The 1,109,281-nt window shown below is 38.2% G+C and overlaps 6 protein-coding genes, 8 long non-coding RNA genes, 2 other non-coding genes and 3 pseudogenes across 35 annotated transcripts; 10 read left to right on the top strand and 9 right to left on the bottom strand.

The window, feature by feature from the left end:
• Positions 1-23,788: 23,788 nt before the first annotated feature.
• On the bottom strand, positions 23,789-29,979 carry LOC116662666. The gene is made up of 3 exons (XR_004318645.1): positions 29,961-29,979; positions 28,138-28,197; positions 23,789-26,400 (listed from the first exon to the last, which is right to left on the bottom strand). It is a non-coding gene; the product is annotated as an uncharacterized LOC116662666 (long non-coding RNA).
• A 3,319-nt stretch (positions 29,980-33,298) lies between these two features.
• Positions 33,299-95,540, bottom strand: YTHDC2 (YTH domain containing 2). 3 transcript variants are annotated; one of them, XM_032476513.1, is made up of 30 exons: positions 95,152-95,540; positions 93,606-93,696; positions 86,405-86,601; positions 84,898-85,097; positions 81,288-81,454; positions 80,456-80,558; positions 79,472-79,628; positions 76,631-76,738; positions 75,399-75,547; positions 73,857-73,992; positions 68,085-68,211; positions 67,809-67,874; positions 62,976-63,154; positions 62,629-62,725; positions 62,461-62,548; positions 62,294-62,374; positions 60,555-60,637; positions 54,865-54,970; positions 53,261-53,380; positions 52,669-52,941; positions 50,555-50,681; positions 49,292-49,497; positions 48,739-48,934; positions 47,792-47,901; positions 46,119-46,411; positions 42,836-43,013; positions 37,439-37,642; positions 36,505-36,687; positions 35,190-35,277; positions 33,299-35,063 (listed from the first exon to the last, which is right to left on the bottom strand). In XM_032476513.1, exons 1-29 carry the CDS (start codon positions 95,333-95,335, stop codon positions 35,197-35,199), a joined length of 4,290 nt encoding a protein of 1,429 aa, XP_032332404.1. In that variant the 5' UTR covers positions 95,336-95,540; the 3' UTR covers positions 33,299-35,063; positions 35,190-35,196. The 3 variants fall into 3 exon arrangements, with proteins under 3 accessions (XP_032332404.1, XP_032332403.1, XP_032332405.1); XM_032476512.1 differs by having other exon boundaries at positions 33,299-35,277; XM_032476514.1 differs by lacking the exons at positions 84,898-85,097; positions 86,405-86,601 and having other exon boundaries at positions 33,299-35,277; positions 95,152-95,169.
• Positions 69,410-82,951, top strand: LOC116662667. The gene is made up of 3 exons (XR_004318646.1): positions 69,410-69,420; positions 77,965-77,969; positions 82,845-82,951. It is a non-coding gene; the product is annotated as an uncharacterized LOC116662667 (long non-coding RNA).
• A 66,761-nt stretch (positions 95,541-162,301) lies between the features above and the next one.
• Positions 162,302-162,373, bottom strand: TRNAT-AGU. The gene has a single exon. It is a non-coding gene; the product is annotated as a tRNA-Thr (tRNA).
• Positions 162,374-201,276: 38,903 nt separating this feature from the next.
• On the bottom strand, positions 201,277-213,884 carry LOC116662664 (annotated as a pseudogene).
• Positions 213,885-218,365: 4,481 nt separating this feature from the next.
• Positions 218,366-255,181, bottom strand: NREP (neuronal regeneration related protein). Of its 8 annotated transcripts, none has more exons than XR_004318643.1 (7): positions 255,044-255,181; positions 254,634-254,675; positions 253,267-253,335; positions 234,247-234,324; positions 227,111-229,994; positions 225,825-225,884; positions 218,366-218,380 (listed from the first exon to the last, which is right to left on the bottom strand). XR_004318643.1 is itself a non-coding variant. In XM_032476507.1 (6 exons), exons 3-6 carry the CDS (start codon positions 253,279-253,281, stop codon positions 229,869-229,871), a joined length of 306 nt encoding a protein of 101 aa, XP_032332398.1. In that variant the 5' UTR covers positions 253,282-253,335; positions 254,634-254,675; positions 255,044-255,181; the 3' UTR covers positions 228,233-229,868. The 8 variants fall into 8 exon arrangements, 6 of the variants coding, with proteins under 6 accessions (XP_032332398.1, XP_032332399.1, XP_032332400.1 ...); XR_004318644.1 differs by lacking the exon at positions 218,366-218,380 and adding an exon at positions 223,737-223,750; XM_032476507.1 differs by lacking the exons at positions 218,366-218,380; positions 225,825-225,884 and adding an exon at positions 235,921-236,007 and having other exon boundaries at positions 228,233-229,994.
• A 50,543-nt stretch (positions 255,182-305,724) lies between these two features.
• Positions 305,725-548,667, bottom strand: LOC116662661. Its single transcript, XR_004318640.1, has 4 exons — positions 548,305-548,667; positions 478,008-478,274; positions 356,695-356,879; positions 305,725-306,064 (listed from the first exon to the last, which is right to left on the bottom strand). It is a non-coding gene; the product is annotated as an uncharacterized LOC116662661 (long non-coding RNA).
• On the top strand, positions 364,109-369,542 carry LOC116662663. The gene is made up of 2 exons (XR_004318642.1): positions 364,109-364,235; positions 369,336-369,542. It is a non-coding gene; the product is annotated as an uncharacterized LOC116662663 (long non-coding RNA).
• On the top strand, positions 468,422-496,873 carry LOC116662662. Its single transcript, XR_004318641.1, has 4 exons — positions 468,422-468,565; positions 484,158-484,167; positions 485,196-485,197; positions 496,863-496,873. It is a non-coding gene; the product is annotated as an uncharacterized LOC116662662 (long non-coding RNA).
• Positions 548,668-548,819: 152 nt separating the features above from the next.
• On the top strand, positions 548,820-552,653 carry LOC116662660. Its single transcript, XR_004318639.1, has 4 exons — positions 548,820-549,348; positions 549,791-549,864; positions 550,258-550,414; positions 552,525-552,653. It is a non-coding gene; the product is annotated as an uncharacterized LOC116662660 (long non-coding RNA).
• LOC116662855 lies at positions 549,581-549,715 on the top strand. Its single transcript, XR_004318945.1, has one exon. It is a non-coding gene; the product is annotated as a small nucleolar RNA SNORA13 (small nucleolar RNA).
• EPB41L4A (erythrocyte membrane protein band 4.1 like 4A) lies at positions 550,830-771,428 on the bottom strand. 2 transcript variants are annotated; one of them, XM_032476504.1, is made up of 24 exons: positions 771,291-771,428; positions 770,471-770,893; positions 678,608-678,712; positions 658,178-658,229; positions 651,709-651,787; positions 644,044-644,141; positions 642,742-642,862; positions 640,312-640,399; positions 637,974-638,062; positions 637,303-637,366; positions 620,474-620,565; positions 618,939-619,016; positions 613,304-613,425; positions 595,922-596,012; positions 593,351-593,434; positions 592,265-592,378; positions 584,589-584,636; positions 583,636-583,713; positions 573,347-573,466; positions 559,828-559,875; positions 559,117-559,185; positions 557,839-557,949; positions 556,743-556,824; positions 550,830-553,042 (listed from the first exon to the last, which is right to left on the bottom strand). In XM_032476504.1, the coding sequence occupies exons 2-24, from the start codon at positions 770,567-770,569 to the stop codon at positions 552,914-552,916; spliced, it is 2,061 nt and encodes a 686-aa protein (XP_032332395.1). In that variant the 5' UTR covers positions 770,570-770,893; positions 771,291-771,428; the 3' UTR covers positions 550,830-552,913. The 2 variants fall into 2 exon arrangements, with proteins under 2 accessions (XP_032332395.1, XP_032332396.1); XM_032476505.1 differs by lacking the exon at positions 573,347-573,466.
• Positions 770,568-771,971, top strand: LOC116660027 (annotated as a pseudogene).
• Positions 771,972-821,478: 49,507 nt separating this feature from the next.
• Positions 821,479-908,606, top strand: LOC116662659. 2 transcript variants are annotated; one of them, XR_004318638.1, is made up of 11 exons: positions 821,479-821,732; positions 823,676-823,754; positions 824,898-825,103; positions 828,079-828,169; positions 851,670-851,809; positions 870,326-870,409; positions 889,935-890,096; positions 890,207-890,330; positions 892,951-893,068; positions 902,342-902,392; positions 907,817-908,606. It is a non-coding gene; the product is annotated as an uncharacterized LOC116662659 (long non-coding RNA). The 2 variants fall into 2 exon arrangements; XR_004318637.1 differs by lacking the exon at positions 828,079-828,169 and having other exon boundaries at positions 889,935-890,330.
• A 12,540-nt stretch (positions 908,607-921,146) lies between these two features.
• APC (APC regulator of WNT signaling pathway) lies at positions 921,147-1,047,184 on the top strand. Of its 8 annotated transcripts, XM_014565910.2 has the most exons (18): positions 955,613-955,868; positions 969,288-969,320; positions 972,049-972,201; positions 981,109-981,193; positions 982,352-982,553; positions 987,238-987,346; positions 990,051-990,164; positions 998,500-998,583; positions 1,006,306-1,006,410; positions 1,017,774-1,017,872; positions 1,020,237-1,020,615; positions 1,022,356-1,022,451; positions 1,023,772-1,023,825; positions 1,027,466-1,027,605; positions 1,028,186-1,028,263; positions 1,028,552-1,028,668; positions 1,032,679-1,032,893; positions 1,034,950-1,041,529. In XM_014565910.2, the coding sequence occupies exons 3-18, from the start codon at positions 972,067-972,069 to the stop codon at positions 1,041,527-1,041,529; spliced, it is 8,592 nt and encodes a 2,863-aa protein (XP_014421396.1). In that variant the 5' UTR covers positions 955,613-955,868; positions 969,288-969,320; positions 972,049-972,066. The 8 variants fall into 8 exon arrangements, with proteins under 8 accessions (XP_014421397.1, XP_014421394.1, XP_014421399.1 ...); XM_014565911.2 differs by lacking the exons at positions 955,613-955,868; positions 969,288-969,320 and adding an exon at positions 921,147-921,440; XM_014565908.2 differs by lacking the exons at positions 955,613-955,868; positions 969,288-969,320 and adding an exon at positions 921,148-921,646 and having other exon boundaries at positions 1,034,950-1,047,184.
• LOC116662658 lies at positions 953,370-954,506 on the bottom strand (annotated as a pseudogene).
• A 4,485-nt stretch (positions 1,047,185-1,051,669) lies between the features above and the next one.
• On the top strand, positions 1,051,670-1,057,151 carry SRP19 (signal recognition particle 19). 2 transcript variants are annotated; one of them, XM_006192554.3, is made up of 5 exons: positions 1,051,670-1,051,927; positions 1,052,560-1,052,635; positions 1,054,682-1,054,753; positions 1,054,846-1,054,957; positions 1,056,616-1,057,151. In XM_006192554.3, exons 1-5 carry the CDS (start codon positions 1,051,887-1,051,889, stop codon positions 1,056,747-1,056,749), a joined length of 435 nt encoding a protein of 144 aa, XP_006192616.1. In that variant the 5' UTR covers positions 1,051,670-1,051,886; the 3' UTR covers positions 1,056,750-1,057,151. The 2 variants fall into 2 exon arrangements, with proteins under 2 accessions (XP_006192616.1, XP_032332392.1); XM_032476501.1 differs by having other exon boundaries at positions 1,051,773-1,051,927; positions 1,056,584-1,056,718.
• Positions 1,057,152-1,060,682: 3,531 nt separating this feature from the next.
• Positions 1,060,683-1,089,308, bottom strand: REEP5 (receptor accessory protein 5). The gene is made up of 5 exons (XM_032476502.1): positions 1,089,013-1,089,308; positions 1,088,177-1,088,270; positions 1,071,399-1,071,537; positions 1,066,268-1,066,436; positions 1,060,683-1,063,052 (listed from the first exon to the last, which is right to left on the bottom strand). Exons 1-5 carry the CDS (start codon positions 1,089,128-1,089,130, stop codon positions 1,063,003-1,063,005), a joined length of 570 nt encoding a protein of 189 aa, XP_032332393.1. The 5' UTR covers positions 1,089,131-1,089,308; the 3' UTR covers positions 1,060,683-1,063,002.
• A 99-nt stretch (positions 1,089,309-1,089,407) lies between these two features.
• Positions 1,089,408-1,101,158, top strand: LOC116662657. Its single transcript, XR_004318636.1, has 3 exons — positions 1,089,408-1,089,848; positions 1,097,003-1,097,093; positions 1,100,586-1,101,158. It is a non-coding gene; the product is annotated as an uncharacterized LOC116662657 (long non-coding RNA).
• Positions 1,101,159-1,109,281: the final 8,123 nt, after the last annotated feature.

Here is a 1,109,281-nt window from a genome sequence, read left to right as displayed (position 1 = left end):
TAATGGTTTCCTTTGACCATCCCGGCATACACCATAAGCTTAACCAAGCACCCACTCCAGCCTCGCTTGCTTCACAATGCAGCTCCACAGGGGAGCAAGGGCTGCCATGGGTGAGGATAGTGCTCAGTCGTGAGGGACAGGGCCAGCCCAGACTCAGAATGGCATCCGAATGGTGTGAGGGCAGCAATGACTGGCGCTTACTGAGGTAGTATATCAGAAGTAGTCTAGAGCTCTGACTGGGGCCAGGATCACTATAGCCAGCACCCACATCCGCATTGAGTGCTCACTGTAGCACCTCTTGCTCCTTCTGGGGCAAGGGTGCTAGTGCTGGGAAGGGGGAAATCACACACTTAAAGGGAATAGAGCTGGCTTGGACCTGAACTTCAGGGCTCTGCTCAAGCAACTTGGGATCTGGCTGTTCCCCCAAAAGATTGATGCCAGCCACTGAGCAAAGAAGCAGCCCTGATTCATACCTGGCTCCAGCCCTAGCACCTCCATCTCTAGCCCTGCACCTAACAAGATTATAGCTGCCAGCACACCATAGAGAAAGATGTGACTTGTGCTCACTTCAGATACAGCTCTACACCACTGGGCACATGTAGACTGCATAGGACACTTTCACACAAGGATATCCCTTCAAGGCTGGAATAGGTAACTGTTTCACTTAATTTCATAGGGATAGAGAAAGGTAAGCAAGACAAGAAGACAGGAAAATGTTTCAAGTGAAGAACAAGAAAAAAAAAGACAAAACAATTAATGCAACAGAGGTAAGTAATTTACCAGATAAAGAGTTCAAAGCACTGGTAATAAGAATGCTAACTCAATTAGGGAAAAGAACAAATAAACACAGTGAGAATTTTAGCAAGGAACTAGGAAATGTAAAAAGAACCAGTCAGAATTGAAAACACAGTAACAGGAATTTAAAACATGTCAGAAGGAATTAACAACAGACTAGGTGATAGAAAAGTACACACCAGCAATGTGGAAGGTAAAATAATGGAAATCACCCAATCAGAACAGCAAAAAGAAAAACAAGTTTTAAAAATGAGAACAGTTTAAGGGACATTTGAACAACATCAAGCAAACCAAAATTCATATTATAGGGGTCCCAGAAGGAGGAGAGAGAGAAAAAAGGGTTGAGAATGTATTTGATGAAATTATGGCTAAAAGGTCCCCAAACCTGAAGAAGAAAACAGATATCTGGGTACAGGAAGCACAGAGGGTACCAAACACAATGAACCCAAACAGGCCCACACCAAGATATAATTAAAATGGTAAAAGTTTAAGAGAGAATTCTAAAAACAATAAGAGGTTAAAAAAGGGTCATATGCAAGGGAACCCCAATAAAGCTATCAGCTGATTTCCTACAGAGAGTTTGCAGGCCAGAAGGAAGTGGCATAATATATTTACAATGCTGAAAGGAAAAAATCTGTAACCTAGAACACTGTACCAGGCAAGAATATCACTTAAAACTGAAGGAGAGATAAAGGATTTCTTAGGCAAACAAAATCTAAAAGGGTTAATCAATACTAAAGCTACCCCAAAAAGAAATGTTAAAAGGTCTTCTCTAAGTGGAAAAGAAAAGTCTGTAACAAGAAGTAAGAATCTATGGGAAAGGAAAAAATCCCACTAGTAAAGGTAAATATACAGTAAAGGTTGTGAATCAAACATATAAATAAGCAAATATGAGGATTAAAAGACAAAAAGCTATAATATCAAACTATAACTATAACAAACAGTAGAAGGATAAACATGAAGATGTAAAATATGACATTAAAAAACACAAAATGCCAGGGAGGGGAATAAAAAATGTAGATCTTTTAGAATGCATTTGAACTTACATGACTACCAGTTTAAAACAAGTAATAGTAATAAGAAAACATATGAACACCATAATAACCTCTAATCAAAAACCTACAATGTATAAACAAAAAAACTAGAGAGAAAGAATCACAAGCTTACCACTAAAGAAAATTATCAAACTATAAGGGAAGTAACTAAAAGAAGGAAAGAAAGAGAACTACAAAAACAATCAGAAAACAAGTAATAAAATGGCAATAAGTACATATCTATCAATAATTACTTTAAATGTAAATGGATTAAATGCCCCAATCAAAAAATATAGGGTGACCAATTTGATAAAAAAAAAAAAAAAGACCTATCTATATGCTGCTTACAAGAGACTCACTTCAAAGCTAAAGACACACATAGACTGAAAGTGAGGGTTTGGAAAAAGATATTTCATGCAACAGAAATGATAAGAAAGCATAAGTAGCAATATGTATATCAGGAAAAATAGATTAAAACAAAGTCTATGCCAAATGACGAAGAAGGGCATTTTATAATGATAAAGGGATCAATACAATAAGAAGATATAATATTCATTAACATATATACACCTAACACAGGAGCAACTAAATATATAAAGCAAGCAGTAACAAATAAAAAGGGAGAAATCAACAATAACACAATAATAGTAGGAGACTTAGTGTAACACCCCACTTATAACAATGAACAAATCACCCAGATAGAAAATCAATAAGGAAACAGTGGCCTTAAATGATACAATAGACCAGTTGGACTTAATTGATATCTAAAGAACATTCCATCCAAAAACAACAGACTACACATTCTTTTCAAGTGCACATGGAACATTCTGCAGGATAGACCACATGCTAGGCCACAAAACAAGTCTCAACAAATTTAAGAGGATAGAAATTATACCAAGCATTTTTTTCTGGCCATGTTGGTATGAAACTAGGAATCAATTACAGGAAGAAAAATGGGAAAAACACAAACATGAGGAGACTAAACAACATGCTCTAAAAAACCAATGGGTCAATGAAGAAATCAAAAAGGAAATCAGAAAATACTTTGAGACAGATGAAAATGAAAACACAACTTTCCAAAATCTCTGGCATGCAGCAAAAACAGGTCTAAGAGGGCACATCATAGCAATATAGGCCTACCATAAAAAACAAGAAAAAAAATCTCAAACAACCTATTATCTAAAAGAATTAGTAAAAGAAGAACAAAGCCAAAAGCCAGCAGAAGGGAGGAAAAACAGAGATCAGAGCAGATATAAATAAAACAGAGACCAAAAAAAAAAAACAATAGAGAAGATCAATGAAACCAAGAGCTGTTTTTTTTTTTAAGATAAGTAAAATAAGCCTTTAGATAGGCTCATGAAAAAAAAAAAGAGAGGACCCAATAAACAAGAAATGAAAGAGGAGAAATAACAACTGATATCACAGAGACACTAAAAATCATAAGTGAATACTATGAACAGTTACGTGTGAACAAATTGGACAACCTAGAAGAAATGGATAAATTTCTAGATACATACAACATTCCAAGACTGACAAAAAATAGATAATCTAAACAGACCAATCACTAGCAGTGAAATTGAATATGTAATCAAAAAACTTCCAGCAAACAAAGGTCCAGGAACAAATGACTTCATAGGGGAATTCTACCAAACATATAAAGAAAATGTAATACTTACCCTTCTCAAACTATTCCAAAAATTGAAGTGGAGGGAATACTCTCAAATTCATTCTAAGAAGCCACCATTACCCTGATCCTAAAAACAGGCAAAATCACTACAAAAAAATTAATTACAAGCCAATGTTGCTGAAGAATAGAGATTCAAAAATCCTTAACAAAATATTAGCAAATCAAATCCAACAATATATGGAAAGGATCATATACCATGATCAAGTAAGATTTATTCCAGGGATGCAAAGATGTTTCAGTATCCACAAATCAGTCAATGTGATACACCACATTAACAAAAGGAAGGATAAAAATCATGTGATTATCTAATAGACTCAGAAAAAGCACTTGACAAAACTCAACATCTATTCATGACTTAAAAAACTCTCATCAAACATATTTTAACATAGTAAAGGCCATTTATGATAAACCCACAGTTAACATCATACTCAACAGTGAAAAGCTAAATACTTTTCCTCTAAAACCAAGAAAAAGAAAAGGATACCCAATCTCACTGCTTTTATTTAACACAATATTAGAAGTCCCAGCCATGGCAATCAATCAAGAAAAATAAATAAAGTGCATCCAGATTGGAAGGGAAGAAGTAAAACTATCACTTTTTACAGATGACATGATACTATTTATGCAGAAAACCCTAAAGTTTCCACCAAAAAACTATTAGAACTAATAAATAAATTCAGTGAAGTTGAAAGATACATGATAATATACAGGAATCTGTTGCTTTTCCATACACTAATAGTAAACTATCAGAAAAAGAATGGAAGAAAACAATCCAGCTTAAAATTACATCAAAATAATAAAATACCCAGGAATAAACTTTACTAAAGAGGAGAGGTAAAAGACCCATATTCTGAAAACTATAAAACATTGATAAAGGAAATCGAAGATGATTCAAAGAAATAGAAAGATATCCCTTATTCATGGGTTTGAAGAATTAATATTGTTAAAATGTCCATACTATCCAAAGCAATCTACAGATTGAATGCAGTCCCTATTAAAATACTCAGAAGATTTTTCAAAGAACTAGAACAAATTATCCTAAAATTTATATAGAACCATGGAACCAACAAAGACCTTGAATTGCCAAAGCAATCTTGAGGAAAAAAAAAAAAAAAGCTGAAGGTGTCACCCTCCCAGATTTCAGACTATACTACAAAGTTATAGTAATCAAAACAGCATGGCACTGGCACAAAAACAGACACATAGATAAATAGCCCAGGAACAAAGTGTCTCTCAACAGACGAATGGATAAAGTAGTAGTAATATTCCATTGTGTATATATGTAAGTATATACACAATGCTTGGTGATGCTGGACTCTCCATTCATCTTTAAACGAGATATATACATACATATATTCACAAGGTATACATACATATATACACAATGAAATATTATTTGGCCATAAAAAATGAAGCTCCAGGCTTTACTCCAGGCAGGAAATGGGAGAATTCTGTTCTAACCAACTAAGGGAAAAGTCTAATCAGTGACTCCACCCTTCCAGGATCATCCTACAGTGAAGCCACCAATAGGCCTCAACCATGCACAGAGCCAAATCAGCTTGTTAAATGTCTTGTTTAAAGATGAATGGACAGCCCAGGATCACCAAGCATTTGTAGATAGCTTCTAAAGTGAAAGATAAGACCAAAACAAGCAAACAAGACAAGAAAAAGGCCATGAAGCTAAAGAAAACATTTAAAAAAAATTATCACTGGCATCCTAAGTAACTGACAATACTTCAAGAAACAAGGAAGGAATACTTAAAGAAACAGAAGACTTGGAAATTAAAAACAACATAGCCAAAATTAGAAAGATTCATGGAAGTTTGGAAAATAAATTGAGGAAATGTCCTAGAAAACAGCAAAAGCATAAAAAGATGGGAACTAGGAGAGAAGAGGCAATTAAGGACTGGTGAAACCGAGTTCAGTCCATTAACTAATGCTAACTTTTTGAGGGAGGTCTGGGGAGATATTTGGGTTTACTTATTTTTAGAGGAGTTACTGGGGTTTGAACCCAGGATCTCGTGTATGCTAAGCATGTGCTCTACCACTTGAGCTATACCCTCCTCCCGGTATTAACTTTTGATTTTAAAGTTTTTTTTTCTCTTTCTTCCTTTTCTTTTTACCCCTCTGACTTCTATCCCACACTTACATAGTAATAATTAACTGGTATCGGATGCCTTAAGAATGTGACGTGTGATAACATCACTGACACACAAATCTAAGTTGTTTTCCAGGGCAAGATGACCTCTGCAGATTGTGTTAACTCAGATCCTCAGGTCACGGACCACCGGACCAGAGACACATAAATCGCAGACATCCTGACTCCTGGAACTATGATTAAGAAATGTCACAAGATGATTAACCACCAGATCTCCTTTCTTTCCCCTGTGAAAGTCCCTAACTTAAAGACCAAGTTGGTGTGGATCTGACACTTGTCTTCCCTTTCCCATACTTGGTGCCCTGCGATAAAATCCTTACTCTGTCAGTTTGGCTCCCTGCACTGCAGGCACATGAGACTTTTGCTGGGTTTCACTGGTTTAGAATGTGCAGCATCTGACTTAAAGTAGTTTCATTAAAGGAAGAAAACTAAAACACAAGAGAGGAGATTATTAAAGAAATAATTCAAAAGTTTCCCAAAGCTAAATGACATGAATTTCAGATTGGATAGGCTCACCCAAGTGTAAGCCTCCAGAGAGGCAAAATGTCATATTCAAAGGACAAGGAATCAAATTGTCACCATAACTTCACCAGAACACTGGAAGCTCCATGACAACTGAATAACACTTCAAAATATTAACAAGACTATTATTTGGCCATAAAATAGAAGGAAATCCTGCCATTTTTGACAACATAGATGGACCTTGAGGGTATCATGCTAAGAGAAATAAGTCAGAGAAAGACAAATCTCATTTATATGTGGGATCTTTTTTAAAAAGGCCAAATTTATGTCCAAAAACCAGCTTAATGTTTAATGAAGACCAGCAAGACTTAAACACAAATATTCTACTTATACAAATAAGTTACAGTGAATTAGGACCCCTAATCATCAAAATTTAGCTTTCAGATGGAATCAAACATTCAGGAACATCAGCACATATCTAGATACAGGTATTCTTCACACTTGCCTAAGTCACTCAGTACATGGCATTCCTCTGACTGTGGTCATTATTTCAGGGATTAGCACCTGACTGATCACTGCAATGAAGAGCCAGTAGAGGTCTGCTGATACTTCTGGGACAGAGGCATTTGCAGCTGTGAGGACGTAAGATCTGTAGCTACTCTGATCTGCTCCCAAAAGACAGAGCTTGTCTGAGAATGGAGCCCAAGCGGAGGGTACAGAGCTGACAGATGAAAACAAAATCTATCCCATGTTCGTTGTTTAATCCCCTAGGTACATCATGGAGCATTCCACTAGGACTTCTCAGTCAATCATTTACTTACCAGTTTGGGGGAGGTCAGTTGGGCTTTTTGTCATAACTGTTAAATTCCTAAATAATACAAAGGTAAAAGATATTTAATGCAGAGGAGGTTTTGCTTTAGCAAACAGTGGCCTGCCAAGCTATAACTCCAGCCCAACTCCCTGCAATGGGGACAAGTGAGCCTGAACCGCAGAGCTGCTCTGTGGCTACCATTCACGTGTAGCAATAAGCTAGCATTTATCAACTGCATCTCTCATTTTAGCATCTGCCCTCCAACTACAGCAGCATTAGGTAATGTATTCTTTTCCTAGAGCTGTCATCACCAAAACCTGGATGTCTTTATCCAATGGAAATTTATTCTCTCATAAATCTGGAAGCCAGAAGTATAAACTGAAGGTGTGGGCAGGGCCACACTCCCTCCAGAGGCTCTAGGGGAACTTCCACTCCTTGCCTCTTCCGGCTTCTGGTGACTATTGTTATTCCTAGGCTTATGGGTACATCTCTCCAGTCTATGCCTCCTTGGTCACATGACCTTCTCTTCTCTCTGTCTAATCTTTCTCTGTCTGCTTCTTATAAGGTCACCTGTCCTTGGATTTAGGGCCCACTCAGATAATCCAAGATGATCTCCTCACTCAAGATCCTTAATTTAATTTCATCTACAAAGACCCTTTTTCCAAATAAGGTAACATATGTTTTGGGGGACCACCACTGCGCCCACTGTAGGTCACTAATGTCCTCTAAAATCTGTCACAGATCATGAAGCATCTTCTTGAGGAAATACTCTTTGACATGGTGGTTCCCAAACTCTGCTTACACACTAGAATCATGTGGGAAACTCCTAATGCCCTACTGGCACCCCATGCCAACTAAACTGCAATGTCTGAGAATGAGAACCAGGCATCAGTAATTTTTAAAGATGCCCCAGGTCACTCCAGTGTGCATCAAAACTTGAGAACCTCTGCTTTCATAGTAGTTCTTTGTTTCTATATATTTTCATTAATCTTCAAGTTCAAAACTCTCCAGTTTACTTTTTCTGTTTATTTATTAAAATTCTTAAACTTTTCTCTTGTGGTACCTATTATTAAAATTAAGTCATTTTGTAAAAATAAAACAAAGGAATATTTTATTGGCTATATGGTTATATTTTCCCACTGATTTTGCTCTGAGATCTTAAGAACTACTCTCACCCCAGAAATTCACAAATTTGCCAGTCCTTGCCTCAGGATACATACCTCTGCCAAAGGCAAAAGCAAGTTGCTTTGGATTTAATTCCTTTGAGTAGATCTTTGTACCCCCTGGAATTACATATCACTTTCAAAGAATTTTTCTAAACGGAATGATAAAACATTTAGAGCTTTAGGGCCTATAAAATATTAACCTCAGAGAAGGAAGGAAGAGCTGGTGTTCTGAAGAAATCTTGATATGAGTATGGAAAACAGATGTTCATTTTTCTTATATTTTGAGAGAGATGTTTTGAAATATTTTCAAATGATCTCAGAGAGAATCTTAGGGCATAGCACTGGTCCTGAGACATAATGTATTCAGGAAGATGCCTAGTTTATCTTTTTATAAATAGAAGCTCACCTTGAGCCACACAAGTAGTTAAACTAGCTCTTAGACATTGACCCATGAACTATCTTTCCATTTTCTAATTTTTTAAATCATTCCTGGGAAATATTTATGTTTCCTAGTATGTATCTCTCCTTAAACTAAATCTTAAAAGCTCTCAACAAGGATACAGCCAAAAGTTACTGCATGATCCAAAAGCTCAGAGCAGATGAGAACACAGCTTATACTTACCAAAATAAGGGTTTTATACCTATTTTATGTTACTGCAAGTGATTTTTTTCCCATCTAAGTTTGACCCCTGGAATAAGCTATTTATCGACATAATAAATTTTAATATATATTTATCAGATCAATAAGATTCTTTTTACTTCATACATTAATATTTGCTAAAGACTTTAATAAACCCCAGAGTATATATATATATATACTCTTTGTCCTCCAAGATCTTATAGCCAGAGGACACAGACTGAAATCATAAACAGCAAATATTTATTGAATGCTTACTTTTTTTTCTATTTATTTTTTTATTGAAGTATAGTCAGTTTACAATGTTGTGTCCATTTCTGGTGTACAGCACAATACTTCAGTCTGAATGCCTATTTTTTGCAATGCATTTTTTTCTAAGAATGAGATACCAAGAGGTTTGATGCCATTCTTGGGCTGGAGAGATCTGCTTGGCCTTGATTGACAACTAGGACTTCGACAAGGAGAACTGCGAAGCAAGAAGATCAGGAGGAGGAAAGGACCACAGATGTGAAAGTACCTGTCGAGATAGCAGATACCAGGTCATTGTTTGCCCAACATCTATTTTTTTCCTTTTCAGGTAATTGCACTTCAACTTCCTTTTGGTGATCCACTCCTTTCATTCTCAGTCTGCCACAGCTTATGGATCCTGAAAACAGACATTAAACTCCTGGGTCAGAGTCAAAACACTTGGTTACACACAGCAGAAGCAGCTGCCAGACTATTCACATTTTGTTGTGTCAGTTCCTTGAGCCCTGGCAATGCAAAGAGAGTCAAGGGACACGTGCATACACAGTGGGGTGTGTTGCAGGGACCCAAGCTTTTACAAGGATAGTAAGCATGCTTGCCCTTTGTTCCAGGGGGAGACACTGTCTCTGTTCTCCAAGGCTATTTGCTGCACAAATGTGAACAAAGAAGATGAAAGAGTGTTGCTTAATACCCAGTTCTGCTGGAGTTAAGTGACATCACCACTGCTGACTGACATTGCAGATCCGAGAGGAAATTAAGATGATAATAGGGTGAGGCCCTCCGTGCTTTGGACAAACAGGCCCCTTAGATAGTTAGATGTACATCTCAGGAATAATCTCAATGACCCCAGATGCTTGCATCTTTCCATACACAGAAAAGCACTAAAACAATTCACTTGAGATATCTGTTTTTTGTGATTAGCAGCAATTTTTTGCCAAGATGTGTGTTTGACTGCACATACTCCCCAGCCAATAATCAGATATAAACTTGTTTCTCCCCTACCTCTTCAGAGCAGTTACTTTAGAGCTGAGTGACTGTCTCTCAGGCTAGAGTCCTGAGCAAGACCCTGAACCAAACCTAAAGTCACAATTCTCAAGCTGTGTGTTTTCCTTTAGGTCAATGCAAACATCACTGAAAAGACAGCCCAAAACAAAGTCACCCAGTTCCTCTGCTCACAAGACTTGCAAAAATGCATGAGACACAGGGAGAACTATCTGCCAACATGTACAGTTTTTGTTTTTCAATTCATTCTCCCCAGGAAGTATACTGAGGATGCAACCACTCATTTAAAAGCCACTAGTCATCTGGAGCTTGTTTCCTTAATTCCCCAGTGAAAAGTAGGGACCAGACTATATGCATTAGGTACTGTACTCGACCATGCCTCAGAAAAGCATAGAAGACTTGCTGAGAGATTCTGTCCAAGATAATAGTCCCCAAACTTTAACTCTTGACAGAGGGCTTTGGATTTCACAGTGATAGGCAGGATGCAGCCATTTTAAGAAATCATCTGTTTTTTAATTGAAATGTAAAGAACAGTGTCTTCTGCATTTTGGTAAATAATCTATTTCATTTGCCAAGTCACTTTCAAACTATCTCATTTTAAAAATTAGTATGCATCATGAAAGCTAAAACATCATTTTCCTCATTTCTTTTGCCTGAAAAAATAACAAAGAAAAACATTTGTGTTTGAGAGAGGTGGTTTTATGACAAATAAAAGGAATTTCCACACAATGTGGGAAAAGACTGGGGGAATCCATTCCCTTTAAGAGATTATGCCAGTGAATTTTTTCAAAGATTTAGACACATTCATAAGAAATGCAAAAGGTTACAGGAATACTTAAAGATTTGGAGGCAATTATACGTAGCCATGAAATGAGCTCTACTGTGACGTTAAAATATATTTACTAAGTTAATTTGTAACTGGTTTATTAGGTCTTATGATCTTACTCTTATCTCTGAACTTTAATGTGAAAAGACACAATGTGATTCTTGTTAATGACCCATTCATATCATGGTCTTCTGTTCTTTTCTAACAGGTGAAAGAATGATTCACCATCAACAAAAGAACCTGAAGATTTAGAATAAAATTGCTGCCAAATATACAGATCCAGGATGCTCAAAATGCATCCACCACAGAGAAGCCCCTCTAACAAGACCCCTGTGATTTATCTACTCCTAGGCAGATCTCAAGTTTGTTTTCACACAAGGCAATAGCTAGTTCACATTTTTAATGAAAGTGAATGTTTATGAGCACTTATTGAATAGTTGACACATATTAACCCATGTGTCTGAAAGCCACCCCGTGAAGCGGTTTGATCCTTCCTGTCTTCAGATGAGGACAATGATGAGTCCAGCAAGCTGGTCAAGCTCCAGCGAGGGAATGGCGGAGTCCCGGCTGGAGCCCAGAACCTACGCTCACACCTCTGCAACCACTGGCCTTAGGAGCAGTACCTAGTATTCTCTACTTAGTGGACAGCAGTCAGAATCAACCTCCAGGGTGCAGAGCATTTCTTCAACACATTTCTGGGACTTAAAAATGTCAAAAATTCTCACACAGGTTTTCCTTCATTTGTTGTGGCTATCATTTGTCATACTATATAGCTTGCTTTAAGAGTTCTGTTGATTTATCGGAGCTGTACATTTCTCACCCTTTGCTCAAATAGGCAGAGAAAATGTACATTTTAAAAAATCTTGCCTATAACTCTTCTGATAGGGCTCACAAGCACCCATCAGCTAGTACCAGAGGGAAAACATTTACATTTTAGTCCAATCTAGTAATCTGCCTGTCTGAGCCTGTACTTTGAAGTATCTCTGGAGGTAAATCATTGATCCCTCCTGGGACTCCCAGGCTGGGACCATGCCCGGCTTTCAGAAATTCTCCCATCCACCACCCTCATCCTCAGATGGCTGTGGACAAAGTCATCTATGATCTGAGTGGTATTCTCTTGCTCCTCTGACCTCTACATCAACCACTCTAGTCAGACTGGTCGCTTCTCCCTCTGCTGGCATTTACAGCACACGGCTGATATTTGTGGTTTGGTCTCTTTGGCTTGTTCTGAGCCTAGCATTGCTTGTTGGCTTACTTGGCCCTTGGAAAGTCTGTATTATCTCCTGTATGATCCTGGCCCAAGGACTCAGCCTTGAAGCCTTTAGCTATATGCTAACTTCCCCTCACACTCACTTGCTCCAACCTAGAACAAATTCTTCAGTTAGATCCTTAGCAAACATTTGTGTCTTTCCTAAAAAATATTGGAAGCCTCTGGGTCTTGTCTAGGCCATGAACCAAAGGTGAGTGGGAAAACTAAGCTTAGCCTCTTTTAGGCCTAAAATCTCTGAGTCACTGAGTTTGATTTGATGTGGCCTCTCCACAAATTAGGGGGTAACTTGCAAATATAACCTCTACTCCCAACACCAAAATGCCAATCAGGGACACAGCTCCTGCCCTTGGCACCCACTTCAGATCATTAATATATTTTGGCTCAGAGAGGAGAGCTTGGGCTGTCTCTTACTCCCTACCTCCTCTGCCTCTCTCAATCCTCCTTATCCCACAATCCCTCAAGACAAGAGGATTTCATTTCATCCTTGGGGCAGTATGTCTCATGCAATAGCTATCATAGGTAGATGGGCATTTATTTTTGTTTAACTTTATTGAAGAAACTCTGATACTTTGATCCAAGTTCTCCCTACTTGATTCTTGATAAGCTTAAAATCTGAGAAAATTGTCTCTTCCTCAATAAAGTTTGTCTTGCAAGCCTATTTCCTTAACGCAAAATCCTGTTTTAAATGGCAGAAATTAAATGTTAATTCTTTCTCTTTATATTTTTCTCTTTAACTATCCTATAACCTCATCCTCACCCTCAGCCATATGAATCCCTCAGGCTGTAGAAGAAAAATACATGGAAAGAGACAAAAAAGAAAAGCACAATATATTTTTGAGACTATTACCCCAGTTGCACTCATATTTAACAACTATAAGTATGTACACATTTTCCATGATTCTTGTATGCAAGTATTGCTTCTACCTTTTATTTCTTAAAAATGTTCTCCTATTCAACTTTGGAGACATCCTTTTATCACATATGCCACTTATAAGCTATTAAACTTACCTGTCTCTTGATTGATAACAAGTACATATAAATCTTTACTACTGATATAAAACTACAAGGAATAATTATATTAATGCCATAAAGTACTCTTCATCTCATTTGCATCATTTAGCAACAGTTTGTTTTAGGTATCCTTTCATTTCTGAGGCTTTTTTTTTTTTTTTTTTACCATGGTTACTGTCTATTTTACAGTGTATTCAGTTGGCGTAGATTTTCATGGGTGAGAAACTATCTCCACAGTTTTTCCCAGTATTACCAACAACAATAGCAAGTCAGAAGCAAATGCTTAAGATCTTAACTCTTCTGAAGACAGAAAAATGAATACGATGCACCAAGGAGAAGCAGCATGATCAGCATCACTAACCATCAGGGAAATGCAAATCAAAACTACAGTGAGACATCCCCTCACAGCTGTCGGAACGGCTAGTAGCAAAAAGAAAACAAGCATTGGTGAGGGTGTGCAGAAAAGGGAGCCCTAGTATGCTGTTGATGGGGATGTAAAACTGGTGGAGCCATGATGGAGAACAGCACAGAGATTCCTCAAAAAATTAAAATTAGAACTACCATATGATTCAGAAATTCCACTTCTGGGTATTTATCCAAAGAAAATGAAAACACCAATTCAAAAAGATACATGCACCCCTGTATTCACTGCAGGATTATTCACAATAGCCAAAGTATGGAAGCAATCTAAGTGCCCATCAAAAGATGAGTGGATAAAGCAGGTATGCTATTATAACTACAGGTAGAAAATGTACAGAAATCCTTACATTTATAGCAGGTCTCTGTCACATGTTAGCCTTGTAGCCCAAAGAAAATCCTCTGTAGGGAGGTACTGATAGAGCAGCCTTCCCCCTTCCACTTTCATGCTGGGCTTGTACTCAGAATTAGCACACACTCCTATATTTCAGCTTCTCTCTTCCTAACCACACAAAGAAGTTGCCAGAATTGTTCCCTTCCATCATCGCTGCCTCATTCTCTCAGCAAAGTGTGGGGGAGCAAAATAAAGAGTTCTCACTTCCTAAGAAAGCCTGAAGGCAGGCCCACATCAGGAACTGTTGGGTCCTTAAATCAGAGCTGCTCCCTGAAACACTGGAAGCTAAAGTCAAGAAGATCAGTTAGGATTTGGAAAGTCAAACCAAGCAACGCTTTCTAAAGTTGACTGGCAATACACTAATCTGAGAAAGATTTAGTCATCGGAAAACATTTTTTAACTAGCATTAATTTACAGACGCTGTGCTTCAGACTACCAGGCTGTGCCCAGTTTTTCTAGTCAAACACTTGAGAAGATTCTCCTTTCTCTCATGCTGGGATTCTCTCCAAGGATAAAACCATTAACCCAAATAAAAACACATAATGCTCCAATTCCAAACTGTAGATATCATGTCGTTTTTCAAAGTAAAAACACTAAACTTCCAAACAGATATTTGTACTCTCATGTTCATAGCAGCATTATTCCCAATAGCCAAAAGATGGAAGCAAACCAAGTGTCCATTAACAGATGGATAAACAAATTGTGGTATATACATATCATGGAATATCATTCAACCGTAAAAAGGAAAGAAATTGTGGCACATGCTACAACATGGATGAACCTTAAAGACATGAAATAGACCAGTCACAAAAGGACAAATATTGCATGATTCGACTTATATGAAATATCTAGAATAGTCAAGTTTATAGAGACAGAAAGTAGAATGGTGGTTCAGAGACTGGGGAAAGGGAAGAATGGGGAGTTATTATTTGATGGGTATTAAGTCTAAATTTGGAATAAGGAAAAGTTCTGGAGATGAATAGTGGTGATGACTGCACAGTATTGTGAATGTACCTAGTGCCACAGAATAGGAAACTTAAAAACTGTTAAAATGGAAAATTTTATGTTAGATAAATTTTACCACACAAACACACACAGAGACCCAGAGTTGTGTCCTTCCTTTGAATATTAAGAATTCCTCAGCCATGCTCCTATATAGGCTTTTGTACTACTGAGGGGCTGGTTCTCATTTTAAAGTACCATTCTATGAAGCACACTTTCAGCAGTTGCAAACCCCCTTCCACTGTCTGGGGGTCATGCTTCATGGCCATATGCATTTTGGGCAGCCACATCCTCACCCTGGATTGGGGAAGGCAGAGGAGGACCCCAGGACCTCAGCCTGTTGGGCTAAAGCATCTCACTTTACTCATGCCACTTCCTTGTTTTCCCCAGATGATGGCTTCCATTCTTGGTGTCACCTGAACTTGGTCAACTCTTTGCACCCTCAGAAGACATCCTGACAATGAGATGGTATCTCTGTGGATGTGCATTAAAGATTCAAAACAACTTGAAACTTCACAGTGTGAAGCAGGGGCTTGAGGAGAGCCAGGACTTCCTGATGGTCACCCCAGCTCCTGACTGAGGAAGGGATTAAAGGGTCCTGACTGTAAAGTTAGAGAATCCTCTAGTTCTCCCTTCATCTCCTGTCCTTGTGCTAGACCACATGAGTGCCTTCAAGACTTGTCTTGGAGGTATCTTATTACCTCTGGGCTCAAATGCCTTTCTACATAAAGAGCTGGAGTAAGGGTTAAAAACTGAGATGGTAAGTCCTCTTACCTGCAGCCTTGAGAAAGGGCTTTCTATCTGGAATTGGAATGTGACTAGAAACATATGTTGAGGTCGAGTCATCAAGAAAGACTCACATGCTTGATCTTCATCCTGGCCCCTCTGTCAACAGCTCATCTGCTTGGAGGACTCACCTTAGGCTCAGGGATGCATTTCTCCACTGTCACAAAATATCATTGCAGGCATGCGCCTATCTGGTTATTCATTCCTAGGGGCTTTAAAAGCAGCTTGTAAATTTCAAAAGAAATTATGGGATGCAAACTTCTTAGCAGAATTAATGTAACACATGGATTTTTTGACAAGGGTAGTTCAGTTCCACTGTCTCTGCAGAGTCTGTACATTTCAAATATGTCTGCACTGTTCTAGCACTCACAGTGACAAGGTCTCAGACCTGAGAACTTTAACGGAAGATTCAAGAAAAGAGACAAAAACAACACATTCTGAACTGGAATAGAAAAACATCTGAGGTTGGTTCATCTCAGTCTTGAATTAAACCATTCATTGAAGCTCTGAATTTTCTTTAAGCACTTGGCAGCAAATTCACCCACACATGGATTGCAGTATCACTTAATTTCCCACTAGTACTTTGGGGAAAATAATGATGCTAACAATAAAGTGAAATAATACATGTGCAAGAAACTAACTCATCCTTGGTTGAATTTGAAAAACAATAATAGCTTCTTTCATTAAACCAATGATAAAGCATTTCTCTATACTTTTTAGCAGTGTTGAGTGGGGATGTTCATTTGTCTGTTGGTTGCTTCATTTGCTTCAAAATGTTCAGTCTGTAAGAATGGATCAGTCTCAAATAGTTATAACTCCTGGGGGTGGGAGGGAAGGCATGCACAGGGCTCCTATACCCTACCAGCAGAAAGTTCAACTCTCTCAACTCCAAAAACGGTAATGCTTCAGAAATGAGACAAGTCTAAGTTTGGGCAATAGGATGAAACAATAATATAAATAATGTGAATCCACTCTCCCTCCTCCCTAGTCCTATCCATAATAGAATTAAAAATGCTAACGAGTGCAGTAGACCCATTGGAAACAAGAACAACTTGCTATGGCCTCCTTTCACACCATTTGCATTCTGAGTGGCATCCCAAATGAAAGAGAACTGACAGAGCAAGTCACTTTTATTGATAAAGGCTTGTTTTTTCATAGAATTAAGCCTTAAATGACTGGGCTTGGTTTTATGAGTCCTAAATGCAAAAAGCTTCCCAAGCAGATGTTGAATTCCTCCCTATTCACAACTTGCTCAGCTTAATGACATGCTTCTTGTGTTCTCTGAACTGCCTGGAAGTTTTTATTTTTAATTTAGCCTTTTTGCTTTGAAACTGGCTTCATTTACTGTGTGCTTTTGGCATGATTTATTTCTCTCGATTTTATTTTCTAAAACACTGTTGTCCTAGATTCTACTCCACCCTGGAGCTTTATGCTTTAAAACTGATTAGGTGGTTTATTTCATTTGTTTGCTTCTGTTTCCTGATTTTATGTTTAGTCAAAATAAAGCCTCGTATTAGGGTATGCCTGATGAGGTAACCTGGTGTTCTTTTATTATTCATATTTTTACTGCAAAAGCCTCTAAAACTACCCTAGAGAATGTGCAAGCAGAGAAGAGAGAAATTGCAATGAAGTTATCACTTGTGTAGGATCTGCAGAGGAGACAGAGATATCTGAATATGTTCTGAACTCCTCTCCTGATCACAGAGAACACCCATTTTCTAAGTGTAAGGCACGTTTCTTTATCACACAATTGTGTTCTCTCCTTCTTACAATCATTTTAAGAAGAGATTGGAAGCTTGGATGAGGGGCTCTAGGTTTGTGCTCGAGAAGTTACAACTCTGCCTTAGCCTTCACTTCCTGCTTTCCCAGGGCCTCAAAGGCAGCCAGAGGTCCTCCCAAGTCTTTCCTGGGTATGCTCACAGCCCTATATCTGCACATGGCCTTTTAGATTCCCAGGAATAATTCAGAGTTTTTCAAAACCTCCTATATATTTTTTGTTTCTCAGATTTTCCTCTCAAGTTTCTGGCTAGGCTTGTTGGCCCCAACTGGCATTGCAGCTTCAGGCAGCTGAGATAATAAACAATTGCTGCTTATTCGTGGTAAATGCTTTGGAGACAGAGCACTTCCTAACAGATTAAGCTCCTGAATAGGTCAAGTAATAATTCTTCACTAATTGTATTTTGTTTGAAATATATATATAATTATGCTATTTATGTTAAAATGTAATTAGTAATTAGTAATTTTTTGTTTGTTTGGTTTTGGTCCTGATGCTCAATATTTATAATGATGTTTTTTCTTTTTGAAAAAATGAGGGCAGATAATTTTGGGCTGTTTAAGACCATGATGAGAAATAGAAGTACTTTATATATTCCTAAATGAATTATTTTAGGTGTCTGTCTGTATATTGTTGTGCATGTGTGTGTATCAGTCAGATCTGATTACCCCTTGATTACATGTTACCAAAACCATCTAAGAGGTAAAGAATGCTTCTTCTGAAGGTGACTTTAAGATGGTCCTGTTTAGGGATGCTGATAACTGAAAATGAGAAGACTGTCTTTGAGTATTATTGGCATTTATGGTCTCCCAGAAAGAGTACTGACCTACCAAGCACTATGACTATGCCAAAAAAGAACATCCAAAAGACTGAATAAACCCTTTGCTCTGCCAGCTAGAGTATCTGGAATATATTTCATTTTAATGTAGATAAAGTATGTCTGGATTTTATTCATAGTTGGATTAAATTAGAAAGGAAAGATATAAATATATGGTGGTAAGGTAGGAAGATTTCATATGCACACAGTTAGTTAGGCTGCTAAATAATGGTATTTGGTAAATAGCAAGTGTTAAAGATTGTGAGGATGAAGATAAGACAATAACTGAGGTGGCCAGAAAAGACATACAAGAAAGTCAGGCCTCAAAATAAAAACAAGAAGGGCTTTACAAGGAAGAAGTGTCAAGGATGAGATCTGGTTTGTTGGAATACAAATGATAAGCCAGTGGCTAGGATATGGTATTTGAGGTAAATGTGAGATCATAGTTTAGAAAGGTATGGCCAAAACATTTGAAAAAACTATCTCTGAAATGGCTTTCTCCTTTAGCATGTCCTCAAAAATAGCTTGATGGGGAGACTCTCTTTCAAAGTTCACAAAGGAAAGGGAATGATGGATGACAGTTTTGAGTTTAAATTTCAAATCTTTTACTTCTGAGTTTTGAGACATGGGGTATATTACTTAACTTCTATGAACTTCAGAACCACTAATATAAAAGGGAGGTGATACTGCTTACTGAAGAAGCTTTATATCTTGTGCTCTAGAAGAGCACACATTTCTAGAAGGAAACTTTCTAGGCTCAAATTCTGGTCCTACCACTCTTATCCATAGCCTTAGTAAAGGTGTTTTGCTTGTTTTTTGTTTTTTGTTTTTTTTTAAATCTGTGCCTTTTCTTCATCTCTAAATTAGGTTATCCTATAGAGTGTTGTGAGTATTGAATTTATAATTTCTTATAATAGTTCTTGGGAAAAAGTGGTTAAAAACTATTCATTATTAGCATTTGTGTTATTGTCATTACATCAACAGTGGTTTATAAAGTGAAGTGATATGTTTGTAATGTGTCAAGCATAGTATGTGACAAATAGTAAAGATGCAACAATGGTTAAAAAAAAGAAGACAAAGTAAAATGGTCAGTTGTGGTTGTGGAAACAAGCAGAAGGATTAACTCCCCAGCTCCTGGCATATGCATCTGAATGAACTGGGGTACCATTTGCTGAGTTAGGAAATCCAAAATGAGGAATATCTGGAGTGGGGTGGAGGTTAGGGGAAGGGGGAGTCCAAAATGTGAACTTGGTAGTTTTAGACATGATCATCTGTTTCCTTGGAGACATCCAGCGAAAACTGTAAGTAGGAGGTAGTGGCCTCTGATCACACTTAGATGTTTATCACAGAAAAAAAAAAAAAGAAAGAAAAGGCACCAAAACAATAGTCTTTTCATGTACCTTTCTTGCTCCTTTTTCCATTTTCCAAGGTAATTAATAAAGCCAGAGGTATTATTCTTATTAGAACAGCCTCATTCTCAAGCTGTGACTCTATCAGAAAGGCATTACAATTTATAATCTCTGACAAACAAAGATTCCCAGTGCCTGGACACTAAATAATACTAATCATAATAAAATATTTAATGCAAAACAACTTGAGGAAGCTCTTTAAAAACCATTGTATATATTCTGAATTCTTATTATTGACTGCCTCAATTGTATTGAACATTGTGTAATTTATTGAGAATGATTGTGAGACTAGACACAGAGATCTTCCTTACAAAAGGAGAGCAATTATGTAGAAGAATATGACTTTGTAAAGCAACAATTTTTCAAAGATAATATGAGCATCACTTTTCTTTCAAAGGCTGCAGATGCATTCTGTGGGAATTCAATACTTAAGCACTAATTATTAATAATTCAGGAGTTCCCATAATACCACTATTCTAATAAAACTTGATAACTTTCATAGCATCAGTGATCAGAGTTTAAAAGGAGGCTCATTTTATCATCACAAATGGGTGGGAGGTAATCAACATAACATGCCAGCATGTTAGCCAAGGTCAAGTCACCCTTCAAACTTTCCTTTTGAGGGGTAATAGCATGTCCATTATAGACACATGTGTTTCTGACTTGCTGCTTCTGCTTCTCTTGCATGATACATTAAATTCTCTTAGCACCAATTATTAATTTATTAATTATCACCAAGTTAAAAACCCGTTAAAAATGCCCAGAGGATGTGTACTGTAGGTTCACAGCTGCAGATCCAATGGAGTTTATGAACTCATTGTAAATGAATTAGGAGACTTCCATATGCTCAGAGGCCATTATTTGAACCAAAAATAAAATTTCTAATTATTTCCATCCATAAATGTCTAGCAGAATGCTATGCAATGCTAATTTTGAGAACTGAGTAATGTAACAGATGTCATAGGTGAGCTACCAACTAGGAGGGACAAAATCCTTCAGTGAAGGAAGCCTTCTTTTTGGAATTATCATATTTCACTGCTTACAAGCTTTTATCACTGAATAAGCAACAACAGTATACCACTGGGATACTGGTTTACACTCTGGTTTACACTCTGAACCAGGCGTTTTCCACGAAACATTGTTTAATTCTTACAATAACCTTATGAGGTACATATTATCTGCATTTCATGAAGGCAAAACCTAAACTCATTGAGAAACTTGCCCCAAGTCACACAGATAAGTAAATATCAGAGCCATAAATTGATATCTTATCTTTGCACTACAAAAACTCTATAGGAAATAATGGTAAGGAACAACAGGTAACCTATATGCATTAGAAATCCTAGAAGTAGAAAAAGAAATCACCCAATGACAAAGATTCTAATATGATTTTCACTTCCAGTCAACTCTTGATTATCTCAGGATACGGAAAACAGAAATTACCTAAACCATGGAAACCTTGGGAAAAGCTTCAAATTTGCTTCACCAGTTCCTTTTCTTATTTAGTATTAAAAAATGTTTAGGTTGCAGAGAACTAGTGTCACAAAGATCTAACATAAAGTATAGAGAAGCAATAATCAAACAGAACTGGAGTAAACTATGCAAGTTAGAAAATAACTTCAGAAATTTTTCATTCCTTTTCTTTCTCTATGTCCACACCAGGAATCAGACATGTCCTCAAGATACTATAGCTCTGACGAGTATCACAATTTCACCATTACTTTATTTCCTGATCATTTTATTGGCAAAACTACTTGCTTTAGAGTATCTCTACCACAACCTCCATTTTCCCCTCTTGGAATTTTTGGTTTTTTAATTTTTTTGGCCTTTCCATAGAAACCTAGGCTTACTATATATTCTTTTCCAACAAAACTGATTAACCCTTTGTTATATAAACATGTTGGTTCTGTGAGGTACTCTCTTAGGATCCTGGTCATTCTGAAAGTTATCCTAGTCTGGCAGCAGACCATAAACAATAAAAATTGTGTAGGCATAGGGTCCCTTTCATCTCCCCTGCCGTTTTTTTGGAATAGAAATGTACTCCAGTCAAAGTTCTCCTTATTTCTCCTTGATCCACCTGTAGGATTAACCCTTCCTGCATCAAGTTAAAGGTTACTAGTGGGGTTCTTTTTAATCCATTAATTTACATTTTGAAATCTGTCCCTTTTCCAATATTAGAGGATACAGTCATCAGCTCTGAGTATCTCTCTTCAATTTGGTTCAACTGATGTTGTATCTAGAAAATATCCTTTAATCTTTGATGCAGAATTTAGCTATTTCCTAGTTTCCTTTATATTTTTTCCTCTATATTTGATTCTCTTTGTTCATTTCTGTACGTTTCAGGGAGTGGAATAAAACAAACCTACTCTCATTCCACCATCTTTCCAGAAACGTCTCTAGTTTGAATATTTAAACACCTTGTCAAATATTCATCAAAATATTGATTAAATAATGCATATTTAAATATAGGGAGCTATATAGTATGATTTCATCATCAGGGGAAAAAAGATACCAAAAATGCAAACATCTAAAGCTCTTCTGCTATTCATTGTTGAGAGTACTTACCTAAGCTTTGTTCAAAATGTGAACTTTTGACACAGGCATGATAAATCACATCACTCACCATTGGCTTAATAGGAGTCTTGATCTTCTCTACATTACATTAGGGCCCTATAAGAACACGGAGATAACAGGGAGGGTAACTATTTAACTTGCACATGCTGTAGGTAAGTATCGATTAACCAGCATGGTGAGTAGGTGGGTAAATTGGTTTGAACCATGAGCAGGAACCACAAATGAGGGTTTGTATATCATCTTAAAGAGCAGCAGCAACATCTTCTCAGAGTATGAATTCCATGGCTAGGTGCTGCTTATTAACAGTACCTGGACCACAGTATGAACTAGCCCCAGGACCACTTGGCCTAGGTCACCAGACTATCCCAAACTCTTGTCACAAAGGACTACTCTTTCCTTCATGTATTGCACAAACATGTCTTTGCCCATAAAAGTCCCTTTACCTGAATGTTTCCATTTCTGCCTAACAATTTCACCCATCCTTCAATGCCCATTGTAAATTCTTTCTCTTCCATGAAGTCTTTATCATTGTTTTCTCCAATCAAAATTAACCTTTCCCTTACCTTGCATCTCTAATTTTCCATCTGCCCTATATCTTCATCCATTCTGCAATTATCATTCAGCATCTACTATATGCCAAGCACTATTCTAGGGATTATGGATACAACGCTTAAAAAGGCAGTTATTACTCTATGAGTTTATACTCAAGTGCATGATTCAAAGTAATAAATAAAAATAATTTAATGTCAAGTGCAGTTTGATGCTGTGAAGAAAAATTAGGCTAGGTAAAGAGTAAGATGAATAGACTATCCCTGTGGAAGGGGTTTGGGAAGAACTCTCTGAGTAAGTGACATTTGAGCAGAGGCCCAAATGTATTGAGGGTGTAATCATGGCAAGATGAGGGGAGAGCCTCTCAAGCAAAGACAACAGGTGCAAAGAACCTCAGCAGGAATCAAACACTTGGCATATTTAAGGAGCAGAAAGAAAGCTAGGGTTGCCTGGAATGTTGGGAGGCAGTAGGAGAGGGAGAGAGTAGGAACTGAAATTTAGAAATACAGGGGCCAGGTCAAGCAGAGCCTTGTAGTCCATATTAAGTACTTCAGTAACAAGGACTGCATCTCCGACTGCACCAGACACGTCATCGTTTTCTCTGGTGAACTCTCACCCTCTCCCATATGGTTCTGCTGAATCTCCCTCACAATACCTGCCTGTAACCCTGCTATAAATACAGGACCCAAGTCAGGTCCAGTATTGTACCCTCTCATCCAGTCCCCAGAGAGTAGACGGTCACATGACTCAAGCAGGATCAAAAGTTTTAACAACTGCACTGCTACCTTGTGCCAGGGGCTGTCTGCATTCCATTTACCACCAATGATGAGAGTCCTCATTGTCAACTAAATGGTGCATAATCCAAATCCAAAATCTTATGCCAGCATCTGCATTTCTGGATCACTCCTGACACCAAATGTCACAGGTTGGGCCCACCTATGAGAAGGATAATGGCCTGTGGGAGTGTTCTTGTGATAAAAATCGGGAAAGGAGAAGGGAAGAAGCAGAGTGGGACAAGGGGAAAAGATGAGTCACAATGCTATCTCAATGGAAATCTCAGCCTTCTCTACATAAAGTCTTGAAGCTAGGGTGACTCTTAAGAGTTGTCTCAAGTTGGGATAAGGGGCCTGAGCATTTATACCCCAACCAACCAGTCACTGGAGATGGGCCACCCTGTAAAGGCACATGGCTTGGGCAAGGCAGCTCTCTTCAGCTGAGGCAATATCCCCAAGGGGCTGAATCTGATGGCTTTCTGCCAGCAGCCCACCCAGCATCGGGGGAACTGTTTACTTCCTAAATGGCTATCTGGGTAATATATCATGGTGCCCTCATAGAAACTGACTAGCAGTAAATAATGGATTTTTATGATAGTTTGGTTTTTTTTTTTTTAATGTCAGTTTCAACTATAATGTAAATACTTACAAAGTTTAAAACCTTCAATTCAATCTTGAGGGTTGTAATTGAGAATAAAATACAATGAAAGGCTGAAGTACCTCACGTTGTCAAGGAGGAGAAAATTTCTCTCTACCCCTCATGGTTCTTTTGGCTGATCTAATAATTAAATTGACACAAGGCAGATTAACAGGAGGGAAAAAAAAACAAACTTAATTTTGTACGTACAAAAGTCTCATAGATACAGAACCCACAAAAGTGACCTAAGTAGGCAGCTTTCATACCTTTTAGACAGAGAAACAGTAAATTTGTGAAGAAATGACAAGACAAAGGGGGTTGGGCTTGGAGAAGTAAATTGGTAAACTAACAAGATCTGTCTATTACACAGACTTTTTGGCCCTGAATTTCCTGTTTGGTAATAAGGATGTCTGTCTACCTCCTGGTACAAGCAGGGTAACTTTCATGTGGGAGGTTTATTTCCTGTTTTCAGGGGGACATAGGAGGATCAAAGTATCCTTCTTGTACCAGCTGTGTCTAAAATAACTCTAATTCAAAACAATTAATATGCCAAACAGCCTATTTTGAGGCAGCAAGCCCTAAACCCCATCAATGCATTGCTTGGTACTCAGTAAATGTTTTCAAATTAAATCTAATAAAACTTGACCATTAATGCTCCCATATGAAAATTCACATATAAATCCAACATCACAGACAGATGTTTATAAGGAATCTCATACTTTAGAAATTCAGTGAAGTTTCATTGAACAGATCAGGGTTTTCACTGAAAACAGAAAGAATGAAGAGGTTTTTTTGTTTGTTTGTTTTGTTTTGTTTTGTTTTTTACAAAAGATCTGTTTACAAAGAGGGAGGCAGTGTTAAGGAAAAACAACAAGGGAAAATGAAGCACCCAATGACTAGCAAGAGCTGGAAGTTACCACCACCCCTAGACCTGATGGAGCAAAGGAAGGAACAAGAAGTTATTGGAAACCAGAAAGTCTCAGATGTAGGAAAGAGCTATCTGACAAGAGGTATGGCTTTTAGCAGAGGATCAAGGACATGGAAAACCTGCCCAGTGACCCAGCAGACAGACATAGAGAAATAAATTCTCAGCTCTCTATCCTCTCACCTTTCCATTTCTTGCCGGTGCCTCCCATTGGCCAAACCCAAGAAGAAGTCGGAGGACATAAAAGCCAGCATCCTGGGCACAAGGAGAGTGATCTGTAAGGACAGAGACTATCCATCATAGCAACCTTAATAGCTGCTTACTGAAATTTAAGACACAATATTGAGTTTTAGATAGTTATGTTTATCAGTGCAAATGAAAAGGTAGTTTCCTTAAAGGGCACTTTATTGATTCAATATTCTCAGCTTTAGTGGAAAGAGTTGTAAATGGTGAGCACTTTGGGTACTGTCTTGGCTTGAGTGTGGCTGAGAATACTGCCAAAGTCAGAAAGGACTAAAAAACAAAGAGAACAAGGAAGTGGAGGGGAAAAAAAGCACATTTTTTGAAGACTTAGGCACTTCAAGCCCTTTAGGGGAAGAAACATAGAAGGTTTATACGCTTAAGAGGTGAGTCCTGAGCACATGCCGTGGCTCCTCATCATGCCTTTGTTTAGTGGTCTGTACACAAGGGATGCTGCAGAGCATCTGTCCAGCTATTTTCACCGAGTGGTCTCTGTATTTGATTTGGGTTTTCTTTCTTCAGGTCTGAGGAATCCAAACACCAGTATTTATATCATGTCCCCTATACATCATCAATACTCCTTATACACACATTTATAGGGTTATCACTGGCTCTGGAAAGAACATAATGCGCATAATCGTAAAGCATGTCTAAAGTCAACCAGGGAAGTGGGTAGGAGGGTGAGTCACAATGAAGACTCTGTGCCTTCACCACAGCCCTCACCATTACCAAGATCCTTTCTGCCTCAGGGGAGGACAGGCTTTTAAGTCATGATTGTAACTGAAATATACAAACGTCTCAAAGCCAAAGAATCTAAAGTCCGCAACCAGTATCGCTCCGGTCCCTCAGAAGCTAGAGACACATCTTTAAAGTATGCTATGATTGAAGAAGAGCTCCAGCTCCAAGTGTGCCTCCCAGTCAAGGCATCCTTTTGACTTTCCAAAAGACCTGTTTTCAGTCGAAGCTCTCCCGTAACCTTCGGGCATCAGGTTCTTCATCTGTAAAACAAATAATGAACTTCATGATTCCTTAAATTCCTTCCAACCCTAAAATGATCTTGAGAACATACCATTTAAATCACTGCACTTTTTCATTCATGTCAATAAAGCTTGTGATTGGCATTTGAAAACACCATGCAACACCACCATCTAGTGGAAAAAAGGAAGTAATACTAGCAATGATATTTAATACAAATGAAATGAGATTTCATGAGAATAGTTACTTAGAACATTCCAAGTAGTATTTCTTAACTTTTTTATAGATTGTAGGCCTCTTGGAAAACCTAAATTCCCCCCAAAATGCAAAAGTCACATATATTAAAATTCTGCATACAATTTCAGGGAACATATGGTCTTCTCCAGCCCTCTCCGATCATGCATGGGCCACAGTTTAAGAACTTCTACTGTATACATTATTTCAGGCATTGGGAAATGAATAATGATCCCATAATTATTAGGAATCAATAGATTTTTATAACAGGTTTATGTCTCCCCTTTTAAAAAAAATCCAACCATAAATCCAACTTCCTTGTTTGTAGGGATACTTCATTGTATTAGGGCTGGTGAGAAGCAGGGTCCCACCTTCCATAGCAGAAGAGTCCAGGTCCTTCTGCTTCCTACTGCTTGACAGGAAGGGTACCTGGTTTGCCAGTCATTTGCTCCCACCAATTTTGATTCTTGAGAGGCTGTGGCAAAGACACAGGGGAGACTGGAAAAATCACTGAAGAAGTGGGAATCCAGCACTGTCAGTGTGCAATGACTGCAAAGCCAGGGTAAGATCCTGGACTGATCTTTCCTTGGCTATAATTCCATCTACTCACTTTCCTGCCCATTTCTATATCTGGTTCTTCAATCCCATCAGTTCTGTGAACTGTTTGACATCCTTCGAATGAATTCCTTTACTGCTTAAGTCAGAATGTGTTACTTACAATTAAGTTACACTGAAGTTTTTGATTGATACACACACCAAATTCTTGGGGATGACCAGAAAGGTAACTTTTATTCAGTGCAACGTATTTTATCATTTTCACTTACAGCAAAAGATCCAAAACTAATTAAAATTTCCAGAAGCCACCTCTCTAAAAATGATCAAATACTCGCAGTGCATTGCAGTATAGTCCAGTCTGATAGGCACTTTTTTTCTCAACTGATGAGCCTATGTTTCGCTATTTATACAGTTCTCTAAGAAATCATTTCTTATTTTGTTACTTTCCCTTCATTTCACACCAGAATTTGTTTAAAACAATCTCAAATACCTTCGGAACAAGACAGAATTCTCTATATGTTTACATACTCACGTAAGTGTTTCTGATAAGTAGCCAGGATTAATTAAGAGTAGGTGAAACATTCTTAGAAAAATTAACTGTAACTACAAAATCTTCTTTAAAAAAAAAATGCCACATGAAAAGGAAAGAAACACCAACAGGTCTCTGTGTGTGTTTTTTAAACTCAAACAGAATAGGCCCAGTTTTTAAAAAAGATTATTTCCCGATTTAAAAATAATATTTTGTGTTCACTAAACTTATTGTGATAATCACTGCATGATGTAGATAAGTTAAATCATTATGCTGTACATCTTAAACTTATATAGTGCTGTATGCCAATTATATATCAATAAAATTGAAGCAAAAAAATAAAAATAAATTTAAAAAATTTACCCAGGTATAGCTAAGACTGTTTCTATACCCAAATCATGTTGTTTAACGAACTATATGCTCCACTTATAGCTAAATATACCTTAAAATATGTGGTAAAATTGATGACCCACTCTTGTTTAGTAATACCACTCCTGGGGATCTGTTTTAAAGAAATTATTTAAAATAAGAAAATGTTTGCAATCATACTATACACAATAGGGAAACAAATGAAATTATAAATTTTATTCCAAAAAGTGAAATTCATTGAATATTATATAGCCATTACTACGAAAGAATCAGAAGTCTGCAATAACATGGGGAAAATAAACCTAAATAGCTATGGACACATGAATGGATAAAGAAAATGTGGTACATACATACAATGAAATATTACTCAGCCTTGAAAACGAAGGAAATCCTGACACACACAATACCATGAATGAACCTGGACAACATTATGCTAAGTAAAATAAGCCAGTAATAAAAGGACAAATACTGCATCATTCCACTTACATGACATATCTAAAATCATCAAAATCATAGATAAAGAATACAATAATGGTGGCCAGGGAGTGGGGGAGTGGGAAATAGAGGGTTGCTGTTTGAAGGGTATACAGTTTCAGTTAAGTAAGTTGAGTAAGTTTTAGAAATCTGCTGTACAACAATATGCCTATAGTTAACATTATTGTATTGAGCACTTAAAAATTGGTTAAGAGGGCAGATCTCATGTTAAGTGCTCTTACAACAATATAAATAAATAAATAAATGTATTGAGATTTGTGTCATGGCCCACAAAGTGGTCTATCAAGATAAATGTTCTGTGTGCACTTGAAAAGAATGTATATTCTGCAGCTGTTGGTGGTAAGTTCCATAAATATTAGGTCAAGTTGGTTGACAGTGTTCTATAAGCCTACAATATATTTGCTCATTTTTTGCCTTCTTTTTCTATCAGTTATTGACAGAAAGGTTATTGAAATCTGACAATAATTGTGAACTTATTTTCCCTTTCAGTTCTATTAATTTTCACATAAGTATTTTGACGCTCTATTACTAGGTGCCTAAACATTTAGATTATACCCATTGACCAACTGATTTAGATTATATCAATTGATCCTTATTACTGACTGTCTTTATGCCTGGTTTTTATAGTCTTCGCAGTGAATTCTACTTTGCCTAATATTAATATGGTCATTCTAGTTTTTAAAAAAATTAATAGTAGTATGGTATAACTTCTTCCATTTTTTTAACCTATTTGTGTCATCATAGTTAAAGTACATTTATTGTAGGCATCATGTTATTGACTCTTGATTTTTTCATCCAGACAAGCTCCCCCCTTTAACTGGGATTTTTAGACATTAATATGATTATTGATTTTGTTAGATTTGAGTCTATCATCTCGCTATTTGTTTTCTATTTATTTAGTTTCTATTTGGTATTTCCATTTGTTCTTTCTTCCTCCTTTCTGCTTTCTTTAGAATTTTCACAAGTCTGGCTAGTGGGAATAGGCACTGTTACTACCCCTTTATAAGCACTAGGCATCCTGATTCCCTGTAATCCTTTCAGATGTTCCTTTTCCTGACCTCAGGTAGTTTCTGCACATGCATGCACACTGATTAGCGCTCTGAGTACTCCAGGGGCCTGTCCACAGATCTCCGGGGTTCTCCCTCAGGTAGTTTCTGCACATGTAAGCACACTGATCAGCACTCTGATGAGTACTCCAGGTGACTGTCGACAGATCTCTGGGGTTCTCTTGCTATGCAGTTCTACTCTTTCTGCTATTCTGTTCTATGACGCTTTGGCTTCCTCACTCTAAATTCTGTCCCCTCAACTCATAAACTCTAAAGTTCTGCTTCAGTTCCCCAACTCTATGGCACAGTATAGAAACTCCCTGAGGCAGTAAACTTGGGCAATTGTAGGATTCACCTTGTCTTCTATGTCTCAGGAATTACAGTCCTTCGCCTGATGTCCATTGTCTTAAAAACTGCAGTTTCATGTATTTTGTCTTTTTTTTTTTAATGTTGTTTCAGGAAAGAAAGTAAATTTAGTCCATGTTACTCCATTTCATTTAGAAGTGCAAGTCCTCACTACCCAATTTTTAAAAACTACTCTAAAAAACCAATAATCAAGACTTCAATATTGGTGAAGAGAAAGATACATAAATCAAGAGGACATAACAGAGTTTAGAAAGAGAGCCAAAGAAATATGGCAAACTGATTTTTAACAAAGGTGCAAAGACAATTCAATAAAAGTGTTTTCAAAAATGGTATTGGAATCAATGGACATTCATATACATAAAAATGAACCTTAACCTAAATATCACAACTTGTACAAAAATTAACTCAAAATGGATCATAAATCTAAATGTAACAAATGCAAATTAGATAACGTTTAGAAGAAAACAGGAGAAAACCTTCATGACTAAGGATTAGGCAAAAGAGACATGACACCCGAATCATGATCCATAAAAGAAAAAAAACTGATAAATTATGGCTCATCAAAATTTAAAACTATAAAGAATACTGTTAAGAGAATTGAAAGACAAGCTACAGATAGACAAAAATATATTTGCAAATCACGTATCTGACAAAGAACTTGTATTCCAAATATAATGAAATCTCAAAACTCAACAGTAAGAAAACAAAGGATTTAATTTTAAAGTGGTCAAAACATTTGGACAGACACTTCACCAAAGAGGACATATGGGAGACTGCTATAGGCTGAGTATCTGTGTGTCCCCAAAATTCCTATCTTGAAATCTTAATGCCCAGTATGGTGATGTTAAGAGACTTTCTGGGGCCTTTGGGAGTTGATTATGTGAGGGCTGAGCCCTCATGAATGGATTAGTGCCTTAATAAAAGAGGCTCTAAGAGAGCTTGCTCATTCCCTTCAACTCTGTGAGGACACAGCAGTAAGTCAGCAGCCTGCAGCCAGGAAGAGGGCTTGCACCGGAACCCAACCATGCTGGCACCTTTATCTTGGACTTCCAGTCTCCAGAATTGTGAGAAATAAATTTTGGTTGTTTATAAGCCACACACCACACAGTTTGTGGTATTTTGTTACAGCAGCCTGAATAGACTAAGACAGCAAAGTATTAAGCACATGAAAAGATGGTCAACTTCAGCAGCCATTACAGAGATACAACCTAAAACAATGATCAGATACTATTACACATCTAATAGAAAGGTGAAAATAAAATACACTAGCAATAGTAAGTGCTGTCAAGTATGTGGAGCAACTAGGAGCTCTCAGACATTGCTGGTAGGAAAGCAAAGTGGTACAGACTCTCTGGAAAACAGTAGTCTCTTACAAAATAAAATACACACTTACCATATGATCCAGCATTCCCAGTCCTAGGTGTTTACTCAAGAAATGGAAACGTATTTCCACACAAAATACTGTACCTAAAGTTGAGCTGTTCTACTTATAATCACACACAAAGAGAAAACAAGCTAAATATTATTCGACAGATAAATGGTTAAAAACAAAATTGGCACATTCTATACAACGGAATCCCACTCAGCCATAAAAAAAATGAACTTTGATATACATAACTTAGATCACTGTTAAAGGCATTATTATGAGTGAAAGAAACTAGACCCAAAAGGTTACATACTATATGATTTATTTATATGACATTTCCAAAAGGAGAAAACTAGAATGCCAGAGAACAGACCAATGGCTGGCAGGCTTTAGGGGTAGTAAGAAGATACAGTTACAAAGGGATAGTGTCAGGGAGTTTTGGAGGTGATGAAACTGTATTCTGATTGTGGTGGAAGTTACATAAATCTGTGTATGTGTAAAAAATTCACAGAGCTGTACACCTAAGAAAAAAAGGTGATTTTACTGTTTGTTAATTCTAAAAGTTAAATCAATTTTAAGGAAAACTTCACAGTAAACCTAACACTAAATGATTGCACAACTAGTTGGCTAAACAGATGTTAGGAGAAGAAATTCCAGGCAGAACAGAGAGCTAAATCTAGCCTCTGATACTGGAAGGCACCTGGTACATTCAAGGAATAGTGAGGAGGTCAATGTGGCTAAAATGGAATGAGCAGAGGGGGAGAGTAGAGAAGGTCAGAGATATAACGGAGGGCCAGACAACAGGTGATTATGTCATTAAAAAGACTTCAGCTTTTGAGTGAAATGGGGAGCATGACAGGGTTTTGAGCAACCGAATAATATGAACTGATCTAATGTTTTTAAAGGATCACTGATTTCTGTGTTGAAAATAGATTGGTGACACAGAGAAGAGGCATCGTGGGAAGTCATTCCAATAACCCAGGTGAGAATGATGATGGTTCAGTCCAGAGTAGTTGTGACAGATGTGATGAGAAACAGTCGGAGTCTAGATATACTCTGAAGGCAAACATAAGAAATTTTTCTGATGGATTGAACTGAGAGTAATAAAGAAGTCAAGTTTCCTGGTCTAAACAACCAAAAGAACGTAACTGGCATCAATTGAAAACAGGACAGCTTTAAGTGGAACAGACTGAGGGGAAATAACAGCAGTTTAATTTTGAATATGCAGAATGTGAGATTTTATTTGACAGCCAAGTAGAAATTCACATTTGGCTAGAAAGACCATGATGCATCCAGTGGCCCTGACCACACTGACTGCACAGTGTGGTCCTCTAGGTAGAGAGGAATCATGGAGAATTTTGGAGCACACTGAGGATATGTGCTATGGGAAGCTCAATTAGACTTAGTGGTGTAGTCTCTTGTGAATTATGTGTTTAGTTGCACTACTTCTGACCTGGTGTTGATTCAGGGATGAAGCTCATTTGACTTAGTCCTCAGACTTTCTCTGTTTCAGGATATAAGATTTTAAATGAAGAATGAGTCTCTGAGGACAAATTCTTAAATGAGTATGTCTTTTCTTGAAGTACTCATGGAAGATTATTCTTTCCTCATTGTCTATCTTTGCTGTAACCGGCAGAGTGAGGCTGAGTTGTTCAGTGGATACAATGGCACATTACTACAATGCAGTGTGCCCTGACTGAGAACAGAAGGTGGACAGCTACATATTCTATTAATGTTCAAAAGATTTTCTATTAAAAACATGTCTTGGGATTTTTTCCCCTCCCCCTATTGTAATAAGGCAAAATTTTCTGAGGAGGTGGTACTGATATGAGGCCATCACCTTCTACAGCAATTCAGTATTCTTCAAAGTATTTGAAATTCATTAATATCTCAGAGGATTCTGTTGATCACTGTTAACTTAGTCCTGCTATACAGTATCAGAAATAACAAAATCTAAGTAATTTAACAGAATTTCATTTAATAAGTATATTTAAAGTTCATTTCTTCCAAAAAGCAGCATTTTAATTACATTCAAGTTATGTTTATCTTAAACATCAACAAAGGCATCATTTACATACAAGGATAGACATTAGAAAACAGATGGAAATTAAAACAAGTTTTATTTTTTAGAAGTCCTTACTTCCAAATTAGAATACTGTGAACTGTTAAATATACAACTAAACAAAATGTACACATTATTAGAAAACCACAAGTTGCTCTAAGAGGAAAAAAACTGTAATGCACATTGAGTGGAACATAATTCACATAGGGCCAATTTACAGGTATGTCTTAAAGTATAAAACAAACAAAAACCCAGTAAACTACAAATACAGGCAAAAGTCACAGCCGACATTTTAAACCAATGCACCAACATAAAATGCTTTCCCAGAGAAAGTAGAAGTGTTCTGAAGATTTTATGTTGACCCACGGTTTTTCACTTCTTTGTTCTCAAATAAAGAAGCAGACGACTTAAGAGTTTTCTTTTTGCCTTTAAATTAGATTCACGTTGGTTTTTTGTTACATGGCAATGACCCAAATGTATTATGAGAAGTGCTATCAAACCCATTCTACTGAAAACTTAGTAACCAAGACATTTCTTTCATTTCTCCCTGTACCTCCATTTCCCTTCAGAAAGCCTCTAAGAAAACTTTATAGACAATTGTGGTAAAGAGATCAAACCAAATTATTCTAAGATGGCAAAGAAATATGAGAGTTGGCACTAACATGGGTTTACATAAAATTACTCCCATTAAACCACAAATGCAAAAACAGAGAAATTCTATCTGAAAACATAAGTAGGATAAAAAGTACTGGAAAACAAATAGAAGGCATTTAGAATTGTGGTGCTTACGGGCTTATTTTGGAACATGTACAGCAACCAAGATACCACTAACTGTTAAGAATATTTTTTTTCCAACTTGTATAACTTGCTTAAATTTTTAACTTGTCTAAATCAAGTTTATTTAGCCAAAACAAAGAGGTCATAATTACTGTGGTTTTACAGAGCTGTGTGAAGACTGTAATGTTGGAGAAAGGAAAGTTTGGTACACATCAGATTAAAAGAGGCAGTACCAGGTATAAAACTAAGCATTTAATCTTATCTGATCAGTCAGGGAAGAACTCTGCTTTTCTTCAGTTTTTACTGCATTTCATAATTGCAGAAAAAGAACATCCTTTCTTCTTTTTTTCTTAATGTATCTCAGGCTAAAAATGGCAGAGTGAATAGTCCTTAATCAGCACACACTTTTTTAAAGGGACATTTTTAGAATTTGGTCATTTGCTTTGCTTTGCATGTTTTTTAACGGTAAATCTTAAGAGCTCACTCTTCTAAAAATAGTACTCAGAAGTACAGATATAGTTAGGCCTTTCTTAAAAGTAAACAATTTACTTTGAATTAAAAAAAGTCAGTAAGAGTTATAAGTCAGTGTTTTAAACATGAAATGTTTAACTTTAAATTAAGTATGTTTAACTTCTATTCTGTCAAATAATGAAACTACTACTATTTTATTCAATTATAAACCTACAATTAACAAATATATAATCATTCCCTATGATCACTATAAAAATTAAATTATCCTTTTCTCTTTTATATGAAAACGGTGGTTCTAAACAAACACCTTTCAACCAGAAAAGCCCATTCATAACACACAATCCCAGCTCAGTTTTTGGAAGTCAGGGCATTCAGTGGTTATAAACAGGCATGATATTCTTCTGAAGCTAAGAGTTCTGGAAGAGTTAAAAAAAAAAGAAGAAGAAGGAAAAAAAGAAGAAAAAAAGAAAAGAGACATTATCTGAAAAATATCCTTAATGACCACAAATACTGCCAATACTCAAAGTCAAGTATGGTATAACCTGAGTCTCAATCAGTTGTGGTTTTTTCTCCCAGTGGAAGGCGTTCCCATAACTGGAGCAACTGTTCACCAACCTGAGGTTCTAGTTCCTAGGTAAACCAAAAGTCAGAATAAACATAAAAAGAACTAGATTGAATTTTTTTATCAACAAAACTCATAATGATAAAAATGTAAGAAAATCACTTTCAACTTTATGTTTCTACTAGAACATGCTAAAATCATATGGTATGCATTGCTCTAATTCTTTTCATCAAGATACAGAGTTGACTTCCAGACTTCAGGAGTATTATTAACCTGTAAATATTGTAACTATTTGTGATAAAATGGTGAAAAATTTCTAAGGAGTTCTTTCGGAATTTTTTTCTATAGAAATAATGAATTTTGTTTTTCATGAAGATTTAGCAAAAGCATTCAGCTTGAACTTCCAAAGGTATTTATTGTGAAACCCAGCATATTAGATGTTTGGGGCTTTTTCTTAAGAAACTATCTTAAATGACTGCATATTCTCAGGAATTAGGTTTATTTCAAAATCACTATTATAGAATAAAAATGAAAATACTATGACATAATTGAAAAGAATGTCATTTATGTTCCTCTTGTGACATGATGTGCACTTAAAAAGAACTTTAACACTTTTCATATGGTGATCTGAACTGAGTCACACTGGTTCAAATAAATTATTAGGTATGACCTTAAGCAAGACTAATTTCTCTGAATCAATTTTCTCCTACAAAAAAACTGGGCTAATAACTCATACTAGGCCCAAGAATTGAATTACCTCATATAAAGCAGCTAGCGCAGTAGTCAATATATATGTTAATTTCCATCATCTTCACTAGTTTAAAATGCTTATCAGTACCATCATCAAGGCAAAGTAAAGCATAATATAAATAAAACAAGCCACAAAAATATAAAAAGGTTGTTATATATGTTATATCATTAGTTAAAGCCATCAAGAACTTAGATATTGTTGTTATCCTTAGACTTTAGTGAAATTATTTGAGAATAACACTAGGTTTTAATCCTATCTTTAGTTAGTAAGACAACAGAAACCTCCATAAAGTAACTTATGAAAGATTTTTTTATATGCAATGACAGAATTCAAATTTACAAAGTGTTGAAAAAATACAATGAGCTCTGTCACACACATCTGCAAGTAGGTTTGTAACTTGCTCTTTTACAAATCTGACCATTTATCTCCCCATGGGCGCACAGAATATACATTTGTGTTCTTGCATCTGCTCCTCAAACAAATCACTGAGTAACAGCCAAACAAAACAAAAAGTGGAAGAAAAATATTAAATGTCATTGTATACCTGCCCATCTCTGCTTATCTGGACTTTTTTGTTGTCATTCCAAGGATTGAGTAAATGGTGTGCAAACTGAAAGGGAAGATTTTCTTTTCGTATCCACTCCACCTTAAACACTCCTCCTAGTCCAGCTGAGCCCCAGTCCTGACTCTTCTCCCTTCCTATCTCAGACGACATTCTAGAAAATCCCTGTGGGTAAAATGAGGAGGAAAGGGTAAAGGATGATATTAAAATGTCTGAATTCAATTTACCTGAGAAAAGTTCTGAGCTGTTCATTTTTTTAGGGTAAAAATGTAATATAAAGATAACAGCTAACAAAAATTTAAAAACTACTCTTTTAAGTGTTTTTCATAAAAAGATGAACTAGCAAATTTTAGAGGAAAGACCAATTCCAGCCTTTTAATGTAATTTCAAATACAAATATATTTTCTAAATAATGAATCACAGTTCTAAACCCACATTTATTCCACTATAAATGGATACAATCTAACTTCTAGGTTTTTAGTTTCAAAAATTATAATAATATTGAATAATAAGTTATTTGGTAAATTCAGATATACATCAAGTCAAGAAGAGTTAAGAAACATACTCAGTTTCTTGACTGTCAATTCTAATCTCTTTGGCTTATTTAAATACATATTTTATCAAAAAGCCACACTTCTCATTACTTTAAAGCAACCTGGGAAATAGTCAATCTAAAGTTGTCTTCAGAAGGTAAAACTGTTTATCTGGAGAGGCTCTAGTAAAACAAGGCAAAAATAAAGGGATCCCTATATTTCATTCCTTTGAAGAGGTACAATATATTCCTCATCCTCAGTCAAGCAAAATGCATTCTTGCATTCCTATGCAATAAAAAGCCAGCTTCTTTTTAATCTCCATCATCTAACTGATCTAATCTGCAGCCAGAACAATGCCGTTTTACTGTTTCAGGATGGCTTACCTGGAAATGTCCAGATCCTTGAACAGAAAATACCAAGTAAACCATGCTGCTTTCCCAAAAAGCTCGATTTAGCTTCCGCTCATTACTAGGGGTTGTAGACCAGATACCCTTCTGCTGAGAAATTTCAAGGTTTCTCAAATTGCTACTCTTCATTATAAAGTATCGAATAGGCATGTTTGGTCTTGGTGAAGGAGATTTTGAGCCCTAAAAAAGAATGCATAAATTCTTGAAAGGTAATTTGACCTTTCAAGATCAATAGGCTCTATTAAATAACATCTTCATAAATATATAAACCAAAATATTTTATCTAATATTCAACAAATAGCTCTATCATGCCTGAAAACCTGAACAAGGCCCACCCAATCAAAATGAGGTTAAGGAGCCAAAACCAAGGACTCTTTTTCAGAGCATTCAAAAATCCCTTAACAAAAAAGGATCCTGGATTACAAACTTTGATTTATATGTACTTTCAGAAAATATTTTAACACATTTTCAAGGTCTGAAAACAAAACAAAAATTGCTCCAGCTTACTGCCTGGATATAGTTTCCAGGCGACAATGCAGGAAAGGGAAACAAACAGAATCTAACGTTCTCAGTGAATTACAGAGATACAGCTTAGAGTTTAGAGGCCAAAGTGACTAGAACTTGCCTGGCAGTGTACTAGACAGAAGGGAGTTGCAAGGAGAGTTTCCCAGGAATTGCAGAAGGGGTCCCCAAAAGTTCCTGGCTAAGTGCTGACCTGCATATAAGTGAGAAAAAAGGACCTGAGGCCAGCAAAGATCGAAAGGAAAAGAGCTCCTGGAGCTCACGTATGATTGGGAATATTTCATCTTATCTCCTGTCAGAATGGAAAGAACTTATAATACATAGGGCATTAGCCCAGAGAAGGATCACACCTTAGTACTGGAACTAAATTAATATCAGAATAAAAATTGTCCAGGACCCGCACTAACACTGCTTAAAAGTAAATCTCAAAAGGATTACTACACTGATTGCAACTAACTTAACTGTATATCAGAAAAACGTCTAACACTATTTAAAAGAATACAACAAAAGTCTCACAACCAAACAAAATTAAAAGGAATGCAAATAAACAGGAGAATATGGTCCACAACCAGGAAAAAAATTAATCAATAGGAATAGAGTGAGATCTGAGAGATTATGAAATTAAGGAGACAAGAATGTTAACACAGCTATTCTAAATATGTTCACCATGTTCAAAAAGGTAGAGGAAACATGAATGTGATGAGAAATGCAAGGTGTTTTTGTAAAGACCCAAAGGAAACTCTGAAGATGAAAATATTGTATTTGAAGTGAAAACATGCTAGAAAGAATGCACATCAGATTAGACACTACAAATAAAAACAGAGAACTTAAAGACATAGCAATAGAAACTATCTCAAATGAAACAAAGAGACAAAAATAACTGAAAAAAATGAAGAGCATATCAGTGACCTGTGGAACAATTTCAAGAAGCTGCACATTTGTGTATCTAGAGTTCCAGAAAGGAGGAAGGAGAGGTGACAAATAAAAAATATGTGAGAAAGGATGGTGTTAAATTTCTCAAAATTGATGAAAACCATAAATACACAGATTGAAGAAGAAATATAAAGAGACCAGACCAAGTCATATCAAAATCAAATAGCTGAAAACCAATGATAAAAAGAAAATCTTAAAAGCAGCTAGACAAATTATATGCAAAGAAACAAAGATAAGAATGATAGAGCACTTTCCATTAGAAACTATGTAAACTATGTAAACCACAATACAACAGCATTATCGTAATGAAAGAAAAGCACTGTCAACTTAGAATTATATACACAATAAAAACATCTTTCAAAAACAAAAGTGAAAAAGAATTTTCACACAAAAGATAAAAGAATTCATTTCCTGAAGATCTGTACTTGAAAAAATGTTAAAAGAAGGTTTTCAGGCAAAAGTATATGATTCAAGACAGAAATTCATGTCAACACAAAAGAATAAAAAGCACAGGAAATGGTAAATACTGAGTAAATATAAAAGACATTTTCTTGACATTTGGTAAAAAGATAGTTGACTATGTAAGTAAAAAATAATACATTGTGGTATTTATAGCATATGGAGAAATAAAATATATGAAAGCAATAACACAAAGAACTAAAAGGTAAAATAAAAGCATAACTGTTACAAGGTTCTCAATCTATAACTGAAATGGCATAATACTGATTGAAGATACGTAAGTGTAAGATAAAAGTGACTTAACTAGTGGATTCTGTCAAACATTTAAGGAATAAATAATAGCAAATCTACACATCTCTTTCAAAAAATTAAAGTGGAAGGAGTACTTCCCGACTAATCTTAAGAGGTCAGAGTTATTCCAGTACCAAAACTATTCAAAGATAACACAAGAAGAGATAACTAGAGAAAAATATCCCTCATAAACAAGGATCCTTCATTTAACAAAATTTGTGACAGAACAAAATCAAATCCAGCAATATTTTAAAAGGATAATTCATCATGACCAAATGAGGTATAAACATTAGAAAATAAATGAAAGCCACTATATTAACAGACCACACATACACAAAAAAAGAACTGTATTATCATTTCAATAGGTGTAAAGTAAAAAAAGCACTGAATATAATTCATTGCTTATTTCATAATAAACCTTCTTAGCAAACTAGATCCAAAAGAAAATATCCCACTAAATGGTGAAAGACTTAAAACTTTCCCTTTAAGGTCAAGACAAGATGTGGGTTCTCAACACCTTTATTAAATATTTTATTGAAGATTTTAGCCAGAGAGATACAGCAAGAAAAGAACTGAACAGCATCCACAGTGGAAAGAAAAAAGTAAAATTATTAAAAGTATGACTACTCATGTAGAAAATCCTGAGAAATCTACATAAAAAGTTTATAGAATTGATAAGTGAACTAAGGTCATGGAATATAGGATAAATCTACAAAAATCAAATATATTTCTAATAATGAACAACTGAAAAACAACAAGTGTTAAAAATACAAATGAATGCCAGTAATGAACAAATGAAAAAAAATAGTGTTAAAAATATAAAATACTTCGGAATAAATGTAACAAAAAATGCATAATACTTGAACTCTGAAATTTATAAAACACTATTGAGAGAAATTAAAGAATATGTAAATAAATGCAGTTTACTTATGGTTGGAAGACTAAAAATTGTTAATTGTAGATTTTCTTCAAGTTGATCTGTAGATTTAATGCAATTCCACTCAAAATACCAGAAAAATTTTCTGTAGAAATTGACAAGCTTTTTCATAAGTTTATATGAAAGCACAAAGGACTTAGAATAGCCAAAACAATTTTGCAAAAGAACAAAGTTGGAGAAAAATCATTAGCTGAATTCAAGACTTGCTATAAAGCTACTATAATCAAATCATTGTAGTACTGGCAAAATGAGAAGTATACAGATCAATGAAACAGAATAGAGTCCAAGAAACAGACCACATATTTATGGTCACTGATTTTTGACAAAGGTGCCAAAGTAATTCAATGAAAAAAGGTCTTTTCAACAAACGGTGCTAGAACAACTGCACAGACAAATGCCAAAAAATGATCCATGACCGATCCATACTATAAATAAAAGTAACTTGAAATTAACTAACTCAAGGTATATGAAATATATCATACACCTGCATGTAAGAGCTCCAACTATAAAATATCTAGAAGAAAGCAGAGGAGAAAATCTTTGTAATCTTGGGTTAGGCAAAGATTTCTTAGGACATAAAAAATATGAACTGTAATAGAAAAAACAGATAAAACCAAAATAGAAAAAAATAGATGAAATGGGCCTCCATCAAAACTAAAACCATTTGTCCTTTAAAAGGTACCATTAATAAAATGTAAACGCAAGCACAGACTATTAGAAAAAATTTGCAAAACACATACAATTAAGACTTGTATCCAGAATATACTAAAAAACGCTTACAACTAAATTAAAAAAAAAGACAAATAACCAATAAACAACCAAACATTAGTCATTGGGAAATACAAATTAAAAGTATAATGGAATATCACTATATATGCATGAGAATGGCTAAAATTAAGAGACTATTAATGTCAAATATTGTTAAGAATATGGAACACATAGAATTCTCATGATTATTGAAGGGAATGGAAAGCGATACAGCCATTTTGGAAAACAGCTGGGTAGTTTCTTGTAAAGTTATACTTATCATACAACCCAACAAACCCACTCCTGGGTATATACCCAAGGACAGAAAACATATCTACGTACAAAAACTTGTACCTGAATATTACAGTAGCTTTATTCATAATGGTCAAAAAGTGGAAACAACCCAAATGTCCATCAATGGTAAATAGATAAACATACTGTGGTATACCCACAAAATGGAATACTATTCAGTAATAAAAAGTAACAAACTAATAATACACTCAATAATACAAATGAATTCCAAAAGTGAAATAAACCAGTCACAGAAATCTATATACAAATGATTCTATTTACAGGAAGTTCTAAAAAAGGCAAAACTCCAGGGACAAAGGGCAGTTCAGTGGGCTGCCAGAAACCAGGGATGATGGGAATGTTGTGTACATGACTATAGTACAGTTAAATGATTGATACATTTCTCAAAATTCACTGAACTGTACAGTTTAAATTGGTAAATTTTATTGTGTAAATTATACCTTAATAAAGGTATTTTATTTTATTTTTTTAATAAAAGTATTTTAAAATTAAAAACAAGGAACAACGACAAAAAAAAGCCCTAAAACCTAAGAATTCAAATCTGCAAAAACATTTCTTTTCCTCTTTTTTAAAAAGAGTATTTCAGCAGATATTTTCACCAGAACCACAGCATGTAACTAATCAAATATTTACTCAGGTACTAAGAATGCAGGAAAATAAAAGTACACAAATTCTAAACATCTGAAATCATTCACATTATAAATTTCTTAAAAGATACATAGTTCTCAATTCCTTATCAACATTTCCTATCTTCCTAAACCCATCTGGTCTTGTATTTTTTAATATAATCACTGAACTGGATAAATCAACTAAAAACTGAAAGAAACTATTGTTTCAAATTCTGAAAGTATAAACCAAAATTAATTTAAGATAATCTTCCTGTCATTTGTTTTTTAAAAAAAGTTCTAAAGATACAGAAAGGAAATCATGAACTGCTTAGCTACATGTCATCTGTGAATGATCTATTAGTTTTAAAACACCCCAAGATGATAATAACTGGAAATACTTGGCAAGCAGGAAAAACTAAAAAATTTACTCAAAGTGCCTCAAGTTTGCCAGCTTCAAATTATATCTAGATCAGAGGCCATGATTAGTAACTGAAAAACAGTATTATTTTATACTTTTCTTTAAATATGTAACATTAGATGTGCTACAAATCCTTGATACTCTACCTTTCCTGAGGATGGGGGAGAAGGACTAGCACAAGGACTTGGGTAACTATTGCTGTCTGTCGATTTCACAGAAGATTGATCTGACCGGTCATCAGTGCTTCGTTTAGGATGTAAAATTCCTCTATCTTTGTACTTCTGAGGTGGGTGTAGTGCTGGAGATGGAGATTTCATCAATACTCTTGAGTGAGAAGGAAGAAGCAAAGATCAGTTATATATAAGTTCATAATACAAAGCAGATTCCATTTCAAACAAAAGTTCCAAAGACATTATGACTTATGGGAAAGTATTTTAAAAGGCAATTTCATTCTTCTATAACATTTAGAAGAAACAGTTGTACTTAGGATACTTACAGAAATAGTAGGTAAAAATACATTTAAAACAATCTACAACATTCTTTAACAATATTAACAAATATCCAAGAATTATTTTCCTTACAAAATTTCTGACTTCTTTTATGATGGTACAGAAGAAGTCTTTAATAATTACAAAGTTTTATATTGATATTTAACATCTTAATATCATAAAATTATTTAAATACATCTATGCTAATGGCCCTTATGTGAATATCACCTACTCCACTTCCCTTCCACTTTCATACAAATCTTAAAGCCAAATAAATTAGATTTTAAAAGCACACTAAAAATAACAATATTTATGGTAAAGTGGAAATAATACTGGACTAGTCAAGAGACAAGATTTAAAGTTCACAGCAACACCTATAAAATATTCTTGCCAAAACACTGGATCTAATCAAGTCCTGAGAGCTAACTACTAGTTTATATGAACTACACAGGGTATAGCAATAAAAAGAGACAAATCCAGAATGTGGTACATCTCACAGTATCACTGATCGAGTTTTTTCAAAGAAGTCAACAGAAGAACCAACTGCTCTAGATCACAAGAGACTCAAGAAACAGGTCACCCTAATGCAATGCATGTGTCCTCTCTGGATGCTGTTTCAAATAAGTCTATAGTTTGAGAATTGGGAAAATTATTTTATTGGGATTGATGATTGGATTTCGATTATGTAGAAAAAATGCTTCTGTTTTTAAGAGATGTATATTTAAATACAGAAGGATAAAATGACATGATGTATGAGATTTATTCTGAAATATGTAAACAAAAAAAGGAAGCGAGAGAAAAATGATTGGGGTAGATACAGCAAGTAGGTGAAAATCTTGGTAAACTACTGAATCTGGAATATGGAGTTCATTACGGCATATCATTACTTTGCTGTGTTTAACAATATTTATAATAAATAAACAAAACAAAAAAGGGTAAGTTATCAATAGTTCATAAACTTCTGTAGAGTCTTGAAATTATAATTACTCTACCTTTAAAACAAATTAAAATAGCTTAACCCCACAATTTGCTTCTCTTTCAATAAATATCTTAGATCCAATATTTCTTAAAAAATGAAATAATATAGCTAAAGCTTAAAAATATTAACAAAAAATAAATAATGCATATGTGAATCATTAATAACAACTTGATAAATGTAAAAAAACAATTTTTCAAGGTTTTTTCTCTCTCATGAATTGAAGTTCAATGAATTATCACATTACATCTCTAAAATCCCATCATTCATACCCTGATACCTAATTCACCTGAAAATTAGGTAAGAGAACTTAATTAAGGGTAACACTTTATTAAAATAAAAATGTTTTCAATAGAACTAAATATCTATCTAGGAAAATGGTGGATCCTGGTATCACTGGTCAAAAAATGAATTTATACATTAATTAGTTTTTAGAGCATAACTAATATTATACTGTATAATTCTGATTTTATTAAATGAGTATATATTACTTTTATAAAGAAAAGGAAAGTTTTTTCCTAAAAATGTAGGTGTGTAGTGTGTGTGTGTATAAACATGTAGTGTGTATAAATGCATACAGTCTTTATGAATCCAACAGGTTTTTCATGATGAGTCTAGGAATAACACTATCACATAACAATTTCTATGCAAATATATTCACACACTATAAACAATCACTGCTAAACTTTCAAAACAATCTTTTAGAAAAGTGAGGAGTATCTAGGAAGAAAATATGTTTTCTAAGATTTTCCTTTCACTGTAGGCAGTGTCTACATCAGAGGAAAAGGTTCAGGCATACACATTATGAAAAGGTTTTCTTAGCAACTGGCTGAATTATTCCTAAAATGTAATATCTGAAGAACTGGGAAACCACCATGTATTACTGATAGCATGCCTTTATGCTTCATTCAAATATGCAAAACTTGATCAAAAGAAGGTAGATACTAATTACTCCATCTGATCCTTGAAAAACAATAAGCACCACATATCTTTTATGCTTCCGTTGTTTCTATTTTCAGTTTGTTAACAATTCTTATCGCAGACTATTTACCATATTGCCAAAACTAGCATCCCAAGCAAGAATGCTGTCTGTTATCAATTCTAATGGGGTAAAAAAAATTTTTAACTGATATAAAGAAATCTAAATTTGATTCTAACAAATGTTTTACAACCAGTAATATTTCTGAATCATGACCAATGATTCACATAACCACTATTATATTACCAAGTACATTTTTGGATCAATAAGAGCGCTCTTATTATTAATAATAATCATATAATAAACAAAAATCATACCTAATTGCCAAATGCTAGAAAGGTTAAAAGAATTTAGCTAAACTGTAACAAATTTTGCCAAGACAGTAATTTGTTTACTTTTTAAATCTATGTCTCTCCTCGATAAAGTGTAAACTCTCTGAAGGAAGACATTTTGTCTGCTTTATACATTGCTATATCTCTCACACCAAGAACAATTGGCATTCAATGTGTCCCTGAATGAAAAGAATGAATAAAGTATTTTCTTCTAGAAATACTAGTTAGCGGTTTATTAAGTTAAGTAAGACCTGTGGGGAAGCTGTTCTTCCAAACGGCCATAGCCAACACTTCATGCTGTAAGGTATCTAGGAAAGGTATCAACTAAAATATGTTAATAAAAAATGTTGCTATCTTTTTAACAGACCCTAAACTTGTGAATTCTAGAAATTAAACATTTTGAATTTTTCCTGACAAGAAAATCTTGTTCTTCAATAACTCAAGACCCTAGTAGCTTGAAATCCTCCATATTATTTTAATACCTATAAGAATTATGTCTTAAAAGTAAGAAACTCTTTCCATTTTATTGCAACCTTTTTGTTTATCTTAGACAAGAAAGTAATCTTTAAATGTTACAAAAGCACATGACTCTATGGCAAATAACTAATTTTCCTTGAGAAACTATCTCGTTTTGATAAAATGTTACAAATTTACCTTTCTGCTGTAGTAGACTCATCAGAAAATTCAGTATCCGCTGAACTTTTCCTACTATTATTTGACCTCCAAGATGATGCCAAAGGAAGTTCTTCTGAAGACATAGGCCTTGGCCTTTGGCCAATTCCAGATGGTTGTTGTAAACCTGCAGACTGTTCTTCAGTGCTTAAAACAGCTATAATTGCTCTTATGGTAGCTTCATCAACTTGAGACCAAGGTTTGGATGGAGCTCTCATTCGACGTAAAAATAAGCTGTGCCACTTCTGTCTGAGCTGCAGCAACAAACTGGCTGCCTATAATAAAAGTTTCTTCAGTTCAAATAGATACAAGTAAACTATCTATCACATTTGCAAGACAACAATATGTTTATTAGTTAAGGTCTGGATTGTTTCCAAAGAACACATTTCACATAATTTACTACCAATTTCATTCTTTTTGATGTATAAAAGAAATAACATTTCTTATTTACTCTTTTAAAGCATTAGAAGCACAAAATCTAATGAAAGAAAGAAAACAACGTTTGGTAGAAGGTGATTAATACTGGAAAAGTAACAGCAGGGTAAATGAAGAAAAATACATTTAATTGCATTCATACTTTATTTTAGTGCCTGGAGAACATCCAAATGATGATATCCAGAAGGCAACTGGATTCATAGGTCCAGAGAAAAGCCTAAGCTAGAGATATAGATAAGATACACCTGGAAGTTATCAATGCATAAATGGTTACTAAATCTACACACAGGTCCCTAGAGACTGTGCAGAGACAGAAGAACAGACTAAAGCACAGACTACTGGATAACATCTAACATTTAGGGTACAAGCACATACAGAAGAGTCAGTAAGAGAACCTAGGAAGAAATGACCTCTCTAGAAACAAGAAAAATAAAGAAAGATTAATGTCACAGAAATTAGTGACAAACAAGTTGGGATGGAATGAGGAGGAAAAACGAGAAAGAACAGAATTACAAAAAGAAGGGTGTGGACAATAGGACAATAGTACCAACTACTAGAGAAAGGTTAAATTTGTCAAGGACAGCAGGCTGGCATTGACAACATGGAGGAGACAATGCTGACCTTAGCAAGCACAGTTCCAGTGAAGTGAAAGATTGATGGGAATGGAAATGAGACTGCAGTAGGTTAAAGTGATAAATGAATGGATGGTAAAAAATAAACCTAGCTAGTACCAACTTTCAACAGTTGATATTGTCCAAAAAAAGGATATAGAATGATTTTTAAAAGTAAAGATGGAATTAAGGGAAGGCTTTGCCAAGAAAATTTTTAACTTGAAAAGAAAATTTCATCTTTCCTACCTCAGAAATGTGGGAAAAGAGAAAACAGAATGAATTCATATTTTTCTCCTATAAACAGAATTATATAGAATAAAAGGAATTCTCATGTACCCAATACTCAGTATTTTCTCATATATACAAAAATATTCAAATATTGCCATGCTTAATACTGAACCACACCTAGGTTCTTAGGTTGTTCAAATCGTCTATTGGAATAAACCCCAATGTGGTAGAGAATGTATGAGGGCCCTGTGAAAACTGAAAAACAAGCTGTATTCTCTCATACTAAGGGCTCAACATTAAAGATATAATCTTCATCCCATTGTATACCAATTCATATAACAGAATGAAACAAATCTATCACACTACTAAAAAGCAACTTACCTCTGGCTCTAGTTTGAAAGTGAGCCACTCATCAAGTTTTAAAGCTGCCAAATTAGCAGTAGTTCTATCTTCCATTTCACTATCACTACCATCATTAGGAATACCATCTGCTGTTCAAACACATATTGAAAGAAAAAAAAGTCACTTTTACCATTTTATATCATAGCAAAAAAGGTAAGTAAATATACTCTATATTTACATAAATCCTCTTGATATACTAACAATTTGTGTGGACAGTTCTCCAAATACAACAGATCACATATTAAATCTCAATATATGGGCATTCTTTTTTTTAAACTGATGCATAGTTGATTTACAATGTTGCATTCATTTCTGGTATACAGCAAAGTGACTCAAGTATATATTTTATTACAGATTATTACAAGATATTGAATATAACAGTTTCCTTCGCTATACACTAGGACTCTGTTGTTTATCTATTTGCCATGTTTTATTTCTTTCTCAAATTCTAAAAATTAAAATTTCCCAAATTTTGTCAAGAACTCTCTTCTCTATCTATACATTCTCTTCAGAAAATTCATTCTCATGTCTTTAATATTATTTACAAGCTGATGACTTCCAAATTTGTACCGTTAGTCCAAACTTCCCTGAGCTTCAGATATGTAAATCCACTGACTTAAAAAAAAAAAATCTTACTTAGGATGCCTTAGCCATCTCAGATTTAACATGTCTAGAACAGGACTCTTGACTTCTTCCCTACACAACCTACTCTTCCTAGTTTTCTGAATCTCAAATAAATGGCATCAGTTACTCAGCAACCTACCATAGCCAAAAACCTGAGAGTTAATGATACACTTTAGTATCATTTAACTCATCTTATTACATGAAAAGGGAGCTACTACCACATAAATGTTTATAATTTCAAAATTTGTTTTGTTTAGCTTAAAAAAAAACTCTTTTTTTCATTTCCTTCATAATATATTTACCTCGAAAAGATGAAGGTTCCTGAAGAGCATTACTTGCCAACCTAGCTGGTCCACAAAATACCAATACAGTGACAGGTGTCACTGCAGAACAACATCTAATATTAGCTATTCTATGAGCTCTGGTCATTTCATCATAAATAAGCCAATCTGTGGGCAGTGCCTGAACTGCTGCAGCTTGACCATTGGCTGGAGGAATCTATTAGGAAAATAAGTCAAAAAAATTTTAACTGTATTTATCACTTTAATTTACTGGTAACACTTTTAAAATGTAAAACGTCCCTCAGTGAAATAGATAATGTTTATTGGCACCCAAACAAAAATTAAAGCAAATTATTGCTTGTGTAGTTTGTACAAAAGTCCTCATTACTTAACACATTACTTCTTCCAACTCCTAGATTCAATCAAAATTTTGTTCCAATGCTGAATTTTATATGTGTATATATACACTAATTTCTTAAAGCAGGTTGGTATTTGGAAAATTTTTCATTGATCTTCAGCTATCTAAATTAGATTAGTTTTACCTCAAGGATTAAGAGCATTCAAAATGTTTTACCTTTTTATATTGAGGCTGACTGAGAACTGAGGTGGGATGAAACCGTACTTTTTTCTCTTTTGGTCCTGTCAATACAACATTCTCTCTGTCCACATGGACTAAATTAGGATACATGCCTGCAACCAATGCAGCTTTAACAACAGCCCAGTTCTCAGAATTTGTGTTAACATCTCGAATGTCACCACCACCTCGTGCTCTAACAAAACCTAGAAAGAGAAAAAAAACCACGCCAACTTTCTCTATTGCACAAAATATACTTTTAAATTAATGTGTTTTCTATAAAAAAATTGTACAACCCATATAATGATATTCAAATTCTGTAATAATTCATAAAATCTTCTCTGAAAAATTTAAAATAGAGAATCAATGTTCTAAGAAAATTTAAGTTTGCTTAGGCCGAAGTAAGTAGAAGTTTCACTGGGGACTTAGAGACTTTAAAAAATATATATATTCTTGCAATAAAATTCTTCATAAGCTGCTATCAGAAACATACTAAAAATCACAGCTAAAAACCTAAACTATTCTGCTGAATGGTATAAATAACATTTTGGTTTCAAGGGACACTAATTCTGGAAGTGAAGTCAAGTAAATAAAGAGTATTCTTGCTTGAATTTCAAAAGTCCTTAGTATTTCCTCACATCTGAGACAACCCAAAATTCCCTGGTTCATTCCTTGTATTACTTTGGCACTTCAGCCATCCCATGAATCCAGGCTCTGTTATTTTTCTTCTATTTCCTTAATGTACTATGTCATTCAAAAAGAAATTTAAAGAAGCAACCCTAAACTGAAATAGAAGCACTGGCATTCTCTTTTAAAAAAAAAAAAATCAAGTGTCTTCAAGCTATTACTAGTTGTGTTATGTTCCAAAAATATAAAGGCTAGCATTCATATCAATCTACTTAAATTTTTATAGTTTCTATTTCATAGAGCTAAACAATTATTTACTAATAGTGATAAAAATATAAAAAATAACAAGTACGATATCCAAATTAATTTTTGCCAACAAATACAAATTGCTCATAGTCAACAATATCAAAAAGTATTCATATATTTCTCATCTACAGCTTCTGCTATTTTTTTAATCAACAAACAAAAGTTGAGGTCATGTAAAACTCTACAAAGCAGTTCATGAACATAAGATATACAATGTGATAACGTCATAAAAAATAATATAAGATGGCATTAGTTAACACTAGAAATACTATGAGGTATGGGCAGGGTATTCTCAGTAGTTTAAATAGGTTCTCTGGAGGAAAACTTTACCTGACGCTCTAAGTTGACCAAGCAACTGAGTTCTCATGCCTATGATTATTTCCATGGTAGCTTGTGAAAGAAAATTCTTTTCACAAAAGGCTCGCTCCCACCCATCACTTCGAGCTTTCTGCCATGCCTATGAAAATATAATTACATGACAAGACACATTTACCAATCATCTGTTAGTTAGGCAGCAAAGTAACTGAAAATCACTACGTTAAGCACTCCCGATCAATTCTCCTTTTTCTAATTATTTTATCAAATCTGAGACTATAAAAAATAAACAAAAAAACAAATGCATAGACACAGGGAACACACTGATGGCTGCAAGGGAAAGGGGATGAGGAGGGTGGGTGAAATGAGCGGAGTCAAAAGGTATAAACTTCCAGTTTTAAGATAAGTAATACTTAGGGAATGTAATGTACAGCACAGTGACTATAGTTAATAACACTGTATTGTATATTGGAAAGTTGCTAAGAGATTAAGTTTTTTAAATAACTTTATTGAGATACAATTGACATTTAGTATTAGTTTCAGGTGCATAACATGATTTAGTATTTGTATATATTGTGAAATGATCACAATAAGTCTAGTTAAGACTAGAGAGTAGATCTTAAAAGTTCTCAACACAAGAAAAAAAATTTTAACTATGTACAGTGATGGATGTTAACTAAACTTAATGTGATTATTTTGCAATATATGTAAATATTGTCATTATGTTATATGCCTGAAACTAATATGTTATATTAAAATCTAATTTTTTTAAATAAATAATTTTAAAGTAAAATCTATGACTTTATGATCAAATAAAATTTATCATTAGTTAATTTATACCAAATGATATGAAAGTCATTGAGTTTATAAAATCCCAATGAGAACTAAGTATCAGGAAATCTAAATAACTATGAAAAAATATCTACCTTTACAGGTATGCCTATTAATTTTCCTCCACTAAAGTACGGGAGATTTTTCAATAAGCCATCTTAATACCATTTATATCTAAGAATCCTGCCACTCCAGGCCTCTAAAAATAACCTTTATATCAACCACCTAATCTGTCTGAGAATGGAAAGTGGGATTCCTAGAAATCATCTACACGTAGTATAAGAAAGCTCCTCTTTCAAAATGAGTTCTCTTGCTTTGGAATACAAATGAAAGACAAAGGCAGTAATTTACCCTCTCTGCTTTTAAAGGAGCTAGGGAAAAAATAAAGGATAAGAATTCAACTTCAAATCTCTCCCTAATTATTATCACTCAACTGACTTACTCTATAGTATCTAATAGACCCAATTAATAGCAATGCATGAACCACTGTTTAATAATGCCCACAAGAGAGATTACAATTATTTTTAAAAATTATATTTGTTGGAAAAATCCTGTATGCTTGGAAAAGAGTACTTCCTGCATTAACAATTTTTTAAAATGCAGAGGCACAGCCTGCACAAGAGAATTTAAGGATAAATAACATGTCTACCTTTTCAAGAAATAACATATTCTTCCCCACATAAGTGAATTCCCAAATTACGTATCATTTCCCTTACTCAGGCTCACTTTCTTTATCTTTTCTTCCCCATTTACCACTTTCATCAGATTCTATTATTAGCTTAAAATTTTTAAGTGGTTTTTGGATTTTGCTTTATAAAACTAAATCCTTAACATAAAGTCTTGAGCACACACAAAAAAGATGTACTCTAAAAATCAATAAATAGATATTAAATTCAAGATAATTTTCTTCCAGGTTTTGTTCTATATACTTTGAATAGTACACAATGTTTCTTAACTAAAATTTTAGAGCACTCCTTGATCAAGACATAATTAAAGATAAGAAATTTGGGCTTATACAGTATAAACTGTATTTATAAGTATAAATAAAAATATATACATATATACACATACATATTTCTACAAGAAGAAAATTGAGAAAATAAAAAAAGGTAGTGAAAAATATGATAATTCTAACATATTAACAGTAGGAAGATATTTTTCTGGGCTATTGATAAAAATGTGACTTTATAATGAAACAAAAATTAATGGAATCATACCTATTTTTAAATTTGTTACACTTACCCCAGAAATGTGTTTAACCAAAAACAGTTCAAAAATAAAAAGACATATAATAGTACCTGGAATGCTCTGAGAAGTGCCATATGGTCACTGAAAGTTCCTGCAGTGAAACGTTTCCTGCAAAGCATAGCTGCACGTTTTTGAGAGGCCTGCGTTGGCAGGACAAAAGGATCTCGATAGGCTAGTGTGCAGGCAATTGTAAGGATGGGGTCCAGACACTTTAAAACAACAGCACACAGGACCATTTTACCAAGATGTGGTTCTACGGGCAAGTCAGCCAAATGATATCCAAGTTCAGTGAGATCTTCCCATGCATCCATTGCATCTATTGTCTAAATAAAAGTATATAAAATAGAATTTGACATGACCAAAACTGTGTAATCAAACCACATACTTGAAAACCCATAAGTAAGATAGAAGAACGTAAATTTTCTTTTGCTACCACATCTCATAAAAATATATTTTGCTTCAAATATATTATGTAAAAATGAATCAAACTTACAGTTTTACTCTAATTACCATGAGAATACTATTCAAAATACATGATTATTAAGATTATTTTTTAAGCACAAAATTAGTTAAGACAAATTCTCAATTGTTTCAAATTTCAAGTAAAACAGTCAGATAAAATGAAACTATTAAGACACCAACCTTAAGCATTTGTACAGCATTTCTTACAATTAAAGCTGGTGGAGGTTCAGGAGCTTTCATAAGGAAATCAGCAATAGGACAATTAACTGGGGCTAACAGCTTCGTATGTAAACAAAGTTCCTGTAAATAAAAACAGGAAATAAATTTGAAATATTGACATTTATAATTAATTTTTATTAAAAAAAATCATAGGACCTATAGTTACGCAACACAGACTAGTGGAGTCTTTAATTAAAATGAACAGTAGAGGGAACAATGTCATTCTATGAAAGATCTTTCTATGAAAGATGGGCTTATACATTAGTGCGAGAACCTTAAGAAACATCCTCCATCAACTCTGTTCAAGATTACCACAGCTACTGCTGGCAATGTCTCCTCAAACAGTTGTTACATATAACAATCACAATCAATGTCAAAAAATCTTTGTTTTCCTTTATATTACATTCTAGGATCTTTTATCCATTCAACAAATATTTACGTGCTTCTAGATGCTAGGCATTTTGCAGCAAGTTAGAGAAAAAGAAGATAGGTAGACACTGTCCTCATAGATTTTCATTGTGTATGAAAAACAGAATAATTATATAATTAACCAATTACAATTGTGATAAGCACTACAAAGGATACAGGTAACTAAAGACATGAAACCAAAGATTTAATCAAGTTCAAGAAAGAGTAGGAGGTGGTGGCTACGGGAAGTCAAAGACAATTTCCCTGAGGCAATGACACTTAAGATGTAAAGATTAAGTAGGAGTTAATCATGAAAGGATTAAGAGGAGGGATTCTACAGAGGGGATAGCAAATATAAAGTTCCTAAGATAGAAAGAAACAAGATATGCTTGAGAAATTGAGACTATTGGTATAAGTAGACAGAGGAGGAAAGGCAAGGATTAAAAAATTAAAACGAGACACAAGTATGAGAGATAATTTAAGCCCTTAAATTCTGTTAAGAATTTTGCATTTTATCCTAGGAAGAATAGAAAGTGGTTCATAAGCATGGGGAAGCGGGAAGTCACCCAGGTAAATGGGTGCCAAAAGTATGATCCAGTGTCTCTTTAAAGGTTTGGAAGGCAGCATCTAGCTCAACACACCAAAGAATCGAATTAATGCATTTCTGATAGTTGTCCCAAGAAACTACATAGTGTATGGCTGTTCCATGAAGTCAGAAAACCTAAGGGAAAACAATTCACAAAGTTCAGGTAATCTCACTGAACTCAGTTCCAAAACTACCCAGGTAAGCTCAGCATCTTAAACTGAGATTTTGGTATTATCTTTTGGACCTTAGATGATTTCTCTTCTACTTCTCATTCAGAATTTAAAAGGTGAGCACTCATGTGGTTGACAGATTCCTAGAATATTGCATCAAAAATATATTTATAAACTATACCATAATTTAAATGACCCAAGTGATTCTTTAACATTGTGGAGATTAATTAAATTTTCTTATACAGGAAAAATATTAGTTATATATAACCACTCTCCATAATATACATTTATAATTTTGTTTTATAAATTGATTTTTCGAAAATCCAATCGATACAAGTTGAAATACCCCCTCTTTGCCTTCATCCACAAAAATAGCCTTTTGAGGTTAAGTAAATTTCCACCTGTAATGGCATTCTCAAAAGTTCGGGAGTCTGAAATTCCAACATATTCTGGAATCGAAGTCTACTGAACAGCCGAAAACAAATTCCAGGTCTGCATCGTCCTGCCCTTAAAAAAGTAAAATACAAAATTAAGGCTCAAAAAGGCTCAAACAAGGAATAAAGAATATAATCAGGAAACTGTAAAAGCAATGTGATTTAGGAGACAGAACAATGAACCAGTATCAAAACATCTGAGTTTGAATCCCTACTCTGATACTGACCCCCTAACCTTTGAAAAGGTACTTCACATGGCTGGGACTCAATTATCTCATTTATAAAATGAGACTGAATGACATATACCTGACATACTTCTAAGACAATGGTAAAATTTTTTAAAATATATATACAAATAAAAGCTAGTAAAAAACAAAATGAATAAATATATGGTAATTTAAATTTAATCAGTTTTACTGAGCTGATACTAAGCACTATTTCAGACCCAGTGATTAGAGCTGTGCCATTTATGCATTACACAACTCTAAGGGAGTGTCAACTACCCTATCATCACAGAGACTTGTTTAATCTTCTGAGAAACAGCAGAAATACATCATGAGGAAGAGCAGTTACTTTTAATTTCACTCAAAGTCCGTACAGCAGCTAATGCAAGGATAATATGCTAAGTGATAGAGACGCAGAAATATCCCTATCCTCACAAAGCTCACAATCCAGAGAGACAAATGTAACACAAGTTTGATACAAGTCAGAAAATCTGACATTATTATACCATTCCTTCCTTCATCAAATATCTCCCTCACTATACACGTATCAGCCTTCTCACTATCCAGGCTCCTCTAAGAGATTTCTATCCTTCCCCAATCCTTAAATGTTGATGTCCCTCTGCCCTACTTATTCTACCCTCTCTTCCAAGTGATATTAATAACCCTCCTAACTTCAAATTCTATCCACGTAGGTCTCCTTATCCTAATTCTAGATCTATACTTTACAAGCCTCTTAGGTCCACTTGGCTTTTTCACAGTCAATTCAAACTCAACACAACCTCAAATTAATTCTCCCCAACATAACGACTCCTCATATTTTCCCTGACAATGGCACCACCATCCACAAAATCTTCTTAGACAGAAGCCTGTATGACATCCGTCACTCCACTCTATTCCTTAGCCCCCAGCCCCTGGACAAACAATCACCAATATTACTCTCCTTAATAGCTCTTGAATTAATTATTTACAGGCATACCTCAGACATACTTCAGGTTCAGTTCCAGATCATTATAATAAAGTGAACAATGCAATAAAGCAAGTCACAAGAATGTTTTGGTTTCCTAGTACATATAAAAGTTATGCTTATGTTATACTGTAGTCCATTTAGTGTGCAATAGTATCATGTCTAAATAAACAATGTACATACCTTGATTTAAAAATATTTTGTGCCTTTTTTTGGACTTCACATATAAGTGACATCATTTATGTCTGCACTTAGTATGATAATCTCTAGGTCCAACCATGTTGCTGAAAATGGTATTACTTCATTCTTTTTTATGACTGAGTAGTATTCCATTGTGTATATATACCACAACTTCTTTATCCAATCATCAAGTATACTTCAATAAAGAAAAATACTTATTGCTAAAAAAATGCCAGCCATCCTCTGAGCCTTCAGCACATCACATTCTCTTTGCTGGCAGAAGGTCTTGTCTCAATGTTGATAGCTGCTGACTAATCAAAGTGGTTGCTGTTGAAGGCTGTGGCAATTTCTTAAAATAATACAACCATTAAGTTTACCACATCAGTGGATTCTTGCTTTCACAAATGATTTCTCTGAAGCATGCAATGCTGTATGACAGCATGTGACCCATAGAATTTCTTTCAAAATTGGAGTCAATCCTCCTAAACCCTGCTGCTGCTTTATCGACTAAGTTTAGGTAATGTACTACTTTGTTATCATTTCAACAATCTTCACAGTACCTTCACCAGAATTAGATTTTATCTCAAGAAACTAGTTTCTTTGCCAACTGATAAGAAGCAGCTCCTCCTCCATTAAAGTTTTATCATGAGATTACAGCAAATGAGTCACATCTTCAGACTCTACTTCTAGTTCTCCTGCTATTTCCACCACATCTGCAGTTACTTCCTCCCCTCAAAGTTCTCCATGAAGGTTGGAATCAACTTCTTCCAAACTCCTGTTAATGTTGGTATTTTGACCTCTTCCCATGAATCACAAATGTTCCTAATGGCATCTAGAGTGGTGAATCCTTTCTAGAAAATTTCCGATTTACTTTGCCCAGATCCATCACAGGAATCACTATCTAGAGCACATACAGCCTTACAGAATGTACATCTTAAGGATTAAGACTTGAAAGCTGAAGTTACTCCTTGATCTGTGGGCTGAAGAATGGGTGTTGTTAGCAGGCATGAAAACAACATTAATCTCGTACATTCCCATCAGAGCTTTTGGTGACTTAGGAGCATTGTCAATGAGCAGTAATATTTTGAAAGGAAACAATTTTTCTGAGCAGCAGGTCTCAACAACAAGCTTAAAATAGTCAGTAAACTACATTGTAAAGAGATGCGCTGTCATCCTGGCTTTGTTGTTTCATTTATAACGCACAGGCAGAGTAGATTTAACGTAATTCATAAGGGTGCCAGGACTTTCAAAATGGTCACTGAGCACTGACTTCAACTGCAAGTCACCTCCTGCATTAGCCTCTAACAAGAGAGTCAGCTTGTTCTTTAAAGTGCTGAATTCAGGCATTGATTTTTCCTCTGTAGCCCTGAAAGTCTTAAATGACATCTTCTTCCAAGAGAAGGCTGTTCTCCAAGGCAAATCTGTTTAGTGTAGCCACCTTCATTAATGATCTTAGCTAGATCTTCTGGATAACATGCCTCATCTTCTACATCAGCACTTGCTTCTCCACCTCTACTTTTATGTTACGAAGACAGCTTCTTTCCTTAAACCTCTGCTAGCTTCAAAGTTTTCTTCTGCAGCTTCCTCACCTCTGTCAGCCTTCTAGAATTGTAAAGAGTTAGGACCTTGCTTTGGACTAGGCTTTGGCATAAGGGAATCTTGTGGCTGGTTTGATCTATCCAGATCACTAAAACTTTCTCCATATCAGCAGTAAGACTGCTTCAATTTTTTATCATTCATGTGTTCAATGGAGTAGAATTTTCATTTCCTTCAAGAACTTTTCCTTTGCATTTACAACTTGGCTAACTGGCACTAAGAGGCCTAGCTTTCAGCTTATCTCTTCTTTCAACATGCCCTCCTCACTAAGCTTAATCATTTCTAGCTTTTGATTTAAAGTAAGAGAAGTGCAACTCTTCCTTCCACTTGAACACTAAGAGGCAATCATAGGGTTGTTAACTGGTCTTTCAATATTGCTGCGTCTCATGGAACATGGAGGCCCAAGGAGGACAGAGATGGGGAATGGCTGATCAGTGGAGCAGTCAAAACACACACAACATTTATGGATCTTTTGTCTCCTTACATGGGCACAGTTTGTGGTACCCCAAAACAATTACAATAACAACATCAAAGGCCACTGATCAGAGATTACCATAACAAATAAAATAATAATAGTGATAATAGTAATAGTAATAATAATAATAGTAGTTTGAAATATTGTACGAATTACCAAAATGTGACATAGAGACAAAAAATGGGCAAATGCTTTGGAAAAAATTGCACTGATAGCTTTGTTCAACATGGGGTCCACAGGACTGCCACAAATCTTCAACTTGTAAAAAACTCAGTATCTACAAAGTGCAATAAGGGGAACCACTTCTCTTTATTTCTACCACTACTATTTTAAAACTGGTTACTCTCATCTCTCCCTTATTGTAAATGATAGTATCAATGAAAGAGACTCCTACTGGGGTCCTCCTACCATCATTTTTGTCTCGACCAATTCAGTGCTCAAAGATCTAAAAGAATACTATAATCATGCTACCCCCTGGTTTTTTAAGAAGAAAAAAAGAAAGATAAAACACAAAATGGTCCTTAAGGACCAGTCTTCAACTTACATCTTTATATTCATTTTTTTTTATTATTCTCATCTAAACTCCAACTAAACAACTTTCTTTGTCACTCTTGCCTTTCTTTAGGCCATTGTGAATGTTTCCCCTCTACCATTAGAAATGCTTTCCCACAATACCTATTTATTCCTATTTGTCTCAGATTCTATCTTAACTCCTCTAGAAGTATTATCCAGTTATAGTGCACATCACACAGTATTAAAATTGTTTAACTTATTGGACTCCAAGAAGGACTGCAACATTCTCCCCATGTCAAACGTCACCCATCAGACTATAGTCTATTCATCATTGCAGCCCTAACACTTGCACAGTGAAGGCTGCCAAAAAATATCTGTTAAAGAAGATGATAATGAAAATTCCTACAATTTCTGACTTTTATCTCTGATAATATACTGTTAACATGGTGTAAGTCCAGCTACACTTGTCATAGGAGGACAACTGACATAATAATAAGAACAAAACCCTTAAGGACATTCTATGATATTACAAAGTACAGAAATAAATGTATTCACTGTCTTCAGTATGAGGCATTCTTTTAAAGTCAGTATTTGATGCTTTTTTGTTAGTTTAAATGCAAGAAAAATAAGTCAAATAATTATTGAAAAATATACTTTTAAATCTTGCCTTTTTAAAACTGAAGAAGTAATGCAATCATGTACTAAATAACCAAACTACAAAAAAAAATTAAGTCTCCTTCCTCCAGAGCCCCACAAATCCTCCTCCCTCAGAGTCAACAGCCATTGTTTTTTAATGTTCCTCTCAGACTTGACAATGTATTTGCCTAAATATATATACAAACATATACATATATTTTTAGCACAAACAAAATACTAGACACATGTTTTACATGTTACTTTTTTCAATTAATATATATCCTGAAAACTCATTCCACCTAAAACACATACATATACTTCCTTTAAACAGTTACTTAGTATGACACTGTGTGGCAATAACATAATTTGCTTAACCACTTCACTGTTGATGGACACCACTGTGTTCCCAGACTTTTCACTATTACAAACAATGCTGCAAAAAACATTCTTAAATATACATCTTTGTACACATATGCAAGTAAATTCAGTATTAATTAAGAGAAGTGGAATCCTTCGCCAAAGGGGAGATCTCAATAAACAGTTTCAAACCATCCTCTGAAGAAGTCACACCAATTTACACTCTCACCATCAGCAAACTATGAAAGCCTACTGGCCCATGCCTTTGCCAGCTCTGTGTACTATTAAACATTTTCAGTGATGCCAATGTGATAAGCAAAAAATAGTACCTCATTAACTCACATTTCTTAAGATATATATGAGATAACACAGCTACATGAGATTAATGTAGTGGTCATTAATTGATTTTACAGTTTTTTTGTATAGTACAGAAACTAGTCCTACGTCTTATACTGATTTTATTTATATTTTTTAAGTTTCTTATATCTTCTGAATATAGATTATACTAGGCAAAAATTTTTACTTTTAACATAACCTGAATTCGACTTTTAAAGTAAGTATTAAAATGGTTTGTTTGGCAAAAATAATATAAAAATTAAGACTAACATGAAAATTTTAATATTTTATAGAAAGTAGAATATATACATTAAGTATGTAATACCTATGAAAATTTTACAGGCAACTGAATGAATGTCCATTAAATATACATTACCTGCCTTTCCGTTGGATGGCACTAGCTTTGGAAATCCACACCATTTTTAACATTGTAACAAAATTCAGTGCATCAAAGGATTTCTGTAATATATAAAAGGTATTTAAGAAGAAATAGCAGAAAATATTATGAATATATTTTAACATGCCAAGTTTAATTCAAAGCCCCTTTTGATTAATTAGAACAGGGTACTGATTTAAAAAAAAATCAAGATGGATACAAATATTCTAAGGAAAAAGGATAAAAACTAAACTCAGAAGAGCTATAAAACTTCCTCATTCTGTGCCTTGCTGGGATATGTGCTTCTCTCTGCTACACTTGGATAATGGCAGTCAGTTCTCATAAAGCATCAAGACTGAAGAGAACTGATTTATTCTCTTGAGGTCATTTTCTAACAGATTTACAACACTGTGAGAAATAGTAGTGACCAGGGACAGACACTTTATGAAACACTTTCCCGGGAGCTGATCTGGAAGAGTAACAAAAATCACTAAACTAATCATATTCCCAAGTGAAGAACTTTTAACCTCTTCTGTTTTACCACCTGCTGAACTACTAATGCAGTTAGCAGATCCAGAATATTACAAGAGAGAAAGTAAAAAAGAATAATTACTACCCCATACTTCCTCAAAGAAATATTTTAAAAGAATTCATTGCTAACAAGAATATATACATCAATCATTCAGTGACTTTCTATTTTCCCTTTCATGAAATAACTATACAGAGCAAATAAAAATGTGTTCTAATAATAGTTTATTCATGGGCTTTTTAGGAAAGATGCTGCTTATTTTGTTTTTAATAAAATGTTATATTTATCAATTCTGTATGTAAAATAACTTTTGACACTACCAAAGTTTACTTGATAAATAAAACCAAAAGGTAATTAATTTTTTCACACTAAAAATGATCATTTATACCCTCTAGAAGAGACATAATTTGCTTTCCCAACATGGATAGTATTTCTCTCCTTGAAAAATCAATTACCTCTATCATTTTCAATTCTTTCAGTGAAAGGGTCGACCAAAATTAAGGGTACTACTGAGAACTGCTGAGCATTCTAATACTAAAAGGAACTAAATGCTGCCTTTTATTTATATCAGCGGTTGGCAGTAAATATTTTGGCTTCTGCAGAGGGGCTCTATTGCAACTACTCAAATCTGCTATTGCAAGATGAAGGCAGACACAGACAACAGTTCAGAGTGGACATGACAGTGTTCCAGTAAGATTTATTTTTACAAACGTAGGTGATGAGCCCCATTTGGCTGCTAGCCATTATTTGTTGAATCCTGGTTTTATGTTTGTTTTCTATTAGCATGGTTCTCTTGAACTAAGTATCTTTTGAATACCTACTATATGGGGAGCACTGGAGATAAAACAATGAGCAAAAGGGACACAGTCCACAACCACAAGTGGAAGGGAAATACACAAAATACGCAATCAAATTCCCACACCGTGTGACAAAAATTTCACTGTGATTAGCCAAACCCTTTATTTTCTTCCTCCTCTTTAGTGAGCAGAAGCTAAACTTTTTGTTTCACTTGTTAAAATAACAAGACAGATGCTATATACTGAATTGTTTAAAGTAGAACATTCACTTTAGTGAAACCAACATTTACTATGTTAAATTCATCTAGAATCAGAAATTTTCCAATTAAAATGAATTCTGCTTATAAAAGCATTTACTGTTATGGAACTTGAGCTTCCTCATTTAAGTAAAAATACAACTTATCCATACATACCTCTTTTACCTTACCAGAATCAATAACAAAGACAACGTCATTGACTGTGATGCTGGTTTCAGCAATATTGGTGGAAAGGATCTGCAACAGGATATTATGGCTTAGTTAAAATGAAAGCAAAACCAATAACTAATAAAATGTAAAAAAGAAGATTTTATAAAACTTACTATTTTTCGAACACCTGCAGGTGGGTTTTTTAATACCTTCTTTTGATCAGATGTTTGCATATTTGAGTGAAGCATAAAGACTTGATATCTGTTGATAATTAAAAGAGAGAATATACTGTGGTACCTATCTGTTATTTAAAGCAGCAAATATAAAGCTTTAGCTTTTACCTATGTGTATTGTCAGCAAACCGCTTGTCATCAAACAGGATGCGATCCCTCAGACCAACAATTTCATCATATCCAGGTAGAAAAATTAATATTGCACCTTGAAGAAGAATGATTTCTTGTAAAATTAAATCTCACTGTAAAACCAGAATCAATCAAAAAAACTACCTATAATGACCTATATCATGTGTTTTCAAGTACTGATAAATTCTAATACTTACGACACTTAAGAGATTATTTGTGCATTATAATCATTAGAATTATATAAAAATCTGTACACACACAAAATATTAATTTTTAAATCAAAGACTATATTCCTGTTCCAGTTCTTTTAGACAATACTTACTTACCAGCATCACAACTATGGCAGATATTGTATAGAAGATGCATGATCAAATCCAAGTCTACTTTTTCATCATCAAAACTATGATGATAAGCTTTCAGGAGCTCTCTGTCTTCTGCACTGAGGTCACTTCCATTTGTCTGAACCAGAGAGCTTTCATCTAGATTACCAAATTCCAATGAAGCACTAGGAAAAAAAAAAATAGACCAAGTCAAATTTCAATAAAAAGAGTAACCTGTAAAGGGCAATGATTCTCATTACATCCACCTTCAAATTTTCAACATACTCTAAGGAGGGCAACTGATACTTAATGCTCTAGCTGTAATGAAATTCATATTTTGGTTTCAAATATATTATTCAAAGTAAAATTTAGCCATAAGTGCTTTTAAAAAAACTCAGTCTGAAGACATTTCTCCAAAGAAAATATCAAATAGACAATAAGCACATGAAAATATGTTAAACATCATTAGTTATCAGAGAAATGAAATTCAAAACCACAATACCACTTCACATCCTCTAGTATGACTATAATCAAAAAGACAGATAATAATAAGCGTGAGAGAGGATGTGGAGAAACTGGAACTCTAATACATCGCTGGTGGGAATGTAAAACGGTGCGACTACTTTGGAAAACAATGTGGCAGTTCCTTCAAATGTTAAACACATATGCCTTAGCAATTAGACACCTAGATATATAGAAAAGGGAAATAAAAATATACGTCCACGTAAAAATCTGTACACAAATGTTTATATTAGTATTAATTCATCACAGCCTAAAAGTCGAAACAATCCAAATGTCCATCAATCGATGAATGGATATACAAACTGTGGCCTATCCACAGAATGGAATATTAATGAGTCATAAAAGGATGCTACAACACGGATAAAACTTGAAAACATTATGCTAAATGAAAGAGAACAATTACAGAAGACCACATATTGTATGATTCCATTTATATGAAATATTCGGAACAGACAAATCTATAGAAACAGTAAGTGTACATTAGGGGTTGCCTAGGGCTGGGAGAGTTGGGGGAAATGAGAAAATGACTTCTAATGAGCAAAGATTTCTTTTTGGGGTGATGAAAATGTTCTCAAAATTGACTGTGGTGATGACTGCATAATTCTATGAACATACTAACAACCACTGGATTGTACACTTAAGTGGATGAATAATATGGTATGTGAATTTTATCTCAGCAAAACTTAACACAAATTTCTGGTCATCATTTATATTTTCTTAATATGATGTTTCTTTTTTTTAACTTTTTTTTATTGAGTTATAGTCATTTTACAATGTTGTGAGGATGTTTCTAATTGTTCACTAGTATAAAACAAAATTCTGAAGGATAGTTTACATTAAAAAAAAAACAAAACTCTACAGGTACTAGCTTAACTTGACTTTTCATTTGGTTACTCTATACTGAAAGCAGGTAGGTAATGCTATTTCCCAAAAGCCAGAATCAGTAAAAATGACTGAAATAAACCTCATGTTTCTTCATCCTGTATGTAAAAATATAAACTACTGCCATCACTAGCAATTACCAATATGACTTCTAGAAAGTTCAGTGCAGCCCAATCTCTCTTAAAGAGCTCAGCAGAAAAATAACGTAAGACTGTTTTCAACTGGGAAAATATTAAACTTATGCAACTTCATAATTGCAGTATTTAAACTTTTAAGATCCAATTTAAAACATTCCAAGTATTTTGCTTTCTCACTTTCACCAGGTAAATGAAGGGGTATTAAGTTCATTGTTTAAAGCTATAAATTTTAGATATCAACTATCAATAATCCAGTAAGTATAATAAATACAATTTAAATATCTGAAATGTATAATTGATAACATCATGATTTCTGGAATAAAAAGAAAGCCAAGTTAGCTGGGATAATTAAAATATTATCCAGATAACTGCTTTACATGGTAACCTATAGTCTTCTAGTAAGTGATACCTAACACCATAAAAATGTCTGGAACATTCAAAGTGTTAGCACTAAAAGGATTTTAAGCTCTGGGTGCTATTATTGTGATGACAACAAAACTCACTATACCAGACTAGCATTTGGATCTGTCAAGACCTTTAAGACTCTACATTATCATTTAATGAAATTAAAATGACAAAACTAACTTCATACTTCAAACATTTACTTCATTTAATATCTGAGACTACATTATAGATTTAAATACAAAAAAAGTCAAATAAAACATTTCATATGTTCTTGAATAATAATATATTTTAACATTATTTTTAATACTCCTATAGGTTGAAAATAGAAGCTAACAATGTATTATAAAATACATTTTATTTATATTTTTTAAAATATCTTCTTTTAGCTACCTAATCTAAAATCTATATAATCTATCTAAATATCTAATCTAAATTTATCTAAAATCTCTAAAAGAAGAATTACTTTTATAGGTTTTTCAAAGTATTGCCCTTCTGATTCTTTTTTTTTAAATCAAAGTAATACATACACCTAGTATTAACAAACAAATGGTTTTATAAAAGTTGTAACAACAAAAACCTCTCTCTGTTCCTAGTCATGCTGCCTAGGACCTTTTTCAATTCTTTCAGCCATTTCTTTTGGTATTTACTGCCTTATTTCTAAATAACATTCATTTTCTGCTATTTTTTGATTTAACAATTTAGTAATTACCTATGAATCTCCAATTAATGAAAAATAAGTTCACCACCTCCACCCCCATATGCTTTCTACCCACACAAATCTATACAATTTTCATTAAACCTGCATTCAGCCTTTACTTTGCTATAATACATAAACATTATTTACCTCTGACCTAAGTAATGAACTATGATTACAATTCCTTTCTTCTGTAACTTTTTGGTTTTCCTTGAGTAATTACTAATTTTTATTTGCTTAGTTTTCTGTGTACTTAGCACTAATTCTTCTCAATTTGTGAAAGATTCATAAAATCTTTTTAATATGATCAAAACTATCAGGTAATCTTTCTTTCGGATGGGCCTTGTTTGTGGAGCCCTCCATCTTTCTTCTGTTTCTATGAGACTAGGCCTACTGGGCAGCTGTCACAGCAAAGCCCTCTGTACAAACATACTAAGCATTTCTTTCACCTATCTCCTGTGCTGGAACTACTATGTTTTTCTTTTTTACTTTGCTTCCTCATTTTTATGGAGCACATTCTCTAATAGCTTCCCCATAAGAATACATAGGAATAAATTTCCTATCATTTTTCTATAATTTTCTATCTCTTGTCTTTTTTCCTGCCTTGTGAGTAGTTTTTTTCAACTTTATCTTGCAACCCTTCTGAATTCCTTTTCTGCTGTGGCATTTTAAATTTTCAATAGCTCTTTCTTATTTATTCCTTCTTTCAAAATATTCACCGAACATCTACAATATCCAGGCACTGTCCCTGAACAAAGAAGACAAGGAGCTTACTAAATTCTAGTGGAGAGAAAAGACAGACAATAAACCAATAAATATAGTAAATAAGTAAAATACACAGTTCATCAGAGAATGGTAGGTCCTATGGACAAAAGAAAAAGTAGAACAGTTTAAAGAGGATCAACAGTGCAGGAAGGTGGATTGTAAAAATAGGTAAATTTGGGTAGTCCTCATGAAGATAAAATTTGAACAAAGATTTGTGTTCCTTTTTTTAGCACACTGTTTTTGTTTCATGAATAGTTTCCATTACTGTTTTTGAAGTTTTGCTCTGGTTACTGGTGCTCAGTTTCATCCAACTTCAAAAGGGTGGGGGGGTTGTCGTGCTACTGTTTGTGTGACGTTTGGGTGCTTTTTCTCCTCAAATGCCTGATGATCAATCCTTGGTAATTCATTTATTCTCGAAGAGTGAAGCATAAAAACCTCCATGTGCACAAGTGTGAATTGCTGAGTTATCCGGTTTCAAGATGGTTATTCCATTGAAGGAATACCAAACCTCTTATAATTCTAAATCTTTTCTCTAGGCTTGGTCTATTTTTCCAGGAAGGAATTCTCAAGTTTTCTGCCAAAGAATATATGCTTCAAACAGGAAAAGGTGACAGGGACAGTAGGGGAAGGAAGAAGACGGATGGTATCTCAACTTTCAGTCTTTACTAGTAGACTTTCACTTAAACCCCTTTTCTGTTTGATATCTCACTCCTACTCTCCCACTGTACTTGGTAACCCAAAGTCCAAAGCCTAGATGGTTTAATTTTTTAATATACTTCCCACTTCCTGCCAAGGTGGGAACAACTGAGGGCAGGGGAGAAGGGAATCTGAAATTCTAAACATTCCTCATACAGAATTTCAACAAATTCAGTTATTTTTTTAGCTCTTTCTTTCATTGCTTCATTCAAAAGTTGTTGAATTAGCCTCTAAGAAGTTCCAAAGCTAAAATGAGTTTGTTTCTCATTGGCATTTCCCTCTTTAGTCACTCAGGTTTCAGCTTTCTTAGCTCTGCTAAGTCAAACATCAGTGATCCCTTAGCCATCTATCATCTAAAAATGTACTAACATCTTCCATCAGTTGCTGTATCTTCTCCCACTCTCTTGACTTTGTTAGTTTACACACGTTATACTCCTTCCTTATCATTTCAGTAAGGTTTCAGGAAAATGCATGTTTAATTGGAAATCTCCCTTCTGCTTTTTCAAGATAAAATAAAAAATAAGAAATATTATAATATAGTGGATCTTATTAGCAATCTACAAAATAACTGAACAAAAAACTCCTTAGAATTACCAAAAAAAAAAAAAAAAAAAAAGAGAGAGAGAGAGATCTGGATAAGAGACTATAAACAGCCTTCGTTTGTCACACACTATGACATATATGGCTAAGCTTTTTAAAAAAGAGTTAGGATTAACTAAAGATAGTATTAAGTTTTACCTGTAAGATTCTAGAAGATCCACAATTTCAGTCTGTCCAAAGTGTTTAGCCCAATCTAAAGCCATCCTGCCAAAATTCAAAGATATTAAATTAAGAAAGAGAAATAATATTCTCAAAGTTATAAAAATTAGTCACTCAAAATTACTCATTCATCCATTAAAGTAGAGATGTACAAGCAATTATTACAATAGCTTTTAACAGAAAGACAAAAGAAATCAAAAAAGGTATGTGGAGCTATACAAAGATATACAAAGAATGGATGTAGTTTAAAATTACCAGCCATTTGATGCTTTACTATGGACATTGGCTCCCATACTAATTAATTGTTCTACTTGACTTGAAAAACCTCGTCCTGCAGCAACCATCAGAGCTGTTGCACTGGTTTCACTATGTCTGTAATCAACTAAAAGAAGGAAAAGATATACAAATATTAAATTTCCAAATTATTTACAGTCATTTTAATCTTCTTTAATGTTAGGAGAATTAACTTGGAACCTTCTCCTTTACTTAAGTACATGATAACAGCATTATATAACACTTAACTCAGATCGTCCAAGGAGATCTGATACTGATGTGCCCTTAGTATAAAAAAGGATGAAATAGGTACTATCAGTTGGAAAGTAGAAGGAAAGTAGGAGTAGGAAAGAAAACCTCACCAAGATATTAAAACAGAAAAAGAAATCTACCAACTTGTAGAATCCTTAAATAATCTTCTTAAATCTAGATATCACCTTGACCAAATGACAAGATTTAATTAAAGAATTAAAAAGTTAATTTTCATCAGTATCTGGTCATGAATATTTAAAAGCACAAACTCAAAGTTTAAAATGATTTTTTGATGTTCTTTTGTTTTGCTTTTACTCTCCATTCCAGGTTCTTATTGTGTAAGATGTTTAATGGGACTAACAGTGGCCGAAAGCTTACTTTCCATAAAACTCCTCCATGAGAAAAAAAATTAAACTTCTACTGAATTTAAATTCCTTCTTAGAATATATTTCAAGCATTGCAATATACTATAATTACTTAGCACTAATTTTCATGAATCACAAAATTGGTTAATTTGAGAAAGAAATCACAACTGCAAAAAAAACCTCTGTAGTAAAATTTAAGATAATTAAAAAGGAAAATTATAACTTTCCACATATTATTCCACCCAATTACCCTCACTATTTAATAACTCTCCTAAACATGGTATCCATTATTAATATAAACCAATGTTTCTTAATGTGGGGAGGGGGACTCACAAGAGAATTACCTAGGGCTTTTTATTTCTGGAAGTAAAAACAGCTATGCCTTACTCTTAGATTCAGATTCAGTAGGTCTGGGATAACCAGGCATATACATTATTAAAGGGATCTGTAAACATTATGAATTGTACTCACTATATGAGAACTACTGCTTCAACAGAATATTAAACTCACAGCCTTGGAGAACAGAAACAAAATGTGCTTATTTTGAGCATAGGAGTATGAATAAGTGTGTGAGTTTGAAAACATCCAAAAATTCTTTAATTTTCTTCCCTTCAAGAGATGGAGCCTAAGTCCCTTCTCCTTGAGTATAAACTGTACTAAGTGACTCACTCTAACAAATAGAATAAAGTGGAAAAGATGATGTGCAGCTTTGGAGACTAGGTCATAAAAGGTACCTATAGCTTCCTGCTTGCTTTTTCTTCTTCTCTTTTGAATCATTCACTCTGGGATAAGCCAGTTGCCACATTCTGGGAAGAATAAGGTAATCTTATGGGAAAGGTCCAGATGGCAAGGAACTGAGCCTTCTGCCAAAAGCCAGAGATAAATTGAGGCCTCCTGCCAATAGCCAAGTGACTGAGTCTTCTTGGAAGTAGATCCTTCATCCCCAGTATACCTTCAGATGACTGGAGCCCCTGCCAAAAGCTTAACTACTACTCTGTGAGCAAGAATTACTTAGTTAAGCCACTCTCAGATTCTTGATTCTCAGAAACTGTTTGAAATAATAAATGTTTTAGGTTGCTAAGTTTGGGAATCATTTCTTATGCAGTAATAGATGACTAGTATAGTGAGCATTCCAGAGAATGCCTAATCTTACTAAACCAGCTAATTACTATCTAGTTATACAAGATCACATATGGAAACTGATAGGATTAAAAGAAATCTATGAAGCCCAAGGTTTCCTGGATCACATGAAGTATCTTCAACTGTGGTGCCAATTAAGAGTTAAGATTTTAGAAGAGAAATAAAAAGATAGGAAGCAAATTACTGTTCCTACATAACATTCTAGTTTACTTTACATGACTTAGATATTTAAATACTGGGCTCTGGAAAATGTCCAATAAAACTATAAAAGAGAAGGACCTGGGTCCATGAAATGGCCATTATCAAAGTAATAGTCTAGTATTTACTAAAGAAATATCTAGGGAGAGGGTCAAAGATAATATATAAATACTTTAAAATGTTTCATAAAAATTTTAAAGCAACACACCTCAGAGTTCAAATTTCCTAACTTTTGGGTAGAGCCCTAAATGAAGTAGGTATTGGGCCATATTAGTATCTGCTGGAACAGCATTCCAAGCAAAGGAAACAACAAAAGCAAAGGTCCAGAGATGGGAACGTGCCATCATATATAAACAGCAAGAAGATAAGAGTGGCTAAAGCACAGTACACAAGGAAGAAGAGAAGAAAATGAGATAAAAAAAGCCAGAGGCTAAATCAGGGAAAGGACTTCGATTTTTATACAAAATGTAATTGAAAGCCATGAAGAACTGAGAGCAGGGAAGTGGCATGATCCAATTTCCTTTTCAAAAGGATCAATCTGATTGTTCTCTGGAGAATAGGCTGTAGTAACTTCAGAACAGAAGCAGTCAAAGTAGTCCAGGAAGGGAATGTTGGCTTGGAATGTTGGATGGCAGCACTAGGGGAAGTGAAACATGGTGAGATTCAGTATTTATTTAAAACTAACAAGATTTGCTAATGGATTAAATGTGGGGTATGAGAGCAAAATCAAGGATGATTTTACATTTTGTTGCCCTTAGCAACTAGGTGAATAGTAGTACCCTAGCTTCAGATTCAAAAAAAATATGTCTGCGATGGCCAAGCACATGCATTTTTAAAGAGGTTTAAAACTGATTATGGTCACTAAAGGAACACAAAGGAAAGAGCAGGTTGAGAGGGCAGTAGGCAGAAAGACAATCAATCAAGTTGTTTTGGGCATATCTACTTTTATTCCTCTAACAGACAACCAACTAGAGATGTCAAGTGATCAGGTGTAGTGAAGTCAGGGGGAAGGTCAGAACTGGAGACATAAAATTAGGAGTCATTTTAAACAAATATTTAAAGCTATGACTAGATGAGATCCATCTAAGGAATAAATGTAAATGGAAGGAAGGTCTGAGGATTGAGGCCTGGGACACTCCATGTTTAGAGGTCAAGAAAAAGAAAAAAAAAAAAAAAAACTGCCAAGGAAACCAAGACATTCCAGCTAGGGAGATGAGAAAAAAATAAATCAAGTACAGAATATCAGAAGTTAGCTGAAGAAAATATTTCAAGAAGGGAGTGATCAAGCATAATAATAACAAAAATATCTAGGAATAAATCTAACCAAGGAGGTGAAAGAATTATACACAGAAAACTATAAACCATTGATGAAGGAAATTAAAGAAGACTTCAAAAAATGGAAAGATATCCTGTGCTCTTCGATTGGAAGAATCAATATTGTTAAAATGGTCACACTGCCCAAGGCAATCTACAGATTTAATGCAATCCCTATCAAATTACCCAGGACATATTTCACAGAACTAGAAAAAAATCGTAATAAAATTTATATGGAACCATCAAAGACCTAGAATTCCCAAAGCATTACTGAAGAGAAAGAAAGAGGCTGGAGGAATAACTCTCCCAGACTTCAGACAATACTATAGAGCTACAGTCATCAAGACAGCATGGTATTGGTACAAAAACAGACAAATAGACCAGTGCAACAGAACAGAGAGCCCAGAAATGAACCCACAAACTTTTGGTCAAGAATATACAATGGAAAAAAGACAGTCTCTTCAGCAAATGGTGTTGGGAAAACTGGACAGCAGCATGTAAAGCAATGAAGCTAGAACACTCTCTTACACCATAGACAAAAATAAACTCAAAATGGATCAAAGACTTAAATGTAATACAAGATACAATAAACCTCCTAGAAGAAAATATAGGCAAAACATTATCTGACAATACATCTCAAAAATGTTCTCCTAGAACAGTCTACTCAAGCAATAGAAATAAACGCAAGAATAAACAAATGGGACCTAATGAAACTTATAAGCTTCTGCACAGCAAAGGAAACCATAAGTAAAACAAAAAGACAACCTACGGAATGGGAAAAAAATTTTGCAAATGAAACCGAAAAAGGCTTGATCTCCAGAATATATAAGTAGCTCATACGCCTTAACAAGAAAAAAACAAACAACCCAATCCAAAAATGGGCAGAAGATCTAAACAAGCAATTCTCCAAGGAAGACATACAAATGATCAATAGGCACATGAAAAAATGCTCAATATCACTAATTATCAGAGAAATGCAAATCAAAACTACAATGAGATATCACCTCACACCAGTCAGAATAGCCGTCATTCAAAAATACACAAATGACAAATGCTGGAGAGGCTGTGGAGAAAGGGGAACCCTCCTACACTGCTGGTGGGAATGTAGTTTGGTACAGCCACTGTGGAAAACAGTATGGAGATTCCTCAAAAGACTAGGAATAGACTTTATCGTATGACCCAGGAATCCCGCTCCTGGGCATCTATCCAGAAAGAACCTTACTTCAAAATGACACCTGCACCCCAATGTTCATAGCAGCACTATTTACAATAGCCAAGCCATGGAAACAGCCTAAATGTCCCTCAACAGTTGACTGCATAAAGAAGATGTGGTATATTTATACAATGGAATACTACTCAGCCATAAAAACCAACAACATAATGCCATTTGCAGCAACATGGATGCTCCTGGAGAATGTCATTCTAAGTGAAGTAAGCCAGAAAGAGAAAGAAAAATACCATACGAGATCGCTCATATGTGGAATCTAAAAAAAAAACACAAACAAAGCATAAATACAAAACAGAAATAGACTCATAGACATAGAATACAAACTTGTGGTTGCCAAGGGGGCAGAGGGTGGGAAGGGATAGACTGGGATATCAAAATTGTAGAATAGATAAACAAGATTATACTGTATAGCACAGGGAAATATATACAAGATCTTATGGTAGCTCACAGAGAAAAAAATGTGACAATGAATATATATATTTTCATGTATAACTGAAAAATTGTGCTCTACACTGGAATTTGACACAACATTGTAAAATGATTATAAATCAATAAAAAATGTTTAAAAAGTCATAATAATAGTAATGCTGAGAAGTTTAAGTGAGGTGATAAACTACTTGACATCTATATCCCTTCTAGTACTGACCTTTTATTATCATCATTCTACATTTTGCCTATAAATCTTTAGGGTTCTAAAACTCACCTCTGGTTGCCAATATCCACTACAATCAACTAATGAAAACAGGATAACTCATTAGTGAAAACATGTCCCATGACATAACAGGCACAGGAGAATCAGAACGTGAGCCTCTGTAACTAAAGGTATACTAAAATTTTCCACTTACTAAATGAGTAATTTAGAGTAAAAGTTATTAACATTTTTTTCCTTTTTTGAAATCACAAATCTCTGAAAATGCAAGATATTCCAGGGGTAAAGAGGAGTGGTGGGGGATGGGGTACATTTATGTCTCAATATATACACATAGAAATACTTTTCCACATAACTGTCATATACTCACAGACTCCATAAAACGATTCTGGAAACATTAGATTAAGAATCCCTGATTTAACACAATATTTATTTATCTACTATGCTAATAAGAAGATCCTGATCTGTGTACACTTGAAACAAGTATTCCAAAAGAACAAACTATTGGTTGTGAACAAAAAAAACTCTGAAGTTTTAAATTAAACTGTACTTCCATCATAATAAATAAGAGCAAGAATAATTTAAAAATTTAAGTAAATTATACTCACCACTAACATTTTCCGTTAAAATAAGGTGAAAGACCTGAGCAAAGGCATCAACATCTTTATGCAGCCATATGTCAGAAAGACAAGCATCCATTTCCTTTATTAACCACGGTTCAAGGCAATTCACATCTTTTTCTGTCTTTAAAAAGAATCAAAGAAATGTTAAAAAAAATTAAAAGATTAAAAAAATAAAAAGAAGAAGATTTTAAATTACTTAATGCTTAACTTTTGCTTTCAAGGAACATGAGACGGCCATAACGGCCACAAAGACTACTAACCATATGGTATTCTGGCAAAGGATTTGACATAAAAGTTTCTTATATCATTACACACATTATCACTCATAACACTATACCTTGTTTCTACATTCATTTTTTTTTTATCTGAGAATGAGCTTGTCAACTAAGGTGTATGGTCCAGTCACAATATTAACTGTGCTTCTGACAGAATGTTGCTAAATGTACCTGTACATCAGTGGTCTTCTCTCCCAACTGCCCAACAGAGGAAACATCACCTGGAGCTTTTCAACACTGATGCTAGGTCCCACTCAGACCAAGTACACCAGAATCTCTGTGACAGAGGCCAGATTCCATAAGACTTTAAAAGTTCCTTAGGGAATGCTAATGTGTAGCCAGGCTTAAGAATCACTAACTGACATGGTCAAAATGCTGTTCACTGAGCGAAATGGATGTTCTCTACACTAAACAACATTTTTTAAACAGTCTTCAAAAGTATACAATCTTTAAATGTATAGTTCATTTGGATGTATCAGAACTTTAAACACTGGAAGAAAAACCACAAGCATGTCATGTTTCTTCTCATGGTCAAAATAGTTTAATTCTTTTCCTAAAAAGTGCATAGTCCCAGCCATCACATTAACCACCAATGACTTTTCAAGAGAATCAAAGAACAAAAGGGACCTAGGAAATCTGCTAGTTTCAGTTCTCAAACAGACTCCTTGGAACCCAAGGTAGTAGAAGCCCCACCTAGGAATGAGGGTGGAGAGTGATGGATGAGCAGGCAGGGCTTCTACAAAATATATCATTTGTAAAAGATTCTGTGGCAAAATAGAAGGAAGAAAATGAGAAGAGAAGAAACTGAGGTCTATAGTTTGTAATTAATTTTACAAAGTCACATGGTTGGTGGTGGAAACGTCAGTCTTGATTACTTGCTCTAAAACTAACAGCCTTTCCTCAATTTTTTCCTAACTTAGCTTATCTTGCATTGCTTAGCTCATAGTTCTTAAACTTTTGAGATGACAAAATACCAAGCAAAAATAATGTATACACATAATACCTATAACTATTTTCTTCAAAAATTTATAGAAAAGATTGAAATAATTTAAACTCAGAATGAAACATTAAAAGATGTTACATTTGTAAAAAAAAAAAGTATAGAAAGTTGTTCTGAAAAATGTGCTGTAGTCTAACATAAACTAAGAGAATTATACTTTGTAATTCAATAAAAATTATAATCTCATAAGATGTTCTTTTAAATTACACAATTTTCACTCAAAATAGCAGTGTGAAACCACTGAGGTCTTACCAACTGACTGAAGACAGCATCACCACCATCATCCAATAAATCATATTCTTCAGTCACATGTGGAACAACCCTCTGTCTCTGAGATTCAGGCTTGAGAGTATTCTCTTGAACTGAGTACCATTCTGTAAGTGTGGTTTGTTGTTTTTCTTCTAAATTAATTACCGAAGAAAAGTAGATAAATTCTCTGCTTCTTGAAATACATTTATTTGATTAAAAAAATTAAGTGACTCTGAAAACAGTTACTAAATTGGCTTTACTTTGAAGTTACTTTTTAAAAAATGTATTAATTAGGAACATCCAATAAAATGTGTTATGCTGAACCAACAGGAGACATCAAACTGCTTTAAAAAAAAAAAACACCTCACCTATTCATATACTAGTAAGGAGTTTACCTCTAATTAAGTACGTTATTTACTGAAAAGTATTTTGGCCATATAACAAGTATTATTTAAATCAATGACTAACATTCGTACAGCATTTTGTAGAAAATCATTTATTGAACTTACACCACTGTGCTAGTTGTTTGAGATACAAAGTATATATAATTTTCATCTTCAGAAGTCTCAACAACTAGGAGTTTTACAATTTACATATTAGTAATTGGGCACTGCACTGTGAAACAGGCATTCTAATTGCTTTTATCAAGTGAAGAATTCAAAGAAGTTATTTGAATCAAGTTTTACTGACTAAACAAAGGAATCAAAGTTTAAATAAGCCAAATCTTCAATTCAAAAGCTGAGATATATAGTATAAGTCATGATAAAAGATGTTTTAATAGGCAAATAATGCTAAATTCCAAGTACAGATGCAATTCATAATAACATCAAGATTTGAAAACCTCGACAATTATATCAAAGATGAGCCTGTTATTACTCACATGCTACTCCTTTCACACCCTCCCAACCACTCCGCACTGCCACCCTACAAAATGTGCTGAGGACAACCAGCATATAATCTTCTGCCTCCTTAAAATAGCGGTTAATCTTTGGATACAAACACACTCAGTCTCCTCAACTCTGGCATCCACTTTCAATTCCTCTCTATAGATTATACTTCTGGACATAAACCACAATGCAAAAGGTACACTTGGGACAGTATTCTAATATAACATTATACAATTATACACAGAAAGAAATACTTTTAAGTGTCCCTGTACCTGCATAGTATAAAGCTGGAGTCTCCAAGAAGTCATATCAACAGTAATTTTCTTTTATATTTGATAAAAAGCTTACCTCGTTGTTTTTCTTTTTTGTATTTTAACATTTCTTTGTTTGTATATCCAGTAGTTCTTAAAATATCTTCAAGAAACATTTCTTTTACTTCAAATGGTCTTCCCTGAACTAAATAATAAAAATGGTTTTAATTAGTCAATTTGCATCTTACAGACAATTCACATAAAAACATGAGATTCCCAAGTTAATAAATGGCATCACACTAGGCACTAGGAATATAAATGGTAAGCAGAAACAGAGCTACCTCCTGCCCTCTTGAAGCTTGCAATCTAGCAGGAGAGTCAGACATTAATCCAATAATCCAGAACATAAATGTAAAAACAAAGTTGTTAAAAGTCCTATGAGAGAGAAGTATAAGATACCATGAGAGTATATAAGATGGGAATTTGAATGAGTCAAGAAAAGCATTCTCACTGAGAGAAATGAGAACCAAGAGAAGTGGGTAAACAAAATAACTAAGCTACATGGAAAGAAAAAGAGTGTGCTATGAAGTAAAAAACAGTACACACAGAGCCCCTAAGGTAGGAAAGAGCATGATGTTTCCAAGGAACTGAAAGGCCAAGCTAATTGGAACATGATGTGAGAGGGGGTGTGGAGAAGGGACTGTAGTTCAAGATGAGGGAGAATTAAAAAGTCTTATCAAGGGTTTAGGTCTTTATTCTGAGGTAAAGGTCAAAGTTTTAAGCTCTCAAGAGTGAATAACATCATCAAAATTCCACTTCATTAAAGAACACTTTGGCTGCTACGTGGAGAATGAGTTTAAAAGACAGCAGAGTGGAAGGAACAGACCAGTTAAGAGCTATTACAGTAGTTTAGGTTAAAGAAAACATTAACTTGAATGAGACTGGTGATAGTAAAAATAGTAGGAGACAGGAGATAGTCAGGAAGTAAAATCCACAGGACTGTGCATTAGATTGGATATGGAGGAATGATAAGGAAGTGTCTGCAACAGTCCTTGAAAATCTGGCTTACAAAACTGGATGGATGATGATGACATTCTATGAGGTAACAAGGAATGTGAAAAGATAAACAAGTTGGCTGGGGTGGAGCTGGGGTTTGGTTTTAGACAAGACAAATGTTAAGTGAGCTTCAGTTAGAAGATTCATAAATTTTATGTGCTTTACCACCCAGAAATATTATGAGAAAAAAGACAGGTCTGTGAATTAGGTGACTAGGTCAATAGTATGATTAACCGAAACAGGCGACACAAGAGAAGCAGATTTTGTAGAAAGCATTAAGTATTCACATGGGGCACATGTGAAGTCAACTGCTTATAGCTAGCTACCTAAGTCCAAAGCTCTGGAGAACAGTTTTAATTGGCAATAAAAATTCAGAAGTCGTAAGTGTAAAAGGAAAGTAGAAGCCAAGAGCAAGAATGAGAGCTTCCAGGGAAACTAACTGTGCATCCCGAATACCTAGTAAAGAACAGCATAGAGCAGGGGAGAGAGGAAAAACAAAGAAACGAAGAAGGAAGGGAAGGGAAGGTGAAGGGAGGAGGGGAGGGGAGGGAAGAGGACAGGAAGGGAGAAGAGAAAAAAATGAATCATGGAATAACCCTCAAAAATGCCAATATTTAAGCACCATGCAAAACAAGAGAAACCCACAGAGGAGACCAAGAAAGTACAGGCTATAATACAGAATGAGACTTAGGAGGCAGGGCTGGCAAATAAATTATGGGGTATGAGCATTTCACAAAAAAAGGGGAACAATTATGAGAAATACTACAGAAAACTTAAGATTTTTATGTAAAACCTGAATAGTAGGCTGGGCAATTAAATCAGTGTCAAAGCAATACTGGTAAGAATGCACAAATAAACAGCCTCATAAACTGTAGAAATATGAATCATTTCAGCCTTCTGAAAAAGTAAAACGGCAAAACCATTTTACTCTTAAAATTAAAAATACATTCTTTTACTCAACAATTTCACTTTCAGGAATCTATCCTTAGAAATAAGAGCACCAATATATAAGAATATATGTATAAGGATGCTTACAACAAGGTTTACAATAAAAGAAAGGGAGTATCTAGAACCAATTTGAATGTCCAAAAATAAAACGGTTAAATAAATCATGGTACATTCATATTAGGAAATATAAAAGCAGCTGGTTAATATAATGAACTACACCTAGAACTACTAAACTGGAGAACTGTTCATGACATAATGTCATATGAATAAACCAAACTGCAAAACAACGTATACGGCATGTGCCCATTTCTGTAAAACCATTTTCTATAAACATGATATATATGTATATATTTACATATATTATATGAACATGAACAGGGAAGACAATATATACTAGGCTTTAACATCAAATAATCTCAGGGAAGTAGACATGAAAAGAAGACAGAAGTGATTGTGAACTTTTCCTCTACATGTTTGTACTGTGTCACTAAAATAAATACATATAACTTTTTCAATTTTTCAAGAGAAAGTTAATAATTTTTTTAAAGACTGGTGGCAAAACCAGATTTGATAAAAGGGTAATGCCAAAAATTAAGTGGTAACATATTCAGAAGTACATGGAAAATAAACATGAGAGTACAAACTACTCTTTAAAAGAGTCTAAAGGCAAAGCTACAGGACAGAATTTAAAGGGGAATACAAGGTCAGAATAAAGCAAATTTCTTTTTACACTAGCGAATTGGCTTCTTACACAATACTAAAAGTTGTTAGATGGAAAAGGAGACATAGAGATGACTGATTAAGCACTTCTCAAAGGAAACAGAAATGGATGCCCTACACATCAGAATATTCCCCAACTTCTATAACAATAAATATAATCATGCCAAAAAGTATTTTTTCATAAGAAGCCTAGAAATCTGATAATTTAACTTACTATGTATCACTGGACAGCTCCCAAAATACCTTATAAAAAGATTGACATCCAAGGCAGCACTAGAAAGAATTAGTTTCAAAGTTGGGTGCTTTTGCAACAAATCTCTTAACTTTGTAAGTAAAAAATCACTAAATCTATCCCTTTCATGTACTTCATCCTGCAGTAAACAAAAACAAAACCATGAAACAGTTAAAACGTAAGGACAACTAAGTCTTCAAAATTATGGAGCTGCTGGGTTTTACGCTAATTCAAATTACATGTGGACAAGGCCAATTAGTGAAAATGTTGTATTATGGACAACTTAGAAATAATGAGATGTAACAACCTACTGGGAATTATACAATACTGTCCTTTTCCCACAGAGTATAAAACCACAAAAACTACAACAAAATTCTCAATTAATGGAGTCTAATTTAATGTACTTTTAATATATACAAAATCTATTTAAATATGCTTCTGTTAGCATCAGGACCCAGTGCATCCTTTGGCTGAATGAACAGAACGAGTAAGTTTCCAAAACTTGCTTATCGCAAGCTTGTAAAACTTAATCTAATTCTTCTGACAAAAACTGGATAAAAGCTTAGAATTCTTTAATAAGGTGGTAATTCGTTTAATTATTTCATCAGCAGCAACTCAGCATCTTAACCATGAAGTTAAATGACTATAAAGAATACCCCTAAGACTTGGGAGGGGAATCAATTGACTAAGCACAGAAAGAAAAGAAAACTTTCACCATTCTGGAGAACTCTTAAAGTATATGTACCATTTTCATATATAAAAAGCACTTTTTAAAAAACTACCTACTTATTTTATTTTCACTCATAAAACCTGGTGGTAGGAAAATATTTAATATAAAGTATTTATTTCTAATAATTATGGATAATAAAAAGTAACTTGATTATAATAACTTGTTTAAAAAAATTAGTTTTCATTTATATCCTATCCTAGAAATGTAATTAGATGTTTAAATTTAAATATTCTTACCACAATAACATGTGTCACAGTTGATAATGTACTATCGCCTGCCATCAGAGTACGAAGCAGTACCCCATTAGTACAAAATGTCAGAAGCGTCTTTGGAGAAACTCTTTAAAAAATCAAAATAAAGTGCACAATTACAAATCTTTTATGTAATTAAAACATGATCATATTAAATGCTAGTCTCCTTTGTACTTTAATAAGTGTAATAATACAACAGTGTACTGGTATATATGCTTTATTAGCAAAGTTATGTGAAATATGTATTTTATGCCTGATAATCTCACAAATTTATTATTACTAACAGTCTTGTATCAAGTGATTATTTTGTTAAAGAACCAAGATAGGTTTTTTTATAAAGGCCTTAAAAACTTTTTGCCTGAGGAAAAAAGTACATCACAAAAAAGATCAGCTTTTTGAATCACTATATCCAAATTACTGTGAGCAAAGAAATGATACTAGTTGTCAAGAAGTTACTACCAGTACTATTACTAACATTTATTAAGGGCTTACTGTAAACTTCACATCAAACCTGTGCTCTAGATGCTTTCATTAGCCCCATTTTATAGACGAAGAAACTGAGACTCAAAGAGGTGAAATAACCTAAACTTTATCATGAAACTATGAAATAGGATTTCTATCTATGGCCCAAACTTTTTTCAAACTATTATTTATTCAAAACCTCACTACGTTTAGTCATGACCTCAAAGGCCTGCCATAAACTTATTTGGAGCAAAATGACCATCTAACTTTTCAAGTAACTCATTCTCTATACTTAGTGAAATAGAAATATTTAGTCTTTTCTAAAAATGGTAAAAGGTAACAGAATTGTCTTTACCTGCTTTCTAAACGGATCTGATATCCAATTGTTTGACCAATCCTTTCTCTTCTCTCTGCAGCAACTCTTTCGGCCACAGCAATAGCTGCTAATCGTCTTGGCTGAGTACAAAATATACGGCAGGGGATACCATTTTTAAAGCAATCATCTAAGAGGAACTGAGGAATCTGGAACAAATTTTAAATTACTATCAGATGACATGATTGTACATTCAGAAAATTCAAGTCAATCAACTGAAAAACCATTAGAACTAAAAAGTTCTGTAACATGCCCAAACATAAAATAATCATAAGACCAACAACTTCCATGTAACTACTAATAATCAGCTAAAAAGTGTAATATGAAAAGACTCTGCTCCCAATAGAAACTAAAACTAAAACAGTGAAAATAAAATTATGAAGAAATACTTGAAGTTTACATGAAGAAGGTTATAAAGTGCTACTGAAAAACATAAAAGACATGAATACACTAAAAAAATGACACACTCCTGGTTAGGAATAATCAATATTGCAAGAATGTCAATCTTCCTTAAATTATCCTATAAAGTCAATGGAACAATTACCAAAATTCCATTGGAATTTTTTAAATAGTGAAAATTATAAACAAAACAAAAATAGCTTAATACCAGGATTGCAGACGCTTAACCATAATTAAATTCAAACATGTCAGAAAGATTTAAAATAATAAGTAAAAGTCTTCCCCACCCCTACCACTACCAATAGTCCCCTCCATAAAAGTAACCTCTGTTAAGTTTCTTAGAAACTCTGTTGGGGAAAAAAAAGTTTATACGATTTAAAATATTTGTATATAAAAACAGGTTTTTATTCAAACAAAGTGATTATTGTCCTTAATGTTTGTCATCTGCAGATCTCATTTAAAAACATATCAGATCTATCTAATCCATTTTAATACCTGCATAGTACATCTTATGGATGTGCTATAATTTAACAAATATGACTATACATTAAGTAATTTCCAATTATTTTTAGGTATGTTATTATTGATGTTGTTGCTTGCTACTGTAAAGAATACTGCAGTGAACATCTATCTTCACATACTTTTGTAAAGATAAATATATGATGAGTCAAAGAGTATATAAATTTAATTTTTATGGAAAAATGATCAATCTGCCCTTCAAAACAATTTATACCCCTACCAAAAGAACAGGAGATACTGTTTTCCCAAATGCAAATACTAGATAACATGAATTTTCAAATTTCTGCCAATCTAACAGCTGAAAAATATAATTATTGTTTTGATTTCATTTTTTAAACTATGAGTGAAAATAACATCTTTTCATTGCATGTCTTAGTCCCGAGGATTTTTTTTTAAACTTGACCACTTCATTTGGAAGGATAAATGCAAACAAACTGCTAAGAAATATTTAAAATATTTAAAAAGAGAAGCTAATAAAGAGGCGTATCATGCCATATACTGTAAAACTACAAAATGCAAAAAGTGAGATCTTCATGCAGGAACAGATAATTAAAGACATATAACAAAAATTCTGGGAATAGACCTAGGTACTACAGAAATTTAGTATTTGATCAAAAGTAGTATTTCAACCTATGCACCCCAACGTTCCAAGCAGCACTATTTACAATAGCCAAGATATGGAAGCAATCTAAGTGTCCACCAACAGATCAATGGAGAAAGATGATACGGGGTATGTGTGTGTGTGTGTGTGTGTGTGTAATATAATATATACAATGGAATACTACTCAACCATAAAAAGAATAAAATATTGCCATAATCAGCAACATGAATGAACCTAGGGAATAGCATACTCTAACTAAACAAAGTAAGTCAAACAGAGAAAGACAGATATTATATGATATCACTTACATATGGAAGCTAAAACATAACACAAATATATCTATTTACAAAACAGAAACAAGCTCAGTCATAGAAAACAAACTTATGGTTACCAAAGGGGAAAGGGAGGCAAGAGAGGAATAAAGTAGGAGTATGGGATTATAGATACACCCTATTATCTATAAAATAGATAAGGACACCCTATTATCTATAAAATAGATAAGGAACAAGGATTTACTATATAACACAGGGAACAATATTCAATGTCTTATAATAACCTAAAATGAAAACTAATCTGAAAAAATATATATAGAAATGAATCACTTTGCTGTACAACTGAAACTAACACACTATTGTAAATCAACTACACTTCAATTTTTTTTGAAAAGTAGTATCTTAAATCAGGAGAAAAGGATTATTAAATAAAAATTATACTGGAATACTAGGTTTTAACATAAGGAAAAAAGTTAGATTTATACCTGATATGATACAATAAAATAAACTCCAGATGGATTTTAAAAACTACAGATATAAAAGTATTAGAATAAAATATTTATAGGAAAGTGATTTTTAATCTTGGGGTAGAATATGTTTTTCTTAGCATGGCATGAAGTCCTAAAAAAAGACGGACACTCAAATAATTTAGATAAAAATATATTTGTTATATTTCGTCAAAATTTTCATGTCTACTCTATGTAATTAAAATGGCCACAAATAACACCTACTGAAAAAAATCTCTAATACTAAAACAATTATAACAATCTAAGACATATGAACAGATTCTTTGGCATGACTCCATGGAATTCCACTTAACCATAAAAGGACTCATGCTGAAGAAAAATCTTATACATTGTTTTCAGATGAAAATTTCACCTTATTTGTGACAATTCAGTTTTATAGGCTCAAAGAGGTATAAAGGTATAAAGAGTTATACTTTTGTAAATAACTAGTAAACTTTACAGTCAACCTCTCCTATCACCTTGCCTTACTTACTAAGTTTATTAAACTAGCCAATACAACCACAGATCTTAAGCAACTGTCAAAAGCAAATTTATTTGTCCTTATAAGAAGGAAATGTAAAGTTAAAATGAGTATTCTATCTAAAACTCAATCAAAAGCAAAGTAAATTTACTATTTCAACATGCTAACACATTAAAGAGGATAAACAAGAACAGGTCATTATCATTGTGCCACACTTACTTCCAACCTGTCACTACTTGAGTGACACTTCAAATACTGAAGTACTTTAATCCTAAACATCCAAGTCAAACATGTCATATTAATTCCACCCTATGTTAACTTTGTATTAACATTTCTTGTTGTTAGTAATATTACTTGTAATTTAGTTGCTACATACAAAACACTATGCTAGGCACTTTATAGTCATTACGTCAAAACCTCACCTTGAATGGCAGCAATTTTTAGTTCCATTTTGTAAATGAGGACTCTGGCTCACAGAGTTACAAGACTAGGCTAAAACATCACATCCAATAAATGAAGGAGCTGAAATCTGAACTGAAGGCCCAAATCCATTTTCCTTCATTAAACCAAATCACAGTCTCACCTCTGTTTAAATAAAGCCCTTATGTACTAATTTAAAAGAAAATATTTTAAAATATCATCTTTCTATAAATTCTCAAAATGTACTTCTAGTAATAACTTATTTCAGAAAAAAATATTAAAATGACCAAAAGCTCCTTTTTTGTTTTCTGTTAAAATATATGTACTATAAATTTGATATAAAACTATCACATGAGAAAATATTTTTTCTTCTATAAACAACAAATAAACAAACCTGTGTAGTCTTTCCAGACCCAGTTTCTCCTACAATCAAAACTACTTTATTTTCCTTAATTATTTTAACAATTTCTTCTTGTTTCTCAAACACTGGCAGAGACTGCCTAAAGGAATCAAATTCAGATTCTCCTCTTTTCACTGGAATCTGAGGTATGCCATTGTTGAGTCGCCCACTTGTCTTGCTCATTTCCCGGTTTTCTTTGAAAATGAATAAAAGATCAAAAAAATTTATGATCAACAATAAAGAGTTTAAAACAAAAATAATTTCTAATGTAATTCCTCTCAAGTGTTCTTCTCTACTCAGTCTACATAAAGTTAGGAAGCAATGCCTCAACCGCTGTACTAACATTCTTAGAGAACATGTTATAAATTTCACTACCAATTAAAAGACAAATTTCTCAGAAGTATTTCTGGTACATAATGTTTAAAAATGAACGAAAATCAATCATTCAAAAATCATTTAAAATAAAATACAATTTTGATATCCTAAAATGATTTTCAGGCTTGTTTCTACCAATTATGACAAAGAAAATTATAAGTTTATACTAAGAAACAATGTATATTATACTGTAAAGTCTGTTATAAACAATATGAAAACCCACATGAAAAAGAAAAAACCCTCTATGTTTAAAGTTAGTTATGTAAGATTATGTGATCAAACAGAAAAATACGTGTAAATGTAAGGTCCTAATGCTTAACAAATCTCCTAACTCTCCATTTTAGCCAACATCTATATTTAACTAAGCAGATAGGAATAAAAAGAGTTACAATGTGTCTTATTTTCTCCACATAACTCAAAATAGTTTTGTGTGCATTTATTTTTAAAACTCCTTGATATCTAGGACCATGCATTTTCTGCATTCTGCAAAGCTACTCCAAGAACAGATATAATGCAAATTATGTCACTGTAGGTAATAAAATAATTTCCTCACTATAAAAGTTGGTTTTCCAAACAGTACAACTTCATTTTATAACCTAAATTTATTATTAATCTACCTTTGTGCAAGTTAATGTACTGAAGACTGTCCTGTCTCTTACCAGAAACTAAAGCCCCAATTCAAAATCTCACTCATTATTGTGTCACGGCAGCATAATATAGGAAAGTTCAGACCTTGCAGTCAAATCCCAACTCTGCAGTTTACTGGCTGGTTGAGTGGCCGTTAACAAATTACTTGACTTCTCTAAGCCCCAGTTTCTTCACCTGTGAAATAGGGGAAATTCTTTGCTTGCAAGGGTTGCTATGAAGCCCTATTTGTCTAGCACACAGTAAGTGCTCAATAAACGGTTAGCTATTACTGTAACATTTAAACAAAAAATCTACCTTCATGACATGCCTAAACAATGCATTTCATTTCAAAATTTTCACAGCTCTTAAATCATTTCTAACAAACTATTCAAAATGAGAACTCTTATTTCACATTAGTTTTTAAAAATAAACTTTAAGTAGAAAAAGAACAGTCATCAAATAATAGAATAAACAAGGAAGCTCCCCAGAAAATACATACCAGCTTCAACTGCAAACACATTTCCTCTTTCTGTTTTGGGCAGAAGTTCAGTACGCTCTTTATTGGTGACAGGAAATCTCTGAATTAGGCTCCTAACAGCATGTTTTGTATTATGAGTCAAATTACAGGTCATCATTGCATGAGCTGTTTCTGATCCATCTTTCTTCTTCACAGTTAGGTATCTATTTGCTCCCTTTCTGAATATTAATAAAAATCATTTATTTACTATACGTAGTCAATTTGTTCACATATGATGTATACCTACTTAGAAAACATGTCTCAAGCAAAACACTGAAAAAGACCAAATGCTTTGGGATAAGGTACTGAAAATCCCAAGATATAGTAAAAAGGGGGTTGGTGCCAAAGTGGCCACAAGACTAGTTTCAATTAAAACTTCAAAATGCTGCAAATCCAATTTTAAATGAGCAAAAAAGGCTTACTTACCCTTCAGTCTTAAAGTTTGTATTAGCAGGCTTCATGGTGGATGAAACATGACCAGTTAATACATGCTGGGAACCATATAGAGGGAGAAAATCAATATGAACAAAAGAATCTAAAAATTATAAAGGAAAAGTTATGGTTCACTGTCCAGACTATATTCCATTGAATGTTTCCCAGTATGCTGGTAATGCCACATTCCCATGAAAACCTGTTAAGAAAGCCAAGTTTAGAAACCTGGAAGAAAATAACATCAGTAACTGACAAGTAATTTCAAATGTATACTAGGAAAAAAAAGAAGAAATTATCCAAAGCTCTGACTCTAGCCTTCAATTATAAGGTAATGATGTTTTGTAACTGTTCTCAAGTTACTTGATGTAGGTGTATTTGTTTCTCCAATTGGTCCAGGACTGACCATGTCTTTTACGCCCTTCATAGCTTCAAGAGTACTAAGTATAATGCTATACACATAGGAAGTCCTCAAATATAATTTGAATGATTCAATAATACATGTATATAATCTAGTACAATGTAGTACTGGTAAAGACAGGCTCTGAAAACACACAGATCTGGATTTAAATCCCGTCTCTACCACTTACTAGCTGTGGGACCATAAGCAAATTATTTAATAGCTCTGACCCTAAGGTAATAATAATATCTGCCTCAAAAGACTATTCATAATGTAAGTAAAGGGCAGTATCTGTTACAGAGTATGTACAAAATAAATGAAAGCTTTTATTATAATCATAGGCAGGAAAAAATATCAATTCTTACATTAAAACAAAAGTTACCCAAAACATTTCATAAAATGCTTTACCATTTGTTAACTCCACTATCATATTCTAGAAATGAGCAACTGAGCCACAAATACAAAGAAAATTATGTGTATAATTTTCCTAATTCTCATTAGATTTAAATTTTTTCAACAATATCTTCATTATAAGAATGACATAAAACTGAAGATTAACCTATAGTTTTAGCTATCTTTTTTTTTTTGGAAGAGTTTTTTGGTTTCGGTTTTGTTTTTACTTAAAGTATAGTTGACTTAAAATGTTGTGTTAGTTTCTAGTGTACAGCATACCGATTCAGTTATGCATTTATATATATTCTTTTTCATGTCATTTTCATTAGAGGTATTTACAAAAAAGAAACAGACTCAGACATAAAAAATAAACTTATGGTAACCAAAGGGGAAAGGGGCAGGGGAGCCAAGGGATAAATTAGAAGTTTGGGATCTGCAGATACTATCTACTATATATAAAATAGATAAACAACAAAGTCCTACTGTATAGCACAGGGAACTATATTCAATATATTGCAATAACCTATCTAAGTTTTCTAAATGAAGCTTTCAATTTACTAAGATTTTTAATTTCTGAAAACTCTGTAATGAATTATAAGCTTTCTATGCTATCATCTACTCCTTAACGAGTGTTTAGTGATGCTTATATAACGGCATAAAGATGAAATAATTAAAATTTAACCTGATTGAGAAATTTTGGTCATTTCCCATGGTAAATCAGAATTACTGAATTCTTGAGATGTTCTCTGTAAGAGGTTCTTTTCCCATGGGCCTTTTTGAAACTTCAGTACACTCACGACAGACTTAATCATTCATTTCCCTTCCGTGCCATTTACTTCATAAAATTTTACCTATAGAAGGCCAGAATGTGCTGAAATGAGCACTAGAGCAAGAGTCAGCAGGCTTTTGTTCAGCTAGTAATAATCTTCCAACTAACTATATGATCAAAAATAATTTACTTCTCTGACACAGTATACTAGTTAATTTTTAAATCTCTAATATTTCTATTAGCTCCAAGATGCTTTAATTTTCTTAAAAATCATCTCAGTAAAGTTTTTCTATATTTCACCTTTAACTAATTTTATTTATTCAATCAATCATCATATATGGAGCACCTACTGTATGCCAGGCACTATGCTAGAAGCAGGGATTACAAAGTTGAGGAAAATAGAGACTTTCCTCATTAAGCTCACAACTAAAATCACAGGTCAGATGGAAACTTTCCTAACATAGATTGCCTAATAATAATACAGCATTAATGTGTAATAATAACTCATACTAAGCAAGCGTGAGTATTTAGCCATTACCATTTTAAATTTACTAAATTCAGTTTAAACACAGATGGCAGAGCAGAAAGACAACATCAATTTGGTAGCTTTTATGTTTTAGTAAAAAATTTTATTTGTGGCAATTAGTGCTCGTTCCTATCCCATTCAGCACCACAGTGACACTGATAAAAACTGGTATAATTAAAAATTAGTGAAATTTTAGTAAGATACTCACCTCATTGTTGTGAGAATGAATACACTAGAGTTGTCCTACTGTGTAAACTACCACACTGAGATCCCTTCATTATCCTTTCATTCCAAGGTAACGGACACTATACTTTGATGAAAACTTAACAATCCCCTTTACAAAGCATAATTAACTAGAAACTACCTACATGGAAAAGATGCTAGATAAATTAACTTCATAAGAATTTTTTAAAATAATGAGATGCAAGTCCCATATGGCATATTTAAGTATAAAAGTGAATGGACTAAACGTATAGATAAGATCATAACTTCAAACGTTCAAAGGGTAAAACTAATCAATACATGTTATAATGAAGTTTTGATATTTCGATAGCTTCTTTCTTTTAAAGAAAGATGATGATATAACTAATCAGATTTAATGCAATTTTAATATGAATGTTTCAATTTACATGGCATGTTATTGAAAAGTTTACCTCAAATACAACCTTGCTATTCCCCACTTTCCAAATCTGAGAACAGTTTAAAAATCTGCTAAGAGCCAAAATCTGAAATGACTCCCTAAAAAGCTCATAACCACCAAGGGCAAATGTCTCTAAAAAGATAGCACACATTTGTTTGATGTCTAGTAAATACATAATTTCATTTTTCCTTAATTTATACTTCCATTAGGCAGGTAGATGAAAAGACCTAACTCCAAACCACTTTCTCCCCAATACTGCAATACAGAATTGTAAATGTATTAAAGTTTGCATAATACAAATTTGTGCTTTTTTATGATTACCAGAAATTAATAAACCAACCAGTTAACTTTGTCACTAAACACAATTACTTTCATGTCATATCACTGTTTGTGGTAAATTCTTTTCTTTTTGTGACTTAATGGATTATAAGCAATTTAGAGATGAGACTTACCTAATATTTCTATTTTAACTCCTCATAGTTCTTAGAACATTACTATGACTTACTATGAGCATCAAATATTAATTAGCTAAACATTAACTGTTCAGTTGTTGGCTCTGCCACTTTTAGCTGTGTGATCTTGGGAAAATTATTTAATCTAAGCTCAAATCACCTCATCTGTGAGAGACCAGATATTAAAAATAGAACCTACTAGACAAGACTGTTGTGAGAATTAAATAATAATATACTTAAAGCACCCTGCACAATTTCTGTTGCACAAAAGCACTTAGTAAGTGTTAGCTGCTGTTATTACTATTACTGTACACTGTAGGGCTTTATTTTAATGGATATCCAAAAACTCATTAACAGGGTTCATCACTTTTAACCCATTTTTCCTATTTTAGCTGGGCGAAGAGAGGGGTAGTACAGTCTGGAACATTCTAGGGCAGGAGAGAAGGGAGTCAGTAACTCAAACCTGAAAGCGGGGACTTGTAGGACAGAGCCTCCTGGTCAGGGTGAGTAGAACACTTGGATACCTATTAAGCAGCAACTTAGCAATCACAGGATAAAAAATTTCTACTTGGAAAACCTGCTTTCTTTTATATTTTCTCTTCCCAAAATTTTTAACAAAGTTCACTTTATAAAATTCATTTTGTCTAACTTGGACAAAAAGAATAGGAAAGAATTTTGTTTTATTTGTAAATAAAGCAAATACAGAAAAATGTGCTTAGAACCAAACACAAGGACATCAGTTGAGAAAAAATGAAACAAATTATAAGGAGATGAAATTTTTAACTAGAATTTCAAAGAAATTTGACTAGAATTTCAAAGAAAACTTTAAGATACACTAAAGAAAACAAAATGGGGGTGCTACTTCAACAAGAGTATTTTCACCAAAAGATGAATAATTATAAAAAGTAATCAATTCCAACGTAAATTCACCTCTCTTAAGAGGAGATAAAAAACAAAACCCAACACACATGGCCTCATTTTGAAATAAAGGAGATTAAAAAAAAAAGTGATCAGAAAAAAACTGTAAATTACCACACAGTAAATCTGGAATCTAATTTTTTTTTTAATGGAGGTACTGAGATTGAACCCAGGACGTCATGCATGCTAAACACAAACTGAGCTATATCCTCCATACTATAATCTACTTTTAAAAACCTTGTAAGAAACTAAAAATAAACTACAGGATCACAGAATCTTAACTAACACAAAGAGATTAACTCCTTTACATCTTACATTTAATAAAACAGGCCTTTAAAATTACAGGACATGACCAAAGCTAAATAACGAGGCAGCCAGAGATTAAGAGTAGAATCTAGGTCTCCTGCCCTTTCCTCCACACCAGGTAGTCACTTAAACTGGTATTAAGGAACCATAATACCAGGCACAAAAGGAAAAACAAAAAAGACAAGAAAAAAGAAAGACTGACTTGTTAAATTAACAAAGTTAATCCTAGGAGGTTTAAAAAAAAAAAAACTTTACTTAAGGGTAAACAGAAAAACCCATGAAATAAAAGTCAGGTACAAATTCTCATATAAATGAAAATAAAGGATTTAATAAATATATTCAAAGTGATTTAGTTCTTTATATAGGTAAAAAGAAGGAAAGGCATTTGAAAGTGATAAGGACACTAGATAAACACTGCTTCAGATTTGCTTAGAGATAAAAAGGGGAGGGAAAGAGCTTGGATATTTACCAAGAAGAGGGTTTATGGACAATTAGACATAGACAATAGGGTTGAGAGAAGCAGGCGGTTGCCTTGCTTCCCTTAGCATCTCTTTCCTTTTTTGTCTCTCTCTCTCCCCGTCTCTTCAGTATTTCCTCATTCCTCTTTTTTGTCCTGATAACTTCTTTCTTGCTCTCTCCTTTCCCAGAACTTTTTTTCTTTCTGGACCATCCCTTAAAGGATCATGCCACTTAACAAAAGTAGAGGTAGTCAAGTCTAATGGACTGCTTTTCTAAGAGTAATTTCTAATGGTCCTTTCTAAATTAGCTGTTCAGAATTCAAAATCTATTTAACCATAGAAATGATGTAGCTACAGAACTGTGCATTTATAACAGGTGTTTTCTAATGCAGGCCCACAATTTCTTATCTATTCTTAAACCCAAATGGCTCTGAGAAGTGAAAGATTTTTGTAAGTCTGCAGCAACTTCTTTTGGCAGCAAAACCTGGTTAAATTGACATGAACTATTTATAGTCTTTATTTATCTTAGTGTGAATAGTCATACATTTTCCAGCAGAAATATTAATGTGATTAAAAATGCCTACCTCTTATTAGGGGTATTACATAACACATTACAAATATACCTTGATGACTTTCTAAAACCTGAAAAACCTGCATCTCAAAACATATTTGGCCCAAGTGTCTTTGGATAAAGGACTGTGGCTGTGCACCCTATTTTTATTTTCAAGGGCAATGTTTTACCTACTCAGAGGTCTACAATATAGGTGGAACCTAACCAGGATTCCAACACTGGCCTTAGTGATGTTCAAAATGCACATGCTCCTAAATTAAACTCCTGTCTCAGTCAGTAATTATCATTACTGTGGTGGACATCATATGCAAGAAATTCCTACCTCAGCTACTTTCTTCTTAGGACCTTCTTACTATTTATTTATTAATATATTTAAATATTAATATATTCACTTCATTATGGCTTTGTTTTCCCTTTTCTTAACCTAAAAGCTGGAACTGAAACTTAATCTTTTCCCCCCACCTATCTCAGTGGTTCTCAGTCGGGAGCAATTTTGCTCCAGGGGAACGTTTTGGAAGCGTTTTAAAGGCATTTTTGGTTGTCACAACTGGGGGAGGAAGTATTACTGGCATATAGTGAGTAAAGGCTAGGTATGGTTTACTAAACATCCTACAATGCACAAAACAGCCCTCCACAATAAAGAATTATCCAGTCCAAAATGTTAATAACACCAATATTGAGAACCCCTACTCTATTATCAATCCCACCATTCTTATTCCCAAAATGAAACAGTGCCACAGAATTTTAGAGTTCAATTTGGACGGCTCATAGGGTTCTTCCCCACTATGGATCAGTGACCTTCAAAAATCATGTATGTTTCCTCCTGTTTCATTTTATTTAATCATTTCTAATCATCAGATTCTTGACTTAGCATGAAAGAAAACAAGCACATGTTCTAAAGCTTACCATTACAGTACAGCAGCATTAAAAGAGGTAAGTTCTGTAAAGAATTGTACTTATTATCTTTAGTCCATCCATTCCTCAAAAAATAAAAGTTTATCTCTATAAAAAGAAGAAAATACCTTTCTCAATGCAATCAGCTTCAATTCTTAAACCATTTTTTTCACACCTTAACATTTCCCTTCAAATAAAAAGAAAAAACAAAAAACATTTCCCTTCTTTTTCTATCCCTCTACCAACCAGAGAAAACAAATAAACGGGATAGGAGGAAAAGCAAAGAGCTGGGTTAGACACACGCATGAATCAGATCATCTACATACAATACAAGGATGTGAATCTAAAACAGTAATAACTATTTAGTCAAAAATATTTCTTTTTGTTAGCAAATAATTTTTTTAATTAAGAAAAGTTATCAGCTTACCCTTTACTTTTAGAAACCAAACCAAGAGACTGACTCAATCGATGAATAAAGGCTCTTTCTGTACTGGTCAAAGAAGAAGGAAATTCCATCTCTGCATGGAAAAAAACCACAAAGTATCATTTGTGGACAGGCAATTTTCTTTCAAACTGCTTCAATACACAGATAGAGATATGAAATACAAAAAAAGTCATACTCATGTAACCAGATTTACATATTTTATGTGAAAAGCAGATACAGATATACCTCAGAGACATTGCAGGTTTGGTCCCAGACCACTGCAATAAAGTGAATGAATACCATAATTAAGCAAGTCACACAAATTTTCTTGGTTTCCCAGTGTATATAAAATTATGCTTACACTATATTTCAGTCTATTTTAATTGTGTAACTGCATTATGTCTTAAAAATATACATACATAAATTGAAAAAATACTTTGATTAAAAAATGCTAACCATCATCTGAAGTTATGACAAAACTTTAGTGTGTAAAAAACACAATACCCGCAAAGCGCAATAAAATAAGGTACTGAATATCTACCAAAGTTTTGATATTAATAACACTGAAACCTAAACGTGCAAAAGGACTCTGATATTCACCAAAGATTACTACTATTATTTTTGCTGGAATCATGAGCTGGTATAACGACTGATTAACCTATTTTACTATCTTACTTCTTAATTGCTTAACAAAATGTTTATTTCCTTCAATGATGAGGTATGCTCAAGTACTATGAATGCTCAGCATCAGATTACTTTGTCTTCAAAACTGCAGAGAATTCATATATCACTATCAGACTGGATATGGTATTTTCTATTTCTGGGGCTTCAACTTTGTTTAATGCAAGTTCAGAATACTCTGCCCAGGTCACTTTGTTTTGGACTCGTAAGTTTCAGAGTACGGGGTCTTCTACTTAGACCAGCAAATCGGAATCAGCACTCAATACTGATCACAGGTCAGCTACTGGTTCTGCACTGTGTGACTCAAGACAAGGAGCTTTCTACACTTAAGAGATGTGGAAGATGTTTCATCTATCAGAACAAGTTTAATTCTTTTCTTAAGTGTTTAGCAAGTGTTTAGCGTAATGCTTTTGGGATTTAAACAAAATACTAGATATTGCCACCGCATTTATTTGTCTGATTTCCTTCGGCTCCTCTACTTCCGTAACTTAAATGTGTCTCGATTAAGGGCACCACGACCTCCTACTTTAAAAAAAAAAAAGGGGGGGGGGGATGCTTAACAATATCTAAAAACTGCGGCAAAGCTGCCGAAAGGCCTCTCCCTGGGGAAAGAGACACTTCCAGCGACGGTGCATCCTGACTCTTTCACCTTTGGACACCAGGCAAGTGCCTCGCAACCCAGCTGGTCCGCCAGACGCCGGGCAGCTCTTCACATTCCCCGGGAGGGCTAACAAGTCTGGTCCGGCCCCCGCTCACATTGCGCGGCCCGGGTCTTCCCTCCCTCCCTCCTCTGAGGAAGCCCGTTCCCACGCAGGGTCGGGCTTCAGGGAGGCGGGGCAACCGGCGGGGTCCCTGTCAGGAACCTCACCTCTCTGGTCCCCATAGCGGAAGCGCTCCAGGGCGATATTGACCGCGATCTTCACCTCCTCATCTATACGAATGTCCTTCAGCCCCTTGGCCCGGCCGCCGCCCCCAGGACCACACGGCGCGGGGCCGCCCCCGCCCCCGCCGGGAGCCGGCGGCCGCGGGGAGACGCTGCTCGGCCTGGACATGGCCCTGAGGAGATGTTCTCCTCGCTGTAAAGCGGCCAGGCCTGCTGACGGTCGGCCAATGACAGGAAGAATGGGCCTCGGGGTGGTCCCTGCCGGGCCGGACGGCTCCACAGGCGGCCCGCGCTGGGCCGGGCTCTCCAGAAAGCCCCCAGTCGCCACAGCAGCCGAGGAGGCGCCGGCGCCACTACAGCCGCAGCCCGGCGGAGAGCGCGGGCGTGATGACGTCACCGGCGCGGCGGCGCCCGTGACCTCAGCGTGCAGGACGCTTCTGGGGCACTGTACCCGTATCGCAAGCTCCCCACCGAGCTGTTCTCCCCGTTGTCTCCCATCGACCCCCGCGACAAGAGGCGCTCGTTCATCCACTTACTCAGTCGCTCACACTTTGGTTAAACCCTTCCTTAACTGTGTAGGTTCCTACTATGTGCCATGTGAGCGCTATGCTATGCCCTGGGGAACCAACAGAAATTGTCCCTGCCCTCATGGAGTTACTATTCTAGTGGCAGTAGAGTTGCCAGATTTAGCGAACAAAAATACAGGATGCCCAGTTTATATGAATTTAGGTAAGGAACACAATTCTAGTATACGTATTTTCCACGCACTATTTGGGAGCACATACAGTAAAGAATTATTCGTTACCTGAAAAGCAAATTTAATTGAGCGGGTGTATTTTACCTGGTAAAATAGATAGCACTCCTAGATGGGAGTAACAGGCAAAAAACAAGAAAATGATTACATGGTAGTTGTATGCCACATGAGATGATGAAAAGAGGAAGATGGAACCCTTTAGTTTGGGAAGTTAAGAAAGATTATGAGAACATCCACTTGCTTGAATACACTTCCACGGAAGTTAAGAAAGATTATGAGAACATCCACTTGCTTGAATACACTTCCACTAACATAAACCTAAACCCAGCCACTGTAATTGCTTCCACTCTGGTCTTCCTTTCCAGAGAGCAACCAAAGTGATCTTTTAAAAAATAGACGTAGCCTTTAGTTCCCTCGGGTTCCTCAACTGGGGATTCAACTAACTACCACATGGATTTTTTTTTTTTTAATCCCAGGAAGTTCCAAAAAAGCAAAATCTGAATTTGCTGTGGGCTGCAACTACTTACATAGCATTTACGTTGTGTTGGATTTTATAAGCAATCAAGAGCTGATTTAAAGTATAACAGGGGGATGTGCGTAGGTTATATGCAAATACTACACCATTTTATATGAGGGACTTAATCATCTTCGTATTTGTGTATCCTCAGGAGTCCTATAACCAATTCCCTGCAGATATGGAGAGACAACTGTATAATTCAAGTAGGATAACATCCCTATAAAAGCACTCTCCCATTGCAACTATAAAACACCCTCAATTCCTTACCAAGACCTTCAAGACCCTGCCTGATCTGGCCTGTCTACCTCCATAAGTCTCACCCCCTGCCATTCTCACCCTCACAGTGTTCAAACGCACTAATTTCTTTGTCCCTTGAACATTACAAGCTCATTACCATCAGGGGAACTTTCCACTTTTCTCAGTTTTCTACTGCACATGACAGTTTTCCTCCCAGTACTTCATATAAATGCCTCTTTCTCACCATTTAAGCCAGAATTCCATCTCTTACCTAGATAGGCTTTCCTACCTCAACCCATTATCATTTACCACTGTTTGAAATTATTTTACTTATTTATTTATTTGCTCTTCCCTCTATAACATAAGCTCTCTAAGAGCAGTAATCTTGTTTTTCTTGTCACTGTTTCACCAGCAGCTAGAACTGCATGGACATACAATAAACATTTGTTGGTCGGCCACATTGTAGAATCTGGAATTAAGATTTGTCATCTCTACCCTCTGAAAACTTTCTTCATAATCCTTGGAATCCTAATCAATTTGATTGGCTACTAGAAAGAGTTCTGGATAAGCAGCTTGGTCTTGGCATGGTTACCAGGTGTGAACTGTGTGAACATTTTCTACTCTGTTGATCTCTGTGTATCCTAATTTCCTCTGAATAACAATGCCTGCCATTTATTAAGTTCCCAGGGGCACTCTATATATTTATTTCACACAAAACCCTGTGAAGTAGTTTTAGTCCCTCATGATACAAATGAGGAAATAGGCTGGAAGAGGTCAAAAACCAGTCCAAGGCCATGCTATTGATAATTAATGAGGTGACAGAGGCAAAGCCCAGCTAATTATAAGACCTAGCTTCATTCCAGGACAAAACATAAATAGAAGATAATATCTGAATGCACCAAAATATGTCGTGATAAAACTTAAAACATTTTACGTGGGGTCAGACACATACTACTTTCCATCTCAGTGCATAACTTCCTTTGTTTTGTTTTTATTTGTTTGTTTGTTTCTTAAATGGAGGTACTGAGGATTGAACCCAAGACCTCATGCATGCTAAGCACACACTCTACCACTGAGCTATACCTCACCCCCATTCCATAACTTCTTTGTCCCGCCATTTATTGGCTCCATCATTTATTAGCTTTGTGACTTAACTATTTACTTTGCCTTCTGAGCTTCAGGTTTCCCTTCTGCTAAATGGGTATATTTAATACTCATTTTATAGGATTGTAGTGAATATGACATATAAGCATCAAGCATTGATTTAATATGTGCTGCTTTCCTTTCCTTGCGAATAAATGCCTAAATGTTTGCATTCCTAGTATCTAGCAAGGATATGGAACATGTTCACTAATATAAAAGAGAATACTTGCCTAAAGCTATATAGCAGGAAATTATAAGATTAGTCAGATTCTTATCTGATTATTATTATATAATATATTATTGCACACCCCTAGAAATTTCTGATGCTTAGGGTGAAACCTAGCAATTTTACTTTTTACATGTGCTTCAGAGAAAAATTAAAAGTGGGACAATATGGAATATTTACAAATGATTTCAAGTTGTCCTTAGCATCAGACAGACCTAAAGTTTTAATCTTTGTTTTTACCACTTTATAGTTATGGCCTTGTGCAAGGATTTAACCTCCCCATGCTTTAATTTCCCCGTCAGTAAAATGTATGTGATAAAAACACCAATATCACAGCATTATTATAGAAATTGAGTTAGATTATATTACCTTTATGCAGATGAAGTGCTTAGTACAATTCCTGGCTCATCTTTATCATTCAGTACTAACTAGATGCTATAAACTATAAAACTTCTCGAAGAAAACATAAGAAAAAACTCTTTGTGACCCTGAATTAGACAAAGATTTTTTTAGATATAACACAAAAAACATAAACCATTAAAGAAAAGAACTGATAATTTGGATTTCATCAGAGTTAAGAACTTTTGCTCTTTGAAAGACATTCTTGTTAAAAGAATGAAAAGAGAAAACATAGACGGGGGGGGGGAATATTGTGAATCATATATCTGATAAAAGACATGTCCATAACATAGAAATAACTCTCAAACACCATAATAAGAAAACAAACAACCCAGTTTCTTAAACTGGGCAAAGTTTGAACAGCCACGTCACCAAAAAAGATATACGGATGGCAAATAAGCACATAAACATGCTAAATATCTTTCATCATCAGAAAAATGCAAATTAAGTCCACAAGGGGATGCCACTACATACTTATTAGAATGTCTAAAATTAACTAAATTTACAAAGTATTGGAGAGAAAGTAGAGGAACTGGAATTCTCATACACTATTGGTGGGAAAGAAACTACCTCAGAAACCAATTTGGGAGCTTCTTAGGAAGTAAAACACACAGTTACAATAAAATCCAACCATTCCATTCCTAGGTATTTAGCCAAGAAAAATGGAAGCATATACCTATACAAAGACTAGAACACAAATATTCATAGTAGCTTTGTTTGTAATAGCCAAACACTGGAAAGAATCCAAATACTCATCAGCAGGTGAATGGATAAACAAATAGTGATGCATGGGTACAATGCAATACTACTCAACTATAAAGAGAATGAACTATTGTTACACACAGCAACATGGATGAATTCAGAATAAGTACGTGAAATGAAAAAAGTCAGACAAAAAGAGTTCACCTATATAATTTCATTTATGCGACACTCCAGAAAGTACAAACTAATCTATAGTGACAGAAAGCAGATCAGTGGTTGCCTAGGGATAGTGTGGGGAGGAAGGAATTTCAAAGGGGCATGAGAAAACTCTTTGGGGTGGTGGATATGTTCATTACCTTGATTTAAGTGATGATTTCACATGTGTATACATATATCAAAACGTTTAAAATTATACACGGTGAATACATGCTATTGTATGTCAGTTACGGCTTAATAAATTTGTTCTTTAAAAATAACCTACAAGACTTTGAATCTAGTACTATTTTTTTCCTATATAATATCAAAAGGTATAGATACCCTTTTCTCTCTTTTATAAAAATCATTCTGGGACCTCCAGATAAACAGAATTGTTATGTGATCTTTTATGTTTTAAACTGAAACATAATTACAGTTCAAACTGAATGATCAGATATTCTGTATTAATTAAATATTCTCTCATACAAGGTACTAACTCTCAAGTCTGCTTAGCTTAGATAATTAAAGTAAATATGTCTAATTTTCCACAAGAAAATATCATAAATGCGGTTATGCTAAAAGCGGAAAAACAGCTATCTTTGAGGGTAGAATATCCTAATTCCCAGGAGATGCATTAAGACTTCATAAGAAATTAGAAAGTCAGCCACAGAGAACAGCTGTCTCCTTCATGAAAGCAGAAAAGGGCACACAACTCTTAATACATCCATAAAGAATTTGAATTGGCAACTCAGTATTGATTAAACAGTTAATTAAACAGTTAAACTGACATGTGATCCCACCACACCACTTTCTTACAGTAATGAACAGGACATCATAGAGTTACAAACAATGATGATTTGGAAACTAAAAACCAAAAACCCTACCCAACAAACAGACATATATACATAAATACTCAGATTCTTATTTGTCTTAGAGTTTGAGGTGGAAAAATATGTTCTGAATTGAAACCTCAAATCTACTTATTGCACTTAAGTTTTGGTGTTTTCCCACTGACTTCATTACATATCAAAAATATTTCCAAATAATAATAATAAAATTGTACTTAGCCCTAATTAGACACTATGATTTAACTGGAAGAAATCTAACTAGCTGTTACTTAATTTTTACAAGTCATGAATCTCCCTGGATTAGTACTTCCCAAACTTTTATACTTTGTGGCACACAGAGAATATTACAGTATTTGCATGGAACCTCGGGTATACCAAAGAATGCTAGAGCTCATAAATTTTCATGTTTCTCCTCTTCTTTCTAAGCACAACAGTAGACCACATTTCTCTCATATCCTCCCATGTTTCTGCCTTTATTTTTGTCTTGAAATTGTAAAGCCAAATGGCTACGTTCCTAGCCGATGCAATGTGAACAGAAGTGATTTACCCCACTCCTCCTGTGATTTTCCCTCTTCTCTGATCTACAGCCAAATGTTGGAGGAAGGAATTACAAATAAGGAAAGGAGAGCCAGAATGAGCTCTGTGGTGTTAGATTGGAATTAGCAGTATCTGTATGAAATTATGGCTTTTGATATATATATATATATCATATATATATATATACACAGAAGGATAGGTAGAAAAAGAAAAATAAGTGTGTAAATATGCATGTGTGAGTGTAAGCACTGGGAAGGCCTAGAATCAACAACATCCCAATATCACTGAGTACACCTAGCACCCAGATCCTCGTTTCTAAATACCATTCTTCAATAAAAGAAATCAGGGGTCCCTAGAGAAAAGGTTGACTCCAGGGCTGGAATAAGACAAAAACAAGATGAGCCTGAAACATATTTATGTGTCAGAAAGTAAAGAATTGCTCAAAACAAGATACAGTCCTATCCAAAGAACACAAGAGCCAATCTCAAGGAGCTCCTGCCTAAGGACTGATGCTGGCACAATTCGAGTAATAAAATAGTGATAGTATTGGAATATAAGCCATAAATAAGATAGGCATCCATGAGCCCACAGTGATATTAATACATAGTTGAATGTAAAAATAAATGAGGGAAAGGGCAGCTCTTCCTTACAGAAGAATTCTAATTAGAAATGGTGCTGGGAAAACCAGACATCCACAAGCAAAAGAATGAAACTGAACCCCCATCCTACACCATACACAAAAATCAACTCAGAATGGATTAAAGATTTGAACATAAGATCTGAAACCATAAAACTCCTAGAATAAAACAGAGACAGTAAGCTCTTTGACATTGGACTTGGAAATGATTTTTTTGGATTAGGTAACAAAAGCAAAAATAAACAAGCTGGATGACATCAAACTAAAAACCTATTCGGCAAAGGAAACAATCAACAAAATGAAAAGGCAATGTACGGAATGGGAGAAAATATTTTCAAATCACATATCCCATAAGGGGTTCATATTCAAAATATATAAGGAACTCAATAGCAAAACAACAAATAACCCAATTAAAGTGGGCAAAAGACCTGAGTAAATATTTCTTCATTTGTATAAAGACATACAAATAGCCAACAGGTACATGAATGGTGGGAATGTTAACTAGCATAGTCACTGTGGAAAACTGTATGGTGGTTTCTCAGGAAATTAAAAATAAAACTAGCATATGATCCAGAAATCCCACTTCTCGGTGTATATCCAAAGGCAACAAAACCATTTTCTGGAAGAAATATCTGTACCCCCCTGCTCACTGCAGCATCATTCATGATAGGAAACATCCTAAGTGTCTTTCAATGGATCAATGGATTAAGAAAATGTGATGTGATATACACACACACACACACACACACACACACACACACATATACATACATACGTACATACATCTACATATGCTATATATATACATATATATATCTCCACACAACTAAATATTATTCACCCTTTAAAGACAAAGAAGGACCTATCATTTGCAACCTCGTGGATGAAATTGGAAGACATTATGCTAAGTGAAATAAGCCAGACAGAAAAAGACAAAAACTGCATGTGGAATTATAAGCATTTATACTTAGAATTTTTTTTTAAATGTCAAACTCACTGAAACAGAGAGTAGAAAAGTGGCTTCCAGAGGCTGTTAAGGGGGAGAAATGGGGAGACTTTGGGGAGGAAGAATTCATGTACCAACATACCAGTGAGTCACTAAAAAGGATCCTGAGCCCTGCTCTCCTAGAGCAGAAAAACTCAAAAGCTCTAGATGGTCTGGGAGACCCTAGAAGGGACTGACATATGCTGCTTTCCCAGGTGGAGTCCAGGGAAACAGCTCAGGAAAGAGTGGTGTGGCATGTCTAGGCAGGTAGGGCTCAGTGTGCTGTACAGTAGCAGAGGATTCCTGGTGGCCAAGAAAGGGACTGAGCAATGAAAGACTCAGAAGTGACCTATGTTGTTTGACGACCAAGAATCAGAAACCCTTCCTACAGTTCCTGATGCCTTGATGCCCGTAAAGTTCTCCAGAGTTTAGAAGCAAGACTAGGGGTGAATTAAGACTAAGACTGAATTAACTGAGGTTAAGTTAATTACAGAGGCATTAAGTCTTGTATATCTGAATCTGTAGAATGAAATTTGTCTGCATTGCGTGAGTTTTCAGTAATTATAAAATTTCTTCTAGTTCTATCATTTATTATATATATAATTAAAAATACATAAAAATGCATATTTTGGTAATATTTTGTATACATATCTACCTACCTATCTGCATAGTTATCAGCTTAAAGAGTATATCAATTAGTTGGCCACTAGGTGGTACTAAAAGCTATCTTTTCTCTAGGCCCTCCTCGAACATCACTGATTTTAATATACAACTGTGAATTACTATAATAACAGCAGTAACCAGAGTAAAGGTTGAGATGGCAGCAGTTGGGTTCATATGAGGCAGTACTTATACTTAACACTCACAAAAACAGACTCTCACTGAAAGACGCTATCAGCTAGTTTGCATCTTCCTCTTTTTCTCACCCACCACCATGTCATCATAGAATATCCCAATCGTTACCTGAAACATCGAACACTATATATTCAACGCTCAGAGAAAACTTTAAACATACATGGTCTCTTAGGTCTCAGAGTTTAATTTTTAAATGAGCATTTTTACAGGTTGTGCCTCAAAAACATCTGAGAAACCCTTAAACCAACTCCCAAACACTAAAGCTCAGCCCCCAAATGTGAGCACAGTGGACCAGCAAATACGCTGTGTAATTTACCCAGCACCTGCTATCCCATGCTAAGGATGACTGAGGAGAGGAAGAAGGTCACCTCTTTCTGGTCGTCCTGCTATTTTATTTTTAAATAGATGTAATTTTAAAGAGATGCCCAGTAAAAGGGAAAGAAGAAGCATGAAAAAGCTCACAGGGAAGAACTTTCTAAACAAAGGGTTGGTGTCAAAGACAAAGTACCATGTCACAGTCCTCAAGACCACTCATTGGGAACTTGAAGAAGCAGGCTGAAGGAAACAAGGAACAAAGTAGGATCCACAGTGATCCATGTGAGTCCAGTCTATGGTCAGGTAGCAGAGGAAATTTACATTACTGAGCAGAAGAACCACTGTATGGTCTGGAGGACAGGAGTGAGAAAAATGTCCGCTGGCATACGAGCTTGTAGAATTGTAAGGAAATGATGCTGTTAGGAGGCCAGTCGAGAGTAGGCTGCAAAGATCAAGTTAAGGATTTAACTGTGATTATAAAAAGAATCAGATGAGAATCTATGAAAGGAAGCAGTAGAGTTGGGAGCAAGACGCCCTTAGGTTTCTCCCTCAGGATACGGTTCAGAAGAACTATATGAAGAGGGAGAGCCTGTCTGTCTGTGGAGCCCTCTCCTGGGAACCCCCTCCTGGGACCTTCTAAAGAGAAGAAAACATCAAAAACCTGCTGAAACAAAAAAGATTTGTCACTATTTAATGTTTCCAATTTATTAAAGAATCTAGCTTTTAAAGCTTAGGCTAAATTTAGTCTTGGATGTAGTTGAAGAATTAGATACCCTTTTCTCGAGATTGATAGTATACTTACACCTCACAAAATAATGAGTTTATTTTCCCCATGGCATGCTTAGTACTTTGTAAATATAATACTTTGTCTATCACTGATATTTTTCTTTAAAATTTTCACAAGCAAAATCCTGGTAATCACTGAATCTGGGTAATGAGTATATGGGTTCTCTCTGTACCATTCTCATCACTTTGAAATGTTTGAAAATGTTGATAATTTAAAGAAAATAATTAAAAGTCTTTCCCACTCCAACAAGTATCAAGTAAATAAACTTACTTCACATGTGGGACAAATTAAAACAGGAATATTTCTTCAGGAAATGCAACCACCTTGTTTGAATAGATCCTTTGAAAGTAGTCAACTTCAGTAATAGCATCAAAAGAAAGACCAGCCTGGTAACCTCTGGTTGAAAAATACTGTTTAAGAATAATCCTTGCCAGATGATTTGAGGACATTTTTTTTCATGCCAACTTCGACAAATTGGCTTATGGCTAACATTGGAAGGAAAGGGGGCTACATAATTAAAAGGAGATTGTATTAGTCATCTCAGGCTGCTGAGACAAAATACCACAGACTGTCATAGTGCTGGAGGCTGGGAAGCCCAAAATCAGCGTCCAGCAAGATCCAGTTCTGATGAGAGCTCTCTTTCCAGCTTGCAAATAGCCACCTTCTCCCTGTGTGCTCACATGGCCTTTCCTTGGTGTCTGTGTGTGTGCAAACTCTTTCATGTCTCCCCTCATGAGGGCACTAATCCCATCATGAAGGCCCCATCCCACATAGCCTCATCAAGCTCAAATTACCTCCTAAAGGCTCCATCCCCAAGTACTATCGCATTAGGGATTAGGGCTTCAACATCTGAATTTGGGATGGGGGAACATAAACTTCAGTCCATAACAGAGGTGGGAAGAATTGCAGAGTATGTGTTAAAATTCATATTGACTCCAACTGATTCAAGTTTCACCAAACTGTTGTCTAACATTAATCCCTCTGTATTCCTCTTCCTATAACAACTAGTCCATCACCTAGGGTAGCAGAGCCCACGAAGTGCACTGGATTCACATGGGTGTTTGGACTTTTCTTCAGCCCCTTCCTCTGCTCTTGCCCACAAGATCTACCTAGTGGACCATTTTCATACAATTTTAAATCAGTGCTAAATACTGACTAGTCTTCAAGGGTCATTTCCATTTTAATCAGGAATTCTTAAAAAGGAATCTCCAAAGTACAAAGAAACAAATCTCTTCTAGTATAATTTCAGGAAATGCTATAGCTAGTGAGGAGTTTGCAAACTTGGGATTCCATCTCATTATGCCCTAAATCACTACACAGAAGTAATTATTACTCTCTGCTTTGAGACAGACTCTTGCCTAAAACTAACACAATATTATAAGTCACCAGTATTTCAATTAAAAAAAGAATTAGGTAACACATGAACAGAGGACAATTCTGCCTTATTAATAATTTGCCAATGTAATGAACGAGTGACACTTTAACTATGGCAAATGAATCATGGAATTTTAGAAATAAAAGGGACCATTAAAATTCAAGCAAATCATTTTACAGATGAGGAAACAAAAGTTTAGCTTAGTTGGATGGATTTCCAGTACTGTATAATTACCTGAAGACTCAAGACTAGAATGCCTATCTACCACATCATTTCACGTCAGTGCTCCAGTTCTGTCTCAAATCATCAGACATCAAGATCAGCCTCTGGCAACACAGCCTCACTCTGGACCTGTTAATGGGGAGGTAGATGAGGGGGGCCATTTCCTCACCAGCAAGCCTTTATATTCTTAGCCTTGAGCAAGCAATTCTGCAGGTTTCATGCTGTGTTGGGCCTCAAAGATTAGTTCATGGCTTCCTGTTAGACAAACCACACATGTTGAATTGCCAGCTGCTGCCACCCCACATTCATCAGGCACTTTCCAGGTAGGTACAAGTCTTATTGCCTCCTTAATTACCAACACACCAATGAAATAACAAGCGCAAGTCTCTTTGTACCTTCACAGGCTCCTGGAAAGGTCCGACCTTAAAGACATCTGTGGAGTCACTGGAGAAATGCTGGATTTAATAAATATTTCAGACACAAATCTACCAACTCTCTTAGGTCTCTTCTATCACCCGGTGTGACTATGGCAGATATGCCTCTCCTGGAGAGCTGGGTCTGTCTGGATTTCAGGACTTGGCTACTGGGAGCAGTTAAGAATGTGGAAATAGTGTTGCCCATTCATTGCTTCCATGTTGGTTTGAGGTTATGGAGAAAAAGGTAACATCGGCTCTCGGATGGATTAATAAGGAAGAGTGTTAAAAGTGTTTGGGATATTGTGGAAATTTTCAATACAAAATAAACAGAATAGTATAATGAATCCCCATGTACTCATCACCCAGCTTCAGGAATCAGCCATTCTCAACCCATCTGTACCTCCATACACTCCCCACTCTTATTCAATTATCTGAGGGAAAAAACCCAGAAACATATTTCTTACAGTTCTGGAGGCTGGAAGTTCAAGGTCAAGGCACCAGCATAGTCTCCTTCTCTGGTGAGCTCCTCCTTCCTGGTTTTTAGCTGGTGCCTTCTCACTGCATCCTCACATGGTGGGAGGAGCCTATCATTTTTTAAAGGAGGATGTATATATACTGAAATGCCCAATTAGCTATATAATTTGGAAATGGATACACCCATGTAACACATGCCCTACCATCTCCTTTTGGTCACATTTAAAATATGTAAATTGCACAACATTGTAAAATGACTATTACTCAATAAAAAATAAATAAAATATGTAAATTGGTAGATAAGGAAATAACATAGGTTTTTAGCTTTTCTCATTTTCAGATCATGAAGCATTACTGTGGATGTCCCTCATTTGGAAATTTCTTCCCTTTAGCCTCCTCTCTTCCCTTTTCAGCACTGCAAGGTTAACCCTTCTCCCTCACCTTTGATTTGAACACTGTTTGCCTCTGCACATTGGCTCCAGGTTTCTGCCTAGCAACTTAGATTTGAGGAACCAAATGAGATTTTCTGTAATTTCTTCATCGGCTTTGTCCATCTCAGATAAGAAGCCTGCTCCAAACCCCTCCCAGAACCCAGCAGCCAAGCTCACTTTTGACTGCTTTGCCTCAGAGGAGAAACGGAGCAGTCCAGGCTTCCACGCCCACCCAGGCACCACCTGGAACTGAGAAGGGGCACAGGAAGAACAGAAATAAAATGCATTCTTCCCTGATCACGTCAAGTATGATGAATAGAAGGTGAATGAAATGGGGAAGATTATGAGAAATGCCTCAAGTCTTTCCTGATCAAAAGTAAGGAAAGAAAAGTAAGGCTTCTGGGCTGAGAGTGTCAGGGTAACTGTTTTTGCTATAACTATTCTCCTGCTAAGGTATGTATTTCAGCCAGATATACAGCCCAATACACACTCTTTTTATAATGTATTCCAGAAAAAAACACACATGCACAAATGAAAGTTTGCTGAGGGAATGGTATAGCTCAAGCGGTTGAGTGTGTGCTTAGCATGCACAAGGTCCTGGGTTCAATCCCCAGTACCTCCTCTAAAAATAAATAAACCTAATTACCTCCTCCCACACACACCAAAAACAAACAAAAAAGCCCAAAAATAAAATAAAATGCTGGCTTAAAAAAGTTAAAAAGGTTTGCTGAAATAATATGTAAGACTACTGAGTTAAATACATTTAGATATTTTTTCTTTTTCTTTTTTTTTTTTTGGTCATTAAAAAAAATCTGGTCACCATCAACTAAAGGGATTTTGCATTTTGTGGGCTGCAATCTAAAGTTTGAAAACTACTGTCCTGGGGCTTTGCCTAAGATGCTGGGTTGGAATGCTTCTCTCTGAGGCTCCGAGACTCACCATCTCTTTCACTGGGGGCCAGTTTGATCCTTTGGAAAGTATGGTTCCTCAGCTTAAATCCAGGCTACATGGACTCCTGACAAGAGATACTGTTCAGCTGGGGATTATTTAACGCCAACCAATACTGAGTATCTGCCAGATGGACAGCTCCTCTTCACAGCCCGCCAGACCCACCAGAGCTGGGGTGGAGGTGGCTGGGGAGTCCATCGTGGTCAGAGGTAACGAGAGAGTGATGATGACGCACAGCCGAACACACACTCCATACTCGGCTGCCCCAAGATTCCCTGCTGTGTTTGCCACACCCTTTAGCTGCAAGAAGAAATGCAAGCCCCTTACATATAAGAGGTGCTGTGCGTGCAAAGAAAACACCAGACCCCTTCTCCAGAGAGATCTGAATCTAAATGCTGTTTAGCTAACGTCTATATCTGAAACCAGAAAGAAAAATGTAAAACATTTTAAAAGAGAAGGTCTGATGATAGCTATCCTAAAATAAAGGCCCTGGAAATATTACGATGCATAGCCTGATCCAGGTTTCTAATAAAAATAATAATAGTTATGTTTCACTGGGCTCTTCCTAGTGATCCATATAATGTGCTTTATATGAATTTCATCCTGGGGTTTCACAATAGCCTTAGGAAATTAAGTAATACTATGACCCCCATTTTATAGACAAGGAGACTGAAACTCTGAGCAGTTCAGTAATTTGTCCAGGATCACCCAGGAAGTAATCAGCAGAGACAGGATTTGAACTCAGGCCACATGATTCTGTGTGGGAACAGAGATGTGCCACTCAATCCCCTTTCAAGAGAGGACTTGTTGTCTAGTTGCTGAGAGTGTCATCAGGGGCAGCCTTTAGCTGTCAAACTCTTCAGGGGTTGACTCAGCCTCAAAGAAACTCCTTGACCAGAGTCACGATTTTCTCAGAGCAGCCTACACCCCTGACTGATTGAGGTAGAGATATGAAGGCCCAGCCATGACAGACCAACATAGGACAACTCTAAATGATCATTTTAACTCTAGCTTCCTGCGGAGTCAACTAAGATTGCCCATCAGGTCCATACCAAGCTGCACATCTCCCACTACCGAATCTTCCTTCCTTTCTCTTCTTTCCACAGTCCTTTCCAGGATGCTCCTTAAGAGGGATCCTGCCCACCAATTCTATCTCCAGGTATCTTCCCTGAGAACCAAAACTGTAGCAAGGAAAAATGTTCTCAATGGGCAGAGCTTCAAGAGGTCATCTACTATGTATAGAGAGAAATGGCCCAAGTTAGAATATATACAGACTCACGGCCAGTGGCAAATGGCCTAGCCACCTGGTGAAGAGCATGAAAGAAGAAAGACATATGAGTGGACAAAAATGGGAAGAACTTTCTATCATATATTTAAGTCCACCAAAGAGCATCCACCACAGAAGAGGCACTAAGCAACCAAGTAGATAAAATGACTCAGCCAGGAGACATCAGCCAGGCCCTGTCATCATCCACCCCAGTACCAGCATAACAGGCATATGAATGAAGTAGCCGTGGTGACAGAAACGGAGGCTGTGCCTGGGCCAAGTGACATGGGCACCCACTGAACAAAGGCTGATGTTGCTGCTACTGCTGCCAAATGTCCAGCAGGCCATTAACAGAGATTAACGCTTGGGCTCTAACATGGCACCATTCCTTGAGGAGATGAACTGATCATCTGGTGGCAAGTTGACTATATTGAGCCACTTCCAGTCTGAAAAGGCCAGTGATTCGTGCTCTCATCAGACACATATTTCTGGTATGGGTTTTCCCTGCCTATCTGTAGGGCTTCAGCCAGTATTACTATCCATGCTTACAGAGTGTGTGCTTATGGACACAGGATCCCACATAACACTGTGTCACATCAGTTAACTCACATTATCTGAAACACAGAAGGGGGCTCATGACCATGGGATCCACTGGTCATATCACATGCTGCACCACCAAGAAGCTTCTGGTAAGAGAAGTAGAAGAGCCTCTTAGAAGCACAGCTAAAGTGCCACTTTGAAGGTGATACTTTATGAAGATGGGGGACCACCCTCCAGGACATAGGATACACCTGAACCAAACACTTCATGTAGTGCTGCATCCTCATTAAAAAGACTACAGGGGTCTAGAAGCCAAGGAGTGGAAGCAGAAGTGACCACACTTACCCTGACTCCCTGTGGCCCATTTGGGAAATGTGTGCCTCCTGTCCCCAGAGCTCTTGCCTTTGCAGGGTTAGAAATCTTGGTCTTCAGTAGAAAAACACTTCCATCAAGGGATGCAGATACCAGCAGGCAAGAAGAAAAGTCACCACCTTGGCTGAGGTCATTGAACAAGTCATCAAGAAAAGAGAGAGCTACAATTACACAATAGGGGCAAAGAGAAGTATGTTGACTGATTTCTTTGGGCACCACGTCATACTCTCTTGTTTAGTTACAACAGAAAAATGAACAAGTGGTGCAATCAGAGATGAGGATCTGGGTTGTGCCATGAAGTAAGAAGCTGAGGTCAGCTCTCCCAGGGTGCAGGGAGTCTAGATTTGCTAGGGTGGGTGGGAGACAATGAGTATCAGTTGGGACCCCAAGACCTGAAGCAGTGGTTGGAACTGAACTTTTTCCCACCACTTCTTCTAAGATTATCCCAGACAGAGAAGTCCACCAGAATTCAAGAGGAGCTGCTTCATATCCAAACAGATATGAAGAAGTGGATCCAAATGGCTCACAGAGGTGTGGAAATAGCTAAGCATACACAAGGTCCTGGGTTCAATCCCCAGAACCTCCATTAAAACAAAACAAAACAAAACAAATGGCTCAAGGAGTGAACTGGGATGAACATGGAGATGCACCGTGCAGTTCTTCCTTCAAAGAAGGGCTTGTTGCCCCAGCTTCTACGAGCACTGTCAGTAGACAATCTTCAGGCGTCAGCCCATCCAAAACCAACTCTGCTGCAGAGTCACCTTGCCAAGGTCACAACCTTTCTGGGTTTTAGATCCAATGAGATGTGGCTCTACATCCAATAACTGGTTGAGGCAGAGGTAGGAAGGCACAGCCATTTCATTTTAGTACAGGACAATCTGATGGGCCATATGGTAGGCAGAATAATGCCCCCCGCCATCATCATGATATCCACACCCTAATCCCTAGAACCTATGAATGACAAGGGAGCTCACAGAAGGTGGGAAATGAGGGGCAGAGGAAGGCGAGGACTCTAGGGTTTCTGGCTTGAAGACTGAGTGAATGATGGGCATAGTTTGGAGAGCCAGCTGTGGAGAAGGAGAACAAGTTCAGACTGAGGTTTTTGTGCAATACTCCAGTGAAGATGTGAAGCTATCTAGGGGGAGGCAAGATATGTAGATCCAGAATTCAACTGAAAGTTACGAGCTGCTGATATAGATTTAGGAACTATTAATAGAAGATACCCAGGGATAATGGGGAAAGGGATCAGAGGGAAGTGGAAAAGAGGATCCTGGAAGCACGAACATTAAAGAGAAAGGCAAAGCAAGAGGAAGAGCTGGGAACCAAGAGAGAAATGTTCTCAAGTCATGGGATGAAATGATTTTTAGAAGGAAGGAGTGGTCGTTTATGTGGGAAAGAATCGTTCTCATTTTGGTGAGAAACTTAAAACTGTAGAAAATTAGTGATGATCATAGAATATTGCGGAAGCCCATCTGTTTGATGTTTTATTCAACTCACTACACATTTACTAGACCACACCTTTGTTCTGAACCGTGTCTTGGAGAAAAATATAATCTAGGTATAGTTTGTGCTTAAGATCTAAGAGCAGACCCTGAAGTCAGATATAAAAATGACTGTATGTTAGAAAAACCAGATATATTTGATGGAATGCCTTAATTTTTATTTGGGTATTTATACTTTTTTAGATAGAGGCTTTACTTCTGCTATGTCAAAAATAGGACCAAAGAATGGAAAGATTAAGTTAAAAATTAGACTCTACAATATCATTTTTTAAAAAAAGCAGTTATTTTGGAATCCTAGAGAATCATTATATATTCCTATTTGGGATTATACCACAGCTTGATTTGTCATTTCATTATACAGTAGCAGATCTTGCCAACATTTAAATGCTTCCTAATTATTTTTATTAAAAAGCTATATGTCATTGTTATAATTTTGTAAAGGGATTCTGAAAGAATTTACAAATCAAACAGTCTGTTTCTGCAGGGCCTATTTCTATAGTACTTAGGTTTATCACATTCCTACATTTTACACTGAAGAACATTCAAATGGAAATCAAAGAATTCCATTATGAACTCAATTATCTCTTTGGAGACACTGCTGAGAACATTTATCAATATTAGTGTAGTGGGGAAGGAGTATGGAATCATGAACTGGAAAACTGGGTTCTCAGTCTCTATCACTTACTATTTGGGTAACTTTGGACAAGTCACTCAAGTGCTCTGAACCAAAGTGTTCTTATCTATAAAAGGGTAACCACAGTAGGATTGCAATGAAGCTAAAACAAGGTGTAAAATACACTACATCAAATAAATATGTGGAACTGCTTTACATACTATAAATTCCTATACAAATATTTATCATATTATCATTATTATTTCCTTGAGAGAAAGGTTAATTTGAAACAAAATGTTCAAATATGAACCCCAGCTTGAGGCTTTATTTATAAAATAGATGCATATTTACATCAGTTTCAATGGTATGTAGAATCATTGCCAAGTTGTAAACAGAATCACCAAATAACCAATCCCTTTCGATAGTAAATGGAAAATAAACAGTCATTTAGGGCATTTCGCTGATCTTAATGGCTAGATACCTCTCTTTGGCACCTGACATTCATGACAGATAAAAGAAATTAACACATAACTGAGATCTTGGAATTTAAAAAATCATTTCATAAATAGAAATACATGAATAAATGTGATATATATATGAATATTTGTCTTTGCTGGGAGATAGATGTTAGATAGCTAGATATAAGATATACTTATAAAGCATAAATATATCCATTTTTATCAGCATTTTTACCAAATCTCTTGATTTAAGAAAGACAGAGATTAAAGAAAGAAAGATCAAAGAATAAGAGAATCACATTTTGAATAATTTTGAATATGAAGCAATATGTTTACCACAGAATCTTTAAATCTTAGAATTAAAAGGAATCTTAGATTTTATATATTCATACTGTCCACCAGATTCCTTATCAGTGGTTTTTTGGCCTCTGCTTGCACACAGAATAGAAGAGTAAACATTCTACAAGCTACCCCATTCTTTTTTTAAAACAATTTTTCTCTTCCATTTTTAAACAAAATTAATTTAAGAAAATTCTTAAATTCTCTTTTATATTGTCGTGACACATCATCTTGATACTTCTTTAAGTTTTTGTAGACATAGACATTTTGTGGGGCAAGAATATCATTTATTCGTTCACTGAACATTAATTGCCAGTTACCAGCTGGCATCCGTACAAGTAGACCCCACTCACAGGCCAAGGCGCAGTCAAGTTGGAGAAAGCTGTGAGTCAGCTGTTATTGATCTCCAAAACCAAACCTCCAACTTCTTTGGAAAATCTCTTTCCCTGTAACAAATCTAATTGCCTCTTCTGAAATAGCCCCCCTCAGTTGATTTTGCAATTGAGTCATTATCACATTTTCCTGTGACTTCCCCAAACCAAATACTGAGGTAAAATGAGAATAGCCAGAGTGTAACGGGCAAATAAAACAATTCCTACCCTCTCCCTGCTAGACTTTCTCTAGCTCTATCTCTATGTACAATAAAGAGTAAAATGGATAAACCTGTGATAATTTTACTTGCATTTATGGAGACAGCACTGAAGCAGGTGGTTGTAACTCTCCCTTCTCATCCCAGGCTCACCAGTGACCTTAGGTGAGTCTCATCTCATGTTTCCACGTTTGAGCTGAGTAGTGAATAAAGCTCCTCATGCCTCTTTCATGCTATGACTGACTGTCCCATTTATTCCACTTCTAGAGACTTTCCCTAAAAAATAACTCTGTTTTAAAATTTAACTTAATTTCCCCTAATGATCACGTGGTAAATTTGACTTTTTTTTCTTTTGAAGTAGAATTCCGTGAGATTTAACACACGTATAGATTCTCGTACCCTCACAATCTGACAACCATCACCCGGAAAACTTCCCTTATAGTCACACCCTCTTCCCCTGGCCCCTCACAACCGCTAATCTGGTTTTTATCTTTGCCTTTTTGAGAATGTGAAGTAAGTAAAATCATACGATATGGAAACCTCTGAGACCGGCTTCCCTCACTATCCATCCACCATCCTACACAGGCAAGCCCCTTGTCACCCCTGCAGCTAAATGAACTGTTCTCTGCTGGACATGGGCTGTCAGTTTCCAAAATTACCTTTCACTTAATATCTCCCCAAGTAGCCACCACGATGCGTCTTTCTTGGTCTCCCACCCTGAACTGTAAAGTTGTGTTGTGCTTTGTTTCTTAAAATTAGTTGCCCCATTTCACACCAGGGCACTGATGGCTCCAGAGGAAACAGGCTCAGCATACTCATCCTGGATCAGGAGCAGAACCGACAGGCTTTATGGGCTCATTTATCCCTGTTCCCCCCTTTCCGCATCTAAACAAACTGAAAAGCTTTCAAGCACTATGCCTGACAAAGGTAGTTCTTTCTGAGTTCACCTTAAAATCCTTAGGGCTCACTTGAATATTTCACATAGCAAATGCAGGAGCCACCTGCAGTGTCTGAGAGAGGAAACAAAACCCAGAGGCACAGAATCCCTTTTCTAAGCCAATAAGCAAACAAGGCTGTCATGATCGATTACAAAGTGACAGACCTCCCACCAGAAGAGGGTGCTCTCAGATGTGATCTGTTACCACCTACACCTTGGTCCCTTTGACCTCAGGGTAGGATTGTGCTAATAAAAAAGGGAGAGGCTCATTAGCTTTCTTTTCCATTCATGCTTGTTTTGAAAACATTACATGCCTTGCAGATTACATGATAATTATACTTAAGGGCTGCCAAGGCGCTTCAGGAATAATTACCATATGATTTGCAGGTTTTAGAGCTCATGGTAACACTTTAGTGCTGGGAGGCCTTTTTTAGTCATTCCCAGAAATTACCCTACTCTCACAGTCTTAGACTGTTCCTCAAGCCTGATGAGAAGCCAAGGAGGCTAAATGAGACCTGTTCCAAGGAGGCAGGGAGATTCGGGCGATGGCTCCATGGTGGTGCTGAGTGGAAGGCTGGCCAAATCAGAGCCCTGTACTGGAGCCACATGAAGGCTAAGAATTAATGAAGATGAAAGCCTGCATAGGGACCTTGTGATAGACACAAAAGTGCCTCCTCTTTCCTTATTCTACTTAGAATCCTTGAAATGTAATTAAAAGAGGCAAGCCAGTCATTTTCACCACTGAACTGAAATTGCTTGTGAGGATGTGTCTAACAATGACTACCTATGTGGTAAAGCCATCGAGAATTCTGCCTTCTCGGCAGGTGAAGTTTCAGCTGATCGTTCCTCTCTGGTGTGACATGCATTCCTCCTTGGGCGCTATGGACACCATTCCTCCCCCGGCAATGTCCCACTTCTCTTTGATTTCTCTGTCGACTCCTTTTACACTGTCGAGTTCTGTGTTTGACACATAGTGGTGGCTGGGTAGTTGTCTGCTGAATTGGTGGTAATCAAATACCACCTAGGAATTGTGGTGAATGTGTGTGCATCATTGGTTAAGAAGAGTGTGTGCAGTGGCAGAAGATGGTGTCTCGTGTGCCGCTCACTCACTTGCTCATCACCCAACACCTATTTAACACCTATTAAGGGACAGATGGCATCACAACAAGGAACAAAATAGGATTTCTGCCTTTGGGAAACTAGTCTAGTGGGATTTGCTGATAAATAATAAGGCAATGAAAACAGAGCCCAATGAGAGCTATGTTCTGGAAGCAAAAAGCACTGGGGGAGTTGGGAGGACACGCCCCCAACTCCAGGCCTGGAGGAGAACAGGTCTCCCCAGATTTTCAGGCCGAGACCTGAAGGGTGACTACGATTTGGAGAGGGTTAAGAGGAAGCACGTTTCAGATGAAGAAAATAGCCTGTGGGAGAGCCTAGAGGTAAAAGACAGCTGAGAGACTTTGAGGAAATGAAGGGTGTAGGCAAGGGAACAGGGGAGGAAGGGACAGATTAATTCACGTGTTTGCGCATTTAGGAGGATTCCAAGCGAGCAGAGTGTCAACAGTTTGTGCTCAGGACGCTAACTTAGCCTCACAGAGAACTGGGTTACCAGTTTAGGAGGATCTAACAGAATTGAGAAATACACCAACTTAACTACAGTGAAAAGAAAGAGAAGAGATAATTTCTGGATGAGACTTGGTAACTGAGGCTTTATAGGAAACACTGGGGATCTTCACAATTGTGCGTTGTGTAAGGCAACAGGGTGGGTGTAGGGCCCCTTTCCTTGCAAGAGAATAAGATTCCCACAAGAGGGCGCCCTTGCAAGAGAGTTAATGCGATTCCCACAAGAGGGCGCCCTTGCAGAAGGAAGTCCGCACTCATCATTCACATCCTAAGTGCCTGACATGAGAAACCTCAGTAAATGAAGGCCCTCGGAGCGACCCAGCAGGGCGACAACCCCTGATGAAGACAGAAGTTCACTGGCCCACTTAAATTCCTGTGGAGCTGAATCATAGGTCTTCCTGTGATTCCAAAACAAAAGAGTCCTATTAGCACCTCAGCGCTCTATTTTCCGATGTCACATCACTCGTTAGGAGTGTCACACTATTTGTAATAGCTTCGATTAAATTTGTACTTACCCTATAAACAACGAGCTGCCGGTCTTTGGCATCTAGGAGGATTCAAGGTGAACCTTTCGGCTTCTTTCAGTTTTTATACCACACCTATCCCCATCAGGTCTGCTGCAAGGAGAGATGGTGCTTTATTTTAGGTGATACACTACAGCCATGCAGACATTGCTACACACATGCCCGTCACCTTAAAGTCACTTGATTTCTTAGTGATATGATCTTGGAATTTCAGCCCACTTCCTCAGGAAGTGCTACTAGCAGCACAGGATGCAGAATTTAGTCTAATGAGCAGATAACAATGTGGGTGTTTTAAGCCCAAGCTATGTCTTGGCTGACTGCTTAGATAAAAAAGAATAAATGGACCCTTGTTTTCCTTGCCTAAGGACCCCTTATTGGAAAGGCACTCCCCTGCCCCCACAGGTGTTGACATAGTATAAATTCATGGCAGGTAATGAATATAATCTGCTGTGTTCCCTCACTTTCCCAGCCCCTTTCCAAGGCTTCAGGAGAGCCCTAACAATTTTGTATTACAATTTTTTTTTCTTAAACGGGGCTTCCCTAATTACAGAAGCTTCAGGCTGTCCCCACAAAACCTTGGTTCCTCAGATGTTATTTACATGAATCCATATCTCGGGCTATCCTTTCAGCAGCAGAACACCTGTCAGTCCCTGCTAGAATGAACACCTCGAGGACAATAGCAATTGTTTCCAGTTGTACACATTTCCAGCAGCTTTTCTCCCCTGGTCTTTCTTTAAGGGACTATTGTATCAAAGAGAAGGAAGGAAGCTGACTAAGAAGAGGAAGTTATGCCTAAGTCATTTGAAAAGTGTATTTTTCAAGTGACACAACTTTTTCCCAAAGTACAAGTTTCAGGTTAGGCTAAGGACCATGTGGATTGAAACATGAATCTGTGGAGTTGAATTCCTTCTTTGCTCTGTTCCTCCTCTTCTTGGATTGTTCTTTGAGCTTTTACTAATTTCCCCAGTGTCCTCTCTGCATCCTCAAGTTCACTTAACTCGTGGTCCATCTGCCTCTTGTTTCCTTTTTCCTCAGCCCCCCAGAGATACGCATGCCTCATTTTCTGCATAGCTGGCGTCATTTCCATCTTTGGCATGTGAGAGTGTCTGTGATGGCTGTAGATTTATTACTTCTGTTTTCCTGGAGTCATTCTCATCCCTGCCTGTCTCAGACAGCTCCCTTCTACATTATTTCATTCTGTGTCATTCCCCTCAGCCACACCAGCCAGCAAGGCTAATGGAGACACTGAACTGAGCATGCTTTTTGTCCATCTTCATGGGAAATCATTTCCAATGGCATGTACTCTTTGCAGTGGAAAAGCAGGAAACAATCTCGTTCTTTGTGGTCTCAAGCCCACAGTGGCAGAGGCTGACTTACTACAAAACTTCCAGCTTCCAGGCAAAAGGGAGAAAGAGTGCTGGGCACATGTAAAACACAGAAATACACGCATGTGCCCACACAGTTAAACACACCTTAGGTTTTCGCAGTCAGTGACATGCACCTGGGTATAAGTTCCAGCTTCAAGCACTTTCTACATGTTGGATATGTGTTTGTAAGTAGGCCCATTTTTTTTTCTTTGACATTCAGTTAAGTTAAAAGCAAAAACAGCCATCTGTACTGCCTTTGATACAGTAGATTGCTAAAAGCTGTTCCCTGTCAGATCTCTTCTTTCAGCCTTGGCGGGGAGACACAGACACATATGACACTTCTGTCACCCACACATGAAACACACAGATTTCAACAGAGTCATAGGTCCTCTATGAAACCATCAGGCTACATACAAAATCCCTCCCAAGGGATTTGGCTTTCCTTCTACTGCCATAGCAGAAAGGAAGGCATTAATTTTGCTTTCAGGTTTTCTGTTTTGTGTGTGTGTGTGTGTTGTTTTTGCCACCCAGGGCACCAAACGCTCTCTCTGATCCTCAATTGTGTTCCACATTTTTCATTAACACCGGCATTTAAGCAGCTCATTCTAATTCTTTCCGTTGCTCCTGTTCTGCGTGAACTATCTGCTGGCAGTTGCCATGCCAACCCCAAATCCTGGGGTCCTGCTGCTAGATCACAAGCTGCCATTAGCATATTTTTAATAGCACCTGATTGCCCTCCAAAGACCTTCCAGTAGCTGAACTCCATTAGCTCAGAGTGTCACGAGATTTGACTGCAGATTTACAAACTGGATCAGGGAGAGAAGAGGCTGAGTGGCACAGCCAGCCTCCAGGCTGAGTTTCCATGAGTGCCAGGTTGGTTCCTGGGGTCCCATTCACAGGGAAGATATTCACAGGTGTGTGGTCCGTGTAGGTATTAGTTCTTAGCTTCCTGGAGCTGACTTACCATAATGTGGTGTGGAATGCCAGCATGACCCTCAAGCTGGTGGAAGACTTCTCCTGCTTGTATTGAAAAAATCAGCTGCTCTCCACTGTCTAGGGACCCGGGCAGAAATGGTGATGCTACCATCTTGCACTTTCTAACTTACACCAAACTGAATTGATCAGGCAATTCTGATCCAAAGTCAGTAAAGAGTTAGAGAGGGAAGAGTGAATGAGAAGTATGTCAATAATTAAGAGAGTTAAGATAGACTATTTCAAAGTATGTAGTTAAGAGCTTTTGAAATTAAGTTGCTTTGAAGTTCTGAAGACTCTCAGCAGCCAGTGCGCTAAGTAAAAGAATGCTGACATCTAAAGTAAAGACAAAAGGAAGTTGAAAATTGCTACTCAAATTTGAAGAAAGCCAAAAGAGTTAGGTTAAATGGTAGGTAGAAACAATTTAGTGAAAAGGGACCTTGCAGACTCAGATGCTTCTGGAGACAAGAGAGATAAGGCACAAGAATGAAGTGAGATGATTGGAAGATGATGGGAGGCCCAGGGCCATAGGCACATGAGTGATGTAAGGACTAGAGCAATATGAGTGCTGACTCTGACTAGATAGAGTGCATTCTCCCACGGCTCATCAGGATGGCCCAGTGCTGCCAGACCTTCAGAGAGCTGAAGAAAAGTTAGAAATATATATATATCTTTGATGAAAGTTCCTGATTTTAAAATATTGAGCACGTTGTAATTTGTTTTGAAAACACTGGACCACCCAACATTGTGAGGGCAGAAAAACCCCACTTCTTGTGTTGAATATGGTCCACGAGCTGCCAGTATGCAACTCGTTTTAAAAGGAATCCATGTTCCATCCTAGAACCAAGATATCATTAAAATAATGAATCCAAATAACTAACTAAGGAACTGTATTTTGAAAGAAAGCATACTAGATGAGGTCATATGTTAATCTGTATTCCCAGGTAAATCTTCACGAGCCTTATTTGGTTTATATAATCAAGCAATGCTAGAAGAATGGGAAGGATTAGGAGCAGTACAAGAGCTCAAAAGACAAGACAAAACAAAACATGGTTGGCTGGAACCATCAGAGAAGGCTTCAAAGAAGAGGTATGCTTCAAGGATGGTTGGATTTGGAAAGACAGAGATGAGAGGGGAATTGTCTTGGGTAGAAGGCACCATGGAACCACAAGTCCTAAGGAAGAAATTACAAGATGCTTCATTCTCCTTTGATGAGACTGGAACATCACAGAAGCAATGCTGGACAAAATAAATAAACGTTTACTCAAAACAAAACGAAGGAAAACATGACTGCTTATGTACAGCCCTTAACTCTCCATATTAGGTCTGAGAGGCATGAAAAACTGAATTTATCTTGGGAGTGCAGATTTGGGTATTTGAGTAAGTTGTCTGAAAAGCTGACAATCTGAAAGGCATTGCATTAGTGCTCAGAGAATTTACTTAAACTATGTTCATGTGGATACACTTTCAATTTCCTTCAGAAGACTTACCTTTATTTTTTTTTTATTACCACCATATACTACCACTGCACTCGCAGATCACAAGCCTAATTGTGAATTTCATTTGTAAGCCTGGGATCTCAAACCTGGATTTTCTTCAAGAACTTAAAAGTTTCCTTGTCCACTGAGATCAATTCCTTGACACTTGCCATCTGTAGTTCTCAAAGGGCTTGGTGGTTTCAACATTAATTTGATTAGTCAGTAGACTAAATATTATGATTGTCTATCTGTTGATAGAGAATTTGGGTCTTCTAAGTATAAAGACTCTGGCTTTCTAATATAACTTGATTACACATCTGTGTCTGCAGAGTTGTTTCCTACAGCCTTCCCAGGCAAAGGCAGATGCGAGTGGGATGGTGGAGTTAGTTCATCTCCAGTCAGGGCTTCCCTGGAGAAGAGTATGCAAGTGTGGGAGGGGGTCCTGGAAGGATGCCAGCGGGGGCTTGCATAGGACTATCTGGAGGAAGAAAGTTGATTAAAAGTCCAGTTAAGTCAACTCAAAAGAATAATAAATCAGAAAGCTCATCAGGCTGGAGTTGCTGAGTGGGCCATGAGCCAAAGGATCGAAGTAAGGGTCAGAAACAGGATGATTGGAAACAAAGCAGACTACGATTCACCCTGGGAATATGGAGACAATGCCTGGCAGTATCTTAAGCACAGATTGGTGACCACAGCTGGACAGGGTCCTGGTGGTGACAGTACCAGAGCCTGGATGGATCCTCAGAACCTGATGGGAAGAAAATACTGTTAAGAGAAAATTTTGCAAGCACTAGATTGGGAGCATTGTTTTCCTAGTCTGCCAAATGAGATTTATGCTGATGATCTCTTGTGTCTGTGTGTCTGTGTGAAGGATAATATTCTCCTGATGCCATGTGCGTAAGGCAGCTTTAGGCTCATGCATCTCCTGGGAACAGCCAGTTCTCCCTCCACCTTTGCCAATCTATCCTCTGCGAACGGGCTGGTCGTCAGCACTGATCTGCCTGCAGGTGACATCTGAGGAGCACAAACAGCGGGAACAGAGCCCCATCCTTCCTCAGAGGGGAAGGTACCTCACTTAGCACCCTCTGCAGGAAGGAAACGCCCGTGGAGAGTTCCTTTCCACATGCCCCAAGATCAGGCCAGAGGATCTGGGGAAATGCTTGCGATGGGAATGTGCCGTCCTATAAATTCAAGTTCACCGATCAGGCTGAAAGAAAGCGGGAACAGTACGTGCCAAGTTTGCCTGTGCTCACAGAAGCAAGCCTTAGCTGTTTCCTGAAGATACGAGCTGAAACTCTCAGGAGTAAAGCTGACTGAGCTCACATATTTCACCCCTGGCCTACTTTGTTTATCTCGAGACCACTGAAGCATTCAGTCTAGACCGTACAGTATTTCCAGTATCTCCTGTTACTTCTTTCCCAAGCATCTGGTTTTTCTCAGGCCTCATGTGACTCACCCTCCATGGCCCTGTGCTAGGATCCAAGAACTCCTGCATAACCTCCCACCCGAGCTTGGGTCACCAAAGACAACCACTGAAGTATGGGGCCTGTCCTGCAAGGTGACCTGTCAAACAGTACAAACTTGGATTTTCTTTATGGACCACGAGTTTAGGGCCTTTGAAGAGGACTTTATAGTGGACTTCATAACTCAGGGAAGGGAGCATGAGATCCTGTCCTGGAAACTGCCTCAGGCCTGGCATCTGGGAACTTCCTGACGTAAAAGCCCTGAAACCCCTGGGGAGAACCTCAGTTCCCATACAAACTGGTTTTCAAGTCATTCCTGTCCATTGTATCATGGTGTTCATTGTTTTGGTTTTTCCTCACTTCTGTAATGTGTAAAAACCCACTCATCCGCAAGGATTTATTGAGTACCTTTAACAACAGTGCTAAGCTAACTGCTTTGGTGAAGGCATCCGATCTCCAGAAGCACATCACTGAGATGAGATAATAAAAAATAATCCGTATAAAGGAACACTGAGTAACACAAGACGGTGTGTCATGAAAGTCTTCACATAAGTGGTAGACAAGTTCTGTGAAAATGGAACCCAAAGGGAGAGTGATAGGTGCTTCTGAGTAGAATAAATTTATAGTAGATTTCATAGGATGGGTAGAAATTGAACAGTGGATGGATAATAAAGACTTTTATGCACAAAAAATTATCTGAATTTTTTCAGATAGGTAGAAATAGTGAGCTAAGTAAAGCATAGGACCACAGACCAGATGGGGTTTATTTACTGTGTTGTCTCATCATCTTGAATTACCTTTTTATATGATGCAAGATAAGGAATTTGATTTCTATTTGATACAGATTCAGATAATCCCTAGGTGCTTACTTACATCTGCCTAAGGTCTAAGGGTGACACTCCCAGTTCTGATGAACTTTGGCCAAAACACCATATGCTCCTTTGATGTCACACCATTTTTTCAGCCAACATTGTGCTGGATGTTGTCTGTGACCAGATCCATTTCCACCCCAGGCTTTGCCTAGTCCTTGACATTCCACTTGCATGCAAAATTTGCTTCCCTTGCCTTATGAATGGTCAAGTCAGATAAGTTCCAATTCATAAATATATATGGATATTTATGAAATATTTATGACTATGTAATTCATATTCATCTTGGGTTTCAGAAAGTTTTGGTGTCCCTCTATTAATTGTTCTATTTCAAATTAAGAAATAATAAACGGCCCAATAACTGACATCCAGAGGAGATATACCAGCTGCATCAGAAAAACTGAGGCCAGAAATAGACTAGTCCCGCTGACTCCCGCAGAGACCTGCCAAGGGGTTGATGCCACCTCGCTGTTGAAGACAGGTACCAGGAAAGATAGCCATGATGGGAACTATGCAAACATTGAGGACCAGAGAATGCTTTATATGGGTTGTGATGTGCTTATTCAGAGCTGCAGGGGTTGGCCCAGTTGGTCATAGGGAAGTTGACAGTCTTCAAAGAGCACACCCAAAGCTCTGCACTTGGACAGCCTCCCCTTAAAACATGTTCTGAGCTGTACCTGATGGCTCCCAGTTATAATCAAACCTTTATCTTGCACAAGTTTGGATGTTAGAGAACTCATATCCAGGCATGGCCACAGGGAAGAGAAAGAGGAATTATGTAAATAAGGATGTGATAGCTTCAACAAGCCCCACGAGGCTGCATCCAAAAACAGGGCAGGATTTATAGGAAGGTGTTTGGAACTCTACTGTAGAAAATGGGCATAGTAGGTCAGGATTTGGAGTCTGGACGAGAGCCAGATATTCTGGTCCAAAAGTGAGCAGTTTTATCTGTCACAAGTAAGACAAATCCCATTGGGTATCATTTGTCCCTTGGCTATATTAGAAAACCCCCATAAAAGGGACAGCATTTGAACCATTGTGACATTTCTGGTACCCTTAGTTTCACAAAAGAGGAAGCACTGTCCTGTGGTCAATGAGTAAAATTTCAAAATGCCAGACCTGATTCTAGGAGTGAGATATAAACATTCTTTTAGTGTATGTATCTTGTTCTATTGCATTAAGTGTTACGTAAAGTCTAGAACACGGGCACTCCCTAAAGTGAGAGTCACTGTGAGATGCAGCTTAGAGACTGGAAGGCTCTGGGAGAACGCCAGAGGGTAGAGTTCTCCTGGATAAGCAGTACTGCCATCAGTCATCTGACTGCCAGGGACACTGCCAGGGAATGAGTAGTAACGAGTATAAGAAGCGAAGAGCATGTGATTTACCACATCAACAAATCTGTTTGCTACATGGTGAACACTGAGATAGGCACTAAAGATACAGAGATGAATGGTCCTTGCTCTCAAGAACTTACAGACTAATGCAGGTGATAGACGGTAATTCAAACAAGTACTTGTTTTGATACATGTGTGGGATGAAATGGAAACACTTAGGAGGGGACTATCCCAGGATTTTCTATGGATAGCATGTGTGGGTGGGTGGGTTACATCATAGGAATTAAACCCATGGAGAACTGTCTCTCAATACCATCTCTTTCTGTCCTCTAGGGCAGGGATTGGCAAACTATGACCTGGAGGCAAAATCTGGCCCATCTCCAGTTTTTGTAAATCAAAGTTTATTGGAACACAGCTCTACACATCCATGTATCTATTGTCTTTGGCTGTGTTAGTGCTACAATGGCAGACATAACTAGCTTCAACAGAGATTGTAGGGCCAGGTTATGGAAAAAGTTTGCCAACCTCTGCTCTAGGGTAGGGTCTTTGTCCACCTGACTGAAGCTGGCTGGCGAGCACCACATCTACAATTCAGTGTAAAGGAAAAAGGAAAAGAGAAATAAGAGCCAAACAAATTGCTTAAAGAATATGACCTTGAAGTTGACTTCTGTTCACTTCTCACTAGCTAGAATTTAGTTACATGTTTTATAAAGAATTTCCAGAATTCTCCTAGTTTCAATGATACACAAATACTCACAGGACTTAGCATATAGTTAGATTCATAGCCCAGATTTACTGCAAGAAAAGGATACAAAGAAAAATCAGCAAAAGGAAAAGGCCCATTGGGTGAAGTCCAGAGAAAATCAGCTGCAAGCTTCCAAAGGTAATTTCCCAGTCGAGTCACACAGGATGCACTTAATTCCTCCATGAACAAACTGTGGTAATGTGTACGAAATGCTCTCTGCCAGGAAAGCGATTTGAGACTCAGTACCCAGGGTTTTTACTGGGGCTGGTCATGTCACTTCCTATCTGAGGATGTACCAAAATTCCAGACTCCCAGAAGAAAAGCAAGAGTTTAGCAGAGACTTTATATTTTTATACAGTTTAGGTATAGTGATCCTAACAGGGACTGGTGGTAACTCCTGAAATTCAAGTTCCCAGATGCCAGCCAAGGGTCAGCCTTCAAAGTGGGGCTTTCTAAGGATAGAAATCACAGGCCCACCATGATAATCCTTTACTGCACACATGCCTATCCTGGGCTGCAATGGAAGCTGGGGAATGTAGCCCAGCTAAACTTGGCAGGCTTTTTGATTATTAAGAGAAAAATGAAGACTGGATACTGTGAATAATTAGTAGTCCTTGCCACACCGGGGAAGGAAAGGGACCAGGGTAGGGTTTCTCCATCCTGGAACCACTGACGTTTAGGGCTTCGGAATTCTTTGTTGTGGGAGGCTGTCCTGTACTTGTCGGTAGCACCCCTCTCAGTCCTGACAATCAAAAATGCCTCCAGACACTGCTTAATGTGCTCTGAGGTCCAAGCCAGTGTGTGAAGGCTAGAGAAACCAGGCCTTGTTTAGGAAACCATAAGTAATTGGTTACAGTTTGAGTATCAAGCGAAAGGGGAAGGATGGCAAGAAGTAAGGTGAAGAAGGCACAAGGCTGGGGCCACGTTATAAACCAGGTCGTCTGTGATAATAAGGGGTTTGGATTTTTTGAAGAACAGTCTAAAAGATATGAGGAGTTACCAAAATATATTTAAGCCCAAGGATCAGATATGTATTTTCCAAAAGCCAGTTTGACCTACAACTGGAGAATTAATTGGAAGGCAAGAGTCTGGAGTCAAAGAGACTACTCAGGAGGATATGTCACTTATTCAGGTAAGAAATTTTAAGGAACAAAATGAAGACGTGGGGGCTGCAAATAAAAAGGGAAGGATTTGAGAAAAATCATACAAGGAGAAAGCAGAGGACTTGGTGATTGGTTGAAGGTGAGAATGTCTCCCAGAGTTTTGCTTTGGGCACCTGGGTAAGTAGGTTACCATTCACTGAGATAACAAAGTCAAAAGAAGGAGAGTAATGTAAGGGGAAAGGTGATGACATCAGTTTTTGACTGGCTGAGTTTGAAGTGACTGCTGGACTTCCAACAGGAGATTGTTGATGTATCATGAATAATTTGATAGGCTGGATTTGCGTAAGTGGGAAGGGGGAGATGAAACTTGCACATATAATCAACTATTGGTAATATTTCTTTCCTTACTGAATTAAAAAAAAACCCAATAGCTTACCATCAAATGTGTATCAAACAACAATTCTATTAGGCTTTTTAGGTGCTTCTAATTCATCATTTATTCATATGGGTCTTAAAATATTGCAAATTACTAGTTACCCCAACATTTTCACTTCTTCCTGGACTAGGTGCCATTTCTCAGGCACAGCAACTATTTTAGCTTTAGTAATTGTTTCCTGCTATGAGAACTTAGGATCTACTGGCATTCAGTGGCCTCATGTAGAAACAATCTTTGCAGAAACTGAAGTACAAAAACTTAGGTACAGATACAGCAACTACTATTCTGGAGTTAAAATGACTTAACCAGACGACATTTCGTGCTGGTGACTGACTATAGCTTCCCAATCTGCAGTAGAAGGTATACTGTGTCTGGCAGAGAAGTTAAATTTGCATCCTGTCAGGCAAGACATGCATCATGTGATTGAATTAGTTGGAGATTAGTTACTTTAATTAGTAATCAAGGCACAAGATGCTAAACATAAGAGCACTGATTCTGAGCCCTGCATACCTCAGTCCATAATAATAAGGGAACGTTGTTGTATACATTCCTTGCAGAGTTTGATATGACAGTCAACAGTGGGATAAAATTCAGGTCCCTGTCTTTAATGACTCGAACACAGATGTTGCTGTTGACAGGAAGAGATATGTTGAGTGTTGTTTCTTCATTTGCTTAGCAAGATTTGACATGTGGTGAGCCAGAATAGAAATTTGAAGAGTTGAATCAAGACGTGTTGAGGGAACTTTGGGTGAAAGAAGTGATAAAAGAAGCAGGTCTGGATATACAACATTATGCCCCAGATGGAAACTTTAAAAAAAACCAACAAACTTCTGAGGATTGCCTGTTTTGATAAGCTGATTGGTAAATTCAGTTACTCTTAGGAAAGACTTTTAAAAATACACAGGATACACAGAAAGGATATCATAACTCTAAACAATGACCATTGTCCTTTTTTGTTTGTTTCCATAGTGCTAAGTGCTGACAGCCTTGGAAACTTGGGCTGGGAAAATCAAAGAAGGTGATGGAGAGTAGAGTGGGGTTAGCACCAAGTCCCAAAATGCCAAGTCTTCCAAGTCCTTTTTTTTTTCCCCAGGAGGTCACTATATTTTTATTTTATTTATTTTCTTAAAATTGAAGAATAGTCAGTTTATGCATCAATTTCTGGTATACAGCATAATGTTTCAATTCTACATATACATACATATATTCCTTTTCATATTCTTTTTCATTATAGGCGATTACAAGGTATCGAATATTGTTCCCCGTGCTATACAGTAGGACCTTGTTGTTTATCTGTCTTACTTATAGTAGATGGTATCTGCAAACCTCAAACTTCCAATTTATCCTTTCCCACACTCTCCCACTCTGGTAACCAAGTCCTTTTGATTCTTGTTGACTGTACTTTTCAGTGCTGGCAAAGGCTAGGGAATGTACTACAGATCGGTTAATAAGAAGGATGAACAGATTTTATTAAGCTAGGAGACGTTGATATTTGTAGATCTCTTCTTTGATTTAAAAAAATAGTCATTCTTCAAAATGTCTGCTGAGTAATAATACAGACATGGCACCATCCCAAGCACTAGAGCTTTGTCCCTAATATTGCCATATCTTAAGCGTGAGCCAGTTGAATATTCTTGGATCACCCATAAGAGCCAAGATTTCATTTATTGCTATAAGATCCTCCTCTTCCACCAGCCATACTTGCTAATTCCTAAAGGTTTATTCATTATTTTTGAATGTATACCAGGTCTTTCCCTTCCTTGTGACTGTGTTCACCTATTTTACTTTTGGAATTTTTGAGGACAGTAAATTTTGATGGCCCTTGGGATCTATCACCTCCCATTTAATGCATTAGGGTTGCATTTGGGCCAGTACTTCCCAAAGCCAGAGGTCTGGACCTCATGTCTGTCAAAATCCAGATCCCATATTTCTATATCCCATTTTCAGATTAGCCTACTGTCATTTTTAAAAAATGTATAAAGTCACTAAGCTACCAATGACTGTTGCTCTTGGAAAGGGTTCCACCTTTCCATATTTACAAATCTTCCTTGATTTATGATGAGGTTATATTCCATTAAACCCATTATAAGTTGAAAATACTGTAAGTTGACAATGCATTTAATACATTTAACCTACCGACCATCACAGCTTATCCTGGCTTAACTTCAAGGTGCTCCGAACACTTACATAAGCCTGCAGGTGGGCAAAAGCATCTAACACAAAGATTATTTTATAATAAGGTGTTGAATATCTCACAGAATTCATTGTATACTGTACTGAAAGTGAAAACCAGAAAGCTAGAATGGGTACAGAATGGTCCTAAGTGTACCAGTTCTTTCTCTTCATGATCTCATGGCTGACTGGGAGCTGCCACCACTCAGCATCATGAGAAGATATCGTTCCACATGTTGCTGGCCTGTGGAAAGGTCAAAACTCAAAACTCAAAGTATAGTTTCTACCGAACACGCATTGCTTTTGCACCGTTAAGTCGAAAAATTGTAAGTTGATCCACTGTAAGTCAAGAACTATCTGTATTTTCCTTCATTTGTTCCTACTATAAATATTTATTAAACACTATGCGAGGCATTAGGAATCTGTGAGCTTTGTCAATCGGAGTCCCAAAAGGAAAAAGAAGGCACACATACATTGGATAATTTAAAGAAAGTATCGTAAAATGACTCTGCAAATTATGTCAGATAGAATTAAACAGAGGGAAAGAATCAGGGACAGCGCTGCTCCCTGGGGCCATCAGCAGTGGTGGGAAATTCATCATCACCACTACAAAGGAGAGGTGAGAGGAGGGAAACTGAGGCAGAGAGAGCTGTGTCAAGAGAGCCGACTGACGAGAAGAAGCTGTGACCTTCAGTTAAAGGAAGCCGTCAGCCCTTAATGACCTTGCAGGAAGGGCATTAGGAAGAAATAAACATCTCAGATCACACTCTCCTCACATCCATCTCCTTCTGGTGCCTTCTATCAATTAATCTTCACAGGATACTGCTGATATTATCACAATACAGACCCACTTCTTAGGACCCAGCAGTGAGAGAATGCAGGGGAATGGATCTGAAGGGGGAAAGGAAGATACCTAACCCACTTTGGATGAGTAAGATGGATTTTCCTCCTAGGAGCCTGCAACAGTGCTTCCCATACTTCAGCAGATGTGAGAATCACACAGCAGTGGTGGGGTGGTGCTTGTTAAAATACAGATTCTTGGGCCCTATCCTCCAGCAATTCTGATTCAGTAGGTCCAGAATGAGGTGAGAAAATTAGCATTTCTAACACATTCCCAGTGTTGCGCCACTGCTGTTCTACAGATGACACTTTGTGTGGCACTGGTCTGACATTTTGAGATAAGGTGAATCCCAGTCCTAAGGAATGGAGGTGTAATAGCAGAAAATCAACACTATGGCAGTACCTAAAAAGGTATTTTTGCCACTTTCTTAGCACACTATTGCCAAGCCTGCTTTCAAGGCAAGCTGATCTTGACTAGAAGTCATCAAAGAAGACAGTTAAGAATTTGCAAGTAAGAATGGTCATGGGTTTAACTTTTCCCCTCCTGAGTAAAGATTCCTCTTTAAAGAAGCTATCGCCTCACTCAAAGTAAGCTGGAGACGTTTCATTTCCAGGCTAACCTGTGTAGAGACACCATTTTTACTATTGAAATATATATGTTATTAAATTTTTTTAACTAAAAAAGAGAATGAAACTCAGATGATTTGATTTTTAACATTTTTCTGTAATAATTTTTATAATAGGGGAACTTCTAACCTACAAAAGGAAAACAAACAACAAAACAGATACAGTAAGCACACAGGGAAGCATGGGAACTTCTCTCCCAAATATTCTTGGGTAAGAGTCAAATTTCTTCTTATTTGCTACTCTTTCCTTAGCATTATTCTACGAGGGTAATGTACAGTTGACCAACAATAATGAGGTAACTGGCTCATGGATCAAGTCATCGAGGAAGAGGAGCTGGACTTTGGCTTAGAGTGAAAGAGAGAATCAAAGTGTATGAACTGAAGTACCTGCTCAGATCAATTCCTTTGTTACAAACATAAACTGATGTCTCACTCCAAATGGTCTTCTTATCTCCCCTAAGCTGTTCCCATTTCTGTCCTTTATCAGTCAAGCTTTTCCTTGGAGTAGATGGAACCCACTGTCTCATTTCTTTACATGTCATTTACTCATTGCCCATGGACCTCTGACTCCCAGCTCTTCCAACTGCACTGACACAAGTTGACTTGGTTATCTGATCTCTCAGCAGCATTCAAGGCAGTGCACCTCTCTGTCACCTCATTGGTTTCTGTGGCATTACTTTCTTCTGGGTGCCTCCTCTGTCCCTGATGATTCTTTCTTATAATCCCAGTAAATCTGTTGTAGCATGTGGCTCAGTCTTTACTCAGAGACTTTCCCAAAGATGTCCAGAGCAACAACTAAAAACAATTTAGCCTTCAATCCCTACAAGAATATTAAAGGGAATCTAATTCAGCCACACATATCAAAGATTCCTATAACACAGATTTTCTTAAACCTCACTGCTGGCATGGAGCCTCTCGTCCCCTAGTCTCCAAAATCCTCTTCCTGAGCTCCAGATATGAGACTCTTTTTCTTTATTCTGCCATACTCTTCTTCCACTCATCTCTTTATTGTATAGATTGATTTGCCCTTTCTGCTTTCCTTACTAATTTGGAAGGGGGAAGAAGCAAGAAATGAGGGGCCAAATAACAGGTTTCTTCCTAAAGCATGGGTGAGAAATGGAGGAAAAGTGATGTATGGGGTGATGACTCACACACAAGTACTTTTGTTCCACGACATGCTGACTCTTTAATTGGCCCCTCTTGCTCTGCCTTCCCCTGAAATTCTGGCATCATCCCAAGTTTCCATGATTGCATTGTCTTGCTGGTTTTTATCAGCGACTCCTGTGGTTCTCTCTCTGAATGGAAATTGTGAACCAATTTTTTTTTTCTTTTGCTCACCATGTACTAGACATCTCCACTTGGATAACATACAGACTCCTCCATATTCAATGTTCTCCAAATGGCACTGATCATCTCCACACACGCTTCTCCCCTAATGTTCCTACTGTAATTGCTCTGTATTGCCCAGTCCTGGAAGCTTAGTATCATGCTTGATCCTACCCCCTTCTTTCATATGCCATCTCAAATCAATCACCAAGTCTTGAGTTATTCAGTTCCAAAAATCTTTCAAATTCATTGCTCTTTCCCCATCTCTATACTTCTGCTCTAAATTAATACATCTTAAATTATATATGTAATAAGCATTAATATAAGGATCCCCCCTAAACTATTTTAACATCACCCTGAATGTTCACCTGCCTACAGACCAGTTGTTCTCAAATCAAATTCCTTCATCACTGACAAAATGACCTATCTAAATGCTAATCTTACCTTGTTATTGTGTACTCTGCTATTTAAAATCCATCAGTGTTTCACCTATTACTTAAAAGATCTGGATCCTTTAAGATCTGAGCTCTACCTGCCTCTCTCTCTATGCTGCAACTCTGAAAGGTCTGCAGACCCTCACAAATCTACCTCTATGCCTTGTCTTGTACTTGTCTCTCTCTCTCTGAACTGCCCTCCTTTCTCCACTGGTTAGTGCCAAACTCATCACTTGACCTTACTAGACTGAGCTAAAAGACCCAACTTGGTGTTGCTGACCTAATAGCAGGGGATTTATCACATTGTATTTTCCTGTCTGCTTACTGCCTGTCCCCAAGGATGAATTTCTCGTAAGTGTTTTGAGGACTGTCAGAGGTAAAATCCAAGTTCAGTTGCACTGGGAGAAAAAGTCACTGGACTGGAAATCACAAGAACTCGGGGTGAAGTCTAAATCAGCTATTGTTCTGCTGTGAAATCTTGGACAAGTCACTCTCTTTCTCTGGTCCATCTTGCAGAGGAGAGGCATAGCCCGTATAATTCTAATCTACCATGCCCTGATTCCTCTCTACACCTTCCCACATATTTAGACAGCAGATCCTCTTATGTTCACATACTGCCCTTTCCAACCCCTCTCCCCATTCCTCTGCTTCCTTTCCCAGGGATTTATATAAAACATTTGTTCTCAAAACCCTGGCTTCTCTGTGGCACTTTACGAAATACAGATGGCTGGCGCTACTCCAAGGGATTCTGACTTTACTGGTCTAACTTAGTACTCCAGCATTGGTATTTTTAAAAAGCATTCCAGATGATTCCAACGTGCAGTCAAGATTAGCAACCACTAACATCAAACAGTGATTTTTTAAGTTTGATCCTGGGACCAGGAGGATCAGCATCACTTGGGAAATTGTTAGAAATGCAAATTCTCAGGCTCCAACCCAGACCTACAAAATTAGACACTCCAATCTCTATAGGTGACTCTGAAGCACTCTAAATTACTGCCTCTCTCTGAACTCTTCCCTTTCAAACTCATAAAACAGAAATTAGAGGTCACTACTAGAGCTTCAGAGCATCATACTCCTGGTGTTTATCTTTCAGGTGACCCACCAAACAACCAAAATCAGCTTCAAAGTTGTCTATGCTACCCTTATATCTTCCAAGGAGGGAGACTCGTTGGCTGGATCAGGCTGACATGTTAAAAAAAAAAATTCCGTTAGGGCATGGAATGGAATGGTGGAATTTATCTTGGAGAGCAGTGGGGCACTTCTCTGGCTGGGATACAGAATGGGAGTGAAAATCAGGCACAGATGTTGCCAACATGGGCAGGACTCTTGGAAGCAGGCTCACTGGAATTGTCTATAGGGTTGTCTTTCTCTTTCTTTCATATAGATCTCTGATTTCCAACCCTTTCTCACAGGTTCTGGAATGAAATATATGGTCCTGCTTGAGGTTACCGGTCAGCCAACATCTAGGAAATATTCTAGATTCATGTCCTGGGAAATAGAACACTAGCTTCCGACCCATACAACTTGACTCTTGGAACTTGCATCAGCATTGGTAATATTTCAGCTTCATAATAAGTTTGTTTAACCTTCTTCTTATCCTTTTAAGAGAGAGGCAGACACTAGCAGCATGAACCAGTTTCACCACTTTCAACCCATTCTGCCTACATGAGAGGCAGTCAGTCTCTATGGGGTTTAGAGATAAATTCCAACCCTAATTTTTCCTTTTTATTTGTCCAAGCAATCTCTCTTTCTTAAATTATGGAGCTCTAGAAATGTACTTATTCAATCATTAATTAATTCTTGAACAAAATGTTTCCAGTCAAAAGCAATATGTTTGTTTTATACTTATCATATTTTAAATTATATCATTTCTATGTGGAATCTAAAAAACACAACAAACTAGTGCATATAACAAAAAAGAAGCAGATTGACAGATACAGAGAATAAACTAGTGGTTACCAGGCAGGAGAAGGGAGGGGGAAGCACAAACTATTGGGTGTGAGACAGGCTCAAAGTTGTATTATACAACACAGGGAATAGAGCCAGTGTTTTGTAATAACAGTAAATGGAGTGTAACCTTTAAAAATGGTATAAATTTTTTAAGAAAAAAAAAACATATTTAAGTGAGCTAGTAAAATTTTGCTTGAAATGGAAAAATAAACAAATAAATAAATTATATAGTTGTTTAATTATTTGTCTAGCTCCCTCACTAACTATAAATTTCATTCAGATAAGACCAGAGTACAGCCAGTATTTAGCACCTGGTAGGCACTCATTCAATAGTGAATGAATAGGTGGTGGTATATTTTCTGACTGAAATACACCCACTTAACTTTTAAGGATACAAACAAGCATTTGAATGTGTACTAACGAGACCAGGAAGTCTGAAAGAAATTAGAAAATAGTTGAATGCATCTTTCAGCCATGGAAAAGGACATCCTGCCACTTGTGACAACATGGATGGTCCTTGCGGGCATTATGCTAAATAAAATAAATCAGACAGATTAAGACAAAAAATAGTGAATGAATAAAACACTGAATGATGCTTCAAGTGTAATAAAGGGGAAGGAAAGTGTGCTGTGGGCAGACATAGTGGCTGATAACCTGTTTTGGTGCAAGTATAAGGCAAGTACAAATTAAGAGGCTTAATTTTCCCTGTTGAAAAGAAGGGATTTCCCTCTCTCTCTCTGCCTCTCTGTTTTGTTTTTGTTTTTGTTGGTTTGTTTTTTACTCAGAGCATTTGCTATAGAAAACTTGTTAAGTACTTTCTCCTCTCTTTGAAATGGGTATGAATCCTTTTGAAAACTAGGTAGGCCTTTTGTCAGCTTTAGAGGATGTCTTTCTCAAAGGCTTGGGGGCTATCTTTCTGAAACATAAGCATCAAGAGAGGCAGCATCCCTATCTCCCAGTTTCTGTGGGAGAATATGAGCTGACCTTTGGTGGCCACCTTGCTACAAGTTGCAAAACTGCCTCCTGTCATAAAGGTACCAGAAGTTTGTTTTTCTTCTGGATAAAGCCAATTAGCTAATACAGATGGTCACCTCAAATACCAAGTAAACTAGGAATGAACTATGTGCAACAAGTGATCTTGTCAAGTCCTTTTACTTGTGGACTAGTTATCATTTATCTTGAAAATATGTACGTAATACGCTGTATCTACTTGGTGAGATTTCTTCCTGTCTTTGCAGACTCTTAGTGGATGGCCTGTGATATATATCGCATTCTGGTTTAATGCTTATTCAATAATAAAACTGTTTTCTTTCTCTACTGCCTTTGTGGGAAGGTCTTCTGGGATGGATGACTTTGTTTCTGATTTTATTTCCCCAACATAAGCAAGGGGCAACCAATGGAGAATTTATGGGAGAGCAGAAGTTATCTGTGTGAAGAAGGAGACCAGTGTTTGTCATGTGAAAAGGACCAGAGATGTCGGAAAGGACTTGATACAAGGAGATGCAGGGGCAAGTTGGGTACTGAAGAGCATCTTAAATTATGTTAAGGGATGTGGACTTTGTTCTAGAGGGAAGGGAAACTGAATAAGCAAGGTGTTATCATAATAGTATTTGCCTTTGAAACCATAACTCTTGTTGTTATGTGCACAAAGGATTAGAGAGAAGTATCAGTGGATTAAGGAGATGAAATTAGGTGAGATATTCAGCTATCAGGATGGGCAAAAATAATTACAGTAATAATTGTGGTAACCACAACCAACACGATCTTGAGCTCACTATGTGCTGGGCACTCTTCTAAGCCCTTCACATATATTGTTAGTAATTTTCACAACTCAATGAGGTTTGTTATGTTATCATCTCTGTTTATAGATGAGAAAACTGAAGCATAAGCCAATTAAATAACTTGCTTAAGGGTAGTATGAGATAGAGCTGGAATTTAAACCTGGGCTGGGGGACAGTTCTCTTAACCTCTACTCTACACGGCCTCCCCATGTCAGTTTGGACAAAGGTGGTGGCAGGATAAATACGGGAAGGTGCATTGAATCAAGAAATATTTAGAAGGTAGAATAGACAGAACCTGAGGATTGAATGGATGTGGGGATTGGCTAAGAAGAAGGTGTGAAGGATGTTGCCCAGTCTTCAATTAGATTAGGTGAGCTATTTCCTGGGACAGGAGTGCCAAGAACACAGCAATGTTGGAAGGAAAGTGAAAGGATTGAAGGACACACTTCAGTGGGGAACCAGAGAGGAGATGCCCAATGAAGCAGCTGTTACCTAGCTCTGGAGCTCAGAAGAGAACATGGCCCTGAACACAAGGATGGTAACTCAGGTTATAGGAGGAGACCACATAGGGGGAGTGAGCACAGTCAAGGGGAGAAGTCTGGATCAAGCCCCAGGGAACATCCAGGAAGGCTAGCTTCATGGGAGAATACGAAGATCTATCCCGAGAAGTATAGGGGGACAGAGTGTGGCATTTGCAATGCCCAGAGAAAGGAATGTCCCTGAAAGGAGGTAGTCAATAATCTTAAGAACTGCCATAAAATCTTCCTTGGCTCAGAAAGAAGGAAGCGAGGCTGTGGCCCTCCTGGCCCAACAATCAACCAATGTGAACATAAATCTAACTCAGTTTCTTTCTTTCTTTCTTTTTTTGCCATTGTCCTTATTGTCTTTTTCCTTTATTTTTTTATGGTAGCGTAGTTGATTTACAATGTTAATTTCAGGTATATATCAAGGCAATTCAGTTATACATATACAGTCCTCCCAAACATATATATTTTTTCAGTTTCTTTTTCATTACAGCTCATTACAAGAAACTGAATAGTTCCCTGTGCTATCCAGTAGGTCCTTTGTTGTTTATCTGTTTTATATATAGTAGTGTATTTCTGTTACTCCCAGACTCCTAATCTATCCCTCCCCGCCTTCCCCTCCACTCCACAGGCACAGTTTGTTTTCTGTCTATGCTAACTCAGTTTCTAATGGAAGTCTAACATGGCAGTACTTCAATTCATTTTTGCTTTAAATGTTCAGACTGCTGTCATTCCTCCCCTCAATAGTACACCATATTGCTTTCCTTCTGTGAAGCTAAGTATGCAAAAGAAGATTGCAAATCCTCCTACTGCCTCAGGAGGAGAACGCAGAAAATGAAGACTGGTGCAGTAAGCAAACTGAGTATTTGTCTCTGTGAAACCCCAACCAGCCATTCTCATGGTCTTCTCTCAGACCCCAGGGATGCCACTGACCCTACAGCCCTGTTATCTGTGACCCTCATTTTCCTATTAATCTCATTTCATGACTCGACATTTTCCTTTGGAAGCAGATTTGGGGTGAGCTAATGATATTTGCAGAGATTTTGTTGTTTTCTTTATAAAGAGACCTGTTAATGGGATTTGTGCCTGGTTTGGGAAGGCTAATACGGAGTCTATTATTTATGCTTAAAGATTTGGGGGAATGACTAAATAAGGTTTTCATTCTGTGCATCTGGGCAACTTAATTTCATTTTGTTCCCTGACATTTGAAGATAGCTTTAGGGTTTTCTTTTCTCTTTCCCTCTATTCATTCTCTCCCAAACTCCCCCTTCTCTTCCCCTACCCTACGCACCACTGGATTGTTCATCTTTATTGGCTTGGAAACAGGATTGCAATGTGATTTTCCACTTGGTTTCTAGTGGAATGGAATTTTTAGAAGTTTTTCTATCTTCTGGCTGCATGTGGGTGATGAGGAAAACTCTCTCCATCAAAGCTCAGAAGGTATAGCAATACTTACCTCCCAGGAATGGTTGAGGTCTGGAGTTGAGGATATGTGAACCAGTATAAGAAATAAGGCCAGACCTAAAAGAACTGAGGAAGTAAGGAACGAATGACAGGTCTTAAGGATCTGGAGGTACTCTCTTTACCCCTTCCTAGTCTTTCTGTATTGAGTCCTCACAGAAATGAACCAGCAGTGATTGGAATTCTGTGCAGGACTCTGCCAATCCTGTTTTAGCACTTGACGTGGGTAGCAATAGCTTGAGGTAAGATGTGAGATTGTGAACGGGATAGCTCTGGGGACAGTGCCAGACAGATTTTTTTCCCTAAGTTGATAATTTTGAAAACCACCCAAGTTGGCTCCATTTAATTCTAAAGGTCTACTCCTAGCTCTGTTATTGATTTGCTGAACCTTGAGCAAATTCTGTTTTTGTTTGCTCCACCTTGAAGGACAAGCAGTATTCTCCTCTCTCCAGGGCAGTGGGATGCTTCAGGTTGTGAGGGAAGTGAAAACAGCTCTGTGTGCATGTTGTTAGCACTTGCATTTTCCTTCCACTGCAGATGACAGTCCTGGCAGTGATCTCTTGCAAGGGATCCCTCTTGCAGAAGTGCAGGGGGGCATTGCTTCCTAACTAACTGAAGAACATCCCCTTTCAGCTAGCAAAGCATGAAGGATTCTGAGATGGCCAAGAACTTCCCTGCGGAGCTGGCAGATTAAAGTTGGCAACAAGTAGAGAAGAGCAAGGCTTTCTGGAGACTAAAGGGATGTGAGCCACGGCAGAGGTGTCATGGCTGCAGGACTCTCCTCCACTAAGTGGGAAGAGGGGAAGGAACCTCCATCTCCTGAGTACCTTGTCCATGCCAGGCACAGTGCCAGACAGGTTTATGCTGATAAGCTGGTTTAAGAACTGCTCAATAAGACAGACACTATTACATAACTTTGCTTGTGATGAAACTGAGGCTCAGAAAGGCTGTAAGATATGCTGATAGATACACAGTTAGTAACGCACAAGGATGGCATTAGAAACTCAATCTACCTGACTTCAAAGTCCATTCACTTCCCTGATAGCCTGCTTCTGGCTCCTACTCCCTGCTCTGGCACTGCAGGTAAAGGGCGATCACTGTGGACTCTCCCCTACTCTCTGCACACGTTGGGGATAAAAGGGCCTGACCCTGCTCCTCGTCTCCAGGGGTGGGTACATGACTCAGATCAGCTGGTGTGACAACAGTCCTTCCTTGACCACTATGATTAGATCAGGGTGAGGCAGATGACACTAGTTAAATCTGGAAAGTTTTAACTCCTAGAGCTAGGACAACGTTCCTTCTTTCTTTCAGTGTTGCTAAGCCTGCAGAAGGTAAGCCTGGACTGCCACCACATAAGAACAGCCTACCTGAGAATGAAGTGAGCAGAGAGGAAAGCATGGAGGAGAGAGGTTTCTAACATCAAAACTATTTGACCATTGCTTTTCTGCTGTGCCTCAAGCTAGACCTACTCCAGGACTTTTCATTGATGGAGCCAGATTTCTACCTTGAGAAAATTTTTGCTAAGTTTTCTGTTGCTTGCAGTCAAACCCAGGGAGCTATATTCAATTTCTGGTAATGAGCTGTAATGGAAAAGAAACTGAAAAAATATGTATGTATATATGTATGTATATGTATAACTAAGTCACTTTGCTGTACACCTGAAACAAACATTGTAAATCGACTATATGTCAATAAAAAATAAGAATAAAAAGAACCCTGATTAATATGAGCATTAAAAGAGGGAATTTTTAAAGATATTTATAATGTTTCTGATCTTGGGAAATTGACAGTGTATACTGGGGGAGATAACACACACCTGTAGAAGTGTTAAATCATCTTTGTGTGCTCTGTTAGTTTTCTTTTGCTGTCATAATAGATTACCACAAACACACAGTCTTAAAACAAGACAAATTTGTTATTGTCTTACAGTTCTGTAGTTCAGAAGTTCAACGCTGGCCTCATGAGGCTAAAATCAGGGCGCCAGCAGGGCTGTATCCCTTTCTGGAGGCTCTGGGGAAGGAACCATTCCCTCGCCTTTCCCGGCTTCTAGAAGCAGCCAGCATTCTGCGGTTTGAGACTCTCTTCCTCCATCTTCAAAGCCAACAATGTAACTTCCATCCTCACGTCTCTTTCTCTGACTCTTCCCTTCTGCTACCTCTTCCAGTTCCAAGTACCCTTGTGATTACAGTGGGCCACCTGGCTAGCCCAGGATAATGGCCCTCTTTTAAGGTCAGCTGATTAGCAAGTCTAATTTCATCTGCAACCTTAATTCCTCTTTTGCCAGGCAAACTAACAAATGTGCAGGTTCTGGGCATTAGGATGTGGACATCTTGCAGGGCAGGGGTTGGGGGAGGTATTAATCTGCCTATCACAATGCATTCTCCTCCGATAGCCAGGAACATGCTTTTTTTTTTTTTTTTTTTTTTTTCTTTTTAAATTTCATGTTAACTTGCCTGCTTTCCCAATAGACTGTGACCATTTCTTGTTTCCAGTTTTGTCCCAGTGACTGCCAGGGAGCCTGTGCCATAGTGCCAATTAAAATTTCTGGGTTTGTTTGCTATGGAAAATAAAGGAAAGGGCAATCAGGCAAGAGGTCAGGAAAGACTTTCTGGAAAGTGATTGTTTTGTTATTGCTGTATCTTTGGCACCAAACACTGTAGATTTTTCAAAGAATATTTGGGGAGTAAATGAATAAATGAAGGAGGGATTTGAATTGAACCTCTTTTTCTTTTTTTTTTTTTTTTTATTGAAGTACCATCAGTTACAATGTGTCTGTCCATTTCTGGTGTACAGCACAATGTCCCAATCACATATATACATACATATATTCATTTTCATACTTTGAAACTCTTAAGATGGGTAGCATTTAAGGCTTAGAATAAAAAATGTGTAAAGTATGCTGGGGGCTGAGGGAGAAAGTCACTACTTTAGAAAGTAGTAACTGATGTGGAGGGTTCACAAAAGGAAAGACGGGGTTTTTAACAGCCAGGTCAGGCGGGGTTACAGCCAGCCTGCGGAGCAGTCTAAGGTGCAAAGGGCTTTTGTTCTCTACAGACAATGAGGAATCCCAGAGCCCCTGCACATCCTACATGATGCTACCAATACTCACTCCCTTGGTGATCTCATCCGGTTTCATCAATGCCATCAATATGCTGGTATCTCTCAAATGTATGCATTCACATCTAACCTCTTCTCTGATCTCCACACTCACATATCCAAGTGCCTATTAGACACTGTCACGTAGGTATCTAAGAAGCATCTCAAACTTCACATGTCCAAAACCAAGCTCCTGATTTTCACCCTCGCTCCCCAAGACCACCTTTCCCTTTCCCCAGTCAATTACATCTTAATAAATGTCCTGTCTTTCAATGGCTTAGGTAGAGGATGGTGGAGTCTGCTTTCTCTCACACCCCCACATTCAACCCACCAGCAAATCCTAACCACTTTACCTGTGAGATATTTCCAGTATTCAGCTACTTCTTAACACCCCTGCCACTCAGCCTTAGTTCAAGCCACTATCATCTCTCAACCACTATTACTGTATGGGCTTCCCTCATTTCACCATTTTCCCTTGATTCTCAATAAAGTAGCCAGAGTATTCCTTTTAAAATTCTAATGAGACCACTGCTCAACTCCCCACCCCCACCCGATGCCCAGTGGCTCTGCACTTCACCTAGAATAAAAGCTGAAGTCCGTACAGCAGCCTCCAGGTCCTTATGCCCTCTGGCCTGGCCCCGGCCCTACTCTGTTCTCTTTGCCTACTACTCTCTCACACCGCATTCTGCTCCAGCCACTGGCCTCCTTAACTGTCCCTTGAACACATCAAGCCTGCCTCTGACTCAGGACTTAGGTACTTACAGCTCTCACTCCACCGACCGTTCTTTTCCCGGATGTTCAAATGACTCATGCACTCCCTCATTCATTTTTTTTTTCAGGACTCTGCTAAAATACCACCTTCTCAGAAGCACCCTCCTTTACCACCCAGTATACAACAGAACTCCCCGCTCCCCAGCATTCTCTATTCCTCTTACTAAAGGCTTTTTCCACCACAGCATTCACCACTGTCTGATTTACCATGTATTTGTTTATTCTGTGCCCCCTCTGTTAGAAATGTAAGCTCCAAAATAAAAGGGACTATGCATATGTTTTGCAATTTATATTCAGTGCCTAGAAGAGTACACACCACATGGTAGGAACTTAATGAATATTTGTTGCATGAATGAATTAACAATGGAAAATAGATGAGGCAGGGTCACTTGGTAGTGGGCTTTGGAGGAGTGAGGCGGATACAGACCACAGACTACAGAACCATCCAGGAGACTGAGCTAGAAGCCCTGGTTCTTGGATCAGGGGTGTGGGAAAGGAGAGATAGCATGAAAGATGTCTTCTTAGATATGGTAGAATGAATACTGGAAATATAGGTAAAAGAAGAGTTGGGGATGTGATAATTTTTATGGAAACGGCAATGTGGGTGCCATTAAGAGAAAAATGGGTGCTGGTATAGGAGACCCTTTGGAGGAGAATAAGGGCTCAGTTTTGGGCTGGATTCCATTTGGTGTGCCAGAAAACATCCATCTGGAGGCTTCTCTCAGGGGAAAGGGCAGAGACTAAGCCTGTAAGATGGGCAGGAGTCTCACATGCTCTCTTGGGCCACAGTCTCACATTCAGGTGGGCTGGGTATCCAGCTTGGTTTAGAAAATAATCAGATGTGGTGTCCTGCCTGAAAGGCAGCATGTCTGGAGCTTGGCATGAGGGGAGAGGTCAGATGTGGGCTGTTCTCTTGAAGTGCTGAGAGGAGTGGGAGGCAGAGACCATCAGTCGAGCCAAGGAAGAGCAAGAGTGTATGTCTTTTCATGTTGATGAGGAAGTTTGGAATTTATCAGGATTTCCGAAGATAGGAAAATGCCATTTTATAGAAATTTCAGTCTCCTGAGTGATTGAGGCAATCTGTAGCTTTCAGTCCACTGGTAACTGGACTGTGGTAGCAACCCTGACGGCCCAGGAATGTGCTACGTCATAAATCCTGCTTAAATATTTAATGCTCTCACGTTAGCCTAGCTGGGATTTCACTTAAGCAGTTTCCCAGTTAATTATTGGCCGAGTCTTGTTTGCCCACCGCTGGGTGACGGAGATTGGGTGCCTTCTCCTGAGTGCTGGTGATGTGAGCAGAAAACATTCTGGGTGAGGACAGCATGGCCCCTGACATGAAGGCTGTGGTGACTGAGGGGAAAGAGCCGGCTCCCTAGACCAGGTCCTCAGATGCCATGCGAGGACAAACTATGGAATCAGAGCCTCATCAATCGCCCAGTGAACCTCACTAAAAAGATAGCACCCCAAGGCTGAGCCCTCAACAGGTCATTTACTGAGTCAGCCAATCCCCTTCAGGTGTAGTTTTGAAAGTGGCAATGATTTATTTCTAGCTGGGCACCTCTGAGCCAACAGCCAAAACCAAATTATCCGCTTATTTAAAAATCCACACCCGTCTGTCCTCCGTCAGTGCACTCTGGAAAAAGCACTGGCTCTGATTTTCCCTGCAGGGTGCCTCACTCCTTCAAGCTGTCTTTCTCTGCTTCAGGCCTGGAGCAGGTTTCTGCTTTGCCCTGGGTCGGTTGAATAGATTCCTAATGGACATGTTAGTGTGGTCAAATATTTACACAGATGTGTGATCTTTTCTTTAGGGTAATGGATGATTTTCACTTTTGCTTGAGTTTTGCAACCTCCGGGGGGATGACATAGCATCATGCTATGGAATAAGGCTCTCTTGTCTCCCTCCGCCATTGTCACCCTGACATCACGGTCTAAACCTAGTAAGCTCTTAATATCCAACTTTCTGCCCCTGTAACCTGCCCAGGAAGGTGAAACTGTGCTGGAGCAGGAAAGCCCTGTCCTGAGTCACACGTGGGACTGTGTCCCTTTGAAGTCTTGATTTCTCCGGCTGCTGCAAAGAACTGGACATGCTTCTCCATGGCTCCAGCTCTCACCCTCAGTCTGCTGGAATTTTCCTCTGCAGACTGGTTCCCCTCAGAGGCATCCCCCTCCTACCTCACCCCGCCAGCCCACCAGCATCAGCTCTCCAACTGGAAGACATACAGGAAGAATATACAAATACAGGAAGAGCCACTGCCCTCAAACAACCCAGCAGCAATCGCTGAGACAAGGAAATGCAAAGCCTGACGACCTGCTTGGCAGAGTGGGAGACAGGCAAGACAGAGAGAATCAAGAAATTACTCTCCCAGTAAACTACGCTCATACAGAACAAAGTCCAGTTCTACTTACTATGCAGCCTCTTAGAGGCCACGTCTCTACTTTTTCATTTATAAAGTGGGGACCCTATAAGATGGTTCCAGGAGATAAATATCATAGCTTGTCTAAATGAAGACATCGGGAATTCATTCTTTCAGTGTATACTATGGAGTGTCTCATATACAATAAGCCCCAAGGATAAAGCAGGATCCTCTTATGGGATTGACATGCTAACGAGAAGCTGACACTTGAGGAAAAAGAAGGAAGCCTCCAGCCCCAGAGGTGGGAGGAAGAGCATTTCTGGGAGAGGGCAGAGCTAAAACCAAGGCTGTAAGCTGGAAACAAGTTTTGCTCCCCCAGAAAAGCAGAAAAATGGCCAATGTGGCTTGGAGCTTGTGGGTAAGAGTGAGAGTGGGGAGAGAAGCAGGGGAGATTCGCAGGGCAGGGAGTTTGGATTTCACCTTAAGTAAAATAGGAAGAGTAGCACATTCTGATTTACATTGTAGAAGATCACATTGTTTTCTGAGTAGAGGTAAGAGCTAGCAGAGGAACATTAGACCGGAGTAAGGCAATCGTTTAGGAAAGAGAGTATGTGGTTTGGACTCTACATATAGGACTTTTTGCTTCTGGACAGTAAAAGTTGAGTCTTAACTGGTTTCCAATAGTATCTAAGTACATACATTCAGAGTAAAGCATCTTCCCTTATGATCTATATGAAGAGGTCTTTGTGACCCTTTTTAAACAGCCAGTCTACCTTTGTCTTTGGATCACATCTAAGCATGGTATCTTTATAGGTCAAAGTCATAGAATAATAGTATTCTAGAGTCGGTAAGAGGTCATATGGTACATTCTTTGCCTCAGCCTGGCTATACATAGACCTCTCCAATCCAGATGAATGTCTGCTCTTTAAAAAATTTTAACATCTTTATTGAGATGAAATTTACATGCCACAAAATTTACCTACTTAAAGTGTAGAAGTCAGGTTTTTAGTACATCCACAGAGTTGTGCAACCATCACCATGACCTAATTTTAGAGTACTTTTCATCACTCCAGAAAGAAATCTGTCAATTAGCAGCTACTCTCCACTTCCCTCTGCACCACCCACCGTCCAACCCCCAGACCTAGGCAAGCACTAACCTACTTTCTGTTTTCATGAATTTACTTATTCTGTACATTTTATGTAGGTGAAGTCATAAAATGTGTGCCATTACGTGACTGGTTTCCTTCACTTTGCATAATGGTTTCAAGGTTGATTCATGTTGTAGCATAAATCAGTACTTTGTTTTCACTGATGAATAACATTCTATCGTATAGATAAATCACATTTTGTTTATCCATTTATCAGTTATAGATATTTGGGTTATTTCTATTATTTCAAATTTTTGGCCATCACGAATAATGCTGCTATAAACATATATGAATACGTTTTTGTGGGTGTATATATTTATTTCTCTTGGATACATAGCTAGGAATGGAATTGCTGGATCATATCGTGAGTCTATATTTAATTGTTTGAGGAACTGCCAGACTGTTTTCCACATGAATGTATACTTTTGAAACTACTATATGCACAGTGCAAGATATTCACACTGTTCCTTGGTTGTTATCTCCCTGACCAGGAAGTTTTTCTTTACAACGGTTGAAAAAGCTTATTTTCTATATTTCTATATTTGAAGGTTTCTGCAAAATAAAGCAATAATGAATTCGTTGGCTTATTTTCTTTCCTTTGGATAATTTCTTACTTTTCCTATTCCTTTATAGACTCTTTCTTCACTTAAAATATAGAAACCCAGAACGATCACCCTAAAAAGATCTGACCAATGCCAGCGATTACAAAGATTACTTTCATAGTGACAACACATATTGCTTCCTTAGTTCTATCCACAGTCACTCTGACCCTCAGGTTGTTTTCTGTCATACTTGGGTAATTGGCTTAATCTCTCTCCTCTGTTGTTTTCCATATTTTTATACTTATCACTCTATATGCCAGTGCTTGAATCTGGTGCTCCTCTGGCCCCTGAAATGGAGGCTTTCTTTCTTGCCCACTATGCACCTCTTATTCATTTCTCCATTTTGGTTCCAGGACGTATTTTTTCAGAGGCTGGGAGAAGGGCCTCTTTCTCTGAACTAAACCTTGACTTAAATTCTCAGATCCTATTGGGCTCTTCCGTTTGAGATGAAGGAAGCTGAAGCCTCTCTGCTCCCATGTTCAACATAATAATTCTTCTTGGATCATAGCTCTTTATGAACCAATGCCTCCAATTTATCCATTCACCAATCTCTCATTCAACAAATAGCTAATTATGGAAACATTTATGAGCAAGTAGACCTTGCTATCAATCTTCAAATGAAAGAATACAAGGAACATGGAAGAGAAGGAAAAGCAAGAAATAGCATCTGAACCTTTAAAAAAAAAAAACAAAAAACCAGACCCTCTTACTTGAATGAACATCTACGAAGTCAGACCTCTAAGTTACAGAAACGTCGTGAGCAAGCATGCATGACTTATGTATTTTTCACAGATTCCTTTTGTTTTCTTCAAGGGACTATGAAAGTTGCTTTCAGAGGGCAAGTCAGGCAGCGAATTTTCCTGTTTTAATTTCAAAGTTCAGCATGTTATGTTGTGTTCCCAATGGCTTCCTGTTTCTCCTTTTCCTCAGAGGTCACGATTAACAGCAATTTTCCTTCTTGAAAACAATGCAAACATTTCACCCCTATGGATTTCAGGGAGGCTGGGCTCTTTGATATGTGTACACATCTGGGGTTTTATGAGATAGCTTGTTTCTTCTCAAGGCCTCCCTTTAAACTGGACAAAGAGGTGGAATTTTTTCACTGGTGTTGGAAATAATTCCAAAATTGTGTTTATGAGAAGCCCGTGCTTGGAGTCATGCCCTTGAGACTTTCAGTTCTGCAGCCTGGGAGAATCGCTCTCCTTGTGGTCCACACTTGGCTTTGACGGCTGAGTAGCTCGAGGTTTCCTCCATCCCCGAGACCAGAGATGTCAATGTTCACTCCATGCTACTGGAACTCTGCCTCCATCACCACATCTTTTCCCTTCTAAAACCTCAGGGAAAGCCATGAGAATTGAATGCAGACAGTAAAGACAAGGAAGAGGAATAAATATGTACCCAGAAAATGCAAGGTTTATCCTCTAAGATAGAAATTAAAGGGGAAGCATCACGGTGGCTTAAAAGTGAAATGTTTACAAATTAGGGGCAAATTTGGAGATTTAAAAGACTGTCCAGAAAGAGAGAAGACAGAAATCTGTAGGAAATCTCTACCCTTCCACCCTCTCCTAGTATATTCCTTTCCCCAATCACCTTACCTCCTCCTTCTCCCTCTCAACACACACCTCAACTTGCCAATAAATGAAGTCCAGTAATAAGTGGCAGAAAAGAATTTAATTTCCCAAGTGAAGCAAGGAAAGATCTGGTCCTCTGTGTCTAGTATTTATGATTCACAAGGTGTCAAACAACCTTACATGCTGTAATGGGAGCAATCATGTTTCCTGACAGAAATCCCTCTGTCTGCATCTGTTTATTTAGAGATGACACTTGTTACATCCATCAATCCCAGGAATGAAAACCTTTTGGGTTGCAGCTGTCACCCACCATCTTTGGCTTTTAGCTAGTTCTTTAAGCCATCCTCATCTATCTGAGGTCAATGAAATAAAACAAGCCTCTTTTCAATTCTATCAGTAATCATTAAAGATTTATTGTGTGTTATTTTTGCTCTGGTTAAGTGGCAAGTTGAAAGAGAATGAGCATTATATTTTCTGGTGTCAAGTCACTCATAGGCTTGGTCTTTTGAAAATGAGCAGAAACAGGGTAACCCACTGAGTACTGTGACCTTATGCTCATGCTCTCTACCAAAGCCCACTAACTGGTTAGAACATGGAGTTGTGAGACGGGAGCTGTGTCTTTCACCTGGGACTGAAGGCCACCTCTGATAACTGCCAGATGCCTGAAGACCCAAGAAGGGTTGTTTCTAATAGGCACAGCCAGTAAGACTTCAGATGCCTTAGGAACTTCTCAGGAGGACACTATTTTCCTTGCTTGGACTTGGAGGAACTACGTGGATCAGAGCAACTCTGACTACTATCATATCATAGTAACTACAAGGCCATCATATGGTGATGTAATTAATCTGAAAGAACCAAGTTATATCCATTCTGATCCATCCCCTTAACTAGGCCCCTAGAAAAAAGTGAAAAGATTTATAACAGCGGAAACAAAACTAACACACACATCAGGTAGTATACTATGGAGAAGAAAGCCGAGGCTCTGGAGCCAGATTCTCTGGATTTGAATGCTGATTGTGCTTACTGACTAGCTGTAAGACCATGGACAATTCTCTTAGTCCATGCTATGCCTTGGTTATCTCATCTGTAAAACTGGGGTGGTAATAGTGGTGTCAGTCTCAGGGAGCTGTGAGGGTTAAGTGAATTAATACTTTGAAGTGTTTTGAACAGTGTCGAGGCCACAGTAGGGGCTTGATAAATGTTAGATCTTATTATGTTAACTACCTTAAGTAATAGGTTAATTCAGAACCAACTAATGTAATATTATGCATGTTGAGAACTCAGAGCACAAATATATTGATGAAGGCTGGAGAAGTCACAGTGGGCTTCATGGAGGTGGTGACACTTGAGCCCAGTTTTGCATATAGGTGGGACTTTCAAGGTGAGAGAAGAACACCTGCAATGTCTTAGACATATGAATGAGTTAAGCATTACACATTAGGAGGAAGCTGAGGAATACACTCTCCAAGAGTCAAAATTGCAAGATCCTCAGGCAAAACCTAAAGAGAATAAACACTCACTGTTTAAAATTCCACCCAAACTAACTGAGCGATAGTGAAGCAATGAGACAGAATGAGTACATTGCATAAGATAACAGGAAACAATTTTAAAGATAGAGTTAATTTATACTAGTACAAGAAAATAAGCACCTTATTGAACAGAAATTTAGTGGAGTTACTGTAACATGAGGAGGACGGTACATACATCAGACTTTAGCTTTCAAACAACAGAATTCGCTCCATCTATTTTAAGCAGAAAAGAAATTTCTGAGGGAATATTAACCACTTCCTAGGATAGGGAAGGAAAAGTAGAGTAAAGTTTAGAGTTACACAGCCCCCCAAAATGCCCAACCATGTTGGGGCTTCTCTAGTTAAAATTCCCTGCCCCCACTGCTCAGCACCTGTCACTTTTGGGACTGGATCACAGAAGGCCTATCACCGCCATCTTTAAAGTAACAGGTAAGTCAGGGGCTGGAAAACTTGTAGGCTACCCACCTATTTTTGTAAATAGTTTTATGGGAATGTAGTCATGCCACTAGTCTACACAGTGTCTGTAGTTGTTTTTGTGCTATAACTGCAGAATTGAATCATGGAGGCAGAGTTCATGTGGGCCACTAAGCTGAAATATTTACTGCTTGCCCTTTTACAGCATAAGTTTGCCAACCTCTGGCCTAGAAACTTACTTAGCCCTGAGAAGGAAAAGGATCCCAGCCCTAGAACCAAAAATTAAACGATGGCATCCCCTACCAATCAGCACATTCTCCTCTCTCAGCAGACACAGGTGCCAAAGACAGAAATAGCTTCCAGAGAAAAGAAAACAAGGGTCTCAGAAGGAAGGATGAGGACGCTTATAATAATCACAAAGCACTGGAAGAAAACTAAGTACAAAAAATAAAGATACACAGAAGATCAAATAACCCATAAAGAAAAAAAACCAAAACAAACGGAAGAATACCTTAAAGTTAGTATAATTAACATCCCTAGAAGCTTGAGAAGGTATTGCATTCAGAAAATAAGAAGGGTTTACTACTCAATAAAAGCATGAAAAAATTTAAAAATGTGATCATAAAAAACAAGAGATGAATGTACACAGATAAAAGAGAGTGAGTAAAAATATTCCCAGAAAACACTTCAAAATGGCAAAGAATTGGGAAGTATGAGAGAAAATTTAAGTGGTATGAAGGACAGATTACAAGTTCCCATTTCCAGATACATGCACCACAATATTCACAGCAGCACTATTTACAACAGCTAAGACACAGAACAACCTAAGTGTCCAACAACAGATGAATGGATAAAGAAGATGTGGTATATATGTGCAGTGGAATATTACTCAGCCATAAAAAAGAATGAAATAATGCCATTTGAGCAACATGGATGGACCTAGAGATCATTATAGTAAGTGAAGTAAGACAAAGACAAATATCATATGATATCATTTACATGTGGAATCTTAAAAAATGACACAAATGAACTTATTTATAAAACAGAAACAGATTCACATAGAAAACAAACTTATGGTTACCAAAGGGGAAAGGTGGGAAGGGATAAATTAGGAGTTTGGGATTTGCAGATACTAACTTCTAAATGTAAAATAAACAACGAGAACCTACTGTATAGCACAGGGAACTAAATTCAATAGCTTGTAATAACCTATAATGAAAAAGAATCTTAAAAAAGAATATATATATATACTGAATATATATATATAACTGAATATATATACATATATATATAAAACTGAATCATTATGCTAACTAACCCAACATTGTAAATCCATTATACTTCAATAAAAAAAGTTTCCATTTCCATCCCAAAATAGAAAATAAAGAACAAGATGAAGATGGGGGCCAGGGATAACCTAAGGGGGAAAAAAGGATCTTTACATTAAATAGTGAGCAGTTTGAGTGCTGAGCAGGATAAATAGGAAAAGTCTCTTGTTTCTATACATTTTGATGAAATGTAAGACACCAACCATGGAAAATCTTAAAACTCACAGAGGAGAATTGTACCATTTACTTAGGATTAGAGCTAGAGTTACCTCAAAGAAATAAGAATCAAGTTGGCATCAGATGTTTCACTGACACATTGGATCCCAGAATAATGAAGCAGAAATGAGAAAAAAGACATAATTATAATTATGGATAAAATTTTTAAGTTGTAAGAGAACACTATATGAAAAATCATTATGAAATGAAAATTTTATGGGAAAGTGGTACCCAAACTGGCTAAAGAATAGAAAAAAATGTACAAACCTGTGGAAAAACTGAAAAGATACCCAAATATCTAAGCCATAAAAAGCAGCAGTGTTCCACTCTTCAACAGATTAGAGCTGCTACATTTTTCAAGAGCACATAATTTTATAAACTTTCATGAAGATAGAAAAAAAGGGAGGCTTCCTAACTCAGGCTGAGGTTAGCATCACCCTTATACCCAAAACACAAAAGACTGACATGGAGAAGGGAAAGTGTCAGCAAACTTCACCTTTAAACAAAGATGCAAAAATCCTAAATAACAGATTAGTAAATCAATTCCAAGGATACGTAAAATGAATACAATAACTCATACTATTTTATTGCTCCATTTCCCCTCCTCCATTAACTGGGAAGTTATAGTTTTCTCCATTCGTTAGTTACGTGGTGCTTTTGAGACTATAACATTTTTCTCTAGCTTTTTAGTTATTCTCAGTAGAAAGGCTGGTCTAAATTACAAAGTCTACCATTCCTAGAAACAGAGCCTCTAGAACCCTCAGTCTTTGAAAAAAAATTATTCATTGTCCTGAAATATCATACATAAACAAAAATTCTAAATGGAATCTATACTAGGGGAAATATGAAGAATTTTCTGTATCATTTTCCTGGCCAAAGGTAGTGGTTAGGATAAAAGGAGGAGGATTTTTTCCTAAGCAAGACATAAAGCCCAGATGCTATAAAGAAAAAAGATTAATAAACTTGATCACATACACATTTAAACCTATTAAAATTTACATTAAACTCACTACAAATTTACAATTACAAATTTAAATTCACTTGACAAAGGACCTTATAAATAATGCTAAGAAACAGGAGACAACTTGAGAGAAGATATTTAAAGCCCATACAACAAAGAATAATGTCCATAACATGAAAGGAGGATTTACAAATCAATAAGAAAATGACAAGGAAATGGCTCCCCTCTCAAATGAGCCAAATTTATCAACAAGCAATTCACAGAATGAAAAATGAAAATGATGAATAAATCCATGAGGTGAAGCCCACCTACAAATAAACTAGTACTAGCAAATGCTGTTAACCATAGCAAAAAAGGCATATACCTTTAGCCAGCATTTTATCTCTGATTATCTACCCTCAGATTCACATATGTTTATTAAGATGCTTATTTGTGAAATCCTCAATGCCCCTCAGTGACTAAAAATAGGTTAAACATCTGAACTATGAATGACTATGTAACTGTTTTAAGTATTAGGGTAGAGTTACACATGCTTTAGGAAAATACCACTATGAAAGGATATTAGGTAAAAAAAAGTGAGTTTGAGAACATTTCCTTTTCATTTACGTAAAAAAAAGCCCATGAGTATTTGTGCATACATATTTATAAATGCTAAAACAAAACTAGAAGGATGAACATCAAATTGTTAGCAATGTTTGCGTGTGGGAGGCATTTGAGAGTTCCATGTGGGTGAGTGGGGATTTTCACATGTTTTCCTACATAACAATATATTTCTTGACTATTTTATAATGAGCTGTATTCATTCATTACTTATGTATTAAAAGAAAGACGTATGGTGCATAGGCTGTGAGATACAATTAGAGGAGCCTGAGTTTTGGAATCAAGCAAACTTGGCTTCTGTAATTCTGGCTTTTTCTCGCTGGCTCTGTGAATTTAGGCAAGTCACTCAGGCTCTCTGAACCTTCACTTGAATTTATACACCTTTAAAATGAGGGTAACTGAGTAAAAACATGTAGGTCAATGTCAACCAGTGCTTTGTGTGTGGTAGGTTCACAAACTTGCTGTGTTCCTTCTGTCCGGGAAGAGTGAAAAATAAGCAGAGACCTTGTCTTCACAACTTTGAAAGTGAGGAAGGATGACTTAGCCTTCATTTGGTAAGCAAAAGAGCCACTGTAAAATCTGGGGAGTGACTTGATCCAAAAGATGTCTTAGGAAGATTAGTTTGACGATTCTAGAGAGAAAAACAAGAGCATTGGCAGAACTTTCTCTCCTTTTCTGTATAAATGGTGACACTGTAGAACTGGAAACCTTTAGGATGCATCCTTTGTCTCTCATTTTCAGACATGACCTAGCTGAGGATCTGGGCAAAAGGAAGGTCCCCAGGGAAGCCCTTAGCTCCATAGCGTTATTTGATCCTCTCAGACTCAGCATCGTGGCTGAGCTCCAGTGGAGTCAGTTTCTCTTATTGCTTTTCACTAGGACTGTCTGTTTTTCTTTCAGCTTTCTAAGTGGCTGCTGCAGACACCAAAGCACAACCAATTGTTCCCTAGCAAGCCAAAGGAGACTTTGAAGGTAGACCCGGTTTAGACATAGCAGAAAATTTTGTCGTAACAAATACTCCAAAAAAGATTTCTCAAAGTTAGGAGAGACTGTCTGTGCTTCCAGGGAGGTGATATTCTGGCAAGATATTCTCGCATGGCAAGTCCAGATCAGCCTAGCTGAGGCCCAGGGCTCCTACCTGGTCATTCAGGGTAACCCTCATGTCCCAACATATGCCGTCTAGAGGATAACACTTGTCTGTGGTCCACTTAATGAAAATAGCAACCATAATGAATAAATCTGCTTGCTAACTTGGAGTCTGCAAATCCTACAAATATCTACCAATAAGAAAAAGGCCATGCTTCTTAACAAGTTTCTGTCTAGGGCTCTCTCACTCTATATTTTTGTCTTCATCTCCTCTCCAGAAAGAAACCATCCTGGATGAATCCCTAGATTTTGGTGGTATGAGCTGAGCTCAGCCTTGTGAAGGCAGGGGATAGATATTAAACTTTTTGATGTTCAGCATGCTATCAAGTCATGACGCTGACCATATTAGTTCCCAAAGATGTAGAAATAAAAATATCTCCAGGTGATGCTGACAATGGATTGGCTGAAGTGGATAAAATGTTACGACAGCAACTGCTGTATGCCTCTGTGTACACTCTGTAAGTCATTCAACAATCTGCTCTGAGAACCACACCTATGCAGGTGCCTTGGTATATGTTCTATGCTGCAGCATGAACACTGAATTTACACAAAGATCACACTGAGATGGCCTTAGGTGCTGTGCTGCCTAGAAGGTAAAGAAGTCGAAGTAAGCATCCAGAGGCTTTGGAAGTAGAAAGGACAGAGTAGACAATACAAATTGCATAACCCAAGGCTGAGGTCCATGATATTGCTTTAATATTGTTCTTTTCTCTTCCCTAGGATTCAGCCTAACCGTCACATCCTCATTTCCCAGCTCTCACTAGATTCTCCTGAAAGACGTGTAAATTGTGTAAAGCTGTTTCCAAGGCCACATGGTCTAGGAGAAAGTATATGAGACTACTTTTCTGGTTAAGAGTCCTGTTTTACAGTTTTCCTCTTCAGTTGGCCTGTATGGCATTATATCCATTTTCTGACTTCTCTGCACCTCAGCAGCTCCTCCCATAAAGCTGATTTTAAAAAAAAGTTTGTAAAGAAGTGTATGTTTCTGACCAAGATGGTAAAACAAGGCATGGATTTATCCTCCTGCTTTAAACAATTTAAAAAATGAACAAAATGTGTGAAAAAAAATGGTTCTTAAGACACTGAACACAAAGTATCAAAGGACAAATCCCTGAGAAACACAAACAAATGAAATGAGCTCTACAATTGCCCAAATTACTGCCTGGAGAGAGTCTCTGGGCTAAAGCTCAGGGAGGGCAAACCCAGGCAGAGATTCGAGGTCTGAGTTGAGATGGTCGAGCTGAATGTTTAAGGAAGCCAATGAAGCTGGAGTTCACAAGGTAGGGTACCAAAGAAGAGAGATCTAATCAGAGAGAGAAACTGGAAGAGCTTGAGAGGGACCTCCTTGAGTATTCAGTTAAGTACTGATCAAAACACATATGTAGGAAAACTGTCTGCGCCCAGGGGAAGAACCACTAAAAGGATTAGAGGGAACAATGTCTTGAGCTCACACAAGGCTGGAAATAGTGTTGATCCCCATTAACCAGAATGGAAAACTTCATAATTCATGGGGCACTGAATATATAATGAAAAAGGGTCTTATCTGAGTTGTAAGGCATAATTAGCCCTTGACTAAATGCTACTGTCCAACAGTAAAAGCTTAAAAGCAAGACCTAAACAATCAAACTGCTTCTAGTAATGCAATTGTGTCCCAGAACAAAGCTCATGAATATTTTTAGGAAACTAAGGCAAAATTAACAATGTCTGGCATCCAATCTAATGTTATCAGGCATCTAGAGAGGCAGGAAAATACAACCCTTATGAAGGAAAAAATAAGTCCATTGAAACTAACTCAGAAATGACAGAGGTGATAGAATTAGCAGTCAAGGACATTAATAGAGTTACTATAACACCATTCCACATGATCACCAAGCTAGAGGAAAGACTGATCATGCTAAGAAAGACATAGTGTACATAAAAATAAAAATTCTAAAGTCAAAAACTATTATGTCTGAGGTGAAGAATATACTGGATGGAACTGATTACACTTAACATTGCAGAAGAAAAGACTAACGAACTTAAAGATAGAAAAATAAGCTATCTGAAATGAAATGGAGATAAAAAGGACTTACCATAAAAGTGGGCAGAACATCAGAGAACTGAGGGACAGCCTGAACTAGCCAAAGATAAGTATAATGGGAATCTGAAGGAGAAATGGGGAAGGAGACAGGAAAAAAAACTTGAGTTAATAATGGCTGAGAGTTTCTAAATTTGAGGAAAATTATAACCCACAGATCTGAGAAGCTCAATAAACTCAAGCACAAGAAAGACTACACCATGGCAAATCACTATCAAGTTTCTTAAAACCAGGGATAAAAGAAATGCAGTCAGACAAAAAAGGTACATTGCATATATATATGAACAATGGCAAAGATGATAGCGGATTTCTTGTTTGAAATCTTATTATCTTATTTGATTTCTTGTTTTTAAGTTAGAAGACAATGAAGCCACAGCTTTAAATCACCGAGAGAAAAACAATCAATCCAGAATTCTTTATTCCACTAAAATATCTTGCCAAGGCAAAGGCAAAATAAAGGCTTTTTATATATGCAAAAGCTGAAATAATTCAACACCAACAGATCTTCCCTGTAAGAAATGTACAAATAAGTCTTTCACACAGAAATAAAATTATAAAATACTTAGATAAAAGCATAGATATACACAAAATAATAAAATGCATCAGAAATGTTTACAGGAGATGAAGGGGAACAAGGTCAACTACACCATGAAGAAGCAATTAGCAATATCCAGAACATTGGGACATTTTTCAAATACCCTCACTTTAATTTCTTTAAGAAACAAAACAAACAAATCAAACAATAATGGCTAGAATGTGAACTGATTATTAAAAGACTTGACGATAATCTCTATACACCTACTGGAATGACTAAAAATTTAAAACACTGAAAATGCAAAATGTTGGCTGGGATGTGATTCAGTCAAAACTCTCATGCACCACTGACAAGAGCGTAAAAGGTACGACCACTTAGAAAAACTCTTTAGTAGTTTTACACAATGTATGTTTACATGCATTTTACCATATTACGAACAAGCAATTTCAATCCCAGGTATTTACACTAGAAAAATGAAACTTGCATTCATAAAAGGACTTAAAAGAGAATGTTTATAGCACCTTTACTCATAGTAGCCTCAAACTAGAAACCTAATCAACAGATAAATGGATAAGCAAATCTTGGTATACTCATTCAATGGAATAATATTTAGTAATAAGAAGCAATATATAACTAATACATAACTAATGAAAGGAAAAAAAAAAAGAGTGAATCCCCAAAACATTAAGCTGAGCAAAAAAACTAGACACAAAAGGGGTATATACTTTTTAGTAACACCCATATGAAGTTCTAGAACCATCAAAACCAATCTATGAACAGTGATTATACATAAATGATACCTCAACTCAAAAGAATGTAGACAAAGAGTATAATACACCAAATATGTGGACCCTATTTAGACCCTAATACAAAAGAAAACCTGACTGTAAAACAACAATTTTTTTAGACAGAGAAATATGAAAACGGACAGACAGACAGATGATATCAAAAAATTATTGCTAATTTTGTCTAGGTGACAAAATTGACCTGGTTATGTAAGAAAACATCTATTTTTATTCCTATCTGGAAAATATTTGGGCAAGATAACATGATACCAGGGATTTGCTTCAAAATGTAAGCAATTTAATAAAGCAAAGAAGGGAAAAAGAAAGGCTAGATGAAGCAAGTATAACAAAATGCTATCTGTTGAACTAGGTAATGGATAAGTATGGATCCATTAGAGTAAACTCATATCTATATATGTATCATATGTGTGTGTAAAAATTATTCTAATAAAAAATGTAAAGTGTATACCCCACAAAGACTTCTCAAGAGATGTGAAAAATGTGTTTTAAAAAACGATTTGTATCTAATAGAAACTAAACTTTCCTTCTTTGGAGATTTTTCAGGAATTGACACAAGTTCCAGCTAGTGCCTCCTTGGACAAAGATCTTCTTTGGCCCTGGTGTTGCCGGTGGTGTGGGTTCCATGTCAGCCTCTAGGCTCCCCTTCAGGCACTCAGGAGAAGAATCCCTCCTGGCTGTGTTTTATTTAATGACACCTAAATTCCATATACCCTACATTTCAGGTAGTGATTATAACTCAGGCTGATGTGAACTGACCTCAAGGGTTATTTCACGTTAGTTGTCTCCATACCTTTTTATCACACACCCTTATGAGCTAAAAAAAAAACGGGTGAGAAATAGGTATACTTTTTTATTTACACATTTCATGCACACACACACACACACACCAATATTCTGATATATTTTTTACATGATAAAATTGAAATAAAAATATAGGATAAAGGTGAAATGAATACTATTCTAAAATTTCTTACTAATCTCAGTAGCTTCATGATATCATTCGTCTCAAAACGATATCACAAATCCATCAAAAGACAATCAGGTAGGGCAAGATTTTCATTAACGACAGTAAGGATGATTTACCTTAGAGTAAGGCAGTTACCCCAGAACTTGCATTTGAGGAAAGCAGTGGCTCTGCAGAGCCCCCACTGGTCAAAAGGGGAGGGGGCTTCCCTCTGGCACTAAATGTGATCTGAATCTTTCATCTGTACAGAGTCCTTCCATGTGCTTTACACGGCAGGACCTGCTCCTCCTGTCTCACCCCCCTGCTTCAGGCTACCCATTTACACCTTACTTTCTTTCCCAATTTCCCAGTCTACAATGGTACAGATAGGCAGTGGTTGATCCAGTTCTCCCAAGGCTTCCTCTGTTCCTCTGAACCTTTTTTCTTTGCCTAGCATCCTAACTGATCTGTCTCCTCTCTTGAATCTTGCTGCCCTGAACTGTCAGATAAAACTTGCCAAGATCCCATGTTACCCACATAAAAAGTCCCATGCGTCTCTATCTGGCAGACCATCCTCAAATCCAACTTTATTTCCCATTGCTTATTTCTACTGTCATTAATTCTCCTGATCCCTTTCCTGTCCGCAGGTATTCAAGTCACATCTCTGCATCTTAGTTTTGCTTATGCTTTTCCTCTGTCTGAAATGCCCTCTCCTCTCTCTCTACCTTCCTTAATGATCCTTAGCTTTAAGTCCCAGTTTAGGTATCATCTCTCCACAAGGCATTTTTGGACCATTCTGGCCCCTTTACAATTCTGTGTTCTCCTAAAAATAAAGACAAAAACAAAACCCAAAAGTACAGTATGGTAGTTATTGATATTCTTTCTCATGTTGTTATTAGACAACAATTTACATGCCTTTTATTTATTTATTTTTTTTGGTCTAGTCTAGACACAATGTAGATGCTGAATAAAGTAAGAGAATGAATGAATTACTCCATCATCTATTGTCCTCTCTGCAATGCTATCTTATCCTGATACCTTTTTCTAAAAGGACATATGGCAGCGAAATCGTGGGGATTAGAAAAATCTGCAAGGGTCATTGTATTGCCTGAACTATGAAAACTATAGTCCTGTTTTCCACGACAATTGATTTCTCACCTTTCCCTGACCTCACTTCTTCTGCCAAGCTGTCTTGCATTGTGTGAACTCCCTAGTAACACAGTTGATTTTGTCTCTCTTCTTGTCCCCCTGGTCTACTTTCTGGCCCAAGCTTGGGCAAGCAGGGCACCTCGGAGGCAGCACTTACCCACCCCTTCAGGATGAATCCACAACCTGCAACCCCTGAAGAAGGACACAGGTCTGGAGTAGGTTGAAAAATCAACTCCAGAGGAGCCAGATCAGGTTACTGAGGCTAGGAACAGAATTACAGAAAAGATAAGACACTGATGTGAAAGGAATAATATCAGGAAAGGTGGGCTCTGGACATTATTTGGAGAGGAAATTACAAGAGCCAGCATGTCATCTGCTGTCTCTTAACTTCCTGCTGGGCACTAAGAGATGGACAATTTCCTTATAGATATTTTTCCTATAGACTGGATAGTGGTCAGCATGGCTAGGGTGGAACCAAGTAACTGAGTAGGTTTCACCCAGGCAAGGGAGGAGTAACAAAGAGAATGGAATGTCTATCCAATAACTTAAGCATTTCTGTTAAAAATAAACCCTTTAAAATAAAAGCAACAGACAAAACACTAATTCCCAATAAGTGTATTAGGCAGATCAATTTAGTGCTCCTAGATTCCAGTTGGTATTGTCTCTATATGAACATGAACATACTTTAAATGCTTCATCTAATGCTGAATTTCCTAAATTTTTAAGGGCTTATTAAGCACATGCCTTGTGTTTAACATTGGAAATATAAAAACTACTCTTTTACCAATTTCTCTGGGAATTCTATTTTAATCTTTTTTCATGGAGACCTCAAAGGTGCTCTAGTAAACAGGTAAATACAGATTTTAAATCTGCTGCTTTAAAATGGATAGGCGTGCGAGGATCAGATAAGGCCACAAGATTTAGGGGAAAGAGTCAGTGCAAGCAGGAAAGGCCTGAGGACTGTAGCATGATAAACAGCTTGAGCAGAATGTGAGCACAAGTAGCTGATGAAATTTTAAAAAAAGGAGGAGAAGGAGAGAGTGCTAACATCTTGGTTGCATGCCCGACTGATAGGGAACCATGAGCCGTATCAAACAATGTTACCACGTATTTATAGCTTGCCTATCTGTGCTACCATATAAATAAAATAGTTGTGTTTTGCTGTATTTCAATATTTATTATATCCAATTCCCTTTTTTTTTCCCATTAAAAATAGTGTTTGTCCGCTAAATGGCCTGACCATGGTATGTGCTAAAAAGGCATTTAGGATACATAGAGAACACAGGGAATGTGAAAGGAAAGGGAGCTCCTATACAGACAAGTGTGCCTGAAGCACAGACGTGCAGCTTAGAGAATAATTACAAAGTCCATAACCACAGTGCCATCATCTTCCCAGGTCAAGGACTTGAACTTCGCCAGGACCAGAAGTTCCCTCCATGTCCTTCTTCATTACCACCACATTCACTCCCCTGAGCTCAGGAAGATACTATCTTAGATTCTTTTAAAAGCTTTATAGTTTTGCCTTTTCCATTTAGGATTATAATCACTGCTGAACAGATTTTTGTGTATGAGATGAGGTACAGATCCAACCTTTTTTTTTCCCTTCCTTCCTTGCTTGGATACTCAATTGTCCCATGTTCACCATTTATTAAAAAGACTATCTCCAGTGTGCTGCAGATATCAACTACCTGTCTCTAGGCCCTGAATTTATATCCTGTTTTAAAGAGACACTTTAAAAGTTCATTAACTTAAGCCCCTGACTGCTCTAGTTCTCCGTTATTGAGCCTGTCCTATGTCTGAGTCTCTCTCTCTCTCAACCAGCCAATCTTCAGTTAGTCTCCATAATAACCCTATTGGGATGCTCTGTTATCCTGAGGTGGTTCAGAGGTTAAGTGACTTGCCCAAGGTTGCCCATCCAGTTAGTTACAAAGCCAGCATTCCAAAGTCTGCAATGCATTCTAGTCTGAAGCCCAAAACACCTTCCACAGTCATGGCCAGCGATCTTGTCTCTGACCATTTCAACCAGTCTTTAAGGCATCCTGCCTAAAACCTTCCTTCCCTGGCCCATCCTGCCATCCTAAACACAAAGCTTGCTGTGTCTGTCTGTCTGGAGACGTGTCTGCAGATTGGGTTGGAATTCTTTGCCTATTTAAAGAATCAAATATCAGTCAGCCACTCAGGCAGCCCAAGCCTCAGGCTCTCTGCCCTGTGCTCTTGCCAAGTGATCTTGGCTAGGTCTGGGGTTTTCCCAAAAGGGCTTGATACTTGACACTCACTCTTCAGCATAATTTTCAACCTGAGATGCTTTCCTGAGCTCATACAGGTAGTTGACTGTGAAGCTTTCCCTTTGTGTGCAAAGAATGTTTCGTCATCAGCCCAGATTTACTCTTCTCAAAGGTATCAGTGAGGGATGCAGCCTGTGGGAACAGGAGAGCTGATTGGAGGACTGGAAATGGGTCCTTGCATTGACGTACATGTCTTGGGTTGCCAAGCAAGGCTGTATTTTCAAAAGGGATAATTATCCAAGGTCGGTTTCAGAGCTGAAATCTGGTTTATCAGACAGAAAGGGTTAGGGGTAATGCTATTCACAATGAATTTGCTAAATCCTTGATCATGAAATATTCTCAGAATGTTGGCAATCACTTCTGGGTAACCCCACTTACACAATAGTTCCCAAAGCTGCCAGACACACTGGTATGAAATGCTTAAGTAAGGTCAACAAACAATGTGGGAGTTCACTGCCTTTCTCTGAAATAACTTACTCTGAATATGAAAAATTTGGATACTCTCTCCTGCTACGAGAACACACGTCAGAGCATGGATGCTGATCCCTTGTCCCGTCCCTGTGGCATTGCCATAGCTTAACACAGCCCCTGTGAGGTTGCGTGAGGGATGGCTACAACATACAGCTTTGTTGTTTAAATGCTTTACACTTCTTTTTCCTAAGGCTCCTCATTTGAGATATGGTGGCTGAAGCATTTTGGAAAGAATAGTTCAGGTTTCATCAGAGCCTATTCCAGGCCTGGTGGCCCCTCGCCACACATCTTTAGGTTTCCTGACAACCTGTCAACAACAAGATGACTTAGCTCTTAGCACAGGTGGTGACTTCTGCTGGGAAATGAGGTAGACAATGCAAGGCTACTGCTTGGATGTGCAGTGACTTTTCCTTTTTTTTTTCTTCCCTTTTATGAGGGGGAGAGGGCGGTAATTAGGTTTATTTATTATTTTTTTTAAATGGAGGTACTGGGGATTGAACCCAGGACCTCCTGCATACTGAGCATGCACTCTACCACTGAGCTATACCCCCCATCCCCCCAACTCCTTTTTTAAAGTTAAGACTCAGAAAGATCCTAGTTTTCTCGAGGCATGGAATGTACCTACACTTACTGACCTTTTGTGCTACCAGATTCTTCATTAGCAGTCTGTAACATGAGGATGCTTGTGATACATCTCTTTTCACCCTCCACATTTAAGAATATTTGTTTCATCAGCAGCTGTCACTACTATCTGCTTGGGCTCAAAGAATGATCTCAGATGATTATGTAAGTACTGGATGTATCTCTAAGAAGGAATGATATAGACCACCTCATGGCAAAACCCTAAACTGCAGTGAGGCCTCCTCTTCAAAATAGCTTCAAGCTAAGTGTTTATTTCAGAATCTCCTGGCACTAGAGAAAGCTAGAGAATAAGGAAAGAATTTTCAGTCAATTTAACGTGTTCTTAACTAGTCCAACTAGTTTCAGGCAAAGATCTTTCTCAAAGTCTGAATTTTTGCTGTGAGTCCCCAAAATTGTAGACACAGATTGGTTCACAGTAAATAGGGCTCAGGAAAATCAGTGAAAACCAGTAATATTATCTTTTGGAAGTGATCTTCAATATATAGTGTCTACATTTATAGAGGCAGCAAGAAACTGGCATTGGTTAGAAAATCTCAGAGAATGCAAGTTATAGACAGACAGCTGCTAAGGTGCTCCTCTCTCTTGTTGGCTGTTTCGGGGTGTGGGAGAGGAGAGTCCTACTCTTATGCTCGTACTTCCAAATAAAAATCTTTCTGGGACCATCAGGAAATGAGAGAAAGAGAAACTCTCTAATGTATTCTAAGATAAATCAAAAGGCAATGTCTGGAAACCAGATTTAGGTGGTTAGGATAGCTGATGCTGCTTCCCTCCGCCCCCGGGCCTGTGCTAGCTGAAACATGAAGCAAGGTGGAAGCCAAAGAACAGTGCACAAAGCCAAGCTAGGCTGGTCGAGATGTAAAGCCAGATGGCGGCTTCCATCTCCACCTCAGCCCACCCACCCTTTACCATTTGCAAGCCCTTTTGAGATGTCTCTCTCTGGCTTCTCAGAGTAGACTTAGGGTTGGTACCCTCTGGATAAGTGCTGTCCTTCTGTGTGCCTGCATTCTTCTGGCCAATCATGTCACGAGGCTGTGAGGTGTATCATGAACGTTTCAGTTAAGCCAGCCTTGGAACCTGGGATTTTTGTTTGTTTGGTGGGTGGGTGGGTTGGTTGGTTTCGGTTTTGGTTTTTTAATGGAGGTACTGGTGATTGAACCCAGGACCTCATTCACGCTAAGCATGTGCTCTACCACTGAACTATTTCCCTCCCTGTGGAACTTGGGGTTTTAATCAGTAAGACTGAAGGGACAAGGAAATCCCAGGAAGTGGTATTTGTATATAATAATAATCTAGTGCTTTCCAGTTTACAACTGTTTCCACATCTCAGATGGCAGTGACTCTGGTCACAATTGGTTATACTCAACTACAGCCACATCCTGACACTGAATAGGTCCCTATATTTACCGATTTATGAACAAAGAAATTGATCATCTCACTCAACATCATAATCAGCCACTGAAGTAGCCAGGGCTGTTGTCATCCACTCTCATTCACAGATGAGGAAACTGAGTCTCAAAGAGAGTAAGTGCTTTCCCCTAGAACTTAGGCTGCTGGATTATTGCACTGGAACCATAATTCGGTTACTTTATTCTGAACCTAGTGTTCCTCCTACTAGACCAAAGAAAAAGAAATGGAGAAGAAGGAGGCCAAGGTAATCTGAGCCAGACCTCTAGGGGAATGAATACGTTTCTAATTTTCTGTTGTAACGAGGTTGGGATTTCATCTAGAGCATGAATCCAGTAAGGGTCTAGAGAGGTCAGCTGGAGGGGCTTCACAGAGAGAGGCTTCTTAGGGCTTGATCAGAAAGCCAGCAATTGGTTTGGAAGGGATGATATTAAGAAACAGAATAGCTGTAAAAATTGAAAGCAGAATTTGGGATGAAAGGTCTCACAAGGCAAGGGATAGAGGTGGTGCCTAGGGGTTACAATATGCAAGGCTAAGAGGGAGGATAGGCCTAGGGACTTGGGGGAATTCTAAGGGTCAGAAGCTAAGATGCTTTGAAAAGAACTACAGTTGAGCTAGAACAAATGCTGCAAACCAAGAAGTAGAACAACTGAGACTTGCAGAGAACATGTACCATCTTTAATCAGTGCGTCCTGTACAGCCATGATGCCTAGTAACGTGCTCTGTGTTCCCTCCCCACCCTCACTCCTTCTCCTGGGAATTCTGGAAAAGGTAAAGGGTTACAGCCTACAGCTGCTCTTGAGAGAATGACAGTAAAGGCCTATCTTAGCTCCTGAAAGGTGGGCTTGAGATTCTTCACACTTTTTTATCCTCCATCTCACCCCTAAACACCTCTTGCAGATTTCAGAAAAGGAGATTTTCTATGTCCCTAATCCAGAAGCATGAAATGGCAAGATGACTGCAAGAAACCTAGGAGACATAGGTGGAGTTCCTGGCTTTGCCAATAACTGTCTGACTTTAGACAAGTCACTCATACTTCCTGGGTTTCACTATCCGCATTTGGAAATGAAAAGATTAAATAGATTCTGTGTTGTAGAAGGTCCCTGAATCTAACAATCTATGAAACAAACTATAGAATCAGATGCAACATCTATAAAGCATTTTGCTTCTTTAGAGATGGGGTTTTCAGAGACTGTATTCCATGCAAGATACTCAAGTCAGGCTGGCATCCAAGTCCAGATTCATTATACTGGTGATTTATTAGGCTTACCTAATTACTACTCTTATGTGAAAACAAACAAGCCAATTTCTGTTAATTTAGCCTTCCTAGAAAAAAAAAGTTGAATTGTAATCCTTTACAAAGTATCAAACTAAGAATGAATGAGAGATTGAAAACATCAGAATCAAAAACTTTTATTTTTGCTTCAATAAAGATGATAGAATATTTCCTTAAGTTATTAGTGTACAGTCTATAGGGATGCATTTAAAGAGCAGATGAATGCATGTGGCATGTCCATGCAGCGACACTTGGAAAGGATGGGAGCATTTCCAAAGAATGAAAATACTTCAAAAGGCTGGACTCAGAGCGGAAGGGAGACTAGGAGAGAGATACTTATCTGAAGATGACATAATTTTAAATGCATGACTCACACTTGCTTTCACTAAGCAAAGTTTCTGAGTGGAAAATATGGCCAAAGAGGTTGTTAATATTCCCTTGAAGAATTATCACCTGAGGGCAACTGTTAATCAGATACCAACACCTCTGCAGGTTGAGAAGAGACAGGCTCCATGCAGGATGAGACTGGGCTTATTTTAAGAATGTTCTCCAACATGCTTTCCTTGTTATATTTGCTTTACTAGAAGGACAGTGTTGCAGTGGTTAGGACCATGGGTTCTGAAGTCAGACTACTTGTGATGTATCATTCAGTAGCTGAGTGACCTTGAGCAAGTTACTTAATATCTTGCCTCAATGAAGTTATCTCTAAAATAGAATTTTAATAGACTCTCAGAGAGTTGTTGTAAAGTGTAAAAGAGAGAATATATGGTTTGAAAGAAAGTCTGTTGAGTGCATCTGGAGTAGCACACTGTTACTCAGGATGGCTGTGACTGTTGTGACACTGTATTGATTTGGAATAACTGGTGCGCCCAGGTTGAGGTGAGCAGTAGGTATCTGACTAGGAGTCATGATTGTGCAGTGGCTGAGTAACGATGACTGTTGACACTGGCTGTTCTGAAAAGACCAAAGTTTGGGCATAAGGGTCCTACTTCTTCTTAACCACACTTAAGTCATTGTACATAATCAACAGTTGACTATATCTTGGTTTTCATTCTAATTGGGAATTATCTTTGACCTCCTCTCCGTAATGAGAAAGGAGAGTTGACCAAGTATAATTTTATAATGGTCAGTTAAATGACCTGAGATATGAAGGTGACATGTGTTCTGCCAATTCTCTCAGAGGTACTGGGAATTGGATTAGAAGTGAATGATCATGAAACTAGCAGCTATTGTAATTCAGATGCAGTTCACTCTAGAAAAAGGATATTCCAAGCTCCTTCCATACTTAGTTCTTTATAGATTTTTGACTCAAACAAGATAAACTTTGCCAGTAATATAGTACCACCATATGTTTGCAGTGAGGGAAACACTACTTGGGGACAAATGGACTCAAGAGAACATGTTTCAGTGCCTATCAATATTACCAAGAGGGAGTCAGACATTTCTTACATAGTATCTTCTCTTTATATTTTTTAAATTAAATAGATCCACCGATCTATAGAATGTTTCTAATTTGAACTCTATGTAAATAGAAGGACAGAACTGAGTTGGGTATATTAAAGTAGCAGAGCATACTTAATTGAACATATGCCTATTTCTTTATTCATCTTTCTGAAAAGGTGGAACAGCCTCTGTTCTTTGTCTTTTCCTTTCTTACATCCTGGTGACTTTGATAATCATAATTCAAACCACCACCACTAGAACAGTTTAAGATTTGTTGTGTCTGGTTGGAAAACAATGAAGGGTTCTGATGTCATTCTACTAATAAATAACATTTGTGGTGTTTTGTTTCATGAATTAATTTCTTACTTGAACAAATATTGCTTCTTAGAATCCAGTAATTATGCACACAAACTCTAATTCATTTCCTTAGTTCAAACCCAGGAACTAAAATTTGTTTGCAAAACTTCTTTAATCTGGACTGAGTAGCACAATTTAATTTTGTATGTACTAAGAAGAGATGTGGGAGAGGGCAAGGATGGAAATGAGGGATGCGAAGCTACAAACTCTGTGTAGCAGTGGACATTTCTCTTGGGTTATGACTTTAATAATCCTACACTTGACTGAAAGGGCGAGAAAGAAAACAAAGTTGATGGTTCTGAGGTCTGTTTTTTCCTGAATTTTAGCAATTACTTTAGCTTTTGAAATTGGAGTCATCACATTCAATTTGCCATTTTATCCTTAAAGTCACAGACTGAAAATGCTTATTGTATTCATCCACAGATCTTTGAATCAGTGGTATTAAGTGGATGGTAGATGGTTCTATGAGTTAGGATTAGGATCAGCAATATAAAACAGAAAATCTCAAAATGACAGTGGCCTAAACAAGATAGATGTATCTTATTTCTCTCACACACAAGGAGCACAAAGGTAGATACTCAAGAGCTGATGAGGTGGCTCTGCAGAGTCATTAGGACCCTAGGCTCCTTCCAGGTCTCTGTAACACCATCCCTCTGATGTGACCCTTGTTTGTGAGAGCCCCAAAAGTCTTTTAATTACATCGATGGACCAGACAGCAAAATGGAGAAGACTCTTCTAAGGGATTTCTTTTCCCAAACTCCACTTAACAATTACACTTACATCTCACTGGCTGAAAGTTAATGACATAGCAAAAGTTGGCTCCAGGAAAGGCTGAGAAATGTGCCTTTAGCTGGGCATCAATGTACCCAGCTAAAAATTTGGTTTCCTATGGCCAAGAAGGAGAAAACAGGTAATGGGAAGTGACCAGCCATTTCTGTGCAGAATACTGCAGTAAATTCATTCTCAAGGGCAATGGTAGAGAGAAGTTGAAAAGATTCTGTGAAATAATGCTACACTTTGAGGAACCTATGTTTGTGTTCCCTAAGTTTTCTACTTCTATGCCTAATGCATATCATATATGCAGGTTACCAGGTTATATTATCAAATTCGTGTATTGATAACATGGGACTTGCAAAAATGATCACAGAAAGTGAAGGACATACGAGAATTAAGTCAAGATGTTAGACTTACTACTGGTCCAAGACCACCTATCTGATGACAGAAGTTACATGCCATAATACTGTGGGCATTCTGTACATACAACCACTTTCAGAGTCTACTACAAAGAAAAGATAAGTGTAGATGCAAGGGAAAGGTAATTCTAGGTGCAGGAGAGACCCCTGCACTTTACAAATCAAATAGATAGCTCTAGAACTTCTACTCAGTTCATGGAAAAAGCCTATTTTCTACATGGAAGCTTATACTTAGAATAACACATCTGTGAAAAGCAATTTTGCAGAATCCTATGATAAAAGCCAGTCTACACTGAAGAGACACAGGGCCAAAGTGTAGATGAAGGTAGAATTCAGGAGGAAAGGCCGGTGGAGTGAGAGTGGTGAGGGTCTGGCTGAGAGAAGTTTCCAGGCAAGAATCCAAGTGGAGGACTCACACTGGCTGGAGGGCTCTGCCAGCAACTTCTCTCTGCACAAAGTTAGTTTCCAACATCTCTCAAGGTTTAGCAGAAAAGGTGTGCAATCTATTCACCTGTTGCTCCGGAAATAGTTAAAGCAAGGATCAGAGCCACACCTATCAGTACATAAAAGCCAAATAATGAAAATTTAAATAGAAACAAAGGGCAGAATCATAGACATTCACTTGCACATCACAGATAGGACACCTCTCTTGGGGTCTTTGGTTCTCTGCTCCAGCTGTAAGGGAATCCCAGGTCAGGTCCACACCACATGGTGCTGACAGTGGTCCAGGGGCCCTAAATGACCTGAGTTTTCTCAGGGGTCCCTGTGAAAAATGCAACCTTATTGACTTTACCATTTTATTTAGTCTCACTCCAGGGGATGGATTTGTCTTTCTCACTGACCTGAGACAACCCCTTTGCAGCTGTGGTCTTGAGAAAATCCGCCTTAAGCCCTTTGGCGAAGACAGAAATGGAATCATGAAAGAATCAGAAGAGTTCCCTCGCCTGAGAACCCAGAGTCCCCTCAGATGGTTGAGTGGAAGCCAAGTGAGGAGAATGAGGGATCAGTGCTTGTCCTCAGATCTGAGCCACCCTGAAGCCCAACCCAGCAGCATTAATCCTCATGTACAAAGAGAACATTATTGAAATTTAGACCAAGTGTATTATTAACACTGTCATAGGAGGCTGACCCCCTCCCCTGTACCCAACTCTACCTCTGGATCTCAGTCTCTTCCAATAGTTTCTGGTTTCCTTGGCTTTGTCCTATTCTAATAACACATCCAGGCATGATTAAAGAGGCTTGATATAACACACCTCATAAACCATCTGCATATGGCTGGCCAAAGACAGTCCCTGCCCATTCTCTTGTTTCCCCTTGCAGATTTCACCAAGTTGTATCTGGAACACTTACAAGTAGATGGAAGCCACCAGCAAGCTACAGCAGAGACTAGTGAGTGGAGATGTTCTCAGCTGTGAAGGTCTGTGAGGCTGTATTCTTCTAGCCCTCTACTCGTAAAAAGCCACAGAGATCCACAAAGGCAGACAGGCCAGGCTTTTCAAGCTTTTTATGGATAATCATAATATTCATTTGTTCAGTTACCATCTATTGATGTCCCTATTAATCAGGCAGTGAACTAGCAACTAGGGGTACAACGGTGAACAAGACAAATTGACTCTCCCATCCTGGAACTTACATTCGCATGGAGGAAACAAATTTTGAACCAAATTCACAAGTAATTAACTACAGGTATGTTAAATTGCTACAAAGACATACCCAGTTTTACAGAGTATATCATAAGGGCACTGACCCAACCTATGGTTCAGGAAAGGCTTCCCTGGGGTTGTGTGGTTATATAATGAAGTTTAAGGGGATATCCGAAGGATGAACAGGAGGTAATTAGCAAAGATGGTGCTCCTGGCAGAGGGAAAAGCAGGAGAAAGGCCCTAAGGAAGAGGAGGAAACATGGCAAAGAAAAAGAAAAATGTGGTGTGTGTGTATGTATATAAGGTGTGCGTATGTATATACAGGAATATATGGAATTGGAATAAATGAAATATTATTCAGCTATAAAGAAGAAGGAAATCCTGCCATTTGTGACAACATCAAAGGACCCTGAGAGCATTATGTTAAGTGAAATAAGTCAGACAGAAAAAGACAAATACAGTATGATCTCCCTTATATGTGGAATCTAAAAAAAAAACCCAAGACAACAAACTCATAAATACAGTGAACAGATTGGTCGTTGTCAGAGGTAAGGGGGTAGGGGTGAATGAAATGGGTGAAGGTAGTCAAAGGGTACAAACTTCTAGTTGTAAGGTAAATAACTCTGGGGATATAACTCCTAGGGATACAGCATGGTGACTATAGTTAGCAATACCGTATTATATATTGAAAGTTGCTAAGAGGGTACATCTTAAAAGTTCTCACCACAAGAAAAAAAAAATGTGTAACTATGTGTGGTAACAGATGTTAACCAAACGTACTGTGATGATCATTTTGCACTATATACATACAACAAATCATTATGCTGTACAATTGAAATTAATACAATCTTATATGTCAATTATATCTCGATTGAAAAAAAAGAAGAAAGAAAGAAAGAAAGAAAGAAAAGAAAGAAAGAAAAAAGAAAAGAAAGAAAGAAAGGAAGGAAGGAAGAGAACGAGGGAGGGAGGGCGGGCGAGAGAGACAGTGAGTGATTCTGGAGCAGTGAGCAGTGAGCCTCCCTACATGAGCCAGATGGGGCTGGCATGCTGTCTTAAGGATTTCCACATAACATGGATAAAGAGAAGCTTGTAAAAGCTTCAAGGTAGGGAAAAGAAAACTAAATGTACATTATCTTCTTGTCTCTTGTTTCTTACCTCCTGATCTGACATCTGTAGCCAATGAGCTTCAAATTTTAAGGCAAGCTAAGAAAAATCAAGTTGACCTTCAAGCTTTGTGCAAAACTAAACTCTTATTTGAGATGACTACAAAGAAAATGCTCAGAAATATAAAAACTAATGTTTTCACCTGATTGAATACATTTATAACTCAGTAGATTTGGCCCTGGCACTTGAACTTAGTTACCTCTAAAAACATGTGCAGATATTTCAACCTCCCGATTTACATGTATTCATAGCTTTCTACAGAAAGCAACAAATACATGCCAATTTTGAGTAGTAAAAGGAAAACATGTTTCCCTGAATCAAGAAGTAACTTTATTAGGCATATAAGAACTCATTAATGGAAAAATAAAGCATCCTACTTTGCTGTTAAATTGGATATCATGCTTTCACCTGTTGAAAGAGAAGTTTAAAACATGGAATCCAGCCACAGCCATGAGCATAAGGTGAAAAGAGAATGTACCACAGACAAAGGCTCTTGACTATCAATTAATTCATTTAAAAGTTCCTCAATCTGTTCTTCCTGAAAATGTAAGCAATTGAGACTTAACGAGTTTGTACCTTTTTTTTTCCCAACTTGCATTTATCCAGAATGTTTAGAAGGTAAGGTTGTTTAGCTTATATGACAGCAACTTATAATCCGCAAACACACTTCCTCCTCCTCCTGGTACACAGCTAGAATACATTCTCAGCCACTGTCAGGTGTGTTCCACAAAAGGTTAGTGGGATTAGTGTCAGCTATTTCTAGGGCTGGCCCATAAAACTTTCTAAAAGCCCATCCTCTGTGCTCTTTTATCCTTCATCAACTTGATGAAAATAAGCACAGTGCCCTTGGAAATTACATAATGAAGATGGTGAAGCCATAAGACAGAGAGAGCCCAGGTCCCTGCATCAAGACTTGGAGAAAAGCAGCCTACCAATCATAGCTCAGAGGTCTGACTTTGGGTTTACTTTTTATGTCTGGTACATGGCAATTTTCTGAGCTCCGCTGTGAGTTAGAATTTTCATACTCTGCTTTGTTCAGCATTTCTATACAACTGCAGTAGCAGAACATTAGACATTAGTTAGCTCAATCCACCATGTCCCTGGAACCAGAACTATATTAATAATGTGCATATTATTAGTACCCTGGTAAGTAGCAGGACTGATACTTTAAGGGGTAGTTTTGGATCTTGCAATGCTTCTTGTCATAATTATAACCTATCATGTTTCATTGTATTGATCATAGTTGAACTCTCTGCTTGACTGTTGGACGACTTGGGTTTCTTACCCTCACAAACACTGTGGATTGGCCTGATCATAGGAATGTGTCTACCCTGTATGTGCCCCGACCTTGGGGGAAAGGAGCACCTCTATCTGGAGCATAATATAATCAAGTGATCTGTCCAACCTTTCTGAGTGGGACACACTCTTTTAAAAAACTGTAAAATTACTTGTTAATTTGCAAAAGAGGGGGAAATTGCTCATGAAATAGTGTTGGCATATAGGAAAAATGGCAGAATGGAGGGTGGTCGAGCAAGAGAGGAATTGGCTCTACAGGAGGGTATAATCATGGTACAACTAGAAGTTAGACATTGTAGATTCACTACCTACCAGCTGTGTAACCTTGGGCAAGTTTCCTAAACTTTTCTGAACATCAGTTTTCATATCTGTGAATACAGAATGATAATATTAGCTATCTCGTAAGTTGTTATTTGGGTGAGATTAAATTACTGAATACGGAATCTGGAACAAAACAAGGACTGGATATATGCTAATTATTATTATTTAAAATTATTCTAGAAGTAAAGGGGAGGCAAAATGGCAAATGTGGTTGGCTGCCAGAAGCACTAAAAAGGCACCTTGCCAGGCCTCCTTGGAGCATAAGCCTGTCATTATCCAATCGTCCACTGACTCTGACTTAGCTGACTCTGGACGGTTGAGTCCAGCTCCTACTGTGGAATTAAGAGCCATGAAAACCCACAAGGTCATGGTGGCAAAACTGGGCCAACTCTACCCTCCGGGCCCTCCACACCACTATTGGGTAATGGTCACCATGGCTCACTATCAACCAGTCACCACCACTTTTTGAAAGACACAGAACCCCTATGATTCCATCTCTAGTGCCAGGGTCAAGACTCACACACACAGAAATCTGCTCCTGAGTTTTTTAGATAACTTCCAGAAGCCGCTTTGAGAAGACCCAGCCTTTGGCTTTGAAGAACATCTTTTTGTCTCTTAACAGATGCTGTTCTAATGAAATTTGGTCATTGGTGCCTTTAGGTGCACAGTAGGGACTCAAAAAGTGACAGCTATTATTGTGACTCATTTCTTTAGTCACTATGCTATCTATTTAAAGTCTTTATCTTCATTTTCATAGGATTTCAAACATCCTGGCAACAGTAATTTTGTGTTTTGCCCAAATTCCACGAAGTTTAAAATTTTTAATACTAATGAGATTTATGGGTCACTCCCTGGCAGAATCTGCAGCTTTTAGCATCTCTAGTCTTAGAAAAATGACCCAGAACAAGATGCAAAGTTGAAAAGGAACAAGTGATCAGTTTCAGAAGAAGCTGCTGAAGTAGAACAAATAAAGGGAGAGAGTTCTGGTTACATAAGTGATGGAGTATTTGGAGAAATGAGATGTTGGGAGTAGCATTTCTACATCTAAATAGATATCCTTCTCAATACTTATCCTGTGGCCCTGCCTGACCTCTGTTTTCCGTTAGTCCACTGAGTGGTCTTGACTTGACAGACCCATACAAGTTTCCTTGTTCTCTTCTCTCTTGGGCAGGCCCATTACATTAGAGACTGTAGCAAAGCAGAATTGGAAACTGATCTCTGGACTGACAAGAAGAGCCTGAACTGCCTCTTCTTTTTTGATTCCTGTTGTATCAATCACAAACACAAACATTTAAACACATTCTCTGGAGCTCAAAGACAAGGAGCCAGACCAGAAGGAAATGAGGCTATAGCCTTAGGAAGATATTTTCCCATCTTTTCTCACTTCTCTTCTCTGGTCTCTGAGTTCTGAGTGTGAGCTATGAAAAGAGAGATGGACTATACTTACTCTAACACCTGAAGGTAGGGCAGGGGATGGGTAGGGACAGAGGCATCCCTGGAAGTCCTGGTTAGTTCTGGAATGGCCTTTTTCAGCAAAGTAAGCTAGATAAACTCTTGTTCAGTAATCCACACAAAACTAGGATTTGTGACCAGCTTTGCCCCATTGCCTTGACTGGATGGTAAGGTAGCTGAGCCCTAGTCAGCAGGACTTTCCCAGAGGGCCATTAAAAGTGGAAGATTTGCAACAACATGGGTGGACCTGGAGATTGTCATACTAAATAAAGTAAACCAGACAGAGAAAGAAAAATACCATGTGATATCACTTATATGCAGAATCTAAAAAAAAAGACAAAAATGAACTTATTTACAAAACAGAAATAGACTCACAGATATAGAAAACAAACTTATGGTTACCAGGGGAGAAAATGGGGGGCAGGTGGAGGGATAAATTGGGAGTTTGGGATTTGCAGATACTAACTACTATATATAAAATAGATAAACAACAAGGTCCTACTGTAGAGCACAGGGAACCATATTCAATATCTTGTGATAGCCTATAATGAAAAAGAATACTAAAAGGAATATATATAGGTATAACCGAATCGGTATGGTGTACACCAGAAATTAATACGTTATAAACCATCTATACTTCAATAAAAAAGCTTCATTAGTATAAAAAAAAGTGGAAGATTTGATTCTACTACTTAGTAACTGACAATAGTGAGAAATTATTATCCGAAATATTTCACACTGACATCTTGACATAGCATTCAAGATGAATGACACCATACTATATCTTGACATAAATCAATAGTATAGTATTATCCTTACATCCATATTGTGACTTGGGAACCAATGCAAATTATAAGTATTAGAGATAAAGAAATTCCCCTGCTTAATAAATGCTGGGCTAGGACTGACCTTTACAGGTCGACTTTCATTCTAGTCATCACTACTGTGATACAGACAGAAAGGATAACTGGAATGAAACCTACCCAGACTGAATGCAAAAGGTTTCTGATTACATTTTTAGCTCTAGTACTTTGGACAAAGATACGAAGAAGACAATGGGCCCCCACTAGGTCCCATGAGCAGTCCCCTAGACAACACCACTGCCTTCAGCATTGTTTCACACAGCTCTCGAAGGGCTTTCCTCCCTTATTGAAAAGGCAATTAAGCAGAGCTTCACCAAAGACCATGAAGAACTACTGGGCTTCCTCCCATGGCATCCACCCTTGGACAACAAATGACTAATTAAGATTAATTTCTAGCTTACATAATGCCCTTTGCACAAGAATATGTTTGCACTCTAGAATATTGACACTGGCAAATGGGGCCAGATTTTTGGCAGGTCATTTGGATAAACAATACCAAGCTGGCTAACTTCCTATATTTCTCTAGTCTTTTTTGGAAAATATCTAGAACACTTTCCAAGAAATCAGTTTAGTTTAGGTCGGTCAGAGTTTATTCTGGATAATATTGTGTTTATGTTGCATAAGAATCTAAGTCAGGATCAACTTCTCTCCCAGACCCAAGTCAGTTAATACTGACTTAACACTTGGGCATTTTTGCTCAGGGCATGAAAGCTACTGAAGGTTCTAGGAAGAAATACAAATTGTCTTTCTGGGTGATTCAAATTGGCTATGATCTCACTAGTAACTCTGAGGCTTTGAGGGGACTCTGATAATAAGAGAAACAGTACTATCCAAATGATCTGGAAAGCTAAGGGTTTATTAGTGTCCATCTCTCTTTTGGCTGGTGGGATCAAGTATTCTAGGAGGGGAAAGAACAATACTGGAAACCAGTGACTGGATTTCAACCTGGTTCTTACAGATACTAGCTAGCTAGATAGTTCAGTGGACAAGTGTTCATGGCAAATTTCAACAAAGTTAAGGCTACTTTAAATTTCTCTTCATCATAGAATGGATGCTTCTAGTCTAATAATTTAATTATTGTAATTTTGTTATTAAATTTTTTTTAATTTTATTTTTAATGGCACTGGGGATTGAACCTAGGACCTCATGCATGCTCAACATGCACTCTACCACTGAGTTATTACCCTCCCACTATTAAAGTTTTTAGTTGACAAAATTGTTTTAATTTGATATTATGTTAGAGGAACAACAATTTCTTGGTACTATCAGCTACCAATTGCTTCTATGGTTATTACACTGTAAATCTGCAATACAAGTATTTATTTTCCACTTAGGTTAACTGAGGAACTATATATATATAGTTAGGACAGTTCTGCTAGTCTCAGAGACTGCTAATAGTGATGTTGCCACCCAGGTATTACATGCTTTTTTTCTCTCTAGTAGTAATTTACTAAGATAAAGACTTATCTTCTCTTATCACCTACCAGAAGAAATAACTGTATTGAACCAATGCCACAAACTGAAGCTTTGGGCACAGCTTTAAGAAAATGCTTTCTGAGTATTTTTAGAAACCAACTTCAAATTATCCTACATAGAATTAACAATTTTCACAGTCATAATGAATTATTGCAGAATAACTAATAAAATACTGCATACTTACAAATTGCTAGAATTTGAACATGTAAAACACATAAGTAGATTTCCACTTTGTATCTGGATGCTTCCTTATATTTCAAAGGGAATATTCCATTATTAATAATAAACTCAACTAGTGTGTCCTGTCTGTTTAACTGCCTTACACTGGTTAGATTTTATTGTACTATGGTGGTTCATATTATTGTTGATCAGAAATATTGTCAGAAATACTAAAAACCATAAAGGCCTTCCAAAGGCTAAGATTAAAGCCCAACTCAAAGAGAACATTTTGGTCAAATCTTTAGGTTAATATTAAACTGTATAAGACTGGGCAGTTTTCCTACCTTTTGAAGCTTTCTTTTCTTCATCTGAGAAAGGGAGACATCACTACTTCTTTCCACCTCTTGCTAGGTTGTTGTAAAGAGCTAGACAATAAATCTAAGTCCTTGATGAATGGTAAAGGTCTATGTATACACAATGTGCTATTCTTAATTATTTCAGAAGTGCTAGCATATCTCCTGTTACACAATCATAAGGACAGGAGCAGTGTGTTGGTGTAATTGGTACTTGTAGATGCTTTATTCCTCAAAATCTCCGTGCCAGGAACCCCATCATTAAGCCATCCTTTGCGGTACTCAGTATGTCCCTTTCTTCCCCCGACACAACCCTCTTCCGGCCCCGACCGCCTCCTGCCCCATCTATGTAATTAACCTCGGTAACACTCTCCCTTTCTCTGGGCCCCTGTTCGGTCCAGAACATGTCAGGACCAGATTCATTTTCCAAAAGATTTTTATCATGTCATCTTAAATTCAAATCCTGCTCCCCACCACAAACTAGATAAAGTCTTAACTGCCTTTAAAGTCCTTTGCAGTTTGGATCCAACCTACATTTAGAATCTTACTACTTTCTTACCCATTCCCTATGAGCCAATCAAATCTTTCACTTTCCTGTCATGTGACTTTCTGCTTTTCTGAGTCACCATCTCTCTTTACACTGTGACTTTGACATATAACACGCCTGCCCTCCTCTCTTGCCCACAGAATTCCTGTCCACCATTTCAAACTCATGCCACAGTCATAGCTTATACAACACATACATGTGTGTTTGTAAGTAACTATCTATAAATAAATTTCGTTTCATTCCTATTATATAAACAATACAGGCTCTTCTTAAAATTAACTCATATAAAACTAAGAGAAAGAAAATAAAAATTACTTGGACTCTCAATCTTGAGACAACTGCTATGAACATTCTGGTGACTCCTATGTTTCTATATGTATGAATACACACATGTATTTATCTCAGTATATAAATGAGATAAAATTATACCTGCTATTTTTTATCATATTCACTTTTAGATGTAAATAAAAGTTTGATTTTGTTTTGTTTATTGCATAATTTCCTCCTTATCCTCTTCTTCCACCATTTCATCTAACAAACTCAACCAGGTATTCAGTCTTAAAAGCTTGCTGAGTATTTTCCCATGTCTTTCTTTATGCTCATGTCATCATATGTGTACTCTGTTATTAACATTCAAAGTAGACTCATAAACATATGATGGAAATTCTTCCACTTAATATAGCATTAACCCATTAAAACTTATTTTATCTTTTCACACAGCCACAAATAAATGTAATTTTATATCAGTGCAGGTTTATTCTCATAGTTATACTTTTTCATGCCATCTTTATTTACATTTTGTTCCTTTCTTTCTTTTCTCTCTCTCTCTCTTTTTTTTTTTTTTTTTGGCTTGCATTCTCTTCCTTAAAGTCATCCCTTTTGATGGCTGCATAATATTACACACACACACCACACTTTATTTCCCTGCTGATAGCTATTCATTTTGTTTCCAGATTTTTTTCACTGAAACAATACTACAGTAACAATGTATGTGTATGCTTGATTTTAATTTGATGGATTAGATTTCTAAGTCAAAGGAAACACATATTCTTAATTTTAATCATATTAACAAATTGCTTTCTAAAAAGGCTGTAGAATTCGTATTTCTGGTAGCAAAGCATGTATAAGAGTGTTGTCTCCTCATCTTTATAAATTAATCTGAGTCTTATCTGAAAGTTAATGTGATTCTCATTGCTGTTTTAATTTGCATTTCTATGAATACAGCAGAGGATGAGAATCTCTTCATATGTATAATGATCATTTGGATTTCCTCTTACGTGAATTGCTTATTCTTACCCTTGCTCACGTTTATACTGGGTTATCTTTTTCTAACTAATATGTAAAAGCAATTTGCATGTTACTGTAGTAGGCAGCCTTCCAAAAAGGCTCCCAGTGACTCTGCATCCTGGTATTCATGCTCTTGTGTAATCCCCTCCTCTGAGTGTGGGCTGGACCTAGTGATTTGCCTCTAAAGATTAGTATACAGCAAAAGTGATGTGATACCACTTCTGTGATTAGGTTAATTACAGAGACCATGACTTCCACTTTGCTAGTACTCTCTCTATGGCTCTTCTCATATGCTTGCTTTGATGAAGAGGACCACCTGGCATGCAACTGAGGTGGCCTCCATCCAACAGCCCATAAGAAACTGAGGCCCTTATTCCAACATTTCTCAAGGAAATGAATCCTAAAAACATCCACATAAGCTTGGTAGCAGATTCTTCCCCATTCAAGCCTTCAGATGAAACTGCAGCCTGCCTGACATCTCAACTGCAGCTTTGTGAGGAACCCAGTTAGTTTGTGCCCAGATTTCTAACCCACAGAATCTGAGTCACAAATGTGTATTATTTTAAGCTAAGCTAAGTTTGGGGGTCATTTATTTTGTAGACTTAAATAACCAATACAATTAGTTATGCTAAATTTTTATTGGATTATATATATTGCAAATACACTTCCTGATTTTTTATTTATTTACTGACTCTGTTTATGATATCTTTTTCCATGAGGATTAAACATTTTATATAATTTAATGTGTCCATTCTTCTCATGGCTTTTAGATTTGATGGAGTGTTAGGGGTAGCGTTAGGGTTAGAGTTGGGTTATTAGTTTACTCTAACTTGCTAAGGATGTAAGTAGTGTAAACATGTTAGCTACAAGTTTTGTTCAAAATAAGTTCTTTTCCTAGATTTCAGGTTAGCAAAAAGTTTCCCAATTATTCTCTAGTTCTTGCTTTCTACTGTAATTTTAAAAAATTAGATAAACATCTTTAGGTGCATTTATTAGGTAATAAAGTAAGTCACTTTCTCCTGGAAAACAGTATTACTCTCTATGTTGTAGCTGGTCACAGCATACATAGGGGGGTAAAGTTATAAAGTCAAAGAGCAAAGTGATAATTATGTTTTCTCAAAGTAACCCTTGAGAATTCCTTAAGTTGAACATAGAGTAGAACATAGGTGGTTTGGTATGTATGTGCCCCTCAATGGTAGCATGTATATATCCATGTGTAAAATATATAGTAATCAGGAGGACACAAAGTGTACACATGCAAAATATAACTCTACAGAATTTTTAATTATGGGATAGCAAGATAAGGAAAAAGAAGCATTTAACAAGGTGGGGTGAGGAATAATGATGCTGAATACTCACCATGCATCCTGGATATTCTTGCCTGGCTCTGATGGTAATAATGTTGACTCACCGCAATGACTGATGCCGACAATAGTGATGAGTTCAGCGTCTGTGTGATGAGGAATGAGATAATGAAGATGGGTGTTGTACACACTCCAGGGATTCGTGTTCCTCCTCCCCAACAACACTGTTACAGGTCATATGAGCAGTGAAGAGACTGCCAGGCAGAATTGTTCATAATACTTAAATCGTTATTTTCTCAGTACTCACTTTTGTTCCTGTTCTCTCTTTAGAGGCTTATATACCATTGATTTCATGGAAGTCAAATACACATTTATGCTTTTCCAGTGTATTGGGTTTGAGGAGTTCAGCTGACTCCATATAATAGTTGGCTGACTGATTTCAGTGTTGGTGGTATCACTGGGGTTGCATCCTACGACGTGAAAAATCACAAAACTCACTTACGGTAGACAGTAATTGGTGGGGAATTTGCTGTTTGTTGTTTGTTTTATTTTGTTTGGTTTTAATTTCTACTCAGTAGGAGGGGAACTGATTTATACTTTATGGTTATACATGGAAACCTGAATTAATTGATACTATATTGCTACAATAACTTATCCCAGGATTTTTTTTTTTTTTACCTCTTATGAATTAGCATGCTAGGCTGCTGCTCATGTGACCTGAAGATGAGGCAACAGTCAATGCAAGGTCCCTGAGATGTGGATATGTGATGCAATGGATAAAACCTATGGAACATCTGATCTTTCATAGGAGCAGGGCCTCCTTCAAATGTTAGGGGCAAAGCTGGAAAGGGATATGAGAGCTGGTTGGTGTAGAGATTTGGAGAGTTCCAATTTGATGATGTAGGTGAGAGAGGGAGAAGTTTGGGGAGAATTTTGACGAGAAATGGGAATGTGAATTGACCAGGTAAGCACAGAAGATGGCCAGACTGTTCCACTTCTACACAGCTGAAGATGGGGACCCTACTTTTCAGGAGACAACAATCTGTCCAGAGTGGGGACTTTCTATAGTCATGCAGGAAGGAGCCAGGGGAGGCCTTTATTTCAGGAGAAAATATTTAGGAAGGACAATATCAGAAACCTGAGGGGAGAATAAACTTACAAAGACTAAGGAGTTAAAATATGAAGATAAGATTGACAAGAAGTGAAAAGAATACATTCCTAAGGCACTGGGGCCAGGCCATGGGTGTTGAGGCCCTGAGGGTCCTGACCAAGTGGAGCCCAGTGATCGTAAAGCTGCACGTATCAGTGTAACCAACAGCAGCTTAATTTTATGCTGAGAACTTATATCAGAAATTCTTACAGCCTGTTGCCCTAGGTTCTTCCTATTGGAAATGTTAGTTAGGAATTTTATGACCCCAAATTGTGGTTTCTTTTGTACTTTTGAACACAGAGAAGGCTAAGCCACAACAGGGCAACTTGAGGGGGAAGAGTCCTATTTCCTCATGAGAACAGAGGGGCCTGTAACGAGTGGTCCACTTCCACTTTACACAGCATTTTAACAGGTTAAGTCATGCCCCAAGCAAGTTCCCAGGGAAGAGAGCCATGGCTGTGTGACTCACCCTGGAAAAGCTGATGCCAGGCATGCTGGAACAGACGTCTCACCCACAGACAATGGTCAGTATATTTCAGTCAAGACTCAGGAAAGACATGTGAAGAAGACCTCTACTTCCCTTGGCCCAGAACACAGAAGTCAATAAATATCTTTACTTTTAATAGATGGAAACCAGGAAACCAGGCACCAGCTTTAATTCTGACACTTACTTTCTATGGGACTGAGAGAAAGTTCTTTCACTGAGAGGCTAAGTGATACAATGGTTTCATTCTTAGACTCTATAAAGTCTCACTCCCTGAGTCCGATCTCACCATCTCCATATATTATAATAGCTATGTGACGATGGGAGAGTTATTTATGCACTTGTGTCCTGATTTACTCATCGACAGAAACCAGAAATAATAATATGGGTTGTAGGCACGAAGTGAGATCGTACTTGCTAAAGCACAGGGCTTGGTGTATAATAAGCTTTCACTAGAAGTTGACTCTTGCACAGACCTGTTTTGTCTTCTGTAAAATGAAGTTTTGGGACTCATATCTTTTCCAGCTCTGAAGCTCTATGATTCTGTGATGGAAATGATTTTTGGTTATTGTTTCATAGCTAGGGTCAGCAAACGTTTTCTGTAAAGATCTAAGTAGCAATATTTTTGGCTTTTCCTGTCATCCAGTCTTGATCATGACTGCCCAACTCTGACACTGTAATGTGAAAAGAGCCATATACAATATTTAAAAGAACGGGCATGGCTGTCTTCCAACAAAACATTATTGACAAAACTAAGCCGTGGCCTAGATTTGGTCCAAGGGAAGCAGTGTGCTGAACTCTGTTCTAGAGAGTAAAAAACTATGGAGAAAAGAAGTGAAAAGCAATCTGGGACAGAAAAAGGACACAGGAAATCACATACTGCAAAACTGTGTTAAGTTTATGGCACATTTGTTTAGTTCAAAAACCTTTTTTGTGTTGAGCATATGAAAGAAAGCAGATGTTCCACAACAAAGGTGGATAATAGAAATACAATCAACAGCTTTCACGAGCTTAAACACTTATAAATATTTAACCAGCATAAATATGTAAAGTAAGTGAAACGCAAAACAGTGCCTCAGAAATTACTGTTTGCTATGATTTGAAAGAAGACAAAAAGGTAGCAATCATGCAGAAAGCATGAGAAGCCTAGGTTGCAGCAAAAAGCTAATGTTGCTTTTGAGTCCATAATTGAGGAGACAGTTATGCATTAAACTGGCTCAAACACTTGCAGGGTGATTACTCAACCTTCAAATCACATTTGATCTGATCTGGTCATCTGAATATTACAACGACTGGATTGTGGGCTGTTTTCCTGAATAAATTGGCTCAGTGACTAACCACTCAGCAATTAGGCCATCATGGCACCTGGATACCTTAACAAAGAATATCAAACTCTATGGTAGTCATATTGTACCTGTGAGCACAACCTGAAATTAAGGCGAGGAGAGAAAAAGAAGAAAAACACAATGAATAAAAAAAGAGACACGACAAGAAAGGAACAAATGAAGAGATTGTGGTGGAACAGCACAGATGAGTCCAAAAGCCTCAGGGAAACATTCACTTGGGGGAACTGTGGGAAATCACACGCTGTAGCAACTACCACCCCCATCCATACATCCAGTGTAGACATCCCTGTTCCCCAGGCCCTTCCACAGATGTCTTTATGTCACAACTGCCTTTCTCCTCTTTTCCAGGTCTCTCCTAGGTGGTTCTCTTAACTAGATTCTATGCATTTAAAAAAGAGCAAACAGGATAATATTTGAGCAAATAATTGACTTGCAGTATTTTTCCACCTTCTTATTTCAAGCATTCTAATAGTCTGCTTGCATTCGGGACTTTGTTCAACAGAAAACTTGAAATCAAAGGCCTTTCCTGTCTTTTGTGAAAGCTTCTGAAGAAATTGTGCCAAGTGTCCCATAGAGGAAAGAGAGAACAGATGGTGACTTTTAAGGTGGGGAGAGATTTTCTAAGATGGTGAAAGATGAAGGTCAGAGAGTCTCTCCAATGGTAGGGATCACACATTCCTCCTTGACAGACATCTGAGGAAGGGAAGAAACCCCAACAACAGCTGTAGAGGGCATCTGGAAAAGATGGCCCTGGATAGATGGGGCTCTATTCCTAGCTAAGATTCCAGAATGAATCTGAGGATGGCTGCTGGGGCTGATGGCACCAAATGGACTGAAACAACATGCCTCTCAGCAGTGACCAGCAAGGAGCATGGCTGACCAGAGGAACCAACCTGTTGCTTGAGTAATACATAAGTTCCTTCGCACAGGCCTTGAAGGTGGGGAGTCCCAGTAATGACTGAATTGAAATTTCCCTCCAGCCTTGAGGGAGGAGGGCCCAGGGCAGATTTGAACTGATCTAAAGATATGAAGAAACATAATGATTCTTGTAAAATGGCATCTGTGGGCCGATATTCATGTACTAACAAATGTCTGGGAAGGGGGTGGTGGGAAAGAGGAGGGCCTCTCGTATTCTCCTTGGAACAGTCTCCGACTCAGCCCCAGCAAGCTCCCTGGGGGACATATTAGGTGTGTGGAGGCAGCGTGACCACAGTGGCTGAGAATGAGCAGAGGGCCGCCTTATAAATCCTTCAGCGGGTAAATGAGTGACCAGAAAAACAGAGGGTGGGTGGAGTAACATAATTAAAAACAGCTGAACCGAGAAGTGGGCCTCATTTTTTTCTGAACTAAGAATGAGTAAAATGTCTTTTCAAGAACCGGATATAAAAATGGAACCAGGAGATAAAGAAAACACACTATATTTAGTTGTTCGCACAACACGCACACCCAGCTAATATAGTACCATGTGCTGCATGCAGAAAACCTCCTCCTCCTGTCCTGTTCAAAACTTTTCTGGTTGTGTGATGATCCAGCGCTGGGAGGCTGGGGAACAAAGGCTTCCTGACCTAGGGAGGGACCTTAACAGCCTGTGAGCCCATCTCACAGGGAAGTGTAACCTCTCAGGGGGCTCAGTGTGGACTTCTGGCTGCAAAGGCTGTGTCTTTTTGAGAAAAGCACATGGAGTGGAGGGAAAGAGGGGGCTGCAGCCCCAGCAGGCCAGGTGAACTGGGGCTGCACTAGCCATGTGCACGGCCCCTGCCCTAGGCTCGTCTCACACCCACTGTCTCACCCAGCTCTTCTTTCAGGGAGAATGAAGGGATCCAGGGAGTGAGTCACTAGCCTAATGGTGTCAGCTTCATCATTATTCTAAAATGCTCTAGTTGTATTCTGAGTTGAAAGTGATTCCCTCCAAGCAAGCTGTAGAGCAGTCATTCGAACAAGGTTCTCTGGACCCAGAACTCACCTACTTACGTCCTCTTTTTAACAGTGTGTTCCACGAGCACAGCAACGGTGGCTTTCCCCTGCCTTCCCCAGATGTGGCACCAGCTGTAAGCACCATGGCTCTAAGCCACCGCCATCTGTTAATGACCAAATACGGTCGATGAGAATTTATTTTTAACTGTCACATAAAGGAAGAAGGGAATCACATAAGGGAGAAAAAGAGTCCTTTGAGAAATAAACAATTAAAATGGGCAAATACTTGGCACCTAAGAAATCTAATTTTACCTTTTGTTATATCAATATAACCACTGTGAAGTCTCAGTTCTGAGGTAGGGAGTCCAATAACCCGGACAGGCTTTGAAAAGAGGGATCCAGACAAAACCACTGATTAATTTTTATACAATTACATGAATTAAATGATAATAGGAGAAAACATCCATAAAGGTGAAAAGACAACACACTGCATCTTTTCTATTTGAAAAATTATGCATCCTCCATACACCAGAATTAGCTGTACTAATTAGCAAATACTAGGTTATTAAATCCTCTTTCCTTATGCACACATTCTTTTTTTTTTCTACAAAAATTGATTGCCACAGATGTGTTCTTGAAATCCCTGTGGTTTCCAAAATCCTGTTCAAAAGAAGCAATACATTTTCCTGTTCCTGCAGTGTGAGCCAGGCAAAAACAGAGGAACTGAGTCAAATCATTCCATTTCCTTTTTAATAAAATTGGTATACTGGTGGATTAGCAAAAGGCCACTGACATGGTCTATCTTTTGTTTATTGGTTTAATCAGTCAATAAGCACTTAATGAGCATCTAATATGTCCCAGGCCCTGGGAAAGCAGAGGTCAGTCAAACATTGGTCCCTACCCATACGGAGCTGAATTTAGTAGGGTAGGTGGACACATCAACAAAGAATTGGGATAATATTTTGAAATACTATGAGAAGTCTTTTTCTTTCTTGGAAGATCTTTTCTACCTTGTGATTCTTCCACCATTTAACTAGACCAAGAGACCAAGGCTGATTGCCCCAAAGAAAAGCCACAAAAGGATCCATTCAGAACAAGAGTCCAATTTCTGGCTGAGAATATAAAAAGAAAGCCTTGAAAGCTTTCACTTCTAAGAGTCTGGAGTTTGGGGGAGGAGGGAGCTGGGTGTTAGCTTTTGTTGCATTTACTTATTTATTTTTGAATGCTAAAACCTTGGCTCTGACTCAATAGAGTCAAGCCTGAAAGACTAGCCAGTTTCTACCCTAAACCAGGGAATGGGACCAAATGCATGATGACGCAAGAACAGCTTTCCAGCTCAGAGGAGACAATGCCTTTTCTGAGGAGGAGAAGGAGCTTTGAAAGGATGAAGAAAGGAGAATTAGAGTGTTGAGATGCAAATGTAGAATCTGCTGAAACCCCTGCATGGGGGTGGAGGGTGTGGGTCAGAGTCACCAAGAAACACTAGGGATCTGAATAGAGGACTAGCCCTGCTGACCTTCTCTTTGGTTGTTGCCCATGCTCAGCCCCTTAACTATTTTTAATAGTGTCCTTACACTGGAGAACGTGGGTGGTTTTGTTCTGGGGTGTCATATATGACCTGCAGTTCTGAGAGAACTCCAGTGAGGATGAAGAGGAGGGATGGGGGGCAGGGGGGAGACCAGAGAACTGGAGCGAGCTTAGAGGCCATTGCCCAGGTTCAGGAGGGGAGCAGCCCAGTCCAGGAGTAGCAGGGCTTTCCTGCTTTACAGCGGTTTCCTTCTGAGGGAGATGGAGGAGAAGAAGGGTTGGGGATTGCCCCCAGGATTCTAGCCCATGGGCCGGATGGTGGAGCCATCAACCAGGAGAATATTGAGGATTAGGAGTGGGTCGAGGAAGGAAGAGAGTGAGTTGGATTTTCAGCTGAGACCAAGCAGGACCCTGCAGGCCCCCAGCTGCACCCCAGCCTCTCGTTTATAGAAAAGCTGAGGTCTCCCAGGCCTCCCTGAGTCATAAAAGAGCAGGCTCCAGCAGTTGGATGACTAGGATAATAGAGTCACAGACTCAGTGTCTGATGCACATTCCTGAGCTGTTTTACAGAACTATAACTGCCACCAGAGGGAAAAAACTAACTGCATGATGATCAGATCTCTTCTCTGGCCTTCCCTTCAGTAATCTCACGAAATGTTACTGAGGCTGAAATCCACCAGCACCGTGAAAGTTGACAATTGCCATGACAACAGCCGGAAAAGCCTGTACGAGGACTGGACACTCAGAACGAGGACATGATGGCAGAAGTCTCCAATAAAAGCCCACATGGCCCGATCCGGAGCTGGAGCTATCCTGACTGGCCTTCTTGGCTGATGGCTACCTGCTTGAGTACTTTCTTTCCTTTTCCTCTTTTGAGCAATAAAGCAGCCTGCCTTTCCCTTGGCACCTCTGCCTCTACTGAGAATTCTTTCTCAATGGGTGGGCAAGGACCCACACTTTGGTGGGCTTCCCAATTTAGGGATCTATCTGCTAACAATCCAGGCATGTTAAAAAAAATCCCTGAGAGCTTGGAGAAGGTTGAACTGGTTGGTAGAGTGGGAAGGAGGGATCTGAAGCTAGTGGAACAAATGGACCCACTGTGCTTATTAAAGAAACGTGATGCCTCTCAGGGGGGTCTCTGGGGTTCTACTGGAGGCTCTGCCCTTGGCCTACTTTTTTTTCAAGAACTTGGCTGTAGATACAGAAGACATACTCATCAAACTGGTGTAGGATACAAATTCTGAAGATACAGCTACTGCAATACATGAAAGAATGAAAAATTCAGAAGGCTGAAGTCAAGTGTCTGAAAATAACAGGACGACACTGAATAGAATAAATAGAAAGCCCTGCACTTAGGTTTCAAGCAAAGTGAACAGCACAGTTAGAAAATGTGAAGGCCTGGCTTGGCGGCTGTTCTTCTGAAAATCATGGGGATTTTAGTTTTCTTAAAGTTACTGTGAACAGTGGGATGCAGCCACTTAAAGGCAGCCCAGTCTCTAGGTGTGATGCAGCAGATTTGCGAAGACCTACTTCCTAGCAAGATGCCTCAGTTTTCCCAAGCTAAAACCTTTTTGGGGGAAGAAAAATAGTTCAAAGAAGTCACAGATGGAAAAACTAAGGCTTTTGGTCACCCATTCCAAACACACTAGGCAAGGAACAGCTCCTCACTGGTGACTTCATGTCCCCAGTTGAGCCATCACTGCATCCAGAGACAGCTAGTGCTCACTGACTATCCATGTGCTCTCCTGCATTTTCCAGGGGCAGCTTTCACTTGGGCTGAGAACCTGTGACTGAGTTCTGGCAGTTAAGAATGAGAGCAGACGTGATACGGTCCCTCTGGAGCCAGGTTTTGAACTCTCAGCATGCCTTCTCCGTCCATCTCCTCCCCTGAAGGATGAGTTCGGAGTCACACTTTGAACTGCTGGCAGCACAAGATGGAGAGAGCCTGGACTCTTGAGTCACTGGATGACTTCATGTGAGAAGAAATAAACTTTTGTGGCTGTTAAGCCCCTGAGATTTATGGGTATGTTCTGCTGCTGCCTGTATCACAACCTAACTGTAATAGTGTTCACCCTTGAGCATCCCTGGTCTCTGCTAAGGTGTGTCAATGGTCTGTAGCCACTGTATTCCTCCTTAGGGAACTTTTGGGAAACTCAGCCTGAGGCTGCAGCTCAGAGGCCTTTGATGGATAAATGCTACAGTCACACACAATGGGAAAGCACTGTTCTAATCAAGATAATTTATATTTCAAGGAAAGTACCAATTGATTCTAAGGCATAAAGACATTCATTTATGAAACTCACTACATCTCCCGGGTTTCCCCATAGAATATTCTTACATAGGGTGAGGGTTTTGACTAGATGCCAGCCAAAGTCCCTTTCAGTTCTATGAAGTAAAGCTGACATAACATAAGGACCAGAGGAAATCTTAGAGTCCATCTAACTGGACCAAATGCCAGACTTTATAGATGAGGAAACTGAGCCCAAGAGAGGTTAAGATATTTGTCCCAGATCCCTTTGATCTGAATTCCATGTTCAGTGCTCTTTCCAGTAGTATATTGCCTTTAAAGTATGGTATTTAAAAACAAACCAGTAACAATAACAAAGCCCCTCCTGATTCTCTTTACCTTAAAGGTAAGCTGACTCCTTTGTCCTGGATCCCTTCAATTAATATGACTCCATGAAAGGGGGAGGGAAATGTCTCCTCAGGAGCAAAAAGAGGGACTCGAGAGTGTGGCAGGTGGGAAGAAGAAAAACGCATGTGAGCATATTGCCTGCCTTGTTCCAGCAACTACATGTACCTTTCTCGGCCCAAACGATGGACCCTTTTTTTCTGCAAGCCCTCCTCCTACCATGAAGAGACACACCGCCAAGTCAGCCTGGAACAGAGTCGTTATCTTTTTCTCATTCCGGTTCAAACTTAGTCTTGTATAGCCAGACTCTCCAGTCCGATTCAGTTATAAAAATTCTACTTTATAATTTCAACCCCAGAATACCTCTCATTTCAAGGTTCTCTCCCTATTCCCTGCCACCTAGTTTTAACCTGTTGGGGCAAAGCTGGGGAAGAAGGGGAATCTGGAATAATAACTCCTGAAGTAGGGCGTCCAGCAGCTCCTGTCAACTCTTACCAGGCTCTGCGTCCGTGAGAGGCCCTGGCCGGCTCCATCATGGACAATAAGGGGTCCAGCTGGTCCTCCCAATGCTGGGGACCCCACTTAACAGGGCCAATTTCCCCACCTCATCTGGTACCTTCCTACGCAACTATGTGTTACTTCAATTCGAAATCCTACAAAATATCCCTTCTCCTGCAGTTGGTCCAGGTTTAAGAAACCTAGAAATCTCTTGATTCACCCTTGATTTGATCTCATGAGAAACCAAGGGAATGATCCTTGCCTTTTTGCCATCCTCTACCCTTCTCTGCCTCTCCCTAAAGCCCTGTCCCACACTCCAGGAACACCACCTACAACCATCCAGGAGGAAGGAGATGTGGCTTCCTTTTCTGTCATCTGCCCACGTTTCACTAGGGAAGTCTTTGAAGCCCTCAGCCCTTGGGAAAGCAGATGTGAGTTGAAGGACACCTCTTTCCATGCTGGGAGGTGAGATGGAAAGAGATACTTACTGCTTCAGCAATAATAAAATCTACTTATCGCCTACTGGGTGCCAGCCATTTTTCAAACACTCTCTGCATTACCTCGTTGAATCCTCACAAGGACTCTCATGAGGTGGGAATTCTAAAGAAGGTGACTTTTTGTTGTTTTACAGACACTGAGGCGGGAGTGTGGTGAATGCTGCTTCATAGCTTCTGCTGAAGTGCCTCCTCTTAACATCCCCAGGGGCTGGGTGTCCGATTTCTTTTGTTCTCAGTTTAGAGCTGTCTCCAAAATGACCCATTACTGCCAGTCAGTAATCTTGAAGGAGCAGGAAAGGGTTCTGTTCTGTATACCACATGTTTATGCTACAGTCATGGAAGCAATTGGAAGCAATGCATGCATGTCTCTGTTTACATCTCTTCACTGTGATTTTTAACTAATGAGAGTAATAGAGACACTAGCAACGGATTCAAGTGACACAGAAATACGACAAATCAAAACCAATTTTCTGTTAGTTAATTGCTTCATCCCCTTACATTTAACCACTTTTATTAGTTTGGAAATGTGTGTGTATGTGTATGTTTTCTATGTATATCCTTTTTTTTTACCGTACATACATAGATAAAACATTTTCTTTCATTTTCATAAAAATGGAGTATACTATATGTCTCTACAAATGCACATATACACTACACATGTTTTATATGTGTATGCAAATATGTATACATTTCTGAGTCTTTTTCTTCTTTAACATATTACTATGTCAGTACATTCAGATTCACCTCATCTTTTTGGTGGTCTGGTAATACTCCTTGGCATGAATTTTCTATGATTTATTTGTCCATTTCCCTATTGATGGTGTTTGTCTCTGTTTCTTGCTGTTACAGTGTGTATGCAGACACACACACACACACACACCCCTTGCCCTCTAGACTCATAGCTTTTCTGAAAACAGAATCTTGTTATGTGGGACTGCTTGGTCGAAATATGTGTTTATTTTAAAATTGATCAATTTTACCAAATTGTCTTTCAAAAAGTTCACATCCATTAACAAAATATAAAGGGCTTTATCTTCTTATCCTATATGTCAAGAAAATCTTAATCAATTTTGGCCAACTTAACCAAAAACAAACAAAAAAAAAACTGTGGTTTTAATTTGAATTACTGTAACTGTTCGTGAGTTTGAGCATTTTTCAAATGTTACTGACCATATGTAATTTCTTCTCTAAAATGCTTCTTCTGATCATTTGCCCATTTTTCCCTTTTCATCTTTTTATACTATTTTGTAGGAGCATTTTAGCTATGATGGATGCTAACTCTTTGTCTTTTCTATGTAGTGCAAATATTTTCCCACAGTCTTTATTTGACTTTTACGTTTATTCATGTGAGCTGATTTTGCCAAGCAGAAGTTTTGACTTCTTAATTATTCCAATCTGTCAACCTTTTCCTTTATGTTTTCTGGGCCTCCTGTGAGCCTCAGAAGGCTCTCCCCACTACAAGTTTGTGAAAACACAGAGAATGTGCTCACTCAGAGCATGAGATGGTCAAATTCAAAGAGGCAACGGCAACAGAACCGATAGGATGCCAAGGGAAATCGCCCTGGGCCCTGTGAGGAATCTGCCTAGCCCACACTTCTCCTCCACTGTACTTTTCCAGCCTGTGGTTATTTGTTCTGCCTCTAGACAGCCCTGACTTTCACCAAGTTCCCTCCTTCCTCTCTCATTCCTGTGCAGAGAGCTGTTTGTTCTGTCTTGGCTCTTGTTTGTGCAGAGATTGCTCTCCGCAGTGAGTGGGGCTCCACTGACCTGTAGGTCTCCCACCCCAGGCCTGAATGCAACATTATGGACAACATTTTCATATTTCTGAACCCCCCTTCCTGCTCCCCCCTACTTCCTGGCGTGAGTGAGCAAGGCAGCCAAAAGCAGACGGTTGACACATCTGCCCCGGCCTGGCTCAGTTCCAGTGGGAAAGTTGGATGTTGCAAGCTTTTAATAGCCACTCGCATTTCCCTGACTTACAATCATACAGGCTTCCTTGACTTCCTTCTAATTCAATAAGGACAAAGAAAGCAAGCTGAGTTTACACTGCTTGGGTCCTGGGGGAACCAGCCCCCGGCAGGCAGATGACATAAGAGCCTTTGTCTCAGGCCCCTTTCTCCACCCTGGCTGCCCCTTCCTGCCCCCTACCCCGGCTGTCCCTTCTCTCTTGGCTCACGGGGCACAGGCTGCTATCAAGATGCTCTCCTTGGTGGGGTCAAGGGTTATCATAGGAGGATTTCTGTCCCCCCACTCCCCAGTCTCTGTCAGTTTCCAACATCAGTTATGTCCATTTCTTAAATATTGTCTCTGAGTAAACTTAGTCTGCCCTTGTGCAAATGCAGCTTCCAGACAAGCCCCCAACAGCACATCACAGACACATAGCAGCCGCTATACCTGAACCCCTCCTGTACAGATATCTGGCATTCCGCCTCCCTCCCTAACTTTTCCAGGTATTTGTGGGGCAGGATGAGTGCAGGGATGAAGGATTAAGCCCAAGGGCTAGGATTTCCGGTTTCAGTGAGCAAGCGTGGGAAGCAGAGAGCTAACTGGTACCCCTGGACACCCACAGCATGGGAGGGCGGGGCGCCTCCTCATGACCTTGGCCCTGGAGGAGCACTGCTTCCCCTGGGACCTTTGCTGATGAAGCCAGGGGAGCAAGAGATGGAGGGTGTTTTCAACACTTTCTTCTGTCTTGGTTGTTTGTCTTTCCTGATTTTTTCCATCCCATAATTCTAAGCATTATTTCTAATAATAAAATCCGGTTTCATCTTAAATTTGAAAAAATTGTTATCCTCAGGAAAGCTCTCAAAACTCCCAGAAAGAGTTTATAGGAAGCTCTGTGGATATTTAAATGAGTTAACAAGTCCCCCAGCACTTAAGAAGCCCTGGCTCAGTGTCAGTTGTTGTCCTTATCAGTATTATTATTGCTACAATTATTCTGAAGAAGGAACACATTTAGGGTAAAAGTAGAGTTAGCGCTGAGTGAGGAGAGGACAGCTGATTCTAGGGTTAGAGGGTGCTTCTCAGGGACTATAGAATCTGCTCAAATTAGCCACATTTATGTTTGGGAACCATGTGAGATTTTCAACTAGTAAGTTTCCCAGCAGCATGGAGGACGCTGGTATCTTGCTGTTTCTCCCTGTGGATGGACAAATAATTCAGGAGTGGAAAAAGAATCTTTCTCAGCAGAAAACACTGAAGAGGGACTAGAAAAATCAAGAGAGAACTGGGAAAAGACTGGAGAGGACTAACTTCTTCGCTGATCCTAAAGCAAAGAAAGACCACTGGTCTAGTGACTCCTGACAGGTGTGCTTTCATCTGTAATTCTGATTTTTAGATCTTCTGCCCCATTTACTTCAGCAAATACAGCCAAGGGTTCTAATACTCCCGTTAGAAAACAGGACCACCGCGTGTCTCCTTAAGCACAGGAAAGCTTCTCAAGGATCCATGATTCCCTCTGTGTAACATGCGTGGTAAATCTCATATGCCCCAAATATTTTGAAGTCTCCTTTCAGCAAAAGGATTAGAGAAGCAGCAGCTCAGTGGCACACGAGTGGTTGAAAATGCATTTCACCCAGAGGGTGCCGTTGTCTCCGTGGCTTCGTGCCTCGAGCTCACACACAGGGCTTCCGCTGTTTGGGGTGCCAGGAACCCCGCTAGGGATCCAAGTTTTCAAGGCTAATGAAGATGATTTAGATGTGACGTCTGAAAGAGCCATGTGGCATAAAGCCTTTCCTGTATGAAATCCTGGCCCAGCTGCTCAGAGAAATGTGAGTGGGCGGGGATGAGGGGGGTGAGAGGAGGCTCAGTGCCAGCAGGCAGAGCTGGCCGGAAAGAAGGAGTCACAGAGCCCAACTCCCTTTTTTGTCTTAACTTTATCAATTTCATCTTTTTTCTTTTTTTTTTTTTTAAGAGCTCCACTAAAAAAATTTGGCAATTCATCCGATAAAGCATGCCTCTGTGCTGTAGTAGTAATATTTACTTTTTAAAATGTGGGATTTTAGATAGGAGGGTTAACAAGACACAATATAATTACTGGAACAAATGACTGCTGATCACCTCGTTAATGAAATAAACTCGAACCTTGGGAGAAAAATAGGAGGACTGGGATCCAATCATCCCTCCTCTTTCATGAAGCACCAGAAAACCTGAATAATTCCAGGGGGAACATTTGAGAGCATATATTCATTGGTCATGAGTTTAGTGTAAATACTCATCACCCATGAGGGACCTAAAACCTTCCAACATAATAGAAGCAAGGCTGCTCTGATTTACCAAAAAAAAGATGAGTGACCTTTCACCTTGTAATCTTTGATCTTAAACCTGAACTTTCAACCCCCTTGGGAGACAGACAAGCCCATTACGGTCCCCAGGGCCTCACTAAGCTCAGCCTGTTGGTCTGAGATCTGACCTAACAGGTGAACCTCTCATGCTTAATGATTTCTTGAAGCTTCTTTCTGCTGAAGGAGCACACCAAGGCTCCATAGGAAGGAGCATGGCTGCATCTCCACCGTTATTGCCCCACCAGGCTGATTTCTAAGGTGAAAGCAGTAATTTTAAAAGTTGCTGTATTTTTCCCGATGTTGGTAATGGTCTTTACGAAGTTAAAACAAGAATGACCTGAACTGATTTAAACCTTGGGGGGCTTGCTGCACTTGCATGAAAGCCGGTAACGACATGCTCAGAGTAGGAAGAGAGTCACTATCCTTAGTATTCAGGAAGAGGACAGCAGAAAGAGCCTCACCTGCGGTATTCAGCTGAGTTCATCAACAACACTGCATGAGCACTTGATGGTGCAGGAGCAAAACATGCCCTATTTTAAGGAACCCTCACACAGGAGTTTATACTTGAAGTTAAATCCATAATGTCCTACTATCATATGTAAGTGACTTTCTAGGAAGGGACCCTTTCTAGGTTTTTAATACAATCTAACATTTATATGAAGTGCTTTATTATGCACTAAGCACTACATATGCATTTTCTCTTCTGCATCTCATAAAAATCCTATGGGTTCAGTTTTATTATTATCCTCATTATGGAGGAGAAAATGAGGCACAGAGAGGTTGAGTAGCTTTTCCCAGGTCACAACAGCAATAAATGGCAGCAATGGGACTCATTCAAAGACAGCAAAGTTCATGCTTCCCTGAGACTCTTCTCTGGGGTCTATTTACAAAGAACTTTCTCACAAACAATCTCAGGTAAACTTTGGAACAGTCTTGTATATTAAATATTATTATCCTCATCTTACTAATGAAACTAATAAGGCCAAAACATATACTTAAGTCCATTAGCTTTTTAAGTAATCATTTGTAAATGCCAAACAGTTGTATGAACCATTATAATATTTTTCACATGGTGTATTTTAAATATTCATCACTTAAAGTGTTAATGTTCAATTTGAACATAAAATTTTGCCAACTCTCTTTCTGGCTAGGTTGCCAAATTTAACAAATAAAAATACAGAATGCCTAGTTAAATTTGAATTTCAGACAAACAACTAATGATTTGCATGGAGCATACTTATACTAAAAAATATTCATTATTTATCTGCAATTCAGATTTAACTGGGCATCCTGAATTTTATCTGGCAACCCTATTTCTGGAAGATATACTTAGTGTGCAAGGGTATTTTAAGCCAATTGGAAAAGATTAAAAACTATTCTTTTGTCATCAGCTAAATTTGTACTAAGCACACGTCTGTGGACGACGCCTGCCTAGCTACTTTACAACTGTGGTCTGGTTTCTGCCCGCCTAGGGAGTTTACAGTTCCAAATAGTCATTATTAATGTAAAAATAGTGATAAGTCGATGATTTTTTCATAGGCTTTTAGTTTTAGCTACTAAAAATTAATAGTAGAAATTGCCATTGGTATAGTTTTTGATGATTTGGGCTAATTTAAGATTCACAAAATCTTAAGAGGGCTGTGGGTATTCTCATTTCACAGGTACCTTTCTGATGATGCCAGATACTGGAGCCCCAGCTGACAGTACAGGGTGATGATTCTCCAGGGAAGTGTCTTCAGGTTGGCCTCAAGCCCCTCAGACTCTGTTAACTGAGCAGTCAGGATGGGCTCAGGTGAACAACCTGGAAGGCAAGTTGTTGGGAGCAAAAAGTAAGTAACCCAGGAAAAGCTCAGTTCTATAGATGTGGTCTGACCTCCATCTAGGTCAGATTTTTTTTTTAACATTTTTTATTGATTTATAATCATTTTACAATGTTGTGTCAAATTCCAGTGTTCAGCACAATTTTTCAGTCATTCATGGGCATATACACACTCATTGTCACATTTTTTTCTCTGTGAGTTATCATAACATTTTGTGTATATTTCCCTGTGCTATACAGTGTAATCTTGTTTATCTATTCTACAATTTTGAAATCCCAGGCTATCCCTTCCCACCCTCCACCCCCCTGGTAACCACAAGTCTGTATTCTCTGTCTGTGAGTCTATTTCTGTCCTGTATTTACGCTTTGTTTTTGTTTGTTTGTTTGTTTTTGTTTTTGTTTTTTAGATTCCACATATGAGCGATCTCATATGGTATTTTTCTTTCTCTTTCTGGCTTACTTCACTTAGAATGACATTCTCCAGGAGCATCCATGTTGCTGCAACTGGCATTATGTTGTCGGTTTTTATGGCTGAATAGTATTCCATTGTATAAATATACCACATCTTCTTTATCCAGTCACCTGTTAATGGACATTTAGGCTGTTTCCATGTTTTGGCTATTGTAAATAGTGCTGCTATGAACATTGGGGTGCAGGTGTCATCCTGAAGTAGATTTCCTTCTGGATACAAGCCCAGGAGTGGGATTCCTGGGTCATATGGTAAGTCTATTCCTAGTCTTTTGAGGAATCTCCACACTGTTTTCCATAGTGGCTGCACCAAACTGCATTCCCATCAGCAGTGTAGGAGGGTTCCCCTTTCTCCACAGCCTCTCCAGCATTTGTCATTTGTGGATTTTTGAATGACGGCCATTCTGACTGGTGTGAGGTGATACCTCATTGTAGTTTTGATTTGCATTTCTCTGATAATTAGTGATATGGAGCATTTTTTCATGTGCTTTTTGATCATTTGTATGTCTTCCTTGGAGAATTGCTTGTTTAGGTCTTCTGCCCATTTTTGGATTGGGTTGTTTATTTTTTTCTTATTGAGTCGTATGAGCTGCTTATATATTCTGGAGATCAAGCCTTTGTCGGTTTCACTTGCAAAAATTTTCTCCCATTCTGTAGGTTGCCTTTTTGTTTTACTCCTGGTTTCCTTTGCTGTGCAGAAGCTTGTAAGTTTCATTAGGTCCCATTTGTTTATTCTTGCTTTTATTTCTTCTAGGAGAAAATTTTTGAAGTGTATGTCAGATAATGTTTTGCCTATGTTTTCCTCTAGGAGGTTTATTGTATCTTGTCTTATGTTTAATAAGTCTTTGATCAATTTTGAGTTGATTTTTGTATATGGTGTAAGGGAGTGTTCTAGCTTCATTGTTTTACATGCTGCTGTCCAGTTTTCCCAACACCATTTGCTGAAGAGACTGTCTTTATTCCATTGTATATTCTTGCCTCCTTTGTCAAAGATGAGTTGACCAAAAGTTTGTGGGTTTATTTCTGGGCTCTCTATTCTGTTGCATTGGTCTATGTCTGTTTTGGTACCAATACCATGCTGTCTTGATGACTGTAGCTCTATAGTATTGTCTGAAGTCTGGGAGAGTTATTCCTCCAGCCTCTTTCTTTCTCTTCAGTAATGCTTTGGCAATTCTAGGTCTTTTATGGTTCCATATAAATTTTATTATGATTTGTTCTAGTTCTGTGAAATATGTCCTGGGTAATTTGATAGGGATTGCATTAAATCTGTAGATTGCCTTGAGCCGTGTGACCATTTTAATAATATTGATTCTTCCAATTCAAGAGCATGGAATATCTTTCCATTTTTTAAAGTCTTCTTTAATTTCCTTCATCAATGGTTTATAGTTTTCTGTGTATAATTCTTTCACTACAAAAAAAGAGAATTATAGGCCAATATCACTGATGAACACAGACGCCAAAATCCTCACCAAAATTTTAGCAAACAGAATCCAACAACACATAAAAAAGATTATACATCATGACCAAGTGGGGTTCATCCCAGGGACACAAGGCTGGTTCAACATATGCAAATCAATCAATGTAATACATCACATCAACAAGAGAAAGGACAAAAACCACATAATCATCTCAATCGATGCAGAAAAAGCATTTGATAAAATTCAACACCCACTTATGATAAAAACTCTCGCCAAAGTGGGTATAGAGGGAACATATCTCAACATAATAAAAGCTATACATGACAAACCTACAGCCAGCATAGTACTCAATGGTGAAAAACTCAAAAGCTTCCCACTAAAATCTGGGACAAGACAAGGATGCTCACTATCACCACTCCTATTCAACATAGTCCTGGAAGTCCTAGCCACAGCAGTCAGGCAAGAGAAAGAAATAAAAGGGATCCAAATTGGAAAAGAAGAGGTAAAAGTGTCATTATATGCTAACGACATGTTACTATATATAGAAAACCCTAAAAGGTCCACACAAAAGCTACTAGAGCTGATTGAAGAATTCAGCAAGGTAGCAGGTTACAAAATTAACGTTCAAAAATCAGTTGCATTTCTTTACACTAACGATGAATCAACAGAAAAAGAAAGTAAAGAAACAATCCCCTTTAAAATAGCACCCAAAGTAATAAAATATCTGGGAATAAATCTAACCTAGGTCAGATTTTTCTAAGTGGATAGGATGGTTCATTTCATGTGTCAGTTTGACTGGGCCACAGGGTTCCGAGATATCTGGTCAAACATTATTCTCAGTGTTTCTGTGAGAGTGATTTTGGATACAGTTAATATTTAAATCAATAGACTAAGTGAAGCAGGTGGCCCTCTTCTGTGGGTGGGCCTCGTCTAATCAAGTGAAGGCCTGAACGGAACAAAAGTCTGACATGCCCCTAAATAAAAGAGGACTCCTCTTGACTGACGGCCTTCAAGCTGGAAAATTTATTTATTTTTCCTGTCTTTGGACTCAAAGTGAAACAGCGACTCTTCTGGGTCTCAAGCCCAGAAGGCTTTTGTACTAGAACTATACCATCAGCTCTTCTAGGGCTCCAGTGTGTTGTCTGCAGATCTGGGGACTTGTTACCCTCCATGATCACATGAGCCAATTCCTTATAATAAATACATACATGCACATAAATATACATATACACAGGTGTGTGTGTGTGTATACATATATATGTATCTCCTGTTAGCTCTATTTCTCTGGAGAACCATAACTAATGCAGTGAAAGTCACACAACTTCCCTAAGTGAACATCCACATCACTACCTCACCTGACCAGGAAAGCAAATGGGTCTTCCCTTTCTCAAAAACCCAGCACGGCTTTATTCCACAGTAGCTTACCCTGTCCTGCCTGTTTTGCAGTTAAGAAAACTGCCATTTTAGGATCATTCAGGGAGCCATGTACCTATTCTTCAGGTCAGAAGTTTTTAAACATTGTTTATAATCAAGTCTATTTTTTTTTAAGCTTACAAAGAATCTCAGTATAAAAAGTAGGTAAAAAAGGGGATCAATTGTAATGGAATTGGCAGCCCTGGGGCCACGCAGGGTGGCAGGGAGGCCCTCTCCAGGGCTGGTGGCTCCTTGCTCAGGGCCTCTGTAGGGTTTGTTTACTTTATATGGAGCAGAATTTTATTCCATTTACTTTTTAACATATTTTTCTTCTTGAGAAAAAAAATTCACTGCACAAGTTATACATGCTTACTGTAGAAAATATAGGTGTGCCCCGATAAAAGGAAAAATTATCCATTACCAGAGAAAACAATTCAGAAACATGAAAATATTAGTTAACACACACACAGACACAAACACATGAATGTTCACATTATATTCACATTATATTCAGACCAAAGCCCTCCTGAAATAATTCCTTTCGGAATTAACCATATAGAAAGTGCATCCTTTCATCAAGAAGTGGTAGAGTACAATTTATCTTGACTAAGAAACAATGTCATCTATTTAATCTGACTTCACTCATTCCAGAGCCTTTACAAACACAGGAATGCTATCCTCTTCCTAACAGCTACCTAGCAAGACTATAAATTCCAATAATGTCGAAAATATTTTTTTCAGATTGTCAAGAGTTCTCAGCACATTTCTCTGAATATTTCTAATTGCAGTAAATCTTTATTCTTTAGGCATGAATCAAATGTCTGAAAATAGATATCCAGAGAATGGAAAGAGTGACTAAGTTGAATAGTGTAGATGGACAACACATTTGGGGTTCCAAACCCCAAAGAAAAAAGGGTGAGTCTGTTTTTTTTAATTTCTTTGAAGTCAAGCGTATAGAGAAGGATCAGAAATCTTTCATCTGTATGATACAGCAATCCTACTCCTGGGCATGTATCTGGAGGGAATTCTAATTCAAAAAGATCCATGCACCCCTATGTTCATATCAGCACTATTTACAATAGCCAAGACATGCAAACAACCTAAATGTCCATTGACAGATGAGTGGATAAAGTTACAGTGTATTTATACCACGGAATACTATTCAGCATAAAAAAGAAAAAAATAATGCCATTTATAGCAACATGGATGGACCTGGAGATCATCATTCTAAGTGAGGTAAGCCAGAAAAAGAAAGAAAAATGCCATATGATATCATTCATGCATGGAATCTAAAATAAAAAACAAAAAAAAACCAGACACAAATGAATTTATCTACAAAACAGAAACAGACTCAAAGATATAGAAAACAAACTTACAGTTATAGGGTAGAAAGGGGATGGGAAGGGATAAATTGGGAGCCTGAAATTTGCAGATACTAACTACTATATATAAAATAGATAAAAATCATGTTTCTACTGTATAGCACAAAGAACTATATTCAGTATCTTGTAGTAACCTATAATAAAAAAGAACAGGAAAAAGAATATATGTATGTATACGTATGACTGAAACATTATGCTGTACACCAGAAATTGACACAACATTGTAAACTGATTATATCTCAATTTAAAAAAAAAAGGAAAGAAAAAAATTTTATCTGGCAGCATTGTTATAATAGACATATTACTTTTGAGGGACATTTTGAAAGAGTATTGAGGGCCTTCAATTCTCTGCCTGGGTGGGGTATTTCTCCAATCTTCCCTCCCACTTCTTGTCATTCCTGGTTCCCTTACAGTCTGTCTGAATTTCCTGAGTCCATGCCCTTGACATCCACTCCTCCTCATCTGTAGAAAGCAGATTTTGAGCCAGTGTTTCTCAAACATCAGTGTGCTTCAGAATCACCTGGTGAGTCTGTTAAACCACCCCCAGAGTTTCTGATTCTGTACATCTTGGAGTGGAGATGAGAATTTGCATTTCTAACACATTTCCCAGCGATGCTGATCTGGGGATGGCATTTTGAGAATGACTGCTTTGCAGTGCTTCTTGAACTCTGCTGTATCTACCGTCACCTGAGGGGCTCGTTAAATGCAGAACCTGATTCATTAAGTCTGGGGTGGACGCCGAGGTTCTGCTTTTCTAACAAGCTCTCAGGGACTCCACTTTGAGCAGCATGATTGTGGGGCTCAGTTCAGAATGCCCTTAATGTTTTTTTGAGGAAAAGGGCCAACCCTCTCCTCTGTATCAGTGGTTCCCAAACTTGTTTGCACATTGGAATCCTGTAGAGAGCTTCAAAATATACCAGTATTTGCGACCCACCCCGGACACTGTGGCTACCTGAGGTACGGCATGGCCTTTGGGAGTTTAAAAAGATCCTCAGGTGAGTCTAATAATGCAAACAAGCTTAGAAACCACTGTTCCAAAACCTCAGGCTACCTCCCCTCCTCCATGACATTTTCATCACAGCTGTCGCCAGTTGGTTGGCCTATTTTGTCTTTGTTTTCATCTAATCTGCCCTACCAGCTCATTAGAAGGCAGGAATGGAGTCTGTTTCCCTCAGTTTGACACACACCAGTGGTGAATAAATGTTTGTTTGATAAACAAACAAGTGACAAAAACAGAAATAAAAATTGTTAAAGAGATTACCTAGGTTGCCAGCCCCCAGGTACAGTAGGTTCTCCCCAAAAGCCCTTTACCTAAAATAATTCGTCTGACTTTCTCAGAGTAAGCTTACAGAGACTACTGCTCTTTACATGTTCAACATCCTGGCTCTTTTGCCCTAGGAATTCAATCAAGAAACATTTCTAATACAGCTTTTATTTCACAGTTGATTTTTCATTTGCTACTACAGGCTTGCTGAAGAATCCAGCCCAGCCCCAGATCCAGGGACCCATGCCTGCCTGCTCCAGGGGGTTCCAAAAGGGCAGGAGCGGGCCCATCCCAAGTCTGTGCACTGACCTCCTCCTGCAGGGGGACTCTGTCCTTCAACCATGCAGGACCTGGAGCCTTCTACCCCACCACTGAGGGGTCAATCCAGCAGCCAAATAGCTCTGAAAAGATGGGTCGGTTATCTTTCCTACTGCACCTTCCCTTTCAGACCTCTCAGCAGCTGCAAACGTAGAGGAATCAGCTGCGGGTCGGCAGTGGAAGTCTGCTCTCAAGGGCCTGTTATCGCGATGCAGGGAAGACTCCCGCAGGTTCATGACAATGAGCGTAGCTCCTTAGGGGCCAGTGGCTTAGTAGTCACACCTGGAAAGGGCGACACTGCTTCACTCTGTATGTATTCTCAGAGAACTAGTGAGCTCTCCGTGCCAGTAGCTACTACATATATCCCCACATCTTCAGGCCGCTTCCTGATGCTGAGAACAGATTTGTGTGAAGTCCTAGTTGTAAGGAACCCAAAGAACAGTGCTGAGGCCCTGAGGCATCAGCTGAGTTAGGAGAGAAGTTAGCTGCTCATATCAAAAAACCCAAATCCCCATTAGCTTCAACAAGTAGGGTTTATCTTTTCTCCTCCCTCATCTAACAAGACTTTTGGCTAATGCTGCAACTGAAAATACCATTCAGAGGCAAGGTTCCTTCTATTTTCTGCTCCACGGTCCTCAGTAGGAAGACAGTACCACCTCACGGTTACAAGATGGCTGCTGTGTTGATGAGTTTCCTGTCCTTAATTCCAGGTGGAAAGAAAAAGGAAGAAGGAAGCATCACCCCTTCCAGAATTTCCAAGAGACTCTGAGCTGATATCACAAGGCTGCCCTTGGCTGCAGGAGAGTCCGGTAAAGAGGATTTTCAGATGGGCACTGGGCCCACTTCTCCTAGAGCCCACTGTGCTTTTAGGAGCCTACAAAAACATTTTCATTTTACTCCCTTTCAAAATCAGAATGAAAAAAGGACTTTACTAAATATGAGTATATATCCATGAATCCAACCTGGAGTTGTATTTGTCTTTATACCAAGGCAGTTGTAAAATTTAATTTTAACTTTTAAATGGAGAAGGGGCTCACAAAGATGAAACCATCTAAGGACTATGAGTTAGGCCACAGCCACATTCACTGACTGGGATGATCCCACTGGATTCTGAGCTAAAATGATGCCACCCGAGCGCACTGTCTGTGTTCCTCATCGGAAAGCAGATCTCATAACAATATGAGCATTAAAAAACGAATCCATGTAAATAATAGCATTGTTTCCATCAGATAGATATTGCTCACTAGAACTATCCACTAGTGATCATTAGTTTTTCTGAATGGTAGATGAGTATTCTTTTTCTCTTTTGAAATAAGATGCTGTTGTGCAATGTGAAATTTCTTGACATCATTTTCCAACCCAAGAAATCTTAGTAGCTCCAACCTCTGGCTGCCCATGGTTTGTCATTGCCCAATCTGCTCATTCCTTTTCTCAATGTTTTGCTGGTAAGTCGGGGATTACTTAGACCAGTGACTGCCACAGGGTGTGTGCTTCCTAGTTACCTGACAGCCTGTCCCCTTGGCCCCTCCCAAAAGACCATTTAAAGAAGAGTCAAGCTTTAACAATCAATATATTTTCATTTGTGGCTAGAAAAGAGTGAGGCTTTCTCTTCTCCGCAAATATTTGACCACCAACTGCCAAGAGGATCACTTGTGAGCCATTTGGAAGTGCTGCTGGTCCTTAATTGTTTCCAGATGATATTTCAAATGGATCATGTGGTTGAATTTGATTCCTATTCTCAGAGTATCAGGGATGAGCTTAAAATCATCCTACCTGAAACATTCTACAGACAGCATGTACCAAGCCCAGAGCATGTACAGAGAACTTGCCCCTAAAGAGGAGGCTTTAGTTTATAACACTCATGCAAAATCCTTGAAGTGGGGATGGTCTCTTGTTCAACTTGGTATCCGCATGCACAGTGTACATGGTGGCCTTTCTAGTAGCCCCTCATTGAATCTTGGTCAACATGAATTTAATTACCAACCTAAAAGAAGCTTATCTTAAAATCATTTTAGTTTTCCAAAATCAACTTAGGATATTAGGCTTTCCTGGGAAGAACAAACTATCATTATGAATGACCCTGACCAAGAGGAATATCAGTATCCAAGTAAGTGAAATATTGTCAATGTCACGTTCTCTTGGACAAAATATCCCTGAAATCAGCTTAGGAAGAAAAAAGTAAAGAGCAAAGGTTAAGAAAGAAAAAAGAATGCTTTCTGAGAGGTGAGATTAATGGGTAAATTGCTTCACTTTCTAAATCCAGTTTCATCTAGAAAATGGGGGTTAATACTGCCTACTTCAGAATAGGTTGAGATGAAGACTAATCAAGATAATGTTTGAAAAGCAATAAGGCCATGCCTCTCACATAAGACCCAAATAGATGGTGCCTATATTATTATTACTATTATGGTTGCTGCTGTTGTTATTTTTACAGTGCGGTGCAGTTTCCAGTCTGCATCGGGACATCTCTTTGATGGTTGCCATCTTTCTAGAAGGTGTGTTAGAAAATCACAGTTGGGAAAGAAGAGTATGGGAAAAGCATACACTTTCGAGCCATGTCCCTCCTTATCCCTAAACTTTCTTCTTTCACGGGGAAAGATTTCTTTTTGTTTACAACTTTCAGCCACCATGAAGAAACCCTTTGGAAAAGCAGTAACCTGAGGCTGGATTCTTTTGCTCGTTACTCTCACACACCACAGTCATTTTGTGATTGTTTTAAAATTAATTTTTAATTAATGATCAAATGAGCCATCTCCTGCATACTACTCCCTTTAGTTCTACAACCGTGTGCCAGGCTTGGAGGAATGAAGCACAGAATCACGGAATTGCCTTGCTGGGGGTGAGTCAGACCCTGTGAATGGGTGTGGGATGTTCTCAAAGGGTGTGGTTTTCCTGGGTCACCCAAACACCCAGGGCAGAAAATAAGCCCCACCTTGATCCCACCTCCATTAGTAGTACTCTTCCCTTTTCTTGGGACTGAGACGAGGATGCAGGCCTCGATTCTGGCTAAAGGAAAACAGGCTCAGTCCTGTGAACAGAGGTGAGGTGGTCCCTTCAGAACAGGGTATAGGGAGCTCAGGACCCAGGCAGCCTGTGGAAGCTTCTAGAAGGAGATGCTAGGACAGACACATCCTATCCAGAAGCCAGCTTTTAATTTTCTCTTTTTGCATTATTATTGCCTCCTCTTCCACCTAATACTTCAATAAGCCTTTGTTAAACACTGCTGCAGAGTCTCTGCAACTTGGAGGAATTACCCACGTCCATACGGGAGGGTTCGCTGTTAGCACTTAAGGAGGAAGCAAGTTACGAGATGGCAAAAGATGAATGACAAGTAAGCAAGGACTATCAGAGCAAGAAAGCCGGCTGAGGGGTGCAGGGGGGACCAAGTCACTGAATGGAACATGACAACATTCCTAAGCAAACTCTCAAAAGCTCACTAGGGGTGGTAGGAAGATGGAGAGGAATGTGAGACCAGATCCCCACGTGGCAAAGGACAGGATTCCAGACGATTGACTGTGTTTTTTGTTTATGGTCATTACTGTTTGAATTAAAAGGAAAAATTACCCCCAAAGCTGTTTGCCAATGTTGCCAACACTGGGGTTGTCTTCCTTTGCTAGGGCCACCAGAAGAAAATACTGCAGACTGCATGACAAACAAAATGCATTTTCTCATGGTCTGGAGGCTGGAAGCCTGAAATCAAGGTGTCAGCAGGACTGGTTTCTCCCAAGGCCTCCCTCCTTGGCTTGTGGCTGGCTGTCTTCCAGCTGTGTCCTCACGTGGCCCCTCCTCTGTGCACACACACCCCTGGTGTCTCTCCCTCCTCTTATAAGGACACCAGTCCTATAAGGACTCACTTACAAATTCATCATCACCTCTTTAAAGGCCTTATCTCCAAATATCACATTCTGAGATTCTAGAGGCTAGGGCTACAACATATGAATTTAGAAGGGACACAATTCAGGGGTTAATACAGATGTCAGAAAGTATTAACATCAAGGCCCTAAAGTCTAGAAAAGGAAAAGAAGGAGATGCAGGTGACATGAATGTCAGGGTAACAGCCTTTCTCCTCTTTATTCTGATCCTCTCTCTTGTCTGCAAAGCGTGGCATCATTTTTAACTGCCTGTCTTTCTGAAAATCCTAGGCTGTCTCCTCAATGCTAACTTCCTTGAAGATTTTAAAAGAGAGATCTCAATTAGGGGTCAGGGGATGGAGTGGTGGGAAGGCCTGCAGGGTTGAAATCAGGACATGAAGGAAGCCTCGGGTCTCTCAGCCCAGCAGGAAGAGTGTGGCTGAGAGATGACCAGTTGTGCTGCACACAAATCTGCTTTCTGCACTCCACTTCCCAACCCCCTCCGGGGCATCCATCACTTCATTCAAATGCACTCAAAGCAAAGCACTCCAACCTCGCTGAACATTTATTTCTCTGGCAGGTTTCCAGAGCTTGATTCTTCTCCTTAATGGTGACTGAACACAAAATATCCAGGATGTTGACACGCTACTTGCTTCACCAGCTACTTCAAAGTCCCGCGAGAGTTCTCTGAATTCTACTTTCTAGAACAAGTTTCTTGGCATAAGCATCAGGTATGCCCCTGCAGTTATTCTTAATGGCAATGGAAAGCAAGTTCTGGATTTTCATGCCAAAGGCAATCTGTCTTTTAGCAATTAACAATTAATGGCCACAAGGAAATAAGTTTAGTTGGCACAGGCTTCTTTCTTCAATTCACAGATATAACAACAACAATGTATTAAAAAAAAAACTTATTTCTATAAAATATGAAGCCACCTCCCTTCGCTCTGGTTCTTCTTCTTACGCTGTAACTTACCTGGCATGGCCCCAAGTTCTCCTTTAGTTTCCTTGATTGATGACATCGAAGGAGACCTACATGATTCACCAAATCATCAAATTAGACAGGACAATAAGAAATTGTTCAATTAAATCTGCCAGTACAACTTCAATGCAACAAAACCATTAACTTTTCCAGGGCAGAAAGGCAGTGTTTCCTGTACATTTTGCTGCCAGGAAGGTGTTCCTGTGTCAAGTCGCCCCCACTGCCAGTGTCTGAACTTGAATTAACTTTAAGTCTTACTGAATCACCTGCCCCATATCCAGTCTCAGGAAGAGGCCTAGTAGTCTAACATTTTCCAAGAAAATACACAGACTGAACTCTGAGTGGTGACCCTAGGTTACCCTTGAAATCTTGATTTCCAGCATTAGTCCTGCCTACAGCTAGAACACTTAGCCTATGGCTGATTCAAAAATTCTTTCTCAATGTATGACTCATATGGTCAATTCCTTGAAATCTGGAGATGAATGGCGGTCCTCAATGCAAATTTCCAGGGGAATTTTTTTTGAAGCCCAATTATTTTTCTTATGATACATTAGAAATTTTGCTGCCTGCTTATTTTAGAATATTTGCTTATTACTTTGTTGCACTTTTACATGGATGATCAAAGCATACTTTGCTGTGCTCCCCACTTTCTGTGGCTTCCCATTCTGCTGTCTTCCTCTCAGTCTTCGGGAAGGATCCATGCCTTTAAGAACACCATCCACCCAACAGTGCCCTCTGCCTCCCATCTGGCAATTTAGCAGTGGGATCAGTCAGTGCTGGCCCTGGACTCCCAGCTTGTGCTACTGGCCAAATAGGAGGGGAGATCTGCTTAGTGACCTGCTGCTTGCAACCAAAGAACACAAGGCGTGGTCACTGGGTGACAAGTGGCTGAGGATGGGCTTGGGCTATACATGTTGCATGTTGGAAGCATCTTCATCAACCCGGAAACCCAGGGCTTCTGGACATAGAGTCAAAGTGTAAATGCTTCAGGAGTCATCCCCATAGCCGCTCTGCAGTCCCCACAATAGCCAAGCATAGCCCAGCTTACGTCCTATTTCGTAGGTGAGGAAATTGAGTACAAGGGACATAAGGTCATTTGCCCGAGTTTGCGTAGCTCATTTCTAGAAAGCTGAGTCAATAACTCAAGACCCCTGATTTCCAGTTCCGGGGTTCATGCTACGATATCACGTGGCTTGCCAGGGCTTCTCCGCTGTCCCGCCCATCCTACAATGCCACCCAGCTTCCAAACCACACAAGTCAGCTCTCTGCCTGTCAAACAAAATAACAGGTCTGAGGACATGAGCTGCCAAAAAGCCTGAGGCTACTTTTCTCTCCCTCAAGAATTGTCCATTTCCCTCACTGGCCAGCCCCTGGGGCAGCTAAAAAGGCTTTGCACTCTCATTCAACAGAGAACAAAGGAATACAAATAACAAATGTATTACTGGTGTCAAGTTCCTTCAGAATTTGTTTCCCTGCAGAAGCTCACAATCCTTGCCTCCATGTTAGGGGTGCTGCCTCACAATTTCCTGTGGCGCCTCTGGAGGCATCCTTAGCCGCAGGACCCGGCTTCCTTTCCCCTCAGCGGCTCCTTACCTGGCCAGTTCTTGTCAGCGCTGGATTCTTGCTGCTGGCTATCCCATTCCTCTCGGCCAAAGTTCCCCTCCCACGCCCTTCTTCACCTAATGCAAACCGAGCCGAACAAGACCCGCATTCTTCTTCTTCAGCCTGGTTCGAGAAGGCTCGCCTCCGCCTCCTCTCCGAGGTCATCGGAGCACTTCCCGCGCATGCGCACGCGCACGCGCACGGAGGATGTAAGGTCAGGTGTTGTCTCCTACGTATGTCTCCCCGGCTATCCTTCCCTAGTGGCTTCCGTGCTTTTAAGTAACTATTGGACATACCTCGTACATCCTCACCTCTGTGCCTTTGCCCACACTGCTCTCCTGCTCGGAATCCCATTCCTCATTTCTGCCCATTAGAAACCTCTCTACAGATCCAAGTTGAGCAGAAATACTAGATCCCATTAAAGTGTCTCTAATCCTCGGTATCCCAATGCCGTTGTAAGAAATTATCACACACTTAATGGCTTGAACAACACAAAATTAAAATTTTATAATTCTGGAAGTCAGAAGTGGCTTTCACTGAGCTACCATCAGACTATTGGCAGGTCTACGTGCCTTTTGTAGGTTCTAGAGAATTTATTTCCTTGGCTTTTCCAGCTTCTAGAGGGCACCCACACTCCTTGGCTTGTGGTCCCTTCTTCATCTTCAAAGACAGCAGGATAACATCTTTAAATCTCTCCCCATTTCTGCCATCACTGCCTCCTCTCTGTCCCTCCTGCCCCCCTCTTACAAGAACCCTGTAATTACATCAGGTCCACTCAAATACCCCAAGAAACCTCCTCCTCTCAAGATCCTTAACTGGAAGGCAGCTATGCTCACCACTATACCAGCAATGCACACTCAAGATCCTTAACTGAATCACATTGGCAAATTCCCTTTTACCATGTAAAGTAATATATTTGCAGGTTCTACAGATGCCCCTAACAGAGAATCCATCTTTTTCATTTCTGTTATCTTGTAACATTGTGTTTGAGTACCGGGAATTCAGGGTTCATCAGAGACCATCTGTATCCTCATAGCAGGATAAATGCCTTTAAAAAAATTCCAATAAAACTTTATTTTTGGACATTGGTATTTGAATTTCATGTTACTTTCATGTTTTAAAATATAATTTTTTCCTCTTTATTTTTGCATTGAACTATGGCTGATATATAATACTACATTAGTTTCAGGTGTACAACATAGTGATTCAACATTTATGTACATTATGAGTTGATCAGCACAATAAGCCTAGTAACCAAAGTTGGTTGTAATAACCAACCAAAGTTATTACATTATTGACTATATTCCCCATGCTATGCATTACACCCCTGTGACTTATACACTTTATAACTGGAAGTTTGTATCTCTTAATCCCCTTCACCTGTTATACTCAATGCCCTCCCCTCCTCCCCTCTGGTAATCACTAGTTTGTTCTCTGTACTATGAGTCTGTTTCTATTTTGTTATGTTTGTTGGTTTGTTATAATTTTTAGATTCTACATATAAGTGAGATCCTACAACATTTTTTTCTTAGTGTAATTATTATTTCACTTAGTGTAATTCCCTCTAGATCCATCCATGTTGTCACAAATGGCAAGATTTATTCTTTTTTCTGGTTGAGTAGTATTCCATTATATATATTTCTCCTGACAATTCCATTTCTAGGAACAGTCTGACCCCCTTTCCCCACTGCAATGCCCACATATGGGCACAAAGATAATTTATACAAGTATGATCATTGTAGAAATACCTATAGTAATGAATCACTGGAAACAACTTAACAGTCTTATCAATATGGTACTAGTTGATTAAATTATGATATAGTTAAAAACCCAGAATACTAAGAAGAGATTCAAAACAACAGGGAGATTCATAAACTGGCATAGAAAACATTCACAATATGTTGTTAAGTGAGGAAAAAAAGCAAGTTCCATGCAGTGCATCTGAAACAATTTGGCTTTTGAAAATAAATCATGATGTATGTGTAATAGGTTATATACACAAATGGAAAGATCTGGAAGATAAAGAAGTTATCACTTGCCCACAGAATTTTGGAACATTTTCACCTTCTTTAAACATTTGAACTTGATTTTACAGTTACAGTTTGCTTGTATAATTGGAAGAAGGGAAGGAAACCTATTTTGAAAAATACAGCAACAGATGTTATGTGAATTCTGGAAACAAGGGAGGTCAATACTAGGAATTTGGTAAGAGACCAAAACACAAGACATTCTTCTTTCAGAGGAAACTGAAAGCCAAGAAAGAGGTCCTACCCACTCGTTAACCTCCTTGAAATCAACTGCTTTATATTTACTTTCTTTTCCACAAAGTGACAGCAATTACATAAAAATGTTTCTTTGATATTAGGATGTCAAGATTCCACGGCTCTCTACTCTTTTCAGGTGTTTCTGCAGCTTGACAATAAGCTTAAGGAAATCTCCCAGAATTCCCAGGGTGCGAAGTGAGAAAAAAACACTCTTTTATTATTGAATTGGGCACAGAATTACAGGTAATATTTTTAAAGTGGATTTAATTAGACTGTTTATGGTGTAAATTTCTTTTTAAATGGCTCCATTTGTGAATTTAGGAAGGCTTTTAAGTATCTTTTCTTCTTTTCTTCAGTCCCAGTATCACTGTATGTGTTTTTTTTTCTCCTATACTCCAGAATCTAATCAATTTAGAATTCTTTACACATGACAATTCTTTGAATTGCATTTGGCCTCCAAAACAGCAGGATGCTACCAAACTTATTTTTGTATGTATGATTCCATATGTTTAAAAGTCAACATGCAAATATATGCAAAAATTCTAGACTTAAAAAAAATTTCCCTGAACTTAAAACCAGGACTTACGGGTGGTTCCAGGTGTTCCAAAGTTGTGTGGCTCGCGTGTGTGGGTAGGCAGTGGATGTTAAGCACCAACCTCCCTTTCTTCCTTAAAGTTGCTAAAAATCAAATCCTGCAGGAGACCAAGGAGATGCATTCAGTGAGTCCTAAATAGTGATGTTCTAATTGAGTTTTTTGTAGATACCTTTTTTTTTTTTTTGAGGATGTGAACTCTTTATTGGGAAGGGGGCCCTGAATGGTTCAGAGCAGGGGCAGGATCTGGGGAAGGGTATCTAGAGATGGGCATGGACCGTCCTCCCTAGCCACAGGGGCCGTGGGGCACACAGTGTCCCAGGGCCCAGCATGAGGGTCCCCAATGCACCCCTAGAGCACATACACAAGCAGCCCACTTCATGCATTTTCAAAAGACCAGGCCTCACCCAGAGAGAGGGCATCGCCTGGGTGGGCGGTCCGGGGAGAATTCAGCTCCATCTCTTCACCCCAGTCGGACACGGGCTTGTGACCCCCGGGGGACGAGAGAGGGCTAGCAGGAGTGGCAGAGCCCTGGGGAAGCTGCTGGGGCTCCTCGGGCCTGGTGGGCTCTTCGACACCACACTCCGGGGTGGGGCTCCTGCTGGGCTCAGCCTCTTGGGGTAGGTGGTCTGGGGCTGGTTCATCTTCCTCCTTGTCAGCCTCCTCATCTTCGACCTCCTCCTCGTCCCCACTCACATCTTCTCACTCCTCGTCCTCATCCTCCCCTTCGCCCTCCTCCTGCTCGTCCTGAGGAGGCCGATGGTCCTGGGCCGGGGTCTAGGGCAGCTGTGTGGGGGTCTCCTCTGGGGTAGCAGGCTGTGGGGGCTCAGGTGGAAGGGCCGCTGCCTCCTTCGTCTCCCAGAGGTCATCATGGTCACTGTAGGTGTGGGGGCTGCCTTGACCTGGGGTCGGCTGCTCTTCCTCCTTCTGCAGCTGACCTCAGCTTTGTGCTGGGACAGGAACTCCCTGAAAGTGGGGCGCTTGTGGGGCCGGGCCCAGGCCTGATCGTTGTAGTGGTGCGATGGTTCGAGGGCAGTGGCCGGGCCGTCCTTGAACATGCCATCAGTCTTCTCAGCATCCCACTCCTGCCGCCACTGGCCAGTGGGCTTTCGGTGCCTCTGCAGCCGCTCCTGGTCATTCTTCTCCCTCTCCTGTTTCCAGCGCAGGTACTCTGACCGCTCCCAGCCCGTCATGGACGGCGTCGTGTCCCCGGTGTCATCCAGGCTGGCTCTGCGGCCCTGCTGCTCCTGCTCGAGGCCACAGCGCACCTGCTAGAAGTCGGCCCCCCACCCCCGCAGTTGCGCCCGTGCCGCCGGCCGCCTTCCCGGTGGTCCTGCTCAGGCTCCTCTCAGGGCCCGCTGCGACGCCGGGGGTCGTCCAGGAAGTTCCGCACCGGGTTGGGCTCCAGCACACCTTCCCGCTGATTGCGCTCACACGTCGCAATCTTCTCTATCTCCTCGTTCATCTTCTCAATGTTCTGCCTGCGCCGCTCCTCCCACTCCTTGGATTTGCGGTCGGCAGTTGAGGTGCCTCCAGCTCCAGACAGATGAGGGGACCCCCCTGCTCCGACCCCTCCGGCCACGGCACCCAGCTCCTCATCCAGGCTGCCTCCCTGCCGTGGGGTGGGGGTGGGGGTGGGGTGGGCGTGTCCGGCCTCCCTTGCTGGCCCCTGGGGGCCGGGGGGTCCCAGGGACCTCCGGGAGGGACCCAGGTTCTTCTCCACTTCAACTGCCACATTCTCCTTCACCGAGTGGCCCTTCCGGGGAGCGGTCACCGCTACTCCCTCGAGTTCAGCTTTTTTACGGTCCTCCTCAATCTCCTGGTAGCGCCAGATGGTCTCATTCTTCCGCCGATGAGCCTCGATCTTCTTGTCCAGCTCAGCATCCTTCTCCTCCTTCGATTTCAGGTCCAGTGTGACTGACTGTCCCGGAGACCCCGTGGCGTCTGCGATTCCGGCTTTGTCGGCCTCCGCGTCCACACCTCCCGGGCCGCGTGCGTCACTTCCCGCCCGCACCACGTGAAGAAGGGAACTAAAGAGAGCTGTAGGTACTTTTTTAAATGAGCATAATTCCATTTACTTGAGTCAACAACACTGCCACTGATATCCCTGGAGTGAAAACCACAGATTATACCTTTATCCTCTGTCTAGTACCATGATTCGTCTCTTACAGAATAATAAATCCAATTATCTGTTTATTCAAAATTTTAATTTAATTCAATAGTGTTCAAAAACACTGCTATTATTTTTTTCTGAGTCTCATTTCCATTACTGGCAATCTGCTTTGCATACAATGTCTTATGCTATGACGAGGCTAGAATTCCAAAACCTTGCAAAAAGCTCTGCTTAATGTCATAATAACAATTAAGAATTCACAAAAACTTGGTATTATTTATTTTTACTTAGAATTACCTTCTTCTCTACAGAATCACAGAACTCTTATCAGGAATCAATGTATCAAGCGAAGATTGCAAGCACAAGGAAGAGAAGAAAGAAGAAAGGAATTCAAGTGGTTGGGTTTATAAGTTATAATGGATAAGAGAATTCTAAGAGGTTTGGAGTGCTGCAAATATCTTCCCAGCTCTAGGCAGACCCAGCCTTGCAGAGTACCACCCAGACTCCCACCTCTTACTCCCCAGCCTCCCACTTCCTTCTCCTGACCCAGGACCATCTCACCTCCTGCCCACTCACCCCCTTACCACCTATCTGGACCCTCACCTTTATAGGTGAGCTGATGATGTATAATTCAGGATACAAATGAACACGTTTTAGGGATAAAATCTCAACTCCTTCTTAATTTCTTGGCAAATTCTAAGATAGGAAGTGACCTTCTCCAGGATGGAACGCAAAGATGCTGTTCATCCCAGGCTGTGAATCAAGTAACAATGTTGCTGAGGATTAAAACCGCCTTACACTAGGGAAGTGAAGCCAGGTGTTTTTGATGTGAAAGTTTTGGGCTCACGTTTAAAGTAGAGTCAAGTCTCTTACTGATTGGGCCGTTAAGGTCTTTTGTGAGAGGAAATAAAGAGAATTGGAAATAAAGAGAGGAAATAAAGGGGATTAGAAAAGGATATTCACACATGAGGTCAAGTTCTAGTGACTATGTTCCATGAGATAAAATGTATTTCTATTCTGAATGTGTAGAATAATTAGAAAAAGAGGGTAATGAGAGTTGATGGTGGCAGGGTGGGGCAGGGAGGGAGGTGGCAGTGGATGGAAAGGGCCAGGCTTTAAGGAATACCAGAAAATAAAAACACAAAGAGAACCGTAAAAGCAACAAAGTTAGTACCAATCATAAGTGCAGAAAAGTCATTTTGCCAAAGTGCATTTAAGATAAAAACCAGACAAGTTATTGTTTTTAAGTATCCAAGACAACTAGAGTCATTAATGGAGGGCCTGTTTTTTTTTTAATCTTTATGCTGGAATTCTCTTTGATATGGGTTTATTTTTTAAATACACAGCTATTTTGTTTGTGTGTGTTTCTTCAGACCTGGAAAATCTACATTCATGGGTAAAAGGGAGCTGACAATAAGGCTAGTGATTCATCACAGATAATTGTTGAGAAACTAACCAACTGGAGGACTTGGTTGGGGAGGGTGATACTGAGGGAGGTGAGGACCTAACTTTATAAAGGGGAGAATAAGGTAGATGCTGAAGACTAGTAAATTTAACATCAATCTCAGGGGATTTTTCCTGAGCACATGATGAGGTACGAGGTCATCTTTTAGAGCCAATCTGTGTCACAAGGAAAAGTCATGCCAGCCTATGGCTACCTTTATGTCTATGATTACTCTGCAGGTAGATAGATGTGGGAGCTGTAGACCTGGTGAGTCTAGACTTAAGCAGGGCACTTGACAAAGTCTAAATTCTGTCCTCATAATCAAGTCAGGGAAATAGAGGCAGTAGTGGTGAAAGCTAATCCTTCAACTAGTGCCAAAACAGTTGCTTAAGAGTAGCCTGGGGAGCTCTTTAAATGGTCCACGATGCCTGTGCCACAGCTCCTTAGGCTATGGAGTGAATTCCAAAACTCAGTTTTCGGTAAGCTCCCCAGATGACTCCCATGAGCAGACAGGTGTGACATCTTTGAAGGAAGCTGACTTACAGATCAAAGAAACTGAAGAGAGACGTCCCAAAGTGCCATGCAGTGTTCCGTTCCAGTCAACCCCCTCATCAGTGTCTCAGCTAAGGATGAGACATTTATCAAATTCAAGAATGACGTGAAACTGGATGAGATGGCACAGTCAGTAACCGAAATGATCTCAGCCTAAGTCTAACCAGATAAAGACCAAAGATTAGGTTAAAAAAAAAACCAACCCTGTCTGTGGAATTTTTGTATCACCTATGACTTCAAGTCATAGAGGAGACATCCAAAACTCATTTTATTGTTCATAATATTAGAAAGTCGATGAAAAGGAATGCAGGGATTTGGCCATGGTCAAAGGTCTTTTGGTCTGGGCAGGAAGACGATTATGTACAGATCTTGCGAGACAAAGCATCAATCATGTGTTCACTTTGGCACATGAACAGGGAGTTACAGATTTCTGTGAGTAGACTCAGGAAGAAATAGATAATGTGTATGACTTTGAATCCAAAGATGTAGGTCACATAGCATACCCTCTTGAAGTTATGGAATCAGGTATAAATAAGGTGTATTGCATTCCATCATGGTCCAGGCCCAAAACTCTGGTCATTAGTTAGCTAGAATGCTACTTGCCCTCCTTAGAAGGTAAGCATCTCTCAATCTCAGAATTTAAAACTGAGTAGAGAAATATCTTAGAAAATTAAAACCCAATGATATTATTTTTGCATCAAGGAAACTTAAAATTCATTATTTTATGCACTTGTAATGTTTGGGAATTGCATTTGAATAATAGCTTTGTAATGTCAACTTAAAATATCGAATTAATTCAGAATTGTGGTTTGCAGTGGAATTCTTACTAAATAGATAATACAACATTGCAACGTAACTCAGAGTTCATGATGTTTATAAATTTAATTTATTAGATTTATGAGTTACTTAGGACTTGGGAAAGTTTGCTAATCAGGCAATCAAATTACTCTAAAAGGAAATAAAATATATTACATTTATAAATGCAATGTAAAATATGTGAAAGTGTGTAATTAACTAGTTTTAAATGTGATCAAGTATTGTTCAGAGGCCATTAGAGTGATAGCTAAAATTGCTAGGCATAACTGGAATATCAGGATCTGGAAACTGAACTTAAAGCCTAAGGAAGACTGATGTTATTAAAAGGTGGCAACTTTAATAAAGTGAGTATCAATTTTTGAAAACAAAACAGGCACCTGAATAGTCTTTTCTATGTAGACAAGCTATCCTTGAGTGAACTCACATCAGCTTGCCCAAGGTCGGGATGGACCAGCAGCAAGTGTGAAAATGACTGAGGCTGGAGGTTGAGGTCTCAGATTCTGGACCCGCCAAGAGCCTCTGCAGTCTGAGCAGAGAGGATCGGATTTGGATTGCCTCCCTCCTCTCCGCACTGATCAGAACGCTGGCATATTCTGTTCACTCCTGGAAACCTGTCTTTAGAACCAATTGTTGCTAACTGTCCTGAGTCAGTTTGATCATTCACTGAGGTTCATTTTCAGTTTGTTTTTGTGGATGACAGATGTTTTGGTGGATAAGAGTTAGGAAATGGGTGAGATGAGTTACCTTCCCACAAAGTCACTACCAAGTTACAATGAAAGCAGGTTCTGCCACATGTCCATCAGACATGTATTAAGCAAACATCTATAAATAAGTAGGCACAAAACAGTTCATACAATCTGATATGCCAGGTTTCTGTCCTTTTATGTAATCTGACCATACTTTTCCTGAAGAAATTTCTAGAGGCATATTTTAGTGGCAGATATCTGTAACCCTTATGGAGGAGCAGGCTTCCAGAACTTACAGGACTCCACCAAGGGCACAGGCTTAGCCCTGTGAGGCAGCTTAGCAGAACCTAACTTCAGAAAAAAAGTCTGGGTTCAAATATTGACTGCCCCCATACACTAACTTGGGAATGAATGTTACATAACCTCTTTTGCCTTCCATTTTTTCACCTGCAAGGCGGGGATAATAAAAACTATCTAATTTTTAAGATTGTTGTGGGAACTAAAGGAAGCAATGCATGTAATGTACATAGTGTCAAATAGCCAGCATCATTAAATATAAACTGTTGCTGTCATTATTTTGTGTGATTCCAGGGAGAAAACTAGCATTTACGGCTAAGAATCAGAAATAGGAAAACAGTGAGTTGAGTAAAAAAAAAAAAAGAATTTTTTTGGGCAATTATAGCATTACAAAAAATAGATGAAGCTAGCTTTTGCTGAAATAAATTCCTATCAAGGTCAGTATTCAAGATGAAACTGTCTATGGTCTTATCAGAGGTTTATCTAAGGTTTCAGAGGAGATTCCTGCTGAGGATAGAAGATTAGTTGCGGAGAGGTTTCTTTACTTCTCTCCAGCACATGGACTCTGCAGTATTCGCGCCCTTTTCTTTCCTTGTAGGTGTAATTTAGATGTGATTATCCACGTGTAGTCACAGGAGGGTTCTCTAGTCTTGTAGTTTATACAGATTGAAAAGGTTGGTCTATAGACATCACTCTTTCTTCTTGTCCAACTGTGTGTCCTTTTCCTGAAAAACAATCAAAAGCCTCTTCTGCTGCATCTTTGTTCCTGTGATAAGCAGGGAGAATAACTGTTTGCTTTCATTTTTCATTCAGGTGCATCCACATTCGCTAGTCTGACATTTCCCACTCCCCGATTTACATCTGAGGTCACACACATCTTCAAACAACCCTCACCCCATATTTGTTTCAAAGCGTAGGTGTTTATTGAAACAATAGGACCTTGTTTCTGGGATTAAAACTGTGCCCTGGGCTACCTCTCTAGCATTTGTATGTTTATGCCATTTGATTCTTGTTCAATTTTGTATATTTACCTGCCTTCATGCTCTACTGGGAAAGGCTACATCAAACTCTTTTTTTTATGAAGCCTCTGCTGTAATCCTGCTGTCTGTACAGAAAGACCTCCTGATTTCCCCCAGGCTTAAATCATGTGCTCTGGTTATGTCTGCTCATGCTCCCCATTTCTTGGTTATATTTCACCTCCGGACTCCTCTAACACCCAAGCTTGTCTATTACTTTTGCTGTAACTTTTAACAAATTATAATCAATTTTTAACCAGCTCATAATGTTTCCTGTGCCCATGGCTTCATGCATGAAGAGGCAGAGGAATCCATTGGTCCTTGATGAATAGTTTAATCATAAAATGATATAAATGATTTAAACATTAAAAAATTTTCATCCTCACTAATACAAAAAAAAAAAAAGAAAAGAAAGAAAGAAAAAGAAAAAAACAATATAAGCAAGGAGGTACTATTTTTCACTTACAAAATTAGCAGATTAGAAACCAGGAGCACTGCAAGTCTGGGGAGGATGTCCTAGGATGAGCATTGGTGACTACCCTGTTCTTAAGAGTGTAACTTGGTACAAGCTTTTGGGAAAGCAGTTTGGCAAAATATAAAAGGAAACATGATGGATACATATAGAGCTTTAGGGGCATAGAGATTCATCATGGCACTGCTTAGAGGGTGAAAAATAAGTTAATAGATAAGAAGTTTGCTATAACTGAATATTTTGCAGCCATTCAAAGTTTTTTTCTTCCTCTATTTTTAAATCAAACTTTCTATTTTGAGATAATTGTAGACTCACATGTAGTTGTAAGAACTAATACAGAGAGATTCCTTTTACTTGTAAAACTGTAGCACAGTATCACAATCAGAATGTTGGTTTTGAGACAGTCAAGATGCAGGACATTTCCTTCACTGTAAAGATCCTTCATGTTGTGCTTTTACTCACTTGGTCCTGCCCACACCCCCTCTTTAGCCCCTAATCTATTCTATATTTTTAGACTTGTCATTTCAAAACGTTATATAAATAGAATCATACATATGTAAGCTTTTGGGATTGGCTTTTTTTCACTCAGCGTAATTCTCTGGAGATGCATCCAGGTTGTTGCAAGTATCAATAATTTATTTCTTTTTATTGCTAAGTAGTATTCCATGATATGGCTGTACACGGTTTGTTTAACCAACCCATTGAAAGACACCTGGGTTGTTTCCAGTTTGAGGCTATTATGAATCAAGCTGCCACAAACGTTCATGCCTAGGCTTTTACATGAACATAGCTTTTCATTTCTCTTAGATCAATGTCCAGATGTGCAATTACTGGGTCGTACATTAGTAACAGGCTTAGTTTTTAGGAACCTGCCAAACCATTTTCCAGGGGGGCTGTACCTTTTTATCTTCCAACAATGTGTGAGTGATGCAGTTTTTCCTCATCCACATCAGCACTTGGTGTTGGCACTATTTTCTATTTTAGTTATTCTGATAGGTGTGCCGTGGTGTCTCATTGTGGTTTGCATTTGCATTTCCCTAATGGCTAATGATGTTGAATAATCTTCATGTGCTTATTTGCCATCTGTATATTCTCTATGTTGAAATGTTTCTCCATGCTGTTTGCCATTTCCTCATTGGATTGTTTGGTTTTTCACGGTTGAATTTTTAAAAACTGAGATGTAATTAATATATCATAAAACTCATTCTTTTAAGATGTACAATTCAGTCATTTTAAGTATATTCAAAAGATTCTGTAACCATCACATTGCATGTAATTCCAGAACGTGGTAACCACCCATATTCATTAGCTATCATTCTCCATTTGTTCCTTCCTCAGCCCCTGGCAACTATGAATTGACTTTTTATTTCTATGGATTTGCCTATTCTGGACATCTATTATAAACAAAAATCATACAATATGTAACTTCTTGCACATGGCTTCTTTTACTGGGCATAACATTTTCAAGGTTTATCCATGTTGTAGATTATCAGTGCTTCTTTGTTTCTCTTTTATTGCTGCATAGTATTACATTGTATGGATATATCACATTTTGTTTGGCTATACATCACTTGATAGGCATTTAGGTCATTTCTATCTTTTGACTAATATAAATTATGCAGACATGTACATTTGTTTTTCTGTGCACATGTTTTCAAGCTGTATACCTAGGTGTAGAATTGCTGAGTAATAGGTTAACTCTATGTTGAACAGCATGTTACATCTTCAACAGCCTTGTATGAGAGTGTAGGACACGTAAAGATTAAGGAAAAGGCTCTGCCATCTTAGACAAGATATTTCACTCTGGGCAACTAATTATCCCTCAGCTGAGCTAATGATTCTGACCTCACATGGCTGCAGAGGGGTCACATGTGAAGTGATATAAGTGACGGCCCCTCAAGTGTTCTACACACACAGTAAGCAAGCAGCTATTTTTCACACTCTTCCCAGGAGCTGCTGCCATGCTTTTTAAATGTCCCTCTGAGCTAGTTTATCCTCCACAAGCACTCACATCAAATGCTCCCGCATTATCACATCTGACAAAGCAGATCCTAGCTGTTAATGACAAATTACAGCATCCCAGTCACCCTGCTCTCCTAGAAAGCTGAGCCCCTCAGCTCTGCAGGGAACATTTGCTTTTCAGAAACCAGCTTTGGGATGTTAAGGAGTGAGACAGGGAAAGGGCCTCTAAAGAGACCTGAGGAGGCACCCTGGCTTGCTCCCCTCTCCCAGGTATCTGGCACCTTTGGCATAAACAGCCCAGGGAGAGGAGGGAGCAAGAGGAGGCCAATGATCTCCGAGGAAAGATGTGACTGTCTCCCTCCTTCTCAGGGATCTTGGGAGTGGCCTGTAGTGAAGGGTGTGTGGAGCCCTGGCTGGGGACTGGGGCTGTCCCAGGTGTCCAGGAGCAGAGCGCATGGGGCCCTGCAGCTGCTGTGGGGACAGTAATGGGACTGCCACCCTGAGCCATGCCACAGGACACTGCGACGGCCAGCACGCCATGCAGTGTGTCCCTCATGGCAGCCTCTGCCCTCGATCCTTCCCAGACCTTGGCTACCCTGTTTAATAAGGAGCTGGGTCAGCCACAAGCAAAAATTCTTATAAGAGGGTAAAAGAGATGGTGAAAGCTCTAGAAAACAGATCACAGGGAAACTGGCTAAAGAAACTGAGGCAGTTCAGCCTGGAAAGGAAAAAGGCAAAGGGAGCAGGACAGGAAAGGCTGCCGTGTGGGAGAAATAACCCACTTAGTCTCTGTAACCCTGAGAACCCAGCTAGGACCAAAGGGTGGGTGGAAAGTAATAGAAGTATTAGGCTCAGAATGGTTCCAACTAATGATTAAAGCTGCCCAACTTGAAGGAATCAGCAAATTAATGCATTCTTAAAATTCTCTATTCCACAAGGCTTTCACGTAGCCACATGAGTCTCTCAGTGAAATAGCTAAGCTGTGCATTAATGGCACTGGGCATTGTGTGAGGGAATGGATCAGTTTTGTACTGCTTCTGTGTAGTTATGCTCGGAGGCAAGCCTAATGGACACATGCAAGAGACGACGACCCCCCCTTTTGTGCCTTGATGCACGAGCTGCCTGCTGCTTTAGGGGCTTTTCTCCAGGAGTGCTGGGGTCTCAGTTCTCGAGGGTTGGGGGCCTGCTGTGTAATCCCACTGCTCTCATGGGCCTGGGCGCCCTTCTCCCACCACCACTGACCCTGCCCTTCTGGATTTACTGGATTGAGATAGAATGAAGTGTTTAAAAGAATCTGGAATACAAGGAATAGAACTAAAGAGATGTGACCTTGTAGGGGAATGAAGTAAAGGCTCTAAGAAGCATTACTGAATTACCAGGACTTATCAAATTCGCAGCCCAAGAAGACTGATCTCTGGGATCTCCCTCCTGCCATTTCCCTGCATAGTCAGGGCCTCAGAGGACCATTCACCGACCCGGAGACTGGCTCTTTCTTTCCCTTCCCCATCAAAATTCACTACTGCTTTGTTCACTACTATGGTGCACTAAGTTCATGGCCATAAAACTTCCAGGCTTCTTCCATCAGAAGAACAATGGGAGAATTCAGGCATTGTGGCTGGATGAGAAGTATTTCAGGCCGAAAGTGAGTTCCTCAAAGCACAGCACATTGGTGGTTGTCTAACTCACAGATCTTAAAACATTTTTGTTCTAAGAAAAAGAGACTCTTGATACAGTATTTCTATCATGTAATTTTTAAGCTAATAGCAAAGTGTTTCATCATAAGTTTAAATACGTTCCAGGGTTATAATTTGGAGCATATTGTAAATGTTTCCATTTTAAAATAAAAGTTGTATTCCTTTTGTAAATGTACACAATCCAATCTAAACACCATGGTCACTAATAATCCATTATTTCATTTTTAAGAACAAACAATTCTTTAACTTACAGAAATTTGACTTTTTTTTCCATGAACTTAAATTTTTATTTTAGTTCCCTCTAAAATTTTTATGTTAATGTGATTTTTGTTTGAAAAGACTTTATTGATCACTATCACATTGATCTTCAATAAAAATGTATCTAAATTTTAAAACTTTTATTTTCTGTGACCATAAAACTGTAAGCATTAAAAAAAAATCTGGGTGGTTGAATTAGCATTATTAGAACACATTACTGATTAAAACTACATGAATATATTACTCTAATTATTAAGCACAAAAATTGAAATCATAATGAAAATGAACCTCAATGAGATGATGGATTTTTTCAATTACCTAATGTATCTGTAGATGAATATTACTTGTCACAAGAATGAGACAGGGGTTGTCATCAATTCTATTTCTTTTACTTGTTTTATGCTATAAACTACAGGAATTGAAAATGTTTTATTACAGCAATGTAATTCAATTCTTTGAAATCCTTCTGTGTTATATACCAAAATTCATATAATGGTCTGATATCAAAAAACATTTTAAATCTTCTTTCACCTGACAACTTGATTAGGTCCTTCCATGTTTTTCTTATAAGGAACGAATTGAAAAGCACCTGACTTGCAGAGAGATTTGTTCTCATCATTAGAATAATTCATTTTCTCAATTTCTGAGAAGAAAGACCTTTGCTAAGGTTTATCAAATGTTTATTAATTATGCTATAACACTTTCACCTACACCCACCTTTTAAAATCCTGTGTCTTCAGAAATGAAAGGAAAAACAGATATATTATTAATTTCATTACACTTTTGCCAAAATAACACTTTTTGATAAAACGCTTTGATCTTATTTCTTGCCTTAACTTTATTACCATTACTGTGGAGTTGCAGATTAAGCTCACTTACGGAACATGTCCATCACAAACCTTAATGGCACAGCCAACCTTCAGTGTCAAACCAATTAGCCAAATCAGATACACTTTCCATCAGAAAAAAATCTTTGATTGCATTTTTCAGTTCAACTAGCTATCTGAGGATTATTACAAAAACTCAATGAGAATTAAAAGCATATCTTGCAAGACTGATCACTAAAACCAATCAGAATTAAAATGATATAGATCTAATATAATTAAGCATTCCATGTTTAAATGTTATAAAATTAAAATGATCAATACACTTTCTCAATAAGAAATGATGAAAGGCATGGTGCATCTCTAGTAAAACTGAGTGATACTACTGAACGCTGCTTATTGGCTTTGGAGAATGAGAACTACTAGAAAAACCAGAAACACCACTAATAATAGAAAGGTTCCAGGCTGCTAATCAGTCTAGCAGCACATAGTATTTTTTGTTGTTACTATGCAAAAGACATTATTTTATAAGATAGAAAATGATGAGAACTGACTACAATTGAAACAAGTATTTCGTGCTATGGTTTGATGCAACAGGTATTGAAAACTTTATAAACTAATGCACATCAAGTCTGAAAGAACTCATATATGAAAGTTTTTTATCCTTCAGGTTTATCCATTTTATCTTGTAAAAACTGGATATTTTCAGAAGGCATTCTTATTACATTTAAAATAATCAGCATTGCAAACCTATGGCTGTAGCTTTTAGGTTACTTTCAACCCAGTTAAGAACTTTTCTAGGTATAAGTGTGGAGAATAGTGGAAAATAATTGTTCATGTAATTGTGAGCAATTATTTTCCAAGACATTTTTGGTATTTGATGTCTCCTACTGATTTTCTCTTGGCTTCCCTCTCTCAGGACTCTTAAGAACAAGGCATTCTTTGACAAGAGTCAGAAAGAGGATGAGGACAGAGCATTAAATAAAAAGCGTCATTAATTGCATCACTCCACCTTACTAATATTAACTGAACTCTGAAAACCCGTATGAGTTCAAACACCTCATTTCTATGTTTTCTAGTATATCACTTTGAATGTGTATTTAAGAAGAGAAAGCCCAAAATACTATGGATTTACGATTAATCATTAAAGGAACCTTTCTCTTTGCCACATCTGGGGTTTTTGTGTCATTTTAAGGGGAATGTGTAATATTGAGTTGGAATGTATGAGACCTATTTTTTTATATATATATAATATGGGGAGAGGACTATTATGAACACAGGCTCATCCTCGGCAGAACAACATTAGGAAAGGATACAGTAGACATAGAGGATCTAGAAATGAGTTCCCTTACAACCATCTACGAACATCTACTCCTTGGAAAGACTTCACATACCCTGAGGTACTCATACTCTGATTTGAAAACCATGCATTTGTCAGACCCATATGTAGCGTAATCTGACCCAGTCCAAGATGTTTTAGCTTTGGGATCTCAGTCACAGGGGGAAGGTAACAGAGAAGTTGAAAAGAGGACCCAGAGGTGCAGGTGGAACAACAGCAGCCCCTGTTTGGGAACCAGAAATAAGGAGCCCCTGTTTCCTGGCATTCACAGAATTGCATGTGCTCCAGCTATGAAACAGAAAAATCTTACATGGTTCCCTGGCCCTTTGTTGGTGCAAATAAGCATATCCCCATCCTCTGAAACTAGGAGACTCAAGTTGCAAACTCACAAGGCAACAGAGGGAGGCAGGTGATGTGAATGAACGGAACAGACAGAGTAGGAGGTCAGCAGTGTGAGGACTGGATCGTGGAGGGAGGGGCTGTGCCTCACCAGAGATGGGCGCTGCTACTCAGCTCCCATTTTTCAAGAGACGCCAAAAACCTGAATGTTCAGGTGAACTCTTTCAATTGGTCAATGCTGGCCATTAAATCAACATTTTTATAAAACACATCACAAGCAAAACAGAACAAATCTACAGGTCATACCTGGTCCAGGTTGTTGGTTAGCAATCTCTGCCCAAAGGCAACACGGTGATATTTTCACCTCTAGAGAGAAAACAAAGCAGAGTCTTTAGCCAAAGTTTAGGTCTCCTGCTCTGGCTCTAGCTGGTGCTCCAATTTCTCAGCTCCACTTCAGTAGTTTATTAACCCTTAACAAGTCCATGGCTGACCTTCACACGCAGGTCCTCCAAGTTTAGAGTGAAGTTCATGGTTAACTACCTAGTATTTCAAGCTTGGTGGGGACCAAGGGAGTTGTCACCATGAAACCCAAGCCACTGAGTTGGATGGAACTTTAGGCATCATTTATTCCAGATTCCCTATTTTTTATAGTTTCCAGTAACATTTTCTAAATATTCCTTTCAGGGCTAATAGCACTTGGATTAGTAAATGGAGGCTACACAACCCCAGTATTTGAGTTCCTGGATGCTCTCCTCACTTGCCATCAGTCTCTGGAGCTCCAAGGACTGTAAAAACGTCTTCAATAAAAGCAGCAGCTCTGAGTCTGGTATCAGCTGTTCTTACTTCCAGCCCCCGACCTGCAATTACCCTGAGGCTTTCTTTAACTTCAGACAGTGTGCTGGTTTTAAAACATGTCCACAAATTCTGTGATAATCCTCCCTTCAGGAGGTACAGCTTGATTCCCTCCCTGTGAATGTGAGCTATACTTAGTGACTTGCTTCTAATGAACAGAATATGATGGATGATGGTGACTTCTGAGAATAGGTCACACGTATTATGGCTTGCTCCCAGCTCTCTTGAATTACTCACCCTGGGGGAAGCCAGAGGTCATGAGGACACTTAAGTAGCCCTGTAAAGAGGCCCATGCCTGGGGGAACTGAGTTTTCCTGCCAACAATCATGTGAGCGAGGCACACTGGGAGCAGATTCTACAGCCCTGGTCAAGCCTTTGGACGACTGCAGTCTGCTGGCCTCTTAACTGCAAACGTGTGAGAGAGCCTGTGCAACTGCTCCTGAATTCCTGCCCAATGGCATCTATGAGATAGGAAAGATCTGTTCATTCTGGATGCCAAGTGTGGTTGTAATTTGTTATGTGGCAAGAGATTAATCCAGAGGGGCATAAAGCAACCCAAGCCACCACCCCCATCACCTGGCCTCATCCCCTTTCTGTTTCTAGTTTACCAAGGGCAAGAAGGCAACATGGAACCCCTCACAGCGGTGACAACATACAGGTGATGAGAGTCTCTTGGGTGAGGAAAATGGTGACTGTTTATAAAACGAAAAGTAATTAAATCTGGGGAGGACTTCTCTTACCTTCAGAAGTATGAACCTCTGGGTGGGATGCCCAAAAGAGGTAGTGGTAGCTCTGTTTTAAAATTTTCTTTCAGGTTGAACAAATTCTGCTTATCCGGTAGGCAGCTGAGATGTTTTCTTTCTGGTAGGCAGTTCTGCCCTAAGGCTCCTTTCTCTTAATAAGATTAAAAATTGAGGGAAAATAAGAAACTTAACCAAAATCTGAGCTGTGCACTAATTTCTAAAGTTTCTCCCCAATTTGCAAGTCCCTCCTGGCACACAAGTGTCAAGAACCAAAAGATTTCTCAGAGAGCATCTGATCCCCCCTGCTCTAAAGTCTGAACTCCCAAGATGGGGCAAGCTACCTTCTGCTCCCCTCCTATCTCTCTCTAGCTCTGACTCAGAGATCTGTTCCTTAGTCTCTGTTCAGGTGAAACCCAAGTATCTGAACCCAGCCTGTCAATTTAACAATTGGTGTGTAAACCCAGCTGAAGTTTCGCTCTCCTTACGTATGAGGAGGGAGCCGCAGGCATTTCTCATACACAGGAAAAGCATAAATGCCCGGAATTGTTGGGTTTCAGCATCACAAGAGCCCTCTAGAAGGTTCTGGTGATGCTTATCTTCTCATCTGCTAGATTCCAGGTAGCTGGGTACATATGAATTCATGACTTAAAACACTATCTCAAATTTTTATTCATTTACAAGTGTAGGCCTTTTGTCTTATACACTTATACACTTTTGTGTGTAAGTGCAAATATTCCATGAAGCATCAAGGGCAGGTATCTTCTGGCATGGGTAAATAAGACCAAAGAGGAGGTCTTTAAGGCAAAGGGTAAGAAAGAATGTTTTGAGGTGTGTGGGACTGCGCTGAAAGGGAAAAATAAAGTTTAGAAATAAAAGGGTCTTGGTTAAATTCTCCTTTGTATCCAAGGCAGCTCTGCAAATACCATCCTAATGAGCCACACTGCCTAGCCTCTAATCTCATAAAACCCTCAGAAGGGAAAATGCACGAAAGGCTGAGTTGTTTCAATCTCTTTTGATACTTGCCCTTGGGTCTACTTATGGGGCTCTGAGAGCATATGAATTAACATGAATCAGTGAAAGCATTCCAAAGTAGGCCTTTGCAATGACGAGCCAAGCCAGTTACCATACAGCTTGCATATTTATTGAACAAATACTACTAAAATAGCTAAAATACATTGGGTACTTGTCTTGAGTGCATCAGTAAAGATCACATTGTTACAAAAGCCTGCATATTCAGCAGTACACAACTGCAACTCTACGTAAATGCCACAGATGCAGAATACTGTTTTCTTGCTCTATTTACACTGCGGATACACCTAATCTAACGGAGGGAGGGGAAATGCACAGGAAACTCAGGCCAATGGGCGAGCGAGAGGAGACGGAAGAAGTGTAGCAGCGCATGCGTCGTGTAACAGAAGCGGGACAGTCAGAACAAAGCCTGCCCTGTCAAAGGAAGAGCTGAAAGACAGTTATATAAAAATTAAGGTGGGCTTTCAGACTGGCTAACACAACAACATTCCATGAGTAGATGGTATTGTCTGATTATATTTTTGTTTCTCCATTTCATTGGGAGCAAGGACAAAAATGTAAGATCTACACCTTGCTTATCAGAACTGCCGAAAAAGAGTGCTCTGCCTTTTCTTTTCTTTTTTTTTTTTTTTTAATTTTGTAAAGACTTTTTTTTCCAACCTAATTTTTGGGAAAGATGTAATTTTCATGTTCCTACTGAGATGCCTGTTTGGCGGTAGTTTTTTCAGAGGGCATTTATTTAAAAAAAGAAAAGAAAAAAAAGTTTGCCCTATTTTTCCCCAAATACTCTTTCAAACAAAAAGAACTAAAAGAGACACCTAAAAACGCCTGTCAAATTATTGCTTTTCGTTCTCCAAGTTAGGCAGGCGACGCTACTGAAAGGAAGAGATTTGGTAAGGAAATTACAGTTTTGTGATTGCTCCCGCTACAGTGACTGCGTGTCCACGAGCGCCAGCCCGTGAGGCGCGAGGCTCCCCCGCGCTCTGCGGCGGCGCTCACTCAACCTACAACGCTGAAGAAGAAAGCCACACTGAAGACACAAGGAAAACAAGTCAATCCAGTCTAGAGAACAACATCCAGGGAAACAGAGTACCAACACCTTCTTAGAACATGAAAATAAAAAATAACTCCATCAGAGCTACCTCGCCAAGGAGCATGTTGAAAGTCCAAAATAGCACCATTCATCAGTGTCTCAGGTCCTGTGGCAGCATCTCGGTCACTTACCACAAGGAAACAATGAGTTTCAAACTACTTCTATACATCAAAAGAGTACATGGATAAAATATAGAGATATACAGACAATTGATGAACGTAAACTACTAGGCTTGTTACATCTAAATGAAAAAAAAAAAAAAATGGGGACTCTCAGCCTCTGCAAGAAGCAGTCGGGAGCTGTGTGAGTGAAAAGGCAGAAGTGGACCGGTCGTGTGAGAGCGGTGGGAGTTTGAGTTGTGGAAGACGTTGTAGCGAACCAGGCCTGAAGGCCCACCTGTAAGGGTTGTAAACGTGGATTCACAGTGTGAAATTCTGAGCGGTTTTCACTGGAGTCAGAATGATTAAAAACTGGTTTGATGATACCTATTTGTCCACTGTAAATTCTCTAAAGCAAGGCTCAGAGTCCCATAGTTTCTTCTTATACTTGATGATTTACACAGAAAAAAATCCCATATATGATACCATGACCTCATCAATACCCATACACCATATGTAATACAAATGGAGGTGATTAAAAAGAGTGGAGGTAACTGATTCCTGGGGACTGGAGTTCATTGCCACCAAGTGGAGTCAGGGAGGCAGCCTCGGTCTCTCCATTCTTCTTGCGGTTCACTTCCTTTGGGACAGGAAGTCTTCCCTGAGAAGCACAGGGACAGACGGACACACACACACAAAAGAGACACATTGAGTCATGCCTCTAAAACCACTGGAAAATTTTTGCTTCTCCCTCCCGCCTTTTATCCTTGAACTCCCCATGTTTTGCAGAGTTTACATATTAAACACAGTTCACCTGAATGTAAACATTAGGTCTGTGGGGGCATGAAGTAATTAAACACTAGCCGTCTTGGCTTTAGTAGAATCAAGTGCTTCTCCAAAGGCTGGGCCCCACGATGGAGGAGGCCGCATTCCCCAGAGTCAGGTTTCTGAAGACAGTTTCTAGTATCAGACAGGGCCCAACAGGAGGCTGGGTGGGAGGTGCTCGTAGGAGTACTAACATATTTTTTTTAAAGAGTTCAATGGCTGTGGTGGAAGGGGGATAACTGTCTTCTAATACATAGTAAAAATGTTTAAAGCATGTCACAACTGCACCAGTGTAACATATGTATGGTTTATTTTAGAATCGACTGACAAACAGTCCAGAGAGCCTTACAGGAAGGATCAGAAGTGGGCACCAAAGGCCGGGGAGTGTTTGGGAGGGAAATCATGTGGGCTGGAAGTGGGGAGGCAGGCAGTGATTGCAGAAAAGAGGAGATAGTGAGGAAGCCCAGGAGAACGGGAGATTCAGCTAGCTTGGGCTGACGGGGTATTCTAGTCCCTCCTCACAATTTTGATGAGTGTGGTTTTTGTGTTTCTGACTAGGAGAATCCAAACGTGACGTGACTGATAAGCCACTGAGCACCCACGGGGAGAAGCTCTCTGTCACAACCAAACAGCAAGCGGACAGGACAATGACAGAAAACAAAGGTCTTATCACAGCTAGATTTTATACCCCACTCAGATATGAAAACAGTGAATATTTGACAAGAGTCTCTTTTAGCCAAACCATTAATTACTGGAGTATTCTTGAAAAAAAAAATGATCCCTCATGGTTTTAAAAGATCTGCTGAGTTGTTTTTTTTTTTTTTTTCCTTTTGCTCAGCCACATGTTCTAACAGGATAGTGGTAATAAGCCAATTTGACTGGATATAAGTACTTGGGTTAAAGTGATAATCTGTGATCTGCAAATTATTGCATTTGAATATTTTTAAGAATTCAGAAGTCAGGAACTTCCAAACAACTTGAAACCAAAAAACTGTTTTCAGTAGCCCCAGAGTGAACCAAATATAACAGATAATTCAACTTTAAGAAGTCTTATTTACTGTATAGATTTTCCCATATTGAACATCTGGTGCACCTAAATTTTGTTTTTAAAAATCTTGGACTTTGAGATCATACATTTCTAGAATGTATATAAAATCCACTCAGTATTTAGTTTAATGCTCCAGTTTTACTTTGTGATTTAGAGGTTGCTTTGGTGCCATTAAATACCAACAGGACCAAACCAGAAAATTAAATTAAAATATAATTCATCACTTACACACATTTAAAGATCTAGATAAATTTCCGAAAGCATCATATTGGGCAGTTCCTGTTATTTGTGAAAACAATTTCAATCTTGAAATTTTAGCCTGCAATCCCAATATTTAAAAAAAGAAATTCACTGTAATCTGGGTGTCTTTAAAATAATGTTTGTTCCTCCTCCCCCGTCAACCAGTTAGCATCATGGTTAAGGAACAGGACAAACTTAAGTTTTGGACAAAGGAGAATTCAATGACTGCTAACTGTCATAGGCCTGGAAAGGGAAATCGTAAGTTCTTAACGTTTCACTCAACAACTATACTCTTTGCATATAAGGGTGGCCTTAAAACTGCCTACTTCAGACTTATTCTTAAGTGAGTATACAGAACACTAGTCAGTCCCTATCTCGGTCTTACTAATCTCTTATCTCTATAAAAAAAAAATACACAACAAAATGAAATAAAGAGCTGGGTGGGATCTGGGTAATTTGAAAAGAAGTCCTTCCAGGAAAAAAAAAAATGTGGAGGTATTTCAGATTTGTATTTACCATTTTTATTATTATTTTTCTCTCTTTTGAGGCCTCCAAATATTTGCACATGTCTTCCCTTCATTATTCATGTTCTGAGTGCCTTGGATCAAGCACTCTGCTAGATTTTAAGTCAACACAGACAAGAGCCGGCCCTGCCCGGCCTGACCTTAATTAACTTGCTGTATGGGAGACATCCAAGTAACAGGACAATGGCAAGGCAGTGGCGGGAAACCCTGCAGGGAGGTCTGCTAGGAGGCGCCCTGGGGAGCTCCTGGGGAGATAAAATTCTGTACATCCTCCCCTTGGAGGCTGGAATTTACTAGATTTCAGTCCTTACCTCCTGTCCCTCATTTTAAAACAAAAGTCTTTCCTTACCCTTTAAAGGAATTTTAAGTTTCTGCAGCAAGGCTAGGAGGTATCTTAAAGAGGAGACACAAAGATGTGTTATTCTCCACATGTCAGGCCTTGCAAGAATTCATACAAAAATTGTCCTGTCTTCCTCCATCATCCAGCATATAATGGTCCCTGTAGGACTGAGGAACTTGAGTAATCAAGAAGGCTGGTGGAGGGGGCAGAGATGTGGCCAGTGGCTCTGCAGACTGTTTTCCTGGATGTCCCCTAAGCTGATCTACCTCTGGTTGGACGGCCCTCTCTGCTGATGACTGTTAGTATATGAAACCTCTGGTTACTCAGTAATGTGCTTTGGACCAAGTAAGTCAAAATTATTTTCCGTATGATTATGCAAAGATGTGCTTTTCCAGAAGGTAACAGCTAGAAAAAGCACAAATACGTTATGCTTAAAATATTCTTCATATATTTAGAGAGGAAAGAACTTAAAATAGCAGAAGACCTGAATCCCAGGATCCTCTGTGCCAGTCTCCTGGAGCCTACCTCAGTGCAGGCAAGGCCCGGGGACCCAGCCTGGCCTTCCAAGAAGAAAGGGAGGCCCTGACGACCTCACTAAAGAACTTACCCAGTCTTGCCCTTCTGGTTGAGGCCACCAGTATCAAAGAGAGGACCTCTGGATGCCTGAATGGTGCAAGAACTAATGAAAAGACTATACTCTCCCTTCCATAATCACATCATACCCTCAGCTACCCAGGGGAGTTATGCCCTGAGGTGGCCGAGCAAATAATGTGTAGACTACACTGTGCTTGCTGGTGGTATGGTGGGTGGTGAGGTGGTGGGGTGTGGGTGTCTTTTAAGTAGACTTCCAGTATTTTAATTCACTTCCACTCCAATTCTATGAGGCCAGAACAAGTCTAGCTTAGGCAGGGCCCAAATCATTTTGTTCACCTACTTTCCTGCCAATGATTTCGACCTTGACCTTCAGGAATTCTCTGAAAGATTAAAGGTGATTCAGAATTGTTTTCTTTCAGTGCAAACTGCCAGTTGGCATAATCTCTTTTAATGTTGCCTGTCAGTAAAAGACAGGGAATTGCTAAAACCATTAAGGGTAAATAAGAGAGTTTCTCAAAATTGAAATGACAGTAATAGTTGGGGAGTCCTCTCCGTTGGTCAATTACACTTGTGCAATTTTTAAATGGAAATTTTATTTTCAAAGGACTCTTTTTTTATTAATTCCAAAATCAGTAAGTCAGTGGTAAAAAGTACAGTCCTCCTGCTTAAGGTCAAATTGATATTTACCCTTACAGAGAAAGTCCAAAGGTATCTACAGGAAAGACTGGTAAATGTTTTTGTTGGTTTTTTTTTTTTTAATGTTGCTAAAACCTAAAATGTAAATTTTACAAATTTTCTTCAGGCAGAGATTTGTCACACTTAAGATATCAGAACAATGAAAGCCTGTAGAAAATATTTTTAGGCCTAAAAGTTAGAAGAAAAAAAATACAGTACTTTTTTTTTTAAGTTCTTTCTGTTTTGGTTCATGGGCAATCTTATCAGACATTCAGGTATTATTACCAGACAAAACTGTCCTTATCTTATACTTTTAAGATATCTTTTAGTTTGATCATCATATTTGAGTTTATCTGCCTAGGAATGGAGCAAATTAAAAACCTGTAAAATGTACATTTGGTAAATTGGTTCCATAATTCTTAAATGAAAATTTGCTTTGAACTTTGGACTTGTTAAGAAAGGAAGATAATACAAGCTGTAAGAGTCACAGGACTTTAGAATATTCTTTTTCTTTTTTGTAGCATATGTTATTGCCAAGGTCATAACAGTATCAGGTTAAGGGATTATTATAGTAGACGATAATGAGTATTAAAATGAAAAACTCTTTAAAAAAAAATTGTTTCTAAATTGAAAAAAATCTTAACAAAATGTCAGCTAGAGAACTTACCTTAGGAAGTCTTCCCTCCATTTCCTTGTTTGGAAATGGTTCTTGACTGACCCAGACAGAAAGCTCTGGGTAATAAACCTGGAGAGAGAGAAAAGCACACACATTCAGATTAAAAACAGGAGCCACCCTGAAACCACATGGGATCAGCTTAATGAGCTCAATTCCCCACAACGGTCACTTATTTCCCAGTTGCAACTTTTGAGTGCTGGGGAAGCCCCTCAGCTCTTTCAGACTGTCAGGGTGCTTCTGAATGTACACTGCACTCCAGAGAGTTTTCGCTCAATGTCTTCCAAGACTAAGTCCAATCAAGCAGATATCACTCAATGTTACCTTCAGTATGCAAAGTGACAGCTTCACAGCTCGACTGGCTGAGCAAATTAAGGCACTGGAGAGGCCTAATTTTCAAAGTGTCCTTTGATAAGTATCCTCACAAAACTCCATATTTATGAGATAAATGTGCCAAGTAACCACCGAACGCTATTAAGGGTTATCCTGATCCTTTATGAGAAGGCTCGAGATTATGCACAAAGCATAAGAAGGAAAGGAAGAAGGATGTGCTTTCTCCCCAGATCCACGTGTCCATGGACAACACTCTGCCCAATTGCCGGGAAGGAGCCAGGGGACAGAGAGGGGTGGGGCAGGGTGATCCCTGGCTCATGAATGTGGGGGTGGGGCAGGGGAGGGACGAGGTGGACAGAGTGAGTCCAATTCTTTCGATCTAAAAAGGGTTATTATCATAGGAAGGTTGCTGACCAGCTGTTCTCCATCTCTGTAAAGACAGGAGTGGGGGTAAGGACTTAAATTACAAGTACAGATTTAGGTCAGCTATAAGGAAGAGCTTGGCACAAGAACTGTTAAATTACTAAAAGAATTTAGAGAGGAAAACTGTGAAATCTTCTTTAAGAAATTTAGAAACCGAATCCAACGACCATCTGTCAGGGCTAATTTACATTTGATACAGCCCTGCTTGAAAGGAGGGGAGGAAATTAGGTAAGATTCCCTCCAGATCTGATTCTCTGAATGCTGTAAATAAGCTTCACATTGAATAAGTAGTAATAAGAATCACATCTCATTAATAGGTTAACAAACAGACTTATCTGTCTTTTTCTGTTGCGGGAAGCAAGATGTGGCCACCTAATCACCAGGCTACCTGCATGTTCCCAATGTCTGAGTCAATCGCTTGGTGGGGCCTGAGGGGGAAACAGGGATGGCTGTGCTGGCTCTGTGGGGACAGCCTGACAGAAAGCATCTGTGCTCAGTCCTGGTAACGCTCAGGGCACACCCCAGTTTTCAGAGCCGTTTTGCCTATATTACCAACTTTATCCTGATGATAAGCCTGTGAATAGGTCTTATCATTACAGAGAAGAGGAAACTGAAACTCAGAAAGGTCACCCGACTCGCCCAAAGTCACACTGTGTAGGACAGGCCTCAAACTCAAGCCAGGTTTCCCGGTTCTAAATTTCAGTTCTTCCCACAATCCCAAGTGCCCTCGAATTACCCCAGAATGCAAATTGCCTACCATCCCACTTTCAAAATTACACCGGTCCCCAGCCACCACACAAGTAAGTCTTTAATGTTTGAGGGCTCATCCTGCAAGAACAGTACCTATTTTCTGGCTTTGGGCCAGAAAATGCGTTCTGGGCCACACGGGTCCCCCAACCCCAACCTCCTTACTCTTGCTTGGTCTTCCTCTCCTCTGCTCAGCTCTTTCCAGGAGAATTCCACCATCTGCCTGTTTGGGACAGTCACCCTTGACATTCCCTTTAACCAGGAATGGATGAAGAAAACAAAACTACAATCTAAGAAATGTTTTTCTAAGGATGAAAAGAAAGTCACAGCACACAAAATCCCACTTTGGGCAATTTTAGGAGACCCCAAATTGGGATCCACTGTAAATTCACTTAATATAAATATATGTAAAATGACATCTCTACATTATTGCTTTTAAGGGTATGTTTTAAGTATAATTTAAAACATTACCCATATTAGCAAGAAATAAAGTTCCACTGTAAATCAAAATTGATAAAAATACATGTAGAAATTTAGTAGGCACATGGACAGAATGAAAAGCAAAATCAAGTAAATGTTATGTCTGTGTTCTTGTGCTTTTCTGTGGTATTCTTTTTGTGTGTGTATGATATTCCATTTTAACAAAATGACACTATGTCAGCATTTAACTTCTAGGTCCAAAGCATCAATACTGAAGCCACCCAAGTCTGATTTTAGGGAAAAATAGCTTGTCTCTCAGAAATTGTTTTACTTATTATTACAATTTTTTTCTAAGAACTTTACTTTTTTGAAGAAAAACAGCCAAGGACTTTTTGCCAATGAACTCAGGAACATGAGTATTAAAAAGTATAAAATATCTTCAAAATCCTGAGGACACTGCTCTTTAAAAAGTTACAAATCTGGGAAGCAAGTTATACTCACAGCAATTAAGAAAGCATGAGTGTTTGCGAAAATACAGAGGAAGGAAATATTTTATTGTTTTAAATTGGAGAACATGCAAAGGTTTTCCATAAATTCTGGGGAAGGTCAAAGTTTACGCTCATTGAACGTCAGTTGCTGTGCCTTTTTCTATAATGCTAGTTATCTCACTGATGACTAGGTTTAGAAACAACAGAACTGACATGAAGAATCACACTGGTTTAAAAACACTAATCATGATAGCTATGCATTTAGATATCCATGAGCAACTCTGAGGTAAAGCCAGATTTTTGCTTTCAAGTATATTTTAACCCACTATATATTTAAATATAGTTTTATGGAAAAAATGTACTATTTGATGTACTATTTGTATTTGATGGTAGGGCACTTGAGTTTCAATTATCTATCACTGCATACAAGTTGAGAATAAAATGCTCATGGTTTTTGCTTTTTAATCTTTCTTTTTTCAAGGCTTGTTTTATTCACAGGACAATGCATCGTGAAAAATAACTTCACTTTTTAAGTCTTTAAAGCAATTAGCTTGCCAATGATTATCACTTGGTATCCAAAGTAGAAAAACAAAATGTGCAGGAAATCAGAGACCACTCCTGCAAGGTCTCTCCCACAAAATGCCAACTAGATTACCACTCAGATTCTTTTTTTTTTTTTTTAATTTCTCAAGCTTTTCATGTCAAAACTTGCTATTTATGTTCCAACAGTACAGCCCATATCCAGAATCAATCTAACTGACGTGCTTCCTATCACTTTCAGCAAACTGCATGCAAAGTTTGAATTATATCTATTACCTGTTTCTAAATTTGTGTTTTCCTCTGTTCATTTACTGTCTTTATCAATATTTCTTTGGGGAGACTGTTCTATGAGCATGATCCTCAAAGGCAGGGTCATGCTTTATTCGGAGCCTAAGTATATCACAGACATGTGCTGCTTAGTGCATTTGTTAACGTACCTTCTCAGAAAGCTGCTTTGAAGATGTTGCATGGCTTGGTTGTTAACGACCATAATTATATTATTGTCTATCTTTGGTGGGGTTCTAAGTGCTTAAGGAATGGCCCTTTCATGACTTACCAAGGATAGGTGCCCACCCCTTGCAGTTAGGAGAGCAGACTAGAGCAGCAGGTGTTCACCCTGCATAATTAATTCTTTGAGCACAAAGAAGTATATTCCATAATCTCTCTGCCAATTAAACAGTGTGTATGTGTCTGCATGTATACGTGTTCTATTCTGCCTAGTTGGCTAGGAGGTTGTGAAACCTAGTGCTGTAATACAAGGAGAATTTCTGTGCACATACGTGCTCTTCATTTCTGCAGATACCTTTTGAAGTGGTGCTATAAGAATCTCCCTCAAAAGCCAGTCTGCTCCCAGGTGTTGCTGGTCACGTGAGAGGGCAGACTGTAAACTGAAACCATAAATGAGTTACAGGATCATTTTCTCTGAACAGCATTACATCAAAGAGTAGATGGTGCCAAAAGATGATGCACTGAGCTGTCTCTCTAGAGACCCAGTCTTAGAGATCTGCCTAAGCCCGTGAATGCTGCCTGGAGATGAAGTACACAGTGGGAGAAATGCATTGCAACGAGAAGACAAAAAGCTAAACATGCAGAACACTGGGTCATTCAGATATTGTTCATTCTGCACATTCTGGAAAGGAGAATGAGTGTTAGTTGGTCCCTAAGTTGGCAAACATTCTGGTTTAAAAACTAAGTGAAACATGCAGTGACCTAATTTAAATACACACACACACACACACACACACACACGCACGCACGAGCTGGATAATCACAGAGAAAACAGTAAAAAAACACCTGCCTATTGCCCTCAACCATAAATGCCCTCCTGCTGGAAAGGGAAGGGTAGACTTTTAGGCCATTGCTATATTACACCTGCTGACACTCTCAGTTTGTCCATGGCCTGGTAAGTTCTTAACCTGTGGAAATGGAAGAGACAATTGGGGTTCACAGCTCACAAACTGGTTAAGCCCATTGGCATTAACTCTGCTTCCGGTGCATATGTTTACTAATGGTACAGAAAATGTCCACATTTTATTAATATTATGCAGCAGGTTACGTTAATGCCCAACATGACATGTCAGGCAGGCAAAGGATTTGTAATTCTTTGTGAGTTGGGATGCTTGAAACAAGCTGTGTAGAGTTTTACAGTGGAATCCTCCAAATCCACTCTGCTCCCTGTGAAGCCATCTTGAGAGGCCGCTGATGACTATGTGGGAACCTGACAGCTGTGGAATTTTATTTCTAGATTTCAACCAGGCAGAGAAAGGAAAAGGAAATCTCCTCGCTGGCAACAAAATGCAAGTGTTTACATGTGAAATTAATCGTCAGCACAAAGAGCTTTTTACAGTCACCCTGTTCCACAATATAATATTCTGCTTGTTTGGCTGCTGAGTCTTTTACAACTTGATTTCTAAGAATAAGAGCAAAGGCGGAGAGGAGCGAGGAATCAAGGCAGGAGCAAGCCACAGAAGGTTAACAATGTTGTCCAACTCAGCTTTGTCACCACTCTTTAAAACCGTTTATTACGTGAGTTTTGGGAGTTTGGACGATGTGTGGTTCAAGGCGGGGTGCAGCAGGAGCAGCTGGCGAGCTCACCCTGGTGAACCCCAAGGTCAGCTGCGAACGTTTGTGCGCGCAAATTCCTCCTCTCATCCCAGCCTCATTCCTTTCCAAAAGGAACATGCTTAGCACAAAACAATCCACCTAAAGACTCCATAAATCCAAAAAAGGGAGTTACTGATCGAGGAATTCTCAGATTTCTGCCAAGGCACCCTCCCCTGGCCTGGACGTCAGCCTGGTACAGTAATCAGAGCCAAATTGTGGACTGGACTCAAGGAACTAAGTTCAACACTTCAAGTCTTGACTTTAAACGGGCGATTTTTCTTTTCAGAGATGAAGACAAAACAAAGGACAAACAGCTGATAACAGCCCTAAGTAAACCGGGAGAAAAAGCACAAGAATAAAGCTTGGAAACAAAACTCATAAGGGATATCTAAGAAGAGATTTTCCAAACAAAAGGAAAAAAACAAAGCAGATTTTTAAGACTCTGGTTTGAGATTAAGCCGTTTGTGGGTGAACAATAAGAAAGTAAAGGCCACAGAACAAGATATTTGCTCTTTTCAGCAGAAAAAAAAAATACTGTCCTTTGTTAACTAGCAGGAAAAAAAAAAAGCCCCTCAGGCATTTAAGCACAGCATAAGCTTTTCCTTGCCTCATGACCTCAACAAATATGTTAATAAAATCTTTTACCTCCCTGGAGTAGAACCAGAGTAAATATTTACTTAACACATCTGAGTTCTAAGTCTGGACCACCTCATTCCCTTATATAAGTTGGTTTTCATTTGTACCCAAGAAATTACAAACACATCTTGCAATGTTTCTCCTACTTGTAAGGTGAAAGGGAAGAAGTAAGGATGGAAGGGAAGGGAAAGAGGGAAGAGAAAGGAAGAAAGGGAGGAAGGAAGGGAAGAAAGAGGGAGGGAGAGAGACAGCGGGGAAAGAAGGGAGGAAAGCAAAAACCGTGTCGTCTCCAGTGCAGCAAGCTGCACTTGTGAATTTCTGAACTGTATTCTCTTCCACAAATGAGAGTAATACTGTTGACGTGCTTTCCAATACCAGACATCTGGAGTTAGCAGGACTTTTTCCAAGCACATTCCAAGGTTAATAGGAAACATTGAGACTTGCTTTTATTAGCTGGTTTGAATAATTTTAGGTATGCTGAGTTTCACCTTCAAATAACTATAAAAATTCTGATTTCTACTCCCCAAGAATGCTAAGTTTTCTTTCCTCTTGTCCTTAAGTTACCATGCTAGCCATTAAAATTTTATGAAAATTGTCACCTCAACGTGACAGAAGTCCTCATTCCTTTTGTTAAAGCCCTCAATCAAAGGTTGGTGAAACAAGTACTTATCTAGACATAAGGATTTGGGGCTTTCTTGGTCTGGGTGAATGATGAGATAGCTAGTTGCTTTTGAGGAGTTTGTGGACATTTTGAAGCATTCCTCCTGCTGCCACGTGCAAGACTGAACTTTCCAGAAAGTGTGCATTTTCTCCCCAAGGGCTCATTCCAAAAGAAGTTATTCACTCTTTCCATCAATGCACCCTCTTCTGCTGGCAGCTGCAAACCGCTTAGCATTTAGCAAAAGTCATTTCACAGTTCAATGCTTGTCTTGCTGTGTCTTGGTCATTTAAAGACTGTTGTCTCTTCACCAGCAAACGGCATCATAACAGATCACCAAATATAGAGGTAAAGTGGATTTCTATTGTAGGGAGGATGTAATTAAAATTGGTTTAAACCAGAGCCTAGTTGATTATCTTCTAAGAAGTTTGGCTTTAAAAAAAAAAAGGGAAAATATAGCCAGATCTGTATCCACATGCTCTAAGTGCTCAGGTCACAAAGAGGACACCAAGAGGCTTCGCATAACCTGCCCTCTATGAAAACCGGCAAAAAGCTAAAAGTACAAGAGGAATACAATTAAATTAGGATGGATGTGCCCTGTGCACCCCCTGGATTTTCAGCCCCACTGGGTGGAGCATGGTTTAATTCAGCAGTCTTCTCCCTGATGAGGGCTTGGTCAGGCAGTACCACGGGAAGCAGAGGAGACCTGAGCGGGCAGCCACCTGCCCAAATGGATAAAGACGGAGAGTCACCCAATGAATACCTCAAAAGGAATGCCAAACCAGGAGGCTAAATTCCCTGGGAAAGGGATCACATATTCTCCTTAACATGAAAAAGACAGCACTGGAAACTCAGAACTTCAATCCAAGTCCTGACTGCACTCTGTGACAAGAGAATACATTGACCTCATCTTGTGGGTTTTCCCCCTCTGTCCTTCTTCCATTGTAAACCAATCAGCAAAACTATACTTCTCCAAAAGAAGAGAACTACGAGCATTATATGTGAGCTATTGGAACCCACACCCACCAGCAGAGTATGTACATTTGGAGACCCACAGTTTTCTGTGAAAATGAATCCTGAAGTTCGTTATAATGTTGTTACTGCTGATTTTAAGCATGTTTTCCATGTGTACTCATTTAATCCTCAGGGCGCTGTTACAAGGATCAAATGCATCAACAGATGTAAAGTAACGGCCACAGGGTCTGGCGCAGTACTCACTGGATCTGGGTTAGCTGTCATGGTCATCCCTCCTCACCGTTTCACAGATGAGGATGCTGAGGGGGGCAGTCAGGGAGCCTGCTCAAGGTCACATAACCAAGAAATGGAGAAGACAGAATGCAAACCCAGCCTCTCCTCTCAGAGAGCACAGTCTGTCAATATTCATCTTCTCTGCCCTTTCCCTGCAGTGCCACCACTTAGACCCTGAGAGCTGGGGGCTGTCTCAATCCCCCAAGTAGGTGTTGAGCATCTCCACTTGGCGCCTTTGTGATGAAATTTAGATGGATTTCTGACATCTGCTATCAAGAGCAGTTTTCTCAAATGTATTTGTTGCTCTACTACCTGTGTTTCTGATAAATAGCTGCCCTTCAAAATAACTTACCCCCCAAAAAAATCAGCACTGTTTGAGGGCACAGAGGGTGTGCCTCCCAGTGTCCATGTGTTTCTACAGCCCTTAGAGAAAGACTGCTCTTTTTTTTTTAACTTTTTTATTGATTTATAATCATTTTACAATGTTGTGTCAAATTCCAGAGTTCAGCACAATTTTTCAGTTATTCATGGACAAATACACACTCATTGTCACATTTTTTTCTCTGAGAAAGACTGCTCTTATAGCAGCAACTCTGGCTTGGCTATATTAGGACTTTGGATCTAATTAAACCCAAGCAACACTGGTCACTACAGTTTTGTCTTTTTTCAATTTTCCCTAGAAGGAAATGTTCAGCACAATACAAATACCTAGCAAACACAGCACCTAATTACAAGGGGCATTTGCTGAGAAACCAAATTGTTTGAATATGACCCCTAAATGAACTTTCAAACAACTTCTCTGGTGGCCTAGCAATGGACAACTTAATTCAGAATATCTTTCAACAAATGCATTTGAAATCATGTTCACTGTAACTCTGCTTTTTAAAATTTCCATTGGAAAACAAACTGTTTAGTCAAGGGAGAATTAAACTCTTATCTTAATCAATGATATGCAGATAAACAAACCATACTCTACATATAAATATAAAGTGATCCTAGTTGAAGAGGAAGAAAATAAATACTTGTTAGACCAGAGGCAGTGTAGAAACTATTAAGAATGGTAACTCAGAAAGAAAAACAAATTTAACCTGACCACTCTTGGAAACTTTTAATTAATGTAGTAGAAATGCAGTCAGTTCTAAAGACAGAAAAATGGAAAAATGGAGATGGGGTAAGTAACCACTTGTTAGTTATTACTATCATGAAAGTAACAAATAGCAAGTAACAAGAAAAGTAGCGTTGGATCCTTAGACTACATGTAGAGTACTGCATTCAATCACAAAGATGTGGTAGCCCTCTGGTTTTGTCTAAACAATGTAAGAATAGCTGATCAATTTGGTAAAAATTCACATTAATTATCAGATGACTTGTTTCTATGATGCCAAAAAACCAAATTTAATTGAATTTCTGATTGAATTGCTTGTGACAGTGTAGACAGTTAATCCTGTATAATAAAATTAAAGTTTAAAAAGCAGTCCTCACAAAAAAAAAAAAAAAAAAAGGAAAAGAATAGACTTAATGAAGATGAAATGAAAAGATGTGGAGACTTGGCTCCCAGACCTTGATAACAAGATCAGAACAATTTAAGATTCTGTTATCAAGAAGTGAGCAAAATATCCAAGGGCCAGAGGCATTTCATGATAGACAATTAGAACCAAGTCTCCACAGGGCACCGTGAAATGGACCCTCAGTTATGGTCCAGAGCATCCAGGTTTCTGAAACAGTCAAACCAAGGTAATTAAGGATTAAAATTACAAAGATGTGAAGGGCTCAGAGAAGATGTGGGCAGAATTTCTGATGCTGTATTAACTGAATTGGTTGAGTATATATATTAAGTGATTATCCAATCAATAAATCAAGTATTTACTAAGTATTTACTTTCTGTGAAGTATTGAGTATTTGGTAGGTAGCTTTCAATACTAGAGAATGAACATCTTATCAAAGAAGATGCCCCATTAGTTTGGGCTGGAAGTGCCAAAGTAGCAAAGAAAACACATTTTTTTTTCAAAAAAGTTTTTTAGAGCTAAGCCACCAAATCCTGGGACATCTATTCAGGAGAGGAGAAGGCTAGTTAATGAATTCATCTTTTCAAATTCAAATTCTTTTAACCATACAAGCACAGAAAGTCCATGATGTTGCATGTTTCAAAGAGCTGTTCCATTTCTTGCCCAGTATTCATTCTTCCAGCCAGTATTAACCAAGTCCCTACAATGCAGCAGGCACTAGGCTAAGTGTTCATCCATGTGCTGCCAAACCCACATGGCCCAACGAAACACGGAGGTGCAGCAACTGCCAGGCAATGTGCACAAGAGCACTTTTTTCCAATCATGGTCTCAGGAAGCCTTTTGGTAACTTTCACCATGATGACTTAATGAAGGGCACGAAACAGTACTTCTTGGAAAAGTACTTAATAGCATTCCCTTCCTTGAGTCATGTTTGTAAGTATTTTAGTCAATAAGTTTTATCCACCTAACTACAGACTCTAGTTTTTCCTTGACAGTTGTGAATGCTGGCTGCCAACCATGCAGTATCTTCTCCTAATTTCTACTCTTTCCTGTCCAAGAGCAGGTTCTATATCCGACACTGACTTCATCCAATAAAAGTGACCTCAAAAGGCCTGGACCCATTTTAAACACAACAACTTTTGTAGATTTCTCCCTGTTCAGCCACTGGACTGCAGTACTTTTCCCTGCTGGAACTGTATCAAACACAATTCAGACAGGAAGGCTGTTACCTGCCCCAGTAATCAAAGGACAGGGGTGTGTGATGGTGATCTGAGTAAGGGCTGGAGTGGAGAAGGGAGCAGAGCTAGAATGGGGCAGCCACACCAGATCTTCAGTGCACATTATGAACCTCCCTCTTGTTGGTATGTTTTCGGCTTGTATTTTTACTGGCAATGGCTATGCAACTATTCTCCCCTTCTTTCCAATCAATGGCTCTGGTTCCCAATTTCAGCTTAAAGGACAAACAGACCTTCCTTTCATCAGCCACATTCTCTTATATATCTTCCCCTTCTCCTTTCTGAACACGAGCTATGTTTGTACTTTAGTCTATGAAAGTGAGGATGAACACCGAACAAGCACACTGTAAAATCAAGAATTTAAAACTATCTCCAGCTAGATAATCGTTAACACTTTTCAGGCACAAAGCTTAGATTGGAAAGCAATCTGAGGTAATCACAGGCAATAATTTTATTTATGAAGATTTCATTACCTTGGGAAACCACAGCAGATTTATGCTGTACTGTCAAGACCGCCTCAGTCAGACTGCCGAGAGACAAACAGTGGGACGCATGCAAAACAACATTGATAACCTGGAACCCAACAGCACCCACCACCAACATTCCGGATGGGAATCATGACTCCACCCTAAAGTGACATTCCTCTTCCAGCCAATCATACCAAACGAGCCTTCTGGACTCTCTCAGGGCCTCTTCTGTCTACAGAAGTGTCAAAGAAGGGAGCGCAAAACTGAGGAGCTGTTTTTGTATTGTGCTTAGATTTCACTTAACTCTCCCCTCTTACCTCCCTGACCCTGAGCCTTCTTTATCCAGTAAGAGGGGTTTTTAGTGGCAAATTCATCATCTGTGTGTGGTGATCTCATTTTTTGGGCTATGCATTTTAGAATCTGAACTGTCACAACCCTGCAAAGTCTCAAGGTGAGCCACCTCGTTCTACCCAGAACTAATACACCTCCATGCGTCCATGAACTCTGACTCATTCATTCATTCCACAGACATTTACTGATCACCAAGGATGTGCCAGCTCCTGGATAGGTATCGGAGCAGTGGTCAGACTGGTTTACGGATGTGCAATCTATTCTAAGGTCAAAGAAGTTTAGAGTTTCCTTCCACTTTGCAGGAAAAGAATGCCAGTCAACTCCACCAGCTGTTCTAGAGTTCCCTCTCAATGATGAAACTTCTCCACATCTGAACTCACTATTCTGCCGACAGAGGAAAAGGAAAAAAAAAGGCATCACAACTTCAACTGGTACCATAAAGAGAGGGCTGATGCTCACATACTCACAATCAATGTTTGTGTTTCAAAGTTTACAATCTTGGAGGATAGAAAAGTATGCAGAAGTAAGCCAGCTACAAGTGGGATGCCGTGTGATGACAGTACAGAGCAGCATGAGATTTTCCTGCTGGATGTTCTGGGGTGAGTTTCATGGAGGAGTTGGCATTTAAATTCCGTCTGGAAGAAGAGCTTTATTTTGTCAGGAGGAGCATTCTTTCTAGGACTGAGTAAGCAAAGGCACAGAGGGAGGGACTCCTGGGGTGTGTTTGGAATAACAAGTGGCCTGGTCCCTCTAAGAAAATATATTCTACAGTAGAGAAAGAAAAGATGAGTTCACATAGTTCCTGGCATGGCTGCCCAGCCACAGAAATTAAATTTACAAAAGTCTGAACACAGAGGTTGAAAAAAAAAATTATTTGAAAATATGAGGTGGGAGTAGGCATAAAGAATCCAAGGAACAGTGCTTACCTATGTCACTCACTGAGGGACCTGGGGATCTGCAGGGGCTAAAAGAGCTAGTGAAATCGTTTCCTGCTAAAAACCTTGCAGCTGATGCCTTCTAAGGTAGGAGTCTGTGCTGTCTCCAGAGGAGATCCAGAAAAATCCTTCATCGACTTGGCCTACGCCAACTGATGTGTATCATGTGATGAGATTCCCTGAAGATGGTCACTAGATTACTGGCTAAATGAGTAACAGCCTGTAGGCCTCAAATTGTAAACAATTTTATCATGATGTAAGTGCTGGCTTGAACGCTGAATACCTAGGTCTGGCTAATCAGGAAGGACAGAGAGACCCAGCTGGGTGCCCGTGCTTACAACTGATGAGCAACGTGGCTCCACCCAGTGAGCCTCGCAGACGGGAAGCCTGGGGCGTCCTTCACGCAGCTGGCGCCGCAGCACACCTGCGCTGGCCAAGGGGACACTGAGGAATCCGCTGGCATTTGCCAGGGGAAGTGCTGCCACTTTCTCCTGAGAAGGAGGTTAAGTGTGCTCCCTTCCTCCTTCCCAGTTCCTTCCAGCTGGGCACCTTCCTTCTCTCCGCCACTCCACCCCAGCCCAAGGAGAGGGAGAGGCAGCAACAAATTAAGCTTATGATCCATGAGAAAGTATATGTGAGTGAGTGTGTGTACTCTTTTCTGCTGGGCACAATCAAAGGAGAGACAGGCTGGAACCTGAGTGAGAGCCTCAGGCCATCTCTAAGGTGCCTGCTCAGGGCTTCCTCGGGCTCAGCACCTCAAGTCCCTGACTGCTAGGTCTGTCTGACAGCAGAGGCCCTGACCAGGGAGGAGGACATTCCCTACTGCAGCAAAAATGCATGGTGCTCACTCCTGTAAGCATTCCTTTCTACTGTATTCCTTTTGTCTGAAATATGCTTTTCTCTCATCTAAATCTATGCAAATATTCTTTTCTAATTTTTTAAATTAAAAAAATTTATTTTTATACAATTTGTAAAGGTTACTTCCCATTTACAGTTACTACAAAATATTGAAGATATTCCTCATGTTGTACAGCACATGCTTGAGCCTATTCTTCACCTTCATCCACGCAGTATTTATTTAGGACTGGTGCTCAGCCCTTAAAAATCTTAAGAAGGCATAGTGCCTGCTCTCAAGGAGCAGTCTGGTTGCAAATTTTTGTGCCGCTGACAACCAACTGTTAATGGAACAATATAGGGAGGATTCTGAAATCATATTCAGGCTGAATAACAATAATGAGTGCCGAGGCCTCGATTAGCGACATCTGCCACAGGCGGAGCAGGAGTCAGTGGTGGCAAGCACGCTATGTATTTGTCACCTCTGGGTCTAGCTTAATTTCTACCTCCTTAAAAATTTTTTTTGCCTATGGTTCCCCAGTCCTTAGTAGTACCACCCTTCTGCATCTTACAATTTAGCACTAAATTATATTGCAAGACATTGTTTGAATTCACCATGCATGTTAGTCTTCCTGCCACAACTAAAATATAAATCCACTGAAGGTACTGGCTAACTGTGCACCTTCTATAATGCAGAGAACTCAGCACAAAGAAAATGCTCAAAAAAAAAAAAAAAACAAACCAAAAAAAAACTTGTTCAGTTGACATAGGGATTGACGCTTAATCCCTCTGCTAACTCTTCTCATTTCTTCAGTTTCCTCAGACATGGCACCTTGGTTTTCTTGGGATTTTCATATGACAGAATCAGATTACACTGGAAATAAGTAAAGGCTTTAAAGTTCCAATACCGGGAGCAAAGCTCCTCCTGGAATCCGGAGGTGATTTTTAGGGCTGCAGGGAAAGTTGCTGTGAGTTTTGAGTACCACAGCTGGATCAAACCTAGAGAGCTAGCATCTCACCAGGTTGTTCAGAGCTGGCTCTAAAAGCTGAAAAAGGTGAGCAGTTGCAAGCCACTCTTTTTTGGCAAGTGGCTTTATGGTTTAATCTCAATTTTTTTCTCTTGTTAATAAATAATGGAAAATAATTTGCCATGGAAACTAAAATTACATTCACTTCAACTCCCTAGCTTTTTAGAAGAATGTGAGGATATAAATTACTTTTACTTCACCAAAACTAAACAAGATTAAGTCATTAAGGATGAACTGAGTTTGAAATCTGCAGATACTAACTACTATATATAAAATAGATAAATGAGTTTACACTGTATAGCACAGGGAACTATATTCAATATCTTGTAGTAACCTATAATGAAAAAGAATATGAAAAGGGATATGTGTATGTATATGTATGACTTAAGTATTATGCTGTACACCAGAAATTGACCCATTGTAAACTGACTATACTTCAATAAAAAAATGCAGAAAGTCCTGCTTAATAGATATAAGCATGCATAGACCAAACATTTACTGCGCTTCTAACATATATTTAATACTTTATTAAGCACTGTATATGAAGTTTATAAGCCCTCTGGGAGCCTATAACTTAGTTGGTCAACGGAAGAAATGCATGTGATCCAACGAACAAATAATGCAGGAGAGTACAATCTAATGTTACACCAGGTTAATACCATGTCATTGTTACTAATAACTGAATTGATATTAGAATTTAGTTGAGAGCCATACTAATGCTTAAATCCCAAACCATTAGAGCTGCTAATACTCGTCATGCACTAACAGATCAATTTCAGGACCACCGCTGTTTTTTAAACCACTGAAATGAAAGATTCTTGAAGTGTCCCTAGGTGCAAAATATGTCCAGAAGTACCCATTTTAGATAAATTTAGACCCAATAAAGGATATTTTAATAACCATAATTTTTACAGACGTGGGCTGAGATTTATGGCTCACCTGTTTTCCAGTTCAAAGCAATACAGCGGTTTAAAATTAGAATATTTAAATATATCTTGATCAACCAAGATGACACAGTCCAAGTACATTCAAAACATTTCCCTCTGATGTATTCAAACTGGATTTGCTGGTAAGATTTCCTTATCCTGAGTCTTTTCCTATATAACAAAGGAATTATTCAGGTAATTCAGGCAAGTCTTCCCACTCCTACCTCACTCCAGTAACATTGTGAATCAGACAAAAATCAGGAGGTTTTTTGTTTGTTTTAAGCATCACTATTCAAGTAATTATTTCAACCCTCCATTTCACTTTGGTTGTGAAGATAAAGCCTTAAAAGACTTTCCAGCCAGAAACAGCACTAAAAAAATATGTACAAGAGCAAGGAAGCCACAGTACTTCACTCCAAGGCTCCTGCTCAGTACAGTGTAGATGAACACTTAAAGTGTAAACTCATAACCTGGAGGTTACTCATTTGGTCTAGTAAAGTACTCCTACTTCAGAAGTGTACTTTCTTATTTTAAAGTATTCATCTTAGGGTTTAAAATAAAGTGAGTTCCTTCAGTGTATTTATGAAGATCTGATTTACATGCCAGATTTTTTTTAAGAATCTCATCAGGTTAAAATAAAATGATACTTTAAATAACTGTTGATTCCAAGATTTCTGCTCAAATACCTTCTCCTGCCTGAACTATCTATTTAGCTCAAGAGGAAGTGGAACTGGGGCTAAACCCAGATAGATCATCCCTACTGTCCTAATTCCCCAAACAATTCCCAATTCTCCCCTCACAATGTGCCAGAAGGCCTGGTGAAAGAAGACAGTACCATATAAAATTACCCTCCTAGGTACTCTTCAGCATCTCCACAATCAAGAATTACTGAGCAACTTGTACATTTACATCCAAAACCCAATGGCACAGCTACCATTAGGACCTCTCCCTCCTCAATCTCTCTTTCTTTAAACAAGAAAATCTTATGTTACTGAAGAGATTAATTGAAAGAGTCTCCTTGTAAGCCCATGAATGCCACTTCACAGACGGTACAGAAAGCAGAGCTCTATGAACAGTACAATGGAGTCAACTCATCTTTTTGAAAAGCTCAGCATTGGTCTTAGAGAGAATCTAATAATTGTTCCAATTCCTAGCTCTCTGTTAAAACATAACGAGCCTATGCTTGTTGCCACTGTTGAGTCCATGGCACATCCACACTTGGAGGCAAATTTACAGCACAGAGGGTAGTCATGTTGACAATCAGGACTTAACCTTGACAGTGAATTAAACAATTTTTTTCAAACTATTCAATAAGACTGCTCATTCTGAAGTATTTTCTTCTCATTGATATATCTGAAAGCAAGTACCTTTAAAATAAAACAGCTAAGTAAATATCGAGGACCCGCATAAAATATAACCTTAGAAATTAAAATTTAACAAAAAGCCAACTACAAATTAAAGAAATACTGAAGAGCTCTGCAAATTCACAATATCTTGTTAATTGCAAAAGGGAAGAAGGACTGGAAAAAGGTATGCTTACTAGAAAACTTAAAAAGCTGGGGAATGAGTTATTGAAAAGAACATTCTGGAAAACTACGATAAGACAAAACACACTCAAAATTAAAACTTTTTACAGTACTCCTGAGATGCACAACCCCAGATGCACTGTAATCTATGGAAATGGCGTCCCCTGGAGTTGTGCTCAAAGGGTCTCATAGTGCCTTGCAGAGTTAACAAAGTGGTTGTTTTTTTTGATAGTGTAAAAGGCACACTAGGATGCTTTCCTGTCTTCAAACTATTGTTGCAAAACATTATCATTTTAGGGTATGTCAAATGTCTAAATAATGAATAACTGTTTTGAATTCTGGAGTCTCCTAGTTAATTTCTTACACTGGAATGAGCTGATTATACATTTGTATTTGGAATAAGCCCTTTACTCAACAGGTCAAATACACTGAAATTAGATCCTCTTTAGTGCTTTAAATTATGTAAGTGAAAGTATATGCTTAACAGAAAAGGCATGTTTATGTATTTTCTAGAGGTGGGTAGGTGTTAAGTCCACTGCCTCCCTAGCACTAGTTTGTATTGTATATGGGCTGAGTCTTTAAGTCACTTACAGAGATCAGCAAAATATTTCCAGTTTTAATCAAGGAAAGAAAATAACCTCATTTTGCCAAAAAGGAGAAAGGGAGGTGTAAGATACCTCTAACACCAGTTAAAAAATACATAATCAAAACTTCTTTTTACCTTAATATGTGAAAAGACTTTGAAGAGCTCAGACCTCCCGGAATAAGAGAATTGCTAGAAAGTTAGTTGGAATCACCCACAGACAATAACTGTCGGTGGTTTCATTTCAGGCAATGGGCTTGTGCCAAAAGGGACTGACATCTTGATGAAAGGATCACCAAAAAGTTGTGAGAATTTTTCCATGAGGAAAAATACTTCCAAGAACAACAAATTGTGATTTTTCATTCTGCCACCATACATAAATGACAACTGTAAGAAATTAACAACATGTAATAACAATTCAAATTTGCTCTTCTGCATTCAAATCGTTCCAACTTTCATTCTCGGCTTTGGCACACACACTTGCCTTCCACAAAGCTCACTCCACTCACTACTGTGGAAATATGATATTTACTCTTTGAGCTTCATCTATAGGGCTAGTTTTGGCAGAGTCAGTGGTCAAACTGCTGTTGAACCAAATTGGTCACCTAACATATTACAACAGACATGAATCTCCATGGTCTATCTATGATGTCACAGAGGGTAAGGCTCCCCGATAAAGAGCTAGAAGACAAGGTGATGTGAGCAGTCACAGTAAAAGGTAATTAAATAAACAAAAATCCTTTGCAGCAGTTTATTTTATTACCATCCTAGAACTCTGTGACAATGGCTAACTGGGAATTTAATATGAAGTTAGGTACCATCTGCACAAAACCCACTGATTAATTTTCTGTTTATCTCTGCCCTTCTACCTCAAGTTCCTTAATTTGGTTGTTCTCAATCTAAGGCCAAGCAACTTCTATGTTATTTAGTGCTTTGACACTCATCTGTTGAAAGGATAGGTGGGGCATACACACAAAATAAAGAGCTTATTTATTAACAGAATTCAAACTGAACTCACTTAATTGCTTCTGATTCATTTTTCTCTTTGGGAGCTTATATTTGGATTGTTCTCAAAGCAAACATCAAGTATATCAGATTCAATTTTGATTCATTAAATTCCACCCTCATTTAAAAGAAAAACTGAAAACTAAATTTGTAAATCACATTCTAAGTGGCAAAGAGGTGTTTCAAAGAGCATAAACATCTGCAATAGGGCATGCTGTACTTAACTGAAAAGTTTCATGACATTTCTATTATTTTTTCAGTTCAATTTTAGTTCCATTGGGGAAATTTTTTATAGAGGATTAATATACTTATTGAGCTGTTTTTAATGTATATTTCACCTATTTCTTTATTTAATTAGTCATCAAACACAAAACTACCTCTTCTGTGGGTAATAATGCTTGTCAGAAATAATTACACTTTCATTTAGAGGATAACATGCTTGTCTTCTAAAACTGAGATGTCTCTCATAACCAAAGTTATAAATCAACAACAAAAAACACTAATTATATCTGAGATACAACAGACAGAGTATATTAATATTAAAGTCCATGCTCTATGTATATATTGCTTTTAAGGATAGCAGATACTATAGCTGCTGGATAAGCTGGACACAGACGCCCACATTTTGGCTAAGTTCTGGCTATCTCTAATAGAAGACCCATTGCTTTGTTTGAGCCCTACTGCTGCCACCTCTTCCACACATGTCACAACATATCACTCTTCTTAAAGAACAGAACAGGTTCTGTTGTTCAAGTTAAATAAATCTTCACTTCTGAAAAAGGAATTTGTTTTCTATTCAAAATGATTGAAAATCAACAGACCCAATTCCTAATTCACTGCATCCAATTCATATTAAACAGTTGGGCTGCAAAGCTCCCCATGCTGGAGATAGAACCTTTGAAAGGTCAGATGGGGTAGGAACAATGAAGGGTTGAGGCGGGATGAAGGTGGGTGGTTGATATTTACATGAAATAAAGACTGAGGAGAAGCAATTGAGAATTTCCTCTGAGGACCAGTTCTTACCATTTTGAGAATCATTAACAGTCTTGGCCTTGCACCCTCCCTCTCTTCAGTCCAGGGAGACCAACCAACCTGCAAAATATGTTTAAATACAGTAGACAAATTGCTTCACCACAGGTCAGCAAACGAAAAATGCCTGTTTAGAGGTTACAGACAAATAATCATTTTCTGTGGTTAAGCTACGTTACATGCAAATTATTGTAACCAGTGGGGCTTCTGAAAGAGCTTTCCAATTAGTCTATAGGCTTAAACAGGGGACAAAGGAATCCCTGGTACCTCGCTTTGCAGAGTCCTGGGCTATTCTTAGTGTTGCGTTCATCTTTAAATTGCAGGAGTTCAAAAGGTTTAGCAACTTAAAAGTAGAATCAAGTGATAAAAATAGATTGTTTTCTGGCTGCTCTTTGTTCCCAGACATACTACTGGCAGTATATTTGCAATCAAGACAGCAGAATAGGAATCAGCCTTCCACCGTGTAGTGTAATGCCTCAGAGTGGATATTTTTGGAAATGGCACTGCATTACATAACCTTTCGTGTTTAAAAAAAAAAACAAAAACCCACACTGGGGGGGGGGGGAGAAAGTCAGGAATATACACCATTATGCCCTTCTCTCTAAACCAAATAAACATTAATGTACATGCTGCAGTGATTTTCCTCTCATCCTTTGTGTCATCAGAACACAGTTCTTTTGTTAACACAAGTTATGACAAAAATTAAGATGAATGGAGAAACTAAAAGTTCTCTAACAGGGTATCATAAGCTCTTAGAGTTTTCCTATGATGGTATTACAGATACATATAAATGCAAATCAGATTATCGTCATCATCAAGCAAAAGGCAGTCGTTTATTTTTAAACCCTCCCTCCCCCAAAGTTCAACTGCTTTATAAGAAAATGCAGAAAAAAGTGTTGCAAGATCGAATGCCTAAAAAGACCCTTGGAGGCGACAGCAGCTTTGAAAGAGTAATAAAGTCTAAGGATGGAGGGACACAAATTAATTTTATAAAGGGGGGGGGCTTGCATGCACCAAAGTGCATCTAATGCAAAGAAACGAAACAGTTCCTAACAATGCTTTATGAGCAGTAAGAACAAAAATTAACCACACCAACAAGGAAAAAACCCCACCCCTTTCCAAAAGAATTCTCCCTCTTAACTTGTGCATTTTTTTTAAGCCCAAGTTAAATTCCAGCCTGAAAGCAGCAGGACCAAAATGCCAAAATTTCTCCAAGGTACACGCTTCAGCTCCTTAAAATTTAGAAGGAAGAAGCATGAACTCTGCAGGGTTGAAGGGTCCAGCTAAAGAGCAACGGCAAGAAATCGACACAAAAGAGAAAGCAGCGCTCCCGGCCGGGGATGGGAATGGCATATACTTACAGACAAAAGCCCCGCTCCCTGTTCACTCTCTCCTCTCTACACCTGAAACACAAATGTGGATGAAAAAGGGTATCATGCTAGAAAGACAGCTGGGGGGTGGGGAGGGGGAGGGGGAGGGAAAAAGGGGTGGAGGAAGAGGAGGGAGGAGGGGGAAGGGAAACAAAACCCAACCGGCTTCACTTCCAAGAAGTGCAGCCTAGTGAAAAGAAGGAGGGGAAGGTCTCCCTGCCTCGCTCTCTCTCTCCAAGAGTGTGTGCCTCTTTCTCTAAGAGTCAGTTTCTCTCCCTCTCTCTCCCTCTCTCTGCTGCTAGTGTGCTAGTGAACAATGAGCTAATTCTGATGGGCTGGCGCGGCGCCAGCGCCCCAGCCTTGCTGCCACTGTGCTGCCGCGGCGGAGCCAGACTGCTTACTCGGCAGGAATCGGCGACTCGGGGCCCGGTCGGCGAGCGGCCAACGCGCGCGCGCTAAGGTCCCCAGCACCCCGGCCGCCCCGCGCGCTGCGCCGCCCCCACTGCGCCCGCCCGGGCCTGGGGGACAAAGGGGCCTGAAGATCGGCGCGCCGCCCCCGGCCCCGCCCCCCGAGCGCGGCGCGCACACACCCCGGCCCGGCCTCTCCCGCCCCAGCGGGCTTCTCCGCTTGGACGTGCGGTTGCTTTTCAGACAAATAAGGAGGCGGAGGAGGCGGTTTGGGGGTGCGCCAGGCGTGAAGGCGGCCAAAGCGCTGCACAGCCCGGCGGCTGGCCAGGGCCGCGGGGAGAGGCGGCGCGGCCCGTACTGTAATAATAAACCTGCAGCAGAGGGCATCTGAGGGAAAGAGGACGACGACCGGCGGCAGCCGCCTTCCCTTTTATGTGCCTGTCCTGAACTGAGCAGAAAATGGTGCCCGCGGCGGCGCGGAGCCGCACACACACACACAAAGAGCAGGCATTGCACGCGTTTGCGCATGGCCCGGGTCGGCCCCGCCGGGGACGCGCGCCCCGCTCCTGGCCTCGTGGAAGCCCTCGGCCCGGGCACCCCAGCGGCCCTGCGCGCGCGCACGTATACACAAACACACACACACGCCTGCAAAACACACACACACACACACACACACACAACTGCAAGAGCTGAGATCTGGTGTGATCAGCCGAAGACACACTCCCCAGGAGCTCCCTTCTTCCCTGAAAGATTTAGCAGGTTCCCCACTTTCAGCCTCACTGAAATTGTACTTTATAAAATTGGACATTGCATTTTGAAAAAGGTTCTTTGCATTTCTGAGGGTTTTTTAAAATGTCATTTATCTTATTTAAAATCTGACCATCGTTTCATAGTAATGTAAACTCAAATTTTTTGTTACAAATTCGAACAAACTGGTTTTGTTGCCAGACAGGATATAATTTTATGGTAACTGTCAGATGTTAGAGGGGAAGATTATTTCCTAATTAAATTACTTGGCCAAGAGAAAAAGATATAAAGGGTCATAATATCTTTTAAATTTGCCATCAACATTTTACTTCTAGTCACTGAAAGCAATGTTTTCCATGATCACAGTCAAAAGAAAAAGGTGGGGTGGATTTACATAACTAAATTCTTAAACATGTGTTTATAGAATGTCTTTTTTTTTAGATTTAAGTGTTTTTGAGTACAGAAAAGTACACCTTAAAAAGCAATATTCTACACTTTTAATTATAAATAATAAACTATAAGCTCATTGCCTGGACTGTAGATCTCCTTTTGCACTACAAAAGCAGCAGCAAATACTGATTAGACTGCCAGTGGATGCCATATTTAAGGGGCCCACTAGGAGCTTCCCTGAATTTATCTAAAATATCACAGTCACTTTCCTGCAAAACAAACAAACAGACAAAAAAACAAAAAATACTTACTAGGAACAAAGGGAAAAAACAAGTCTCAGTGAACTTCCCTAATGCCTTCAGAGCCAGTGTTCACTTGCCAGGAAAATGATGGTAGGCAGGCCTGGGGAGTCAGTGGGGCAGTGGGAGATGGCAGAAGCCTGGAGGCTGCCTCTGCAGGCCTGAGGCTCCAGCAAGCTGGTAAAGGGCACGTCAACACTGAGTTCTGTGGCATTCACCTCAGAGTCAGACTCGAAAAGAAATCCAAGAGGGCATTGCCACGTTGACCAAAAATCTATCTCAGGAAGATATGTTCGAAAACCTTTCAAAACACAGGGAAATTTGGAATTCATTATATGTTAATTTTTCTTCATTTGTAACCAGACATCCAGGTGACATAGATTTTTTTAAAGAAATAAGAACACTAGGTCAGAATCGTAGTCTATTTATGGTGTTCCAGAAAACGGTTACAATCCAACTATCCAAGAAAATTCTTGAGTCCCTCTGCATGTAGGAGACTGCTAACCACTAGGGACATAAAGGAACACACATGATGTCACCTTACTCGGAAAATGTAGTAAGAGCTGTCTCACGTGCTCCTGGATGTCATGCTCTGTCCTGCTTCCATCTATCTTGGGGGTGACATGGTAGACCCACTCTGCTGACACACTTTTTAGTCGTAGTACCACCTGCTCCATTACAGTACAAGGACCATACTTAGCCTTCCACTTAAAACTCACCACATTGTGACCGCAATCTAACTTTCTAGCTTTATCGTCCATCTCGTTCCCAGTCATGGAATGTCAGTCCTTTGCTTCAGTGTGGTTCATTACTTAGGACATATATTCATCCCTAGACCATTAACAGGAAACAAAAGTCACACAAACCCTGACTTAAACCAGAGTGCCTCAACTCAGTGCTGTTTTGATGTTTGGGGCCAGATAATTCTTTGATGGGCCAAGAGGCCCAGTGGGGAGGGAGGGGGCTGTCCTCTTCCTTGTAGGATGTTTAGCAGCATCTGTGGCCTCTACCACATGGATGCCTATAGCAAACCCTGGTTGAGACAACTAAATTTGTGTCCAGACATTGTCGAATGTTTCTTGGAGGGACAAACTTGCCCCTCCTGGAGAACCACTGGCTTAAATAATCAGATCCACTCCTGAGAGGAAAGAGGTGGCCTCCCTAGAGCTGTGTGGACTGAATGGAGGAGGGACAGAGACCTGCACAAAAGCAAGGTTTTCTCAGGAAAGAGGAAAAAGAAGAAGGCAATGCCCTTATCTTGGGCTTTATAGTCTGGGGCGAGGGGGTAAGGAAATAAAGCCCAAGTTACAGTGCACTGTGACCAGGACAGCTGTAGAGTTCTACACAGGGTATGCTGTGAACACAAAGGCTCCTTTCTAAATCAGACCAGGGGTTCAAAGAAAGTTTCCTAAAGGATGTGATGCTTCAACTGAATTTGTGAAGAATGAACAAAAGGAAGCAAATTAAAGAAGAGGCAGGGGCAGATTATGAGCTAAGAAATTTGATCAGTGACTGCTGACAGCAAGGTGATACAAGAAAAAAGAACTTGTCGTCAGAACCTGACCCTTATGTTCTATCCCTGACACATGTGCCAAAGAATAGTCCATCAGAGGACTTGGTTAAAAGGAGAAGATGTACTTTAGATACAGGGATTTCCTTCAGTCTCTCTTAGGTATCTGTTGTCAAATATATCTTCATATATCCAAATGTATCTCAAATGTATATTCCTGTGATTTGTTTGTTTATTTGTTTTCAGCTTAGGTTGAGGTAACAATTTCCATGAATTTCAGCTCTGGATAAAAGGCTATGTATAAAAGTGGTTAGAGCCAGCTCTCTGTGACCCTGGAAAAGTTCTTAACTTTTTAGTTTGAGTTTCCTCATCTTTTATTGGGGTTTGTTTATATTATAGTACCAGAGTGCTGTAGTGAATAGAACTGCCTACCATGTTTGGCATTTAGTTAGTGTTTCATACAGAGTAGCTTTATAGCATATAGTAGAAGTATTAGAGGTAGCTTTATAGAATAAAACGTCTATGACATACTGTGGCTTGCCCTGCCTCTCCTCCTAGCTCCATCTCCAGTTTCTCTCTGGTCAGCCCAAGTGGTGTGCAGCTCCCCTGTGAGTCACGCTCTTGCATGACTCTTGGGCCTTTTCACTTGCTCTTCCTGCTGCCACAATGCCACTTTCCTCTTCTTCAAGGTGTTCACTCTTGCTCACTTTTCACAAATTTGCGTTATGCATCACATCCTTTAGGAAATGTTCTTTGAACCCCTGGTCTGATTTAGAAATGAGCCTTTGTGCGCCCTGTGCAAAACTCTACAATTGTCCTCATCAGTCTGCACTGTGTGCAACTTTGACTTTGCTTTTCTGTCTTCACCACCAGACTGCAAATTCCATGAAGGAACAGACTAACAGACATTATTGACTACATGCCTAACATCCATTGTCTCTTTCCTCTTCCACATCCTTAATGAAACCCTGATTTTGTTCTGGTCCCCATCCTTCCGCCATACAGCCCACAAATTCCAGGGAAAGTGACCCTGAGGAATAGATCTTAATTATTTTAGCCAATCAGTATATTGAATTGCCTGGATCTAATAATGGGCTAGAGATGAGCATGTGACCATCGGACGGAAGGGAAAGAGTTATACTACAAGTTTGAGCTAAGAAATCTGAATTCTACGCTTAAAGCAATACAGAACCATTGAAGAAACTTAATCTGAAAATGACATGACCAGATTTTTTTTCCTAGAAAGATTATTCTTAGAGAAATTTGGAGGGTGGATCTGAGTCTGGAGAAAGGAAAGAATTGAGGAAATAAGATCAATTAGGTGATTATTACAGTAATCCAGGTGAGTAATTATAAATGGTTCAAATTAAGGTAGAGACCATGGGAAAGGAGAGGAGGGAAGGAGTGAAGTTATGTTCCAAGGTAGAATTGCAGGACTCATTAGGGACTTAATAAAATACTGGGGATTAGCTGGAGAAAAGAGTTCAAGATGATTCCAGGCTTCTGGCTCTGTGACTGATTAGATGATGATGGTCCTTTCTGAAACAGAAAATACAAGAAGAGCGGATTTGGGAGGAGAAGAGGGGTGATAATGAGCTCAGTTCTATACTTGTTGAGTGTAGAACTCATATATTCCATATTTCAACAGCAAGCTTTGGGTAATTTTCTTATCACTACCTCCCTTTTCCTCATGCTTCCTTCCTGTGATGGGCTGAATTGTGGCCCCTGCATAATTCATATGTTGAAGTCCTATCCCCCAGTATTAAGAATGTGACTGTATTTGGAGAAAGGATCCTTAAAGAGACAATTAAGCTAAAATGAGTCATGAGGGTAGGCCATAATTCAACAGGACTGATATCCTCATCAGAAAGAGGTGAAGACATAGGCATAGAGGAAGGAAGGACTATGTGAAGACACTGGGAGAAGGTGGACATCTCCCAGCCAAGGAGATAAGCCTCAACCAAACCAACCCTGCTGATACCTTGATCTCCAGATATGTAAGAAGATTAATTTCTGTTGCTTAGGCCATCCAGTCTGTGGGACTTTATTATGGCAGCCCTGGTAGATGAATACACCTGCCTTACATCCAACATCCAGAAGAGGAAAGGATTTGCCATTCTTCTTTTTGTTATGAGTTTTAGGATATTGTAAACTAGAAAGTCCAAGAAGGAGCCTGAAGCTAAAGAAGTGATTGTCCACTAAGGGCATGGCTCTGTCCAAACCTGGAAAGTCTCATTAAATATATACATGAAAGTTGTGGCGATGGAGGCTCATCTAAAATTCAAGGTTCGTGGTTCTCAGAACAGTGCTCCAGAACACATAAGGAAACCTATTGGCAATTAACCCTGTCCACTTGTAAGTTTCCAGCTATATTTACACAGCTGCTGAAGGCAGCACAGACGAGGATTCTCCACTTCACCACTGAGAAACCCACACTGAGAATAAGTTCAGAAGAGTGCCCTCATATTTGAGAAGTCAGTAAGCCTCAGGAAGTAACACAAAACATCAAGAACTGAGCCCTTGATGCTGGGGACACTTGCAGTGAAAGGAGGAAAAACAGGTTTACATTTAGCAAAATGTGAAATCCAAATGTAAAAGTGAGTAAAGGATGACTTCTAACCTATGTCACTGTATCAAACATAATGATGAACATGGCATTTAAAAGGTAAAGGACAAATGTCAGAGACGAGGAACTTCTGAGAATCACAAGCGTTCGAGCTCGTACTTTGTCCAACATCTGGAAATCATTGAAAATCCTTGGAAAAGTCAAGTTAGCCCTTCTGGAGGTGAAGAACAAGCTGGCTGTTGCAGAAACAGAGAGATAAATGGAAGGAACGTCTTAAAGGAAGATTTATTCAGATTATCCTACTATGCAAAAAAGACCTGTATGAAACATTTAAAAATTGGCCCAAGGAAACCATTTGTAGATGACCTACTTCTGGGTTGGGGTTTTGTATGTAGCAGAGTAGCTCCCTTGCTGCAATCTATTGAAAGTCAGCCCTTGACACAAAAATTAGCCTTCTGCTTGCCTTAAAACTTATCTGAATGGTGGTGCAAAACTTTAAAAATAATACTAGTGGTTAATGCTGTTCCAAAACAAGCATAAGGAATTTATTTTAAAATCCCAGTATGTCTGCGCCCATGTGTGTTTGAGTGTTAGCTATTTAGCCTTAACAAAGAAGAATGGTTTTCCCGTGGGAAATTGTAAATTTTAAAATTGCATTAATCCATGGATATTTTCCATAAGACTGGAAAAATGCAGAAACAGGCTCTAAGAAGCTGACAGAACATAAACTATTCTGTTCTATGAAGGTAGTGCTCATCTTATTTAAGAAGTGGAGTAACAAAAAAGGTCTCCAGATTTAAATATCCCTGGATACTGTGCCTTGGTTTAAACAAAATTCTGTACATACTGAATCTATTTTTGAAAATTAACCCAAGCACCTTAACAGCTGAGCCAAGTTCTGTCCCCCTTCAGTGGGATCTGTCATTCTCAGACTCTAGGATTCAGTAGAGCCTGAGATACCCAGGGCTACAGTTTGGGGACAACTCATTAGGCACTTCCCTCACCCCACCATCCTTCTCACCTGACCACTCAGTGGAGAGTGGAGATGGAAGGAGGAGGCTGACCAAAGAGAGAAACAGCTGATTAGAAGCCGGAAGTCTCTTTGCCTTTAGTCTGAGGCTCTTCTTTTTAAAAACTGGAGCTATTTACTTCCTCTCCTTGCAGAGATACTGAAGAAGGTACACCCTTACCAGAAACTTCAGACATCAGATGTTGTGGTCTGGAATCATGGGAATACACATCCGATGAATAATGAAAGTGTTTGGGTTTAATAACAATAATCCCACACACACACATTTTTGTTGTAATTTTCTTTTTTATTTTGTAAAAATCTTCCCATATATATCTCATAAGCCTCAAGAAGCAGATTTTATTATTCCTATTTAACAAATGAGGAAACAGGCAAAAAAAAAAAAAAAAAAAAAAAGCCAAAAAACCAAAAAAACAGGAAGAAGTCCCCTAGGATTACAACTCCAATTAGTAACACTGGTTGGACTATCTAAATCTAAATCATGACTATAGACTACATTACTTTTCACCAAAAGCCCTCAGTTTCCCAGAAAATAGCAACTGAGACAAGCATTCCTCACAGGCAGGGAGTTAGCTCGCATAGTCCTTGTATCAATTCTGTGACGTCAGTATCCTCATTTAACAGATGAAAAACTGAGGTGCAGAGTAAGCCACTTAGTTATCTAACACAGTGTAAATAGTGGAGCCGGGACTTGAACCCAGAAGCCTGACTCTGTAATCCAGTCTCTTAATCATCATGCTCTTGTACCTCTCCTGATGTGCCCTGAAGTCTAGAAATTTCCAGACCCAGTGGACACTGGTTAGTCCTTCACTCCTTGACTTCCCTCAGTTTCTTGGTCTTAACCTAGCTTCTTCAACTTATTCACCGATTCATTTTCCTTCTTCTACCCCGTAAATTCTGGCCATTTACAGAAATGAGACGGTTCCGCAGGCAGAAGAGTTTGTCAAAATGGCACCTAAACTGTTCCTAAAACAGCTTGTGATTCTTTGAAGTGATTAATTTATTTTACAAATGGTTTTGAATGACACCAGGTGCCAGTTACCCTACCAAATGCTAGTAGTGACACACTGTCAGAAAACAGAACCTCCACACGCATAGACTCATTTACATACCTATCCTTCTGGCTCCTTTGAAAATTGCACAAATTTCATAACTTCAGGTTCATCTTGGTTTTGGCATTGTGTGTTTTTGTGTTGACCCTTTTATTCTAAATCAAACACCTTGCTAGAGTTGAAAAATGTGTCCTAATCTTTTTTTTAAAACAATGTAAAGTTTTATTTTTGTTGATCCTCAAAGGCATCATAATAAAACAGTAAGAATTTGACTCTGTGATTGGGAAGGCCCATGAGACTTCCCTGAGAATTCTGAGAATGTGCATATTAAGAAGCTGAAATCAGAAGACTTCCGAGAAAAACTGCAAGGTTTTCATTTGCATTTTGCACCAAAAGATCAGAGCCTGAAAGCATCTAGCTGAATCTCTAAACTATGCCCTGAAGAGCTGAAAGGGTTAAACACCCTAGCTACTCATTAAGGAGAAAATTCTTAGGTTTAGACAATCAAGAACACAAGAGCAGAGGGTGGTGCAAGGTGGTTCTCTATTATACATCTTAAATTGCCTCCCACATACTCAGTCCACCCGGGATAGACATATAAAAGCCTCTCTTCCTGGGTCTTCCTCCCCCCACCGTCTACTAGGCAAGGGGAGAAAATTGCTTTCCATCATAAATCATATGAATGGCAATTCTTCATTGGTTGCTAGGTTCAGAAACTTCTTTGTTCCTTCTGTCAGCAAATTTACTTTTTATAGTTTTGCAGTTTAAAATGTACTGAATTCTTTTTGTCCAATTTCATAAGTTGCAATTTACTTTAACTTCTCCCCTACCCCAGGGATTTAAGGACACGCATGGAAAAAAAGCCTAAATTGGTGATATATAAATGGAATCCATGCAGTCAAGAATTTTGATACTTCAACTTGATTTCGGCTACACTGAGGTTAGATAGAGCTGTATTTTGGGGACATACATGAAGGAAAATTTTAAGAGACAAATTAATGAGGTAAACACAATTTAAGCTTTTAAAAGCCTAGCTTTATGTTTTAAAGTCTGGCTTCAGCACATTTTCAGTAATTTTCACAAAATGTGCTGCAAAGTACAAAAAGAAAAAGAAAAAACATTTATTAAAACAGTCCCTGAAGGATTATGCTTAGGATTGCTCCTCCTATCCTCCCGCGAGGCTTTACAAGGTGAAAAATAGCAGAAATCTCTATCTCCAAGACAGACTTTTCCCCTTTGTTGAGTGTCTATGGCACATCCCTACCTGAATGATCAGAGGCATCATCTCCAAAAGTTATCAACTCTCTTGGAAGTCTGGGACTGTCTTCTGTTCTCTGTTTATGCAAATGATCACATACTCACTTTCAAAAGAGATATTTAACCTCTTCCAAACAGTCCCCAATTGGTGTTAATCCTATATCTCAAACACAGTACTTCAAGCCTCAAGTTAAACATTGCCCTCAGTGTGAAGCTTCCCTGATGGCCCCAGTTACTCCTCACGGCACCATTCATTCAATTCAAATAAATGTTAAGTATCTGCTTACCACATGCAAGGCAAAATGCTAGGCTCTGGAGATAGAGCCATAAACAAGATAGATGCAGGCACTGTCCTAATGGAACTTAATTCTACAAGTACAATCACAAATTCAAGATATAAGTAAAAAATTAGTAAGCAAGATGTTTTCAGGTAAATATTTTTTTTTAATGATGTGGCAAAGATTAGGAGCAAGATGAGGGAAGGGGTATTCAGGGATGGCTTCTTTGAGTTGACACTTGAGCTAAGACTTGAATAATGAGATGGAGCCAACAATAGAAAGATACGGGGTTGAGCATTCCTATCAGAGAGGGGAAAACAAGTGCAAAGGTATTGAGGCATGAATTAATGGGGGTGTTCAAGGGATAGGAAGAGTGTGATTGAGATAATGTGGCCAGAGTGTAGTGAGGAAGAGAAAAGAGTAATAAGGATGAGATCAGAAAGGTAGGCACTCTTCTAGTTTAGTATATGTCATGCTGTATTGTAAGATTTTATTGTGTCTGCTTGTCTTATCATCAGACTTTGGGGATTATTACTTTTGATTTTTGGATCCCTGATGTCTGACACAAAACCTGGCACTAAGTAGGTAAAATATCTGCATAATATTTAAATATAAAAGAACATGTTTTTCTCTAAAAATAGAGTTTAAAGTGGTTAATTGGTTCAAGATAATGAAGTTTTACTAAATGTTTAATAAATGATCAATATTCAACTTTAAAGATGCACAGAACTTGTGGAGAATTCTAAAAGAAAACTATAGTTTCTCATTTCAGGTTGTAAAGGCAGCTCTTAGCTTCAGAATTCATTTGAGGTGTTAAAATTATTTTTCTTAATACTTATCCACACCAAGCTCAAGTTTGATTTAGTGCCAAAGTTGAAATGAAGTTGATGCTAATTTGACTAGACTTCAGGAAGGAAAAATAATGAATTATTCCCAATTATTCCCTCTCCCTGGGCAAGCAAGAGAAAAAAGCACTATAGCGTGATTTGAATGAGTATTTTCAAAGTATTTTCCAAAGCTCACGGATGGTACTTTTTTTCCTCCCAGGAAGGAAATGTTCAAGGTAGAAAAATTTGTTTTCACCTAAAGAACAAAAGTGTTATTTTTCGCATTTATGCTAATGTTAAAATTTTTTCTTTCCACAGCAATTAGGAAAATATACTAATACTTCATTTAGAAATAATGAAATGATGCAGAATGTGTTTGAGTAGGACGTGATGGCACATGAGTGGCAGAAGGAGGGGGGGAAAGGAGCTGTTACTGAGCTGACGTGTTTTGAGTCGTAATGTGTTAAGCACGTGTGCCTGCACAATCCCCCTTAAACGTCACAAAATTCTTTGAGTTAGGCATTTTTAACTCATTTTAACAGATCTCAGATTATTGAGTAAATGATTTGCCTGAGATCACACACAGTTACTAAGTGACAGAGACAGGACTTGAAAGCAGGACTGTCTGACCAGAGGCTTCATACTCTGGTTATATATGTGTATATTTTATAAGTTTGTAAGTTATATATATATATATATGACAACTGAACACATATATGCTTTATTTATATTATATGTAATATATCTCATAATATATACATATAACCAATAGAAAATTTAGAGGCAGGATTTTACTGTGCTATCAAAATTTAGTATTTCCTACCCCTCTAACGTAAACCAAAAATTATATCAAAATCCCTAAGAACGTTCTTCCTGACTGCAGTTTTAGCTAAAACACTGAAGCAAAAGAACCGTGATTACAAAATGATCTAAAAATACATATCACCTGTTGAAATAGCTTAGCTTATAGGTTGTTATAAATGCCACTATAAAATACTGCCACTAGAAAAAGTTTTAGAGGAAATGGAATTATTAGGAATTCCATGATGTATACAGGGAATTGGACTGGAAAGTTCTCCAAATCCTTTACAGTTCTAACACTAAAACCCTTTGACGCTAAAGCTTGGGATGGAATTACTGCATGAAAATCTGTAAGTGAGGTCTTCTGTTTAAATGCAATTCTTTAGTTGCCCTCAAACTGTGATAATTTGTAAAATTGTTATCTCAGTCACACTCTGTTTGGTAAGGGCCTTACTTTTGCATTCCTGAAATAATCAGAGGTGACAGGATGGACGGCTGTTTTTTTTATTTTCTAATTTTTCAGTAGTTTTGCAATATTATTCCTATGGCATTTTTGCCAGTGCTTGTTTCACTAAATTTTAGAAATGATTCTGAGAATTCCGTTATTAATATGCAAAGTTTTATTTTAAAGGGCAATCACATTTCTACCTAAGAAATAACCCAGTTTCTGAAAGTCTGAAATTTCAGCTGCAATAAGAAAATCATTGTTTGGTTTGGTGAACATACTTAGTCTGGTTTCACACAGAAGAATAAGAGTATGGCCTCAGAGCTGCAAAATCAAGTCATCTCATCCAGCTTCCCACCAAACACTGACATGGATGGCTCTGGCTCTTTATGGGAAGGAACTATAATCATACCCTTTGTGCAGTGAAGTGCCAAGTTCACCATGAAGAACATAACTGGAACCACTGTTGACTCAGAACCTGAGAGATGTTATTTTCCTGAAATATTCCTTTTCATGAATCTTTCTTATTACATATTATTAATCACAGAGATATAATATAAATGATGCTGAATTTCATTGCATTGCAGTTTTGGATTAAGTAATGTTATCTTGTTACTAATGGTTACTGCTGCTTAGTTTCTCTTAAACAGGAGAATGATGATATTCGAATGATCTATTTTAGGTTCCATGTTTATCTGTATTCAGCTGAAGTCAACACAGTATTGATAATCCCAGAATTTTATTACACATAAAAATATTTTCTTTCAACTATTAATTATGTTTATATATCATCTGTCTGTCTCTGGTTGCAGGACACAACAGACAGCAGAGTAGGCAAGTTACAGTTTATATAACTTTCATCTGATTCTCTGAGCCTTTATTTAAAAAAAAATTAAGGAACTATTATATACGCAACACTGTACTATGTTCTTGGATTAAAGATGAATCCTCAAGGATGGTGCAGCCTAGGGTGGAGACTGAGTTGTAAACATACATAAAAACCCTAGTAAATATCTAATTCTCTAAAACAGTAAGATAAGTAGTATTTGAAGGTTACTAATTAGTCCTTGATTACTACAAAAAAAAAAAAAGTAATGATATAGTCCTTTTATTACACTCAAACCAAGAAGTGGAAACTAAAGTATTCACTGAAATCTCTTTGCTCAAGAAATTAGGAGATGTTTATTTGTTCCACTGAGAGTATTTAACCATAAGGATTTATCTTTAGGGAAATTTGCTGAGGGATGGTGAGAATTTCTCTTTTTTAATTGCCTCTAGGTAGACTGTGATCAAAATTTTCATGCAAAGATATTTCTGCTCTCTGCTAAGAAGACCTCAGAACCAAACATAAGGTTTTGGTGAGATCTAAAATTCTTCCTCTACTGCAATATTTCTTTCTTGTAAAATATATTGCCTTCTATTGAGTGCCTAGTATTCATTTCTATTTTTCTAAAAAACCTGGCGATTTGGAATTTGGCTAGTGTTATCACAGGGTTCTATCTGCTCTGCCCCTGGAGCCCTGCACGGCAGCCCTCAGGTGCTCAGGACAACCCCAAGGGTTTGCTTAGACCAAGAAAAACAAAACCACACTCCTGGACCAGGCAGGCCCTTCATCCCAGGTTGCAGGGGAAAGTTAATGAGAAGCCCCTTGTATTTTTTCTTCTCTGATCTGGGAATTTATAAATCACCTGAGAAATTGTGGATTCAATATTTCCGGAATTGAGACTGAAGCCTCAAGATGAAGAACTCGAAAAAGATCATTCAACTATTCAGTATTCACTTAGTTCTCCTTACAGTATAAGCCCAGTACTATGCTAGACAGTGTGAATTAAAAATAGGGAGAGAGGGAAGGGGGGAAAGAGGAAGAAAAAGAATGATACGGTAGGCAGATTAACGGCCCTCCTCAAAGATGTCCATGTCCTATCCCTACAACCTCTGACCATGCGACCTTACATGGCAAAAGGGACTTCGCAGATATGATTAAGGCTACAGGCCTTAAAAGGGAAGATTATTTTAGATTATCCTGTTGTGCCCACCTAATCACAGGGGACTTTAAAAGTAGAGAACCTCTTTCAGATGCAGCAAGATACCACACAAGGGGGAATTCAGAGAGATTCAAAATGCGAGAATGAGCCAATGCTCTGTTGTGGGTTTGAAGGTGGAGGGGGCAATAAAACAGGATTTCAGGTGGCCTTTCGGAGCTGAGAGAGAGGAGCTCCTGGCTGACAGTCAGCAAGGAAACCGGAACCTCAGCTCTACAATCTCAAGGAACTGAATTCTGCCAGCCACCTGAGTGAGCCTGGACATGGATTCACCTCCAAAGCCACCAGAAAAAAAAAAAAAGCCTTGCCAAATCCTGATTTCTGTCTTAACAACACTCCAAGTGGAGGATTCGGCCAAGCTATGGTGACCTGGACTTTAAACTTGCAGAATTACCAGATCTTTAAAAGTGGATGCTGTTTTAATGGCTAAATGTGTACCAATTAGTTATGGCAGCAATAGGAGCCTGATACAAGTAATAAATGATCCCAGAACGCAAAGAATTGAATGGAGAAGAAAGTGAGTGAACATTAGGTTATAACACTGTGATGTGAATAGGAGAGGTCAGTGGGTGAGAATGAGGCTAACTGTAAGCATCTCAGTGATATCCCTATTTAGAATAATGCCTCACTTTGAGGGCATTTTAGAGATCCTCCAAGTTGACCAAGTATTTGGGAGCAGTATGCCCTGCCTACCAATCTCTCTCTGATTTGTGGCCTGCCCTAAGGAAGCATGAGGCATCTGATTACCACATATAAACACTTTTCAAAAGTGAACAAACAACCCTCACACAGAATCTTAGTAAGAATGCAACTTGCCTTTTGCTTTCTTGAGAAAATTATTAAGACAGCAACCATGCTCAAGTTTTGTGTGTCTGCCAATTGCTTTTTTTTATATGCAAGCTTCCTTTCAATTCTCTGGAGTGTGCATTAGGGCAAGATTATTTTTAATAATCCAGAGAATGCATTTAGAGCATAAATGAGAATAAATTTTTTACTCACTAAATAATGATCAAGACACATCTTGCGGTGGCAGAAGAAAGGGCAGACTAGGGCTTTGTAAAATACGCTTTAGAAACTCATTGTAAAGGATATTTCAGATTACTCTTTCAATTATTAACAGAGATAGCAGACAAGGTACAATCTGGGGAAAAATATTCACAGCTCATATCACAGAGAAAGGACTAATTTCTTTCATGTAAAAAGAGCTCCCTTAAATCAATAAAATACCAATAACCCAAAAGAATAATTGGTGAAATATATTTAAAAGAAGTTGCAGAAAAGGAAATGCAAATGCTTTTAAACTTGTGAAAAGATACTCAGTATCACTTATTATAAGATACATTCAAATTAAAACTACAAATACATATAATTTATACCTATTGGATAGACAACTTCAAAACATTTTATGATGTACTCTGAGTATGAGGTGAGCCAGAGTCCAATATTACCAGTAGGTGAAACACTTTGAAGAAAATTTGCTTATATTTACTAAAATTAAAAATGCACATATCCTTGAACCCAGCAAATCACAGTTTTTCCTATAGATAAACTTGTATATGTGAAAATTATTTATGTAAAAGGACAATATTTGGAACATATTTTGCAATAGCAAATGTTTGGAAACAACTTATATTTCTATTAATAGTGGGCTAGCTTAAAGAAATCATGGAAAAATCATATAATATTTCCATTTGTGAAAAAGAATAAGCAAAGTTGGAACAACCATTTTGGAAATGTTTGGCAATGTCTACTAAAGTTAAACATAGGCCTACCTTATGACCCAGTTTGCCTCCAGATATATCCCCAAGAGAAATGAATGATTGTATTCACCAAAAGACATGTGCCAGTCTGTCCATAGCAGCTTTATTCAAAATAGCCCCAAACTGGAAACAGTTCAGATATCTATCAACAAGAGAATGAGTAAATAAATAGCAACCTATTCATATAATGGAATAATACTCAGCAATAAAAATAGTAGCTGATACACACAACAACATGGAAAATCTCTCTGAAGTATGGAGGGGAAGAAGGAAAATACAAATGTGGTTTCATTTATATCAAGTTTCAAAACAGGCAAAACTAATCAACAGCAGTTAGACTAGAGGTTGACTCTAGGGGCAGGAGGGAACATTCTAAAGTGATGGAAATGTTTTTGATCATAATCTGAAGGGTGGTTACATGGGTGTACACATACACAAAATTCCTCAGGCTGTGTACTGAAGATTGATGCACTTTACACACTTTCTTTACAACCTCAGTAAAAAAAGTAAAAGAGGAAGAACACAGAAATGGACAAGGAGGAAGAGGAAGAGGAGGAGAGCAGCTCTCTGTGTACCCATCTATATATTTTGCAAGCTAGATTGTTAAATGAAAGCATTTCTCAACTAGAGTTCCTCATCTGAAACACAGCACATGGAAAATTATTTCTATTTCCTCAATTCTCCCAAGCATGGTACATAATACCCTCCCTGATGCCTAGGAGAAAAATTATTTTATTATGAATACCTGATGCCTTAGGGTATCAGACATTAATTCTCGCCAGGAAATTTGGCTGAAAATATTAATACATGCTACATTTTTTGTGTTTAAGTATATATTTATCACAAGAAACTAATGTGATGGTCTCTGAGAGGGGACTGGGTAGCTCATTTTTAATTGAATGACCTATCATACAATCTGAATTGTGCACTATGTGATGTAAACACACACAAAGTTCTCTTTATTTATTTATTTTTATTATTTATTTATTTATTATTTAAACATTTTTTTATTGAGTTATAGTCATTTTACAATGTTGTGTCAAATTCCAGTGTAGAGCACAATTTTTCAGTTATACATGAATGTACATATATTCTTTGTCACTTTTTTTTTCGCTGTGAGCACAAACCTCTTTAAATGGGACAGTGGGAGTGTAAGAGAGGTGAGACACTTAGGAGTCAAAGGAACGATTCTTCACTATAGTTGAACATTAACCAAGATATGTATGTTAGTGTATTTAGCAACAAAAACGTTTTCAGCTCAGTTTTTAAGTCCAAGATGCTAACTATAATACTTTGAGTAATCTAAAAAAGAAAAAGTAAAAATATTGAGGGCAACATGCATGATAAGACTGTCAAAGTCCTAGAAATTGTAGGAATGGAGAAAAAGAAAGGGAAATTTGTCAGGGGCATAGTTAAAGTGCAGCAAGCCTCCAAAGATATTCAACTAGCTGGTTAGGGCACGTTTTCCCAGTTAGTCCAATTGTCATCTGATTGCCTGTGTGATGGTTCACATGAAATAGATTGATGATTGAGACAAATAGGGCAGGGGAGGTCCAGGAATATGATTGTTTTGTGGGTAACTTTAAAGATTGGGCAGCAAAATATCAAAACAGCTTCTCTATTTTGCTCATGGATAAAGCAAGCTAAAGAAAACCAAGGAAACTGAAGCCCGATGGCAGAAACTACAGGAATTAATACAGACCAATACACACCCACACCCCCCGCCCCCCTACACACACCAGAAACCAGAGTGGTCTCAGTGAGCAGAGGCAAGTTGCTTGCCAGTGTCCAGCCAGCACATTAGGCTCTTCATTTATCAGGAAAATTGCATCAGGAATTCCAGATACAGTTGTAATAATGAAGATAACAACTACTATACAAGTATTAGGAGATTTATTGAGCACAGCAATGCGTGTGCCAAGTGCTTTATATGCACTTTATTGTTAAACTCTCACAACATCCCATTGAAGTAAATAATGCTGTTATCCTCATGTTACATACATGGAAATAGGCTCAACGAGCTTAAGCAGCTTGCTTAATAGTTAGTGAGCATAGAGCCTACTTCCTTTCCTCTGAACCATGTCCTATTTTTGCACTACATGGCCCATTGTCAGTGGTAGGAATTCCTTACATAAAGAATCACACATGCAGCTTTAGACAGAGTCCAGCTCCTTATTTGTGTTTTAGACTTTTCCCAAATCCATTACATTTCTTGATTTGGTAATGCATTTGACCCCATTTCTTGAAATGGGCACACATTTCTCAGAAATGTTTTGCAAGTTTGGTTTTGTTTGCCTGTTTGTTTGTTTTTGCTGTGACACTCACCCTAAGGAGCTAAGATTTCTTAAGAAAACTGACGAGTAGCATATCCTTTAGCATCTTGCAAAGCCTTGCTATGGAGCCCCCTCAAATAAAGTTCATTATCCAAGGCTTAATTCATGCAAAATATCTTCAGAGAAACTTCAGTAGCACACCATTTCTTGAGAAATTTCTTTGATTACCTAGGGTAGGTTCACAGTGACATTTCATTCAGTATTAAAGTATATTTTATCCTTTTTAACGGTCCTAGAGTACCAGAGAGGAACAACAATCATACCTTATTGAAACTCCCTGATCTAAAATTCTTCACTATTTACAACATATATGCCCAAAAGGTAGAAGGTGAGTAAATTAATGACAATAAAGTATCTTCCCATTTTCTTTCTCATATTCTGTATAGGATAATCTGTTCCCTTGGTTACAAAGTGACTGAAGCAATCTGGTCAGCTTATTGTTTCATTTTGGAAATGTCTCAGCCAACCTGGGGCAAGAGGAGGAGTCAGACCTCTCAAGGCCTCAAAGCAGGAACTAGATGGATTTGGGGAACTAGATTTCCTTCTCCAGTTTTGGAAGCCAAATGGTTTGTATCCATGTAAAATCTCTCAGCATCTACTTTGTGCTTCTGCTGTTGCTGAGAGGTTTGCTCCACTGTGCTCAGACTATTTTAGCTACTATTTTCAGTCCTATCCCACTGTCCTAGGAAGACCATCTGACTGGATTAGCATGAGCCAGTCTTCCACCAGAATCCACTCAGCTGGAGGCAAGTGTGTGGAATCGCAAGGTGACTTCCTCTCAGCAGGGCTACGGGAATGGAGAAGAGAGAGTCTGGGCAGGCTTGCTAAGAGGGTTAGGGGAGGAGTGAGGACATGACTATGGAGAAAATAGTTGGAATCTGTATTATGGCTGCCATATGGGAAGCAATATTCTTCCAGAATCTGGCTATTTAGGAACTATCCAGAGAGCATCCCTATCATATTCAGATGTTTCCTCTCCTGAGTCAGTCTATTTCTAAAAATTCATAAGATTTAAGGATAGGCTTTGGAAAGGGAACCCAAACAGACCCAGAATTGTGCTATAGGAGAGAGGACAAAAGTGGAGTTTACCTATTTGGTTTAGTAATAAATGAGGGTTGGAGACTCACTCTTGATTGGTGATTCTTGCCCCAGCAGCTCTGGTCTGAGGCATATTCATAATGTCTGAGGCTGAAGCTTTCCCTGAATGGTTTGGAAATAAGAGATGGAAAACTTAAGTGGATAGGGCTGGCTGCAGTTCAATGCACGCTAGTGTAATGCAGGGTGGGAAAATGTTACTTAAAACCACAAATAAATGTAGCAACTTCTACCTTTTCCATGGAGAAGCTAGGGGTGGAAATAGGGAATAATGCATACAACAGAAGATGTAAATCTCTTTGCTGCTTCTTTTGCAGAAAGAGGTGGAGGAGGGAGCAACGGTGAGGCTTCGATTTAGATGACATATGTGATTCAGCAGAATACATGAGTGGGTCTTTGTACATATAGAGAGAGTCTATGTGTTGAGTGTGGGGTATGGAGATTCAGCAGAGCTAACATGAATTAATTTTTATAAGAAAATGGAAGGTATTTATAGTTTTTACTCCTGAGAGTAGGGGTAGATAAGAAAATAGAGGAAACCAGGGAGGAGAGCCCTGGAACACAGGAAAGGATCCATAGGGCTTTTCGTATTACAGGTTTCCAGTATTATATTTTAAACTGGCTGCAATGCAAATCCCATCCATTGCTGCAAACCCCAGTCAAGACTGCTGCACAGAAAAGACTGTAATGAGTGTTTCTGCTTGTGAGTGTTTATTTGGTAGGGGGTGTATTTCTTTGCGTGCGTAAATTTTGGAAGTAGGCTTGATTTCAAGTCTTATTACATGTGGTAGAGAGAGAACATAAAAAAACAGTTTGACAATTCATTAATGGAACTAACTCAGTAAAATCAGGAGCTAAGGGTCATCAGTGACTTGGAAAAAATTTTAATTTCTCATTCTTGCTACCTGTTGCGAACTTTACTTTGCAAGGAAGTCCACAGCAATGTATACTCTGTCCCTCATGCTCTTTTAAAATGTGATGTTGAAACATTCATCAAGAAATGGAGTCTATGTTTCTTCTCCTTGAACCTGGTGGATGGTTATAAGTGCCTCAACCAGTAGAACAAGGCGGAAGTAACACTGTGTGACTTCTGAGGCTAGGTCAAAACAGGCAGTATGGCTTCCATCAGGCTCTTGCTTTCTTGCAGGATGCCTCCCTTGGCATCACACCACCATTTTGTGAGGAAGCCTGCAGACTATGGAAAGGCCATGTGCATATATTCTGACCAACAGCCTCAGCTAAGCAACCATCCAGCATCAACTCCTAAAAATGTGGGCACACAAGCCTAATGATACCTGTTTTTAATCTTCACATTTTTCCAGCATAGAGTCCACACATTGGAGAAGCAGGCCATCTCCACTGTATTCTAACTGACTCAAAGAAACTATGAGAATCCTAAAAGACCCAGAATTGCCAAAGCAATACTGAAGAAAAAGAATGAAGCTGGAGGAATAACCCTCATAGACTTCAGACAATACTACAGAGCTACAGTAATCAAAATAGCATGGTACTGGTATAAAAACAGACACATGGATCAATGGAACAGAATAGAGAGCCCAGAAATGAACCCACAAAGTTTTGGTCAATTAATCTCTGACATAAGAGGCAAGAACATACAATGGAGTAAACATAGTCTCTTCAGCAAATTGTGTTGGGAAAACTGGACAGCTGCATGTAAATCAATAAAGTTAGAATATTCCCTCATATCATATACAAAAATAAACTCAAAATGGCTTAAAGACTTAAACATAAGACAAGGCACATTAAACCTCTTAGAAGACAACATAAGCAAAACATTCTTTGACATAAATCTTAGCAATGTTCTCCTAGGGCAGTCTACCGAGGCAATAGAAATAAAAACGAAAATTAACAAATTAGACCTAATTAAACTTATACGCTTTTGCACAGCAAAGGAAACCATAAGTAAAACAAAAAGACAACCTATAGAATGGGACAGAATATTTACAAAAGATGAGACTGACCCTTAAGGGCTTAATTTCCAGAATATATAAACAGCTCATACAATTTAATAAGAAAAACAAACAAACAACCCAATCCAAAAATGGGTCAAAGACCTAAACAAGCAATTCTCCAAAGAAGACATACAAATGGCCAACAGGCACATGAAAAAATGCTCAATATTGCTAATTATCAGAGAAATGCGAATCAAAACTATAATGAGGTATCACCTCATACCAGTCAGAATGGCCATCATTAAAAAGTCCACAAATGATAAATGCTGGAGAGGGTGTGGAGAAAAGGAACCCTCCTACACTGTTGGTAAGAATGTAGTTTGGTGAAGCCATTATGGAAAACACTATGGAGATCCCTCAAAAGACTAAAAACAGACTTACCATATGATCCAGCAATCCCACTTCTGGGCATATATTCAGAGAGAACCTTAATTCAAAAAGATACATGCACCCCAATGTTCATAGCAGCACTATTTATAATAGCCAAGACATGGAAACAACCTAAATGTCCATCGATAGATGTCTGGATAAAGAAGTTGTGGTATATTTATACAATGAAATACTACTCAGCCATAAAAAAGAATAAAATAATGCCATTTGCAGTAACATGGATAAACCTGGAGCCATCATACTAAGTGAAGAAAGCCAGAAAGAGAAAGAATACCATATGATATAACTTATATGTGGAATCTAAAAAAATGACACAAATGAACTTATTTACAAAACAGAAACAGACTCACAGACATAGAAAACAAACTTATGGTTACTGGGGCAAGGGGAGGGAAGGGATAAATTGGGAGTTGGAGATCTGCAGACACTAATTACTAAATATAGAATAGATAAACAAGTTCATACTGTATAGGACAGGGAACTATATTCAATGTCTTGTAGTAACTTATGGTGAAAAAGAATGTGAAAGCGAATATTTGTATGTTCATGTATGACTGAAGCATTATGCTGTACACCAGAAACTGTCACAACATTGTAAACTGATGATACTTCTCTCTCTCTCTCTCTCTCTCTCTCTCTATATATATATATATATATATGAAATCATCAATAATAATTATTTTAAGCCACTAATTTTGGGAAAATTTGTTATGCTGCAATAGATAAACAGCCTCACTTCGAGGATCCCCAGAAAAAAATTTAAAACTTTGTGATGAAATTTGGACTAATTCCACTTAAAGCTTAAATATTTGGGTCATGTCTGTCTTCATGGCACTTGTTAGATCTCAAGTACTATTCTTTGAATTTCAAGGGTTTTGTAGCCTGAAAGACAAGGGCCACCACGGCGAGGAAGGATGAAATGTGCTACAATCTGAATGTTTGAGTGTCCACAAAATTGATATGCTGAAATCCTAGCCCCGAAAAGTGATGATATTAGAAGGTGAGGCCTTTGGGAGGTGCTTAAGTCATGAAGGTGCAGCCATCATGAATGGGAGTGGTGCCTGAGCAATGAAGCTCCAGAGAAATCCCTGGCCCATTCTACCATGTGACCATGAGAAGCCTGACTCCCAGAAGAGGGCCCTCTCCAGATCATGCTGGCACCCTGATCTCAGACTTCCAGCCTCCAGGACCGTGAGAAATAAATTCCTATTGTTTATAAGCTACCCAGTCTGTGGTATTTTGTTGTAACAGCCAGAACAGACTAAGACAGGGGAGTTGGTTCATCTCTCAGGAATAAAAAGGCAGATCCCAAGGAGAGCCAAGGAGAGAACAAGTGGCTTGGCACACTGAGGAATTCATTCCTCCTGACTCAGCTACTGACTAACCAGGTGACTGGAAAACTACTCTGTTTTTTCCCTCAATTTCTTCATCTGTAAATGGGGCTAATCCATGTTTACAATTGTAAGGATTAATAGGGAAAATGCAGGTAAAGTGTTTAGAATAGTGTCTGGTACACAATAAGCATGCTAAAAACATTAGCTATTGTTACGAATCATATGTTTAGTACCACACCTAACACTAGACAATGGCTTAATAAGTGGTAGTTGTAACTACAGTAGTGCTCCAAGTATTTAGTCTAACATGCCAATCTATATTACTGAATTCTGCATTCCTATTTCCATGGCTATGTCCCTGGATTTCCGTAAGGAGAGGACAGAAAGTTCTGTAGTATTTGGAACTGTCAGCTTATCAGTGTGACTAGCAAGCTCACCATAAAAGTGAACTCATTCAAAATGTCCTAACCTAAAGGAATTTCTTAGCTACCAGCTTAAAAAGGCATGAATTTACCTCTGCCTTTGTTGGATTATAAACGGCAATTCTTAGAGATATGATCATATATTCTGCCAACTTTGGAGCATATTCATAACTTGGAGACTCTGTGTTTCCAATTAGACTCTCTTACATTTTGAGTGCTTAATTTCATTTACACTTAACTATGTGAAACTTTTGACTCTTCTGCGAAAAAGAGCTGAAAATAGAGTCTCTGGGCATCTGAGAGTCCTAAATTATCTCTAAAAATAACATTTTGATGAGTAAAGCAGAGAAAAACCAGAAATTTCCCATAATATACACAATAAGTGGAAAATTCAAGTAAGTGGGTGTAGGAAAACAAAGAACCACATGGTATTTTTTTTTTAATAGACACTTTTTTCAGGCTTTGCATGAACTTGTGGTAGAAAGGCCTAATTATTCTACAGTATCAGCAGGAGACAGCCCCCAAACTCTAGGTGACACTTTCAATAGATTTACCAGCTACATAAGTGGTCATAACATCTCTACTTTAAATCTCTATGCTGCTGCTCCTCAAGAGATGGAGCAGGGAAGATGCACAAACTCCCTGAGGCAAATCAGGTGCCCTGTGTAAGTTCTTGTCTTACTGTTTTGTAATCTGACATTTTAATTTTCTTCAAAGGTGAAAAATCTTCCCAAGACTACCTCATATACTCTGTATGTTGGGAAAAATATATTGCAGGAGATTTGGGGGCTCAAACATTCAACTCAGTTTGTCATTGCTATCCTTAACTTTATCAGCCAGGTGGATGCAGAATAAAAGACTTAGTTAAGATGCCTGTGGGGGGCCTTTTAAGGTCAGGTACTAGGCTACGCATGTGCTATATGCCTTTTGGTTTGTTATAATGCAGCATTTCTCATCCATGTCCAGCAGAGGAATGATGTTCTGCACCATTGATATTCTTTGGAGGGAAAAAAAGGTTTTGTACAGTCAAGTAAGTCCAGGCAATGTTAATTTAAACATATTAAAACAGCTGTCTTTCCTATAGGACTTTTCAGGGCCTTTAATATATTAATGTGCATTTTGACTCTCCAAGAATGCATAAAGTGTGAAGCATTTCCAAACTTTATTTGGTTGCAAATTATCTATGAAGACTATAGTGCTTAGTTTAAGGGTTTTAGAGCGATGGATACTCAATGACTCAATTAAACAAAAAGTTACATTTTTGAAGGTTCCTAATCATCACTCATTCCACTTATTAAAAAAAAAAAACAAAAAAACCCACAATGGTATTATTTGAGAACAACATTACTTTCCACAAAGTCAGGCTGGGTGTGCCTGGAAAAGGGAGAAACTGTTCCAGCCAAGGAAAGGCTTTCATTCTCAGAGCTCCCTTGGCTCCATCATTAGGCTTGGAGTCACAGAGTCACTGAGTATGTTGCAAAGACAGAACATCAGACATGTGTATGAACTGCAGGCCAGAATCTCTATCCTATCTTCCCGTAGAGAAATAAGAGGAAGTGTTCCCAGCAATAATCTATCACTGAGATTCCTGTTTCATTTCTTCCTTTAATACAGATTCTTTGGACCACAAAATATCCATCATGATTTTCTTCATTAACAAGAAGCATGACTTTGTTAAACATCGAGATGCAGTACTCAGACATGACTCATTTCTATCTTAAAGTGACTAATCATTACTCCAAGTTTTGGAAGCAGCTGTTGGTAAAAATAGGTGCATGCCGTGATGACTCCAGAATTTATACATAAGAAGTGGCTTGAGGTGGTGAGTTAGTGGAAGGGAGCAGAAAGAGGACTTGAAGCTGTGCTTGCTCTGCACATTTGATTAGACTGAGGAAAGCAATCAGTGGGAATGGATGGGGGAGAGAGATGATGCTGGGGCTGGAGTGAGGTCTAAAGCACTCGCACACCTTCCTGAGTCTCCTTTGTTCACATATGTGTACTATAAGCAGGAGACAGATTAGGAGGTGGAAGGACATGCACAGGAGGATGAGGGCAAGAGCTAGAAAGAAAAATAAAGAGAGATCACTGCTTTTTCATCAAGGTGTTGAAGACCAGAAAGGGCCTTAAAGGCTACCTTGTCCAGTTCCCTCTAAAAGAGGCTCTATCTTTCAGTAATGTTCCTTCAGTTTCTGATCATTTGCTTTCAATGACAGCGTGCTTATGCAGTTCTCAAAGCAGCTTACTCAATTTTCAAGCAACTCTAATTGCTACAGGGTCCTTTCTTACATTCATTAAAGTTATTTGTCCTCTGTGCTCACTTCCATTTCTTGGTTCTAGTTCTGCTTCCTTCCTGACCTCCTAAATTATATAGGAAAGTCTTCAAAGTGACTATCTTAAATAGTTAGAAATACTTGGTGTGAACTTACTAAGTGTTTTCTTTTTCTTCTCCAAATATCACCAAGCCTGTCCACATGTTGCTCAGATATGATAACAGAAACCTCCTCCTTTCTTGTCACTCGCCTCAGATTCATGTTGGGTATTCAGTGCCCTTCTTAAGATTTGAAATGAAGTAAATGCAATAAATGTACAACACATGACTAATGCTGTTGTAACTGAAGGTAACACTTTTGGGAACTAGGATCTTTGTAGACTTGGCAATGTTAATCTCCCTGCAGGGAATAAATGATGAAAATTTTGTATGTTGGAGTGGACCACATGGAGCCAGCAGCAGCCATGAGACCTGCTGGCTTAGAACATGTCTCTGTCCTCTATTCTCAGCCCTGCTGGATACTCCCTCACTGTGCCTCTGCCCAAGTCTCAACCATCCCAACCAGTAGAATTCTCTGCTCAAGGTTCTACAACTGCTCCTCATCTGACACTGGTACTCCTCAGTGATCTTAGTAGAAAAACATTCTGAAGCCACATACACATCAGCTCCAATGCCCAAGAGTCTGTGTGTGTCGGGGTGTGTGTGTGTGTGTGTGTGTGTATGACTGAGAGAGAGAGAGAGAGAGAGAGAGAGAGAGAGAGAGAGAGAAAGAGAGAGAGAGAGAGAGAGAGAGAGAGAGGGAGAGAGGGAGAGAAGGAAACAGAGAGAAAAAAAATTTTTTATTAACACATAAATAATTTACTTTAGACCCAAGTATGAAAAACGACGTGTTTCTCTGAGCAAACAAGTATGTTATTCTTAATGGACTGACAATAAGAAATTCACATTTAATTGACAGCTTAGAGCCTATTTCATGATCCAAGTTTTATAACCATATAAGCTCTATGGCCTGCATGAATGCATACTTACCTGCCACCCTGCCAGTATCATTCTCCTAGTCAAATATGTGACTTTCTCATTTGAATTACTTTATTTAGAGTCTAATACACTGCCCTAGGTATCCTACATAGAACGAGAAACCATAATTAAGTAACCAACTAATCCAACTTCATGATATTTTTGGAAAAGGTTTAAGATAAATTTTGTTACCAACATCTTAAAATTAAAAGGAAAATATTGTAAAGATTGTGTAGATTAAACTTTGTTTATTAAAATTTTTAAGAAAGTAGCCTAATTTCCTACAAATGGTACGGCTTTAGCAAACTACATAACAACTCAGATTCCACTCTTACAAGGCCCATATGAGGAAAGGGCAAAGCACAGTTTTCTCCTCTCCAAGGTACTTTGCCTCTGTGAATAATAACTACATACTCTGAAAGGAAACTGGTTAGATGTCACAGAACTAGCAGAAAAAATATTTTGGTAATTTTTCAGCATTTTAAAATAAGAGAAAGAAGAGAGAAAAGACAAAAGAAGGGAGAAGAGAAAACAGGAAGAAATTGAAATGAACAAATAAAGTTCATTTCTGCTGGTGATACAACCGTAACCTAGCTTTATGTGTGTCATTTGTAATATGGTTGGCAGTTGGCTTAATTGGCACATATAAAAGCCACATTAGGATTCAAAAATTCTTTTGTGATGACAATTCTTGTTATTTGGTGGTTCTTTATTATTTCTAGTTTTTCTAGCTCTTTGCAGTTGAACATCACTACACAAAGGATAGAAATGGGCTTTTGGAAGGGAAAGGGGTTGTGTGATACTGCTTAAAAATTATAACCAGACATGTCAAACAACAGAGCTCTCCAAAAGCCACTCAGTCAAGTGGATGCTATGAATTCATACAAAATATGGGTATTTCCCAATTGAATTACCTTCTTTCATTTTGGGAAGTGTTAGGTTTTAGCAACCCTCTCACTCTCTTGCATGGTGGTTAACACCCAATAATATTAAAGAAAGTTGATGGGTGAATGTCTGTTGTAAAAGCTTTCTGAAGTCAAAGTGGTACCTACAGCATTCATCTTTAATTAACAGAAAACAAATTAATAAGTGTTCCATTCAGAATTCAATATAAAAATGTGCTGTAAAGAATTGCCTTGTCTTAAAACAGTTAACTGAAGTATCTTTGATTCAAGTAGCATTATACTGACATAGGAGGAGATGTTGCTATTCTATCATATTGCATCTCTATTTTGCTGTCTTTTAATCTTTCCACTTTGTGTGAATAGATGGGGAAGCACAGGTGGATCACTATTAAATGAATACACAAGAATAAATAAATGAGAAGGTCAGCAGCCAGAGAGTGGACTGGCCAACTCATGGCTATACTCTACTCAAGACTGCTGATTCCTGTAGGAGCTTAAAGGTGATTTTGCTGATGCTGCCTCATAAGGAAGTCCTGCACAGAGGAATAGAGTGGAAACTTGGCCTTCATTTGGCAAATTCAAGCTGTGTAGACAATCAATCTGAATTATTCTGAACCATTTCCCCTGACATCAAAGTTTCTCCACAGTTGCTTGAATCATCATTTTGATTTGGCTTCACTTTCCCTTTATAGTTTATGATTTTTTTAAAAAAAACTTAACTTTTCTAAACTGATTAGGAGGTAAGGTTTCTGTTAGTATTATTATTAATATTCAAATTAAAGATTTTATAAATTTTAACCCTGAAATCCAGTTTTTATTTATTTATTTATTTGTTTATTTATTTATTTATTTATTTATGAAACACTTCATGCATTAAACTATACTAAGTACTCTGACAGTAGGTTGCTTTGGTAAATTTTAGCTAATTCTTCAAGGAATGGCTAATTAAATGGCTCAGAAATACATAAATGACAGCTTCAACCAATACTTTAAAATCTGTTGAAAACAACACTTGGTGCAAATAAGTATTCATTAAAACTCAAGCATAACTAAGCAACAATCTGAAGAAGAATGTGCTTTCATTATTCTCATTTGGAGATGGAAGAACTGAGGCAAAGCTGGGGTTTTGAACAGTAAAACTTGAAGTAACAACCATAGTAGTTTCCTGTTGTTGCGGTAACAAAGGATCACAAATCTAAAACCATCCAAATGTATTACCTTACAGTTCTGGAGGTCAGAAGCCCAAAATGGCTTTCGCTGAACTAAAATCAAGATATCAGCAGGCCTGCATTCCTTCCGGAGGCTCTAAGGGAGAATCTGTTTCCTTGCTTTTTCCAGCTTCCAGAAGCCAACCGCATTCCTTGGCTCAAGGCCCCTTCCTCCACCTTCAAAGGAGCAGCATAGCTTCTTCAAATCCCTCTCTCCTGTTCTTCCCCTTTCTCTCTCCTCCTCCTTCCCTTGCTCTTTTTCTCTCACTTCTAGATTCTGTTCTCACAACTTCCTTCTCTGATTCTCCCACCTCCTTCTTCCATGGTTTAAGGACTCTTGTGATTACATCAGGCCCTGGAAAACCCAGACTAATCTCCCTACCTTAAAATCCTTAATGTAATCAGATGTGCAAAGTCCTCTTGCCATGTAATATATTCACAAGTTCTGGGGATTAGATGTGGACATCTTTGAGGGACAATTACTCTGTCTACCACAAACACTATATTATTAGGCATCCCAAAGTCACTGAGTTAAAAAGGCAGAGTCAAAATAAGACTCAGAGCTTCTATTTCTCCACATGATCCTTATTTTTCATCATATTGTGAAACAGAGATTACAAGAACAGTCATGAAAAAGGGAAAATATTTTGAAAGAATGTCTACTCAGACCTATCATGGTGTCACAGTCTGGCTCAGTAAATATTTGGGGAATGAATGAATAACTGCTGAGATTTGACTCACTTGACTTAGTCAATCAAACATTCAGAATACAATGACCACTTACTCATTGCCTAATACTTCGCTGTGACCTATAAGTACAACAAAGGGGTTTGTGGCATTTTCCCCTGTTCTCAAGAAGTTTAAAATCACATTGCAGACACAACTTTTCTTGTATGAAACCTTTAAACAACTACCAAACTGATAAGAACTAAATTGTATTCAGAGGGGTTGCTCTTTCTGCCATAAAACTGGATAATAATTCTTTAAAAATTGAAGAATTAGTGGGATCCATACTGGAGGAATAGTGGAGTCTTGGGAATGAAAGTGTTCACCAAAGAGACAAGAAAACACAAGTGCAGTGTCTGCAAAAATAAATAAATAAATAAAAAGCAAAAGACTCACTAGAGGTAAACACACATAGACTGGGGACCAGATGAGAGGAGAAAATTGAGATTCAACAATTCACTCATTCAACAAATATTTATTTTTGAGCACCTATTATGTGATAGGTACTACACAGGTGCCAGAGAAAAAATACTGAAAAGCTCATAGCTTGTATTTATACTGTGCCATTTTATTTTCTTGCAATTGCATTTTTTAACTTACAGCTTAAAATTAAGTGGAAGAATACTGGCCGAGTTGTTATCCTGTGAAAAGTGCTGATAATTTCATGATCAGGCCTGCACAGGCATACTAGAATTTAGAGAAGAAAAGACTAGAGCAGGAGTCCAGACTACAAGGATCGTGTCCTGGATGGGCTGTCTTGCCTTGAATTTATGAAGTCTGTCACTTAAATATGCACTTTCTGATACTAAATATAAAGCTGATAATCTTGCTGGAACTCTCAGAGCCTCTGCAGCTAAACTGGGAAGGCCAGTGGCAGGGCTGCTGGGTTGCAGTGTCTCAGATGTCACATGAGTCCAAAATTGTGCCATCTTTATGTTCAAATGAAATGAGTCTAATAAATAAGATAATTGAAATGCCAGAGCTGGTAGCAGCCTCAACAAGTCGGAATAGCCTTCCAGCTGTAAAGGCCCTGATGAGGATGGGATTTTATTCTCTTTAGAAAAATTGTTTTTTTTTTTTTAGGAAAAAAGCATGCACTAGCAAGAGGCAGATTTTAAGCAGCTCAATAGAATACACGTATGGAAGAAGGGAAGTAGAGTCTAGGTAGAAGGAGAACTAAGAAACATGTATAAAATGCAGAAAGTGCAAACTGACAGGAAAAGACATCAAGTCTGCCTGAAACAGAGAAATTATTCATTTTGTCACTTTCACACACAGTTATTATTTGGGACTTTACATTAAGTACAGATTACTGGGAACTAATCAAATAATAACACAGATTCCCCCTGAAACTGAATGACTTAACTTGGATATTTTGACCCAAAGAGTATAACTCTAATGGTTATTTGAAAAGCTTATCTTATTTCTTTTGATACAACTGGACTTTGAAAGACAAGCAAAATTTAATTATAACAAATATGATTAAACTCAATCATGACTCATAAACAAATATGAGTAAATTCCTCCTTATATAAGAAAATAAAGAAATGGGAAATTAAATTAAGCCCCAAATTTTCTAAAAATGAAATATAAAAATCATTGGAAATAGATTATAAAATTCCATGCTTTGGTCAACAGAGAATATTATAGCTATTTTAACATTTCCAGGGAGGTTTGGTATTTATTATCAAATGTTAAATCCCATATGGGATTGACAGATGTAGAAGAAGACCTTTTGCCCCAAGATAATTGATTCTATAACACAATTACTTTAAAATCTTTCTCTTTTGTTTTCTCCCTCTGTTATAATCTTGCTCTCTATTGCCTAGGTTTCCTACGTGCTTCAAATCTGCTGTTGTGCTGTAGATACAGATGTTTGCCTGAAAGTCTGAGGTTGGCTCCAGTCTCCACTCAGGAATAAAATACTTGGGTCTAATACCACTTATTTCTGACTTAAGTTTGTCCAGAGGTTACAGTTGCTTACTTCTGGTTCAATAAACTCTGAACCAGGAAAGGATGATGTTATTTACTTCAGAAATTATTTGTAACTAAAATGCCAAGACCTAGCCAGTAGTCTACTTCCCTGGAGTAAACGTAGATACAATGAAATTCAGTGAAAGAATGTTGTCATTTTCATAGAACTTGGTGGGATTTGATATTTAATGAATATAATTTAAAAAGTAATAAGTATGCAGAAAAATCACTGGCATTTTCATTGTTTAAAGAATTTTTATTAGAGCTGAAGGCCAACGGTTTAGACAATATTTGCTGTAAGCCAGTGACTGTTAACCAGGGGTTCGTATTAGAATCATCAACAGAGCAGGCTTCCTGGACATACAATCTCTTCAGACACACAGGGCTCCGTGCTTAGAAGAGTCCCACATTTAGCTTAATGCTCTGCTGCTGCCATCTTGAAATTCTTAATAATTATATCTTCAGACTTGTGTTTTGTAAGTGAGGTCCTATGGAACACTGGAGCACATGTGACTTGTGTGTCTCATGCTATCCTTTGCCTCCCTATTTGCCTCCAGTGTTCCTGATGCTGCATGAGCAGAGAATTCTGGTGGAGTTCACAGTTCACTGAGACTGTGTGAATATGACTGGGGAGGTGTCCTTAAACAAAGTCTCCTCCTAAACCATGAAACTTCTCCATGCAGGGAGAGAGGGAAAAAAAAACAACTTTTTATTGAATAAGAATTCAACCAGAATGTGATGAGCATCACAGACAACCCACAAAAGAAACCGCGGACAAAAAGAAATCACACCCTTTTTTTATAGCCAAATAGAGACAATTACATACATATATGTTCTCAAGATAAACAGTAGCTAGTCCTCAAGTAAGAGGCCTTGACAGCATCATTTGTCATATATAGCTTATCTTAAATTCACCTGGGGTGACCTCAGAGTTAGCTAATTGGTTTCCTCCAAAGGAAAAACAAACTCTTCATATCTTTACCACAGGAGGTAGTTTTCAAGAGGGAGCCAGTCAGGTACCCTACCCTCCTATGGAAACTGGGAGCAAGGGGGCTCTGTCTTTCTTGATGATTACATTTCAAATGAATGATGATTAGGTCTTTGAGAAAGACATTCTTGAGTTGTAAAGCTGGCAAAAGGATTATTTAGCTTTGAAAATATTTACATACATTTCAAAGGGACAGAGAAAATAACTTGTAATGACAAATTTTCCAAAGTAAATGCTCTAAGAAAGAGGGGAGAAGTCTCTTCCTTTATTTTCAAAAGGGAGAATTAAGCCTCCACTTTTTTATTTGTATTTGCCCTTACAATATGATTGAGAGAGAGAGAGAGAGAGAGAGAGAGAGAGTGTGTGTGTGTGTGTGTGTGTGTGTGTGTGTGTGTGTGTGTGTGTGTGTGTGTGTAGGGGGAGGGGGGTGCTGGCAGCTCCAAAAGACCACACATTCTATTCAAGCCCAAACTTGCAGAAAGTAGGTAACGATGATCACGGAATCATATAATTTCCTTTCTTACTTGTGTAACTTCCCTGTGTTCATCAAACACTTCTGTGTAAAATGATGGCAGAAAAAGAAAGTTAAAGCTTCTCCTAAGTCCTTTTTCTTTCAGTCTTTTTTTACTCCTCAGTCAGTGGAAGGGAGAGAGTGTTGATAGGTTGTATGCATGCCAAAAAATGAAAAAAAGCAGTTGAGTTATTTGTGTAGTTTTTCCACTGTTTTGATAAGAAAAAATACATATGCATGTATAAGCTATGGAGTATGAATTAAGTTAGATACCCTTATATTTGCATTTAAAACTGGCATTGTACAGTATAAAGATGAACAACAAAATTCATTCCAACAACTTAAAATTTTATACTTTTTAAAATAACAACCTTAAATAGTAGGCAAAAACTAACATGACAACTTAAGAGACAGAGATCATGGGGAAAAAAGAAAAGGCTTTATATTTGAATCCTTTTAATGGCATTTCCCCCTGCTTTTTGAACAAGGGACCCTACTTTTTTGTTTTGCATGGGATCCTGCAAATTATGGAGCCAGCTCTGATCACTGGTAGAACTTTAAAGACAAGTTTCCCAGATTATAAACCTCAGACCTATGGAATCACAGTCTAGAGACAGGGGGCCCAAGCATTTACACTTTTAAAATTTTAAATGTGAAACAGGATTCTGATGAGTAACTCTGATTAAGAATCACCACCACAGGCTGTTAGGGGAGGACAGTGCTGCCTAGAGTGGTCAGGAAAGGCTTAATGATGAAGAACTGAATAGAGCCTTAAAGGAAAAATAAGATTTGGTTGAGTGTGATGGTATTAAGGCAAAGAACCCAAAGAACAAAAACACTTATGGTGTGTCAAATACAGTGTCAGGAAGGAAAGCAGGAAGATGATTTGTCTTGGGCAAAAGAAATAGGTGAATGACTTAGCGGATGACCCTCAAATTGTTAAAGACTTTTAGGGTGAGGTCTAATATTGAAAACATTGGGGGAGAACAGAATGTTTCTAAGAAATTTACCTGGTGCCTTATGTAGAAAAGTGCTGAGATGAGAGATGGGAAGCAGGAAAGACGGTGAGTATGATACTACAGAGTTCCAGGTAAGAGATGACCAACTATTGTAACAAGCTAATGGTATGAAAAATGTCAGCTAGAGTGCACCCAGCTACCTGAACTAAGCAAACTTGCATGTCTTCAGCACATGTAAGACAACAAAAATTATTTTAAAACATATTTTTAAATTAGAATTAATTTTATATTTAAAATACACTAAGTATATACAAAAAGTAGTTTCATAGATTTTTTTTTCTCTGCAAATGCAAAACATCCTGCAGAATATTTACTAGACTGCAAGGGACCATGGGCTCCTTAGATGGATCTTTGAGCAATGCAGGACCAGACTGGCAATGACCCTAAGAATGAAGTTGAAATAACAGAAACAAGAAACAATATCATGGAAGAATCACAGAACTTGTTGAATGATTGACTATAAATGACAACAAAACAGTAGAATCAAAAACTGGGAGAATGATGTGTCAAAGACAAAAATTAAGATTTCAGAAGCAAATCTGGTTTTAGATAAAGTCAGTTTAATATAACTGTGGAGCAAGTCAGTGGAAATTATTAAGTGCCATTGTTACCAGCCATACAGTCAGAGTTCAGAGGAAGAAATTATGACTTGGGTAAAGTCTAAGAATAGAGATTTTATTTAATCTGGATAGGAAATGAAGTTATAAAATTAGGTAAACCCTCCAAAGGAAAAGCATTGGAGACGATCTTGGCAAAAACTGACAGGTGATTACCAAAGGTGGAGAAGACTAATTCAGAGAGATTTCAATAAATCTAAATTGATATAAAGTCACAGGAACCAACTGAATATTTTTCCTAAAACACACATTCACTAGACAGCAAATCGCTGTGTCTAAAGGCTGTACACATCTTTACAGTGACTGTCTTTCCTGATGCTTTTATCTGTTTCCTTTTAATTACATGCTCATTTTGATAATATTCTAATGTTTGGGGTTCTCCCTTTGTAGGCATGTAAAGTTTATCTTTCATTGCTCAGAGCATTTATGTTGATGCAAGTAGGAAAGACAAGGTTGCATTTTAAATGCCTATTAATATTTATTATTATCACAAAGCAAGGATATTCAGCATTATTAATAGCCCTATCCTCCAAAAACTTCCTGGATATATTATCAGCTATATTTCCTGATAGAATTTTTTTCAATGTCATTTTATGTTATGTCCCTCACAGATATTAGTATTTAAATTTGGAAGGGGGAAGACAAAAAAAATTCATGCATAGACACAAAAGATAAAATATACAAGAGTAACCTTAACATGATATGTGAAAGTCCTCCTCAGTGACACAAAAGTATGCTTGATCAAATAAAAGATATTCTTTGTTCTTGAATAAGATGTTTAAAGATCATAAAAATATGAGTTCTCCATAGATTAATCTATAAATGTAAAGTAACCCCAAAGAAACTAGTGATCTTTTCCCCCCCTAGAACTAACAACCTGACTCCAAATTTGCTACAAAATCCTTTCTGGAGTGGTCAGGAAAGGATTAATGAAGAAAAATTTGAGATAAGATAAGATACAAAAAATAAGAGAAAGGAAGGCAGGACTACTCCATTAGCCATTTAAACAGAAATCTCTAGAATTAAAACAATGTGGTACTGGCACATGAGTGCTTAGTTAGAACCATAGAACAGAATAGAAAATTCAGAAAGAGATGGCATATGTAAATCTAGTATATGTTGAAGGTGGCATCTTAAAACATTGGAGGAATAGGTAGACTTTTTAATAAATGATCTGGAAGACGTGGATAGCCAGTTAGAAAATAAGCTACCTTACCTCACATACCCAAGAGTAGACTGCAAATAGATGCGTGATCTAATCATTAACATAAAATGAAACTATAAAAAGATTAGAAGAAAACACAGGTAAATTCCTTCAAGACCAGAGCAGAAAGAAAATTTTCTGTGACTCAAAATCCAGATGTAATAAAAGAAACAATTGGCAATTTGAACTTCATTAAACAATAATAAAATAATGAAATCTGTTATGTATAGGAAGAAATCTCTTGTGTGTGTGAAATCTGTTGTGCATAGGAAACAGAGTAGAAGCTAGAGAAAATGGGATAAGAGTTCACCAATTATACCACTTCATATAGTTTTGACTTTTGAGCCGTGTTAATGCTTTATATATCAAATAACAAAGTTAAATAATAAAGGATGGAGGATCCAAAATTTAATGCAAACAAAGATAAATGAACCTAACTGTGTATCAAATAAATAACATAGCCACACAGAAGAGAATAAAAAAGAACCAAGTAACTTTTTAAATGTGAGCTCCCTGATGGACACATTGAGGAGGACACAATATCCCCTAACAAGAAATGTGTGCCCTGAAAATAATCATGAGGCAACAATCAGACAAATTGAAATTAAAGAATAATCACAAAATAACTATTTTGAATTCTTCAAAAAAATGTCAATGTCATATAAAGACAAATTTTTTTACAGACTGGAGAATTGTTCCAGATTTTTTAAAAAAAGCCTGAAGAGACTTAACAATAAAATGTCATAATGCTCTTACTTAGATTCCAGATTTTAAAAAGAAAAAAACAACTGTAAAATTCCTTACTGAGACAGTTGATGAAATTAGAATATGAACTGTGCATTAGATAACAGTACTACATAAATATTAAATTTTGTTAACTATGATAATTGCTCTGTGTTTATATAGGATTGTTCTTTTTTTTTTTTTTTAACAGATACACATTTAAGTATTTGGAGGTAAAGTGTTACAAGGCCTGTAATTAGCTCTTAAAATGTTTTGGCAAATGAATGAATGAATGAATGAATGAATGAATAAATGTGCATGTATTTACTACCGAGAAATAGCAAAAAGACAGAAAGAGATTAAGCAAATATGACAAAATGTTAATAATTGGTGAATCTAGGAGAAAAATATGGGAGAGTTATTATAAAATTATTGCTTCCCTTCTGTACGTTTGAAACTTCAAAATAAAAAGCTGGGGTGTGGGGAGAATAATATACACAAGCCTATATATTAGGGACAGGACTAGCTATGTATTTCTACCCTTGCTCAACCCCTTCTCTTCTGGGTTTAAGAACACATATACCCAACTATCCCTGTGGATGAGTACTATTACCTCTGATGACATAGCCTTGACAACAACACAATTATAGTCCATGCTGCCCAAGAGTATCTCCACACGGGTAGAGAGAGGGAGATTCACATGGTTTTAAAGATGTGTGCTACCCTTCATCAAGAAGGATGACAGGCCTACTGCAGAGAAGACGGAGGCCTCCAGCACTCTTCCATGAAGGATAATGATTTACAACTGTGCGTCCATATTCTGTCACAGTAAATTAGCACCTTGACAAGGGTATGGAGAGGAATAGAGAAGAGAAAAGTCATTTCTCACCAAGTGTTATTGGTGGGGGGTGAATTACTCAGCTTATTTGTTACCACCTCCAGCCATGGAGATCAACTTAGCCTTGAACTTGTTCCAACAAGGGAAGGACACTAAACATCTAATTCAGGCCTTCTAGCCCTGACTATCTGGATTCTGGTGCCAATCCAAAAGTCTGTTCTTTTATTTATTTATTTATTTTGAGGGAGGAACTAGTTTTTTCTCTTTCATGGGTTTTAATGGCTCCCTCTGATCCTAACCCCCAGAAATGGACCAAACTGTGGATTGGGTCACAAGCCTGATCTAAACTTGTGTGTATGAATGGGGTCAGAAGATGTGTTTCAGTAACAGGTTTCTGGTGTTGGAGTAAGACCCCCAGAGCTCATGCTTCCTGGAGTAGAGTTGTGAGACCTGCCTTGGTCCGCCTGAATCTCCAGGGAGAACCAGCCTTGATGTGGCTTTTGGCTGGAGAAGAAGGAACAGACTGTGCTGGGGAATTTGCTACTTGGAAAGTCTATTTAAAAAAAAAAATGTGGGCTGGCAAATTTTGATGTCTTTACGAGGCTGCATGTACGATAATTAAACCTCATTTATCTTAAAAAAAATAACTTCATGTATCTGACTATAGACTTCAGCTTAAAAATAACCCATAAATAAAATCTTACACCTCATTGTTGTTGATTCAATCCTAAACAACTGGAAAGTCAGAGGTTCTTTGTACCAGGCCCAATTTTAGTGCAAACTCTCTTATAAGATGGAAAAAAATCTCTAACTTTATTACATCCCATCAGGTTATTCAATCTTTGGAGAATAACAATCCTAACCTTTCTTTCAGATGACTTTTAAGAATAACTAATAAACAAAGGAATCTTGGCCAGAAGTTACCAAATATTATGTAAATGAATGTTGATTAAAACAATTCAACCAATTTTATCATATTATAGGAGTTCAAACTTTATTAAAATTATTTTATTTTAAAAATCCTTATGCTTATTTTTAAAAAAGAAATTGTCACTTTAAAGGAAATAGGTTTTAAAGACAATTTTTAGAATAAGAATAATAAAAGGTAAAAATTAATTTTATTAGATAGAATTGAGATAATCAAGTTATTTATATGTTGAAAGCCCTAAAGAAACTTAGAGAACTTTAAAAAAGATTCCAAGGACAATTTAGAAACTTTTGTAACATGCCTTACTATGCACATTTTATAAGTTTATAAAAATTTCCATGGAAAATGACTCAGCAGTTGTTTGAGTGAAGTTAACCCACCAAGATAGTACTCAAAAGAAGAAAGGGCTCATCTTGATAACAAAACAAAGGTCTTCACTCTCAATTATTCAACTAAATAAAGCATAAATGCAGTTTTCTCTTTGGGGAAGGCTAGAGATGATTTTTCTCCTGCTTTACAATTTCTCCATAGTTTTGTACTCTCTCTTGCCTCTGGACACACACACTTCACATCGTCTTCTTTCTATCTGGAGCAGGAATCTTCGCTCATTTCTTATCTTGACTAACCTTAGTTATATACAGGAATGCCACCAAAGCTTTATTTCTACAACATCCAAGACTGTGTTAGCTTGTCCTTCAATGGGCCTCCATCTCAGGTCCTTCTTCCATTCCAAATACTTCCCACACTTAACTATAATTGCTCCTCTGCCCTCCCCACTGTGTTGTAATTCTCTGCCAGGGAGGGAAAGCATGTGTATCATGTTCAGGGTTATAGCTCTAGCTTTCAATGCAGTGCTGAACATTCGGTGTTTAAAACAAAAGGAAAAGAATGTGTGTGTGTGTATATATATACACACACACAAATATATATACATACATATATAACTGAATCACTATGCGGTACACTAGAAACTAACACAACATTGTAAATCAACTACACTTCAGTAAAAAACAAACAAAAAACCCTTTCTTCTCACTTATACCAGTTAATCAGGCAGAACTGCTTAGTACTGTTCTTTTTTGTTTAGCAATTATTCTTTGGCCTAGAACTGAATACCACCCTCCCCCACTGCCAATCTCATCCTCTGCTTGGATAATTTCCACTCAGCTCACAGGTCCCAGTTTCTATAATATTCCCTTGCAGGAATGCTTGCTTGAACTTCTGGCCAGGGTTTGGTACCCGTCCTGTGTGCTACCCTCACACTCTCCACTTCTCCTCCGACAGCCTTTACTGTTCAGAACGTAATTGCTGTTTTGCTTTCCTGTGAGTTCCACCAGCAAGTAAGCCTCAGATACATAGGGGGAAGCAGGCAATAAGCCATGTATAACAGATTCCATGAAGCAACAGACACTATGGGTAAGAAGAAGCAGAAAAATATACAGAGTCACTCTGAGTACAATGTGAGGTAGCTGGTAGCAGTCGCAAATCAGGAATTAATGCCCGTCTGCTGGTGTGGAGCAATAACATAGCCAGGTAACAAGTGCTGTGCTAGACTGTGAGTCACCCTTCAGTTTCTGACCTATAAGCCAGTCTCCACAAAATCAAACTGAACAACTTGTTTCATTTCTATAATGTCTGATGTGTGGCCAGCATCTGAATCTTCCTTATTTCCACATGTACTGTTATAATAGTCATACATTTGATGTAAGATATCCCGAGTGAACGTCTGTTACTGTCACTCTACAAGACTTCACATAGATTCATTTTGACTTTATAAAACACTGAAATTCAATTTCATTTGAGGGAATTCATAAAATAGAAATAATGTTCAACATGTTGACCACAGTATAGCCTCTGTGTCGTGTAGCTTCTGGTTCTGAAATTTTATAAGCTGTTCCATCACTGCAAAGAATGAATGAGCATCTTGCTTTGCTAAAAATGGCTTCCCTCTTAACAAGTCTCATACATATTGAGTCTTTTATTTTTTTGTACAAAGTTGTTACTGAATTGTGTGAGCACAATTATTATGTTTCAACATTGACAGGTAAGATTGAATGCTGGATGAAGTAATTCTTTCAAGTGTATTGCAAGTACTGCATACTTATTGAAAATTACTTGGCTTATCTGGTCAATACTCCATAAATTAATTGAGGGAATTGATTCCTGGTGTTCACTGGGGAAAGAAAAACCAAGAAGCCATACATGAAATAACTGTAGGGTACAAAGCTACACATTGTTGAGAAAAATGGTACAATACTATAGAATGAACACTGGGCCTGTGTCCCTTAATCTTTGCTTCCCTTTTCTCCTGAACTTTAGATCCCTTTAAAACTTATTTCCCTTTCTATCCAGTCTGCATCCAAAATGCCTCACTTCAATCACCCTCTTGCCATCAACCTTAATCTCTGTGTTCCCCTGCCCTTTTGCCTCCTATTCTGCAAGACCTGGTCTCAGATTAATTCTGAAATAGCCACTTCTATTACTGGAATTTTAAGCACCATTGAGAGGATAAAACAATTGTGAATATTTCACTACATATGAATTGTTTTCAACCTCAGTTTGGAAAATATTTTTATGTGCTTGGTCAGTTGTCACTACTGCTCTATAGCAGAGAAGTTCCAAATAGGTTCTCTTTGAGTCCCCTAACTCAGGCCCCACCTCTTTCAACAAGGGCTTCGCGATCTCTTTTATATACACACACTCAAAATAGAAACTCTTAAGTGTGCAATTCCTCAAATTCTGTTCAATATACCTCCTACAAGTTAGCTATATCAGAACCTGTCCTTGGTCTTCTGTGTACTCTCAGAGCCCAGGGAATATCAAAGTGCAATCTCATCAACTCCAGAAGGAAGGGCTTCAAACAAAAGAGTTTTAAGAGTTTTCTGGAGGAGGATAAATATTCTCCTGGGATATTTATTCTTCTCTTGACATTAGTGATGGCTTTATTCAGAGATATCAGTGCTAAACTGAAGCTCAGACCTGGTCATAATTTTCATTAGTTCTGCATTATTGGGATTAGCATGAAGGACTTGGTTTTCTATACAATGAACAAGCAGAATAAGAGTCAGTGATCTGATCCATTTTCAGTCTCACTGATGCCTGGTCCTGGAGAAGCAATGATCAGTTCACAGAAGGTAAATATAACTTCAAAAAAATTAGAGGCTAATGTTTTTCAATGACATGAAATTGGGTTTAATTTGTTTTATCTCAGCTTGGTCCCCAAACTTTTGTTGCAAAATCCCACCCTAATTCTTAAGAAAGCAATATACTGTGGCTTAGATATTTTTAATATTTACTTTGACCTAAGCAAAGGTTATGAAATACTATCTTTAAAAATCAAAATATTTAAAAATGATAGGTATGCATTAATTTCTTCATTTAATATGACTAAGAAGGGAGAATGAAAAAACTTGTTTTGTTATTACTGTTAACACAAAACAAAATCCAGCTCTACATTATAATCAACATATTACTGAGCAATTTAAACCAATGATTTAAAAGCAACAGGTTTTTAAAATTTCGTAGGACCTATTCTTTATCTTTATCTCCTTCCTCTAATAGGTCATACCTATGCCAAGCACGTGGGATCCTTAACATTCTCCATGGCCTTGTTCCCAGGTTGTATACCTCAAAGTTGCCATTTCTAGGCATGGAATGGATTTCCTCCTAGAGTCTTCAGAGAGGGCTGGTCCCGCTGGCATCTTGATTTTGACCGTCTACCCTACTCTGAGATAATAAATGTCTGTTGATTAAAGCCAAAAACAAAATTTTTTTTGGCCATTTCTATATAGTATAAGTGGAGTTCTAGTATAGTAATAATGGTCACTTCATTGTCATCATTAGTTACTATATATACCATATATTGCATAAGTATCACATTTGTATATTAGTAATAATATTTCTTAGCTAGAACTTTGCATGTGCCACATTTTCTTAAGAGCTGGTTATGATTTATTTTCATTTTGTGTGTAAAACTAAAGATCTGAGCAACTATAATTTGGCAGTAGTCAATGGTTAGTAGATTGTTGAGTTAAATTTAAACATAGGCCAGCCTAACTCAAAATGCTGCCTTTTAACTACTACACTGTATTTCATCCTATAGGTACTTTACTGTTTGTGTTCACATCATTTGACTTTGAGGGTCAACATATGAAGTAGGCATTATCACTTCATTTTACAAGTTAAGATTCTGAGGCCCATAGAGGTTACCTGGCTGGTAAGTGGCAGGGCTGGCCTCCTGATGGCAAGTCCACTTACAGACTTCTCCCAAACGACCTTCAAGCATACGGCCTCTATGATTAGAGGCACAAAGAAGTCTTTCTTTTGTTGTTTCACTTTCAATAAGCAAAGTAGTAACACTTCAAACATTTTCTTCTACAGAAATCCGCATAAGGATAAATTGTGATGGTTAGTGATACTGGTTAAAAAAACAGAACTGACCATTTATGTTCTAATGTGTCATCTCCATTTCATTTTCTAAATACACCTAAAGATTTTCATTCCTTTATTTTAACCTCTAATTTTAGAATATTTCCACAGCCTTAAAAACAATTTCTGTAAAAAATGAACATTGCCCAAAGTATGCTTTATAGATGATCATATTACATGATATATGGGTCATACTCTTTTTAGTAACTGATCTGTCTGAAAGGAACTGGTTGTTATGGTACCACAGAGCAAAAGTGAGAGGGACAGAGAAAGCGAGAGCAAGAGAGAGGTGGCAGGGAGAGCACTTTGTAACAAAGTGCTAGAGTTTTGTTTTGAGTGATCACATTAATAATTTCCTACCTGGCTTATCTTACCATCCTATCAGGAAACAAAGAATTACATAAGTACGAGAAATGCTATTTCTTAGCTCTTTTGGTATCTGATATTTTCAGATTCCATAAATGTGGAATCCACCTTTGCTATTCTTTGATGTGCAAACTCTTAAGTAATTTTAATTAACAGTTACAGTACTAAACTGTTCAAATATTGGAGAAAGAGGGTCTTAAAACCTCCATTTAGTTTTTCTTTGTTGTGGAGGTATTTGCCTGGTTAGGATTCTGCAAAGGCTGGTAGTCATGTGCAAATCAAAAAGCATGAGTTTCAGTTATGCAAATATAATGTCCTTAGACTATTTGATATGTTAACTTGAGACAGTGAACACCTGCAGATGTGATCAGTAAAAGAAAAGAAAAATTATTCAAAGGGAGTTAAGTCTCTGACTTATCTATTTATTTATACAAATTTTCAAATATTTAATCAAGACACAAGGAACAGCAAGCATTTAAACAAGATTTCTTATTCATCCTTGTGCCAGGATATATTATGGGATATATGATAAATGTATCCCATAATAATTATATACCATGCTAAGAGCTTAATATTTTAAAAAGGCAAAGACAAAAAAATAACTATTTTACCTTTCCACTGCCTCCAATGATTGGCTTTTTAATTGATTTCTGCCAATCTTTTGAGAAACAGTAGGATTAAACTACTCTCCAGGTGTAGAAATGTATACAGTCTGTCATTTATTGAATTATTCAATAAACAGATATTTATTGAACAACTACTATGTCCTAGGCATAGTGCTGGCTACTATGGAAGAATTTTGGATGACAAATAACTCCCTCATTATCTGCTGGGAGAGACTGGGATTTAAAGAAATGACCAAACAAACTTGGAAAGACTGAAGGACTGGGGCTATGTGTAAAGGATTGGAAGGCAGATTAGTCTAGGGGTTAATGGGAGAAAATGGATTGGTGTAGGGGCATTGGGATGCTGGTAAGTAGTGGTAGGAACTGAGAAATACTGAGTTTGAAAGGAATATTAGGGAGGTTTTAAGGTCAGTACAAGGAGTATGGAAAATAGTGGAAGGAATGAAAAGAACAGGGTGAACCAGTGGAAAAAAAAAATTAAAGGAGTGTGGAACACTAAAGGAACTGAGGATACAAGAAGAATTTGGACCCATCAGGGAAACTTAGAGAAGAAAATCAGCTCAGTTTTGTCCTTGAGGAATTTGCCAAATCCTAAATGATATGGGGACAAAATTAGAAAGACACCTAGTAGAAACCTGCTACACCACAGATTTTCACAGTCTTATAGGCCAAAGAGGTAAGAATTTCAGTCCAAGATCTGCTAAGGAGGACATGGCTGATTAAGAACCCTAAGCTTTCAGTTGACAGAGTAGAACCCAGTAAGGCTATGCCATATTACTAAGAGAAAACTGGAAATTGGTAAGTGTGAAACTCAGCCTTGGGTCAACTTCATATTTGATTGGATTGAGATGATGATCTTTTCATTTCTCTCGAGGAGAAAAGTAAGTCATCTCTAAAGAGAAATAAAACTATCTACAGCCTATATAGTTTTAACAAAAACTTTGTCACTCAAGGAAAATTACTAGGCATACGATGATTACTGTACTAAGATTTGTTTAAACTATTATAAATACACTGAAGAAAACAGATAAAAAGATAAGTTTTTTCATAGAGAAAGTATGAAATCAAGTAGAAATTATAAAATTGAAAAATGCAATCACTGAAATAAAGAATTCAAATGCTAGGGGTGGGAAAAGCTAAGACAGAACAGAAGAAATGATTAGTAACAGAGAAGATGGATCAGTCAAAAAGATTCAAACTGAAACACATAGAGTAAAAGAAAAAGAAAATAAACATCAAGCCACAGATCTAAGAAGATTCATAAAGCCTAAGAAAGATAAAATCCAAGTAAGCCACATCTAGTCACATCAGAGTGAAACTGCTTAAAACCAGAGACAAAGAAGATAATCTTAAGAGCAGTTAAAGGGAAAAAAAGATCTATGGCCTTCAGACAGACAACAGTAAGACAAACAACATCATTTACAATAGCCAGACAGGAAAACAACCCAATTGTCCATTGATACATGATTAGATTAAAATAAAACTGTGGTGTGCATATGTACAATGGAATCTATGTAGCCACAATAAAGAAGGAAATCCTGCCATTTGGGACAACATGGATGGACCTTAATGGCATTACATTAAGTGAAATAAGTCAGACAGAGAAAGACAAATATTGTATGATCTTACTTATATGTGGAATCTAAAATAACCAAAAACCAAAAAGACAAAAACAACCAAACTCAGAAAAAGAGATCAAATTTGTAGTTACCAGAGGCAGGGGATCGGGGGTGGGGGAATTGTATAAATATGGTCAAAAGGTACAAAATTCCAGCTGAAAGAGAAATAATTGCTGGGGATATAGTGTACAACATAATGACTATAGGTAACACTGATACATGGTATATTTGAAAGTTGCTAAAAGAATAAATCCTAATAGTTCTCTTTTTTCTCTTTTTTTGTATCTACGTTTTTTTCTTTTTTTCTTTTTTTTTTGTATCTATATGAGGTGATGGGCATTAACTAAACTCATTATGGTAATCATTTCACAATATATGTAACTCAAATCATGCTGTTTACCTTAAACTTATACAGTGCTATGTGTCAATTATATCACAATAAAACTGAAAGAAAAAAAATCCTAAAATCAGTAAGAAATATTCACCCCAATATTATTTTTGTCTTTTTTAAAAAAATTCTTTCCAAAAGAATAAATTGAGAGAATTTACTGTCAACGGGCCCATATAGAAAGAAATTTCTCCAAAAAGATATCTATAAGCAACAGGAAAATAATCCTGGATGGGGGCACAGTAATGCATAAAAGAATAAAATACTCCAGAAAGAGAAGAAGGTAAAAATATAGATATTTAAAGCAATGATAGTAAGATCTTGTGAGGTTTAAAATATCTATCAATTGAAAACACACAGCAATAATTGCAAAAAAGTAAAAAGTTGGTAAATAGATTTAACGTATTGTTAGGTCTTTTGATTGTCTGAGAGGTGTTAAAATTACTAACTTATGTTGGACTCTAATAAATCAAGGTGCCTTTCATAATATTTAGGGTACACTAAAGGAATAACAAAAATATACAATCAGTAAGCTAAGAGAAGGAAAATAGAGTGATAAAAATAATTGATTAATCCAAAAGAAAGGAAGAAAGAAGAAAAAAACTGATAATATTAAAAGAAATAGATTTAAATTGAGTACATCACAATTTCACTACATGTAAATGGTCTAAATATTTCCAATTAAAGTTCTAAGATTCTCAGACTGTATAAAACTAAAATATTAACTATAACAACCAGAAAACTTAAAGTATACAAGGATAGAAAAGGATATACCATGAAAACACTAAAAGAAAGCTGAAGTAACTATACTAATAATCAGAAATACAGACTTTAGAGTGGGAAGTATTACCAAAAATAAAAGAAACAAACTTATTCTTTAAAAAGGTAAATTCACTATGAAGATATTACATTTCTAGATTTTTATAACTAAAAATCTAGCTACAAACTATTAAAAATATGATCAGAAATAAAAGTGATACATAGATGCACAATAATATGTGGAAGTTTCATACAAAACTGATAACAGAAGTGGACAAATATATCAGTGAAAATAAAGAAGACTCATCTTGATTAATAAACTTAATTGGCTGCCATAAGTACATAAATAATACACAACTTTCTCAAGTGCACATAGAATGTTTACCAACTTGACCCTTAGACTGGGTCATAAATCAAATCACAACACATCTTAGGGGAAAAAAGATTAAAATCATAAGGAGTATGATTTTTCTGATCACAGTGGAATTATGCTAGAAATCAATTTAAAGAAAACTAGAAAATCCCCACATATTTAAAAAGTACACAGTGTATTTTTAAATAGCATATGAGTTGAAGAAAAAAAATCACAACTGGAGTTTGAAAATGTCATGAACGAACTTACTTATCCCTAGATATTTGATGTCTTTTTATAATAGTGTAATAATATCATTTAAAATTTTTATTTCTAATTGTTCATCTCTAACATACAGAAACACAATTTTTTTGTATACTGATCTAGAATCCAGCAATCTGGATAACTTCACTTAATTTTAATATTTCATCTGTAGGTTATTTTGATTTTTTTGACAAAAAATTATATTGTCAACAAATTATGATAATTTTACTTCTTCCTTCCCAGCTCTTACATGTTTTATTAATTTTAGTGCTTTATTGTTCTGGCAAGAACTTCAGCACATCACTGAATAGAAATGGTTATGGTAGATTTTTTTTCCTCATTCTTGATCCCAGAGGGAAAGCTTAAATTTTTACCATTAAATATGATGTGTGCTACAGGATTTTTGTAGATTTTGTCAATTAGATTAAAGAATGTCTTTATATTATGAGTTTGAATTTAATTTGCTGTTTTCTTCGTACTTTCTTTCTAGAGTACTTGTTTTTAGCCTTTCTTCTTTTAAAAAATTTTAAAATACAAAAAAAAATCTACACTTAGAAGATTACTTTGAGCTTACAAGTTCAATATCCGCAAAGAAAATATTTTCTCAATAAAAATATTGGGTCAAATCATATGAAAAGAGCCATGTTATATAGGTCAAGGACAGTTGGATATCAGAAATTCCACAAGTTCCAATTAATTATTATGGCATACCCAGAATAGTTAATTGACATTATCAGCTATTTCAAATTTATTAATTGCAAGGTGCAACTCTGAAGAATATTGCAGGCAATTTTGTAGGAAAAAAATTTTAATGAGTAAGACCATACATTTAAAATAAATATTCTTCAGAAAAATTGGAGTGACATGATATTACTAATTAATTCCATGTGATTCAATCTAATATTGTAACTTGCAAAGAGTCAATGAAGGTGTCATCAATTTCAACTTTAGTAATTATAGGATGCAATTTTTAAGAAATTTCTTCAACAAAATTTTGAAGAGACTTCTTTTTTAAAAATCAAGTTTAAAAAATACATTCCTCAGAAGAATAGCACTGACATGGCATTAAGAGATTTGAGTAAAGTCTTTGATTATGTACCAAGAATAATCACTCTCTTAATATTATTTTTAATGTTCACATAATCAATATAAGGGAAGTTTTTTGTCTTTCTGTTTTGTTGTGTGGTCAATGACATTAATTTGTAAATTGGGTGGCTGAGTTCAAGGCTATAGTTTACCGGAAAGCATCCGTTTTCCAAAACCAATGTACGGAATTAGCATATCTCACTTGAAATGAAGAAGACATACTAGGATTGAGTTAACAATTTCTCTCAAATATTTAAAATAACACTGACTAAAGAACTGCAGGCATCTAGGAACATACCAAAGAGACACTCTCATGCAGATGCACAAAGAGACATGTGTCAAATTATTTATTGTAGCATTGTTGGCAAAAGAATTAAAATAACTTAATTGCAGTGGTAAGAATATATAAACTTTAGTCTTCTTGTACAGTGGACTTTAGAGGTTAAAACGAAAGAATTAAATATTCATGTATAAATCTCAACAGCAAAATGTTGAATGAAAAAAATGTACAAAAGGATAGATTAAGTATGGTATCTTTTAAACCTAAAATACGTAAAACAATACCATTTATTATTAATCAATACAGTTGATTCTCATTATTTCTAGTAGTTCTGTCCTATAAAGCCATCATGAAAACTTCATTACTGAAGACTGAACCACTGCTCTGGGGGAAACACCAAGTTAGGTTCCTGTGACCCTGGCCACAACATTTTTGTCAACCAATCACTTTATAACTTTGTTTTATGTTTATTTCTGCTTATAGACACCTTATTTAATAAAGACATTGTTGATTCATTAACATTGAACTCATGGGCAACATCACTATAACTTGTACCTGAACAAAGTGTATCTAATACATGTATTTTCTCCAAGAGTCACACTGCAGCTTTCTTGACCTTAGGAACACGAGACAGCGCTTCAGCACTACACTCGTGGGACATTTTAAACAACAAAAGCACCAACAAAAAGCACAAAAATGCAAAACACTGGCACCCAATAGACCAGAAGAACATCCGTGTATAGAATGAGAGATGAAAGAAGAAGGCAGAGCCTTGGTTTGGCCAGTCTCAGCTGGGGACGTGCACACCCATTGACTCAAATTTTTCACTACTCCCTACATGCCTGCAAATGACTGCAAAAGCTTCACCAGTACTGACTTGGGGGTTACAAATGAATTTTAGCAACTAGGCAAATTTGCAAATACAAAATCTACAAGAAATGAAGATTGATTGTACATATAGAACAATTACCAAACTATGTAAAGACCAAGTTAGAATAATGATAACCTCTAGAAAGACAGGGGATGGAAAGGGGTGAGGGAAGGCTATCACTGGATTTCCTTTTTTAGAAATATACATAAAGAGAAAACTGGTACATATATGGCTGATCATAGATATATATTATTTTTAGTGAATTTCCACACACTTAAAATATTTTGTATTTAAAAAGAAATTATATAAGTGTGATCTGTCTTCCTTCATTGTTTTAAGACTAAAAAAACTTAAATTACTGATGAATTATTACATAAGATATGAAGAATTTTTGTGATAAAAGTTGTCAAAGATCAAAGTGGATTATTAAGAAAAGATAAGGAAAACCATTGAAGATATGTCTGAGAACAAGTCTAAATCTGTAACAGCACTTTAGAAACTGAGGTGAAATGATTTTGACCAGAAGTTTCCAAACTTGGCTGTGCTGCAAAAACAACTGGATTACTTTCAAAAAACACAGACAGATCTTTGGGTTCCAGCCTTTCAGATTGTGATTCTGTAGGTATGGAGTCAAAGTTTTTGAAAAGCTTACTGGATAATTCAGATATGTAGTCAGGAATGAGAACCAATAGATTAGATGGTAGCCTTACACACAGGGCTTCTGCTCTGCAGGACTTCAGAAGACATCATGCACACAGCCCACAATCAGTGCCTCCTGGAGTTGTACAAAGATGCAGTCCTGTTAGACTCTACTTTCTTTGTTATATTATTTTTATATTCCTGATTAGGATATTGGGGAATTATGAGATCTAATGACTCATTCAAGAGTATGAAATATGAAATGTAGCTCTTGATACATACATTTTTATTTCCATTTTGTCATACCTCTTCTTTAAAAAAAAATCAACTCCTTTCTTTGATGTTAAATGAGCTGCTTAAATCATGTGCGTAAGCAAACAAACAAACAAACTCCTTACAAATGTGGTCTAAAACAGATTTAATATACTCCTAGTTAAACTTATCAATGTAATTATATTTAGAGACACATTTATACCTATAAATCTGAATCCAAATATGTGAAACAAATTAAAGTACAAGGATTTAGGAACAAAAAAACATCAAAGAAATTTCATGACAAATCCAAACACCAACAGTTACTCTATTAGAATGTTTGTTACTGATATTTCTTAGCTGGACTTTGTTGTTTTCTTTTTCTTTCCTTTTAACATATTGAAACAGGAAGCAAGTAGGGCTAGAGATGTAACTAGTTTCGTGGTTGTTCCTTTTTCTCCCTTCCTGCCCTCATCTAACTCATTCAGCATCATAGTCCTAACTCTGGTATTGGAAGTTCCTTCTTCAACTCCCTCTTGCCTTCCCTATTTGCCTGCTATGGCTTAGGACTCAAAAAAGGCTGTTTACAGGAGAAAAAAATGTTCATATTGGTTTTTTTGAGGGTTCAGAATGATACCATGTTGCTGTAACATTACGCAGCTTGTGTTACTTTCTAAATGGCACCAACAACCTCTTCTACTATGAAAACACTTGAAATATTTTCTCTTTATATATATGTATAATGCACTTTTTATTATTTTTAAACCACAATTAATTTGTAAATAGGTTAATCAAATTCAGTATTAGCAAAAATTTCCTATATATCTACAACTATAGAAAAATAGGCAAATTCCAGTTAGGGTGGACTAGTTTGTTTCAGACCAACTCTCCCATTGAAAACAACTAGAAAATCTGAAGAAAAAAAAGTAATTAGCTCTTTGAAGGCATCACAGAGTGACCAAAGCAGTAAAGGCTTAGGAATCCAAGACCCTGGAGAGACGGGAAGTATGGAATAATGAGCCCAACATTTGTTGTTACTTTTCCCTGAAGTACTACTCATAAATTTACAGTAGATTTGAGAGACTGGGAAGGTGGAGAGAAGTAGAGACTGAGGGAAAATTTGAAAATGAGAAGCTGAGTAGAGCTTTTGGGACAAAAACTAGAGGTCAGGGCCTGCAAAAGAGGAAAGACCTTGGCAAATACCCCAGACCATCAGTCGGGACCCCTGAAAGGCTACATGCTAGAAGTAAGGCTGAAAGAAAACAGACCAGTTCTTACAAAGACCGAATCTCACCTTCATATCTGTTTCCTATCGGACTGGATTAAGGTGATCTGGCTTTCCTCTGACTGCCTGCCAAAATCTAAAGCAAATACTCTCTGTAGGAACATAAAATCATTCAGAGCCTCAAATTTACTCTACCTAGACATTGTCCGCCATGAAATAATAATGATAATATTTAAAAATGCCAAGCACACCAGGCAACAATATCAAACAGTCAAAATCAACAGAAAAAACAGATACTGTAGTTAGGAGTATTTTAAGATACTTGCCATTAGTGTGCTCAAAAAATAGATGACAAGATGAACATCAACAGAGAACTGGAATCTATAAAAAATAATGAAGTAAAAATTATAAAACTGAAAACCACATATGTTCATATATATATCTGTCTATCCACTACTCAATCCAGCTCTGTTCCCTGATAATTGTAATTAACCTAAATTCTGACTTCAATTAAAACCTTCTTGTATATTTACCTTTTATTTTTCTCTCATATACATTTTCCTTAAGGAAGGAAAATGTCTAATTGTTAAAATAGTATGCTACAAATAGCTCAATAAAAGCATTATACATACCATATACTTTCCAAATGTATTACATTACTTGATTAATAATCAGACACATACAAAATTATTCATTAACTAGGATTGTTTATAATTCCATTATTATTGAAAAGTACATATTTACCAGAGCTGAGCTCTCTTTATAAGAGTATAGTCTAATCTGTCAATCACAGGCAAAGTTTTTGGGTTTCAAAATATCACTTAATTCTTATTATTTTACATTTTCTAGGAGGAGTCTGGAGTAATTCAATATATTCTCTGAGTAAAAAAATCTCAGGTTCTTACTTAATTTAATAAAATCATTATTTTATGAAGACAGATGACAAATAAGAGTCTAATCAATTAGTTTCTTATTAGATGTTTCCTAGTTACAAATGCATTTTAAAGTATTTTATGAGTTTATTTTTAGGGTGGCATATATTTATACACATTAAAAATATGTATAAACATTTAATTTTTAAAATTAGTTAACAGATTCATAAACACTCATTTTCCAGAAATTCTGAGGGGCCAGAGGTAGGAGTGGCAATTAGGGAAAAAGGGAAAAGAAATAATATTTATTAAGATCTAAGCCCTCTAAAGCAGGTATTATTTTTCCCATTACACAAAGAGGTTCAGAGAAGTTGAGTAATATGATCATGGAAACAAACCTAGTAAATGGCAGCCCTGGAATGCAAACAGAGTTCTATTTGATTTCAAAACCTATATTCTTTCAAATACACTGTGCTTTCTATCTATAGAAATAGATAAATGAGTGGGCAGATTTATGTTAAAATTGATGAGGATATAATCCTGCTAGGAGTTTAATAGGATTTTTATTTTACATTCCAAATTTGAGTGTGGCCAGAAAGTTTATCAAAGTTGGAGCTCATATTTCAAAAGTGTATAGAATTCTATCTATAATTTTTATATCTACTATTTCAACTCTTCTCTAGGTAAGTTTAGCACACAGTGTTCCAGTTAGGTAGCCTTGAGTACGTAGGTGCATAGGATATACGTTTTTTAAAATTAATTCTATGAAATCGAAAAGGATTAAGATATAGGTCTTTATATAAAGTACTACGAACAGTTCAATAAATGCATTACATTTATTATTTTGTTACATTTTTGTTGTGCTTGAGTAATTTATAATCAGAAAAGAAATATAAGATTTCTCATTAACTGTGTTTCCTATCTAGTCAGAGTTGAAGACAATGATGTATTACAGCTAAGAGATTTGTATATTTATTATAAAATTATCATGCAGACTCTAATTTCCCTTTGCATTAAACTACTTCAATATTCTATTACTATACATACTTATGAATAGTCATGTTAGATCATTTGGCATTTAATGGAAAAAAATTAAGCCCAGAGCTTCTCTATATTCTTGCAAGAGACCCAGCCAGCAATGCTCATACTGAAGAAAGATGCTTATTTGTTTTTCCCTCTAGTCCTTAGTTGCAAATGGACTGGTGAGTATTTGGGTTGTAAGATCAGAGCAGGGCCACAGCTGCAAGATTCAATCTCATTATTTCCATATCTCCCTATGCTTTTTCCACTTCAACTTCATAATTGCAGTGATTTTTTTATTCTATTTGTGTTTAATATCTATCTCCCCTTCTAGAATATACCAAAGAGCAGGTAATATGTGATTGGTACACTAAAGACAAGCAGAATTCTTGGTTACAAACAACAGAGGACACTTTAGTTTGTTGAAACAGAAGGGATTTTTTTGGTAGCTTAAAAATCTCCAGGACGTCTCCTGAATCAGATTTGGATACTACCTAGTCAGGAACAATGAAGGCAGGAAAAATGTCTAACTCATACCATAAACTCTTATAATAAACCACTGAGACTGCAGCCTGAAATTTAGCACTGAGCATGCTAATGTGAACACCACAACTTCTACCACATCTATTCCAAAAGAACCAGCTTCCAACTTCACTGTGCATATCAGAAGATCTATTCTCCCTCTAAGGCCACAGACTCAAGTTTCTCATTTTCCTTTTCAAGTCTTCTTCAGGGCCATCTGATTGGTGGTAACTAGGTCACATGTGTAATTGCAAGAGAGTATGCAAATATAATTGTTAGCTTTTCAATTTTTTTAGTGGAAGACGGTAAGTTGGAAGAAGGTTGAAATGCGTATTGAATGACTGCGTGTACAAAATACGTTATAATACTCAGTTAGTATTTGTTGGATTTCCTTCATTGTAACTAGGATTTATTTTCCTGTTTGAAGATGTACTCTCATGTACCACAGTAAAAACAGAAAATGGATATATTCTTGAAAGTCAGTTATAATTGCTTATTAGTAGAAATTTTTCCCATGCTCAGTGGGAAAATGTTATGATTGACTGGTGATGTCTTTCTTATAAACTGAAGGACCATTATTGCTCTAAATATATGTTTGATAAAACTTCACTAGTGGAAAAATAGGCACTATTGAACAGTATTTATCAATGTAGGAGATGTGCATTTTTGGTTTGCTTCCTACATATACTCGTACTTCAGTGTCAGGGAACCTTGAAGTTCAATGTGTTACATAAGAAGGATTGTTATGGAATGCCAAAATTTTTCTTAATGCCACTTCAATCATTTTTTAGCATGAAAATAAGGGTCACTGGCATAGTCAAAGAATTTTTTTACAAAATGGCCACTCAATGCCTAAGACAGTGAGAAACCAGGCTACTCCTCCAAGGTAACAAGATCTTCCATTTACTATGTTTTTGCAGAAAATGGTCAAGTCAAATTGTTCTTCAGGTTGAATAAATACTGTGCATCCTCGGGAGAGTGCCCAAGAAGTATGCTTTCTACCAAGTGCACAAGAAGTATGTTTTCCAAACGTCTTCAGAAAATATTTCAAATTGTGCTTCCATAGATCTCTTTTGTATTAATAGGTAATTTGACACAAACATCTCTATTTTCTTTGGGTATTTTTTTAGGCAATAGGTGAAGAGAAAGGTTGCATGAAGGGTTGGGGGTGCTGCATTTGGGAACATGTAAGAGTAACATAGAAAAAAATGTAGTATATGTATGACCTGTGTCTCTTTAAGAAAGACCATACACAAACATTCATTGTCTAAAACAATGTTCACCTGCTGTCCCTTGAATGACTTCAGCTTAATTTCACACTTAATAACCTTAAATATTAGAATGCTTAATTACAGCAGTTACTGCTGTTGCTTTGGAAATGAAAAATAGATATCTAATATAATGTCATTAATACTATACTTGATGGATTGGTGTTATTATTTATAATAATTCAGACTCTTGGACCCTCATCTGATTTTTTAACGTGATAAAACGAAATACTTATTGCTTCAGGGAAATAATTTGGTGCATCATAAAGATATAAATGTTTCAACAAATATTGAGTAAGTGTCTACTATATGCCAAGGGCTACAGTAGGTAGTGGGGCTACCATAATCAATAAGACAAGTTCCCTCAAGCAGGTCACAGTGTGGTGGACAACACAGACATAGCACACTAACATGGCATCATATTCAATGTGCATCTATTCAACGTGTGCTATGGAAGCACAGCCTGCCAGTTACAGAGCCATTTAGAGGGAGGGGCAGGAGCTGAGCCTAGTAGTTTTCCAAGCAGAGAGAGGCAAGGTCATTCCAGGCAAGGAAATAAAGGCAAACCAGCATGAAAGAGCATGGTGTATTTGGGGGAAACATATAATTCCGTGTGGCTAGAACATTGGGTACATGTTGGGGAGACACAAGAGATGAAGTTGCAAAGCAGATTGTTCAGCTTGTGAAGAATGTTAAATGTCATACAAAAGATTTTAAACTTTATTATTTTACAGTGGGAGCCCAAAGAAGGGCTTTCAAGCAGTGCTCTAACATAATTAGATTTGTGTTTCATAAACAGAACTCTGGCAGCCACAAGGAGGAGGAATTGGCAGGGGAAGAGTCTGGAGTCAGGGAAACTACCTAAGACTTTATTTCAGAAGACCAGTGAGAGAAGATTATCTTGAACCTGTTCTTCCAGGATAGTCTGACACCCACTGGCTCCTAAAGACAATGTTTCTTGATACTTCTGGCATCTTCTCAATATATCATGTTCCCTTCCATTTTTCAACATTTGATTCCAGATTCTGCCTGCTTATATCCATTCTTTCTCTTCTAAGCTCAGTTCCCCCATTAAATTGCTTACTTTACAATAGATGAGCTCAGAAAGCAAATACCTAATACGTATCAGGTGTCTGACCCTGTGAGTCCATACTTTGCCTGAATTTGGCTCCTAGGCTAAGGGCTAGCATCCCATTCATCCTGACATTCTTCTGTGTTAGAGGACAGAGGACCTGGATGTTGAAAAGCTACTGAATTTGTTCAACCCATTTCTGACCCTTTAAACTCAGTAACTCACTCACATACTATGCCCTAAACAAACTCTCGTGGGAAACCATAGATGAGTTTTTTTTTTTTTAATGTCAACTTCTTTTATTTTTTTGAATTTTTTTAAGCTTGTGTTTTTTTTGGGGGGGGGTGCTAGGTAATCCACTTACTTGTAATGGAGGTACTAGAGATTGAACCCATGACCTCATGCATGCTGAGCATGCACTCTAGCACTGAGATATACCTCCTCTCCTCCAACCACAGAGGAGTTATTGACTACAATATGAGTATTTACTGTCCTGGATTGGGTTTACAATGCTGATGAAGCTGACTCATTAGAGGATGAAAAACTTACCGAAAGTAATTAAGATACATTCTCATGATCAGCCCTGCCTCCCTGGAAAATTCTCCTAGATCACGTGTTAAAACCAACTGAAAATTTTAAGAGATGTTATCATGACATAGGATCAGGAAATGGCCCAGATTAAGGTGAATTCCTTTAAAAAAAAAAAAAAGTGCTATTTAAGGAATCAAGTCCAGTCAGGCAAAAGATACAAATCTCACAGCCAGAGCTGGAGAACAATGTGACTGTCACTGCTGAGTCAAGAGGTAGCCAAAGCAGAAAGGGATGGTATCAGCCCTGAGGATCTCATCTTCTGACACAGAGCATTAAGTGAGCTCAAAATTTAGGAAATTCATTTGATGGAATCATGATTTCTCACCACAACACGCTAACCTGAAAGTGAATGCAAAGACATGCTTACTGGCACAGAGCCACTCTCTCCCTCCATGTCCCTGGATTCCTCCAGCCCAAACTACTTTACGAGAAAGTATAATAAGGGGTGTGGCTGAGGTCTTTTTGTCTCCGATGACTAGATATACCCGTTTGAGTATGGGAATTTTAGGGAGGAGAAAGACTCAAATTTTTATGGCTCTGTTGGATAAAGGTGCCCAATTCACCATTCTACCAGTTCCATGAGGGGTGGGGACATCAGAATTCCACTAATAAGTACTGGTAGGGCCCACAGTGGGAAAGACAAGCTAATGTGACTTTTATGGGTGGGCCCCTTTAGAGAAACTCAATGTACTGTTGCTTCTACAACTGAAACTATAAAAAGAACTAATATATTATATGCTTGTACTTTTTTGTTCCACAAATGCCAGAAAGAATTCTGATTAGGAAAAGCTGCATGTCAAGAAGTGTTAGTGAAACATATAAATCGCTTTCCAGCCATTTCTCTAGCCTATCCCTAGTAGGGCTCAGCAACCTTAATGGCCCCTTAGACCTACAAGTTTCTGTCTCTGATGAGTTGGCTCATTGATGCCTCTGGCAAACGGTGCCTTCATCTGGAAGCCTCCACTGAGAGCCACCCCTATGGTTCTGGACTCATCACTTCCCTGACAAGACTACTGGGTACATCCCTTTTGAAAAGCAGCTATTAGCTTGCTACTGGGCTCTTGTTGACACTGAACATCTGACCCATGAAGACCTTGTAATTCTCTAGACTGATAATTACAATTTGGGGTGGATCAACTCAGACTCAGCAGCTAACAAGATGTGAAGCGCACATCAAGCCTCATTTGTCAAATGGAAATGGTACATTCGAGAACAGAGCCAGCCCAGCCCAAGTAGGATCTTGGCTCAACATGAAGAAATGGCAGCTATCCTCCTGGGGGAAACTTTATTCCCCACTACACTGCCTAAAGAAAAGCCATGAGTTCAATGAGATGAGATCAACACACACAGGTTCCCCTAAATGACTGGTTCACCAGTGGCTCAGCTAAGCTAAAACCAAATGGCGTCCAAGTACTACTGAGGTATTTCAACCTCAATGCCATCAATGCAGCCAAAAGTGGACTCAGTTGCTATTCTCAGTGGAAAGAACTCAAGGCTGTTCTTTGTCCAATATTCCCTTTGATGAACCTTGTTTCGTTTCTGTTGACTCTTAGGGTGTTACCAACGGCCTAGCAATTTGGTCAGCCCCTCTTTGGGGCCCCGAACACTGGAAATAAATTACAGCTGCTGATTCAACCATCTGGGTCACTCATGTAGAAACCCCCAGAGACAGCTTGTTCTTCTATGAGACCAACTGTTATCAAGCTGCTGATAAGCCTGCACTACCCAGATTGCTACGATTCCTGTCTAGATCCATGTTTCACCAGATATGGAAACATACCCATCATTTTAGACTGGGCAAAAAGCAAAGACACTTTTCTAATACCATATTTGTGTCTCCTGTTAAAAGCTGACCTGTCTAAAGGAGGCAAGAATATACAATGGAATAAAGACAGTCTCTTCAGCAAATGGTGTTGGGAAAACTGGACAGCAGCATGTAAAGCAATGAAGCTAGAACACTCCCTTACACCATACACAAAGACAAACTCAAAATGGATCAAAGACTTAAACATAAGACAAGATACAATAAACCTCCTACAAGAAAATATAGGCAAAACATTATCTGACATACATGTCAAAAATGATCTCCTAGGACAGTCAACCCAAGCCATAGAAATAAAAGCAAGAATAAACAAATGAGACCTAATTAAACTTACAAGCTTCTGCACAGCAAAGGAAACCATAAGTAAAACAGAAAGACAATCTACGGAATGGGAGAAAATTTTTGCAAATGAAACCAACAAAGGCTTGATCTCCAGAATATATAAGCAGCTCATATGACTTAATAAGAAAAAAACAAGCAACCCAATCCAAAATGGGCCAAAGACCTAAACAAGCAATTCTCCAAGGAAGAAATACAAATGATCAATAGGCACATGAAAAAATGCTCAATATCAGAAATTATCAGAGAAATGCAAATCAAAACTACAATGAGGTATCACCTCACACCAGTCAGAATGGCCGTCATTCAAAAATCCACAAATGACAAATGCTGCAGAGGCTGTGGAGAAAGGGGAACTCTCCTACACTGCTGGTGGGAATGCAGTTTGGTACAGCCACTGTGGAAAACAGTGTGGAGATTCCTCAAAAGACTAGGAATAGACTTACCATATGACCCAGGAATCCTGCTCCTGGGCATCTATCCAGAAGGAACCCTACTTCAAAATGACACCTGCACCCCAATGTTCATAGCAGCACTAGTTACAATAGCCAAGCCATGGAAACAGCCTAAATGTCCCTCAACAGATGACTGGATAAAGAAGATGTGGTATATTTATACAATGGAATACTATTCAGCCATAAAAACCGACAACATAACGCCATTTGCAGCAACACAGATGTTTCCGGAGAATGTCATTCTAAGTAAAGTAAGCCAGAAAGAGAAAGAAAAATACCATATGAGATCACTCACATGTGGAATCTAAAAAACAAAAAAAAACCCCAAAAACATAAATACAAAACAGAAACAGACTCATAGACATAGTATACAAACTTGTAGTTGCCAAGGGGGTGGGGGGTGGGAAGGGACAGACTGGGGTTTCAAAATGTAGAATAGATAAACAAGATTATACTGTATAGCACAGGGAAAAATATACAAGATCTTATGGTAGCTCACATTATATATATATATATGAAATATATATGTTCATGTATAGCTGAAAAATTGTGCTCTACCCTGAAATTTGACACGACATTGTAAAATGACTATAACTCAATAAAAAATGTTAAAAAAAAATGCTGACCTGTCTGGTGAGAGGAGGGTATAGCTCAGTGGTAGAGCGCATGATTAGCATGCATGAGGTCATTGGTTCGATCCCCTGTGCTTCCATTAAATAAATAATAAAAATAAATAAACCTAATTACCTCCAACAACAACAACAACAAAGCTGACCTATCTGTCGCAAGGTGAAGGAGACCACACTGTGTGCATGTGGAATCCACCTACTCCTGGTAGACTGACTAAACTGGATCTTTTATTCCTTCTTGGGGCTACTGGTAGTTCCTCTCCGCTACTGCAACTTTCACAGAATTCTGTGTTCCTCTTCCAGTCCCATCAGCTGACTCTGGTCATGCCATTGTAGGCCTTAAAATTAATTTGTGTCATGTTTTTGTTTTTTAGAGTCTGAAAATGCATGACTTTTATTGCAAAAACCACTCAACAGTGGGCTAGTTGTCAAAGTATTCGATGGACTTTTCACTCTCCCTACCAGCCACAGACACCCTATATTGTGCACTGTTGGAATGACCTTCTCAAAGAATCACTCCAAAGTATTTCTGATTCTAGCTGTCTCACCTCCTGGTCTCTAATGTGGGAGTTTGCTCATTAAATGTGGCTCTCCCCAAAAAAGAACCATCTTTCCTCAGACACTTCCTGGGTAATAATCAGGAAATATGCACCTGTGTTTTGATTTTTTTGTTGCACATCTGTTTTGAAAACTTGAGATTCCATCCTGATCATTCCTGGATGTGGTACTTCTTTCCTCTAATGGCAACCTCAAGCCAACCTTGTTAGTACATCTACCTGGTGGCAGCCAGATCAACAGGAACATAGAGGGTTCAAACTTAATTCTGGCCCTACCATCTGGTTCTTTTGTGGGTTTGACACGGTCCTAGGATGTTGGCCACTCGGTTAGGTACAGTGTTTGCCGAGTGACCCATGCAAGCCAAAGTGGACATAAACAATCTCTGTAAGTTTTAACTCTTTACCCTCTTGTATTGAAATCTTCTAGACAAAAGGTACAAGGGTGAGGAGGAGATAACTTTAAACAAGGTAAAGTTCCAGACACTGGAGTAGGACATGCCAATTTTGTGGCAGTGTAACTCTGGCTCTAGGGGAAGGAACACATCAGACCTCGGTAGGTATAGGAGAAGGAGGGACATTACTGATCTTTGTCTTTCAGAACCACCTGGAGCCTTCCTCAGGAAGGAAAATGCCCCAGTGAGTTTCCCTGACTGTTGCAATACTTCAAATTTACCTGACTGCTGGATCTGCCATTCCCTACCAGATGGTTCTGGACTCAATTTCGTTACCATTTCCCTTAACCTTACTGAGGAATCTCAGAAATAGCAGGAAAAGGCCCCACCTTCTGTGTTTTCTATGCAAAACACCTGCCAGCATCTCTGGATCTCTCTACCACACTTATTCCCATAGCTGATACTCAGTCATTCCATGGGTTGGACAAATGCCACCTAGATGGTTCCATGAACAAATAGGTAAAGTTGAACTCCCCCAGCCAGGTCCTCCAAAAACAAGGATTAGACCCAATTACTGTAAGTAAACTTGGAACCTTGGGCTGGCTATGAGAACACACTGGCTTTGAAGCACTGTCAGCCTGTGCCCTTGACTGAAGTAGGTCCCACTCACTGGGCCCCAAGGATTATAAACAACAGTTATTTACTCAGGACTGTACTTCTTTGTGGAAGCCAGGAGTCAACTTGCCTTCCTCCTTAAAACACAGTGTTTTGCACTTAGAGATGGTCTTAAGAGACTTGAAAGTATTTTTTTAAATACCACCTGTAGATCACATAGCCCTCAGGCTACTGTAAAGACCTCCCCAAAACAAGGCTACTTTCAGTTCCTCAGGGAAAATTCTCAGAGGGAGAAATGACATGCTATTTATGGGCACCCTCAAGACAGTTTTCCCTACAACAGGAATCTTTTAATTACAGAACACAATACACATTTTCCCCCGACTTTAGCTGCACTGACCAATGACACACTTTAGTTCTGGAAAGCATTTAGGTCAGTCTCAATTCATAGGCCAGAGTTAGTCTCGATGACAGAATTGTCCTAGACTTCCTTCCTCCTTGCAGGTCAAGATGGAATCTGTCCAGTCACTAATATATCTCACTGTACCTGGATTAATGCCTCAGGCCAAGCAATTTAAGGAGAAAACACTTGACTTTCTACAGTAGACACTGATGGTTTATGGGATTTGTTTAGTTGGGTAGGTCTGAGACTCTGGGTGCAGAATTAGAATAAGAACTGCAGATGGACTCATCCTATTGCCTGAAGTTGTGATGAGAGTGTCCTTAACTAAATGCTGTGTAAGACTATGCCACAGATTCAGTTCCAGCCTCTGTTGGTCAGATTAGTCAGAGTGGCTGATGGAGTGGCATACTCATGGGAAAATTCACCATAAGTCGAAGCAGTCTAGAAATGAATAGGTGGGTATTAGTGGGAGACAATATTCTGTAGGTCTGTTTTGTTTTTGCATGTTTTGTGAGAAGAGGTACTGACAATCTTTGCTTCAGATTATCTTTTCAAGGATATTTTTATGTTTGTACAGCAGACAGCCTTGGAGATAGAGATGGAGCCTCCCTCTAGAGCAAAGGGCAGTCAGCCGTACTGCTTATTATAAAATATTCAAATTCCCTAGGCTCCAGGTTCCTCTCCTATCAACACCACGAGTGTCAATGTCACCCAGCCTTCTCTGTGTTGCTCTGTAGGAATTGAGGTTAAGGAAATTGGGGAAAATGCTGATATACTGGCTACTGCTCTTGCCAGGAATAATAAAGTCCTTTGATCCTAACTTCAGAGTTTCATGTCTTCCTTCAGCATCCATGAAGCTAACTTGTAAGATTATAAGTATGATAAAACTTCAGACCCTTCACAGCTCTTAACAGCTATCCAATGGCAACTTGGCATTTCATCATCAAATATTATGGCTCTTATTAATTCTGTCATTAATTTCCAAGGTCTTTCCAAAATAGAATCATGCATTTTGCATTTGAAGAACCAAGATGTGAACTAGTTATTTTCAAACTAAAATATTTTCAGTATCAGGAAGTGTCAACACCAGGTCAGGTCATAGACCCATGTAAGGAAATGACAAATTCAGAAATGTCTGGAAGCCTACCCAAGCTGTCAAACTATCGTATAGTACCATAATATATTCCAGCTGTTGCGGTCAATCTCTTTTTCTCTCCATGCACTTTTTCTACTTATGCATATAATTAGCATAATGAAGTTGGAAAGGTATTGGGTGGAATATCAGGAAACCTGAGATCAAATACCAGTTTTGCCAATCACTGGCCATAATACCTTAAACAGGTTTCCTCCTACTACTCTGGACCTCAGATTCTTCATCTTTAAAATGTGAATTAGGGTGAGCAAAATGAATGGGTTTCGTTAGATGATTTTTAAGTTTTTTTTTCCCAATTCCTATTTTCAATGAATGGCAGAAAGAACTTATGGCCAAGAAGGGTAATTATGAGGTTTTTTAAAATTCCCTTTCCTGTTTGCTTTAGCAGAAGGTTCAGACATTGGAATAAAGATTTCCACAACCATCGACTTGTCCTAGCCCTTGTGAGCAAGATCTGTTTTAACCCTCCTTGAATTAGGGTTTACATTCCAAGGAGGCAACTTCTGTGAAATGAAATGTAAGAGAGGAATATTCCTTGCACAGAAGGTCTTTTCATTTGCTGCCCTCACCACACACAGCCATCTTTCCTTTGGCCAGCATATTACACAAACAGGAAAGTTAGTTGATTTCCTATTCAATACATGACACAACCTTGCCAAGGTCATGGTGCCCTTGCCAGTGCTGGCTACAGAAGGAACACTCATTGGCTTGAACTATCATAGGATTTTTCCCAGACACAGTGCAGCAGCTATAGATGAGATGGTCAGTCTCAATGGTTCATTCATTAATTTGTCTTATCAATTAAAGCCTTAGGACCTACTACAGCCAGCCACTAGCAATACCCATGTTATTAATAAGACCATGTAACTGCCCACAAGGATCCCACGATCACTTGGGGGAGGCAGATGACAAATAGATAATTATAGCACATCCGAAGCTGGTGAAATTATAGAAGGGAGCAATGACCAGCTCATCTGTGGGAGTCTTAGAAGACTTTTTACAGGAGGGAATGCTTGAGTTCATTGGAGGCAAAGAATGAGAAGATATTCAAGCAAAAGGGCATATAAAAAGCAAAAAGACAGGTGAACCAAGATAGAGGGTCATTTATTTCAGTATGGTTGGAACATAGCTTTAGGGCTACAAGTAACAGCAGGTGAAAACCAAAAGACAGGTAAGAGCATTTGGGGGCAAGACGGTGAGAGGGTTTTAAAATATTTAAAACACTTGGGCCTGTTTATATGCTGAAAAGAAGGAGCTAATGAAAAGGGAAGGACAGAGAAGGAGAGATCACTGCTGAATCAAGATCTTAGGGAAATTAGGAGATCAGATCGTTTCTAGATGGAAGGTGAGCAAAAAGGCTAGTCTGAGATTGAACATGGATCCCTTCTTCCTTTTAAAAAGACAAAGAGAAAACAGATGCAAAGGAAAGGAAAGTTTGAAGCGAAGTGTGGAAAGCCAAGAGTTTCAGCATCCTGGCCCTAGGAGCTGGAGAAAAGATAAGGCTCCTGCAGTCTGGGTGGTCAGCAATTCATATACTTATTCATTCAGCCATTCCTTCCTTCAGAAGTATTTGCCGAGTATAGAGATACAACGTTGAACTAGATGGTGATTCTCCTTCCAAAGAATTTACAATCTAGTTCAGATTTAAAAAGCACAAACCTTGGTAGGTAGAACGTTCTTAGTATATGTTTATAGAATGAATAATGAATAAAATAATAAGTCGCACAAAAAAGGCAGAGATGAAGTATAATTAGAATAGAAGGAGAAAGGACTATTTTCTCAGTTTGTGTGGGCCCTGAAGAAGGGGTGGATCCGAATATACAGAGACTGGGAGGGGGTGGGAAAGGTCAATCTATGCAAAAAGAACACATGAGCAAAATTCTGGAGGTAAGAAAGGGTTGGCGCTAAGGCAAGGAATAGCAAATCTCTCCCAAGAAATGTGCAGTAAAATAAAATCTAGAAAAAATAATACAAGTCTTTTTTTCCTTAAGTTTCCTTTGGCCCCCTACACCAGAATTAATGGTATTTATTGCCTTGGGTAGGAGACAAAACACTTCAAAGAGAAGCCAGCATTAAAGTAGAAATATGTGGTGACGAATAGAAAAGCAGTCCCTTGAAACTTTCAGAGCCCCAGAGGAGGGAAAGAGAGCATTCTGAATTTTCTAATACCCCAGATATGGTTGGCAGTGGTTGTGAATGGATCACTAGATCTAGAAATTCCTAGCAGCTGGGACAAGCACACAGAGTGGTCTGCAAAGACCTCGTGACCAAAGAGCAGAGAGAACATGTACGTTTTAGTTGAGGATGCTACTGAAAAAGGGCATCCTGTGTTTTTATTTGGAAAATCTGGCATCCCATATGTGAATAAGACACCTTCTTTTAGGTGCTAAGACAGCACAAAACACTATCACCACCCTAACCCTCAAGTCTATACCACCTTTGGGGAAAAGGGAAGGATTGAGAGGAAGATGAGAGACTTAAATTTGATTAAAGTTTAATCCAACTAGGCCTAAGAAAAGTCCAGAAGGGACTAAATTTAATTAGATTAGTAAGATTCAGTTAACTGACATCAGTGGAAATTTGGGTTGCTTACAGGGGAATGAAAGTCCATTTTTTTAATCCCTAAGTTTATGACTGTAAAATTCAGATACCATTACAAGTAAATAAAGAAAAGTTATAACTCTAAGCACAAGATCTTAGTTTCTAAACATACTTCCTAATAAAAGCCCTCTTGTAGAAATGACTGATTCAAGATCTGAGCAGGAAGGTACAAGGTGAAAGCAAGAAAGCTTCCCAGGATTGATGAGGCTGTGTCAAAAGGCAGTGGAACCACATTGAAGGGCCTCCCATGGTTCAAATGGAAAAATTCAAGCATCAGAAAGAATAATGATGGAATCTGATTGAAAGATACTCTGTGTTTGAAGAAAATCCATGAGCTTATAATGATATTCAAAAGAAAGAAGCCGCCAAAAAGTAATTTATCATCATTTATGGCATTCATTAAATCAATTTCTGACTTTGAAAACTGGCAATTAAAGGAAAGACGCAAGAATTTATCCCATCTTTCCAATAAGTATTCATAGCAACCAAATGGTCTGAGTTAAACAGGAAACCTCTATGCTACAGATTAATAATAATTAATTATGTATAAGGGATGACAAAACTGGACATTAGCTATTATGCAACCTCTGGTGTATTTAAGCAAGAATTATCAATGGCTATTGAAATCATTAGGTAAATTATTGATGAGAAACTGGATGTTCTTAAATAGGCAAAGTAACAGCATGAGGATTACTTTCTGATCACAAAGAGAAAACCATGATTTTGCCATGGAAGAATCAAAGAGTCATCCCCTCAATCCTGTGACCAAACTCTAAATCACTAGGAGTATACAAGATAATACTTTCTACTGCCATATGAAATATCATTACAATGCAATTGTGCTGGGAAAGTTTAAATTTAATATAATTAAATCTTTAGGTTCTAATTTCTAGGTTACAGAAAATACAGAGGCTAGAGTAGCACTCTCAAAACAAATAAAATGTTGCCACATATATAATTTAAAATTTTCTAATAACCCACTTTAAAAACTAAAATGAAATAATAAAATTAATTGTAGTAGTTAATACATTTTATTTAACCCAACATACCTAAAATACTACCATCTCACATAAACAATAAAAACAATTAATAATAATAAATTGTTAATGAGATAATATACATTCTTTTTATATGTATTATGTCTTCTAAATTCGGTGTAGACTTCACACTACAGCACATCTCAGTTCAGAATGACTACATTTCAAGTGTTCAGAAGCTGGTGGCTGCCATACAGATCATCACAGGACTAGAGGAACAAACTAAATAACATTATGATGTTGAGCTCTATGTGTCAACTTGGCTATGCACTGGTACCTAATTTTCAACCAAACACTAACCTAGGTGCTACTGTGGATGTATTTTATAGATGGGATTAACATCTACAATCACTTGACTTTAAGGAAAAGAGATAATGGGTAATGTGGGTGGGCCTCATCTAATCAGTTGAAAGGCTTTCAAAACTGAGGTTTCCTTGAAAGAGAAGCTACTGCCTGAGAGTTTCTAGCCTGCCAGCCCACCCTTCAGATTTCAGATTTGTCAGCTCCCACAATCACATAAAACAATTCCTTGATTTTCATACATATATATTTGAATTCCTATCTGTCCATAAAATATTCAAATATCTATATACATTCCCACAATCCCATTAACCAATTCCTTGGTATGTGTATACACACACACACACACACACATACACACACACACAACACACAATGTATATATATATATATACACACATATACACATATGACATATATATCTATCATTATAATCTATATTTATATCTATATCTATGTACTATAAACCAGCTGTAAAGGATATATTGGAGGTAACTGGAAATTTTTGAACACAGAATTATTGAATAACTAAAGAGCTATTATCAGTTTTGATAGATGGGATAATATAAATTTGTCAATGGAGGAAAACATCAATATTTTTTAAAGATGCCTTTTGAAGTATTAAGGGATGAGAAGATGTCATGATGATTTTGCATTATACTCTATTGACTGAATCTACAGGATCTACATGAAGTCACAACCTTTAGTAAAATGAAGGAAATATACAGCCTTCATCCCCATTGACATATACATTATCTCTAGCATAACAAGTAATAGTAACAAAGTTTTACCCTAATATTTAACAGAGCTTTACTGCATGATCAGTTGGTCTTAAAAATTAAATGAGAGGGAATCTGAGGCTGTGATGAAGTTAGCTCTCACTAGCTGGGGAACCAGAAGGCATTCTACTTCCAGAGCATGAAGGGCAATGACCTAAGTCTTAGGAGATGATGTGGATGATTCAAAATGTGAATTTTTCCCACTTGGCTCATGTTTCCATATGACACCCAAGGACACAATGCCTCAAAATGATGACTTTTTCAAATCTGCTATAAAACCAATATTTTGGCTTTCTGTATTGTTTTCTTAAGAGTACAGATGTCCTGGCCAAGTTACAGTATGTTCTTACCAAAATTTTCCCGTACAACTAAAATGACAAGATATTTTTCCTTCTTTCCTGCCATTAAATTGTAATGAAATGTTGATGGTCTTGCTGTTATGGTTACCGTTATTGCTATGGTGATAGTCTATACATTCCAAAAGAAGAAAAACAACACCAGCCCACTGTATAACATTATTTTGTAAAGGTCCTCTGTCAGAATTAGAAGGTAAATTTATTTCTTAATATAAAATCTAAATAAATACTTGTGTACCTACTATGTACTTAGTTCAGTGTGGGATAGAATATATTTTCCTATCTGTCCATAAAATAAGCTGCTTAACAGTTTGCATGGCGTTCTGCAAAGCTCTTTCACATACGTGATCCTCCTTGAATCTCATAGGACTCTGCAGGGTTGGTAGGTTAGGTGTTATTAACTTCATTTTGCAGAGTGGGAATGTGGCAGACACTATTAGGCGCCTACCTGACATCCATTCATCCCACCATCCCAGGTTCATTGCTACCAAAATCCTGATTGTGTTTGAGAGAAAAATTGCCCTGTTTCAGTCTAGGTACTTGTTGTTCCCAGTCTTGCTGCTAGGAGCATGTACTATGGTTCAGGCTCAGCACTTAGAAAGAAGAAAACTGCCAGTGTTTCTGGGACATCTTTGGTTGGTTTTATGTGTGTTGCTTTTTGCTTAAAATAACTAATACAGCTGTCTCTGTCCTCCACTGTCCTGCCTGCTTTGTATATGAATGTGAGGGCTGAAACTGCCATAGCCATTATGTGACCAGGAAGGAAAAGAAAAAAATACTGGCTCAGTAGCTTATTTCTGGACTTTATTATGTAAGAGTATAAACCTTTATTTGATGAAGAGACTAATGCAGCTAAGTTTTCTGTTACCTACAGCCAAATGCATCCCCAGCTGAGGTTGAGGCTGAATGTTTAAATGACATTCCCAAGATCACATAGTCTATTGGGGGCAAGTACTATTATATCCTCCTCCTCCAGGTGAGGAAGCCGATGTGCAGAGAGATGAGGTAAATGCGGTCACACACCTAGTAAGTGGAGAGCAGATGCTATGCCAGGCAGACTGGCTACAGAATCTGTGCTCTTAACCAGACTCTGTGTGTGTGTGTGTGTGTGTGTGTGTGTGTGTGTGTGTGTGTGTGTGTGTGTGTGTGTGTGTGTGTGTGTGTTGAGGTGGAGGGGCAGTGAGAAAGGGAAGACTTGAATTTTTTACCACAAAAATATTGAAAGAGTTGGGAACAATTACTTTAATACAACCTCCTCATTGCACAGATGAGGAAATTAAAACCCAAACAAAATGAGGTGTCCAATAACAACCATTTATGGGATGAAAAGCTACGGTAAACTGCATAGTGCCTCCAAAAGACACTGACACCCTAATCCCTGGAAACTGCTAATGTTGCCTTATATGAGAAAAGGGACTTGCAGATGTGATTAAGTTAAAGATCTTGAAAAAGGAGATTATCCATAGACCCTAGATGTAATCACAAGGGAGTTTAAAACAGGAAGGCAAGAGGAAGAAGCTGGAGATGTGATGATAGAGGGAGAATATCAGAGCGATGTGAGTCAAGGAAGGCAGGCGGCCTCCAGAAACTAGAAAAGGCAAGGAAACGATCCTTCCCCAGAGCCTTCAGAAGACACCAGCCCTTGACTTTAGTCCTGTGGAGATGATTTTGGACTTCCAACCTCTGGAACTACAAGAGGATAAATCTGTATTGTTTTAAGCCACAAAGTCTGTGGTCATTTGTTACACCAGCCATAGGAAACAGCACAAAGGGCTTCTTGCTGTTATTATGTTTTGGTTAAGCAGTTAGCTTGACCTCTAGGAGTTTTGGAGTTATATTAACTTGAGAAGAGTAAAATTTTACTTCTTTTATAAAATATTTTGCAGTTCATGTCCCACTAATTCAAGTTTAGCTTTCCCCGTTTTTTCCCCAATCAGTGATATTTTAGTGTTAATCTCTGTGACTCCCTGGTTGTACAGTTCAATGAGATGATACCAAAATTGCCTGGGCTTTTCCCTTGGAGATGACATTTCTTTTATTAGCTAGCCCCACCTAAGGCACATTTAATAGCTATTTGTATATAATTTAAGAGACCTTGATTAGAAACCAAAATGTGTTTATTCATATTCATGGTTCATTCAATCATATATTAATTAAACTAGTGTTTTGTTAAGCATCCATGAAATGTCATAACACCAAGCAAAAAGACTTAGGAAACCAAACATTAAACAAGGTGATGCCTAAATTTAACACCCACTTATGATAAAAACTCTCACCAAAGTGGGTATAGAGGGAACATATCTAAACATAATAAAAGCTATATATGAAAAACCTACAGCCAGCATAGTACTCAACAGTGAAAAACTCAAAAGCTTCCCACTAAAATCTGCAACAAGACAAGGCTGCCCACTATCACCACTCCTATTCAACATAGTCTTGGAAGTCTTAGCCACAGCAATTAGGCAACAGAGAGAAATAAAAGGGATTCAAATTGGAAAAGAAGAGGTGAAAGTGTCACTATACACTGATGACATGATACTATATATAGAAAACTCCAAAAAGTCCACACAAAAACTACTAGAGCTGATTGAAGAATTCAGCAAGGTAGCAGGTTACAAGACTAACATTCAAAACTCAGTTGCATTTCTTTACCCTAACAATGAATCAACAGAAAAAGAAAGTAAAGAGACAATCCCCTTTAAATAGCACCCAAAGTAATAAAATATCTGGGAATAAATCTAACTAATGAGATGAAAGAATTATACACAGAAAACTATAAACCACTGATGAAGGAAATTAAAGAAGACTTTAAAAAATGGAAAGATATCCCATGCTCCTGGATTGGAAGAATCAATATTGTTAAAATGGCCACACTGCCCAAAGCAATCTACAGATTTAATGCAATCCCTATCAAATTACCCAGGACATATTTCACAGAACTAAAAAAAAAAATCATAGTAAAATTTATATGGAACCATCAAAGACCTAGAATTGCCAAAGCATTGCACTGAAGAAAAAGAAAGAAGCTGGAGGAATAACTCTCCCAGACTTCAGACAACACTATAGAGCTACAGTCATCAAGACAGCATGGTATTGGTACAAAAACAGACAAAAAGACCAATGGAACAGAATAGAGAGCCCAGGAATGAACCCACAAACTTTTGGTCAACTAATCTTCGACAAACGAGGCAAGAATATACAATGGAATAAAGACAGTCTCTTCAGCAAATGGTGTTGGGAAAACTGGACAGCAGCATGTAAAGCAATGAAGCTAGAACACTCCCTTACACCATACACAAAGACAAACTCAAAATGGATCAAAGACTTAAACATAAGACAAGATACAATAAACCTCCTACAAGAAAATATAGGCAAAACATTATCTGACATACATGTCAAAAATGATCTCCTAGGACAGTCAACCCAAGCCATAGAAATAAAAGCAAGAATAAACAAATGAGACCTAATTAAACTTACAAGCTTCTGCACAGCAAAGGAAACCATAAGTAAAACAGAAAGACAATCTACGGAATGGGAGAAAATTTTTGCAAATGAAACCAACAAAGGCTTGATCTCCAGAATATATAAGCAGCTCATATGACTTAATAAGAAAAAAACAAACAACCCAATCCAAAATGGGCCAAAGACCTAAACAAGCAATTCTCCAAGGAAGAAATACAAATGATCAATAGGCACATGAAAAAATGCTCAATATCAGAAATTATCAGAGAAATGCAAATCAAAACTACAATGAGGTATCACCTCACACCAGTCAGAATGGCCGTCATTCAAAAATCCACAAATGACAAATGCTGCAGAGGCTGTGGAGAAAGGGAAACTCTCCTACACTGCTGGTGGGAATGCAGTTTGGTACAGCCACTGTGGAAAACAGTGTGGAGATTCCTCAAAAGACTAGGAATAGACTTATCGTATGACGCAGGAATCCCGCTCCTGGGCATCTATCCAGAAGGAACCCTACTTCAAAATGACACCTGCACCCCAATGTTCATAGCAGCACTATTTACAATAGCCAAGCCATGGAAACAGCCTAAATGTCCCTCAACAGATGACTGGATAAAGAAGATGTGGTATATTTATACAACGGAATACTATTCAGCCATAAAAACCGACAACATAACGCCATTTGCAGCAACATAGATGTTTCCGGAGAATGTCATTCTAAGTGAAGTAAGCCAGAAAGAGAAAGAAAAATACCATATGAGATCACTCATATGTGGAATCTAAAGAGAAACAAAACATAAATACAAAACAGAAACAGACTCATAAACACAGAATGGCAAACTTGTGGTTGCCAAGGGGGCGGGGGGTGGGAAGGGACAGACTGGGATTTCAAAATGTAGAATAGATAAACAAGATTATACTGTATAGCACAGGGAAAAATGTACAAGATCTTGTGGTAGCTCACAGAGAAAAAAAGTGACAATGAATACATGTATGTTCATGTATAACTGGAAAATTGTTCACTACACTGGAATTTGACACAACATTGTAAAATGACTATAACTCAAAAAAAATGTTAAAAAAAAATCAATGTGATGCCTGACGCCAGAAGGTTCTCAGCCTTGAGAGAGACGTGGCCTTTTAAGTTTCATGAGGCTATGGATGTATTTTCAAAAAATTAGGACATGACAAACATGTTTAATTTTCCATATTAAATATTTACATTTAACAAACCAGTGCTTTCTACACACACAAATTACTATGGTATAATTATCTTCTCCATGCAATAATGATAGGATTTATAAACTGTACTATCTCATAGTGCTCTGCAAAGCAGCGTGATCCAGCAAAGGACCCAAGTTTAGTTATATGATGAATGCTCTCTGGTTCTAATTCAGCACATCTCTGACTTTTTGTATATGCTTATTTAGAGACAAGGTCAGATTTCTAAATTTGTTGCCCTTTGTGAATGTGAGGCCTGGACCAAATGTCCTGGGCCAACTAACCCCAGTTACTTACTATCAAATTAGAATAAATTGCATACAGAGTTACCACTCATATAGTTAACTACATACAAACAGAATTCAAAGTTTCTCTTCATATCCATAAGCTAGGTCAAAACCACTGGTTGCATCGACTCTGAGGGTAGATATATATGTGTTCTTTTCTAGCTCCTCCATTTCAAAATATTCCCAGAGGACACTTGCTGGGGGATTTTTCAGCACTGCTAGAGATTTAAGACCAAGCAAGTCTTAGGAAGGGCTCTGCCTGAGGAATGCCAGACCCTAAGATTCAGCAAGGCTCCAGGGACTGGGTCCAGAGGGTTGGGTCCTCCTCATATTCCTCCCTCAAAGGGAAAACTACAAATACCCTAAGTCAATAAACATCTGGTTTATGGCTTTGGGTGTCTTGTGTCCAAATACTGATGACAAGAAGAAAAATGTAATTAAAAGACATTTTTGATTCTCAGTTTGCCATAAATTTAAAAGTTAGTAAGCTCTTTCTTTCACATAAACTATTTTTAGACACAGTTGGCAGGCCATATGGATATATTTCTAGTTTTTTATTTCTAGTAAGGTTTTATTAAAAAAGAAAAACACAGACTAACTAGAGCTTTCAAATTAGTACAGATTTCAATGCTAGCCATTTAGATGCTCACAGAATGCCCTCAACACTCTCCTTTGCCCACACGGAAAGAAAAATCTTTTTTTTTTCTCCCAGTAGCACCTTGAATTTACACCTGCCTGTTTAAAATCAGGCACACAAAAGAGGAAGTGCTGATGAATTTGGTGCTGTCTAGACAAGTACACTAATGTGCAGTGTTGGGCTGGAGGTTGCCATGGTAATAAGCAAATATGCTCTTACAGCTCTGCTAAACAGTGGGTTGTCGATGTTTCCTTTACAATAGGCAATTCTCCCTCCCTTGAAATGGGGATTGCCAAAAACAATCCAACTAACTCTAAGACATGGAATCATGACATCCAACAAGTTTCAGGCTGCAAGATAAATGCTACATTCTAATGTTTCCTGTCAAAGTGATTCATTTCCTTTGTCATTTGTCAGCATATTAACAAATTCCTCATTATGTAGCAGAGGGGTATGAGCCTAAGAAACAACCATAAGTGGGGCAGGAAATCCAAAGTGTCTTCACCTGCTTCAATAAATAATAATTCTTAAGTTTTTCTCTCATAAGAGTTGTGCCTTTCTTTCATGCAATACTTTTGGGCCTCCTACTCTGTACTGGGCCTTCTGTTAACCTCTGGGTGCACAGATTTGTGCAAGGGGCAAACATTACAAGGCAGATTGGGATAAGTGGTACATGTGACACTCCAGGTACTTCTGGAGCACAGACATAAGGCTTTCTGTCCTGGCAGCTCAATGAAAGCGGCCCGATGGACATGGTATCTCGCCTGAAGGAAAATAGGAAGAATCCAAGCAAACTGGGGAAAAGCATCCTTAGAAGAGGGCACCAAGAGAGTCAAGGCCTCAGATGGAGGGGAGATTAATGCTGCATTTCAGTCAATGGGAGAAACTGAAGGAGGGAGGAATGTAGGGTGTAACAGGCTGTGCAAAGGAGAGGAGTACAGAGAGGTGAGTCTTCAAAGGCAGTTAGAGTTCTAATCACAAGAGCCTAGCTATGCTTAGAGTTTTAGACTTTATCCTAAAAGTACTAAGGTGGCAATGAAGTGTTTAAGCAGAGGAGTGACACTTGGGAAAATTACTTCTAATGGCCTCACGGACAATGGATTGGACAACGTCAAGAATGGAGGCAGGAAGAAAAGTTAAGCAGGCGTTTGTAGGAGCCAACTGTTTGTCAAGTTCAATTTTTTTTTTCTGAATTATCATTATCCTTTCCATTCATGACAAAGATGGCTAGTGGTCCCCCAATATCCATGCTTCCCTTATTACACAATAAGAAGTTAAGATTTAGCTGGGCACGTGACTGCCCAGATATAGAGTTACATTTCCTAGATTCTCTTGTAACCAAGTATGGCCATGGAATCTAAATTGATGTGTACAACTTCCAAGGTAGGCCTTTCCTGTTGCCCTTTTCCTCCTTTCTGCAGGCTTGAATACACACGTGATGGCAACAAGTGGAGGAACTAATCTAAACCATGAGAAGAAAGCCCAGTGTCTCAGTCAGTTCAGGCTGATATAACAAAGTATCATAGACTAGGTAGCTTATAAACAATAGAAATTTATTTCTCACAGTTCTGGAGGCTGAAACCTGAAATCAGGATGCCATCATGGTCAGGATCTGGTAAGAGCCCTCTTCAGGCTGCAGACTGCCACCCTCCTGTTGTGCCCTCACATGGTGGAAGAAGGAAGAGAGAGCTATCTGGAGTCCCTCTTACAAGAGCATCAATCCATAATTTCCTATTGCCTCATCACTTCCCAAAGTCCCCACCTCCTAGTACCATCACATTGGGGGTTAAGAGTTCAACACATAAATTTGGGGGATACAAACATTCAGCCCACTGCACCCAGTGTTAAGGGGGCAGAGCAATAAAGTAGAAGGATCTTGAGAAGATTGTGGAATCAACAGACCACCCCTGAACCATTTCATGCTGCCATTTTGATTTCTCAGTTACAGAATCTCAGCCAGTATTCTAACTAATACACTGCTTTACATCATTTGACAGAGTAGGAAGCTAGTTATTTTTCCCATACACTGTCCACTGTCTCTTCTGCATGACAAATTCTTTACCTGTCTGTCCATCTGTCTATCATCTCTGTTCTCCTTCCACTTCTCCAACTACTCCCTATGTAGCAGCTTTCCTGGATTGTCTTTGTCTTTTGTCTATTTGCTATTGTGGGAATTAGTGGTTTTTTTTCTCTACATTTCCTCCATTGATGGAGTCATGACATTATTCAATGCAGAAGGCTTCCAATTTTATATGTGAGGCTGATCTTTGTCTAACTCTCATTTTCAGATGCTGTTTTCATTTATATGTCCAGTTATCATTTCCAGATCAACATGTCCCAAACTGAGCTTGTCATCTTTGTCTCACCCACATGATTCTATTTCCCAGAACTATCTTTTTGTTCCAAGGCAGTATCATTTTTTTCTAGTCTGTCAGCCCCCAGATCTTATGATTCACTTGAACTGCTCCCCCTAGCCTTCATCCTTTGTGTCTAACCTGTCCCTAAGCCGTGTTGCTTCTGTTTATCTCAACTTCTATATTTATCTTTCCCATCACTGCTGCCACTATTCGACTCAGCCTTTTTAGCTGGGCCCCCAATGTCCATTCTCATTTTTTTAATACTCTGTCTTGAGGATGTACTCAGGTGAACAATTTCCTAAATCACTACTTTTCCCTTTCTCTCCTTAAGGATTGAGAATAGAGGTAATTAGGCTTTATCACATTAGTTCCAAATCCATCCCCTAAAAAAGAATGCGACAAAGTAGAAAGAACCAGAGCTTTAGAGTCTGACAGAACAGGGGATGAAATACTAATCATCTGATCACCGAGTGTGTGACCTTGAGCAAATTCCTTTACTGCTCAAAGATTAAATAGTCACATGTATGAAACAGAGATAGTAAGAATTCTTATCCAGAGACTATTACAAGAGTCCAGTGGTATGTGGCGCACAGAAGGTGTCAGTAAAAGTCATCTCCCTTCTGAGCAACTAGTTTAGAGCTGCTCTACCCCACACATCTAAGTTTCACTTTTTTTAACTTGGTCAGGCTGACTGCCCTCAGTTCCATCTCTGTGCTTCTGCCCATAGTGTTCCACTCATTAGATACATATTTTTTTCCTTTTTAAAAATTGAACAAATATTTATTGAGAGAGTCCTAAGCACCAGGTACTGTTTCAGCCACTTACTTAAATCCTGCTCATCCCTTATGATGTGCCAGCCTCCATGAAGCCCCTACAGAAACTCTGATGTCCTCAGCAGAATGTGCTTCTCTAAACTGCTATTGTCCTGATACTAGAGCACCTGGTTGCTGTCTAGTTGTTTGTTGGCCATTTTCTCACATCATCCATTGTTAATGACAATCCCTCTCATTTCCAGTTTGGTATTCCCTCCCTATTAGTATTAGCTGACAAATACTGTTGCTTAATAAATTCACTCACTTCATGAAAGACTTGTATGCAGAGAACCATAAAACATTGACTAAGGAAATTAAAGATGACTTAAAGAATGGAAAGATACCCCATGTTCTTGAATTAGAAGAATTAATACTGTCAAAGTGGCCATACTACCTGAAGCAATCTATAGATTTAATGGGATCCCTATCAAATTACCCAGGACATTTTTCACAAAACTAGAACAAATAATCCTAAAGTTTATATGGAGTCACAAAAGACTCAGAATTGCCAAAGCATCACTGAAGAAAAAGAATGAAGCTGGAGGAATAACCCTCTCAGACTTCAGACAATACTACAGAGTAATCAAAACAGCATGGTATTGGCACAAAAACAGACATATGGATCAGTAGAACAGAATAGAGAGCACAGAAATAAAACTACAAACTTTTGGCCAATTAATTTGACAAAGGAAGCAAGAATATACAATGGAGAAAAGACAGTCTCTTCAGCAAATAATGTTGGGAAAACTGGACAGCTGCATGTAAATCAATGAAGTTAGAATATTCCCTCACACCATACACAAAAATAAATTCAAAAAGGCTTAAAGACTTAAACATAAGACAAGACAATATAAATCTCTTAGAAGAAAACGTAGGTAAAACATTCTCTGACATAAATCTCCACAATGTTCTCCTAGGGCAGTCTACTAAAGCAATAGAAATAAAAGCAAAAATAAACAAATGGGACCTAATTAAACTTATAAGTTTTGCACAGCAAAGGAAACCATAAGTAAAACAAAAAGACAACCTACAGAATGGGAGAAAATATTTGCAAAAGATGAAACTGAAAAGGGCTTAATTTCCAGAATATATAAACAGCTCATACAACTTAATAAGAAAAAAAAAAAAAAAACCAACCCAGTTCAAAAATGGGAAGACCTAAACAAGCAGTTCTCCAATGAAGACATACAAATGGCCAACAGGCACATGAAAAAATGCTCAATATCACTAATTATCAGAGAAATGCAAATCAAAACTACAATGAGGTATTACTTCACACCAGTCAGAATGGCCATCATTCAAAAGTCTATGAATGATAAATGCTGGAGAGGGTGTGGAAAAAAGGGAACCCTCCTTTACTGCTGATGGGAATGTAGTTTCGTGCAGCCATTGTGGAAAACAGTATGGACATTCCTGAAAAAACTAAAAACAGACTTACCATATGATCCAGCAATTCCCTCCTGGGCATATATCCAGAGGGAACTCTAATTTGAAAAGATACATGCAACCCTATGTTCATAGCAGCAGTATTTACAATAGCCAAGACATGGAAACAACCTAAACGTCTATTGACAGCTGACTGGATAAAGAAGTTGTGGTATATTTATAGAATGGAATATTACTCAGCCATAAAAGAGAATAAACTAATGCCATTTGCAGCAACATGAATGGACCTGGAGATTATCATACTAGGTAAAGTAAGCTAGAAAGAAAAAGAAAAATACCATATGATATCACTTATATGTAGAATCTAACAAAAAGACAAATGAACTTATTTTCAAAACAGAAACAGACTAACAGAACAAACTTATGGTTACCAGGGGAGAGAAGAGGGTAGGAAGGGATAAATTGGGAGTTCGAGAATTGCAGATACTAAGTACTAAATATAAAAGGGATAAATGACAAGTTTATACTGTGTAGCACAGGGAACTATATTCAATATCTTGTAGTAATCTATAGTGAAAAAGAATATGAAAAGGAATATATGTATGTATGACTGAACTATTAAGCTGTACACCAGAAATTGACACAACATTGTAAACCAACTATACTTCAATTAAAATAAATAAATAAATAAATTTACTTCAACTTTGACATTTATCACTTAATAAGGAAAGCTCTTTTATTACTTCAGCTCTGGTTTAGGAAAAGCTTAAATCAAAGGAAACAAAAGTTAAAGCCATACTAATGGGTAGTACAACAAGCCATCATTATATGCTTACATAAATATTTTCGGAGACTAGAACCATCTTTGGTCTTCCTCCCCTCACTGAACATTCATAATAAAGACTTAATGTCTTGCAAGACATGAAGCCTTTCCTAAGGATCGCTTCACTGGAGGGGCCAGGTAATCTACCAGCAAGCTTTCTGTCAGGAGACAGGAGCTCTAGATCACCCTGGAGGATGGGCTATCTACAGTCAAACTTTTCACCAAATGGTTGGTGGAAGGTGAGGGAGGAGGAAAGGTGAAACCATGTAGTATAATTTTTCTACTTTCACATGTGTAATCTTTTTTCTGTATCTCTTGCTGCCAAGCTGAAGACCCAAAGGGCAATGTATCATAATGTTCTGCTGCTGCCCAGCAGCTTCTACTGTGTCAGGCCTTTTTCACAACATTAGGACAGGGGAGCAGATGAGAACCCTGGCATGGCCTCAGAGCCTGGAGATGTGCAGTATCCTAGTGCTTCCTCGATGTACAGTCACCCTGACTCGTCATCCCGTCCCTCTAGAGTTCGAAGAAACTTCAATTAAAATGAAGAGATATTTATAAGGTGCCTATTATGAGCCAAGCATGCTCTCAAGGTTTTATTTCAAGTCAGGAGTCCTGGCTTCCGGTTCCATCCTACCACTCACTCATTAGGACCATGAAGAAGCCATTTGCATTGAGGGCAGGGTTGGGGGGGGACATATTTACTTGACTAGTAAATTAGGAGATTCTTCTTTAGAGTACTGTATTCTATGACTCAATACAGTTTCATTGTTTTTGGAGTATACAGGCAGGACATTAAGACATTACAACCAGGCATTAAAAACATGGGCTCTGGAATCAGATCACCAAGGTTCAAATACTGGCCCCACCTCTTTAATAACCAGATGCCCCTAAGCAAATCACAAAACCTCTCCGTGCCTGACCATAGGAAGAGCACTGTCTCAGAGGTCTGCAGTGAGGGTTGAAAGAGCATATACATATAAAGAACGTAACAGAAAGGGGCATGAGAGAACTGCTTAAGGTGATGGAAACCATCTATATCTTGATTGTGGTGGTGGTGGTTATACTACTGCACACACTTGTTGAAACTCATAGAACTATACACCTAAAAAGGGTGAATTTACTTTAAAAAAAAAACCCTCCTAATGTTAAAAATAAAAGTCTTCTGTATAATTCTAATGATTCTGGGAAAGGTAAAACTATAGAAATAGTAAATAGATCAGTAGTTGCTGGGATCTGCGGGTGGGAAGGCGGGGATGAATAGGTGGAGCACAGGGGACTTTCAGAGCATGAAACTGTGCTTTTGATTCTGTAGTAGCGGCTGCCTGTCATTATACAGTTGTCAAAACCCCTACAACACAAAGACTGAGCCTTAATATAAACTATGGACCTTAATTAACAATGTATCAATTTGAGTCATCAATTTTAACAAATTTACCACAGGAATGAAAAAATGTTAATAATAGAGGAATCTGTACTTTCCACTGAAACTTTTGGTAAATCTAAAATGGCTCTAAAAAGTAGTTTATTAACAAAACAAAACAAAACAAAACAAGATCTTGAACAGAAATAAGCACTCAGTAAATTAGTTATTATTATCACTTTCCTTTGAAAACAACAGCCAATGTTTTTTTTCTTAAAAATACAAGATACCTAGGCTTGGGTTGCATGTTATGGGGAGAAGAGTGTACAAACAAGCAACGAAGAGTGTGGTCCCTCCCAAAGCAGACTTCTTAAATGCTGATTTTTTTTTTTTAAAGGGGAATATAACCTCATAGACGTCTTCTCTCTGATCATCTCTCCAAGGCCTGAACTGCCTGCGAAAGCTGCTCTTTTCTCCCGATCTGCTCTCATTCTCCATGATTCAGCCACAGATGCTCTTTCTCATTTCATGATCATATCTGCTGTTTCACCAAGGCACTGAAGACATGGAACAGCCAATTAAATATCATCACATTTTCAGTGCCCTTGGGAAACCCATACAGGAAACAGACTGTGTTTATATCTCACACCTCTGGGGAGGCTGCATAAGCTGAAAGCAATGTAGGATTTTTCCTTCTCTTTATTCTCAGAGAAGAATTAAAAACAAAAATCCAAGCCACACGGCCACCCAAAACAAACAACGAAAAAAGTAGTTTCAAATATAGAAACACTCTCCTTCAAAATGAATATTCATGTGGGAGAATTGTCATAGCGTCTGTGAACAATCTGGCCAAAGGGCTGTTTCATTCGGGGGGCCCAGCAGCTCTCAGTGCTCAGGGCTATTAGAGCACAAACACCAAGTTCACTGAGCATGGGACCAACCCCCCCTTGGCTCTACCAAGCAGCACCTTGCAGGGTCACCTGCCAATGGAGCACTGGTAGTTGAGCTCACAGTGCGGGGTATGGGTCTTGCCTATGAGTTGGAAGGCTCGGAACCCAGGCTCACTGTGATGAGGACTGTCGGGGGACTTTAGTCAGGCTACATCATCTCCCAGAGCCTGACTTTCTTCAGTGGTGAAACGAGCAGGTGAGACTAAAAAATCTCTAGGGTCCCTTCCAGCTCCAACAGCCTGAGATTCTAAATTCCTACTGGGGGGTTTTCCAGAGCTGAAATACTATATTAAAAATGCTTTTAACTAATCTATTTATTTATATGTTTATCTATCTGTCAGTTTCTATTTATTTTTAATTGTGTAAGTAAAATATGAAAATGGGAATATGAATAAGAAAACGTGGGGGAAAAACCCACTTTACATGGAAGGCCAGACCCCTCTGATTATCATTTCCATTACCGTCCCTTCCCAGAAATAACCACTGTTACTATTCTGCATGTAACCTTTCAGGTATTTTCACACCCATATAGATGCAGAGAAAATAGGCAATATTGTGTTTGGTTTTTTACATACGTGGTGTCATACCGTTTGCTTCATTCTGCAGCTTGCTTTATCACTCAGTAACAGGTCTTAAAGATCCCTCCATTTTATGCTTCATTCTTTTATAATAGCTATGTGTTATTACACAGTATAAGAACTGTGGTTTATTCATCCATGCATTTACTGATGGATATTTAGGTCGCTTATATAAACAGTGGTACAACCAGTGCTTCATGGTGAGTGAGTGAGTGCATTTCTCCGAGGCAGGCATTAATAATTGAAACTGCTGAATTAGTTACTAGCTGAGTTATTTTAATAAGTATTACTAAATTATTCCAGAAACTATCTATGCCAAAGACCCACCTATAGGGAGGAGCTTTTCACAGGGTCATATGGAATAATGGTTAAAAGCACAGGATCTGGAAACAGACTGCATGCATTTACCCCTGTGCCACCACTCATGGTTCTGGGACATTGGTTAAGGTATTTTCTCTGTGACTCAGTTTCCATGTATTAAGAGAGGAATAAAACATATGATAAGTTGCTCTGAGGATTACTAGACGGTTACTGGCACAGAGTAACTGCTCCACATCAGCTTTATTCATCAGTATTTTTATTACTAGGTTTTGTTTTGAGAAGCTTCAAGCTTCTTAACCAAATGGGTCAGCCATCCCATCTCCTGAAGCACTCCGTGAGTCAGGCTTTTTCCAGACCCAGAGGTTAAATGCCTGCTGGGCTCATTTAACTCACACTTCTCAGTCCTTCTCTGAAGTGAAGCCAGCAGAGCCCTGACTGACAGGCCACCAGTGCCTGTTTGTACAGCAGTCTTTGCTAATGTAAATAACTAAATGCAAACTGCACCATCTAAGAACCTTCAGGGGATCTGAGGACACATTTGGAGGAGGCTGATTTCATTAATATTTAAGAAGCAAACCACTTCAGACACAAACCACCCTGACCCCACATGCAAGTCCATCCCTAGGGGTTGTAGAATGAGGACAAATCGCCAGGGTCCTTGCCTCCTCTTTCATACAGGTGGCATCAGGTTAAAATGAACACCAGAGACAGCTCAGAGAAGAGGGGAAAAGGTGAAAGAAAATGGTTTGCAGCTGTAAGAACATTTGTAAAAAGACAAAGTCCTGTTTTGTCCACTCCCCTCTGTTATTGGTGAGTACCTGGGCAAGAAAAGACTGTGGATGAACCAGTTTCGGTTAATTTGCTGAGCACCAGCTGGAGAGGCCCTGCTCTGTGCTGTCCCTCCTTCTCTTGCTCACTGTATGCTAGTCCACTTGACACGGAGGGAGGGGGAAGCAACGTGGAAGATCTGGGGTGTTTTCACTTAGGATGCTGTGCGCCCACATAAATGATTCCCCCAAAGGGCTGCTGAATATAAAATCTAGCTGTGTCATCCTATTTTTAAGGAAATACAAAATATGAACATAGGTTTTTTTTTTTCTTTTTCCCAAATCTCTACAGAAAAGGATACTGATGCCCAGAGAGTTAAGTTCACACAGGGGTATCAGAGCTACAGTCAGCCCCATGAGTCCTATTTTGCAGCCCAATGCCCTTTCCACTATGTAGTAAGCCGACTAAACAAGCAAACTCACATTTTTATGTTGAGGCTCCTAAGGCATGAATTCTTTCTCAGACAGTTGCCTTGGACTTTGGTCTTCTGTATAAAGGACTGTGTTTGAAGCAATACGGGAGGTGATGATTAAGAACAAAAGCTGGGACTTTCAACAATCGTAGTCTGAATTCCAGAGCCAAGCTCTTTTTTTTATTCTTAATTATTTTTTTTAAACTTTTTTTTATTGAGTTATAGTCATTTTACAATGTCGTGTCAAATTTCAGGGTAGAGCACAATTTTTCAGCTATACATGAACATATATATTTCATATATATATATATAATGTGAGCTACCACAAGATCTTGTATATTTTTCCCTGTGCTATACAGTATAATCTTGTTTATCTATTCAACAATTTTGAAATCCCAGTCTATTCCTTCCCACCCTTCGCCCCCTTGGCAACCACAAGTTTGTATTCTATGTCTATGAGTCTGTTTCTGTTTTGTATTTATATTCCTTTTTTTTTTTTTAGATTCCACATATGAGCGATCTCATATGGTGTTTTTCTTTCTCTTTCTGGCTTACTTCACTTAGAATGACATTCTCCAGGAGCATCCATGTTGCTGCAAATGGCATTATGCTGTCGGTTTTTATGGCTGAATAGTATTCCATTGTATAAATATACCACATCTTCTTTATCCAGTCATCTGTTGAGAGACATTTAGGCTGTTTCCATGGCTTGGCTATTGTAAATAGTGCTGCTGTGAACACTGGGGTGCAGGTATCATTTTGAAGTAGGGTTCCTTCTGGATAGATGCCCAGGAGCAGGATTCCTGGGTCATATGGTAAGTCTATTCCTAGTCTTTTGAGGAATCTCCATACTGTTTTCCACAGTGGCTGTACCAAACTGCATTCCCACCAGCAGTGTAGGAGAGTTTCCCTTTCTCCACAGCCTCTGCAGCATTTGTCATTTGTGGATTTTTGAATGATGGCCATTCTGACTGGTGTGAGGTGATACCTCATTGTAGTTTTGATTTGCATTTCAGAGCCAAGTTCTTAACTGCTCTCCACACTGCCTTTACCAAAAGGAATACAACTGACCCTTACCTCAACTACCTAACCACCTGCCAGTGCCCATCGGTACCTAATAATCACCAAGTTGATTACAAGGCATTCAAATTTATCCATTTTAAGGCATCAAAATGACAAAAATGAAATGGATTTGATGATTTGTACCAGTTATTGAAAGAACATTTAGACTTAAGTCTTTGTCTACTTTTCAGCTTCCCTCTGACAAAAAGAGACAATATGGTGGAGTGATTGGTTCATCAACTAATTATTCATGCTTTCAACATACAGTTTTTGTCTACTGTGTATTAGACTGTTTTTGCTAGTTTGATACCAACTTTGGTATTTCTTAATTTTAAGTTGCTTTTGTATCCATATGTTTTAATTTAGTCTCTTTGTAAATTTTACCTCCCTTTTTCTGTTTATAGAAGCATGCTAGTTAAATATAGCTACATGATGACAAAACACAGCTGCAATAGGAAATTTCCGCTGAATTCAAAGCGCATGTGCTGGATTTCCAAGTGGAAGTTACCCTGCATATTTCCCTGGAAAGCAGGGTTGGGAGAGCCAAGAGTAATTGTGGGAGTCTTTAGATAAACATGACTGAGTGCCTGTCACCCCTACATCGTGGGACATGGAGGTCACCACATCCAGGAGTTTATCTGGGCAGGAACTAGGCCTGACACTGGGGCCATGCAGTGCAAAGCTGTGTGGTGCTGTGCTGTGGTACTGGCTTCACCTTAAGCACATGGTATTCATTATAGATAATGAGAGCAGAATCTAAAAGTCAAATTGATGGTTCTTCACCCTACATGGTGGTTCTCCCCTCTGAACTACTGACCTTAAAATTAGTATCATATAACTTAGCATTTAATGAAAAATGGAGCATTCTGAATAAATACTCCCTGACCCAAACTCTAGTAGCTGCATGTGCTTTGGTCTTAACAGCCCACTAAACCTTACGCCTCTTAAATGTGTGGACCGTATATTATTGTCACTTAGCTTCACCTGTGTATCGGGGTGCTAGGTGAGGGCAGGTGAGCTTTGAAATATCTGATGACTAAACTGTCTTCCTTGGGACAAAGGGAATTCCTTGCATTGAGTTCTCTTCACTACACCCTGGAACTGGAATATAAACTTCATGAATAGACAGATTTTTGTTTTTCTTCTTCATCACTAGATCCACAGCTTCTAACAAAGTGAATGGAACATAGTAAGAACTCAATAAAATGTTTGTTGAATGGAAAAATAAATGAACCCATGTGCTATTTTTCACTGTCCTCTGTGTGGCAGCAGAGAGGAAATGTGTAGCTGCCCACCTTCCTGCAGCACATAAAGCAACAGGAAGTGATGGTTGCCACTGTCCCAGATGGCAGTCCCTTCCAATACCAAGCCTGGAATCAACTATAAAAGATGTGAAAAAAACAGCCCATTCAATCCTCTGCTATCTGAATCTACTTTAGAGCTAAAACACTCTCCTGTGGGCTACAGCACCTAAAAGAAAATTATAGCAGTGGCTCTCAAAGGAGGTCTCTGGAAACAGCGGCTTCAGCATCACTGGGAATTTGTTAGAATTCAAATTTTGGGGTGTTACAGCAGACCTACTGAATCAGAAACACTGGAGGTTGGGCCAGCAATCCGTGTTTCAACAACCCTCCAGGTGATTCTGATGCAGGCTGATTTAAAAACCACTGACTGGAGGTCCACAGTTCTTGCTTCTGTACCACCCCATCTCCCACCCCTTCAGAATAAGGTTCCTTTCTATTTTATTTTGCTTTATATTTCTCTACCTACATGATCTGGATTTTCCACATCCCAGGTTTTTCCCACCAGGTCGAGATCACCTGGCCCAATCTCTTATGTCCCAGGTGCAGCTATGACCAGTTTTTTTCAGGGGGGAGGTGTAGGGTAACTCTCATGAAGGATTCTAGATAAAAAGTTTTAGCAAAGGTTCATAAGAATGCAGGAGCTAGTAGAGGCTTTGGAAATCATAAGATCAGGATCATTCATTTTATATACGAGGAAAATGAAGCTCAAAGAGACTAAATAAATAACTTAGCCAAGACCAAACATAGTTAAAAGACTAGAACTCAATCTTGTCACTCGTGAACAAGTTACCCCCATCGTTACTGCAAAATGCCCATGTAATTTTACATTTACACTTAAGATGTGTACTTCTAGAGCTTCCAACACCAACAAAAGTACATGGAACATTTTTAAGTTACAGTGATTCTCATGAAAACTTCCATATTCATTCCCATTTCCCAAGAAACCTGAAGCAAAGGTCACCTACAGATGACCAGCCAAAGGACTGGTCTTGAAAGACAAATGACGAAGTCAGGAAAAGACTAAGTTCTTCTACCTCCTACTTTGCAGCCCCGGAGGAAGGTCCTGCTGCCCACGTCCTCTGATAACATCCATCACGAGCTGGCTTAGAGAATGTGATTTCTTGGGGCTGAAAAAGCTGTTAAAGAGGTCATTCCCAATACTTTGAATTACAGCTTAGACTGCATGTTCCTTTATCTCTCACAAGATGGAAAGCCTTTATCGAAGAAAGAGTCACTCTTAGCAAAGATTTTTGTCTTGGCTGCCAGACACTCAAACAGGGACTCCATAGTACTAGGTAGACAGACACTAGTTCTAGCTGGCCAAAGAAAATCCGAGGCACAACTGAAATTCTGCAGCAAAAGATCCACCCACAGAGAGGGAAATGATAACAAGTTTGGAAAAAAGAAATTGCTTTCAGAATGAACAATTTTTGCCAAGGAAAAAAGGTAGTATTTGAGTAAAAGAAGGGAGCGTGCCAAACACCTGTGTCCCAGAGCAACTTCTCTTGCTGTTTAGTGTAAATCAGGAAACCCAAGCACCTTAGAGGCCCTGGGGATGAAGCGTGGAGGACAGGTCTTAGAAGGGCAATGCTAATGTGTTCACAGATCTGCTGGGGCTTTGGAGCCTGGCACAGCCTTGCCCCCTGCTGGCTCACTGCTCTCCTATCCTACCATTCCTGGTGGTTATTTATTTTTCCAGGGACCACAAGAGGAGGTCAAGCCCGGCCATACTGAGAACAGAATGGTTCCAGGAATCTTGCTGAGAAGTCCAAAAATATCTACCATCTCACAGGCAACTTTATCTGCCCAGTCTTTTTTTAATCAGGTCATCCTACTACTAACAGTGACTGGTGATGTTCCTTGGGCAGTGAACATAAACTTAAACTAGTTCAGGATCAATGCACAGGTCATGTTGTACATCATTATCAGCATTCTTGCTTTTCATCAATTTGGCTTTATAGGCCCACCAGAATTTCTTTCAGATTTCAGGTCTTTGGGCTAATTTACAGAGCAGGCAAATACTCTGGAGCCTTACTTATGACTCTCCTATTACATGCAAGTTGCATAATCATGTTGTAAGTGAAAAGTGATGTTGTAATGAAATCCTTCGAGGACTTCCAGGAATAACTTTCTTGGATACAGTCCAAGATGAAATCACCTTACACTGAATTCAAGGCTTATAGGAACTATTTTAAGGCACTAGTGTGAGTGTGTGTGCATCTGGGGCACAGGACATGCTCCCTTTGAAGTTTTCTGTCTCGGCAAATGACACCACTGTCTCTTTAGACTACCCTGAAAACCTTAGCATCATCTCCTTTGATTGGCTTTTCCCATCACTCATATCCAACATTTCCCCAAGACCTATCACAAGTTTCCTTGAAATATTTCTTTCATTTATACCTTCTTGTGCATTCTCTTTGCACCTTAATCCTCGGTCTCATCAGTCTAGAGCTTAAATTACTGCAGAAATCGTCTAGCTATCCTTCCAGATTCCAGTCTCTCTCTCCTTCAATCTGTCCTAAACTCAGCTTCCAATCTGCATACACAAGAAAAACATTTTTGCCTATTTTCTAGAACAAAATCCAACAAGGTTTGTATTCCTTATTTTAACTACATTTCTTATTCATCACCCAACATACAATAGACATCATTTAAAAGAGCAAAGTGAAAAGTAGTTGTGTTGGGAAGGAATAGGACAATTTATATGAAAATGCTTAATGTATTCAGAAACATTTTATCCATGTAAAGAATTAAAGGAAAAAGTCTTTCAGAAACACTTGGGAAACATTTGTAACATGCCTCACACATCATTTTGTGGTTCATTGCTCATAAAAGAACAATGAATGCTCTGGAGTTCAGATCAAGATGGACTGTGTCCACTTTTGCCCGAAATCCCTAAAAGTGACGGGAAAGAATCTTAAAATTCTGAAAACACAGACAGACAAAAAATGATGAGGAATCCCTGAAAAAAAACAGATGAAAAAGAAATAATGACTAAAACCACAGCCTAGGATGCATTTCAAAGGGAACAGCTCTGAGAGTGGAAAGTATCGAAGGTACCTTGGGCTCAGAGGCTTCAGAGACAGAGAAGAGGAAAAGTTCCTGTAGCAAGTGATGGTGGTGGGTTAGGGCTCTGCTTTTGGAACAGCCAGATATGTGGTGTTCCCTCTCTGCCTTCTGCTTGGGCTAAGCAGTGGCTGCAGAGTTCTTTGTCCCTAGGGTGAAAGCATGGGATGTTGGGTCAGAAACGGGTGGTAGTCACTCTGGTTGCTACTGATACACAAGCAGGGTGAGGTGAGGAGTGCTAAGCACAAGGAGAAACTGATGCCACATACCTAGAAGACTCAATGCAAGCATCATCTTCTCAATGAAGTCTTTGATTTCCCCAGGGTAGTTAGGCTCCATTCTTTTGTATCTTCTATAGATCTCCCTCATATCAACTGTCATATTGCATTATATTAACAGGAGCCCTAACATAATTGTGTCATTTTATGATTAAATTTCAGATCTATGGGAACATATCAGCTGCTATATCGCTATAGAGAACAAATTGAAATGCTTAGACTAGTGTAAGAAAATCTTGTTTTAAATGTAGGAACATGGCCAATAACAGTAGGTTGCATACAGTAGGTATGACATAAGTATTGATTAAAGATAGTGCTAATAATGTTTTTCAGTAAAATTCTAAATATCCCACAAAGAACTTTTCTTAGCAATTGGAAGCACAGCCCAGAAAATTATTATAGTCTTGAAATACATAATATATAATAAATATATATAAAATAAATATAAATTATGCCATGCAAATACTAAGTGAAAAATGAAATGAATGAAATGGTGCAAATAGTACATCTACATGTAATGATTTTCTTATTTACCTTTTTAGCATAATTATCATATTTTTTATATTCCCCTAAACAGTTATGGAAACTTACTATTTTTAATAAATTATGAGTATAATTTTGAAAGAATGTACATTTTTATCAAGAGAAATACATTAAATTTTACTATACCAGAAAATAATCAACTAAGTACAATTCTTCGTATAAAGCCTCCATTTACAATGAATTCATGTGGAAATTATAAGTTTGGTGAGATGTTTATATTTTGGACAAGAATTAAAATTCCCTGAGGATAGTCAAATTATCCATGCAAAAAGCATGTAAATGTCTCCAGTAGTTGGTAGGTTGGCAGATGACAGTACATGCTGGTGCAGAGAACAGATTGTCACTGAAATATTTGCAAGGACATAAGTCAGAGAGCAGGGAAACCAGCTAAGTGTCAGCACCTTATTATTAGTACCTACTTCATTATTCAAGTAAGGAAGCTATAGCTCTCTCCAAGGTATGAAGGAGAACACAGTGAGGCCCCCAGGGCAGGTTCAGTCCTATGGAGGCAAGACTCCAGGATGTGGAGTTCTTTCACTCAAGGCAACAATATTGGGAAAATGGAGGGTGGAAGATAGTTGCAATTTTATGATTGGACTTTGAAACAGTTGTTAACATCATAGAAAAAATAGGCTACCTGGACCATGCTATATCTTTTCACACATTTATAAATCTGCTACCAATCATAGGCCAGGAGAAGGTAAACTTTATTCATTGATTCATTAACTTTTATAGTGTAATTCCTTTTATCAGGCCCTGTGCTACATTTGGGGACCATAGCAGTGAATCTGACAAACATGGTTTACAATCTGTTAAAGAAGACAGATAGAAAACTACTCATTGCACAATTACTTGTTTATAATTGTGGCATATATAACAAGGAAGAGAGTCAAATAGGAGCACGTCGTATTTAAAAATCAAGAGAAAACCAGTGTAGCTCATCTCAGCCAACAAAGAGAAAGGTCACACCAGAGTAGCTTTGCTAAGGTAATCAGGAGGCTGGATTATTTAGGGCACTAGAAGACATAATAAATATGTTGCTATTGATCTAAGAGCATAGTCATTGAAAGCTTTTAATCAGGGGATAATATGATCTTATTTGCAATTGTAAAAGACCACGTTGACTTCTAGGTGAAAACAGATTCAAGGGAGGAAAGAATGGACTCTAGGGGACCAGTTAGAAGGCTGTGGTAGCGTCCAGGTGAAAGTGGTGATGGTGGTGCAGTGTGCAGGTGCAGAATGATAGTAGTAGAGATAGATAAAATGTAAGAAAGAGTAGTTTAAAAATCCAAGTGATGTGGTGATAGATTAAATGTGGAGAGTGAATGAGAGAGAGGATGATTTTCTGCTCTCTTCTTGAGGACAATGCCATTCACTGAGATAGATTACATTGGAAGGAAAGGAGATTTGAGTTCAGTTTTGTATGTACTGTCTGTGTGATACCCATAAAGCACCCAAGTAGAGAGACTGAGGTGGGCATTTGGATGTTGGATACTTAGGCTTGGAAGTCAGAAAAGAGATCTGTGCTGAAAAGTGTACATTTGGAAATAGTCTCTTTCCAAATAGTTGAAGATTTGGGCACAGATGAGTTAGTTTGCGGATAATTTTAGTGAAGGAGGAGAAGGAGGAGGAGAAGAAGAAAGAGAAGAAAGAGGAGGAGAAGAAGAAGGGGAGGAGGAGGAGGAGAAGGAGGAGGGGAATGTGGTCTAGGACAAAGCCTTAAGGAATTCTAACATCTAAAGCTTGATGGGAAGAGGATAAGACAATGAGTCTGAGAAATACTAGCCAGAGAGATGAGAAACTACGAGACTACAGTGACACTGAATCAATGGGAAGTGAATATTTCAAGAAGCAATTATAATTAATGTTAATTGGTGATGAGCAGTTGAAGAACATAAAGACCTTATTCCATCATCTGTTATTCCTATCCAAGATGGTTCATACACATGGCCAGCAAGCTGGTGCTAGCTTTCAGCTGGAAACTTGGTGGGAACTGCTATCTGGAATCCTCAGTTCTTTTCCACAGGGACTGTTTGGGCTTCCTTACACCATGGCAACCAGCTGCATCAGTAAGCGTTCTAAGATACAGGAAGATTTTAAGGTGTGAGCCCAGAAAATGATACCATGTCACCCCTATAATAATTGTTCAAGCAGTCATGTTGTTCACCAAGATTCAAGGGATTGAGATACAGACCACACTTCATGAAGGAGGACTCTAAGAGAAATCATAGCATTCTTTAATCTACCACGGACCTCAATATTTCACATGTACAATCCTAATCATTGAAACATGTTTTGTAAGCAGAAAAGATTGGAAATAACCTAAACATTCATGATTGGGATTAAATAAATTAATGTAAATTATCTTAAGTAATTTAAGTAAAGTTAAATAAATTAATTTAAATTTATAAAGTTAAATACTATGTACCATTTAAAACCAATGGAAATACTTCTGATATAGCATTATAAAAATATTACCATGAGATATTATTGAGTTAAAAAAGTAAAATTTAGTATGTTTAGCTAACGTTTTTATGTATAAAACATAGTTATAGTATAAAAACAGATGTATAATATACCTGTGTCTTAAAATTAAAGGGGGGGTCAATAATCAGGAAAAAATGCCTTCAAAGGCTCTTTAAGAGAGTGATGATGAAAAAAATGTTGAGAAAACACTTTTCTGGAAGGATATAAAGAAATGAGTCCATGCAGTTGCCTCAGAGAGCAGAAATGAGTTACTGGGAGAAGGAAGTAAGGAGAATAAGAATGTTAAGTGTGTGCTCTTTCATATTTTTGATATTAGAATCATAGTAAGATAATATGTATCAAAAATTTAATTAAAAATAAAATTTAAAAAGGTTATCCATTTTATTTAATCATATAATATTACTGAATAGGGACTCTTTCAGCATATTACACTATATATAAATCCTATACTTTTAAAAGTCTAGTCTGGGCAAAGAATTAACAATTTCACTCAGTTATCCTCAAAATAGAAACTGGTAAAGTGACATTTTAGGCAAAACATCAAAAATCAATTATTACTATATATGTATGGGAAACAGTTTTGAAAGAGATTGTGTGGCTACCTGCTTCATTCTGAAGGGAAAGAGCAAGTTTCTCTCCCAGGGGTGTGAAGGACCACTGGAGTTCTCTCAGTGCTCAAGTGTTCCCTCCTTTACACCCCAGGAAAGGAGAAGCAGCTATAAGATTCAGAGAGATAGATGCAATGTGAACAATCAAATTCCTTAGCAACATCTAGATTCGCAAAAAGATTTTTTTTCACATATACCAATGCCACAACTTACACTACAGAAGAATGCAGCCATAGTAAATGCTTGGCAATCTTCCAGTTGGGCACATCCGTATGGAAAACTAGCCAAATAAACACGTCCTTGCTATAATCTCTGCTCCTTAACATTGAAAATCCACTGTAGGGTTGTAGCTCTTTGACTGCTGAAGGCACCAGGAGATGAGCCATATTGGACTTGACCCTAGTCTGTGAATGACAGCATGCAGCACTGGGAGCTGGACCATGTCCTAGTGAGGGACTTGGTCTCTCTCAGTGTTGCAAGCACCAGCAGACCACATGGTGCCATGGTGCCACTATGACAAATACAAGGCAGCTTGAAAGGATAAGGAAGAGACTTGGAAGCAGTAAACAGTTACGGCTTAGGGTAATACTGGCCTTGCAAAACAGTGGCCATTTCATCATCAGAGTTCCTATCTCCCTCCAGTGATCCCAACTGATACTGATGAAGCTGACTTAATTGCTGGATACAGAGCACTGAAAATAATTTTAAAAGTCCACTTAGATCATGCATCATTTACCAAATTTACTCCCAGGTTACATCAAGTGCAAATCTGATCACAATTGCTCGCTAGAAAAGAATGTGAATACATGTGGCTGCAACCTAAAGCATAAGTTCTGTTCAACAATGCATAAAGGCTAACGTTAAAAATCACCAGGGGATACGGAGCCACTCCCTGCCAACTTTGGATGCACTCCACTGCCTTGAAATGCAGCCCTATTGTGGGTTCCCCTGTGGACACTCCGATAGGAGTTGTTAGAAAGAGAATGGTGGTTAATTCTCTCTAAACTATTGTCTTAGTTCTTGTTGCCATAACAAAATACCATGTACTGGGTGGCTTAAACAATAGAAATGCATTTCCTCCCAAACTGGAGACTGGAAGTCTGAGATCAGGATACCAACATGGTCGAGTTCTGGTGAGAGCTCTCTTCCTGGCTTGCAAATGACCACCAACTTACTATATATTCACATGGCCTTTCTCAGTGCATGCACAAAAAGAGAGAGACAGAGAGCTTTTTCTTCTTACAAGGCCACCAGCCCTATTGGATTAGAACACCATCCTTATGACCTCATTTAACCTTAATTACCTGCTAAAAGTCCTATCTCCAAATACAGTCACACTAGGGGTTAAGGCTTCAACATCTGAATCTGGGGAGAAGAGGGGATCATAATTCAGTCCATAGCATCTATAAACATAGGTAAAAATATTTAAATATCAGCCAGAAAAATTAAGATTGAATATCAGAGAGGTTAAAAATCACATAAGAAGAGCTTGAGAAATGGAGCCATCTATTCAATAAACAAAACCAAACCAAACATGGCACCCTTATCTGATACTGCATGCCCCTCTAATGGTAAAGATGCATCTTTGCCCTATGGAAATGGCTTTTTTCGTTAAATTGAGGCAAAATTAATGTAACAAAATTCTCTAGTTAAACCATCTCAAAATGTATAATTCAGTGACTTCCAGTGCATTTACAAGGTTGTGCAACCATCCCCTCTACCTAGTTCTAGAACATTTTAATCACTTGGGAAAAGAATCCCCATGCCTATTAAGTAGTCACTCTCCATTGCCTTTAACCCAAGTCTGTTACTGGTTCTTTTAAATTTCAAGAAAGAAAGTTATGAAGGTGCACTTATTCCTTCCACTGAGAAAAAAAAAAGTGCTATTTTAAAAGCTACTGGTACCATTAACTCAGAAAGAGTTTAACATAGAGCACTGAGTCTTTGTCTTATTTCTTCATGGAAAGAACCATAGAAACATGAAGGCAGAGATCATGTAAAGGCTCTCTGCTTCCAGGGAATCTCTAAATGCAGAATACCAACTAGCTAAAAACAAAGCTATGGATATCATGTCCTCATACACTCTCCTCAACAAAGAAACATATTTTTGTTGAAATACATTTAAGAAATTCTAAATTAAACTGTTAACAGATTTCTTTGCCAACCAAAGAGGATGGCTACAGCATCGATTGCGGACTTTTTTTTTTTTTTTTTTTTTTTTTTTTTTTTAATGATCAGTGTAGAATACCAGTTGCAACCTGGTGATTTTTCACAACAAATGGACCAAAATCACACACAGATGGTTTTTATTTTTCAAGGAAGTTGAACCAATAATGTAATACCTGTAAATTTTATCCAAAATGTACAGATTTCTAGCTTTGCTTTAAAAATACTAGGTTAAGCGGCAACTTTGGGTGCTTAAAGCCATTGGCAACAATTGGGTAGAGATGAGAGACGATTGCTGGTTTTGAGAGGATCATACATCTCTGAGTTTACCAGGGCCCTCATCTAGTCCATTTCCATCATGCTGCGCTGCTTGGCCCCTGATGGCACTTGAATTTGCTTCTCCTACTGTACAATGGTCTCTGCAGAGACATTCCAGAGACACATTCTTTTTTAACCATACTTCAGGCACAAAGCCATCTAACGGGCAGACAAACTTGAAGTGTCATCTCACTTTTTACCACAGTCTTGAATTTTCCATTCTCAAAATTAATGATGGTTGGGATCCCTATGGATCTAGCAACTTGAGTGAAAAGTACACAGTTTTTGAGTGGTAGACCAACGACTACCACTGATGATTTTGAAAGGTATACAAAAATTTCTGCTTGAGTGGCGAATAGTCATTGCATATTGGGTCTCATCATAAGTACATACAACCTCACTTAGAATCTAATAAGAAATATGTGGGAGCCATGAAGTGGGAATAATCTGAGCAACAGCACATAGTTTATAAAAACAAGTCTATCTGCAAACATTTGTCTCTCTCTCACATAGACACAGATACAGATAGAGATAGAGGTGTAGTTATAGGACCTCTATACTCATACTAGTTATGGAGAAGAGACCATTTACCAACATCAGAGGAAGGAAGCAAGTGAAATAAAGAGGTTTATGCAAAATTTCACATCTGCTCAAAGAAAAATAATTAGAATTTCCTTAAATTCTATTTGTTGACATCCTGCTTGAAACTGTACTGAAGTTATTTCAAATATACATATTTCTACCACTCCATTTAAATACAAAATCAAGGATTTTTCCAAAATTATTTTATTTGTATTTCACTTCTCTAAAACCCAGTAGTATAACTGCTCTTAAATTAATCATTGTAATCAAGTTTTAACTAAATATCCCAAGTCTTATGAGCAGTCGCATGCTGTCCTGTACTTCTTTTACAGCTGTCCTGTTCTTGTGTTAAATAGTATAATATATCTAATCCAGTGTGATATCATGTCTGAAAGCTCAGGCTATCAAGGCAGAGTGACCTGTGTTAATAAAATGCTCATGTGGAAAGGAAGAACAAATGGAGTTATGAGGATTCTTCTTACAAGAAAAGGGATTTGTTTGCAAGGGACATGCTTTGAGAAGTGCTAGGGAAGAAAGAGTCAGATCCTAAGAGCACACTCAAAAACACCAGAAGCAGGGGGAAAGGAGAAGAATTTGTTTCTTTCCTAGTAGAAAGAGTAAGTAAAAATAGGAAGAACCAGCCTAAAGCTGACCAAATGCAAGACATGTTATCTGGGAGTGAAATTCTTAATAGAGAAATATGTGTGCGCAGCCGAGTTGATATAGGGCAACGAAGGCAGAACACGTTAGAATGTCTGTGATTTATTTTAAACTTCTCTAGCATAGACTCTCTGATATTGTATACATGTCAGTTACTTTCAGTGTCAACTCTAGAGGCAGACTATTGACCTAATATTGCACAATGAAGGGGTGGTCAGCTAGCTTGCTCCTACAGCTCTCCATATCTCCATCAACACCGAAGACTTTTTAGCATGACATTGATAATTAACACATCAAAAATGGATTTTCTTTGGTGAAATTAAAGGCTTAATTAGCGTGATGTATTTTTGAAAATGGATTTTATTGCTGAAATTAAAAGGTCTCATTGTATGTGGGTTGGTTGAAATATTGCATAAACAAGTATCATGGGTTGAATTGTGTCCCCTAGAAAGATACACTGAATTCTTAACCACCTAGTACCTGAGTATGTGGCCTTATTTGGAAATAGGGTTGCTGCAGATGTAATTACCTAAGATAAAGTCATGCTGGACTAGGGTGAATCATTTCCAAAATGACTGGTGTCCTTATAAAAGGAGGAGAGAGAGATACACAGGAAGACTGCCATGTGGAGACAGAGGCAGAGATTGGAATTACATAGCTCCAAGCAAGGAATGCCAAGGGTGGAAGACCACCACTGGATGCCAGGAAGAGGCAAGGAAGGATTCTACCCAGGGTCTCACAGACAGCATGGCCTTGGTGACATTTTGATTTTTGGACTTCTAGTCTCCAGAACTATGGGAAAATAAATTTTTTGTTAATTTAAGACACCCAATTTGTGGTATTTTATTACTTTGAAACTAATACAACAAGATATAAGCCTTTGGCGAGGGTCATACCCTGCACCCTTATGGATGGCATTCATATCCATCAGGGTTCTCCAAAGAAACAAAACTAATAGGCTGTCTGTGTGTGTGTCTGTCTGTAAAGAAATTTATTATAAGGAATAGGCTCATTCAATTGTGGAGGCTGGCAAGTCCCCAGATCTGCTAGGTGAGTCAGCAAGTTAGAGGCCCTGGAGACCAGTGGTAATAGTTCCAGTCCAAAGGCCAGCAGGCTCAAGACACAGGAAAAGTCAATGTTTCCATTCTAGTCCACGGGGGGAAAAATGATTTCAGTTTTAAAGGTGATCAGGCTGGAAGAATTCTTTCTTACTCAGGGGAGGGTCAACCTATTTAGGCCTTCAAATGTTTGGATGATGACCTCATATTGGGAGGGGAATCTTCCTTACTAAGTCTACCTAAATAAATGTTAATTTAAATGTTAATCTTATCTAAAAACACACTCACTGAAACACCCAGAATAATGTTTGACCAAGCAGGTGGGCCCCTCTTGGCCCAGTCAGGTTGACACATAAAATAAACCAACACAGCATCCAGAAGTCCTGTGTTCCACATTAGTTTAGGAGGGTTGATAGTTGCCTGTGCCACCTCTAAGGGTAACAGTCTTTCTCTGGAATGTACTTACATCTACTTGAGTGAAACTTTTGTACGAGGTGAGGTTGGAGCACCTAAAGGACAAAATCTTGAAAATTATAGGTTTATAAACTGTGTTGGCCCTACATGCTAATGAATGTTTGTTTAATAAATGTTTGTATTTGTGCCAGAATTTGGAGTGAGACTTTAGAGTGCTTTCATCTATATTCTATGGTAAGTTTCAGGAGGAAGTAGTTAAACCTCACAATTCTCAAATTTCTTATGTGTTACATTAGTTATCAAAAAGCATGTCAGAGTCCTACTTGACCAAATTTCTGGGAGGGGCTTTAGATTTTCATAGGCTGAGAAACAGTCAGCATTCCAGCCATTTTTACTTGGATCATAAGGGTAAGGCATTCTCAGTTGATACATAGGTCATATCACTTAATTAAATGCAGCATGACATTGGGCTAGTAAACTTTCCAAGCCTTGGTTCTGTAAACTGGGGAAAATAAAAGTACTTATTTCAAATACTATTGTGAAAATTAGACAGAATAATGCAGGTGACATATTTATCATAATGCCTGGCACATTTTAAGCACTGATTAAAATCTGTCATTATTATTTTTAATCTTAAATAATGTTTGACAGGTCAGAAAAATAATCCAGGAGAGGCAAATGGGAATGATCATAAAAAGGACAGAGAGAATAAATGATGAATCAATTTTCTATCACTACTTGAACAAATTATCACAAGTTTAGAGGCTAAAATAGACACAAATTTATTATCCTACAGTTATGTAAGTCTGAAGTCTAGTAGGGTCTCACTAGACTAAAATCAAGGTTACCTACAGACTGTATTTCTCTCCAGAGGAAAATCCACTTCCTGCTCACTCAACTTATTGAAAGAATTCAGTTCATTTCAATTATAGAACCAAGGTCCCCAGTTTCTTGCTGGTTGTGTACTGAAAGCTGGTCACAGCTTCTAGAAGCCACCTGCAATTTCTTGGTTCACAGCCCACCTCCTCCATCTTCAAAGCCAGCAATCAAGTCCTTCTCACATCTCATCTCCTGACCCACCCTTCTGAATTCCTTATCCATTTTTAAAGATCTGTGTGATTAGATTGGACCCATCCAGACAATCCAGGATAACCTCCCCATCTCAAGGATTTTAACCTTAATCACATCTGCAAAGTCCTGTTTGTCATATAAGGTGGAAAATCCACAGATTCCATGGATTAGGATGTAAACATCGTGGAGGGGCCTCTATATATTGCCCACCACAAGGAAGAAGGGGAAGAGGGCAGGTGGAGCCCTGGGAACCCCATGAAACCTTGTATCTTCTGATCTAGACATCTTCGCCCCACTCCCTCTCCATCCATGTACAACTTTCTTTCCACAAACCAAGATAGTCAGAGAAGCTCAGAGGGAGATAAAGACACATCATTTTCAAGATGGGGCCACAATGTTTGGGTAGGTGACTTTTATTCTGAATGATGGTACAATCTCATCTCTTCAGAAACTGGGGGCTTAGATATTGATGAGGAGAGTTGGATATACAAAGAAAATAATCCACTTGCATCAGAGCCCAGTCCCTGCAGGCTATCTGAGGTGTCACAAAGTCCCAAGAGAGCATATGTTCATCTGCAGATACAGGTTAAAATATAAGCCATATTTTTTAAAGCTCTCCTCCATATTATTGTTCTCCATACTAGTCAAGGTGCTAAAACAAGTCACCTGTATTAACACTACACGTGTGTGCCATGGTAAGACTGAGAACCAAATCTGGAAGAAACAGAAAAAGAATCATTTCACAAGTCTAAGATGAGAAAGTGTAAGATCCTTCACTGATTGAGATCTATGGGTTTTGATTCTGAAATGAATGTTCCTTTATCCAGTGCTTTGATCCTGAGAAGCAGGATTTTTCCATTAGAGTTCTTTCTTGATTTGCAGAGTTCAAAACAGGCCCAAGCAAGGTTGGTCCTGTCTAGGGATAAATTTGGGGGACTTAAAAGGCTTTTTCTAGATTGGCTTGGTTGGGAATGCTAATGTAGTGGGTCTAATATTTCTTTCACTACAAATCAGATGCAGGTAGCATAAACTTTTGGAAGAAGTCTTCTGAGGATTGCATGGAGCCAGGGGATCAGGAAGAGAGACACTTCTCCCTCCATTCTGAGTTTCTGGGAAGCATGCTACCTGGTACCTTGTGACCCATTTGAGGCCCATCTCAGTGTGGCCTTGCTTCTGGCCACTTGTTACAGAGCAGAGTACCTGAAAGACTCTACTGTGTTCTACACTCTCCGCTAATAAAATGATTTAAACTGGATTATTCAGATGGATTTAGAACATGAGATCTAAAACCATAATGTCCTTCTGCCATTGTTTGACTATCTGAAATCACATTATTCAAGAGTTGAACTTTGGACTCCAAACTCAGTTAAAATGCAAATACAAGTAAAGAGAAACAACCTTTACTAGCCATTCACCTCTTAAACAAGAGAATGTTTTATCAGAAACTTTCCAAAGAGGAGATCTTTGTAAGGAGAATTATGGAGAATGGGCAAAAGTGTGGTTAAGTTTTCCAGAAAAGTAAAATCAGAAGAACCAAAGACAAGGTACACCTACTTAAACATTTTGCCAAGAAATAATGTTTTCCTCATTTGGTGACTTTCTTTGCTAAAGAAAATTTCTTAGAATTTTCTCTTCCTAAACTTCTTCTTAACTTCTATTTTAAAATAATACTTTTCCTAAAAACAGTGGTCCTTATGGGATGAATAGAAAAAGAGACAGATAGAAAATGTTTCCCACTAGATATGAAACTGTCATTAAAACAAAACAAAACAAAAAATCGCTTTCATTGCATTTTTGCTGAGCAGATCACTTTTCAGAAATGTATGAGAAAAAAAATAAAATTTAGATAACATGGAGGCTAATTGTGGTCTCCATCACTCAGAATATACCAACAATTTACATAACAGCTCTTGGACACCAAGTTTTGCCAGCTAAAATTTCTTAGAAGTTTACTCCGTGTTTTTTTTCTCAGTATATCCCCTTACATTATATATACATAAAACATTATAATTCAGAAATAGCATTCGGAAACACTCAAGTAAACCCATCACTTCTGGGACATTCAGCCTAACTCTTATGGTACTTCTGACTGGTAGAGATGATTTCTAACTGGGAAGAAATTTGTCTTCCTCCCGTAGATGTGGAAACCGCACCTAGATTCATTGGCCATCAGTGATAATGGGGCTCAGAACTCAGGGTGAAGCCCGGGTACCAGTTTATTGACTCTCCTCCTATTGACCGTGAGTCCCAAAGCACTTCAGAAGGGCAGGCCATTGGTCTCCAATGACGTACAATTCTCACACACAGTTCCAGGAAGGGGATTGGTGTTCTTGGGCTATGAGTACAAAATCCCTTCACTTTCTAAAGCAAAAACTAAAGAAACCAACATGAGGAGAAACTATCCAACACCATTCTTTTATTTAAAATCTACCTCAGTAGAATCAGCATGCAAACGCTGGCAGTCTTTGCTCTAAACCAATCTACTTAGTTGGCTCTTATTCTCTAATAATAAAACAGTGGCATGTTTTGTATAATTTAATATGCCTTTACTGAAATCACTATCTTTTCTCAAAATCTGCTTTTACTCCTATGTTGCTGATTCTGGTTACTGATATAACCTATCTAACCCATTTAAACTAAGCCAAATACCCGCTTCTTAATTCCCTAAGGCTAATCTGTCACTATAATCTGTTGATTCTACTTCCCACATCTCTCAGTCTTTCCTCTCTTCTCTATTGCTTCTGCAGTGGGCTTGTCAGCTCTCCCTGGGCCCCTGAAACATGAACAAGCCCACTCCATGGCTGCCTGTCACTTCTTTTACATCCTTTATCCATTCTTTCTCCAGTGATTCTAAAACTCAACCTCATTCTACTCCCATTGATAAAAACCCTCATGATTCCCATCCTCTATAAACCATATATAGTGTCTCTCAAAGTATTTCTCCATGAACCACCAACACATTAGTAATTCTAAGGGTCTTTTAAAAAGTAAACAATTGTGGCTGCCACTTTGGCCCTACTGAGTCAGAATTTCTGGGGATGGGGCCCAGGAGCCTGAATTTCAATAAAGTCTTCAGGAGATTTTTACATGCACTAAAGCTGGAGCATTACAGGCCTGCTGAGGAAACTCCAGCTCCCATTGCAGGGTACAAAGGTCCCCAGGATGTGGTCTTACCTACTCTCCTCTCTCTTCTCTGGTTGCTTCTCTCTCACTTGCTCTCCTCCAGTCCTCAGACGTGCCACGGCCGTACTGAGCCATTCGCATTGTCTTGCACGTGCAGCTGCCTGTCTGCTCTGCCTTGTGAACTCTGGCCATCTTCTGAGGTGCATCTGCTATACTGCTTACTCCATGAGGCCTTCCTGGAATACACCATACCAAACAAATTAATTATTTCCTCCTTTCTCCCTTTGCCCCATGATGATACCTTCCAGACGGCATGGTAGCTTTTTACTCACCTGTCTGCCTCTCCTGCTGCTCAGAGAACTCCTTGCGGGTAAAACCTGTCTTTTTCAGGTTTTACCGCCACTTCTACCATAGAGCCTGGAGCATAGAGAACACTAACCAGTTTTTGCTGCATGAATGATCTCGAGTTTACAAAGCTCCGTGAAACAGATAACTGCACATCAGGATAGAGCAGCAGGAGTAGGTATCTTTAGAGGTGACATTCACGTCAAGGAATGGAGCCTTATCACAGACCACATTCAGGCCACCTTTTCCTGCCTAAAGCCAAAAAGTCCTGTAAAACTTTCCCCACTACCGCACTCAGGGTCAGTCAATGTGAAACTTCTTGGCAAAGCTGTGTTTATCACAGTTTCTTTTTCCACGCAGTAAACATTTTAGACAGAAATTGAAATAATGTAGTTAGCACAGAAAGCCTGAACCTCAACAAATAAACTTGGAGCCATTGAAGGCCGGGACATTGGAAGTTGTATTAATTAGGCTGCTTTTGTAAACACATGACAGAGCCTAACTTGAACTAGTTAAGTGAAAAAGAAAATCTTACAATTATACCAGAGTATTTTACAAAACTCAGGCTTAAGAATGAAGCTGGAGATGAGGGACAATTTAAAGTAGGGACATGAACACTGCTGGGACCATCTGCACTCCTGCTACACATGATGGAAAGCATGGTTGCTGTTACTCCTGAGTTTAGATCTCATAGTTATAGACTCTAAAGAGATCCTGACTGCATTCTCAGAAAAGCAGCTCAACAACCAAGTTGAGTCTAATGGTCAGGTTTCCCCTGGCTAATTCAGTGTGACCCAGGACACCAGCATAGCCACACTGGAATATGGGGCCCCAGCTAGTTATGTGAAAGGGAGAGCAAAGTGGAGTGGGAAATCCCTGAGGTGTTCACCTGCGAGAACAACTTCAGTGATACTGGAAGCAAAGAGGACATTTTAAATTGTGGGTAGTTCAGGTTGGAGTCATGGAGGGACAGCTGAACAAGAAGACCCAGGCCAAGCCAGAGGCCAGGCCAAAATCTCTCCTGGTGAAGGCCTTCACCAACACTACAGTGAGGAACTGATTGATAGGCCCAAGGTTACTTGCATATTATTTATCATTTGTTGCTATGCTTGCTGAAGTTAAATATTAATATGCTAAATAAGAAGTTTGTTTCATAGAGTAGTTTTAGTTTTTAAGTAATCCTTGTGTCATCGTTTTAAAGCCCGAAGTAAAGAAACCTTTCAAGAGTGAGCAAACAGATGTAGGAAACAGTAACAGGTGTAGAATCTGATAGGCCTAGCTTCCCACTTGAGCACCTCTGTCATGCATGGCCTCTGTGACCAAGGAGAAGGTTCTGACTGTCTCTGAGCCTTAGATACTCCATATGGCCCCCTGTTCACATAGTTTATGTTATTTAGCCCGGGCGGTAACTGCTGATTCAGTAACTGTTCTTTGATCCTCTACTCTGTGCAGATGTTGTGCTAGTAACCATGGATACAGCATTGAAGAAAATAAAGATCTTTGCCCTCAAGAAGCTTGCATTCTAGAGGAGAAAACAGTTAATAACAAACTACATAAACAAAAGAAAAGTATGTTCTTAAAAAAAATCAATAATAAGGATAAATTCAAAGCACCGAATGGCATTATTAAAAAATATGTCTGTATGTTTACTGTCTTTTAGACAGTAAAGTACCTTGCCCTTTTAGACTGAAAGTATCTTGAAGGCAGGTACAATGTCTGTCTGTTCCCACTATACATTCAGTGCCTAGTCCAGTGTGGCAGATGCTAGATGAGTATTTGTTGGAGGTGTGAAGGACAAAGAGAAAAAACAAGAAAGTGATTAATTCTAATGATCTAGACATGACTTGTATCACTTTGCCCAGGATGCTATTTCTGGTGTCTCTCCTTGTGTGTCCAAATTTCCTCTCCTTATAAAGATGTCAGTTATATTGGATAAGAGCCCACCTGAAGATCTCATTTTAACTTAATCAACTCTTTAGAAACCTTATTTCCAATTACAGTCACATTCTAAAGTCCTGGGATTTTGAACTTCAACGTATGAAATGGGGGAGGGGAGCATCACAGTCACAACTGAGCCCAAAACAGCAGAAATGCAAACCCTTTAAGCCCTCAGGTACATTATTCTATTGGTCTTCATGGCAACTTTTAACATGGCAGGGAGACTTGTATTACCGTTATGTATAGTACACAGATAAGAAAACTGTGGGCAGCATCGTGATTTCCAATCCAGCACTCAATCCCCAAGATCACAAGGTGTCTACAAGCTATCACTTCCACTAACCTCAGTGAGATACATTTATGAGCTGCTCAGGTCCAATTTGGGCAAGGCAGGGTAGGACTGTGGTGGGACAACTGCCCTGAACAATGCAGAATAGTAATCTATACTCTGGACAATTTAATCGGTAGGAAGAAATGAAAAAAGGAGGTTAAGTGCCTTGAAATACAGCTGAATGCCTTGTCATCTGGGATTTGCTTGGCTATTTTCCACTGAGGCTGTTCAAGCCCAACCAAAGGCATCCCTGACAGGTTTTAGCCAGAACACTCTAATTTTAAAAGTGCTGACATGGCTATGGGCATTGCTCTTGAGAGGTAGGCAGACCCGATACACATTCACCCTTCTATCAAGTCCTGCTCAGCTTTTTCAAAGAACAAATTGGATTTGGCCCTTTCACGGCAACCTAGTTGATGGGCCCAGAAAACACAATTCTGATTACTTCATAGCAGTATTCCCAAGGGTATCTTGTTAGAGCAATCACAAAACCATTTGAAACTGAAGGGAAAGTCCTGTCAAATGAACTACTAAAATGGCTGCACATTACAAGACTCACATGGAACAGTTTGTTGTCGCACTGAAGGAAAACAGTGACCTTGGGATGGGGTCCCAAGGACTACAGGCTTGAGGAGGGGGTCAGCTAAGGCAACAGGCCTTTGGTTTCAGAAATGCTGTCATGCTTTTCGATTGAAAGTCAATCTATTGCCTCTAAATTATAAAACAGTGATGACTGCCAGCACCTACCTTTAGTTAGGTGTCTTTCATTTTAGTCTATGTCCCACCACTTAGGTAATGGGTTTCAGTGAAAAGTTTATGGCCAATTGAACATAGCTCACCATCAACAGGAATATCTTTTCCACTCTCTCTCTCTCTCCTACTCCTCATCTTTGAACCACATCCTGAAATAATTATAATGCACTGAAAAGGAGATGGACTAAGCTCCAGTTCAATTTGCCTTTAGTCTTTCTCAAGACTCCACTGAAATAAAAAGTTAGGAGCACACAATGAATAAACATATAGCAGCAAAGAGAACAAGAGTTGGCTGGGAATTACGAGTTAACTGATGGATTTCAGCAAATATGCAAAAGCCAGAAAATGGAATGATGTATACGGCCTATGACATAGTAATCATACTCCTGGGATACATGTCAGAGAAATTCTCCCTTAGGTCTGCAGGAAATGTGTACATGGATGGTCTCTGCACATGAACACAATGGCCATTAAGGTAGTGGGGAGCAGGAAGACAGGGAAAGGGTAATTAAAGAGGAGTGAATGCCTTCTATGAAACACTGGGCAGTGATAAGTAGAAAACTGAGAAACAAAATAAGTGAGAATTTATATGAAAAGTAGAAACAAAATGAGAAAGCACAGTATCATTTGTGTAAATTAAGTACTCTAAAATACAACAGTGCAACTGATTTTTGAATGTTAATTTTGTAACCTGCTACCTTGCTGAATTCTTCAATCAGCTCTAGTAGTTTTTGTGTGGCCCTTTTAGGGTTTTCTATATATAGTAATATGTCGTTGGCATATAGTGACACTTTTACCTCTTCTTTTCCAATTTGGATCCTTTTTATTTCTCTCTCTTGCCTGACTGCTGTGGCTAGGACTTCCAGGACTATGTTGAATAGGCGTGGTGATAGTGGGCATCCTTGTCTTGTCCCAGATTTTAGTGGGAAGCTTTTGAGTTTTTCACCGTTGAGTACTATGCTGGCTGTAGGTTTGTCATATATAGCTTTTATTACATTGAGATATGTTCCCTCTATATCCACTTTGGAGAGAGTTTTTTTTTTTTATCATAAATGGGTGTAGAAAGTAAAGAAACGATCCCCTTTAAAATAGCACCCAAAGTAATAAAATATCTGGGAATAAATCTAACCAAGGAGGTGAAAGAATTATACACAGAAAACTATAAACCACTGATGAAGGAAATTAAAGAAGACTTTAAAAAATGGAAAGATATCCCATGCTCTTGGATTGGAAGAATCAATATTGTTAAAATGGTCACACTACCCAAGGCAATCTACAGATTTAATGCAATCCCTATCCAATTACCCAGGACATATTTCACAGAACTAGAAAAAAATCATAATAAAATTTATATGGAACCATCAAAGACCTAGAATTGCCAAAGCATTACTGAAGAGAAAGAAAGAGGCTGGAGGAATAACTCTCCCAGACTTCAGACAATACTGTAGAGCTACAGTCATCAAGACAGCATGGTATTGGTACAAAAACAGACAAATAGACCAATGCAACAGAATAGAGAGCCCAGGAACGAACCCACAAACTTTTGGTCAACTAATCTCTGACAAACGAGGCAAGAATATACAATGGAATAGACAGTCTCTTCAGCAAATGGTGTTGGGAAAACTGGACAGCAGCATGTAAAGCAATGAAGCTAGAACACTCCCTTACACCATACACAAAGACAAACTCAAAATGGATCAAAGACTTAAACATAAGACAAGATACAATAAACCTCCTACAAGAAAATATAGGCAAAACATTATCTGACATACATGTCAAAAATGATCTCCTAGGACAGTCAACCCAAGTCATAGAAATAAAAGCAAGAATAAACAAATGAGACCTAATTAAACTTACAAGCTTCTGCACAGCAAAGGAAACCATAAGTAAAACAAAAAGACAATCTATGGAATGGGAGAAAATTTTTGCAAATGAAACCAACAAAGGCTTGATCTCCAGAATATATAAGCAGCTCATACAACTCAGTAAGAAAAAAAATAAACAACCCAATCCAAAAATGGGCAGAAGACCTAAACAAGCAATTCTCCAAGGAAGACATACAAATGATCAAAAGAAGACATACAAATGATCAAAAGGCACATGAAAAAATGCTCAATATCAGAAATTATCAGAGAAATGCAAATCAAAACTACAATGAGGTATCACCTCACACCAGTCAGAATGGCCATCATTCAAAAGTCCACAAATGACAAATGCTGGATAGGCTGGAAAAAAGGGAACCCTCCTACACTGCTGGTGGGAATGCAGTTTGGTACAGCCACTGTGGAAAACAGTGTGGAGATTCCTCAAAAGACTAGGAATAGACTTACCATATGACCCAGGAATCCCGCTCCTGGGCATATATCCAGAAGGAACCCTACTTCAAAATGACACCTGCACCCCTATGTTCATAGCAGCACTATTTACAATAGCCAAAACATGGAAACAGCCTAAATGTCCATCAACAGGTGACTGGATAAAGAAGAGGTGGTATATTTATACAATGGAATACTATTCAGCCATAAAAACCGACAACATAATGCCATTTGCAGCAACATGGATGCTCCTGGAGAATGTCATTCTAAGTGAAGTAAGCCAGAAAGAGAAAGAAAAACACCATATGAGATTGCTCATATGTGGAATCTAAAAAACAAAAACAAACACAAACAAACAAACAAAAAAACAAAGTGTAAATACAGGACAGAAATAGACTCATAGACATAGAATACAGACTTGTGGTTGCCAGGGGGGCGGAGGGTGGGAAGGGATAGACTGGGATTTCAAAATTGTAGAATAGATAAAAAAGGTTATACTGTATAGTACAGGGAATCACAGAGGAAAAAATGTGATAAAGTGTGTATATGTCCAAGTATGACTCAAAAATTGTGCTGAACACTAGAATTTGACACATTGTAAAATGATTATAAATCAATAAAAAATGTTTTATAAAAACAAAATAAAATACAACAGTACATGTTATTAAAGATTACATACATATTTTAAGGACATATCAAAACATTACTGCAGCACCTATCAGGCAGAGGTAGATGGAAAAGAATGAGAGTGGAGATTAGAGAAGAAGGGAAAAAAATAAAACAATAGAGGATACCCATTTAAATTACTAATAACATTGTGTTCTGCATATGGTACCTGGAGTCCCATAGGAAAAATACAGTGGAATGGATTGGATGAAACAGGGAAGAAGCCACATCTCAAAATGGAAGGGAACCCATTCTGTGCACTGTAACATCAAGATGATCTCACACATTTGTTTATATATGTAAGAAATTACCTGAAGATGCACTCTAACTTTTCATTATAAGCAAGTCTAAATAGTTTAATTTTTCCAATGGTGCATATATCACATAGGCTGAAAAATAAAAATAAACAAAAAGAGGAAATTACGATATATTGAAAAAAGTTCAATTTGTTCCCCTTTTTGCAAAAAAAAAAAAACCAACAACACGCAATAGGGAGAGAATGCCTGGAGGAAATGTAGGTTAAGGTTTTAACATGCAGAATGCCTACAATTTTACTTATTTAGAAACTTGACCTTGTCTGTATGTTTTAAGGAAACCACTAAGAAAACACAAAAAAAGTCTACGGAGAGCAGCTACCACAGGGCAGCCATTCAAGACACTGGTCTGGGCTTCCATAAAGCCTATAAAACTTGGGTTTCTTAAGATCTGAAGGTTAGTGGATCTTTTATTAATAAAAGTCAAGCCCACCAGCAATATGAACCTTCTACTAAGTGAAAGGAAAATACTGGTTAACTGAACCAATCATTAAATTGGAAAAAAATCTAGAACTCCAGTGGAAAAACAGCTTTATTGATTCCCCATGTTTGCCACTGACGTACCAGCAGCAGGTCTCATGATATTGCACAGGAAGGCAGCTCAGTCAGAGGGTTTGCTTTGCTGTGTGACAGCTGCAGCCAGATCTTCCTGTCTAGATGAAGATACCATCCAAATCCTAGTAAAACAAAATAAAGGGTGAAACCCCAGCAGCTGCAAATAATTTTGTGCAGTCATCAGGATGGCTTTTTGCTTTAATTGCAATTATCATTGAAAAGTTCAGAACTAAATAGGGAAATGACACAAAAACATTAACTTGGGCAATACTCAGACACTTGGTAGATTCTATATACACTGTACATGGAGTAAAGAAAATAATTTAGGGCTTTGAAGAGAAGAAACAGTCATTTCATTGAGCAAAGACAAAACAGGTAAATCCTTAAAATTTCTTTTCTTTCTTCTCTATGTTATCACTGGGCACTATCCCAGGGTGGCATTTAAGTATCATTTTGAAAGGTTTCTAGTGAAACCTTTCTAGTGAAACCATCCAACTTAAAAGTTAAATCTAAGCTGCTGTGATTTCCCATTTAATTCTGGGGGGGACCTGAGCATTCACAATTCATTTTACAAGCTCATAACTGTTATGAGACATAAAGGGATGGAAGCAGAATTTTTAAAGATGTCTAAAGAATGCAATGACTTTAACCTATGAATTACTCCAGTTTTTTAAAAATAATAGCAATAAATTTTCCAAATAAAAACTCTTTGTTAATCTCAATTCAAATATAAGGTATCGAAGAGAATCCATTTGAATAGTTATGTTTATGATAAGCACTTTTATTGTTTCAAGGGAAAACATGCTTTTTAATGAACATTTCTGTGATTAAGACAGAATGAATTTATTCTAATTAGGTTTTCTGTCAGCATGACCTTGAGGGATTTTCTTTCTCTTTCTCTCTCTCTTTTTTTTTTTTTTTCAGTTTGAGGTCCTGCTAGAACAAAATTAAATTTGGTGAGATCTGGGGATTCAGTTGTGATTTTCCTTGATATTTGATCTTTTAGAGTCAAATGGAAAACCAATAATTTTCCAAATGGAAATCAACAGCTTTCCAAAAGCACAGGCATTTCTCTGTCGAAACATGATTTTCTAATTCCAAAGAGAAATTAACCTACTGATTCAAAGCAACTCAGACCTTGGCCCAGCTCGTTCTTGTACTGATGATCCCTGCCACCTGAACGGTTTTTATTGTCATGCAATGAGAACATGACTGCTGATGCACAACAGCAGGCAGTCCTATGGGTGTGGACCCTCAGATTATGACCAGAGTGGGGTCATCTCATGGCCAGGATGGGGAGGCCATTCACATGAAGTGAAGAGTCATCACAATATTTATACAGCTATCATTGAAAACTGAAATCAGATCTTCTGCAACAACATTGTAAGACGTTTAATCACCAGGGAAGTCATAACTCAAGATAAGCAGAGGATGCTAAGGCAAAACAATCTGTGTGAACAGCTCCTAGGATACTATCCAAGTAGCAGGTTCCGGGGAATGGCTTTGACCATCGTACCTTTTAAGGCTTCTTTATGCTGCTGACCCTGGGGATGTCAAAGACACTGTCATTTTAATTCAGAGACAATCTGATGGGGACTAAAGACAAATCAGTACATTTCAGCTGTTTTTATTATCCGATGATGTGTGAAACAGATACGCTTATATTATCCTTAAACCCTCTGCCGTCTGGGGACAGAGTGGAGCTCAGGAAGTGGTGGTAGTGAAAAACAAGTGAGGCTGGGGTGGGGTTTGTGGAGCAGAGAGGAGACAGACAAACATTCAGCAAATGGTTAGCCACTAGTCTCTATGCTGGGAGAAAGAAACAGTTTTTTCCTTATGTAGTTTACATTCTAGGTGAAAGTACCAGAGATGAAACAAACAATAACTGAAGAAGATGGTTTTAGTGCTGTGGAAAAAAATATTAAACGGACGATGTGATAGAAAACCCCTAGTAGTAATTCGCCAGGCAGAGCAAGAAGGCAGTGGAGCAATGAGTGAGAAAGAGAGTGAGGATGAGGAAGGCAGGAAGAAGAAGGTTGTGTCAGGGTGTCTGAACTTGGGCATTACTGACATCTGGGGTCAGATAATTCTGTGTCACAGGGAGCTGTCCTGTGTCCTGTAGAGTGTTACCAGTGTTCCTGGCCTCTCCCCAATGGATGCCAGTAACACTCCCCTGGTTGTGACAACCAAAAATGCCTCCAGATATCACTAACTGACCCTTGGAACATTTGAGACTCTCCATTTGAGAACCACTAGCTCACACAGGGCCTCAGAAGCAGAAGCATTAGGCAAAATATTTAACAACTTATGTGACAAGAGCACAGGCCACTCAGACCAGGCACTGATAGTAAAGAACCTATAAAGTTGTACCAGTGCATCCTGGATGAATGTCAGCCCTGCTCACACTGTGGAGTTGAATTTCCTTCTAATTGTGATAGAAAGCTAGAGAAGTGATTCCTATTTGTCTATTAAGACAGAAAGCGACATGATTTCTTTTAGGTTTTCAAAATGACCATTTTAGCTGCTAAGCAGAGAACAGATTTCAGGGCAGGGCAGCATGAGAGGAGGCAAGGAGACTGGTGGGAGGCTACTGAAGAAATCCACATGCAAGATGCTGGAGACTTGGACTAGAGTCACAGTAGTGGAGATAAATCAAAGTGACCACAATATATTCTAGAGGTGGAGAGCAACTGAGCAATCAAGGATTATACCTCAGTTTTGGCTTAACAATTGAGTAACTGATGCTCATTTATTAAGATGGGGAAGACTAGACGAAGAAGAGATTTCAGAGGGAAAATGAAGAATTCTGTTTTATGTTATGTTTAAACTTCAAGACACCTATTAAACATCTAAATAAAGTTGTCCAAGAGGTACCAGTACCAGCTGGCAACTTGAATCTAGAGGTCTGAATAAATTTGATAGTCACTAGCATATACAATACAGAAACAATTAACATCCAGAAGTCTACGTTTATGTATGTAATCAACACAGGAGAGGCCACTAACCATTCAAATCAGTGTGTCTGCTCATTTTCTGAAGATTAACTTATATATTTCATGCCCTGTCTCCCATAACCTCCAATTTCCTCACTGTATTTGACAAAGATTAGCCTCATTTAATTTCAATTAACAAATAATCTGACCTTTGTACTTTGTTTTTTATTGAAAAATTTGAGCAAATACCCCTGTGCACTTTTCAAGGGTTTCCTGACAATGCAAAATTGAATGCAAATCTATTAGGCTCTAGGGTGAGGACAGGGAAAGAAACTCATAGATGTTTGGGGTAATAATATAATTCCTTATTCTTCGTCCCACACAGCCCAGGGCCCCACAATTAACTGTCATCTAGTTTTAAAATATTCAGTGCATTTTGTCATCATTTCACTTAATATTATTAAATTCTAATTGCTCTTGGAGGACAGGTGTCACTCCATTAGATTCAAACCCAGTTCTAACAGGTGTCAGCATATACAACTATTAATAATGGGTGAAACCTAATATTTAAATAACACATTGTGGTTTTCACAGCACTTCCTTTGCTGATAAGATTTTATTTTCGCCACAATTTTGTGACACGGGAAAGGCAGATAATTGTACAACAATTTTAAAACAAAGAAACTATTGTTCAACTAGATTAAATAATTTGCCCTTTCTCCTGCATTTGGTAAATGTTAGCAAAAGTATTGGAATATAAGTGTCTTGACAACTAATTCCGTATTGAAGAGTAGATAGTGTTCTGCCAGTGCATTATGGCAGTGTAACTCACAATATCTGACCCCAAAAGTAAACCCTTATTTGACTTTTTCCTGAAGATGATTTGAGCTGGTCCTCAACCCAGGCATATTTTCCTATGTTCCTTCTCTGTAATCTAATTTTCCATGCTTGATAAAATTTGTGTGGCTGCCTTCTGTGTTCAACATGCTACCTTTCCTTCTGCTTTCTTGGCTTGCCTCTATGCCAGTTGACAACATCTTCCTGAGACTTCCTTTCTGGCATCCTAACTTTTCCCTGATTACTTCAGCCCTATCATGACCAAAAACGTGGCACAGACTATAAAAATTGAGTTATATTCTTCTCCTTTTCCTTGCTGAGTGGGTTTACTCAAACTTTGCTCTCCGTGATTAATGAAGACTCCTGTTTTCCTAACCTAAAGGTCTCATTCTGCACTGACAAAATCTTTTCCTTTATTGATTTCACAACTAATACCTGATATTGTGGAAAACGACGTAAGAGTATAAAGAGAAAAAATAAATTACCCCCATAACCTCTAGCCAAAGATCAGTAAGATGTGATTGCTTGATTACTTTTGTTGTCTCTTGAATTGAATGCTTAATTAACATTTTAAAATTCTTTCTTATTAATAGTGAAGGGATTCAAGTCCATAAGTTTTACTCAAAGTACAACTTTAGCCACATTCCATAACCTTAGGGGAAGGCAGTAAAAATGAATTCAGAGAGGGAACATGGCAGATTGTGTACAGTCTTGTAGGCCATTGTGAAAACGTTACCTTTTACTGAAATGAAATAGAGAGTCCCTGGAGAGTTTTAGGCAAAGCAGTAGCATAATTTAACTAAAAGGATCAATTAAATTAAAAAGTGAAAAGTGCCTACTTAGGAATGTGAACAATGCCACAGAAACACAAAGTTGGAGAAAATTAATATGCAATTTAGCCTTCCCTATCTGTAGGTTATGAGCCCTGATTTAAGAGAAACATGTTTTATTCTTTGTAACTAAAATAACCAAAATCTAATAAACATGTAAGTAAATATTAGTTATTACATTTTCATCTGATATTAGTGTTTTATATTCATACAGTCCAGACTACTGAATCTTACATAATGGATACTCAATAAATAAATACCTGCTGGTTTAAAAAGAAAAAAAAAAAAGGAAGGGAAGGAGAGGGATGGACAGAGAAGGAGAAAGAAAAGAGAGGAGATAGGAAAATCATTCAGTATACTTACTTCTACAAATAAGGAAATACACTGTCAGGGATAGATAATTAGGCTAATACATCACTAACTAATCTCAAATTTTACAGAATATATAATATGATGAGCCTTTACTTTAAAAACAAAGAACTGAGAAATGTTTCATTTCTTAAAATTTCTCTTAAAAATTAAGCTTGTATCTGTTCTTATCTATAAAATGTTTGTTTGCCCTGACTTTCTCACTAATGTGGATTCATAGTTCTCACCCCCTCACATACATACACAAAGACATAAATTCCCGTGAGAAACTAACATGGGGCAAGAAGATGCACATAGAGCTGACTGTTTTCCCTAAATTAAAGCAGAGCAACAAATAAAGTGCTAATTTGCACTTTTGGGCTTAGTTTTGCTATCAGTGTTTGAAACAACTTCAGTTTTTATATTGATGATTGTTTAATTAAAGGATTTAGTGTGTATTCAAGAGAGCTATTTGATGCATTTACAAAATGAAATAAGATCTGCTTCTCTATTACTGTGTTTCGCAGCTCAAGATATCGTGCGAAATGGACTGAAGTGTAAGTGTGCTGTCCCCGTGTGAAGCAAACCTACTTCTGGTGCAAGTGGCTTCTATGTCTTCATGATCTACCACCCCCGAAAAGAGAACAGAGATACTCGAACTGAGGTTCCAGCAGGAAAGTACTCTTGTGTGAATCCCCATTTATCCTTTTGTAATAAATAGCTTGCACATCAAATGGGTCCCACCTACGTGCCAAAGTTTTCATTTTCTAATACAAATTCCATCCAGAGCCTCAATATCAAGCTGCGTTCTCTCAGCCTTTCCTGTCAATGCCAGACAACAGATCTAGCAGTAACAATTCTTCTGACAGTTTTGTGATGAAAATGTGAGGCACAACTTGATACAGACAGCTCTGCTATCATCGCATTATAATTCCTGCAATTCTAACCATAAAATCCACCTTTTGTGGGTTAAGTAGACAGTTACGATTAAACATCAGGGCCACAGTTTTATTTGTGACTTCTTTCTTTCTTTCCAGTATAAGACTGACTTGATTAGGAAGTCTCAGGCAAGCACAATATAATTATACTGTTATCATATAATGCATATTTACAAGAGAATATAAATTACTGAATTTGTTGTAGACTAGAGTGATGTTGTATTTTTCATTTACTTAAATTCAGTTATCCTCAGCTAGCCAAATTATCCTGATTATACACTGGTTAAACCATCTGCGCTTCTGATTGCCCATATACCTTCCTGAATCTTCACTCTGGATACCAAAGAAGGATAACATTCATTTTAGTCTCTGACATGGAAGCATTTTAATTTTTTATAAATATAGATTGAATTTAAAAACTTGCCACTTACTTCCCTATAAGGGTAAGTTAAATCATCTTTTTTTTTTTTTTCTATAATGAGCATTCTCACAGGGGGTCAATGTGTGGGAATTAATTGGCTGCTGTTTTTATCATGGGGGACTGGTAACACACTGTCCTTATAACAGAAAAGACCTTATGAACCACACAACTCAGAAGGACCCACAAACTCATCATAATTGGCTTTCTCCATGAAAAGAAACTTACAGTAAATCATAAACTGTAACAAAGATAAAATTTTAAAAATGTGAAAGGTGCTAAGGATAAAAATGCTTGTCAAGTATGAGTCTAGGCATGACGTTGTTTGGCACAGTCAAGGTCCCAGGCTAAGGAGCTGAGGAACCTGGCTCTGTGACTATAAGAAATGCAAAGCTCTCCCAGGAGATAAGCCCTCTGACACCACTGGAGGAGCTCCCAAAAAAGAAACCCCCATGAGGAAAGGACCTTGCCTATCTTGTTCACTGCCAGAATACATGAGTGTGCTCAGCTATTTAAAACACAGGTTCCCAAATATTAAATTATTATTTCTAACTAGTCCGTATATAGCTATCGTTGTGCATTCCCCCAATGGTCTCCTCCCACCCCAGTCCCTTCTTGCTCCAGGATGCTTCAGAGAGGCATCACCTGGCAGAGAAGAACACCTCCAGGATGCTCCTTTACCACCATCAGTGTCAGCTGTGGTCAGCACTTAAGTGACACTGGTTGTTAAGTATTCTAGAAATCAATCACCCCTGCACCCTCTCTTTCCAAGTATCTCCAGTGCGCAGAGCTGGGTCTGCCACAGACTAGCTGCTCGGTAAGTTTTTCTGAGTAAATTGATGAGTAAGGGAACTGTTTACTTCCCTTACTTTGAATTTTTTACTTATGCATTTTCCCAGAGACATTACCTATTTGATTTGCTAGTTTAACCCAACAAATACCAAATATCTGCATTGGTATTATCCACACTTCCAATGCCATCCACCAATACAAACCCTGACAGAGTACCTACTACATGGCAAAAATTTTTCTGGGCACTAGGGTGACCCTCCAGGAGCCTGAGGGATATAGAGATGTGTTTGAACTTCTTCCCCAAAGCACAGATCCCATAAATAATTCACAAATAAGAGCGAAAAGGAGATGCCAAAGAGATTAAATGGCTCATAAGTGTGCTACTATTCTTCAGACTCAATTTGACTGCTTTTTGGCTTTAGTCACAGGGTCTAAAAGTTATTTTTATGACCAGCTAAAGACATAAAAATAGGCACAATCATATGACAGGTCAGGTTGCATAAGCTTGAGGAGAACTCTAGGCATACATGTAGAATCCAAACCCCAAATAACTTACACTCATTGCCTACCTACTATAAGTCAAGAACTGTACTGAGCACATACATACAGCCTTTCATTCAGTGTCCAAAATCATCCCATGAACAAATTCTAGTCTTCACCCCTTTTACACATGGCATAACTAAGTTGTGTAAGGCTAAATAATTTGTCCTAAGGCACACAGCTGATAAGTGGTGAGGACAAAATGTAACCTGTCTTTCTGCCTCTAGAGTTCAGGTAGTAAGCATGGCACTACCTACCTTGTAAAGTCGTATATCTAGTACACTCAGCTTCTCTGAGATTATAAATTTTATGCTAGAATATCCTATATTTAAACTAGAACAGTCCTTACATGTTTTTGGCCACTTTAATTTTCTTCCCAGCTTATGAATTGGTCCAGGTTGCTATGGCAACGTTCTCCAGCCTTTCCTTACACTCTCTGTTCATCATGCTCTTCTCTCTGACTCCTTCATCCAGTCTGGTGTGGCTCCCATAAATGGCTGAACCCACCCTGGCAAAATGGCTAGGGTCTTCCCAGCTACATTTCAACTGGACATGGATTTACTTGTTGAACCTCGTCACTTCACCCACGCAGCTCACTCCCCTGTTCTGATGCCCTTGACTACTGGTCTGTTGCATATTATTGTGTCCATTGTGTCCTTATACCGACCCTATTTACCATTAGAGCTTGGCTCATAATCTGTCCCTTCTATAGCTCTGAAAATGATCTCTTCCTCAACCTTCCTGAAGGATATAAATTTGTCTCTCTTCTTTGACTCTGAATATTCATGGACAAACTTCAGAGGATCGAGATACTCTCTTTCCCGCCTTTTCAATATCCAAAAATATCAAAAGACTTTTTTTTTTACCACACTGAATTATAAGCCAAGATGGGATAATGTACCATATATCTTATATACTTCAGAGTACCCATCTTAGCATTTTGTGCCTAGTAAGTACATAAATAAGTTAATAAATAAATAAATGAATAGTTGGCTGGTGGATGAAGAGACTAGAGAAGAGCTGGTGAAGTACACAGGAGAAGGAGAATCTAACTTAAGAGCTATCACTTGTAATTCTTTTTATTGATGCAGAGTACCTAAGAAATATTTGTTCATTAAGATTACCAGCTGAACCACCAAAAAAAAAAAAAAAAGATTACTAGCATTACTTGGAGTTACTTATTTGGTTTACAATACTGTTAATATATTAGCTACAATTTATAAGACAACTACTGTATACCAGGCACTAACCTGGGTGCTCTTGATCATTTTTAATTAATAGCCCCCAAAATGTAGAAGGTAAGTGTTAGTATGCCCTTTTCATGGCTGTGAAAAGGCAGGTAGGCAGGTGTGGAGAGGTTAAGTTACGATGGAGGATCTCTTAGGGAATAAAAAGGAGAGATGGATTTGATCCAATGTCCCTTTAATTCCAAATCCGAGACTTCACCCTTTCTACTATACCACGCTGCCTCATTAATGAACAAGTCTTATAAAAAAAATTCCTCTTTAAATTTTCAGGTGTTTTCAGGGGGTAGAGATCAAGCACATTGTCTTTAATCCATTACCACAGACTAGTTTGGCAAGAGCATCAAGCTATCTCATAGCAGAAAGAATGAGTTTCTATAAATAGAATTCGGGATAGGTTAATTTTGTTGGGAGAAAAGGAAGTTTAAGATTAAGAGAAGGATGAGTCTGTAGTTCAGTGCCCTACGTGATCAAGGAGTAAGATAAGGACACTAAATGACCAGAAGAGACATAGAACCAGAAGCCAAAAGAAGGAACTAATAGAGAACAGGATGAGAGAGAAGGGATGGGTACTGACATCAGGATTTCCTACTTCATAAGGGAGAAGGGGCAGTTTCCCAGTTCTATTTTTCCCCCATCTCTGGCTCTGATTGTAGGCACAATGCTCTTACTACAAAAAACTACCAGGGTAGGGCAGGATAAGGCAAATAGAAGAGGTTCCACATTGAAATAGCGTCAACACTTAGAGTTACCTAATGATGGATGAGGGCACCCTAAATTCAAGCCAAGCTACAGGTTTACTTTAAAAACTAAAATCATGCCCAGCTAGAATTAGGACATAAAAGGAATGTAAACATCCTTAGGCACCAAACAGTAAGATTATTTGGTGGTCACTAGTATTTTTAAACTTGAGTCCATTGTTAGACAAAAATTTAAATGGAAATGATAGTCAGGTGCAAAAGTAGGTTCTAAGCTATGAGCCATATTCCCACTTGAGAGCCAAGGACCACCACAGTTATCTAAGAATCTGGGCTGGTATGTCTTTAGCAGAAGCATTTATTGCAAAAGGGAGTTCTTGGCCTCTCTTTCTCTCTGCTTACAGAACACATCTTTGAGGCAGAGCACTTCTATCTTAGGTGATTGAGAAGCTTAAGAAGTTTAAATACTCAACTTTCTCTGACATGAACTTAGGAATGTGCCCCAAAGTTGCTCTCAGGGAATGGTCTTTCCATTTTTGTAAAAATCTTGCCTTTCCCTCTGATTATTCTCTTGAATTATGTCCACACATGAATAAAAGTCCTTTTAGTTGTAGACACAACCAGTGCTAGCAAATGCTTTCAATCCAGCATGACACCCTCTTGGGCCATTTCTGTGTGCCTTTGTGCTGGCTTTGTTGTCTGTTGCTTTCTGTGGCCTTGTCAATATTGTTCTTTCATGGACACCCTCCGGCTACTGAGTCACACATGCAGGGAGCTGGACATGCCTGGGAGTTTGTGTCCATCCCGGCTCTAAGCCAATGACAATGAAAGTCCAGCTTTCTGATCTCAGGTTCGAGAGAGCTCTGAGGCTGAAGCTATCTTCGGTAGACTGCCTGAGATGACAGCTTACTCCCCTCTTCTCTTACAGTGCTTTCTCCACTTCCTTCCAGCTTCTCTTGGGAGTACTTCCTTAGTCAATTACTCATACATGAATCCTCACTTAAGGGTCAGACTCCAAGGAATCTGACCTAAGACACTAACCCAAATAAAAAATGGCTGGGGTGGTATGAGTAACACTGCAAGAGGCAATCACAGGCACAGATATAAAGTGTCGTCTTGGGAACCAGAGCCCAAGAGCATTTGAGTCCTAGGACTTCTTTCCCCGCTGCCCCTCCACGCTACTCACATGTGATGGTTTGGTATCGTGTGTGTGTGTGTGTGTGTGTGTGTGTGTGTGTGTGTGTGTGTGTGTGTGTTTCTTTCAGCATCTTCCCCAGTTTCTCACTGCAGACAGCCTTCCCAAACTTCAGGGAACTACACAAAGGACACTCAGGTCAGAAATATAAGACTGGTCACCTAAGTGTGCCCTTTCATCAGAGGTACACACACACACAAAACCTGTTTAAGATGTAAAGTGCACAAGTGAATTAAGCTGAAAAGGAGTAAAATAAAGTTAGGTTTATAAGATACACTGGCATATTACTGTAAATATTTTATATGTGAAAATATACTAGTGATTATATAGCATGGAAACATGCATGAAAATAGAACAATTTACTAGTTTTACTAATCTTTCATATAGGTATAGCTACCTTGTATTCTAGAATAGATGAATGAGAAATAATATGTCTTGTTAAAAAAATACTATGTCTTGTGTGAAAGGGAAGTGAGTGAAAGGGTTCAGGTGAATTGTGGCCTTCTCCTTCTACCTTAAAGAGTAGGAGTGAATATTCACATTTCTTGGGCCTGCCTTATGTTTCATGGTGTAGGCAATTATTGAGACAATTTGAAACACTGTCTCCCAATCCTTCCCTCTTCTCTTCTGCTAGGAGTTGTGACACACTGACCAACAGTCACATTTACTTTATGGCTATGGCCTTCAAATGTTTTTGGCCCATAGTACCATCACAACTCAATATATGCCCCCCTACACACATACACACAAACAAAACATGTAAACACAATCAAAACATTTTGTGAAATAATATTTATTTCTTTCTACCTCTGATGCAATCTGTTTTCCATTGTTTTGTTATAATTGAGTCTACTTCATTTTTTAAAACGCTAGCAGCAAGCAACTAAATTGATTTCAGAGCCCATTAATGGGTCACAACCAGTGCCTTGGGACATTAAGGCCCTGCATCTAAATGCTAATGTTACTAGAAGCACTGACCCTGTAAGTCATTATCATCCACGGACACCTTGTTGTTCATCAGCTCATTACTCACCTAACAAATGTGTTTTGAGCACCTACTTCATGCAGGTCTTTTTGCTAAGAGCCAAGAAAGACACAAATATTAATAAGCACCCATCTTCACCTTTAAAGCTCAGCAGCAGAGTCCTTCATGCAAGCAGCAGGAGTCTATTCTGGCTGGTATGATATACAGGAGCTATATAGTATATAGGTATAATATATAGAATTTTATAATTAGATAGATTAGATTAGGTAGATAGACAGCAGCTTTCCTAGGGCTACCAGGAAAGAGAGAGGACCAGGTAGAAAGTTGCTTGGCCAGGGCTACAATCATAGTCATACCGCAGCAGTGGTCCACAGCAATCCCTGATGGTACTACAGGCTGCATTGCTTATGGACAGCACCCCAAGCCAGCCCTGGACTCCAGTCACTATCACTAGCCATCACTGCCATGTTGCTCTGCTCTGGGACAGTCCATATGGTGGCCGTAGTGGCCCTCATCTCCTATCACTGCTTCTATGAGGCTCTTGAATAACAGTCTGCCGTGACTGTGTCTGACAGTTTGAACTTGGGCCATGTGCCTTTTCATGGTGACTGACATCTTACTCTCTGGTGTCAGACTCCTGGGGTTCAAAGCTTGGGTCTTCTTATTACTTGCTTGTGTGACCATGAGCAAGTTACTTTCTCTTTGTGTGCTTGAATTTCCTCAACTGTACCAATTTGATAATAGTAGTGCCTATTTCACAGGTATTAATGTAGATTAGCAGATTTAAGATTGCTACAGTTGGGTTATATATTAGGATAGCTGTTAATAAGGACGAGATGAGTGACTACTTGCCAAGTACTAGGAAGTGATTATCTATTACCAGAAGGACTTGGGAAAGGGACCATCTGAAACTTTCAGATTTTATATGGGGGAGGGGCTCAGCCTCCAACCAAGACTCAATAGATGGGAAACTTCCAAACCACATGATGGGCAGTCAAAGAAGAATGGCCAATAAGCTAGTAGAAAAGTTTAAAAGATGAGCTGAATGATTAGATCCCTGCTCTTGGAGGTCAGGGCTCTGAAGGAATAAAACTGAGAATGGGATGGAGAACAGGGACTGTGAAAAGGTCTGGAGCTCTGGGGGCCCTGGACCAGGGACACCTGGCTGAGAAGCCTCTGTGATGAAAACTTGAGGGGAAAGCCAGAGCGGAGAGAGAAGGCATGAATGCCAGAGGCTCCTTCACTTTACAATTTTGCGATGAATTACTCCTGCTTTTCCCCACCCTAAAAACAATCTGACATTCTAGGACAGTAATCTTCAAATATTTTTCCTCATATGGCCCCTAAAACAATTTTGCAAACTATCTACTTTCCTCAGATTTTTAAGTTAACATCTAGAATTTTTATCATAAATTAAAATCGTTGAAAATGTTGTGATTTCTGGCATATAATATATCTGCTTTAAATATATTCCTCAAAATCTTGAAGCACTTTTTTTAATTTATAGAAATTGTCTGCCCTTAAAAGGAAAATGGCAAATAAAGTTCTCAGTTCCAAATCAATTGGGCAAAACAGACAACTTTTGTCAGGAAAAAATGTCTGACTTTGTGTTTGAATTGAAATGTGTGTGTTAATCTGTGTTCCTGGGTCAAGCATCTGATTCTGAATTCCAATTCTAAGAGATAAAGAAGGCACAGAGCTTTGCCTTGTGTTTGGAGCCTGAAGCAAATAATGCGTTTCTCCTTTAAGATTTGTCCACCAGAAGCTGCTTCGTATTTTCCTCACACAATGCTCCCTGATGGGCTGTGAAGTCACAAATTGCCCCTCTGGTACCTTGACAGTTAAGTCTTGAGCACACATCACAGTCAAATTTAGGATGGGTGAAGTGAGGGGAGGCAACTGTGAAAGGGGAGATGGGGAGAGAGAGACCACAGATCACAGGCTTGTTCTCAGGTGGGCAGTTTAGGAAAGAATACATTTAGAAGGTGAAGAATGGAAATTTATTCCTTAAAACAATCCCAGCTTACAGTCACTTAAAAAAATCTCACTGAAGGGTGCGTTACAGTTAAAAACAAACAAAGCCTATTCTAGAGCAACATCTAACACAGAACTTTGTAAGTCATAAATGTATATTTCCATTACATCATTCTATTCATTATAAATATATTCCATTATATATACAATATATATGCATATATATATAAATTGTATGTTCTGTATCTAGAGTTTGAGCCAATCAGGGCCAATATGGTGGAGTGGGTAACACTCTTGTCCCCACCTTCTCCAAATAAAAGGAAATGAACATCCAGCAAATAGTGCTAATATTTTAGATCACACATTTATTTCTGTCTTTGCTAACAGCTTAACTTCTTAGGGGGGCCCTACAAATGCCTTTTGCTCCAAACTAATCTTAATAAAATATTGCATTTAATTGTAAAATGATATGAATATTTTATGAATTGCTATGCTACTAAGAGCAAATACATAATCCAAACAGACGCAAGCAGTAAGATACTAAGTAATTTTTCCAAAGCATTTTAAAGGGGAGAACCAATGGACTGGGGAGTCACTGAGTCCTCAGGCCACCACACCCCCCAAGGTCAGCCTCAGAGCCTCTGGCGCCAACACCAGCAACCACCTCTGCAGAGGTCTGGTCTCCAGCAAGGGACCTTCCTCACCACATCTAAGGAGATTGAGTTGGCCCCAAGTATGCAGACCTTTGAAGCTAGATTTCCTAATCACTGTCAAATTGATTTTAAATAGACATCTTCCTTTCTTTCTTTTAACATGCGTATGACTGACAAAGCTTTCCACAGGAAATGAGAAATCTGCACAGCAATCTTTGCACATTTTCAGGTCAGATAAAATCTTTAAGGAATTAATTATGTATCTTGGAACTCCTGTTACTCAATTTGTCAAGGCAATTTCTATATGCCAAACAGAGTTTTCCACTCCTGGTCTCGGACTTGCCCCCTGAATGATGGGGAAACAGAAGCCTTCAGACAGACTCTAAGTTAAATAAGAGAAAGGAAAGGGAAGGGGAGGGGAGGGAGGAAGGAAGGAAGGAAGGAAGAAAGAGAGGAAGAAAGAAGAGAGAAAGAAAGAAACGCTATTAAATGCAAAGCTTCTAACCAAATTTCTTTGAATTAAGCTAGCTTAGCCTTCCTCCCAAGAGGAGCAGATTATTTCTGCTTTTCCTCTTTCTTCTGTTCCCCTGAATTTATCTTCAAGCAATCATCCAGCAATTGTAAAAACTCCATGAAATGACTAAAACAGCACAGATGACACATGACAAACCGCTGTGGAGATGCACTTTGGGTGAGCAATGCTGAAATGGCCCTAAATAGCTCTGCAGGTCTCAGGAGCATAGAGAGGCAAGAGCATCGAGGCCTGTGGCCCTCAGTGTCCTGCCTTATGCTCTGATTGAGCAAGAGCGCTGGAGGGGAGGGAGAGTGTGAAACAAAATATGGGACAACCAATTCAATACTAGACCATTTAGCTCAAGACCTCCCCTTAGATGTTAGACTCCCATAAGGACAAATGGCAAATTTTACTCTGTTACTACCACAGAATGAAAAGAAACACAGTGCCCTTTACCCTACCCTCAAAGGAATGATTCCCTTGTAAGTGGTGACTTCAGTTTACTAATTTCTAACCCATCTCTTCCACCAACAACCAGTATTGTTAAAGATGTATTTTGAGAATACATTTTCTAAATTTTTTAGACATTTTAACTAGAATGAGTTTTATATTAACAGCTATGGAGGGGCCACCTAGACTTGATCTTCTGTCTAAAGTGTAAGCCTTTATATATTCTACAAAAGAGGTGATGTTGCTCTGCACACACGGCATGGTGACTGGAAAATCATTATGGAAGGAAATCAAGGATCCACAGCTGGCCACCTGTTGTTTGCCAACCTAGTAACCATTTCCCTCTCTTCCTTGTAAATGAAACTCTAATTTGTTTCAGTCTCCACGTCAGGACAAGTGCTCTAATCCCTAGCTCAGGAATACATCCTGAGCTACGTAAGTCACTCATGGCAACCCCACTTGTCTTGTCTGTGACTAGTTTGGAGTATATGATACAGTTCTGGTCAGGGAGTCAACACAGGAAACCACTGAGGGTCTCCAGGAAAGGTTTCCTTACTCAAGAATCATGTCACAAGGAAGACACAATCCATTTGTCCTGCTGGTTACTATTGCGATTGGACATGGTGGCCAGTACTTGTGTAGTCATCTGGCAACTATGAGGAGCTACACGGAGCACAAAGCCAAGGCACGGAGCGTGGCAGAACAGAGGATGGAAAGAATTCAGATCTTTGACAATGTCACTGAGATGCTCAAGTAAATAATTCAGACACTGCCCAATTTTGCACCTTCTTTTCATGACCTTATTATTTCAACCTTCTGTGGTGGCTTTAAAATATGTCACAATTCTTTGATCCTCTTCCTTAAAAGAGGTGAAGCCTGAATCTCCCACCTTGAGTGTGAGTTAGCCTTTGTGACTCACTTCTAACAAAGAGAATAAGGCACAACTGACGGTTACAGAACTTCAGAGACTAGGTCTCAAAAGATGCGATGGCTTCCTCTTCACTCCCCCTCTCAGATCACTCATGGTGGGTGAAGCTAGTTGTCATGTCATGAGGACACTCAAGCAGCTTAAGGAGGGGCCCACATGTGAGGAACTGAGGTCATCTGCCAACAGACAGGGAGGTGAGCCATATCAGAAGCAGAGCTTTCAGGCCCGGTCAGCCCCTAAGATGACTGCAGTCTCTGCCTACATCCTAACTGCAACCTCACGAGAGACTCTTAGCCAGAACCGCCCAGCACTCCTAAAGTGCTGATTCACAGAAACCGTGCACTAATATGGACTGTTGTTTTCACTCACCACATGTTAGGGAAATTGTTACACAAGAGTAGATAACAGAGACACTTTTTAAGATTTGGTCCAATCTTTTCAGACAAAGGTACATTAATTGATAAAATGTACTAAAAGACTGCATCCTGAAACCAGAAAATTACAAGGTCCTCTGGGGTCCTCTGGTTCATTTTCCTCTTTCTTTAAAAGAGCATATAATGCTCTCTGAGACAAATAGATGTCTCTCTCATAAGGCCTTCCAAAAAAGGAGATAACAGTTGTCCTATATGGTGAGAGGCTAAAATTCTCTGGTTATGATTAAACCAATTGCATCCTGAATCCTTAGAACTGAGTAGTGTTTCTTAAAATTTCTTATAGGAAAAGTATCCTGAATAATATTAACAGATATTCTACCAAAAAAAGGAGGGGAGAGGTAGAGACTTAAAACATACATATAGCATATTAAAGACTTTGGAGAAGTCTTTCTGGAAAGAAATTGGTTTACCTCAGAATTTCCCAAATTTAGGTATTTACCTACGGGAATTTCTTGGGATGTAAATGTTCTTCAGGATACAGAGAAACATAAGTGTGGATGAGAAAGAGCTCATCACGATACACTGAATGAATGCATTAGCATGAATGATTAAAATAATCCAACACTATACTCAAAATACCATAGCCATCCTACAGAGGTACAGTCACATTCATTATCTGAGTAATTCAAAGTGTCTAAGTTTAGACTTAGATTTCAAGTCAGAAATGGTACAAGTCAAGAATCACCAACATGCAATGTGCAAAATAGGACTCATGCACATTTACTCAAAAAAATTAGCACTTTTCTCCAAAAATCCAAACTTTCAGAATAGTTTTTTCTTTCCTGTTAAACAATAAAAATTTTGCTCCCTCCTTTTAAAATTTTTATTTTAATATTTCAGGGGAAGTTTTTCCTCTCAAATATTTGGTACAGGGAAAAAGCTTCTTACAAGGATGGCTAAATACTGGTATCTGGTATATAAGACCCCAAATTAGCATGCCAATGCCAGCTAAAAGGTCAAACAATGATACAACCAATACTGCCAAGGAAGCCAAGTTCTGTTGGCTGGCAGTGTCAGTTTCTGGAATCTATCCTGCTGTTAAGCCTCAAAGCCCCACACTCCTGAGTGAGTAGGAAGATCCCTCACAGCAGTTGATGAGGACATGCTCTAACCAGACAAGGTCTCATGAGGTAAACTGCTCTCCCCTGGGGCTGGGCCAAATCTGACCTGCCCAGTATACGTATGACTTCTCCTTAGTATTATAACTTTGAAGGAATTTCTTCGCTTTTTGAAATCAAACCACCAACCTTTAAGACTCAGCAGAAATGAGACCTATAGAAATGAATACATGCAAGCAGGTATGTGAGAAGCCTCACTTTCCCCCTGCTGCCCCATGGCTCTCCACCTGTGATTCCTGTTGTTGCTACCATGCTCACCACCCAGGGAGACCACCTTTTTAACTCTGGTTCAAGGGACAACATGAATGCTTTTCCTTAGTTCTCTTAATACAAATATGTTGTCATTTAGGAAAGTACTGGGTATCTAAAAAGGGGCCCCCAAAGAAAAGAAATGGAGTAATTACAGAGCAATCTTTGGGTGATCCAGTTTCAAAAGGGTGGGATTCTGGTGCTACAACAACTACACTGTGGTCCTAATGGCTGGTAAATCGGTTTGGACATTTTCCTGGTGTCTTATTTTAGTTAACCCATTAACTGGTTAACTCATTTCCTATAAACCTTTATTGAGAGAGAGAGAGAGTATTAACCATCTGGGTCAAGGATGAAATGCCTACGTTCTTTCTCACCCACACTCATCATTGAACCCCAATAGTCCAAGTTCCCTTTTTTCTTTGATATGAGAGATTCCTCATTCACAGATTTCCTAGCTTCGCATGTCCAATTGGTCAGTGAGTCCATGAAGGGCAATACTCAGTCCCAGTACTTCTAAGAGCTCAAGGGCACCTGCACCATCTTTTCTTGCCTTGCTTGAGGGAAAGATGGACATCACACAGTAGACTGCATTCCTAAAGAGAACTCCTAGCTACTAATCTAGAAGCTAGGGAGAACTTAGACAGTCTCAGAAACCAGAGAGGGTCCAGTGAAGGGAGCCACAGAGAACCTGAAAAGGTCTAGTCTTCCTGAGCCTGTTTTCCCGCTGGAGCCAGACAAGACCAGCTTGGGGACTTCTACACGACTCTCAGGAGAAGGAGGCTGTGGCTGCAGTTCCAGGATGGGACCCAGACCATGCTGCCCACTGCCTTAAGCAATGTGTGGCTCAGTAACTGTTACCTGAGGCCCAACAGAGGTTTAGGCCAGAAGTTGCCAACATAGGTGGCTGAGCAACGTGGAGACAAGGACAGAGAACCTCCCGGGGGAACAAGCAGCAACCCCCAGATAAGGGAGGCAGTAAGTTCAACCAGACTTATCTACACAACTTTGGAGAGGCTGGAGAGTATACCACCCACGTGGCCAGATGTTGCTTGGCCTGTGGGAGTTCCTGTCCTTGAGCAACACACATTCACGATGGAGACCCAAGTCATGGTCAGGTGGGTGAGCAGGAGGAGCAGGAGAAGGCTGCCTGGAAAAGAAAGAGCACTTCTGTAGAATTTTTTTTGTAGTTTTAGTAGTTATTTTTCTAGAAGAGAAATGTGGCTGTACAGTATTTCTGAAAACTGACTGGCTATTTCCCCCGACATTTCCCCCACCTTCTCCTTCCCTCCTTTGCATTCAGAGCAGCCAGACTGTGCTCAGAACTACATGGGAGGGAAGTGACAGCAGCAAGCAGAGATAAAAAGAGCTATTCCAGCCAGTCCCAAACACAGAAAGAGAGTTGCTATTTACTGAGTATAGGAAATAGGGCCGTAGACAATATCCCAGAGACCTCCATACCCCAGCACAGCTGGGACATAGCACACAACACCAATGGGCTTGGAGGGCCAGGAGCAGAGGAACAAGGGCATCTCAACCTTGACACACAGAGACCAAGGACTGCAGCTCAGAGGGGAAGAAGGACATTCCCAGCAGGGAATGATGCTGCCAGAAGAAGGGCATGCTTACCCCCTTCCATGTCGTATTACTTAGTACACACATATTTTGAAATGTAGGTGTAAACCCTGGGAGATATGCAAATGAGGGCAACTTAATCAAGAATAAGTTTCTGGCACCTCAGTGGAAGAAAATGAAAGTTAATTTAAATATGGAGGGAAAATAAGGTTATACCTGGTTTGAGGTGAGATTATTCCTGCAACAATTACATTAAAAATGTAGACTATAATTACAATGTCCACCCCTTTTTCAAAAATGTAAAACGTGAACCTTAGAATAAAGGAACACAATCCCTTTGCTAATATTTTAATAGTGTGTTCTAGGCACATGGGCAGAGGAGGCTGCATTAGCTTCCCAGGGCTGCCATAACAAAGGACCACAAACTGGGTGCCTTAAAACAACAGAAATTTATTGTCTGACAGTTTGGAGGCCAGATAGCAGAAATCAAGGGATGAGCAGGGCCACGCTCTCTCGGAGGCCCTAGGAGTGAATCCTTCCTTCCTCTTTCCAGCTTCTGGTGGTTGCCGGCAGTCCTTGGCATCTCGTGGCTGATAAATATATTTCCAGCCTCTGCCTTCATCATTGCCTTCCATGGCGCTCTCCTCCATGTCTGTCTCTGTCTCTGGGCCTCTTCTCCTCTTCTCATAAGGATACCAGTCATACAGGATTGAGAGGTATGACCATCTTAACATACTACATCTGCAATGACCCTATTTCCAAATAAGGTCACATTCTCAGGTTTTGGGAATGTCATGAATTTGGGGTGAAGGAGGCACTACTCAACCCAGTACAGAATCCACTGCCACTCTGCCCTCACCAAATGACCCCAAAGCATGGCTAAATTCCCCTGATTCCCTACAGAGAGAGCAGAGACCAAGTGGCAACCTTTAATAATTTTTTACTAAAGGTTCATAGAAAAGTAACTGAAATACAGCAAAGAAAATTAATTACAGGCTTACTAGCTATGGCTACTTTCAAAGTCAGCAGCTCCAGGCCCATGTGGATATCTTCCTGACTAATCAAAGAGCTGCTTCTGTGGACAGGAACCGACTTATTTCTGCTGATGGGAGTATTCTTCCCTCGTTGTCCTTGGCAACGGGACTTACCTGAGTCCCCAGAGGACTGTTTCTCCTTCCCTATGGCCCAGGGTCTACCTCCCTGTCTTCATTTCCTGCTCTGGGATCATTTTCTTTACAAGATAACTAGCCAGAGGAATGCCTAGTCCCTTCAGAAGAATAGTACCTCATGTTCAGAGGAGAGCAGTCTTACCTAATAAATAAAGAAGGGTCTTACTACCACATAACTAGAGCAGAGCTTAGAAATTAAACTTCAGTACCATTTCGAGGTTTTCAGTTTTAAATGACACCAAAAGTCAAGAAAGGACTTTACTAACTTAGCAGATAAATGTAACCTCCAGGAGTCCAGGAGCCACACTGTCTTTCTCACTGGAGTAACTCCCACAGTTAGCAGAGTCCTACATGTAGTAAGTGTTTGACCACGATTCACTGAATGGATGAATCAGAATTGAATTGTTCAAGTCTTTCAAAAGTTTTTTATGATCTCTTCCCCAGCATAAGGTAAAGATCATTCCTACTTCCCCTTTCAAACACTAATTTCCTATACAAAGCTCTTAACACTTACGTCCTCTCACCCTTGAGATCATACATGACCCAGAGAACAAGCATCAGCTTAAGGTACAATTATCTAACTGCATACAAAGGAAAGGAGTGCCCCCTCTCAAAAAAAGCAACAAACATTTAAGAGACACAGCTCCGGTTAAAGACAAAGCAACCATTTAAACTATAAAACAGAGCCCTTGGGTAACTGAAGGACCTATCTCTATTTGCCAAAGAAATAATCTGCTCCCAGGTCTCCAGCTCTACCTAGAAGTATTTACAAGGTACATTTCTTGCTTCTCTCCTTCCCATTCTTGTGCCCCATCTCCCCCTCCTCTTGTCTCACCTCTGGGTGGTGCCAGCCTCTCACCACTCTCAGAATCAGGGGCCCAAGAGTCCAGGGTGCTGATTTCACCTCGTCATCAATTTCAGACTTAACTTGGTCAAGGCTGACCTCTGACTTTCGACCTGCTTTCAACTTCTTCATCTTCCCTTTGGAAATGCTCCTTGTGCTGACTTCTGCACTCGTTTCTGGCCGCTGTCTTGTGCTTGTGATCCAGTCTCCACGTCTATCTTCTCCTCTACCCTTTGACTCCTTTCTGGCTCAGCTTTCCCATGAGGTTTCCCTGGCCCCATGTCCATCCAGCTCTTCCGGGATTATCAGTGACCCTGGATTTAGCCTCTGAGTTCTCATAGTAACACTCCTCCCTGGCCACCCTCCTCCAGGGCACTGGACTTCTGCCCCCTATTACACACCTCATGGGCTCTCTGCTCCCTTGCCCACGCTCCTTGTCTGTAACAGAAAGACCTTCACAAATTGACTCTTATACTCCTCTCCCAGTTCCCCTATTGCTCTGCAAGAGGGTTAATGGATGATTCACCAGATTACTGAATACTATTGGATAGACATTTTAGAAACCAGATATACACAAATCTATACTGTATGAAGTTGCTGTCAATAACTGCATCCTACTTTTATTTTATTTCATAATTGAACTTTTTAGTTTAATTTTTAAAATTAATCTTAGCATCTAGAGAAATGAACTTTGAACTTAAAAAATTATAAAGTTCACTTCCTCCTTGAGAAAGAACAGTATAATGTAATAGCTAAGAATGTGGGCTCTGTAAGCACATGACCTTCATTGGGTTTTAAATATGATACTATTTGTATGACTTCTAGAGCAAGTTACGTTAACCTATGCCTCGTTTTTCTTATCTACAAATTAGGGATGATATGATTTCTGACCTCAAATGTCTACGGTTAAGTTTTAATATGACTTCATATGTGTAAAGCACTTGAAGCAGAATTCAGGGCATAAAAAGTCTTCTGTGAATACCAGCTACCATTGTCACTGTTCCTGACTGGAGGCTCAGTCTACCACAGTCATCAGTTCAGAGGTCATCCATGAACCCTAACAATACTCTCAGAACCTTCTGGCAAAGCAATAAAGACAGATGATAAAAGTCTCTATTAAAAAAAATTGTTTCTTTACTGGGAAAAAAAGAGTGTAACCCTGTTGTCATGCCTTACAGCAGCTGAAAAAGCAGCCTCGATCAGTTCATCTCTGGAGAAACTCCAATCTTACTACCTTACTCCTTTTTTTTGGTCAGTAGTAGCTAGAAACTACCCTCTATTGTTCTTGGTCTTCCTTCCTTTTCTCCCCCTCTCCTCATAACTACTTTTATTCCTGGCAAATTGTCCAAGGATCCTCACATCCTCCAGCATGCAATACTACCTAGCAAACAAGCCACATTCCTTACCAAGACTGAAGACTTCTCCTGGTAAACATCGAAGCATTAGGTAGGCTAAAAGGGAAGAGATTCTGGGCCTGTCCCCTTTGGACTGATGGGTAGGAAAAATATTCCAGAGACACGAACATCATACTAGAGTACCAATTTCCTTTCAAAGATATTTTAGAGCAATCAGCATTTTCCCCAGATGATACAGTGGATCCTCATTATTTGTGAATTCCACATTTCTGAATTTGCCTACTTGCTAAAATTTATTTGTAACCCTAAAACCATGCTTTCAGCATTTTTTCTGTCATTAGTGGGCATGCACAGAACACAAAACTTGAGTTGACCCACGTGCAAGTTCCCAACTAAGGTCAAACAAGGAAATGTTCTTCTGTCTTTTTGTTTCAACTTTCATACTATAAACAAGTATCCTTTTCACAGAATATTTAGCACTTTTTTTTTTGCATTTTTGTGCATTTTTTGGTGATGTTACTATTTAAAAATGGCCCCCAACAGCAGTGCTGAAGTGCTGTCTAGTGTTCCTGAGTGTAAGAGGGCCTTAGGGAGAAAATACATGTTACATAGGCTTCCTTCAGGCATGAGTTATAGTGTTCCTGGCCATGAGTTCAAAGTTACTGAATCAACAATACATATAAAACAAGGTTATGTATTGATCAGTTGACAAAAATGCTGTGACCAGATGTTTGCAGACACTTAACCCTGTATTTCCCCCAGGGGCAATGGTTCAGTAGTCACTAATTCAGTGTTTGTGGCAACTTTATAGAATATAACTGCAACAAATAATGAGAATCAATTGTATATCCAAATCTGAATTAATTCTTTCCAAGAAGAATTCTCATTGCTAGCCACTCTCCAAGCACAGTGCAATAGGTTGTCAGAACAAAACTACTCCTCCAAGGTAAATTTACTTGTTACATAAATTGAAAAACTGAATTGAGGTTTCTGGGCTTTTGTGATAAAGATGTCTAATCTACCTCATGTGAAAAAGGACTCTGAGATAGCAAAAACAAAATGTAGTGGTCAGGGCAAGAATAAAAGATAAAACAAAAATCATCACTGAAGTACAATTTCCTCCCTTTTCCATCTACTGAGTTAAATGTCACTCCTCTACCCTCTTACCTTCCAGAGAGTTGCCCTCCTCTCTCTGCCACCACAAGCTGTAGCCGGCAAGAGGCTGTACTGATGAGGGGATCAGAGTGTCTATTTTTCTCTCTCCCTAAGTTCCAGGCCCATAGGAAAATAACTCAGTATTCACATATCTCCCAACTTACAGAAGCCTGAGAGGAGAGGGAAAAAAAAAGGCATGGTTTTCTCCAGCACCCACCACCACCTACTCCATCCCAGCAGGGGAGGAGTGGGGTCAGAGTTACAGGGTGGGCCCTGGTTCTGAGATGGAGGGGAGAGACAGGTGACCTAGTGCAAAGAGTGCCCAAGATACCCTGCTCTTCTGACACCTAATGCAAGGCTGGAGCCTCTCAAGCCCATGTCTGGCACCAAATGCAAGTTTGAGTTTCCCCAAGACCACCCTCAAGTTGAATAATTAACTAAATTAAAAAAACATCAAAGATAAGAGGCACATAGGGTTGAGTCAAGAATGTTTCAGATATGAATTTCCAGTGGTCCTTTCCCAGTGGAATCATGCAAGAAGTGCCTATCTCTCCTAGCAATGATGTGTGACAATGCACAGAGTGCAGAGTATTGCCAACCAGAGAAGCTCACCCTAGCCTTGGCCACCAGAGTTTTTACTGGGGCTCAGTCATGTAGCTGTGGTAGACAACCATATGTGTGAACCAGGGCCTCCAATATAAATAGCTGTTACTACAGATTATCTGCCATGATCCAAGGCCCCCAGGTGAACAAAGATACTTTTATCAGGAAAGACATTCCCAGGGCTTGAAAATTACTTCCCAGGGATCAGGGGCAAAAGCCAAACCCCTTTTTGGGCAAGGTGATTCCTTTGTTGCACATCTAGTTCAAGATTTCTGCCCATTCTCCTGTGGATGTGGCAATAACAGCTACTTAATCTTTTTTTACAAACCCAAGAGCCACTATGGTTTGACTGATGTGGAAGAATTCCTGCCTGGTGAGGCAGGGCAGGTGAGATGTAGAAGGAGGTATGGCATGAATCTCGTAGAACAGGGGGAGAAGGTGAAATAGTATAATTAGTTTACTGTTGGTGCTGTGACAAATTAACACAGGAGGTCAGAAGTCCAAAAACAGTTTCACTGGGCTAAAGTCAAGGTGCTTGCCAGGCTGGTTCTTTTTGAATGCCCTGAAGGGAGAATCTATTCCCATGCTTTCTTCAGCTCCTAGTGGTCACCTAGAATCTTGGGTTTGTGTCCCTTTCTTCCAACTTCAGAGCATGTCACTCCCTTCTCTGTTTCCATCATCATATCACCTTCTCCTTTGACCCTGACTCCTCCTGGATCACTGTTATAAGGACGGTTATCCAGGATAAACCTCCATCTCAAACTTAACTTAATCTCATCTGCCAAGCCCCTTTTGCCAGATAAGGCGACACTCACAGTACCCAAGGTTTTGACATGGACATATGGGGGGGGAGGGGCATTATTCAGTCTATCTCAGATGGGCCGTATGCCTAAAGAGTCATAGGTACCACAAACAAATAATGTTATTTTACCTTCATTGTATCTCACCCGCACTAAGAGATTTGCTATAAAGAGCAAATACTTGTTTCTCAGAAACATATAGTATAAGTGAAATTTTAAAAATTTCTTTATTAGACAAAAAATTATTCTCTAAAGAGACATAGATAAAGGATAAATATTTTGATAACCTGGAATGTTGGCTGGCTTCAAAGAGTAAAAGGACTAGGATAAAATAAAATTAAGTAGTTCTGCATGAAAAAAGAGCTCATGAAGAAGAATTTAGACACTACTTGGGGTGGAGGGGGGCAGGGAGGGATGGCCAGTGGAGAAAACAAAATGACTAATGAGAATTTGCCAAGTGTTGTGTGCTGTGCAACTTCTCCCCTGTCTTCCTTGAAATCTTCAGTAAAATTCATAATGTACATTTATATCTTATGAAAGAGATCTCTTTTCTGGGTATGGCACAAACTGATTCCTTCAAGGTTGCTGCTGGGAAAAAACACAGAATAAGTATAGGATCCCAGCAACCTCTGGGTTACAATGAATAAATGGACCTCAAGCTCTCCTTTCCCAAAACAACTGCAAATTGTGAAGGAGGAAACCAACGAAAATCATCAGGGAATTACAGTCATATTTTCTGATTGTTTAGTTATCTTGTTATAATCTGAAGTTTAATACCTGGAGTGAGAGCTCAACAATGTACCCTTTTGTATTTGTCTGCTAGTGCTGCCGTAACAAAATACCACATATTGGGTGGCTTAAACTACAAATTCATTATCCACAGTTCTGGAAGCTAGAAGTCCAAGATCAAGGAGTTGGCAGGATTGGTTTCTTCTGAGGCCTCTCTCCTTATGACTGTCCTCTCCCTGTGTCTTCACATGGTCTTCCTGCTGTGTGTGTGTCTGTGTCCTAATCTCTTCTTACAAGACACAAGTCATATTAGGACCCACCCTAATGACCTTTGCCTTAACTAGCTTTTTAAAGGCCCTATCTCCAAGTATAGTCACATTCTGAGACACTAGGAGTTAGGACTTCCACATACGAATGGGGGAAGAGGGGCAGACATAATTCAGCCCACTTTTATAATTAATAAATGCAAGACTGGTATTAGCATTTTGAGACAGGATATTAGAATGGACTTCACTGATAGCTAAAAGCCTTAGTGCTTCTGGTCCAGAGCATGGAATACATATTTTAAAACCAATTTAAGAGGTTGACCCAACAGAATAAAAAAACAGAATGTAAATCTTTAAATTCTGTTATCCTCTACATGGATTCTATCCTACTTACAATTTTGTCTTCTTTCTTGACCATATTTAACTTTTATATCAATATAATAATACACTTATTATTGTTTAATCTGCATTTTAACACTATGTGGGGACTCAGGATTTGATTCTCGGTACATTCAATCCAACATTTTGTAGAATAGCAAAAAAAAATTTTTTTTTTTGCTGTTAAGAAAGAGTATTCTTCTCAGAGATCAATTCCATAAGGCATGATCTTATCCTCGTAAAAATAACTATATTAATTTAGCCTCACAAAAGACATTTTTCTCTATTTTCTTATGGTGATCATTTTAGAAAAAACTGTTTGCCAGTATTGAATAGCTATTTGTTAATGAAATTCTATCCTGATGCTTTAGCATAAAATGTTTATTAATATCATTCCATATTTTTATTGAGAATGACACCAAATAACACTAAAATCAAAATGATTCACATTTGCTTCAATTATGGGTATTCTGAATTTTCTCATGAGATTTGCATTCCCATCTGATAAATGAGAGTCCTGGTCACATGTGATGGAGTCATTGCTCAGATTCGTGGTGTGGGTTAAAAACAGTCTCTAAATTAGGCTCTGTTGCTTTTCTTGGTGTCTTGGCCGCATTATACTACATCTGCAGCACTGCAGGTGTCTTTTATTCATTGCAAAGCAGTTCGTGCTATCAAATAACAACAGCAAGTGTGTACTAAGATCAGAAATCAGAGACAGGGTACAAAATAATTGCAAAGAAATATGAAATAATATATAGATTGATATTCTTGTTTAAAGACTTCTAAAACACTAATTTAAAAAAACAGCTTTAGATTATGGTACCAAAGCAGCCTTGGAAATAGACTTTTGCACTCCAGATTTGGTTAAAAGAGAAAGTGAAAAAGAGAAATATTTTGCTATCATTACTCATATAATTAAAAGGCTATAGAGAGAAGATATTAAGCTCATGGACTCAGGAGTCAGAATGCCTGGGGTCAAGTCTTGTGTTCACCCCTCAGTAACAGGAACTGTTAGGCAAGTTACTGGAACTCTGTTTCTCACTTTCCTCAACTGTAAAGTGTGAATAAGCATAGTGCTTTGTAGGGCTGTGGTGAGACTGAGTCAGTTAAAGCACTAAGAACAACCCCTGGCACTAGGCAGCACTGAGTAATGAGGGCTAAAAGCAGTATCTTCACTCCTCCTCCTCTCCTTTGATCTCACTCCCATCTCATCACTGCTCTCTCATGTCCTTCTTTTTCCTAACCTTCAGCTTTCTACATGGCTTGACAACTGGTTCTTCTTTTGCATCTCTGCTGTGTTCCCTGGTGAATTCAGTAACATACTAATAAGCACCCAGCTACTACTCACTCACATAATAATAATAATAATAATAATAATAATAATAATAATAATAATAATAATAATAATAATAATAATAATAATAATAATAATAATAATAATAATAATAACAGCAGCAGCAGCAGCAACAACTAACATTTTTGAGCATTTACTATGTTTCAGTTATGCATCCTTTTGTGAAACACACCTTAGTCCCCTAAAGCATTCTCCTCCCTTAACTGCCGTGGGAACATACTGTCCTGATGCTCCTTGCTTCCTCTGCCTTTCTCTTAAATGCTAGATGTCCTTGGCATTCTTCCCCAGTCCCTTCTCCCTCCATACTCTTTCCTTTGGGCAGTGCAGCTCGCATATCTTCAGATATACTTAGTGCTCTCAAAGCCTTATCTCCAGCCTGAACTTCTCCCCAGAGATCTAGAACCTTATAGATGTGTGCTGAACATCTCCATTTGGATGTTCCGCAGTACCATAAAGCCAGCACAGGCAATCTGAATTCTACTTCATGCCAAACCCTCTCCTTTCTTGCATTCCTTTCTGAAGAAAGAGCATCATCATCCCCAGCCCACCCTAAGATGACACATGTTAAATGCTGAGTTGAAAAAGTAAACAGCATGGAAATGGGCTCTGCCCTCATGGGAACTCAGAATCTAACTGGAGGGTACATCAGGAGAGACAAGTTAATGGGCCAGCCTTAATTCTCTGTCTTTTTTACTATCATTGCTTATGTAACTAAGTGCATTCTTTTCTTGGGATTTTTTCATTAGATCTTTGTAAAACTGACTAACTCTGTCATATTTTGCTACACATATTTTTGTATTCAGTAACTTGTTTTTTGCATTCAGAAATTCATTATTTTTAAATGACCAAATTCAACGAGATTTTCTTCTATGAATTTTTCTACCAGTTCTAAGTTCATAAATGTTTTCTCTATTAAGAGATCTGATGAATATTCAGTTTTGTCTCTCAGTTTTTGTATTGTTCATGTTTCATTCTATTCTACTTAGAATTTATTTTGATGAGATATCAGTGAAATCTAGTTTATGAGTATTTCCAAGTCTTCTTAATAAGTTGGATGAGATATTCTTAGATAGCAGTCTCTTTCATTCCTGAAATATTTGAAACTACCAATTTTTTTTGTCTTGAAATGAATCTTTCCTGGTTTATCAATAGAACTTCTAGATTTGTTCCTACCTCTTGAACTTTGACTCCTCTCTCCTATTTCTCATTCCTCCTTCTCTTTTCTCCTTCTAATTATAATTGTTTCCACAGCAAAAGTGTTGGACATGTGTCTTTATCTTGATTGCTTTCCTTGATTCAGTTCTGGCCCACGACATCAGAGACACTTTGATGAGGATGACTTCCTACTCAGAGTCAGCAAGAATAAAACTCAACATACAGTCTCCTGCAGCTTTCAACTGGCTCACTCCCCCATTTCTCAAATCAAAATAAACCTCTGTTCCATCAAAATCCCAGTGATATATACTCAAAACCTCAGAATCATCTTCAACTCTCCTTTATCCCTTTTATTTGATTAGTTAACAATTTTTACTCAAGCAGCTGTTAAATTTTTTCTTTTTATTATTTGTATCTCTCCCCACATCTCTATACTAATAGATTAACACTCAAAGGCAAGAACTCTTCCTTGTAAGTTTGGACACCATCCTAAGTTCTCTTCATTCTTCAAGGTCTACTATACACTTCTACCAGAGTAATCATTCTAATGTAAAACTATCATTCTGTTTCCAAAATTTAAAAATCTTTAGGGTATAAGTGATAAAGTCCAACATTGTTATACAAGTTTTCAAGTCCCTGTATGATCTGATTGTATTTGCCTTAGTTCCTTATTAAAGACTTTTAAACTACAGAGAAAAGGAAGAGAAGATAGGACAAAGAAGAAAAGGAAGGAAAATGAAAAAGGAAAGAAGAAATGGAAGAGAGGAAGGTGAAAAAAAATTTTAAGAGGAGTATTTTTGTTGGAAATGACAGACACCAATCTCAAAATGAATTAACCACAGAAATAAAATTGTTGACACATATAACTAGGAATGTAAGAGTTGAATCTGGCTCCGGGATAGTTGGATTCAGGATTTTACATGATATCATTAGGACACTGTGTTTCTCTCTATTGCACAGCCCTGTTTTCCTCAGCATCTGCTTTATTCTATGTCATGGTCTCTATAAAAAGATGGAAATGATTTAAACCAGGTTAGCCAGCTTATTTAGATAGCACCAGCTACTTTCTATCATTAACTCTGATTGGCTCACCTTGGGTCTTGTGCCCAATTCTGAAGCAATTGTTGTGACCAAAGACAAGTGGTATACTCTTTAGGCAGATCTGGGGTACATCCTCATCCTAGAGCTAGGTAGTGTGAGCCCCAACAAACCAAACACATGAGACTGGGAGAGAGTAGACTCTCCAAAGAGACTCTGATATGGCATAAGACACACTTACGTAAGACAAACTAGAATAAGCTACTAATCTGAAATTGCCAATTCTGCTAATCATCCATTGGTGAGATTTTGTCGAGCTAGTTCAGTTTCCTTTGTGCTTTACTTTCTTTCACAACAAAATGGGCATAGAATTTATGCCACCAGCTGCTCCCAGAAAACAAGATCCTCAAATGAACCTTGATAGAGCACTGCCAACATCACAAATGGCAAAAGTTTATAGAGTCAGTAAGGACCTTACACTGAAGATCTTTGCAATGTAAATGTATACATACATGGAGCTTTTGATTTTAAAGAACTTTCATGTTGTCTTATTTGATCTGAATAAGACCACCGTGACATACAGTTTTTTATTTTACACACAGTGCTTTGTTTCTCAGGCCATAGTAAAAGACAGACCCCTGAAAACTTCTCAGCTGTTGCGTAGAATTGGTCATTTCCTCCCTTCCTACTCTCATTCTTTCCAGTAAAGTCACTTGTAAAGAAGGCAGTGGAGGCGCCTCAGTACTCCCTCTATCAGGACCCATTTTTTTTAAAAGACTGACATCTGTTCAGAGGACACTGTATTTCCTCTTTACTCTTCTCCCCAACTAAAATATAAATTCCCACTGACCCCACCCCAAGAGCAGCCACAACTTCCTCCAAAATTATCTCTCCTTCTCTTCCAGTCACATGTCTTCCAGCGTTCTGCAGTTAACTAATTGAGAAATCAAAACCAAAACTAACCAACTAAGAAACATATAAAATTTCTTGTAAGAAAAATAAGAAAACACCAGATCTCCTGACTATTAATCCAAATTTTTTTTAAACCACATAATGAACTTCAACTCTCTTGGGGCAGTGACTATTCGGAAGTACAGATGACAGTTGAAATTTTCTCAACAAGAATAACTCTGACATTTAAAAAGGTATAAATTCAAAGAAATAATGAATGACTATGGAAGTCCCTATTTTTGCATTCCCTCTACCACAATATTTTATAGTTGTCTGTACACGGTAGCTACTTTAAAATTTTTTCTTAAAATTAATTAAAATATTGTCTTTGGAGATCCTAAATAACAAACCTGCTAGAGAAAAACCTCTTTAATGCAGATCTCATTAATTCAGAGTCTCTGCTCTTTCAATCAAGAATTGAAGTAAATTGTTTACCTTTATACTATTAATAAGAAATGTGACATGATAAATGATGAGCAATGTTGAGCTAAATTATGGATGGATACTTACAAACTTTGAGAAAGAGTTTTTAGTTTTATCATTTACTTATCAATTATATAATGTAACCATGATAGCACTTATTGAGTGCTGACAGGGGATTATGCTAACTGCTTTATATTCTCTTATTAAATCCTTACAACAAATCTATGAGGTTATTACTTTAATCTGGTTTTTAGAGACACGAAAACAGAATCTCAGAGAGACACCACTAGTGGGTATCTATGGAGGTTGGATCCTAGCCCCAAATATTAGTCTCTTAACCAACTGTACTCTTTCTCCTCCTAAGAGATGAGCACTCTTTGCAAGAGTGCATTGATGTGGTAACTTTAAATTATTTTTATACATACCTTAAAGTACAGCATTTTGGCAAGGAATATTTTGATAACAAATTTTGATTACTGTGTAAATTTTAGTATTTGTATAATGCTTGAAGTAAACATATTCCTTCTGATGTCTTACGTCTTCTGATGAGCTGCTGAGACTTTCTTAGACTTCACTACTTCATTTATTATCAGATTGTGTTCACGTGCCTTATTTTATACCTGCAGCCCTCACTCACATTTCTTATACATTCTAATTCAACATTTGCTACCAGCTCAATTTTCAGGAGCCATATTAAATGTTTTGTATATGAAAGTTACATTTGTTGGAAAAAAATTTATTGGTCCCAATTTTTAAATAATGAAGATAAATTGCTGTTGAGAGGTAAGGGACTAATTATCCCGATAAACCCAGAAATATTTAGTTTCCCACAAAAGCCTTATTCTAATATTTCATCTTTTCTGTAATGCTGTTTCCCTGGTGGAAAGATCAGGTCAGTGTGTTCCACATTTTTTTTTTTTTGGACAACTTTGTGTTTTGGATCAGAAATGTATGGCAGTGAACAGCTGTGAAGAAAATAGAAGGCAGTATGCTGGATAAATGCTGGCCAATTTACACTGAAATGAATCCTCACTATTTTAGAACAACAACTGCACAAACTATATACTTCAGTCTTTGTTATAACTCAGTCCCACCCTTACAGGATACACATGAGAGACAGATGCCCTGATGGTACTTGTCTATGTCAACAATCTGGAGGCTAGAATCTACCCTGGCTGTTTCAGCTCCATCAAGTTCAAAGACTATTTGTCATTTATGCCCAGAGACAAAAACAAGAGTCCTTCCCAGACAGCTGTGCCTAAGGGCCATACAAAAGTGAATGGGAGTCCAAGGCATGTCTTCATGGAAAAAATTCCTAAACACGAAAACTAATCCAGCACTGCTCTCTCCTGCCCTGTCAGTCTGTCACCTTTCCCAAGCATGGAACAGCTCACTATAAGTGGACAACATGTTCCCAGCTGCGGCTGACTCATATCATGACTGTGAATACAAATCAGCATCTTTCCAGTGTGGGAAAAATCTGAATTTAATCAATTCCCTATGTAGAAGGCACTTCCAATTTTTCTCATCCTCTCTGGAGAACAAGAAAGTCACCTAACTTGAGATGGGGTGACCAAAACTCATCCAGCTAAAATGTGAAATAAAGGACAAAGATTGTTGGTGAATTTCTTACTAGAATGTTCAAAGAGGAAATACAGATGACAGTAAAACCATAGCATCTGGGCAAGAAAACTGAAGTAATGGTAAAGTACATAAGGACAAATAAATGAAAAAACAAACAAAAAAAATCTTGAAAACCCTCAACCAGCAATTTTCCATAGCAACCAATTCTAGTCACAAATAATGCTGCTGGAAGACCAAGGCTATTGAAAGCATTTTCATTGTCCAACACAAATGTTCTCATGTTAAATGTGCTATCAAGCAGGCTCCATGAATGGAGCATGTGGGCCACACTGCTGAACGAGACACTAAGATTCAAAGTAATCGCAGCTGTGTATCAACAGTGGGTCAAAACCTGCAGTCCAACACAAAGGCAGTCAAAATTAAAAACCCTAGAAATTCTTTTTAATCATAAAATATTTGAGACAAACAAAAAGGTCTAGGATACAGTGTAATGTGTACTCACGTACCCACCATTTGTGTACCCTCCATGAGCTTAAGAACTAAAACATTAAACTGCAGTTTAAGTTCCCTGTGTGCCCCTCCCTGCAGCACTATTCTTACTCTCTGCCATAGGTCCTCACCATCCTAAATCTGGTATTTGTCTTTCCCATAAATGTCTTCATATTTTTACTATGTATATACATAGCTCAAAAATATGTGTTAATTATTTGGCAAAACTTTAAATAAATTGTATCATACTGTCTGCATCCTTCTTGCTTAAATATTGCGAGATTTATCCATGATGATATAAAGTGCTCCTGCTTATTCATTTATTCTGATACAGTATTTCACTGCATATGTATACAATTCAATTCATGTATCCATTCTTCTAGTGATAGACACTTAGGTTGTTTCTAATTTGCTCTATTGTCAACAATGCTGTTATGAACATTCTTGTATATTTAACTTTGTGTATATGATTAAATGTTTCTTCAGGGCAGGAGTCAGCAAACTATGCCTTTGGGTCAAATCTGGCCTGCCATTTGCTTTTGTAAATAAAATTTTGGAACACAGCAATACTCATTTGTTTATATATTATCTATGGTTGCTTTCACACTATGTGGCAGAGTTGAGTAGCTGCGGCAGACAATGTATGGCTTGTAAAGCTGAAAATATTTATTATCTGGCCTTTTACAGAAAAAGTTTGCCAATCCCTACTTCAGGGTATAAACTCAGCAGTGACAGGTTGGATCGAAGACTACATAAGTACTCAATTTTACCAAATGTTGCCAAAGGCTTTCCAAAGTAATGTACCAATTTATACTCTCTTCAATCATGTAAAACATCCCCATTCTCATTGTTCCTCAACCTTCCCAGCACCTGAAATCTCAAGAATTTTCAAACTGTGTCCATTTATTTTGTAATATCATTTCAAATATGCTGCATTAGTTATAATGGCTTATGTCTATATTAATGAGGTATACCATACATTTAAGGTAATAACTGAAGTGGTAGAGCAATGGTATAACTCCATCCCAAGGTCAGGCTGATGCACAAAGTGCCAAAGGACATCTCCCTACTTGTTTCCACCTACAGCTCCTCCTTGCAAACACTACATCCCATTCTCTTTCCTGACACCTTGACACCAGGCATGCTACCTCTAAGGATCTATCAGTCTGGATCATATGTATCAAGTTCTTAATTTGCTACCTGCTGAATACAACTTCCTACTCGTTCCATTTCCAGATAAACTGTACTATGAACCATAGTCCCAGAGGCTTTTCTTGAATTGAGAGGAGAGAAGTCCTACCATTTCAGCACTGGACACTTGGACTCCACACTGCATCACTTAAGGGCAGTTTCTACCACCTACATGTAAGGCCAACAAGCTAGGCAGGAGTGAGAAACTGGTGAGAGAAGGAAGGATTCATTGGCTGTCTGTCCCGGTACCTCTGGATTATCTAGTTTTGATCACACTCTTGGAAAAAGAAAAAATTAAAAGCTAAATTTCTTTTATCTTCCCAGGGCATGTGATACTGTTCTGGAACACAGGTGTTAATTTATAAAGAGTCTACATCATTATTATTTCATTCATTTAGTTGGCTGAGGTAAGGGAAATTCCCTTCCTGTATGAATATTTCTCTAACCAGGGTAGGTAATTGAGGCAAAGAGGTCGCAGAGGAAGGGTAAGAAGTAAAGGAGGAAGTGTCTATGTGGCAGTTATCGGCACATACCCAGAGCACTGAAATGCCAAGTTATGCCTTCATTTTGCAGTAAAGGCTGTTGATCTAGGTAAATTTAAAGAGGGGAAAAGGGAATAAAAGAGAAGAGGGAAAATTGATTGAGGGAAGGAAGAGAGGAAATCATGATGAAAGAAGAGAAAATCACCACGAAGAGAAGTTGAAGAAAAGAGCTATTAATAATAGATATGATGAGTAATGACTAGCATAATTCCAGCCACAGTGAAGTACAAGTTGGGCTATGATAATATAGGCACATGTGCTGATACTTAAGGACAGGAGGCAGGAACTTCCCATCATGGGGTGAGGGATTCAGGGCAGCATAGCTCAAAGCCCTGTCATGCATGAACTTCCCAGACGGGCAACGCATAAGCAGATGCTGGTATGCGAGGAGGCCACTCTGCAGCAGACATGACCATGGCCATGACACACTTTGGAAATGAGTCAACAAATTTCCTTTGGATACTCTGTGCATGGGTACAGAATCATCTGAGTTCATTAGTTTTGTTCCCAAAGGGTTTTTTTTTGCATTACTGGCAACCTTCTCCATTACTGCCTTTTTTTCTATCAGACTAGCTGTCTTCCAAAAATGTCTGGCTTTTAAGCTTTATCTGAGCTTGCTTTCATTCTCCAGGCATCATGTGTCCAACCAGTATTACTGAGGGCCAACTCAATAAATGAGTTTAGGTACTAGGAAAACCAAAATTTAAAAAGACATGGTCCCTGCCCTCAAAAATTCCACAGACACTTAAGTCACATTACAGAGGGGAAAGGAGGATGCCATGAACCACATGCCCAGAGTAGGGAGCAGGGAGAAATAAACTCTGTTTGGGGGAGTTGGGGGGAATATTTTTCAGAAGATTTGAGCTGGATTGTGAAGAATAATGGTGAAAGGGGAGAAGGACAGTCTGGGGAGAAGGACAGTCTATGTAGAAGGACCAACATATGCAAAGGCACAATGATGTGGAAACATATGGCAAGTTTGAGGGAAATATTTTTGAAATAACCACTCCTGGAGGTGGGAAGTCCCAGCCTCATGTCCTTGAAGTAAGAGCACAAGTATCCACAGAAGTATCAGCAAGTTTAAGATGGGTTAGGACCAGAGAGTGTGGTATATGCCAGCTAAGGAATCGAGACATTACTCTTTTAGGGCCCCGCACATCTCATTAACGTGCATGTAATTAAAGTGAATTGACATCTAACTTTTAGCCAGGCACATGATTAACTCTCTCATGACATTTTGGCCTAGATGGAGAAATATGGGCTCTGTGATGTCACAATTGATATATCATGTGATTATCTTCAGATATCAGAAGAACTATCAGGTAGAAGATGGATTTTACACTTTATGCCCAGATCCAGAGAAAGAGCTGGAACTAATAAATGAAAGTTACAGGGAAACAGATTACTGCTCTGAGTCAGAAAAAAAAGAAATTTCTAAGCAGTGCCTAATTCATTATTAACAACCTATTAGTGTGAAATACTTAATGGGGAAAGGACCCATTTCACTGTGCACATGAGCTTGGTTTGGCAGAAGTTGTCAATATTATCATAGCTTTAAGTGGTGATACATTTTGGTTTGACTTTTTCTCTGACCTCCCCAAACTGTCAAAGAATGGCATTTTTTTAAGAGTCGCAAATAGATGTATTTTAGTATCATGTAAATGACTTGTTCTAACAAATAACAACTCCTCTATACTTCAAAGTATCCACTGTTAGGTTGGAGAAAATCATTTTCTCTTGAGCTCACAAATATATATTTAGACAGTCAAAAGGGGGGAAAAAAAGAAGGATAAAGGAAGGTAGAGACCAAGAACGCAAAGTAAGAAATAATAAATATGTAAAATAGAAAGTGACAGGTTCCCTTCATGTTACAATGAGGACAGGGATGCCCAAGCAGTCAGATGTCTCCAGCGCTTGCACAGAGCTGGAAACTGGGTCCCCAGATCGACTGGGGCCCCGCCCTCAGACCATGCTCCACCCACCTTGGGCTAGCAGCAAAGAGAGGGCCAGAAGAGGATGGTAGATAACTTTCCGAAAAATGTATCTTGGTAAATATTGGCAACCAATATGAAAGACTGACTAAGTGTAAAATGCTGCAGATGATATAAAGACTAACCTATGTCAGAAGCAGATTAATTTTTTTAAGAAGAAAAAGAGGGAGTATGTATATTAGTCTGCAAGGCTGCCATAACGAAACATCATAGACTAACATAGACTGAATGACAAACAATAGAAATGTCTTTCCTCACAATTCTGGAGTCTAGAAGTCTAAGATCAAGCTGCCAAAAGGACAGCTTTCAGGTGACCGGCCACCTGTGTCTTCACATGGCCTATCCTCTGTGTGCACACATCCCTGTTTTTCTTCCCCTTCTAATAAAGATACCAGTCCTACTGAATTAGAGTCCCACCTTTATGGCCTCAGTTAACCTTAATTACCTCCTTAAGGGCCCCACCTCAAATACAGTCACATTGAGGGGTTATAGCTTCAATCTATAAATTTTGCAGGGACACAATTCAGTCCATAACAGTATGTAACACACGTGGAGAGAGGTCCAGACAAAAGGCAGTAGTACCTGCATTACTGTTCCAAAGAATTTACTCTAGTCTCTACCCTGCATGCCCTGTGTCATCTTGATGACCTCTAACACCCTATTTTTGCCTTTTAGAGCTTGTCAAAATAACTCTATCTATTGACTTTAAATCTATACTCAGCTTTTCAGCTTTTGCCTTTGGAATTCTGAACTCTATTCATAGACCTGGTACCAGTCATTTTCTAACACAAAGACTTGATCCCTTGAACTCTGTGTCTTGTTTGCCCCATTTGGCCCTTTCCTATACAGTGACTTGAGGGTGACTCTCTTCCCCCACCAGCCCCATTCACCTATGCCTGCTTTCAGACTCAGCCAGCACAGCTTCCCAAGGGAGCGTAAAGTATCTCCAACAAGTGCTCTTGCACCACTAAACCGGAAGGTCCTTGAGACAAGGACTATGTCTTGTTCATATTTGTGTACTCCAGGCCCACAACAGTGCTTGAGCATGTAATAATTTTCTGAAAAATTTTTTTTTAATAAACGACCAAGAACAAATCAGTTTTCAATGAAGATACATGAGGAAGAAGGCTAAATGAAACGGACAGTGAGTCTGGATTTTTTGTTTGCTCTAGAAAGGAAAATGTACCTCCACGTGCATTGATATTCTCCTCTACAATCACATTTATGCTCTGCCTGCCTGACATACAGACGGAAAAGGGAAGAATAAGTAAAGGGTTTTGGTGAGAGTCATACTCTCAGCGCTTCCTTCCTTCACTCAACCAGCACTTGTAAGCACCACCTACAATTAAAGAACTATCACAGTCTATGGCTGCAAAGAGCAACACCATTCTTATACTCCTTAAAGTCATAATCTGTTATGATTAATAGACATAAGTTAATAAAATAATAACATTTGAATATTTTATTTATATGCCACCTTACTCTACCAAAAAAATTGAGAAATTTTACAAAAATTTATATACTGCAGAAATAGAAAATTAATAGTTGGTAGAGTCATAAAAAAGGAAAAATTTCACATAAATGCAGGCCATCCAGGACTCTGTAGCTATAGGTGCTAGAAGTAAGCAACAAACTGGGTCATAAAATTCCTATGACTAATAGAGAGACAAAAAAAAAAAAAACCCACATTCAATTACAAGAACTTTGTAAGAATCACAACTTGTCCTTATGTAGAGACCTGTAAGTAATGTCTTTCCGTGTCTGTATGAGGGGAACACTGTGGAGGTTTTCAAGTCAAGATGACATATTAAGCACATTCAAGGACTTAAGTTCTCACTTTCGCACCAAAAACTAAAATACTAAGTAAAATATATAAACTGTACTTATTTTTATGTACATATCCTGCATGGAAGGAGTAATGAAAAATATTCAGGTGCCAGAAACATAGTGATTTTAAGCTGAGTTCTGGCAATTCACAGGAGGCCGATTCTGGGAGGAAACAGAGCCATAGAGACTGTGTTTCAACACTAATGTGAGGATGACAGTTGGAGTTACAAATCTCATCCCTGTGGTGAAAAACTAAAGTTGGGCCTCCTGGGAGGGAACAGGACCTGGTAAGGAAATCATCCACCCAAGGCATGGTTGGAAATAGTTTCCCATGTAATTCCAGGACCTTGGATCTGTATCACATGATTGTGGATACCTGATCACATAACTAAAGTCCAAAAAACCCAGAGCCAAAAAGACAGATGTAAGAATTTGCCCAGGGACAGTGACAGCCCCCGGGGAAAGCTGCAAAAGGAAACATCCACAATCCAGGGTATGCATGAGGGAGCTCAGACAGAAGATAATGCCCCAGGAAAATGAACGCACAGAGAAGAATGACAAACACATGAGAACATCTGCATCAAGAAAACAGACAACAGACATAACTCAGAGCAAAGAAATAATAAGACAACGATAAATGGATTTTTAAATGAGTACATAGAAAGTCTTCAAAAATACAAAGAAATTCTTTTTGTGAAACAAAAAGTTGTAAAACAGTACATTGATATTAAAAAGCTTAATAGGATAATTAAACATTAGACTAAAGCAACTAAAAAGAGAATTAATAAATTTGAAGAGAAATCTTAGGACATTTTCCAGAATGAGAGAAAAATTGAGTCAAAAAACATTTTTTTAAATTAAGAGACATGAGAATATGAAAAGATCCAAAGCACATCTAAGAAGCATTACAGAAAAAGAAAGTAAAATTGAAGAGAGGTGATATTCAGAAAGATAATAGTTGAGAATTTTCAGAAGTGAAGAAAGATGTGTCATCATTTTTTAAATGTCAATTAAGTATACTGATATACAGTGTGGTGATATTGCAAAATATCAAAGAGAAACCTTCAATTTCCCAGATAGGACAAAAAGAGACTGCTCCCAATGAATAATACTGGGAGTAGGGGCAGCACACAAATTGAATATATGGGAAATGAAAAGGGGTAACAGCACACATAATCACGATTTGACAAAATAATACATGGTACCTTTAGCAATTTAATGCCAACAAATTTTAAAATTTGATAAAATGGGAAATTTTCTAGGAAATGTTGAACTATCAATATTGACCCAAAGAGATTTTTAAAATCTCAATAGATCAATACATATTAAAGAAACTGAACAAGTCTTCTACTCCTTCTCACAAAGCCAGAACAATATGCCTTTGTCAAATTTATATAATAAATAATAATCCCTATATTATCCAAATTCTTCCAGATGATGAAAAAAGAAAAAATGCTATCTAATCCATTTTATGACATTAATCTATGCCAAACCAAAACAGAGTACAAGAAAAAAAAAATAAGCGTATCTCTACTTATAAACATGAACACAAAAAATTTAAATAAAACATTAGCTAAGCAAGTCTAACTTTGTATCTAAATATATATAGCTTTATGTAACAAAATACAATATAACCAAGTAGGCTTGGAAGTGTAGTCATCATTAGAAAACTTACCAAGTTAAATATATTAGGGGAAAAATCGAGATTAAAAACTAATAAGATAATTCAGAAAAGTTGCTGGATTCAAAATTGATATTCAACATTGATATTTATTTTTATATTTAATAATGAATTGCAAGTTATGGTAGGAAAAAGAAACCATTCGAAACAGTAACAAAACCTCAAAATAGAACTAAGTCTAATCTAAAATACACAAGAGAATTTAAAGCTTGTTAAAATATAAACAAACTTATTATACTGAAGCTGTCAAGGAGAATTAAGTTATTAGAAAAACAAACCATGTTCATGGATAAGATCCAGAGTTTTAAAAAATGTTCTTTCTCTCCCTGAATAATTTATAAATGAATGCAATCCCAAGCAAAAACCCCTATAAGAATTTGCAAAGAACTTGATAAACTGATTATAAGATTCACTTTGGAAAGCTGTATGAATATCAAGAATTTTTTTTAAAGAACATTGTCAGGAGAGAAATTTGTGCTACACCTATCAAGACTTAAAAATAATCAAAGCCATGTTATTTTGAGAAGAGTACAGAAATAAAGTAATGGGACAGAATAGGTAGTTCCTATGGGATATCATGAATTGGAGCACTGTTCAAGGCACTTTGGGTATATTCTGCTTTTTAGAAAGAAAAAAAAATTATATTCCTACTTTATACAAGGAACAGATCAGATGGGTTAGGAAGCTAAATGTGGAAATTAAGATTACAAACCTGTTTAAAAGACGAGTTTAAGGTGGGTAAGTTTTCTTAAGCAAGTTACAAAAAAAGAAAAGGTATAAAGGAAAGATAAATGTATTTTACTAAGCAAAATACATACTGGCTGAACATCAAAATATATTCTTACTCCGTAAGTTCATTTACGTAAATTCTAAAAGTAGGCAAAACTAGTCCATGGTGACTGAAATCAGAACAGTGGTTACCTTTGAGGAAGGGGTGCATGGGTAATAATTGGAGAGGTTTATAAGGGGGGCCTCTGAGTGCTGGTGAAGTTCCTTCTTCCATTCTGGGTGATGGTTACACTTTTTGAAAAGACATCAGACTGTACATACATTTGCATTTTATGTATGTATATTAGCCAAATTTTAAATTTTAAGTAAACACATATCTAAACATGAATAAAATGCAAACACAGCGTTGGAGAGTATTTGGATTAGATATAAAAGAAACTGAGTATTTAGAATATATATTTTTATAAAAACTAACAAAATCAAATTCAAATAACCACTTTTTACTTATAGTATTGACAAAATTTTTAAGACCTCAAATGTCAAGAATTAACAAAGAATTGGCAAAAACTGTGTTCTCATATGAAATTAGTGAAAAATAAACTAGCTTGAACATATTGAAGAGTAATTTATCACCATTCCTATTAAAATTGTAAGTGCATATGCTTTACAACTCAGTAATTCCACTTGTGCATATACACCATAGAGCAGTAATTTTCAAACTGTATGCTGTGACTCATGAGGGAGTTCTTGAATTAACCTCATGTATTATAACCAGTTTTTTTTCATGAAGCATAAAAACACTAAAATATTTGGAACAGAAGAAAACCAAAATGCTATACATGGACAGCTGCCAGCCCAAGACATGCTCTTCACTGAACCAAATGAAAAAACAAAAGTCAAGTTTCCCATAAAACTTATTAAGTTAATATTTTAAATTCCAAAATTGTCCTTACTACTCTTTTAGTACAAACAAGCTCATTCTATTATAAATTATGGTGACTTGATGTTAATGGTGGCTGTGGTTTTTTAATGTTTGCATCTAGCAAAATCAAAAGTTGGTGAACCTGTGTGTATCCCCAATTTTTTTCTTCCTCAAATTGCACTGATCTCTGACATTCCAAAGTCTGGGAATCACTATTCTACTCCATATCTCAGCAGTTTCAAGCATATCAAAGTCACCAACTGAACTTTTCATAGTATAACTACTGAACTAATCACTCACTCATTCTTTAATATGTTCAGTGAGTGGATGTTGAAGGGTTTGAGGCATATAGGTCAGTTTGCTTGATTTAATTCCACAGTAAGTTCTTTTAAAAATGAGTGCCATTCCAATGTTCACAGCAGCACTATATACAATAACCAAGACATGGAACCAACCTAAATGTCCATTAACAGATGACTGGATAAAGAAGTTGTGGTATATTTATATAATAAAATACTACTCTGCCATAAAAAAGAATAAAATAATGCCATTTGCAGCGACATGGAGGGAACTAGAGATCATCATTCTAAGTGAAGTAAGCCAGAAAGAGAAAGAAAAATACCATATGATATCACTTATATGTAGAATCTGAAAAAAAAAAGTACACTATGAACTCATCTACAAAATGGAAACAGACTTGCAGACATAGTAGACAAAATCTTATGGTTACCGGGGAAAGGGGGTGGGAGGGGATAAATTTAGGAGTTTGAGATTTACAAATGTTAGCCACTATACATAAAAATAGATTTTTTAAAAGTTTCTTTTGTATAGCACAGGGAACTATGTTCAATATCTTGTAATAATCTTTAACAGAAAAAATATGAAAACGAATATATGTATGTATATGCATGACTGGGACATTGTGCTGTATATCGGAGATTGACAGACTGTTAACTTACTGTACTTCAATTTAAAAAATAATTTTAAAAATGGGTGCCATTGTTCACAAAGGCATGGCAATGGAGATAGATGGCTTACTGCAAATCCATCATTGCTGTGAGAAACAGCCCAGGGGATGGGTCAAAAACTTCTTCGTGATTTAAATACAACAGCACCTGAGTACAGGGCTAAGTGATCTGACTAGGCAAGAATGTTGAAGATCAAAGAACAGTAAGGGTCTAGAGCCCACGTGAAGTAGCTTACGATAGTGGCTGCAGCAAACAAGAAAGGAATGAGGTTGGATTCTGAGATGGAATTACTTACTCTTATTGTATCTAGATTTAAATTTACAGTTTAGAAATCGGCATCTATATATTGTTCAAAAATTTAAATGTTTTGTAAGTTTTATATAACAATATCAAGCAGTTAGGGATCTATAAAGCTTTAGAAGATGAAAAACTGATCATTTATGTAAAGACTATAAAATGATTTTAAAAATCAACTTATAGGCCAAAATAACCTCAAACATTAACAATTTTTAAAAAATGTATTGTCATGAAATGTTAAGAGTAAGTACTCACATGGTATAAGTCCTGGTATGGTCACAGTTCAGACTTGTACTCATTGAGAAGTTGCTTTCCACTTTCAACAATGGTTTATGAGATCATCATGGTCTAGAGATCACTTATCTCAATCTTTCCCACCTTGCAGGTAAAGAAGCTGAGGCCCAAAGAGGTGACATAACTTTTTTTACAGTCACACAGGTAATTAGTCCAAAACCAAGGCCCCAGAGCTCTCAGTCCAGTGCTCCCCCAGCTGCACCACTATACTTCTCAGAGATTAACTGTAACCAGGACAGAAACTGTACCCTCTCAGGAGTGCACTTATCCCATTCAGAAGGTGAATTTCAATTCAATTCAATTTTATTCAATTGATGAATTTAAATCACTGGATTTAAATGTGAAAAGGAAAACGAATGTTAATAATCAGCAACTAAATGCTATACGTTTGTCCATAGAAAACAAGTGCTATGCTCCACTGATCAGTGATCCAGTTGGAAAAGCTTTGTTTATCTGACAGTAGAATTAAATAACATTTGATGGGAGACGATTTTCCCTCAGGTTTGCTTTAAATTGTAAAAAACATGCTCAAAATTTCCTAATTTCAACTATAACATTTTCTGTTCATTTAACTTTAAAGAGTTTCATGTGGTATTTTAGACTTATGAGTACATCATATTTCTAGAGTGAAAAATACTTACTTTTATTTACTTCACATTTATGATTTTCAAATAGCCTTATAGTTCTCGTGTATAATTTCTTCTGTTTGCAAATCCTACACTTCAGGAAGCATCAAAAACTTCTAATTCCCTAATACCTCCTGATTCTATAAACTAAGCTAAAGATTCCAAATTTGAATGCTTTTAGGAACTAAGCAATCACACACCTATGTGAGGTGACAATTTGGAGTGATGAGGACTTGGGGAACAGGTTCGTGTCTTGATTTTTGTTCTAAGTGGATTTTGAAAACATGTACAACATGTCTAACACTTAACAGGAGTGTTAGACAATCAGTGAGAATCAGCTAAAATCCTAAGGAAGAAAGGAAGAGAAACTGAGATGATCCTTTAGAAATGAAGGTCCAGCTTTCTGTAACTTAGGGCTCCAGTCAAGTGTGGAGTCAAATCCCAAGGGAGGACAGCAGCTTCCCAGAGGAAAAGCTCAGGTTGCATAATAGCCCCGAGCTCTTTTCATGCTAATCCCATGACCAATGAACACCAAACTCTGTCCTAGCTTTGACCAACGATGACAAAACTTTCCTTTTAACCACCTGTAGTTCTTTTCTTACACCTTCTTTTGCCTGAGAAAACACCTTCCTTTTTTATCATTAGCTAAGAGGAGATGATCCTAGACTTGCATCATTAAGAAAGAAATCACTGATATGGGTGGATGAGCCAAAGAAAAGTAATCTGTGTAATAAAACTGATGCACTCAGAACATTCCTCATGCTTTCCAATCCTCAACCTCCATGATCTAATCTGCTGAAAAATCAGTGTCACAGAAGACATTGTCAAGGGTTTTTTCTTTTCTCCTTTAATAGATGCTTCCTTAAATACTTGGTGAATCGCTCAGAGAGTGACAGCATCTCAGAGAAACTCTCTGAAGCAGAATCCACAAGCCTTGTGCCAAAGTATCATGCCACCAAGAAAACACAGAGCAAGAGATTCTAAAATGGATCATCAAAACCTAGTTCAGAGTAAGAGGAAACAGAGCAATTTGAGACTTGAAGGCAGTAAATTAAACAGGGCTGAACTTCATCCCTGTGACCCTGTCCAGAGATATATTTCAGGGCTTTCTAACAGGTCATGCTGTTTTCACAGCTGAATTTACTACAGAAATTTCCATGGTACCCTGTGCAAATTCACAAGTTTCACATAGTTTGTACTCAAAGTCAGTCTCTAGTTAGCTTGAAAAAGAGAAGAAAAGGTAGAATGAAATAATCTGATGGAAAAATAGAAAATTACAGTAAGAAGTGACTCTATTGGTTCAACTCCTCCATTTTACAGAAACAGAAACAGCCCTAGGTAGTGACCTGCTCAAAGCTAGAATAAATCAAGTAGCAATCTTGTTCTTTTTTCACTATGCAGCACTGCCTGCTTTAGTAAAGACTTTTAAAAAAATTCTCTTGAAGTATTATCAATGCATATAGGAAAGCAAATTAAACAAATACGTATTTTTAAAAACAATAATAATAAAGCAAGAAGTTGAGAAACCACTGCCCAGGTAAAGGACTAGAACACTGCCGGTCCCTTGGAAACCTGTGCATGCCCCTCCTTAGTGCACCCTCTTCCTTTCCTCAAAGGAAACCAGTCTCTCACTTAAGTGATAACTGTTCACTTGCTTTACTTTTTGTGTTACTACTTAGGTTTATTTAGTGGAATCATATTATTATATGTTAATTTTTACGTCTGACACCTTTCATTCGATATTGGTGAGATTCAACTAAGTTGATGTGTAGTGCTATAGTTTGTTCATTTCCTGGCTGTTTAATATTCCACAATGCGAATATGTCATATTTTATTAATCCATTTATTGACAGACAACTGGAAGTCTCTAATTTGGTACTATTTTAAAAAATACTTTTATGAATATTCTTCAATTGGTCTCCTGACTTACATGTACAAGAATTTCTTTAGGGAATATATCAGTACAAAGTATAATTTCTATATTGTAGGGTATGCACGTAGTCTACTTAGAATGCTTTCAACAGGAAAAAACATGTAATTCTAACTTAAAATAGTGTAAACAATAAGAACATTTACTATGTTCCTAATAAAAAACCTAGGCATAAGCAAAACCCAGTGTTGTCCATTTCAGTGGTTCAACAACATATTCAAGGATCCAGACAATTCTATCTCCTGCTCTCATCCTTAAAACCTCTTTCACTTTGTTCTCAGGCTGGGTCCTTCATAATCACAAGATAGCTGCAAAAGCTCCAGACACCATATCCAATCACCACCACATCCAGAGGTAAAGCGAGCCCATCTTCTCCAATGATTCTCGCTTAAGGAAACCGTTCCCTGAAGCCCCCAGCAAACTTTCTCTCACTTCATAGGGAACAATCATATCACTTGCTCTGCCTAAATGAGTCACTGGAAAGGGATATAAAACTCATCTAAAACCAATCAAGATGTTCACTACATACTCTCAGAGGCTGGTGGGAGGCCCTGCTCCTGAGCACCTACCATCGGAATGAGGTTATATCTTTTATCTTTTTTCCCTTAAATTTTGGTATCATTAAACAGAATGATATATATTTGTTTTTTGTGAAAAATGAAATTTTAAGCCTATAGAAGAGCATAATGAATAGCATAATAAACCCCACCACATGCACCCAGCTCCCAGTGTCACAATTAACTCATGCCCCATCCCCTTTTGTCTAGATCCATCTCCCCATTCCCTCCCTGAATTATTTTCAAGTAAATCCAGCTGTCTTGTCATTTCATCTATAAATACATCAGTATATGTCTTTAAAAAAATAAAGACTCTTAAAAACAAAGCCACAAAATGATTATCACATCTTAAAAAAAAAAGTTCCTAATTCAACAAATATCCTGTTAGTATTCAAATATTTCCAGTTATCTCATAAACGTGTGTGTGTGTGTGTGTGTGTGTGTGTGTGTGTGTGTGTTTAGAGAGTTAGTTTAAGCTGAGGTCCAAATAAAGCCCAAATATACCAATTGATTGAAATATCTCGTAAGCGGAATCAGATATTCTTGGGAAAAAAAAGTCAGGGTTTTGTAAATGAGGAGAATGGGCAACTAAGGAAATGTGAGCAGAGGCTGCAGCCCCCAAGTTAATAGGATCCACCCAGGCTCTGAATGGTCTTAGAAGATCCAGCACCATGGTCAGTGGCCACCCCTGGAAATGTCCAGGTTACAATCTAGAAGACCTGCATCACTCAAAGGGCAGGAAATAGTAAGGATCCAGATCTCTTAGGAAAAGCATTATCACAAAGAAATGAGCATCACTAAAAACTGAGTGGTGAAGAGCATGGAATTAATGGTAATTTCACTGCAGTAAGAATTTGTTTCTAAGAAATCAACCATTAGCAAAAGACTAATAAAGATGGCAAAAGACTAGAATTTATAGTTCCCTGGTTAATGATACTTACTGATTAAAATAAAAATTAAAAGTATAAAAGATAATGACTTCAACCTACCACTTCTTTGTAATCAATTTTGCTTTTAATCTATGCTTAGTTTTTAAAACTAGGTTGTAAATACTTGAAATGATTGGTATTGAATTTGAAATTGTGATTTTTTTTTAATGTTCAGTTGAGATAAACTGCTAAGAGAAGGAGAACTGATAGAGTGCTAATAAGATTTTTTGGTGTTGTTTATTAATACATCTCCTGCTTCTAAAAACGATTTTCAGTAACAAAATAAAATATATAGATTTGATAAAATTGGAAAAACATCAAAGCATAACATGGGTAAAATTCAAGTAGTGAGAGGAGAGGGAAATAAGGAGAATAATTAAGCAGAAAACATGGGTTAAAGGAAAAGATTATTCAAACAGAAAATGAGGGCAATAAAATCCTTATAACTACAATAAAGTCATATATTAGCTACATAAAATATTTACTATTTTTTTAAATAATAAAACTTTTAAAAGTTTGCTGTCCTCTGTCTTCATTTTTCAAACCTACTTTTTAATGTTTGACAGTCACACGTCAGAGGTAGTAGTTCAAAGAGCAGAAAAAATGTTTACTGTAAGCATAGCTTCTCCAAGAGCTGATTGTGGTAGAATGGCTGTGCTGAATGAAGGGACTAGGCCAGAGGTTCTCTATGAGGGCAGTTTTGGCCCCCCAGGGGACGTTTGGCAATGTCTGGAGACATTTTGTTTGTCACAATAAAGGGAGAGGTACTATTGCCAACTAGTGGGCAGAGGCCAAGGCTGCTGCTAATCCTACAATGCACAGGATGCTCCCCTTCCACCCAGAAAAGAATTATTCAGCCCAAAAGGTCAATAGGACTGGGTTGAGAATCCTTGATCTAGAGGATGGAGATGTAGAATAACTCCAAAGCACCAGTGCGTCATGCACGAGGAGGATACACAGAATGACTTCTTTCTGCTTTGTCCAGTTCTTTCTCTACCATTTCCTTTCCTTGTCATTATCTTCGCCATAATCAAAATGCATGCTTTAACCTCTCACTTCTAGTTTACTGCAAGCTCCTAAATGTTCTCCTGGCTCACTTTTTCATGAGCACACAGTTGCCTGACTAATTTTTTTCTCTGACATTGTAATTCACCCTCTCACCTAAAGAATGGCAGTGGCTTCTGTTTTGTCTACAATGTCAAAGCTAAAGACCTCATCCTGACATCAGACTCATCATCCATCAATGGCTAATTCTTCACTTTTGTAATCTCACCTTAAATCCCTGTAGCTCCTTTGCTCCAGCCAAGACATCAAGATATCTTTCTCCCTCTTATCTCCTTCACCTGGTTCAACCTGCCTCCTGGTTGTCTCTTGCTGCTTTGGTAAAGAATAATTACGAAAAACCAGGCTGTTTTTTAGTTGCTACCATCATGATAAGTGGGACAACAGCAGATCTACCACAAAATTCATGGATTGAAAAGAATATAACTATGTTCCTTATAATATACTATGTGAGGAAATTGTTTTCAATATTAAAGGCTAAAACAAAAAACATTTTCAGGCAAAAAAATTTTAATCAATTGAAACTAAGTCCCTGTAAAACCAAGTTCCCCTGTCAAGTTTATGATTAACTTCTTTACTCAAAATTTTATTCTCCTTCTTGTCCTGACCCTATGCCCTTTAGGATTGAGGAGTATCAAAGAAAAGGGGAGACTGAAATTGAGCAGGGCTATTCCAAGTACAAAAGCCCCTTTAATTCCCTTGTTTCTTGGTTATAGAAAAATGTGTTAGCACCCTAGGCCTTCCCTAGGAGTTCCAAAGAGTGGACTCAAGTGATCACTAATTAGGGAAGTGAGGGAGTGCAGAAACAAAGGAAAAGCAGTTAAGCAAGAAAAGTAATGACAGTACTTGAGTGACAGCTGAGTTCCTTCTCAAGGGATATACGTAACAATCTGACACATATCTTTGCCTTGTTCTGCGAGAACTAAGACCCCCCACCCAGGAGGTGGATGGTGACTACACGCTAAGCACAAGCAAGCAGACCCTAGACTGATGGGAATTAGCAGGTTGATGGTTAAGATTCCTGAAACATCACCCTGTTATCTCACCACCAACCATGCAGAAGAAAGTCACACCTCTTGCAGTCCTCACCCCTAATGTTGCCTTTAAAAACTTCCCTGAAAACCATTGAGGAGTTCAGGTCTTTTGAGCTTGAGCTTCCCCTACTCCTTGCTTGGCACCTGCAATAAATGCCATACTTTCTTTCACTATAATCCGGTGTCAGTAGACTGGCTTTGCTGCAAGGTGGGTGAGTAGGCACAAGTTTGGTTCGGTAACATAATCATAATTTTTCCATTTTTTATGGGTCCAATTTATGGAGATTTTCTTTCATGAAAATCTTGGTTTGGAAGCAAGGAAAATTAGGGAGCTATTATTCACATCTTTAAAAAATTTTTTTTAATCTTAAAGATACTTCAGGGGAAATTTTTTAACATATTGAATACTAGTGACACAAAAAATAAGATTAAAGTAAAATATGAAAATTGAATTTACATTTTTCCAGTAAACTCTATTATAGAAGAGAGTTACTCCTTTATTTCTGATGATGTTAAGTCAACATTTCTTGTACAGAGACTGGAAATGTTCAGCCTGAATAAAAGAAACATGGGCATGATTTAAAAATATTTAAGAAGATGTTATACAGAAAGAGGAATAGGTAAACTTTCAAAGTTTCTCACAAGAAGAGAAGCAGAACAAGTAGGAGGCAGTTGCAAGGAGTGAGATGTTGGCTCAATATAAGGAGGAAGACCTGCCACCACTCTGATTTTGGAGAAGCAATGTCCTAAGACCATCGCTTTAGTTAGGAAAATATGCCCTCCCTAAAAACTGACGGCCTTGGCTTCAGAATTCCCTCCTTGATGTTTTATGCACACTACATGCCAGCCCCATTACTTCATATCCTTGGTTACTCAGACCCCTGTATGCCAGCTTCTCTCAGAATCTGGGCAGCCACCAGCCCCACACATCATGCTTAGACGGAATTATGTTGCTATTTTGCTCAACTGCAAGAGTAGCCCTCTGTGTCCAAAACAAAGTTATAACCACTTAGCATGCTTTTTAAGGCCCTTCACAATCTGCATGTCACCATCAACTCACTCCCTGACTCCAGGTGGAGAAGTAAAGATTTTGATGTAAAATAGGTCAATTTTTTAAAAAATTTATTGTTATTTAGGGAAAAAAAAACAACCATTTTGATGGAGTTAAAGGGTAGTCTTGGGAAAATGTTGTAGATAGAAAATGCATCCAGACAGTGTAAAGGAATTTAACAAAGTCTCCCCTAAGCTCTTTATGATCAAGTTAGAGAAATTTGAACCAGCTACTACGACATTTAGGACAATCTTTAACTAGAAAACTGATCATCAAGGACTGATTAATGGATGATTACCAGCCTAAACAGAGATTTCCAATGGTGGAGTACAGTATGTTGCTTGACTAATGATACAGTTAAAAATATGGAACTGGTGCTTGTCACATGATGCTGAGATGGAAAGCAAATACAAAGAAAGGTACAAACAGGAGACAAAACGCTAGGAGGCCAGAATGCTGGATGGAATAAAAGAAGATGAAATTCAAAAACTGAACTGCGAAAGTACAAGACAGGGAGACAGAGATATTGCAGAACCATTTGTGGAAAAGGCATAAATATTTTATTCAATTGCAAACTTAATATAAGTCAACATGTGACTCTCCCTCCAAAAAAGAAACTAATATGACCTTGGGTTGTATTAATAGACATACAGTAAAGGAGATGAATGTTCCTCTGTCCTCTACAACCTAAATGCAAAGGAACTGGTGATATTTAGCCTGAAGAAAGAGGGTGGATTGATTGTTCTCTTTAAATATTTAAAGAGGTGTCATGCAGAAGCAGCCCTCAGAAGTTCAACATACAGTGAGTAAAATATATGAGGAGATAAATTTGGATTTTCTTCCTAACAGTGAAAACTATCCATGGGAGTGAATAACATCTCTATCACCAGACTGAATGAGTTTTATACATGCTGTAGGTTGGATTCGAGTCCTGGAGAAGTGACTGGGGTGAATGACTGTTAAGTATTTTGAACTCTGGATTCTACAATTTGGAAGAACTCAGAAAGCTGGGGGTTGTGTTGAGTAAAGCTATGACAGTGGTGGATTGGGCAGGATGGGAATTAGTGAAGGAAAGTTGCTCCGTCCTCAAAAAGCTAGAAGCAAAACTCTTGCTGTCTCTGAACAAAGTTTCACTAGAGATGAACTGCACTTCCACACTCATTGGGTACAAAACTTTACAGAATTATAGAGAAAATTCTCTTTCCATTTTATGCTTTATAAAAGTTTAAAAATGCTTCCTCTTCCTAAATCTGATCTGCAAGATCTCTTTGCTAAATTGTGTACAATGTAGATTTGTTAGGCATTTTCCAGGAGTAATTTTTCAACTGTAATAAGTAAAAGCTTAACAGTAAATTGTGGAATAAATCTGGCCCTTGGAACTAAAATCTGTGGTTCTGAATTTACTTTTTAAAAAATTTATTTTGTGTTTCCAAGACATCAAGTAGAATAAACCTGTCTGCCTGCACATGAGTCTCCTCTTCCTACATCAATGTCAAAATGATGGTTTCGGTGTGAGTGTTTTACTTCTCAATATCAGAGACAGGCATTTGGCCAACATTCCTTCAGGATTTACCTATGCTGGTTTTCTGTCAACAACCAGGGACATGTTCATTTCATCTGGCCCCAAGGGACTTCATGGCCATTAGTCTGCATTTATTTTCCATTCACACCACTTCATCATGCATTTCTTCAAGGCAATAGATGTGTCCAGAAGTCTTCCTAGCCAGATCTCCTACAGCTTCATTTGCCTGCCTTTCCTTTCTTTTGGGTTAGTAGCTCTCAAATTTAGAGTGCTGTAGCATTACCTGGACAGTTGTTTAAAAATATGGATTCCAAGATCCCATCCTCAGGTGTTCTCATTTAAGAGCTGCCCTGAGAGGGGGACACTATTTTTAACAAAACCCACATGTCGTAAAAAGGTTCTCTTTTTAATTTTTTTTTTTTACACAGGAGGTCAACAGATTACACATTGAGAAATAATCTCTAACGGATTCTAAATTGGTATGAAGAGATGTACCATGTGGTATTTTTCTCATCAGACATGAGAAAACTTGTTGATGATCTACTCCTTTACAACAATGATTGGTTAAAAGATGTCTCCCTGACCCAAGAAGAGATAACAATAAATACAGTTTCATGAATATCTGTTACTCAAATGGTGATCTATGTGGAGCTTGTTAGAAGTGCTCCACGCCACACCTATTGAATCAGAACCTGCACTGTAACAGGATATCCAGGTGATTTAAATAACTACTGAGATTTAAGAAGCAAATGTGCTAGAGCACATGGAAAACTGACAAGCAACAATGGTCCAGAATTCAGTCCAGCTTCAAATAACAGAGACCCAAAGTAACAGTAGCTTAAACAAGAAAGTTTACTTTTGCACAGCTAAGGATACCATTAACAAAACGAAAACACAACCTACAGAATGGGAGGAAATATTTGCAAATGATGCAACCAACAAGGGACTAATTTTCAAAATACACAAACAGCTCATACAGTTTAACATACATTAAAAAAAAAAAAACACAAGCAACCCAATCAAAAAATGGGCAGAAGACCTATAGACATCTTTCCAAAGAAGACATCCAGATGGTCAACAAGCACATGAAAAGATGCTCAACATCACTAATTGTTAGAGAAGTCCAAATCAAAACCACAATGAGATATCAACTCACACCAGTCAGAATGGCTATCATTAAAAAGTCCACAAAAAATTAATGCTGGAGAGGGTGTGGAGAAAAAGGAACCCTTCTACACTGTTGGTGGGAACGTAAATTGGTGCAGCCACTATGAAAGACAGTATGGAGATTCCTAAAAAACTAAAAATAGACTTACCATTTTATCCAGCAATCCCACTCCTGGGCATATATCTAGAGGAAAATATAATTCAAAAAGACACATGTACACCAATGTTCATAGCAGCACTATTTATAATAGCCAAGACATGGAAACAATCCAAATGTCCATTGACAGATGACTGGATAAAGAAGTTATGGTATATATACAATGGACTACTACTCAGCCATAAAATAGAATAAAATAATGCCATTTGCAGCAACACGGATGGACCTGGAGATGATTATTCTAAGAGAATTAAGTCAGAAAGAGAAAGAAAAATACCATATGATATCGCTTATATGTAGAATCTTAAAAAAAAAAAAGGACACAAATGAACTTATTTATAAAACAGAAACAGACTCACAGACATAGAGAACAAACTTATGGTTACCAAGGGAAAAGTGGGGTGGGAAGGGATAAACTGGGAATTCGAAATTTGCACCTCTTGAGGAGTGATGAAAATTTTAGCTATCTTGATTGCAGTAGCAGTTTCATTGGTGTATACATCTATCAAAATTAATCAAATTGTACACCTGAAATATGTGTAGTACAGGAATCATACCATAATAAAAGTGTTTTTAAAAAACAAAAAACAAAAAAAAAAAACAAAAATAACATAAAAAGAAAGTTTATTTCTCTCACACATAAAAGTCCATTTGTAGGTGAATTAGGGCAGATACTATAACTTTGTTCCATGTGGTCCTCAGAGATCCAGGAATCTTCTAGACTAGGCTGTTGTGTTTGTTATACAGAATGTGCACTGCACAATTGTAGGATTCCATTCACGTAAGAATCAAAACAGACTTGGGAATTTATTATGATAGTTTTCCTGCATCTGGCATTAAAAGACTTACAGAATGGATGTTTTTTTCCCCTAAATCACAAAAACCTGCTTTCTGGGCTGATGACAGAACAGAGTCTAGCTCTCTGCTTACTGTCCCTTCATCCTCCTACTAAGTTAGATTTGCAGGTATCACTTCACTTTTCAAGCAGAATCCTGAAGGAAGGGGCAAAAAGTATGCACCAGCTATCTAGTGCTACTATAGTCTTAGCATACATCCCATTGATCAGGCTGGGTACCAGAAACATACTTAGCTGCAAAGGAGGCTGGAAAATTCAGTCTTTATTCAGGGAAGTCATATGCCCAGCTCAAAAGTGTATTATGGTGAAGAATGGGAAAATTGGCATGAGAAACAACTAAGAATCATGTATTCGGGGACAAAAGCCATGTATTTCTGAGATTTCTATAGCAAAAATAGTCTGCCTTTTCAAAACCTGCTCCATTCAACTAGATGGTTCTAGTCCGAAGTTGAGTCTCTCCAAACTGCCACATCTGGTCTGCCAACTTCAGCAAATATTTGACTATGTCTCAATTTTCTTTCTTTTGTCCTAGAGGGACAGGGATAAGCAAGTAAGTGGTTAGCAGTGAGACCAGAGAGAGGAGCAGAAATCCAGGTACCAGAACCGAAGTATAGAGGAGATAATATTAATAGGAAAGTAGAGCTGTCATCAAAGCCTAGCAAACAAGGTGACCTAATATTGACTCTTAGGGAGTTAAGCTACAGCTTCTTCAATCCTTTGTGCTCAAGGCGAGGACTGTCCTAAAGGAGGAGAGACAGAATGCGCTCATGCAGGGGTCACCACTCTGGGAAGCAAGGCCAGCTCCAAAATTTGTGGGACCCAGTGCAAAATAAAAATTTAGGGTACCTTGTTCAAAAAGAAGAGAAAGTGTAGTTAAAGGTACTAAAATATAGTTATTTCCTTTAAAATATTTTATTATTTATAAAATGTAATAGGGGTGTAATAATATATGAGTAACAACATTAACCTACAAGTTGTATAAAAATGATATTTTGATGCACAATTTTGTAATATTATAAATAATATCTTATTAATGTAATATCTTGATTGATCACAAGATTTGTTGGATCATTTTTCTGCAAATTCATTTATCAGGTCACTAGAATAGTTCATTTTCAATTGATATGATTTAAAGTCACTTAAGTTGTTCCTGGCAAATAAAATATCACAAATAATTTATATAAATATAATTGTGAGAAAGCTCTTTCAGTTGCATAACCATTACTAGAGCTATCAAGAGTACTTGATAGACAGTGACAACATTGGGATAAAGTTCTGATACATTATTTTGAAATTAAAGTTTAGTACATCTAGAGCTAATGGTTCTTGCAGAAAAATTTTTTTAAAGATTTAATTCCTCGTAAATTAGTTTCATGCAACTGAATTTGATTCTAGATGTAAATTAGTACAATGGCATTTAAGTATTTCTTCTAACATTTCCTGAAATGGAGGTTGTACATGAAATCACAAGTGGTGTTATGAATTTGCAAATAATTCAGAACACCTGCTTACACATTCTATCATACTTTCAATTAAAAGGAAAAATGAATTTTAGAATTGTCATCCTCATTAGTAACTGGTTCACCTGAAGTTTCAAATAAAAATTTTCCATCCAATGGGCAATCTGTACATTCAATTTCTATTTCTAAACCTGTGGATATCTGCTTTGCAATGTTGAAGCAGTTTTCAAACCCAGGGATTATTCTAAACTCTTTGAAAAATGATAGTAACTCCCTAATATGCTTTATTGCAATGTCCATGCGTACGCTTTCATTTTGTAGTTATTTACTAGCAAAATTTACTTAACTGCTTGCAGTTCCTTTATCAGTGCTCAGTCCAGAGAATTAATACTTGTGCAGAAGCCCTAGGGAGGAGCTTCTGAGATGGACAGCCAAGCTGGCATCATCACCTGGCCTCAGTACTGCCTCTTACCATACTGTCCTCTTCCCCAAGGCTGCAACTGCTGACTGTCCCTGCTGCCAAACTAGACCAGGTCCTGGCCCCAGCGGCCCCCTCTGGGTCCCACAGCATCTTGGACTGTCCCAGGTGTGAGAGTACACACAAGAGAGGTGTGTACATTGCTGCCCACCATCCCGGTGTACACATTTCTGCCCACCATCCTGGTGTACAGTGATTCGGAACTTTTATACATTGTACTCCACTTAAAGTTATTATAAAATATTGGCTGTATTCACCATGTTGTACAATATATTCTTGTAACTTATTTATTTCATACTTAGAAGTTTGTACCTCTTAACCTACTATTCCTATCTTGGCTCTCCCCACCATCCCTCTCCCCAATGATAACCCCTAGTTTGCTCTCCTTATCTGAGTCTGTTTCTGTTTTGTTATATTCATTCACTTGTTTTATTTTTTAGATTCCACATATAAATGATAACAGTATTTGTTTTTGTCTTCTTTGTCTGACTTATTTCACTAAGCATAATACCCTCCAGGTTCATCCATATTTTTGCAAATGGAAATTTTTTTGGCTGAGTAGTATTCCATTGTGTGTATGTGTGTGGTGTGTGTGTGTATACATACATACATACATACATATATACATACATACATAAAAACATCTTCTTTATCACTTCATCTGTTGATGGACACTCAGGTAACTTCCATATCTTGGCTCTTGTAAATAATGCTGCTATGAACATTGGGGTGCATGTATCTTTTCAAATTTGGGTTCATTTTCTTTAGCTCATTCAGCTCATTCCACTCAGGAGCAGAATTGCTGGATCATATGGTAGTTCTTTTGTTTTTAGTTTGAGGAACCTCCATAATGTTTTCCATAAAGGCTGCACCAATTTACATTCCCACCAACAGTGTATCAGGGTTCCCTTTTCTCCACATCCTCACCAACACTTGTTATCAGTGGTCTTTTTGATGATGGCCATTCTGACAGGTGTGAGGTGATATCTCATTATGGTTTTGATTTGCATTTTTCTGATGATTAGCGATGTCAAACATCTTTCATTTCTTTTCACAAGCCTAAATTAAAGTCCTGAGTTTTTAATCCTTCATTTATGTTTTACAAATAAGATAGTCTTATTTGTAAGTTGTTGAGTGCATATTTACATTTCACTTCTCCTTTTTCTATCCAAGTTACCAGGTTTAATGCTATTTATCTGCCCCCAATTTGTTATATAGCAATTTGTTTATAAAATGTTTTCCCAAATCACATACAAATATATCAGTACACAGACTCTATTTCAGTGTCCTATCACTGAACATTTTCCCTGTGGTCTGAGTACTACCTATGCTTGTAGGCTCTTTCTTGGTCAATAAGAACCGAGACATACACCAGAAAAACCCTTACCTGAGTCTGTTGCCTTGCCTTGCTAGAATGTTCTGCATGGTTTCTCTCTGCCAATTATTTGGGGTCTGGTCAAGATTTTTACTCTTATTGGCTAACAAAATGTTTGAAAGTGATTGACTTGGACTTCCCCAAAGAAAGCAAAAAAAAAAAAAAATGGATGCTGTATTTAGACAAGTTGTAAGGTAGTTAATGTTACTTTCAAAGAAATAAATGTGGAAACATAGGATGAAGCTATGCAGACAATTCAGGGACTGGTGTAAACACAGTGACACTAGAATGGCATCACAAACATCTCTGTAGTTTGGGACAGTTGACCTGGGATAATTGTTTAAAAAAATACCTCAGAGAAAACCAGCCCAGCAGCAATTATGACTTCAAGTCATCTGAAGAGAATGGAAGAGGTGTTGTCAGTATAAAATGCCAGGAATTCACAGTGTTGACAGCTATGCTGCAAGAACCTTCTACGGCACTGCTAGCAGTCCTCTTTCCCAAAACACATCCTCCTTGCCAAACAGGGTGTGCGTACATCATACAACAACATCGTCATGTAAAACTCATCCCTGTAAGAACTATTTCCATTTAATTTAAACTAATTGTAAGATAATTACTCAGCTAACAGTTCACTACATTTAAGTTCATTTTCCACTTAAACTGTATTTTCAAGATTATCATATATCTATAAAATAATAGTTAGTAAATCACCTTGAGAGCTTGTTTGGAGGTTCTAGCAGAGGAGCACAGCTACTTGAATACCCTTGACCAAGAAGAACGGTTGTCCTCTTTGGCCTAGAGCGCAGCTTTGGGGGGGACGCACATGCAGCGGTGAGGGAGGAAGGGGACACCTGCCTCGCTAGCCAGATCAGCCGAATCAACCCTGGTGATCAATGGGGTGACAGATGTCACAGCCAGATTGCCCTCATAAGCAACATCATCTTTATGAGAACCAAGTACCTATAATATTTAAGGCACTGGAGAGACACAAAGGTAGGCTATGTTGTCTCAGCTCTCAGGGAGTTTACAATACAGTTTGAGGAAAAGAAAGGTATCAGTGAGCATTTATTGAGAACAAACGCTACGTGAGTGCCAAGGATAGAAAGAATGCCCAGGTAACTAGGGAAGCATTACTGCCTTCATTCAGGAAAGACTGTATAACAGCTTCTGACTTGAATATGCAGGGCAAATGGAACTTGGACCGGATGCTAATAAGGACTAGACTTCCAGAAAGGGAGAGACTGGTGGAGGCCCTAATATAGAGGTATAGAAGAAGGAACACAAATCAGATTTAGGAAGTAGAGTGAAGAGCCTGAATTCAGTGCAGGGCTCATACAGAGTAGTAGTAAGGATGATTGTATTAGTCAGGAATTGCTTGGTTGCATATGCTAGAAACTCAACTTGAACTAGCTGAATTGAAAAGGGGAAATCAGGATAGCAGTGTCTTACACAATTCAAGAACAGAAATTTGGCACTTAACCTGGGAACAACTGGAACCAAGGACTCCTGTCTAATTTTCCTGCTCCTCTGGCTTGTGTTTCATCTTCTCTTCCACTCTGCAGACCAAACCACATGGTAAGAAACACGGATGCCAACACTGTCACAGTACACATCTTACAGCTTCAGGAATTGAGAGTGAGAGCAGGAGACTGGGCTTTGTTCCCATTTCTAAAATCCCTGAGAAAGACACTGACTGGCTAGGGTATAGGATCAGTATATCTGGAAGCAGGGATGCAGGGTAGTTTAGGAAGGAATGTAGTTCTAAGAAGTGTTTGAGAAAGAAAATGGTTATACTAAAAATATATACATGTTACATATAGAAACAGTATTCATAAACATAGAAACTCACACTGAAAACTAAAATCCCCACATTTTGAGTTTCTTAACTCGGAATTAAATATGCTTAAAAAACCTCACATCAAAATGCTAACTGAAATAGACTTGATTCATTCCTGTTATTCTTCCCCTAAAATAGTTAATTTCACTTGCAATTATTAGAATGAAATGCATTTATCTTAAGGACTCACTGCTGCTTTGTATTCTATACCAGGGTTTCACCAAATCCACATTTCATCTTCTTGCTTTTCTGTCTTTGTTTAAGTTAGGAGGCATATAGAACGCTTTTACAAATTAAGCTGCTCTTTCTTCTAGTTAGAGTGAAAGCTTTTTACAATGATAACTGAGGGGAAGTGAACTAACCCCAAAGTATAGATTAACTATGTTGTATCAGGATTTTATGGTGCATATGATGTTTTGACGCCTAAGGTTTTTACCAATTTCATATAATAAACCATATTATAAGGAATCATTACTGCCTTCATTCAGAAGGTTGTACAGCAGCTTCCGACTTACATAGGCGCTCTAAATATTTCAATGCTACAGTGAAAAGTGTAGTTAGAAGCATGATAGAAAAACTGGTATTTGTTTTATGGCATCCTTGACACTTAAAGAAATGTAGATTCTACATCCAGTGTTCTCTTTGGAATAACTTTGACATTTGTTTCCTGCCACATTACTCTTTGCTGCACCCCAATGCCTTCAGCCCAAGTCTGTCCTACCATGTACCTGGAGAGGAGCAAAGTGCGTCTCTTTGGCATGAGGATTAATTTATGTTAGTTATTTTTAAGAAACTGCAGACTCAGGAAGTGCTTCTTTTTACCTTCCCTCTAACTCCTAAGAGAATGTAGATAGAGGACCTGTTCCAGGAAGGGAGCTATCACTATAGATAACTACAGTGTGAACTAGGGGTGGTAGACAGGGAGGAACTTAGCAAAGTCTGTGTTCAAAGTCCTCTCTGAATTTCATGTCTCTGCATTGCCCAGTAAACATTTGTTTCCCAAATATTGGCTTTTCATCTCCATGTGAATTACCTTTCTCCCCTTTGAAGTCTCAGATCACTGGCCCCAATATTCTCTTTAATCTTTAGCTGAAGATTATATTTAAGTTGAGGGTCTCAGCTATTTTGGTGAGTTACTTCATTTTCCTGGGTCTGTCCCATGCAAACATGTTATAAACTTCTGTTTAATTTTCTCCTGTTAATCTGTTTCATGTCAATTTAACTTTGGAGAAAAAAATTTCTTCCTCCTCAACATACCCCAAGGCCAGGGCTCAGCCTCCCCTGGTGCAGGAATCTCATCCTATCCTAGTACCTAAAACAGTGCTGGGAACACTGGCATTCAGTAAATATTTAATCAATTAATGAATTACATAAAGTGTTTGCATTCATAGACACAGATTAATAAACACAAAGTAAACACACCCCCAAATTAAAAAGAGCAGGGTTAAAATGAAGAGGTGAGTGAGACAGGGACAACACAGCCTATAATTGCTTCCTTTCTTTAAAAATGTCTCTTCATATGCATAAACAGTAACTTATTCTTCACATACCAAGTTGAGTAACTCCAACTCCTTTCATTCCAATTCTGTCACTGCTTGGGAATAAAGTTCAGTCTCTAAAGGACAAAGAAGTTTCATGCTGAGTGTTGGCCAGATGGCCTAGGACACAGCTCTGAAGTCTATTCCGATTGTCCAATGTTTCTTTTGATAAATAGCGTGATTGCACTGACTGGAAAAGTAATTCCTTCTATCTAGATACTGGCAACAGAGTCATTCTGGACCATAAAACTGGAAAAGGAAATGATAAAGAGTGTCAGAAATTTAATCAGTAGGATGAGATCAGTTTTTATTGGGTTCCTTGGATAACCAGACAGCATACTCTGTGAATGAAGTCTATCCAAGCCCAAATATACAGTTTCACACAGCATTCCACATGTCTTTCTGCTACACCCAAGGCATTTTCCTAATTAGCAGAAATGAGGAGCATATGGTGGGAAGAAGAGAGACAGCAAGCACCAGTCTGAGGTACCTATGGGGCAATCCAGGGGGAGCTATGCAGTAGCATATATAAAAGGCTCAAGATCAGTAAGGCTTTAAATCATAGCTAAAATGTATTAAACACTTGCTGGGCACTGACGCTAAGAGCCTCACCTATGGGACCGTACTTAAGCCTCACAACAGTATTCTGAGTAAACTCTACATTAATCCCCATTTTACAGATTCAGAAATAGAGGCATAGAGGAATGAAATAATTTGTTCACCACTAATAAATGGTCCAATTAGTATCTGAGCCAATGTCTTTCTCTTTTTTTAACTTCTAAATTGCACTGTACTGAAGTATAGTCAGTTCACAATGTTGTGTCAATTTCTAGTGTACAGCATAATGTTTCAGTCATACAGGTACATACATATATTCATCTTCATATTCTTTTTCATTATAGGTTACTATAAGATACTGAATATAATTTCCTGTGCTATACAGTATAAATGTGTTTACTTATTTTATATACAGTAGTTACTACCTGCAAATCTCAAACTCCCAATTTATCCCTTTCCACACCCTTTTCCCCCTGGTAACCATAAGTTTGTTCTCTATGTCTGTGAGTCTGTTTTTGTTTTGTAAATAAGTTCATTTGTGTCTTTTTTTTTTTTTAAGATTCCACATGTAAGTGATATCATATGGTATGTTTCTTTCTCTTTCTGGTTTACTACACTTGGAATGATGATCTCCAGGTCCATCCATGTTGATGCAGGTGGCATTATTTTATTCTTTTTTATGGTTGAGTAATATCCCACTGTGTATAAAAATACCACAACTCCTTTATCCAGTTATCTGTCAACGGACATTTAGGTTATTTCCATGTCTTGGCTATTGTAAATAATGCTGCTATGAACACTGGGCTGTTGAGTAAGCAAGGAGAAGGCTCTGCCACCGACCTGCTAACCCAGAGGACCCTCTTCAGCCTTTGCCAGACTGGCTTTTTCTTATACGTGACACTATGGCCTAATTTCCTACTTCCTTTAACTCTTTCTTTCTAGGCCCAGGATCATCCCTGTCTTGCCTCTTACCTTTTTAGTCTCTCCTTCTCAGTCTTCTCCCCAAATAGCTCTCCATCATGGGCAAAATAAGTATAGTGGACTCATTCCAGATCACCCAAATGCATCTAGGAAGTAGGCCAAAAACCCCCAAAAATGTGTGGAGGGGGCCATGAGCAATAGGGAGTACTGGGGACTGTGGTAAACCAGAGAATGTGTGCCTGTTCAAAAACATTCCAATTCACATTTTAAAAGCAGTAGACTAAGAAAAGCTCATTTGTAAGCCAACTTTATCCTGTGGACCTTCACTTTACAACATCTGAATGATCTCCATCACTTCAGGTCTAACATTTCTGTGTGAATTTCTTAAAGTAAGTTAAAAGCTCATGGAAGCCCACTGACACTCTGTGGCTATAGGTGATATGTGCCTGTGTTAGTCTGCTCAGGCTTAAATAACAAAATACCACAGACTGGTGGCTTTAACAATGGAAATTTACTTTCTTGCAGTTCTGGAGTCTTGAAGTCCAAAATCAAGGTGTCAGTAGGATCGGTTTCTAGTGAAACTTCTCTCCCCACTGTCTGGTTGCTGTTTTCTCAATGTGTCTTCACATGGTCTTCCATCTGTGCATGCGGTCCTATCTCCAAATGTACTCACACTAGGGGTTAGGGCTTTAATACATAAATTTTAGGGAGACATAATGCAGTCTATAAGAGTGTTAGTCACTGCTCATGGAACTGAAACTTGCCAAGTAATACTGGCAGGGACACTGGATAGAGGAGAGTGGTGAGGACATTCTGACTCATTTAGAGCTGTGAATACAAAGGCAATCAGATCATCAGATGATGGTGATATAACACCTTAATGCCTATGAACTAAAGGTTTTCTTCAACCAACACAACCTTATAAGCAGGTAAAATAGCTGCTGCCCCAAGAAGTGACTGGATGGTCACAGGGCTGAAAAACATCCCTAAAAGTTCTTTCTGAAATTTTAGAGTTAGAAATTCGATCCCTAGGTTGTTTATATCTTGTGCATTATGCGAATACCTAGAACAGACTCTTATATTTGCATCAGCTAATACCTTACCATAGTCAATGGCAGTAAGTGAGGAATAGAGGAAAAATAAGGAGGTGATAGGGGAAAAGTATATAAAAACCCACAGGGAGTACTGAAGAACAGGATTTGGATTCAGGTACCAAGACACACACATGTCCAAGGAAAGGGCAAACCAATTCCAAAAGACTCATTTTGATAATGCAGCAGAGCCGTTAGTGGCCATACACACTACCATATGTAAAACAGGTAAACAGCAAGGAATACTATGCTACTGTATATGTACAGCACAGGGAACTATATTCAGTATCTTTTAATAACCTCATGGAAAGAAATCAAAAAAGGACATAGATATACACATATATATGTATGTATAACTGAATCACATGGCTGTACACCTGAAACTAACACAACATTGTAAATCAACTATACTTTGATAAAAATTTTTTTAATCAAGGGAATATATAAACAAAGTGATAGCTAAATATCAAAATAAAATTCCAATAAATGTGTTCCTCAAAGTAAGAAAAAAAAAACAGAAAACAAAAAACCTGTAGGGAAGTTCATTTTAAACACACACACATACATGAGAGATTCTGATATGCCACCTCCCTTCAGAATCACTTCATAAATTACAAAGAAACAAAATGGGAAATTTTTATTTTATAATGAAGACTATATATTGAAAATGGTATATTTCGAATACAAACTCAGACTCTTGTCCTTCATTTAAAAACTCAGAATATCTGGAAATACTGAGTCTACATTTCCTCTTGGTAATAATCAGTCAGAGCTGAGTAATGGCTACTCCTGTTAGATGGAGCATGTGTTCTATTTGTCACAGTCCTTACCACTACCTTTTGCTGTCCTACCACTAAAAGGAATGTCATTTGCCATTTATCACTCTGTTTTTGCAGGAGCTTTTCTATAATAGTGAAATATTTCTTATAATTTTATCTCTAAGAGTTGAAAATAAAATATTGACTCGGTAGGGCATTTCCAAAAATATGAAAGTATATGGTAGAGATTTCTGGTGTTCACCAAATCTGTGTTCCCCTCTTTCTCCTGGGCCGTACATTTCCCAGCCCTTTTGGATATAAACCAATGAAATGTGAGCAAGTGACACAAACACATAGGCTTAATATGGATGCAGCTTTTACACTTTCTCCTCTAGCCAAATTTAGAAGATTCCATGGAGGACTAGGCCACAGTGGAGCCACAAAGTGGAAGTGGACTAGATCCCTGAATGACAGCGTGGAACAGAGCCTCCTAGCCTGCTCTGTTGTGTAACATGACTGAGAAATGTTTTCTGTTAAGCCACTAAGATTTGAAGATTATTTGTTATAGCAGTTAGCTGCCTTTATTTTTTTTGGGGGGGGGGTAGTGGGGGACTGAAAGTTTTGACTAAAACAGGTCATACTTTTTTTGTGGAAGTGAAAAATATCTTATGAGTCTAATAAACAACAAAGTCATTCCTCTACTGCTTCATTAACTTACATTACCTTTCAGGTGTCTAAAGGCATCTCAACCCTGGAATAAGATGGGGTGTGTAGCTAAAGGTGTGTCAATTTCATTTATTTTCAAAGAATCAACTCTTAGTTTTGTTAAGCTTTTCAATTGTTTTCTGTTCTCTATTTCATTTATTTCTGTTCTAAAATTATTATTTCCTTCCATCTGCTAACTTTGGACCTAGTCTTTCTTCTTTCTCTAGTTCCTTGAAAACTAGAAAGTTAGATTCTAGTGAGGTTGTTTATCCAAGATCTTTCAATTTTCTTGATGTATGAAGACAGTGTGGATAACAAACGTGGGTTATAACAATGATAATTCAAATAAGACTGGTTGTAGGAGCCAAGATTTGTAGAAATGGGATGCAAGATCTGTGTCTGGAGAGGGTAGGTAGAGACATAGGCAGAGAAAGTCTATTTTACAATTTTTCTCTGGCTGATTCCTTATACTCTCCTCCTTCACTCAGTGACATCTCTCTCCTACATAAATTCTCTTTTATATTGAATCTATTCATATCGTTTGCACGTTTTACTTGTTGATCTTAAAAGATTCTTTGGATACTGGAGTTATTTATATATTTTCTGTCAGCATGAAATGATGATTTTAAGATTCATGGCATAGCCACTACGGATGACAATGCCATCCTAGCCTCCCTAGCTAAAGAGATTCTCTCTGGGAGTAAATGGTTGAGGTCTAGAGCAGGAATTTCAATTTATTTGAATTAGTTTTTTTGGAAAAAAAAAAAAAAAGGAACACAGACTCATTTAGGCTAAGTCAGGGAAAGTGGGTTAATTATAAAAAGAAACAAAAACAGAGAACTCATGGGGATTCAAGAACAGAAAAGCAAGTACCACAAAGACAGGAGTTGCATTGGGGGAAGCCCTAGGGACTTACGCAGCAAAGTGCACACACCTTCCCTTTAATGGCGATACAATTAAAGTGACTCAGTTACTCTCTATGTCTTTGCTTCTTTTGGCACAGATTCGTTTTTTTCAGCTTTGTGAAAATATAATTCACATATTACACTGTGGAAATTTAAGGTGTACAATGTGTTGATTTGATACACATATATTGCAAAATGAAGACCACCACAGCATTATCTAACTCTTCCATCACATCACATAATTACCATTCCTATGTTGGTACAGATTCTTAATTCTCCTGCATTACCAGCTGACTTCCTCAACATCTACTTTATAACTTTTTCTACCTCGAAACTTTTACTTACTTACTAATTGTTTCTTCTTTAACATCTATTTGTTCACAACTCCTTTTCTGTCTTGTGACATTTATCTATGTGATACCACTCAACTGTACCATCAGGTCCTACTGTTACTTGCCTATGTCTAGTCCAGTTAGCCATGGCCAGGAATTATGATAGTGACAATGGCTACCTGGGGCCAACAGGCTGTGGTCCTAGCAAGCACTGGAATAATATTACCAAGCTATTAATTTCCAATGGATAAGCTTCACAGATCTGTGACATGTAGTTTTATCAGTGTTTATGTTGAAGCTCGTGTGAATGAGCAAGGCAGGATGTATGCATTCTTCCATAAATAATCATAAACATTGGCCACAGCTAAATGTGTGAGAATACATCACTGTCCCCAGCAGGGCTCAGGATTTGAAATGAATTTCACAATATATCATTCTCTTTCTACCTTCACCTACCAACCCTACCTGCCACAGAAACATCCAGAAGTTTTTAAAATACAGGTAATTGTTAATATTTTTTGATTATGCAATGTATGCAAATAGAAAATTTCAAATATTATGCAAAGATACCCAAAACATTGTCTCCCTGACCTCCTACCCCAGCATCCTATTCCTTCTCTATAAAGGTAACCATTGTGCTTTCATGATTTTTATACAAAGGGATTCAAATTTAAATGAGCAATGAGAGCCTTGAAAGGAAAATAGAAGAGCAATTCTACCCAATGTACTTAAACAACTGTGCAGAATTTATGGACCTGAAGAATGGGGTCCTTTTCTACTTCCATGGGCTCTAGTATGTTTCACTGCTAGAAACCTCAAAAAGGAAATTTCACAGCACAGAGCTGAATACCTCTACCACATTCCAGCAAAGTCTCTTTGAACATCAGGTAGCACCTATTAGGTGCCCCCCAAATATGAGCGAATTGGTGAGTTAAAGCTAGTTGGTGAGTTAAAGCTAGCTGGTGTCTCTTCCAAAGAAAGAAAAGATCTCATGGCAGAAACTGTCACATTATTTTAATCTGCTGCAGGAAGGAAAATCTGTTCACTCAGTAGGAGACCCTAAGAAGCCTGGACTGATAAATTAGAATCCCATTTAGACCTTTGGTCCTCCCATCATCATTTATATACCCCAGCAGATTTCTCTCACCAAAAAAATGAATACTGAAACTGAGTCAAAATAGATTTTGATGCTTTGGGAAACCCCATACGCCTTTTGTTGATTGAGATAATGTCTCCTTCTCTTTTCTGTCACGACACAAAAATCTCTGGAATTACTAATGACCATCTAAAATTCCCATGGGAACCCTGCCTAAGGTTCTTGCCTCCAAACAGTGCTCTCTCTTACCTTTTGAGTCCAGGTAGTGCAATTCTGTTTGCCTCCCTTGTATTCAGTTCCAAATCCTGCAGTTATTTCCTATACTACCCCACGAAAGGAAGCTAATTTTATCTTGGTAGTTAGCCCCCTAGAAGCCAAAACCCTGCTACTTCTTAATGATGATCTAGAACACGGAACACCAAACTATACCTCACAGGTCCAATCTGGTTGTCCACTTATTTGTGTATGTAACACTTCACTGGAACACAGCCACATCCATTTGCTCCTGTATTGACTATGGCTGCTTTTGTGCTACAACAGCAGCAAGAGACCCTACAGTCCAAAAAGCCTAACATATTTACCATCTGGCCCTTTACAGAGAAAGCTTTTTGACCCTTGGTCTAGGAGGTTAGACAGAGCACTCTATCACAAAACACGTAAGACCTGACAGACAGTGGTTTTAACATAAAGAATATCTGTTGCTTTCCTAACCTAAAGTTTAGAGTCAGCCAGGTTCCAGTTGGTTCACAGATTCAACAGTGACCTCAGAGACCCAGGTTTATCCTTTTCTACTCTGCCATCCTCAGCAAGTTGACTTCCCAGTTCAGAGTTTCCAGATGGCTTCAATATCTGCAAGTGTCGTTCAGGACAGCATGAAGGAAGAAAGAAAGAAAGCAAAGGGCAAAACAGACTTTTTCTTATGAAATCTTTTTTTTTTTTTTTAAAATCATGGAAACAAAGCTTCCCCAGAAAACTTTAGTAGAAATTCCCATATTAGGTTCTGTGCACTGCCAAAGGGAATTGGGATTGTCATGATGGGTTTGGATCCCTGGCTATCATGCCTGGTTGCATATTAGAATGACCTACAGAAGAAACAGCAAATTAGAAAACACCAACATCTGTGTCCCATCTCAGATCAATTATGTCAGAATCTCAGAGGTGGTTCCTAGTAGTGGCATTTTTCTTTAACTCCCAAGATTCCAATAGGTAACAAAGAAAGAGAACCACTAGGTAGACTAATCAGGAAAGAAAGGAGTGCTGAGGATATAACTGGTTCAGTATTAGGTACATTGAAGGTAAAATGTCTATGTCACTTTAAGATTGAAGTGTCTTAAAAAGATCCATCAGTCTAGAATTTAAAAAAGCATTCTTTATAGGACATTTTTGAGAATGATAGGCAGGAGGCTACTAATAATTTCCCCATAGAATAGACAGAAAGTGAGTATGCCTGGAGAAAACTCCATCTATGAAGATGGTGGAATTCATGGAGCCTGGGTGAGGTTGTTCTATGAGATGTGTAGAATACAGAGAAAGGCATAAAATAAACATAAGTCAAGTCTGTTGCCAATTGTTAACAGATGTTTAGAATTATCTGGAACTCCTTCTGCTAAAGACAATAGAAATCTGAATTTTTACTTGACATATTTTAAGCCTTGATGCTGTAATAAAATCACACTGTTTTCGGCTAATAAGAATAATACAATTACCAGGACAAATTCAGGTCTTTTAATTGCAGATTCCTTGGATTGAGTCCTCACTTAAGCCACAGACTGATTTGCACATGACTGGTAACCACAGAATCCGAATAACCTTTTGGTCTCCAATGAAACAACATGGGAAAACTCTTTTCCCTGCACTCATTTAAAAACAGTAACTGCTCTACATCATTTAAGATTCTTTGTCAGGGGGATTCAATTAGCATCAGCCTGAGGTCACCTCAGAACTTCTTAAACTTTTTCATCCTGTGTACTCCCGTGGGTTTTCCATGACTCATAGCAATTGTCCACAGAAAAATAAGCTCACTTTTCATTGTACAGATTCTGAAATAGCTCTGGTCTTATCCTTAGTATCATATCAAATCTGAAAGGAAGAAGTGCCCAAGGGGAGGCAGTAAGTGGAGAATGTCAGGTCATCCACAGTTCACTGCCTCTTCCCCAAGCAGCTACTCAGAGCACTGGGGCTACAGACACTGTGACTTCCTGGGAACAGCTCATGAGCTCCCTATGGGTCAACTTCCAGTTTAGAAAACACTGGGAAAACACTGAAATTCTATTTGGTGTAATGACAGACTGCAAGTTAAATAGAACCCAGGAATGCTAAAATAATAATTTGCCAAATTTGCTTTATCAATGGCATAAAATATTAGCTTAAATCAATGGGCAAATATTTATTGTTTGCTATTATTAGTGAAATTAAATATGCCACCTTCATTAAATTGTTATAAGCTAAAAATGTCATTCATCAGTCTTTAGTTCAATAAATACTTGAGTAACTACTATGTGTGAGTCACGTGCAAGGCCCAGGGTAAATAAAATGCAATTCTTCCCTTTTAGGAAATTTAAAAATAAAAAAATCTAAATAATACTTTTGTTTAAAAAAAGGTAATGATATTAAAATATGGCACAAAGGCGTCAAGAGTGAAGACCGGCATTTACTGTTAGAATTCAGATGTGCCTGATTAGATCCACAGGCTTGATGTAATAGGTTTACCAGGAACCCAACCACAGGAGCCTCTTCCTAAGGTGTCATAAAGACAGGATCAGGTGGGTGAGCCGGCCTGGTAGAAATGCACTTGCTGTGCAATTCTGACAGCCTTGTCTATCAGTTGGATGTTTCCTTTGCCCTTGGATTAAGGCAGAAAGAGCTGTTTTCACTGACATCTATAGGATATTGGACCAGAGGAAAACACAGCTTGGTACTGTTTTCTCAAAGAGAAAGGTCTATTAACATAACCACATCTTAAGTAAACTATCATTCAACAAATATTTGTCAAGAACCTATAATGTGGCAGAAACAGTCACAGTTAGGTGCCCTGACAAAAACCGGGTAACAAATGAATAATGTACATAAGCCATGAAGTAATTAAGCTGATATATTTTAAATTAATGAGGTCCTTATTGGAATGGAGTGTCCAGCTGGTGACAAATTTTTAAAGGATATGTGAAGGCTAAAGCGGATCCAAAGGAAAATGGTACAGATGATTAATTAGGAAAGGAAATTAGGTTCTATGAGAAAAGTTAAATTAATTCCAGCTTTAACTTGGACAAGAGAAGACTAAGGACTGACTTGATTATTATCCTTAATATCAGGAGAGGTTTTATACTTTTCTTTTTCTTAAAGGCCTAGACATGAGGTAATGGGATAAAATTAAAGCATTTACTTAGCCACTGATTAGATCAATAAACACACATACTATGGGCCTCTGCCTTGCTGCCTAACACAATAGGAGACTGCAGAAGCACAAAGATGAATTCAAAACGGTCTCTGCCAATAGAAGGCATTTCATTTGGACATAAGAAAGAACTCCTTTGAACAACCAGGTGATAAAACTCAAAAACTGGCTGGAGGAGGCAAGAATATACAATGGAGGAAAGACACTCTTTGGCAAGTGGTGTTAGGAAAGCTGGACAGCCTTATGTAACTCAGTGAAGTTAGAGCACTCCCTTACACCATATACAAAAATGAACTCAAAATTGCTTAAAGACTTAAACATTAGACAAGACATTATAAATCTCCTAGAAGAAAACATAGGCAAAACATTCTCTGACATAATCATAGCAATGATTTATTTAATTAATATTTAGTTTCACTAATAATAGGAAACAGTAAATATCTACCCGTTGATTTAAGCTGATGTTTTTTTATGCCACTGATACAGGAAATTTGGCAAATTATTATTTTAGCATTCCTGGGTTCAACTGATTCCTAGATCAATCTCCCAAGGCAATAGAAATAAAAGCAAAAATAAACAAATGGGACCTAATGAAACTTATAAACTTTTGCACAGCAAAGCAGACATAAACAAAACAAAAGACAACCTACAGAATGGGAGAAAATATTTGCAAACAATGTAACTGACAAAGGCTTAATTTCCAGAATATACAAAGAGCTCATACAACTCAATAACAAAAAAAATCAAACAACCCAGTCAAAAAAATAGGCTGAAGACCTCAACAGACATTTCTCTAAAGATGACATACAGATAGCCAATAGGCATATGAAAAAAATGCTCAATATCACTAATTATCAGAGAAATATCAATCAAAACTACAATCAGGTATCACCTCACACTGGTCAGAATGGCCATCATTCAAAAACCCACAAATGACAAATTCTGGAGAGGCTGTGGAGAAAGGGGAACCCTCCTGCACTGCTGGTGGGAATGCAGTTTGGTGCAGCCACTGTGGAAAGCAGTATGGAGATTCCTCAAAAGACTAGGAATAGACTTACCATATGACCCAGGAATCCTGCTCCTGGGCATCTATCCAGAAGGAACCCTACTTCAGGATGACACCTGCACCCCAATGTTCATAGCAGCACTATTTACAATAGCCCAAACATGGAGACAACCTAAATGTCCATCAACAGATGACTGGATAAAGAAGAGGTGGTATATTTATACAATGGAATACTATTCAGCCATAAAAACTGACAGCATAATGCCATTTGCAGCAACATGGATGCTCCTGGAGAATGTCATTCTAAGTGAAGTAAGCCAGAAAGAGAAAGAAAAACACCATATGAGATCGCTCATATGTGGAATCTAAAAAAAAAAAAAGGAATATAAATACAAAACAGAAACAGACTCATAGACATAGAATACAAACTTGTGGTTGCCAAGGGGGCGAAGGGTGGGAAGGAATAGACTGGGATTTCAAAATTGTTGAATAGATAAACAAGATTATACTGTATAGCACAGGGAAATATATACAACATCTTAAGGTAAAAAAAAAATCTGTAGTTAAAAATTTAAAAACAAAGATGTGGTATATGTGCATACAATGGAATACTACTCAGCCATAAAAAATGAAATACATTTGCAGCACAAGGATGGACCTAGAGATTATCATACTAATCTGAAGTAAATCAGACAAAGACAAATATTATATATCACTTAAATATGGACTCTAAAAAATAAATAAGGAATAAAATATTTGAAGCTAACTTCTAGATATTTTTACTTGGATATCCCACTAAAATTTCAAATTCAATGCATCAAGAAAAGAGAGTAAGCCTATGTGGAATCTTACAAAAGAAAAAAGAAGACACTATTGAATTTATCTACGAAACAGAAACAGACTCACAGACATAGTAAACAAACTTATGGTTTCCAGGAGGGGAGAGGGGATGGGAAGGGATAATTTGGGAGTTCAAGATTTGCAGATACTAACTCCTATATATAAAATAGATAAACAATAAGTTTCTTCTGCATAGCACAGGGAACTATATTCAATTATCTTGTAGTAACCTATAATGAAAAAGAAAATGAGAAGGAGTATATATATATATATATATATATATATATATATGACTGAAACATTACACAATACACCAGAAATTGACACAACATTGTAAACCAACTATACTTCAATTTAAAAAGTCAAACAAAAAAAGAGAGTGAGAAAGCAAGTGAGAGACCTCAACTCAAATCTGTACCTTGTACTCACGTCTTTTTATTTTAATTATAGGCATCACCATCTTCCCAGTAATTGAGAATACAAATGTCAACTATCTTTGACTCCTCACTCTCCTCTGTCTCCTAAATTAATTTATTTAGCAATAATTTATTGGGCATCTATCATATGTCTGTCACCATACTAGAGTATAGGGGTGCAAAGATATATGTCACTTTATTTGCCCTCAAGTATATGGCCATGTAAACCAATTTTTCAGTCCCACATAAATAGGGGCTTTTTTGTCATTGAGATCATTGTAGATTCACATAAGACATAATACAGAGAGCTCTCATGTACACTTTGCTTCATTTCCTCCAGTGTTAATACTTTATAAAACTGAAGTGTATCAAACCAGGATATTTGATCTAATCCTTTCCCCGTATTCAGATTTCCCCAGTTTCACTTGTACCTGTATGTGTGTGTGTGTTTAGTTCTACACAATCTTATCGCTTATGTAGTTTCCTGTATCCACCACCAGTCAAGATACTGAACAATTCCATTACCACAAGCGTTGTGTTGCCCTTTTATAACCACAGTCACCTCTCTTCCATCTCCCACCCCTTTTTATAACTCCTGGCAGCCACTAAGCTGTCCTCAACTTCTAAAATTTTATCATTTCAAAAAAGTTTCACAAATGAAATCATACAGTATGTAATATTTGGGCACTTGTTTCTTTTTCTTAGCATAATACCCTAGAGGTTCAGCCAAGGTATTGCACTTATTAATAGTCTGCTCCTTCTTATTGCTGAGTAGTGTTCTATTGTATGTATTTACCATAGTTTGTCTAACCACTCACCTACTGGAGGATATCTGGGTTGATTCCAGCTTTTGGCTATCCAAATAAAGCTGCAATGAACATTCACGAACAAGTTTTTATGTGACACAGCATAGAATTTCATTTCTCTGGGATAAATGCCAAGGAGTACAACCGCTGGGTCATATGGTAGTTCAAAGTTAAGATATTTTTTAAGAAATCACCAAACTGTTCCTGGATGGACTATACCATTTTATTTCCACCAGAAACACATGAGTGATCAAGTTCCTCAGCCTTCTTGCCAGCATTTGGTGCTGTCACTATTTTTTATTTTAGCCATCTCAGGAGGTGTGTGGTGTCCTGTGATTAGTTTTATAAAAGGGATGAACCTGGTACTCTAGGAGGCAGGGGAGAGAGCAACTACATCCAGCAAGCAGTTGGGGTAGGGGTCGGGGGCAGGAGAGATGGGTAGGAAAACGTTCAGAATGGAGATAACGTTTGCATTAGATTTTTAAAAACTGCATCGATCTTCAGAAACCAGAGCAAAGGGAGAGATATACATCTGGCATAGAGAATAAAATATTCACAATCAGAGGGATATGTGAGAACATGAAGACTGGAGAGACGATCTAGAGAGAAGGTGGAGCCCAGTGTGAAGGGAAAAGAGAAAGGAGTCAGTGCCAGTGGAAGAAGACTTCTGTGTGTTCTGTCAGGGATTTCAGCTGAGTCCTGCAGGCAAGAGCAAGACCTCAGCTATGATGGTGGCAATGACAGGAGTGTTTCCCATCAGTCTCCATGTGCTCCCACAGTGGTTCCCATATCTGCCCCCTCCTTTCTTTTCTCACTGCCACTATCCTACCTCGGAGGCTCACCCTATCTCACCTGGAGAACCCAGCTACAATCCAACCTACCTGCTGACACCACAGCCACTTTCCTAAACCCTACAGTTGACAGTTTGTCATTCCTCTCCTCAGAAATCTTCACTGGCCCTCCTTCTCATGCGGAACGAAGTCTGAACTCCTCAGAGCCATCCTAAAACAGAGGTGATGGGACCCTCCACTCCCCTCTAGGAAGATAAGCCCAGGTTTATGGGACTTATTTCTAGTCCCTACCTGGGTAGTGCTTTTTCCAGCTCCTAGGAAACTCACATTTCCTCCACCTACTTAGCCTCAGGCTCAGTATGGCTTCCTTTTGTGAAGGTTTCCTAATTCTCTTCCTTCCTCCACCCCCAGATTTCTCTAATGACTCTTACTTTAGTTTCACTATCGTGTTGCTTATATCATCACTGAAGTCTTTATATCATCCTGCCTTGCACTATAGTTTACAAGTTTTCCTATTCCCATATATTGTAAACTGGCTGTAGGCTTCGGGACGGGGATGAAAAGTGCAAACTTGAGTTGTCCTCCATGTATCTAACATCAGTGCACCTATGAGCCAAGGACTTGGCTGTACCCTGGGGAAGGTATATACACTCTCAGAGTGCAGAATCTAGAAAAGGGACATGATATGCTAAAAAGAATAATAACACAAAGCAGAATGTGGTTTGTTTCTTAAGAGGACAAATAAAGAGCTATATTTACTCTGTATAATCTAAAATTGTTTCATTTGAGGTTCCCTAGAAACATTTTCCAACAATAAAAATAGAAGCAAAAGACAAAAGTACCAGGCTTTTTAAAAATGTGGCAAAGTCTATTTCAAATTTTTTGTCTTCACTTCTTTTTATTTAACTGTAATGCAAACTTACTGTTTTCTCATAAATAATTAAATGTGATTGTGTATTCAAAACTGTTTCTACACAATGAAGACTCAGAATAAAAGGAACAAAAAAGAACATGGTACTGTAGTTTAGAAATTATTTTTAACATATTTCTGTGGACATCAAACCCACTTCTGATAAGTTTATGGAGGTACAGAAAGTGAGTTGCACATCAATATGGTCGTCAGTTCCAGACATTTTTCAAATATAAGGGTTCAAATGACAAAACTGCCAAGAATGAGGTCAAGGTGACCCCTCATTACCTGGAAGATGGGACCAGCCTATTCTTTTTAATAGTTTTCACTTAACAATAATAAAAGTATAATCAGAAATCTTACACAGGATGAGATGTAAAATTTATCCCTTGGTGATGAGCCAGTGAATATGTTGATCTAACATGAAATTTATCAGGAAAACTTGCCATCTCCTGTCTTTAAAAAAATAATAATTTACATAAATTATTCTCTAAATCAAGACCAAGTAAATATCACCTTTTCTCTAATAAAATTAGTATTATATACCTATAGTGTACTGATGGCACTCAGTGTGTCTTCAATTTAAAGAAAAGGAAAAGAGAATAATGTTATACTAACCTCTTAATAGATATAAAATAAATATAATTACATAAAGTTTAAAGTAGAATTGCTGGGTCTCCTCTCCTCTGGACACAAAATCATTTAGAGCTGATCACTGGGACTGTCTTTGAAGTTCTCATATAAACTAGACTTTTATTTATTTTTACTTCCTGAGGTAAAGCAAATATTCTTTAGTTTTCAAGAGAAATTCAGAAACACTGAGGTCATGATTTTTATGAAGTCCTAAAATTATTGCCAGTATCTCAGTTGCATCTTTTGATAGACCTTTAATCAGTTTTTCATCATAGTCACCACAAGCACCAGGCACTGTACTCAGAATTTCCCTCTAACTTACTGGACCTAAAAGGAATAATCTTTTGGAAATTTCAACACATGCTTAGCTGAACACAGAGATTTCTTTGGAGCCAAAGTTTATTTTATCCCTCTTTTCTAATTAGGAATGAAAATGAAAATGAAAAATATTTAACCATTAAGTATATCAAAGAAATTGAATGGCTCTTGTACCTTCAAGGGGAAGTAGTACCAGCTAGGCAGGTCCCACATAATCTAACAACAGGCTTAGTTCAGCTACTAGATTGATTTATATAAATGTTTCAGCTTTTGTACTTTTAATCCATCTCTTTTAATAGTGAAGAAAGTCAGAAGAAGGAGTTTTAAAAGGAGGCTGGAGGAAGGGAACAAAAAACACATTGAAGGGAAGTCAGAGGGTGGAATATGAGCCACGGTGGGGAAATGTGATGACAGTTTTTGATGGATCTCCATCATGTACTAGAGTGTAATAAGAAAACAAATTAAAACAGGAAAGAAACTTCAGAAGTCCGCCAATGCTTCAATAACAACGAAAATAATGCTAATATAAATAGCTCCCATCTGATTTGTGTTTGGAACCTACAGTGCACTTTCACTCACACATTTTCTTTCCTAATCCTCACAATAACTCTGTGAGGTTAAAAAAAAAAAAAAAAAACCTGAGCTTCACACCACCTAATACAGCAGCATTCAGCTGTAGGAATGGCATACCTTCTCTTCGTGGCTCTCTGCATAGAATATGCATTCTCTATCTTTAAATATGGAAGCAGAATAGTGGATTCAATCATCCACAGCATAAATAAGGCCTGCTAAAACTGTACTGCTCTGACAAGATTATGGACGATTATTGCTGATTTCCTGTGTGCACCTGACCTCTCTTCTCAGTGCTCAAGGCATGTACAGACATTCCAGAAGCTGCTTCTTTACTTAATGTGACTTCTGATGATGTGGCCAATGTAAGCCATTCTGTCTTAATGATATATTTGATAGAATTAAAAGGCAACTCTAGGGTCTTCTCTATGAATAAGACAATTCTGTAGTGTTATCTGACAAATCTTTATTTTTTTAATTTAATTAGACCTAATTAAATCCATGTGAATTGGATAGCTGCAATTTAACTGGAAAATTCTTGCCAAGTTCTTCATCCTATTTGTGAAACATAAGCCTTCAAACAATGATTGGTAGGTCACAAGTGAATGATAACAGTTTCTAATACAGTTGCATTTACAAAAATATTTCACATCTTTTGTTAGTTTGTCATCTAGGACATGTTTAGTCTAAAATAAAGCAGAAGGCACGAATATTATTATTGTGGCCTAGGTTCTGGCTGCATGAGGCACATATGGCCTCAGAGCACACTGAGTCAGCACTGTCGTCTATTCTAGAGGAATAGAGTCCTGGATTGGAGCGCATGTCCCTGGGATTAGAGTCCCACGTGGGCCAAACAGCTAATGGAGTTGAGTCATCAGTGCCTAAGGGCTCAGCCAATTATTTCCCGACTGAGGAGCTTTTTTAGTACAGACTCACAGGTCATTCCTTGGATCTATTTCACCTACATTTCTTGGAATGCTTATGGACTGAATTTTTCAAAAGTTTCCCAGGTGACTGGATGATCAGTAAGTTTTGGGAAACAGGGCTAAACTAAAATTATTCTAAGTGGGCATAAAAGGGGGAGAGGAGTTCTCCATCTGCTCACAGACAGAAAAAGCCTCCTTAAACTAATTCTCCAATGTCCAGTGTTGCTAACTAGAAGTCTGGTTATAATTTGACTCTTACTCCTTTCTCGGCCATCTGTTTGATTGATTGATTGATTGATTTTCTCTCTGGAAGCTTTAAACTTTGGAGACCAGAAATTTCATTAGGATGTAGCTATTTAAGAGCACTCTATTAACCTGAAGGCTCAAAATCATCAGTTCAAGGGAAATTTCTCTAGATCCGTTTCATCTCTTCCATTTCCTATGTTCTCTTTTTCTGGAACTCATATTATAGTAGGAGTTTATAATGGGTGTTTAACATCAAGGATTAAGATTGTTGTGTTTTAATTTTTAATTTATTTTTTCTATCCCTTTCTCTTTTTTTTGCCAGACTTTAGAATATTTCATTGCCCAGAACACTAATTCAGCTTTCAGCAATGTTCATTCTGTTTTTTATCCCTTACATTTGATTTTGTTCTGCTTTGCCAATGAGATTTTTAATTTCTAGAACCAATTTGTGTTTTCTAATTATTCATCTTCCCAGGAAATTTCCCTCTCCCTCCCCTTCTCCTCTTCCTTCTCCTCCTCCTTCTTTGCTTTTCTTTTAATGGATAATAGCCACTTGACTTTCTCTAAACATATTTTAAGTGTTTATTAAGTTTTCATCCACAGTTGAATTATTTCTTTTATAACCTTAGATCAGTGGTTCTGTTGGTTCATCTTGTCCCTTCTATTGTTTTTCATCAACTGTCTATTGATATGTGATTGTCCATTAATAGCTGGCATGGGTTACTTCTGCAGTGATATATTTCCAGTGGTCCACCAGGCCTCTACTTGGATTGAAAAGACTGCTTTTAGTCTTTACATAGATGGTTAGGATGGGTCAACTAGACAACATCGCTTAAGGCTCTCTGGGCATGGGCAGGCAGGCAGGCTGGGTACCCATCTGCTGCACCCCTTGCCAACTTGAGAAGATGTGTACTTTGGCAGAGTAGCACTTCAGAGCTTGAAACTCCTGGCAGAGCAGTCTGTTCCCCTTCTTTTCTCTGTGCCTGTATGCATCTCAAGTCACCACTAGATCTGCCCTCCTTCTCACTTAGACCCTAAAGGCTTTATTTTGATAATCCTTTTCAGGGTTAACCTGACATTGAATTCCACTTGTGCCTGTCATTTAGTATAGTGGGAGAAGAGAAAGGATGGAACTGCTCTGTTGTTCAGATTTAGCTCCTGTTTAATGATTCTGAGGGCTATTCTTTTACCTTCCTCTCCTCTGTATCAGGTGACTTTGAACTTGGAGATTCTCAGGATGGCATTCTTTCTAATTTGCAAAAATTCTCATAATTTTCTGTCTGCTGATGACATTCTTCCTCCTTTTTCAACACTGCTCTGTAATATATATATATATATGCTCAGTCACATAAGAGATTCAAGACAAGAGGAAATTTAGATATGTTTTCAGTCTAATCTCCTCCTACAATAGCTTCTTTTAAATTTCTCCCATATTAAACTACTAATACATTCAACCCCAGGCACAAACACAAACATTAAACCACATCTTTCTTAAAATACATAAGAAGCCAGTAAATAAAAAATCCACAAAACTCATAAGCTAATGACATCTGTTTCTCCATGAAAGCATAAATAGATGGATTATTTTTTATATTTGACCATTCTTTTTTATTTTTTCAATGAAAGAAGTTCTGACAAGATATCTTCTTTGGTAAAGATGTGCATCACTAGAGTTGATTAAGCACACATACCATTCGACCATATATAGTAGTTTCTATCATTTTCAAAATATTTAGTCCCAGAGAAACTTAAAGTAAACCCATCATCATGGCCTATAGGGTCATACAAGTTTATAATAAGAATGATGCCTACAAAGTACTGTGAAAATCTACATTAATAATTCTCAGTCTCTTGGATGGTCACAGATCATCTGCAGTTATGAGTAAGACAAGGAAACTATTTCTTGCCAAAGCACAGAACCACAGGCAGAGGGTTATAACCTCCTATTAATCTGCATACAGGCTTCTCTTGGAGATTGAATTTTGAAATCACATATATAATTTGATATTTGTAAATGTCACTCAGGCATTTGCTATCTCCCATCTACCCATAGTGAAGAATCGGGAATCACTCATAAGTCACACACACACCAATTCTATGTGTTCACCACAACATTAATCATAAGTGTGTATATATATATATATATAATTTTGTATATATAATATATATTAAAAATCTAGGTGTGATGTAAACTCAAAACTGAGGGCTCTAGAATCTCCTCTATTTCCAATTCACATCTAGAGGTTAAATAGGGCACAAAAAGCGACCTGTTATAAGAACTTGTCTGTCGCACATTCATGCATTCAGTGTGGTCTTCAGTTGATGGAAGATGACATTCTACATGGACAAAAGCATAAAGGGAGAAAAGCTAAGAGCACTGATAATAAATGGTAGGTTGTCCAGATTGCCCAGAATAGCAAACTATAAAATTAGCCAGTGTGTCAAAAGTCCATGAAAGTAAGTTAAAAGTATTTCTAAATACCAAAAGATGAAAGTAGAGCTGTAGTGATAGTGCCAAAAGTTGTGATTATCTTTTCCCTGTGAATTTAGAGACATTCTCAAATCAGCCATGTTATAGTAGCCCCCCCCAATTATAAATTAATAGCAAGCCACCACTAAAGTAGAAAAGAATGAATCTGAAGAAAGTCAATGCTCATGCTAGCAGAGGGTCCTACAATATATAGGCATTGGATGTAAAATCTGCCTTGGGTTTCAGAGAGTCAGGGATCTGACAGTGTTAAAATGATACATAAATCATATGCAAAGACAATCAATTTTATTTTGATGGACTAAGTTTAAAATATTCTCCATTTAAGGTTGTATATATCATGTTGAGTTTGGAAAGAGAAATAATTATATTATGATCTTTTATTTGTGTACAGAAATGAATTGGACAAATAAATCTAAAAATGTGTGAGGAGTGTTAGGCAGGAAAGTCTAGAGAATAAAGCATCTGTGCTGTATGAGCTTTCTAGAGCTGCCTCCCCTCAGTACGACTGGTGTCCAAATGTCCTCTTATAAAGGCACCAGTCATATTAGGTCAGGGCCCACCCTAACGGCCTGAGTTTAACTTAATTACCTTTATAAAGACTCTGTCTTTAACTATGATCCCATTCTAAGGTACTGGCAGTTAGGACTTCAAAATATGAATTTTTGAGGGGACACAATTCAGCTCATAGTACATGATATTTTTGCTGTGTTTTTTTTTTTTTCCAAAGAGAGCAGCAATGAATGGGTGGGGACAGGGGGATGGGGAAGCCTTACCACTGAATTCTAAATAAATAAGCTCACCAGAGCCCACACAACTAAATTAAATGTCAAGCAAGAGCCCATGCTAGATGAAGGAAAAAATTCTAGATATTCTTGACTAGAAAAGAAGCAGTGGCAACTTGAAGGAAACATATTGGTTCTTGTATGAGGCCCTTACTAATTCATACTAACAATAATAATATCTAAAGGTATAGATTTATCAAACTGCATTATTAATTACAAAGTAAACTAATAATCTAGGATTATTTAGGATGAGATCAGAGTTAATTACGTATGAAGCTCCTTTACTGGAAAATATGATAAAGTATTTGTGGTTTTATGATGTAGGATCTCAAACCAATAATATCGTCTATCCTAATTCTTTTTCAGTTCTCTGGTATCTATATAGTGGTTGATTTTCATTATTAGGATCAGATTGTTGTGAGGTGTCTGGCTTGTTTTTCAGGGATTTTTTTTTTAGGGTATCATTAATAGGACATTAGTAGGAATATGAGTAACATGAAATTTCCTACATCTTGACTCTTAACTGAAAAGTCAAGTAGACCTGCCAAGATATGAGTGAGAAGCAGCGTATCAGTTCATGCTAACATCTTCCATTTCAAATTTTTTACCATGAAACATCCACGCATTTAAAATAAAAAGCTATAGCAAATCTACTTCAATAGCGTTTTTGACTTTAGCTTTATACTCTCCCCTCCAGACCTCATGAGCTGTCTGGAAATGCCACCAAGTGGTCTAGGTTGAAAGAAGTCAAATGCATTGATGTTTCTTGGCAAACACATATTCCTCTCTTCTGACTCTCAATCACAGCTTCAAAAGCCTAACGGGTGATGCCAGGACCTGCCTGATTTACCTTGGATGTGACCTGTTTTAGCTCGTGTGCTAGTGACTCATTGAACAGATCTCTTTTATTAATCCTTGTATCATCTATTGCTATCAATCAACACGGGAGCTGAAACAGCTTTCCCAAATGTCAGAAATGAACACAGTGTTTTCCTGTAAGCTCAGAGAGGGAAAAAGATATGAGGGCTTCGGAACATATAAAACCATAAGCTACATATATTTGGCTTAGAAAGCTAAATGTTTTTAAAATCTGTCTTTTAAAAAGTTGTAATTGCCCCTACTCAGATTCTAGGGTACACAATTTGTCTATCCTAGTCTTTCTCAGTTTTCTGGTATCTATATGAAGTTCATTCTCATTATCAGGACAAGATTGTTGGATAAAGTGTTAGTTTTCTGTTGCTGTTGTTTTGCTTGTGTGTTTATTCGTTTGTTTGGAGGAGTTTCATTTTCTATTCAGTGGTTTTTCCTGCATAGCCCTCTGTCTCTGCTTCCCACAGTTCATAACTATGCTTACTTCAAATCTTCTTTTTAAATCGGAAGAGATGTGGTGACTGGGCCTCTCCAACACAGAGGCAAAAACTTGATAATAAACCTTTCTTTTAATATAAACCCTAGAAAAATCTTCACACGTGCTCAGAGACATATAAAAACACCTATGATGTATTGTTTGAAGTAGCAATAAATAGGGCAACTATGTCTGTTGATGGAGGAGTAGTGAATAAATCATGGGACATCAAATGAATAAAATATTACGCAGCAGTTAGAGGAATGAGGTGGACCTGTATGTATGCAGCAGACATTTACCAGGTCTCTATGTTTTGTTTTGCTTTTGGTTATCCAGCCTGCAGGCCTACTTCTTATTTGAAGGGAATTCTCCTGTCACAAGACAGGACTACTTGGTGGATGTAACGTGTGACTTGCCCATCCCCTCTTTGTGCCCCTGGGTGGGCTCAGAAAAATATTCTTTATGCCAAAGACTGGCTATTTGGTGAAGGAGACATCAGCATCCAGAACATTTAGAAACAAGTATTAGAACAATGCCTGAGGCATAATAAGTGCTCAATAAGTGTTATTTTTTCTTATTATCCATCTTCACAGAAATCTACAGCATTAACTGGGAACGTGAAATTCAGACTTTTTGTACTACTGTACTCTGGCTATGAGCTAACACTAATTCCTGGGGACCCAGACTATCACTCTAGTCTACTGATAAGAGTGAAGGTACAGAGGATTCAGGTTACAAATGGAATGTTGAGGGTGGGAAGGGACAGACAGGGAGTTCGAAATTTGTAGATTCTGACAGGTATATATAGAATAGATAAACAAGATTATAATGTATAGCACAGGGAAATATATATAAGACTTTGTGGTAGCTCATGGTGAAAAAGAATGCAACAATGAATATATGTATGTTCATGTATAACTGAAAAAGTGTGTTCTACACTGGCAATTGACACAACATTGTGAACTGACTATAACTCAATAAAATAAAATTTAAAAGTAAATAAATATATAAATAAAACAGGAAAAAAAATGGAATGTTGACATCCTCAAAGTGGGTTTAGGATGGCCCTGAATCTGTTATATGGTTATTTGCAGTTACAAAGTCAGGAGCTGCAGAACTGATATCCTTACTCATAGAGTCCCTCCCCACAATCCCATGATAGCTTCGTGACTCATAGAGTAAAGAATATAGGAGTAAGTAACAAATAAAATATTCTGGAACACTTCTCCCTACTATAATATTCAACCAAAAGTCATACTACAACTCTGAGCACTGGCCAATGTAGTAACATCAGTCAAGATTTGAAATATATGGGTGGTGACTTCTACTCTGTCACCAATTAATTCTACAGTTTGGCTGGCTGAAGAATGAGATGGATGGATGCTGGACAGTAACAGAGGGTGAACATAATCCGTGAAGTAAAGCTGTTCCCAGAAGTGCTCCATTATCAAACAGAAGTAGATTTAAGGATGAGGTCTGAGCAGTTCTGAAAATCCAAGTAAATTGAAAAGGAGATTGCTTATACTTATTTCAGTCCAGTTGCAAAGTCACTCTATTGTTGAGTGGATCTTGGAAGCATTTGCCATCAGACCATGACTACCCTGGTCCATCTGGCAAAATCATTCCTCTCAAGAGATGGAGACATCACATATCCCTGGACTGGTGCCACTGCATACTGAGTTTATTTAAAGTCCAGGGTCACCAAGAAACTCTGATTCCCCAGTTGTTTAGCTTTAAGGAAAGAACAGACTAATGGTACAATGTTTATTCCTGAAATCACTGTATTTTTCCCATGGTTTCTAACCATGATGACACTTCTCATGAAGGCTTGTCTATAGGGAAGGATCGTGTTGATCATACTCTCACATGTAGTCCCAGGCCACATCATAGTTGTATTTTCCTTTGTTAATAAATAAATCATTATTCTCACGTCTACCTCAGTTGTGCAAGTATTTTGGTAACCGTGAGTCAGATTCCCAGGGCCTGGTCACTCCTGGGAAATACCAGTCATTGGAACTTCAAAAGATGACCAAATTTAGCTGGCCGCCTTTTTAGATGACACTGCATGCAGGCGCACATGTCCACTCAAAACATTTTAAATGTTGTCCTTCTCTTCCTCCCCCTTTAGCTGCTGCTAAGTACCTGCTCTTCAATTTTTACTCCTCCATCCCTGTTGCACAGCAATTCGATTCCCAGTTATTCTTCCACTCCAAGGTCCTCACTAAAGGCTCTAAAAGGGTTTTCTGGGAAACTGTGATTTTATTCATACTGTTGTTGCTGTTAGAGATTATGGTCATATGATAAAACTAGGTGAGGGCCAAATTTTTCCTTCTCTGTCCAACTGTGTCTATAAACAATTAATACTTGATGTCCATATAACTGAAAAAGTAGCTTCTTTATAGGTCCATGGGATTTCCTCCCCAGAGATGCCTATGCTCATTGGTGGCTCTTCCAAGAGCTCCCTGAATTTGCCTGTTGACCAGACCTGCTGCCAAAGCCAGTATTTTTTTTTCCTGAGTCTTACTTAAACACATTAATCTGGATTAAATAAAGCAGTTTTCTGCTGACCTGTCAAAATATCAACTCCACAAATTATTAAACTTTTCTCAAGTCCTCTTCCAAACAAGTACTGGACTACCCAGAGATTTACTTTGGCAAAAGGAACACTGCAAACCTAGGGCATGCTGGGCAGAAATCCCATCAGTAATCCTCAAAGAGGTGACTGAGTTTGCTTGGTATTCACCTTTGGCCTTTGGCCAGACATGTAGAAATTTTTCTTAGTGACAAAATAGAACTAAAGGCATTTAGGAGAGAAAGAAAGAAATGGAGGGAGGAGAGGAGAGGTAAAAGAGAATAGAAAGACATAAATAAGAAACATGTTCCTTTGGATTTATGCATCAGCGTAACACTCAAATCCCAAATATGGGTTGAAATTTGTCTTATATTCTATTATTTTTGTAATTGGCTTATTAAGAGTGAATTTCCAAAGCAGGCCTGTTACAACCCAAGATTTAACAATGAAAGAGCATAGAACTTTTAAAGATTGTTTTAAAAATCATTGAGTCTCTAACTTATGAGTTGGTATTTGAATCATAATAGAATAAATGGCTTATCTAAAAAAAGAAAATGTGTTAGAGTTTCATATAAAGTTAGTATTTTTAAACCATTTTAAAAATTAAGTAGTTGTGTCACCTAAGATTAAGTTTAGCATTTCAGAAAGTCACTTTTTTTTTTAAAGCTCTAAGAATCTTATGCTAGAGAAGTTAATAAACAATTACATTTCTCTTTTAAAAAGGTTTGGTCTGCTTGGCTGATGTCCCATTCAAAAAATATGCTTCAATTAACTAATTGCTTTTACATAGGACATCCTGTAACATCATAGTGGTTACAAAGGGATTTGTACTTTTACACCTGAAATAAAATTAATTAATATACAGGATGTTTTAGTTTTTCAGGCCTCCTCAACAGGAAAAACTTATCCTAACTCAATGAACTAGAAATTTAAACAAATACACACACACATACTTATATAATTATGAAAACAATGATGATGATGGAATTTACATCTTTAGAAGCTATCTAGCTCATTTTACAGATGAGGAAACTGAAGTCAAGAGAGTTATAAATTAGATGACATCTGACTTTAAAATAGTAAAAATATTTTTGTCCTCTTTTTTAAAAATCACAATCAAAAAGTATAGATAAGAAAAAAACAGAAACAAACTATAACTTCAGTACAATTGAGGATCTCTGCAACTCTGAACCAAATAGTATATGAAAGTAGAAAGTGGATAGAGACATGGTAAATGACTTAACAGGCCGCAGGAAGATTAAGTCTACAACAGCATAATACAAATGAGAAGCAAGTGATTTCAATCCTACAATCCTGGAAAGTCTCAGGATATGCAAGAAGCAGTCATTAGGGAAGTCAGTTGGAAAGTCTGTACAAGGAGCAGTAAGAAGCTTGGGTCCCCTCCTCCATAACCAGGCAACATACCCCTCCCACCTTCAACAAAACACTGAACCAGAGGACCCTAGATCAGGAATCCAAGTACAGAGGAGGGTGGGATGTGAGACCTTGCTGAAAACTAGAGAATTACATTTCATCTTCAGAATAAACAGTGAAACTCCCAAACCCCTCTGCTGGCCCAGGTTTCATGCTGCAAGCCATCATTATACTCTCCAGACAGGAAGCTGGAAGACCGTCTTTCCGAGGAGAATTGTTCCAGAATAAAAATTGACAGAAACTCACATCCGGAGGGAAAATCCTGCTTACCATCTTGATGATATCCACCAGTCTATAAGCCCCAGCCAAATACACCAATTCCAATCAGTATTTAATTGCTTCTCTCTTAAATATAAACATAGTCAAGAGTGATCAGATGTTTGAAAAATGTAAAAAAGGGAGGTCAGATCTGCCTTGTTGGGTTTTGTGATAATTGTATGAGTCTGTAAATTCACAGTGTACAGCAGAGTGAAGGTGTCTATAATGCACCCTAAAATTTTTACATAATGTTGAATTCAAGTGTACATTCCTTCCCCTCCAAAAATAACCAAATATGCATCTTTCTAGTATACCTCTAAAGGTAGATGGAGTGTTTTGTTGTGTTGCTATTGCTTTTGTTGCAATTGTTTTTAAATAAAGTGTAAGGACAGCATCCTTAGAAGTTTCAAGAGGGATATTTGGAGCAGGGATACTACAAAAATTGGAAAATTCCTTGTCTGAAATGCACATTCATGGATAGTCACACATCCAGCAATGGAAAGAGAACAAGACTCTTTAGATGCACCCTCTTCATTTAGGTGTTTGCATCAAAACCTCCATGTCTACCCAGAGTTTCTGGAAAGGGACCTTGGGTTAATATAAATAATTTACAAATAGGCAAATAGGATAATCCCTTATGATAGGAATTAAGAACATATTTGCCCTAAAACACTGAAAAAAGGAAATGTTTCATAATACAATTAAAGAAAGTGAAAGCACAGTGATAGTATTTTTAGATAGGGTGTCTGATCACCAATGAAAATGGCAAAAGACATAAGATTAATGTTAATCTGAAGCCCTTTTTACTCTCTGTTACCAGCCCCGTCAGTTTGAACAGTCCCACACCTGTCACAGGATCTTTGCTGTGGATCCTTGTGTGACTGCTCATCATGCATTCCCTTTTCCTTGAGTAATGGGCCATGTGATACTTCTTAACTCTCAGACTAAGTGGTTCAGATGGAGCCAATTCCATCTCCAAGTCTAGAGGTGGACATTTGATCCTTAAGGGCCAATTAGAAATCACCCACCTACCCTCAAGCCCAGTAATCAGTTAAGCAAAAAGAATACATCCACATCAGAGAGTTCCAAGCCTTCGGCCATGGGTACCGGCTAAGAATTCTTTCCCTTCTTCAATATGAAAGATGTAAGTCTGAACTGCTAAAGGCAGCTCAAAGAGAAAACTTATCTTACCTAAGAGGGAAGCCAACCTCTAGAAGGATGCAAAATCAAGATTAAAAGGGTGATTTGGTTCTGATTACATAAATACGTTGGATCTAGCAGTACGCAAACAAGAAATATCCTGGACTTTTCAGATATATGAGCCAGTAAGTTCCCTATCTTGCTTAAGGCAGTTTGGATTGGGTTTTCTACAACTTGAACTAAAAAGAAAAAAATAATATAAGCATGCATTTATATTAAGTATATTCATGATAAAACTTTACAGTATAATCTAGTTTCCTTCCTCAGATCACATGAACTAAACCCCGCACAAATGTCTCGTATCTAAATAGTCTTCCAGCACAAATATATATCATATTACTAACAGAGCTTAAAAGTTTTTTTTAATCTAATTCCTCAACATCTAGTATACTTAATAAGGAGTAAGCAATGCTTAATAGATGTTTATGGAATGATTTGAAAATGACAGGCTGAATAAATGAATGAATAATGTAGATCCCTGACCTTGTCTAACATTAAGCCATGCAGTATAGAGTCTCTGTATAGATAATCATTAATCCTAAATTAATGATTTCCAAGAATCGTTGAAAAGTCCCAATCTCCTTCAGTGGAAAGAAACATATTCAGTTAGTTTTATCTAATACAAACAAAACATGCCTACAAAATTCTTAGTGCTTGGTTAGAGATTGGAAAAAAACCAAGTTAGACTGACATAGTTCTTGTCACCTAGAAATTCATCAGTTAAAATGGATATTGTATGAAGAGAACTCTAAAGGAAATACTAATATATAACCGTATGTAAACAATTAAGATAATTACTTTTCTAAAAAAATCGTCATGTTACACTGAATTCTTTTGCAATCCTGGGAATTTTCCTCTAAATACACACTAATCTGTTTGCACAATAATAATAATTGGAGTCATTTATTAAGCAATTACCTTGTGCCATGCATTATGCTGTTCTTTATACAATTACTATTTCCTAAACTCCTCATAACAACTGTATATGGTATAACAGAAGATAATTTACTTGCAAGTTCAATACTGTAAGCATTCAAATTACTAGTTTATTCTTTAAAAAAAGTTTTTCATGATCATCCAGTTTTAGTCACACCATGTAATAAGAGAAGATCAGTTTGCCTCAGTATGCTGTGCTAAGAGATGGTGTGATCTCCAAGGCTGCAAGGGACGGGAAAGTGGTGACAAAATGGACAAAGTGGTGTGGATTATAAAGGATGGTTAGAAAATGATTCTAACGAGGCTCTTTGATGCTGTGAAAACTTCATAAATCCCATGGAACAAAATGTATTCACTGGTGAGAAGTTACTCCAGATGAGCAGGTTGGGAGAGAACCATGAAAAGGAAGGAAGGCACTGGCAAGCGGTGGCCCCTGCCTGATCTTTCTGAAGACTTGTTGTATCGTCCTCTCCTGTGGCTGCTCCAGAAAAAGCAAATCCTAATGACTAGTGATTTTACCAAACCTCTTCCTGCAGATTAGGAAAAAATTTCATGTTTTTAAAATAAATTTTGTGCTTGAAAAAAATTACCAGATGCTTTTGTAGACTTTTTTCTTTTAAGGAAATGACTATGGTTTATAAATCCTGATTTTTGAGTAAAAATTTAGCAGGCAAAATATATTAATTACATACACAATGTTTACATCATTAAGTATTCCTATTTCATGTGATATTTTCCTTTTACAGGTAAACAAATTCATTCAAAACATCCACAGATAAGCAATAAATTCTTTAAGTGATTTGCGTGGCATTTAAGTCATAAAAAAGATTTTGTAAGACATCTATGCATATTAAATTTGTTTATTTCTTATCATACGTGACAGCTTATGTTATATACCAAAACTGTCAGACTAAAACTGTCTTTTGTAAATCATTGTGGTTTTTTTGGAGTTAAGATATCTAAAGTAAGAAATATTAATCTGGACTGGGTCAGACTCTGACAGTCTAAGCAAATGATCTTTTACTAGAGATGTTAGCACCCACACTTTATGGATGTGGAAACTGGGGCTCAAAGAAGTTAAGTAACTTTTCCAAGGTCAAACTGAGACAAGATTCAAATCCTTGTCTCTTGATTCCAAAGCCCACATTCCTAACCTGTGTGATGTATTATTCAAAGAGTAATGACCAAAGGAAATGTGACATGATTGGCCAGGCACGGCCCATATGGAATACAGTGTATTACATTAGATACAGCAGTGTTTATTTAATAAAACATACTAGAAGATAGCTTCATGAAGTCAAGGACTTTTAGCTGTTTTGTTCACTGTTGTAATTGCAGAACCTATGACAGTTACTAATACATAAGAGGTATTTAATAAATACTTGTAAACCAAGTAGAAATACTATTACTTCCCTTTACTATTAACACAACCTAATGTTGAACTTGTTTAGCAATGAGAGGATAGCAATGTCTTGTATTTACAACTGACTAAAACTCTTGTTTTTTCTCACAAGCAAATGGTATGTCACAACTCTTCCATCATATAATTGGGAAGTTTTTAAATTCTAGAGGGAGAGAAAGACAACAGTAAATCTGGTAAATAAGTAAATAACATAGTATACTGGAAAATAAACAAGTGTTATGTATAAAGAACAAAAAAAAAGTAGAGCAGAACCAGAAGTGCCAGGGATTGGACTGTAGGGTGTGTGATCATTAATATTTAACAGTATGCCAGGGCAGACTTACTGAGAAGGTGATATCTGAGCAGACAGCAACAGAACGAGGCATGCAGGTATCTTGGGGAAGAGTGTTCCAGGCAGAGGGAAGAGCCAACTCAGATTCTAAGGTGGGAATGTGACTGTTGAGTTTGAGCAGCAGTAAGTAGGCCACTGTGACTGGAGCAGAGTGAGCAAGGAGGAGATGAAGCAGAAGTTGTGGGAGGAAGGGCAAAGCAAGTAAGATCTTGCAGCGGCCACATGTAAGGTTCTGACTTTTACTCTAAACAAAATGTAGCAGGGTTTTGAGTAGAGGCTGCTATGTGGAGGACAGACTGAAGGAGCCAAAAGTAGAAGCAGAGAGGCCATGAGGAGTTTATTGCAATAATCCAGGCTAGAGACGGGGACTAGGGTGGTAACAGTGAAGGTGATGAGATGTGATGAGATTCTGGATATATTTTGAAAGTAGTGTCAACATGCTTTCTTGATGTACTGAATATGCAGTGTAAGAGAAAGAGAGATAAAATCAAGGTTTTTAGCCTCAAAAAACTACAAGGGTAAATTGCCTTTAAATGAGATGGGGAATGCTATGTATGGAGCAGATCTGGCAGGGGGAGATCATTCTGAGACAATTGTAAGACTCAGACATTTGGGAAGGAGATCTAAACTGGACATGCACATTTGGGAGTCATCAGTACCCAGATGAATTTTAAGATCATGATTATCAGGCAATAAATGCAGAAAGAGAAAAGAAGAAAACCAAGGAGTGAGCCCTACTTCTAAGGCTCATGAAAAAAAAAGAGGCTGCAGAGAAGTACAAGCAAACAGACTGAAAATGAGTAGCCAGTAAAGTCATAGTAAAAACAAACTAGAGTGGTATCCTGGAAGCCAAAGAAAGAAGTGTATCAGCTAGAAGAAAAGAGGCATCAACAGTGCCAAATGGTGCTGATGAATCAGGTAAGATAAGGATGAAGAGCAGTTTTAACAGAATTATGGGGGCAAAACCCTGGTTAGAGTGGGTTTAATAGAGAATATTAGAGACATTGTCAAAAAGACTCCTTTGAGGAATTTTGCTGCAAAGAACTAGGGCAGAAGTAAGATCAAAAGATTTTTTTAAGGTCGAAGAAATAATAGCATATTTATATTCTTGTGAATGTGACATAGCAGAAAGTGGAAAAAAAAAAAAGACACTGTGAGAAATCCCAGAATTCCTGGAATGAGTTTCCTGAGTAAATGAAAGGAGTGGAATCCAGTGTACATGATGGTTTTGGGTCTAGTTGTAAACAGTTTACCTCTCTAGCAACTAAAGGAAGGCAAAATATGTGGGTGCAGAGGAGGCAATGGGTAATGTGGAAATTCTCTTCAGATTGCTTACATTTTTTCAGTGAAAAGGAAGGAAGGTCATCAGCTGACTGTAAGAATGAGAAGGAGATGATAGTGTTTGAGGAGAAAGTGAAAAAGTCTGAAACAGCCATGTGACAGACTTGGAGAGGGAAGAGATGAATGACATACAAAATGATCAGTGGCAGCATTAAGGGCCCACTTCAGGTTGATGTGCATGAATCAATAAGAGTGAGGTAAAAACAGGTAAAACATTCCCTGACATAAATCATAGCAATGCCTTCCTAGGTCAGTCTCCCAAGGCAATAGGAAGAAAAAAAAAAAAGCAAAAATAAACAAATGGGACCTCACTAAACTTACAAGCTTTTGCACTGAAAAGGAAACATAAACAAAACAAAAAGACAACTTACAGACTGGGAGAAAATATTTAAAAGGATATGACTGACAGGGGCTTAATTCCCAGAATATACAAACAGCTCATACAACACAATAACAAAAAAACAAACAACTCAATTAAAAAATGGGCAGAAGACGTAAACAGACATTTCTCCAATGAAAACATACAGATGGCCAACAGGCACATGAAAAAATGCTCAATATTGCTAATTATCAGAGAAATGCAAATGAGGTATCAAAACTGCAATGAGGTGTCACCTCACACCAGTCAGAATGGCCATCATTAAAAAATCCACAAACAGTAAGTGCTGGAGAGGGTGTGGAGAAAAGGGAACCCTCCTATACTGCTGGTGGGAATAATTTGATGCAGTCATTATGGAAAACAGTATGGAGATTCCTCAAAAATCTAAAAATAGACTCACCCTATGATCCAACAATCCCACTCCTGGGCACATATCCAGAGGGAACTCTAATATAGAAAGATACACACGTCCCAATGTTCATAGCAGCACTATTTACAATAGCCAAGACATGGAAGCAACTTAAATGTCCATCAACAGATGACTGAGTAAAGAAGTTGTGGTGTACGTATGTGTGTGTGTGTGTGTGTGTGTGTGTGTGTGTGTGTGTGTTTATGGAATTTTATATACACATAATGGAATATTACTCAGCCATAAAAAAGAAAAAATTAATGCCATTTGCAGCAACATGGATGGACCTAGAGATTATCATACTAAGCGAAGTAAGTTAGACAGAGAAAGACAAATATCATATGATATCACTTATATGTAGAATCTTTAAAAATGATACAAATAAACTTATTTACAAAACAGAAATAGACTCCCAGACATAGAAAACAAACTTATGGTTACCAAAGGGGAAAGGGGCAGGGTATGGATGGATTAGGAGTTTGGAATTAACACATACACACTACTATATACAAAATAGATAAACAAGGTCCTACTGTACAGCACAGGGAACTACATTCAATATCTTGTAATAACCTATAATGAAAAAGATATGAAAAATATATATGTATAACTGAATCACTATGCTGTACACCAGAAACTAACACAACATTATAAACTGACTATACTTCAATTTTAGAAAAAAAATAGCAAAAGAAAAAAGAAAAAGAAAGAAAGAAAGAAAGAAAGAAAGAAAGAAAGAAAGAAAGAAAGAAAGAAAGAAAAGAAAAGAAAAGAAAAGAAAAGAAAAGAAAAGAAAAGAAAAGAAGAAACAAAGAAAAGAAGGAAAGAGTGAAGTGAGTCAGCAGGGTAGGGGGCTTTTCTTCAGTCGTGTTTATCCATGGATGCATGTAGAGAGTTGGACCTACCCAGAGTTGTGGTTTTGTAAAGGACGAGGCAAGAGATGGGCAAGGGAGTGATTATAATGATCAACCATGAAATTAAGCTTGATGAGGAGGCATCAGAGAACAGCAAAGGGGTAAGAGACAATCAAAGGTAGTTGGTAAGATCAATGGAGTCGAGGTATTGAACTTCATCGATGATTTTCACTGGAGTCATTGTTTCAACCACTCAACTCTCTGAATCAATTCTGTTATTAATTATATTACTTCTTTTTTGTGGTACTTGAGAGAAATGCTATATTAGGCATTAAATCACTCATTCATTCACCTATTCAAAGACTTTCTACTGATAAATACTAAGTACCAGATGCTGTAGGATATAAGGTTAAATAAGATTGGTCTTTGACCTCAAGAATTTCACAGCCTACCAAAGGAAACAGATGGGTAAATGAGGAATTACAGAATAATGTGGTAAATACCATGAAAAACTACTATCGCAGTACAGAGGGGAGATCTCTAAATAAAACTGAAGGGTGACAGAAGACTTCTAAGGTGGGGCTTTGAAGATCAAATAGAAAATTAAAGAGGAAATAGAAAAAGGCCTTACATGGCTCATCCCAACTATAAATTAAAATGCTGATTGAGGTTGGGCCAAACTAGAGGCTTGTGGATTCCCCTAAAAATCACCTTCTAAATTATATAATTTCACTAAGTAGCCATAGCTGTTCTGCCAGACATGGCCATTTCACCCAGCTCTGATTTCGCCATCTTGTCCAGGAAGCCATCTCAAGCAACAACTTCAAATATCTTGCTGGAATCAAAATGCTGTATCCAGTTTCTCTGACCTCTCAATGCAGGGAACCTATCTAAAGGAGAGATTGATTTGCCAATTGTTCTTAGAAAACTCATGCAGACTCTCCTAATTTATCACTGACTTTTTCCCTAAGTGCTAACAAATCACATGTTTAATATTCTGTTTTAGGATTCTGCCAATAACTTACATCAAATTCATTAACCTGTAACTTGCCTGCTTATATTGGATGAAACCAGGCAGGAAATCAATAACTCTTTGAAAATGTATTAACGAGATGACAGTGTTTGAGAGAATCACTTTTATGCTAAGGGAACTGAGAAGAGGTAGTTCCGCCTAAGAAAAAGGATGAGGATAGACAGGGCAAGATAAATGGAAGGGAAAGACAGAACATTAGCCTGGAGAAATGGAGCGTTATTTAAGAAGTATGCATTCAATTCATGAAGGGGAGTAACCAAGTCAGCCTGGATAAAATCCTTAGAAGTCAAAGATAATGTCTTGGTTCTGACATCTGGTAAAGGGCTCTCTTAGAGCTTGAGATAAAAACCAGACCTACTGGGGAAAAACTTGGAAACCACTTTTAAATAAAACAAAGGAAATTCTTTTCTATGACATCACATCAACTCTGCCAAATCCCAGTTTGCCAATGCCTGTCACAATGTTTACAATTAAGAATCTGAATACATAAAAGTCCTTGGTTCCACTGCAGTTCAGCAAGGCTGCCAAGAATATGGAATAACTCCCTCAAGAGAAAGGAAAAAAATTAAATTGATAACAGACAACAAATCACAGTTCAATCCATATAATAGAGACTAGTGGGTTAAAGAAATTGCATTAAATGGGTCAGGGAAGGCCTATCTGATAGCCAAGCCACTAAAATTGCTTTTTTCTTTCCTTAATTGTAAAAGTGAATTCCCAAGTTTTGTTTTATTTGATTCCTTTAGTGCCTATATTAATTTTTCAATCTTAAAATCAAAATACATACTTAACACTACTTTCATCAAGTTTAAAAATAGTCCCTGACCAAGCATGAGGGATGGCCAAGGGAGAGACTACTTTTGATTATCTTTTGGTTAAAACTTATTACAAAAAAAAAAGAAAGAAAGAAAGAAAGAAAGTAATGCTCAAGTGAAGTATCTGATGAGCAGAAAATCCAATATTCTCTGTTTACTTTTTGCTGGGGAGGTAGGAAGTGAAACCTAGAAATCCTGAAATTGCCAAAATGAAAGCAGCCTGATTAAATCTCTCCTCAATGTAACATTAAGAACAATTTATTATTGTACCAAGATTTGCCCGCCCTGAAACCAAGTGTGTTCCCTTTAGGGAAGGCAGCTAAGGCAATTAGAACAATATGTTATTTGTTGCATTTTGGAATATCACTGAAATATTCTCTTTCAATTTCAATGGGAAAAAATTTAATCAGCATTATTTATGAAACAGCAACCAAACGGTGTGAATAATGATATAGGTGGGCACTCCACAGGTGAACACTGTCTTCTCTACTGTTTTACATGCTCTGAGCAGACAATCAAGCTACAAAAGCAAGAAATTTTGAAAACAGAGCCACATGAATAGTTGAGATTGAAATGAAATGAAATGTATGCAAAATTAATCTGGCATATTTAATGAGGAATCATTGTTATTGTGCTTTTTTTACATTATTGGTGATCATGCATAATTGACAATTTGTTTATATATTTATTGTAACTAGCATTTTTAACAGTTTTTCTCTCTTCTTTATTTCTCAGTGCCTGCTGTCAATGTTGCTTGACAGTTTTCCTCATTCCATGGCAGATTTTAATTCCCATCATCACTTTACTCCAGTCATACAAGTTAAAATAAGATTTTAGACTTGGCACTTCAAATTCAGGCCCAAGGCTCTAGTCCAAGACCTCTGTGCTATCCAGAGTCTTGCCCACTCTACACCACCACAGCATGCCTTCAAATGCCATTTTAATAACTCCATTCAGGACCCCAGAAGTCCTGACATCTGAAGAGTCAAGAAATTGAAAATGTAGGCTATAAGTCTACCCAAGAATTGGAGATGTGGCAAGCACAAGCGGGAACAGTGTGCAGGGAGGGGTGGAAAGCAGGTCAGTCCACCAGGATGGGTAAGAAAGGGAAGAAGCAGGTGCCAGGGAAGGAACAAAGCTGGAGTGTATAAACCTTCAGAGAAAACACAAAAAAGCTGCTTTCATTGGTTCTTCCTACCTGCTTTCTCCCTGACGTTTAGCCTTAAGACTGCCAGATGCCTTTAAAAATACGAGACAGCTTATCTCCACATTATTTCACTGACACATTTTTCCCTTTTACGCACTGCCTAGGACTTGGCGTAATGCTGCATGTGCTATGAGAACTCAATGAGTAATTACTGAATAAGTTATTTTTTATTGCTTTTGAAAGAAACTGCTAAGTATTGTATGTGTATGTCTCACTAGAACCAGGTCACTTGCACACTTAACCAATTAGTCATAGATTACTGAGTCGTTCATCTAGAAGCCATCCAGGCATCCAGGGCATAGCAGGGAGAGAGTGTGCCCGAGTCCAGTTCTGGACTGATCGTTCAGTGTTCTTGGTATAAAGCAGGTAGAAATTAATTTTCTATCTCAAATCTATATTTAAATAACTGTGTGAATTTGACCCTAATAGCAGCCAGCTGCTTGATCTTAGGGCATATAGTTGTTACACTAACTTGGGTTTTCTTGTGTTTAAGAAGAGGGAGTTATTCATTTCACTATCTTTTATTAAGCAGGTCCCACCTGCAAAGCATTGTGCTTGACACTCTACAGAGTTGAAACATGACAGTATGGTGGGTGCCCTCTATTTTCTGAAACCATCCAAAATAGATGGCTATCTATCCTCATCTAAACACTCACAAGAAAGGGTATTTAGGAACATCTCTAACAATAAAACTAATTCTTCACTTCCACTTTCTTTTCCTTAAATCCCTTTTGGGGTTTAATAAGGACACTGATAAAATGCTTTACATTCCCTAGAGTTAGAAAGCTTTTTATTTCTAATCTAAATCCTGCGTACTATAGCTTAAATCCATTTCTTCTTATTCTGTTCTCATGGAAGACAGAGAAAAATCATTCATCCTCCTCTATATAATAGTCCTTCATGTATTAAAGATTTCAGCCTTCATTTCTCCAGGTTACATAATGCCAATTCCTTTTATTTTATTCATATATCTTACTTTTCCCAAGCTTTTAAGTTAATTCCATTGCACTCCTCTTGGACTCTATGGATGATGAAATAGTTATGCAGCCCCTTTCAGATTCTAATTGGGTAATAAACCTTCAGGGAGGGAAGTATTTTTAAATCTTAAACCAGAATCTCACATGATCTGGGGTTTGAAACATTTTTTGGACAGCAGGAGGAAGCTGGAAAGCATATAACATTGGCACAGAAAGCATGGGAAGAAGTGGGAAAGTACTATTTGGATATTATTATTATTATTTTATAAAAGAGTAAACTTAGGCATGTGTCACAGCAAATTAGGAAAAGATGCAAGATTAAAGTCACAATTAAAATAACCAGCTGCTGATTCCTGGTTTCCTACCAAATTGCTGTCAAGTAACTATGATATCTGATCATAGTAATCTAGACTAAAGTTATAAAAAAAATCACAATCACAGTATCACAGTTTAATTGGGCAGTGAGAATTCACTCTGCACTGTGTTCCTATTATTTTTCTGGAAAGTCTTCCTGTTTCTCCTCTTCCCTTTCCAACTAAGTTGTACAAAAGAGTTCTTTTCTGCTGATATATTGAACAGGGGGAAATAAGAAAAACCTCTGAGACTGTTAACCTTTTAGATGTCATCTGATATCTAGAAACGATTAGTATGTATATTAAGTATTATTTGCCTAAATTCCATAACTGATGAGTGGATAAGTAAAATGTGGTATATCCATACAATGGAATATTATTCAGCCATAAAAAGGAATAAAGTACTCACACACACCACACACCATAGATAAACCTTGAAAACACTGTAAGTGAAAGAAGCTAGACACAAAAAGCCCTATATTGTATGAGTCCATTTGTATGAAATGTCCACAGTAGGCAAATCCATAGAGGCAGAAGACAGATTAGTTGTTGCCAGGACCTTTGAGGAAGAGGGATAAGGAATGACTGACTGTTAAATGTGGACACAATTTCCATTGGAGGTGATGAAAAAGTACTGGAACTATAGTGGTGATGGTATGGCCGGGCTCATAAAGCAATTGGTGAAATTCTCCTTATGAAATGTACTTAATACCCCCAAATTGTACACTTTAAAATGATTAAAATGGTAAATTTTATGGTATGTGTATCTTACCATGATAAAGAAAATGTCACGTGTTTTCTCAAGGACCATATATATATTAACACAAAGTGAAGCAGATATAGAGGTGGAATACAAGAGGACTCACTTGCAAGATGGTAATCAGTTGTTTGAATATTTATTGAGAGCCCAGCAGCTCAGTGGAGCATCCACACTTCCTTTTCCTCTCCCCTCTGAGACATATGTTTATTCTTAGAGAAAAAAGTAATGCACAGACTCTATTCAGCCACCAAATATACCCATATCTGTAAATAAACAACCAAAAATGAAGCAAATAGCTGCTAAAAACACATAAAAGTTTATCTTGGGTCCTAAAATAAGGATTGGCAAATTTATACTTAAATTTACTCAATCTATGCCATGAAATAGAAGGGATGCTGTATAGTATATCTGCATATGATTTCACAAATAGGGACCTTTTCTATCTTACACACCATTTATCATAAAGAATAAAACATACAAGATAGTTTGGATTACTCTTCAATAACTACTCACTCCTACCCTCACTCACTCCTACCCTTACCCACTCCACGGGTTCAGTATATTCCCCTGCCCCATGGATTCAGGGCTTGGCCTGTGATTGATTTTGACCAAAGGAATCTTAGAGGGTGATGTGTGTACTGCTCCCTGCCACAAGAAAATGCTCTGAGCAGAAACTGGTCCAAGAACAGTGAAAGGCACGTAAAGCTGATACAACTCCAATTGGCAGCCTTAAGAAGAGTGGCCCAACTGTTCTAGGTTAGATCAATCTGCAGTCAAATGTAGACCTTTGAGCCTATAATAATTTAATGTTATTCTAAGTCATGAAGTTTTGGAGTGTTTATGCAGCATTACTGTGGTAATAGCTGATTAATACAAACACATATATTGGGATAAACTGATCCCAAATTCTCCCACAATATGATATTTAAAAAATACTTAGAAACCATCAATAATAAATTAGATTTTTCTCAATATACTTCCTTTTTCAGTCATAGATTTAGTATTAAAAATTGTCAACTGTATAAAATGGAAATTTAAACGAAGTAACCTATCTGTTATCTATTAGTACAATGGGTGAGATTTTCAAGGATGTACTACTAGGACGTTAAGAAATATAGAAACTATGATAGCTGTTGCATATATGCTGAAATAATGACGTTCCAATAAACATCTTGATGAAAGCAAATTAATCACTAATTTGACATCTCCTTTTGGCAAATTAGCAAGATTAGGTTTCACATTAAATGAAAATGTGTTTGTGCTTAAGTACTCCATCAAATCAGGATCGCTGGTGGCATGGCTAAAGGGATAGAATTCAAGTAAATCTCCTCACTGTATTTCCATTTCAGACATTTCTATCCTAATTTTCATGTTTTCAGGCTACAGGCAGGGCTTATAAAGAAATGTCACACTTTTCCTGAAATTTTCCTTATGAAATATTCAAGTAGTTTATAGGGAAAGCATTTGGCACATTCAGAAACCCTTATGATCTTCTTCTTTTAATCTGTGTCCCACCATTGGTCCAGGTGGAAAACTGAAAATACTATACCATGACTATTAAGAACATATTTATAAAAACATTGAGTCTCTTAAAGAACTGTAATTCATTAAGCCTGTAGATTGCTTTCTGCAGCATGGTCATTTTAACAATACTAGTTCTTCCAATCCAAGAGCATGGGGTATCTTTCCATTCCTTCAAATCACCTTTAGTTTCTTTAATCAATGTTTTATAGTTCTCTGCATATAAGTCTTTCACCTTCTTGGTCAAGTTTATTACAAGTATTCCTTTTGTGCGATTTTAACAGGGATTATATTTTCCCAATGTTCAAAGCAGAGCTGTTTACAATAGTCACGACATGGAAGCAACCTAAATGTCCACTGACAGATGACTGGGGAAAGAAGTTGTGGTGGGGTAGAGCATGTGCTTGGCCAGCAGGAGGTCCTGGGTTCAATCCCCAGTACCTCCATTAAAAAAATTCAGTAAAAAAAATTTAAGAATAAATAAATAAACCCAATAACCTCCTCCCACCAAAAAAAAAAAAAAAAAGAAGAAGAAGAAGAAGAAGAAGAAGAAGAAGAAGAAGTTGTGGTATATATATAATATATATACATAATGGAATACTACTCAGCCATAAAAAAGAATAAAACAATGCTATTTGCAGTAACATGGATAAACCTGGAGCCATCATACTAAGTGACGTAAGCCAGAAGGAGAAAGAAAAATACCATATGATACCACTTATATGTGAAACCTAAAAAAATGACACAAATGAATTTATTTATAAAACAGAGACAGAGACAGATTCACAGACAGAAAACAAACTTATGGTTACCAGGGGGGATAGAGGGTGGGGAGGGATAAATTGGGAATTTGGGATTTGTAGATATTAACTACTATATATAAAATAGATAAACAAGGTCCTACTGTATAGCACAGAGAACTGTATTCAATACTTTGTAATGGCCTATAATGAAAAAGAATATGAAAAAGAATGAATATATATATATTCATATATAGTGTGTGTATAAATGAATCACTATGCTGTACACCAGAAATTAACACAGTATAAATTGACTATACTTCAATAATAAATAAATAAATAAATAAATAAACAAACAAATAAAATACAATGTGGGTCAAAAAAAGAAAGAAATACAATTCAGTTTTAACTTTTCACAGGGCACAAAGTTTTATTCTTCCTAATAAAATGCTAGTTTATGACTATGACGGAACATCTAATGGAGGTAATATTCCTCTTATTGGACACTCCCTGCCATTCACAAAAGTTCACTGGAACAGAAAAAAAAATGTAAAATAATATATGAAGAAGAAGAAAAAGAAAAAAAATGCTTACTAAGAAATATAACCCCAAAAGGAATTTAATCTTTATGATAATTAGAAAAAAATAAGATAGATAAGTCATAGAGGTAGGCAAAGAGACATAGCATTCTACTTGCCTGAGATAGCTGAGAGTTAAAAATGGCTGTGGAAAGACCAAAGCACACCCCTAAATCGCCACAACAGGAAGTGGAACAAAAAATGCTATTTATTCATTCATTCAATAAACATCAACCAGACACCATGTACTTGATTAGAATTTTAAATAAATCAAGGAAGTAGAGATTACAGGTTGCAGTAACTATGAAAAACTTAAGTAATGACCAGAGTAGAGAAACACATTTAAGGAATCATGAGTTCTGCCCTGGGGAAAGGGTAGTCATGAAAAATTCCAGAGGCAGGTCTCCAAAGTAAATTCACTGCATGTGTCCTCTGACTAAATTAGAACCATGGAAATCTTTTGGGTTTTTTTTTTTTTTTTTTTTTTTTTTGGTCTTTATATTATTACACTGTAAAGCAATAGGCCTTGTGATCAGAAAGGAAACTTAAAGAAACCAAGAAAGTATCTGAGAAGGATTCAAATACTTTAAATATTTTGAATATTTTAAAGTTTTTAATCTTTGTGGTAGACAGAATTCGAAGATAGCCCCCCAAGATTCCTGGCATCTGGTGTGCTGACATCTTCTCCCAGTTATTCAAACACTAATCTAAATTCTGCTGTGAAGGGATTTTGTAGATAATTAGGTATCAAATCAGCTGACCTTAAATTAAAGAGATTATATGGGTGGGCTGAATTTAATCACATAAACCCTTTTTTAAAAAATAGTTCCCATGAGAATTTTATTTTTTTTTATTGAAGTATAGTCAGTTTGCAATGTTTTGTCAATTTCTGGCGTACAGCATAATACTTCAGTCATACATACATATATTCATTTTCATATTTTTTTAATTATAGGTTACTATAAGATATTGAATATAGTTCCCTGTGCTATACAGTATGAACTTGTTATTCATCTATTTATATTCAGTAGTTAATATCTGCAAATCTCTAACTCCCAATTTATCCCTTCCCACCCCTTTCCCCACTTGGTAACCATAAGTTTGTTTTCTATGTCTGTGAGTCTGTTTCTGTTTTGTAAATAAGTTTGTTTTTTTTTTTAGATTCCACATATAAGTGATATCATATGGTATTTTTCTTTCTCTTTCTGACTTATTTCACTTAGAATGACAATATCTAGGTCCATCACGTTACTACAAATGGCATTATCTTCTTTTTATGGCTGAGTAGTGCATATATATATATATGTATATACACCACAACTTCTTCACCCAGTCATCTGTGATGGACATTTAGGTTGTTTCCATGTCTTGGCTATTGTAAATAGTTCTGCTATGAACACTGGGGTGCATGTATCTTTTTGAATTAGAGTTCCCTCCAGATATATGCCCAAGAGTGGGATTGCTGGATTATATGGTAAGTCAATTTTTAGTTTTTTGAGGAACCGCCATACTGTTTTCCATAACAGTTACACCAAATTACATTCCCACCAACAGTGTAGGAGTGTTCCCTTTTCTCCACATCCTCTCCAGAACTTACTGTTTGTGGACATTTTCATGATGGCCATTCTGACATTTTTTTCTTTTCTTTCTTTTTTTTTTTTTTGTCTTTCAAGCTTTTATTTAAGGGCAATGATTTTAGATCTTGTTGAACGCAGCCATGTCCATAGACTGCACATAGTCCTCAAAAGCAGTGATCCGTTCCTCCAGTATATCTGTTCCAACCTTATCGTCTTTAACTATACACTGGAACTAGTTTAGAAGAGCCCCAGACCCGGCCATCTGCTTGAATGCTCCTGACGCACTCCTCTAGATGACTGGTGTGAAGTGATATCGCATTGAAGTTTTGATTCGCATTGAAGTTTTGATTCGCATTTCTCTGATAATTAGCAATAATGAGCATTTTTTCATACACCTATTGGCCATTTGTATGTCTTCACTGGAGAATTGCTTGTTTAGGTCTTCTGTCCATTTTTGGATTTTTTTTTTCTTATTAAGTTGTATGAGCTGTTTATATATTCTGGAAATTAAACTCGTCAGTCTCATTTTTTGCAAATTTTTTCTCCCAGTCCTTAGGTTGTTGTTTTGTTTTGCTTATGGTTTCCTTTGCTGTGCAAAAGCTTGTAAGTTTAATGAAGTCCCATTTGTTTATTTTTGCTTTTACTTCTATTGCCTGTGTAGATTGCCCTAGGACAGCATTGCTGAGATTTATGTCAGATAATGTTTTGCCCATGTTTTCTTCTAAGAGGTATATAGTGTCTTATCTTACGTTTAAGTCTTTAAGCCATTTTGAGTTTATGTTTGTATGTGGTATGAGTATTCTAACTTCACTGATTTACATGCAGCTGTCCAGCTTTCCCAACACCATTTGCTGAAGAGACTGTCTTTACTCCATTGTATATTCTTGCCTCTTTTGTCAAAGATTAATTGATCAAAACCTTTTAAAAAACAGTTTTCTCCCATTGGTCTCAGAAGAGGAAGTTAGAGAGCTCCAAATTGTGAGTGAGAGTCAATGAGGGAGAAATCTCCCATTTTGGGCTGTGTTCATTTCTTATTTCTGCTGTAATAAAGCACGACAAATTTAGTGGCTTAAAACAATGCACATTTATTCCCTTACAATTCTGGAGGTCAGAAATCCAGAATGAATCTGAAGAGGCTAAAATGAAGGTGTCAGCAGGCCAGTTTCTTCTGGAGGCTCCAAAGGAGAACTTGTATCTTGCTCTTCCAGCTTCTAGAGGCTACAGCATCCCTTGGTTCCTGGCTGTATTACTCCAATCTCTGTTTCTGCCTTTTCATTGCCTTCTCACATATTAGGACCCTTGTAATTACATCAAATTTATCCAGATAATTAAGGATAATCCCCCATCTCAAGACCCTTAATTTAATTACATCTGCGAAGTTTCTTATACTATATGAGGTAACATATTCACAGGTTTTAGGTATTAGGACATGGAGAGCTTTGACGGTGGGGCTGGGGTGTGGAGATGTGGGCACATTATTCCACCTACCTCTCTGGCTTTGAAGATGAAAGAGGTGGCCTGAGGGCACCAAGAACAGCCCCCAGCTGACAGCCAGCAAGGAAAGGGGACCTCAATTCTACAACTGCAAGGAACAGAATTCTGCCAACAAAAGTGAGTTTAGAAAGATTTTTCCAGAGTCTCCAGAAAAGAACTCACTCAAGCCAATACCTTGATTTCAACCTTGTGATAATCTAAGCAGAGAACCCAGGCATGCCATATCAGGCTTCTAACCTAAAAGAACTGTAAGCTATTATATGGCACACGATAAAATATTACATTGTTTTAAACCATTGTGGTCATTTGTTATAGAGCAACAAGCAACAAATGCAATCTCCAAATGTTTTAACTTCAAAATATTTTGAAAATATTTTAAATATTTCATATTAGTAACAGTGTTCATGATGCCATGCACTAAAAGGTTTTGAATGTCATCTTCAATTCAATAAAAAATGTGAGTAGCATGGATAGGTGCAGGCATCATGTTATTCCTGTTCTTTGTTGACACTGGTATAATTATTTTTGTCAACACATACTCTAGTGACATATAAATGAAAGCCTTTAAAACCATAACACTCAACTATGCAGTTAGCAACAATACACACAAGCAAGGACTTGCAAGAAGATGGCACCACAAGAGCATGTGTGTATAACCAGCCTCCTAGAAGTCTATTAAAATAAATAAAATAAACCTGGTTTAGATATAAAAATCTCATCTATAATAATACTAGGGTATTAACATAATCTATAATCAAAACTTCCAATAATATTTGCTCTTCCATTTATAATGAAATTTGGACACAACCATAGGAAAATGCTGAGAACTGAAATACATCTCCATAATCTTGATCAATTTTGGTTTTTTCAAAATAGAAAAGATAACATCCTTTAACTAAAAAGGAAAATACCAATGGCAGGTTGTACGTTGGAAAAACAAGCATCCACTAGAGTCATATTTGCACATCCAAGGACTAACAATTAGGCAAGGTTGAAGACAGTACCAGGTACCTGTGTCATCTTTATTTTGTGCAAATCTAACTGGGATAACCCATCATTACAATCTTTAAAACAAACAGAATTAGAAGGCAATAGTTCTTTCTCATGTATTACCCTAACCTCACACCCACACACACCCAGAGTGAGATAAAGATGATTTATCATATCTGGAAAATGTTTAGAAACCACATACCTGAACTGAGGCTACAGGCTGCCTGCTATCCTAGCTCACACATCACTGCTCCCCACAAACAGACATAAAATATTACCTTCCACCTAAGTTTTAAGGGGACAATTTAGACAATGTCCATGTAAGCATGAGGGAGATCCTACCCACTCTCTGACAAATAACAGAGCAAGTCTCCATTTATGACTGTATCCCTAATTATCAGGCATCAAGAAGGCCTGTTCACAGAGACTGAGACTTGTCCTCCCCTCAGCCTTCTACATAGATTATCAGTGACAAAGTCTGCACACTAAGTAACAACAAGCTCCTCCAGAATCCCAATTCCTCTAAGGTTCAAGTCAGAGCTTCTCCCATCAAAAGCAAACACCAGACTGAGTCTAGATCAGAGAAATGCATCCCTTAGGCTTTTTAACTCTATAATATAGGGTCAAGTTGGAGTCCATACACTGGGTCAAAGACCCACTTCTTCATTTTCTGTTGCCTCCATCAATAGGGATCAAGAGGAAGCTTTAAGCACCCAAAATACTCAGCCTTGCTACCACTTTCTACCTTGAGTCAATCAGGATGAATCTCACTACAGCCTTTAGTCTTGTATATATTAATCTATACAGCCCCAGATGTCTAGGTCCACCCTCATCTCCTACCTTGTAATCCCCTTAAGGTTCTGCCAGCTCCTTATCTATTCTCTTCCCTGAACCCTCCTGAAATCCTTTTACTAGACCTTTGGAGCTCCATTGTTGTCACAGTCTCAAACATTCCCAGCCACTTCTCTGATTCCCTTTATCCTCTTACTCTAAGGGAAACCAGGCATTGCCCTGAGGACGCTGCTTCCTGCACAGCCCTCTTAAGTGAAGGCTGATTTTCTCCCACAGCCCTTATATCCCTGAGTGCAGGACTGAGATGGATATCCTCTCTGTTGCTCATTCCTTTCTCATGTCCATCTATATTTCATGGCATCATATTTTCTCCTACCCCTCAATATTGCTCTATCCACAGACCTTCCACCAGGCCATTCACTCTCGTGTTTCAAAGACTTTCACACTTTCACTTCTGGCTCATTGTCCTCCTCTCCAGACTAACTCTTTCTTAATTTTTGGAGATTTCAATATACATATAGTTAATTTTTTAAAGTCCCTAGCTTCTCAGTTCCCTGAACCTCTCTCCTTTAGTGATATTGTTTTCCATATTATTTTAGCTACCTACTCTCATGGTTGTACCATAGACTTTGTCATTATAACTTTAACCTCTCCATAATGATAATTTCACATATTCTACTATCAGAAAATCACCTTCTTTTGTTCTTTTCACTCCATCTAATACCACAACTCCGGCAATCCTCTGACTCCACTAGGACTCCAGATAATTAATCTTACCAACATTTCACTGTACCTCACCTTCCTGATACTTCTCTTCCTTCTTCAAGCTTTATTCTCAATCAGTAACTCTCTTGTCCTTCTCCTCCATCCTTATAAATACTTGGAAAATTTCTAATCTTGGTTAAATTTAACCTTTCAATCTCTACATGCCTGCACCTTTGCAGTTGGATGTGGCTTTAAAAAACATATACACACAAACACACACACAACCGTGATTGGTATTACTTTGAATTCATGATCACAAACCTCAATCTCCTAATGCTCTCTGGCTATCGTACTACACTTTTGTAGTCTGTTCATTCTCTACTCTTCTAGAAATTCATTTTATTTTTTCTCATTTCTCCTCAAACTTCCATCATCTCCTCCCGCATCCTCACTCTTATGATTTTGCTTCCAACTTCACTATGAAAATTGAAGCAATGGGAGGACAGCATTCACAAACTCCTACTACATCTATCCAATTGCCAGTCTTGCATATGTTACCTGTTACATGACAGCTTCCTGACTCTCGCAGAGGAAGCAGATCCCACAGTACTTAAGGTCTGAAGTGCTGGTCTGGGATCATTCTTGAAGACCCAGTCTAGAATCTGCTCCTGTCCTTCCAGATGCTATAATACAAACTTTCCAGCTGTAAATTTCTTGTGCTTAAAACAGCTGGCTTTCTTTATCTGCAACTTAACTCTGACTGATACATCAATCAAATGTCAGTGAAATGCAGGGGGGAAATCTAATATGGTTGATAGGTTTTCTAAGGAAATAAAGGCATATGCCCAACAAATGACAGATAAGGAAAAGATTTTGAAGTGGGAGATACTCTAGGAAACAGAAGAAAATTTTAGACAAAATATCTTAAATAGGTAATTGGATCAAAGAGAAGAGATGCAAGAGAACAAAAGTGAGATGCTATTTCAACTGAAGAAGATATAAAAGGGATCTAGTAAAGCTAAGAAGAAAACAACATTACAGAAATAAAAAAAAGAAAATTGGAAGCAGCAAGACAATAAGCCAACACTGGTGAAAACACAGTGCAACATGGAGGAGATGCTCAGGAAAATAACAGAGAAATGAAGATAATAAATTTCTAAGGTAGTCAATACATAAAGCAGGGAACAGAATGTAAAAATTATTCATCAGTGGAACATTTCTTTTCTAAAAGGACACTTATATATTAACCTTAAAAGGCCTAACTGTGATCCATGAAAAAACAAAGAATCATACTTACTAATGTATTATTAAATTTCAGAAACAAAGACTTTTATAAGTACCTGAGGAAGAGAATCAGATCCCCAAATGTAAATTAAAATAATCTCAGACTTCACATCAGCAACACTGAAGGCCAAAAAAAAAAAAAAAAAAAAACCAGAGGAACTACATCTATGGAGGGCTGAAGGGAAAGGAACAGTGGATCTAAACACTATATATCCATCCAGACTGTCATTCAAAGAGCAGGAGGAAGTGTAATTTCTCAGGAATAAAAGCACTAAAAGCTCTTCTTGAAAAAGAAATATACATTAATTCTTAATAGAGCCAACTAAAAGATGGTCAAAAACAAAAATCTCACAAGTGAAGAAAAACCTATGAAAGAACTGGTGGCATATACTGATTCAGAATAATATAAGTAACAGGATATATAAATGGGAGAGTAATAACATTATTATTCCTGAAAGAAAAGCTATATAAGTATTTTTATATTAATACAGCAAGTGATCACCACAAAAATTCTAAGACAGTCCAACACAAACCAAGGAAAAAACTGAAGAATATTCACACTCTAAAATCCCACTGTTAGCAAATTATAAAAAAATTAACTAATTAATCAAATGAAGTTAAACCACAAAATCAATCTAAAGCAAGCAGAATGAAATAGTAATAATTTTTTAAAAGAGGATTAACTAATCAGAAATAGAAATGCAATAGAATTGATAACCTTAAAAGTAATTCCTAAAATAATAAATTACATGATAAATATTTTGAAATAACACAGTTCAATAAACACAAAATTAAGAATGGGCATGAGGGTAAAACACAAATATGCCATAAATTAAGGGAATTACAAGGAAAGATTTGCACAATTTAAATCTAATAAAGCTTTAAATCAAGATAAAATGGACGATTCAAATCCAATAAAAATTTTAACAAAAACTATGAGGATGAGCACAAGAAGAGATGGACAGATTATTTAATACAGTCCATGATTTTTGGTTATTTTAATTCTATAGAGCTACTTCCCTAAACATCACAGAGTCACAACAATTTCACGAATAAACTGTTTCAAATCTCCAAGAAATCAAATTCTTATCCTATTTAAACTATATTGGAGCACAGTTTAAAAAAAAAAAAGAGAGAAACGCTTCCCAGGCTATTTATAAAATTAGCCATTACTGCTCCCATAATCATAGAAATGTAGCTTTAAAAAAGAAAATATAGGTTAATTTTACTTATTTAGTGATAGGCATTCCAGGAAGACAGGGATGGATCAAAATTAAGAATTCTATTAATAATATTCACCATATATTCATCTAAATAGATAGCAAAAATGCATGTGATAAAATTTAATTTAAAATTGGTTTTAAATCAATTATTGATTCTTGATTTTTTTAATTTCAATAAATAAACATTTACAGTTATTTAATTAACATGATAGCATAGATAACTCAAAAGCTAGCATTATACTTAATTTAAGATGCTAGAAGCATAAACATCAAAGTCAGCAGCAGGGTGAGATGATACCTAACATTACCACAAATAGCTTCACTTTGCACTGGAAGAACTCTGAAAACAGAGCACTGGAGTAAGATTTAGAAACACAAAAAAGAAAGACAATGTCATTAATATCTACAGACTGCATGACTGTCTGGAAAACAAAAGGGAATCAACTATAAAAGTACTAGAGAAAACAGAGTATTCAGCATTTAGCTGGATTCAAAATTAACACACAAAAATCAATAGTTTTCTCTATTTTATAAAATACAGTGAAAAAATATTTATAATAGAAATAAAAACTACAAAACATCCTGGGAAAACTGACCGGAAATGCATAGTCTTCATAAGAAAAAGAATATAAAATTCCAATGAGGAGACTTAAAAAATGAGTTTTACTTTGGGGTAAAAGACACAAAAACTTAAAGGTATTGTTTCCTCAAATTAGTCTATAAATTAATGTTATAAAAATTAATATCGCCACTGTACTTTTAAAGTTGGGTCCACAATTCGAGCAAAGGAGAGTAGAAAGCATTTTAAATATTCAAATATATTAAAGGATCAGAACAGAAATAGACAACCAGAATTAATAAAACAAGACAGAACCAATTGTATGGAAATGTAGTATTGGATAAAGATGGCATTTCAAATTGGTGGAGAGAAAAATGGAAAGAAGCAGGTTGCACAATGAGCCAGCCATTTTGAAAAGGATAGAAATTTGGAAAATAATTAAACTGAATCTATGCCTTATATCTTATTAGAAAATAAATTTCAGAAGAATAAAAACTTACATACAAAGCAAAAAAGTAAATTCACAAAGAAACTAAAGGAAACAATGGCAAATATCTCTTATGAACTTAGATTGCAGGAGGTATTTCCAAGCATGATGTGAAATCTAGAAGCAATAAAGTAAATGACAGACACATATGCTCACATGAAAATGTGAAACTTCTGTAATGCAAAATATACTATAAACAAAATGAAGAGAACAGAGTCGATCAGAGAAAAGTATAGACAATATAGAGAAAAGACAAAAGTCTCATACCCCTAATCTATATTAATATATGTAATATATTACTATATAATATATGGGAAAGCAACAGAAAGTATTTTGCATCAAAATCATTTATGATGTTTCCAGTAAAACAAAAAATCAAAGAACTTACTTAGACAGACCTGTGCTCCTTAATTAACACTTTGGAAATGTCTTATAGCAAATGATCTCCTAGGAATTGTTAACTCATTAATATATGATATATTAACATTATATTAAAGTCTGTATTTTAAAAGGCAAATAACTCAATAGGGAAAAATATATATGAACAGGCAACTCATAGAAGAAATTCTGTGGGCCAAGAAACTTGTAAAAACAATTAAATACATTTATATTAAAACATAATTAACAAAGATTCTGGCAAAAAGAATCAACAGAATTAGCAAAGACCAACAACAGATCCTAGCCAGTATTGGTGAGTGTCTATACAGGTGTAACTTAATACAACTTTATTTGGCAGAGCAATTAATCACATACCGATTGGCAAACTATGTATTGACAATCTACTAAAATTTTAGAAGTTCAGAATCTTAGATCCAATACTGCATGTACTAATTTAGAGTCAGAAAAAGAGGGAAGAGGAGTGGGGGGTGAGAACAGGGGATATGGGGAAGAGGAATAAGAAGAGAATGAAGGGGAGGAGGAAGAAGAAGGTGGGGGGAAGGAGGAGGAGAAGGAAAAGAGAGGGAGGAGGTGGGGGAGGAAGGGAAGAATCCCATAAAAAGCAAAAACTAAACTCTGGAAGAAAGTACACAAACTGTTAGTGACAGTTACTTTTGGAGGATGAGGCTGTAGGGGAATTTCAATGTATTGTTAAATATTTGTGAAGCATTTAATTCTTTTTAATAACAAGAATATACTAATTTTGAAATCAAATACTTCAAAAGTAAAATGAAATTGCAAGCAAGCTTAGAAAGACAGCATTTCTTCTAAGTTGATTTTGTTGCTAATTTTTTCCTGCCAAGAGCACATCTAGAGCCCCTACAGATACAATTTCTGATTTCCATTGCAGTTCTGACCATCCCATTGCCTCTGTTCATGCACTGTAAAAACAGATGAGAATGGAATGGTCTCCATCAAAGCTTTACCATTTAACACCCAACATGACACAATCTATTTCCCCAAAGTGCTCAGATTGTTGATTTTAAGAACCATTAAGCAAGAAATGCTGGAAAGCTAGCACTGAGTTATATAAATAATGATCTGAGAGGAATGGAAACGACTGTACTTTGCCAAGTCAGCAATCTAAGAATTCTGTTGGGGAAGCAACAGAAAGTTGTTTACATCAAGATAGTTTGTGATGTTTCCAATAAAACTAAAAATCAAAGAACTTACTTGGCCAGGTTTCTTCTTAATTAATACTTTGGAAGTGTCTTATCAGCAAAAGGTCTCCTAGGAATTGTTAACCCTGCTCAGTGGAGTGAAGAGGAGGATTTTCACCTTTTGACCTAAAATTTTGGAATCTTCCCTAGCATTGATTCAGTACCGAAAAAAATCAATTCAGTATTGACTTCTACATAATAAACAATATATTAAACAGATTTTTATATATTAATTTGTATGCCTCTATATATTTATATTCTCACAAACTAAGCAATGACAAAAATGATGAAAGGAACTTGGAAAATTATAGCTTGGTAACCAATTCTCCCAATACACAATACACAAATTATTTCAAAGACAATGAGTCAAATCTCCCCAAGGATTTTTTTTTTTATTCCCACTGATGTGCATAGAGATGACTCAAAGAAATTGAAGTCAACACCAACCCATCTTCTGCAACTTGGAAATAGTTTAGGGGTGTGTGTATTTAATGGACAAGTGCATACCTTGGATGCTCCATGTGTCCTCCATGAAGTAAAGCAACAGCTTGCTTCTCTATACCCTTCTCATCTTCTGGGTGACATCTCTCATAGCGTCTAGATAATTGTACTGCACAGTCATTTTAATTCAAAACTCATTTGCGTATTTAGAGTACAGCAGTCCTTGCCTATCGTAGCTTGTTTCTTGTCTAGTCTTCAAGTGAAGTTTGTGATCATCTTAAGACAGATCCAAAATTAGGACACCTCTGTGAGTAAAACTCCACCATGGTTGACCTGGAAAAGAAAGAAATTCTGGTACCAGGTGTTCAAGGGTTTGAATTAGAGGCAGATTACAGCTGAATAGCAACAAAGAATGTACAAAAGAGAAAAGATGGTAATTCATAAGGTGTCTTGGTTTCATTCAATTTAGAACAAAAAGGAACCTCGTACTTTGATAGACTTTATTAATGGTCACTAATATTTAGGTCTTCCTCCTGGACACAGAACACTGTACCTCCAGTCACACTTGTAATTGGTCAATGCTGAAAGCAGAAGTGCTGCATGTCTCTTTCAGGTGGAACTACTCAGTTACTGGCAAGAGACCCTCTGGAGTTTCCCACCTGATGTGCTGACCAGATAAACACATGAAATAAGTGTTATGAGATGGTGCACTCTTCATCATGGGACCCTGACTGACTCTGAAGAGAGGAGACCTATTGCTGGTGTGTTTTTGAGATTTGAGGGATTCGTTACAGCTGCATAACCGAACTTGTCTTGAAAAATATATATGCTTCATCAATTACAATGGTAATAGGTGAATAACCTTTTTGATGTCATCATTATGGCCAACAAAGATGAGTTGGGGGCTTAGTATTATCATTTCAAATCTAGAATAAATTTCATGATATATCTAGCTATACACATAAATAAGCATATAAATAAATAGGTGGATAAAGAGAACTTTATAGATAATTTACAAAAATAATTGGGTTTTTTTTCCAATTTGCCTTTTATTTCCAAATACTTTGGGATATTTTTAATGAATAATATTTTAATGACAGAAGATGGGGCTAAAAACATAAATTCATCCTTATCTAGTTAACAGCATGGGTACATGTAACAGTGGGAGTGGGAAGGAGTGGGAAGGAGATATTGTTAAATAAATGATAAGTTTATAAGCCACTGATGTATCATATAACATGGGAATACATGCTTAGCCTGAGACAGTTCTATTCTGATGAGACAATTAGCTAGTATACTGGATATTTTCTACTTGCTTAGTACAATTACATTCTCTCTCCTTTCATCCTGCTCCTACCTAATAGGCTCTCAGGCATTTTGGGTTCAGCCAACAGGGATGCTTAAGTAGAAAATAAAGAAAGAAGAGAATATGGTCAGAGTACCATGCCCCTAACTCTCTGCTTGGAAAATCACCTCAACCTGGCTATGTCTCTCAAAAGAAAGTCACCTGTTCTCTCAAGGAAGTGTACCCTACTCTCATTCTTCTGACTTCCATTAACATCTTCCTCCCCTTGTAGCTTCCAGCCTAGGGGTGGTAACAGCTCCACTATTCCTAGCTCCAGGTTCCTCCATTACCCTTGACATCTTACAGAACTCTACAACAGATCAGACTCAATAAAAGAAACGTTTAAGCATTGGCTCTTACAGCTATTGAGCTGAGAAAGAAGGAATTTAACATTATTTCCATTGAATCACAACACTTGATTTGACTTGATTTTCTGGTTTATTCTTTTTTTATTGAAGTTTAGTCAGTTTAAAATGTGCCAATTTCTGGTGTACAGTATAATGTTTTAGTCATACATACATACATATATTCCTTTTCATATTCTTTTTCACTATAGGTTACTACAAGATATTGAACATAGTTCCCTGTGGTATATAGTAGAAACTTGTTGTTTATTTATTTTATATATAGTAGTTAGCACCTGAAAGTTTCAAACTCCCAATTTATCCCTTTCCAGCCACTTTGGTAACCATAAATTTGTTCTCTACATCTGTGAGTCTGTTTCTCTTTTGTAAATAAATTCATTTGTGTCTCTTTTTTTTTAGATTCCAAATATAAGTGATATCATCTCTTTCTGGCTTACTTCACTTAGAATAATGATCTCCAGGTCCATTCATGTTGTTGCAAATGGCATTAGTTTATTCTTTTTATGGCTGAGTAGTATTCCATTGTATAAATATACCACAACTTCTCTATCCAGTCATTTGTCAATGGACATTTAGGTTGTTTCCATGTCTTGGCTATTGTAAACATTGCTGCTGTGAACATTGGGGTGCATGTATTTTTTCGAATTATATTTTTCTCTAGATATATGCCCAGGAGTGGGATTGCTGGATCAAATGGTAAGTTTATTTTTAGTTTTTTAAGGAACTTCCATACTGTCCTCCATAGTGGCTGCACCAAATTACACTCCCACCAACAGTGCAGGAAGGTTTCTTTTTCTCCACAGCCTTTCCAGCATTTATTATTTGCAAACTTCTTAATGATAGCCATTCTGACTATTGTGAGATGATACTTCACTGTAGTTCTGATTTGCATTTCTCTAACAATATGTGTTATTGAAAATCTTTTCATATGCCTGCTGGCCAGCTGAATGTCTTCTTTGGAGAGATGTCTATTCAGGTCTTCTGCCCACTTTTTAATTGGGTTGCTTGTTGTTGTTGTTGTTGTTGTTGTTGTTGTTGTTTTTGATATTAAGCTGTATGAGCTGTTTGTATGTTTTGGAAATTAGTCCTTTGTTGGTTGCATCGTTTGCAAATATTTTCTCCCATCCTGTAGATTGTCTTTTCATTTTATTGATGGTATCCTTTGCTGTGCAAAAGCTTTTAAGTTTAATTAGGTCCCATTTTTTAATTTTTCCTTTTATTTCCATTACTCTAGGAGCTGGTTTGAAAAAAATATTGCTGCAATTTATGTCCAAGAGTGTTCTGCTTATGTTTTCCTCTAGCAGTTTTATAGTATCTGATCTAACATTTAGGTCTTTAATCCATTTTGAATTTGTTTTCGTATATGGTGCTAGAGAATGTTCTAATTTCAGTCTTTTACAGGTAGCTGTCCAGTTTTCCCAGCACCACTTATTGAAGAGACTGTTTTTTCTCCATTGCATCTTGCCTCCTTTGTCATAAATTGATTGACCATAAGTGTATGGGGCTATTTCTGGATTTTCTATCCTGTTCCATTGATCAATGTGTCTGTTTTTGTGCCAGTGCTATACTGTTTTGATTACTGTAGCTTTGTAGTACAGTCTAAAGCCAGGGAGCATAATTCCCCCGTTCTTCCTTCTCAAGATTAGTTTGGCTATTTGGGGTATTTTGTGTTTCCATACAAATTTTAACATTTTTTTGTTCCAGTTCTATGAAAAATGTCATTGGTAATTTGATAGGGACTGCACTGCATCTGTATATTGTTTTGGGTAGTATGGCCATTTTAACAATATTGATTCTTTCAATCCCAGAACATAGTATATCTTTCTGTCTGTCTGTGTCATCTTCAATTTCTTTCATCAGTGTCTTATAGTTTTTGGAGTACAGGTTCTTTGCCTCTGTAGGAAGGTTTATTCCTAGGTATTTTATTCTTTTTTAATGTGATATTAAATGGGATTATTTACTTAATTTCTTTTTCTGCTATTTCATTGTTAGGACAACACTTGATTTTAAAACCAGAAGAGTAACATAATATATTGTTTATAAAAAAAATCCAGTTGTTATTTTATTAGAGCTCTCCCTTCAAGTTTATACAGTAAAATAATTTTGTAAAGAATCTGAACATAAAGAGAGCAATCAACTAGATGGGAGAACAAAACAACTTTTGCAACAGAACCAGGTGACAAAAAAACACCGCATGTCCCTAAACACAGCAGGTAACAATAAACTAACAGTATCCACAACATCTACATGTGTCAGTACCTGTGTGGGAGGAGACAGAGAGAAGAAATGGGGAGTCTGATGGGTCTGGAAAATGAAAAAGCAAAACAGTGCACAGGTACACCCTGGGAAGCAAGAACAGCCAATTTGAAAACAGCAGTAAAAACTGAAAAGCATTTTGCCCAACTTAATAGTGGACGATTGCAAGGCACCCACAGTAAAGTCTGAAAAAGACTGAAGTACTGTGGGTCACATGAATTGTCAAAATCAAACAGCCAGAAATTCCTTTCAAGAGAGAGCCCCACAATGGAGAGAAACTTCTTGGAATGAAATAAAAATTTAGGAAAAATTTGGACAATATAGAAAAATGAAAGAGAAAGCCCAGGTAAGTAGGGAAACGGAAATAGAGCCAGGAAATCTCAAAAAGTAAGTGAATATATGGTCTGATGCTTCAAAAATATAAAAAAACTGAAGTGGGAGGACTAAAAATTAAGAAAACTACCTTGAGCAACAGAACCGTATCTTCTAAAATTTAGGAAAACTAGTTTCACATAAATATGAGCAACAGAAAAGTATGTAGGTCAAATTCAACACAAAGTTATAGAAGAAAAAAAGGAAAAAAAAATAATACTACCTCTCTGGACCTTGAAAACATACGAGAAAGGCATAAGCACAAAACAGGTCCAATCATGACTTCCTAGATCAAATGAAGCTAAAAGTTAAGAAAACTATATAATTAAAAGAACAACATAAATCAGAATTATAATTCAGAGTATTAAGAGTTTATATATCTAAATGGAGCTGTCAGGCCATTTATGCTGAGCTCACCATCACCCTGGCTCTACATCCACCTGTCAACCCCACCAGAAGAAGCCTGCAGTGCACCATCAGGAGCTGAACCTGAGGGGGAACCTGAAAGCATCAGGTAGAAAAACATCACCTGTGCCAAAAAGTGCAGACAGAAGATACCCTGCGGTGAAGTCTCCTAAGAAGTCACCAGAGTGAATTGTGAGGAGAGAAGCATCAGGCCACTGCTGTGCAGGGACACCGATTCCAGCCTGGTCAGTTTAGACTTGCAAGGTCCACTCCCTCTCCACCCTCTCCTCCCCATCCTCACTCTGGAAGAAGCAGAAACAACCTTGAGGATAGGGATGAGGATGTGGAAAACCCAGGAGGTGTAAGAGTTGGTCAAACTGTGTACCCCTTGCATACTATATATTTCCCAGGTTCAAGCTGTGAAAGGGGAAGTTCTTAACTGGGTGAGAGACAGACGTTTGGATTTAGATGAGACTGCGCTTCTAGTGTCTAAAAATGAGACTGTCTCTAATGACTGAATATGATTAGAAAACTATGAGATCTGTCCTAGATAGTTTACTGGAGTGGAGAAGGGAGGTCAGACAGAAAGGGCTCAAGGGAAAGTAAAAATAAACAATGAAACAAAGTTGCTCCTGCTGGTGCCCTACCAATGAAATGGCTGTGTGGTAACATTTCTGGATCTGGCACAGAAGAGCTACACTCTTCAGGACTCCTGAGGAAAGAGAATTAACAGATGGTGTGGACTGACTATGTCCACACTCAGTGTGGGCCCTTTGAACTTACAACCTAATAATTCAGTAAGGATTCATATATTCTAAGTCTTATAGATGAGGAAATTGAGACTCAAAAAGTTTATGGAAATGGCCCAAGGACACAGCTGGTAATAATAATGATTATGACATTTACTGAGTAGGCCGCACCAGCTCTGTGCTGAGTTTTACATGCATTTCTCATTTAATCCCAAGAATATTTTACAGGGTAGGTTCTATTTTTATGCCCAGATCAGGAAGTCAAACTCAGGTCTTTGCTGCCTCTTCCTGCTTCACCACCTTGGGCAGTCTGGCGCTCTAAGAAGCCAAAGAAAAGCTTAGGGCAGTATCCTTTAGTGGGGAAAAGGTCCCAAAGGCACCCTTAGAGCTAAAGAAAATGTGTTCTAGATTTAGTGCTTCTTTTTCTTTTCATGTCAAAAGCAGGTAGTTGTAACAAAATTACAGAATAGCGTAGATTCTACTTACTATCCATTTGTATCCCAAAATTACTTGATTCATACCAATAGTTGTTGGGCTGTTTTTAAAATACTCATTTTCTCTATTTAAAGCTGTCAGACACAAACTCTTGGGTTGCAGCCTGATGTAAAATTAACTACCAAGCATATTTCTACTGCCAAGAATAAAAACTCAGAACCATAAAATGTAGATGGTTTACTGTGCTACAGTTAACTTTATAGTTAGCATTATTAGTTTTCTTCCTAAGGAAGAGCACAGTATTAGGATTGGGACATATTGCTCTGTGCCAGGCAGTCACAGAGAAACTTATTACCAGGAGTCATTGAAACTGTACTAGCTGGAGAGGAAGGACAGATAATTACAGTACACAAGTACACAAATTACACCAGGCAGAAGGACAATGGAGCAGAGGGACAATAATAATCCTGGTTTATTTGGGTATTACAGAATGTGGCATTTGTAAATCTTAGTTATGATGGTACTAAAATCTACAAAGACACCCTAAGTCATTACCTTAGCTTTTTTAAAATTTTTAGCTACAAGGAAGGGCTTGTATTGTACTTCTGCTCTGTTTCAGTAAGGAGTAGATTTTGTTTCATATTTTCTAGGCTTGTTTTAATTAAGAAATTCTACCACATGGAGACAAGTTAATTTCTAGAAATTAAGCTTATAACCAAATTTGTGAGACCTCTGCCCTTTGGGTAAACTTGTTTTGAGTAAACTGTAATCTTTAGCCAACATCTTTTGTTCTTGTGTTGTCTCAGGATTTATTTTCAGAGTCCTTAGCACATAAGATACAGATAAACACTCTTGCTGTCACGGAATTGGTTTTCAAGGCAGACAATGAGAAAAATTGGAGAATTACAAAAGGGCCTATAATAGGAGCCAAGAAAATTTTGTCAGATTTCTTAAATATGTCTAACTTCTTGGAGTTTGTTCATGCTATTATCTCATTTCTTTCCTTCTTGTGATGATTGGTTGTTAAACCATTAAAATAAAAAGATTCTGTGTTCTGTCTTTCTTTGGGTACAGAAAGCAAAGGAGTTCTCAAAGGACTGCATCTAAATCCTTAGCCAGAATCATGGAAAGGGGAAACACACACATACACACATGCATGCACACACACGCACAAACACACACACACGAAATGTGCAGTAGCATCATTAAACAAGGAAGGATTCTGGATTCAGTAAAAAGGAAGACCTTCAAGAAAGAACACCAGCGCCTAGGAGCAGCCTGGACCAGTCTGGAGTGAGGGAGGAGAACATCGCACCACAGCACATAGCGGTGCACAATCAGAGGGACTGCCAACCCTTGTTCTGCCTTCCCTTCTGGAGACTGTGCAGACGGATGTGCATTTAGGTAAAGCGCCAGGCCACAGTAAGCGTACCCAACCCAGCAAGGTCATGTCACATAAAAACTTTCTAACTGACTTTCTCCGTCTTGAAGGAGATATGGCCAAACCACTTCTCCCTAATAGGAGTGTTGGTAGAGAGTGTTGCAACATTCATTCTTTTCTGGTATTGTGGGCCTATCAAGCCAAACTGAAAAGCATCTTTAAACTAAAGAGCTAAAGTAATTATTCACAACATGGGGTGCTGAACAGTCACACAATCAAAAGTCATGGGATACCAGAACTGAAAAGTGGATAGGAGAAATGACAAATGACTGCATCCTCTTATGGAGACGTTCCCTCTAAAGGGGACTTTTAAAATAGACCTCCCAAGAGCAAGACTTCAAGGAGAAGGGGGAAAAAAGATTTGTGTACTTTGCACATATTTGGATATTCATATTTGGAACGTCTTTTGGAAACCTCAACAAAATGGCCGCAGAAACCTGAATAAACACTGGCAATTTTTAAAGTAATGACTGCTCCCTTCCAAACCAATCTCGGAAGCAACAAAGAATACAGTACTGCAAGGAATAATTCAGCAGTCCATAAAAACAATTCTACTTTATTAAAGTGGGGGATACTCAAGTATTACAAGAAACAAGGAAACATTCTCTGTTTCTGAAGCATTTATGGTTCATGTGTTAGTATTTATACTAACCTGGATTATTCCCTCTTTAAGTAACAGTGTTATCTAAATTTAGGTCTCTTTTTTCCTTTGTCACATTTTTCTTATGTCACATGGTCAACATTAATGGTGCAGCACAGAAACACACATGCTGGTAATTATATTTTCCTTACTATGCATTTCTTTTCTGTTGTGGATTAATTCTTATGATCTTTTTCATGAAAGCCAAGGAAATCAGATTTATGTTCATGGAACTGTAACAAGAATCTGGGAAATGTTTGTAATTGATCCCACATGTTCTGCTTGCTTAGATTCATAAAGCTGGAAGAGAATTTCAAGAGATCATGTGGGGATTTTAGAAATTGAATTTTACATGATCTGATATCATTTACTAATTTTCCAGAAGGACAAATTTCTGAGCAAATGGGTAATCTCTCGTAGGCCCCTAGAGTTCTCACTTGTAAGACTGAATCCACATTTGTATAAGAGAATACACCCTTTACAGATAAAGGGAATTCTGATGTCACCCTTGTGAAGATACTAGAAGGCAAGTGGAAGACACCACAGAACATCTTAAACAGTTCTGGTATCAAGAGAGACAGATGACACCAGAATTCCAACCAATTAAAAGCATAAAAGCATCTATGAAGCATGTATAAGTAGTCATTATTGTTTCCTAAATGTACTAGTGATGCAACATGCAATATAAAATAAAGTATGTTGAATGTCTACTTTCCCCATGTTGAGTCTACAAGGGATAATCCTGCTCAGTTATTCTTTGATCAGGAAATTGTTTTATTATCTGGTCTCCCAAGTATTACTTGCCTTGAGGAAACTGAAAAAGTTCAGTCATTTCAGCCAGCCCCGTGCTGCTCAGGTGTTTGTATTTAAATAATCCAACTAGGTGGTTGCTCATCTAATTTTTAAACCCCTTCAGAAATAGGAATCTCATAACCTTCTCATTACACCAAAATGCTTCCTGCATATAAATTTGCTCTTTGGGTTACTACCAAATTCTTTATAATGAGTAGACCTTATCGTAGCAGCAGACAGATTTTTTAAGTTGGTAAAGAACTGATACCATATGGTAGGGAGCAAAGAGATAGCTGGAGAAAATAAAGAGGAATATTAAGACTAGCTCATGAGCACATGGTGCCTGGCAGTGGTTCTCAAACTGGGGCCTGCAACAGAATCACCTGGAGGGCTCACTGAACAGAGTGCAGGACCCAGAGCTTCTAATTCAGTAAGTCTGGTATAATGTAATACCTGAGTTACTGCATTTCTAATAATTTCCCAGTGAGGCTGAAGCTTCTGGTCCAGGGACCACATTTTAAGTACCACTGACCTACAGCATTTGCTCCTGAACAAAGCCCTAACTTCCTGAGATACAGGAATGTATACAGGGTAAAGACAGAAAAATCTCAAGGAAAAAAAAGTTTGCTTTCATTTCTCCCAGAAACATTTTTCACATACCATAAGGATTAGATCTGCAACCATTTGTCTCCCTAATGGTGGAGCTAACTGCTCTGATCCGAAAAGATCCCAAATGGTTACTGCCTAGCCTGGAGTGTTACCTCCCAAGATATTTACATTTCAGGGAGGAATGAGCTCCAGAACTTTGAGACATCTCTTGGTGGTAAAAGCCAAGACACACAGGACATTCTGGCTCTTGGAGAGATTTTATTTATAAACCAAAGGGTTGAAGTAAGGATTCAGGCTCATTACGTTTCCAAGGAAACACTTTGAGGAAGAGACGGGATTAGCTGTCTCACTCCCCATTATAAGTAAAGAAAAATCATTTTCCTTGTCCCTTGCCTATGGAATGTCCAGCCACAAGTAGGACATCTGTCCTGACTTTTATCACATCACTTCAGAGGTGAGTTCTGGGGCAAAAGGGACCGAAGTGCTTAAGAAATCTCTTTCATCTATGATTGTTTGTATATGCATTCAAGATTAAATTAATAAAAATTAGTAATAAAAACTTAGCATCCCAACCCTAAATCAGCTCTACTCTGATTGGGATACCCAGCATCTTCTGATAAAGGTTGAGACTATACCCAATTGATTCTGTAAAAGGAATATTAAAAAATTTTATCCAAATGATTTCTACCTGGTGGAAAAAATAACCCCATATGTTAGTTTATTGCCTTTTAGGCCATTAACCAGTTTCTAATCTAACTTAGCGATCTCATTCTAAGACACTCTTACTGGATTTCCTATAAATGCCCAGCTTCTCAAAGTGCTCTTGTAATCAACCTTCCAAGGTTCCTTTATTAGCTGATGAGTTGAGTGAAACTGCTGATGGGTATTTACGTTTGTATGAGTCATACTTTTAACTTTGAACATTACATTTACAGACGGGTCCAACAGCCATCATTGCAACAAAGCCTGTAGCAATCAGACTTGCCCTGGTCTGTGCTGCTATTGCATCTCTACTACCTACTCATGGAAGTACTCCCTCTTCTCTTGACAAACAAGGACTCAGTTTATTTGGGCAGGCGCCATCATCCCTCATCTAATATCAATGTGCACTCTACCCTGCTTGAAATGGGGAAAAGTTAACCCTTACATCTGCTCTTTGGCCAAAGGTCTTCATAGAAATTCTAGGTAGCACAATTCCAGGCACCCTCGGAAGGTCATGTAAAGCCCCATTTAAATGATGCCCTCTGCAACTGTGCAATGTGGTGGCTCAGGATCAACCCCACTGGTTCTTGTCTTGGGAGGAAAACATTATGACATTATTTATATTTTATCCATACTCTATGAGCCTGTAGTTGTAGAACTACCCACTCACACAGAGGAAAAAGAACCTACTCTAGGTCCACATCTGGAATTATATATTTAATGAAGAAGGAGGAAGCCATATGCTGCTTAAATGTGTTTAATGAGCCTCTGACTCTTACATTTTTCTTGCTCTTATGTAGGAAGTCATTCCTTCTCTGTATAAGTAAATACATTTAATCACTTCTTAACTCTTAAGCGGTAAGGAAGAACAGCCAGCCACAAAGGCAAAGCAAGCTCAGTTGTTTCCACTTGCTCCTTTCCAGAGCATTTTTGCCTCAGAAGCCAATTCTGGTTGTTCCACCCAACTGTTTACCTGGTTTGTAGTATAACAGCCCTTGGTAGGAGAGAGTTTTCTTAATTGTTGTTGTATGTGACACCACTGATAAACAACAACTCTCAGAAATGTATCATTGTACCACAAAACTCTGTTGAGAATATCATTCATTACGTCACAAGACGCCATCTCTGTTAAGACTTCAGGAAAGAGCTGCCTGACCTCAGCCTCAGTGATGTCTCTGTACCTTAGAGCCACAAACATGTTTGTATCTTGAGTACAACTGATCCCATGTGCCTCTTTGCTGAACGGCTTCTAGACTATCAGACACAAACATAAGGACCTTCTTAAATCTCTGTGGTTGGTTTTTTATTATTATTGGCATTTCTTCCTCCATTTTAATATCCATGCCTTTGTGTTGCTCTTTTCTCTTTCCTTTAAATTGTATCATTTTGCTTTCTTTTGTTTTCATTCCTCTCTCTTCCCCAACTGTCATACAATCATACATACACAGAGATACCTGGAAATTTAAGATCTTTGTGGAACAGGCAGGCAGTAGAAGAAACTGTGGATTCTCTAAGTCCAGATTGAGTACTCTAGCTGTCTGCTTGCGTACGCCCTCGTGACTTCACAAGTTATTCATCTGTAATCCCCCACCATGTATTTTTCAATCTTTCTTCCCTACTTTTATTAAGAGCACTAATAAGCTCATCCAGTATTCAGTACATTTTCCCCCCAAAAATGCAGTTCTTGATATTAGGTAGCTTCTTCAATGTTGTCAAGAAACTGGGACATATTGGTTAAGGGGAATCATTTGTGTGGAGGAAGTGGTTTTTGAATAAGTAGGCAGTAATTTGTATATTCATGTCTCTGTGCAGCATAAATAAAATTTATTACTGCAGAATATGTTTCTGATTGTGTTTTAAACTTTCACTGACCACCAGCAGCATATGAAGTACAGAAACAACAGCATTAGACCTAATTAAGCCCAGTGGGCACGCTGCCTAAAATGGTCATTTTCTTGCCTCTGTCTAATATAATTCTGTTTATTTGGTTTACCCTGTCATTAGGTTTTATTTGTCATCTCTTATTCATCATTATTTTTTAAAGACCTACATCTATCACTAAAAATTCCAAGCAACACTAGTCATGTGAAGAAAAGAAAAATCTAATTTGTAGAAAATATCTGAGCCCCAACTTTGTTATAAATTCTGAGATTTATTTCTTTAATAATGTGTCAAGACAATTTGAATAATTGTTAGTCTTTTTATAGGTTTTAATGTTGTAAATTCTAGACATTAAACGTTTTGCTTTAATTCTCGTTATTTCCAGGAATTCAAGGAATATGGAAATTATTCCCTCAAGTACACCGTACTAATGCATTATAATTTTTTATGTAACGTGATTACTTATATAAGATAAGAACAAGGAGAGGGTGAAAATTACCCTCTCCTCCAAAAGAGGCTGTGGTACTGAGTTTTTTTATACTTCATGAGTGCTACCTAAATATTTGTTGACTGTGAAAAGAAGACACACCTTCCTGGGTCCACTTCCATCACTCAGTCTCTCCACTGGCCTCAGGATGCTTACACTGTGCTGTTACAGCTCCCACTGTCCCTGACCCATTTTCCCTTTCAGCTTTCCGTGCTCTTTGGCTCATATGTAGACAACATAAGTGCTCTTTGGCTCACTGACATCAAACCTGGGGAAAGGTGGGGAAGCTGCAATCCCTCTTCCTTTATTTAAACTGCATTAAAACCTCACAAGGCAGGCATATAGAAAGAAATCATATGGCTCAAATGGATAGTTGTAAATGCTCCCACACCAGGGCAATACAAAATGTGAAATATAACTCATCTCCCCACCCCAACCTGATGATATTTCAAACTCTTCCAAGTTCTAGCACTAGATTGAGAATTCACACTTTTTGCTGGCTATTTCTAAAAATTCCAGATAAGTTACAGCCAGTGAACATGCTTTCTCTCTTGAGAATCAAAAAAAAAAAAAAAAAGTGACAGAAATCTAAGACCCCTCACCCCTGGAGATAGCTGAGTCACTCCAAAGCATCAGGAAATTTTCTATTCTGGCAAAATTTCCACTCTCCCCTGCTTGCCTCATTTTTATGGCAGTTAGAGACTCACTGAAGAGCTTCTTACTACTCTTGAAGACCACATACATTTCCCTAGCCTACCCTGCAAATCCCCACTGAAATGGCACCAAAGGAGGAAAACACAGCAACTACGCCTTGTATTAGTTCCCTGAAGCTGCTATGACAAACTACTGCAAACTGGGTGACGTAAAAGAAATTGATGCACTTACAATTTTAGAGGCTAGTGATCTGAAGTCAGTATCACTGGGAGATTCAGGTGTCTACAGGGCCACTGGAGGCTCTAGAGAAAGGCTGTACCTGCCTCCACAACTTCTGGCGGCCGCCTGCATTCCCTGGCCTATGGCTGCATCATCCTCACCTCTGCCTCCATGGCCACATTTCCTTCTCTTCTGTCTGTAACAAACCCCCCTCTGCCTCCCTCTAATGAGGATACTTGTGACTGCATGGAGGGCCCACCTGGGTATCCAGGATACTCTCCTATTTCAAAATCTTTCACTTAACTACATCTGCAAAGTCTGCCACCTAAGAGAACATTCACAGTTTCCAGAGACTAGGACATGGATATCTTTCGAGGGGGCCATTATTCATTCTACCACATGCCTAAAAAGATACCAGGAGAGGGATCAACAGCACTTAAGCAAGCACGACTTTTTGGAAGATTAAAGTAGATGAAGCAGTTCAGTATCGCTAGTCATCAGAGAAATGCAAATCAAAACCACAATGAGATATCACCTCACACCTGTCAGACTGGCCATCATCAGAAAGACCACAAATAACAAGTGTTGGTGAGGATGCAGGGAAAAGGGAAGCCTTGCACACTGTTGGGGAGAATGTAGATTGATGTAAACACTATGGAAGACAGTATGGAAGAGAGAATACTGACAAAAAGTGAGACACTGCATCTATCCAGTGTCTGTCTCCAAGCCTGACAGGAGAGCAGAGCTTATTCTCTGGAGAAATAAAGTCCAAAGGCCTCACAGTTACAGCCAACAAATAGAGTGGAGGAAAGGAGTGTGGCCCAGGATGAAAACTAGAGGATGAACTCAAAGAGCACATAGTGAACTAAGGGATTTGCAAGCCTCTTTCTCTGACCCACTCCCAAAATGCCACTATACAGCCCAAAGTCAAAGAAATAAGGAATTCCTCTCTGGAAAAAAAATGAACAATTTCAGAAACATGCATCTACAAGTAATAACACTTGGGGGCATCCCAGTGAAAAGACCAGTTCCTTCTTTTAAGACCTATAACAACAAGTCTCAATTTTTTTGTACCAGCACCTCCTTATACTCATAAAAATTACTGATGACTCCAAAGAGCTCTTCTTTATACAAATTATAGTTATCAAACTTCACCATTTTAGAAATTAAATTGGGAATTTAAAAAATACTTATTAATTTACTTCAAAATAACAATAATACACCCTCTAGATAACATAAATAATATATTTTTATGGAAAATAACTAATTATTCAAAACAAAAAAAGATTTGGTGGAAGAATGGTGTTTAGGCAACCCCTCTAATGTCTGTCATAATAAAATACATCTGGGTTCACATGTCTCCTTCTGCACATAACCTGTTGCAAAACGTTGTTTTGGTTGAAGTATATGAAGAAAATCTAGCTTCACACTAATATGCAGTTGGAAAATGGGAGAGTATTTAAATAGCCTTTCAGATAATTTCAGATTGGAACTCCACCACAACTTGAAAATCAGTAGTTTCTTGAAAGGTTAGCTTCAGGCAGAATCCGAAAACTTATCAGTGAACTTTTTGTACTCTGTTACATTAAAACTATTGGTCTATCTTGCACTTTGAATGTGTCTTTTGATTTTGTAACATCATGCATTTATTATTGGGAAAAATTTTTGCTCACTGAATTATACAGATCTTCCAAATGTTGACATATTTTATCATATAATATCCCAAAAAATCACATTTGTTAATATTACCACTGATCTCATCAGAAAATTCTGTAAGTATTGGTAAGCTGTCAAGTTCCCAGTGGCCAATACAAGCGTTCCACACTTCTAATACTTCTTGAAAGCCCAAATTATATCACTGGTAATAAATAGTGTCAGTTGTTTTCCTTAAAATGACAGGCTCACTCTACTCATTTTTAAGATGTCTGCCAGATATCCAACTCTGAATAATCAAAGTTTGTCTATCATTCATTCTTGCAAATAAAAATGGTTTCCATAAAAAAAAAACAAAAACAATAACTTCAATTCTCAACTCAAACAGTTGCACTCGTGCTATTCATTGAAACAGGCACTGTATTACAGTATGCAGCAGAGGTGCCCTGGGAAGACTTGCCATTTTCTCACACAAAATGTGTACTCATTTCATAAACTTTACTATTTCACTGAGGTCAACCTTAAGTGAAACCAGCATGTTTTATAACATCATGTAGTGGTGAAGAATACCAGTATGGCTTGGTACCATTTCCTTTGTTTGTGGCAAAAGACTTCAGCAGTTTCATCCACCAGTGTTCTACACCATCAGTGCAAATGTTACCACAGTGAAAAAATGAATAAAATCTGGTATTAACATGAAAATTATTTTGACCTTGTGAACTCCCTTCAAGTTTCTCTGAGATCTCAGGACTCCTCAAACAACACTCTGAGAACCATTGCCCTATAATCAAATGAACAAATTCTTGTCTATGTTCCGAGAATTCTTTGTGTATTTTAGTCACTTACTTAAAAATATGAAGAGTTAATTCAGAATCACTTTTGTTTGGGGCTTTTCCAAGACCACCCCAGGCTCAATGATTCACTAGAAAGACTCACAGGCCTAGAAAAGCTGTTATACTCCTGGTTATATTTTATTACAATAAGAGGATACAGATTAAAATCAGTAAAGGGAAAAGGTACATGGAATGAAGTCCAAGAAAAGCCAGGCACAAGTTTCCAGGGCTCCACTCTCAGTGGAATCACATGGGGATACACTTAATTCTCCCAGAAATGATTTGTGACACGTGTAAAGTTTTGCCAACCAGCAAAGTTCACCTGAGCCTTGGTGCCAAGGTTTCTACTGGGAGTCAGTCGTGTAGGCAGGCAGTACCTATATGACTGACCTCAGATACTCAGACTTCAGTCTCCCCCACCCTCCAAATGCAAAACCAGGCATTCACCATAAATCACAGTGTTAGCAAAAACTACTGGATCACAGTGGTATAGAGTGGCCCAAGGCCTCAAGCATACAAAATCAATTTTATCAAGTAGAATATTCCAAGGTCTCAGAAGTTATCTTCCAGGAGCCAACCAAGGGCCAGTTCTGAAGACAGGCCTTTCTTTGAAATGTGCTGAGTTTAACTCTAGCCTGCTAAGATAACCCTTTTCTGCTCAACCTGCCCTCAACCTGAAAGAAAAAGATAAAGACTAAGAGCAGAAAGGAAAATAGAAGGGACAGAAACAAAGCAAAAGCAGATAAAATTTCAAATAAGTTATAAATAATATCTTCAGTGAGATAAGAAAAAATACTGAATTTATAAAACATATGAGTAAGCTACACAATGATCAGAGAATAAGAAAGAGCTCCTGGGAATTAACCACCATAAAACACCCAAAATAAAGAAATCAATCAAATGGTTGAAAATTAAAACACGGCATCAACAAGGAAATAGAGCAAAAACTAAAGAGTCAGAAAATGTGAAAATAATGGTTTTTAAAAACCCACAAAAATCCTTCTAGAATTGACCTAGGATGGCCAATGAATGAAAAAGAGTATGAAAATGAAAGAACAAGGATGATGGTGAAGAGAAATAGTTCAAAGAAGTAACACAAGACATTTTTCTAGAACTGTAAGACAAGACTACCAAGTGACTAGAGCAATGAAAGACCACGCATCATTTCAAAATTTCAGAATGCAGGGACAATGAGAAGATGTTAAAAGCTTCCAGAAAGAGGAACCTGTGAATATAACAGAATGAAAATGGGAATGGCGTCAGATTTCACAACAGCAACACTGAATGCTAGAAGACGGTGCAACAGTGCTTCAAAATCTAAGGGAAAAATCTATTTCTTCTACTTAAAATTCTACTCCAAACCAAAATATCAATCAAGTGTGAAGATAAAACAGTCAGTTTAGACACAAAAGGTTTTTTAAATGAATGTCCCATGCACCCTTTTGAAGGATATGCTTCAGTAAAAAAGGGAGTCAATCAAGAAAGGGAAATTTGTGCATTCTAGGCTCCAGCAAAGTGACTGCAACAAAGGAGAGTAAGAATGTCAAAGAAAGGTCCAGAATTATCCTGTGCATCACTCTGTTTTCCATACAAGTAGGATGACTATACAGCCTCTATTTGATGGGACAAGTTTATACAACATATTCATAAAACCTCCTTTAATTCTCCAAAATGTCCAAGTTCGACAATAAATCATATAGTGACTTCAATTAAAAGCCATTGTATCAAACAGTTTAGCTAAGTTATTCTGTGATAACAAATAACCCTAAAATCTCAGTGGTTGACAACATGAATGGAATTACCTCTCTTTCACGTTTACTATGGGTATCTCTTCTCCACATCTTCATTACGGGATAAAGGCTGAAGAGCAAACCTGGCTGGGACATGAGAATTTCCTAACAGAAGGAACAAAATAATGGCAGAACCACATTATGACTTTTAAAATCTCTGCTCAGAAGTGGCACTTATCACTTCCACTCACATGTTATTGGCCACAGCAAGCTACATGGCCAAGTCTGACACCACTGAGTTGAGAATTAAAAACCTTCTGTAGTGTGGTTCCTAGTAAGGAGAGAATCAGTTGGGGTATGGCAGTAAATTATTTTTGAAAAGTAATTTACTTTACCATAGGTATTTAGAATTATTTAGTTTTAAAACTGCACATTTCACTTAAATAAAAAAAATGATTTTAAAGTAGCAGTTCATGGAAAGCCCTGATTCTTGTCTAGAGAGCAGCCACTTAGGCATCTGTGCATCAAATAATGGCATCATTCCTCAACATAGATCTAATGTTGTTTCAGAGAAGTTAAAAACAGCACCAGAGCCCTCCAAGTGAGCCGTGTAAACCACTAGGTAAGACACTACTCACTGGTGACTTACTACATTACAGGCATACACTTTTTTGCCACATGGTGACAAACTGATCTAAGTCGACTCATTCATGCATTCCTTCATTCAACACACATGTACTGAGGATTAGAAATCCAAACTCAAATAAGATTATATAACTTCCTACAAGGAGCCCTAAATCTGGTTAAGGAAAAAGATGTGAAAAAACTGGTAATACAATGGGATGTATACTATTACGCTTTTAACAAAGTACTTTGTGGGCACTGTTGGGTTGACCCTGTACACCGGTCTGTATCTCACTACCTCCCTCCAGCTGTGGCCTAGTTAAGGTACTTAGAAATATTGTAAAATTTTAAACTATGTGGCATGTTTATAAAGTGGTTAAACATCCAAATATTCTACAGTGACACAATTTTTCTTGAGTTCCATGTTAAGTAATAATCATCTCATGCTATCTTCTCAGAGCATCTTTCTCTGGATTGATAGTCATTGCCTATACATAGCATAAAGGAAATGACAATAACACAGAAGCACTATTGTAGAAGATGCTGTTTCCCAAAGAAAATCCGATTCCAATTAGGCCCATTCAGTAAGAATTCTGATTAAGAGAACCTACAGTTTCACACCTGTAACACCCCAAATTATCAGCTAACATGTGAACTTTCAGTAGTAAGCAAAAAAACAAAAATAAAAACAAACAACAGCAAAGTACAGTTGACCTTGAACTAAATGAGTCTGAACTGCACAAGTTCACTTATACACAGATTTTTTTCAATAGTAAATACTACAACACTACATGATCCAACAGTTGCATCTGCAGGTGTGGAACTGCAGATACAGAAGGCTGACTGTAAAGTTATACATGGATTTTCAACTGGGGGTCAGGGATCCATGCCCCTAACCCCCATGTTCTTCAAGGATCAACTGTAGAATGAAAGTGTACAGCATCTTAAATCAAGGGAGATGATGAAACAGATAAGACCTAGCATAAGGGAAATGTCAGGCTCACTTTGATGGTGCTTCCCAAAAGGCCGCTGGTCCATGTGCTGAATCAGAGTGACAATTGAGGTCCTTCTCTGGGCTGATTATTCCTAGCTCTGCAATACATCTCTTGCATTTTTCCCTTAACCTCTCCTCACTTCATGAGGTTGGCCAAGCCTGTTGTTTCTAAGAGTCAAGCAGATCTCAGGCCCCATCTCAATAATCTAGGAGAGAATGTATTTTCTTCCATTTTCCCGAAGTTAACATCACGTAGGAGAAGAGAAAGATGAGAAGTGTAGACAAAAACCTTCTGAGAGCTGTGCTTTATTACGCACTGAGAATAGCTCTAAGTGCTTTTTATGCAACATCTCATTTTATCTTCTCATGAGACCCATGAGAACTTTTCTTGTCTTCATCCTACCAATGAAAAAAATGTGACCCAGAAATATTAATACTTTGCCCAAGGTCACATTACTAGTAACTGGTGGAGCTAGGCTTTGAACCCATGTAGACCGAAGAGCCAATGCCTTAATTATGTACTATACTATACTGTCTCCATGGCAGCAAATACAGAATAGACTGTAGTGATACAAATCAAAAAGTAGCAAATATCTTGAATATGTGCCAACCTAACAGTCAATCTGCAGACAGATTCCAAGGAATTAGTTAGAAACTTCCGTATTATTTTATGTGGAACATCCACCTTTCCTTTCAAACAACCCCAGCTAAAACAACAACTTGCCAAATAGCTTTAACACAGTAAGACTAACTGAACAATCTCAACAAGAACTTATAGAAAACCATTTCACAATCTATGTAAATCAAACTGTCATGCTACATGCCTTGAACATATACAGTGATGCATGTCAACTATTTCTCAATAAAACTAGAGAAAAAAGGGGAAAAAAACTTAAAACCTAAAATGTTTTCATAGCTACTTCATAGAGCTAGTATAGTATTATAGTCAACAATTTGTTCCCTAAGGAAAAATATGTATCATACAGTAGATCTCATATGCATAGTCACTCCAAGTTAATATGAATTTTAGGCATAAGCATTGTGGGCGAAAATAGCATTAACTTTTTAACTGGTTAGTGTCCAGTTTTCAAATATACCATTTCTATTCAAGTTGTAATTTGAGCAACATATGTTGCCAAATATTAAAACAAAAATTGTCTTAATTGATTAGTAACCATATTTTGTAGAAACAAATTTTATTTATGGTTTTAATTTATTATCAATAAGAAAGGAGACATACAACAATACACTTATACATTTAAATTTTATTTTTCAGCAGAGATAATCAAGTTATGTATACTTGATTTCAAATGTTATATATACTCCAAATAGCTAAACCCACTTGTATTTATTCTTTAAAAGGAAAAAAGAAAGCAAAAAGGGTCAATTTCTAATTTCACAGAACATTAGTGTGTACTTTGAAAGTATTGATTTTGCCTCTGACAGAGTTATTTCACTCCATTAGAAAATTATGGCTTAGAGGTTATTAGAAACATAGCAGAATATTACATGCACATGATGGCAATTTATTACTAAGCTTTCTCAATTTTATTCCCTCTAAATTTCCACTTTTCTTTATGCAGACTGGCAGACATGCTACACTACAAAGAAGTAATGATAAAAATGTTTATTTTTTAAATTAGACCAGAAGATTTTGCAGAATCATCATTCAAACTACTAGTATATTTCAAGTTATATTATTTACATACTCTAGGAATGAAAAGAAATATAACTGAGCATTTTTCTTAACACGTATTTCTTCACTGAACATGTCAACAACTTCCTCATTGATTTGAGGATTTTTATAAAAGTGCAACAAGAAAACATTTAAGGATTTTTAACAGGGAAATGGTATGACCCAATTTACATTTTTAAAAGGTATGTATGGAGAATAGGTTAGAAGTATGCAAGGGCAGATGCCAGAATACATGTAGTGTTGAGATTATATAGCTAGGTTTAGGGTAGAGATCTACAAATGGAGAGAAGCAGACAGGTTTAACATATATTTGAAGGTACAGTCCAGAGGACTCAGTGATAAATCTGATATGTGATGAAAAAGAAAGAATGACTCTTGATTTTAGCATTCTATCAGTTGAGAATAATTTTATTTTGAGTCATTTTTTTCTCTATGTATGTGGAATTTGGATCTTTATTGTATTAGTTCAGAGTATACTTTACAAGCATGCTTTCCCCACACCACAAACCTGTCAGTACAATTCATTTCACATCATCAGGGCTTCTGTGCCCTGGTTACCACACCTCCCAGTGGAGGGTCACCCATCCCCCAAAGGAATCATTTCAAAAGTACTTTTCTCAAAGGCCTTGGTAGGCAAAGGTCTCACATAAGCATTAAAACTTCATAGCCTTGCATTAGGAATCAATCACATATAAGTAAAAGGTTGTATCTTCACTATTCCTGGAAAAGAGTTCTCTTTGGGGAAATATAATAATATGCTGATATCTGTCAATATTTAGAATCCAGTTGATTCTATTTGAATCTGCTTATGTTTCATAATTTTTCTATTTTTTGATGTTGTTTGAGTAACCACCGGTTTTAACAATCTTCATAGAGCACTTTTACGCGGCAAACCTCTAATAGCTTTATGATTGTAAAAGCAACTGTAATGGTATAGAAAAGCTTATTTAAAAGTGAAAATAACCATATAATGCAAAGTAACCTTACTTCAGCTCAGTAAAAACTCTACATTATATAAGTAAACTGTCTTCCCTTACAAACAATTGAAGATCATAAAAATAACTTGCAAATAGAAAATTCACTTTTTTATTTATTGTCATTTACGTATTTCAATTATACCTAAGTTATTAAAACATGAAAGTTTAAATAATACACAAGAACTTCAGGAAGAGTGTCTCAGAAGGAAAATACAGTCACTACTTATCACACTGAACGTGGACCAACTGAAAATTAAATTTATAATGCTACCTAAAAAAAGACCAGAAGAATGTCCTAAAATACTAATTCTGATAGGTGGTATTATGAATATTATTTACTTTTTCTTTATTTTTTATAATGTTATACTACTAAAATATAAAACTTTAAAGATCAAATAAATGTTATCATATTTAATGTACAAAATAAAGGGCATATATCCTTCCTTCAAAATTACTACAAAGCTACAGTAATTAAGATGTGTGGTACTGGCATAAGAATAAGACATTAAGTCAGTGGAATACAATTGAGAGTCCAAAAATAAACCCTTAGATTTATGTTCAGTTGGTTTCAACAAAGGCAATTCAATAGAGTTTTTGAACAGAAGATCCTGGAACAATTGAATATCTACATGCAGAAGATGAAGCTGGACCCTACCTCACACCTTATCTAAAAATTAATTCAAAAATGGATCAACGACTAAATGTGAAATCTACAACTATAGTTTCTAGGAGAAAATCTAAGCATAAGTCTTTGGGACTTTGAGTTAGTTTGGGGGACTCTGTATTAAGAAATCTTAGATTTCTTACATGTGACACTAAAAGCACAAGAAATGAAAGAAAAATAGATAAACTGGACTTTATTAAAATGTAAAATGTTTATGCTTCAAAGGACACCATCAAGAAAGTGAAATGACAACCCACGAATGGGAGAAAACATCTTCAAATTATATACTTGATAAGGGAATTTTTTCCAGTACATGTATATTATATATTTAAATAATTCCTGCAACTCAGCAGTCAAATTTTAGATTAGGAAAAGGGTTTGAATATCTTACTCCAAAGAAGATATATGAATGACCAATAAGCACATAGAAAGATGCTCAACATCATTAGTCATTAGGGAAACGCAAATCAATACCACAATGAGATAACAGTTCACATCATTAAAATGACTGTTATCAAAAAGACATAAATACAAGCATTGGCAAGGAAGTGGAGAAATTAGAATTTTCATACATTGCCAGTGGGACTATAAAATGATACCAACCCTCGGGAAGCAGTTTGGCAGTACCTCAAAATAGGATACAAAAAATTACTATATAACCCAGCAACTTCATTCCAAGGTATCTACACACGAAACCTATAAAAAATCATGTCCACATAAAAACGTGTACACAAACAGGAAACAACCCAAATGTCCATTAACTGATGAAAGAATAAACAAAATGTGGTCTATCCTTACAAGGGACTATTATTCAGCAATAAAAAAAGATGAAGTACTGACACACACAATAAGGATGAACCTTGAAAACATGAAAAATGATGGAACAAATGATGGAAACCATAAACAAAAGGCCACATATTATATGATTCTAATTATATGAAATGCTCAGAATAGGCAAATCTATAGAAATAGAAAGTAGACTAGTGGCTTCCAGGGACTGAGGGAAGAGGTAGGGGTAAGGAGTGACTATTAATAGAGACAGGGTTTCTTTCTGGCATGATGAAATGTTCTAGAATTAGATTTTGGTGATAGTTTCACAATTTTATAAATATAATAATACCCAATGAACCGTATGTATACTTTAAATGAGTGAATTTTACAGTATTTAAATTATATATCAATGAAGATTTTTAAAAGAATATTTGCTGCAATAGTGTTTGTAACAACAGAAAACTGACAATAATCCAAATATCCATCAATAGTAGAACAAATAAATAAACTTGACTATTTACACTCTGAAATTTCCATGGCAATGGAAATGAGTGAGCTATAAACCTACCATTGAAAAGTAAAAGGAAGTTACAGAAGTAAATAGAATGATTACATGTATGGAATTCAAGTTGGCAAAATTAAACAAAGCAACTCTTTTCTGAGTTACTTAGAGGGAAAAAATCAAATGTCATGGTTAAGTTTGTTCATATTATAAAATCTTTAATTTTTAAAGTTTATTTTGCAGTGAAAGAAGGCCCTCTTCTTTAAAAATAGAAACCATAAATATCTTTATCTTCATTCTGCATTTTATTTTACCAAATTCTTATTCAAAGAAATTTAAAAAGAAAAAAAATCTCTTGACAACAGAAATGTAAATAGAGATGAATAAATAAATACTAAACAGTACAAAAACATCCACTAAACATGGTAAACAAAAAGATAGGTCCATATTCTATCCCATAGTGAGTGATGGCAGATTAAGAGAGTGCAACTGAGTAGCTAAGGATACCATCGACAAAACGAAAAGAATGGGAGAAAATATCTGCAGATGATGCGATCGACAAAGGACTAATTTCCAAAATATACAAACAGCTCATACAGATTAATATAAAAAAAACAAGCAACCCAATCAAAAAATGGGCAGAAGACCTAAACAGACATCTCTCCAAAGAAGACATCCAGATGGCCAAGAGGCACGTGAAAAGATGCTCAACACTGCTAATTATCATAGAAATGCAAATCAAAACCACAATGAGATATCACCTCACACCAGTCAGAATGGCCATCATTAAGAAGTCTACAAATAATAAATGCTGGAAATGATGTGGAGAAAAAAGAATCCTCCTACACTGTCAGTAGGAATGTAAATTGGTGCAGCCACTATGGAGGACAGTATGGAGGTTCCTTACCAAACTAAAAATAGACTTACCATATGATCCAACAATCTCACTCCTGGGCATATATCCAGAGAAATATATGTAATTCTAAAAGACACACGCATCCCAACGTTCACAGCAGCATTGTTTACAATAGCCAAGACCTGGAAACAACCTAAATGTCCACTGACAGATGATTGGATAAAGATGTGAAATACACACACACACACACACACACACACACACACACACACACACACACACACACACACACAATGGAATAGTACTCAGCCATAAAAAATAATAATGCCATTTACATCAACATAGATGGACCTGGAGATTTCATTCCAAGTGAAGTAAGCCAGAAAGAGAAAGAAAACTACAATATGATATCACTTATATGTGGAATCTAAAAAAAAGTCACAAATGAACTTATTTACAAAACAGAAACAGACTCACAGACATAGAAAACAAACATGGTTACCAGAGGGGGAAGGGATAAATTGGGAGATCAAGATTTACAGATACTAACTACTATAAACATACAGTAGATAAACAACTTTATGCTATATAGCACAGGGAACTACATTCAATACCCCAGTATCTTATAGTAACCTATAACAAAAAAGAATATGAAAATGAATACATGTATGTATATGTATGACTGAAACCTTATGCTGCACACCAGAAATTGACATGACATTGTAAATTGACTATACTTCAATAAAAAAGAATACAAAAAAAGAGAGACTGTGCAATTGAGGACAACAGCACTTTTACTCCAATTGGCCATGAAAGATTTCATAGAGCCTCATAATACTTCAAGATCTTCTGCTTTGAATAGAAAGAGGTTATGATGTAGAAAACCTTTAAAACTCAGCTATCTTTATTTTGAGGCCATTTTCTCATTTTACATTTCTCTGCTCAAATATTTAAAGTATGATTAAATGAGAAATAAAGGTACAGTATCCCCACACTTAATCAATTTACTATGGGGTTTATAAGATGATTTAGGTGGTATCACTTCTTAAAGAGTAGTAAGGGCCAAGATTAGTGGGTTTCTGGAGATTCTGATTCAACATTTAAGTACCTGAATTTAAACATTTGAATATTTTTAAAGACACTATAGGGAATTTTAAGGAAACCACTCAATTAGAGACTTCTTAAAATCTAAATTCCAGTTTTTACACTGTAAAATATGATAACCATGTAAAGCAACTAGTTAGCAACAAAATGGTACTAGGCTAGTCGAGTTATCAAGTCATGAACCTTGGAATATAAACACACTGCTTTGTGATAAGTGAAGCAGCTCTTTCATCTGTAAGAAAAACTGAAATCACATTCCACTAGGAAGGCCTGACAGGCATTGAACACAAAATCAGCAACCAGAATTCATTCTTTTAATAATGTACATTCTTCAAGGCACTTACAGGGAAAATTAGAAATTATGTGATAAGGAGTTATCATTATCTAGGTGTGTGGTAATATTTTGCTTATAATATGTGTAAACAATCTCTACCTTCTGACTGGATCTCAGTTTTTACCCAAAGGTTTTCATGCCTGTCTGCAAAAATGGACATTAAGAATCAAGAGAAAATTACTAAGATTCAGATTTCTCTATTTCTCTAGCTTGGCAATGAAGTAGTAGCACAGTATGTCAAAAATACCTAGAACTAAAGAACAAATTTACCTCTGCATATCTTATCCATTTGTGGTTATTTAGATAACGGTCATCTCCTACAGACTTTTCACATAAATTTTAGAAGTCATCTGATCATCTTTTAACAGTTGTTTGGTAAGGAAGGTCTTTAAATTCCTACTAAAGACAAATTCTCTCTTGGGTTTTCCATATATGTCCCTTTCTGCAGACACATGTTGATGGAAAGCCAGAGGAATTACCTAAATAGGATGGAGGGGGACCCCAGTAATCCAGGCCTGTGCCAGAGTGGAATCTTTTTTGGTTCTACCAATTCCCACCCTTAGTCCCATCAGGACTGCCTCTCAGCATGATATGTCTGCTTCTAACCAGTCCTGCTTCCACAAGCCTACACATCATAAAGAGGTTTCCTCTCATCCCCTTATTTATACCTTGAATTGATTTATTGGTTTAACTGTTCTAACTTTCTTTGAAAAATAAGTTATATAAAAAAGATTTATGGTTAGGACATGTTGACTAGAACAAAGTTATCTTTGATTCTTAACACAGTTTGAAAGAAAAAATACCAACAATTAAATACTAAACATCAATATGCCTTTTGTTTTTTATTTTCAAGAGGAAGAAAAATAATATGAGAATTAAAAAAATAATTTTAAAATGGACATTAAATGACATTTCACCAAAGAAGACATACAGATGGCAAATAAGCATACAAAAAGATGTTCCACATCGTATCATAGGTCATTAGGTAAATGCAAATTAAGACAAAAATGAGACTCAACTACATGCCTATTAGACTGGCCAAACTCTGGAACACTAACAACATCAAATGCTCATGAGAATGTGGAACAACTGGAACTCTCATTCATTGTTGATAGGAAGGCAAAATAGTTCAGTCACCTGGAAGACAGTTTGGCTATTTCTTACAAGACTAAACATACTCTTACTACTTAATCCAGGAATCACGCTTCCTAATATCTAACCAAAGGAGAAGAAAATGTCTGTCCACTCTAAAACCTGCACATGGATGGCAGCTTTACTCATAATTATCTCAAAACTTAGAAGAACCAACATGTCCTTTAGTAGGTAAATGGATAAACTTTGGTACATGTAGACAATGGAATATTATTCAGCACTAAAAGGAAAAGTGCTATCCAGCCATGAAAAGACACAGATGGAACTTAAATACGTATTAAGTGAAAAAAGCCAACATGAGAAGGCTACATACAGTATGATTCCAACTATATGACATTCTAGAAAAAAGAAAACTATGGATATAGTAAAAAAAAAAGATCACTAGTTGTTGGTGCTGAGGGGTGAATGGGTAGAGCATAGAGGATTTTTTAGAGCAGTGAAAACACTCTATATGATATTATAAATACAGATATATATCATTATATATTTGTTCAAACTTATACAATGTACAACACTAAAAATGAACCCTAAGGTAAACTATGGACTTAGGGTGATTATGATGGATCAATGTAGGCTCATACTTGGTAAAAAATGTATCACTTTGGTGAATGATATTCATAATAGGGGAGACTATGCATGTGTATGTAGAGTAAGGGAGTATATCAGAAATCTGTGTACCTTTATTTCAATTTTGTTACAAACCTAAAACTTCTATAAAATATAAAGTCTTACATTTCTCCAAAGAAGACATACAGATGGTCAACAGGCACATGAAAAGATGCTCAACATCGCTAATTATTAGAGAAATGCAAGTCAAAACCACATAAGGTATTACCTTAACACCAATCAGAATGGCCATCATCAACAAGTCTACAAATAATAAATGCTGGAGAGGGTGTGGAGAAAAAGGAATCCTCCTACACTGTTGGTGGGAATGTAAATTGGTACAGCCACTATGGACAATAGTATGAAGGTTACTTAAAAAACTAAAAGTAGGGTTACCATATGATCTAGCAATCCCACTCCTGAGCATATATTCAAAAAAGATGAAAATTCTAATTCAAAAAGATACATGCTCCACAATGTTCATAGCAGCACTATTTACAATAGCCAAGACATGGAAGTAACCTAAATGTCCATCAACAGGTGAATGGATAGAGAATGTGGTATATATATGTACAATGGAATATTACTTGGCCACAAAAAAGAGTGAAATAATGCCATTTGTGGCAAAATGGATGGCCTAGACAATGTCATCATATTAAGTGAAGTAAGTCAGATAGAGAAAAACAAGTATCATATGATATCACCTATACGTGGAATATAAAAAATGATACAAATGAACTTACTTACAAACCAAAATAGACTCATAGACACATAAAATAAACTTACAGTTACCAATGGGGAAGGGTGGGGGAGGGATAAATTAGGAATCTCGGATTAAAAGATACACACTACTATATTTAAAACATAAACAACAAGGACCTATTGTATAGCACAAAGAACTATACTCAATATCTTATAATAACCTATAATGGAAAAGAATATGAAAAAGAATATATGTATTTATATATAATTGAATCACTTTGCTGTACACCTGTAACACTGTAAATCAAATATACTTCAATAAAAAATTTAAAATAAGATCTTCAATAAAAACAAATAGTAATAACAATATTAATAGGAGGCTGAATAATTTATCAAAATATCAACACATGTTTTTTTATTCTCCCATCCATAGGTATTTTCCCCTCTCCATCCCAAGGAGGTTTTCTAAGCTTACGTTTTTTTATCCAAATATAAACCAGAAGCTTTTGGACACCCAAAAGATAACACCTCCTCCTGGTTTTTATATCCAAAAACTTAAACTGAGAGAAGGAATTCCTGGGACATTCCACAGAAAGAGAAGAGAAAGTTGAGGACTTTGAGCAGGGGGAGGAGGAAAGAGAGCTTCTCTTAAAGAGTTGGGGGAACACTAGCTCATCTCCACACAGATGTAGCCACACACTGTCTTTCCAAAAGGCAACTAGCCTTCTGAAGGCTTTTAAAGGTGACCTGTGGAAGTGTGATGGGCATAGAATACCAAAAATTATGACCATGGGAACCTTGGAAAAGATCTTATACCCAGTCTTGGCACAGAAGTGACAATGCTGTTACGTGGCTTGGGAAATGATGAGTCAGGACTGAAAGCTGAGGAGTATAATGTTTTGAACTGTGAAGTACCCTTAAAGCCTTTGGGTGATCAAGGTGGCAGGGAAAGAGCCTTAGTAATGATTGAGATTTTATTTCTTGGCAGTCCACCAGGATGGGAGCTTGGAGAAAATCTGACCCAGAAAAATAAAGGGGGTATAATAATTTCTTACTGCTTCATGTTATAAAACAAATACTAAATTTTCTACAATGACAATATTGGTAGAAAAATTCCCTGTATCTATACCTTACCTTTTCAGCTGAAGTTTAAATAACCAGACAGAACTCTTCCAGAAAACCACTGATCAATGTTTTCAATTTCAAGAAAGGTCATCTATAGAACCATCAAGATAGCTGATGCAGTGGCAACAGCAGAAACATGCCTTGTGTATACAATGAAGAAAATAAGGTATAAAAGATTTCTCTAAGGAACACGTAAAGGCCAATCACTTCTTCTCACTCAATGGGACAAAATCAAAAAGAAATGAACTATAAAAATGCCAGACTTCTGCTTCTAAAAGTATATAACATTGTTCTTCTCATGTGAGTGGATACGGTCTAAACTTTTGAAGAGACAACTCAACTTTTTCATACTAACTGTAGGCTACAATTTATAGAAAAAAAAATCTCAGAGAGAATTTGCCTATATCTAATTTTAGAGTAGACATTTTCAAATTCACTTGACCATCTTTATAAGACAACTACAGTACAGAAGGTAATCATAACTATCGTTATGGGAATTTATAACTTACCAAGCCTGATATTGGAGACCAATCTCAGGAATAGATATATTGCTTGTATGCTTAGTCATTTCTTATACAGTACACCTCTTGAAGGTAGCAGATCATTCACATTGTAACTCCCTGTGCTCTAGTGCATTGCTTTGCACACAGTAGGCACTCAACAGATTTGTTTTAAATTGATTTAACTGTTTCCTCAAACTTCAGGCTCCTAGCCAAAAGTAAACTAACTATAGTAGATGTTTTTAGTGCCTCTCCGAAATCTCTGTCTTAGGTTAATGTGCCCATCTCCAAACTTCTGAAATTGCTATAGCTAATAGCTTATCCAAGTGACTGTCTCTAGAGCACTGCCTCAGCATTGCCCAGAGAACTCTATCACCATAATCACCCAACTCTGACCACCCCCAGGGGATAGCCAGTGATTGGTTGATACAGGGTACAGAGTCTGGTCCTCTGTCTCAAGGCAGGACAGCTCCAGGTTGGACCATTTATGCTCTAGAGCCCTCTGTGAATCAGGCTAAATCTAGACGTTACCCAAGACTTTATCATTGCTCAACTTCTCTGCCTTCTCTATCCTGTTTCCTTTACTCCCTTACAGATTTGTCCTGAAAAGCACCTCCTCACTAACTCACATATACTTAAATTTCTCTCTTGGGCTCTTCTTTTAGCAAAATGTGATCTAAGATACAATGAATCTATATCTGTCTGTCTCTCTCTCATATACACGTGTACCATTCCACTAATATGACTCACATCTTCCATAAGTTGACTTTGAGTTTACTTCTGCTTAACTTTGTTTAATAAGCATTGAATGCTTCCTGGACTTCACCAAACAAAGACAAAGCTGTAGTTCCTAAAAAGGCACAGGGTCCAAAGCAGGCCTGAGAAGCTGATGAAGAGAGAATACTGAAGTTCGCTCCTGCAGTATCTAGACTATTTGAAAAGGGAGTTGGCAATTCTGAATATAACCAAATGTAAAATTCAACTAAAGGTCTACATTTCAAGAGAAAATCAGGCTCCCAGCTATGTGGAAAAATTCACATTAAAAAGATTTGTCACTACTAGTGATAACTTAAAATTGTTCAGTAATGGGAAAAACCACTAAGGTAAAAATCTAGTGACCTGGTCACCCATAAATATTTAGTTGGATTATTGTGCAGAAGTTTGTAGTAAACATACATGTCATTTATTATATTTACATAGATCACAAATTTTGGTATTTGAATTAATACAATCTAGAACTTTTTCATGAACATCTAATAAACAGAAGAGTGGAGGTAAGGTATAGTTTTTACCAACAACAAGGATGGTAAAGTAAATGACCACCCTCAAGAGCCAACTCAATCAGCAGCTTACACTTGCTGCTCTCTCCCAAAGGTGGTAATCAGATGACTTTAAGCTGCATCTCTGTAATTCTCTTGTTCTTCCTGGTCTCAAAGTGAATCAGGAGCTCTAAATATCATGTTTCCACCTCACTTTCAAAGACAGAAATCATGGAGAGGGGTAGTTTTCTCTCAGGGGGCAATAAATCTTTCCTAGGAGCCCGCAGCACAAGTCCCCTGGCCAAAACCAGGTTCTCATGACCACTCCTAGGCCAGAGGGTGGACCTGTTTTGCCTCAGATCATTTTCTCTACCTGAAACTTAAACAAAATGGGAGGAGATAATAGAAGAAAGTTTGTGACCTGGAAACAAACAGTTCTGCTATAGTCAACATAAAAAGTCAGGGAATTCCCTTTAGCAAACCTATTTCTGAGTCTCCTTCTCAAAGTTATAGAGTCATTTAACCAAACTCTAGGCTCTTTCACCTAAGATAGGATTTATTTGCATATTTCTACACTGCTAGTTGTAAGGGAGAAATAGATTCATTACAATTCAAAGGTGTAGACAGCAGCATCCTCTAACTTTTCTCAAATAAGGAAAAAGGCCTAAAAACAGGACTGCTTTCCTCTGTACATTTTACAATACTACATAATTGACCACATATGAAAGCCATTCAATTCACGTCATCCACTAAGTGGGGGTAATGTTAAGTGTAATGTTAAAAGCAGGGAGAACCTGACAGATGTGAGTTTAATCTACCTTCTTTCACTTACCAGCAATGTGACCTTGGGTCAGTCATTTTCCCTCTGTGTGCCTCAGTCTCATTATCTGCAAAAGTGCCCTATCGATCCCCAACTTGCTCTTTTGAGGATGAAGATTATGTTAAAAAAAAAAAAGCAGTTTCTGGGCCACAGTCAATAAGTGATAACTACTGTTGTTAGTTCAAGAGTCTAACAGCTGAAACTATTGATGGTCATCTATCCAGTTCCCATTTTCCCTGTCAACTAGAGCAAGAAAGTGAAAATGACCAGGATCAGCTTCATCTCTTTCCAACCTAAAGGTTTCTGTGAAGTTATGATTTACTGGGAAGAATTTACAGGGCTGAATGATCCCTTCAGGGAGATTTCCTACAGCACGCCTCCTAGAAGACTTGTGAGTTGCTGGACATAGTTTCTGTTATTTCCACGAATTGTAATATGGAAATCCAGAAGTGGCTAATCTCATTTTAGTCCATTTTTCATTACTACTAATGGCTTTCACATATCTTGGTCTTAGTGGTGGGTTTTATGTATCTCTTGTTTCAAATGTATAATAATTGTGTGATTATAACAAACGTAAGTTCCATCCTGTAAGCGTCCTAGACAGCAGCAGTAATCCATGCAGAGAAGGAAACTCAATACTTGAAATGCCTTCCGACATTTCAGAAACACTGTCATTTGTGGCACAAGACATATTTTCATTAGTGAAATTCCTCTAGATGCTTTTTTCTCTGCAAAGGTACACCAAGTACACATTAGAGTAAATGGCTTTTCCAACCATACTACTAGTTGTACAATACAGTTTTAAATTTCTCTTTGTTATTTCCTGTTCTTGTACTACATAAACTATGTCATGAATTAACAACACTTGAGATCTTTAAGTAATAGGAATTATATAAGCTAATCCTCAGTTCCTAACCCCTAACTGTCTTGTATTTCATTTGTATGGGTTCATTGGTGGAAGGAATCACAAAGCACCTAGCATTAAACACCTTTTTGGAAAAAATATTTTTGTTTTTCAGAAATAAAATACCATAAAATAAAGACAATAGTTTCCAGAGACATTATTAAAAAATATATCAAATAATAAATTAAAGTTTCTCATAAAAATGGATGAATTACTTAACTGTATGGAACAATACAGATAAATACACTGCATGCTGTTATAGCTAAGAAAATACATAATGAAACTATATATGTCAGTCAGTTTTTGCTGCACAGAAAGAACCACAAAATCTCAACGATAAACAACAATGCACTTTTTGCTTGCTCACTTGTCTGCAGGTCAGTTGGGCTGCAGCTAAAGGCCCAGCATGGCCAGGCTTGACACAAAGCTCTGGGTTGACTCCAAGTCCACTGTAGATTCCAAGTCTGTGCCTTTCCTTGTCCTGGTCCCAGCAGGTTACCCCGGGCATGCTCTTACAGAGATGGCAGAAGAGCATAAAAGCAAGCCCAACATATACACTATGACACCATTTATGTAAAATGTTTGAATAAACACAAAGCAAAACCATGCATTCTTTATGGATACACACATGTATAATAAAGAATAAAAACATGAATGGAAAAAAGCACAATGATTGCAACATAGTGAAATGTAAGGAGAAGAGATAAACCTGGAGTTTTAGCTATAATAGTTAAAACTTAATTAAAAAGGAAAAGAGAGTCCACCAAAAAAAAAAAAGTGGCAAAATATGAACATCTCTTAAATTTTAATGTGTGCTGAGTAAATGGATGTCTATTAAAATTCTGTATGCTCAAAATAATTCATAATTAGAAATTTTGAATTATTTGAATTTTTTGAAAAACAGCATAAAGATGAATCAATTGCTTATAATATGTCTGGAAAACATTGTCTCATGGGAATCAAAGATTCACTGAGCTGGAACGGTATCTGAGACAACCTGAAGACTCCACAAATGTCCTTAGTAACTTGTCCATACATTAACAACACTAACATATTCTCACCATCTGAGACTGCTTCCCTTTTCATAGCAATCAAGACCTTTGTTCAAAACACTTCCATAATTTATGAGAAATCCTGAAGTCTAATGACAACTTTAACTGCAGAGTTGACCACACATGTTGAACAATCTGATATTTTTGGATTTTGTCATACTTAAAACTCTCCAGGGAAAATGTGGAGGCTGGAAGTAGCTAACAGAATGACAGCCAAATCTGATCATCTTCTTTGTTTTAAGGACAGCTCTTACTGGGTTGCAAATATAGACTGAATTAAAATCTGGATGTGTCCACAAAGAGAGAATGCTGTAACCTGAAAGTGGGGTGTTCTGTCAAACTTCAGCTGAGGAAAGGGAGCTACAAATATTGAACACTGAGTATATATGTCAGGCATTTGTTTCAGGTGTATTTTCCCACATAGTCTTTATGGGGAAAAGAATGTCTTCCTCCATTCTTACTCTCAGTTGAAATTATCACTGTTGCCGTAGTCACAGCTAAGTGTTATAAAAAGTTTTAAAAACTGATTCATACTAATGTGTGACCAATGTACACAGTTCTGGAAACAAGAGTAAAAACAAATTATTGTACTATGACTGAAAGTGAAGACTAGCTATAATTTACTTCAAATGATCTAAATAAAATAGTATCCTATAGAGATACATGGAGATATTCTAAGGAAATTCTATTTAGAAAATAAATTAATAAAGCATATTATACTTACTTAGAAAATGATTACAATTGTTCATAGATAATATTAATGAATTTGGAAATACTGCATCTTAGAACAGATATAGCCATCCAGACAACTCAACATGTTCCATATATATAGATATAGTTATAGTTCCAATATAACTAGAGAAGTCAAATGAAGATACTAGGAGAGAGCAGTGGTCCCACAAGAGCACAATCTCTCTAGATGCTAAAATTTTATGTAAGAAGAAAAATGGGCAAACATATAATAATTGAGCAGGAAATTCTATTTCCCCTGAAGGAACAGATCACAACCCCGGACTAATGTATTCACCCAATTTCTCACTTTAAGCCCCAGAAGACACCAGCAACAAGTCTTCTTATTCCATAGAAGAAATTAATATTTTCCCTTCTATGCAAGCCTATATCAACTACCTAAATAATACAACATACTAGAGGGGCCATGAAATAATAGCATGGGTTTTAAAAGTTTTCTAAGGCAAATAATCCCCCTTCTGCTCAGAAAACAAGGCTAAACACTCTGGCAACAGGTATATTACTGAGTACTCTATGGGGACTAGGTTCATTCAACAAGTATTAACTGAACACCTACTATGTGCCAGACATAATGCTAGACCCTTGAGCATACAGTTGATGATAGGCAGCCTCTCAACCCCCAGTAATCCCTACTCCCTGTTATTCATCCTGTGTAATCTGCCTGCCACCCCTACCCTACCCTTGAGTGTGGGCTAGAGCTAGTGACTCCCTTCCAATGACTAGAAATGGCAAAAGTGATTGGATGTCACTTCCAAAATTAGATTACGAAAATACTGTAGCTTCTGTCTTGGATTCATTCCCCCTCTCTCTCTTTCTCCCTCTCTCTCTCACTAGTCACCCTAAGGAAAGCCAGTTTACCATGTAGGGAGGCAACCTGGCCCACATGAATTAGCCTAGAAGTAGATCGTCTCTGCTGCCAGCAACCACAGGAGTGAGCTTGAGTGTAAATCCTTCAGCCCAACCTCAAGAGAAATCTTGAGCCAGAGGCACCCAGCTACACCACACCCAGATTCCTGACCCACAGAAACTGTAACATAATAAATGTTTGCTGTTTTAAGCTGCTAAATGTGGGGGTAATTTGTTAAGCAACAATAGAAAACTATTACACGATGTTTGATACCACAGACAAGGTCCTTTTCTAGGTGTAGCTTACAACTGATGGCTAGAGATGGATATTAAACACAGACATAGATAATATAATTTTGTATAATTTTAAATCCTATGAGGAAAGTAAAACAAAGTAATGGGATAGAGGTTGCCTGCATAGGTGGATAGAAAAGGAATCCCTTTCTGCAGAGACCAGAGTGAAGGGGGCCTGAGCAAAGGATATGTGCTATTCTAACAAATTAAATGAAAAAGCAGGTATGAGAATCCAGCTGTCTTCTGTTAAGCCAAACATTAAAGAAATTTGCAAAACTTAAGAGCAATGCCATTCTTTTCAATGATTTTTTGTTTTAAAAAATATATTCATTTTCATTTAAAAATGTGATAGGTATTACATATTATTGCTGTTTTAAAGTGAATTAATAAATATTTTCTAATTTTTAAGTTTTCTGTTTTAATTCCTAATATAATAAATATAAATAGCTATAACTCACATAAACAAAGTCTTCTGAGGCTCCTCAATAATATTCAAGAGTATAAAGGGGTCCCAAGACTAAAATAAATGAGAATGCTAGTATGGAGTAGGTCATGGTAGGGAGTATAGATCTTATTCTAAATTGAATGGTATAAAATCCATTGAAGGATTTTTAAGTGGAATGATATGACCTGATTTAAATTTTTAAAAGATTATTTGGGGGTCCATAAGGAGAATGCACTATATGGGAGACAGATGTGGAAATCTGTCAGAACTTGGCAAATAATTACCCACAGATGTTTTCATGTGGACCTGAAGAGGACAGTTCCTAAACTGAGGGTTGAATTTTTTATATTAGAAAAAAAATCCCATGTGAAAATAACTGATATCTCTATTGTGCAACTAAAGATTTGCTAGTGTTATGTTAATACAAATACAGCAATAAACAAATTCTGGTAAGTTAGAAGACAACATGGAATTTCCTTTTCATATGTTCCTCAGACCCTAGTGATTTGTTCCAGGCCTTAATGCTGTGCTCTGTGGACTTCATCTAAGCACACCATATAATTTCTAAGCAAAATAGCAAAATTATACTCTGGTGACATTCTCTACAAGATGAAACAATCAGAAAAGAGAGCTACCTGCTGGTTGCATTCGGCTTTGCTTTTGCCATTATGAAATTCAAGCTTCTATAAACTGGCAGTAATAGAATTTCACCTGCCTTATAAATAGCACTTTTCAAGATGGATAAAATGTTCTCTCTAACAGCGGTGTGCCATAGAAATAGAAAACAAACAAATCAAAGAAAAATACCTTCTAATTTTTGCATTGTTGGATGAAACACAGTGGGTGTTTTTTTTTCTGCCAAGTATCAACCCACAGAAACAACAGGATCTAATCTGAAGTTCTAAAAAGTAAATATTTCAATTAAACCGAATTACTATGGGTGTTTTAGATATCTTTTCTGAGCTTTTCTGCCAACATTAAGGAATATTCAATGCTACTGATGACCAATAAGTTCTAACTTGATTTTTTTCCCACAATGTTTCAGGAAATATAGTTAAAATGCTAGAAAAAACAGAAATTATATGTCTTTCTGAATTATGTCAATTTCTGACATTGCTCATATTCTCCTATGTGAATTAATCAAGCACCAAAGTAAATGCCCACCACTTAGTGTAGGCTAAATACAGTACTACATCTTTCTCATTATCCTAAATAATTACCCTTACTTACCTTCGGAAGTTTTTTTTAAGATGAGAAAAGGAAAGGAAAGAAAAGAAAAAACCTCTAATAATTTTATTTTTTGCTGAGTAGCAAAGAAGGATGGCATTAAAGAATAAAATGCAACAGCACAAAGAGAAGTGAAAATCTGCTGAGAAGAAGCTGCAGTGAGCTACAGAATACTCTTTTAGCCTGAATTGCTCATTGTGGCTTGCAACACTGGGAAAAGCAAGCAGAGGAAAGATCAGATTTTTCACTTCTCTTTGAGCCAGCTTCAGGCAAGCAGTTTTAATATAGCTATTGACCAGTGGCAGAACAGAAATTCTTTTCCTGGACATGTGATTATGAAGTCAAATGTGGAATAAGCACAAATAAACTTGATATTAAAAAGTATATCTTTATGAAATGAAAGTGTAATTATTTTTTATGTACTCTTTGTAACCCAGTAGAACTTACCAGAGCAAATTTTAAACAGTATGTTTGAAATAGCACTTTATTTGCAGAATTCATGTCATACAAATTTTCAAAACTGTATTTAAAGTAAAGCACATCAGGATTATTAAATTACTTGCCTGATAGCTAGAACAAGGAAACCCTTAAAGTTGGTTTTATTTCCTTCTGCTTCTCTCCATCTCATATCCTTTTCCTTCACTCTTACTGACAAGCTCTCAAGCAAGATCTCAAGACCCGACTGTTCCTGCTCTGTAGGATGGTAACTGCCATAGAAAGCAGGGAGACTTAAACAGAAGAGGCATTAAGTGTGCCAGGGCCAACCTTATGTGTGGCAGCTGCCAGCATCATGTGGTTTTAAAAGTTCCAAAAGCCCTCCTTGCTGCCCACCCCAGCCCAATCTTTGCCCAATGGCTTCTATCTCAGAGACAGAAATTTCTATAGCTTCCACTCTTTGACCCAAGTTAGTAGAATCTCTTGTCTAAATACCAGTAATATGTAGGAGAGAGAGCATACCGAGATTTAAGTGGAAGGGAAAAGAATTGTGAGCTTGACACACTGGTGAGAGACTGTGAAACCCAAGCTTATTAAAAGTGAAATTTCATCTACAATGTATTTGTGTGGGTGAAATGAGGCAGGTATAGGGTCACTAAACTAGAACCTTGGTGGATAAGTAATATATTGACGAATGGATGCTCACTTACTGGGGGAAAATGAATTTTCCCACTGGAGCAGAAATCCAAAGTCTTGAAGCAAAGCTAATTCAGGAACTACAGAGAAAGCCAGGCACCAAAGAAGCAAATCAGGGATAGGTCAGAGGAATTGTGCTCTGTGGGTCAGTTAAAGGCATCATGCAAATTCCTCGTTGATGGAAAAGAATATGATCGGCTTTGTACGCAAATACCACATGGAAGTGAAGTGAACGCAGACCTAGGCTCCACATGTTTATCAAACATAGTGACTGCAAATCCTGTGGGCATCTGGTATTTAACTTGCCCCAAACTATGAACTATAAACTCATCTATTCTGTACCCTAACCCTTTCCACCCTGGGTTCTCCCTCTAAACCAGGTCCTCCTTTGTATTTGTCATCTCAGTGGAGACTTCACTCTCCACGTGCATCACCTGAGTCAGAACCCTGAAACCACTGTGGACCCCTGCTTCCCTTAGCTCCCTAAGTCTGGCTCTCAGGAAGCCTGGCTGTGTCCTCCTCCTTCATATCTCTGGAGTCCTTCCCTCCACTCCATTTCCCCTGTCTCTGGTCTTTGTTTTCTCCCTGCTGGGATGATTCTTGATACAAGTACACCCTTCACTTGCATTCAGGGGGATCTTTCTAGAAGGCATATCTGAACCTGTCATTTCCTTGCTCAAAACCTTCAGTGGATTCCTAAACTTTGAAGGAAGCCTGGTAGACCAGGTTCCCTCAAGTGGACCCCACCTCTCTTTCAGGCCTGCCTGTTGCTCTCCCCAGCAGCACTGTGGGCTGCAGCTTCTCCACTGAACTGGCTCCCTGCCCCCAGCTCTGGTCACAAGTCTGGTTATAAGTCTTCACACGTGTAAAATGCCTTTCTCTGTTCTGCCCCACTAAGTATGTGGACTGTCCAGCAGGTTGGCATCTGTAACCTAAGGGAGAATTTTGGACTAGTGATGTAGGATAAAATACTTATTATCCACAGTGAACAGATGGAGGAGTGTGAAGGGGCAGTATCACCAGAAAAATACAGTAAAGAAAGTAGGAGAGAGGACATAAATATGAAGACCAGGAGTAGGCACTGAACTAGAAACGGGGCAAGAGAAGGATTTAGGAATAAAACAGAGAAACCACAAAGTGGTTAACTAAAGAAAGGAAAGTTAAGTTTCTTTAGTTATCTACCACAAAGTGTAGATAACTAAAGAAAGGAAAAAGTTTCAGGAGAAAAAAAAATGTGTGGACAACAGTGTCAGCCAACAGAGAAAGTCAAGCAGAACAAGGTTGATTAAATGATGTGGGAAGAGCACAGGGGAGGGCTCTGATGAACTTTCACTGCATAGACTCAGTCAAGTAGAAGGACAGGCTGTGTGTGAGAAGAAAATGGAGGCACTAGGCATTAACCACTCAATGATCATTAAAGGAAATAGTGAACCAAATGACAGCTTAAGGAAGGAGCAATGTTAAGTGAAGATTTTTCTCAAGGTAGAGACCTAAAAGAGATGGTAGATCTTATCTCCCCCTTCTGGTTCTGAAGGCAGTAAAAAGTGAGCATAAGTAGGGAAGAAGTAGGCAAGAACACAGAAAATTAACTCCCTCTCTATAGTAACAGATACTGGCTTCTCCTCCAGACACATTTGTTAAGGAATGAAGGAGGTTTCTCCAAATACTCCCCACTTCATTCTATCCCACCTCCCACCCACCCTGGGAACACTATTTGCTTTCTAGCAGTTTCCCACCCACAGGGTCTCAGTTCACTCCTTCTTTGCACCAGTCCTGGTGCTAAGATCCATTCCTCTCCCTTGTTTCCAGCTAAACTGTCTACTTGCCTCTAGATCAGGTTTCTTAACTTCTGTGCTATTGTCACGTTGAACCCAGTAATTTTGGATAGGGGTGTGGGTGGGGGTTCCTGCGCATGGTAGGATGTTTAGTCACATCCCTGGCCTCTCCCCACTAGATGTCAGTAGCATGCTTTCCTACAGTCCCAACAATCAAAAATGTCTCCAGATAATGCCAAATGTTCTCCTGGAGGCAAAATAACCCCCAACACATACTGAGAACGACTGTCATAGACACTTCTGTCCCCTGATTCTACCCCCCGCCCCTTCTCCCACACTGCCTATCTCTGAAACAAGCAAATGACATTTTTTCCTATGGTACAATTTTTCTCTATAGGTAAAAACTGACAAGGCCTAACAAATACAATATTGACAAAATTCCAGTTTCCAGAATGCTAACAAAGTGGCCATGCCCACATATTCCAGAGAAGAGTGAAGGGAATGAGGGCTGCAGTTTCCGTTCCCCCTTCCTGGGCTTCCTCCTTACCTAAGCACAAGATACAGCTGCACCCCAGTTATGGTTGAGACTGGATGTCAGACATACCTCCTAATTCACAGTCCTACTGGACACAGATATAGACTGCATGGCCATAGATCCAACAGGCTGGTTTCTTTATTTCACTGTCAGGTTTTGGCTGAATGGGCACCCATTTTTGCTGAAAATCAGTATAGTTTCTCTGCAGTTCGGTCTTACTCTGTGGGGCTCCCCACACCTATCCTTTAAATATTCAGACTGCCCAGGTTTCAGTCCATCATTTCCTGCCCTTGCAGCATATTTAGAGATATGCTTCCAAGGCTAGGATCTTAATCCTTCTCTGGACCCCTGGGTCAGGAATAGCACCTCCCATTCAACTCAAAAACTCCTTTCTTGGTTCTCAGGCTGCCCTGCACTAACCCGAACTCCCTCCTTTAGTTTTCCTGGTGGTCTCAAGGGCTCTGGCTGTGTGATCCATCCCTCTCCCCAGTCCCCCTTTTCTCTATACTTTTCATTTGCTTAAAACATCTTTTATTTTTTCAGACTAGTTTGACATGTTAGATTTACAATAAATTCTTCTCACAGTCCAACCAACATTGTGGGTCTTTAGCTCATTTGAAGAGAAGAAATGGCAGATACACCTTAAGTGCAATAAATTATTAATAAATTTCTAATGAATTACATTAGCTTCTTCTACTTTTCAAAAGCCTCTCTGAGTCATTATTTATATCCCTTTTCTCTGAGGAAATGGTTCCTAACCAGGTTAAGCCATTTTATACAGAGAGCAACACTAATAATTCAGTTGACTTAGGGATATATCTCTGGCCTGCTGACCAGCAAAGACATTAAAAGCTCTTGCTTCTAAACTGATTGTCCCCTTCTTTTGGGAAATGTATTTGCATATTTCTTTACAATCTTCTCTTAATGGGTTGAAATATAAAGTGATACTGATTGGTCCTATAAAAGGGAAAGAAGTATTGTCTCCTACCTTCCTCCTGTTTTTATCATCTTGAGGATGGTTACCATTTATCAAAAAACATTCTATCCTTAGCAACGCTCTCCAGTTGGTTACCAGATCAATTAGAATGCCTGTGAATATGTTCCTTTCAGCCCTCTGCCCTCACATAAGCATCCAGAGGAATAAATGCCTATTTTTCCGATCATTTTCTGGCTATTTCATTTAGTCTCTGTTCCAAAAAATAAGCAGATACATCCCCTAAGGCTTTCATTAAAAATCCTTTCCAAATCCTACCTATTCTTCTCTCACACTATATAGCCTAATGGAGACACTGACATTAGCATAAGCCTAACTTACTTTAAAAAAAAAAAGAAAAGAAAAGAAAAGAAAAGGGAAAAGGGTCCAAATTGTCAATACAAGAGTCCAGGATATCCACCACCTTACCAAGGACTGACAGTGCACTCACACAATGAGCCCAGGCCCTCCCTTGAGTGAAGGCTCTTGAGAATCTGAAGAACACATATATTGAATTGATCTCTTCACATCATGGATAAAACTGACAGGAGGGAGCCTTTAGATCATTCTACTCCCTAGCCTGCAAAATGAAGAATTATCATTTACAACTGTCATCTTTTCCCCATTATTGAAAACTCAATAAATACCAGTAACTGTAACTCTTGGTTTGTACCAAAACTTTTTATTTAACTGACCTAGGAAGGCTGAAAATTCCATTTGGTGTTATAATTCAAAAACACAAGTGAGATGACACCTCTAAGAATATATATACATCCACTTTTTTGAGTCATTTGGGCGCATTATAGAAATAAATGAAGTGCACAACAAAAACAGTAGCAGTGAGAATCAGTCCCTGTGGGTGTGTAGGGATTGAGTATAAGAGAGGAAGTGATAAACTGGGAAAGGAGAACAGGACACATCTCTCTTTACGCAGGAAACTAAAGCAGGAAACTGGGGAAGAGTGTAGGAAGGGTTTTCTCCTACTTCCTTCCTCCCACAGGAAATCACTAATACTTTTGAGAAAAGAGATAAGCCATCCAGTTTTTAGCCATTAGTGATACAGCAATTTCTAAACTTAAGTATATTAGTGAGCACTGTCCTTTATAATAGCTCAAGAAAATTCTGCATAGAAAACACTTGACAATAATCCCCATTGTTTCTAAGGTAAACTCTCCCTGTTTTAAATATAACTCCAAAAAAGTTGACTTCTAAAGAACACTGAGCAGATTAATATAGGAAATTCTAAGACCGTGCTAAAAACACTCCAATCCTTATTCAGAAGAAACTGAAGCAAAATGGGTAGCATATAGAAATCTATGCTTTTTAGGGAGTATTTTCAACGTGACTATATGACATGCCAGCCTTTTTGGAACCCTTGGTAGGAGCAGCTAGGTGGAGCTATTTGGTGTCCCCATTTCTTTCCTTGTTTCCTCCCCTGGATATGACCACTATTGAAGCAGGTTCAGCTCATTCTACTGGCCTGGCATCCTTAATCCAGAGTGATCCTTTAGGAGGCCAGGTCAGTATTCACAGAGGAAGCAGTCGGGACATCCCCCTTATACCCTCTGCTCCCTCTATTCAGGGCCTCACTCCCTGGGCTGTCCCCAGAATTAACCTGGAAGCACAGCATTCAGAGCAGACATAGATTTGATCTGGTAAAAATACCCAGCATCAACTCCCACACTAACTTCTATCTCTAGAATTTAACTACCACCACCAGCCTTCCCCTAAGGCATTTCACTAGGTCATGACGAAAATTCAGATCTCTAGCACAATCACAATTTCTGATTCAGATAAAGAACCACGGCATTAAAAGTCAAAGCTATTGACAGAGCTTCTGATCTCCTCTGCCTTCTAGTAATATGTGATTCTTTACATAGTTCTATTTTTTATAGTTACTCCAAAGAAATAGGTTCTGATCTGTTTGATGATTTTGTAATTATTTAGGGATCTCATTCTACATTTAAAGACTTGGAAATAGAGAAGTTACATTGTTGACTCCCACGAAATAGCACATATTCAATATAATACTGTGCTGAAACAGTGGGATGGGTGAGTGTTGATGCTGAAACCTAAATAAAAATACCACTACATTATTAAAAAGAATATCTAACTTTCATTACCATTTGGCATGCAAGGTTCTGGAGGAAGTCTTTCCCCATTTCTATTTTCAGAGCTCCATTCTCCACAAATTTGCTACTCAGCTTGCCTTGTTTTCCTGACATGATGGGGGAAACCCTACCAGGTTATCATTTTGACTGCTAGAAGACTAATATCACTAAGTAGCATATCCAAATGTTTCTTGCCTGATAATTAAGATCTGTAGTTTTGAGATCTATAGACTCTCAATGCCCCAGAAATGTCATGTGACATTACCTATTTCTGTGCTCTTCTTTACCACTGTTCTGGGCTAAACTGTATCCCCCAACAATTCATATGTTGAAGTCCTAACTTCAGAATAGGACCCTTGGAGATAGGGTCTTTACAGAGGTAATTAAGTTAAAATGAGGTCATTAGGATGGGCCCTAATTCAATACGAGTGGTGTCCTTGTAAGAGAAGGAAACGTGGATACTGACACATAAGGAGGGCAGACGATGTGAAGACACAGGGAGAAGATAACCATCCACAAGCCAAAGAAAAAGGCCTAGAGCAGACCCTTTCCTCACAGCTGTCGGAGGAACCAGCTTTGCTGGCACCCTGATCTTGGACTTCCAGTCTCCAGGACTGCAAGACAATTAATTTCTGTTGCTTAAACCACTTAGTCTGTCATATTTTGTTATGGCAGCCCTAGCAAACTGATACACTTCCCGAAGGAAGAAGGGTGCAGGAAGTTTTAAGATGCCAAAAGGACAGACTGTAAAACAGTAGGAAACGGGGAAGTTCATTAAGATGACAAGTGGGAGCCAACAGGTTACATAAGAGTACAACTGTTATGCATTCCCGGTAAAGGAAAGGATTAATTTTAGGTCCTGCTGAACCACTCAAAAGGTGTAAATTAGAGAAAATTATCTATCTTTTCCTAGGTTTAAAGAAAAAAAAAAAACTTAGAACACTGAAATGCATGAAAGCAGCAAAAAGAAATCCATATTGAAAGTGTGTTAGGGTATCGAATTAAAATAAGTAGTCCTAACATTTGAATACGTAAGACACAATACAAAGACACAAGCCTTTGAAGCTGCTCAGTGGCAAATTCTAGGATTCCCTTCTAATGCTTAAGAAAGTCTCACTAACTGACTTATTCACTGGAAAATAGCAGTAAAAACAGTCTTAAGATAATTGTAGCATAGTGCAACTTAGGCTGCTAAGAAATAGATTTCAGTTAAATTTATAGAATAATTGATAACGGATTTCTCCCAATAAAATTTTTAATACATCTAAATTTATTTCTGATGAACACTGATAAATAAATGGCAACTTGAAATAAGTTATTAATCAATTTTGCCCCTCTGTTTCCCCATTTTTAAAAATGGAAAATTTGTGGTTATAGCCACATAAATATTTGAGATACTCAAATTGAACTTTTTATCTTCCTGGATAGGAGCCAACAGAGGTGGCACAAGAAAGGGGCATACAACATATTATAAGTAACTTTATTTTTGTTCTGATCACCCTCATCATATCATTGCACTCACTAAGATGGAGAAATATACCATCTAATGTTTCACAAAAGTTAAAGCATTTTTCTGTCTTTCATGCTGTGAAGAAAGTTGAATTCTCTTAACCATACATTATACTTTTTGTCTTAAGCATCAACCCTCTCCTTGGTTTTCTTTCCATGAGCCAGAATATTGAGTTCATTATCATCCTTCAAGCATACTCTTTGCCAAGGTTTACCATTATTTTTTCTTATTAGTTTCAATTCTTCAGGGGAAGGGGTAGAGCCTTTAGAGGTGATGGATGGGGTGGAGGGCCCAAGGACTAACATGATTGTATAAGAAGCCACTGCTGGGTGATAAATGGACATATTGGAGTAACACACACTAAAAGTGAGGAGGCAGCATGGAACAGTTGGCAGGACAACAGGCAGCCTAAATTACATCATTCATTTAATAGGTCTAACATATGGCAGCTATTAGATCTCCAAAACAAATGCAAGACTAACCAGCACGCTCATAGAAAAGAAGCTTCCATTCTTATTTTTGCTTATAAAAGTCTTCAGTCCAGGTTGCTGACAATTCCAACACAATAATATATATTTCTAAATGCAATAATAATATAGATCTTGCCAAGAAACTAACAGTTTCACCTGATAATATATAAAGTGTTAACTGTTCTTACAAATTCTTTATGGAGCTCTGTAGGAACTCAAGTGGATAATTAAATGGTTTTAAGCAGCAATTCTGTAATATATAAATCAGCTCATAATTGTTTTCAGAATGAAGGATACAAATGCTCTATATTAAAGGTCGCCTTTGCTTAAAGTAAGTGAAACATAGCTTCAATTCTGTCATTTCCCAGTTAATCTCATTTTTGTGTTACCAAAAAAAGGAGAAAGCTTCAGTGGTCTTTTGGGGACCTAATTTTGCCCCTATTCTACATGGCTTTCAAATAGTTGAAGAAAAAAAAAAAGAGGGTAAAAGAGCAAGGTAAAACCACTATCACCTACTAATAATCACTGGAATTTTTTTTACCATACTTAAGTAAAACCCTCCATCTAGATTCTAGTTCTTCTGGTGAGACACCCTTAAAGTCTCACACTCTCTGCAAATACTCCAGAAGGGAAATGGCCTAGGACTGACAGATATATGCAAAACAACTTTGCACCAAAATTCAAACAGGGACCCAGAAATTACTTTATTCCTCATTGCCTAGCTCTGAATTCTATGCTTTATCCATGTCATTCCCAGGCATGACCCAAAGTGCAATCCCTTCTTATCCCTCGAACTTCATCCCATTCAGTTTAGCCCTTTGCTTATTTGATCTGACTTCTCTCTCCCATCTACCTTCCTTTTACCAACTGTCTAAGGCTCTACAATGGAATATCATTCTTCTGCCCAGACATTTCCAACATTTTTAACTGTTTTAACCCAGTATCCATTCACCTTTTTCCATATTGCATTATCCCAATTTTCCTCTGGAAAACCAACTTCTTCCTCATTCTGTCTTCTTAACAACAGAGTTAACTCCACCCCATCTCCAGAATTAAAGCATACAATTAAAGCATAATCAATCAAAGAATTATATTCTACTCCACTCCTCTTACCATCCATGCCACTTTGTGTTGATGATGAATTTAGGATGAGCATCTGAACCAATAAGGTCCAATGAGATGCAAGGAGATGTTATGGAACTGCTGACAAAGACAAACTCTGTTCTACTGGGCACTGCCTGGGAGCATATGACCTGGAGTATTGGTAGACATATTTCCAATACATGAAACCCAAGAATGAAGCCATAGTGAAAAATCCAGAACCAAGAGGTGGTGCAAGACCATTGTGAGACCTTTATCTGGTCATTTACTTCTTATATTACTACTTAATTACCTTAGGAGTGGAACTGTATATCCCTTGATATCAGCTCCTGGATGTTCCTTTGTACCTCAACCATGTCTAACACAGTTATGTACTTTCTCTACCAAAAGAGAGAGAATTACAATAAATGTAATAAATAATGTGTACATCTTTGCCCCCACAACCTGAGATTAATCTGAGATGTAAAGTGCTCTTCCTCAATTTACCTTTCACAGTGTGAGCATCTCATCACACTGCACATGATTTCACAATTTAAAGAAACTTCTAAAACACAACGCTGTCCCTAAATACAAGGCACTTACCTCATATGAAGCTCAACAGAAGATTTAAGAAAAATTTAGGGTAACTGTCACTGTGAATTTTTGCTTTAAGTGCTGATCACGACCAACTCCCAAATAATATGTGACTCTCCTTTGTATGACAGGCTATGCAGACCATGGTCATACTTTAAATTCATAAGGAGAGACTGATGTGGTTTGAGACTCTGTAGCAGGAGCTTGATATGGCATTTCTTCATATCATACTGCAGGAGAAAACTGTTTACTTCTCAGGGCCTGAATTGTCTCCAGAAACTTACTTGGGCTGCCAAAAAAGCTGATACAATGAAAACAACTCAAAGAGAGTGACCTGTACACCTTCTGACCATAATTTACTGTCATGAGTCCACAGGGGTGAGGGGTTGGGGGACTCACAGAGAAATTCCAGTGTAAGAATGAGAACATGTAAACCTTTGTGTTCTTATTTTTTTTCTAATATTTTTTCCTTTTTAGCAAGCTCTTATGCTTCTCTGAGCCTCACTGTGGTTTCTGCAGAGGACAGCTGATGAGTAAGAACCCAAGAACCTAAAGGTCCCAGCACCTGATTATCAGAGTGAAACTTTAGAGAGGTATCAAGGACTCCAATAGAGACTGACCTTGAGGTACATCAAGGAAGGTGGGCCACCGACTGCCTCACACAGATGTCTGTGCCCTCCTCCAGCCTGGCACAGAGGAAAAATCAGAGTGAGCCACCTTACCACAAGGGGCTGTGAAAACTGCTCATTGTAAAGAATGGAGAGAATGGGAGACTTACAAGCACGATGACCACAGGACAGGTGGGATGAGGTAGGGTCTGGAGAGCCCAGTGTCTGCTGCTCCAAGGCCTCTGGCATATGGGAATACATGACAGGCTGCTCCGGCCCCACCAGCCAGGCATTCCATGCAGCCACTCCTCCAGAACTACACTCAGGCACCAGGGCTTGGAGCCCCTCTCTGAGGCTCATCTGGCTCCCATTCTCACCCTCCAGCCCAGGGGATCTCTCTCTAATCAGGGGAAGCCTGTTCTCTTCCTCCTACTGCTTCTAAATATTTTGCCCATATCCAAAAATACTCTTAGTTCCCTAAGGATTTAAGGGTTTGGAACACAACTCTGGAGAGAGTCTTTCTACACTGTCACTTCCCTTCCTAAGGTGATGAGCTCAGAGCAGACCATCTGCTCCAATGGAGAGAGGAAAGATATGCCAAAAGAAAATAATAAATCTCCAAGATATTATTCTACCATATTTTCCCCCTGAATTAAATATTTACATCCCTGCAAAAAAAATTTACTCCACTTTCAGGTGTCACTCCTCACCCTCACCAAATGCCCCCTTCAAATACACACACCACAAGCTCAGACCTGGGTCCAAATCCCTGAAGGATGAAAACTGCTGTGTATGAGGCAGACCCTGACCTCAGGAGTGGTATTTTCTCCAGGTTCCCAAAGGCGAGATAGATAAGAACAGACCCTGGGTGAGTTTAACCCCCAGTTAGTTTCCTTATCTGAGGTCACCCATGAATCTCTCCCATCTCCCATCAATAATTCCTTTGCAACCTGCCCCCCAGACTCATCCATCATTTCCACTGAATTAAGGAGCCCATTTCACCCAAAAAATAAGAAGCTGTTGTTGCCTTAAATGAGGCAGCAGGTGTTGTGAGCAGGCTCCCCAACCACAATCTCTACCATTACTTCATTCCCAAAATCTCTCTAACAAGATCTTTAGGCTTCAGAGGTATGGAGAAAGAAGAGATATAGGAGTTTACTGAACCCAGACTCTGGTTTCTTGAAAGTACAAAGAGGCTCTATTCTTTGGTCCTCTCAGTTTTCTGAGACCCTTTCATCCTACCCTCATCAAGCATGCCTTAGCCCCAGTGTTAGTGGCTGAGGGTTTCCCTTCAGGCAAAGTTGCCATTAAAATGGTCTTTTCTTCCTGTAAACAAAACAAAGTAGTGGCACGCCTATGCTTCATCAGTCTTAGAAAGGTTTTCTAATGCAGAGCAGTGCCCTCTAGAGGCTTGTTAGGGAGTCCCATCTTCTTCTCCCAAGAAAGCATCTGACTGTGGTCCTGGCCATTGCATCAATTCATAACACAGTAAGGGGACACCCATTGGTAGAGCACCAGGATCTTTTTGCCTTGGAAGCTACCTTACAAACAACCTAGGTAAGGGTATCCCAAAAAAGGTGCTGTGGTACGTACCCATCTATGCCATCTGACACTGACAGGGTCTGAGCTAGTATTGCTGGAATCATTCCGTTCTCCCCAGAATCTACTCTTCACACCCAGAGTCTGAGAAAGATGCCTTGAAAAGAACATCCCATGCACCTACCTTTGTAACTACCTTCCTGACACTTAAAGAACTCAAATCCATCCATTAACTTTATTAACTTTTCATTTGTCCTCTCTTGCTTCTGCCTACCACCTGCAGATTGCTCTAAAACTTTAAAGCATTTTTGTAAAACTCTTGCCAACTTGATCTCTCTAGAGCCCACTGGCTTTCTGATCACTGATGTCTTCTAAGCACTTGCCTTATGTCTGCACAGCATCATGAGCATTGCCCCCAAAATGACCCTAATTCTAGAGTGTATCTACAATCTGCAGTCCAGAAATATGCTCCCTGAGGTAGCGTCTGGAGAGCCAAGTGTCTGCTGCTCCAAGGCCCCTGGCACATGGGCATACATGACAGGCTGCTCCGGCCCCTGTCAGGAGTTCCAGACAGGTCTCCATGGGTATCTGATACAAGTCCCAACCCTCAAAGCAGGTGTGCCACTAACATGGCATTACTTTTCTATGATTCAGTCTAGCTTTTATTTCAAGCTCCATTTTACTGGAGGGGTTAAAATTTAATCTGTTGGTTCAGCATTCTTCCTTTCACGCTTCCCCTTTCCTGGGTTGTTTCTAAGTTCCCAGGGATTCCACAGTGCCATGCTGTTGGTCACCTACTGAGGCATCTCATGTCCTCTCTGGTCCTCTCTCATCATCACCACTAAGACCTCCCTCACTCCTGTCCACAGAGCCTTGGCAAATCCAGTGACTTTTCCCTCTGCTTCTGAGCGCTGCTTGAGGGATCCAAGAACCTCCACGAGGACATCTGTGGCTGGCTGCTGAAATACACCATGTAGCAGTTCCCATTCTGAATTGACTCCTTCCCCGATGGTTTCTCCTGGAAAATAGGACATAAAGCCATACTCTCTCGGACCCCATAAATCTATCAGAAATTGCACATCCTCCAGTTTATTTGGAATTAAGTCTCAGAAACACTAGTCATTCTCCATTGAGTGTCTGACCTGAAAGATTACGTAGCATGGCCATTTTCCACCTGTGCATGGAAAAGCAAAGAAAGCTTGTGTTCTAAGAATGAAGCAAGTCCCCATAAAAAAGCAGAGAAATAAAGAAAAAGATCCAGAGAACTTCTACTTGGATCCTAATTTTTTTTGGTCATAGTTCAGTCCTTTGTGGGGCCAGAATGAACATCTGCTTTGGATTCTGTGATATAAACTTGTATCTTTCCAATAAACTTTAATTTGCATAGGTATCTATTAAAGTGGATTCACATTTTACCTATAGATTTGATTTTAAAGTCAGTAAGTGAAAAAAATCACATACAATATTGTGTATTCTTAAAATATCTTACATTGCTTAAAAACTGTAGTATGCATTTTTTACAACTTGCAAGATGATTTTATTGGCTCCCATAATTATTCCCTTATAAATGTTTCACCACTGACTTCAATTAATTCCTCAATGCTTTCTTCAAGAATGTAGGTGAATCTATCAACACTAACTTACCTACTCACTTACACAATACATTTCTTTCCATTGTCAATGATAAGAATATTTTTAGATGAAATCATTTGTACATTATTTCCACAGGTTTGACCAATCTGCACTGACTATTGACTATTTCAATCCCCTGTATTATTTAAACTCTCACTCTATGAATCTCTTTCCTTCATTTTCTCTCTTGCTCTCATTCTTCATTTGGGGAAAATTTGAAGTTGAGTAAGTTAATTATACATATGATGAAATCCTATTATACTTGCAAACAAGCAGAGGACATACTACTTTTCAGACAACTCCTACATTTTGCCAGTAAGGAAACTAAGGCCCAGAGTGCTCATTGTCACTTCAGAAGTATAAAGTAGTGATTAAGACCATAAGACCTGGAATCAGCTACCAGGGTTAAATCCTGGCTCCACTACCAACTAGTCATGTGCCTTTAGGCAAGTTCCTTAACCTCTCTGACCTCAATCTTTTCCTCTACAAAATAAGTATGATTATAATAGCATATACATTACTGAAGTGTTATGATTAAACATAAGAGTATAGGTAAAGGGCTTTATGCAGTAGCTAGCATGTAGTGAATGTTCAATATATATTAGCTATTGGTTTTTATTTGTTTATTTATTTATGCAATAGTTGAGAAGGAGCTGAGGGCTATCAACATGTGTGTCAGCCTGGGGAAGCAGATCCTCTCCAGTGGAGGCTTCAGAAGATTACAGCTTTGATGGACACCTTGACTGCAGACTTGAGAGGGACCAGAGGCAGCGGCACCCAGTTAATCCACATCCAGATTGCTGACTCATAAAAACTGTGAGATAATAATGTCTGTTGTTTTAAGCCACTAAGTTTGAGAGTAATTTGTTATGCAGTAGTAGATAACTAATAAACCAGAGAGCAAAAAGAAAGCTTAAATCAATACCATATGATATAATAAAAATAATAATAAGAGCCATAAAAGTTAGAAAAATTTAGGCAAAAAAATAATTCTATTATTAGATCATAATGTAGAAATAGATGACAAAATAAATATACATACATTGATACTGATATAAATAAATGATTGAAGAAAGGGAGGAAGGAAGACATTTCATACAGAAAAATTCCAAATAATACTCTCCTGCCCCTACTCCAAGGAGGTATAGCTTAATCTCCCGCCTACTTGAGTGTGGGTTGAACTTAAAGACTTGCTTCCAAAGAATAGAGCATAGTAAAGGAAAATAATGACTTCACAACGGAAAAACCTGGAACTCTCTATCATATCTAAGTGATCAAGACTAACATCAGCAGGGATAAGTCATGTGGATATATATACCCTTCATGGTATAATGAAAGGGGCACTACATGTCTGTGGTATTCTTCCCCAGGATTCATAACCCAGTCTAACCATGGAAAAAAAATCAGACAAGTCCATAGTGGGGGATATCCTACAAAATAGCCGACCAGCACTGCTAAAGACCATTAAGGTCATGAAAAACAAAAGACCAGGAAGCTATCACAGACCAGAGAAGACCATGGAGCATGGAGACACGACAACCAATGCAATGTGGTACCCTAGATTGGATCCTAGATTGGAAAATGAACATCAGTGAAAAAACAAGCCCTGTCCTCTTTCCTATGTGTCTCTCCTGAGTGTCTTTCATAAGGACCTTTGTCATTGGATTTAAAGCCCACTCAGATAATCTAGAACACTCTCATCTTGAGATCCTTAATTAAACTACATCTGCAAAGACTCTTTCTCCAAATAAGGTCACATCCACAGATTCCAGGGGTTAGAGTGTGGACATGTATTTTGCAGGCCACCATTCAACCCATTTACAGATGTTTAACATTAGGGGAAGATGGGTGCCGTGTATATGGGAACTTGCAGTACTCTCTTTGTAAATTTTCTGTACACATAAAATTATTCCAAAATAAAAACTGCATTTAAAAAATAGTTAACATTTAAGCAAGGTTCACTTATGACATAAAAATTCAGAGACTAAAAGAGTCAAAAGAAGCATCCACAGACATCCCTTTGTAGGCAGCAAAACTGGTGGCAGCTATTATCTATAAATTTGCAATGAATAACATTTAGATTAATAACAATACTTTAGCAGACACTTGGATTATATTTTGTCTTTGAAAGGATGTCTAAATCACCAAAGACAGAAAACCACCCTGATCTTTCAAATATCTTCAAGCAGAACTTGGAAGTGAGGAATATGAAATTGCTTTCATATTTGGTTACTTTTCTTCCCCTTTTTAATTACAGATTTAGAAGAAGGGTCAATCACTGCAAAAACATATATATTACTTGCAAATTCAAAAATTATATGATGTTGAGTACTCATCACATCACACTAAAATTCCAAAATCTAAAAAATCTGCTTTAATTTATTCAGTGCTTCGAACAAATTCAAGATAAATGGTTCTAATGGTTGATCCTTCCTATCAACAAAGACATTCCTACAATTCAAACTGGTAATTTAAAAGCTTAAAATAATTATGTGGAGTTGCCTGGCCTGAACTTTCTTTTTTCTTTTTTGGTCTTCTTTCTAAGATACAGTCATATATAATGGCCATGGATCTGTTTTCTTTTAATTTCCTTGGGTTATTTTCCTTAATATTATAAAATGTGATCCACTGTCTCAAATGGTTCATGTTGAAAAGTGATTTCAGGCTTATACACAATTCTCACTCCTATGGTTAGAACTCGGCACCTACTGGTGTACAGGAGAGAGTCTGCAATCAGATGACAATCAGATACAGACAAAATCTCAGACATGGAATACAAGAACATCAGGTCCCACAGCCCCTGCCTGGATCCACCCTTAACTGCAGGCCAACTTATCTGACTTAGGCAGAATGACCACTCTCTCGTTCCAGAGACGTCCAGTGCCAGAATGCAGATTAACAGAAAAGAGGGGAAATTGATTCCAAGGTTCTCTGAGCTTCTGAACAAAGAATGTACCAACTTTCTTAAAACAAGTCACTCAGGAAGCTTGTTAGAGAGAATATAATCCCTGTCTTTTTCCCTCTGAGAACACACTACAGATCTTCTCAGACCCCACCTTTTCCTGACCACCAGATCCCCAAATCAGAACTTATTCTGGTATTTATTTATTTATTTATTTTTGGGAACCTATTCTGGTATTTAATTGGCATATTTACTGATGTAATGGAAAGAAGGTGAAGATATAGCATATCATGATGTTTAAAAACTATACATATGAGCTTTTCTCCTCATAGCCAGTTCATAAGTCATAAAACCATCTGCTTTCCTTACCAATCCAGAGATGTCCTCTTATTTGTCCTCCTTCACCTCCTCCTGTCTCATGTGAACCAGACGAACACTCCCTTTCTCATGCCCATAACCCAGATGTAAATTGTAGTCATCCCACCTAAAGCCAAATGATCCCCGAAATGTGCCAAGTGTTCAGTTCTACTCAGCAGTGTTACCTTCAGAAAGAAGCCCTTGCTTTGGCTGCAAGAGGAAAGTTTCTGGCAGTTGTCTCCTTTCATTTTCCACCATCTGTTTGTTTCTATACCTTCCTAATCTTTCTTTCTTCACAGAAATCGTTCATTTTAATCATTGGGTTTCATGAGAAAAGGTGCCTAAGTGACCATCCCCTCCCACCAACACCCTAAGGACTGTTCCAGAGGAAGAATTATAACACCTAGACTTCTAAGCTAGGTATGCAAAGAGGATTTGAGCTAAATTATTTTGGTAGAGGCAGAACATGGGGCATCTGAGTCTTACGGTGCAATCCCAGGCTCTGTGGGCATCGTCTCTGCTCCCTGTATCCTATCCTTCTAAGGGTCCGTGGAGAGAGCTGCCTCTGGAACATGCATGGAGCCTTTCACTCTGGGCTGTAAGATTCCTCAGCTTCAATGATCGCCCCTACCATGACTACTCTGCTTAGAATCCTACAGGTTTGAGGTCGACTGTCTCTTCTGCTTGCTGACGGCCTTCCTCCCATTTCACAGCTCTCACTGTCTCCCTGCTTCCCACATGCCTGAATTCATTGCTTCCCCACTACCTCTTAAGTATCATTTAAGAATTTACTAGATACTGGAAGTTACTTTATCTGTTCTCCTAAAATAACATCTGGTATTTCAAAGCATAGATGTCATCATGCAAAATGAAAATATGAACTTCATTTGGCTGTGGATATGAATATGAATAAAAATGCTTATAAGTATGGCTCAAGAAGAACCTATTCATAGAAAGGTAATACCTTTACTATAATGAAGAACTCATCATGATAACTGAGAAGTCACTCAAAAGTGATCTAAGAATAGGACTTTAGAAACTAAGTTGTGCCATCTGGACTGCATAGATCAATCAGCAAGACTAGAGAGCAATGTTGAAAGAGTGAGATTTTCAGTCAGAGGATTAAGGCTTAAATCCTATATCCACTGCTTACTAGCCATGTGACCTTGAGATTATTTCCTTTGAAGTGCACGTGCATGATAAATGTTTTAGTAAATTAGTTGTGCTCCCATTTTTCCATGCCTGACTATACTCATTCCCTTTGGCTTCCAACTCCTCCCATTAGAAGTGGAGATGGTGTCCTCGCTCTCTGAATCAGGGCTGGCCTTGCACTCTGGCCAGCAGGATGCAGCAGAAGTTATGAAGTACTGGAGCCTAGCCTGGGCCTTGAGAGGACTTCATGCACCACTCACTCTCTGGAAACCTATACCATCAATGTCAGCAAGCCTGGGCTAGCCTGCTGGAGACACAGATATCCTTCCAGTTCCAGGAACACAGAAACAAAGGCAGTTTTTCCTATTGATTCCACTATAAGAAAAGCCCTAGAGAAGGGCTCTCATTAGCCTTGTTTGGGTCATGTCATACCTGAACCTACCATGATAGCCAGGCGAATGTAGCTCTGGGACACTATTAGGTCTTGTGTCGATCCCTGTGTGAAGATAGGAAGCTGAGTCTGCATTAGCGGAGTAGGAAAGGAGAGGAGATGTGCTGAGTTGCAAAAATAATAGTACCAGAGGCCTGGAATAATTCATTACATGTACAACTGTCCCTCACTATCACTGGACAACATCTTTGGACTTGGAGTCTACAGTCCAGTGAGGCAGAAGAAAAATAAACTTGTCCTCAGAAACAGAATTTGGGGCTCTTTGCTTACTTCTCTGTCTATAATCAATCTTTATAATCCTCTTAACCACCATGATATGGAACAGCTCTGGGAATATAAGGGAAATTAAACTAACATACATGTAGTTTTAAGGAAACGCACTTTATTATACTTGACTTTCCATTCTGTCACCAACACAGAAATATTCCCGTTGCATTCTAACAAGGTTTTGGTGTTCTGGATACTGAGATTTTAGAGGCTTAAGTTGTCATGGCTGAATTTATACCTAGGCTTTAAAGATGATGTCTCTTGTGAGGTAAATCACAGAAATGTGGAGAAAGAAGAAAACTTAGAGATAACTTAGATCCAAATTGGGTGAAGATAGCAAAGATATCTCAAGTGATGGGATTTGGGGCCACAGATGCTGCAGGTGTTGCTACTGCTGTTCTTGTCCAGTGCATGGTATAGATGCTGCAAGCATAAATGTGGAATCCAGGTATACTGCTGAACTTGGGGAATACTTTATTCAGTATCATTATGAAGACTGAATGTCTTATAAAATTTAAAACTAATAAATACACAATCTAGTGTAATTTACAACAAACTGTTGCTATTGCTCAGAGATCAATCCAGAAATTAGGAATTCCAGCAAACAACTGAGCAGATTAAGATGTATGCCCTCTACTCATTCTGTCTACTTAATGATATTCTAATCACTGTCTCATTTTCATTTGAACTGAAATGCACAGCTAACTGTATAATTTTAAACAGCTAAACTAGTTAAGGAAATGATTTGCTTGTGTCAACTCTTCCCGGGGTATGTCAGAGACTGACAGAAATTTTCAGGTAATTACATTACCTTAGACAGCAGTTGTGTTATGAAGAAACTTAAAATTCAAGGACAAAGTAAATATTTTTTGCTGCACATACGAGTAAAAATTTGCAGAACTATCTCATTAATTCCAAGAGATGTGAGGAATTCTTTAATATTTAATTGTATTTAATTGACCATTCCTTTCATCTCCTTGAATTTAGTCTGCCTGTGACTTTTCATCTATAAAACGTAAAAACCACATGTAGACTGAATCAGCAGAGTTAATATGTGCTCACATGTGCTCACAATACCATATCTTACCAAAGCTTATCTGTAGTAAGTTTAGCAGAGAGGAAAACTACTGGAGAAACAAGAAACACAGAAAATAGTCTTAACACTATATTTAGGCCACAAAGGACAATCAGCATGCCAACAGAAAGACAACATTAAAGTTCAGTTAATTAAAGCCCTTCTAGAAAAAATTCTGGGTACAAATAAATATTTATAAATAGTATTTAAGATAGATAAATGGACACAGATACAGACCTTCATTGTGAGGTAAAACGGAAACACAACTACAAAGCTAGAAGGAATCAGGAGATCTACAGGTGGAGAAATTTAGGGCCCAAAGAGTGACTTACTATTAGCTCTGCTATTTGGTGACAAAACCACATCTAGAATCTATCCATGGCTCTGGCATTTTCGCTCATAGCTGTAGCCAGTTCATCTATTTAAGCTGGTCTACACAGGATGCATGCAGAAAGCAGCTTTATTCTTTTTTCCAGTATCTCTTCAAACCTGCTTTTTGGACTCCTTTTCTATGTTTGAATGGAAATGTGGGAAGGTCCCACACTTCTCTTTGTTCCTTTAAGTTGAAAGAACAGTTTTATTTGGGTATTTTAAAAGCCCCTTTTGTTTACTGCCCAAATCCCCAAATCTTCTTTAATTTAAACTGGCTCCATCTTCCTAAGATTCTGGCAGGAGCATGGAGTTAGGTTCCTTCGGCTTTTTTGCTCCACCTCTGCCCATGATCACATAGCAAATAAGCAGCAGGGCCAGGATTTGAAGCTAGACGGCCTGTGTCTAGTTAGTTAACCTCCTCTCATTGGCCTCCTGTAATAGTCTGTTAGTCTCCTGCAACAGGCCCTGATTACTGGCTGTCTACCCCTCCAGGCAACCTTTTAAAATAACCCCACTTGTGGTCTAGGGGAAACCCCCACCTTTGCCACACCCACTTCACAGTGGTGGAGATAGTCTCCCTCAAAGCGCTCTCTCTCTTTTGAGCCTCTGTAAGCCCTGGTGGCTCCAGCCATTCTCTTTAGTGAGCGTCGCTGTCCTTGTGTCTCCCAAACTGCCACATACATCAAGTTCTCCCCGCAGTTCCCTGTAGGTGGACACAAATCTTACAGTATGCCAGTGACTGTCTCAAACAGTCTTCATCACCAATTCTTTGGCTCCAACCCCAGAGGTGAGCAATGGGCTAAGAGGCAGAACTGGTTGCCCGGTCATATAACACAAACTGCTTAGGTGATCTCTTTAGGATTTGTAAGTATTTGGTACCTACTGTGTTTATCTTGGCATTGGGGCTTTGACCATATCTCTGAGACAATAGGAAGAAAAGTCACATTTAAAATCCTGATACTGTCTCTGCTGACTAATGACATCGAAAAAAACAAAAATAAAACCTACTAGGATTATTGGGATAAATTAATATTGAGAAATTTTTAAAGATGACTTTTCTTAAGGATTCCTGTTAGCTTAATAATGCATTAAAAAATAACTATAAACTCTCAGAATTAGATGGGACTTTTAAATCCATTCAACTACTTATCAGTTGCTAAGATATTTCCAAGTTCTTACCCATCCATGCTTGAACACCCTAATGATGGAGAAATCACCATCTCTTCAAATAGTTTGTTCGCATCTGGGATTATTTCCAACCATCAGAAAATCATTGTATGAAACTCAGAACTGCCTCTTTAAGGTTTCCACCCCTAGATCTTAATTTGATCCTTTGGGATCACACAGAACAAGTCTAATCCCCCTCACATGACAGAGTTCCAAACACGTGATGCCAGTGTCACTCCACCTTCCAATACTGCATTTTCTAATACCCAGTTCTTCAGCCACTTCCTTTGTAACACAGCTTGCATTGTTCTTGTTATCTTGCTTGTCCTTTTACTGAATAGTCCCTAGCCTGCCTATGGTCCATTTGAGGTACAGCACCTAGAACTGAAGAGAGAGTGGTCCAGCCAGTAAAAGAGGGAACATCTCCCTCCTTCACCGTAGCACACTTTTTGATTAATAAAAACTAAGTTAACATTTACTCTGCTGACAGCCATGGCACAAGCTGATTTATACTATGTTCACTGCCAATGACTTCCCTTAAGTCTTTTCCAGATGTGCTACAGCTAAGATATGCCTTACCCTGTATACATGCTGGTTGACTGTAGGATGCAAGTAGTGGCCTTTACACATGTTTTCTTTAAAATCATTCTTTTAACACTCACCAAGTTCAAGTAGCCTGAGATTTTAGGACTTGACCATTCAATTTCTTCTAACTTCCTATCATCTCAAATTTTATAAGAGCGCTTCAACATCTTCATCCAAATCACCAATAAAAAGGATTAAAGGGAAAAGGCCAAGGGCATCCCTAGAATTATCCCTCCATTTGACATCAGTTTATTAAACAATATCCCCTTGGGAGACTTTCAGCTAATTATCAACATAGATAATGACACACCTCACTTCAGCCAGAGGTGCACAACGAGAGACTCAGTCACGGGCCTTATTCAGATTCGGATTTCTAGGTTTTCCACCCTTCCCAGCTCTGGAGGTCTGAACACCTTGTTAAAAAAGAACTTTTGCTGTGATGGATGTTAAACCCATTCTGGTTGCTCATGAATAAGTAATGCTGCTCCTAAGGCCTCACCAATCATTTACTTGCTAGTACAGTACAGACTCGAGAGCACGCTTGTTGTTTCAGACCAGAGTTCACTGTAATTGCTCCTCTTTCCTTCTGAAAGTCTGAAGGACAGAATCCTCAAACTTCCCCCATCTTTCAGCCCTTCTTGGTTCTTCATGATTTCTCACAGATTCCTGACAGAAGTTCTGTGTGCTCAATTTCAAATTGCCTCGATACTCAGGAACTGAATTTATTCAGCAGAAAGACTTCAAATCTCTAATGGATCAGCTCAGAATTCTCTTTCAGCGGCTAAAACAAATATTACCATTAACACAACTAAAGCCACTCATCAGAAACACAGGTTTTGGGTTTTGTGCTGTTGGAGCTACACTGTGCCTCACAGGAGCACCGGTCTCACAGGAGATCTTCCAATGCTGTCTGTTCCCCCAAAGAAAGACTCTAGCACCACGAAAGAGAAAAGTTACTGATATGGAAACACATGTTCCTAAAAATACCCTTGGAAATGTATGAATATGAAACACATGCCACATGTATTTAGTTATAAAAATAAAAAATCTTATTTTTATCTAGCAACTATTTATTTCCAGAAAGTAAGTGACTAAGCACTGCAGTCAAGTCATACCTGACTTAAAAAAAAATTAAGACAGATTGAGCTGTATAACCCACAAAAGAAGCATCTATTAATAATTCAACTCCAATTGTTATGTATATTTCCTGGCAGGCTGGATCCTGACTAGAAGCACCAGCTTTATTTTCCTGATTGGCTTAGGACATATAGTTCTGTGGCACAGGGACTCTTACTACTGAAAGATGTTTCATTTTTGCCTGGACTGGAATACTGGGTTACTCAAAATAGCATATTAAAACAGGTCTTTCCTATGCAACTTGACCAGATTTTTTAAAAAGTCAAAGCAATATCTCTGAAAAACTAGTATAAAACCGGGTTTAAAAAACACCTAGGGTGATTCTACTCAAACATGGATATTCAATTGCCAATTTCATTCCAGTTAAAGTAACTGAATGTGCGTCTATAAATTATAGTGTGGATTTGGTGCTTGGCTTGTACTGCCACCTAGTGGTTTCCTGCTTGTACTAACATCAGGCCCGTTAAATTTCTTGAATTAGTATTCATTCAGCAGTCTTTTTGCAGTATCACCTTCAATACCACAAGTCAGTGCCTCCTCTAAGATTTCTAAAATGGTGATGCAGAAGAGATTTTACATGAAGTCTTTGGTAACCAAGTTAAGACAAACCATATCTTATTCAAACACTTCACTTATATGTGAACACAGTAAGCATAATGATTAGTGAATAATAAAAAATCAGTAAGAAAAAAAACTTAAGCTCAATCATATCCCAAAATAAGAACAAAATGAAAGAAAGAGACAAAGCCTCTCTAAACATAGACCTGCCTAGCTTTTAGTTTAAAAAAATCAACATATAAATATCAGAAAAACAAATTGGAAATTTAGGGGTATAAATTTGCATTTATACAAATGAGTAGTGTTACAAAAATATTTTTCACAGAATTTCTTAAGGTATTAATACTTTTTGAGATGTCAGAATTCATGTTTCTCTTTTGCGAAGTATTTCTTTCTGTCTTTAGTCCTACTGGATTCTCAGTATTCATATGAATTAACATGAATATTTTATTATTGAGTATTATGTTTGTTAGAATTATAAGAATTTGGCTAATAGATACATGGAATTTCTCTTTCATTATTAAAGATAAAGCTTTAAATTTTGCCAAATCAAGATTATTATTTTCTTACTCCTTTCATTTATTTATTTTTAAATACTATTTATTATTTTGAAAGGTAATACTTCCTCAAGCCAAAAAAGTAAGAAAAGTCTCTCTTCTATGTCATCATTCACTGTAAGCAGTTTCCTTCAGAAACAGCCATTGATTGTTAAGTTTAGCAAGTCCTTTCTACCATCAAACAAATATTTTCACTTAGCCTATTACTTGATTATTTTCCATTTAATTCTTTAAACTACACAGGCCTTATTTTGATTTATATTGAGTAACATTCTTTTTTGCTTTCTAAAATGACAAATCACTCTTGCCGGCAACATATGTGAGTTAAGCCCTCCTTTCTCTGATGATTTGTGATGTTTGCTTTAAGACATACTAAGATTTAACATATAGTGAGAACGGTTTATTAGTTATATCTTCTACTACACTGACAGGTGAGTGCCTGTGCCGATATTATGCTGATTTAATTATCTTATAAAGTTGAGACTATGTTTTAGTATTTAATGTTAGAATATGTTTAATATTGAGTGATAAGGAAGGAGTTAGTCCTCCACCATTACTCTTCTTTTTCTAAATTGTTCTGGCTATTCTCATCAGTTTCTTATTCCAAATGGACTTCAGAATAATTTTGTTAGGTTGCCAAAGAATTTAACCAAGTTACTTTAATAAAGGGACTTTGTGAGAATTGTTCTAAATTATAAATTATTTTGGGAAGAATTATTACCTTTACAGATAGGCTGTTAGTAGAAAAAGCAGGATTAGTGATAAGCCTTCCAACGTTCTTATGCTGCATGGTTTTTCAAGGAACAAATTGATGAAGAAACTCAAAAGGTGTTTTGTGCCTGCAATGTGGCAAGAGATATGCAGAGAAATCCCCTAATTCAGAATAATTTAAAATGCTGGATAAAATACTTTAAAATGTCTTTCTAAATGCATGGCTGAGTTGGCTGAAAAATAAGGGAAGTCCTCAGAGGCCACACATAAAAGATGGCATGAACCAAAGCAAGTTCTGGAGCTGTCATTTGCCTGGGACGTCTACCTACCTATCCATGGTGGCTTAGAGCTCAGGCTTCACAGGACCATATGGGAGTTAGGAGGTACGACATGAGGCCTGGGCAAGGTAAGAAGTGGAACTAATGACCCACACATAAAGCTGCGACGCCTGAAAGGTAACATCCTCAGTAAGTGAACCACCCAGAAAGTAGGGGGTGAGGGTAAATCACTCTACAGAGAGAGACAGTGGAGATAATTAGCCCACGTATAATGAAGAAGGATGAAACAGGAGGGACATGTTTCCCCTGAAAATGAGCAGCTCCCTGTCATGCAGGAGAGAGCACGTTCTGTCTGATGTAGAGTGGATGGGATGGTCTGACAGTGCTCCCAGGAGCAGTGCCCCAAATGCCCAGCAATACCAGACATAAATCTTTTCCAAAAGAGCAGACCCAAATGATTACCACAGCTTAATTTCCAAAAAACATATGCTTATGAGGCAGGGATCTAGGGAACAGAAACTCGGGCTCACTGTCTAGAGAATCCTTTAAAAGTTTAAATTTAACCTATGCCTGAGGAGATGCTTTGCTTGAGTAATGGAAAAAGTTACCCTAAGGGAACAGAAAGTCCTGCCAGCTTAATCTTGTTGGATCACATTGTTTGAGGGTCCTGCTGGCTTAATCTTGTTCCTGTAAAGGGCTTGCTCCACTACAGAGAAGAATGAGCAGACGAATGAGCACAAAAAGGACAGCCAGTGAAACAACAAGAAGCCTCTGAGAACAGATAAAAGGACCCAGCCAAGACCCCAAAGGCAAAGTTCTTACATCAAGACACCTGGGATTACCTCTCCCCTGCTAAGTGCCCTTTTGTCCTTCCCCTTGAGTAATAAGGCAGCCTTCCACTCTGTCCCTCTGCTGAGGCTGCAAATTTTTTCCAGTGGACAAGAACCCACCCTTTGTGGGATCGCCATTCTAAGCGGAAGTCTTCCATCCACTAACACTTACAGCTAAAAAAAATTCACAAACCTATAAGAAAAGAGACATGTGACCATGAGTTGAAACAGAGTTATAGACTATGGCATTTTTGACCTTAAGAATATCAAATGAGTGTGTTTAATATATTTTGAGAAATCAAACGGGGTACATAACAAAGGAACAGAAGATATCACAAATAACCTACATCTTTGAAAAGGAACCAAAGAGAAACCCTGGGGAAATAATTTCAAATAACTGACGCTGGAAAGTCAGTATTGGGGTCTGGCTCAAGATGGCAATATAAGTTAAGAGGCTCTTGACCTCATCCTCCCACAGACACATCGAATCAACAGCTACATTATGAGACAATGTCTGAAAGAAATTCAAAAACTACCTGACTGACTCCCACACAACGGGCAAACGACAAAAAACCTGCATCAAACTGAGTAGGAGAATCTGAGAAACAATCTCACCATAAACCTCATCCCTGGTGCAGCAAAACCCAGCTGGGAGGGAACTCACAACTCCCAGCTTCTCTCTGAGGAATGAAGGGTTTAGACTCCTCATCTGGTGCCCCAACTCTTAAGACCTTCACCTGAAAGATGGGTGCCCAAAACATCTAGTTTTGAAAGCCAGTGGGACTTGTATCCATGAGACCCACATGGCCATAGGGATCTAAAATACAGTTCATAAAGGACAGGCACAGATTCACCATGGCTAACCCCCTAGGCCCAGAACAGAACCAGCAGACTGAAACCTGCCCAATCTTTCCAATAAAGAAACTATTTGTATATCTTAACAGCTATGACCTCAGAAGTAGGCTTCTAATTTAACACATATCAAGGGGCTGACTGCATTTTTACTCCCTTCCCCCAACAATTACTAGTTTTGACATCATATTTTACATCTTTTTGTTTTGTGTATCCCTTGACTACTTACAGGAGATACAGATGATTTTATTACTTTCGTATTTTAACCCTCCTACTAGCTTCGTCCATAGTTGATTTATTACCTTTAGAGTATATTTGCCTTTACCAATGAGATTTTTCCTACCATAATTTTCAAGTTTCTAGTTGTGGCTTTTTGTTTTTCCCTTAGAGAAGTCCATTTAACATTTCTTGTAAAGCTGGTTTGGTGGTGCTAAACTCTTTTAACATTTCTTATAAAGTTGGTTTGGTGGTGGTAAACCCTTCAAGCTTTTGCTTGTCTGTAAAACTCCACATCTCCATCAAATCTGAATGTTAAGCTTTGTCATGTAGAGTATTCTTGGTTGTAGGTTCTTCCCTTTCATCACTTTAAATGTATCATGCCATTCCCTGCTGGCCTGCAGAGTTTCTGCTGAAAAGTCAGCTGATAGCCTTAGGGGAGTTCCCTTGAAGTAACCTGTTGCTTTTCCCTTTCTGCTCTTAATATTCTCTCTTTAATTTTTGCCATTTTAATTAAAATGTGTCATGGTGTAATCCCCTTTAGGCTGATCTTGTTTGGAGTCTATGTACTTCCTGGACCAGCAAATTTCAAAACATGGTGGAACAGATACATTCTTCAGAAGGATGATGACATACCAAAACTGACTAAAGAAGAAAAAACCTGAATGGTTCTACAACCATTACAGAAATTAACTTAGTAGTTTGAAATCTTCCTACAAAGAAAATACTAGACCTAGATAGTTTCTAGAAGTGAGGTTAATTTTTTTAATTGAAAAAATAATTCCAACATTATATTTAAATTTTTCGGAGAAGAGAAAAAGAGGAAAATTTCTCCAACTAATTTTATAAAACTAGTATGGGCATACTCCACAGAACAATTCCAACGTCATGTAACATGCATCTCTCTTAAAACAACATTTCAGCTATTATATAGGAAATATTATATTTAGGACCCCCAAACCGATTACATTTTTACCAATAACAACAACAACAACAAGGGTGTGGGAAATGCCTTGAGTTACATTACAAACACAACTGGTAAAAGATTCGCTGTACTATGCGTCAGCAAATCAGAAAGCATACTGAGTATCAGTGAAGGGGACGTTCCAGACAAACGTCACTGGTGATAAAAGCACTAAAGTATCCTACTCAGTGTGAATCATTCTCTATCACATTTCTATAGTGCCTTTTATATCTCATATTGTCCTTTTTACCCTGGTTTTATACTATGAGAACCAAAAAAGTTGAGAAAATATTAAAGATTAATAGAGAGAGAAGCAAGCAAAAAAAGCAGTAACAATGAAAGAGAATATGCAAAATGCTGACAGAGCAACTATTTGTTAACAACTATACTGTTTGGTGATCAGGAAGCAAAGTTATGGACATTTACAGCCTCATGGTATAGTTTGTTATTTAATAGAGGTTTGTTTAGTATATTTTAGTTACATATTAGGAAACTGATTTGGGTTAAGAAGTAACTCATTTTAATTTTACCATTTAAAATGAAGTATGGAAATAGGCTCCCAGTTAATGTTTCTGCATAGGACATCTGATTTTCAGAAACAAGTTAATATTAAATAACTATCTGTATAATTTTAACATCAAAACTATCAAAGACAATATGAGAAAGAAAACCACAATTCCACCTTGTCCATAAACATAAATGCAGTCATTCTAAACAGAATACTTCTTGAAACAAGTTTGGTTTCTTCTAGAAATGTAAGATTGGTTCAACATTAGAAGATGTATTAATGCAATTTACCTCATTAACAAATTACAAGAAAAAAACCCATACATTCATCTCAACAGAGGCAGAAAAAAAATTAAATAAAATTCAACATTCATTCATGATTAAAAAAAAACTATTAGCAAACTAAAAATAGGAAACGTCCTTAACCCAATAAACAGTAAGAAATGTATTAAAATGCCATACACACCACATACACAAGCTGAAACTTCAAGAGCATTCCTTTAAAATTGTGAACAAGACTAGGTCAATTATCACCCTATTCAACATTGTCCTAGATGTACTAGTGTGGGCATTCACACACACACAAACGTGCACACACACACACGTGCACACACACACACACACATGCACACTTACACACAGTATAATTAGAAAGAAAGAAAGCTTCTGCAGGTGATATGTTTAAAGAGAAAATCCAAAGAAAATCTACAAATGATTTTAAATTATCAAAAGTATTCAAATTATTTAATATCTGTTGGATACTAAATCAGATTCCCTAACATCCAACATAAACAAAATGCCAACCCATATGGATTAAACACCTTAAAATGAAATACACATAGTTTATCTAAAATCTTATTTATGCTCCTGATGAGAAAACTGGAGTGGGATAAGAAGCTGGGTAAGGAAAACAGCCCACTTCTCACTCTCCACCCTTTAGAGGGCGTTATCAGTTTTCTCTTGCTGCCATAACAAATTAACACAAATTCAGCAGCTTAAAACAGCACAAGTTTATGATAATAGCTCTGTAGGTCAGAAGTCTGGCATGAGTCTCATTGGGCTAAAATCAAGGCATCAGCTGGGCTGTGTTCTTTTCTGGAGACTCCAGGGGGGAGTCTGCTTCCATGCTCATTCAGGTGGTTGGCTGACTTCAGTTCCAGCAGTTGTAGAAATGAAGTCCCTGTCTCTTTGCTGGCTGTCTGCTGAGGGCCTTTCCCAGCTTCTAGAAGCTGTTTGTACTCAGGCTTCAAAGATCTTCGACCTCCATCTTCAAAGCTAGCAATGGGAGGTTGAGCCCCTCTCCTGACTTCTCTTCTGCTGCAGCTCTGACTCTTCTGTTTTCCTCTTCATTTTCTATCTCATCTCATGGTCCCTCACATTAATCACATCTGCAAAGCCCATTTTTTACTGTGTGATGAAACATACTCACAAGTTCTAGGGACTGGGCTGTAGACATTTTTGAGGGACCATTATTCGGCCTATGACGCCAAACAAGGAGAGTTTGTTCTGTGCCTGCACTAACACTGTATGAACATAGCTTGTACATCCTTACATAACGCTTCCACCCCGGCAGGAAAGGGTGGAGAGAAAACTAGGTAGAAACTATCCCTGATCTTTTTCTCATGTCCTTTCTGCTTGCATTGGCTAAATTATTGGGTTTTCCTCCCCAGACTCTGTGAGGTTGAAGCAGACAGGAAGATGAAGAATTTAGAATAAATTTCCTGACGCCAACATTAATCCAGTAATTGAAACAAATGCCTCCCGTCTATCTATTCTTGAACCATCCAGAGCTGAGGGGAGAGTTATAAAGGGGTGAATAGGAAAGAATAAGGTGGGAACAAAAATATCAAGCCATTAAAAGAAATACAGCAGTATAGTTCCCTGTACCTTAAAAACTCAACCCAAGAAAATTCCATACCTGGGGTGGCAGTAAACAAGAAAAGTCTAGTTCATGAGAGTCATTCACTGGGTGTCACTATGTACTTCACAGTCCTAGATGATTCAACAAACCTTTCTTTAATTCTTTAACCTACATAGTACATAGGAATAGGTATTATCCTGTGAAAGAGGAACCCTGGGCTTAAAGAAGCGGTCATTTACCCAAAAGAACAAGAGTAGAGACAGAGCAGGATCTAAACCTGCTCCAGCCCGAGGACATTTCCTCTCCCTGCCTTTCCCTAGCAAGAAGGCAAGACTGAAATTTGTTATAATCCTCACATTGTACCCTTCAGTGTCTTTAAATCACATCCTCTGAGGTGTCACTCTCCTTCCCCAACCTTTCTCTTCCCAGACATTATAGAGACTTCCTAAGGAAGGCCTGAGAGTTATTTACCTCCCTGTGATCATTACACGTTTACTTCTGTATGACTGTTGTCCCCACTGTCCCAACATGATGTTACCATTCAGGCTAGTCCTTGTGTGATGATCATGGGGCTATGGGCTTGAATTTCCTTTTTCTTTTCCTCCTCCTTTCTTTCCTTCCTCCCTCTTTCATTCTTCTCCTTTCCTTCCTCCTGCTTTCTTTCTTTTTCTTTCTTTCCTCCCTCTTTACTTCTCTCCCTTCCTCTGCCTGCTCCCTTTTCCTTTTGGCAGTAAGAAGAAACAAAGGTGCTGGGATGTGGTCTCTACTAGGACTTACAGGGGACCCAAATGCTACCACACAGCCCAAACCACTGCAGTCTCTGTCCCTTTGATCAGTTATAATTATTAGGAAAGAGCCAATTAACTACCTCCACTTTATTTCTGTGGTAATAATCAATTCTAAAATTTCAGCCCAAAACCCAACTCCTTACCACGGGTACCAAGCCCTGTATGATTCACGCCTGTTTCTTCTGCTACATCTCAGCCACCTGGACTCCTCCCATGGCTCCAGCCACCTGGACAAGGCCTGCCCCTGAGTACTTGAAATGTGACTAATCTGAACTGAAAGGTATGAGAAGTATAAAATATACACCGGACTTCGAAGATTTAGTAGGAATAAAAGCATGCAAGATATATCATTAATAATTTGATATTGATTACATGTTTAAGTGATAATACAGCACATGTTGAAAGAGTAGAAAACTAACAAGATCGCTATTGAGTTGTTCAGACCTGTCCTTTTAGCTAAACTGATCTTATGACTAACAAGCTCCCCACCCTGTGCACTCTTTTCTTAGAATCACTTAGTCCTTTTTTACTTTAGAGGTCTTGAAAGAAGGTCATGGACCAAACCTGAAGAAAAAGGGCAGACTCTCCTAAATTCCTCCATAACAACAGCAAGTTCTTATCAAGATGGAAGAGAACACCCTGTAAAATGCTCTGATTTTGTCACCTTTTCTGTCTGTTCCATCCAGCTTTTCTATAAAACCCCAAGACCCCAACTCTTAAGATGGATTCAGTTTCCAGGGCAGTAGCCTGCCGTGACTCCCCTTGGCGGGGCAAGGCAATAAAGCTGCTCTTTGCGCCCAAAACTCTGCCTCCGAGTTTGGATTCACTTTCCTGGGGGTGCAGACGCTGTTTTTTCGGCAACTACGTTTAATCACTCTTTAATTTAATTTGTTCCTTTTTACTTTTTTATATGGCATTTCTAAAATTTAGAATGACATTCGTGGTTGGCACTATATTCCAATGGGACACCGCGGCTCTGTCACATTTTACCCTCCTTTGTTTCCTTCCGCACTTAACACTATACGGATTTACAGTGTCCACGTTACCTGTTCAGTGTCTTTCTCACCCAACCGGAACGTAAGAGAGCGTGTCTGTCCCATTCACATCTGATTCCCTGGCATTTAGAAACGAGCGTGAAGCACAGTAAGTACTCAACACATATTTCTGGAATTAATGACCTTACTCTTCCTCAGCTGGAGACGGTGAGCTGTCTGTCCTCCCACAGAACAACGAGGTCTCAAGTCCTTTGGGCTACACCCGCAGCTCACGCTGACCGTGTGCTCTGGACACGGAGAAGACAGGTGCTTGTTTAGCACACTGGATAAAACCTCCTCCTGCGCGGAAAGGACGGGTCGCGCGACGCCACGAGGCCTCAGTGCGAGAACCTTCCCTCCTCAGAGCTCTTTCCCCGTGGAGCCCCGCCCTCAGCCAATCACTGCGCAGTTCGCCCTCCCGCCACACGGCGGCGTCTCGCGAGGGCTCGGCAGCCGGTGGTACAGTCCGCTCTCCCCCGCCCCTCGGACAGTGGATCCTTCCAGTCGTAGAAAAGCATTGTGGGACGGCACGGCAGCCTTTCCAGCGTCCGCGCTTGTTCGGACTGTGTTACGCTGTGCTGCGGGTTCCGGGACGATGGGTGGCCCGGGACAACGGGTGGCCTGGGCCTCACGGCCGCCTGGCCTCCGATGGTCGGGGTGCCGGGCAGGGGCGCGTGGCTGAATGGTGCCCGGCGCGGCCGGGCCCGGTCCGAGGGTCCCGGTCCCTGAATGCATGGAGGGCAGTGGACTGGTCTGGCCCCGCGCCACGTTGTTCGTGGGACCTCAGGCGGCCCCGACCTGCGTTCCCACGCCGGCAGATCGGGCAATGGGGTTGAGGACATTTATTGGTCATCGGCTGTATGTCAGGGGCTTTTTAATAGAAGTGAGAATTTCTTGCATGTGAAAGGGAGGGCCTCACCGTATAACTGCACCTATGCCTACCGTGTCAGTGTGACATCGGGTCAACGCAGAAGTAAAGTGCCATTTAAGGTTTAGATTTGACAACCGTCTCAGGGTGCAGAACTTGGCGGCAATCTAGTATCACCAACTTTGCAGGTGAGTTTTCATGTTCGTGCGAAAAAGACCAGTTGCCTCGAAATTTTAAAACTAGCCATTTAAGATTTTGTATTCGGTTTTCGTTACCTACTCGGATTCGGAATCTTAAGAGGAAATGCAGAGCTGGGATTAATTCCCCTTTCAGCGCTAATTAACAGAACAGTTTCTCTCAGCCAGTTGTTTGGTGTCAGCAACTTTGTGCCATACGGTATTCCGTACGCGGTTTTCTTGCAGCCTTTGTGTTGCCCATTCACTTTTGGAAACTAGTGAATGTGGTGTCAAAAAAGGCGTAAATCAAACACTTAAGCAGCCATTACCTGCCCTTGTATTTGATATCTTTGGTGTAGGAGCTGCGTAAGTAACAGTTACGTCATTTACACATGTGAATTTGATTCTGCCAACGTGTGTATGTTTCTGTTAACCAGTTTTAATTTTTGTTCAGGTGAAAATGGATGCTTGAAGCAGACTGCTGCTAGCTGAATACTTAACTATCTGGAAGCACAAAGATGGCCTAAGGTACGGTGATACTGTTGAAGTAGAAGTTGTCATACTGCAGTTATTTGTAATGTGAATTTTAACCTTTCTAGATTGGGATGACTTTTCTAGTGGGTATTAATTTAGATTAGGTATTAATGGCTCATTAGTACTACTATACCTATAAACAGGTTAACTGCAAATGGGATAGCCTCTTGTCAGCTTATTTATCACAATTATCTAAAGATAACATGATCTTACGAGTAGTAGCCAAATTTTAAAAAACCACTTGCCAAATCTTGGTTGGCATTTGAAGTCCAGAAGTGCATACCTTAAATCAGTAGTGTGGCAGTATGTACTGAGAGTATTATGAAGCTTTTAAGATATGGTGCGTGTAAATGTTTGTCAAATTGAATGCTTTATTTTTTCTTTTAGGATGTCCTTGGTGAGGAATTTGAAAACTTGATCTTCAGGAGCTGCTTAGATTATTTAAAATTTCCAGGAATGATAAAATTACTGTTTTGGACAGTCCATAAGTGTATATATAAAACAGTGGGGCCATAAATAAAGAAATTTAGTGTGCTTCTTGAAGGTTTGTATGATAAGGTGATTAACTGCCAGAAAATAGTGTGCTTTCCCTGAAAGATCAAAGGGTATCCTCCCTTCCCTCTTCTCCCAGCAACTTGAAAATTACATTAAATCCCATCATTTAAGATTAATATTCAGTGCTATCAGTGACTGATACAGTTTTATGAAATACAGGATTATGCTAGGCAGGAGAAATAAGTGCTTCCTTCTAGTGCCTCATATATGATGAGCTGAACTACACTGGTTGGTTTCTAGGTCACAGGTATGCTTTATATTGTTACCGCATTATTTGGAGGTGGGGGTGTAATTAGGTTATTTAATTCTTTTTTTTTTTAATGGAAGTACTGGGGGTTGAACCCAGGACTTCATGCATACTAGGCACGCACTCTGCACATGAGCTATACTCTCCCTTGCGTTACTTTTTTTTTTTTTTTCTTACTAAGCATGTCATCTGCTTTCACTTCACTGGAAAGAACAAATATTGTATTTGGGCATTCAAAATATTTATTGAAAGCTGTAGTAGGAGTTGGGGACACGATGGTGTGCAGAAATAGTTCCTTTGGAAGCTTACAGTTGAATGGAGGAAATGTCATCACAGTTAAATGTGAGATAAGTTCCATGCATGATAGGATTTGACCAAATCTGGGAAACCTGACAAAGCAGTTGAGACTGTCGAAAGTCTCATTTTTGCAAGGCAGAGTTGATCCCATGCCATGTACAGAGACCTTAGCTAAAAAATGGGTATGACCGTAAGTCTAGATTTCTGACTGTTGTGACTTCTTTCCCTCTTAAGTACCCTCATTTAGACAAGCATTGAGTGCTTAATGAAGCTTGAAGGTGGCCTTTATGGCAGCTGTGGGTGTTATAAAATAAAATGAGGCTGAAAACCAGTAAGGCTCTGTTTAAAGCAAGGGGAAATCCATGATTAAAAATGCAAATTTGCAAGAAGAGGGGTGCTGGTGAGCCAGTTGGAGGCCAACTGCAAGAGATAACCACCTTGGAGTAAGGTGGTGGTAAAATTAAGGAAGCGAGAACTAGAGCAGGCGGGACTCCATAGTAGAGGATGTGTCCATAATGACTGCTAGGTGTGTAGTCTTGTACATTCCCAAGCATCATAGCCCAAATCCAGCTGGGGACCAGCGTTCTGAACTAGTTAATTTGAATTGCTTTAGAAATCTAAGTGACCTCTTAGTAGAACATTGGTCTGTAATCTAAGTAATAGAAATAAACCTTAAGGCCGTAGGAATAAATGCCATCCACTGCAGTAGAGAAAGAGGGCCTAGGTTTGAGAAACTCAACTGAATTGTGAGGTAGAATAAAGTAAGCCGCAAAGGATAGAATGGTTGAAACAATGGGAACTACATGAAAGAAAATAGCAAGGCAGCCTAAAAGTTAACCTTGGGATTTGTTGACATGAAGGTAATTATAGTGGGGCCTGCCTTGGTGGAGATGTTTTATCCATATTAGAGGTGGTCTGAGATAAGACTTAAGGTTAGGGCACTGGCTACAGATAATCTTCAAGACACTTGCAATGGGAGAGGAAACTGCGGGAGGTGTGGTGAAAGCTGGCTGGCTTTTTTACATGGTAGCCTTAAACAGGATCAAGCTGAGAGGAAGCCTGGCTATATTGATAAAGGAGAAAGCAAGGATGGGGAGGCTGAAGGAGATGGGTTCCAAAGCAAAGGTAGAGGGGGCAGGAGAAAAGGAAGGATGTGGGTTTATGGCCACCATGGAGAGGCTTGTCTGTAGGGTAATGAGAAGACGGAAGATGTCCTGCAGGAGTATATTTTCCCTGTAGACTGCAGCCATCTGCAGAGGAAAGCTCTGGGATAGTTAGAGGGGAAGAGATAGCCAGGCAGGCTGGAGGAACCATTTGAGGTTGAGGGTCAAGAATTTATAAGCTGAGGTCAACTGAAATCCATATGAACCTTTTTTTCTGAAAACACAAGGACATTAGAAATTAAAAGCAATACTTAACAAAAAGACTTTGAACATTTGTAAATAACCGGTGGAACTTAATGCCACGAAATACAGTATTACAAAGAACAGATTTGTATGAATAAAAATGTATCTGCAGTCTGAAAGTGACATCTCAGTTATGCATTTGTGCACAGGCAGCGGTCCACCCAGAGCTGGGAAGAACCTTCTCATCCCACTTGGTGTGCTACTGCACAGCCAGCCAGCTGCAGTCCAGGAACTTGATGGAAGCGTCTGGTCTTGGTTGTGACAGACACAAGATACTTGGAGTTTCCAGGAAGGAAAACATGGCATCAAGTGACTAACTTTTTACAAGACTACTATCCTTCCAGTCACCAAATAAAAAGGCCCTTAGGCGCAAATATGCTGTAGTTAAACCTTTGAAAGATGCAACAGACTCCATTATTTTCTTCTGAAGAAACACTGCTGCAAATCTGAGATTTGAATAATTATAATTCACAGTTTCAAAGTAAAGGTGGCACACAAACCCTTCCCACCCCACATCCCAAGCCCTTCTTCACTGGGATCAAGTCTCTATCTTGAGGCGTGAAGCTTGGATAGTTTTTATTGTTTTGGCTGTGTGTTTTCCAGCCAGATTGCTTGTAGATGTCTGAGATTTTTCTTCAATTAGGCTATCTTTAGACCCATTTCTTCTCTAGAAGAGAGTATGTTTGAAAAACAAAGTAAGATTCAGAGAAGAAAACATAGCCAAGTCAATTTTATTAACACATCAGAAATAACTAAGATTTCTTACATTTAAGACATTGAGTTACCAATTATTTAGGCAAGGTTCCTAAAAGCTGTTTAAATATTCTCTTTATTTAAACAGCTAACTGTGATAAGCAACATGAAGATTATATGTTTAAATCTTAAAGTTACTCTGACAGTTGCATGCATAATAAATTTTATTCATGAAAATTTGGCATAAATCTGGATCCATTCCTCAAGCAAGTGTAATTTCTTTTCTAGTTATTCCTAAACCAGGCTCTCAGGCCTCCCGTTTTTTAAGGGAGGGGCAGAGAGATGAATAGAATGGGCAATTGAGAGTAATCTGTAATCTTCCCTGATTATATTTCCAGTAGTCACTGAATGAAACCCCCACAACACAATGCCCTGGGGGCTTCCATCACTTGGGGCTGGAGCTCCTTGTAGGCTGGGGGACCCTCAAGGAGACTTGGACTCTAAGGACCCCATCATGAAGAAATGGGAGTGGAGCTATCAAACCTGAGCACTACACCCACAGCTTCTGGAAGTGGGTGATATACATGTCCCACTGCCCCAGGTGGAGGCCCTGAGAATGACACTAAAGGTGCCTCACACAGCACCCCCTGCTGCACCTTCCTGCTCTTACCTCCCTTTAAAGATGGCCTAACTTGTCAGTAGATCTGGCTGACAAGCATATTTATTTCCCTAAAGTATCTCCCCACACATCCTGGGCTACACTCCAGAATTCTATTATTTTGAGATTCATTTGGGCTAAAAATAAGCCACCCTCTGAGAAGTTGTCTTTTATTTGTTTCTGTGACTGCCTTGATTTGTTTCACTCATACTCAAAGAAGCGCTGATGAAACAATTCTGCTAAGCATGGGAAATATGAATCAAGATAATTTTGGAGCATGAGACATGATCTATTTGGGATGGAAGATTTCTAAATAACCAGAGAGGTAGGAGGACCCCAGAGCATGAGAGTGTCAGGGCAGGGGGATAGAGAACTAATGTATCTGAGGAATCACTCCCTTCTTGTACATTTGTTAAGGACTGAACTTGTCTCTTCTGCCTGCAGACCTTAAGGAAAATGAATTAAAGGCTCTAATCCACTTTACCAGCTTCTGCATGAAAAAGCGAGGTGAGGTGTAGGCAGGCCAAGCCACTGCCAGAACTCTGGCATCATCATGGAACTTATTTAGGAAATGCAGCTTTCCTGCTTCCCCATGTCATTTGCATTCTTTCTCCACATGGCAACAAGTTCAGTGGTTTCCTTTTGGCCCTTAGAATATAATAAAATAAGATCGAAACAAACTCTTCCCATGGCATCTAAGGCCCCGCATTACCTGCCCCCCTTCTCCCTCACTCACTATGCTCAGACCTCAAACGCCCAGGCCCTTCCCAGCTTCAGCCTTTTTCCCCATGCTTTTCCAACCACAGTCATATGTGGCTGGCTCTTCTCCCCTGTGAATTTCAGCTTTACACCTCACTTTCTGAGATGGCCTTTACCCTCTCTATCTAAAGTAAGGTCATATGTTCATTTTCTAACTCAGACCCTTGTCTCTTCATAATAATTAACTAATTTTTTCTTATTGTTTTACCTGTTTATTTTTATGTGTTATGTGCCCTCCCCAACAATAACCCTTTAAAAATAGAAACAATTAGTTCCTGGGCTGTACAAAAACAGAGAGCACATTAGATTCAGCCCATGGGCTATATTTCGTTGACTGCCCTGATCAGTGCTTTGTCACTCCTTAGATGTGCTCATGAGATAGTTGCTGAATTCAAAAATCTAAGGTGTCTCAGAGACAAGCTTAGAATCAGTGCCATTGATCACAAGATGCATGTGAGTTGTTCTTGTATGTACCGAACCAATAGCTATTCTTTCAATATTTCAGGTGTATAATTTAAGTTTTTTGAGATTCCTAAATGATGGTGATTAGGGAGTCCTGAGTAGCTGGAAAAGCAAAATTACAACGCAATTCCCATTTGTACTGAAGCCAACTTAAATTTAAGACAAAAAGGCACTCTGAAAAATAACATTGCTTATTAATCCTCACAGTAACCTTAAGAGGTAGGTTATTCCTACACTGCATAGAAGTTTAGGCTTAGAAGCTGAACAACTGCTCAACATCACACAAGTGGTGTGTGGAGACAAGGAGACACCAACGCAGGTCCTTTCTGAGTGAGAAGCCTCGACTATGAATCATCAGTGCCAGTTTTTTCAGTGCTACTGACTTGAAACAGATTGTCTGGACAACTTATTAGCTCTCCCAGATTTATCTAGTCAAAAATTACACAGGTTTGAGTGAAAGGTGTAGTTAACCACCCAGATCTCCTTTCCAGACTGAGGCATTCCACTCCCCTGCAGCTGGGATTGCGGCTGCCATATGGCTCAAAATGGAGCCCCTCCCAGGAACTGCCCTGGGCTCTAAAGAGCCACCTTGACCAAGGCCAGGCCCCTCCCAGGGGCAGCCTCTATCCCATCACTTGCTACAGGGTGAGTGCTAGTATGTAAAACCCAGCCCCCTTGTCTCCAAGTCGGGTGACTCAGTTCCAGAGCTCCCCATGGGATCAGCTGATGCCTCTACTGGGACAATACCACTCAGTTCAACTCTTGCCTTTTATTCCCCAACAAATGTGGATCCTAATAATTCCAATAATTTCCTCCATGTAAACCTCCATCCCAAGATCTCTTCCTAGGGAACCTAACCTAAATTAGCACAGGCTTTTTCTGCCCTTGCTCAAGTCACTGACAAAAATTAAGCAGGACATGCACAGGGCTTTACATGATGGATACACTGGAGTCAAGGTTCTTAGGTTGTCCATGAACATCCTGAATTTTATGCTTATGCACATTAAATATATGCTTACATGCAATTTTATGGGAGAGAGAGTAGTTACCATTGCCTTTTGAAGAGATCCATGATCCAAACAATCCCCTTCAAACAAGCTGATACTGATTCATTACAAACATCAAGTTTGTTTCTAAAGTAATTGTTTAACCAGATGTCAATCCATACATCAATCTTAAACAGCCCACATTTTTTTCCATCTCATTAAAAAACGGACCATGAGAGATGATGTCAAACACTTTGCTGAAATGTTTGCTACACTGCTCCCCTAATAAATCTAATTCAGCTGAGTGTTAAATTGATTTTGTTAAGGCACCTGGGTATTTTGCTGTGTCCTTGAATTCCCTTTTGACCACATCTTTTAAAACATTTCCAAAACAAAAGTAATTCTCTTTGATGGAGAAGACAGAAATAAAATAAGACTTGTGTAGTTCTCCTGTCTGCCATCAGTTGACAATAGAATGTCTGCCCCTCTGAGTCTACCACTTTATCTTTGTTTTTCTGGCTCCAAAAAATATCTCAAAGTACTTTTTTAAATGAGTGGAGTCATTGTTCCTTTATTTTGGCTCCAAACAGTCTTACAATCTTTGTTATCCTTGGCTCTGTCTCAAGCCTCAGATCACTTTAGACCTCACACTTCTCCTAGCTCTCACTCCCAATGTAACTCTTCCCAGTTGTGCCTTGTTTTGATCATGCACCCCTGCTTCCCTCTCCTTCCATGTTCGGTACATGTTTTTTAAAACACAGAATCTTATCTTCAGTACAACACCTTCTTAAAAATTTAATGTTACCTACCTGATGAACTGTGGAGCCACCAGAACCCTGAGCATCTGAAGAACGGGTCACAGGAAGTGGAGGAACAAGATCCGTTTTTGAACTGCAGAAAGTGAGTGTTAGAATTAACGACTTAGACAGTACCTGGAGTCACAAGCTGAGCTGGAAAGGTCTTGTGTTTTACATACCCTTGTAGTGCTTACAGTGCCTACTACAGTGCTTTACACAGAGAGGCATCTAGTAAGTGTTTCTGAATTATGTTCGACGGGTTAAGAATCTTGCCCCAAATCACAGCAAATATATAGAAGAACAAAGGATAAAAACATAGGTATGGTTTCCATGTGCTTTTCTTACTGTGATATGTTGTATAAATGGATTTTTGTTTCTACAGAAACACTTATTGGCCATTTATTCTTTTCTATAAACCCATGGAGCTACAGACAGCAATGCTCTACATTCTACAAGCAAAATAAAAATAAACTTAAAAACCTGGCCTATGTCTCTCTCTGCTAGGTTAGCTTATTTCCCAATGTTTATCGCAGTTTTAAGCCTTAATTCAGAGTAACATTCCTACCCAGCAATAACAAGTACATGAATTTCCATGACTGTAGTACTTTTACAAATGTATGCATAATGATTTCGTAAACACATTCATTTATTGTGTCAAGCTGCGATATGGTCATTTTCCTCAAAAGAAAAACTAAATAACACAAAGACACAAACTACTGTAATATATGATATTTGCTGAAGTAAAAGACAAAATATCATCAGAAAGAAATTCTTATGCCAACATCTCTCAAATATGGCTGCATTTATTACTCAGAATAAATAATTCATGCATTTTTTTCTTTCTTCTAAAAGCTTCAGCGCATGGCTTGTAAGGGCCATGATTCAGCCTAAGTATTGCCTAGGTCTGCGCTATCCAACATGGTAGCCACCAGCCACACAAGGCTAAATTTAAATTAATTTAAAGTAACAATATTAGATCTCTAGTTTCTAGGTCACACTAGCCACATGTCAAGTACTCCACAGCCACAGAACAGCTCCATCACTGCACAAAGTTCCAGCGCACTGCGCTGTCCTGCGGGCCCGGGGGTGATGACGGCCGCCCACTTACTTCACTTCCGAGAGAACCGACCGCTCTCCATCCGAGCACTGGGACCTGCGGTACTGGCGGTAACTTCGCGGGGAATGAGAGTGCCTGATGCGGATCGGGTCACCTTGAGTCCTGAACAAGCAAGCAGAAGCCATGGAGACAAACAACCGAAAGTCAGAATGGGGCAATTTGGAGTTTTTCCTTAATATTGAAACTGCGAAGGAATAATAAACTTCTAAAAAGCAACTTGGTCCCTCTGAGCTTGTAAAGCCTAAGTGGCTTAAATTTCACAAGTTAACAAAAGAAAACTGCCTCCACATCCATGAAAATAAAACTTTATAATACAGTTGACCCTTGAACAATGCTGGGTTAGGGGTACTGACCCTGAGCAAAGTCGAAAAATCTCCTGTAATGTTCCAGTCCACCCTCCAGGGGCTCAACCAACTGGGATCCTATAATACTGTTGTACTTATGTAGTGAAAAAAATCCCAGTTTAAGTGGACCCATGAAGCTCAAACCCATGTTGTTCAAGGGTCAAAAACATATGTATATACTTGCATATGAATTTTTTAAAAAATCAAGTTGTAATGAAATAGTCCCTGCAGTTGAATCCTATCCAATAGTGTGGGAGAAAAAAATCTACAATGCAGACAAAATGGCATTCCTACCACAAGAAGTTGGTCACTGTCCTAGTAACTAACATTAGGAATTCAATCTTTGATGTAAAGATGGGGGGGGGTGTACCCACCTGCAACTGGACTGCAGTGGGAAGAAAGCATGGGTTAAGGAAGGGAAATAAAGCAACGAAGTCGGCCCCACTTTTTCTTAACCCATTATGTCATCTTCCATTGCATCCTACACTAAGTAGTGATTAGAGAATCCGTGATGCTCTCATGAAGCACATGCAATGAGTTAATTCTGCAATGGGTTTATATGACAGGGTTTTGTGGCCAACATAATTTCTCTTTGTGTTAAAGTAATGAATAAAAAGACACTTTGTTACTAATCAATAAACATCTCAAAAAAAGAACTTATGTTTTAAAACTGACATTAATCATCAAAAGCCCCCTTGTTCCTACCACCTACAAACAGGCAGTTAATAAGAGAGATGGTGATTTCAATACAGAATGCGCATAATTAGCTTTTATACCCTCTTTTCTACTTCCTCCTCTCTAGTTATTTTTAATTTTGCTTAAAATGTAAAGACAAAGCACTGCATGGACCACCACTAAAGAGTAAGAGTGGATTACTCATGTAAGTATTAACAAAACTTTTATAAAAAGATTTTCAAAGACATACTCTATTTTAGTGTATGGAATCTCTTTTAACTGTTCTTCTGACAATCCAGAAGGATCCACAAGTTCCTTTCTACAGGGAAATAAGCAAGAGAATTAGTTTCAGTACTGGTATAAACACTAACACCCTTCACAACTGGCAGGTGAGTTTTCACTTTCTAATCTTGTCTCAAAACACTGTTAGTGAAACTAAGAGACACAAGCCAGAAACAAAGATTTAAAAACTAGGATGATAGGGCTGGGTTGGAAAAACAAACACACACACAAAAACTAGGATGTATTCAAAGAAAAAATGGGAGGAAAACCTTCTCTGTAGCTCCTCTACCATCTTGCAATTTTTCTATATCCAGAAAGTAGGTGACTGTCCAGCCATCCCTCATTTCCCTACGAAAGATCTGCTTCTCTCTCCTGTAGCAGGGGTCTTTTTTTTTTTTTTTTTCTTCTCTCTTTCTCTTGGTATTTATTTATACAATATTGGCCTGTCTGAGGCTCATTTACAGGCGAGGCTGACTGGCCTTAGGAGGGAGCTGTCAGGGCTGCCTACAGAGGTCTGCTGGTGTGGTAAGGCACCACCACTGGGTCCTTAATGATGGCAGTGAAGACCATGTGACAGGCTTCAGCCCGAGGCTACCTCTCAGTGTCAGTGGTCTTCCTTTTAATGCCTTAAAACCACATGGGTCTTAAAACAATGAAGGGGAAAAAAAAAAGTACTCACTGAATATGCTTCCATAACTCTTCTTTTGCTTGGATATCGGGACTTCTCCTATAAACAGAAAAAACAACACTCATCTCTGCAAACATGCTTCATCTAACGACCTAATAGCTAACTTTAGCAGAGCTACAACATTAACAGTTTTCAGACTGTGAAGTTCTTCTTCACCAGCTGACACCAGACAAGGAAAGACTGGACAGGGAGCACTAATGTGAGATGGTTAGTACACAGATACCAGCTAATTTATCTGCTAGCCCACTGAAGGAAAACCACGTAAAAAGCAGCCATAACCAGGGCTTCCGTTAATGAGAGCTTAGAACCACAGGGACAAATTCATACACCCTCCAGTAGTGGTTTGACAAAGAAGAACAATTCAGGGCTTCTGTTTCTGGTCCTTCTAGCTACTCCTAAGTTAAGGTAAAGAATTTATCCAGATTTTATTAATGTGAAAGATCCCAGCATGATCTGTAATTACCTAGTAGAAACAGCACCACAAGGGAGAAGAAGATGGTGGGACAGCCAGCTTAGCAGACCGTGCACCACTGACCCGCCATCCTTGCTTGTTCATTACATCTGATGTTGCATTTCCCAGTCAAGGCATGTGCCCACAAATGCCGGAACACACCCGTGGCCTGTGCTGCCACCCCCCACAAGCTCATCTCTATCCCATTTCTCTCTTCTCCCTCCACGGACCCCTCAAAATCTCTTCTGCTCCAAGAACTACTTGAACAGAAATTGAATCACTAACTTTAATTTCCTAGAATAAAAAATTCAAAGCCAGCATTCACACTCCCCATAACTGCAATGAAAACTGGAAATCTATTATCACAGCAATTGCTGCCACAGAGTGAGTTTTTTTCCCTAGTGAGAAAATGATACGCTTTCATCAGTCCTTTCAAGAGAACCAAGGTCTAATAAAGGCCCAAAGAAAAGACCCAAACCCTAACAATTAAGAGGCCCTGAGCTAAACAAAGCCACCAATATACTCTGTCCTGTGGAATTTAACATTCATAATCTGTTTCAGCATTTCTGGGCTCAGTGTTACTTTCAGCATATGATACTACCATTCCTTTCATTTTTCTCAGTTAATAAGGGCACCATTGAGGCATTCTGGTAGGGCTTTCTGAGCCCACAGAATACAATAAGCTACTTTTTTAGCAATTGAATTGACTAAGTGGTATTTTCCTTTGGCAGTGGGGTGGGGAACCTGTCTGTAGACCTTTTAATCAACTCAAAAGGAGTCAAAACACAGAAGATAAGAGGGAGGGGATGAAGCCTTGGTCTCAGACATGTAAAATATGATATTGTTAAATGTAGCATTTGTTATAAGAATAAAACTACACAGCTAAAAAAACCTTAAGAAATGTTTCTTTGGAAGGATTTCCTCTATGGAATCTGCCTTTCCTACATTTGGCTGGTCTGATTCACTAGACAATATGTAAACCCATTCAATGATTTTGCCAGAGAAGGTGCTAATATTAAAAAGCACTACGCTATTGTTCGGTTCCCAGAGAAAGATGGTTCCGTTGCAATCATACACTGGCATCCAATTCTCACAGAAAGTCACCCAATAATCCAAAGAAGCACATAACATTTAGATTAGGAAGCTATTCTACAGGTAATCATTCTTATTTCAGGAAGGTGCGATAATGAAGCTATCTTCAAGTAAGAGCAGGGTGTCTCACCCTCGGCACTACTGGCGTTTTGGGTCAGATAATTCTCAACTGTTGAGGGCTGGCCTGTACACTACAGGACGATCAGTAGCCTCTACCCACTAGATGCCAACAATACCTTCCTGGGGTGACAACAAGAAATGTCTCCAGACATTGCCAAATGTCCCCTGGTGGTGGAAACTGCCACAGATTAAACACCACTGGTCAAAAGTATGATTTAGAGGTCAAGCAGCTAAGGTTTGGTGAAGGAACTAAAAGGCCAGGTTACTATAAAAATCCATTATGTGAATACTGAAATAGTGCTGGAGAGAATGACAAAGGGGCAAGAACTAAATCTTTAAAGAATGATGGAAGTGGTATAATTTGATGGCATCAGACTCAAAGCTAAGTGCTTTGAGGGAGGAGGGGAGGAGAATAAGAAAAGCAGTGAGGGGCAAGGAGGACATGACCCCCAGGACCACCACACCAGGCCAGGTGGTCAAAGGTGATGAATATGAACAACATACAAAAACCTAATAAAACTAGATATTTCTGAGTGTTGGAATTGTTACTTTCTTACTTATACTTCCCTATCTTGTCTGATTTTTTTTTTTAGTCAAAAGAATTTCTTACCTTAATTATCAGGGAAAAAAATGAGTATTTTCATGTTTTAAAAAACTACTATTGCTGCAATTCCACAAGAAATGCTTTTCATTTCCATCTCAGAAGAATTAGCAGAAATGTCATCTTAACTCACAAAAGAATCAGTCTTTCCAGTCATAAATATGGCCCTAAAATTAGGAATTTAGTCTATATGTTTAAATTCAATAGTAATGTAACAGTCATATATTTAACTAAACTGAGTTCTGAAATGCCAGCAGTTTCAGACAGCATTAAGGCAGGGAAAAGTTCCAAAGTTAAAAAAAAAATGCTAATTTCCCCCAATTGCTAGACCACCTGTGATTTAATAAATGTAAACACAGGCTGCATGCTAATGAGAGATGTATTATTTTTATGCTTACATCTGCACACATTTAATCAATAATTTAGGCTGATTTCATGCTGTGCAGTTCAACATCATTTTGTGAATTCAGAAAGCTGTGGAATTTTAACAGCCATTTTTCTTAATTAAAAGGACCCTAATTATGCAGATGTTTTACTTGAACTCTCCACATGAGTTCCTAAGGAAATAGAACCACGAGTTGTCCATAAGTACAACGTATATAAAAATAGACATGCAGTTGTATATTAGTCCAGTAATACTCGCTTTTCAGAGAAATTGTTTAGATGAGACATCATTTAAAGATAATTTTCCTTTTTTCCAAAACCTTAAAATAAAAATAGTTCATAAATCTATAGAGTTTAAACCCCATCATTGCATAGTCTTCTACATCCCCCAAATAGTCCAATTATATTATCTAGAAAATATTAAACTATAATATATGCTATATATTACAGCATAGTATATACTGTGTTTTGTGTACTATATTATACTGAAAATAAAATAATAATAAATATGGCAGCATTAGACTTATTATTTTTGTGACCTAATACTGACCACTAGAAGGAAAGTTAGAGTTGAAAACGTGTTACTAAGAAAACTAAGCTTACAAAACATCTTCACTTAAAGAATTCAAAGCATTTAACATACATCTCAGTAATTCCTCATCATATTCCTGAGTGGTCAGAACAGATATGATCAGGAGAGGTCTTAATCTTCCCCTCCTTCCCTCTTCCCATCTAGGAATCAAAAAGATTGGAAAGCCATGGAGCCCAGCAACCCAGCCACGGAAGATGGCTCAGGAGTCACTTCCAGGGGCTTCATAATAAATCTTTATCTAAGGCATCGGACGTCTGTTCTGCATTTAACTGGAAACATCTTTTCACCCTGACAGCCTCATCTTCCACATTATCACTTTTTCAATAGAAGTAGTAAGACATTATTGCCACCAGAGGGAGCCTGAGCCTTCTCTCACACACACAAGTTGAACATACGAGAACTGTTATTTTAGCTTCAGTGCTACTTCCAAATATCCCAAAGAGTAAATTTCACCCTTGTAGAAGAGAAGTTTCATCTAAGTTTTTTAATGAGAAGTAAACATGAATGTCATGGCAATGCAGCTGGAAAATATACTACATATAACTACTTTTTCATTTTACTGGATGATATTCAATTATATTTTAGTTTAATGTGTTTAAAAGAGAAGGGCTTTGTGTTTTATACTACTGTATGTCTGGTATTTCATAACGAATATCATTTTCTAGCTTTTCATTCATTCATCAACGAAAGAATCACGTATGACTAACGTATCATAACATTTTAAATCCTCAGCAGATACTTCTATATGGGCAGTTTACAGACACTGCAGTAGCAAGCCAGGAACACGGTAGTAATTGAGAGGTAAATGGTTTACTATATATCTGAAATGCTGTGTAAACTTACAAATATATCTGAAGAATCATTTTAATTACTTTCTTCGGATAGTGCTCTAACCACGTTTTCACTTAAGGAAAAAAAGCTGTAGTGGTTCCTAGAGATTCTTATATTCTCAATTCTAGTTTTTATGTGGGTTGGCCCCACCCTACTTTATTCACTTCATTTCAAGTGGAAAAAAAATCAAGTACCTTGTTTATAGGGATTAACTGAGACCTGGAGAATTTACTAATTACAGTAGCTGCAATTTCAAGTATTTATAAGGGCACAGGTACTTGACACACGTGATCCAACTTAATGCCGAGCAAAATCTCATGAGGGTGGTATTATCTGTGTTATAGAAATCACACTGGAAGTTTGTAGAGATTAGGTAATAAGCTAACATTCAGAGGCGGAGAATGCAGACAGTGGTCTGGTCTGACAACAGCACCCGGCAGATTGCGTCTTGTCAACAAACCTCAGGTTTTTAATGTCACAGCTCAAGTAAAAAAGCCTGGTTTGTCCTACATAATCTATTGTCTCGCAGAATTGTAACACTCTTTATTCCTACTTGACATTTTCATTTGATTGCCCACTTGTTTTTTCAAACCTAATGAAACAAAAATCTTGACACTTCCCACACATCTCCAGGCCTTCTCACTTCATCTCAAGGATGGAGTGGTTAAAAAGGCATGACTACCCACTCCATCCATCAGCTCAAAAGACAAAATTCATCCATGATATCTTTTCACACTACAAATCTATCGGTTCTCCCTCCAAAATGTGTATTCATTTCCACCACCACCATCTTTTTCTAAGCTAAAAGCACCTTATACCTGGACCACTGCAAAAAAAAATTTTAATTGCTCTTCCTGTTTCCTTTCGTTTCTCAATCTGCTTTTCACTCAGCAGCCAGAGCAACTCTGAAGGAACTACTCTTCAAATAAACTGTTTTTTCTCTGCACTTAGATTTTTTTGTTAACTATACTTTGGCCATATAGTTAATCAATCAAGTTCAGTTACAAAGTCAGCTCCCAAACACTTGCTAAGTCTTTTTATGGTTTGCTTTAAAACTAAATTTCAAAAAGGTACACATCAAACTCTTAACGAGGTTCTCTCTCACAATTTCATTGTTTTGAGATAACCCTCTCTCTGATCTGATATTTTTATCATATAGATAAGATTAAAAAGGAAGTTTAAGTAAGATTTTAAATTCAAAGTCCCACTTGGTTCTTTTCTGATTTCAGTTGATCTAATAGAAGCAATACCCAACACAAAGATATTTCTCTACCTCAAAAAAATATTCCTGAATTTCTGCTTCTGGTCCAATGGAGTAAGTGGTATTAGACAAGCCCTCCCTCCCATCCTCATAAACTATAAAATAAAACAAAATATATAAAGCAACTGTTTTTCAGACATTGGGCAACAGATACCATAAGCCCATGATCTTGGAGAACACAAGAGAAATACAAGGTAAGGCCCAATTTGCTCCAGTTTTCTGCCTGGGGACACTTTCCCAATGTGCTATAAGGAGGTGAAACTCAAGAAGCAACAGATTCACAGGGTGGAGGAGCTAGAGATCAGAATCTGAGACTGTCAATGAGGCTGAAATTTACAGGGCAAGATAAAAGAAAAAAGGGGAGTCCAGAAGTCTGCATGGGATTTTCCTTAAGAGGCTGAAAATATTCACTACATTTAATTTGCACGTAAGCTAGGTGAGACTCTGTAAGGTTTAACAGAAAGCAGCCACTGCGAGGCTGAGAGCTGAACAGAGATACTAGAGACTGTGAAGTGGTAGGAGACAGGTTTTGCTGCAGTCACAGTGGAGAAGCCATGCTGAGTACTCTGTGAATTAAATGAAGACTCCAGACAGGCCAGGCTTTGGGAATAAGGACCAAGTCCAAAGTTAAAGAATATCCTAGGCTAATGACAAAGGCATTAAAGCATAAAACCAAGCATAAAAAATAAAATCAAGAGGATCCAACAGTAATTTAGCTTCCTGCCAGAAAAAAATTGGACACTCTTTAGAGGAAGACAACATAGTCCGAATCTCCTACAATTTATCATCTAAATTTCCACCATACAGCAAAAAATTACTGTATGTGCAGAGAGGCAGGAAAATATAGTCATAGTCTAAGAAAGGGGGAAAAAAGTAAGTAGTTAATAGAAATAAATTTTGAAAGACCCAGAAGTGGGAATTTACCAAGGGATCTAAAATATCTTGTATAAATATGGGCAACAACAACTTATAGGAAAATATGGTAATAATGGAGTAAGTGGGAAATCTCAGCAGGGAAATGGAAAGTATAAAAAGAACAAAACTGAAATTCTAGAACAGGGAAGTACAAAGTTTAATAGCAGCTTGGACTTTGGGGAGGAGGGAGAAGGGTTGATGAAGTTGAACACAGGTTAATGGAAATGATCAAAATTGAAAAAAGAGAAAAAATATTTAAAACATGAACAGAATCCCAGTTGCTTGTGGGACAATATTAAGCGGTCTAACATATACACAACTGGATGCCCAAAAGGAAAGAGAGAAGGAGTCAGAAAAAAGAATTTGAAAACTAATGGCCAAAAATTTAGTAAATTTGGTGAAAACAACAAATTACAGAAACAACGATAAATACAGTTGATCCTTGAACAACATGGGTTTGAACAGCTCAGGTCCCACTTATACACGAATTTTTTTCAGTAATAAATACCACAGTACCTACATAGCCTGATGGTGGTTGAATCCATGGATGTGGAATTGTGGATAAAGGGGAACCAAGTATACTGAGAACCAACCATAAGTTACAGGTGAATTTTCGATTGCACTGGGAGGGTTGGTGCCCCTAACCCCTGTGTTGTTCAAGGGTCAACTGTATAAAGAAAACCATATTTAGCCACACCATAATCAAATAGCTAAAAAAACTAAAGATAAAGGAAAAAGTCATAAAAGCAGCTAGTGAAAAAAGATAAATTCCATACAGCACCTACAGAATGAAGGCTGTCTTTTTATCAGAAATGGCAGAGATCAGAAGACACAGATATCATAGACAATCTCTTTAAAGTGTGAAAGGACAAACTATCAACCCAAAGTTCTATATAGAGTGAAAATACCTGTTACAAATAAAAGCACAATAAAGACATTTTCATATAAAAGAAAACTGAGAGAATTTATCAACTATAGAACTGTACTGCAAAAAAATGGAAAAGGAAGGAAAGTGGAATATCAGATCTAGAGGAAAGAATAGAGCACACAGGTAACAGCAAATACATTGGTAACTGAATTCACTTTCTATTGCTGCTGAAACAAATAACCATAGATTTAGTGACAACACAAGTGTATTATCTTACAATTCTGTAGGTTGGAAATCTGACATAGGTGTCACTGAACTAAGATCAAGGTGCTGACGGGAGTTGCACTCCTTCTGGAAGGCTCTCTGAGAACACCTATTTCCCTGGCTCTTCCAGCTTGCAGAGGCTGCCTACATCCCTTGGCTCAGGGGCCCTTTCTCCATCTTCCAATCCCGCAACAGCAGGTTGAGTTGTTCTCAAATTTGAATCACTCTGACTTCCTTGTCTGTCCCCTTTTCCACTTTTAAGGACTCTTGTGGTTATTTTGGGTCTACTTGGATAATTCAGGGTAATCTCTTTGACCGAAGGTCAAGGATTAACAATCCTAATTCCATCTGCAAACTTAATTCCTCTTTCCCTTCTAACATAAAATACTCACAAGTTATGGAGATTAAGACATGGACATATCTAGAGGGCTATTTTCTGCCTACCACATTAACTATAAAATTTTGTTCCTCTTTATTTTCCTCTTGATTTCTTTTAAAAACAATGTACTGTTTAAGCAAAGGTGCTAACATTGTAATATGAGGCTACTAACATACAAAAATAAAATACACAATGGTAGCAAAAAAGACAAAGAGGTCATAATTGGAACTACATTTTTCTAAGATTTCTAAATTTTAGTAAAAATGTTATGATACTACTCCTAAACAGACTCCTAATTGTGATCAACTAGGGAATCATACTGTAAGCCACAAGGAAACCATAAATTTTTTAAAAATACAAAGAAGTATAGGTAAGATGTCAATTAAAAGGTAAAATGGAATAAAAAAATTCAACTAACACAAAATACAATAGTAAAGGAGGAAGAAACCAACAAAAAATAGACACGATAAATAGGAAGAAAGAGCAAGATGGTAGACTTAAAACCCTAAAATATTAATAATTACATGAACTGTAAGTATCATATAATAAACGTTTGATTTAAAAGTTAGAGATAGTCAGATTGAATTTAAAAAAATCAAACATTGCTGTCTACAAGACATCAAGAGATGGATTTTAAACATAAAGATATACTTAGGACTAAAGTAAAAGTATTACAAGAATATATATCATGCAAACGGTCAGCATGAAAAAGGTCTAATGGTTATATAAATCCACACACATAAGAGTGTATGGGTGTAATGGACATAGAGAAAGTATTACCAGAATAAAGAGGACATTTCATAATGACAAAAAATTAATTTATCAGGAAGACCAAAAAAAAAATTTCACAAATATGTGTGTACCTAATACCAGAGCTTCAAAATAACTTGAAGCAAAAACTGACAGAACTAAAGGGTGAAACAGACAAATCCACAACCATTATTGGAAATTTTAACATCCCTCTGTCAATGAGTGACTGAAAAGAGGACAAAGAAGTTTGCAAAGACGTAGACCATCTGCACAACACTATCAGCTAACTAGGTCTACTTGACATTTATAGACTACATCCAATGATTGAGAATGATTCTTTTCAAGTCCATCAAATCATTCATTGTTAAAGAATATATACTAGGTCTTAAGACAGATCTCAATAAATTTCAAATGACTGAAATCGTACAGATTTTTTCAACCAAAACATAATTAAATTAGAAATTAGTAACAGTGAGATATATAGAAAATCCCCAAATATTTGGAAATTAAATAACACACTACTGAAAAAAATTGAAGGTCAAAGAAACCACAGGTGAAATTTGAAATTCTGAACTGCATGATAATAAAAACAACACATCAAAATATATGAAATACAGTGAAAGCAGGGCTTAGGAGGAAACTTAGAACTTTATACTTATATTAAAAAATAATAAAGATTTAAAATCAGTGTCACCTTAAGAAAATGATAAAAAGAGCTAATAAAAGACTAAATAAATAGAAGGAAGCAATAAACAGTAGAAATCAATAAAACAGATAACAGATAAAGAAAATTAACAAAACCCAGTTAGTTCTCTGAGAAACTAGATTAAGGAGAAAATTAAGAGAAAATACAATTTATCAACATCAGGCATGAAAGAGGTAATACCACAACAAATGTTCAAAGGATACAAAAGAATTATTATAAATAATTTTTTTGTTAAAAGATTTGACAAATTAGATAAAGTAAACAAATTCTTTTCAAAATACATACAACCTAAACCTACACATAATAAGTAGACAATATGAACAGCCCAATATCTATTGAAGAATTTTAGTTTGTAATTTAAAACTTCCCACAAAGAAAACCGTGGCAGGGTTGGTTTTCTAGGTAAATTATATCAAATATTTAAGGAAGGAATACTGCTAATTTTACATTGACTCTTAGAAAATAGAGGGGTAAAAAAAAAAAAAAGGAACACTTTCTAAATTATTTTAAATGACCAGCATAATTGTTATAAAGAACCTGACAAAGACACTACAAGAAAATTACAGACCTCCATTTCTCATGAACATAGGGGAAAAAAATTTAACCAAATAATATCAAACAGAATCTAGCCATATATGGAAAGGATAATACATCAGGATCACCAGGGGCTTATTCCAGGAATACAAGAGGTATTATTCAAAACTCAATCAGTGTTATTTCTCCATTGACAGAGTAAAGAAGAAAAATGCAGAAAAAAGCTTATAAAGACTGCATATATAGAAAATCCTAATATAATTTTTTTTAAAAGCTTCTAAAGCTAGTAAGTCGATCTACCAAGGTTGCAGGGTGGCAAAATAAAATATTAATATTAAAAAATGTTTGGGTTTCTCTGTACTAACAAACAATTTGAAAATAATATTTTACAACGTGCAGTTCAATGCCACTAAAAACATTAAATATTTAGGATCAAATTTAACAAAATAAATGCAATAACTGTACTGGAAACCTAGAACACTGCTGAAAGAAATTAAAGACAAATATATGGATGAGTAAGACATTAATTTTCTCAAAATTGATCTATAGATTCAACACAATGCTAATCTAAAGAATACAGTCTTTTTGTTTGCTTGTTTTTGGCAAAAACTAACATGCTGATTCAAAAATTTGAATAGAACTGCAAAGGACCTAAAATAGCTAAAACAACCTTGACAAAAAAAGGCCAAAGTTTGAAAATTTACACTGTGTAATTCAAGTCTTACTGTAAAGCTACAGTAACTGAGACAACATGGTAGTTTAGGAATAAACAAATGATCAATGAAACAAAACTGGCCCACATACAAGTAGTCCATTGATTTTCAACAAAAGCCCCAAGACATTTCGATGAAGACAGTCTCTTCAACAAATGGAACTGGAAAAACATCTGAAAAAAAAACTTCTCAATATCTATCTCCACCTCATACAATGAACAATGAATTCTAATTGAATCACAGACCTAAATATAAAAGCAAAATCGGTATCATTGCTAGAAGATACGAGAATATCTTTGTGACTCTTGAATAGGCAAATATTCTTTAAGATGCAAAAAAGTCTTAACTATAAATGAAAAAAATGATATGTGTCTTCATCAAAACTTAAAATGTCTGTTCACCAAAAAACAATGTTAAGAACATGAAAAAGCAAACCACAGCCAAGAAAGTATTCACAATACATATATCTGAAAAAGCACGTATGTCTAGAATATATAAAGAACCTTACAAATAATAGAAAAGACAAACAATCCAATTAAAAACGGGCAAAACTTGAACAGACACTTTTTAAATGAACATATATGAGTAACCAATAATATGCACAGGAAAATGCGGTTAACATCATTTGTCATCAGGGAAATGCTCATTAAACCACAATGGAGTACCACTTCAAGCTGACTAGACTAGCTAATATTAACAAGACAGATGAAATCAAATACTGGCAAGAATAGGGAAGAACCAAATTTCATACATTTCTAGTGAGGGTATAAAATGATACAACCTCTTTGGAAATCATTTTGGTAGTTTCTTACAAAATTAAATACAACCGGTTAGACATATCCTCTAACCCAGCAGTCCCACTCAGGTATCTACCCCCAGGCAAAAAATAATACACTCCACGGATACACTTGTATGGAATGTCTATAGCTTTTTCACATAATAGCAAACACTGGAAACAATCTAAACATCGAGCAAGAGGAGACAGGTAAACAAATTGTGGCATAATTGTACAATGGACGATTACTCAGAAGTTAGATAACCACTGGTACACACAACACCACGGATTAATCTCAAAAACATTATGCTAAATGAAAGAAGCCAGGTTTTAAAAGAGCATATATTGTATAATTACATTTAGCTGAATCTCAGTAAGAGACAAGAACTAATCTGTGGTGATAGAAATCAGAACAGTGGCTGCCTTTGTAGAGTTAGGACTGAACAGGAGTACAAGGGAACTTCTTAAATCCTGTATCTTAATTGGCATGATAGATACACTATGTATACACTGGTCAAAATTTATAGACTTCTACCTGTAAGGTGAGAGCAATTTCACTACATGTAAATTTCACCTCCAATTACCTCAGATTAAAAAAAGTTTATTTCTTAGGCTGTTAAATGAATCTCAGATCACTCTATTAAAAATGATTAAATCCCTAGTCCCACCTACAATATCTGCCCCATAATATAACTGATTATAGTAACTGTAACATTAGATTATTCTTTTTATCAATTTTATCTATAAATGAATTATTGCATTTATTTACTATTGCCTCCAGTAATACATTTTGCCTTTTTCAAAATTTACATATAGGATTTTTCCTAATTTTATTTTACTTTTCCCTTTATTTAATAAATGAAATTTACTATTGGCATTTAATTGAATTTACAGTACTTTAGAAATAATTAGAAAAACTGAATGCTGCTTTTAAGATTTAATATTACGTCACCAAAATTTATGTATAACTAGTCCCTTATAGAAGAAGATTCCACATGGAATGGTAAAAACATGGTTGCAGAAGATTCACCCATGACTATGCTGGGACCCAATCTTGGGGTTCTGTGCCTTTTAGTTAAACTATCTACAATAAAGTCTTGATTCTTCCAGATCTAAACCTCTCTCTCTCTCTCTTTTTTAAATGGAGTTAGGGAGAGGTGGTATCCAAAACAAAGAAAACTTTTTACTGACTTCTGCTTTAAGCTGAACATTTTAATCAGGTTTCAGAACAAAAACATTAGGGAGTAATGAATCAGTCTATAAGGGTGCATATTGCTTAGTGACTACATGTAAATATTCTATTAGAAAAGAAACAGACATTCATTATGATGTACTGCTGACAAAAACACAAACATATTCTGGGTTAACTTCTAATTAGAAAGCAAGCCCCTAAGACTGGGAAGAGTCCCGTCGCGTCACACAGGGGTGTAGGGTGTACCCTCTGGAGTCCTCTCCTGGCCTCTGTTAAAGTGCGCTGACACGCTTCTGCTCAGCTCTTTCAGAGCTCGCCACCCACCCCACAGTCTGCCTGCCAATGCCCTACCTGAGAACCATCCCTCCATCCACGAGTAGGCAACTCCAGATACCTAACTACCCACCACAAAGGGACAGGTGGCCAGTCCTTGCTCATTTTAAAAAGGTATGCTTTGGGATGAGAGTTGGGTACAGGGAGTCTAAATTTGGACAATGCAAACATTTTATTTTTAAAAAGTATAAACTTTATCAGTTTAAAAGAAAATTAATTCGGGGGACTGGCAACCTCATCGTTAAGGGATAATTGTGCTCACACATAGCACTGTCTGCTAATAGAAGGAACAGGCAAATCCCAACACTGGAGTGTAATGAATCACTCACTGAGTACTGCTCACAAATGGTAATCTGATGGGAAGATATTCACTTCTGGTTCAATCTGGAACAAGACTTCAGAGGACTCTGCAGACTCATTTCACCAACAGCCAGGCTCCAGAACAAAAGAGACTTTCTACTTACTCAGTTGAATGTATACTTTTGTTTAAAAACAAAACATGATTTTGATAACCTTGTTTTTTTTTTTATGACATTTTTGCATTGGCTGTGCTCCAACTTCTGCTTCAGAAACAGTTGATGAGTGTCACAAACATAAGAAGGTGAATATGACAAATAAACAATGGGATAATCATGGTTGAACTAAATCACTTTAGAAAACCTCAAAGAGACAGCCCAATTTGCCCTAGAAACCACATGCTACGAAAAGCCCAGCGTTTTTGAATTAAGGCATAAAGAGATAGCACATACGAGCGAGATCTGTGTCTGGATCGTCTATTGTTGGGGTCTGCCTGGCTTTTTTCCTTTTGTCTCCTTAATACAGCTTCCCACTGAGGCGCTGAATCCACCATATCATTCTCCTGCCGTATTCTGAAAAGAAAGCCCATTCATGCAAAGTTAACATCCACACATGTGGCACTTTGTTTATTGGTTCACCCTAAACTTCCTTTCAAAAGTTATTTAAAAGTTATCAAATAAGCTATTTAGAAGTTATTAAGAAATGAAAGGTTATTTAGGAATATGTAATTTTATTATAATCATAACCATTCAAAGCTGAGACTGTATTAACTGTATTAACAAACCCATAAGTAGGTAAGTATATAATATTTATGTATAAATGTAGAAATACATATTGGTTATTTTCAGACTTCATCCCTGGCTTAAAATTTTCTGGTAAAAAGATATGTGTCAAACCAAAACTCATTTAAAACATTTAAGTTTTGACTAAAGGAAGAGTAGTGTCTGCTAAACAATCTTAAATCATGAAACAAAATCATTTTTAAAAAACATGTTAAGTAAAACAACACTGGATAATTTTATTTTGAAATGCTCTTAAAAATTCACACAAATTGTCAAAGCTTTCATGCACTATTAATAAGTACCAGATACAATTCCCATTTTTTAAGAATTTTAAGAAACACAAGTTAAATATGGTGGCATAATAGAGCAGCAGTTGAGTAGGCACAGAGCATCCTGATTACACTGCTCACATGTCTAAAAGGGAATGAAGGCTGTGCACTCAGTGCGGCCAGAGGGCTGGCAGGGAACGTAAACGAGGGAAAGGGAAATGAGGGGTGGGGGGCCGTGTTACTTGGGGGGCACAGGCACTTGCCATGTGAGATCATGGGGCAGTGTTACCAAATCCTCTCAGTTTCTTTTAAAGATAATCCACAGATCTGGATTTCCTAAAATGAACTATTTTTTAAGTAATGGCAACCAGTTATGTATGGACCTAGCAAAACCCATCCACAGACCAACTTCAGCCTGCAGAAGTTGTGGACCGTCGCTGTATCAAGACTTTCTTAAAAAAGAGGGTGAAGTGTTGCAGGGGAGAGAAGGGGAATCAAGCACTTAATTAAAGTATAAATAATGTCTGGAATGCACTGCAATGATGCTGTGAAGCCATGAGTACTTCTTGTGAAAATCAAACACCTGTTATTTGAATCTTTAAGTTTAAATTTATGTAAGTTCTTCAGAAAGCTGCTCCAGGGTGTTTCTTTCGCACTGATGCTCCCAGGGCGTGGGAGAGCAGCACAGAACTGCACGGTAATCAGCCCAGTACTGTGATTGCATGAGCATATTGGCTTCAAAACAAAAATCAGAAGAACAGGCAAGTTTGGAGTCATTTCTCCCGCTGAACAGATGTCTTTCGGTTGCCCTGTTACAGCACTTAGCACAGTCTGTGGGGTGGGTATCTGGATTTGCTTATAATGCAAATCAGCAGATGAGTGACAAATATTCATTTCACATATACTTAAACAGAGACAATGGAAAGCATATTCAAGTTTTATTTTAAAAAGTAGCTTATGAGGAAGAAGCTATTTAAATCTCTCTAGATTAAAGAGGAATTGTGTTAAGTAAAAAATTATCCGTCACACACTTCAAGGCTTTGAACTGTATGTATTTCCTCACTAAAGCTTTCATTTCTAATAGCCTATTGTTTGAATATTAATAGGATACAGCCATGGTATTTTTCACAAATTCAAGAACATTGCTCTCTCTCTCATGGCTTGTGCAAAGGAAATTAAAATTGAACATACATAGCTATGAATCTGAATATTAGAAATATCTGAAGAAAAATATGAGGTCATAATTATTAGTCATTCTTTGAAACACTCTCATTTGAAAATGCCATGTGTGTAGACACACACACACACACACACACACACACGTATTTTCATAGCCAGAACCTATACCTCCAAGCCATTCTATGTGTCATGTGACAGCCAGTGAGTCACCAGGCCAGCTGGTGAGGGGACGGTCCTGGACACTCCCAGGACTGAGGGACCCAAAGTTAGGAAGAGATGGTCAGTGGGAAGGTGTAAGGCTAACAGGAAGGTATCTCCCCTCCCACAGGAACCCACACTCACACTGTCCAGGCAGAGAACAGGTCCTCCCAAGTTCTAATCCTGGAATCTTTTAGACTGTGGCTTCCATTCTGACCTAAATCACTGCACAGTTCATGGACAGGACTTAATCTCACCATATTAATTTTTTTTCAATCAGTAAGTCAGCTTCTTGAAATATTTTTGAGGGTCAAGCTTATCAGCAAGGGTGAGACCTGACTGGGGCCAACACAGTTTTCCCAGAGGAACATCCCCATGACATTTCAAAGGCAGCACAACTGCTGTACGCTCACTCTCTGCTGTGGTAGAATTTAGCTGGTGACCTTCATACTCCCGTTTCACTCTGATGACAAAAATTAATTAAAAACTCAGGAAGGAGATACCTTCCTGAGACATGAGCACATGTGTTTTCTGTACCTTACTCGTAATAAGAACTAAATCTGAAAATTTCAGACTACGGCATGTACCTTTAATTTTTATTTTCCTAATCAAAAGTCTAAAGTGAGGGCAGCAAAACCCTGTCGGTTAATATTCTTGTGACCCACATGTTTCAAAGACAGATGCCCTCTACCGGTGACACTGTTTCATAAATATTCTAACAGGGGGCATTAAAAATGTAAGACTCATTGGAGAGTCACAACAGAAGCACATCTTCCTGAGTAACGGGTGGTGAAGCTGCCTTAGTCTGTAATGAAGTTTGAAATTACACCCTTACAAAAGGCCTCTGGTTAATGGTACCTCATTACAAGAATGAAAGTGTCATTTCTCCCATCAGTGAACTGCTCCAGAAAATACAGATGCTGCATGGAAAGGAAAAATTCTAGCTCTAAAGGCAAGGATATCATAACACTCAGTCCTTAAGAGGCAGGAGTTAACTATTTTGCTTCTGCATGAGTAACTAAAGAAGTAATTAAATGTAAAAGATGTCTCCTATAATGATTCTGCCTTGTAAGTCTCATTTATCCTTGGTGTAGGACACACATAGTGTTGGGTTTTGCTCCTTTCCTGTTCTATGTTAACTTTAATGTCGGTGTTTACACTATGAAGAATAAAAAGGCTTAAGGGGGGAAGAGTCTGTTCTAATTCTCATTGAGGCTGTATTCGTTTTCAAATGTTACATTTAAAGTTGAGCCTCAAAAATGATAAATATTTCTTTCCTGTATCCTTCAATGCAGTAATTACATTTATCACATTTTATCTATTTTCTCATGTACAACTAAAGAGAGTTAACAGCTGGGCTAAGAAGCCGTACCATAAAAAGGCTTTTATTTTTCAATTAATGTATAAGGGAGACCATTACCCTAGAAGAGAGCATTTTCCAATAATGTTTCAGAATAAGAGAATTCTGATCTATTTCCTCCATGTCTCACCAAACTTCAACACTGTACTTCTCCAGACTACCCATGCAATTTAGATTTTTAACTATATTTGACACTTAATTAAAGTTTGAAAAAGGTTTTGAAGATGAAATGCCACATAATCGTTTGATAACAATAATGAAGATAATGACTATTCCTAGTCTCTTCTTTCCTGTCTTCCCAATTACAGTTCTGCCTCTTCTGCAAAATCCTTCACATTATCCAATGAATTCTTCTATAAGCCCCTGTGGGCTTTCCTTTGTCCTCCACCTGTTCCCGGGCAGTTCTGTTCCTAATAAGACCTTCCTTTATACCAGTTCTTAGTTCTTAATTCATTTCCCATTCACAGAGATAAAGACCATGTTTAATACTAAACCTGAAAAATCTTACAGAGCAAGTATCTAATGGTAAGGGGAAAACACATTGTTCCTGAGTTCTGCCTAGTTCAGGCTCTGCCATTATCTGACTCAGACCCTGGGCAAAACGCTTAACCTTCTCCGGCAGGTCTGTTTCTTCATCTACTGAATTATTGTAAAGATCCTTTATAGCTTTAAGACTCTATGTCTCTCTATTTGTGCTTTATTTCCAGACCATTCAGACACATTAACACAAACATCTACTCTTCAGCTATAGCATGACCTTCTAGACAACTGTTCCATATGGACACTCCACTGCTAATATTAAACCTGCAGGTCCCAACTCATTGTGGACTTGTGTTTCTCATCAATTGCACTCATTTTTGGATCACCTGCTATAAACCAATATAAAGCAATCTTTGTTTGTTTTTTTTTCCAGTAGTTTTTCTTCCCAAGGGAAATTTACGTTGGTTTCAGGCATCTGTCAATATGCTCCCTGAAGACCAGGAAGCCAGAAATTCATTTGCTTTTTCCACCTTCCCCATCATCAATAAATTATTCTTATTTGCTCTTAAAGGTGCTTCCACCTCTTCTGCTTATTCCTTGTGCTCTCCCTACTAAAACGGGCTGCCTTGGGCACAGCTTCCCTCTCAAGCTCTCCTTGTCTTCACAACTGGTCACCCTGCTTTGCTCTCCCTCAGTCATCTGACAGCACTCCTCAGCTGCCGCAGCTCCGCACTTCCACAGTCATCTCTGCCAACATGGGTTTATGCTCTGCAAACCCTAAATCATCCACATCAAATGTCTAAATCTTAATATGGCTTATTAAAGTGGAAACCACAAACCTTGCTGTCTGTAGCATGATGAACATCACTTCCACTGGCTTTGGACCAACTGCCTTCCCCATACACACAACGTTTACCTTTTGTGCAGCCCCTCCCCTTCAGCCAGGGACAGGGACTGTGCAGTAGGGATTGCTGGCAAGGAAACAGTCACCCATTTTCAGGCCATGCGGAAGAAAAGGCCCCTGGTTTAAGTCTACCATCATCCAAAACACATTTTTCCCCTAGGGCACCAGGACAATCCTGTTTTGTTTTGTTTTATCATTCTAACAACAATAAGACCCTCCCCAAACTGTGATCTCGATTTGCCATTTCAGATGTATTGTCTCTGTTAGCTGCAGTGCCAAAGAGGACAGTCTCTTCACTTTTTTAGGAAAATAATATAAAAGATCTTGTGGAACACTTAAAAATACTTAAAATACTTAAAACCATCTTAATCCATTACTCAGATACCGATTCCAAAAGACATCTAAAAGGCAGGAAGAAACTCTAACATTTGTGGCAGAACAAATTCATGCTAGAAACACTGACTTCTTTTTTGTTACAGGGAGTTGGGCCCCATTTTCCAGATACAACAGGGACTTCAGATAACACTGAGCAGCGCTGAACATTCTCATTAATCGGATAGAACTGGCCCATGCAGGGCACTTTCTGCTTTTCAAAGCACATCCATTATCTCAGATCCTCACAAAGCTCATGAGGTAGGCAGGGCAGGTATTATTCCACTTTGCATGTGAGAAAACTAAAACTCAGAGGGTAAAGGAACTAGCTCCTAGGCACAGTGATCTTCAAAGCAGGGCCAAATTCCTAATGCATGGCCCCGAATTCTTTGTTCAGTGCTGTTTCACCCACACAGGCGCACATGTGCACACACATCGCCTCATGTACATAACTGATGTGATCATGATGCAAACATCCCAGAATCAAATTTGGGAAAGGTCCAAATGTCCCCTGTTGCCAATTTACTCTAGTCCTGCTCTTACCCCAAGCTTCTCTCATTTCTGTCTTCTAATCCTCACCAGGCTGAAGAGTTACTTCCACTTTCATGCTTATGCAAAAAACACCAGACCAGCTCCCTGCATCACGGCCCCCCACCTCCTTCAAATCTCCCACTTCAAATCCTAAAAGCCTAGCAACACATCAAAGCTAATGACTGAGAAATCCACCCACCCTCCCCAGTGAAGGCTCAGAAGAGTGCTGATGTTCATCAGCAGCACAAAGGAGATTTTGCAGACCAGTTTCTTTGAATGTGAAGGATATTTTATTAAGCTCACAGTATTTTCAGGGAAAGCTGGTTTATGAAAGGCTTCACTCTGATAAGTCTACTTCCTAGGTTCTCCTTCAGCATACCTTGCGGGCGAGTCCGGAGCATGGCCCCGGGGCTCAGACCCACAGGACTGACCCTTCTGATTTTAGGGGGCAAGTTTCAAAATTCTAACTGGTGAAAATGAATGCAATCTAATATTCACATAGATCATTAACTTCATACTGGCTTTGTACTTGGTAAGTTTCCAATCTGATGAATTTGAACCAATTTTTTCACAAATCAGTATAGCAAAGTAAGTAATCTCGAAAGATATTTGAAGCCATGTAGTTTTCAATCCTACCAGTGAACTGAAGTAACAATTTCATTTCCCCAAATCAATCTTTCACTATTTAGATCATAATGACTACTTCATAACTTTTTGGAGGCCAGATACTCCCTTAAGAATCTGATAAAAATCTACAGATCTTATCACCGGAAAATCACGTACTTGGAAACATACAAAATTTTGCATACAATTTCTCAGGGTTATAAGACCTCTAAAACCCACTCATGAATTAGAAGATAAGAATGCCTGGTCTGAAAATACAAATGTGTAAAGAAAGTTAGGGAAGGTGAGAAAATGGAAGACGAAGTTAAAAGAAAAGCGGAAAAGGCTGAAAAAGGGGTGGAGGGGAGGTGGGACAGTCAAAGAAGAGGCGGCAACTCCAAAGTCAGGTATCAAACTCTTTGGCTCTTGCCACCAAAGCGCTATCACCTCTTAGATTTCATTTGGTCTTTGCAGTAACTCATCCAAGGGAACGGACCTGGTAGTATACAGTCCACTTTAAGGATGAGAAAACTAAGGTTTAAACTGGTTAAAAAGTTGCCCAAGCTCAAATAGCAGGAACATGGCAGAACCAAAACCTTCACCCACATCCTTGGGGTTTTTCTGACACATCACTGGCTCCTAAACAGAGACAGAAGTCAGAGAAGGTAGAAAAGAAAGAGTGGGAAAGAAGCTAAAAAAAAGAAAAGAAAAGAAAGGGGGGAACAGGGCAAGGTAAAATAATGTGATAGAGGAAAAAGGGAGGCGAGAGAAGAGAGGAGTTGAGGTGTAAGTAGAGACACTGAGGGGAAAATAAGGACATTCTGTCATCTTAGATGTTATACCACAAAACTGTGCTCCAACTTCTATCTAGTTATAAAAAGGGAAGAAAAAACTATTTTCTCAAACCTCAAAACCTGGAGAACCGTAGGTATCCACACAGACTATGAACATGGTAAAAAAAAAAAAAAAAAAACAACTGAAGTGAAAGGAAATAAAAAAAGACATTAACAATTCCCCCAACAAAGGAGGCTGAAGCCCCTCGTGTTGTCGGAAACTCTTGTGCAACGAAACCCCGCAGTCAACACACAACCCTCACTCACCTGGCCTCGTCAGCTCTGGACCCAAAGCTGACAGAGTGGGGGTTTATCTGCAGTTATATTTTTCTAAAATTGAATCTAAACAGTAATCCTTGTTTCTATATGAGCCTTTCAGAGTTGGTGCAGGTTATGAATTTTTCTTCATGGTTGTTAAAAGCTACAGCTGCTGCTTTGGATAAAGGTGATTGATGAACATTGTCTTATTAATTTCTGTTTCTCCTCACACAAAATGAGAGATGTTTAAATTGTTATCCATGGGAACGACAAAGCAGCTTAAGCTCCAATGGGGAGACATTGTGGGAAAAAAACAGTATTTACAAAGAGTGGTCTCAAACCTAACAGGAGAGACTTCCTTATGTTAAACAAACAAACAAAAACAACAATAGCAAAACCAGCAAGAAGGAGTGGCACAGGGAACAGCATCCCAGAGACCACACTGGGTCTCCAGAAAGTGAACCAGACTCTGTCCAGAGTTCTACTGGACACATCATGGGCTTCAAAACAGTGTCTGAAATGCAAATCTGCACAGTCTTTGCCCCTCCACCCCAGGCTGCAGCTCCCACAGGGACACAGGAAAGCAGGGTTGTTGGGTGCAGGCTCTGGTTTCCAAAGTGATGAAGCATCCGGGGCTGAATTTAGAGACCTCGCTGGCAGGAGGTAGAGGATCAGCATGTACAGGATTCACTTTGCCCCATTCTAGGGTTACCAGAGTCCTTTGATAAAAGCACAAAGGACACTGCTGTGCGCCCGGTTGAGTCACACTGACCACCAAGATGAGGAAGGACAACTGAGGTTGAAGAGATTCATCCTCCCCCTCACCAAGAAGTCTTCTGCACAAACAGAAAGTCAGACATCGTTAGACAACCTTTCATCACAGACACGAGATATATTGGGACCATGAGCAGAGCAGCCGTATAAATATTCGGGCCCATGTATCCCAAGGTAGAATGAGTGGGTTCTGGCAAAATTTTAAAGGCTAACAATGGGATGGAGAGGTTAGTGGTAGCACTGTGAAATGGGTACTTGGTACCCAGGGACAGTGTAATGGGTTGCACCATCCTTCTCTGCACACTGTACCTACACCAGGGTTTTCAGGAATGGGGATTAGAACTGGGCAACGTATTTCTTCCTCTGCCCACTTTTAGCTATGCCCCTGAGAGCTAGACCTCATCTTCTGCAGACACAGGCAACTTGTATAACCCTGGGCAATATTTCTGCAGGTAAAAGAAATGACTTTGAAAGCCTTTGCGTAGTATGTTTTGAAAGTGATTTCTCATTAATAGCCTTACAAAGACATTAGCATGTAAACATTCAGAACCACCATCATTCTAAAGTACGCTACTTACACAGCACAAAGAAAGGCAGTCTAAGACATTATTCACGGACTTAGGGTTGGGGGGACTCTGGAGGGAGAAAACACCTACAAGGAATACTGAAGCCAGTGCCACTAGATCAGCCATGAGCTATTTGAGAATTTGTGGGCAACCTTTAAATAATGTCTCATTTAGATAGCAAATGTCACTGTGAGCACTTCGGGCCCTACAAGACACTGTGTTTAAACAGGCTACCTTCTGAGGATAGAGCATCTGTGAGCACAACTTAGAATACACCAAGCAAAGCAAAGGTATTTGCTAAGATACTGGCTTGATCAATAAGGACAGATTGGAAGGGGTTGTTTGATTTGTGTTGTTTGTGCAGGAGCACAGAATTTTCAGAATGGGAAGAGGGTACCTGAGGGAAAGCTAACCCCTACACTTGGGTTTTTATAGATGAAGAAACTGAAATCATTTCCTTGAGAGAGCTGTCATAATGCGCTGAGATCTCACTTCTATCTAGTGCGATTCCAGCCCCTAAGAAGGCTGCAGGCAGAAAGATTTCCTAAGAAAATGGTCCACTCTTACAATGCTGTCTGGGCTGTTATTACACACTTTATAGTTGGGGAGGGAGGCCGATTCAATGTGTGCCAAGCACAAGGGCTGTGAGCATTAAAGAAGGAGATTATCTCATCCAACTTCCTCATTTTACAGAGGAGAAAAAGACCCAGAAAAAGAAAGCAGCCACGCCAGAGTCCACATCAGATGAAAAAGGGTTTCCCAACAGTCCAGTACTGACGTTTTCTAGGCCAGATATTTCTTTGTTGGGGGGTGCTGTCCTGTGCACTGCAATATGTTTAACAGCATCCCTTGCCAGCAGCAATCCCCCAACCAATCGTGACAGCCAAAAGTACCCCCAAACATTGCCAAATGTCCTCAGAGAACAGAGAGAAGAAAAAATTGTCCCCCAATGAGAACCACTGGGTTAGAAGTTGGCCTACCCAGTAACAAAATCCCTCTCCTCCCCAAGCCGGTGCTCCTTCACCACGTGATTACTTGTTTTCAAATAAATATTCCAGAACTAGGAAGAACTGATTAATGTATTAATCCATCCCTAATACTGATTACTTGTCAAACGATGTTATTAACAAGCTCTTAAGAACAAGCCTTAAAAATATGAACTAACTGCATTTACCCATCTAACTGTGTGCCTGATGAGTATAAATGCGTATTTGCATGTATCTATACATAAGGCTGAAACTTGCTACTGTGAGTGTCTCGTTTTGGGCTTGGGCAAAGTGTAGGGATGTCATGTTAAAAGATACTTCACTAAGAAATTCCTCTACAAATGGTAAAATTTCTTACCACCCTCACAAATTCACTATACATTGTACCTAAGCACAGATCATCATTGTTTTTAATTAAGAAGAAGGGAACTCACAATCAAATTGTTTAATCATCTTACTATGAAGATAACAAATTCAGTTCAAAGAGCTGAGGTCTCCTAAAATAGTGCTTTAAAATCGTGCCAGATTCCTTCTTAAACACAGATGAGAAAAATCAAGCATAAAAGTTAACAGGACATACATCTTCTACAACCAGTGGCAGCTCCGATTTCAGAGTTCCACTTTAACTGCGATATTCCAACATTACCTGTTCCTCTTTTTCCGGTGTTCTCTATTGGAATTTTCCGATTCACTACCGCTGCTTGTGTTACAGCGCGAGCGCGACCTGGAAACAAAACAAGGGCAAAAGGAAAAACCCACGTTTATGACAAATGAAAAATTTCTGAAAGGTTCATGTCGGTTCTTTGGAACTCATTTTGCAGTAAAATTACCAATCCAAAGCTAAGTAGCTGCCTTAGCTCTCTCCCAGTCAGCGCTCCTCAGCTCAGCCAGGCAGCTGAATGTCCACAGAAACATGAAAGCAGATTAAAGCCAATGTCACCACGCACCCAGAAAGGACCAGGGCATCAGGCATTTCCAACAGAACTCTGATATGGAAAATCTACAAGCCCCCTGGGCTGGACTAAACATGGACACAAAGCCGTCAAACCCCTACACCTCCACGGGGAGATGCAGAGTTTATTTCCCCTCCCCTTGAATTTGTGCTGGTCCGGTGACTGATTTTACCAACAGAAAGAGGTGGAAGGGATACTCCGCCAGTTCCAGGACTATCTCTTAACTGGACTGGTAGCTTCTCTTTCCTCACAGCTACCTAGGTTAGCCGGTGCAGAGACCACGGAGATAGAGAGAGAGGTCCCAGGCCACCAGCCATTCTGCCAGAGACTAGCCAGACCAGCTAAAGAAGTACCTGATCAATCAACAGAATTATACGAGACACAAGTTCTGGGAAGTTTTAATGTAGCAGCAGATAACAGAGACTGCTCCTCTGAGACACAAAGGAAAAAAAAGAAATCCTAAGGATTTTAAAGAAAGGAAGACAGTGAACCAGTTGAAGCCAAAATTGTTATTTAGAAATTATATAAAATGTTAGAAAAATTGTAATACTCTAAAAGCAGCCACTAATTAAAAAAACATTTCCCAAGTGCTAATCTGCTAAAACTTCCTCTGTCTCCCTGGACCCTCCCTCCATTTTGTGGTTACCTCCTCCTTTGCTTTAGATCTGAGTCTTCACCACTGTTATGGGCTTTCCTATAAAAAAACAAATAAATGAAAACATTAAGGAGAATAGAAAATTATCAACTGGCTGAAGGAAGCACACCAAAATGAGTTTCACTTCAGTTAATTCATATCTATTATGTAGTCATCCATTCACCAAACATTTCAGTCACACACAGGTGCCCAGCCCTACAACAGGTCCCAGAAACATAACACAAACTGGCCTCAAGAAGCCAGCAATCTCGCGGGGGCTACGAACAGTCCATAAATATCAATGCGCAGCACATCTGTTACGTTCCATTCATCCAGTGATGGAGTTCAGCTGTCGTTCCTAGATCTGCAATTGAAACCGAGAACTAACCTGATTAGGCCTGACAAATCCAACCCGCCTTGCTTGCTTCTAGTTGATTTTAAACTAAATGCCTACTAGCTTCCTTATACCTAACACCTCTGACACATGGGTCACTGCAGTAATGGTGGTGTAAGTTGTTTTTCAGGAACTTGTTAGTTCTTGCGCAGTGCAGACCAGGTGAGACCAATGACCATTCAAACAGGCCTGTGTGAGTGTCCTATGGACAACATTTTGACATCGGAGGGCCCCAAACTCCACCCTCAGAACATGCTAACTCTGCCATTTCCTGAACACACATCCTATAAAAAGCCATGAAGCACAACTATGCTTGCACAGAACATCAATTATCTCACTTTTCTTACCTCCAATCACCTTTCCCCATGCCTGGGACCACCCTGCCTCTTTATCCCATAAATATCCCTCAGCCCTGTCTTTGGGGAGGCAGATTTAAGATGTGTTCTCCCATCACCTTGCTTGGCTTTCTTGGGAACAAACTGTTTCTCTGCTACAAACGCTGGCATCTCAGCATTTGACTTGCTACAAATTGGGCAAACAAACCCAGTTTTGAGGGCAGGCCCTCAAAAGGTGGCTGAGCAGTGTTCGATGGAGTCACACAGAAGAGCGTATTAGCTACACTGCAAATCCACGTTCATGACCTCAAGTGGACTGACAACACAAGCCAGCAGCCCCACCACCTTTCTCTGATCTAAGGACTCTCAGTTTCTGTAAAGCAGTTTCAAACTCTTTTTACCTTGCAACCCTCTGACCCTCTGTAGTACTACTTCAGCAGATGACTTTGTGTTCTCCTTCCAAAGGGAAAAGCAGCCACCAGATGGGAACTTATTCATTTTCCTGTTACCAAAAATAAAACTTACCAACATGTCCCTCTCTTATTTACGGAATTGTCCTTCAACTAAGGTCAGCCCCTTCACCTGTGTTGTGTGGGTCCCATCACCTCTTATCTATTCAATGACTGTCATTAATGACCCTCTTATCTCTTACATATATTCAACTTGTCCTTAGGGCAAATTCTTTTACCAGCTTTTCACATTCTCGGGTCTCTCCTATTCAAACACACCTACTTTGACTCCAGATTCCCCAAGATTTTTCCCAGTCTCTCCTGTCTTCCTCAGAGCCACACTTTTTGAGAGAGGTGTCTATACCCTTTGTCTCCATTTCCTTACCCTCTGTTATATGTGCCTTTGCACTCTGGTCAGGACATACAGGCTCTTTAATGTCACCATCACTACTTGCGTTCTTCCATTTTCCAACATAATCACATCAAATAACATTGGTACGTCCCTGTCTTTACACCACATCTTTGAATAACTACTCAATATAGACACAATTATATAATTATCATTCATAGATGATCTAAATAGTGTTTCAGGGACACAATTCCATTCTTATATAGATTTAATTTTTCTTAGAGATGGTAACTGCCTAGTTTTCTATTATCTATCAGATGCTTAGTTAGCCTGGTGCTTGTCACTACTTCATCCAAACTCCGAGAGAGCTGCAAAACCCCTCCTGAGATGGATGAATACTCAAGTGATCTGCAAGTTCCATCTACATCCCTCCTGGAGCCCTCTGCCCTTCTGCTCACATCTGGACAGTCTGCTGTCTAATACTTCTGTATGAATATCACTTTGATGAACTCCCTTCACCGTGAGCCAAGGAATTCCTTTTGCTTCTCTGTATGATGGATCCCGTATTTCCAGGTCTCATGGCCTCTTGTCTTGGTTTTTGGTGGAACTTATCTTCCAGTTGTTGACAGAGAAAATGTGCACGGCAAGTATAATTTTTTTTTTTTTGAGAGCTGAATTTCTGAAAATGTCTTTATTCTACACATATAATTACAGTTTATCTGGATATAGACTCCTAAACTGAAAATAATCTTCCTTCAGCATTTGAAGGCAATGCCTCATTATTTTCTTCCCCTACTTTTGCTGTTAAGCAGCCAAATGCCATGATTCTAATTTGTGACCATTTGTGCATGGACTTTTTTTTCTCTTTCAGTTTCCTCCCTGACTCCAAGTTTTAAAAATTCTCTTTAAATCTGTAACGTTTTGACATTAAATGAAGAATTAGATTTTTCAATCTATTATGCCAAATGCTCAGTGGGTTCTCTCCATAAAGTTAAATAATTCCATTCTGGGGTATTTTCTTGTACTATTTCCTTAATAATTTCCTCTCCTGCAATTTTTGAATTTTTTTTCCCTTGGAAATTTCATCAGTCAGATATTTGATAACCACGTTTGATCATTTTCAAATCTTATTTCCATATATTTGTTTTGTTTTGCTTCTACTTTGGGGAAGAGTTCCTTAGCTTTATCTTCCAAATTGTCTATTGATTATTTAAAATTCTACCCTATCCATTTAAAATCTAAGAATTCTTATTCACTCTTCCCTTTCACTATCAAAGTTTTCATTTTTCTAAAGATAATAATTATAAATTTTAGAAATTTTTCAGTTTCTTGTATTGTCTCTATCTCCTGTGAGTTCCCCCCACATACTCTCTAATTGTTGGCTTCAGTCCCTGTCTTTCCAAAGACAAGCTATCCTCAAACGCCAGGTGATTACAGCTCTCTTCATTTAAGCATGAGGCACTAAAAAGTCTGGGAACCCCCGGATGGTGTGGTGCATGTTAACTGATGGCTTCACTGCAATCTGGAACAAAGTAATGTGGGTAATTTCAAGCATTTCATTGGAGGATCCTTTGAAAGTTGGTATCTGTAGGTCTTTTCTCTTGTATCTGTCCATATCTTACAGTGAGATTCCCTAATCTCATGCCTGGGAGACATAAGCCTGGTTTCCAGCATTCTGAGAATGAAGAGAAAAGGGAGCTACTTGGTAAGCAGATTATTCACTCTCTTGATTTTTCACATGGACACAATTTCTCTGTTTTACAAAGTAATCCTCTTCAATGAAGGCAAATAAATGCTAGTTTCTCACAGCTCTGTCACTGGCTTCTTAGCATTCTACCTATACTATCTTCTCCAGACAGCCTCATATCTATTTCATATTTCAACTAACATCTTTAAGAAATTTACATTTCAGTCCAGATGGCTAATCCAGCACCTGACTTATATCAAACAATCCATGTAAATCCCACACATGGACATCTCAAGGGTATCACAAATTCAACATATCAACAACCAAACTCAGAGTTACCGTTCTTGAGCCTGTTACGTCCAGGTGAGTTTTACTTTGATATATCACACCTCAATCCCTAAAACTGCACAAGCCTGGATTTCATTCTTGACATCTGTCACTCCTTTACCCCTCATTTTGATCCTTCCAGTCCCATTGCTTCTACCTCCTAAAGGGTCTCAAAACCATCCACTTCCTTCTATCTCCACATCACAACCTTGGCCCAAGCTCCCACTCTCTTTCACCAGGACTCATATGATAGCCTGATGCCCGCTCTTATTTCCTCTACTACCCTCTTCTGCCTTTTCTCCACAGGACAATAAGGATCATCTTCACACAACATAAATGCAGTTGTGTTATCACCCCATTATAACAACCAAAATCCTCAACAAGGCCCAGGTGTCCTTTGAGGTCTGGCCCCATCTTTCTCTCAAGCTCATTTCTAACACATTTCCGTTCACTCAGTGCTTGAGCAACACTGACCTTTCACCCTTGCCACAAACGCTCCTGGCTCCCTTCCATTGGAAGGCCCCTGCACACGCTAGCCCTTCAACCTGGAATGATTTTTCCTCTCTCTGCCTGCTCTGTATCTCAGAGCCCAGTTCAGGCATCCAACCTCAAGGAACATTTCCTAACCTCCTTGACTCAAGGACTCAGCAACACTTCCCTTAGTAGTGCTGGTTACACAGGTGTTTGATTTGTAAAAATTTATCACACTTATATTTACGATGTGTGGCCTTTTCTGAAGGCATGTTAGGTTTCAATAACAAGTTCTTATAAATCCCTATAAGCGCCATATTAACTCCGCTCCCCCTACCCCCCAAGGATATAGGAAAGTTACAACTGCACATGCATTTGTGTGATTCGTGTATTTCTTCCCCAGAATGTAAGCTCCCAAAGGTCAGGGACGTTCTCTAGTGCTGTTTAACACAGTGCCTGCCATAAAGTAGGCACCCAATAAACATTTTCAAGTGTGAAAATGGACAGAGGTGAAAATAAATTGTACCATCAGTAAGTAGGCTAGCTTTCTTCTTCCAGAAATGTTTAAACAAGCAGGCTTTAGGGGCTCCATGAACCTTGAAAAATTATATGAAAATTCATATGTGTATTTAATTATGTGCTTTTCCCCTCTAGGGAATGAATCCAACATTTCATCAGATTCTCAGAGAGTTTCATCACCCAAAAAGGTTAAGGACCAATGTTCTAGACTTGGCCAGAATTTAATAGATTTATCCATCTAATGACAAACAACTGGCAAAATATGAAATTTTGATGTTTTGCATTATCTCAGCCATTCACTGCAAAATAGAATTTCTTTATGAATAAATGTAAGCCCTTGAGAGTCTTCCACGCTGATGACAAATCTCGGTTTTAAATGTCAGAGTTGATCCAGCTACCCAGGGATTTGTGCCCAGGGGCAAGGTAAATATGTGTGAAGACAGAACAAGACTGAGAAGGACAGGGACAATTGCAGGACATTCAGAGTGGAAAGAAACAAAGAATGAGCTGTGGTTCTTTATGCCAACACGCTGCAATGTCTAGTCTCCTCAAAACACACACGCCCAATCAGAGACCTTGCAAGTACCACACAGAGCCAGATGGAAGGCCCTGGTGCTCAGACAAAAAGCTTTCCTTCCCTGTAGAATCAAAATAGTCTTTCCCCTGGATGATGCTAATGAAAGGATCCTGTATCACTCATCACAGTTACTTCTCTAGATTACACAGGAAACCAGCAGAAAATGTACTGTAATATACAAGTCATTAAATCTGGATTTGGGAATATGTGTGCTCCAAACTATTTCAACAATTAGTTTGGAGGAAAAAATGTAAATTTTGATCATGTAAAAAGTTGATAAATTCATTTTCAAACATACTAAAATCAAAATGACCATCTGCTCAATGTGTGCAATTATTTTATTTAGGGAAAGCTGACAAAGTACACTAATAATTCAGGATGAAAAACTTTAAAAACCTATCTATTTAACAATAATCATACAGTGCCAAAAATCTCAATATATTTAGCGATTCCCACTACCCACATGCCCTTGACACACACATACACACAAATGCACTTTAAAGTGTTTCCCAGTGATGTTGCCTTGGTTTTAAGTCTTGTCCAAGTGGACCCGATGGTTGGTAGGGAAGGAGGGCAGAAAATCTTTCCCTGCCTTATTCAAACGATGGCTCATTATCCCTGCCTTTTTCAGATGGACAGACCTGACTCTAAGTTCCAGATGTGTCATAAGGAACAGTTACCATTTTCTCCCCAAGCCTCAGTTTTCTCATCTGAAAAAGTGAGGTAATAATGCTGGGCTAGGTATTTTCCATCGGCCCCAGCCCCATCCAGACCTATCTATAATCTCCCCTCTACTACCAAGACTAGAAGCCTGAAAATGACATTTTCCTGGACTCCTTGCCTCTTAGGAGCTTAGGTAGGATTTGAAGGCAGGAGAAAAGGGGAAGCAATTTTGCTTCTGGCATTACCTGTGACACCTACCATTGCACTCCTTAAAAGTGGGGGTTCCACAGCGTTAGCTGTGCTGGTGGCATCTCTGGCAGTGGCAGCAAGAGTCCTTTATACAGTGGTGGTGCCCTTGGCAGTGACAGCAGCAAGCACAGGCTCACGGGGGCCAGCTCAAAGGTGGAAGCAGCCTCAGGTTTCTGGGTAACACCCCCTTCTCTCCTCTTACCCCATGGGCAGCACAGCGTCCAGATGGCAGACCTGCGCCCCTCTCTGCCCGTTGCTCCTTCAGTCCTGCTCACACTTGTGCACCAATCCCTGCATGAATCCCTCTCTGCTGGAAAGGCCTAGTGATGGAATGACACATATGCCAACTTCCATGTTGTCATCATAAGGACTAAGTGAGAGAATACCTAGCAAGTAATTTGCTCAATACTTGGAACATGGTTAAGTGCCAACTATTTTTCCATTATTCTATCTAATGACTGTTGGTCTTGATCTCCCTCCCCCTTCTCAGTCCTACTAGGTGAAGGTGATGACCTTTCCCTCCTTAACCATCAAAGGGTATCAGTGAAGCTGGACCTGGTTTGAGAAAGTCGGGGATTGAGACTCTGGGAAACTGGCAGAAGTAGAAGGAATCAGACAGGGATGGACCAGTAAGTGAACAAGGCAGAGGAAAAAGAAGGGCTTCTGCTTTCTAAATCCACAGTGCACACAAAAAGAATCTTAATGGTTATCTGAGAACACAGCCTGGGAATTATAAGTCATTGATAAAATACCACTTACGCAGGCACCCAAAGTACAACACAGTCTCCCACCATGTAGAAATGAGATGAATTTCACTGGTAAGTCATTTCTAGGTCTTACTCTCTGAATTTCTCATATTGCCCAACCCGCTCTGCAGAGAGTCCCAAACTTCTAGATAATGGACTTTTTTCTTATATTAAGTACATACACACAAATATAATCACACAAACAATGTGACCTGCTGGGTAAAATGTAACAGGATTCAATTTTCTCTGTTCTTTGAAAGGGTTTTTACTTAAGTTTAAGCAACAATATCAGTCTTGAGAGCAAAGCACTCAGCCTCAGCTAAGAGGTCTCTAAATATAATTTTGTGTTTTCAAGTTAAAGCATTTAAAATTTTAATATACTAATGCATATCATTAATATATATTATTATACACTATATATACACTACATATTACACTATATTATATACACTACATATTACACACAGTATATAAAATATATTCTTGAAATATATCATATACATTTTAAAATTTAGTCTTAATCACAATAAAGAGAGCAAGTTCCCATCAATTTAAAAAAATTTTTTTCTTTTTATTAAATTCCTTTTTGGGAGGGAGGTAATTAAGGTTTATTTATTTATTTTTTAAAGTAAGTACTAGGGATTGAACCCAGGACCTTGTGCATGCTAAGCACGCAGTCTACCACTGAGGTATACCCTCACCTCCATCAATATTTTACAAAATTATTCTCTGAAACTCTGGCTATTTAAGAGAAATGGTTCAGGATCCCTGGCTTATTTTACCTCAGAAAAACAAAACCTAAGCTCTCTGTTATTGTGGGGTGACCAAGGGTCATGATGTTATGAGAATAATGTGTGATAAAAAAGTGACTGGGGTCCAGAGCTTCTGGTGAAAATTAAAAGCTGAGGGCTGTCCAGCTTACCTCCTCCTTGTGGGCTGTAGAGAGTCATTGTCACTCCCACAGGAGGGATTTCGGCGGCGTGTGTAGGGGAACTTCGGGGACTTCGTGCGATCGTTGGGAGAGTTGTAGAGTCCGCTGGAAAGGAAGAGGAATGGTCAAGGACGCCTGTAGAGGGCCTGGAGGAGCTATCACCCTCACCCGATCTAGGGAAGTGTTGTAACTGCACGTTAGGTACTTTCAGGGGATACTGGATCGGGGCTTACGGTTCTCTTGGCTAACAAGACTTACTGAAAGAAAAGAGAGGTAAGATCTGATAAAACAAATCATAAAAGTCACTATTTTGCAGGAATGGGTTTGTCTCACTGGCTTTCAAAAGTAAGAAATGAACACACACAAATGATGACAATAATAACAACAATTTGAATGTAGGACAAACCTACCATATGCAGGTGCTGACTGAGTTGAGGGTTTTATATTCATTACCTCAGCTTAGCTTCCTATCAGTCCTAATCACTGAAGTACGATTATTAGGCCCATTTAACAGAAAAGAAAATAGAAAGATAGAATGTTTAATTCAGTGACCAAGTGGTAGAGCTAGAATCTGACCGCTGGGTGGTCATACCTGGAACCACTATAACTGCACAGCCAATAAGTCACCATGTGGGTCTGTTACTGTCATAGTAGCTGTGAACAAAAGAAACTAAACATACCTATGTTTCCAGGAATAAAGGTATTCTAGAATCATTATTCATCAGCTATAGTTTTCAACTATATTTTGACATTTTTACAAGAACAATTATCACTAATATGTCATTAAGCATTTTCAGAAACATATTCTTTTATCCTAAGCCATCCTAATGACCTTTCAAGCAGTTTCTTCATATACACAAGTTTTCCCTTCTGTCTGCCCGGGAGAAAGTTTCACATTAGGACACATCCTGTTGATTTCTACAGAAGTTCTCTGTCACGCCGATTTAGGAATCTGACTGCCTTGTCCACAGTTAGTCCTCACCAGCCACAAAGCAGTTGGAGTCCATTATTTAACGAGCTCCCATTGCTGACCCCTTTAATACTGTTCCTTTTCATAAAAACAATGATTCTCCTTACCTCTGGGGGCCATTTTCTTCCCACGGTGCATGAGATTTGCTTCTTTGGGTATCAGGGCTGTTTTCATTCTTTGCTTTCTTAAAGCTTTAGTTAAAAAAAAAAAGTTTGGAAAATTAACTAGAAAATAAAAGGAAGTTAATTCACCTACTTATTTCCTTAGTCAAATTATTTAACAAATGTTTAATGCGTGTGCTTTTGTTTATACCTGGGACTCATTCCAGAAAGAATATAAAGCGGCTGCCCTTGAAAAAAAAAAAAAGTTTCCCACAGTACTTTGGGGTCTCTTTTCCCTTTCGTTCTTTCTAGTTTTACTGCTATAAGTCAACCAGAAGCCAGGTCATCAACTGTTAAGAAACTTTCTAAAAAGTCCACCTGCAGAATACGAAGAAAGGGCAACCATCAAGCCAAGAAAAGAAAGCTGAGGCGAGGACAGCTGGAGTACCCGGGCTCGTGAGGCTGGCTCCTCTTTTCAGCAGTGGGCAGAGACCGCTGGCTCTGGACCTGGGTCTGCATCTGTGCAGGCTGGTCAGCTCTGGGCAGGGTCGGGCTACCCAAAATGACCTTCCCTGCCCCCAGCTTCCGCCATATCTTGGCTTCATCCTACCAAACCAGAATGACTTTCAAATGCTATTTCCTGACTGGGTATCATCTTTCTGCCCTAAGAATGTAAATACAACTGAGTTGTTATTCAACTCCAATAAATTGTTTTAGAAACACACGGGAGACACGAGGAAGGGATTCATCAGAAGCCTTCCATCACCAGAGGAGGAGGGGAAGTGTGTCACCTCCTATTTCCCCAGGAGTCTCTGCTTCAAAAAAGTGCTACTTAACTCCTAATCCATTTTTAACCCCAGCTTTTTGAGGAATCCTCTATGTAACTATCTGGAAATATGGTCATAGCAGAGTTCTTTCTAACAGCCAAGAAAGAAAAGAGAGAAAATGACAGGGTTATTTCAAAAAAAGAAAATAAACTTAATACTCTAGCATACCATATCATACAGGAATTAATAAAATATAAGCCTAAAAAATAGCAATTTGACAAAGGCACATAACACAGCATTAGCAGATAATAGGTAGGTTTTATATATGAGTGATACATTATTCTTTTAAAGGTTAAAAAACAGTGGGAAGATCGAATTTCCAATGTAAAAGCTTACTTTTGAGATGAGAAAATGTAAATATGATAGATATTTATTACAACAGCAGAGAGTTTGTGTGTGTTTAATAAATCAGAAAGAAAAAGAGAAAAGGGAGACTGAGAAATGCAATAGGGAGATGAAAGGGGAATTGCGAGAGGAGGCAAAAGTCAAAGAATAATGAAATCCTGGGGGGCAAATTAATTGCATTCACCTACTAAGCTCTTTCTCATCCAGAGCTTGAGTGGGAAAATTTGGCAGCCCTTCAGGTATCCATCCTATCAGTAAGAACGCAGTCTCGAAGGAGACTGAATTCCTTCTGTACATTCTAAAAAGGCTCAGGATCTGAATTTCATGGAAGATTACTGTTCTTATGTCGGACTTACCATAAGCACATCCTGTACATATAGATTAAGCTGACTCTCCTGCCATAGCTGTGAGGCTGACTAAAGGAAGCACGGTAAGCGAAAGTGTGTGCAAAGGCAAAGAATTTGTCATTTCAAAAAGAGAATCTGGACGGGAAGCATCCTGCAACTAAACAAAAGGGGATGTAGGCAAAAACTTGGGGGAAAACACTGACCTCTGAAAAGCCTCCCACCTTGGAATTATTTTGCTAAGAAACCACAAACTATATTCTTCCAAGTAGCAACAATCCAAATGAACGAAAACACCATTATTTACTAACGAAAGATGGAGGCGATGATCTAAGAAGTCTTTTGAGGTCACACATTTCTGACAGCTCGGACTTTGCCACGATGTGTGCAGAACAGTCACTATAGAGAAACTAAGCCCATGAAAGCTGCTCATTGTATGTCTAACATGCTGCTCTGGGAACATAATTGGAGATAGGGAAAAATGACGCTGCAACAGTGTCTTAACGGAGAACAAGGCTGATCTTTCAGGGAAACAACTCATGTAACATATGAAGAGAAAGTCTTTCCCCTGGGGAATGCTACTGGGAAAACGGATGCAGGGGACCATGACGCCTCACTATACATATGCAATCATTGCCTTCTGAAACCTTACGCCTCTAAATGCTATAAACCCTCTTTCTAGGGCCACACTTCAGTGCACTGCTGTAATGAACACAGTACATTAAACATGAATATTACCTCCTTTACTTCTCAAGTCCCTTTGAGTTAGTCCATCATAGCACACCATTTTACAAGTCACATGGAATTTCCACTTTGCTGCCGACCTGCAGACTACCTGGGACTTCCTCATGCTGACATTAGGAGCACCTCCTTCAAATGAGAGAGGCATGTCCCCATGTTTCAGATTTCACTGGCATTTTAAAGTATTCTTTGGCCCACAGACTATTTAGGTCAAAAATATTAGTTGATTATCAAAGTGAAAAGATTATTAACCCTGCCAACAGGAAAAATCACTTCTGTGACAGCATATAGTGGTGTGTCCTTTCACTTAACTGACTGACCTTTTTATCGGTGAAGGTGCGATAATTTTAGTTGTTCCTTCATTTTCTCCATTTTCCATGTTCTCTGTTACCCGATTTATGCTGTTTGAGCCTAGCAGCAGAGTGGGGAAGAGACCAGCGGAGAAGAAAGGGAAGGAAAGAGTGGTCAGAAAAACACAAAGAAGAAAAAAAAATGTTAGTGCAATTTCAGGGACATCATGGCACACTGTATTGATAAATTATAATTCTAAATATATAATGAACTGCCCAATAAATATGAGGCACTATTTTCTGAAATGTACTAAGCTCCCAACATAACAATGTCCAAGGGGGTCTAGGCTATGGTACCATTTTAAAATGGGAACTTTTGGGACTTAAAGAGTTAACTAAGTCCCCATATCACAGATGTTCTTTACTTTAGACTGTTAAAATAAGAATCTAAGATATTTAGCACTATTACATTGGAATGTAAGCCATTCCAATCAGTCTTTGATAACTATGTTGTGAAAAAGTTACTGTGTCTTGGCATGCCATGATAGTCTTTATTCTAAATTAAATCTCCTCCAAATATTTCAAACCTGAAAATGTCCTAATTCATAATGCAAACGGCAGAAAGAGAGTAATATAGATGTGATTTGTATCACTCATATACAAAAAAAGTTTTCAAGTGTGTTTTTTTAATGCAAACATCCCTAAAAGTGTAAAAATGACTTTTAAAAAGCTGTTATTCCACAGATTTGCATACATGCTAGATGGACCAGCAGAGGGAGCCCCCAGCAGACACAATGTTGCAAATCATGCTCCAAATAAAGTGAAGCGGCTAGGTTCATCCAGGAAGTCTGGATCCCATTCTTGGGGCAGAGGCTGATAAGCCTGCAGGGGGAGATGCGTGGGCACTGATGACAACTCTACTCTTCCCAAGTGGCATGCTCCCTCACTCTGGGAGGTACACAGGAAATCAGGAGGGGATGCCCAAAGTCCTTGCTCAATTAACCATGTGGCACGCAGGTGCGTCTCCCTCAGCACAGTTCAAGCCCCTTCAATCCAAAGTGTAATTACCATGAATGGTTCTCGAGTCAAGAGATGAGTTTCTAGTACTAATAAGAGCTAATATTTATTGAGCACTTACTATGTGTTGGGTGCTGTCCCAAGTAATTCCTGTCTATTTACTCAGATAACCCTCAAAATAATCCTATAATATAGATACTAATATTATATCCACTTTTAAAGGTAAGAAAAACAGGACTTTCCCAAGGTCCCCCAGCTCATGAGTGGGGGGCCAGCTTTGAAACCGAGTAGTCTGGCTCCTAAGACTTAGCTCTAAACCACCATGATACACGGCCTTCCATGACCATCTGTGTCCCATCCTCAAAAGTAGGTCTAAATTAAGGGTCCACTCGGAGAAACAGACTCTTCAGAAGATAAGTGGATAGAATATCCAATGAGGAGAACATTTAATAGTGAACTAAAAGAAGAATTTTCTTTCAAAGGCAGCCAACACTGAAAGACAACAAGACAAACATATGAGCACCCCAAATTTGGCAATTCCCTCCAGGACATTTGGAGGCAGGCTTGGCTACTCATCAGGAATGATAAACATTAATGAATGCACCTTGGATACAGAAAGCAAGCAGCAGTTTCAAATGAGAGTTCCAAAAACTATTACTATGTAGAATTTGACATGGATTCAATATCTGAACTTTGGTCCTATTTTGGAACCCTGAAATGAAAATGTGAACTTGAAGGTATGTGTTGTCAAAGGTAAGCTCATACGGGGCAACACGCAGAATCCAGGCATTAGAAAAGAGTAACATTGGGGTCTATGGGAAATTTCACCAGGTAAGACAAATGGGACACGACCAATGACCTTGAACTACCCCATGTGCTATCAGACGTCAGAGTGGCCAGTCACTGTCTACTTCGCCATAACCCTTAATAAAAATCACAAAGACAGATTCCCCAAATTGCAGGCACAGATTTGAGACGGAGCTGCTTCTCAAAAGTGGAACTCCATGTGGAACGGGCCTGGGACAGTGGCAGGAGTGATTAATTTATTTGTGCCCCAGACAGCAGATGTGCCCCAACATCAGGATTTTTAATTGGTCTGAATAAACATGTTTTAAATGTGGTATTGTTCTCATCAGGTATTACTTATTTATAATATCAGAGATCTCTGTTTCGCAGGCTGGGGGAAGGAAGGAGCACAGATATCCAGTGGCAGTGACAGCAGCGGAAGAAGCACGGAGTGAGAGTGAGCATCACTGTTCACCGAAGCCCTGTGCAAACAGCTTGAGAAGAAGCCTGAGTTTGCTCCGAGTCTCATCTCTTTAGACTGACCAGTCCTGTCTTAGTCTCACAACCTCGGGGAGACTGAGGCCACTTAATCACTGTCACCTAGTTTCATTCCAAAGCTTCCAAAAAGTTAATAACCAGGTAGACCAAAAACTGAGGAATATTTTAAAATAGAAAAATTTCAAACTGTATATGCCATATGTATTTGCTTAAAGAAACCAACATCTGGTTATTCACCATATTCAAATCATAATTTTTGAAACCAAACACTGAATCTATGGTTTTCCCAAAGAATTTCAGGGAAAATAAAAATCACATACATGCTCTCTCTCAGACACTCACAAACACTATAACCAGGCTTCTTCAAAGTAACTGTTAGATACACAAGACTATTTTACTAACATATTAGTCATGTAACACTCATATACACATTATAAGTAGATAAGGTATTGTCAGTAATATATCTAATTCATGGTTCCTTTATATTCTGAACGGTGGACTACTAACCAAAAGACCTCTTTATGTGTATTTTCCTCCTCTATAAGTATGTGAATTGGACAAGCCTGAGTGTAAAAGCCTTACTAGGAAAACACACTATAAGTAGAAAAACTACTTACAAACCTTAACTTCCTGGGAGCACTTTGAAGTATCCATTCATATAACATTCATATCCTAACTATAAATTACTCTTTTTTATTTCATGAATGTAGGGTTCTTTAAAAGCTCTAATTAGGCAATCTGTATTAGCTTTCCTTATGTTACAAAATTCGCCCTTAAAAGTAGTAACTACACTTTTAAAACACTGTATTTTAAACATTGTCCTAATGGGGTCAAATTAGTGAGATTTTTTTCATCCTACTACCATGTAAGAAGAAAGCTAAGCAATTAAATAAACCTAGGTTGCATACTGCTTACTGAAATCTGCAAAGGTGAGAGAGATGGTTATGCGTTACCTAGGTTTAGCGACTTTGCATTCTGCTGACATGCACTAACTGCTTTCCTTTTCCATACTTTTCCTCCCCTCACCGTACCACCTTCCAGAACCATCCCTCCTACATTAGCCCAGATTCTTGGACTATAGAAGAGGTGACCTGACAAAACCCATCACACCAAAGGGCTCGTGTCTTCATGTATTAATTGGCCACAGAAGAGGTCCATTTCAAAGAGAAAAAGGAGAAGCCAAACATTAACTAAAATAATTAGCTGATAACAATGGAATTTCAGGCATGGCTCCAGGAGATATTCTGAAGCCGGAGAAATCGTTTTTCCCCATTTTTTTTTCATTGTAAATTATAACAGACCACCAGAAAAGAATGTAACATACATATATGAACAGTTTAAAGAATTATTATAAAGTGAACAGCTATTTAACCACTATTCACGGCAAGAAATAAAACACTGAGGGCAATTTTCCTATGCTCCACAAATCACTCCATCTAGGACAACTCTCTTTTAGATAAGGCCAAACAGCTGTTTTCTCTCTAAAATACCGAGAAACATGAATTATTATGTATATATTTCATAAAACAGTTGTAGTATATATAACAAAATTATTAAAAATTTAAAAATTAATAAAACTGAATAAGGCCCCAAAATCTTTAAAAAAAAATGAAGGACATATCACTGGGCCCCACCCCCATGACTGTCAGCACAGTGTCATACACATGGTAGGTACTCAGTGCAGGTCTATTATTATCTCCTATTTTTTCCACTCTAAGGGAAAATTCAGGATAATGATGTTATGTTTAAAAAGTGTCAAAACTAAGGCAAAAATATCTGGATATGGTAGTATGGGAAATGTGGAACCAGAGGACACGCAGCCATATCCTACAAGACTGGGCTACTTCTTAGAGCTTTAAAAGCAGTCTTCTGCCATAGTGTGCTACTCTTTTAAATGAGAGCCGCAGATAATAACAAAGGTCAGTTACTGACTTACGGTTACTAAGGCTCCTCTGTACTTTATTTTAGGTAAAATAATATATTAATCTAGCAAGACCATTTAGAATTAGGAGCATATAATTCACTTTACCTATTGTTCACATTAAAAAGACAAAGGGCTTTATTTCAAGACGCTAGTCATATTTGCAAGAATAAGTTTATTGGGGACTGCCAAAGTTTATTAAGAGCCAAATCCAGCTCATGACCCGTGATCATTTTTGTCTTTGGACGTTTAGACACTAATACGGGCTCACACAATATCCTATCAGTTAGGCAGCACTGTAGTGCCAGCATCCAATGCTCCATTGCCTCATTTGTTCATTTTTTAACACCCTCTATGCAAATGACTCCATCCTGTGTGCACCAGACCATTACGAGGCTATGGTGTGGTTTGGCTCTGTTCACGTTTGAGTGCCCTCATCTTAAGTGACCCTCGCCCTCCGTTCAGGAAGAGTGGCTGTCAGAAACAGAATCAATTTTCCCAGGACCTATTTAGCTACTTGATCTTCAAAGTCATCCCTGTGATGTCAAGATTTCAAAATGTGGTGATGAATCCACATGGATGTTCAATTACAAGAACACTTTGCATTTAAATAGTATTATGAGTCTCACAAAATTCATAGCTCAGTTTGACACTTGTCATCCTTAAGTTAAATCTTTGATGCCACTTAAATGTGGCCATTGCTTTGAATTTACAGCATAGGCATAGAGGATGAATGTGTGACATTAAATTAAAAAAAAATGTATTTGGCAAGTGAGAATGCCTCATTCTGTTCTATGGGGAAAAGGACAAATAGCCAGTAAGTAAGTCCAGATTGTAATACATACATGATTTCACTTAAAAACTCTCAAATATGATACATTTGTAAACTTTTAGGCTAAATTTTATCCACTTACTCACATTTTCTTTTCTGATCTAAATTTAAAAAACTATACTTGACACTTAGAAAAATAATCAGGACAGAGTTTAACTATTCCCTATACAACAGATTATTAGGTTTCAGTAAAGACAACCTGATGTTCTCTTATCTGACCCAGAATGACTGATCAGAAGAAATGTGATATTCATGAATTAAGAATGAGCTAATAACTGGAAATAAATTTTAGCTCTTGTTCGCACACTGATAGTATGAAGCCATTTTGCATTGGTTTTACTAACTTTAGACTGAGTACTGTGGGGAAAATGGCAAATGAAAGAGCAAATTAGCAAAATAAAACATATATTCTAACACCACCAATTACAGTCAGACAGTAAAATGGCCAAGGAAACCTCATGTATCTTTTATCCTATCATCATGGAAGGCTTTATATTTGGCAAAACAGACACGCATTAAATCAAGTAAAATGAAATTAAATTTCGAAACACATGATTTGAAAAATAAAGGTATTTCAGTGTCTAGTGGCTAATTCTTTAAAGTTCAAATGCCTGATATTGGCCCATTTATCCCAAAGAGGCAGCCAGCCCTCTGTTTTCTTAAGTGTTTCTGTATTCAAAAGTTCCAAGGGTGGTATTTAAAAACAGTTACCTCTTTACCACAAACATACAGAAGACACTGATTTTGCAACATGTCAACTGCATGATCAAACAAGGTATTTTGCTAAAAAGCTGGAGGGAAGATCAAGAGTGGGTGTGGATGAGAAAGATGCTAGGAAAATACATCTATGCATGAAAGATCCCTTCCTTGGTTGGTCTGCTTCCAATTTCTTCTGCCCTGACCCAGCACTCTCCTGGATCCCCCTGCTTTCCTCATCACCAAAATGGTCAATCCGGGAGCATGAGAGGTGAAGACACTTGAAGAGGACACTTGGTCCTCTGCCCAGCCTACAGAGGCACATGCACTGAGAGGTGGTCATGAATATCCTTCCTTGAGGGTCAGAATGGTGGGTTTACTAACAAAAAAAGGTTCTTCTGAGCATCTGTTAACACCCTTAGAGTGGAACAAGAGGCTCTACTCTCTGAAGAGCTTGTGATCTACTCCTGTGTATGCTGGAGGGGCTGCCAGACGCAGTGACAGCAGAGGGACCCTGATCTCTCCTTTCCGCCCTCCAAGGGCCAATGTGAATGGTTCAAAGGTAGGTGCTGGCATTGGGCCTAGGAGGGCGAAAGGAGAGATGGGTGCCCCTACCTGTGAACAGATGGCTGGAATCAAGAGGTGTGGCAACTCTCTTAGACACTAAGTTTTTCTTCCTGTGATATCAGGTCACAGTCTGAGGGAAGACAGTTAAGTAAATGCCCACATCCTGTCTTGGTCCTGCTCTTGCACTCCCCGCAACAATCCTTCCCCAAACAGGGCCACGCCATTCAGAGCAACATTCAGCAAACCATCTCCAATCTCCTTCTCTCAAGCCCCACATTTATGGTTAGCTGGTCTAGGGCAGGTGGACAGTTCCGTACCTGACCTAAGGTTGGTCCTGTTTCAGAGGAGTGTGCTAGACCACTGATTAACAGACTTGATGTAACGGTAGTAGTATAAAGTACATACAAATGCAATACAAATAATCGTACGTTAAAGATTGCTTTAAAAAGGCAAAAGTGGGAAAATTTTTACCTTCCTCTGCTTCCATATTTGAGCTCATATCTAGGAGGCCTTTACTCAGTGTTCTTTAAACTTTTTACACAAGTGCTCACTAAAAGAATTTGAAAGATAATGTACCTCAGTGCATGCTTCTAAGATAATACCTAACATTTTGCATCAAAATTTCAAATAGTACCAAAGGATATCATTTGCAGCATATAGTAAATATTGACATTTTTAACTGTTTCATGACTCTCTTAATATATCCAATGTAATAAAATACCATAAAAATTTGATACCTACAGCCCCTGACTTTAAAAATACATGAAATGAGTTTAGCAGTTAGAAATTTCATAGCATTCTTTTTTCTCCTTGTAGTTGCAATTCAGTTACAACTCCTCTGCAAAAATCTCTCCCAAAGTAATACGATTTATGCTTGAGAGTTTTTATTCTCCACTCTATCTTACTTCTGTGACAAAAAAAAAAAAAAAACAAAAACCAAAAACCCAGAAGTAAAGTAAAAGTTTTATTTCCCAAAACCACAAAGCTCTACTAGGTAAAAATTTTTTCTGAACCAAGTTATCATTACAATTATTAACAGCATATTGTTAGGATACCATATTAATGTTGGTAAATAATTACTAAATGTAAGAAGTAAATTTTTATTGAAAAGTAATTCTTAATGAGATGAACAGATGTTTTCCCAATTATTACATGATTTCCCAATTATCATACCCATTCAGAAATATTATTTTGTGCTAAAATGAAACAATCTAGCAACAATTCTATTCTTATTTTCATTTGGATAGATTTTCACTGCTAAGAAACCCTGTTCACATTAGTGGAAGTTTATATAAAGTATTCTGCTATAAAGACATCACCAGTGCCCGAAAGAACTTCAAAGAGTTACACATAGACATATAACTCTAAAAGTAGGATAGTGATATGTTATCTAAAAGTATTTCACATTTTCTATCAGGGGGCAAATCAATCAGGTCCTCTATCAATTTTGTGGAAAGTCAAAATAAGAAAATGACAGACAAGGATGTGTCACTTGATAATTGAGGTCATTTGACTTTCCCAAGACCAGCTGAGAAGGTTTAACATTTAAGGACAGAGCAGAATACCAGAATCCCAGATGGGGAACAAGTCTACCTTTCTTTTGGAAAGTGGGGAAACATCCTTTGGGAAGGGGCAGGCTGGAGAAAATCTCCAGCAAGTCCAAGTCTATCACAGGCAGACTCCTCCCAGGTAAGGGAATCTGGAAACTGATTCTATCAAAGCTGCCTGGACCCACATAGGAACCCTTAGGGAAGCCCCCCTGCATCCCCTCCCCACCAGGGGTTGCAGTCTCAGTTTGAGGCCATCTGCCCTAATCCACCAGTTCTTCAAAATCCACTTCCTGCACAACAGCATCATGGATTACACCTTTAGCCATAAGCAAACTATCCATCTGGATGCTCACAACTCCTTCAGTGCTCTACTCCATGGCGACACCTGACACACGCTGCCCGCATTTCAGTATGTCTTTTATCTCTCCAGCCTGACAAAGTTGTTAAGCATACAAGTCACACAAACCTGGATGTGCTTCTCAGCTCTGCCAATTTACCCACTGTGTGGTCTTGGACACATTATTAAACCTCTTTGGATCTTAGTTTGTCCTCTGTAAAATGGAGATATCACCAACTACTTTTACAGCAGATATGAAGATTACACTAGATAATTCATAGAAAGCGCTTCCTACAGTGCTTGGCATTTAGTAAGTGCTAAACAACTGCTGTTTTCTTTTTATATGATGAAGTTCCTCTAGATCAAGGGTCAAGTTTTACTCATTCTCCACACTCCATTGAATAGGGTCTGCAATGGGTGTTTTTTCCAACACCATCAAGCAATTCTTCAATTCTCAGCAGACACTGACTGGGTATCCTGCAGTTTAACTCTATTCTGACACTACATACCTGGAGAGAGTGTCAGATGCCACAGGTGAAAGGCTCAGCCCCACAAGACTGCCCCCACTTTAGATACCTGTTGCAAGTGCAGGCTGTCACCTATGCTTCTGATCAACCAGCTATAGAGCAGAGGGTCCCACGACCCGCTCCTCAGGTTCAATTCATTTGCTAAAGCAGCTCACAGGACCCAGAGAAACAGTTATTTACTAGATTGCTGGTTTATTATATGTAAAAGGATGTAACTCAGGAACAGCCAGATAGAAGAGATGCAGAGCATGGAAACGGGCACAGACCTTCCTTGATCCGAGCACACCACTCTTTTCACATCTAGATCCATGTGTTCACCAACCCCTCGGGACCCTGTCTTTTTTGGGTTCTTACGGAGGTTTTATTTCATTATGCAGGCATGATTGATGAAATTACTGGCCGTTGGTGATTGATTCAACCTCCAGTCCCTCTCCCCTTCCCAGAAATCAGGGGATGGGACTTAAATTTCCAACCCTCCTGTCAAGGTCTGTTCTCCTGGCAACCAGCACTACCCCTCCCACTCCTCCCCTCTCTTGTTAGGGGCTTTCCAGAAGTCACTTCATTAACATAAACTCAGGTGTGATGAAAAGGGGCTTGTTATGAGTAACAAAAGATGCTCCTTCCACCTTTGTGGCTCTTACCACTTAGGAAATTCCAAGAGTTTTAGGAGCTCTGTCCCAGAAATGGGGATAAGGGCCAAATGTTTATTTACTATAAATTACAGTATCACAGGTCTTATGCCAAAGAGGTGCTCAGTAAATTCTTGTTGAATGAGAAAGGAAAGGAGAAAAAAAAAGTGTCATTTACAGTAACTCACTAAAACTATGATATTTAATTTGAAAATACAATACGCCTTTAACTTTGCTTGCTTTTTTAATTTTGGTAGCTATGCATGGAATGCTGAACACTCCCAGGAAGAGTGGAAACATTAACTTTCTATAAAAAAATCTAAGCAGCTTGCCATATATTAAGATGTTTTTTACAGAACGAAAATAAACATCAGCTTCTAGGCGGAATAAGAAAGGGAGTGAACAAAGGAAGACAGCCTTGAACAAATACATACCGGACTCTGCGATCTATCTATCAACAGGTGTGAGAGCTATTATGTCACTGTCTTTTCCAGACATTCCTCACAGTGCCTAGTTATTCTCACCAGATGCCCTCCAGGTTCCAGAACTTGCTACACTTGCAGATCTTTTCACCTCTACTGGACCCCAGTTTCCTTGCCTACAACACAAAGTGATTGACCTCAACTTCATCTAATCCAAGGACGGTGAGTCTCCTTTGAAACAAAGCACGCTTTGACCTGATCTACAATGCAACCTCCTACACCTCAACCCCGCGTTGAAATGTACAGATACGAGTGTGTCTTATCTCCCTCGCCTCAATGACTTGGGTTGTATCTGTTACAACACAGGAGAAATCCCTAACATTTGAATTTATATGATCAGTCTCATAATGTTCTATTACTTTTTCCATAAATTACGATGCACACTTCCTAGCGTACTATCAGTGTCCTCACCTGAGCTTTTCAAGAATCTACTGGAAACTTGAATGGACATTTGAAGCCATTTTGTGAACTTAATGTATTCATGACAATTACCTAGAGGGCTTTTTCAAAGTACAACATGGTGAAACTGCAAATGCTGGTAAAGAATACAAAATATTCTCTCTCTCCCTCCTGATTTCCGATTTTTGTTTGTATTTTTACAAAAATAATGGGAGCTTATAATATGCTGCTGGCCCCAACTCCTGTCTTTTTTTTTTTTTTTTTCTTGTTTGTACTATATCTTGGAGATCATTCCATATCAACACAAATTTCTCACATTCTTTTTTGTTCCTCCTCTGCACATTGCAGACTTTAAGTGACCTGGGTTCATCTTCCAGCTCTGGGGCCCTGGCATAAGTCCCTGCCTCTGTCTTCTTACCTGTACACTGAGATTCACAGCATCTTCTAAAGGAAATAAGTGAGACACTATCTGCAGGGTATCCAGGACAGTGCCAGGCATGCAGTGATGCTCAATGACTAGTAATTATTAACATTCCTCCACCTTGTGGAACCCCTCTGGGAACCTGGCCTTTCACGGCAGATGTTGTGGGACTGCAGAATCAGACCAACACAAATTCAAATCTTGCCCCAAGATTTACTGTAAGAGAGACAAGGTATTTCCTAGGGGTGCACATATGTTATTTTACTAGGCTAGTTCCCAACTAATGGACATCTAGGTAGTTTCCAGTCTCTGTGATGACAAACACAGCAACAGGCCTACTCCTACTGTAGAAGTGAGGCTGCTGATCTAACCACATCCTGAGGTTAAGACGTGAGATCCCAGATCCACAGCCCCAGCTTCAGTTTACTTCCCATTCAACAACTCTGCTTCCCTCTCCCAGCCCTTTCAAGCTTTGCCCTTTGTCTTCTGTTTCCATTGTCTGCTTGACATGAAAAATGCACTTGGATAGGCCCAGCACCTAATTACTTCAAGTAGGGAAAACCACCTTACAAAGAAGATGAAATGATCAACTATGTGAACTTTAAAGCCAGCATACAATCTCATCATTATTATGAATTCACTGTAAGGAGTTTGTTCTTCCTAATTCATACCATAGAATATCCCAGTGGGGCTGCAGAGCCTAAAGAGCGATGAGCAGAGGGTGGAGAGTAAAAATCAGAGGAGAAAAATGGTTATTCTGAGAAACAGAACACAGTAAGATGACCCCCAACTCTGGGCTCCTAATACTGCCTGCCAACAGCTGCTCTTGGGCACCCAGAGATCTTCAGGCAGGCGAGGAAGATGAAATGTATACACACAGAGCCCTTTGACTTACCCACTTTCCTTATACCCTGTTTATACCTAATCTTCTAGGATAAGTCAGGAGTAACCCATTTCTTTCTGAAGCCCATTCACTGCACTTGAATGACTCTCTCCACCCATCACTCTCAAAGGCCACACCTCCTTCATATAATTACATTACCCTTTGTATGTGAAGTTGATGCTACATGGTAAATATAATTCAAAGACTGACTGGTGAACTCACAGACTGGTCCACACTATGTATAGAAAGATCTCCTTTGGGTTTAGGAGAAAGTAACTCAAGTATATCAAGCCCATCCGTGCGTAAGACATGATGCTCTGCCCAGTTTAGACACCATCCCCATGACAACAGCCCTTGAGGTAGGAGGTAATACTCTCATTGGACAGATGAAGAAACTGAGGCTCAGGCTGGTGAAGTGACTGCATAACACTGCACAGTCAGTACACAGATGACTGAGGCTGAACTCAGATTTAACAGATGTAGCTCATCGGTATGCCAGTCTCTGCTCACACGGCTTGCCTGTCATCTGTCTCAAAAACATTTTTTTAAATATATTTTTGATTGCCACAAGCCAAGCTGGACTTCTGCTGACCTCACATCTGACACAATGTGCCAAGGAGAGCAAGTGCTCAATAAGTGATTATTACTTTCTTGACATTACTATCTCTCAGCAGCCCAGAGCTTTATACTACATCAAACAAAAATGTACTTCACTATATCAAAGCATTTCTCTGACTCTCCTGCCTTGGGCTGCACCCAGCTCAGTCCACCTAAATGTCGGTCAGCTACACACATGTGAATCATTTGCAAGGGGGTCCAGAGCTGTGTGGCACCATCATCCCCTAGAGGTGGCCAACAGACCTGCCAACTACAGAGTGCTCCTGCTGGGAGTCACAGAGTGTAGAACCTGATTCAGTGACCCCACCCCCACCCCAGGGGATGCTGCAGAAACCCAGTGACCCCAGGCAGGTGGATCAGCCATTCACTCCAGCTCTGTCAATCAGAGGTCCCAAAGAGGCAGCCCTCAAGCCACACTGGGCCCCTGGAATGTTCCATTAAGCACACAGAGGCTTTCTTCAAAATGAAATTAATTGCCAATAGTTAAAATTCTGGAGTTTCTAAAAATATCCAAATGTAGTGCATCCTTTTAAACATTGAAGATTTGGCAACACTGGGTCTTCTCTTCTGCACAGAAAACACGGGCTTGGCCTGAGCAGTAGCTGTCTGCGTCCAGACCAGGCCGAACCATCCTCACTCAGAAGTCACTTTCACGACCCCTTGGGCATTGTTTCTGCAGCATCTTCCACAGATTGAGAGTGGGAATGCCAAAACGTCACCCCGACTTGCTTTCCAGATGTCTGAAGACCACAATGCAACTATTTCTCTCTCTCTTCATCAGTATGATATCCTTAAGAATTAAAAGCGCTGCATCAGACAATCACAGCATTGTTTGTCCACTGTAAATGGCTTCACCAGTTACTTTTCTTACAGCTAATTATGGATTATACCCAAACATTCTGAATTTACTGCCCTTCTTACAGCAGAAACTCTTCTGACAGGAGGAACCCACCGATGTGAGTTGCCAAGGACTTGTCAGAGAAAGGGCTGCACAAATATGCACTTTTCCTTCCTGCCATCTCCCCTCCTGCTTTATCCCCAAGCTCCTCTGCTGTTTAGATTTGCAGGAATGCTCTGGCCGCCTGCCCTGGCGCTGAACTCCTCTGGGCGGGACAGCGGGCAGGCTGGGTGCAGGGCTCCTGCCTCTGGAATGCACTTCCTCATAGAAGTGCCAAGGCCTCATCTTGGGGGATTCTAAACACAATGGCTTTTGAACTATTAGGGCATTTATTATTCCTGATTGAGAAATGAAAAAAACAGGTTTTCTAAATTTGCACGGAACTGGGATGCAGATTAAGGGGAGTAGTCATTGAGTTTGACTGAATTACTTTAACTCCAGAAGAAATAAAAGAACGTCTTCTAAAGTAACAAGTCAAGCAGTACAAATTAAAGATATAAACTAACAAAAAGCAAAAGTCTCCTTTCTATCACAGCTTGTTTTTTTATTATCTATAAATGTCAAATGAGGTGAGAATTCAGGCCAATAACTCCTGGAACTGTAGTTCCAAAATTTTATTTTGGAGAGAATACTAGAATTCAACTTATGAAAATTAACAGCTTGCCTTATTAAAATTAAAAAAATAGTCTACCTTCCTTTTAAACCACAATCCCATTTTTGCCAAACACAGTACAATCTAATAAAATAAACTTTTTCTATGCTTTAAAATAAGCCTTCTACCATTTTAACTGTCAAAATTTTCAAATAAAAATTTAAGTAACTGTGGCAGAAATATTTAGTAAGGTAATACTTTGTTTTTTCTTTGATCAGTAAAATAACAATAATATAATAATAAACCTACTCTTTTGAGCTATTGTTCCCTCCTGCCCAGCCACCCACGAATGACTCTCAGGAATAGGGAGCTTTTGAGGGAGGGGCTGCTGTGGAGCTGGGAGGGTGGCAAGAAGTGACAGGACTGGAGAGCTGCCTGTCCTGGTGGAGAAGGGATGGTGGGGAAGGAGATGGAGGCTTGAGAGTGACCTAGTGACCTGCAGGCCACCCTCACAGCATCCTCCCCTCCAACCGCCTCTGCAGCAGAACCTTAAAGGGGACTGGCAGCCCGGTCTCTCTAGGCAGGCTTGACCCTGAGCACTGGAGGCTCCTAGGCTCACCAATGACCACCCTGCTCTCAGACACACAGTGGCCTAGCTTCATACAGAACCATCCACTTCAAGGACCTGGTGGGTGGGATAAGGAGCACAGAGTGACTGATGTAACTGAGGACAAGAGCGCCCTCTTCAAATGTTCAGCTCCAAGCTGGAACCCCACCATGACCTGAGGAGTAGGCGACAGCTGAGACTGGGTCTCCACCGGCAGGTTCAATTGAAGCTCAAAGCAGAGTACTTGCGATTAGAAGAACAAGAATATGTAGCATCTAAAAAAATTTAGAACAATATTATCCTTGCCCCCACAACATTCTTCATATGTGCATGACAGCAGCTGTAAATAACACGGCGTCACTGACGTATGCGAAATGGTCCTTCCCCACCGAGGTCAATCACACTGTCAAGGGCAGGGTCATCCCTGGGTCCTCAGAATACATCACAGTTTTGTGGCACACAGTCTTGAAAGGCAGGCTAACAGTAATGCAAAATCAAAGTGAAATGTACACATAGCCAGAGTCTTAGTTTTAAAATACAGCATTCTATGATCCTCTTCTTAGAATAAAAATGATGAAAATACACCACTGTTTAAAATACATATAATAAATGAACATGAATAGAGATACCACTACAAGGATATTCACCTTAGGTATATTTATAGTCTTCAAATTTTGAAACAGCATAAATATCCAAAAACTAAAGACTGGCTGAAAAAACTGTTATGCCCATGCATCTATGTAGCAGAAAATTATATAGACATTAAAAAGGTGCTGTATAAGAACACTTAAAACTTACCAGCACATATCCAGGACATATTATTAAATAAGAAAAGTATGTTGTAAAACATTGTCATATTACTTTTGCACCAAAGATACACAGAAGACTAGAAGGCTATATAATACAGTGTTAGCACTAGGAGAACAGAATTGAATATAAAAGATTTTTTTCTTTTGGAAGGGTAGATTCTAAGGTTCCTAAATATTCTAAAGTGGGCATGCTTTTTTCTAATAATGAAAGTATAACATGTGCTGCATTTTTAAAAGTTCCTCAACCTGCTGCTGAGAGGCTGTCCTCCTGCAGCCTGGGCTGGGAATTAGCCACACGCTCAGCCCCTACCCTAGAGGGACTGCATCGTAACACAACGCTGGGGGCGGGAGGGGGAGATGGATAAGAGGGCTCCAGGCTGCTCTGTGAAAACTGCATTTGCCTACATCTGCATAAGCCAGGAGAGAAACAAAAACAAAACCCCTTGTCCCTAAATTAATCAGCTTCCGGAATTTGGGCTTCCAAGGAGACAGAGAGACAGACAGTGTTACAGAGGCAGATATTGTTATAATAGCATATGAGAAGAGGAAAGGAGGTTTGTGTAAAAACAACCTGAGCAGGTTTGTATAAAAAGCATATATGATTCCAGCATTGCAAGCAGAATAAAATGTTGATCTGAAGTAATGAATGCTTCTGATATTTTCAGTTGGTCTCAGAATAATTATATAATCTTGGCCAGAACACCTTTATAATCTCAGTTTCTCCCTCAGCTAAATGAGGATAATATTACCTACGTAACAAAGTAATCTATTGCCAAATTAAATCATGTCATATTTTTGCCACTGTAGAATCATCAGAAATAATTTAATTTCCTCCCAGTCCAGTGAGAGGAGGGAACCCACAATCAGATTTAATTTCATTTTAGAAACTACAAGTCAGGTGACATCCTCACAGCCCACAGTGGTAGAGCAAACTCACTTTCCTCACAGGCATGGCATGAGGAGTAAATGAAACAAGGGCTGTCAAATGTTTTGCCAAGTGTCATGCAGTGTTCAGGTGTTAGTTACTGTTATTAAAAATTCCATTCACTTCATACAATATGGCAAAAAGGCCCAGGAGATCTGGGCTCTCGTCCCATCCCCCCCCCCCCCCGTCTAGCTATTGGGACCTATGTCCTCCCCATCTGTAAAATGGGAACATACTCTTTGCCCTGCCCTATCTCACAAGGTTACTGTGAGACTCAAATGAAATAATATATGTGAAAAGCCTGTGGGGAATGATAGGTAAGAGTGATCTATAAGCAAGCCACAAACCAAAGTCGGTAATATCACTTTGCGAACTCTGAGCATTGAATATGGATTATCACTGATTGATTAGGTGGTTTTATTAAAGAAGCAGCCCGCATTAAAAACAAAAAAATCTGAATAACCCAAATCTCCATCAACAGCAGAATGGATAAAGAAGTTACTCTACAACAGAAAACTCACCATAAGAAAAATGAACACATTTTGTATATACTACATATAACATGGATAGAAGTAAGACACAAAAAAAACACATGCCTTGATTCACTCACATAACATTTTAAAAAGAGGCAAAATAAACTACTTTGTTCAGAGAAGGCTACCTGAGTGCCAAAATTATAGTGGAAAGTAAGGAAATAATCACGAAGTCAGACTGGTTGGGGAGGGAGAAGACGGTGAAGATGTGATCAAGCAAATAGGAGGGAATCGTGGGGCTGCAGGCTATGTAAAATTGTGTGTGTGCGTGCAAGCATGGGTATATATTTGTATATGTGTATATACAAACGCACACTTACATGTATGTGCACAGGTATATGTGTATGTATATTTTATGTACTTTATCATAGTTCCCAATGAATGATAATAAAAAACCAACTAAATTCTGTGCAGATGGCTATGTTAACAGTGTTTGTTTGTTTTAAAGACTTCTGCTAAAACTTTGTTTCAATTCCAATCTTAGATACACCAAACTAAGAAATCACCCAGTTGAGATTTTATTTAATCCCTTCAAAAAAGTCATTAGGTATAGTCATTAAGCAGGTTATTGTGATTCAAGTTGATTACCTGCCTATTTAATAATAATTTCTGATTGCTTGGACATTTTCTGGGTCAAATTAAAAATACTAGCATTAACAATTAAAAACCTACAGGGCTGGGTAGGGGGTATACCTTGGCAGTGTACTTAGCATGCATGAGGTCCTGGGTTCAATCCCCAGTACCTCCATTAACAACAACAACAACAACAACAACAACAACAACAAAAACCTACAGGGCTACAGTCAGCAGTTAAGCATATCTCACACCAACAGCCTAAGAGGAAACACAAGGTTACAACGATGAGTTGGGGGGCCTGTGACTTACCAGCTGGCTGTGTTTGCGCTATTCTCTTAGGGTAAGTCTTGCTTCGACTTCTTGCCACATTCTGATCTGGCCGGGGAAGTTGAATGGAAAGATCTCGACTCATTTGCAATGCTGTCCTGCCACTTGAAAATACAACATTTTGAGTAACACAGGTAAAACCACACAGCCATAAAATTAAGCCACAGCTCATGAAGAATACCTGCAAAGTATGGAGAGAAGAACAGACAGACTCACACAGACTCTAAGTTATATAGGGGCTTTCAATTGATTTTCATTGCAATGTTAACCAAGAAGTAATAAACTCTTAACAGGAAGGATTTAGGTGAGATAGAAGGGCCAACTAAAGAATGTCACTCGTGACAACGAATGTATGCATTTCATGTATAACTGAAAAATTGTGCTCTACACTGGAATTTGACACAACATTGTAAAATGACTATAACTCAATAAAAAAAATGTTTAAAAAAATTAAAAAAAAGAATGTCGCTTGCCATCTGGTTCTGCAAGAATGAAGTCACCAGCCACTGTAGTTTGTTGACCTTTAACACACCCTGACAGGACTTCAGGGCAGAGGTCAGGAATGAGGCCCCCTGTGCTCTGGGACAAAGTGCCAGAAGAGGCCTTCAGATAGGTGTTTACAGGAGAAAATTTTATAAGCCCAACTTCTTGCATCTTCTCATACCTAGAACGCACTAAAATCATTAATGGAGACATCTTCTCCTTGTGACTAGCAACAAACTTCAAGATGTGTGCCTGATTGCACACTAAATTCCTCAGAGCTATCTGAGAGGCTGGTCCCAGCCCACAGTCCTCAGCAGCCCCAAGAAAAACTTAACTCACAGCTCTCATGTTGTGTGTGTGTTTTCAGTCGACAGAAGGAAGATCTTTCAGAGGGAGAAACAGGAAAGAAGTTATTAAAGGAGGATTTACGTTTGGATTTGAGTAGAATGATAGGCTAGAAATAGAGGATGCTGATGGTCTTCCAGCTCTACAACTAAATAATAAAGAAACTGAGCTGGGCTAAATTACAAAAGGCAATGATTCTACATGCATCCATGTGTCCTGGTGCTGTGCTTACAAGGCAAGTAGTAGAGCCTGTCCCACTGGACCACCTGGTGTGATTTTACTTTGAACCCTGTGACACAGTCAACCACTGATTATGCCAACCTCACCTGCACCAGGTCAAGTGACCCGGGAGATTTAAAGCAGGACTAAAACCCTGTGCACAGACCACTTCTCTAAAGAGTCTGTGAAGATGGAACAGGGCAATCTTTCCCTGGGGACAAACTAACTTTCTCAAGGAACTGTGTAATTTAATTCACTGAATTTCAATCAACATTCACCCTACTAAAAATTTATTCCACAGCTGCTGAATTTGAGCCAATGAACGACTATGGCTTTCAAACACGAAAATAAATTTATGTACAGGGAAAATGCAATTTTAAACTTAATTTTTTAAGTTTCACCACAAGAAGAGCCACATAATGGGAAGAAAAAAGTCTTTTAATGGCCCTAAATCCTATTCATCCTACGTTTACAGGATAAATATTGGTGGATCTCTCCCCAAGAAAGATTAAATGAGACTTATATAAAGCCAAATTCACCTCCTACATGCTTCTGTGTTTCCCCTCCTTGTTACCCCATCCACTTTTATTAGAAATAAAAAGAGGCTTGAAACATTTATAAACAGCAGGTTCTCATCAAGCTAATTGGGAACACTACTTGATATGAGCTACCATGGGAATTAAAATGACAGGTACCGTCCATGAGTGTGCGTATTTCACATTCAAGGGTTCATGGAAATCAGGGGGAGGGGAGGGGAGCAAACTATGACAGATTTTCTTTCCCTTGAAATTGATTTCTTTCAAAAGTAGTGCATAAAGTGACACACATAGTAACATTTCCCCCTTGAAAAGTTAAAAAATTCCATATAGAGAGCAAAATTCCATTATTATAAATGGTTTGGAGTATGAAGATAAGATCTACTTACAACAGATTTACTCTAACACTTGGAGAGGATGTACTTCATTGTTTGGAGGAAAAAATATTTGCCCTAAAAATGTAACCCAATATGTGGACCACTGAGGCATTTTATAATGAGATTTTTACTTTCTTATTCAATTTTTCCTCATAGTCTCTCAGGAATAAAGGAGAAATGAGAAAATCGTACCACAAGATTAATAAAACGAAAGTCCAGAAACATTAAACTCATCTGGCACCAGCTGAACGGGACCCAGGACGGGAGCAAGCTGTCTGCCCTCACGGTGGTTGGTACGGCATAGCCTGGCAGCCTGGGAGAAGGGACAGAGCATCGGGTCTGGCGTGACACCACAAGCCCAGTTTGAAGCACAGCTCTGCTGTGACTGAGAGGCTTTCCACAGGTTCTTTTTTAAATCTCCTAGAGCCTCATTTTCCTCATTTATTATTTCTATGTGTTCAGACTATTTCTGAGCAGGAATATTCTTGGACAGTATTCTTAGTGCTTCTTTGTAGCAGAAAGCACTTGAGAACTGCGGAGGTTTTCAGTGTCAGTGTAAGAACTCCAACACATGGTGGGTCTCCACAGTGACAGGATGGAACTTTGTCCCCAAGATCGCCCACTCCCTCACCCCTCACGCTATGGCACACACACTCACTCCCATTCTGTGCTGAGGGGCACTGTCAGCAGCCCTTCAGCTTCCAAGTGAGGGCACAATCGGCCATCAGCAGGGAAGAGGGAAAAGAAGACCAAAGACACCTGGTTCAAATCCTAGCTCTGCCACTGACTGGTTCAAGGTCTTCAGTTCAGTGACCTTACTTTTGAGGGGCTCAAATTCTTCATCTGTACAAATGAGGATATGATACCTCCTTTGGTAGGTCATTGAATGGATTTAATAAAGTAACACATGTGAAAGCACCCGACACAGAGGAGATTCTCAGGAGAACTTGGTCTCCCTTCCACGCTTCAAGATATGTGGAAAGCTTATGTGACTGAAGTCCTAGAAAAAGGTCATCAGGTTCCCAGGGAGGGTTCTCAGGCTTGATTCTCATTTCTGGAGTATAAATTCTACACATCTCACTCATTCATCAAAACTAGGAGTTCCCTACAAACTTAGCAGGTAAAGGCAAGGTTAATTTTTAAGGGGCTCAGAGGAAGAGATAACAGTGTGTAATGAAATATTCAACCAAAGATTTAATCAATTTCTATTTCAGGTTATTGGTATCTGATAATAAGACAACAAAAGAATCAGATTGTCAGATTTCAGCTTGGTCTTTTCCCAAAAATGTAATTTTGAAAATTTGAAAGGATTACCTGCCACATATCACTAAAAATGTCTATTTTTTTCCTTCTTAAGTAATGACTAGATTTTCTAAAAGATGTTGGACTTTCCTCAGCATTCTGCAAGCCCCAACATCTTAGGGCAGGAGAGATAGTAGAGCCTAGATCTCTGTCTTTCTCTATCACATACACCTACACACACACACACCCCCTACAATAAACACATATACTGGTTATGCTGTTCGTTATCCCCCGTGCTCCAAAAGCCTACAGGGTAAAGGAAGGAGTTGTCTCCAGAGCTCTGCTTCATTGCAGGGTATCTCCAGAATGTATCAAAAGAAAGGAACAGGCATATGATGTTTACTAAAGGCTGGTTGTTTTTTATTCTTTTGACAATTAACAGTCTATGTACTGGCAACCACCCAGCAGCCAGAGACCCATCCCTGCCTAAGCCTAGCTCTGGGCAGCAGGATGAAACATCTTTCTTCCAGGGATGGTATATTGTTAGTGCTTTTGACATACAGACACAGAGACTTGGATTTCATTAAGACTTACTAGGCAATTAACACCAGCCACAAAATTAGAACTGATTCAGCAGAGCTTCTAATTCTGCAAAGGTTAGCTTTAATTACTTTTATGGAAGAAATGATATTTAATATGCAAAATTCAATAACTTTCTAATAATAATTCCCAGTAGCCACAGCATTTGCATTTCAATAAATTTGAGAAATCAGGTATGGGTAAACTGGTGGAAACCAACTACAGCATACGTTAAACAGCATAATTATAATTTTAACAGTATGAACACTAAGACAAATGCTTCTTCACTAGCTTCACTTCAGTGACAAGGAGATAGATTTACAGACATTCACTCTGTAACCCTTGAATTGTGTTATGCCCCAGCTGGAAGAACAACCCAAATACTATTTGCTGTTCCTCAGTATCAAAGTAAATACTCTTTCCTTAAATTCCTATAATGATATCACTTTCTAGGGAAGAATGTTTTTAAACTGAAGTTTAAATTTTAGATTTCAATGAATACCTTTATACAAATATCAAGAACATCGATTATACAATGACACATAAATTTTACTTTAAGTCAGTAAATGAGTAATATATCCAAGTGAATAATTTGTAAAGATAAATGCACTGAACATTTAATATTAATCACTCTTTTATTGATTTATTAATCACTCTTTTACTAATTATCTCTGGGTTTCAAAGCAAGACAAAAAAAAAAGTGGGTCACAAAGGAGAGGGATTAAAATCTGGCATGTTATTATCTTGCCAACACTGGACTCAGCTTTATTTTTAAGACTCCTAGGTGATTTCATTTGGTGATGTCTCCAGTGGAACTGACAGCAGCGTGGCCCACTGCCTGAGTGGTGTGTTTATATCCTGCTTGGGTTTTACAGGGCCTGGGACCTGCCTCACTGCCTGACTAACACCGTAGCTCTCTGAAGGCAGAGGTGGTTAGACCTGGCTCTTTGTAAGTCTGACACCCAGTACCATTCCTTCCACATCACAGGCTCTCCACTTAATAGAACAAATGAAACAAATCAAAAAATTCTTTTCAAAACATAGAAGGCTCCCATTTTCAATACTGGTATTAAAAAGAAGACACAAGTACCCACCAGGCTGCATGACAATCAGGCTTCTCCTGCAATATGTTAACAGTCTGTCTAATGGTTAACAGCGTGGGGCTCTGGAGTTAGAGTGCTAGGGAGCAGACCCCACATCACTGCTTCCTAGCTGGGTTTCCCTGAGAAGTGACTTGTGTTCTCTGTGCCTTAATTTCCTCACATATTAATGAGGATAATATTAACAAGGTTGCAGTGATTAAATGAAGCAAGAAATGGAATAGATTCAGCATAACGATGGTACTTAGTAACTGCTCAATAAAGTTTAGATATACTTGTCACCATATGTAGGCTTTAGGCTACAGGAAATATGGCTTTATCTACAACATAAAGTATACATTGTGTTACAACAGGGGATTAACTGAATGTCCTATGAATACCAATAAACTACTATTCGGAATATCTACTTTGTTTCATAATCACAACATAGAGATAAATGACAACTGGATCAAAATGAACTTCTGAAGATAATAAGCTCTACTATACTTTAAAAACCCTGAACTTAACCCAGCTAATGTAGACTTTAAATATAAACCTAGAAAATCATTTTTGTCAAGAAAGTTTTAATAAACTGTTATACTTGTGAAATTCATTGGCATTGTGGAAAAATAAGAAAAATTAAATCACAAACTTTAATATGCATGACAGTTGCATTAAATATTTATTCATACACATACACACCCACGCCCACACACACACACACACACATCCCCCAAAGGGAAAAAATGCTATTTACCTATACCGGTGCTTATAACTCATAGATCCAAACTTGCTGAGTTTTCTTGACAATGAATTTGATTCATTTTCTGGCATTCTAAATGAATTTTTAAAGGAAAATTAAAGACTCATGCAACACTTAAGCAAAAGCTATGTAGAAATATATAATAGTGCAACACTGTTTAACACATCACTAAAATATTTATTCTACATACTGGCAGGAAATAATAATCAGTTATTTTGAAGCTAATACTTGAAACACAATGACATTCTAGTATTTTATACAGGTATAATATCAAAATACTCAGGCCTCCTGAAGACTATTAGATACACTATTGCCCTCGAAAGGAGTCTTTCATTGTGAATCAATTTAATTTCTCCACTTAAAGTATCTTGGGGACTTTGTCACTACATTGATTTACCCGTGCCAAGGTTCTCACGGCAGTTAGCCACATGTGACATGATGGTTCACTCTTCTTTGTACCATATGCTCTGGTACTTTCCATTCCTGGGTAACTTCAACAGACACCTCGATGACGAGTTCCCTGGCCCAGCCCCACTGAACGAAGGGCAATGTCTCACATTTTCTGGACCACAACCCTCTCTAAATACAAACTTCACAAAGGACACTGATCATTTTACAAGACTACTTCTCTACCATCATGCTATTTGGGGAATTTTTCCTATACAAATCAAATAGGAATAAGGGGAAGAACTGACCTAGTTTTAAACTTACAAACAAAAAACAAAGCTTAATGTATTACATAACAAAATTCAGTTTTATCTTTACACCGTAAGAATGTGAAACAGTATCCCCACAATCCAGTGGTCAATTCTCTACCCTCATCTTACTTGACTGCCCAAGAGCATGTAATGCAGTTGCCAGCTCCTTATTTATCACCACGACATCTTCCTCCCTCCTTTCCCATTTTCCCATGCTCTACTGGTTACTCCTCCTCATACTCCCCGGCCGGTTCTTCCTGTCCTCTAAATGCTGGGAGGGTCCCACAGCTCAATCTTTGGCCTTCTGCTTCTCTCTCTTCACTTTTTTCATAATTGACCTCATTCAGTCCCCTTTGCCTTAAATACCTACTAAATTTACATGACCAACCTTGGTCTTTCCAGTAAGCCTTGCATACTCCGTATCTCCACTCAGATGGCTAACAGGCATTTCAAATGTAGTATTTCCACAGTAGGACACTTAAGTTCCACCAATACCAAAGCTGCACTTGTACATAAACCTAAAAAACAATCGTCCTTGACCCTTTCTTACAGTACGAGCAAAGAAGATATGTATGTATGTGTGTGCATACACATATAATTCTCTGGATCCTACTAACACAAATATATATTATATTTGTATACATATTTGTATATATATTTATGTATTGTTTATATATTTATATATTTGTATTAGTATGAACCAGAGAATTAGGTGGCTGAAAAAAGAGAGAAACACTTCTAAATTTCTTCTTGTAGACAGAATTCTTGTTATAAAAGCAAATGTAATTTTCATTTATTAGGACAATGAACAAATGTTTCACATTAACATACCTAAAAAATGTATGATGTTCCACACTACACTTCCAAAGATGCTTGCAAGCAGTTTTACTTCGAGCTTCAAAAAAGAATGAGGTTTCATTGCACTGAGAGAGAAGAAGAGAATATGAATTAGTGCGATAACATTCTTCAGATGACAGCCACCCTCTAGGTACCATAAATTCAAAGAAGCAGATAAATTATTTTTAACACATAGAACAAAGAATAGTTATCTCTTGGTAACTAGTTTTGGAGACCTGCCTTAAAACCACTCTCAATCAATTAACGTATAAAATGTTCAGTCCCATGTAAATCTGACTGCCATCACCTTTATTCCCTTCTTCTACATCACGCCATGACCACGGTAATCAGACTGATGGCACTGAGGCACTGCAAACTCTTCCGGCATAAATGGGCACCAAAACAGGAAAAATATTGACCGTGTGGAAATTAACTCCCAATAAAAAGAGAATACTCATAAATCCAATTCTTAACTGTCTTCCTTTCAGAGATGTAGAGGCCACACTTAAACTGATGTCTAAAGAATCTCACGAGGGGCCACTGGGAGGAGGAACCACCACAGCAGTGTAATCTTGGCAAGTTACATGGTGTCCCTCATTCTGAATTTCTCCATTCTGCATCGTTATTGGGTGAAATAAAATAAATGATGTGATAGATGTAAAGCATCATATAATAGGCATACAATAAATTTTAACTATTATTTTAAACCAGTAGTTACTTAATTACTTATTCTAAAACATAAGAAACAAAGGCAATATAAGAGGTAATTTTAATTGTGCAGGAAAAGATACTTTTTTTTTAAGTGACTGACTAGGAAACCAGGCAAAATAAAGTATCAGTACTAAAATAATAAACCACAAACTCTGTGAAGTTACGTAATTGCTAATTTTGTTTCAGATAAAAACAAAAACCAGTTCACAAATATAGAAACATCCCTGGAATGGGGTTTCTCTGGATTCATAAACACCAAATTGTCAATGCAGAGGAGTAACTGAAATGATTCCTCCCCCTGCACGCTCACTTTTAACAAGGACAGACATTTATGTACATGAAATTTCTCCCGTCCTCGGGCTGCCCCATTTAGGAGCTTATTTGCAAAATGAAAGGATGTGAGAAAGCAGAGCCAATACATGCATGTTACAGCAAGGCAACCTCGAATTCCAAAACCTTGTGAGGTGGAGGAAGGAACTCAGAACAATTCCCAGGGATCTGAGTTGGGTGCTGCCAAGTACTAAAATAGAGCAAGTGGGAAAACTGGGGATTTGGCGAGGGAATGGACAATAAGTTCAGGCTGTTTTGATTTTGAAGTACTCATGGAATTGGGAATTTCACGCATCCAGTGAGCCAGTAAACAGGCAGGGGTAGAGCGGAGGAAGGATCGTATCTGCTGGCACAGATGATTTCACCTCAGGGTCTAACAGAGATTATTCCAGGAGAGAGCGCAGAGCAGACAAAGGTGGAATCACAGTGAAGATGCTTGTGAAGGTGGAGTAGGAGAGGTCACAGTGGACCAGGAGGCGATGGTGTCAGAGAGGCTGGAGGAGAGGGCAAGTCTCAAGTGACCCAGAAAGGTCAGTGTTTGACAGGAGGTCACCGCATTTCACGGTGAGAAATCTTCAGTGGCTTTCGTGAAAGGGGTAGGAATTACAAAATCAGAGATGAAGAAGAAAAGGTAATGAATTCAGAAAGTGCTTTCCTCAAAAACAAAAGAAGTGGGGGATGGGGGTGGAGGGGCAGTGCAGAGGAAACCACAGAAAGTCCCTCCGGGCAGGGTGGGAAACCAAGCCTCCCATCAGGAGGTGGAAATGCTTAGAGGGGAATTCCTCTTCTTTTCTTTTTAAAATATATACACATGGTATAAGCACCAAAGGTTAACAAAGTGGATACACAATGATAACTAAATCTCCCTCCCACTCTCCCCAACTCCCCTCCCCAGAAGCAACTATTAAGAGTTCCTTATGTAACAGGTCAGTGTTCTTAAGGTCACTGGACTATCCAAACATAAAACACATTTGTTCATTTGTTTTAAGATAACTTTGCATCTCTTTGCCCTGTATCAGAATAAGTAAGATAAGGCAAGTACAGGAGAGGATGCTCCTCCCCTCCCTCAACCTCCACCTTCCTCGGTGTATGCACCCCATCTCACTGAGACTTTCCACAACCCAAGCACTAAGTGGGACAGGACGCAATGGGCACTGTCACCGACAAGAAATGGGGACTGTTGACTACTCTGTGACACAGACACCTTCACATTTTAGCAAAAGCATCCACAAATAAGGGGGAACTGACATACCTAGATCAAATTTTCAGCAAGTTATTCAATTACATATAATGCAGATTTCCAAAAGGGGAGGAGAAACAAAAAAGGAATCAATCTTGAAAATAAAGCAAATCTCCTTAAACTTTTCTTGGACTGGTTTTCACTTTATTCTTCACATACGTATCTGTATTATTTTGCTTTTCAAATAGAGACCTGGTCACAGGAAATCTAACTTTAAATATATTTTTTAAAACTACCATCACCTAATGAAAGGATAAAAGGTATTTAAGATCCAACCAGAACAGGGTTTTCTCAAGTTTCTTTGTGTACAAATATATTAAAGGAACAAAAGAGCCTCCCACAGGCCTCCTAAATATTTCTGCCCTGTGCAAATGACAAGTATAAACTCATTCCCCATTCACAGAAGGCTTTAACACCAGCTGCCTGTTTTTTCCCCATTGTTAGCAGAATGACCCAAATACAAAAAAGAGCATTGCGTTAATACAACTTAAAAAAAGAGCCAGGTATTCTGAATAAATTCTGTGTATTTTTGCCACTTATAATAACTACTGGCATAACTGTAACTGATGTGACATTCAACTGTCTTTTCTTTCATGGCTCTCCTACCTACTCAACGTTTTCCAAACAGACATGGACAATTAGCACCTTTCCATTCGTTCATACAAAGATGAGTAGCTGCTTAAGAAGTTCTTTCCAATCTACCGCTAAAATACTTTATCCAAGCATTCAATGCTTGCTTTGGGCAAAATTACTCAAACACCTGCATAGTTTTGGCCATCTCATGCCATAAGCAAAGCTACAGTCTGAATCTTTTTTTTTTTTTTTTTTTTGGAGGGGATGGTAATTAGTTTTATTTATTTACTTAGTGGAGGTACTGGGGATTGAACCCAGGACCTCATGCATGCTAGGCGTGCACTCTACCACTGAGCTATACCCTGCTCCTCTTGAATCTATTTCTTATTTTATAAAGGGATCAAGCTTAAATCACCTCTAATTCAGATACCACATGGGGCTTCATCACCCTGAGGATGTCTAAGTAAACTCAAAGTCCTGATTCTATCACTTGGAAGAATTCAGGACCTGGATCATACTGATGAATTTCCAACCTAACTCTCCTTGTTCTTCTCAGCCTCTTTTCCCATCTTTGCTGGCTGTGTTTCTCTGTGCATGCTTGAAGAAATAAGTCTACTTGAGCCTGGCCTTTCCGCAGTGTACTGACGTCACTGACAGGGCCATGGAGGGGCTCACACTGCACGAGGCACAGCAGCTCACTCTCTCTGGGCCAGCTCCAGCCTCATGGCCTCTCCCAAGCCCAACCTGCCTTGCCACACACAGCCCATACTTCAGCCAGGTCCTCCGCTTTGGTCTTGAGAAGCAGTCACAACGGACAGTCTGCCCTCCCCAGCTAGAATTACGGGGATAAACATCTTCTTAATTCTGTTATTATACATTTGTCCCACCTCCAAGGTCACTAGAAGTAACCTCAGGTACACTGCACAGGTCAAATATTTAAGAGCCAAAGAGATTAGTACGCCTAACAATAGTAAGATGCAATCATTATACAAATGTTGGAAAGGCCTGCAGCAGAGACGTTTCCTATCAGGAGAGGCTAAAAGAAGTCTATAGCGTTATGGCCTTTTTAAACATTCAGTCTCTGTAAGATTTTTATGTACTTGGCAATAGTTAACTTACTTTAGGCATTAGGTGGAAAACAAAGTCAGGGGGCTAATAGCAAATGACTGAAAGAACTTAATTACTGATAAAGGAAGGCAAGTGGTGGAACCAAAAAAAAACAAAAAACCTTCAACTGAAAACAGACACCAAAGAAATATCACAAAATTTTAAGTGTTTTGAGAAATTATATCTTTATAAATGGTGAGCCTGAATGACTGCAGTTGTGCAGTTGTAAAGACTAAACTTCATGTCGCTGTGTGTGAGACAGTGCACACAGTGTTTGTTTTAATCACTTTCCCCATATTTTCCATGGCTTTCCTATCTAGGCAACCCCAATTCAAAGTCAGATAAAAAATTCAGAGTAAGTCCTGCAACAAAAAAAAAATTATCAATCTTGTTATTATTTGGAAAGGGAAGTTAGAGGGAATTTTAAAACAATGAGTAAACTGTTACCTTGTTCTTTCAAGCTTTCTCTTCACATTGTGCTCCCTTAAGAGTGTCTCTTACAACATTAGCGTCTTGTGATATTGGCATAAAAAAAACTTTCATGGGCAAGTAAGTTTGGGAAACACTGGGTTAAACACTCAGACTTTTTAATGTGCTAATGTGTTCTGTGAATCTCCAAGAGCTAATAAGGTAGCTGGTGTTTCCCTGATTTATATGAGCAAAAACTTTCTTTCAAGTACTCTGATTTAGAAAATATTACACTACACATAAACACCCCTACACCCACAAACCAGTTTTTTTTTTAACTCTTTTTGAAGTGCATATAATATGCTTTGAATTAAAAATCAATGTTCATTTCAACAGAGCACTGGAAGAATAAAATCCATTTCCATTCCTGCATTTTACAATAAAAGAACAAAAACAGCAAAAATATTTCAGGACTGTCAGCTGTGTGGATTATATTCCAAATTATATACTAAACATGAAAAATCTTTTTACCTCTTTTACAGATGAATAAATTAATTGCTTGATGAATAATTGTACATAACTCTTTCTAGTTCATAGAAACAAAATTATAGAGTTGGAAAAGATGTGTTAGATTGTGTTGTATTTCCTCCTTTTTCTTTTCCTCCCAAAAATTCAAAAGGAGAAAGTATGAGGCAAACACTGAAAAATATTTATATAATGTTTCAGTAAACTTTGAAAACTACTATAGTGAGCTTATTCTGCATCCTATTTGGAAAAATTCACAGATGCAATCCCAGGATTCCAGATGTTTTGCTTTTGTTATTGTTTTTACACTATCTTTTCCTCATCTGCTCTTTAGAGAAACTGTAGGATTTCCTAAGTGTTATCATTTATCTCTTATACTTGCAGATTCAAGTTTTTAATGATAATTAATCCTTACTGCAAGTCTTACAAAGATTTTTTTTTTAGTTTTTAAAAGGCATATCTGGTAAGATCTACTGATACTTTAATGTAAAAACATTTTACAGCAGGATTTAGAAATTCCTTCCAATGGCTCATGTGTTTTAATTATGGAGAAACATATATCCTAGCAAATGAAGCAAAGAAAATTCCATGGTCCTAGAAGACCTGAACTCCCCTTCCCGCCTTGACAGAAGCTACTTGCCAGCCAAGACTGGTCAAGAACAAGGCGTTCCCACGCAAAACCCTAGAAACTCTACGTGCATGAGGGCAAGATAGTTTCAATTCAGAGACAGGTCCCAGGTGCCCATTACAAGTCCAAATTTGGACCAGGTTCGTTCAACCTCACAACCCTATAAGACAGATTTTATCATCTTCACTTCGTAGATAAGGAAATGCAGGTTAAATGTTGTTCAGAAAATAGTCCAAAGTTAGAGAAGTGGGAGATCTGGACTTAAACCACACTATTTGACCACAAGTCTAGTAGTTCATCACTGAATCTGAAAGACTTCAAACCAAAATGTCATATGGCATCAGGATCCAAATGTTACTAACAGAGCCACACTGGTGAATACTTCAAGGAGTATCTAACACCTATAGTTTCAGGGACATGCATATATTTTAGATGAAATGCAAAATGACACAAAACCTGTAGGCGGAGGTGGGGTGGTGGAATAGGATGGTATCTAACACACCTACACATGCACTTACCCTGTGACTGAGCATTCCTACTACTGGGAATTCGCCCCAAAGATACCTCTCCAACAATATAAAAATACCTAAGCACAAAGTTATTGATTGAAGGAAAACTTGTAATTTGAAACAACCAAGAACTACCTAAATGTCCCAGCATAGAGATTGGTTAAGTAAACTGCAGTACGTACACTCAAGGGAGTGCTATGCAGCTGTACAAGGGAATAAGAAAGCTCTCAATGAACTGATATAGAGAGACCTCTAGGATATATTACTAAGTGAAAGAAAAAGTACAAAATCACATACAGCATGCTGTATTTCACGTAAGAAGGAAGGAAGAAATTTTAAATATGCTTCTCTTTACAAACAGAAACACGGGGAGGTGGATAAACCATAAAACACTGAAGTTGGTTACCTACAAAAGGGTGAGGGAATAGAACTGAAGAAATATGGGAATTAGTGATACTTCTGAGTGTGCCTTCTAGCATGCTAATCTTCTACATCTTCAAAAAATGAAATCAAATAAAAGAAGATGTGAAGGGGGGACCTGTAGGTGAAAGCAAACTGAAACAGGTAAACCTAACTGGATCTCAAATGAATACCATAACCACAGGGATAAGGAAGGAGAGAAAGAGGGGCCAACTTGAGTAAATTTTGAACACGGTATTGGACTCTATGCTCAATCCTGGCAAGGTGGTGTATGTGAGTGAAAGAACTGCAAAAAAAATACCATCAATTTTAGTGGTTTGACCAAAGCAATTCTGAAACTATTTGAGATGTAGTTCGGATTGATTAAACAAGTCAATATGTTACTCTTGCTGGGAGCCAAGGTTCTCATGGCCAAAGAAAAGCTATACAAACAGGCAGCGAGGGAAGAAAGAGCAAGCCCGGTAGGGATGGATGCAACCTGGCGTCATGGCATGAACTTATGATTTCCACAATGTGCAGAAGCATGTTCATATGTGCACCTGTGTATGAACATATGTACTTGTACTTATATTTGCATGTATGTGTATATTCATGCATGTATTCCCCAGCTTTGTCCATTAGAAAAGCCAAGAAGCAAAATCACCCCAGTAGCAATGACCACACCTCACACCCAGATCCTGACCCTTCCCCCACTAACAGGAACCAGAGCTCTTTGGAGAAATGGCTGATAACAGGGAGGATGCAGGGGAGGTGCAAGATGCACGTGAAATACCATATTGTACCAAAAAGGAAGAAAGTGAACAAAAGAATGGTAAGGGCAGGTCAAAAGGGCACAGGAGCCAGATTAAAGGGGCTCCCACTGGCCAAATCTAAGACAACTTCAATACCAGAACAGTATGTATAGAGTGTATTATAAACCACCGAAAAATAGGAATAAATAAGCCCATGCCAATAACAGAAATATATTAAAAAGAGAGACGGTGAGGCTCCTGCTGGCAGTGGAATGCCAAGGTCTGACTCATAAACGTGGAGGCAGTGGGAAAGCTAGAAAATCAGCATCTTGCAAGCACCCTTGTAAAATACCACATCAGGCAAGAATCTTCAATGAATGCTAGACCTATGGGGAAATTTGAAGAGCAGGGTATTTGCACTGAATTAAATTATCCCTCCACAGATTACTTGTTAGTTGCAAAGGAGAAAAAATAATAATAATTTTCCACTGTAATTATACAGTGGAAAATCAGAACAACCGTGACTGGATAATCAAACTTAACTAACGTGAGGCAGATGGTGGTCACCATACGCCTCCAGTTGTGAGGCCCCGAGAGGGATACAACTTCACCTGCGCTGTTTTCCAGCTGAGAACGCAGAACCTCATCTCATCACAATGGAAAAGCAGACAACTATGAAATGAGCAGCTTTTTACAGCTGACCCTTGAGCAACCAAGGGGTTAGAAGTGCCAACCTCCACACGGTCAAGAATTCTGTGTAACTGGACAGTTGGTCCTCTGGATGCAAGGTTCTGCATCTGTGTGTTCAACCAACCAAGGACTGCAGAACACCTGGAGGACCTATTTAGTGAACAAAAATCCACCTAAAGGTGGACCTGTGCAGTTCAAACACCTGTTGTTCAAAGGTCAACTGCATTTTCAAAAAGTAGGGTAACATTGTATTCTAAATAATGTCACCGTCATGAAGAACAAAAATGCTATGAAAATGTTCCAGATTAAAGGAGGCTAATTTGATTCTACAGTGAAGTGGGAAAATGCTGCAAGGAACTTTACTAGGTCAACCAACTAAATGTCCCAGCTGGAATATAGAAAGCAGACGACAGAAGTATTTTATCAACATAAATGTATTAAGTTGATAATGGTACTGTGGTCACAGCAGAGAACATGCCTATTCTTAGGAAATACACACTGAAGTTTTTAGAGACATATGACACAGAAACTTATTGTTCAGAAGGGATTTTGGGTGTGTGTGTGTGTGTGTGTGTGTAGAAAGAGAGAAATAAAAAAATTTTTTTAAATGGAGTAAAATGTTAACAAGTGAATGTGAATAACAATAGATGACCATGTTTTTTGTAATATTTTAATGTTCACAATTTTCTGTAATTTTAAAATTACTTTCAATTAAAAACAATTTTTAAAAATCTATAGTTCTACTTAAAAGGTGAAAAGAACCCTCGCTTAACGTAAGCAAGACCTCACGGGCTTGTTGACCAACAGTAAGAACTCCTGGCGACCATCACTTCCCGTGTACTCTTCTCAAAACGGGCTGCGAGTTCGGCCAAGTGGGTCCAATTACGCGTAGCCAGAGCTGCCAGAACCTTTTGGTTCTACATCCTGTCACGCTGGGTAGGTTTAGCTGAGGTTAGCTCCATGACACATTATACGTAAAAGTAATCCCAGCATCTTTTTTTCTTTTTCATTTGTTCAACAAATGTGCTTAGTACACGCCAACTTCCGGGCCTACTGTGGGGACTGCATTCTTTCCATGCTCAGGAAACCAAGAAATTTGGTTATGATCCTAAACTCCTCCCTATTTTTCACAAAAACATTCAATCTGCTACCAGTCAGAAGCAATTTTATCTCCTAAATGTCTTTCAGACCTGCCCACTTGCCTCCCTCCTTGTGGTGACCACCCTGTCACTGGTCCCCTCGATCAGTCTGCATTCTCCTGACTTGTCTGTCTCTGTTCTCACCTCCAGGTGCCACCCCGCATCCAGAGCGCTCTCTCTGAAACGTAAATCTGATCACAGTGGATTAGGCCAGGGGCTTGATGTATCACCAGTCCCCACATGAGTCCTCCAGTCTGCAAGCAGCACCAAGACGAGGCATGTGGACACAGGTAGGAGAGGTCCCGCCCAAGAAAGATGGGACTGAGCTGGTGCCCTGGGACCACCTCTCTTTCCTCAGGCTTTCTACCCTCATCACCAGGGTGGATGGCAGACAAGGAAAACCAACCCTCACTCCCTTCTAAATTTCACAACCTCTACATCTCCGTGTGCCTTGACTCCTCGGCACCCAGTCTCACTGTGCCTCCTTCTCTGTTTGTCAGTCACTCCCATATCATGCTCAGCATATTCCTGGTCTGTCCCCCTCTCCCACTGCTACCCAACTCCTGAAACCCTCCCTTGGTGCCCCCTGGAATCCACAGCCTACTGTCAGCAGAATCCCCGTACTCCAATCTGTTCTCTTAAACTGGATTCACTCTCTTGACCCAGTAAACCTCAGCTCTGCCCCGAAGGCAGCACCCACTGCAGTCTTGCCAAGTGGTGCTGTGTCTCTGGCCCCCTCTGTTCTCGTATCACTGGATGCGGGACATGAGACACCCTCCCTGCTCCCCACTGCCACTTTCAGACCACTCTCTCTCCTTCCCCCTAAATCTCCCAGCTTTGAACCTTATCAGAGCACATCATCTGCAGTCCCTGTGGTGGCTGCCATCCTTGAAGTCTCTCCCTCACATGGTAATGCTGCTACAGTCTCTGTCACTCTCTCCAAACTACTCTTGGGTTAAGTACTGGAAATTGCAATACATAAAGAAATGGTTCCTCCCACACCCAGACATCTCAGTTCCCGGAACTTCTCTCCTCCAACAAGGCTGTACTTCTCCTCCCAGCTCCTCACTCCCGAACTCCTAACTCCAGGGCAGGGTTTCTCAGCTTCAGCACCGCTGACACTTGGGTGGAGGGCCTTCCTGTACCAGTATACAACATTTTGTAAGACGTTTAGCAGCACACCCCTCCTCTACCCTCTAGAAGCCAGAAGCATCCCTGTTCCACCTGGCACTATGACAACCAAAGTATCTCTAGATGTTGCCGAGTATCCCCAGGGGCGAGAGGTAACTGCCTCCAGTTAGAACAACTGCCCTAGGACTTTCCATTTACAATAACTCAAGACCCTCCCTAATCTCAATGCCTAGCCCCCACTTTCTGACCACCACCCTCTCTCCAGCTTCTTCCTTCCAATACTCTACCCCCATCAATCTCTCAACTAAACCAGGTCCTCCACCCACAGATCTGACCACTCTTTCACTGTCCTCACTCATCTCCTTATTCAGTTCTAACTCCATGTGAATCATAATCGGCACCCCCTCCCCCCACTGGGCTCTCTTGCCCTTCTCTCTCTTTGTACTGTTTTCTTGACAAACCAACTCCCTACTTTCTGCAGGCATGTACCAGTGCCACTGAACGTGGCTGGGGAAAAGCACACCGGGAGGAGGCTTGCTTTAAATTCAGGACCCTCGACACTACCAGGCTATCACAGGACGTCATCGAACCGCACCTCCCATGTCCATTTTCTTTCTAAAATTATTATTTCATATCTTCCTCTTCCTTCACATCCCAACATGTCCTCCCCAATCTCAGTCTCAGCTGCTCACCATGTGACGCAGTTCCCTTGAAATAAAAAGCAAATGATCGTAAGACAACTGCCCACCTACCTTAATCTACATTCCCATGTTCCATCTTCCTGTCTGCAAACCGTAGGTGAACTGCCCTGGCTGCCCTCTAAAGCCATTTCTATCCCTTCATGTACACAGTGGCTGTCACACCCCATCATCTAGTCAAGCAGTATCATTCCAGCAATTCTCTTTCTCCAACATCAAGTTTTTACCACGTATTGGATCATTCTCATCAGGGTATCAATGTGCTATTATTTCCTCCAAATCCCAAGGCAAAACAAAACACACCTCCTCCTGGCCCACTGCCCACCAGCTATCTTCCTATGTGTTCCCCTTTGTGCCAAGACTCCTCAGAAGGGTTCTCCACACTTACCAGTTCCAATTCCACTCCTCCTATTACCTCCTTTTCTTCTAGTTAATATGCATCAATTTAGGTGTTCATTCTCCTATTAATGAACTTCTGTGTTATATATTTTTTACTTTCCCATAAGCATTGCAATGAATATACATGCCCCCTGTGATTCTCTAGGGTACACAGACCTATGAGGGGAGTTACTGGGTTAAATCAATGACCTCCTACATTCCTAAATCTAACGGTCAGTTCTCAGTCCTTATCTGATTTGACATATCAGCATCACGGGACACTTACTTAACACATGAATTTTACTTGGCAAAAGTGAGGGCAATTTAGTATTTCTCTACCTTCTTAGTGGTTCTTTCTTAGCCTCCCTTTCTGGTTCTTCCTCTTCTGTTCTTACTGACACTCATACTCCTAGTGGTCTCATACCGCCTCATGGCTTCGAATACCAGGGCATGTCAACAATTCGCAAATTTAAGTACTCTGCCCAGACTTTGGTCCTGAATGCCAGGCTCATGCAGCCCACTTATTCAATGTCCCCACTTAGATGTCTAACAGACATCTCAGACTCAGCAGGTTAAAAACGGGGCTGCGGACCTCCCCCCAAGCCTGCTCTACTCACAGCCCTCCCCACCTCCCTTGATGACATCTCCACGCTTCCTGCCTTTCATGCCAAACACCTTGAAATCACCAGGACGCCTCTCTCTCATACCTCCCCACATCCACAAAACCATGTAGCTGAATCCAGACTCCAACAGCTTCTCAGTATTTGGAATATTGTTACCCTGGTCCAAGCCACTATCATCTCTCACCTGGATTTTTTTTTTTTTAAATAAGCATTAGCCGTTGAATGGGTGAACAAGCAACAATCTTGGCACTCAGGGAAGATCAACCATTTGATCTAAACTTTTAAAAAATTTAAACCCCTAGCAATAAACACATTCTTAAAACCAAGAGTTGACATATAAATGGTAAAACAATAGTGGTATTTCCATTAAAATCAAAAACCAATCAAAGATGTCTGATATTGCAAGATCACTTAACAGTCTTCTGGATGTTCTGACCAACACTATAAAGTATGAAACTTCATTAAATAACAGAAACAAGGGAATAAACTACTTTTATTTGTGAGTGATACAACTACATACCTACAAAAATTTATAAGACTCAAATTAAGAACTCTTGGCTAGAATACAAGAATTCAACAAAATGGCCAGATTTGAGATAAATGTAAAATTCCATAGCTTTCACTTCTACCACCAAAATAAAAAAAAAGTTATTAGATATAATAAGAGGAAAAAATTATCTGTAATAAATAGAAAAAGAGTAAAATATATTACCAAACACCATACAGGCACACATAAATAAATATAATAAAAGGAGAAATGTCTAAGATATGTTATAAAGTATAAAAACTGTGTACAAAACCACATAGGGGAAGACATACATATGTTTGTATATATGTATGTATGTATGAGTATATATGTATGCATGTGTGTAAATATGTATATATGTATGTATGTGTGTATATATATCTACACATATATTTACACATACATATATATATATATATATAAAATGTTCACTCTAACAAGGCAAAATCTGAAAGGGACTGTACCAAAATAACAATCATAATCATTACCTCTGAATTTTAAATTAATAGATAATTTAAACTTTCTTCTTTATAGTGTAATTTGCAGATTTCTACAATCATAATGTAATATCTTTATTTAAACCACAGTACCTATTTTGAAGCTTAAGTAATGCATAAAAATATTTATAATAATTAGCTTCTGAATCTGTCAGAAGGGTAAGGAAGATGAGCTTGTTATTTGTGGATGCAAAGAAATACATGACCAGATAATCAGTACATGCTAGTACATCATTAGTACTTATTAAGATATGTCAATGTGTTATATTAGACACAGTTAATATTAAAAAGCAGAAGTGGACAGCATTAGTGGCACAGTGTGACACCAGGAAAATCTTTTATCTGTAGGACACTGCTGCTCTTTTGAGAACTAATCTCTGAATTCAGCCCTAACAGCACTGAACATACAGAGATAAGTCTCTCTCACTGGACCAGCTGACCAGAAAACCCACAGAATAAGTATTTCAATCATTTTGCAAGCTGACTGTGATTACTGTTCCAGGTGATGGAATTCAGGGGGCTTTTTTTTTTTTTAATTTAATCTATGATTACAGTTAGGCCTCCATCATAATCAACTTAATTCTACCATTATGTAAATCACCACCTCACAAAGAGGTACCCTGGTGGAGAAAGAAGAAAGACTTGCAAAGCCAAAATACTCACGAAATGGAGTGCTTTGGTTAAATTAATGTGCTGTTTAATAAACTAAAATTAAAAACTCTTTTGATTCGAGCCTGAGTTATACGTGACCTGCTTTGCCACCTCACTCAAGATTACTGCCACTAAGTTTAACTAAGACCTAGAAGCAAGGAGTATTACAGGCTGCACCCAAACAAACATCCACTCCTTTTCAGAGATGCAGTGGCAAAGGGACTGAGCTGTGTGTGGAGGAAACCAGGTCACACCATGCAGGCTGCCATTTAAAGAAAATCACACACATGTAAATCAATGAAGTTAGAACACTCCCTCACACGATACACAAAAATAAATGGCTTAAAGACTTAAACATAATACAAGACACCACAAATCTTCTAGGAAAGAACATAGGCAAAATACTGTCTGACATAAACTGTAGCAGTATTTTCTTAGGTCAGTCTCCCCAGGCAACAGAAATAAAAGCAAAAGTAAATAAATGGGACCTAACCAAACTGAAGAGCTTTTGCACAGCAAAGGAAAACATCAACAAGGTGGAAAGACAACCTATGGAATCGGAGAACATATTTGCAAATGATATGAGAAACAAGAGATTAATTTCCAAAATATACAAACAGCTCATACAACTCAATAACTAAAAAACCAAACAACCCAATCAAAACATGGGCAGAAGACATAAAGAGACATTTCTCCAAGGAAAACATACAGATGACCAACAGGCACATGAAGAGATGCTCAACACTGCTAATTATTAGAGGAATACAAATCAAAACCACAATGAAGTATCACCCCACACCAGTCAGAATTGCCATCATTAAAAAGTCTACAAATAACAAATGATGAGGAGGGTGTGGAGAAAAGGGAACCCTCCTACACTGTTGGTGGGAATATAAATTGGTGCAGCCACTATGGAAAACAGTATGAAGGTTCCTTAAAAAACTAAAAATAGAGTTACCATATGATCCAGCAATTCCACTCTTGGACATATATCCAGACAAAACCGTAATTTAAAAAGATACATGCACCCCAGTATTCACAGCAGCACTAATTACAATAGCCAAGACATGGAAGCAACCTAAGTGTCCACTGATAGATGACTGGATAAAGAAGATGTGGTATATACATATACAATGGAATACTACTCAGCCATAAAAAGAATGAAATGATGCCATTTGCAGCAACATGGATGGACCTAGAGATATCATACTAGATGAAGTCAGAAAGACAAATGCCATATAATATTACTTATATGTGAAATCTAATAAATAAATAAATATGTGTGTGTGTGTGTGTATATATACACACACACACACATATATATAAAATATGATACAAATGAACTTATTTACAAAACAGAAATAGACTCACGGTCATATAAACAAACTTATGGTTACTAAAGGGGAAAGAGTGTGGGGGAGGGATAAATTAGGAGTCTGGGATTTACAGATGCAAACTGCTATATATGAAACAGATAAACAACAAGGTCCTTCTGTATAGCACAGGGAACAGTATTCAAAAGCCTGTAATAAACCACAATGGAAAAGAATATGAAAGAGGATCAATCGATCGATCTATCTATCGATCTATCTAACTAACTAAATCACTATGCTGTACACCAGAAATTAACACATTACAAATCAACTATATTTCAGTTAAAAAAAGGAAAAAATCACAATTCCATCCATTTTTTCATTGTTTTTGCCTAATAATGAAGAAATGCAGGAAATTCAAATTAATTGAAACTTCACCAGATATTCAACTTAAGGCAAAGGAAGGCATTTTAAGGCACTGTAACAATAATGTAAAAGGAGTTCACCAAAGGACTTCATTCACAAAAATAGCCTAGATCTAAGAGGAAAAATGAGTTTGAATAATAGTAATGCTTCCATGAAAGGTCTTATTATTTTATTACCATATTCTTATTAAAAACTTGAAATGTTATTTTCAGTGTATTAAACAGCTCTTACTCCTTACATTAAGTCATGTGAAACCAGCGTCAGGATGGGAAGAAAACTGTGTAACACTGCTATTTAATGAGCTATTTTACTTCTGGATGATTTTAAGTCAAACTTTTATTAGCACATCTTTTAAGACTGATGTATCTAATCAGGAGTTGAATAAAACTGGATTTTCTTCAAACTAGACTGTTAAGAACTACTATGAGGTTTTTAGACTATCATTCTTTTAAAAATCTTTTAGACTATCATTCTTCTAAAACTCCTTACAAGTTAAAACTCATTTCAAAATCCAATTTTACTGCAGCAGTACTTGGCAGCATGTCACACAGTTCCGGGAGTTCGTATTTTTCTAGAAGGACAAGCAGTAGTATCAGGTTTTCTGACCTGGCAGTCCACCACCACAGTAGATCAGTTCTCTGATCACGCGACAGATATTTGCTGAGCCCCCGTGACATGCGAGGCACTATGCCAGAGACCATGTTCCAACAGCAGTTGCAGCCATTCTTTTTCCCTGACTCTCAGCTTGTGGATGCATCAGGAGATTTCCTTTACCTTGTCTTTCACAAGTATCTTATTACAAAGCCAGTTCAATTCACTGAAGTTTTTGTTCTGCATAAAGTTAGTATCAAAGAGACAGAAGGGTGAATTCTCCTACGTCATATTTTCACCGAGGTACCCCATAAATGTGGATTATAGTAATAGCACTTCAAGGGAGCATTATTTTCACAGGGAGATTAAAAGAAACTTTCACATCCTTGCCTTCTTTTGCCCAGTTTCCTAAAAGCTACCTGTCAAGGCATGAGAGCAGCCTGAGGCTCTGGCAGATCTTGTGCCCGCTACCCAAACGGACCTGGAGGTCACTGCCAAGCTGCAGAGCAATGGTCAGCATTTTTTCACCCTTGGCTTACAGTCCCCCTTGAGAGCATCCAAAAGTGTGACTTCCTACAGGTAGATCAATTTACTTCAGGACAAAATTAGGACACGTTGTATCTTGAATGCAGGCTGTGCCCTTCTGATTACGTGACTCCTACCTTCACAGACTACACTGAAGGGCGAATTGCCCTAATAGTGATAACCACCTCCTAGTCTCTCCTGTGCCCTACAGACACTTTTCTTTGTACTCCGCTAAAACTGAAATGACATTTCTCCATTACCAGCTCACTCATTTCTACTCACTTCCCCTTCCCTACCTGGAGAAGAGGGAGTGCACACAAGTTAGTTAACCTGGTTCCTTGTGCCTACAGCTGAGGACAACATGGCAGCTTTACTTCACTGTGTCTTATAAGTGACTGATAAGCAGACAAGACTTCCTGTCTTGGGTAAACTAAGCACTAAACACAAACTTACATCTTTTCCCAGTACTCTGAGTTCAAACTGTGTCTCCTTGAAGTGAACTTTCGTAATCCGAGGCCTGAAAAACAAAGCAGATGGTGGTGGTACTGCTGTTAAGAATTAATCAGAAATTCAGAGAAGTATCCAGTGGAAGGACTGGTTCATACTGGTTCTTTCATGGACTGCTACTGAGACTGCAGAGTTCCCTGTACATCCTTTGCTCTGGACACCTTCCTGAACAAAACTGCATTCTCACTCTCCTGGCTTCTCCTATAAATGTAGACAGGTTTGGAATTCCCAGGCCCTGCCAGTGCTGCCTTCCCAGACACAGTGTAGTGCTATCGGCTCCCCATTCTCTCTCAGATCCTCCCTATTTAGAAGTAGAACTCAAAGTAGTCCTGGGCCCACAGCCCACCAGCGCACACTGGAATGACTAAGAAATCCTACTACACACAGCTTCCATGGACAAGAGTCCAGAATCATAGTGCCTGAAATGTACAGAGAAAATATACATGGAGAGATGCACTGGAAGAAAACTTATTCCCAATTTCACTCATTTACTTTACAACCACTGGAAATGTACTGATTTTCTTTTCCCCAACACTTTCAAAGACACCCAAGTCCCATAGGCCCAATATATCCAGTGTATAGCTTTAATACCAACTCTGCCCTCAAGTTAAACTTACCAGAAATACTTCCCCACTTGCTTTTTATTCTTGTAGACAACAACACCAACTGGAGTTAATCCTAAGAAATACTCAGATTTGTTTTCTCCCTGCAAAAACAAACATATGCCTATAACCATGAATTTATTCATGAAAAAACTCTTTCCCAAACTGGAACTGGCCATACAAATGTAATCTGTTGCATTAATATTGGATCTAGTTTTTAAATGACATCAACTTAGAGCTAGCTAAGCTACCCTTGTAGCTAACTTGCTGCTCATTTTTTTTAGGTTTTTAAGAAAATTTTTCTTAGTGCATTCTAATTTGTCACCTCAGTTCATTAAAAGAAACTGGACTGCCTATCCATCGGGTCACTGATTGATTCACCCCATGGTGCTTCTACAAAGGCGTTCAACTCTGGCTGCACATTTACTAGAATCACTTACTCAGCTTAAAATGCTGATGCCTGGGTGCTATCAAACTGGTTAAACAAGAATCTGTAATGGAGAGGCCCAGGTATCAAAAACGCATAAATGATCCTGGTGATTCTTCTGTGCAGCCAAGAACTGACAACCACTGGCTGCTCTCAAGGGTCCCTTCCAAGGGCTCATCTTGATCTCACTCTCTGATCTGGACAATCATGAGGCCTGGGTCACCACCACCCGCCCCAGAAAGCTCAAACAGCCACCAGCAGACATACACTTGGATTTTCTGAGGTCCCCAGCATGCTCCTTCCTACTTTCATTTGTGACTTTAAGACTGCTCAAAAATTTAAAAACACAATCTCTTCTGGTAAAGACTGGAGACCCTTAATTTCCAGGCAATGATAAATCCCAAATAAGAAAATGGGATTCTGAAATGAAAAGGTCACAAAAGAATGGGTACTGAGGACATGCAGAGAACATGCAGAGAAGTGTTTGTATTAATCTTATTTCTACTCTAAGGTCAAACAACAATCTGCAAAGTCATATTCCCAAGGAATGTAAGATAACAAATGTGCTTTGAGAAAAAATCAGCTGTTGCTCACTTTCAGTTCTAAAAATTTGATTTTAAATGAATGTATGGTAGAGGTTCTAATGGAGTGGGTCCATTTGCCATAAATTTCCATTGCCCACACAAAAAAGTATTTTCAAATTAGGATAAACATTACACAAATGCCAGAACATTCTGCAGAAGATCCTCTCTTTATACATTTCCTATAAAATATATTTTTTAAAAAACTGAAAATCTAACAAGATTAATGTGGATAGAAGAGAAAAAAGATAACTATCCCATAAAGTTTTAGAAGTATTTTTAAAGGATAGTAGTATGGAATATTTAATGGTTTAATGAAATTAGAATCTAATTTATCAGGAAACTACCACCTCTCCCAAATATGTAACTTTTATTTCCATATTAACAGTACACCCAGGGATGCTTCTAATTCTTTACAATATGAGATGATTTCTTATTTTAGGAAACTCTGATGAGCAAAAGACATATTACAAAGTGAATGTATAAATGAGTTGCTTGCATTACAGGAGGTTTTGTCAGGTTCCTTAAAAAATTAGATCCATAATCCAATTGACAAACTCAGTGTACATATAATCTTTAGTGATTAATTTCATGTAAAGAATAAGGCACCTGGTTCATTTTCTCAAATCATCACATTTGCCTACTGATAACTAAACTTTTATAAAATGAGAGGCAATGACAGTCCAATCTCCCTGGATAGAATAAACCAATTGGTAACCTTAGAGAAGTGGCTCAAAGTTTAAGACCTGGATCTAGAACACTCAGTGCAGATTCAGTGTAATTGCTCACTGACTGCATTCAAGTAAGCTTTCATCAGCCACTGAAGAAAAGCTTCAAAACTGTTCCTAGGTAAGCAGTACAATAACTATATTAGGCAATAACCCTAAAATTGACAGAACCTGAACATCCAACATAGAACCACCAATAGTTACACATATTCTGTTGCCTAAAGCCTACTTTACCAGGCAGGTGATTTTATAAGTGATTTTCAGCCATAAAATCTATTTTTGGAAAATCCTCTTGTTTTCTGTCTAATATAATCAATTACAGACCAATTTAAAACTGTTTTGACATCTAGCTAAGCCCTCTGGAGCTGTTATCCAGATTGTGTTTTCAAGCCCAGTTAATTGTTTTCTACATCGGGAAATATAATCACAGACTTCTATGCAAAACTCATTAGGGTTTAATCCACGCAAGAGATTCCTTATGTTCAAAAAACACACATGAAAAAGTATCATCTGCTTGCTAAACAACGAGACTGCTGCTTTCCTTTGGGAGTTTCAGTGACTTTTTAAGAAAAATGTCATCAGCTTAAAATATTTTGTGTTAATTAAATGTTACTCACATAGACGGGATGGAGGTCAACACCATACATCTCTAGGGATTTGGCAGTCCTCAAGTAATTCAGCTCTGCTTCGGAAGGAGCCTGACCCCTGCACCCAGCACAAAAACAAAGAGCCTTACTTACTGATAGCTACTGCACTCACAGGGAATGTAAACCATTTTCACTGGAAAAATAAATAATCCTTTGTGCCAATGCAAACATAAGCCTTTGCATTTCTAGAAGGCCCATGCCTTCATGGTAATAAAATCTTACACTCTGAAGTGATACTTGTGTTAGTTAATTCCATATACCAAATCTATTTTTGCTCATTATGGCCAATCCCAATGGCCCAACATGTATTATGAAGTCTCAGTTTCAGAAACTCCCAAAGAGATTACTGAGTATATAAGCCCTCAAATTAAAAAGCAAGCTCTTTACAAAGAGTGAAGTGTCTCCATGCACCAGCAGCTCCCCACTGGGAGGGAAAGAAGGGCAGCAGGGGTGGGAAGGAGAGAGAGGGCTCCCTACCACCCAACAGGGGCACCTCAGCGTCTCCTGAGTACACATGTAGTTATTTAGAAACTGCAAAACTATTTGTCATTTTCTTAAAGATCTCCCCCAAATCTTCACTGGTGATAATAAACAGAAAATAGCACTCATTCCTAACGAAGGTAAGCATGTGCCAGGAATCCCCACGGATAAGTGGTCCTCTGCATGCATGGGTTGGGGGGGGGGTGTGACAGAGAGAGAGGGAGACAGAGATTTTCAGTGGTTAACAAAAGGAATTATGAATTTTTAAAAATTAAGAAATCCTGCTGCAATACAATCCCACGTTTCAACCACAGTACTCTGGAAAACTCAGCACTATAATACTTTCGAAATCTATGAAGAATGTTCACCACAAATTAGACACAAGAAAGGTACCAAACCTTAATCGAGCTTTATTCTCTTAGAAATAAGCGTCACGCTGTCAGCACCATTACATAAAACATATAAGGCCCTTTACCCAAAGCTCTTTGATAATTTCAAAACATCATTGTACTCTGAAACTCCTAGGAGAATTAGTATTCTCAGAAAGTGTCAAACACGCTGCCCTTCATAATATTGTAACAGGCACCCTCTTTGCACCCACTTCAGTGAAACCTTAAAATGAAAGACTCTATAAACAGGCTAGAGAGCTTTCTGGGACATGCTAATACAAGGTGGAAGGCCTGGTTTCTCTGATTACAATTCAGCAACTGACTTCTCCTGCTACTCACTGAAACAGATCCTTTAGGCAAACATTTTTTGTTGACCAGATTAATTCTACATTTTTTCCCCTTAACTATAATAGATCTGAAATCAAGCAAATTCAAGGGGGAATGTTACATAAGAGGCAATAAAGCAAAGTTAATCAGTATAGAGGATTTAACCAAAATAACTATAATTAAATTATAACTTCAATGCTGCGGGCCATTAATTGAAAATCCTACTAGGGGAGCATGTATATTTCTCAGAAGTGCACGTGGTATTAACATAATACCCTTTGAGGCTCCACACTGGTGTCATGATTTCCAGATTCTTTGCTGGAGACTGAATAGGGCTTTGCTCGTACTGTGAAGAATTTACATACCTAGCATGGAGCAAATGCAGAATACATTGAGGCTTGTGTGATTATACAATATATTTATAGTTAACAAAATAAATATCACAAGGTACTGGTGACTGAAAAAAACAGAAGACTGCAGAAAACAGTAAATACAGAATGATTTCATTTATATAAAATCATATATACAAAAATCTATACAAAACAATACAAAATAAATTTTCTCTATGGGAAATTATGCACAGGGAGAGGTCTGAAAGGCCGTCAACTAAAAATATGTTGACTTCAGGTATTGGGATTCACTCATTCCTTTATGCTTCTTAAATTGTTTGGGTTTTCTATGAGCATTTTAGTGTTATAAGCAAAGAAAAAAAAAAAACTTAAAAAAGAGAAAGTTTTCAAGGCACCAGTGAAGACTTTATTAAGAAATGTTTCTTAAGTCTGCCAGTAACATAAGATGATGTTTAATGGGTGAAGCAACATAAAATGGGATTCTTTTTTTCCAGCTTTATTAAAGTATAATACAACACTATATAATGGTACTCTAGAAAACTCAGCACTATAATACTTTCGAAGTCTATGAAGATTGTTCACCACAACATTCAAGTAAGTGGATGGAATTTGAGGGCATAATGCTAAGTGAAATAAGACAGATAAAGGCAAGTACTGTATAATATCACCTGTATGTAGAATCTAAAAAAAGCCGACCTCATAAAAACAGAGACTAGAATGGTGGTTACCAGGGACCAGGGGGCTGGGAAATGGAGAAACACTGGTCAGAGAGCATAACCTTCGAGTTGTAAGATGAAGTTCTGGGGCTCTAATATGCAACAGGTTGATTATTGTTAATAAAATGTGATCCTTACATTAAAGTTTTATGAATCCTTTCTATAGCTTCTTCAAGTTCTTCCTTCTGATCAGGAACAAACCGGTACTCTGAGACGTATCCTGCAGTATGCTTATATGGGTCATAATCTCCAAGTTCAGCTGAAAGAGAAAGAAATTGTATTTTTTTCCCCTTTGAGGAAAACATTCCTAAAAATATAGGAATAAAAATATTCCTATCATGCTTAAACATTTTCTTCAGATGTTTTATTAATAAATGTATATAAGATAATAACTAAATAATTTTAGTTTAAAACCACTCTGAGGAGCATATACGGATAGTATAAACAAAATCTCATCTTAAAAACATAAGACTTTTGCTTTCTGAAAGACTATATCATAATTTTCATTTAAATTATTCTTACCAGTTAATATAAAGTAAAATATTGTATATAATTTAACCTGTATATATTGGAAATACTCAGGGTGAAAAACAACCATGACCCTAATACATCCTCTCTAGGGCAATGACCCCAAGAGATAGAGCATATGATTCAAAATGTATTTCCCCCAAATAATGGTCACGGAATTATAATACAATGCTGCACACAACCCCACTACAGCTTACACAAAGAAACAAAATGAAACCAGAAAGCTCACTATATTATCCTTATAAAAATTCTGCTCCCTACGTTAATCTACCTTCCAAGCCCAATCCAGTTACCCAGTTCATTTTTTCTAGACTATTTCTGGTCTGCAAAGACTGTACAGACAAGGAAAATGCTGTCTCATCACCCCCATACTTGGCTTGATTCTTAGAAGGGACTCAGTAATTGTAAGTGGAAACAGCCTCAGCTTCAGCCTCCTAAAGGACGACACAACCTGGAGCTCCCCATATGGCCACCATATTGATGCCAAGAGCCAAGGCACAATGGGTGCTGAACATGGCCCACACCCTAACCCGGCGTTGGCACCTGCCCACGTGGAACCTTCACAGCAGCTGCTCGGAAGCAATGGGATCTCTGAGACAGAGCAGCTTCGAGTGATCAACTGACTCAGGCGGAATGGAGAAGAGAACAGATCTCCAGACCCTCCACTGAATCAAGATCAATCCTATTTCTGTGGCTAAAACTCCACATGACCTACTACAAGGGACATTTAACAGGCTTCATTTTTACCTCTTCTGAAGGAATACTGATTACAACTTAAATTCTGACTGAATTCAATTTCTTTGCAGCAAAATGTCATTTGATAAGAACTTTAGTATAGAAACTTGCTTAAAAAGAAAAACTCATACATTCTTCTCAAGACCTCTGAAGCGTATTTGCTTAAGTAGAACCTACACTGTATGGCATATGCTCCCAGCTGAGCAGCAGTGTTGACGGGGCAGGGCAGCCGGCCCTGAAGGACATCTTGCTTCACCTGCAAAAAAAACTGATATCTAAAAGAGAAATGGGGGAAAAAAAAAAAAAGAGATTAATGGCATCTTCCACTATCCAGACCTGTAGTTTCAGACCCTGAAACCCATCAACTTTAATGAAAATAAAGCCACTCTCTGCTCTTTTGTCGGGAGGCTGTTGAGTGATCTGGGACTATTAAACACACTGCAGAGACAATCAAGGCAGTGGCTGAAGAGTGCAGGCTCTCAAGTTAAACTGGCTGAATTGCATCCCAGCTCCAGGACTCACTAGCTCTGTGGCCTTGGGCAGCTGGTTCACCTAACAGCCAGGTTTCTCAGCGGTAAAACAGACAAGGAAATATTTCTACCTCATAAGGTTGACGCGGAGGTTACATATAAGCTATTCTTACCATCTCCACTACTGCCTCTGCCACTACTACTAAGACATGCTCTCACTGGGACATGAGGAACAAATCACAAGGACACAGCCTATATGCCATGTGTTATCTACAGGGTCTAAAATCATGGGTACAGGACAGAAAGGTCATAATAATGTAATTTCATCAATCCTGCTTATTTAAGATGCTGCCCATTATCTCTGACTTGGCTCATTCCATTTGCTGAAAGAAAACCTGTTGTAATAATAATGCCTCCCACTGTTCTAAACATCAGTATAGCAACTCATTCCAAGTATTTTACATACAATAACTTAAGACTTTAAAATGGGGTTTGATATCATAATTATCTCCATTTTGCAGATGAAGAAACTAAGAGACAAAAAGAGGTGAAATTTTCACAAGATCTCACAACCAGTTAAGCAGCAGAACCCAGGCCATCTCACCCTAGAACTCTCTTAATCAGGATGCCATGCAACCTAGGCTAGCTAGTGAGAGAGGCCAGAGGTTTGTGAACCAACACAATGAGCCTCAGCCACCATCACCTACAGACACACTCTCACACTCTCTCTCTCTCTCTCACACACACACACACACACTCACACACTTCAGGCTGTCTTTAGTGATTTGTCTGCCTTTGCAAGATGACTCGATGTCAATGGGAAGGGCAGAAAAAAAGCACAGGAAATTAATTAAATCAGCTGTGGTAAGTTTCTCTTCTCCAAATGCTTGCAACCAAAGTTCTTAGTGAGAGAATGTTAGATGCTACTCTGATTATTTCTGGAAGACTGGTATCAACCTTGATTGTACCATAGGCTTAAGTGAAAATCTTCTTAATCACCCTGAGTTTCCCCACTGCCCATCTAGGAAATGTCACCACAGTTCTCCAGACACCCCAATAAGAGAAACCCAGGAACAATGTGTAATCCCTAGCACCCACATTCAATCACCAAATCTGTTTTTTGGAGTCTGCACACTTTTTTCCATCTCCCAGTCCAGGTCACAAATCACTGGATTTCCAAAACCTTCACTACCCTGCCATTATTCATTCTTAACTCCCTGCCAAACAACCTTTCCAAGAGGTAAATAGGATTCTTAAGAGGTAAATAGAATAATGTCACTCTCTTAATTTAAAAAAAAACAACAAACAAAACTTAAGAGGCTTCCCTTTGCCTTCAGGATAAAGTCCAAGATCCCTAAGATAGCTTATAGGACTTCTACTTCTTGAGCCAAATCTCTTGCCATTAACCAATGACTCCCTCACTCCCTAATTTGCATTTACTTTTCCAGCCCTACTTAGCTATTCTCCATTCCCTAAATATTTATCTTAGATATCAAATCCACTGTGTTATATTCATCCGTGTTCCTCTTGAAGAAGAGAAGAGCAGAGTAAAGTGACATCAGTAGAACTTAAATGCAAATATATAGAGAGACATTCCACTAGAATTACTACTACTTGCTGGAAACTTGTGTTTGGCTTCACTCTCTTTTTCTATTGTTAACCTAGAATCTCTTTTCCCGAAGTATGTGTATGCATATATATATATATGGAAATGGATCACAGATGCATATTTGTCTAGCTCTATTAAGACTTTTATAACATTTGACTGAATAGTAAAAACTCTTCCCAAATGAAGAAACCGAGGAAACTAATCCCACAAGAGTTTGCTTCAAAGGGAAAGGGAAAAAGAAACAAGGAGATGAAAAAACAAAGACAGAGCTGACAGAGAGAAAGACAAGCAGGTAAAAGACACAAGAACTATAAACCACTGGTGATTGTATTCCCAGTGCATAGGGCTCAGCACACTAACTGCTCAATAAATAGTTGTTGACTTGATGGATGGATATACGAATGAACAGGCAGATGAAAATGTGAAAAAAAAAAAAAAAAGAACATTCTTTGTTGTCTCTGCGAAATTCATAAAGGAAAAAGGACATCTGTTCAATCAAGCCTCCAAGCCTCCCTGGACAGCTCGCCTTTTAATGATACTGGAGATCTTGAAGTCATTCCATTAAAAACTTCCACTAAAATCAGACGACTGAGTAAACTACCTTGAAGTAATCATTTGATTAATCTTTATCACAACAAGTATCATATTAGACAAATCTATGCTACAGCAAAATCAAGTTTTTATGTGCTAAACATTTTATCTTATCTCAGGGCCTATTTTTAACTATATATGACTTATTTTGCCTGTTTATGGGACAAAGTACAATTTAATATTTTATTTAAATAACAGGTTTAGAGTGGCTGGGTCTTTCCTTCTAAATCATTCTGATTAAGGCTATGATTGAATGCTTGAGTCCTTGCTTAGCTCCAGTTTTAATTAGATAAATCCCAGTTTGCCTAGGACAGCTCTAGCTTATGCTTATTATATATGCCTAATTATTAATAACTGTCCTCATCACTCGTCCAAGTGTTGGGGTTTGAACAACGAAGTACACTGTGACCCTAGTTTTGTGGTATGTCTATTGGAGAAAAAAAATGCTGATTTAAAATGATCTATTTAATAAGGAGCTTTCCAGAACATACTCTGGTACAAAGCAGAGACTTCATAGAGCAGTGACTGGTTACCCTTCTGTGTAAATGAATATACTGGTGTATATGCACTGTCACTCAAGCAAGACGATGAGCCCTGGAGGAAAGGCCCCCATCTTCCCCCCAACCCCACTTATCACAACAGTACAACCTGTGTAACATAAGAGAAGGACCTGAAATTCTGGCCTCACAGTTTTCTGTTCATCTAATGTTCACAAAAAGAGCTGATCTGACACCAAGGGTATACCAGCTGCTGAGGACCACTAACAGTTTACAAATGTCAGAGACAAGAATAGGCAAAGGAGATCTGCTTAAAGAAGGGGCAGAGATACCCTGTTCTTTCAGGAACCCAAACAGGAGGTTCTCCTGAGATTTCTGGGGCTAAAGACAGTGAGGAATGTGCCCACCAGTGAAGCCTGAAGTCCACCTTTCAGCGACATGAGACCCTGGTAAGGGAACTGAGAGATGTGGGGACAAGCAGAAGTTTGACTTCTGGCACCAGCTGAATGTGACACTGAGAAATCTGAGATCACCAACCTACACGGAAGACCGGACTGTTTTTCACAATCCCACGGAGAGGGGGCACAGCGTGTGACAGGAGTCTAATCGTTCTGGATAAAACTCAAATATGAGGGACAGAGGGAAATGTTTAAATAATAACATAATATTGAACATTGTGGGGGAAATGGCATGTATGGCTTAAGAAGAAGGAAAACAGGAAAGGAAATCGCCAGTGATTCTCAAGAGAAAACGACAGAGAGGGGGACTAACATTTCGCAGTTTAAAACCGATGATGAAAACACAGAACACAGAGAAATAACACTTGGCATTTGTATATTCCTCTAAAACGTCACAAGTGTCTTTGGCATCTATACTGGAATGTAGCCACACCCCAACTCTGATGTGTTGAGAACCAGCATCTTCACTCAGAGCAGGAGATAGGGACCCCAGAAGTGAATGTGTGACTGAAGGTCACTCAGCTCATAAAGAAGGTAAAACACACTCATCTTCGTCAAAAGAAAAATACGGATTACCAAATATTATAATAATAATATAATAATTGACAAGCTTAATGTCAATCTCCAACAAAGTACTACAAAATATTACAAAAATAAATACCTGTTTTTAGAAGCTAAAATGTATTTATATGAATAAGTCCTTCGGCACTCATAATATTCTCTTACCTAGAAAAAGTTAACATTTCAATGGCATCACAGATAAGGTTGTCAACAAAGTGATAGGCAGACTTACTCCCTCACTCTGTCCTCTCTCTCCAGGGGACTGAAAACATAGCTCTCTTTGGTCACTACAGAATCTCCTTGGTACTCCGTGCACTGGACAACGATGCTCCCTATAGTTACTGAACGGAGGGTGAGTGAGTGAGTGAATTCTGCGTTTACAGACAAATTCAAGAAGTGCAGGCTAGAGGGCAGCAGTAGGATGATTCACAGTTAAGTGAACAACTACGCTCAGAATGCTCTTGTTAATGGATTGACTTTAACCTGGAAGAACTATCCTCAGGGCTCCCAGTTGGTCTTTTCCTCCCTGATTTTTTAATCAGTAATTTGATAAGATAATGATCATTACTTCCATTTTAGCCACCCTACCATCTACTGAACACTTACCTGTTTGCATTATGGTAAGTACTTTGCATGTATTAACTTACATATTCCTCCCACCATCTTTTTGAAAAAATACTGTAATTCCATTTTACAGATGAGAAAACCAAGACTGAATGAAAGGTTATGCAATCTTCTTAAGGTAGCAAGTGCCACTAGCAAGTGGCAGGGCAAGGCTGCAAAACCTAGCCTGTCTGACTCCAAAGCCTGTCTTCTTAAGGAATATGTGTGTTATGCTTATCAGATCTGCAGAGGACACAGTCCTATGAATGACAGCTTATACATGGAAGGCTGTCATAATATTATGAATCAGAGCTGAAAGTAAGTTTAGCAGATGTCATGAGACACGAATTATTTAAAGGATGGTAAACAGAAAAGAAATGAGACTTGTTCTGCATAGACCTATAGAGAAAAACTAGAGCTGATGCCAGAAGTTCCAGAGATTTTTAAATTTCTTCTTGAATTTCCTACTGCATTGTGAAGCAGTAATGTTTCTCCTCTTAAAAATGTTTAAGAAGGAGTTGGTTGACATTTCAGGAATGTTTTATAAAAATGGAGGATAGGATATATGACCTTAGAGTCTCCCAACTTCAATTATTCAGAAAACACCGTAGAGCACATAGCAGCTACTTAAAGTTGATGCGATTCTATTAACTTTTGTTTTCCATAGTCTGAAACTTTATTTTCCTGTGTATCCCAGTTACTTCATTTTTTCCCTCTAAATACAATGTGCTTCTGGAATACTTCATCTAGTATGATCACTTATGTACATGAGAAGATTCAATGCAGTGCTATATATAATTTTAATAAGGAAACAAGCTAGACAGCCATCCACAAGGGCAGGAGTAAAACAAATGGGTTAAATGGTGAAAGAGGTCTGTAATAATCATATTAAATTGTATGATTTTCAAAAAAATACTATACATATGGAAGAATAGGTAAAAGCATGTTTACTACAGCTTTACTTTTCATATTAAAAAATTAAAAACAACCTAAGAGCCAATATAGAGTAGGCTGGAACAATTTTCCAAAGAACTGAAGCAAGATAAATGTTCACCTTGAAAATGCTGGCCAGTGCTTTGCCTTTAGTAGCATATTTTGGGGGATTTTGTCTTTTAGTCTCAGTTTTTACTTTTGCCAAAATTATTTTATGTAACTGACTCTGCTTTTAGGGTCCATTATGCCTAATCATTTAAATTAATATTTTCATTCAAATCAATGACTTTATCTTTAGGATATAGTAAGTACATAATCTCAAACTAAATGCACATTTAACTTACCTAAATTCAATTATATGCTTTGGACAAAAAACCCCCACAAATTATTCTAGATCATGGCTACTAATTGTAAGCCAACTATGTCATATGGTTCTTAAGCACATGATCTTATAGAAAACTTGAGAAAAAACAGGCTGTACTGAATATATTGTGGGGTTGTACATTACACACAAATCCATGGATTCTGTTAGTGACATAGGGGTAGATTCTGAAGGGAAATTTCTGTTCATCATCAATATTTGGTGAACAGATGTGAAGTAATGCACTTATATAAAACTGGTCTTTTTCCCTTAACACTAAATCAGGTATCTTTTGGAATCTAACTCTCATTTAAGATGTAACTCACTGAACTCCCAGAGCAAAGAGAGAATGGAATAATAAATGCTAACATTTATCAAGCACTTACCTATGAGCCTAACACAACCAACTTGTAAGAGATTTACATACATTATTCCATTTAATGCTTACAAAAACCTTATGAGACAGGTACAGCTCCAATTTTACAGTTGAGGAAGCTGAGGCACAGAGAGTTTACTGACAACCTCAAAATGAACTTTCCTTGTATTTTCATAAAATGTTGTTCCTTTGTAATTCCCTAGTGAGTTACAGATATAAATGTGCTTTTATACCACTCGGGCTCAGTTTCCCCCTGAGCACGCAACTCAGAAATCCCCCCTGATAGCAAAGACTTCATGAAACTCCCATGTAAACATAACGCCTCCCCTCAACATCCACGACACAAGGGCCCTTCTCCTGTGGAGGTGTGCTCGGAGAATGCCTCTACCTGCACCTGCTTTTCCAAGTGCTCACTAACGATGTGGTGATGGAGGACATGAAAGCAGACATCAGTACAGTTCTACAAATGAGGCCTAATTACAGCCCTTCAGAGCCAGAGACGAAAGGTCCAATTAGTCACTCTTCTGTGTGCAGTCCAGAATCGAGACAAAAGAAAGTGTAAGGAAAAAAGATGAAAGCATGGAACAGACACAAAACCATAGACTGCCTTTTGAACAATGCATTAGGCTTTCTTTATTTGAGCCAATGATGGGTTCACTAGGAAAACTGCCCTTTCAGAATTAAGGAAAATGCTTCTGGTTTTGCTACCACATGCAGTCAGGTCACTAGTGGAATAAATGAAAACATAATGCTGTTGTCTGCTCTTTATAAGTCACTTTCAAATGATGGCATGGACTGTTTTAACAATATAATCGATACCAATCAGAAATTCTGCCTTATCTGAAATAAAATCAGTATCTGATGACAAAGGTGAAATAATACATTATAAAGCATTGAGTTTTTTTTCTCTTCCTTAATACTAAAAGCAATTATCTCTTCATTTTCCATAAAGATGACTGAAACCCCTAGACAGCTGATATTTAACCTACAACAATTAGAGAGAAATAAGTGGCTCTTCAAGTTTATATTTACATTTGGAAACTGAGCATCAAAATATCCTCCCTTGACGCAGTCCATATGGCTACTGCCCTACAATTAAAAGGCCGAATGCATCCTTCACAATAATGATACTGAAATATCCCACCACCGCAGATGCAGAATCTATCATCATGCCACCCGGCTTCACGTCATTGTTCAAACACATCTATCATGAGTCTGAACTGAACTGCCTCACGCAACTCTAGTTTAAATTTAAGTCCCACGAGAGATATGTTACAAAGTGCAGGCAGACACCCATCCAAATGTTTGACTCCGATCTGTTTTAAATAAAGCCTTATATATATGTCATACATGTACTGATCAAAAACCAAGTCAGTACTATACCTGGTTATTTCTTCTTTAAGCTTACATGGGTCTTCGGCATAGAATTTAATACCAAAATACAAAGTATATGGAGGTCCAGCTAAAACAAGAAATAGAAATTAAATTTCACTTTACAGATTAGTCAAAGTTGTAGTGTAATATTATACAACTCTTAAAAATTACGCTCACCAAAAATATTTGCAAACCATATATTGAATAAGGGGTTAATATTCAAAATATGAGAAACTCACACAACTCAACAGCAAAAAACAGATAACCCAATTAAAATATGGAACCCAAATAAACATTTTCTCCAAAAAGACATACAAATGATAAAAAGATACACAAAAAGATGTTCAATATTACTAACTATCAGGAAAATGCAAATCAAAACCACAACGAGATATCATTCCACACCTAAAAGAATGGCTACTGTCAAAAAGACAGAAGTGTTGGTGAGAATGTGGAGAAAAGGGAACCCCTTATGCACTACTGGTGGGGATATAAAGTGATGTAACCATTAGGTAAAACAGCATGAAAGGATCTCAAAAAGTTCAAAACAGAGCTACCATATGAGCCAACAATCCCAATACTGGTTATTTATTAAAAAAGAAATTAAACCAGGATCTCCAAGAGCTGTATATACCCCTATTTTCAACACAGCATAATTTATAAAAGTGAAGACATGGAAACAATGTAAGTGTTCAGCAACAGATGAATGGACAAAGAAAATGTGCTATACATATACAGAAAATATTATTCAGCCATAAAAAGAAGGAAATCCTCCCATTTGTGACAACACGGATGAGCCTGGAGAACACTATGCTAGGTAAAACAAACCAGACACAAAACAACAAATACTGCCTGATCTCATATATACATATTATATATATAATATATATATGAGAATATATAAATGTGGAATCTAAAATAGTCACACACGTAGGTGCAGAGAGTAGAATGGTGGCAGGGGGAGGGGGAAATAGGGAGATGTTGGTCAAAGGGTACAAAGTTTCAGTTTTGCAAGATGAATGTGTTCTGGGGATCTAATGTACAGCATGGTGACAATAAATAAGGATGCTGTACTACATACCTGAAATTTGCTAAGAGGATAGATCTTAATTTAAATCTTCTCATCCCACCCCAACCCCACCCACACACTGGTAACTATGTAGAGGTGACAGATAAATTATTTAGCTTGATGGTGATGCTCTTTTCATAATGTATGCACATGTCAAAACATCAAGCTGTACCCCTTAAACATATACAAATTTTGTGTCAAAGATACCTCAATAAAGTTGTTTAAAAAATTATACTCAACAAGAATTTCTAGAGACACAGAAAATACAAAATGAAAAAACAAGAGTTGGTGACATTAAAACCTCAACTATGTAGTTATTTATGTACGTATAGGTTTATGTGCTCATAAACACAAGAAAAAAGCCAGGGCCAAATACACCAGAATGTTGCCAGTTCTTCTCATCTCTGGTTAGTGAGATAAGCACAACTTTCATTCATTTATAATTTTTCCATTTTCACATTTTCTACAACATGTGTATTTTTTCAGAATGAAGAAAGATTACTCATAAACAAAATAGTTTTTAAAACCATTCACCTGCCACTGACTGTTGCAAAAAGTCCTACTCCCCCAAATCTGCAAAAAGCTGGAAACAATTTAGATGCTCAGCAGCAAGTGGATCATTAAAGTCAACTGCAGGGTATATGTATGGTACCATGCAACTGTTTAAATGGGCAGAGGGAGTACTTTATGTACTGATTGGAAAAGATCTCCAAGCTATATTTCTGACTGCAGGAATATGACCCATTTTGTATAAGAGAAAGTTATCTGTTAAAATATTGGTCCTCCTCCCCCACAAAATAATACATAAGAAATTACTAAGAGTGGCAAACTTTGGGAAGAGGGACTGGAAACATTTTCCTCCACCTTTACTGAGGTATAATTGACAAATTAAATTAAAAGATATTTAAAGTATACATTGTGAAAGCATCCCCCCCATCAAGTTAATTAACACACCCAACCCCTCACGTATTTACTTTTTTACCTTTTGGTGAGAACATTGAAATTCTACTCATAGCAACACTGGTAAGTCAGAAATTTCTTACTATGTATATCTCTTACCTTAAAAAAACCCAAAAACTATCAGCTATGTGGTAGGATTAGGAACAATATTTGCCTCATTCTTAAACTTTTCCGACTCTAAGAGTATGTTCTTACATATTTAAGAAGACATTTCTTATCTCAGTCATTTACCACACTCAGAAGAGCTATATGCACAAATGCCAAATATATATGAAACAAAGTCTGGAATTGTACCTGAGAAAATACAAAATATAATTAAACACTCATATCATGCAAAAGGACACAAGCCCCTTGGGTGCCAACAATGTTATATTTTTACTAGAAATATTTCTATTTCAGAGGCTATAAATCTAACTTGCACTGTTTCCAAAACTGCATACTTCTGAGCAGTGTGGTAACTAGATTTAATATAAAATCTGTTTTAAAACGGATTTGTTACTTGGCACACCAATTAGTGGTCATCGTTACTAATCTTTTCTTTAACAAAAGCTCTCCCACACAAATAAAAAAGATGTGAAACAGGCACGTGTGTAAAAATACTTCCACCTACACAAGGAGATGCCAAGTCTCTGATACTGTGTAACAGACATAAAGTCTGCTTTCATTTTTAACTAAGTAAATAAAGTCACAAATTTACAGCTTGGGGAGAGGAAATTACATAGAACAACAGGTAATAAAGCCATAATGCAGTTTATAATATATCAACTATATTATTATTTACTACTATTATGCCACACACATGTTCTGTTCGCAGAACCCCTGTTCCTAGCACACAGAGGACAACCTATACTAGGACCCAGCTCCCCTCCCTTAATCTACTACGCCTTCCTGCGTAAGGCACTCAGTATGCTGGAGCTTTTTCAGAAACTAAATGTTTTTAATTGAAGTACAGTCAGTTACAATGTGTCAATTTCTGATATACAGCATTATGTTTCAGTCATGCATATACATACATATGTTCATTTTCATATTCTTTTTCATTATAGGTTACCATAAGATATTGAATATACAGAAGAAATTTGTTTTTTATCTATTTTATATACAGTAGTTAATACTTGCAAATCTCCAACTCCCAATTTATCCCTTCCCACCCTGGTTTCTAGAAACATACAGAAACTAAATTTTAAAAGAAACTTAAAAAAATTTTTATCATTAGAGTTGATTCTATACGTTTGATTTCTGTTTATTAATCACTGTTTTTATCTCTGAAAAGTAGACCTTTATCCCTGAACAGGGATGTCAGGGAGGCACCGACTATGAAATATTTAGAAGAGCCAGGAAGTCCACACTCTGCCGATCTGTCTGTGTCAATCACGCTCTGTGTTACTGAGCAGATGGGTCTGCTGTGCCTGCGGGCCACGAGGATTGGCATCAGGGGACGAGAGGAGCGCAGATGCTGCTGAGACAGTGCACAAAGGGAGGAAGGCCTTGTCCAGACTCCAGAGTTGCTTTTAATTCTCTGGAACATGACAAATTACACCCTACTCATCAAGCCCAGCCACTTTAAATGTGTTTAGTGATGAGCAGTTAAGCAGAAGTTTGAAAAACATACAATTAGAAATATTCAGTTTGGGCCAATTTTCTTCAAGGACTTTTGGTCCAAACAAGCCCTCTCTTTCCTACTTACATATAAAATGTCTTGTGTCCAAAAATAAAAATTACCATTTGGTCATATTTGATAATGTACAAAAATGTTTCCTACACACTTGCTTCTCAACAAGCACCTGGTAACATACGTAAGGCAGGTGAAGCTCCAAGGAGGTAAAGCAACTTGCCTAAGATCACAATGATAAGAATCTTGTTTGCTAATACCCAGAGTTCAGTGCTTGCTGGCCACACTACTCTGCACAGCCTCACAGGGAAAAAAATTACACCACCTTTAGAATAAAGAAATACTCCCATACACACCTCACTGTTTAACAGATCAATCAAAGGCTAAAGAATTGGATGTTTGGGAGCAAGGATACATCTAGCCAAGTATTTTCTGGCTTCCTATTCTAAGATTGACTAGAAAAATCAGATGCTGACAAAGCAAATTCCTAAATTATCATCTTGATCTGTGTCTTTCCACAGAGTCTACCTTTAAGAAATTATGTCAAGTAAGTTAATATTGCTTTACTTTAGTAAAATATACAGAACCCAGAAACTGAGAATCCTCTAATCCACCTTTTGTGGAGACTAATTTCAAAGCCTTTAATGATAATAGCGTCTCCCATTAGCTCAGGATAAATAAATCAGGACTTGCCTATGAGAATATTGGTAACTAGCAAATGTTTCATCATTTTTACAGATACCCTTTTGACCCAATCTACTGGAGACGTGAGAGCCAGTCTCCTTCAGTAATTATCAAACTATCTCATGAGATGAAAGATTATGTATTCTTTGGTTATATAATCTTTCTTCAACTGTAGTATCAGTGTTCTATTCTTGTTGTACATCAAAATTTTTGACAGGATGACATTTATTTAGGATATGAAAGTAACTACATTATAGATTATAGATATTTACATAGAATATTTCATACCATGTTCATCACTTGGATAGAAATCCCAACTTTTGTCTTATAAGAAACCTGTGTGTTTGTTTTAAAATAATCATTCCTGAAATTTTTCTAATTTTTGAACTGGTATATTTTAAGTATGTGGCTCAAATGGACAAGACAGGTATTTACTGTATTTGTTACTATACATATTATTATATGCATTTATTATTATATATTATAAAGTATAGATTTCTAGATCCTGAGGGATGAAAGTCTTTAAATTGGACCACCTACTGTTCATACGAGGAAACCTCATGGAAGTTATCTGCATTTATATCTAATCATATGAACCCTGTGCTTCCCCTCGGCCTTTAGTGGGCAGTCTGCTCATTCAAAAAGCACATAGTTTGAGAATTCAGAAGGCCAGGGCTTTGGTCATCCCTCTGCTACCAAGCAGCTTCTCAACCATGGCAGGTCACAAACTCTTTCTGAATTAGGATTTACTCCCATTTAGGCTGAGTAGGCAGAACTTGAAGAAGTCTAAGGTACATATTTGAGGGTTCTTTCTCATCTCACAGGTCACCAGCCCCATCATCTCTAAAACCTGATGCCCAGTCCTATCCAGAACACTGACCCCCAGCAGCTGTGTGTGCACTGACCATGGAAAAGCCCAGATATGGCTGAGTGGACTGAAGTGAGCTACCAGCTCAAACTGGGCTGGTCAGACTCCTCCCACTAGCATTTGGAATTGCCATTCAGAGACAGCCAGCCCAGCCCCTGTGCCTAGGGCTTAACTTGGAACCGTGGAGGTTTCCATCATAGACATGGAGAAGCAGAGAGAGCCAGTCGACTGAGAGAAACAAAAATGATGCTGATGTTCAGAGAAACAGTAGTCACTGAGTTTCCGAGGGTTCTGCAGTTCTTAGCTTCTATTTCCTTTCTGAGGCACAGCTATGTTCCTGCCCTTGGGGTCTGTAAAGCACCATGTGGCCAATTTTACCAGAGGGAATGAGCCAACACACATGGAAAGTACAGACTCAGAATGGAGGTAAGAAAGGCCAGAAGAATCTGCTAGGTCTTATCAGTAATAACTTGAACATTAGCACTATACGGTTTAATGACACAGTTTCCATTTAGGAAGATGAAAAAGTTTTGGAGATGGATAGTGATGATGGTTGCACAACAACATGAATGTACATAGCACTGCTGAAGTGTACACTCAAAAATGGTTAAAATGGTACATCTTATGTATTTTAGCATAATTTTAATAAAGATGATTTTAAAATAACTACTCTTTTGCATACTTAAGGACTGCAAATGTGTGGGCGTGGGCACATGCAACATTTATAAATAAAAGCCTGGGCTATGGAAATCAATGTTAAAGAACATAACTAATTAGGCTCTGAGTCACCTATAAAGATTCATACTGATAAAACCAAAACCAAAATAGTGGAGTCTTTTCTGAAGCCATAGCAATCTTTCAGGTTAGGAGGGCACGCCTGAATTACTGACTCAGGCAGCTGAATCTTGTGAAGGCAAAACCACTCCTTCACCCAAGAAACTCAAGCACTTTAAAAGGTCGAATGTCTACCCCTTTTTCAAACCAGTGCCTCTCTGCCCTTCTGTTTTAAGGTGAAATTTTAAAGATAATAGAAAAGTCACAGACAAAAGTCCAAGGCAGGTGCACACAAAAGCCAAATTCAATACTAAGAGCCACTCGGTCTTTATCAGCACAAATCTAATCAGGGCTTGCAGAGACCAGGCAATGCACACACACCCATTTCCATATTTCTGGCACTCAAGTGCTAATGTTCATTTCTGTAGTACTAAAGCCTGTTTCTGCACCCATTTCATAATGGACTTTATATCATTCTCAAATTTTAACAAAGTTAAAATCAAATACCTACTGTTGATCAGTTCTTTGTGTTCAGCCAGGGTTTTCGCAGGATCCAGCCAATACTGTGTGAGGAAGCAAAGAGATTAGTTGCTCTTCATTGGCCTTCACTTCAAGAATATTTGTGAAGTGCTATTTTTTAAATGACATTTAAATAATAAATCATTTAATTCATTATATATACACACAAACATACATAAGCACTTTCTGCAGTTAGAACAGTAAAAGAAAAGAAAAAAGATGTCAATGTTCAGAGAGAAGCAAAGAAGAGAAACAGTATTTGGGGGTTCTTAGTTGAATTCTCATAGTGGTTGTAAGAGAGTAAGATTCTTACTGCCTTTGGTGGGTGGGAAGACAGTGGCCCAAATCTCTTTTCAGAGTCCCCATAACAACTCCCCTACAGACATGTCTCCCCCTAAAATGTCTTCACTCTCTTCACTTCCAGTCCCATCCCCTACAGATATCACTGCAAGATGTGAGGAAGAAAGCCATCAAATTAAATCAAACCCTCATTAAGTATCCAGGAGAGGCGGCTCAGCACAGTGGCTGAGGGTCCGAGTCCCAGAGCAGACCCAGCTGGATTCTGTCCTGGCTTGCCCCTCATCATCACCGTGTAACCTGGACAAGTCACTGGACATCTCTGAACCCTCCTCATAGGCTTGCTATGAGGATTAAATCAATTAAATCATGCAAAGTCTTCAAAATAGCCCCGGCTCACTCTAAGTATGCAACACATGCTAGTGATGGTGATTATTAAGGTGTGATGGTGATTCTTAATAAGTGCCATTAGCCAGTCTAAGATACTTGCTTATTAAGTCAAAGGAATCTTCAATGAACACAATTCCAGTGATGGGAGAATCTGGAGCCCTGTGGAGAGTCTCTCCTTTAAATCTCACCTTTGTGAAGTATCATCACTGAAAGAAAAAGAAGCCTTCTGCCTCATGTCCCTCTGGGGAAGAGCAGGAGAGGAGCACACCAAGCACCAAGGGGCATCGAGGGCTCCACACATTGGAAGGGATCCAGTCAGGGGAGGGCAAGGTGGAACATTTTCCCCCATTGTCCTTGTCAAATGTTGGCGATCCCAAAGGCCTAGCTAACCAGTTTCCATTTTCTCATGTTCCTGGATGAAGAAGGGGCAATTTCACATCAGGGAAGTAAGAGTTCATCCACCTTGAGCCACTTCGTTCCCAGAATTCTTGTGTTTGCCTCAGGTGAAAACATTCACACTCCTGACAACACTGGACCAAGAATCACAAAAGGAGTCTAAGAGAACCTTCCTGCCCAGGCCCCCCTTCCCTGGCCCTCTGCTCGGGCCAGAAATGCTTGCTCTGCTATATAAGAGTAGCAATAATTATAAACAGTAATTATAACATTTCATATAACCTCCTTACCTTTTATTGCTAATTATATATAACAAAAAGTATTCACCCTAAATTAATGTCATCATCATTTTACTATAATATTTTATTACAATATTTAACTCTATTCATGTATACATAATCTCCACTGTTTGCCACTCAGAGCAGTTTCAGTTTTTCCAACTTTTTCAAAAGGTAAGCAAAATAAACGTATAGCAACTCATAACACAACGTCTATTATTCTGCTCCTCATCAGGTCTCAATACTTGAAGGTCTGGAAACACTGACTTTTACAATAAAAAAGTATTTGAAGAAGAGGCCATAATCAGTGAACTGCTTTTGGAGCCCACAATGACTAAAGATGTGGCTTTGGTGTTAAAATAAATGGTCCAAAGGGAAACACTGATTCATCCAATAGAGTAAAATCGATCCAAATAGTAAGCTGTGTGTTGGACACAGAGCAGAGCCTTCCCTCTAGGTATTTAAAGCCATGGATGCCTCACATGAAATGGAAACATTAGGTGGGTGGACTGTTTCTTGCCATTCATGTTAAACAAAAAGGTTTGACTATCCCTGGATTTTTCAAGGAAGATGAAACCAAGGAAAACACACTCAACCATAAACATTTGCATCAGGTTTCTATCGCGGCCGCTGCCGTAAGAAGTCATCACAAACGCAGAGGTTTATGACACCACCTACTTAAGATCTCCAACTTCTGGAGGTCAGTCGGTTTCTTTGCTCCAGGCTTCACGAGGCCAGAATCAAGACGTCAGCCGGCTGAGGTCCTGGAGGGGTATTTGGCAAGGAGACCCTATCGACAAGAGCACTTTTGGGAGGAGACTTGGAGTTGGGCCATGACAGATCATCTCCAGATGTCAAGGCACACATAATACCAGACCTTAATTTTAGGCCTTACCCCACAGTAAGTGCTTGGGGCAAGAAAGGAGGGCAGGAAGGAGGCCTCTGGTTTTAGTACTCTGTCCAATCTCATCTCAAAACTAGTAAAAAACAGAAAATGGAAGAGTTTTTTAATCTCTCCTTCTAACATCATCATCCCCCAGAACAAACTTCACAAACGTCTTCTTCAAACCAAATCATTGTTTGTTGGTTGGTTGGTTTTCCCCTCCAGAACGCTCCTCAGTCATTAAAAAGCCAGATAAAGAAAACAGGCAGGAAACTTTAAATGAAATAGGAAAGACTGTTAAAAATTGTCACATTAATGATAGTCCGTACACTTTAAAAAATAAATCTTTTCTTGAGAGCAGATTTGTGAGGTGAAAAAGTATAATGAAGGTTCTGAGATGAGTTAGAAATTACAATTTTGCAGCAAGCAAGGGTCAAGACTCAGCCAAAGGTTGCTCACTGCACATTAGATACACTAAGTATCCACCCAGCACTCGCCGCACATGAATCTCTGATCCAAATGGAAACCAGGGGTTATAGAGGTCAGACAATGATAAATGCCCCCAGAACATAAATAATAAACATGAGCTACCAGGTTCCATAAGCTAGCATCTCAAAATGTAAAACCCACTTACACTCAACCAAGGGAAAGAAATAACCTTGGAACCGAAGCAGCCATATTATGACAGCACTTGTCACCACACATTATCAACAAGCGATCAAATGTAGCACATGACTGATCACCATGAAACACATCAGGCAGCTGCTCCATAACCAACGAGAGAAAGGGGCACAGAATTTGCCAATGAACACAGCATCCTCATTTTAGTTTTAGGGTCTACATTCAGAATGTAGGCTCTAAAACTGGGATATCATTCACTCATTCATTCATTCATTCATTCATTCATTATTTATGGACTACCCACTACGTATGTTCTTTATATGTCATCTCAGACTTGTCCTGGAGACTGCAGTAAAACAAACGTGAATGAGACCTTCCCCCCAACCTTGGGGCACTTACAGCCGAGCAGATACACAGACACAGAATTACAGTACAATGAGGTGAGATAATAATGTGTACAAGACGAATACTTAGGAGCTAATGAAATGATGTAAAAAGAAAATGAGCTCTGCAGGGTAAGTACAGGAAGGAATCACCAAAAAGAAAGCCTGTGAACACAGCGTGCTCACAAATAAAAACTTTCCCAAAACACAAAAATGGAGAACAGGGCCCTAAGATTCTATAAACATGGTATCTATCTATCAGCTCAACTAGTCTTAAAGCAAATCGGTCCATTTTTAAGGGACAACATAGAATGTAATCCTCCAAGTCCTTTAGAGCTGAGGACTTACTGAAATCAGTGCTGCCTGATAGCTAATAACTATGCAGATAAGAAATCAATGTTCATGAAAGACTTCCAGGAAAATAAGTGGCCCATTCAGTCTTTCTGTCTGTGCCGGGTGGAAGGGAAAGAGAATAAGACAGGGCTGAGCAAGGGTTCATGGCAGTGCTGGGCTATAGGACAGCTTCCCTGACCTGCACTTGCCCACCTAGACAGTCACAAGGAGAGACAGCCTCATCTCTCTCATTCTGTAGGAAAATCTTTCCATCAATCACTCTCCCCCCTCCCTTCTTCCACTTGCTCTCTCCTATTTCAAACCTATGTCCTATAGTTTTGTATATCCTCACAAGCTGAATTAGATCCTATTTTGCAGGAAGGTAAGATGACAGCTAACCAAAAGAGACCCTGCTCTCTCCTCCTGATTTCTACAGTGGGCTTCCTAACACAGGATGATGTTAGCAGACTGCAACCCCAATACCCAATCACTAAGGAATGAAGATGACAGCCCTCTTTGGCAATGACCCTTTGCCAGGGTACAAGAATCCAGCAGTTAGGTGGCCTTACCTTTTCAGTCCTGTCAGTCTTAATAATGGCATTTATGCAATACAAAGAGAAATGACAGAAAGGCCCAAGTTCCTTCTTACTCTGACAGTCTTGGCTAAATGCCCCGAATGCCTTTCCTCCACTGATCATGTCTCAATTTCATCAGTGTCTTAGGTAACAGCCTCAGAATTAGGTTTAAAAACTCTAACACTGTCCAGTAAACCAATATCCTAACCTTCAAAAGATATATACTAAATTCAGGGTCCAACCTTTCATTTCACAACTGTTCTTCTGGAGTCTCTGAGAGCTCTAATAGAAGAATAAGCCTAAACATTTTTAGGTAAAGCATGAACAGTACGAAATTTAAAAGCTTTGCTGCATCTTACTTCATGCTGGGCATAATGCTGATTCTCCTTTGGAGAATCTAAGAATGCCACAATGATTACTTAATAACATCTGGAGATCAAGAAAGGCTTTAAAAGCACACAGTCTTCATCAACGTAACAAAATAACTTCTTCATCTAAGGGAGTATAAAGAGTTGACTATCTATAAGTGACAATGGAGCCACAAAGATCTCAAAAAAGGATACTATAAATCATTCCCAGGGAGTTCTAGGACTGGATGTAATTTGCACATATGTTCCTAGAAATTCAGGACTCTGATGATAGCTATTTATGCTTTTTCCATGCTCATTTCTCAAGACCCCTGTACAGACAGATCTCAGGCCTTCTAAGCAACATTCACATGACGTGGTTTTAATTTGCTCCTTAGTACAAATGACAGAAGCCTTAGGATCTCAGGTAAAACCACCATAACAAAGCTAACTCATGGCAGGGACAGAAACCAGGGCTTGTCATTAGGCCATCAGTGTGGGAATTATATGGGGAGTGGCTCATAACTGGGCACATTTATCAACAAAAGTGGATTTCAATGAATCACTGTTGGACCACCTGGCCCCTCAAGAAGAGTCACTGGCCCCAGGGACTGTTTCTCAGTTCTCTCCAATGGACCCTAGCACCATCTAAGACTTAGAGAAGTAACAACAGTAACAGCTAACATTTATTAAATGTACCAGGCACTGCTAAAGACTTGACATGTGTTCATTCATTTATTCCTCTTAATAACTCAGTGGATTAGGAACTACTTTAATTACCATTTTGCAAATGAGGAAGCTGAAGCACTGATTAAACAACTTGCCCAAAAGTACAGAACAGCAGATCCAAGGAACTGAACCCCCTTCCATCTTTGTTGGAATCAAGCCACTCTCGAGAATATTGTCTGAACAGGAATGGATAACCTCAATTTCAAGATTCTTATACTCAACTACCAAGTCTTCATTTCCCAGCTCACTCCTAATATTCTGATTCCACAAGGATACACAATTCAGAGATTCTACTACCTTCTTCACTGTCTCTACCTCCCTGCCCTGACCCATGCAGTCTTCACTTTGCTTACCATCCATTGTCTCCTTTCACTCACAGCTATCCTCAGTTCCCTTGGACAATCTTCCCACCATAACATCCACTGGAAGAAAAAATGAAACCCCACCAACTCTCTGCCTTCTCCATGCCAGTACCTAAGAGGCTAACCATTACTGGAGACTCAAACTGCACAGCCACAGATGGGCTCGCTTTCAAGTCCTGATTAATAACCTGAGGGAATCCTTGGTACCACCCAGAATCCCATCACATTTTTATTCTTTCACTTTCCTGGATAACTTCATCACACTTTCTCCTCGCCGCCATCTTGCTATTTCACTGAGGAAACTGAAGCAATCAGGAGAAAACAGGTACGCATTCTCACATCTCCCAACCTGCCCACATCTGTGCTGCTGTCCTATTACCGTCTTCTCTCCTATTACTAATGATGAACACCCATGCTCCACTTAAGCCCATCCCTCCCCATCTAGTCAGGAGCATGGTTCCAGCAATGTTCTGCTCTTTCCTGCACCATCAATTTTCCCTTTCCACAAAATTATTCCTGGCAGAAGACAAGCTTTAATTTCCTCCATATTAAAACATACACACACACAAACTTTTTGACCCCTATTTCTGCCCATTTTACTTCTGTACTTTAAAACAAATACCTGGAAAAAATTCCTATAGTCTGTTTCTTCTCACTCCAATCAAGTTCGCTTTAGAACTCACTCTAGTACCTACTGCAAAGACTTCCAGTAGTTGTTAAATCTAATGACAGATACAGAGTCTTCACCTGTTTTCATGAAATACATTTGTCATGTGGTTTCTAGGACACAACTCCCTCTGGCTTCTCCTTCTACCTCACTGGCCACACCTTCACAATCTCCTTTGTGGGCTGCTCCTGTGTCCCTAACCAAGAAAGGCTAGACTGTCCTCGGCTCACACTTTCTATCAAGGCTCCTGGCTTTAAATGCCATCTACATATGACAACTTCCAAATGCATAGGCAGACCAGAACTGTTCCCTGAAGCCAACTGCCCCCTTGACATATCCACTTACATGCCTTCTAGAATCTTAAACTTTACATGTTCAAAAGGGAAATGATGATTCTACTCCCTCCCTGAAAAGCCTGTTCTCCTGAAGTCTTCCCCATTTCTGTACATTGTACAAAACTATTCCAATTGGCTCCAGTCAAAAACCTCTTTCCCGCCTATCTGTTCTAACCATCTGCAAACCTGTTTGCTTATGTTAAAAATGTAAACAGAATCTGAAAAATTCTCACCACTTCCAGGTCCAAAGAATTATCACCACTCACCTGGATTTCTTAAACCACTCCTTTAATGGTATCTCTGCTTCTATATTTGCATTTAGAGGAATGCTTTCAAAACATAGATCAGATCAGTTCACTCTACTTTTCAACATCCTCCAGGGGTTTCCCTTCTTACTCAAACTGAAATTCAAAGTCTTTATGATGGTCTATAAGGCCCTACATGATCCGGCCTGTTTCCTTCACTCTCCATTGTGTGCTTTGAGGATGAGGCAAGCAGGAAGGACCTTAAGGACAGCGTTAGTGGAAGCCTCAGGGCCCTCAAGGGGTCCTAAAGGAAAGCAAAGGGAAAGCTGTTGGAAGCAGGAAAAAAGATCTGACTCAGCAAAGGCAGAAAGTTGAGCAATGCCACTGCCTGTGGCAGCATGGAAAATATAAGATGCACCTAGTGAACTGGATGATCCGGATAAGGAAATTTCCAGGTGGATTGTTCAAAGTGTCTGACTTCTTTTGCCCCCTATAAAGAAATCTAAGAGGAAAGAGATAAGCTGAAAAAGAACTGTGAAAGATAAAGGATCCAGGACTTACTAGGTTTGAAAATAAAACTCTCTCATCCCTAGACTCATCAGAAGGCAAATGATGCCACAATTAATAAATGGCTCCTGGGCAAAGCCTGAATCCAGAGTGCTGTCAGGAAACTATGAATGCAAGTGTAAAACTTTATTTAAAGTCTGCAAAAAGATCTAATATGATGACCCAGGCCTTTTCAAACTAAGGGCATTGTTTCCCAAAAGTTTTACAAGGCACCTAAGGTACAGAAGAGCTTTTTTCGAAGTGATTTGTGGGTGTTGCCTTTGTCTAACAGAGTTGATTACAAATTGATTCATAAGAAATCCACAAAGTTCTTTAAAGAATTTATATCAGCTTAAGCTGAAAGGGACAGAGATCCTACACACTGAAAAGAGGCCCTTGGACTCCAATCTTCATCAGGCAAAAAGCAGGCTGAAAATACCACTCAGAGGCAAACATACATTACATTTTTTTTAACTTTTTTTTTATTGAGTAATAGTCATTTTACAATGTTGTGTTATTTTTTATAAAAAGGGAAGGAACACTCAGAGAACAGACCCAAAAGCTAGAGGGCAGAGCCAATTATCACAAGTAGTAAGACCAAGCCCTAATCAAAGAAATGGCTCCATATACCTGGCTAGGTTTTGGAACTGTTATGGCCTCGTGACTGCTATGTGCTTCCCATTTTCCCTCATTCTAAATGCAACCATCTGTACCAGTTGTCCTGTCCTATGTGTATGTGTAGGTGGGGGACGTGGATATATCTTTCTTACCCTCTTAATTCACAGGTCTTCAGATCAAGAGGAACTATATTCAAGGGACTGAACTTGAAGAACAAGATTCTGACTAGATGAGCTCTTGGATCTTAAGTCTGAGTCCAATGCCATAACAAATGACATTTGGGGAGGTGCATTTTATACGTAGGAAGAAGAGAAATAATTTTTGGTGAGCAGATAGATTCTCATGTTTTAAATCATATCTGCAAATTAGTTGACACTCCTCCCATCAAATGGGATAACCTAATCTCTCCTTCCTTTTAATGGAGGCTGGACTTCACACCAACAGAATACAGCAAAAGTAATACTGTCTGACTTCTGAGGCTTAGTCATGAAAGGTGATTCTGTGTTTGCCCCTCCCACCCTCCTTATCTTCTTCTGGATACTTGCCCTGGGAATCCAACCTCTACCATGTGAGGAAATCAAGCAACAGCATGTCAAGTCCACACGCAGGTGTTCCACCACCAGCCGAGCCTGAGCCAGTGCCAACATCCACCACGAGACACATGGTCGAGATTTCAGATAACTCTAGCCTCCAGCCTTTGAGCCTCTCCAGCTGAGACTAAGTGACACTAAGCCCTGTCCCCAGTGCAGGTTAATGGGTAAAATCTAAGTTGCCATAATTTAAAGTCACTAATTTTGAGGTGGCTTGTTATACAGCCATGAATAACAGGAACTCTTGCCAGTTCATCAAGATCTCTTTGATCTTCACTCTTGTATTCAACATGCTTGCTGTTCCTCCTGTGCTTAAGTCATCTATGAACCTGGAAAGCATGCCCTAAGCCCTCTATAGCCTCATCCCAGGTACTGACACCAACATTGTAAGCCCTGGGATATACCTAGAGACTTCCCCCTAAGGTGATATCATTCAAAAATCAGTTCTCTCTGCTGAAGGCTTAATCAACTAAACTATCTTTCAATTTTACCATCATTTTTTTTCATTTAATCCACAAATATACAAACTTTTGTGTATATCTTTCTGATTTCCAAATATACGAGTTTTATTACAAATAAAGAGATCAGACATGAGTTGTTTTTTTTTGGTTGGTCATGGAACCATATTAGATTATAGGGACCAACTATTATATCTCCTGGGAGCCCACAGATCAACCCTTCAACATGCCTTCTTGCCACATCATGACTTATCTCCAGTAGGGCTGCTCCACAATTGCATCTAACAGGCTGAGCTTCATCTCTTAGGGACCAGGTTATCTAATAACCAGTGAGTGGGGATTACTTTCTGAAATAAAAATAAGCAGGGTATTAGAGATGACAGATTCTACAAGAAAAGTCCTGAATCCTATAAGTGGACTTTAAGATATCAATTTTGTGCTGCTCAAGAGATTTCAGTTTTTCTTTAGTAAGTTTTTTCTACATTTTGGATAACTGAAGTTGCTAACTACATGCTTCCAATATCTGGATAGGTGAGGCATCACTAGATTATAGGATCATTTCATCTTGAGATAAAATCCTGAATGTGACATACTCTGAAACTGAATTGAAATCCATAGGTGGTTGGACTAGGGTTTGTTTAAACTCTGTTCTAGTAACTGAACATAAACATGGCTTTAAGTAACCATGTAATCTGACACAAAGCAGCCAAGCCAACCCAAGTTATGAAGTAAGTAGGACCTGGACCCCTTGCTCAGCACCACTACACACAGATGTGCCAAAGTCTAGAGGGTCCAAATTACAAGGTTAGCACAGATGTACATGGCAGCCCTGCCCCTCTTCTTCTGCACTGATAGTCTATTTCTCCATAAATGACCTTAAAAACCTTAAAAGTCTCATGACTCTAAAAATCTAGGTACTGTTAAGTGTGACTCTAGCCTCTTAGGAGCCCAACTACTGGCCTAACATCTCCACTTGGATGTCCACTGGGCATCTGAATCTTCACCTGTCCAAGACAGAACTACTGACTCCCAAAATTCAGCCCCTCAGATCTACCACTTCTCAGTTTAAACTTCCAACAGATTCCCATACAGCTAGCCTACCATAGGCTGCAGGACCCTGCCTACCAGCCACTTTGTCGCCCTCTTTCTCAGTACTATCAGCATCACTAGTCTTTTTTTCAGTTCTAGAGCACTTCCTATTTGTCCCTGCCTTGGGCCGCTGGCCAGTGGTTCCTTCTGCCTGCCATGCTCCTCCCTTCCTGCCATTCAAGTCTCAGTTTAAATGTTGTCTCAAAGAGGCTTTCCCCGACCACTCACCAGAAGCAGTCTCCCAGTCACTCTGGCACATCTTATATTACTTCCAAAGCACTCATCACTACCTAATATTTGAACACACATTTATAATCTGTCTGTCCTCTAGAATGTAAAGTCCTTGAGAACAGAGACCTGGCCTCTTGCTGCCCACCGGGCTCTAGTTGCTGAGACTCAGTGGACACTCAGTATTTGTTGCCTGATTGAATGGAGATAAGAAATAGCAAATGCTCTTAATTCCTCCTAGTCCCAAATCAGGGGTGCTGATGAGAGTACGGATATAACACTACAAACAAGAAATTTCCTCAACAAATATCCTCTATAAGATATCTTGCAACCCAAAAAACTGGTGGATATCCTGCAAGAAAATATTAAGCTCCTAATTATCATCAGCTTTTAAAGGGCCTACTTTTGTTAACTCTAAAATAAACTGAAAATTCACAGTCTTAAAGACAAAGTGGGTTAGTCTTGCTTTCTGCCCCCTAAAAAGTACCTACGCAACTTTGAACAATTTGTGGAGCACCTCTCTTACCAGAACGGGTCATACAAAAATGGACAAATAGTCATCTTAGCTTTTACTGCATGCGATATATTTGAAATTTTATGAAATTCAAGACAAAATAATATAGAAAATGATGCATTTTATCAGTAAGCTACTGGCACATTCCAATCAAATCTCTTTTTATATTCACGGAGAAAATCCTCTTAAGATTCAGAATAAGGTTAAATCAAGGTCAACGTATCAGAGGTTTTATCAAAACATTAGGTTAAAAAAAATTGTTTCCTATGATAACCAAGAAAATGTCTTGAATCATTAACTTTAAAACCACTGCTTTCCGGTCAGCCAATCAATCAACTGTCTGAAATTGTACCCTGTATAGCTCATTCCAATTTAATAAGGAAGGACAGTCTAATAAAATGTTCATGGTAAGGAAATCAACAATAGTCCTGTCATGCACGTATACATCTAAGAAGGTGTGGGTCACAGAAAACTGTTTTATAAACAAGAGCACTTAGCATGCCTGTGTACCGTTATATATGCAAATATACGTGGGTATGTATACATAGTAAAGTTTCTACTATTCCTGATAATTCTGTTTAAAGTATTTTGAACCTTTATCCTTTTCAACTGTTTCTTCTTTTAACCTATTTTGGTGAAAAAGGACACTGGGTTCCATTAATGAAGAAAGAATTTTCTATGCAAGGTTGAATTCAGTCCCTCATCTCCCTAAACCTGGAAGACAAATTTATGAAAGCTACAGGATAAAATATTTTATAATACATGACCCGTGGAAGACACACTTGTGCATACTATGATCAATTACCTGGGAAGGAAAAGGAAGGAAAAAAAGAACTACCAGAGGGTTAGGTTCAAGCTGCACCATCGAGCTGACTCTGGACAAATCAAGGTCCTTCAGAAGCATTTCTGAAACCATGTCAAAATCAACACACACAACAAAGAGAAGGATCAGAACAGCCCTGTGTCTCCCCAGGTGCTGCAGGGAGGAGGCAGGAGCAGCTGGCGGCTGGGCAGGCTCGCCTCTCAGCACTTCCCCAGTTGTTTCAAGAGTATTTGTTCCTGGGTTTTCACGCTGCAGCACATGACCAGACTCAGCAGAGATCAGACACATTCTACATGGAAAACAGCTCCAGAGAAGCAACATAACTTCCTTTCTTAATAGAAACTGTTCAATTGTAGAGAAACAGAAAAACCCGTTCTATTAAAAGTACTGTTTATTATGAACAAATTTTTAAAAATCATGGGATCCACAAGCATACAGTTCCTGGTGACATCACCTGAACTCAAATCCTCCTACATCTCCTTCTACCACAAACCACATGACCTCTAACTAGAGACGTCTACTCTGACCAGCACCCAGTAGCTGCCAGCACACTAAGAATATCATCTATCCATGATTTCTTATGCCATACACTTCCAACCTAACTTCCTAACATCTCAGTAAAGCCTCTTTTAAAAAATACTATAGGTGAAGTCTGGTTAAAATGAACAACAGGAGAGGTCTTTCATAAGAAACCAAGGCAGTGAATTCAAAGAACAGCAGGGAAAGGAGGCAGCAAACAGACACAGAAAGGAGAGGCAGAGGCACTCTTGTCAAGGCCTGACCTCTCTCTGCCCTGCCGCTTGGGCAGGTGAGAGTTCCTTCACTAACATTACAGGTCAAGGTCACCTAGCTGGCAGTGGCAGAGGTAGTAACAGAGTGACACACAGGGCATAATCCCTCCCCTCAAGGAGTTTCCAGTCAAGTGGGGGATATTAGTTAAGAGACAACGTGCGATGGGAGTAAGCCTAGGGCATTTCTGGGGGAGCGAGGGAAAGCTCCGAGAAGAAGGAGACATCAGAGACATCTCAACTGAGTGGTACGGAGGAGCAGGATCTAACCAAGTGAAAATGAGGTATGGAAGACAAGAAGGGCATTCAGGAAGGGAAGCAGCACAAACCTCAGAGACACGCAACAGCGCAGGTAAGGAGCTGCAGGTGGCTGAGTGTAGCTGTAATGTACCTGCAGTGTGGGTCTGGGTGGAAGATGGCTGGGAGATTGAAGAGAAAAGTAATGCTTTCTTGCAGCTTTTCTAGGTCTAGAGCAACCAAGGGCCACACTTCTTGAAGGGCCTGGTCATCTGTGTTAAGAAATTCCTCGGTTTTCCCTTAGGGATCCATTAAAGAATTTGAAGCCACGGAGGAGACATCATTAGAGTCGCCATTCTGAAAGAAAACCGCAGTTATGAGGGGGAAAACAAGGGAGGGGGCAAGAGCAAAGACAGGAAGTCCAGGCGGAAGGAAAGCTTTTACAGAAATCCAAGCTCACCTGCTGGCACCTCACCTGGATTCAGAGCTGGGGACTGATTCTGGAGAGGTTAACAGGTGACCATAAGTCCTGTTTACAACCGCTGTCCCCACTTAGTTTATGTTAACAGTGGCCCTTTTCACTCCCGAAAGTATCCACAGTTAGATGGTGTACTATACAGTCATGCTAGTTTTTAAGGAGCAGACAGACAGGACTTGGTAACCAGTTAGCTCTGAGGGGAAGATGGAAGCTTGATGGAATTCAGGATGACACCCCAGCTCAAGTGGCAGCATTCACTAAGGTATTCAGACAGAGGTGCAGGCACCACAGAAACGCATCATGAGGACTTCCTGACAGGTACACAGACAATGCGGGTTTTTAAGGGACTTAATTTCCGGATCCTCAACTACCATATACACTCTTCTTCCCACTTTTATTGAGAAATAATTGACACTGTATAAGCTGAAGGTGTACAGCATGAGGTTTTGATTTACATACATCATGAAATGAACACCACAATAAACCTGACCTGAGTGAGCACAGATCTGAGATGAGAGGTCCTGCCAGCACTCCCCACTGCCCGTCCCTTTCACAGCCCTCCTTTCCCATTTACAGTAGGACAGTACATCTCACCCTCAGAGGTGCATTGCCCCAGGATGTGGAAAAATATATGAGCAGAAAGATAGGAAGATTTTGAAATACCAGTGCTAGCAAAGTCACCTTTAATAAAACACCCTGAACCAGAAGAGAAGGGCTTTCTGTTTTTCCATACCTTATGTGTATTTCTGGTGAGGACTAGGCAAGGTGACAGAAGCATGGTATTTGGGTTGTTTTGAATTCAGGTATATTTTAGAGCAGGGCAGCAAAGGGAATGATGATTTTTGTTTAATAATCTTGTACTTTTCGTCCTCTAGCTATTATCATAATATATTAAAACATGCCTGGCTCACTAAGTAGAGTCCCATAGAATAAAACAAATCAAAGCCCTGGTAAGCCTATGTCATCTAAGTGACAAAACTGTGCCTTATCTGTCTACCCATCTCAGAAATCAAATTCCAAAGTGAAATACTTGTCACAGAACACATGTTAACATTTTTATTTAAACTGACAAATGTCAGGATGCACGATGGTTTAGCCAAGTGGTTTAAGGATGACTGGATTTGCCAAAGTAACGTGTTGGACATCTTCCATAAACTGGATGAACTAAATCTGCTGCTCTATGACTCTGATGAAAATATAAAGTTCATAAGTAGATGAAAGCATTTTATCAAAAATCTTGTATTGGTAAATGTACGTTAAAATTAACAATTTTTAATCTTCATAATACATTCGAAACAAAATTGGATTAGGTCAGGTGCCCCCAAGTAAAAGAGAAAAAGCATAATAAATACAGTTTTGATAAATCTTGGCACATTTCCCAGAAACTGTGAAATTGAATTACTACAACAATTAACAAATCATTTGCAAGTCAGGTGTTTTTGAATTCACTGCTTTCCAACTAAACTGAAGGAGAACGGAATGAGTGGTATGAGATACCCCTGCTGTCAGAGCAGACTGAGCGGGGACGATGATGACCACCATGCCCTGGAGATACCTGACAGATCACTGAAAACAACTTTAGATGACAGATCATGGTGGGATTTTTGGCATATAACTCAAGAGGGTCAAGGAATTTAGTGATCTTCCTTTATAAATACTCCTTCCTGTTCAATCTACCTCCTTTAGTAGACAAGGTCACTCAGTGCTCACAGCTATGAAAACAAAAAGTAGGAGTAAAATTGATTCTGAGCCCTATCTCACTCCAGGAATATATTATAGTCATCCAGGGATACAGGCACTATGTGAGAAAAGCAGCTACTATTACCCAGGGAAGTAACTGTTTCAGGTTTCTGCCTAACACGGTGAACCCCAACAAGAAAGCCCTCATGTTTCCACCAAGCAAGCAAGATAAAATGCCTCCTAAAGTAGCCATGCATATTGATTTCTTTTTGCTGCTGCAGCAAATGACCATAGACTTGGTGGCTTAAAACAACAGAAATTTAGGGGAGGGGAGAGGGTATACCTCAGTGGTGGAGTGCATGCTTATCATGCACAAGGTCCTGGGTTCAATCCCCGGTATCTCCATTAAAAACAAACAAACAACCCTAATTACCTCTCTCACCAAAAAAAAAAATCTTTTTCTTGAAATAGAAATTTATTATCTTACAATTCCAAAGGCCAAAAGTGCAAAATGGTCTTACTGGGTGCAGCAGACTCAATGTTTGTGTCTGCCCAAAGTTCACGTGTTAAAGCCCTAATGTGATGGTATTTGGAGGTAGGGCCTTTGGGAGGTAATTAGGTCAGGAAGGTAGAGCCCTTGTGAATGGGATTCTTGCCCTTGTAAGAAAACTCTCTTCTATCATGTGAAGTTAAAAGGAGAAGCCAGTTGTCTGTAACCTGGAAGAAGAGACTCTCACCAGAACCCAACCATGCCAGCACCCTGATCTCAGACTTTCAGCCTCTAAAACTGTAAAAAAACAATGTTTCTTGTTTAAGCCACCCAGTTTACAGTAATTTCTTAAAGCAGATCAAAATGACTAAGATACTAGGTGTAAAATCCCAAGTGTAGGCAGGGCTGTGCTCCTCCTGGAGGATCCAGGGGAGACCCTTGCCTTGCCTTCTCTGGTTTCTAGAGGCTGCCTGCCTTCCTGGCATCGAGGCCTCCTTCCTGTAAACACATGAGTCTGGCCTCTGCTTCCACTGTCACACCTTCTCCAGCTCTCCTACCTCCCTCTTCAGGTATAAGGACGCTTGCAATTATATTTGTCCCACCTTGTGATGGTTTCCCCATCACAAGATCCTTAATTTAGTCACATCTGCGAAGTCCCTTTTGCCATGTAAGACAACAGATAAGATTCACAGGTGCTGGGCATTAGGACACTGAGCACAGAGAAAGCTGGTACCCATTCAGAGTAAAGATTCACCAAGCAGAGCTGCTGGCCACAGGCCATGGGGAAGGTGTTCTGGCCACTCAACTGGCAACAGGTAGGCCTAGAACACACGGGAGGAAGCCAACTTTTCCAGCAGTTCTGCTTTTCTAGATTAAGGGTCAGCACTTTAAAAGAATGTTAAATATTTATAGCTAGTAAGTGGCAGGGTCACTAGACAAAGCTGGGTCTGTGACTCCCATGTACAGTCTTGCAATACCTATGTCCGACTGCCTCACATCCACCCTAAATCAAGGCTGGAAATGTTCTGTAAGTCGAATCAAGGCCCTGATATAAAAGAGACATCCCCACACAGACCAGTCAGGATTAAGAATGAACCAGATGACACAGGCCAGAACAGAACATAAAGTAGGTTCTATGCCCAGACTAAAGGCTCTCACCATTGTCTTTCAAAAAAGAAACTGCAAGTACATGAACCCCATGGTACATCTTCAAAAGAGTGCTTTCTAAAAGAAAGCCTGAGGTGACATACGCAGCATTGTGTTAATTTAGTTGCAATAAACGTGTCTTCATGAAGAACTGCTTTTATTTCCTAGAGATTCTTTTATAGACCCTACCTGAGAAGTGAGGTTAAGAAATTATGATGCCCAGTGTTCCAATCAAGTCGGCTATACCCTCGGAGAGACGTTAGTTTTAACAAGGTTTATTTTTGTCCAGCTGTTAATCTTTACACATTAACACCTAAGTCAATTCAGCTACGTGAATTTCCCACAACTTGGTTCCATGAATGCTACAGTTTGATAAAATGTGCATTTCATTTAATATTCAAGGCAGTAAATTTCCTTTCAGAATTCCCGAGACTATGTAAAAAAGCTCTAGAACAGTCTGCACGTATTGGCTTTTCATTAAATAACTATTGAAAGATCACATGAATATGTAAATACACAAAGGCCTAAAAAAGCTCTCTTGCCAGATGGTTAATGTAAGAAGTTTGCTTATTAGAAAATGCCATTTAACTCCTCTCAACAAACTTAAATATACAAATTGCATAGAAAGAGAATTCTTTAGTGCCCTAAGAATGCAAAACCTTTTCATTTTATATGCCTTCAAGTCAGGGTATTATAGTGGTTGAAGGGTCTTAGAGACATGAAGACTTGGGTTTGAATTCTGGTCCTAATACTTGCTGGTTATGTGACCTTGGGGAAGTTGTGTCACCTTTTTAGCCTTTGTTTCTTCATCTCTGATGGCAGGGTAAACATATTTAACTTGTACAGTTCTGAGCATGTAATGAACACAAGGAAATGTTCACCAGTTCCTGACGCTGGTGATGACGATGGTGGTGGGTGATAGACACATCGAGATGGAAGCCTCTCGGTTACCTGGTTCTCCAGGACAGACAACCAGTTCCCTGCCCTGTGGGATCCACCTGTCCTAGGGACATGTTCATCAGGCACGATGCTCCCTAATTCTCTAGGGTAGCTGCTCATTGTCTCAGGCCACACGCACCAACTCTCGGAGGTGGGCATAAAGCCCTCCTTGACCCTTCCCCACCAGCTCTTCAGCCACTGCCAGTCTCACTCACGTGCTTATACTCAGACCGCACCTGGCTGAGCAGTGGTGCTGCAGGCTGCTCCGTCTACCCCTGCCACCCCCAGCTAGAGTCCCAGCATGGCCCCAAGGCCTGATCCACTGCGAATGGAGGGAGGAGGATGGAGAGCTTTTCACGGGTGTAATCACGGCTTTTTCCCCCTACTTTAATCAAATTAATTTATTTCTGATAAATCAAGGTGTGATAGAATAAATACACAGCTATCTCTTGAATCTATGTCTTCTGACAGCCATTGCTTTTTTCTTTCCATCTTTCTTCCCTTTTATTCCCAGCTCCCTTTCCCACTTTCAATTTGCTTCATGAGTTGATCTAAGTGGTCCCCATTTAGGGCCTCAACGTCTTCTCTATGTAGATCTTCATTACACTAAAGATTGTTACACGGGCATTTCCCCCATTAAAATAAACTTTTGGGAGCAGAAAAAGAGCAAAGCAATAAACAAAACCCAATCTAATGGACAGTAACTCAGGCACATTCACAGAAATCATTCCTCTATCTTTAAAACAAAAAATTTTCACCATGTCCTGTGCTACTCTAACATAGGGCTGTTCTTAAATTCTCATTTACCTGAAATAACTATGAGATATGAAGGGCTGTTCCTACTAGTATAAAGAGTGGACAGGGAACTAGAAGTTAGCTTTATCAACGATTTCCTCAGAAACTTCAAGTTGGGAGGTTGCCCTTCTAGAGTGAAAAGGCTGTCTGTGCTTCTTCCTGAAGGAGATCCCAGGTTCTGCCTCAGTTCCCAAGAGAAGTGAATCAGGAATGGAATCATGTGTTCCTATCCCAAAACACTCTACCAGCTCTGCAGAAATGGTATGCTTTGATGAAATGGGGACCTAGAGGAAGGGTAAATTTTCATAACCTTATTCTTACCACTTCTAACAATTAAAAGGAAAATAAGACAAGCAGACAGTATATTTGAACAGGCAATGACTCACCCATGTTTACAAATCACCTCTATTTCATCTGTTTACCAGACAGAAAAAGTCAGGAGGCAAAAAAAAGTTTTTCATGTGATTTACACATCTGACATTTCTACCATACACACACACACACACACACACACAATGACTTAACAGTTTTCTCCTTCTAATTGTGTAATTGATTTTCTCCTAAAACCTCTACTACACTGTCACAAATACCAACCCTCAGGAGTAAAGTTAACAGAAACAGAAGTTCTGTTCTTCTGAATAAGCCCTAGAAAACTCTGAATAAACTATTAATACCAACTGCTAATTTCTTTTGCAATGATACAAGCCATTGTTTGAAATTCTCTAGCTTTTCACATTTTCTTCTTTGGAATGTGAGGGAAAAAAAGACAGATAAGGTCTACATAATTTTAGCAAAACAGTCAATCTTTCCAGGCAAGGTCTGACATACTAGATAAGATCAGGAAACTGAATTTCCCTCTGCTAGGAAAAATGCTATTTCAAAAATATGAATGTAATGCAAGCTATCTTCTATAGCCTTCAATTTAATCTTTTGGTTTAGATTTACAGCTTTGCTATATTGACTAACGGCCTGTATGGGATAGAAATCAGTGAACTTCTGAATATGTCCATTCTCCTTCTTTGAAGTATGCATTAAGGACCACTGGCGTTTAGAAAGCCAGTCCTTCTTACTGGAGAGCTAACCAACACATCCAATTTTTTATCCCCACTTTGTGAAATCCTTCTGGGATTACAGAACTAACTCAAGAAAAATCACAGGTTATCACCAACAACAGCATTCCATGTGCCCACCTCTTCTCATCCTAGCACATTCCTGGGAACAGGACAGAGGAACCCCACTCAGACAATCATGCCTCTCAATGAACAGACACCACATGACCCAGTGCAGGCTGAGAGAACTGAGGAAGGAGAGGAGGAAATCTATTTCAACAGGAGTATGAAAAATGAAAGGTAAGTAAAATAAGGTATTTTTTAAGGTAAGCACATAAACATTATAAGCATAATAAGACTGTTGATCTGAGGTGAAGATCCATTTTAGACTTTTAAAACAAAAGTCACATTAATGAATATACTTTCATCCCTCAAAATCATCACCTCCAAAGTCTTTCCTCTGTTCATCATCCAAGAGACAGCTTTTCAGCCTTAAAACCATATAGAATCTATACTAACCAATGTGGTGAGTTTCTTAGTAACTCTCTACCATCCAACCAGTCACGAAGATCTTAAGTTAAATCCTCATGAATAACTGACATCAGACACCAAAAGCTTGGTTACTTTTATTACTCTTATTCCATTAAGCTCATGAATGAAAACCTCTACTTATTTTATTTCGCAATTGCTCATCCAACTTCTAAAACTTAGATAAACACCTTTTTACACTGTATTTCTTCCCTTTAACCTTTTACTTTCTTAAAAAGCAGTAATACTATCCCTTCGAGAGAGTAGCCACTTGGCTCCTAACACACATTAAAAGGCTAATTCAGTCTTCCTAACAGCCCAAAGGGAAAGTACTCTCTGATTTGGTTGTAAAAACAAGCCATGTAAGCCATCTATAAAGAAATCTACACATATGTAAGAATCCTACAACTTTCAGACTTTTGACAGAAGTGGAAAAAAATGCAAAGAAGTCACCACTGGAAAACAAGTTTAAGTTCTTCAGTCATTTTCAGTTACAAAAACCTAACCACCAAAAACTCCATCAGGAAAAGCCAGAGATAGAACAGAATTTATAACCAAAACAATTTAATACAAAGTCATCGTACTCACCGTCTGATGGCTTCTGTCACAGTATCGCAGCCCAAAATAATCTATCTCCACAAGGTTGATGTGACGGAATACATGCTCAAGGACAACAGAACCTTTCGTTGACTTCTGCAAAAATAATGCACAATTTTTTTTTAAATAAGGTGTCTTGTCTTTCTCAGTGGGACACAGTCACAGTTCTCATCGTTTATTAGCTTCTTTCACCTCAGAACAATTTTATCAGCCCATGGTTCTCTCTTTACGTTTTGCCTCAATTACAAAGAAAGAGATTTAAATCTTAAGTAAATTGCTTTGGAAAACAATTTTTAAATTGCCATACATTGTAAAATAATATAAAGTTCTTTTCGTACAGGATTGTATATTATCTTAAGGACAAAACTATTATTTTAATAAAGAGTAACAGTCTAGGTGAAGTGCACCTAATAAATTCATCAAATTAACTTATTCTGGTTAACACCCCACAGTCCTTTCACTTTAAAAAGCAATTTTCACCTACATCATTACTCTCACAACTAATGTAGAAAATATATAAAATTAAAATTATAATAGCCAAAGCTTTAAATTTTTTAAATTTTCCTTAGTAAGGCTTTATGTTTTTTTAATTGAAATATAGTTGGCATACAATATTATATTAGTTTCAAGTGTACTACATAATGATTTGATGTTTGCATACATTATGAAATGAACACGATACACAGCTATTACATTACTGATCATATTCCTTGTGCTGTGGATTACATCCCTTTGATTATTTATTAAATAACTAGATATCTGTACCTCTTAATCCCTTCACGCATTTCTCCCCTTCCCTTCTGGCAACCATGCATTTATTCTCTATGTCTACAAGTCTTTTCATTTTCTCTTGTTAGTTTGCTCTGTTTTTCAGATTTCACAAGTATTTTTCTTTCCCTGTCTAACTCATTGCATTACTCATAATACACTCTAGATCCAACTATGTTGTCACAAATAGCAAGGCTTTTCTTTTTAATGGCTGACTAGTATTCTATTGTGTATATATACACACCACATACTTATCCCATTCATCTACCAATGAACACTTACAGTACTCCTACATCTTGGCTATTGTAAATAATGCTGCAATGAACACTGGAGTGCATATATCTTTTCAAATTAGTGTTTTTGCTTTCTTCAGGTAAATATTCAGAAGTGAAATAGCTGGATTATATGACAGTACTACTTTTAACTTTTTGAGAAACCTCCATGCTGTTTTCCACAGTGTCTGCATCAATTTACATTCCTATCAACAATGTACTAGGGCTCTCTTTTCTCCACATTCTCGCCAACTCTTGTTATTTGTTGCCTTTTTGATGATAGCCATTCTGACAAGTGTGAGTTGGTATCTCACTGTGGCTTGAGTTAATGTTCCCTGATGATTAGTGATATAGAGCATCTGTTCATGTGTCTGTTGGATATCTGTATTTCTTCTTTAGAAAAATGTTCAAGTCCTATGCCCATTTTTAAATTGAGGTGTTTGTTTTTTTGGTGTGGAGTTGTATTAGCTTTTTTGTGTACTTTGGGTATTAATCCCTTATCAGATATATTATCTGCAAATATCTTCCCATGCAGGAGCTGCCTTTTCATTTTTGTTAACAGTTTCCTTTCTGTGCAAAAGCTTTTTAGTTTGGTGTAGTCCCATTCATTTATTTTTGCCCTTGCCTGAAGAGACAGATCCAAAAATATTGCTAAGACCAAATGTCAAAGAGCCCATTGCCTATGCTTTCTCCTAAGACTTTCATGGTTTTAAATCTTACATGTAGGTCTTAAATTCATTCTGAGTTTATTTTTGTATACTGGTGTGAGAAAGTAGTCCAGTCTGATTCTCTGCATGTGGCTGTCCAGTTTTCCCAACACTTTATTGAAGAGGCTGTCTTTTCTCCATTGTATATTTTCTTTCCTCCTCTGTCATAGATTAATTGTCCACGTAAGTGCGGATTCATTTCTGGGCCTTCTATTCTGTTCCATGGACCTATATGTCTGTTTTTGTGCCAGTTTTGATTACTGAAGCTTTGAATTATAGCTTGAAAGCAGAAGTGTGATACTTCTAGCTTTGTTTTCCTTTCTCAAGATTGCTTTGGATATTTAGGGTCTTTTATGTTCCCACACACATTTTAGAATTATTTGTTCTAGTTCTGTGAAAAATGCCATTGATAATTTGACAGAGATTGCCATCAATCTGCAGATTGCCTTGGGGAGTATGGTCATTTTAACCTTATTAATTCTTTCAATACAAGAGCATAGTGTATCTTTTCATTTGTGTCATTTTCAATGTCTCTCATCAGTGTTTTACAGTTTTCCAAGTACAAGTTACACCTCTTTGTTTAGGTTTATTTCTATTTTACTCTCTTTTATGTAATTGTAAATGGGATTTTTTCCTTAATTTTTCTTTCTGATAGTTCATTGTTAGTGTATAGAAATGTAACATATTTCTGTACGTTAATTTTGTATCTTTCAACCTAACTGAATTCATTTATTAGTTTCAGTAGATTTCTGATGGCATCTTTAGGATTTTCTATAAACAGTATCGTGTCATCTGCAAATAGTGATAGTTTTACTTGTTCCTTTCCAATTTGATTTCGTTTTCTTTCTTTTTCTTGTCTAATTGCTCTGGCAAGGAATTCCAACATAATATTCGGTAAAGTAGCAAAAGCAGGCATCCTTATCTTGTTTCTGATCTCAGAGGGAACATTTTCGGGTTTTTCCCTGTTGAGTATGATGTTGGCTGTAGGTCTGTCATAAATGGCCTTTACTACATTGAGATATGTTCTCTATACAGCCACTTTGGGGAGAGCTTTTTTTTTTTCTATCATAAATGGATATTGAATTTTGTCAAAAGCTTTTTCTGCATCTACTGAGATAATCATATGACTTTTAATCCTCAGTTTGTTAATATGGTATATTACACTAATTGATTTGCTGATACTGAACCATTCTTACATTCCTGGAATAAACCCCACTTGATCATGGTATATGATCCTTTTAATGTATTGTTGAATTTAGTTTGCTAGTATTTTATTGATGATTTTTATATCTATGTTCATCAGTATGTTGGCTTGTAATTCTTGGTTTTGGTGGGATCTTGGTCTGATTTTGTATCAGGATAATTCCACACTCATAGAATGAGCTTGGAAACATTCCCTTCTCTGCAATTTTTTGGAATAGTCTGAGAAAGACAGGTATAACTCTTGTTTAAATGTTTGGCAGAATTCACCTGTGAAGCCATCTGGTACTGGACTTTTTCAATTTCATCACTGGTAGTTGGTCTGTTCATATTTTCAATTTCTTCCCTATTCAGTGTAGAGAGATCGCATGTTTCCAGGAACTTAACCGTTTCTTCTAAGTTGCCCATTTTATTGGTGTATAGTTGCTTGTAGTAGTCTCTCATGATTCTTTGTATGTCTGCGGTATTGTTGTAACTTCTCTTTCATTTCTGGTTTTATTTCTCTGGCCTCTCTCTCTTTTTTTTTTTTTTTTTTTCTTTAATTGATGAGTTGCCTAAAGGTTCTCAAAGAAACAGCACTTAGTTTCATTTATTTTTTTCTATTGTTCTTTCAGTCTCTATTTCACTTATTTCTGCTCTGGTCTTTATGATTTCTTTCCTTCTATTAACTTTGAGTTTTGTTTGTTCTTTTTCTAGTTCCTTTAGGTGTAAGATTAGATTGCTTGAGATTTTTCTTGTTTTCTGAGGTAGGCTTGTATTGCTATAAACTTCCTTCTTGGAATCGCTTATGCTACATCCCACAGATTTTGTTTCCATTTTCATTTCTCTCCAGATTTTTTGATTTCCTCTTTGATTTTTATTCAGTGACCCATTGGTTGTTTAGTAACATATTGTTCAGCTTCCATGTCTTTATGTTTTTTGCAGTTTTCTTCATATAGTTGATTTCTAGTCTCATAAAAATGTAGTTGGAAAAGATGCTTAATATGATTTCAATCTTATTAAATTTAGAGACTTGTTTTGTATCCTAGCATGTGATCAGTCCTGGAGAATGTTCCATGTACATTTGAAAAGAATGTGTATTCTGCTGCTTTTGGATGTCATGTTCTCTATGTATCTATTAACTCCATCTGATGTAATGTGTTGTTTAAAGCCAGTATTTCCTTATTAATTTTCTGTCTGGATGATCTTTCCACTAATGTAAGTGGGGTATTAAAAGTTCCCTACTATTATTGTGTTACTGTCAATTTCCCCTTTATGTTTGTTAGACTCAAGTGAGACTCTTGTAGGCAACATATACATGGGTTTCATTCTTTATCCATTCAGCCATTCTTTTGATTGGAGCATTTATATTTTGTATGCACTTACTGTCATCTTGTTAACAGTTCTCTGGTTTTTTGTAGTTCTCTTTAGTTCATTTCTTCTATGATAGTTTTTTGGTTTGTGCTTACCATAAAGTTCACATATAGTAACATATACATATATATATATATATGATTATTTTAAGGTGATGATCTCAAGTTTGAACACATTCTAACATATTTCCTCTACCCCCACCCCCACTGTTTACTTTTTTGACACTGTATTTTACATCTTTTTGTTTTGTGTATTCCTTAACTACCTTTCACAGACGTAGATTATTTTACTACTTTTGTCTTTGTGATCAGTACCTTGAACTCTAACAGGTAGATTGCTTATCTCCACTTCATTTAGTTATTTTTCTCAGGCTTTGTCTTGTTCCTTATTTGGAACATATTCATCTCTCTCCTCATTTTGCCTAATTCTCTGTTTATTCCTATATATTAGGTAGGTCAATTACATTTCCCAATCTTGGAGAAGTGGCCTTATGTAGAGGACATCCTGTAGGGCCCAGTAGTACACTCCTCTCTAATCACCAGAACATTAAGCTATAGGGTTGCCTCATATGCATGCTCTGTGGGCCCTTCTGTTGTGGTGGGGCCAACTACCATGGGTGCATTGGTAGGCAAGACTGGCCTCCAGCCCAACTGTCTGCTAGGGGCTGCCTCGAGCTGTGGCTGCTAGCCCAATGCTGAGTGGGGTTGGGTCCTGGCATGGGTAGTTGTGCAGCCCTGGGGGTTATGAGACTAGTGCTGGTCTGCTGGTGGTCAAGTAAGCCTCTAGCACTAACAGACTAGAGGGAAAATTCCAAAATGTCCCTTGCCAGCTCCCATGTCTTCATGGTAAAACAAGCTGCTGTGGCATCTGTCTCACCAAAGGGAGTCCTTATTGCTTCCTGCCTCTCCAGGAGACTCCAAGATCAGCAAGGGGGTCTGATCCAGGATTTTTAAAAATTACTCTCTGGGCTGGAACTCAAGGCATATGAGGTTTTGTATGTGCCTTTAAGAGTAGAGTTTCTATTTCCTATAGCCCTCCAGCTCTCCTGTGCGTAAGCCCTGCTGGTCTTCAAAACCTGGCATTCTGGGGGCTTGTCTTCCCAACCCAGGGCCCTTGGGTAGGGTAGCCCAACATGGGGCTTGGACCCCTTGCTCTTTAGGGAGAACTTCTGCAATTGGATAATCTGCTTACTTGTAGGTCACCTTCCCAGGGTTGTGGGTCCTGACTGTGTTGACTCTCCACCCCTCCTACCCATCTCATTGTCGTACCTTCTTTATATCTTTAGTTGTAGAAAATCTTTTTTCAAGTCTTCAAGTTGTTCTCATAGACAGTTACTCTGTAAATAGTTGTAATTTTGATGTGCTCTGGGAGGAGTGAGCCCAGGGTCATCCTATTTCACCATCTTGGCCACCTCTCATCAAAGCTTTTATTTTCAATCCTTAACTAACAAGCCCATAGATTAAAGTCACCAAAGTTAATGTTCTGAAAAGCCCTTTTGAAGATATTTGACTTTATCTATTTCACATAAGCACAGGCATAAAGAATACATTTTGTTGTCTGCTTTGTAAATGCTGACACCCATCTAAAAGACCTAATCTCTCTTCTCCCCTTTGCACTACATACAGATTCTTTAACTTAAGACCATCATCTAATATATTAAATGCTGTTCACACATAAGATAAACATTTAATCAGCAAACATTACTCCACATACACATTAATCTTGAAAAGAATCCATTTTGATGGCATATGCACAGATTCAGACTTTTCCTTTTTTTTTGTCCCATCATTGACTGGTATGACAGGGTGGAAAAAGAAATTCCCAAAATGTAACACATTTTGTTCATGAGGTAAGGCTTTGTTCAGCTGCATTTTCCTCAGAGAATTACCATTACACACTTACTCATATATGGGGAGACTACTATGCTGTTTTTAGAAAATGGATTGCAACACAAGGGAAACGGTTTTGATTAAATAAAATGGGTGGTAAGAGGTGATAAAAGCACACACTGGGAGAAGACAGTTCTTGTTACAAATCCCACAAGTATTTTGTTTTCCTCTAAATTACCTTGGTTAAAATTAATTGGCCCTCTTTTCAAAATCCATTAGATAATTTATACACAAAAAGCCCTTCTATGATGGGATCTTTAGATTGTTAGACATTTTCTGTTACATTAACAATGCCACATCCAGAAAATGCCTCCATGTGCTCATGTACCTAGGTCTTTACCCAAGGTAAAAATCTGTTAGTGAAATTACTCATTTGAAGGACAAGCCTACTTAAAATTACAATGGGCACTGCCAAAAAGACCATTACACTTCATTCAATGAGAGGACATGTCCCCATACCCTTGCCAACATCTGGATTGAGCAAAATTTTTCCAATCTGACTGAGCAAAAAAGGGGGGGGGGGTGTTACTTTGACTTGCATTTTCCCAACACTAATAAAAATGCTCTATCATGTGCTTACTAACCAATTACATTTCCTAGCACTTTGGTTATTGATTCTCTAACCCAAAGTTTATAAACAAATTGTCTTAAATACTTCTAATACTTGTACAATTTCAGTAGTATATTTAGCTCTTCACTCCATCTGGAAACAATTTTGTGCGTCAGGTAAGGGCCTAAATTTATTGCCAAATGGATAGACAATTGCACCATCATTTACCAAAAAGGCCATCATTTCTCTTTTGATTGAAGCAACTTTACCATCTATTAAATGAATCCTCATTCTATGCTGTGGATTATTCCTTGACTAATCCTCCAAGATTTCAATAAATTTGGTTTAATTTGTTGATATCCATCATTCTCCTTCAAATCTGTCTCTGCCAATTTTACATTTTTCTCTGCTAGAGAATGAGCTTACCAATTTAATAAACAATTCTGTTCAGAATTTGATTGGAATTAAACTAAACTATAAGACTGGATGACTTGGGAGGTAATGAAATGAAATTTACAAAGTGAAACCTATATGGTGTTTTTTTATATCCTTTAAGGAAATTTTATATTTTTTTCACGTAGGTTTTACTAAATTCTACTAAGGTTTTGTGGCTGGCAGAATTTACAAAATGACCCGCCCTGCCCCACCTCACCTCCCCACAAAAGGGCCTGTTTTAATCCTTGTAATCAGTAAGTACGATGGAGTATCAATCCTCTAATTGTGCTATATGCCCTTAAAACAGGAAGATTCTTGGAGTGGCTCTGACTGAGTCACTTGGGACCTTACAAGCAAAGTACTTCCTACAGCAAAAAAAGAAGCCAAAATGGAGGTCAAAGTTATTTAAAGCATGAGAACAACTCCAAAGGTACTTGCCACTTGAAAGGTGGAGGGGTCTGAGAAAGCATGCTAACAGCATTAAGGAGCTGAGAGTAAGCCCCAGTTGACAGCCAATAAGGAAATGGGAACCTCAAGCCTACAAGAACTGGATTTTGCTAACAACCTGACAGAGTCTAAAGTGGATTCTTCCCACAGCCTTCAGTTAAGAGACCAGCTAACCAGCACCTTCTTTTCAGCCTTGTGAGCTTAAGCAGAGAACCCAGTCATACTATCTAGGACTTCAGACCTTCAGATTGGTGAGATAACAAGTAGGAATATGTTTAAACCACTGACTTGTGGTAATTTGTTCTGCAGCAATAGAAAATTAATACAGGCTTATTCTCAGCTATTTTATAGGTTTACTATACTTTCTGACTGTCTATTGCTAATATATTAGAAAGCAACTGATTTTTCTACATTGCTCTATTTCCCAAGCATCTTGCTAAAACCCTTTTTAGTGAAAATAATTTGTCCATGGAATCTTTTCAGATAACCACATTTTCTACAAATAAATGTTCTAGTTCTTCATTTTCAAAAGACCTCCTCCATATTTACTTCTCTTTTCTTACTACACTGGCTAGGACCTCATCCAAAGATGACTAGTAGTTGTGAGAACATTCATTCTTATCTTCTTCCTGATTTTAATGGAATTGCTTCTGAAATCTCACCACCAAGTATAACGGTTGCTATATGCCCTTGTATATACCCCTTATCAAATAGAAGGTTCCCTTTATACCTGTTTTGGAGGTTTCATTTGCTTGGTTTCATTCTCTTTTGATTTTTTTTCTTGCACATTATCAAAACACATTCTGGAATTTTCTTTTTTAATTTTTATTTTATTTCATTTTTATGGAAGTATAGTTGATACACAATGTTGTGTTAATTTCTGGTGTACAACAAAGTGATGTGGTTATATATGTGTGTGTGTATATTCTTTTTCATACTCTTTTTCATTATAGGCCATTACAAGGTATTGAGTATAGATTCCTGTGCTATATGGTAGGACCTTGTTATTTATCTATTTTATATATAGTAGTTAGCATCTACAAATCCCGAACTCCCATTTTATCCCACTTCACCCCTTTCCCCCCGTAACCAAAAGTTTGTTTTCTATGTCTGTGAGTCTGCCTCTGTTTTCTAATGTAAATAAGCTCATTTGTGTCTTTTTTTTTTTTAATTCCACATACATGTGATATCATATGGTATTTTTCTTTCTCTTTCTGGCTTACTTCACTTAGTATGACAATCTCCAAGTCCATCCATGCTGCTGCAAGTGGCATTATTTTAATTAGGTTTCATTTGTTTATTTTTGCCTTTATTTCTATTGCCTTGGTAAACTGTCCTAGGAGAACACTGCTATGATTTATATCAGAGAATGTTTCGCCTATGTTCTCTTCTAGGATGTTTATGCCTTATGTTTAAGCATTTAAGCCATTTTCAGTTTACTTATGTGTATGGTGTGAGGGAGTGTTCTAACTTCACTGATTTACATGCAGCTGTCCAGCTTTCTCAACACTACTTGTGGAAGAGAATTTCTTTTCTTCATTGTATATTATTGCCTCCTTTGTCAAAGATTAGTTGACTATAGGTGTGTGGATTTATTTCTGGGCTCTATTCTGTCCCAGTGATCCATTTCAGTGTCTGTTTTTGTGCCAATACCATGCTGTTTTGATTACTGTAGCTCTGTAGTATTGTCTGAAGGCTGGGAGGTGAAAGAGTTATACACAGCGAACCATAAAACATTGGTTAAGGAAATTAAAGATGCTTTAAAGAAATGCAAAGAGATCCCATGCTCTGGATTTGAACAATTAACATTGTTAAAAATGGCCATACTACCCAAAGCAATCTACAGATTTAATGCCATCCCTGTCAAATTACCCAGGCCATTTTTCACAGAAGGAGAGCAAATAATCTTCAAATCTATATGGAATCACAAAAGACCCAGAATTGCCAAAGGATTTCTCTTTCTATTTTTAATCAACAGGTGATAATTCTATCAACTTATAGAAATCTGAAAAAAACTGTATGATTTTTGTCCTTTCATCTATGAGTTACCTTCAAAGAATTTCTGATGTTAAATATTCTTAGTAGAGTAGTTTCCATTTTAGATCTTTTGTTCTGGGTATACAATATCAAGCCCCTTTCCCCTTTGGAGAGAATCCCCCACTATGGGAATTTTGGTGGAGGCTGGAACCAGACTACCCTAACACCTGGCACCTGGGCCATCGCACATGACCTGGTTTCAGTTACAGACTTTCATTTCTGAGCAAGTGATGCAAAGATGAAGGAAGAGTTGAGAATTCACTTATAGCAGTGGCTCCCAGTGGTAGAGTACCCTACAGCAGAGGCATCCAGAGATGGAATCAGTTCTGACAAGGAATAATGGTGACTGATTCCTGAGCCAGGTTTCCCAGCATTCTTGAAGTACCACTAAATAGGAGCAGCCAGGCAATCCACCAGCCAGCCTCCTTTCCCTCTGCCCCATGAAACCAGTGAATATATATGTTTGGGCCCAAGAGCCATGCCAGGGCTCCAGGGAAAAATCCTGGGTAAAAGTATAGAACATCAGGTCCAACGATGTACTAAAAACATTATCATGAATACGAACAGTTGATCATAGGAATGTGAGTGCATCAGGCAGAATTCTTGGTTGCAAACATTAACAGCTGACTCTAGCTAAGTAAGGAATTTACTGGAAATTATGAAAGAAATTTACTGGAAAGACACTAAGAGAATTGCAGGCTCTACTGATATCACCCTGGTGGTTGCTCAGAACTTTTTCTTAATCCTCATACCCTTGGCCACTGAACTTGGTGCGACCCTAAACCCATCACAATCTCTTTCTGTTGTTCTCCTGCCCATGTTTTAGGCTACAGTTTTCAACTTCAATTGTTTTATATTTGCCTTTTGCCTCAGGAATTCTTTAAAGAATTTCTGGTAGACTAAGATCAGCTTATTTTCCAGGTGGCTATGGAAAACACGTATATATCTTTCTTATTCAAAATATTTCTGGAAGGCTGGTATACAAGTTAGTGTTCCACCTGGATCTAATCTCTCCTCCAGGTCCAGTCTCCTGTGCAGGCACAGATGAGAACAAGCAGAGCCACACCACTCCACCCACTTTTTCTTTCCCAAGCAGACAGGGAAGTGCTTCATGAACAAAAGAAGAATGAATTATGCTTGAAATTACAGCACTGAAATGGGACCTTTTTTTAAAAATATACATATAAATCAAGGCTGTCTTTATACAAAAATATTTTATGCCTCTATTTCCACAAGAAATGTTACCTTTTTCATACATATCATCTATTCATAAAGCATAAAAAAGATATAATGCCCTACTAATGAGGAAAATACAAAAAAGCAAGCTTGGAAAACTAGCTTAGCACTTTGGAAAGTATATGCAGACTGCAAAAATTTCATGCAGAAATTACCATTTCCAAAACTATCATTCCAAAAATACCAGAACACAGTCTGTTGATCCTCTGTGACAGTTTTCCATTTATATAGAATCTGGTGCCCAGAATACTTCACAAATATTATCATTTAGCATATGCTATCCTCTGCAAAGAAACCACAAGGAAAACACGCAGTGTTTTGCAATGAATCGAGAGCTGACCTAAAAAAAAAACATGATATTTCATGATTCCCTCTACAGCTTTCTGTACATTACAGGTGTGTCTGCACACGCATCTGGAGTAGAGCCAGGTGAACCTTAGAAATACTGTATTTCTGTCACTACTTCAAGCAAACATGTACATGAGAACCTCTTAACTTCTCATCTGTCATACTGTAATATGACAAGACTCAGGAAGCTTGGATGCCAGCAGTACATTAGCTATGGGGGTGGGGGTGACACCAAGCTTACATTTCTGCCTGTCCTGCACTAACTGCCCCCTTCCAGTCTCCCTTCCGCCATTTGTATTCCAATGTGATGCCTTGTGCTTTTACACTATGGATAACTCCGTTCTTCTCATGGGTTCTCCACGGAGATTGCCTGTGGGCTATATTTTGCAGTTCAGGTTGAAAGTCTTCAGGTTCCCAAGAAATTATCCTTGAATAAAAAAATTAAAAACAGATAGAGACCTGACATGGGAGCCAAAGAACAAACTAGAAATACACTGGGCAAGGAATCCAGGCCAGTCCAGGATTTATTACTAGAAAAGGACAAGTAAGTATCATCAAAGATGTTATGAAAGAAACATGATTTCATTCATTCAAATGTTCAGTGAGTACATATTACATGTCAGCAGATGATTAATCCCTAGAAACTGGAAAAAGTACACTAATAAAAATGCCAAAGAGTCAGACACACCTAGAATATAATACAGAGAACCTTGACAGACGAAGCAGTTGACTGGCCTGCCAGAACCACGGGAAGCCATGAGGCTATGGAGCGATAAGAAACTTCTAAAATGTGAGACAGGGAAAGACTCAGTTTTCATCATTGGCTTTTATGTACATCTGTTGAGTTACCATGCACATGTCTTACTTACATAAAAAAATTTCTTTAAAGAAAAAAATATGCCAAGTAGAAACTGGTCACTATTTTTTTTTGTTCACAGAGATAGTTGTTACATGGATTTGGCTCATGTGCTATGAGGTATTAAGTAAAGAAAACACAGAGAAAAAAAGCACTATGGTGGTGAGCTATCAATGTGCTAACCACATTTACACCAACAATTCATGCTCCCATTCCCCTAAAACAGTGACTTTAAGACTTTTTAATCTGAATTCTTCCCAAGTCCTTCAAGCAGGCGGACCTAGCAATTCCAGGCTTTATAGACAAATGTGGAGGCTACGTGCCCCCAGGCCTTACACCGCTGAGACATGGGCTTCAATTACAGGTGAGACAGTTCCTTTCACTTAAAGTTTAAGTAAACTTGTTTCTTAACTTTACTTCTTTCAGTATTTGGCAAAGGAAACTCATGAAGGTGATGGTATTTAGCACCATTCCAATTCTTTCTGACCATTTCTAGAAGAAATCTCTGTGAAAATGAGAAAACCATCAAGATGCTATAAAGTAAGATACAACTATGACCTGGCTACCTGCCCAAGGATTTTCTAAAAAATGAGCAAATTAAATATTGTCATAGACACATAATGAATGTCCATTAATGAGACTTTTGAGAGAATGAGTTGAGCGCCAACACAAATAACAGAAAAAGAATTCATAAGGTCTCCTCACATCTTGGCTTGTCTGTACTGTTCTCTTTGGGTGGAGTATCTTCCCTCCTCTCTGTCTCGTCAAAACCCCATTTATCCTTCAGGACCCAGTGCAAATTCCACCTTCTCCAGAAAGCCTGTCTTACCCGCTCAATCTCATTGTGACCGTGGCCTCCACTGAACCTACATAGTGTCTTATTTTTTGCCCATCTCAGACATATTCTACTCTGCCTTTATTAAAGCCAATTTATTGGTCTCCTAACTTTGCCACCAATATTTAGACATTTTGAAAGCAGGTGCTGAGCATTACACACCACCTGCTGTCCATGCAGTCTGATAATCCCCACACAGTACAATCTCCCTAAAAGATCACTGAATAAATACTATGGGCCAACAAGCAAGGAAGAGAAAGACACAGTATTGGAAATATGGTGGCCTATGAATTAAACCTCTCTTTTTGTCTCTCAATGAAGATTTCCACTTTTCATGATCAATCAAACCTTGAGAACAAGAAAGACAGATGGATTCAATTATCCTGCCTGACCCCAGTATATCAACTGATTCAAAGATACTTCTAATTTAAAAAACAGGGGGAGGGTATAGCTCAGTGGTAGAGTTCATGCTTAGCATGCACGAGGTCCTGGGCTCAATCCCCAGTACCTCCATTAAATAATTAATTAATTAAAAAAATAAAAACCATACATTGTTTCAGTGTTAATATAATTTCAAAAGACTGCATGGGGGCAGAGTATAGTTCAGGTAGTAGAGCGCATGCTCAGCAAACACAAGGTCCTGGGTTCAATCCCCAGTGCCTCTCCCAAAAAAAAAACCCTAACTACCTCCCTCTCCCACCAAAAAACAAAAAACAAAACAAACAAACAAACAAACAAAAAGACTGCATAGACTCTGAAGGTGGTATAAGAATAAGTACCTTACATTTGAAATTTGTAAGATACAAAAAATATTAAGGGGCCTGATATTCAATTTTTAGATATAAAATGTAAAGATACACAGCTTTCTTTATGCAATAAAATAAATCTGACAGGAATTTGGTTTTCCGTCATCAGGAAAACAGAGAAGATTGGATATGAGTCAGTTAAGAAGAAAATAAAGAAATGAAGTATCTGGCTTTCTATAATTCCATTCAGAAAGACTTCATTTAAATGTTACAATTTATTAATTTACTTTTCAAATGAGAGTTAACAAATGCCTGTGACATAATTCTGGATGGTAAATTATATGCCACTTAAATCTCAGCAAATAGAGATAGATTACTTTCATTACTGACACACTAGCAACATTCTGGAAAGAACAGAGCTACAAGAGGTTTATAATCCCAGAGAAAGACTCCCAGGCAGGACAAGTTTATTTGAAAATACCATCAGTGAAGCTTTCAACCAGAACAAAGAATTCTTCAAATGAGTAATAACACCTCTGCAGATTAACATGACATTACAAACCAGAAAGGCAGGTTTTTTACCAGCTGCACAGAATGATAACTATTACATTCTAGACAAACAGCTTACACCTTCACAAAAGGGAAATGAGTCCTTCAAAAATTTCTTTAATGTTACGCACATACAAATTCACTGTATTTTTGACGTTATAGATTTCAAGTTGTCTGGGAGAACAAAAATCATGTTAAATTTTTGTAGCTTACGCCTATTAGGAATCAGGTAAAGTAGGGACATGGAAGAGACATTCCTCAGGCACCAATGGTAACCACTTCCCAGACCAAGTATTGTTAACCACCATCTGATGGCTTTTGACTAAGAGTTACCTTCACCCTAGGTGAAGGAATTTGTAAAGAAAGCCTTCACTTAGTCATTTAAAAAACATATAAAATGTTTTTTTTCCAAGGTGCTACCTATAGTTTTTATACCTAAAAGCTTGTTCCCACCAATAAACTTCTTTCACACTTTCATCTAATGTTTCTGCTATCTACTGCTGTGTAACAAATCACCTCCAAGCTTAGTGGCTTAAAGCCACCACCACAATTTGCTCATTATCCTGCAATTTGGGCAGAGCTCAGAAGGGACGACTAGTGTCTGCCCTGTCTGATGTTGGCTGGAGAGGTTCCTGGAGGCTCGAGCACCCAAGATGACTTCATTCAATAGTGACATCTCCCCCCAGGTGATTGGAATAGCTGGGGACTGGCGGGGCTTCCTTCCTCCTCCAAGCCTGTCTCCCAGCAGGGTAGTCTGACTTCATTACATGGTGACTGAGGGCTCTGAGAGAGCAAGAGAAGACGATGCCCAGTTTCTCAAGGCCCACCCAGCACAGCCTCACTCTTGCTACACTCTGTTGGTCAAAGTCAGACACAGGGCCAGCCAGATGGGAAGGAAGGGAAACAGACCTCATCTCTGGAAAGGAGGGATGACATGAAGGTATAGGGAGTGACTGCAACAATTGTTGGTGGTCATCCTCATAGACAATCTACCATATCTCACTTCCTGATTTCTCTCTATACCTGTTATATTCTTTATTTTCCCCTACTCAACTCATCTTCACTGTAATTTTTCAAATTACAGGCATACGTCTTTACTGTACTTTGCTTTACTGTGCTTTGCAGATACTGAAGTTTTGGGGGGGTCGGTTTTTTTTTTTTTTTTAACAATTTAGAGGTTTGTGGGAACCCTGCAATGAGCAAGTTTATTGGTGCCATTTTTCCAACAGCATTTGCTCACTTCATGCCTCTGGTCACATTTTGTTAATTCTCATAATATTTCAAACTTTTGCATTATTATTATATTTGTTATGGTGATCTGTGTGATATTACTATTGCAAAAAGATCAGGACTTCCTGAAGGCTGGGATGATCATTAGCATTTTTCAGCAATAAAGAATTTTTTAATTAAGGGATATACTTTTTTAAGACATTATGCTAGACTACAGAATAATGTACATATAACTTTAAAAAATTTTTAATAGAGGTACTAGAGATTAAACCCAGGACCTCGTGCAGGCTAAGCATGTGCTCTACCACTGAGCTATAGCTTCCTAAATTTTTTATGATTTCTATATGCACTGGGAAATGAAAAAATTTATGTGACTCAGTTTATTGTAATATTCGCTTTGTTGCAGTGGTCTGGAACCAAACCCACAATACCTCCGAGGTGTGCCTGTATATGTCTGGAAAGAGCAGATCGCTCTTCTTCCACCAGTTTCAAATACATCATGTAACAACTGGTGTGACTTGTACAGGACACCAAACTCTTCTTTTAATTTACTATGCTGTCCCTTTCTTTGTAACTGAGCTCTGACGTCCTTCTTTCTCTCCCTCTCCTCCTGAATAATTGAAACATTCCACTGAAAAGCCACTAGGGTCCCTTCCTCTTCCTCAACACTTGTTAGAGACAGACAGCAGGTTCAGGGCTGAGCAAGGTAGTTACCTGGTGGGGGTGGGGTTGAGCCAAACAGTGGTCTGGGAAGGATGGCCACCAAGGAAGGCAACAGCCAGAGTTGGGAGACTGGTTACACACACAGGAATTAAGCAGTAAGTAAACAGACTGCGAATAATAGGAGCCAGGTTTCTTCTGTTAGAGAATGGTGTTACAAAAACGTAAAACAATAAAGGACCCTACGGACATGGAGGCAACATGATTTAACAGGTTCACATAAATATAGGGGTGTGTGTGTGTAAACACACCCCAGTCCTCTAGATCTGCCACTGAGACGGATGGGAGCAGTGACACCTGTATAGCAATGATCAACCTGGTGCCTAGATCTTTGGTTTCTCAGTTATCATTCTCTACTCCTTAGAAAACAGACTGATTCAAGGCTGAGACTGGGAAGTAAAAGGCCTGAAATGATTTCTTTATACCGAAAAGGAAAAGAATGCTCAAAGAATGAAGGAGACCTTTCAAAAGAATAGAGGAGTTAGCTTGAAGGGACTCCTACTGGTCCAATCTGGGACACTTTGAGCATCAATATAAGTGAAAATAACAGGTTATAATTCCTTGAGAGGAATCCTTGAGTGCACATAAATATAAATATACAAATGAATAAACAGAAGAGAAAGCACTTCTTTATAATAAAATGCCAACTAATAAATGCAGAAGGAATAACAGAAATTAGAAAATGACCATCATAGTTGTAACTTATTCAGTCAAGAATCATCAGTGATGCTAAAATGAGTGGGTGAAAAGTCAGAGGAAAAATGGGATATTTCACAAGGTCTCAAAGTGTCTCCCTACAAAATGCTTACTACAAAGGATAAAAGAGAAACTTTACAGTGAATAGAACCTGACAGTCTTTACCTTAATCAAACCAGCAAAGTTAATTTCAACAGTAGTGGGACAAACCGACACCATGTACCACCTGACAGGAGGCAACAAATACAATACCACTTCTGTGTTTTTCCTGCCAAAGACACTCAGCCTGAATTTAATACTGAGGAAACATCAGACAAGCCCAAATTGAAGGACACTGTACAAAATACTTCACCTAGTCATGAAATTACTGAATAACCATTCCAGAATGAAGAAGACAAACATCTTAACAAAATGCCATGAATAATATGGATCGGATTATTTTGCTCTAAAGGACAATGTTGGGACAAGGGACAAAATTTGAATGAGGTTTTAGATTAAATATCCAGACTGTATCTCATTTCCTGATGTTGACAGTGGTGCCATGATTATACAGCAGAGGGTCCTTATTTGTAGGTAATTTACAGTAACTCATTCAGGGGTAAAAAGCCATGTTTTCAGCTTACTCACAAATAGGTCAGTAAGAGAGAGAAAAATAATGATAAAGCCTATGTGGTAAAATGTTACCTGTATCCACGGGTGAAAGGGGTAAGAGGGTTTACACAGTTCACAATCTACTCAGCCTCCCATCCCAACCTTTAGATTATATGATTTGTGAAGAAAGTTATTTAATTTGGGGCAAATTCCAAATTTAAAAGATAAAGAGAGGCTTTGTTACTATTTTATTATGTCATAATAATTCTAAATCATATAAGCCCAAATCCCATAAAACAGCAAAACTGTTAACACTAATATTTATCGGCACATACTAGCACTTTCACGTACACTAACTCACTAAACGCTCACAGCAGCGCTATGGGTTGGAATGATACTAAGAGCTGACGCTTACTACTTGCCAGGCACTGGGCATTATTCTAAGAACACTGCATCTTCCCATAAAGGGGAAGTTCACTTAATCTTCCTATTTTTTAACATTTTTTATTGATTTATAATCATTTTACAATGTTGTGTCAAATTCCAGTGTAGAGCACAATTTTTCAGTTATACATGAACATATATATATATTCATTGTCACATTTTTCCTCTGTGAGCTACCATAAGATCTTGTATATATTTCCCTATGCTATACAGTGTAATCTTGTTTATCTATTCTGCAGTCTATCTCTTCCAATCCCCCGCCCCCTTGGCAACCACAAGTTTGTATTCTATGTCTATGAGTCTATTTCTGTTTTGTATTTATACTTTGTTTGTTTTAGATTCCACATATGAGTGATCTCATATGGTATTTTTCTTTCTCTTTCTGGCTTACTTCACTTAGAATGACATTCTCCAGGAGTATCCATGTTGCTGCAAATGGTGTTATGTTGTCAGTTTTTATGGCTGAATAGGATTCCATTGTATAAATATACCACATCTTCTTTATCCAGTCATCTGTTGATGGGTGTTTAGGCTGTTTCCATGTCTTGGCTTTTGTAAATAATGCTGCTATGAACATTGGGGTGCAGGTGTCATCCTGAAGTAGGGTTCCTTCTGGATATATGCCCAGGAGCGGGATTCCTGGGTCATATGGTAAGTCTATTCCTAGTCTTTTGAGGAATCTTCATATTGCTTCAAGGAAACAGGTGTTATTATTTTTCTCATTTAAGAGATAAGTGGGGAGGGTATTCACTACCTCCTGTACAAATAAATAAACCTAATTACCACTCCCCAAAAAACACTGAAAAAAAAACTTTAAAAAATTTTTTTAAGAAAAAATATTTTTTTTTTCAAATGAAAAAAAAAAAAGAGATAAGATAATTAGAATCCATGGGTTAAGTAACTTTCCTAAGAGCACATGGACAGTAAGTGGCAGAGCCAAGATTAAAACCCAGGCTGTCTGGCTCTAGAACCTGTGTTCCAAAATGCTCTCATGCTATACCAGGAAAGCCAGAGAATGGGTCTGAGGCCAGAATTCTCTCAAAATTCCTAGGGATAATTTCTTATAATCTGTGTCAGAGCCAAAGGACCCACCTGGGTTAACCACAAATTTTAAAGCTCCCTAAAATGACTTAGCCAGAATCTAAGTTGATTCTACTTGGAAAGACAGTGTGACTGGTCCTCAGAGCAACTATCTGATCCAACAGACTCCAGCAGACCTCAAGGGTCCACTGCACTGGTGAGTTAAACCACTCTTGAGAACCCAGTCCTCTCCTCCCCATACCTCAGTTGAGATGGGTCCCAGTCTGAAGGCTTATAACTCATCCATTATAACATACACACACTTTTATCTTCCAGGACTTGATTTACCACTGCCTAAAAGCCCTCTCAGCCTGCCTGAGGATGAGACACTCATTATAAGACAGAGAAAAATTACAGCCCATGTAAGGGATCTCAGCCACTTGACTGAGGGAGACCAAGACGAATAACTAGAATAGTGTTTATAGAATGACCAAAGAAAATCAGAGGGAAAATGCAATGGGGACTTTCAAGGAGATACCATTAGAACACACGAAAAAACGTCTTTTAAAATCAAAACAGCATGGCTTCTGAAATTAAAATTTCAATTGACAAAATGGAAAAGTGCTGATCACTGCTAAGAACATTCAGTGTTCTGAAAGATCAGACAGGCGTAAATAAAAACATCAGAGACATGGAAGCCATAACCAGAAAACAGAATATGCAGAAAACTGGTTTTCCTGGAGGAGAAACAGTAATAAATGGAGAAGAAATAAATTGGAAGGGAGGGTGGGAGGGGATAAAACAAAAGAAAACTTCCCTGAGCTGAAAGAAAGGATAATTCTCTAGACTGAAACGGTTCACAGTAAGCTCAGGCAGCATTAATGAGGAAAAAAAAAGACACACGCCTAGGCTTGTGAAATAGTTAAACTGAGAAGGGAAATCATCTGCGGCCACACAACTTACTATGTGCATTAACATGACTTTACTATCTCAGGAAGCTCTTACCCACGAAGATGAAGTTACAAATATTTTTGTTGTTTCAATAACTTTCCAAAAACCCATTTATCTCAACAACAGACAAATCAACTAATTCTTATTAGAATAAATATCCCTTAGCCCGCCAAATTGTTTTATCAAAAAAATTGGTCTAATTCTATGACCTTGCACTGAACAGCCTGCCTCAAACCAGAGTCTAACAAACCTCATGAATCCCCCCAGCTCTGTCCCTCCTCCTCTGCAACACTCAGTCAATGTCACGGTCTCCCTCACTGCAGTCAGCAGTAAATTTGGCTTTGCTTTATCTACATGTTATTCTGCAGTCTTTTCAGAGTCAACAGTCAGAGACTCTGCATTGAGAGGAAATCATATAGTCACTCAAACAAGTTGAACAGAGGACTTACAGAGGAAGAGGGATCAGATTAGCATCAGATTTCTGGACTGCAGCACTGGAAACTGGAGCACAGTTAAACAATGACTACTGAGAGAAAAAGCCCAACCAAGCTGTTCTTCACCTGTCGGGGAAGACAAAAATCCTTTTCTAAACGTGGAAGAAAAACTACCTAACCAATGAACCCGATCTGAGGAAATCTTGGAGGATGTGCTCTAACTAGACAGAGGCCTCAAGATGTGGAAGACAAAGAAGAGAGGGGAACATGGCACAATGTAACAGAAAGATGCTAACATGACTCGGAACTTATAATTTATAATTTAAATGGTTATTAAGAGACATACAATAAAAAGAAAGTTAATAGGTGAGAACAAAATATTCTAACCTGTCTCGGTAAAACCCAAGATGGGGAAATATGATTTCATTTTTATATGTCAACATAGGATTTTAAATTATAGCTGCTCTGAAAGTTCCCAGTAGGAAGAAGCAAAGACTGTCCATGTTTATGGTGGGCAGAGAACTGAGGAGAAAATGTGACCATAGAACAGAAGGAAGGAAAAGAAGAGCCAACAACAAAGTAAAATAAATGATAAGTAAAAAAATAGATAGTAAAAATAGAAACAAATGTAGCATTTACAATGATAAATGTGAGTGGTGGAGGTGCCACCATCTTCTTGAAAAGTAATCTGACAGTAGTTATCACACCTCCCCTTAGAACTAGCTGTCTCACTCTGGGGAATCTGTTTTATGGAAATGAAAAGCACTGAGCTATACAGCCAAGGATGTTTACTGCAGCACTGAGAGTGGCAAAATAAAATCCCCTAACTTGCATGGCCACCAACAGAAGATCTATTGAATAAACCACAGTCAACCCAAATGAGGAATTAGGCAGCAATTAAAAAGAGTTGAATAAGTACGTGTTGAGTTGAAGTGATGTTCCTCAGATATTTTACTTACAGAAGCAGAGTTGTGTATTAAATGGGTAATGAGAAATTAACTTTTTCTCTATGCATCTCTGCATTTTTAAATTTATGACAACAGTATGTTTTACTTTTGTCATTTCAAATTTTATAATTTCAGATTGTGTAACTTAAAAGCTATCTAAAAAAAGAAAGAAAAGAAAAGGTGGTGGGGAGGTCATTCCATGACAAGAGAATAGCAACGATCAGTGTTCAGAGGCAGCTAAAGGTGAGTCAGGGACTGGGGTTTTATCCAGCTCTGTTCCTGACTCACTACACAACCTCAGGCGGGCTGCTTAACCACTCAGGGTCCCAATTTCTTCATGTGTGAAACAGGATAACTGAACTGAATGAAGATCCTTTGCAGCTCTGGCAGTCAATTAATGGATAACAAAACTGCAGACAGAATTGTCTTGAAACCTCCACTGTCTGCCTCTTTCTCTGACAACTTCCACTTATCCAAACTCTGGTGGAGGGTCAAGTGCTGCCAATCCACCTGAAGTCATGCCCAACCCTCACCCAGGAGGAAACCACACCAGAGGGTTATCAAGAGAACTGCCATATCTATGCAGCCACAGCCCCAAAATTGTTCATGGGAGCCCCTTCACCAACCAGGGCCTTCCCAGTTTCATATAAGAGGCAATAAACCACCTCCCTTGGGTATTACTGGCTAAGAAGTTTCAAAATAATTACGTTGAAGATGTTTCTTTTCATCTCAAACTTCTCAAAAAGATAGAAAAAATGAAGAGTACTATTAGAACAAAAGTTTTACAAACTGGGTTTAGTCATTGAAAGCTTTCTACTCCCCACGCCACTAAAGACAGGGCTTGTTCCGATGCCCTGTTGTTTCATTTATTTTTCTTACCTCCGCACTCCTGAAAAGAATGTCATGTGCAGCAGTTTCTGGTACAAAGGCTGGTGCTCTCAACTCACCCTCTCCTCTTCTCTGCTTTTATCCCTAATTCCTTTATTCTTATCCCCGCTCTCTACTTTTTAAAGACTCAAGCAAATGACTAAAGCCACATACACACCTATACCATGTATGCTCTACAGTCAACCAGTATCTTCAAAAGCAACAGAGCACTAACAATATTACAGAATCATTTATTTATCTAGTCACTCAACAAATATTCACTGAGCATCTACCATACACTGCTAGAGACTTTCAATATCTCGTTTAACCCTGATAACAACTGTGTAAGACAAGACAATAATGGCCTCAATTTTACACATGGGGAAACTAAGGCCCAGAGAGGTCAGCTGAGTGACTTGCCAAAGCCATGGAACCAACAAGTGCTGAAGCCCAGATGTGTGCCCTGGGCTCCCATGATCATTGCCCTTCCTGAACGTGATGTTAAGATTCAGAAGAGCAGATGGTATTTCTGGCTAGAAAAATCAGAAAAGGCTCTTCTTAAAAGAAACTAAACGTATTATGGAGTAAACATAGTTGTTTTTTTTTTAAAGAAAAAACCCTCTGTTGAAATTTAGTGATTCTAAGAAATAACTATCTTCTAAAGCTCTTTTTAAGGAGATAAAATGTCAAAACTATCTGTACCTACTCAGTAAGACATTTTTCTGTTTAATAGAAATTGCCAGCTATAAACCTCAGCCCTAAACAGAAGCACCTTGAATATAGTAAACAATCAATAACTACTCTTCAGTAAGAAGGAGGGAAGGAGGGAGGGAGGCAGGCAAGCGCTGGATTTGCAGTGGGCTCTTGTACCGTCAACCCACTCCTCACATTCCCTGAAGCTCTACAACTTCTGATTACATGCTGTCTCCATTATCAATTCATTTTATTTCTAATATTTGGGCAAGTTTTAGTCCTTTAAAACGATGCTGTAAAATGTTAGGAGAGAAAGAGTCTATAAATCAAAATCATCTTAGTTGAATCCAACTTTTCCAAAGAAATAATATTGGGGATAAAGAGTTGTAGTCCTGAGCAGAAAAGGGGTATGTATCAGATCACCATTCTTTAATGATTTTATCTAAACTCACGTTTAAAAAAAATGAAGCAATTTTGGATATTGTTATATAAGTAATGAAATAGATCTAACCTAAGTTATTTGCCCCACAATTGATCAATAGAGACAAGACTAAAATCCAATCTCCTAACTGCTCAGTGTTTATCATACTCATTTAAAATGGTCATTCACTTTGTAAGCAACCAATATTCCACTAAAAAGGTGCAAGAAAATCAAATTTTCATCATTCAAACTATATTGTACCATTGACTTTTTTCTGAAATTTTAATCTCTCTCATTAATCCCCATGCAGCAAAGCACCTAATAAAATTTCTCGATTCCTTGAATTTTTTTTTTTTTGGTGAAATAGTTAATACATTAGAAGGAAACACAAATGTACTAAAAGAATTTATCATTTAAAGTCTATACAATGTATATGAATCACCAACTCCTAAATCACGGGTTTTACAAACTTGAATTTTTCTGAGGCACTTACTAAAGCACAGTTCATTCAACTTCTCCATTCTAAGGGAGTTTAACCAAAATACACAGTGAAATGTTGACAAGGGCCAAAAGGCATGGTCTTTGTCTCAGAGCAACTTGAACAATGTGTATTTAAGCAGCCCCTGTCCTCCGAGAGCTATGTATCCAATATGGTAGCCACCAGCCACATGTGGCTATTGAATCCCTGACATGTGTCTGTTCCAAATTGAGATGCACAATACGTATAAAATACACACTGCGTTTTGAAGGCAATATAAAGACAGAATAATTTTATATTAATTATACATTGAAAGAATATTTTAGACATACTGGGCAAATAAAATGTTATTAAAATTAATTTTTTAAATATAGCTACTAGAAAATTTTAAATTACCTATGTTTCACATTATACTTTTACTGGACAGCACCATAATGAAGCTTTTCTTGCTGAAGGAACACAATTGCTGATAGCTGATTGTCTGATAGTCCTGGCTGCACTCTTAACTAGCTACGTGACCCAAGACTGCCACTTAATCTCTATGGCCCTAAATCCTCATCTGTAAATCTGGAGAATATTAATACCAAGGCATTATTTTAAACAATAAAGACACTGAGGCCATATTTCCTGCCTTCTGGTTCATTGCTCCTTTCACTGCACAACTGCACCACACCCTCTTCCTGATTTTAACTGTTCAGTGACCCCACACTGCACCTCAAAGCAGCCTAGGGACTGTCCTGAAAACGAGTGTCACTCTTTACAGGAAAAACAGAGTGTAGATGGATTTGAGCAAACCTATCCTACCACAGGGGAAACTTTCAACAACCCACCCCACCCCCCTCAGCTGAAGGTAAGAGGACTTGGCCACAGTAGGAGGCCTATGGGGCTATTTGCAATATCCAGGGAAGGCAGGGCACCGGGCATCCTCACAGCTCTAGGCAAGGCTGTGTGACCTAAGTCTGCTGAATCATAGTTTTCTTACTTGCAAAATGCATTAATCATACCTGTCCAACCCACATCCCAGGCTGGTTTGGAAGATCTTATAAAACCTATCTGGAAGCTCTTTAAAAGCACAAAGCGTCACATACACAGTCACAGTCTTGTTCCTATCATAAAATGTTAGCTGGTGCACAATCATAGCATGTTCTGCACTCACCAGGCTCTGCAGAACTGAAAGGTAAGGGCACATTGTGATACTTGCTTAAATTCATTTATTTTTGAGACAAAAAAAAAAAAAAGAAAGGATAGATGAATACCTCAGATTTTTTTAAGATTAAAAAAAAAAAAACACCAGGATGATGCAGAGTAATAAACAGCTTACACTCATCCCACATTTACTATGCACCAAACATTGTTTCACATTCTTAATATTATCAGATTCGATCAGAACAACTCACATTAGAGATAAGAAAACTAAAGCACACAGGGTAGCTAGCTAATGCCTTATATGTAGTAGAAAGAAACCAGACTTGAACCCAGGCCACCTGTCTGTGCAGCCCACACTTGCAACCATGCTGTCCTGCATCCAATGTGCAGAGTATACTCTCTTGGTAAAAACATAAAGACCTAACACTTTTGGGTCTGTCTATCAATATGTGCCAACATATGCATATTATATAGAGATGGGAAAGAGATTCTTAATCTTGATTATCTTCAGAGAGAGTAGTTAGCAGGATGGGGTGTGCACAGGGTGAGGGGCTTTTACATTTCATTTTATGGACCCTTGTACTGGATCAATTTTCTGACCTTGTGCACTTTGTTCATGTCCACAGACTATTTTAAGGGAAGTCATTTTTCAACACACTAAGGAGCTTTCTATTCTTATAAATTCTTAAATCAGCATGGTAGGAAAGCCACTGACTCTGCGTCCACAAACCCAAGCCCCAATGTTAATTCCTACTATTTAATACTCATGTACGTTTGGAGGCGTTCCTTAGCCCTCTGTGCCCAGCTGCTTCTTCTAAAAGGAAAGAACTCCATCTTCCTCACAGGCTAGTTGTGAAGATCAGTGCATGCCAAGAACCGTGGCCCAGACTAATGCCCTGCCATTGCTCAGATCTGCTGGTTTTACACATAAACTGATGAGACATGTTGACATGCTGCACCAGACAAATGGCCCCAAACTGGTGATAAACTCTGCTTCCTGGTTTCTTTATTCATAACAGGCAGTGGGTACATGCCCTCAGAATCCCTGAGGTTTCAGAGGGCTGGTGTGTCCTGCTTCCCACTGGGATGTTGTTTAACCAAAGAAATACTGGGCACCCAGGGCCAGAGCAGCTGAGGGCACCAGATGAGAGCAACCTGAGTCCTACAGCTGCATCCTGATGAGCCTGATCAGAGCAAAGCTGTCAGTCTCCACTCTGGCACTGGGTCAGCAGGTCTTTGCGAATACAGCCACTGCAGTTGGCAGGCAAGGGGTTTCAGCCCCCAGGAGCAAGCACTGAGCAGTCCTCCAACCAACGTGGGCAGCAACAGCTGGGGACCTGCTGACTCAAGAGGCGGATTTGCTGTCCATGGTACCCATCAGGTGCCCACTTCCAGGCGCATGTGAAAACCACCTGGGTTGCTTTCACAAAATATTGATCCTTCACCTCCCACCCTGAGCTGTCCAAGCAATGGCCAAAGGCAGCAAGTATTTCTTAATAAGGAACAGGATGCTACCAAGCAGCTCCCCCTCAAAACCAGGGAACCGGGAATGGAAATTGAAGGAATCGAAGGGACCTGGTCCGTGGGGCTAGAAAAGAAAGCAACAGCATTTGTGCCTCCACCTCTGTCCTCAAGGAGGTGGGGGTGTCATTATGGAGTCCAGCCTCTGAAGCTCTAATTCCAAAATCTTAAGAAGGATAGAAAGGAAAACAGTCTTCTTTGGCCTTAGCTCTCCACTCCAAATGATCTCATCAACTTTCCTTATTCTATTCTGTAACCATTCTTGCTGAAACACAGCCTTAGGTGGGGTTGTACTACTTCTGTTATTTGGGGTGATCATCTGGCTTAGGGACCACCCAGGACCATTTCAGTGTGACAGGGTCTGCCATGAAATAACTGTGTATTGGTTTTTATTTTTTTAAGTCTCTAATAAAACTCTGGGCTACAAGAGATGTGAGCACTGCAGCTCCTGAATGACACCTGGGCCCTCTCTGGAATTACCCTTCCACTCCCTAGAAAAGGCATTCTTTTCTTTTTCCATCCCTGCTTGTCTTTCATTTCCCTGTCCTTTGTGCAATCTTTCTTTCCTAAGTCTTATATTTGACTGACACCCCAAGTTATATTTTAGGCCCCACTGACAGCTCTTAGAATAACAGCAGTTACCAACAGTACAGTTAACATGAGGAACTGAAAATATACATAGATATGGTAAAAATATGGCTTTTTTTAAATCGACCTTTTTTTTTTTAAGCACATTATTATTTTTGTAGTTTTGCTTATGTACTTTGTGGCTCTTTACAAATAGGGAAAGGCTTTCTTCCTTCAATGTCTTAAAAGCAACACAACATACCAGTCAAGAGATGAGTGTCCAAGGTTTGGGGAAAGGTTCTTTGTAGACTCAGATCATTCACAGCAGGTGGCAGAGAGAAGACAGGAGACGATGGTTACTGATATTTAAGCATAACTCATGTTTTTTCTTAATACTGTAGAGTTTCTAATGCTGGCAAATGCTAAAATTACTGAAATCATCAGTAACAATTTTGCTGGGCAAGGGCCCTAACTGTAGGACTGTTTTTCCTTCCATCATTTTAAAAGGGAGGCACCCTCAAAGGCTTAAAGCATCTAAGTTTGGGAACAAGCCTCTTGCTAAGGACCTACATCCCTGAGCAGGTTTTATTTCCCAGGCCAGACCCCTAATTCCTCCCGGTTCTGCTGGGCCTTACCCTCTAGGAAATACATCAGGGAGCGGGAGACGTCAAGCAGTGGGGGAAGGGAAAGTGGTAGGAACGTGCATGTCAGCGCTGCTGACCCCACCAGCCAATTAAGGAGCCGCACTGCTGGTCTCTGCAGGGAGCTGCAGCCAGCCTCAGACGGGAGGATAATGGTTGTGACATCGAGCCCCAGGAGATGGAGTGTTGATGAATATTAAACAAACACACACACAGAAAGACAAAGCAGAGACAATCCAGGATGCTATGTCTGCAATCCCTGTTCTCAGAAATTGAGAGCTTGGCCACGCAGGGAAGACATCTTCCCAAAATGACTTGACTTCCTCTGGCCCTCTTTGCCTTCCCTACCCCTCCACCACCTACATGTTGTGTGAGTCTCTCTCTGACTACTACACACTGACAGAAAATCTGATCTCGTTCTTTCCAGGACACATGTCACCAGCTCGGCTTTTGCATAAATGCTTCTCTGGCAACCTGGCTGCCTGCCAGGGCCTCTGATTAGACAGAGGGCTATCATGTCGAATTATTCTACGTGCGCACTCGATGTTGTGACCATCAGTTTCCCCTGTAAATGCACAGAAACAGCTTGCTCAGCACCCTCTTCAGGTCATCTCAAGGACCACAAAGCATGATTAACAGTGAGTTTAAGAAAATGAAAAGTAAGAGGTGAGGGGTATGGGTGTTTCAGAGATACCCCACTGGGCAACGCCAAACATTCAACTTTGACAGAGAAAAGAACTGCAAAAAACATTCACGTCAAACCACTTTAGGAAACATATTACTAAATCCTGGTCTGGAACGGGATTTTTTACTTTCATTAAGTTAACGTAGAGCAGGAAGAACCACCCTGTCAGTCAGAGAAAAAAGCCAGGGAGGCTTTGCACTGACTGCACACAAGGGGCCTGGACACAGGGCATCTCGTTGAGACCCGGCACAGTGGACATGAAAGCAGGGGAGAGCTCTCCGTCACTGAAAGACAGAAAACCAAAGGCACCTCCACTACCATCTGAATCCACCCAAGCACCAAATTCACAAAAGGATCCTCCTTCCTCAGCAGTCAGAAATATCTTCAGTCTGATACAGAATTATTGTCTCTTAACAGGAAAAGATTTATACACATGTATAGACAGAGAAGTATCACCACTACCTTTTTTTTTGTTTGAAATATCATGTTATTATTTTTTAAGCTAGATCTATGTAACTAAAGGAAATGAGGAATATGAGAAAATCACTCAAATGGGTTTGGATGCTTCTGATATTCAAGTCTATCAACCCAGGCCCACAAATTGGCAATTTCCAGATGACTCATGCCACCCCATTATACTAGCCAGACACAATTATGACTGGGACAAGATTTCTGGACACAAATCTGTTCCTGGCTCTGTCTCCACCACCATCACCCAGTCCCAGTACAAGTCATCCAGGCTACTGCAGCTGCTACTACTAGTCTCTCCACCCAAGCACAGCTCTTTCAGTCTGGGAGCAACTGCATTGCTGACATTATCATCCCTCAGTGTTTGTCTTTTAACCCTGTCTTGTGCAGATTTTCTAAGGTGCAAGAACATTTGATCATTAATACTGATGATGCATGTGTACTGAGGTTTTTCACTCACGTATAAATCAAATTTTATCAGCTCTTGCTCTGCAGTAACTGTCTAGGATATCTATATATATATGTTTATTTAAAATCCTTTACTCTGATCTTTAGAGAGATCTAACTGATCCATGTTAATCACCTTTGCCACAATTTGGTTGCTCTGTATCCATCTGCCATAAACTCTATCTGTACCGCATCCCCTCCATCAACCAATGTTTTCTGAGCAATGTTTTTACTATATTCCAGGAATGGTGTTAAGGGCTAATGTAATGTAGCAGTAATGCTACTAATAACTGACAACATTTATTGAACATTTAAAAAGAGCAGACTCTGTTCTAAGTGCTTCCATGCAACATCTCAATCATCACAAGAGCCTTGTGAGGCTGACAATACTCCTGTTTCCTTTCCCAGATGAGGAGGTGCAGGCTTACAGAAGTAAAGCAGTTGCTCACCTCACCCACAGTTACACAGCAAATGGTGGGACAGCGAGACTCTTGAGTTCATATTCCCCGCTACAATAAATACTAAGATCCCAGTATCAATACAGCATCAAGAATGTGAAAATACTAAGAAGTGGTAAAAAGCTGGTAAACAGACGTATCTGACCTGTATCGCACCAGGAAGAAGGCACGATTAGAACTGGGAGGAGGAAGTGCACTGTTATCATTAGAGTGATCAGGGCAGGCTTCTCAGAGAAGGAAGCCTTTGGGACATTCCTTGCAAGTGAAGGTCAGGAGCAAGCATTCCTGAAGGAGGGAACAGCAAGAACCAAGACACAACTGTAGGAAGGCATGGGTCACATACAGAGACAGAAGAGGACTCCACCTGGCTGAGTGGAAGGTCTCTCCTGAATCCAGCACTCCTCCTCCATCCCCTTGGTCTCAGACAGACTCATCCTTCCTCTGCCCACATCCCCACCTCTCGCCCTCCATACTGTCACCTGTCCCCTTTTCTAACACCCACGATGACAGTGTTCCTCTCCCTAAAAACCTGTCCATGAATAGTCAAAACTTCTTGGCAGGATATTCAAAACCTAAGTTACCAACCTCAGCTCCTCTCACTCCCAAATATCCCATCTAACCTGTTCTCCAGCTAAACCAAGTCTCCTACTTTTCCTAAGCAGCTTGTCCTCTCTCACACCTCCAGATCCTCCCACAGGCTACCTCCTTTCTCTGGAAAGCCCTCCCTGCCTTGTCTGCTGGTGAACTCCTACGAACCCTTCCCCTGGCAGCTGTCCCAGAGTCCCTGACCACTCTCACCCCAGCTCACCTCAACTGGTCTGGTCTTCCTGCTGTTCCCTGATTAAGCCCAACACATGGCCATGCCAGGGACACTGCCCTGTGTTAACTCCACCAGAAAGCTTCTCCATCCCATGCCTGTGGTCACTTCCCCACCTTCTTCAGATGAGGGGGGTTCCTCTTCCAGCTGATGTAAAAAAGAACCCCCCCTATACACATACACCTAGTCTGCTTCATTCCCTTCACGCTGCTTCATTTTCTTCATAGCATTTATCACAACTCAATATACACACAGAAAGACATTCACACTTTTTATTGTGTATTGGTTAATGGCCTGCCTCACTCTCTACAGCAGAGTTGGGAGGGGAATCCTACCGACATCCAGCACTTTCAGTCAAGTGCTGGGAACAGAAGCAAGACTGCACAGGACTGAGGGAGCAAAGAAGGGAAACAAAGAGCTGCACAATGAGAAACTCCAATGGGGCTTCTGGCCCATATTTCACTTGACCTTTCTGTAGCATGGCGGTTCTCAAACTTCAGGGTGCATCACAACCAACTGGTGGTCTTGTTGAAAGGGATGGCTGGCCCATCCCCACAGTTTCCTGTTCAGGTGGTCTGGGGTGGGCCCAAGAAGTTGCATTTTTAACAAATTCCCAGGTGATGTTGATGCTGCCGGTCCAGGATCACACTTTGGGAACTACTGCTGCAGCATCTGACCACACCCCATCTGTGGCTTTCCTGACACCTCTCTTCCTGGCCACCAGTTTGAGAAGTTTGTCTATGAAAAGAAGAGGTGAAATAGGGTGGCAGCTGATTCAAGTTCAAAGAAGATGACAGAACCTGAGCTTGTTCACAACACATCACAGGAAAGAGCTACTATCAGTGAGGGAGCACCGCAGACTGGGGCAAGAGAGGACGGCAGATGTCTGAGCAGACAGAAGGGCACAGAATCCACCCACAGTGACAAACCCAGGGCTCTGGAGGTCGAGCAATAGAGAACTCTGCAAGTGTGTCAGGATGAATGTCTCAGAACGAACACTATCTACCTCAAAAAAACTCCTGGGATTATTACGCTGTTTTACCAATAGGGTACATGTGTCAAAAACAGCTTGATGCTTGCTCTAGAACTGCCTTCTGAGAATGTAGCATATTCTTTAAATATCCTCGCCTTTTGCACAGGGGCATTTGAAAGTGGCTGTAAGTCGGAAAAAATCCAAAAATTATCTGAAGACCAGTCTTCATAAAGGTGTGGAGTACACTGCATAACACAGTGTTTTCTAGTTAAAAAAACCAAGACCTAAATTTAAAGTGAGACTGATTTTTTAAAATTTGTATTATATGACTCCGAATGGTTCATAAAATAATTCTGGAAGAAAAGTTTCCAAAGTTCTTTAAGCAATAATGGGAGTACCATTATTATATGGACAAAGTCTGCTGGAAAAGTATGCATAGATGTGTAAATTCTGATATTCTTTAAAACTGGTCTCATAATTCCATAACTGCAAGATTGAGGCTTAAGTCATCAAATAAAAAACTACATGCATATATATGTCAAAGAACAGATGATAGAGACTGGCTTGCCATCCCCTTCCTCTTATTATAACCATCCCAGGAAACCAACAGTGTTGGAGCACTAAATCTAGGTCATCACACCCCTGCCATTGGAAGAAAAGATCTTCAATGGTCAACCGGATGCTGAGGAGGGGGAAAAATTGGTATGATTTCCCCAAAGTTGGATTCTCTGGCTCTGTACTCAGACAGACCTGTTTCAAATCCAAGCTCTGCCACTTCCTCAGTGTGTAACTTTAGAAAAGCAACCTTCCAAAGCACAAAATGTCCCACTTTAAAAACACAGCTGGTAGTAAGATCTGCCTCACAGGACTGCTTTGAAATTTAAATGATAAGAGCCTGTACTGTGCATGGCTGGCAAATGCTGCTTTATTGTAAGGGTATCTTTCACCCTAGCAGTCAATTTTCAGAGGAGGAAGAACTGAGACACAGAGAAGTCAAATAACCTGCTCAAGGTCACACAGCCAATAAGCCATGAAGCCAAGATTCAAACACAAACCATGTCATTCAGAGCCCATGCTCCTAACTGTATGCCTCCTCATACAAATGCAAAACCAGATTTCAATAAGCTCGACCCACAAGCGTTCTAAAGCTGCCCAGTCACATCCAAGCAAATGCCAACCCAGCAATGACCTCAGCCTCCACCCTCAGGCCTTTATTTCCCAGTATGAAAAAATGATCATGCATCTTCAAGTTCTGTTTTTAAGAAAAATTTTACTACTCCCTTCCCTCCTCCTGAAAGGCACAATTTGGCCTTTTCAGACCATCTGCTTGTTTTAGTTTCTCAGTGAGAAAGAAGCTCAGTCGGTGCATTTTTCTCACGTGTTAGAGCAGCAGTCTTGCAAAGCACAAACAGGCAGAAAATGGAAAATACATAATAGAGAGAAGGAATCCCAGGAAAAGCACTACACTTCCATTGGGAATTCTTCAACTTTTACATGTTTTATGAGGCTGACACACTGCCCAAAACCACATTATCCATTGTAGATAAAGAAATCAATAACCATATATGAAGAATCCACCAAATGTAGGGAGACCCTGAGTGGGCAAAGGCTGCGATCCAATTGGGGTTTGCCCTACTGTAGGCCTGTCAAATTATCAAGAGAGAGAAAGTGTTTTAAGGTTTATCTTCTCATTTCTGACAGCTTGAGAAGAAAATGAACTATCCCTTAATGCCTGTATTGGTTTCCTAGAGCTGCTGTAATAGAGGACCACAAACTGGGTGACTTAGAGAACAGAGACTGATTGGCTCACAGTTCTGGAGGCCCGAAGTCCTCCATAAGCACTGCTTCCTCCTGAGGGCTGTGAGGGAGAACCTGTTCCATGCCTCTCTCCTAGCTTCTCACAGCCCCAGGCTTTCCTCGCCTTCTAGACGGCATCCTCCCCGCATCTCCACGTCATCTTTCCTCTTTTTGTAAGAACACAGCCATACTGGATAGGACCCACTCTAATTACCTCATCTTAACTAGATCATCTGCAAAGACTATTTCCAACTAAGGTCAAAATCACAGGTCCTGGGGGTTAGGACTTCAGCATCTTTTGGGGAGACACAGTTCAACCCATTCCAGTGCCTAACAGGGAAGTCTGTCTCAGATTGCTTCCTTCAGTTAAAATTTTCTAGTTCTTACATAAAGATTAAATAATAAATTAAATAAATAAAGATTAAATAAAAAATTAAATAATAAAAACAGTTTCTTGCTCTCAATATAACAAATTTTCTAAATGCTATAGAACTGCATGTTATTTTTTTAAGGTTTTATTTTTATCTGTCACCTTTACTAGTTCTGATATGACTATATAGGCATGTCTGCCAATCTTATTTCGTGATGTGAATTTTGTTTACAAATGATGCCTATGCAACAATGTCAAAATTTCTTCAAATATCTCTATTTAAAGCCAAATATCAATTTCCTGTAGAATGGATCAAAATCATTCATAAACCACCATGCAAAATTATCTGCAATTGGAAACTATAAATTGTCAGAGAAATACATTCCTGGGAGACACTTAGATATGAACTGTTAAAAATTTCACATTTTAAAAAGAAAAGTTAATAAGTAAAGTAACTCTTTCCATTAAAGGCCATTTCCTTAAAGATCCTGGGCAACAAAGAGAAATCCACACACAGGGTGCAAGAAGATGGACATGCATCCTAGACACAATAAATCCTGCCCCAGCTGGCTCACCAACTTCCTTTCCTTCCCCGTCTTCATTCCTTTACACTATTCCTTCTCCTTCCAGCTCTCTAGTCATTGAATGGTAGACATATAAAATATACCTTATTTTATCACTAGTCTTTCCCAATAACCTTTCTGAAGCATTGACTGCAGTATATTTTTAAGAACTGTGCTCAGCTCAGTCCAGTGGGTTGAGTTGGAGATGCCTGGCAGTCCTGAGTGGGTGGGCTGGCAGGGGGCTTTATAGAGCTGCCAGAGCACCGGGCACATTTTCCAGGCTCTTTTATCAGCCAAGCCAATTTCCCCATGTGTTGCACTAGGTACCAGTTTAATCCAATACATGTGAAAGGAATTAGAGCTGCAGGCATCTACTCTTCCTTGGCATGCTGAGCTGCAGCAGGCTCCACGGCCACCTGGGCTGAGGAAGTGAGGGGTGGTCTTGAGGGAGAGCAGCTGCTAAGACTCAGGGGTATTAGGCTGTAGGTTTCCCATTAGCAGATCAGCATACAAAATAGGAAAAAATTCCAGCGCACACAGACACTCAGGTTTTGTAACAAGATGCCACACTTTATTGGCATTCAGTCTCAAGAGCGCATTTCAGCATTCCATCTTGTTGACACAAACAAATCACTCCTAACCCAGAAGAGGAAAATAATCTAAAAATTGCACAAGGTATTTTGGACAGAATAGTTTCTAAACAGGTTTATTAGAGGACTTCAATAAGGTTGAAGTGATTTTAAATAAAAGTGTCATATTTAGAATGTGTCCTGTAGGAATAGATTCCATTTTAAAGCAACAGACATATAAAACATAAATGGAATCTGGGAATAGTAGGCAGTCGACTTAGACAAGTAAATACTTTTCATAACAATCTTTTATATTGATTCTTATGTGCTTTCCAGCATTAACTGATTCCATTCACCCAACAGCCTTGGAAAATCACTTGGTAAAATTCGTAATCTCAGACATGTTAAGGTTTCTCATCTCCTGTGTTTAAGGGGAAATACAGTATGGAGACAATATAGCATAGTGATTAAAAATTCAAACTCTGACAATAAACCTCCTAGAAAAAAATATAGGCAAAACATTATCTGACATAAATCTCAAAAAAGTTCTCCTAGAACAGTCTACTCAAACAATAGAAATAAAAGCAAGAATAAACAAATGAGACCTAATGAAACTTACAAGCTTCTGCACAGCAAAGGAAACCATAAGTAAAACAAAAAGACAACCTATGGAATGGGAGAAAATTTTTGCAAATGAAACCGACAAAGGCTAGATCTCCAGAATATATAAGCAGCTCATACAACTTAATAAGAAAAAAACAAACAACCCAATCCAAAAATGGGCAGAAGACCTAAACAAGCAATTCTCCAAGGAAGACATACAAATGATCAATAGACACATGAAAAAATGCTCAATATCACTAATTATCAGAGAAATGCAAATCAAAACTATAATGAGGTATCACTCACACCAGTCAGAATGGCCATCATTCTAAAGTCCACAAATGACAAATGCTGGATAGGCTGGAAAAAAGGGAACCCTCCTACACTGCTGGTGGGAATGCAGTTTGGTACAGCCACTGTGGAAAACAGTATGGAGATTCCTCAAAAGACTAGGAATAGACTTACCATATGACCCAGGAATCCCGCTCCTGGGCATATATCCAGAAGGAACCCTACTTCAAAATGATACCTGCACCCCTATGTTCATAGCAGCACTATTTACAATAGCCGAGAGATGGAAACAGCCTAAATGTCCATCAACAGATGACTGGATAAAGAAGATGTGGTATATTTATACAATGGAATACTATTCAGCCATAAAAACTGACAACATAACGCCATTTGCAGCAACATGGATATTCCTGGAGAATGTCATTCTAAGTGAAGCCAGAAAGAGAAAGAAAAATACCATATGAGATCACTCATATGTGGAATCTAAAACAAACAAACAAACAAAGCATAAATACAAAACAGAAATAGACTCACAGACATAGAATACAAACTTGTGGTTGCCAAGGGGGCAGAGGGTGGGCAGGGATATACGGGATTTCAAAATTGTAGAATAGATAAACAAGATTACACTGTATAGCATAGGGAAATATATACAAGATCTTATGGTAGTTCACAGAAAAAAATGTGACAATGAATATATATATGTTCATGTATAACTGAAAAATTGTGCTCTACACTGGAATTTGACACAACATTGTAAAATGATTATAAATCAATAAAAAATGTTAAAAAAAAAAAAAGAATTCAAACTCTGGATACAGACAGGCTTAGTCTGAATCTCAATTCAGACACTCCCCAGCTGTCTGACGGTAGGAAGGCAAGTGACCCATCTAGAAGATGGAAACAGCATTGACATTGTGAGGATGAAATGAGTTGGTCTATGTGATGTACTTAAGTGACGGGCATAAACAGCAAGTACTTATGTGTAACTATGTTGTGCTGCCATCATTGCCATCACTGCTGCCACCACCACCATCATCATTTAGGGAAAGGTTAAGAGCTCAAGTTCTGCATTCAGATCTGGCTTTGAGCCCAGCTTCCACAACTGAACCTTAACCATGTCATCTATAAAACGAGTAAGACATGGGATCCAGAAAGGATAAACCACCCAATACAGTCAATAAACAGCAAATCAGAGAAAGAGAATGTACAGTTTTAAAAATGCACACATCTACCAAACGTACTGTTTCTTTTTGTATTCTGACCCAAGCTATTAAAAAATATACAACAATTTATCACACTTATGAAGCAACAGGAAATAATACTACCTGGACATTTGATAATATTAAGGAATTACTATTAAACTTTTGGCAAGATAATAGGATTATGGTTATGTTATATAAAAAGAGCTCTTATCTTCTTCAGCCATGCTCTCCAATACCATAACCACGAATCATGTGGGGCTATTTAACTGTAAATTAATCAAATTAAACACAAGTAAAATTTTATTTTCTTAGTCTCACCAGCCACATTCCAAGTACTCAATAGTTACACGTGGCTAGTGGTTACAGACACAATACATCTGCCATGGCAAAAAAATTTGTTGGACAGCACTGGGCCAGAAATACATACCTACTGAAACATTTGTGGATGAAATGATAAGATGACTGGGATTCGCTTCAAAATAAAATAGGAAGGGGAGACATGGATAAAGGCATGGATGGGGTAAAACTGGCTTATGGTTGTTGCAGGGGGGAATGGGTTCATGAGGGGGAGTTTATTGACATATTCTGTGATGGTTACCTTTATGAGTCAACAAGGCTAGGCTACAGTCCCATTATTCAAATATTAATCTAGGTGATGCTATGAAGGCATTTGTTGATATACAGTTTCTTGATTTCATTGATAAGGACAAGGGAGATCAATTCATTTGCCCAGAAATCTTAGATTACTAGAAACAGGAGGAACAAGACTATTAGTTACAACAATCCACAATTACTTTTGCTTTCTCTTTCCAAGATTTCCAGTGTTTTGGGATGCTGTATCATTCATTCACAAAGATCTAACTGCATGCTGTATGTTCATCAGACATCTGATTTTAAAGAAGTTGGGTAAGTTGTATTAACTAACAAAAGAAACTAAAAGATGGTTCAGCCATTATGGAAAACAGTATGGAGATTCCTCAAAATACTAGGAATAGACTTACCATATGATCCAACAATTCCACTCCTGGGCATACATCCAGAGGGATCTCTAATTCAAAAAATCACCTGCACCCCAATGTTCATAACAGTACTATTTACAATAGATAAGACAGGGAAGCAACATGATGGATAAAGAAGTTGTGGTATATTTATACAATGGAATACTAGTCAGCCATAAAAAAGAATAAAATAATGCAATTTGCAGCAACATGGATGGTCCTAGAGATTATTATGCTAAATGAAGCAAGCCAGACAGAGAAAGAAAAATACCATATGATATCATTTATACATGGAATCTGAAAAAAAAAGACACAAATGAAATTATTTACAAAACAGAAACAGACTCACAGACATAGAAAACAAACTTATGGTTACCGGGGTGGGGAAAGGGGTGGAGAGGGATAAATTGGGAATTTGGGATTTGCAGATTTACAGATACTAACTACTATGTATAAAATAGATAAACAGCAAGTTTCTTCTGTATAGCACAGGGAACTATATTCAATATCTTGTAGTAACATAAGAAAAAGGAATATATGTATGTATATGTATGAGTGAAACATTATTCTGTACACCAGAAATTGATACAACACTGTAAATGAACTATACTTCAAACAAAAAGAAAAAAAGAAGAAAATAATAGAGAAAGAAATTGTATGCTGCCTAAAGCTTAATAAATAGACATTAGAAGAAGTCAAACTGTGAGAATAGACACTGGTCCTCATAAAAAAATGTTAGACCCAGGGGTTCATAAACAGAAGCATGGCAGCCATATACCACACTGTAGAAATATACAAGCCCATCAACAGTTCATAATGTTATTTTATAGTCATAACCTAAAATAACCAAAAATAAATGTTAGCAAAACAAAACTTGCAAATCATCATGTCCCTGTTTCATCAGACAACACACAAAAACCATCTCTCAGACTTCTCAGAACACAATTTTGAAGGAGAACTACATCTACATGAATTCTTAAATCCCCAGTGCTCTTCACAGCTTTTTAACATCAAAGCAGAGAACCTGAGAGCGAGTGCCCAATGTTGGCATTTTGACAGTTACAATCTGAATAGCCAGCTGTATATCTGACCCTAACCCCAAACCAAAGTTGGGCACAAAACCAGTACACTAACAGTGCCAAGAGCCACAACATGGATAGAACCACTGAGATCTACACATAGTTCTGTAAGGAAACACTATGCAAACAGCAAAGCAACTGAAAGCTGCAAGTAATCTGTATCATCTAGCCACAAAAGTGAGCTGGAATAACCAAAAGATGGTTAGATACACATATATATCCACATACCACCATTTTCAAAGTGTGATCCAGTAAGAGGGTCCAAGAAGTCAAAACTGTGTTTGTAATAAGACATTACTTGCCTCTTTTACTGTGTTGACATTTGCACTGATGGTGGAAAAGCAATCTTTGGTAAAAAGATGAGAAAAATGCAGAAGGAATCAGCTACATTTTTTAAAAACTGAAGAACACTGGCAATTCCCCAAGTGGTGTAGATAATTCATATCTGCTTATTAAAATGCAGAATTTAGGCAAGTACTAATATGTTAATTACAGATTCTCCACTCCCCCAATTCTATCTCCTACAGAAATGACTTTCCAAGCATCTTGGAGCCATTAACTTGGTTCAACTAAGAACATGTGGTTGCTCTGCTCATATCAAACATGCTTTTGGACCTTCATGCAGCTTTTAATGATCCATTTTGTAAGTGGCTTCTCTTCTTCCTCCTTTTCACTGCTTGACCTTTAAGCATCCACTTAAAACATAATTGAATACTTGTGGAATAGAGTGGTGACATCAAGACTAACTAGCAGACATTCAGAGCAAAGCTTAAGTCTAGGAAACTGAGCAGCCAAAGTTTCAAGTCTCCAAACAGAGTGGGGCACAGTCAGGGGGAAGCAGCCTCTGCTTTCCACCACCCCAGGAGAGAAAGAAAGAGAAATCTTGCCCCAGTGTCACCACCTTTCCAGGCTAGTCACCCAGCCACAGATGCCCAGCCTCATATGCCCCCTCCAATAAACCCTCCAACTTACTTCTTGCTGCCAGAGCATCTTCCTAGTGCCCCATCTTCACACTTTTCCTCTGACAAAAGCCCTAAAAGGCTCCCCACTATGTTCCGCACCTGCACTAGTAGGCTAGCACTCTATTTGTGGCTTAAATCAACCTTTTACGTGTATCTCCCAGTACAGCCTCACATCAGTCAAGCTGAGATACCCCACAGAAGCCAGCATGTGCCACACTTTCTACCACCATGACTCATGTCACTCCATCTACCTAAATGGCTTCATCCTTACTCTCTGCCCATTGAAATGCTTACTTCAAGGTTCTCCTTACCTTCTTCATGAAACCTTCTGTAAAATACCCTACCTTTGTCCATTTATCACGTTTTGCCTGTATTAAAATTTAATGGTACACATGTATTCTTTTTCCAAACAGCTTATAATCACCCCAAAAGCCATGGCCTTCACATTTCATTTATTTCTCTTTATATCTCTAAGAACACAGTTAGTGCTCATAAATTGCTGAATAATCATTTTCAATTATCAATAATAACATGCCCAAAGCCTATTTTGTGGAAGGCCATTTTGTTAGAATATGGCATTTAAAAACACAGTAGTTCTAAACATTCCTTGGCTATAGACACAACCTAAAACATCTGGGAAGCCCCATGAGTCACTCTGCAGGGGCAGTGGGAAGAGGCAGGTGTGGGGTGGGGGGCTGAGTTCAAGGCAGACTGCAAAATGAGATGGTATGTAACAGTGATGTGACAGTCATATTAATGAAGCAGTCGGCTGTTTTGTGCAGAGACACAGTGAACCTCTACAGTGAGCTCCCAAACATCTATTAGAGATTCCTTCTGTCCATTCCGAAGCACACATGTGCAAATCATGAATGTGTTTCAAGGTATCTCCAGACAAGCTATTTATTCCCTGGACAGAATCGTGCTACAGACTCACCCTCATTCAGTACTGTTACTAAGCACACATGTAGTTCACACCAAACGCCAGGCTTGATGCTGAGGATTTTTAAATGAAAATATGACTAAGACCACATCCAAATCCTCATAAACAGCCACAGTTTGGTTAACGAGGGTTGTGGGGAGACAGGAGGAGCAGGCACAGGGTTCTGGAGAGCAAAGAGGGAAGCTGGGGAGAGCAGTGTCATAGACCCCCAAAAAGAAAAGTTTCAGGAAAGGAGGAGTGACAACAACTTTAAATGGCACTGCAGAGCACACATCTGACACTTGGAGATCATGAATGACAGAGAGAACATTTCAGGAGATTGGCAGATGTAGAAGCCAGACTGCAGAGGGTTAAAGGATGCTGAAGTGTGTCAAAACAGGAAAAGAATGGAATAAGGACTTCATTTTATGGGGATGCACAGTCAAGAAAACACCTTTTTTTTTTTTTTCTTGGATTAGAGAGACTTGGCAAAGTCCTGGTACTGATAGAAAGATGGGGCTTGGGCGACAAGCTGGAGAGGTGAGCCTTAGGAAGGAGTGGTGCCTCTCCTCTGAGATGCGGGAAGGAATGAAGAGTGGGCACCACTACTGAGGAGTGTGAAGGTGGAGGGAGCGGAGCACAGAGAGTTGATGCAGCACTGCCTCCTCTGCCAAGGCTGGCAGGGGTGGGAAGATATGTAAATAGCTCCCTATCCTACATTAAAGCTGGCTGCTGCGGGCGTGGCAGGAAAGGAAGACATGGAGGAAATGTCCTCGACATTACTGATCATGGGATCCAAAATTGAATGGGAAAAAAGCAAGCAAGCTTGGAAGAAGCTGACAGGGAGAGGATGGGGAGGCTGAGAGGTTGACTAAATAAATAAGCCAGAGAGAAGACAGAATAGGAGGTTCCGGTCAGAGAAGGATTTATGAGTTAAAGATTTTGCAAAGCAGACAAGTTCCAGGTGATGACCAGGCCAGGGTTTAGCCATGTCAGTGGGCGCTATAATGAACAGTGAAGGTCATGGGGTCAAGGAAGCAGACAGCGTAAGAGGAGGGAGGTGTTACAGTGCAGAGCAGCGCTGTCCAACAGAACTGCTGCCATGACAGAAATATTTTATATCTCACTGGTCCAATACAGCAGTCAGTGGCCGCACGTGGCAATGGAGCACTTGAAATGTGCCATGTAGACCAAGGGACTGAGTTTTTATTTTATTTAACCTTAATTTATTTAAATGTAAATAAACACAAGTGGCTAGATGCTACCACACTAAGCAGCACAGACATAGAGCAACAGTCTCATCCTTAACTGCACAAGGGAATCACCTGGGGAGACTTACATAGTACAGCCACCCAAGTCCCACTCCCCAGAGGCCCTTATTTAATCAGCTGCGCATGTGTCTTTGGCATCAGCCCTTTTTAAAGGTCTCAAGGACAGCCACATTTGAGAACGACTGGTGTAGTGGGTAGGAACATGGACTCTGGATCCAGATGATCTGAGTTCAAAACTCACATCTGCTGGTCGAGTTCTGTGACTTTGAGCCAGTAACCCCAGCAGAGAAATGGGAATAATGATAGCACCTACCTCAGAGGGCTATTCTGAGGATAGACTTTTATATGAAAGTTCTTTAAATATAGTGCCTGGCATATGAAAAGAACTCATTAAATGTTAGTCATTATCATTCCAAATGGGTGCTGGACTTACCCAGGCTGACAGCTACTGGGTGTGAGCAGCCAAAGGCCTAACTCTGAGTTGAGGAGGGACCCAGATGTCAGGAATAAATTAAGTTGAAGGTAAGGAGAAAGTAAGAGAAGACAAGAAATGAAGGGAAGAGAAATAGCCTGGGAGGGGCAGTGACAAGGCGGAAAACAGAGCCCACTCCATGGCAAACTTACTACAAATGGGTGAGAAAAAACAGGGAAGAGGTGTATTGGGAGAAAGCCAAATTTTAGCCAGGGTAAGGAAGGACATGGAAGAAATATTTAATCAGTCTGACAAAATCCCACCCATTCCTCTAAAAAACTGAACGTAAGCTAACTGTCAAGTAGTGTTTTTTGTATCTTGTTTGTTTTTCCCTGCCATGTAGTTCACTATTTACAAAAAACATCCAGGAAAGGCTTCTGATCGATGAAAATTGAATTTTCTAATTAGGACTCCAAAGAAGTAGCCACCTCTGCACCTCTGAATAATAAATACTTCATGATTCATAGGTGATCTAGCTCAAACCTGGCTTCATTGATGTTGAAGTCTTTGCAAATCATATGCCAAGACTCTGCTAGAAAACCTGTCTTATTTGCATTTTTAACTATGGCTTTTATAAGTCTCAGAGAACACTAAGGCCATTAATAATCATAATGTATAACCATCACGTAAGAAAAACTATTATGTGTGACTAAAGAAAGAAGTATTTTTTTTAATTTGATTTAAGAACAGGTACCAAACAAACAAAAGAATTGGGGGAAAAAACCTAAAATGGAGCCAGAGAGACATGGGAGGAAGGGAAATTTGACTACCAACTAATGCCTTAGGTTACAGGGGTTTTATTTCTATTTCTCTAGAATTTCACATAAAGACACTAATTTAATGAACACAGATTTATACTCAAATTTCATTGTCACTACTAGATAATATATTTCATTAACTTGCAAAAGAAAGTAAGCTAAAAAGTATGACATTTATTTGCAACTAGTAAGATAAGTTACTACAAGCTGAAAGCTATTTCAAAGGCAGTTTCTATGCAGCTAAATTGGCTGAATTCAAATAATGCAGTGCAGGGAGCTCCAGCGTTTCAGATGAATCCACTATGTTTAGATTTTTACCTAAATTAAAAAAAAGTCTGAAATTTCTTTACAAATTAGTTATTTCTCATGAGAAGAAGGAACACGTGACAACCTCTTTTCTACAAGCATGTTTCACACTTCAGAATGATATTTCACTTGCTTGTGGAGTGCTAAATGTGTTTATGTATGGCGCAAGGTGAAACTCACAGCTGAAACTCAGTTTCCAACACGATGAAGGTCACTTCTGGTTCCTCACTAGGAACCGGTTTGAGAGTATTAAGAATGTGTGAAAACAAACACACTCTTCCTAACCTTCTCCTAACACAACTACAAGCTCTGCAGGAACTACCTTTTGCAAAAGACCACCACCTACGGAGAATTCCACTTCTTCACCTGCTTGCTCTTACCTACCTCCTAGTAGGGATGTTCTTCTTAGAGGCATACTAAGAAATCTTAGAGCTGGAAACAAAAGCATAACCAATACACATTCTGTTTGCTTTGATTTCCTCAGACAGCAATCCATACGTTACCTAACTTTACAAAAGGTAGAGCTCCACTAAATTCTAGGTACCTAAAATACCTAACAGTCAAAGTCAAGTTTATTGCAGTCAAGTCAACTGTATTTTGGCCTCCTCCATCTCACAGTGGGTCTAATAAATCCATGGACCCCACCCGACGGTTATTTTGCAGTTTCTGAATGTATTATTGAGTAAACATACTTGACCACTGATAGAATTCCCGTAAGAGCTCCCTGACCATGGGGTATGGGCTATTACGATAAGAATGACCAAGTAAAGCCCCTGAACTTCCCTTCCCTACTAGGATAGTAAGCCAAAGGAAATATTACATCCATGGAAAACTGTGGAGATTAGTAACACCACCAAAAAACTGAAATACTCAAGGATCACATTCGTGTTTAACTTACATCTTTGATGTGTGCAGAGAGAGCAGACAGATCTCAGAGACCAGCGAGAGGTGATCATAAACTCATTAGGCAGTGGCTCCAATGTGGTTAGATTTACCAAAAGAAGTATCTTTCCTGGAGCAAATCTAGCTCCTGACACCTGATAGGAAGCATCTGGAAAATGCATTACCAATAAGCAGGCAACACAAGAGCCATTTGCTTTTATTTCAGGTCAGAGTCAAGAAGACACTTTCCACACTCTGGCCTCAGGGTTCTAACAACTCTCCTCTCTGCCATACTTAGTCTTCAGAGATCCCACTTGTCCTCATATCCTATAGACCATTACACTGGGCCACTGCACTGATTACACCATGTAGACTAAACCTGACGAAGACATAATAAATTCCTTGTTATAGTAAAATGCATGCAAGTTTGATGGTGAAAAAAAATACCATGAAAATTCAAGGATTGTAATCTCAGTAAAGTTTCTGGGGATACAAAGATCTGGAATTTGTTGGAATATTCCCTCCAAAGTGAAGTGCAAGTTGCTGAACCCTGAACTGCTTCTATTGAAAGAGAGGCACAACACTTAATGGGCCTCTTTGCTTCCTTTTTTTTTTTAATTGACGTATAGTCAGTTGTAATCTGTCAATTTCTGGTGTACAGCACTATGTCCCAGTCATGTGTGTGTGCGTGTGTGTGTGTGTGTATATATATATATATATATACACACACACACATATATTCTTTTCCATATTCTTTTTCATTAGAAGCTGTTGCAAGCTTATTACAAGATACTGAATACAGTTCCCTGTTACAGAAGAAATTTTTTATCTATTTTTATATATAGTGGTTAATCTTTGCAAATCTCAAACTCCCAAATTTATCCCTTCCCACCTCCTTTCCCTCAGTAACCATAAAATGGTTTACTATGTCTGTAAATCTGTTTCTGTTTTGTAGATGAGTTTATTAGTGTCCTCTTTCTCTCTCTTTCTCCCTCTCTCTCTCTCCATCTTACGATTCCACATATAAGTGATATCATATGGTATTTGTCTTTCTCTTTCTGGCTTACCTCACTTACAATGACAACTTTCAAGTCCATCCATGTTGCTGCAAATGGCATTATTTTATTATTTTTTAGGGCTGAGTAATATTCCATTGTATAAATATACCACATCTTCTTTACCCAGTCATCCGTTGGTGGACATTTAGGTTGCTTCCATGTCTTGGCTACTGTATATAGTACTGCTATGAACACTGGGGTGCATGTATCTATTTGAATTAGAGTTCCTTCCGGATATATGCCCAGGACTGGGATTGTTGGATCATACGGTAAGTCTATTTTTAGTTTTTTGAGGAATCTTCATACTGTTTTCCACGACGGCTGCACCAAACTACATTCCCATCAGCAGTGCAGAGGGCTCACTTTTCTCCACACCCCTTCTAGCATTTATCATTTGTGAACTTTTGAATTATGGCCATGCTGACTGATGTGAGGTGATACTTCATTGTAGTTTTGATTTGCATTTCTCTGATAATTAGTAACACTGAGCAATCCTTCACGTGCCTTTTGGCCATATGGGAGGAAAAAAATTATTCATTAGAACAGAATTTTTTTATTTTTTGGCCAATTACTTCTTTAATAGATCAGTTTTTTGACATAATCACTCACACCAATTTTAAATACTATCACATAAAGCATGGTGGAGAAAAGAAATTTTGCTTCATAATAAGAAGGCTCACGATAAAACTTGCCAAGAAAAACAAAAACAAATAAGCCATTTTGAAAATATAGTCCATGCCAGAGTAGTATAAAATGAAGCCAGAAGTCTTCAAAATGAAAACATTTTTCTTCCCAATATTTTCTCACTTGTTTATGGTTTCTGAAATTGGCGAGACTCTCAAATTCAAGGGTTGCTGAGCTGTTCAACTTGGCTCCTTTGGTATCTTCTTCCTTGACATCTGCTTTATCTGTCCTCGGTTTCCGTCTTGTCTTCTTTGATTCTCGCTTTCTTTGCTCTTTTCTTATGATCAGCCACATTTCTACCACCTCCTTCTCCTTCGTCCTCAGAATCTGATCATTCTTCATCACAAGCTGTCCATTTGTCTGATGCTTGAATAGGAACTCGCTTGTCTGGATCTTCTCCATCTTCAACCTCACAGTTTAAAAGACTAATAATACCAAGTTCTGGCAAGCACATGGAACAACTGGAATTCTCATATATTGCTATTAAGAATATACACTGGTATATCCATTTTGGAAAACTGTCTGCTAGTATCTTCCACAGCTACACATATACCTACTCCATGATGCAGTAACTCTACTTCTTAGTTATATACAGAAGAGTGTGCATATCTGTCAAAAGATATGTATAAGAATGTTCAGAATAGCTTTCTGTACAACAGCTAAATACTATCCATTAACAGAATGGGTAAAGTGTATTATACTCATATAATGGAATACCATACAGCAATTGACAAGAAAAGAAATAAAAGAACTGCTACAGGCAAAATCAAGAAAGAATCACAAAGCATAATGAATGCTAAGTGAAAGAAGCCACACACAAAAGAGTACATATTTTATTATTCCACTTATACAATGTCAAAAACAGGCCAAACTAATGTACTCTGCTAAAAGTCAAAAGAGTGGTTTACCTCTGGGTGGGTGAGTGCAAGAGGGAGAGAGGCACTGTTTGAAAAGGGCACAAGGGAGCCTCCTTGGGTACTGAAAATATTCTGCATCTTGAGCTGCACAGTGTTTATGCAATTGTATTTATATGTAAAAATTCCTCCAGCTGTATACTTAAGATTTGTATACTTTACTGTATGTTATACATCTATAAAACTGTTTTTAAAAGATTTGTATATATGTATGTATTTTTAGAATAGAATACAGAGGGTTTTTTTTTTTCTGGGTTCTCTAATGGGTCCAACAAAGGTAACGAAAACCAGAGATAAGTAATTCAAATTTTCAGCTGAGTGCTTGCTTAGAGAAACTTCCATCTTTCTACATAGCCAGAGGCAGCCAATTATCTGCTAGAGCTGATTTCAAAAGCTTTGACTTCCCTATGTTCTCTAATCTTAATATGGTTAGAATAACAATTACTGAGTTTCAAATTTAAAACAACTTACTTCCTGCTTCAGTTACAAGAATAAGTAGAAAAAATGTCCTTGAAAGCCTTGATGAGTTTAATATAAATAATAAATTATACACAACTTTTTAAAAATTAGCCTTATTATGATACAGCATCTTCCCTTTCCATCTCAACATACCATGTTTGAAGTTTCAAAGCATATACTTGAACTCTTTAATTACTTGAAATTATGTTTTAGTTAAAACAAAACAAAACAAAACAAAACTCTTATCCAGACTAGAGGTCCAATAGAAATCTAATACATTTGTAAAAGTGTAATAAGCAGATGGGGGTAGGGGGGTAGTCCCTGGAGAAAAAGTACCAGGCATGGCTTTCTTGACATTAGAGAAGCCATTTTGGCATCTAAGCCTGGCCACAATGCTTCTCTTTGAACAGGTCTCAGTAATAAAGATCTCAAGAGAACAAAAGGACAAACTTATTAGGCAAGAGAAGTAACAATAGCAAAGATAACAAATAAACTGTAAAGACTCCCAGTTCTAACTCAATGATAAACACTAGCCTAAAGCACTGTTGTGAGGTATTTGGAAGAATTTAAATCCCACCTCGGGCACTCAACCACCAGAACAACTGGAATCTAAGGGAAGATGACCTTTACTGACCCTCAAGGCTTCAATCAACTCAAGCCCGCCCAAGCCCCTTCATGAATATGCATGTACCCTTAGCTTAAAACTTCCCAAATTTTGTTACTGGGGAGGCACTGCTTTGGGAAAGACCCCTGGTGTTCCCCTTAATTGCTGCAAGTAATAAATCCTTCTCCAGATCTTTGGCTTGGTTGCGTCTTTTCACCCACCAAGTGGTGAACTCAGTTTGGGGGTAACAAAAATAATTAGAGAAAATAAAGAAATCCCGAATCTAAAAATGTTTTCCTATGTTGACTTTTTTTTTCTTCTGTCTTCATAAGCCAAGCCATCAAGGTAAACTTTTAAATTCTTGGGCTTGTTTGCTAAACTAAACCAAATAGGCTACTCCGCCATCAGATTAAGGATCCCATTTTAAATTTACAAAACAAGCAGACCTTTAATTTTAAAAGTCAAGCAAAACATTGACCTCAGTTTACCATTAATATCAATTCCATTGAGGTTAACGCTTACATTGCTCAAAATTAAACCCTGGGGAACAACAGATAAGTCATCAGCACTCAACTTAAGTTCTCTAAGGTAATTATTAACAATGGTCTTTACCCTTCTCTTCAACACATTACTTTTCTTAAGATAACTCATCATTTTTGTAACAATAATACAGCATTCACGATACCAAGTCTGAGGGCTCATTCCAAATCTAATCAAATACATAAGAATTTTCTGAAGTAGCAAATGGCTTTACCTATATCTTTATTAGATTATTCTTATACTCTAAAATTTTAAATATTAATTTTACAGGTTAAAATTCAACTATTACACAACACAGTTGTGTATGCACATTCAGCAGTTTCTACTAAAAGTCCATGTTAGTGTTTCCTACTTCAATCAAATATTCACTTTCACCACTGAAACCATTTATGCTGTATTTGCATATAACTTTTTAGAGTAAAACTTTCAAAAAATATTCAATAATGAAGCTTACTTTTCAAAAAGCAATAAAAGCAGCATGGACTCTATGAAAGGTAATATTGAACCTGTGCCAACATTTTTATGCATGAACTTATTATATGTAGAACATTTATCAGTGTTCACATCACAGTTACAACACTTAAATTTCAGTTTAATCCTACTGATCTGGAATCATTGCTAATACAATTTAATTTTTCACCAGTAATACTGGCATTTACAGACACCCTAATATGAGTACATTTCACTGGAAATAAGACAAATAGAATGAGAAATTCAAAGATTTTTCTCTTCTCATAAATATGGTACTCAAAAGAGAATCATACTACAGCATGTAGTTTTTCCCCTTAGCAACTTTGTGTGTCTGACAAAATTTGTGATTTTTTATGAAGGCCTTCTCTCTAAATCCCAACTCTGAGGAAATACCTAAAAACTCTTTCAGACTTTAAGTACTTTTTTGTACTAATTACTATACTAAATAAACCTATAACACAAATATTTCCCAATTCATAATTTTAACCTGTAAGGTTAAGCATAGTCCTAAATCTAGCCTCATTTCTTAAACTGAAGATAAACTGTAAGCTCATACTTTTATTAGGCTTAAATGTAATTTTTAAAATATACTCTTTTATTCAAAGAACTTTTAGCACTCAATACTAGCATATGTGCTGGGAGAAAATAAATCTGAGATACAGAATTAAGATAAATATACAGAAAAACAAATGATACTTATTTCTCAACTGCAACCTTGTCTGTCTTTATTACTGTATTTCCAAAGCTTAGTTCAGTTCCTGGCAAAAAAAAAAAAGGTACTAAATAAATGTTGAATTATGAATGACTATTCCAGACAAAAATAAGGGATCTTAATAGGCCTCAGCTGTGCAGAAGATTCATAAATTCTACACTTCACTTTAGGTCCAGATACTATCTTCCTCAAACACTGTGCACAGAAAAAAAATTATTTAAATATCTTGAAGTATTTCTGACTTAGTATCAACTTATTTAGATATTAAAGACTGATTTTTAAGTGAACCTTATTTTAGAAAGTTTTAGACTAACAGAAAAGTTGTAAAAATAATACAGAGTTCCCATAAACCTGGCACCCAGTTTCCTCTACTGTTAACATCTGACATTATTATGGTACATTCATTACAACTAAAGAACCAACATTGGTACATTACCAGGAACAAACTTCCACATCATATCTGGATCTCACTAGTTCTTCCCTAATGTCCAAGACCTTATGCAGAACACAGTATTACATTTGGTGATCACATTACTTTAGATTCCTCTGGTCTGTGACAGTTTCTCAGACTTTCCTTAAATTGGATAATCTTGACGGTTTTGAGAACTACTGAGCTAAGGAATGTCCCTCAATTTAGATTTGTCTTATGCTTTTCCTAGAAGCCTTTGGTTTTGGAAACATCAGATTTCAAAATGTTCATCTCTAAGATTTCTGATCGGACAAAGTACAAGGCAAAATTTTTACGCTTTATCTTCCCATTTATTCAACAAAAAATGCACTATTCTGGGAAGAAGCAAACTAACATTTACTATCCAAACTTCAGGCAGAGAACCTAAGCAACAGGAAATTAGTAAGCTGAAGCATGTTGCTGGGGGACAAATCACAAGGACCCTGGGCAAAGGGAGCCTGAGAAAGACTAAGAGCAAGAAAACATCGGGGGAGACCTAGAAGGACACTCATCTGGCATCTGTTTTGCCACAGACATCACTCTGAAGTTAAAGTTCAACTACAGCAACTGTACTGACTGTTGCTCCCTGCCTCTCCTTACCTTTGCCCCACTCTTTTTTTTAATTCCAGATTTATTCACTGCAGGGTCTCTGTCCTTCTTTGTAAGTTATCTCTAATCATTTTTAGAAAAAGAAAGGAAAGTGATCAGTCAGGTCCCAGCAAGAAAAAGCATTACCACAGAGTAACTCACATTAATCAAGGACCATCTACAAAGATGTGGTCTGAAAAACCAACCTGAGACAGCACAGCAAGCACCCTGGGGTTGCAACCATGGGAAGCTGTTCCACACCAGGTTTGGAAGAACTAGGAGAAGAAGGCATTGCTGAAACCCCGGGAGAACAATGAACAGGAAAGGACCACCTTATAAGGGGTTAGGGGAACAGATACTCCCACCTCACTCTCCTGCCTTCCCATCCCACTAGAGCCTTCCATTGGCCAGAACCAAAGAGATCAGAAGCAAAGGAGTTGATGTTGTCCACATAAGTCAGTGTCCCAGGGCCCAGAGCAGAGAGGATTAGATGGGGAAATGGATCTGGAGGGGCAAATAAAAGAGAGGCAGTCAGGAAGGAAGGCAAGCCAAGCCAACCATGCAGATAGCTATTTGCATTCTGATACTTGTTTGTGTGTCTTATCACCCTTACTCTACTCTTAACTCCTGGAAGACAGGATTTACAGAAACAATCTTAGGTCCCACATAAACCTGGAGGTATATCTGAAAGAAGAGATGGGCCCGTCTCATCTACTCATCAGGCTGGAACTTGGGTCCATCACAGAATGACTTTGTTGAGGGAAGACTGACAGGCACCCAGACTGACCACTCAGCTCTGCCCCATACCTGCCTGTCAATATAGAACAAAGTGTGCACCTGTGGTCACAGGCAAGCACCTATGTTCTAACAAGGAAGGACCTACCCACTGGGTCATCCTGCCCAATACTTCATAAGCTCCAGGACTAGACCTTGGATCTATTCTTGATAGAGAACAACATAAAACTTACATTTCACTTCACTTCCTCAAATTATCTGTCTTGCTTAAGAGTCTATAAAACCTGTTGCCTCCTTTAATGAGGCACTGGACCATCTGTGTTTATATAAACACCAGACTAATCTTCCCTTATCCACCACTTGCATAAATCTCCCCGAGTAAATGCCCTAAGCACCCTGAGTATAGCCCAGCTCTGCAGTGCCCTCCCTTCCCTGCCCCATCCCATCCTTCCTGTCCTTCCCTTGCCCTCTTGCATTAGGACCCTTGCCCTCTTTCTCTATGGAAATTTCCACTCCATGTTCCCCACCTGGCAGCTCCTTCCAGGACAGGTAAATGCCTCCCTATTGCTTCTGGCTTCCTCCCAGACCAGCACTGTACTGAGCAACACAGGAAGTGCTGAAGAAATTCATGAACTGAATATATTGTGTACAAATGCCTTTACATTTAATAAAAACACCCATTCCTCTTTTCAGAAATACAGTGAAAATATGAAAGGTTGAAGGACCACAGGAATGACATTTACATTTCAATATGATCGTGCTGTCAATAATGTCCTAAGTTCCTGTTTGAACAAACCAGGAACTGTCGGCGCCAACAAATAAAGAACACCAAATACCATCCACCACCCACAATCAAATCTACACAGTGGTATGGCAATGAGCTATTATGTTCACCTTACCAGGAATACACAGCAGATGATTTAATATGGTCATTTATAAAAGGCAATGTTCAATAATTGCATTTAATTTATCAAAATGAGTTTGTGCAGAGACTACTTTGGGGGGAAAAGTAGCTCATAAAACTCATGATATAAAATAATTTAAAAGCAGTTAAAAGCTACAAAAATTATTTCTTGTTAAGTCTTATTAATCTTATTACTCAATTATTATCTTTAAAGATAGAAGATGTAAACTTTCGGAACAGACTGGCCTTCTAATGGAAAGTCTTCATATGTATCTAATCTCGCTGTCTCTGCTTGTACAATAATTCTATTCTCTCCTCACCTTTGATAGAACAGCACAGACTGCCTCTGTTTGGCACCATTCCTTCCACAGTATGGGTGATACCACTCTCCCTCACCTCCTCTGCCCCATCTGTTGTCCCCTCTCTTCTATTACCATCTTGTCCTCATCGACTCACTCTTTCTTTACAGTTCATATATATACCTCAGTTACTCAAATCCTTAAAAAAAAAAAAAAAAAAAAACAGTAAATCCCTCCCCAAAAATCTCCCTGACCCCTACACATAAGTCCCTCCAGCTGCACTCCTTTGCTTTCCTCCTGTTCACTTGAAAGACTCTTGGTGTTCTGGACTCCTGCATCTTTATTTCTTGACCCCTCCTTTTTTTGAGCCAAGACCCACCAAGAACTACCATTCTACTGCACCTGCTTTTCTGAAGGACTCCTATTTCTTGTACATGCCAAACCCATTGCATACATTTCAGCCTGTGTCTTGCTGGCCTTCTCTGCCACGTTTGATACCACTGACCTCTTAAGAGTCCTCTCTTCCCTGACTACTATAATGCTACTTTTTCTTTCTGGTTGTTCAGGAGCTCTCTGACCATTCCTGCTTACTATGCTTTCTTGGTGTTTCTCTGCCCCTCCTTAAACATTGCTGTCCCTAATGGTTCTCTTTTGTTACTGCCTCTCTCTTTCTCTCTGCCTTCTCACTTCTCTGTCTCCAATTCTCTTCCATCTCTCCCACTCCCTTGCCCCCATACTCACTCTTTCCAAGCTCTCCCTGAACTAGACAGTTGTATCCACTTCCACGGTTCGAACTCTCACCTTTCACTAGAGGCTCCCTAAATCTTTCCTCCAGTTACTGAAATATGCTTATAGATGGCAGCTTTGAGGTCTATAGAATTTTACACTCAACCCAAAAACCCAAGGGTACCCTAGCCCCCATAAGTCTGTCAAGCCAGCAATCTGGAATCATCCTAACCTCTTGCTCCTTTCTCACTTTCCAAATCTTGCAAGTCTTATCTCCTAAATATTTTTAAAACCCACCCCACTTTCCTTTCCACACAGACTTCCCAGGACTAGTTCAAGTTCTTACTATCTCTCACCGGAACCATTGCAAAGTCTAACAGAGCTTCCTGGTTCTAGTCTGAACCTCAATTTCACTTCCCTGCCAGAGCTACTGAAAACACAAATGTCTATCACTAGCCTGGTCAAAACCCTTAAGATGAACTTCCATTAACTATGCATATGGAGCATGAAGGTTCTCCCCTCCTAGGCCCATCTACTTCTCCAGCTTTATGTTCCATGTAGTCTATAGTTGGTTTCATTTTCTGGTAATATAAAGCTGACTGCTGTCACCCGCATGTTATCCTCAGCACTATGCCATGGCTCTAAGTCTTTGTTCATGCTGTTTGATATTCTGTGGAATTCTCCTCCTACCTTTCCTTCCCTGAAAAAGTCATATTCACTCTTTTCAGAGGTGACATCTCCCCTGGGGAGCTTCCTTGACCTCATTAATTAAAATCATCTGTGTGCCGTCTCCAAAAGACTGTAAGCTGCCAGAGGGCAGGGACCCGCCCTATTCAGTACTGTACTCTCAGTGCAAAGCGTAGCACAGAGGTGCAAGAAATGTTTACTGAGTCAAGAGCCTTAGTGAAAGTAACTGGACTGCAAGCAAAATTTAGTATGATTAAAAACATTTGAGGGGTATTTTGAGTATCATTCAGGTTTGGATCAAATTACTGGTGGTAAAGAAAAATTCTTGGAGGTAAAAGTTTTGATGAGTCCTGAGAACACTCTTCCTTCACTCTAACCGCAAACAAAACAATACCAAAAATCAGCTCAGTATATTTCATTGTTTCCACTGCAATACATTTTCAAAGAAGGGTTATTTCTCTTATAGACATTCTTCTGTTTAGGGACTTGAAGGAATAGCTGCATAACCAGATTTACACATGATATTTTTTTAATGAATGAATTAGAAAAGCATATTAATGTATTTGGGAGTTTATTTGAAAGAGCCATAAATCTTGTGACTCGATTTTCTAAAGCTATGTTTATATTAAGTGATGATTCATGACAGCATGATCCTAATTTAATGTTAAGAAGTATGGCTCATGAAATGATTTCCAAAGAAGTTAAATTAATTCATTCACCTGTATTCCAGTACTTGAGAAAAGCCAATTTCTTCATACTACTTGACTTGTTTCTACACGGCACTGAATACAGATAATGTACAAACTTGGGCTTAACCACTTACTTATATAATGAATACCATGTGCTATGCTGCATTTTTTTCCTTTCATTTACTTAATATTTTCTAAATTGTTAAGATAGTTGTTTTACCTTCATCATGTAACTGAAGAAATGTTGAGAAATAACCAGCGTGCCGCTGGAAATTGCTGGGCGGCAGCAGGAATGCCATCAGGGAGGTGGGCCAGCTTATCATCCGGGAGTCCTAAGCCTTCCGATGGAACAAGAGGATACCTGGGCACAGACCCCTTGGTCCACCTAGCCTGGAGCAAAACCTACAAAAATGTGGGGAAGACTCCCTGGCCTCTTGGCTCTGCATGCATCTCTGGTGAGCACCCCAGGTGCTGACCTGCTCCTGCTGCTTCCCTGCTCGGGCCTGAGGCTCTCCAGAACTGTTTCTACCTCTGCAACAATCCTCGGCTCCTTTTACCCACTTCTGTTCCTCTACAGAACTGGTTACTTTTCCATCTTTCAGGAATTGCTCTACAGTTTTAATCTATCCATGGTATTCCATATCTTTCTTGGATTTTACAGACTTTATTCTCTTTAAAGAAATTTTTGTCACTTTCACAGCATTTTTAAGCATATGGATGGTAACGGATGAGTTCAGTTTCCTATATTCATAAATTATCCTCCTAATCAAATTGGATAGTTGATTGATAACCAAATCATTGACTTGATCTAGATTAAATAAAAATATTCACAGATTTCTTTTACAAGGTTAATTTACGTTACAAATCCTCAAAAGTCAGTTATGTCCCAAAAGTTTGTAAGCTAATTGTTTAGAAGATAGATTTCTTTTTTCCTATCAGAAATAATTTTATTCACTAATGCAACACCTATTGTGCACTAACTACTATTTTAAGTGATGGAGGTACTGCAGGAAATAAAAGGCACAAGGTCCCCATCTATTATACTTTCTGTGATTTAGGAAAACTTTGGTATAAACAATGCATATCATGTGTATATTTACACGTTGACTTATCCACACCCTAGCATCCATTAGCATTTCAAGTACTATTATCAGGGGTTCACACTCCTGTTTAGCACTTTAAATATCATTATTTTCAAATCCAATAAAAGGTTTGTTGATTAGCAAAGGGGCTGTTGGAAGTAATTAGAAGTAATCTTCATTTGTGAAATGAGTGGTGTCCAAGACATGTGGTTGGTTAAGGCTGTACATACTCCACCATCTCTGTGAGAACAAGACCTCGAAAGTCTGGAAAGGCCAAAAATCTGACAGCTGTTGTGTGGAGTTCAAGACCTGGAACCCTCATCCTGCTCCTCTCCACTCCTCAGGAGATCCTCTTGCTCAGCTTGAGTCACAGCTCACTGGCCTCATCATCAGAACATCATCACTGCACTTGTACTAGAGGGACCTTCCGTGAAAGTGCTGCTCTGAGCACCCAAGGATGGAGGGTGGACATGACCAGAGTGACAAGACTGTGGCTTTCCTGTGCCTGCTTTCCAATAAATGACTGGTAGAATTAAGATCAGAAATTGCTTTTGTTGTAATTTTCCAGCTGGTAGCAAAAGCCTGGAGGGAGGGCATTAGAGCACCCACTTATTTCTAGATCTGGAGTCCTCTGATATTGACCAAAAGAACCCAACAATGCTGGAAGGCCAGACTGACTTAAGCCAGCCTGCAACACAGCCCTCATGAGTTTATATTTGAGCAGAGGGGATGGACAATAGCAAGTAAATAACTATCAACAGTGGTGTTATGAGGAAGGAAATGAGCACAATGAGAAGGAAGGCCCTTTCAGGAGGGGATATGAGTTGAGTGTGTCCTAGTCATGAGAGGAGGGGAATGTTCCAGGCATAGGAAGCTACAAGTACAAATTTGCCTACTGTTCAGTCTGGAATTGGATTCCTTTTCACATATATGTCAAGTATGCAGAAATTGGTAGCCACCTACATTTTATGTTCATTTAAACAATACAAAGAGATCTAATTTACTGAGCACTCATTATATGCTATGAACTATTTTAGAGCTTTCAATGTATTATGTCATCCTTATAAAAATCCTATCCCCATTTTATAGAAGGGGAAACTGAGATACAAAAAAGTTAAGTAACTAGCAAATAACAGAGGCAGGATTAGAACCAGCTGGTGTGCCCACAGTCCCCATGCTCTTAACCACTTGAGCTATACTGCGTCTTCCAAGTCATATTCTTCAGGAATAAAATGGAACTGCAGTCAACCATGGAAAGGTCTATGATTCAGTGTAAAGAGAGTATCCAACTTCTTAATTTTAATAGGATGAATTCTGAAGTGAATGTTTATATGGTTTCTATAGCACCAAAAGTACATGCGTTTGTTTCCATCACGTTATGGATCACTTCCAGAAGAATCAGATGAATATGTGAAGCAGGGAAAACATTCATTTTTCACTGAGTATGTGGTAAAGAGAGCAACTCATGTACACACTTGTCAGTTCTGCAGAGTGCAAGCCTGCAGGCACACCCATCCTCTGTGAGAACGTCCCACAAAGAGAATCATTAGTGTGGAATGAGTGCTTAGTTCAGAAATAAATGGCATTCTTCAAATGTCAGGAGCATCCCCATGGAACAGCATAGGCCCCCAACAACACTGTTAGGCTGGTGTTACTAACCGTGGCCACAGAGAAAGGAGCATGTCCACGCTGACAGTGATGAGGGAATGGAAACACGAAGGCTGAGAACGTTCTCATTATCCAGCAGTTCCCTATTTTAACCTTCTAAGAATGAGCAGAAGTGTTTCCTAAATTTAGAATTCAGAACCATGGGACTCTCATCACCCAGAGCTCCAGAACAAAAGAAAAAAAATTATATATACATACACACACAGACACACACACACGCACGCACATACACACACACACACATATAAGAAATAATCAGTATTCAGGGGAATGAATATCTTTGACAGTTAAAGATGATGAAAAGGGTGAAGTCTTGTAAATAAACATGATTCATACTATAAAACATCGCGTTAGCCCCGTCACCTAGGTTACATAACAATAGGAGTTATAAACATCACTCAGAGACAGCAGTATTTTGCCTTCCAGGCCTTCATGGTACATCTCAAAACAATTCCACCAAAGTAACCCCAGGAGGAGAGCACTGCCAACACACATCCCTGGCGCTGGGGCTCACCACTAATGTGAGCTTTCTCTAGGATCCTACCTAGTTTGTTTTTTTCTTTAAAAATGCACACAAATTTTACATTCTACTCTAAAAAGGATCTGTTTCGATTTCTGCCCTTTTTTGCAAGGTAATTTAAAACATAATTTTTCTATTACGCAAAACTGGCACTCTAGAAAGATGGGCCAAGTACATGCTATGACTTTTCGCATTTCCCCACCACCAATGAGAATGGGTATATACCAAACTTTGAGTTTAAGACCTAGGCTTTTAAAAACTATAAGCATCCATAATGTGACGGCCAACATTCAGGTTTTCTTCGTCGGCAGAGTGGTAGCTCTCAACTCCAGCTGCACATTACAATTACCTGGGAAGCCTTTAAAAATACCACTGCCTAAGCTCCACTCCAGAACAACTGAATCAAAATCTCAGGGTGCAGGAAGAGACCATTGTGTATAGTGGTTGCTTTTAACTCCACTGAGTCACTTTAATGGGCAGAAAGGGTTGAAAGCCACTGCACAAAGGATGCCAAAGAAATATTAAGGCCCCAGAGTGATGGCGCAACACCAAAGACAAGCCCGGGGCCAATCCTCTTGCCCCTTCTTCCTAAGAACCTCTTGGAGACACAGGGAGTAATTAGGTGAGATCTCCCCACCCTCTTCCCCTTTGGAGTGGGGTCAAAAACAGAAGGTTGAAATGAGATCCAGAATCTCGTAACATAATACAAAAAAGTCCAGGTTTTGTTCAAAAATCACTCATCATACTAAGAATGAAGATCTTAAACAGAATCAAAAAAGACAACAGGATTTCACATTATGAAGACAGGGATAAGGAGATAAGCACCATAAGGAAGCTCTGTGGTGATAGAAACGTTCTGGATCTTGCCTGCATCCCTGTCAACACATTGCCTATGATACTGTACTACAGTTTTACAAGAAGTTACCACTGAGGGAAAATGGATAAAGAAACACAGGATCCCTCCATGTAGCATTTCTTACAACTGCATGTGAATTCTCTCAAAATAAAAAGTTCATTAAAAAAAAAAAAGCTACTGGCCCACTGAACACTGACTGTAACATACAGTGAACAGTTGGAAATGACCTTTACGTGTGTTCCAGATTGTTATTTACTGGCCTTTTTTTAGCTCTAACATTACATCCATGATTCATGAGTCCCAGCAACCTACGTAATTTTACTGAATAAAGAAGGTCACCCTGTAGCCTAGCCAAGACTAATACTTCCCTGGTGACACTCAACTGAATATTAGCTGTTGAGCCTACAACATACCACAGCCTCGAGTGACCACTTTCTATGCTGCTACTTGTTTCATTCCCATCTACATGTTTAGAGAAAGATGCTAAAATGCTTAAATGCCCATCCGTCCAGTACTACAATCTTTCCAGTCCCATCTTGCAGACTAACATCTTCATTTGAACTGGAAAAAAAATCACTACTTCTAGTGCCTCATCTTTCATATCACAAACCCAGTTCTCAGGGGAAACTGAAAAGGATATTACTCTACAGTATATTTAGGACCATAAGAATTTGTGCTCAATTCACATTTGGGGGGGGAGTTTCTGAATCCACAATTTTTGGGTCCAAAAATAACAACAAGAAAAAAAACAACAGTCACCTTCACTTTTTACCGACAAAGACAGCCCTTAAAATTTCCTCAGACCTGAGAGTCCACGTACCTCCTCGACAGAGAGAAACTTATTTCAACATGGTAAAGTGAAAACCTATCCTGAATGAAAAACTCTCCAGAGAAGGAAAAGCTACAACCCATCCCAATATTTATCCTGCTATCTCACAACAACCTTCACTTGTCAAGCCATGCTATCTTCTGCATCACATCTTGGTACAAAAAAATGTCTGTTTCCTCTCATGACTGGAGGAATTAGTTCCCACACAATGTGAGTCACTCCTAAGAAGGCCAGGTTGTCTGGGTCAGAAAGTACTCAGCATATGATTTATGCACAACGAAGTAGATCCATTTGAGAGAGAGAGACAAGGAAATTCCACGGGCCATTCCTGCTCCTAAAGCTTGCAATTCCTGACACCTCTCTCAGGGATGCTTTGAATCTGTCTGATCTTGGTGGTTCAGGTGCGTTTTTTTGTACAACACAAAGCCTTTAAACACAAGCCTCCTAGTAGCAGGAGCTGAGTCTGTGACCGCACACTGTCACCATCCTGGAGGTGTGCCCATAACCCAGAGTAAGGGAGGGACAATGCAATGCTCACCGGCCTCATCATGCCTACCTTCTCATCTGTAAAAGGAGGGAGAGATCACACCAATAGCCAACTGCACAAAAAGACCATCTACTCTTAGATGAAACCCAACCATTCTGAAAAGCGATGGGCAGCATTTCCCACACTTAGAGAGCCTTTGATCTCAGCTCCCCCAAAGGCACAATACATTGTCCAGCATTTAACAGCAGAGTTGTCAAGTTTACTTCTTAATGGAATCTGTCCAAATCTAGAACCAATCACTTCCGCCAAAATATGATTAGTTACTGTAATTCTGCAACACCCAGAAGAAGCCATTTGAGCTGCCTTTTGCTGAGAGCCCTGACCCACTAGAATTTGAGATGATTATTTTAAGGAAATTAAAAGCCATAGGACATCTCTATTTTATGATCTTAGGGAGTGACACAAATTTAGAGCCAAAATTGAATCTACTCTCCTAGACTGATCATCATCACTTGAAGAAGGGCTATGGAATCAAAAGTGTCCTCTCCCAGGGAGAGCTCAGCCCTGGTCCCAGGAAGCTGGGCCAGCCTGGAATAGTTAAAAGGGTCTCACACCAACATAGAAAATAGCACAACTCTATGCTACCGAATTCTGAGGAAGAATCAGAGTCAGATTAAGAAATGACTGAAAACAACTACGGATCAGTAAAAAAATAATCCCAGAGAATGCAAATTTCTATATTTAAATACAGTGCTTACTCTCTCCCTACTGTTTTTCACTTGCAAAATATTAGTTAGTTGTCATAACTTTATTCATGATATTTTTTAAAATAATGCTAAAAACTGTAGATAGAAATTGACCACAGGTGCTTACTTTTTCTCATCCGTAATGTTACCACTTAAAAATTCCTTGACCAATAGATGAATTTATGGGAACTTACGAAAAAAAAAAAAAAACTTCCCTAATAATTGGCATACACAAATAAGTTCCCAGAGAATAACCTCAAAAACAGAAAGAATAAAAAAAGACTCTAGTTTCAGACAGTTTAACACACACAAAGAAGAGTAAGTTAAATAATCTATTACAAAGCACAGGAAAAAGACTGAAATGTCCACGATTAATTTTCTGATGCTAGCATAATCTAAGAACCAAAATATTCAGAGAAACCATCTCCCTACACACACAGACACATGCACACACAACTCAACCAAAGGGAAAGGAAAATACCTATCTCACTAACCCACAGGACATCGATGTTTTGAAAAACTCCCCCAGACGATCCTGACACTCTGATATGAGAGTCAGTATAAGTCAACAATCCTTCACAAACCCCTTATCCAAAACTCATGGGGCCAGATGTGTTTCAGCTTAAAAAAAAAGAAAGAAAGAAAGCTTTCCAGAAAGACACTCTGGGGCATTTCTGCAGCAAAAGTAAATATTATTTATCATTATTATTTATCATTATTGTGATAAATAAAAACTTTAAATTGCCTCCCATCAGACTCAGGTCTTTTTTCCAAGTATTTTCAAGTCAGGTCAGGTCAATCAAATGAGTTATTTAAAAAAAACAAAACAAAACTGAGTTTTCAGAACTCTTTGGATTTCAGAGTTGTGGAGAAGAGATTATTGACCTGTTACAGAACATTCTGTAAATAATAATGTTAATTACTGATAATTCATCAAGTGACTACTCTTGATAATGCACTTGGCATACATTATCTCTAGCTCTTTCTACCACTCTGCAAGGTTTTACAAATGAGATTCAGGGAGATTAAGCGATTTGCCCAAAGCCAGTTACTGAAAGAACCCAGACCTGAATCAAGATCTGTTCATCCACTGTGAACAGGACTTGCACCAAGTCCATCCACTATGCTGTTATATAGTCAGGTTCTTGATTGCAAGCTATAGAAAGCAACTCTAGCAAACCTAAGAATAGCACCAATTTTCTGAAAGCATATTGACAGCTCACAGAATGGATGGGAAACCTGGAGAACCAAGCTCACAAAATGAGCACAAGCTAAGAAAGGCCAAGTTGCAGAAGCCATGACCAGCATCAAGTCCAGAAATTAGAATGCCGCTATTGACATCTCTGTCTCTAAGGCTGCCGTTATCCTGCATTGGCAGAATACACATCACTACTGCTGCTGGGCTCTGGACAACCAGGCACAGCTGTGAAAACTTTCTAACCCATTCATCTCTCTTTGCAAGATTCAAAGCCCCAGCACTTTGGTTAAGCTTCAGTCACAAGTCTCCATGTATTCATAGTGTAAATAAGGCAATGTGTCCCATTAATTTCACACCAAGAAGGGAAGTGTCAGGAGTGCCCAAAGTGAAGGAGTGACAGGAGACTGGGTAACCTCTCCCTAAAAGGGGGTAGTGGAAACAGCACAGTCATTCTAAATACAATATTTGTGAATCATATTCTATGGCATACAATAAAGTAGGACTTTTTTCAGAAATAAGATTGTTTTAACACATTTATAATGGGGTAATTCACATTAACCATATCTAAATAAAGAAATCAATTGGTGCTTTAAAAAGTATTTCATATTAACACCCATTCTTGATTTTTAAATTCTTATTAAGTTAGGAAGAGAAAGCTCTTTCATTAAACTGATATTCTTCACCTCAATTTAATCATAGTTAAAAGAGCAAGATGGGGTAGAGTGCACACTTAGCGTGCACAAGGTCCTAGGTTCAATCCCCAGTAACTCCAGTTAAATAAATAAAATAAAAGAGCAAGACAAAGGGCATTTCAATCATTCATCACCATTTCTCCACGTCATTCAAAAGTTCTAACCAATGGTGGTCAGAAGAAAAGGGATACAACTGCCAGAAAGTAGGAAGCAAACCATCACTACTTGGCAGATGATAGGATTGTGCACCTGTAACAAGGATAATGATTGCAACCCAGAGTAGAGGCTAAAACCTGCCCTTGGATGAATGTTGTGTGTGAGTCAAGTGTTTGGCTGTTCTTGGGGAAATTCTAACCCGGTGGAATCATTCAAATGCAGCTATTCAGACTTGGTGTTACATATTCCATTTTATAATGCAGGAGTGTCTCTTCAAGAATAATTATGACATCTTTTGAGTGTGTGGATTTCTTTTGAGTGCATAAAATGTGGTTGATGCCCAGGGATTCAAATAAAGAGGAAAAGAAAGTGGGCTCTCACCTGCAGCTAAAACAGTGTATAGGAAGCAAGTGTGCCTGATACACAGTTGTCAAATTTCCTTACCTGCTTTCTAATTCTTATAGGTTATCCTCAATAAAAAATATATATATTTTATATATATACTCTCTATATATACATACATGTTGTCCTGAATAAAAAAATATTTTAAAAAGAGCTACAATCAACCCAGACTTGAATAGAAGTAGCCAAGTGTCCATGCTTTGGACAAAGACGTGCAAAAGCATGACAAAGCAGTTTGAAGAAACTAGAAGTGACCATTGGAGAAGCTGGAAAGAAAAGCCTAGAGCAAGAGCTTATAAATGCCAATCAAGACACGTCCATCTCCAGGACCTGACAGCTTTCTTGGTGAATTCTACCAAACATTTAAATAAGATTTAATGGCAATTCTTTTCAAATTCATCCAAAATATTGAAGAGGAGGGAACACCTGAAAACTCATTTTATAAGGCCAGAATTACTCTCATACAAAAGCCAGATAATAACACTACAAAAAAAGAAAACTGTAGATCAAATCCCCGGTGAATATCAGTGCAAAAATTCTCAAGTAAATACTATCAAACAGAATCTAACAGCACAAAGAGGATTATTCACCATGATCAAATGGGATTTATCCCTGGGATGCAAAGATAGTTCAACACGCTCAAATGATGTGATACACCCTAACAGATAAAAATCATATGATCATCTCTATTGATGCAGAAAAAGCATTTGACAAAATACAACATCCTTTTATGATAAAGATGCTCTATAAATTGGGTAAAGAAGAAACATACTATAATATAATAAAAGCAATACAGAGTAAGTCCATACCTAACATGATACACAATGGGGAAAGGTTGAAAGCTTTTCCTCTAAAATCAAAAACAAGACAACAGTGCCCACATACAGGCACATGAAATGCAGCCAAAGGAGCCAAGAATATGTAATAGGGAAAGGACAGTCTTTTCAATAAATGGTGCTGGGAAAACTGGACAGCCATATGCAAAAGAATCAAATTGATCTACTCTCTCACATCATAAAAAAAAATTAATTCAAAGTGAAATGAACATTTGAATGTAAGGCCTGAAACTACAGAACTCCTAGAAGAAAACATAGGTGACATGCTCCTTGATAATCAGTCTAGGCTATGTCTTTTTTTTCCTTGAATTTGACGCCAAAAGCGAAGGCAACAAAAGCAAAAACAAACAAGCGGGATCACATCAAACTAAAGGCTTTTGCACAGCAAAAAAGCCATCAACAAAATGGAAAGGCAACCTATCAACCAGGAGAAAATATCTGTAAGTCATATCTGGGGTTAATATCCAAAATACATAAAGAACTCATACAACTCAATGGCAAAATAATCATCCAATTAAAATACAGACACTGTTGTGAAATGGAATGTCAGTAAAATGCCCATGTAGAACCTGAGAACCTCCAACCATAGCCAAATTTCTGCCACAAATAAACATGGATTTTTCCTTCTTATGGAAGCAGATGGAAGTGAAAGGGATGTACTTACTGGATATCAAACTAAAGAAGAATTACAGTAACCTGTCATAAACCCTGACTGAAGCATCTTTATTTACATTTTTTTTAAAGGCAGAAGAAAAGTGCTGATGAGACTTTGCCTGAGTTTGGAGACATTTTGGTATGAGCAATAAATAAACTTTTCCCTAGGCCTCAGTATATGCTGGGGAAAATAATACAAAGAACAAACTCAACCATTTCCTAGGGTAGTATCTCTGAAATTGCCTCTGTGATCAGTCTTGATCATTCCATGACTTCATGACCCCTCAGTATACTGAAGCTTCCCACCTTCAGCACATATGATCCCAGAATAAGGTTTCATCTTTACCTTTTATAAAGAGCTGGTGAAGCCCTTGTCAGCAGAGGCCACCTTCCTCTAAACCCTGCCAGGTACTCCCTCCACAGCCTACAGCTTGAGAATGTGAGCTGCCCCAGCCAACGGGACCTGCAGAAGAGGCATTCTGATGGGGCTGTGATGCTTCTAGGGAAAATGCTCCTCTGTCATGAAAAAAGACACACCTCTATCAGTCAGGACTGCCGGAATAAACATAGTGGACTCAACTTGAGTAATTTGGGAATGTCTAATAAGGGTATTGTAGAGTATGAGTATGGTATAGAAAAAACATTATACAGAGTATAGAATCCCAGAGTTGGTAATAAGCTGGTATCCACCCCAGATAACCATAAGAAAAAGGCCAAGAAACTCAGAGAAAAGCCAATCCAGAGCCCCGTACTGTTGACCTTGAACCAATCCTAAACTGCCAACCTCCAGACTTGTTATTTTGGGAGAAAAATAAAACCCATTACCTAAAACCAAAACACCATCAATTAAAAAAAAAAAAAATCCGTTGACCAGTCTCTGACTTTTTAGTCACTGAAATTATCTCCTTACTAAGATTAAAAGAATTAAAATTATAGTCTAAGTGACAGAGGGGAGGCAGTCACAAATCCAAAAGATGTTCAGAGAGACTCCACTGGATCAGAGGAAACAAAACTCAATAGAGGGAAACAAATGTGTAATATCCGACCTCACCAATAAATTTTTAAGACATAAATTTGTATTTCTTGAATCTTCAAATTCTATACATCACTCAGAGATGAGGTTACAGTCTCACAAGCTCCTGGTGGGTGTTCATATTGGTAGAATTTCTGACAATAATGTGGGCAACATGTACTGATTTCTTTGTAAGTAGAACATTACTCCTTTCTCCTTCTAAGCTTTACTGTCTCTGAAATAGTTAAAGTTGTGAACTCACTGTTAGCCAAATAATTAACTTTTTAATATGGCTTAATTAGTCTTTTCAATTACACTTATTTCTAGCTACTTTAATACAGAATTCAACCCTAGTGCTTTATATTTTTAAAAGGCAGAATGGAATGAAGCAATGCCTTGCATCCTCTCAGCTGTTAGACATGACATTATCAAGCATAGCTGTTTGCACTAAGACCTAACCAAAGACACTATCACTCACGAATGGGCATCATCTGTTAAATCCTGCAAACATACAGTGAATAAATCAACAGCCCCTCAAGTATCAGCCTCATAAACCTAGCCCATAAAATTGCTCAAGCCTTACATAAAATATGGTTACAGCAAATTACTCCTGTCTGATCCTAAATTATTTCCGATGGGACATCAAACCTTCAGTAATAGATTTTATCAGTTTAAAAACTAATAATGTTGATTTTGTTAGATTCTAAAAGGTCTACATGCCCTCAATTGTTATTGTAAGGAAGGCAGAGACTTCCTAGATTGTCTATACAGCCGAATATTGATTTAAAAGGATGCTCAGGGAATGGGGTTTTCTGGGTAATTGAATTCTCCAGGTCATTTTAATCCAATAAATGATGGCTGAATTTAATTGTCAGGCTCTGATCTGTGGAAAATGTAAGAGACTGGACTGAGCACTAACTTCAAAACACAATGCAGAAGTAAAGTTTTAAAATAAATCTCTGATATCAACTTTCTTTTTAATCCCATATTTAGGATTATAAATATAGGACACATCTCAAAAGTAAGGCTACTGATTCCAGTTACTTTGATTGGACAGTAAAGGAAGATACTACAGACACGACACTGGAAGACTGACTGGATGGAGAGGCTCAGTGGGAACAGAAAGTGATTCTCCTGCAAGAAAGCAGAAGTAACTCAGTTTAAGAGACAACAAACACTGCCAGTAGATCCTTTTCCCTTCCCCAACCCACTCTACATCAGCCTCACCATTGACAGAACCTACCAGTGGATCCCTGCTTTAGCGAAAAAGATTATGAAGAGAAAAAACAAAACAAAAACAAAAACACTAAAAAGAGTGAATTGTCGTCTGGATACCTTCAGTGTGTGTCCACCTGGAAGGCCGAGATCTGCCCCAAAAGACTTCACCCTTATATCTGATATGACAACAAAACCCTGGAGAAGGGAACTCCCTTCCCACTGGGACTAACTACAGCATAAAAGCGCTGACTTGCAAAGACTGAGCCATCCAGACACAGAGAAGGGCAGGAACCCTGGCAGGAAGGCCTGAAGGCTGATTGCCCTTCAGCTCTGTCAGCAAGTGCCCCAAAGGGCTGATCTAGGGTCCTGCACTGCTCAGGATGAAGCCCTCAGAATCTGCCTGATAACTCTGCTCAGAAAGGTCCCTAGGCTGATTCTCATGGCTGCAGACTTGGCCAGATCCAGATTCAATTAGGGATTAAGGTAGCTGCATGAACTCCTGGTACCTGATGCTGACCATACCCGACACAGGGGCCTCGTTGGGCCACCCAGACCACCATCCCAACAGGACACCCCAGCTTTTATCAGGGCTCCAAAGCTGTCCCACTGCTTTAAGTATCTCAAAGATAAAGAACCATCACTAAAACATGTGTCAGATTTTGCCTGGAATAGATTAAATTAACAGAGTTTCTTACCAAGTGGCTATATTTTAAAGAAATTGTGTTAAATAATTTGCAAATTTTTCTTTGAGTTGCCAAATAATATTTACATTTATCACAAAGTCCTCCAAACTGTAGACTGGGAACGTTTCTACATTTGCAAATACATATGATCTATAAATGGGATTTTATATGAAATAGTTCTGTAGACTGTAGGTTTTCTTAGAATGCTAAGGCATATTACACAATCACATTATAGAGAAAAATGAGAAATTCAGATTAACCTAAGTTATTCAGAATTCATGAAGTACATTCTTAATGTTCTACCTCCTCTACATTAGAAAGAAATGTAAAAGCTGCCCACTCAATTTTTAACAACAACAACAACAATAAAGGAAAAAGAAAGTAAACCATTTCAACCTTCTATCAGCACATGAGGACTGGCAGAGATGTTTTAAATACCAAACCCAAGAGTTCCTCTCCAGGGGCTCTGCCACAGAGGAGACTTAGAAATTCAAGTTGTTTCAGCAGAAATTCACAGATCATTAAATTAATTCAAAATCCAACAGGGCAGCAAACTAACAACTTACCCTTACTGTACCTGGTTACAGCCTGTGAATTTTCACCAAAATAAATCTTCCTTCCCACCATTAAAAGGGTAAGCAGTTGATGGTCACAGTTTAAAAGTGCAGGGCAGAGCTCATGCTGGAGTCAAACCTTAAATACACAGATTTAAGGGAGGTGAAGGGTAGAGGAGGAGCCTGGAAGAGCTAACTTTGGAAACGGATCACTGGACCTACCTGGCTTGGTTCCTGTCTCTCAGATCTTGGGATGCAACTGAATCACCAGGGGGAGGTTTTTTAACTTTATCCAAGCTCAGATCCCACCCAGACCACTTGAATCCGAACCTCTGGTTGTTTTCAAAGCCCCCACAAGTGACTGTATTGTGCAATCAGGGGTCAGCCCCACTGGCCTAACAAGGAGAGGGAAAGAGAATGGGAAGACAGGGTTGGGAAAAGATGACATGTGTTCGAAAAACCTCAAGGCCACAGGCTGCCCTGACACAAGATGCAGCTCCATGCCAACTGGGCAGCAGAAGGCTTTCTCAAAGGCCTGGCCCAGGCTTTGCATCCACCTGGTCCATTCCTGTAAGATATGTCTACTCTGAGGTCTTCTCTTCCTTTGCTCCGCTGCTCTACTGTTATGTGCAGAACCACAGTTTCGAATATGGGACCCCAGAAAACAGAGCAAGACTGCAGAAACACTGTGGGAGAGGGGTCTGCTGAGAAGCTGAGCAGCGGTTTCCAGGCTCATTACTCTCCCCTTTTGGCCCCTTGCTACGAATTCTCAAACGTAAACACACACTTAAGAGTAAATTATTAGTTTGGGGGCCACTGAAGCACTTGCTTCCTAAATTAATTTAATGAGCTGTGAACTTATGCTAAAGTAACTTCTCATCCCAGAAGAGAACTGCTAGACATGAAAAAAAAAAAAAAAACAAATGTCTGGGGCTTAGCAGGAGGTTCAGAGCACAGGAGGCGGGTGGGGGGTGGTAGAAATAAAGTACGATCATTTAAAAAGCAAAATGCTAACATTTTCTAATATGAGAAACTGACTTCATTCAAAATTATTTCCCTGCATGGGGATAGATTTATATGGTATTTTTAATAAGCTGGGTGGCTCTGGTTCATGGTCTCTGATGGGGTTGTAGTCAGAATACCAGTCAAGGCTACAATCAACTGAAGGCCGGACTGGGGCTAACAGACCAGATTCCAAAATGGCTCACTCACCAGGTCATTGGTAAGAGATTTTCTTTTAAAACTATATTTAATATCTATTTATTTATTTAATAAACTACTGATAGACGATCTAAAACCAGAAACCATCTTTATCAAGACAAAATAATCCTCACATATTATACACACATCTTTTGTTTAAAAAACATATATAGTGTCTCTCAAACGCCACCTGTGTGTTCTTAGTGCTGCATTTGGTGTTCTTAAGGACACCAACTGCATGTAAAGTGAATGGTAGATGCAATACCAATTTAAATTTAGAGGAAAGAAATTGTTACCAAAATGAAGTAGTCTGAAACATTAAAAAAAAACAAAAACAAAAAATTTAAATATCCAATGAACATGAAAAAAATACCCAAAAGTAACCAAAAAAAACTAAAAACTTCACATTTTCCTTATCAAATTGACAAGGATATGTTATACACTAATATTCCATGCTCATGAAACTCTAGGAGTATAAAATAAAATAACAATGATAATAATAATAGCAGCCAGGATGCATTGTCAGTTAATCTTCAGAACTATCCTATAAGGAAAGTATGGAAGAAATGAAGGGACGTGGACTAAGTAAACTCTCTAAGTAAACATGGCTGGCAAGCAGCAGATCCAGGACTAACCACAGCTTTCCTAACTCAATAACCAAAGCACTAATTATTATCCTACAGTGCAGCCTACCTAGAAAATGTCTGGCCCTATGAAACAAGAGCCTCAAAAGTCTCCAAGCATTTGGATCCAGAAATCTCCCTTCTAGAGTACTCCCGCCAGAGATAATCATAAACTAAGCCACTAAGCTAAGGAATGCACACGGCATGTTCATATTAATGGTGTATAAAACAAACTGTCCAGAGCAGAATATTTAGACAGAACAGGATCATACAGCTTTCAAGATAGAGGGTGGTTTTAGAGATTACTTAGTCCAACCTATTCACTGTACAGGGATAATTATTCATTATGAAAAAAAAAATCTAACTTTTTTCCCCAATGTTGGAAGACACAGGAAGAATCTTTTTACTAAAAATGGCCCTTCCTCACTTTTTCCTAGGACTGCCCGATTTCTACACTCAGGAGTTTAACGGGAGGGAAAGTCTGTCAGCCTCTATAATAAACAGCCCCATAATAAATGCACTTTAGAACTTGGGTTTTCTTTCTTTCATGTCTGGTCCTCCCAGGAGGCTTGTCTTTGCTACAGATTCAGAAATTACAACTAACCTGTATGACTGTTCACAAAATCAGATTGATGATTTGAATTCATAGGCTCTGAATAAAATGTACATGGGTGTTAAAACACAGGTTCAAAGTGGCTCACCCAGTGCCTCAGAGACCTTTTCCCCTTGCTGTTAGGATGTTTTCTGGAAGGAAGAAGCTACTGAGAGCCTATTCTTTAAAAAGGCCGGCAGAGTCGGGGGGCAGGGGTTGACAACATATCTTGATTAGAGCCAGAAGAGAAATTAGTTTAGCCCATGTTCAAAAGAGGTGTTTGTTCAATAAGTATTTTCTGTGAGCCCACAGTGTGCCAGATATGGAGGAGACCTTAGTGGACACATCCTAGAAAAATTCCTGCCTTCATGAAGCATATATTCTAGTGGAGAAGACAAGCAACAAAATAAATTATACATTATGGTCGGCATGACGAAGAAAAATTAAGAAGGGGCTTAGGAAAAGTGTGTGCAGAGGGTTCAAGGAAGGTTTCAGAAAGGAGATAATTGAGCAGAGACCTGAAGGGGTGAGGGTCAGCCAGGCAGGATTCTGGGTAAAAGCATTTTTGGCAGAAGAAACAGCAGGAGCTAAGGCCCCAAGGCAGAAATAGGCTGCATACATGAGAAACAAATAGACTTTACTCCTGACAACTTCAAGACTCTTGGGCTCTAGAACTCAGAGTAGTGAAGATTAATTATTTCACTGTCTTTTAAGAATTTTCTTAAAAAAATAAACTCTAAAGCCTTTTATGTTAAAGAAGCCATCCGAAAACCCAAAACACTGTGTTTGAGGGCGTATTTCTCTAGAAAATACACATCCATTAATGAGGACAACTAAGTAAAAACTGCTGTGACTTTGATCTCAGGGAGATCACATTTGACAAGACACCAGCTGAATTATAATTAGACAAACCAGTCATCCCAGGGAGTGAGCTTTAGTATGAAGGTGGGATTCCAGAGGCAGACCAATATACAGGTGAGAGGAGGGAAGCAAGAAATCAAAAGAAATGGAATCATGAATGCATCTTCCTCCCACTTCCCCCACCAGATATTCCCATCCTCACTCAAATCAAACATTCCAAGCCACTCATTTTCCATCAATATTCCTCTCCATACACCCTCCCTCACTCAGGATGGTAACATATCACCAGCTCTCTCATTAATCCCCCTGACTGCACTCCAGCCCCACTGGGTTCTTTCTGTTTCTACTTCGAGGCTGTTCCCTCTGCCTATAACTTCTATCTCCCCATCAATCACACTCATCCCAACTATGACTCCCTCAGGGAAGTGTCCGTCCCATTCCATCAGAGTCCCTGTTGGACACTCCCATGTTACCACCAACACTGCCTCCCCACCCCTGTGCACTCACACACCCGCTCTCCTGCTAAGCTATAAGCTACATGCTGGTACAGACTGTGTGAGTTGGCTTCACCACTGCATCTGGGGCCCGGCCCGGTACCTGACACCTGGAAGGTTCTCCAAACATATCTGTTCTGTGAATGACTGTCCACACATCCTTACTATCTTTTTTTTTTTTTTTTTTTGCAACTCTGTATTTCACAGTGGAATCTCAGCTCTCATCACCTCACCACTAACTGCTTTCCCAGATTCCAGGCGCCTCTTGCCCCAATCCAGTCTGTGGTTGTTACCTGCCAGCCCATCTTCCTAAAACACTGCCAGAACTCTCCTTTGCTTTGACTTTTATCACACACTAGGTCCTAACTCCTTGTTACGGTTTTCAAGTCCTTCCTTTATTGAGTAACTCCAGCTGGATGCAATCTGATTTCCCCCTATGCTTCCAGGTTCAACCAGCATCCTCACTGTCTCAGAAGCTCCACTGGACAACCCCTCACTTTCTGTAAATCTAAAGCCCATTTATCCTTAAAAGTCGAATTCAAGACACACTTCTCCAGAAGGCCCCTCCATGTCTCACACTTCAATATCATATTTCTGGTCCTAGGATAGATTTAACTTTTCTCTTATAACTTCATGTGTGTGCATTTTGTATTCCCCACAAGAGACTGACCAGCATCAAAAAGAAGGAAAAGGTATTAACATTTACTGAACACCACTTGGTATCAGACATTTCATGAGGTATAAAATATCCAGGTGCGAGGGGACAGTATAGCTCAGTGGCAGAGTGTGTACTTAACACACACAAGGTCCTGGGTTCAATCCCCAGTACCTTGTTAAATAAATAAATAAACAAACCTGATTACCTCCCCCACCAAAATAAAAATAATTTAAAAAATATCCAGGTGTACAGTAAGTATTGTTAAAACTTCCATTGAATGGAATGGCTCACATTTTCTTACAGGCAACCTTTAACTGCATATGGTCTTACTCTATGAAGTAGGCTTAAAGAAGAAAATAATGGAATATCCTCCCCCTGCCAAAAACAAACAAAAAAAAGGAGTATCCAACAAGCCAAAACACTCCTGAGTCTAAGAAAGAACAAACCACTTAAAAAAAGAAAAGAAAAAAGAACACACCACTTCATTCTCCCTTCCCTACCAAATCAATCATTCAGGTTGTGGAAAATAGGGAATCTAATTGATTTTCCTGGGCCCTGTCCACTCTGTAGGGGAATGAACAAGCCACCATAATCTGTGAAGCCTGAGTAATTAAAAGCTGATTGTGGCTCCAGGCTAGATAAACCAGACTCAATTGCCAGAGGTGAAAATTTGCACCTGTCATCACAGCCACCTTAGACATAACTCATCAGACTTTCAGAGCTAGAAGGAAACTTGGCTATTTAATCTAATGGTCAAATGCTTGTATCAAACATACAATTAACATATTCACTACCCAGGGTCTGCAGAATCATTTCCTCATCCTTCACTCAGTAAAGAACTAAAAGTTCCTGTGTAAGAGGAAACTATTTCTCAGTCAGGGGTCTCTCATTAATTTTGAAGTTTTTTTAAACGTTGCCCCTGCATGCACTGACACAACCAGAAATACCAGAATCACATAATAGCAAATATATATGTTGATTATAGATGCTTTATTCTCAGACCAAAAGTTTTAATTTATGGGGAAGTATAAAATGTGTTAGTAATCAATATAAAAATTGCAGATGTTTCTAAATATTTGAGTTCTTACTCTTACTCCTTTTTCTGCCTGCAGTAGGAATCTAACACAATCTAACATGAAAATGCAGCCCAATTGACCCCAGTAATGTCAATGACTCTTTGGTGGAAAAGAGATTAGCCAAAAACATGAGCCGAACTCTGTCAAATGCATTCAGCAAGACTCAAAATACTACAGATTAAGCCATCTTGGTTCACCATTCTTAGTTGAATATGCTTAAAAAACTAGCAACCTGGCATGTCTAATAAGCCATGGATTCCACTCAGAGCAGCAGAATTTATTAAATGTAGGGGGAAATGGTGCATTCTGTTGTCACTTTGCTACCCCAATCTCAGGCAGAAAGCACAAAATTACCTAAGCATTTGATGACAAAGGGGGAAACATGCATTGGTAAAGACAAAACAGAGGTAAACCTGTTTACTGCTTTGTGCTAAAAACCACAGCAGTCTTTGTCGGGAACGTGGCTTTTCTCAACTCGGCAGTGACTGAAGCAAGTGGGGAAAGCACAAGGAGGACCCAGTGATCTATGAACAAGTTGAACGTGAAATCACCACTTTTCCCCTGGGGGAAAAAAATCCCTGTGTCATTCTCAACTTTTCAATGACTTCAGATGGGAAGCATTTTAAAACAAGAATCAATTCACAATGAAACTTTTCAAAATAATAATTTTTTAAGTAAAGCAATTGACTATGCTCATCTGTATTCAGTAGCCCTGATTCTCATACTTGAAGAAAATGTTGTTTCAGGACATAAATACTGCTCATCTTTTTAAAATAACCTTTTAAAGGAAGAAAACTGGTTTCCTAGAGAGCAGTTAGTAATACATTCATTCAAACACAACTACCAAAATATTACAATGGTAGTTAAATCTTGGATCACCTATCTTTCTCCCTAGCATGTGTGGGCGCATGCGGGGGCGCACACACACACGTGGTTCATCATTCTCAAATGAGAGGAAACCTCAAGAATTTTTAACCTGAAAACATGCAAGAAGCCCAAGTTTTTTCACCACATTCACAAAGGAAATTTGTTACCTAAGAAGATTGATCTGCTGTCAACCTGGGGTCTGGTTTCCTTTATAGCTGTTCTTTGGGAGTCACCATAATCCCTGTGTCAATACTGATGTTTCCATGACATTGTCACAGCCCACTCTCCCCAGGGGCATGTCAGGGCTTAAAGGCACTCTAAGGGAAAGTTCTTCTGGGTTTGCTGGACAATGATTCTATGAAATAATGATTTATTGAAGTTCTTATCATCCTCAGAAAGAGGCTATTCAGATTCTTACAAAGGCTACATCCTAATGAACTCAATGTCTTCATCACTGAAATTAACCAAAGAATTGCCAGTCTTCATTTTTGACTCATAATTTATTCCAACAAGGAATTTTAATGAGTAAATTCTGCCAGGTTTCCAGAGCTAAGCTTCATTTTTCAAACACATCTTCATCAAGTGATGAGGATTATCTAAACTGAACTTACCTCTTTGTGCTTGGATAGGCATCCTGACTACTGTGCTACCGGAAATGCAAAGGGATTTATTTTCAGCTATGACCTTCAAAAATTTGAAAAGCTGCACATGAAGGTCAATATCAAAAAAAGAAAAAAAGAGAGAGAGAGAAGAAAAGAGGAGAGAGGAAGCTGATAGCTGTTTTCAAAGCAGTCTCTGTCCAACCCAACAAATCAGTTTTCTAGTCAGCAAATGCAAATGCAAATAACAAAAAGCCTTTTAAGGAAAACTGTAATTTGTCTCACTGTTCAGAACTGTCTAAGGGCATTCTAAATCATCATTTCACTTTTCCTTTAATTCTCCATAAGGCTTATTTAGCACTATATGGCTCTGTAATAATAACAGCTAATCTTTATTTGGTATTTCTCATGTTAGCATGTGCCAGTCACTATTCTAAGCCCTTACATGTATTATTTCATTCAAACCTCAGAGCAACCTATGAATTGGATAGTATTATTATCTTCATTTCACTGAAGATGAAACTGAGGCCAAATGTTACTAGTCAGTAAATGAGAGAGCCACAAGATGATAATTATTAACACTCCATAGCACTTTAAAATATTGCAAGAGTTTTTTGAGCCATTATCACCTTTAAGCCTCATAATACTTTGATACTAATGGAATAACAGAAGTATTAGTTTAATTTTACAAACGGAAAAACTAAGACTCCAAAACATTGACTTTTTGCAAGGTAGGAAACGAAGGAGCTGTAAGAGGAATCCAGATTTTCTGAGTCTGTATTTTCTGCTTCTCTCACTGTACAGGCTGCCTTTCTCACTGTAGACATTCAACATAAGTATTTTCAAAGAGAAACTCTAGATTTCTCAAAGCACAGTGCTAGCTCAAGAGGGTTAAAAGTCTATCTAATTCACCTTTTTATCCCCCTAATCAAGTGCAGTGCCTGACAAAGGGCAGACTAATCCTGTGTATCCCCCAGACACACCTCATCTCCCCCCACCAAACTCATTTCTCCATGTTCATGCTACCCTGCAGTCTAGACCACCTTTAGAGCCACAGTTCATCCTCACAGGTCATCACTTGGAGGAGGCCAGAGTCTACGTAAGTCCACAATCCAGAACCCCAAAAGATGTAAAAACTGAAAGATTTATCTTTAGTTGAACACCAAAATTCATTTGATGACCATGACAGTCCATCTTCAAGATGGCTCCCAGTGATGCCTGACTCTCAGTATTCACACCCTCATGCAGTCTCTTCTCACAACAAGGTTGGCTGCTGTGACCAACAAAATACAGCAGAAGTAACAGGATGTCATAGACAACTGTGGCTTCCACCTTGGGCTTTCCCTCTAAGATCACTTGCTCTGGAGGGAAGCCAGCTGCCATGTTGTGAGGACACTCAGGAACCTATGAAGAGGCCCATGGGGTGAGGGACCCTCGCCTGTCAATATGCACGTGAGTGGACTCGGAAGCAGATCCACCATCCCCAGATGACAGATGCCTCAGGCACAGTTTGAGCGCAGTCTCAGAGAGACCCTGAACCAGAATCATCCATCGAAGCTGCTCCTGGATTCCAGACCCAAAGAATCTGTGGGGGATAAATGCTTGTTCTTTTAAGCTGCTAAGTTTTGGATGTAACTTGGCACACAGCAAGTTAATAGATAACTAATGCAGAGACAAAATCTGTTATAAACTGGCAGAAGCAACTTACAGTCTCTACTTATCCCCACTGACTGTGAATATCCAAGTGATGAGCTGCACCAATATTCATGTGCTTGTTTTATGAGGTATTGCCCCAGACCAGGCCATGGATGTTGCATAATGGATGGTTTATATACCATATCACCTTGGTGGAATCTGAAAAATGTCGAATCTTCAAACACACCTGGCCCCAAGGGTTTCAGATAAGGCACTGAGAGCCTATATCCATTTCTTCTAAAACACCTTTCCTGATTAGCCCCACCTCAGCATATAAGAAACATAATTTCTTATAAGAATGTCTGTACCTCTTAGAATCTCCACCATATAACCAGGTACTTGATTACAAATTGTATTGTAATCTCTTGTTTTATAAGTAAATATTTGTCTTTCCATCTAAAAGTTAAACTTCTTTTAACTTTTTAAACTTCTTTTAACTGTGAGGCAAACTCTATTCCTCATATTAAACCTAAATTGTCGTTTCTCATGACATCACCATCTTTAACTGACAGGATTAGTAAAATAGTAAGACAGCAAACTTTTGTCTGTCTCCTGTTTCTTCCTCTCCCCCAAATTACTTTACCACCTAGGACTGCATTTGTCAGCATGAGGACTCTTCTGAATCATATTGGGGAACAATGTTTTTAAAGCCTCAAGTTTTTAAACATGATTTATATGTTCTCTATAATGTTCAGCTTGTGATTTTTTTAAAGTTTGGATGTATAGAAGGTTAAACAGGAAATAGAAGAACTGGTTATTTGGGAGGCTTTTTTACTTACAGTATTTAAAAATGCAAGGGTATGGATGTGAAATTATGTAAGTTTTATTGAAATGATTAAGAATCTAATCATTGTTGAACAAAAGATTTGTTGCTGTGTAATTATTGTCTTGTATGCATTTGAGAAAATTAAATATATCCATTCTTAGGTTTTAAGAAATAATAATAATCATAATCATAATCATAATAATAATAGCAACAGTCCTCTATTTCATCATCCCTACCAGCAATCTTGGATGCTACTGGGTACATAAGCTCTGAATAAATTCTTGTAAAAGTGAGTTCACAAATCCATACCTACAATTATAGACACATAACTTTGGTCCAGACCCCCATACACCCTCACTCTCAAAACCTATTTATCTTCAAATTAACTTCCCTAGAACATGATGTAAAAACAGCATCTGAAAGAAAAAGAAGCTGGCTCTCTGAGGAACTCTGGAAAATTTGCACATCCTCCAAGTGCCCTTGTAAACAGCAGCAGATGCATGGAATAATCGTTATCAGGGGAAAAGATCTATTAGCCTCTTGATGACTGGCCCATCTGAAACCTTGCCACGAAAGAGCAATTTTTCCTTTCTATTTTCCTCTTTCGCCCCCTCTCTCAGGCAATAAGAAGGGTCACTAATCAGTTTTTAATTTTCTTTCCTGGAGAGATACCAGAATGGAGCTCCAAGAATTCAGCATAAAGACTTTATAAAATAAAGACAAAGGAAAAACTCTGAGTGATAGGAACTCTAAAACCATGGCACTAAATAAATTATTCTAGGCCTGTTAAATAAATAAGCATTTTCCACAAAGCCAAAAAATTAAAATGCAATGCAGTTAGTATCATTCTGAAAAGAAATTCCACATAAGCAAAGTCCTTTTCAGAATGGGGGGTGTTGGGGGGAGGCGGATTCTCTGGGACAAAAGAGTCTCTCCCTTATATAATCTACCCAGAAAGAATTCCACAAAATCAAATGCCAAGACTGCAGAAGGTCATCAAGCCAGATGTAGGCCTATAAAGACTTAATTTAAGGGGCAAAGGGAGGGAACAGAGAGGGATTGGGAGCATGGGAGGAGATGGGATTGGCAGTAAATCTCAACAATTTTCAATAAATTCTGACCTCTTCCTCTATAATCAGCTCTCAGCCCTTCCTCCCTTGTAGTCTGCAAAGAAACTGAGGGAGGGTGAGCACTGAGAAATGACCAGATGAGAAATCAAGAGATGGGGTTCTAGGACCATGTGCCTGGGCTCTGGCAAATCACTGCCCCTCACTAGGTCCCTGTTCCCTCAGCCTTGGAATGGAAGGCTGGAGTACATGGTTCTCAATGTCCATGTCTAGTCTAACTTTCTATCATAAGTGAAACCCAGTCTGCTGTAACTCATGTCATCTCTTTCACATTTTCCCCGTGGTGTCTGCTGCACTTTCAGTCGGCATCATGGGGCTCAATTAGCTGAGGACATGTGACTACACACAGGCTTGGTGCAGAGAACCAGACAGCTGAACTACTGGGCAAAAGAATGGCTGGCAGGAAAAAGCAATGACAAGTAGAAACGAGTTTGGGTGAAAGATTTTGTCACACACAGTTGTGGCATTATCTGAATTCTAGACGCTTGAGATTTTCTTCACAGAGGAAACTGCCTGTAGCCTATATATCTCCTGGGATTTGTCAAGTGTTTGAAAGCTACCTATTTTAAAAATGTACAATCCAGACAAAAGCTGTAAAGCTTATATTATGACAGTTTCAACAACACTAAGATTTGCTACCATTTCCCTCAGTCACAGGGGATGTCAGTCCAATTCCAGGAGGCCACACTTGCTCCCTAGGCTTTAGCTCGCAATCCTGGAAGTTCAAGGCTGAAAGGAAGTCACAGGTGTTGAGAGAGGGTGAGTGTGTTCAGAAGTTGTCTTGTAGCCACCTACGTTGTTTTCCCAGGAGGAAAACCCTGCACATTATACTGCTCAGGACATGTCTCAAGCAATTTCTCAGTGTGTTGCAAAGTCATAGATGAAAACCACATACATATTTAAATGATATTAGCTTTTCTAACTTGCTACACCTTCACCTACTAAAACTAACAAAGTTATTCATAAAACATATGCAAGTACCTTTTCTCCAGCCCTCCATCAAGTGATTTAGACAAAGAGCCTGGAAGGACCAAAGGCAAATCCTTTACACAACATAAACAGCAATACTCAAAGCTTACAGAAAAGATTTTGGAAATCTAAATATTCCACAACCAAGGTTTCAAGTTACAAAAGCAACAGCAGCATGACTAAAACAATCCTTCTATCAGTCCTTCCTCAAATATGACAAATATTTACTGAGCACCACAACATACCTGCTACTCTTCTAGGTTCTCCAGCACTTAACAGTGAATAAAATATACAATGCTTTACTGCCCTCCCACAAGGTTTACTGAAAATTATGCTCAAAATATTAAATGTCAAATGTATTTTAACTGGGAGTGTTTCCTCTGCTCAATTACATATGCCTACCTTACCAAAGAACTAGTAAAAATAAACAAAATGCAGAGATAAGCATGTCAAACAATAGAATAGAATTAGGAGTCTAGAAATTAATCTTCACATTTATTGTCAACTGATATTCAATAATAGTGCCAAGACAACTCAACGGGGGAAAAACAGTTTTTTTAACAAATGAGCTGAGACAACTGGATACCCACATGTAAAAGAGCAAAGAATAAATCATAGACCTAAATGTAAGAGCTAAAGTCATAAAATCCTTAGGAAAAAAAAATATGAGTAAATCTTCATAATCTTGGGGTAGGCAACGGTCACTCAGGTATGACCTCCAAAAGTACAGGAAACAGAAGGATAAAGTGGACTCCATCAAAATTTAAAACTTTTGTGCATGAAAGGACACTGTCAAGAAAGTTAAAAAGCAACCCCAAGTCAAATATCTGGTAAGAAATTTTTATACAGAACATAAACAGTTTTTTAAAACTTACACGCAATGATAAAAAGAAAAATAATCCAATTTTTCAAAAGACTAGAATAGCTATTTCTCCAAAGAAGGGATACAAATGGCCAATAAGTCCATGAAAAGATGCTCAACATCATTATATGGCAGGAAAATGCAAATCAAATTAACAATTAGATACCACTTCACACCCAATAGGATAGTTATAATAAAAAAGACCTTATAACATGTGTTGGTGAGAATCTGGGGAAACTGGGGCCCTTAGACACTGCTGGTGGGAATGTAAAATGGTGCAGCCACTGTGGAAAACAGTTTGCAGGTTCCTCAGACTGTTAAACCTATAACCCAGCAATTCCACTCCTAGGATATATGAAAGACAAATTAAAACATATGTCCACATAAAGACTTGTCCATGAATCTTCATAGCAAAATTATTTATAATAGCCAAAGTCCACCAACTGATGGATTAATATGGTATATCCATAGAATGGAATATTATTCAGCAATAAAGTGGCATAAATACTGATACATACCATTATGAATGAACCTTGAAAACATGCAAATAAAGCCAGTCCCACAAAAGGCCATATATTGTATGAATCCATTTATATGAAATGTCCAGAATATGTAAATCAGTAGAAGCAGAAAGATGAGTGGTAGAAGGGCTGGAAGAAAATGGGAAGTGACTGGTAATAACTATGAGGTTTCTTGTTAGAGTGATGAAATGTTCTAAAATTGATTGTGATGATGGTTGCACAACACTGCAAATATATGAAAAACCATGGAAATGCACATCTTAAATGGGTGAATTGTATGATACGTGATTTGTATCTCGATAAAACTGTGTTTAAAAATTAAATAACTAAGAAATTAAGGAGTATAATTCCCTTGTATTCACGGAATCTAGAAAGTAAAAAGGAGAAAGATGTCTTTTCTTTCTCAGATTCATTAGTTTATGTCAATCTGGAGGTACCTTTTCTTATTCAGATTAATTCATCCAGTCAACAACTCCTTAGGAACTGGGCTTGACTTGGAGATCCCATTAAAAAAGACCCCTCCCTCAAGGCTTTGCACCTCGTTTAACAATATAGCTACCACTCCTTAGTCGTGGTGCTAAGGGTTTCACGTGCAGTATTTCAGGATAAGGTGGGAGGGCTTTCCCTTAATTGTACAGATGAGGAAGCCACTCTAAGAGAGTAAGTGACTTGGCCACTAAACCATGGAAGAGAAACTTAGAGCCACATTATCTATGATCAAGTCTGTGCCCTCTTTATCTTACTGTACTTCTCCCAGGACAAGGTGGGCAGGAAATTACAGAAACTTGTGCAATGACATGCAGGCTTGATTCGGGTCAGAAGAGGGACTCTCCAGCGCTCCACCAAGAAGTCTTCAGAGAAGGTGGCACCTGAGCAGAACCCTGCTTGATGAGAGGTGAGACTTCACTTAAACAAGAGGAGGTGGGTTGGGGCTTTCCTGGCAGAAGAAGCTTCGGATGAGAGGGGATGTGGAGAATTCAGACTAGAAAGTAGCTCAGTTTGCCCAGAATCTGTGACACCTATAAGGCAGTGGTGGGAGAAAGGTCAGAGAAGGGTGGGGTCTGATCACGCAGGGTCCGGTGCAGCCACCATGCTCAGGAACATAAAGGAAGCTGCAGAGGTTGGGAAGCTGAGGGAGCATCCAAGACCAGATGTGAAAGACCACTCTAGAGGTAGTCAAAGGGCACTGCGCTGGTGGCCTGCAGCTGTGCAGCTGAGAACGGGCTGGAGGATGCGGGGTCGGGGGGTGGACTCTAGATGAGGGCAGGAGCACAGAGAGGAGGGGAGAAGAGACAAAGCTGGAAGGTATTCAAGTGGTGGAATTCCAACTCCAGGAAGGATGTGGACATTTAAGGAGAGCCCAGGTGCCCAAATCCTGAGCAGAGGGGTCGAGGGGACACCTACAACTCCCTCCTTCCTTCCTGACTAAACCCCTCCCCGGTACAGCCATTTGACTTAGGGAAACTGATTCCATCTCCACCCAGTCTCAGGGAGAATCTGTTGCCCTAAAGATGGTGCCATTGCCATGATGGCCCAAGAACAGCCACAATACTCATTCTCCAAAAAGACACCAGGGAAAGTCTGCTGCGGAACTTCTGGAAGAGGATTCTTCTCTCCTAAAATAAAAAGAGCCTGTCTCTACTCCCACCTTACATATTGTCATGTACAAATATCATCTCTAGAACCATTTACCCATCTGCGACTACCTGCACAGGACCCTGACTTCCAGAAGACAGAGCACAGAAGAGATGGAGAGAAGCTGGGAACTTGAGGTGAGCAAATAAAATTCCTCATGTTAAAACAGTTTGCAGTGGAATCTCTGTAACTGAGAATCAAAGCATCTCAACTCATCAAGATGGAGTGTGGCCTCATTCACAAACTAGGCAGCCCAGGGAAAGTCTAGAGGGAACAGAAGGGTCATGAAGGTGGGCTTAGACACCTCCTTAGACAGTGGGATCTCCATGAGACAATCAGAAATACAAATCAGATAAGAAGAAGGAAGTCTGGACTAGGGGTACAGATGCATAGTTTCAGCATTCCAGTGGTAGCTGAGGCAATGGGAGTAAACACAGAGGTCTTAAAAGGCACTGTTATCTATGAATATCAAACCACCACTGCCCCCTCACCCTGACTTCTAACAACCACACTTGCCTCTCAGAGAGCCAGCACCACTTTGGGCAGGGGAGTTACTAGCAAATAATAGATCATACATAGTAATAGTTTTCATTTATTGAGCACCTTTTATCCCATGTGCCTAAAATTCTTTTCTCAAATTCTCACAATCATCCCGTGAGGCAGGTATCACACCCCTCAGTTTACAAATGAGGAACGGGGGGATAATCAAAGAGTCCTCTGGTCGATTCCAAGAACAGTCACTGCAGGGCAGACCAGGACTTAAACACAGGGCAGGCATGGGAGAAGAGGAGAGACTGATGATCACACAGCACCCAGTTAGGGGGCTGATTCTGGTGCAAAGTGGGAGCAGTGAGGATGGTGGAGAAAACCCCATTTTGACAAGTGACAATTAAGCCCACAGAGGCTTCTCAAATACAGCTCTGAATGAAGGGCAAGGTGGGACCTGAGTGGTTTAAAAACTCAAACGGTCCCAGTGGGCTAGCTCAGGAACTTCATTCATGTCACTGTTCCTATGGGAAGCTGTATTCTAAACAAGGTACTTTCTAACCAACTTCCGGGACACCATGCCCACCCAGCTGGGACTCTCTCCCAGCATTACTAACTGTGCGTTCTCATGTGCTCAGAAGGCAGCACTTCTGAACAATCTGCCACTGCGTTTGGTTTCCTCCTTGGTCTTGGTTGGCTGATTCCTCCCCTGCCATCTGACCTTTCGGTCACTGTCAGTGGGGCTAGCTAGCACTCAGCACCTTTCAGGTTTCCTTGCCGGCCACCACCTCCCTTGTTCTAACTTCCTCTTGGCCTGTCAATATCCTTGAAACAAACTTCTCACTGTCTTGGAAACTAAGAGAGCCTCTGGAAGAGCCGTCTCAGCCTCTGGGGACGCCGCAAGAGTGTTCAGTTACAGAGAAGTGGATTAACCGTAGGCGGCACTAAGGCAAAGTGGCTGTTTCACTTAGGAAAAAAAGAAAACAGGAAATATATACATGGTTCAGAGGGCACAGGAATGCAATCCACATTTCTGAGACTGGTAGACTCTCCAAAGTGTGGTTTCAGGCTTTTGAGTCACAAACTAAACTGGCTGGTTCCTGACCTTAACACACCTAGTCTAGATCTAAACAAATGATAACAGATGCCTGGTTAACCTTAATATATGAGACTCAGAAACAAATCTTGTTTGGATTTGATGCAGAAGCAAATGGCAGTTCCTCTTTACAACCCAAAGCAGGATGACCAAGAGCATTATGCACCAGCTTTACTCGCGGCAAAAACATCAGAGACAAAGCTTGGCCAAAGCAGTCAATCTCAAAGAAGCCAGAAGGTTACGGCGAATCGGATGTCTGACTTCTCCTGTTTATAACAACAGGCCTGCAGAAAAATCCATTGTGCGTCAGAATATAAAACTTATCATTTGTCATAAAAACACAGTATTTAACTTACTGACCCTGTCTTTTCTATTATGCCTTAGAGCCGCATCAGATGACGTTTATGTCACTTAAAGAGTGTAATGGGTGGTAAAGCAAGATTAAAAATTACACCAATGGTCCCCAATTGTGTAAACCTACACTATGAAACCAATTGACACTGTTCTCCCGTGGTTTACAGAATAGAGACAAGGAAGAAAAGCAACTCAAGTGTGAGGATCTATAAACCACTCTCGAAATATGCCTGTCTCTCAAAAGACTCTCTAGTTGTAAGGAGAAAGTTATATGTTATAAAAAAGAGAAAGAGAGGGAGAGACTTAGCATTTACCTCTACAATACAAAAACGGTGTAACTCATGTTTTCTGAAATAGCTGCTAGTCAGCTCTTCAATGCGCTGCATGCATTCAGTCCACTGCACCATCTCATTTTCTAGCCATTAGCAATGTAAAAATTAGAGTATCTTGGCAACAGATTTTTCACAGTGAGATTCACTTTATTCTAGGATCCTTTCAAGTAAAAATAAAATGGCAGAAGAACCTCATTATCCAGGAGATTTTCAATATGGCCTATTCCAACGATAACATTCCATTCTTTCCTCTATTCAAATTACAGCAAATAAGCATCTATTACATGTGGTGTACAGCTCTAGCTGCTGGGGATCACAGGTAAGGGCTCTCAGGCTTCTGGAGGAGACAGACGTGTCCAGAAAGAACACTTGCAATGTGACAAATGCTATAACAACAGGATGTGTACGAGGCATGGACACTTTGCCAGGTCTGGCTGGGTTGAAGGCTTTTGAACAGATGCGACACTTGATTCAAGTCTCAAAGAGTGAGTTCTGATGAGTGTGTGCTCAGGGGAAGGCAAAAGGGTACCACTCAGCAGGAATCCCACGTACAAGGCACGAGAGAGTCTGGTATGTTCGGGAGACTCAGCAGTTCTGCGTGCCCAAAGAGCAAGACCTTAGCGTGGGCACACAGACTTGCTGAAGGTCTAGATCAGGTAGGGGTCTAACTCAAACAATGAAGGTTGGACTTTGTATGTAGACAGAAATGAAGCACTAAAAGGAGGAGGAGAGGATGGGGAAAGGAGAAAGACACAAGTTAACATTTTCTGGGTGCTTACTATATGCAAGGCACCTTGAACTTAGGAAGTGGGTACTATTTTGCCCCCATTTTATAGATGAAGATAAGTTACAGATCAGAGAAGGTAGTATCTTTCTGAAGAACCCACAGCTAGTTAGTAATCAGTGGAGCCAAAATGTAAACCCAAGTGTTCTGACTCTAGAGGCCATGCTTTTAATCACTTCAGTACATTACTCCCAGAATAAGAATGTTAAGCAAGTTAAGGATATAGATAACATCTTGTTTTCACTGACCTAAAAAGTACATGACTCACCTTTCTAAAAGAGAAAAAAGAGGGCATCCGAAAGTTAGTCTGCATCCAGTATGAAAGACTGTGCACACAAAACAGAAGAATGAAGGAAGCTGCTACCCTCTATAGCAGTGGTTCTCAACTGAGGGTGATTTTGCACATCAGGCGACATTTGGCAACATTTGGGGATTTTTTGGTTGTCACAACTGGGCAAGAGGTGCTACTGACATCTCAGGGGTAGAAGCTACAAATGCTGCTAATTACCCTACAGTGGACAGGACAGCATCCCCCAACAAAGGATTGTCTGGTCCTACTCAGATACAACCTGACACAAACTACTGAAGAAAAGATGAGCTTCCCATCTTGTATTGCAATAAAAATAACAAACCATTGTCCATATGGCTAATGGAAAGTCTAGTCTGGACATCTTACCCTGAAACTTAGATTTAACTTTATCACTACCTGCTATGGTTTAAATGTTTGTGTCCCCCTAAAATTCTTATGCCAGAAACTTAAACCCCAAAGCGAAGGTCTTTAGGACGTGGGGGTCTTTGGGATTAGTACCCTTAAAAAAAAGGGTGAATCAAGCTCCCTAGCCCCTTCTACCATGTGAGGATACAACAATAAGTCTTCAACCTAGAAGAGGGCCCTCACATGACCATGCTGGCACCCTGATCTCAGACTTCTGGCCTCTAGAACTATGAGAAATAAATTCTCTTGTTTATAAGCCACCACTCTGTGGTATTTTCTCATAGCAGCTTGAACAGACTAAGACACCACCCATGCTGAAAAGCAATAAAAGCTCTGCATTACTTTAAGTTTAGTTCAAAGTTAGTTCAACTTCACATAATAGAATTCAAGAACAATTATGCTAATGGGGCTGCAAAAAGTATGATCCACCATCAACCAAGAAAATGATAAGCCCTAGAGAAGGACAGCCACTACCTGTGGGAGATAACAAACAATGCTTTCCCCCCCAAATTGCTTTCAAGTCAAACAATGGATGATAAATGGCATTTTTAATCCTTTTTTTCAAGGAAAAAAGACTTTTGAAAAATTGAGGGGACATGTAAGTCTGAGGATCTAATGTATAACATGGTGTGTATAGGGGATAAAGCTATATTGTATAAATGAAATTTGCTAAAATAGTAGAACTTAAGTGTTCAACAATAGAAAAAGGCAAATATGTGAGGTGATGGAGGTGATGGTTTATTAACTCAATGGTGGGATGGTGGGAATCCTTTCACAATGTGTGTGTGTATTAAATCATCACAATGCATACTTTAAATATATTACGATTCATTTGTAATCACACCTTAATAAAGCTGGAAAAATACTTTCAATTTTTTTTTAATCCAAGGGAGTATTTATACAGTACTTCATTTTATACAGCCGCAACATGGATATCATATTTGAATTTTAGAAACCTAGATGCAGTGTGGAAAAGGGGTACTTCTATCCCAGTCACATCTAATTTACTAACCTATCAAAACCCACAGCCAATCTTATATTAACAGAAATGTTGGTGTATGATTACTTGTGTCAACCTATGTTTATAAGATCACTGACTATGTACCTTACATGGTTGTTATCAAAAGATGTAAGTATTCACATATATACTTAACATGATTTGTGAAAAACTACTGCTTTTCACTTTTTCCCATTTTCTTAGATGTTTCCTTTACCAATCCAAATGTAATGAAAATGATCATTCTTGGTAAGTGAGATGCATATAATGTAAATCCCCAACTTCTAATTGTTTTTCTAATTTATAGGGAAGTTTCTGATCAAAGCATCAAAACTGACTCACAATATTCCCTTAGGAACAACAGGATGATTAGAAAGTAACTTCATTTAAAAGTTAATGGATGAACTGTACACTTAGCTGTGTGAATTGTATAGTATATCTCAATAAAGCTGTTTAAAAAAATTAACAGTATTTCCATCTTGCTGTCATATTGGTTTCATTAACTTCATCAAATACACTAAGGGAAAAATAAGCACCTCAGTGTTTATTACATTACTACTCAGAGGACTAAAATGTTGAAATGAAAACACTAATCTACTTATTTGCAGCAGCAATTTTGTGGACTAAATCATCAAACCTTGTGAGTTTTTCCATAAAAACCTTTTGCTAATCAAATGACAACTTATAAAAATAGTCTGAGTCACATTCAAGTTCTGCCTTCTAAGAGAACAAAAAGAAAGATTTCTATCTCCTCCAGCACAGAAAACTACAAAGGACATAACAAAAGTTTTTCTGAACAAACATTGCTCAAAAAACCAAGAGACCAACCACAGCAGAAATTCTTCCTAAAATAAACAACAGAGATAGCAAACAGCTAAAAGCTATTGTGCTGCTCAACAAACAACCAACAGCATTCAGTTTATATAAACTTGGGTTTTTAAATCTTGAACAGGGCTCACACCACGAAATGCATGCAAAAGACTTTCTGCTTGTCAAGGTGAGGTTACCTCTAAAGCAAGTTAAGAAGGCAAATTTCTACATCACATGAGCATGAATACGCAAAGTGTTTTATTTTTCTAATTATTTTTGAAACAGAAAATTAGTTTTTATTTAAACACTACTTATCTTCATGTAAGATGTGTTAACTATTGTCTTCAGCTTGAAACGCTCTCCACGGGAACAGACACATCAATTTTTCTCTCTAAAGTCAATGATAAACTTTGATCTGAGTTGCAGAAAATCACTTCATAACTAACTTTTCAACGAGTAATTTGGTTCTTAAACAAATTCAACGAGTGTTTTTCAAAACAGCACACAGAAAAAAATGTCTCACTAAGCCTCTCTCTATTTCTTCTACTTAAATTTACTACAGTTAATCTTTTTCAACACACAATGCATTATTATAACAGTAATGTAAGCAAATTCTTAAGTAACTATTTATGAATCAGTAAAATTCTTTCCATTAAGGGATGAAATATGTGAATAATTTTAACACAAAATTAGATGTCTTTGAGATAGAATGTGAAAAAGGTCATCCAAAAATAAATATTAGGAAATATTTTTTAAAAACCATCTTTCTATTTTAATTTCAGGGGAAAATGTCACATGCTTAACTTTGACTTTAATTAATAAAAATCAAAATTATCAAGAGTACTATCTGGGGGGCAGGGCAAACACTATAACGGTAGTTAGTTACTGGCTATTAACTTTAAAGTAATTGTTTACTATTTTATTTACAAACTAAAGTAGGAGTTAAAGAAAATGCCAAGTATGTACAGAACAACAAAATACATGTATGCATTCAACGTCTGAATACCATCTACATGCAAGATGCTGTTCATATATCACACTATTTATAAACATGTGTTTAATTTAGAACATACCACAAGTAGATAGGTGCTTAACACGTGCATTTTATGGTAGCATGGTAGTTACAGATAATGTGTTTAACTCTGCCAAACAACACCTGTGTTACATATATGGCCATCAAAATAATTGTGGTATGCTTTTGTGACACTCAAAGAGGCCAAGCCTGCTGCAAAATGATTACTTCCAACACAAGTGTCCTTAAATTATTGTTTAGTTAAATGGCATATATCCAAAATAATAGCATTATAAAGTTGCTACTGCCTTAGAATCACTCACCAATTTTCAACCTATTTGTAAAATAAGATAAGCATCATCAGGTTATAAAAAGTAATTATGGATCAGGATTTTTGATTCATGTTTCTTTGACAAAATTATTCCATTTGATCCCAAGTTTTGGCTGCTCTCTTGACAGAATAATGTACATGCTCCACAGCTGACAAGAGTAAGGCTTTCATGATTAAATAGGAAGCTCACACACCAGATGACTCCAGACTGCAGACTTCAGAAAGATTTCTTTGTTGTTTTAGTATCAGATCATCAGTTATCTTTCTCTAATTGCTTCTAAGCCAAAAAGAATCTATGTATTATCAAAAATCTATGATCTTTTTGTGATTTTTGCCTATTTTATTAGCACAGTACACCAAAGAATGTTAAATTATCTTGTAAAGTTCTTTTCCTGATTTTATGGGTAAGGGGGTGCGGAGGGAAGGGTTGGGGGTTGAGACATAAAGAAAAGTTAAAAATATACAATGAACACTCTTCCCCAAGAGTTTTTTATTGGCCTTGAAAGGAAACACAGAATCTGACCAGCTTTTACTTATTATAATTAAAGAGGAAATAATATTCAAAACAATTCCCTTAAGGGTTCACTTTACCTTGTGGCTTTTTAACTTATCATTTTGCCCCCTTTCTCCTGCAAAAAAATGACAGCTGTGAAATTAGAATTCTGTACACCAAGGATGGCAGCAACAAAGCTGAAGCTTTTGGCCAGGAACAGTTACTCCGGTGTGCAGAAAGCTATGTAAAAGCTGATTCACACAAGGAAATGCCCAGAGCCTACGCCATTAGGATTAACTTCTGTGATGACAAGACCAGGAGAGGACAATTGGCAGCCTGAACTTGATTTCTCAGACGGCCTGTTCTATGGGAGGGAAGTGGGAGAAAGACGGTTTCCCTTCATCAGACCCAGCAGCTGAGGTATCTAAAATACCTAAGTTATTTAAAACTGAAGGAGAAGGGGAAACAAAACAACAAAAACGCTCCAGATTCGATCATCTCTAGGTAGCTACGTTGTTGCTAGAGAAAAACAAGCGCGCAGGCGCGTCTGTCAGGTTGTCAACCATAAACACAAGAAGTCATCAAAATTAAGGAAGTGGATGTCTGCAAAGCTCCCACAGCCTTTTTGTTTGGGTTCTCTAATGCTAATAGCAGTAATTGCATTTTAATGACCTACAAAGAGGTGCAAAGTTATTAGCTCGCTTGCAGAGACGTTTACTTAAACGTGGGGATAAAGCGAGGTTACTTTTGGAAAAGGAAATTATTTCTTGGTCAAAAGTAGCATTACCCTACCACAAACACAGGCGACACAATCACAATCACCCAATATATGTGTTTCAACGAGTGAACTATTTTACTTCCCCAATAACCCTACCAAGAAAATAAAGCCTTCAACAAAGGCGAGGAAAATCGTGCCTTCAACACTTCCTGTATATTCAACTCTGCGCCTCTTTGGGAGCTGCGAGGGCTTTAAACGCTTTTGGAGGAACCGATATAGGCAAGAGTTTGCGTCTCAGTTGCAGAACCGTGGACTGTACCTCAGAGTTGGTGCGTGGACTACCCTACGCGACGTCAAACTTACTTTCCTTCAATGAGGGAGTCAAAGTTAACCCACCCTGACATGTCCACCATCCACCTGAGCGCAGGGAGCAGCTGCCGCTCGTTCCCACCGCGCGCAGACCCCGCCGCCTGCCCGCCCGGTGACAGCCCTCGGACAAAGCCGCGGGCCCCTGAGCCAGTCCGGCTGCCGCCCCCCACCCCTCACCCCCACATCCACCACAGGCTCCCAGCCCGCACCTACCTTGATGCCCTGCTGCTGGGTGGTGAGGGTTAACTTGGATTCATTCAGAAGCAAAACTTCGCAGTAAAATTCTTCCGGAACAGCGCAGAAACAGCCCATGTCGGCTGTGGCCGGCCCCAGCGAGGCGAGAAAGCGTCGACCCAGGCGTTCAGCCGCCCCTCCGCTCAAACGTGAGGCATTAATTTACTGTCCGCGCCTCGGCGAGGACGAGAGGACCAGCTCCCGGAGAGGTCCAGGGCCGCACGGACAGGCTGCCGGGCGCGGGCGGGAGGTAAGGAGAGCGGAGAAGCCCGGGAGAGTCAGCGCCCGGGAGCCGCCGGGGAAGAGCCGGCGGAACTGGGTGCGGAGGGCGGCGGCGCGTCCCCGCGCATCCTGCGGCTCTCGCTCCTCCGAAGAGGGGGCGCCGCGGCCCCTCCCGCAGGCCTTGAGGACGACAAAAGTCGTCTGTCAGAGGGGGTAAGAGGCAAGAAAAAGGAGGCACGAGAGCTCCAGGCCCTTCCCGGACTTGGAAGCCCCTAGAAGCTCTACAGCCCCTTCCACCCACTCCCCCTAGAGCGCTGCCGCCCCACCCGCCTCCCCTCCACCTCCGCGGTCCCCAGCGGGCGCGCACTTCCACCTCAGACCCCACCCCACAGTCCCCGGTCCGGTCCGCCGAATGGGAAGCACTCGGCTGTTCCTTTGTGTCAGGGGTACCCACGACGTCCCGGCCCTACTGCAGAGGCAGTGGCGAGGGTCGTCACTCAGTCTGCTACCGTCACCTCGCCAACCCGCGGGCACCGAGAAACCAGAAAAAGGTCAGAAAAGGCAGCGGGCTCCTTACCGCGACCGGCGAGTGGAGGTCAGCTCGTCGTGGGGCACTGCTCCCGTCTGGGGATCCCCGAGTTCATCACGGGTCTATGTGTGCCCAAGTTCAAGCTCTCCCTCCCTCCGAGAACCCTTGCTCTGTCGGCGGAGTGCTGCTTCTCCGCGAGACGGAGAGAAGCGGTCAGTCGGGGGACTTGCGGGTGGGCGGAGGAGCGGGCGCCCTGGCTGGGAACGCGGCCGGCGGGCGGATGGGGTGTGCCCTGGGCGCGCCAGGCCGCGGCGGCTCCCGGGAAAGTTCTCTGGTGGTGCGGTGGGTGGCGCCCGGGGCGGGAGCGGCCCAGGTGCAGCTGGGCCTGGCCCAGGCGCCTGCAAAAGGCTCTGGAGCGAGGAGGGGGACCCAGTGGCCAGGAAGGGGGCGTCCCTTCTGGGCGGGGTCTCAGCTGGGGATGGAGGACGGAGCCGAGGTGGTCAAATGGCGAGGTGCGGGAAGGTCAGCACAAGAACCCACGCGGGGCTGTAGCGGATCCGCCTCTCCGTCCGCAGCCCTGGCGCTGATCGCTGTGTGGGTTTCCCCGGGAAACCCGGAGGCTTGCTCTAGGAAGGCAGGGCACAGCTCTGCTGGGACCCCGGCGTTCGGCGCTCACAGTCCCACGCCCTGTGCGCGACCGGCTGTGTCCAGGACTGGCGGGCACAATAGCTCTGAGGCTGCAGTGACCCCTGGTGGGTCCTCGTGTCCGTGCACAAGCAGCCAAAGCTGAGCTGCAAGTGAGGCAGGGCCCCCGCTGGCCTTCGGAGCAGGTGCAGTCTGTGCTTTCCAGCTGGGAACCCTCCCAGCGAGTTAATTCAAGTGGAAGTTAGAGGAGACGCAGGGGAGGACGCGGAATTGACGGTAGGCAGCCCAGAAATCTTCTCTACTTTATACTGAGTGTTAGAAAGAGCAGGAGCTTTGGCATCAGGCATAGTTTTGAGTCCTCTCCTCGACAACTTTTAAGCACAAAAGAACAAAAAATTTGCTTAAAACCTTCGACGTTAGTACTTTTAAAAACAAAAACAAAAACAAAAACAAAAACAACCCTTGGCACCCGCAGCACAGTAGAATGGAAATGCACGATGCAACTTGGGAAGGAATTTCCTCCTATAGTTATTTGCCACAAAGGACCTTTTGTAGGAAGCCTCCTTCCCTGTTGTCTCAGCCCCATCTAAACATGGATTAGCACAACCCTCAACGTGCCATAAACCCACCATGTTTCATATGAACTTTACCTAGAGCTAAGAATCAAACCTTGGTCTATCTTTCAAGCTTTCTGTGAGATTGAAGCAGGTTTTGAATTTCTAACCAAATTCTGTGTCCTACTTTGGGTTGCACTGACAAAGTTTTTTGCCTGACATAAGCAGACCTCTTATTATTCTGGATTTTAGCATCTTGACTTGTGGAAGCTTTTCTTTTCTGTAATATTCCTGACACAAATTACCAAATGTAATGAAAGACTGCATAAGGGATTTTCATTCTTTACCCCAGTATCCAGTTAGAGCACCTAGGGTTGCAAAAACAAAAGCTAAGGCCCAAGTGTAATAATGTGTTTGCCAGTTTTGAGTTTTGCTGCCATCTGTTTTATGTTCTTTGATTTTGTGATTTTGTTTTGCTCAAATGGTAGTGGAAAGGCTGGGCACTGGGAGTAGGACAGGGATTCTGTTCTAGGCTCCTCACAAAAAAGTGTACAAAGCCATGGAGATCTGTACTGGGTGAAGTCACCCAGACCTTTTCTGGGTGAGGCACTTTCTTTTCCACCTCTTTATCAGACTGGAGAAAAGAAAAATCCATCTAACACCAAATTAGAGTTTCCTGGAGAAAACAGGAATTCCACAGGTTTGTTGTTAGTGGGTTTTTTGTTTTTGGTTTTTAACAGTCTACTGAGCTATTGAAACCAAGCAGGACACTGGGAACTTCCCAGGAACAGACCCAACCCCTGTGTCCCCCCTCCCCCCACCCCTTGTTTACTGAAAAGCTTTAGCCTCCTAGGCTGTCCCCAAGTTCCAAAGATAAAATTTAATTAGAGAAGTGAAGAACGTGAAGAAACAGAGGAAAACAGTCAAGCAAGACAAAATAAAAATAGTTTAGCCATAAAACAAAGTCAAGGACCTTTAGGTCTTCCTCCAGGGCTACAGACAATATTCTGAGCCATATCCATGAGTTGTTTTGAAGATATTAAGACCCCCACCAGATGGGAGACGTTGACTGCTGACCACCAGCACATAGACCCCAGAGTGTTTGGAACTAGAAGGTTCATGATACCTGTTACCTCATCACCAACCAATCAGAAGGATGTCTACCAACTGATCAGGCACCCTGCAACCCTCTCCCTCATCTTGTCTTTAAAAACCCTTCTCTGAAAGCCATTGGGAGGCTCAGGTCTTTTGAGCATGAGCTGCTCATTCTCCTTGCAGTAATTGAGCATCTTTGCCCTATGTTGGGTGCTTTGCAATAAACACAGAACTTTCCTTCACCACAGTTCAGTGTCAGTAGATTGGCTTTACTTCTGGCAGGCAAGCAGACCCAAGTTTGGTTCGGTAACACTATAACTGGCACGCAATAAACTGCGTATATTTAAAGTATACAATTTGTTAAGTTTTGACATATGTATACATGAACCATCACTACAATCAAGCTAGTAAACCCATCCATCACCCCCTGAAGTTTCCTCCTGTGCTTTTGTAATCTCTCTGCCTCACTCCTTAACACACCTCACCTCCCAGACAACTACTGTTTTGCTTTCTGTCACTATAGATTATCTACATTTTCTAGTTTTATATAAATGGAATTGTAGTGCCAGATTTTTGTTTGTTTGTTTGTTTTTTGGTTTATGAGGTTTTTTGGTCTGATTTGTTTCACTTAGAATAATTATTCTGAGATTTATCCATGTTGTATATATCAATAGTTTGTTCATTTGTATTGCTCAGTATTTCTTTATATATGTATACTATGATTTGTTTATCCATTCATTTGTGTGGTTTCCAGTTTTTGACTATTGCAAATAATACAAATGTTAACAAACTTTGCTGTGGGGACTGTAATAGTCAGCTCCAGATGCCAAAACAAAATGCCATAGGCTGGGTGGCTTAGACACCAGGCACTTATTTTCTCACAGTTCTGGATGCTGAAAGTCCAAGATCACAATGCCAGCATGGCTGCCTTCAGGTGAAACCTCCTCCTGGCTTATAGGTGGCTGCCATCCCACTGTGTGCTCCTCTTTGTTGAGAAGTGTTGGGGAGAGCTTAAGCTCTATTTGTCTTTTCTCATATGAACAGCAAACCTATCCTATCAGGGCCCACGCTTACGACTCTTTTAACCTTAATTACCTCCTAATAGACCTTATCTCCAGCTACAGTCACTTTCGGCATTAGAGCTTCATCATATAAATTTGAAAGAGACACAGTTCATTCCATAGCAAGGATCCATGTCTTTGTGTGGACATGTGCCTTCACTTCTTTTGAAATCAAAAAGAGTGGAGTCATTGGATCAGAAGATAAACAAATGGCAAATAAGCACATGAAAAGATGCTCAACATTATTTGTCATTAAGGAAATCCAAGTTAAACTCACCATAAGATACCACTACAGTCCTAATATAATGGCAGCTACACCACCATAGTGAGTATTGGTGAAGGTGAGGAACAGTGAAGGTGAGAAAGGTGAGGAACAGTGTTCTCATACACTGCTGGTGTGAATGTAAGGCGGTACAATCACTTTGGATAACACTTTGACCATTTCTTAAAAAGCTGAACATATACCTTCCACAGGATTTTGAAAGAAAACTTTCTCTGCCTATCCAAGGAAACACATTAACAAATTATTATTCAAACGTATTTTTCCCCTGGAAAATTATATAGTTTTTCAACATGTGCATAACATAATACAGTCTATTTGAAGACTTGTGTCAAAACCTTTGATCTCTCTTCAGAGACTTTTTGGAAAATATTTTCTTTGGTCAAGATGATATTTTGTCATAAGTCTATGTGAATGAGTCAAATGACAAATTCAAAGTAGATAAAATTTTATGGAAACATGTAGACAATCTGTGAAGGCCTACAGGAATCCCATCCTGGAAGAAGTAACTTCACTTTACATAAAACAGAGCCCCACCCCTTGCTGAAACACCCCTTCCTGTTTAAATCACCATATTCTCTTTAGGAAGGTGTATTTAAACAATCCATGCCTTCCGCCATCTGTTTATAATTTTACATTTTCCAAACTTCAGAAAGATAACTGACTTGAAAAAAGAAAGGACACCTTTGAAACATTGACAGTAAATAATTTAATTACTTAAATACCTGAAGGCAGTGTGGCAGAATCACCAGGGAAGACTTGTTAAAACACAGATTCTGACCACACCCCCAAAGCTTTGGAGTCCATAGGTCTGGAATCGAGCCTGAGAATTTGCATTTCTAACAAGTTCCCAGGTGATCCTGATGCTGCTAGTTAGGAACTACACTTTGAGAATCACTGCCTTAGAACTTATCTCTCTCTCTCAAAAAAAAAAAAAAATATTTTTCTTAATAATCTATGGAATAATTTTCTGAAGAGAGACAGTTCATTCTTTACCAGTAGCCTCCCTCTTATTCTACCCTTTCCATCAAATAATGCTTGTCAAAGAGAAAAGTATTGAAGACCCTGCCAAGTAAGTTACATAACAAAAAGTAGTTTTTGAAGAAGGGAAATAGCCCTCTTTTGAGTTGCATCCTACTACCGCCTAGTCTATTTGGATACCTTACTCATTTTTCTTTCTCATGTAGTGTGTGCCCAGGTGCATCCAGTTTTTAAGAGTCTCCTGCCTTCTGACTCACTTCATACATATGTCATTAACCAGCTCTCCTCGCATCTAAGTACTGAAACCTTAGATCCCATTTGTTGAAGTACCTCAAGGAGGTTACCCACATCTCAAGGGAAGTCATCTCCCAAGAGGGCTATCTAAGCTTTGTCTTCATTCTTGCCATCTCCATGTAAGTATTCTCTGGGGTGTAAGGAAAATTCTTATTTTGCACAGTTTTTAATCCTTGTTGATGAATGCATTGATCTGGTTCATATTTAGTATAAACGGTTTGGAATTTTGACTTTGAAATACTCTAGTCTCCCCTTCTCTAACTGTCTACTAGCAAAAATATGGGAGCAGAGGAGCTAGTTAATAAGTCTAGTTTCTTTAGGGACATTTTTTGAGTTTTTTAAACAACAGATGAACATCTTTGCCTATTGGATTGAGAGAGATTCCAAAGATTGGCTAGAATGGGTGAAATGGGTTATTTTGATACATTATTGGTAGAATTATAGATTGATTCAGGCTTTCTGAAGTACAATATATCATACATACAATAATTTAAATTTGTATACACTCTGACACAGAAATTCAGTATCTGGAAATTTATCCTTATCAAATAATAGACACAGATATATGTAAAAAGATATTAATTACTACAGCATGTTTATAATATTAGAACTTTAAACAATCAAAATGCCTAACAGCAGGGAGTTGTTAAATTAATTTTCATGTATGCATATAATAGAATACCAGTTGTTGGAAAAGATGAGATTGATGTATGTGCACTGATGTGGAAAGTTATCTAAGGTAAGCAGTGAAGTTAAAAAAAAAAAAAGAACAGCTTGCTTAATGGTGCAGATGGAAAGGTCCATTTCTGTTTTTACAAGAAAGTTTAGATTTTTTACAATGAGCATGAATTAATTTACAATAGAAGTCAATTTTTATATTAAATAAAAGAGTGCTATCAAATTACCAGTTAATGACGTTGACCTTCATTTAAAAATGAACTCCTTTTCTAGATCCTAACCTAATGTGGACTCTAATGTGTTGCGTGTTTTACCTGGCTCACATATTCTGGTTTGCACCCTGAATAAAGCATATCAACTTAATTAACATCAATTTAATGATGCAGGTATTAATTTACCTGTAGAAATTTGAGGGAAAGGATGAGGAAGTTAGCTCTTAGTTATCTGCAGTTATTTTGATTTAAAGTCAGACTGGCCATGTGACCCTAGAGAATTCCCATCGTCTTTCTGTCCCCCAGCAACTCATCTACAAAATAAGGAACCCGGGACTTGTCTTCTGGTGCCTCTTGATCCTCTCGCCCAGCATGCTGCTTTCCCATCCCTTTCTTTTGGAAACAACACATTGCTCTTCCTGTAAGACTGGTATCCCAGGGAAGGAATTACCTAGTATAACATCTGGCAAAGAAACATCTAGGGTAGATGACCTCTGTAGTCATGTCTAACTTTCTGCTTCTGACAATAAGAAAATGGCAAAAAAAAAAAAAAAAAGAAGAAGAAGAAGAAAACAGTCATTTCCTCCAAGGAGGCTGGTTGGTAGACAGGAATAGAATGGAGACTTAATGTTTTACTATATTCTTTTTTTTGCATTTAGAGTTTTGTGTACTTTACTCTGTTTGTGTGTTTCTTAGTCACTACAGAAATAAATATTTTTAAATAATTTTTGAGAAGACAAAGTATAATTTATGGTATCTTTTTAAATAGGTTGGATAGAATAAAGATTTATTCTGTGTGAATTTATATACGTGAAAATAACAGTGATTATCTCTTTGTGGTGGAACTGTGAGCGAAATTTGCTTTTTCTATGATTGTATATATTTTTGCAAATTTTCTTCCATGAACATCATGTGGCCAGATCAATCTTCTTAATTTTAACCATTAATCTTACAAAATAGAAAGTGTAAAATAAAGAACAAAAGGAGGCCAAATGAGCGCATCAAAACAAGGGGAGAAGTTATCACACAATCTCTATTACCAACCATGTCACTTGACACAGACAGGTGCTCAGGGCATGGCCTGGGAATCACTGAATTTCAGCCCCTCAAACCCTCATGCCTTCTCTGAATGTGAGCTGTTTTCTCAGCTTTAAACCTTCCTCTTCCTAAAATCCCCTCTTTCAAAACCTCCACCCGCTGCCTCATTTTCATCTCAATAGGTTCACCCTCTGCTCAGGTATCTACTTTGCTCTTCCTTCTCCAGGAAGCTCCCTGAACTCCCAGGTCTGGGTTGGGTCCCCATCCAGCGTGTATCATTACTAACCCCTTACTAGACTGTAGTTCGTGAAATCAGGGCCATGTTTAGCTTGTTCACCATTGTACCCCAAGCACCTGTCACAGCATTTGACAGACAGTAAACACTCTATAAATATGTGCTGAATGAATGAATGAAGTCAGTTGTACAAGCTCCACTTGTGGCATATTATGTGCACATTTATTTCAGCACCTTCATGTGGACTCTAGCTTGTTTCCCTTCCAAAACACTCTTACTTTGCCAGCTACCATCTTCTTAACCAAAAGCAACTTTTGCAGATGTGGTAATAAAGAGTTGGAGTAAGCATACAACCTTTGCCATATATTTATATGTGCACTTCACCCTAGAGGCTTCTCATTGCCCTATGTATTCCTGGATTTTGTGATTGGCACTTTGATCTCAGAAGTGTTATGAGATATTCCTTATTTTCTGTAGAAATTAGCTTGAATGAGCAATTAGGGCAATAGTAAAAACTTCAGACTTTCTTTGTGCAAACTTACAGACCAGAGTTTACACTGAAGGTTCACTGAATAAAATACCGAATACTATTAGAGGTAGTTCTTGAGCTGATGGCTATGATGATACTGATGAAAGAGTTTCAGTAATCTGTTCATTTCGAAAGCTTGGGTTGAGTTGTCCCAAGTGAAGACTGATCTCTAATAAATTATTCAATCCGAGTTAGAAGCATGCTTTATTGATATCATGATTGTAGTTGTTGTCGGTAATATTATAAAACAGTGGCAAGTAATATAATTACATAGGTCCTGTAGTATGTGAAATCTGAAAGGAATTTTAATGATCACCTAATCCTACACCTTAAGTATCTTATAGACGAAGGTACTGAGACATAAAGAGATGAAGTATTTAACTCTTGGCAGAGTTGGGTTTAACCACAGAACTCCTGCCTTTAAGTCTTTTTTTAAATTGAGATATAGTTGGATTTATATTATAGTGTTAGTTTTAGGTGTACAGCAAAGTGATTCAGGTATACATTTTGTTCAGATTCTTTTCCATTATAGGTTATTACAAGATATTGAATATAATTCCGTGTGATATACAGTAAATCCTTGTTACTTATCTATTTGCAGATAGTCGTTTGTATGTGTTAATCTCATACTCCTGATTTGTCCCTTCCTTCTCCCTCTCCCCTTTGGTAACCGTACTTCCTTTTTTTCTATGTCTGTGAGTCTTTCTGTTTTTTATGTAGATTCATTTGTATTATTTTTCAGATTCCACATATAAGTGATACCATATAGTATTTGTCTTTCTCTGTGTGACTTACTTCACTATCATATTCTCTAGGTCTATCCATGTTGCTGCAAATGGCAATATTTCTTTTTTTATGGCTGAGTAATGTGTTTATATCTGTATCTATATCTATGTCTATGTATTCCACATCTTCTTAAGACAACTGTCTTTTGATAGACATTTAGGTTACTTCCGTATCTTGGCTATTGTAAACAGTGTTGCTGTGAACATTGGGGTGCATGTGTCTTTCAGAATTAGAGTTTTCATCTTTTTCAGATATATGCCCAGGAATGGGATTGCTGGATCATACAGCAACTCTATTTTAGGAACTCTATTTAAGGAATCTCCATACTGTTTTCCCCAGTGGCTGTACCAATGTGCATTTCCACCAACAGTGTAGGAGGGTTCCCTTTTCTCCACGCCCTCTCCAGCATTTATAATTTGTAGACTTTATGACAAGAGACATTCTGACTGGTGTGAGGTGATGCCTCATTGTGCTTTTGATTTGCATTTCTCTAATGATTAGCAATGTTGAGTATCCTTTCATGTTGGCCATCTGCATGTTGTCTCTGGGAAAATGTCTGTTTAGGTCTTCTGCCCATTTTTTGATTGTGTTGTTAATTTTTTTGATATTAAGTTGTGTAAGTAGTTTGTATATTTTGATAATAGCCCCTTGTTGGCCGCATTATTTGTAAATACTTTCTCCCATTCCGTAGGTTGCCTTTTCATTTTGTTGATGGTTTTGTTCGCTGATTAGGTCCCATTTGTTTATTTTTGCTTTTATTTACTTTGCCTTGGGAGGCTGATCTAAGAAAATATTGTCTGAGAATGTTTTGCCTATGTTCTCTTCTAGGAGTTTTATGGTATCATGTCTTATACCTAGCTCTTTAAGCTATTTTGAATTTATTTTTGTGTATGGTATGAGGGAGTATTCTAGTTTCGTTGATTTACATCTAGCTGTCCAGCTTTCCCAACACCAGCACCACCTCATTGTCTTTTTTCCATTGCATATTCCTGCCTACTTTGTCATAGATTAATTGACTGTAGGTGCATGAGTTTATTTCTGGGCTCTCTATTCTGTTCCATTGATCTATATGTCTGCTTTTCTGACAATATCATGCTGTTTTGATTACTGTAGCTTTGTAGTGTAACCTGAAGGCTAGAAAGGTTATGTCTCCAGCTTTGTCCTTTTTCCTCAGGATTGCTTTGGCAATTCTGGGCCTTTTTTGGTTCCTTATTTTGTAAATTTTACAATTGTTTGTTCTAGTTCTGTGAAAAAATGTTTTGGTTAATTTAATAGGAATTTCATTAAATCTGTAGATTGCTTTGGGTATCATGGCCATTTTAACAGTATTAATTCTTCCAATCCCAGAGCATGGGATATCTTTCCACATATTTGAATCATCTTCAGTTTTCTTTATCAGTGTTTTATAGTTCTCAGCATATCCTTGGTTAAGTTTATTTCTAGATTTTTTTTGGTGTAGTTTTATACAGGATTTTATTTTACTTTCTCTTTCAAATATTTTGTATTAGTGTAAAGAAATGCAGTAGATTTCTGTATGTTAATCTTGTATTCTGCTACATTACTGAATTCATTTATTCTAACAGTTTTTGTGTGGAGACTTTAGGTTTCTCTATATACAGTATCATGTCATCTACAAATAGTTACGGTTTTCCTTTTCCCTTCCATTTTATGTACTTTTTATTTCTTTTTCTTATCTGCTTTGGCTAGGGCTTCCAATACTATGTTGAATAGAAGTGGTGAGAGTGGGCATCCTTGTCTCGTTCCTGAATTTAGTGGGAAGGCTTTCAGTTTTTCATCACTGAGTGTTATGGGTTTGTCATAAGTGGCTTTTATTATGTTGAGTTATGTTCCCTCTATACTCACTTTGGTGACAGTTTTTATCATTAAGGATGTTGAATTTTGTCAAATTTCTTTTCTGCATCCATTGAAATGATCATGTGTTTTTTGTCTTTCTTTTCGTTGATGTAGTGTATCACATTGATGTGCATATGTTAAACATCCTTATGACCCTGGGATGAATCCATCTTGACCATGGTGTATGATCCTTTTCATGTATTTTTGGATTTGGTTTGCTAATATTTTGTTGAGGATTTTTGCATCTGTGTTTATCCCGGGTATTAGCCTGTATTTTTCTTTCTTTCTTTGTTTCTTTTTTTTTTTTTTCTGTAATGTCTGTCTGATTTTAATATCAGGGTGATGACAGCTTCATTGAATGAATTTGGGAGCATCTCCTCCTCTTTGGTTTTTTGAAATAGTTTGAGAAAGATAGGTATGAGTTCTTCTTTGTATGTTTGGTAGAATTCCTGATTGAGCCTGTCTAGTCCCGGACTTTTGTTTGCAGGGACTTTTTAAAAAATTATTCTTACAGATTGTATTTCACTAGTGATCAGTTTGTTCAAATTATTTGTTTCTTCTTGACTCTGTTTTGGCAGGTTGTATGTTTCTAGAAGCTTGTCCATTTCTTCTAGATTGTCCAATTTATTGGCATATAACTGTTCATTATATTCTCATATTATTTTTTGTATTTCTGTGGTATCAGTTGTTATTTCTCCTCTTTCACATCTAATTTTGTTATTTGAGTCTTCTCTCTTTTCTTCTTGGTGAGCCTGGCTAGAGATTTGTCAATTTTGTTTATCTTTTCAAAAAAGCAGCTCTTGTTTTATTGATCTTCTCTATTTTTTTTAATCTCTGTTTTATTTATTTATTTTCTGATTTTTATTATTTTCTTCCTTCTGCTGACTTGGGGTTTTGTTTGTTCTTCTTTTTCTAGTTCTTTTAGGTGGTAGATTAGGCTGATTGAGATTTTTCTTGTTTCTTGAGGAAGGTGTGAATTGCTATGAACTTTTTCTTAGAACTCCTTTTGATGCATCTCATAGATTTTGTGAGATTGTGTTTTCATTTTCATTTGTCTCTAGGTATTTTCTAATTTCTTCTTTGATTTTATCATTGACCCATTGGTTTTTTAATAGGATGTTGTTTTATCTCCATATGTTCATTCTTTTCCTATGTTTCTATCCATGGTTGATTTCTAGTTTCATACTGTTATGGTCAGAAAATATGCTTAAAATAATTTCTATCCTCTTTAATTTGTTGGGGTTTGTTTTGTGACCCAGTATGTGTGCTATCCTAAAGAATGTTCCATACATGCTTGAAAGGAATGTGTATTCTGGTTTTTTGGGATGTAGTATCGTGTAGATATCAATTAAGTTTGACTGGTCTGTTGTGTCATTTAGGACCTCTGTTTCCTTGTTGATTTTTTTGTCTGAGTGATCTGTCCATTGATGTCAGTGGGGTATTAAAATCTTCTACTAATATTGTATTATTGTCATTTTCTCCCTTTATGTCTATTAGTATTTGTTTTATATATTTACTTTCTCCTATATTGGGTGCAAAAAAGTTAATGAGTGTAGTGTCCTCTTCTTATACGATCCCTTTATCATTATGTAATGCCTTTCTTTGTCTTCCTTTATGGCCTTTATTTTAAAGTCTGATACGAGTATTTCCACTCCTGCTTTTTTGTCATTTCCATTTACATGAAATATCTTCTTCCACCCCCTCACTTTTAGTCTTGTGTGTCTTTCACCCTGAAGTGCATTTCTTATAGGCAGCATATTATAGATTCTTGTTTTTTTAATCCGATCTGCCACTCTATGTCTTTTGATCAGAGCATTTTGTCCATTGACATTAAAAGTAATTATTGATACAATAAATATATATATGTTCATGTATAACTGAAAAATTGTGCTCTACACTGGAATTTGACACAACATTGTAAAATGATTATAAATCAATAAAAAATGTTTTAAAAAAAGTAATTATTGATATATATGTACTTACTGCCATTGAAATTCTTGTTTTCCAGTTGTTCTTATGGTTCTTTGTTGTTTCTTCTTTTTGTTTTTCCTCTTGTGGATTGATTAATTTCTTTAGTATTATGCTTGAGTTCCTTTCTTTTTGGTTTTTGTGAATCTACTGTATATTTTTTATTTGTGGTTACAACAGGGTTCAAGTATATTGACTCATAACCATGTCTACTTGCTTTAAAATGATAGTCATTTAAGTTTGAACACATTCTAAAAGATCTACATTTTTATCCTCCCCTTTCCCCTTTGGTAACCATAGTTTGTAATCTGTGTCTGTGAATCTATTTCTGATTTATCCTCTTTTTAAGATTCCACATATAAGAGATATAGTATTTATCTTTGTTTGACCTATTTCACTTAATATGATAATCTCTAGGTTCATCCATGTTACTGCAAATGGCATTATTTCATTCTTTTTTATGACTAATATTCCATTATATAAATATACCACAGATTCTTTATCCAGTCATCTATCAATGGACATTTAGGTTGCTTCCATATCTCGGCTGTTGCAAACAGTGCTGATATGAACATTGGGGTGGGTGCATGTATCTTTTTGAATTCAAGTCTTCTCTGGATATATGCCAGGAGTGGGATTGCTGGATCACATGATAACTCTATTTTTAGTTTTTAAAGGAACCTCAACACTGTTTTCCATAGTGGCTACACCAGTTTACATTCCCACCAACAGTGTAGGAGGGTTCCTTTTTCTCCACACCCTTTTCAGTTCCCTTAAGTTTTAATTTAGTAATTTTTATAATTCACTATTACTTGTAATATAATCTTACATATAACTGTAGAAAAGCATGAAATTAAGCTTTGTTGTATAGACATAATGGATATACCAGTAGTATATCTCTGAATGTGCTTAGTCCAGGTTGTGGATAGGATAAAGCAATATTTAAGAGGGAATATATATCCCCCCATAATCAAATTACTATTTTTCATTGAGTCTAAGATGCCACTGATTACATTAATAACATTTTATTTACCACTAAGAAAGAAATAATTAATTGAAGGCTCTATCAGTTATGAAAGATCCCAATTTTAGAAATATGTGGAAAAAATGTCATCTTAAAAACTGATGAAGTATAGTGATAGGATCATGTGTATACTACTCTTTTCTGCTAAAATAATTGATTTAATGTTACTAATGTCTCTGTATTTATTCTGTGTTCATTGGTAAATATAAGTGAAGGACACAGGTGTAAATATTTTCATGTAACAGATATATATAAGAAAGAATTCATGTAAATAGTTTTTTTGTAGATGAAATCAAGATGCTTTTGAAAACCTAGCTTGAAACCAATCTTTAAAATAGAGTTTATTGCCTTTGCTGACTATAAATTTAAAGCATCATCCAAGAACTGGCTCTGATTCTCTGTGTCCTTTTACCTCTACTACCACCAAATATTGGTCTCTTTTTTTTTTTTTTTTTTTACTTTTTTTGTTGAGTTATAGTCATTTTACAATGTTGTATCAAATTCCAGTGTAGAGCACAATTTTTCAGTTATACATGAACATACATATATTCATTGTCACATTTTTTTCCCCTCTGTGAGCTACCACAAGGTCTTGTATATATTTCCCTGTGCTATACAGTATAATCTTGTCAATCATTGGTCTTTAACTCAGCCTTGCTTCTCTTGAAGCAATCAGATGCTGGAGTAATTCCAGGACTCAACATCTGTTGTCCACACCACACAGAGCAAAAGGAGCCTCAACCATCCCAACTTTCTTAGCTGGAGGCCCAGGGTTCACTCTGATAGACCAGCTTGAGTCACAAGCAGTTCAGTGGAGTCATTAGGAGCATAAATTCCACAGCCAAACTGCCTGAGTTCAGAATCCAACCCAGCTCACTATTTATAAGCTCTGAGCCTCAGAGCAGCTAAAGAGGGAGTTATAATAGTACCTACCTCATGTTGTGAGGGTTAAACAGACTAATGCAGTGCTTCAAGTAATGCCTGGCACTTAGTACATGCTATGAAAGTGTGATTGATGGTGGTGATGAGGTGATGTTGTCCATCCCTGAAGCAATCACTGTGGCTAGAGGAGACTGTACTGAATGGCTTCACCTAAGTCTCAAGTCACCTCCCATGTAATAAGAAGCATTTGCTTCTCTGGAACCACATGAGTCTCCAAATAGGGGCACTGAGAATGAATAACTAGGCAATTGAGGTGTAGAAAGCAGGTAGCAGTAGCCAACAAGTAGCTACTGCCCAAATCACAATTCAAATACATGGGGTTGTTTGACAAATTATATTCTGAAATGAAGACCATATGTTCAAGGTAAATAATCATCCTTTGCTTTATGTCTTTGACAAGTATATATGTTCATGTACCAAGTTTCCATGTTGTATAAATCATATGCTTAAAAAATATTACTCAGACTCTCCTTCTCCTCATATATTTTCATTCATTTTACTACTCAGTCTGTACTCGTTGACAATCCACTGTGGACCAGACTTAGCAGTGAGCAAACTGAACATGGTTCCTGCCCTCACAGAGTTTGCAGTCTTATATAATGTTAGTCCTTAGCAAGTATTAATATTTCTTTAGCTAGATTCCTAGTCTATAAAATGGAATTGCAAATAAGACCCTAGAAGATCAACATGGGAATATTTTTTGGTTGAGTAGATTATTTTTGACTATAGTTTTATAATTATAAATGTTTTTTATATGTCTGTCTTCACTGTTAGACTGTGAGCTGCCTGAAGGCAGAGGCAGCATCCTATTCAGTTTTTTACCTATAACAGCTAAGGTAGTGCCTGGCACATCGTACAGCTTTTGATTCACTTCTTTAGTCCCTACTCCAGAAAAGCAATACACATGACTGGAGTGGGTAAAAGCTAGGTAGGAAAAGGTAATTCCTGAGTATTTATCCAAAAGATACTTCTGATTTTGCAATTTTTGATCACTTGGAATTAAAGTTTACCTTACCATTATCTATATATCAAAGCAAAACATGGCTTATCATCTACCTCAGAAACTCAACCCCAATTTGTAGCTGGGCATTTTTCCCAAATTCCTCTGCAAGTAGGTATGACCGTGTGATGCAGACCTGACCAGTGAGATCTAAGTGTTAAGTATTTAGTGGTACTTCCTGAGAGCCTTTTAAACATCTCTGTAAAAGTCTGTAACAAGAAGAAAGGAGACATGCGACATCTGTCTCCCTGCTGGTGACTTGCATTTGAATGGGATGGCTGGAGTGCAAACAGCCAGGTAAAGATGATGGCGGGGAACAAGAAAAGAGCCTGTACCCAGCACCCACGCAAGCACCACACTAGCCGGGGGCAGCCTGTCTTGGCTTCTTTATGAAGAAGGAAGAATTAAGCGTCCACCTGTTCAAGCCCCTGTTGTTTGTTTTGGGTAGTTGTTTGCCTTTTGTTACAGGTTGCTAAATGTAATCCCATGTGAAACCCACACTCGTGTTTCTAACTGTGTAGGATACCAAGGAACCAAATAAACAACCTACATATCTTTTTTTAAGGACAACTTTCTTATATGCTATATGCCACTCCTTGGAAATAAGTTTTGTCTATTATTGAATCAAAATATTTAACTTCTGTGATTCTGTGTGTCCTTAAAGTTTGTAAATTCAATTTCTTTGAAAATCTGTAACTCAGACCTTTTAATTCACAAAGATTTAGGAGGAAAGAAGGGATTTCTTCCCCTGCAGAGGTCACCATGGCCACCTCCAGCAGCAGCCTGACCTGTCTTTGCCCGTCCTTTGGCCACTATGGGTTTGGGAAAAGGGAAGGGGGACAGAAAGCAAAGGGGTGAGAGGATCCTCCAGAGTGACTTGTTGTTTGTAGCTAATTTTTTAAAACCCACAGCCCTTTTCTCCACCCTCTTATGTAATTAACCTCACTTGAATCTAAACCCTGTGATAAAGGCAGGACCAGTATTATTATATTCATTGTGAGGTTGAGTGAACTGGGGCTCAGAGAGGTGATAGGACTCCCGCAGCCACTGGTATTGTTGGGGGACGAGGTCTCTTCCCCTCAGACATACTCTGGTTTCCTACACACTCACAGGCCTGACCCAATAGAATAATTTCTGCTTTCTTAAAGTAAAGATATGCTTCTCCTCAGTATGAGTTAACAAAGACTGTCATGGGACCATCTGAAGTTAGACAATCTATATCCATCCTATTTTTCTTTTTCTGAATTTCATATTTGCAAGCAGATATTGGTGACAGAATTAGGGGCCGAGGGTGGATTAAAACACAAACGGGGGAACTTTACTGATATATCAGTCCCTTCCCTGGGTGTGCTTCTGAATGACCAAGGCCCCTGCTTGCTGGGCTGGCGGATCCCTGACTGATCAAACCTGCCAGCACACTTCAGCGAGACCCCAGCAAACATTTGGTATCAGGGTCAATATTTACCTTCATTTAACGTGTGCAGCACTTCATCTATTTATTTATTTATGCAGCAGGCAATTAGGCTTCACGGAGCAAAATCCTTTTGTTCTCTGCTTAGGTTACTGGATATCAGAGCCGTGGAAAACAGCTTTCAGACAATACCATCCAACCTTTAGTGTGCGATGTTTGCACACGGTTGCTTCCCCTATGGGAGGGAAAAAGAATACACAGACATGCACACAAATGGATGTTGGGAATGTATTATAATACACACTGAAGGATACATTATTAATAATATACATTATTTGAGAAACCTTATCTAATATTCTTTTTAATTTAGACATGCATCATGTCAATATGTTGTGGGTATTTTTGGTACTTTTGAGAGGCTTTTGTGAATAGAAAAGATGATCTAAGAACTTCATTTTTTTTTAATAAGTTATGTATTGAAATTAAAAATGGAAAGTCTAGGTCTTTTTCATGCTTTTAGTTTACTTACAGATCTTATTATTCTGTTCATAAAACTAATTTTAATAATCACTTTTAAGGAAGATTCAATTAAGGTATTAAATTAATACAAATTTAATTAACTATTAAAAAATATCTTCAAACTTTTAAACTACATTTATACATTTTATTTCCATATTAACTCTCTAAAGTATTTCAACTCTCTAAAGAACAGGCAAACCCTTTTTAAGAACCTAAATTACTCTCATAAGTGGATATTAAGCATTTCTTAATGTTTTAAGATTTCTAATCCTATTTTAAACTTAGTTAGATATTCTTACATTTTCCAACTTAAAGGCACAAGTTTAAATCAATTATTCAAGTATAAATTTATGTTGGAAGTACGGCCATTTGTTTACTCAAACAGGCTCAATTCCCTTAAATATTATAAATACTTCAAGTACCAAATATGCACAGGTCCCTTAAGACAAAAGTTGATATCCCACATTTGTGTCTCTATTTAATTCTGAATCTTTTGGAGAGTAAAAGTTGCTTTAAAACTAAGGGGTGGAGGAAAACTAAGGAAACAGTATTATCCCAGATAATTTTAGAGTTACTATCTCAACATGCTAACATTGCTTCAAGATCACAGGTATTAACTGGGACCTGAGGTTAATGGTTAGAAATATGTGGCACCATCTTCCTCCCAGCCCCTATAGTCAGAATGTGTCAACTCCAGTGACTGGGTTTGAGATTCTCCTGACCCCACAGGGTGGTAGTCTCTAAATAATGGATGTGCTAAAATCTTTTTTCCCTCTTCTGCTGTCCCCACCCCTGACACTTGAGCCAGTAACTTGGGGTAAGTCTCCTCCCTCTCCCTCCATTCATATTCTAGCCAAACAATCACCAGATTATTCCTGTTTCACCTACAACATCCAAAATCTCTATCAAATCTGCCCCTCCTCTCCTTCCCCACAACTGTTGCCTAAGTTCTGGCTTCACAGTTCCTGCCTCCAGTCTCGCCTGTCACCTTTCTGGGAACTCTCCTACAAGCCTCCTCCTTCAATCATGTTGATAACAACCATCTACCACCCCTGCCATTTACAAATGCCTTCAGCACACCAGGCAACAGGCTAGGTGCTCTACCTGTGTTTTCCCATTGGCTTTCACCAGAGCCCTGCATGAGACAAATTATTAGCCTCGCTCTAAGTCAGTTGCTTCCATTAGCCTCGCTTCTAGGTCAGTCTCATCATTCCACTCACCTGGTGAAAATTCTGCCAGGGGTTTCCCCTGCAGGTGCATGCTCTCCAGCACAGACCCAGTTCTCACCCTGTGTACTTTGCCCCATGAACACCCACTCACCCTAAGTTCTAGTCCATATGAATCATAGCCAAAGGAGGATATGTGCACTTTTATTTTTCTTGTATCCCACCAGATTTCTTTTTCCAAAGTTGTAGCAACTATTTCTCCCCATCCTCACTACCCTTTTTAAATTTGGCCAACCTGATGTGTGAAACTAATATCTTGTTGTTTAAATGTTTCCCCTGACCTCTATAGTGAGGCTAGACTATACATTTTTTATTTATTAATAAAAATTTTTATTTTTATTACATTTTATACATTTATTAAAGATTAAAATTTCCTCTTCTATAAATTGCCTTATCATAATCCTTGCTCAATTTTCTGAGTGTTTTTCCTTTTCTTATTAATCTGTAGAAGCTCTTTGTGATACTAACTTTTTAATTTTCTAGTAAACATAGCTAACCATTATTGAGAGCTTTCATGTTCCAGGAACTGTTTCCCCAGTCAAGTCTAGGTCTTTTGATTTTGTTCATGTTATATTTTTCTAGGTATAAATTAATAAATGTTTAATGAATAATGGATAAATGAATGAGTAAATGAATTGAATGAATGAAATGTGTAAATTTTATGTGCGCCCCCCAGTCAAAGACTGGCTTTTTGTACAGGGGCTATTTCATCATAGGATTCCTCTGTGTTATCTTGTGCCTCTCTGTCACTTTTCCAATGACCACTCTCTGCCTCTCTGCCTCTTGTTTGGCCAGGTAGTAAGTACACCAGAGACTCAATAAATGCTTTTAGAATGAGGAGAATGCCTTTCTCTCCCTTTAAGTGTTGGACTTTGGAAAAGGGGTCAGGATACACACACTCAAGGTAAGAGAAAAAGTGCCTCTTGTTTCATGAATTGTACGGAGGGAGCCATTATTAGTTACCAGAAAATGATATGCCTGGCACTTAGGGACATAGAAGATCATGGAAATGAGGCAACTAAAATTTTAATGTTATTTCTTTAATATACTGTATCCTTTTGGGAGGAGTTTAAATTTCTTCCTGGCTTGTTCATGAAGCACCAACCAGCCTGCAGAATTCTAGAGACATTTCTTCCTTGTTTCCACAAAAAGGAGCAGAATGAATGACAATTGGGCAAAATAGAATGGTGGAAAAATATTAAGCCAGCATCAGAGAGGTTTCACCTCCAAAGTATGGATTAGATGATTTTCTTTTAATTTTAGAAGAGATTTGCTTTTGAATTTATAGGAGTGTATGTACCCCAGTGTAAATTCAAGATTAAATTATTCCTTCAAAATCCCCACCCCATTTTTTTCTGCTGAGTCTAGAAAACAACCTCAAACTCTCCTTTCTGGTGTACTCTTTCCCCCTCCCCCCTGTCCCCAGTTTTCCTTTAACAGTCCTTTCTCTGAAATGACTCATAAATTAAAGTCCGTGCATTTGGGACACATTGTGTGTTACTTGCAGATAAAACACTTAAGTGTTTCATTTGGAATCAAACACAGTTTCCTGAGGAAATAACTGAAATCACAGAATCGTTGAATAAGCTGATAAGGAAAATCAGGTCACCAGGCAAAAGTTATCTTTTTTGAAACAAAGAATCTAAAGCAGCTTTACAGAAACACACAAACAGAAAGGCCTCAGTCCAGAAATCACTTAGGTCAGACTCTCTATACAGGGCTGTAGTCAATCAGAAAACAAAGGTTTCAGTAAAAATGAAGAGCAGCACCAGGTTGCACAGACTCATCAGGAATAACTACAAAAGCTGCCTCCCTGGAGATGGATTTATGCATGACATCCAGCTTTGACGGTGCACCTGTCTCCTGGCTGGAAGCTGAGGTCCAGGCAGGATGATCAAAACACTGGTCCATAACTTATTCTAGCCTGAGGATGATCACTGACATCAGACTGTGGTGAATCTTGAGCAGGATCAATTCATTCACTCATTCATTATTCAATGAGACTTTATTCGAGCACATGCTCTACCAGCCATACAGTAGGTCCTCATGGGGGGAAAACAGTCCAGGTTTGAAATCTAGCCGGGATAGGCAAGTAAAATGCCTACAGAAGCCATGCGGGTAATGTAAATAAGGCAGGCCAGGGAAACTGGGAATTGTGGTAGACTGAAGAGTGTGGGTTCCATTGAAAAGAGGCTGCCTTTATTCAGCTCCACTGATGATTTCCACAGGGGACCACAAGCGCCGTATTGTCACATTTCCAGTTTTCAAAAAAGAAGCCTCAAATCCCAATTTTATTATGAAATTTATTCTGTTTAAAAATTGACAACTAATAACGATTTTTTTTTCAAATTCTATATCACCAAAATATGACTGAAAGGCCAAATTTGACCTGAGCATCCAGAAAACAACCTCTGATGCAAATGTTATATAGTATGTAAAACATGGGCAATCCGTTTCACAAAGCATTGACATTTCCCTCTCCCCTTCTCCTCAACTTTTGGAAATATGTGAAATATGGAATAGCTACCCTTAAAACATGTTGACATAAAACCAGCCTTTTTTAATGGTTGGAATATGATACTGGAAATCTCTCCTCACCCCAATCCCCCACCACCGTTTGGAGTACCTGGGGTTTCCTATGCAATGACTGAAAACACGGGAACCTTTCTAATGGAGTGTCCTTACCGCCTGTTCTTCTTGTGTTTTATTTCCCCTATGGCTGTCTCAAGATCTAGATGCTACCCCTCTGCATAGTCTGAAACCTAGGCCCTCCTGGCACTGTGAATCTTCACTGATTTTTACAAAGGGGAAAGTAACTTTTTCCTTTTGGAGGCAGTTGCCCCCTTCTCCCTCTCTACTCCTGGAAGCCTCCCATTCTTTGTCTTTTGCCCCAGTCATCATGTCCCACTCACCTCAGAGCTAATGCAACCCTTGCTGCAACAGTGTGCAAGTTAGGAAAAAGGAGCCTTGACTCCAAGGTAGTTCACTAACACTGGTTGGGAAATCATCAGAACATGCAAATCTCTGACTCCTTCATGGATAGGCTCCCTTTCAGTTCTCAGTACACAATCTACACACTGATAAGGGGTGACTCTGTGCCCATCCCCTCCAGGCACATTTTCTTTCCAATCCACCCTCAAACTCTTTTTCTTTTGGCATCTCCTAAGCCCATGGCCCTTGGTTTTCAACTTCTGTCTTCACAATTAGTCAGCCAGTCAATAGTGAAGGACCTGAACTCTGTGCCCTACCTCCACTCCAGGTCTAAATCATGTAAAGGATTGACAGGCAGAGTCACCTTTGTCAGGCTATGTGAGAGGGATGCTTTAAACAACCTGGTACAGGGTGGGACTTGGAAGCTATTCAAGAATTCTTGAGTCCAGACTTCAGAAAAGAGACTGAAAATAGACAGCCACAACTGCAAACTAGTTCAATCAACCAAAAGGACAGATATTTTGGATTTGGTTTTTCACGCACATTTTTTTTTCTAAAATTTAGATTTTAATACTTTTAGGACTTTAACCATGCCTTTCAACTGACTTATATACTACGTGAATTAAGAAGTAGATTATGCTGTCAGATCAAAGACCCAAAGTAACAGTGACTTAAATGAAATGATTTTGTTTTTCTCTCACGTAATATAGTTGGAGCATAAATAGTACAGAGCTAGGATGACAGGTCTATAGTGTGTGGGACCCAGGCCCCTTCTGTGTTGTTGCTCAGCCAACCCTAGGGTGTGGTTCTCATCTGAGTCATCCAGGATGGCTGGCTGACTACCACCATGAATAGGTTCCCGCTGATGAGAAGAGAGAAGGGAAAGGTGGGGTGTGTGCATTCTCCATAACTACACAACTCAGAAGTTACACTGATCTCTGCTCATAGCTCATTGTTCAGAGCTTCATCGCATGATTAGTCTGCTTGAGCTGCTATAACAAAGTACCATATACTGGGTGGTACAAATAACAGAAAGTTTTCCTCACAGTTCTGGAGGCTGGGAAGTCCAAGATCAAGGTGCTGCCTGATTTGGTTTCTGGTGAGAGCTCTCTTCTTGACTTGCAGACAGCTGCTGTCTCACTGTGTCCTCACATAGTGGGGAAAGAGCAATCTCCCCCTCTTCTTAGAAGGCCACAGGCCTATAGGATTAGGGCCCCACCCTTATGACCTCATGTACCTTTACCTCCTAAAGGCCCTATCTCCAGATACAGTCACATGGTGCTGGTGGCAGGACAGGGGTTGGCTCCAACAAATGAATTTGGAGGGGATACAATTCAGTCCATAGCACGTAGCCTCACTTCATTGCAAGGGAGCCTGAGAATTGCAGTGTGTGTTCTGAGCAGCATTCCATTACTAATCCTGGAGGTCCATTACTTGTATCTTGTACAACCCAGCTTTTTACCTGCACAGTTCTTCCCGGCATTTCCTTTAGCAACACTCTTTGAGTGCCTTTGTTATTTATTTTCAGTTTTCTGAATCCCAGCAACAGTCATACCTATAGTCAGAAATAAATATGCTATAAAGACCGGCATAAATGATGCTCTTATTACCCGCAACTCCCCATCACTGTAACTGAACATTACTTTAGCCTCTCAGTGAACAAAAGTGGCCAGTGAGCTAGTGCTAATTGCATAAAACCATTTTAATTTACAAAAACTATGCAAAACAAGAGAAAGCAGTGCCACCTTTTATTTCTCTCATAGTGACTGGCTCAGCTTCTGCTCTGTAGCCTTGTAACCTGACAGGAACGAGGCAGTGCTCAGACTCCTCACTTGTCTCAGAGAGCTGACAATGTCCTGCAAAAATCGGATTTTAAAACTATGCAAATTAAGGTCAAACAGCCCCACATCTGAGATTTAATGGCTAATCTGTTCAGACAGCTGCTTCTTGGCCATTAAATTACAAGGTGACTGAGTTCATTAAGATTTTCACACACAACTAACTCCTCAAATTGTATTTCATACTTCTCTAAGACTTTCATGGGCAAAGCTAGTCAGATGAGCTATGGTTATAGCAGAAAGGGCCAATCTGTCGCCATTTGTTTTCCAATAGACAAAGAGGCATTATTTTCAGGTTGATTAAAACTGGTCACTCAAGCCAAATTCCAGGATGAGGTCATGAATATCAGTCACTGTGGGGTTATTGCCAAAGGCAACTGGGAAGAGAGTCCAGTTTTCTTTGCTGAGAGACATATTGCCAGAAATTCAAATTAAACTTTAAAATTGTATTACTTTTATCCACATTATCCTGCACACATTAAAAATAATGATACCAATGCAGGTCCTTAAATATTAGTCTTCTATAGGGAACATTGTTTAAAATTTACATGTCTTTGGGTTAGAACTGGCATGGTTTATTATTATTGCTATTCTCTTTCCTCTTCTCAGACAATTGACACCTTATTTGTTTTATAAAACTACATTTATAAGGAAAATAATGTGGTATGTGCTTCATTCTGCTCATACAATTTATTTAATATTATTTTATTAAATATGAGAGAATTTTAATAAGTGATAACATCACCATTCAAGCTTTCATATGTGTAGTGTGAGCTACTCTTTTTCCATAGAACTATCTAGCCGATGAATTGAAATTACTTTGAATTCTTAAAACAACTCTGAGCCTTTTACTGTAAGATGTTATGAGAAAATCTCACAAACTGGCAGCAGTAAGGAAATGACTATAAAGTGAGGAAATGACTACCAAGTGAGAATTCTTAATCACAAAATATTTTTAAATACAATTTACTCTTAATACAGCATGTGTAATGTGGAAGTAAGGAATAAAATGAACTGGTATTGTTTGGACAATAAACACAAGCCATTTAACACAAAATAATTTATTGCTAAAATCAGAAATTGAAGGCTCAGAGAATAAATTGTTAATTTATGAGCTCTTGATTTGGAAAAAAAAAAAAGTAATCAGCTTTAGACTAACCTGCCTTTTCTATCCAGTGAGGCCATGAAATTCACAAAGCAAAAATTATTTTCAATCATAAATAATAGGAAATCAATTATACCTTGAATTATCAAAAATTAATAATGAAATAATCATGAGACTTAAGAGTTCCATTGGTTCATGAAATACAACCAAAGGAGTTAATTAAGCTTTAAAATATGTGAAAAGTCTTATTTACATGCTATATTATTTATTTAAAAAAAACTGTTAGTAATCCAAATATCTTTTTATAGGATGTGATTATAAAGTCATTTAAAACTGTACTCAAAAGAATATGAAATTACATGGAAAATAGTTATAATATAATGTTAAGTATAAAAAACAAGTTCTTAGATTTTTTTCCTCCCAAAGGAATGAATTACTGAGGTGGGAAATAATTTTGGTTGTCATCGATAAACCTATGAGAAAAAGCCATATTTAATACCTCCTGATCTAATGCTGTGATTTTAATAGTGGAATACAAGATCGCAAACATCAATTCTAATTATCTCCAGTGGGGCATTTACTTGAATTCTGAATGCGTTAACCACCTCTTCTAGTTTCTCCCTGGGATCACAGTGGTAAAAGGTTTGTAGAATGTGTTGGATTCCAGGGGGTGCAGGCAGGAAGCACCTTCATTTTTCTCCCACTTTGATCTTCAGATAGCTCCTGTCAGGTTTTCATTCTTGGCCCCTGGATGAGAGCTTAAGCAGATCCCACAGATTTGCAGTCCCTTTCAGAGATTAAAAGGTTTTATTTTTAGGCACAGTATTAACAAATCCTGTATGACAAAAATGAAAACTTTGATCTCTCCAGCTTCTTCCCGCCACCATCCACAGACCAGTGGTAGGGAAGGGGCTTGGTCTACTCCATATTTTCACAATTCTGCAACGAGGCTCCTCCACTTTCCCTCTCCTACTCGGTGTGCACCTTTGGTTCCTCCCGGGTTGGAGGAGACGGCAGGGAGAGGAGAGGTCAGGGGGGAATCAGGTCTGACTGGATGGGTGCTGTGATATTGTGGTGTTAGTGACCTCTGCCTAGCAGATGCACCAGAGCTGGCTCTATCTTTCGGGGGTTCTTTGGGGAATCTGCCCTCAATACATCCACCACTATATGTAGGCAATTCACTCCCTAGATGACTACTTACTCCCACCTCCCCAGATCCTGCTTCCAGTGGAATGTCCCACGCTGGTCACTCTGGCCCAGGGAATCTACTGTACCTCCCAGAAAGGACAGCCAGCATTGCTTTGACTGCAGCTGCTCACCCTGCCCTGTGTTGGTGGCAGGTCCAAAGAACCTGGACCCTTAGAAGTTTCCAGGCAGGAGTCAGTCCCCAGATCCTCTAAACTCTGGGAGTCATGTGTCAGTGTCTCCAGGGAACTCTCTCACCAGGGTCCACTCCAGGGCCATTGCTTTGTAAGGGCTTACGGAGGAGCCCCCTCACTTGGCTGGAGATGGGAGAGGGTAGCACCATCTCTTCCACTGGGAGAGGAGGGCCATACCACCGAGCTCAGTGCCCACCAGACATCCAAGAAATCCTCATTCTCAGTCCTTCACTGAACCTAGAAGAGACAACAGAGCCAGTTTGGAGTCACCTCTTAACCAGCCCTATAGAGATGGTCTAGCACTTCTCTTTAAAATATGGGGGTACTTGCCAACTTTGTGGCCTCAACTGAAGTTAAGAAAAATCCTGTTTGCTGTTATACACAGTACCCCTCACTCATAAATAATTTTCCTCTACTGTCTCTAATCGATTCCTATGGATTACCCTAAAAATCAAATGACAAGTTAGTTTCAAGTACTTTAAGTTTTCTGCTCAATCAGTCCAAGATCCTAGAGACTTTCTTAAATAGACTATAAGAATATTCAAGTCAGTCTGTTTTCTGCAGCGACTCATAACTGGGATTCAGACAGGCCCAGACTTGTCTGCTGATCTGGTGAGGCAGGCCTGCCGGAGAGTTTGCTTTGCTTTGTTGGTTGAAAAAGGAGAGAAGCAAGGTGCTCTAGTCCCAGAGGGAAGGAGAAGTGGAGAATATCTCAGTGATGTTAGTAGAGTCTCAGTGGTGTTCCCTGGGCCAGCCCCACAGACATGGGGTTGATTCTATGGGGAGAGTGGCCATAGGCAGAAGCTGAAGGAGCTGTTTTTTAAAGAGACTCTGTGTGATACTCCAAGACAGGAAGATGTAAGCAGTGCTGCTTCTATGCCCACATAAGGAGGAGAAAGCATCTTCTCCCCAGCTGGACACAGGCCACAGTGTGCCTTCAGAACATTGAGGACTCAGAAGAGGGCAGCATAATGTTCATTTGCAGGTTTGGGGGTCAGGGGGCAGCCCCTTCGGCCAGGACATCAGTAGCATCTCAGTGGGCGTCCACGATGGTGGCAGTGGATATCAACTAGCTAGTTCCTGGCAAACTCCCCAGAGGAAGTTAAAACATGTGTCTTTTATGTGCTTCAACCAGCTCCAAGTCCAGGTTCTCTGGGTGCCGTCCAGTCTCCCTTCAAATGTAGCTCTTCATATTTAACCAAGTCAAGCAACCCTTAATAAAATGGTGGAGAAGGAACAGAATAACTTCAATAACAACTCTCATTTGGGAAAAGAGAGAATACCATAGTCCCTGGACAAGAGCATGTATTCTCTCCTGCTGGGCAGGAATAGCAAGGAGTCTGTGCCCTGACAGTCCTTGGTCTGCCCGCCAGCTCCCCAGCTTCTGATCGTGACAGGGGGCTCTCCTTTGCACAGAGATTTCCATGATCACCGACTCTGCTTTCTGGAGATCTCCCTTGTCTAATAACCCAGAAGTACAATAAAAATTGGGGCTGCTCTCATGGCTGCATGTCTTTCTGAGACCACTTTCTGTTGGTGTGAATTCTAGAGGCTCAAGAAGGTTGAGAGCCATGCTTAGGGGTTTTCTCACCACGTGACTACTTGAAAAACATAGTAGGCTTCAATTCTGTGGGCTATTAAGCAATGTCTTAGATCCATCTGAGTCATAGATTTTGGGTATAGAACCTGGACTTGGAAATTTTTTATTCTACCAACTGTGCCAGTTTCATGGTACCCCTTTGGCCTCTGCCCCAGGACAATTTAAAACAACAGAGGTAAGGCAGTGACCATTAATCCTCCCCTTCTATGCAGTCACATCCAAGGTGACATTCACAGTGACAGTGATTGTGCCTGTTATGAGAGCAGGAGCAGCTTGGAAGGACTCAGGGAGTCAGGTTCTCCCAGGTTCCATACAATCTCAACCTATGGCTCTCTCTCTGCTCTTCTCTGAACCGACATTAGATTTGGGAGAGAATTTGTTTTTTTCCCAGATATTACAGGATCTGGATCTTAAGCTTAATTAAGCACTATAGAGAGAATAAACTGTCTTAGCAAAGCTGTGTTTTCTTGCCTCTCTGTTAAAAGGCTATTTGTTGGGGCATTATTGTTAATTAGATGTCTGAACAGTGTTTATTATAGCTAGCTTATAGTTACAGTTTATGTGAGATGTGTAAATAGGCCTCATGTTCAGGGCCAACTACTAAATTTTCAGAGGCCAGTACAAAATGAAAATGTCATGCTCCTTGTTCAGAACAAGCAAACAAAATACTGTTAAACGTACTAAAATATAAAGCTTTTCCTTTTCTTCTGTGCTCTCTCTCTCAAATTTTCCTGTATTTATAACTGTCTGTCTAATATTATTCTAAATAAAGAAAAATTAAAATTGTAAATTATTAGTATGAATTTTTGCCATTCATTTTTACTGTATGATACCAGTTTTAAATGCAAATATAAGAGCATTTAACTTGTACATGGCATTGCTGAAATTACACAATTTGTATTTTGTAGCTTATACATGGCTATGCATTTTGGTCTTACCTGAACAGTGGAACACTGCACAAAACTAACGCAACTGTTTTTATTTGCTTATTGATACATGCATATTCTTTTAACTTTCTCTACCTAAGCCTTCTCTTGAGGGAAGGAGGACTAACAGGAAAGGTAACTATGGGTTGCCTTATATTTCTCTCTCCTTTTGTGTCGTACTTTTCCATGTAGGTTGGCTAATACAGGGAAATTAGAGAAAAATGATGAATTCCTTGATTGTTCGTATTTCCTAGAATGCCATTGCCTTCTTTCTGCATTCAAAGCAAATTTTGGTTCAAACAGAAAGTATGGTCTCCTGGGGCTGTCAAGGCCATTATTTACTGAGTTGTAGGTGTAACGTGCTTACTTTGTTCTTGCTTTGAGTCTAGCTCAACTCCCGTACATGGTGGGTCCACCAGAATTCTGTGCTTATGGGGTATCACAGGTACAATATGCCCAGGCAGCGAGGAGTGGAGGATACACAAGTTGCACACTTGCTCTTGTGCATGCTCTATTGTTCCATTAGAGTTTATTTGCAATACAAAAATTCAAAGATAAAATTGTTAAGAATTTCAAGATAGCAGCAGCAGAGCATTAAACCAACATGGTGCCCTTCTAAGTACTGGGCCCTGTATGATTCCACAGGTTGCATGCCCATGAAGCTGACTCAGGAAGCTGGTTCTGTTGTTATGTAGTAGGCATTGTTCTACACGCTTTATCTATTTTAATGAATTTAACCCTCTCAATATGGTGCACAGTTCATATTTGGTCTATATGATATTTTCTAACTGCAAGGTCAGGATTTATCTGAGTGTGTCTTTGCCTGAAATTGTAATGTCAAATGTCACTTCTCATAGCATTTCTACTTAGTGAATTTGGAGTGAAAAAGTCATGAAGACAACAAAAACAACAAAAGGAGTCTTTGTCCAAAAATGGGTAACTTTTAAAGAGTTGTATAGTGTAAAAAAGAAAAGAAAAGAAAAGAAATAGTCAACTGAATAGTCATTATATGACATAAGTCTATATTAATTATATTACACTGGCCAAAAATCTTGCTAAATAGTAATAATGAAATCAGGTCTTACCTATCATTTTGCTCAATCATCTTTAGCATTTAGAATTCATCCTAATGGTCAGAAAATGACTTCCAACTTCAGGCATTTTGTTTATAGTTTAGGGAGGAAGAGGGACAGTAACCCATCCTTGGAGACTCTAGAAAGAAGTCTCTGCATTTCAGTATCCATAACTATGTTATTTACAGCTGCAGGAGAGTCAGAAAGATGTGTATTTTAGCTTTCTGTCTCTTTAGTAGAGGGAAGGGAAAAGGGATTTGTGAAAGGCTGTTGGATAGTGCATCCATGGTGTCCACCACAATCCACCCCTTTAGCACACATGATTTCACACATTTCCCTACTTTCATATTCATTTCATGTGGAATATATTTACTTTTTCCCCCAAGGAATACAATTCTAGTTACTATATCCAGGTCAGAAAAAAAATTGTCCAGTATTTCTGTGCGATATCCAATTCTTGTCAGCAGTTTTGGCTGTGGTTCCATGTGACTTGGCAAACTTAAGTTTAAAAGTAAAGAAATCTAATGTAAACACATCCAGTATATGATGATGGAGGAAGAAACAGGATAACTACAATTTAAAAAAAAACAAAACTCCCATTTGGAAAGGCACAGAAGCCCATATTACATCCTGCTAGACAGTAAAAATGAGGCCCTTCTGCTTAGGCAGTGGAATTTCTTTCCTCTAACGCTGGCTCTGCCCCCAGGGGACTCCTCTTTGTTTATTTTCCTTTGCCTCATGGCTGTGCATTTGAAGAAGACATTCCCTGGTGACTATCTCTTGTGGCCACATATGACATGAGCATTTAGGAGGATGTTACTCTCTCTCATCTCAACCCTGTTCTGCGCTCTGGGACACTGACCTGTATGACCTCAATAATTCCCTTGATGTCTGACTTTCTGTTGGGTTTGGGCAATGCTAGAGGAATCTGGTAGAAGATTACAGAGAGAGGAGGGGGAGATTAGGGTATCTTTCCCCCAGATCTCTTTCTGCTGGGTTGCCATGGGCCTATCAAAAGTCACAATTCCTGTCAAACAGCCTTCTCTGAATTCTGATAACTGGTCCTTCCTCTTGCCCTTCAGGTTGAAGAGTGGCAGTGGCTCCCTGCTATTACTCAACCTGGGGTGTCACACTATCTTCTGTGGTTTCCCTACACCCTCCCCACATCTCTGTCAATAATCCTTTATAAAAACTCTCCTCAAATTACCCAAATGCAGGATGCTACCCATTTCCTGCCGGGATTCTAACTGCCACAACTTCCAGTTTATTTGCTTCTGGTCAAATGTGTATGTAGATATGTATGTTTTAGAAAATTGCATAGTGTCATAAAAAGTTGCATGAGAATTTTGAGAAACTTGAAATTTATCTTATGCAGTGGATGGAGAACCAAGCCAATTGTGGATCACCATTATCATACAACTGAGTGTATTATTATTATACAGCCAAAGGTCATATAAATGAAATAGAATAAGAATGCAATGAGGTAAATACTACACAATTTAAATTTATGGGTGATTTCAGAAATTAGCAAGGGATAAATGTATCATTATTACTTCCACTTTACAGTTGGGGAGAATGTAGTCCAGAGAGGTTAAGTGACTTGGCCAATAATAAATAGCAGAGCTGGGATTTGAATTCAAGGAGCCTGGCTCCAGATTCTGGGCTCTTTGCCCACTGATTCTCATGGCAGTACCTACAAATAGTTGGATCTCAGGCAGGTTCAAGCATAGCACATATATTAGAAATGCCAGAGCCTAAATTTTTAAACCACCTGGTGTCCTATAATTTCTCATGGCTAAGAGACCATTTTGGAGCTGGGAAACAAACTCAGATTCTTTTGAAAACCACAGGATTCTGACTCTTAGAAACATACAGGTTGAGTTAGTTTCTCCTTTATCTATGTTTCCATAACACTATGAACCACACCCCTGTTATAGCTTTTATTACAGTGTTGTAATTGGTTTTATGTGTCTGTCTTCTAGTTTGTGAGCTCTTCAAAGAAAAGAATTATCTTATTCATCTTCATTAATCCTCTATAATATGGAACATTTAATGAAGGACCAATTAATACCTAATCTATAAATATCCGTCCAATTATATCTTAATTTAGCCACCCATGCAGCTAGCCACAATGTAGGTGAACTTCTATTAATATGATTGTTATAAGCCTTACCTCTTTTAGGACCCAGTTAGTGGTTTTACTCTTATCAGTATTGAGACAGATATTAACATTTAATATGGACATGCATAAAAAACTAAAAGCTGACCAAGAAGAGATAAAGAACAACAACAAACCACCACAAAAGAAATAAAACCTGGTTTCCCTAAATTGAGCTTTAGAAACATGAATCAAAAGAAGGTGTATTATTAATTACATCCTAAAAATGTTCCGGTTAATATCCAGCTCAGTTAGCCCCTTTAAGGGTCTGTACCCAGACCGGGGAAGCATGTAGACAGCACAGCAAGAGATAACAGAGAAACTTATTCGGTTGTTCTCTGCTCCAAGTAGGATTTTTATAAACTTTCCTGCTGCATTATTTTAATGTGACAACTTTCTTCTCTGCTTCTCCAAGCAGGGAAAAGATTACTGACACATTTATTCTGTCTCATTTTCTCTTTTATCAGCATTTCAATGGGGTGGAGGTGGTGGTGAAGAGGGTTTGTCTGGGCATGGTTATTGTGACTGCTCTGTGTTGTTTTATTTCCTATATCTTATCCTGAGTAATCGCAAGGATGTTCAGCAATGCTAAAAGTACATCTATTCCCCAAATGCCCTCCATCTGGCCTGGCAAATGAACTCAAGCCATATGCTTATATCTGCCTGTCCTAGGCACAGAGGAGCATTCATTCAACAATACTCATTCACTCATGAATGCTGCCTGAATGCTTACTTTGTGCCAAACACCAGGACAGAGATAAAATTAATGAGACAGTCCTTACTCAGTAGTTTAAAAACTATTAGGGAGCAAAGATGATCTCACTTGAAACAAATAGTAAACAAGATAGAAGAGATTATAATACATGATAACTTCTTTTAATTGAAACTTTAATTTTGAAATAATTGTAAATTCACATGCATTTGTTAGAAATACCCTCTACTCAGTTTCTTCTGGATGCCAGTATCTTACAAAACCATAGTACAAAATCACAACCAAGATTTTGACATTACTACAGTCAAGATACAGAACATTTCCATCATTCCTGTGAGTACAGGGACCCCTCAAGTTTTCTTTTATAGACACACATATTTTCCTTCTAATACCACCCTCTCCTTAACTCCTGGCAACCACTAATCTATAATTCACTTCTATAAATATGTCATTTCAATGGAATCATGTAACATGTAACAACTTGAGATTGGCTTTTTTCACTCGGCATAATTCTTTGGAGATTCATCCAAGTTGTTGTGAGCAGATACCACATAGTCCTAGATAAAAAAGATTTTCTCCTATGCTTTTTTTTTTTAAAGAATTTTATAATTTTACGTTTCACATTTAAGTCCATTATGTATTTTGAGTTATTTTTTGTATAATGCAAGAGACTTATGTCAAGTTTCTTTTCTTCTTATTTATTTATTTTGACCTGTGGATGTCCACTTACTCCAGCATGATTTCTTTTGCTGTCTTGCCTCCATAGAATTTTTTCTATACCTTTGTCAAGAAACAGTTCGTCATATTTGTGTATGTCTATTTCTGGGTTCTCTATTTTGTTTCATTGATCTATGTTCTTATCTCCCAATATCATATAATCTTGGTTTCTATGGTTTTGTAATATCTAGAAATTGGGTAGATGGTTCCTGCTACTTTTTTCTTCTTTCTCAAAAATTTTTTTAGTTATTATAGTTCCTTTCCCTGTTCATGTAAGTTTTAGAACAATTTTGTCTTTAGCTACAAAATATCTTGCTGGGCTTTTGATAAGAATTGTGTTAAACATGTACATCAATAGGAGAGAATTGACATTCTTATTATGTTAAGTCCTCTAATCCATGAGCATGATATGTCTCTATACACATTTTGCTAGATTTACACCTAAGTGTTTCTCTCCTTTTTTGGGTGATTGTAAACATGTACTGCATTTTTATTTTGATTTGCACGTGTTCACTGCAACAGGAGTGGCCTCATTACCACTGGGTAATGTTCAAAGTCCTCACTCCCTCCTAGGCCTCCTCTGAGACTTCTCCAGGGAAAGGGAGATGCCTGGCAGCCCAGGCTCCCTAGTTTACCTCCCCTGACACCTCCCCACCTGGAGTGTTGGGTGTCTCATTACAACCTCACAAGTGTGGAAGCTTAGGCCTTTGCTGGCATAGGTGGAAGTGAAGCCATAGTGTTTTCTTAGGGTTTGGCTGAAGTAGAGCGTTATTGTCTTGAAGTTTTCTGTCTTGCCAGATTTCCCCTTTCTTGGTCCTTTGGATAAAGAGTCCTTTGGATATGGTCTTTTGTGAGGGCTTCTTTTTTTTTTTTTTTTTTTTTTTTTCTGTCTGCCTATTTGGCATTTCTAAGTGACTTTTCTTCTTCAGCTCCAAGTTTGAGATATATGAGGGGAAAAAAAAAAAAAAACCAGGAAACTCGCCACTGTATTAGTCTTTGTGTCCCTAAGTCTTCAGTGGTTCTGCCTTTTTCTCTCTAATTTTCAGAGTCTTCTGATGTGTCAGAAAAATACATATAATTCTCCCTGGAAGTGACACTAACATTTTCAATGTAAACAAAATGTTGTCCACAGAGAAACAGGTGGGGTTAATGAGGACTGAAGTGGTAGAAACAGGTTTAAGTCTAGCTTCCAAAAATGGTAAACAAAGGAGTAAGAAAGAAGAGGAGAAAGGAGAGAGGGAAAAAAAGGGCTTGATAGAGGTTATGAGGCTGAGAATGAATGTCTGGGCCTATGAGAAGACCAGCTTGACTAGAATGGAGAGGTCATATTGGAGTAGAGAAGAAATAATGAGACTATAGAATTTCTTTGATACTTGGTACCTTTCACACCTTCAGCTAAGAACTTGAGATATGTTGTCTTATTTACTCCTCATAGTTCTCTGAGGTAAGTACTGACACTTGCATTTTTCAGATAAGAAAAATGAACTACAGAGAAATAACATAATGCATTCAAGATCACATATTTAGCAAACAGTGACGCCTGGATTGAACTCAGGCCTTTTTGATGCCGTAGAACATGTGTATAACCACTAGGTCTTGCTGCATGATAAGATAGAGCATTCAGATTATGAGCTCCTGGAAATCCAAGCAATGTGTTTGAAGTAAATGCCTTGCAAGATGAGTAAATTGATAACATTGATACTAAAGGAGATTGATCTGTTAGTGAAAGGCAGAATATACTAAAGCTGGGGAAATAAAATCAGTACCTAGCTATAGAAAGCTTGCTTTTTCATTTTGCATTTGATCCATTCATTCAACAAATGTTTGAACCAGTAGGATATATCCAGTAGGAGAGAGAGAGAGACATATACAAAGAGGGTCTTTGCAGATGTAATAAAGTTGAGTTATGCTGGAATAGGGTGGGTCCTAAATCCAATGTCCTTATATGAAGAGGGATATTTGGACACAGATAGAGACTTGGGGGAGAAGACTATGTGAAAAAGGAGGCAGAGATTCCAGTGATACATCTACAAGCCAAGGAGTGCCAAGGTTTGCCAGCAACCACCAGAATCTAGAAGAGGCAAAGATTCTTCCCAAGAGGCTGTGGAGGGAACATGACTCTGCTTGATTTTGAACTTCTGGCCTCCAGAATTGTGAGAGGATAAATTTATGTTGTTTTAAGCCACACAGTGTATGGTCATTCATTACAGCAGCCCCAGGAAACTAATACAGAAACCAAGTTGGGTGAGCAGTATGCAAGTTGGGAGAAGATGCAAAAGTGGAGATAAAACTAAGAACTAGGAATGAGGTGGAAATGGCTAGAGCAAGTCAGGGGAGATGGGAGGAATCTTCTCGGTAAAGAAATAGAACTACAGTGTCTGTGCCTTGCATTATTGTCCTGGTATGTGGGTGTGACAGAATGGCTGAAGGCCAAAAAGTCGGAGAAATCAAGGGCAAAATGAAGATATATATTTTATGGCCATTAGTAGAGCTCTCTTAGGTGAAAAGTGCAGGGATATAAGGACAGAGGAATGACTAATCCTTAGGACTAATTAAAAATGCAAGAAGGAAGAGAAGTCATCAGAGGAGACGGAGAAGGGATGGTGAAAGAGATGGGTAAATAATAATAATTTACTGCCACAGGAGATGGGAGAAGAAAGGACAAGGGCATCTGGTAACTAGATCACAAGCTCCTTGAGGGCAGGGTCTTTGTACTTTCAGTAGCCACAAGAGTGCCTGGTCCAGAGTACACATTTAATAAATATTTACCAAGTTAATAAATTGCATTTTTCAGATAAGGAAAATGAAGCACAGAGAAATAACATTTTCTAGTACAGGCAACATCAACAAGAATGAAGATAGAAAAGAGGTGTATGATTTAAGTGAATAGGAGACCCTAAAATCCTAATTAAAAACTGTAACCTACTAATTCTTGGAGTGTTAGAAGCTGGAGAAAACTCAAAAACTATGTAGTCCACCTCTTCACTTTACAGATGAGGAAACTGGAGTCCTGAGAGATTGCTTTGGGACTCTGGCTCTTTTGCACCCAAGGTGCCTTCTCTAACTGGCAGGTGATTCTGTGTTACAGCTGACACCAACTCCTTTCGGTCATCAGCTTTCTGGTTAATTTTCTTCTATCCTTCAAGGAAAGCATTAGTCAAGCTTAGTTGTTAAAAGCAAAACTGAGCATTTGGGGGCTGAAGAGCTAAAATATGAAAGCTCTGATTAGAGAAAGGAATGATGAAGGATGAACTTCATTATAATAATTTGGGGTCACAAGCTAGAACCCAGACTCCCTTTGGAGGATGAATAGGGTCACATGCAGAGGATTTAATGTAGCTCTAAGGGGTTGGACATGAGGACAGCAGGGCTAGTACTATTCAAGTTTCCAGTCAGAAAATGACCACTGAGGTGGTACATCAATTTAACAACAATTAGGGTCATCCCATATTAGGTGTTTTCATGATTCATTTCTGACATCATTGCTGGGACTTTGGAAGCAGACAACTGTGGTCCCCACAGGGAACCATTAGAAAGCAGCATCTGTAGCGGCAGAGAGAGGGCACAAACCCCAAATCCACCAAAGAAGATAGCTCTCGGCTGGGGAAACACAGGAGGGGCTTCTGGAGCCTAACATCAAAGTCTGTAATATTAAATTGTTAAGAAAGAATAAAAGCGATCCTTTGAAATATTGATCATCTCTCAAGGTATATTTTTGGTCCCCTAAGACTGATTGATCTATCCCTCCACCTTTTTTCTTCTTTTGTTAGTTTTTTGCATCTAGGAGGATAGGATATTCTGCCCCAATACAAGCCTGCAGTGACTGAGTGATCTGACTAATCAGAAACTAGAAAGAGGTTGTGCTAAAAAAAAAAAAAAGCAGCTCTAGATTGGAGGCTATTATCCCAATCTTTCCTCAATCAAGAATTTCGATTGATTTTGCTTTGAATCTCAGTTTCCTTGATTGGAGGTTTTAAAAAAGAACAAGAAAAAGTAAAGAATAGGCTTGTGGGGGTGCGCCTAGGCCAACCTTCTGCCAGAAAAGACAGCCAGCTTTCTGCATCCCTGTGGCTCCAACAATGCAGGGCTCTGAGGCCTGGAGGAAGGGGAAGGAAGGTGCCGATGAAGGGTTTTCAAAGACCACTCATCACATGAATTGGTTAGAGGAGAAAAATCTCTAAATGTAACAAAGTAAAGAACTGCCTCAAGAATCATCAAAAATTTGATTAGGTACACATGCCTAAAACATACACTATTCTATTCTTAAACTTTTTTTTTTTTTTTTTTTTTTTGCAGTATAAGGTATGCAGATTAGAAGATAACAGAGGCAATTATCAAGATCATTTATTTGACACCAGTTCTATGCCAATACAATGCTCTTGACTTAGGCTTTTCTGGATGGCTCAAGATTACAGCCAGTTTGAGTCTCCTATTTTGTACTATGTGTTGGAAGACATCGTGGAAGTACTTAGAAGTAACTGCTGACTGAGACATAACTTAGAGAGGAAAAATAAAAACTGATAATTTTTATTGAATATCACCAACACTATTTTAATGATTAGTTGGAAAAAATGGAAACAAAAAATGTCTGATTTAACAGACTATTAAATAAAAAGCAAAATGAGACACATTCAACTAGTCCAACACCTGCCAGGACCTGGCAACACATGAATTCATCTTACTGACCCAGAGGGCAACAGCCATGTTCATCACTGCCAGAATCCTTAATATATTCAAAGGTGACTTATGGTTACCCTTTAGAAATAGCGCATGAAAAAATAGATTGATTAGGCCATTTAGGAGGAATCAAAATTGACTGGTAGATTTACAATAGCTACCAGGCTTAACTTTCAATACTTAACTGAGCAGGACCCAGTGGGGCCCTCCTAGGATATACCTCCCCCTATCCCACAGTGTCTTTCACCTGCCTCTTATCTATAGAAAAACTTTAGCCTCCTGGGCCTTCCCCAAGTTCCAAAGAATACGTTTAATCAGAGAAGTGAGAAAATGCGGAAAGAAAGGAATACAGTCAAGCACGACAAAACAATACTATTTAGCTATTAAACAAAGTGCCTCCTCAAGGGCTGTAGATAATAGACATAATAATAATTCTGAGCCATGTCCTTTGAGCTTTTTTGCAGATACTGAAACCCCCACTAGGTGTAAAAAATTAACTGTATGCTGACCACCAGCACGTAGACCCCAGACCAGTTGGAACTAGAAGGCTGATGATGTTGACTCCCCATTACCTCACCAGCAGACCCAAGTCTGGTTCAGTAATAAATATATACCATATATACCCTGTAAGGAGACCACTGATATTTGTCATTTAAATGAAGGACTAAATTATATTTAATGTGGTTTATTCTCCAGTACCTTGCTTGATTTATCCTAACCCATACAATCACAGCATTTGTCATATATTTTACAGAAGCTACCAATTCATTTTTTGCTGAGGAAAGACTTAGATGCACAATAGCCTGGAGCTGCAGAGGCTAATCGGTTTTAGAAATCAAGATAATACCTTGTAAAGCTAAATAGCATGTGCCTCCACAGCACAAGAAACAGAACATTGCTGGCCTGCTAGATACCTGATCTGAGCTTTAGGCAAATCACTTCAACTGGGATCTATGGTGCTTCGTAACAAAGAGAAGTCACGCATGTACAAAGAGGAACGCATGTTTCAAGAACATGCCTCTGGCATTTAATCCACTAAATTATCTCATAAAGTGTTTCTTTGCTCTTTTAAGTAGATGCTCTAGGGACACATCAATATGATTTGTGGATATTCGAAGCAATTCAGAAAATGCCAGAAACTGCCCTGATTACCTGTCGATGTTTTTCTTGCCTTTGAAGCGAATGAGATTACACTCACCAAAATAAGTTTTGTCATATAAATTAGACCCTTTTCTACCTTCTCTACTGCTGTGTTCTGTGCCCCCGAACCATCTGCCCTGGCCCTGCTTTTGTGCCTACATCACTCCAGCTTCAGCATCAGCTTACTTGTGCTGTCTTTCTCTAGAGCACCACTCTGCACATTCTAGGGGACCCTGCGGCTTGCCTTCAAGGACCAGTCATTAGGTGGAATATGAGTATCCCAAGATGTCTACAGCTCTTAGACCAGTGCTCCAAGCATGCTCCTGTTTCTAGAACAGCAGCAGCCCAACCTCTGACCCTGGTTCAAGGCAACTTTCATTCCAAAAATGAGAGTGACAAGACAACTGGGCTGAGTAAAGAATTAAGTCCCAGGCCTCTGGGCCATCAGCTCCAGGGAACCCTCATTTTCTTTGCTACCACAGCTCCCTGTGGATGACTTTTAGAGTATACTTATTTTTAATCCGTTTTATTGATGTATAATAAATTCCTCATATTTAAACTGTAGAATTTGATAGATTTTGTCTGATGTATACATCTGTGAAACTATTACTATCACTAAGATCATAAACATATTTATCACCTCATGCCCTCTTGGCCCCATCTCCCTGCACATGCAACCACTGGCTTGTTTTCTGTCACCATAGATTAGTTTGCATGTTCTAGAATTCTGTAAAAATGGAATTATAAAGTATGTACTTTTTATTTTTGGTCTGGCCTCTCATTTAGAATAATTATTTTGAGATTTATCCACATTGTAGTATATATCAACAGTTGGTTTATTTTTATTTCTAAGTAGTATTCCATTGTATAGATATGCTATAATTTGTTAATGCATTTATTTGTTGATAAGCATTGAGATTGTTTCCAGTTTGGAACTATATGCTGTGAATATTCATGTCCTAGTCTTTTTTATGGATATATATTTTCATTTCCCTACAAGTGGGATGGCTAGATCACATGATGATGTATATTTAACATTTTAAGAAACTGCCACTGTTTCCCAAAGTGACTGCTATTTGGTGTGATTGGTGTACTAGTTCCTATGGGTGCTGAAACAAATTACCATAAATTTGATGACTTAAAAGAACAGAAATGTATTCTTTCATAGTTCTAGAGGCCAGAGTCCAAAATCTGTATCACTGAGTTGAAATCAAGATGTTAGTGGGGCTACATTCCCTCTGGAGGCTCTAAGAGCTAATCTGTTTCTTGCCTCTTCCAGCTTCTGGTGGTTGCCACCATTCCTTGACTTGTGGCCACATCATTCCTGTTTCTGCTTCTCAGGTCACATTGCCTCCCCCTCTTCTGTCTGTGAAATCTCCCTCTGCCTCTGTCATAAAAATCCTTGTGATGGCATTCAGGATCCACCTGGATAGTCTTCTCAAGATCCTTAACTCAATCACATCTCCAAAGACACCCTTCCCCCCTTATTGGCCATGTAGGGTAACAGTATCAGGTTCCATGAATTAGGATGTGGATATTTTGGGGCAGGGGACATTTTTCAGCCTACCATAGCCGGTCTTTTTAACTTTAGCCATTCTAACAGGTTTGTAGTGATATCACATTATCATTTTAATTTGCTTTTCCCTAATGGCTAATGATATTGAGCATCTCTTCATGTCCTAATTTATATCTTCTTTGGTGAAGTATGTGTTTAAATCTTTTGTCCATTTTTCAGTTGGATTGTTCATTTCCTTATTTTTGAGCTTTGAGAATTCTCTATATATTCTGCATACAAGTTCTTTTATATGTCAGATATATAAAATACAGTATTTCTTCCAGTATGTGGTTTCTCATTCTCTTAGAAGTGCTTTTTTTCACAGCATTTCTTGATTTTTATTATAATTCATCCTTTTTAGACTTTCTAAACTGGACCCCTTAAGGGCATGAACTATAAATTATTCCCTCCCTGTCCTTAGCACCCATTACAATGCCTGACACATAGGAAATCCTCATTGAATGTTTATTGCTCTTCTCCCCCCTTCATTACTCTTCTTTTTCATAAGATCACATTTAAGCAAAATTTCTCATATTATTAACATAATTTCAGTGTGGTCTATCTAGTGTGTAGCTTATTCTATTTTTTCACTGAGATATAATTCACAAGCCATAAAGTTCACCCTTTTAAAGTGTACAGTTCAGCGGTTGTTAGTATATTCATAAGTTTGTGTGACCATCACTACTGTCTAATTCAAGAACATTTTCATTACCACAAAAAGAAACCCCATTTACATTAGAATCACACCCCATTCCCTACTCCACCGCCCTACCCAACCCCCCATGGTCCCTGGCAACCACTAACCTACTTTCTGTCTCTTTGGTGTTGCCTATTCTGGACATGTCATATAAATGAAGTCCCATGATCACTATCTGCAAGCTGGAGACCCAGGAAAGCCAGTGATATAGTTTAGTCTGAGTCCAAAGATCTGAGGACCAGGGAAGTCGGTGGTGCAAATCTCAGTCCAAGGGCAAGAGAAGACCAATGTTTCAGCTCATGCAGTCAGACAGAAAAGAAAATTCTTCCTTCCTCTGCCTTCTGCTTCTATTCAGGCCCTCAGCAGATTGGATGATGCCCATCGACAATGGGGAGGGCAATCTGCTTTATTCAGGCTACCAATTCAAATGCTAATCTCACCTGGAAACACTCTCACAAACACATCCAGAAATAAAGTTTAGCTACGTATCTAGGCACCTTATGATCCAGTCAAGTTGACACATAAAATTAATTATCATAAAGATTATCCATAAAGTATTAATACTTATTTCCTTTTATGATTAAATAATATTTCATCATATGCATATGCCACATTTTGTTTATCCATTCATCAGTTGATGGACATTTGGGTTGTTTCAGCTTTTTAGCTACTATGCATAATGATGCTATCAACATTCATGTAAAATTTGTTGCTTTAGCATACATTTTTAATTCTCTTGAGCATATACCTAGAAGTGAAATTATTGGGTTGTATGTAATGCTATGTTAAACATTTTGAGGACCTTCCAACTGCTTTCCAAAGCAGCTGTACCATTTTGCCTTGACATCAGGAATGTATGAGGGGTCCTATTTCCCCACATTCTCTCCATCACTTAATATTACCTATCTTTTTTATCATGGCCATCCTAGTGGGTATAAAATACTTTTGATTTGCATTTCCCTAATGACTAATGATGTGAGCATCTTTTCTTGTGTTTATTGATTAATAGCTAATTTTAAGTCTCTGCCTGGTAATTTCAACATCTGAGCTTCTCCAGAGACATGGTACTATTATTTGCTATTTTCTTTCCTTTTTAAAGGGACATATTTTCTTGGCACACTTGGCACACATATTTCTTGGCACACTTGTAACTTTTTGTTAAAAATTGGACATTTAAATAATAAATTGTGGCAACTGTGGAAATCAGAGTCTCTTCCCTTCCCAGCACTGTTGTTGTTGATATTTGGTGTGTTTGTTTTAATAACTTTTCTACATAATAAGGCTCATGTTCTTTGTTGTGTGTGGCTGCTAAAGTCTCTGCTCAGTTACATTACTGGTCAGGTAATTATTGGGCAGAGGAACCCATGTGTGGAACCCTTAAGTCTCCCAGTCTTTGCCAAGGGGCTCTGTGTATGTGTTGGAGTGTGCCTTTCACACTTAGTCACGAAGTTAACAACTCGGCCTTTGCCTTCAGTTTCTATTTGTGTGGACCCTCAAGGTCATCCAGAGCTGAGAGCTAAGGGCCTTATCTGGTCTTTCCATAGCCTGCAGAGTTCTGGGCATACATAGCCCCATACATGGGTATGAACTTCTAGATTCTTAGGAATATGTGAGAGCTTTCCAAAGTCCCTTAGGACATTTTATTCCTCATCTTTTTCTTTAAAACTTTTTGGTTAGCCTATTGTTTATCTCAACTTTATCTATCATCCCTGACAGCCACAAAGCTAAACAATTGCTACTAACTGTTTGGAAAAACAGCCCTTAAAAAATGCTTTTCCCACTAGATGAACTCCATTATGAGTCACATCAAATATAGACAGCCTTGCAAGTAGGGTCTTCCAGGGACCACTAGATGAGTCAAATGATGATAATTCTCTGGGAATGAGGCTTTGAAAGAGGTCCAAACTCCATTCTGCAACGTCTGCTAACTGCCAGGTTACCAGTTTTCAACATGATTGCAGGCTGTTGGTTTCAAGGCTACTGTGGAGCTAGAGAAGGGGAATTAGAATAGGAGAAGTTAAAATGCCACAAGTCTCACTGTTTTTTAACCAAGAGTCAGCCTTTTTTCCTGAATAAACACTCCTCAGATTTCTGCAGGCCTTAGGGGTTAGTATCTAGAGTTCTGAAAAAGTTGACTGATAATTTTTGCCAGTTTTCTTATTCCTTTTATAAAGAATCTTGGGGTGTCCTTACTCTTCCATTTTCTCTGACATCACTCCTCTGTAGCTTATTTAAGGCAACATATTTTGTCACTCTAATGGTTGTGTCAGTTACCGTATTTTTATATGGCTAACTCCTACACATTCTTAAGGCTCAGCTCAAGGGGCACTTCCTTGAGCAATGGAACACTTTCTGCAAATTAAATCTGATGCAGAAGCTGACTAAATGAATCAGATGCTATATCAGCTGCTCTTGTTCAATGAGTGAATGAGGAGAATGGGATCAATGCCAGGTCAGCATTCGCTTTTCCCAGGTCCTCCCACCTCTTCCCCATAGTAGCCCTCAAAGCACTGTCTCTGAGACCTGAGGCTCTGCAGATCAAAGCATGAAACTCTAAATAGAGGAATGCTTGTGAAGATCTGAAAAAGCAGATTCAAGCAATAGACAGTCAATTGGGCTGTTTAGCATCAAGATCCTTTCTAACCAGAAATTATATGTTTTCTTGAATGGAAAGGATGGACAATTACTCTGATGATTCACTAACAAGATCATAGTATTTTTTTTTCACAAAATTATAGAAATATGTAAATTACTGATACATGCTCCCCCCAAAAAGAATACTCACTACCTGCTAGAAATATGAATATAAGAAAATTTTTCTTAATCTATTATGAAGATTCTTGTGTAGAAATGTTGGCTAAATTAATTTTGAAGACCACTGGCACAGGTATATTGACACTACCACTGCTTTGGGTCACATCTTTGTTTTTCAATTTAGACAATTAGTATGAATCAACCTGAACATCCCCTGGGACATGAGTCCTGTGTTGGAAACTATAGCATTAAATTTTTTTAAAAGGGCCTGTAATATTATTTCAAAGTGGATTTAAAGCATTTTTAATGTACAGAATTAAGGCATTAATTGGTTTTATATAACATAACACATTTACAGACTGATATAACATGTGTTGTAGAAAGAAAAACCCTTTAGGAAAGTAGTACCAATAAATAGTTGCTGATTATGGTACTGCTGGTATTTTAAACAGCTCTATTCATATACTATTTAGACAAAATAACTCCCAAAATGTAGATTTATGGGATTATTATAAAGACATTCATTCATACCTAAAGCAAAGCAAAGAGAAATTGAGTTATCCTGTGAAGTTTGTCACTGAAGAAATCTAGCCTAGCTGACTCAAAAGACAATAAAATGTTCTTCTAATAACAGATATTTTTGTTTGAATTTCATTGGTATTTCAATTAGTATTATCCATAAAATCATTTAAGTAAGAAGCTTTTAATTTAGAACTTCTGAGGCATTCAAAACAAAAGATACAACATTCCAGAGCAAAATAAAAATTGGTTGTGTGATCATTTGAAAAATAACTTCATATATGCTCTGGTTTCTCTTCAAATTGTACCAATCTTTCACCTTCTAAAAATAACTTTATATTTTGAAATAGTTTGACTCACAAGAAATTGCAAAAATAGTTTAGAGGTTTTCATATACTCTTCACCAAGCTTTAATCGATGTTGATATCTTATATAGCTATTGCATATGTAAAACTAGAATTGTATAGCTCTTAACATGTTGATTGCCACATCACCCAAATCTGGGTGACAGTTGTGTTTCCTCAGGGGCACCCAATCCACAGTGGGTGATCAACACGTTAAACTCCTCATCCATGCTGAGCATATAAGAGCATCAAGTTGTTGGGGATCAAAATAAAGGATTTTTAAAGGGTGCTAATGCTCCATCCACAAGTAACCACAGATCTATAAAAGTGGTATTTTCTTTTATTTCTAAGAGGCCTTAACTGTCTGAAAGACTACAGGAGGATAAAGCCTTAAGGAAACCATATGGACTTTTGGTTTGGCTTTGGGTTTTTATTTCCTTAAAGACTGGCAGCTTTTACTGTTCTCTAATTCAGGGAGAAAATTCAACAACAAAAAGTTGTTTCCAGGTAACTGAGATACAAGACTTCAAAGGCAAAATTTCTTTTTCTTTAAATCTCTCATGAACACATCTTTAATTTTATTTCTACTTGTGTTACTCTCTCATTTTAGCATGGTTGTCATTGAAATCTGCTCAGTAGAGAAGAGGAACCACAGTCATATGCCCAGCGTGGTTTTTACCTGCCTGAACACAGACCAAAAGCCTGCAGGTCTGTACCCTGGGAAGTCATGCTTTATCACTGAGCTGGCCTTTGATACTCACCTCAGGGCTCAGTGCTTGACTGGTCCACCTCCTACCAACTCTGCATCACCCATGTCCTCCCCACTCAGCTGAACCTCTTCTTTTGATCTTTTCAGGTTTGGATTATTCCCAGGATTTTTTCAACCCCTCAAATCTTAGACTTTGTCTACCGAAAATATGTGTGTTTAATTCAAAATCTAGTATCTTTACTTCATTCCTTTTGGGAAAAGAATTAATCACCTTTCTTCTTATGTTAACGTTGTTGATCTTATTTTCAATTCACCTCCGCATTCCCCACTTTACCTAGCAGAGTGCCTTGGATATAATAGGAAATCAGTGAATGTCTAATGAATGGATGGATTCCTTCCATAAAAAAGGAGCTGAAAGGATGACTAATTAAAGCAATTAGTCAGATAATTAAAAAACATTTTTTCCCAATATTTGGACATTTCAGCAATAGCTTTTTGTTAATTATACAGATAATTACTTTAATATAACACATCATTCTTTGCACAAGTGTAGGACCCAATATTTATATGCACATATAATCTTACAAAAAGCAGATAACCCCAGTTGGATTAAAAATCATAGTCATGGAAAATGTCTAATGAATACAAAAAATACTATTACCAATATTATTTATGGAGAGTGAGGAAAGGGAGTTTTGGATCAATGAGGTCACTGGACTTATACTTTTTATTGTATACACTTCTGTTTAATTTTTCAAAAGCATATATTACTTTTCAATATTAATTTTTAAGATTGTACTAACTAAGCAGAAAACTAAGTAGAGGTACTGTGGTTCTGAACCTTTGAGCTTATATCCTTCATTGACTCATAGTAGGGAACACAAAAACCAATGCCTCCAGGGCACAGGCAGGTAAGGTAAATAAGCAAATTGGGCTGCAAATGGATTGCGGCAAATGGGGCGGTGCCTGAGCTATCTAAAGCAGCCAGGTGCTACCCAATTCTAGCTAATTGCTGCTGTGCAGGAATATGGGTCCAATGCTGTCAGATCACTCAATTTGCAAATGAAGTTAGAGGTCTGGAAATTTTTTGGCAAAATTTCCTAATTTTTAAATGAAAGTAAATGATTTAAAAGTTTTGTAGTTTAAGATGCAGACCAAACAAAACCTGTCTATGGCCCAAATCTAGCCTGTGAATCACCAGTTTGCAAACTCTGACTTGGGTCATAGCCTAGAGTAACTTGTTTGTTTTTTTTAAACACAGATGAAGATGTTTCAAGAAATTTACTCATCGCTTGCCTGTTTTCCTCCTATCCAAAATATCAGTCAATGTTCCAGAACATACAAAGGACTCTACATATTTCCATGATGCCTGAGCTATTAGGACCAGAAACTGTCAAGCCTCTGCAGGCTTGCTAACCAGTTCCCAAGCAGCATGGCATTCTCAGGCCAGTCACACAGAATAAGGTCTCAGGCGTGGTAGCAGTGTTTCCCCAGAAGGCTGTGAAGTCCAAGAACTGAAATGAGGTTGACAGAAAAGAATCAAATTGGAGTAGTCTTCAAGCCTTAGAGGTTTGGCCAGTTGGATTTTAAACTTTGAAATAGTCACGAAGGCCAAATTTAGGATATGCCTAATGTGACATTTGGGTATGAGTAGGGGTCAAAACTAATGAAAAGCATTTATTCCTCCATAAAGACTTTGGGAGGCAGATATACAGGTAGAAAGATGGAGTACCTCCCAGCTTCAGGCCTAGTATTCAAGGTTGAGTCATAAGGGAAGAATAATTCAGACTAGCCCAATGAGTCTCATTTTCCATTTAAAATCATTTGGAACACCATTCAGTAAAGACCATGAAGATAGTGCGGTTACCCTGCAAAAGAATTCTGTCAAGCCACTGGCTCAATGAAGGCTTCATACAAAGTATTTTCCCCTTACAGATAATAATATCTGCCATGCCACTTAGCAGCACTCTCTATTGGAAACTTAGCTCAAAACCAAGAAATAAATGAACATTAACCAACAAAAGCCCTCAAAGCATCCAAAATCACTTTTGCAAGGCCAGGCAATAAAAGGATCCCGAGGCTGTTTAGAGGGGTGCCTCTGCCTTCTTAATCCTAGTTGGCACACAGGGCTAAGCAAATGGGCTGTCTGGTTCTTCAATTAAAGTAGGGTGGAAGCAGCGAATAAATACAACACAGTACTCAGTAGGCGTGACATGGACTTATCAAGTGATAAACATGAGTACTGGAAACAAAACACCGTGAAAATTATCAACCGACTGCCTGACAGGAAGAGAGAAGGCAGATACCCTGAAAAGTTGACACAAGACTTAAAATAACACCTTGGTCTGAAGATACCAGGAGAGGGAATAAAGCTCCTGAAAGCCTGCACAGGGCCAAGCTGCTGCCCTTCCCTGGTTGATAGGCTCCGCTCTGGGGCCAGGATGCCCGAGTTCCATTGTTACCACCTGGCTGGGTGAACTGAGTCAAGCACCTTACCCTCTCTTAACTTTGATTTCCTCATCTATAAAAATCTGTCTGCCTCAAAGGGTTGTGAGGATTCAACAAGTCAAACCTTGTTTTAAAAAAAAAAACTTAGAAGAGTGCAACATACTTAAAAAATACTCAGAAGGGTTATCTATGGATAAGGGTACTTACTGTGTCATCCTTGAAAAAAGTCGATTATGGTGAGGATGATCTAATTAATAAGGCAGTAAGGTACAAATGTATGGCAGACCTTCCAAAATTAGTACAACAAAAATTTTGGTTGGTAGCTAATTTTTTAGCTGTCTGGAACAGTCAGGTGAAATACTTCATCAACGAGCATGTCAGCCTAGCTCAGCACCGTGCTCTACTGGGCTGTGGAAGCAGGACTTCTGACTTGAGTCTCAGCTGTCATTACCAGCTGCGTGACACTGGCAAACCACCTAAGCGTGCTTCCGTTTTCTCGCCTATCAAGAGAATAGTCGAGTTGTTATTAGAACTGTATTATGATTTTCATGGGCCCTACGTACATTGGCCTTCACAAGCCCCTTCTTCCTTAAAATAATATTAAAAATTGTACTTTACAACCACACTGGTCTAAAGACAAACAATCCAGGCTGGATTCCTTATTATATAGTCATTATTACATTCAATTTTTTTCCCCTGACTTTAAAAGAAATTAAAATTAAAACCTGTGTTTCATGGACCCTAGGCACTGGATAAGTTGGCCCTGATTGTTATGAGTACTAAATTAATTAGTGTTTGTAAAGCACTTGGAACAGTGCCTGACAAGATCGTAAGCACCGTGTATGTGTGTTAAACAAGTAAAAATGTAAAGTGTCAGACAAGCCAGATGTTACTTTCTTGCAAACTTCCTCCCTGCTCCCCCTGCTCTTCTGATAAGTAAATTCTGTTTCAAAATATGGTTTAAAACTTTCCCACCGCTACTCTGAAGTTAGCAGTAGCAACTGAAATTGTAAAGGTTTCAGAAGAATAAAAGAAAAGCAATGTTGTATTGAGTTAAATTCCATTTTGTTCAAAATAGCGGGGGTGCTGAGCACTGTTTGCGCCTCTTTTCCAGTCTCCGCACAACTTCAGAGGCGCTGAGCAATATGCTGGCAAGATCACAGAGTCCCAAACGGGGAGAGTTAGCTTTCTGGTTTCCAGCCTTCAGAATCAGGAGCAATAGCCCCTATCAGTGTCCCCCGTATCTATGAGTAAAGATGCCAAACTTAAGAGAGAAACTATAGGGTTTTTTTCTCTCCTCCACCGATTAAAACACACACACACAAAATAGTAGTTACTCCTTTCAAGAATTACATTTACATTAAATGCAAAACAGACAATTGTGTTGTCATTATGGTAGTTCATTCCATCACATAGGAGGGCTAAAAGAACATTTCAGCCCTCTGTAAACTCTTTCAGAATCAGAAGAATGTTTAATTGCCTTTCTTTCTCCTCTCAATGACTAACACAGGCTTAAAACATAGTCAAGACTGTTTGGCCTCCTTTTTGGCCATTGGAGTCAGATGGACCCTCACCCACCCATGAAACAAAATTTAAACGCCAACTGCTGTTTAAATTCAGATTCAGAGTACCCTAACCATGCTTTCATCTGGATTTCAGTTTCCTTCTGTTTCTCTTATCTCCCCTGTTTCAAACTCCTAACTCCATTGCCCAGCTCTGGCTTCTGTATTTGCCCCATAGGTTTGGTGTTCACTTTCCTCCCTGCTGTGTTCTGACGTCAGTCTAACTCATTCCTTAGACAGTCATCATCTACCCCTCTCATCTGTGTCAGCTACATAATTTTGTGAGGCCCGGTGCAAAATGAAAATGCGAGGCCTCTTGTTTAAAAAGCAGAAGAAAAAGCTTTTTTCCTTCTTTTGTGGTCTCTGTCTTGACTTGTCGTGGCGTTTTTTATTTGCTATTTGATGTTGCACTCCCTCATGCTGGAGAATACTTGAGGGAAGAATGTGACCCAGTCCCACAAGTCAGCAGGTGGCCCATGTATGGCATGAGCATACCTGACCCCAGCCCTTCCTGCCTTGTGCCCAGGCCCCAACCAAGGGGCCAGTGGTTGCTGGGGGAGCTGGGGGAGCTGGGGGAGTTGACAGTTGAGAAGCAGGGAGCAAGAAGTGGTGAAAAGCAAGATTGCTTATGAGCTGAGGCCCCAAGTCTCTGGTTCATGCTCCATGGTCTCATCCAACTTTACTTACAAAACACAAGTTCAAAAATTAAACTATTAAAAATTTCAAGATGGTGATCACAGAGCATTAAACTTGAAGTGCAGGGTCCTTCTGAGCAGAGGGCCCTGTGCATCTGCACTGGGTGCATGCTCACAAAGCAGGAGCCCTGCCTGCCAGTCTTAATCCAGTCCCCACTTGAGCCTCTCAGGCCAGTGCCCTGGTCCTCTGTGAGGGAGTCTGATTCAGACTCTGTCCTTCATGGTGTAAACTCATGACCAGAATCCCAGAGTTCAGTCAACTTATTCCTGTGCTTCTTGCTTTACTTTGTGTGTCTGGCTTCTGTGGATCCACGTACCCAACATGAACAAGTACCTCAAGACAAGAAATGAATGAGCCTCATTTTTCTCATGCTAGTTTCTGCTTTTCTTTCCAGGAGCATTTCCAAGCATCTGAGCTCCTAAGAGGAATGTTGGACCAGATCCCAACATACACATTAAACTAACAGGACACGCTTCATCCAAGACCTTCTTCTATTTTTTTTTTCGTCCTCCTTACTTTTCTCTAGCTCCATCTTCTTACTCACATTTCAAGTTGGACTGTATTGAGGACAGGAAGTCACTGTTGTTAGAAGAGCCATTCTGATCCAGCCATGACAAGGTAGAGAATCAAACAAAATCTGATGTTAATGCCCTTCAGAGTAATCTGAGGAGGCTGTATGGATTTTATGTGACCAGCCATGTGCTTCTGGCTACTGGCTCCTGGACTGAATTTCTCTGCTACCAGTAAATATTGGAGAGATCTTTTGCCAATTCTCTGGAGAAATAGAAACAAGATGTACTCAGATCAGATATACCATACTTATTTCAGATGAATTGATGTTTACTTTATCTTGAACATTTTAAAAAATCCACTAGGCTCAAAATAGTTTGAATTTAAATATGAAAGTTATGGTTGTCCTTAGCTAATTCAGTCCCTGCCTTATCCTTTTATCAGTCACATCACATGAAATTATATCATTTGTCATTTCATGTCATAGTTTTAAAATGAAAAAGACCTTGAACTCATCTCATCTACTCGTTTCATTTTACAAATGAGGAAACAGACCCAGAGAGCTCATGCCCAGAGTCACACACAGCATATTAGGTGGTATTGTGAGCACAACTGGCACTGGCTTCTGACTTTCTGCCAGCCCTGCCCTGATTCTACAGCACAATGACTCAAAGAATCCAGGGAAGTATAAGAAATGTTATTTGGATATTTATAAAGTTTTTTTCCTGATTAAATGACAAATAAATAAGCCTCAAGTAAAAAATTTTAAACTTTTTATATAATAATTGAAATACAAACTACAAACTGGGAAACAGTCAAAATTTGCAACACACAAAACTTATCACTCTTATTAGATGGAAAAGCACTTAAAAACTCACACAATTACAAATCAATAATCTTTAGTATTTGAGCTTATCCACAATCTTGGCTGTTTGTTCCTTTTCAGGATGCCCTATGATGATCTTTTGGGACCAATGAAACCCTGGTGTTACTTTTGATAATTATGAATCATGAATTACTTTCACTAAGTATGACTTTAGCAGAAATGACCAAAATAAGGTTTGATTTTATTCATGTCAAGTATGACGCATTAAATGCTAAAGAAGGGGTTGGGCTATGGCCATAGAGCCCGGCATCGCTGACCTGAAACATGGCCTTGGGTCCTGGCACACCAGGCTGGCCTCATCCTGACTCAGTCGCCGTGCCCAGGGGAAAGAAGGAACTCCTTTTGCAGGCCTGCCATACCTATTCTGCACAACCATTCTAATCATCCATTGACCATGCTGTTCAGCTGGAAGGAATCCCTCAATGGCTTGGAAGCCTCGCAGTTTCCAGCAGAGGAAGCCCTTTCTGGTCTAAGACAGCCTTTGACAGCACTGGTGACAGACTCAGGAGGAGAAAATCCAGGAAAATCCTAGATTCTAGATTTCTAGGGAAAAAAAAGGAAAAGAAAGAAGCACAAAGAACACCTAGATAGGACTGGAGATTGAGAGAGTCCCATGGATGTTTAGCTAAGCTAGCCTCTTTCATTCGCCAGAGATCACTGTGACTGCTCCTTGACCTGGAGGTATGCCTGATCTGTTACTGGCACTGATGCCTTTTTGGACCATGTTGTACGGAAGACACAACACACCGGATGCCTATCTGTCTTACCATGTTTCTTGTGGTCCAGAAGCAGCTGGCCCAATAGATGGGATGAGATGGCCCACTGCAAGCTAGGTTACAATGCCAGTTAAAAGAGGATAGCCTGAAAGTGTGGGACTCTGTTTTACAGGATACAGTTTGTGCTTAGATCAATAACCAATATTTAGTGCTCCTTCATCCACAACCAGCATATGTGGAATCAAAGGGTAGATGTGGGTGTGGCTCCTCTCACTCTTAGACCTAATAACCTTCTTGCAGAATTTTTGCCTCCTAGGTCTGAAATAGTGCTCTGTACTGGTTTGGAGGGAAGAATGATTCCTTTTGAGTACACAGCAGTGTTTCCATTGAGTTGGAAAATGAGACTCTCACCTGGTCATTTTGAGGTCCTCATGTCTCTGAACCAACAGGTAAAGAAGATTAATCTACTTGCTGGGATGACTGATGCTGATTACCAAGAGCCAATTGTGTTGCTGCCACAAAAGGAAGGTAGGGAGGACCATGTCTAGAATTTAGGGATTCTCTGGGGTCTATTTCAGTACTTCCATGATGAATAATAAAAGTTAATGGATAACTCCAGCAACAGAAAAAAGGCAGAACCACTAGGATTCAGACACTTCTGAATTCATTCTGACATTCATTCAGGAATGATTATTTGGGTCACCTCACCAAGTAAAGAAGTAGTTGAGGTTCTGACTGAGAGCATAGAAAACTTGGAATACGCCAGTTTAAGAGAGAGAGAGAGAGAGAGAGAGAGAGAGAGAGAGAGAGAGAGAGAGAGAGAGAGAGAGAGAGAGTGTGTGTGTGTGTGTGTGTGTACGTGTTCATGTGTGTTTACCTAAAGGGTAAAACCTTTTCTGTTAAGGGCCAGATCATAAATAGTTTAGCCTTTGAGGATCATATGGTCTCTGTCGCAAGTACTCAACTCTACCCTTGTGGCCCCAAAGCAGCCAGAGACAATACATAGATTAATGGGTGTGGCTGCATTCCAAAAAAAACCTTTATTTTTAAATTTGGATTTGACCAGTGAGTTGGAGTGGGTCAACCCCTGATAGAAACTCATTTTGTATTTCTTCTCCTACCCCTTGCTAGTTTCCTGTAAGACAATTTAGTCTTTAAGTAATAGAATGTTCTGGTGAGGCTTTAAATTTGAGAGTAACTAAAATAGTTCAAAGTTGGATAACGTGACTGTCTCCCAGAGGTAGATACAGTGACTGATGGGGCTTTGGGAGACTGTTGGGAAGTTGAGATACAATGAGGTTGAGATCTTCATTTGTGTTAAAAAAAAAAAAAAAAAGTTGTATTTTCGGAGGCAAAAGCCTGCCGTTGTTTTCCGTGTCTGAAAGTCCACAGGGGAGCTCTTGTGTGGAAGAAAGAAGCCTGCGGATGCTGAGTAGGCAACAGAGTGACCAGTTATTAAGTTATTGTTTCCTACCATCAAACTCACCCTTTCCTGCCTAGCTGTGTCATTCCAGAGCTGAGACACCACAAACCTAAGTTCTCCTTTATAAGCGGGATGCCTGTTAGGGCTTGCCAATAGGGGGCGCTAGAGGGAGCCCGCCAAGCTGGAGGAGGAAGGGGCAACTCCTCCCCGTGCACTTCCTGTTCCTTTATGTCTCACGTTCCTGTCAGCACCATCCTAGCATGTTCACCCAGCCGGCGTCAGCAGGTGGTTCCAGTGGTGCAGGTGATTCTGGTTCACGTCTTTAACGACACTCACGGAACCAGCGCCATTTCAGCCGCTAGAGACTCCAGCACCAGCCAGTCTTCACGCCCTCCACAGAGGTCTGGGTCTCACCCAGGGATGCCGCCTTCAAGCACCTGAGGCAGTAGTGCAGGTGAGTAGTGACCCTTCTCAGAGGCCCGAGCCTCAGCACTGCAGGGCCCGTCCTCAACCTTCTAAACCTTAACAGTCCCAAACTCCTGCATTTATTCCCTGAGTTTTACAGTGGTAGCGGCTTCCCTAAGTCAGCTGCTTCCTTAGTGTTTCTTTTTTGCCTTTCAATTTCTTCAATATTTGGTTGATGAATATATGAAGTCCTCTTAAAATAACTGGTGTGGTTTCTGTCTCCTGACTAATACAATCAGTCTAACAACTCTGTGAAGTTATGTCCATGTTTTAGATAAGCAAATGGAAAGAGAATAGATAAATAACTGGACTAAAGCCACAAACTAGTATGAGACAGGAATAGGGCTTAAACCAGGTCTTTCTGGTTGCAAAGCTGTTGCTCTTTTAAACACAGCACGGTTCTGCCAGGTGAAGGCAGATCTAGTCGGCAGTTCCGAGGCCTCTTCCAGGCAAGGAGACTGATATTCAAATTAGACTGGGTAGAAGCAAGGTAGCTCATGTAAATGCAAGAGTGAGCAAACCTGGCAGCTTTAAAAATGACACTGGGCCCACGTGAGTTCTCTTCCAAAGACCTGAAGGAACTGGCAGATGTGATTGGAGATACTGTAGTAATCTCCAAAAACACACGAGAGCTGCCAAAATAGTGGAGAGAGTTAAAGACTTTTCTCTTTTCTAAAATAGATATGCAGATATTTCGTCTTCATATCAATCTCCAGCAAAAATCTGGGATGTTCCCTTGTGTACTTTTAGCAAAACTGCCTGATTCCCAAGAACAAGCGTGTGAAACCATCTAAGCTCATTTGTATTCACAAAATGCTCATCGGTAAGAAGGTGAAAGGAGGAATGGATGCAGATCACAATTTTGGTGTGTAAATATGCTTATTTGAAAGTAAGGGCAAAATTGACACAGTGTTGGTACCTGGGCTGGACCAGGTGGGTTTCAAAAGTCAGAGCAGAGAGCAAACCTGAGTCTTCATCGTCCCTGCCAGCCAGGCTCCTCTGGTACCTCAGATAGATTGATTTTTAGCCAGGGCTTTGTTCATTAGTTTGCTTGCTTGAAGCTGAGGAATCCTTGCTGACTCCTCAAGCTGTGTTGGTAAGGGAAAAACTAAAGCTTTATATCTAAAATCTATATCTACAAACTTTAGACAATTCTTGATAGAAAAATAGACAATGGTCTTCTTCTCTATTGCTTCCAGTTGCACAAACCCCTAGAAAAGGTACAGGGAAGTGGATTGTAACTTCCATACATTCAGGGACTGAGTTCATTTTGTTCAGTGGGAGGTGCTAAATAAATGCCAGTTGCGCGAATAAAAGGAAATAGAGAAGCAACTTCCCAATGATTAGTTTAATAATGGAATTGCTGCATCATGGAGTAGTGAGCTCCTTGTCACTCCAGAGATTTAAATAGAGCCTAGATCTCTTAGGATGAAAAAAAAAAAAGATTCCTGCATCGAATAAGTGATTTCCAAAAAAGCATTCTAATTCTGACTTTGTAATTCCATAACTACTTCTTATTCGGTCTTAGAAAATATGTCTTAAAGCAAAAATAGAACAGTGTATGCATTAATATGTAGAGCACAGACTGTATGGTTAGAACAAACGGTACATTATAAATTTTCAGTGTTAGGAGAGCATTTCTTAGCATGCCCACAAAAAAGCTAGCAAAAGCTGTAGCAGTAGACATAAACCATTGCTGAACTTGTTTGCAGTGACCTACACTTGATCTATTTTTAGTCGCAAGGATAGTGAAATAATAAGAAAATGGATAGTTTGATTGCCATGGTTATTCCCATCCATTAGTTCACCTCACCACCCATTTTCCATCATTTCTAATAACCTAGTTTCCTGGAGTGTAATTTTAGGTGCCCATAACCATGACTCTTTATTAAATGGGTTCCCCTGGTGCCACCCTCATCTGGGCACTTTTCACAGCTTCCCTTTGTCTTACTGGCCTTCATCATGGCTGGGAAATGGAAAATACTCAGGCTAAGGCTCCCAAGATTTTTCAGCACAGGTAAGCTTGTGCTTGGTTGCCACTGAGAGATCTATAGTTAATAAGTTGATACCTGGTTCATAAGTTCCTTAATGTTGAAGGTACATCCTTCCCTATGTCACCAGGACAAAAAGCAGTTGAGGTGGTGGGTTGCTATTTTCTTTGACACTGATTTCATTTATTATGTAAGCAGCACACCTTGACAAGGGAAACAGGTAGAATTTAAGGAAACACAGTCTGGAGAATATGCTATCTTGGGAAACTGAGTTTGACAGTTCCTTTGGTTGCTTGGGATTTCTTTAGTAGCTAACAAACACAGCATCTCAACTTTTGGCAGGAGCCCAAGAGACTGGACGAATCTGTCTGGGGCCTCTTAAGAGACACTTTGTGGGGAATTATACTCCCTTGGTAAATTCTGGTTTATCTCATAGTAGGTTGTGGAAGTTTGGCTTTCTATAGACTCATTCAACGTTTGTTTTTTTTTTTTTTTTTTAAGGTATGGCTGGTGCCACACATCTACACATCTAAACACTAGATGGCAACCTTGCCTTTTGTATCACCATCAAAGCCATGTTATAAACTCATAATTATTAAAGAAATAAATTACACCATCAAATCTCAGCCTTCCTCTCCCACAGTTTTATTTAATACTGGTATCCAGATATAACACACAAAGGCCCTTCTTAAAGGCAGACCCAATAATGTGTATAGACTTAATTTTTTTTTTGAAGCCTTTGCCCTAATGCCTGCAGCCTTTCTGTTGTTAGAATTTCCTCACCTTCCTGGGCATGGACATTCATGGATTAAATGAATCCTGGTTGTTCCTGGTGGAGGGCAGAGCTAAGTGGTAGAGCATGTGCTTAGCATGCATAAGGTCCTGGGTTCAATCGCCAGTACCTCCATTAAAATAAATAAAATAAACAAACCTAATTACCTACCCGTCCTGCCAAAGCAAACACTTGTTCCAGGAATGCGGGATTCTCTGGTGAATAAGAGACAAGGTCCTTCTTTTTGTGGAACTTGCACTGAAGTGGAAGAGGCAGTAACAAATGAGAACAGGTAAATGAAAATAACTTTAGATATTGTGGGGAAACTGAGGACATAATATAATAGCAATTGTGAATAAGGGGAAAGGGATGGTGGTCAGGGAAGGCCCCTGAGGGGCTGGTATGGTACCCGAAGCTGGACTGAGGGAAGCAGCCAGCCAGGCTGAGAGCTGGGGGAACAGTGGTCCAGGCAGAGGGAGGAGTCTGTAAGCAGCCCAGGGCAGGGACAAGCTGTGGATATTTAAGAAATAGACGCTTTATCTTTAAGAACTAGAAAGCCTGGCTGGAGCCTGGGGAAGACAGGGAAGAACTGGACAGCATAAGGCTGAAAGATAAGCAGAGGTCAGACCATGTAAGGACAGCTGGCCAAGGAAGGAGACAGAATTGATTCCAAGCTCAATAGAAAGCACTGGAAATAGAGTCAGAAGGGCAAAGGGAGCTGAGTTCACCATCATGGTCATCACCAAAGAGGATGTATCACCCTCCTGACAGCACTCACAGTGGACTGATCATTCAGATAGGGTTAATAGGTGTGGCTCCCACCCTGGGACCTCCCAAGCCAGAATAGACTTTGGGGACACAGCACACCTCAGGGAAGGCATTGTCTTCAGTGTGGATCCCTGCAAGGAAAAGGCATAAGCAGAGGAAAAAATCAATTTTTGGAAACACTAAACACTGCAACAAGCATTCATTTGCCTCTGAGAAAGTATTTTAACCCACACACCTCCTTTACGGCAGAAAGAAAAATGAAAGAGGTAGAATTTTCCCGTCCTAATATGCACAGATCAAATTTAGGCTCTGGGACAACTGAGTTCTTATGGCTCTTTGCCTGGCATCTAACAATGAGGCTCTATGATAAATGATGATGGCAGCAAAATGACAACAGACGGTCTATTTAGTGCACTAACTGAGGCATTTTAGTCAGAAGGCAAACATCTAAAATAAATGCAGCCTTGCTCAGCTAGTCCCAAGACCTGCCTTTTGATACAGCCACACCCAGAGCTGTTTATGGCTACTCTGCCCACTTAGCCTCACGGCTTGGCACTGAGCAGGATCACGGGAGGCTGTGAGCAGGAGGCTGAGGAGTAGGCTTTGCCCCTAGCCACATAAAACAAAGACAAAGGTGCAGGACTGCATTTTACTGCCAACTGCATGTGTGCACACAGACACACATGCTCCCCTTTTCTTTCTTTTTCCTGCCTTTTGAGGTTGCTCTGTATCAGTGAAGCTGGCCCACTCAAGTAAGATAAATAAGGAGTACATATCTAGTGGAGTCTGTGTCCAGGTGGAGAGGACGTGCCCATCAAGAGGGGCAGCCACTCCCCAGCTCCAGCCAGATGTTTCCATGCATGAGTGTGGGGCCTGGTGGTATTGGATTTCCTGATTTTTCTAGAGAAGCTGGAAATCCAGATTTTTATATTTTTATTTAAAGTCTCCTGCCTTTTAAAATGTTTGCAACTGTTTCAATTAAAAAAAAAACGTACACAACAAACTAGTGAATATAACAAAAGAGAAACAGGCTTACAGATAAAGAGGAAAAGCTAGTGGGTACCAGTTGTGGGGGTGGTGTAGCAACATAGAGGTTGGGTAGTGGGAGATACAAACTATTGAATGTAAGATAGACTCAAGGATGTATAACACGAGGACTATAGCCAATATTTAGTAATAACGGTTAATGGAAAGAAACCTTAAAAAATTATATGCGGGGGGAGGGCATAGCTCAGTGGTAGAGTGTGTGCTTAGCATGCTCAAGGTCCTGGGTTTAATCCCTAGTACCTCCATTAAAATAAGTAAATAAAACCTAATTACCTCCCACCGAAAATCTTTTTAAAAATCTAAAAAATACAAAGTATATAAAATTACAATTTTTAAAACTTTAAAAAAACCTTGATGGCCAAATAAATCGTGTCAATGGGCCTTATGTGTCCTGTGGGCCACCCTTTGGTAAACTGTGCTTCAGTTGTTTATTTTCCAGTATTTATTATGAAAATTTCAAATGTGTAGAGAAGTCAAATAATTTTGCAGTGGACACTTCTGTATACCTGTCACCTAGATTCTACTTGTTTTATCTCATATCTATTCAGTTAACTTGCTTTTTTTTTTTTTAACATTTTTTTAATTGAGTTATAGTCATTTTACAGTGTTTTGTCAAATTCCAGTGTAGAGCACAATTTTTCAGTTATACATGAACATACGTGTATTCATTGTCACTTTTTTTTTCCGCTGTGAGCTACCACAATATCTTGTATATATTTCCCTGTGCTATGCAGTATAATCTTGTTTATCTAGTCTACATATACTTGTCAGTATCTACAAATTTTGAAATCCCATTCTGTCCCTTCCCACCCCTCGCCCCCTTGGCAACCACAATTTTGTATTCTATGTCTATGAGTCTGTTTCTGTTTTGTATTTATGGTTTTTTTTTTTTTTTTTAAGATTCCACATATGAGCAATCTCATATGGTATTTTTCTTTCTCTTTCTGGCTTGCTTCACTTAGAATGACAGTCTCCAGGAACATCCATGTTGCTGCAAATGGCATTATGTTGTTGGTTTTTATGGCTGAATAATATTCCACTGTATAAATATACCACAATTAACTTGCTTTAATCTAATTTTAGCTATGGAAATTTGATGGGGCAGGAAAGAGGAAAAGAGAGGTTAAGTCCTGTAGAGGTGACTCCAGTCTGTTAATTCATTTCTTAAAATTCAGCATCAGGGGTAGGGGGAAATGGGACATTGCTAATCCACAGGTATAACATTTCAGCTGTGCAAAATGAGTAAGTTCTAGAGATCAGCTGTACAATTTTGTGCCTAGAGATAGCAACTGTGTTATACACTTAAAAATCTAAGAGAGTAGATCTCGTTAAGCATTCTTACCACAATAAAATTAGTCATCATAATTAAAATAGTAATAAATTTTTTAAAAATTCAAACTCTTTTTTTGGTCCAGTTTTCTATTTGGCTGTAATTTTTAATTTTTATTTTATTTTTCTTAATTTTTTTTTCTTTTTAAAAATTTTTAGTACAATTTTTGGTTATTCTCCATTGAATTATTGCAAAATATTAGCTGTATTCCCATGTTGTACAATACATCCTTGAGTCTATCTTAGTAGTCTATCCAGTAGTTTGTACCTCCTACTCCACCACCCTTATGTTGCCCCCACCCCCTCACTGGTAACCACAACTTTTTTCTCTGTATCTGTGAATCTGCTGCTTTTTTGTTATATTCTGGTCATGATTTTAAAATGGACTTTAAGAGTTAAAGACTTCAAAGCACTGGTAAGCCAGGTCAGCACTGGGCAAATCTGACCTGCCTCTCAAAGTGACATCCCAAGGAGGGAGCCCCTAGGTGCTGGAGGGTTACCTTATTCTCCCATCTCTCTGGCCACAGTCAGAACTCCTGACACCTCAAAACTGAGACCTGGAAGGTCCAGGCAGGGCCATTCTCTTCAGTTTAGTCAGAAAGGGCCAGCCCCAGATCCTACCAGGGGACAAGCATGCAGTTAGAGACATCACTGGCTCTGAGTATGTGTGAGCTGGGCCTCTTCGCACATGGGATGCTCATTTTGTGTAGGAGGTTAGAATTGAAAGCCTTGACTGAAAACTGATTATTTTAATTAAGTCCCATGAGACAATGCAAAACACTTTTCAGAGGTTGAAAATAGCTTTTCTCAGGGTTCCCACATGTGCACTGGGATCCAGGGAAGATATTTACATCTTGACAGCAGCTCTCGTGTTAGCTTGTCTGGAGAGATTGATCAGCAGCCTGCTCTTGTCCTTTGTGGTGACGGAGAAGCACCCAGGGACAGAGAGGAGAGAAAGCTTTTATACCTACTCCTATTCCCCACTGCTTTCCATCACACTTAAAGAAAATTACATTCCCTGTGCGGTAGCAGTGTATCATTAAGGGATGGTAATCACCATGGTAACCAAGGATTGTCTGCTGCAAGCAAAAGGAAAAAGAAAGAAAAGCATCGAGCCAGAGCTTGCAACACCCACATTAGCTCCAAATGCTCAGGCTTTTAAGTAATATGGAAGAGGAATATATTTTCTAGACTGACAGCTAGACCGAATTTTAGAATCATTACATTGCAAAAGTGAAGAAACCTTACAGAATGACTAAGGGCTGCAACGAAATGCCTTCAGGGTCAGCTGATCAGGTAAATAATCAGACTGTTGACACCATGGTGGTGTCACCATGGTGGGAGCAGAGGGTCTGCAAAACTGGGGCCAGGTTCTGAGAGAGGGAGCAGCAGCCTCTGCAGCTGCAGCTGCAGCTAATTGTAGCAATGGGAGAGGCCAGCCCTGTTATGTCAGATTGTGCAATTTTCAAAAGGAAGCTGAGAATGCAGATTATTATGTGCAGTATCCCAGTTTCAACTACTAAATAAAACTAATTTCAGGCAAGCCAAATGAAACACATCTGTGAACTCCAGTTTATAACATTTGATTTAATACATGTGATCTCTTTTTCTTTTTTTCCCTAAACCCTGAGGATACTGAGATCCAGAAAAGTTGTTATTTGTGTGGGTCACACAGTCAGTTAGTGAACAAGTCAGACCTCTGGGGTCTGGACTCCAGGGACAGTGCTCTTTCCTTTCTAAAATGTGGTGACAAGCCAGCCTAGCTCCAGGGACTCATTTTCACTTTAATTGTACATGAACTCTGCTGGGAGTCTAGCCTTCTATAGGCTAAAATTTTAAAAACCCTTAAAGCTGTTCTCTGAGAGTGTGGGATATGTGGATCTTTTATTCATTCCTGTCCATTCCTTATTAGATCATTTCCTGAATAGTTTGTGTTTACTGTTATTGTAAATGGGATTTTTAAAATTAAAATTTTAACAAGTAGCCATTTATATATAGAAAGCTATTAATTTGCTCATTACATTTGTAATACTCACTTTACTGAATTTCCTTACTTTTCTTTAATGACACATCAGCTCATTGTCATGGAGTTTCTAAATAAAGAATCAAATTTTCTGCAAGTAATTATTATTTTACTCCTTCATTTCTTTTTCCTGTCTTTGCATTAATTAATACTTATATAAGACAGTGTTAATTAGGAGTATTTAGTGGGCATCTATGTCTTATTCCCAAATTTAACAGGAATTACTCTTTTATCTCACTTTTAAGCATGATGCTGGCTTTTTATTTTATTTTTAAAATTTTTTATTGAAATATAGTTAATTTACAATGTTGTATTAGTTTCTGGTGTATAGCAGAGTGATCCAGTTATATATTCTTTTTCATTTTTTAAAGTTATGGTTTCTTATAAGATATTGAATATAGTTCCCTGTGCCGTATAGTGAGACCTTATTGTTTATTTTATATATAGTAGTGTGCATCTGCCAATCCTAAACTCCTAATTTATCCCTCATACCCCCTCACCCCACCCCACCACTATCCCTTTGGTAACCGTAAGTCTGGTTTCTATGTCTGTGAGTCTGTTTCTGTTTTGTAAAAAAGTTCATTTGTGTCATATTTCGATTCCACAAATAAGTGATATCATGTGATATTTGTCTTTCTCTGACTTACTTCACTTAATATAATCTCTTAGGTCCATCCATGTTGCTACAAATGACATCATTTCATTCTTTTTAATGACTAGTATTGTGCAACGCAGGGAATATAGCCAATATTTTGTAATAACTGTAAATGGAAAGTAACCTTTTGAAATTGTATATAAAATAAAAATTAAATCAAAAATACTGGTTTGATTGACTTAAACTGTTGAAATTTTTAAGTCCCCATGGCTCTGCCCAAGTATGACCCCTACTCTTCTCCAGTAACCAGCTCTGTCTCCTGAAGGAGAGCCCCGTCCTTCCTGTCCTCCATGCCACAGTGTGTTCTCTGCCTCCTTGAGCAAGAACAGCTTTTATCTCTTCTCCTTTAATCAGTTTCTTGATCCTTGTGGCTGAAAACCCCATGTTTCCTTCAGAGTGCCTCCCAAGTGGCCTAGGAGTCTTCAAAGCAACTAGAACCCTTCTGAATGACCTGGGTAGCTGAGGTGTAAATATAGATTAGTTTCATTTAGCCTACCCCTTTCTTTCTGCTTAGAAGGAGCACCAGACCCGGGGTTCTTGTTGCATTTAATTACTGATCTTCAGCATTTGTTAAAGCCCATGTAGTAAATATGGCTCTACTAGCCAGCATGGAGATGTCTCTTCTTTTACTTTGTCCAATTCTTATTTTCTTCACTTATTCCTTCCTTTCTTGCTCTCTCTCATCTAGCTCTTCCTCCTAATGGCAGAGGTGTGCATAGATTAGTTTCCGAAAGCAGGAGACATTCTGGTCTGTCTTTGTTTAGCTTACGTCCTGGATTCTAGCTTTTCATCAACATTTTAAGTGTAATAAGACCATTGCATAGTGTTTCTTAGTCACCCCAAATGAATCGTGTTAGAAATGAAACTTAAATAATTTCATTTTTTCCCACCACCCTTCATGTAGATAAAACCACTATTGGAATTGACTGCATATGGGTTGGAAAAGATCTTTTGCACTAAGTATCCATTTCTTGATCAGGATGCTCTCAAGCTCACATGCAAGCCCAGGAATTTTCTTGACCCCATGGATATTTGTGATGATGTGATCCAGAGAAGGAAAGCTCCAGGGCTTGACCACATGCAGGTTAAACAATGGGCAGATTGAAAATCCAGTGCCCCAAAGATGAGAACCAGCATTGCCCTTTCCTAGAGATCTTTTTATCAAGAGGAAGGATGTGCATGCCCTGGAAGGGCATTATCCTTTCCAGATCAGGCAAAACTGTGCCACACATTTTCTGTGATCTTGGTACCCAGCTTGAGGCTTCTAAAACCCATCATGGTAGGTGAGTTTGGGGCAGTATTACAACCAAAGAAAGAAATTTGCTGATGACAGGAACATGGTTCTCACAGGAATAAACATGAACAGGTGGTTGAGCAGCGGGTTCTTAAATACTGTGCCACTACCAGAGAGGGAAAAGAGATGATGTAACATTTGCACTTGCAAAAAATATCCTGCCTTTAATAACAACTTTACACTGTAAATGCAAATCATATGTTAAATGCGGTGGGAGAATGGCATGCTATTGCTACGTTATTCGGTAGGACAATTAAACAGTGTTAGCAGGAGCCCTGCTGGGCCCTTGTATGGTACTTAGCACTTTCAAAGGCCTGACAGGCAGCAATTCATTGTAAGGCTTTTCACATTCTTTCTCTGGCCTGACAGTGCTTTAGAAGCATGTAAATAACTCTTTTCTACACATACACCTTAATGCAGTAGCTAGCCTGGTTTATATCCCCAACTGACAGGTTTTAAAGGTTCTGTGACCATGTAGGAAATCAAATTATGGACTAGTTAGCAACCTAGTCCTTAGCTTGAGACTCTAACCTTAGTTATGGAGAATAAATAATATTAGTTTCTCTTCCTGGTTTTCACTTTTCTGTGCCAACATACCTCATCAGTGAAGCCCCAGAGAACACAAAGTCTTTAATCAGATTTTAGAAATGCACATGCACCAACTTTGCTTTTGTTATTATTTCATGGGCTGAAAACATTTTATCTGTGCCTCATTTTTACCATCCATACTACTGACCAGATAAGTGAAAACAGTCTAGCTGTTAAATGACTTATTGTACATTCTTATTGGCTCAAGGCATGTATTTCTTTTGAGGATAATACTTCACACTCCCTTGGATTATTTTTCATAGTTTATTATGGTCTTCTTTCTCTAGGTTGTGACAAAGATTCTTTGCTTGACCAAACCTTGGTCAGGCTCCTGAGCCTTCTCCTGGGCCCATCTGTGCACTTTTCTTGTAAAATCTAGTTGAGCAGAACCCTGCCGAGTCAGTTTAATAAGAGTCCCCCATCCTCCATATCTGATTACCCTCCATATCTTATCAGGTTCCTCAGCCTCCACCGACCTCCAGGTGACGTTAGATCACCCTGGTGTGTCTTCAGCAAAGATCTGGTTAGGTCAGTTTAGCCAGAATGCCCCTTACCCCTAGTGTTTCTCCTTATTAATTTTCCACCCACTGATCCCCATCTGCTTCTTGGCTGCACATTTCCCACTTGCCCATGATGGATTTAGAACTGAGCCCAGTTCTATACTGAGATCTCTTTTCCCCCATTGGAAAAGTCCTGAACATAATTTATTTACCACTTTACTGACTGTCCAGCTCTGGTTTTCCTTTGACAACTATAGTCATATATTTATTGTCCACTTCTAGAATATTGCTCTAACTAAAAATAAATACCTACGGGCAAGTTAGAAGAAAAAGACTTTCAACTTTTCTTTATGCTAAAAAACAGCATAAAAACGTAGAAGTTTAAATCAATGCACTTTAATTCCACACTACTAATTCCACACATACAAAGCATGTGCTAGGCATGAGGGTACCATGATCAGTAACATGTGATTCCTGCCTTTAAAGATTTCCCAGCCTATCAGGATGCAGAAAGATGTATATGTGGAATAAAGTCTAACTGTTTAAAATAGAGATGTGCCATAGATAGATAGTTAGACAGACTGACAGGCAGATAGATAAATAGCTAGCTAGCTAACTAGATGATAATTATGGAAACACAAGGGAGAAAATTCATATACTTGAGATCATGGGGTGATCAGAGAAAGCTAGAGTGAGGAGATGGCATTTTAACTTAGCTATGAAGGTTAAGTAAGTAGCCACCAGTTAGACAAGGAGAAGGTAGTTCTAGGCAGAGGGCAGGGTACCACAAAAGCAGAGACAGAGATGTGAGAAGACACATGGCCCTGCCCCCTAACACTCCTGAAGCCCAAGGATTCGAGCACAGTCTGAAGTCAGGTGCCTAATTGGCCTTGGCTAAATGCACAAATGTGTGCATGATGGAGGGAATTCAGGGAAGAAGCATAAGCCAGTGATCTCAAAATTGGGACAGTCCTGAGAAGCTGATTAGCTGACAGAAGGCAGTGTCTGGACTGGTGAGTTTGAGAAAGGCAGGTGATAGGTCTTAGAATTCTAACTGTGTTTCTTACTGGGATGAAGCTTTTGACCACGGGAAAATTTTCAGCAGAAAAACATCAGATCTGGAAGGGACATTAGAGAGCATCTAAACAGTCCCAAGAGGTTACAACAAAGGACTCCAACTCCAGATTCTATGTCTGGTACTGGTGGCCCCAGCAGTCAACACTGACTGATCTGTCACAGCCACAGCGTCTGACCACGCTGAAGGAAGGAACATAGGAGAGAAAAAAAAGGGTTGTCTAGGAAGAAAAGCAGGCAAGCAGGAAGCTGGCTGGCCTGTGGACCCCAGCTTGAGATTTGGCCAGCGTTTGGTTTATTCTTCAGCATCTTGCTAGAAGGGAAACTCCCTTGAGCCCAGTTCCCATCAGAGGAAAGGAATGGCTTTTCACAGCCTACTACACAGAAACAAGCTGCCTTCAGTCCCTCTTAGGGAGGAAGGGCTTTTGTGGTACTTCAGCAATGTCGTTGGTTCTTTTTTTCCCCCACTTCACCAGGGCAATTGGTTGTAAGTTTCCAACTCTTCAAACTCTTCAAACTCTTACAGGAAATTCCTAGAGACTAATTAGTCTGGCTACGAAGTCTTTGGCAGCTCAGCTCTGAAGCCCTCCTTTGAATTCTAAAGGAACCAGCGGGGCACCTGGGCCTCTGCTCCTAGGCTTTCCCAGCCTTGACCCAGAGACCAGGGGGGACAGGTTTCCTAAGTGGAACAAAATTGACCCTTGATTTCTTTGCCCCAGCTTTTTCCTACACCAGGAATTAAATATTCTCCCTACAGAAGAGGAGTTTTTAACCCAGTGGTTCTTAAACGTTAGAATCACCAGGAAGGTTTGCTGTAGCGCGGGATGCTGGTCCCCACCTCCAGTTTCTGATTCAGTAGGTTAAAGATGGAGCCTGAGTTTGCATTTCCAAGTTCCCAGTTGATGCTAATGCTTGTGTACTATGACCAACACTTTGAGAACCATTAAATCAGGAGTCAGATCTTGCATTCTTTTTTCCTATAAACAAGTTATTTTCTGCCTGACTCTACCTCAAAATTGCCCTCTGTTCTTCTCCTTGGAAACATAATCATTTCATTAATTAATTACTGCTCAGTCTACTTATCACTACAATAGCTTTGTTCCTGGCATCCAGAGACATTCCTAATTTTATTTCCTGCTCTTTTTATCTAGACCAGAACCTTATTTATAACCTCCAGGCCCAAATACATGTATAATAGAAATAAAAAAACAATACAGCCCAGAAAACAAAGACAGTGTTCTTTCCTAAGAAAAAGGAGCTTCATTTGAAACTTACGCAAGCTTTAGATGAAAAATGGAATTTCATGCACATAGAGTGATGGTAAATTTCCTGCTCACATTCTAATAGGCTTTGTTTGTGGGGAAATATTTTCTCTGGAGAAGGTTAGGAATTGGTGCTGGGATTAATTAAGGAATAAAGGTGAGTGAATCTTTTTCTCTGTTGAATAGAGTCTATTCCATGTGGCCTTGCTTGCTCTAGTGATGCCAGACAAGGTACAGTGTGTTTCCCCACTGGTGTCCTGAGCCCTCCTATAGCAGATGCCAGGGCAAGGCCCTTTCACTGTAGAGGGGTTGGGTAAATCCACAGATTCCCACTCATAATGACTTTTCTCATGTTGGACTACTTCTGAGGAGGGAAGGACCCTCCAAGTGCAGTGTTTCTGAGCTCATGAGAAGACGCAATTAAAAGCCAGTTTTGGAGGTGGCCATTTGGGGCCCCAGATGGATGGATGGCCTGGCTGGGGAGAGGGGGATGTAGTCCACTCTGGAGATTACCAGGTAACAAAAGCTACAGTTATTTGCAGGTGGCATGGAGCTGGGTGGGGCAACAGAACAGGTGCTAAAGTGTCGTGAAATGTGGATTGAACATGGAAGAGAATGTCTCCAAGAAAGAAATGACATTGTTGTGGAGAGTTGTGATGGGCAGGTGTGAATTCTGGAGAGAACTATTCAGCCCACTTAGGACATAAGGTAGATAATGAGGGAGATGTTGTCATCTGACAAAGAAAATGTCTTGTGGACTGGGCAGGTGGAAATGTGAAGTGTTGAAGAGACTTGTTAGGTTACCACCTAAGCTCCACCATCCTGTGTGCAGCTTATTCTATGGAAATACGTCACTTAAAATTTGACTGTTCTTCAAGAATCCATTTTGTGCTGGACCAGCTGGCAGCCCTGCCATCTTGTTACAAACTGTATCACCTCTCCTTTCCACAGTAAGATGCTTGGTACTGGGCTTATATTCAAATGACCAAAATAAAATCACTAAAGAGAAGTGAAAAGTATAACACTTTCCAACTCTGAAATCAGTATCGGGTTAGACAGTCTCCATCTTTTATTTGTGTCTTTTGTTCTCTTTGCCAGGTGTCATCTCACACCTAATTCTATTCCGTTTGTTTCTTACCACTTCCTTGTAGAAATCCAGACCTCAGCCTAGAAGCCAAGCTCTGTGAGGGCAGAACGTATGACTGCTTTGTTCACAATCATATACTCAATGCCTGGTGCCTGCCTGGCAGAGTATGTGCTCAATAAATGTTTGTTGAATAAATAGAGAGAGTGAGGGGTGTAGAGCAGAAAATTGGGGAAAAGGAGAAGAGATGCTTCTGAACAGTGAGTCTGGCCTTGAGTCCCTTTAACCAGTGCCACCACTTTGGAAGATGTACCTTAAATTTTCATAAATGCTCATCTGAAAAATAGGGGTAATTATGCCTGTCTTGCAGGATTGTTGTGGTGATTAGAGGAACATATATAAAATACTCACCTCTGCATCTGAGCTAGAGTAGGAATGCAGTAAATTATAATCATTATTGTTATTATTGGTTTGCTTATTCCATATATTCAATCTTTCTGGTGTTCTTTTAACAATAGCCAAGGAGATCTTAAGAAAATTAAGCCTGTATTAATCCACATAGTTTGCAATTTGGTTTTTTAAAACTCAGCAATACACATTCATGTTCTTATTTTCTCTTTTCTCACTTGAGAAGATGCCCAGACGCAAACAACCAGCCACATTTAGGTTGAACAGCAATTTCCAGCCAGCATACAAATACTCTGATAATTCATTTAGCACACAAGTCAATTGTGCAGTGGATTTCCAAGCAGACTCTTGGCCTTGTGTATCAAGAGGATTATACCTGCCGTCTACTCTCTCTGGCTGTACTGTGGTGAGGATTACCAAGTTGATATGTATTATGTACTTTGAGCTGCAGGGAGGAAAGGTGTCATAGGAACACTAAGTATTAAATTGCTTTAACTCAATGGCAGATTGGAGGCTTTACCCCCCCCCCCAATAGGGAAATAATAAACCATGATTTCCACAAATAATTCAGTTCCCTTATGGCTTTTTATACATGTGTGAATTTATATACAAAATAGAGAATAATTCTAAAATGTATGAATTTGCTCCTGTTTAAATATCTCAAAGCTAATTAGTTGTTTAGTTTTCCCAAGTTCTAATGGTAACATTTCATACATATGTTGGACCCTCACAGCACAGAGTCGAGTCATCAAATGCGATTGCATTTATGATCAAGGCAAAATGCCTAATTAAACAAGTAATTAGCCTTGAGGAGAGAAATGAGCACAAAAGTCCAATTAAGGAATCTGTTAACTGTTCTTCCCGGTGACACAACCCACAGCTATTCCATATGCAGTTACTCTGATCATAGGGATTATGTATGATCCTCTGAAATGCACAACAGCAAAAGTGAAAACACTAAGGAAAGGTAGTGAACTTGAATACAATATAGCAGAATAACAGTTACACTGGGAGCCGGGAAACCTGGGTTTTAGTTCAGCTACCACTCATAAACTGTGTGACTTAGGATGAAGTACCTTCACCTTCCTAGTTCCTCAGTTTCTGATTATAGAAGCTGGATGTGATTTCTAAAGTTCCTTCCAGTGCTGATATTTTTCAAGCTTGTGTTGTGGGATTCCTCCCTTTCAATTCTGATTTTGGAAACCACTTGCTTCCTAGCACCATGCCTGCCAATCAAATAGCATCACTGCCAGCAACTTATAAGGTAGGTCTGTCAGTGCAAGAGAGGCTTCTGCCTGATCCAGTTTTGTTTACAGTGGCAGCATTTCAGCACATCCTCTGTGCTTTCAGTGGGAAGCAGCCAGGCAGCAAAATTGCTCTTGCATAAACAAATCCAGCTGCAGGGCATCTTCAAAATGCTCCCTATGTGTTTTTCAATTTAGCCTACTATTAAAATTTTAAAGCACAGTTTAGAACTACAGTGTGCAGTCTTCTGTTCCAAAATGAATCCAGGTTTCTTATGACTGGATTTGGGGTAGCAGGGGACGGTGAGAGGGAAGGGGGATGTTTGGAGAGAGGAGATATTTTAGAATGTGGGGCATGACTTGCCTTGGATCCCTGCTGTCTCAACACTCATCACCTATGCCTCATGCAAGGGCTTCAGATCCCTCTTCCCACAACCCTGCCAGTTCAGAGCTGCAGGTGAACTGCAGACCAAGAGAAGGAGTGGAGCAGGGCCAGCCTAACTGGCAGATGCAGTGGGTGGCTTGGATGAGAGGTGTGGTCTGAGAAGTGGTGGGTCTGGGTTGGCAGGAGTGAAAGCCGTGGACAGAAAGGACACCTGAAGCAGGAGGAGCAAAGCAGTAAGGCATGGAGGAAGAAGGAGCATAGTATATTTGAATAATGCAACTAGTTCTAGTGGCTTTGCATTTAATGAAGAAAAAAACAAGAGATGAGATAGAAAGAGAGGCAGTGACCAGTCATGTAAAGCCTTCTAGGACTGTGTTGTGCTGCCCAGATACCCCCTGTAGCAATGAAGAATTCATTCTCTAGCTCCTACTCACCCAAGGTCACACCCCTTACCCTAGGAGCCATTACACCCAACGATTTGTCAATGTTGGGTGGTTGGGCAGATAAAAGGCTCTCAAGAGTACTTCCTAATACATCTCCTGAATGCTAACCTGCAACTCAGATTCTGCTTCTCCAGGAGCACAACCCTTTCTAGAGAGATTGATGGTACCCTGTTGGCAATGGTGAAACACCAAAAGGTTGTAAACAGGGGTGATCCCTGATCAGATTTGCAATTTTAAAAGATGACTCTGTGGCCTTATGTGGAGGGTGTACTGAAGTGGGCAAATGCAGAGGAATAGTGTAATGTGGGCAATGACCTTGGTACAATGTAGCCTCCAAATACACAATCAGGAAGCTATCACAGCCAAGCTCTCCCACCCAACAGAAAAGCTCACTGTGGAAATGAAAATGCTCAAATCACATAGTTCATTAAATCAATCCAAAACACACAGCAAGAAGCAAAGTGGCAAGAAAGGGAGTAAGTTAACAGAGTTAGACTAGGCTGTAAGCAGGTGAAAGGACCATGCTAGCTGAGTTGCGTTTATATGTCCTTCTGTCCCTACCCTCACTCGCATCAGCCATCCCACTGATGGTGTGGTTACAAGGACCTAAACTGAGGTTGCAGCAAAGGGCCCACAGAGGGAAGGTACCTGAGGCCAAAGATACACTTGCATTATTGAAGGTGGACAGGGCAAGTCCACCTGGTCACAGCTGCAGCTTTCCAAATAGCCTGCTGAAAAGCTACAAGTTTTATCTGTACTACATAAGCAGAGCAGACATGGAGCCTGTCGGCAATCATAGTCATACTGGGTGTCACCATTGGGTGACTGATAAGGAATGACAGATCACTGTCACCCCAGTGAAAGCAAAATCATCCCTTTTTTTTTATTTGAAGTATAGCTGATTTACAGTGTTGTGTTAGTTTCTGGTGTACAGCATAGTGATTCAGTTATACATACATATGCTTTTTCACATTCTTTATCATTATAGGTTATTACGAACTATTGAACGTAGTTCCCTGTTCTATATAGTAGGACCTTGTTGTTTGTCTATTTTATATGTAGTAGTTAGTATCTGCAAATCCCAAACTCCTAATTTAACCCTCACCCTTCTTCCCCACCTTGTAACCATAAGTTTGTTTTCTATTTCTATGTCTGTGAGTCTGTTTCTTTTTTTAAAAAAAGTTTGTGCCATTTTTTAAGATTCCATATATAAGTGATATCATGTGATAGTTGTCTTTTCTATCTGACTTACTTCACTTAGTATGATAATCTCTAGGTCCATCCATGTTGCTGCAAATGGCAAATTTTCATTCTTTTTTATGGCTGAGTAGTATTCCATTGTATATGTATATACCACATCTTTTTCCAGTCATCTGCTGATGGACATTTAGGTTGCTTCCATGTCTTGACTATTGTAAATAGTGCTGCACAATCATCCCTTTCTGTCTACAAGCAACTCTCTTGTTTGCTGTATTGTATTTTCTATTAGTTCTACGTATTCTTTGCATGTCTCACAGGTTAATAACTTACTATTTTTTAACATATCTTTTGAATTCTACCGAAGTTTCACATGGTACTCGCTTAATCATTCTCTATTCTTAAACATCCTGTTAGTTTTGCCTGTATTTCAGAAGCTCTTTGTTTGCTTGCTGCCAATACTTCATACTTCTTAAGAGTTGCATGAGTCGAGTATGTTCTGTCTTTTATAGCAAGATTGAAAATTCCTAAATACTACAGCAAATGCACATTGCAAATAAAGACTGGAGGGGTTTTTTTTTTGGCAAAAGTAGAGCCTATAAATAATGTGGTTTTGACTTAGAGAAGTGGCTGTGGAGATTGAAGAGAAATGACTGTGGAGATTCAAGAGCAATTCCATAAGGTAAAGTGAGCAGAAAGGCTGATTGATTTGAAGTTGTTGGTGAATGTGATGGATGGACCTTGACATCTTTTCCATCCCCCTTCTCCCTCCCAGTGTTGAGGCTAGAAAATCTACATACTCATTAGCAGCCTCTCTTTTCTTGGGGGTGGCCACCAGTCACAGTTCTAGCCAATGAGATATATTTGGAAGTCTGCTAAGGTATTCTGTGAACGTGGTTTCTTTTCTTAATAATAAAAAAGACAGAAATAGCTGGAGATGTCCCTCCCATCATCTTCCTATCTTAAACAAAGAACTGATGCTTGGAGTTGTGACAACCATTGTGTCACTTATCATGATGTGAGAAGCCACTGACAGAGTGGAAATAGAGGAAGAGACTGGGACTTGATGACATCTTTAAGCTGTTTCTTCAGCTCTGAGCTGCCAGCTTTCAGACCTATTGTTATGGGAGGAAAATGAACCCTATTGTTAAGCCACCATGGGCTGGAGTTTCTGCTACTAGTAGCCAAACACATTCTAAATTTTCAGCGCAAAGGGGAAAAGAGGCAAAATAACTTAGTCAATAGGCCCAGACTTTGATGCAAAGACACCGCGAAATACAGCCTTTCTTTTAGGTGACAATGAACCCAACTACAAATTAGAAGATCTCTTCCTAATATAGGGGACAACCAGCAGTATTTTCCATAGGAGGGTCCAAATGGCTGGTGCTCAGCAAAGCAAAATCAATTTCCTGTCCTCCCCTGGTTCTCTAGCATCCCATAATCGCAAACCACTTCAGACTGATTCAGTTAGAATCTTGGAGGTGTTGAGTCCCCAAATCAACATTTTTAAAAGCTCCTCAGATGATTCTAATGAACAGCCAGGGTTGAGAACCTCTGCTTTTAGTGAATACATCTGTTTGGGGATGACAATACAGTCATCATTGTCTCTTTCTAAACTTTGTGTACCATTGAGCATAGTTATATGTCTCTCTGAGCAGAAGTGGGAACTATCAGAACATTAGGAATTTACAAATACCTCTTTCGTAGATTCACTATAAGACTACGAATCTTGAATGCAGGCTGCAGACCCATGCTTTCTAGAGCGTCAAGATAAGTCCGTAGAGTGACATACTGCCTTTCTACTACATTTTTCTGTCAACTGCTGCATGTGTCACCAAAACTTTCCCACACTTGTCCACGCAGCAAAGAGAAATCACCCCACTGCTCTCCTTCTGTCTGCCAATTTTTTCTACAGTCTAGATTCCTTTTTCAGACGACAAGCCTTTTTTTTCCAGAGTGGAAAATATTTCTAGTATGCTTTTATCAAAGGCCTTCTCTGATGTCTCAGTTCAGTCTTACCTTTGTAGTGGTTATAGTGTTTCTGACCATAAAATTCAGGTATGCAAAAATGTGAAAACCTGTATTTTCCATAACTGACTCTAATTTCTGCCTTGAGGCCCCATTCTATGTGATGGCAGAACTGGAAATAAGACAATTCTCAGTAAACATGATCCATTCAGGGTTTTTCTCCTTCCCTCCCACCTTCGCCCTGGGGAGTTGGGAGGAGACTAATAGAACATCTGGACATAGAGGGGGCTCATCTGGTCCTTGGTTATCATCTGTCCATGCTGGCATCCTCTCCTGTGTCCTTGTTCCTTGGAGTCATCAGTTGTCAGCATCTCTCCCCGCTGGCATCCACAGAAGCAACCGAGTTCCCGTCTGGCCTTTGATATGAGGACAGTGCTGACATCTGCTCTTGGGCCGCCTCTTCCCAATATGAAGCATCTGCTCATCTGCCAGGCCTCCTTGAAATATTCCTGTACCCATCTTGCACAAGCATGGATGCACTCCTGGCCCCTCTGGGCTGTGGGAGACTTGGGACTAACCTGCTATGCTGAAATTTCTTCTTCCTGACTCACACACTAGGGCAAAGGGCAAGACAATCTCAGACCTTCGTCATTTTCCTGGGACCCCCTGGGAAGACAAGGCAGACTCTTGGCTCTTGAGCCCCCCAATTCCTGTTAGCCCAGAAAGGGGTCAGCCTTGTGCTAGAGACCCACAGCAGTGTCTCCCCACTTCGCCCTCATTCATAGCCGGTGGGGTCTTCATCAGTCAGAGTAAATAGGGAAAATGCTGGCCCAAAGTATGGGAACACTCTAGGGATAAAAACCATTCATCTTTAAACATATATTAATTAATTTTAATTAAACTTATTAAAGTTTGCATAATGTTTTAATTAAACTTGTTAAACTATTACATTAATTAATATTATATTACATTAGTACTTAAAAAATATTATTCTACTATGCCTCCTTGTATACTTGGGAAGTCTGCCTCCAATTCGCTCATTATCAAGAAAAATTGGTGCATTAAAAAACTAGACACAGCAAAACAGGATTACTTTCTAATGGTGGGAATACCAGTGCCCATTTTTTCTCTTACATCCCCTTATCTGCATTTTTCGTATTTCTACCGTGAACATTTTTGCTTTATGTTTCTATAGTTAACACATCTGGAAAATGTCCAGCTAAACATCTGTTGAAAAGATAAGGATAAAGGAAAAGATTGATAAATTCAATCACATAACAATGTAAAATCTAAATAAGGCAAAAACACCTCCATAAACAAAATAAAAAGACAAATGACAGAGTAAAGAAGAAAACTTCTCGCACATGAGAGAAAAAGGATTCATGAAAAAAATGAATACCATAGCAAACTGTGTGTATTAAACTGTGTAACCTATACAATAGGCTGTCAGAAAATAAAAGCAAATGGCCAAAAACGTAAAAAGAACCTCACTCAATTATAGAAATGCAAATCAAAACAAAGCTGAGTTATCACTTTTACTTAGATTTGCAAAGTGAAAAAAATGTATAAAACTCAATAATTGGTTAGGGCATAGGGACAGATATTTCATTTTTTGAGAATATAAACTTGAGTAACTTTTTTTGGAGAAATTTGGCAAACTGATCAAAATTTTAAGTTTATATCTAGGAACTCCTTGCAAAAGTTTGTACACCAGCTAAATAAGGACATGAACAAGGTTGTGAACAAGCACAATCATTGCAAGAGTGTCTGTAACAGCCAAATAAAAGAGGGAAAAAAGGTGGAAACAGCTTATAGGACCATCCAAAGGGGATTGGTTAAATACATTCTTGTACGTTGCTATAATCAAATACCATATAACTGTTTGGAACAAACATGAAGTGGGTATCATATTCTAACATGGAAAATCCTCTAAGATATGTTATTAACTGAAAAACCAATGTTCAGGACAGGATGAACAGTATAATGCTCCTCTTCATGTAAATACATAATATCAGTGTTTATGTAGACACAGATGATATTTGGGGGGAGTAAACAGGACTGTTAACAATTTCTCTACAGTTTGAATGGTCTAACCAAGTTCATGTTTATAGTTCATTGTTTAATGTCAACCATAATTATGTACCTGTAGAACTAGATAATTCTGTTTTCGTATAGAATTTCAGTTTAAAAAAAATGAGGATTCAGTTAATAAAAAGGCAGTAATACATAGAATTTCATGAAGTCCATCCATCCTCATCATTGGTTCTTAATAAGTGTGATAAAAGTTACAGCCCTGAGCTGCCCAGTGCAGCAGACTTGCATGGCTTTTGAGCACTTGAAATGTGTCTCATCCTGATTGTGATGGGCTGCACATGTATAACACACACCAGATTCTGAAAACATGTTATGAAGAAAAGAATGTAAATGATCTCTCTGTAGTATGTTATATTTATTACATGTCGAAATAATATTGGGGTATATTGGATAAGTAAAAGTAATTTCACCTATTTCTTTTTAAAATGTGGTTACTGAAAAGTTACAAATTTTTGACAATTTGAACATTATAAATGTCATTAGAGTTATATTCGTAATATTTCTATTGGACAACACTACTGGAAAGTCTCTGTCCACATGCTCAAGCTGTTGTTTACATTCCCTCAGTCTGTCCATGTACCCCAAGTCAGACAGCCCATTCCAGCTACAGATGAGGCACAAGCTGCGGAGCGCTGTGTGCTTGGGCTGGTACAGACTGGGTCGCCACGGAAATGTGTTGCCTGAGCTGCACATTAGAGTGATGCTGTCGGTCTTGGTTCAGGGTCACTGATAACAACATGCTTTTGGAGTTCGTTGTTTTAACTGATGAATGGATATTTTGCTGACTTTTATCCCAGAATCTTTATAGAGGACCTTTATAAGGAAGGTGGTATTAACTAGAGTTGTACTTCTCCTGACCAACGTTTACTGAGCCTTTCTATATGCCACGCACAGTTTCAGGTTCTTTACATCTCTTACCTTACTTGATCTTCACAACAACTTGCTGATACAGGTACCATGATTTTCCCCATGGAGAGTTGAGACGTTAAGAGTTGTTGCTCACAGTGACTGAGCCCTTAAATGCAACTCTGACCCAAAAGCCCAGGTTCTAAATCTCTACACATTTATGAATGAATCCCATAAACAGTAGACCTGATCAGGCTTTCCTTCTGGTGATGGCTGCTGGAAAGCTTGGAGCACAAGAAGTGCGTAAGGGTAGCAGTCTTGCACTGTCCTCATTTCTGGCTGTATTGTATACCCTTATATTTGTTTTCTTTCTTTTTTAAAAAAAATCTCCTAATTAAATCCATTTTCCATATTTTATATATCCAGGTAAGTTGCCACACAGCATCCTTCTTTTAGATGAAGGCATTGTATGCACTCCTCAGATTCTCATGGCCTCGTCTGTCTCCCAGACCATGACTGCCTGCTCTGCCTCCCTCATCACTGTGACATTGGCTTTGTTTAGTGTGATGCCCACACTCCATATCTCTCTTCCTCTCACCATTTCTGAACTTAAATGAAGTGCCAAAGGGACCAAGTGATACAACCAGGAATTGCAGAGGTGTTATCTCTATAAGGTGACCTTTAACCAAGGGGTAAATGGAGATGGGAGGAAGACAGCAGGTAAACATTCTCTCTGTTCCTATGTCCAGTGGACCATTTCAAGGAACAGATTTTCTGAACAGACTCTAGAAATATCCCCTGTGGTCACAGAAACTGCTGCATCTTTTCCAATCTTGTGAACAAGTAGCCAGTTAGTATTTGCTTGCTCTTCTTACCTGTTTTAATTCCTTTTTCCTCACTCTCACTGCCCTGGGATTATACCTCCCAATAAAGAACTACCTCCTTCTCTCTCTCTCTCTCTCAGTTTGTTAAGTAGAGGAATGGCAAATCAACTCTCTTTCCTTGAAGTATCTACCTTTTCCTGCCCTTGGATGTCAGAGCTCCTGAAACAGGCATTTGGACTAAAACTGAGACTTACACCATCCGTTCCCTTGGTCCTCAGGCCTTCAAACGCAGACTGAATCACATTACCAGCCTTCCTGTTCTCCAGCTTGCAAATGGTAGATACAGAATTATCTCTTAACTTGCCTCAGTCTATTTTCCAGGAAACAAAACTAAAGCTGTAGAGAAGTGAATTAATTAGTTTTCTAAACAAGCTGGCCAGGTTGTAGTTAACTTTGTATTCTGCCCTACAGAATGCAGATATTTACTGCTGGAGCAGGGCAGCTGCGGAAGGACTATAACAGCCATACCAGAATTTTTAATAGTGGTTACCAACCTGGTCATTATAATTTTCTAATTTTTGTCATTGTTGTCATCACCACAATTACCTTTCCCCCTGGAGAATCTGGTGGGTACAGACATTATAAAACCACAGATGGATGGTCACCACAGGGCCCTTCACTTCTGTCTGATTTGGCTGCAGATTCAGAGGTCCCCAGTCCCCCTTTCAGGTTTGATAATTCACTAGAATGACTCACAGAATTCAGGAAAGTACTTTGCTTATGATTACTGGTTTATTAGAAAGGATTTAACTCACAGATAGCCGATTGGAAGAAGTGCGTAGGGCAGGGGGCAGGTTGGGGGCTGTGTGAAGAGCTTCCATGCCCTCTGGGTGCACTGCCCTCCCAGCACATCGATGTGTACTTCAACCTGGAAGCTCTCCAAGCCTTACTGTTCAAGAGACTTTATGGAATTTTCATTACATGGGCATGATAGATTAAATCACTGCCCATGGGTAATTGAACTCAATCTCCAGCCCCACTCCCTTTCATAAAGGCAGGGCTGAAAATTCCAACCCTCTAGTTACTTGCTTTGTCTTTCTGTAGACCAGCCCCTATTCGAAACTATCTAGGGAACCCATCCTGAGTCACTTCATAAACTCAGATATGTTTGTAGGGGCACATTATGAGTAATAGAAGACACTTCCATTACTCAGGAATTTCCAAAGGTTTTAGGAGCTCTGTGCCAGAAATTGAGGCAAAGACCAAATAACTCTATTTTATTATACCACACCTGTGTATCCTTCCAGAGATACTTAATGTATATACAAATATATATTTTATGCCACTTGAAAAAATCCATAGAATAATACATGCATTATACCTTATCTTGCTTTTTTTTATCTAGCAGTTTATCTTAGCAGTCAACCCATTTTAGAACACAAAGCATATCCTCCTTTTTTATTGACTGTATTCTATTATATGGAAGTATTATAATTCATATCACTAGTCCCAACTTATAGACATTAAAGTTAGTTCAGTGTTTTGCTGCTATGAACAACCAGAAGTAACATTGCTGACTCACAGTGTAGATGGGTGTCAATTTTGATTGCACCATCAGATGCCGTCCACAGTGTTGCACCAACTTACACTCCCTCCAAGAATACCCGAGGATGCCTTTTTCCCCTTACTGTTGTCATTACAATATGTCTCAAACTTATTAATCATTGTCAATGTGATAACTAAAAATAATTGTTCTTAATATAATTTTATTGATAGTGCTTCTATTGGAAATGATATTAAGTATATTTTCCAGTTTCAAGAGCCATTTGTATCACATTTTCTGTAATCAATCTGTTACATACTTTGACCATTTTACTATTGGGTTTGTGAATTTATTGACTTGTAGGAGATCTTTATATATTAGGAGAATTGCTCTTCAGGAAAAGCATGAAAGGAGTGAGAGAAGCAGAATAGGGAAGGGGTAATAAGAATGGAACAAAGGAGAACTTTGGGTGCTCATACATCTCCCTGCAGAGTTGTCTGTCCCCTATTAAGATAAGTGGTCCCAGTATCAGTGCGTGGTTGATTGTGAGCATACTTCTAGGACACAATGGGTCACTTTGGCTGAAGTCAGTTCTCTGGAGGAGGGGGGCAGCTGTAAGCCATCAGCAGCCAACAGGTACAGCAGCTGGAAAAGGGTGCTCTGACCTGGTCACGGGGATTGGGTGGGCCAACAAAATAATGTCCACCATAGGAGGTGAAAACGAGTGTTTCATTTTGGACATGGTAAGTTGGATACATTGGAGATATCAAGGGTCAAGTAAACAGTTGGAAAGTCTGTAACCCAGAGAAGAAGGTCTGTACGAAACAGATGAATTTGGTAGTGGTCAGCATATAGATAGTATTTATTACGTGGCTATCTCTCTACTGATAATAGAAAAAGCACTAGCATATACAGCAAAGTGAAAAAAGCCAGATGCAGAATAGTGTTTGATACGGTCTTTATGTAAGAGAAGGGGAAAATAAGAATCCACACACTCACACATACACTCATACATATGCAGATATTCACACATACATAAGGAAACTCTGGAAGAATACGCAAGGAGCTAATAAAAGTTTACCTGAAGGGTACATGGCTAGGGGTGGATGGGGACAGGAACAGATATGAAACTTCATGAAGTATTTTTATATAATTTCTATTTTTACCTTCTTGCCTATTGTAAAAATAAATGCAATTTTTTTTTTAATTTTTAAAGGAAAGAAAACCATGTGGATAGTTGAGATCTTCTATGAAGAAAGGAAGGAAAAGAGAAGAGGCCCCAGATCCAAAGCCTAAAGAATATCAACGTTTAGAATTCTGGTTCTGAAGGAAGGACCAGCAAAATGCAAGAAGCAGGTAAGGCCAGAGGTTGAGGGAAAAAACTAGGAGTAAGTGGTGTTAAGATTTCATTCATGGGAACAGTGGTATGTGAGCCATTGTTAAACCACTGGGAGCTTGATTCTGGGAGTATTTATTTCCATGATGGAAAAAGGAAAATGCTACAGATCAGGGTGTTTTCCCCTCCTTGGGACCAGTTTTCTAGCACACCACTGCCAGCATGGAAGTTAGGAGAAGGGACCCTCTATGAATAGGGGAGAGTATTCAGCAGCATGAAATGCTACTCAGAGGCCAAATGAGACAAGGACAGAAATATATCTATCATTTGTAGGGCCAGCAGCACAGAGGTCATTGATGACTCAGCAAGAGCAGTTTCAGTGGAGAGGTGGGCGTGCAAGCCTGCCCTGGAGGGAAGAGTGAAGAAGTAAAGACACTAAGTACTGGCCTCTCTTCCTATCAGTTTTCCTGGAAGGGGAGGAGTGAAATCAGTAAATTGGTGATTTGGGATCAAGGAAGGAAAATGTATGTGTTTTAAGATGAGTAATACTAGAACTGACATGTACACTGATATGATTCCCCAGGGGAGAGGAAATGTTGGAGAGAGAGAAGACCAGAGCATGGCCCTTGAGATAGCATCCCAAGCCCACAATTAGATAGGAAGGACATTTCCTCCCATTAGATAGGAAGGACATTTCTTCCACTAGAGGAAGAAGTTTCCAAGCAGCATCTGTGATGGGGTGATGCCCAGGTACAGAGGCCCTGCCAACTCCCTGCCTGCAGAAGTTCTTTACCAACACCTTGACATTGTTAAGACAGCGCACACATGTGCCTTTCTCTGAGACATGTAAGCGATTAGGAAATCTCTACGTGTTCTCAGTATCTGAAGTGGAGCTGGAGAACATACCTAAATTCTCAGAATTCTGGCCATGGGATAAAGGGAAGCTGCTGAAGAGTATAAATATCCTGGGCAGATGTGCTCCCAAGGAAAGGTTAGAGGTGATTATGTGTCAAGGTCTCACTGTCTGCCACTTCTAGATTACGCTTGACTTCAAAAAAGGTGCTAATGTTTGATTAATGCTTTCTTGCTTTTAGTAGCTCAGCTAAAAGCACAGCTTCCAGGGAACAGGTGGTACGTTAACTGAAACATAAAAGAAAGAGATTAAAAATGCCTGGGATGAGAATGAGAAAGGCCTTTAGAAGATGAAAGTGATGATTTCCTTAATTGTTTCAAAAAGGCAAGGGCTGATCTTTCATTCAGAGAACAGTATTCCAGCCCCAGTAGCCGTTTTCTACCATCTTCTAACTATTTTGCAGCTATACAGACAAATGCCTTTGATGAATCACACTTGAATGGGGTTTGTGCTATGCTAACTGGGTGTTCATAGAGCTATGTATCACTTGTTTCTGAAAATTCTGTTGTTGCTCTGTTATTACCTAAACGTGTGTGCGTGACATGTGACTTGCGTTCTTTCCCAGCTTGGTGTCAGAGGTGATTTTTTCCAGTGGTTCACAGCTGAAACTATTACATGAAGAATGAGTTCCTCTTTGCAACTGCTGGATTTTAAAATAGTTCCATTAAAATTCAAATGAAGATGTCTGTCTGTGAACAGTGTATCCAGGTCAATGTCTGTTGTTCACTGCATCTGACCAATTGGCAGCCTCTTGTATTTCAGTGGTGTTTAAGTGCATCCGAAGAGTTCAGGTGCATCTGAACCAGGGTTTGGTCCTCAGCCACCTTGTTCTCAATGGCAAAATATCATGAGGGAAGATTTCTCTCACCCTATTTGGAAAGGTGTCTTAGGACAGGCTACTTGGGAGCAAAACCTGAGACTGGGATTCTTGTGTAAGCAATGTGTTGTCAGAGTGAGAGAGTAACTCAGGAAGAACCCGTAAGGGAGTGAGGGAAGCAGAACCAGGGAAGGGAAATTATTAGGAAAAGATGTTTCAGGAGAAGTCTGGCCTCAGCCTTCTCTCACTGGGAACTCTGGAGAATGTATTGTACCCCGGTGTGTTCTGTCAGTCATGGGTTACAGACCACCCTCCCATTGGGTAATAATCTCGCTGGCTTCTCTGCTTAAGGACATCCTCATTGGCAGAGGGCAGGTGCCCAACGAGGCAGCTGTGCACTGCTTTGAGCAGCCAACACCTGCAGCAAATGGAGCCGGGCGGGAGCTCCAGCCTAGAAAAGGAGGATCTGGGTGGGATACTAATAGCATCTGCCTCAGAGAACAAATGGCAGTGGTGGTTCAAATTCCAGGCCATCACCCAGGAGCAGATCCAGCAGGGAATGTGAGTTCCCCTAAGCTGTGCCATTTGGATAATTGTTGGCAGTTCCTGAATGCTCAGTCATGGGACTTCTCAGTAATGAAAACAGAGCTGCCAAGTGATACCAATTGATCCAAGAACTAGAATTAGAAAGATATTCAGCCCACAAGCCTGCTGTTTCTGTTCCCCTACGTAAGGGTTGTTAAATATTTTGAGGGCAACTCCGTGTAGAAAACTACACATCAAATGCACAATTTTTTTTTTTAGAAATGCTTGTATTTCACCAAGTTTGATACCATTAGAATTGTCCATATAAGGTAAGGATGATATCATGATATGAGCCCAGCTGTCCTTTTTGAAAGTTAAGTCTCACAGGGCAAAACCCTGTTAGGATGAGTAATACAAGGAGAGGCACAGGACAATTTCCTAGGTACATGACGCTATATTGTTAGGAGAAGAAGAAGTACATTGTGTGCCCTGTGTTGTCAGAAACCAAAGGTGACTTGAGTAACTCATTCCCCAAGGTTAGCAGATGAGCAAACAACACAAATCAATACTTGGTCTGCAGCACATTAACCACAGAGGGAGACTCCCCTGCAGATTTCAATGTTCTTGTTCTATCTTCTACTGAAAGATACTTTCTCAAGCCATGGATTTCGAGATCTGAAAGGTCCATTATGAAATTTCTTGTTCGTGATTAATGCTCTGGGCCAGGTAGGACTGGGATGCTGATGGTAGAACCTGAGTGCGGGAGCTTGGTCATCTGCATAGTTGCTGAGTGGTGGAATTTCCAGGCAGGATAGTAGTACACTGGAGAAGAAACCTGGGGTAAGAACACTGAGGTGAATTCAAGGTGGAGGAGAGAGAGTGTCTTGCACCTAAAAGGAATACTCTCCCTGAGACAGGAACCAAGGTGGGTTCCAAAGAGAGCAGATGGGGAGAAACGTGATTGAGTGCCTGCAGAAATGATAGAAGTCATCCCAAGAGAGCATTTGGAAGGCAAGAACTGTGTCCCTTATTTTTCTGAAAACTCCCAGACACCCATCTCTGTACATGGAGGGTACATGCCTGACTAGCTGGAAGCTCTTTGCATATTTGAGTTTTCCATTGTCCTCCAGAATGCCTGATGTTTTTAGTAAGAGCTTACTAAGTACATGTTTACTCAATATTGTGTTGTCATTAATGTTCTACAGGCCACTTAGTTATAACTTATTCAGATTTAAACAGGAGGTATTAACTGGGCACCTGTGTGAAAGGATAGCTTTTTGAGAAGTGCTATGTTTATAAATCACCTCAAGAAGCCTTTAAACTTCTGAATTTCCACATCTTTAATTAAATGACTCAGTGAGGAAATTTTGTTTCCTGGCTTCTTGACAGCCCCAAATTTCTCAGAACAGATTTTTGTAGGTAAATGCAGCAGCTCTCTGGGTGCTAACCTACTGCTCTTTCCACGTCGATGAAAATAGCATGGTGATAAATGCTGTACCCAGGAGTAAGTATAAGAATCTCCTGGAGATCTTGGTAAAATACAGACTTCTAAAAAACATCCTAGAGATTATCAGTTATTAGGTCTAAGGTGGAGCTCAGAAATCTCATTCATAAGAAGCACTCAGGTTGTTCTGATGCAGATGTGTTTCAGTAGGCTATTGTCACAATAAAATTGCATCACAAACCACTCAAATCTCAGGAGCAGACAACAATAAGCTGCTACTTCTCGCTCCCGCATCTGTAGGTGAGCTAGAGTACAGTCTATCCAGGCTGGACTAGGCTCCAAGCTGTTGGTTGGGTTCAGATCTGCTGCACTTGTCTCTCATCCTTCTTGAACCAGCATCTGCCTGAGGCAGGCTCTTCTCGTGGAGATGAGCAAGAGTATGAGGTAACAGGCTCAACCACTCAGGCACTGCCAAGCCTCTGCTCATCTCATCCTCTGACATCCCATTGGCCAAAGGAAGTAACCAGAGCAGAAATCAAGGGAGGAGAAATAAACTATTTTTGTGGAATCCTGGTGGGGAAAGTCAATATTTACTGAATGATAATTTAATCTATCACAATGTCTTATAAAAACTCTGTACATCAAAAAGCACTGCAGTCTTTGGAACCATCCAGAAAAGGTGAATGCAAGATCAGCTGTTTATTTAGTTAGTGACTCAGCAAATATTTATAAATGCCAGCCAGATGCCAGCCAGATGGGTAATTAGTATTGTTTATCTGTAAGGAGTCCACTCCAGAGGCACATAAGTACAAAGATAATTACAAGGCAATGTGCCGGTTACCATATAAGAGAAGTAACAAGATTTATTTTTAAGAAACCTAAAACCAACCTGATAAAAGCAAAACGTAATACTCTATGTGAGCCAGCAATTGGAAAGTATCCTTAACATGGGGAAAATTTAGATTCAGATCGTAAGATGAATCCAAGTCCCAGAGTACTCTCTGGAGAAGATGGCTGCAAATGATGGAAGTGGCTCCTGAAATGTTCCAGGCTCACAGATTGTAGACACAAGGGCAAGAAGAGGCCTGGGTTACCGTTAGCTTAGCAACCAGCAAAAGTCGAAGAGATGACATTCATTGGCCCAGATGGGGGCACATCATTCCTGTGATGCTAACTGGCCCAATATGGATTATAGTCTTCCTCCTGAAGGGAGAAGCAGAACTTACCGCCCATCACTCATGCGGGGTGACTTCCCAAGAGAGTATCAAGACACTTGCAGAAGAAATATCTCCAATCTGGAATACTCTACAGCTGAAATAAATAGACTTTGATGGAAAATGATGTCCCAATTCCCCTGGGAACCTAGTTCTGCACCTGGCACTTCAGTGCAGGGAGCAAAGGAGCACAAAAAGAGGCTTTCTCCCTGGATTCTTTTTCCCCAGCTCTGAAAAGGTGAAGCCTGGGATGAGAAGAACTTTCCTCTCCCACAACAAAAGCTGAAAACTTAAACCCACCTTGCGCCTAACCACCAGTCTTTCTGGAAACCCTTCCCCTCTTTGTCTCTTTGTGTTCTGCAGCTATTGGAAGTGGAGTGCTCAGAGAAGTACCTGACCTTGTTTGTCAGATGAGAAATAGAAAATGCTGACCCTGAATTCTATTTGCTCCCGCTGCTAACCTAGCAGTACTGCAGAATTTCAGACACTTCAGCAGCTTCTGTCAGGCTGGGGGTGTAGAATAATGAGTGCATAAAGCTCAGTGACAGAAGCCCTCTCCGTCCTCCAGAGGGAGGGATGCCATTAGCAAGGAGTAAGCACAAAAAGGAGTGATATGTAGGCGTGCCCAGGAGAAAGGCCACTTCGAGCCAATACCATTTGACCTGCTGGTACTGTTTCAACTCAGAACCATTTTTCTGCTTTGTGGTGTTGTCTGGGTCCTGCCATTAATTTTGTCAGAGGAAGAAAGTGAGCCCATAAGGACAAAGACACTACCTTATTCATTTCCAGAACTTAACATGAAACCCAGATTTAAAGAGGCAGAGACATCAAGTAGGATGTCTTTTGCAGATTTGAAAGGTGAATAGCTTTTACTTTCAACTTGCAAAAGAGAGACACAGGTTTGGAGATGTTAAGAGACTAGCTTCAGAACACAGAGCTAGTCAATAGCAATGTCTCAACTAGGTACCTTTGCAGATAAGCAATAGAATACAACTCTAACATATTTAACCAAAAATGTCATTTATTAGAGGAATCTTGGGATATTGAGAGGATGGAAATCTAGAAAGCCAAATCATTAAAACAAACAAACAAACAAACAAACAAACAAACAAACTCCTGTCCTCATAAGGGTTAGGACAGATACAAAGAGAGCAAGGATTTCTCAACCATCTCACTCAGGATTCAGTTTGCTCCAACATTTTTTACCCTTTTGCCATCACTCTGCTCAAAATGGTCCACGTCCTAGGAGGAAGTGTTAGATTGCCAACCACTTGGAGAGAGGCAGGCAAGACACTATCTCTAAGACTTAGAGTCCCATCAAGTCAACATTCAGGGGGGAAAGGTTATTCCCCTAAAAGAAAATGAGGTGCTGTTAGAATAGGTGCTGGGTGACTACAAAATTCAAGCATCCAGCAGCTCATGAACATGGGAGCTAAAGTTTGTACTCTGTCTTTCCCTAGGCCAGCATGGTATAGGCAGAGGTTCTCCTGCCCCTTTGTCTAAAGATACTTTTGGTTGTTTCAGTAGGAAAGAGGGCTCTGGTGGACGGCAAGCAGCCAGAGATGCTGTGGATAATCCTGCAGTTCACAGGACTGCCCTCCACAAAAAAGAGCTATCCAGTCCACAGTGTCGATAGTGCCAAGTTTGAGAAACCGATACAAGTAAAGACAGGGAATTGAGGTAATACACTGTGTGTGTTTACAAAATTTCAGTGATTCAATTTGGTGGAAGTATAAATTACATACAGAAAAGTAAAAGGAAAAAAACTTTAAAAAACAGTTTCAGACCAGATTTTGTGGGGTCTTGAATCACAGGCTAAGTTGTCTAGACTATATTTAATAGGATTAGAAGCTTTTCAGCCAAAAATTCTATCTTAATTGCCTGGGCGTGGCAGATCTCTATTTATTCTGGAGTTAACCTCTAGGAGATTTCTGGAGCACATGATTAAATGACATGAGACTATCAATGACAAGACTTCGTCAGTGTCCGCTATCCTGGGCGGACTCTCAGGGTCTGTTCCTAGAGTGTTGCTTCTCTGTGCTTCTCATATCTCTTGGGTATATGATTTTGGAAAAGTCATTGCTTCTTAAGAGTAGATCTTCCGCTAAAGAGAGTAACACTATTATCAAGTAATATAATAACATAGTAAAAAGAGTAGTAGTGAAAGGTAGTATCAAGTAACACTCAAGTAATACAGCTATCAAATGATCTTTATTCTTCCAGAACAAGCTGTTTTTAAAATTAACATATTTTACTAGTTCATATTTTTTTCACACCTCCGAAATGAAATCAGGATGTACTTACAATCAATAGTATGCCCTGGTTTAATTTGTAACACCTTTTTCTTTCTTATGGATATGCAAAATTATGGCACTTGGAAACAATAGCACTTTAGATTCAATGCAATATGATGTATTTATTTTTGTCTCATTTGTCATTGGTTAAATTTTATTCATACTCTTTTAAAAGAACTAGCTGTTGGAATTGTATGTGGATATTGGGGTTGAACTTTGACTGAAAACTGTACAGAATATCATGATGGAACTGACCCTTCTCTGTCATCATTATTTTATAATTAGAAATACAGCTTTTATGTTGAACAGAAGAGGTTTTGTAACCATGCAACCATCTCCCCAGTGGGAAAATCCAGGGCTTGCCCCCAGTGAAATGTTTCATCTGTGTTTCAAAGCTTTTAAAGAGTATGTGAAAGAAACATTCATTCAGGTCAAATTGTGTTGGCATATGCTTTGGAGATGTTCTTATTTTATGCAGACTTTCATGATCCATCATGAGATAATTTTGTTTGTACAAAGGAAATGGAGTAAAATTTCCTTCTGCATCCTTTCTGTTTCTCATCTTTATCCTCTAAGAGGACTTCCGCCATTCTTTTGTCATCACCATACATCAGGAAGATGAATATGCAATAAAATCCACCCTCCTGCAACGTTATCAGCTCAAGAAACAAAGGCTTGAAATAAGGCTAAAGAAGGAGAACTGGAAATGAATAGTGGTGAAGCTTAAGCAACTGTGAATTTCCAGGAAATATTTATGAGCTGATTTAAATACTAATGAGCTGGTAGTCTAACAGCAGCAGCAAGAACACTAAGATACAGGAGTGCAAAGTCTCAGCTGAGCCGTGAGTTGTCTCATGTCTGCACAAGCTGTAGTCGAGTGGCCACATTTTAAGTTTCCTGCTACACAGACGTTTCAAAATGCTGTTAAGTGAGAAATTGACATTTCCCACTGATTTCAGTTTCTTATTTCTGCCGTAGTACTTACCAAACGATTTGAATCAATTCTATCTTGAAAAAGGTATCTAGGGCCTGAATATAAAAATCGCTTTGCCCAACCCTTTTATCTCAATGACTACTGTATTTGGAAAGACCCTTTCACTTTCCTTTTCTGTCCCCTTTCAGAATCTGCCAAAAAGCCTCTCCCTTTAAGTTCCTACATAGCAGCATGAACGATGTCTCCAGAGTGTAGTAAGAGGTAATTTATCTGAAAATGTCTTCTCCCAGCCTGACTGCAGAAAATACTTCAGTTGTCTATAGGTTAGAAAAGATTAAAAAACACTTGCTATCGTAATAAAATAAACTTAACTTCCAAAGGGCTTGTTACATATATTGCCTTGGGCCTGACAATCTGCTTACTTGATCCAAAATAAACAACTGGCATTTACATTTCTAAATCATAATTCAAAGTTCCACACACAGAATTGCTGTTAGGGCTTATTCAATGGGGATTTTTTTTTTTTTAGAGGGGGGTGCATTTTTCCTAACATGAAGATGCTAAGTAAGACAAAGAGAAAAATAGGAGGGCCAACCCAGAGAGTCTCTGAAAAATTAGTCATCTTTAGAATCGGGGAGCTATAAATCCCAAAAGTTAGATGACAGAGAGTTGAATCACATCATCTAGAAATCTTGTGCCAGTTGTGCTGCCCCAGGGACATGATGGCTCGCAGGCCTGGGACTGGACCAAGATGAGTGAGATATTCACCTTGGGTTCAAAAATTAAGGCAGCATCTGAAAAAAACCTCAATAATCAAGATAAATACTATTTTTATGCAATATTTAAAAAATCAAAATTAATGCAAAAAATCAATAGTGAACTAAAATGCACAATTTTAAATAAAAATAGGATCCAGCAATGCCATGCCAAGCCATATTGGAGCCTGAGGCAAAAGGAAAAAATTGCACCCCTATATACATGGTTTTGTGTTTAATTTTTTTCTGTTTCAGAAATAGATTGTGAATATATTACTGATAATTTGCTGTATTAAATCCAGGAAAGTACAGTGATAAAAAATTCTGTTTGGGGTATAAGTCAAACATTTGAACTTAATGTTGTAAATTTTTATACACCTGCTTTTCCAGTTTTCCATATTTTTTCAACTACATGGACATTTTGGTCTGAACTCTGCTGTGGTAGCACTGCATAGAGCTGACCCAGAAGATGCGTTAAATTTGTTAATATGCAAGGCTGAGAAACCAACATGAAGGCAGTGTTAAGAACTCTTGTCAAGGGTGTTCTGTATTTGTATGCCTATATTTCATGTTCCACACAATACTGGTGGACCACTGTATTAGGATGCTACAATTACAGATGACTCATTGTTCATTACTCAACAGTGAAGAAAATTTATTTTCAAGAAGTCCTAAGGAAGAGCAGCTGCAAAGTGGTAAATTCAGCATCTCAGTAACACCCACCAGGATCCGAGTTCCTTTCATCGTCCTGCTCTGCCAAACATAGCAACTGGCTTCGTCTTTGGCAGTCTCCTCTCACGAGTAGAAAGTTGCTGTCTCAGTTCCTGGGTTCCCATGTAAACCTGACAATGCTTTGCAAAAGGGAAGAAGAGGGATTTTTCCCCCCTTTTTGGTCTCATTTTAAGATGGAGGAAAACTTAGAATCCCTCCAGCAAAACCTTTCCCACGTCTCATGGGCCAGAAAGACATCACATGCCACCATTGAAACCAGTCCCTGAGAAGACAAATAGCAGGCTTAGCTTAACCAAGATTTACCCTAAGTCACATGGAGGGATAGTCACCCAAGCAAAGTTAGGGTTTTGTTTCAAGGAAAATGGAGGAAATAGCTGGCAGCTGGGCAGCCAGCAATGTCTGCTACAAATGCCAATTGTGAGTGGTCAGACATTGGGGAGAAAATATATCACAAATCTCTGTATCAGGCTTATCATTCATCAGTGCAGGAAATGGCCATGATGTTGTGTAAGACAAACTGCAGAAATCTTCAATGAAACTATATAGTTCAATCCATACCTCCCAGCTGGCAGCAGGAGAAATTCCAAGTAGATCATAGAATTAAATGTGAAAACTTTACTGCTATTAAATAAACACATTGGAGAACTATATTATAATCTTTGAGTAGGAGAAGGCTTTCTAATTATGACTTAAAATCAAGAAGCTGTAAAAGGAAGACATGGAAACAACCTAAATGTCCAGAACTGGATAAAGAAGCTATGGTATATATATATATATATACAATGGAATACTACTCAGCCACAAAAAGAATAAACTAATGCCATTTGCAGCAACATGAATGGACCTGGAGATGGTCATTCTAAGTGAAGTAAGTCAGAAAGAGAAAGAAAAATACCATATAATATCGCTCATATGTGGAATCTTAAAAAAAAAAAAGAAAAAAGAGGATACTAAAGAACTCATCTATAAAACAGAAACAGACTCAAAAACATAGTAAACAGTCTTATGGTTACTGGGGGAAAGGGGGTAGGAAGGGATAAATTAGGGAGTTTAAGATTTGCAAATGTTAACCAGTACATACAAAAAAATTTATTTAATTTCTTCTGTATAGCACAATGAACTATATGCAATATTTCTTATAATAACCTTTAATGAAAAAGAATATGAAAACAAATATATGTATGTATATACAAGACTGTATACCAGACATTGACACATTGTAACTGACTATACTTCAATTTAAAAAAAAAGCCAACAAAAGTGGACTAATGAAATGAACTGTGGTGACCATACAGTGGATTATTATGCAGCTGTACAAAAGAACAAGTACATATCTGTATGCAGTGATACAGAAAGTTCTCTCAAACCTGAAGTTAAAAAAAGCAATGTACTCACCAGTTTGTATAATATGCCAAATTCTTTATAAAAAGAAAAATAAGTATCATTAATTTGTCAAAAATACACATAATTATATGTGCTTTTACAAATATAAAGAAACTCTGAAGGAAATACTAGAAAAATAACAGTGGTTACCTATATTGGGGGGATGGCAAACTAGGAGGATGAAAGTTAAGGATAAGAATAAAATTTTTTGCTGTGTATCATTTATTTTTCTTTTGATTTTGAACTATGTTTAAAGTATTTGTTCAGAAGTTTAAATACAATTTATTAAAAATCTATGATTGTTTACTGTTGCCTACAGTTCCAATTCCAAGTCTTTAATTTGGGATTCAAGACAAATCACAGTTTAGATCAAATCAGCTTTTCCATGGTGAATTCCTGCTAATTTCTCCTCACCTCTACCTCCCACCCCTGCCACCCACCCACACACTGCCATCCCTGGAACCTCTCCTGAAAGATAATTGCTGTTAATAATTTTCACTTCAGAAAAAATATATTATATATATACCTACATTTAATTTTAGCTATATAACATTTTTGAAAAATTTTTTGTCTGTGATTGTGTTTTTATTACATATTTTAAAGAATTTTCTGTATCATGAATTTTTCCATTTATTTATATATTTTGTGTTCTTTATGTATCAATACATATGGCCTTTTTAATGATTTTTAATAACATTCATCACATGAACATATTATAATTTAGCTTGTTATTTCCCTTGCACACTTAGATTATTTCTGTTATAGTTGTTGGTACAAGCAATGCTGCAATAAATATCTTGGCATATTTTTGCTGTAATATCGAAGCGTAATTATTAGGCAAGTGTTACGTGCATTTAAGAATTTGATTGTTAGTGTCAAATTGCCTTGAAAAAGGTTATGTCATGAAAATACTCCTTTCCTCACTCTCGCACCATTATTGAAACTTCTGAAAGTTGCCTAATAGGCAAAAATTATTCCTTTTATGCTTAATTAGCATTTCTTTAATTATAAGAATAGCATGTTTTTTATATGTACATAGGAATTTGTGTTACTTTTTCTATGAACTGTCTTTTCTACAGATTGAGAGAGTGGCAGTATATCCTAAAGGTAACATTGTAACTTACGTTTTCCCCAGATGTCCCAGTGCAACCTCCGGTACAATCTATACCTTCTTCATTGATTTGAGTTACAATATTTATTATATACTAAATTCCCATAGGCAGTAGGTCTTGTGTCTTCTGTTCTATTCATCTGAATATCTCTTCTCACCTAATACCACAGCTTTTAAGTTACTATAGCCTTATAGCATGCTTTTCATCAGATAAGTCTGGTCTTCACACCGTAATTCTTTTTTTTTTTTTTCCAAAAACTTTTCACCTATTTCAGTATATTTATTCTTCCAGGTGAACTTACAGGGTACTTCGAGGGAAATGATGTTTTTATGATATCAAGTCTTTCTGACTGTAAGTCCAGTGCTCAAAATGTCAGATGAAATCATTAGATAATTATGTAGTGAATCTGAACCCTTGTGGACATTTCTGACTGGGTTAGTTGTGTGAATCATCTGAATCTATAGCATAATTGTGCAATTCTCCCCTTTCTTGGGTAGACATACGAGAATGATGTGGGTATCAGGAAAACCAGGGCTAGAGCGAAAAATAAACAGTTCCTCCATATCCTTCAGGAATTTTTTAATAGAAAAATTAATCATTCACATCCTGTCCACCGTAAGAGTGGAGCTCCAGCCACAATCAATACCACTGCTCATGTGTGCTGAAGGCTGCATGCGTCCTGGGTATAGAATTCCTGGCTTGTGGCCATTACCAATACAGGAATAAAAGCCATTTAATTCCAGCCAGCTGTTCCTGGGGCCTTCCATGGGTGGGTCTGCTGAGGGGTATTTCATTCGATTCACAGGAAAAAATGTGCCCCTCAATTGCTTGGCACAGAGCCAGATTTGCTGGGACTTTCCAAACACACCACTGTGGGGGAGAAAACACGAAGGCTGTTCACATCACTAACCACCAGCCCAGGGTGTTCTCTGGGGGGCTCTGCTAGTTCACTGCAATGCTCTAAACTTGCTCTTCATTTCATACTGAAAAACCAGCACTTTGTGTTCAGTTTAAGATCTTTCTAACATGTGAGGTTAAAGAGACATCTTTACCTACTTAAATAAATGAAGCGTTGGACTGATTAAATCAAAATTACACTGTATATAGTATTAAAGGTGACATCTATCTATGTAAATTAGTGTAATGGAAGAGAAAGTAATGTTCTTAATCTAAAAATATACTCTTTCTTTGCTTGACATAGGCTACTAAATTGATGTTTTGTAGTTGTGTGTTTAGGTGCCAAAAAAGCAATTTTAGGTTCTGCAAAGAATAGTCATTTCCCATTCCACATTATATAATTCCAGTGTTGTAGTTCAAAATTATCTGTCTTCCCTTGAAAAACAAGTAAAGGCAAGGGACCCTGTATGGCTTGCTCTTTTGTTGTTGTTTTATTTTGTTTTGATACTTCCTAAGACCATGATAGAGGGTTTAGGAATTATGCACCGTGTTCAAGGTTATAACGAGAGAGTGGCTGATGTGGCCAAAACCACGTTGCACAGTAGAGTTGGAGGTTCGTTGGTACTAAAATACGGCTAAATGGGCTTGGGACAGTCCCAAACCAAAGGCTTCCTCCATTTTTGCCTTTGGTAGGCAGAAACTGTATGGGGAATAGAAGGAAAGAGAAAGAATCCTTATTGAGAACCCACTTATTACAAGGTGCATATTTGATTATAGTTAATCCCCACCAGATCCTGCTTTGAGAACTTTCTTACTATTTAAATTAGCAGTATGCATTTTAACTCATTCGCCAAACTTGGTTCCAACATAGGAAACCTGTAGGCTGGCCAACCCACTTTTTAGGAAAGGAAACATATTTACTGAGCACATACTATGTCTCAGACCTCTGTTTATACTGCTGATACGGTGGACTGTTGTTCAGCATGCATTCAGTCTCATTCTCTGTACTTCCCTACAGCCAAGGCTAGCAAACTGAAATCTGCATTTTCCGGACTCTCTTGATGCCAAGGCTTTCTGGTAACTGGATATACTCACACATGATTTGGAGTATGGGAGTGAAGCTGAGAACATCTTCCTGTGACTGTTTCTAATGGCAGACAAGGTCTCAGTGTGTCAAGAGGCAGGTGGTGGCTGGACTCAGACTTCGAATTTCCAGACTGCAGCTTTCAGGGGCTGGAGAGGAAGTTGTGTTCACTCTGGCAGTGTCTCCTGGTCCCTAGAGTCCACGATAGCAGTGTGTTCTCAAACTCAATACTGCAGTGGCTACTGCTGATCCCTGCTTTCCTAGCCCTTCCAGTGATTTTAGGATTATCTAATGCCCTGTGTCACATTTCTTTCTACTTAAAATACATGGAAGTGGGGAGGGTACAGCTCAAGTGGGAGAGCGCATGCTTAGCATGGACAAGGGCCTGGGTTCAGTCCCCAGTGCCTCCTTAAAAATAAATAAACCTAATTCCCTCCCCCCGCCCACTGCCAAAGTAAATAATACAATAATAAATTAATTAGATATTTTTAATAAATAAAAGTAAATACCTAGAGTCTCCTGTTTCCTTCACTAAACCCTGACAGATACAGAAGACCCTTAAGTTTCCTGAGGTGCTCTGAATTTAAGTTTATACCCCTGGTAATGAAGTACCAGCAGGAAGAAAATAAAGAAGAGGTTAGTATATTTACATCACTTTTTTGTCAGCAATCTGGTTCTAGAACAATTAGAAGGTATAACAGTAATAGGTAACTTTTATTGTACATTTACAGTCATTACTGTATTTAATCCTTATAGAAACTCCATTTTACAGAGGAGAACAAAGGTTTGAGACTTTAGGAAACTTCTGTTCAACATTGTGGTAGAATAATGTTCCCCCAACCTTTTCCCAAAGATATCCATGTCCTAATCCCTAGAACCTGTGAATATGTTGCCTCACACGACAAAATGGGCTTCGCAGGTGTGATTTAGTTACAGATATTGTGATGGACAGATTATCCTGAATCATCCAGGTGGGTTCAGTGTCCTCACAAGAGGCTTGAGAAGAGGGAGGCAGGAGGGCCGAAGCAGGAGGAGACGTGACAACCAAAGAGAAAGAGAGACTTGAAGACATCAAATTGCTGCTTTAAAGATGGACGATGGAGCCAGGAGGCCTTTAGTGGCTGGAAAAGCAAGGAAACAGATTCTCCCCTAGAGTCTCTAAAAGGAATGCAGCCCTGCTGACCCATTTTAGATTTCTGACCTCTAGAACTGTAAGAGAATAAATTATCTTGTGTTAAGCCACTAAATTTGTGGTAACTTGTTACAGCAGCAACAGGAAACTAGTACAAACGTTTAATAAATTATCACTGAGATCCTGTCATGCGGTGCTGAGATAGTAGTAACAAAACTAAGTGCCTGTATTGCTTGTGCTCTTAACACTGTCGTCTGCCACCCTCACCTTGCCAAGCTCAAGGCAGGTGCCCAAGCCTGTACCCTCTTTTATTCTAAAGGAATCTAATGAATTTGATTTCTAATTGGATTCTGATAAATTGACACAGAACATCTTTTCTCATTTGAAGGGACCTAGATTTTCTTCCGAGAGCCACTGTGGTATTTTCTGCAAAGAAGGCTGCCCCCAACCCCGACAAGTACATTTCCAGACCTTTGGTTCTTGAGTCTTTTCTTTCACATGGGGTACTTATTAAAATGTCCAGCTTCTAGCGTTCTAATTCCGTACATCTGTGTGGAGCCTGAGGACGTGCGCTCTCACTCTCTAGGTGATTCTGAGGCACACCAGGGACCTCACTTGAGAATTACTTTTTCATATAAAACTGTGTAAGAGCCTTGCTTTCTGAATCCTTAGAGACAGGGCTTCCAACATTCCAATTGCCTTAGTTCTCCTAGCAGGGTTTGAAGCAGACATTCTTTTCCTGATGACACGTGTTTTGCAATGGCATTGGAAAATAACCGATCCCCACAATGCCTAATAATAGGGGTCATGTTATTTTGTATTCTCTTTGTGGTACAGTAATGCTACTAGAGTTGGCTCTCTTTTTAATATTATTATAACATTAGTAACATTTAATATTACCACTACTGATACAGTCATGTTGAAATGGTCAGTGCAGTTCAATATTCTCAGATATTCTCCAGTAGGATTGGACTTTTTAAAGTGTAATTTAAATTCAGTTACAGATTGTTTCACTGAAATTGCCACCTACTGGTTTGTGGTTTTTAAATTCCCTTTTAGTGACAGCTCAGAAGCCAACTTCACTGAAAACAGCAGATTATACTGGCTTCCTTTAGATATTTACAATATTTCATTGAACCAAATACAAATAACACCCTAGAAATTATCCAGCCGAGCCCCATCATTTTGCAAATGAGGAAAATGAGTTTTAAAAGAGGTAAGTGACTTGCCTAAAGTTATAGAAGTAATTAAGGAATGCAAGTGAGACTAGCAAATACTTTCCTGATTCCTGGTCGACTCAGAAGCTCAGTCACTATAATTTTATTTATAAATCCTCTTATGGTATTTTCATTGCTTCCAGTGTACGTTAGTTTTTTTTTACTGGATAATCTGGAGAAGATAAATTTAAAACATTCATATTTTTGTTTTGCTATTTCTTCCTTTGAAGAAATAAATTCAAGACCTCTTTCAGGTTGACCCCAACTTTTTCCCCCGGGTATTCATTCTTTAAAATAGGACTGCTAAGGACTCAGAAAAAATTTTGTGGATCTCTACTCTGTTAGACTCGCCTTGATAACTCTCCTGTTCAAATAACAACAATGTCTAGGGGGTCGGAGTGAGGCCTGGAACACTAACCTGACTCTGTTTAATGTGCCATTAAGCACATCATATCCAGCCCCACCCTCAAATCCTCTCTGCCTTAGCCACTATAAAATGGTTTCATACAACTTACTTAAGTGAAGTTCTTTGAACAGTTGTTGGGGTGGGAAACTCAACACCCCAGAATAGTGACAACAGAGGTGGTAGGGTAACAGCTGGGGGGATTGCACTGCCGGCTGCAAGCTGACGTGGTATGGGTCCGACTCTCAAATTACCTTTACTCTGATTTGGATCCAGGAGCAAAAGCATGGAACAGTGAATATGCCCCTGTCTAGTCAGTATAATCAAATGACCCCTGAAGTCTTCCTATTTGCTGATTCTTCTGGTCTGAATATCTTCCCCCAGCCAGTGGAGAAGCCAGGGGAGGCACTGCAGACAAGCAGGACATTGGATTATACACAACAACCGAATAGCTGAGGGTGGAGGGAGTTCTCTTTCTATCAAAAGAGGAAGGAGAAGGGAGGTGGGGAATGTGGCTAATACTGCTAATACTGCTCCGACTTTACCTCTGTCCTGATGAAGTCATGTTTCTAAAACAGCCATACAGAACTTCCGTTCTCAGCTCCGACATGTACAACAGCCGTACTCAGAGATTTTCTTGACGTGAAGCAGAACAGGAAATGGGAGTGGGGGAGGGAGTTCTCATTGTGTCTCTTGGCAGCAGGGCTGACAACAGTCAGAGGTGGAGGTAGTAGTTTTGTGGGAGAGGCTTAAGATAAGTGTTCTGTGTTTTCACATGTCTCTTACAGATTTTCAGTTCAGGCATGTGAAAAACTGGGTTGGCACTTACATTTATTGTTGCCTTGAATTCCAGCCCATCTGGGACAAAGTCGTCTTGTTCAGTTACATGCCACTGGAAAATTAGTTCAGTGTCTTTTTCTTCCTCCAGAACACAGCTTTTCTTTGTAACAATTCATTCACTTATTTATTTTTTCACCAAATAATTATTTCTGTGTACTGGTACTTACTAGGTTCTTGGGGTATAGTGGTGATTATAGCTGCCTTCATAAAGCTTAAGGTCTTGTGAGGAAAGATGCAATCAAATAAGTCATGACAATAAAGTATATTAAGTGTTACTGTAAGGGAAGTGAAGGGTTGAGTAGCTGAAACACCAATTTTGTCTACTTCTACCTTAAAAAATGGGCAGGATAAAAAGAATACCTCTGGGGCAGGCATGAGGACCAGGTGAGATGATGTGTTTAAAATCTTGGTTAAGTGTAATGACTGTTAGTTATACTTCCTAATCAAACCCCCTGTTGAAATCATTTAAATGCTGCCAAAGAAGATTTACAAATATTCTGAAAGCTCAGCCTCTGGTTCCAAAAGGTACAAGAGGCTGACCAGGCGTCATCATCTACCAAGTGCAAAGCAAAGACCTACACCAGCCTCCGTGGATAAGTTACTCCCCCGAAGGCCTTGCCCCACTCGGTGTCCACATTCCAGAGCAGACCGCAGGGACAAAGGCAGGAGTCAGCCAAATGCAAGGCACAAGTAGGGCCATGTCCTTCAGATCTCAGCTGACCGTGGACCCTCCCAACCCACCTCTGGTCTCCTGGCTTCCTGCCTTTCACTCAGCACTTTTCACAGTTGTAATCAGCTATTTATGGGACCATTGTGATCAGTCTCTCTCTCCCCTGGCAGATGGTGTGCTCCAGTAGGACAGAGCCCGGGGCTGTTCTGCTCACCACACCGTATGTGCCCCCGCCCCCGCCTCAGCCCCAACGGGTGAGTAGTGCTGCTCAATTGATGGTGCCTATATGAATGACAGAATGCACAGTACTTACTTTGACTTATACCCTTAGGAAAGTATTGCTTTCTGTCTGAATAGTGGTTTCCACTTGACATTTCTCGATAATGAAACCGTTGCAAGACTATCCTGGGAGATGGTATAGGGAGGCTGAGGCCATCACCAAAAGTGAAAGCTCAGGTTGAAAGGGATCAGGACAGTTACCCAGGGTGCCTTTCAAGTGCTTAGAGCAGGAAATTCTAGAAAGAGTCTCAGCTCACCTCTGGTGAGGAAACATTTTCAGAAATGAGAGAAACACATCATTTTGAAAGCAAGACATCTGATGACCTTTTGTGTTTCAAGAGGAGTGGGCTCAGCACCTGGCAGTGAGGAGGTTCCTGCACCAGGGGTCTTGCCAGAGCCTCCAAGGTGTCCTGCAGGGAAATGATAAACATGCACCTTCAGCTTCAGTGTCTGTTTTTATGCCCTGGTCATGTGCAGGAGTTCTATAGGAAGGGAGAAATGGGAATATGTTTTGAGTATGTGTGTTTTTCCCTTGGTGCCTGCTGACTCCCAAGGAGGCTGTAAATCCCAAAATCCAAACACTAGAAACCTGTCAGGAGGCAATGAGCCACCACTTTGGCCTCCACTCAACGTCCATATGAAGAATAACTTTGGCAAAGAATAGTTACAGTGCAGTCGTGGTAAAAATAACAATCGTTCTTTCAATTTTCAACTAAATATAACTCCTAATGGCTAAAGTTCTATAAGATAATCAGATTTTTTGACCTCTAACAAAACAATTTGAAAGTCAATATTGCCTTGGATACACAAATTCAGTATTACCTATGACGTAAGATATTCCAGATTGCCATATAGTTAGTTGCTTTGCATCATTATCTTAGAATTTAGAGTGTTCCAGTCTTTCCTATATGGAATGAAAGGAGAATAGAAGAAATAGGACTTACTGTGTCCTCTTCTCTCTGTAAGGAACTATATACTCTGTGTATGATGAGAAAGATAATGCCGAAAGAGCCTACAGATAATCTAAAGAGAGAATGAGTTTAATAAACAAAGAAGAATATTAGAAGCTTGAGTTCGGGTAAAACTTCTGGGGGTAAACTGAAGGCTGAAGGGAAACTGAAGTTAGCCAACTGGCTCCCAGATGTTTTTGCGAAGCCGAAGGAGTGACAGCATCATCGTTGACAAATGAGTACTTCGGTAGACAATTGCAATGAGAACCTATTACTGAAGAGGAAGCATAGTGATTTAGGAGACAAAGTGTAAGGAAAGGGGCACTGAATTGGAAGAAATGAAGTTAAAATTAGAACAGATTGGGGAGAGTTAAAGGCAAAAAATCATATACACTGTGGTTCCTTTTCAAACCTCCTCTAATGAAAAACTAAGATGACTATCACGTCTGTAAGATTTATTCAATCAAGAATATCAGCTTCAACCTCACCTTTCCCTGAAAAGGACAATGCACTACACCTCTGCCTACACATTTCACCCAGGAGATAGACTAGGCCAGGTCCCCTATTATGCCATTTTGAGCCTCAAGACGTTTTCCTTCATAGCACTGAATAGAAGTTACCATGTGAGATTTACATATGTAGTTACTTGATGAAGGTCACTCTCCCCCGTGAGACTACAAGTTCCCCAGTGACAAAAATGTTGTCTTCCTTTTTTGCTAACCATTGGTTCCTCATGTCTGGTGCACTGCCTGACACGTGGGAGACACTCGTTTATTAACTGAATGAATGAATAAATGAAGCAAGCTTGCTTTTCCTGCCCTCTCTTCTCTCCTTTTCGTCTTCCTTTCCTACTCAGTATTTTCTGTTTGTCTTCTATTTCATTTCATTTCATTTTCAAGTCAATACCAAGCTTTATCTCAACCCTTCCACACATTGGGTTCTTCTGGTCAGCAGCCTTTCATAAGGCCAGGAGTAGCCTCTTTTGCTTCCAAACTACGCACATGTCTATCGCATAGATGAAGATCAGGAACCTTAGAGATCTGTGAACCAAAACTCCCTGGGAAAGGTGAACACTGTGGTGGTTCCCATTACAGACGCTGCAGTAGAATACTTGGGTTTGAATTGTGCTTGGGTAACTTACTGAATGTGTGATCCTATATGAGTTGCTTAACCTTTCCAAGTTTCAGTTTCTACAACTATAAAATGAGGATAATAATAAAATCAACCACTTCCAAGGGTTATTTTAATGATTAAATGACTTACTATTAACAAACGTAAGACAGTGTCTGATGCTGGAGAACACTATCAACTATTATCTCAGTGATCACAAAGCCTCAGTGTGGACCTTGTTATACATTTTTGCAATTGGTCCACAGTTTGCATACAAAAAGTAGACAAAGGAACTAAACTTGAGAGCTTTGTCCCCTGCTGCCTGTCACTGCTCATCAGCAGTCTCCTTGCCCAGCTATCCAGGCTGCAGGAATGTCTGCTCTGGATTGGAGGGCCAGGGCAGTGGTTTGGGGGGCTGTAGGAGATGGGGGAAATCAGAGCTTGATGGCCGATTGTTATTCCAGGGCAGAGGTTTCTTTGTTTCCATTCTTGGTCTTCAGGCAACCATGGTGAAGGCATCCTCTTGGACCTCCAGGGAGGTGGTCTGTGTGCCTAGGAACACAGCATCATTCCAAGAGCTCTCCTCTCTTACAGCCACCTTTTCCAGAACACTAGCAGGAATCATGTGGTTGAATTCCTATGTCCCTGGGGAAAAGGAATGCTTTATAATCTGATTTCAAGCATCCAAATCTTTCTCTCCAAATCTGGAGAGAGATGAGATTTCTGCAACGTGCAGCTCAGCCGGCAGAAATGGTGTTGTGGGACATAACTCAGTCGTGGGTTGGTGATGCAGGTTGGTAAAAGAATTTACCAGAGGCCAAGGAAAGTTTAAGAACAAGGAAAAGTTTCATAGTTACACTGCAATAGACAACAGTGGGCCACACCGACAAGAGGTACCTGCATGAGCACCGAGGGCTGGTTTGGGGGTCTTTCATAAGGTCGGATCACAAGGTGCCTGATTGGCTTGTGCGCAAGTCCCTGATTGGTTGTAGGTGAGGTAAGAAATTAGGGTCTGTGAAGGGGCAGTGGGACATATGACTCTGATAAGGTGGAGATATGGTCTGAAACAAGCCAGCCTGAGCTATTGCGAGATTAGGCATTCCCTAGGGCTATTAGTTTGTTAGGGGAAACATGCCCAGTAAAGAATGTACTTTATTTGTTGAGGGCTCACAAGTAGACATCCGAGAGCCCAGAAATGGGGGTCGTTGGACCTTAAAGGATGTCAGTTGGCCCCACAGTTGTGGCCTCAGCAGAGAGGTGAGAAGCTGCCCAGAGAGGTGAGAAGCTGCCCAGAGCAGCGAGGAGCCCCGAGTCACTGCACCCACCAGCCACTGCGTGGAAGAGGGCTTTTCTGAGAGAAACGGGAAAGAGTGGTGCAATGTCAACATTTCTGCATTTTGCTCTCCAGACAACAGAAGAAATCAGGATGACAGGCAGAGTCCCCTGTTGGGGGAAAGCAGCTCTTTTCAGTCCAGTTTAGAGAGTTGAAGTGGGGAGGAAAATGGCGTCGTCCCAAATGCACTTCCATTTGTCCAGGATGTGGGAGGGAGTCAGGAAGAGGCAGCAAGCCAGCACGGCTCGAAACGGATGGCCCCTGGGACTTGAAACTGTTGGGCTGGATGGGACCAGCCATGTACACAAAGCCACTGCAGCTTTCCGATCCAGGTCTGTGACTGCAGAGATGGAAACTGATTTGTCAGGGACCCCAGGGGGTGCTTAGAAACGAGAAACCAGAAATACTGGGAGATGGTGAGTGAGCTGAGATAGCCTGCTTGCAAAATTGCACAGGGAAGAGAAACCCCAGAGGGGTTTTGCATTCTAGGTCACGTCTAGGGGCTGCTGCCAAGAGGGCTGTGCCTGGAAAGCAGGTAACCTGAAGCTGTGTGTCCAGACTCACAAACCCCAGAGCAGAGAAGTCTTGAGAATGGTTCTCATGTATGCTGTGTGGAATCAAACTTATACACAATTACAGAACCGCCTTTTTCACAACTGAGCCACAGGCAGGAACTCTATGTTTCCTTAAGGTTGACTCAAAGTTTCCAGCTTGTGGGAAACAAGGGAGAGGGGAAAGGAGGGTTTGTCATCACTTTCATCCCCACCTGGTTTCTCTTCTCTGGGCCTGGTTTCAAAACACATATATACATAATCCTCACCTTTGAAATTAACTTGACTTTAAATTTCATATTGATTTTATTTTTTTTAAGTTTCCATTCAGATGAATATTTTTCACCAGTGGAATGTCTATCGAAAGACGCAGGGAATCTATTTTAGGAACATTTTCTTAACATTTTCCTCCTCTTGGAAGGAAGGAGAAAATTCTTAAAACACTGGAAATTTTAACATTGGATTTAATTTTACAAAGCTGCAAAATAATTAGAACTCCAAAGCAAAAAATCTGGGGGCGAGACCGTTACCCTTTATTTAAATGGAAAACAAATTAATCTCTAGAAGAGAAGCTTTTTTTCATTGGGCCCCGGTGCTATGACTTTAATGGTGCTGCTAATACCCCAGTACTACTTGCTGTCATAAATAGGTGCTACTGTTAATATTATTGTTAAAATTACCATCGTTAGGCAAATACTCTAAAGCCACACTGATTTACTTCAGCAACCATATACATTTAGGGCTTCTAGATCTTGTAGGTCAAACACTCTTATTTTAATAATGCATCACATTGGCATAGCATTTTCCAGTTTTCACCTCACTTTCAGACACATTATCTCACACTGTTTTCTCAAAATAGCCTTCTGAGACAGACAAAAGCAAGCATTGTCATTTTTGTTTTGTTTTTAACTAGCTCATTTCTTGAAAAATACACTCATGCACATGGCAACAAATTCAAGTAGAAGCGCATAAATAGAAAGTTAAGTCTCTCTTAACCTGTCCCCACCCAGTCTCCTCCAGAGATACAACTACAGCTAAGAGTCTCTGTCCTTTTAGAAATACTTTGTACACACTAACCCCATTCTATGTCTGTCCTTCAAAAATAAACTCATGCCAATGGAAGCAGACTCTTCCCTGGTTCGTGCCTTGCTTTTTTCAATTAACCAGTAACTTGGAGATCTTCAATAAGAACATACAGAGCTGTACCTCATTCTTTGACAGTCTATGTAACTGGTCCCCTAGTGATGGGTATTTAGGCTACATCCAGGGTTTTCTGTTACAAACTGCTACAAGGAGCAACATTAGCAAAAACTTACATTGTGCTTTCTTGGTGTTTTTCATGCATAGGAAGTCAATTTATCCTCACAATTGTCCTATGACACAGAAACTAACAGTACTCCATTTTAAAGATGAGAAGATAGGCAGAGAGATGAGTAATTTACCCAAAGTCACACAGCTAGTAAGTGGCTTTAATTTGCAAGAATTTGAATCCACACAGTCTGGCTCTAAGACCTAAATACAGTGTACTTCCTCTCGTGTTTTCCCTGTGTGTTTAGATCTGAAAAGCCAGACCACACTTCATAGCTGGGGCGACTGAGACCAGAGGAGTTGGTGCTCAGTGCTGCCCAGCCAGGCAGTGACAGAGCCCCGTGAGAAACCTGGTCTCCTAAGTCCCAGACCCTGGCTCATTCCACTGCCCTTCTGGACCTGCCAGCGCCTCCAGAATGTTGTCTTTTTGAATTCCTGAGAAGTTCTGGACACTTGAGGATGAATGGAGTGTCTACACTGAGCAGCTGGTTTAGGAGAGTCTTTCCAAGACCTGGGGCCACGATGAGGGGATACATTTCTCAGGGTCTTTCTCACACTCAGCTCCTGCACTAGTAGATACACAGTTAAAGCAAGTGTTACCACAGAATAGCTTTAATATAAAAATGTGCTTTTTGAGTTGCAAGTTTAGAGATAAATTATGTCAAATTTTATTCAGTATTACCACTCATTTTTGGCTGTTGCCACACACACACAAAATGTATTAAACCATGAAAGTTTAGACTAAAGAAAGTATGCCTGATTTAATCCCGCATGACTACTCATTTACCTCAGAGAAAGTGACGTGGAACCAAGATTCTCCCCCCGGCTTGGCAGTGGCACAGCTGTGCTCTGTATGTGAAACCATCTTCCATGGGCTGGGCAGCCCTTGAGAGTTGTAAGCAGAACTATTTTCAAGCACCCCTTGAGTTTAAATAGTTTAATAATCTCCTTCAGATCTTTACCCCACCCTGTTCCTGGCCTTACTTAGTTATGAATACCTTAGATGAAAAGGCTGGAAGGCTCCTTAGAACCATCTAGTTTCATCTTTCATCATCCTACGGCCTCACGTTGCCTAGTATTTACTCTCTTCCAATCACTTCACCACTTATATGGTCCTGTGACTCCCAGGAGCACCCTGTGAGAGCAGGTACTGTGTCTTCATAAGTTTTCTATCCCCTTCACCTAAGCAGGGCTTGTCCCACAGTGGCAGTTCCACAAACGTTTGTTGAATCCTTCCCTGTTTCTCTGTTGCCCTTAAATTTCCCCACACTGTTGTCCACCTGTTGCCCAGGAAACCTCAGCTCTTCCAGCAGTGATGCAGGCTTGATGGAGAACTGGACTCCCTGCATTTACTGCCAAAAGAAAGACTTGAGAAAGGCTTCTGGGCTACCTATTTAGGTTTATCATTTTTCTTCATACATTCATCAGTTGTGCACCTACTATGTGCCAGGTAGACTGCCAGGCACTAGGTGTGCCGAAATGGACAAGAATGTCAGAGAGCTACAGTCCTGTGTGAATGACAGATACAACATGGAACACACAAAAATAGAATCACAGCTCCTGGCATGTGCACTGAAGGTGCTATGAGAGAGACTACCACAGGATGTGTTATGTAGACTAGGAGATCAGGGAAGACATCTCTGAAGAAATGATATTTAAGTTGAGACCTAAGGCTGTGAAAGGGATCCAGCTGCTCACAGAGGAGGGAGGAAGAGAAGGCCAGCTGAGGGAACAGCATGTACAAAGTCACCAATGCAAGAAAGAGCTTGGAGTAGGAAACACCTCTGGTGCCCAACGTTACATCCCCCCAGCTCTCCTCTGTTTCAGCCACAGCTGTGGTGGACAGTCCCTGACAGCACAAACTCAGCTCTGGTGACAGTCACCCAGTGAGCATCTATCTGAGCATCTTTCTGCTTTCTCTGATAATGGTGCAGCCCAGAAATGCTGGGATATTAATGCTGCCCCCCTACCTCTGCCAGGCAACCCTCAACTGTGGGACACAGGAGCTGGCAGACAGATGTCCTCCCCTCCTTCAGGTTAACATCTCTGGGAGGCATTTTATATACTTCTTAGGAGGTCTCAGCAAAAGAGAGCCCTGTTGCCCATGACAGCAATCTCTAAAAATGTACTCCTTGCTTTTCCCCTTCTTTTCTTTCTTATTCTTCTCATCACCTCACTCCTTTTGGATCACCAACCTGCCGCCTACTTCCAGTTTGCCCCTAAGTCACTTCAAAGGAGCTTGATCTAGGTTACACACACATTAGGGGAACTGAAGAAAGATCTGAAAGGGAGTGAGCAAGGAGGAGAGTAAAGCAGGATGAGGCTGCAGTTGTAGGATGGGGGCAGACTGTGCAGAGTTGAGAATGTTATACTGCATGTTTTGTAGCAGTTGTACAAAACAGGAGGCTCTAACATTAGTCTAGGCAACAGAAGATGGCAGCCTGTACTGGAATGTTGGGAGAGGTGATAAAAAGAGATAAACAGGTTGGGATATAGTTTAAAAGTAGAACGGTCTGCACTTGTGATGGATTGGGTTAGAGAAAGGAAGAGATCAGGGATGACTTAGCTTGAGCAACTGAGTAGATGGTGATAACATTTAACCGAGAATGGAAGGATGGGTGAAGGAACAAGACTGAGCAGGAAAATCAGGAATGTCCCAAAATATGAAATGTCTGTGTGACATCCAAGTGGAAAACATTAAGTATGCATTTGGATAGGAGACTTGTGGTATCACACAATCCAAGAGAGGAGAGTGTTTCAAGAAGGAAGGGGTGGTCAACTCTTCTGAATTCTGCTCAGAAGTGGGATAATCTGAGGATACAGAACTGGCATCATCTCTCCTGTCTTTCATCAGCAGTAAATCACAAAAGGCACACACTCTCGGGCCAGGCATCTCAAGTGCAGCAAAGGGACTCCTGAAAACTAGCAGACTGACTCAAGGCAGAAACTACATTCTTTGTGTGGACTGGGAGACGTCTCACTCAGATATCCTGAGATCTGTGCGCCTCTGCCCTGGTGTCTTCTCTTCTGAGTCTATATTCCTTTTCTAGTCCACTGTACTTCTGGCTGTGGTCTGAGTCCTTGAGTTCTTCCAGCCCCGAGGAAGCTATTATAATAGTTTTCTGGAGTAATGTATTAATTTTCTAGGGCTGCCATAACAAATACAGACTGGATGAATTCAACGGCAAACATTCAAACCACTCTGGAGGTTAGCAGTACAAGCTCAAGGTGTCAACAAAGTTGTTTTTATTCTGAGGCCTCTCCTTGGCTTGTAGGTGGTCGTCTTCATCCTTGTCTTCACACGGTCTTCCCTCTGTGTGCGTATGTGTCCTAACTCCTTCTTAAAAGGGCATCAGTCATATTGGATTAGGGCCCACCCTCATGACCTCATTTAACCTTAGTTACCTCTTTAAAGACCCTGTCTCCAAAACAGTTGAATTCTGAGGTGCCTGGGGGTTAAGACATTGACATGAAATTTGTGGGGATACAATTCAGCCCATAACAGGTATATTATTCTTTCTTCAAGTCGTAGCCATGATTCAAGAATCTCACCATCCTAGGCCTACCTTTCCAAGCTCTCCACTTCACAGATATATAAACGTACTCACCTTCTAAACTCTCAACTTTCTGTATTTCTCTTACTCACTGCTTTCCTCTTTTAAAAATTTTTAATACAGTTTTCAAGGTTACTTTCCGTTTACAGTTACTACAAAATCTTGGCTGTATTTCCTGTGTTATATAATATTTCCTTGAGCCTGTCTTATACCCAATTGTTTGAACCTCCCACTCCCCAACCTCTATTTTGCCCTTTCCCCCACTGGTAGCCCATGAGTATGTTCTCTATATCTGTGAGTCTGCTTTTTTTGATGTTATATACACTGTTATATTTTTTATTTTATATTTGTTATATTTTTTAGATTCCATATATAAGTGGTATCATATAGTATTTATCTTTCTCTGTCTGACTTATTTCAATTAGCATAGTGCCCTTCAAGTCCATCCATGCTGCTGCAAATGGCAACATTTTGTCCTTTTTATGGCTGAGTAGTATTCCACTGTGTATGTGTATGTGTACATATATACATACATACATCTTTTTTATCCATTCATCTGTTGATGGACACTTACATTGTTTCCACATCTTGGCTATTGTAAATAATGCTGCTATGACCATTGGGGTGCATGTGTCTTTTCAAATTAGTGTTCATGGTTTTTTGGATATATACCCAGGGATGGAATTGCTGGGTCATATGGTAGTTCTGACTTTTAAGTTTCTTGAGGAACCTCCATACTGTTTTCCACAGTAGCTGCACCAATTTACATTCCCACCAACAGTGTATATGGGTTCTCTTTTCTCCACATCCTTTCCAACATTTGTTATTTGTAGACTTTTTGTTGATAACCATTCTGACAGGTGTGAAGTGATACCTCATTGTGGTTTTGATTTGCATTTTCCTGATGATCAGCGATGTTGAGCATCTTTTCATGTGCCTGAGAGCTATCTGCATTTCCTCTTCAGAAAAATGTCTATTCAGTTCTTCTGTCCATTTTTTTTATCTGGTCATTTTTTTTTTTTTTTGATGTTGAGTTGTGTGAACTATTTGTATATGTTGGCAATTAATCCCTTATCGGTCATATCATTGGCAAATATTTTCTCTAAGTCAGTAAGTTGTCTTTAGTTTTGTTGATGGTTTTCTTTGCCGTGCAAAAGCTTTTAAGTTTAATTAGGTCCCATTTGTTTATTTTTACTTTTATTTCGTTTACTTTAGGAGACAAATCCAAAAAAATATTGCTGCAATTTATGTCAAATTGCTGCTCTTTTATATAGCCTCTAGCTTTCTTTGTTTGGCTGTTGAGTCTTGCTATGATCACTGAGATTTAAAATTGCCACACTCTTGATCTCTGTACACAGTAACTCATCAGGGATACACAGACCGGTCTCAGGAAAAATTCACTGAGCTACACAGGCCTTTCTTCACTGAAGTGGAGTGCTCAATGCCATAGGAGGTTAGCTTTCCAGAAGCAGTCCTTCTCTTCAATTTAGATTAGCCAGTGATGGCTAATACTCTAAGACTATATCTGTCGTGGGGAAAAAAAGATGCATTTCATGGCTGTCCCCTGAGAAGATATGATTGTGAAATTAGAGAAATTGAAAGGATCCACATCTTGCAGCCAGATTTTGAGGATAATCAGAGACGCTCTCCAACCCCTAAGTCACCCAAGTACCTTCCTTCAACAGTTGGCCTCCCCATAACTCCCTTGAGTTATATAATTTTTATTAGATCCTTCCTCTGTTCAAAAGTTCTGAGTGTCACTTTCTTGCTTATTTCATCTAGACTTCCTCCTTTTAAAGTCTTCTATAAGCCAACCCAACAATACTACCATCCATATGATAAAACAACTTCTCCACCAATGCAGACCTTTCTCTTTATAATTATGAAAGTTGATCTTGCTTCTTTCCACCTGCCCTTACTTGGAATGCTCTCCTCAGTGCAGGTCCTGCTCTTTACTGCCACTATATTCCACACTTCACATTATTCTCTTTAAAATCCCAGAACCCTTGGTATCCATCCATAATTCCACCTTTTACCTCACCTTGATTTTTTTCCCTTTTTTATTGAAGTATAGTTGCTTTATAATATTGTGTTAGTTTCACGTGTACAGCAAAATGATTCAGTTATATATATTTTTTCAGATTATATTCCATTAGAGGTTATTACAGGATATTGAATATAATTCTTCATGCTATACAGTAAATCTTTGTTATTTATCTATTTTATGTATAATAGTGTGTATCTGTTAATCCCATACTCCCAATTTGTGTCTGCCCTCCTCCCTCTCCCCTTTGGTAGCCACAGTTTGCCTTCTGTGTCTATGAGTCTGTTTCTGCTTTGTATATAAATTCATTCATATTATTTTTTAGATTCCACATAGAAGTGATAAAATATTTGTCTTTCTCTGCCTGACTTATACCTCACCTTGATTTTTAATCCCATTCTGTCTGAAGTTTCTATTCCAAATTATATAAAGTCTACTCTAGTTTCACTGCCTGCCACAGTGCCTAAGTCAGGCCCTTACTATCTCTCATCAGAATGATTTTAATAACACTTAACTGGTCTGATACAGTCCCTCCTCTACTTTGAAGTCCTTCAGAAGCTCTCAGGATGAAGTTCATTCCCTTAACTAGTACACATAACCTCTCATGCTCCAGCTTCGCTGACCATTCCGGCTTCCTCTCTCAGCTCTCTCCTCCCTTAGCATCACACACAACTTTGACCCCAGTCACCTGGAGCCCCTTGTTCCCTGGACATCTTGTGCTGATTCATACCACCCATGTGCCTGGAATGTGCTTCCATGCTTCATTCACCTACCATTTTTTAGACTCAGCTATAGTAAAACCTCCTCCAGGAAGTCTTCCCTCATTTAGGTGCCCCTGTCCTTGCCTCCAAGCCACTCTATTCCTACACTCCCAGCCTTTGTTGGCCTATTCTGTAAGCACTGGTTCACTTCAGCAGCAGGGGCTGTGTCTCTTCTGTATTGGTATCCCTAGTACCCAGCATTATAGCTGGCACAAAATAATAATAAAGTAGGCCACAAATATTTGCTCAATCATGGGAAGAATTAATGAATTATTGGTTTCCTGCCTATTGTTTGTCTTTCTTCTAATTGATTCTATGTATTGGTGCCATAGTAACCTTCCTATTAGAACAGATATCTTATATCTTCCCTTCCCAAAAGCCACTCCTGGCTCATCATGGCTAACAAAATGCAGCCTCTTCAATTTAGAATTCAAGATCCTTGGCAATCTGATCCCTACTCTGCATATACCCCAGTTCTACTTGCCATTTTGTAAGAATGTCTCCTTTGCTTTCCAAACCCTGGTTATTGACTCAAACCTGAATAGCTTGCCTGGAGTGATGTCCTTTTGTGTCCCCCTCCTGTGATCTCCTATCAATGCCCAACCCATTCTCCTAGCCATGGGTGGAATCCCATCTCCTCTATAAAGACATTCCCAGATTCCTCCTCTGCCTGAGTCAGAATTAATCTTTTCCTCTTCGTCTTTAATTAACATTTTGATATTGAAGTATAGTATTCCCTGCTGTTTGCTTTATATTGGGAGTGTGTGTGTGTGTTTTCCCACTAGATCATGAGCTTCAAGATGATAAGGCCCCCACAGAACCCAGGACGTAGTTCATGCTCAGTAAATGTACTAAACTGAGCCTGTCTGTCAGAAAAAGCCCTGAGTTCCAGGCTGGCTTCTATTCCAGACGTGGCTGCTTGTAACCTTGGGCAGGTCCCTTAACTTCTGTTGGCCTCCCTTGCTTCATCTCTAAAATAAGATTAATCATATCAGGGATGCTGTGAAAATTAATTATTTATCATTCTGAAAGTGCCTTGAGATCTTTAGAGATTGGCATTTCTATTTTTGTGGCATCTTCCTCACTAGAGCTTGCAGTTCTTTTAAAAGAAACACGCAAAGGAGAGGCATGGACTGTTCAAAGGACAGTTTTTTCCAGAACCTGAAATAATTACATCCTGTATTTCAGACAAGGTCATCTTTTACCCTTTACAGCAAATGACAGAGTCTTGAAGAAACCTGCTTTTCATACCAGTGACTTAAAAGTGATTACAGTATTTATGTAGAATTTTTAAAAGATGAGTAAGGGTTCTGTCATGCAGAGAACAGAGATTTCCCTGAGGGGAGAAATAAATGAAGTAAACTTTTAAAATATTCTAAATGTAAATAACCTTTACAAAAACAAGCCACTTGTCTATATGTCCTGGTCAAAGCCAGCAGTAGAAACACTTAACTTTAGTGATTTATTTGTTTCAAGACACTTAAGACGTATCCAAAGTCAAGGGCAAAGGGAACAAAGTCACTGATATAATAACTCATGTTTCATACACATTAACTCAGATGTCACAAGACTCTCATGAGGTACTCAGGGCAGGTCTTATTAAACCTGTTTTATGGTTGAGGAAATCACAAGGCAGTGTGGTTATGCAACTTGTCCAAGGTCATTCAATTAGTGGTGGAGCCAGGACTCGATCTTTTGACTTAAGTTCAGGCTCCTCCCTTTCACCTCACTACATCTCAGCCCTAGTGCTCTGAGCACTGTGCACAGCACACCAAGGCTACCTGTGAAATATAAGATGGGAGGGCAAAGAGGATGGGGGACTTCAGAGAACTTCCTGTGCAGCTTCAAGTCTCTGCTTCCAAACAGGTCCCCTGGCCACTCATATAGGGACCCACCTTTTTCCAGATGCTAGTGTTCTCTCTGTGCAAGTGAGCTTTATTTTTCTGTCCCCTTCATCTCAGTCTCAGCTCCCTTCTCCTCCCAGGCTTCCTTCCATTGGTTGCTGCTTGGCAGTAACTTGAAAGTACTGAACTGGGAGAGTGTTAATGGTGTCAGAACCCAACACACCCTGCACACAAATGGTGTCAGAACCCAACACACCCTGCACAAAACGTCTGAAATGTTTCAAGTTTGTACCCACAGCACCATCCCCGGTGGTTCTCGGAAGAGAGGACTGGGCACCCAGAGGTTGCAGCTCCTGCACTCTGAAGAGACACCCTTTTAAAATGTCCATGGTCCAGACATGAACCTCCTAATTTTGCATCCCCTCTGTCCAAACCTCTCCTCTGAAAGCAGAAGTAAGTGAGCTAGAGAGGAAGGAGTTCAGCCTCTGAGACTGGAGTGGTTCTTCATCCAGCCTGTTCCATCTTGAGGAAGGAAACAAAATTGTTTCCCATGGTTTGTTCTGTCTCCCACTGTGATTCCCACAGCATGTTTCCATCTCTTGCAAATCCTCACCCTGGGCCTTGAGTTATAGTTCTCTGTGACATGTCTTATCTTCCCTATTGGATCATAAGCTTATTGAGAGCAGGGATGATGTTCACTGTCATGGTAACAATGATGGGAAGCATTGCTTGTTGAATACTTCCTGGATGGTGGGTATGGTGCCAATAATTACTGTACAGATCAGGTATAATGAATGTTCATGAGAACCTTATAAGGCAGGTATCATTATTTGCATCCAAATTTTATGGCAGAGAAGATAGGGAAGTGGAGAGATTATTTGTCTGAGATGTAGTATCTAATAATCATCAAAGCCAGGACTAAGAATGAGGTCTGTCATCCTCTGTGCAACCCTTGAGTGGCCTTATAGGACAACATAACGTTCATTGAGTTACAACAGGACCTAGGAGTGCACTTAATAGGATGTTGTAAATATTTATTTAATTTGGAAGGCAAATAATAATAATATTACCAGGACCAATGCTAAATAAAGCTAAATAAATATGTTGTATATTCACCTCCAATCTCTCTCTCTCTCTCTCTCTCCTCCCTCCTTCTTCCTCTCTCCCTAACCAAAACATCTTTCTTTATTTTTCTTTCAATTTATTTATCACAGAAACTGGGTCATGTATCTTGAAGAGTTTCCTCCACTCTAGATTTTGTAGATTATATTATATAATCTTCACAGCAATCATATGATTAAACCTATGAGGTAGGTACTGTTGTTATCTCCATTTTGCAGGTGAGAAAAATATGGCCAATAATGGTGAAAATTGTGCCTAAAGTGACTAAGGAGGTGAGAAGTAAGAACACAAACCCGGGTCTCACTCCAAGGCCCATGCCCCTGCCACCAGGTCAGACAGCCTCTTGAGTGGCCTTGCCCAGTGAGCATCTGCCAAATGGGCATCAGTCTCTCTGCAACAATCCATTTTACCACTTACATTGGGACACAAAAATATAAGTAGACCAGTACATAGATGTTTTATGCTCATTCACAAGTTTTATGAGGATTATGACTAATATTCAGTGTTTGTCTAAAGAAGCATAGCACACATAATTCTCTAAAATGACAAACCTAGAAATTTGTCTTTAATAAATCAAAGACATCACAATTTTATCATGGGTGGTCAATTTACAAAGTTCTTTTTTTTTTTTTTTTTTTTACAAAATTCTTTAGTAAGTTAAAAAGGTAAAATATATAAGTTCAAAAAGGATTTAGATAAAATAATAGATCCACAATGGTTTATAAAAGGAGGCCAAGGATATTTATGATAAATATCCCATCTTTTAAAGTTGTCAATAAAAGTAATAAATGTTTATTATTGAATGGTTGGAAAGAAGTTTTTAAGTATAGAGAAAATAAAAGCCATCTAATAAAAGCCACCTACCATGGTCTTACCCTCAAATCCCTCCTCTGTTGAAACTGATGTGGGAAAAGCAGCCTATCTCTTCCCCAATAAGTAACTGCAGAGATGAAGTCTGGCCTGCAGGTAGCAAAAGTCTGATTCCTAGTGTGGAATCTCTAGAGAATTTTTCAGAAAGGGTAGAGCTATGCCCACAGACACTGGAGCATGGAGACATTTGATCTGAGAAATAAGTATCTAGTGCTAATAGGGTAAGGACCTTAAAATCTGAGAAAGACAAGAATAACAAAATAGAGACATGGATACTGGTAAGAAGGAAATGAAAAATGAAGGGTGGAAGATGAAAAGGGATATGGGTTGATAGCTTAGCTGAGTTCCAGAAGTTTGGACACTAAAATCACTTGCATTTTTAAAGACAGCGATTTTGACCCTTGTAGGAGGAGTCAGGTCACAGCATGAAATGGGACATAAGAAACCGAGCCACAGGTTATTTCTAAAAAGATGAAAGACCTCACCTCTCCCAAAGCCAGGAGCTGCACGGCAGCGGCTCCCTGAGCTGTTGCAGACCCACCATGGCCATCACCCTGCCCAGGTCTTCACTCCTGTCTCCCGCTCCATACAGTGTACCCAGACTCCTTCAGGGAAGTTTCCACTGTTGTAGACTGCAGACCTGAATTTAGAACCTTGCTCCTCCCTGTGTGGTCCAGGGACCAGAAGCATCAGCATTGTCCTGGAGCTTGTTGGGAATGCAGAAGCCCAGGCTTCACTCCAAACCTACAGAACCCACATTTTAACAAGACCCTCAGCTATGTCCTTGGCTTTTATTTATGACAGTTCCTGACTCATAGCCCTGGCAGTCTTTGGAATGCATCCAATGTCTTTGATCCAGAGCTTGCCCCCTCCAACTCCTGACTCCTTCCCCAGTTTCATCCCCACCCAACCTGGACACGCTGACCAAAACACTTTCTAGGACCCTCTGCCAGGGATACAGCAATGAACAAACATTCCCTCCCCTCATGGAGCTTACATTCTGGAGGAGGGAGATAGACTGATAAAAATGAATAAATAGGCAAAAAATGAAAAAGACCAAAAATAAAAACAGGCCTGGCCTTCTGCAAGATAACATCTACCCAGGTACCAAGGTCGGGGCTGGGTCCTCTGGGTAGAGATCTGCTGACTCCTGCCTGATGTACACCTCCATCCTCTCTCTGCTTGCCAAGGGAAGACAAAGACCTTGCTGCCCCCAATGCTAAGACCTGGCATAAAAGATCGATGTTCAGCAGCTCTCAGGGCAGATGGAAACAGTTTGACCTTTCCCAGCAACTGGCCGTTCTCCAAACAGAATTCTTTCTGGAGATAGTCACATTTTTAAAGTTAGCCACATGCTCACCTGTAATATGACCTGGGGTGCTTATTATCGTATTTAATGAATGGGGTATAACAGATCAGAGTTTTATAGACAGACCTAATGAGCAGGCGTACTTATTTTTTCCAGTCGTAAGACTGCTCCACAGCCTGCTTTGCTGCCTCCCTGAGGTCACTTCCACACTCAGAGCGTCACGAATGTGGGAGGCAGAGGCAGGTCATCCTTTCTTAAGAGCCAAAGGTGACAGCAGGCTCAGCCCCTGAGGTGCCACCTGGTTAGTTTGATTTTAAAATTGGGACTTACCAGACTTCATTTTTTTAGAAGTTTTATTATCATTTTTGTTCAAACAAAATAGTCAATCGTAAACTAATTTGGAGATTTTCTATTAAGAGAGAAGAAAAGCAGACTACAGAGAGTCTGCTGAATGGGAAAGGGAAGGAAGCGGAGAGAGTTTTTTCTGCCGTACAGGTGCAGCCTTAGCTCTGATGCCTCCCTTCAATCAGAATGAAAGAACAGTCTCTTTCTCTCTTCTTCATAGCCCCAATTTACTTTTTAAAATTCTGTAGCCTGGTATGTTTACAGAAATCCACCCAGGCTTACGGAGTTATATTTCTTTCTTCCGGAAAGATTTTGATTTTACAGTTTCAGAAAGTACCCCTATCATGTCTAGCCTAAAAGGAATAACTGTTTACGCTCCTTTCGTTCTCCTAATCTTTATCCACAGACACATACTCTTCACATGATTCGTATCATAGAGCATGTATGATTCTGCGTTTCTAATGGAGACTTTTTTTCAAGTCATCAGGTATGGCTTGAGCCCCTATTCTCTAATTCTTACATTTCAAGATAGAAGTCTTTTTTAATTTTAAAGTGATTTAGGTTATAAAAACTGAGTTGCAAGAGCTGCTTCAAGTGGAATATCTGTTTCACTTAGTTTCTGGGTTAAGAGACTCCTCGATATCTTCTTGAAGTCATAAGCTCCCTGGTTGTCTGATTCTGCCCTTTGATCCATGTCCTTCATGCAGTATTTCTCTTTTTGGGGGGGGGAGGGTAATTAGGTTGATGTATTTAATTATTATTGTTATTTATTAATGGAGGTACTGGGGATTGAACCCAGGACCTCATGCATGCTAAGCACATGCTCTACCACTTGAGCTATACCCTCCCCCACATGCAGTGTTTCTAAGATGAAGTGCCAATGTGAACTTTATAGGAGAAAAATACTTTGTAAAGAGTTCAAACAGAGAAAATTAAGACTGTGTACCTAGTGATGTGGAAGATCATTTCCAATCAGCTTGAACCAGAGGGAGGACAGTCGCGGTGCTGGTGACTGAGGGATCTAACAATCCAGAGAATCCTAGAGGAGTTTTAGAAGCAGGTGGAAAAAAGCGAAGAGGTTCTTGGAGACGGCATCAAAGCCTTCCTTTGTCTAGAACTTGTTAAAGTAATTCTATCAACCAAAAGCATTAACCTCCCACCTTGTTCTCTTTCTGGATAAAACGTGAAGGGGAAAGACATGCTGAACAGCTTCCCTTTTCACTGTTGTCCAAGAAATAAATTGACAAAAGATTCCCTAGGTCCCCTATGACTTAACATATAATAGAAAGGAGTAAAAAGCAAAGTTTAACATATTATGGCATGTTCAAGGCAAAGAGTTAACTCCAGAGGTCTTTAGTATGGTGAATTTAAAATGCATATAAAAAAAGGAAAGCAAATTCAAATTGACCAAAAAGAACCAAAGTAGGAAATGGAAAATCCTGATGCAATCCTATTATTTATCTACTGCTGCTTAACAAATGACCCCAAAACTTGGTGGCTTACAATGACATTTCTTTTGAGTTTTGGGGAGTTGGGAATTTGGGAATAGCTTAGCTGGGTGGTTCTGACTTTGGGTCCTCTAGAAAAGGCTTAATTGGGGCTGGAGGGTCACTTATGCAGCTGCTGTCTGGAGGCTTCAGGTCCTTGCTGGCTGTTCACAGAATCATTATGTGAGCTCTCCATCAAGCTGCTGAGTGAGAGAGAGGGAGCAAGAAGAAAGTTCGGATGCCTGACTTGACCTAATCACAAATCTTCACTTCCACTGTATTCTATTTGTTAGAAAACAGTCCAGCCCATGCTCAAGAGGGAGGGGAATTCACTTCTGCCGTTTAGGAGGAGGATATCAAAGAATTTGTGAATATATTTTTAAACCCAAGGACAACAAGCTTTTGAAACTGGGGAGTTGGAGATATGAAAGTAGAAAGGGCTGCAGACGGGCACCAGCTTCGATAACAGAGCATAGAAGCTAGATATACAGAAAACTCAGCTCCTAGCCTGAGTTTTCTGCCACTCCCAGAAAGTGTAGAAGACAGTCAGCAGAATCCTTAGGATGCTCACCAGTACTCCCAAATCCAGAGAGAAATATATTGAGTGTGTATGTATATCCCTTTCATCTTCTTACTGAGGATTAGTGAAAATGGGTGTGGAGAGAAAGGAATAAAATAGAGAAGGGGGCAATGGTGTTGACTCTCTCTGGAAAGCATGAAAAGTCTGCAGAGTTCCAGGCTGAGTTGGGGAAACCATCCCAAACCAAAAGGTGTCTGTCCTCATTGCAGGTGCCCAAACCACAGCCCCTCAGCCATCACAGTTCCCCTGTCTGCTTTTCAGGTTTCCAGCTCCAAGCTCCTGCAGCTTTCTGAGGGTTTTGTTTTGTTTTTGTTTCTGTTTTTGACCAGCAGAGCCCACATGGAATTATTGCCTCCTCCCAGCAAAGCTCAAGCAGTGACTGACAACCAGAAGTAAATGTCCAAGTCCTCTGCTATCAATGATGCTGACTCCGATACTGTTCTGTCCTGTCTCCCAGGGCTCCCTGGTTGCCCACCAAGGAACTGACTCCAAGCGTATGATTTACTGCCTTCCTTCCCTGCCCTCCCTCACTTTTTCACCCCATACCAGCGCTTCATGGGATCATATCTCAAATAAACCACCTCTACTAATTTCCTTCCTTCAGGTTCTGCTTCTTTGGAAACCCAACCTACAAACCACTGAAAAGAATGGAATATAAACCGAAAAGAAGAGGATAAACCCTGGCACAGAACAATTAACAAAATCCCAGAAGAGAAGGTAGAACCCAGGTAAGGTCAAAGATAGCATAACAATCATTATCTATAAATAGTATGATTACATTTTTATGAAAATACTCTTTTCTTGCTCTCCATCCATCCAGTCAACCAACCAGCCCTCTATTCATCCATGTCTTATGCACCTATCTGTAGACACATATAGAAAGATGTTTAAAATCATGCTCTTTTTAAAAAAAAAATTTTTTTATTGAGATATAGTTGATTTACAATGTTGTGTTTGTTTCTGGTGTACAGCATAGTGATTCAGTTATGCATATGTATTTTTTTCATATTTTCTATTATCATATATTACAGGATATTGAATATAGTTCCCTGTGCTATACAGTAGGACCTTATTAGTTATCTATTTTATATATAATAATTTGTATCTACAAATCCCAAACTCTGAATTTATCCCTCCCCGACCCCCTTTCCCCATTGGTAACTGTAAGTTTGTTTTCTATGTATATGAGTCTGTTTCTGTTTTAGAAATAGGTTCATTGTATTATTTTTTTAGATTCCATATATAAGTGTTCTCATGTGATATTTGTCTTTTTCTGTCTGACTTAATTCACTTAGTATGGTAATCTCTAGGTCCATCCATGTTGCTGCAAATAGCATTATTTCATTCTTTTTTATGGCTGAGTACTATTCCATTGTGTATATATACCACCTCTTCCTTTTTCATTCATCTGTCATTGGATGTTTAGATTGCTTCTAAGTCTTGGCTATTGTAGATAGTGCTGATATGAACACTGGGATGCATGTATCTTTTCAAATTAGAGTTTTCTCTGGATATGTGCCCAGAAGTGGGATTGATTGATCATATTATAGCTCTAGCTTTAGTTTTTTAAGGAATCTCCATACTGTTTTCCAAAGTGGCTGCACCAAATTATCCATATCCTCTCCAGCATTTGTTTTTTGTAGACTTTTTAATGATGGCTGTTCTGGCTGGTGTGAGGTGATACCTCATTGTAGTTTTGATTTGCATGTCTCTAATAATTAGTGACAGTGAGCATCTTTTTATTAGCCTATTAGCCATCTGTATGTCTTCTTTGGAGAAACTTCTCTTTGGGTTGTCTGCCCAATTTTGATTGGGTTACTTGGGCTTTTGTAATTGAGTTGTATGAGCTGTTTGTATATTTTGGAAATTAAGCCCTTGTTGGTTGCATCATTTGCAAATTTAAAATCATGCTCTTCTACTGTTAATTCTAGTTATATCTGGATGGTTCAACCTAAGTTGTTTTTAACCTTTATATGTAGCTTTCTGCAGTGTATACATTCTTTATAATAAGCACACACCATTTTAACAAAAACAATAGTGATATCTTACTTTAAAAAACAAAGACTGGAAACAAATATGCCAAGAGGTGAGTAAGAGTAGTTTATATGAAATAGTGTGACTATAGATGACTTTGATTTTCCTTTATGACATTTTTGTATTTTTAGTGAGAAACTATTTTCTATTCCTCATCCCTATCAAATCAGTAATAATGAGTTTTTAAATTGAAAATACACAGTGTTTGTGAAAAACAGCAAAATAGGCAGTTTTGTATATTACTAGGCAGTTCATTGGTAAATTGGAAAATTTTTTCAGGGAAGTAAATTGACAGTGTAAATCAGAGGTCTTAAAAATATCTATGCTTTTGATCCAGTAATTCTGCTTCTATTTATTTAGCTTAAGGCAGTGTTTCCTAAAGCATGGTCCTAGCATCAGAATCTCCTGGACTCCCCTAAAGATGTGGAAATTTTGCATTAACCAGATCTCCTAATAATTCTTGCATACATTAAAGCTTAAGCACCACTGGCCTGGACAAATGAGACTCATTTATTAATGCTGATTAAGTCCCTATGAAGAATTGGCTCTATTCTATGCACTGGGGACACAGCCATAAAAAACAGAAAAATTCCTTGTGCTCATGGAGCTAAATTTTTTTTTTACTCAAAATTTTATACTAATGTATTCATTACAGTATTATTGATGATAAAAAATAGGAAGTACTTATGATAAAAAAAACTCAATGATATTCCAAAGAATGGTCCCTTTTATTAAATATATGTATGCATTGATAAAAAGACTAAAGAAATTATCTATAATAAAAAAGTATTAATCTTGATTATCTCTGCAAAACATGACTATAGATTATTTTTATTTCTTCTTCATGTTTTTTGGTTTTTCTAAATTCCTAAAATAAATATGAATTACTGACATAATCAGAAGAAATGTAATATTTTAAAAAGTTGATTTAATCACCAGAGGAAATGAGAGCTTTCCAGAGCTAAGTCTGTCTTTTAAAATATGTTTTGCTTTAACAATATTAATATACAGTTACTTTCATTTATGAACTAAACCTTAGAACTTTTGATTCCATTTTGGGAGCTAGTTCATTTGCAATTTCAGTCTGACTTAAGATGAGCTTTCAAATTCTCTGTGAAAGGAAGATGTTGGACTAGCAGTTGAACCCTAAGTACTTCCCAGCTCTAACAAATGAAGAGTTCAAGAAGATTCTAAACTTTTTTTTTCTTAAACCTTTAATCTTTGTGCTTTTTCTAAACTTCAAATGTAAGACTAATTGTCATGGAAAAATATTAGAAACGTACAGTTTCCTATTTCTGCCAACTTCTATTGCAGGAGAAGAAAAATAATTAGGAGCACTCAGGTTCTGCTCTTTTCATGCCTGTCCTATCCCCAGACAACTCTACTCCCAGCTGGACAGTGGAAATTTAGGAAGGTTGAACTTCTGCATCAAGTAAGTAGCAAAGGACTTACTTGGATACTAATATCTCTCCAGGTCTTGGTGGGAGGGATAAGTAAACCTAAAGATTTTGGTAGAATTATTGATATTGTTAAGCTAGTGTAGATAGTTGCTTTAAATTAAATGGGGGAGATTGTTAATTAAAAATGATTTTTTCCCATCTAATCTAAAAATCAGACTAGAAAACTGGATTTTTTTTATGGCTTTGGAGGAAAAAAGCAAAAACTGTTTGAGGTCAGCACAATTCTATCAATACCCAAGTTGGAGAAGTTGGAAAGTTATGCTGTTTTTACTTAGCCTCATCTTGTTCTCAGTAATTGCTTCCTTTCAACCATAAAGTTGTTTAGTGTAGGAGAGATATTCCAAGGTTTCTCTTTATATTCGCTACTGCAAGATCCCATTTTAGCATAATTACAGTCTTGGAGTTGCAGAGACAGGCTCACTCTATCTAGCTGTGCAGCTGGCTTTCTCAAATGACAATGGGATGCTCACCAGCTTAGCAACGTCCAAGGCTGTGAGCCAGGGGGGAGGCCCTCATGCTGAAATTTTGCCCTTTCTTTGTATTTCCTCCACAAAAATGGGGAAATGGTTTAGAATTTTAAAAAGCACAGTTTTTATTCTCTTAGGGGCATGCTGAGCTTCAAATGCAGATTTTAGAATCCCAAATCAGAGATTATTCATCTTTATTTCTTAAACTGATATTGCAGAGCAAAAGCCACGAAAAAAAAGAAAAAAGAAAAATGACTTTTGCAGTACTTTTTTCCTTGTCCTTCTTCTTATGTTTCTTTTTTCTTTCTGTGAGAAGACTCTTTTAAAGAAAGTCTAAATTTGCTTGCCTTTTCTACTTGTAGGGTGATTCCACATTCCGCTTGCTTATTTACTACAGAAGTTCTTTCCATGATTTGATAATCAATAACTATTCACATTCAACCCTCAGTTATCTACTTACAGACTTCTGCTTACATATACTCTGACTTCCCTGCTCCTCAGTAAGACCCAGGCCCCCTCCTGTCTTCTGCTGAGCTCACTTGGATGTGTTGCACTCTGCCCTCAAGTTCTGTACATTCTTCCTTCACACAAATTCATGAATCCATCCCCTTTCTCTTTCACTTATCACAACCTTAGTTTGGGTCTTTATACCTCTTTTCTCAATTATAACAAAAGCTTCCTGAATGGTCCATCTACTTCTAGGCTTCCCTGTCCAACTTTTGAAGGTTTCATATCAACTTTCTTATAGCACCAAAGAGGAATGAACAAAAAAGACTTATCAGCCATCCATTATGTGTCAGGTGCCAAAACTGACACTTGGAGTGCAGAGGTGAGACACTGTCATGGGTGGACTTTCTGCTCTGATCAAATTGATGTCTTTTCTGTCTCAGAAACAGGTTCCATATATTAGTGGTTCTTAGGTGGGAGACAGGGGGTTCTATTTTGCCCTCCTGGAGAGGTTTTGAAATGTCTGGAGACATTTGTGATTATTCCAACTGGGATGGAGAAGGGAGTTACTGTCATCTAGGATGCAGAGGCCAGGAATGCAGTGCAGCATCCTTCAGTGCACAGGACAGCTCCCTACAACTAAAATAGCACAGTACAAAGTGTCAGTGGTGCCAAGATTGAGAAATTCCGCACCTGTTAATAGTTAACTAATAAATTGCCCCCCTCAGTTCAATGCCTGCTATCTCCAATATAATCAAATCCTACTCATTCTCCAAAGCTTGCTTCAACTCCAGTTCTCTCTCTGAATTGCTGAGGTACTTTTGGTCTGTAGTACTCCCAGTGCATGTCTCATTTTCCTTTGGAGCTAGTGGCTCTGTGTCCCATGCACTCTGTCTCGTCGGGGTTTTGCTGCAAGTCACTGGGGTCATAGTCTACTTTATTGTTCACACTACCCAGCACAGGGCCCCACATATATTACACAATTAGTAAATACTTTTAACTCAAAAGTTGAATCCATTAGTGCCGAAATTGACAATTAAAGTAGTCAGAGGAGAACTTGCTGCAGAGTTGAGATTAGGGCGGTTCATATACAACAACTGATTTAGAGCAAAGCCAAGGGAAATGAGAATATAAAGAAAGAAACGGACAAAGACATCAGGATGTACTGCCTAGGATAAAAGAGTTTGAACGTGCACTTCATCAGATCATTTTATTATGGTAAAATATACAAATAACAAAATTTGTCTTTTTAGCCATTTTTAAGTGTACAGTTCAGTTGAACATTCGTATTGTGCAACTATTGCCACCACCCATCTCCAGAACTTTTTTCATCTTACAAAACTAAAACTCTATAAAAGAATAGAAACTCATTAAAAAATAACTCCCTTTTCTCCTTTCCTCCACTCCCTAGCAACCACCATTCTATCTTCTGTCATTATTTTCTCCCATTCTGTGGGTTACCTTTTCACTCTGTTGATAGTGTCCTTTGATGCACAAAATTTTAAAAAATCTCAATGAAGTTCAATTTACCTATTTTTTTCTTTTGCTGCCTGTGCTTTTAGTTTCACATATGAGAAATTATTGCCAAATTCTATATCCATGAAGATTTTCCTCTGTTTTCTTCCAAGAGTTTTATGGTTTTAGCTCTTATGTTTAGGTCTTTGATCCATTTTGAGTGAATTTTTGTATACGGTGTAAGGTAAGGACTCAACTTCATTCTTTTGCATATGGATATCTAGTTTTCCCAACACCATTGACTGAAATAACTTCCTTTTCTCATTCAATGATCTTGGCATCTTTGTTTCAAATCATTTGACAATATATGAGACGGTTTATCTCTGAGTTTCCTATTCTGTTTCTTTGGTTTATATGTCTGTCTTTATGCCAGTACCACACTGATTGATTACCGGGGTTTTGTAAGTTTTGAAATCGGGAAATGTGAGACCTTCAACTTTGCTCTTCTTTTTAAAGATTGTTTCGCTATTTGGGATCCCTTGAGATCCCACAGGAATTTTAGCATGAATTTTTCTATTTATGAAATCAGTGTTGTTTGAATTTTGATAGAGATTGTATTGAATCTGTAGATCATTTTGGGTAGTACTGACATCTTAACAATATTACACCTTCCAATCCATGAACACTGGAAGTCTTTCCATTTATTTCTGTCTCCTTTAATTTCTTTCAACAACATTTTATAGTTTTCAGAGTTTGAATCAATCAAATTCTTTTTAAAAAGAAGTTTTTTTTTCAAACAATATAATGAGAACAGTAATGGAAATTTTAAAATAGAAATTATTCATCCCAAATCTCACTTCCCAAGAAATCATTTGGCCTCATTTTCCCCGTGTCCCCTTCTAGTCTTACCTGCATGTATATATGATATCAACATAATTGCAATCATTTTGTGAATCCAATTTTGAACCTTGATTTCTTTACTTATTATTGTACTCTACTCATTTTCCATGTTGTCATATAGTCACTTTAACAGATTCTAAGGATCCTATACCAACAGTGAACTCTATCTGGGAACAGGAGAGGACAGCCAGTGACCTGAGCTTTGGGGTAGGGGTAGGGATGACAATTTTTTTTTTAACTTCCCAAGGTAGTAGAAATCAGTAGTACTTCCTAAGCAAAATGAAAGCAAGAGATTTAGAGATTGTTCTGGGGAACCTGTGTAAATGCTTGAAAGAGAATAGTTACAATTCAAGAAAATATATTGACTGACTTTACTGATGCTGTCTCTGAATATTCTCTAACCCTAACTCTAAAATGTAGCATTTAATATTTGGAAATCATCTTGAAAGACAAGAATCCCAAAGGGTCAAGAACATTTATTTTCTACACTTATCACAGTGGATGACTGAGATATTTATGTCCATCTGTAACTTTTAGTTACCCAGTTTTCAGTAGCTGTTCAGAAATTCTATGAAAGTGGATAAAATGAAAATAGGTTTTTTTTTATATAAAAAGCCATTTTAGTAATATTTGATTTTATCACCTTTCTTGGAATGAAAAACTAAGCTGACAGTGCTAAGTTTTGAACTGGGAGGTATGAATTGGTAAAGACAGGTTTGGGAAGACTTGCCATGCCAAAGTTTATAATCAGAGTAGTGAACATGCCCCTACGGCGAAGGCAGCCTTGTCTCCTAGAATTAACTCCCCTCAAGTAGTTAGAGGAACCTGTACATACTTGACTGCACTGATGAAAAGCTACAGCTTCACCTTTCCTTTTACAAGATTTATACCATTTCTTGGATGAATTTGAGGACTGATGAAATATAAGCATGGATCTTGGGTTCTTTCTTTCTCTGGCTGCCTACCCTCCTTTTTTTTTTTTAATTTAGAGACAGTGTATTTGTAATCAGACTTACTAAAGACATTATGGACAAAAAAATCCTAGCAAGTGTTTTTCTTTTTCTTTGTCATCATCATCATCATCATCATCACTAGAGATTTTTATTCCAGTTTTAGAAGTATTTGTTGTTGTTGTTGTTGTTTTAATATTTTTATTTATTATTGTATTACTTAATTTATTTTGGCTAGGGGAGATAATTAAATTTATTTATTTTTGGAGGAGGTACTGGGGATTGAACCCAGGATCTCGTGCATGTTAAGCACGCGCTCTACCATTTGAGCTATATCCTCCCCTAGAACTATTTGTATTATCTTAATAAGTCATATTTTTTTTCTATCACCGTTTTCTCCAGGTTTAGGAATTAAAACATGGATAAAGCAATCACAGTGTTCCTTTTTTTAACATCTTTATTATGGTATAATTCCTGTACAGTAAGCTACACACATTCAGATGTACAATTTGATGATTTTTGATAGCTGTATACACCTATGAAACCACCTTTTAATTTTTGCTTTCCCACTCAGTTTAAAAAATGAATATATTTTGACAGTCTGGGATTAAGACTTTTTTTTTATTACTCCTAGAGACCAGCCCTGAAAGATCTGAAATCTTACTTAAGAGGTTAAAATAACAAATACCCCACTGAATAGCTCCTGGAGAACTGGTTAGTTTAACTGTTTTTTTGTTTTGTTTTGTTTTGTTTTGTTTTGTTTTGTTTTGTTTTGAGGGGGAGGGCATAATTTATTTCATTTATTTATTTTTAGAGGAGTTTCTGGGGATTGAACCCAGGACCCTTGTGCATGCTAAGCATGTGCTCTATCACTTGAGCTATACCCTTACCCCCGAGTTTAACTTTTGAAGCGGGCTGCCCAAGGTGGTCTACTTCCATCTGTGGGGCACACACACACCTTACTGTAGAGTGAAGAATGCACACATTTTAGCCAGTCACTTTCAACATGCACAAGGAAAGTAGATAGCTCCATTAGGCAATGTCAAAAAAGATAGATGTGTCCAAATTACTAGCGAAAAATGCTTAGTAAGCATCAGAGGGATGAATTCTGCTTTCCAAATTACTAAGCACACTATTCAGAAGTACTGAAACATTCATTTTTCATTACACATTGTTGTCCAGAAGCCAGGGACAGCTGTCTGCCTGTAATGCCCCATGGTGATGCCCACAGGAACTTTTGCCTTCAGCATTTAACCCACTAAAAGGTGTGAAAGGACGTTTAGTCATTTAGCATTTCTGACATCTAGGATTTGACTGAAGGGCTTTATGCAGAGAAACCTGTGGATCCTGGAAGGTCAGTTGCCTACCTTTAGATGATTTTGTTTCAGTAATACCAACTTGTCTGGTTTTCTCTGCGTAGAAATACTGAAACAAATGATCACAGTATGTATATGTAGTGTATGCATAAATGTATCATAGGCTGTAGGTATGCATCTTTCTGGGAGGCAGGCTTTGGATTTAAGTCATGATGAATTTAAAATGTGGCATTTTGCTTTGATTCTACAGAAGGTGGAATGGAGAAATCAGTCATCTCTAAGTAACTGTTTTTGAAAATGATGTCCTAGGACTATCTGCATCAGAATTACCTGACTTTAAAAAACTTTATATTTCAGAGTTTCATCCCAGGTAGGGCCTGGGAACTTGCTTTTTAGCAAACATTTAGGGGATTCTGTTGCAGATGGCCCCATCATCTCTTGTCTAACAAACGCTACCCTGGGGAAACAGCAGAGCACTCCCTCAAAGTCCCCCACAGAGGAACTGAGTTCTCTTCTCCCCTTGGTGGAAGGAAGGAATTTAGCATTTATAGTACTGAATTATTTTAGGCAGAACTGCTCATAAAAAGGAATTAATGGCAGTTAATAGCATTACTTTGACATCTGTCAACTTAGTCATCTTTTCTCATTCTGGTATTTCTTCAGTTTTTCTCTATGATGAAATGAGCCCTTGTGCTCTAGCCATGGACCCTCAGTTACTCTTATTTTTGGTTATGTAGCTCACTAAAGGAGCAAAGAAATATCCACTCTGGCCACTGTGTTTAGGGAATGATTCCATTACCGAATGAATATCCTTTTATTAGTAACTAATAATGTAATAGTGTGATGAGAATTCTAGCTGGATTTTTCCTTCTGACTGCTAGAACACTTTGAAGAGAAAGCATACAATAGAAAGTACAGGAGAAAATAGGAGGTGTAGGAACATTCTCTTTGAATGGTTTGAAACCATTTCGTAAGAAATTTACATAAAGTAGGCAGAGTTCTTATTTAACGCTTTTGTCATTACTTTCAAATTCCCCCATCTCCTCAGCAGTTTCTTTGATGAGAACACACAGCGATCCTCCTATTCCTCCTGCCATCACCCAAGTGCCCCTCATCTCCACCTAAGGGACCTCCAACGAAAAGTTTCTCTTCCTTTCTATACACCAGAATTTATTCTCCTGTCAAACGGTGCCTATTCACTTATTAATATCAATGTATAAATTATAAATTAAATATTATCGAACAGAATCCAGCAGCACATCAAAGGAGTAACTCACCAAGGCCAAGTGGCTTTCATTCCAGAAATGTAAGGGTAAGTCCATTGTAGGAACATTATTAACTTAATTCATTTTAATAGATATGGTAAGAAAAGTCATCTAAGATTACCTCCATTGATTCTGAATAAGCTCTTGAAAAAAATGAACATCTATTCTTCATAAAAACTCTCAGTCCTAAACACAATTGAGTAGATCTGTCTTAACCCAAAAACCATCATTATACTTAACAGGAAACCACCAGAAATGTTTCCACCAGAGTCAGAAACAAACGAAGTTTATTTAATCACTCACAGTGAAATAAATGGTGAAGTTTGTGGAATTTTGTATTCAATTACCAGGGTTCAAATCCCAGCCTTGCCACCTCGAACCTACGTGACTGGGAAATTTACTTACTATTTCTCTGCTGAGTTTCCCTTTCTGTAAGTGGAGATATGATAATACTTAAATCTTGAAGCTGCTTGCTGTGAGGTGTTAATAGCTTGGCAGGTGTAAAGTACTCAATAGGTGCATGTAAGTATTTGGTAAATATTGGCTATCATTGCTACTATTTAATATTATTTTTGAGATACTAGACAAACCAAACAGAAAGAAGAAGGGAATTAGAGGTGTTAAGAGATAAAATTATCTACATTTTAGTTACTATAATTGTAAAACTTGAAAATCCAAGAAAGTCTACTGAAAAATGACTACAAATATAAAGAAAAATCTTTAAATATCAGCATATAAAATTCACATATGAAAATCAACAGACCTTATGTATATAAAGAAAACTTGAATGAAAATAAAGTCATAGCATGTTCCTGCATAGGAAGACTCAACATCATAAAGATGTTTAGTCCTCTCTTAATTAAGTTATAAGTTTGACATTAATAAAAAAAAATGAGGAATTTTTTAAAAACTGGATAAGTTAATTCTTAATTTCATAAGCAGAACAGTCATGTGGGAAGTTTCAGGGAAATTCTGGAAAATAAGAGAATAAGTGGTAATTTATTCGACCAGATTGTAAACATTATAAAGTCTCAATAATTTTTAGCACACACATAGGCAGATTGACTGAATAGAATATGAGCTCAGAATTGAACCTGAACAGATATGAGAATTTAGCAAACAACAAAATTGTCATCTAGAACCAGTTGAGAAAAGAGGAACTACTCCCCACTTCCAAAAAAATAGTGATGAGATAACAGTGTAGGCCATCTGGGGAAAATAGAGGTAGGTCCTGTCAAGAATTGTGATGAGTCTGAGATTTTACCCTGCTTATAAGCTAACAAGTTAGCCTGCAGGGTTTTCATAGATGCTGTCAGAAACATGAGACTCCTACATCAAATATAAAAGATTTCCTTACTTACGGCACAGCAAAAACCATGAACTTCACAATTGCATCAGTTCCTCTGCTCCCTAGGTAATGCAAAGATCCATCCAGGTGGAGGCTGCATACACAGTGAGTGTGTGTCATGGTTGAACTCTGAGCTTAGGAAACTCTCCATCTTACAAGGGCACTGCAAGCAAATCTAACCCAGAGGGAAACGTTATCTTTATCATCCTGGACAGCAAACAAATCTGTCCTTTGACCTGGAGGGAAACACTACTGCTGTTTCTCAAGGCTGATCACTATGCAGACATCGTTGAACAGGCAGTTTGGAACAAAAGCTGTCCTAAGATGCATGGAAACATGAGAGACCCATGAAGAGTCAACCCCCCACAGACCAGTACCAATACCTTGTACTAAGATAAATTCCAAATGGATCAAAGAATCAAATGTTTACCCAAAAGTAAGCAATAAAAGGACCATTAAAAAGGGAGAGTGGTAAAGGCCTTTCTAAACTATTACACAAAAACATTAAACATAACTTTTAAAGTATACACTGAAATCACCATAAGCAAAGCAAAGAAAGAAACTCAGAAAAAGAATTTGCAACTTATGTCATAAACACATAGCTAATTTAACCTAGTGTAACTGTTATAAATAAAATGCTGAATGAAAAACCAAAGACCAATAAAAAAATGGACAAAGGAGATAAATAGTTCACCAAAAAAGAAAATATAAATGTATCCTACACATATGAAAAAAATTCAATTAAAATACACTGACACAGTATTTTTCACCTATTATATTGTGAAAAACATGAAAATTTGATAATATACTGTGTTGGTGGCCTGCAGTAAAAATAGTTGGAGTATATGCTGAACAAGTCCATCTATTGGATTTGCTACAATATTACTGTTTAAAATTTTGAACCACAAGATGTTTTAGCTATTTTTAAAAATTAAATTAAAAAAATTAAAAGCTTACCAGTTCTAGCTTATAATGGTTTTGTTCATAATTACAAAAATAAAAACAACCCAAATGTCTCTGCATTAGTCTGCTCAGGCTGCTGTAACAAAATACCACAGACTAGGTGGCTTAAACAACAGAATTTTATTTTCTTGCAGTTCTTGAAGATGGGAGGGCCAAGACCTAGGTGCCAGCTGATTCAGTTTATGGTAAGGACTCTCTTCTTGGCTTGTAGATGGCCGCCTTCTCTGTGTGTGCTTACATGTTCTTTCCTCAGTGTGTGTGCTCCAAGAGAGAACTCTTGTGTCTCTTCCTCTCCTTATAAGGGCACCAGCCCTATCAGGTTAGGGTCCCACCCTATGATCTCATTTGACCTTAATTAAGGTTATAATCAATTTAACCTAAAGGCCCTGTCTCCAAATACAATTACATTATAGGTTAGCGTTTCAACATACGAATTTGGAGGGGACACAATTTGGTCCACACCTGTCCTTTAACTAAGCAATGAATAAGCAAAATCTGGTAACTCCGTACAATGATATACTACTCAGCAATGAAATTGGACAAATTATTGAAACGCAAAACAACATGGCTAAATCTTGAATTATGACAAGTGATAAAGCTAGAATTAAATGGCTATATCTTGTGTGAGCCCCATACATACGACAGACTGGAAAAGGCAAACCTATCGGATCAGAAAACAGATCAGTGGTTGCTAAGGAATGGAGAGGGGTTTGATACAAAGGGATAGAGAGGAATTTTCTTGCTGTGATACAAAGGGATAGAGAGGAATTTTCTTTCTGGTTGTGGTGCTGGTTACATTGGCTCTATGTATTTGTCAGCACTTACAGAACTGAACATTAAAAGGGCTGCAATTTACTGAATCTAAATTATATTTAGTTTGAAAATGAAAAAACCTATTCTATATCCTATACCCTATCAGCTAGTCATAAGGTTATAGAAGGTTATAATGTCCAATAATACTATAATAGTTCTTCCCTACAAAAGGTTTCTTATTTTTGCTTTTTGAATTTAAAAAAGTCTTTCAGGGAAAGATAATGACTTAGCTAAAGTGATGAATCTCAATGAAAATTTAGGGAAAGATTTTTTTTTCCTGTAGGTTAGAATGTCCTTCATGTAACCCCACAAACAGAAAGTCACTAACTGAGCCTCCAAGCCTACAGACTAATAATATTGCTATCAAAGTTAAAGTAAGAATTTATGGAAACAGACCCGAGCTTTCTACCTTGGAGCCAGTTTTTTAAAGAATGGACAAAGGCATCAAAGGCATTCAGAGAACATGAACCCAACCTGCTATGTCCTCTAGCAACACCTGCTCATAGGAGGAGAGCTAGGATTCTTTTTCTCAGTTGATGTCCTCTACTCTGACCCCCGCCTCTCTCCATTTTCCTGCCATCTGCCCAGTGTCCACACAGCAACCAAATATCATTTCTACTGTGTTCTACCATCAATAAAAGACAGATAAACTGATGAGCAAAGCCTTTCCCTATAGCAACATCAGAATGTTTTTTAAACCCCACCAAGCAGGAAATAACAGATGAAAGTCACAATCTTTAATGGAGCTTCTCTTAGAGAAAAACAACTGGCACAGGTTGATAGACTGTCAGTGGATGAGGCACATGTGCAGGCAGATTCTCTAGAGAGTTTCTCCATTTATTTGATAGGCAGTGAAATTTGTTTAAAATAGTTTTGGTCAGGGGAGGGTATAGCTCAAGTGGTAGAGTGCATGTTTAGCATGCATGAGGTTCTGGGTTCAATCATCTGTACCTCCTCTAAAAATAAATAAATAAATCTAAATTACCTCCACCCCAAAAGAAAAATTTTTTAAATAAGTATTTTTTTAAAAAATAATAAAATACATTTAGGGAATCATCAGGGAAGAAACCATCAGGCTGGAAAGGTCATCCTGTCCAGGATGAAAACAAAAACTACTTTCCTCCAAAATAAAATCTCCCACTCTGCTCCTCATCCTTAGATTCCTTTTTGTCATTTCCCCAGTAGTCAGCTTAGCACACTGTGAAAAGATGGATGTGAGTCTGTTATCCAAACTTTTTCCAACCTGGAGAATTAGTCTGAAAAGTAGGCGGGAGTGGGACTGGGGATGTGTAAATGGGCACAGTTCCTGGAGGGGCTGTGGACCCCTGCTGTACAGGACCTGGGCCTCCAGTGCTGACTGTGAGTGTGAGGTCTGTGTGTGTTGGCACTGGCCTGCCCCGGAAGAAAGTGCAGCCACTGTCAAGAATAGCTCTGCAAGATAGCTGGCGTTCAGATAGCTGCTCGTGCTCATTGCTGCTGCTTCTGCAGCTGCAGAAGCAGCTCTGCACTGCCTTTTTCGGGCCTGGGCTGCCCGATGAAACCCACAGAAATATCTACTCCTCCCCACTCCTCTCAGCCAGTCACTCATCCCTATTTTTAGGATTCCTTAGCAACTGAGCAGCCTGTTATTCCATAACTAATATTTTGCATTCCTGACTCCATTACTACACTCCCCCCTCCCCCCAGATGTATGCTGTATTGTCCCTGGAGGTTCTCCCCCTCAAATGTATATCTTACTGTCCCTGCAAGTTCTCCAAGGACAGGAAAAGCACATTCATCAGGATCTGCTCTGTGCCTCGTAACTCTTGGACTCAAGGAATTCTTCCTATGTCCACCCTAAACTCCTTCTAATTAGGTTGAATCCTATTCCTCACTCTCCATCTTCACTCCAGATATGGAATAGCCAATCAGCATTCTCTTTGTAATAAAATTTCATTTTGCTTTATCAGAAACAAGAACAGCATATTAAAAAAATCTATTATCTGCTTTTGAAGAAGCCAAAGGGCAAGAGAGCTGCATCAGCCCCATTGTGGCCCCGCTATGGCCCCAGTATGGGAGGAGGGGAGGGGAGAATTTCTTTTGTTAAGTCCCCAGGCCAAAGGAATTCTGCCATTTTTGTTGTAAATCATAGAAGCATTTGTTCTACTGTTGTAAGATGTTCTAACACAATGGAGTGGGGGAAAATCTCTGCTTTTTTAAACTTGGGATCATTTATAATCATTCAGTCTTGGCAGGTCTAGTTCTCACCCATCACTCCCTCTTACAAACAGCTTGTTCCTATTCTTAGCTTGGTGGGGATGTTTGACTGTGTGATGTATTTTGAAAAAATAAGCTAGAGTCATTGAATGTACAAATAAAGAAGCTCATTTTATAGATACTTAAATTAAGATGGCACTAACCTTAAAAAAACTAGTCTGTCTTCCACAATAAAATTAAATTTTAAATGTATCATATTTATTATGAACATTTCTTTCTGATGAAAAAGATTCTATTTCTCTTTTACCATGAGAACTTGACAATAGCTAGTTCTACAGTGAGATTTTGACAAATATCAATGTACTTTTAAGTTGGACAGTGTGGGTTCTAGGCTCAATGGTAGGGCCTTTGTGCTTCTGCTTTCCTGTGGCAGCTGGTATGCTCCACTGAAGAATTTGTCCTCAGCAGAGCCTGAATCAGGATATTATTTGAGGCAGGCCCTTCATTTTCTTGCCAACTCTTTGAAGCTTTGCCCAGTGCAAAACTCATATCACTCTAGTACATTGTAGAATGACAAGATGGAATTTACATTAGCCTGAGCTCTGTGAGCCCATGAACTGTAAACTCTTTTGATGTAGACTAGAATAATACCTTATTTTGACATTAATTTCAGCCTAATAAACTAAGATATAAAATTAAAGAAAGGTGTTGTGCAAGTTTTGGGTAGGTTGGAGGTACTGATTGTCTCAAAGAGCCCCCTTCGCCCAGAATATTGTGTTACAATATTACGCCCTAACAACCCAATGAAGTAAGTGACCATTGTAACTATTACCCCTGAGATTAAGTATGTGTAGATTTCACACTTCACTCTACAATTTTGTCATCAGAATCTGTCTTTAAGACATTGTTATCTGCTTTTAGTAAATGGTGTGGATAAATGTATTCTAATAGCTTCATCCACATTAATATATATTTTCAAAAAATTTTTATTTTAATTCTCATCTATACCTACCAAATGATGTAAATAATTTTTATCATTATGTAAGATAAGCCAAAAAGACCACTTTTGCATCAGCCAGCTATATGTTTGAACAGAATTATTTAGGCTATTTGCCTCAATATTCAGAATCACTTTGATCCAGCTGACTTTCTGGTAGTTTTAGCCAAAAGCCACTTGGGATCACCCCACCTGAATGGTTCTCTGGGGACCTTTAGGATCCAGAAGTCTTTGGTCCTGTAAGTCTACAAGAAAAGCTTTCTAGTCAAGGAGTTAGAGAGAGAACTGGAGACTAAACCAACCCCTGCTACTGTCCTTGCTGCCGCCCTCGTCTTTATAAGCTTTTCAGTCCAGGACAAGAGTCCATCTGAGATTTGGCTTGTCTCCTTTGTTTCAGAAAGAACCCAGAAAGGGAAGCTCCATGCTCTCCAGGGCTGCTTTTCCCAAAGTCCTAGCATCAAGATTTGATGGTTCTAATTAATGGAGCCCTCACTCCCTCTTCCCCTCCCCTGCTCCTTTCTGGAGGAAACGAACAGGGGAGGAACAAATGATGGGAATCACATTTCTCCAACCTCAGCCACAAACAAATTAAATTCTGGTACCCAAAGGGGCCATTTTGTTCTTTTACTAAAGGCAAATCCAGCATCTTCTTTGTTTAACACCTGAAAAGCCAGTTTGTAATAAGGATTCACGGGTAATACACCTAGAAACTATACACCTGAGTAGTTCCTTATGCTGAGATTTTGCCAAAAGGTTCTACTTCATTCTTATATAACTCCTATGAGGTAATTTGTGAAATAAGATTTTGGCCCTAAGCACATTTCTTAGAAGTAAATAAGAAATGTAGGTAAATATTATGCAAGTTACTTTGAAGCTACTACTCTGTACTCCCTCCACTACCAGTTTTAATAACTGTTTTTAAAATACCATGTTTTGATGGGAGCTTTGCTTTTCTCAGCTCCTTCTCCCATCTGCTGCATTTTGTAACAAAGCCATAATCTGGGGTTTATGGTATTAGTTGCTGTGGAAATTAATGTAATGCTATGCTATCAATGTTTTACTGAGACAGCATGGATCAGTGAAGGGGCTTGAAATGTAAGTATTGAACTCAGTAAGCATCTGAGAAAAGTAAAACATTTAATAAATAGAATCAATTTTAGAATTAATATATATTCACCTTTGTACTCACATATTGCTTAGTTGCAGGTACAATTTAAAGGATTAGGCCAAAGCAAATTCTCTTTGAAAAGACCTATTACTTGCGAAATGAGATTGCATACAAATGAAGAGATGAAGCTATTGTATTTTCAAGTGACCTCCATTTTAGGTCCCAGCATAAAGTATTTTTACAAAGATAATTGACCTTTATTCCGCTTCAGAATACTAGATTAGTAACACTTGGATCTGTGTGTGTGTGTGTGTGTGTGTGTGTGTGTATGTGTGTGTGTGTGTTGGGGGTAGGGAACTAGTATAGGAGGAAAGACGGAGCCCTGTAATAGAAGACTTTTCTTGCTTCAATAAGCCTTTTATTCCTAACGCTAGAGTGAAAAGAAATCATGTGTCTCTCAGCACCTGTCTGCCTTCCCATTCCCTCCACTTCAAGGTAGAACTGGCCTAGGCCTGAGCCTTCCTCCAAGCTTCCTGCCTCAGAAATTTACTAAACCATGAGAACTGATAAGGATATACATACATATGGTCAACTGACTTCCAACAAAAGTGCAAAGAAAATTGAATGAAGAAAGAATAATCTCTTCAGTAAGTGCTGGAGCAATTTGCATTATCCATATGCAAAAAAAGGAACCTCTACCCGTATCTTGCCCTATATGCAAAAATAGATCATAGACATAAATGTACAATCTAAAAACTATAAAACTCCTAGAATAAGTCATAGGAGAAACAATTTATGACCTTGGGTTAGGTAAGTTTCTTAGATACAACACCAAAAACATGTTTTATTTAAAAAAAACAGATAATTTGGACTTCAAAATTTAAAATTTCTCCTTTTCCAAAGACACTGTTAAAATGAAAATACAAGTTACAGACTGGGAGAAAATATTTGTAAAATGCATATCAATTAAAAGACTTGTATCCCGAATATATAAAGAGTTATCTAAACTAAAAAAAAAAAATGCCACTACACACCTGTAAGAAAGTCCCAAAACTGGAACACTGACAACACCAAATGCTGGCAAGGATATAGAGTAACAGGGACTCTCATTTATTGCTAATGGGAATACAAAATGGTACAGCCACTTTGGAAGATAGTTTGGCAGTTTCTTACAAAACTAAACATACTCTTATTATACAACTTGGCAATCATGCTGGTATTTACTCAAAGGAGTTCAAAACTTATGTCCACACAAAAACCTACACACAGATGTTTATAAGCAACTTTATTCATAATTGCCAAAACTTGGAAGTAACCAAGATGTCTTTGAATAGGTGAATGGATAAACTGTGGTACATTCATACAATGGAACATTATTCAGCTCTACAAAGAAATGAACTATCAAGTCATGAAAAGACATGAAGGAAACTTAAATGCATATTACTAAGTGAAAGAAGGCAATCTGAAAGGGCTACATACTGTAAAATTCCAACTATAGGACATTCTGGAAGAGGCAGCTCTATGGCAATGATGAAAACATCACTTTTTTGGTGAGGGGCAGTAAAGGTATAGGCAGAGCATAGAGTATTTTAGGGCAGTGAAAATACTTCGCATGATATTATAATTATAACTGTATGTCATTATACATTTGTCCAAACACACAGAATGTACAAGACCAAAAGTGAATCCTAACAACCCAGTCAAAAAATGGACAGAAGACCTAAACAGACATTTCTCCAGTGAAGACATACAGATCCAATATGCACATGAAAAGATGTTCAGTGTCACTAATTATCAGAGAAATGCAAATCAAAACTACAAGGAGATATCACCTTACACTGGTCAGAATGGCCATCATTAAAAAGTCTACAAGTGATAAATGCTGGAGAGAGTGTGGAGAAAAGGGAACCCTCCTACACTGTTGGTGGGAATGTAATTTGGTGCAACCAATTTGGAAAACAGTATGAAGATTCCTAAAAAAAAATTAAAGATAAACTTACCATATGATCCAGCAATCCCACTCCTGGGCATAATCTGGAGGAAATTCTAATTTGAAAAGATACATGTACTCCAATGTTCACAGCAGCACTATTTACAATAGCCAAGATATGGAAGCACTCTAAATGTCCATCAACAGATGACTAGATAAAGAAGATGTGGTATATTTATACAATGGAATACTATTCAGTCATAAAAACGACAACATAACGCCATTTGCAGCAACATGGATGTTACTGGAGAATGTCATTCTAAGTGAAGTAAGCCAGAAAGAGAAAGAAAAATACCATATGAGATCGCTAATATGTGGAATCTAAAAAAAAACACATAAATACAAATCAGAAATAGACTCATAGACATAGAATACAAACTTGTGGTTGCCAAGGGGGTGGGAGGTGGGAAGGGACAGATTGGGATTTCAAAATGTAGAATAGATAAACAAGATTATACTGTATAGCACAGGGAAATGTGTATACAAGATCTTACGGTAGCTCACAGAGAAAAAGATGTGACAATGAATATATATATGTTCATGTATAACTGAAAAATTGTGCTCTGCACTGGAATTTGACACAACATTGTAAAATGACTATAACTCAATAAAAAATATTAAGAAAATAAATGTACATCAACAGATAACTGGATAAAGATGTGGTATATATTTATATAATGGAATACTACTCAGCCATAAAAAGAATGAAATAATGCCATCTGCGGCAACATGGATGGACCTAGAGATTATCATACTAAGCGAAGTCAGCCAGAAAAAGACAAATACCATATGATATCACTTACATGTGGAATCTTAAAAAAAAAAACAACCCAGCACAGATGAACTTATTTACAAAACAGAAATAGACTCACAGACATAGAAAACAAACTTAGAGTTACCAAAAGGGAAAAGGGGTGGGGGAGGGATAAATTAGGAGTTCTGGATTTATAGCTACAAATTACTGTATATAAAATAGATAAACAGCAAGATCCTACTGTATAGCACAGGGAACTATATTCAATATCCTGTAATAAATTATAATGGAAAAGAATACGAAAAAGAATATATGTGTAACTGAATCACTATGTTAGACACCAGAGAGTAATACAACACTGTAAATCGACTACAGTAAAAAAAAGAGTGAACCCTAAGATAAACATGGACTTTGAGTGATTGGGATGTGTCAATGTAGTTTCATACTTGGTAAACAAATGTATGTGCCACTTTGATAAGTGGTGCTAATAATGAGGAAAGCTATTCATATAGGGGGTCCTGGGGATATATGGAAAATCTCTGTACCTTGCTCTCAATTTTGTTGTAAACCTAAATCTGCTCCCCCAAAAAGTCTTAAGTAAATATATAAACAAACAAACCAAGTAGAATTACTCATAATGATTCTAAACTGAAAATAACTTTAAGTGTTCTTCAACCAATAAATGGGTGGCAAACTGCAGTATTGTATAGTGTAATCTGTATACCGCAATAAAAAGAAATGAGCTACTTTTGACACAACATTGTAAAATGACTATAACTCAATAAAAAATGTTAAAAAAAAATGAACTACTGATGCATGCAACAACATGGGGGAATCTAATACATTACGCTAAGTGAAAGTAGCTAGATTCAAAAGGTTGCATACCGTATGAGTTCTTCTAAATGACATTCTGGAAAACAAAACAAAACAATGAGATAGGAAACACTGGCGGTTGCCAGCAGCTGGAGATGGACAGCAGGGTTTTTCCAAATAGGGTCAAGTGAATTTTGGGGGATGATAGTAATGTTCTATATCTTCATTGCAGTGGTAGTAACATGACTATATGCATGTCAAAACTCATAGAACTGTACTCTATGGTCAATTTTACTGTATATAAGTTATATCTCAATTTTTTTAATGTTAAAAACAAAAACCTAAAACAACCTCTGACCCAGAGTCCGCCTGGTCACTGTTGATGGAAACTGCTAAATCCTTAGCTCTCTAAAAGTGGGGTCACCAGCTAATCCCTTGCAAATTTGTGACTCCAGGAGTCCTGAAGTGTTGTGCAATGGTTTGTCTCCTTTCTCGTAGACAGCCGCTGGCTGATGGTGAAAAAAAGACAGGAAGAACTTTTTCTTTTCTTTCTCTTCTATTTCTTCCTACCTTTTCTGCTTTTCCACCAGCTCTTTTCTTTCACTTTTTTCCCCTGTTTATTTAGCTATCTGTGCTCAGCTGAAAGGGATCTGCTGGAGGCTGCGGTAAGTGGGGCAAAGGGAAGCTTTTGCTCTGATCAGTAGTGTACTAGTAAATGATTAACAACCAGCTCTCTGAAACACACACATGCACGCATGCACAGGTTTATTTTAAATTCTACTGCTAAAACGAGTTTAGAACACATAGTTTATAAGTAAACATACATTAGTCTTTAGTGTGAATTCCATTATAGCCAATTGATTCTCACCAAATGTTTCATTGATTTTTGCTGAATTTTTATATCCATAGCCAATATGCCATTGTAAATAAAAAACAAGTGTAGTTTTAACAAGAATCTTGGCCAATATTTTCATGGACCACTGGACGCGGGGTTATGAAGAGATGTGTTCCATCACCATATCACACAGTATTCCCATCGTGGAGATGGAAATAGCATCAAGAACACAGGCAATAGCAAAATGTAGTAAAATGATTTAAAATGATGAGTTTTTGAGTATTTATGACCTTTGCTTTGAATATACTTTATTTACTTGAAAGTTTATATAGTCCAAGTTTTAATAATGACTGCGTTTAATAGCCAGCTCACAAAATTCCTGAAATTTAACAGTCAGCTTTCTAGCACTTCTTTGAGCTGGCTCCAGCCCATTAAGGATCCAAGTGCAGGTCTATGAGCTCCTTCCCAACCACAAATTCTGGAGCAGCAGTGGCCACGTGAAGGGTGAGTAGGTGCAGACATATGTTGTTTCCCTGAGCCCCACTACCCTCAGTATGCTGCCAGGGCTGCTTTAGCCTTAAGGGATATTTCCCTGAGCTATTCATACTGGCTGTCAGGGCCAAAATATTATTGTCATCAGCCACACAATAAACTGTACAAGGAAATGGATGTGGACTTCAGTGGACTAAATGGTTTCATGTTCTTCATTAAATTTCACTCATTAAAATATTCTGTTGTTTTTAAAGATGATTTGTTGTTGAGGTGAAAAATTGTTATTCTGAAATTCCTGTAATTTTTAAAGTCATATCTGGAAAGATAGTCATTAATATGTGAAACATTATCTTGGATGGTGAGATTTTTTTCCCCCTTCTTGCAATTTTCTGTAGTTTACACATTTTCTACAATAAATATGTAGCACTATGGTAATACAGAAAAAAACTGAGGCAAATCTTTGGTAACTTGATATTTAAAACTGCACTGATGTTATCCTTTTAAAGACTTGAAGAACAAGTAGCATTTTCGGTAAAAGAATGCCCTGGGAAACAGACATTACTATGTTCTGTTTCATTTAAAAGCCAGATGTCCAGGAATTGGATATGGCTAATTATCAGTTTCTACCCAGATGGAGTGTTTTCTTTTTTTCCATCATTAGATGGAAAAGCACAGTATCTCTGGCTGCTTACTTTATTAAATTCAGTCACTCTAGTTGGAAAGCTTAAAGAAATAGGTGGAGCTTAGAAAAAAGGCAGTTTATCCTATCATGAATGATCATTTGAAGAAGGTACAAAGGATAGAATAAAGAGAGTTCAAACGTGTTATTGGTTATGTGATGAAAAAATTTTAAGCCTGCTCTTTGACTAATTCCAGTAGTGTTAGAAATGGAATATATCCCTTCTCATGCCTGTCTGCCTATATAACACATTACTCTAAGACTTAGCAGCTAAAAACAATAGCCATTATTTCACAGTCTCTCTATGTCAGGGAGCTGAGTGTGGTTTATGAATTACTTGGCTGCCTGTGACTCCAGGCCTTCCATGAGCTGTTAGCCAAGGCTGTGGTATCATCTAAAGGCTTGACTGGGGGAGGATCCACTTCCAGGCTCACTCACATGATTGTTGGTGGGATTGCATTCCTGTGAACTGTTGGACTAAGAACCTTAGTGTCTTGCTGGCTTTTGGCCAGAGGCCTCCTCAGTTCCATGGTTCCATGCCACATGGGCCTCTCCATGGAGCAGTTTTCAGCACGGCAGCTGGCTTCCCTAGAGCAAACAAGCAAGAGAAACATCGAAGGTATTTGCTTCCTGTCTCTCAGGTCTCACTATTCTCCATTGCCAGATGTCCAGTGTCTCAAAGAAAACATTGCTTCACATGTTTTGTCCAGTTTAGGGTTGTTTAAAGCTTGAGGGTATATCTGGTACTTGTTACTCCATCCTATCCAGAAGTAGAAGCACCTGAAAATCTTTTATTAATAATCCTATCAAACTTCTCTGCTAGAAACAAATCTAATTGATTGTATTTTTTGTGACAATAAGGTAATGTTAAAAATTATTCTTATTGATTAAAGAAAAATTACTAGCACAAAAAGTAAAATTTGTTAGAAATCAATGTCTTAATGAGATGGACTAGGGACATTTATAGGACATGAGTAAATGTTTAATTATTCCTTTGCTTAGCTTTCAGGGCAGTGAACCGTTGAGGAATGCTTGCTTCTCTTTGGTAAAGTGGTGGGAGAGCTATTGTGAAAATGGTGTTGAGAAAGGAGAACCAGTATGACTCAGGATGCCTTCTCAGGCAAGTCAACTTTAGAGAAAGGTCATATGAAATTTGGCAATCTGAAAATCATTTCCTTAAAACCATTCCCTATACATATTATGATTTTCCATACGTGCCATGGCATAGAAATGGTGGGGAAACTCTAGTGTTGACAGTGCTCCGTATCCCACTCCTGTATGTAACTGTGACTGCTAACATGTGTGTTTGCTAGACTTCTCCAAGAACTAGCAACCACCTCTGCTGCGGTCCTCCCCTGCAGTTCTGGGCTGGAGTGCTTCCTCCACCTTGGTTTTTCTATCACTTTGTCTTATAGATATTTGTCAAAATCTCTCATGAACTGATGGAACTCTCTCCCATTCTCAATATTCATGGATGTATTCCCTTTTATGAATACTTATTGGCCTGGAAGCAGATCCAGATTTTTTCATGTATAAGAGTTGGATTTGGATCTTGTCAAATGCTTTTCTGAATCAATTGATAACAATATGATCTTTCTTCTATAGCCTATTGATATATAGATTACTGTGTAATTATATTGATTGACTTTTTAATATTGAATCAGTCAGGCATACCTGGAATAAGTTCTACTTGGTCATGTATATTTTTTTAATACAGTGTTGGATTTGATTTGCTAATTTTTGTTGATGATATATGTATCTAAGTTTATTTTATGAGATGTTGGTCTGTAGTTTTCGTTATTGTACTGTCTTTGTGTAGTCTTGATATCATAGTAATACTGGCCTTATAAAGTGAATAAAGTATTCCTTTCTCTTCTGTTCTCTGGAACAGATTGTATAAAATTGGTGCTAATTTTTCTCAAAATGCTTGATAGGATTCTCCATTTCTCTTTCCAGAGAATTATAATGACAAGTTCAATTTCTTTAATGGTTGTAGGACTACTCTATTTCTTCTTGTTTGAGCTTTGGTAGTTTGTAAAATTGGTCTATTTTAAGTTGTTGAATTTATAAGTGTGTCGGTATCTGTGGTATTGCCTTATTACTCTTTTAAAGGCTGAATGAACTGTAACGATAGACTGTTTTATTACAGATATTGATGATTTGTGTCTTCTTCCTTTTATTTTGTCAATCTTCCTAGAATCTGTTAACCAGCTTTTTGTTGCATTTGTTTGTTTCGTTTTGTTTTGTTTTCTAGTGTCATTGATTTCTGCTCCCTCTCCTTCTTTCTACTTTCTTTTTTTTTTTTAGTTTCTTGAAGTCATTAATATGATACTTTTTCTAATGTAATCTTTCCCATTTTTCTGAGTAATCATTTAATGCACAAATTACCTTCTTAGCACTACTTTAGCCATAACCCACAAATTTTGATATGTTGTATTTTTATTTTCATTCAGCTCTGTGTATTCTTTTAAATTTCATTTGAGACTTCTTTGACAAGGTATGATTTAAAACTGTGTTGTTTAATTTCCAAGTATTCAGAAATTTTCCTGTTGCCTTTCTCTCACTGATTTTGTTATTGTTGTTGTTGTTTCTGGAACGGGGAGGTAAGTAGGTTTGTTTTTTTTTTCCTCCCCACCCCGCCTTTTTTTATTTTAACAGAGGTAACTGGGAATTGAACCCAGGACCTCGTGCATGCTAAGCATGTCCTCTACCACTAACCTATACCCTCCCTTCCTTTCTCTCACTGATTTTTAATTCCATTCCATAATGGCCAGAGAACATACTTGGTGTAATTTCAGTTCTTTTACATTTTTTAACATGTGGCCCAGCATGTGGTCTATTACTGGTGGTTGAAAAAAGAAATGTGCGTTCTGCCATTGTGGGTAGAGTGTTGTACAAATATCATTTAGATCCTGTTGGTTGATTGTGTTGTTTAGGTCTTCTATGTCTTTACTCTTTTTCTTACTGTTAGTTCTATCAGTTGCTGAGAGGGGGATGTTAAAGTCCCCAGTTACAATTTCAGAGATCCATGTTTTATGAGAGATAAATTTTGGAGTCCCTGTTAAAGAGGAAAACTATAAAATTTGAGTATAAATTTAGATAAGGAAGTGAATATTTATTTAGGATGAGAAAATAAATGACAACAAATTACAGACTTTGGAATGCTGACATAAAATCCACAAACACAACAAAATCCGAAAAACAAAATAATAAGTTTATTATCTTACTGCCTAACATACTTCTCTAATAACTTTTCTCTACATTTTTTGTCTAGATGCTCTTTACTTGGCTCTGCATATGACGGTGATTTTGTTTTATCATATTTGTAGCAATTGAACAGATCATTCAGTCTTTTTTTAAGCATGGTTGAACAAAAATTTTTATATTACTGATAGTTCTTTTTTTCAGTTTGACAACTTGTAATTTTTAAGATTGTAGTCACATTTGAGAAAGCTTCTGTTAGGTTTCACTTATATGAGCTATATAATTTGAAAGAATTTTCTACAGACTAACTTCTGGCCATAGGACATGTTCATATTGCAACAAAATCTCTGGCCCTGCTCCTTGGTGTTACAATGCTGGGAGAGTCAGGCAGTGGGCTGGATGAGTACTCCTGGAAGCTGTTCCTCCATGAGGGTGGTTAGCAATAAAATGCTACCAACAGAAGTGACTGTGAATCATAAAAATATCCTTCCACTCAATTCAAACAAATTGTATCCCAAAGTCAACTTCCCTTCAGCTCGATTCCCAAAATGACTCCAACCACTTTAATATTACCTTACTCGAGGAGGATGGGACAGAGGGGAAATTAGATGAGAAAGAAACAATGCCCTTAACCAATTGTGGTTGAAATATATGACTTTTTGCAGATTTTGGAAAAACTTGTGAACACTTGGACATATTGCTAAGGCACCTTCCAGGAGCTTAGAAAGGGCCTGTGCAAGTGGGGCCCTTTGAAGCTTAACCTTTGTTAGTTTCATTGAAAATTAAGGCCTGCTGTTGACATTTTAAAGGGGTACAGAGAGAAGGGAGGTAAACACGTGTACTTAGTATACTATCATAAAGGAGAAGTTTCTTGGATGTCTTTTTTTTTCACTTTTTAATACGGAAATTTCCAAACATACCCAATAAGAGTGAGAATAGTGTAATGGATATTCATGGTTCTCATCATCCAACTTCTAAAATTATCAAATTTTGCTCATCTTGTTTGTTTGGGTGCTTCCAGTTCAAGACGTTGTTGAGGGGTAGATACAAAGATGAGTGAGACATGGTCTCCACCCTCATGTATGTACCTGGTGCAGAAGATGAGGCATGAGCCCAACAAACCATGTCATCCTGCCCAAAGAACTCAGGACCGTGGAAGGAGAGAACACCTCAAGCCTGAAATGGTCAGTAAAATCTTTAAGGAAGAAATAGGCTACTTAGGAAACAAGTACCTATCTTAATGTGTTCAAGCTGAAACAGAATAAAAATATCTGAAATATATATTTTTGGTTTTTCCTTCTAGAATGTTCCTCCTGGCTTTTGGGAAATAGTTCAACCCTCTTGCTGTTTATCTAGATCTCTAAGACTCAGATTCATTCAGATTCAAGCCACACATTTTCACATACATTATTTCACTTAATCCTCACAACAAGCCTGAGAGATAGAGATCACCATCCCATTCCTGAAGATGAGAAGAGAAATCCAGAGGGACAACTTGCTTAAGGCTGAACAAATAGGAAGCATAGCTAAAATCTAGGATTCCAATTCTAATTTTAGTGTTCTTAAAGTTACACCCACATCCACATGGTTTTTTTTTTTTTTTTTTTTTGGCATTTTTGGGGGGGGGTAATTAGGTTTATATATTTATTTTTAATGGAGGTACTGGGAATTGGATCCAGGAGTTCATTGCATGCTAGGCATGCACTCTGTCATTGAGCTATACCCTCCCCGCTGCATGGTACTTTTAAACTTTTCAAAAGATTTCCCCAGTTCAGAAACCTTCAGTGGCTCCCAGTCACTACATGATAAGATTAATAATAAAAGTCCTTATGCTACTATTTCCCTCTCTCTACAATCCAATCTTTGTTTTCCTTCAACTTTATCTTCCATTTGCAAGACTGTATCTGAACCCTTATTCTCTCATTATGTTCCTCATCTACAGATAAGGAAACTTCCCTAGTTGGGTTGAGGGACTGGCCCAAAGTCTTGTAGCTGGTTTGCTGCCAAATTGAGACAGTAGCCCAGACCTCCTTACAGCCCATCGCCATATTTTTCTTCTATTTCAGGCCTATATATATATATATGTGTGTGTGTATACATATACATATATATATATACTCACACACACATACATATACACACACACACATACATACATATACATATATACACACACATACACATGATGGTGTTTTAGTTTCTAGGGTTGCTATAACAAATTACCACAAACTGGGTGGCTTAAAATAATGGATATTTATTGTCTCACAGTTCTGGAGGTTATAAGTCTGAAATCAAGGTGTCAACAGGGCCATGCTTCCTCTGAAACCTGTGGAGAATTCCTTGCTTGCCTCTTCCCAAATTCTTCTGGTTGGCCAGAAATCCTGTGTTCCTTGGCTTGTGGCTGTATAACTCCAATCTTCGCCGTTATCATCCCCCTGTGTGTCTCTTTCTTTATATGGCTGTCTTATAAGTACATTAGTTATTGGATTAAGGGTCCACCCTACTCCAGTATGACCTCACTATAACCTAACTAATTAAACTGCAATGATCCTATTCCCAAATAAGTTCATATTGTTTAGTTCTTGAGGTTAGGACTTCAGCATATCTTTTGAGGGGTGGGGGAATAGTCAACCCATAACAGATGGTAACCGTTAAGAGGAGAGAATACCATAGAAACCAAAGACATTGCCTTGATTCCAGGATTTATTCCAAGGAGGAACCACACTACAGTGCGGGAGAAGGTGGGTGGAGGGGGTAGTGTTTTTAGGTATGTATTCCCACCTACTACTTGGTTTGCTGATGGACTCACTGGGTTTGATTGACAAGTGTATGTTACCATGGGTTACAGTGTACCACTTCTTTCATATAAAAACTGAATGGCCCTGGATATAAGATAGCAGCCCCATCCTTTCTAGTTCTCCGTAGCTATCCTGAGACAGCTATCCTGTTTAGAGGGAAATGATGGTACATAATTCTGATGAGTAAATGGGATAAGTGATTGTTGTGGTAAGCCTGTCACTCTGCCAGAGAACTATCTTTGATGTCTAAAATGTTACATGCGACCTAGATGAAAGAGCTAGTCATACAGCAACAAGACCAACCAAGGGGATGCAGCTAGCATTTAGGAAATACATCCATATTTCTGTATCTCCCCTTTTCCTTTGATGAAACTTGTAAAAGTCATTAATAAAAAGAAATACAAATTTTAAAAAAACATAAAAAAGAAAAGGTAAAATGAGCTCTGTGCTAGTCCAAAAGAAAAGAATAACAGCAGTTTCCAATCAGGCTCTTTGTTGAGATCCTACATAAGAATGTCAATATGATTGGAATGCTTAAATGGTAGTAGCTGAAATTGCTAATGAAAGCCTGCTAATGACACAGACTTAAATCACTAAACCAGCCCATCTCCAAGTCCAGTTTCTCTAGATGGGTAGGGCATGGGCTTTAGGGTTGACACTATCTCTTAATGTATCACCTTGGGCAAGTGACTTAATCTCTCTGAATTTTTCTATATATAAAAATGAGGATAACTACCTAGCAGGGCTGTGTTGAGGATTAAGAATCTAGCATAGTGCACAGCACATGTAATAGGTGCTCCATTAAGTTGAAGCCTTCCTCCTCCCAGACGTGCAAATATATGCAATACAGTCTCTGCCCACTTCCCCAACATCACCCCCAACTTCCCTCTTCCTCTCTTTCTTTTTCCAGAATTCCTATTTATAATCTAGCAGAGGAGACATAAACAGGAAATGACTTGCATTTAATTTTAAAAGCCAACAAGTGCAAAACAATGTAGTATACCATTGACTACTTAGGTGCTGACAAACTTCCACATTTATTGATACAAAAAACACATCTTATGTGACCACCCAAGGCATGGTGCTAGTTATGGGGATATTCACTGGTACAAGAAACATCTTCTCTCCCTAATGGAGTTCACAGTTTAGTGGGGAAACAGTGAATATATAATTTAAAAATACGTTGAGTGCCCTGGAAGAAATGATAAGGTGCAATGATGGAGACTAATGAGAGGGCAGGAGGGAGACTTAATTTAGAGAAGATAACGTTTCTGAGGTGACATTTAAACTGAACCCTGGAAAATAACAAGCTGGACACATAAAGAACAAGAGTAAGGGTCTTCAAGAAAGTGGAATCAGCATGTGCAGTGAGGCGGTCAGAAGCTGGAAGTGTTTGAGGAGTAGTTTGGGCAGTGTCAACAAGATAGAGGGGTCACTGAGAGTAAAATCCAACTCCTACCATAGCCTCAAAGCCCTATCTAATTTGGACCCTGCCTCCTCCTGACCTAACCTAACCCTAACCTGCTGTTCTCATTCCCACATCAGGCCTTTGCTTTTGATGTTTCCTCTGTCTGGAAGGCTCTGTCCCAGATCTTCTCATGACTCTTGGCCCCTATAGTCAGTCAGACCGCAGACCAAATGTCATCTCTGGAGAGAGATCGCTAATTACTGCCCCTCACCATCCATCATCTTTGGTGGTTTCCTCTCTTCCCAACACTTACCATTATAAAACGTTATTTTGTTGATTTCTTTTTATTGTTTTTTATTGTCTGTTCTCTCCCCTAGAATGTAAGTTCCATGAGTGTATATTCCTTATTCCTTACTGCCATAAACCTAGAATCATATCTAGTGTATACAGAAACCCAGTATTATTTGCTGAATTAATGTTGAATGAAATAAAGCTAGCGAGGTAATGCAAGGTAAAGAACAGACCAATCCGTGTGAGGAGTGGTATGTTTTCATAGGGAGAAGTATGTTTTGAATTAAAATTGTGGTGGCAAGAGAGACGGTGGCAAAACAAGATTTTAGGGAATTACTAGGTCATCTCCGTCTTTTTCACAAGATTATGAGCATCTTCAGCGTTGGAGTCGAGTTTTACTAATCTATCATCAGCGCCTTGCAGGGGAACTGGCACATAGTAGGCACTAACTAGGTTTTTACAGAATGACTGACTGCGGGTGCGCAGAAGGGTCTATTAATTTGGCTGCAGTACAGTTCAGGAAAGGCGAGTAGGTCTGGAGACGCAGAGTCTAGTGCCAAACAACGCGTGCAAGGGAGATAACCGCGAAGCGGAAGAGCGCGGCGGCCGATGCGGCTGCGCACTACTGTCCCCTCTCGGGGAGGCTGGGGACGCCGGCAACCTCGGCGCACGCCTGCGCGCTGCAGTCTTCCCGCCTCCAACAAGATGGCGGAGGCCAAGTAGCGAGGGGGCGGGGTGTGGCCGCCGGAAACCCGGCCGCGGCTGGGGGAAGCTGCGGGCGAGGGCCCGGGAGCAGCGGGCTGAGGCTGGCGGGATGCTGTTCCCAGGAAGCGTTGTCGGCTACCGGTGAGGAAGGTGAGGCACGGAGTTGCCTTCCCGAGCACCAGGCGCCCCTTATGTACGGCTCCATCAGCTCGGGTCTGGTCGCCCCTTTGCCTGCTTCTGTACCACCCTCTCCTCTCGGGTCCTGGAGCTCCGGCGGCGGCAGGGGCTGTGTCCCGCAGGAGAGGAGGCGCCCCGGCGGCGTCCGTGCTTCTGTCCGCGGGGCGAGCGTCTGGCAGGTGAGTGAAGCTCCAAGTTCCGGCGTCTCCTCCCCCGGCAGAGAGCTTCCTCGGCTTTGCCCCGCCGTTGCTCGAGACCGTAGTGGTGTTCGGCCGGACTCTGCGGCTCTCTTGTCTCCCCGTCCCACCCTCTCCTCGCCCCTCGCCCCTTTTCAGGCCTCCAGTTTTGCAAGTCCTCCATTCTCACCCGCTGGGTGGTGGTCGCGACAACTGCGGCTCTCCGCACCCTTCCTGGCTCCTGGCGAAGCTTCACCGCTGCGAGCGGTCTCTCCTTCGCGTTAGGTGGGTGGGTCGTCTGCCCCTCCTATTTCAGTCGCCTTCCCATCTTCCTGGTTTTGACTCTCTTGCTTCCTTTGAAAGTTTTTCACCGTTATGGGAAGCTTACCCGATAGCCTGGCATATAGAGTTACAAAGAAAAAGCTTGTTATCTAGAGGTCAGTGGATTTTATTCACCTTGTTGGGGTAATCCAGTCCCCAGGACTCTGGAATGGTTTGGGAGAGTTTGACTCCTTGGCCCATCGAACTCCTGCAAAGTAGGGGCTTGATGCCTGTGATGGCAAATGATTGTTAATCTAAATTAATTTTTTTCTGACTATAGCAAACCTTTGGTCTTTGAACTTTTGAGGCGGGGGCGTCAGTTTTCTATATCTAGGTAAAGAATTTGAAAGTGTTGGTTTTTAAAAAGAAGTCTTTATGAATGTAGGAAATGTAATAGCAGAAGGGTGGTTTAGTGATTCTTTTATTCATTGTTAGTTTAAACTGTCCACTGAAGCTTTAGAATCCCGTATTGTCCAAGCCCTTTGTTTTATTTAGAAAGCATGAAAGGAAGGAAAAGCTTTTTAAACTCAAAACTTCTCAAATTTCTTTGATTCTCATTTGTTGCTACTGCTTAACAATCCTTATAGTACTTGATACTTTGTTTGAAAGTTAGGCTATGCCAGTCTCATTTCTCCTTTTATTACTCGGGAAGAGTAGTCAGAAGTAATGGTGTAAGAAGCTGTTCTAAATAACGTGGTATCTTGCCAGAGTTTATAAGTGCAACCTGCAGGATGGAAGTGATAGGGAAGGAAGTTGCCATAACTGATTCTCCCATCTTCTCCTGTAGTTGGATAACGTGTGCCAAAATTGTAAAAACTGGGGTAGTAAATATAAATGGTAGCTTGTCCATTGAGATTGCAAATGGGTGGGCCTTTTAAAAGTAACAATAAATTGAGCAATATTTTGTTGAAGCGATGCTGGGTGCTCTCCAAAGTTAGTAAAGCACAAATAACATTGCCCTATTGGAATTCTACACTAAAAATCTTTAACATACGGGTTATAATTGACCTGACAGATTTGTTAACTTTTCATTCTACCTCATGACACGCAGTCTATTTTCTCTTTGTTCTAGACTTTTGACCTCCTAATGAATTTCTTCAGTTTGAATATAGAATTGTTTGTTTTAAAAGAAGAGGAGATATTTTAATGTTTGATTCCTCTATGGGCTAATTCTTTCATTTGTTGGTAGCCTTCACTTTTCTACAACCAAGGACTGCACGTTTTTATTGCTGGCTCGCTCTCAGTTCTGTGCTTTTAGGTGAAAGCATAGTAGGCCTGCTGAGCTGCAATCAGTAGCTCAATGCCTTTGGCAAAATAACTTGAGGCATTTTGTCAAGACATCTTTGACCACAATCACTCTTATGGAACCTGTTTTCTCTCTTTCCACTCCCTCTCTCTGTGAACCCACCCCTCTTTGTCTCTTTATTCAACCCATTGGCCAATTGCTGATTTCATTTGCCTCCCAATGTAACTAGAAACCCAGGGTCATCACTTTTTACTAAGCTGTCATTGATGCCTTAGAATGCTTTATTTTCTGTAGATTTACCTTTCTGGTCCCCAGTCCAGTACAAACCTCATCACCAGCTTTGTCAGTTTCACCTCTGAAATCCTAAAGGATGCAAGAAAGTTATGTAAGGATATTGGTTAGCTTTCATACCATTTAGTGTTCTGCTGTCTGCTGGGTCTTTAGTGTTGATTGTGTTCCTTTTTGTCATATTTCCTGAAGATTTTTATAGCAAATAACTTGATCTCTTCCTTTCTTGAGAAAAATCTCAACCATCTGAGGTATAATCTTTTCCATCTTGGTATCATCTCCTTATTTGCTCGTATCTCAGAAGAAATATCCTTCTTTTTTCAAGAGCAGCCTCCTTCAGATGTGTCCATGATCATTCCTCTCCGTCTTTCTCCATAACTGTCCATCATCACACCTTCCATGTCTTCCTCTCTAGCCTACGTACATGCTGATGTATACATACCTTTTCCAGGGCTGCCGAATATAGTGCTGTGTGCTGTGCAACTCAGGGAGGCCGGTCTGACTCTTGAGTCTGCTGTGCCATTGTCTTTTTATTCTTTAGTCCCAGGAGCCGGGTGTAGTAGGAAGAACATTGACTTTTGAGCCATGTAGATCCAGTTTTAAAGTCTGTTAAAACTACTTGGTGGCTTTGTGGCTGTGCGCAAGTTAGTACTCTGACTGTATTCTCAATCTATAAAGTAGAATGTTATCTTTACCTCGCAGGGTTGTAATTGGTGGGGTTTAACACATGTTAAGTGTCTTTCCAAGTGTTTGGTATGTTGTGGAGTTCTTAAAAATATAAATTATTCTTTCCTTTGCGCTCTGACTTCCTTTACCATTTCAGTACTGAAACTGCTATTTTAAAAGTCACCAATGACTGTCTTGATTACCAGATTTAATTGCCTTTCCTCAGTCATCCTTGGCTTTCTTAGACCATTTTTCAGATATTTTCTCCAGGAATAAAATGATCTGATTTCTTGGTTCTTATGTATTTCCTGATTTTCCTACTTCTCTGCAAGTTAACTTCTTTACATTTCCTTCACTCTCTTGATTTTGCTCTTACCCCTGAACATAGCTGTTTCCTGTATCAGTTAGGACGGAAACTGGGTTTAAAAACAAAAGAAATGTATTAGCTCAGGTCACTGGCAAGTGCTTAGGTAGAACTGGTTTAAAGAGCAGTTTGTTCATAGACTTATGCTATCAAGACTGAGATTCTGTTTTTCTGCTGTTCTGTCAACTTTGTCTTGCTATTTGAGCTTCACACTCAGACTGGCCTCCCTCCTAGAAGAAGACAGCTATCAACAGTGTTCATGTTACAGCCTTCTTCATTGATTTCCAAAGGGAGAGAGAAGGCTTCTCCTCTCCTAGTCTTTTCCCAGTAGTCCTATGCTTTACTTTGATTAAACAAATATCATGTTGCCAAGTCTGTCACCATAGCTTTGTTGAGAGGGATGGAATGATTCTAATTGGCCTGACCAGTAGATGAATCCTACCCAAAATGAAGAGGAGGTAGAATGGATCATGGGGAGGTAACCAGCATTCTCAAGGGTCTCTTTGCTTTTCACTGTGTTCTTTTGGTGATCATATCTTTTTTTAAATGTTATAAATCATCATTTTTGTGTGGATGTTTCTCAGTGCTGTAACTCAATTTCTCACTTCCACCACTTGCTGTATATCTGTATCTTAGATGTACAACAGTAAGCTTAACTAATACCAAACTAAATCAGTTTGATTTCCATCCACACACCCTCACCTAATGTGTCTGCGTGTGTGTATATGTATTACACTTCCTCCTGATTTCTCTTCTCTAATCATCTTTCTCTCAGCCACCCAGTCTTGAAACCTTGAAGTCATCTTGGTTCTTCCACTTTCAGTCAGTTGTCAGAGGTTGAATATATCTTGTATTAGTTGGGCCTCAGGTTACATAATATGGAACTAACAGTGATTTAAACAGTATCTCACATTAAAAGGAGGCCAGAGTTGGAGGATCCCATGGTTAGCAGTTTAGCAGCACAATGATGTCACCAAGGATCTAAGTGTTTTCCATCTTTCTCTGTAGTGTGCTGACCTTTGTGCTCAGGTTTATCCTCTCATGCGTGGTGCCATACTGCTTTTTCTACTCCAGGCATCACATTCTCACACAGCCACCAAAGACAGGAGGAAGCTTGCCCTCCCATCTCTTGATTAGGCAAGTAAACCTTTCACGGAAGCCTAGTGTCAGATGTCATCCTAGCATGCATATGCCCTGGTTGCAAGGGGCTGGAAAAACCAGTATCTGGCATTTCAGTCTAGAATGGCTGGAATTAGGTGTCTAGAATTAGGTGAATGGCTGAAGGGAAGGTAACCAACAGTGTCAGTGACATAACTTGATAGTATTGTATGGAGAAATAAGTTTAAATAAATGAGAACTTTCAGATAGTAGTAGCAAACTTAAAGCACTACTTACCTCAAGAGTTCCTGTACCTAAGATTTTGGCCAATCATTTAGATAGTCATGGATGACTGAATAAAACTGGGTTATTATGTAAAACTAGGATATTTGAGTGGTATATCCCAGTTCTTTTAAGGTTAATGTTAAGTACATTTAAACATACACATTGCATATAACAAGTATTAGGGAATAGATTTTTGCTGTTCCTCTTGGGAATAGGAGGCATTTGGAAATATATGGGGACATTTTTGGTTATCACAATGATTGTGAGGTTTTACTGACAATTACCAGGTAGAGACCAGAGACACTAAGTGTCCTGTGATGTTTGCCCACAAAACAAGAATTGTCCCTTCCAAAATCCCCGTGTTGCCCCTATACACTCATATAGCAAATGCTTTGCTTTTTTTAAAAGAGTTCACTGAGATTCATCTGTATGCTTATGTTGCAAGTGACAAAACCAAATTTGAACTGCTTAAACAATAAAGGATATGATTAGATCTTGTAGTTGAACTTCAGCTAGGGCTTCCTCCATCCTGAAGTCATCAAGGACTTGGCTCAGTTTCTCTGTGATTCGTTCTGCTCTGTCATTCCACTTGTTTTGTTTTCATTCTCAGGTAGCTTATCTCATGGTAGCAAATTACCAGTAGCATTTTTAGAGTTAATACCCTCATTTCACATATAAAGTAAAATGAATATCTTTTGTATTTGACTTTGCAAGTGTTTGTTGAGTGTTGTTACTGTTGAAACTTCCCTAAACACCTGCCCCTGAAAAGTTGATTACTTCCTCTCTTGTGCTACAACGTTATATATCTCTATTACATGTCATGCTCTGTGGGTATTATTTTTATATGTCCCATGTGTTACCTTGTCTTAATTATCTTTGTATTCTTAATGTCTAGAATACTCTTTAGCTTAGTGGTACATAGTAACCATTTATGAAAAGAATTAATGAATGACACAAGAAGGAAGGATATGGGAAGGGTCAGAGAAGTATGAGAAGGCCCCAGTCCTTCAGTAGTTGTTACTGAACCCTGAATTGTGAACATTGTACTCCTTCTACCACCAAAGTAAGTATATAATGAATGCTCCTGTGATAGAGTATGAATTCATTTGAAAGCCTTTCTGAATTCTAGTTTTTTCATTATTTTCTCAACAAAACTAAAAGCAGTTACCATCATTCATTCCTTCAACAAGTATTTTTGAGAGTCTGCTATTTGCACACAACATGCCAACAATGGTGAACAAAACAGAGCCTGTGTTCTTTTTGATCGTAAATGTTAGTGAGAGTCACAGTAGACATTATACATGTGTGTGCACTCAGCCACACACACACACACACACATCAGGTGGTTAATAAGTTTTGTAAAATGGGTCCAGGGGATAAAAAGTGACAGAATACTACTTCAGGTAGGTTGATGAAGGAAGGGTTTTTTGAGAAGCCCTTTGAGCTGAGAGACCTGAATGAAGTAGAGTAAGTCCTGGAACTATCTCGGGGAAATTTTCAGGTAGAGGGAGGGACAGCTTGTGGGATGGAAGTGTCTTTGGCAGGTTGGAAGAACCACAGGGAGGCCATTGTGGCTAACGTGGCGTGAGTGCAGGGGAGATGGTAAGACAGATGGGCAGAGGTTAAATCAAGTAGAATTTTGAAGGTCATTAAAGACTTAATTTTATTCTGAGTGAGATGGAAACCACTGAAGGATTTTAAGCTGGGCAATATCCAGATTTGACTTGTTTTTTAAGAGGATTGCTTTAGCTGTATGTAGAAAATAGATTGTATGAGGTAAGAATGGAAGCAGGAAAACCGGTTAGGAAAATCTTACAATCATTTAAGTTGGAAATGTGGTGCTTGGACAAGGTGGTAGTGGGGGAGGAACAAAGAAGTGGTCAGATTTGTGACTTATTCAGAAAGTAGAGAAATTAGAATTCATTGATGAATTAGATTCAGAGTTGTGAGGGAAAGAGAAGTAAAAGATTACTCGAAGTTTTTTGACATGAGCAACTGGGTGAAAGGTTGTACATCTTATGGAGATAGGGACTATGGGGGGGAAGAGGTTGCTGGGAAGCAGGTATGAAGAGTTAAATCAGGAGTCTTGTTTTGGATGTGGCTGTATTTGAAATACCTACCAGATAATCAAGTGGTGATGTTGAATAGGGATATATATTAGTTAGGATTTTAAGGGAAAGGTAGAGCTAGAGATAAACATTTGGAAATTACCAGTGTATCGATGATATTTAGAGCCATGGGACCAGATGAAATCACCTGGGGAGTGAGAATGGAATTCATGAAACATTTTGATATTAAAAATAGTTTCTTATATCAGAGATTGGGAGCTACTGTTTTGGACAATAGTAGTTAGAGCATTCCAAGTATGGAGAGGATAGAGGTAGAGGTGGGACTTGACCGGGACTCCAAGGGATAGACAGGATAGAAAAGGCTTTTTTCTTCTCTCATGCCAAGCTCAGTGCCTGGCATACAGTGAGCATTCTCCAGCTGCTGGTGAATCAACAAAAAAATCACTTAGGCTGGGGAACAGGGGAACAGCTTGAGCAGAGGTATGGCAGCAGACATAACCTGGAGTGTTTTAAAAGAAAGTCAGAGAGCTAGAGAAGATAGTTTGTGTTAACAAGTAGTGAAAAGTAGGGTTGGATTAGTCTATTCAACGCGTTAAATGCTAGTTACATTTGATCCTATGATCTATTGATTTTCAACTCTGTTTCTATTGTTAGCACAGTGCCTCTAGTTCCTGGTCTCTAACAGATGCTCCGTCAATATTGAATAAATGAATATGCAATTCCCAACATGTAAGACTCATCTTTATAGTTTTTTCTCCCTCTCAAAGTATACTGGGATGCAAACTACATTAAGTGATACAGGGATAATCTTACGTTTGCTTCCATTTGTTATTATTTCTAATGACAAACATTTAAAACAGTTACACTTTATTATTGATATCAAATTACTTGATATTAAATTACCTCACAACTGTTCAGAAAATACCAGGGTATTGGCAACACCAAGTTTGAAAATTAGCTGCCCAAGAAACTGAGGAGCCATTAACAATCTTATATTCAGAGATGAACAGTCATTTTGTTTTTATAGGAGTGACTACTTTGAAGCCTGTTTGTGGATCATTTTCTCCTTTAGCTGTCTAGGAGCAAACTAGTTGAGGATTATGGGAATGTTAGCAAGAAAATTAGAGATGATATATCTTTGGAAATCTATTATTTGTTTTTTTCAGTTGTACTATTTTAAATACTAGATATAATGAGAAATTATCTCTGCTTTAAATAATTAGCATATCATAGACTTACAGTTTTAATGTTAGAAAATAATTTACCTGAATGAAATAATACTGAGATAAAAATGAAAAATTTAAAGTTGCATTTTGAAGTAACTGTTTTTGTATTTAGGATACTTTAGGTTTGTGATTATTTTCTTCAGTTCTTATATACCCCATTACTAAAGTTTTATATAGTCGTTAAAGAAAATGTAGGAAATGCAATAAAAAGTTCAGATGACATTCATAAACTCATCATATGAAGAAAACCAGTGTAGTTTTTGTCTCTCCCAATCTCTCCCTCCTTCTTCCTTTTCCCCTCCACACTCCTCCCCCTCTCTCTCATTTTCTTTTTTGTCTGATCCTAGGACTTTTTTCCAACTTTAGTCATAGTATAAATATATATGTGTATATATCTCTAATTAAAAAAAGAGATCATATACATTTCTTGGTATGTTTTATAAATCTTGTTTTTATTAATTATTATATTAATAATTTCGTAAGTAATATAAATGTTATATATAAAGTAAGTGTTTTAATTTATAATCTAATTGTAAAAATTACTTTTCTTAACCATTCTTTATAGTTGGTTATTTAGTTGTTTTCCATTTTATCATCATGTGGGCAGTGAACATCTTAGCACGGTACGGGTTTTTTCTCTTTATCTTGGTCCTTTTCTTTAGGATAGGTTCTTAGTCAGTGGAGTTACTGGAATGTATACAAACATTTTTAAGGTTCATGATACATGTTGCCAGACTGTACAATATCTTATAGGCCTAATAAATGTTAATTGGTTTGAAAGTAATGATAACGGGGAAAAATTAGGACCCCCCAGAGTCACCGAGCTTGAATTATAACCTAGGTCAGCCTTTTGTTCATCTCCAAGTATTTCCTTCTTTTTTGTCTTTAACATATATTTCAAAGTGTATGTGAAGCGTAAAATGAAGAACTTAACATATTATTATATGTAAACACACATGAAGTCATTACCCAAGTGAAGAAGTAGAACACTGCCATCATCCCAGCACTCCTCTCCCTTCTGCTTCCTGGTCTCAAAGGGAAAACTTTGACTGTTTCACTCCAAGTATGTTTGCTTAAGGTTTGCTTTCTGTTTCATTTTGTTTTTGTTTAAGCTTTTATCATGTTAAAGAAGTTCCCGTCTATACCTGGTTTAACAAGAATTTTGTGTTTTGTTCTATTTGTTTGAATTTAATGCTTTTTTTTTTTTATTGTTGAAGCTTTTTATTACCATATGAACTTCTCCTTCAGTTTGTTAATATATTGAATTATATTTTATTTTAAATGTTCAACCTAACCTGACTCCTGAGATAAACCTAATTTTGTTTTACCATTATGCTTTTTATATATTGCTGGATTTAGTTTATTAATATTTTGCTGATGGTTTTACATCAGTGTTCATGAGTGAGGCCTGTATTGTCCTTATCAGGATCTGAAATCAATGTTCAACATTATACTAGCCTTATAAAATGAGCTGACCCTCATTTTCTATTCTGGAAAAGTTTATGTATGATTGGAATTATTTCTTTGTTAAATTTTTGCAAAAATCTAACAGTAGTGTCTAGGTTGGTAGTTTTCTTTGTGGAAAAGTTTGTTTGAATTTCTCATTTTTAAACCTGTTCAGGTTTTCTGTCTCTTAATTATTTTGGTAATTTTTTCCCCTAAGAGGTCGTCTTTTTCATCTAAACTGTTTAATTTACTGGCTTAAGTTGTTTATAATAAATATTGTTGTTATCCTTTTAATGGCTGCAGGAAAGAATTACCTTCCCATGTCTGATACAGACTATGTGTGCCTTCTCTTTTTCCATTATCAGACTCACCAGAGATTTAGTAGTCTTTCAAAAGAACCAAATTTTGGATCTTGCAGATCCTTTTTATTATATCTTTATTTTCTATTGCATTGATTTTCTGCTTTTTATTTCCTTCCTTCTTTTTTGGGATTTACTTTTTTGTTCTTTTGCTAACTTCTTATAGTTCACACTTTTCATTATTTCTTTTAAATATATGCATTTAAGGCTAAGCATTTCCCTCTAAGCACTGTTTTAGCTAGTTATATTACTCAAATTTTAATATGTAGTATTTTTATAATTCACTTAAAAATGCTGTCTAATTTTCATTGGTTTCTACTTTGACTTTTGGATAATTTGGATGTATTGTATTTCTCAATTTCTAAACACATGGAGATTTTCTAGTTATTTTTTAACTTGGTTTTTATTTCTAACAACATTACAGTGTAATCAGAGAACACTCCCAGTGTTTCAAAGTTCTGTGATTTCAGTCTTAAAATATGAGATCTGCGTTATGGTCCAGTATATTATCCTTTTATTCTCTGCAATTTTTTTTTTTTCTGCAGTTACTGAATGTGGTGTTCTGTATATTTTCATTAGGCTTTGCTTGTTAATTCTGTATTTTGAATCTTTAAGTCATTTGTGATCTTTTGTTTGCTTGTGTCAATTACAGACAAGGGTGTAAAACATATCCTATTGTGATTATGGATTTTTCCCCTTGTATTCTCTCAACTTTTGTTTTATATATTTGAGACTGTGCTAGTAGATGCACAGAAGTGTGTAGTAGTGATGTCCTCTTAGCGACTTACCACTATGAGGTGTTCCTCTTTCATTCTGAAAGTGCTTTTTGCATTAAAGTCTAGTTCGTCTGGTATTGATATAACACTAGTTTTCTTTTTATTACTGTTTTCATGGTGTATCTTTTTCCATTCTTTTATCTCCAATCTTTCTGTAATATGTTTTAGGTATGTCTTTTGTCACATGATTGGATTTAAATCTCCCATCTTACCATGTACTTTATATCTGCCCTATTTGTTAATTGTTCCCCTTTCTCTACTTTCTGGTCATTTAGATGAGTTGGCTATTTTATCATTTCAGATTTTTCCCCTTATTATTTGGAAGTTATGACCTCTTTTTCTCTTCTTTTAATAGTTACTCTAGAAATACAATATGCTTTTTATAAAATCTAATGTTAATTGATGTTTTTATCCTCTTCCCAGAGGATACACTTAAGTTCTGTTTACTTACAAGCCCTACTTATATAGTATTATTGTGCATTTTAATTTATTCTTATTTATTCTCTTTCTTGTTGTTACTGTTTTACACTGTCAATATTCAGTTCAGGTTGATGCATGTATTTGCCATGTCATTATGTTTTCTGTGAACTTCCACTTAGGGCCATTTTTCCTTGATCTTGAAGAATCTGCAACATGCCCTTTAGAATTAACTTTAGTCTGTTTGCCTGGAAATGTATTTTTTACCTCATTCTTGAAGGATACTTTTGCTAGCTACAAAACTCTAGTTTAGCAGCTACTGTATTTCAGCACATTGTAGGTTGGTGGTTACTTTATTTCAGCACATTCTATTGCTGTTGAGATCCTGTGTCTCTTTTTCCTTTAATAAGAAATCTGATATTTTCCTTTGGATGCTTTAAAGATTTTTATCTTTGTCTTTGGTTTTCTCTTGTTTTACTGTGCTGTGATATTGGATTTTTGGGGCTTCCTAAATGTGTGGATTGGTGTCTTTTTCAGTACTAGAATTTTTGTTTGATTATTTTCAAATCTACTGTGTCACTTTTATCGTTTTTAGGTCTAAGCAAAAATAATTAACCTTGACTTTTACACCCTTAAATGTAGTAAGCATAGTTATTTTTTAGTCTGTGTCTTGTAATTCCAATATTTTGAAATCTCTATAGGTCTGATTCTGTTGTCTGTTGTAGAAATAATTTCATGTATAAAATGAAGTTAAGTTTTCTCTAGAGAAGATTTTCATTTGCTGTTGCCAAGAATATGAGACCATTGTAATCCAACTTCAAGTGTTTACCTTTCCTTCTTACTCTTCTTACTGGTGCATCCCTCTGGAGTCCCAGCCCAAAGCCAAGGTTGTTTTTATTATAGTCCTTACCTTTGGTGGGTCCCAGACTCTGACTTTTGTCCCCGAGTCCTGCAAGGCAGGCAACAAATTTTTTAAAGCTCAGCCTCTTAAATACTTATTCTTTATTGACAAACCCACAGAAGGCAAAAGCTGAGTTTACTTTTCTGAATTTTGACTAATGGTGGATTTGAGCTAGTTACTCATTCCTTACTATATTGGTAGTTATTTGATGCTTTTAAAAAGACTGCTTTAATATTTTGTCGAACATTTTTAGTTGACTTCAGAAGGATAGTTGATTTGAATTACATAGTCTACTGTTTCTACAAGTGGAAGTCCAAATATTTCTTTAGCTAACTGTCAAGGAGGACTTGACATTTCTACATTATTCAGTCCTTTGTTTTAAGGCACCATTTGTGGTATAAACAAGATACCTGGGAAAGGTAAACATTAAGCTCTGGTTGCCTTTTAATACTTTAACCTGTGTTGTGATAATCTTTAGTTCCTGTTTGCAAAACCCCAAGGGAAGGAGGCAGAGGATATTTTATTTGACTGGAGAAGTCAGAAATACTTTTGTAGTATGTGGGTAGTGCATTAGAGTAAGAATTGTCCTTTGTGTGAGCAAAGAGAATATATAGTGAACATTTTTGAAGTGAGGATTTGTGAACAAGGAGGAAGAATGCTTTGAGCTGAGGAGGGACGGCAAACAAATTTGTCCTTTAGTATTTTTGTTGGAAGCGGGGTACATTTCTGGTAATTAATGTGACAGCTCTGTATATGCCATGTTTTGTTTTTATTTTCTGTAATATTTCTTGTTATATCTCATGGACAGAATATAACTTTTGAATCTTTTTGTCTCCTACTTAAAATATTATAGGTATAATTTGCATTTCTGAGATTAGATCTATTAAATAGGAGGTTAAACACACAGGTCAGAACTCATATTAGGCAAACTAAGCTATAGCAGTCTTTACATAGATTGACATTCTTCTGTGGTTGAAAGGGTGTTGAAAATTTAGTATAACATACCAATATATTTTTATTTTAAAGACATTTGACTTGATATTAATCACAGCTCTTAGTATGAAATGCCATCCATCACTTTGTGATTACATTGGTGCATCAACAAAATACAAAAGCAGTTCTCTTATAAGGAAACCTAGAATTCTTGTATTTGTTTACTTGATTCTTTTTTTTTTTTCCTCTGCTAAAAGAAAATACTAAGTTGAAGATTCTTGTTAATTATTATTCCCTTCACTTCCCTTCTATGTTAGATTTAAAAAAGTCTTTGTTTTGGGTTTGCTTACCTCCCTTTGGAAAACTGAAGGATGAAATGAGGTGACAGAATTTTAGAACTAGAAGAGACTGTAGATATTAATTCTTGTATGTGCCCCTCTTTTCTACTTCTTTCCCACTTTAAATATGTGAAAAACAGAGGCCCAAGGAAGTCTGGGTGACTTGATTTGCCTAAAGTTATGCTGAATTGATATTCAGATCTCTTCTTCATAGTTTCTTGAGGTTCTTTTCAGCCATTAGACACCATTAGCTATATCAGACATAGCTCAGATGGTGATTTATCAGTAAGTGTTAGGGTAGCTAAAATATTAATGCATGTTGATAATCCACATATTTATTGCAAATGTAATTAATTTTATACTTCCTAGATTCAATTCGTGAGTCTACTGTTTAATTTCTTAAACTTTACTGTCTATGACTAAATTCAGATGTGAATCGGTCTTGCCATTCAGCCTCAGCATTTGTTAATGTTTATGCTATTCCTTAGTTGGACTCTTTATAATATTTTCTGAAGATTTTTATTTCTGTCATATCCCCTGTAAAGCAACTCTTACGTTAGAATAAGTACCTCAGACAATGGATGAGTGATAATATTCTACTACGATAACACATTTAGTCATTGTTAAATAACTCTTACTTGTAAAATCTTGCAATGCTTGCCACACAAGTGTAACACATTTTCCCTGTTACATTCATCCTTGTTCATTAGAGCTTGACTTTAGTACCTCTGTTTAATTAGGCCTATGGCATTCTTCTCATCTCATTCTAGTCGTTCTTTAATTTCTTCTGTCTTCTTTGTCTTTGCCATAGTTTAATTTCAAAGATGCTGATATCTCTTCTAATATTTCAGTAGCATTTCTTCTATGGTTTTGGAGTTCTAACACAAGAGTTTTTCCTCTGCCTTCTCTAACAAATATCAAGTTACATATTATTATCACTGAAAGATGATATTAGCCATCAGTTAGGAAAATAAACTCACAGGTTGGAAAAATGTCACACTGAACAAAATACAAATATATTTTAATTATTGCGCACATTTGGTTGAACACTCATATTACATGTGTTTAATGAATTACTGAGTTGGGTCTCAGTTTAAACTAAGTTATGAATTTTCACAGAAATTGAATGCTTCCCCAAAAATCAAAAGTCATATGGGAGAAAAATCAGTTCTGTTGTACTAGTGTAATGTATTATGCCAGCTTTAAAATCCAGTTTCTGCTTCACTTTTATAGAATTTACATGCTATCTTTTGGAGGTACATATTGGTAGGATTTTTTCCCACAGCTTCATGATATTTTATGATGAGTTGCTACATGCTATGATTTCCTTTTAGTTTATATTGGACTAATGAGATTCTTCATTTAGTATACAGTTAGGTCTTCAACAAAAGGTTTACATCTCAATTCAGGTAGCAGCCAGCTAATTGAATGTTATTATTAGGACCTTGAGGACTGGACTTGAACCATGACAATTTTCTCCCCAAAATGTTAAATATAAGGAATTGAAAAGAATAGCTGAATGGGAAAAAGAGTTCTTCTCGTCTTTTGTAACCAGTGTTTGGTACACTGCATTACTACATGCCTGAGAGAAGTAGATTATTGTGGGTAATTTAAAATTCTGTTCCTAATCTATCTCACCATTAGTGAGTTACAAATTAAAATCTTTTATTTGGCTTTTAATTGGTTCTTAATGAAGTTGAGGAAGGCACTCTGTAAACCTAGTATTGGAGGCTTCTGGTTTTATTGCTTAGGTAACCTGTATTCATCAATTTAACTAGGGTATTTTACACAGGTTTTTTCATACCTGACACATATATCCTCATCATATTTGTCCATGTTTTTATTAAGGACCAACGAGGGGTTTAGGAAGACATCTCTTTGTTAAAGATAAATATATTTAGGTTTCTACATCAGGAATAATTTACTTCTGGTCGGTGAAAAATGAAGCCTGGATTCAAGTTTGGCTCTGCCTTTAACTAGATCAGGACAAGTCACTTAACCTTTCTGTGATTTAGCTTTTACATCTACAAAATAAGGACATACTATGTTTTAACTATGCTTTTTTTCAACTATTTTTCTGAAGTGATACAGGGAGCAACTATCAGATAACTTTTCTAAAGCTGAGCTACATATTAAATTTTAAAAGTCATATTCTGCTTTTGTGTTATCAAAGTTATCAGAGTGTTTCTTGTCATATCATCTTTATTGTTTCCAGAATTGTAACATGTGACCTGATTCTTGGCCTCAAACTTTATTGTAGACACTAGTAAGATACTGTGATAATGCCTTCCTTGGTAGACTTAAAAAAGTGATGAGCATGCTTTTGAATAAGTACAAAAGTTGTTTCAGGTCTCTCTTCTTTTACACATTTAAAAGATGTAGTTTTGTCAGGACAAGAGACTTTAAAATATTATATCCTTGAGTAGATATTACATGCTCATGGTATACATTTCAAAAAGTACGAGAGAAAATGGAATGAAATGAAATAAAAATAAATCTCCTACCCCTGTCCCTCAGCTACACACATCCCCTCCACAGAAACAATCACTGTTACCAGTTTCTTGTTTAGCCTTTCAAACTGTAGTCCACAGAAACCCGAATCTCACAAACATAAATGTTGGATGTTCTTTTGAAGGGCAAATATATATACTATTGTGCTAAAGTCTAATTTTTATTTTCATCAAAAGGTAGCATTCTGGAGCATGACATGCTTAAAAATTTCAAATCATGATAATAACTCATTCAAGCTCCAGAACAGTCTTTTTACTTCAGAAATTACAGAGCAGAGACTGGAAGGGGATAAACAGCTTTCTACTTAAATCTGATTATCTAGCTCTTTAGTGTTGAAATCCTACTGGTTTGGAATTTAACAAAAGTGGTCCCATGATTAAAGATAATTTGGAAAAATCTGACTGGGTAGCTTATCTGCTCACTACACGAGAAAGTGGTTGTGAGAAATTTCCATTGTGCATTACAGTAAAGTGAGAGAATCTGTATATTTTGCTTATTCCCTGTCTACATGAGCAACAGATGTTGACTGGGGCTAGAGGATCTGCTTCCAAGGGCACTTACTCATTTGGCTGGCAAGTTTCTAGTGGTTTGGGCCCCCTGTTTTTACCTAAGTATCCTAAACGCAGAGGCTGGCTCCAGAGTAAGCAATCCAAGAGACCAGGGTAAAGCTACAGTGTCTTTTATGACCTTGCCTAGGAAGTCACACACTTCTGCATTATTTTATTGGTCACAGAGGTCAGCTCTATTCAGCATGGGAGAGCACTATAAAAGCGCTTGAATACCAGAATTTAAAGGTCATTAGGGGTAATCTTGGGAAGTGGCTGTGGTGCCTCTCAACTATAGTTCCACCCCCATTTAAATAAGGATTGGATCAGAGTCTTACATTGTTTCTGGTAAACTTAAGGTGAATTTATGCAAAAATTCTGATGCTTTTAGAATGCTACACACCTTTCTGTTATTTATTAACTACTCAAAAAAATGCTTGCTTGATTTGCCAAACTTTTGATGTATTTTTTTATTGTGTTTGATACCAGATGAGAACAAATACACATAATCTGACAATATCTAGAGATACTAATTCTGGCTTCTTCTTGGAATATGTAGGATACATCCTCAGGCTTTAACACGTTGCTGAAATCTTGGCTACCTTGTCTATTGATGTTACTGCTTTAATCTAGCCGTTGGATCTGGGTGTCATCCAGAAACCTGAGTGGATATAGGGCATCTCTCATTCACAAAAGAGTGAATTCTGACGATAGTCTTCAGAAGCTTAAGATACTGGCATACTTATGCTGCTGGGATTCTGTGGAAGAATAAGGCTGCCATTGTATGAGAAAGAAAAAAAGGCCATGTGTTATTTTTGAGGGAAATCTTAAAAGGAGTAAGAATTTGAAGATTTAAGTGTAGTGCGGATGGACAGGGACGTTTGTAGGTCAAGTATCTGTTTAGTTTAAATGTTTCAGGTATCCAAGTGAGATATCAACTAGATAGTTAGATATTCAGCGAAGAGGGTTAGGATGGAGATACAAATTTGAGATTTAACATCATAAAGATGATAGTTATAAAAGCCTTGGGACTAGGTGAGAAAACAATGAAGAGAGGAAAACAGTCCTAGTATAAGCCTTGAGGCACTCGTCTTTTAGAAGACTAGTGAAGAGACAGAACTAATAAAGGAAATTAGAGGGAGAAGGAAAACCAGGAGAATATGTCAGAGAAGCCAAGAGAAGACATCTTTTTCAAGTAGAAGAGAGTATCTTCTTGGTCTAAAGTTACTAAGAGTTGGTTGTACTAAGATGAGGGCAATGGAATTTTGGCCACGTGGTGGTCACTGGTGACCTTGATAGTTGAGCTTCAGGAAATTGTTTAGGATTAAGGTAGGTTAAAGAGTGAATTAGAGGTGAGGAAATAGAGCCAGGAAATGAAAGCCACTAGATAAAGAGGTTTTGCTGTGAATAGAACAGAAAAGTGGTCATATGTACTGGTGGAGCACACAGGGAGCTAAGGTCAAGAGAGGGATTTATAAAGATGAGTGATACTAGAGCATGTTTGTGTGTTCATGATAATGATCCAGTAGAAAAGGAGAAACTGATTATACAGAAGAGAGGAGCTAATCAAAGGTCTTCTTGAAAAGACAAGAGTATTTGGAATCCATTGCCCAAGTAAGGGCATTGGTCTTTGACAGGAGTAGGTGTGCTTTTTCTGTTTTAATAGGAGAGAAGCAGTGTAGGCTTGGTAGGGAATTTCTCTCTTAATGGAATGAAGTAGATCTTCAACTGAGTGTGGCATAGGTAGGAAAATAGGTGTATTTCAGGACTGAGGAGAGAAAAAAGGTATGGAGAAGTTAACTCAGATAATGGGAAAGTGGACTTTCTAGGAAACACAGTAGTCCTGCCAGGTAGTGTTAAATATTCTTCTATGTTTATGGTTAATTTAAAGTGCAACCAGCCAGCCGTGTTATCTAATTCTCCCCGACCCCCAACACAACACATAATAAGCTGCTCTGATGAAGGCATGCAAAAGTTGAATAGCTCATTCAGTTTAACCAGAGTTGGGGTTTTACCAGGTAAATATAATAAAGGGAGAGAAGAATGAGAGATTTAAGTGAAAGGGAGTGGTTATTGTTGGGCTTTAGGAGGAAAGTAAAGATGAAAGTGATAGTGAAAATTGATGAGAACTTGGGATTGAAGAAGCCAGTGAGGTAAAAGAATGTTGTATTTGGAGATGGTAGAATAAACTAGAGGAGTAGGAGGCATGTTTCAGAGGCTGGAACTTTGGAAATTGAGATTTTTTTTTTTAAGATTTTGGAGTTGGTCCAGGTGGTCCTTTCACTGCACAGAAGCCTTTTTTTTTTTTTTTTTAAATAAAAGAACTTTGTGTTCTCTATTACAAAAGAACAAGTATCAAAAAGATATCTTTTCTATGAAAGTTCCAGGTGTTTTATTGAGCAGTTCTGTTTGTTTGAATTAAATGGCTGACGTTCTTTGGGAAAAGATTAAGAAAATGCCTTTTTCATATGTATCAGGTATAGACTGGTTTGAGAATCAAGATACTTATTGATTGCTGATGTCTGTTGAGGAAGGTATTCAAAAGTGAAATGAAATTTAATCGAATTCTTAAGAAATCTTACTGTTTGCTTCTATAAAGGCTATGTGACACTTCAGAAAATTCTACTCAGTTTTGGAGGACTTGGCAAAGAAAATTTTTAAAGAGACTTACAAACTGAATTTGAAGTTTTAGTTTTAAAAACATAAATCTAACATTGAAAGAGGGAATTAAATTTATTAGTTTGCCTTGATTTTCCTTTCTCTCTTCCCTTTTAGAACATAATGTTCAGTATTCATTTTGACCTCTTATTGGGTGACTCATTCTTCTAATCTTTAAGATAAATCTTTATATTAGATACTATTGTGTGTAGTCCAAGTGACCAGAAGTTTCTGATTTTATTGACACAGTACAATAATGCTGTGTAGGTTTTATTTTTTCATTTTACTTAATAATAAATTTGGGTTATTTAGCCTACAGTAGCAAGCATTTATCTTCAGATACCCAGAAGTGAAATAATTTTCTACTGTATACTTTGCCTTATATATTAAAACTCAGCATAAAGCAAGAAGGAAGGAAAAGAAAGGAAATGATATTATAGAATTAGGCAGTACAACTTGCAGTTTATATATAGGATGTTCTTTTCTCATCCAAGGTAAGAATCTGGGGATATTGTATGAGAATAAGATCAAAGATTTGGTTTAAGTTTCTAATAAATAAACACCATGATTATGCCATAAATTTATTCTTTCATGTACACCAAATTTGTTTTTTTCCTTATATTTTTTTTCTACTGTTTGCTTTTGTTTTATTTGTTTTTATTAAAGTATAGTTGATTTACAATGTTGTGTTAGTTTCTGGTGTACAGCATGATGATCCAGTTATGTATATGTATATTCTTTTTCATGTTTTTCATTGTAGGTTATTCCAAGATATTGAATATAATTGCCTGTGCTATACAGAAGAATCTTGATGTTTATCTATTTTATGTATAATAGCTTGTATCTGTGAATCCCAAACTCCTAATTTATCCCTCCCCTGCTTTCTTCTTTGGTAACCATGAGTTTTCTATCTTTGAGTCTATTTTTGGTTTGTAAACAAGTTGATTTGTGTCATTTTTTTAGGTTCCACATTTAAGTGATATATAATATTGTTTTTCTCTGTTTGACTCACTTCACTTTGTATGACAATCTCCAGGTCCATCCATGTTGTTGCAAATGGCATTTCATTTTTTATGACTGAGTAGTATACCATATCTTCTTTACCCATTCATCTGTGGATGGATACTTAGGTTGCTTCCATGTCTTGGCTATTGTAAATAGTGCTGTTGTGAACATTGGGGTGCATGTATCTTTTCAAATTAGAGTTCCTTCTGGATATATACCCAGAAGTGTGATTGCTGAATCATATGGTAAGTCTATCTTCAGTGTTTTGAGGAGTCTCCATGCTGTTTTCCATAATGGCTGCACCGAACTACATTCTCACCAACAGTGTAGGAGGGTTCCTTTTTCTCCACACCCTCTCCAACATTTATTGTTCATGAAGTTTTGAATGGTGGCCATTATAACTCATGTGAGGTGATACCTCATTGTAGTTTCAATTTGCATTTCTCTGATAATTAGCAATGTTGAGCATCTTTTCATGTGCTTCTTGGCCATATGTATGTCTTCTTTGGAGAAATGTCTCTTTAGGTCTTCTGACCATTTTGGGGTTGGATTGTTTGCTTTTTTTGTCATTGAGTTGTATGAGCTGTTTATATATTCTGGAAATTAAGCTCTTGTTAGTCACGTTATTTGCAAATATTTTCTCTCAGCCTGTAGGTTGTCTTTTTGTTTTGTTGATAGTTTTCTTTGCTGTGAAAAAGCTTGTAAGTTTGATTAGGTCCCATTTGTTTATTTTTTCTTTTATTTTTATTGCTTTGGGAGACTGACCTAGGAAAACATTGCTGCGATTTATGTCAGAGAAGATTTTGCCCATAAATCTCTTCTAGGAGATTTATGGTGCCCTGTCTTATGTTTAAGTCTTTAAGCCATTTTCAGTTCATTTTTGTGTATAGTGTGAGGGAATGTTCTAACTTCATTGATTTACATGTGGCTCTCTAGCTTTCCCAACACCACTTGTTAAAAAGACTGTCTTCTCTCCATTGTATATTCTTGCCTTCTTTGTCAAAGATTAATTGACTGTTGGTTGTAGGGGTTTATTTCTGGGCTTTCTGTTCTGTTCCATTGATCCATATGTCTTTTTTTGTGCCAGTACTACACTGTTTTGATCAGTGTAACTTTGTAGTATTGTCTGAAGTCTGGGAAGGTTATGCCTTCAGCTTTGTTGTTTTTTTGTTTTGTTTGTTTGTTTGTTTGTTTATTTGTTTCCCCTAAGTATTGCTTTGACAATTCTGGGTCTTTTGTGATACCATATAAATTTTAGGATTATTTTTTCTAGTTCTGTGAAAAATGTCATGGGTAATTTGATAGGGATCACATTATATCTGTGGATTGCTTTGGGTAGTATGGCCATTTTAGCAGTATCAATTCCTCTAATCCAAGAGCATGGGCTATCTTTCCATTTCTTTAAATCATTTTCAGTTTCCTTTATCAATATTTTATAGTTCTCAGCATATAAGTCTTTCACCTCTTTGGCCATGTTTATTCCTAAATATTTTTTTTTTTTATGTGATTTTAAAGGGGATTTTTTTTATTGTCCTTTTCTGATATTTCATTGTTAGTGTGAAGAAATAAAACTGATTTCTGTATATTAATCTTGTATCCTGCTACCTTACCAAATTATTTTATCAGCTCTAGTAGTTGTTGTGTAGAGTCTTTTAGGGCTTTCTATATATAGCATCATGTCATCTGCATATAGTGACAACTTTACCTCTTCTCTTCCAGTTTGGATCCCTTTTATTTCTTTTTCTTGTCTGATTGCTATGGCTGGGACTTCCAATACTCTGTTGAATAGCAGTGGTGAGAATGGGCATTCTTGTCTTGTTCCAGACTTTAGAAGGAAGGCTTTCAACTTTTCACCATTTAGTATTATGTTGGGCTGTGGATTTGTCATAAATAGCCTTTATTATGTTGAGATGTTCCCTCTATACCCACTTCAGTGAGAGTTTTTATCATGAATGGATGCTGAATTTTGTAAAATGCTTTCTCTGCATCTATTGAGATGATCATGTGATTTTTGTCCTTTCTTTTGTTGATGTGGTATATCACATTGATTCACGTATGTTGAACCATCCTTGTGACCCTGGGATTCATCCAGCTTGTTCATAGTGTATGATCTTTTTTATGTGTTGTTGGATTCAATTTGCTAATATTTTGTTGAGAATTTTTGCATTTATAGTCATCAAAGATATTGGCCTGTAGTTTTCTTTTTTAATAGTGTCTGTCTGGTTCTGGTATTAGGGTGATGGTGGTTTTGTCAAATGACTTTGGGATTGTTCCCTCCCCTTCATTCTTTTTGAAGAGTTTGAGAAAGATTGGTATAAGTTCTTTGTTCGGTAGAACGTCCCAGTAAAGCCATCTGATCCTGGACTTTTGTTTGTGAGGTGTTGCTGTTGTTGTTGTTGTTTTTATTAACAGATTCCATTTCACTTCTAGTGGTCAGTCTGTTCAAATTATCTATTTCTTCTTGATTCAGTTTTGGTGGACTGTATACTTCTAGAAACTTTTCTATTTCTTCTAGGTTGTCCTATTTGTTGTCATATAATTGTTTATAGTATTCTCTTATGGTTTTTTGTACATCTATGATATTAGTTGTTATTTCTTCTCTTTCATTTCTTATTTTGTTTATTTGGATCCTGTCACTTTTCTTCTTGGTGAGCCTTGTCAGAGGTTTGTCAGTTTTGTTTACTCTTTCGAAAAACCAGCTTTGGTTTTTATGAATTTTTTCTGTTTTTTTTTTTTTCAGTCTGTATTTTGTTTATTTCCTCTCTGATCTTTATTATGTCTTTCCTTTAGGTTTTATTTGTTCTTCTTTTTCTAATTCTTTTAGGTGGTAAGTTAGGTGGTTTATTTGAGATTTTTCTTGTCTTTTGAGGAAGGCCTGTATTGCCATGAACTTCCCTCTTAGGACTGCTTTTGCTGCATCCCATAAATTTTGTTTAGTTGTGTTTTCATTGTTATCTGTTTTAAAGTATTTTTTTAATTTCCTCTTTGATTTCATTGTTGTTCCATTGGTTTTTTAGTAGCATGTTGTTTAGTCTTTATGTAATCATTTTTTCCTCGTTTGTCTTTCTGTGATTCATCTCTAGTTTTATGCTATTGTAGTCAGAAAAGATGCTTGAAGTAATTTCTGTGCTCTTAAATTTGTTGAGGCTTGTTGCGTGTCCTAGTATGCAGTCTATCCTGGAGAATGTTTCATGTACATTTGAAAAAAAAAAGTATATTCTGGTTTTTTTGGATGTAATGTCCAAAAATATTAATTAAGCCTAACTGCTCTATTGTGTCATTTAGGATCTCTGTTGCCTAACTGATTTTCTGTCTGGAAGATCTGTCCATTGATGTTAGTGAGGTGTTAAAGTCTCCTCCTGTTATTGTATTCCCATCACTTTCTCCCTTTATGTCTATTAGTATTTGTTTTATGTATTTAGGTGCTCCTATATTGGGTGCATCTATAACATCAATTAAATTTTTTGTTTTTCCTTATCCATTCTGATGGATTTCAAGGGCTGATTTGTGTGTTATAAGTTGATTGGTAAATGACTTGTGAATTAATCTAAGTATTTTATGATATTTTTACATGTTAAAGTGATGGTGAGTTTTAATCATGTTTTCCTGGGAGAAAGACTGTTTTTAAAAACTCATTTTATGTGCTCCTATATCTTGAATTCACAGTGATACCATAAACATTTGGTGCTGTTTTGGTGACTGAAGTCACTGAACACTTTAGTGCTAAAATGTTATCTTTATGAATAGAGTTGATAAGTTTATATTGTAAATTGTACCTTTGGGAGCAATCTTATAGTTGTTTTAGATTTTCAGTAAAGATCAAAGCTAAAGACATAAACAAGACTTAAAAACTCACACACACACACACACACACACACACACACAGGCAAGCGCAAGATTCTGTTTTAAACAGTTTTTTCAAAATTAATCAGAATGGTTGTTTTTTTTTTTCCCCCCTTTCCTAGGGAAAGGATAGCTTAAAGCATTGGATGCTCTGAAACTGGAACTTTACGCGATTAGGACATATTAAGAATTTAGAAAAAAATTTTCCTCTACTTATATGGAAATATTAGAATATTTGTTAATTGGGTAAAATTGTTGCCAAAGGTGATTTTGGTGGGGTTTTTTTTTGTCTTATTAACAACATAAACTTAATAAATAAGTGTGTTGTGAAAATTGCCAAAATAATACCGAATAAAATTTAAATTCTTGTAGAGTATAAAATTTGGTGGGTTTTTTGTGGCATTATATTTTCTATTTGAATAAGTCTTTGGCCATTAAATTTAACTATAAGTTAGTAGTAGGAACTTCTTGAGTAGGGACTAGCAACTAGTTCTGTTAATTTTTGTAGGTCTTAACTCTAATTACGTATCCTTCCTTATGTGAAACATCTATAGTTTTTATTGCCTATAAGATGAAGTCTAAATTTTTTAACCTAACAGGCAAAATCGAAATCTCTCCCCTAAAAAAATTCCTGAACATCTTTGAAGGCTAGTTCTGTTGCTACTTTCTCTCTGAAATCTTTGTTGATTACCTAGCCAGAAATGATCTAATCTTTCATCCTTTGATATACATGTTGCCTTATATTAAAACTTCTGTTGTACGTGTTTTAGGTCCCCTACTAGATTGTAAGTTGATGTTTTATTCATGTTTATATCATCTACATTCATTTGTTTAACAGTATGTGTTGGATGCCTACTGCGCAGCAAGCACTGTTCTAGGTGTGAAGGAAACAGCACAAGAATCTAGGTTCCTGTCCTCATGGAATTTATATTCTAGTTTGGGAAACAATGATAAGGGAGACAGAAAATCAAATAAATAGACAACTAGATATCTGAGCCTTTCAGATCTTAAATGGTTTAAGGAGAAAACAGTATGATGTGATAGAAAGTTTAAGGACAGTACCAATGTTGATTAGGTGATCATAGAAGATCTCTTTGAAGATGTGACATTTATGCCAAAGCTGAATGATACGATGAAACAGTCATTTGAAGATTTGGGAGCAGAGTTCTCGAAGCTGAAGGAAAGGTAGTGCAAAGGAATTAAAGAGAGGGAAGAGATGGGGAGGCAGGGAAGGAGGGTGGGAATGGGAAGATGAGCTAGGTTACACAGAGTCTTGTAAACCAAGGTGAGAAATTTGAAATTATTCTAATTTCATTTGGAAGCCAGTGAACATTTTTTTAGTTTTGAGGGCTTTTGTGATTGCATTGGGCCCACCCAGGATCATCTCCCCTCCAACCCCTTTTTTTTGTTGTTCAATAACCATTACTGACAGTGTACTCCATAACTAGTTAGCTCAGTATTAGACACTGATGTGCATTATTGAGCAAGTAAAGTTTTTTAACCCAAAAGTCATAAAAACAAGGAAAAAGTGACCTGCATTCTCAAGGAATGTCCATGTCAAAAGGCCCAGGACTGTGACACTCTTGAGCGGGCCTACTTGAATTGCAAGAGTTTGACTACAGCTGTAAGAGTTATTCCTTGCAAGTTGTAAGTTTCCTTTCTCATGTCTCCACATGGTTCTTCTTCTGCAGTAAAGCACTTATATTATTAGATCCATACTTGCTTCAAAAAAAGCAGATGTTTTCAATACCATTATTGAATAAATTTCAGCTAAACAAACCAAAACAAATCCTGCCATTGATCTCTTCTGAACCTCTGAGCAAGGGTTACAGTGTTATGGGGCTCACCTTCCCCCTATAAGCTCATTCTTCAGTGTGTGTTCCCTCCTTTAAGGGTACAGGATACCATGTGGTGTGCAAAGGAAGTGCCAAACAAGTGATAGCTAGTAAACCTCATCTCCCTATTTTAAAGTCAGCTAATTAATAATCTTAATTACATCTGCCAAGTCCTTTTTACCATGCAGTTTAGCATATTCACTAGAATGACACCAGGGCATATTTAGCCTAGTACATTTTTAACTTATTTTACATCATACTATGGCAATGAAGCAGAATTAATGCTGAACAGAGTAGCCATTTTTAAGTCATTCACAGTTTTTCTGATTTCTTTTGTCTTTGCTTATGTGCCCACTACCAGGCATTACTTTGATTGGCCACACTCCCATAAGACAATCCCAAACTCTGTTTCTCTTTAGTTATTTAACTAAATTATCTTGAAAATGTCTCCTGAAATTGTAGAAATCTTGTTTTAGATATCTTCCAGAGAAATTTGTGGTTACCCATTGATAAAAGTTTGTGGTTCAAGGGGATTTATTGTGGATTCCAAATAGGCATTTTTCAATCTGAGTTTTCTTGTTTTCACTTGTTCTGATTATTAAAAATGTATTCATTCAATAAAATATTTATTGAGCACTTACTGTTGCAGAGCCAGGTGCTGCAATAACCATCAAGATGATAGTAATTGAACAAGTAACTTTTATGAAGCATGGGGCTCTAAAGGAGGGATGTACAAGCTGCTTTGGGAGATAACACACATTGTCCCTTGGTATCCACAAGTGATTGATTCTAGGACCCCAGAGGATACCAAAATCCGAGGATGCTCAAGTCCCTTATATAAAACAGTATAGTATTTGCCTATAACCTACACATGTTCCTCCCATTATACTTTAAATCATTTCTAGATTACTTATAATGCCTAATACATTGTAAATGCTATGTAAATATTTACCAGGCTGCTTGACAAATTCAAGTTTTACTTTTTGGAACTTACTGGAATCTCTTCTCTTCTGAATATTTTTAATCCACAGCTGGTTGAATCCACGGTGGTTGAATGAAGAACCCAAGGATGCAGAGTATCTACTGTACTTAGATCTAACTTAGTGTAGGTCTAACATGAAATGCTCAGGAGACCTGGAGGATGAGGCAGTGTGACCAACACTGGCTTAGGAGTCACACTGCCACGTCATGTGTGTGAACCTAAATGAGTTTTGAAATTTCTCTGAGCCTCAGTTCTCTATATATGTGAATGGTGATCTTTTTAAAAATCTCTACCAAAATTTTATTAAAGTTAGATGGAATTCTGTATATTTGCTGATCATAATGTCTGCTACTGGTTTAGGAGAAGGTTTATCATGAAACTCATGAAATTTAATGCACCTAATTGCATAGGCCCTTCCTAGGCCCTTTTGCAGTGGCACTAGCAATTTTGAATTAATTTGTATATTCCTTAAGGAAGGCTCCCCCACAATTTATTTATGCTCTTGGCCCCCACAAAATCTGGATCTCCCTTTGGCTACAAGTTAGATGAGAAAGAAATGTTAATTTCTCTGTCAAATGTAGTAATTTTAAATTGTGTGCAACTTAGTGGTATTTAACTTTCAAAAAAAATACAGAACTAATGTGTGTTAGGTTGTGGAAATTTTATAAAAATTTAAAAAATTACAATTTCTATAATTTCCACACCCAGGAAGGACATTTGATATTCTGGTTATGTTTTTTAATCTTCTCTGTGCACATATGTAATTCATTAAAAAAAATGCTAGTTGGTATTATGTTAAGCATACAGCATTCTATATTTTCACTTAACATTACATGAATTACATAATGTCCTCTGTTCCATATCTTGTTTTCATTTCCTTTGGATATATACCCAGAAGTGGAATTGCTGTATCATATGATAGTTCAGTTTTAATTTGTTGAGGAACCTCCGTACTGTTTTCCATAGTGCTGCACCAGTTTATATCCCCACTAACAGTGCTCTGGGATTCCCTCAGCAATACTTGTTAAGATGTCTTTTGATGACAGCCATTCTGAGAGATCTGAGGTAATATCATTGTGGTTTTAATTTGCCTTTCCCTGATGATGAGTTTGTTGAACATCTTTTTATGTATTTTTTGGCCATTTGGATGTCTTCTTTGGAAAAATTTGTTTTTTTAGTTCCTCTGCCCATTATTTATTTATTATTTTTTCCTCTGCCAATTTTTTAATTTGATTGTTTGCTTTATTTGCTATTCAGTTGTGTGAATTTTTGAATATATTTTGGATATTAACCCCTTATTAGATACATGATTTGTAAATATTTTCTTCCGTTTAGTACATTGCCTTTTCATTTTGTTGATGGTTTCTTTCGCTGTATAGAAGTTTTTTAGTTTGATGTTGTCCCACTTGTTCATTTTGCTTTTATTGCCTTTATTTTTGGTGTCAAGTACAAAAAAAAAATCATTGCTAAGACCCATGTCAAGGAGCTTACCTCCTATATTTTCTCTTAGGAGTTTTACAGTTTCAGGTATTAAATGTTAAGTCTTTAATCCATTTTTAGTTGATTTTTGTTTGTGGTATAAGATAGGGGTCCATTTCATTCTTTTGCATATGACTGTCCAGTTTTCTCAACACTATTCATTTCTCAACAGTCATTCATTTTTCCTCATTGTGTATACCTGATTCCTTTATCATAAGGTAATTGACTGTATTTGTGTGTGTTTGTTTCTGGGCTCTCTGTTCTGTTCCTTGCTCTATGTGTCTGTTTTTATTTTAGCACCATACTGTTTTGATTACTGTAGTTTTGTAATATAATTTGAAATCAGGATGTGTGATGCCACTAGCTTTGTTTTTTTCCAGGATTGCTTTCCAGGATCTTCGGGATCTTTTGTGGTTCTATACACATTTTAGGATTGTTTGTTCTCTTTCTGTGAAAAGTGCCATAGGAGGTTTGAAAGGAATTGCATTGAATTTGTAGGTCACTTTGGGTAGTATGGACATTGTAACAATATTAATTTTTCCAGTCAATGAGCTTGGAATTTGTGTCTTCTTTAGTTTCTTTCATCACTGCCTTATAGTTTACAGTGTCTAGATCTTTCACTTCCTTTGTTAAATTTATTCCTATGTATTTTATCCTTTTTTATGTAATTGTATATCTGGCATAATTTTAATTATCTTTAAGTGTGCCAAAAGTATAATTAACCAAGCTGCTGTTATCAATCATCAAAGTTGTTTCTAAAATTTCACTAGTGTAAACAATATTGAGTTATCTTTGAATATAATATCTTTTGTGCATATATCTGATTGTACATTCAATAATTTCTTTTAACTGGACTTATTTTAGTATAAGCATTTTAAACATTTTAAGGACTTTTAAAAGCTACTACCTTTTTTTTTAAATGTATCCTCACTGAACCACAATATTATTTTAAAACATCATTGTCTACTTAATATGTGAAAATGATACTCTTTGTTTCTAGTTCTTTGATTCCTTAATGTGGTAGGACATTTTGTGTATATTTATTAGTCTTACATATTTTTTTGCACGTTAATTGCTAATACATGCCTAGGAAGCTTTTTGACAAGAAAAAGGAATTTTTTTTCTCCTGTTGTCAGATGCCTCAGGCAGTACAGCACTCTAAATTAAAAGGCATTTCAAAATGGTCTGCCTGCCATAGTGCAATAGGGGCTTTGACAGCTGAAGCTAGAGTGGTGTGTGGTGCCTCTCAGTCCTGGCAGCACACACCAATGCCTGCACCTCATCCTCAGAGATTCTGACTTAGTAATGTTTTTAAAACTTCTCTAGCTCCTAAAGTGATTCTATTGTGCAGCCATTTGATCTCAAAAACTTAGCTCCAAGACTGGATCACATTTTCTTCATATGCAGGGCCCAGGTTGTTATTTAAAGCATTCCTTTTCCTCTGCAGAAAGTTGTATTTTGCAGTAATCACTACTCACCATTTGCTCTACTATTATTCCATGAGGGCATCTGCATTGGATGCCCTTTGGAGATTAATTTAAAATCATTCCTTATATGAACATTCCTTTAATGAACACCTGTTATGTACAAAACATTATGGTACACACCATGAGACATACAAGGTAAAGTCAGGTGTGGCTCTTCCCTTGGATTCTTATAGTCAGGAATGGGAAAGAAGATTTACACACAGAGGTGCAGAATGTGTTTGTGCCATAAAAGAGGTAGGAACAGTGGGGAGAAGAGGAGGGTGAATTGATTCTAGGTGGGATGGTAGATTACTTCATGGAGATAAATATTTAAGCTGAACCTTAATTTGGATCAGAAGAGCAATTAATAATCCTTTACTTTTAAAAGGTATTTCACAGTTTATAAAATGTGTTGACAATTACACACTTGATCCTTACAACAGCTCTATAAAATAAACCAAACAGTTGTTCTCATATTACAGATCAAAGAGTAGTCAAGTCTTAGAATAGTTAAGTGAGTTACTCAGTCATAGAAGTACAAAATGAACGATTCAGAACTTTGAACAGTCTTTAGTCTTTATATGCTGGAGCCTTCTACCTTGTCACCTTATAGTAAAGACAGAAAGTTCTGTGTTCAAGGTGAGTTTTAGAAATGGCTGTGTTTAGTTCGATTGGACTGTTAATATGATGCAAGTTCTGAAATAGTTGAAGATAAAGCTGTAGTGCAGTAGGCAGAATGATGGCTCCCTAAAGATGTCCAGTTCCTAATCCCCAGAGTTTGTGAATATGTTAGATTATGTCACAGAAGGGAATTAAGGTAGCAGATGGAATAAGGTTGTTAATGAGGCACTCTGAAAGCAGGGAGATTGTTTTGGATTGTTGAGTTGGGCCAATGGAAGAAGGGTCTTTAAACTAAGTCCTTAAAAGTGGAAGACGGAAGCCAAAGAACAGGAGTCAGAGAAAGAGATGATGATAATAGAAGTAAGGTCACAGTGTTGCAAATTGAGGACTTAGACCACAATTTCTAACTTTGAAGTTGGAGGAAGGAGGCCTTGAACCAAGGAATGTAGTTGGTCTCTAGAACCTGGATAAGATAAGAAAGCATATTCTCCTTCAGAGCCTCCCAAAGGCAGTACAGCCCTGCAGACACCTTGATTTTAGCTCAGTGAGACCAATTTTGGACTTCTGGACTACAAAACTGCAAGATAGTAAATGTTGTTGTTTTAAGCTACTAAATTTGTGGTTATGTCAGCTATAGAAAAGTTAGTACATGGAGGAAGCCTTTTAGTGTAGGAATACTAATTAACATGCCATTCAGGGCACTCTACAATTTAACTCCAAACTATCTCAGTTCCACTGTCAGTAACAGAAAGCCATGAAATGTTCTTGAGCAGGGGTGTAAAAACTATTTTGATATATATGCTAATTAGAGAGTAGAAAGATTGGAGGGAGAAAAAACTATTTAAGATTCTATTATTGGTGGCAGGAACATTTCTTTTGAGAAACTTTTGCTTTTTGAGGTAGCAGAACACACATATTTGTCTGACTTATAGAAGACTGCATATATCTGCCACTTAACTTACGTCACTAAAAATCCCATTGTCATTGCAACGTTTTAGCTCCTTCCCATGTCCCATGAAAAGTAAAGAAAAGATAGAAGAATTGGTCTTCAAAACCAATTTGGTCTTTGAAATCTGACCCACTTTATTCTCTTCTTATGCTTTTTTGTCATACCCTAACCCAGTACAGATCTAAAGACTGGAAGGTTTCTAAATGAATTTGAGCTTTGTTCAATTGCTTAGCACTGGGAAAACTTAGATTTATACTAGCACATAACTATTTTTAAGAAAAAACTTTTATTGATCTCTATGTAGGCATAATCTATTCTATATATCTGAGGTCTCCAGTAAAGAAAGAGTTGAGTATTAACAAAGCACAAGAGTCTAGAGAACTGAATTCAGAGTGCTAATTTTAACTCATTTTGTACTAGTTGATATTGTTGCCCATATTCTTGTCAGTTTTTAAAAATCACAAGTCTAAAATTAGGTCTAACATGTTTGTGTCAGAATGGAATGCAAGGTTTAAGATGTTAAGAATCCTATTTCTGTTTATTCATTAATTTTTTTTTCAAGTTACAGAAGGGTCAGAGGTTTGTTTTTCTTTTTAAGGTGAACTATGTGTTCATATTTATAACATTTAATTATGAATATTTATTAGAAACAGTCAAGGTAGTCATAATGAGCAGAGATGTTTGAAATCAGGGACATGTTTGTCAGTGTAGTCTTATAATTTAATTTATTTCTATATTAAACAATTTATTTCTGTATTAAATTTTGATCAGAAAATACTTTTAATGCATACATATGTATGTAGTGTGAATAATAACATTTTTATTTAAAAAAGAATGGCAGGAGCTTTATTCTGAGATACATATAGACCTCATAGCTTAAGTGACCTCCATTGTTTCCACATTTGGTCCAATACATTTTGATTGTATATGGTTTTAATTGTAGCTAAATACCTTTTTTTAAAAAGCTAAATATATTTTTAATACAAAATTCAGTTCAAACTTTTGTGGAATCTCTGAGGAAACTGGTTTGAAAAATATTTTTTTAAATATAAATTTAATACTGTTTTACTTCTCACAATGTACAGTTGATAGGACTTGTTCATGCATCTTCACTGGCATCTGGGGCATCTCCACCACTTGGTGTTCCTAGTTTAAATCACTTGAGCTCTGTGATTTGAAACCAGTTTAATAAGTCCTTTACTAAGGAGCTCCTGAAGGGCTGCCCTGGACAGGGAACCACGAATCTTCAGTCTTTTAGAGATGACAGCTGGGGTTATAAGCTTATAGTTTGAAACTCCCTAACAGAGTTTGTCATACGTCACCTTGTGAAACAAGACTAGGTTATTGAGCTGTTCAAACTGCCTTTGGACCATTTCTTTTGGGCCTTGCCCCCAGATTTGATCACTGGATCCATGTCTTTCTTGGCCAACTTTCTGGCATCTTTCTTCTTGTTGCCCTTAGGCAGCATAGTGAAGCCGGGAGAGCAGCTGCTACCACTGCCACCTCACTAAGATGTAGCACAAAAAACTGGTTTGAAAAATCTTACTGAAAAATTCAGTAGGCAACCTTGTAAAATATTAAGTTTTTAGATTGGCTTGCTTTTGATTTGAATTATAGTGATTCATGAGCATGTAATGGTCATAGCTTTCTTTAAAATTTTGTTGTTTGAATCACTGATTAACTTTTACAACACATGTAATAAAAATTTAGACAAATTCTGTGGCTGCAAACTGGTTTACTAAATAATAGCTTGAATCATAGTCTGAGTCAAGAGTAATAGAGTTGTTTCTTAGGGTACTAAGAAGTTATTTTTAAGAGCTTCTAAAATATATTCTTTGTTTAGAAGGGTGCTTTTTCTTTCCAGAAGTTTTAGGCCTTCTGAGAAGTTATTCTGAATTTGTCACAAATAGATGATGACTGTATAAATAAAGTCTTGTTCAGTGAATCATGTCCGTTCAGTAAGAGAATCTTGAAAGCCTTTTGTAAAACTAAGTCATCTTGACAAAAGTGATACTTAAGATAGAACCAAATTGATTCATGTTTCCTTTATTTCACATATCAAGGGAAAGTGTTTCTAAATATGTTTAAACTTTTAATATATAACTTTTCTAATTACTAGTAATATATGATCAGTATTTGTTCTTTTGTTCATTCAGCAACTATCTAGGGGGTATTTGACATATATCAGGCATTATAATGCAGAGATAAAGAAAAAAAATTCAAAAGCAGAAAGGAAGAGCAGAAATCACTCCATAATCCCACTTTATGGGGATAACTGCTGTGAACAGCAGTTATGTTTACATCTATGAGCATTTTGCTGTTTGTCTGTTACTTCTCTAATTTATAGTTATCAGTAAAATGGAATTGCTTCAAATATGCTGTTTAATAGCTTGCTTGCTTCTTGCTATTAATTTGAAAAATAAGAAAAGATTATAGTAAATACATTTATTTTAAAACTCTGAAGTTAAATATACTTCTAAATTTGAAATAGACCATGAAAACTGATTCCCTCCATTTAAACCAGAATTTAAATACACTTTAAATTTGTGGCAATTTGGATTTTGTTCTTCTAACTCAAAAATTAGTCATTCAAGCTTCACTTGGTTAAATTTAAGTGAAATGCAGAATTTGCATTAAAATATTAAATTTAAGTCTCAGATTAGTAGTGACTAACAGCATTTACAGTGTCAGCGTCTGCTCTAAATACTGCTTCATATATATTAACTCCTCTATTCCACATTTCTACTCCCATTTTGTAGGGGAAATTAAAGCACTGAGCCTTTAAATGACTAAAGCCACACAGCCAGTGATAGGAGCAAAGATTTAATCCAGAATGTGTGACTCCATGATTTTTATCTCAGCTACTCTACTGTACTGCCATCATACATTTTCTGAAAACTATTTTTTTAAAAATGTTTTTCTTTGTTGTTTTTCTTGGGAGGGCGGTAATTCAGTTTATTTATTGAAATTGAGGTACTGGAGATTGAACCCAGGACCTCTTGCATGCTAAGCACACACCCTATCGCTGAGCTATACCCTCCCCCCAGAAACTCTAATTTTAATTCAGACATAGTTTCAGTGATTTACCTAACAAATCGTTGATTTGTAATGTAACATTGTTCATTTTAATATATTTAGTAGAATTCTTTTTTTGTATGCTGCAAGATGTAAATCTTAGCAAATAGCAAATGAGATGTAATTTATTACTCACCCACCCACCTCCACTATATCGTGTTAATCTTTCTGTCGTGTGGACCTCCCCCACCCTAACCTATTATGCTTGTCAGCTTCCATCAGCTTCAGTGGGTTGCCAGGAGATAGAGCCGGTGAGGGCATATCCACCAACTAGGTGCGGGCTAGGGCTCCGAGCTGTGCGGCGGGGCGGGGCCCTATGCACTGCTGCGAAGTGCGGGTCGGAAGCCGAGCGTGAAGCAGCTGTGTAATCCGCTGGATGCGGACCAGGGCGCTCCCCACTCCCGTCGGGCACCCGCTGATTGGCTGGGCGTGGGCACACGTGACCGACATGTGGCTGTATTGGCGCAGCCCGCCTGGGTGTCACTGGAGACGGAATGGAGGTGCTGCTGGGCTCGGAAATGGGGTAGGTGCTGGAGCTACGATGGCCTGACTTGCTGCCGCGGGAGGGGGAGGCGATTTTCCTTTGCAGTGTCTTAAACCGGTGGCCTTTCCTTGGCACAGGGTCCACTGCCACATGCCAATCGAGGAGGCAGGGGCGTCTCCCCCCTCCCCCCCTACTGCAGCACAGGAGATGGATTTCCTGTGCTTCTGATCCAGGGTTTTTGACAGAAGAGGAAGAAGGGGGGAGGGGTAGGAGTGTTAAGGGGAGTCTGGTGAGAAAGAGCTGTTTTTAAAGCTAGAAGGAGGTTTTGGTTTTATAATGCCTGTTGACAGAGTAGAGAGGAATAACAGTATCTAAGGAAACGGGTAGAAGACAACAAAGAATGGAGCATATTCATGGCAAGGAGCAAAAGCTCTAGCCCACTGAAAGGCTTCTTTTCCTCCCTGGCCACAGGGACACATGCAGTGGTAGCCAAGAGGGGATACAAAGCTGCTGCTGACGGCTGATGTGAACCTAGTGGAAAGGGCTACTTGGGAGAGGAGAAAGAGGTGGAGGCAGGTACTGCAGAGCTTGAGTGGTGGTTTTGGTTGATTGGTGAAATTTTGGTCACCAAAAGTGCCTGCTTTTGCAAACTGTCTAAGTGAACTGCCTGTGAATAGGGTGGCAAAGAGATACCAGCGTCTTTGTTAGTTGCAAGACGCAATGGTAGTGTCTTTTTGCAGATGACTGCTGCAGTGCTTTTCTTCCTCCCAGGCTAAAAAGATAACTGCAGAGGAATAAGAGCCCTTGCAGCAGTGCTGGTGGTAGAAGTCTATTTACAAGAAGCCATAGTTTATAATTGCAACCTGAATAGAAGAAAAAATTAGTTTTTTAAAGTAGGAAGAATATCAAGCTATGAATGTTTTGACTGTGAAATGTATCTCATACTTTGATTCTGTATCACAAAAGAGATGTTCAAATTCTTTGCTTTAACATAAATCCTATAGGAAATCTTGATAAATTATGTATGAAGCAGTGGATCTTTTCCTTTGTTAGTATAGCTTTATGCCATTAAGTTATTTAAGAGTAAGTCATTTTATAATATGAATTACTTCGTGAAAAATTACAGTGATAAATTTTTCACAGGCTTAATATTTAAGAACTATACTTATTAAGTAATTTTATATTGCTCTCTGATCACTTTTAGATATTACTGAATAAAGTCTACAGGCAAATATTTCAAATTAAAGCACCATGGTTTTTCTTTTAGATGTATTTCTGTTTAGTGAATACTCGTATACTCTTGATATGGAGTGTTTTCATTGCACTGTTTTTTGTTTGTTTCTTTTATTAGATGTCTAAAAACATGTTTTCAGATTGAGTATGATTTTAAATGCCCTATCTTTATGTATATTTATGATAGCCAGCTTGTCACACCTCCCTACTCTCTGAACAGAATGACAGTAGCTTTGTAAAGCCCTCCAGGATCAATGTCTCTTGAATAGTATTTTGTAATCCAAGGTCTTAAAAGAACCTATAATTTTGTCTTAGTCTTATCTTTTTTTTCAAGATAATAAGGAATTGGACTTGAATAAAACTAAATTATGTAAAGTTTTCACTGATAAATAAGCAACTTTATTCTTTATATAAAAATGATTTTTGCTTTAAGAATTATTTAATCATGAATATTAGGGTTAATGGTTCTTAAGCTCTCTTTTTAAAATCTCTTGGAAACTGTCTAGAATTAGAGATGTTACATTAAATTTTCAAGTGAAATTTAACAGCTATTACCCGAATTGGTATAGTTTTTGAGAGTTTTTGATTCTCATCTGAACCCAAATTAGTATAGTTTTTGAGAGTTGATGATTCTCATTTTAACATAAATTATTTCACTTTACTATTTAAACAGCTTACTGTAACATTTTCATTTTAAATGTTAGATTGTTCCTAATTAGGTATGTTGTGACTTTATTCAAGGTCATGTATAAGGATATAAAGAATGGAAGCCTTCTGTTTTGTTCTAACTCTGTAAGACTATTTTATAATGTCACTTATTATATAACATACAAAATAGTATATAACAGAAATTGTTTGGAAAGCAGGACAAATCATTCATTAAATGAAAAAGAAATCTTACTTGGTTTTGAGTTTGGGGATATGATATAAGAATACTTCATAAAACACCTGGTAGCTAAGCAAGTGGAGAGGCAGCACTTTTCATAATAATATTCATAACATTACTTCTTTTAAGGTTGTCTTATTAATCATATGAAAACTTCTACTGAGTAGAACATTAGGTTGTTTTTTGGGAGGAATTAAGTAAGAAATACAGAACTAAAGTAAGAAAAGTTGATTTCTTTCCCCTTATGGTCTGAAATACTTAATATAAGACTGTCCTGCTGGCTTTATTGGTCTTTGAAATTATTCATTGTTAATTAATATGGCCAGAATTGAGCTGTTAAGGAATTCAAAAGATAAATATTCATAAGTATGCCTAAGAACTGAATCAAAGCTATAAATTGCAGTCTTTCATGTATAACTGTATAGATTTTTATGTTACCATTTTTCTGGTTTTTTTTTTTTTTTTTTTTACTGATTTCACATAATTTAACCAATCTTTTATATTAAATGTTCTCTTTAACATTTGTTAAAGAGTGAAACTTTGAGAGTGAAACTTTATGTAGCACACAAGATGATGTAGAAAAGATTAATGACACTTGAGGAAATACGTTTACACTATATTTTTGAGTACCTACTAAGTGCCAGACCTATGAAAGTTGCTGTAGAGTCAAATAATACATGGAAACTAACCTCTAAGAAACTTACAGTAGAACTATGTGAAATATTATTACTGTTGCAGTGAAAACACTGATTGCCTTGGCTGCTCCTAGGATCTTTAAAGATTTATATTGTCTAAAATATCTTCTAACTTAAAGGAATGTGGTGGTTTGCTCTTTGAAACGCCATGCATTGTAAAATCTACTTGGAATAGCAGATAATTCTGAAAGGTAAATTACTTTTGAAGTATTAAGTACTTTGAATGTAAAATGAAGTTAAATGAAGCAATTTCTAGATCTTCCAGTCTAATAGTCAATAATCTGTGATTCCTGATTTCTGTAAGTCGCTTGTTTTGGTATAGGCGACATCTCACATTCTTGAAAATTGTTTTTATAAATCAAATCCTGACATCGTCAGTCCATATAAGACAAGCCTTTCCCCCTTTATTCAACCATGCCCTTCTCCCAGTCCTTTCATAGGCACTCATTCAAATGTCTTCTTAAACATGCGTTAATTCTTGTGAAATATTAGCATCATTTTGTGTGTCTATTTTTATAGTTGAGGTTTTTTATTGAGGTAAAATATACATACATAAAATTTACCAACTTAACCATTTTTAAGTGTATATATAGTTCTCTGTCATTAAGTGGGTTCATATTGTTGTGAATGTATCATAAACCATCTCTGTATCTTTTTCACATTCCCCAGATGAAACTCTACCCTTTAAACCCTTAACTCCCATTACCTCTTTCCCCTCAGTTCCTGGCAGCCACCATTCTATTTTCTCTCTCTATGAATTTGACTTCCCTAAGAACTTCATATAAGAGGAATCATACAATATTTGTCCTTTTATGACTGGCTTATTTCACTTAGCATAATGTCTTCAGAGTTCATCTGTGTTGTTGCATGTGCCAGAATTTCCATCATCTTTGAGGCTGAATGATACTCTGTTGTATATATACCACATTTTTTTTTATCTGTTTATCTTTTGATGGATGCTGGGGTTGCTTCCACCTTTTGGCTTTGGTGAATAATGCTGCTCTAAACATGGGTGCACAAGTATCTGTTTGAGTCCCTGCTTCTGCTTCTTTGGTTTATGTACCCAGCTTTGTTTTTAATTTATATAACTTTTGAACATTTTAAAACTCAGTCCTGTTTTTAAGATCTCTATCTATTTTACTTTATGTCCATCTAGTTTGCGATGCTAACTATGCTGTATAATGTTCTGTAGTATCTATCAGGTGTGAAGGCCCTAGGTTTTTTCCAAATCTCTTGTACCACAAACTTTGCTGTGATATACACCCTTGTACATGACTTCTTATAGACTATGTTAGTTACAGATCAGTAAACAGTAAATTACCCCAAATCTTACTGGCTTAAACAACAAATATTTATTATTTTAGAGTTTAGGGGCAGAAAGTTAGGAATGTCTTAATTGGGTAGTATGGTTCAGAATCTCTCTTAAAGTTACAATTAAGATTTCAGCCATGGCTATAGTCATCTGAAGGCTTGACTAGACTGGAGGACCCACTTCCAAGATGGCTCACTCAGTCTGTTTCTCCTGACTGTTGGCAGAAGGCCTCAATTCTTTGCCATGGGCCTCTACATAGGGCTGCTTGAGTGTCTTTGTGACATTGCAGCTGGCTTCCCCCAGTGATCCCAGAGAGAAAAAGCAAGAAGGAATCCATTTATAACATAGTCTCTGAAGTCTTACACTATCACTTCTCCCATATACTCTTTATTAGAAGTGAGTCTCTCAAGTCCAGCCCATATAAGAGGAGATAAATTAAGCTGCAGTTTTTGAAGGTATAAGGTCAGAGAAATTGTGAATATATTTTAAAATCACTGCATGACCAATGAGATTTCACTGGAGTTTATCCTTTGGAGAAGGGTCACTGAATCATTGGGCATTTTTTTCCTATCAAAACAATGTTTAAAACAACCCAAATTTATTGTCTTACAATTCTGGAGGTCAGAAGTCTAAAATAGTTTTCACTAGACCAAAATCAAGATAGCAGCAGTGCTGTACTTCCTCCAGAAGCTCACGGGGAGAATCCATTTCCATGCTTTTTTCCATCTTCTAGAAGACAACTACTTTCCTTGGCTCATGGCCTCTTCCTCCATCTGTGTGTGAGCAGCACAGTAAATCTCTCTCTGACTCTGTTTCTATTGTCTTATATCCTTCTCTGACTTTGACTCTTCTGTCTCCTTCTTATAAGAACCCTTGCGGTTATGGTAGGTCCACCTATATAATCCAGGAAAATTTCCCCGTGTTATGATCTTTTACTTACTCACATCTGCAAAGTCTCTTTAGCCATGGAAGTTAACATATTCACTAGTTTCTGGGGTTAGGACCTGGACATCTTTGTGGGGCCATTATCCTGTCTGTTACAGGCATACACATAAGAGTTCTTTTTTTTTAAAGACATACACATACATTTCTTTGTTTTTTTTAATTTTTTAAACATTTTTTATTGATTTATAATCATTTTACAATGTTGTGTCAAATTCCAGTGTTCAGCACAATTTTTCAGTCATACATGGACATATACACACTCATTGTCACATTTTTTTCTCTGTGAGCTCTTTGTTTTAAGCTTAAGGGTTTTTCTTAAGTTATATTTTTGTGAATGAATGTTACTTTTTGGGGTAAAGTCAGATTTTCATTTACCAGATTTGTTTATAGTATTGTATGTAATGGTAACTAGGGTGGGAAGCAGATATCCATTGAAGAGTATTGAAATATATTTTCCACTAGCTATTTTTAGGTTCTTGGTTTTATTGTCACTTAATTTATATCGGTATAATAGTTCTGTCATAGTTTATAGTAGAAACTGAGAAACGTTAAAACAACATGGCCTTGTACCTTTTAGGCTTGTTATCATACCATTTCTGTGGGTACTCTGTCCAAACCTCATCTTCCTCACATTGTGAAGTCACCTAGCCATAATGTGGTTCTACTCCATATTTATGCTCTTATCTCCAATTTTTCTCAGCAAGATATAACTCCCAGAGACTCTATCAATGCTTTTGAACCCAAACTTGCCTTTGAATTGTAAGTTATTTGTATCTTAGCCTGGGTCCCCTGTAAATTAGGATCTTGAGGCAAAACCTTCTGTGAAATACTTGCTTTGGGAAGTGATCCAGGAACAGGAGTAATGGCCTAAAAAGAGTTAAATAGCAAAGAGGGACAGCCAGTATAAGTACGTACTCTCAAGTTCGTCACCACTTGGGACAATTTGGAAAGTCCTGAGAGCCAGGACTTTTAGAGGAACTATATGAATTGTCCACCTAAGGAAAAGAATTACATGTATTAGCTCCTTTCCCTTTTAGTCAAGGATTGCCCCATCAAGTGTTCACTGTTTTATAGGTTGTACATACATGAATGTTGGGGGCCCACACTAGGGTTCACAGAGGTCCTAGAACAGAAAGCAGAAGGATATCTGATGCAGCTGACATGCTATCAGTTTATTTCTGCAGTGAGCTGATTGATGTGGCAAGGACTAGAGTTAGAGTGAGCCAAGAGAATGCAAGGTGGGACACAAATGTGTGATATATTTGTGTACTGATCTTATTTACCCTTTCTCCTGGAATACTACTTATTTGCTAGATAATAAGATATTGGAGAATAATGAACATATCTGTTTATCTTTTCCCCTGTCTTGTGGAGCTGCTGTGACAGAGTGCCACACATCAGTGGTTTAAAACCGTAGAAATCTATTCACTCACTGTTTTGAAGGTGGAGGTACAAAATCAATTTGTCTGCAAAGTTGGTTCCTTCTGGGTACTCTGAGGGAGAATATGTTCCTTGCCTTTCTCCCTAGTTTGTGGTGGATGCTGTCAGTCTTCAGCATTCCTTGGCTTGCAGCTGCCACACTCCAGTCTACCTCCATTGTCACATGGAGTTTTCCCTGTGTCTCTGTATTCATTTTTTCTCATGGCCTTCTTTTAAAGATGCCAGTCATTGGATTTAGGACCCACACTAATCCAGTAAGACCTCATTTTAACTTGAATACATCTGCAAAGACCCTGTTTCCAAATGAAGTCACTTTTCACAGGTACCGGAGGTTAGCCACCTGTGTTGAACATATTTTGGGAAACACAGTTCCACCTGCAAAACCTTATTATGGTATTTGCGTACTACCTTGTGAATATTTAAGTTTTCAAATGTTTGTTGATTTAAATTAACATAGAGAGAAATCCATTATCTTACTCTTTTAATGGAAGAGTCATATTGGACATTATCTAAATTTGTGTGCTCTTTCTTTTCTTCTTTGTCTTACATGGCTGATAAAGTGCTATTTCTGTTTATTCTTGCATGTCTTTTCATGGTTATCACTGAGTAAAACATTTACAAATTACAAAAGCTAAGTATTAGATATAAACCTTGTCTTAATGGTGGAAAACAAAACTCGCCAAAGTAAAATGGAGTAACTGAGAACACTTGAACCAAGTTGTCTAGTATTTACTGTACAATCAACAGGAAGACTCATTGGCTGTAGGAGACAAGAAGGTTTTATGTAAGGCAACAGAACTGGGCCGTAAAGTTTGGGAATGTGTTACAACAAAGCAGAGGGAAGAAGAAAGGGGCATTCAAAAAGGAGATGAATTATGAGCAAAAGTACAAAATAGTTTGTATAGAATAGTGAGGAGGGAATTACTTGAGAAGGGTTATGCTGGGACTTAATACAAAATAAGTTCGGAACATAGATTGCTATTGGGTATAACAGATCATGAAAGCCACGTAGAGGTAGTAATACATGGTCTTAAGAGTATGAGCATTGGGAACAATTATGAGTGTGAATCCTGGCTTAACCGCTTGATCTACATTTTTACTAAAATTATTTGCCATTTTGAAGTCCTATCTTCCTTAACTCTAAAATAAGAAGTGATACCTACCTCACATTTGTAAAGATTAAATTATATATATACACGCACACATATATATACGTAAGACCCTTATTATAGTACATGGCATGTTGTAAGTATGCAATAAGTGGTAGGCTTTCTAAATTTCACATATCAAATAAAAAATATGAAGTTATATAGAGGATTTAAATAGTATGCTCCAGTCACTAGACATGTATAGAATTTTGAGAACTTTGTAGACTTTTTCCTTTTTTTAAATTTCAGTGAGATATTTATAAAAATTAGTCTTATTCTTGACTACAATGCAAACCTTAAAAGAATCTAAATGGTAGCAATTTTATAGGCAACAATCTCCAGTCAATCTAAAAAACAAATTAAGGCAATAAAAAGATGACTCAAAAGTCATCTTATACACCTAGTAAATTGAGAAGAACCTTTGAAGTATCACCAAGTCAAAGAGGAAATCAACATTGAAATTATGAATTACCAGGAAATAATAAAGGGGCAAATACTTTGTATTAAAACGTATGAAACATGACTAAGGCTGTACTGAGAAGAAAATTAGTACCTTAAATATATATATTATTAAAGAAGACAGTGACAAATGAACATGTAAAGAAAGTAAGGAAATAAATGAATTAATACTCAATTTAACAATAAAAAACAAAATAAACCAGTGGAAAATAAGAGGATATAATTAGTAAAGGTAAATGCAGAAATGAATAAAATAGAAAACAAAATAGTGGAAAGGACATATAACACCAAAAGTTGATTTTTTGGGGGTAAAGATCAATAAAATAGATGAAACCCTACAAAGGCTGTTTAAGGAACAAAAGATAAAAAGCATGAATGGGAAAGGAGACGAATTTTTAAAAGAATATATACAACTCTGTGCTAACATACTTGAAAAGCTAGAGAAAATAGATAATTTACTGGTGAACTATTAATGAATCAGATTGGTACAAGAAGATGAAGAAAGCATGAAAAGACTTAACCACAGAAGAAATTTTAAAGTACTCAAAAATCTTTCCTCTAAACAGTCACTTTCTGATCTGCATTCCGACTGACTTTCCCAAAGGCTAGACAAATTATTTTTCATACTATTCTAGAACATATAAAATTAAGATGAGAAACTTCCTACCAATTTATTTTGTAAACTTAGCATAAAATTAATACCTTATTTTAAAATACTATAAAAATCTTAAACTGGTTTCTCTTATAAAAATTCCACATGAAATACTGAAAAATAAGAACAAGCAGGGTTTATTTATTGCAGGAATGGAAGATGGGTCAAAATGACAAAATATGGTAATTTACAGCATCAGCAAATTAAGAGAAAAAACTGTGGTTATATGTTATATGAAAAGGTGCTATAAAATCATTTGAAGCCACTCCTAATACAGTTTTTTAAATAAAAGAAAAATACCTAAACATGTTATAAATAGTTAACTGAAATCTAAGATTATTAAATGATGAAATACTAAACCATTCCTATTAAAATCAGGAATAAGATCACTATTGTTCAACATTATTTTGAAGTTTCAAGCTAACGAAAAGATAAAAAGAAATGAAGTGTAAATATTGGGAAAAAAGAGACAGTGATCTTTACTTACAGATTATATGATTGCCTACCCAGAAATCTACAGGAAAATCTGTTAGAATTCATAGGATAATTTGATAAGGTGGGTCCGTAAGGGATATGTATTAAATAAAATCAGCTTTTATCTGTACTAGCAATATCTGGTAGGGAATGGTGGTATTTCATTCATGGCAAATCAAACAACAACCAAAAAAAACCCAGAAATGAATTTGATAAAAAATGCACAGGACTTTTTCTTGAAGAAAGTAGAAAATTTGACTGAAGGACCTGAATTATTCATGACACAGAGATGTAAGATTTAATATCATAGGAATGTAATCTATCTCAAATTAATATAAATGTAGCACAGTTACAATTCTATGTATATATGAGAATTTGGCATATAATAAGATACACATTTCTGTCCAGTGGGAAAATGTTTTGGTTAATGAATAGTGCTTATGTAATCAGTTATCCATATGGCACACAATACAGTTAAAGAACTATATACTCATACTATTACAAAATAAAAATTCTATATGAATTAAAAATCTTAATGTCAAAAATACTTTCTGACACAAGCTAGTGAATTAATCATTTGCATTTATCTCCTCTTTCTCTTAAGACCGCATTATAAAGTGATAGAAAAAAAGATTCAAAGAAATTATGTGCTTACAGTACCATACCACAGAGTGAGAGGGAGCCTGATCAAGATTGCAACAAATTTCTGGAAGAAGAAGAAATCATGGAAATTAAAAATGATTGCTGAAAAATAATCAAAAACCTTAAGACTTCCTAGGTCTCCATTCTTTCCAGCACAGCAAGTTACTTCCTGTTATTTAAAAGTAAAGTATTAATTTTGAGAATTTCTTCTTAATAGCCTTTGAAATTATGTGGGATACTTGGGGTGTTTGAAAGCCATAATTGGGAATTCTTGCTCTGGGTGAGAGGTCAACAGATTGCCACCAGTTTTGAAAAAACTAAGTTTTATTTGAACTCGGTCATGTACATTTATTTATGTATTATCTGTGGCTGCTTTTGTGCTACAGCAATAAAGTCAAGTAGTTGTAACAGAAATCTTATGGCCTACAAAGTCTTTTTTATTATCCATTCCTTGCAGAAAATGTTTGCCAACTCCTATTCCAGGTGATTTTGGTGGCCATCTTGGAGCTTGCCCTCACTTGGGATGGTCTTGGGTGGAGTCCAGCCAATGAATGTAGCCATTTACAGAATGGAAAGGAAAGGAAGGCATGGGGAAAGAATATAGCAGATACAAGACTGAATATCACCACCTACAGGACCTTAGTAGAGAAAAGGAAGAGAAGTAGAATGGAGAGTAAGGACATACATTGGTTGTTAAATAAAGAAAAAAGAATTAAAAAATAGGTGAGGTTCAGTCTGATTTTCTTTTTTATCTAACTTGTTAAATTTTCATATTTCTTTAGATTTTTGTTTTGTTTCTTCCTTTCCAGTTGTTTTTCTTTCCTTTTTAAAAATTTACTATCCTAATTAGAACTGCCATGACTGTGATGAATAGAAGTAGTAATAGTAGACATCCTTAACTTGTCTTTGATTTTTAAAAGAATGCCTCTAATATCTCACTATTAAGAATGATGTTTACTGTAAGTTTTTGGCGTGTTCCCTCTGTTTCCAGTTTATTGACTTTTTATGTTGAATAGATAATGACTTTTTTTCAAATATTTTCTCTTTGACTAATGAGATAATCATATGGATTTTCTTTAGTATTTTAATGTAGTGAATGACATATAAATTATCTAATGTTAAACTCCTTGCATTCCTGGAGTAAACTCAGCATGATTCTGCTATAGACTTTTTTTTTACTGTGTACTGTTATATTGTTTCCTGATATTTTGTTCAGGATATTTGTATCAGTATTCATAAATGATGCTAGCCTATGATTATTCTTTTTCACACTACCTTTGACTTTTATAATTGTATGGGCCTCATAGAATGCATTGGGGAGTATTTCCTGTATTTCTGTTCTTGAAAAGTTTGTATAGTTGGAATGATTTATTTCTCAAATGTTTGGTAGAAGATATCTGTAAAACCATTTGGATCTTGTATTTTTTGTGTTGGGAGGAGGGGACATACTTAACTACTGTTTCAGTTTTTCAATAGTTGTAGAACTGTTAAGGTTTTCTGCTGCTTCTTGAGTCATTTCACCCCTACCTTTGAATTTTGTTCATTTTAAATGTTTGGGCTCTTCTGTCTCCATAATCATGTTCAGTCTTTTCAAAAAAACCAACTTTTTGCTTTGATCTTCAGACCGTACAAAAAGTTACAGTGAAAAAGAACACTTCATGGGGAACTATGTTCAGAATCTTGTAATAACCTGTAATGAAAAAAATATGAAAACGAATATATGTGTATGTATGTATGTAAGTATGTATGTGTGTGTATATAATGCATGACTGGGACATTGTGCTGTACACCAGAAATTGATACATTGTAACTGGTGGTACTTCAGTTTGAAAAAAAAAAAAAGGAAAAGCCTCAGCAAACCTGAGACCTTTTTCCCAGAGTCAATGGCTGTATATTTGTATATCCTTTCAATGACATTTTTATCTTTATACAGTCCTTTTATTTTTTACTAGAGCAGGATGGACAATATGAGACATAGTGATCTGCACTCTCTTTTTTTGTTTTTGCCTTTTTTGTTGTTGTTGGTTTTTACATCAACCTTATTCTTTTAATGCCAATGTAATAATTCCACTGCATGGATGTATCATATTTATTTTAAAATAGTTATGCTTTTATAGCAAATAAGTCTTTCCTGTTTGTTTGAAGTAACCTAAAAATCCGATCTGTTACTCCTAGCATAGTAATTAGACATCACCACTTCAGAGCTCCAATAGGCCCTCCATGTGCCTTACACCTATTAACAAATCAGTTAAGATTTAAATGTTCATAGCTCCATAATAGCCTATTTGGAAGAGGCTGTATTCCATTTTAGTATCCTCAATTTAAAAGGGAGCTGTTTTCATAATTTAAATGCCACATGATGTTTTTAAACATTTAAATTCCTTGTCCTTTTGTAGTTTCTCCTAGTGTATAGTATAAGGAATAGGTGCAGTTCTGTCTGTTTCCTCATGACTGTCCTGTGTCCACTGCCACTTATTTAAGTTCATCTTGTCACATGTGTTTGAGATGTTACCTTTTTCATGACTAAATTTACATATATTTACTTCTGAAATTTTTTAAAAAATGTATTCCCTGATTGATCAGATGCCAGTATCATAGCTTTTTAATCTATGGGCTTTGGAAAAATAGTAGAGAATTCCCATGAACCCTTCACTCAGCTGCCCCTAATGTTAACATCTTACACATTCATAGTATAACAGTCAGAACTAAGAAATTAACTTACTGTTACAAAGCAGTTAACTACATATGATTTTAATTATAATGGTTTTGTACAATATTTTAATATGTGGTAGGTAGGTCTGCTCCTACTCTTCTCTTTTCATATTTTCCTTTTTTTGCTTCTTTGATTTTTCCAGTTGTCTAACTGCAGAAAACAAAATTTTAAAAAAATCTTGTATAGTATTTTTATTGGAACTGTATAAAATTTATAAATTAACTTAGGGAGAAATGACATCCTTATGACCCTGAATCATTATATGCACAAACAAGGTATGTCTTCCCATTTGTTGAAACCTACCTTTTTGTCTTACAGAAGTGTTGTAAGATCTTTTATTCCGTTTCCTCTTTACTTGGTTTCTCTTTGCACATATAAAGGAGAGATTTCTGTATATTTTGTACCACACTAAATTACTGAATTATCTTATATTTAGTTGATTCTTTTTTATACTCTAGATAAAGAACTATATCATCTACCAGTGGTATTCCTTGCTAATTTCATTCTTTAGTTGTGTTGACTACTATAATGAGTGAGAGTGGTAAAAACAGCTTTCCCTGACTTTAGGAATATAGTATATTGAGTGTTTCCACATTAAGTATGGTGCTGATTTTGGGGTTGACATACATTGTGTTAAAGAAGTGTCTTTCTGTGTTCAGTATTTTCAGCAAGAATGGGCATTGAATTTATAGAGTCTTTTCATCACCTTTGGTATGATAATTTTTTTTTCTATGTAGATCCATTAATATGTTGAATAATGTTATTTTCTAATAGTGATTTTTATTGTAAATTTTAGATTTTCCATCTTTATGTGGTTTGTTTTGATAAATTACATTGTCTGATTATCTGTTTCATTTAGGTTTTCAAGTTCATTTGCATGGAATTGAACAAAGTAATGTTTTATGATTCTTTCGGTTTCTTCTCTTTCTATTGGTATTTTCCTCTCCTGTCATTTTACCATGTAAAAGTACTGGCAAATACATCTTTTCTAATTCATTAAAACAAAACAATAAAAGCTTGACTAATTTTTAAAAGTTGATTGCAAATTTCTTAAATTATGATAAAGAATCCTCCAGATTTAATTCTAATTGAGTATCCCTTGCTTGCCTAAACTTTTCAGCCTCTTTGCATTAATTTCTAAGGATACTTGTAAATTTGTTCCGCAGTGAACATTTGAGTAAAAGCGTAAATGACAGTCCTTTTGCTTTCTTCTCCCCTACCCTACTCTTAAGGGGTAAAGATCTCTTTAGTGGGCATCTTTACTGAAAAACAAATTGAGATGTTTGTATACTCTCAGTAAAGTGAAAGATTCACAAGTTTTCTCCATTTCATGAATTAAATTTTGATTTTTTTAAAATGTTGCCAAGTGGCCTGCATTTAAGAAATATTTGATATGAAATTCTTGTAATTGTATAAAAGTCATTCTAAAGTAAATTAATGATTTCTTTAATTTTTCAGAAAGCAGTTTTGTTAGGGATGGCTGCAATATCCTAAAAGGATATAACGCAAAATATTACTCTCATTTTTCCTGTAAAATTTCATGAAAAACCTTGCTGTCTAGAGCAGAAAAGACTTAAATTTGATTTGATTCTAAAGGGGAGGAAACAATGATTGAATGTTTTAATTGTCCATCTGAAGGAATGAATTTTTTTCCCTCCAGTAAAGCGCACTCTTAGTAGTCTCTTCCTCATCTTGCCCATCTAGCTCTTTTTGTGGTTGGTGTGTAAGAGCTCTGTGTCTTAACATACTTCTGTGTACCTATCTCTTTCTCTTTGTTACTGCCTTTTCTTGGTATTATTGTAGTGCAAAGTAACCTGTTAACATTTTATTTGAAATGAAGAATTTAGGGCTTAAATTATTAAATACTGTCAGATTCCCCACCTCTGTCACATGGTTTTAAATGTGCTATCTATTTCCAGATCTGCTTATTAATGGTATGGTGTAAAACAGATAAGTGATCCCACCTATGAATTCCTCCTTTATTTTTGAGGCATCTCTTCTGTCTTTTCAAGAGAGTGAACTACTTCTTTACCTCTTGTCCATTGGTCAGGGGACTGGGACTTATATAACGGTAGGTCAAAGTTAGGTCTTTCTAAGGAAGTTATGTTTCATATGTATTTTATAATATAACATACTTACACAGCACTTTTATTTTTAGACCTTCCTTCTGTAACTTAATTTTAACAGTATCCCTGTGAATTAAATTAGAGCAGATAGTAAATGTCCATTTTACAAATGGTGAAATGAATTAAAATAAAAGGGCAAAGGTAAAACCATGACCAAGACTGAATTTAAGACCCAGATCTCCAAATACAAGTCTAGTGCTCATTCTTTTCAGCCTCGAAGACTTTTGTGAGTGATCCCAACTTCCCAGGACTTCTTTTCCTCCTCAGGTGACAGAGGGTTGCACCAGGATTATCATTGCCTCTAGCTGCTGGAGAACAGATGAGACTTGAGTCCCCTAATTTCTCTTGTTAAGGACCTTCCAGTTGCTGGACTCCAATTTTGTCATAACTAGCCAGTGTTTTAACTTGTCTGCCTTATTTTATGTAGTGCATTTTTATTATAGAAACTTGTTTTTATGTCCATATCTTTAAGTATTGCTTGAGTACAAACTTTGTTATATTTTTTATTTCTTAAGGATAGGTAGGATTTTATTTATTCCCAAGTGAGTTTGAGATTAAACTAAAAAGAACATCATCTGGAACTTGGTTGGTCTTAAGATAACTCCTAGCATTCTCTAATACTTAAGACCAAGGACCTCTTACTACCTGACTATCTTCTATATCTTTCTTTTTTCCTTCTTTCACTGTCATATAATTAATTGCCAGGCTCTGCTGCACTTCTGTTTGAGTCTCTACTCCTAAAATCATCCATTTTCCTTTAACTGTCTTTTGGCCTCAGTCTGAGCACAGTGGTCCCAAGACACATATGCCATAGCATGGCCTATTATGTTCATTCTTTTGGATAAATGTAATAGAATTTTATATTAGTAATTATTATCATCTTTCTATCCAAAAGATTTGAAGCCTTGGTCTAATCCTTTCCCTTGTGTCTATTTTGTTAAATGACTGCCTTTTTAATGAGGCCTTCTTGGAACTTCATATTTCCCTGTGGAAAATGTTTAAGATTAGCCTTTTATCAAACAAGAAGTGATAGAATGCAATACCTTATCTCATTCATCCATTCTTGCTGTAAAATTATGTGACTATTGGACAAAATCCAGAAAGAAATTAATATTACCAATATAAATCAATTTCTTATCAATGATTGTATTTCCCAAGTTTTGCCTGTAAAACCATTTAAAATATCTTAAAAACCTTGAAAAAATTCTAACCTAAGAGAAATCTCATCCACCTGTGAAAAGGAAAATGTATTCAAACACTAGTGAAGTTCTCTTCTGTTTTAGTCCTGTTTGTCTTCAGTTAGAACCCCAGTGTTCCGTTCCCTTAGAAAGACGCTGTTACTTGCACAGTGTTGTTTTAAGACTGAAACTACCACATTAACACAATTCTTCTTATTAAATGTCCCCAGGGTTTTGTTTCTTTTTCCTTTCTTTGTAAACAAGCAGCCACTATATTTTTTAGTAGTGAATTTCAAAATCCTTTTTAACCTTATAGGTCCAAGGGTAGCCAAGGATGGCTGCAGCTTCATATGATCAGTTGTTAAAGCAAGTTGAGGCACTGAAGATGGAGAACTCAAATCTTCGACAAGAGCTAGAAGATAATTCCAATCATCTTACAAAACTGGAAACTGAGGCATCTAATATGAAGGTATCAAGACTGTGACTTTTAATTGTAGTTTATCCATTTTGATTCAGTACTCCTTCCTATAAACTTGGGGTTAGACACTTCACTTACCTAAAAGTGTGTTTTAAGTTAAGCAGTAATATTTAAGCTCTTTCTGGCAAAAGTTAACATTTATATTTTTAAACAAAATGTTCTGAATTTATCCAGCTAATCATATAAAGAAAATGATTGTAAAATCCTAGTGACTAGTTAGTTATTTTTAAGATTAAAAAATGAGGGACCAACTTTACTATCACTATAGAGAGACTGGGTGTTCTGTGTAACTCATAGAAACTAGCCTCACAACTTTATAAAATATCTTAAAGATATTTATAAAGTATCTTAAGTATAGTCATCCTCCCCAACTCTCAGATCTTGTCTTCACTTAAGAGCTGCAATGGTAGATGATCAAGAAAATCAGGGTGCCCTAGTAGGAAGAGACCTGAACTGAAAGTCAGTACCTGGTCCTAATTCCTGGTTTCGCCGTAAACTGAGCTGCATCACCTTAGACTTAAGTTGCCTTATTTGGAAAATAGTCACTGCACTAATGGAGATGATTTCCATAACACGTTACTTCAGCCCCTGAGATTGATTTGCCTTATCACATTGAAAAGCTGTGATAACCTCCAAGAAAAATTATAAAATATTTAGTCTGCAGTGGGGAAAATATGATCTGTTTTCAAAATAATTGAAGTTAAAACTTTAGCTGTTTTAAATTTCAGCTATTTAGGCAGATTCTCTTCTTACTGAATTTAATAATTTTATAAAATAGAGATCATCAACAAAACTGTTACCTCATTCCCTTTTTAAAAATTCTTCCTGATACGTGTTATTTCTACCCCTCAGCTGTTTTAACATCGGGGTTCCTGACCCTGTTCTTCCTGTCTGCTCACTACTCTTGTTCCTTAATCATTCCAATTCTCTTCTAGTTCTTTTTCCATGCATATTGAGGTCTCCCTTATTTTTCAAGCTTCTGTATATCACTGAACTATTTTTGCTTCTCTTTTACCCTTTGTAATCAATATCATAACAGTTCTGCCTTTTACTCATATGTACTATTCTTTCTATCCATCTGTCTTTCTGTCTATGAATCTTTTCTACTCTTGTCTACTTATTGGTAAAAACTGTCCTCAGCAATGACAGATCTCCGAGATACCTACCTCAAATCCTTTTGGAAATAAGGTAGAGTATAGAGAAACATTTTTTCTCACCTCAAACTATGGGTGACCTTAAAAACAGCTGAATCAATTACCTACTGGGTTAAAAAAGAGGAGTTTGGTATTTTAAGCACTGATCACCATAATATATCTAAAATTATTATGCATGGCATGTGGTTTAAGAAGTTTAAAGATACAGAATTTAAAATTCCCAGCAGGGCTACTCTTTCAGCTACTGTAGAAGTATATTTTGCAGAGAATTCTTCCTGGTGTGCCTATCTGAAATGTCTCTTTTATAGTGCCAAATTTTGAGATCCCTTTTAAAGTTTTTTTTTTTAACTACTTGAACAAATTCAAAACTCATTTTTGGGAGACATTTTAATCTATCTTTAGATCTATCTCCATGTGAAGTGAAATGTCTCTCAGAGTAACAATACAAGTCAGATCCTTAAATTTCTACAATATCAGATTGACCACTTACCAATGTGGTATAATATACATGATGAATATTACTATTTAAGATATGCCTGAATTCAACTGTGAATTGATTATTACTCAGCAAGTGCTTTTACAGATTTTCTTGCAAAGCCGTCCATATTTCTTTAGGATTGGGCGTATGGTATCATAGCAGTTATACCCTTAAACTAAAATTATTTATGTTATCTCTCCTTAAGAAGCTTTATGCTGTTGAAGAGCAGAAACTAAGACCTGTTAATTTTGTCTTAGAATATTGATTTGTGGAAAGACACTTGGATACATTGACACTTCCTACATTGGATTAAAGTTAATTTGAAACAATAGTTATTGCTCCCCCCTCCCCAAAATCACTTATTAGACTTTGGAATACATTATATGATCTGGAATTATGTTTCCTGATCATTAATCTATTTACCTATAGAAGGCAAAATGGGTCTCCTCCAGCTAGATAATATCAGGATTTCTGAAATTTATGCAGTAGTACCATCTAGTGGCAAAAGAGAATACTGCTTTGCTGTTGATTATGTGTCATTGATACTATAAAAATATTTTGTGTGAGTATGTGTCAGTCACACAGGGAAATGTACAGCAGTTAGGAAAATGTGAGCACTGTATATTTTATAATATTAAGGAGACGTTTATTTTTTAGGTATCATGATGGCATTGTGGTTGTGTTTAGAAAGAATCCCTATTTAAATATACATACTGAATTTTTTACAGAAAAAATAATATAATGTCTCAGATTTGTTTTCCAAATAAATTTGAGTTGGTGGGGAATGGAGGAAGTGGTTATGGGTGTAGATGAAACAAGCCCATGAGTTGATAATTATTAAGGCAAGATGTGAGGATACACAGGTGTTTGTTACACTGTTCTCTGTATTTATGTGTTTGACATTTCTATAATTAAAATAAAATACAGATTTCATCAGATTTAGATGACCTGGAATCAAATAAATACAGACGTTATAGCTAAACTTAGAAGAAGTTATGTACTGTATTTTTACTCCAGGGCTAGAACTCAGTTTGATTTAGTTGAAAATGCTGAGCATAGCAGTAATTTAAATATGGTGAGATGTGAAGCATTTAAACCAAGAGATGACATGGTATAGAAAAAATTATCTGTAGGTAAAATATTAATTAACCATTTGTATCTTTTTTATATTTTAGCAAAATGATGTATTTATAAATATTCTACAAACTGTAAAGCCATATATATGTAAAATATCTTTTCTTTTCAGAGTATAAGAAAAAATGAGAAATAAAAGCCCAAATCGACATACTTCATAATTTTGAAGACTTAATTACCAAGAGTACTTGTATCTGGTAATGAAAAGAATCTGTAACTCTGATATATTTAGGAAAACAGGAGTGAGTCAAGTAGCAACCCCCTTGAGATGACACAGTTACTCATCAATAAATATTTTCTATTCTCTGATCTCACCACAGCACATTTCATCTCTAATAAATAATTATCTGATGTTTCTAAAGCCTTAAAATTTTTTAAAGTAATGTATGATTATATAATGTAATTCACTAATTTTTTAAAACCAAACTTCCAGAATTTATAAATACAAGTGAATATTCTTGCTTTAATATTACATGTTAATTTAAAAAGCTATCTTTTCTCAAAACTCTTTTTGAAATATTTTATTTGGAATTGCTTTGCAGTTGTGTTGCATTTTCTTTTAAAAGCTCTTTGAAATTGAGGGCTTCTTTTAGGTTGTATGCAGCCCCAGGCAATCAGCCAGCCCTACTGCAGCAAATAAAAAACACTGGATAAAAAACAAAAATCATACTTACAAAGATATTGGAGAACTGTGAAGTCATCAAGGATTGTATTAACTAAAATTCCCAAGAGGAAAGAGCCCTTTTAGATGAACTGAGATCACTGGTGATTTTCTTCTACAGGGATATTTCTTGATTCTGGGTACAGACTGATGATTCTTCATTGGCACAAGCATAAGGACTCCACTGGAGGAAAGAAACTATTGGAGGTCTAGACAAACATTTGGGCAGATGTGAAGTATTGACATTCAGAGGAATTCCAAATGCATGACTGGTTTTCCCATATTTTCTCCAAAGGCATGGGACATTGGCTGAGTCTTGCTTTGGTGAAGGATGCTGGGGATGGATGAGGAGAGCAGAATGTTAGGAAGTAAGGTCCTGCTAGAGGAATACTTCCACACAAGTTTCAGTCTAAATTTAAAGGAGAGAGACATTCAAGGAACTTGGCGAACCAAATTAGATATGAATTTCACTTACACTGCAACTGCAACCCATTTTCAGTTCCTAGTTGGATGGAGAAGATCAGACCTGAGTGGTGGAAAAGGCAAACTCTCCAAGAGAAAATCTGATCTTAAGTCTTTCTTGTTCTTGGTATCATTTGTATGATTGGCATTTAAAGTTACAAGAAATACAAAGAAACAGGAAAATGATAATCAAGAAAACAAGGAGATAATAGAAGCAAATCCAATAATCCATATGTTATAATTAGTAGTCAAGGACTTTAACATAATTATTATAAACGTCTTGGAAAAAAAAGAAAAGATTGATAAAGTGGATGAAAAGTCAGAAAATCTTGACAGAAAATTGTGCTCTGTAGTTAAGAAGAATCAAATAGATATTCTAGAACTGAAATATTTTTGACATTAACTTACTGGGTGGGCCTGACCACAGGTTAAACATAGAATTAATGAACTAGTGAGAAGACAGGATTAGTGAACATCTAAAAAGGTCAATAGAAAATAAACTGAAGCACAAAGAGAAAAAAAAGGAAAGCAAAAAACAGTATGTAAGAGTTATGAAGGACACAGGCAAATAGATACAGGCAAATGTAATTAAAGTCTCAGAAGGGTCAGGGAAGTGAATGAAGCAAAAGTAATATTTAAAGAGGTGGTGGCTGAGAATTAATGTAAGGTTGTTGTAAAGTTATTAAGACAGTGTGGTAAGTAGAGTGACAGACCAACAGAAACAGAGTTGAGAAGAATACCTACACATATATGTCACCTGATTTATGACCAAGGCATTCCTGCAGATCAGTGGAGAAAGGGTGGTCTTTTTGATAAATGGTGCAGGGGCAATTAAATATATGTATGAAGGGAGAACAAAAACAAAAAGAACCAAGAACCCTACCTCAAATCATAAGCAAAAATTAATTCAAGAAGGATTATAGACCTAAATGTGAAAGAACAGTTTCCTTCTAGAAGGAAACTTAGGGAATAGCTTCATGCCTTAGAGTAGGCAAAGATTTCTTAAATAGAATGCCAAAGCACTAACCATAAAAGAAAAAAAAGAATAAATTGGACATCATTAAAACCAAAAACTTTTGTTAATCAGAAGACTCCTTTATGCTTCTAGAAGCAAATATAGAATAATATCTCTTTGACCTTGGTGTAGCGAAGATTTCTTAGTACACATAAAACACTAGACATAAAAGAAGAGAGATGTAAAATGAACTTCATCAAATTTAAAACTTTAAAATCTTTTCAAAAGACTCTGTTAAGAAAATGAAAAGGCAAGGCATAGACTGAAAGAAAATATGTGCAATACGTATATCTGACAAAGGACTTGATTCAGAATACAAAGAGTAAAAGTCCAGTTTTTAAAATATGGCAGAAGACTTGAAAAGACAATTCAGAAAGGAAGGATAATGGTCAGTTAAGCACATATAAAAGGATTTAGCATTCTTTATCCTCAGGGAAGTACAAATATCATTTCATTCCTACTTAAATCACTAAAATTGAAAACGCTGGTCATGCCCAGCATGGAGCATCAGGATGCTTATACAGTGCTGGTAGGAGTATAAAATGGTACAACCACTTTGGAAAACCATTCACCAGTTTTCTTTTAAACTTAAAAATCTATGATTCAGCATTTAAACTTCCAGGTGTGTAATCAAGAGAAGTTGAGTGCATATGTCCACCTAAAGATCTGTACAAGAATGTGCATAGTAATGTTCTACATAATAGCCTCCAAACTGCTGACAACCCAAATGCCCATCAAGAGGATAAAAGCTTAATCAGTTGAGCTGTAATCAGACAGTGGATAACTACACAGCATTAAAAAAAAATAACTGATACATGCAATAGCATGGGTGAATCTCATAGGAATTTTGGTGAGCAGAAAACATGAAACACAGAAGACTATATACTGTATGAGTTCATTTATATGACATTCATAAGCATGGCAGCTAAACTGATACAAAAATCAGAATAGTGGTTACCTCTGGGGAGTGATATTGATTGGTAAAGGGCAAAAGGGAACTTCCTGAGGTACTAGAAATGTTCTGTGTAGTGATTACACGAATACTTAGATTACATCAGAAACTTAAGATTGGTGTACTTTTCATATGCATGTTTTATCTCAGTAATTCAGAGAAAAATTTAAGGCTAATTTTTATTATGAAATAGTCAAACTATTCACAAGAAAGTAGTGAGTAATGTAGTCATGCTGGATGATGTCATCTTGAGGCAAACTAACTGGATGTGACTGTAAACATGTGCAATTTTTTTATGAGGTTCATAACTCAGAATTTACAAAAATAATTTAACAAAATATCATTGGAATAAGTAGCTTCCCAAGCTGGCTTCTTTGAAAGTCTTAAAAAAAATTTTTTAACATTAAATTTCAATAGTTTTATTTACTTTTATGGTTACAGCATTTATCAGTAGACATCTTACAATATGCACAGAAACTTTTTTAAAAGTTTGTATTACAAGTTATGCATATTCACTATATTTAAAAATTAGAAAATATGGACAAACAAAAAGAGGTATCAAAATCATCCATTGAAAAAAATTTTTAATACAAGAGGTAACCTTTGGTAATGTATGTATTTTTGTCTCTGTTAGCACGTTTTATGCAGGCATGCAATCAATGGGATTATATTTTGCAGCATGCTTTTTTATTTAATATAGTCACCTTTTCATATCATTAAATATTTTATAATATTTTCTGAGTTGTATAGTATTCTATTATATGCCTAATGCCATACGTTTATTTAATCTTTATTGTTGGACATCCAGGTTTACATGGCCTTTTAATTTATGGTTTTAGTGGTTTTTTTAATATTTTTTCCTTATGATTCTTTAACATATTTTTTAAAACACCATTAATATACCAGTAGTTTTGAAAAATTAGGTATATGTCCTATGATGTGCCAAGGATTTCTTTTTATTGTTGTTTTTGAATTCTTAAATCTTTGTACCTTTTCGAAAAACAACATTTTTTGTAGTACCTATTATTTTAAAATTAGGAAACAAAAAACAAGCCCCCCAAATTGCTTATAATCCCAACTTCAATAGAATACTACTGTTAACGTCTTGATTGTTCCCAGATCAGCATTACCTGAGAATTTATTGAAAATGCAGATTCCCAGTCTTTACCCTAGACTTCAGTGAATCAGCAGTCTGTTCTAATAAGCTCTTCAGGTGATCCTGATCCTCTCTGAAGTTTGAGAACTACCACTGTAGGCTCTGGAGAAGAATCTTGTATAAAGAGAGACCTGAGCAGAACTGTGCTTTAAAAGGCTCACTGATAGTTCTGTGCAAGGTAGGACCGTTTAGGAGATTGTTTTAGTAGTAAGCAGGTGGGGTTAATAACCAGGATAGTGACAGTAAGAATAGAAAAGGGGTGACTATAAGAGAAATCATAGAGGTAGAGTATAAAATTTGATAACTGATTGGGGATGTGAAGGAAGTGATGCTAAGGATTTGAACCTGGAGGGAAAGGAAGTTACTGCCATTTAACTGAAAGAATACATGGCAAAGAACAGGTTGTAGTGGCACAAAATGATAGTTTGGACTTTCACATATGAAGTGCATATCATCCAGATGTAAAGCCTCTCTCAGTCATACTGGGAAAGTAAGTCTGCAGCTTGCAAGTGAGTTTATGATTAGAGACATAATTGGAAGTTATCTGAGAAAGGTAGTTGCTGAATTGTGAGACTGCAGATTTTAAGAAATAGGGATAAGATTAAAAAATCATTGAAAGAGTACAAGCAGCAGTGGATGGAAGAGAATCAGGATCCTGAAAACTGCAGGTAGCCTATAGTGATAGTTCTCAAACTTAATGGAAGAGATGGTGTCCTGATGTTTATAGTACACATTTTAAAGTAATCTGCATTCATTTGAGAAAGGCATCCCTGTGCAAATTTATTCCCTATCCCACAGTTGTGATACACTCTGACATAAGTTCTGAACATGATAATCAGTCACTTCCACGTTCCCACATCTACTCATCTAAGCCTTTTTCCTCCAACATGGTCTATTATTTGAAGGTTAGATCTTAAGGTTACAGACTATTTCTTGTTATTAACATAGGAATTCTTTTCTTAGTGCTTGCAGTGTCACTGTCAAGATAAACCAGAGAAATTGTCTTTGCTACAGTCACTCATTTTTTTTTTTTACTGATTTCCTTTTCTGTCTCTTTATGGATAATTTTCATATAAAGGAACACTGCCCATAGCTGTAAGATCATAAATATTCAAATATGTTGTCTTACAATTTGGAAACCTAATTGGCTAACAGAAGACTTTACTGTGAACTAAAATGGAATGCCTCAGAATATGTAAAATGTAAAGTCACACAAATTATTATTGAGGAACATACAGAAAAACTAGTAGAAAATAAAAGTTAGTTTCCAACATTCTTTGACAAAAATGTATCAAGGATTTAGATGGGAAAGGAAACAGTGGGTCAAAACTCAGGAGATGGTGAGCATACAGTCATTTAACTATCTGCTGAATTTCAATTAAGTGTACTAGTAGAATGTACATAAATGTGGTATAGAAAAGCTTTGCTATTTATTGGGTTGTTAAATAAAATAGCATATTATAATGTGTTGTTTTTCATGGCCATGGTGGTATAGGCTTAAAGAGATAGATTCTAAATAAAGCTTTTGTGGCTTGGGCTAGTCTTTGAGTCTCAGTTGATCTGTCTGAAAAATGAGAATAATCCATTTCATCATATTGTTTCAAAAGCTAGAGATAATGTATCTTAACTGTTCCATATATATATAATATATTGCATGGAGACTATAAACACCATCATAAAATATTACTGTTGTTGGGATATAATTTATTATTCATAATTAGAAATCAGTAATATATGTAGAGTAATTTATAGTCTATGATGTTTTCAGATTGATCTGAAATAACTTTTTTTCCCCAGGAGACCTAAATGCCAAGAAACTTTGAATCATGTCTTCAGAAAGTTACTTAGAATTTTGTCATGTTAATATACTGTGTTCTTTTTTACAGGAAGTACTTAAACAACTACAAGGAAGTATTGAAGATGAAGCGATGGCTTCTTCTGGACAGATTGATTTATTAGAGCGTCTCAAAGGTAGATTTTTAAAAAGTGTTCTAAAGTAATTTCTTTAGACTCCAGTTGTCAACTTTAGGTGTATGTATCTAAGTACAGCTTTTCTTGATTAAAAGAGTGTTGGTATCAGTTTTCTTGTTATAATAGCCTTACCTATTAGGATGTAATTGTTAAAGTACAAATATGTGAAAAGTGTATTTGCTTGTCATTTTTTCAGTTAACATTTAATTGGCTTTGAATAAACTATTTTAGATTCCTTCCTTGATAATTTTTAGCTCCTAAAGCTCTTTGCTGTTCTGCCAGTCACTAAATAGGCCGTTAGTAAGCTGTGTACCACGGACTAGGCCCATTGCTTTATTTGAAGGAGCAGTGACCTTCTTTGTTTCATCCAGGATAGAAATGCTTTATCTTCTCATATATAAAGGCTATTTATAAGCCATTTTTAGTAGAATTTTAAAAAATGTCTTTCTTATTTTATTGCTTAAAAATTCAAATGTCAAATCAGGTAAGTGCTTAATTATAGTTTAAGCTAGGCAGAGAAATTACCTTTGGACCCCAAAATATATTCTTATCTAGCAGGAATTTAAGGAAGGACATTTTGTCTAATTTTCCCTTAACATCCTCCTTTTTCCCCTACTGACTCAAGCTGATTTTGGAAGGAAAGTTTAGCCATTCTGTTTCTAAATAGTGGTTTATTCAGTCATGTGTATTTGTGGCTTCCTCTGTTAGAAATCTAAAGTTGCAAGGTTCTAAGCCAAAAAGTGAACACTTTTTTTTAATGATTCAATATTTGTGTATATTGCAGAATGATCACCGCCACTTTCATATGTGCTTTGGCCTTACTGTTTTTTTTTAGGACTGTGTCTCTTCTTCTCTCTCCTACCTTTACATTTACCTAGAACCAGGAATCAGTGAATTTCTCTGAGCATCAGCATTTCTGTTAAGGATTTCCTCTGTTTCCTACATAAATTGCTGCTCAATAGTTGCCATAATTTAGTACTTCTCAAGGCTTTATGTACTATGTCTAATGTATTTTAAGTTATATTAAAGTCAGTTAAAATTTGAGATGTAAAATGTGAACCTAAGATATCACTTTTAAAAGATAATATACTTGAATTAGCAATATTTTAGACCACTTAAAGCAGTTGCTTTATAAAAACTTGTCTCTATTTTATTTAGAACTTAACTTAGATAGCAGTAACTTCCCTGGAGTGAAACTGCGGTCAAAAATGTCCCTCCGTTCTTTTGGAAGCCGAGAAGGATCTGTATCTAGTCGTTCAGGAGAGTGCAGTCCTGTTCCTATGGGTTCATTTTCAAGAAGAGGGTTTGTAAATGGAAGCAGAGAAAATACCGGTTATTTAGAAGAACTTGAAAAAGAGAGGTAACTTTTCTTCATTAAATAGTAAACTTTAAAAAATAAATAAAGAAATAAATAGTAAATTTTTATGCTCTAGTTTTTGCTATTATTTTGCAATAATATAAGATGGGAATTACGAAGTTATGTATGGTGGACTTAACACTTAGCATGTTGTATTTATTAATTCAAAAAAGTATGTTACTGGGGGAGGATATAGCTCAGTGACAGAGGACATCCTTAGCATGCATGAGGTCCTGGATTCAATCCCTAGTACCTCCATATATATAAATAAACAAACAAATAAATAAATAACCTAATTACCTCCCTCCCAAAAAATAGAAAAAAAATTTTTTTAATAGTATATTACTGATTGTGCTTAGGTTAAATCTAAAAATATAGAGGAGGCAGTTTTCTTGGGATTCTAAACTTCTCCTTTGTCACTTGGCTACTTCAGATCCTCTGTACATTGAGTAATACACATGATCACAATAGTTATATCTGGTTAAAGTATGTAACTGATTTTTAATTGAATTTCTAATCAGAGATGAATCTTTTGAAATGAAATAACTACTAGATCCTGTATAAGGTGACTGCTTCCATTATGAAAGGCCTATTACAGGTGCCCACAAATGAATCATTTTTTAGTTTATCAGTTTCATTGTCTACAAAACATTGTTTGACGTATAGAATGAGTTCTGGTTTCTCACAGCTGATGTATGAATTCTTTTCTTCTTAAAGTTAAAATCATCCCACTACAAATAGCAGAATCTATATCAAGAACTTGGTCAGGTGTTTTTTTACCTCCTAAATGATTATAAATTCCTTTATGCGTGATTTTTACCTTATTGTATTTATATTCTTAAAAGTTCTGTTAGACTTTCAAGAAATGTTCAAATGTATAAATGTTACTTGTTAGCTCTGAGGCCTTGGTCAAGTCATTAAGTTTTTGTGTTATTCCCTTCTATAAAACAGAAGTATGGTTCTACCCTGTGGAGTTAGGGAAATTGAATATTAATGTGTGGAAAATGCCTCACATATCTCACTGAGAGGCAGAAGACCTTTTACTACTTTCTCTCTGGTTGTAGGTGTGTCTATCTATAAAAATAGGGATAATCATCTGGACCAGAAGTAGTGTTAAGCTTTCTTAAGTGTTAAACTCTTGAGTTTACATGACTTTCTGTTTCTTACCTTGAACCAGGACTATTTCTGTCTGACAGTGTAGGAAACACTGTCCTCAAAAATAAGACGCTAGCCAGGGTCTACAGTCTTCCTTCTCTTTGTCCCCTTTGAGCTCTGTGAAGAGGTAAAGGACATGTGAGCATACTGACTTTCCTAGGAACTTACTTTGCTTCATGTAGGTGAAGTCCTGATTTTATTAGCAGAGAGAGAGGAAGGAGAGAGAGAGAGAGAAAGAGAAAGTGTGTGTGTGTGTGTGTGTGTGTGTGTGTGTGTGTGTGTGTAGTTCTGGTCTATCTTGTGTCCTCTTGGTTCAGATGGAGGTAAATTTAGTCCTTGCTAAAGATTTGTGACAAAATGTTTATTTTGTTCTCACACTTGATTGTTAGTTTGGCTAGGAGTAGGCTCAAACTCATTTTCCTTCTTCATAATCAGTGTCACTGATAAGAAATTTGATACCAGTCTGATTCACATTCCTTTGTAGGAAACCATTTTTCTTCTTTTGAAGCTGTTAGAATGCCTTGGTATACAGTATACATGTTTTCTTAATTTACCATGCTGGATATTTACTGTGCCCTTTTGATCTGGAATTTAATTTTCTTTAGCTTTTGAAAATTCTGTTATTTCTCGATGATTTTCCCCCTCTGTTTGTCTATTTCTTTCTAGACGTCTCTTTAAGTCATAGATTAACTCTCTCTTTGTCTCTTTTTTTTCTTGTTTTCTGTATTGCCCAAGATAAGTGAGATAAATGTTAGAAAGTAGTCAAGCCAGGACTCACACCCAGGTCCATAACCTTTTTGAACCTATTTTCCAGACTGTAGAATGAGCATAAGAATAACTGCCTTAAAAGATGTTATGAGGATAAAGTTAGGTTTTTTTATAAGTACTAGGCACTACGTCTTGTACATTCAATAAATGTTAGCTATTGTCATGTTAGCCATTAAAACAGTTAACATATATTTGTTAAACACCTAATATATGTGTGCCATGCTCTTCTAGATGACCTTGAGTTAGCTAGAGGACTAAGAAGACATGATGATTACATTTTAAGGAAGACTGTTGACAGTCACTAAATAAGCCTTTAGTACACTAAACCATAAAGACCCACGAGCTTCTGGGTCTAGATCTTGTTTCAGTTTTGAGTCTTAAGCACTGTTGTGGGAGTTACAAGATGAACTCGTATCATTTAACCACTTGTTACCATTTTGGTTCAAGGCACAATAACCTTGGCTTCCAGAGCATTTTGCCGCAGTTCTATTTTAAGCTTGATAGTAACAACCTACCCTTATTCTCCCTAACCTTTTCCTCATTCCACCACCATTACTAACATTAGCCTATCAATTTAAGTACTTCTAGTACCCAGATCTTATTTAAATAAGCCTGTTTATTGGAGAGTAATCAGAGGAAGTAGCATCTGTCCCTCATTTCCCCACCTTAGTCCTGGTAGGTCCTGCAGGTCCTCACCAGAGAACACTGAAGAATAAAATCACATCTCATTCTTATGCTAATTGTGGTATCCAGTTTGTGAAAGAGGTTCAGGCTTTCTCTATTGCTTTCTCTTGCTTCTTTTGTCAAAAATGGGAGGGAGGGGGCTGTTTCTCATTGGTCTACACTCAGCTTTTCATATCATAAGCAGGGGCTTGCTTCCTCCCCATGAATTCCCTCACTACTGAGGTTGCCACATCAAAAGTGAAGGCTTATTTCTAATTTTTTTTAATGCTTCTCAGTAAAGGAAAGGGAATTTTAGCAAGATTAGAACCTTCCACATACTCACATGCATACATATTCTCCAAGAAAACACAATCAAATAGAATTTTAAAGCAATAATATCAGAGTGGGGAACAACTCTCTGTGTAAGAGCAAACCCCAGAAGCCATAATAAAAAATATCCTGAGATCTGACTACAGGAAAATCAAAATTTTCTACACAGCAAAATCATTATTAACAAAGCTTAAAGACAAGTGATAAACTGAGAAAATATATTTATAACTGACAAAGAGCTATCATTCTTAATATATGAGTTCCTATAAGTAAGAAAAAGTCACAGAAAGGGAAATACAAATGGATTTTAAACTTGAAAAAATGCTTAATTTCACTTTTACTAAAAGAAATCAAATTAAAACTACAGTGATATACTGGTTTTCTTAAACCCTAGATATGTAAAAAATTTTTTTAAGTTTTATAAAACATTTACACTGGTGAAAGTGGCAGGAGCATAAATTGGTGTAATACCTAATAAGGGCAGTAAGTTAAAAATTCACATATCCTAGGCATTGATCTTTATACATGCTTGCACATGTGTGAAATGAAGTTATTATAAGGCTGTTCAGTGCAGCATTGTTTATAATAGCAAAAGATTAGAAAGACCCCAAATGCCCTCTAACACAGAACCAGTTATAGTTTATCCCTTTGTGGATTCATGAGTATCTACATAGCTGGCAAGAAATACTATAGGACCTTTTTATGTTCTGATAACAGAATGATCTCCCAGATAGATTTTTAAGTGGAAAAAAAAAGTTACATGACAGAATACATAATAATATGCTACTGTTTATGTTTAAAAATTTCAATGTAAATATACACATACATCCATTCATTTTTATAGAATATCTCTGGAAATATACACAAGAGAATAGTAGTGGTCACTTTGGGAAAGAACCACACGAAAGGAGGTAGATCACATACTTCTTGTACCTACTAATTTTTTCCTGTTAACATTCTCATTTTGCATTTATAATGATCGGATATAGAGCATCTTGATATAGATTGTTATTGAGGACATCATCAATTGGGTTGTCAGAAATTATGTAACAAATTTGTCTTCAGATTCCAAATTAAGAAAATATTTCTCTTCCGCAGAATAACTTCTTATTACACAGTGACAATATAATTATTATTTTGGCTGCTGAGAAGCTGAAAGCTACATCTGTGTCCAATGCAGTAGTTCCCTATACTCTAGGTTTGGTGGGTTTTTTTGGGGTTTTTTTTTTTTTTTTTTTTTTTTGTATAATTACTGCTTTTCTTTACTTCTTTATTAAACTTTTTATTCTTGTATTAATTTGGGGTTTTTAATATCTGTACTTCTTAATCTAAACCATCATCAAATTCTTAGGCTATAAATGTGAAGAAAGCTTTCAGTTGAGATGTAAACATTCTAGTAAGAACAGTTACCATCTTATTTAAGTGAAAAAGATTAAAACTTTTTATTACTCAAATTTGAATGATTATAATATTCCAAGTCCCACCTTTAAAAATCCAAAATTAATAAAATGTTCATTTGTTCATTATAAATAGTTACATAGAGAACATTACAATTACAGCTGATAAGAATTGCTATTATTAGGGGGGAGGGTATAGTTCAGTGGTAGAGCACATGCTTAGCATGCACAAGGTCCTGGGCTCAATCCCCAGTACCTCCTCTAAAAATAAAGAAATAAGTAAACCAAATTACCACTCCTCCCCTTGCCCCAAAGAATTACTGTTATGTGCTCTATATTATCATTGTATGAATTTATCTTTTTTTTTAAAACAGATCATTACTTCTTGCTGACCTTGACAAAGAAGAAAAGGAAAAAGACTGGTATTACGCTCAACTTCAGAATCTCACTAAAAGAATAGATAGTCTTCCTTTAACTGAAAATGTAAGTAAATTGGTAATATGACTTACTTTTATATCTAAAAGTATATATAAATTTATACCTACATTTACAGTTATTTGTAAACTGTAATATGTTTAATCCAACTTTAAACCTAAATATATAATAATTAATAAATTTTGTTTATAAAGATGGTGAAACTTCATTATGCCCAAGCATATTTATTTTAAATACCTTCTTAAGAAAATCTCTTAAGTTTGATTACTAAAGGACTCAGGATTCAGCTAGGCAACTGATTTTTTATTCTGTGTATTGAATTATCAAACATACTCTGTTCAGATGCTAATTACCATCTCTGTTTTTTGAACCATATTATAGGACTCATGCCAGATAGTTTTTACAATAAAAGTTTTATCTTTGAGATAATTTGAGTTCTGTTTCAGTTATTATAAATGACAGTAGCTTTTGGCATGAATCTTAGGGCTTTTTGCAAAAACTAAAATTTGTTTTGCAAGTAGAACTATGTAAAAAAATAATTTAATCCTGTCAGCCTCTCCCTCCCCACCCAGTCTCTCCATGTCACCTATTTTATACATGGGATGGCACACATAAGAACATTTTTGAAGTACATTAATAATTTTAAACAAGACTATATTTTTACTGTTGTCCATAAATTTTTTAATGATTTTTAAAAAGAGAAAAATAGACTAATTAAAATGTTATCTTTCACTCTTAGCTTAGATTTTTCATTTTCTAATAGCATTTTTGAGAGAACATAATAAGCAAAATGCAAAACTACAAAGAAGGAACACCTTTTCCAAAACACATAGTTAGCCACTTTCTTGTGTGGGCAGTCTGGCGAGAGGTAGAACTAGAAGCTCAAAATCCGGGATTTTGAGAGGCAAAAAATCCCCCTCCTGATGATGTCCTTAATATCTTTTGGGGCATTAAGGAGACATCGCTAGTGAAAGAAGAGTTCACCGAGATTGTTAGCACATGAGGATTAGGAACTCAGGAGCGTTTGCTGGGATTTTTACTTAAGAAAATATCAAAGCATATTTTCCCTTACCATTCACTTTGGTAATTGGAGTATACAAAATTTAGGGTCCAACTGTCTGCATGCAGTCATGTATGTGACAACTCAAGAGATTGGTTAATATCTGAAACAAAAATCATTCCCATATTAATTTATTAAATAGCCAATCACATTTATTTAATAGGATATGCAAGACATTATGGACATTGGCAGCCAATGTGAATTGCTTATATTTCATAAATATTTTTTAATTTCACAAAACTTTGCTTTTATGTTGAGAAGCCAAGTTAAGAACACTTCCATATAGAAGTACTTATCAGGATATTAGGCATTGTTTAAAACATCAGATCTAAACAAGTTTATACTGTATAGCACAGGGAAATATATTCAATGTCTTGTAGTAGCTTACAGTGAAAATGAATATATGCATGTTCATGTGTGACTGAAGTATTGTGCTGTGCACTAGAAATTGACACAACATTGTAAACTGACTATACGTCAATAAAAAATAAAAGACAAAAATTAAAAAATAAATAAATAAAACATCAGATCTAAACCAAGTTACTGTAATGTACTATGTCGTGTAGCACTTTTTTTTTGCCAAAGGTTTTGGGAAGAAGAGGACAAATAAGTGGAGTTAAACTAGCTCATTGGGAATTAGAAATAACATGCAGACTAATTTCATCTAGGTTGCAACCCGTAATTTGGGTATGCTTATAGGAATACATTCTGCATGTGAATGCCATCTGTATTTGCAGGGGAAAAGGTGAGAGCTCCTCTAACTTAACTAACAACACAGTTTAGAATCCTTGGACCTACAGAATGCTATACATGTGCATGCAGCTTCCCACTGGGCATAGAGAGTGTGAAAATTCGGCAGCACTTCATTATTCCCTTTACGGCCCATTATAACTGTTACCTATCATTGTCTAATTGTATTTTAGCCTTTATTACTTGTTGGAGCATGTCTTTTTAAGTTTCTTTACCTTGTCCTTTTCATCCTTTTTTATGCCTAGCAGTTACCACAGTAATTTCAGTTTTAATTAGAGGGCTAATAAAATTTTGAATGAATTAACACCCACTTTGTGAAGAAGTACTTTTTTTGTTGTTTTAACTTTGGTTCACATTTGAATTTTACCAAAAAGTTAGTATTGTAATTTATGATTATGTTATTTAAAAGCTTTTCCTTTTCCCATTTTCTCCATGTCACAAATGAGAAAGTTCTCTCTGTTTAGTCTGCATATATGAAACAATCCTTACCTTAAACTGAGGTATAAACTTAAGGATGATGGACCTGATTCTTGATTTTTCTTTGTGGTCTACACTAATATGCTAGTTTTTAATGATTCAAAGTAGGACCTTGTAGTACCTTGTAGTACCTCTTCAGAGCAGAAGGATCATAGGTAACTGAAGATAGGCTTATCCTAACTGAACCAATTATATATTTTAAATGAAATAGTACAATTTAATTAAAGCCCTTTGTGACTATGGGGCAATAAAAGTATCTCAGCTCTGCATTTCACATCAGGGATCCAGACTGGGCCTAGCACTGATAATCAAGTTTTAGGACTCTTTGGAGTAAAAAATAATTTTCTTATGCACAATAATTTATATATTTACTTAATTATTTTCTTTATTGGTACTTATATGCCTTTTGGTTTTTACTGATAAACACACGAGATATTAACATTTTAATTTTATTTGTGGTTTTAGTTTTCCTTACAAACGGATATGACCAGAAGGCAATTGGAATATGAAGCAAGGCAAATCAGAGTTGCAATGGAAGAACAATTAGGTACTTGCCAGGATATGGAAAAACGAGCCCAGGTAACTTATTTATTATTAAACTATGAAGCAGCACTAGCTAGAGATCTATGAAGAATGTAATGAATTATAATTCTGTTAACACTGATTAAATTTTATTATTAAAGATGTTTTAAAGTCTGTCTTTACTTGGCACTAACTCAAAATAAGAATAATTTACCTTGACTTATGGGCAACATAACCAGTGTTCACATAATTCTGCCTTCATATTTCATTTCCCTGATACTGTTCTGCTGTGCCTTGGAATTGTAAGGGGGGAAAAGAATTAGATGCTGGTCTAGTAGCTGATTGCTAGCTTCATTTATTCTTGGAGACTTCTGAGTACATATAATGACATTCAGAATACTTCCATGCTATTCAAGTTGTAATATAAAAAAGAAAGCTCTCATTCCAGGAAAGTAGGAAAAAAAACATAGAAGGAAAGCATTCGGAAGATGAAATGAGTAGGGAACACATTTCCCATATTTCTACCCTCAACTATGTCAAGAAAGAATATTAAAAAAACAACAACAGCTTTGGGGACAAATTGGAAAAAGAACATTATTTGAAAGATTTTTTTTAAGTAAATAGCTGATGTAAAGGAGAACTTATATTTGTATATGTGGTATAAATATATTTTTGTGTTCTGCAAAGTTTATTTCATAGTTTTAAAGTCACTAATACAAGACATTTTACATTCCCCAAAGTTTAGTCTTTATCTTTTATGTAGTAGCTTCCTAAATATAATCTGTATTCTTTTTATGCTGGAGTTATAGTAGTAGACTAAAGAAGTACTTAAACACAAGTACCATGGACATTTCATAGTCCATACCTGTCAGTTTCACAGTGAGGCTAGAGGCTCAACTAATATATCCACATATTAGTTAGTTGTATTATAATATGTACAATTGACCCTTGAACAATGCAGAGGTTAATCCACATATAATTGAAAGTTGGCTCTCCACATTCACAGATTAAACCAACCACAGACCATGTAGTACTAGTATTTATTATTGAAAAATACCCATATATAAGTGGACCCACACAGTTCAAATCTGTATTGTTCAAAGGTTAACTATATATATAAATACATAACATTCCTTTTTCTTAATCTCCTCTCACCCCCATCCCATTCAGATTAATGTCTTAAATTTCAAAAATAAAACTTTAAAAAATAAACTGTGTAGTAGAAAATATACATGAATATCTTTCTAATATTGGAATAAGAAAGGATTTCTTAAGACATAAAACTTAATTATAAAAGTAAGAATTAGTACATTTTGCTATGTTAAAATTAAGAATTTATCTTCATTAGGTATCTTAAAGAAAGTAAAGATAAGTTACAAATAGGGAGAAAGTGTTTATCACTATATAACATAGAATTAAAATTAAGAATATATAAAGAATTTCCAAATATATTTTAAACTGCATAATAAAATTAATACAAATTCAGTATTTGTAGCATATGCTATTTTCATGGAATTATTTTAAAACATCAGGCAGGTTTTTTTGTTTACTGAAAAATTATGAGAAATTTTACTTTAGTTTATATGAATTTGCATTTTTAGAATGTGAATATATGGAACACTATATACAGAAGTTAGTTTTTCTCTATTTGTTAATGTATTTTTAGACATATTTAAGGAACAAAATGAAATGGTAGATGTAAAAATTCCTTGTTATAGAAATACAAATAAGTGTATTCCAGATGGTTTAATCTATACTCTAGAAAAGAAATCAATTTGAGTTCTTTCTTAGCCATTTTGTTCAGCCGTGTACAGATACAGTCATTGTAATTTTATTCTAGAATACAGTGTTCTTCATTTTGTTAGTTAATATTCTGAGGAAATTTTATCCCATAGTTTTACAAATACAGCAAGCATTCATTTATTCTAGAAATAGTCATATAAAGTTTAAGGTTAAAGAAATATTGTAGACAGAGTTAAGAAGGGAAATAATGGAAATGTTTATAGTATATATGAGGGGTTAAATATTCCTAATATACAGGAAGCACCTACAAATCAATTGCAAACAAGACAACCAAATAGTGAAATAGTCAGAAAACATGAGTAGTCCAATCACAAAAGTGCAAGTGGTTAATAAACAGTTGTGAAAAGATGCTTAAACATCACTAGTCACCAGAGAAATGTAACATAAAATAATGTTTTTTGTTGGTTGTGGTGGATTTTTTTGGTTTGGTTGGTTGGGTTTTTGCCTATCAGACTGGCAAAACTTTCAAGTTTAATGACATGCAGTATTGGTGAGAGTGAGAAACATTGTGTATCTGTTGTAAGAATAAACTGATACATTCGTGAAGGACAACGTAGTGCTACCTGTTAAAATGAAAATACTTGTACCCTCTGACCTGGTAATTCTGTAGGACTCTCAGAACATGTCTTCCAGAAACACTAAAGCAACAAGAGTATAGGTATAAATTTTATGGTGTATATTGCAACATTATTTGTAAGACATTAACAAAGAGAGACAACTTCAATGTCCATCATTTGGGGCATTATTTAATAAATTATTAAATCAGTAATATGCAGATATTACAAATAATAAGGTAGTGGGAGTAATAGAAATACATTGTCCGGATGCTTCTTTCCCTCCTGACTCTCAGCTTTAGTGACTCCACATGTAAAAGTAAAACTAGAATGGCCAGCTTTTAGGCCTGAAAGTAGATGTCAGGAGGACCTGAGTCCATGAGAAAAAGATGTGAGATCTCATTTGGAAGGAGACAGGATGGATAAAAAGTCTAAATAAAATAAGAATAGAGTGAACTTTTTTTTTTGTAAATAATTACTTATCAGAAACCAGAAGCCAATTTTATAGTAATTTGAGAAAATAGAGAAAATAGTAATAATATTAGTATTGCAGTCACATAGTTTGGTACTTGCTGTTATCACTATTGTTTAACTTTGTTTGGAGGCTCCATTAAAAAGAAAACAAGTTGTATAAATACTACACTTCCTTTCCAACTAAAAAGGAGGAAAGCAAATAATTGTCATTTGTAAATTATATGGTTATTTGCCTAGAAAAATCCTAGAGAATAAACCAAAAGAGTATTTCAAATGATGAGAGCATTGAGTAAGGTGGCTGGAGTTAAGGTACATTACAAAAGTTGGTAGCTTTTCTCTAGTAGCAATAGGAACCAGTTAAAAATGGAAATGGGGTAGAAGGACCTGTCACAGTAACAGGAAACTTTTAAAGTACCTGAAATAGACCCACATAAAGAAAAATATAAAATTGCTAAAGGGCACAAAATGTGACTTTAAAAACAGAGAAGCCTAAGTGAGAAGACTTTAAATCCTAAAAATGCCTTTCTTGTAAAAACTAGTATATAAATAAAATACAGTTTCAAACATAATCTTAAAACTTTTTTGGAGCCTGGAAAAATGATTCTAACATTTGTAAAGTAAGAATTTCTAAAAATATTTAAGAAAGAAATTATAACGAGTAGGGATTTACCTTACCAATTGTTGAAATTTATTGTAAAAGTGTTACAGTAATTATAGTGTGATAGCACAGGAATAGACATAGGCAAATAAAACAGAATAGCAACTAGAAAAAAATATAAGAATACATAAAATATTTTAATGATAAAAACTATATTATAAGTTTGGGATGAAATGATAAATAATTCAATAAATGTACAGATATAACTATGAACCTGTTGGGGAGAAGTTAAATTAGATCCCTACCTCACATCTTGTACAAGAATAATTATAGGTAGATTAATCTGAATGTGAAAGACAAACATAAAATTAATAGAAGAAGATAGAGGACAATAGAGATCTTGAATAAGAATGGAAGCTCAAAAGCAATAAAGGAGGGGGGGAGGGAAGCAATTTATTTCATAAAATTTTAAAATATTGATCCTGCAGCAGATAAACTAAGGGAAAATACTTGAAACACATAAAGGGGAAAAGGTTAATATCCCTATGATATAAGAATTCCTACAAACTAATAAGAAAAAGACAATTTTTTTAATGGACAGAGGATGTAATCATTCAACTTATTGAAGAGAAAACGCAACTGATTAGTAAAACATACAAATGGCTGGTGAACAATTTCAGGAAACTCTATAAACAAAATCCACTCTTCCCCATGCCTGTGTTGAGTTAGTCTCTACTTATCTCTGTTAACAGTTTGGTTATTTATTTATTTTCTCCTTAATTTGTTCAATGTATGTTTGGGTACCCAGTATGGTAGTCCCTACTCCCCTCTATGCCTGTAAGCAAAGGTTGGAAAAATGGACATCAGGTTGTTCATAGAGCCTGTTCTGGGGAGTGGAGATTGGTAGGGTAAGGTTACTTATACTCTATTGCTGTAATTTTTTTATACTTAAATGGATATTATAGTTCAGTGTAGTTTTCCTGTTTCCTGGTTGACAGACATTTAGGTTATTTATAATTTTTCATTGTTAGAACAACTTTGATAAACACACTTATTCATATCATGTAGACATGCGCAACACTTTCTCTAGGTCGAGTCGGGAATCTTTTTCTTAAAGAGCCATATAGTAAATACTTCAGACTTTGTGGGCCATATGGCCTCTATTGCAACTACTCAGCTCTGCCTTTGTAGCAAGAAAGCAACCGTAGACAACAGTATGTAAGCAAATGGGCAGGACTGTGTTCCAGTAAAACTTAATTCATAAAAACAGATGGCTAGCAGGCGCTAATTTGCTGACCTCTGCTCTAGGGTATGTACCTAAAAGCATAATTGCTGGCCTTAAGGTATGAGTGTTTTGAATGGTGTTTGCCAGATTGCACTCAAAATGATTTCATTGATTTACCTTTTTCCTAGTAGTATGTGAGATTTCCTGTTTCTTTTGCATGTCTTTTTCAGCAGTTGTGAGTCATACTTTATAATTAACAATCAGTGTCAAATGAAATATTATCTTGTCATTTAGTTCATACTTACATGAATATTACTAAAGTTGACTATCTTTTCATTTATTAGACTCTTGGATTTTCTTTTTGTTATTTTTTCATATCCTTTGCCCATTTTCTATTATATTAAATGTCTCATTCTTATATATTTGAGAGATATTTTAATATCCTGTTGCTACCGCTCTGTTACAGATGATGTCTATCACAACCCCTCCCTCCCAAATCTGTTATGTCCTTTAGCCTCATGATAACAAAAATTAGTTTTTGTTATAAAGCTAAATTAATTGTATTGCCATATTTGTGCTTTCTTTGACTTACTTATATTTTTTTTCTAACCTCAAAGATACCCTCCTAATATTGCTAATAGTTTAATGTTTTATTTTTACAATTATAGTCTAATTCATTTCAGATTTGCTATTATATAGGTTTTGGAGTTAGAGATCTAATTATACATACATATACTTTTTATATCTGTATATAATTATTTGACATATTTGTAATAAAATATTATTAAATAATTGTATAATATTATTTATATATATATATAATTACATATACACACACACACGTGAACATATACCCAGATAGATGCATATATATGTTGTTAACTAAATTTCCCATTATCATTTATTGGCTATTCCTCCGTTTTCCCATGGATTAGTAATGCTGTCTCTGTCATATGACAAGTTTGTATTTGCTGGATATTTGTGGACTCTGTTCCATTTTAGTTTCTCTATACCTGCACTGATACCACATTTGTTTTATTTGCTATAGTTTTATAAATCTTGGTACCTAGTAGGGTGAATCCTTATTTTTGTTTGTAAAATGTGTTTATATTCCATTTCATTACTCATTTGAAATTTAGTATCTAATTCAAAGAAAAGCCTGGTGGGCTTTTGATTAGAATTACTTTGAATTTATTAATTAATTTGAGGAGAATTTGTATCTTTACAATGTGAAGATTGGTTCTTGGTTGAAAGGATGGACTCTGGAGCCAGACCTCCTGGGTTCTAATTCCTGACCTGCCACTTATCAGCACTGTGACCTTGGGTAAACTATCTGCCTCAGTTTTCTCACTGGTAAGATACAGATAATGATACCCTGTAAAATGTGAGGATAAAATGAGTTAATACATGTAAAATACTTAGAATCCAGCACATAGTAAACACTCAGTAAATATTAAGTATTGTTACTAATTTTATATCTCTCCATTCATTTAGGACTAATTTTATGTTCTTCAATACAGATTTGTAATATTCTCCATAAAACTCTTACACATCTTTTTTTAGATTTATTCCTAGATATCTTACAGTTTTTATTGCTATTGTGAATGGGATTTTCTTTCCTTATATTACTAAATTTCATTTAAGTTATATGTGTCCATCAGTCTTTCTGAACTGTTTTATTAAATTGTCTCAGTAGTTTACAATTTTCTTGGATTTTCCATTTAAACTGTTATATTGTTTACAAATAATAATTTTATCTTTTCCAGTTTTTTCTCTATGTTTTGAATAGGAACTCTAATACATTTTTGAATAAAAAATATTGATTGGTCTTCTTGTCTTGACTTTAAAGGGATCCTTATGAAATTTCTCTATTAAGTATGTTGTTTAGTCAGGGCTTTTGGTAGATACCATTTATGAAGTTAAGGAATTTACCTTCTATTTTTAATTTGTTGAGTTATCCTGAATTTATATTGAACTATATTACTGTGTACTTTTTCAAATCAGTTTTTCAGAAGTCATACCACCTCCATACCCCTAAACAATTAAGCATTTTTTATTAAATGTAATTTCATAAATATTCAAGATTGTCATATAGACAGTGGAAATATATACTACTGGCTTCTTCTATTTTTCGTACTGAGAAACAGAATCGTAAAAGTTGTCATGTCAGAAATCATCAAGGCATAGACTTGAGTTCAGGATTTAGTGACATAATAGTAATACAGAAATGTAGTGCCACGGAGATGAATATTAGATATTATTTCCTATTTTCATCCTCTAAATATTAACATTTTTGTTTAGGACTTTATTGGTAAAAAGAAGCTAGTTGTGTAGAGAGGAAAACAGTAAAATATTACAAAGCCACTAACTGTTTCTGTAACACCAGGAAATATTTACTGTCTGATGTAGAATTGATCACTCATCTTTGCAGTATCTTTAGAAAGCTGCAAAAAGTACAGGCATTTCTTCCTTAGCATGTTTTCATGATGTAAATTGGACATGGTAAAATCTCATAGTTAAAGAATATTATTTACCTTAAGTTCGCTATTTTCAGAATCATGGTAGAGAATCAGCATAGTTGGTAGGTATTACAAAGGAAGGAAAGAAGAGAGGGAGGCAGGTTGGGAGGAAGGATTCTTTTTTGGTGAGCACAACTTTTTGAACTTTTCTGTGTTTGTTTATTGTAACATTGGATAATAGCAACAATAATCATTTTTTCTATGGCAGTAAAATCATGAGGACATTGTATTTAAGCAAAAGTAGTTATGGTCAAAGGGTAAGTTTTGTATATAAGTTTTATAACTATATATACTTAGAGCTATCTGTTCCAATACTTTCATTATTTATCTCTTGGGGTATACATAGTCAGAAATCTTTTATTGGTGGGTGCATAATCATTAAAGGTTTGGAAACAACTCCATCCAGCTTCTAACACTTAATTTCCCCATTGAAACAATTACTCTTATAATACAACTTTCAATACCAATGTTAAGATTCCAACTATAGAATTTTTGCAGAAGACGATACAAAATTGGCAGTATTTGTTTAAAGCTTGTTAGATACTTGAAAACACTTTTCCCACCTTTTTTCATTTCCTCATTGTTTGATCTGTAGTTTTTACTTTGTCTTCACTTGATGGTCTCAGGATATGAGGAAAGTGAAAGCTGTTACCCTCATTGTGGATCTTAGTGTTGGAATAAAAGCAGTGTCCAGCTGCAGTAGGTATTTGGGAAAGCTAAATCTGAAAGGTACTAATGACTTGTAATAGAAATAACTTTGAGGAAGATTATTCCTACTATTTAAACCCTGAAGTTTATTAAAACAAATCAGACACTCTTTCCCTTTTCAGGTATACCACGATTTATATAAATCCATTGTAGTGTACTGACATGGATTAATATAAAGTATTAAATTCAGATGTAATTCTCTGTTGAAATAGTTTTTGAGAATAGCTTTTAAATACCAATTTCACACTACATGCATCATACAATTTGATATATGGCTTGTATTTGTACAATTTTCCTAAACATTTTGAGATCTATTGTAAAAAGTTAGATGTATTAAAAAATTGAATTGACCCCAATAGGTCAACAGTGTGTGGTTACATATACATATTTAATTCTTATATTAGAGTGATTTGGAATACCCCTAAGCTGTTAAATGGGAACCATAGCATTGTTATTTAAACTAATGTTTTTAATAAAAATAGATTTAATTTGGTTGCTTATTTTATTTTAGCGAAGAATAACCAGAATTCAACAAATAGAGAAGGACATACTTCGTATACGACAGCTTTTACAGTCCCAAGCAACAGAAGCAGAGGTTAGTAAATTGTCTTTTATTTGCAGATGTGAATATAGGTAGTTGTTCTAAGAAAAGAAAATACATGTAATTAATGTGGCATCATCATCAAATTAGATGTTCTTCTAGAGAATTGAGACACTTCATAAGTTTTGGTATTTAAAATTTATAGAGCCATAAATATAGATATCTTACTTCATTTATCAGTTTACATCAGCTAACTAATTTAATTTGGCTATTATCCACAAGTAAATAAGCTTTCTCTTTACGTGTAATCCATAGTAAAAATTGGTCATATACATTTTCTATGCTTACTCCACAGACCCCGTTAAAATGACGGTAAAAGGATAAAATGGAAAAGCACAAATACCGGGGAGATGACATCAAAATTTGGGCTAGAAAACAGATAAACAAGTGCACTCTTGTAGCATATAGTGGAGAGTTGACCCCTAAGTCAGCAGTAGGAAGTCCCAAGCAACCTGTTATATACTGTGGAGTCCTGAGAGTTTCCAGAATTGGTTACACTAAGTACCTCTGGATGTGAGGATTAAAAAGGGGGTTAAAGGAAAGAGGATGGGGTCAGGGAGAACAAGAGGATGATTGAAAATTTGTTAAGAAGCCGGTGGAACCTCCAGGACCACTCTTCTACTCTGCATAGCTGAGTGACTGGTACTTTTCAGTCTCAGCAAAAGATGAGAGATTTATTCTGGAAAAGGTAAAATAAAGGGTCTTTTTGATTAGGGGCAATCCTAGTATAATTGTAGTTGAGGGGGGTCCCATACTAAGTAAATAAGTGAAAATTTACTTACTGAATGCTGAAACCCTCACTGGCATACAGGTTCCTAATACAGGGAAGTTTCTGGTAGCAACTTCTCTAAGAAATACGACTAACTCCAGAAGAAAGACCTAGAGGTACTGACATTGGAGGATTCCCCAATAAAACGACACAGCTAGACTACCCTACTGGATGGCTATAGTTGACAAACTCCATTCCTCAGGCATAGAGTTTCATAGGTAGCCCATTCCTCAATATGGCTGGATAGCTCACAACTACTGACATTTTAAGAAAGTTTCTAATAAGAAAAATTTAGTGGAAATAGGGACTATGCAAGAAGAAAACTTAAAAAATAAAACTAATGTTAATAGTCTGAAAATGAAAGATAAAGCATCCATAAAGCAAGAAAATGGTGGTATACAAAAGGAACATTCAGAAGTTTTTAAAAAGAAATGGAAGTTAAAAGTGTAATAGCAGAAATGAAAAATTCAATAGAAATTTTAGAAGATAAATTTCTCAGAAAGTAGAACAAAAGGATAATGCAGTGATAAATAAAAAAGATAAGAAAATGAGAGACTCATTCTAGTAGGGTTCAATATCCAAATAAAAACTGGTTCCAGAAAGGGAATGGAGAAACTAGAGGAAGGAAATCATAAAAATAAATTAAAATTCCCCAGAATTTAAGGGCATAGTTTTCCAAATAAAATGATCTCTCCAGTACTCAACACCACAGATGAATAAAATGGCATCAGGATGAAGTAAATGTAAAGGAAAATGTGATATGAAGGACAACAAGGACTGGGGGGGGGGGGTAGCTGAATAAAAATCATAAATAACATGAAAAGGCAGGTAACCATTGTTAATACCTCCTTGTTTTTCTAGTTTAGCCATTTGTTTTGTGATTTTTAGTATATTCTATATACAGATTTTAATAATTAGAGAAAACTTTTGTATGTAAAACAAATCTGTCATGTCCTATCATCTCCAGCATGTATTTTCCATCCATGTATCTGTTCTCAGAGTATTCGGTCAAATAATGAACAGTTCTGTTTTAAATCAAAAACTTACTGCAGGCCCATTTATACACAGGGAAGACAACCCTGTCTAATGTTTAAAAGTGTAACTTTTGACAGTGTAGAGTCCTTTTAAAGAATGTTTTTATCCAGGCCTGACTTTTTTAATAGCTTAGGAATTTTGACTTTAGTACGTATGAATTTGAAGTAAGTAGAAACGTGTATTTGCTAAGTAGGCAGTTTAAGTACAGTGTCACAGTCGTATTTCTAAAAGTAGTTTAACCTGGCTGTCTTAAGCCAGTATAAACCACATATTTGTAATATAAGGAATAAGTGTCCTTTTTGCAGTGTTGACTTACAAGGACCATTTAAAAGAAACAATATCTCTTTGCTCCTTTTTCGATGTCATTGTTGTATGTAGCATTCTGATTACTGTGACCTCTTTGGCTTTCCAGTGTAGTTTATCTGTGTCTCTTTTTTCCTTGATCAAACTTACTATGCTGTAAAAAATTGTTTTAAAAAGCAGCTTTTGTTTTTATTGTGCAACACTACATTCATACTTTCTTTTTTAATATTTTCTACTTTGAGTTTTTGCTGCTGTGTTTCTAGCTTTAGCTGTATAGTTTTATTCTCCTAGCTTTTTAATATTCTGATTATTACTGTTTGGCTACCTCTGGCAGTTTTTTTTCCCATTTCTAAATCAATATTTACATTTATTTTTTCTAGTTGATTGAATCTTTTATTTGTATGAAATGGACTCTTACTCCATTTAATACTCTTCACCTTGAATTTAGGTGTTAAGTTTATTGCAGGGTAGGTGCTTCTTTGTGTTTTTTGTATTTGTTCAAAATTGTATTTGTATCATTGGATTTGGAGTTGACTGTCTATCACTATGACCTAATCTTTTCTTGTTTCTTTTTGTTATAAAAATGGTTATATAATTCATAGCCTAAAATGGTTATTACATTTATTCAGTGAATGTAAACTGAAGGAAGGTGCCATGTCACATTTAAGAAAGAAACAAAATTTTTTTTTTAATTTGGCTGCTTGAAGTTTCTTTATTCCGTTATTGTCATTCTTATAGATCTGAGGGAGAAGCTAGGAAATAGAGAAAACTAGGGGTCGGACACTCATGTGTTAGTTCACATGCAGTGTAGACAAGAAAAGATGTCTGCCGAATAATTTCTCTACCATGAAGCATCTTATAGCTCTGTCTTTGCCCTACCTTCTGACAACTCTGAATTAGGGTCTAGATGCTGGACATAATTCAAATGATGTAATTATTGCACATGATTCAAATCTCAAAAGTTCCAAAAGAATATGTGAGGCAACCAGTGCCTCTGCTTTCTCATGTATCCTTTCAGACAGATTATTTATTGACAAGCAAATACATTTGGGGCACTCAAAGGTATGGGAGCTGTGAGGAAAATTATAGCATGGTTTAAAAAGCTCTAGGAAATAGCCAGTGAGAAATACTTATTAAAGTCCCATGCAAACTATTCTCACAGCTCATTAATAAGGACACAAGCCCACTTAAAAATGGGCAAAGGATTTGAATATACATTTCACCAGAAAAAATACAGAAATGGCTAGTAAGCACATGAAAATATGCTCAGCATCATTAGCCATTAGTGAAATACAAATTAAAACCACAATGAGATACCACTTCATTAGGTATGGCTAGAATCATGAAGGAAATCATAAGCACTGGCAAGAATTTGGATAAATAGAAACCATCATACATTGCTAATAGGAATGTAAGATGGTTTAGCCGCTTGGAAAAGTTGGCAGTTACCTAAGTTTAAAGCGTAGAGTTACCATACAACCCAGCAATTCCACTTCCAGGTATCTAAGAGAAACAAAAACATGTCCACACAAAGACTTTATCTTGAGTGTTCATGGCAGTATTATTCATAATAGCCCCAAAATAGAAACAGTGTAAATGTGTATCAACTGGTGAATCAATAAACAAAATGTGGCATATCCTTAGAATGGCATACTGTTAGGCAATAAAAAGGAACAAATTGATGGCACTTACTGTAGCATGGATGAACCTCAAAAACATACTAAGTAAAGGTAGCCAGACACACAAGTCCACATTTTCCGTTTATAATAAATGTCCAGAAAAGACAAATTCATAAAAACAGAAGGTAGGTTCATGGTTACCTGGGGCTGTGGATGAGAATAGAGATTAACTATAAATGAGCACAAGGGATCTTATTAAAATGATGAAAATATTCTAAAACTGGATTATGGTGATGCTTGGTAAGTTTATTAAAAATCGTTGAATTATACACTTCTGTGATAAAAGCAAATTTTGTGATATGTAAATACCTCAACAAAATTGTTTTGTCTGTTTTTTTAATGTTTTCAGTCCTAGGATAGAAAACTTTGGTAAAGTTGTCTAACAACTATGCAATGATGAAACTAGTTAGGATTTTTTTTTTTTATAGGAATCAGAACAGTCTCTTTGTTGTTGGTGTTAGCAGTAGTTATAGATAGTGATTAAAAACCACAGACAGGCCTGTAGCCTAGGATCAATGAAAGAATAAAGGGAAATAAATAAGTAAAGGAGAAAGAGTTTTTTAAAAAATGGATATAAGTGTTAAGTACTAGTTTAGGCTCTGGAGTCAGACTACCTGGGTTGTGATACCACCTGTAGCTCTGCCATCTACTAGGTATGTGACCTAAAGCCATACATTTATCTTCTCTGTGCCTCAGTCTCTTCATCTGTAAAATGGGGACAATAATGGTACCTACTGGGGGGAGGGATATAGCTCAGTGGTAGAGGCCATGCTTAGCATGCACAGGTCCTGGGTTCAATCCCCAGGACCTCCATTAAAATAAGTAAATGAATGAATGAATGTAATTACCCTTCCCCCAAAAAAAACAGGAATTTTTTTTTAATGGTACCTACTTCATAGAGTTGATGTAAGGATTAAATAAATCAATAGATACCAAGTGATCAGTGCATAGCAAACATTAGGGGTTTTTTTTAAACTTCATCATATTCATCATCATCACATCGTCAGCTGGGCCTGGCAGCCCTGCAGGCCTACTGTGTTTCTTTGGATCTCACATTCTCTCTCTCCTAGAAATGACTGTTTCAACCTTCTGCTATTTCTCCTCCTCCTCCTAATAATGGTACCTCCTCCTTTACAGAGAAAACAGTAGCTATCATTGGAACTCTCCTTCCTACCAGGAACCATTCTGCACTCCTTCCTGTGCTTTGGATTTTCCTCTCCTGCCTTCTCAGGGACTTTGTACTCTTACCTCTTTTCTCTCACTTATTTATCTTCTTCCTCTTTTGTGACATGTTTCCATTGGCATTTAAACATGCTTACGTCTTACCCTTAAAAGTATGAAATGAACCTTCCTCATTTCCATCTCTTCCTGCAACTGTCTTAATCTGTCCCCTTCCTTTCCTTATCGTCTTTTCCTAATCTTCACTCCAGTGGTGTTTCTAGATTCCAAGTCTATATTTCCTCCCCACCATTTATTCTTAACCCTTGCCAGTCTAGTCTCTGTTCTCTTAGTTTCACTGAAATGGATCATCGATGACTTGCATATTAATTAAATTGACATTTTCAGTCTTCATCTTGGTATTTTCCACAGTGTTGAACATTTAACTGTTGCTTGAAATATTCTTCTCTTGACATCTATGACAGCACTTCTCTGGTTTGTCGGCATTCCTCAGACATATTTCTCTTTTTTGTCTTTCTCTCCCTCCCTGAGGTCACCTTATTTATGCTTAGGGCTTCACTTACCATCTATATACTATTGGATCTCAGATTCATTTTTTGGCCCTGGATTCCAGACTCCTAAATTTATGTACCTGCTCTGCATCTCTGCTTAAGATGTCTCAAAGGCATTTTAAATCCAACATATCCAAAGCATAATTAATGATCTCCTCATAAGTCCTCCTTATAACTCCACCTCCTCCAAAAAACCCTCATTCTATTTTACTATTACCTGTCTCTGTGAATGACAGCATCATTATTCAATTGTGTGAGCAAAGGAGTAATTCTTGATGCCAGATCCGTTCATCCACTCACCACATCCAGCCTGTCAGACAGTCCTTCAGATTTACCTGTCTCCACTTCTTTTATCTCCATCACTGCTTCCCCTGGTTGTAAAGTACCATCATCTCACACTTTTAACATATAGTCTCCAAACTGGTCTTTTCTGTTTCCTGCCTACTTAAACCACTTAAAATTTGACTTTAAAACATCAAAATATACATATATCAAAATTCATCAAATTGTACATCTGAAATATGTATAGTTTACAGGAATCATACCAAAATAAAGGTGTTAAAAATAAATAAATAAAAATGCATGCAACTTTTTTCCCTTAATATACTAGTATTATTTATGTGGAGGCAAGAGTGCCTTCTGAGAATGACACTATAATTCAACATAATCAGTAAGATATTTTTTCAACCATCTTTTTGTTCTACTATTCACACTATGATTCTTTGATGTCCTAGAACAAACCATGCTTCCTCCCACCCCCAGTTGTGTATGTTCATCTGTTTACATAAAATCTTCATCCTCTACCCCTATACCACTTTCTAGAACTCCTGTTTGTATTTTAGATCTCACTTGAAACAGCACTTCCTAAGAGAGCTCTTCCCCAAACTCCTACACTGTATGACGTCCCTGTAACACGTATCCTAATAGGACCCTGTATGCTTTTTTCAGAGTATTTGTTAAAGTTTAAGCTTTATTATCTCTCTCATTATTTGATAGTTTCCCTCACTAGGCTGAAGCTTGAAGAGTGCATTGAGCAAGTGTGGCTGTGCCAGCATTTGATTCCTCGGCACCTAGTGCAAGTGACTACTGTTGCAGATGCTCAGTAATTACTTTTATATTGACATCTTCAGTTATGTTAGTGTCAGATCTTTGTAGTTTCAGTGGTCTTTGACTCATTTTGTCTCTAGATTGACTTTGTCTTCTCTGCTTTTGTTGATTTTGTTGACTTTTACAGAGGGATTTTTCCGATGGTCATTTTTCCTTCTATTTCTGGATTTTTGGAACTACCTCTCTTTTGCCTGTATAGAACTTACACTCATTTATTGATGGAAATATTGGATGTAAATTAATTTTAAGTCACATTTTAAGTGGTCTAGAAAGCCTGAAGTTTACAGAAATTCCGTAGAAGCCATTCTGTAATATAGTTTTCCACTATGATGTCAAATTTTTTAAAGTGTAGATTTTATTTTTGAGTGTCATTTTCCTAGAGCAAGCACATTTATAATTGTTTCTATAAAAGATAATGGAAAATTATTTCATTTCTTTGATTCTGCACTGATTTTTTCAGAGTGACTGCTTTGTACTGGGTATAATCTATCTTGAAATAACAGCTTTTACTGGATCTAATCTGTCACTTTCATTTTACATAGCAGATGGTGGTTACATTAGAAGAGGGTTTTGGTCTTATTCATATCAGAATCTAAGAGCTTATCTGTTGGTTTCAGATGACGTTCTTAGCAGGAGATATGTATATGTGTGTATATCTATATATTCTATGTATAAATACACTTACACAGAAGGTATTTGTAAGCTTAGGTAGTAGTTTAACTGTCATATTTGCAGCTCCATTAAATGCCAGAACCATGTGACCTTGCAGAAAAGACAGTTATTTGTTCTAGTTGGGTTGTATCCCTGATAGTGATGTGAGCACAGCTGGTGGAAGATGGTGTTTCTGTGAGTCTCAGAAAATCCTTTGTCTTGTGCAGCTCTAATGCTCAAGGGACACACTTCACTTTCCTTTTACCGAAATAGTCGACTGCCAGCCCTGCTGGAGGTTATGAAGTATAAAGTGCAGTTCTGTCCTTTTGTAAACCTGTATAGTTGATGTATTCAGAGCTTTAAAACAAGAAAGAAGAAAAGCTGAGGGCTAAGAAAGCATACACCATTTTTGTATATAATGATGTTAACTCCATATTAACAGAGGTCATCTCAGAGCAAGCATGAAGCTGGCTCACATGAAGCTGAGCGGCAGAATGAAGGTCAAGGAGTGGCAGAAATCAACATGGCAACTTCGGGTAGCGGGCAGGTAAATAAATTGTTTCATTGGGGTTTCTCCTGATTAAATATTTGCGTATTTAAAAAGGAATGTTCAGTAAGACGATCTTCAGAATGATCTGCAAATCTTGTCTGTTTCCTTAGTCCCAAAAGGATATCTAGAAGGATTCTGTACCAAAGTGCTATGTCATTTTTCTTTATTATACACAACAATAATGCTTTCAAAATTTCTAAGAATATTTTATAGCTGTAAATTGTGTGTCTCTGTTTTAGTCTAAAATGATTAACGTGAGTAGAGTTTTTTTGAAAAATAAATACTAAGCTGCATATTGGTTATATGTGATTTGACCTAGTTATTATTGCTTACATTGAATAAGTTTGCTCTTTCTCTGGCATTTTCGTACAGACATTTTTATGTTTTTAAAAGTGATCATAAGGACTTAGTTATAGTTTTTTTTTCTGTTATACTTCAAGATTATATAAATCTAGAAATGCAAATCCTGTCTTTGGAAAAGGTGATTCTAATACTCATAAAAAGTAGAAACATAGCCTAGTCATACTTATTATTATTTCTTTTAGCAAAATGATGGAAGTCAATTTGACTTTTTTTAAAATGTAGAACTTATCTTGTTATGCTGCCATCAATTTGCTGTTAGGCTTTTCTTGGAATGCATCCTAATATGACAGTATTTTTCATTGGAGTGTTCTGTATTCTCCACATTTTTTTCTATGGCTATTTTTACATATTGTAAATGAATGATTTTTTACAATAGAATTTCACTAAGTTGATTTTAAGGAAATTTTCTAACTGTTGATATAAAATATTCCTTTAGTACCTGCTACTTTTGATCATACTGTTTATTTAAAAAGAACATGCTTTTGTTAGTACATCAGAATTTAAAACTTAAAATGTCTCATACTTATGCATGACTGGAACATTGCGCTGTACACCAGAAATTGACACATTGTAACTGACTGTACTTCAATTAAAAAAAGAAAAAGAAAAGAAAATGTCTCATACTTAAGTATTTAAATTCAGTTTCCTGAGTTAAAACAAGAGAATACTTTATTTTACTGTTACTAGTTAGCATTGTACTGGAGAAAACTGTATAGATGGTAAATTAGGGCAGAAGAAATTATATTTAAATAGCACATTTGGGTTATTTCTTTGTTGTTTAGGGATTTGGAAAGATTGTGTGCTCCTACACATATGTAGAAGGGAGAAAAGTTCCATATTCTTAACAGAAAAAAATTTATTTACTTACAATTAGACCCACTATTAGTGCTTTGGGTCGTATTCCAATTATTATGTACTTTAAAGCCTCATGTATCCAGTAATATTGGATATTGATTTTTTAAAAATTTAATCCCTAGCACACTTCTTACATCAGAATTAATTCTAAGTAGATTAGATTTAATGTTGAAAATGAAAACTATTAAAAATACTAAAAGATTAGAAGAAAATGTGGGTAGAATTTTTACAATCCTGAAGTGGGTAGGAAACCATAAAATAAAAGATCAGTAGGTTTCATATAACAATGTAAAACTGCAGTATGCCGTAAAAAATCATAGCAAAATTATAAGACAAAAGCAAGATCACATTAATGAAGCTACAGGTACTCCTAGATCATAATGTAGATGAGTGATATATATCTGTATGACTGTAATTCAGTTATACCAAAATTCCTTTCACCTGTCCTAGCAGGATCTATACATATGACAGCCTCTTGGGGTTTGTTCATTTGTTTTGTTTTATTATTTGCTCCAGAGACAAAAACCATTGAGACTAATTAAAAATGAAAATAATCTCTTTGACTGTCTCAGGACCACAGTAGCATGATCCACCAAAGCTCCTATCCTGATGCCTTGTCTCTACCACTGTGTGGAAGTTCATTGTACATAGCCTGGTTTCCTGCCCACGTCCACTCTGCCAGAATGATCTTAACAAGAGTAAATCACCCTCTTTGTTAAATCCTTTGTTGACTTTCCCTGGTTTTGGAAAAAGGTAACCTTTTATTATGACCTGTATAATCTGGTTCCTACCTAACTTGTCAGCTTTATGTCACACTTTGCTCTCACCACTTGAGCCACACTGACCTTTCAGGATCTCACCTTCACTGCGCTTCTTCTTTCTGTAGCCTGAGCACACTCTGTGCCTGTTGCATATAGTGCTCTTCTCATCCAGTGCACTCAGTTCATGTGTGTCTGAGCTTAAGTGTGACTTTCTCAAGAGTCTTGAGCTGTTCATCCCACTATTACAGGCTGTCCTAGCATGTTCTTCTCCTCTAAAGACCACCACATTTGCCGCTTCACATTTATTTGTGTGATTATTTCTGTTTTCCCCACTGGACTGTAAGCTCCACAAGGGCAGAGATTCTTTCCACTTTTACCCAATGTCATATCCCCATAGTATCTGATAAATAGTAGATAGCAACAATAAATGTATGTTAAGTTGGAAGAAAAGACTAATATCCCTTCTAGAAATAGGATTTCTTTATCTGTCATTAATCTCCCCTGGAAGTTAAATGAAAAAAGAAAGCTAGAGGTAAATTATACAGTCAGATCCCTGTTTACTTAGTATATAGCTATGTGTGTAATTCAGATATGAATTGATTCTCAGATTTTCTATTTAATGTTTAGAATCAGATCGCTAGTGATATAATCAGTAAGTAGTCATAAAATTCAACCAAGAGTGGGAAAGAGATGATACAGTAAGAAAACCTTTTCTGCTGCCAATATGTGTTTTTAAACCTTTTATTATGGAAAATTTCAAATATGTACCAAGACAGACAGAATAATACAGTAATCCACATGTACCCTACCCACTTTGCCCTCCTATTTTATTTTTGAAGAAGATTCCAGTCATCATCACCATTTCTTGCATAAATATTTTACTGTGTATTTCCAAAAGGTAGGAGCACTTTTTAAAATTGAAGTATTGTTGACTTACAATATTGTGTTAGTTTCAGGTGTACAGCGAAGTGATTCAGTTATATATATATATTTTTTTCCAATTACTTTCCATAATAGGTTATTGCAAGATATTGAGTATAGTTCTCTGTACTATATAGTAAATCCTTATTATCTGTTTTATTTATAATGATATTTATCTGTTAATCCTATACTCCTAATTTATCCCCCCCCACCTTTGATAAACATGTTTGTTTTCTACGTCTAAGAACTCTTTTTTTTTTATCGAAATATAATTGATTTACAATATTGTGTTAGTTTCTGGTATACAGCGAAATGATTCAGTTACATTTCTTAAAATTATTTTTCCATTATAGGTTATTACAAGATACTGAACATAGTTACTCCGTGTGCTATACAGTAAATTCTTGTTACTTATCCATTTTATGTATAGTTGTTTGTGTCTTTGTCTGTTAATTCCATACTCTTAATTTATTCCCCACCATGAGTTTGGTAACCATGAGATTGTTTTCTGTGTCTGTGAGTCTGCTTCTGTTTTGTATATACATTTATTTTTATTACTATTTAGATTCCACATATAAGTGATATCATATAATATTTGTTTTTCTCTGACTTCATTTAGTATGATACTCTCTAGGTCCATCCATTTTGCTGCAAATGATAATATTTCATTCTTTTTTTGTGGCCAAGTAACATTTCATTGTATATGTATACGACATCTTCTTAAATCACATCTTCTTAAATCAGTTGTCTCTTGATGGACACTTGGGTCATTTCCATGTCTTGGCTATTGTAAATAGAGCTGCTTATTGTAAAAGAACATTGAGGTGCACGTATCTTTTCAAATTAGAGTTTTTGTCTTTTCAGGAAGTATGCCCAAGAGTAAGATTGCTGGATCATGTGGTAACTCTATTTTCAGTTTTTTAAGGAACCTCCATATTGTTTTCCATACAGGCTGCACCAGATTACGTTCCTACCAACAGTGTAGGAGGGTTCCGTTTTCTCCACACCCTCTCCAGCATTTATTGTTAGAGACTTTTTGATGATAGCCTTTCTCACTGGTGTAAGGTGATACTTAATTGTGGTTTCACTTTGCATTTCTCAAATAATTAGTGCTGTTGAGTATCTTTTAAGTGCCTGTTGGCCATCTGTATGTTCTATTTGGAGAAATGTCTTTTTAGGTCTTCTGCCTATTTTTTGATTGGGTTTTTTTTTTAATTGAGTTGTATAAGCTGTTTGTATATTTTGGATATTAACCGTTTGTCAGTTGCATCATTTACAAATATTTTCTCCCATTCTATAGGTTGTCTTTTCATTTTGTTGATGGTTTCCTTTGCTGTGCAAAAGCTTTTAAACTTAATTAGATACCATTTGTTTATTTTTGCCTTTATTTCTTTTGTCTTGGGAGACAGTTCTAAGAAAATACTGCTATGATATGTCTGAGAATGTTTTGCCTATGTTTTCTTCTAGGAGTTTTATGGTGTTATGTCTTATATTTAGGCCTTTAAACCAGTTTGAGTTTATTTTTGTATATGATGTGAGGGAGTGTTCTAACTTCACTGATTAACATGTAGCTGTCCAACTTTCCCAACACCACTTGCTGAAGAGACTGTCTTTTCTCCATTATATATTCTTGCCTCCTTTGTCATAGATTAATTGACCATAGGTATGTGGGTTTATTTCTGGGCTCTCTATTCTGTTCCATTGATATATATGTCTTTTTTTTTTTTTTTTTTAGTAAATACCATACTGTTTTGATTACTTTAGCTTTGTGGTATTTTCTGAAGTCCCAGAGCAGTCTACAGATTTAATGCAATCTCTGTCAAAACGCCCATGACATTTTACACAGAACTAGAGCAAATGATATTAAAATTTATATGGAATCACAAAAACCCAGAATTGCCAAAGCAATCCTGAGGAAGAAGAACAAAGAACACTTTTTAAAAATACATAGCTATAGTGTCATTATTACACTCCTAAAGAAACTAACAGTAATTTCTTAATAGCATTAGATATCCAGTCAGTCAGTTTTGCAAATGTTTTATAAATGTCAAAATTTTTCAATTTATTTGACTCAGGGTGAGATGAGGTTCATGCAATGAGATTGGTTAATATGTCTTTGAAGTCTCTTTTAATCTATAGATTTTCTCTTTATCTTTTAGTTTTTTGTTGTTTGTTTGTTGAAGAACCAAAGTTGTTTATCTTCTAGAGTTTTCCATAGTCTGTCTGGATTTTGCTGATAATACCTCCATTGTGAAGTTTGACATGTTCCTCTGTCTTCTGTATTTCTTATACACTGTCTTTTCAGTCTAGAGATGTGATCAAATTTGGGTTAAACCCTTTTCTTTTTTCTTTTTTTTTTTTTTTTTTTGACAAGACTTTTTCCTAGGTGGCATTGTGTTCTTCCATCAGGAAGCATATAATGTCTGGTTGTCTGTTTTTTTGTGATATTAACAGCCATTGATACTTACTGCCTACCTAGCTCCATTAATTTGTTAAAGGTTACAAAATTAGCTGTAATATTTCTTTAAAGAGAAACTTCTCCTTATCTATACTATTTGATTACTGCCAGGGACAGTTTGTATGAAAAAAAAGGCAGGGCAGGGGCAGTGCTTGCTTCTCCCCCTTTTACGAGAGGTTTCACAGTGATTTGGACACTGCTGCTACCTTTGCAGTGAACCCTTCTGTGTCACTTTCTAAAGTGAGCAGGAGAGGACAGAAGAGGGGCTCCGACCCAGCAAGTGTAGCTGAAATTGACCCTGTCCCAACCCTACTAATTTTAATGCTCAGACATAGTCCTTTGAGGGCCCTCAGCAAACATTTGAGGGCCTGTAATAGCAGTGGATATTTAAGGGTGAATAAGGAGAATCAAAATAAAAAGATGCTCGATTCTGATATATAGTGGAAAGGAATTGTACTTACTTGAAGGGGTCCCCTCCAGCCATTCATCTTATCCCCACCTCTCTACTCCCCAACCCATTTTTCACTCTGTTAACTTTTTTCCTCACCCCTTTCACCTGAAAGATATTATAAAACTCTTTCATCACTGTTCAGTGTCTGTTTACTAAGCATCTGCATTATGCAAAGACTGTTCTCAACCCTAAGGTGTGGTGGTGAGCTAGATAGATGCTACCTTGTCCTCAAGAAACTTATACTCTAGAAGTAAGATGGATGAGCACTTTCCACAAAGTGTGTTATGGTGTGGAAAGTGTGGATTTTGGTCCTAGAGGAAGTTACCATTTCATTTATTCTAACACCTTTAAAATGGGTAAATTAAGTATAGTAATGTAGGTAAAAGATGACGGTGGCTTGGGAGTTAGGGAAGAACTGATTTGAGTCAGTCAGCAGATACCTGAGTATCTGGGAAGATTTAGGAAATGTAATCCATAAAGTTTTAATGTCAGATGAGAGGGTTGAGGAGGAAGGAGAAATCAAGAATGACTTCCAGGTTTTTGTCTTAGGCAGCTAGAGGGATGGTCATGCATTTCAGCGCTAACACTAGATAAGGAGCAAGTTTGTCGGGGAAAATAATCTAGTTTCAGAAATGTTAGGTTTAAAAATGTTAAGCTGGACAATGAAGTAGAAATGTCAGATAGGCTATTAGATAATAGGTTTGGAATTGAACGGAAGGGTGAAAATGTGAAAATTAAAGGTATGGGAGAGTTTTACATCCCCTGTGATTATAGAACGAGATTATAGAACAAGAAGATGGAAACCCAGGTTAAAATCCCAAAGCCAGAGAACAGTATTGTTCCAAAATAGAGGAAATAGTTAACAGTGTCCACCATTGACCATAAGGACTGAAAAATCTTTTGAGAGGTTTCACCAGATAAAGAAGTTAGGTGCCGATCTTGGCAAGAGCAGTTTCATTGGCTTGCTTTCTTCTCTACCTTGTCGTACTGGAGTGAATAAAAAGTAGAAGAGAGCAATTTGAACTAACTCCAGAAACTCTGAGTGTAAACTGTCCAAGAGAGAAAAGGCCAATAACTGACACAGAATAGTTTTGAGAGAAAATTGAGAGATTATTTGTTGTTGTTGGTTTTTTGGGTTTTTTTTTTTTAAGGTAGAAGAGACAAGCATGTTTGAATGATAATGGGAAGGAGCCAGTAGGAAGAAAGCTTGAAGATCCAAAAGAACAAAGAGAAATAGGGAGGGCAGGGATCTAGAGCACACCTAGTAGATGGGCCTTAGATGGAGAGAGAGTCTCAGAAGCAGCAGCAGCAGAAGGTGGAGATGGATATGGAGGCGGGTGGCTTTGTCAGCTTGGTAGCAAGAAGTTTGAGGCAGTTCTGTCCAATGGCTTCTATTTATATGTAAATTAGAATGTAAAATTATTTGTGGCAAAGGAAGAAGGGCCACGTTTTTATACAAAAGGAAATATATCTAAAATAGCCACTGTGAGAAAATTAAGGAGAGTGACTTTGGAGATACAAGGATTGCAGGTGGGGTACTAAGGGCCCAGGTGTACTGGTGACCATAAATGTTATATGGGCAGCATCCCGGAGAACTGTGTGACATTCTCGCATGCTCAGATTTCTCAAATACTGCTCAGCAGTCCATATTAGCATGTAGGGAAATCAGTTGGATTTATCTGCATTCTCCGTGTTTCCAGACAGATGGAATGGAATAACCATGGGGCAGAGGTACTGAAAAACTAACAAGAGAATTATGGAAGTGATGGACCACAGTATATCAAAGCTGGAGATACTTTGTAGTCCATCAAGAGATTCATGCACTGGGTGTTCCAGTCATTTCAAAGAAGCTTTCTTGGGGATGGTTAAAGGAGATTTCCAGAAGAATAGGTTATCAGAGTTACAACAAGCACATTATTCAGAGTTGGCACATTTTGGGGTAATGGAAATGGTCCAGGATACAGCCATAGATGTCAGTGGCTAAGATGGAGTAGAGGAGGAAAATGTCATTGAGGATACCAGAGAACTGAGAGGCCAAGGCTTTGAATGGGACATAAGTTACCCAGAATGGTGGCAGTAATTAAAGTAGAAGGAGGTCAGTGACCATTGTGCCAAAGTTACTTAATGATTGAGGACAGTGAGTGGGTGGTTAATAGATGATAGCACTGGGCAAAGGGAAAGGTGATTATAACACAAGGAGGTTTGGGGTTATTACAGGAAAGTGGAGGAATGTGGTGCTGAAGCGTGAGGAGAACATAGGATTGTGCTTCCTCCTCACTCCTAGGTCGCAGGGTGTAGGAGAGAGGGCTGCAGCAGGGAGTGGCTTCCTATGAGAGCTAGGTTTCAGGAGTGAAAGGAACAGTATGTGAAAAGTTGAGGATGTATGGAGTGTGGAGCCGGAATTTCCAAAGGAAGTTTGGGTAGGAAAGAAAATAGGAGATAGGGTCTCACACATAACATTTTTGGACTAAGAGTTAGGAACAATATGGAGAATACTTTTATGTTTGGACAGTGAGCAAGGCCGATTTAATGTATGTGCAGTATGACTGTTTTAATAGGTCTTGAGTTTGTGAGTTAATCACACTCAGATTTCTTCAGAATTTAGTCATGAGTTGGGTGGGAAACACTTCTTAGGAAGTTACATTTCTTGCAGGTTACCATTTGTCTGCTACCTCTGAAAGATGTCAATGCAGACCTGGCCATAATAAAAGCACCCAGGAAAGATTCTCAAGGCTCAAGTTCTAGGCTTATAGGTAGAGTGAGTATGGGAATATGCTCTTGAAATCTCCTTATAATAAATGCATCTGGATTTCTAGCTAGGTAGATTGGGAGAAAAAGGCGGGGAGTGTCCCAAAGCCAAGCTTAAAGACAATTTGGTATCTACACTGAAATGAATGTCAGAAACACATTTTATTGTGGACATAGGTTTTCCTTTGTTTCAAGATTTAACCCCTTGCTTCTTTTTCTGTTTCAAGCAGTGTGTTAGTTATCTGTTGCTGCTTAACAAATTCAGCAGCTTAAAACAACCAACATTTATTGTTGTTTCTGTAGGTCAGGAATCTTGATGCGGCTCAGCTGAGCACCTCTAGTTCGGGACTCACAGCTCGCAGTCTAGGTGTTGGCCGGAGCCACGGTCATCTCAGGAATTGACTAGGGGAAGGTCTGCTTCTAAGCTCACTCATATGGCTGTTGACAGGCCTCATGTCCTCAGTCTGTTGGCCAGAGATATCAGTTCCTTGCCACTAGGGCCTCTGCAAAGGGCAGTTCACAACATAGTATCTGGCTTCCCTCAGAGAGAACAAAAGAGAGTACCCAAGATGGAAGCCGCAGTCCTTGTAACCTTGTTTTGGAAGTGACTTTGCATCCCCTTTGCAGCAGTCTGTTCACTAGAAGCCATTCACTAAATCTAGCTTGTACTCAAAAGGCAGGGGGATTACATAAGGGCATGAATACTAGGAGACAATGATCCTTAGGGTTTGTCTTAGATCCTAACTACCAGGAACAGTAAAAATACGTAGGTATCCTCTAAGATAATATTTTTCCTTCAGGATAAGGAGTCATTCCCCTTCTACTGTTGACCAAGAAAGGTCTGTTGCTTAAATTTCCTTAAGTCTCCTGACTATTCTCTTTACCTTGAGTCTTGGTCCTTCAAATCCCTCCTCTTTATTGCAATCAGAATAAGCTCTTTGTCTCCAGATCAGTCAGTCAGTCTATCTATCTGTCTTTCACACACACACTGTGTTCTTTCTGACTCCTGGTCTGGGCTGCCCTGTGGCTAACCCCCCTCTTATTAACTAGTAGTTCAAGTCCAAAATCAGATAGCACTTTACCCTGTACTCATTGAGTATATGCCATTCCTCTGTGTTCACACGGCCTCTGTCAAAGCACTTACTGCTGTGTACTTACATGTTGAGCAACCTGTCTAGACTCTGTGTGCAGTGAGGGTGGAAATGTCATATTCAGTTACATCCCTAGTGACTAGAACTGCACCCAGAAAGTAGCAGGAGCTCAGTAAATGTTGTTACTTGGTTGCATGTGAATTGGAACACCACCATAGAAGCATGCAGTAGCTGGTGGTTGTGGAAAGGGAGGCAGGATGAGTCTTTCTCTGCCAACCCTTCTCTCTACCCTGAGGAGGTTCCTGCTCCTCCAAACTGAGAAGAACCCCTAGAGGACTAATCAGCATGAAGCATCCAGAACCACATAAGGAGAAGAGACTAGAAAGGGGAGCCACACTGGGGTTCTGTACCAAGATTCTTACTCTCACCCTAAATTTCCCTATGTGGGTGTGTGTAAGTGGGTACTCATATGCTTCTATATGGGGAGACATCAAAAAGACCTCTCGAGGTGTGACTTCTTAAAATCAGTTTTATTGTGGAAAGAGTAACATACAATAAAATGTACCCATTTTAAATACACAGTTGAATGAATTTTACATTTACAGTTTTTTCCTACAATTACATTTACAAATTTAATTTTCTCTTAAAAACGATATTTGTTGTCTTTGATAGAATGAATCGCCATTCTGACAGATGTGAGGTGATAACGTTTTGATTTGTGTTTCTGTAATAATGTGTGATGTTGAGCATTTTTTCATATTCCTGTTGGCCATCTGTATGTCTTTTTTGGAGAAATGTCTGTTTAGCTCTTCTGCCCATTTTTTGATTGGGTTGTTTGTTTTTTTGATCTTGAGTTGTGTGAGCTTGTTTACATATTTTGGATATTAACCCTTTGTCAGTCACATCATTTGCAAATATTTTCTCCCATTCCAGAGGTTGTCTTTTCATTTTGTCTGTGGTGTCTTTTGCTGTGCAAAAGCTTTTTAAGTTCCATTTGTTTATTTTTGCTTTTATTTCTTTTACCTTAGGAGATAGATTTAAAAAAAATAGTGTTTCAATTTATGTCAGACTGTTCCGTGTTCTCTTCTAGCACACTCTCCATATTCATTGCTTTACTCAGACTTCCATCTGTCTGCTCCCAAAATCCAAGGCCTTTAAATGTTATTTTAAATAGTTTACAGGCAATAGTTGTTTCTTCCTGTTTTCCATCAGTATTATGGTGTTTATGCTGCCTCAGCTCTCTCAGTGCAATTATGTTTTCATGTCTTTCTCCAGTAGACATTTCATGCAGTCTTCTCTGTACTCTGAGCTCCTGGAGAACTTGGACTGTACCAAATTCACAGTTTTGTGGTAATTTAGAGCATTTCATCACTCAGTAGAATGTTCTGTTAATCAATTTATATTAAACTGAATGTGGTTTCATGCCTTTTGATTTGTGAAAGAATATTACTCTAGGATTTCTTCAGTGTTTGGTTACTTCTGTATTGTACTTTAACTGTCTTTTGCAATAGTATTTTTTTTCCTTCTTTTTCTCTGAAGTCTACTTACGTATATAGGTAAAAATATTCATTTTGAGCAGTTACAACGTTCACACTTTTAATGGTATATTTAGCTGTTTACCTAAAGACATTCATTTGGCATACTTTAATATGAACTTGGCTATATTTATCTATAATCTAAATTATACTGTCTATCATTTGCTTAATTTCTAGGGTTCAACTGCACGAATAGATTACGAAACAGCCAGTGTTTTGAGTTCTAGTAGCACGCACTCTGCTCCTCGAAGACTGACAAGTCATCTGGGAACCAAGGTAACAGAGTATAAGCCTTGTCACTAGTACTAGTACTCTTAATACTTTATTAAAACATTTGTCGTTCATCTTTTAAATTCAGCTAGAGGAGAATTCTGTTTCTATCACCACAGTCTCTTAAAGAAATGACACCACTTCTCTGCAAGTAATCTTAAGCTCCAGCCCAGCTGCTTCCCGATCACTCCCGGTGACTTTATGCCTCTGGGCCTTGCCTGCAGTGGCAAACACCACTCCTGCCCCACCGCAGAATGACTGTCAGAACCCTAGCCAGCCTTCAGAACTCTTCTTAGGCTTTATTTCTCTACAAAACATTTTATGACTTCCAGGGTCCTCTCTCCTCCCCATGCAGTCTGGCTACCTCCTTTGAATCACTACAGTTGGAGCACAGGGACTGTTTTTTATTTATCCTTTATAGCATCTAGCTCAGAGCCTGCACATAATGAGGGTTTAATAAATACTAATTTAAGTGGATGGAAAATTATTGACATTGAATGTTATCCACTGCTGATAAATGAGCTTTCTTAGGGTCTCTTAGGTGTTAGTAAATATTTTAGGACTTGAGAATAGAATGTTTGAAAAGAAAATAGTTACTTTTATTATTGTTTTAAAGCCAGAGGCTTTAATATTGTATGAACAAAGATGAAATTCTGGTATTACTCAACAATATATTTTCAGTTCAATCTAAATAATTGCATTAGTTGTTTTTACACCATATTGTACATATTCTTCATTTACTTTAATAATATAATGGCTCTTAGGAAAAGCACTACTGAAATAACTAATACTGATTTAAGAAATGAATTTTAGAGTGTCAGTGGTATTGTTAATATGAGACTTAATCCTTTTAATAACTCATAATATCTGCTGCTTGGGACCACTAGTATGCCAGTAACTGTGCTAGAAATTGTATGTTTATTCTCTATGATCTTGTCGAAAATCCTTTGAAATATTCTTGTCCTTCTTTTCAAAATGAGAATACTGGAGCAAAAAAAGAGGTTCAGACAGCTGTTGTGTAATTAAATTGGGATTCAACCCCAGAGCTGTCCAACATCAACAAGTAGCTTTTACTATAATGGAAATTTCTGATGCTCAGCAGCACTGTTGCATGAACACTGGCAACTAGAGTACCATTTCCTTTTCAAGTGATTTATGATGGTAATACTAAGACCTTACTAGATTTTTGAATGCCAGTTACCGTCCTATACATGTATTATTTCATTTAATCTTCACAAAGTAAACACTATTAGGTAAATTTCTCCATTTTGCAACTGAGGTAACTGGGCCTCAGAGAACTCCAATAACTTGGTCATGTCACGCAGCTCACTCGTAAATGGTGGCGCCAGAATTTGAAAGCCTGTTTGTCCTCAGTTCTGTACTGCCTTCCCAAAGCTTTCATATCTAAGAGTGGTGTGTGTTTGCACTTTTAGAGTAGAGTTTCTCAACCTCAGCATTACTGGCTGGACAATTCCTCATTGCACTGTAGGATATTTAGCAGCAGATATTCATCTGGTCTTTACCCACTGGATGCTTGTCGCTTTTCCTCCCAAGTTGTGACCACCAAAAATGTCTCTAAGACGTTGCCGAATGTGCCTCAGGGTGGTCAAAATAGCCCCTGATTAAGAACCACTAATTGAAAGACTTGATACACGTTTTATATGATAAGCCTCTACTTTTACGCAATAGCTCTAGCTCCTAAGTAAAGTCTTAGAACTCATTGTCAGAGAGTAATTGATGTTTACCAGCTGCTTTAAAGAGAAAGTTGAATAAGAATCCTCACTTTGTACCCCTATATGATCAGGGCATTTTTCATTTTATAACAGATTTTTACTTGTATAAGGGAGAAATCATAATTTTAACGATATTATAATTGTAATCTGGTGAGGTTTAGTGATTGCTGGAACTAGTACTTAGTAAATAATAATTGTTAAAAATGTTTCCTATTTATTGATCATGGTTGTAGATTTTAAAAAATTAAAATTTTAATATGTAAAGAATTTAGATAAACCACATTTCTAGCTGTGTGTGTGTGTGTGTGTTTTGAGAGAGGGAAAAAAAGTTGATTGTCGTTCATTATAATCAATGAATTATCACCAGCTGATCCAGACAAACAACAATTTAAGTATGCAAGAGCCTACTTTGTCTTTCAACACTATATACTACCACTACTAATATTTACTCATAAACAAATTTGTGATGATTATATGGATTTTGAAATAACGCTCATTACTTCATCCTGGAGAGGGGTTTTGATTTTGTTTTTGTTTTTTTAATGAGTTACAATAAATATCCCATTCATCACTTCATTGGTGTTGACTTTTGGATATTAAAGTCATAATTTTGTTTCTAAACTCATTTGGCCCACAGGTGGAAATGGTGTATTCATTGTTGTCAATGCTTGGTACTCATGATAAGGATGATATGTCGCGAACTTTGCTAGCTATGTCTAGCTCCCAAGACAGCTGTATATCCATGCGACAGTCTGGATGTCTTCCTCTCCTCATCCAGCTTTTACATGGCAATGACAAAGACTCTGTGTTGTTGGGAAATTCCCGGGGCAGTAAAGAGGCTCGGGCCAGGGCCAGTGCAGCACTCCACAACATCATTCACTCACAGCCTGATGACAAGAGAGGCAGGCGTGAAATCCGAGTCCTTCATCTTTTGGAACAGATACGAGCTTACTGTGAAACCTGTTGGGAGTGGCAGGAAGCCCATGAACAAGGCATGGACCAGGACAAAAATCCAAGTATGTTCCCTATAGTGCATGTTACAAAGCAAATGCTAAAGTTTCTGAAATGAAAACTTTTTTAGTTAGGATGGTGTCTTTATGAATAGGAGTGGGAAATTCATATTACCCATCTACACTGCTAACATAGTTTAAAGCTTAATTTCTGTATTTCCCTAGAAAAAATCAGCAAAGGAAAATGTTACATGTACTACAATGCAACCAAAAAAGAGCAGAAAATCAAGACAGACATATAGAGTCATAGCATAGAAGATCCACAAAGAACTTGAGCACTTAAGTTGTCCATCTCTTTCATTTTATAGATTAAGCTCAAGAAAGTGACTTTACATAAGTTCCTTCAGCTATTAGTGTCAAGTCATAATCTTTGATATTTGCATATCACTCTACTCAGTGGTTACAGAGCTGTGTTATATCTGTTATTTGATCCTCACAACAGCCTTGTGAAGTAGGAAGGGAAGGTATTATCATCTCCATTTTACAGATGAAGAAACTGAGGCTCAGAGAGGCTAAAAGACTTGCCTGTGGCCTCACAGCTAGTAGGTGGTGGAGCCATGATCAGTGGCCAGATCTTCTGACTCTCAGCCCAGTGCTCTTCCTCCTGCACCACCCTGCTTCAGGCGATGGGGCCCCAGTTGCTGGGGGTGATCAGCCACCCAGCTCTTTGCTCAGGGAGAAACCCTTGGCCTCAGGAGCAGGGAACATGGGAGTTGGGACCCTTGGGGACCTAACTTACTTCATTCCTGTAGCAAGAACCAAAAGCAGTAAGTATATAAGGTAAGACCTTCCTTTCACCTGATAACACACACATGCACACACACACATGACAAAGGACTGTTGTCAGCATCTTGATTTTGGGGAGCAGGAGGAGGAGTGATGATGAGAGCATGATCCATAAAAATTTAGCAGATTTGTTTTAGGTTAGGTATAAAGACGAATTTAATCAAAGTTTAAAACTTTTCGAGAATAAGAGAACAGCAGATGTAGTCCTTTGTATCTATTCGTCCTAGGGATGAGGAGAACTAACAAGGTACTTTACTGGGGAAACACTGTGTTTCTGGATTGTTTTCTTTGGTACCCACAACTACATACTGACTTGCATTTTGTGCTCTTAATACCTGTTCTCAGAAAAGTTAAACAGAATAAATATTACTACTTCTGAAAAACAGACTTGCTTTTAAAATTTTTGTTTCAAGTAACAGTTTTGAAACTTTGTGCATAGTATTAAATGTGGAGGTACATTTTCTTGGACACCTTTTCTTTAAATTTTTGTTTACTATCTAGTGTCTGTGTAGATACTAGATACTTTCTCTACTAGGTTTATACTAGGTTTCTCTACTACATTTGTATACAACCATGTGCCTTTAAGCCATAGTCATGACAATAGTTTAAATAGAGATTATAAATAGAAAGTTTTATACCAAAATGTTTTTATTCTTTCATAGAGTCATAATTTTAAGTTATTATTTGAGTTATAGCATAAACTTGCATAGGACTTATTCTAACAGACCTAGTCAAAGGCTGATGAGAGCTAAACATTTTTATGGAAGCAAGAAAAACTCTTTACCTATATTTTCCTTTCCATGTTTATGGTATTCATCTATTCAGCAAATTTTTGTTGATTCACTAAACTGCTATGCATTGGGGATATATTCGTGAGCCCTAAGTATTTTTTAAGTATAACAAAGCTCGCTGCTTTAGAGGAAACAAAGCGCTACGGTTTATGTCAATTTTATTTTTCAGTGCCAGCTCCTGTTGAACATCAAATCTGTCCTGCTGTGTGTGTTCTAATGAAACTTTCATTTGATGAAGAGCATAGACATGCAATGAATGAACTTGGTAAGACAAAATATTTCTTAATGCCATGGAAGAATACTGAAGATTTTTCATCCTTGTGGTATTGGGATACAAGGCTACTAACTTCTAGTACCACCTGCTTCCCTCTTGTACCAAATGACCATATTCTGGTGTCCAGAGGAGAAAATGTCCTAAGTGACAGAAATTGCTACCCTGTTATAACCTTACTTGGATTTTTAATATCTTAGCCGAAGATTAGAAAAAATACTAAATGGGCCACTCTTGCCCCTCTTGTCAAAGTAGACCTTGGCTGACAGTTGATGGGGAAGGTAATTTGAATTGTTTTGAGACGTGGAGCTGCATGACTATTCTTGAACTCAGTCACTTCTGATGGATACCAGAAGAAATTATTACTAAGATTCTCATTTATCCTCATGGTTATCAGTACTTTACTGGCTTTTCATGATAAGCAGCGTGGTTATCTCTGAAACTGGTTAATATAGAACAGCATTACACTCTAATTTATGTTAGAAACATTCCGTTAATTTTGCAAAGATTACTCTTTTAGGTATGTGTTATCACACACTCTGAACCTATTATAACCTGCATTTGTGCACCCCATTTTTCATGTAATGGTTTTTCTTTGATTTCTAGGTTCATTTTGCACGTGTGGTCTTTATAAGTTGCATTATGCTGAGCCATCTCATGTGAACTGGATCTCTCTAGTCATGCCACAAGCAAGAACCATGCACTGAGTTCCCATCTTAGTGTAGCTGTGCCCTTGCTTTTTGTGCTGTTTGTATACGTTATGTTCCAGCTTTGTATTCCTACCACCTCATCATTGTGATTCATCATTTATCTTAAAAGTGACAAAGTCATGAGACTCTTAAACACAGAGAACCTAAACGGCAAAATTGAGTGTTGTCTCCTTCAGAGTCATCACTTTGGGAGGCTCTGTGCTTTGTGATTTCAGGCCTGCCCTCCAGCCATGCTTTTCTTCCCCCAGGCCCTAGCGGTGGGCAGCTTGATTCTCTTTCCTTCCCCCATCCCTCCCAGCCTCCTGTGGAACTGAGTATGATCTTGTGAGTTCTCCCTACCTCAATACAGTCAGCACTGGTGAAATTTTTATGTTAGGGTGTTTTTTTTTTTTTTTAACATTAGTCATAATGGGGGAAATAATGAATAAACAGGAAAACTAATCAAATTTTAAGCTCCAGCAAAGGTTTTTGGTTTGGTTTTGTTTTGTTTTTTTTTTAATAAATGTCCTGTGTTCCAATGAACTGTAGACTAGGACTGACACATTAACCATCTGAATTTCAAAGTAAAACCTAGACTCAGTATTTGTTCCTCTTCCTTCTTCAGGTAGGAAGGCTCCCCGGGGCATTTCATCACAGGAGCTAGGGCAGGGGCTTTCAGGTGAGGAGCAGGACGGGGCCTCTGGGGGTGTGACTGCTGGGGATGTAGCCACAAGGGATGACCTTCTCACTCCTAGCCTCTGCATTTGCACTGGAGCAAAAAGAAGGATCAGGGTGTGTGGATTGTGGGGAGATAGAGTAAGACAGCACAAGTGATCTGACAGTGGGGGATAAGGAGGAAAGAAGTCCGGTTAGGTAAAGAGAAGTTCCTGGGACTGTTACTTGTACATATAGAAAATTCTGTAATTATTAGGTTGATTTAAGTTTGCATCTATGACTATTACAAATTTTAGACTATAGTATCAGTGAGGTATACATTTATTAATTCTCGGCTCTGTCCCAGAAACTGCTAGGTACTAGGTACAAAAATGATTAGGACGCGGTCCTGACTTTCAAGGAACTAGTAATGTATTTGCACTAGTATTTCCCAAACTAGATCATAATGGTCACCAGAGAGGCACTTGTCAAACCTTGTAGGTTCTCTGGCCCTTGGTAATCAAACTTAGCAAAATACAATCTCCAGAGGAGGGAACCTAGTAATCACATCTGAAGTGGCCTAGGTGATTCTTATGATCAGGAATTTTTGTGAAACACCACTGTATCAAATGTTGATGTTGAGCCCCTAATACCTATTTTAGAATGAGACATTTCATGTTAATGAAATGTAAAAGAACCCAGTAAAAGAAGAATAATATACTTCTAAAAAATTAAGTGTCATCTTTCTGTATCTTTTTTGATGTTTAAATTAAGGATCCTGTTAAATGTCCCCTGAAGCCATTGATCCTGTACTATCTATAAAGTTATGAGATACTATCTGGGGTAATATTTGGTTCATCTGGACCACTATTTTCTAACACAGACACTAAGAAAAATGTGCAAGCATATGCTCATCACCTCTGCATTACCTTGAAACATCCTAATTTTCCTAAGGGCAACCTGTTTGTCATTCTGTCAATCATGAATTCACATCATATTTTTGTGAATCCATTTATAGTTTTAACATGTGGATTCTTTGCCTTAAAATTCACTGGAAGTTTTCTTTTTATTTGCCTGAAATCATTAAGGGCTCTCTCTTTTATATGATAACCTAAATTTTATTGTTCTTTTTTCATTAGCCACGTTCTTCGTGGTTTTGTTGGCATGGACTATATCCTTCTTTAATCTTTGTTTTCATAATCAAGTCCTAAGATTTTTGTTTTTTCCACACAAAAGTACTCAAGTGCCTTCTTGGGATTTTCCTCAGATCATTTCACCTTTCTTTAAAAAGTACCACAGATACTGCTTTTCCAGACAGGATTTTATGTAGGCACAAAGCATGGTATGTTTTGTTTTGGCTTTGATCTTCTGCTTTATAATCCTCAATTTTGGTGATCTCATCAGTACACTTGGCCAGTGCCTTCAGGCTCTCAGGTCGATTTCCTGGATCAAAACTCTCAGTTCTTTTATTGGTTCCTTCGTCTTTACCCAGGCATTACATAGTAGAATGTTTTGAAGCTCTGTGCTGGGCTTTCTTCCCTCTCTCCCTCGGCAGTATCCTCTACTCCATGGCTTTATTTACAGTGTTTTTCAAATTTACATCTTAATCTAAGTTCTTTCTCCTGAGATTTAGACATATTATCAGACTATTCATCTAACATCTTCACTGAGATGATTTTTCAGACATTTCTCACTCAGCTGACACAAACTGAGTTTACTGTCTGCTCCATCCCCAAATCTGTCTCTTCCAGGGTTCCTTTTCTCAGAAAATGGCATTCCAGGCAACCCAGTGGATGCAGCCAGAATCTTAGAAGATATCCATGACTCTGTCCTTATCCCCTATATCTCGTAACTGCTTCAATTCCCGTTCTTAAATACATCTCAAATCACTGCTCTTCTTTGCATCTCCAGCCCAAGCAAGCCTGTGTCATCTCTCCTGCTCTGCAGTGCCTTGTCTTAACTTGTCTCCTCACTTCCAATCATAATCCATTTTGCAGCCTGTAACCATGGAAACTGTTTAGAACATGTATCTAATTACTCCCTCCCCTGCCTCAAATCCTTAGTGTGGCACATAAAGTCTTGCATGATCTGGCCACATCTTGTGATCCGCTCCTTGTTGCTGTATATTTCAGGGCCAGTAGCCCTTGTGCATGCTGTTTTAGCTCCTAAAATGCGTCTTTATTGTCCCTGCCCCACCCTTTTAAGATATTCATTCATCCTTGAGGTCTCAGGTTAAACATTATTTCCTCAGCCATTTTCGTGATCCTCCCAGTCTTGGTTAAGTTCACCTGTTAACTTGCCCTGTGCTTCTACACAATCCATTACACTTAATTAGTTGTTCAGTGGCTATCTTTGCTCTAATCTGTAAGTTCCACAAAGATAATGACCATATTTTGTTCATTAGCTGTTTATTTTTCTGTCATCATGGGTGGATGGAGGAACATCTTCCTAAATATGGTTTGGATTTTCCCTAAGCAAATTAATTTTTCCTTAGCTACAGTCACACTCATCTGTCATTACTGCTAGTCATAAAGATTTATACAAATGTTCTAACAGTTAAATCCCCTGGCCTGGAATTCTTAACCCAAGATAGAACTTGGTCTCTTACGCAAACTTGCTAATCCCTCTACATACTGGCCCTTCTGGATCATTTACAAAAATATTAAATGTACAAGTCTTCTTTTAGATTAATGACCTGACTGTTTAGACTTATAAAATCCAAGAATTGCCTGTTTCTATTCATCTTCTTTTTTTCTAAGCTGCTTCTCTGTGACAAAAAAAATCCCCAGTCCCATGATGATTAATATTGATGATGAATAATATTTTGAACAGCCTCCATGTGCATTTTTATTTTTCCCTTTTATTCACTCCCTTATCATCTTGCTTCACCTTTTGTTTTTGTTTTCTTTTCTTTTTGTTTTTACTACCCCTTCCTTTATGTCTTTCCCTTTGCTTTCCCTTCATTTTCCTCCTTGCTGTCCTGATGTTGACCGCTGTGGGCATTGTTGAGTATACCCCGTGGTGGGAATCAAGGGGAAAGAAAATACTAAATCCTAGTGTTGGTATTTGGCACTTTGTGAGTATCACAGAAAAGTAAGAAAAAAATTTTTTTAAACATAAAAGGTGGTTTTATAGAGCTTAGTAATAAGTTGAATAGGTAATTCTTTTTCACAAAAAAGTAAGCTTTGCTTCATGGACAGTTTGACTTAGAAGTTTTAGTATTCCTAAGGATACTAAAAATTATTTGGGAGATAAAGTAATTAGGCCAACAGTGTGTAATAATGAAGAGTGTTTATAAAGTCCTAATAATAAAAATAAGTTACTGCTTACATTTAGGAAGACTTAGTGTTAGAAAATAGCCTTCATCATTGACAAGATACAGTGTATGTGCAGTAAATAGAGTATAATGCTCATTTCACTCAGTAAGACAAGGGGCTGGAGGGTGGAGAAACTGGCAGAAAATGGAATAGTTGTCACTTGCACTTTATAAATATATTACACAAAAGTCCTTTATAACATTTTTTGTAGCTTGTTATTCTGAAGACAAATTTAAGCCATATATGTTCATTCTTCGAGTTTTTTTCCTAATAATTAATTTATAAACTTGGTACCAATTTGTTTTATTTTAGATTATTGTCTTTTTCCTCTTGCCCTTTTTAAATTAGGGGGACTACAGGCCATTGCAGAATTATTGCAAGTGGACTGTGAAATGTATGGGCTTACTAATGACCACTACAGTATTACTTTAAGACGGTATGCAGGAATGGCTTTGACAAACTTGACCTTTGGAGATGTAGCCAACAAGGTATGTTTTATAAGATCAGTTTCTTATGATATCTCTGGTATGAGTTATTTTACTTTCATACAAACTACTTTTCATTCTCTTTCTGTCACTCGCCTTGTTGAACACTGACTAATAAAAACCTATCATGCGCCACTATGTATCCTTATTCATTTAGTTGTCTTATACCTAAACAAAGGCAAAAGATGGAGCAGAGTACTGGATTTATGTAATCACACTTAAAATGCTATTCCCAGGAATGATAGCAGAAGTCTGGAAATCTTGATGACTGACACAAAAGTCCACAAGCTTACACACATATTGGTACCATCCAAATAAAAGACTTTAAAACCCTTTGCTTATCAATTCTTACCACTTACTCACTTTATTTTTCCATTTTGCCAGGGGAAGAACAGATAGCAAAGGATTAGGAGGGTATTTACCTTTCATTTATGTAATCTGTTTCTAGTTCTTTTATGGGTAAAATATTAGTTAGGATTAAGATGAGACAATTAAAACCGGATTTGAAGGGTACTAGTCAAAAGTAAAGCACAGCTTCAGTTTGCCTTGTTGTTGACCCTCTGTCCCGTGTCTGATTTTACAGGCTACGCTATGCTCTATGAAAGGCTGCATGAGAGCACTTGTGGCCCAACTAAAATCTGAAAGTGAGGACTTACAGCAGGTACTACTTAGAATGCCACATTTTTTTTTTGACATTAGTGCATTAATATTCCGCGTAGATTAAATTAAGCAGTGGCTCAGTATTTGGCAGCTCATGTTTAAACTGTGGTTATGTTAACACCAAAAGAGAGGAAAATAATTATATTGTAGGAATTCCTTTTGGCACCTTACTAGCATTTAGGAAGAATTTCTTATTTGAAAGATTCCTACTCTTTACCATTAAGAATAAGAAAGCAACTAGTATAAATAATTTTATATACAAATTATTCTAAAATTGATTTATTTGCAGGTTATTGCAAGTGTTTTGAGGAATTTGTCTTGGAGAGCAGATGTAAATAGTAAAAAGACATTGCGTGAAGTTGGAAGTGTGAAAGCATTGATGGAATGTGCTTTGGAAGTGAAAAAGGTACCTTTGAAAACATTAAGTCTTGCAGTATGGATTTCATCCTTGGATACTTTTTTGCTGGTCTCTCCCACCCCTGAGACTCACTAATTTCTGACCTGCTTATCTCACCAATCCCCCTAGTCTCAGACACCTCCGAATTTGTAAAATATTAAGATGGAAAAGATTGTACAAGGTGGCCTAGTGTAAGTAAGTTTTTCAGACTCAGCACTGTTGGCATCTTGGACAAGGTAATTCTTTGTTTGGGGGGACTGATCTGTGCCTTGGATGTTGGTCTTTTGCCTGCGAGATGACAGCACACCCTCCCCTCAGTCATGACAATCAGAAATGTCTCCAGATATTACCAACTGTCCCTTGTAAGGGAAGAACAGAATCACTCCTACTTGAGAGTCACTGGTGTAAGTGTTAACATCTGTGCTGTCCAAATCTCAATCCCACAAAGTCCTCAGATTTTGATAGTAATCCTTATCAAGAGGTAATCAAACCTAAAGGTGAGGAATCCCTCACATAATAATTTGTTTACAAAAGGAAACTATCTCCAGGTGGGATATCTTCTTCAGAAGCTAAGCTAAGTTTTCTTTTTAAAATTGAAATTTGAGAAGGACTAAGCAAGTCTTTTTAGCTAATCTGGGCTTCCTTTCACCCAGCCAGTCCCCTTGGATTCACAGCCTACATTTTTCTCTTCAAAATTTCCTTTCCAGAGAAGGCAGAGTTGGGGGGGGGGGTTGGTTTATGTATTTTTTTCTAAATTACATTGTTTACACTTAGAAAACCTAAGATCAGCTGAAAAATTATTAGAAATATTTCTTATTAGAAATAAGAGTATTCAACTAAATAACTGGTTATAAAGATAATATTCAGAAGTGGTCAAAAGGTATAAAATTCCAGTATAAGATAAATAAATACTAGGGATATAATACACAGTGTGATAAACATAATTAACACTGCTTTATTATTATATATGAAAGTTGTTAAGAGAGTAAATCCTAGGAGTTTCTCATCACAAGGAAAAAATATTTTTTTCTATTTCTTTAGTTTCGTGTGTATATGAAATGATAGATGTTCACTAAACTTATTGTGATAATCATTTCATGGTGTAAGTCAAATCACTATGCTGTACACCGTAAAACTTACACAATGTTATATGTCAACTGCATCTCAAAACTGGAAAAAGAAAGGTAATATTCAAATATACTTAGGGTCTGCATAAAGGTACCTTTAAAACACTACCAAATCAGCAGAACACTTGTACTGACACTGCAGAAAAGAATGACCAGTGGAGTACTATTTGGCCATAAAAAAGAATGAACTACTGGCCCATGCAGTAATCTGTAATGACAGAACACAGATCATTAGTGTGGGGTTAGGGGTGGATTACAAGGGGGTACAAGGAACTTTGTGGGGATGATATAAATGTTAGATTGAGTGATGGTTTCTTGGATATACACATACATCAAAGTGATCAGATTGCATGCTTGAAATATGTGCAGTTTATGGTTCTCTAACTATACCTTAACAAAATTATACCAAAAAATTAGTGCCATGCACACTTTTAAGATTCCTCTCTAATCAACCCTGTGTATTTTCAGAAAGATTTAATTTATTTGTATGTATTATGGGAACTTGTACTACTGCTGAATAGTTCAATACTATCTCTCAAGGACTTCAGAGATCTACATACAAACTAAATGCTACAAACCAAGAAAGTTAAATTAAAAGACACATAAAAGAAGACTGTAATAAGAGGAAAGACATACCCTTTTCTTGTAAAGGAAGAGTAGTAGTTTAAAGATCATTTCTCCCTAAATTCATCTATAAATTTTTAAGGCAAGCCCAATCTTGGAAAAACTAGCCCATCAGAAATTTATAATACCCATTTCTGGTTTGGGCCTGCTTCTGGTTAGCATTATTAGAATTTATTTTTCCCTTTTTCTACATTCAGTGCAACAGGCATTATGAACATTCTCTTTCTCTTTTTAATTCATCATCTCTTCCTTCTCAGCTTCATTTACTGCTGATGATTGAGAGAATCAGAACTACCTTCTATGTTCCCCGTGTACTGCATCATTTTACCATCATTCACTGGCTCTGTCTTCTGCACAGCAGAACCGTTCCTTCACCTGCACTCTGCCCTTAAGTGTTGCTGTTTACTCGGAGTTGTTAGTCCCTTACTTTTGTCTTCTATATCTTCTCTCCTGGATGTAGAGGAGGAGGCTTTTTATGTTTCAGCTTATCTATAAAAACCTGATATTTTGAAAATAAAAAAAAAAAAAGTCCTCTGTTGCTTTTTTAACTTCTGCTGTATTTCTCTTTTTCTTGTAACAACCAAAACCCTGAGCAGGTAGTCACTTGCTGCATTTTTTAACTGGCCATACCTTTTTTGGGCCCTTCTACTTTGCTTGTAACAAAATCCATCTTCATAGATTAACTAGTATTTTTTCTTTTCTACCTACATCTATATTTGATATTTTTTGATCATGTACCTTATTGAATTTCTTCCCTTTGTTTTTACTACCTGTACTTCTCCAACTTGTAATCGTTTCTTCTCTAACTGTAAAGCTGCTTTGAAACAAAGCCCTTGGCGCTCTATATGTAGTCTCAGAGCAACTTGTTTTCCTGCTTTCAACCCTCACCTCTAGGTCAGTTGTCAGTTTAGCTCACCCCTCTAAACTCTTGCCATTTTTTCTGTTCTCAGGACACTCTGTCCCACCTTTACCTCAGTCAGAATGTGATTAAAGTTGATTGATGAAAGCATTTCTTCCCTGACTCCTGATAAATAGTACCTAAACCTGCTCCCACATTGTTTTTTTCATTTGATTTCCTGATGAAGATATTCCAGTGGCTATCTCCTTTTGGGTTAGGCCCAAAATGTGTGCCATGACATTCAGGGCCTTCTTTTACCTCTCTGACCTTACTTCTCACAGTGCCCCAGCATGGACTTTGATCTCCTCTGTGTCTTCTCTTTGTTCTTTGGGCCTCCCTTGCTTATTCCCAGTTCCATGCCTTTCCTCATTCTGCTTCCCCTGCCTTCTATCTTAGTGTACAGGTCTTTTATACAGAGCTGCTCTCCTCCGTGAAATATTTTATTTATTTGATTAAATTTGGGCAGCAATAAGCTTTCCTTTAGAGTCTTTGCTTCATGTACGGTTTTGCATCCTTTTTTCCTCCACAGTAAATAAGCACTTTCAAAGCAAGTATAAGTTTGCTATGTTTGTATCCTCTGGAGTGCCTCAAATTGTGATAGGCACAGAGCAGATTTGTAATGAATGTTGGTTTGTTCCTTGATCGATTTGTAGTAAGAAGAAAGACTGACATCAGGATTATGGCAAGTTTTGACCAGATATCCTTAACTGTGTACTCAGAGTGCTTCTATGGCAATTATAATTTGACATTTTACTATGATACTGTATACCAGGGAGTTCTGGTTTTTGTAATTACTTTGTTTCTGTTGGAGCTTTAAAAAGTTGAAGTTTTTCCATTATACTTTCTTTTTAATAAGTTATATTGTTACTTTTGAATCAACCACATATAAATATGGTTTTATACAAACAGAATATTATACATACTTCTCCGCACCTGCTCTTTTCATTTAATAATACATCTCAGATGTCTTTCCATATCAGCATATAGAGGGTTTTTTCTTAGTGTGTTTTCCCCTGAAAAATGTTATCTTTTCAGAATACGCATCAGTTCTGTTTCATATTTTAATATAAGCTCTTGTAAGATATGTGTACACTTTCTAAACACTTAGAGTACGGTTAATAAAGGTCATTAGTTTAATACTGCATTCTGCTTTTTTCATGGGGATATCACTGACTTAAGTTCCATTTGGTATTTTATGAAGTTTTTCAAAATGAAGAGTTTCTAATACTTTACCGGTGAGGGATGGGCAGCAAGGGAGATTTTAAAAAATAATAATAAGATAACTTACTCAAGAGAAGTATGTAAACAGAGAAGTTATAAGAGGGAAATTCCAACTCTAATTAGATGACACATATTCTACTTCTTAATAGGAATCAACCCTCAAAAGCGTATTGAGTGCCTTATGGAATTTGTCAGCACATTGCACTGAGAATAAAGCTGATATATGTGCCGTAGATGGCGCACTTGCATTTTTGGTTGGCACTCTCACTTACCGGAGCCAGACAAATACCTTAGCCATTATTGAAAGTGGAGGTGGGATATTACGGAATGTGTCCAGCTTGATAGCTACAAATGAAGACCACAGGTAAATACAGAGTTTTGTATTACTTTTAAATGAATTTGTAAAATTCATGCCCTCAGAGAGACTCACTATAAGCAGTGTTTTGTGTAATTATTCAAGTTCTAAGTCAAATTACATTTATTACAGTGAAAAATGTAACTATTCTAATTTATTAATTAATATATTCTAATGAAAGTTCAAGGTATTGTAAAGATGTCTAAAAATAAACAGATGGTACTCGAAAGGTATAACCCATGTGTAGAGGGGGAAAAAAAGTCATAAATATTACAGAGAACAAAATCCCTTCCTGTATGTTAGTATGGCTTAAAGGAATATAAGGCTTATAAAAAACAAAAACCTATGGGTATGATCCAGAGAGTACATGGTTCACATTTTTCTAGTGACCTCATAGCATCAGTAATTCATCCAATCTTGCAGAGCTGTGACATCTGAGAGAGCACCTCAGATGCAGGGCACATGTTTTTCAGAACTTGGGCTCTGTATTATCGCAACAAAAATATGGGGGCCTTTCACAGCATTTAAAAAAATTTTATCCTGTATTGTTCCTCTCTCATTTTCAAAAAGACCATGAGGTAATTTTAGTAAAAGGGCTTGTAAGAATGCAAACACCTTTTCTTTAAATTTTTGATGCACAAACTACAAGCCTTATACCCCTTTCAGCTACTCAGAGAAGACTTCTTAAACTCAGTAAGCACGCAGGTGTCTTCTGGTGCTGAGAAAGCCACCATGTTAAAGTTCATTGCACTCTTGCCAATCAGTTTTAAAGCCCACCAGGGCTGAATCTGCTGTCGTTACACTTCAGTTTACCATGCACTAAACAAGCCATAACTCTTTCAGACCCTAACATTCATTATGCTGATTCTTAACTCTTGTTTTTAGGGTTACCTTCAAATGTTTTGAAAACTTTTTTTCACTTTATTTTTTTTCACTTTTTTTTTATTGAGCTATAGCCATTTTACAATGTTGTGTCAAATTCCAGTGTAGAGCACAATTTTTCACTTATACATGAATATACATACATCTATTGTCAAGGGACAGGCTGGGATTTCAAAATGTAGAATAGAAAAACAAGATTGTACTGTGTAGCACAGGGAAAAATATACAGGATCTTGTGGTGGCTCACAGCACTTTATTTTTTAAAATAACAACTACACACACAATTTGCCAGAGAACAGTTGTAAGGGGGAATGGCAGCATTACAAAAATCAAGTCAGAGACAGAGAGATTATCTGAAAAGTCAATTTGCTGACGTCGCAGCTGACAGTCCTTCCCGACTATGTAAAGATCTATTGATTGATTCTTCTGTCTGCCTCTTCTAAGAGGTCTCAATTTAATCTATGGATGGGTGTCATGTTCCCATTCATAGATTAAATTACCACAGAGTCCCTGTTCAGCATAAAATTTCATAATATATGTATAGTCTTTAAACTGAGATAATCTGTCACTGTGTAAATAAAGTAAATATATCTGCTCAAGAAAAAATTTTAAAAGCTCTTTGGTCAGAATAGGAAATGCAAAATAGATTAAAATTAACACTTTTACTTCTTTTAGTCAAACAGATGAGTACTTTAAAACAGTAAACACTAAATGAACTAAGAACAAAAGGAGCTATGCAGAGCTTGAAATGTATAGTATAAGTTGGCATAATTTTTTTGTTGTTTTTCATTTTTCAGTTTTATTAAGTAGAATTGTTACAGTTTACACATATACAATATATTGCATGTAAATACATATATACAATATACTGCACTTTTTAAAATTTACATATATGTACTGTTCATTGTTTCTGAGAACGTTTAGAGCTTTAGCTTTTTAAACTTACATAGTTATCAAAGGAATAAAGCCAATCACAAAATAAGACTTAATTCAAAAAGATACATATACTCTGCAATTAATAGCAACATTATTTATAATTGTAATTTGGCATAATTTTACTTTGCCTGTTGTTAATAGGTTTTAGTAGTTATCTTTAGACTTAAATTTGTTTTCTGTCCCTTTATTTGTTGTTACTACAAACAGATTTTTACCTTACTTTTGTGATCTCTTATTTTTATTTCAGGCAAGTCCTAAGAGAGAACAATTGCTTACAAACCTTATTACAACATTTGAAATCTCACAGCCTGACAATAGTCAGTAATGCATGTGGAACCTTGTGGAATCTCTCAGCAAGAAATCCTAAAGACCAGGAAGCGTTATGGGACATGGGGGCAGTCAGCATGCTCAAGAACCTCATTCATTCCAAGCACAAAATGATTGCTATGGGAAGCGCTGCAGCTTTAAGGAATCTCATGGCAAACAGGCCTGCAAAGTATAAGGATGCCAATATCATGTCTCCTGGCTCAAGCTTGCCTTCTCTTCATGTCAGGAAACAAAAAGCCCTAGAAGCAGAATTAGATGCTCAGCACTTATCAGAAACCTTTGACAATATTGACAATTTAAGTCCCAAGGCATCTCATCGTAGTAAACAAAGACACAAGCAGAGTCTCTATGGGGACTACGTTTTTGACACCAATCGACATGATGATAATAGGTCAGACAACTTTAATGCTGGGAACATGACTGTCCTGTCACCATACTTAAATACCACAGTGTTGCCCAGCTCCTCTTCATCAAGGGGAAGTTTAGATAGTTCTCGTTCTGAGAAAGATAGAAGTTTGGAGAGAGAACGAGGTATTGGCCTCGGCAGCTACCACCCAGCAACAGAAAATCCAGGAACCTCGTCAAAGCGAGGTTTGCAGATTTCCACCACTGCAGCTCAGATTGCCAAAGTCATGGAAGAAGTATCAGCCATTCATACCTCCCAGGAAGACAGAAGTTCTGGGTCTACCACCGAATTACACTGTGGGACAGATGAGAGGAATGCACTGAGAAGAAGCTCTACTGCCCACGCACATGCAAACACTTACAACTTCACCAAGTCAGAAAATTCAAACAGGACATGTCCAATGCCGTATGCCAAAGTAGAATATAAGAGGTCTTCAAATGACAGTTTAAATAGTGTCAGTAGTAGTGATGGTTATGGTAAACGAGGTCAGATGAAACCTTCAATTGAATCCTATTCTGAAGATGATGAAAGTAAGTTTTGCAGCTATGGTCAATATCCAGCTGACCTAGCCCATAAAATACATAGTGCAAATCATATGGATGATAATGATGGAGAACTAGATACACCAATAAATTATAGTCTTAAGTATTCAGATGAACAGTTGAACTCTGGAAGGCAAAGTCCCTCACAGAATGAAAGATGGGCAAGACCCAAACATATAATAGAAGATGAAATAAAGCAAAATGAGCAAAGACAATCAAGGAGTCAAAGCACAACTTATCCTGTATATCCTGAGAGCACTGATGATAAACACCTCAAGTTCCAGCCACATTATGGACAGCAAGAATGTGTTTCCCCATATCGGTCCAGAGCAGCCAATGGTTCAGAAACAAATCGAGTAGGTTCCAATCATGGAATTAATCAAAATGTCAACCAGTCTTTGTGCCAGGAAGATGACTATGAAGATGATAAGCCAACCAACTATAGTGAACGTTACTCTGAGGAAGAGCAGCATGAGGAGGAGGAGAGACCAACCAATTACAGCATCAAATATAATGAAGAAAAACATCACGTGGATCAACCTATTGATTATAGTTTAAAATATGCCACAGACATTCCTTCTTCACAGAAACCAGCATTTTCATTCTCAAAGAATTCATCTGGACAGAGCACCAAGACTGAACACATCTCTTCGAGCAGTGAGAATACATCCACACCTTCATCTAACGCCAAGAGGCAGAACCAGCTCCATCCAAGTTCAGCCCAGAGCAGAAGTGGTCAGACCCAAAAAGCCACCTCCTCCTCTTGCAAAGTTCCCTCTATCAACCAAGAAACAATACAGACGTACTGTGTTGAAGATACCCCAATTTGTTTTTCACGATGTAGTTCATTATCATCTTTGTCATCAGCTGAAGATGAAATCGGGTGTGATCAGACAACACAGGAAACAGATTCTGCTAATACTCTACAAATAGCAGAAATAAAGGAAAACAGTGGAACTAGATCAGCTGAAGATTCTGTGAGTGAAGTTCCAACAGCGTCACAGCACATTAGAACCAAATCCAGCAGACTCCAGGCTTCTGGTTTATCTTCAGAATCAACCAGGCACAAAGCTGTTGAATTTTCTTCAGGGGCCAAATCTCCATCAAAGAGTGGTGCTCAGACACCTAAAAGTCCACCGGAGCACTACGTTCAGGAGACTCCACTCATGTTTAGCAGATGTACGTCTGTCAGTTCACTTGATAGTTTTGAGAGCCGTTCGATTGCCAGCTCTGTTCAGAGTGAACCCTGCAGTGGAATGGTGAGTGGCATTATAAGCCCCAGTGACCTTCCAGATAGCCCTGGACAAACCATGCCACCCAGCAGAAGTAAAACCCCTCCTCCCCCTCCCCCTCCAACAGTTCAAACTAAGCAAGAAGTACCTAAAAATAAGGCACCTAGCACTGAAAAGAGAGAAGGTGGACCTAAGCAAGCCGCTGTAAATGCTGCAGTGCAGCGGGTCCAGGTTCTTCCAGATGCTGATACTTTGTTACATTTTGCAACAGAAAGTACTCCAGATGGATTTTCTTGTTCATCTAGCCTGAGTGCTCTGAGCCTCGATGAGCCATTCATTCAGAAAGATGTGGAATTAAGAATCATGCCTCCAGTTCAGGAAAATGACAATGGGAATGAAACAGAAAACGAGCAGCCTGAAGAATCAAATGAAAACCAGGAAAAAGAGGCAGAAAAACCCACTGATTCTGAAAAAGATCTATTAGATGATTCAGATGACGATGATATTGAAATACTAGAAGAGTGCATTATTTCTGCCATGCCGACAAAATCTTCACGCAAAGCCAAAAAGCCAGCCCAGACTGCTTCAAAATTACCTCCCCCAGTGGCACGGAAACCAAGTCAGCTGCCTGTGTACAAACTTCTGCCATCACAGAACAGGTTACAAGCACAAAAGCATGTTAGCTTTACACCAGGAGATGATATGCCACGGGTGTACTGTGTAGAAGGGACACCGATAAACTTCTCCACAGCTACATCTCTGAGTGATCTAACAATAGAATCCCCTCCAAATGAGTTAGCTGCTGGAGAAGGGGTTAGAGCAGGGGCACAGTCGGGTGAATTTGAAAAACGAGATACCATTCCTACAGAAGGCAGAAGTACAGATGAGGCTCAGAGAGGGAAAGCCTCATCTGTAGCTGTACCTGAACTGGATGATAATAAAACAGAAGAAGGTGACATTCTTGCAGAATGCATTAATTCTGCTATGCCCAAGGGGAAAAGTCACAAGCCTTTCCGTGTGAAAAAAATAATGGACCAGGTCCAACAAGCATCTGTGTCTTCATCCGGAACTAACAAAAATCAATTAGATGGTAAGAAAAAGAAACCTACTTCACCAGTAAAACCTATGCCACAAAATACTGAATACAGGACACGTGTAAGGAAAAGTACAGACTCAAAAAATAATTTAAATGCTGAAAGAACTTTCTCAGACAACAAAGATTCAAAGAAACAGAACTCGAAAAATAATTCCAAGGACTTCAATGATAAGCTACCAAATAATGAAGATAGAGTCAGAGGAAGTTTTACTTTTGATTCACCACATCATTACACACCTATTGAAGGCACTCCGTACTGTTTTTCACGAAATGATTCCTTGAGTTCTCTAGATTTTGATGATGATGATGTTGACCTTTCCAGGGAAAAGGCTGAATTAAGAAAAGGGAAAGAAAATAAGGAATCAGAAGCTAAAGTTACCAGCCACACAGAACTAACCTCAAACCAACAGTCAGCTAGTAAGACACAAGCTGTTACAAAACATCCAATAAATCGAGGTCAGTCTAAACCTGTCCTGCAGAAGCAATCTACGTTTCCCCAGTCCTCCAAAGATATACCAGACAGAGGGGCAGCAACTGATGAGAAACTACAGAATTTTGCTATTGAAAATACTCCAGTTTGCTTTTCTCGAAATTCCTCTCTGAGTTCTCTGAGTGACATTGATCAAGAAAACAACAACAACAAGGAAAATGAACCTATCAAAGAGACAGAGCCCCCTGACTCACAGGGAGAACCAAGTAAACCCCAGGCATCAGGTTATGCTCCTAAATCATTTCACGTCGAAGATACCCCTGTTTGTTTCTCAAGAAACAGTTCTCTCAGTTCTCTGAGTATTGATTCTGAAGATGACCTGTTGCAGGAATGTATAAGTTCTGCAATGCCAAAAAAGAAAAAGCCTTCAAGACTCAAAGGTGATAATGAAAAGCAGAGTCCCAGAAATGTGGGTGGCATATTAGCAGAAAATTTGACACTTGATTTGAAAGATATACAGAGACCAGATTCAGAACATGGTTTATCCCCTGATTCAGAAAATTTTGATTGGAAAGCTATTCAGGAAGGTGCAAATTCCATAGTAAGCAGTTTACATCAAGCTGCTGCCGCTGCGTGTTTATCCAGACAAGCTTCGTCTGATTCAGATTCCATCCTTTCACTGAAATCAGGAATCTCTCTGGGATCACCATTTCATCTTACACCTGATCAAGAAGAAAAACCCTTTACAAGTAATAAAGGCCCACGAATTCTAAAACCTGGGGAGAAAAGTACATTGGAAACTAAAAAGATCGAATCTGAAAATAAAGGGATAAAAGGAGGGAAAAAAGTTTATAAAAGTTTGATTACTGGCAAAGTTCGATCTAATTCAGAAGTTTCAAGCCAAATGAAGCAGCCCCTTCAAACAAACATGCCTTCAATCTCTCGAGGTAGGACAATGATTCATATTCCAGGAGTCCGGAATAGCTCTTCAAGTACGAGTCCAGTTTCCAAAAAAGGCCCATCCCTTAAGACTCCAGCCTCCAAAAGCCCTAGTGAAGGTCAGGCGGCTACCACTTCTCCCAGAGGAGCCAAGCCATCAGTCAAGTCAGAATTAAGCCCTGTTGCCAGGCAGACGTCCCAAACAGCTGGGTCAAATAAAGGGCCTTCTCGATCAGGATCCAGAGATTCCACTCCTTCCAGACCCAACCAGCAGCCGCTAAGCAGACCTATGCAGTCTCCAGGGCGAAACTCAATTTCTCCTGGTAGAAATGGAATAAGTCCCCCTAACAAGTTATCTCAGCTGCCACGGACGTCATCCCCAAGCACTGCTTCAACTAAGTCCTCGGGTTCTGGGAAAATGTCTTACACATCCCCAGGCAGACAGATGAGCCAGACAAACCTTACTAAACAAACGGGTTTATCCAAGAATGGTAGTAGTATCCCAAGAAGTGAGTCTGCCTCCAAAGGGCTAAATCAAATGAGTAGCAGCAACGGATCCAATAAAAAGGTAGAACTTTCCAGAATGTCTTCAACTAAATCAAGTGGAAGTGAGTCTGATAGGTCAGAGAGACCTGTATTAGTACGCCAGTCAACTTTCATCAAAGAAGCGCCAAGCCCGACCTTAAGGAGAAAATTGGAGGAATCTGCTTCATTTGAATCCCTTTCTCCATCTTCTAGACCAGATTCTCCCACTAGGTCCCAGGCACAGACTCCAGTTTTAAGTCCTTCTCTTCCTGATATGTCTTTGTCTACACACTCATCTGTTCAGGCTGGTGGGTGGCGAAAACTCCCACCTAATCTCAGCCCCACCATAGAGTATAATGACGGGAGACCTGTAAAGCGCCATGACATAGCCCGCTCCCATTCTGAAAGTCCTTCCAGACTTCCCATTAACAGGTCAGGAACCTGGAAACGTGAGCACAGCAAACACTCATCCTCCCTTCCTCGAGTAAGCACTTGGAGAAGAACTGGAAGTTCATCCTCAATTCTTTCTGCTTCATCAGAATCCAGTGAAAAAGCAAAAAGTGAAGATGAAAAACATGTGAACTCGATTTCAGGAACCAAACAAACTAAAGAAAGCCAAGTATCCACTAAAGGAACATGGAGAAAAATAAAAGAAAGTGAAATTCCTCCCACAAGCAGTTCTCAGACCACTTCCTCAGGTGCTGCAAATGGTGCTGAATCAAAGGCTCTCATTTATCAAATGGCGCCTGCTGTTTCTAAGACAGAGGATGTTTGGGTGAGAATTGAGGACTGTCCCATTAACAACCCTAGATCTGGAAGATCTCCAACGGGAAATACTCCCCCAGTGATTGATACTGTTTTGGAAAAGGGAAACCCAAACGCTAAAGATTCAAAAGATAATCAGGGAAAACAAAATGTGAGTAACGGTAGTGCTCCCGCTCGCACCGTGGGTTTGGAAAACCGCCTGAACTCCTTTATTCAGGTAGATGCCCCAGACCAAAAAGGAACTGAGACGAAATTGGGACAAAGTAATGTCCCTGCATCAGAGACCAATGAAAGTTCTCTCACTGAGCGCACCCCGTTTAGTTCTAGCAGCTCAAGCAAGCACAGTTCGCCAAGTGGGACTGTTGCTGCCAGAGTGACTCCTTTTAATTACAACCCGAGCCCTAGGAAAAGCAGCGCAGATAGCACTTCAGCCCGACCATCTCAGATCCCGACGCCAGTGAATAACAACACAAAGAAACGAGATTCAAAAGCTGACAACACAGAATCCAGTGGAACTCAAAGTCCCAAACGCCATTCCGGGTCTTACCTTGTGACGTCCGTTTAAACAGAGCTGGAATAATGAAACTAAGAATGTGTTATGTGTTAATTACAACTGCTATGTAGAAATTTTGTTTCAAATGAAACTTTAAAAGACTGAAAATTTTGTAAATAGGTTTGATTCTTGTTAGAGGGTTTTTGTTCTGGAAGCCATATTTGATAGTATACTTTGTCTTCACTGGTCATATTTTGGGAGGCACTCTTGATAGTTAGGAAGAAAATGGTAAAGCCAAGTATATTTGTACAGTATGTTTTACATGTATTTAAGTAGCATCCCATCCCATCATCCTTTAATTATTGCTTGTCTTAAAATAATTAACACTACAGATAGAAGATATGATATATTGCTGTTATCAATCATTTCTAGATTATAAACTGACTAAACTTACATCAGGGAGAAATTGGTATTTATGCAAAAAAAATTCTGTTTTAGTCCTTGTGAGTCCATCTAACATCATAATTAATCATGTGGCTGTGAACTTCACAGTAAAATGGTTCCCGATGAACAAGTTTACCTAGCCTGCTTTGCTTTACTGCATGAATGAAGCCGATGGTTCAATTTCAGAAGTAATGATTAACAGTTCTGTGGTCACATGATGTGCATATAGATAGCTATAGTGTAACAATTACACTATTTTGTGCTCAAAACAAAACAAAACAAATCTGTGTAACTGTAAAACATTGAACGAAACTATTTTACCTGAACTAGATTTTATCTGAAAGTAGGTAGAATTTTTGCTATGCTGTAACTTGTTGTATATTCTGGTATTTGAGGTGAGATGGCTGCTCTTTTATTAATGAGACATGAATCGTGTCTCACAGAAACTAAATGAACATTTCAGAATAAATTATTGCTGTATGTAAACTGTTACCGAAATTGGTATTTGTTTGAAGGGTCTTATTTCACATTTGTACTAGTAATTGTCAAAAGGGCCTCTTTTAAAAGCTTATATAGATTTTTTTCTTTAAATTCTATGCATTAAGAGTAAAATTCCTCTTACTGTAATAAAAACGATTGAAGCTGACTGTTGGCATTTAACCATTCCATGCAGTGGCACTTAACCTTTCTTGAAATTTATTTTTTTTTTATATGTGATTAGCACTTCCTGATGTTTAGTATTTTTCCACTTACTTTTTTTTTTTCTTACTCCACTGGAGTTGATTTTAAGAATTCATATTACAGCAATGTGAACTGCCTAGCACAGGACTGTGCATTGAACGTAATAGGCCCACGTAGAATATTTCTTTTTTCTTAATAGAATTCTATACCTGAGAAATTAATTGTTCTTAGGTATAAGTAGTCTCTTCCAAACCTGTCTTGGAAGGTAACTGTCTTGTCCCTTTATCTTCTCCCTCTTGCTACTGGATCTGGAATGAACACCTTTTATCACTGTATATGTTACAGCAAAATTCCAGCAGTCAAGTATAATCAGCACTTTGCCATGCTCAGAAAATGCATATCACATTGGAACTTCAGAGGTAGATTTAACACTATTAGGATATTCAAAAGACTATTTAAAAACACTTGCCTGTTAAGGAAAGCTTTGTTTCTGGTGGGTAGACTTGTCGGGTGTGTGTTCCAAGTGCACCTTCCTCACAGCAGGGAGAAAATCCTTCATGAAGGAAGATAAACTGATAGACTTATTAAAAAATGTAATTTAATATATCTTCCCAGAATTTGTTCTAAATGATTAGAGAGTAAGGATGATGATAAATGCTCACATAGTTGTTGAATAAATGAAAATGTATTTTTAATAATAAAATTCATGCACTCTGCATTTGGGGAAGGGAAAAGATATTTAGATATGGTGGGATGCTGGGAAAAGGGGGTGAGAAGGAGTTAGCACATCTACCTGGTGTCCTTGAAATCACATTATGTAGTTAATTATCTACCACTTACCTGTGTTTATCATTTACAACTAATGATTTTTTTTTTAAGCTAAAAATGCCAGTAAATAAGTGCTATGACTTGAAGTAAGGCATTTGACTCCAAAGCCCATACTCTTTCTACTGGACCACTTTGCAAACATCTGAATTACTGATCTTTGGAATGTATCTACATTTAAATTTCTTATCAAATTTTATCTGAAGGAAAGTTTGCAAGAATATTAATTTTTCCTGTTTTTCTCAAAGGCTGCCTTATCCAATAGGGATACATGGATATGGGTCTTACTCTTCCTCTTCCTTTAGTCCTGATTTTCTGTTTTTCTGAATTACTGCATACCAGTTTTTATAAACCACTTCAGATACTTTTATGGAAAGAGATGGAGTGTAAGTCAATTCGAATAAAATTGCCTTTCTCAAGGAAGGAAAAAAAACATTATCAGTGCTGACAATGAAGAAAGGGTGCCTTCCATATGCCAGAGAACTCAGGAATTCCTGTAGAGGACACCTACCGGGAGAAGGTGCATTCAGTCTGTTGCCACTGAGAGAAAAGTTGCTGTATAAGACCCTCTAGTTAGAGATAATGGCTCTGGGTCAGTAAGGGAGCAAGTCTCATTTCTGCTTTTAGAAGTTCACAGGGTGCTGCCATAACTGATAGCAGGCCAAATATTCCCAGTTTATGCTTGTTACAAATGGCATATAGAGCCTAGTGCTGGGGATTAGTTGAGTTGCAATTCCTGTTAAGAGAAGTAAGGCAGAGCCCTATCCAGGCTTTGAACTGCAGCAAACCCAATCCTCTCCAAGGCAGTGGTTTTCAAACTAGAGTGCATTTGAATCACCAAAAACGCTTATTAAGACACAACCCCATACTCTGATTCTGAGTGAGGCCCCAGGATTTGCAGTTCTAACAAGTTCTCAGATGCCGCCACTTCTGCTGGTCTTGGAACCGTACTCTGAGAGCTTCTGTCCTGCATGATGGTAAAGAATCTCCTTGAGTGACTGCCTTCAGTTCTAGCCATTCCTCAGCCACTGGACTCAACAGCTGACAAAGTATACAAAAAAATAAACCCCCATCTCCTTCAGGCATGAAAGATTTGAACATCGAGTTATACAATCTGATACAGCCCATCTCAACTCTGAACAGTAGACAAATTTACCAGATATCAATGAACAGTTAATTCTAAAGACAACAACTGTATCTGTAGGACTGACTAATGTTCCCTTCGGAACAGTTGTTGAAAAGGCAGTAACTTCAGCAAATATCTAATTTGGATTTGCAATAAGATTAAAGACACCAAAAAAGGACAAAGGAGAACTCTGAAGTGAGGGCAGACTGATTTCAGATGAAAGGAAAATGTGCCTGATTTGTTAGTATACAGACAGCAACCAATTAACTGTGGCAACTTGGTATTGGAGAATAAACTTTACAAGTTAACTTGCACCAAAAGGAAAGTTAATGAGAGGGAAATGATGAAATAAAAAATAAACCCAAAAGGGTCAAATTGCACCATACAGTCAAAAAAAATTTTCCCATGAACTACAGACTGTCACCACAAGGTTACTGAACTGAAGGGATACATCTTGCTGAAGAAGGGAGCCAGTTGCACTATATCTGAATTCATGTTATCACAGGGTTTCTTTGTATCTAAGATAGGAAAATAACAGTGCCAGAAATGCAAAAAGTAAGTTGCCAAGAGCTGCATATTTGAGTAGTCAGATCATGCAAACTTACCAAACAAAAATAATTTTCAAAAGTCATGGCTGAAATAGAGTATATAAATTATTTTCTAAATTTCTAATTCCTTCATATTATGCTGACTTCTAAATAGTACTTTGTAGTGTTGAAACCTATGGACTTTGACTCCTGTAAACACCAGATCATTTTCCTGCCATTCTCCTAACTCTGTTCTGTGGTCTATAAAACTATATTCTGGTTTTTGTTAGACCAGTGATACTTCTTTCCACCTGTATGTTTTTTGTGTATTACATTGTTCTTGGTGCTAAATACACATTCTTCTGATATTCAGGATAACTCTTTATATTTGTGTCTATTTTCTTAAGTTATGACAATGTTACTTTTTTAATTAAAAATACTCAATGTATGCTAGTGAAGGTGACCATTGTATGTAAAGCAACATTAGTGAAAAATAACTATTGAGAACATTGTTAACATTACCTGCTCTACCTACACCACCTCTTGGAAACCAGACACTTAGCCTTACTGTTCGTCTCTGACCCACATACCTGGTCTTTTCTCCTGACCATGGCTACACCAGAGGCAGATACCTGACCATCATTAACTGGACAGTGACCAAAGACTTGTAAGTCTCGTCCTTAAAAAAACGACAACAAAAACCAATTTGAAAGGAGTCACAAAGGAAATTTCCGGTTGGTGATTGAGTGCTGGAACTGAAAGATTTTGTAGAGTTAAGACTGAGGTCACTGTGATTGGCATCGTGAAGCTAAAAGAGAAAGCCAGCTGGTACAGAGAGAAGGACCAGATATGGGAGGAAGGTATAGAAAGCAAGTGAGACAGCCGAGTTGGAAGCTCCTGGTGTTACCTCTGTCCCTGCCTTTTCTGGGACCTACTTCTCCTTCTCCTTGTGTTTAGGGCATTTGTGAACTTATAAACCCACTTTGTTCCTGAAGTAACTTGAAACTAACAGAAAACTGCATTTAGACACATCTTAGTGAGTTTTTTAAATCTCAGATACAGAGAAAGCTTTCTAAAAACATCTGTGGAAATAGGCTGCCTACCACACATACACAAAAAAAAGTTGGCATCAGATTTCTTCTCTGCAATACTAAATGCCAAAAAAAGAAAAACAGTGGAACAATACACACAGCATTTGGAAGCGAATGGAATATTACATAAGAATTCTGAAACCTGCCAAACTAGCATTTAATGTACCTGGAATACTTGTACCATTTGGGATTCTTACTATAATAGTTGTTAACAAGAAGACCTTCTTTAAAAGACAAGACGTTCATTTAAGGTAGCTCACAAGAGCTGTATGAAGGCAGAAAAATCAGTCCTGGAAACTATACAGCAGAAACAACACTCAAACTATACTGTGAAACTGCTTCAAGTAAAGACCCACTTGCTGCCCCCGAGCCCTTGGAACCCTCTGACGCCACCCTCACCATAAATTGAGGTTATATGCAGCGCTTGCTTCCTCACAGTGTTCACTTCTAGGATTGAAGTCTTGCTTGAGTGGACGTGATTGGCAGAAGCTGTGTCACGTGGAGCTGTGGAGTCCAGGAAAGCTCAGTTGTTTGATTTCTCTGTTGAGGAAGCTGGATTCGTAACACATGAGTTCTCCAAATCTACGAGGGGCATTTCAAAAGCACTAGGCAACCAGAATCCGTGGCATGTCTCTACCGTAGTGTTCCCATTGCCCAAGCAATTAAAATGAAAGGAAAAGTATTAAGGAAACTGTGTGAACAATAAACCTTTAAACTTGAATAAACATGTAAATAATTGTGGTTAATCTGATAGTGAATCTCAGTGTGAATATCCATGTGACTCAAAACTGAAAAGATTAAATGCTTAACAGTTTTAGTAATCTTAAATTCCAGGTAATTCCAACCCAAACTGAAGAGTTACAAAGGAGAGAAGATAGAAAAGCATGGTAAATTCCTATCTTAAGTATAGAGTATCAAAAGATACTATTTTACTTTTAACTTGGAAAAACACAAATTCAATTTTTAAATTTAGTGGTAACCCCAATGTTAGAAAGAAAAATTTCCATCCAAATCATGAGTCAAAAGAGTACAAGAAATCAAAGAACAGGGAAAATGGGGGAGAGGGAGAATTAGCAACAAAGAAGCATAAATGACACAGTAATACCAAATAGTAAGTGGGCTAAACACATATAGTAAAATAACCACTCTCAAGTTGGAGTCAAGTAAAAAAATAAAATCCTCCAACTATAGGCCATTAATAAAAGGCACACTTAAAATGATCCAGAATGGATAAAACTAAAAATATAACCACATTTGCACAGGCATTGCAGAGGAAGAAGTAAAGGTAAATTTATGTCAGATAAAGTATAATTCTGGATAAAAGGCATCAAGCATAATAAAGATGAACATCAGTTACGATTTTCTTTAGATGTCAAATGATATAACATCAAGCATATGAAACAAAATTACCAACATAAAGAAATACTGACAAAAACCAGTGGAACCAGTGAGACTGTCAGTATTTGACAAATGACTCGGTCTATACAAAACAAAAGGAGAGTTATTATTTAAAATCACAACTTCCTTCCAAAAAGGGTGGATCTTGTTAAGGAAAGGGAAGAGTCTCAAAAGGTCCTTTTCTTTAGCTGAGGACCTTGATGGGTTTGGGATCAGTAAAGCCAAGCCTGGAGTTTGAGTGCGAGGAGGGTTAGAGCAAATATCATAGGTTTGCTTAAGAGAGGCAAGAACTTGACATTCTTGGGGTACCCGGGAATGGGGAGTTGAAGAGCAGAGGTGAGGGAGGACAACTGGAAAGAGGAGGCAGTAAAAACCCTGGTGATGCAGCAGCTAAAATGATTTTAGAAACTGAGACATACACTACTTGAGCCAGAACCTAAGTTCTCTGCAAAACCTCTGTTTCAGTAGTAATATATTCACTTGTTTTTAATTTTCAGAATCTTTTTTTTTAATAATTGCACTTATCTTCACCATCACCTTATCAATGATTATTTGATTTTAGTTGTAAGTTAGATGTAAGTGTTCACCATTGTTCACACTTTGGTTCTTTATGTTAATATAACTTGGCTTGGCTGGACTATGCCCTTAAATCGTCCCCCCCCCCCGCCCCCGAAAAGCTAATATACTTTATAAATCCTCACTTGTTTAAAATTGTTTTCTTTTGTCCTCACACAAAGGGTAATTTGAGTCACAACTTTGGTCACAATTCTTTTTCATCAAGACTGTTAACTTCTAATGTTTACTGAGGCTAAGAAGTTCAAGTATGAGTCTGAGTTCTCTTCCATGATAGGTAAAAACGGCCGACCTTGATGTTTTTTGGGTTTTGTTTTTATCCTTGAAATAAAGCAATTTTACTGGCGTAAGTCCAGCTGTGTGTCTTTTTTCCACAGCCCTGTCTTTTAATACTGAATCTCAATCTTGAGTCTTCAGCTCCGTAAATGTTCTCATGTTGTCTCTTTCCAGACTGACCAAAATTACCAAAATGGCCCTCTCCTCAGACACCAGGCAGAATTTTGGTGGTGTCTAAGTGGGAACCACAAGGTCAGTTCTTGGTGTCCAGAGGTTGCACTCTGTTCCTCTAGAAAAGGGAAGAACACCTGTCCTCTTTGGCATCAACATTTTCCCAGAAGAGTACCAAAGCAATACTGCTTGTGTTCAAGTGCCTTAAAGGATTTGTAATGAAACAGTTTCATTAAGAAATTTTACTTACATTCTTACCTCCCATCCCAAGATATAGATATGAATCCAACAGAGGCTGGGTATGGAATGTAAACAAATCATACTCATAAACACCATGTTATACTCTGAGTTTTCTCCAACAGTGAAAGTTGTGTCATTAGATCAGGTGGGTGTTTCTGACTTTTAGTGATCCTAGGGCAAGTTCTCAGTCTTCAGTAGAAAGTGACTTCTGACACTATAGTAGATCATATTTCCAAAGATTACAAAATATACCACTTGCTTTTTTGCAGTATGAGTCTATTTCCCCTCCTCTGAATCTCAGCTGGCTCTATAACTGTTCTGACCAATAAAATATGGAGGAAGTTAGAAGACCAGGCATTAAAAAGGCCTGCCAACTTCCACTTTGTGAGCTGCAGGAAGCCAGCCACCATGTAAGAGGTCCTGAAACTACCATGCTGTGAGGAAGCTGTTAAAGAAAAAGCCACTCTGACACTTGTTAAAATGGTAAGGAAGACTTTATTTAGCCTTATTACTTAATAGGGATATTGCAACAGAGGAAAAAGATCAGTTCAAATCCAAATGCAGCAAAGACAGCCAGAAATTTATAACCAAAGAACAGAGTGAGGGGGTCATCGGATAGAAAATTTACTAAGGGGATTCTCGATGGCCCTTAGACTCATGAGAAACTTGAGCAGGAGTTATTTCATTATTTATATCTGTATCCCTAGCCCCTCACAGAGGACCTGGCACATAGTAGCTTCGCAAAATGTCCTTGTTGGATTTGTTAGAGGCCACCAAGTGATCGGTAGCACAGCAATTACCTAGTCTATCATTTCTTCCCCTTATCACTTTTTCTGTCAAAGCTCACAGGTCATCTTAGATTTCCAGCAGTCCCCCTGCTGCCCTTCCCACACGTATAGTCCTCCCATCACCACCCTGTATCGAAAGGGGATGGAATCCGGGACCCCCACAGATGCCAAAATCTGTGGATGCTCAAGTCCCTTACGTAAAATGGTCGTATTTATGTAGTATTTGCACATAACTTACACACCTCCTCCCATATACTTTACTCATTTCTAGATCACTTATAATACCTAATACAATGTAAATGCTATGTAAATAGTTATAAATACAATGTAAATGTTATATAAATAGTTGCCAGCATGCAGCAAATTCAAGTTTTTGTCTTTGGAATTTTTTGGAATTTTTTTCAAATATTTTTGATCATTGATTGGTTGAATCAGCAGCTGGAGAACCCTTGGATAGAGGGCCAACAGTACATCACATCTCTTCCTTAATTTCTCTTCTGCTGCTGTCAGTTGTGACCCAGCTGTCTTAGCAAATTGTCCCTTGCCCACCTTGATCTTCTCTTTCCACCTTTGTGGCCTACCTACCTACCTAATGGCCTCAACCAAGGTTGATAGGTTGAATTTAGTGGCACATCTACATGAAGAAAAAGGAGACAGTTTGATAAAAATTACATCTGAAAACAAGTGCCATCAACCTCTAAAGCCGTTTCATCAGCTCCACAAGTTACCACATCCAACTTCATCCTCCTTTAGTTTAACCTGCTTTTCACAAGCATAAACATTTAAAAAGTTTGTATTCTATTGTTTTTTTAAATTATATCAATGTGGTAACAAAATTGCTGCTGTCTCCTCCTTCCCCTTTTCTTTGTATTTGCACAATATTTCAACAGTACTTTAGAGTTAAACAGGCATTACAACAAAGAATGGCACTCAGAAATATCAGCTCCATCGTTAACTCCCTTACTGTGTATGAACCAGGAAATACAACCAATTTTAATATTGTTTTTTTCTGTCTCCAATTATTTACATGGACCTAAGAAAACAACTCCATGGTAAAATAAGCTACTGCATGTATTAAACCTCAGACTACCTTGTTCATTTCCCACTTTTTCCATATGTAAACATAAAATGTTGATTTTCTGAAAGAAGTATTTGAATTTTCATGATGCAACTGAAGAATGAAAGCAAAGTCCTAAACTATGTATTTTAAAGTCTGGATTCATTTCATCCCTAAATGTTTGGTTTGGTTTGGTCATTGCATGCAGCCCTTTTTACAGGAATCTTGTGCATTTGGGAAAGAAGACATTTATATACATCAGCACCAAACTAATATGGTACTAAGACACTAGTACAAGGAAGATTGTGAGGCAGGAATTGAGGGGATGGAGAAAAAGTCAAGGGCTTTCAGTCAGACCAGCTGGGCATCTATGCTCGGCCATCATTAGCATGAATGGGCAAAATTACCCAACCTCATTGAGATTCAAGCTTTTGAGGAGATTTTTGTTTCGTTTATTTTGTTTTTTCATCTGTATAAGAGAATATTTTATCTTGCCCGTTTTTTTTGCAAAGTGTGGAATAAACAGTCCCTACAAAAATATGAATGAAGGTGTGTTTAGTTGAAGAATGGAAGCCTCAAACAGTGTTTCGGAATTAACCTAAGGTATGTAAAAATACAGTGAATTTTAGGGTAGAAGTTTTTAAAGGTGTATAGTAAAATTTCTAACATTTACATGGCACACTAAAAGCACAGTGCCAGTAATTTTGCTAGCTCCACCACTATAAAAATTCATTTTTGCCAAGTTGAAAGCAAGCTGCCCAGGATCGGTTATAGATTAAACATATAGGCATTTCCTTGCCTACTCCAACAGCTTGCTCGGAACTCACAGCTTACCCGCGGTGCAGAGCCCTACTCTGTGGGTGAGAGAAGTCAGCACCATCCAAACTAGGTTCAGTGTGAAACTAGCCGAGAAAGAGCCTTGGAAGAGTAATCCAACTTTAGAGACAGCGCATGCACCCCGAAGGCTGGTTTGGGGAAGGGAAGGGAAGAGTAGCGTTCGTGGATCCTCTCGCGAGAGGAGGAGGTTCCAACGCCACATCACAAACTAGAGAGCCCTGCAGCGAGCGACAGGTGCCGGAACAAACGAACTGTGAAAAGCCGCGGGCGCGTAGGCGTTTCGGGGGGCAGGACTTCCGCCGGAAACGGTGTGGTCTGGCCACTCTCAGGAGCCGAGTTCCGGCCGGTTTTTTACCTGCTGGTCGGGCGTTGACGCTGTCTGGACGCGTGGGAAGATGGCTTGCGCCGCCGCTCGGTCCCCGGCCGACCAGGACAGGTGGGTCCGGGGAGAGCAAGGGGCTTGCTGCGAGCCCGCAGGTGCTGCGCCGCCTTCCCCAGCCCTGAGGAAAGCTCCCCGGAGGAGCTCGGCACTAGCCGCGCGCAGGCTCCGGGCCTCTCCTCGGGCTGCCGTTCCTCCCTGAGGCCGGCTGCTCCAGGCTTTTCGCCGGGTCCCTAAATCCGACTTTACGTAGCTCATTGTTTACCTGTACGTGAGACGGAGGACTTTGGGTGCTCTGTGGACAGGACGTTAAGTAATCACAAAATGAAAAATCTGTACCTTTAGTTGTTGGTACGTTCAGAAAAGCTTGTTTACCTCTGACTCCATACTTTCTGTATGAGAGCGGGCCCCGCCCTCAGAACTTGACAGGCAGTTGTACCTAACTGAACAGTTACCCCATTGTTTTGTTTCTTTCTTCTTTAAAAGTTGTGTACACGTGGTTTTTTTTTTTCCTATCTAAGGTAATAGGTTAAAGTTTGTTTTTAAATAAAGGGGAGGGAATTTAAAGGAAAAAAATGAAGCAAGTAATAGTATAGGTGTACCGACAGTCCTGGTGATGATGATGAAAGAATGAATGAATTTTTGGAAATGCTGCTCTAGTAATACCAGCTGGGCTTCTTCCGTGGCAGGTTCATTTGTATCTATCCTGCTTATTTAAATAACAAGAAGACCATCGCGGAGGGGAGGCGAATCCCCATAAGTAAGGTAAGTGGGCTGGAACCTCTGTCCTTGAGTGGTTGGGAATCTTGTACACAAAAGTTTCTTTTACTGCTTTGGGGACTGGGGAGAACAGCAACCAAGAACTGAGGTGCTCTCGTTAATAAAGGTGAAATCAGAAGGGCACTAATTCATAACTGAAAAAAATATTAAGTGGTTCTTCATATGCCTGTGTTTGAAAGAAGGTGGGGTGGGCCGTGTTGTACGGTTTGCACGGTGTCTTGTTTTGTTTTTAAACCGAGGTTAAGACAATCTTCTCTTTAATAAAGGAAACCAAAATTAGGGCATTGTACGATATGATGTCCAGAATGCATTTGAGTTTTTAAACAAGACTTGCGGAACATTCAGATGTATTACGGTTTATAGTTTTATGTCCATTGTCATCATCATCATCTTCATATTCTTCCTTTTTTTGAGAGGGGTAAAGTTACTTTAAAATTAATACTTTTTTAAAAGTAGGTGTTTATAGTTTTAAAAGAGATGGTTTGTCCCTTGTGCTGTTTGAATAGAAAAAACCCAGATTCTTAGTTGGCCTGGTAACTTGACTTTGGAAAGTGCCTAGTGCCAAATGAAGGGTCTTTGTAGCTTTTTATTTTCATTTCAAAATTAATGTCATACTCTGTTTTTTAAAGAATCATTTACGTTTTGTAACTTAATGACAGATTTAAGGAACTCACCCTGAAGCAATACATTATTCTTTTGTTATTTAATATCTCCTATTTTGCTGCTTAAGTTGTAAAGGAAAGTCTACTTTGCTGCTGCAGGGTAAAAGAGAAGATGCCAAAGCACTGATTCAGACTAATAACTAACATCAGCCCACATAGACAGAGGCCTCTGGTGGCAAGCTCCCAGTTAATTTGGAGAATGATTGAATTTTTTTAACTTTATTGGTTTATAGCATACATACAGAAACATACATAAATCTTGTGTTTATCTTGATTAATTTTTACAGAGTGAGTACACATGGGTAACCAGCACCCAAATTAAAAAAAGAAAACATTACCAGCACCCAGAAAGATTCCCTTATGTCCCCTCCCAGTCACTGTTCCCGCCACATATACTCACTACGAAACATAGCCACTGTCCTGACTTCCAGCACCATAGATTACTATTGCTTGTCTTTGAATTTTATTTAAATGGAATTATACATTGTGTACTTCTATGTCTGTCTTTTTCAATGGACTTTAAACTTAAAAGATTTATGTGCCCTTTTGAGTATAGCTTGTTAAATCTCATTGCTCTGTAGTAGGGTTTCCTTACAGCAGCACCATTGACATTTTGAGCCATATAATTCATGGTTGTGGGGGCTGTTCTGTGCTTTTCAGGTTGTTTAGCAGCATCCTTGGCCTCTACTCACTAGAAGCCAGTGCCCTACCCTACCCAACTTGTGACAATCAAAAATGTCCCTAAGCATTGCTAAACGTTAGAGCACAAAATTACCTTGCTGAAACCAGTGCTCTGTAGTATTGCATTGTGTGAATATACCACAGTCTGTTCTACTATTGATGGATAATTGTGTTATTTCTAGTTTGGGGCTATTAGAAGTAGTGCTGCTGTGAACATTCTTGAGATTGTCTTTCAGTGAACATATTTTTATACATTTTTTTGTCTATAGACCCACTATTGGAATTGCTTGGCCATAAGGAATGCATATATTTAATTTTAGTAGACACTGCCAAACAATTTTCTAAAATAGTTAGTTACATCTGTAATAGTTGTTTAACCAGTATTCTTTGAGCACCTGCTATGGCCCAAGCATCATTCCAGGTGCTGGGGAATACGCTGGTGAACCAAACAGTCCTTACGCTTGTGAGGTTCATGTTCTTTTGGAATAGAGATGGACACACGAGTATGAACCAGTATGATTCCCAGGAATTTTTAAAAATTACAGTTGAAACAACTGTACCTAGTGAAAAAGGAAACCTTGGGTTTTGGTATATGTTTTGGTCATAGTGTTTGAAATGATTTACACAACAATGTAACAATATTCACTTAAAGCTGAGCTGTTTAGTGTTTTTCTTTTTAACTTCTAAGGCTGTTGAAAATCCTACAGCTACAGAGATTCAAGATGTATGCTCAGCAGTTGGACTTAATGTATTTCTTGAGGTATGATGTGGCTCTTCCTTCACTATTTTCCATATTCATCTCACTGATATAATAACTTTCTTAAAGCCTATTTTTTTATTTTTTTATGTTAGAAAAATAAAATGTACTCTAGAGAATGGAATCGTGATCTTCAGTACAGGGGCAGAGTCCGGGTCCAGCTCAAACAGGAAGATGGCAGCCTCTGTCTTGTACAGTTCCCATCACGTAAGCTTGTTTTAATGAATGAATAAAGTTTGGGATAGGTTACTTCTCTACCCTGTAACTAAAACCGACCTTTTGATAGGTAAAAAACAAAATCTGCATTCTGTAGATGAGTTTAGAGAAAGGACTACTGCTGATGGAGAGAGGTAAACAGTGCTTTAAATTTCTATTAAGTTAAGGATCTTTGAGAATGTGATGAAACCTACTACTTGTTTCTCCAAAAGAATTGTTTTGTGAACATTTTGTAAACCTCTGGAAGTCCGTCATTACTGTCAGGTTAGGAGTGTGAAATTATTAAATGGTCAGACATTATTGCTATTTCAGATCCTAGAGACCCTTGAGATCTATTATTAATCTCTATCATTAAAAAATCTAAAAAGCCATACTGAGTGAAAAAAGTGAGGGACGTGCATAGTATGGTATCACTTAGGTATAAATTTAAATACAAAGTATTACTATTTACTGATAGATGTATATACATTATTGTTTATTGATATTATATGTATAAATGTTTTTGGAATGGACTGTAAGAAAACACCAAGTCTTAAGGTAGCAGTTAACCTAATGGAGAACGGAGGGTGGGGAGTGGGCTCAGGGGTGTGATGATTAGAGACGACTGTGGCATTATCTCTGGTGTTTTATTTCTTAAAAAGCAACCAAGCAAAACTGGACACCAGTATTCCAAAATATTCTGCGTATTGGGAAGATGAATATTTATTTACATGTTACTATTTTCTAAATTTTTTTATTTCTAAAAGATATGTTGTCATTTTTTAATTGGAGCTATTAATTTTGTTTCTTGATACAGTAACTGCAAACTGACAGCTTAATTGTTTTTAGTTGAATAGAAATAATTGGTTATTACATACCAAAACCTGTTACGGTTGGTAAGTATTTCTAGAAACTTAAGGGTCTGCCTCAGGAGAGACGGGTAGTTTATTTACAGTGTGGTTTTTCTTCTCTTTGGCATCTTTCTATACTATCTCTTAAAAGTCAAAAGATGCCTCCCCTACCCCAACCCCCCAAAAAATTTTTGCTTTGACCAGTCAATAAAATAAAAGTAAAAATTACAGTTGAAAGGATGTTGTTTCCTGTTTCCAGTAAGACGGTAATAGTAAGAAAGTAAAAAGAGAAAAGCTGACAGGCTGGGTATGTTGAAAGCAGCTACTGGAACTGGCGGAGGTGGTTGGTACACAGAGCAGGGTACATGTGTGCATAAATCATCTGGGCATATGAGTAACGTCTTTTGTAGCTTAATGCCATTGGATTTGGGTTATAAGACTTTGGTTATAAGAGGCCCTGCGTTTCCAAGCTTAGGATAAAGATATATCCTGACTCTGTTTCCAGCTTGTTACGTCAGATAAGTCTCCTTTGGTCTTCAAATCAGTTACAAGGACCAAGAGCAAAATATTTTCAAATAAAGTGTTCTAAATTCTGGTTTTATTTATTTAAGTATTTCAGCATTGTTCCTAATACATTTTCTCCAGCAAAGGCCCTCACTTGAGCGCATCATTGTCTTCATAGTCATTTAATTTTTTCTTTTAAATTCTTCGCATGTTCTTGATGTGGTGATGATTTCTTGAACTTTATGGTATTCAAGTTAATGATCTTTCATGTCTTATTTCTCAGATTATACACTAAGCCTAACTTCTGGTTCCTAGGTAAGTCAGTAATGTTGTATGTTGCGGAAATGATACCTAAACTAAAAACAAGGACGCAGAAAACAGGTGGTGGTGACCAAAGTCTTCAGCAAGGAGAGGGAAGTAAAAAAGGGAAAGGAAAGAAGAAGAAGTGACCTGGTGTGAGAATCAAGGATGTGGTACTACTGTAAGAGACATGAGTGGAGGCTTCTAATTTGAGAGAAAACAGAAGCATCTTGTTTGCATCATTTAACTGAACTGTGAACATTTGCCTCCCAGCTTCAGCATCAGAATTGACAATGAAATAAATTCACATCAGAAGTTTGCATCTAGCTCTTATGCAGTATAAAAGAAAAAAAATTTTTTGGGCTTTTAAACACAGTTTTTGCGGAAGAAAAATATTTTTAAGTGGGCAGTCCACCGACTCTACCATAAGTTACTTGAAATCCTGTATCTGTTTGTCCTTTATGTGAACATGTTTCAGATAAATGAGTTTGATATTTGAAATACACATTTTCTTCATCTTTTAAGTTAATGAAATAAAATTTGAAACAGACTTTTAGCTTTTCTTATGAATTAATGCTGGTAGAGGAGATAAAGGGAATAAAATGGGTAGTGGAAGCTTAGTTTGAGCCTGAAACAGGAAACAGTGGTTAAATCCTCTTGGAGGTCTATAAACAGCCAGTCTGTAGATCATATCCTCTTAATCAAATACTGTAATTAAACTATTCAGTCCATTACTAGTTTGTTGACATATGGAAAGTCCTGGAGTTTACACTTTAGATTTGCTTATTTTGAAGACTTAAGAACATTATTTTAATTGGAGTTCTAAAATTAACAATGCTTTAGTACCTTGAGATACACTTTTTGTTTTCAAGAAACTAAATTGGATTGGTGATTCTGACTTTCTTTCAAAGCCGTATGTTCTAAAACTGGTGATTTTGTGTAAAATTTAAGAGATTCCTTATCCAGCCATATGCTTTTGTCTACTGAGCATCTCTTGGGGAACTGCCTTTTCTGATTGCATATACTTCTGGAAGGGCTGTTAATTACAAGACTGCATGTTGACCACAGGATATGACCCAAGCCAGGCCAGTCAATTATTTCTCGTGAATTAAACCTGGAGTAGAAACACAAGTACAGATGGTGTTGGGAGCTAAGAGAGCTAATGGTCTACAAATTGAACTGTCCTGATTCCTGTCTTCCTGAGGCCTGTGTAGCTCTTCTGTGAATTGTATGAGATGTCTCATATCCTTCTTTTGGTTTTTATTGCTTGAGAGCAGACAATTCCAACTGATTACAAAATAAACGAAACCAGAGTTTCAGACCTTTAAAAGAGGTTACACACCCAGATGATCCATTGTGTGCGGGAAGAAGTATTAGAATTGCTACTTTAGTTTTTTCTCTCTAACGTTTTTTGTTAATATGTTTTATAGTGAACATAATAGTAGAGCAGTTTATATATTTGACTTACAAATAAATACTGGGTTGCAAAACATGATTCATGATTCTTTGGGAAAGTTTATCACTTAGGAATGTGTTTGGCTGTGTAACAGAAAACTCTTGTTTAAGTGACTCATTGTTAATTTTTTTCAAATAACATGAAACCCAAAGATTATTATAGATGTTGGTTCAGTTGCTCAGCGATGCCCTCATATCTTTCTACTCCACTATCCATGGCATGCTTCTAACATACTTACAGTTGTTGCAAGCTTGTAATTGGGCTGATACCACTTGCAGACTGTGAGTTTCACCAAAGGGCTATCTGGCTGAGACATTTTGGGAGAAATTGCCAGGATCAGAGATGTTTTCTCTTAAGCTGATCTCTTTTCCCCAGAGAGGAGTCTGAAAAAGCTGCCATGAGGCTAAAGATCTGGGAGCCTACTGGGAGAAGGCAGAGTAGGGGAAGTGGGTCTCAGTATTTAATCACTCAATTCTGTTTTTAATGCATTTCCCCTCCCTTAACTCTCCTTGTGTCTCCTACTTTAAAGAGCCTCTTACTATCCCCAGAGGATAAACCTCTAGTCTTTACTTGAATGGGAATAGGGTGATTCTTTATCACACACTCCTTACTTTAGTCCCCACCTAACATTAAGATGCTCTTTGCAGTTATTTTTTTTTTTTTAATTGAAGTACAGTCAGTCAAATGTGTCAGTTTCTGGTGGACAGCATAATGTCCCAGTCATGCATATACATAGATACATTCGTTTTCATGTTTTTTCCATTAAAGGTTATTACAAGATACTGAACATAGTTTCCTGTGCTATACAAAAGAAGTTCTTTTAAATCTGTTTTTATATATAGTGGCTAACATTTGTAAGTCTCAAACTCCCAAATTTATCCCTTCCCACCCTGCGGTTATTTTGATATTAGGGGTAACTCTAATGAAATCTCTATACCCACAGAGAGTAGTTGGGGTAGGCAGAATGTGCCCCCTTCTGCACAAAAAAGAAAAAAAAAACCTGTGAATATGTTAGTTTATATGGCAAAATGCTTTGCATGTGTGATTAAGGATCTTGAGCTGGAGAGGGTAGTCTGGATTATCCAGGTGAACCCAATGTAATTATAAGTCTCCTTATAAAAGGGAAGCAGAGGTCAGAGTACTAGGAGCTGCAAACAAAGGAACGCACACACCGTCTAGGAGCTGAAAGAAACAAGGAAATGGATTCTCCCCTACAGCCTCCAGAAGTAAGAGAGCCCTGCCAGCCTGTTTCGGATGTCTGCCCTCCAGAACTGTAAGCTAATACATTTGTGTTGCTTTAAGCCACTAAATTTGTGGTAGTATCTTACAGCAGCAGTAGGAAACTAACACACCAGGCGAACTAATTTAAGAAACTCCAGACCTTGGAACTCTCGACCTTAGTAGTAGTTTCTGCCAGTAGTTCACAACCCTGGCTACGTGTGAGATTCACGTGAAGAGTTTTAAAATACTGGCACTGGGGAATACAGTAGATGAATGTCGTAACTTCTGGTAGGGGAGGCAAATACCAGAATTTTTTGAAAGCTGCTCAGGTGACTAATGCGCAACTAGGTCTAAAAACCTCTGCATACTAAGTGTAAAGACAGTATTTACCTAACTCAGTGGTTTTTATCTCAAAGTGTGGTTCCTGGACCATCCGCATCACCTGGTACCATGTTGGAAATACAGATTCTTCAGCCCCACCCCAGGCTCCTGAATCAGGAACTTTGGGGACCGGCCAGCATTTTACCAACCACCCCCTTCCCTTTGACGAGAAATCCTGGTGCGCAGTGAAGTTTGAGAACCATTGATTTGATCAAAGAACCTCTTTATTGCTCTTAATTCTCTATGTGTGTTACAAAGAGATTTTATAAGGTAAGGAGCCAGAAAAGCTTTTAATTAAGGTCATTAGCAAATATATTTACTTTCTCCTGCTGCATTATATAGAACTGTAGTATTTGATGGGTAAGTGTGTGAATTGTATCTGTTACTCTGAATACCATGATTCTGGACACACATGTAAAAGCGGATGGTAGCTGAAGCTAACCAAAGTACACCCCCGAGAAGTAGGTATTTTTAATAAAATCCCAGGTTCTTCTTTTCTTGGCCTCAAAGTATAGAATGATTTGGAGGCACATATAAGAAGTGTCTACTACAAAATACACTTACATGCAGTTATACACCAACTATTACGTTAAGAGAAAGCAGTACAGCTGACCCCCTCCCAGTCAAACATCCAGGTGTAACTAACTGGTTCTCCATCTGGGCATTCAGCCAGCCGCACGTGGCTCGTGTAGTGCAGTAGTATGTATTTATTGGAGAAAATGCCACAAGTGAGTGGACCTGTGCAGTTCAAACTCATGTTATTCAGAGGTCAGGAGCAGTTTAGGTTTCTTTTATAGCTAGTGCTAATTATTGGTAGAAACTTGTTTTGGTTGCTGTGTTTTCTTTAGGGAAAGTCTTTCCTCTGACAGGTACTTACCACCAGTGGGAAATTACAAGCCAGGTGAGGAATGGGGTGCATAAATGGCAGTGTTTAAAATTCAAATTTATATGTGCTTAAGATTTTGCTTAAATCATTCTAAATTTTTTAAGCCCCATAAAATAAAATGAAACTCTAACAACTCAATAAGATAATGGAATTTTATTTACATCCATTTCCATTTACTATATCACATCTTCAGGATAGGTGGTCACTTATTTAAAGGCTATGCTCATTTTCTTCAGGCTGTAGGTAGAAGACTCCCCAGAGTAGCAGTAGCTGTGGCTCTGAAGCTTTTAGGTAGAAGAAGTGTAGGAATTCGTTGACTTTACATATCCCTGAAATACCGTTCATGTACAAATGAGTGCTTGTCTTATCACTTGACACAGGCTCAATTAGTTTTTCAAATACTCTAGCCATGGCACTATATTATTTAGGAAATCTAAAATGAGACAGAATTGCTCAACTCATAACTTGTTATTAATATGTACATGTTGAGTGCCAGAAACAGTAACTAAAATTTCTTACAGAATGTGTAGGAAAAGCTTACAGAAAGTATAGGAATTAAAAAAAAAAAAAAGCTTACAGAATGTATAGGAATTAAAAAAAAATTGCACTCAGAATTTTCTTAATATTGTAGTTTCTAAACTTACATTAGCCTGTAAGTAGTTATGAGCAAAAGTAACTTCTATGCTTCCCCATCTTGCCTGATATTTTGTACACTAAAACTTACATATCCTGTATGCCAACAATCTGACTATATATTCATATGCTAGAAGTTGCTGTTTTCATTCTTCTGCCATTAAGAAAGGCATACTTTATTTATGGGGAAGGGGATTTAAATACTCCCAGAGGTATTTTTTTTTTTAACCTAAGGCTTGATTTTCTTCCAATAACAACTAATTGTTTGCTTTCTAAAAGTTTTTTTTAAGGTAAGTTTAATAAGATGCTGTACCATCATCATATCCCCCCGCCAAAAATAAATGCCTTCATCCCTAGTATAATATTTGGGTGATACTGTCTCTATTTTTGATACCTGTGATACTTTTTTACATAATGAGACATTGTTATGATTTTACCTAATCATTATCTAAGAGAATTAATCATCTTTGCCTTCAAAATTATTTTACAGGCCTGGATATTTAATTTTGTTAGTTTTGTTATACTCTTGTTTTAGTTAGTTTAGTCTGGTTCAGAAGGATCCCAGCAATCCCAGCAGTGTGGTGGGTGGAAAGTTCAGATTCTCCAGTACAGACAAGTTGTCAAGGTCCCTATAAACTATGTGGCTAATCAAGTTAGTGACATTAATTTTAACTTTTTGTTCTGTACTTGAACTATGAGGTTATATGCAGTTTATCAAAACAAAGCATAAAGATGAAGGCATTTAAATGGACTACAAATGATTCTGTCTTGTAAACTAGGGAAGCCTCTGGTGTTTGACCTTAAAGGCCAGGGAAGAAGGTGAGGGCAGATTCCTTAACCACTGCCAACTGGATTACGGGTTATATCATACTTCCCTTCATTCTCTGAGACTTGCTCGTAGAGCTTGGTGTCATCATTAGCATGTAGTTGCTAATGATAAAAACAAGAAGGTACGTGTGAATCAGAGGTGGGGCAAGTCTCTGGAGGTTCCTTGAACTGTTTATAAAAGACTAGGAAAGAAACAAGACTGAATCAACATGTTATGCAGCTATGAAGGTGAAACCAGGGAGGGTTTCCGCTATAGCATCTTAAAAACAGACAAATCAAAAGTTATCAGCCAATTTTTAAAAAGCTACAAGACAACATTACTAGTTCAAGATCTGGGAGCTGTGACGTATGTTTACATTTCCCCATTTATCACTAAACTGACTGCTTTACAAAGCTGTTCCACCTCATTTATCACTTAACTGTTCATCTGAAACATTATGCATTTGTATTAATTTCCTGAAGTATTGTTTTACAGATCACACCAGCACAATGGAACCCTCAGCCTTTGGCAGGTACTCCCATGAGCATTATGCATGCAGCAGACAGTAACATTTCCCTACATACTTACGCACAGATACATGAAAAACATTTAATACAAAATTGTACAATACATGAAGGAGAACCTTAAAGACTATCCTAAAATACACGTACAGAGAAAAGGCATGCAGAGAGAGCCCACTGAAGTATAAAGCCTGTGGGGTACATACACTTTTAAGTTTATAGTTCCTGCAGGATGGTAACGTCTTTTCCTACCCTGAAGTAAAACACATTTTCAAAAAATCTGGACACTGCCCATTGCATTAAATTTAAGTTAAAATGCTCTCTATGTATACAGACTGTAAAAGTAAGCAAAAACTTAAAACACATTCCTTTTTTTAATATATCAAAAATGCTTCCAAGGCAACATTATTAAAGTGATTATACCACAGTTCCTAATATGACATCAAGCTCTAACAGAAGGTACAGAGAGGGCAGAACGGTCCATCCGGTCAGTGGTTTAGGTGCTCTTCTTTTCTTCACCCAGTAAATTCACGGCAGCTTTCTTGGCTGTTAGGAGGAAAGAAAATTGTATCAAAGCATTTGCAAGACGAGCCCTATGCCTAATGTTGCTACCAGATAACAACTTGGATGAGTCATGTTCAGATGAGAACACAATTTTGTAGGCAGGGCTCGGAGAGTTTCCAGGAAATGGACAAGGGACCTCTTCAAGCACAAACCCTGAGTACTTACTAAAGTTACTGAGACTCATCTGGCCTAGCCCCCTTGTACTGAGTCTCCCCTCTGCTCTCCTTTAAGTATCGCACAGAGCAGAGGTTCTTTGAGCGTGGTGGTCCTCCGTACAATCAAATTCTCGTTTGTGTCTGGGTGCTGACCTGTACAATTTCGCTATGTCTCAGTCTGATGACAACTGGGTCACTTATCTATCTCATGGTGACAAAAATCAGAGAAAGTCATCATTCCCCAAGTCAAGAAATGACAGAATATTTATACACATGCTTATATTTTTCTGTTGTGCTACCATTCCCTTGTAGGATGGGAAGAGTTTGCTGTGAGTTTTTAAGTCTGTAGCAAGCCACTACATTCTTCAAGAAAATATTCTTATATCTGTGGGAGACTAAGCCTTACCTTTCCTAATTACCAAGTGTGATGTGTGTGAAGGGCTGGGGGACAGGAGAGTGTTCTGGAAGCCTCCAGGGCCTCCTGACATTCCACAAACTGCAGTTGTTCTTGATGGAGCCCAGAGTCCAGTGATGCCAGACAAGGCATCCCGCCTCATTCAGCAGCTACCTGACAGCCGCTCTCCCTTCACTCAATTAAAACTAAACAGTTTACAAAGAAACTGTAGCCTCCCAACTAGCCCTTTGTAAGCATTTACTTTTTGGAGACTCCAGAAGCTTTGAGAAAAATCTAAAATGTGTCAGCATCTAAATTCCTCTTATTTTCATTCTTACACCCTTATTTAGGAATGTATCATATCAAAGTAAAACTGGATTTTAAAGTAGTGAGATCTAAGAGAATCAAAGGCTGAGAAATGTGGGTGAACTCAACGGGAATTATGTCACCAGAGGTTGCTGGTTAGGCTGAGAGCAGGTAGGAGCAGTTAAGAAATCTCTTAAAAAGAAAATGGTGACCCCAAAGTGGGAGGCTATGAAGGCTACAGTTAGAACACACTGAAAACTGTAGAAAATACACTGAAGTAGACGGGAGCCCAGGAGCAGGAGTCAGGGGGAGAGAGCGCTCTGTTCAAGGACAGACCTCCAGCAATTTACCTTGTCACTCATCCGTTTTTTGGCTCTGTACTGGGTCATTCCTTACTAATTTTCAAACCTACTTTGTTTCTTCTGCCTTAAGAAAAAGAAAAGAACATCCTCAAGACCCTAGTGCCTTCCTCCAGTTACAGCCCCTTTCTTCTACGCCTCCCTGCATGAAACTTCTCACAAGGCTAATTTCCATTCTCTCATGTCCTTCCCTCCCGTCTCTCATATCCACTCTGATGGGGATTTTGCTCCTACCACTCCACAAAGTCCAGAGCCTTCTTCATTGTTAAATCCAATGGACAGTCTTCAGTCCTTCTCTGACTTGACCCGCCTGCATCACGTGACACGATGGATTACTCCCTCCTCTTTCAAACACTTTCTTCTCTGGGCCTCAAGGATACTACAGTCTCATGGTTTCCCTGCAGCCTCAACTGGCCACTCCTTGTCAGTCTGCCTTTTTGGTTGCTTCTCATTTCTGTAATTTCTAAACACTGGTGGCCACCAGGCTCAGTCCTCAGACTTCCTCTTTTCTAACTATGTTAGCTCTCTTAGTGGTCTCATCCAGTCTCATGCTTACTACACTGACTACATGTGGGTGACCCCCACCTTTCTATCCCGAGCCCAGACCTGTCTTCTGAACTCTCAACATCTATATTCCAACTGGCTGTGTTGACTTCTCTAGGTACTCAGTAGACACAAAGTTATGTCCTGAACTGAATTCCTTATTTTCTCCTCTAAACCTGTTACACCCAGTCTTCCCCGGCTCAGTGGCAATTCTGTCCTTCCATCTGTTCAGGCTAAAAGCTTGGCCTTGTCTTTGACTCCTCCCTCATACTCCACGCCTGATCCATAAGCAAATCATATGGGTTCTAACTTCAAAATATATCAAGAATCCAGTGACTTCTTACTTGCTCCTGCTACCATTACAACAAGCCACCATCATCATCTCTAGCCAGGTCACAGCAGTGACCTTTTCACTGGTCTCCTGATTTCCTTCTTGTCCCCCTTCAGTCTGTTCTTACTATGGTGGCCAGAGTGGTCCCACTCAAACACAGGACGAATCACGTTGCACACAGTTCTCCAACAGCACCCCGTCTCACACAGAGTGAAAGCCAAAGCCTTTACGACAGCCTGTGAGGCACTGCAGGCTCTGTCTCCTTCCAGCTCCACTCCCCAGCCTCCCTGACCCTGTCTCCTTCAACTCTCCCTCAAGATTACTGCCTTCTAATCATGCTGCTCCTGCTCCCGGCTTTTGCATGTGCTGTGTCTCCTATCCAGCGCATTCTCCCCCAGGATTCCTTCCCTTAGCACTTTCAAGTTTGACTCAGTACAGCCTTCTTTGTGAGGATTTCCTAAATCATTCTATCTAAAACCGTAACCTTCCCTTCAGACCCTGGCATTCCCTATCTTTCTGTCTGCTTTATTGTTCTCTGTGTCACCTGCTAACTATACCATATAATGTGCTTTTAAATTTTATTGTGTGCGTGGGTGTCTCTCTCTCTCTTAACAAGATTGTAAGCTTCGTAAGTTCAAGTAGTATATAGTCTGTTTGGTTCCTTGGTTCATGCCCAGTGCTGTGAACATGCTTGGCACATATTAAGCACCTCAATAAACAGGTATTTGCTGAATGAATGAATCAGGAGAGCTGACTGAAGGCATTCTCTTGGACCTCTAAGAAAAGCAATCTGAACAGCATCCTACGCAGTTCAACCTGAAATGAATTAATGAGACTGTATTCATATACAAATAGAGATGACTCTCTAAAATCTCTAGCCACCATAGGAAAGGCATTTTTCCTAATGTGCTGACTGAGTGATGTATTACGTGTGGCATGGCAGAGGAATGCTGGGAGGAGTATAGGCACCCAGTCTTGGTAAAGAAATCCCAGAGAATCTTGGCGTGTGAGAGGAATGCTGTTAGGACAGAAGGGAGGCAGCTTGTTATTTGGGCCCGGGATATCCCCTGTCCTGTCTCATGCTGAACTGAGCTGTCCCTCAGCCATACCTTCCTTAGTGATGGCATCTGCAGTCTCTTTGGCTTTGTCCTTCAAGTCATTCACCACACTGTCTAGCTGGGACTCGTGCTTCAGGAAGACAGGACGGATGAGGCGTTTGTAGAGCAGGTCCGCTCCGTTGGACGGGCTGGGAGCCATGCACCACAGCAGGAAGCCGCACTGCACGGGGGAGAGGCAGCAATGGTGATGGAGGGCAGGGGCACCTGACTACACACAGCCACCGCCACTCCGGGGTGGCACCGCCTCTGCTATTTTCTCCAAGAGCATTTCCAGTGTTTCTTTCAGGCTACAGCTGTGCTTTTCTTGGATGGAAAAAGCAGGACAAACAATGACCTAGTAAGGAAGAGCTGAGACTGAAAAAGAAAGGTAAAACACACCACGTCCAGCAGCTTAACGTCCTTCCTCACTTGGACCACTTTTTGGTTTAGAGCTACAAGAGGCTTTTTATTAATTATAACTCTTAATTAAAAAAACACAGTGTGTATCTGCGTGGGTAAACCCTGTTCATAGGAGCGTCTGTGAGGTTTATTCTCAACAGGCTTACCTTAGTAAGTCTCACGTTTATTCATCCTCTTACAGAAAAAATACCCTGGCCATTCTTGAATTCTTCCCTTAGTGGAAACTCAGTTTTTGTCAGATCTTAGCCTTCAAGTAGTCTTTACAGCCAGCTGTTAGTCATCTTTCCCCTTGACTGTAGATACTATTCCTGACTCTTTCTCTTTGACTCTACTTTGCCATTGAGATGACAAATTGACAAGAATTCTACCCTAAAAATTTAAAAAGCAAGAACTGTCACATTATGTTTGAGAAACACTTTAGTGTTTATTTAAATAAGTAACAACTCAGTACTTTAGGTTGTCCAAGCACTTTATTCCTCTATAGGATAATAAGCAAAAAAGGGAATATTCAGAATGACATGCTCATTTCCCTAGAATGTTTGATAAACAACATACTGTGTTCTTTCAGTTTAAAAGAGTCTATCTATATACTGTATTCCACACAGGCTAGGTGACTCTATAAAAAAGTCATTTTTTGAGGTTGCAAATCTGTAGTTTTTTTACCACTTCTCCCTAAAGTAGAAACCTCTCAATTTCTTGTGTCATAAATTTTACAGTATGGCCTTAGTCCTTGTTATTCCAGACCAAAGATTGTATTCAAATAATCAAGACACTACGTTGCTTTTCTAAGGTAGTCTTTGAAGTTTGCTCTAGAGATGCAAAGCTGGTCAGGAGATAACTACTCATGACAGGGAGTTAAGTTAATAAGATAACTACTTATTTCAGGGAGCTTGCGTTAAAATGCATACATCTGTACCCAAAGCTCACCCCAGCAGTCCGATGTTGGCACTGAGAAATTTCCTTTCCATTGTGAACTGCTATTACACTCAAAATACAAAACAAAGCAGGTTCTAAATAGATTACAGAGGGGCAAGCTTTCAAAGACAGGGGTTACTAGACTGGATTTAAAAAAGAAAAAAACAACAAACTCTGGCTGTTTGCATCTTATAAGAAACACACCTAAGACAAAAATCAATCAGGAATACTAAAAGAGATGAAAAAAGATGCATCTGACCGATACCAACTCTCAAAATAGCTCATATAGTAATATTAATAGTACATAAACATAAGACAAAATAGCTAAACAGAGTGATAAAGAAGAAAAGTAATTTGTCAAAAAGGAGAACAATTTGCCTGAATCTTTGAAATAATGTAAACTATATATAGCTTTGTGTTTTTTATATTTATAATTACATAATTGTATTTTTATAGTTATATAATTTATAATTATATATAGCTTCCAAATATAGCTTTGAAATATGTAAACTTAAAAGTCAGAATTACAAAGATAAATGGACAAAATCCACAAAGATTTTAACACTTCCAACAGAAATTGAAATATCAAAAACCTAGAAATTAGTAAGAATACAGAACAAAATACACAAAATTTAAAATCTTGATCTAAAGATACATACAGATCTCTCTATCCAATAAACTGTGATCTAAGAGAATTATGTGCAACAGTATACAGAGGCTAAGAGAACTGGGCTCAGAGAAGCTGGGTTCCAGTCTTGGTTCTGCCACTTAACAGCTGGGCGGACCTCGTGCAGGTTACTTAACTGGTTAAGTCAGTTTTGATTCTATAAGTATTAATAGAATTTTTAAAAATCTACCTCATACAGATTTTATAAGAAAATAAACACTTGGAGCATCCAGCACAGCAGGGGCACCTCACAGTCTCACTACAGCTGTTATGTGCAAGCACCCAGAACTCCAGCCTCACCGACACACAGTGGCAAGTAAGACCTTCTGTTTCAGGTCCAAGCACTTAAATAAAGACAACCCCTTGAAATACCCTCAGTCTTTAGTATGTGTGGGTAGTTCCACGTTCACTGTTAGTCTTCCCAGCAACTCTGCTCTAGCACACCCTGGGCTTGGCCAGTTATCTTTGTGAAGATGTTGCCAGAGAAGTCTTTCTGAACTACACATACGCATTAACCCAAAATGGAGAACTAAGTGTGACTGCATTTTTCGCTGGCTTTAGCTTTCATTTCCTCTGCTGAGAGCCAGGTTGGTAACAGGCAAACCCTACAGACCATCTCTTTAGTTAACATTTCCCTGTGGAAGACTTTTTTAGTTTTTAATACCCAAACATTCATGTTTTCCATTGGTTGCTTATACAGGTAATGCTAATACATACATACACACTGAAAACTCAGTAAAACACTGAACAAAAGGATGTGCAGGAAAAGGAGAACTTAAATCCTGGACACAGTATCAGATTTCCATGTGGACATTCTGAAGAGAATGCAGTGTCCCAGGGGATGTGCTTACAAAGCATTAGTTTCTTACCGACTAGATTAACTGTCTGAAGAGCAGAAACAATTTGGAGTTAGTTTCTAACATCTAACATCCAGTATGATATTTGTCACTTATATTTTGCTGTATTTATTAATATTTAGGAAAGTGGTATGGAGTTTTAAATTGACATGTAAGACATTTTAATTTTTACCATTTAAAATGGTAGGAAACAGTCTCCTGACTGGTATTCCTACACAGAATATCTGAATGTCAGGATTGGATCGTTGATGTCGAGACACATGCCCGTGTTATAACCACACGCCTCAAGGTGAAGTGGAAATAACGCACTGGATTAAGAATCAGGAGAGTTGGTACCAGTTTTATGACTTTAGGTAAATCAAACAACCTCTCTAAGAGTCAACTTCCTCTTCTGCCGGATTTGAGGAAAGTCACAAATTAATGTACTTGAAGGAAGTACATAAGGCAGTAGTAGGATTACCAATTCCTACAGTTCTTAGTGCTGTTGAAAATCTCTGAAATACTCTCAGAGCAAATATCAACCCTTCAGCAATTCAGAACAGCTGATTCATTCCCCTTTTCTGGATGAATTAAGCATGACTACCAGACAGGACCAGAGCCAAGAGTCGACACTTTTGTAGCTCTCCAGTGTGATTACTTTGGAGGCTATACTCCAGACTGCTCATTTAGTTCTTTCCGCTTCCCTCTAGCTATTGTCTTGAGACAGTAAAATAATTACTGCTCTTTACCTACATCCTTAGCATTCTCCAGTTCTCAAATGAAATAACTTCCTTGTATTAAAAATAAAGTTAATTACTCCTCGACTCTCGATGTGCTGTTCAGCTGCCAGCTTTTACAACTCCCTTTTCTTAATCTATATAACTACCAGGAATACTCTGAGCTACACAGATCTGGCCGTCCTTTTAATCACGCTGCCCTCAAACTGCCAGCTGACGATACTCCCAAGGACAGACACAAGCTCACTCTTACCTGCAGTTCACACAAAGAATCTGCTGTTTCAACTGAACTCTGGGCACTATTAGCACTGACACTAAATCCTTAAGTTATAAATTACAACAGGACAAATAATTCTATGATTCTAATGCTGTCACTGTTCAGTTTTCCCCTAGAAGATGTATTTCCAAGGTAGGGATACGTTTAATATGCACAATTTGAGACTAGCCTGCATGTGATTGGCAGGGACGAGGGAGGAAAGAAAGCTAAATCCTTATCTTCCAGTGCGAATCAAGAGCCAATGTGTAAAATAGAAAAATTAAAAGGTGGCTAAATAAGAATATGATTTAGAGACAGAGGCAAATGACAAAATCTGCCATAAGTGAAGGGATAGTGGTTGCTTTTAAGGAAGGCAACTCAGGGGGCAGGAGTGCAGACCTTCAGAACTCTTACAGAACTATCTGAGTCTTTAAACTATGTTGTGTGTAACTAATTAAAGTGAACACTTAAGAGTATGAAGGGAAAGAAGAGAACCCAGAATTCACTACTTCCCACACCTTGGGAGGTCTGGCTCAGTGAATCTGAGGCACTGTTTACATCCTATGTGACTAAAGGTATCAGGGATCCTTTCATGAAGACACTCGAATCAACTCAAGACAGCTTGTCGCATTTAGGGAAAAAGAGCCAACCACTCTATTAAAGGGTGTGAACGTTTTCATTCTCATTCACCGCTGTTGCAAGTCCAGAGTTGATATAGGTCCCATTAGGGATGAGCTTCAACTTCCTACTCCCTTTCCTGACGTAGTGGTAACCAAGGCCAGTCCTCTGCCAAACACAAGGTGTGGCAGGGCTGATCCCGGACTACTGCACCTGCCAGCATTATTAAAATGACTTCCTCAGCAAGCCCATTTCACATCTTCTTTTTCCAAACCTATATAGGAAATATGTATATTTTTCCCCAAAAATAGTGACTCCAGCACACCACTGTGAATAATCAATGACTTCATAAAATTTGTAATGCTCAGACAACATGGCATGAAGACAGGATCTTGGCAAACTAACAGCAGTGCTTCGGCTAGGTCACAGTATTACCATCCTTTATTATTATCAAGCACATCTTAAAGACACAATTGCTTTGGCTGTTTCCAAGGTAGTATACAAAATAAGTCAGACATGTTGAATCTTGTCTTCCTGTTTATATAATCTGAGGCAGAGCCACAGATGTCCAACATTCAAGCATTTGTTCCTATGCCTTGCACACAGGTCCTGAGATGGAGTTCATTTCAGTGGTAGGGAGGAAAGCAAACACAGAGATGGAAGAAACAGAGGCGCTCAGGAAAAGCCAACCTACCTTCAGCATGTAGTAGAAGGGGAACCATGACAAGAAGAGGTCAGAGAAGAATTCGACAATGCTGAACACACCATACACCACCCAGTAGGTCAGCCACTGGGTATCATCTTCTTTGTTGGGACTCTCTATGGCTTTAATTCTGAAAAGCAACACACAAGCAGGTGTATCATGTAAGATCTCAATGAAACATTTTCAAACATGGTGCTTTCACAACTGCCCTCCAGCACCAACTGAGAAACTCAAGTAAATGTACGTACCATGTCACCAGATGCAGGAGTACAACATGACCACAGGCAGCAGTGTGGAGATACGGGGACAAGCTGTTCTAACTAGTACCACCCTTCTGGTCACCAGAGAAACCAGCACCAGTTGTCCCTGGATCTCCACCTGCTCTAGCCTCCACCAGGGCCCCAGGAGATACTGCCAACCACTGGGAACTAGAGTAATCTGCACTCTCAAGTGGGGTCCCGACACCAGGGTTGTATCAAGAATTCACTCATGTAACTCAGTTCTTAAGCACTTTCAATAACTGAAGTACATCATGGGTGCACAGGCATTTCCATAAAAAACCCTTCTGGAACATAGTTTAGGCACTTTCCAAAGTTCATAACATACTTCATAACAAATAGGTGAGCACAAACATTGTGACGTCCGTTTGGTTCCAACTGTCAATGTGGTCCTCAGACTGATCTTTCCTCCCCTCATCAGTTAATAAGACTTTTTCAGTACTAAACTCTGCTTAAACAGAAGTCATTCCATAAATGAATAGAGCTAAATTTTATCTTCTTTTTTAAAATATTTTATTGAAGTATAGTCAGTTTACAAGTAGGAATTGGTAATCCTACTACTGCTGTGTCAATGTCTTGGTACAGAACAATACTTCAGTCATATAGGAACATACATATATTCGTTTTCATATTCTAACAATAAGTTACTACAAGATACTGAATACTGTTCCCTGTGCTATACGGTATGAACTTGCTGTTTATCTATTTTATATATAGTAGTATCTGCAAATCTTGAACTCCCAATTTATCCCTTCCCGCCTCCTTCCCTGCTGGTAACCATAAGTTTGTTTTCTATGTCTGTGAGTCTCTTTCTGTTTTGTAGATAAGTTTGCCTGTCTTTTTTTATTTTTAAGATTCCACATATAAGTGATATCGTATGTATTTTTCTTTCTCTTTCTGGCTTACTTCACTTAGAATGATATTCTCCAGGTCCATTCATATTGCTGCAAATAGCATTTTTTATGACTGAGTAGTATTCTGTTGTATAAATATACCACATCTTCTTTATCCAGTCATCTGTTGATGGACATTTAGGCTGTTTCCGTGTCTTGGCTATTGTAAATAGTGCTGCTATGAACACTGGGGCACAGGTGTCATTTTGAAGTAGGGTTCCTTCTGGATATATGCCCAGGAGTGGGATTACTGGGTCATATGGTAAGTCTATTCCTAGTCTTTTGAGGAATCTCCATACTGTTTTCCACAGTGGCTGCACCAAACTGCATTCCCACCAGCAGTGCAGGAGGGTTCCCTTTTCTCCACAGCCTCTCCAGCATTTGTTTGTGGACTTTTTTTTTTAACATTTTTTTATTGAGTTATAGTCATTTTACAATGTTGTGTCAAACTCCAGTGTAAGAGCACAATTTTTCAGTTATACATAAAGATACATATATTCATTGTCACATTTTTTTTTTTGCTGTGAACTACCACAAGATCTTGTATATATTTCCCTGTGCTATACAGTATAATCTTGTTTATCTATTCTACATTTTGAAATCCCAGTCTGTCCCTTCCCATTCCCCACCCCCTTGGCAACCACAAGTTTGTATTCTATGTCTATGAGTCTGTTTCTGTTTTGTATTTATGTTTTGTTTTGTTTTGCTTTGTTTTTAGATTCCACATATGAGCAATCTCACATGGTATTTTTCTTTCTCTTTCTGGCTTACTTCACTTAGAATGACATTCTCCAGGAACATCCATGTTGCTGCAAATGGCATTATGTTGTCAGTTTTATGGCTGAATAGTATTCCATTGTATAAATATACCACATCTTCTTTATCCAATCATCTGTTGATGGACATTTAGGCTGTTTCCATGTCTTGGCTATTGTAAATAGTGCTGCTATGAACACTGGGGCACAGGTGTCATTTTGAAGTAGGGTTCCTTCTGGATATATGCCCAGGAGTGGGATTACTGGGTCATATGGTAAGTCTATTCCTAGCCTTTTGAGGAATCTCCATACTGTTTTCCACGGTGGCTGCACCAAACTGCATTCCCACCAGCAGTGTAGGAGGATTCCCTTTTCTCCACAGCCTCTCCAGCATTTGTTTGTGGACTTCTGGATGATGGCCATTCTGACTAGTGCAAGGTGATACCTCGTTGTAGTTTTGATTTGCATTTCTCTGATAATTAGCAGTATTGAGCATTTTTCATGTACTTATTGGCCATCTGATGTCTTTATTGGAAAATTGCTTGTTTAGGTCTTCTGCTCATTTTTGGATTGGGTTGTTCAGTTTTTTGTTAAGTTGTATGAGCTATTTATAGATTCTGGAAATTAAGTCCTCGTCAGTCTCATCTTTTGCAAATATTTTTTCCCATTCCACAGGATGTCTGCTTATGGTTTCCTTTGCTGTCCAAAAGCTTATAAGTTTAATTAGGCCCCATTTGTTTATTTTTGCTTTTATTTCCATTGCCTGGGTAAACTGCCCTAGGAGAACATTGCTGAGATTTATGTCAGATAATGTTTTGCTTATGTTTTCTTCTAAGAGGTTTGTTGTATCTTGTCTTATGTTTAAGTCTTTAAGCCATTTTGAGTTTTTGTGTGTGTGTGTATAGTGTAAATCAACTTCATTGCTAAAATTTAAATACCCTTCTTTTACTTCTGAATCACAGAAATTTCTTCCAGTCCTGGGACTCCCTTCTCTCTAAACCTAAATTCCATGATTTTATCCTATCCTAATATATGTCTGGATATTTATCATAACTGAGCTGGACTACAACAGTAGACTAGAAGAAGTCTGAATATTGTTTAGCCTATGTGGTGTGTTAATTATTGAAAACACATTGGCTACTTGGTAAAATGGGTTCCCCAAAGAGACAGTTAGGCTGATGACTCATGCTGAGTCACTCGCTAAGAAAGCCTCTGAATTAATGAGAAGCAGCTATGGGTATAGGTGCGTGCCTGCATGAGTGGTTTAAGAAAATAACCAAGGAGGGGAAAGTTACAGCTATATGAGCTGACTGCTAATAATGTGAGGAAAAGGAGGAGAGGAAGAAGACATGCTTTGAACATCAAGAGTAGGCAAAGTTTTTCACCGTAGACACAGAATCATAAAATGACTTTAAGAGAGCTGATTATAAAATAATGGCTTGTCTCCTGCAAATTGTCTGTGTCTGTTAGCTTTCTACCATGGACACTAGCGGATGTAGCAGAAGGCCAAAGGAAGAGCACAGGCAAATACATGGACCAAAGAACTAACAAATGAGTGCCCTTTCCATGCAAGATTTTTTCCTCTGTGCTTTATCTGGTATAGAATATTCTTTACCTTTTTACATTTAAGTGGATTTCTAAAGTTATTAGCATGATAAAAATGTGTTTCTTACACATCCATCCCAGGCAAGGGGGATACATAATTATATTTCGCTTAAGGTCTCAGTTTTGGGAACCAGAGCAGTGCCTGACTCAGTAATCATACATGGCCCAGCAAACACATATATCCACACACAAGTATAAACTCAAATAAACAGTTCATGAACCCACTCTGGTATTTAAATTCCACTCTATGTCATTATTTTTAAGATGTTAGTCAAGATCCACAGATTCAGAAATAGAAAAATTACCATAACAGTTCAAGTTCCGTCCTTCAAGGAATTAAAAACAGTCGGTTCCCTAAGTTACTGATATGACTTCAAAAGTTTCCATGTTGACACACTTGGAATACTACATAGTAATGCTGAAAAGTAGGAAGAAAAGAACTGAAAATTGAACACACACATTAATCACAGCTTTGTAAAAAACCAAGGCCCAGGAAAGAAGACAGGAAAAGATCACAGAGTCTTATTAAGGTGAAGAGATTTTTTATAAATAGAACTACTTCTGTTATTAAAGCATTTAATTACTGTTTTAATTTAAAATAGCACAATATTCATTTTTTAAAATGTGTCTACATGTCATAACATCATAAGCTAGTCAGAAAAAGAACGAACATGAGAGGCAGTCTAACCCACTCAGTGTACAGTTGAGGAGCCTAAGACTTAAAAAAGTGAGAAAAGAACTTAAAACTGAGGTTTCCTAAATGATACTGACTTAGATACTTCCTTGTCCAAGTGAGTGGATGCAGTGTTGTGATTTATAAGCAAAATATTTATCTGGTCATTCAGAAGGCCAAAATATATTTCCCATATATATTTGGTCTTCATCCTGGGTTTCTGCACAGCTCCCCAAATCCTAGCAGTTTCTGAAGTGTCCAGAGTGATAAAGGTGTCTTTTGTTTGTTATGTTAACTTGAGACCTTTGGAAAGCACCTAAGGAGGGAGCTGGTTGTCAGTGGAGCCAACCGTGTGATTAGGAGCTGGAACTTTCAGTCCCATCCCTGACTTCCGGGATAGCCAGCTGGTCAGAAGCACAGGTTAACAACCTAGGCTCAAGAGTGGTGTCTGAAGTGAAGGGCAGTCTTGCTGGACTGGGCCTGTACCTGTGCAATTTGATTCTATCTCCAGGTAGACAATATTATATAAAGTTACAGATGTACAATATAGTGATTCATAATTTTTAAAGGTTATACCCCATTTATAGTCATTATAAAATATTGGCAGTATTCCCTGTGTTATACAATATATCGTGGTAGCTTATTTTATACATAATGGTTTGTACCTCTTATTCCACACCCCCTATATTGTCCCTTCTCCCTTCTCTCTCCCCACTGGTAACCACTAGTTTGTTCTTTATATCTGTGAGTCTGTTAGCATGTACTATTTTTAGTTAAAAAAAAAGACATGAAAAAGATTTCTATCTGGTGGAAAAAAAAACCATGGGGTACCAGACTTTCTATAACTACTTCCTCCCATGAGACTAATCTCTCTTTAGGGCTTTGTTAAAAGCAAACACTAAAATGAACATCAGACACATTCCTTTAATTGCTCTCTTGAGGAAACAGCTCATCATTTTCTTATAAACAAACTTCTCTGACAATGATCAGACACGATCTGTTGTGTTTTAGAGCATTAAAAGGCCTTCAATACACATAGACACAGAAGGAGAAAAGAAAGTCACAGAGCTTATCACATGAAACTGACTCATTTTAATTTTCCACTTAAAGCGGCCTATCAAAAAATATCACACTGAACTATGAAACAGCCAAGCATTTCCCTTCATTTCTTTCCAGTGCTCATCTGGCTTTACATCATTTCACCACCTTGGCTTGCATCTTTGTATCCTGGTTCTGCCACTTACTAGGTATATGACCTTGGGCAAGTCATTCTGGGCCTTAGTGTCTTCATTTGTCAAACAGGGATGATAAACCTTATTGTGTTGCTGTGAAGATTAACTCAGTTAATACATGTTAAGCACTTAAACAGGGTAAGCACTCAGAAATATTACCTTAATAGGTAATAATTATAATATAGTAATCATTTATTATTATCATAAGGAGGCAAGGGATTAAAACGAACAGAGAGCAGTAAGAACACTCCAGTCCTTCTGTCTATGTAGAGCTGGTAAAGGATTAACTGCATTGTTAATAAGGCTAAAAGGAGATTAGAGAATTACTCATGGATTTTAATTGTACCTCATTCTCCAAATCCCAAATACTACAAAGAGTAAAAGCTTAGCTGAAATGCCAAAATCCTATTGGCAAGTCAGTAGGAACAAATTTGGACACTGCTGAAAACATTTTACGGACCCATGCTGCACAGGAGGACAAAGTCCCCACATTACTATTGGATTGGTACCGATGTGGACGTAACCCACTGGCCGGCCCTCATCCAGACCACCCGGCCCTAGTGCCTGGTACTGGCTGCCTCCACCTTGTTGGCTTATCTAGTTCTTTCTTTGCTGTTTTCTAAAAGCAAGAGCAGGAACCAAAAACGGCCAAAGGATAGCATTAAACACGTGTGAAGAAAACCAAGTTTGAGCAGATACAGCCCTGGGCTACCAGCATTCTCTCCCTCCCAAATTGAGTCATCATTCACAAAATCTAAATGTTGCCTGACCCACAGACACGACCAAACTGCAAATCACCTAAGCACTTTGCCAGAAAGAAATCATGTAAACTAAGGACAGTTGATGGGATTACATAATTTTTTGAGGCAAAAGGAAGACATCCTAAAGATGAACTAGTTGAAAACTCGTTAAGAAGGGACAGCAGTCTTGCTATACCTTGGAGCAATGGGCATGGGGAGGAAAGCCAGCACTGCAAGGTAACCAGAAAAAAGCCTGAACCTCTGTTGCACCAGCTCTGGAACATCAGCCTCCAGACTTATGTAGGTAATTCGAGGTCTTTATCACTTAGGCCACTATTAATGGAAGCAGCTGACTGAACCCTGACATAAAAGGTGAGCAGCACCAGCAAAAACTTTCTAAACCAAACTTAGGTGAGATATTTAGATAATGGTCAGGAACAGCCCTGTTTCCCTTGCTGAGGTTTCATCTGTTAATTACATATATCATTGTTTATGGTCAGTGCTCACTTAGGAGGGCAGGAAAGAGATAACTCACCATACTATTTTTAGAATTATTTTAGACACAACACATCCATCAGAGAAAACATCCACCTTTACATATGTACTCTTAATTCAGATTCATGCTCTTAGTAAGCAAAATAGATAAAAATGCTTTTCTGTATATGCATTGTACAACCTATTTATATATTTTTAAATTCTTTTTAAGACAAAGTCCATATTTATTATGTGTAACATGCCTTCAGAGGTGTAAGCAATTAACAAATATAAAAAATAATATATCAAATAATATGCTACCCAACTTTTACCTGAATTTACTATTATACATATTCAATTGTTATATCATTAAGAAATAAAAACTAGCAAATAGGAAAAGCAGATATGAGGAGGAATGCCACATTTTCCATGCCTTTGCGATATTTGTCATACTTTCAGTTATTGAGATTTTCTTCTTCCATCAATGACTTTAGTTAAACTGTATCATTAGGATGGATGTTACATTCTCTTTGATGGAGTTATAAATTGAGCACTTTTGACACTATTAACTTTTTCAGGCTCAAAGGTTATTCCTGGTTAATGGGTATTTTAACACCTTCACCATGTCCATAAGTTGAAAAATGTCAATTTCCTGCAATAGAATGGAGTATAAATTGTGCCTATTATATTTATGTATTATAGACATGTTTGTCTACCATGAACGAGATGCATTAAGATAGATGAGAAATCCAAAAAGCTTGTTGGAAGTTCTGCAGTTACTTATTCCTACGTCCTGAGTTCCAAATGACATACTAAAGTACAGGAGGTAGCTTCTAACAGGGAATAAGACTCTCTGGCTTAATCTTCTTGATTTTGCTATAATTTTTCTTAAGATAAAAAGGAAATGAAAAAAATAAGATTATTCACTGTCAGTACAAACCAAAACCTGACTGGTTTATTTTTTTCCACCACATTCTTGGCGGTGGGGATGAAGTGAGATGGCCAGGAAGTCCCGTCTAGGTGACCCACCACAGACTGTCAGCGACAGACTCACTCCCATGCAAGCATGTACTGAGCACTGACGATGCCCTGATGCTGCTGAAGCTTTGGGGCCAAAATGGTGATGCTCTAGGACCCAAAGTCAACAGTTAAAAAACAGCTCCATAGCGGAGAGGGTATCGCTCAGTGGTAGAGCATATGCTTAGCATACATGAGGTCCTGGGTTCAATCCCCAGTACCTCCATTTAAAAAAAAACAACTAACAATAAATAAATAGACCTAATGACCACCCTACTCCAATCAATCAATCAATCAATCAATCAATCAATCAATAAAGCCAGCTCTGTGCATAAGCAGCACACATGTTCTTGGGGAGGGGTCCTGTGAAGGAGGTTACAACAAACTGGAAATCTCAATGGAAACAAAATGAAGTATAAAATAGATTTAATATTTTAAAATCGTTAGTTAAAATTATGCCCAGTGCATAGAAATATTTACACCACTGACCCAAAACATAAGAAAACCACTAGCCATACCACATATTTACAACTTGGAACAACAAAACTTTATTCTACTTTATTACTCTTAATATGCTCATGTCTTGAGTTGCTGAAATAAGTACAGGAGAAAAATAAGACAATGAATAAAAAAGAATAAGTGGAAAGAATAAGTGAAAGAAAATACTACTTGGGAGGTTTTCCCTTTATCATTTACAAGTTCAGTGGCCTGGAGTTAGAGAACCATGACTATGATTAACTCAGTTTTCTTCTTGCTAATTAAAAGTAACCACCCTTAATTAAGCACTTACTGAGATTTTGATTCTGTACTAATTGTCTGACATACACTATCCTTTCCTTTTACATATGAGAAAACTGAGTTTTATAAAAGTTAAGCTATTTGCCCATGGGTTAATTCAGCTAGTAATGATCAGGTCCATACACATACGTTTCTGATCACCCACACCAAAGAAACCGGGACACACCAGTGATACTGTACATGGTTCACATGTAACTTCCTACAGTTCAAACTGGCCAGGTGACGTAAAATTAAGTAATATTATATGTCTTCAGAGCACTGATTTTACTACTGAAACCAGCTGTACCCATCAACAGGATTTTAATTTTAATGAGTTGATTATATTACTAGACTTGACAGTGCATCCAAAAAAGCAGTTCATAATAAAACCTATAGCAATAAAAAGCTCTGAGATGTGCTGTTGGTAAAGAACAGAAAGGAATCTACTTCTGGTCTATTTACTTTGTTTTATTTCTTACATGTAAGTTATGTTTAATAACAAATATACCAAAGTTCAAGGTAGATTTCTTTGAAGCTTGAAAATGAAGAATACGGATCATAATGTTTATAATCCTTTTTGATACAACAGACACAAAATGTGACCGTCCGCAGCACAGGACTGCTTTTGGCTGTGTCTGTCAGAGAATGTGAAGTAGAAATTCTTGATAGCTCAAAATGGTTTTCCTATTTCCTGTTACCTCTGTTCAAGAGTCTACCATTGCAAATTTGACTTTTACAGTGTGTCAAACTAGAAGGAAAAAAAATCACATTTTAAAACATGAACGGTAGTTTGTTTCCATGCCAATAAGGAAAAGATTTTTCTTCTTCATGGGAAAAAAAAGATCAGAAACTATAGGCACTCAGAAAAGTACACTTGTTTTTCACTACAGAGTAGGTATGGTTTCAAAGCAAAAGAGAGAGGACCAACAGCAAGAGAGAAAACAAAGAAAGAAACAAACAAGCAAAAGAAAAGAAAAAAACTAAATATATAATAAAGCCAATTTGCTTATTCACTGTTTATATCATGCCTAATCCTTCTCCCCACCCAAAAAAAGATACGATCGCTAGCAGTGGATATACAGAAACTGTCTTCTAAGACGACTATACAAGAACAATGGAAAAAATATACCATGCTCCTTTACTCTGTAATATAGTATTCTCCTATAGAATAAAATGATTGACCCAATGAAATGCATAATATAAAATAAGCTAAACTCACAGGCAAATGTATTTTAAGATGGGTCTATAAAATACCTCTAATGGAGACTGAATTACAAAAAAAAAACAAAAAACAGTTATTTAGTAGTCAAATACTTTGGTGTCGAATTACAGTGATCTTATTCCCTAACTACCCACCACTTTATTTTTTAATGCAAAATGGAGGCTTCAGTCACAGTCAGACATAAAGCACGAGGAACACCGGCAGTGCGCAGGCCAGGGGAGTCAGGCACCCCTAGACCTACACCTGGCTGTGCCTCAACAGACTTGTGACCTGAGTCATGTAACTTCATTCTGTGGCCTTGGTTTCCAAATCTGTGAAAGGTGGCTGTAACTCCAGCAGCTTGACTTGTAAGACCTCTCCTAGCTAACATTTTATAACTCATTTTATAACAGAATGTATTAAACTATTTGATAGATGGTTAGAAAAAAATAACACCGAAGCAATAAAACAGCAGATGCGAATCCTGCAGGGACAACCCTCTGTCAATAAAATGACGGCTCTGTAAATATAATGTCGTAAAGTTTACCTTACCCTCAAGCACCCTTACAACCTACACAGCAACCTAAACTGAACTTTCCCAGACAGAGGAGGGCTCCATCAAGATGCAGAGAGCAGTCTAGAGTTACCCCTGACATGTAAGGGACCCCGCCACTGCACCACCTGGCCTAACTGCCCGCAGCGGCAGGATATATACAGTAGCCGTGTGAGGGGGCGGAGGATGGCTCCACGCCAGGAATCACAAGCGGGAGCGAGTGACAGAGCGAAGGCAGGACAGCTTTCTACAGCCCCTGCTTGTATTTCAACTGCTACAGAAAGTAATCTCATTAGCAATTTTTGAAGTTGTTTTTAAACTTCTGCTATACTAATTTGTTGTTCTCAAAATGAATTACTTGGTAATCTTATTGACAGGCACTAAATACCTTAAAATGTCCCATTTATATTTATACTTGATTTATATACTACCCGAGGATATTAAGTTGAAAACTCACTCAAAGTCAGTCCTGAAAAAGAAAACTCTCGGACAGGGGAGATGAAGGCATCTCAGAAGGACAAATAGACCCTATTTCCAAGACGTTCATGAAGAGAACAAAAAAGGTCATTACAGTTCATAGGGAGCACTCCAAAGCAGAGTATCAGGAATGAGCTTTCCCTCCACAATTGTTTTAGAGCCCAGAAACTAGGCTATGAATAAACCATTTAAATTATTCATCTTATTTGCTCCACAGGCAAAGGAGAAGAACAAAAACTTAACCAAATTGCTGGCTGTAATTATCCGCAAAATAGCCACAGGTTGTTAGAAGGATATTTTATTAGTTTTTCAATTTTCACCACAATTCCTTCATCTTAAAATAGTTCAGCAATACTAGAAGTCATACTAAGTGAAAACACAACCAGTAAAAAGCTGACAAAGGTAATATGTTTAAATGTTTAAGTCTGCAGAGTTGTTTAAGGCACCATCTACAGAATGCCAGTTATATTTTTGGACCCAGTGCCCAGCAGGCCAGAATATTTGCATGTGCTTCACTCCACCCAGAGAAGGAACGTGTGGGCATGCGCTGCTCTGCCCTGAAGCACTTTTAACAAAGAACACACAGTTGCAGAGAGACAAGCTGGTGTAACAGAACATAAGCAGCTTAGAAAAATAGATATTTGCTCCCAAGTGCCCATGATTAAAAAAAGAAAAGAAAAAGATAATTACAAGTTTTTAAAAAAACACAAGCAAACACACACACCACTTAGTAATGAGTCTATGAAGAGAACCACAAACACATCCTCCAGCACCATTAGGGAAGCCTCGTTCTGCTTCATGTGACTTGCTTCCGAGAAACAGAAAGGGTTCAGAACTGTCAGTCACACATGGCAACTTGCCCAAACTCTCCTGGTAGTGAGCCTCTCTGTTCAGGAGTCTACCCCTGCAAACTGTAGATTTCAACTCTTTTTAACCTATATTCCCTCATGTTAGGTGCTGTGCATCATTTGCTAAGAAGGTGCTGAAGCTTTTACTTGTGGTTGATTGTATTATGACTCTTGTAGTAATTCTGACAGCGTTTCCTTCAAACATTACCTGTCACATCTCCTTTTCTGATCTGACCTCATAGAGATCATCCCCAAACATCTCCCCCTTGAGATGTGTTGCCTTCCTGGCAAAGAACTAAAGGCAAGGCCGTATTCCCTTAGGAGATCCAATTCAGTATGCCATCTTTAGATGGGCTTGCACTGGTTAAAAAAAAAAAAAAAACAAAAAACAGGTCTCTGCACATAATGATTTATAATGCTGCTGTCGTAAAATGCTACATCGCAGCTACTGAGAGAGAACTTGTTAGTAATACATTCTAACTCATGTTCACAAAACACTGCAAATGACTACATGTGCAGATGTGTGATTTGGGATGGCAGTACCTTATTTGAGAAATACACTGCATGAAGTTCATGTATTTGTATTAACAGTCAAATTGATAAAAGAAAAAGTTACATCAATAGTTAATTTTCATCTCTATATATGATTATGGCTTGTATCTGTGGGACACTCAAAGAGCCATATGGGAAGAAATATACCAAAGTTAAAGACATGAACTGTGGGGTCAGATTCCCTTGGTTTAAATATTAGTTTCACCATCTACTGCTGTGAGACCTTAATCAAGTTACTGCTCTCTCTTTGTCTCCTGATCTGTAAAACAGGAATATATTATAGGGTTGTCATGAAGGTTAAATGAGCTATATTTGTAAAGCACTTAACCAGAGATATTTAAGTGTTGATTAAATAAAGTGCTGCACAGGTGTTCATCAACCCTGCAAACAGCTAAAAGCAGTAACACTCTTTATACTGATAGCAAAAGCTTAAACTGGGCTGATGAGGACAGACAAGATAAAATGACACATCACTGAGGTGGGTATGAGATTGGAAAAGTGTTGCCAAACATCAGATTAAATATAAACATTAAAATGCGGGGCTCCAAGCATATTTAATGTTTTCTAGCTTGGTACTAAAATATGCCTAAATGTGCTTTCACATTCCTGTGTAGTAACAGGAGGCTCCTGGCCAAGTCTGGCCTGTGTGTGACCTTGGAAAACCTTGTATCTCTCTCTGTCCCTGGGTCTTTTAAAAACTAAAATAATCAGACTACATGACTAATCTCTAAGGCCCAAGTCTGAAAGTCCCAGAGAGATGGCAGCCTAATCCTTAAGAAATATACAAAGTTAAAAAAAAAAAAAAAGAAAAGTAATAGACATTTTTATAGAATTTGAGCAAAAAAGGTTGCTGAGTTAGACAAAAAGCAAATCCTCCTCCCTTCCCTTCTCTGCAGGGCAAAAATAAAACCAGAAAACAAAGTCATTAGACTTTCCCCCATAATTCCACTTGAATAAGGAAGCAGTGACAGGAACAGCCCCCACACTCCAGGACCAGTGGGAGGAGGCTACTCTGGGTCTCAGGCTTGGACTGTGTGTGTGTGAGGGTGCTCCTGAGAGGCGTCTCAGACTCGTGTCTGTGCAATGCCAGGAAAAGCATGGCTGCACCAGAAACAAAGAGCCACATGTTATATGATTCCATTTGTATGAAATGGCCACAATAGGCAAATCCACTGAGACAGAGAGTAGACTATTGGTTTCTGAGGACTGGGGTGTTGAAGAAATGGGGAATGACTACTGATGGGTACGAGGTTTTCTTTTGGAGTGATGAGAATATGGAATTAGATTGTGGTGTTAGTTGTAAAACTTTATAAATATACTAACCACTGAACTGTATACTTTAAAAGGGTTGCATGGGAATTGTATCTCAGCAAAAAATAGGGAAAAGGGCAGGTCTACCATAATAATAAAGGTTCCTATTATTATCTAGCAGTCTGCCTTCTCTTATCAGAAACAGAAGAAAGTAAAGAGATTAAAGTCACTCTGTCAACAGCTCTTGATAATGAGAAGGCTCAAATTAGATTTCAAATTGCCTCTAAAGGGTGGCCAAAAAGTCTTGAAAACACAGAGGCAGAGGATTGAAGGCCCTGCTCTCAAAGGTAAATTATGTACACAGAAAGTAAGAGTAACCAGTAGGAAGGAGCTACCTGATAAGGCACCGCTTGCCCCTCCCTGAGCACTGGCCAAGTGCTCCAACACGCCAAGATCTGATGGAAGCCAGGTGCACCTGAGCCCCACCCAGAGGTTTCCCAAGGTGGTGAGCCACAAGAAAAACTAGGAAGCCAAATGAGCGCTTCCAAATTTTACTTCTGCACTCTGCAGCCTCTAAGCCCAATACTGACTTAAGCACAGCAGTGGGCCCCTCTGTGGTGGCCCAAGGAGAGGCAGCAGCAGGAGCAAAAGCTGAAAGGTGAGGAAGAAAGGAATCAGCAACAGTTTGGCATTTGATGTTTGATAAATAGTTGAGCTGTATTTTTAAAAATAACTCTGGCTGGGGAGAATTCCAAGAGACAAGAACAATTAAAGTGATCACACTGATTTGGGAGCTACTGATACCACCATTTTCACAAACTTTCTTTCTGACAATTATGCAGTTACATGGGCTAAGCAATGAACAGACTTAATTAGACTAATGTAAGGTGACTGCCTGAATGTTGACCTACTGGGGATCTCTATGCTTTTACTGTGCACACAACCCTACATCAGCTTGAACCTCCTTCACAAAGCAGAGGCCAAGTGGGCCTCTGCATGATGCCCAGGGTCAGCAAGCCATTCTCTCCCCTTTTTTCACCCCCTGCTTCAAATGTAGCAAGCACAGGTTCTGCTGCTGCTGTGCACCAAGGCTTCCCACTAGAGCTGCATGAGAGATTTTTTTTTTAATTCCAAAACCCATGCCACACCCCACACCAGTTACATCAGAGACTCTGGGGACAGGGCCCAGGCATTTTTTTAAGGCTCCCTAGCTAATTCCAATGGGCAGCCAAGGCTGAGAACCACTGTTTTAGGGGAAAGCTGAACAGAGACCAACCTTCACTAACCTCCCTTATGATAATAGAATCTTGTGTTCATTTTTAAGGTAAAAGAGTTGAGTCTACAAAAAGGAAGCATCCTATGAATAAATACTAATCTAGAGATACTCATTAATTATTTCCTAAATTATTATTTAAATCATTAAATTTCCCTTTATTAGATTTTTTAACACTTTCAACTCCTAATAAGGTGTACTACGAATGTCTCTTTTCCTCAGAATATACAGATAGAAAAGAAAATAAAGTGTATCTACTTAGTAATAGAATAATTCTAAAATATATAAAACCTATTTACTTGAACTACTCAGAAACATGACCATATCTACCATTTCATAGAATTCCTAGCAATAGACAGGGACCTTTAGCTTCTTGTAAGTAAAAAGGGCCAATAATATTCAATTGATTGTGTAAAAAATGAATGAAGGAATAACTTAAAACAAATGATAAAAAATTGAAATTATTTTAAAATATGACTTAAAAATTGGCTCCTACTAGAATTTGTGCCAGGTCAAGGAGAAGCAAGTTCAAGCTCTGTCCAACTTTAGTCACATCCACTTCTACATACATAGATTTACACATCCCACCCAGAAAGGGATTTTTACTTTTCTAAAGCCCATACCAATGATCTAATCACACCAAATAACAAGGTTATGTTTCTTACAAGATTATGATATGGAAGAAATGCTCTTCTATATTTTTAAAGATCCATAGTCTTCACTAGTTAGAAACAATTCACACAGCTGGAAAGTTACTAAATTTGATCAATAACATCTAAAGCACAAACCTGAAAAATGCTTCAAAATCTTTCTTACTAAAAGAACTCTTACAAGTAGAAGACACAAACAGAAGAAAAGTAAAGGAGTGTTCTACTAAGTTATTTTGTCCATTATCACAGACCCAGTGATATGCAAGCTGTTCTGAATCATTGCTGCTTACAAACTTTGTATATACACAATCTATTATTTTATAGAAAACTGCTATTTGTGTATCTTTTCCAATGATCTGAAAGCCAAACCAGTTTTTCCGGTCTGTCTTCAGAATCATTTGGTGTACACATACAGCATGGACAGTACTTCAGCAAGTAGTGCTAAATGTCGGAGAGGATCTCCAAATTCAAAAGCAAGCAGTGTCCTATTAGCAGCTAGATTTTCTGGAATGTCACTATGTGTATGAACCAGACTAATTCAGTAACTACTACTTTGGTAATTTCAATTTAAATGTTCAGGTCACAACGAACTTCTTCTAAAACATATTACCGCTTTCTAGTTAAATTGTAGTCTGGCTTATGATAGACTCAGGTGTCATAATGTGTCATCTGTGTCTTAGCTTTCCAGCTGAATTTTTTTTCCTCCTTTATTTTTATCCCTATGGTTGAGGAAAGTTGTAGAGACCAATTCAATGAAAGTAAAACCAACCAGCTTTCTTGGGAAGAGCTATAGAGTAAAACAAATTTCACTTGTGGGGTGGAATAATTCCTATTTGAATGAACATTAAAATGAAATTGTAGAATATTTTCAAAATAAACACTGTAGAGTAAAAACAATGTCAACTAGTAGAAAATTCAGGTTGTAATCAGATAAGATTCATTTGTAATTTAGATTAATTATATGAGTCATTTATGTAACCAAGGAGATATATTAAGGATGCATTTTATAAGGTTTGTTTTTGTTTCTATACCAGGGTGTCTCCCATTTGCCTGTAATAAGTGGCCAGTCGTTTTAACATCAAGAAGACAAAATTTCCCCGTGTCTGAATTAACATTAACTCTGAATTAAGGAAGCCCTAATTGCTGGGATTTTACTATGTACATAAATATAAGGTGAAATACACACTAAAATAATTCTTAAGGAGAAGGAAACGCCTCTCTGTACCGGTTGAGATCTGCGACCGGTAAAGGTCGACTTCCTTCTGCCTTCATTTGTGCCTCCGTTAGAAGGCAGACGCCCTGCCAGAAAAATCTGATTGAACATACATTTCGGCTAGTCATCAGACGATCAGGTGTCAAGTCAAGGCTCCAAAATGTGTAACCTTAAGCAGTCAGTTACTACTCTCTGGTCTTCGACCGCTCTCCCGGAGGAATGGGGATGTACAGCAACCAGGGCAGCTCTGGACGAGGAAAGGGGAGTTAAGGGGAGGAAGGGATGGTTGCAGGGGGGAGCCACTTACGAGATGTAGGCTGGGTAGCCGAATCCTATCAGGTTGCAGAGGAGAGAGGCTCCATAACCGAACACCAGGTACAAAGCCACCAGCCCGATGACACCTGTAGACATAAGGAGAGAAGTGGGTCGGGTGGCGCCACAGGAGCTCCAGCCGGGCAGCCCCTGCCCACACCGCAAGGCTTAGCCCATTCAGGCGACTGAGAAAAACAAACCGCGCAAAGGCTGGGCCTGCGCCTTCGCGGGGCTTTGCCTGCGGTCTGGGGATACCTGGCAGCCCCCACCTTTGTGCCCTTCCTCCCGCAGTCTCTTCTCCAAGGGCCCCCGCAGTGCGGCCCACCAGCCGGGGGAGCCCGACCCCCCAGAGGGTCTGGGGAGGCCCGGATTCCCGCGCCGGCCCGCAGCCTCTCCCCTTCCGAGGGGACACCCCTTCTCCGCGCCGAGCTCGGCAGAAGGTCTGGCTAGGACCGTGTACTCCTCCACGGCCCCCGCGCGCCCTCCCGCAGAGGCCGCGCCACTCCGGGCCAGCCCTGCGCTCGGCCGCTGGCACTCGGCGATCGGCCGCGGGGGCAGACACGTCAGCGCCGGCCAGTCCCCGAGCCCCACGCCCCGGGCGCCCCGCCACCTCGCTGCGGGCACAGACCAGCGCTTCCCAGCCCTGGTTTCCCCGGCGGGGTCTACGGTCTCTGGCCGGTCTTGACGGCCAATTCGGTCCCCGAGGATGCCGCTCGCCCCGTCTGTCACCCACTACCCCGGTCCGTGCTGGCTTCCCCAGCAGCGGATGCCGCAGCTGTTCTCGGGGCTGGGCAAACGGCGGGACCCCGCGGGCCGCAGCCCTGCACCCACCCAGCGCGATGTAGCTCCGGTTCACGCCGGTCTTGGCCTCGAGTTTGGCCAAGAGGTCTGTCATGCAGTTCTTCTGGTGCAGAAATTGGTCGAACCTCTGCCTCATGGCTGCAGACATGGCGGGGACCGTCGCGCTGCCGCCGGGGCTGCTGCTGGTGCCGGCTGGCCGCGGAGCGGGGTGACTGGGGCGGCGGCGGCGGCGGCGGCGGCGGCGGGCGGGGCGGGAGGCGGGCGCGTTGGTGCGTCGCTGGGCTCCCTCCGCGCCGCCCCGCCCCGCCCGCCCTCTTTCTCTCCCGCGCCCGGTGCTCGGCTGCCAACGCCACACCCGGGGCGGCGGCCCGAGCTGCTGCTGCGGCTCCCGGCCGGGCAGCCGCCCCTCTGCCTCTGTGGACGGGGTGAAAAGGGGGTGATGAGTCAGACTGGTGCAGAAAGGAAGTGGAAAGAAGGAGGCAGGCGGCCTTGTTGCTCCCCCCTGCAAAGTGGTGGGACTGGGTTGATGTGTCTGCTCTGCCGAACTTGCGAAGACATTTTAAATCTAAAAATTGAAAAGCATCGCCATCCTGAAAGAACTCTGGTTGCAGAACTGCTTATTCCTTCGTTACCAGAACTCAGCATAGATTTTCTCACTTACAGGTAGTCTTTTTGAAAAGACTCTGAAGAAACTTAACACACCAGCCTCTGGGGAACACCATTTCCAAGAAAGTACCACACTACTTAAACCTTTTCTTGATGGGCTTGACGTTTGCTTGATGTGTGATATCCTGGAAGTGTTTCCAAACCCTCGACGCGGAGGCAGTAGTGTGCACTTGCCTACAAGCAAAATTACCCTGAAGAAGGTAATTTCACATCTTAGGGCGGGACCTCACTTTTCTGCTCACTCCTATTATTTCAGGAAACTCCTTTGAAAGTATTCTTTCTGACTTCTATGATCTGCACCCTGCTGCAGAGTTTTCCTCATTGCTTGCAGATCAGAGTTAGTTTAGCATTCACTGGCCGTGAGCACAAACTGGTCCCCAATATTCTTTCTGTCCTATACAGGCACTCTGATCTTTCAAATTGACTTGACAGTACTGCCTTCCACTTCTGCCAAACATTATCTTGCCCACTCTTAGCCTTTTCCTTTTATGCTAATTTTCCATCCTCTCTTCTTCCCCAGACCTTCTTAGTTCAATTCTCTCAGCACTCCTATCATCACCCAGCCAAATCACTAACCAGATTAAGCCAAGAGAAAAAAACTGATGTGATTACTGTTAGCTTCCCCACTGAGCTGTCCATTTCTGTCTTTCCACCTACAGTCAATTCTCAGCGTGGCAGCCAGTTGGACCTTTCAAAAATGTGGGTCAAGTTGTGTTGTCTTTTTGCTCTTAACCCCCTAGTAGCGTCCCGTCTGCCTGAAGAATGACCTCAAGGTCATAGATGATGTATATGGTTCATTCTTCTCTATTTCTAATTTCATCTCCTACAGCCTGCTTCCTTGCTGTGCCTTAAACAAGCTGAGCCCACTCCTGCCCCTGGGCTTTCACTTTTCTTCTGTCTCGGTGATTTTGTCCCCCATAGGATGTGTGGCAATGTCTGGAGACATGTTTGGTTGTCAGACAGATGGTAACAACTGGGGCAGCAAATGCTCTCCACCACTGCTAGCGTCTAGTAGGGATGCTGCTAAACTTCCTGCAATGCACAGGGCAGCCCCCGCAAAACAAAAAATAATCCAGCCCCAAATGTCAGTAGTGCTGAGGCGGCGAAAACCCTCCTCTGTCTAAAACTCCAGATAAGCACTTAACTGTCTCCTCCCATTCGTCAGGTCCTTGCTCAAATGATGCATCTATGAGGCCCTCTCTGATCCAGAATTGCAACCCCCAACGCTCTCTAACCCTTGTCTTGCTTTATTTTTCTCTGTAACACTTTTTCTCTCTGACATTTTATATGTTCTACTTTCTAGGTTTTTTTTTTCCCTTTCTCTTCTGGATTATGAGCTCCACAAAGATAGGTATTTTTGCCTATTTTTTTTACTTCTGTATCTCAAACACCTAGAAGAGTGCCTCATACTTAATTGGTGTTCAGTAACTGTTGTTGAATGAATGAATATTTAACATACATTGTACTACTCAGTATCTTGAGTGTTTCATGTACTAATTCATTTAATCCTCACAACAGCATGGGTAAGAACTACCTGTTTTATCTTCATTTAAGGGAAGGGAATGATGTGCATCAAGGTCTCAAAATTGATAAATGTCAGAGCTAGAATTCAGACAAGACTCTTACCCCTACAATATACTGCTAATATGGGTTGAATCGTGTCCCCTGCACAAAAGATGTGTTGGAGTCATAACCCCCACTCCCTCAGAACGTGATCTTATTTGGAAATAGGGTCTTTACAAATATAACCAAGTTAAAATGAAGTTATTAGGGTGGGCTCTAACCCAATATGACTGGTGTCCTTATAAAACAAGGAAATTTGGACACAGAGACAGACACCCATACAGGGAGTGTGATGTGAAGACACACAGGGAGAAGCCAGCCATCTACCAGCCAAGGAGAGGGGACTGGAATGCACCCCTCCCCAACAGCCCTCAAATGATACCAGCCTTGCTGACATCTTAATCTTGGACTTCCGACTTCCAAAACTGAGACAACACATTTCTGTTATTTAAGCCAGTTGGTGGTACTTTATCATGGCTTCCCTAGCTAGTACAACTGGCTCGCAGAATAACTGCATTTTGAACTTTTTAACCAGTTGTGAGTTTGTATAACTTCCTACTAAGTGAGCACAACAGTATTCATTCGTCTGGAAGTCAGGGTCTTGTTTTTGAGAACTTAAAATGATTCACAATTTGATAGTTTTAATTTTTTTTTTTAAGCCAAGGAGCAAAATCCTTTTAGGGCAGGTATTCAAATCAGCCTGGATTTTTGTCACTGCATTTCTTATAGTGTTAACATTTGTACTGTATCAACTTGCGTGAAGTATCTGGAAACATACTATTTATTTGGAATTCTTTTGTGTAAATATTGCTCCTTTTCCAGTTTTCTCCAAAGTTAGATTCCAATTTTTTTTCCTCCATCATTCTTACACTGGTAAGACGAGGCAGTAGAGTAAGGTGTAGGGTGTGTGTGTGTAGAGGACGACCTCTGGATCCAGCATGTTTGGGTGAAATCACAGCTCTACCATTTAGCTCTGTGACTTTGGGCATGTTACATAAGGGCTCAGTGCCTCTCTTCCCTCATCTGCAAAATAAGGGTAACAGTAGAACCAATTTCACAGGGTTATTACGATGATTGAGTTGCTATTGGTAAAATTTTTGAAAGAGTGCCTGATGCAAAGTGTTTCTTAAATAATTTAAGAAAGAAGAAAAAAACACAGCTAGATGCTAAAAGTGAGTTAGAGGAAAAGGTCCTTCTTGCTTTTAGGAAATTACAGTCAGGATGGGGAGTGTGGCATCCCTACAAAGCTTAGATGCTTTCAGAGTTGAGAAAAGAGACACAAGATAAGAGCTTGGCCTGAGGTCTCAGACTATTCACCTACTCATATTTATGGAGTATATCCTAGATGCCAGACGCTGTTAGACCTGGGACCCAGACAAGCCAGGTCTCTGTCTGGAAGGCCATGGAGCAGGCTGGCCTGAAGCAGGTTGACTTTGGCAGTTCCTAAGAAGGAAGTCAAACCATCTTGGGATGATGCAAGTGCTGTTACTCTGTCCTCTAAGCTAGAGAAGAAAATCCTGCCGGAAACCCATGATCAGGTCACTTTTGTTCTCTGCAAGCTGTTTCTTCAGGTTAAGATAATTTCTTAACCACTTGAAGTCATTAACATATTTTTGTTATAACTCTGATATGTTAGGAAAAAGTTGTAGTGTATAATTTGCCAGATAAATCTCTTCATTACCTTCCCCAAGCCCCACATATGGAGGGGGGATCCTGGCTTTTGTTGGAGCCTGGCACCCAGGAGGTAGCAACCCTTCTCGGTCAGGAGGCCCTCTAGCCCTGGGGACACAGTCCTCTTGGCACACGTCCCCCTCCCTCTGCTGGAGGAGGCTGGTGGCAACATGTCATTGGAATAAAAAGAGGAAAAGACAAAGTAAACAAAACCTAAGATACAGACTTGCCAGATGACAAGAGGAAAATACAGAGGCTTAAGATAACTTAAGAAAGAGTATTTTAAAAAATGTGAAAATTACCATGCTTCATTGAATACATTTGAATTACATTTTTTAGCCTCTTTTTTCTTAATCTCACATATTTTCTACTGAAAATATGGACACAGCATTTTATCATGTGTCTCCATTCATCAAACAAAAAGTTGAATTTTAGAAAATCGCTGCTCACAATTGAGAATAAAGCAACCTGGGAATATCCTTTTGTTTAGCCAAGTATTTCTATTCTGAAATTAAATACCATATGTCCTTGTTATTGCACATAAATCTAGAGATATTCATCAAGTATAAACGTGCCCTCTCTCTCACCCTTCCATTTCTCCAATAGTGCCTGCACAGGGGACGAATAGGAAGTAAGTCACTGATAGGTTGTTTCTCTATGTTCAAGACCAGTTAGACCAGTTCTGGACAAACCATGGCATTTGGATTCCATACTGGAGTGGACCTGTGTCCACTGACCCTGGGGTATGGTTCCAACCGCAGAGAACAATCCGGATTCACCTGATAGCCTACAGGATGGTGTGCATTTTTGCTTTTCTTTCCATGTAAAAGGTGGACAAGAAAGAGTCAGACAGTTCTGTGCACTTCCCTTTGTGACCTGGCATCAGGGAAATGGACTTAACTTGAATAAAGGAGCTGACCAGTTGTGTTAGTTTCCTATGGCTACTGCAACACATGACCACAAACTGGGTGGCTTAAAGCAACATCAATTTATTATCTTACAGTTCTTTATGTCAGAAGTCTGACACATGTCTCACTGGACTAAAATCAGTGTGTCCCCAGCAAGGCTACATTCTTTTCTGGAGGCTCAGGGGAAGATCTGGTTTTTGGCTTATTTGGTGTTTTTGACAAAACTCAGGCTCTTGTGGTTGTAGGACTGAGGTTGCCTTTACCTTCCCCATCTTCAAAGCCTACAGCAGAGGGTTGAATCCCTCTCCTACTTCAAATTTCTCTTCCTTTTTTCCTCCATCTCATCTCTGACCCATTTACCCATCTGCATTTCACTTCCATTTTTAAGGTCCCATGGGATTATATTGGGCCCACCCAGATAATGTACAACAATCTCCCTTTTTTAAGTTCTATAATCTTAATTACATATTCAAAGCCCCTCTTGCTATGTGAGGGGACATATTCACAAGTTCTGGGTATTAGGGCATGGACATATTGGGGGCAGGGTCATTATTCTGCCTGCCACATGAGCTTTACATGGGGGGGTGTCCATAAACATCCTCGAGGTCCCTAAAAAGAATGAACATGTTAAGATCAATGGGCAGGTATCATCCTTTTACTTACATTGAGGGCCTACCCAGGACATGGCACAAATTTAATCAAGGCCCAAGCCCTGGAGTGGATGTACTGGCTCCATTACTTTCCAGCTGCATGATCTTAGGAAAGTTCTTAGACTCCAAAAGCCCCACTTTCCTCAGTGTCTGAAATGAAGATAATGTCAGTATCTACCTGCTGTAGACAGAATGTTTGTGTCCTCCCAAAATATGTATGTTGAAACCTAATCCCCAGTGTGATGCTATTTGGAGGTGAGACCCTTGGGAAGTAATTAGGTCATGAGGGTGGGGCCCTCACCAATGGGATTAGTGCCCTTGTAAAAGGTGCCCCAGAGAGCTCTCTCACTCCTTCTATTATGTGAGGACACAGAGAAGATGGCAGTCCAGGAACCAAGAACCCTGTTCCCACCAGGTACCAAATCCGACAGCTCCTTGATCTTGGATTTCCTAGCCTCTAGAACTATGAGAAATAAATGTTTATCATTTAAGTCCCCCAGTCTATTTCTGTCATAGCAGCCCTAAATGGACTAACACAGTACCTCATAGGGTTGTCGAGATAAACGGCATACTCCATCTAAAGCGCATCTTAGATTGCCTGGCCTCACAGAGTGCTGAGAAATTTTAGCCAATCTGAAAGATTCCTACATACGTGAAGTAGTCATTAACAGCTGATGCCTAAAATTCCTCCCTCTTGCCTCATTCCTTTGATTCCGGGATTTGCTATCTGTGAAAAGAAAAATACCCCAGAAGAAATAAGAGCACATTTTCACTAGCAATTTGACTGCAGGAAAGAGGGAGGAAAACGAAAATTTTTACTAAGCACCTACTTAGTGTTAGCAGTTTGTGTCCATGAAGGATCTGAGAGCATATTTTGATAGGGTGGAGGCACCAGGTGCTTGAGGATTTTAGAAAATGAGCTTTCTCCAGGCACAAAATAGTGAAACCAAATTGCTCATTTCCTACTTTGTCAAGGACCCTTTGACTAATCAGTGGCCAAAGGAAATGGACTCCACAGGTCCACACAGATGGGAGCAAGGAACTGACTTAACAACGCGTGCCAGGTCAAGTCACGCTGTGCTGACACGCAGCAAGCTGTTGGATACAGCTCTTTATCACTTAGCAGCCTCTAAACGCTTCCTGTCTCTCCTTGGGCTCTGTCTTTCTACCGCTTTTGGGTGAGTTTTGGCCCAGGATCCTCCAGCTGTTAGACATCCATCATGCGTGACCACACTCTTTGACTCAAGAACATGCCTCTTCCTTAAAACACATAAATAACTTCTGCTTTTTTAAGAGCTCTGCCATGGGCTTAGGAGAGAATGACTTGACCATGTAACCTTTTGCTTATTATCCAGAATGGCCTGTCTAAAATCAATGCTGAGGTAGATTTACAACTAGCTAGTATTGAGGGATCTGGAGTAAGATTTGGGGGTACATGCAGAATTTTTTCTCACCTTTGTTTCTAATAACTGTTTACCTATCGGCCACCATAACAAAAACTCTGCTGAACGTGAGAATGTATTAGTATAAAAAATCATGATATATGTGTAACTGCATCCAAAAACTGTCACCTGTCATATGTATCATCTTAACCAGCTTTATACAATTTACTGAAAGTCACAGTGTTGAAACTTTTGATAATCATTCTCATGAGTACAGTTTGAACTTGGACACATTAGTCATTATAACTGTAACTTGTAATTTTGTACATTAGTCACTAAGTTTATATTTAACATGGTACACCAAGCCTACATCATGTGTGTATTTGGGATGCTTATAATTTCCCACAGTGACATATAAAATGGGCTAAAGGAGGAGTTTCCATTTCTGGATTCTTTGGGAATGTGGTTACTTACAATGTATGTCTTTTATGTGTAGGAAGACATTTATGTGTAGATTGCTTGATATCAACTTTACAGCTTTTATTTGGTGTTAAAATGATGCCATGATTTGGATTAGATGCAAATATCTTAAATAAGCCACAAAAGACTTGAGTGCAAAATCAAGTGGAGAATAGGCAGTTATCATAAGTCAAAATGGAAAAACAACATTGGCGCAGTTTCAGAGTAGTCTCTTTAAAATAATTTTTTTATCTTTACCTCAAATTACCTTTTCCAATTTGTATTAATTCAGAGGAGAATAAAGAAAAAAAATCAATTTAGAGTGAAGACCTGCATCAGTCTGTAGAATATGATTTCTCTTCATTTACCTTAGATTACATCCACACTGACAGAGGAAAGCGGAGAGTTAAGCAATAATCTTCAGATTTTACCAGTAAAAATAGACGACTAATAACATAGTGTAGACAGCCCCACACTATGACCTTTCAACAGAGAACAGTTGGACACGGGTAGATTTTTCAGATGACTTAGTATGAGACCAAGGAATGGTCAGTGCTGTGTTTGTCAAGTATAAAATGATACCAGAATATACTCCCCCACCCTTGAAGTCACTTTCCACTATTATTAGACTTGCCTATTCAGATTTAATTTACTAAAGGTTTTATACTTATTTCCTGAAGGCTACTGAATCATCAGTACTTAATGTTCGTTCATTTAACAGTTACTGACTGAGCACCTACTCTGTGCTGGACACTGAGTATACACCAGGAACCCTGAGAGATGAGGTCCAAGCTTTATGGATCTCATGGCAGGTAATGACCATAGCAATATTTGATGTCTATCATGGAGAATTTGAAAGAAACTTTAATATCTTAACCCAATACTTATCCTTTTTCATCGCTAAAGCGAATACTATTGAAAAAACTTCTCAACTTGATTATCATGTATCATTTGTTCTCTTTTTACCAGTCACTCTCTATCTGCCAGCACCAAATCCTTTTCAGCTCCAGTGGCTCTCCTCTCCCCCTTTCCCCTGATCCAGTAGGAGTCGGGGGCGTGGTGACTTCATGCGGAGTCATCGTTATGCTACATTAGGTAGTGAACTCATAAGTGCTAGCAGTGGAGCAGCTAGACAGCGGGCAAGATCTGCTGTTTATCCCTCTCCTGGTCTGCCAGCACTTCCCTAGCGCGGTCAGTTGTGAAATGATCAGCCCCGTGAGGAATGGGAGGGAGAGCTAATCATTGACCTGACCAAGCAAATGATAATAGTAATCTCTTCCTTAGGGATACATTTTAAACTGTATAAACAGACATATTATTGTTTTACCTTAACACAAAATGTGTTAGCAATTAGCAATTGTTTGTCCCAGTGAACTAACATCTGCTAACAATGAGATCCTGGCATCCTATCCTGCATGAGTGATTCTGAGGAAAGGAAGCCAGGATAGCAGAGGAGCAGTAACCCAAAAATACCATGAGACTGCAGTTTCCAGCAGAGCAACCCAAAGTCAAAGCTATGAGGTGAGCAGAGCTGTTTATTCATTGACTCATCTGTTTGACACGTATCTGTGGAGTGGCTGTGATGTGCTAAGCGTTATGCTTAAAGATGAACAAGATGTGCTTCCTGCCTAAAGAAATTTATAAATGTTAGCTTCCTTCTCCTGTCTTTTTTTTTTTTGTAACCTCTACACCCCACCATATGTCCAGTATCCCAGGATTCCTTGTTCTTTGCTGTCTTTATTCTCTCCTGTTGTCAAAAACTCTTCTTAATTAGCTACAAGTTGGGAAGACATTGATTGTTAATTCGTACTACTGTGTAAAAACTGTGATGGCTTCATTCATTGTGTTTTGCTGTCTTTCTCAGAAGTGTCTGCATTTTCAGAGAAAGGAATCCCTTAATCTGAAGCAGTGAAATTAGTAGTAGAACTCTAGACATTAGTGAAGCAATAACGGGGACTTTTCCCCCCAAAAGTACATAATTTCCCAAGGTCCTCCGCACATGGATAACAAGGCTAGGCCTGATTTTGAGTCCTGAATGCTCAGTTCACTTTTGGATATGAGTCCAAGTTGGCAACATTTTTGGTGTTAGTATGATTAAACCAAAATCTTTTAATTACAGAGCACAGTTTACCCTTTAGTCTATAATTAAAGAAGTTTCCATGACTTCTAAAAGTAGTTTTCTCTATTATGCACTTACTTACCTGACAGTGCTTATTGAGAGCCTATAAAATGCCAGCAGCACTATTAAGCAGAAATAAAAATTCCTATTGGCATTAATAACACAAAACATAAAATAGATAAATTTGACAAGATATGTGATGGACATATTTGAAGAAAACTATATAACCTGACTGAGGAACATAAAAAACTTGGGACATATTCAATAGTATAAATGTGTTAACTCTGTATCCATAAGTTTAACACAATTCCAACATTTTGGATTTGACAAAATGATTCTAACTTTCGCCAGTAAAAGTAAGCGTGCAAAAATAACTAGTAACATTTGAGAAAAGAAAAATATGAGGGGAGATTGTCTTACCAGGTTTATAGCTACAGTGATTAAAGCTATGGATCCTGGTGCAAGAATGGACAAATCAGAAAAATAAAACAACATGTGGACAGACACCAATATATACAGGAAAATAACATGTGAAAGAAAAGTGAGGAGAATGGCAAAAACAAAAATCTAAAAGGCAGAGAGCAGATCTGGAAAAATGTTTCACGTGTATGTCACTGACAGGTTAATAACTATGTATAAGCAGTTATCTAAGAAATATAGGAAAATTCCAAGAAAAGTGGACAAAGTACATGAATAGGATAATTCACAAAATAAGAAAAATACACAACAAGCATGGGAAACATGTTCATTCTCACTTTAATCAGAAACTGCTGCTTAAAACAATGAGATACCATTTTTGACTGGTGATGAAAAAAAAAATTAAAATGATAGCACCAAAGCCTGATAAGAGGGTGCAGAAAACATACACAAAAATACTCTATCAACACTGTTTTTGTATCAAAAGATGGGAAAAGAGCCTAAAAGCCCATAAGTAGACAATTGATGAAATGCTACAGTATAGCCAAACGATGGAATATTATTAAACAATTAAAAGGTGCTGTAATTAAAAGGGTGACATTAAATTAAAAAAACAATTAAAAAGGATGATAAATATTTTAATTGACATGAAAAGCTATTTATTATGTATACTTAATTTCTGAAACAGTACATGCATTTTTAGGATAATGAAGATATATATAGGAAAAGTAAAAATTTTAAGTTTCCTCTACTTACTCCCCCTTCCATCCATTCTCTGCTGTTAAAAGTTTGGTTTGTACCCTGCCAGATCATTTTCTGCACAAATGAAGTCATGTATCTGTTTATCTAGATTCACATTTGTATCTAAATATAAACATAGAATTTTAAAACAAAATATGTTCACATTATGAATGTATGTATTACTCAGTAACTTATTTTTTCATTCTACAACGTATAAAGAATATCTATGATACATTAAGTTAAAAAATTAGGTAATAACACATTTAGAGTGATCCTGCTTCTGTTAAGACTGTGTGTGTGTGTGTGTTTAGGCAAAGAGAAAAGTCTGGGCAGATAGATTACTTGATAGAGAGAATAGAGGTGATTTTTAGTTTTTTTTTATTTTACTTTTTCCATTGTTTAACTTTTCAAAATAATGAATTTGTATTACTTTTTTATATTACTTTTATAACCAGAATAAGGTCTGTTTTCATCACAAAGGAAAAAAAAGATATTCCTGGAAAATATATGAGGCAATCTTAGGCTGAGGTCTTACTGTGAAATGGTGGATTAGTGCTCCTGTGACCTCCTGTCCCCCCATAGTCTGCAACTTAAAATTCATGTTCTGTGTCTTAGTAAATCAAAATATGAGCTGTAATATATTCTATTTTTAATTTATTTTTGTTTGTTTAGGGGGAGGTAATTAGGTTTGTTTATTTTCTTATTTATTTTAATGTAAGTACTGGGGATTGAACGGAGGACCTCATGCATGCTAAGCACGCACTCTACCACTGAACTGCACCCTCCACCCTTGTAATATCTTCTCTAACTACATGTGTATATAAAATACATAACCTGTGTATTTAATGTGAATTGTGACTGCATGTAGGATTCCAGTCTCTCGAGATGGAGCTTAACTTTTTGAGGTTTTATTGACTTGGATAGCTGTTTCTAATAAACCCAGCACTAACAGGACAAACGGAAGCTGCCTAAGGGGAAGAAATGGAAAGCCACAATTGTTTTGTTGCCATTTTTGTTATTGCTGTAGGTGATGAGATTGATTTCCTTTCTGCATCCAGAGAAGTGAGCTATAAAGGAAGCTTCCAAGGTGAACAGAGGAGCGCCTCCCCGCGTGGCCTTCCGCGTTCTCTGCAGCCTGCCAGCGAGGACAGCGGCCTGGTATGTTCTTCTAAAAGTGGCCACGTTGGGGCCTTTGCTGAGGCACTTCCACAGCCCCTCCAAGCCCTTCCTCCTCTGGGATCAGATACTCTTCCACTCCCACCCTCATTTTCCCTATAATACCTGTTTTCAAAAATGTAGTGTCGCTTAAGCCCAGGCTACTTGTACCCAGCCTGGGAACAAGCCTTAAAGCGAAGCAGAATTAGAATGACCAAGTCTGAGATGGTCTCCAGACCTTGCCTTATCAGCTGAAGGGGAAAACTCCAAAAATATACCGTTACCTCTACAGAGAGTGGAGAATTTGTAGCAGCAGTAAAACATTTTACTCCATGAAATAGTGGCCCCATGGATGTGGGTGTTTCTTTATGCCTTTGTGCATGTCTCTCTTCTCCATCTATCAGTCTTTGGTTTTGCTTTTGTGCCTTTATTTCTTTTTCTTTCTTAATTTCTTTCCTTTTCTCTTGATTTTTTCTCTTAATTGGGCATAATATATTGAAAAAAATTGTGTTACTTATTGATTTTATCAAATAACCACATTTTCTATATATGTTATGTTAAGAGTGAAACTCAGTTGTCACCTACTTAGAGGTTTGGGATCAGTCATCCTTCATATTTCTCTATAGCACTTATCACTGTCATTGTCTTAGGCGTTTATTGGTATATCTCTACCTGTCAGATGCAAACTCCTGGAGAGCTGGCGTTTGGTCTTATTCTCGGCTGTACCCTGAGCAGACCCATGTACCAGCCACCCCAGAGATCCTTCATTTACCCCGTCTCAATCCCAGTCCTTTCGCTTTCACCTAAAAGTAACCCCATCTTGACTTGTTTGGTCATTTTCTTGCTTGTTATAGCCTGTGACCCAAGATGCATCTCTAAACCCTATAGTTTAAAAAAAAAAATGTACATCTTTTAAGCCTTGTCCAGTTCTCCCAGTATACGCTAGTCTTCCTTTGCCCCACCTTTTTCTTTACAGCTTAGTTCTAGAAGACACTGGGTTGTTTGATTTGCCTGTAGAGTTTCCCACGACTGGATTTTGTTCATTGCATTCCCTATTCCTCTGTCTTCTGTATTTTCCACAAATTGGTAATGGGATTATGAACTTGATCAGATTCAGGTACAATCGTGTGACAGACTCCCTCGTAGGGGGTATGTAGGAGACATGTAATAGCTGATTATCTCTCTCTGAGTAATATTGGCAGCCATTGATCTGTTAATTCATTAGGAGCTGCAAAATGGTGATATTCAAATTTAATCACTGTTTCTTTATTTAATTGGTGAAATACTTCCATAATGAGAAACTTCTCTGCTTCTGTTTGGTTACTTTGTATAGGAAAAGCAGCATACATGCTTGATGAAAATACCTTTTCAGATACATGAGACATGCAAAATAGGCGTACTAAAAGAAAAGAACGAACTGCTTTTCTGGTGGGCTGGCGATAGCAGGACCATGGGTCCTGGGTCTAGAGTTGACCTCGTGGTCAGCTGGTGATCTGGTTCTTGACATGGCTGGCTGTGCCTTCTGGGGTGTCTCAAAGCTGGCGCTGGCTTGCTAATGAGTGGGGCTGGATCCTGGGGCAGCTGACTGAAGGTGTTTTGAAGCTGGTTTTAGCCTACTGGTGGCTGGGGCCAGGGCCCAGGGAATCCTGGGGCTAATGCCATTGCACTGGTGTGTGGGGCCAGTTAGCACAGAAATTGATACATTAGATGGTAAATATGATGAACCATTATTCATAAAAAATAATTTGAGGGTTTATAAATAACAGGAGTATTTAAAGATTGTTAAAGCATGTTTAACTTTAGGTCTTATTCAGGAGAAAGGAAAAAAATTGAGTAAGTTAAAACTTTGTAGGTAAACTGTAGAGATAAATATGCATGTTAAAAAATAGAAATACGATGCATAGCTTCAAAACCAGCAAAAAGGGAAAAAAGATGTATGTAAACTTTCATCAATCCTAAAGAAGACAGGCAAGGAGCGAAAAGAAAAAGGATAGTAAAGAGCAAGCCCAAGTTAGATGGTAGAAATATATCCAAATATATCAGGAAACTGAGTTAATTGGACAGAACTCATTTACTAAAAGATCAAAACCACCCCATCTGATTAACAAGCAAGCAAGCAAACAAAACCATCTAGTTCAAGAGGCACACTTAAATCCATCCAGAAAATTGAAAATAAAAGGGAAAATATTAACAACAAATAAAAATGAAAAGAAAGGTTTGCAGAAGAGTGCTAGTATAAATATCTCTATAGAGGGATTACTTACACAGTGAGTACCGTATTTTATCAATCTGCTTATAGAATATGTGTAAGCTTATTTAAGGCAAGTTAATACAAGTCTAAGGAAAATTTTTGTAGTCACTAGAGGGTGCACACAGTTGCTACAGTTATATCAACAAGGCAATAATCCTTGCTGGCAAATGCAAACCACATATTGGTTTCACTGAGCTGTCCTTCATTTTATTTGTGGCTTTAAATACACTCTTGTTAGGTCTGGTTTGCATGGCTTAAGTAGAATTAATCAGTCTTAAATGCGTGTTTTATCTGCAAGGTTCTGTAGAAAATTCAAAATAAATATGAAACATTTCTCCTACACTCAAAGAACTTAAAGTCTAATTCTAGAGATAAGACAAACAGAACAATATGAAACCAAATGTGGGCTAACTTGTATGTCCTGTGTTACAAGAATTTAGAGAATTTGGAGATCAGATGAGGTCTGATAGCAGTTGGTGAAGCTTGATGAAGTAAGTGAAATCTGAGCTGTGCTTTTAAAAATGAGAACAGTTTACTCTGGTAGAGAGATGGAAAAGCAAGACTTTTTTGGGGCTGTGCTCTTTTTCCAGATTTGAGGAAACTTCATTTCATCAACCATTGGCTCTAGATTTAAAAGCAGCTCAACTCAAAAACACTGGTCCAGTGGGGAACCTTCTGGTCAGATAACTCAGTGATCACCTCCTTTCCTGCCCCAACTCTTTACTAGGTTGAAAACTGAAATGAGAGTGAGGATTATGACATGTTTCTCTGTCCTCCTCAAAGTCTGGTGTAACTTATCACAAGGAGCAGAAACCCATGTAAACATGCAAAAGTGAAAACAAGAGTTTACTGACCACATGCTGAGGTTTAATAGACATGAACACTCACATTCAAAGGGCCTGGGAATTGGAAAATCAGGTTGTGAAATCTACTCTGTTCCCCCTCCATCTCTTTCTGGTTTTCCTGTCACTTCTCTGTTGTTGTCTGACTTCCTCTGTTCATGTACCCTGCACATAACTCAAAATGGCAGCCTTGATCTAAAACTTCAGATACATATTCCTTTTGCTTTTGTAAATCCATTTCTTGGAATTTATACTATAGATATATTCACACAAGTGTGCCAAAATAAATATATAAAGATCTCTGAAAAAAACCCAGAAGTAATCTAAATGTCTATCAATAAGGGACTACTTAAATAAATTATGGTATACCCATTCAATGATATATGTAATATATATTACTAGTGTTCACCAATATCTCCTGATCCCTTCTCCTTCTGAGTCTGTGGGAGGAATACACTTCTTTGCCCCTTTGAAGTTGAGCATGCTTATGTGATTTGCTTTGGCCCCTAAAATTTGAGAAGCATTTTAAGAGCCCATGGGAGAGTCTCCATGCTCCCTTCTGGTGCAGCAATTGTAAAAACACACACTGGGAGGGAGAGTCACAAGACAGAAGCAGCTAGAGCACTGAGACTTCACAGCGAGCAGACTTCATGTGCACAGGAAATCAGTTTTTTGTGTGTGTGTATTAAGCCACTGTGATTCTGGTGTTGTTATACCATAACCTAGGTTATACTAACTGATATGGTATACTGTGCAGCCAATAAAATGAATGAGATAGATATATATGTACTGAAATGGAAAATGTCCAAGATATGCTAAGTGAAAGAGACAAGGGACAATATGCAATAGTTGAATAATGCCTATGACTGGTGGCAGTAGAGGTGAGTGCAGGGGAGGGCATACTCCTACATTATACTTGGAACTGAATTCAATACTGTCCATTGGAAAGGCAATCTGGCAGTACCTATTACAATAAAAAATATGCACACCTTTGCCCCAACAATCTCACTCCTAATAGTCCTTAGAAATAAAGGTACCAGTACATAAGGACATGCATAAAGGACTTTTATTGCAGAACTTTTTGCAGAGACAAAAGACTGAAAACACAGGGTATGCCCATCAGTAGCGAAATAATTGACTAAAATGTGGTGTATTCATATAGAATATTAGAATATTAAGCAACACAGAATATTATGTATTTAAAAGAATGAATGAGTTCTCTTATCAGTTGACCTGAAGAGAGTTCCAGTATTTTTACTAAGAAAGAAAATTCAAGAAATTTTATAATCCTCTTTTATTTTGTCAGACAATGAGGAGGAAATCCCCATGTATATGTTTGTCTAATTAAAGAGTAGAGAGAAGGTGTGCAGAGGTTTTTTACTTGCTCAGAGAAGGGGAACCGGATTATTGGGGAGAAGGGAAGAGAGAGGAGGTAAGCACAACCAGGGGCATAAGCAGGGCGGAGCAAGTGAGCAACAGTTCACTCTGTAACTCATGATGCGCAGAGCACCTGTACAGAGTGGGCTGATGCTTTGCAAATACAAGTTTAAATTTGTGAAAACTAACATATGCTTTTGTATAGCTTTTATGGTTGTTTTCTAATTATGGAGTTCTGGCAGGATGGGTGTTTTACCTAAATTAGGGATGCATGCTGTACATTCCAAGTTTAGCAATGCAAATTCTCTTCTGCAGAAAATTAAATAAACAGACTTTAATGTAGATACTGAAACAAGGCCAAACCTGTTCTTTTGAAACCTGGCAATCTGCCTGCTGGTCATTATTTGCCATTCTTTCCCAAACAAATACCACTGAAGAAATGGCACTCAAAAGCTAGAAGTAGATAATCTTTAAAAACATGTAATTTTGGAATCTGTACATTTATGGTTCACATACCCCACTGTCATAAACATAATGATATATATATATATATAGGCAGATGTATGGAAATCAACAATCTATTTTTGCATATTAATGATATCATGGCTTAGACTTTTTAAGCATAAAAATTGCATGTATTATTGATTCTCAGAGTGAGTCCTTCATCGATCTGCATGAATTTTTAATATTCAAAGTTAGGAAAATTAACTTTTAGAAAGTCATTTACTAGTAAAGAAAAAAAAAAGAATGAAGCTTTTAAAGAAGTAAAACAGAGTACACTTAATTTTTACTTAAAAAACCCAAAATTCTCAGTAAGAATATCTCTATAAATGATCAAGTTTATTATTGCTCTTCATGGACATTTGCATTTTGGGAGGGGAAAAAGCTTTAGAACAAAAGACTAAAATTCTAAAATGGTTTTTCCAACATTAATGAAAATGTGAGTTTGGCCCCTTGTGGGCAAGAAACCTTCTATCCTGAAAAAACGAGGACCAAGTGCTGTGGGCCCTGTCCTTCAGCCAGTCCCACCCCTCAGAGCCCTAGCCAACAAAGGCCAGATGGAGACCCCCAGCCTGACTAGAACAATGACCAAAATCTCTTTGTTCATTTCCAACCTGATCTTTTATTACTTTATCTCTGACTCAGAAAGTGTAACCCCCTCACCCAACACCGCCTTCCAATTCCATACCCCTTCCCCAAACTCTGGTTCTGTTTAGGGCCTTCCTGACTTGGTCTTTGGATTTGGCCTCCTGGTGTAGTTTGATGTTTCCTTCTCTCAAATGGTTTTAATCTGGACTCTCTCCAGCTCCTTTGCAGGCCTTGCATCAGCCTTAACAGTGCTGACAGAAAGCTATAAGGGATGTGAAATTGTAATCTTTTTTGTTTGTTTGTTTTTTGTTTTGTTTTAATTGAAGTACAGTCAATTACAATGTGTCTATCTCTGGTGTACAGCATAATGTCCCAGTCATGCATATACATACATATAATTGTTTTCACATTTTTTCATTAAAGGTTATTGCAAGATATTGAACGTAGTTCCCTGTGCTATACAAAATAAACTTTTTCTTTTGCAAAAGAAACTTTTTAAAATTGTAATCTTAAAGTTGCTTGAAGAGTGTTGAATTGAAATGGAATTAAATTGAGTAGTTTTTGAAGGTTAAAAGTCCTATCAGAGCCATTACGTGGAAGTCCTATGAAGCAGATGGTCAAGCTGGCTACTTAGTTTGTCTCCAGTCTGTGGGACTTCAAGAGACAGTGCTAAATTCCGTATTTTAGATCTCTTTCTGGGTTTCCTTTCTATGCCTTATTGGCTCACTGTTTTTTTGGAGATGTGAATAATGTTAGCCAACTGTCTGATTCCGCTCTTCCCACTTGGATCTCTGAGACAGTTTTCTGCATATATCATATTTCATTCATGTTGTATTGACTTTACTAGTGTAATCAGAGTGTTCCCAAGTTCTCCAGGTTTCAGAGGTCATTCTTGTTGAGTGCCAAAGTAGAGGCTCTCACCTCCATCCCCAAGGTCACCCCCCTGCTTTTGGACTGCTGCTCCATTCCTGCCGATCATCACTTGCCCTCCTTATAACCCTTTCTTCCATGCTGCTTTGCTCTCCTAATGAACATACCCTCCAAATGTAGGCATACACTTCTTCCTTGATTCCCCAAAGCACAAGAAGACCAGACTTACTGTGCCAGTCAGGACCCAGATATTCAATATAGTTCCCTGTACTATACAGTAGGTCCTTGTTGTTTATCTATTTTATACATAGTAGTGTGTATATTCAACTACACCCTTTTTATTTTTCCTTCTAAAAAGAGAGGGAATCCTTCCTTTCTGCTCCTCTCTTCCTCCAACATTGTAATCCTCTTTCTACAGAGCCTCAATTCTAGTCAAAGGTAGAGAAAATTTTGCATCATTCCACAGAGCTGGTTACCTTCCAATCGTTTCAGATTCTTCAGTCTATAATCATTTCAGGCCTTTAATTTTATATGATCAAGAAGGCTATTGAAGTGTTTTTTCTTCCACAATCAAAAGAGCAGTCTTAAGCCTCAAATGAGAACCGCCTTTGCCCCTAGATAAGGAGAAGATTGCTAACGTCCGTTTAGATTACTGACTGCATATAAGAGAAAAAAGTCCAATATCATGACTTAAACAAGACAGACTTTTACCTCTCTCCCTCCCTCCCCTCTCCTTTCCCTCTCTCCCTTTCTCCCTGTCCCTCCCCACCCCACTCTCAGCAAAATAAATCCAGAGATACTTACTCTGGGCCTGGTTTGGTGGCTCCAAGTTCATCAGAGACCACAGCATCTTCTATTTTGCTTCTCTGAGTGAGTTGTTGGCCACAGGAGGGAGCAGAGAAGAAAGAATAAAGAAGAACTTGTCACTTTCTTTTAGAGACTTTCCTGAAATCCTAGATAACCTGTGCTTACATCTTCTTGGCCAAATATAGTTGCTACATTTAGTCAATATACCTGTGAGAGGGGCCAGGCAATGTAGGCTTTTAAGTGAGCCCGTTAACTGAGAGGAAAGGGGAGACTAGACATTGGAGGAGGCAGCTGGCAGTAGCAGTGTCTGTCACATGGTTGATGACTTCTGGCCATCAAGGTGGTTACACTGACCACCCTGCCTGCCTGCTGTTTGATGCTGGAGTTCCAGGATGCCTCTCAGCTATCCTGAGCACTGTTCTCAATCCCTTACTTGAGCTCGTATTTTGCTAGTCTATCTATGGTTCCTAAAATTTAGTCAGTTCAGTTTTAGGATTGTATCAGGCAGTGTGTTTGACAGCTCTGCAAACTAGGTTGTGGTAATTTTAAGCAACTGCCAATAAGTTCCTAAGCAAAGCTGAGAGGAAGGCATGTAAAATTCATGAAAAGATTTTCATTTGAAATATGTAATAAATAGTTGACCCCCACTTAGAAAATGCTGGCTATAAAAGGGTATAATGAAGGATCTTTATGGTGATGAAAATGTCTGTCTCAAAAGTCAATGTCAATCCCCTGGTTGTGATATCTTGCTATAATTTTGAAAGATGTTACCATTGTGGGAAACTGGGCAAAGGGTTTATCAGATCTCCCGTTCTTACAACTAGACATGAATCTCCAATTTTCTCAAAATAAAAAGTTTAGTTTTACAAAAAGTCAACAGCATCTCATTGTTCATTATACCTCAAAGTTTGTCAGCTGCATTTTGAATTAGTGCATTTAATAAGGACAAAGTATGCAGTTTTTACTATTCTTATCAATTTTTTCCTTTCAAATACTAAAAGAACAAGAAGCGAAGTCTACTGAATTCTCAGTAAAAAGGTCTTGATTTTTAAATTATGAATACTTGAAAATATATACAAAGGAAGAGAATATAATTAAACTCCATGTATTTATCACCCAGCTTCAACAATTACCACCCTTTTGCTTACCTTATTTTATCTATTTCCCTGCAACTTTTTCCCCTGGTGGATTATTTTAAAGCAAGTCCCAGGCCTTATTTTACCCTTCAATAAGGGCTATTTGTAAACTGGATGAGCCTATGCACAATGAGCAAAGGAGCTAACACTCCATAATATCAATTTAGTATAACTAGCAATTTTCAGACACTGTAAA

This window comes from Camelus ferus, chromosome 3 (assembly GCF_009834535.1).
Source record: "Camelus ferus isolate YT-003-E chromosome 3, BCGSAC_Cfer_1.0, whole genome shotgun sequence".
In the NCBI taxonomy this organism is placed as follows: Eukaryota; Metazoa; Chordata; class Mammalia; order Artiodactyla; family Camelidae; genus Camelus; species Camelus ferus.
Note: the sequence above shows the minus strand (reverse complement) of the source record. Positions and strands in the feature narration are given on the sequence as shown.

Bases quoted from the DNA above. Each gene is read 5' to 3' on its own strand.
- YTHDC2 (XM_032476512.1), bottom strand. From the start codon at position 95,335: ATGTCCAGGCCGAGCAGCGTCTCCCCGCGGCCGCCGGCTCCCGGCGGG. The intron at 86,602-93,605 runs GTAAGCTGATAA...ATTAATATTCAG, and splicing joins TTGGTTTCTAAAAGTAAAGG to AAAGGGAGCAAATAGATACC. The intron at 79,629-80,455 runs GTAAGAATATTT...TGTTTACTGCAG, and splicing joins CTGTGACACATGTTATTGTG to GATGAAGTACATGAAAGGGA.
- NREP (XM_032476507.1), bottom strand. The intron at 234,325-235,920 runs GTAAGGAGGTTG...CTCTCTCTCCAG, and splicing joins GAGAGGAAGACCAAGCAAGA to GTTTATTACCCAGAGCTTTC. The intron at 229,995-234,246 runs GTAAGTTCTCTA...TGTGCTTCTCAG, and splicing joins TGGAGGGAAGACTTCCTAAG to GGAAGACTTCCTGTCCCAAA.
- EPB41L4A (XM_032476504.1), bottom strand. From the start codon at position 770,569: ATGGGCTGTTTCTGCGCTGTTCCGGAAGAATTTTACTGCGAAGTTTTG. The intron at 592,379-593,350 runs GTAAGGAGAATC...CTTCCTTTCCAG, and splicing joins GAAGAAAATGGCCCCCAGAG to CGGACTCTACAACTCTCCCA. The intron at 559,876-573,346 runs GTATGTGCTATC...TTCTGTTTATAG, and splicing joins TCCAGACACAGATCTCGCTC to GAGAAGTCCCGATATCCAAG.
- APC (XM_014565908.2), top strand. From the start codon at position 972,067: ATGGCTGCAGCTTCATATGATCAGTTGTTAAAGCAAGTTGAGGCACTG. The intron at 1,017,873-1,020,236 runs GTAACAGAGTAT...TTTGGCCCACAG, and splicing joins CAAGTCATCTGGGAACCAAG to GTGGAAATGGTGTATTCATT. The intron at 1,032,894-1,034,949 runs GTAAATACAGAG...TTTTTATTTCAG, and splicing joins GCTACAAATGAAGACCACAG to GCAAGTCCTAAGAGAGAACA.
- SRP19 (XM_006192554.3), top strand. From the start codon at position 1,051,887: ATGGCTTGCGCCGCCGCTCGGTCCCCGGCCGACCAGGACAG. The intron at 1,052,636-1,054,681 runs GTAAGTGGGCTG...TTAACTTCTAAG, and splicing joins GGCGAATCCCCATAAGTAAG to GCTGTTGAAAATCCTACAGC. The intron at 1,054,754-1,054,845 runs GTATGATGTGGC...TTTTTATGTTAG, and splicing joins GACTTAATGTATTTCTTGAG to AAAAATAAAATGTACTCTAG.
- REEP5 (XM_032476502.1), bottom strand. From the start codon at position 1,089,130: ATGTCTGCAGCCATGAGGCAGAGGTTCGACCAATTTCTGCACCAGAAG. The intron at 1,066,437-1,071,398 runs GTAGGTTGGCTT...TCCCCCGTGCAG, and splicing joins CCTTCTACTACATGCTGAAG to TGCGGCTTCCTGCTGTGGTG. The intron at 1,063,053-1,066,267 runs GTATGGCTGAGG...TCCTCCTAACAG, and splicing joins AGATGCCATCACTAAGGAAG to CCAAGAAAGCTGCCGTGAAT.